Genomic DNA, 1,153,433 nt, shown 5'->3' on the forward strand with positions numbered 1-1,153,433 from the left:
GAGCCCAAGAAAGTAGTCTGTCACTGCTTCCACTTTACCCCCTTCTATTTGCCATGAAGTGATGGGACCAGATGACATGATCTTAGTGCTTATATATACTGGGCACTAAGTGTTTTACACGTGTTATTCACTTAATTATCATGTAGCCTATGATAGTTTTGTTTTTATCTCCTTTTCACAGGGGAAGAAATAGGGGCAGAGAAATTAAGAAATTGCTCAGGGTCAGAGTCCCTCTAGGCAGTGACGTTGGAATGTGAATCTAGGCAGTGTGGCTTCAGGTTATTATGCTAATCAGTCGCTCTACTCAAAAAGAGTAAAAACAACAAGCACTTTCCTAGTGCTCGAACTTATTGTCAGTACTTTACGGATTTTAGCCCTTTTGGTCTTCACAAAAGCCCTATGAGGTGTGCTCATTTTCTATTTACTCCTTCAAACACTCTCTGTCTGCACATAGTCACCTCTGTACCTTGAGAGGCTGACCTTTGGTACTGAATACTTTGCTTTGTGGTTTCTGGCTGTTTGCCAAATAGAGTTCCTATCATGAGATCAGAAGGTGGAAGCCAGGTGAGGTCACAGTACCTACTACTTTGGCTTCCTCCCTTTTGAGTCTCTGTGGGTTGGCTGCATCCCTTTCCAAAGGGCTACAGCTCCTGTTTACTTGGTCTTCTCCAACAATCACTCTTCCTGGGCTTTGGTAACTGTCCTTCTCCTACCTACTAGGCGTAGGCGGGGTAAGTTTCTTTGCAGATGCTAGCTCGGGGCTGCTCTGACCCCCTGTAGATAGTCCCTTCATTAAATCCTCTTCAAACTCTGTTTTTGAGTGTGCCATTTTTCTTGCTAATACCCATATGAAACGAAGTATATTTTTATCATCAACACAGTTGACTTATAAGGCACAGAGGAGTAAAATAAAGGGCCCAAGATAATTGGTAGAACTGGGATTAAAATCTATGCTGTCTGGCTAAAGTGCATGCCTTTAGTCACCACACTCCTGTGCCTTTGGGTTTAAGCATGTGTTGGACAGAAAAGAGCTTGCACTGCAGGTTATTGCATATCAAAGGACTTTTGCAATATCAAAGGATATTGCATATCAAATAGATAGTTTACTCTAGCTAAGGAAGGTGATGTAAAAGCTTTATAGCATAAAAGTGCCCGGGGGTAAATGTAATGAGTTTATTTACATATGTATCAAACATGTATCAAAGTTTTGTATTTTGGGGGCAAATCATCAGCAAAACAGATTCTTGATTGTGAATGGTCCTAAGATGCACCGATTTGTTCTCTAGTATTTTGGATTTAAGGACAAAATACTAGATTAAGGACAGAAATTAAGGACAGAAATGGTACGGACCTAACAGCAGCAGAAGATATTAAGAAGAGGTGGTAAGAATACACAGAAGAACTGTACAAAACAGATCTTCATGACCCAGATAATCACAATGGTGTGATCACCAACCTAGAGCCAGACATCCTGAAATGCTAAATCAAGTTGGCCTTAAGAAGCATCACTACGAACAAAGCTAGTGGAGGTGATGGAATTCCAGTTGAGCTATTTCAAATCCTAAAGGATGATGTTGTGAGAGTGCTGCACTCAATATGTCAGCAAATTTGGAAACTCAGCAGTGGCCACATGACTGGAAAAGGTCAGTTTTCATTCCAATCCCTAAGAAAGGTAATGCCAAAGAATGCTTAAACTACTGCACAATTGCACTCATCTCACACGCTAGCAAAGTAATGCTCAAAATTCTCCAAGCCAGACTTCAACAGTATGTGAACTGTGAACTTCCAGATGTTCAAGCTGGATTTAGAAAAGGCAGAGGAACTAGAAATCAAATTGCCAACATCCGCTGGATCATCAAAAAAGCAAGAGTTCCCGAAAAACATCTATTTCTGACTTATTGACTATGCCAAAGCCTTTGACTGTGTGGATCACAATAAACTGTGGAAAATTCTGAGAGATGTGAATACCAGACCACCTGACCCGCCACTTGAGAAATCTGTATGCAGGTCAGGAAGCAACAGTTAGAACCGGACATGGAACAACAGACTGGTTCCAAATAGAAAGAGGAGTACGTCAAGGCTGTATATTGTCACCCTGCTTATTTAACTTATATGCAGAGTACATCATGAGAAACGCTGGGCTGGAGGAAGCACAAGCTGGAATCAAGATTGGCAGGAGAAATATCAATAACCTCAGTTATGCAGATGACACCACCCTTATGGCAGAAAGTGAAGAAGACCTAAAGAGCCTCTTGATGAAAGTGAAGGAGGAGAGTGAAAAAGTTGGCTTAAAATGCAATATTCAGAAAACTAAGATCATGGTATCCAGTCCTATCATTTCATGGCCAATAGATGGGGAAATAATGGAAACAGTGACAGACTTTATTTTTTTGGGCTCCAAAATCACTGCAGATGGTGACTGCAGTCATGAAATTAAAAGACACTTGCTCCTTGGAAGAAAAGCTATGACCAAGGTAGACAGCATATTAAAAAGCAGAAACATTCCTTTGCCAACAAAAGTCCATCTAGGCAAAGCTATGGTTTTTCCAGTAGTCATGTGTGGATGTGAGAGCTGGACTATAAAGAAAGCTGAGTGTTGAAGAGTTGATGCCTTTGAACTGTGGTGTTGGAGAAGACTCTTGAGGGAATAAACTCTGGGAGTTGGTGATGGACAGGGATGCCTGGCATGCTGCAGTCTATGAGGTCACAAAGAGTTGGACACGACTGAGTGAGTGAAGTGAATTTTGGATTTGATTAGCAAGGAGTGATATAGCAAAAAAGCCTCGGTGCTAGATATAGCTGTGATTACTGTCCAATAAATGTAACTTTAAAAAATCTTCCTTTGAGTCAATAGTGCTAATCAGTGATTAGTAATGTGTTTTCTTTCCTTAGGCAGTAGAAATTCTCTTTTTCGTTGTCATGTTGCATTTAAAACAGGTTCAATATAGTCAAGGTAGAGTCTTATAAAATCAAGTGACACTTTTTTATGCCAGTACTGCAAAAAGAATACTAGTTAATATACATGTTAATTCTTTCCCCCTCGTTGTTGTTGTTATTCAGTCACTCAATTGTGTCTGACTCTTTGTGACCCCATGAACTGCATCGTGCCAGACTTCCTTGTCCTTCACTATCTCCCAGAGTTATCTCAAACTCGTGTCCATTGAGTCAATGATGCTATCCAACTATCTTATCCTCAGTTGTACCCTTCTTCTCCTGCCCTCAATCTTCCCCAGCATCAGGGTCTTTTCCAATGAGTCAGATCTTTGGATCAGATAGCCAAAGTATTGGAGTTTCAGCTTCAGCATTTGTCCTTCCTTCTTTTCCCCTACTCACTGAAATATTCCTTTTGGAATCATTCTACTATAAGCCTTTAGAAAAAAGATCCCTGGACTAGGAATAATAGTCCTGGATTCTGATGCCAACTTTGCTGTAACTGGTGGTGAGATCTGTTTCAAATAGACTAATTGTCTGGACTGCAGTTTCCTCAGCTGTGTAGAAACAAAGCTGGGCTAGGTTGTCTTTTAACACTAAAGTTTTGTGACTCTTTGATTAACCACTGATGTTTCTGTCCTTATCAAATTTTAGAAGACACAAAAAAGTTAGGCAGTCATCTAAGGTAAAAATCATATTAGTGCAGAGTTGGAGTGATATATATATATATATATATAGGTTTCTTGATACCTGGTTCTCTGACAATAGTTCCTAGAAAGAAATGTGTACTAGTTAGAGTGACGCTGTTTCCTGTAACAAATAGGTGCAAATGTACAGTCACTCAAAAGAGTAGACTTTTGTTTCAGGGTGACTGTCCTTTACTCAGGATTCAGATTGATGGAAGCTCTGGTATTTTCAACACATGTCTCTCAAGAGCATTGTTACCTCCATCTCTGCAGCCAGTGGCAAAAAGAACATAGAGGAACTTATTTAAGGCTTACCTAGGGTAGGTCCTGAAGTGGCACATATCACTTCCATTCACATTCTGTTTGCTATAACTCAATATATTGCCCCTCATAAATGCAAGGAAAGCTATGAAATGTAGTATAGCTGTCTGCCCAGGAAAAAGAAGCACATGGATTTTAGTGAACCATTAGCAATTTTTGTCTTTGAATGGGTGTGACATATGCAAGAACAAATTTATCTTTAGGGAAATTGCCTTACTTTTTTCAGATTGTCAGGTGGCCTTATTTTGTCATATTTCAATAACACTTTTCTGTAAATCCCCTTTCCATCAGCTCTGTAATTTATGTTTATAGCCACTGCTTCTCTTGAAGCTTCTTATATCAGTTTCTTGGACTGAAATTAAACAAGAGACTATGACTTCAAAGAGGAATGAGAGAAGGAATTTTTTTTTTTCCTGAACATAATCCTGAGGGAATCAGTAAAGAGGAAGGAGAAATAAAGGAAAAACCAACATTTTTAAAAAGCAACAAAGAAATGTTTAAAAAGAGAAGAGAATGGAACATCTGGGTGGAGCAGGACACTCATAAAGGTGCTCTGAAATACCGTTCTTTCAAGAGAATTGAGTCAAGAGTGACACGATTAAGACCAGAGTGGGATGTGCTGCCTTCAGGAGTGTCCCTGGCAAAAGAGAACTGCAAATTATGGCTTTTGTGGTTCTTTTCTCTTTTCTTGCTAAGAAATAAACGGAGACACAAGCATATCAGTGGAAGCACCTTTTTCCTTAGTCTCTCCCTCTCCCAGGGTTTGTTGTATGCTTTCTCCAGCAGCTACAAAATACTGAGGATGCCTTGAGATAGTGTGTTTTCCATCCAAAATCATGATTCGTGAATCCCTTTGTTGTATACTAACCTGCAGACTGGGAGAAGGAAAGAAGCAGCAGTCAGGGAAACCTCATTTTGGGGTTTGTCAATTTAAGACTTAGATTCTGAGTTATTCCAAGAACGCTACTGAAATTTGGCTTATCATCCTACCATTTTCAGAAATATAAGCAAGAGCTCAACAAATCAGAGTAAGGAAAAGGAGACCATCTCAGGGAACCTCGGAGGGTAACAGAAGCAGATGAAGGTAACATGGAATTCCAGCACAATTTTGTTATCATGTACTACAAATATCCATTTACTTAGTACATGTCTAATTATGTCTTTTGGGGAAAAAAGAATTCTATCCTGCAAAGGCTGGCTCTGATATTGTTAGCCTCTAGCATGATGTTAGTCCAGTCTCTTTCCATATTTGGTGAGACTTGTCAGTTTATTTATTCATTCAGAAATATGAGAAGAAGGATGATCCAAGTCACACTAGACAAAAGAAAGGCATTTCATTACTAAAGGCAAGGGCAGGGTTTTAGTACTGGTTTGCCATGATCTGATGTGATATTAGGCAAATTATTTAACCTCATTAGACTGAGATTTCCTCATTAGTAAATATGTTGCTGCTGGTGCTGATCTGACATTCTGCAACTGTTGATTATTGCCTTCCTTTCACCAGAAAAGACTTTCAGGTAGCTGACTCCAGAACATGTACTTTTAGTTCTATGTGCCAGGGTACCAGCTCTGTAATAATGTGTTGTCAAATAAGACACTTGATTAGATTCAACAAATATATATTTGACTTAAAAATTTTATTTTAATATCAAATCAGTCTTTGTAGAGTTCTCTGGCTCTATTAAAAAGGTTACTGATGTGTATGGCAATCTATGAATGAGTAAGGTATGGTTCCTGCTTATAAAAGGCTTATAGAAGTATAGAGGGCTTAAGATATTTATTTGAATAACTATAGTATGATGGTGTTAAGTGTTACTAACTGTCTGCTTCTCATACACTAGGAATTTACTTATGGAGATTTCTGCCTTTTTCCCTCCTTCTCCTTCCAGGCTGATGGTCTTTCCAAAGTCCCTGAGAGAGAGAAAGAGAGAATGCAGAGATCCTCTTAAGAATAAGGCTCTGACCAAGGCAGCATAGGCATAACATAGTGAATTAGGTACATAACATACCTCAGTGTCACAAAAGGTGAATCTAAACCCTAGTTTCTTTAATGAATAATCTGAAAAAACTATCAGTAAGTATCCAGCAATCACAAATTGTAAGAATTATTTCTCACTAGAAAATAAGCCTGATATTGTTTGCAGGAGAAATAAGAAGATAAGAATATTTTTCTTTTTCTGTGTGGGGCAACGTAAAGACCATGTAGTTTTATAGCCAGAAACTCCAGATTTTTGAACCTGGGGAATTCCCTGGCCATCTAGTGGTTAGGACTTTTTGCTCTCACTGCCTGCATGGGGTGTGGCAAAAACAAAAAATAAACACACCAAACCCATCCCCTCCAAAACAACAAACACACAGATTTTGAATCTGGACACTTTATTGCTTGCCACTTTATTTATTGCTTGACACTTTATTACACAATAAAATTGTGTAATTTTATTTTATAGAAAATCAGAGATAACAGTACTTGCCTCATAGAATTGCACAGTTTAAAAGTAAATGATACTCCATAAAGGTTTGTTTTTTCCCTTCATAGTCAAGGATATTAACAATAATATATTTATTTATTTACCTGGTTTATAAGGATGGTTGTCTATTTTCCATTGAGGAAGTTCCCTTCACTGCTGTGTTGACTAAAATGAAGAGAGTTAGTCTTTCCTTCTTTCTTTCCTCCTTCCCTTTATCCCTTCTTTCTTTTGTCTTTTTTTCTCCCTTTCTTTCTTTCTGTTGTGTAAAATAAACTTTATTTAATTGAAGTCTATTCCTGGAATTACCAGCTCTCCTTTTAAATCCATTTTAGGCTGATAATTTCTAATATTTACAACTTTTCTTTTATTTTTCATGCCAATTTAAAGGTTACTTTCCCCTTACAGTTATTACAAAATGTTGGCTGTATTCCCCATATTGTACAGTACATCTTCGAGCCTATGTTGTACCCAGTAGTTTGTGTCACCCAGTCATTGTTCTTTATTTTTAAGAAAATTTATTGGCTAAACCCTCAAAACTTTAAGTAGATAGAATCCATTGGGATGAGGAATGAAACTTCTGATTCATTTTACATCTGGAGTTTTACTAAAAAATAGTCAGAACATAAGAACTTTGGTTGTGATTTATCATTTCTCAGATGCAACATCTATGCTAAAAGCTCAGCTTTTGTCGTCATTTTGCACAGATGCCTTCCAGTGGTATTTTCTGAGCAAGGCAAGGGCATGCAGTCTTCAAACATTAATATCATGAGTGTTTAAGCAAGCAAAGCTTCTCTTCCCTGTATCTCCATTCCTCCCCATTCTTCTCCCTTAACAACTTCTGCACAAGTCAGACTGTGTATCTTCTTGCACATGACTCTGAACAGATATCCATACTCTTGTTGTGTTGACATCTGAGGGAGAATTCCACTATATAAGAGAGAGCCATCTGGATCATGAGAACATGGCCTGTAACACACTCACTCCATCATTTTATCATAGTAAAAGAGATAGACACCAAAGGAGGTTATTACAGCTCTTTTCTTGGAGATGTTAAACTTTTTGTTATCATTAGGGACCGTCTGACTTGGGTACAGAATATGCGGCCATATGACATCTGGAGCCTTATTTCAATGCTGTTAACTCTATTTCCCAGATGTCGGTGTTGTGGTTTGCTGATCCTGTAATCAGGAGCAGTGTGCCAAGGACAAGGGGTTCAAATTCTGCATCTTCTTCACCCTCATGCACCCTTTTGTTGAAACACATTGAATAGAGACAAACTGAGTGGGGAGGAAACAGCAGTGAGCTAGTGGAAGTAGATACGGGGTACACACAGACTCATGTCAGGGGTTGAAATGAGTCTCCATGGGATATCATTTTTTAAGTGATTTGAATTAATTTCTCCCCAAATTATTTCCTTTCAAGGCAGAGAATTATCTTCAACAATTATCTGCAACCCTATGTAATAGCAATGAGTGTGAGTCTTTTCACAAAGCAGAGATACATGGTTTTTGTACAGTTGAGTTTGGAAATAAATATTTCATGTATTTCTGTTGTAGTTCACATCAGTGGCCTTGTCAATCTTAACACATTACAAAATTAGCAATGCATAAAATAGCTGGGCTTAACAATATTAGATTCAATAAACAAAGTCAGATTAAGCAGGGCAGTTGGATCAGGACAGTGTACAGGGCAGGAGTTGGGGATGTGGTGAGGAGAACACCAACCAGATTTAATGTGTGAGACTCAGGAAAAAGTCAGTTGAATTACTATGATACATCAATTGAGCTTACTTTTTAGATTATAAAGTATAAATATTTAATTATATCTTTAAAACGTTGTAAAAACAAAAAGGGTTTTTAGAAAGTTTGTAAAATAAAGTATACTGTTATGGAAAAATGATTAATTGTTATGTCAGCTACCTAGATATTAAATTTGGGCACATTCCCAAGGCTGTGCCAAGATGAAATTTCTAGATTTCAGTTTATCTGTAAAATAAAAGGTTAGTTTAGATGTTTGGTAAGGTCTATTTTATTATATAGTTGTATGTTTGTATAATAATTAATGAATTCAAATTCAATATGTATTTAAGGCTATAATGATCCCATAGTTACCCTGGGCGCTGTGGACCCAGAGATAAATAAGACAGTAATCCTTCCTAAGATCATGGTATCCAGTCCCATCACTTCATGGCAAATATATGGGGAAATAATGGAAACAGTGACAGACTTTATTTTTTGGGGCTCCAAAATCACTGCAAACAGTGACTGCAGCCATGAAATTAAGACACTTGCTCCTTGGAAGGAAAGCTATGATAATCCTAGACAGCTTACTAAAAACCAGAGATATCACTTTGCCAACAAAAGTCTATATAGTCAAAGCTATGGTTTTTTCAGTAGTAATGTATGGATTCACAATAGAGTTGGACTATAAAAAAAGTTAAGTGCCAAAGAATTGATGCTTTTGAACCGTGGTGTTGGAGAAGACTCTTGAGAGTCCCTTGGACTGCAAGGAGATCCAACCAGTCCATCCTAAAGGAGATCAGTTCTGAATACTCATTGGAAGGACTGATGCTGAAGCTGAAGCTCCAATACTTTGGCCACCTGATGCGAAGAACTGACTCACTGGAAAAGATCCTGATGAAAGATTGAAGGCGGAAGGAGAAGGGGATGACAGAGGATGAGATGGTTGGATGGCATCACCAACTTGATGGATATGAGTTTGAGCAAGCTTTGGGAGCTGGTGATGGATAGATAGGGAGGCATGGTGTGCTGCAGTTCATGGGGTCGCAGAGTCGGACACAACTGAGCGATTGAACTGAACTGAATCCTTCCTAACAGGCCTGCAGACATGTCTTCTCTGTATCTACTCATGTTCTAAAGTGCTTGTTTAGAATAATCTTTTTTGTCATTCATATCCTAAGAGTCACATGGGATATGTTATTGGGAGAGTTTCTGGATTCATGCAACAGGGCATTAGTTGAACAGTGATTAGTGATAGAATGCTCTGGTGGAATGCCAACTATGGGGACACAGGTTTTCTTGGCCTTCAGGATACTAAAGAAGCATCAGAATGTTACCAGTATCTTAGATGAATTTCTTGTTTTTGTCCTTTCCTGGCTATAGATTCCATATCATTCCAGTGAAATTTAAGAGAAAAGTATTTTGGAAATAGTGTTATCTCACTGTCCCAAATAGTTTCTTGCTCAATTTTGAGCCTTAGAAGTCTGCTGTGTTGTTGGAGATGGTGCTAGGAAGAGGAGGGAGCAGTTATATCAGTTAAAAGGAATGAGCCTGGGGAGGAAACAAATTGATGAAGATAGGCTCAGAAGATTAGTACCAGTTTCTGTGGGGGCAATGCTTGAAGCGAGTGAAGTTGAGGTGGATGTGGGTTAGCAGAAAGTGACAGGTTTACTGCATTTCTGCTTTTCAGAGTATTAAAAGTGGGGAAACTCCTTGAAGAGTAAAAGAGATTAAACTTTAGGAAAAAGAGGAAATATTATGATGAATACAGCACTAAGGATTTATGGAATAAATTATAGAATGAAAATATGCTAAACAACAGTTTTAAATAAATTAGTGTGTCGTAAGTAAAAAGTGGGTTATTCAGGAAAATTAGAAACAATGAAATGTGTTTTAGAGAAGATGATTTTGTTTTAGGATTCTGTTTTTGTTGCAGATAAGCTGTACAGGCCTCAGGCCTGATTCTCATGTTTTCTTGAACTGGTTTTCACAGTTGGGTTTACAACAGTTTACATTTTAATATATAGTATATATTAGGTTGGGTTTCCCTGGTAGTTCAGTTGGTAAAGAATCTGCCTGCAATGCAGGAGACCCCCGTTTGATTCCTGGGTTGGGAAGATCTGCAGGAGAAGGGATAGGCTACCCACTCTAGTATTCTTGGGTGTTCCTGGTGGCTCAGACGGTAAAGAATCAGCCTGCAATGCAAGAGACCCAGGTTCGATCCCTGGGTTGGGAAGATCCCCTGGAGAAGGGGATGGCACCCAACTCCAATATTCTGGCCTGGAGAATTCCATGCACAGAAGAATCTGGCAGGCTACAGCCCATGGAGTCACGAAGAGTCAGACAAGACTGAGAGACTAATACATACATGCACACACACATTATGTTGTGTGATGATATGTTATTTGTCTAAGGAGGAATTTAAATTCTGGGCATAGTGAGCTGAGGTTAAGTATATGAAAAATAAATGACTGAATTTTCCAAGTACTTGCTTCTAGAATTTTCTCATGATTTCAAGTATAGCTCAGAAATATGGCTAATGATGTCAGAACTGTTAAGCATATGCTAAATTTAAAATGTTATCAATAAACAAATTAATAACTCATGACCAAAAGTCTTTAAATTATATTTGCATAATCATTCACCTAAGAGATCTGCCAAAAGTGTGCCACTCTCTAGGTTGTGGTATAGGAGCATCCAGCTCTAAGCAAATTTTATAGTTAAAATCTGGATACACAAGTTAAATCAGGGTGCAATTATTCTTGATTAGAGTAGGATCTCCCATTTTTATGAAAATTATAGAATTATTACATATGTATATTATGTATATATCAGGCTTCCTTGGTGGCTCAGATGGCAAAGCATCTGCCTGCAATGTGGGAGACCTGGGTTTGATCCCTGGGTTGGGAAGATCTCCTCGAGATGGGAATGACAACCCACTCCAGCACTCTTGCTGGAAAATCCCATGGACAGAGGAGTCTGTTAGGCTACAGTCCATGGGGGTTGCAAAGAATTGGACACGACTGAGTGGCTTCACTTTCACTTTCATATATGTATATTAGAAGTATACACATAAAGAGTTGCCTTCTCAGTTGAGAGAGGTATTTATAAACCAAAAGTCAAAATTAGTCCCAACTGTTGCAGATTATGTTTATTAATAAAATCAATAGGGCATAATGTTATTGTTTGACATAATGTGGGATCCAAGGAGATTTTTAATCTGGTCCTGAGTTACAGAGAAAGTTGCCATTACCTGATATTAATAATTTATAATGTGCACATATCCAGTATATTATGGTTTTCAAGTATGAACACAAATTCCTTTTCACTCTTCCCAACGAGAAGTAGAATCTTCTCAGAACTGGGTGGGCTTTTGTGACTGCTTCAACTGATAGAGTCATGGGTAATACATCCTAAGACCCCTAAGGTGGATGGCTGAAACTGTGGATAGTACTGAACCATATATATACTATGTTTTTTCCTTTACAGGAGTGTGCATGTTAAGTTGCTTCAGTTGTGTTTAACTCTTTATGACCTTATGGATCGTAGCCTGCCATGCTCCTCTGTCCATGGAATTCTCCAGGCATGAATACTGGAGTGGGTTGCCATATCCTCCTCCAGGAGATCTTCCCGACCCTGAAATCAAACCTGCATCTCTTACATTTTCGGCATTTTCAGACAGGTTCTTTACCACTAGTGCCACCTGGGAAGGCTTTCCTTTACATACACAGCTACAATAAAGTTTAATTTACAAATTAGGCGCAGTAAGAGAATAACAAAAAAAATAATAAAATAGAACAATTGTAATAATATACTGTAATACAAGTTATGTGAAGTGGTCTCTTTGTAAACATCTTGTACAAATTTAATAGCTTTTCCATCTTAACTCATTATTGACTGGGGGATTTTTGCAGAAATTAACGCCTGTGGCCAGCGATTTGTTTTTTAAGTGATACTGATACATCTGCCTCCAGTTAATAACGTTCGGATAACAAAAGACGTATTAATATGTCTCTGGTCAATAATGTGTTAACTAAGCACTTATGCATTGTTGCCGTAACTTCTGCAGTTTTAGGTGTGACATCAAAACTAGCAGAAATTTCTTTTTCCTTCTTCAAAATTTCATGGATACAAGATTCATTCTTATAGATCTTAACAACTTCTGCTTACAATTTTTTTTTTCTTTCCTTAAGTTAACTTTAATCTTTGCATTTAAAGGAACCCCGTTATGGCTTCTTTATGGGATATCCAAATTACCAGCACAACTACTTTTGTGCTTTGGGGCCATTATTAAGTAAAACAGGGATTACTTGAACTCAGGCACTGAGATGCTGTGGTAGTTGATCTGATAATCAAGGCTCGCAGAATGCCTGTGATGGGAACGATTCAAGTCTCGCGGGATAAAGCAAGACAGCGCGAGATTTCTTCGCCCAATTTAAAACATGCTTGCTTGCTTGCTAAATCTCTTCAGTCTTGCCTGACTGCTCTGCGACTCTGTGGACAGTAGCCCACCCGACTCCTCTGTCTGGAATTTTCCGGCAACAATACTGGGGTGGGTAGCCATGACCTCTCCAGGGGATCTTCCCCATTCAGGGGTCGAACATACAGTCTCTTATGTCTCCTGCATTGGCAAGCAGGTTCTTTACCACTAGCGCCACATGGGAAGCCCCAATTTATAACATATGAATTGTTTATTTTTGGAATTTTCCAGTTAGCAACTTATTGACCAGAGACATACTAACAGGTCTTTTGTTACCTGAAAGTTACTGACCGGAAGTGTTTCATTCAGTATTCCTTCATGTAACGAGTCGCTGACCACAGGCGTCCGTTTCTGCAAAAATGCCCCAGTCAATAATGTTAAGCTTTTTGGATGGAGATTGACTATGGATTACCAAAACCGCAGATGAAGGAGACTACTATATTTATTCTCAAAGCCTACAGCAGCCAGGGAAGCAGTCTGACTGCCTTAAGACTGCCTTGCTGTAAAGAAGCTCAAACTAATCCATGTGAAAAACCATCAGACAAGAACCCAAGACTCCATGAAGAGACCAAGATGCCTGGCCAGCCCTCAGGTCTGACATCTGCACTTGGGTTACCATCTTGTTGCAACCACCAAGAGACCCTGAGCCAGAAATGCCCGGCCAAGCCCTTCCTGAATTCTCGCCTGGAAGGAAGGAAACGGTGAGATGTAACAAAATATTGTTTTTAAGTCATTAAATTTTGGAATATTGTAACTTGTTATGCATCAGTAGTACTAGCATATAAAAAGAGTTTGAGAAGAAATATGAAAATCAAGAGATTAAAAACCATTTAGAAAAAAACATTTAGGGAAGTGATTCATAACATTGGGGGAGAGCTGTCATAAACTCCCTTGAGATTCTGATGAAAGAGATGGGCTTTTATTTTATATGTAACTGTTTCGTGCTTGTTTCTGCAGGTCTTTTCCTTCTCTTGTGTTTCCTGCCTAAAAAAGTTCCTTTAGCATTTGTTGTAAAGCTGGTTTAGCTTAGCTTAGCTGCTCAGCATTTTCAACTCTTTGCGACCCCATGGAATGTAGCCTGCCAGGCTCCTTTGTCCATAGGATTTCCCAGATAACAATACTGGAGTGGATTGCCATTTCCTTCACTAGGGGATCTTCCTGACCCAGATTGAACTCATGTCTCCTCTGTCTCCTGCATTGCAGGGGACTTCTTTGCCTGCTGAACCATATTCTCTTAATTTTTGCTAGTTTATTTTAGAAATATTTTGTGTAAATTTTCAGGTTGTTCAAGGCTACATGAGGCACAGCCTTGCTTGAGACCTCAGTTTTAGAAGCAGTTGAAAATTTCTTCAGGTACCTGATTTGGGATAATTGTTGCAATTGAATACAAAATTTAACTGTCAGTTGACTAAAAGGGAAAGAAGAGAGGTTATACAAGATTTTCATTGTCTATTAATAAAATGAAATGAGAGCCTAGATATTTGACTGGGAAGAACTGTTTTTTCATGGCACAAAATTTTGGGAGAAATTGATAGTTTGAAAACTTCTTTGATCTGATTAACCAATGGATAAGGTCACATATAGGTTGTCTGGCTTAATTATTGGCTAAGTAGATATGGCCTTGGGGAAATAAACAGTTTTCAGCTGATGGACTTTCTGTAAAGTTTGAAAAAGTGTTATTTTTATCATCTGATCAACTAAAGAGAAGGGAAACCCTTAAATTTTATATTCTTTTATTGGTGAATATTTGCTTTAGGTTTCTGAGAACCAAGTGTGGTAGCTTAACCAAACAGTTAAGAGGTAAGCAGTTACTGGGGCTGGTTTTGTAGCAGGTCGAGGATGTCAGTTCGGGCTTTCCTGGTGGCTTAGAGGTAAAGAATCTGCCTTCAATGCAGGAGACGCAGGTTCGGTCCCTGGGTGGGGAAGATCCCCTGGAGGGGGCGTGGCAACCCACTGTAGTATTCTTACCTGGAGAGTCCCATGGACAGAGGAGCCTGGAGAGCTATGGTCCATTGGGTTGCAAAGAGTCGAACACGACTGAGTGAGCACACAAGGATGTCAGTGCTAAAACCTCTCTGTGATTCTCTGGCTTTACTTTCATAGTTGCAAACTGACTCCTAAGTCATGAAATTCATATTCCAGGAAGGAATAAGAAGGAAATGTAGAAAAGGGGTGTTATCTATATTAGGGAAGTATACTTTTCCCAGAAACCCTCAACTTGAGTTTCCCAGAAACCTTGACCAACTTTCATTGGTCAGAACTGCTACAAGTTACTTCTACCTGCAAGGGATGATGTCAGTTCAGTTCAGTAGCTCAGTCGTGTCCGACTCTTTGCGATCCCATGAACCGCAGCACACCAGGACTCCCTGTCCATCACCAACTCCCGGAGTCTACCCAAACTCATGTCCACTGAGCCAGTGATACCATCCAGCCATCTCATCCTCTGTCGTCCCCTTCTCCTGCCCCCAATCCTCCCCAGCATCAGGGTCTTTTCCAATGAGTCAACTCTTCACATGAGGTGGCCAAAGTATTGGAGTTTCAGCTTCAACATCAGTCCTTCCAATGAATACCCAGGACTGATCTCCTTTAGAATGGACTGGTTGGATCTCCTTGCAGTCCAACGGACTCTCAAGGGTCTTTTCCAACACAGTTCAAAAGCATCAATTCTTCGGCGCTCAGCTTTCTTCACAGTCCAACTCTCACATCCATACATGACTACTGGAAAAACCATAGCTTGACTAGACAGACCTTTGTTGGCAAAGTAATGTCTCTGATTTTTAATATGCTATCTAGGTTGGTCATAACTTTCCTTCCAAGGAGTAAGCGTCTTTTAATTTCATGACTGCAGTCACCATCTGCAGTGATTTTGGAGCCCCCAAAAATAAAGTCTGCCACTGTTTCCACTCTTTCTCCATCTATTTCCCATGAAGTGTTGGGACCAGATGCCATGATCTTAGTTTTCTGAATGTTGAGCTTTAAGCCAATTTTTTCACTCTCCTTTTTCATTTTCATCAAGAGGCTTTTTAGTTCCTCTTAACTTTTTGCCATAAGGGTGGTGTCATCTGCATATCTGAGGTTATTGATATTTCTCCCAGCAATCTTGATTCTAGCTTGTGGTTCTTCCAGCCCAGCGTTTCTCATGATGTACTCTGCATATAACTTAAATAAGCAGGGTGACAATATACAGCCTTGACGTACTCCTTTTCCTAAGGGATGATGTGCAATGTATTTTTAAATTTAATTAATTAATTAAATTTATTTTTGACTGTGCTGAGTGTTTATGTTTATTGCTGTGAGAGCTTTTCTCTAGTTGCAGAGAATGGGGGCTCCAGTTGCAGTGCGGGAGCTCTCATTGTGGTGGCTTCCCTTGTTGCAGAGCACAGGCTCTGGGGTACCAGGGGTTCAGTAGTTGCAGCACGTGGGCTCAGTAGTCGTGGCTCCCAGGCTCTAGAGCACAGGCTCAGTAGTTGTGGTGCATAGGCTTAACTGTTCTGTGGTAAGTGGCATCTTCCTGGATTAGGGATTGAACTTGTGTCTCCTGCATTGGCAGGCAGATTCTTTACCACTGAACCACCAGGAAAGCCCCTGCACAATGTTTTTTAAAAACTTGGAAACATTGCTATCTTCCCCTCCATTTGCCCCCCGCCCCCAAATAAGGTTATTTTGGAAAGGAGGAAGGAAAGTGTGGATTTTAGTTAAGGAACTAGTGAAAGTGAAGTCGCTCAGTTGTGTCCAACTCTTTGCAAAACCATGGACTGTAGCCTACCAGGATCCTCTGTCCATGGGATTTTCCAGGCAGGAGTACTGGAGTGGATTGCCATTTCCTTCTCCAGGGGATCCTCCTGACCCAGGAATCAAACTCTGGTTTCCCATATCGTAGGCAGGCGCTTTACCATCTGAGCAACCAGGGAAGTCCAAGGAACTAGTTATAAATGCCAAATATTTGATTAGTAAAATTTTTAAATAATGTTTTAACTAGGCGATACAAAAGTGCAGATATGGATTTGTTCAGTCTTTGTAGGCAGAAAAAACTTAAAGCATTGTTTTATGTGAAGAATTATTTAGAGATTTAAGCCTAAAACAAAGAAAAATTTATATCTCTATCTTTGTTTATCAGTATATTATCTTTAGTTATGAACAGCTTTAATTACTGGTTGTATATTGGTGATTCACAAAAATTGTTCGTACAAATATCCTAGTAGTGAAAACAATTTGTAATAAAAGATGACTGTCAAATGAGTTCTCCCATGTTGCCCATCAATGGATACACTGGCTATCAGTGTACAGTTTTGGTGGCAGCTTAAAATGTAAAGTAGACTCATTGCAAAAGGTCATTTTCAGTTAGCTCTTAATATCTGGCAAACAACATGCTGTGCATTTTCAGAGCTTTGAATTAAAATTGTTTACTTTATAGCCAATTGTTAAGTTTTTCTATTAGTTTCAAGACCTCTGGGAAGAAAAATTAATACACCTGAGAATGAAAAGAGTGAGTGTTTTGAATTGATATGCTATTGTACTTTCCAACGGCTGCTGCTAAATTTTTCTTTGTGAAAGAACAAAAAATCAGGACTTGAACTGACCACAAATTAAATAATCAAGTTGAAAATTCTCTTTCTATGAAAATAAAGAATATGGATTATTCTTATTTCCTGGCAGAAAAGTCCCAGTGTCACTAGTTTAAAAGAATAATTAATCTTCCTCAAGTTTTAAGAGAATGAATATTTGAATAAAATGTTACCATTTAAGTGTGTTGGGGTATATGGAGTCAAAAACTATCAAGGGAACAGATATAACCTAGCAAAGAATCTGAAAAGTGGAGTTTTGAATTTCTTTTTAAAATTAATCTTCACATGATTAAAGGTATTAATAAAGGAATTTTGGAAAGAAATTAATAAAATATTGTTCAAAAACATATTTTAGAATTGAAGGTGGAAAGCATACTCTAAGGGTTTAACTAAGGCACATTTAATTTATTGTCTAAAGAAACCAAATTAGATTTGCAGCTTGAAAACTAAATGTTTGTCTCTGGAGTGCTTTGCAAATTTGATTATACCAGTGAATCCATAATTTTCAAATCTTTCAGCCCTCTTTTGTATGCACACAAACAAGCATAGAACCAGTGAAACATTATATCCCCCATAAGTTTTAAAGGTTAGTTTTTCATTTAATTTGGAAGATATGGAAAGTTTGGAAAAATATAGAATAATAGGTGGAGGAAATAAAAATCACCCAGAGACAAGTGTCAATATTTTAAAAAGTTTTTGAGGAGGCATTTTAGGCACCTCTTTTTGAAAGATTTGATATACCAGGTTATTAATGTAAAATATTGCAAATAATTATGAATTCTATTTATGAGGAAAATGTTATTAGATTCAGAGGAAACATTTTTATGACAGGAAGGAACTATGAAAATTTAGCTTGATGTAAAAATATAGGTGATTAAAATATCAGTTTGACGTTTACACCTTTTCAAAGCTTATATTGCTCTATTTATGATTCTTCTAGAATATCATTGGTTGGCCAACTTCTGAGGTTGGTATTGAGTAGATAAAATATACTTATTTCATAAAAATATACTTGCCTTGTTCTTTGGTTGCTGAGGTTCTGTTGATTATTTAATCTGATAAACTAATTTCAAATAAATTATTAATAATTTTTATTGGCTTAATATAACTCTATCTTGCTTTGTGCAAGGAAAGCTGGATTTTGTAACTTAAGTCAGAATCACATATGTACTTCTTAACTCTATATATACTTAGTCATTATTATTAGGAATACTACTATATTAGGAGGCCAGAACTGTTTAATATAGCCTCAATAAATTATGCATATCACTATATGTGGGGAAAGATTTTAAAATGCAAGTTTATAAATAGGATCATGTATCAAATGACTTGATAACCATGATTTAAAAATATATATAAATATTTATAATTTTATTTATTTATTTTTGGCTATGCGGGGTCTTCATTGCTGTGCAGGCTTTTCTCAAGTTGTGGTGAGCAAGGGCTACTTTCTAGTTGCAGTGTCTGGGCTTATTGTTGTGGAGCACAGGCTCTAGGGCACTTGGGCTTCAGTGCCACGCATGGGCTCAATAGTTGTGGCTCCTGGGCTCCAGAGCACAGGCTTAATAGTTGTGGCACGTGAGCTTAGTTGCTCCGTGGCACGTGGAATCTTCCCAGATCAGGGATCGAACCCATGTCTCCTATATTGGCAGGGGGATTCTTTACCACTGAGCCACCAAGGAAGCCCAAGAATATATTTATTTTGAGACTGAAGTAGCCAGCTGCTTCTTTGGGTCATAGTTGCCAATATTTTAAAATGGAAGCATCAAAATGAGGTAATTTGTAATGTTGTTTTCAAAACATTAAAAGGCTTTAAGATGATATACTTATATAGCCTCTTCAAATACAGTTAAACATTGCTACAATGACATACTAATGATTAATAATGCTAATACCTGAAGAAAACAAGCATACAGAGAGGACTGGATAAGAAACAGGCTAAGGTAGCAATGGGTCAGGGAGATATGTGACAATTATTAATATTATAAATAAAGATTATTTTTTTCATTAAAAAATCTGTCTAATGGATAGGCAATAGTTTCAGTGATCTGTTACTATTCTTGACTTATTTTCTCCCTTCTAAGCCTGTGGGTTTATTTTTCTTATTACAGATTTTCTGAAAGCAAAATTAACAATTCCCAACATTGGTCTGTTAAATAATAGGATTATTACTTTAAACTATGTAAATTTTGTACGTTAAGACCTTTTAAACATTCTCTATCTTTCCCTACACTAATCATTTGGCCAAGGTCAAATGTTGCCATATTAAAAAAAAGAAACCTACACAATCAAATATGACTCCAGAATACTGAAGTTTAATAGGAGTTTATCTGAGGTTTATGGGAAGATGAGGAATAAGCCTCATTATAGAATCAGATTACTTAAAAATTTTATAAACATCTTCCCTGAGAATATTGTTATCAACCAGGTAGGGTTCTATAAGCTAAGGAAGAAGTATTTTGTGGCGTTAGGATACATAATCAAATGTCTATGATGTCTTTGAGGGTCCAGTAACCAGCCCTGGAGTAAAGTTAAGAAAGAGGTGGGATGAATTGAGAGAGTAGCATTGAAACATATATGTTACTATATTAGAATAGATAGCTAGTGGTAAGTTGCTGTATAACACAGGAAGCTCAACCCAGTGCTCTGCGACAACCTAGAAATGTGGGAGGGCGGTTCAAGAGGCAGGGGACATACGTATACTTATGAATGATTTATGTTGCTGTATGGCAGAAACCAGCACAATTATCCTCCAAACAAAAATAAAACAACAACAAAAAAGAAAGAAACGGAACTCAGAGGCTATTTATCTTTAGAACATGATCCAGATGACGCCATCATTTTGTTTGTTTAGTTTAAGAGTAAAGGCTCTAGCTTCCCTTGTGGCTCAGCTGCTAAAGAATCCTCCTGCAATTTGAGAGACCTAGGTTTGATCCCTGGGTTGGGAACTCTTCCCTGATAGCTCATTTGGTAAAGAATCCTCCTGCACTGCAGGAGACCCCAGTTCAATTCCTGGGTGGAGAAGATCTGCTGGAGAATGGATAGTCTACCCACTTCAGTATTCTTGGGCTTCCCTTGTGGCTCAGCTGGTAAAGAATCTGCCCGCAATGCGGGAGACCTGGGTTCGATCCCTGGGTTGGGAAGATCTCCTGGAGAAGGGAAAGGCGGCCCACTCCACTATTCTGGCCTGGAGAATTCCATGGACTGTAGTCCGTGGGGTCGCATAGATTTGGACATGACTGTATAACTTTCACTAAGGGCACTAGAATCTGAAGGACTGAGTCTTGGCTCTACAGTTATGTGACATGGAAAATTTTACTTAATCTTCCTATGTTTCAGTGTTCTCATTTGTAAAATGGAGTTAATGGTAACTTCAGCTAAAATGGTTATTGGGAGGATTAAATTACTTTGTGTACTTAGCAGGTTATTGGACATATCCTTAGCATGCTGAATTTTCAAGTTAGGGTTGAAAATAGTTTCTTTTAACATAGTTATCATTTATTATTATTGTTAATTGGAGGCAATGGTAAGTATTTCACAATTGGATCTTAAAAAAAAAGTCCTTTTTTTTTTTTTAAACTGATGCATAGTTGATTTACAGTGTTGTGTTAGTTTCTGGTGTACAACAAAGTGATTCAGTTTTATATACATATATATTCTTTTTCAGATTTTTTTCAATTATAGTTTATTACAAGATATTGAATATAGTTCCATGTTCTATACAGTAGGACCTTGTTGTCTATCTACCTTGTTGTTTATAGTAGTTTGTATTTGCTACTTCCAAATTCCTAGTTTATCCCTCCTTTCCCCTTTACCCTTTGGTAACCACAAGTTTGTTTTCTATGTCTGTGAGTCTATTTCTGTTTTGTAAATAAGTTCATTTGTATTATTTTTTAAGATTCTACCTTCAAGTGATATCATCTGATATTTATCTTTCTCTGTCTGATTTACTTCATGTCCTGTGATAACCTGTAGGGTTCATCCATGTTGCAGCAAATGGCATTATTTCATCCTTTTTATGGTGGAGTAGTATTCCATTGTATATGTATACCACAAATGTTTCTTCATTTATCTATTGGTGGGCATTTAGGTTGCTTCCATGTCTTGACTATTGTAAATAGTGCTGCCATGAACACTGGGGTGCATGAATCTTTTTCGAATTAGAGTTTTCTCCAGTTCTATGTCCAGGAGCGGGATTGCTAGATCATATGATAACTCTAAAAAAGTTCTGATTTTTGGTGTTTGCCAATGTGGTATAAGCACTCCTACTGTGGCTGATTTAAGCTACCAACATGTTGTCAGCCGATGACCAAAATTCCTGAAAATTTAATTATTGGTTTTGGTGAACTGTATGAGCCAGGTCCAATGTATCATCTAATAAAAGACTGTCACTGAAAATGGTATCTGGCCAGTTATTTACTCAAAAGCTTCAGTTGCATAAAATTGTTCCCTTAATTGTTAGGAAGTAGGGAGAAGGTTAATAATGAGTCTGTTCATTCTGACCTTCTCTTTGCTTTTTATTTCCTTTTTTGGTAACCACAGAAATAAGTAGGAGAAGTGAAGTTGGCCCAGGTCCACCCCTTCAGTCCCCAAAAGGTGACAGTTGCACTAGTGCTTTGCCAGTGATGACTTGAAAGAAAAGGTGAAGGGTTGAACCTAGAACAGCAGCTATCCTGGCTTTTGAAGGAGTAAAGTGAAATGAGTCTGTTTAGTTGGATTTCAAGTAGATGTGATAATTCTATCATTGGCTATGCTGTTGTGTCACTGATTAGTCTTATAAATGGGTATATATATTTAAAGCATCACCCTAAGATCTGAATGGAAACTGGAGAAAAATGATCATTTTTACTTTTTCTTCTTTTTAAAAATGTTTTGCTTTGTTTTCTCCCCTATACGTCTTTATTCTGAGAATAAGCACCATTTCTTTGATTACAAATGATTGATGGAAATGCCATCTTAGTCATTTAGATGAGAGATATCAAAATTTTGAACATGAGATCCCATGGACTGTAACCAGCCAGGCTTTTCTGTCCATGGGATTTTCCAGGTAAGAATACTGGAGTAAATTGCCATTTAACTGCTTTATCTGGAATTACCTTGTTTATTTGTTTACTTTTTGTTGTCTATCTCCTCTACTAGAATATAAGCTCCATTACAGTAGGGATTACATTATTGATTTATTTGCTTTTTATTGTCAGTACCTAGCATAGTACCTTAATTAATATAGGTGTTCAGTAAACATTTGAAGAATGCATGAATTAATGAATAAATAAATTATTTATCTAAATATACTGGAAAATCATTCTTGTACTCTATTTGTGCTTTCGGGGCTTGGCCTTAATTTTCTTTTCCTTTAGCATTTTATGCCTTTGAAAAATTTTATTCAAGGGTGAAGATAAGAATAAGCTAAATGAACACAGAAATTTGCAGATAGAAATTATGGGTTAGTCACCTAATTCTTTCTGGCTATGTGCCAGAAACTCTTAGAGAAGGTCAGTGGATATAAGGGACCAATTTCTTATTCCCAAGTGTGTAACTCTTTCTTCAAAAGGGGTATGTGAAGAAAGGCAAAGTTCTATTGCAAATTGAATGCGGTTTTTGTAATCAACTAGGTGGATGCATGCGTGCTTAGTCACTTCAGTCGTGTCCAGCTCTGTGTGACCCTATGGACTGTAGCCTGCCAGGCTCCTCTGTCAGTGAGATTCTTCCATGCAAGGACACAGGAGTGGGTTACCATGCCTTCCTCCAGGGGATCTTCCTGACGCAGGGCTTGAACCCGCAGCGTCCCCTTCATTTTCTGCATCGCAGGCATATTCTTTACCACTGAGCCATCTGGAAAGCCCAACTAGGTGGATAACATCCCCTAAAAAAAAAAGTCTGCATGATTTATAGGATAAGATAAACAGTGAACCCAAAGGGGAAAAAAAGGAATAAACATGATTTATAGGATAAGATAAACAGTGAACCCAAAGGGGAAAAAAAGGAATAAAAAGAAAAAAAAATTTCTTATTACAAAAGCAGAGTCAGGATAGGATGCTTCAAATTGTTTTGAAATTTCTAGAGTCTGTAGGCTAATGGTTGTGATTTTATAATTGCATCATTCTGTATCTATTTAAAACTGTCTAGCAAGCTCAATTTCCATGATTGCTAGCTCCTTTCTTTTCATTTAATTAGTCTGAAATGGTCAAGGCCTGAAATTTATTTAGGGACTTTGGGACAGTATTATTTGATGAAGAATATCTTAACATGTGACTCTTGAGTGCATTAAATGGTCATTAGGGACTGAACGGGTAAAGCAGCTTATCAATATTGTAGATTCTCCCTGAGATTGAAACTTACTCCCAGAAGAGCTTCTGTTATAATGTGAGGCTAAATGAAAACACAAATCCATAACATTTGGAGTCATGGTGATGATAAATTAGCTTTGAATTTTCTAATAATCTGTCTTAAGAGGGAACGTAAAAAATGAGTTACCTGATGCCTTAAAGGCTAAGGAGAGTGAAAACCAACTTTTATGTCAACAGTGCTAGCTGAATGTAGCTAAAAAGTGAATCTATATCAGTGAAGACACAAGTTTCAAAATAGCACACATTTTAAAAATGAAAAAAGTCAGAATATTTATAAAATAGTTATGAAATAGTCTGTAAAGTAGTTTTTATCACTTACCATTTGTTTTCAAAGAAAAATGTATTCATTATCAGAGCAAAGAAGTGGAAACAAAAGATTTGTAATTGGTATATTGAAATGAACCTTTTGGAATCAATGGACTTTGAATTTGTAATGCATTCATATTCCATTGAAAAGAAAAACTCTTCAAAATGTTCTCAACCCACAAGTACTGATTGGAAGTTCCAAAGAAGTCTTACTAAATAAAGCATAATGTAATCTTTAAATTCTATTAGCTGGATCTTTAATAATGTATTTTATTTCTTCCCTAAGGAAGGAAACACACACACACATACACACACATGTATTTGTTCAAGGTTCTTTTACTCGGAGCTGTGGTGACAATCTCTTTTTTAGAAATATTTGTTTATGTATTTATTTGGATGTGCTGGATCTTAGTTGCAGCACTCAAGATCTTTTAGCTGCAGCATATGAACTCTCAATTGCAGCATGTGGGATCTATTCTAGTTCCCTGATCAGGGATAGAACCCTGGACCCCCTGCAATGGAAGCACAGTCTTAGCCACTGGACCACCGGAGGAGTCCTTACCATCCTCTTTTGATCCCTTTTCCTTGTTGCTTCCCCTTTTAAGCTCCAACTCAAGCCTAGACTAAAACCAGTCTCCTACCTTCCCCTGGTAGCCCAGATGAAGTGAACTAAAATTTTTGTAACATTTTAGGGAAAAAAAAAAGATAGAGAAAACTTAAAACAATCAAACTTACACAATTCAGCTTTTTGCAAGGCTCATATATCCTATTCCATTCTATAACTTAGATCTCAAAGTAACAACCTTTAAGCTTCCCTAAAGGTATTAGCACATACGAATAATCTACTTGTCATCTTGCACTCTTGTAGCCAAGATCCAAAGATAGCACTAAGCTTTTCTCATGGTTCTATTTCATGTTTGTAGTGATGTGCTAATTCCAGGGTCTGATATTGGTGAGATTCTAATGACCGACACAATGAAATCCTGTTTGGTGAGATCCTGTCTTTTGTATACTGAGAATGTCTAGGTTCCCCTGGAGGTATAGAAAAATGTAAAATCACCCTGTCATCCATACCACTTCAATTGTATGGTTTCACTATCAGAATTCATTATATTTTAGAACTACAAAATAGAATTTTTGTGATGTTATTTGTGTGTAGAGATGTGTTGAGGACAGAATAATTAATAGTGCATGGTCTGACTTATGTATAAATTTAAAAAAGTTGAGCTTAGAGAAACAGAGAGTAGAATTCTTGTTACCAGGGGCTGAAGTGTGGAAGAAATGAGGAAATGTGGTCAATGGGTACAAATTTTTAGCTTGTAAGATGAATAAGTTCTGTGGATATAGTGCACAGCATAGTTAAGAATGTGGTAGTTAATAACATTGTTTTTTATACTTGAAATTTGCTAAGAGAGTGGATCTTAAGTGTTCACACACATACATACACATTACCCCAACTATGTGAGGTGATGGAGTGTTAATTAACTTGATTGTGGGAATCACTTTACAATATATATGTTTATCAAATCAGCACATGATACTCCTTAAATACACACAATTTTATTTGTCAATTATGTCTCAATAAATTTGGTAGAAAGATAGCCTCTATTACTTTTATTTTGCTACACAAATTCTGTTTTTGTACTTCAATATATAGAAAAACCAAACATATTTAACATTTGTTATCAGTATGTATGGGCTTCCCAGGTGGCACAGTGGTAAAGAATCCGCCTGCCAATGCAGGAGATTCAGGAAACATGGGTTTGATCCCTGGGTCGGGAGGATACCCTGGAGAAGTAAATGACAACCTGTTCCAGCATTCTTGCCTGGAAAATTCCATGGACAGAGGAGCCTGATGGGCTATGGTCCATGGGGTTGCAGAGTGGGACACAACTGAGCATGCACACCTATACCTATCAATGTGTAATGCCCAAATACTTTGAACTTTTTCAAGTACTGTCACTTTCTATATTTAAGTGTTGATTTGATATGTTTATTAAATATCAATAATAGCATTAAAACAAAAGCAATTATTTCCCTACCTTAGGAAAGACGTGTACTAGCAAATTTGCATATTGCTAAGAACACTGTTTGCTAAATTCTTTGTATCAGTATGAAGAATGCTTAACCCCATTTTGAATAAAAGTGAGGACTAGTGGAAGAAAAGACTAGTTATATTTTTATAAAGTGGTTTCATTTTAAGCTTGGTTGAAATACTACAATGGTGTCTACTCAAATTAAAAGAAAATCTTTCAAAGTAGGTTTTAGAATTGCTCACTGTTTGGAATCATCCATATTCCTGCTCATTCCTGTTCATTTAGCTATTGGAGACATGTATGATCTCTTTTTCCATTTTCTTTGTCTTTTTAATTGGTTTTAATAAGCGAGGCCTGTGTCACTAGGTCTCAAAATTAAGAAATACAGTTCAAATTCATTCATTCAAGTCTAATTTATTCAGAATTTGTGATGATGTGGTTGAAGACAGACTGAGTTTATTTTGCAGTTTCTGAGAAAATAGTTGTAGAATAAATTATTAGCTTTAATGACCTTGCAAAGAGAGTCACATTTCCAGGGTAGGATATGGAAGTTAGGACACTGTCTCATAGTCCTGTAGTAATTAATGGCAGAGACAGGACTATAGCTCAGGACTCCTGATTTCCATCCAGGGGCAACTTGTGAGAAGAATCTCTTTCTAGGGAGTTTAGAAATTCCACTTGTGTACTGAACTGAATGAAGCTCACAGGTTTTCAGATTCATCTACCCTTTCCTGTGTGAGCATGTTCTCCTCATTCTTTCCTATATAACAAGATGTGACTACCTCACCCAATTTGGAGATACAAATTTCTAACTAAATGAAATTTGGGAGTCATTGAGAGAGTGAGAAGACCTTTAAAGAACTGTAGTATCATTGTTAAGCAACTCAAAATTAAATTTAGTCATAGGGTAAACTGATATGAGGAATGTGTCTGTTGCTGTATGAGGAAATGGAAAAACAAGAAAAGGGTTTATGTAAAGGATAAATAAGGGGCTATGGAAGTGTTCACCTCTTTGGACATAAACTGGCCTACAGGATGTTAAAAGAAATCAGTTTCATTCCAAGTTTGTGTACATGGTAGGGAGCCAGTTGGTTATCCAATATGGACTTTAAAGGAACAAACAAGAAAGGAAACAATTTACGTCTGTCTGTTGAGTAACACAGAGGAAATGATTGGTGATGTAGACATAAGGGACTACTTAACAGAGTGATAGCCATCATAATTCAGTTAGATTGTAATTGGGAATCAAGTGAGACCCAGAAAAGTAAAATTTCAGATGACGATTACCAAATTAAAGCAGAGAAAACAGTAAAAAGGAAGGCAATACTTAGATATAAAATCAAGGGAGAAGGCTCCAGAGGACAAAATTTAATGTACAAAAAGAAATGGCCACCTAAAATATTCACTACTATTGTTTTTCAAATTTTGAAGTGACCGAATCACATACTATGATCCAGAGAAAGAAAAAAGTGTGAGTAATAAAATATAAAATGCAGATGTGGGTCAAGAAAGATTATGGAATGAAGCTAAACAGTATAAAATGATAATAAAAGTAACACCAGCAAAAGTACATACCATTGTATGAGAAGCTAATATAAATAAAGTAAAACTTTTTTTTCAAGATTCTGACATATGAAATTTCAGGGATAATTTCAACTAGACCTAGAAAAATGGCAAAGAAAAGCTATGGGTAGAAGTGGTAGGTATGTTGTTAAAATAGGAAAAGAATTTTAAGTTGAGTTGACAGCAAATATAACTTAATCTGCCCTTTTAGCTTTAAGGATATGAGTAACTATTCTACCTAAGGGTAATATAAAGACCAGGATTTATTTGAGCTTTAGAGAGATTCTGTGCAGAGCATCATGTTAAGATTAACCTGATACTGAGCTGGAGGACTTTTCAACCCTTGGCTCAAGGAAGTAGTGCTTTCCTTTGGCAGAACTGATGGCAAAGTGGAGAACGTGCTGGCTTTGGAGTCAGTAGAGAAGGTCCAGTACTCCAGGTCTGCCACTTAGAAATGATGTGAACTTGAGACAAATCTTGTTTATTATGGGGTTTAGTTTCTTCAAAGTTATTGATTAGATAAGACCATTTCTCAGTTACTTTTAAACTGAAGTTTATGGAAAAGGAGCATATGAAAATAAAATCTAAATAGCTCATTCTCCCACTCCTGGATCTGTGAACAGAAATTAGGGGCTTAGAAAAGGGAAGTCTCCTAATTTTTCTTTTTTCCCCTTGACCTCTGATTCTAGTATTGACTCCGAGGCTAAATGTTAGGTGGGGAATTTCATAACAATTTAAGGAATATTTTGTGAGATTTGGAGAGTCTTGCAATTCTGTTGAATCCTGCCTTAGAGTTACATCTAGGAAGCTTAGGTACCACTGTGGTTTATACACAATAATTATACTCACTCATTCATTCAGCAGAGATCTTTTTAGAGCCTGCCATGTTCTAGGCGTGTGCTAGAGTGTTTGGATATCAAGGAACAAAACATCACTCCTATTCCTGAAGAACTCATTTTAATGAGTTGAATATAATATACTGCATTGTGTTGAGAAAGTTTGTACAACCAAGGCTGTTTGAGTGTGCTTAGTCTCTCAGTCGTGTCCGACTCTTTGCAAACCCATGGACTGTAGCCTGCCAGGCTCTTCTCTCCATGGAATTCTCTGGGCAAGAATACTGGAGTGGGTTGCCATTCCCTTCTCCAGAGGATCTTCCCAACCCAGGGATTGAACCCGGGTCTCCTGCACTGCAGGCAGATTCTTTACCATCTGAGGGAATGAGGAAGCCCCTATGTACTGCATTCAGTTCAGTTCAGTTCAGTTGCTCAGTCGTGTCCTACTCTTTGTGACCCCATGAATTGCAGCACGCCAGGCCTCCCTGTCCATCACCAACTCCCGGAGTTTACCCAAACCCATGTCCATAGAGTCGGTGATGCCATCCAACCATCTCATCCTCTGTCTTCCCCTTCTCCTCCTGCCCCCAATCCTACCCAGCATTAGGGTCTTTTCCAATGAGTCAACTCTTCTCACTAGGTGGCCAAAGTATTGGAGTTTCAGCCTTAACATCAGTCCTTCCAATGAACAACCAGGACTGATCTCCTTTAGGATGGACTGGATGGATCTCCTTGCAGTCCAAGGGACTCTCAAGAGTCTTCTCCAACACCACAGTTCAAAAGCATCATTTCTTCGGCGCTCAGTGCAATCCTATGGACTGTAGCCTGCCAGGCTCCTCTGTCCATGGGATTTCCCAGGCAAGAATACTGGAGTGGGTTGCCATGCCCTCCTCCAGGGGATCTTTCTTACCTAGGGATCGAACCTGTGTCTCTTACGTCTCCTGTATTGACAGGTGGGTTCTTTACCACTAGCACCACCTGGGAAGCTAAGCTGCATAAGCAGCTGCAACTGTAAATGGGGTAGGGAAGTACATTTCCAAACTGTTGCTTTGAAAATATTCACATCACTGCATGCACAGGATGGCTAGATGTATTTGTTTTTTGTTTTGCTTTTATGTGCGTGTGTTTTACATAAATCAAATTTCTTGCTCCTCTAGGAATATAGCACACACATAATCACACATATTTACCTATCATGGGAGTTAAGTGCATGCTTATACAAATTTTAAAACATGATAATTTCTTGAAAAACTAGGTTTCAAGTGATATGTACAGTAAGCTTGGGCCAAGTAGATGTAGAAATGGACCTCGGGTGCCAAATCTGATTTGGATAACAAATTGTCTAGAGAAATTGCTGCCAAAAATATTTGTAGTAGGTCACAATTTCTTCCTGTATAAACTTAAAGAAAAATGTCTGTATCAGGTATATGGTGTGTCATATGACTAAAATCATCTTGAAATAAGCCAATAAGCTATTTGCTTTAAAATATGTACATACTTAACATATTTTAACTTAATTAAAAGCCTGTGGGCTAGAATTATATCTGATTCTGTAGGATTTTTCTTGTATAAGTCATTCATCACTCATACAATCATTTATTCAGCTAAAATTATGCAACGTGGCAGGAAGTAGGTGAATAAAACCTATAAAGTATTATGATGAGTGCTCTTATTGTTATAAGCACATAGTGCAAAGGGCTCTCCTGACTCAGCCTAGGGCAAGAGGAGCAGGGCAAGCTCCACAGAAGGGTGAGAACTTATAACTTGGTCTGGCAGTGCACAATCAGATTAGAATGTGAAATTCTTTCAGGGAGGGTGTAGCCTCAGCTGATGCAGTCTATGAACTGTTTGCTACAAGTTTCCAAAGAGATGAGCTTGTGCCAGCATTTAGAGCAATGCCTTGCTTCCCTCATTGAGCAAGAATGGCTACCAAAAAAAAGTTAGCTGAACTAAGCAGTATGCTTACTGACCTTCTGGTGCAAGCTCCTTATCTCCTTGTGGAAACAAACAAGAAATCAACAATTATCAGACAGTCGCTAGACTGGGGGATCACAATTTGAGGACCATTTGAGTAAAAATACACTGGAAAATGAAAATACTGGCTTCTGGGGTTTAAGTTGGAGGTAATTAAATAGACTAAAAGGAATTAGTGAGGTAGTACCAGGAGAAATGGGAAGAATGGGACTAATTCCTGAAATATTTAGGGGACAAATATATAGAAGTTGGGGAATAATGAAAATAGGATTGAAGGTAAGCTAACTGGTGGTTGAGTATTTCAAAATTTCTGGATTAGGGAACCGGTATTCGTCAAACATGGGTATACATGAAAACAATTTTGTGGCAAGATGATTGTTCAGTTCTAAACCTGTTGTGAGATAAATGACTGTGGAAAAGCCAGTAGATATTTGGAAAATATGTGTCAAGATTTCAAGCAAAAGGCCCTTACTGATAGATTTAAAAGTCAATTAATACTGCTAATAGTAAGTGAAGTCTTAGTTCATATGGGATTACCCAGGGCGAGTAAATAAAGTTGAAAGAAAAAAGAAACCAGGGTTGTATCTGGGAACAATATTGATGCATGGTTTGAAGAGAAAGAATTTTCAAGGACCAAGAAGAAAGAATGGAAAAGGTTAGAGAAAAATTAGGAGAGTGGCATTGAAGGCAATGCTAGAAAGAGTTACAAGAAGGAGAGAGCGACACGGTCAGACTCTTCAGGTAATGATTTTATTGCAAAGGTTGGTGGATGTGAGAACTGTTCATTTATTCAACAGACATTTACTGAGTGTCCATTTGAAATGTGCTAAATGCTAGAGATTCAGTAATGGAGAACAAAAATGGATCTGTTCTTGCTCTCATGGAATTTATAATCGTGCAGGGGGGAGAGAGACATTAATCAAAGAACTACTAAAATAAACGTAAAATCATGATTCATAACTAAAAAAAAATTAAAGTAGTTTATTTAGGAAAAAATGGATTTGAATTGGGCAGCATGAAGCCAGAAGTGGTTAGGAGCACTCCATCAACAGTAACTTAAAAAGAGAATTTTATAGAGAAAAGGACAGAGGAAGGCAATTATTGATTGGTTAGAGCTTAAAGTAGGTTGGCTGTTTGTGATTGTTTGTCCCTAGTGTTATGATTTCATAACCTTGAGGCATTTACAGGCTTAGAATTTGCTTTGCTGACATAGGCTGCCATGGCATTAGAGCCGAATCAGTCTAATGACCTCCTGATTGAATTAGTTTAACACTTCCCTCCTGGTCATCCTCTCATATGTGAGAGATCAGTTGAAAACTTGATATTAGCTTCATTTTTAGTCACTATCAGAGTTAAACTGCTCTTATCTCATAGTGAAACTCATAGGTTATGAAGTCAGTTTCCTGGAAGAAGTTTTTTGCTGTTCACTTTGTTGCTGTTTCTCCAAGGACAGTGAGACCATCTGATGTACTACTGATGGCTGTGGCATTTAAGACCACTGAGAGAACCTTGGAGGCCACGATAACTGTTAGGAGGATAATACCAAAAAACTGAAGTATACTCTTTTAATTAAGACCTCAGTTAACCAAACCAGTCAGCATCAAATAAAGCAAAGAATGTACCTGAAGGGGCATCAACCTGTTTTATACGGATAGCGTGTTTGTTGATTTCTTATATTTGCCATGATACTAGAAATGTTGATCCAGGTACAGCAAGACATATTGCTATAGCACAGACTCATTTAGCTAATAAGTAATCTAAAGCAATTCTATTATCTATTCAATAAAACCACCTTTGCAAGAAAATTAGGGACTTTTGTTGTGCAGCTGTAACCTAAGCAGTAGACTCAGTTATAGTTGCCAGTGTTAAGGAACACTGTCTTCCCATGTGTTAACAGAGAGATAAAGTAAGTAGTGAGAAGGCAAAAGTAATAATGGTTTCATATTAGAGATGAAGATCTTGATCTGTGATCTTGAGAGAGCTGTCTGCACAAGATGCTATCTGATTCTGGGGAGGAACTTCCCTCATCACTTTTAATTTTAGATCTTAAACTGGTGTGTGATTCCAAGAGTCTGGAGGAGTGCTTTGTAGCTGGGGGGTGTGGACAACAAAGTTCAAGTCTAGGTAGTGTGGTTGTACAAGATGGTGGAGTAGAAGGATGTGTGCTCATCTTCTCCTGCAAGAACTCCAAAATTACAACTAGCTGCTGAACAACCATCAACAGGAGAATGTTGGATCCCATCAAAAAAAGATACCCCATGTCCAAGGGCAAAGGAGAAGCCCTAGCAAGATGATAGGAGGGGAGAAATTGCGTTTAGAATCAAACCCATACCTGCCAGAGATGCTCGGAAGGCTCAAACAAAACCTTGTGTGCACCAGGAGACCCCACAGAGACTGAACCAGACTTGGCTTTGAGTGTTTGAGCATCTTCTGTGGAGGTACAGGTCAGCAGTGGCGTGCTGCAGGGGCAGGGGCTCTGGGTGCAGCAGACGTAGGTGTGGCATAAGCCCTCTTGGAGGAGGTTGCCGTTAATCCCCTGATAGAGCCGCTAGAACTTACAGAGGACAGGGGAAACAGACTCTTGGAGGCACAAACCAAACCTTGTGCGCACCAGGACCCAGGAGAAAGGAGCAGTGACCCCACAGGAGACTGACCCAGACTTGCCCGTGAGTGTTCAGGAGTCCCTGGTGGAGGCATGAGTTGGCAGTGGCCTGCTTCAGGGTGGGGGGCACTGAGTGAGGCAGTGTGTGCAGGGGATCTTTTGAAGGAGGTCACCATTTTCTTCATTACCTCCAGCATAGTTTGGTCTCAGGTCAAACAAGAGGGAGGGAACACAGCCCCACCCATTAACAGAAAATTGCATTAAAGATTTACCAGGCATGGCCCCGCCCATCAGAACAAGACCCAGTTTCCCCCTCAAGCAGTCTCTCCCATCAGGAAACTTCCATAACCCTCTTATCCTTATCCGTCAGAAGGGAGAAAGAATGAAAACCACAATCACAGGAAACGAAACAAACTGATCACATCAACCACAGCTTTGTCTAACTCAATGAAACTATGCGCCATGCCACGTAGGGCCTCCCAAGATGGACAGGTCATGGTGGAGAGTTCTGACAAAACGTGGTCCACTGGAGAAGGCAGTGGCAAACAACTTCAGTATTCTTGCTTTGAGAACCCCATGAACAGTATGAAAAGGCAAAAAGGACACTGGAAGATGAACTTCCCAGGTTGGTAGGTGCCCAATAAGCTACTGGAGAAGAGTGGAGAAATAATAAAGAAAGAAAGAATGAAGAGACAGAGTCAAAGCGAAAAAAATGCCCAGTTTTGGATGTGACTGTTGATGGAAGTAAAATCTGATGCTGTAAAGAGCAATATTGCATAGGCCCTGGAATGTTATGTCCATGAATCAAGGTGAATTAAAAGTGGTCAAACAGGAGATGGCAGGAGTGAACACTGACATTTTAGGAAGCAGTGCACTAAAATGGACTGGAATGGGTGAATTTAACTCAGATGACCATTATATCTACTACTGTGGGCAAGAATCGCTTAGAAGAAATGGAGTAGCCATCATGTAAACAAAAGAGTCTGAAATGCAGTACTTGGGTGCAATCTCAAAAACGACAGAATGATCTCTGTGAAGAAGCTGAAATTGAAAAGTTCTATGAAGACCTACAAGACCTCCCAGAACTAACATCCAAAAAAGATGTCCTTTTCATTGTAGAGGACTGGAATGCACAAGTAGGAAATCAAGAGATACCTGGAGTAACAGGCAAATTTGGCCTTGGAGTACAAAACAAAGCAGGACAAAGGCTAACAGTTTTGCCAAGAGAATGCACTGGTCATAGCAAACACCCTCCTCCAACAACACAAGAGAAGACTCTACACATGGACATCACCAGATGATCAATACTGATGTCAGGTTGAGTATAGTCTTTGCAGCCAAAGATGGAGAAGCTCTATACAGTCAGCAAAAACAAGACCAAGACCGGACTGTGACTCAGATCATGAACTCCTTATTGCCGAATTCAGACTTAAATAGAAGAAAGTGGGGAAAACCACTAAACCATTCAGGTATGACCTAAATCAAATCCCTTCTGATTATACAGTGGAAGTGACAAATAGATTTATGGGATTAGATCTGATAGACAAAGTCCCTGAAGAACTATGGACAAGGTTTATGACGTTGTACAGGAGGCAGTGGTCAAGACCATACCCAAGAAAAAGAAATGCAAAAATGCAAAATGGTTGTCTGAGGAGTCCTTATAAATAGATGTGAAAAGAAAAGAAGCTAAAGGCAAAGAAGAAAAGTAAAGATATACACATTTGAATGCAGAGTTCCAAAGAACAGCAAGGAGAGGGAAGAAAAGCCTTCCTCAGTGATCAATGCAAAGAAATAGAGGAAAACAATAGAATAGAGAAGACTAGAGTTCTCTTCAACAAAATTAGAGATTCCAAGGGAACATTTCATGCAAAGATGGGCACAATAAAGGACAGAAATGGTATGGACCTAACAGAAGAATACAAGAATACACAGAAGAACTATACAAAAAAGATCTTCATGACTCAGATAACCATGATGGTGTGATCACTCACCTAAAGCCAGACATCCTGGAGTGTGAAGTCAAGTGGGCCTTAGGAAGCATCACTACAAACAAAGTTAGTGGAAGTGATGGAATTCCAGTTGAGCCATTTCAAATCAAAAGATGATGCTGTGAAAGTGCTGCACTCAATGTGCCAGCAAATTTGGAAAACTCAGCAGTGGCCACAGGACTGGAAAAGGTCAATTCATTCCAGTCCCAAAGAAAGGCAATGGCAAAGAATGTTCAAACTACTGCATAATTGCACTCATCTCACATGCCAGCAAAGTAATGCTCAAAATTCTCCAAGCCAGGCTTCAATAGTACATGAACTGTGAACTTCCAGATGTTCAAGTTGGATTTAGAGAGGGCAGGGGAACCAGAGATCAAATTGCCAACATCCAATGGATCATCGAAAAAGCAAGAAAGTTCCAGAAAAACAGCTATTTCTGCTTTATTGACTATGCCAAAGCCTTTGACTGTGTTGATCACAACAAGCTGGAAAATTCTTAAAGAGATGGGAATACCAGACCACCTGACCTGCCTCCTGAGAAATCTGTATGCAGGTCAGGAAGCAACAGTTAGACCAGACGTGGAACAATAATGGACTGGTTCCAAATCGGGAAAGGAGTATGTCAAGGCTGTATATTGTCACCCTAATTATTTAACTTATATGCAGAGTACATCATGCGAAATGCCAGACTGGATGAAGCCCAAGTTGGAATCAAGATTGCTAGGAGAAATATCAATAACCTCAGATATGCAGATGACAGCACCCTTATGGCAGAAAGTGAAGAAGAACTAAAGAGCCTCTTGATGAAAGTGAAAGAGGTGAATGAAAAAGTTGGCTTAAAACTCAACATTCAGTAAACTTAAATCATGGCGTCCGGTCCCACTTAAATCATGCCACTTCATGGCAAATAGATGGGGAAACAATGGATACAGTGACAGACTTTATTTTTTGGGCTCCAAAATCACCACTGATGGTGACTGCAGCTATGAAATTAAAAGGCACTTGCTCCTTGGAAGAAAAGCTATGACCAACCTGGACAGCATATTAAAAAGCAGAGACATTACTTTGCTGACAAAGGTCTGTATAGTCAAAGCTATGGTTTTTCCAGTAGTCATGTATGTATGTGAGAGTTGGAGTATAAAGAAAGCTGAGTGCCAAAGAATTGATGCTTTTGAACTGTGGTGTTGGAGAAGACTCTTGAGAGTCCGTTGGACTGCAAGGAGATCCAACCAGTCCATCCTAAAGGAAATAAGTCCTGAATACTCATTGGAAGGACTGATGCTGTAGCTGAAGTGCCAATACTTTGGCCACCTGATGGGAAGAGCTGACTCATTAGAAAAGACCCTGGTGCTGGGAAAGATTGAGGAGAGGAAGAGGAGGAGGTGGCAGAAGATGAGATGTTTGGATGGACATGAGTTTGAGCAAGCTCCGGGAGTTGGTGATGGACAGGGAAGCTTGGCATGCCACATTCCGTGGGGTCGCAACGAGTTGGACATGACTGAGCAACTGAACTGAACTGAGGTAGTGAGGATGACTTGGTATGTTACATTCCAAGAGAGTTCAAGAGAAGTCTTTGTTCTTAATGAATCCAAAACAGAAGGATGGGAGAAAATTGGAAATATTAGTTTGGAGTGTTTTCGCCAGATATTTGAGGAAACTAGAATTTAGGATCCAGTTTGGTTTACAGATATGTACTGAATCAAAGGTTCATGTAGTCAAGGCTAAGGTCTTCCCAGTGGTCACATATGGTTGTGAGAGCTGGACTATAAAGAAGGCAGAATGCCAAAGAATTGATACCTTTGAAATGTGGATGAGATGGCTGGATGGCATCACCAATGCAATAGACATGAACTTGGGCAAACTTCAGGAAATGGTGTGGGACATGTAGGCCTGGTGTACTGCAGTCCATGGGGTCACAAAGAGTCAGACATGACTGGGCAACTGAACAACAACCACCACAAAAACAACAACAACAACACCTGAAATCTCAAAAACAATAAACAGGCCAAAAATCTTATAAGTTGTGCAATAATTTTCTACTGAAGCATAATTTTTTCCTCTATTGTTGTTGTTCAGTCAGTCAGTCGTATCTGACTCTTTGTGACCCCATGGACTGCAACACACCAGACTTCCTTGTCTTTCACTATCTCTCGGAGTTTGCTCAAACTCATTTCCATTGAGTTGATGATGCCGTCCAAGCATCTTGTCCTCTGTTGCCCCATTGTCCTCTTGCCCTCAATCTTTTCCAGCATCAAGGTCTTTTCCAATGAATCAGCTCTTCACATCAGGTGGCCAAAATATTGGAGCTTCAGCTTCAGCATCAGTCCTTCCAATGAATATTCAGGACTGATTTCCTTTAGGATTGACTGGTTAGATCTTGCTGTCCAAGGGACTCTCAAGAGTCTTTTCCAATACCACACTTTGAAAGCATCAATTCTTTGGTGTTCAGCCTTCTTTATTGTCCAACTCTCACATCTGCAAATGACTGCTTGAAAAATCATAGCTTTGACTATACGCACCTTTGTCAGCAAAGTGATATCTCTGCTTTTTAATATACTGTCTCAGTTCAGTTCAGTTGCTCAGTCGTGTCCAACTCTTTGCGACCCCATGAATTGCAGCACGCCAGGCCTCCCTGTCCATCACCAACTCCCGGAGTTTACCCAAACCCATGTCCATCAAGTCAGTGATGCCATCCAACCATCTCATCCTCTGTCGTCCCCTTCTCCTCCTGCCCACAATCCTTCCCAGCATCAGGGTCTTTTCCAATGAGTCAACTCTTTGCATGAGGTGGCCAAAGTATTGGAGTTTCAGCCTCAACATCAGTCCTTCCAATGAACACCCAGGACTGATCTCCTTTAGGATGGACTGGTTGGATCTCCTTGCAGTCCAAGGGACTCTCAAGAGTCTTCTCCAACACCACAGTTCAAAAGCATCAATTCTTCGGTGCACAGCTTTCTTCACTGTCCAACTCTCACATCCATACATGACTACTGGAAAAACCATAGCCTTGACTAGATGGACCTTTGTTGGCAAAGTAATGTCTCTGCTTTTAAATATGCTATCTAGGTTGGCCATAACTTTCCTTCCAAGGAGTAAGTGTCTTTTAATTTCATGGCTGCGATCACCATCAGCAGGGATTTTGGAGCCCCCCAAAATAGTCTGATGCTGTTTCCACTGTTTCCCCATCTATTTCCCATGAAGTGATGGCACGAGATGCCATGATCTTAGTTTTCTGAACGTTAAGCTTGAAGCCAACTTTTTCACTCTCCTCTTTCACTTTCATCAAGAGGCTTTTTAGTTCCTCTTCACTTTCTGCCATAAGGGTGGTGTCGTCTGCATATCTGAAGTTATTGATATTTCTCCCAGCAATCTTGATTCTAGCTTGTGCTTCTTCTAGTCCAGTGTTTCTCATGGTGTACTCTGCATATAAGTTAAATTTTTCCTGTAGTGTATGAAAATTTCATTGGATTTAGGTGTTAGGCTGAGTTATTGTTTTCTTGGTTCTATCACTAATGGTACAAGTTTGGGTAGTTTTTAAACTTATTTTGCTTTTAATTTACTCTGTGAAATAGGAATAATAGTACTTATCTGACAAACAAAGAAAGTAAGAAAATGCTTGGTGGTGCATCATATGTGGGTTTGTAAATCATACACCAGCATTAGGTTTTTCAGATTCTGAGTTTATAATTTATAGGCAATTGTTTTGAAGAATGATGGATAAGAGTTTTCATACCTTGCACTGAGCCTTGTAGGCAGCCAACAATTAAGGATCAAGTATTTGCTCATCTTTCCACCCTTGTTCTGGGCAATTTCCCTAGCAGATCCCTGGTTCCCTCTATAACCAACTAGTTGTATTTTTCTTAATCTTGCACTCATGCTTCTGAATGTGCTATATATTCTGTGCAAAAGGACTTTTCCACTTTATTGTCCCAAAGAACTCATACTTATTCTTCAGGTCAAATTAAGGGTCAGTTCCTCAAGGTAGGATTAGTTGTGGCTCCTCACAGCTTTTACCATGTTGATGTGAATTGTTGGTACCAACTAGCTTCTATACACAGGTGCTAACAAATGCCTGTTGTTTTAATGACTATTTCATACTTTAAGGAATGACTCATTAGTAAAGTATAAAGGAGAAATAGTTTCCATTTTGACTTTTCTATTTAAAAATATGTCTGAATTCTTATAATTATGAAATCTTATCAGTTTATGTTACATAAGGAGCTTGCCAGGCTTGACTTTCTGACCTTTGGAAAATTAGACATTTTCCACTTATTTCAGGAGACAAAGAGTCACCCCTTTAGGGGTGAGCTTATTTCTCAGTGGAGGAAATACCATTTATATTGAGGTCTGCATAGCTTGTTGGATACTTGGCTGGAATCCTAAAAAAGGAGAATTCCTTAAGTGTCATTAAGCCCTGTATCTCTGTCATTTCTATTATCATGTTTTCTGCCAAATGAGCAGATAGCATTTGTGTAGAAACATAAGGAAAAGGGATTCTTTGGCCAGGGGGCATCTGGAAATAAATAAGCAGACTCTGTTACATGATTATAGTGGTATAATGTCCTGTTTCTGCTCTTCAAGGAAATCTGAGTTGGATTTCCTGAGGATGGCATGTGGCAGGGAGGATTCTACTGCAAAGTTTTGCCCTGCACATCTGTATCCAGAGTGGGCATTCTGCAATAGAGCATGGAACTTGGCCTCAGAGTTTGAATTCTCATTCAGCCTATATGAATTGCCTTTCTCAGCCTCAGTTTCCTTATTTTAAAATTAGGTCAGTGATATCTGCTTCTCTGGTTTGTGGTCAGGATTAAATACGTTTATTTTATGCAAATAAAGTTATATGCAGGTAGAATAATTTTTGATAGGGGTCTCTTGAAAATGCAGTCATTTTAAGCAAAAGAAATTTCTCGTAGTGAAATATTGAATTTTATTCCATATGGTGATGGTGGAGGGGGCTATGTTTGAGCAGACAATGTTTCTCTCCACATTTAATCACATTACATGAACAATATGATGTAGAGTCAATCAAATGCTGTAGGATATAAGGTTGATTTGATTTATCATTAGAAATATGCTAATTTTTCCTCTCTTCATTTTGTAATTATTTTACTCCCCATACTTTTGACATTTATATATACAGATGAAATAATAAGAAAAAATACACAAATGTATTTACATTATTATTTATAGCTTCTCTCATTGACTGTTCTTTTGCCTTTGTGAAAAGATCAATTAATTTAAAAAAACCGATTCTTTTTTTAGGAGTGGTAGTATCTGTATATATCACAGGCATGTTTGTGCGGCTAATCTCATTCTGCCTATTGCTTAATCTCTCAGCAACTGACTTGAACTGAGGTAATAGAAGCATTGAGGGAAAGATAAGCAAAGTAAGCAGGTGAAAGAAGTCACAGACAGTAAGGATACTTCCAACTTGCCATTAGCAGATGCAGAAAAAAATCTTCCAAATATTTGGTCATGAGTCTGGCAACATGTGAGCTTCCCAGGTGGTGCAGTGGTAAAGAGTCTGCCTGCCAATGCAGGAGACATAGGAGTCAGGTTCAATCCCTAGTTTGGGAAGATCCCCTGGAGAAGGAAATGGCAACCCACTCCAGTATTCCTGCCTGAGAAATTCCATGCACAGAGGAGTCTGGTGGGCTACAGTCCATGGGGTAGCAAAGAGTTGGACATGACTGAGCGACACACACACACACACACACACACACACACACACACACACACACGTTTCCACAGAAGTTATAGAACTAAGAAAATGAATAGGTAGATTATATTCTTGTTCTCTATTTATGTTATCTTATATTTATTTTATAATAAATACAAAATATTATTTGGTAATTATATTGGCAATCATATAATTCTATAACTCTGTCTCCCTCTCCTCCCAAATATGGATAAATAAATGTGATGAGTGAAAGTCGTTCAGTCGAGTCCGACTCTTTGTGACCCCATGGGCTATAGTCCACGGAATTCTCCAGGCCAGAATACTGGAGTGGGTAGCCTTTCCCTTCTCCAGGGGATCTTCCCAACTCAGGGATTGAACCCAGGTCTCCTGCACTGTAGGTGGATTCTTTACCAGTTGAGCCACAAAGGAAGCCCCCAAATATGGATGGACATATTTCAAATCAAAGTACTTCAATCCTGCTTATATTCCACGTTATCTATCAGAAGGTTATTGCAGTTTGTGTGTATGTGTTAGTCGTTCAGTCGTGTCCGACTCTTTGCGACCCCATGGACTGTAGCCTGCCAGGCTCCTCCATCCATGGGATTCTCCAGGCAAGAATACTGGAGTGGATTGCCATTTCCTTCTCCAGAACATCTTCCTGACCCAAAGATTGAACCCTGATCTCCCACATTGCAGGCTGACTCTTTACTGAATGAGTTGAAGTTTATCCAATCAAATTCAGGTTTCCACTGTAAACAATTTTTTCCTTTTCCATTATGGTTTATTACAGCCAAGCATGATGGTCTTTGCCTATAGTCCCAGCTGCTCAGGAGGCTGAGGCAGGAGGACTGCTTGAGCCTAGGAGGCCTGTAGCGTGCTCTACCTATAGGGTGTCTGTACTAAATTCAGTATCAATATGGTGACCTCCTGGGAGCAAGGGACCACCAGTTTGCATAAGGAGAGGGTGAACTGGCCCAGTTCCAAAATGGAGCAGGTCAAAACTCACGTGCTGATCCATTATGGTTTCTTATAGGGTATAAAATATAGTTTCCTGTGCTATACAGTAGGACCTCGTTGTTTATGTATTTCATAGATAGTAGTTTTACCTGCTAATCACAAACTCCTAATTTATTTGTCTTTTGTCATTTTCCTGTTTGGTAACCACAAGTCTGTTCTCTAGGTCTGTGAGTCTGTTTCTGTCTTATAAATAAGTTCATTTGTATCATATTTTAGATTTCACACATAAGTGATAATCATGTGGTGCTCATCTTTCTGACTTACGCCACTTTGTATGATATTCTCTAGGTCCATTCATGTTGCTGCAAATAGCAGTTATTTCATTTTTCATGGCCTAGTAGTATTCCACTGTGTATATGTACCACATCTTCTTTATCCATTCATCTCTCAATGGACATTTAGATTGCTTCTGTATCTTGGCTATTGTAAATAGTGCTGCTATGAACATTGGGGTGCATGCATCTTTTTGAATTATAATTTTCTCCAGATATATGCCCAGGAGTGGGATTGTAGGACCACATGGTAACTCTAATGTTAGTTTTTAAAGAAATCTCCATACTGTTCTCCATAGTGGCTGCACCAATTTACATTCCCACTAACAGTGTAGGAGGGTTCCCTTTTCTCCACACCCTCTCCAGCATTTGTTATTTGTAGATTTTAATCTGATGGCCATTCTAGCTTGTGTGAGGTAGTACCTCATCAAACAAAATTTTAATGAACCCTTCAAAAATACAATTGAGTAGTCAAGTGATTATTAAAAATAGCTAAACAAGTACATATAACTCATAGAGACAGCTCTAAATAATTCAAAATACTGTTGGTTGCTTGGCCACCAATCTTTCTTTACTAGAGGTTTATGATCACTTGATAGCCTAAGGACTTGTTCTTTGTTTTTCTTCTTCTGACTTTTTGGTCTTGATTCTTACTTTTTGTCCCATTCCTCAACTGAAGAAATAATTATCTTTTAGGTTCTTTTAACTTCTAAGAAGCAGAGACATGCTCAGTTTACCTTACTTAATGGGATTTATTATAATGATACACCGGGAAATAAAGAAGCCAGAAACAGTTTCAACACCAGACATTCAGGCTTCTAGGAGACCACAGTGTATTTTAGGATATAGTTCTTAGCTCTATCACCCTGAGACCCAGAAACTCCAGAGCCTCTTGCTCCCAATTCTACATGTCACCATTATATTATGTTGACATTACTTGCTATTTCTGGATCTACTACTCATGACACTTCTCCCTGATCTCCTCCTGGTTAAACATTAAGCTCGATCCACCCCCCGACTCCAAGGGTGGTATACTTAATCAACATCTATTTTATAGTGCTTTCCTAGCTCCCACCGTGGGCTGAGTTCTCATGGAGATTACTTGTCAGTCTGTTAGCCAACCTCTAAATGGCAGCCTTTGGGTCAGCAGCACATTGCTTGTCCACACATCAAGACCAGGGTGTTAGGATACCTTCCTTATTTGTCAAGTTTGTGGGTTTGGAAGAACTTGAAGATTTCTTTGAGGTTGTCAGTATAATTATGAAGTACGTTACTCAACCAGACAAATAAGAATGATTTCTATTTTGTTAAACGTGTAGGAGAGACTTACCTATAACATCTGCAGGCACTTTGATGTCTGAGATGACTGTTTTCTAATGGTTTCTTTCAAAGCTGATGTGGCCAGATTGTCTTGGGTTTCTTGAGTGTTTCTGGGTTTGAGCACTGAAAGTCCCTCAAACTGAAATTTGTCAGTCCCAAGCATGCCGGGAGGTTGGTCACTCTAAAGCCAAATCCTTTTTCTTTTCCTTTTCTTTCCTTTCCCACCCTCTCTTCCTCTCGCCCTCCTTTCTTTCCCTCTTCCCTTCTTTCTTTCCTTGCTTCCACAGATATTTTCCACAGATATTTGCTGAGTGCCTGTTATGTCAATATCTGTGCTAAGTGGCTCAGAAATAGTGGGGAGTGGGACAGATGTATTTCATCTTCCTTTTGAACTTACAGTCGATGGTGGTAGACAGAACCTGACAGAATGCCGTGTGGTGAGTGGAAAGGCCAAGCAGAGGGCATCCTGGGAAAGAATAATGGAACCCGGGGTTCCGTTTGGTTTAGTGGACACTGAGGAAACACCTGGGAACAGAACAGACAAGCTCTCACTCTTGTGGATTGCATTCAGACCTCTCTCTGTGTGTGGGTGGGTGTTTGGGGAAGACCATCAACAAGTGAACAGTGAGCTTTCTGAAAAAAATAAAACCAGATGATGAGATCATGACTTGGCAAGAGATAGGTAGAGGGAAATTCTCTTTTAGAAAGTGGCATTTTGGCTGAGACTTGCATTACAAGAAGGTAGTTATCCATAGTAGGGAATGAAAAGGAAGCTACTATCACTGGGGTTAGAGTAACAAGTATTAGGGGATGAGGCTAGAGAAACAGGCAGAATCCATATCACTGAGGGTCTTGGGCTTTGTAGGCCATGGTAAGGAATTTTATTTCAGGAGTGATAAGGTAGGTTTTATGCAACCTCATCTCAATTTCAGGAATAGTTCCCTTCTTGAGTAAGAAGAGTAAAGATTGAAGTAATATCCATTATAATATTTGAGAGTGAGGGATCAAGAGGTTGAAATGTCATTCAATGTCACAGAGAATTAAGAAGTGATAATTTATACAGAAAGAGATTGCTTCATATTTAAGATGCAAAGTTTAAGAGAGGCAGTGAAGCACAAAAATTACTGGCTAATGATTTTAATTTAAGACTGATCTTTAAACTAATATTTAAAAGCCATTGTGTACTTGTACCAGTGGTTGAAAAGATGTGATCATATTAGTTTCCCAGAGCAGAGAGTACAGAAAGAGGAAATCAAAGAACTTAGGATCATGTGAGAAGACAAGTCCAATTTTACTGTGTCAAGTGTTTGTACTTTGTTTTTGAGACATTTATAATGGCAAAAATGTCTTGAGTTAAGTAAATAAATGCCCAATAACAACAGTTCACTGACTAAAACAGACTTTCAACCCCTATATAGACTGACTATAAACAATCCTTGTCTTATGGATGATGACTCGATTCTCAGACTTTTAAAGTAATGTTAATTGTCCATAGAAACACACACTCCAGTTTTAACTTGGGCACTTACACAAACTAGATGACTAGATAGTATTCCAGAATGGGAAAATTTTGGATGAAGGATTAAAGAAAACATGCAGACTATGAATTTTATGGGAACATTGCAGACAGAAAACATGAATCTAGTCTGGGTTAATTTGCTGCTTTTCTTTGAGCAGCCTATTTTTGGTAAAAAGTTAAGTCTCTTAGCAAGAAAAATAGAACAATTGGCAATATGTTCCATTTCATGTGCCCATGAATCAGAAAGACCCAGCTGATGCGAAGCTTATCCTTCAGAAGAAGACTGACAAGGGAATAAATGAAGAAAATAAAGTGGTAAGGGAAGAAAGAGGAAGGATCAGGGAAGAGTCAAAGAATAGGGATCCAAGGGTATACAAAACTAGTCTAAGATAATCTTGACATGTTACTTTGAGAAACAGGATGTAGAGTAATGGGCTAATTTTTGCCAGTATAAGTTGGGATAGTCACAGAGAGGAATGAGAGGAACCTCCATTTTCTGTGTTATGATAACTGGTGCTCTGGGTCTAGTAAGGTACATATGATTTCCACTGTACAGATGAGATAGGTGAATGGTGACATAACTTGTACAAAATTTCAGAGACAGTAAATACAAGAAGTCGAATGAGAGCTACAGCAATCTTAATTTTTCAGCAGAGTCATGATTTTAGATTTCTGCTCAGTGTTACATTTAGAATATTTTTATTTGTGAAACCATGTGTATCAACAAACTAGAAGCCATGGGTTTTGGGTCTTGGTCCAGCACTCTTTCTACCATGTGTGCCTAGTTGCTCAGTTGTGTGTCTGACTCTTTGAGACCCCATTGACCATAGCCCTCCAGACTCCTCTGTCCATGGGATTCTCCAGGCAAGAACACTGGAATAGTTGCCATGCCTTCCTCCAGGGGATCTTACTGACTCAGGGATCAAACCCACGTCTCCAGCCTCTCCTGTATTGTGGGTGGATTCTTTATCCACTGACCCATCAGGAAGCCCATCTTTCTACTATACTTGCCACATTATTACCCAGAAGGAGTATGTCAGATTATGTTCAGTTTAGTCGCTCAGTCGTGTCCAACTCTTTGCGACCCCATGAATCGCAGGACACCAGGCCTCCATGTCCATCATCAACTCCCGGAGTTTACCCAAACCCATGTCCATTGATTGGGTGATGCAATCTAACCATCTCATCCTCTGTCATCCTCTTCTCCTCCTGCCCCCAATCCTTCCCAGCATCAGGGTCTTTCCCAATGAGGCAACTCTTTGCATGAGGTGGCCAAAGTACTGGAGTTTCAGCTTCAACATCAGTCCTTCCAATGAACACCCAGGACTGATCTCCTTTAGGATGGACTGGTTGGATCCTCTTGCAGTCCAAGGGATGCTCAAGAGTCTTCTCCAACACCACAGTTCAAAAGCATCAATTCTTCGGTGCTCAGCTTTCTTCACCGTCCAACTCTCACATCCATACATGACTACTGGAAAAACCATAGCCTTGACTAGACGGACCTTTGATGGCAAAGTAATGTCTCTGCTTTTCAATATGCTATCTAGGTTGGTCATAACCTTCCTTCCAAGGAGTAAGCGTCTTTTAATTTCATGGCTGCAATCACCATCAGTGGTGATTTTGGACCCCCCAAAAATAAAGTCTGCCACTGTTTCCACTGTTTCCCCATCTATTTCCCACGAAGTGGTGGGACCAGATGCCATGATCTTAGTTTTCTGAATGTTGAGCTTTAAGCCAACTTTTTCACTCTCCTCTTTCACTTTCATCAAGAGGCTCTTTAGTTCTTCACTTTCTGTCATAAGGGTGGTGTCATCTGCATATCTGAGGTTATTGATATTTCTCCCTGCAATCTTGATTCCAGCTTGTGTTTCTTCCAGCCCAGTGTTTCTCATGATGTACTCTGCATAGAAGTTAAATAAGCAGGGTGACAATATACAGCCTTGACGTACTCCTTTTCCTACTTGGAACCAGTCTGTTGTTCCATGTCCAGTTCTAACTGTTGCTTCCTGACCTACATACAGGTTTCTCAAGAGACAGGTCAGATGGTCTGGTATTCCCATCTGTTTCAGAATTTTCCACAGTTTATTGTGATCCACACAGTCAAAGGCTTTGGCATAGTCAATAAAGCAGAAATAGATGTTTTTCTGAAACTCTCTTTTTCGATGATCTAGCAGATGTTGGCAATTTGACCTCTGGTTCCTCTGCCTTTTCTAAAACCAGCTTGAACATCTGGAAGTTCACAGTTCACGTACTGCTGAAGCCTGGCTTGGAGAAATCTGAGCATTACTTTGCTAGCGTGTGAGATGAGTGCAATTGTGCCATAGTTTGAGCATTCTTTGGCATTGCCTTTCTTTGGGATTGGAATGAAAACTGACCTTTTCCAGTCCCGTGGCCACTGCTGAGTTTTCCAAATTTGCTGGCATATCGAGTGCAGCACTTTCACAGCATCATCTTTCAGGATTTGAAATAGCTCAACTGGAATTCCATCACCTCCACTAGCTTTGTTTGTAGTGATGCTTTCTAAGGCCCACTTGACTTCACATTCCAGGATGTCTGGCTCTAGGTGAGTGATCACACCATCGTGATTATATGGATCGTGAAGATCTTTTTCGTACAGTTCTTCTGTGTATCCTTGCCACCTCTTCTTAATATCTTCTGCTTCTGTTAGATCCATACCATTTCTGTCCTTTATCGAGCCTATCTTTCCATGTAATGTTCCCTTGGTATCTCTACTTTTCTTGAAGAGATCTCTTTCCCATTCTGTTGTTTTCCTCTACATCTTTGCATTGATCGCTGAGGAAGGCTTTCTTATCTCTCCTTGCTATTCTTTGGAACTCTGCATTCAAATGGGAATATCTTTCCTTTTCTCCTTTGCTTTTTGCTTCTCTTCTTTTCCTAGTTATTTGTAAGGCCTCCTCAGACAGCCATTTTGCTTTTTTGCATTTCTTTCCCATGGGGATGGTCTTGATCCCTGTCTCCTGTACAGTGTCACGAACCTCTGTCCATAGTTCATCAGGTACTCTGTCTATCAGATCTAGTCCCTTAAATCTAATTCTCACTTCCACTGTATAGTCATAAGGGATTTGATTTAGGTCATATCTGAATGGTCTAGTGGTTTTCCCTACTTTCTTCAATTTAAGTCTGAATTTGGCAATAAGGAGTTCATGATCTGGTCCACAGTCTGCTCCTGGTCTTGTTTTTGCTGACTGTATAGAGCTTCTCCATCTTTGACTGCAAAGAATATAATCGATCTGATTTCAGTGTTGACCATCTGGTGAAGTCCGTGTGTAGAGTCTTCTCTTGTGTTGTTGGAAGAGGGTGTTTGCTATGACCAGTGCGTTCTCATGGCAAAACTATTAGCCTTTGCCCTGCTTCATTCTGTACTCCAAGGCCAAATTTGCCTGTTACTCCAGGTGTTTCCTGACTTCCTACTTTTGCATTCCAGTCCCCTATAATGAAAAGGACATCTTTTTTGGGTGTTAGTTCTAAAAGGTCTTGTAGGTCTTCATAGAACCTTTCAACTTCAGCTTCTTCAGCGTTACTGGTCGGGGCATAGACTTGGATCACCGTGATATTGAATGGTTTGCCTTAGGAAACGAACAAGAAATCATTGTGTCGTTTTTGAGATTGCATCCAAGTACTGCATTTCAGACTCTTGTTGACCATGGTGGCTACTCCATTTCTTCTAAGGGATTCTTGCCCACAGTAGTAGATATAATGGTCATCTGAGTTAAATTCACCCATTCCAGTCCATCTTAGTTTGCTGATTCCTAGAATGTCGACGTTCACTCTTGCCATCTCCTGTTTGACCACTTCCAGTTTGCCTTGATTCATGGACCTAACATTCCAGGTTCCTATGCAATATTGCTCTTTACAGCATCGGACTTTGCTTCTATCATCAGTCACATCCACAGCTGGGTATTGGTTTTGCTTTGGCTCCATCCCATCATTCTTTCTGGAGTTATTTGACACAAATTATTCCATAAGAGATTTACCCAACTGATATCTGAGAGAGAAGTGAAATTCTTTTCACTATTGGACTGATTTACCCTTAAATTATAGGTGACCACTGGGCAATCTATTTGAGATGGAAACTTCAGTAATATGATTAAGCTATGGTCTTTAGAGAGGTATTTGTTTTACTCAAGCAATAAATATCAAGAGAAACAAATCATTAGTCCTGTGTGGAAAAATAAGAGGAAGCAATTTATCTTCTTAACTAAAACATTGGAATATATTGATGATGTAGATGAGAAAGATGTGAGACAATTTTAAGGAGCAATCATTAATGATTTGGCCATGGAGAATTTCAAAGTCTGATAATAGTACAAGAACAAAATAGAACACAGTTTGAAGCAAAGCATCTTGATTGGTGAGAAATTCAATAGGTATAGACCATATTTGTGAATAGTAAGAGGTAGCTTGTTTTGGATGTAGGTAGTATACAAAGTGAAGATCCTGAGTTATAAACAGTAAAAGTCTGAAAATTTATAACTTCTAACTAAAGAATGGACTAGTGGGCACACTCTCTAATCTTAAAAATGTCTAGTAGAGAATGTCTTATCTAATAAACTTTCCATTGGAAGCACAGGGTGTCATGTAAGTTGGGGACACCTGAATGTAGGGAATTGAAAATGATCTCAGAGGTGCCTCTGCCTTCATGAACCTTATGGTTAAGTAATGAAGATATATATAAATATGAAGAGCTGAATAGTCTTTTACTCTTATCTCCCTCTACTTCTTGTCTTCTATATCATTTTGGCAAACTGTATTATAGGTATATCTATTTTATTGCACTTTGCTTTATTACTCTTCACAGATGTGGCCCCCCCTTTTTTTTTTTTTTACAGATCGAAGGTTTGTGGCAACTCAGCATTGAATAGCTCTATTGGTGCTATTTTTCTAACAGCATTTATTTCATGCCTCTGTGTCACATTTTGGCAATTTTTGCAGTATTTCCTTTTTTTCTTTAATATTATATTTATTATGGTGACCTGTGATTAGTGATCTTTGATTTACTATTGTTTTGAGATGCTATGAACTGTGTCCATATAAGTTGGTGAACTTAATAAATGTTGTGTGTTTTCTGACTGCTCCACTGATCAGCCCCACTGTCTCCCTCTCCTCAGGCATCCCTATTCCCCGAGACACAACAATATTGAAGTTAGGTGAATTAATAATCCTGCAATGGCATCTAAGTGTTAAAGTGAAAGGAAGAGTTGCATATCTATTGTTTTAAATCAAAGGCTAGATATGATTAAGCTTACTCAGCAAGGCATGTCAAAAGTTGAGATAGGTCAAAAGCTAGGCCTCTTGTACCATTCAGTTAGCTAACTTGTTCATTCAAAGGAAAATTTCTTGAAACTTAAAGGTGCTGCAAACAGATGAATGATAAGAAAGCGAAAGCATAGCAGCAGTCCTGCTGCTGATGTGGGGAAAGTTTTAGTGTCTGAATAGGATATCAAACCAGCCACAGCATCACTCAAGCCGAAATCTAATCCAGAGCTAGGCCCTAACCCTCTCAATACTGTGAAAGCTGAGAGAGGCGAGGAAGCTGCAGAAGAAAGGTTTGAAGCTCTAAGAAGGAAGCTGAATGAAGTAGAATGAAATTGAAAGAAAGAAGCCATCTTTATAACATAAAAGTACAAAGTGAAACAGCAACTTATCCAGATCTAGTTAAGATCGTTAGTAAGGGTGCCTACCCTAAACAAGAGATTTTCCATGTGAACAGAACAGCCTTATATTGGAAGAAGATGCCATTTAAGACTTACATAGCTACAGAGGAGAAGTCAGTAGCTCACTTCAAAGCTTCAAAGGACAGGCTGAGTCCCTTGTTAGGGGCCTAATGCATCTGTTGACTTTAAGTTGAAGCCAATGCTTATTTACCATTCTTAAAATCCTAGGGTGCTTAAGAATTATGCTAAATCTACTCTGCTTATGCTCTATCAATAGCCTACAAAGCTGTTTTCAGCATGGTTTATGAAATATTTTAAGCCCACTGTTGAGATCTACTGCTAAGGAAAATGATTCCTTTTGAAACATTACTGCTTATTGACAATGCACCTGGTTACCCAAGAGTTCCGATGGAGTCGTACAACAGATTAATGTTTTTATGCCTTCTGACGCAACATCCATTCTACAGCCCACAGATCAGTGAAAAATTTCAACTTTCAAATCTTACTATTTAAAAAATACATTTCATAAGGTTATAGTTTCCTTAGACAATGATACCTCTGATGGATCTGGGCAAAGTAAATTGAAAATCTGGAAAGGATATATCATTCTTCATGCTATTAAGAACATTCATGATTCATGGGGGGTCAAAATGTTAACGTTAGTAGGAGTTTGGAAGAAGTTGATTCCAGCCCTCATAGATAACTTGAAAGGGTTCAAGACTTAAGTAGAAGAAATAACTGCAGAGGTGGTGAAAATTGTCAAAGAACTAGAGTTAAAAATAGAGCCTAATGGTGTAACTGAGTTGCTGTAATATCATGACAAAACTTTAATGGATGAGGAGTTGCTTCTTCAGTTCAATTCAGTTCAGTCGCTCAGTCATGTCCAACTCTTTGTGACCCCATGGACTGCAGCATGCCAGGCCTCCCTGTCCATCACCAACTCCCAGAGTTTACCCAAACTCATGTCCATTGAGTCAGTGATGCCATCCAACCATAAATCCTCTGTTGTCCCCTTCTTCTCCTGCCTTCAATCTTTCCCAGCGTCAAGGTCTTTTCAAATGAGTCAGCTCTTCACATCAGGTGGCCAAAGTATTGGAGTTTCAGCTTCAACGTCAGTCCTTCCAGTGAACACTCAGGATTCATCTCCTTTAGGATGGACTGGTTGGATCTCCTTGCAGTCCAACAGACTCTCAAGAGTTTTCTCCAACACCACAGTTCAAAAGCATAAATTGTTCAGCATTCAACTTTCTTTATAGTCCAACTCTTACATCCATACAGGACTACTGGAAAAACCATAGCCTTGACCAGATGGACCTTTGTTGGCAAAGTAATGTCTCTGGTTTTTAATATGCTGTTTAGGTTGGTCAACACTTTCCTGCCAAGGAGCAAGCATCTTTTAATTTCATGGCTGGAGTCATCATCTGCTGTGATTTTGGAGCCCCCCAAAATAAAGTCTGCCACTGTTTCCCCATCTATACATGGGTAAACAGGGCAGTATACTGAGATGAAATTTATGTGAATATGCTGTGAAGATTGTTGAAATGATGACAAAGAATTTAGATCACATAAACTTAGTTAATAAAGTAGTGACAGGTTTGAAAAGGATTGATTACAATGTTGAAAGACGTTCTATTGTGGTTAAAGTGCTATCAAACAGCATCATATACTACAGAAAAATCGTTCATTAAAGGAAGAATCAATTGATGCAGCAAACTCATTGTCTCATTTTAAGAAATTGCCACAGCCACCCTAACCTTAAGCAACCATCACTCTGATCAGTGAGTAGCCGTCAACATCAAGGCAAGACCCTCTACCAGCAAAAAGATTATGACTTGCTCAAGGCTCAGATGATGATTAGCATTTTTAAACTAAAGTACATACATTATCTCTTTAGAAATAGTGCTATTTCACAATTAATAGACTACAGCATGGTGTAAATATAAATTTCACATGCAGTGGCAAACAAAAAATTTTGTGTAACCTGCTTTATTGTGATATTTGCTTTATAGTGGCAGTCTGGAACTAAACCCGTAATATCTCTGAGGTATGCCTATAATTTCATTTTCACAAATACAAAACACACTTGAACCTCCTTGTCATTTCTCATATAGTCTCATTTCTTAGAACACAGTTCCTTCCCTTTACCTCTGCATATCTATCTTGCTGGTCTTTCTAGAAATTAGACATTGGGGCAATAGAATCATTATCAGCCAGTATACTAGACACTAAGAACGATAACTGATGAAAGTGTAAAGGAGAATTATGAGCAAGTGGTTGTCATTGTACAGCCACTCAGTTGTGTCCAACTCTTTGTGACTCCAAGGACTTGCAGCACATCAGGCTTCCCTGTCCTTCATCACCTCCCAGAGCTTGCTCAAACTCATGTCCATTGAGTCGGTGATGCCATCAAACCATCTCATCCTCTGTTGTCCCCTTCTTCTCCTGCCTTCAGTCTTTCCCAGCTTCAGGGTGTTTTTTTTTAATGTATCAGCTGTATGCATCAAGTGGCCTAAGTATTGGAGCTTCAGCTTCAGCATCAGTCCTTCCATTGAAGATTCAGGATTTATTTCCTTTACGATTGACTTGTTTGATCTCCTTGCTGTCCAAGGGACTCTCAAGAGTCTTCTCTAACACCACAGTTCAAAAACATCAATTCTTCCATGATCAACTTCTTTACGGTCCAACTCTCACTTCCGTACATGACTACTGGAAAAACCATAGCTTTAACTATACAGAGCTTTGTCTGCAAAGTAATGTCTCTGCTTTTTGTCTAGGTTTGTCATAGCTTTCCTTCCAAGGAGCAAGCATCTTTTAATTTCATGGCTACAGTCACCATCTGCAGTGATTTTGGAGCCCAAGAAAAAAAGTCTGCTGTTACTGTTTCCATTTTTTCCCCATCTATTTGCCATAAAATGATGGGACTGGATGCCATGATCTTAACTTTCTGAATGCTGAGTTTGAAGCCAAATTTTTCACTCTCCTCTTTCGTCTTCATCAAGAGGCTCTTTAGTTCCTCTTCACTTTCTGCCATAAGGGTGGTGTCATCTGTATATCTGAGGTTACTGCCATTTCTCCTGGCAATCTTGATTCCAGCTTGTTCTTCATCCAGCCCGTCATTTTGCATGATGTACTCTGCATAGAAGTTAAATAAGCAGGGTGACAGTGTACAGCCTTGACGTACTCCTTTCCCAATTTGGAACCAGTTCATCGTTCCATGTCTGGTTCTAACTGTTGCTTCTTGACCTGCAAACAGATTTCTCTGGAGACAGGTAGGGTGGTCTGATATTCACATCTCTTTAAGAATTTTCCATAGTTTGCAAATGGCAAATACAGCAAAAAGAGAGGAGTGTTCTAGAAACTGGTATTTGATGGAAAATAGGATGAGGAAAAGGTGTTTGGGAGGAAATGGGAACTTTTACAACAAGCCCCAGGATGGAGTACTCAACACTGGATATATAGCTATTGGTCTTGTGCTTTCCCTGGATGGCGGTGACCTGGGTACATTTAAGAGTCAGTTGCACAGAATGTAGCCTGAGGGGCTCCTATTGAACAAAACTGGGAAAATTTGAGCATCAAAATAAATCATGATTGTAATTGAATATATAAAAAAAAAAAGAGTCAGTTGTGGAAAGACAGTTCAAATAAAATTGTGAGCCTTTAGAGATGCTCAAACTTTGTTCCTGATTGAACAGGACTTCAACAGAGCAGAATGGGAGAGATAGATTGGGTAGACTAGGTGTCAGCATTGGAGTGGCCACGTGGAATAAGAAAAAGCATGGAGGAAATTATTAGGTTGGTGCAAAAGTAATTGTGGTTTTACATTGTTTAACTTTGCTCTTTGGTATTGGAGTATTAATACATTCTTAAATAAATGTGGTTATATTATACATCATTTTAATGTGCATTTTCACTTCATGTTTTCTTGATCATGACTTATTATTTGCTGTTAATTTTATGTTTATTTTAGACTATAGGAATGTTAGACAAAAAGCAAACTTGAGCAGTTTTTTTATTTGAGTTCAAAATGGGTCATAAAGTAGCAGTAACAACATACAACATCAAAAACCCATTTGGCCCAGGAAGTCTGACAAACTTATAGTTCAGTGATGGTTCAAGAAGTTTTGCAAAGGAGGTAAGAGCCTTGAAGATGAAGAGTACAGTGGTTGGTCTTCGGAAGTTGACAGTGACCAATTGAGAGCCATCATCCAAGCTGATCCTCTTACAACTACACAAGAAGTTGCCGAAGAACTCAATGTTGACCATTCTATGGTATTTGGCATTTGAAACAAATTGGAAAGGTGAAAAAATTCTATAAGTGGGTACCTCATGGGCTGACTGAAAAACAAAAAATCATCGTTTTGGAGTGTCATCTCTTATTCTACGCAACAACAAATCATTTCTCAATTGGATCATGATGTGCAAGGAAAAGCAGATTTTATATGACACGAGGTGATGACCAGCTCAGTGCTTGGGCCGAGAAAAAGCTCCAAAGCACTTCCCAAAGTCAGACTTGCACCAGGAGAAAGGTCCTGATCACGGCTTGGTGGGCTGCTGCTGGTTTGGTCCACTGCAGCTTTCTGAATCCTGATAAAAGCATTACAATCTGAGAAGTATGCTCAGCAAATCAGTGAGATGCACTAAAAACTGCAATGCCTGCAGCAGGTATTGGTAAACAGAATGGGTCCAATTCTTCTCTGAGACAACACCGACCGCACATTGCACAACCAGCACTTCAAAAGTTGAACAAATTGGGCTACAAAGTCTTACCTCATCCAACATTCACCCGATCTCTCACCAGCTGACTACTACTTCTTCGAGCATCTCAACAACTTTTTTTCAGAGAAAACACTTCCACAAGCAGCAGGATGCAGAAAATGCTTTCTTCATCGAATCCTGAAGCATGGATTTTGTGCTACAGGAATAAACAAACTTATTTCTTGTTGACAAAAATGCATTGATTGTAATGGTTCCTATTTTGATTAATAACGATGTGTTTGAGCCTAGTTATGATGATTTAAATTCATGGTCGAAAACCACAATTACTTTCATACCAACCTAATAAAAGAGTGGAGGTTTGCTGTGAGGATGCTGAGTGTGAATGACTGGATCAGAAATGCAGCTGATTAGGTATAAAACAAGAAGTGAATGTGAAAGAAATGACTGCATTTTTAAGTATGATTATTAATTAGATTTGAAATTATTGGGTTGTGAATTTCAGTTCTGACTGTCAGCTAATAGAGCTTCAGGGCTAGAAAACTAACAGTTAAACATTATTGCTCAATATGTAACATCAGGATAATGACACTTGCCAGACATTTCTCACTCTGTTGTCTTTACAATCGTTTTAGTATGATCATATTATGTATGTGGATATGTGCTCAGTCGTGTCCGACTCTGTGGCCCCATGGACTGTAGCCTGCCAGACTATATCCATGTCCATGGGATTCTTCAGACAAGAATACTGAATTGGGTTGCCATGTCCTCCTCCAGGGGACCTTCCTGACCCAGGAATCAAACCTGCATCTCCTGCATTTACAAGTGGATTCTTTACCACTGAGTTACCTGGGAAGCCCATATTATGTATATACGTACATATATAAATATTTCTTTAGAGTAAGGAATCATTAAAGTTAAACTAAATGCTTTTTAAATTCAACAATTACAATAATTTTTTCTTAGAGAAGTTAGACTTAATCAGCACCAAAGTTCCAAGTGGAATGATGATATACATACAAAGGAATGACTTCCTCCACTCAGGAAATCAGCATTGCCATCTCAGATGAACTACTCTAGGTGAAATGGGGTTCAACAAAGTTGCCACAGGGAACTGAACCTTGGAAGCCAATGAAAGATGGAAGGAGATTAAAATTAGTGGGGTCTTAAGAGCTGTAATTGTTTTTAGACCTTGGGTTTTCTTGTAACTGGAAAAAAAATTAAAAAAGAAAGAAAGAAAACAAAGGCCTCTTTGTCTTTTTTCTATCAGTCATTAGATGCCTGCTTCATCATCCCATATTCAAACTGGTTATTTTATTGAGAATTGTTGCCAATGCTGTGTGTTGTGTTTAGGAAAAGGGTGCTAGAGGGGAGTAATTGCAAGTACTTCTGGCCTTTCATCGAAACCCAGGAATCTTAAGTGACAGCTGTTTGAGGGACTTGTCATTCAATTTAGTGGTTTGAAATCCTGCCAGTGGTTAAAAAACCTGTGGTTCATGAGTTTGCAGCCATTGGGGTCCGCACAGTCTCACCAGAGCACTCGCGTTTCATAGGAAACCACCGTTTTGTTGGGCCAGAAGGATGCCGAGCAGACATCCTGACCACGATATTTATTTCTGGAGGGCAAAAAAATCACAATGGAAATTGGACCTGAGTCAAGCAGAAAATGATTTTTTCCCCTAAAATGTATAACAGGCAATTAGAAACGAAAGTCTGTGTGTGCTTTTAGTTCAGTCAGAAGATGCAGAGTGAGATTTTCCTGTTACTTTTTCTTTTCTTCCTGTCTGGTAGAGAGAGGTCATTTCTACCTCAACCAATAATAAATAAATTTCTCTTTCATAGTGTTGCACTAGATGGATGTGGGAGGAAAAGAAAGGAGGAAGTAAACTACTTTCTAGAATTTGCAATTATTTGAGGAGTTACAATATATAAGGTATAATTTCGAGGCAATTCATGAGCTCCAATGAGACTGATAAGTATTGATAGAACTCAGGAGAGCCTGAGAATTAAGGAATGAACTCCCTCACATGAAGTTACTAATGAACAAGTTTCTGGGGGAGAATGAGAATGCCACCAAGTCCAAACTGTGAGAGGTGGAGATAGCACCTCCCTGAACTAGTCCTTTAGAATCTGTCTGGCACTTTCTGTCATTTCCTTTGTTTTTGTTGGTCTCTGTTTGGCTTTTTTCTTGTTATATTATTCTGCCGTCTAAATATTAGAGGTAAAATATTTATTTATTATCCATTTTCCTGTGGATATAGTATTAACTTTTGCTCTGAAAAATGGTTAGGATTATTTCAGTGAGGTCTCTTTCATAGCTAAATCTCTAATTTTAAGAACTTTTACCTGATAGCTCAGATGGTGAAGAATCTGCCTGTAATGTAGGAGACCCAGGTTCAATCCCTGGGTTGGGAAGATCCCTTGGAGAAGGGAATGGCTACCCACTCCAGTATTCTTGCCTGGAGAATTCTATGGACGGAGGAGCCTGGTGGGCTACAGTCCCCGGGGACACTTTTACTTTAGAATATTATGCTAAAACCTCTGAAACCATGATAGATAAATAGATTTATTTATAATAAATAAATAGAAATAATAGTAAGTAGAGAGATATTTCTTAGAACATGTCCTATAGGTTAAGAGAAACTTTGTGAAGTTTTCTTACCTCAATTTTGTGTTATTGCAGTTAAAAGAGGACATTGGATGAGTGTTGCAGAACTACTGTAAGACAAAAATATTTACATATAAAAAAGCAAAATGAGTTTAACATCCCCTCATGTTTTATATCCTTCCTTGATGTCATCCAGATTTCCTATTGACAGAATTACATTGCCTTTATTTTAAATTTGGTGGTCAAGCAGGAAGCCTTTCCTATCAATGTCTGTCCTTGCTCCACCAGTTTAAGAAGCCTATTCTCTGAGAACAAAGGACATCCGGTTCAAAAAGTTGCCCCCTGTAACCCTAACCTGATACCTGTTTGCCTTTAAACCTTCCACAGTAGATCATCCCTCAAGCACACAAAGGCATCCCCTCTCCCAGCTCCACATTTATCAGCAGGAAAAAAGCAAACACCACCATTTCTCAGGTACACAGTGTCTCCACACCTATTACAGTTGTGAGCAGTGGTGACCTCGCACTGGCCCAAACCACCCACGAGTAGCCTTTGATGTTCCTGGAGCCTCATGTTTTAATACAGTCTAAACACCCCACGTTTGAACTGCAAAAGTCCTGTTTCCAGCCATATTAGAAGTGATATCAAAGATGGTCACATTTTAATGGCCTTTCAGTCTCAGAGGGGGCAACAGGCAAGGGAAAACTTGGCGAGACTGTATTTCTTCCCTGTTTTTAACTCTCTTGCCCACCCGTTCTCCATCTTTCCTTCCCCAGACTATCCATATGCCACACATCTCTCACTAGAGGGATTGACTTGTTCTGGGGGAAAAACAAGAAGTCTCAGGAATAATGAACCCACTTCTTTTTACAATTAAAAAAAAAAGACAAATTCCATGATAGAGAATTTTATGTGAGTTTTCCCCAACAGAGTGGGTTACATTCATATTTGGGATTGGGCACTTGGTGAATTTACAGCACGCCTGGAAAGTATTCACAAGAGAATGATAATTAGCCAGTGGGCCAAGGAAGTCAGGGATTCCAGACTTAAAACTGATGATCATTTGAGCAGGAAGAAAGTTTAGCAATCACATTGTACAAGAAATTCATTTTATAGATGATATTTTTGGTCTCTGAGAAGTTATTTTTCATTATAATACACACGAAGGGGAGTTAAATCTTATGTTGAGATACTTAACGGTCATCTTTGTGTATGTACTTATAATAACACACACTTCCTATATGATTTTCTGTGTCTCATACTCTTCTAAGCACTTAGTTTAATTCATTTTACCTTCACTAAACCCTACAAGGTAGGTACTATTGTTCTCATTTCAGTTTTTCAGATGGGATAAACAGAGAGAAGTTAAGTAACTAGCTCAAGGTTACCCAGTTAGAAAGTAGCAGAGGTAGAATCCAAAGCAAGGCTCTTGGCTGCTAAGTCCATACCGTAAGACACCACATTACACCATGTCTCTGACAATATCTCACTGAGAAAGTCAGAAATGGAATTTTTTTGTTTCTCACAGTTTTAACATTGAAATGATTAGGTTAATTTTTGAAAGAAAATGACACTTCTAGATTTGTGTTACTATTGTTGTGTCTGCTCAGTGATATATAAACATTCAATTGATCAACTTCTGTGCTTGCCTGTCAAGCAACAGTGCTCACTAGGAAGAAAACCCCTATGAAGCTTTGCTTAAATTGTCCATCTGTATACTGCGCTGGAGGGAAAAATGTCTTTGGAAATTTCTTGACATTACTTTCTTTGAAATTGTCAAAACCTTTTGTTTACCAAACAGTGTACACTGTTAAAAGTAAAACTTCCTCAGTGTTCTATAGTTTGGCCCAGTTGGTTAATCTTTCAGGAGTGTTGAAAACAGGGCTTTAATTAGCAATTTTAACATTAACCCAGTCACTCATCTCCAGTTCTTATCTGAAACCTTGGTAGTGCAGCCACTTAGGGACATGAGAAAAAGGCTGTCTTGTCAGTATGACAGTTGAGAGGACTTCTGTTGGAGGAAAAAAGAAAGGTCACAGAAATGGACAATATTAAATGGAATCTGATACCAATGCAAAAGAAATTATTTCACCAGAGGAAGGTAAAATAGGACTTGGTTTCTCTTGTATTGCTCTGTAATCCTCTGTGGCATGTCACCTTTGTTGTCAAGCCAGTGGTCTTGTGTGATATGAAGATGAGACCCAAAAAAGGAAATTTCCAAGTCAGTTGGTCACTGAGTTGAACATCACCTGGGAGGGGTAGTTCACTTTGCAAAACCAAAGAATTGTTGGGAAAATTAGTGTAGGGCTTGAAGAACTCGGTTTGCTAATGAAACTGAGAAAAATATCAATAACTTGAAGTATATAAAAAGTATATTACTTTTTACCTTCTCTAATGTAATCCAGTCAAGAAGCTTGAGTCTTTTCCTAAACTCAATTTATTTTTCCGTGTGGTATTTTTTATTGATTGTGTTCCTGATTTACTAAACATATTGTTTTTCCTTTATTTGTACTATATTAAAATGTATCACTATCTGGAAATAAACCTCTATTTCATAAGAAATGAAAAGTACTTAAGCTATAAAAAGGAGATCCATAATTTTATTATCTCAACATGGGCCTGCTATCATTGCAACAGCAGAGCAAGTAATACACACATGAAAAAATTCCATAAGGGATACACTGGAGCCAGGAGATATTTATGCTTGCCTAAGCAGTTCTGATGATTTGATAGTTGAAATGTTTATGCTTTTGTTCACTTAGATAACGTACTTAGGACATCTTTTTTTAAACAACAGATAATCATAGTGGTGTACTAAGGGGCCTGACATAGTGGAAGTGGGTATCTGAGAATTATTAAAACAAACTTAGATGGTTGTAATACAGGGTGACTATTTTTGGTGAAACAATTACTTAGTGTTTCATGGTACAAATGATAGTGTTTTAGATTTATTATAAAACCACAGAAAAACACATTATTCTTCAGAAGCAGAAGGGTGAAACATTAGTTAGAACTTAAGGAAAATGTACTTTGTTCTTATTTTTCTTTCAGCCATGCTGAAGTAAAATTGGTATATGACCTTAGTTTGTCTTTTGTCCTGTATTCTTTCCTCCTCTTTATTGTTTGATTTAATTTCAAAGTAGCTAAAAGTGCCAAAATCAAAGACCAGGTTAAATTTTCCCTGAAGGATATTGAATATCATGGTCATTATTCTAATAATAAGAGGTTTGTTTAGCTGCTTTGATTCCACAAGCTTGATAGCCCCTTTTCAGAAAAAAAGGCCTTTTGCTTCAAGTTTTCTCACAGGTAAGCAAGTTAAATATCATGGCAATCCTTGAACTTGTAGCAAGCTGGAATCCTGTTGCCTTCACTTATTTATTGAGATATAGAGAATTATTACCAAATAAAAAGCGAAGCTTGGCTAAATAGGCTATATTAGACTATGTTTTCTATAGGTAAACTCTAAAGGATATTTGAATCTTACGTGTGCTTAGTCACTTCAGTCGTGTCTGACTCTTTGAGATCCTATGGACAGTAACCCTCCAGGTTCCTCTGTCCATGGGATTCTCCAGGCAAGAATACTAGAGGGGGTTGCCATGCCCTCCTTCAGGGGATCTTCCTGACTCAGTTATCAAATCTGTGTCTCCTGCATTATAGGTGGATTTTTTATCACTGAGCCACAGGGGAAGCTCTATTTGAATCTTAAAGTTTATTAATTCTACTAATGGGATATTAGTATCCCATTAAGCGTGAGCCACAGCTGCGTGGCGCTGAAGTGGCTGACAGGAGATACCCCACATCCAAGGTCAGGAGGGGTGGCTGCGCTTCCCTGGACTGGCCCTATGGAGATGCCCCATGTGCAAATTCAGAGAAACCCCAGTAAGATGGTAGGCGGTAGGGCAGCTGTGAAGAGATAGTCTACGTCCGAGGGCAAAGGAGAAGCCCCAGCAAGATGGTAGGAGAGGCGAATTCACATTTAGAATCAAATCCCATTCCCGCCAGAGACGCTCAGAGGACTCAAACAAACCTTGTGTGCACAGGACCCAGGGACCCCAGAGAGACTGAGACAGAACTGTGTTGGAGCATCTCCTGTGGAGGTACGGGTCGGTGGTGGTCTGCCGCAGGGACAGAGGCTCTGAGTGCAGCAGACCTGGGTATGGCATAAGCCCTCTTGGAGGAGGTCACCATTAACCCCACCATAGAGCCACTAGAACTTACAGAGGACTCGGGAAACAGACTCTTGGAGGGCACAACAGAACCTTGTGCACTAGGACCCAGAAGAAAGGAGCGGTGACCCCCAAACAGACTGACCCAGATTTGCCAGTGAGTGTCCAGGAGTTTCTGGCGGTGGTGTGGGTCAGTGGTGACCTGCTGCAGGGTTGGGGGCACTGAGTGAGGCAGTACATGCATGGGATCTTTTGAGGGAGGTCACCATTATCTTCATTACCTCCACCATAGTTTGGCCCCAGGTAAATAGCAGGGAGGGAACACAGCTCCACCTATCAACAGAAATTTGGATTAAAGATTTCCTGAGCATGGCCCCGCCCATCAGAACAAGATCCAGTTTCCCCTTAGTCAGTCTCTCCCATCAGGAAGCTTCCATAAGCCTCTTATCATTCTCCTTCAGAGGGAAGACAGATTGAAAACCACAGTCACAGAAAACTAACCAATCTAATCACATGGACCACAGCCTTGTCTAACTCAATGAAACGATGAGCCATGCTGTGTAGGGCCACTCAAGACAGATGCGTCGTGGTGGAGTTCTGACAAAATGTGGTCCATTGGAGAAGGGAATGGCAAACCACTTCAAGTATTCTTGCCTTGAGAACCCCATGAACAGTATGAAAAGGCAAAAAGATAGGAAACTGAACTTCCAAAGTCGATAAGTGCCCAATGTGCTATTGGAGATCAGTGGAGAAATAACTCCAGAAAGAATGAAGAGATGGAGCCAAAGCAAAAACAGCACCCAGTTGTGGATGTGACTGGTGATGGAAACAAGGTCCACTGCTGTAAAGAGCAATATTGCATAGAAACCTGGAATGTTAGGACGATGAATCAAGGCAAATTGGAAGTGGTCAAACTCGAGATGACAAGAGTGAACGTTGACATTTTAGGAATCAGAGAACTAAAATGGACTGAAATGGGTGAATTTAACTCAGATGACCATTATATCTACTACTGCGGGCAAGAATCCCTTAGAAGAAATGGAGTAGCCATCATAGTCAAAAAAAGAGTCCAAAATACAGTACTTGCATGCAGTCTCAAAAATGACAGAATGATTTCTGCTCATTTCCAAGGCAAACCATTCAATATCATGGTGATCAAAGTCTAGGCCCTGACCAGTAATGCTGAAGAAGCTAAAGTTGAATGGTTCTGCGAAGACCTACAAGACCTTCTAGAACTAATGCCCCCAAAAGATGTCCTTTTCATTATAGGGGACTGGAATGCAAAAGTAGGAAGTCAAGAAACACCTGGAGTAACAAGCAAATTTGGCCTTGGAGTACAGAATGAAGCAAGGCAAAGGCTAATAGAGTTTTGCCAAGAGAACGCATTGGTCATAGCAAACACCCTCTTCCGACAAGACAAGAAAAGACTCTACACAAGGACATCACCAGATGGTCAACACTGAAATTAGATTGATTATATTCTTTGTAGGCAAAAATGGAGAAGCTCTATACAGTCAGAAAAAAGAAGACCGGGAGCTGACTGTGGCTCAGATCATGAATTCCTTATTGCCAAATTCAGACTTAAATTGAAGAAAGTAGGGAAAACCACTTGACCATTCAGGTATGACCTAAATCAAATCCCTATGACTATACAGTGGAAGTGAGAAATAGATTTAAGGGACTAGATCTGATAGAGTGCCTGATGAACTATGGACAGAGGTTCGTGACATTGTTTGTACAGGAGACAGGGATCAAACCATCCCCAAGAAAAAGAGATGCAAAAAGGCAAAATGGCTGTCTGAGGAGGCCTTACAAAAGCTGTGTAAAGAAGAGAAGTGAAAAGCAAAGGAGAAAAGGAAAGATATACCCATTTGAATGCAGAGTTCCAAAGAATAGCAAGGAGAGATAAGGAAGCCTTCCTTAGTGATCAGTGCAAAGAAATAGAGGAAAACAATAGAATGGGGAAGACTAGAGAAAGAAAATTAGAGATACCAAGGGAAATTTCATGCAAAGATGGGCTCAATAAAGGACAGGAAATGGTATGGACCTAACAGAAGCAGAAGATATTAAGAAGAGGTGGCAAGGATACACAGAACTGTACAAAAAAGATCTTCATGGCCCAGATAATCCCGATGGTGTGGTCACTCACCTAGAGCCAGACATCCTGGAATGTGAAGTCAAGTGGGCCTTAGGAAGCATCACTACAAACAAAGCTAGTGGAGGTGATGGAATTCCAGTTGAGCTATTTCAAATCCTGAAAGATGATGCTGTGAAAGTGCTGCACTCAGTGTGCTAGCAAATTTGGAAAAGACAGCAGTGACCACAGGATTGGAAAAGGTCAGTTTTCATTCCAATCCCAAAGAAAGGCAATTCCAAAGAATGCTCAAACTACCACACAATTGCACTTATCTCACATGCTAGTAGAGTAATGCTCAAAATTCTCCAAGCCAGACTTCAACGATACATGAACCATGACCTTCCAGATGTTCAAGCTGGTTTTAGAAAAGGCAGAGGAACCAGAGATCAAATTGCCAACATCCGCTGGATCATTGAAAAAGCAAAGGAGTTCCAGTAAAACATCTATTTCTGCTTTATTGACTATGCCAAAGCCTTTGACTGTGTGGATCACAATAAACTGTGGAAAATTCTGAAAGAAATGCGAATACCAGACCATCTGACCTGCCTCTTGAGAAATCTGTTTGCAGGTCAGGAAGCAACAGTTAGAACTGAACATGGAACAACAGACTGGTTCCAGATCGGAAAAGAAGTACATCAAAGCTGTATATTGTCAGCCTGCTTATTTAACTTAAATGCAGAGTATATCATGAGAAATGCTGGGCTGGAAGAAGCACAAGCTGGAATCTAGATTGCTGGGAGAAATATCAATAGCCTCAGGTATGCAGATGACAGCACCCTTATTGCAGAAAGCGTAGAAGAACTAAAGAGCCTCTTGATGAAAGTGAAAGAGGAGAGTGAAAAAGTTGGCTTAAAGCTCAACATTCAGAAAACAAAGATCATGGCATCCAGTCCCATCATTTCATGACAAATAGTTGGAGAAACAGTGGAAACAGTGGCAGACTTTTATTTTTGGGGGCTCCAAAATCACTGCAGATGGTGACTGCAGCCATGAAATTAAAAGACGCTTCCTCCTTGGGAGAAAAGTTATGACCAACCTAAACAGCCTGTTAAAAAGCAGAGACGGTACTTTGCCAACAAAGGTCCATCTAGTCAAGGCTATGGTTTTTCCAGTAGTTGTGTATGGATGTTAGAGTTGGAGTATAAAGAAAGCTGAGCGCCAGAGAATTGATGCTTTTGAACTGTGGTGTTGAAGAAGACCCTTGAGAGTCCCATGGACTGCAAGGAGATCCAAGCAGTCCTAAAGGAAAGCAATCCTGAATATTAATTGGAAGGACTGATGTTGAAGCTGAAACTCCAATGGTTTGGGCGCCTGATGTGAAGAGCTGACTCATTTGAAAAGCCCTTGACACTGGGAAAGATTGAAGGTGGGAGGATCAGGGGACAACAGAGGATGAGATGGTTGGATGGCATCACTAACTGAATGGACATGAGTTTGAGTAAACTCCAGGTGTTGATGATGGACAGGGAGGCCTGGAATTCTGCAGTCCATGGGTTCGCAAAGAGTCAGATATGACTGAGAGACTGAACTGAACTAAATGGGATATTTGCAACACAATTTCTGACTAGTTGTGGGGCTAAATATTTCTGATCTTCTTATTCTAAGATGATTATAATAATTATATTGTATATTTGTTGTTGTTCAGTCACTCAGTCGTGTCCAACTCTTTTGCGACCCCATGGACTGGAGCACTCCAGGCCTCCCTGTCCCTAACTATCTCTCTGAGTTTGCCCAGGTTCATGTTCATGGCATCAGTGATGCCATCCAGCCATCTCATCCTCTGATGCCCTCTTTCCCTTCTGCTCTCTGTCTTTCCCGGCATCATGGTCCTTTCATTTGAGTCACTGTTTTCATTAGATGACCGAAATACTGGAGCTTCAGTTTCAACATCAGTCCTTCCAGTGACTATTCTGAGTTGATCTCCCTTAAGATTGATTGGTTTGATCTTGCTGTCCAAGGGACTTTCAGGAGTCTTTTCCAGCACCACAATTTGAAGGCATCAGCTCTTTGGTGTTCTGCCTTCTTTACAGTTCAGCTCTCCTATGGAGGATGAAGAAAAGATTAGGGAACAACAGATTATAGATCCCAGAGAGATGTAGGTGTCTGGGTAGCAGAGGGTGTGAACTGAGAAACTATGAGGTAATGCTTAGGGAGAGAGATGCTTGGAACTCATTTATAACTGCTCAAGGTTATTAATGATCACATGGACACATTGCTATATAATATTACAATATATAGTATATATATAGTATTGTATATGATAAATATATAGTATGCATATATATAACATTATATACTTATAATGTTATATATAATATTATTACTTAATAAATATTAAAGATTTATATAATATATAATTTATATAATAATAAATATATTATTTAATATATATTTAATATATAACATTCTTTATTTATAATGTTATATATATATGTTATATGAGTTCAAAGTATCTCTCTGCCTAACCATTAACTGATAATTTCTCAGTTCATACCCTCTGGTACCCAGACACCTACATCTACCTTGGATCTATAATCTGTTGTTCCCTCTTCTTTCCTTGTCCCTCCGTGGTCTCACATCCCTCATTTGCTCCTTATCTGACTTACACTGTATCATTATAATCACTTACTTGCATATTATCTTCAACGCTTTGGTTCTTTCTGACTTTGCTGTACTAACTTGCCTGCTCCAATCCTGTGCAGCTGAACATAGCTGGAAAAACACTCAAAAGCAAGGGTACTGGATTTCATTTGAAATCCATGACCACTAACCTTATGTTAGCCTCAAGACGACCACAATGTTTGCATTTCCCTAGTCCATTCACTCTCTCCATCACTTAGTAGAATCAATGGTTCTCAATTAGGATGGTTTCACCCCCAGAGGACACTGGCAATATCTGGAAGTAGTTTTGGTTGTCATAACCTGGAGGAGGGAATATAACTGGCATCTCATAGGTAAAGATCAAGGATGTTGGTAAACATCCTATGATGCACGGACAGCCCACCCTGCCCCACAAAGAATGATCACCCCACAAACATCTGTAGTACTAAGGTTGAGAATCCCTGTGTAAAGCATGCAACATCTTTTCTCTCTTTAAACTTTCCAATGCTCACTCTAATCTGTACTTTCAACTAATGGTTTTCTTTTTTCATCTGAAAAGACCAATTTCAAGAGACTTGCTGAAGCACACATTGGCACTTTCTCACCTTCTTGTATCTGTGCTCTCCTTCCTGTTACTATGGACGGCTATCTCTGACCCTAGATAAGACAAAGCCCTCTAAACGTATACTGGGTCCCATTCCCTCTCCTCTACTCAGGGACAGAGTGCCAGTAGTTTTCCATTTTATGTCTTGAATTCTGATTTTCCCCCTTGCAGTTGATCATTCCCATCAGGAAAACAATATGCTGATATTATCTCCTATCTTAAAAAAAAAAAAACAACCCTCCCAAAATCTCTCTTGACTTCACATTTTTTAAAGGGCAGCATGGTCCCTTATTTTTCTCTTCTCATTCTTTCTCAAACCTGTTCCAACCAGACTTTTATCCCCTCCACTCCAGACAAGCATTTCTCAGAAATGTTACCAATCATATGTCCATTGTTTAATCTAGTGATCATTTGTCTTTAATTTTCTTGTGCCATCAGTGATTTTTTACACACTCAATCATTCCTCTTTCTTGAGACCCTTTCTTCACTTGGCTTCAGGACACCATGCTCTTGTAATTTTCTTCCTCCTTCATTATCTTTCCTCTCAGCTTTCTTTGTAGCAAGTTACTGAACCTGAGGGGGTGATGTGTGGGAATCACTGACTTTGTAACCAAGTTGGACAAAAGTATGGTAAGCTGAGGACTTGATATTGACCTCTGGTGTCTGAAGTGAGGTAGTCTTGTGGGACTGAGTTCTTAAACCCGTGGCATCTGACACTAGCTCTGGATAGTTAGTGTGAAATTGTAGGACACTTGGTTGGTGTCAGAGAGTTGGAAAATTGGTTGGTGTGAGGAAGAAGCCAATCATTGGGCATCAGGAGTGGGATTTTCTAGAACAGCGCCAATTCATGGATGATGTTGAAGAAACATTCTAATGGAGAGAACAGTGCCCGGAAGGGTTCTACAGTAAGATGGTTTATACCAGAAATGGTGTAAAATGGAAATGGTTTATACTAGATTGTGCTACCAAAGGTATGCATAACACTCAACTAACCCTAGTATGGGGGCTCAAACATTTTGGGGTGTAAATCATGCATTCTAACTCCACTCAGGCCTTTGGCACAAAATGGCAACAACATGCTTGATAGATTAAATAACACTGGCTCATAAGACATAAAGCGCTTTAGTGGAGACAGATGCCAGTCTAGGTATCCTGAGACAAACTGAATTTGTTTCTAAAAAGGAGCACCACTCAAACAATTTTTTAACTAGGAAAAGTCTATCAGAGGGTGTTCTCTCTAGGAGCAAGGCAAACGGTGGAAGTCAGACTGGGAAGGTAGGAATTTAGCAAAGTGGATCAGTCAAACTCAACATATAATACTGAATGATTCTAGAACCCAGTATTGAGAAAGGGTCTGTACTTGACTGTTTTAACACATGTGGAGGCTGAAGTGGCCTTGGGACAATAGCCCTTGGTTCCAGCCAAAGTTATACATACATTTTATAATTTCTAGCAGTATAATCTTCCTTAGAGTAAATTTTTCAATGTGGTATAAAACATGTTCATTAATAAACACAAATATCTCTAGTCCCACTGTAAAAAAGAAACCAAAAGTAAATAAACCTAAGCAAAATAATTAATGTTCGGTATTTGGAAATTATCTAGATTTTCAATGAATGTACATTTTTAACTGGTTTCAGTAGAGCTTTAAGATTTCAAGCTACCAATAAGAGTTTGGAAACTATTTTTAAGTAGACATATCATAAAACATAACTGTAGTTGGAAATTTCATTTATAAACTTTTATCTTACATCTATTTAATTTATTTGTTCTTAACAATTATGTTTAGATTAGTCACAAAAATTTCATGAGACATTAAACACTATCATTTTAAGTTATCTTTCTGGCTCAGATGGTAAAGAATCTGCCTGCATTACAGGAGGCCCAGGTTCAATTTCTGGCTTGGGAAGATCCCCAGGAGAAGGGAATGGCACTTCATTCCAGTATTCTTGCTTGGAGAATCCCACAGACAGAGGAGCCTGGCGAGTTACAGTCCATGGAGTTGCAAAGAGTTGGACACCATTGAGCGACTTTCACTTTCTTGCTGATTAATTCTGTGACAGAGATAACATGAGTTTGTTTGACTGTTAGTAAACCTAGGTAGAATAAAAGTATTATATTTAATGCTGATAACTCTAAAGACATGCCTGTTTTAACTAAACCAAAAAGCATAAACTAGCTTTAATTTACTGAAGAATGTCCTAGATTGTGTGAATTTAAAAAATAATTGTGTTAGTTTTTATATTTCTAAGAGTAAACTTGATTTATACAAATGCTTGTCTTAATCCAATTAAATAGAGCTCTTTGCAAATTAATTTTTATAATACCATTTGGGCGGCTTCCCAGGTGCTGCTAGTGGTAAAGAATCTGCCTGCCAATGCAAGAGATGCAAGAGACGCAGGTTCAATCCCTGCATCAGGAAGATCCCCTTGAGTAGGAAATGGCAACCCATTCAGTATTCTTGCCTAGATAATCCCATGGACAGAGGAAGCTGGTGGACTACAGTCCATGGGGTCACAAAGAATCAGATGTAACTGAGCACACAAACACACACACCCTATTGGAAAGTGGAAAAAAAATCACATTTATAATATACATACATAGACATAGCTTTCCTCGTAGCTCAGTCAGTAATGAACCCGCTTGCAATGCAGGAGATGCAGGTTCGATTCCTGGGTTGGGAAGATCCTCTGCAGAAGGCAATGGCAAGCCACTCCAGTATTCTTGCCTGGAGAATCCCGTGGACAGAGGAGCCTGGCAGGCAGCAGTCCATGGGGTCTCAAGAGTTGGACACGACTTAGCGTCTAAACCACCACAGACATACATAAACATACAAACACGTGCTAACAGATCCGAAGACTTTTGTTTTAAACTTTTAGCCATAAGACAGGTACAATAATTTATAACTTACTAGTTTATAAAGGAACAGTTGGATGAAAATCATGTTTCTAGCAGGTGGAGTAAATTTACCTTCTCAGATGGCGAAAATTTTTACTAATATTTGTGGAAGAGACTTTTCAGATTTTTTTAAGGCCTAGTTTTCAAAGTAGGTTTTCCTTTTTTCCCCTTTCTTCTGATAAGAATTACCTTGATTACTGAAGAAGACCAGGTAGAAAACTTACATCTCAAAAGATACAGAGAAAGAATGCAAGTTCCACCAAGAGGGACTTTTGCTCCATAAGTCTTATTGTTCAGTCACTCAGTCATCTCTGACTCTTTGCAACCCATGGATGGAAACATGCCATTCTTTCCTGTCCTTCACTATTTCCTGGAATTTGCTCAAACTCATGTCCATTGAGTCAATGATGCCATCCAACCACCTCATCCTCTGTCGTCCCCTTCTTCTCCTGCCCTCAATCTTTCCCAGCATCAGGGTCTTTTCCAAGAGTCCTTTTCCAGGGTCCATAAGTCTAGATCTTTACAATAAACACAAGCCTTTGAAATGACTATGGAGATTTTGAGATTGGTTAAAAAAAACAGATGAACTTTGAACTGTTTTTAGAGCCATATTTCTGTTCTTATAAAGATGAGATTTGAAAGATAAGCACAATTATTTTTAATTCCTCAAAGAATTGAATTAGAAACTAAATAATGTGAAGAGGCTGCTCCACCCATTGAACTACATTATCTCAATTTGCTTCTTTATGTCAAGGAGAAGATCTTCAGCTAAAGTGGAAATTAAGAATTTCCTATGTCCTAGATTCAGAATGGTGTCTTTGAAATTTTTTAGTAAATCCTTTAGTAAATCTAAAGGTTTCAGAATGTTTTTATTTCCCTCTGGGCACATGAATTCATTTTAGCTTAGGGGAGAAAGCCTCGAAAAAAGTTCTTATCAGGTTTTGAATATCAGCTTCTAATTTGGTCAACTTCTGACCATAGAGTTACTTAAAAAAATCCTCTCAAATATCTTGTCAAGTTTCAGCCAGGACAAGCAGTAAATATTCCTGGCAGGGCTGAACAACACTTTGGACACAAAAGACATCCCCACAAATGGGGCAAAACACACCACCCACCCAAGATACAGAGTCACTCACTCTCAAGGATAGCTTAGAGAAAGAGACTCAGATCATTCCTCTGAGAGCTGGCAACAGCTGGCAGGACCCTAGCTGCAAATGGGAGTACATTTCTAGCCACTAATGGGGTGCAACCCACATTTATGTTTAGCCGTATTTTGGGGGATGTCAATCTGATGGTTGCCAAGCCAAGTTCTCAGGACACAAAATGAGGCAAACATGATGGCAATACTTGTTCCTGGTGGACAAAGACTTGACAACCAATGGGTACCTGAAAGCAAATTCTTGATTCACAAGTCAAAGATCTAATTCTTCCAAACTATTTTACCTGCCAATTTGAATTTGGAAAGAAAGGGATAATGTGAAATTTTACCTTTCTCTCTCAACTAGGCACCACAGATGGAAATCTGGGAGAGCTGACTTGGGTAAGACTCTTCCCACCCTTTATAGGTTTCTGTCAATTTTCCCAGAATTCTGTCTGAAGGTTCTAGAGCAAGTGGAGGTATTCCAGCAGGTCTTATTCTGGTGCCATAAACTGTAGAGGAGGAAAAAATAATTTTTCCTCTACCCTTTGTGCTGAATGTTTGGCTGAGACCCCATTTTCTCTAGGGCATCTCATAAATATTAATGGATAAGCTTACAAGGTTAAAAGTTCTCCACTGTGACTACCTGAATTCAAGATTATTTTGGTAAGGTTAACCTGTTTGTTCAGCCTTAGAAATTGGACTGGATCCAGGGTCAGTCAGAACCACTCTGCCCCCAGACCCAATCTGGTTTTTAAGGCAGATCCAGTCCAATTCTGGCTGTTTCTGGACCCAGTCTGGAAAAAGAAATACTCAGGTGAAGTCTGAAAGCTCACACTGCAAAATCTGCAGAGCCAGGACCTGAGAGGGACTTACCCATGACCTCCAGAAGCATCAGGAAACCAGCAAGCTCCAGGGGCTCAACAGGTGCCCAAGCCTGGTTGCTTATTGCTCCTGGGGACAGTTGGCGTCTCCTTCAATTCTCTCTTCTGACACTGTTAAAAGATAAACTGAAGCATATTAAAGATTTAAAGAGTTTGAGTGAAAATTGGTTTGAATTGTGCAGCATTCAATCTGGAATGGATGGAAAGGAACTCTGAAGAGCTGTACAAAATGAAAGACTTTTTTAGAGGCAGCAGGGAGTGGGAACATGGAAGTTATACTATGCAAAAAAAGCAGGTTGGTTATTGCAAAGTTAGTTTCCTTTAGGGGATGGTAAGAGTCTGTCTGGCAGACTTACCTAACTAGTGCTGATCAGGTGATTACTGATTGGCTTGATTCCATTTCTGGAAGAGTCAGACTGTAACTAAGTCAGGTCTTGGCCTGATGACATGAGACTTAGTATGAATGATTCCATTTTGGGCTTGTTTTGCTTTTTAACATTAGCAACTGGTATCTGAAGTGGGGCAGTCTCAAGGTAGTAAACCATTAAACCTGTGGAGTCTGATGTTAACTCTAGGTAGTTAGTGTCAGAATTGAATTCTAAGACACATTCTTGATTTGGAAAGTAGAATTGATTGGTGTGAAAAAAAAAACCCACCCATTCTGTGTTTGTCCAAACTCTAGACACTGATTGCTCCAAGGCTTAGCCCTGGATCTCTTCTCTGCTCTGTCTACACTGGCTCCTGATTGGAGAATGCATCCGGTTTCATGACTTTAAATATTATCTATACATTCTTGAATCCCAGGTTTTGATTACCAGCCTGAATTTTATCATCAATTTCAGACTCTTTATTATCCAGGTGCCTTCTTTATATATCCACTTAGATGTCTAGTGCATGTTTCAGACTTTGCATGTGTGAAGCCAAGCTCCTGTTCTTTCCTCCCCAAGCTTCTCCTTTCTCCTACTTTTTCACATAAGTGACAAATTCATCTTTCCAGCCACCACAGCCAAAAGCTCATGTGTTATCCTTGTCTCCTTTTTTCATGATCTCACATCTTACATCCAATCTATCAGCAAATCCAATCACCTCTGCTTTAAAAAACATCAGAATCTGACAATCCTGATTGTTTTCATATCTACTATCCTGATCAAGCCACCATTGTCTTTTACTTGGAATGTTGAAAAATGCATAATATTGGTCACCTGTCTTTTACACTTGCTGTCATCTAGTTAATTTTAGATGCCTTTCATTTAACTTGTAGTAAAATCTGAAGTTCTTAAAATGGCTTAGAAGGCTGTAGATGATGTAGTTCTCATTTTAACCCACTTATATCCTGGCCATTCTTGACATGCCATCCCTGGCTTTGCTATTTTTCTGACATGCCTGGCTTGCTCTTGTCTTAGGATCTTTACGCCTACTTTTTCCTCACTCTATTATTCCCTCAGATATTCCAGTGGCTCTTCCTCATCTTATTCAAATATCTGCAGAAATATATTCTTCTCAGTAAAGCCTACTCTGGCCATTCTATTTACAATTGCAAATACAGTCAGTCATATCATTTTGTGTAACTCTTTCTTGCCATGCTTTTCTTCATAACACCTATACCCAGATGTTATAGCATGTTTTACTTAAAAATATATTACTATATAAGCATATAAACTTCATAAATGTCAGGATTTTTTTGGTCTGTTTTTTCCCACTGCAGTATCCTTAGCACCCAGAACAGTCCCAGGAACATAGTAGATTTATGACAAATGTATATTAGAAGGATGAATGGACAAGAAAAGTGTAAATGGATCGCAAAGAAACTATTCAATGATACAAAATCTGGCTGCCTTAAGAAAAAGTCCTAAATGACAGTATTCAGGAGAAAACATTTCAGTAAATGTAGTGGTGAAAAAGGGAACCAACAGCTGTTGACTACTTTGTTCTAGGTACTATGATAGTTTCATCATGTGTGGATGTGTGCTCAGTTACTAAGTTGTGTCTGACTCTTTGTGACCCCATAGACTGCAGCCCACCAAGTTCCTCTGTCCGTGAAATTTTCCAGGCAAGAGTACTAGAATGAGTTGCCATTTCCTCCTTCAGGGGATCTTCCCGACCCAGGGATAGAACCTGCGTCTCCTGCATTGGCAGGTGGATTCTTTACCACTGAGCCACTGGGAAGCCCTTCAAAGCTAATACTGATTTCACATATCATAAGCTTTCCACACTAACCATGTTTCTTACAAAGAGGCAGAGAAAGACAATAAGATGGGTCATTAGTGCCATAGCGTCCTCTGATGAACATCAACGAGTTTTGACATTTCTTTTACATAGTCTCTTAAAAATATTTATATCTAAAAATAATCACATGTAAGGAGTTGGATAATATTTCTAGAAACATAATTATCAAGTGTTTAATCAGCATTGTGTCATAATTGTATTATATCCTTTATTTTAGGATCTGTTGTTGGGAAAAGCATTTCAAGGTTTTACTTTTTTTAAATTGAAGTTTAGTTGATTTACAGTATTATATTAGAATCTGGTATACAGCAAAGTGATTCAGTTATATATATATATATATATATATATATATATATATATATACACACACATATATATATACACACACACACACACATATATATATATATATTCTTTTTCAGAATTTTTTCCCTTATAAGTTATTGCAAGGGTTTACATTATTGGTTTGCAAGGTATTACATTATTGATCACTAATTCCCTACTGTACTATACAGTAGGACCTGGTTATTTATCTATTTTACATGTAGTAGTGTATATTTGTTAATCTCAAGATCCTAATTTATCCATCCCCCTAAAGTTGTGTTACTGTTGTGTACATTTAAATGTTAACTGCAAATTGACACTGTTCTTTGACATTTTAGAAAAATGTTTATATCCCTGATTTAAATAATTTTCAAGGGCTGCATCACCTTATACATTTTGAGATAGCTGCTATTTTCTGTCTTGTTGCAGTCATGCATGTACAAAATCTAGGGTAACATTACTCAGTTTCTCTTGAATTTGTTGTGTGTGCCCATGGAGACATTTACTAATCCCTATTCTCAAAAACTTCGAAAAGGTGATTATATTTACCCTTTTAATAGAGAAAGTGAGAAAGCAGGTAGTGTTCTGTTAATGCAGTTGATTATATAGACATGTTTCTTTTTGGAAGCAGGAAATTAAATATGCCTCACAATGTATAGGTTTATATTTTATTTTTGACTTTATCATCATCAGTTTAGGACAAGAGAATAAATCATTTTTTATGCTAATAGAGGTCACAGAGCAGTCAGTGACTTGATACCAGTGTCTGATGATTCATACCAGGCCTTTTATTCTGTAACCTTTTAAAAGACATTTATTAACTTTTGTGGAATATCTTCCTATGAGACATGAGAAAGGTTTATCATATGGAACAAACTCAAAGAAAATTATTAACTAGTGTGAGGTTGAACAGCACAAAAATCAATGGTCCATTAATCTGAATGGCAGCTGTAGATCAGCAAATAATTATAATGAAGAAGTGATGTTTGTTTATGTTAACAGGATCTCAAAAGTCTCTGGATCTCTGTACTAGCAAGACTGAAAAATGGAAGTTATAAAAAAAAGTTAGAAATTGAAAGCATGTTATAATCACAACTTGGAACACTCTAGTCATTAAAAATTGTAACATTAAAGGATTAAGTGAATATGGGAAATTGTTCACAATATGATGGCAGATAAAATGGTTACGTGACAATGTGTATAATATGGTATACTTTTTGTACATATATGTCTTTCTTTACACATGAATATGAAAAATGTTGAGAGCTTATGCTTGAGAGGTAGTGTCTTTCTTAAGGTCAATGTAGTAACCGCGATAATTTTACTGAATCAGTTGTTGGCTGAGAGGTGGTCAAGGTGGTGTGGGGCTATCCACATAGTCATTCAAGGATTCAGGCTGGCATAGGTTCCACCATCTTTAACTCAGAATTTCCAATGTCCCCTGGACATTGACTGTCAGTTGGCAGATGGGAAAAGAGGGAAAGTGGAAGATCTCTGGAATGTTTTATGGGTTAGGCTAACAGTGTTCTCCCACATTGACCAGAGTTCAGTTCTATGGCCTTATCTAATTGTAAGAAGGGTAGGAAATGTGGTTGGCCTGTATGCTCAGGAGAAAAAGGGTTTTGGTATATCCAGAGCAGTCTCTGGTTAGATCCTGGATAATGTGTATAGTCATTCTCATGCTTTACTCTGTTTTTAAGTTGTCATTGGATTTACTAGGACTCTGCTTCAGTCAAAGAGCAATATATATCATTACTTGATTTTGTAACCAATTTTCATCACTGTTGCCACCACCAGAGCTTGATGCTGGCAGCATGGTTCTATATGAAGAAACCTAGGCAGAGGTTTTTAGTATTTCATTGGCCCACTTATACTCTGTTGTGTCAACCATTATTCCATTGTTGAGTCAGAGTCTTGACAGTTTACCGCCAATCCCCTTTGCCTTATAAACTACAAATCATTACAAAAAACGACCCCAGAAATAAAATGGCTAATTGAGGTCATACACAAGTTTTATGTACTAGACAGTTAGTGTATAGTAGGTGTTAGAGGAGTGTTCCTTGACTGACATGTAGTCTTCCGATATTTTTCAGTGTGGTATTCTTTCCAGTCCATGATCTGAGAGCCCCTGGAAGGCACAGACAGTGCTTTCATTCTGTAAATCTCTTTTGGTATGTGTTTGCTTAATTAGTTTTTAGTCTTTTTCTGCCATACGGTGGGGAATATCTTCCCTGGTGGCTCAAATGGTAAAGAATCTGCCTGCAATGCAGGAGACCTGGTTTGATCCCTGGTTTGGGAAGATCCTCTGGAGAAGGGAATGGCTACCCACTCTAGTATTCTTGCCTGGAGAATTCCATGGACAGAGGAGCCTGGTGGGCTACAGTCTATAGGGTTTCAAAGAGTTGGACATGACTGAGTGACTTAGGTGCAGCACACATGCATACCGGCTTATGTGCTTAAGGCCAAGTGGAAAGATCTCTAGACTTAGAGGTTGAAGCTCAAGTTGAGAAATAACTGGTGTCAGACAGGTCCATGGACACAGCGGCCTTCACTAAATCATTTTTTGGGTGATTTAGGCAAGTAATTTCTCTGCTCTGCCTGTGATTTCTTCCTCTGTAAAATGAAGGTAATACTAATAACATCCTCTCTATCACTAGTATCCTTGTGAAGATCAAATTATTCTTAGTTTTCACTTATAAATTTAAAAGATGTATATGATCTATTTGGGCGTTAGAAATATGGGCTTTTACAGTATTCAATTAAATTCTGCCAGATAATCTCCATTTATCTTTCAAGATCCATTCTTTTGTCTTCTCCATTCTTCTCCGTTTCCTAGGAGGCTGGTGTCTATGGATTATTATCAGTTAGGCACCGTTGCCCTATGGATCAGGCCAAAGGGAAGTGCCAGCTAGAGACTGAATGGCTGGAAAAGAGAGAATTTGGAGCATTTACTCCACAACTTCTTCTCCACAGGGTTGTATACTGGCAGTGGCTATGTTTTTTCACCAAAGGAGGCTCCTTTGCCCAACTCCTGCCTGCCAGGCTTCTACAGTTATAGACTTCTCCATGTTCCTATGACAGCTTTCTCCCTTGCCCTTTCAAGCCTAGGGATGGTAGTGGTCTCCTTTGGGTGTTTTTGTCATCCCTTACAGTCTCCTTTATTCTGCCCACACCTTTGTAAGTGGCCCTTCATTGAAATGAGATTATTCACCTCTTTTGAGTGTGCCATCTGTGTGCTGTTGGGGCTCTGACCTATATGTAATCCAAAGGCATCTGTACTGCGTCGTCACATAATGTGCCATGCTTAAGAAAATGATGGTGGTTAATCCATGAGCTGTAACAAGATATTTCTTCAGAGATGGAAGTAATCTTCATATTCTCTTGTATGTATTATGCAAAATCAATGCAGACTAAGTCTATGCACAGGAAATTGAAACAAAATTCCTGGCATTTAGGGCCTTAAAATTTCATAGATGTCATCAACGTAGCAAAAAGCAGTGGAAGGGCATGTAAACACTGAGAAATTTCAGAGATGTTATTTACAAGTTGCACAAATGGTGTGTATGCCCAATAATATAGGACATTAAGTGTGTAACCACTTTCATTGAGGTCAGCAACTAGTAGAAGGCCCTGTAGTTCTCTCCTGCTTGGGAAACTTTTGGCCCCCTCCTCAAAGAAGTCGTGTTTTTCCTCTGAAGATTTCACCTTTGGTGTACTTTCTTCAAAGTGTTTCTCTGGTATAACACAGGGGTTTAATATGTAATAAGGTTGACCTTACATCTCAGTTTGACTGAGACAGTTTTAATTAAGTACCAGCTTAATTATTAGTGGCACCCTTTTACATCTTAAAAGTGTTCTAGTTTGAATGATAAATTATATCATCTCCCCTGTATAGGGATTTGTTGTTGCTGTTTGTAGAGATCTTGGATATAAGTTACATATGACCTGTAAGTTTCAAATACACAGCCTCATTCTGCTACTGCTTCATTTATACAGACTCTTCTATGGGCATATGTGACTCTTGGTTTGTTTATGTTACTGGCTACCCAGGTGTGGTAGGTTTAATTCTCTGGTCACTTAGTTTTGCTTTCTTGGCCTATTGGTTTAGCTTTCAACTCCAGGTTGAAATAGGCATTCTCTGTAGGCATTTCAACCTTATTTAAGTTCCAGCATTCCTTTCTAAAGCCGCAAAGTTTTTGTCTTTCTTAATGATAAGCCCTTTTTTGATAGTTTGAATAGCAATATATTTTTTTCCTTTTGTGGAAGTCATTCTTAATTGTTTTATTTCTTCACTTTCTCCATCTCATTCTCTTCTCCAGTTTTAAATGTGTCATGAGCCACTTCCCAGGTGGCTCAGTGGTAAAGAATCCACCTGCCAATACAGAAGATGCAAGAGACACGGATTTGATCCCTGGGCAGTAAGATCCTTTGGAAATGGCAACCCACTCCAGTAGTCTTGCCTGGAGAATTCCATGGACACAGGAGCCTAGTGGGCAACAGTCCGTGGGGTCCAAAGTGTCGGACATGACAGAGCACGCATGCACGATACTTCGGGATATCTCTACCTAACATGTAGAATTTGTTTCTTATTTTTCAAGTTCTTTGTGTTTTTGAACTCTATTTCTCTTTAAAAAGTCAACATTTCACTTTACTATTACATTCCCTCTGTCAAATCATAAATATAATTCTCCCACATTTTGCTCAGTATAAACACTCGTAAATTAAAAATCCACATTACAATTGTGACAACTCTGGGAGACAGCAGAATTTTGATTTTCCTTGGAAGTTTGAGGAGAGGAGTTTTCTTTGTAATGCATCATTGAAGATTTCTGAAATAAATCATAGGCAGAATTTTATCTTTTGCAGTCACCACCACATAATCAGAGATAGAAAGCTTATTAAGTCTCTGAGATAAGATACATAAAAGTCAAATAACCTGATGACTGCATGGAATTTTCCTTTTAGCAATTAGTATTTGTTAAATAACCATCTGGTTGTGAAATGTTTATTATCAATAAAATACTTTGTGTTTTTAAAGATGTTGAATAAGCATTAAAATATTTGTTGCTGTCATTTGCCCTAGTTTGTTTATAGTTTTAAAATAGCTTGCTTAGTCAAAACACTTATTTTGTCATTTATTTACCCATATACTCATTCAGTCAACAATTATTAATTGAGTACTTACTGTATATCAGGTATAGTGTTGGGCACTGAGGATGAAATGATGAATGAGAAAGCCACAGTCATTTGCTGTCAGGGAGCTTATAGACTTGTGGAAAGCAAATAAGTCCCTAACAAAAGGTGCTAAGGAAAATACAGGTGTAGAAGTTGCAGGAGAAGGAGGTTGGAGAAGGAAAAGTCTGAAAAGCATTAGAGGAAGAGAGAATAGCAAGTGTCCACTGGTCAGGGAGAATTGGACCTATTCAGGGAACCAAATAGTCTGGCTGGAATGTAGAGTGGGAGTGGTGGTGAGCTGAGGCTGGCATGGAAGCTGAGGGCTTACAGGTTGTAAGCTGGGGGAGCGTTTGGGACCTAATGGTGAGAGGAACGGGGACCTGTGAATAATTTGACACCCAGAGCCTTTGAGGATCCGGCCTGACATACTTTTCTGAGATGTAGTCCTACCATTTCTCAATATGTTGCTCCAGGTTCAAGCCGAGAAGATCATGGGCTGTTGCTCTTCCGTGAAAATCCTCTTCCATTCTTTTGCAGAGACTGTCTGCTCCAACTTTCCTTGATTTTCACAGTTGGGAAATACCTTCTTTCTGTTTTGAACTCCCACTTCTCTGTGTACATGTCTTATGGGCTTGTGTTAGTCGCTCAGTTGTGTCTGATTCTTTGCAACGCCATGGACTGTAACCCACCAAGCTCCTCTGTCCATGGAATTCTCCAGGCAAGATTACTGGAGTGGGTAGCCATTCCCTTCTCCAGGGGATCTTCCTGACTCAGGAATCGAAGCCAGATCTCCTGCATTGCAGGCAGATTCTTTACCATATGAGCCACCAGGCAAGCCCCCTTATGGGCTTACCTTGTTGCTTTCCATATGTTTATGGTATATCTTAGCTCTTTGCTAAATGATGTCTTGATAATGCTTCATCTGTTTCAGCTGTCTTTATCTCTGAGAGTGATTCTCTAAGAATTACTGTGAATTTGTTTAGTACATATTCATCTCCAGTTAATCCACTGCAGTTGGAAACATTCTCTCTCTCATGGTTCAGATATTGAACTTCTGGAATATTCTTCCTTTTCTTCATCCTAAGTGCTTTTGCAGCATCCTTGGTACACAGGGAACTAGCATAACATTGCTACTGTGACCTCAGCAAAGAAAAGGTGGCACTGATGCCTTTGGGGCACTGTGGCAGCAGGCTGCTTTCTATTATTGCAGTGACTGGGCACATCACCTCCTTGAAATGGAACAGGAGGAGGAAAAATTGATGTAATGAACAGACAACCAGACCAGCAGACAGCCCACTAGACCATGGACTCCTGGATCTATTTGGGAGGAACTGGAAGGAGATCAGAGTTTTTGTGAAACAGGTGGGAGTTAATCTAGAGAAATATTTTTGTAGGACTGCCTTCATCTTTTAGTTTTTACCACAGACTGGTATGCGTGGTAAGCATGTCACTTACATTTCATTTGTTTTCTCAAAGATACATATAAATGTCCTCTAGGAGGGGGATCCTAATCCTGCATGATTAGGAAAGCACAGACACCATCTAATGTGATTGGAGTCAGGTACTAGCAATATGGCATTGGAGACATTCAGCTGGTCTGCAGCTCTAACTACCACCTCAACTTAGGGGCTGTTGGGGTGGGGGGGAAGCACCAGCCTCTCTCCAGGGGTGATCAGGGTTCTGGGGCCCATGCAGTGTATTTGCAGCATATGAAGTGGCAGATTCAGCCAGATTAGCCTTATCAGTGTTGAAGGGAGCACCAGTTCTTTTCCTGACTTGATGAGGAGCTGGGGTCCAGATATTTCTGTTGATCAGTTTTGCTTGTTTTAAGCCCTTGGCCATTGCCAGCTTTCATTGAGTTTTGCAGGAGGCCAAACTTCCCTCTGAGAGGTAGCCTGTCAGTTCAGTTCAGTTGGTCAGTCGTGTCCAACTCTTTGCGACCCCATGAACCACAGCACGCCAGGCCTCCCTGTCCATCACCAACTCCCGGAGTTCACCCAAACCTATGTCCATTGAGTCAGTGATGCCATCTCATCCTCTGTCGTCCCCTTCTCCCCCTGCCCTCAATCTTTCCCAGCATCAGGGTCTTTTCAAATGAGTCAGCTCTTTGCATCAGGTGGCCAAAGTTTTGGACTTCAACATCAGTCCTTCCAATGAGCACCCAGGACTGATCTCCTTTAGGATGGACTGGTTGGATCTCCTTGCAGTCCAAGGGACTCTGAAGAGTCTTCTCCAACACCACAGTTCAAAAGCATCAATTCTTTGGTGCTCAGCTCTCTTTATAGTCCAACTCTCACATCCATACATGACCACTGGAAAATAGGCAGCCTGTAGGAGATGGATTTTGGACCAGTTTTCTCTTACTCTCTCCCTTTCTAAACATGTGAAATTAAAGATGTTGAAAATGCTTTTTATCTTTTAACATATGACTTAATTATTTTATTCTGCTGTGCAATGCTTAGCTTTATAAAAGACACAATTGAGTTCTCAGTTTTTAACTTAAAAGCTTGTATTTTTATTATTATGAAAGTAGAAATGTTTTGTAGAAAAATTAACATAATATAAAAGAAGAAAAACAGAGAGAATGTTTTTCCATAGTGTTTTTTCTCTCTCTAGACAAAAGCATACACATATACACACAAATGTGTATATTTTGGTAACAAAAAGCTAAATGTGAATAGAACTTTAATGTACCTTAGAGTGCATTCAATGCTGTCAATGCACCTCAAATGATAAACTTATTAACTAAGAAATAGTGTCTAATGATCTAGAAAGCCTATATTATCTGAGAAGCAATCATGTGGCAGAGGTCACCATGAGATAGTGACTCAGATCATGCTGGTAGTTTCTCTAATGTAGTGTCCATTTTTGTCTATGTTGGATAAGGTTCTTCCCAGATAAGCCTATCTGTAAATAACCTCAAACTAAAGTTTTGCTGTTCCATTTGGGGAGAAAATACTTTGCTGGGTGCAACTACTGAGAGTTAGCTTGTTGAGTTTTAATATTATTAATTGATGCTCCAAAGAGTATTGATTCTCTTCTTTGAGTCAAGAAATTTTGGAGCAACTTGTTAGATACAACATATTGCTTAATAAGATAGAATTGTTTTAATATTTTTCTCTTTCCTGTCACTAACAGTTTTTAAGAAAAATGTAAGCCAGAGAAAATATATTGACTCCCAACTACCTAAAAGGAAAATTACAAGGATGCAGGGAAGGAGTAATCTGTTGGGGGAAGATGAGACAATTCTTCCATAATATGTAGAGATCATCAAAGCAGTGTTCTTGGATGGTAAAGTTTCTTGTTGGTTGCCACACTTGTATGGCATATCACTGAGATTTAACATTTATTATTACTGACGTTGCATGGATTTTGGATAAAAACCCTGGTTTGTGAACTTGAAATCTAAACGAAACCACTTCCAAACATTGAAGAAATGATGGCTTTTAGAAGTGCCAAACTGATTCAAGATGAAATGCCTGCAAAGAGCTTGCAACAAGCAATTTCAAAGTGGTCAAGAAAAGAATAAATAAGATATTTTAGATACAAAGTTTATTTTCTGAGTAGTTGACATCTGGTATGTGAATAGCTTTTTTATATGGAATGCAATATACAGAATTATGGCAGTGTTCCATAAGAGATAATTTTAATGTGTCAGTGCTTTCAATTTCAGGCATTTTTATTATTATGCCTCACATGTCTAACTAGGGATTGTAAATACAAAATGACTTAGCTCTTTCTCATCACTTGGAGTCACAAGTGTGAGTAGCTCATATACTCTAACATAGAAACAATAATGTCCTGAGAAACTTTCTTTACTCCCTATGAGTCTGCTATTTTTAGATTCCATATATAAGTGAGTCATATAGTGTTTGTCTTTCTCTGTCTAATTTATTTCACTTAGCATAATAAACCCAAAGTCCATCTATGTCATAAAAATTGGCAGGATTTCATTCCTTTTTATAGCTGGATAATATTTCATTGGTAATATTTCATTTCAAGAAAACATCACATTTTCTTTATCAGTTCATCTGCCATTGGGCACTTAGGTTGTTTCCCCATCATGGCTATTGGAGTTTCTTTTAGGCAGTATATAGTGAGTGCAGTCTTTTATTTTTTTGACCCATCAGCCACTCTAAATTTTTTGATTGGGACATTTAATTCATTTACATTTCTAATAATTACTAATAGGTAAAGTCTTACCAATGCCATGTTGTTAATTGCTTTCTTGCTGTTTTGTAGTTCCTTTGTTCCTTTCTTCCTCTCTTGTTGTCCTTTGTGAACTGGTGATTTTCGTAGTTAGTATACTTTGATTCTCTTCTTTTTATCTCGTGTGTATCTACCATAGGCTTTAGTTTTGTGGTACCTTGAGGCTTACTTGGGGTTTACCAGGCGGCGCTAGTGGTAAAGAACACACCTGCTAATGCAGGTAGACTTAAGAGACGTGGCTTTGATCCCTGGGTCGGGAAGATCCCCTGGAGGAGAGCACAACCCACTCCAGTATCCTTGCCTGGAAAATCCCATGGACAGAGGAGCCTGGTAAGCTTCAGTCCATAAAATCACACAGAGTCGGACACAACTGAAGCGACTTTGCATGCATACACAAGGCTCACTTGTAACATCCTATGAATACAGCAGTCTGTTTGTTTTAAATTTATTTTTTATTGAAGTCCAGTTGAACTGCAATGTTGTATTAGTTACTGCCATACAGCAAAGCAACTCAGTTATACGTGTACATATACATATCTCCTCTCAGCTGCTCCAGCGCCACACAGTCACCGCTCACTGCTTTATTGACTATGCCAAAGCCTTTGACTGGGTGGATCACAATAAACTGCGGAAAATTTTGAAAGAGACATGAATATCAGACCACCTGACCTGCTTCTTGAGAAATCTGTATGCAGGTCAGGAAGCAACAGTTACAACTGGACATGAAACAACAGACTTGTTCCAAATAAGAAAAGGAGTACGTCAAGGCTGTATATTGTCAGCTTGTTTATTTAACTTATATGCAGAGTACATCATGAGAAATGCTGGGCTGGATGAAGCACAAGCTAGAATCAAGATTGCTGGGAGAAATATCAATAACCTCAGATATACAAATGACACCACCCTTATGGCAGAAAGTGAAGAAGAACTAAAGAGCCTCTTGATGAAAGTGAAAGAGGAGACTGAAAAAGTTGACTTAAAACTCAGCATTCAGAAAATGAAGATCTGGCATCTGATCCCATTACTTCATGGAAAATAGATGGAGAAACAGTGGAAACAGTGGCATACTTAATTTTGGGGGGCTCCAAAATCACTGCAGATGGTGATTGCAGCTGTGAAATTAAAAGACGCTTACTCCTTGGGAGAAAAGTTATGACCAACCTATATAGCATATTGAAAAGCAGAGACATTCCTTTGCCAGCAAAGGTCTGTCTAGTCAAGGCTATGGTTTTTCCAGTGGTCATGTATGGATGTGAGAGTTGGACGGTGAGGAAAGCTGAGCGCCGAAGAATGATGCTTTTGAACTGTGGTGTTGGAGAAGACTCTTGAGAGTCCCTTGAACTGCAAGAAGATCCAACCAGTCCATCCTAAAGGAGATTAGACCTGGCTGTTCATTGGAAGGACTGATGTTGAAGTTGAAATTTCAAAACTTTGGCCACCTGATGCAAAGAGCTGACTCATTTGCAAAGACCCTGATGCTGGGAAAGATTGAGGGCAGGAGGAGAAGGGGATGACAGAGGATGAGATGGTTCAATGGCATCACCAACTCAATGGGCATGAGTTTGGGTAAACTCTGGGAGTTGGTGATGGACAGGGAGGCTTGGCGTGCTGCAGTCCATGGGGTTGCAAAGAGTTGGACATGACTGAGTGACTGAACTGAACTGAATTGATACATATTATTTTCCATTATGTTTTATCACAAGATATTGAATAAAGTTCCCTGTGCTGATATAGCAGTTTATTTGAAGCTGATGAAAATTCTAACCTTTTGACTTCTTCCCTGCGTTTTATGTTTTCAGTGCCAAAAGAAGACCCCTATTCAATTCCTGGGTCGGAAGATCCCCTGGAGAAGGGATAGTCTACCCTTTCCAGTATTCTTGGGCTTCCCTGGTGGCTCAGATGGTAAAAGAATCTTCCAGCAGTGTGGGAGACCTGGTTCGTTCCCTGGGTTTGGAAGATCTTCTGGAGAAGAGAACGGCTACCCACTCCAGTATTCCTGCCTGGAGAATTCCATGGACAGAGGAACCTGGTGAGCTACAGTCCATGGGGTTGCAAGAGTTGGACATGACTGAGTGACTAAGCACAGCACATATCTTTTTAAAATTGTGTATCTATTGACAAATCATTGTAGGTACAGCTATTTTTTAGCACTTTTGTCCTTTAACATTTATACTAGACTTAAATGGTTAACACAACACCATTTTACAGTATTATTCTAAATCTATGTACGTTACCAGTGTTTTACATGTTTTCTGCTTTCATACAATTTTATTTTTGCTAATTATATTCTTTCATTTCAGTTTGAACAACTCCTTTCAGCATTTTTTGTATAGGCAAGTCTAGTGGTGATGAACTCCTCATCTCTTGTTTGTTCAGAAGTGTTTATTTTGCCTTCGTTCTTTATCTGCCTCTTTCAGACTTTATAGACTGATCCACAGGGAACGACCTTCACCTGGTGTGGTGTGCAGAGTGTGCTGTGACTCTGGGTCTCGTGCTGCTAGGCACCAAGTACAAGAGTGCGTGGTGGCTCTTCTCCAGGGAGGTGTGATGTCTTGTTAGCTCAGGCCACCGAGGTCCACAGGATTGATGACTGAGTGATCCTTGGCACTTGCTGCAGGGGTCCACAGTGGTTCTAAAGGCTGTTGAGGTCCTCACAGCACCTCCGGCTTCAGTGGCTAGGGATCAGGGCAGGCAGAGGTGGTGGGCAGTGCTGGTCGTATGCAAACACAGGGCAGCAGGTACCAGCTCTGTATCACAGGAGCTGTTGTAGACACACGTAGGAGCGGGGACCAGGGCCAACAGCTAGGGCCAGGACCCACTGCAGGTATGCTGGATGCTACTGGGGCACTTGAGTGTTGGCATGTACTTTTGTGGCTACACGGTCTCACCTCGGGCACAGGTACCTCCTCCCCATTTGGTGGTGTCACTCCTTTCTGTCTCACTTTGAAGGTGACAGGGCTAGAGCTGGGCCTAGAGCAGATGTAGGGGCTCTGGCTGTCCGTGTGCATTTCTGTGGCTGCGGGGTCTCACCCAGGGCCCGCTGCAGTGGAGATTGGTTAGAGGAGACAGGCCAATGTGTGCAAATGCACAGTTGGAGGGGTTAGCCCCGAGCATACCTACGGCAGTGGGGGTCAGCCTCGGGGCTCCAGGCTGAGGTCTTGTACTCATGCAGCTGCAAAGGCCTGAGCCAGCTGCTGTGGATTCTAGGATCTAGCAGGGGAGGGCAGAGGAAGGACTCAGGCAGCTAGCTGGCATCTGCTTGGCCAATACTTGTGGGGTGAAAATCGGTAAATTATTCAACGGGGTGGGGGGAGTCTGTGGTGAAAGCTGCTGGGGTCCTCTGCACAGCAAGTCACTGGGAATCATGGTCACTCCTCCTGTGTGACTGATATCAGTGCTCTCTGTTCTTTCTTGTTTCTCGTCATCTCCGTAGTCTCAACTCTGCCAGTCTCTGGGCGGTGCGAAACCAAAGTGGATCTCTCACATAATGCCTTGGAAGTCGGGGGAAGCTGCTTGCTCACTTTGCTCTCTTTCCCAGCCAGGAGAGATCTTTCTAGTTGTGGAGTTCCCTCTGGGCTCTGAACAGTGCCTGTCTGGGGGAGGAGATGATGCCAGCAAAATGAGTTATTTTTCTTCCCCTTTCAGTGAGGTTGTTCTCGGTTTTGTTGTTATGGTTGTTGCTGAAATTTCTTAACTGGACTTCTGGGCTGTTCCAGAGCTGGTTCTGTTTGTGGGTAGCTGTTTGTTGATCTTTGTGGGAAGACAGAGGCTGGGGTCTCCTACTTCACCATTTGGTGGTCTCATTCCATTCTTATTCTTGAATATGTCAGACTAGAGACATTTTTACATGGATACTTGAAGTGATTTCCTTAGTACTTCTATGTGAAAGTCTCAGTTTAGAATGAGATAAGATCTGCCACACCTTACTTTATTGCTCACATCTTTCTAGCCTCTGAGAGTGGGTGGTCCTCACAAGAAAAATTCTAGCCTGGAATACTTTCATTTTGCAGTTAATAGCTCATCAGCTACAGAATTAAATATTATTTGTTTTTAAGCCTCCCCAAATCAAAGCCATTTTAGTAGGTTTTTCTTGGTCTTTGGCCATGCCTCATTAGTTCTCGACTGCTAGAATTCCCTTATGGATACTCCATTGTTTGGAAAGAGGAGAGAGAGAGAGTTAATCCTTTTTGTATATAAATGACTTTGAAGTCTGCCTTATATGTTCTGGCAGCCAATTTCTACATGAAAAAGCCACAACTCAGTGTATCTATATCATCCAATTGTTACCTTTATGTTGTTATAATCTGATCCAGCATCTTAAAATAGACTTTATAAATTTCTATAAAAATCTCTTCAGCATTTGTTATGTAAAATACCAAAACTTCAGTAGAAATTCTTCACATGGAATCAGGGTGCATATATTTGAAATCATCTCAGGATATTATATGAAATACCCAAGTTATTCAGTGAGGGAATACATCTTGGACGTAGTCTGTCTGATCTAAACCTCAGTATCTTGTGTGCAGTTTTATGAAAGTTGTGGGTTCATTGGATCAGACTGAGCTCTTGCTTTCAAACTGCAGCCATGAGAAGTGGATTTTAAAAGTAAGAAAACATTTACTGTAGATATAGAAAGGAAAAAATAAGAAAATGCAAGGCAGCTGCCATGGCTCCTCACCTGGCCCCTCTTGAGAAACAGGAAAAAGAAAAATAAGAGATGAGGACAAAGCTTGGACACAGCCCTAGGCTAGGATTTGCTAGTAAGTAAACAACTTCTGACCTGAACTTCAAATTGTAGCATCTGTCTCTTGCAGAAGAGACAAAAAATATTTCCTTACAGTTTCTCTAAATAGGCAGGCCTGCTCCAGTTTCAGGCTCTCTAAACTGGTCAGTTTTATGCCTTCCTTCCCACAGCTTGCCCACTTGGCACCTTCTTCTCACTCTTTATGTATCACTTCAAATACCACTTCCTCCATGAGGCGTTGCCTGATAACCGAAGAAAGTCTCCATGGCCGTTCTCCTAGGCTCCCAGTTTATTTTATACACACATGTAATAATCAAGGACATTATTTTCACAGTGCTTTGCAGAAATCTAGTTCCTTGAGTATCTCTTCAAAACACACAAAAAAACAAACCCCAGACCAGTTTTGTGGTCAAATAATTTTGGGAAACTGTATTCTAGACTCCTCTTACGTACTTATCATACTGATTTGAGTATTAGTGGTCCTGAGAAGATATTCAGGAAAGAAACTTATTTTTAGCCAATGTTTCTAGAATTAATGTTACATAAAATATCTCTTTGGAGAAACATCTATCCGCAGATTTCCCTGGAACAAGATTGGGAAATACTGTCTCATTTTCTTACGATTTGTTTTCTTTGAACTGTTGTCTCCACTAGATCATATTTATTGGTATCACCAGTGCTTGGTACAGTGCCTGGCACCTAGTAGACCCTTAATGAAATTATGTGTTAGTTAAAAACATGGGAGAGAGAGAAAGGTAATGCCTCCCATGTTTGAAGCTTGGGGAGCTATTATAGTTGTTTATTGTTATATAACAAACCACCTGAAATTTAGTGGCATAAAACAATGTTTTTAAAAAAATGTTCATGGTTTTTGTGGGTTTGTAATTTAGAACGAGCACAGTGAGGACAACTCCCCTTTGCTTTACAATGTCTGAGATCTTTGCTGAGTTGATGCAAATGGCAGGGTGTGCCTAGAATGGTTGGGGGCTGGAAGGGTGGTGTTGGAGGACCCTCTTAAGAGCACCTATATGTGACCTCTCAAGCATGATTGCCTTAGTATCATGGCTCAGGGCTCCAAGAACAAGTATTACCAGAAACTAAAGCAGAAACTGCACCCTTCGGAGTCTCAGGCATGTCAAAGAATTTATAGCCATGCTTCAAACTGGCACAGCAAGTGTGGGGGTAGTGATGCCACTAATTGGCGTAAGATATCTGGTAGAAGAGAGTTTGCTGGGTAAGAGAGCAGGTAATGCAATGTGTTTGGGTACGAGACACAGGAAAGCATCCTGTGCCGATGCTAGGGGCAGCTAGGAAGATGTATGTCAAGCTTAGGAGAGAGGCAGAAGTTGAAAATGAGGGTTAAGGTTTAGACCCTCATTTTAGGTTGATGCTATACAAGCATAAGCACAAGTAAGATTTTCTGGGGAAATTTTACAGAGAAGAAGAGAAGATTGGACATACACTTGGTGTTATGGAAAGAAGGTGCGAGCATGCTAATTCGCTTCAGTCATGTCCATCTCTTTGCAACCCCATGGACTGTAGCCCACCAGGCTCTGTCCATGGGATTCTCCAGGCAAGAATACTGGAGTGGATTGCCATTTCCTCCTCTAGGGGATCTTCCTGATCCAGGGATGGAACCTGTGTCCCTTAAGTTTCCTGTGTTGGCAGGTGGGTTTTTTAGCACTAGCACCACCCTCCTCAAATTCATGTTGAAATCCTAACACTGCAATGTGTGGGTATAAGGAGGTGGGGCCTTTGGGAGGTTATTAGGTCATGAGGTGGAGCCTTTGTGAATGGGATTAGTGTCTTTTTAAAGAGGAACACCTTCTCATCCTCTTTCTGCCATCTGAGGATGAAATGAGAAGAGGGCAGTCTGCAACCAAAAGAGGGTCCTCACTGGAATCTGACCAGGTTGGCACCCTGATCTCCTTGACCTGTAGTTCCAGTGCTGTGGGGAATATATTTCTGCTGTTTATACTGTATGAGTTATACAAAGTCCATGGTATTTTGTGATAGCTGCCTGAACTCACTAAGACACCTGGGTAAGGCCAACATTTCAGGGGAAACTGAAGAGAAATAAGCAGGAAAGGGAACTGAAAAGCTGCCATGGAGGGAGGAGGAACATAGTATGATCCTGGGAAGCCCAGAGAAGACAGTTCTGGGGCAAGATGGTCAGCATGCCTCAGAGAAGCCAAGTGAGGCCAAGAAGTGTCCATTGGATTTGACAATTATGTAATTTGATGAGAAAGGGCTCAGTGAAGAAGGATGTGGGGCAGAGGTGACGGTGAAGGGTGGTTGTTGAGTAGCTGGGATGGGGTTGGTGGTGGGAAGTGTAGTGGGTGCCAGGAAGGATGCTCTGCTTTCATAGTTGGTCAGCTTTCAGGTGGTGAGAGAGCTCCTTTCCTTGGGACTGCACTGTGGACTCACATGGCACCTCATTCACAATTGTTAGAAATGTGTAAAAGTCATTGAATTGAAAAAAGCTTTCAGGAGTACAAGGCAGCCAGGGTGGATCACGTAACAGCCCCAACATGTGACACATCCCTAGATAAGCTTGAAGCCACAGCCAGTAACAGTTCTGCAATCTGCCAGGGAGGAGCCAATGAGGGGAGCAAATACACTTCCTCCGTTTGGCCTCTGCAGGCTGCTGAGAAGGGCAGTTAGCCAAGTCTGCTTTCCTGAAGGGTGAAGTGTCGTGCAGGCTCAGTTATTATGAAGATACGTCTACGGATGGGGAGTGAAAAAGGACAGTTGGGACAGGGAAGTGTTTTGTCATCTTACACATTCTACTGGTCCTCCCGACATTGCCCTTTTAGGAAAAGGCAAATGCAAGCCTACCAGAGGAACAATTTTTCTTTTCTTTTCTTTTTTTTTTTGGTACTGTAGGACTTGAAATGACTGCTTTAAAAATTTTGTTAAAATTGATAAATTGTGATTAAATGATTTAATATACCTAAAGTTCCTGTTCTAAGAAGGAACACCATATAAATGTAAAGTAGTATTGTTAATAATTTTTTGTTATTTTGTTATGTTGTAGCTTTACATACAAGATTACAGTTTGAAGCAAATTCTTTTTCTCCTTTATCTTACATTTCATAGGTAAGATAAACTTTGTATTTGGACCTTTTCAGGAAATATGATAAAGATGGAAGTAAACTTTCTCTAGCCCTAAGTGAAAGCACCATTACTAGAAAACAAAGTGATGATGATCCATGTGTACTCGAAATAGAGTCCAAATTGGACAACTGAGTGGATATATTTAACCCAAGTGGATATTCTTTGTGGCTGGTGGACTTTGATTCCAGCGACTTGTCTTTTGATCCTAAATATCCAGCTTGAGAGGGCATCCTTTTGGGAAAGTTGTGTGTTCAAGTGATAAAATGTATAAGTGTAAAGTGATCTGACTTGAAGGCCTACTGAAAATTAGGAGCCCCATTGTACACGCTCCATCTCTGTTGCTCCCTCATAGAGAGAGAATGCTAGCAAGTTCAGGTCAGAAGCTGTTTACTTACTAGCAAATCCTAGCCTAGGGCCATGTCCAGGCTGTGTCCTGAGCTCTCATTTTTCTTCTTCCTGTGTTTCCCAAGAGGGGCCAGGTGAAGAGTCACAGCAGCTGGCTGGGGAGGTCTAGAGTGGAATCTATGGGGATTACTTTATTCCTTTATTCCTATTCTGAAAATGAAATCTTATCTACCAGAATTATCTCATGCTTGCACTTTTGAAAGCAGAATTTCAGTTTGACTCAATGCAAAAGTTTGATCGGAATCCACATCAAATTGAATGTGGATAGTTTGATAGACATCCACATCAAATTGTGGATTAGATAGTAGAAAATCTTTTAGATATGAGTGAAATTCATAGCCAATTCATACCTATCTATCTACAGCATATACACACTTATAAACATGAAGTGTTTATTTGGAGATAGAAGCTTTCTGATCAGAAAATTGTGGGACGATTTAGGTGAGTTTATAAGGATGTTTTAGGAAGACAAAATAGACTATTGTGGAATAAATGTGATGAATTAGAGACAAAGACTTGTTTTAAAAATTGTCCCATTAGATAGAAATATATTTCCAAAGTATTTAGACACTTATTGTGGGCAAACTGAAAAGGAGCATAGGTATGATTAGTTATCCCATGAGTGGGATCCGTGGACTTTTCCAGCACTTTTCTGAGTGAAGGACTAGGTTGAAAGGGGTTGTCGACTATAATAAGAAGGAATGCTGTGGCCTAATAGATATGGACTTATACTCCTAGAGAACACAAGTAGGGTGGTCTCTGATGCTTAAATAGAGAGGATTTAATTTAATCACAGCAAGAAGCAGTGTGTTTTGCATACAGCAGGTGTTCGGTAAACGTTTATTGTTCGTGATGCAGCTCACGTCTGAATTTTTGAGGGTTTCATGGATCCTAAATTCCTGAAATGCTTTTTTTTTCTTTTGCTGTTCCTGCACTCTGACATTCAGCTGCATCTTGGATTTTCTTCAGGCTGCACAAACATGCTTAAAAACCAACTGGAAGGATAATGCTATGCCCAGATTAGGAAAATATCATAGATACGTTTATTTCCTGTAGGCTGTTTATGGTAATAGATTCTGCAACAGTATTTGGGGGTGCCTTAAATATCCATTCAGGTGATATGTCTATGAATATTGTTCCTTAGTAATTTTCAAAACTAACGTCTTTTACCGTTTATAGTGTTATGTCTAAAGTCAACTGTTCCTAAACTCAATTTTGTGGGATTTGGAATAGAGCTAGTTTCTATGCAATTATTGTGTCTCTGGAACTCATATCCTTGTTGGTCTACAGGCTAGAGTTTCTTTCCTTAGGAAATGAGGCAAGACCTATTGGTGGTCAGAAAGCAATAATAGTAAACTCATCTGCTCAAGTCAAATTTTGCCTGACAAATCAGGTCTTGTCTGTGGCAAGATCAAATGAAGTATCAGATTACTTCTAATTTAATTTTTGATTATTTAGATCAATAGAGATATACTAAGAGGTCAAGAAATGTTAAGGGGGAAATAAAACTCTTACATGCATGCAAATGTATGTATGCTTTTGGAATTTAGCATCTCAAGATAATAATGGTTCATATTGGACATTGCATCTAAAACATTCATTTGAATCAGCTAACATTAATGGTAACAATATTTTATAGAGGACAAGTAAGTTGTTTGGTGATCAATGAGATAACTTTTATTATCATAACGAACCACATGCTGCTGCTAAGTCGCTTCAGTCGTGTTCGAATCTGTGCGACCCCATAGACGGCAGCCCACCAGGCTCCCCTGTCCCTGGGATTCTCCGGGCAAGAACACTGGAGTGGGTTGCCATTTCTTTCTCCAATGCATGAAGGTGAAAAGTGAAAGTGAAGTCGCTCAGTTGTGTATGACTCTTAGCGACCCCATGGACTGCAGCCCACCAGGCTCCTCCCTCCATGGGATTTTCCAGGCAAGAGGACTGGAGTGGGTTGCCATTGGCTTCTCCACATACCAGATAGCATACCAGAGAAGAAACCACATACCAGATAGCAATATAAGATACTGTACTCAGTTAATGACCTAACAAAAAGTATAAGTCTTTGATGCTTATTATAGTACTTACTAGCCAATGTGGTTACCTAGTACTTGAAATATAGTAAGAATTTTAAATTTTACTTGATTTTAATTATTTTAAATTTAAATAGAAAAAACTCACATATAGTTCAGTCATTGGAAAACTTTTGTGAATGTTTGAAACAACCTGGGTATGTCAGTTTACTTTTTGAGTAAATTCATGAAGTTTAAATACAGAGCAAGTATTTCCTATGAAAATTTAGTATCCGAATTGAGGTGTGTTATATGTATAAAATACATACTGGATTTTAGAAACAGTACAGAAAAGAATGTAGAAAGCCTCACTGAGAACTCTGTCACATGGATTACTTTTTGAAATGATGATATTTTACAGAGTTGGTTACGGAAGTTTTCTTTGACAAGGTGAGAGTTGAGTAGAGATCTGAGAGGAAGGAGGGGGCAAGGCTTATAGTTCTCCGCAAGAAGAGTGTTCTAGGGGAAGAGCAGACCAAGTGCAAAGGCTGTCAAGGCCATGCTTGGTGAGCTCCAGGAGCAGCAGAGAGCCTCGGTCCATACCCGACTGGAGTGGAGGACGTGCAGAGGGCAGCTGTATGGGAGGTAAGTTCAGAAATGAAGGTATGCCAGACCATGTAACACGCCATTAATGACTTTGGATTTTACTTGGAGTGAGATGGTAAGATATTGGAGGAATTTTAATAAAGCCTAACTTAACCTGACATATTTTAAAAGAATCGCTCTTGCTGGTGTCTGAGATTTGATTTTATGGGACAAAGATGAATGCCAATCAGGATAGTGACTAGTAATAATCCAGGTGAGAGATGATGCTGGCTAGGACTAGAATGATTTAGATAGAGGCGATAAGAAGTGTTTGCATTCTGACTGTTAAAACCAGTAGGATTTGCTCATGTATTGAATGTGAGGTGTGAGAGAAAGAAATGAGTCTAGGAAGACTTCAAGATTTTTGGCTTGAACATTTAAAAGATGGAGTCATAATTTATGAAATGGGGAAGAAGAATATGATCAGAAGAGATTTTGGGTGGAGACAGAAATTAGGAGTTCTGTTGGCAGTAATTTGAGATTCCTGTGTTAGCCACCAATGGTGAGATGTCAAGTAGACAGTAGACTATATGAGTCTGAACTTCAGGCACATATTTAGGCTGGAAGTATATGGTGTCATTCATAATGTAGTTGGCATATAAAGCAAGAAAATGGATGTGATTGTTAAGATGTGAGTCTAAACAGGAAAACGATCTAAAGTCTGAGCTATGGGATGCTCCAACACATAAAAATTACAGGTTGAGGAGATGAGGAATAATAAGCAGAGAGACTGAAAAGGAGTTGCCAGTAAAGTAGGAGGAAGACCAACAAATGTGGTGTCCTGGGAGCCAAGGGCAAACAGTGTTTCAGACTGGAGAGTGATCAAGAGTTTCACACACTGCTGTTAATAAGATGACTTGGTAGTCTTGTTAATAAGGTCAATAAGATGACTTGGCAAATGTCCATTTGAATCAGCAACCTGGAGGTCCCTTGTGACTTTGACATGAGTTGTTTCTCTGGAGTGTTGAGGAAGGAAGACTAACTACAAAGTGCAGGAGGCACTTTTGCAAAAAGGAAAGAAGATGGTGAGCGTCGATACATCCTTTGAAGAGTTTTGCTCTAAAGGAAACAGAAAAATGAGATGAAATCTGGAAGAAGATATGGGATCAGGAAAGATTTTGATTTTGTTTTGTTTTAAGGGACGTGTATACAAATGTCAGTGCCCACTGTGGCGTAGGAGAGAGGGGAGAGTTGCTGGAGCTTCATCACCGAGCAGCTGAGAGATGATGGCATCTTGTGCACAAGTGGAGATGGTGACCTTTGGGAAGAACAACTGTGGTACAGGAATAATATTAGATTCAATAAGTTGATTGTATCAAACTGTTAGGGACCAATTTAACAAATAGTACCTCAGATTTTTTTTTCTTTTAAAAAACGTCCTTCAACACACTAAGACTCTTATTCTCACTCTGAGTAAGATAAATGGAAATGAAACTGCAGTGAGATGCCATTTTTCACTCATTAGACTGGCAAAGATTAAAAAAAGTTTGAGAATACACTGTGTGGGAAGGATGTGGAGAAATTGTTACTCCCATACATTGCTGGTGGGAGCATAATTGGTACAGCCTGTGTGGAGGGAAATTTAGCAAATAATAAATTTACATGTGCAAAGTACCTCTTGTACCAGAAATTGCACTGATAGCTTATTCTATAGCTAGACTTTCCTATGTGGGAAATGGTATTTAATAAGGAAAGATGGTGAATTTATATATTTATCAGTAATGGATGGTGTATAAATTGTGTGCACTTACACAATGGAGTTAGATATAGCTATAAAACAGAAGTATGACAAGACCTCTGGGAGGTATTTGTTAAAGAAACCAGTTAGGCACAGTATGTATAGTTTGCTATCATTTGTGAAAAAGTAATATTCAAATATATTTCACATATATATATTTGCATATGTCTAAATATCTCTGGAATAATCTATAAAATATTTGAAATACTATTACATGGAAGATGCTGATTAGTTCCTTGTTCATATGATGCATTTTAATGTTGAGGTCTGTTTTTGTAAAAGCAAAAAAAGGAAAATATTAATATAAGAATTAAAAAAAGTAAACATGTTTATGACTTTAGCACTTTTGGTCAACTAGTAGCTGAATGTTGTTGCTTTTCAGTCACTAAGTTGTGTCCACCTCTTTGCAACTCCATGGACTGCAGCAGGCCCAGGCTCCCCTGTCTTTTACCCTCTCCTGGAGTTTGCTCAGATTCATGTCCATTGAGTCAGTGATTTTATTTAACCATCTCATCCTCTGTCGCCCCCTTCTTCTTTTACCTTCAATCTTGCCCATCATCAGAGTCTTTCCCAATAAGTTGGCTCTTTGCATCAGGTGGCCAAAGTATTGGAGTTTCAGCTTCAGCATCAGTCCTTTCAATGAATGAATATTCAGGGTTGATTACCTTTAGGATTGACTGGTTTGATCTCCATTCAGTCCAAGGGACTCTCAAGAGTCTCCTCCAGTACCACAATTAGAAAGCATCAATTCTTTGACACTCAGCTTTCTTAGATGATTTAACTATATACAGCTACCGATTTAAATCTAAAAATCAAGAACTGAAAACATGTGCCATAATTAATGAATCAAAGCAATCTAGTTCACAATTATATTAAACAATATTAAGAATATTATCATTTTAAGCTTTTGAGTAAAATGTAATAAACTATAATTTTCATAATATTAACATGTGGTATGCTCTTTAAAATATTTTGACAAATTATGTTAATCTAATTTACTATATCTAAATTATATTTAAGTGTATCAAATATATTGTTATAGATATAATATTAATAAAATATGCATTGGTGGAGTTTAGCATAGTTAAACAGTTTCAATATTCCTAAATTATCTTATAGTTTTATTTTTTAAAGTATAATATTTTCATTATTGTTGCAGTATTACATCAAAAATAAGCTAGATAGTTGCTTGAGGAAAGTACACTGCAATTCTTCCAATTTAACATCTTTGTGAATGAATTTAATATTAATATTTAATATTAATTTAACATCTCCTTTTAGTTCAGTTCTATTTCTTTCATTTTCTGGGCAATTAAGACCTTGCTTTATTTTGTATATTTGACCTACATAAATTTTACAAGGAAGTTATGGCCACTTAGTTTTTCCTTCAATTACTTAATTTGCCTAATTTTTTCCCCTCCTTTGGCTGGGGAATAGAGGCCTTACTATATAATGAATATGTCATAAAGATTTCAACATATGTTGAAATCATACCTGAGAATAATCCTTTAGATTCCTTAAAGTGATTTTATATAAACCTATGCTAAATATTTGCACATTTTGGAATGTATGATTCTGTTTTTCAGTGTTATTAACTGTACTTTCTAAAGTACCACTTGTGAAATAAACTCATTTTTGATAGTCAACAAACAGTGTTAATTTCAAGATTTCTAACATAAAGTCTTGAAACACTAGAGTGTCTTTTGTCAGAACAAAGTACTAGTTGACAATTCAAAGACATACCTTTTTCTGAATGGTGTATTGTTAAGGGGAAATACTTGTGCACAAAAGGTGGAAATAACTGAACTGGGAATCAGGTATCACAGGTTGAGAACAAGAATATCAAATAGAATATATGGTCAAAGTCTAAGGGCTTGAATGACAGCTCAAAGAGAAGATGGGATTTCACCCACTTCAAAACATTACTTTTGTGCTCAACTTTAAAGCATCGGCTGCTTTTCTTGAATTCAGGTGACAGTAAATATTCAGTATTCAAGCATATATATGAGCTTCTGTTTATTCAAGGATGGTAGAAGTATTCATATTTTATTGGACTCCATTTAGAAACTAGATCCTTTTAAAAGATTCACATTTTCAGGTGTATTTTAAAGATTTGTTCTTTATATGTTTATGTTATAAAAAGAATCTTATTTTTCCTCATTGAAAATACTATGATTGTAAAATAGAACTACTATTGTCACATGTAAATTAAAAAATAATCAATCTACCTCCAAAAGCTAAGGTCAAGAAATGAAAACATCTCTTAATATGTTAATGCATGTAAATGATTCTAGCTGTGTAATTTTGAAAATACTCATAGGAATATTTTGTGTTTTTCCTATATAATGGTGCTCTTCTAGCAAACTCATCTGTAATGATCTAAGTGGTGTGAATTAGGGCAAGCCAGAGACATGGGACACTCTAGACATATCACTAGCAAAAAGAATTACTAGATATTTCAGAGATATGTAGTATTCTGAGTGGTGTTTTTGTGAAAGGTAAGTTCATATTACTAGGAAGCAAGTACCCAGGGGAATGATAAGGTCAAATAATGTGAAATAGGACCAAAGACTACAAGTTTGAAAGTTATCTGAAAGGCACAATCTGGGGTAATTTTGCCCTTTAAATTATTTATTTTGTAGGAGTGGCAAATCAAACTATGATCTGGCTAAGTAAAATGAGATGACATGAGTTTTGGCTATAAGCTACCATAGGATTTTGAAGAAAGTCATTTTTAAAAGAGGAATTTTATATTCTGATATTAATAACAAGAATATCTGATCTATTTATGTTATAATGTATTTTTTGGGGGTAAGTTTCCTTAGTGTGGAACATTTTGATCAGTTAAAAATCATCTAAAGAGTATAAGTTTTATTTTTGATATTTTGTTGAATAACTGGACTGTGAGAAAAGCTGGCTTTACCACAAAATTTTAATAGAGAAAATGAAATAAGAAAATCATATAATCAGAGGTATACTCAAAATATTTATGCAAAGAATCTTTTTGGGTTTATTTTAAGGTGCATGAAAATGAAAACGACCTCTGCGGCAAACTAGAAAATCCTAAGCATTACTTTATCTGAGTACATAAATTTCCATTTTACCTTCTGAACATTCTCCTTAAAGGGAACTAGAATAGAATTGATTCAGGAAGAGAAACTTATCTTCAGTTTGTAAGCTTACCCCAAAAAGGCTACTGCTCCACTGGATTTTAGACGACATAACTTTTGGCACATATGTATTTGTGAATTTTAGGGGAGAAAGGAAGAACGTTTGAGATCTTAGAGTCATTGTCTATGACTCTTAGTGAACATATACTATGTCTCATTTTGATAGGAGAAAGAATGAAGCTCAGAGGGATTACATCATTTTCTCATGGTCATGTAGCTAGTTAAGGACAGAGCTGGATTGTAACTTGGGTCTTCTAACTGCCTAACTGCCTTTTGAGGTCTTGGTTCCTTCAGAGCACCAGTCACATCTGCCTGCATCCTTGCATTCATGAGTCATCACCAGTCTTGTGTCTTCACCATTTCCCACGTGGTCTGCTGCCATAATGCAATCCCACACTCTTGTGCCCTAAGTATACCCAGTAAGCTGGCAATGAGGTAGGAGGGTGAGGATAGATGGTGTTCTCAGCACCAATCTCCATCTATCCATTTGTAACCAAGACTTCTTCCTTCCTGCTCTTACACCCTTCCCTCCAGAGGTCACATTGCATGCTTTCTGTCTTTTCCATTTTAAGACTGCTTCTGGTATTCATTTTAACTTGATTTCTTCTGGTAAAATGCTTCAGGTATTTTTTTGAAGCAGAGGACTACAGAATGTTCATAGTTGAAAGGGGCCCTAGGGCCCATATCTTCCAAGTTTTCCCTGTCTGTGAGACCCATATTTGCTGACACCCCATGCCCAAACTATCCCCCACATAACTGTCAGGTTAATCTTAAAGCACAGATTTCTCTAATGTTATTCTAATCCTTAAAAAATGTGAATTTACTCTCTACTTATAGAAGTAATTCCTTAGTCTGATGTTTAAGAGTTTTCATGACCTTTTTCTTAAGTTTTCAGTGTCATCTCTAGCTATTCATATTAATGAACGCTCTAGTTCAGTATGGGGCTTCCCTGGTGGCTCAGATGGTAAAGAATCCGCCTGCAGTGTGGGAGACCTGGGTTTGATCCCTGGACTGGGAAGATCTCTTGGAGAAGGAAATGGCTACCTGCTCCAGTATTCTTGCCTGGAGAATTCCATGGACAGAGGAGCCTGGAAGGCCCCAGTCCATGGGGTCACAAAGAGTTGGACACAACTGAGCAACTTTCAGTATGAGTGGTTTTATTACTCACTGCCCATTCAGTGAACTATGCTTTGCTTGCTTCTCTTATTAGGGCAAATGGTGCCTGATATTGAGAATGCCATTTCATGACAGGTGAATATTACCTACTAATGTGGGCAGTTAAGAAACTTATCTGGTCAGTATTACTAACATTATCACTATTATATTATTACCTTTCCAGGGTCATAAATTTAACTCATACTACAACTTACATGTATAGAGAAATACAATTTTTTAGTTTTATCAGTAATTTTTCTGGCTCCCTACTCAACTCTACCCTAGGTGGCAGGAACCTCTATCCTTGAGATCCACTATCTCAAAGTAACTACACTAAATGTTCAACTGTGTTTAAGCCTTAGACTAGTTGTAATTTAAATACTTTACGTGGGTAATGTTTAATCTCTCTGGGATCAAATGCTCGTCTGTTAGATGTTTTAATCTTCTACCATCCTGGCTCCTAAGATGGTATCTGATGGGTATCTTGTGGGGGTAGGGTGGTGGTGGGGAAGGGATGGATATGTCTGAGTTGAAAACTAGGGTTCCTTTGAGCAAGGTTTCCCTTGTTTCTCTGGTCTCTGTGTCAGTGTCCCTTGCCCATATGATTGGTGTTTATTCTGCTCAGATTCTCGGCTAAAGTCAGCAACTGGTGTACACCTTGGTATTCCCAGGCAAATTTAGTTGTATCCACCTTATGAATGTGCCACAGAGCTCTTTAGGCCCTTTCTGGGTATTGTACTTTACAGATGTTAATTCAAGGCTTTCTAATCCCCTAATCTCTGAAAATGCCTCACTCAGATTCACTTCTCTAGGGTTCTGTCCTGCCTGTACTACATGGAAAGATAGCTGAGGAAAACCACACTTCATGATTTCCCTCTCTCTGACCAGAATGTTTCATTTTCTTGACACTTCAGGGCTTCTCTCTTGTGGTGAGACTCTCTGTACAGAATCCCAGTTGGGAGTTTGGACAAGAGACTTACCTGAGCTTCTCTCAGGGCTAACTTCCTTATCTAGTGCGACTTGCCTTTCTGGGGTAAAATTGGGACTATGTCTCAGGTGGAGCTAGTGGTAAAGAACCTGCCTGCCAGTGCAGGAGACATAAGAGATGCAGGTGGGATCCCTGGGTCAGGAAGATCCCCTGGAGAAAGGCAAGACAATCCACTCCAGTATTCTTGCCTAAAGAATCCCCATGGACAGAGCAGCCTGATGGACTACAGTTCATAGGGCCTCAAAAGGTCGGACATTACTGAAGCGACTTAACATGCACGCATGCTCATCTGTTACTATATCTCCCTGCTTCTATCTCTTTTTTGCACCATGTATTTGTATTAGGATAGAAGTTAGGCAAAAAGGGGAAAGTTAGGCCTAGCAGAAAAAGCTTCAAACTGATCTCTAAACCCCACACCAGACATACACCAGTGTGGCCCAGGAGAGTTCACAGATATGCTGCAAAATAACTACAGGGACTTTTCCAACTCCTGCACATGCACCCTAGGTTCACGGTGAATATAAACTAACCACAGGGACTTCAACTCTGGCACGTGTGCCCTTGATGCACAGTTATGTCCTCAAGTGGCCTTCGGCAGCTGGGAGCCTATTGCGTGCTAAGTTGCTTCCGTTGTGTTCGACTGTTTGTGACCCTATGGATTGTAGCCCACCAGGCACCTCTGTCCATGGGATTCTCCAGGCAAGAATACTAGAGTGGGTTGCCACGCCCTCTTCCAGCGGATCTTCCCGACCCAGTGATTGATCCCACATCTCCTGCGGCTCCTGCATTGCAGGCAGACTTTTTACCGCCGAGCCACTAGGGAAGCCCACGAGCCTATTAAGCGTTCATGAATAGTCTATACATACACACATCTGATTATAATAAACTGAATTATGGGAAAGACATGCTCAGTAGAGCCTGTTGTTATGCAACTTGCAACTGTCAATCAAAACTCTCAGTCCACACCTGCCTAGATGAAAATGTAGAAGCCCTGTCTTAAAAACCCCATACCTCTTCATTCTGGCACCAGTGCCTTTCTTGGCTTTGGCCCACCTCTCCCTTGAGGTGTTCTTTCTGTTCTTTCTTCAGTAAACTTGTTTTTGTCACAAGTAAGACCTCAGAGTCTTCTTTGTGTCCTTACCAAGAAACAAGGTGCTTGAAGAAGGGCCCTCTTCAGGTTTCCCTATCCAGCAGCATTTGTACCCTCATGGCTTCTGACTTGTATGCTTTTGTTATCCACCGCAGAGCAGCATGCCCTGTAACCTAGCCACTCTGCACTGTGGCTAGGCTCTATGAACCTGCTCCCTAGTTTAGTCCTGGTATGGACCAGAGAAACTGTGATTATCTTTTTTTACATGGTTACCTCTCATTTCAATTTCAACATGTTTTAAAAGAGAATCATCAGCTTTTTCTGCCTCGAACTTGGTTTATCTTTGTGCCCTATTTCTGTTGAGGGCACTATACTTTTACCTTGTTAGGAGTCTTCAGTTCCTTATTGTTCTCTTAACTCTCTACAAAATTAACCTCTGGATTCACCCAGCTCTTTCTTTAAAATTCCATCTTTTGAATTTCCTTTATTCTGCCCTATGCTGTTTCTGAACCTCAGGCCTCTTTCCCCTGCATATTTATCCTAGCTTCTTAATTAATTTTGCTACCTTCAGAATTCCTCTCTCTAAATCACCATTATCCAACTTCCACACTTGTCAGAATTATGAAATACAAACTTCCACTCTCAAGAATATTTGGCTCTCTACTGCCTAGAGATAAATCCACTTATTCCACAGATATTGATTCAGGTTGTCTTGTGTTATAGATGCCTTTTTCAATAGCTGTCATGTTTGTTACTTTTCTCTGCATTGTCCATCATGCTACTCTAAATAATGCTGCCATCATCTCTTGCTGGATTTCAACACTAGCCTCTTCCTGGCCTCTCTGTTTTTCTCTTGCTCATCTCCAGTGCATTCTGTAAACTGTGTCTACAATAATCTTTTACTTGTTCATATTTCCTATATTATATCTCTTCAATAAGTTGTCAAAAATTGGTTTTCAATTCTAGGTAGCTAATTTCCAAGTTTAACAACTATAATAATATTTTCTTTTTAGATCCTTAAACTAATAAGTAATTTCAGGAGCTAGCATCTATAATACAAATGGATTGGATGTGAGAAGGGGAATTTGTGGGTGACTTCTGGGTTAAATGTTTAATATAGTATCCTATACTCAGTTTGATTTCAAATATGCCATTCCTAGCACATTTCCTCCTAAACAGTCCCTCACACTCACACATTACACCTTGCTACTCTATTACTCACTGCTTCTTAGTGAACACTAGAAACTTTTTCATGTTACATTTGATTTGTGTTACTCAATAAGCCAAGAATGCTTTCTAATTGCTACTGTTGAAATCAAACAAATCGTTCAAGGTTTGAACGGAATATTCTTCAAGATTTTCTTTCAGTTGAAATTAATCACTTTTTCCTTGGTGGCTCACAATGCCTTAAAAAAAAAACTCCAGATTTTTGGAAATGCATATGATAGATTATGCAATGGTGAGATTGAAAGTCTGTATGTTGCCCTGGATTTGTAAATTTAATCATTGAGGGAAGTGAAAGTGAAAGTGTTAGTTGCTCAGTCATGTTTGACTTTTTGTGACACCCACCAGGCTCCTCTGTCCATGGGATTCTCCAGGCAAGAATATTGGAGTGGGTAGCCATTCCCTCCTCCAGGGGATCTTCCCGACCCAAGGATCAAACCTGCGTGTCCTGTGGCTCCTGAATTGTAGGTGGATTCTTTACCGCTGAGCCACCAAGGGAATCCCCATTGAGGGAAGACATCCTTTTTTATCTTTGTGTCCTTTCCAAATCCCAGTTGCATACATGTTGTAGTGTTCAATAAACATTTGTTGTTTCTTCCTTCTGTTACCTATACAGAGGACCAGACATTTCATAATGATGTCCAAATGTCTATAAGTGGTATATTTTGAGATCAGTTTTCTGGGTCATGATGATAAATGACATAGAGATGACTAAACATATGCTTGTTTTTCTTATTTGCTATTTTTTCCTCTTGGAAGACTGCTCATTTGTCTTTAATTTTAGGAAAGATTCTTTACTAATGATTCAGAAGTTCAACTTTCTGGAAAGCAAGTCATGAAAAGGTTAGATATGGAGAGTTTGCAGCCATGTGATTATCAACTGTAGTTTAATTGGTTTTCATAAATGATGTGGCCCTTTTAGTTTTGATAATACATGTAAAATAATTATGCAATGTAACTCATTTAATTGTAATTTTTAGAAATGAAGGCTTTCAGTTTCTGATGGCTACTGTTCATCTGCCTTGGCTCTTTAAAACTCGAAACAAAATTCAGAGCAGACCAAACCAAATTCAGAGCAGATCTGCAATTGGAATAGGAACCTGATGAATTGGTATTAGGAGTGTCCAAAGACTCTACCTTCCTTTATGGTTCCTGAAATAACTGATTAGTTTAAGTTAAGGTGTTTAAAATGCAAAATTTATTATAGTCATTAACACTTGAAAATTAGCTAACTGGAAATAATAACCAATCTTTGAAACTTCTTGAGGAAATACAATATAAGGAAGATAAAATCTGAAGTAAAGTGAGAGTGTTATCTCAGGAATATCTATCATTCTTAGTATGAGATTGGTAGGGGATTGGAGAAGATAGTGTTGAAAAATAGAAGGCTAAGTAAAAAGGAAAAGAAAACAAAGAAGAAAAAGGGGAAGGTGAAGAGAATTGATATTTACTGAGTGCTCACAATATGCCTGAACCTGTCTATGGGAGGACTTTGACATATACATGGAGAAGAGCTGAAGCCAGATAAACTCAAAGATGTGAAAGGATTTTCTGGTGACAGCAGATCCTATCCAATCCATTGCACATTGCAGGTGGAAGAGTGAACCCAGTTGTGACCCAAGAAACCACTCAGTTGACCTGCTGACCTGTGAGCAGTAATAAATGGTTGTTGTCTAATCCATTGAGTTTTGGGGTGATTTGTAACACAACTTTATTGTGGCAATAGATAACTTGATACACACCAGATATTTTGATATGCACTGGAAATACAAAGATAAATAATAAATGGCCTTGTCCTCAAGGAGATCAAAGCAGTCAATCCTAAAGGAAATCAACCTAATATTTATTGCAAGGACTATTGCTGAAGCTAAAGCTCCAGTAGTTTGACTGCCTGATGCAAAAAGCCAACTCATTGGAAAAGACCCTGATGCTGGGAAAGATTGAAGGCAGAAGGAGAAGAGGGTGGCAGAGAATGAGATGGTTAGATAGCATCACTGACTAAATGGACATGAATCTGAGCAAACTCCAGAGATAGTGAAAGACAGAGGAGCTCGGTGTGCTGCAGTCCCTGGGGTCCCAGAGTCGGACATAACTGAACAACAAAAGCCTAAGGGTGTTCATTTTCTGGTGAGGGAGCCAACAGCAATGGGATCACTGCCTAATAATAATAGTAATAATAGTGCTGTGAGAACCAAGATGGGGGACACACAGCCATCTGAGAGGGTGTGGGAAAAATAGGTGACATTTAAGCACGTTCTTGAAGAATGGACAAGAATTCCTCTTAAGGGGAAGAGAGAGGAACATCTGATAGAGAGTAAAGTATGTATAAATAACAGGAAGTACATTGAAGAAAAAGGCATGAAGAGTTGTAGGAGGCAGAGCTGGAGAGGTTGGTTGGAACCAAATGGGATGGGTCTTGGGCACTTTTGGTATTCAACTTACTATTGGAGTATCCAGGACACACATTTGTTCATAATTGTTCATAATAAATCCACTATGCATGTCTTCAAGTAAACTGTGGTCAATTTGTCCCTTCTATGAATGTATCGTTATTGATAGTAATAACAGCAAATACTGGATATTATACATAGTAACTATAATCAAAATCAATAGTATTAGTGTTATGAATTTACATATAGAAACAAAGAACTGATGGCCACCAGTACTTGTACTCGAATACATGTGACACAGGGAGAAGAGATTAGTGAAAATCAGAAGGCTACCTAGCAATGGCTGACATTGCTACTTTTGAGGACTACCTCTGCCAGTCTGGCTTGAAAAGTCCTCATAAAGGTAAAGTGAAGATTCTTTTCAATAGAGTACTAGTGTTCTTTTCCTACAATAAAATGCAGTCTTTCTGAACGCTGTGCTCATCTGTTTGTGACCCCATGAACTGCAGCACACCAGGCTCCTCTGTCCTCCACTATCTCCTGGAGTTTGGTCAAATTCACGTCCATTTAATTGGTGATGCTATGTTAGGCCCTGAGGCAGGTGTCACAGAAAGACTGTTGCATATTTTTCAGCATAGAACATCTCCCATTAATTCTCCTTGAAAAGTTACAACAAAATTATTACAGGACAGTTTGAATGGGGAGAAGAGCACAGCATAAAGATGCAGGCTTGTGATCGAATCACAAGTAAGTGGCCTTGGTCTTTCTCTTTAAACACAGACTCAATTAAATGAATTAATCCTAAAGAAACATTGAAAACTAAAAGTGGCTTTATAGTGGAAATATCATTTGGTCTACTCTTTTCATTTAACCCTGCTGTGGATAACAACTGCTAGTCTTTCATAAGTGAAGTGAAGTGAAAGTCACTCAGTTGTGTTGACTCTTTGCAACCCCATAGACTGTAGCCTGCCAGGTTCCTCTGTCCATGGGATTCTCCAGGCAAGAATGCTGGAGTGGGTTGCCATTCCCTTCTCTAGGGGATCTTTCTAACCTAGAGATTGAACCCAGGTCTCCTGCATTGCAGGCGGATTCTTTACTGTATGAGCCACCAGTCTTTTATAAGCAGGTGATTATTTTGGAGTTTTACAAATGTTTTGTTCTCTTCCTTAAAAAAAACCCCAAAACTCCACAAATTCCTAATCTTATGTTTTTCACTTCTGTGTACTTCTTTCATTTGTTTCATATTTTTCTCTTTTTCTTCCTAAAATGTGAAGCTTTTGGTATAAGAATTTTTCTTTTGTTTTTGGTACCTAGCATTCATGCTTTTAAAGATTTATTTGCTTTTTTGTTAGGTGACTGGGTACAGTGGCAATGTTTTAGTCCAGGAGATGTATTTATTAGTTTTATCTATGTTTTTCCAAGAACTCAGGACACAAAGATTTTAAACACCCAGCACTCCTTTAACACAACAAACAGTAGCAACAGAAGCAGGACTGGGGAAATGAAAAAAGAAAGAGAGCATTTTAGCTTTCTTCAAAGCACTTTGTTCTGTATTTTGACATGGTAGCTATTTAATTTTGTGGAGAGTTTAAAAATGCAATATATCTGGAGAATGTATAGATGTTCAAGTTGTTCAATATTACTTATGTCTTTTTAAAAAGAATAGTAGCAGCATGTACTTCAGACTCAAATGTTGACTTCTGTAGTATAAATTTAGAAAACTCATTGCTTTGCTTCCTTTTAAAAAACTTATCTTTTTTTCTTTATATTTTAAGGAAGCTTTTGGAACAGCATATCAACTATAGAACCTAATAAAATCTTACCTTCAGGCAAGCCTCTTGTATATAAAATCAGAGACTATAGTGCCAGGGCTTTCTATTAGTACCATCCATTTTGTTAGCATTTTTCCAATTTATCTTGCGTTACTAACTCTCAGCGTACTATGCCTATTGTAAATATTTAAGCATTACTGTTGACATAAAGATAATACTGACAAATTGAGTTAACATTTCTGCTGAGGATTACCGACCATGTGTAGCCCAGAACAACTTTAACACCCACACCAAACCTTATACTCAGGCCAAATTGTGTTTAGTCTACAATACAGGGCTGTTCCTCAAATGAATTTTTAGCTTTGATTTATACAAAACATGAAACAACCTTTCTTGCATCAATTAATTGTTTGACTTTCCTAATACATTTCCATTTTAACTAGATTATGTCTATATCAAAGGGAAAGGAACGTGTGCAAGATGTCAGTGTCGTGAGCACACATACCCACCCATCCTGGGGTCTTGTAACTTTGTGTGATTTGAATGAAAGGAGTCTGGTTTTTCAGCAGTCTCACCTGAAGTCTGCACCCCAGGTTATGTACATGTTTCACATTTGACTAGCTTGAACATTCTTTACCTAGCTAATAGTATCTTACTTGAAAGGAAAATAATTTGGAGAATTTTATCTTATGGAAGAATTCAAGACCAATCAATAAAAACTAACCAAGTAAAGCGAGAAGGACTAGGTAAAGATGAAATTCTAGTCATATATACTGATATATTTCTGATAACCTGTTAGGATATTTATTCCTCCTGTTGCCCAATTTATTTATCCTATTGCCAGAGAATGGCCATTTTGGGGTTTGGTTGATGTTATATCAATCTTCATGTCAATATGAGCTCCATATTTATAAGATACTCATCACCGTAAATATATATTTAGATGGAAAGTTTTGTAAAAATAAATGTGATGGCATTCTCACATATCAGTTAATTATGGAGGCATTTTAGAATCCTGGCCTCTTCAGACTATAATATTTAATAAATTAGCATGAACAGTTCTCTTTCCTGTTTTGATTAAATTCAGCTTTCCATAGAAAAGCTTGCTAATAGCAAATTGATGGAGATCAAAACATTAATTTGAGTTATTTCCTTTTTAATTCACTGGCTTCTTTGAGAAAGCAGTAACAAAAGCCTGGTGACATCAGGAAGGCAAAATTATAATTTGGTTAAATTGCATCTTTCTTAATTAGTTTGCAATTTAATTTCCCTCATTGCTTCAGTTCAGAGCCCCAGGACTCTATTTACAATTGAGGCTTACTCTAAGAAGGAGAAAAGCTATACTCTTTAGCTTATTCTTATGAAATGATTTCTGCACCTACTAGTTTATATTTATTTCTTAGAAATTTATCAAATGGCTGTTTGGGCAAAGGAAGCCCTCGCATTATTGTTACCTTTTAATTTCTATATATTATAAGATGTTTTCCTCAAAAGCTTGTAAGATCTGCTGTATGAGGGAACATTTTTTTTCCCTTAACAAAATGTTATTGTTACAGAATTAAAATATTTAGATGTTTATCACAAGCGTTTTATTTCCTCAGAATGTTCCCTATTTGTGACACAGTGGTCAGAATTAAAATGTACTGAAAAGATAAATATGAGCAAGACACTGCATTTTGAAATATCTGATTAATGAAGCTGTTGGGAGCAATTTTATAATGAGATGCTCTTCATGAAAGGAAACTCAAGTTTGAGAGAAACTCTAGAAATGTGATAGAGATCTGTGAGGTCTAAGATGCCTCAGGTTCTAGTTCCATCAATTCCTTGGAGAGAGCTGTAGCCTTCTATTGGGAAGCAAATGGCTTTGTTGAGACTCATCAGGCTTTGTGACATCAAATAGCTCTTACAAAACAACAGCGTCTTGAAGAAGCAGAAACAGCTGGGTTGAATTTCCTTTGAAACACAATAGGGTTTAAAAATTATGGGGAGAAAAAAAAATAATGCCAGATCCTCAATTTTTGTAAAAGGGTTTGAAACATTTCCCAGTGTCACAGTGCTTGTCGTGTTTACTTATCAGAGAACGTTGACAGAGGATCCTGCAGGACTCCACCTGCCTGTGAAAATTCCCTACTTGAATCAGTTATTCAGATCCCATCATCTGCCTGACCAGACCATAGACATCACATTCCAGAAGAAATTATACTTGCACCTGTTACTGAACTCCAGTTTTTCAAAGTCAAAAGTGAATGACTTTCCTAGAGTTTTTACGGCTTTTGTTTAACATGAAATGTGTGAATGGTTGGCATTTCCTTTTTAGGTTTTGAATAAGAAGGACCAAAAAAGGATAATCTCCAAGACCCTTGGTACTTGGAGTAATTGATGACACAGTGGGGAGGCCTCTCAAATGGTGGTTGCAGTACTATCATAAGTATTAATAAGAAATGCATTAAATGCAATTAAAACAAGTTCCAGCAGAGAAAAATTTGATCAATTAATTCTGATGTTTTGGGTGGCTGATAAATGAAGTTTCAGCAAGGACAGTATATCATTGTCTTGATATATGCTCAGTTAAGATTAGCTTAGCTATAATATGGGCTTCCCTTGTAGCTCAGTTGGGAAGGAATCTGCCTGCAATGCAGGCGACCCGGGTTCGATTCCTGGGTCGGGAAGATCCCCTGGAGAAAGAAATGGCAACCCACTCCAGTATTCTTGCCTGGAAAATCTCATGGACAGAGGAGCCTGGCAGGCTACAGTCCATGGGGTTGCAAGAGTCGGACATGACTTAGTGACTAAACCATACACCACCAGCTATAATATATGATGCATTGAATCCAGATGAGGATATGATGATGTCAGCAGCTAAAACTTCCTGAGTTCTTATTAGGTACTAATTATGGTGCTATGCATTTTTATGTGTGTGTCATGTCATCTCATTCTCCTGACAGTTCTATGAAGCATTATTATTATTACTCCTGTTTTACAGATGAAAAGATTGGAGTTTAAGAAGTTTAACTCGCTTAAGGCTACACAGTTCGTCAGGGCTGGTCCTGGAATTCACAGGAGTGTTTTCAACATTTTGCTGTGCAAGAGTGTCTAGTATGGTTCAGTTCAGTTCAGTTCAGTCACTCAGTCGTGTCCGACTCTTTGTGACCCCATGAACTGTAACACACCAGGCCTCCCTGTCCATCACCAACTCCCGGAGTTTACCCAAACTCATGTCCATTGAGTCGGTGATGCCATCTAACCATCTCATCCTCTGTTGTCCCCTTCTCCTCCTGCCTTCAATCTTTCCCAGCATCAGGGTCTTTTCAAATGAGTCAGCTCTTTGCATCTGGTGGCCAAAATATTGGAGTTTCAGCTTTAACATCAGTCCTTCCAATGAACACCCAGGACCACAACTGAAATGGTATAGTTATTTATCCAGATATGAAGGCACTAGAGGTGAAGAATGGTGCATATTAGGAAGGAAACATTTATAAGAATGAATGAAATAAAGAAGTGGAAAATAGAAAATGTCAGTATTTTAAGGTTGGGTGATGGTGGGATGTGGTGCTTTGAATGCGGTGATGATAGTGAATTGAAGAGAGAGGATGATGGATTTTTGCTTTAGATTTTAGACATTAAAAGAAAGATTTTTAGAGGATTTTTACAATGAGTTTGAGGCAGTTGCAAGAAATGTCCAGTAGACAGAAAGAGAAAAAGGAGTGTCAGTTTAGAAGAGATGGTATGTATAGAGTTGCAGACTATTGAGAAGGTAATGATGCCATGAAATATTGATAGATGAGCTCTCAGATGAAAGGAACATGGAAAAGGAAGAGTCAAGGACTAAGAACTGAGCCTTTCAGGATGCTGAGATATATATCTTTGATTTTTGTCTTAGACTATTTCTCTGAGGATTCAATTGTTATTGTTCAGTCGCTTTTTCAACTTTTTGTGACCCCATGGATGGTAGCATGCCATGCTTCCCTATGCTTCACCATCTCCCACAGTTTGTTCAATCTCATGTCCATCGAGTCAGTGATGCCATCCAACCATCTCATCCTCTGTCACCCCCTTCTCCTCCTGCCCTCAATCTTTCCCAGCATCAGGGTCTTTTCTAATGAGTTGGCTGTTAGCTTCAGGTGGCCAAAGTATTGGAGCTTCAGCTTCAGCATAAGTCCTTCCAATGAATATTCAGGGTTGATTTCCTTTAGGATTGACTGGTTTGATCTCCTTGAAGTCCAAAGAGTCTTCACCAGCACCACAATTGAAAAGCATCAACTCTTCTGTGATCTGCCTTTTTTATGGTCCAACTCTCACATGCATACATGACTGCTAGAAAAGCCATAGTCTTGACTATACAGACCTTTGTCAGCAAAATGATGTCTCTGCTTTTTAATATGCTGCCTAGCTTTATCATTGCTTTGCTTCTAAAGAGCAAGTGTCTTTTAATTTTGTGGATGCAGTTACCATCAGCAATGATGGTAACTCTCTTTACCCAAGAGAGTAAAATTCCACTTTTTCCCCATCAGTTAGCCATGAAGTGAGGGGACTGGATGCCATGATCTTGTTTTTTGAATGTTGAGTTCTAAGCCAGCTTTTTCACTCTTCTCTTTCGCTTTCATCAATAGGCTCTGTAGTTCCTCTTTGCTTTCTACCATTAGAATGGTATCATCTATGTATTTGAGGTTGTGGATATTTCTCTTGGTAATCTTTATTCCAGCTTGTGATTCACCCAGTCTGGCATTCCTCATGATGTACTCTGCATAGAAGTTAAATGAGCAGGGTGAAACATGCAGCCTTAACATACTCCTTTCCTAATTTTGAACGTGTCCGTTGTTCTATGTCTGGTTCTAACTGTTGGTTCTTGACCTGCATACAGGTTTCTCAGGGGACAGGTAAGGTGGTCTGGTATTTCCATCTCTTTAAGAATTTTTCACAGTTCGTTGTGATCCAATATGTCGAAATAAATGGTAGAGGAGAATTTTAAGAATTTCTTCTTTGCATATAAGAGATCTTCTGTTAGAGACTTTGCTGTTCAATCTTTTTAAATACTTTTGTTTTTAAGAATGGTTGATACTATTATAACAACCTTTTCCATATAAATCAGGTCACCTTGTATTTGTAAAACTATGTTGCTTTCTGTTCCCCTGTTTTAACAGTTGAAGGAACATTTCCTATTTTTTCTCATTCATTTTCAACAGTGGTCTGGTATTCCTATCTATTTAAGAATTTTCCATAGTTTGTTGTGATCTTCATAGTCAAAGGCTTTACCGTAGTCAGTGAAGCAGAAGTAGATTTTTTTCTGGAATTGCCTTGTTTTCTCTATGAGCCATCGAATGTTGGCAATTAGATCTCTGGTTCCTTTGCCTTTTCTAAACCTAGCTTGTACCTCTGGAAGTTCTCAGTTCACGTACAGCTGAAGCCTAGCTTGAAGGAATTTGAGCATAACCCTACTTAATAGCATGTGAAATGAGCGAAATTGTGTGGTAGTTTGAACATTCTTTTGCATTGTCTTTGGATTGGAATGAAAACTGATCTTTTCCAGTTTTGTGGCCTCTGCTGAGTTTTTCATATTTGCTGACATATTGAGTATAACACTTTTACAGCATCATTTTTTAGGATTTGAAAAAACTCAGCTGGAGTTTCATCACCTCCACTAGCTTTGTTTGTAGTAACGTTTCCTAAGGCCCACTTGACTTCACACTCTAGGGTGTCTGGTCTGATACTTTTAAAATTTAGATCTGGTCATTTCACTCTTCTGTTTAAAGGTCTATTATTTTATTGATTTATACCCAAATAAGTTAGTATGACATTCAACAATTTCTATTACCTGGTTTCAGACAAATTTGCAGTCTTTATCTTTCTACTGCTCTCCCTCATGTACCAGAATTCCTACCAAGCTCTCTAAACACCAATAGTTTACTACCTCTGGACTATAATTATGTAGAGGCAGCTTCTGCATTTCTTTGCTTCACATATGGGTTGGTTTTATGTGAAGAAACATCCATGAGAAAGTTTATTTGAGGTTTTTAGTTTAGAGATGGTATACTAACTCAGGATACTGTGAGATCTCAGAGAGCATCGGAAGAATCTTCTACATCTCTGTCTTTCCAGTGCCTTGCACAGTTCTGGGTAAATAGTAGATGCTCAAGAAATACTGGTTAATTTGATTTGATTTGTGTGTTTGCTTTTTTTTTTTTTCCCCACTAAACTGGGTCCGTGGAATCAGTGTGACAGCACAATATCAACGGCAAGGACAGCAAGTGGCAAAGGACAAGAGACTCCTGAAGGCTCAGAAAGATTTTAAGAGGTGATCCTTTCAATAGCATTCTGGTCTGTTTTGGACCAGAGGTCAGGTACAGAATCAGTCAGGATCCCAACAGAAAACAGATGTCAGAGTCAAATGGTTTAATTGGAAAGAATTGGAGGGCACTGTGAACAGAAGTGTGGACAGGGTTAAGGAAACCAACAAAGGATGATGATATACCCAAAGACTGCCTATAGCAGGAAATTGTTATTCCCTTTCAACTTATCAGAAGGAAGGCTATTCCACAATGGGATTTGCCAGCACAAGCCCTTGCAATGAAGTGATACTTGAACAACTGTAGGAACTCTGACATCAATACTTACTTGCCCTTAATAATTTCAAAGAAAACACGCAGAGAAGTCAGGTTTTTGAGTGATGACTGTGGCAACTTTTCTTGCAGATATGTTATTATACAACAAAAGACCTGCAGAAAGGTTAAGAAAAAAATTCATTGGCCTGCAAAAATGTTTCTATGATCTTTTAAATTTTCACTAAATCTCCTAACCCCACTTTAATGGCCCCTAAGACATGTCAAGTCCTCTGAGTTCTTCTCAAGATTACGAATTTTAAGAAGCTGCTGCTATACAGAAGTTTCTCTAAAAGTCTAACACAAGATAATGGAGAGGCAGAGGTTAATGGGTTGACTTTCAAGATTGACTTTTTTAAGCGTCTGATCTCTGGGCTGAAAAACGGGAGATGGTGTTTATTTGACTTGTCTGTACTGTGAGGTCAGTAAAACACCCACATACCATCTTATTTTTATTTATGAATTCTGTTTCCTAAAAGCAATAAGACTCTCACTCCCTACTGTGTGTTGGTAGGATATGGCTGAATAGTTCAAGTGGCTAAATTGAGCTGGTTTGGAGCTTAGTGACTCATAACAGTCATACCATCCATCAATTAAAGCAGGGCTGACTGTCTGCTTGTAATTTGGCAAACAGCATTTTGTCTTCCAGAAGCACTTAGAAAAATTCTTCTCTCAGAAGTAACAGATGAGGAAAAGTGTTCAATAAAATCAGCAAGACAAGATATTTGCCTTCATTAGACTGCAGCCACAAACTTGCTGCTGGGGTGGAGAGTCCATGTGATGGTCATTATTATATTTAGGGAAAGAAAAAAATGAAACAATCTAACTCCATACCCAGCTGTGAAATGAATAACAGCACCTATGCTAGGAGAATAAAATAGATGGTGACTTACATAGCATATTGAATTTCTATGGAAGAAAGCTACTCTATAAATCCAAGCCAGAGTTTAAATTCATTGTATTTCTATTTTTGTACCCAAGAATAAACTGTTTGATTGTTTAAACAATGTGATGGGACCTCATCTTCTATGTAGTATAAATCAAGTCACATCATTCACCTGCTTACTTATAACCTTGCTTCCTATTGCAATTCACATAAAATCTAAAGGTCTTCACAAGGTCATTGAAGCACAGATTTGACTCTCCTACCTCTCCAGCACTGTCTCCTTCCCTATCTTCCTCTGCTTGCAACGCTCTGGTATGCTCGACTCCCTCCTTTTCCTTGAGCTGGTTAAGCTCCTTTCCATCTTAGATCCTTTGCTTGCATCACTCCTTACACCTGAAATGCTCTTCCTTCAAATCTTCATGAGTCTGACTCCTTATTTTCATTTAATTCCAGGTTCAAAGATTATCATCTCAAAGTAACTTTTCTTAACTACTTGATTTAATGTTGCTCTTGAGATGCTCTTTCTTGCATTAGCTACTTTTCGTGCCCTCAGAATTCTTAAAATTACCTTACTTGTTGATTTGTGTAATTATTTATTGACCTCACTCTGTTGGAGAGTAAGCTCTGGAGAGTAGGAATCTTATTTGTCTTTCTCACTGCTGTATCCCTGGTATCTAGAATGGGTGGCATGCAGTTGGTGTTCAGTAAATAGTTTAGTTATTGAATAAATGATTGAAGGAACAGCTATCTCTCAGGAATTTAGCAGGCATGATAAAATATTTTCTCCACTGACAACAACAACAAAAAAAGAGAATCACAATTCCATGGTCCCTAACCAGTGTACACAAAGAAATAGAACATTTAAGAAGTTGGGTTATGTTTTAAATTTGTAGATTAAAAGATATCCTCTCAATCTTTATAAGGTAACTTTATTTTAACCATAGTTCTATAAAGTCCTTAGGTATATTGATGAAGTCCATGTTTCTAAATATGTTCTAGTAACATTGTAAAGTGGTTAATTTCTGAAATTATATTAGCATTTTTCATATATACATATGTATATATAATCATCCATCTAAGTTGACAAAAGTGGAAATGTTTGTGAAATATTCCTTACACAATTATTTTTTATTTTCAGTGGATTTGGAGGCTATGATTATTATTGGGTTGAAAACTTCTGAAATCATATTTTATTTTATTTAACTTCTACTGTTTACTTCGCAGAAGGCAATGGCACCCCACTCCAGTACTCTTGCCTGGAAAATCCCATGGACGGAGGAGCCTGGTAGGCTGCAGTCCATGGGGTCGCGAAGAGTCGGACACGACTGAGCGACTTCACTTTCACTTCGCTAAAATCTGAAGACAGGGAAAAGGTCTGTGAAAGTCTGCGACACCAAGCCTAGGCGTGCACATTGACAAAGCTAGTGACACGCAGGACCAGGGTGCTGAGGGCCAGCATTCCCATCATCAGTGCTCAGACAGAGGTGGAGGAAGGTCTCCATGACAGAGGCCTTGTAGACACTAAGGACCATCAGTAGGAGGACTGCTGGCCAGAAAGTGTGATACAGGTTGTAGCAAATAATCATCCACACCTGGGAAGATGTGACAAGGAAATGGCAACCCACTCCAGCCTGGAAAATTCCATGGACAGAGGAGCCTGGCTGGCTATAGTTCATGGAGTCGCAAAAAGTTGGACACACACACATGGGCAGATGCGATGATGTAATGGACCAGACTGATATTGGAGTCAGTTCTCATTTGGATGTATGTATTTTATGGCTACTCTCTTATGAAATGTGAAACGCAGAATGACTGGAGCTTTCAGTCTGTATGTGTTTTATAGAAAAGCTCAATTGGATTCCCTCTTGCACTTTAATAAAAATCCGTTTCAGGTTTGTTTTGTTAATGCAGCCACTTATTAATATCTCTTCAAGTTTTTCAGGTTCAGAGTCATTTGTGCTAGTTCTGTAGAAACTTTCAGAATCAAAATAGGAAATAAGTTTCCATCCAGAGTTTGTGAGTCTGTTAGTTGTACTTATCAGTTAAACAGTTTCTGTTTATAGTCATCATACTTAGCAATAGGTGGTAATTTGGTTTTCAAAGATTCCTCTGTTACATTCATTCTACAAGTAGTTTTAAGACCTTTTATTTTGTTGTTGTTCAAAATGTATTTGCGGGTAAAGCATAAATAGTCCATTATACTCATACAATAGTAAGAGAGAGAAAATTTAGTCAAGAGTAATTACAAGAGTAAGATAGAGTCATTGATAAAAAGCTGAGTTTGGTGCAGAACGCTTTTTGCATTTAGAATAAGAAGGGTGATATGTCTATGGGAATTTTCATGGAAGACATGCTATTAAGCTAAGAAGAGGCAGAGTAGGAGCCCCAGGAGAAAAGAACAACATAAATTAAAATGGAGTAGAGATAAAGAGAAAGAAGCATGGTCTCAGATTTGGGCTGGTGCTGAGTTGCTAAGTTGTGTCCAACTCTTTGCAGCCCCATGGATGGTAGCACCCCAGGCTCCTCTGTCCTCCACTATCTCCTGGAATTTGCTCAAATTTAGGGATATCCTGAGGGATAACTCAGATGCCACTGAAGTGAAGTCAAGGAATCTGCACCTTCTAATAGCCAAAGGGAGCTCTTACTACCCATTCTTAGGAAGTGATAAATCCCAGTGGCAGTGTGAGAGGTAGGACATGTTGAAGAAGATTCAGGCAGAGTGAATCACTGAGAGACCGTTTTAGTAGTCCAGGCATGGATCATAAGGCACTAAACCAAGTGGGGTGAAGCGAAATAATCTGGGATTTGGTGTTTCATTGAACAGATAGGTGAGGACATGATGGGGTTCAAGAAGAGCCTGAGGAATCAAGCTTCTACAAGGAAAATTGTTCTAAAATTACTAGTAATAAGGAAATCAAAGCATGAGTTTGAACTGAGCATGATATGAAAAGATATGATTTGATAAACTAAGGTATTATCCAAATAATCATCTGCATAAGTAATGACTAAAGGTTTTTTTCTTTGTAAGTGATGTGGATAGAGGTCAAAGTGTCTGTTACGTGGAACTTAGTCTTTGTATTGAGACCCAGCTGGTCTGAAACTTTGTCTCAGAAAGAACCATTTTTTGTCCGAGAGTTTTTTTCTTAGTAGACTCAGAGTTGCATATTTTCCTAGAAACCCACATCTGGGAGATTAAATGGTATTGATTCACCTGTTGTTACAGAAAATTCCAGGTTTTTGTTGAGTAAGTTTTATCTTTATCTCTATCTCTCATATATTTATTTCATTAATATGGTTATCCTTCACTTAGTATAATTATTGGGGACATAAAGTCTATACATCAATGCGTCTAGCATTTTGGATAATTTGATCAGTGTTTGTGAACATAGAGTTGGCATTTTTGAATTCACATAGCTCTCCTAAAGTTATCTTTTAGGGAAGGAATTTCCATTCTTAACTCAAAAAGGAAGTTTATAAAAAACTTTTTTATATTGGATATAGTTGATTAGGGCTTCCCTTGTGTCTAAGACAGTAAAGAATCTGCCTGCCAATGCAGGAGACTTGGGTTCGGTCCCTGCGTCAGGAAGATCTCCTAGAGAAGGGAATGGCAGCCCACTCCAGAATTCTTGCCTGGAGAATTCCATGGACAGAGGAGCCTTGAGGGCTACAGTCCATAGGGTTGCAAAGGATCAGACATGACTGAGTGATTAATACTATAATACTATAACACCATGGCTGACTAACAGTGTAATGATAGTTTCAGGTTGACAGCAAAGGGACTAAACCATACATATACATGTATCCATTCTCCCTCCAACTTCCCTCCCATCCAGCCTGCCACATAACATTGAACAGAGTTCCCTGTGCTATACAATAGGTCCTAATTGGTTATCCATTTTAAATATAGCAGTGTGTATCAGTTCAGTTCAGTTCAGTCGCTCAGTCGTGTCTGACTCTTTGCGACCCCATGAATCGCAGCACGCCAGGCCTCCCTGTCCATCACCAACTCCCGGAGTCTACCCATACCCATGTCCATCGAGTCGATGATGCCATCCAGCCATCTCATCCTCTGTCGTCCCCTTCTCCTCCTGCCCCCAGTCCTTCCCAGGGTATATGTATAGGTCAGTCTCAAACTCCCTTCCCCCCATCCTTCCCTCCTGGCAACCATAAGTTCGTTCTCTGTCTGCAAGTCTGTTTTTGTTCAAACAGGAATTTTTAAAGTTAGATTTCTTTATCTGAAGCAATGTAATCCTTTTGGCTTATTGAGAACTAAAAAATGGGAGCAACTTAAAACTGTAACTTTCCATGTGGTTTGTGCTCACTGAGAAAGAATCTCTTGGCTAATTTGAGAGAAAAGAATGTTTAAATAAGGCAGTTAGAAGTGAATCAAAAATAACATCTGAATATGAGAAGCCAGAAATGCCCACTTCCTTTAGTTATGAAACTGCTTCTGGTGACTGTAAAGAATTGTAAACATGAATTATCATCAGTTGCATTGTGTAGTCTATGCTAATAGTTTATCAGAGTCTCCATATTTGGACCCATTTTCTGCAGCAGTGTAAGTGTTCTGTAAATGCTGGAGAAATAGAAACTGTCCCCTTTTCTCCTTCTATTCCTTTCCCACCCTTTCGTTTCTACTAAGTGGAATAGTATTAACATAACTTAATCAAATTAGATAGGACTGGAATGAATGCAATGATTATATTCTTTTAGTTGATAATGAGCTTTGTATAGGGGTTTTATTTGAAGGAGTGGAGTTTATTCTTGATTTAAATCCTGGTAGCATATAGTCTTGAAAGAGATCCGATTCTAGTGAGTCACAGCGTGTTACAGCAAATCTCCGGTTACATTGCTGTGGTCGCGTTATCCTGAACGGTGTCATTTCCCAACGTATTTTATGAACTCGAGCCGACATAGTGTTCAAAGCCAATCCAAGACCTTTCTTTCTCCACGAAGCCTAACTGAATAATTCCTAAATTCTGTAATTTTTAGGTGCTTCGAGAACCGGTGGTGTGTACCATACCATTTCCATTTTTGTCATATATTTTATTGTATTCCTCTTTGAGCCTGAGGAAGATGATCTCTAGAGTGGCCTACCGTGATATGGGCTTCCTGATGTTCATGGCCTTGTATAATTTCCTCCTTTTGAGGGCAGGTAGAAATTGTGTCTTGCTAGTAACCGATAGAATATGACAAAGGTGATGGATATTGGGTTCCCAGGTGGTGCTAGTGGTAAAGAACCCGCCTGCCAACGCAGGAGATATAAAAGAAACAGGTTTGATCCCAGGATTGGGAAGATCCCCTGGGGTAGGAAATGACAACCCACTCCAGTATTCTTGCCTCAGAAATCCCATGGACGGGGGGGAGTCTAGTGAGCTACAGTCGATGGGGTCACAAAGAGTCGGACACGACTGAGCATGCACATGTATGCATGCAATGGGATGTTACTCCCTTGATTATGTTATGCTGTATCAAGCTCCATCTGGGTTGCAGACTCACTCTAGAGACTCTCTTTTTAGCTGTCATTGAGGAAATAAGCAGTCATGCTGGGAGGCACAGAGTTGAGGGTAGCTTTTAAGAATTGAGAGAGGCCTCCAGACGCTAAGCAAGAAGCTGGTACCCTCAGTCCTAGAACCACTGAAAAATCAATGAATTCTGCTCACAGCCTGTGTGAGCCTGGGAACAGATTCTTCCCCAGTTGAGCTTCGAGGTGAGAAGGCAGTTAACTAACACCTTTGATTGCAGTTGTGTGACCCTAGGCCAGAGTACCCAGTTAAACTATGAATGAACTCCTGACCCACAGAAACTGTAAGGTAATAAATGTGTGTTTTTCTAAGTTGCTTAGTTTGTGGTAACTAGTTGCAAAGCAATAGGTAACTAATATGGCCATGTCCTATCTCCCAACAAGGCTGGGAAAGATTTAAGGACTAAGTTTCTCACAACATCATGCCATGTGTATAGTAGATGACAGGCAAATACTTGTTAAATTTTTATTACAGGAAACTATTGAATGTATGTAGACCTTTTGAGGACAGAGGCTCTGTAATATTTATCTTTGCATTTTCTTTCCCTGGCAGAGATCTGACAAATAGTTGGCATTGAATATGTATTGTGTCAAAGTTCAGTCAGTGAAACATAACTAGGATGAGTTATTGAATAAATCAGCAAATGATTACCCCCATGGCCCCCATCCCCATCTGGGTTAAATCTGACCGACTACCTATATTTGTAACAATTTTGAGCTAAGACTGGATGGATAAACAAAATGTGGGGTATATATGTGTGTGTGCTTAGTCTCTCAGTCAGTCTCACTCTGCAACACCACGAACTGTAGCCCGTCAGGCTCCTCTGTCCTTGGGGATTCTCTAGGCAAGAATACTGGAGTGCGTCTCCATGCCCTCCTCCAGGGGATCTTCCCAACTCAGGGATCGAACCCAGATCTCCCACATTGCAGGCGGATTCTTTCCAACTGAACCACCAGGGAAGGCCATATATACATATATATATATATACAGAGAGAGAGAGAGAGTGAGAGAGAATCCCCATGAACATGGACTGCTGAAAAAAACCATAGCTTTGACTATATGGGCATTTGTTGGCAAAGTGATGTCTCTGCTCTTTAATATGCTTTTTAGGTTGTCATAGCTTTTCTTCCAAGGAGCAACTGTCTTTTAATTTCATGGCTGCAGTCACTTTCTACAGTGATTTTGAATTTCTTTAATAATATCTTTTCATGTACTGTTAGCCATTTGCATATCTTCTTGGGAGAAATATCAAGTTCTTTGCTCATTTTTGTATTTGCATTGTGTTTTTCTGTTGTTGAGTTGTACATATTGCCTCCTCAGATAGATGCCCTGCAAATATTTTCTCCCATTCCTTGCAAGCACTTTTTAGAACTTGATGCAAATGTAAAGAAAATTTCCTTATTTTAAAATTCATTTAACCCAGCAAACCCAGGGGCTTCTATCTGTTCTTGAACTGGAAGTAATTAATCTGCAATTTAATGACATGCTAAAGGGAAAATATAAAAAACAGACTTCTGATAGACTTCTATAAATGCCTTCAGTTCAGTTCAGTTCAGTCACTCAGTCGTGTCTGACTCTTTGTGACCCCATGGACTGCAGTACGCCAGGCTTCCCTGTCCATCACCAACTCCTGGAGCTTGCTCAAACCCATGTCCATCTAGTCAGTGATGCCATCCAATCATCTCATCCTCTGTCGTCCCCTTCTCCTCCTGCTTTCAATCTTTCCCAGCATCAGGGTCTTTTCCAATGAGTCAGTTCTTCGCATCAGGTGCCAAAGTATATGTGTTAAATATGCTCAACTAATAGTGTGTGCTCAGGGTGTAGGGAACAGTATCTTTTAATCCCAATTAAAAATAATAAATAAAATATCTCCCACCACAAAAAAAATTTCATTCTTCTAGTTAGTAGATAAAGAATAAAAGTTCTACTTAATTATGATTATTTTACTTTGTTCTAAATAAAAGTTATGGAATTTGCTTCTCTTTTGTTATATGAGTACCTACACAATATTCTTGATTTCATCCTTTTGTCTTGCAAAGCCTAGAGTATATCCTCCATGGCCCTTTACAGAAAAAATTTGCTAGTGACTGTCATAATAAATTTATTACATGTATTAAACTTATATAATGGGAGAATTGGGAAAATTAAGGCCTGTGAGAGAAGTTGGATGATAAGAGAAGAAATTATCAGTTCATCTGAGAAATCAGACACGTTCAGATACTGAAATCGTATTACAAGGGGAGTCAAAAGTGTGCATGGAGGACAGACTGGTGGTATGTATATACCACTCCTGTGATCCTACACCAAGTATCTGGTGGTATCTCTGAGATACAGTGTCAGTAGTTGGGAGGGGAGCTGGATATGTGATAGAAAAGAGCAAAGGCAATTTAGAAGTCATGGGTACCTCTGAGTCCATCGTTACATCTAACCACAATGACCTTCAGAAAGAAAAGCTGTTGCCTCATTTCTATCTTCCAAGTCCCAAGCAGATTCCTTTTTTAGCCAATTCTAATTCAGGACCGTATAGTTAAAAGGATTCTGGGATAAAAATTCCAGTTTAACCAAATTAACATTTAATAAGCAGAGAATGATCTAAGTTTTCAGTTAGACTCTTTGAGCTATTTGAGTTATTCACATCACTTTGTGATTCAGATTTTTTATTATTTATGTAAAGAGGATGAGATGGTTGGATGGCATCATCAACTCAATGGACATGAATTTGAGCAAACTCCAGGAGATAGTGAAGAACAGGGAAGCCTGGAGTGCTTGGGGATTGCATGGGGTTGCAAAGAGTCTGACATGACTTAGGAACTGAATAACAACAAACAGAATAAATATTTTCCTTTTAAAATCAACCTTATTGAGATAAATAAATAAAATGAGCTAATTTTGCAAGTATATTTAGATGACTTTTACCAATGTGTAATATATCTGTGTAGCCACCGCTTCACTAAAAATTTACGATGTTTTCATTATTGCCAAATTTTTTCTCATCCCTTTTGTAGTCAATAACTATCCCACTGGATCTATACAACTACTGATGTGCTTTATAGGACTACAGATTAGACTTCCTTCTTTTACAGTTTCATTCAAGTAGAATCATAGAATATGTACATTGTTGTCTCTTTTCTTTTGCTAAGCATTTTGTTTTGGAGATACATCCATGTTACGTGTATTTGCAGTTGGTTTCCTTTACGGCTGAATTATATTCCATTGTTTCAACAGATCATCTTTTATCTATCCATTCACATGTTGTTGGACATTTGGATTGCTTCCAGTTTTGGACTCTGAATATATGATCAAGTCTCTTGGTAGTCATATGCTTTAATTTCTCTTGCTAAATATAGAAGTAGAGTGTTTCATTCATATGGTTAACTTTTAACTCTATTATCAACTGCCAAAATGTTCTCCAAAGTGAATGTTTCATTCTACATTTTATCATCAGTGTATGAGAGTTCCAGGTGCTCTACTTTCTTGCAAACACTTGTTGTTATCACTTGAATAATTTTTTAACCTTCTAATGAGCGTGTAATGTTGCATGTGTGCTTCACTCATGTTTGACTCTGTGTGACCCCGTGGACTGTAGCCTGCCAAGCTCCTCTGTTCATGGGATTCTCCAGACAAGAATACTGGAGTGAGTTGCCATGACCTCCTCTAGGGGATCTTCCTGACCCATGGTTGGAACCTGCATCTCTTATGTCTCCTGCCTTGGCAGGTAGGTTCTTTACCACTAGCGCCACCTGGTTAGCTCAATGTAATTTTATATGTGCAGTTTTTCGGTGACCAGGGATGATGAGGCATCTTTTCACATGGTTTTTGGCTATTTATATATCTTTTCTAATGAAGAGTTTGTTCAAGTCTTCTTGCAAATTAAAATAAATTAGGCTATTTGTCACTGAGTTTGTTTTTTTTTTACTTTTATTAATAGTATATTTTATTTAACTCAATGTATCTAAAATATTGTCATTTCAACATGTTATCAGCAGAAAAAAATGGGATAGTTTACATACTTTATTGTCTTTGAAAATTAGTGTGTATTTTACAATTACAACACAGATCTAACCAATGTCAGAAGTGTGAGACAACACCCCACGCAGGGGCTGACCATGTGAATGGGAGAAAGCTTCAGTTTTCTTCTTAAAGAGCTGTTTATTTTTTCTGTTTGTCTTGGATGCTACAGAAGTACAACCTGACTTGAAGTTGGCCCCAGGCCATCTCCTTGCATGAGTTCCATCACTGGATATTCCTTCTCAAAATTAACTCAGTAGATCAGGAGTAAAGTATAGATTAACTCCTCAACCTTTTTCCTTATATTATGTTGTTGTTCAGGCACTCAGTCATATTCAGCTCTTTTGCGACCCCGCGGATTGTAGCCCATGGACCTGCTCTATCCATGGGATTTCCCATGCAAGTATACTAGAGTTGGTTGCTGTTTCCTTCTATATATTTGTCACTGAGTTTTAAGAGTTCTTTTTGTTTTCTGAATACATGTTCTTTGTCAGAAATACTGAAAGTATTTTTTCCAAGTTTGTGGCCTTTTAATTTTCTTAATGGCATATTTTGAAGAGTACTAGTTTTTAATTTGATAAAGCCTAGATTATTTTTTTCTTTATGATTCATAGTGTGTGTGTAGGTACACAAGCTTTTTTATTTTTAAAGATCTTTGATTAACTTCATGTTTAAAACTATTTTCTCTTATGAATTATTTTGGAAGTGTTATGGTATTTGGACTTTTATGCTTAGGTCTATGATCCACTTTTTTAACCCTAGTTTTTGTGTCAAAATTCTTTTTTTTTTTAACATGGCTATCTAATTGCTTTGACATTAATTGTTGAAGAGAATACCCTATTTAATTGTTTTGGTATCTTTTTGTAAATCCATTAGTCACATATCTGTAGGTCTATTTCTGAACTCTTTATTCTATTTAGTTATCTATATGACATTATTGTATTGCTCTAATTACTGTAGCTTTATAGTAAGTCTTGAAATCAGGTAATGTAAATGCTTGTCTTTCTTCTTTTTGAAAAATGCTTTTGTTAGTCTAGGTACAGTGCATTTCTATTATATGTAAATTATAGAATCAGCTTTCAATTACTATTGAAAAAAGAAACTAAAACAAATACCTTTCCCCTCTGAAAAACCCCAGCCGACTTTCCTGAGACTTTGAATGAGATCATCCTGAATCTACACATCAGTTTGTCAACTGACATCTTAATCATCTTCAGTATTTAAATTCATGACTATCATATATCTCTCCATTTATTTATACCTTCTTTAAGTTCTCTCAGCAGTGTTTTGTGGCTTTCAGTGTGCAGGTCTTGTACATATTTTTTTAAATTTATACCTAAATATTTCAAGCATTTAGGTGCTATTTTGTGTATATACATATGTGTACAGGCATGTGTACATATCAAGACCAAGCACACAGTCTTATTTATTGAGAATAAATAAAGGGTAGAAGAGCACTGGTTCAGTGCTAAGAATGCCTTCATCTCTACTTCCTTCCTCGTTTTCTCCCCACCACCCGCCTTTTTGGCCACACCTTGTGGCTTGTGGGATCTCTGTTCTCTAACCAGGAGTTGAACCCGGGCAGTGAAAACCTGAAGTCCTAACCATAAGACCACCAGTGTAGTCCCCTCATTCCCTTTTTGCTTCTATTTCTGTGTCCCTTGATATCCTTCCTTCCCCCCCTCCAACCACCCCTGTTTCTCTTTACCTTTACTGTTCTCACTGTCTCTTCCTTTCTTTTATTTTTCTCTTTCATAATATATTTTCTTCCCCAGCACACTTATTTTAGGAAATCAGAAGCTACAGTAGGGCAGAGAAAAAATGTAATAAAAAATCATAGTGGCCAGTCTTTTTTGGAAGGGCGTGTGCCTGTCTGCTGGTGTTGATAGTTTGGTTCCCACCCTCCCTGTAGGTGTTGGGGAGGTGGGAAGAGGTGGCCCAGCCTCCTGCTAGAGTGAGACGTAACCAGTTTGAAGAGGGGAAGTTCAGACAGAGTTTTTCTCCTTTGTCCAACATTCCCAAGATCAAAATGAACTGTTATTTATCTTGGCCTGTGTCTGGCGTATAGAGCTCTGTCCAAAAAATAATAATAAGGCATGTTTTGGGAGCTGGTCTCATAGCTCAGTTGGAAAAGGATCTGCCTGCAATGCAGGCGACCCGGGTTTGATTCCTGGGTTGGGAAGATCACCTGGAGAAGGAAATGACACTCCACTCCAATATTCTTGCCTGGAGAATCCCATGGACAGGCTCCTCTGCCCATGGGGGTCACAAGAGTCAGACACGACTTAGCGACTAAACTACTACTACTACATGTGTGTGTGTGTGTGTGTGTGTGTATATATATATATATATATATACACACACACACACATATATATATTTCAAATTTCATTTCTCCACTTTTCTTTGTTAGTGTATGGAAACACAATGGATTTTTCTAGATTGATCATGTATTTTGCCACCTTAATAACTTTACTTATTAGTGCTAAGAACTATTTTGTGAGTTCCTTATAATTTTTGATATATTTGATCATATTGTATCTGAATAGAGATGGTTATTATTAACTATTAAAAGCAAATATTCAAATCATTTATTTTTGGTATGATTTTTATATTTTTGGCTGCAAATCTATTGTTTCTTATTTTTTTCTTTTATTCTAAATGTTTGTTTTTCATCCCTCTTTTCCTCCTTTATTGTCTTTTTATGGATTGAGTATATTTTCAGTGTTCCATTTTATCTTTTGTTATCTTATTTAGATATACTTCTTTGTTCTATTAATTTAATGGTTACTCTAGGGTTTACAGTGTGCAATTTTATCACAATCTTACAAATAATATTACATGACTTCTTAGGCATATGTTTCATAAATTATTTCTTTTAAACTTACGTTTTACTTAGCCATTGTTTGTTATTTTAATTAAGAGTTAAGCACTGATTCTCTTTTTTAAAAGGAATTGCTCAATCATGTAATATTTTACTTTTCTTTCACTATTTGTCTTTGTGTGTGTGTCCTGTATACACAATCACCTCTTGTTGTGAGTCTCTATTTTCTAGGATGAGTCACCATCATTGCTACCAGGCTTTATCTAATCTCTTCCTAAATTCTGCAGATTTTAACTTGGTCATCTTCTTCAGCAAGTTTATTTCAAAGATCATCTGCTCAGACTGTGAGGAAGAGGTAGGCTAAGGAAATCTTCAGTCAACTTGTATTTACTCCTTTATAGATAGAGGGTACCTACCCATTTTAATATTATTTATCTACTCATTTGATTACCAACAAAGGTGCTACTTGGGCTTCCCTGATAGCTCAATTGGTAAAGAATCCGCCTGCAATGCAGGAGACCTCAGTTCGATTCCTGGATCAGGAAGATTCCCTGGAGAAAGGATAGGCTTCCCACTCCAGTATTCTTGGGCTTCCCTTGTAGCTCAGCTGGTAAAGAATCAGCTTGAAATGCAGGAGACCTGGGTTCGATCCCTGGGTTGGGAAGATCCTCTGGAGAAGGGAAAGGCAGGCTACCCATTCCAGTATTCTGGTTTGGAGAATTCCATGGACTGTATAATCTATGGGGTCTCAAAGAGTCAGACACGACTGAGTGACTTTCACTCACTAAAGGTGCTACTGGTTTCTTTATTGGGGAGACTCTTGTAGATTGGGCTGCTTTTAAAAAAAATAATTAATTTATTTTAGTTGGAGGCTAATTACTTTCCAATATGGTGGTGGGTTTTTGCCATACATCGGCACGAATCAGCCACAGGTGTACATGTGTCCCCCCATCCTGAACCCCTCTCCCACTTCCCTCCCCACCCCATCCCTCTGGGTTTTCCCAGAGCACCAGCTTTGAGTGCCCTGCGTCATGCATTGAACTTGTACTGGTCATCTGTTTTACATATGGTAACAAGCATATTTCAATGCTATTCTCTCAAATCATCCCACCCTTGCCTTCTCCCACATAGTCCAAAGTCTGTACTTTACATCTCTGTCTCTCTTGCTGTCTTGCATATAGGGTCATCATGACTGTCTTTCTAAATTCCATATATATGTGTTAATATTACTGTATTGGTGTTTTCCTTTCTGACTTACTTTACTCTGTATAATAGGCTCCTGGTCCCCAAGGAACCTTGAGAAGGTTTCTCAAACTCTTCTGATATTGGTCACAACACTCTACAATATTAGTTTTACCATATTCACTTCTGCTTAAGGAGAACCTTTCAGCTGATAGAGTCTTAAACAAAATTCCTCCATTCTCTTCCAAGGTAGCAACATAGGGACTTTTTCTGTCTTAATTTTAAATTGTTATTAATGGCAATTTGGAAGAAGATAATGCTGGATTAAATAATTCAACATTGTCAGAAAGTTGTTTCTCCTATAAGTATAACTTTTGCATTTTTGTATTTTACATATTCTTTTCATCATGTGGTGAATAGTTAACCTGCATATTGTCTTTGCATTACTGTATTTGAAATTTAAGACATTAGCTGGGTGACCTTGGGATATAAAACTTAAATCCTCTGTGCCTTGGTTTCTTCATCACTACAATGGGGATGATGATAGCAGCTACCCCATCAGGTTGTTCTGAGGGGTAAATGAATTATCATATATAATGTGTTTGAAAGAATGTCTGACCTACAGGTATCACTCAATATGTGTTCATTGTTATTATCCATCTATTATTTAGAAATATTTAATGAGCAAGAGAAGAGAAAATAGGGGGAAAAGCCTAATCTAATCTATTGAGTTAAGGGAATAAAATGAACAATAAAGGAATTTGGTGTGTTATTTACCAGAAAGGACAGGGAATAAGAACATAAGATTGTTTTACTTAATGAAGAAAGTCTGTCACACTACTTTTTAAATAGCAAACAACAACAACTACAACAACAACCTAAAAACAATCCCTTTGGAAAGCTCAAGTTGTTAATAGTTGAAAGTCAACTTGGCTTTTCCTTTTGAAACAACTCCTTTACAAATATTTAATGTTCACTTATTTTTCATTAGTTACACAATTTGACATTTTACAAGCAATTAGGTCTGTTCAGCTTATACTTATCTCTGTTTCGCATCAGTTCTTTCCTGTTTTCCTTTACTTGTAGTTTATAGGAAACTCACTAAATAACAACATTATTGGTTTGCCACCACTTATTTTGTTACATTTGTCTTTATTTTTCATACAATGAGAGTTTTGGGCTACACATTTTAAGTTCATTTGTTATTGTAAATTTCCTCTGGTCTGGAGGATGTCTCTGTGGGTTTTATAGTGTTAATCTTTTGTGATGAAGATGACAGAAGCTTTCCTTTCCTCTTTACCAAATTAGAGACAGTCTCAATCTGAGCCAGTCCAGCAAAATCACCAGATAGATGGTATAGTCTACTTAGATTTAATATTTGCATTTACTACATTAAAATTGTTTAGTTGGATGTATGATGAGTAGAATTTGCTTAAAATTGTTATTCATACTTATAGTGTACTTAATACATCTACCATAAATTTGGATTATAATTGATCATTAATTTATTCTCGTTACTCTCAAGTATGCATTTTTATACCTCTATAAATTCTAGAAAGGTTTTGAGGATGCTAGCTGCTTGAATAGAACTGATATAACAGAAACATTTAAAAATGGGTTAAAGGATGTAAAATACTGAATTTGAGAGTTAGAAATGCTGAAAAATTTTACTGCATTGAGGTGTTCAACTCTGAGCTTTCTAATGAATGAAGCATAGAGATACAAGAGACAAATATTTTTCTTATGACATATTCTAAGAGAAATTTACCACATGAAGTTGTTTAGAGGCATTGATATTAGCAGAAATTTTGCTGAAGGCAGATAAATACTCATTATATTCATATATTATATTCCTACATCTCTCCCTACCTCTTGCTTGTTTGGTAAAGTTTTAATAAAATGTAACCAATATATGGAAAAAGACATATGTACAAAACATAAGCATAAAGCTCAATGAATTATTACAAATTGAACACACCATGTAATCAGCCCTGAGGTCATGAAAAACCAGAATATTACCGAGTAGCCTCCCAAAGTTCCTAATGTGCCCCCTTGTAGTCATGGTTCTCCTTCCCAAAATAATCACTTTTCTCAATTTTAATGGTATATTTTAGTTTTGTTTGTGTGAACTTTCTATAAAAGGAATCAGTCAGTATGTAACCTCTGTGTATGACCTCTTCCTCTCAATGTCACATTTGTGAGATTCATCCATGTTTTTGAGAGTAGTTGTAGATCATTAATTGTCATTGCTGTGTATCTTTCATTATATGAATATAACAGAATTTACTGGTGTATTCTTACTGTTATTGAACATATGGGTGAGTAGCTTCCAGTTTTTGGCTATTATGAATAGTACTGTTGTGAAAATTTCTATAGATGTGTTTTTGTGATATATGTATACATTTTTGTTGGGTATGTATCTAAGAGTAGAACTGTTTCACTATAGCATATTATACTTCAGTTTTTTGTTAGCTTTTTCTTATTTATTTTTAATTGAAGAATAATTATAATATTGTATTGGTTTCTGCCGTACTTCAACATGGATCAGCAATAGGTATACGTATGTCCCCTTTAATACATACTACCAAGGAGTTTTTCAATTTCTACTCCTGCCTGCAGTGTTATAAAAGTTCTATTTGCTTTACGTTCTTGCCAACACTTGGTATTCAGTCTTTCACTTTAGCCACTTTGGTAGGTATGAAATACAATCTTACGGTGGTTTTAGTTTCTACTTCTCTGATGACTACTAAAGTTGAATATATTTTTTATGTTTGTAAGCCATTTGGATGTTATCTTTTGTTAGGTGTACATTTTTCTATTAAATTGTCTGATGTGGTTCTTTATTAGCAGTCAGTTGAAGTCTAGGGCCACTGAAGGATCTTGAACTATAAAAGTTCTATGTTCTTGACTTCAGAATAAGATATATAGTGTAGCTATCAGATATAAATGCAGAGAAGATAATATTTTATTTTGAAAATTAAAGAGACTGATATAAACCGTTACCTGGTAGAGGGACCATGTTATCTGGTCTAGACTTAGACTGGAGAAATAACCATTCATGACAACTCCATTCCAGCAAGAATAAGTTGAGGCTTAGAAAAGGTAACTTCATAAAGGTCTGCAAATTATGCTCCCCCAAACAAATGAATTGTCTGTTAAGTGGAGTTTTCTTTTTTTGCTATTCATTTCAATACTGAAAATTGTCTGCCAAGTGATGATTTTGGTAGAGATGATATGTAGATATTGAAGTTGATTGAGATCAAATCCTTCAGTTTATCAAGGTTAGAAATGGCCTGAAGATTTGAAGACAGAATCAGTTTTGATAGCATACAGTTTCTTGCTCTTAGCCTACATATGGATCTCATCTTTTTTACATTAAATAAATTAAAACATGTTAAATGTGTAAAAGAGTACTTGGCCTCTAGTAAGCATTCAGTCTAATACTTTGGGCACCTGATGCAAAGAGGTGACTCATTTGAAAAGACCCTGATGCTGGGAAAGATTGAGAGCAGGGGGAGAAGGGGACGACAGAGGATGAGATGGTTGGATGGCATCACCGACTCAATGGACATGGGTTTGGGTAGACTCTGGCAGTTGGTGCTGGACAGGGAGGCCTGGCGTGCTGTGGTTTGTGGGATCGCAAAGAGTTGGACATGACTGAAATGAACTGAACTGAACTGAAGCACTCAGTAAATTTTGATTGTTGTCATTATTATGATTACATTCTGCTATATTCTTCTGCTGCACCTTTTGCTCTTTGGGAGCAGTTTATATAACTTAACCTTCTAGTACTGCTTTTGACATCTTATGGGAAAACATCTCTTACGTGGGAGTTGGTGTGAGTCCCTCTTCTCATTTCCCATCTGCTCCAGATCATGTATTCAAGACTCCCCAGTTGATGGACAGGGCTGGCTTCTGTCTCTTCACTCTGGTACAACTAGCCCTAACAGGAACTGATACACACTTGCTGAAGGCTTGCTGCACTGCGTCTCTTACTGTGATGGCGGTGCACTTGAGATGTGTGTGCTTTTCGTGGGTTCAAGACCCACATGGAGTGAGTTTGGAGAAACTTTTGGCAGGGTTGAAAAACTGGGTTTTTCAGGTGGGTCTGACTTGAATCCTGGTTTATCCACTTTCCCTAGCTTTGAAACTATGGAAAAATTACTTAAACCCTTGGGGTTTTGGTTTCATCATCAGTTAAATGTAAGTAAAAAATTGCAAATTCTAAAAGTTGCTGTAAGGATTAGACATAACCTACCTAAAGGACATAGTAAGTGCACACGCCTCAATAATTGGTACTTTTTACTTTCTAATAACTGTCATTTTTTGAATTACTCTAACCTCTGCTTTGATTTCCTTAATTTCCTTTCTATTCTATATGTTAAAAAAATTTTTCTGTATTATTTCAATAAGAAATGTTTTGAAATTTATTTAAAATAAAGATTGTTTAAATTTTATTTAAGTGAAAAATTATTTCGTTATTTCTCAAATAATGAAACAGTATATTATATGAAATAGTACCCTTTGCTTCTCTCTTATATAGTTGTGCACCAGGAAATGGAACAATATTCACTAACACGAGTAGGCTTTCTTATCCTACAGGCCCTCTTCCCTACCTACCTAAGAGAATCTTTTCCTGGCCAGTCAAGTCCTTGGTCTTCTGATGTAGAATCAGGATAACTAGTGATGAGAAACAGGGCATTTAGTTGCTCAGTCGTGTCTGACTTTTTGCGGCCCCATGGTCTATAGCCCACCAGTCTCCTTTGCCTGTGGAATTTTCCAGGCAAGAATACCGGAGCAAGTTGCCATTTCCTACTCTAGGGGATTTTCCTGACCTAGGGGTTGAGCTTGTGTCTCTTATGCTTCCTGCAAGGCAAGCAGGCAGGTTTTTACCACTAGTACCATCACTGGGAAGCCCTGAGAAATGGGGAGGTAGCTGTAAATTACTCTGAATGTAATTATTATATGTATACTCTTATTATACATATGCTTTAAAAACTTTCTTGGTGTGCTTTTAATAGTTTCATGTATATAAATCTTGCTTCCTCAACAAAATTGTGAGCATCTTATGAATCCAGGAACTATAATATATTGGGTTTGCAAAAAGTTCATTTGGGTTTTTCCTTAAGAGCTTATGGAAAAACCTGAATGAACTGTTTGGCCAACCCAATATATATGTTTAAGTGTGTGTGTGTACGTATATGTATATTTCTTTTCTTCCCAGAGCTTAGAACTTTTGCAACAAGAATTCAAAAATACTGGCTAATTTAAGCTATTTAGAAGTACATTCATCAGTGATTCTGGATTTTCATTTCATTTATGGATTTTCATTCCATAAAATGAAAAAATGTTGACCCTTTACTTAGGAAGATGGTTTATCTCATCCAAGAGTCACGTGATACCCTATTCAGAACATTTCAAACATACTTTGCTTACTGTCAGGGATTGCAGAGCTAGATCTGAGCAAGGGAGAACAACTGCCAATCCTTTTGCCTACTTTCACTTTCCTGCCTTATTTCAAAAACCCCATCCCTGAGGAAATGTGCTTTTCAACTAGCAGGATGGAAGAAAACAATTTTGTATTGTTTATTTTTAGGTGTTTTTCCCATAGAAACTTGATTGAGATGGAAACATATTTCATTCACTCATGACAAATCATTGAAAAAAACCTTTTTTGGGGTATGAGTATAACTGGAAATATTCTAAGTTGGACTAAGTAGTCCTTTTGAATGAATGCTCCCAAAAACCCTCACCCAAAGGCTACACAAAAGCCAGTTAAACAACTGTGTAGTCTTTTCCTTCATGAGTCAGCAGCTGTTTTGGGTTCTATGGCAGATTTGGGCTGTTGTCCAGCTTTCCACAGCCACATACTCTTCACAGAGTCAGCTAGCAGTGAGGAGAGCAAGGCTACATCCCAAAGAAGGAAAACTACTGAACAGACTACTTGAGTTCCAGATTGGCCATGTGGTGATGTAATTCAGGGTCCAAATATCTTCCCTCTCCCCTCCCCTCTCTCAGGGGCCTCTCAACTTGCCCTTATATAAAAGTAGACCATGGCCCCTATATAAAAGGGCCATGGTAGTTGTGTAGCTTTACAACTGGAGGGATTTTTGGAAGGAGTGTTTACATTTTTACACTGTGGTCTTAATAATGGTGTTTTCAGGATGCCCAGAGTCTTAGATATAAGAATTCATTAGTATGGCTTGAGCAGGTCAACATTCTGGAGCCAGTCCTCATAAAATGCAAATGTCTAGGACACAGTTTTAGATTACTATTTAAGTTTGCAAATTGTAGAAGACAGTGCTAGAGGAAGAGATTTGCAGTTCTCACTCTGTCACTATTTACAGTTGAGCAGGAAATGGCATTCCAAAGGGAATCTTTCATCATCTAGTCTTCTACTCATCCACCAAATGATTTTAGGTACTTTTCTCTGTGCCACCAAGAGGCAGGGTGGTTTTGAAAGACTGCGCATTCTATGTGCTATAGTTTCAGCACAGTGTGATTATATTAACAACAAGGAAAAATAATTTGGTTTGTGGTAAGGAGGAAAGGGATTTTCAAAGAGATTTTTTTTTTAATGTTAAACATAACTGTTTAATAGTGCTCAAAGACATTTATGGTTTCTTTAATGAACAATTGCTATTAGAAGCAATTGCTTCTGTATTGACTGATGTTATTTTTCTAGCTTAAGCAGAAAAAGGTAACATTTCATATTACGGTAGAAAAAGGAGAATGAGGCCTGGTGAATCAGACTCCATAGGCCTACGGAAGAAACACAGTTATTGGTGGAAGAAGCACCAGAAAGCCTATGGGGCTACACAGAGGCACATACCAGGGATAGTCAAGCCATTGAAGGGAATGCACTAGCCACAGTTTAAAATTAATTTTAAAATCAGGTCAATACCAGGATGCTTAACTTACATGAGATGAAGAATGTATGCATTTGGGTGACAGAAGGTATATTAAGATGTACATAAGTTTTTTTTTTTCCTATTTTTTTCTTATTTCTACATACGTATTACATTTAGCTACTTTAAAATGATAATTTCAAAATAATGCTTTAAATGAAATACAAAGATTAACATAGTTTGTGTACCCCTTCCCTGTGTCCCTACCCCCAAATTTTAGCCATCAATGCCTATGTTTACACTGTAGATTTTTAATTATAGAGCATATATTACCTCAGTGTGACTACAAAGAGAGCCATCTAGTGGCAACTGACCTGACTTATAGTCATGTGACTTCAATCTGGTGAAGCTGGGGCCAAGGATCTCAACTCATTATTCAGTTATAGAAAACTGTATGTTAATATGGTATTGAAACACTATTTGGAGATATTTACTATGAAATAAGATGTGGGGGTGATAGAAGCATTGCTAGTGTTTTATACATGAGTTCTCTATAGGCTGTTGGGAAATATTTGCTCTGTGTTGTTTATTTTGGAAACATTCATTTTAGTATTTGGATTTTTTTTCATCTTGATGTAATAAGCCATTAAGCTCAATGAAGTTTATTTTTAATTTAAGTAGACAGAGACTTCAAAGAAAAGAGGGTGGGGTTGCAAGTGAGAAAAGATGGCCAAGTTGATACAAAAAATGGCAAAACAGTGTAGGAAAATATCAACATGTCTTGCATAATGAATCACAGAAAATGTGTCAATAGGAGTGAGGTCATCTTAAAAAAGGACAAATACAGATGAAATAAATAATATAACAAAATGCAGTAGAACTCCCTAAACTCAACCTATCTCTTATAAGAAAACATTAGCTAAAGCCTCTAGTATCTGAAAATTTGTACAAAATACAATAAAGCAAAAATATTTATTTGTAGTAGGATATTTGCAATCCTAAAATTTAGCCATCTGGAATTATTTTTAAAGGACCATACTATTAAATCTTTTGAAACGAGAATTTTCCTTTTAATGGGAAATCTGTATTTGATTGTAAAGATGGAACACTGCGTCCTTGGCCTGGCTGTTCTTGAATTGTAGGCTTAACATATAGTATAGGCTGGGATTCCAGTAAATTTATTTCAGGCATGAAAACCTAGAGGAATAAATGCATACATGTGAATATAAGAGTGTAACAATATGATATTCACTTCTATTATAATGAATTCCATATAACTGATGCTATTAGACTCCTTGTTTTACTGCTATGATGCTGTGAGAATGGAGTTAAGTCAGTGATGACTGTAATTAGCTATTGGCAAATCAGACTGGATAATGAGATGCAAAATAGCTCAGTGGCAAGTTTACACAATAAGACAGTCTGCCAAGGGACAGCGTTTTGATTTTTTCAAGGAAAGAAAATCATGCCTTATACTAAGACAACATGAATCTGTAATGTGCATTTGTACTCAGTTGTGTCCAACTCTGCACCCCCTGGACTGTAACCTGCCAGGCTCCTTTGTCCATGGAATTTTCCAGGCAAGAATACTAGAGTGGGTTGCCATTTCCTACTCCAGAGGATCTTCCTAAGCCAGGGGTTGAACCCACATCTTCTGCATTGGCAGGTGGATTCTTTACCACTGTGCCATCTTGGAAGCCCCCTCTGTAATATATGGAACAAATTTGTTCTGTAATACATGGAACAAATTTAACAGAGAACCAGAAGTTCAAATATAACTCTAATATTTTTTAAAAGAGACTCTACTTTTCTATTTAGAAGCTATTCAAGAAGTTAGTAAGTGTAAAATTAACATTTGGTCTCTGGGCATTAAAAGCATGGGTTTACCCAGCTGTGGATAGAGGCGCTATCATTGGATAGTGCCTTTTCTCATAGCCAATGGCTGAAGTTCTGGGAAGGCTGGAGACTTCAAAGAAGATGCAGGATTAGAATGGAGAGATGAAAAGTTGTAGATGAATTGTTGTTGGCATTTTCTCTGGCAGAAATCTCTAGAGATTTCATCCCCTGCCTCACCCTAGGATCCTTAACCTTTTAAATGATATTTCTAAGTCTCTTCAGTTTTTATTTTATCAGTAATGTTAAACACTTGAAAAGTCCTGGAGTACCAGTTGAGACAATAGGAAGAATTTAGAGGATGGTATTTTAGGGGAGTCACACGTCTCTATGATATATATGGCAATGAGGTTGAGCATTTCCTAATAACTGATATTGGTAATTAATTTTTGATAACTGTAATTTAAAGCTTGATTTTGGCAAACAAACTTGTTAAACTTCAGCTTGATGTTAACAAGCTTAACATTTTGTCTGTGAATAGGAAATGTTTGTAATGCTTTTCTAGCCTTCACCATTCTTTTCAAACTTCTATGCGCTAAAGTCATAGTATTATGGAATCATAATCTTATCTGACACACTGAGGTGCAGGAGCTAAGTAACTTGTCTAATATCACACATGTAGAAGATATGTTTTTGACTAAAAGAGAAAAGTAGAAAAATAGCTATAGATTTCCAAAAAAGCTCAACATTCAAATAGTAGTTTTGTCAGAGCTGCCTAGCATGATTTTAAAACTTCATTCACATAATCTAAATATTACTGACTTACCTTTAAAAGCTCTGTTGTGTGGAAACCAGTCTGATATTTCAGAAATTCCAGTATCTTGTTTAGGATTAAAACAACCCCATGAGAAAGAATGTAAGACTAAACTAGAGAAGAGAATATCAGGGGTGTTTTAGAATGAAATGTATGTCTTATAGTAATTATTTAGAAAATTTAGTTCTTGTGTTAACATTTCCTTACATGATGATGCTATTTAGACAATGCAGTGTCTAGGGTACAATAAAAATATTTTTAAATGTAATTTTTGCTATAGGAAAATAATCATTTCAAAATTCTAAAGTCTGACATGGCCTTTTCCAGATTCTAATGGTTTCCCCTGGGCATCAGCAGGGCTTTGTTCCTTCTAAAGGGTTTAGGGCAGAACCTGTTTGCCTTTTCCAGCTCCTGGATGTGCCCTACATTTCTTGAGTTGTAGCTGGTCTCTTTTTCCCTCTTCAGAGTCAGCAATGGCAGGTTGAGTCCTTCTCACATTGAATGACCTGACTCATCTTCCTTCTTCTTGTCTCCAAGACCTTGTGATATGTTGAGCCCACCTGGATAATCCAGAATAATTACCCTACTTTAAAGTCAGCTAATTAGCAACTAAACAACCAGTGGATCACTGAGTACTGGCACAAAAACAGACACAGATCAATGGAACAGCATGGAGAGCCCCCAAATAAACCCACACATTTTTGATCAATTAATCTATGACAAAGGAGGCAAGAATATATATGAGGGAGAAAAAGACAGTCTCTTCAACAAGTGGTGCTAGGAAAACTGAACAGCTATATGCAAAAGAATGAAATTAGAACATTCTCTAACATCATATACAAAAATGAACTCAAAATGAATTAAAGACCTAAATGTAAAACCAGATACTCCTAAAATTCGTAGAGGAAAACATAAATGTGTCTACTCTTTGACACAATTGAAACAACAATTTTTTGCTTAGGATCTACTTTAGGATCTGTCTCCTAAAGCATGGGTCTGCAACCTCCAGGCAGTAGACCGGTACCTCCTGTCAGATTAGCAGTGGCATTAGGTTAGAAATAACGTGCATGATAAAGGTAATGTGCTTGATTCATCCTGAAACTATTCCCCCCCATCTCCAGGCCCATGGAAAAACTATCTTCCATGAAACCAATCCCTGGTGCCAAAAAGGTTGGGGACTGCTGTCCTAAAGGAAAGGAAATAAGAGCAAATATAAGCAAATGGGATCTACTTAAGCTTAAAAGTTTTGCACAGCAAAGAAAACCACCCACCCCCCAACATAAAAAACACAACATCCTGAATGGGAGAAATACTTGGCAAATGACATGACTGATAAGGAGTTAATATCCAAAATATATAAATAGCTCATATAACTCAGCATAAAAAAACAATTAAAAGTGGGCAGAAGACTTGACTAGACATTTTCCCAAAGAACACATACAGAGAGCTAAAAGGCACATGAAAAGGTGACCAACCTCACTAATCATCAGGGAAAGGCAAATCAGAATGACCTCACTCCTGTCAGAATGGCTGTAATCCAAAAATGTACAAATAATAAAGGTTGGTGAGGATGTGGAGAAAAAGGAACACTTGTACACTCTTGGTGGGAATATACATTGGTGCAGCCACTGTGGAAAATAGTATGTAAATTTCTAAGGAAACTAAAAATAGAACTACCGTATGACCTAGCAGTTCTTTGTTGTTCAGTGTCTCAGTTGTGTCCGCCAAATCTTTGTGACCCCATGGACTACAGCATGCCAGGCTTCGCCGAATCTTTGTGACCCCATGGACTACAGCATGCCAGGCTTCCCTGTCCTTCACTATCTCCCAGAGTAGTAGCAATTCTACTCCTGGATATATATCTGAAAAAACAAAAACAATAATTCAAAAAGGTACATGCATTCCAGTGTTCATAGCAGCTTTGTTTACAATTGCTAAAGGCATGGAAACAACCTAAGTGTCTAGCAACCGCTAGATGAATAAAGAAGATGTGGTATATATACAATGGAATACTACTCAGCCATAAAAGAGAATGAAATTTTGCAATTTGCAGCAATGTGAATGAATTTGGAGGGCATTATGCTAATCGAAATTAGAGAAAGACAAATAGTGTATGATATAACTTACATGTGGAACCTAAAATATATAAGAAACAAGTGAGTATAACAAAACAGAAGTAGAATCACAATACAGAGGACAAACTCATGGTTACCAGTTGGGGGGCGCAACATAGGGAAGGAAGAGTGAGAAGTACAAACTATTGGGTGTAAGATAGACCCAAGGTTGTATTGTAAAACATGAAGAATACGGCCTATATTTTGTAATATTGTAATGGAAATATTGTAATTTTGTAAATGGATAGTAACACTTAATTATATAAAAATGAAAAGCAAAAAATAAAATTATTATTATCTATTTAAAGCTTTTCTAGTTCATGAGACACTATAAATTTCACTTAGGGGGCTGAGATGATGAAATATATAGTGACAATCTGTGTATAGCTGGGTTAGTTATGAGATCAGAGGCTTGTCAAATAAGAAATATGGTAAGATAGGAGAAGAGATGAGTTGGGCTAGGATCTGCTTGTGCTCCTAGAGGCAAATTGATCTGTTATTGGACCACTGCTAAAGATGGCCAATATATAGAAAATCTGAATTCCATCCCAATCAAAGTCCATGTTTCTTCTAAATCAGTAGTTATAAAGTGAAAGTGAAAGTCATTCAGTCATGTCTGGCTCTTTGCGACCCCATAGAGTATACAGTTCATGGAATTCTCCAGGCCATAATACTGGAGTGAGTAGCCTTTCCCTTCTCCAGGGGATCTTCCCAGCCCAGGAATTGAACCCAGGTCTCCCACATTGCAGGCAGATTCTTTACCAGCTGAGCCACAAGGGAAGCCCAAGAACACTGGAGTGGGTAGCCTATCCTTTCTCTAGCAGATTGTTCCAACCCAGGAATCAAACCAGTGTCTCCTGCATTGCAGGCAGATTCTTTACCAAGTGAGCTATGAGGGAAGCTGTGTAGTTATAAAAATGCTACCTTAATAGCATAAAGTCATTTTTAAAATGGAAGTAAAATTTCTTCTCATTTTGATAAGTTTCTTACTGATATTGGCACTAACCCTATTTTCTCCCTAGATGCTAGGAATAAAAGGTGGAATGAAAGTATGCAATGGTATGATTCCAGTACTTCTTAACTTTGTAATTTAGTAGGTAACTTGTGATTTTCGGGGCCATATATTGTCACCTTGCTTATTTAACTTATATACAGAGTTCAGTTCAGTCGCTCAGTCGTGTCCGACTCTTTGCGACCCCATGAATTGCAGCACGCCAGGCCTCTCTGTCCATCACCAACTCCCGGAGTCTACCCAAACCCATGTCCATCGAGTCGGTGATGCCATCCAACCATCTCATCCTCTGTCGTCCCCTTCTCCTCCCGCCCTCAATCCTACCCAGCATTAGGGTCTTTTCCAATGAGTCAACCCTTCGCATGAGGTGCCCAAAGTATTGGAGTTTCAGCTTCAACATCAGACCTTCCAATGAACACCCAGGGTTGATCTCTTTTAGGATGGATTGATTGGATCTCCTTGTAGTCCAAGGGACTCTCAAGAGTCTTCTCCAACACCACAGTTCAAAAGCATCAATTCTTCGGCGCTCAGCTTTCTTCACCGTCCAACTCTCACACCCATACATGACCACCGGAAAAACCATAGCCTTGACTAGACGGAATTTTGTTGGCAAAGTAATGTCTCTGCTTTTAAATATGCTATCTAGGTTGGCCATAACCTTCCTTCCAAGGAGTAAGCGTCTTTTAATTTCATGGCTGCAATCACCATCAGCAGTGATTTTGGAGCCCCCAAAAATAAAGTCTGACACTGTTTCCACTGTTTCCCCATCTATTTCCCGTGAAGTGATGGGACCAGATGCCATGATCTTAGTTTTCTGAACGTTGAGCTTTAAGCCAACTTTTTCACTCTCCTCTTTCACTTTCATCAAGAGGCTCTTTAGTTCTTCTTCACTTTCTGCCATAAGGGTGGTGTCATCCGCATATCTTAAGTTATTGATATTTTTCCCTGCAATCTTGATTCCAGCTTGTGTTTCTTCCAGCCCAGCGTTTCTCATGATGTACTCTGCATATAAGTTAAATAAGAAGTTAAATATGCAGAGTACCTCATGTGAAATGCCTGGCTGGATGAATCACAAACTGGAATCAAGATTTCCGGGAGAAATAGCAACAACCTCAGGTATGCAGATGATACCATTCTAATGGCAGAAAGTGAAGAGAAACTAAAGAGCCTCTTGATAAAGGTGAAAGCTGCTGCTGCTGCTGCTAAGTTGCTTCAGTCGTGTCCTACTCTGTGTGACCCCATAGATGGCAGCCCACCAGGCTCCTCCGTCCCTGGGATTCTCCAGGCAAGAACACTGGAGTGGGTTGCCATCTCCTTCCCCAATGCATGAAAGTGAAAAGTGAAAGTGAAATTGCTCAATCATGTCTGACTCTTCATGACCCCATGGACTGCAGCCTACCAGGCTCCTCTATCCATGGGATTTTCCAGGCAAGAGTACTGGAGTGGGATGCCATCGTCTTGTCCATAAAGGTGAAAGAGGAGAGTGAAAAAACAAACTCAAAACTCCATATTCAGAAATCTAAGATCATGGCATCTAGTCTCATCACTTCATGGCAAATAGATGGGGAAAAAATGGAAACAGTGGCAGACTGTATTTTCTTGGGCTCCAAAAATCACTGCAGATGGTGACTGCAACCATGAAATTAAAAGAAGCTTCTTGGAAGAAAAGTTGTGACAAACCTACACAGCATATTAAAAAGCAGAGACATCACTTTGCTGACAAAGATCTGTCTAGCCAAAGCTAAGGTTTTACCAGTAGTTATGTATGGATGTGAGAGTTGGACCATAAGGAAGGCTGAGTTCTGAAGAATTGATGCTTACGAATTGTGGTGCTGGAGAAGACTCTTGCGAGTCCCCTGGACTGCAAGGAGATCCAACCAGTCAATCATAAAGGAGATCGGTCCTGAATATTCACTGGAAGGCCTGATGCTGAAGCTGAAGCTTCAATACTTTGGCCACCTGATGTGAAGAGCTGACTCATTGGAAAAGACCCTGGTGCTAGGAAAGATTGAGGGCAGGAGGAGGAGGAGGTGGCAGAGGATGAGGTGGTTTGATGGTGTCACTGAAGCAGTGGACATGAGTTTGCGCAAACTCTGGAAGATGGTGAAGGACAGGGAAGCCTGGCGTGCTGCAGTCCATGGGCTCACAAAGAGCCAGACATGACTTAGTGACTCAACAACAGCAACAGCAACAACAACAACAACAACAATATGAGATCCTAGACTTGAACGTCTCTTCTGCTTCTGGCCAATTATTTGATTATTTAACAAACTGACAGAGAGCCCAAGGCTTGATCACATCACAGAAAAGTGATAAAACTATGATTGCTTTTCAAAATGGCATGATATTTGCATTTACCAGGGCAGGGGAGAAAGCAGGAATTTAAAAAGTGATGGAAACTAAAAGAGGAAAAGGGAAACAAGGAATATATATATAGTGAGTGTTTTAAAAATGAGTTAAAGCAAAAATGTGAAAATACTGCAAGCTTAAATAGATCAACAAAAACAATGAAGCAGAGAAAAAAGTCACGAAGGAAAATGAAAGTTAAACAAAGTAGAAAAACTTAAGAGAGTTTGAGGAAAAACAGATGTAGGAGAGAAAAAAGTACAAAAGCACCCAACACTGGGCAATACAAAAGAAAGTCCAGTTAAAGGGTGGAGTAAATGTGAGCCAGAAATACAAGAAAGTTTAAAATAACGTTTGCTTTGCTTAGCTGTAATAACTGGAAAGGGACTTACTGCCTTCATATAGTTTTCGATCTAAAAATAAAAATCTGTGGTCAGTTCTACAAAGCCTAAGACTATAATGACCACTTGCTCCTAAAAATTTCTACTTAGTCAAAAAAAATATAGTAAATATATCATATGGAAGAGTTCTTTTGAAGTTATTACTATGATTATATGTTAATTACTATGTTAATATGAGTATTATTTTTTTAATGAGTAGAGATGAAAAATTTCAAATATGTAAAATTACTATGCAAAGTAATAGCCCTATTAAGAGATGGGAAAATATAGTTTGGCATGAAACTTGGCAAAGCACATTGACTGAGGTGGATGTGAAGCAATGAGCCCTGTCTGCACAAAGTAGAGATGTGTCCTGCTTGCAGGCAGCAAGATGGATTAAATGACATTTTTGGGTCTCTTCTGGTCTTAAAGTGACCATTAAGATTACAATCTGCAAACTCTCCATTTCCCAGCTGGTGGGCCAATTAGTTCTTCTCTGCTTTGAAAATAAAGTTAACTTTCAATTCTCTGCACTAATTAGGGATAAGTGATATGGAGTAGGTAAACCAAAATGATGGAAAGTCCAAAAATAACCTCACTTTTCTTTGAAGGGGTTTGGGAAGTTCTGAATATACACAGCTTTTCAGACAAAATGAGTTCTTTGGTATCAGTGACCCTCTTTTAGAGGTTAATATAGTGCTGCATATATTCAAGAAATGTCTATTGAGTTGAAATTGAAAATGCACAGCCAGACTTGACCACAGAGCTTCCCAATCAGGCATCATGTTCAGCCTGTCTCCTGTTTTCCATTCCAAGAGGGGAATGCTGCTGCTGCTGCTGCTAAGTTGCATCAGTTGTGTCTGACTCTGTACGACCCCATAGACGGCAGCGCACTAGGCTCCTCTGTCCCTGGGATTCTCCAGGCAAAAACGCTGGAGTGGGTTGCCATTTCCTTCTCCAATGCACGAAAGGGAAAAGTGAAAGTGAAGTTGCTCAGTCGTGTCCGACTTGTAGCGATCCCATGGACTGCAGCCTTCCAGGCTCCTCTGTCCATGGGATTTTCCAGGCAAGAGTACTGGAGTGGGTCGCCAGTGCCTTCTCCAAAGAGGGGAATGAACTACAGTTAACCCTTGAAAAATGTGGGGATTTGGGTGCTGACCTTCCACAATGAAATATCCTAGTATAACTTTATAGTTGGTCTTCTGAACCCACAATTCCATATTCTTGAATTTAACCAACATGGATCATATATTACTGTAATATTTAGTTTTGAAAAGTATCCACATATAAGTGGATCTGCACAGTTCAAAGCTGTGTTGTTCAAGGGTCAACTGTGTATCATTACCCACGGATGGAACAATGGTGGCTGAAAGCACAGTAGTCTTCACTACCAGCATTTGGGCCAAAAAGGGGATTTCTCCTCCAGCTTTTTCTGTTCCTCAAACATGACAAATGTGTGTCTTCTTCAGTGTTTTTCTTCTTATCACTCCTTCTTTTTGGAAGGTTCTTTCCTTCAGTATGCATATGGATTTCAGTTCAATCTCTGTAGGAATCTGTTCAAATGTCACCTTCTTTAAACTTCTTACATAATAGAATATACATTCCAGTCACTATCTCTTTCACTCTATTTTATCTTTCTCTGTAACAAGTATCATCTTCTGATTATCTAACATGCTGCTTATTTTACTGGTTTATTTGTTTGTTATCTGTCTCCATGGTGGTGGTTTAGTGGCTAAATTGTGTTCGACCCTTGTGACCCCATGGACTGTAGCCCACCAGGCTCCCCTGTCCATGAGATTTCCTAGGCAAGAATACTGGAGTGGGTAGCCATTTCCTTCTCCAGGGGATCTTCTCTATCCAGGGATTGAACCCTGGTCTTCTGAATTATAGGCAGATTCCTTACCGACTGAGCCACCAGGTTACCCATCTATCTCCATTCATTAGCATACATTTTCTGAAGATGGGAACTCTATTTTGATCACCAGTGTATCTTTGATATCTAGAAAAATATATGCAAATAATAGGTAATGAAGTATCTGCATATATGAAGCAGAAGTGAAAAAAGTACCATTTATTAAATATGCTGCCTGCTTCCCACTTTCAAGGGGCAGGGTGAGTCATTAGGGGTGCTGCCCATTATCTCCATGTTATAGCTGAGTAGACTGAGTACCTAAACATTAAGGTTGAAGGCTGGTTAGCTGAATTAGAAACTCAAAATCACACCTGGATGGCTCTTAGGTGCTAGACAATGCTGTATAAATTTCTCTTATTTTCTTGAAGGCTTTGGAGGGCGTAAAAGGTTGGTGAAGGAATCTGAGGAGCAGAGTGGGGTAGGGTAGAATGGTCCCAGGATGATCTGAGGTAGCATGGTGAGAGGGAGAACCTTAGTGAAACAGAGAAGCAAAAGTTATAGCCAAGGACACAACAGTGAACATCATCAGGAGGCAGCAGATAGAGGCAAAGCCATAATGAGGAAGTCTAATTATACAGTCCAAAGTCTAAGGTATCAGGTGAGGTTAAGATGCCTAGAGAAAAATAGGGCAATGCTAAGGTTGAAAACACTGCCAAGATACTAGGGGCCAGCTTTTCTGATATGTGTGGCCTGTGGGTGAATTTGAAGGTTTACGGATGGCTTAAAGCAGATGTAGAACTGTCAAAACACTGGTTTGTAGAATTAGCTCCCTGTTCACTCAATGATGGGCTTCTCAGGTGATCTTAGTAGTAAAGAATCCACCTGCCAATGCAGGAGACGTAAGAGGCAAGGATTTGATCCCTGGGTTGGGGAGATCCCCTGGAAAAGGGCGTGGCAACCCACTCCAGTATTCTTGCCTGGAGAATCCCATGGACAGAGAAGCCTGGTAGGCTACAGTCCACAGGGTTGCAAAGAGTTGGACATGACTGAAGCGACTTAGCACACACCCCCAATGATTAGGGTGATGGCCATCCGCCTGTTATGTAAACATTCTTTCATGTTGCTTTGCTGGCAATAAGGGCCTATGCAACCAGTCCACCTGTGACTCCTGATGTGCAGAATGATGTTGCATCACCAAGTCTCATCTTCATTGCTTCTAGTTACAAGGCAGGGCTATGTTATGACTGAGAACCTTTGCTTTTATGGGCCTCTTACTCCACAAAATGTTAAAAATTATATTTTATGACTGTGTTGGACTAAAAAATGAATAAATTAATCTTATGTAGCAAAACATTCTCTTTGATCTACAAGTTTTTTTTCTTCTGATTTTAAAAGAAATTAAAACATTTTTGTGGGGCTCTAAAAAGTATTGTGGGTCTTAGGCACTGTGTCTGCAGTGGACAACTGGTAAGGCAGCCTGGCTTATGAGTTACCTATTTGTTTTACAATATAAAATAGCATGTGACATCCTTAGTTATGGTAACTCTTGGACTTTAAATGATCTAACCACAAGTGAAACAAGTGCATATGGCATTATCCTATATCGTTATAGTCAATTTTTGTCAGTATGGGATATCTAAAAATACCTACCATGAGTTTCTTAGATTTCTTGGAAAAGGTGAAATATTAGTGCTTACTCTTGAAACCCATTAGACTGTGTAATACAATTTTAATTCTCCTCCCGTTTATGGCCCTGCAGTGCCAGCAACTTGATTGATAAGTTCATGCAGAAAAAGTAAAAAACTAAAGCTAAAAGGTAATTTTTTTCCCTGGAAAAACTGGGAACTACCAAAATGAAGCTTACTTAAGAATATGTTGGAATTTCCTAAAATTGCTGGAAAGAGGTAGTTGTAGTAACAATAATATAAATTAATCATTAGCATCATCCTACTACCATATGTTGAATTCCTAATATAATTCAAGCACAAAACTATGTTAACTTTTTTTCAATAAATCATTCTCAACTGGGTTACTATTATTAATCCTCATTTCTGGATAAGGAAATGAGGATTATAGGGGTTAAACAACTTTTTCATCATCTGTGGCTCAGACCATGAACTCCTTATTGCCAAATTCAGACTTAAATTGAAGAAAGTTGGGAAAATCGCTAGACCATTCAGGTATGACCTAAATCAAATCCCTTATGATTATACAGTGGAAGTGAGAAATAGAGTTAAAGGACTAGATCTGATAGAGTGCCTGATGAATTATGGATGGAGGTTCATGACACTGTACAGGAGACAGGGATCAAAACCATCCCCAAGATAAAGAAATGCAAAAAAGCAAAATGACTGTCTGAGGAGGCCTTACAAATAGCTGTGAAAAGAAGAGAAGAGAAAAGCGAAGGAGAAAAGGAAAGATATACCCGTTTGAATGCAGAGTTCAAAAGAATAGCAAGGGGAGATAAGAAAGCCTTCCCCAGTGATCAATGCAAAGAAATAGAGGAAAACAATAGAATGGGAGAGACTAGAGATCTCTTCAAGATGATTAGAGATACCAAGGGAATATTTCATGCAAAGATGGGCAATATAAAAGACAGAAATGGTATGGACCTAACAGAAGCAGAAGATATTAAGAAGATGTGGCAAGAATACACCGAAGAACTATACAAAAAAGATCTTCATGACCCAGCTAATCATGATGGTGTGGTCACTTATCTAGAGCCAGACATCCTGGAATGCAAAGTCAAGTAGGCCTTAGGAAGCATCACTGTGAACAAAGCTAGTGGAGGTGATGGAATTCCAGTTGAGCTGTTTCAAATCCTGAAAGATGATGCTGTGAAAGTGCTGCACTCAACATGCCAGCAAATTTGGAAAACTCAGCAGTGGCCACAGGACTGGAAAAGATCAGTTTTCATTCCAATCCCAAAGAAAAGCAATGCCAAAGAATGTTCTAACTACTGCACAATTGCACTCATCTCACACACTAGTAAAGTAATGCTCAAAATTCTCCAAGCCAGGATTCAACAGTATGTGAACCATGAACTTCCAGATGTTCAAGCCGGATTTAGAAGAGGCAAAGGAACCAGAGATCAAACTGCTAACATCTGTTGGATCATTGAAAAAGCAAGAGAGTTCCCGGAAAACATCTGTTTCTGCTTTATTGACTATGCCAAAGCCTTTCACTGTGTGGATCACAATAAACTGTGGAATATTCTGAAAGAGATGCGAATGCCAGACCACCTGACCTGCCTCTTGAGAAATCTGTATGCAGATCAGGAAGCAACAGTTAGAACTGTACATGGAACAACAGACTGGTTCCAAATAGGAAAAGGAGTACATCAAGGCTGTATATTGTCAGCTTGCTTATTTAACTTATATGCAGAGGACATCATGAGAAATGCTGGGCTGGATGAAGCACAAGCTGGAATCCAGATTCCTGGGAGAAATAACAATAACCTAGATATGCAGATGACACCACCCTTGTGGTAGAAAGTGAAGAAGAACTAAAGAGACTCTTGAGGAAAGTGAAAGAGGAGAGTAAAAAAGTTGGCTTAAAACTCAATATTGAGAAAACTAAGATCATGGCATCTGGTCCCATCACTTCATGGGAACTAGATGGGGAAACAGTGGAAACAGTGTCAGACTTTATTTTGGGGGGCTCCAAAATCACTGCTGATGGTGACTTCAGCCATGAAATCAAAAGACGCTTACTCCTTGGGAGGAAAGTTATGACCAACCTAGATAGCATATTAAAAAGCAGAGACATTACTTTGCCAACAAAGGTCCGTCTAGTAAAGGCTATGGTTTTTCCAGTGGTCATGTATGGATGTGAGAGTTGGAGTATAAAGAAAGCTGAGTGCCGAAGAATTGATGCTTTTGAAGTGTGGTGTTGAAGAAGACTCTTGAGAGTCCCTTGGACTGCAAGGAGATCTAACCAGTCCATCCTAAAGGAAATCAGTCCTGAATATTCATTGGAAGGACTGATGTTGAAGCTGAAGCTCCAATACTTTGGCCACCTGATGGGAAGAACTGAGTCATTTGAAAAGGCCCTGATGCTGGGAAAGATTGAGGGCAGGAGGTGAAGGGGACGACAGAGGATGAGATGGTTGGATGGCGTCACCGACCCAATGGACATGAGTTTGAGTAATTCTGGGAGTTGGTGATGGATAGAGAGGCTTGGTGTGCTGTAGCCCATGATGTATGGCAAAACCAGGATTCACCTAATTTTATGTAATGCCAGAAACTGTGCTTTTAGCCTCCTTTATCTATTGTTTCCCTCATAACTTCTTAGAGTTGTTAGAGAGTTCCTTAGAACTTTTAAAACTTTAATGCAGACATGATGAGTTTGGTGTGAACAACCCCAACTAGAAGGGGTGCTTAATCGAGTAATGCTTGGGAGTACTGAGGGAACTTGATAAAAATGTGATTATTTTACAGTCAAATCACAGTGGGTTATCTGAGAAAGAGGAAAAATAAAATGTCTTAATTTCTCTCATTATTTGAACTCTGTTCAAATTAATCTTTCTGCTAAAAAAGAAACTCATTTCTTAATTATCTTTTTTGGAAACTATAACAAGAAATATTTGCCCTAATACATGGACAATTTTCATTGGATATATAGTAAATGAGAGTCAACTATGTGTCTGATGCTATGCTGAACACCAATGAAAATGCCTCTGCTGCAGTAATATTACTATGCTTTAAATCAGCACTGTTCAACAGACATATGATGTGAGCCACATATACAAGTTAAAAATTCCTAGTAGTCATGTAAAAAATTAAAAGAAGCAAGTGAAATTAATTTTAATAATAAATTTACACTAATATGTTATCATTTTGACATGTAATTAACATGAACATTATTGACATATTTACATCCTTTTTTTGTATGAAGTCTTCAATTTTAGTGAATATTTTACATTCAGAGCATGTCACAATCAGAATGACAAATTTTCACTAGAATTATTTTGAGATAAACTTGTAGTTCGTAAAATCAGTAGTTGAAAAGGTAGATTCATATGCTAGTATTATTTCAAACATACTTGAAAGTTCTTTAAACATTGAATTATTAATTAAAAATTTAATTTAGATTAATTAAAATAAAAAATATTGAATTTCTCAGTTGAACCAGTGACATTTGAAGTATTTAATCTTCACTTGTGGTCAGTGGCTATTATATTGGACAATACACATCTTCAGTTCAGTTCAGTTCAGTTGCTCAGTCGTGTCCGACTCATTGCGACCCCATGAACTGCAGCACGCCAGGCCTCTCTGTCCATCACCAACTCCCGGAGTTTACCCAAACCCATGTCCATCGAGTTGGTGATGCCATCCAACCATCTCATCCTCTGTTGTCCCCTTCTCCTCCTGCCCCCAATCCTACCCAGCATTAGGGTCTTTTCCAATGAGTCAACCCTTCGCATGAGGTGGCCAAAGTATTGGAGTTTCAGCTTCAACATCAGACCTTCCAATGAACACCCAGGATTGATCTCTTTTAGGATGGATTGATTGGATCTCCTTGCAGTCCAAGGGACTCTCAAGAGTCTTCTCCAATACCACAGTTCAAAAGCATCAATTCTGTGGCACTCAGCTTTCTTCACCGTCTTAGAAATTCTAAATAGCGTATGTCCTTTCAGTGACTCCCACGTACAGGGCTTATTCAATTTATTGATTTACAATTTATGGACAAAAGCCAGTTTTGTATCCAGGGTCCCCATTATTTCACTTGGTGTAAGTTAGTTAGATTATTTTGTCCAATGTTTTATTTTGTGTCTGATTAGATAGCAAAAGAGAGCTCAAAAAAAAGTGGCCATACTTATAAACTATTAAGTTTATTTATTCATTGGCCATCAGCCTGTGGGATCTTAGTTGCCCAAACAGAGAGATTGAACCCAGGCCACAGCCACGAAAGCACTAAGTCTGAGCCATTGGACTGCCAGGGATTTCCCTATTAAGTTTATTTTAACCTTACTTGAATCCTCCACATTTCCCCTCTCTTAATAGCCCTTATTCTTTCTAGTTTCCACATTTAGAAATAGAAGAATATGGGTAGGGTTATGAATAAAAATAATTTTAGATACTTTTTCTGTCACCCTCAAAATCCTTTAAATGCTATTGACAATATCCAGTTATTAATAGCATAAATATTATCCATTACTAGAAAGTGAAACAAGTGAAAACATTGTGTCCTTAGCTATCACTCTTTTGGGCTTTGACAGATGCTATTTTGGGGTTTTTCAGGATGATATTACTTATGGACATGTTTGCCTTTTGATTAGTGCTTTCAATGCCTAAAGCTCCCTGGATGGTATTCAAGATGGGAGGGATTTAAGATTGTTGAAGGCTGAACATATAATGCTGTGAGGTATATAGGAAATCACACTGGAAGGATAGTAACTAAATGGGTGGTATCAGGGTGCTCTATGGAACATTGTGTATTGTACAATACAGAGGATAACAATGGAATGCTTATAGTATGGATAAACAATTTGGGACTGGGGTATGACTGACGTGGTTTTCATTAGATTCATTCATTAGCTCCACTCAGTCTTTGACTTCACTTAGTGTCTGATATTAGTTTACCCTTAGTTGGGAGGATTCAGTATATTTGGATTGGTCACAAGACATTTCGGGCTTCCCTAGTGGCTCAGACAGTAAAGAGTCTGCCTGCAGTGTGGAAGACTGGGGTTTGATCCCTGGGTAGGGAAGATCCCCTGGAGAAGGAGATGGAAACCCACTTCAGTATTCTTGCCTGGAAAATTCCACCGATGGAGGAGCCTGTGCATGGGGCTATAGTCCATGGGGTTATAAAAATTTGGACATGAGTGAGCGACTTCACTTTCTTTGTTTTCTGAGACATTTCAGCTACCCATTTAGGTGACGGCGTCTTGACATCATACAAATTTATTGGAGGACTGCTAGAAGAATTACAGAATCAGTTCTTTTTCAGAGGCTGATTAAGACCAAGGACAAGTAAGAAAAAAATAAGACCAAGGACAAAAGGACCTGATAACTTAGGCCTATGTGGTCTGAAACTTTGTCTATGAATTTGGGTGGTACTCTGGGGGAAAAAAATGGCTGTGCCTTGCTGTTTTCTATTCTTTGTCTTCTCAAGAATAGCAAATCCCAAACTAGGTAATTGGGGAAATTTTGCAGATAAAATTGATAGGTATAGTATTACTGTTCCCACCACTCCCCTCTCCCTGCTCCCTGACTATTGATGTCCCTATTGTGACCACTATGAAACTTCTTAAATTACTCCCTGAAAGATCCATCTATTTATATTGAAAGCCTAGCCTAAATTTTCTGGCTTTGCTGGATGAAGGTATTTAACCTCTACCATAAGTCTTTTCTTTTTCTAAGCATTCCCTGGATAGATTCAGTGTTTCTTGAGAGATCTGGAAGATCAGACCATTTAGTGTCCAAGTGTGTGTGTCGTTCGCTTCTCCTATGAGAACTTTCATCTTCTTCAGTTGTTTCATAGTCTGTCTTTGTTGATTTTAATGTTATATCTTCATTTTATATTAACGCATTCTTTGTAGTGAAAAGTCCTAATGTAACCCTGGTTTTTATTTTAATGGAAATGAGCAGAAAAAGCCTGAAATCATGGTGGTAGGAGTAGTTTCACTGCCTTTGGACACTCTCTGTCTCTATATCTAGCAAATGCAATGCTATCTGATTTTTGAGGATATAAAACCTTAATTTTCATTACTTTTTGGTAGAGGTGTTGGTTCATTGACATTCTATTATTAGTGCAAGCTTTACAATTGTCCCTAAAATTGAGAAAGCCTGTTAGAGCAATGATACTCAATGTGTCAAGTCACAAGAGGAATTCTTAATATAACAGAATGCCAGTAAATTTCTATAATTATAATATGGATAATATAATTAAATTTAATATGATAAATTTCTATAATTATATCATGAAATTTTAATTCTGGTTTCATACACCCTATTCATGCATCCTTGAATGAATATCAGTAGAATAGTATTATATAACATGTCCATGTACAAGTTATTAGAATACTAATATTTCTTAATGGTTTAAAAATTGAATTTATTTAATTAAAAAATTCTGAGTAGCAGAATATCATTGAACAAATGATGGAAATGAGACATATAGTTAAGAAATTAAATATAATAAGTTTCAGTAAGTTTGAGATATAAATGCTATATCAACAAAGATACCAAGAATGTGAAATTAAGAAAAAGACAGAAAACTAAGTGAATAGATATTTATGAAGTGTAAGTTTTTCTTAATACCAAATCTTCAGAACCTATTGGAGAAGATTTTGAGGATTACATAAAGAATATTGAGTCTGTTCTAACATATAGATGCAAAATAAAAAGTGAAAATATATGACTAAAATAAAAAGGAGGGAGTGCCAGTTTGTTTCATTTTGAGGAGGATTATTTTGAGCACTGAATTTTCATGCAGGAATTTTATTCAGTTTAAGCGCACTGTGGTTGTAAATTGCTCATGAGATTTCATCTGGATTTCTAAGAAAAAAAGTAGTTAACTTTTATGAGCATGGCAGAGTGAACGGGCACAGATATTATTGTGGTTTAATTTTACCACATGACCATAACAAATACTGGTGTGAGAGAAAGAGGCTAATGGATTTGGACAAACCCACTGTATCATTCCCAGCATCTGATAAGCTTATTACCATGGGTGATTTTATCTCACATGCTGGCAGTGATGCTGAAATATGCAGAAAAATCATCAGAATTCATAGAATTGCAGAATAAAATAGCAGTGGTCTTTTTGTCTTTAGGGAATGTGCCAGATTAATTTGATTTAATTAACACCATCTTTAGCTCACACTTAAGAAAGGCTGCTTTTCAGTGTGGCCTTTAAAAAAATTTAGGTGTTGCTATCTTATAATGGAGTGGGAAATTCATCCATTTGTGGCACTAAATATGAGATTGACCACTGCTTCATGTACCATATTCCTAGGTGTATGGGATGGAAGAACTGAATCAAGAGCAGGTTTCTAACATACAGAGAAAACATTTTATGAGCATCCTAGAGGGTAAAGACCTGGACAAAGGGATCTTAAACAACAGAGTGGTAAGTCACATGAGAATATGATTCTTTGAAAGAGTTACCAAAAGGTTACACACTAGAAAGGCCTTCAAATGAATGATCAAAGAGAATGATTCTCCAACTGCTAAAGAAGTGAGCTCACTGGTAACTTTTCTTATCAAGATCCAGATAAAAGGGACTCTTTTTTTTTTTTTTTCCCTATCTGTTGGCTTTTACTTTACAATATTGTAATAGTTTTTGCCATACATTGACATGAATCAGCCATGGGTTTACATGTGTTCCCCTTCCTGGACACCCCACCCACCTCCCTCCCCATCCCATCCCTCTGGGTCATCCCATTGCCCCGGCCCTGAGCATTTGTCTCATGCATCGAACATGGAATGGTGTTCTGTTTCACATATGATAATATACATGTTTCAATGCTATTCTCCCAGAACGTCCCACCCTCACCTTCTCCCTCAGAGTCCATAAGACTGTTCTATGCATCTGTGTCTCTTATTCTGTCTCGCATATAGGGTTATCGTTACCATCTTTCAAATTCCATATATATGCATTAGTATACTGTATTGGTGTTTTTCTTTCTGGCTTGCTTCACTCTGTATAATGGGCTCCAGTTTCATCCATCTCAATAGAACCGATTCAAATGTATTTTTTTTAATGGCTGAGTAATATTCCATTGTGTATATGTACCACAGCTTCCTTATCCATTCGTCTGCTGATGGACATCTAGGTTGCTTCCATGTCCTGGCTATTGTAAACAGTGCTGCGATGAACATTGGGGTACACGCCTCTTTCAATTCTGGTTTCTTCAGTGTATATGCCCAGCAGTGGGATTGCTGGGTCATATGGCAGTTCTATTCCCAGTTTTTTAAGGAATCTCCACACTGTTCTCCATAGTGGCTGTACTAGTTTGCATTCCCACCAACAGTGTAAGAGGGTTCCCTTTTCTCCACACCCTCTCCAGCATTTATTGCTTGTAGACTTTTGGATAGCAGCCATTCTGACTGGTGTGAAATGATACCTCATTGTGGTTTTGATTTGCATTTCTCTAATAATGAGTGATGTTGAGCATCTTTTCATGTGTTTGCTAGCCATCTGTATGTATTCTTTGGAGAAATGTCTGTTTAGTTCTTTGGCCCATTTTTTGATTGGGTCGTTTATTTTTCGGGAATTCAGCTGCAGAAGTTGCTTGTATATTTTTGAGATTAATTGTTTGTCTGTTGCTTTGTTTGCTATTATTTTCTCCCATTCTGAGGGCTGTCTTTTCACCTTGCTTATAGTTTCCTTTGTTGTGCAAAAGCTTTTAATTTTAATTAGGTCCCATTTGTTTATTTTTGCTTTTATTTCCAATATTCTGGGAGGTGGGTCATGGAGGATCCTGCTGTGATTTATGTCGGAGAGTGTTTTGCCTATGTTTTCCTCTAGGAGTTTTATAGTTTCTGGTCTTACGTTTAGATCTTTAATCCATTTTGAGTTTATTTTTGTGTATGGTGTTAGGAAGTGTTCTAGTTTCATTCTTTTACAAGTGGTTGACCAGTTTTCCCAGCACCACTTGTTAAAGAGATTGTCTTTTCTCCATTGTATATTCTTGCCTCCTTTGTCGAAGATAAGGTGTCCATAGGTGCGTGGGTTTATCTCTGGGCTTTCTATTTTGTTCCATTGATCTATATTTCTATCTTTGTGCCAGTACCATACTGTCTTGATGACTGAGGCTTTGTAGTAGAGCCTGAAGTCAGGCAGGTTGATTCCTCCAGTTCCATTCTTCTTCCTCAAGATTGCTTTGGCTATTCGAGGTTTCTTATATTTCCATACAAATTGTGAGATGATTTGTTCTAGTTCTGTGAAAAATACCATTGGTAGCTTGATAGGGATTGCATTGAATCTATAGATTGCTTTGGGTAGTATACTCATTTTCACTATATTAATTCTTCCAATCCATGAACACGGTATACTTCTCCATCTGTTTGTGTCCTCTTTCATCAGTGTTTTATAGTTTTCTATATATAAGTCTTTTGTTTCTTTAGGTAGATATATTCCTAAGTATTTTATTCTTTTTGTTGCAATGGTGAATGGTATTGTTTCCTTACTTTCTCTTTCTGTTTTCTCATTATTGGAGTATAGGAATGCAAGGGATTTCTGTGTGTTAATTTTATATCCTGCAACTTTACTATATTCATTGATCAACTCTAGTAATTTTCTAGTAGAGTCTTTAGGGTTTTCTATGTAGAGGATCATGTCATCTGCAAACAGTGAGAGTTTTACTTCTTCTTTTCCTATCTGTATTCCTTTTATTTCTTTTTCAGCTCTGATTGCTGTGGCCAAAACTTCCAAAACTATGTTGAATAGTAGTGGTGAAAGTGGGCATCCTTGCCTTGTTCCTGACTTTAGGGGAAATGCTTTCAATTTTTCACCATTGAGGATAATGTTTGCTGTGGGTTTGTCATATATAGCTTTTATTATGTTGAGGTATGTTCCTTCTATTCCTGCTTTCTGGAGGGTTTTTATCATAAACGGATGCTGAATTTTGTCAAAGGCTTTTTCTACATCTATTGAGATAACCATATGGTTTTTATCTTTCAATTTGTTAATGTGGTGTATTACATTGATTGATTTGCAGATGTTAAAAAAACCTTGCATTCCTGGGATAAAGCCCACTTGGTCATGATGTATGATCTTTTTAATATGATGTTGGATTCTGTTTGCTAGAATTTTATTAAGGATTTTTGCATCTATGTTCATCAATGATATTGGCCTGTAGTTTTCTTTTTTTGTGACATCTTTGTCTGGTTTTGGAATTAGGGTGATGGTGGCCTCATAGAATGAGTTTGGAAGTTTACCATCTTCTGCAATTTTCTGGAAGAGTTTGAGTAGGATAGGTGTTAGCTCTTCTCTAAATTTTTGGTAGAATTCCGCTGTGAAGCCGTCTGGTCCTGGGCTTTTGTTTGCTGGAAGATTTCTGATTACAGTTTCGACTTCCGTGCTTGTGATGGGTCTGTTAAGATCTTCTATTTCTTCCTGGTTCAGTTTTGGAAAGTTATACTTTTCTAAGAATTTGTCCATTTCTTCCAAGTTGTCCATTTTATTGGCATATAGCTGTTGGTAGTAGTCTCTTATGATCCTTTGTATTTCTGTGGAGTCTGTTGTGATCTCTCCATTTTCATTTCTAATTTTGTTGATCTGATTCTTCTCCCTTTGTTTCTTGATGAGTCTGGCTAATGGCTTGTCAATTTTGTTTATCTTCTCGAAAAACCAGCTTTTAGTTTTGTTGATTTTTGCTATGGTCTCTTTTGTTTCTTTTGCATTTATTTCTGCCCTAATTTTTAAGATTTCTATCCTTCTACTGACCCTGGGGTTCTTCATTTCTTCCTTCTCTAGTTGCTTTAGGTGTAGAGTTAGTTGATTTATTTGATTTTTTTCTTGTTTCTTGAGGTACGCCTGTATTGCTATGAACTTTCCCCTTAGCATTGCTTTTACAGTGTCCCATAGGTTTTGGGTTGTCGTGTTTTCATTTTCATTCGTTTCTATGCATAATTTTATTTCTTTTTTGATTTCTTCTGTGATTTGTTGGTTATTCAGAAGCGTGTTGTTTAGCCTCCATATGTTGGAATTTTTAATAGTTTTTTTCCTGTAATTGAGGTCTAATCTTACTGCATTGTGGTCAGAGAAGATGGCTGGGATGATTTCAATTTTTTGGAATTTACCAAGGCTTGATTTATGGCCCAGGATGTGATCTATCCTGGAGAAAGTTCCATGTGCACTTGAGAAAAAGGTAAAATTGATTGTTTTGGGGTGGAAAGTCCTGTAAATATCAATTAAATCTAATTTGTCTATTGTATCATTTAAAGTTTGTGTTTCCTTGTTAATTTTCTGTTTAGTTGATCTATCCATATGTGTGAGTGGAGTATTAAAGTCTCCCACTATTATTGTGTTATTGTTAATTTCCCCTTTCATACTTGTTAGTATTTGCCTTATATATTGTGGTGCTCCTATGTTGGGTGCATATATATTTATGATTGTTACGTCTTCTTCTTGGATTGATCCTTTGATCTTTGTGTAGTGTCCTTCTTTGTCCCTTTTCACAGCCTTCATTTTAAAGTCTATTTTATCTGAAATGAGTATTGCGATTCCTGCTTTCTTTTGGTCTCCGTTTGCAGGAAATATGTTTTTCCATCCTTTCACTTTCAGCCTGTGTGTGTCCCTAGTTTTGAGGTGGGTCTCTTGTAGACAGCATATATAGGGGTCTTGTTTTTGTATCCATTCAGCCAGCCTTTGTCTTTTGGTTGGGGCATTCAACCCATTTACATTTAAGGTAATTATTGATAAGTATGATCCCGTTGCCATTTACTTTGTTGTTTTGAGTTCATGTTTAAACATCCTTTCTGTGTTTCCTGTTTAGAGAAGATCCTTTAGCATTTGTTGGAGAGCTGGTTTGGTGGTGCTGAATTCCCTCAGCTCTTGCTTGTCTGTAAAGCTTTTGAATTCTCCTTCATATCTGAATGAGATCCTTGCTGGGTACAGTAATCTGGGTTGTAGATTATTCTCTTTCATTACTTTAAGTATGTCCTGCCATTCCCTTCTAGCCTGAAGGGTTTCTATTGAAAGATCAGCTGTTATCCTTATGGGGATCCCCTTGTGTGTTATTTGTTGTTTTTCCCTTGCTGCTTTTAATATTTGTTCTTTGTGTTTGATCTTTGTTAATTTGATTAATATGTGTCTTGGGGTGTTTCGCCTTGGGTTCATCCTGTTTGGAACTCTCTGGGTTTCTTGGACTTCTGTGACTATTTCCTTCCTCATTTTAGGGGAATTTTCAACTATTATCTCCTCGAGTATTTTTTCATGGCGAAAGGGACTCTTGATGGCAGTCTGTGAGCTTTCCTTGTAGCTCAGTTGGTAAAGAATCTGTCTGCAATGCAAGAGACGTGGGTTCGATTCCTGGGTTGGGAGATCCCCTGGAGAAGGAAATGGCAACCCACTCCAGTATTCTTGCGTGGAGAATCCTGTGGACAGAGGAGCCTGGGAGGCTCCGTCCGTGGGGACACAAGAGTTGGACACGACTTAGCGACTAAACCACCTCCACCATGGCAGTCTGTAAAATTAAAAAAAAAAAAATCAAGGTGATAGCAAGGTTGAAGGGAAGGGATTTAAGAGAATGAAGATTATGAAGATTCTTAATATTCAACAATATTAAGAGAGAAGTAAAGGGCATTTGTCAATCAATAAAGAGCACAGATTGAGTCACCCTTATCAATAAGAATTTTTGAGAAATGTCTTGATTTTTCTCTGACATCAGTTCAGTTGCTCAACCAAAAAGTTCTAAGAAAATTTCCTCAAATTTCAAGGTGACCGATATCATTCAACATCAGATATGAGAAAGTTGATCATATAAGTTTTAAAATTTGTGGTAAAAAGCATATAACATGAGATTTCAGTTCAGTTCAGTCGCTCAGTCATGTCCAATTCTTTGAGACTGCATGGACTACAGCATCCCAGGCTTCTCTGTCCATCACCAACTCCTGGAGCTTGCTTAAACTCATATCCATTGAGTCAGTGATGCCATCCAACCATCTCATCCTCTTTCATCCCTCTTTCCTCCTGCCTTCCAACTTCCCAGCATCAGGGTCTTTTCCAGTGAGTCAGTTCTTTGTATCAGGTGGCCAAAGTATTGGAGTTTCAGCTTCAGCATCAGTCCTTCCAATGAATATTCAGAACTGATGTCCTTTAGATCTCCTTGCAGTCCAAGGGATTCTCAAGAGTCATCTCCAACACCACAGTTCAAAAGCAACAATTCTTCAGTGCTCAGCTTACTTTGTGGTCCAACTCTCACATCCGTATATGACTACTGAAAAAACCATAGCCTTGACTAGACGGACCTTTGTTGGCAAAGTAATGTCTCTGCTTTTTAATATGCTGTCTAGGTTGGTCATAGCTTTTCTCCCAAGGAGCAAGCGTCCTTTAATTTCATGGCTGCAGTCACTATCTGCAGTGATTTTGGAAACCAAGAAAATAAAGTCTTTCACTGTTTCCATTGTTTCCTCATCTTTTTGCCATGAAATGATGGGACCGCATGCCATTATCTTCATTTTTTGAATGTTGAGTTTTAAGCCAACCTTTTCACTCTCCTCTTTCACTTTGATCAAGAGGCTCTTTAGTTCTTCTTTGCTTTCTGCCATAAGGGTGGTTCCATCTGCATATCTGAGGTTAATGTTATTTCTCCCAGCAATCTTGATTCCAGCTTGTGCTTCATCCAGCCTGGCATTTCTCATGATGTACTCTGCATATAAGTTAAATAAGCAGGGTGACAATATACAGCCTTGATGTACTCCTTTCCCAATTTGGAACCAGTCCATTGTTCCATGTCCGTTTCTGTTGTTTCTTAACCTGCATACAGATTTTTCAGGAGGCAGATAAGGTGGTCTGGTATTACCATCTCTTTAAGCATTTTCCAGTTTGTTGTGATCCCCATAGTCAAAGGCTTTAGCATAGTCAATGAAGCAGAAGTAGATGTTTTTCTACAGCATTATTAGTTAGCTATAAACATATTATATAGATCTCTAAAAATTTCTTATCTTGTATGAATGAAACTTTATACCCTTTGAACAGCAACTCCTCTTTTCCCCCTCCTCCTAGCCTCTGGCAAATACCCTTCTATTGGGTTACTCAAAAGGTTCCTTTGGTTTTTTTTATGTAAGTTGGCTCTAGTAGCCCCTTGTTGTCTTTAACTTCATTCAAAACAGTTTTGTTAGATTGTATTGTGACAGCTGTCATATCAGTATACAAAACATCAAAATTGGTGAATTTTTGTGTAGACATTTTAGTATTGAAGCTGGAAGAAAAAAATTAATATTTCAAGCATATTATACTTTATTATTTCAATAAAAGTAAAAATGAAACTGAAATGAAAAAAAGAAAATTTGTGCTGTTCATGGAGAAGGTGCTGAGATTGATGGAACCACTTCAAAAGTGGTTTATGAAGTTTTGTTTTTGCCAGATGCTGCTCCGTGGTCTGGTAGACTGTTGACATTGATATTGATCAAATCAAGACATTAATTGAGAACAATCAAAGTTATATCATGTGGGAGATAGCTGACATACTCAAAATATCCAAGTCAAGTCTTGAAAATCAATCATTTGCACCAGCTTGGTCATGCTAATGATTTTGATATTTGGGTTCCACATAATTTAAGTGAAAAAACCTTCTTGACCATATTTCCACATGTGATTCTCTAGTGAAACTTAATGAAAACATTCAATTTTTGAAATAAATTTTGACAAGTGGTGAAAAGTGGATACTGTAATATAATGTGGAGCAGAAGAGATCATGGAGCAAGTGAAATGAACCACCACCAACCACACCAAAGGCCAGTCTTCATCCAAAGAAGGTGATGTTGTTTGTATGGTGGGGTTGGGAGGGAGTCCTCTGTTATGAGCTCCTTCTGGAAAGCCAAATGATTAATTCCAATGAGTACTGTTCCCAATTAGACCAACTGAAAGCAGCACTCAATGAAAAGTGTCCAAAATTAGTCAACAGAAGATGTGTAATCTTCATTGGGATAACACAAGACCATATGTTTCTCTGATGACCAGGCAAAAACTGTTACTGCTTGTCCAGGAAGTTCTGATTCATCTGCTGTATTTACCAGATATTGTACCTTCAGATTTCCATTTATTTTGGTCTTTACAAAATTCTCTTAATGAAAAAATTTCAATTCCCTGTAAGACTATAAAAGGCACCTGGAACAGTTCTTTGCTCAAAAAGATAAAACATTTTGGGAAGATAGAATTATGAAGTTACCTGAAAAGTGGCAGAAGGTAGTGGAACAAAACAGTGAATACATTGTTCAGTAAAATTCTTGGTGAAAATAAAGCATATGTCTTTTATTTTTACTTAAAAAATCTAAGGAACTTTTTGGCCAACCCAATACTTTAAGCTTCAAAAAGTAATTTGACTATTTTATATATTTCATATAAGAATTATGCAGTTTTATACTTCTTTGACTGACATTTTATTTAGCATAACATCCTCCTCAAGGTTGATCTATATTGTACCATATGACAGGATTTCCTAACTTTTATGGCTGAATTCCATATTGCCATTATATACATACGTATTTCCTCATATATATATATACCACATTTTCTTTATCCATTCACATATTGACTGCTATCTAGGTGGTTTTGAATAAGTGCTACAAGGTGAATAATGCTTCAGTGAAAGTGGTTGGACACATATGTCTTTAAGATCTTCATTTCAATTCTTTAAGATAAATACCCAGAAGTTGGATTGTTAAATCATATAATAGTTATATTTTTATTTAATTTTTGAAGGAAACTCCATATTATTTTCCATAGCCACTGCACCATATTACATATCCACCAACAGAGCACAAAGATTCCAATTTCTCCTCATCCTCACCAACACTTGTTATTATGTCTCTCTGTGTGTATGTGTTTTAATGATAGGCATCCTAACAGTTGTGAGGTTATAGCTCATTGTGGTTTTAATGTGCATTTTTCAGATTATCACTGATTTTAAGCATCTTTTCATATACCTTCTGGTCATTTCTATGTTTTCTTTGGAGAAACGTTTATTCACGTCTTTTGCCCAATTTTATTTGGGTTGTTTGTTTTTCTGCAATTGAATTGTAGGAGTTCCTTATATATTTTGTGTATTAACCCTTTGTCAGTATATGGCTTGCAAATATTTTCTTCCATTCTGAAGATTGCATTTTCACTCTGTTGTTTGTTTTTTTTGCTATGCAGAAGCTTTTGAATTTGATGCAGTTGCTGTTGTCTATTTTTGCTTTTGTTGACTGTACTTTTGGTGTCATATTTAAGAAACCGTTATCAAGACCAATGTCATGAAGATTCCCCCTATGTTTTCATCTAGGAGTTTTATAGTTTCAGGTATTACATTTAAGGTTTAAGTACCTTTTTGAACTGCTTATTATATAAAAGAGAAGAGTTCAATTACCTTGCTTTGCATGTGGATATCTAGTTTTCCCAAAAGCATTTATTGAAGAGAATATCCTGAAACTTTGCTGAATTAGTTAGTTCCAACAATTTTTTTTTTGTGTGTGGAGTTTTAGAGTTTCTACATATAAAATTATGACATTTTCAAACAGGAATAACTTTACTTCTTCCTTTCTGATTGGGATGGCCTTATTTCCTCTTCTTGCCTAATTGCTTTTTCTAGTATGTTCGATACTGTATGAAGATAAATGGCCAAAATGTTCATCCTTGCCATCTTCCTGATATTAGAGGAAAAGCTTTTAGTTTTTCACTACTGAGTATGATATTAGCTGTGGACGTTTAATATATAACCTTTGTTATGTTAACGTCATTTTCTTTTATTCCTAGTTTGTTGAGCAATTTTGTTATGAAAACATTTTTGTACGTTGAATTTTTTCAAAAGCTTTTCTACATATGTTGAGATTATTATGTGATTTTTATTTTTTGTTCTGATAATATGGTGTATTAATTTGATTGATTTGTGTATGCTGAACCATCCTTGCCTTCCTGGGATAAATCCCCCTTGATCAGGGTTTATGAGCCTTTTAATGTGCTGTTGAGATCAGTTTACTAGTATTTTGTTAACGATTTTTGCATCTATATTCATCAAGGATATTGTGTGCCTCTCTTACACTATCTTTGGCTTTCATACAGGGTAATGTTGGCCTCATAAAATGGATTTGGAAGTTTTCTTCCTTTTCATTTTTAGCTTGAAAATTGGCATTAATTCTTCTTTGAATGGTTGGTAGAATGTATCAATGAAGCCGTCTGGTCTTGGGCTTTGCTTTGTTTGGAATTTTATGATTACTAATTAAATGTCCATACTAGTTATAAGTCTATTCAGACATTATTTTTTAACAGTTTAGTCTTGGTGGGTTGTATGTTTCTAGGAATTTATCCATTTCTTTTAGGTTATCCAGTTCATTGGCATATAGTTGTTCATAGTCTTTTATAGTCCCTTTTATTTCTGTACTCTTGCCTAGAAAATCCCATGGATGGAAGAGCTTGGTAGGTTACAGTCCATGGGGTCGCAAAGAGTCAGAGATGACTGAGTGACTTCACTTTCTTTCTTTTATTTCTGTGGTATCAGTTGTTATGTCTCTTCTTTCACTTCTGAATTAATTTATTTGAATTTTCTTTTTCCTTAGTCTAGCTAAGGTTTTGTCAGTTTTGTTTATCTCTTTTATAAAATCCAACTTTTAGTTTTGTCAGTGTTTTTCTTTCCTCCCACTATTTTCTATTCCTTTTATTTCTTTTCTGATCTGCTGTTACCTTCCTTCTGCTAACTCTAGGCTAATTTTGTACTTCTTCTGTTTCCATGAGGTGTAAAGTTAGACTGTTTATTTAAGAATTTGTTTATTTTTTTATTTTAGGAATTTATTGCTATAAACTTGCCTCTTAGTACTGTCCCATACATTTGGGTATGTTGTACTTTTGTTTTAATTTTTTTCAAGATATTTTCTAATTTTCCTCTTGGTTTCTTTGACTAACTAGTTGTTCAAGCTTATGTTGTTTAATTTCTGCCTTTTTTTCTGCTATTAATTTCTAGTTTCATTCCATGGTAATCAGAAAAGATATTTCATATGACTTCAGTCTTCTTTAATTTGTTGTCTTGTTTTGTGACCTAATTTGTGATCTGTCCTGGAGATTGTTCTATGTGTACTGGAAAAAAATGTATATTCTGTTGCTGTTGGATGGAATGTATGTTAGGTTCATTTGGGCTGCAGTTTTGTTCAGATCTATTTTATTACTGATCTTTTGTCTGGATGTTCTATTCATTATTTAAAATGGAATTTAGAATCTTCTACTATTATTGTGTTGCTTTCTATTTGTCCTTTCAGTTATGTCAATGTTTGCTTCATATATTTAGGCTGTCTGAGGTTTATTGTTTATATATAATTATTATATTTTCCTGGTGAAGTGGTACTTTTTATCATATAATATCCTTTGTCTCTTATGACAGTTTTTGACTTAAAGTCTGTTTTATTTGATGTGAGTATGGTCATCCCTGTTCTCTTTGGTTAATACTTGCATGTAATATGTTTTTCCTTCTGTTTACTTTAGTCTCTTGTGAGCAGCATATTTTTGATTTAAAAAAAAAAAATCTGTTCAGCTACCCTATGTCTTTTGACTGGAGATTAATCATTTACTTTTAAAGTAATTACTGATAGGGAATATTGTAAATTTCTTAATTGCTTTGCATCTATTATAGCTTTTTGTTTCTCCTCTCATCTCTTGTTTTCACTGTGACTTGTTGATTTTTGTGGTGATATACTTTGATTTCATCCTAATTTTCTTTTTCTTTGAGGAAAGAAACCTAACCTACACCTATCTTCTGTAGGTGTTTTCTTTTTGGTTACTACCATTGGGCTTACATAAAAAATCTTTTGGTTACTACAACGTAACAACTACCTAAGCTGTTACAGCTTAAATTCAATTGCATACATAACTCCTACATTTTTACTTTTATCTGCTTTATATTATTGGTGTTACAAGTTATATATTTTATGTTATCTACTGACACATTTTTGTAGTTATAATAATTTTTAATGCTTTTGTTTTTTAACATCTATGCCAGAATTAAAAGTGATTTACACACCATCATTGAAGTATAATTGTGTATCTATATATATTTACCTTTAGCAGTGACTTTATACTTTCATATGCTTTCATGTTGTTTCAGATCTTTTTGTTTCAATTTGAAGGACTGTCTTTAGCATTTCCTATAAGGCAGGCCTAGTGATACTTAACTCCCTCTGCTTTCATTTACCTGAGAAAATCTGTCTCATTCAATTTGATGGACAGTTTTGTGAGATAGATTGTTTTTGGTTGCCATTTTTTTCTTTTAGCACTTTGAGTTATATCATTCCATTCCCTCTGTGCTCTAAAGTTTCTGCTGAAAAAATATGTTTAGTTATATTGGATTCCCCCATAGGTGATTAGTTGCTCTTCTGCTACTTCTTTCAAAATTCTTTCTTTGCTTTTACTTCTAATAGTGTGATTATAAAGAATCTTAGTGTGGGCTTATCTGAATTCTTTGTATTTGAGTCTATTGTGCCCATTCCTTCCCCAGATTTGTGAAGTGTTTGACCACTGTTTCCTTAAATAAGCTTTCTGCCTTTTCTCTCTCTCTCTTTCCTTCTGGGACCTCCAAAATGTATATATTCATCCTCTTGATAGTGTTGCATAAGTCCTTTAGATTTTTAAAAATTCCTTTTAATTCTTTTTTCTTTTTGCTCCTCTGACTGGATAATTTCAGATAACTTGTTTTTGAATTCCTTTATTGTTTCTTTTGTTTGATCAAGTTTGATGCTGTACCTCTCTAGTGAAATTTTCAGTTCATTAATTGAATTCCTCAACTTCTTGATTCTTTTTTTTTATATTTTCTGTCTTTGTTGAAATTCTGATTTTGCTCATGCATGTGAATATTTATTTCTGTGGATAGATATTAAAAAAACAGTGTTGAAAAAGTCTGACAGAGAACCATATCTATAGCATAGTATTCATACAAATAAAAGAAGTAATATATAAATAACACTATTCTATAAGCATATATGAATATTTATGAACATGTTTCAAATATATTAGAGCTAAATCTGTGGAAAGGGGAAAATGAAATACAATGGATAAGAAGAAGAAAAATAAACAAGAAAACTGATTTGCATGGATGATAAGTATAATATGTTATGAGATGAAGAATATGTTAACTCAACTCTTTGCAGCTGAGTTCTAAAATACCAACCAACCAACCAATCAGCCCTACAAAACAAAACTAAGTAAGCATTGAATCTGAAAGTGAAGTCTAAAATACATTTAGTGGTGTGAATTTGGACACAAATATAAGCAGTACATATTTCTATAAATCAGCAACGCATGATAATAACATATTTATGGAAGTTGATTTTGCCTATATGTTAGCCAAGAATTTGTATAGCTTATTTTGCACTGTGTGATATAGTTGGCAACTTTCAAACTAGTTAAAAGTGACAAAGAAAGCAAATACATACATGCATTTGTTCATTTTGCATTCAGAATACCTGTAATAGTCATAGATTGGAAAGCCCTAAACTGATTCACTTAATCCCATTTTGGCAGGTAAAATTTCCTGTAATCTTACCATTATCCCTCATGAAAGGCAAGTTTTTCATCATATATACAAAGGACTTACAAGCATTCTACTGGAACATAGCTCTTTAAAAGAGAGCATCACAGAAATTAGACATATATGCCCTTTGTTGAGTAGCCTTGCCCATCTCCAAACACTGAAGTGTTTTTATTCCTTTTTCTTCATTTTTTATTGACTCTCCATCATATTCTCTTATCTTCTCTAGTTGAGTTCCTCTAAGAACAGAATAGCTCAACCTGAAATTCTATATTAAAAGTTTTCAGTGTTCACAGTATTTTGCTATTTTTCCACTGTAGGTGACATTTCTATACCAAAGTTGAGTAGAGAGAACCAAGGGAGAGAATTAGGTGACCTTGAAGGCATGGAAATGTTGGGAGCAGTTAGGGAGTACATTAATACTTGGAACTCTCATCCCTATAAATATCTAAAAACAAATACAAGAAGCATAGTGAGATATACAGAATGAATGAAATAAAGATATAAATTTTGAGGAGCTAACAATCTAATAGTGCTACTCATTCATTCCTTCATGCACAAAATAGATGTTACTGAGCACTTACTCTGTTCTAGGTATTAGAGAATGGACGCACTGCCTGCTTTCAAGGAAGTCAGTCTACTAAGGATATGCCCATACACAGAAGTAATTCAAGTAGAACATAGTAAATGCTAAAATAGAGGAAAACAAAGAATTGTGGAAGTTTCAGGAAAGGATGTCACACTGTTAATCCTTAGAAGACGTTTATAGAAGGTGGCAAGAGCCAGCTGAAGAAAAAATGAGGTTGGGAAAGTCTTAAATAGATGAAAACTTAAAAAAAAATTTCATGTGATTTGAAATCATTAATACTGAAAGGGGGAAGAACACTTAAAAAAGTCATTCAGGTGAAGTGCTTTTAAAAGGCACAGCCTATCCAAATGCTATTAACTGTTCATTCATTTGTTAATTTATATAACAAATGCACTAGTCACTGTGCTAGACTCTGTAGATCAAAACCTGATCAAAAGAGAACAAAACTCCTCCTTCTAAGGGCTCATAGCATATCTAAACTTTACCATTGATTCAGGGGATGTTCTATATACAGATGTAGTATTGATTTTTATGTGGGAAAACTTCTAGGTAGGTGAAAAATCCAGGCATTCTGCTGCTTTTTAACCTATGTCATCTCCTGCATTTTACCTTATTATTCTCAGTATTTTTATGAGAGAGATATTATAATTTTCATTTTCAGATGAGGACTTGTGGTGCAGCGACAAACAGAATCAGAACCCTCTGCATCTGAGTCTCTTGATATATATGCATATATATTATATATATATATATATATGTATGTATGTATATATTATAAACTATGGAAAATTCTGAAAGAGATGGGAATACCAGACCACCTTACCTGCCTCTTGAGAAACCTGTATGCAGGTCAGGAAGCAACAGTTAGAACTGGACATGGAACAACAGACTGGTTCCAAATAGAAAAAGGAGTACGTCAAGGCTGTATATTGTCAGCCTGCTTATTTAACTTATATGCAGAATACATCATGAGAAACACTGGGCTGGATGAAGCACAAGCTGATATCAAGATTGCCGGGAGAAATATCAATAACTTCAGATATGCAGATGACACCACCCTTATGGCAGGAAGTGAAGAAGAACTAAGGAGTCTCTTGATGAAAGTGAAAGAGGAGAGTGAAAAAGTTGGCTTAAAACTCAACATTCAGAAAACTAAGATCATGGCATCCGGTCCCATCACTTCATGGCAGATAGATGGGCAAACAGTGGAAACAGTGGCTGACTTTATTTTTCTGGGCTCCAAAATCACTGCAGATGGTGATTGCAGCAATGAAATTAAAAGATACTTACTCCTTGGAAGGAAAGTTATGACCAACCTAGACAACACATTAAAAAGCAGAGACATTACTTTGCCATCAAAGGTCCATCTAGTCAAGGCTATGGTTTTTCCAGTAATCATGTATGGATGTGAGAGTTGGACTATAAAGAAAGCTGAGCGCCAAAGAATTGATGCTTTTGAACTGTGGTGTTGGAGAAGACTCTTGAGAGTCCCTTGGACTGCAAGGAGATCCAACCAGTCCATTCTAAAGGAGATCAGTCCTGGGTGTTCACTGGAAGGACTGATGTTGAAGCTGAAACTCCAATATTTTGGCCACCTGATGCGAAGAGCTGACTCATTTGAAAAGACTCTGACGTTGGGAAAGATTGAAGGCGGGAGGAGAAGGGGATGACAGAGGATGAGATGGTTGGATGGCATCACCGACTCAATGGACATGAGTTTGGATAAACTCCAGGAGTTGGTGATGGACAGGGAGGCCTGGCTTGCTGTGGTTCATGGGGTCACAAAGAGTTGGACATGACTGAGCGACTGAACTTAACTGAAATATAGTTACTATATATACTATATATATATATATATATTTACTACAACATTATTATTATTATATATTCAAAATCACTGCAGATGGTGACTGCAGCCACGAAATTAAAAGACACTTGCTTCTTGGGGAAAAAAAAACTGTGACAAATCTAAACATATTAGAAAGCAGAGACGTCACTTTGCCGACAAAGGTGTGTATAGTCAAAGCTATGGTTTTTCCAGTAGTCGTGTATGGATGTGAGAGCTGGAACATAAAGAAAACTAAGGGCTGAAGAATTGATGATTTTGAACTGTGGTGTTGGAGAAGACTCTTGAGAATCCCTTGGATTGCAAGGAGATCAAACCAGTCAATAATCAAGGAAATCAACCCTGAATATTTATTGGAAAGACTAATGCTGAAACGGAAGCTCCAATTTGGCTACCTGATGCGAAGAACTGACTCATTAGAAAAGACCCTGATGCTGGGAAAGACTGAAGGCAGGAGGAGAAGGGGGCGACCGAGAATGAAATGGTTGGATGGCATCACCGACTCAATGGACATGAATTTGACCAAGCCCTAGGAGCTAGTGGTGGACAGGGAAGCCTGACATGCTGCAGTCCACGGGGTCACAAAGAGTCGGACACGACTGAGTGACAGAACTCACTGACTGATACATAACTTTCCGCTCTCTGTCTCATTGCCTCTATTTAGTTATTTAAAAATACCAGCTTTTTTCTGATTATTAAAGTAGAATGTATAGAAAAATGTAAAGATAGAAACAAATCACCCATATCCTATGTTCTTGAGGTATCCTGCCCAACATTGTAGTCGCTAGCTACACCTGACTATTGAGCACTTGGAATGTGACTAGTCTGAAATGAGATGTGCTGTAAATACAAAATATACATTAAATATCAAAGGCTTAGTATGAAATAAAACCACATTAATAGATACTTTGAATATGTTGGGTTAAATAATGTATATTATTAACATTAATTTAACCTGTTGCTTTTTACATTTTAATGTAGATATTAGAAAATTAAAAATCACATATATAGCTTGTACCATATTCCTGTGGGCAGTACTGATATATAGAATATATGCCGAGTCATTTTTCTATACATTTATAGAAATTAAAAATTGTGATTTTATCATACTTACTATTTTATAACCTGCTTTTCATTTATTGAAACATCAAGAATATTTTCTAATGCTATTAAATGTTTTTCTATGACATCATTTTAAACTATTAAGCACTATTTTATCACATTGGATGTAACATATTTACTGAACAAATTCATTATTTTTGGACAATGACATTATTTCCAGTATTAGCTCCACAGTGAATACTATTGTATATAACTCTATCTGCATGTCAGTTTGTTGTTGTTGTTCAGTTGCCCAGTAGTGTCCGACTCTTTCCTACCCCATGGACTGCACACACCAGGCCTCCCTGTCTCTCACCATCTCCTGAAGTTTTCCCAAGTTCATGTCCATTGCATTGGTGATGCCATTCAGCCATCTCATCCTCTGACACCCTCTTCTCCTTCTGCCCTCAATCCTTCCCAGCATGAAGGACTTTTCCAATGAATCGGCTGTTTGCATCAGGTGATGAAAATACTAGAGCTTCAGTTTCAGCATCAGTCTTTCCAACGAGTATTCAGGTTGATTTCCCTTAAGACTGACTGCTTCGATCTCCTTGCTGTCCAAGGGACTCTCAGGAGTCTTCTCCAGCACCACAGTTTGAAGGCATCAATTCTTTGGCACTCTGCCTTCTTTATGGTCCAGCTCTCACAACTGGACATGACCACCAGGAAGACCATAGCCTTGATGATACAGACCTCTGTCAGCAGAACAGTGTCTCTGCTTTAAAACACACTGTCTAGGTTTGTCAGAGCTTTCATATATATATATATGTATGTATATAAAAACTATATGTATTTCCTATATAACTGTATCTGCATCTCAGCTTACTTATTAGGAAAAAAATCTTAGAAGTGGAGTCTTTGTAAAAGTTTTAAACATATTTGAGGCTTTTGATAGCTATTGCTTAAATTGCTCTACAGAAAAGCTGTATTTTATACTCCCAATAGCAGTGTTTAAGAGAGCTCATTTCTCTTAGCTGTCTATTTCATTTTTGCTAAGAGATTAAACTTAATTTCAGAGAAACAAAGTACTCAATAATTTTGTTTAAAAAACAAAAGACTATTGTTTGGAAATAATTTTTATTTTGTGTGAAACTTTAAGCCTACATAAGGTTTAGTTATTCTGAATTATTATGTTGCTGCTTAAAATTATTTTTGAGCTACATCTTCTAAGTGAATAATGAGCTAACTGTATACTTTTAAGGAGAACAACCAAATATAATATTGTACAAAGGATTCCATCTGATGGTCACTAAAAATATTGAAAATAACTGACTTTTCATAGATAAATTTTTGTCATCAAGCAACTACTTTCTTTTCCTTTTGTGGTAAGTCCAAGTAGTGGTTAAATGTTTTCTGTGTAATTAAGAGCAAAACTGTCAGAAAAATCTCCTTCTGTTACACATAAAATAAACAGATCTCCACTGGAGTTCATGGGCTGCTTGAATGGTATTTACACCAGTGGGTTCATTGAATAGCAGAACATGCTGTTTCTGTCACATCAGACTTGGGCCAATCTGATAAACATGCCTAACAGCTCTGTTGCTTTAGTGACTCTGAGTTACTCTAGTCAACATTTCTCATACTCAAGACCAGAAGATATATCACAGGTGTGACTTGGCTCTCTGATCCACTTCTCCCTATTGGTTTGCTTAGCGTTCAGGCTCACAGCTGAGAACTGTGAGCCTCAGCTGGCAAACACCAAATACTGGTGGTGGTACAGGCTGATCTCAATCATTACAGCCCATGAAGGGCAAGTGTGTGCCAAGCATTATTCTCGTTGGCTTTGATTTCTGTCTGATTGCCTTTATCAGTTATGTTCCTATTTATCTGGGGCACTTGGAATTGAAACTGTCTTTTTAAGGAAGGGATATGGGAAAACAGACAATCTTTCCAAAACAAAGCTCTGATGATGAAATGGATTTTTAAAAACACATTGTGATCACTGTGTGTGTGTGTGTGTGTTTGTGTGATTTCAATTAACCAACCTGTAATAGACTTAACTGGTTTGGGGTTTCCCAATGATTTTGTTGGGACTAGATGAGGTGAAAAAATATTTTAAAATACATTTTGGCCAAAATGAAACTTTGTGATAGTAAAGTTTAACAGGGAACTGAAGACCACATGTGAAGAAAATGTTTATTTATTTAAATTCCAGCCACTGGCTGAAGATCCAGTACACAGAACAAGGCTGTCATATTTCTTGCTTAAACTAATTTGTGGTCCTTCATTGTCTTGTGACTTCTTTCTCTTAGGAATTAATCTTGTTCATCTGGCTATGATTTTTCTCCATGTACTTTCCTTTCAAATGTAAGCTGATAACCAAAATCCAAGGGGGGGGGGAAAGATGTGTCATGTCTCCTTACCTATTAGCATAGGAAAAACGAATTGAAGTTATGCGTAGGATAAAATTGGTGTTTATGTAGTAAAGAGCAGAGGGGTGGTAGAGTTTAGTTAGCAAGTTAGAACAATTTCCATATGCTAGTAGAAGAGGACTCTTGGTGATGTTGCAAGACTCATAATGTCAGAGCCTCTTATTTTCTCCTTTTACTGTAATTATTGACTATTTCTCCAGTGGAGTCCTATGACATAAGCACTTTTTCTGGTATAATAAACATTGAAAATGTCTGATTAAAGGAGCCAATAATACTGGTAAAATCCATAAATATATAAATTCTTAAATCAAATGCTCTTTAAAGTTTTTCTTTAGTATACATGAGGTGTGCTTGCTCAATAGCTCAGTTGTGTCTGACTGTTTATGGCCCCATGGACTGTAACCCACAGGGTTCCTCTGTCCATGGAAATTTACAGGCAAGAATACTGGAGTGAGTTGCCATTTTTTACTCCAGGGGATCTTCCTGACCCAGGAATCGAACCTGCGTCTCTTGTGTCTCCTGCGTTGGCATGTGCATTCTTTCCTACTGTGCCACCTGGGAGGCCCCAGAAACAGAAAAATGTGATTATATCCTTTTAAATGGTGGTACAATTATAGAGTTAGGCATTTCTGTATTAATTAATAAGATACAGCAAAGACCAAAGAAACACTACAATATAAGTACACCAATAAGGACTAGGAAAATGTAGAATTTCGTCTCATTTTTATGAAAAAATATGCTATAACAACAAATATTTTTCATGTCAATTGACATTGTATAGCTTTAAGATTTTCAGATGAAATATATGACTTTTGAGATTCTTACAGAACAGGGATAATATTGGGATTTTAAAATGGAGTTTTTTTTTTTAGCTGTCTAATGAATGTAGTCTGGGCAACTTTTTGGTATAATGACTAGATCCTGCTTTCTAGAAATCAGTATTTCTCTTGGCTTACTCTTATGAGTCATCCTTAACAATAGTAACTGGTCAATTAACTCAATACTTAGCAAGTGCCAGACATTCTCTCATTCATACATTTATCCAAAAAATACATAAAAACATCTACCTTGTGCATAACACTCTATTAATTTTAATTAAGGATTCAATTAAAAACAAGTTATTTTGTGCCCCAGGGGAATTTATAGTCTCATAGAGAGAGAAGACATTAGAGCAAAAGAGTAACCCCGAGCTAAGAGATTGGTGGGAGAATTAATGAGTATCCTGAAGAGAGAAGAGGGGGAACTACACTATGAGTTGGGTTAGTCAGAAAACACTAGTTGAAAATGGGGGTGTGTTAATCATGAGCAGGTTTGTACAACTTCCATAATGTCTAGAAATATTTTGGTTCTAGAATTCCTCTACACCAACTCTTTTATTTTACTGGCAAAGAAATTAAGGCCCAAAGGACATAAGAAGCTTTGGGTGCAACTTACGAGGCGCAGTTCAGTGGTGACTGAGCTGTGGCTGGAACCCAATTTCCCAGTCCGTTAGTCCAAGGTGCTTTCTGTTAGAGCAGTTTAAGAGATAACAAATGCAGTGATCCCCAACATATTGGCGCCAGGGACTGATTTCTCCATGGACAGGTGGGGGGGCAGAAGTTTTCAGGGTGATTTAAGCTCATTACATTTTATTGTGCACTTTATTTCTACTATTAATCACATCAGCTCCACCTCAGATCATTAGGCATTAGATCCTGGAGGCTGGGGACCCCTGGACTAGTGACCCACCACAGACCTTTGTTGTTAAACTCTCTATCTTTTTGATTAATTCAGAACTGTATTAGCTTTTACTGAGAAAAATTATTTACATGCCATGTTGCTGTATTATGAAAGTGATTTTCACTGAAGGTAGCATGACTTTGCAATTTAGAGTAGGAATATGTAAAAGAAAATGTTTTAGGGTTTGTCACCCCCCCACCTTCATTCTTTACCTCTCATGGCCCTAATGGCCTCCATTTTAATTTTTCTTCCATAAAGAAATCTTTCAACAGCCCTTACACATGTTGTATTTTCTTGACAAAGTCTACCAGGAAAGCAGTGTTTGAAGAGTTCAGTACTGCTCCCAATCTCAGGCTTTATCTTTGAAATTTTGCACACTGAGTTAAAATATTGCTACATCTGTGGCCTGGGATCGTCCCTGCTAATTCCATATGAAACAAGAGTGCCAAAGAACTCTTAGAACTCCCCTTGTGAATTTGCTTGGTGAGCAGTTCTGGACTTGGCGTTTTAATCTCTCCATCAGGATCAATGTGATCCTGTGTTAACGCCAAGGTCAAGTAGGATAAGCAGTTGAACTTTCTCCTTCGTCTTGCGTGGCTCATTGAAACATGTAACGTTTATAGGCTTGGTTTCTGCTTTGGAGGGGAATCTGAAGTCCAGATGTTTCTTTCCTTCTTTTGAAAACCCCTTTTCATTTTTACTAGGCTTGGTGTCAGAGAAGCAATTGGGGGTAGATTAGGTAGGAGGTGGAAGGTCAGTGTTTTCTTCACTAACATTGCAAAATAAAAGATTTTTGTGTTTGTTTATTTCTATTTTCTGCCAATTGGGCCACTGAGCGTAAGTTATTGATTCTGAAGACATAGATTTCCTTCTTGTGTCAGCAGTGGCCAGTCAGTCAACGTAAGTGAAGAAAAGATAGGTGGCAGTCCTTTTGGTTGGCAAAAAATAAAGCCTTAAGTAGCCAGCTGTTCCCTTTTTAGGCTTTTTTCTCCAATGCAGTCAATGTAAATAACTCCCTTCTTCCTCAAATGCTATAATGTTTTTTGTTACTAATAACCTATGAATAAAACAGTAGCTAAACTGCTTTTCTTTTTCTGAAGCAGTCATATTTTCTTGATGAATAACCATGCATTCATTATCTTTAATTACAAATGACATTTATGGCCAACTTTATAGCTCCTGTCATTTCACATGGCTCACTAACAAGTCCCTTCAAATAACTCCTTTAACAGCTTCAAGTGAGTGGGCTTTTGTTGCTGAAAAGCACATGGAATGGTCTATTAATTGGCCATACATTCAATTCTGCCTATTTCTGACTGGAGGTCGTAGTCTAAATCTCCAGTTCATATTTTCTATGACGTCTATGAATGATGTTAAATAATCCCCTGACTAATTTCATGGGCACAAAATAACTAAAAAATATACCAAAAAACATGAACAAAAACTCAAAGAATGGAAGACACATATAAAAATTCTAGAATTTTATGGTCAGGCACTGATCTTTGCTATGAAATTTCAAATTGTTGTTGGGGATAAAATCACTGCCACATTTTGGGATAAAAATAAGTATTGTGAATTCTTCTGCTAATCATTTCTTCTTGTTTTGTCCTTGTCTAGTCGCCACGATGAACTTTCTGTCCTTTTTGTCGCTAACTGGGGAGTACTGCCCACTCCCTGATGAGTAGATGTTATAATGTAGGTACTAGACAGAAGATGCATTTTCAGTCTTCATTGTGCATTAGAATCACATAGTGCACATTAAAGAAATACTGTTGTCTAGACTCCACTTCTCAGGCTTCTGATTGAATTTTTCTGGTGTTGAGGAGGAAGGAGGATGACGCTTATTTCTTTTTAAAAGATTCCCAGATGACACTAATGGACCAAAGCAGAGAATGGTAACAGTTAAATGATAGAAAGACTACTATGTTGTATGTTAGTTGCTCAGTCTTGTCCGACTCTATGTGACCCCATGGACTGTAGCCCGCCAGGCTTTTCTGTCCATGGAATTCTTAAGACAAGAATACTGGAGTGGGTTGCTATTCCCTTCTCCAGGGGATCTTCCTGACCCAGGGATTGAACCTGTGTCTCCTGCATTGCAGGTGGATTCTTTACTGTCTGAGTCACACTACCTATTTAGGGTATTTCAACTGGCAGAGATAGAATCTCCTTTCAGGAAAAAAAAAATGGAAACAGTCTTTCCTTTTCATTATATAGTCATAATAAAATTTTCAACCTGCACAGTTACAGGGGTTTTTTTGAGTTTTTTAATGGAACTAAAATTAAGCCTGTGTTTTATTCTTTATAAACAAAAGATGAATAGTGACATAGATAACTATTTCCATTAAGAGAGAGTTTGCTTCTTGGGTCAAGATTGCAAGTTATGATGAATTTATAGAAAATTTTTATAAATGTGAACCAATAATCTTTTTTTTTTTTTTTTGCCTAACCTAATTTGAGTTGCTTCTGTCATTGGCAGTCAAGTAATTACTGCTCAACTGTGGGATGTACAAAATGTTTAGATGTAGGTAATTGGAGACAAGTGAAACCTTTTTATAAGGGGTAGAACCGGAGCTGGAAGAATCTGGATTGACTAAGGAGAGATGGAAGAGAATTCTGAGTGGAAAATAATTCGCTGATATATCTGGATCACACATGGATTGTGGAGCAAATTTTTTAATGAGTGAAAATCCAATGATTCCTTCTCTTGTCACAGTGGAAGATACTAAAGTTATGGTAACTATTACAATGTTATTGTTACTTAGACTTCAGAGGTTCCTGACACTGCATCTATCTTCTGTTTGAACATTTATACATTTTTAAGCATTTTTGAGTTGAGCATATAATTGTTTCCTGCTATCATTTGAAGTCATATATCTCTAGCTGGACTACAAGCTCCTCAGAGGTGGTTTACTGTCTTTTTGTTTGTTTGTTTTAATTTGCAGTGTGTTGTTGTTTAGTTGCTAAGTATGCCCAACTCTTTTGTGACCCCATGGAGTGTAGCCCGCCAGGTTCCTCTGTCCATGGGATTTCCTAGGCAAGAATCCTGGAGTGGGTTGCCATTTCCTTCTCTAGGGGATCTTCCCAATCCAGAAATCAAACCTGAGTCTCCTGCATTGGCAGGCATATTCTTTACCATTGAGCCACCAGAGAAGCCCATAGGAAGCATTTAATAAATACTTCTCTATTGATTTTTCAGATTGATGAAAAGGAGAATTAAATAGTCACTTGGTACAAGATGGAGAACTAGTTCAGCAGATATTATTTGAATATAATCTTCATAAGACTGAAGACAAAGAAAAGGCTATGATGAAACCTCATTGTAGATCTAAGTGCTGAGAGACAAAACTGTGTAGAATAAGGTAATGAGCTGAACAAGGTGCTGAAGAAGTATAAGAAATTCTGATAGTTTCTTATTTACTTAGCTAGTCTTAAATGCAAACCTGTAGTCTTTGGCTGACTGTGAGCTATGGCAGTGTTGTCTGATGTCAAAAGCATGGGTTCTGGACTCAAACATACTCAGGTTCAAATCCTACCTCTGCATTCCCTAGCAAGAGGATCTTGAACAAATTAGTTTTTTTTTTTTTTTTCAGATTTCATTTTATCATGTATAAATGAAGAGCACAATCATACTGACTTTTTGGGACTATTGAGGGGTATTGAGGAGATAATGTACAGTACACACAACAGGTGCCTTGTATTGTTATTTGGTGAAGATCAGAGATTTCTAGAAAAGGCCTTTGTGTGAAAGGCCCAAGTGAGCAGTTTTTTCACGCATTTTCTGGGCATGTTGTGGCCACTCCCTGTCCCTGGGTCATTATAAATCAAGAAAAGTCTACATAGGTCAAAGCAGGAATTATTATAATTCAATTTCTTACATTTGTATAGAGATAGCATGGTGTAGTGGGAAGAGTGTAGGGATTAGCATCTGATACCCTAGGCTCAAGTGTTAGCTCTGGCACTAATTGTCTCCTTTTCCATTATTGGCCAGATAGCTCTCTGTTGGCCCATCTCTTGAGGCTGCTATGGGCAATAGTGACAGAGTCAATGAGAAAGTAAATTTGCAATTGGAAAGTGTTGTCCAAATGTAATTATGAAAAGAGAGACAGCATCTCTATTCTTAGAATTTAGAAACATGTATAAATACAAGGTTCTGAAGGCAAGAATACTGATGTGGTTTGCCATTCCCTTCTCTAGTGGATCATGCTTTGTCAGAACTCTCCGCCACGACCCGTCCATCACAGGTGGCCCCACATGGCATGGCTCACAGTTTCATTGAGTTAGACAAGGTCAATTTTCATTCCAGTCCCAAAGAGAGGCAATGCCAAAGAAAGTTCAAACTACTGCACAATTGCACACATCTCACACACTAGCAAAGTAATGCACAAAATTCTCCAAGCCAGGCTTCAACAGTATGTGAACCGTGAACTTCCAGATGTTCCAGCCGGATTTAGAAAAGGCAGAGAAACCAGAGAAACCAAATTGCCAACATCCACTGGATCATAGAAAAAGCAAGAGAATTCCAGAAAAACATCTACTTTTGCTTTATTGACTACGCCAAAGGCTTTGATGTGTGGATCACAACAAACTGTGAAAAATTCTTCAAGAGATGGGAATACCGGACAACCTGACCTGCCTTCTGAGAAATCTGTATGCAGATCAGGAAGCAACAATTAGAACTGTACATGGAACAACAGACTGGTTCCAAATTGGGAAAGGAGTGCAACAAAGCTGTATATTGTCACCCTGCTTATTTAACTTATATGCAGAGTACATCATGTGAAATGCCGGGCTGGATGAAGCACAAGCTGGAATCAAGACTGCCGGGAGAAATATCAATAATGTCAGATATGCAGATGACACCACCCTTATGGCAGAAACTGAAGTAGAACTAAGGAGCCTCTTGATGTAAGTGAAAGAGGGGAGTAAAAAAGTTGGCTTAAAGCTCAACATTTAGAAAACTAAGATTATGGCCTCTGGTCCCATCACTTCATGGCAAATAGATGGGGAAACAGTTGAAACAGTGGCTGACTTTATTTTTGGGGGCTCCAAAATCACTGCAGGTGGTGACTGCAGCCATGAAATTAAAAGACGCTTTCTCCTTGGAAGAAAAACTATGACCAACCTAGACAGCATACTAAAAAGCAGATATACTACTTTGCCGACAAAGGTCTGTCTAGTTAAAGCTATGGTTTTTCCGGTAGTCATGTGTGGATGTGAGAGTTGGACCATAAAGAAAGCTTAGCACCGAAGAATTGATGCTTTTGAACTGTGGTGTTGGAGAAGACTCTTGAGAGTCCCTTGGACTGCAAGGAGATCCAACCAGTCCATCCAAAGGAGATCAGTCCTGGGTGTTCATTGGAAGGACTGATGCTGAAGCTGAAAGTCCAATACTTTGGCCACCTGATGCAAAGGACTGACTCATTTGAAAAGACCCTGATGCTGGGAAAGATGGAAGACAGGAGGAGAAGGGGACAACAGAGAATGAGGTGGTTGGATGGCATCACCGACACTATGGACAGGAGTTTGAGTAGCCTCTGGGAGTTGGTGATGGACAGGGAAGCCTGCCGTGCTGCAGTCCATGGGGTCCCAGAGAGTTGGACACGACTGAGTGACTGAATGGAACTGATAAATAGAAGTGGTTAGGGCCTAATCATTTAGTTTCAGTTGAGGGCTTTCCTTGTGGTTCAGATAGTAAAGAATCTGCCTACAGTGTGGGAGACCTGGGTTCAATACCTGAGCCGGGAAGATCCCCTGGAGAAGGGACTGGCAACCCACACCAGTCTTCTTGCCTGGAGATTCCATGGACAGAGGAGCCTGAGGGGTTATAGTCCATGGGGTCACAAAAGAGTTGGACAGAACCAAACAGCTTTCAGTTCACTGATAGTAAGCATTCCGTTGAAGATACAGTAGAGTAAGTGCCATTCAATTTATCTTTATCATGGAATTGGCCCTGGGAATATACATGAACCTCAAAAGTATCTTTGGCTGCATAAAACTAGATTCTACAAAAAACTAAAAAAAAAATAATGTATGGTCTTACAGATGTTAAAATTCTCACTTGGGCACAGCGATCCAGCAAATAATTCCTTTATTTGAAGGCAATTACCTACCTTGTGGCTAACATGTTTATGAAGAAAACCCAAGCATTTAGTTTCCGTTTGTTTTTGTTTTGGTTGGTTTTTCCATTGTCTTGCCTTGGGTCTAAAGAAAGCCTGCACATAATAGGAATGGCATGGAGCTATTTTAGAAAATGTGGCTAGAGGAGGAGCTAAAGCCTAAGAGCTGCCACCGCAGATATAAACAATATCTACTTTTATGACTTGACTTTAATAACAATGGGACCCACAGAACACCTCCCACCCACTACAGGCAGGGCATTACCGCCCTTTGTTCCACTTTCTGCATTTATCCACCCGCCAAAGGTACCTATTGCCACATCCACTTCCCATGCCAAGAGCATTTACTTTTCTCCCAGTGTGCAGTTTTGGATGCATTTTTGTTCTGGAGATATATCAAAGTCAGTCTCTAGCCTGCGGTCTAGAGTACAGGAGAGTTTAGTCATAGCTTGGTCCAACTTCTGAACGACAATATTAAGCTTATGAATTCTGAAATGTTTACGTTAGCTCCAGCCATGCCATTTATTGCAGTTGTTGACATTAACACTGTTTGGTCCAGATGAGAGAACAAGATCAGCAACTGAGATTGTTTTGTGTTGTAAGTTCTACTTGCAGATGTCCTCAAACTAATGAAAGCCAGAGTGTATTTCTTTCCCTGATCACATGATCAGAAAGCCAAGGTTGTTGGAGACATTCAGGAAAGCTTTATTTTTCAAGGTTAACAAATTATTGGGGGAAATAACATGAGACTTCATTAGACATTGCCTGAGAGGATTTATGAGGTAACCTGCTTTCTTGGGTATATTTCAGAGGCCCTTCAAAGCCTTGTATGTGGAAAAGAGTGCTGTATTTTAGTAGCATCTGTTTAGCCATTACTTTTTAAACTGCAGTTTTCGGTATGTAAAACAAGCATTGAATTCAAATAATTTTCAATCAGCTAAAAAGCTGCTTCATTTTCACAACAATTTTGGCTCTGTAGACATGGTTTTGGAACATACACTGCTTGGTCTTAGAAATATGCATAGAGAGAACCTTGCTTCGTTTTTCCTTTTGTTTTCATTTGTTTAATATTATACTAATGGACAAGTTGGGCCAACTAAAGAGAGAAAAAGCGGCAAGTTAAGGGAAGGGTGATTTTAATTAGCTAACTCTTTTTAAAACTGCTGAAATCTGCCCCTTGGATTGGCAATGCTTTACCATTAGAACCAGACAGACCCTGAAAAGTTTTTAACTTTTCTTTTTCTTTAGATTTCTTTTAAAGGAATGATCTTTTTTGCAAGGTTTTCTACATTGCTCTTGAGAGACAGGTATAGTGTTAGATCTTGAAGAAAAATATGTGAAGATATGTGAAGATATTTTTATATCTGCATGGGCCTTATTCCATGGTAGAAAAAATAATGCAATGGTAACTCTATGCATACAACAAAAACTATTTTCGACTTGTATACCATGGAAGCTGTGTGCTTTACAAACAGGGTGATAATGGCAGCTAAGGAATATGGACAACAGTTTGAGGTTTGCTGTAAAGTTCTTTGAAATGCACTGATCTAAAGATTTTGTTGTAATCTGCTCAGCTTGGATCTTTGAATATTTGAAATGTGCAAATAACCATTTGATTATTTTATTTTTTTTAACAACTGATTATCGATTTATTAAAAAGGTTGATTTAGGCATCGGCAATGGTGACTTCCACCTCGACTCCTGGCTCAATACTGATGGAAGTGATCTGCTTGACAATTTCAGAAGGGCTGTGCAGGTCAATAAGTCGCTTGTGGATCCTCATGTGGAATCGATCCCAAGTCTTAGAACCTTCACCACAAGCAGTTTTCCTTGTAGTTATTCTCAGAGTCTTGGTTGGCATCGGAACTGGTCCTTTCACTTTGAGATTGTTTTCCTTCGCGCCTCTGATCAGGTCAGCACACACCTTCTCCAGAGACTTCACATTGCGGCTGGTGAGGGTGATCCTAATCCGGTGAATGGCCACCTCTGGCTCCACGGGAATCTTGCCGGTGTCTTTAAAGGCCATGGCTGCGGTGCGGCTTTCTGACGGACTTGTTCCTAGGCGAGAGCGAACAGCGGTGAGTCAGGAGCAGGAGCGGGCAGCCCGGAGCTCCGCTTCAGCGGCGACCGCGGCTTCCTCAAAGAGCCCGTTTGATTATTTTAAACCATAGTATATTAAAGAATATGCATAGTATTATTAAAGAATATACAATAGTCTTCTGTTTAGAATCCTATTTGATATATCCAGCATTAAACGTATTAAGCTTTTTCTCTAAAACATTTTACTGTTGTATTTTAATTTTGAACACATATGAACTTCTTTCAGCCATGTAATAAATATATAGAAAAATATATATTCACCTGCTCTGCCAATGAAGCTCTTGTTTCCCAAACTAAATGTCTTCACTGAAGAGAAACTTTATTACTAATGGTGATAGCTAACATTTATTGAATAGTTACTAAATGACAGAACAGTGCTAGGCACTTTACATGTGCCCAAGAGTAGCTGTTTTCTTCCATCCTGTTTCTTCTTCCTGGCAATCCAACTAGTACATTTCCACTCTCGTTTGTAATTAGGTGTGGCCATGTGAGTTAGTTCTTGCCAAGGGAATGTGAATAACAGTGATGTGTACCACTTCTAGGTCTAGTCCATAAAATCATCTCACATGAAATACTCTGTGCTTTTTCCTTTTCTTCTGGCTTGATGCAGAGAAGCATAATAATGTTAGAAGTGATGTGTTGAAAGGGTATGGTTATAAGATGAAAATAGTTTGGGTTCCAATATCCCTGTTTGAAGTGGAGCCCTCTGATAATTGAGCATACCCTTTTGGGATTGTACATGTGTGAGATAGAAATTTTTGTCACGTTAGAGTCATTATATATTTGGGCATTTATTTGTTGTAACAGCTAACATTACTTTAACACACATATATTATTTAATTCTTTGCTCCTTGAGATTTCAAGGAATATGATTTTATGCATTTTATGAATAAGGAAGCTGGTTCATAGAGATTTTTAAAAGTGATGATTCAATGTAACATAGTTCCTAAATGGTAGAGCTAGGACTTGATAAAAATTCTCTTTGTAGATGCCTGTTTCTCATGTTATAATTATCAATAAGAGATAAAACAATTTTGTATTCTCCAAATCTTACATTTTGTGCTACATAGTTATATGCCCTTTAGAATTAAAGAGATACTGTTTGCATACTAGCATTTCAATAAATTCCTGTATTCACCAAACTTTGTCTTTAGTTTGTAGATTGTACTCAGCAAAATTTTTGTGATGGTAATTGGGGTAGTTTTTTTCAATGACAATTAAGATTTATTTAAGTTATATAATACTCATATTTTAGAGTAAAAAAGTTAGAAGAAATTACATCACTACAGTGTCATTATATGAAGATTCATAATTAATATTATCAAGTAATATGTCTATAGTATGCATTTTTCAAAATGCATACTTTTTTTGAGATTAAATTGATTATAAAAATCAATAATGGCAACAGATTTTGTTACTGCTTAATATTTTACCCAAGTTATTTTCACTGAGCTATTTCATGGTTTCAATCAGGAAATTTTCATAGCCATTTAAAATCTGATGAGGTCTGTATTTTTAGATTCCTGTGTCTCATTGCCATTCAAGTGACTGTGGACTTTCCCACATCTATCAAGGGATAGCACTGTAACTGCATCATGATGTTTGGATCAATGGAAAAGATGTTTTGAACTGTTGCCATAATATATGCACAATCAAGTTAATAAGCATAGTAAATACATCATAGGATAATATGGCTTTAAATGTAGAGACTTTGTATGCTTATTAAAGAAAAAAAAGAGAAGACAGAAGAACAAGTATCTGAAGTCTTAGAAGTTAAGCAAGTACATGTCCAAAGAGAAAAAGCCTACTGGATAGTGGAAAAACTTAGACATCAATTATACTAAAAGAAAGCATTCTCAAAGTCCAAAACAAGTAGTGAAGTACATGAAGGCATTGAGGAAGCTGACAATTTGTATAACAAAATGCTTGAAATTCCAGAGGAAATAAACTTTTGCCATTGTTTTATAAAATAACGTATTTATTCATGGTTAAATAACCAAGTATAACAATCCATGCTAAGGACCAACATCCTTCATTTTCTTGTTGAAACATTAGAATGGTTTTCCATACTGAAAAAATGAAAACAAAAACTGCTTCTCAACAGAATAATCAGTTTGTTTCACTGGAGAGTGTTTGGCAGTTCTCTCTTTATCTAACTAAAGGATCCCTGCTAATTCTCAGCATTACCTATTACTCTTGACCTCATCTCTCTAGGAGAAGAGTCTAGTTTTGGGGCCAAACCTCCTAGAGGAACACTAGGGCCTCCTCTTTTTGCATAGAAAGTTCCATTTAGTTCTGGCAACACAAGGCTTTCTGGTTCAAAGAGAAGAGTCTTATAAGACTTCTTGGACACCAAATAACTCTTACAAAACAACATTTTGATGAATTAAGTGTAAATGAATCAGAAACATATGGATTAAATTTCCTTTGAAATATGCATGCCTTTTCTGAATTAAGGGGGAAAAGATTTGGCAAAATGTATTTTGCTGAACCCAAAACACTAGGATAATTCTCAGTGTTTTCCTGGACCCCCAAATTATGCTGGAGTCTCTTTTATTTTAAAATTAATTCATGTTTAGGTTTAATACAGTTTATTTTTAAAAAATTGAAAATGGCTTTACTTTGACCTCTAATTATTTCTCTGGATTTGTGTTTTCTTTTGTTCTTGATAAAAGCTCTGACACTTAGAAGTATCCATCCAACTCTATGTTCACATGTCATCAAACTTTTAAAAGAAGAAATGCATTTTGCTTCTCTGTCAATAATTGTGCAATCTTAATTTTGCATCTTATTCAAATTTAAAATTTCTATGTAAGTTGTTTAGAATTTCCCCTTATGCTGTGGTCACTTGGAAAAGACGCAAACTATAAAGACTTTTGAATTAAAGAGACATCAGGCTCCTATTTTACAGAGATAAATGTAGTGACACCCAGTGAGGAAGCTTGTGTGGTGAAGATGGTTCTGTATCTGTTCTGCTGCTTTGAAGAGTATGTCCACTCTTTTTCCGCCTTCCTCATTATGCCATGGTGATAGAGGAAGAAATGAGGTTAAGAGGTTTCTTCCTAAGTTTCAGTGTCCTTGTTCCATCTCTGACTTAACTGACCTCTTTGGGTGAGCTTACACCAAGAAGGGGCAGAAGCATAAACACTGAATTAGCTCAGCTGTGTGCATTGGCACACAGACCCTACTATTTTATCTGAGATTGCAGGACATCTGACTTTCCCAGTCTGCTTTAGATACTCATTCCTTTTTTCACTAAACTATAAGCACGCAAATCTTCTTTATTTTCTCACTTATACCAAACTTCCTCCCCTCAGGGTCCTTGTCCATGCTGATCTCTGAGCTTGGAATGCTCCTTCTTTCCATCTACCAGCCACTCCCATGGCTAATCCAACTCAGCTTTCAAGGCACATTTCAAATGTGTCCAGAGAGGTTTTTCCTGAACAGCTTATCTTGAGTATGGTCCTCTCTCAAGTTTTTTATTTTTTATTTCCTTTAAAGCATTTACAATCACAGTCCATAATTATTTTAGTTTTGTGTTGGTTTCCCTGTTATTTCTTCCAAAAAGGCAAGGACTGTGTTTGCCTTGTTTATGATTTTTCATCTCATTCCTTGATTTTTCATCTCAAGGTACCTACACACAGAAGGTATTGAATAAATGCTGTTGAATGAGTAAATGAAAGCATGAGGCTTTAGATGATCTTTGTCTTCTTTAGAGTTGTGACATGCAATTTCTGTAGCAAACTTACTACAGAAAGAGATAGAAGAGATAGCAGATAGAATGGATTAAGTGGATTTGCTGGGACTTTGTTAGTTTGTGTTTGTTTGTCATCCTGCTTTAATTATTCGTGGTAGTCACTTTCACTTTCAGCGGTGGTCTGGTTGGGGCAATTAATTATATGATCATTTGAGTTATCTAGTATTTTGCACAAACATATAATGATATATTTTCTGATGCTGGGAAAGATAGAAGGCAGGAGGAGCAGGGGATGACAGAGGACAAGATGGTTGTGTGGCATCACCAACTCTATGGACATGAGTTTGAGCAAGCTATGGAGATGGTGAAGGGCAGGGAAGCCTGGCAGTCCATGGAGTTGCAAAGAGTTGGACATGACTGAGTGACTGAACAACAACATATAATGATACGTGTTCATCAATATGGTACCATACAGAGTACTTTTCTCTGCTCTAAAAATCCTCTATGCTCTATCTATTCAGCCCTACCCTGCAACCACTAGCAATTACTGATCTTTTTCCTATTTCCATAGTTTTGCCTCTTTTCAGAATGTCATATAGTTGGACCCATGCAGTGTGTTTCTTGATCCACTCCGACAATCTCTTTCAGTTGGTGCATTTAGACCACTGGTCTCTAAGGTGATTATTGATGTAGCTGGATAACTATTTACCAGATTAGTTACTATTTCCTGTTTGTTCCCTTTGTTCTATTTTAGCCTTCCATTATTTTTCTGTCTTTTGTGATTTTAATCGAACATTTTAAATGATTCCATTTTCTCTCCTTTCTTACTTATCAGTTATACTCTTTTTTTTTTTTTTACTTTAATTGTTGCCCTAGTTTGCAATATAAAATTCCAAAAGCCCTGCTGTGTATGGTTCTGACGCTTGCTCTCTCTTTTCAGATTGTGATTTTGCCTTTTGGTATGCCTTGTGATTTTTCTTGACAGCCAGACACGATGTGTCAGGTAAAAGGAACTGCTATAAATAGGGCTTTATTAATGTGATAGTGAGTGTGAGGAGAGGGCAAGTGTTCTATAGTCCTATGATGAGGTCTCAGTATCTTTGAGGCCTATGCCTCTATACTGTGAAATTTACAAGTGTTTCTCAGTTCTTTTCTCCTCCATTGGGTGATACAGGATGGAAGAATGGGTGGAGTTGGGCATTTCTCTTCTCCCATTAGGCTTAGTAGAAGCTGGAGTTGGGTATTTCCCTTCACTTAGGTCGGTCAGGCTCTAATACCCCAGCTGTGGTTAATTCTGTCTCTGGTTAACTGGTTTCTCCTGTGGGCAGGCCTTATTAAGGAGAACAGAGTGCTCTTACATATCTCAGGAGTGGTTCTTTCTTCCCCTGCTGGAAGCACAAGGGGATTTTTTTCCTCTGATATTAATCCTTACTGTGGGAACACAGTCGATATTTTGGAGGTGAATCTCACAATATTATGTCTGCCTTCCTATGACTGGGTCTCCCTGAAGTTCTGAACTCTCAGAGTTGTCCACGCTGAGCCTCTGTAATTTGTGAAGTCCAGTTCAGATTTTTGTTCCCGAGGAGGTTTCTGCTTACAAATCTCTGCTCTCGTAAGTTGGGACTCCCTGTATTTGCTGTCTCTCTGATATTGTGGGCAGTTGATTTGCTCTGTGTCATTGCCTGTATTATAAATTCAAGAAGAGTAGTTGATTTTTCAGTTTGTTCCACTTTTTAGTTGTTGTTAGGATGGAGTGGTTTCCAATGTTCTTACACCCAGAACATTTGTGTAGCACTTTGTGAAGGATAGGCATTTGCTTTTTAAAAAAACAGAATAGGAAGCAGATACTGAGATGAAGTTAGGAGAATAAAAGATGTACGTTTATCTATGAAAGAAGAGGAGCAAAAATAGGATTGGGCAATGGGAACTCTCGGAATGTGAGCTATATCTGACGCAGTCTCCGCCAGCCTCATGGGATTTGGGGAGCAAGACTTACCCCTCAGCTTTTGTTAATGGTATGAGGTAAGAGATGATCTTTACTTTGGATATGGATAGTGAATTGCTTCAGCACTATTTGTTGAACACCATTTGTTGAAACCCTGGCTTCTGATGGTTCAGTACCCCCACCTGGCCTTAATTGTAGGAACGAACCCCATCATCTCCATTGCTATCCATGAGATATTGTTGCATCTTCTGTCAACTCTTGATCTGTAGAGGAGAGCCACTATAAACTTAACAATTATGTGCTGTGGGCTAAGTTGCTTTAGTTGTGTCCATCTCTTTGTGACCCTATGGACTATAGTTCATCTATGTACTGTATGGGCTATAGTTCATCCATGGGATTCTCCAGGCAAGAATACTAGAGTAAGTTGCCATTTCTTCCTCCAGGGGATCTTCCTGACCCAGGGATCGAACCTGCAGCTCCTGTGCTCCTGCGTTGCAGGCAGATTCTTTACCACTTGAGCCACCAGGGAAGACCTCTTAATAATTATGGTGCCTCTCTAATCAGTGTTTTCCTGATGGCTTTGGTGAATGTTGTGCCCTTTGGGTCTTCTCGTGACAGAATCCTCAGGTAGGTCGTCAAACTGTATATAATATAACCATGGCCAATATGCCTGGCCCTCTAAGCCTTTTATTCCTTTCCTATACCATCTGCTATGGCAGTTCAGGCATTTTAACCTTGTTCAACGTGAGTTTGTTTCTCCAGGCTCCTAGAAACCACCCTTACTGCTAATTTACACTACCTCCTAGTGCCCTTTCTAGAACATTATACCTATATCCTGAGACAGTGTCCCTACATTAACTAACAGTCAATATATCAAGCCTATGGTCTAATCTTCTTGATCAAGCCTTCTCAAAACCCAGTCAAAGGTATTATCTCAGTCCCTGCTGACTTACTCTTACATATCTTTTTGGATATAGTCCCCTTTTCTCTCTTATCAGGTCCAGTTTTCCCAGGACTTAATCCTATCTGTTGGTGCCTTGGCTTAAGAAGAGGTGAGGAAAGATCCTCTGTTAGTAGGGTAGGGGTTTCTGCAGGTTATTCTTACTTTGGGGAAGTGCTAAATCTTAATAGAGAGGACGAAGATGTCGCTGCATGTTCTGGGCTTGAGTAGTATAGGGAAACAAAATCTTCATTTTGTTTCCCCCCAGCTGTTCACATTTCAAATGTCAAGGTCCTAGGTTTTCCCAACCAGAGCCCTCATTTAGACATAACTGTTCTAGCTCACCTGAGCATTTAAAATTCTTTGAAACCTGTTGTTGTTGTTCAGTCACTAAGTCATGTCCCACTCTTTGTGACCCCATGGACTGTAGCATGCGAGGATCCCCTGTCCTTCACTATTTCCCTGAGTTTGCTCAAATTTATGTCCACTGAGTCTGTAAGGCTATCTAACCACCTCTTCCTCTGCCATTCCCTTCTCCTTTTGCCTTCAGTCTCTCCCAGCATCAGGGTCTTTTCCAATGACTCAGCTCTTTGCATTCATGTGGCCAAAGTATTGGAGCTTCAGCTTTGACAGTAGTCCTTCCAGTGAATGTTCAGGGCTGATTTCCTTTAGGATTGATTTTAGGCTTTATCTCCTTGCTGTCCAAGGGACTCTCAAGAGTCTTTTCCAGGACCACAATTCAAAGGCATCAATTCTTCGGTGCTCAGCCTTATTTATAGTCCAATTCTCAAGTCTGTACATGACTACTAGAAAAGCTATAGCTTTGAGTATATGGACCTTTGTCAGCAAAGTAATGTCTGTGCTTTTTAATATGCTGTCTAGGTTGGTCACAGCTTTCCTTCCAAGGAGCAAGCATCTTTTAATTTCACGGCTGCAGTCACCATCCGCAGTGATTGTGGAGCCCAAGAAAATTATTACTATTAAATAAATTTTTTTATTAAAGTATAGTTGATTTATAATGTTGTATTAGTTTGGTATACAACAAAATGATTCAGTTACATATGTGTGTATATGTGTGTGTGTATATATTCCTTTTCATATTCTTTTCCATTATGGTTATTGCTTTATTATAGGATATTGGATATAGTTCCCTGTGTTATACAGTAGAACCTTGTTTCTTTTATCTAATTTATATATAGTAATTTGTATCGGCTAATCCTAACCTTCTAATTTATCCCTTTCCCACCCCCTTTCGTCTTTAGTAATCATAAGCTTGTTTTCTATGGGTAGTTCTTCCTATTAAGTCCTGGCTGATCCTTTAGCTTTTCCTGTTTTGCCACTTCAGAAAAAAAGGAATAAAGACCTTTGTAAGCTGCCAAAGAAGCCTTATGGCCTTCCCATTCGCTTTTCAATCACTTGTTAATTGTCTTCAGCTTGTCATAACCTCTTATGGGGTCAATGAAATTTAATAACTACTAGTCATTTTTATTGACTTATGTGCATTTTGTCCCTATACTTTTTAAACCTCTGAATAATATCACATTGGCAGAAAGGCTCTTCAGAGAGTACATCTTTCTCACAAGTACAGTTTTCCAAGTTTTATCCATTGGGCCAATGTTTCAAGTTGGGATTACCTGTGCCATGCATATCACCTGGGATGAGCTCTTATTGCTGTCCAGTTAGTAAGTTATCTAGTCCCAAAGGCTCATTTTACTGACTTCTTTCTTGGACCACTAACTGTCTACTACGTAACTTAGATTCTCTGAGGAAGAGATGTTGAGCCAGAGTTAAGATGCAAAATGTTTACTGGGGATTAACACCTATGAAAGGAAAAGGGGGAAAATAGTATTGGGCAGGGGCAAATAAGATTGCAGTGCAAACTTGATGGTCTCTCAGCCCAGTGAACCTAAAGCAAAAATTGCCAGTTTTAGAGGAGTCTTGTGTTGTGTATTACCAAGGGTACTTTATAGTGGTGTTGCTCAGAATTTGTCTAATGCCACCTCGAGAACGACATGACCTGGGTGCAAAAGCTGAGGCAGACATAAAGGAATGGACTTTCTTAGACTGGCAGCTAACTGTATTCTTTGGTACTGGATTAAGTGTTCCTTCTTGAAAAGGTGTGTGAGTAGCACATTGCCATGCCTCTATGAGATGTCTTGGTGGTCTATTGTTCTATGGAACACAGTTTCATCCTCGACTCTTGAAATTTGAATTCTGCTAATTACCAGTAAAAACAATTTAGTAATGGAAAAACGTAATTATTGGTGAACATTAGCATAAACTAGCAATATTTAAATAATTGCACAAGTATAGGTACAACTAGATACATTATTCTTATACTAAACTACTAATTTCTATTAAAATTTCACAGCTGAAAAGAATAATACTTAGCTCTCAACTTTGGAACTTAATGAGTTAAGAATCCTAGGTTTATCTGTGACTTCTAAATATTTCAGCATTTGTATGTTTTTCAATAGTGGTGTGTTTTACTCAGCTTTGTCTTTTCCTCGCTTAAATGCTAGGGTAATTCTCTGTGTTTCATAACAGTACTTACTTTTCTTTTCTGGCTTTGCAGAGAGAAATTACGATTGCTAGGTAATGGTGATGAGGTTTGGTCATATTCCATGGTATCTCACCAGGGACCCTCCAGAAGAGTGTAGGAAGATGGGAATTCTCTCTTATCTCAACCAGGAGCCTGAAAGAGACTTCCTCCTGACCATTCTTTCAGCAGACATTCCTGAACATTTCACGTTCCTCAGTTCAGTTCAGTTGCTCAGTTGTGTCTGACTCTTTGCAACCCCATGGACTGCAGCACTCTAGGCTTCCCTGTCCATCACCAACTCCCCTAGCTTGCTCAAACCCATGTCCATTGAGTCGGTGATGCCATCCAACCATCTCATCCTCTGTCGTCCCCTTCTCCTCCTGCCCTCAATCTTTCCCAGCATCAAGATCTTTTCAAATGAGTCAGCTCTTCACATCAAGTGGCCAAAGTATTGGAGTTTCAGCTTCAGCATCAGTCCTTCCAATGAACACCCAGGACTGATCTCCTTTAGGATGGACTGATTGGATCTCCTTGCAGTCCAAGGGACTCTCAAGAGTCTTCTCCAACACCACAGTTCAAAAGCATCAATTCTTCTGTGCTCAGCTTTTTTTATAGTCCAACTCTCACATCCATACATTACCACTGGAAAAACTATAGCTTTGACAATATGGACCTTTGTTGGTAAAGTAATATCTCTGCTTTTTAATACGCTGTCTAGGTTGGTCATAGCTTTTCTTCCAAGGAGCGAGTGTCTTTTAATTTTATGGCTGTAGTTACCATCTGTGGTGATTTTGGAGCCCAAGAAAATAAAGTCTGTCACTGTTTCCATTGTTTCCCCATCTATTTGCCATGAAATGATGAGACCGGATGCAATGATCTTAGTTTTTTGAATGTTGCCTCCCTAGCTTTTAAGTAAAGTGTCAGTCGTTCAGTTGTGTCTGGCTCTTTGTGACCTCATGGACTGTAACCTGCCAGGCTCCTCTGTCTGTGGAATTTTCTAGGCAAGAATATTGGTGTGGATTGCCATTCTCTTCTCCAGGGGTCTTCCAGACCCAGAGATTGAACCTGGGTCACCAATATCACAGGCAGATTTTTACCATCTGAGCCACCTTTCCCCTTTTAATGAAAGAGCTTTTAAAATGCTAATTTGTATTTAATATATAATTTAATAGAATGTTAAGTTTTGCAACTTTCATTTCCTACACATTTACTTTTAAAGCAATTAAGTCCTCCTTATGAAAAAAAGCGTTTAAAAGACTTTTAATTAACATTTAGATTAATTTTTGTATTTCTTTTATTAAAACTTATGATTTTAGAACCTTTGACTTAATGACGTCCTTGTGACCAGAAAAGAGCTGTACTGAGGAAAGCAGAACAATTCTTGATTTGGGAAGTGGTTAGAAAGAAGAATGAAAATAAAAATGAATTATAGCATTTTGCTTTTGTCTTTGTACATGGTTATTTTCTAAGACAATAAAAAATAATGACTTCATAGCCACAGTCAGGGTTTGGTATCAAGTTGAGAATCGTAAATACAAACAGGAATTTTAAGATGGGAATAGAGTATATTAAAGGAACTTGGTGGTGGATGCATGTATGTGATAATCACTTCTACCTTTAAACCTGCATTTTAGAACTTCTTATCAGAGGGTATTTATTATAACATTGATTAGGTCCTTGAAACGGCTATATTCTTTTGTTTCCAATAAACATCATCCATTTCAAAACAATTATTGTTGTACTCTTAAATTGTTTTTAAAATAATTGGGAATAAAATTATTTTTCATGAAACCCTACTAAAAAAAACTGATGTATGTCTTTGTCTTATAGTTAAGAAAAAGAATATGTTAAGTAGTATACCAAATAATTTATAGGAGAATTAGGATTAACAATAATTTCCTAGTTTCTGTTTTAATCATGCTGCCTTTTAGAATTCTCATTATATACTCATTAATTTTTTCTAATTCTATTTAAATTCTACTGTTGCAGATATATTTAATAACTTAACATAATTTAAAGGGCTTCCCTGGTAGCTCAGCTGGTAAAGAATCTGCCTGCCATGCAGGAGACCCAGGTTCAATCCCTGGGTTGGGAAGATCCCTTGGAGAAAGGAACAGCTATTCATTCCAGTACTCTGGCCTGGAGAATTCCTGGGTGGCAAAGAGTTGGACATGACTGAAGTGACTTTCACTTTCACATAATTTAAAAGATGAGATAGAAGTTATTAACTAGTGATAGCTTGCTAGAGAAATACATGCTTCTGTTTTTAAAAATGTCCTTTTTGATCTATTTAGACTTTGTGTCGGACACGACTGAAGCGACTTAGCAGCAGCAGCAGCAGCAGCAGACTTTGTGTAAAAATCACAAATAAAGGTATTTAAATTTTAACCCTAACCATAACATAACCATTAATATGATGTTACTGAAAATGTACTTTAATTGGCTATTCTATCCCGTAAATATTGACCTTTAGATTCATAAAACATGTTACCTCCTATGCTTAAAGCACGTGATCTAAATTATGAAATTCTATCTATTAGACATTAAAGAAAGGGGAACAGCTTTGAGAGATTCTGGGGAATTCATAGCTTTCATTGTTATGGGAATATTCTATTTATCAAGAAAAACTATCATGCTCTTAGCATCCTAACAATTACCTTAATGCTGGATTCCTCAAAGCAACTGTGAAGACTGCTGTTTTCTGAAGTTTTGTGGGAACACAACCTTCTAGGATATGAAAAGTGTTTTTTATCATTGTATTCTCCTTTTCAGAGATAGTATGCCATGGTAACTTTTTTTCTAGAGAGCCCTCAATTAATATTTGAATAAATGGATTATTAGTGATCAATTTCTCTCCACATTTTTCTGGAGTTTAAAGACAAAAACACAGATAACTCAAACACCTCTGGTTCATAGATGTTTTTATAGGTATAGGATAATTTCCTTATCCTTTTATTAAGAGGAAATGCAGGATTTGGGGCAAGATCGTGGAGGCTTCTTTTTGTTAGAACTTTTTTTCAGTTTTGCTTTTCTTGCCAGGATCTATGGGGTACTTCACGAGTTGTCATTTTACCATTTAATCAGAAATGGAGATGCATATTTTACTTGAAGATGTTAATGTCTAAAATTTAAGTGGGTGATATAAGTATTTCTGATGCCCAATTTATAGTTGAACTCTAAATCACACAATTAATAGCATTTCAAATTGGTGGCTAAGGGTCTTATTAATTCTATGTAATAGTTATGCTGGGGCTACTGAATTTCTAGGAGAAATGAATACAATGTGTAAAAGAATGGAACATATAGAGTGTAGTCTGTCTGTTTAAATGGTTCTAAAATTTGAGAATTAAGCCTATTTGAGTATAAACCATCTTCAAATAATCATTAAAAAAAAAAAGCCTGTTTTCCTTGTTTAGCACTTAATAATGAATAAGACTGTCACAAACAGCAAATTTATTTGTGATGATATTGCTGCCAAGAAGGTTTTTAATGACTACAGTGAAAGTATTTTTTGAAACCATTTTGTTTTTCAATGAAACACAAATGTGGTTTTGTACAAATTATCACTGTCTAATAAAACAAAAATATTCAACTTTTAATTTATGAAGTGGTAATTAATAAACTTTTACTACCTCAGATGTACAAAAAATGGAAAATCAAAGGTTTATAAGACCCTGAAATAAAAAGGATTTTAGATGGTTAGTAGTTTCTGTGACATATGTCTAAAATTTTAAAATAAAGACTTATTAACTATCAGTGATTTTACTGGTGACATTTAATACTGCAGCATAATTTTGCTTGCTGTATTAGATGCCAATATGTTTATGAAATTCAACTTGAACCACAACATATGCAAAACACTTTGGATTTATCTTAACTTCTGTGATTTGAAATGTTGTCTCATAAAGCATACTGCGTTATAATTTATCATTGCTATCCCCTCAGTATAAAATTGATTGTTTAATTCAATTTACATGAAATATGCTGCATTCATTCAAAAACATTTTCTAATGTCTTTTTCTGCTTAGTATGATCTGTGTAAATATTTATGAGTTTGCCCTTTAAAATAAAACAAAAAAGAAATTTTAAAATTCAAAGCAAAACACAACAAAAGAAACAATTAGGAAAGTATTTTTTTCTTGGCAAGAAATCTTTTTGTGAATATTTGGCTTAGGACACTATTGAAAGTTGCAACATTTTATTCTTCTGGGGCAAGGGCTTCCCCCTTCCTTCTTCCAAAGTAATTCTGGGTGCTGGTTCTGATGTCTGTTTATTTTTATATAATGATGACAGCACATCTTTATGTTGACCGATCATTGACTAAAATCATTCTTAGGTAAACAGTAACTGTTGTGCCAGCAAATCTGTTTCTGTTCTGTAATTTAATCTACAATGGCAGCCTTTTCTTTGTTACTATCTTCCAAATGTCCCATATGCTTTTTACTTTGTCCTACGCCCAAAGTGTAAATTACTGTAGCTCCTGACAATGATTGTGACCCTCTGGTAAGATGTGTTTATTCCATCAAATGCTAGGAGACAGAAATTCTTAGCTTGCTGTTCATAAATCCTATCTTCCAAGCTCTCAAATCTCACCTAACTTGATATTCCCAGTATCTTTTTATGCAGCATAAACTGTCCCTTTTGGGAAAAATCAGTTTAATCACGTGTCTGCTGATGTGTTAGCTTTATATTTCATCAACTTTAGAAATTATTTGGAGGTTTATTAATATGTTAGTCACGTTGGCCTTTTGAAATTGTAGATACAAAGTGCACGCTCAGAGGTAAGGAGATTTGCTAAAAAGGAAAGACCACATAAATGTTTGACTTTTACATTGTGCTTATGTAGGTTAGTATGAAAGAGAAGAAACAGTAGTCATGTTGTTGACTAAGTACGACCTGCTCGTTTAAAGTGGGGAACCTAAAATTGTTTTGATGACTTAGGAGCAGTATATAGGCACTTGCCATTTATAAATGATTTTCAACTTTGTGAAGAAGGTGCTCTGCCAATAGTTATTAAGCATTAAGAAGACTCCTGTAAGTGGTATTTTCGTGGTATTCTCTCCTTTCTGAAACTCAGACTGTAAAAATATAGAATATAGAAAGGTTTTAGAACTTTACCATATTTTTACTGATAATAGCATTCATTTTTCATACATTTATTATGTTCATTCTGAGCAGTTTCAACTACTGGGATATAAACATAGGCTTTTTTTTTTTTTCCTACTCCCACTGCAGTCTCTCTGTTCCCTTGCATTTTCTGTTATGTGTTTAATGATGTTGCATTTTGATTCCGCAGTCTGTTTCTTTTCCTTCAGAGCTTCCTTCTTTTCCACTCTGTCCCACAGTCGCACTCAGAGCCAGTACACTATTGGCTTTGGATGCATGCGCGTTTTCACCATGTGCCACCTGGTCCCTGCAACCAGCTCTACCTCCTCCCTGGCTTATCCCTCCTGTTTTTGGAGTGGGAGGAGAGGGGTAGTCTCCTTACAGGAGACTCTTTAGGGTCTCCTGACAGGATTTTTCTTGATAATACATTTTTTTTTTTCCTTTGATGAGTTGTGACTACTCTTTGACGTTTCTAATCAGGCTGCATGTGACTTGGCGTGACTGGATGGTGGTAGCTCCGGCTCCCCTACTAAAGCACTCAATCTTGAGTGTTCCTACTGGTCCTCAGCTAGCATTCCTGATTCAGGCACTGCTTTCCTGCCTTCCAAGTATCCTGTCAAACTTCAAGACTATGAATCTGAATTACCGGCTAGGGCCCTAAGGCTGGGTGTGGATGTATGCCAGCCATCCGTCCTCTATCAGCATTGGAGGGAATTCGAGTAACATTTTCCTTCATAGTGTGCTATAATACCTGCATTATTTGACTAGGAAAAGATATCATTCAGTACTTTACTCGTTTAGTACTCTAAGATCAGGCAGGTACTAGAGAAGAGAGACTGTCTACGTTAGAAAGCGATGACTTGCAAAAGAAGTACAGGAAAGGCAGTTAAGTATTCATTCTAACATACTCCCTTACTCCTTTTTGTTTTTTCCCCGAAGTGAATTTTTAAAAAAATTCTATTTGAGCACTTCTTTCCAGAACTTTCCCAGTTTTTGTTCCCAACCCTGTTGAATCTGACATGTGCCAAATCTCTACAAGGTAGAAAAGATCAGTTCTAAGTAAGTAGGGTTTATAAAAATGGCCACAGATTTTTTTTACTAGCTCTTCTAAGACAAGTTCCTCTTCATACAGCTATCCAAACTTAAGATTGCAAAGATTTATTAAGACTTGGAAAATATTACTAAATATGTGTGTCAGTAGATATTACAGATGATGTACAACTCATGAAGGATTCAGGTGTCTTTCATTTTAATGCCTTTTTTTTCCTCCCTGAGTAAAACTCGACAGATTATTGAACAGAGTATTCAAGTCCACATAAATCCTATCTTACTAGAGAAAAGGTGTATTAACAACTCAAAATATATGGGGTTTTCTGTATGGAGGATGCATTTCCCCCTCTCTTTATTGAGTTTTGTGGCAGGAAGACAAGGAAAAAACTGGGTGACTCAAAGCTGCTGCTGCTGCTAAGTCACTTCAGTCATGTCTGACTCTATGTGACCCCATAGACGGCAGCCCACCAGGCTCCTCCAATCCCTGGGATTCTCTAGGCAAGAACACTGGAGTGGGTTGCCATTTCCTTCTCCAATGCATGAAAGGGAAAAGGGAAAGTGAAGTTGCTCAGCCGTGTCTGACTCATCGCGACCCCATGGACTGCAGCCTACCGTTCATGTCCACGGGATTTTCCAGGGTAGAGTACTGGAGTGGGTTTCCATTGCCTTCTCCTGAATCAAAGCTAGAATTCACCAAACCCAGCTGTTGAGAAAGGTTCTTAGAATTCACCAAACCCAGCTATAAAGGTTCTATCCAGAGGGATCAGGTGGCGCAAGGCATATCCTTGGAGCTCACTTAGCAAGTGCATGAAGTCCAGGGCTAGGAGGCTGAACAGAAAGAATTAAAGGTGCGATCTCCAACCTGAATTAAAACATGAAATTCTCTAGTTTTGATTTCAGGGAATATAATTTTGGGATAAAAACATTCACAAGGGTCTGAAGTTGACCAAAGAGGTAAAACTTTATTTTGGCTGTAGGGTGTAAGCTTAAATATTATTTCCTCGAGGGAAAACAACTTTAGATGTATACCCCTGGGTAACTGGAAGACAATGCAAGGCAATAACAAAGCAATTAGTCTGGTAGCTGTATCTGTCATAACAATAAATTTAGAATAATGCCATAATACTTTATCATGGAGTTATTGGTAGGTAAGATCTGAGATGCACAGGCTATGCAAAAGTGAGCATACATAAGTAGGATTTTCTTAGTGACCATTTTAGCTGACTTTCATTTGTTTTCATCTTTAGTTGATCAGTTCTTGGCTATAGATTTCTTAGAAAAATTTTTCTACAGTTCAGTAGTATTAATGTTCATCTATGTTATGAGAATCACTGGCACATTTAGACTAACTTTCTCCTTGTCTGTTCATAAAGTAACTAAAATTTTTCTATTTCCTTAATTTTGTATCTATATGAAATCATGAATATTCACTAAACTTATTAGGATAATCACTTCATGCTATATGTAAATAAAATGATTATGTTGTACACTTTAAACATATACAGTGCTGTTTGTCAACTAAATCAATAAAAGTGGAAGAAAAATATTTTGATAATATGCATTTGGAGTGTTACTCTAGAATTAGTCTTATTCATTCAAAGAAAATAATGAGGAGACTATGTTAAAACTTCTTCAAAATGAGCAATTTTTTTAACAAAAATGATTAATTTGAGGGTAGTGATAAGAATATTTTAAAATACATCCTGTCTGAAGAAATAAGACTTTTAGATTTATAAGTGACAGATTGTTTTATTAATAATTGTGTTTTGTTTGTTTTTAAAGGAAAAGAACATGTACAGTTATCAAGACACTATTTCTGCCCTTTTGGAAAAAATATTTGTTTGAACTTGCCCACTGTAAAAAACAAAACAAAACCTTGTAAAATCACAGGTATTAATCATTTTTCAGAGGCTTGCACACCTCCATTTTTGTGCCATTATTTGAAGTATTTTCTTCTCCCTAGATACTTCCTATTTACTGCACTGGTCTGTGAAAACTGCTTAAAATCTACAGGTTCATTTGATTGTTTTTGTTCACCTAAATTATCATTTGGAAAACCCTCAAGCCAAAAGACTTGTTAACTAATCTCTAGGTCCTTGTGATGATGGAGTCTTTCAAGTTTTAGAACATTATGTTAAATTTTGTAAGATAATGGAAGGCATATATATATATGTGCTTGTTGTGATGTTAATTAAGGACAGACTAGAAATGAGAAATGCATAGTTTTCTTAACCAATACATGTTTTCTAAATTTAGAGAGTAATTAATCTTATACCAACAAAATTCATGAGATCATGATGAAATAAGAAATATGAAATGGTAAACACCAAAGTTTAGAAAATAGTTCTGATCCATAAAGTTTGGAAGCAAAATTGTTGAATTAAAAGCAAACAAAAAATAAACTAAAAAACTTTGCACAATGCCTAATTACTCCTTGATCTGAGTTCTGGAGTCTCTTAGGGAAGAGAAAAGAACAAAGATTCAGAGAAGGTGTGACAGAGCAGTGCTGAATAATGTTTGGGGTTAAAAAAGGGTTAATGTCTGTGTTATTGTTCAGTCACTAAGTCATGTCCGACTTTTTGTGACTCCATGAACTGCAGCACACCAGGCTCCCTTGTGCTTCACTGTATCCCAGAGTGTGCTCAAACTCATGACCATTGAGTTGTTGATTCTATCCAACCATCTCATCCTCTGTCACTCCCTTCTCCTTCTGTCCCCAATCTTTCCCAGCATCAGGGTCGTTTCCAATGAATTGGCTCGTTGCGTCAGGTGGCCAACATATGTATTTACTGATTTTACTAACTTAATTTAGTACAAGATACTATTAATTTCAAAGTAAGTTTTTGGAAAGCTAAAAAAATCAGCATCTCTCTTTGATTAAAAAAGAAAAGTGTCATTAGAACCACAATAGAGTTTTAAAATTCAACTTAATTCACTGGAAAGCTTTTGTCTGTGATGCTTTCATTATGGACTCAAGTGCTCAATACATGTTGTTGGGTAATAATTGGAAATTGAGAAATTTTTAAAAATAATAAAATGTTCAAATTGTGGTTGTTCTTTAGTCTTCTGCCAAATACCTTTATGTTGACTACAGTTTAGAATTTCAAGTGGCCTTTTACTGGTTTTGTTGTTTTATTTGCTTGCTTATTTTCTTCTAAAACAAAATTATTTTTTTTCGGTTATGTAATATATATTTACAGGATTCAAAATTTAGAAAATAAAGTTCAGAAAATGTTTATCTCTTTCTTCTAAACCTCAACCATTCCTCCTCTTCCCATAAGCAACCACTGTATTTCCTTTCAGATATATTTCGTGTATATTATATACCATATACACACAATTTTCACCCTCATTTTAAAGTAAAATAGGTAGGATTCTAAACTCTTGTTTTTCTATGCTCTCTTTAAGCTTAAAAAAATCTTGGAGATCTTTCCATATAAGAGCATCTTTATTAACTCTTCTGGATATATATTATTCCATTGTATAAATACATAATTTGTTTGACCAGTTCCTTATTTTTGTACATTTAGATTATTTCTAAGCTTTCACTATCACAAAACATAGCAAGAAATAATCTGCATATCACATTTTTTCTATGCATATATACCTGTGAGATGTTCTTCTAAGAAAAATTTCTAGTTTAAAAGATATATACATTGTAATATAATATATATTGCCTATAAATGGACAAATTTGCACTCCTATCCACAATTTTTGAGAGTAACTATTTGTGATAGTATCAACTTAGTGAAGAAATGACATATTAATAAATGATGTTGAGAAATATGAGAAGCTTATGAAATAAATGGATGTAGATCTGGAGATTTTTTCATTACTATTATTATTTTTTAATTTTTTAAAAATTAATTAATTTATTTTAATTGAAGAGATCTGGACTTTTAATTGTACACCATTTATGTGTTTGCTTTTCTTGTCTATGATGATGCCATTTAAATTATTTACATTTTTTTATGTCTTAATATCTGATAGAGATTGTACCCTCTCATGACTCTTCTTTTCCGATTTTTCTAGACACTGTGTTTTTTAAAAATCTAAATTAACTTTAAAATCAGCTTGTTGATTCCCCCACCCACTAAAATAAACCAAAACTTTTGTGCTTTTAGTTGAATTGCATTAAATTTATCAATTAACAGAATTTGACATTTTATATGCTTGTTCAGATTTCCTGTGTTTTCAAATAAGTTTAATTGTATCTTCACAGGTATCTGTAGATTCCTTAAATTTTTTGAAACTATGTTCTGTTACTTTTATAAATATGCCTTAGGCTTACATTTTTCTTTCTCCATATAAGCACTATGTATATATATTGGTTTTGCACCATACAATCTTACTAATTGCCCATATTATCTGTGGTAGTTTCTTAGCCATGGTAGTTTCAGTTTTTCAAACCAGAATCTCTTAAGTTTTCAAGTTATCCAATATCATCCACAATAGAAACCTTTTTGGTTGTTTCTCACTTAAAAAAAAAAAAACTTGAAGCTTTTCTTTTTAATTCTGGTGAGCAATGTTGAGAGTTGGATTGGTGAGTGGATATCATTCTTATTTCTGCCTTTAGTGGGAAAGCACATACTATTTCTCCATTAGATATAGTGCTGGTTTTGAGGTTGAGGCACAAAAAATTTCCATTCCTATTTTGTTATTTAAAAAAATTAAATGATACTGAATATATCAAATGCTTTTCCAAGATCTATAATGATAAATATGTCACTTCCCTGATATCTAATGTTGAAACATCCTTACAGTCTCCTTGTTTATAGATTTATTCATTATGATGCAGGTTTTTGTCTCCTATTCTTAATTTACTTTTCATCAATACTTACATGAGACTAGTCTAGTTTTGCGAGTCCTGGGTGTCCACTGGAAGGACTGATGTTGAAACTGAAACTCCAATACTTTGGCCACCTCATGCGAAGAGTTGACTCATTGGAAAAGACCCTAATGCAGGGAGGGATTGAGGGCAGAAGAAGGGGACAACAGAGGACGAGATGGCTGTATGGCATCACCAACTCGATGGACATGGGTTTGGGTAGACTCTGGGAGGTGGTGATGAACAGGGAGGCCTGGCGTGCTGCGATTCATGGGGTTGCAAAGAGTTGGACACGACTGAGCAACTGAACTGAACTGTGCATCTTTTGAGTTTTGACATCAAAGTTATTATTCACATTCTAATATGTTTTTCTTGTGCTCTAGAAAAGTTTAAGTGGCTTTGGAATTTTTTTTCTTTTTAAAGGCTTCATGAACTACCCCAGTGAAACCATGTCGTAATCAGTTCCTTGAAGCATTTTGTACTTTTCCATTGGTAATTTGTGTATTTAGATTTACTGTGTCTTCTGGTGTCAATTATTACACTTACTTAAGTTGAGTACTTACTACATTTTCTTTTCAGAAGATCATCCTTTTCATGCAGGCTTAAAAATACATTTGCAACCACAAAGGCATATCTCTTTACAGTCAGCATGGCTATTCCAAAACAGAAAATGAGCATGTTAGGGAGGATGTGAAGAAATTGAAACTCTATGTAATTTTCTTGATTTCTTGAACTGTTTCTTGATTGTCAATCATTTATTCCTACCTTTTCTTCTACCTTAATATTATATGCCCTTTCTGTTTATTATTTATGTATGCCCGACTCCTCTTAAATCTTTATGACTTGGCTTAATTATTCCCTTCAGGGAAATATTTGAATATTGCCTATACCTGCCCTTGCTGCTTTTCTTTAATTTTTCTAATACTCAAGCATTCAGTTCAGTTCAGTCCCTCAGTCACGTCCGGCTCTTTGTGACCCCCATGAACTGCAGCAAGCCAGGCCTCCCTGTCCATCACCAACTCCTGGAGCCTATCCAAACTCATGTCCATAGAGTTGGTGATGCCATCCAACCATCTCATCCTCTGTCGTCCCCTTCTCCTCCTGCCCTCAATCTTTCCCAGCATCAGGGTCTTTTCCAGTAAGTCAGTTCTTCGCATCAGGTGGCCAAAGTATTGGAGTTTCAGCTTCAACATCAGTCCTTCCAATGAACACCCAGGACTTACCTCCTTTAGGATGGACTGGTTGGATTTCCTTGCAGTCCAAGGGACTCTCAAGAGTCTTCTCCAACACCACACTTCAAAAGCATCAATTCTTCAGTGCTCAGCTTTCTTTACAGTCCAACTCTCACATCCATACACGACTACTGGAAAAACCATAGCCTTGACTAGACGGACCTTTGTTGGCAAAGTAATGTCTCTGCTTTTTAATATGCTGTCTAGGTTGGTCATAACTTCCCTTCCAAGGAGTAAGTGTCTTTTAATTTCATGGCTGCAATCACCTTCTGCAGTGATTTTGGAGCCCCCAAAAATAAAGTCAGCCACTGTTTCCACTGTTTCCCCATCTATTACCCATGAAGTGATGTGACCGAATGCCATGATCTTAGTTTTCTGAATGTTGGGCTTTAAGCCAACGTTTTCACTCTCCTCTCCTTTTTCACTTTCATCAAGAGGCTCTTTAGTTCTTCTTCGCTTTCTCATGATGTACTCTGCATATAAGTTAAATAAGCAGGGTGACAATATACAGCCTTGACATATTCCTTTTCCTGTTTGGAACCAGTCTATTGTTCCATGTCCAGTTCCAACTGTTGCTTCCTGACCTGCATACAGGTTTCTCAAGAGGCAGGTCAGGTGGTCTGGTATTCTCATCTCTTTCAGAATTTTCCACAGTTTATTGTGATCCACACAGTCAAAGACTTTGGCATAGTCAATAAGGCAGAAATAGATGTTTTTCTGGAACTCTCTTGCCTTTTCAATGATCCAGCAGATGCCTCAGCAGTCATCTATACTGACCAGTATCCCATCTGTACTTCAAGCTCCAGTGTCAATACTATTCCCTCTGTGTAGCATCAGTAAAGGCAGTAAGTGTCCCATAGTCCCTGGTGTGCTGTAGATGCTTCCTTTCCAGTTCCTCTAATCTGCTCTTTTCTGAACTTCTGCAGGGCTTTGTATTACAAGCATGGCATTTATTTCATTTTACCATGTATTATAGTTCATCACATAAATGTCCATGTATCCTTTAGAATTTCTAATTCCTTAAGGACAGGAATTATGTTTTCCTCCACATGTTACAAAAGATAATCAGTAAATATTGGTTGTATCAATGAATAAAAATGACTAACTACTTCCCATTTTAGATCCATGTGCTGTGTTTTTCTAACCAATCTAAAGGCCAAGTAGATTATTTAATACAGTATTTCCTTGTTTTCTTTGCTGTCCAACTTCCTTAATAGAGGGTGGCTTGAATATAAGTGAATATGAGCGTTCTTTTAAGCAAGAGATTTTTCAAATCAAATTCTTTGATGTGTCTAGATTTTTTGATTTTCATACTTTAAATATTATATACACGTAAATCAAAGGAGTCTTTTCTCTTTTTTTCCAGATTATCCATTTAATATTGCTTTTAAAGCCCATTTTATCTATGCAAAAAAATGTACTCAATTTGTTATAAAAATATTTCTCCAATATTGAACTTTGCTTTTGGACCAAAGTTACAAAATAGTCCGCAGAATGTGGCAAAGGAAATTCTTTAATTTCAGTGTTATTACTGTAAGCACGGTAGTAGAGTTAAAATGATCTGTTTCTTAGAATATAAAAAATATATTCCATGCATTTTTGTGGCTCTGTTATTCATTTTAAAAGCCTTACATGTACTGATAATCTCAGTCCATTCAGCCAATTAAATATCTCTTGCTCCATAATCTGCTTAATCCCATTTGAGAGAAAAATAATTTTTCCAATGGGGTCAGTGATGAAATCAAAAAATGTTCTTGGTTATATGTAGAACCTCATCTTGGACTACTTTATTTCTGTTCTGGGAATAGTTAGTGAGGAATTATTTCCAGGTGAAACATTAAGGAATTACTTGATTATCCATGCCATTTATTTAAAATGACTCAGTTTCCATCAGATCAATAAATCCTTTTGACTTTAACACTATGACATTAATTCCAGCATTAGAATCAAAGTAATTTTATTGTAGAACCTTTCTGGATCCAAGAAGTTTTCTGGAATCTCCTCCAGGAAAAATAATGAAACTCCTATCCACTTTATGCTTACCATGTGCCATTTTAAATGAATTGTCTTACAAATAATAAAATTAATTCTTAGAAAGTAGTTCCTCCTTACCCACAGTTTTTTTCCTTTGGTTTCAGTTGTGTGTGTGTTTGTGTGTGAGTGTGTGCTTGTGCTCAGTTGTGTGCAACTCTTTGCAGCCCATGGACTGTAGCCTGCTAGGCTCCTCTGTCCGTGGAATTTCCCAGGAAAGAATACTGGAGTGGGTTGCCACTAAGTTGAAAACTTTAGAATTATTTCAAAGTTTTACACTGTGCACCATTGTTAGCAGCCTGATGAAATCTTGCACCTTCCTGCTTCCATCTGTCTTGAGGCAGACGTTATCTCTCTGATTAACTGAGATGATCTCTGTCACAAAGACCCCTCTCTCAGGCAGTGCTTGTGTTCAAGGAACACTTATTTATTAATGGCCCCAAAGTACAAGAGTAGTAATGCTGGCAATTCAGATATGCCAAAGAGAAGCCAAGAGTACTTCATTTAAGGGAAAAGGTGAAAGTTCTGTACTTCATAAGAAGAAAAATTGCCTGCTGAGGTTGCTAGGATCTATGGTAAGAATAAATCTTCAATTTCTGAAATTGTGAAGAAGGAAAAAAGAGGTTTGTGATAGTTTTTCTGTCTCCCCTCAAATTGCAAAAGTTATACCACAATAGGTGATAAGCTCTTTATTTCACTGGAAAAGGCATTACATTTTAAAAATAAGCTATTTTATTTTTATTTATTGAAGTATAGTTGATTTAGAGTATTTTAGTTTTAGGAATCGGCAATATCAGCAAAGTGATTCAGTTATACACACATAAATATTTTTTCCTGATTCTTCATTACAGGTTATCACAAGATATTGAATATAGCTCCCTGTGCTGTAAATTTTTGTTGTTTATCTATTTTGTATATAGTGATGTGTATCTGTTAATCCCACGTGTGTGTGCTAAGTTGCTTCAGTTGTGTTGGACTCTTGTGCAAATCTGTGGAATGCAGCCTGCCAGACTCCTCTCTTCATGGGATTCTCCAGTCAAGAATACTGGAATGGGTTGTTGTGCCTTTCTCCGGGGGATCTTACTGACCCAGGGATTGAACCCATATCTCTTATGTCTCTTGCATTGGCAGGCAGGTTCTTGACCTCAAGCATTACCTGGGAAGCCCATACTCCTAATTTACCCCTCCACCACTTTCCCTTTTGGTAACTGTAAGTTTGTTCTCTATGTCTGTGAATCTGTTTCTATTTTGTAAGTAAGTTCATTTGTATTTTCTAGATTCTACATATAACTGATATCATATTTGTCTTTCTGTTGGACTTACTTCACCCAGTATGATAACCTCTAGGTCCATCCATGTTGCTACAGATGGCAATATCTCATTTTTTTTTATGGCTGAGTAAAATTCCATGTATGTGTGTGTGTGTATGTGTATCCTTTTATCTGTTCATCTGTTATCCTTTTATCTGTTGATAGACACTTAGGTTGTGTCCATGTCTTGGCTAACACAATCATATATTTTGAGAGAGAGGCAGATTACATTCACATAACTTTTCTTAAAGTGCATTATAAGTGTTCTATATATCAATTGATGTTCTATATATCATCATTAATCTTTTGCTGTGTTTAATCTATAAATTTAAGCTTTATTATAGGGATATATTTATATTGGAAAAAACACAGTATATAGAGAGTATAGATCAAATAGGGAAGAACTGAAATAATTAGTGACATTCAGTCTTCCAAACCATAAGCACGATCTATCTGTTTATTTGGATCCTCTTTAGTTTATCTCAGCAATGTTTGTGTGTTTCATTGTACACATTCTGTGCATTAAATTCTTTGTCAAAATCTATCCCAAAATATATCATTTTAAATGGTATTGGCAATAATTTAAAAATTTCAATTGTTTGTTGGTAATATATAAAAATGCAAGTGACTTTTGGTAGATTGACCTTACTATCCTGTGACTGTGCTAAATTCTTTTGTCAACTTTAGAATCTTTTCTGTAGGTTCCTTAGGATTTTCTATGTTATTTGTTGGCAAATTTTAACCTATAGGTCAAATACAACCCCCTCTAATTTTGTTAAGTAAAGTTTTATTGGGACATAGCCATGTCCATACATTTACATATGGTCTGGAATATTAGAGTTCTCATATTCTAGACATATTTCCCAAGAAGAAGAAATGAATAAAGGCAAAATGGTTATCTGAGGAGGCCTTACAGATATCTGAGAAAAGAAGAGAAGTGAAAGGCAAAGGAGAAAAGAAAAGATATGTCTGTCTGAATGGAGAGTTCCAAAGGATAGCAAGGAGACATAAGAAAGCATTCCTAAGTGATCAATGCAAAGAAATAGAGGAAAACAATAGAATGGGAAAGATTAGAGATCTCTTCAAGAAAATTAGAGATACCAAGGGAACATTTCATGCAAAGATGAGCACAATAAAGGATAGAAATGATATGGACCTAACAGAAGCAGAAGATATCAAGAAGAGGTGGCAAGAATGCATAGAAACTATACATAAAAGATCTTCATGACCCAGATAACCACAATGGTGTGATCACTCACTTCGAGCCAGACATCCAGGAGTGAGAAGTCAGTGGGCCTTAGGAAGCATCACTATGAAAAAAGCTAGTGGAGGTGATGGAATTCCAGTTGAGCTATTTCACTGAAAGATGATGCTGTGAAAGTGCTGCACTCAATATGCCAGCAAATTTGGAAAATGCAGCAGTGGCCACAGGACTGGAAAAGTTCAGTTTTCGTTCCAATCCCAAAGAAAGGCAATGCTAAAGAATGTTCAAACTGCTGCACAATTGCACTCATCACACACGCTTGCTAAGTAATGCTCAAAATTCTCCAAGCTAGGCTTCAACAGTACGTGAACCAAGAACTTCTAGGTGGTCAAGCTGGATTTAGAAAAGGCAGAGAAACCAGAGTGGAGAAGGCAATGGCACCCCACTCCAGTACTCTTGCCTGGAAAATCCCGTGGATAGAGGAGCCTGGTAGGCTGCAGTCCATGGAGTCCCGAGGAGTCAGACACGTCTGAGCGACTTCACTTGCACTTTTCACTTAAATGCATTGGAGAAGGAGATGGCAACCCACTCCAGTGTTCTTGCCTGGAGAATCCTAGGGACAGGGGAGCCTGGTGGGCTGCCGTGTATGGGGTCGCACAGAGTCGGACATGACTGAAGCGACTTAGCAGCAGCAGCATCAGAGAAACCAGAGATCAAGTTGCCAACACCTGTTGGATCATCAAAAAAGCAAGAGAATTTCAGAAAAACATCTGCTTCTGCTTCATTGACTACACTAAAGCCTTTGACAGTGTGGATCACAACAAACTGTGGAAAATTCTTAAAGAGATGGAAACACCAGACCACTTTACCTGCCTCCTGAGAAATCTGTATGCAAGTCAAAAAGCAACAGTTAGAATCCGACATGGAACAATGGACTGGTTCCAGGTTGGGGAAGGAGTACGTCAAGGCTGTATATTGTCACCTTGCTTATTTAACTTATATGCAGGGTACATCATGCAAAATGCTGGGCTGGATGAAGCACAAGCTGGAATCAAGATTGCCGGAAGAGATATCAATAACCTCAGATATGCAGATGACACCACTCTTATGGCAGAAATCAAGTGAAAGTGAAAAGAGGAAAGGGGAAAAGTTGGCTTAAAGCTCAACATTCAGAAAACGAAGATCATGGCATCTGGTCCCATCACTTCATGGCAAATAGTTAGGGAAACAATGGAAACAGTGACAGACTTTATTTTCTTGGGCATCAAAATCACTGCAGATGGTGACTGCAACCATGAAATTAAAAGACACTTGCTCCTTGGAAGAAAAGCTATGACAAACCCAGACAGCATATTAAAGAGCAGCGGTATTACTTTACTGACAAAGGTCTGTCTAGTCAAAGCCATGATTTTCCTGAAGTTATATATGGATATGAGAGTTGGACCATAAAGAAGGCTGAGTGTCAAAGAATTGATGCTTTTGAACTGTGGTGTTGGAGAAGACTCTTGAGAGTCCCTTGGACTGCAGTGAGATCAAATCAGTCAATCCTAAAGGAAATCAGTCCTGCCTGAATATTCATTGGAAGGACTGATGCTGAGGCTAAAGCTCCAATACTTTGGCCACCTGATGCAAAGAACTGACTCACTGGAAAAGACCCTGATGCTGAGCAAGATTGAAAGCAGGAGGAGCAGGGAATGACAGACAATGAGATGGTTGAATCGCAAAACAGACTCAATGGACGTGGGTTTGAGCCAGCTCCAGGAGTTGGTAATGAGCAGGGAAGTCTGGCATGCTGCAGTCCATGGGTTCGCAAAGAGTTGGACAGGAGTGAGTGACTGAACTGAACTGAACTGATTAGAATTCTAGCTACAATAATGAGGTTGAATAGCCACAATAGAAACCTAAGACCTATGGGCATATTCATAGGGAATCTAGAGATTATGGCATGTATTCTTAGCGGCTCACTTTTAGAATCTGGTGCTACAGTCCATGGGGTTGCAAGGAGTTGGACATGACTGAGCGACTAAACTGAACTGATACCACAATAGGACTGTGTTTATACCTACTGTCTTGCCGCTGCTTTTATTTATAACATCCTTATATGTATGTGTCCATGTGTGTACATGCACATTTGTGTGTTTACGGACTTTATATTTTATAGCAGTTTTAGGTTCACAGAAAATTAAACTTTCTCCTTTATCTCCTTCCCCACATATGCAGAGTCTGCCCCATTACCATATCCCTCACCAGAGTGGTAGGTTCTTATAATTTATGAAGTTATGCTAATACTAATTAGTTACACTAATACCTTGGATAATTATCATCCACAATTCATAGTTTTACATTAGGGTTCATTCTTGATTTGTTAGGGTTCACTCTGGTGCTTACTCAAGAATTTTCGGTATGTGTCTTTAACATATCACAATCTACCTTCAAATAATAGCACGAGAACCTAAGAACAGTACATGTCCTGTGAATTTTATGTTTTTAGGTGCTGGCTTTCTTTGTATGTCTGTAATATTTTTAGACTTCATTGTGGGATGTTATTGAGTTGGCTGGAATGATTTTTATCTTTTCAAGGCTTATTTTTAATATTTTCCAGAACATATTTGTCTAGAACAACAGATGTTTGTTGAAGTTTAACTTTGTCCCATTCTAAGTCTTGAATTTCATTTTGTGTAATTCCTTTTTCTTTCTATACTTTCATTGAGGTATTTTTCTATTGATTTTTCTTCAAATTCACTAATACAGTTTTCTGTTATTTCCAGTATGTTACTAAGACTATATAATGCTTTCTTAAGTTCTGATGATGTATTTTGTAATTCTAGAATGTCCATTTTACTTTTTTATAGATTTTAATCCACTATTGAAAACCTGTATTCTCTTACCTGTTTTGTCTATCTCTCTTGAATATATTAATCATGCTGCTGCTGCTGCTGCTAAGTTGCTTCAGTCGTGTCCAACTCTTTGTGACCCCATGAACTGTAGCCTACCAGGCTCCTCCATCCATGGGATTTTCCAGGCAAGAGTACTGGAGTGGATTGCCATTGCCTTCTCTGATATTAATCATAGTTATTTTAAATTCTTCATCTGTTAATTACAAGACTTTCTGATTCTATTTTGTCTGTTAATTATTAGACTTTAAAAATTCTTAACATGTTTAATAATTTTTGATTGTATAGCTAACATTGGTGTATGTTCAAGGTGCTTAGAATTATGTTATAAAAATGTTATATTTTGTTCTTGTGGGGAGCAAAATTACTTTTGGATCACCTTTATTTTGCCAAGGTAGTTTTAAGCTTTGCAAGGGCAAGTCTATTTCAGTTTTGTTCATGGCCCTTGTACCTAGGGGGATATTCTTACTCCACATCCTAGGAGGTGGCATTTCTGGGATCTCAGTTGAATGCTCCTATATCTAACTCTTGGACTGACTCCACTGGAAACCTTTGCTCTGATTGCCAGCATGTCAGTGACTGTCTTTCCTGTGTTTCAAAGCTTTTCCTTCTATAAGTGCATCTTAGAAGTTAACTACGAGCCAGAGGGGAAATTTCACACACATTATTAGGGCTCCTTCTCTTTAGTTTTTTTCTCTCCAGGACTCAGCCACTCCATTCCAGTTTTCTTGGCTGCCCTGAACTCTGATCTTTGTTTTTGCTGTCCAACAAGACTATTGTCTTTATTTAGGCTCTATTTCCCTGAACAGTGGTTTGGAAAATGCCCCGAGGAAGAAATCTGGGGTTTATGTGACGTTTATTTTGTTTGCCTCTTTTCTCTCTAGGACCATAGCACTGCAGTGGCTGCTGTCCAGGGCCTGCAAACAGTTGTTATATATGTTTTGTCTAGATTTTATACTTGTTTATAACAAGAAGTTAAGTCCAATAATAGCTACTCCATCATGGATAAAACTAGACCTTGACCATGTTATTTCTTTTTATTTCTCTTTGTACCATCTCTTGCTTTTAAGACACCTTTATTCTACCATTTCAGTGATCAAGACCTAATCAGGCCTTTATTCTCCTTTCTATCATTCTTGGACCAGCTGAACATGCTTTCTCCAGGTTTAGCTTCTGAGGCTACATTTTTGGTATGTAAGAATAAAAGGGATCAACTAACAAAGAACCTCTATTGCCGTGTAATAGTGCTGATATTCCTCTAGACTTGTGACCATAGCCAGCTTTCATTTCTTCTATTTCCTGCTACTTCTCCTTTTTAATCTACTGGCTTCTACTGGCTCTGATGATGTCCCTGGCTCCCTGATTCCTACTTGAAATCCTAGCTTGCTAGATTTTATGCTTTTAAATAGCAACTGAATCATGTACAGAAACTGCCTCATCTTAGGATCTCAACTCTTCTATCACCTTTCAGTGACATCTGTTCTAATGTTAACAGAAAATGAATACAGTTGACACTCTATATCTGTGGGTTCTACATTTGTAGAGTCACCAACTGTGAATTAAAAATGTTCAAAAAATTTTCTAGAAAGTTCCCAAAGATAAAACTTGAAGTTGCTCTATATCAACAACTATTTACATAGAATTTACATTGTAGTAGGTATTAAAAGTAATCTGGAGATGATTTGAAGCATATATAGAAGGATGTGTGTAGCTTATATGCAAATACTACACCCTGTCACATAAATGACTTGAGCATCCTTGTATCTCGGTATCTAAAGGAGTTCCTGAAACTCATCACCTGTGGATGCTGAGAGCCAACTATACTAGGTAGGAATGCATGTTAGAAATTGTACTCTTATCAGGATGGCTTTTTTTTCACAATAGTAGAAGATGTTTATCAGTTTTCACAATTAATAGCCAGATAAAAAATAAAAGATCATTATAATTGCAAATTATAATGGAAGTATGATTAACCTAACAATATAAAATAATTATATACAATTTTGGGGGTTAAGCAGAATGAAGAAGTGAGTAGAAGTGCATACATGCACATGTTTTCATCTGCCCAGCCAGTCTCTCTTTTGGTTCGTGCATTTAATCCACTTACATTTAAGGTAATTATTGATATATATGCTTCCCTGGTAGCTCAGATGGTAAAGATTCTGCCTGCAATCCAGGAGATCTGGGTTCTATCCCTGGGTTGGGAAGATCCCCTGGAGAAGGGAATGATAACCCACTCCAGTATTCTTGCCTGGAGAATCCCATTGACAGACCATAGAATTGCAGAGTCAGACATGACTGAGTGACTAACACAACACACATGATCATATTACCATTTTATTAATAGTTTGGGGTTTATTTTGTTAGGTTTTTTCCTTCTTTTGTGTTTCCTACTTAGAGAAGTTCCTTTAGCATTTGTTGCAAATCTGGTTTGGTGGTGCTGACTTTTCTTAACTATTGCTGGTCTGTAAAGCTTTTGATTTCTCTGTCAAATCTAAAGAGAATCTTGCTGGATAGAATATTCTTGGCTGTAGGTTCTTCTCTTTGATTACTTTAAATATATCATGCATTCCTTTCTGGATGTAGAGTTTGTTGACAAATCAGCTGATTACTTCCCTAGTATGTTATTTGTTGTTTTTCCTTTGTTGCTTTTAATATTTTATCTTTGTCTCTAATTTTTGTCAGTTTGATTACTGTGTGTCTTGGGGTGTTCCTCCTTGGGTTTATCCTGCCTGAGACTCACTGTGCTTCCTGGACTTGGTTGATTATTTCCTGTCCCGTGTTAGGGAAGTTTTCAGCTATTATTTCTTCAAATATTTTCTCAGGTCGTTTCTCTCTCTTCTCCTTCTGGGACCCCTGTAATGCAAATGTTGGTGCATTTATTGTTGTCCCAGAGGTCTCTTAGCCTGTCTTCATTTTTTTAAAATTCTTTTTTCTACATTCTGTTCTGCAGCAGTGATTCCCACCATTCTGTCCTCCAGGTCATTTATCTGTTCTTCTGTCTCAGTTATTCTGCTATTGATTCCTTCTATGTGTTATTCATCTCTGTATGTTTCTTTTTTAGTTCTTATGAAGTGAAGTGAAAGTTGCTCAGTAATGTCCAACTCTTTGTGACCCCATGGACTATACAGTCCATGAAATTCTCTAGGCCAGAATACTGGAGTGGGTAGCCTTTCCCTTCTCCAGGGGATCTTCCCAACCCAGGGATCAAACCCAGGTCTCCAGCATTGCAGGTGGATTCTTTACCAACTGAGCTATAGGTCTTTGGAAAACATTTCTTGCATCTTCCCCATTGTTTTCCTGAGATTCTGGATCATCTTCACTATCCTTATTCTGAATTCTTTTTCTGGAAGTTTGCCTATCTCCACTTCACTTAGTTGTTTATCTGAGGTTTTATTTTGTCCATTCATCTGGGACATAACTTTCTGCTTTTCCATCCTGATTAACTTTATGTAATGTGGTTTTGGTTCTAGTCACTGTGGGTTTGTGGTTTTTCTTACTTCTTCTGTCTGCTCTCTGATGGAAGAGGCTAAGAGACTTGTATAAATAAGCTTCCTGATGATAGAGACTGGCAATGGGAAAAACTGGGTCTTGCTCTGGGGCAGGGCTGTGCTCAGTAAAGCTTTAATCCAATTATCTGCGGATGGGTGCGATTGTGCTCCTTCCCTGTTAGTTGTTTAGCCTTAGGCAACCCAATTCTGGGGTCTGTGGACTCTATGGTAGGGTTAGTGGTGATCTCCAAGGGGACTTACACCAAGGGGCCCCTTCCAGGACTGCTGCTCCCATTGCCCCTGACCCTGCAGTGAGCCACTGCTGACCCACACCTCCACTAGAGACCCTAGCAGGTAGGTCTGGTTCAGTCTCCTGTGGTGTCACTGCTCCTTTCCCCAGGGTTTTGGTGCATGCAAAATTTTGCTTTTGCCCTCCAAGAGCAGAGTCTGTTTCCCCCAGTCCTGTGGAAGCCTTGTAATCAAGTCCTGCTGGCCTTCAAAATCGGATTCCCTGGGGAGTCCCAGTCCCTTTGTTGGATCCCCAGGCTGGGAAGCCTGATGTGGAGCTCAGAAGCTTTACAACATTGGGAGAACTTCTTTGGTATTATTTTTCTCCAGTTTGTGGGTTCCCCACCCAGTGGGTTTGGGATTTGAATTCATTGTGATTGCACCCCTCCTACCATCTCATTGTGGTTTCTTTGCCTTTGAACATGGGGTATCTTTTTTTGGTGGGTCCCAGTGTCATCCTGTTGATGGTTGTTCAACAGCTAGTTGCAATTTTGGTGCTCTTGCAGGAGTTGAGCACACGTCCTTCTACTCCATCTTCTTGAAACAGACCAGGATAGAATTTTTGAGAACAATATTTGCTCAGGCAATTTAGGCTATTACAACAAAGATGTCATTGTCTGGGTGGCTTAAACAACAAATATTTGTTGTCTCATAGTTCTAGAGGCTGAGAAGACCAAGATTCATACTGGTACATTCAGTGTCTGTTGAGAACTCTCTGACTGTTTTGCAGACAACTGTCTTCTGGATGTGTCCTCTCATGACAGATACTTTTCACTGTTATCCCTTCTTACAAGGACACTAATCCCAATTGTGAGGGCTCCATTTTCATGACCTAATCACTTCCAAAAGGACTAGGGCTTCAACAAGTGAATTTTGAACAATCAAAAAATTCAGAACTATATGAAAATATATTTTAAAAATTAATCTTTTTTTTGCCTTAGTCATACATCTAGAATTCTACAGTTCTATTAACAAATCATGTAGATGAATATTGAAAAGTCATCTAAACTACTTGATGTTATGTAACGTAATATTTGGAAGAATCTATGAGGATGTAAAGTAATTAGAAAAAAAATTTTTGCTTAATAGTCGGTAGATAGTGGAAAACGATGCTTTGTCATAGGAGAAATAAAACTAATAGAATATGTTCTAATTCAGCTGCAATTATCTTAAAGGACAAATTACTTTAAATATTTAGTCATAAAGCCTGTGTTTATGTAATTTTTATATTCATTAAATCATCATAAATAAACATGGGAAAATATGGAAAAGGCTCCAAATACAAAGGATACCAAAATGTTGGGGAAAGAGAGGCCATTCAGTAATGGTGGTTCAAGGATGTTATTAGAATTTTAATTGATTTCAAACAACTTTCAACTTGTTTATTTTGTCTTTACATATTTTTTCACTAGTGCTTTATGGAAGATGATTGATTCAAACAGAATTTGGCTATAAATTTAGATTGTGGTTCTTCTGTCAACTTAAAAGTTTTTGAGTCATTTAGCTTCTGTCACTTTGTTGGACAATTTAGAAAGATAAATTCTAACTCCTCAGAAACCCTTGTCTTCTGAAATACAATATGGCTAAATTTTTACACTAAGTAAGAACACTGTCTTTCCTTCTTTTGATTTTGGACATGCGTACTTAGAGTTTAGGTGTATGTTTAAGGATCCTGTCCTAACCAGAATTAAATGCTATTTTCTCTACTTCTTTGGTGTAATTATTTTGCATATTATGAACCAGTAATTACATTTGTGAACTAGAGTTCCAAATATCCCACTAGTGTGTTTGGATTTTATTTTACACTGGGATAAAAAAATCGGGAATATACATTTTTAACATAATTAGATTGAGGTTCAGCTGAGCAGGTCTTTCTGTTTTTCTAAAAGTCATTAAAAATAAAATTTTCTCCAATAGAATTTTGATTACTTCCACAGTCCTTCTTTGTATGCTTTATCACATTTTAAAGAGGGACTAGAAATATTTGGTTTCAGAAAATGTAGCAATTTGCCAAACAAAGTACCACAAACTTGATGGCTCAAAAAGAGAAATTTTATTAGTTCTGGAGGTTGGAACTCTGAGATCAAGGAGTCAGCAAAGTTGATTCATTTTGATGGCTGTTAGGGATATGTTTTATGCTTCCTTCCTAGTTTCCAGTGGTTTTCTGGCAATCTTTGGCATTCCTTGGCATTAAGGAGCATCACCCAATATATAATACCTGTCACACTGTAGTATAGCCATTTTAATAACCTCATTTTAACTTGAACACTTCAGTAAAGACCCTACTACCAAATACAAGTAAAATTCTAAGGTACTGAGATTTAAGACTGCTACATGCAAATTTTGGTGGGATGCAATTCATCCCATACCAGAAGCAATTTTAGAATATTAATAGCAATATAGGCTCTGCTATACAATATTCATATTTTTTCAGATATCAGGATACCATTTGGTGAATACAGAGAACTTTGTGATGCTCTGCTCTTGAGAGACATATTGTCTCATCCAAAAGCTCAAGTGTGTGAAGGCAAGGATAACACTTGTTTTATTCTCTGCTCTGTCTCCAAGACCTGAGAAAGTCTAAGTAAGTGCTTGATAAAAATGTGCTTAGAAACTAAATTTTCATATACACAAAGAGGTATAGGGATGGTATAAAAACTATCACAGAATGATATTTAAAATGGGTTGTCCTATGGCAAATATGGAAAACTCAGCAGTGGCCACAGGACTGGAAAAGGTCAGTTTTCATTCCAATCCCAAAGAAAGGCAATTCCAAAGAATGCTCCAACTACTGCACAATTGCACTCATCTCACACGCTAGTAAAGTAATGCTTAAAATTCTCCAAGCCAGGCTTCAGCAATACGTGAACTGTGAACTTCCAGATGTTCAAACTAGTTTTAGAAAAGGCAGAGGAACCAGAGATTAAATTGACAACATCCGCTGGATCATTGAAAAAGCAAGAGAGTTCCAGAAAAACATCTACCTCTGCTTTATTGACTATGCCAAAGCCTTTGACTGTGTGGGTCAAAATAAACTGTGGAAAATTCTGAAAGAGATGGGCATACCAGACCACCTGACCTGCTTCTTGAGAAATCTGTATGCAGGTCAGGAAGCAACAGTTAGAACTGGACATGGGACAACAGACTGGTTCCAAATAGGAAAAGGAGTACGTCAAGGCTATATATTGTCACCATGCTTATTTAACTTATATGCAGAATACATCATGAGAAATGCTGGGCTGGATGAAGCACAAGCTGGAATCAAGATTGCCAGGAGAAATATCAATAACCTAGATATGCAGATGACACCAAACTTATGGCAGAAAGCGAAGAACTAAAAATCCTCTTGATGAAAGTGAAAGAGGAGAGTGAAAAAGTTGGCTTAAAGCTCAACATTCAGAAGACTAAGATCATGGCATCTGGTCCCATCACTTCATGGCAGATAGATGGGCAAACAGTGGAAACAGTGGCTGACTTTGTTTTTCTGGGCTCCAAAATCACTGCAGATGGTGATTGCAGCTATAAAATTGAAAGACGTTTGCTCCTTGGAAAGTTATGACCAACCTAGACAACATATTAAAAAGCAGAGACGTTACTTTGCCAACAAAGGTATCTAGTCAAGGCTATGGTTTTTCCAGTGGTCATGTATGGATGTGAGAGTTGGACTATAAAGAAGGCTGAGCGCAGAAGAATTGATGCTTTTGTACTGTGGTGTTGGAGAAGACTCTTGAGAGTCCCTTGGACTGCTAGGAGATCTACCCAGTCCATCCTAAAGGAGATCAGTCCTGGGTGTTCATTGGAAGGACTGATGTTGAATCTGAAACTCCAATATTTTGGCCACCTGATGCGAAGAACTGACTCATTTGAAAAGACCCTGATGCTGGGAAAGATTGAGGGCAGGAGGAGAAAGGGACGACAGAGGATGAGATGGTTGGATGGCATCAGTGACTTGATGGACATGGGTTTGGGTGGACTCCGGAAGTTGGTGATGGACAGGGAAGCCTGGCTTGCTTTGGTTCATGGAGTTGCAAAGAGTTGGACACAACTGAGCGACTGAACTGAACTGAACTGATGACATAAAAAGAATTATTTTACTCCAGAAATTCTGTTGACCAATTTTAATTGTCCAAAGTTTTGACTTGTTTTAATTTTTTAAAGAGAAGTTATAACTGTTCAGTAAAGCACTAAGTATATTGTGGAATATTTGTATATAGAACTCAATGAGAAAACGAAAAGATAAAAAATGAAACTGCCTCTTAAATACTCATACATGCATGTATACACCAAGCTAGACTTCCCTCCCTCTCTCCGTTCCTCCCCCTCTCTCCTGCCTTCCATCACTCCCTCCCTCTGGCCCTCCCTCGTTCTCTCTCCCTACCTTCCCCTCTCAGGTTGCCAGAAATCTTATTTGCTGAATTTATTTGGGTGTATAGAACAATTCAAATGCTCTGTGCTGCTTTAATTAGAATACTCTTTTCAGAAGACTCTCCATCTACCACTATTCTGCTTTGTACTTCGATCTTCTTGTCTGTACTTCCAGATTGGAAGGATTTATAAAGGATCTCCTATCTGGCTCCCGGTCATTGCAGCCACCATGGTTTAAGTAGTAGCAGTGACCTGAGAAAGCTGCACTCAAGTTAGGAGTCTGACAAGTCCACAGAGGTCTAAATTAATAGGCACACGTGCCATGAGGCAAGGCTAGGAAGGCTGATCCCTAATTCAATATATGGCAGCTATTGCACTTACTTTGCACACATGTGTACATACATACTGCCTCTGTGTAAAGCCTAGAATGTGTCTGCAAATTGGGCTTTTAAAAAAGGAACTTCAACTTCATATCCGTCTATGAGAGAAATGAGACTTTAGTTTTGGTATAAGGAAAACAGTACAAAACAAAATAAAACATGGTATCAAGGAACTATTGGCAAAAAAGATAATGCCATGAATATGTGAATGAAGATAGGATGGTCTTCAATGGAAATGCTGTTCAAAATGTACCAGGCTTGACCAGTTGGGTTATTTGTGAACAATCTAGAAATTTCTGGATTGTGACTGTATATTTAACTCTGTTATTCATGGGAAACCAGATGGGTATTTAGGAACTCCTGATGACAATGGGTAGTTTTTCAGTTTCATTTTACAGTAGTGGGCTCTAGTAGTCACTGACAAGTTGTTTGTCTGTGAGATCCAAGCAACATAGAGCAAAAAGATGGATACAAATACTTTAAAGCTTGATACTACACAATGCTTTAGGTTCTTATGTTTATGGGAAACTCAAAAGGATGGAAACAAAATCTTAATTTTTTTTAAAAGATTGGCACCCAGGTTATTGCAGTAGGAAACAGCAACCCACTCCAGTATTCTTGTTTGGAAGACTCCATGGACGGAGGAGCCTGGTGGGCTACAGTTCTTGGAATCACAGAGTTGGACACAACTGAGCAACTGCACACACATCCAGGTTATAGAGGTATGAGTAGTGAAGTCTTTTTTTTTTTTTTAAAGAGCACAGTTTTAGACTCTGTGCTTAAAGTTTCACAGCAGACTGGTTGAAAATTTAGCACTGCTCTTCATTTAACTATGGATATTTGACATTTTAAAGGTCTGGGTGACAGAAGATTATTTTTTATGTAAAAATTGGCTCATTAAATGTGAACACTTTGCTAAGTGGCTTATCATGAAATTTGCCAAACCTCTGAAAAAGCAACAGTTCAAAATGAGGTTGAGAGAGTAATTTTGACCAGGATGTCCTATTTTGTTGGATTGGCTGCTTTGATTAAAACCTTCTGTGAGGCGATGGCCCTTGCGTGATAGGCCCAGATGCAAATTAAGACACGACAGTGTGTTGACCTACTAAACAAAAAGCACAACAGCTTGGTAACTATGAACAGATACAGTGACTTCATTGCTTAGCTAAAACTGCACACCCACCCTGCTGCCAAAGCAGGGGTGGGGGGCAAACTATTTCAGCAGTGGCTTCTTTGGGGCATATGTAAATCCTTTCATGGAAAGTTACAAAACCCCAGGAAATCCCACCTGTGAATGATTGTAGTATTTAACCCTGAGGTTAGTTCCTATAATGCTCATTTCACAAAAAGCCTCCCCCACCCCCATTTTTAGTGGTTAGTTTGTATAAAGCAAGCTCAAGACTGTAAGCCTGAAAAACCACAGTTTTCCCAAACAGGCAATGTTTCCAGCAAAACAGTGTGAAAGTGACAGGGTTAACAGGTTAAACTCATTATTCTGACAAACTGAAAGTCTCTAAGTATGATGGTATAGGCCACTATTACCTTGGAATCCTTAGAATGAGTTTTTGCCTATGACACATATAATTGTATATGTGATTAGCATTGTCATTAATCTGTTTCTGGTATGCATAATCTACATTTGTGTTTTAAAGCCCCTCCCAATACCACCTTTGTCTCTGCACGAGACAGTTTAAGTGAATTGCTGGTATAAGGACAGTGTGGTATTCTCAGGGTCACATGCTTGCCAATTTAGCCAAGAAAATTGAACACAATGTTTTTTTCATTACGCCTTTTTTTTTTTTCAAACCATAGTTTTATACAAAACTGTTTAATCTGTCTTCTGGTGGTACAGTATTTACAACAGAGAGGTTGTATGTTAAATAGTTGACTTTTCTAGCAGCTCAAACACCTGGTTAGCATAAATCTTTTAATAGTAATGCCACTCCATTAACTCTTTTGTTACCAGAACTTCTGAAAATCCTCTTGCTCAAGAGTTGGAGAGTGACCGGCCATATAAACACCAAATATTGCATGTATGTGCTTAGTCTCTCAGTCGTGTCCAACTCTGCGACCACATGAGCTGTAGCCTGCAGGTCCTCTGTCCATGGGGCTCTCTGGCAAAAATACTGGAGTGGGTTGCCATTTCCTTCTCCAGGGGATCTTCCCAATCCAGGGATTGAACCTGCGTCTCTTGTGACTCCTGTGTTGACCGAAGAGTTCTTTACCAGTAGCACCATCTGAGAAGCTTAAATATTGCATAGCCATGAGAATTAAGCAATACTGTTCATATTAATACATGAGACTTTATAAGGAACAAAATCAAGTTGTTTTTGGGCTTCAGGTTATTAGTTTCATTGTCAAATAGTATGCTTGCTTAGCTTATGACTTCACTTTCCCATTTCTGAATTCCATATCCAAATGCACTAATGATTTCCATATTGGAAGTAATTCTTAGATGGAAGGAAAAAGCTTTTCTTATTATCAAAAAAATGCAAAATAATAAATATGGAAATACAAGAAAGAGATAACACCTTAAAATCTTGCCTAAGGAAATACTCACATTTTTACCTTGTGTGTAATGAATGGAAATGTATACAGCATGCATGCATGATAAGTTGCTTCAGTCGTGTCCAACTCTGCAACCCTATGGACCATAATCTGCCAGGCTCCTCTGTCCAGGAGAGAATACTGGAGTGGCTTGGCATGCCCTCCTCCAGGGGATCTTCCCAACTCAGTGATTGAACGCATGTCTCTTATGTCTCCTGCTTTGACAGGCGAGTTCTTAACTACTAGCGCCACATGTGTGTGACTGTGAAGGTCACTCAGTCGTGCCTGACTTTTTGCAATCCCATAGACTCTATAGTCCATGGAATTCTCCAGGCCAGAATACTGGAGTAGGTAGTTGTTCCCTTCTCCAGGGGATCTTCCTGACCCAGGGATCAAACCTAGGTCTCCTGCATTGCAGGCGGACTCTTAACCAGCTGAGCCACCAGGGAAGCTCTTAAATGTATACAGAGCAGGTTGGAATATGAATGTATTTTTGGTCTAGTCTATTATGTAATGTTAATTAACTTCAATCAACAGTTGTTTTAGTTTCTTAATTACACTTATGTGCTCTGTTGTAGAAATCACTTGGTTATAAAAGTTAAAAGGAATGAAGCATATATAAAATATATATTGGCATAAATACTGTCAAAGTATACATAAAACTGAGACTGCTATCATAAGATCCATAGCTTGATGCATTTGTTTATCCATTTATTCATCTATTATACAAACATTTAATGAGTATCTACTTTGTTTCCAGCACAGGACTGAGTTCTAGAGATGCCAAATACCTGTCAAAGAGAAGTGTTCCAGTACACAACACAGCCTATTTGAAACTATGTAAGCCAAAAACCCTGATCAAGATGACCAAGAGAATCACCTCTCTTTGATTGATTCCCAACACATATCTTATCACTGACATCATTCCTAAAGGAAAACTTCCTCACACTTTTAGTTGCTGTGTGTATTTTGCAAAAACTTATCAACTGATTTAAATGACATCAATTCAGAGGTCTATTCAAGTATCATGGTGAGTGTTGCAATTCTTGGCCAAAGTCTAAATTGAATATCTCTTATTAAACTCAACTTTCTTGGTCAGAAATATGCAGTTCTTTAAATAATCTGCTTAGTCAGACATTTGCAGTGTGATGAGGACCATGAACAAACAAATAAATAGTTGCAATGTAATGTGAAGAGAGCTGTGACTGTTCTGCGAGCTTATGCATAGGGGGCATGGTAACCAGCTCTGTCTGAGGCTACTGGGAAGACCTTACACTGAAAGTGATTTTTGACTTGGCCTTTAAAAGCTGAGTGGAGGGCACTTGAAGCCAGAAGGGTTAGCAAGTACCAAGGCCCAGAGGTATGAAAGTAAGCAGTCAGTTTTAGCAATTGTGCTAGTTCAGTATGCTAGTTCAGTTAGCATAGTTCAGTATGATCTTAGTGGTGGTGGTATCTAACAGAAGTGGGCAGGCAGTTAAACTATTTCCCCCTGTTGCTTAGGGGCTGTCTTCTCAACCCACACTGTAATTCAGTTTTTCCCAGTTCACCCAGCCCTATAAAGGGTCAGTAATGGTTAGATCGTGCTCTCATCTTCTATGTCAGTGGAACTTCTGTCGTGCTCCCTGTTGCCTGTTTGAAGTACTGTCCTTTTAAGTATCAGCACTTGTTTTTTTCTTACTCGTAAATCATAGAGCTTTAAAGACAGAAAAACAAAAAAAAAATGCAAATTTGTCATCTGATTTTTGAGAAGCATCACTTTCACTTCTATCTTGTGGTTTCTGGACTCAAACATGTTTGTTATGAGAGGATTACATTGGTCCTTGGTCTAGATCATCTATCTTACCCTACAAGCCCATATTCCATCCTTGCAAGGTGTTGTTTCCAGGCTGAAACCATAACTGAATCTTGACAACCTGATTATTAAGAACTTGCTCTTCAAGGACTTTTTTGTTTTTGGTGGATATTCACCTGACACACATTTTTATGCTTATCCACATAACACATTCCCAAACCTTCTTGTCCATAGTCTTCCAACATTGTTTCTTTCATTTCCTTGACTATCTTATTAAATCTGTAGCTCCCAGTCAGAAATCCATGTGCTCTTCAATTTGTGTTGCTCTGGGCTCCACTGGTGGTGCAGTGGTAAAAAATCCACCTGCCAATGCAAAGATACGGGTTCAATCCCTGGTGTGGGAGGATCCCACATGCCACCGAGCACCTCAGCCCATGTGCTACAACTGTGGGACCTGTGCTCTAGAGCCCAGGAACCACAACTACTGAAGCCTATGAGCCCTAGAGCCCATGCTCCACAACATGAGAAGCCACCTCAATGAGAAACCTGTGCACCATAGCTAGAGAAAAGCCTGTGCAGCCACAAAGACTCAGTACAGCCAAAATAAAAACTGTGTGCTCTAAGTTCTGCCTTTCTCAGAGCCAGCTTTCAGTGGCACTATATATCCATAGCAAGTGACTTTCAGCAATTGTCACAGATACCTAGAAACCAGGTTTGAGAGTATCCTCAGTTAATTGGTTATATGTGTCACCCTTTGAGGCCTTAAGTGTGAGTTGAATAACGTGCTGCAGTGTTGTAGATGTGGGCATGTGGAGGTTATCAATGATCTTCCCCTAGAACCTACATCTAGCTTATTTAGTACATCTATTTGATGAAAGAATGTTGTTGTACATACCTGATTTTATGGCTAGGTTGTTCAGAAAAGGCTACTAGTTGTCTTGCTAAATTAGTTTTCTTCCTTTTCCATATTATCAATGTGTATCTGGGCACAAATCTCCTTGAAACTAGAGATTATATTTCTTAGTCTCCTTTGCAGCTAATATGACTGGGTGTCTAAGTTCTTGCTAACAGAATATGAGTGAAAGTCATGTTTTTATTTCACTTGCTTAAAAAGTTATTTGTCCTGGAATTTCCTTGCCACTTTTCCTAGGCTGGCATGTGGGTATGCTGTTGAGTGAATTTTTGCCATAAATATGAGTAATTATGCTTGAAGAGATAATAGAGAAACAAGAGGGAGAACCTTCTAGAACAGAGCTACCTCTTGAATGTGGATCACTTCTAAATGCCTCTGGACACCACTGAATAATTAAATGTAAGAGAAAATGAGGGGCTTAATTTTAGGCTTTGTTATAGCAGCTTGTCCTGTATTGCATTGGGTATATGCAACTCATTTTTGGCAGCTCTAATTCCCTGATTATGTAGTATCTCATAGTAAGACATTCATGTCCATCAGGCTCCAATGGTAAGATGGAAGGTGTTCTTAAAGGGAGACTATATAGTTGCTGAAGTAATTAGATTCTGAGGATGGCATGACTTTGCTCTAAAACCATTAGAAATGTTTCTTTGGCTCAGAATTTGCCACAGACAGCATTCACCATTTGATCTTTACCACACTATGAGCACCATTGTATAAGGCATCTGAGTTCTTTGTCACAAGCCAAAGAAAGTAGCCTTGGCTAAGTTAAGTAGATAAGGAGTTCATTTGAAAGATACTGGGTGAATCACGTGGAAATAAGGGGAAGGTAGGAGAATCAGGTTTGGAGAATGGGTAGCTGAGGCAGCATTTATCAAAACTGATATAGCTGTAGGAATGCACCAGTTACAATGCCCTTGTTCTAATTTCTGTTCCTGGACACTGTTGGACATTTGATATTGTCATTGGCAATGAAGGCCACCGCAGTGAGTCATTAAAAACTTCCCAGCATCTTGGGTAGCTGTGCATATACTTTGTTTGCTCAGGCTGACCTCTGCCTATGGATATCTGCATCTCCTTGCCTGAGAGCTTTCTTTGAATCTACAAAGGCTGTTCAATTTGCAGGTGGCAGGCTGAGAGTACTAGTGAGTTAATATCCCTCAGTCCTCAAGCAATGACTGATGAGAGTCAGTGTATACACAAACTGCCTCTCTCCTCAGGTGAAATTACTCTCGTGTTTATTTTTTATCACTTGCCCAAGGAAATTGGCTCTGGTCCCTTCTCAGTCATAGCTGGCTTGATAATGCCCCAACACTGATTGCCTCTCCTCCATTTGTTTGACCTCCCCTTTCTCCTACCAATGTTCTTGAATTTTCCAAACAAACAATTTGCTCTTGAATCTTTGTCTCAGAGTCTGCTTCTAGGGGATTCCAAATCTTAAATAGCACCACTCACTCAAAATTCAAATCAAGGTAAGAATATTTTACTAGCTGAGCTCAGGCCAGATTTGAGAGGTGGGGGAGAATCAGATATGTATCAGATATGGTAGTTTCTGATACCTTTTGGCTTCCATAGCATGAGGTGGGCCCTTGTTTATCCTATGATTCATAAAATAGAGACGTCTTCAAAATTTGAAAGGGGCCTTGATGCTGGGGATCAGAACCATTACCTGTTTCAAACGTTACTATTTCTGAAATATTGCAGTATCCTTCTAATTTGTTTACCTTTTCTCTTAGAGTAAAAGGAAGAGAGAAGGGGAAGGTTGAATTATGGAGAAAGGAGCCTCAAAATTAGATAACTAGCCACAACACACAGTGACAGCCCTTTGGCCAAACAACACTGTTATTTCAATTCAATCACCTTAACTAAGAAGGAGAAAGCCATTTCTCTGAGCATTTAATTCCCAAAATAAATAATGGACTACTAACATTTTTGTACTCTATTTTTATCAAAACAGCAAATTTGAAAGACTGAGGCAAATATGGCAAGTTTTTGAGAAAGTTGATTAGAATTTTCTGTGCCAAACAAGTCTTAGGAAATGCACCACTGGAATAAACATGGTTGACCCTTGAACAACAGGGATTTGAACTGCCCAGGTGCAGTTATACATGAGTTTTTTTGTTGTTCAGTCACTCAGTCATATCTGACTCCTTGAGACCCCATGGACTGCAGCATGCCAGGCTTCCCTGTCCTTCACTATCTTCTGGAATTTGTTCAAACTCATGTCCATTGAGTCAATGATGCCATGCAACCATCTTGTCCACTGTCGTCCCCTTCTCCTCCTGCCCTCAATCTTTCCCAGCATCAGGGTCTTTTCCAATGAGTCGGCTCTTCGCATCAGGTGGCCAAAGTATTGGAGCTTCAGCTTCAGCATCAGTCCTTCCAATGAATATTCATGGTTGATTTCCTTTGGGATTGACTGGTTTGATCTCCCTGAAGTAGAAGGGACTCTGAAGAGTCTTTTCCAGCACCACAGTTTGAAAGCATACACAACCTGAGGTTGGTTGGGCCAGCAGATGTGGAGGGCCTGCAGAGTTTCAGCTTTATGAAAGTTTGGCCCCAAACCCCTGAATTGTTCAAGGGTAAACTGTATATAAAATTTTAGCTTCAGATAATTTATTTTCTCAAATTGATTTTAGTGTCAGAACAAACCTAATATTTCTCCTACATTATCCATCTTTTTCCTTTTCTTCCATCATTTTAATTTGATTTAAGGCAGTATCTACATGGTATGAGTGTGTATAACTATATGGTATTCCTGCTAGGGAAATGTGGCATCTTCTGACTGCCCCATTATTTCCTCATTAGGGTCAAACAAATGTTCTACTCTCATTTCATGCCCCTCTTCCTTTTCTTTAGGGAGGCAGTGGGAAAGCTGCTCTAGCCTACTCCTTAAGCTAACTCTAGATTAAGTTGGATGACTAGGTGGTATTACAGGAAGCAGACTTCACCAATCCTTGTTACTTGGAATGTGCCCTAAGAAAATTGCTTGTGGGAGGTCTCAATGTGTGGGAGCTTCTAGCACCTCAAAAAATCACTTCCAGAACTTTATTTAGGCACTGTCTTTCACCTGGTATTTATCTAAAACTGTTCCCTTCAGGAAAACCAAGTCATTAAGAAGAGGATGGAAGTGGGAAGAGCATACAGAGAACCATATGTGGGATGCATGTGTTTGGCATTCCTTTTGAACCAAGAGGAGCCAGAAACTCCAGCAAGGCTTATTTGTTTTGATAGTTCTGTGTCTAAAATGTTCACTAATTTATTCATTCATTCACTTTTATTTATTACAGAATGCCTGCCCCAGCTTAGCCACTGTGCTAATTACTAAAAGTACAAATAACCACAATAATCATCAGGTCATCCATTTTTTTCTCACATGAAACATCCACAGTGAGAGACAGTAGTTTTTAAAGGTAGTTGTTAACATTTACATAATAGAGTGATCTTATTTTACATTTTCAAACACTATCTCAACACTTTCCATGTTGACTAATAGATCATATAAATTTTAGATGGGGAAAAAGAAATTAGATTTGTTTCTCTCATTCTTCCATAACCTCCATCAACCCTAAGACTGTCTTCTATCTTTTTTTTTTCCTTGCTAATCTTCTATTATTTTTTGCTTCACAACAGTAAGAAAGAAGAAAAGCAGGCAAGATGAAAGGGGAAGAAGGGTCTTCTAAGAGGAATTTTCACCTGATGAGAATAAGAACAAAAATATATTTGCCAAAGAAGATTAGCAATAGCACTTTTTCTATTAGGCCTCCAATGAAGGAAGGCATACTTCAAGCCATACTTCAGTTTAGTCGCTCAGTTGTGTCAGACTCTGAGACCCCATGGACTGCAGCCTGACAGGCCTCCCTGACCATCACCAACTCCTGGAGTTTACTCAAACTCATGTCCATTGAGTTGGTGATGCCATCCAACCATCTCATCCTCTGTTGTCCCCTTCTTCTCCCGCCTTCGATCTTTCCCAGCATCAGGGTCTTTTCAAATGAGTCAGCTCTTTGCATCAAATGGCCAGAGTATTGGAGTTTCAGCTTCAGCATCAGTCCTTCCAATGAATATTCAGGACTGATTTCCTTTAGGATGGACTGGTTGGCTCTCCTTGCTGTCCAAGGGACTCTCAAAACTCTCCAACACCACAGTTGAAAAGAATAAATTCTTCAGTGCTCAGCTTTCTTTATAGTCCAACTCTCACATCCATACATGACCACTGGAAAAACCATAGCTTTGACTTACATTACTTTCCATGTATTACAAACCATACTTACATTATGTCATTTTGGTAAAGCTTTTGTATTAGCTTGATAGGATTCAGTCTATAATGAATGCTGTTCAAATCCTTGTGGAGATCTCTTTTCCCACTGGCTTTCCTAAGCATTGAACCTATTGCAAGTATCAGAGTTAATTCATGATTACTCTTAGAGATTGAGGGAACACATACAAGTCTCCTCCAATTGATTGAAAGAAGTAGATGGCTTCCACCTATGTGTTTTGAGGATGGTTATACTCTTTGGATAGTAATAATCCCCCTTACCTACTTGTTTTAATTTCTCATTTTGAAATAGTGAACCTCAGGTTTACTTTGTAGAATTCATAGTGGAACAGAGCACACATGTGCTATGCTATGGGTTCAGAATTGGTGAGATTTTGTCAAGGCAGGTCTTGCTTATGAAACCAATGAAAGGGTTATGAAACATGTGCAACAGCAATGTCATGGGCTCAGTTCACTTTTGTCTTTCATATGAAATTTCCCTTTGGACTCTGAGAAACTCAAAAAACTTGAATTTATGGAGTTGAGCTCCTGCATGGAGCTTAATTCCGCCATGCAGTTTGTAGAAAAAATAAAAAATTTGCTTCTGTGTTGAGAAAACCATGTACCAAAATAAATCCATTTGGAACCTTGGTACTATGTAGTTCCTTTTGGTTGCAAAAGATTTAATTCTGTGGCACTCTATTGTTTGTTCTCCTGTTTGGCATATCTTTTCCCTATTATGTCTGTCTCCTTAGGTACATAATAACATGAGATAAAAGTGATCCCTCCCAACCTGATTTTAATGACTAGAAAGGCATTTGCTTTGCATGTGTTGTGTGGTGGGAAGGGGTGGGTATGAATTCTTGACTATAACTGCGGTCTCCAGTCACATCACATTTAATAAATAAGAACAATCTGCATCCTTGGCTCCTCCTCTTGGATGGCTGAGCATGTTCAGTAGTGTTGCATATTCAAAAGTAACTGATTACAATAAATTGTTATATTCAAGGTTTTTTATGTTTCCATACAAATTGTGAAATTATTTGTTCTAGTTCTGTGAAAAATACCATTGGTAGCTTGATAGGGATTGCATTGAATCTATAGATTGCTTTGGGTAGTATACTCATTTTCACTATATTAATTCTTCCAATCCATGAACACAGTATATTTCTCCATCTGTTTGTGTCCTCTTTGATTTCTTTCATCAGTGTTTCATAGTTTTCTATATAAAAGTCTTTTGTTTCTTTAGGTAGATATATTCCTAAGTATTTTATTCTTTTTGTTGCAATGGTGAATGGCATTGTTTCCTTAATTTCTCTTTCTGTTTTCTCATTATTAGTGTATAGGAATGCAAGGGATTTCTGTGTGTTAATTTTATATCCTGCAACTTTACTATATTCATTGATTAGCTCTAGTAATTTTCTAGTAGAATCTTTAAGGTTTTCTATGTGGAGGATCATGTCATCTGCAAACAGTGAGAATTTTACTTCTTCTTTTCCTATCTGTATTCCTTTTATTTCTTTTTCCACTCTGATTGCTGTGGCCAAAACTTCCAAAACTATGTTGAATAGAAGTGGTGAAAGTGGGCACCCTTGCCTTGTTCCTGACTTTAGGGGAAATGGTTTCAATTTTTCACCAACTAAAATAAAAAAAAAAAATACAAAAAAACCCCCAAACCAATAAGTTGTTATAAATTTTTTTAAATTGAGTGATGGGGAGAAGTTTTGTAAAAGAGATTTGAACTTGAACTAAGAGTTACTTTTCAAGGTTTTTATTTTATATATCTATTTTTAAATTTATTTTGAATTGAAGGATAATTACTTTACAATATTGTATTGTCTTCAAGATTTTTAGTTTCTACTCTAGACAGTTGTGTATTTTGATAAGATTTGAAAATGACTTTGATTTCCTTGAGCAAAATACAATATAATTTTATTAATATTTTATATTTTGCAGTTGTCCTGTGAATTTTTGTGAATTCTATCATCTTTATTTTGAAAAGTTGAGGTGAAAGAGTAAATCTCTTGTTAAAGAATACACCAAGAGTGCTCAAGTCGCTTCAGTCGTGTCCACCTCTGTGTGATGCTATGGACTGCAGCCTGCCAGGCTCCTCTGTCCATGGGACTCTCCAGGCAAGAATACTGGAATGGGTTGCTGTGCCCTTCTCCAGGGGATCTTCCTGACAGGGATCAAGCCTTTGTCTCTTACAACTATCTGCATTAGCAGGTGGTTTCTTTACCACTAGTGCCACATGGGAAGCCCATAAAGAATATGATTAATATCAATTCAAATATTCCAAGATAAATTTGATTCTATCCACTACAAGTTACTTTGAATCACTTTATTCGTATTGATAACATATATTTTATATTTTTAAAAGGAAGGTCGAAAATGCATTACTTATAAAAATGTCAACAAATGAACCAAGTCTGTGGAAATTTGCTTTTAAAAATCTTGGACCTGAGATTCTGACCTAAACTCAACTAATTTCTATTTCTTATTGGATGTTATATTTAGTGTTGTTAGTGGTCAGAACTTACCTTCTATAAGATATTCAGCTTATTCAGTCTTCAGGTGCTTCATATCACCAGCAGCTGAGTTTTCACGAATATAGATAGATATTTTAAATAGTGTGATTTACCAATTTTAGGAAAAATGGAAAATATTTCCCATAAATCCTGTAATAGTCATGATCTCAAATCTAAATGATAAATTAATCATTTATATATTACTGTTTATCAAGGTCATTCAGTTTATAATAAAATATTTGATAGAAATTCATGTAGGGCTAAGTTTCATGGATTACACAAATACAAATTTATATTTAAGAGGCCAGGCAGGAGTATAATTGGGAGGACTTGAATCAGAATAATTATGTATCTACTTCCTTTTACTTGTTTTAAAATTAACATATTAAGTTGTATATAAGCCTACAGTCTAAGTTGGAAAATAGGATGTATGATGTAAAAACAGTCATTTTTTTTCTAAACATATAGCATGAGGATAAAATTTTAGTTTAATATGAATAGGATTTTTTCTCTTTGATCGATTTCTAGGATTAACTTTTATGATTTAAAGGAAAGTATGATTTAAAGGAAAGTATATTATCAGGGGCTTCCCTGGTAGCTCAGCTGGTAAAGAATCTGTCTTCAATGCAGGAGATCCCAGTTTGATTCCTGGGTTGGGAAATTCCCTTGAAGGAGGTCATGGCAACCCACTGCAGTGTTCTTGAATGGAGAATCCCGTGGACAGAGCAGCTTGGCGTGCTGTAGTCCATGGGGTTGCAAAGAGTTGGACACGACTGAGCAGCTAAGCACCCACGCATATTATTGGGAAATATGTGGACATGACTATAGATTGAGCAGTATATATTAACATATGTGCTAGGATCAGAACAAATTATTTTAATTATTTAATATTTATCTTGCTGTCTCGACAAGCCAGTGAAGATGATAGTGCCATTCTACAAATAATAAAACTGAGATATGGTGAGGTCAAATCTCTCAAATTTTCCACTTCTTCATAGAAACAAGTAGAGTAGTTGGAGGTAGGACATCCAAGTAGTGTTAAAAGGATCAATACTTGATCAAAAAGATAGACACTAAGAGGTAATAGAAAGCTGATGATCCTCCATGAGAGTTTCAATTAGCGTCTCAGTGAGAACTACCCACTCTCACTTCTGGTTGATCTTGGGACTCTTGATGAATCAGTAATGGTTTTGGATTCTCTTGCTCCAGTGAAGCCTTCCCCAGTTCTGGCTGTAATCCCTGAAACCCTTTTCCTGTGCTGGCCTAGAACACCAGACTAGGGTTCTACATCCCAGAATGAGGAGGTCAGAACCAGATTTCAACAAGTGTGTGTGGATGTATGCCCTGTTGAGTGGGGAAGTGTGAACCCAGATCCCCAGGGCAGGTATCTGAATGGCTCAGAAACTTTTTATGTGCTTTTTCTGGCACAGCTTCTTTTCCCTAAGCATGTATGTGGGCGTTTAGGCCTTACTTTCTTCTCTAGTCTTCCAATTTATTGTTTGTTAGCTTCTCTTTGGGAAGCAGAATTTACTTGAATTCTAAGGAAAACCAAGAACAATTCTCTGTCTGCTGTTGCCTGGTAAATAATGGAGTTTCTGAGCGCTCACTTCACTGCATATTTCTGAGACAGTCTGCAGAAAGGACTCCTTTCTGTGTTGCCATATGAGGAGAACCGCCTACATTCTTTTGCCACAAGGGAAGACTCACCAGAATGGGTTGGGCAAAAGCTTCAATATAAAGGCAATCTTGGTACTTTAAAAGATCCAATAAGGGTTCATCAGTGTATGTAGCTTCAGTGAATTGTATACAAGGCAATAATTCTGACTTTTATTATTTATTCTTCTTTGCTATGTCATCACTATGCCAGATGAGGAGATTTGTACTCATCACACAAAATTCAATCCGAATTCCTAATAGCATAATGTGCATTTTTGTTTTTCAAAATGTACAGCTTTTATGCGTAATCTATATTGTTGTTCAGTTGCTCAGTCGTGTCCAACTTTTTGCGACCCCATGGACTGCAGCGCTTGAGACATCCCTGTCCTTCACCATCTCCTGGAGTTTGCCCAGGTTCATGTCCATTGAGTTGGTGATGCCATCCAACGATCTTGTCCTCTGTCATCCCCATCTCCTCCTGCCTTCAATCTTTGCCAGCAGCAGGGTCTTTTCCGATGAGTGGGCTGCTTGCCCAGGTGGCCAAAGTATTGGAGCTTCAGCTTCAGCATCATTCCTTCCAATGAATATTCAGGGTTGATTTTCTTTAGTATTGACTGGTTTGAAAATAAACTGTATTACCTGATCACTAAGAGGGAAAGTCCCATATGTGGGGAAAAAGTGCCATGTTTATTTTAGAAAACGGAAATAAGAAACTCTAACTCACTGAAATACTTATTAGGAAGCTGAGTACTGTGTAAAGTGTTTACACAGATTTTTCTCTTTAAATCTTTATTTGAAAAGTATAAACACATACTACTGTCTCCATTTTATAGATTAAAAAAAGTGAAACCTAAAGAAGTTAAATATCTTTTCAAACCCAGTTTACATAGTGAATGAATAAATATACCAGAAAATGAACCTAATTCTCTTTGTGGAAAAATTCATGATTTTTCCACTAAATTATATTACTACTCTTCTATATCATTTATTCACCAATATGTATTCATTATTTATTCTATGCCAGACACTATGCTGGCTTTCAATGATAGATAAATGATCAGTATATATCTTAGAATGATAAATGATAATTAAAATTAATATAAAATATTATGACTGAATGGAGGAGAGATCTTTTCTAATATGATAATACTGTCCAAATATGAGAATTTTACTATGCAGTAAAATTTAATTTTTTAAGCCAGATTTTTTACTTTCTCCTTTCACTTTCATCAAGAGGCTCTTTAGTTCTTCTTCACTTTCTACCATAAGAGTGATGTCATCTGCATATTTGAGGTTATTGATATTTCTCCTGGCAATCTTGATTCCAGCTTGTGTTTCATCCAGCCTGGCATTTTGCATGATGTACTCTGCATATAAGTTAAATAAGAAGGGTGAAAATATACAACCTTGACGTACTCCTTTCTGAATTTGGAACTGGTCTGCTGTTCCGTATCCAGTTCTAACTGTTGCTTCTTGACATGCCTACAGATTCTCAGGAGGCATTTCAGGTGGTTTGGTATTCCCATCTCTTTCAGAATTTTCCACAGTTTGTTGTGATCCACACTGTCAAAGGCTTTGGCATAGTCAATAAAGCAGAAGTAGATGTTTTTCTGGAACTTTCTACCTTTTTTGTTGATCCAATGGATGTTGGCAATTTGCTCTCTGGTTCCTCTGCCTTTTCTAAATGCCCCTTGAACATCTGGAAGTTCACGGTTCACATACTGTTGAAACCTGGCTTGGAGAATTTTGAGCATTACTTTGCTAGCGTGTGAGATGAGTGCAATTGTGCAGTAGTTTGAACATTCTTTGGCATTGCCTTTCTTTGGGATTGGAATGAAAACTGACCTTTTCCAGTCCTGTGGCTACTGCTGAGTTTTCCAAATTTGCTAGCACATTAAGTGCAGCACTTTCACAGCATCATCTTTTAGGATTTGAAATAGCTCAGCTGGAATTCCATCACCTCCACTACCTTTGTTCATAGTGATGCTTCCTAAGGCCCACTTCAATTTGCATTCCAGGATGTCTGGCTCTAGGGAAGTGATCACACCATCGTGATTATCTGGGTCATGAAGATGTTTTCTGTATAGTTCTTCTGTGTAGTCTTGCCACCTCTTGTTAATATCTTCTGTCTCTGTTAGGTCCATACCATTTCTGTCCTTTATTGAGCCCATCTTTGCATGAAATGTTTCCTTGGTATCTCTAATTTTCTTGAAGAGATCTCTAGTCTTTCCCATTCTATTGTTTTCCTCTATTTGCATTGATCCCTGAGGAAGGCTTTCTTATCTCTCTTTGCTATTCTTTGGAACTCTGCATTCAAATGGGTATATCTTTCCTTTTCTCCTTTGCTTTTGGCTGCTCTTCTTTTCACAGCTGTTTGTAAGACCTCCTCAGACAACCATTTTTCCTTTTTGCATTTCTTTTTCTCAGGATGGTCTTAATCACTGCCTCCTGTACAATGTCATGAACCTCTATCCATAGTTCTTCAGGCACTCTCTCTATCAGATCTAATTCCTTAAATCTATTTGTCACTTCCACTGTATAATCATAAGGGATTTGATTTAGGTCATACCTAAATGGTTTAGTGGTCTTCCCTACTTTCTTCAATTTAAGTCTGAATTTTGCAATAAGGAGTACATGATCTGAGCCACAGTCAGCTCCTGGTCTTGTTTTTGCTGACTGTATAGAGCTTCTCCATCTTTGTCTGCAAAGAATATAATCAATTGGATTTTGGTATGGACCATCTGATGATGTCCGTGTGTAGAGTCTTCTCTTGTGTTGTTGGAAGAGGGTGTTTGCTATGACCAGTGCATTCTCTTGGCAGTACTCTATTAGCCTTTGCCCTGATTCATTTTGTACTCCAAGGCCAAACTTGCCTGTTACTCGAGATATCTCTTTACTTCCTACTTTTTGACTTCACTGCAGATGGTGACTGAAGCCGTGAAATTAAAAGACACTTACTCCTTGGAAGAAAAGCTATGACCAACCTAGACAGCATACTAAAAAGCAGAGACATAACTTTGCCAACAAAGGTCCATACAGTCAAAGGTATGGTTTTTTCAGTAGCCATGTATGGATGTGAGAGTTGGACTATAAAGAATGTTGAGTGCCAAAGAATTGATGCTTTTGAGCTGTGTTGTTGGAGAAGACTCTTGAGAGTCTGTTGGACTGCAAGAAGATCCAACCAGTCAATCCTAATGAAAATCTGTCCTGAATATTCATTGGAAGGACAGATGCTGAAGCTGAAGCTCCAGTACTTTGGCCACCTGATGGGAAGAACTGACTCATAGGAAAAGACCCTGATGCTTGGAAAGATTGAAGGTGGGAGTAGAAGGGGATGACAGAGGATGAGATGGTTGGATGGCATCACCAACTCAAGGGACATGAGTTTGAGTAAACTCTGGGATTTGGTGATGGACAGGGAAACCTGGCATGCTGTAGTCCATTGAGTTGCAAAGAGTTGGACACGACTGAGTGACTGAATTGAACTCAACTGAAAATTTAATTGATGGTAATGATTTTTGATGGATCAAAAATCCTTCTTTCTGTACTACTGTGCTAAGAGTATTGGATATAGATTGCTATATAAATAAAAAAAAAATAGAACTTGTAGGAGAGTTGTAGACTTCCCCAGTGGCTCAGTGGTTAAGAACCCACCTGCCAGTGGAGGAGCTGTGGATTTGATCCCTGGGTCAGGAAGATTCCCTGGAGAAGGAAATGGCAACCTATTCCAGTATTCTTGCCTAGGAAATCCCACGGAAAGGGGAGCTTGGTGGGCTACAGTCCATCAGGTCCCAAAAGAGCTGGACATGACTTAGAGACTAAACAACAACAACAAGGAGAGTTGTATTCAAAAATTCTGCTAACAGTCTTGAGTTTTGGTTAGGGAGAGAAACACTGTTCTTAATGGATAGTTTAGGTGGGAAGTAGAACCCTAAGTGCTGACTCCACACTACTGGCTTCTCATACTTGAGCATATCTCAGAATCTTATAGAGGGATTGTCAAGACATGGATTTCTGGGCCCAGCTCCTAAAATTTCTGATTCAATAAGTCTAGGATGATGGAGCCTGTGAATTTACATTTCCAACAAGCTTCCTGATGCCACTGACCTGAGGACACATTTTAAGAACTACTGCTCTGCACAAAAATACTTTCTTATTCTCCTCATACAGAATGAAAAAAAAAAAAAAGAATATTTGATATATTCCATGGGTCAGCTTGTTCTAGAAACTGTTGATTACTGCCTTAGCCTCACCTAGGAGATCTGGTGATCTGTCAGCCTAGGAATGAGGAGCTCGAGAACCTACAAGATGAATATTGATTATCTGTATAAAATCATTTTTAAATTAATTAGTTGAATTTAAAACTTCAACTTAGAGTTCGTTCATTTATGTGTTTATTGAAATAAAGGTAAACTTTAGAGGTTCTTGTCCCATGAGAAAATGTAGAGTTAAAATAACAGTTATCCCCATATTTTTTCATCGCTTCTAAGTGATACCTTATTACACTAAACACACTTTGAGGAAGGCAGGTGTCTTTGGAGCTATTTGGCATGCATCTGTTGTACAAAAGACATCTCATTGATCTTAAACAGAAGTGAACTCCAGAGAGAGACCTCTTCATGGTGTAGAGGAGCAAATTATATTTTCTTCTACCTGGCATTTAATCCAACCATCAAGCCCAATGAGCATGATTTTCTCTAACTTCAGTGAAACGATAACTAAATATTTCAACCTCAGACTTGAGTGTTTCGATGTAACATAAAATACACTCAGCTGAGACCCTACTCTGTAGCATTCTGGTTTTTTTTCCCCTTTGATTTATGTTTAGTACTTTGTTAGAAGGTTCCCTTTTCATCTGATTCCACATGGATGCAATGTTTCCTGTCTCAGAGCCAAAGTCAACCTTTTAAGGCCTACAGGGGTGTTGCAGGCATACAGATGAACAAAGCAGAGGGGAGGCTGGAATCCAGGACCACCTGGACTGCCAACAGAAGCTCTAGGACTGCACAGGTTGGTCAATGTCCAGGAGGTCAAATGAGGGGTACACGGAGAAGAGCCTACAAAACCTGACAGCAGCAAAGCCTGTGGAAGTAACATTCCTTAAATGAAAGGCAAAAGGAGACTCAGTGTAATCAGCGTAGGTTAAACAGACCTGGAATATATTAGTCATGGATCTTTAGAAAGAAAAAAAAAAAGGTGATTACAGTACTTGGAAAAGATATTTCTGTAACTTCTAAAGCTTGGCAGCCATAGGAGGAAAAGGGGCTAGTTCTTAAGACCAGAAATTTTATGCAAGCTTTTCTAAAAATTGTTACCTGTGCTAGATGAGATAGGGATATTAAAACAGTGTCGTGGGATGGAGAACTGTGTGTGAATCGGACTCAACCAAGTGGCTCTCTGGGTTTCTGTAATCATTTTCCTCTTTGGTTATAAAAGATTATTGATAAAAGCTAAGTCATAAAAACTCTTCTAGCTTTTTTGATTATGCTTATTAGATCTTTTCAACATGTTCAAAATTTCCAATGTGTGCTATGTGTAGTAGTTTATAAGGAAAATGTTATTGTTGATATAGAATGAGAAAGCAGATGCACTTGATAAACAATTTTAACATTTTTGAGAAGAGGAAAGAACTTTCTGCAACAAAAAAATCACAGCAACCAAAGGTCAGAATTTTTGGATTCAATGGAAGTTGAGTGTAATTCATAAATTATTTTGAGTTTGCATAATTTCCCCTAAAGAGTCATTTAATATTAAAAGAGAGAAAATGCCTTCTCTTAATTTGTTTCACCATCCCTTCCCTACCCCAATCAAGAATCTTGGGATCAAAAAAGGGAAGAAAAGAAAACGCTTTATGAAAATAATGTCCAGGAATTTGTAGGGTCTTACCAAAGGCAATGAAACTGTCAACATGGTTCCTTGTAGATTTGTTAGGCATCTGTGCACTGGCATGTGTTGTACATTTGTTGGAAAAAATTCTCTAATATTCACTTGTGGGGTTCTTTTGCTGTCAACAAATGAAAAGTCGAAGCTTCATTAGCTGAATTGGACTTCTTGTTGGTCATCAGGTGTCAACTACTTAAGACTGTCTGCTCCTTCAACTAGTTTGTACATTAGTGTTTTCAAAATTTCCAGACTATCTGTCTTTATATTTTTCTGTTTCCTTATTCTAAGATTCCTTTTAAAAATTTTTTAAAAATTTTAATTGGAGGATAATTGCTTTACAGTATTGTGTTGGTTTCTGCCTCACATCAGCACGAGTCAGCCGTAAGTACACATGCGTGTCCTCCCTCTTGATCCCCCTCCCACCTCTCACCCCGTCCTACCCCTCTCGGTTCTAACAGGGTGCCTGATTTTAGCTGCCTGTCAACAAAAAATCCACAAATAATAAATGCTGCAGAGGATATGGAGAAAAGGGAACCCTCTTGCACTGTTGGTTGGAATGTAAAATGATAACAGCCATTATGGATAACATATGGAAATTCCTTAAAAAACTAGGAATAAAACTACCATATGACCCAGCAATGCCACTACTGGGCATATACCCTCAGATTCCTTTTTAAGATGTCAAAATTTATGCTTAAGAATACAGGATGTAGCAGATTATACATGCTTATATTTTTTGAACACTGCCAGGCTTAATCTACATTCCTGCTCTGAGTTTCTTTCTCTCCACCTCTCTAGTGGTCACTGAGGGAGTTGATATCTTCCCCAGAAATAAGTTAGAATGACAGTGGTTTTAATGAAAACTTTGAATGTATGTATCTTACTTTAGGCAAAAGTAGCAAGTAGGGGCTGTTCTTCCAGAAATGTTTTATCCTCTCAGATTTTTTTATACTGCTTTATCACTAACCCTCTTTTTGTCTTCCAGGCTCATTACCTGGATTTGATCTCCCTGGCTTAATAATACTTAATGAACCAGGTCTTTTCATTTGGCCAATTCTGTTGGCTTTGTGCTGTACTGTTCCCCTATGTTGATCCTTCCTGGCCTAACCCTTCTCCTGAGACATGTGGGCATCTAGGGTGCCATTCTCTTTTACTAACATGCTAAGGAGAGAGGCTGGAGGATAGGTACAACCTTGGTGTGTTCTCTGTAAAATATAAACTCTAGAGAATGGGCTCCACAGTATTAAAAAAAAATCACTTTCAGTGGAAAGAGCGCAAACTATAACATGTTGCAGTTGTCCAAAAGTATTAAATAAATTATCCTACTTGCTTGAGATAATGCACCATAGCTTTGTATCTAATTCAGACAGATGTTTCAATCTATTCAGACAGGATGGGGAATGCCATGGAAGTTGCTTTCAGGTGGGATGAGGAGTGAATCTTTCATCAGATTGCCTAGCGTCTTTTCCATTATAGTTTAACTTTAGCCTGCTGATGATACCTAAAAATTATGTTGAGTTAACAAATTTTTTTGGATTAAGGCACTCAATTCCTATTTTTAGGAAGTCAGATATTATGCTATATTAACAAACACTAGAAGCAAAACTATGGCACCCCACTCCAGTACTCTTGCCTGGAAAATCCCACGGATGGAGGAGCCTGGTAGGCTGCAGTCCATGGGGTCGCTAAGAATCGGACACAACTGAGCAACTTCACTTTCCCTTTTCACTTTCATACATTGGAGAAGGAAATGGCAACCCACTCCAGTGTTCTTGCCTGGAGAATCCCAGGGACGGGGGAGCCTGGTGGGCTGCCGTCTATGGGGTCGCACAGAGTCGGACACGACTGAAGTGATTTAGCAGCAGCAGCAGAAGCAAAACTGGTTCAAAATTGGGAAAGATGTTTGTCAAGACTATACTGTCACACTGCTTAGTAAACTTAAATGCAGAGTACATCTTCCAAAATGCCAGGCTGGATGAATCACAAGCTGGAATCAAGATTGCTTAGAGAAATATCAACAACCTCAGATATGCAGATGATAGCATTCTAATGGCAGGAGTCAAAGAGGAAATAAAGAGCCTCTTGATGAAGTTGAAAGAGGAGAGTGAAAAAACTGGCTTAAAACTCAGCATTCAAAAACTTAAGTTCATAGCATCCAGTCCATCACTCATGACAAATAGATGGGGGAAAAGTGGAAACATTGACAGATTTTCTTTTCTTGGGCTCCAAAATCACATTGGATGGTGGCTGCAGTCACAAAATTAAAAGATGCTTACTCCTTGGAAGAAAAGCTGTGACAAATCTAGACAGTGTGTTAAAAAGCATGATTTTGCTGACAAAAGTCTGTATAGTCAAAGCTATGGTTTTTTCCAGTAATCATGTAAAGATGTGTGTGAATTGGACCATAAAGAAAGTTGAGCACTGAAGAATCGATGCTTTTGAACTGTGGTGCTGGAGGACTCTTGAGAGTCCCTTGGACTGCAAGCAGATCAAACAAGTCAATCCTAAAGGAAATCAACCCTGAATATCTATTGGAAGGACAGATGCTGAAGCTGAAGCTCCGATACTCTGGCCACCTGATGCAAAGAGCTGACTCATTGGAAAAGACCCTGACGCTGGGAAAGACTGAGGGCAGGAGGAGAAGGGGGTGACAAAGGATAATATGGTTGGAGGGTATCACCAACTCAATGGACTTGAGTTTGAGCAAACTCTGGGAGATAATGAAGGACAGGGAAGCCTGAAGTGCTGCAGTCCATGGGCTCACGAAGACTCAGACACGATGAAGCAACTGCACAACAACCAAAACAAAAGAGAGCATATGAAATGCTGTAAGAATGGATAGTAGAGAGATCTCATCTAAGGGTCAAGAAGGCCTCCTGGGGAAGAAATATCCAGACCAAGACCTGAAACATAAATAGAAATTAACCAAGGGACTCAAACTCTGTATTGCTGAATCATAGATGTCAAGGGGGCATGAAGTTTGAGATGGGACTGAAGATGCAGATAGACACCAAGCCACATGGGATCATAAAAGCCTTGTGCAGGAGTATATTTATCCAAAGAGAAATGTGAAACAATTGGACTTTTAGCACAGCTGTGGCATGATTTTATTTGCCTTTTTAAAAGCTATAGAATAAAGGCAAGCCAATACATTGATGCTGGCGGTCATAAACACTTTAATGCCACTTAATAATCCTCTTCTACTAACATGTATGGGTTTCCCTCATGGCTCAGTTGGTAAAGAATCCATCTGCAATGCAGGAGATCCTGGTTCGATTCCTGGGTTGGGAAGATCTGCTGGAGAAGGGATAGGCTACCCACTCCAATATTCTTGGACTTCCCTAGTGGCTCAGAGTCCACCTGCAAAGTGGGAGACTGGGTTCAATCCCTGGGTTGGGAAAATCTGGAAGAGGGCATGGAAACCCACTCTACTATTCTGGCCTGGAGGCTTCCATGGACTGTATAGTCCATGAGGTCACAAAGAGTCAGACATGACTGGATGACTTTCCCTTTCACTTTATTAACATATACATTGAATTATTAAGAGGTAACAACTACTGGGTTATGAGTGAAACTTACTTGAATGGTTGACTATGGGGTGAAAGGGAACAAGTTATAGGACACATGGTAAGAAAGAGACATAGAATGATATATTTGAGAGAAAAGAAAAGGAAAGACCAACGTAGATGCTTTCACATGCATTTATTTCTCACAGTCCATTTTGCAAAAAAGAAAACTGGAATCAGAGGAGTTTAGAGGAAATTTGCCCAAGAGCACATAGCAAGTGGCAGAGTTGGAATTTTAATTCAGATACAGATTCTCCTATTGTATGTTCAGTGCTCTTTCTAATAGAAAAAATTTATAAGAGAACATCTTGTCCTTAAGGGAGGAAATGTGCTAGAGTGATGGAGGTATAGTATCGCCTAAAGTATGATAAATGATAGAACCTACTTTTTATCATAATACTTGCCAGTGCCTAATCCTCAATGAATAAAATCAAATGCTTGCATCCCAGTGGGAATTCATAATATTCTCTAGTGGTTAGCTCTTTGTATGATTTTCAAGTTAAAAAATACTGAACATTGCAGTGTTTTCCACTTTCAGGGATCTCCCTATGTAATACTAATGTACCCTGTCAGTTGCTGAAACACATCCAAATTTTCTTTTTGTATTAAGCAAGGCTTTGTTTCTAATTTATTTAAAAACTTGATTAGTCATTCATGATTTTGTTACTCATTTCACAAATATTTATTGACTCTAATAAATTCCAGGCACTGTTCAAGGTGCTGGAAAATAGCAGTGAACAAAAAATAAAATTTTCTTTGCTCTCACTTGCTTTTGTTGTTGTTCAGTCACTCAGTCATGTCTCACTCTTTGTGACATCATGGAATGCAGCACGCAGGCTTCCCTGTCCTTCACCATCTCCCAGAGCTTGCTCAAACTCATGTCCACTGAGTCAGTGATGCCATCCAACCATCTCCTTTTCTGTCATCCCCTTCTCCTTCTGCCTTCAGCCTTCAATCTTTCCCAGCATCTGGGTCTTTTCTAATGAGTCAGCTCTTCATATCAGGTGGCCAAAATATTGGAGCTTCAGCTTCACTATTGGTCCTTCCAATGAATATTCAGGATTAATTTCCTCTAGGTTTGATCTCCTTGCAGTCCAAGGGACTCTCAAGAGTCCTCTCCAACGCCATAGTTCAAAAGCATAATTCTTTGGCATTCAGCTTTCTTTATAGTCCAACTCTCACATCCATATATGACTACTGGAAAAACCATAGCTTTGACTAGATGGATCTTTGTTGGCAAAGTAACGTCTCTAGTTTCTAATAGGCTGTCTATGTTTGTCATAACTTTTCTTCCAAGGAGCAAGCGTCTTTTAATTTCATAGCTGTAGTCTCCATCTGCAGTGATTTTGGAGCCCAAGAAAATAAAGTCTGTCACTGTTTCCATTGTTTCCTCATCTATTTGCCATGAAGTGATAGGAGCATATCAGGAGGAGAAGGGGATGACAGAGGATGAGATGCTTGGATGGCATCACCAACTCGATGGACATGAATTTGAGCAAGCTCCGGGAGTTGATGATGGACAGGGAGGCCTGGTGTGCTGTAGTCCATGGGGTCTACAGTGGACTATAGAGTCATATATGACTGAGTGACTGAATTGAACTGATGGGCCTGGATGCTATCACTTTGGCTTTTTGAATTTTGAATTTTAAGCCAGCTTTTTCACTCTCCTGTTTCATCCTCATGAAGAGGCTATTTAGTTCCTTTTCACTTTATGCCAAAAGCATGATGTCACCTGCATATCTGAGGTTATTGATATTTCTCCTGGCAGTCTTGACTCCAGCTTGTTCTTCATCCAGCCCAGAATTTCACATGATATACTCTGCATATAAGTTAAACAAGCAGGGTGACAATATACAGCCTTGATGTACTCCTTTCCCAACTTGGAACCAGTCCATTCTTCCATGTCCGGTTCTAAATGTTTCTTCTTGACCAACGTACAGACTTCTTAGAAGGTAAGTAAGGTGCTCTGGTATTCCCATCTCTTGAAGAATTTTCCACAGTTTGTTGTGATCCACACAATCAAAGGCTTTAGAGTAGTCAATGAAGCAGAAGTAGATATTTTTTGGAATTCTCTTGCTTTTTCTATGATCCACCAGATGTTGGCAATTTGATCTCTGGTTTCTCTGTCTTTTCTAAATCCAGCTTGCACATCTGGAAGTTCTCGCTTCATATACTGTTGAAGCCTGGCTTGGAGAATTTTGAGCATTACTTTGCTAGTGTGTGAGATGAATGCAATTAATTGTGTGGTAGTTTGAACATTCTTGGGCTTCCCTTGTGGCTCATCTGGTAAAGAATCTGCCTGCAATGCAGGAGACCTGGGTTCGATCCCTGGGTTGGGAAGATCCCCTGGAGAAAGGAGAGGCTACCCACTGCTGTATTCTGGCCTAGAGAATTCCATGGACTGTATAGTTCATGGGGTCTCAAAGATTCGGACACGACTAAGTGACTTTCCCTTGAACATTCTTTGGCACTGCCTGTCTTTGGGATTGGAATGAAAACTGACCTTTCCTATTCCTGTGGCCACTGCTGAGTTTACCAAATTTGCTGGCATGTTGACTGAAGCACTTTAACAGCATCATCTTTTAGGATTTGAAATAGCTCAGCTGGAATTCTATCACCTCTACTAGGTTTGTTCATAGTTATGTTTTCTAAGGCCCACTAGACTTGGCACTCCAGGATGTCAGGCTCTAGGTGTGTGATCACACTCTCACGGTTATCTGGGTCATGAAGACCTTTTTTGTACAGTTCTACTGTGTATTCTTGACACCTCTTCTTAATATCTTCTGCTTCTGTTAGGTTCTTAACTGTTTCTGTCTGTAATTGTGCCCATTTTTGCATTAAATGTCCCCTTGTATCTCTAATATTCTTGAAGAGATCTCTAGTCTTTCCCATTCTATAGTTGTTCTCTGTTTCTTTGCATTGATCACTGAGGAAGGCTTTCTTATCTCTCCTTGCTATTCTTTGAAACTCTGCATTCAAATGGGTATATCTTTCCTTTCCTCCTTTGCCTTTAGCTTCTCTTCTTTTCTCAGCTATTTGTAAACCCTCCTCAGATAACCATTTTGCCTTTTTGCATTTCTTTTTCTTGGAGATGGTTTGACCACTGAATCCTGTACAATGTCATGAACATCTGTCTATAGTTCTTCAGGCACTCTGTCAGATCTATCTCTTGAATCTATTTGTCTCTTCCACTGCAAAATTGTGAAGGGTTTGATTTAGGACATACTTGAATGAATACCTCATTTTTTAAGTGAATATATATATATAAACACACACACATTATATAGTGTGTGTTTATATAAATATATATATATGTATATGTATGTTTCTAACATATCTTTGCCAAGCAATAGGAAATTTCAAATTGATCAAACTTTCCATCTTTAAATTTCAAGGGCCTGTATACACCCTCCATTTATCTTTAATCTCCAACTCCAGTTCTAGAATGTTGAGTCTAGTAGGTATGTGCTTTCTATCAATACATCTGGGAATTTAATTCTTGATTTTGATTTTGATCTTGATTTTTGATTTTGGAAGATTTTGATTCTTCCATCATAGACTTTATTATTCCAAAGAGAAAAGTGAACTCTTTTTATAGACCTAGCATGCTATGGCCCTCCACATATATTTGCCTCTTGTTCTTCCTTATGCAGTATTGTTCCTATGCTCTTTTTGGAGCTATTTTCTGTCCTATCATATGTTTTTTTTTATTTTTGGTACTATCTCTGTATTTGCCACATCCATAATAGGGAATTCAAGCCAAATCTGGAATTTGATGAAATAGGTCCCTTTGAAACCTCTTGAGTTCTATTTCAGGGAGCTAACAGAATAATTTCAAATACTTCTGATTTAGATCAGAGGTTAATTATTCTTCAAGGATACTTATTGTAGCCAGAATAATTTGAGTTAACAAAGATGGTGTTAGCTTATGATGGCTTCAACCATTCTCTCATGCTTAATTATCCATGGTGTGACATTTACCTGATTGTTATCAATTAGTCCATCACATTTCTCAACATTCCTTTCTGGATATAATATAGGTGTTGAGATAATGTTGAATTACTTCCTGACTCCAACTACCTAAACAATTTATTTTAGATTGGATTATGGTTTTTGTAGAACTAGAAGGCAAACAGAAATGACCCCCTTACCTGTGCTCCTTGGACAATCAACTTTGTGATACGGAGTTTCCTCCAAGTGCTAGAAAGCAAGGAGGGGATCACACAGATAGCTGATAACTAGATTTCAGGCTTAGGGAAAGTTCCAGATTGCTTGCTCCCATTGGTTGCCAATTGCTGCATTAGTTAACATCACAAATGGGCAGGAGAGTAAGAAAGTAAGGTTACCAGAGAATATTTTGGGTGAAGATATTTCCTTGCTTTCTACTTTTTAAGAAACATTGCACTAATATCTTGTTGAGTTAGAAATTAGGGCCATATTCCTGATAACAGACTAAGAAGGGATGTATCATCCAAGGCATTTAGCAGGGCATCTGTGTGGAAAGCAGAGTTTACAGATCAGTATGCCTGAGCTACACATGATAATCTGGATGAGTCTGGGTCATGGTTTTATACAAGGGTAGAAGATTTTTTTCCCCCATATTTCATTTCCCAAATTTGAACGTTGGCGACATTTTTATTTTTGTTTTGCCTGTAGTGACACATTGACCGTATATCCCTGAGGAAACTATATCCTTGTACCTAGGACTTTTCCCTGATATTATAGTGTTCAATACATTTTATATGTAGTTTAGATTTTTATTCCAGGGACACACTGTTTTAAATATGTTGTTACAGAAGTTTATCTGCTTGTTTTCTAAAGATTCATGAGGTTTCCTAAAATGAATTTACAGAGTTCCCCTTCTACATAATGAGGAAGGAGGAAGGGAAAGAATGAACATACCATCTTAAGAATGAAAACTTTCAGAGATGATCTAGATTTATCACCATAAAAACTGACAATTGAACCTTTCATTTAGACTTGAAAGAAAGTGATGGCATTTAAAGCAAATTTAGCTTCTATGCCACTCTCTGGTAGGAAAATCCATAAGATACCATGTAGAATACTGTGGCTAAATTGATAGGCCTGTCAGAGTGTGTCCTTTCTACTTTCACCACTCTTTTTTCTTTTTTTTTTACTCTTTATTGAATTTGTTACAGTATTGTTTCTGTTTGGTTTTGGGTTTCTGGCCATAAACCATGTGAGATGTTAGCTCCCCATCTAGGGATGGAATCAGCACCCCATGTGTTGGAAGGTGAAGCCGTATCCGTTGGACCACCAGCGAAGTCCCCACCACTCTTAATGAGGCTGAATCTCAGACAAAATGCTGCCAGGAAGGGCACAGCACCTTTGTGATTGCTCATCTGCTCAGATATGGGAAAGACCCTATGGGGGAGGCAGTTGTCCCCAAAACAGTATCCCCAGGAAAACTTTTAGGGGACTACATCTAACTGATGAGCTTGGATTGTCTACTTTTACTAATATGTCAATGGTCAGTGAGAGGTTCGCCAAGGGGAATGAAGCTTGGTCAATGAAAGTCTCTTTGGAGAAGTTACTTAGGGTTCATTTTCATAGAGGTGCACAGTAAAAATATATTAAAATCCTGTTGACACAGTAAGGATATTTATGTGCTTCTTTACCTAGTGTTTGAATATTTAAGCTATCCTCTTCAGTTTTGGAATTAGCTGATGTCAGTGCTCTTAGTTTTTCTTTTTCTCTTAAACTATTTTAAATTACATTGGGAAATTGAGCAAATCTTATTACTGTCATGTTGTATATACCTCTGTTCATTCAAATTTTCATGACTATTTCCAGGTACTTATATTTATGGAACATTGCCAGATGCATATTCCCCTTTCATGGCACTCACAGAACCATTGGAATTACGGGACAAGAGTTAAGGCAAAATAACTCTACTGGGAATTTAATGACCATAAAAGCTGTATAGAATACGTATGTTAAACCTAAGTGTGACACTACAGAATTACGGAGACTGCCTGGGTAAGGGCAGACTGGAAAATAATTCATCCCTTGGCAACTGCTATCTTTTTTCACATAGGCAGGAAAATCGGGAGTTACCCTTGTTTCTGTGTTTAGCTTGTTAGTTTACCCAGGACACAAGAACAGGTGGTGAACCTTGGAAAATGTCAAGAAATCTGTCAGTGTCATCTTGATTGAGTTGGTCTCTCTTTTAAGCCAGTATTGTTCCTGCTTTCCTTGTAGCTCCATCTGGCTTCTCTCTTGGAAAACATGCGTAGCTCATACAATGGACTTTGGTTAGCCTATTCTTAATCTGAAGCACAAAACCCTCTTCCATGGGCTAGGGATCTCAATTACTATAATGTCTTTGTGGTCTTAATTATTGCTTTGTCTATGTAACCTAAAATAAGTAATCATTCTGACCTGATTGCCATTTTGCAGGGTTCTCAATGTTCTTTTCAACCATGGAGAAGACTCAGTGATTGTACATTTTATTCAGTTGTATATATGATTATTTGTTCCTCTCCTTTATTCCCTGGAAATTTATTATTAAATGCATGATGTCTAGATTTAGAAATCACTGTAATTTCTGTCAGATTTTCTATCTCTTGCTCTTTAAGTGATATATCTTGGGAAAAGTATGTATGCATAAGTACATATATGTGTATTAATGCTTAGAAATGAAAGAAGGATACACAGCAATATATATATATATATATATGTTAGTAATAATTCAGTTATGGGAATGGAGAGTGCAAATTTTACTCTGTTTTTATTTGAAACTGAAAAATAGTGGATTCATGAATTTTTTTAACAAAAATTAGGAATATTTAAAAATATATACAAAGGAAACTCAAGAAAAAGTCAAACCTACTGCTTGTGTTATTAAAACTATTTCTGATCTTATGCTTTATTTACTTAATATGACCATTTATGAAAAAGGTGCTTTAAAGTCTAATACAGTGTATTTCTAGTGTACCTGCTTTAGATAATGTAATGATATTTTGTTTGGATATATGTTTATAACATTTTATTGGTATATTACATTCCCAGTGCTTAAAATGCTCAGTCTAGTATATATTAGATGTCAATATATTATACTGAATATATGAATAAATAGGTGAGATATCCAGAAATTACCTGTTTCTAAATCTGAAAATACATTGAATTTCTTGTGTATTCTCTTTTATTGGAGTTTTGTTTAGAAGATTTTGTCCTGAGGCAAAATTATGTGTCTAGGTATTCTGGAGGGCATGCGTTCAACTGTTACACAGTCTCTTAGTTGAAAACTTTGCCAGTACAAAACACTGCAGCCTAATCTTTCTCCTAGTTCTCCTAGTTCTCACTGCCATTGATCTTAGCATCTTGGTCTACTGAAAACACTCATATTTCTCTGTCTTTGGTTTTTTCCATCAATCTTGTTCTGTCTGCTTTATAATTTCTCCAAAGTTCTTGATATTCTTGACTGTTCTGGCATCCTTCTTGAGTGAACTCCCTCAACTGACTTGAATCAGAAATTCTCTCTAATCCTTTTGATCTGTGTATTTAGGTTTGCCTTAATGTTAGGAGATGCTTTCTTCTATTATCTTTGTATACTTTCTTCTATATGTTTTATTCAAGAAGAAAACTAGCTTCATGTATCAACTCCACCCAATATTTTTCCATATAGATTATTTATTCTCACTTTAATCTCTTTATTTCTTTTCTGGGCATTTTTGGCTTTTTCTCAAGCCTTTGGCACTGAATCAGGCATCCATTCCCTTTTCTCTTGTATTTTTTTTGCTATTTTCTAAAGGTTTAAAATTTTGTTATTGCATTACTCATTTGCTTAAATCTTTAATTATTACATTTTAGTTTGTCCTATTTCATTTCTCATCTCTTATCCATGTTTAAGAGTATAAGACAATTGTGATCTAAAATTTTCTTCTCTTTCTGGGGACAAAGAAACGTCAGTGTATGATCTATGGTTAGGGCCAACTTTGTGGATATATGACCAATGCCATAGTTTTATGTTCCGAAGAGTTTAAGGTTTAATTCTCTACAGCTGTCATTTTGAAATTCTTAATAATTTTATGTTTAAATTTTGCATTTTGTGTGTGAATAATGAATGCAAGGGCATGATGAAGCATGCATCATCATTCTCCTGAGCTCACAGGTCTGGGTCTCCCCATGCTGGTCATCTGCTCCCTCACACTTTGGCACTCATTCTCCACTTCTTTCACTTTTTCTTCACCTTTGTTCAGTAACCACTGCTGCTCTTTACCTTCAGTGAGTGCCTGGGCAAGGGCGAGAGGGAGGTGAGAGTCTGTCAGTATACCGCATGATCTCTGGGCAAGGAGAATGGAAGTGCCTGACCTTTCTCAATATGGCAGGCCCATATTTGGGGAGCCATTGAACAGAGGTCCTCTTAAGCAACTCCAATCTACATACCTCCAGATTACTACAATGTGATGGGTTAGGTTTGTATTCCTGTGTGATAGTGGAGATTACTTGTCCACAGTAGGCTGGGGTATAGCATGTTGGTTGGAAAGTTGGCAGAGAGGGAAATCCAGCAGTAAATTCATGAGGAATCATGGGTCTGCATCCCCTCTGGTGCTATGAGAGTCTGAGCTAGCCTAGGTACTATTCTTGTACTCCAGGAAGCATGATATTAAATAGCAAATTTAAAAAAATGATATATTTTGAGAGAACACAAAAGAAGAACTAGTTTACATTTTAGTACCTTTAATGGCAATTTTTTCCTGGATTTTAAACATAGCCCACATTTTCCTTTTGTACTGGGCTTTGCAAATTATGTACCTGGCTCTTCAGATCTCTCCCCTTAGAACCTGTTCCCTAGAGGACTGGGGATATAAGTTAAATTTATCAGTGTGGTCATTCATCTGCCTAATTTGTGTGGATCACAGAACTCCAGGGATCTTTGTTTCTGTATAATTGACTGTATTTGATTGTTTTGTTGAATCTGCAGTTGTGAAAAAACTCCATTAAATGAACAGAATTATACTAAGCAATGATTTAAGATAGTGATGCCTTCATTAAAGATTGTGGTTACTCTTTTTTTGGCATGAGTTTGTCATGACAATATAAACTCCAGTTAAGAAAAAACCCACTGCTATCCAGCTTTGAGTGATGACAAAAAGTACTTTTTCTATTGAAGCTACTTTTGATACCTTTGGTATAAATTGTGTCAACAGGTCTAAGTAGATTGTTTTTTGCCTCTTCTGTCTTTTCCCTGCCCTCCACACAATTCATTTTCAGGTTAGGAGTTGTGTTCTTGTAAGAGGAGCCAAAACAGCTCATTGGGAGTTGAATCAAAGAAATTCAGGGCATTTTGACTTCTTGCTTTCTCTTCCAAATATGCTTTGTGGTTCTACTGTTCTTCACTGAATCTCTCATCCTTTCTCTCTCTTCTAATTGAGGCGTCTTAATGAACTTTGATACATTTCCCTTTACATGTTTTCAATAGCATAGCACATTATAATGTAATAGCACTTTTGACAATGTAATTTGATTAAACTTGAGCTAGATGTGGAAAAAATTCCATCAAAGGTTAAAATATATGTTTGTAATCATTCAGTATCCCTTGTGATACTTAAACTGATGTAGTTATTACTTTTTCTTTCTCAGTATTTTGTTTTGAGATTTCAGTTTCTGTTAGGTGGGTGTTGTAAGCTTTAGTTTGTTGCTATCTTTCCTAGTAGGCCCTAGGAAAGGTCCTAAGCTAAATGGCCATGTAACATTCCAGTCTACTTTAGTAATTGTAAGTATATTTATTGCTAGACAATAGTTTGTGGATTACTTTGTCATTCCAATTAATGATGTGATAAGTATCTTTGCAAACAATATATATATTTATTGCATTACAGGCTATTTTTCAGAATTGGTACCAAAATAGGAAATATACTCATTTATGTAGCCCTTGATGTATATTGAAAATTAGCTTAAGAGAAAGTTATAACAACTTAGAATTCTATCAGCAATCTAAAGTTTGCTTATCTGATCTGCTTTGGGTACTATCACTTAGTTGATGAAAAATGGTATCCTGTTTTGATGTATTTCTTTGACTACTAGTGAAGTAGGAAGTTTGTTCAAACATTTCCTAGTCCTCTGTATTTCGTCTTTCAGGCTCTCATTGGAAATGAAAAAAATTATCTTCAGAGCATAACAGATTTTAGAAAACATATTAAATTGTTGGTAATTTCCATCATGAGTCTTTTTTATTTGGTTAAGTTACACAAATGGGGAAAAAAATCTTAATAGGGATGTCTTTCATGGTTGGCTGAAGCAGTTATAGCTTACTAATTCTATTGAGGGCAAATGGCTGAGGCTAGCCAGCTGCCTAAGAGAGAGATTTAACCAAAGATAGACAAGAGAGTGTGTGCAGCTTCACTTGTAACTTCTTCCACTCCTGCTACTGTCCACATAGTTTTTTAGAAATTGTTTAAGGGTTTATATTTCCCTGGAGGGGAAGAATTTACTTTTCATCAAAGGTTCATTTAGTAATTCATATTTCCTTTTTGATCTCATACAGTGTCAGTTATAGCTGTTGTAGTTCTTAGGGTATCCTTTTTAAGATGGAAATTTAATTAGGTGCACATTTGTGATGAGATGTTCAAGTGACATGAATGTATACTACTACATGTACCTGATATTTAATCAAAAGTATAAAAGAAGTAGAATTTAGAAACAGTAGTCTTAGTGCTAAGACTGAATATTACTTATTTTCAGTTGAGCAAAGAAAATTAAACTACTTATTCTATGCTATTATTTGCCCTGGTGATTTCATCCTACAAATAGTTTACAAAAAAAATCTAAATAGAAGCATATGTTAAGTGTGGGCAACTGGAACCATGTCACATTATCTAAATAACCATGCATTGATGAATAATAACTCTTTTATGTTTATAATCTCCAAAAATGTAACTCAAATATATTTTGTTTAAACCAAGAAACTTAACTCTTTTGGCAATAGAATTTCTCTTTATTGAACCATACGAATGCATGAGCATAAAAGTGTATTAAAAGCTATAAATTGCTAGATGAATGTTAGTTGTCACCATTACAAATGTTTAATAAAAACTTCCAAAGATAGAATAAGTATGACTCTGCAAAACAAGCCCAGGGAGGAGTAGATTCAGAAGCTGGAGGGATTCTCTTGACCTAGGATTTTAAGTACCATATTAGGTTAGGAAAGAGAGAGCTTTTCATGATGAATAATTACATAATCTCATCAAAAGCTTTAGTTAATAAATGACAGAAATTTTATGAAAACAAAATTCATTTTATGCTTGTGGACTCCTTTATTAAACAAATAATTATTGAGCTTTTCTGTGTTAGATACCATCCTAGTTAATAAGAAAAAAGATTTCTGCATTGTTCTACTTGCATTCTGGTGAGGACAGAAGAAAATGAACAATAAACATGATTAATAAGTCAGTTGTAATGCATATTAGGAAGTAAGTGCAATGGACAGAAATGAAATTAGAAAAGGTAGAGAGAATTAGGAGCCTGTGCAGGGGAAGGAGAGACATTTTCAGTATTAAATAGGCCTTGTTTGGAAGGTCAGTTTTGAGCAAAGATTCAAGATATGAGTTAGTAAGACTCATCTGAGGCAAGAATATTGTAAGCAGAAGGAATAACTAGAGAGAAGCCTAATGAGGGAGCATGCTAGAAGCAGCCTGAAATGAAGTGATCAGAGGACAGTGAAGAAGAGGGTAATTCAGACAGCCTATAGAAAGGGGAACAAATCATATAGTGCCTTATCAGCTACTTCAAGGGGGGTGGGTTTCATGCTAAGTGAGATTGGGTACCAATGCAGAGTTTTGAGCAGAGGAGTGACTTGAATTGAGTTGCATTCTACAGTTGAGATACAGTTGAGATTCCACTGTAGGGGATAAGGTTAAAAATTCAGGCAAGAAATGACAGAGGCTCAGATCAAGGTGAATGCGGTAAATAGTGGTCAGCTTCTGAATATGTTCGGTAGAACCAACAAGATTTCCCAGCTCATCACATAGGATGTGTGAGGAGTCTTTTTCAGGTTGCTAGATAGTTCCTTGGAGCCTATGTTGTTAATTGTGTTTTTAGTGTTGTTCTATGTTGTTGACGTAGAACAACTCCAAGCCTATGTTTTTCTCCTTATTTAGGCCTCCTGGCATCCTCTTTGGTTTGATGAGTTTTTGTACCTGGTCATCATGAGTTTCAAAGGCTCATACTTGGGGCTTCTCTTGTGGTCCAGTGCTTAAGAATCTGCCTTGCAATGCAGGGGAAACAGATTTGATCCCTGGTCAGAAAATATGCTGTGAAGAGCAACTAAGCCCAGGAGCTGCAACTAGAGAGTCCATGCCCTGTAAAGAAAGATCCCCATGTGCTGCAACTAGGACCTGACACAGTCAAACAAACAAAAAAGACTCATATGTGTCTGCTTGGTACCAATGCACCTACTTTCTGTACTGCTTACCAGAATTCAGATGTCCAGATCTGTCATTTGAATCTTACCTATATCTGCCCTCCTTCATGTCTATTATTTGCTCTGATTTCCTGCTCATCTTTCAGTCATTTTGGCCCAATATTGTTATCCTGGAATATGGTATTAGTTGCTACCTATGGCCCAAGTGCTAACTAAAGTTGCAGTTATTCCTAATTTATCAGTTAAGCCACAATGAAGGGAATTTTGATTTTATGAATCCCTAACCAAACAAGACCCTATCTTGCTTTAACCTGAATAAATTGTCATTGCAAAAAATATATATTCAAGAGACTTTTTCAATATTTATGACATCTTTTCTCTTATGTAGGACCAAAAATTTCACTTGGCTGTGTAAATGATAATGAGTTACAACACCTTAAATCAAAAGCATTTTGAAATTCTATTGTTTTGTATTTTAGTTAGTGGATAATTGAGATATATAACAGTTACAAGGGAAATAGAAGTATACAATATTTATGAAAAATAGCTCTTGTGTAATAATGTCATGTCACAATGAGGCAGAAATTTTGGGTTTGCTCTGTTCACATGATTTCCTGGTACAGTCTCATCTGAACTCCACTTGAACTCATCTTACTTGAAATGGGCAATATGGGAAAGCAGCAAAATACTTTCAAATAAACATCTCCTAAAATGAATTTTAACCTTGGATCTGGAAATCTATAAAAGAATACTTTTTTTTCAGTACATGGATAACATGGAGAGAATTCCTTGCAGCTGAAAATTATGGTATTTAAAGGTTTCAAGATGTCTTTCTAGGTTTTGAGTTGGCAGTGAGCCAATGGCTGAATGGCCATATTTAAAAGCCTCTCTTGCCTCCATTTCTTTAGGTTTTATAATTTTTCACAGCTTCCTCCCAGAAAATATTTAATATACTCTTTAAAGTTTGTTCACTTTTCTATTACACTGGATGTAAACTTTCCCTTCAAAAAAAAATCTTGAAATAAGTAAAAGATATAACAAATCCCTGCAAATCCTAGAGAACCTGACCATCCTTAAATGTATAGGCACAAACGTTTTGGCTTAGTTCCTTATAAAACTTAAACAAATGTTTACGTAAGAATCTTAGTGTGGTATCATTATTTTCAGATCAACTTCTAAACTGGTTTGTAACAAACAGATCTTTCTTGTGTATGTGGCTTGCTAAGCAATGTTAGTGGTTTAAAGCATCTGTGTTATATGTAGTTTAAATACCTTTGAATTCTCCTTCCATAAACCATTGATTGACCACATAATGGGGGACTTTCAAACCCCATTCTCTTGGCCGGTGCTCCATATCCTATTGTATGAACTTAAATGTGGCAGATCCTCTCTAGTAGAGGATTTTACTGAGTAACCACAGGAAAGACTCAATGTAAAAGCTCTGAGAATTTGTGACATTTCACAAAATTGCTCTTTTGTCTGTTTGAATAATACTCTCTTCTAGAATCAGTGATTTTTCAATTACTGTCAGCCTTTGGAGAAGAAAGTACTTGATCATTTAAAATTTTGTTTTGTTCCTTATACTGCCCAAGGATTTTAATGATTATGAAAGAACTTGACTCCTATGATCATTTGTGAATGAAATCTATTTTAGAGGATAGGTATATGAACCTGCCAGGGGACCATTTATATGAAAGCTAATAAAGTCTATTAACTGGGCTTATGGCCTTAAACAAGCAGAATCAAAAGTAATTGGAGAAGATTTTAAGATGAGGAAAAGTGGAATAGTAAGTAGAACCAATAATATCAGGTGCTTTGGAAATGGAGATCATCCTAATAGATAGGAAAATTTAAATACAAGATAAAGGGAATGTAAATCCAAGAAACTCAGTACTTGTGTCTTGTGCTGGATTTAGTTTTTATTTACAGGTAGTTATCACACTTCTGTTAGGTTAATGATATAATGACTGTTAGGTTAATAACAATTTTGTTTTCACATGACTCTTCCTCTGCTTAGGAAAGCCTTTTCTCTCCATATATGCCACTTCATGCCTTCTTAAATTTTTGCTTCATTTTCTTCTTTTCTCAAAATCTCATCAAACTATTGACTTCTATACCAGCATGTGATTTATTAACGTGGCAACACTCTGCGTTTGTTGACTTATCCTTTTTAGTTATTGTATTTAGTATAATTTAGCTGGTAGATCAAGTTCACTGGGGGCAGAAAGTATTTGATATTCTTCTATTCCTTTTATATAACCCAGTTCAATAACTTCCCCATAGTAGGACTATTCACTTCACTAGATAATTCAACCAGGTATATTATTTCTCAGTGGAACGCTACTCACACTTTCGATATGATAGATCTTGATTTCGTGGGACTTTGATCCCTGTACTCCCATAGTGCAGATTAGTATCATTTTTGTTTCTAACACTCAATGCCAATAATCCCTGAAGTCACTTGACAATTCATGATGCCACCTAGGGAGTTGTTATTGCCTCAGTAGAGATTTGGTTACTTCTAATATATTTAGTACAGTTTGGAATTATTTATTGTTTGCTTTACTTGTCCGTCTCTCACACTACAATGAAAGTTCAAGAGCAAAAACACTGGTTCTTTCTGGGTCATCCATTGTATTTCCTGTGTTTGGCACACTGCCTGGCACAGTAAGATAACTAACATTTATAGGTTAAATGTGGCAACAATTAAGTAAGTAGTCTATTGATAGTCTGAGTTAAAACAACATCCACTATTTCCAAATAGAGATTAGATATTGACAGAATGTGACTTTCATTAAATTTACCACTGAATTTACTAGGAAACCTTGGAAAAGTCAGGTTCTTTTCATACCTGGTTTCCCTTACTATATAATAAGATAATTAGTAACATTTGCCTTTTATTTGTGATAGTGACTGTTAGGACAACAGTAATAACACTTATCAAGAAGAAGAAGCATTGTGTATGTAATAAAGAAAATCTTAGTCAATATCATTTAGCAGTGTTCAGTTTTGCCATCTTTTGCTTTTGGAACAATGGAGACATCCATGCCAGCTTCAGTGGTTCACCTGATTAAGTTCCGAGGTAGTTAAAGCCAGAACTTAACAGAGGAAAGATTATAAGGAGAATGTCTTATGATCCAACCAAGTATAGTGTTGATGGTTATCAATCTTGCGCATGTTATAGTTGGCCCTGATTTTTTTTCTTTGTAATCACTTTCTCAAAGATCTAGAATCTGTGCTGAGGAGTTAAATCAACATTATCCTTTGTCTACATCATTTATGTCACTTTGAGGCATAAAAAAGTTTTGTTCTATGGGTACTTTTCACAGATTTATCCAAATATAAGTCTTCCTTTTGATTTTTTCCTGAAGCAAGACTCAAAAACTTGCCCATGGTCAGAATTCATTCAAGATGCATTGGTCTCTTTTTGAGCACTAGTTTAATTTCCACCAGTTGTGCAGATTCTCTGAGTAGTAGCTGTCTGAGTTTTGTGGTAGCTTGGCAATGTTACTTTCAGTGTTTTATTGGGCTTACTATTTTGCTGAAGGCTTAACAGGCTCATTTTCAGATTCTTAATCAAGAACAAGTTTAATGATTAAAGGTAATTATCTCCAGATTAAAGGGCTTTAAAAATTTATCAGCATTCCAAAATTTCACAAATAGCCCTCTGATAATCTAATTAAAATCTTACTTTTGCCTCCTGACTATTTCAAGTCAGATACTTTCAAGTCAGATACATTATCCATTTAAGCTGTCTCTGACAGTTCAGAAGCAGAAGTTGGCCTGTGTTAATAATATTTGTGTTGTTCCCTGGGGGAGGATGATCTACAGTGATCAGGTCTGCCTTCTTAATCGATTTCTAAAGGAAGATAATGTTAGATTCCTTAGTTATTAAGAGTCTATTTCTGTCATTCTGAAGTAGATAATCTATTGGCTGTGTAATATACCTACATGTTCAGAAGAGACAAATCACTTCCAGCAGCAAATCAGAATCAGCTGCTTTGCATCACAGTAAAAGGCCTTTCACTTTCCGTTAGATTTGCACCTAAAATGGTAATTAAATTTAGGAACCATATTGTAAAGGAATTTGGTCTAGCTTAGAAGTATGGAATTTTGATGGATAATTAAACACATACAGAAAACCCCACATTGTTCGTGGGAGTTGTTTACACAAGCTGGGGGGCAAAATCATTTTTTCTTAGTTCTGAAAATAATTTGGACTTCTTAAACAAGCCTTGTTTTTCTAAATGTGTACCTTAACATGTTAGTAACTAGCTGTTGTTTTAGAACTGACCTAAAGATTGAATTCTCACCATGGGATTTTTATAATATCAACCAACCAGACAGATCTCAATGATGCTTAAAGGCAGACTCCAGAAGTACAATTTGTTAGGCAATTCATGTTATTGTTTTCATTTCTGTTGCTCCCCAGAAAGTTTTGTTAGTGTTTTCTTGCCCTTCATGCTTTTCCAGGGTACTTGGTGGCAGCATTGAAAATTGGTTAGGCTGTGAGACAGGCAGCATAAGTCATGGCAGGAGTAGCAGACCTGGTCTGTGTACAGACTTATGTGCTTCCAATTATCAATGTGTGGGAGTTTTCGTCAAAAAACCTGGGGTTGTGGTTCCTTTTGTTCTTCAGTGTCTACTGTGGTTTAAGTTTTAGATAGGATGCAAATATGATTTATAGCGCATGGCATGATACAGTTAGAGAAAATTGGACTTTACAAGGCAGTGCAAATTTGAGCAGGGAAGGACTTCGAGTGAGTAACATGTTCTTGTGGGTGGCGAAGGAACAGTATAGCATGGCTTATGGTGAGACTAGGGAGTACGCACATGAAAGTTTGTTCTGCATAAAGAAGGTGGCTTCCTGCCCTGTGGTCTGAGGGGAGCAGAACTAATGCCATCTTTTAAACATTTGAAAGAGCTATTAAGTAGCATACCCATGCTGTTAAGGAAAGAACATACATAATAACAATTTTTCCCAAGGGACAGAACTGGATCCCCCATTTCTATTAAAGACATAAAGAAGTTCATGTATCATCATTCTCAATAGCCACGATTACAATATTTGTGATGCCCTGTTCCCAAGGACTTTTAAAGTTCTAAGCAAATGTCCATGTTGTATGATTAACAAATTATGCAGGCTAAGCATCCTTGAAGAACAGATTCCCATGGATTCAAGTTTGCCAATTCAGAGTTCCTAAGGATACTTAATGGCATGAAATCAAATTGTTGAAGCATAATTCATTCAGCCACTCAACAAACCTACCTTGAACACTTTCTCTAAGCCAAAAAATAAATACATATCGTATTTATCATAAAATAAATATCATCTTATATGTTAAAAAAAAATTCTTTTTGTTTAGTTCAAAGACCCACCACCATCTCATTGTATATTGGAAGCCAGTTTCATTTAGTGGCATTTTTACTTGTGTGATCTCTTTTACTCAATTTTCTTCATTCCCAGGTATTTTATTAACACTGTGGTGGTGGTGGTGATTTAGTCCCTAAGTCCTGTCGGACTCTTGGAACCCCATGGACTGTAGCCCACCAGGCTCCTCAGTCCAAGGGATTTTCCAGGCAAGAATACTGGAGTGGGTTGCCATTTCCTTCTCCAGGGGATCTTCTGGATCCAGGAATGGAACCTGGGTCTCATGCATCACAAGCGGATTCATGCATTACAGGCGGATTTTTTACCGACTGAGCTACGTGGCTCTCCTGCATAGCTTATTAACACTACCAATTATGAAATATATGTTTTTCCTGCTTGAGTTTATATGATTATTTTCATTATGCAAAGACATTGTTCATGAAACAGAAAGCAAGGAATTTGTTTAATCACATGAAAGTATTTTCCTTTTATATTCAAAACCTTTCCCCTGTCTCTACCTCAATTATGCAATCTTAGTTTTCTATATTTCTAATTTCTATATTTAGAAGTACAAACTTCAAAAATGATTTTTAGAATGTGGTTTTTTGGAAATGTGGTGTTACCAAGAGGTAACAAGTGTTACCAAGAGAGAATATTTGAGTCAATTAATACACACACATATACAGCACACTAGAAACACCACATAATCATATACCAAATCATCTATAAAATTTTTAACATTTTGGTGAATAATAATGCATATATTACACTGTGTCTACTGAAGAATGGAATAAAATTTGTATGGCCATCTCTGTGCATATGTTTGAAGATTCTATAAATGTGCAATTTACTAGAGAAATTTTAACCTTGGTTCTTTACTTTTCTTTCAGACTTTTCTATCATTACGGGTTAAATTGGGCTTCCCTGGTGGCTCAGAAAGAATGTTAAAGAATCCCCTGCAGTGCTGGAGACCTGGGTTCAATCACTGGGTTGGGAAAATCCCCTGGTGAAGGAAATGGCAACCCACTTCAGTATTCTTGCCTGGAGAATTCCATGGACAGAGGAGACTTGCGGGCTACAGTCAGTCCACAGGGTTGCAATTGTGTCTCCTCAAATTCATATTTGAAGTCCTAACCTCCAGTACCTCAGACAGTGACATTATTTGGAGATAGGATCTTTACAGTGGTAATTCCAGTTTAAATGAGGTCATGAGAGTTGGCCCTAATCCAATATGACTGGCATTCCTAGAGACAGATGAAGTTTGGACACAGACATTCAGAAAGATGATTGAAGGGACATAAGGAGAAGATGAGCTTCCCTGGTAGCTCAGCTGGTAAAGAATCTACCTGCAATGCAGGAGAAGGGATAAGGCTACCCACTCCAGTATTCTTGGGCTTCCCTGGTGGGTCAGATGGTAAAGAATCCACCTGCAATGTGGGAGACCTGGGTTCAATCTCTGGGTTGGGAAGATCCCCTGGAGGAGGGCATGGCAACTCACTCCAGTATTGTTGCCTGGAGAATCCTCATGGACAGAGGAGCCTGGCGGGTTACATTCCTGGGGTCACAAAGAATTGGACATGAGTGAGTCCATATCTAAGCACAGCACAAGAAGTTCACTGTCTATAGGCCAAGGAGAAAGGCCTGGAATGTTACCTTTTCTCATAGCTCTTAGAAAGAACTAACCTTGTGACGCCTTGATTTTATACTTCTTGCCTCCAGAACTGTGAGAGAATACATTTCTGGTGTTTAAGTCACCCGGTCTGGTACTTTGTTACTGAAGCCCTAGCAAAGTAATATGAATGTTCACAAAAGTCTTTATTTTGTAAAGAAACATACATAAAATATTGCAGTCCATGATACCACTTTTCATTTAGTTGGTCAAGAAAAACCTGGGAGCCATTCTTGTTGTGTTTTTTTTTTTTTAATTCCTATTCAAACTATTGCCAACTATCACCAAATATTTCTTGTCTACCATTACTTCTCTTCACTACTACTACTGTTAGGAAATCTAAGCCACTATAATATATTATCTGGAATATTGAAATAGTCTTCTCAATGATCTACTTGCTCCTATTCTTATCTACAATCCATTCTTTATTTACAATTATATTTAGCACATGTAGGTCATTTCATGTTTCTTCTCTACCTGAAAATCTTCTGTGGCTCATAATGAAATCTAGACTTCTGACCTTGTTCACCAGCCCTGCGTGGGTTGTCTATGTCCTGTATTCCTTTAAAAACACAATTTAAGGGACTTCTGCTTTGGGCCTAAGGGAGTACCTGACTAGAAAACGAGACAGAATCTTTAACTATTTTTAAGATATTGGGCAATATGCAGTGAAGGACTGAAATCTCTGAGAATGAAAACAAAGGGGCTGAGCACTCTGATCATTGGATTTTTTGTCTGGAGGGTCTTCCTGGGAATGGGTCTCAAACAGAACCTGGTACTCTCACTGAGAGAGATCAGAGTGCCAGGTCACAAAGGCATTCAGAACTTGCAGAGTAGGGTACTGGGAATAAAAGAGCTTGCTAAGGGGAAGCTCCAGAATTGTGTCAGGCAATCTATTGTGTCTTTGGCTGAGTACCTAGCTGTGCATGTACAGAGTAAGACCCCACAAAGCCAGGCAAAAGCCAACTATTTGGAGGAAAGAACCATGAGGGAGTAGTAAAAGAAACAATTTATGGAGCTCACACAAGGCTGGATGATCAAGTTCAGACCAGACTTTACTCTGACCAAAAAGTCATCATTAAAAACTCTCAGTATTTAGTAGCATCTGCCAAAAGACCATACATAAAGAGTAAAGCTAACATAACTCTAAAGTAAAATCTATACTTGACTTCACTAAGAAAGTTCAAGTGCAACCTTGAAAGTATCAAACTGGTGTGCAAGTAAATTAATAGACTCTTGGTGAAGAGGAAAAGTTAAAATTTTACATAACCTCCTTCTCCTTCTGCCTCTGTAACTCAGCTTGCCCCTTGCAAAGTCTAGATCATGTATGTCATGTAGTCTCAGAAAATGGGGACTGGCAATACTAGGAACTGGAGTTTATCTTACTCACCCTTGTCCTGCTCTTTGCAAGTGCCTGGCCCCTGCAAACTTGCTTAATCATGGCTGTCCTTATAAAGGTCAGGCATCCCCCTCCCCATCTTGACTGCTGTTCCTGCGCTCGCGAAACCCCTTTAGCCTGTTAACAGCTAGTGTTGCCCACTACAGTGTCTATAAAAACTCTGTAATCCCTTTGTTCAGGGCTCAGAGCTTGGAGTGTTAACTCCTTTGGGCCCACCAGCAGAATAAACCTGAGTTCTCCAACTCTCCGAGTGTGGTGCTTGGTTTCTCAAGTACTGGTTTCTGCAACATTTCTGGAGGCCTCAGAGAGATTCCAACCTCACAGGCCCCTTGAGCCACCAGACTGGTGGCTCAGCCATGCTGGAGGGTAGGAACCCCGAGACAAACGAGGAGGCGCCACCTGAAAGTATTCCAGGTTCTCTTTTGGACCAGTGTTCCTGAAGGAGGAAACAGACAGAACAGGCTCCATCTTGAAAACAGGACTCCATCTTGGGCTGGACTGTGGACTTTGAGCTATATGCCCAGTATCTATGGACATGACATACCAACTGAAAAACCAGACCCCCCCCCCCCCAGATGGAAGAGCCCCAGGGCTCTTACGTAGACTCTCCATCACCTAAAAGAATACCCTAGTCATCTGTGTAATCGAATAGAATCATAAATTCTATTATGCTTATTAGGGTATGACCACAGGCCTACTGATAATTGTCTACTGTTAACTACCTAGGCTTAAGGCATTTGAATCATGGGTTAACTTTGATTGTATCTTTCTTTTCCTTTGTTCAAACTAGTTTCAGGGAATTTGGGGAGGTAGGTTTTGGGCAGGTACGTTTAGGGTATATGAGGTTTTCACAAAAACTGGTCAGGGTCCTTGGCTAAGAGGAGACTCTGCCTTGGGCCCACTGGTGTAATAAATTGCACTCCACTATCTGCATTGTCCTTCTGAGTGAGTTTGTTTCCCAGAACGCGTGGCTGCAACAATTGGTGAATTGGCCTGGAAACTCCTCACTTTGAGGAGACAAGTCCCATTTGGGACTACTCCCAGTTCTTGCGGCTTGAATCTTCTAGAGGGGGGAAGGTGCCTTGCCCTTCTGGAAGGATTCTGCTTCTCAACGCCCAGACCTTTCACGTTAGCAGATAGTGGATGGCAGCGGGGGAACTGAGCGCTCAGGTGACAAGGAACCCACCTGGTAGGGTGGAAGAGCTGGCCTGATCACCCCTCTGGGAGGGACTAAAAGGGGCACGGACCCACAGGAGCCTGGAACAGGCAGGTGGCAGCGATTGCTTGGTACACAGGTTGATGAGTGTGTTAGGGCTTAGAAAGGAAATTTGTGAATGTCATTTAGGAGGTAGTGTCCATGCCATCTTGGGGAAAATTATTACCAAACAATCGCCAGGGGATTATTAGGAGAAGAAACTTGGTCTTTGTGTGCTCATATTCTGCCCTCCCCGAGGAGGTGTCGCATCTGCTGTGAAATTCTTGACCCCCTTGTAATTGTCAGGCTAGAAGGAGGGGGATACATAAGTGAGTACGAATTGGCTTTTCCAGAGATGGCCTGGGACATGGGATATTTAACCCATCTGTGTTTTCATCTGCACCCGATCAAGCCCACCAAGGCAGAATGGACTTTATTTTTTAAAAAAAATTTATTTATTTATCTATTTTTTACTTTACAATATTGTATTAGTTTTGCCATGCATTGATATGAATCTGCCATGGGTATACATGTGTTCCCCTTCCAGAAACCCCCTCCCACCTTCCTCCCCAGACTTTAAAAGTTAAGGGAGAAACAGTCTTGGACCGTGTGGTGTTCTGGTTCGGCCATGCCAACTGGCAGGTGAAGACATGCCGATCCCCCTTCTCCCTCTGGGATCTGACAGGTAAGGCTCTTCTCACCTCAGTTAGGAAGGAGGTGGAATGGCAATAAAAGTGTTTCATTGAATGGAAATATCAGAAGTACCTAGGGTGCCAAGAACTTCGTAGACAGGATGAAAAGAAAAAGTAGAAGATGATCCGAGAAGGTAAGCAAGATGAGGAAGTGAATGATGAGGAAATGAATCTAAGGCAACTGTATTGGAGTGCATGATTAAAAATTTAAAGGGATTTGGAGGAGACTATGGGGTGAAGATGATGCCTAACCGCCTCTACATACTCTGTGAGGTTGAATGGCCCCCTATGGGAGTAGGATTGCCACCAGAGGATACCATGAACTTTAAAATATTGGAAGCAGTCTATACAGTATTCACAAGAGAGCTGGGACTCCCGGGTCAATATCCATATATTGACTCATGGCTAGAGTTAGCTCAAGACCCTCCTCCTTGGGCGAGGTTCTGTATCCAGAAGGGAAAGGGAAAAATATTAATGGCACAAAAATCGACTGATGATAAAAAAGAAATTCTACAGGATTTGGACGGGGATGACCTGCCCCTCCCCCATACTGGAAGACGACACGCCCGCTGCCCAGCGCTCCACCGGGACAGGAGGCCGCCTTAATGCCGAATCCAGGGCCAGGTGAAGTTCCTGCAGCAGCCGCTGCTCCTCCGCCAGCCCTCCCGGAGTTCCTAGAGCCACCATTGGCAGGCTCCGATCCCAACGATGGAGACCTCTGGTCAACGCCCCCATGATTCCACTCAGCCAGATCTCCTAGATTGTATCCAGCTCTCCCAGTGAGTATTGATGGGAAGGGGGAAGAAAACACAGGAATTAGACAGGGGCTGTGCTCCACCAAGGAACAGGGGGAAATAACCTCACTACGGATGCCCCTCAGAGAGCTACAACAGCTCCGGTTCAGGATGCATGTGGGCACTACCATCGGCGCCCTGTAGCCTATTATTACCAGCCATTTTCCTCTACGGATATATTAAACTGGCAGAGACACACTTCACCATACTCGGAGGAGCCACAAGCCATGATTAGGCTAATGGAGACTGTTTTTCGAATCTGCTGTCCTACATGGGATGACATAATTCAACTACTAGTCTCTCTTTTCAGCACTGAGGAAAGACACAGGATCCTAACTGAGGCCAGAAAATGGTTAAGAGAAATGGCACCTGAGGGTACTGCAAACCTGCAGCAGTGGGCAGAACTAGCCACCCCTGATGAGAGGCCCAATTGGGACTGTAAAACAGAGGAAGGGAGGGGCCACCTGGAGAGATATCGGGCGGCTATTTTACAAGGCCTCAAGAGAGGGGCCCGAAAACCTGTGAATATGGCAAAACCCTCCAAAGAGAGTCAGAGGGAAACCAAATCACCCTCTGAGTTCTATGAAAGACTGTGCGAGGCCTATAGACTTTATATGCCAATAGATCCAGAGGCTGCTGGGTCTCAGATGGTGATAAATGCAGCCTTTGTGTCTCAAGCCTACCCTGAAAGTGTCAGATGGGGGACACCAAGTGACTCATGAATTTTTATACATCCCTGAATGCCCAGTACCTTCGTTGGGAAGAGACTTACTGTCTAAATTGGGGGCACAAGTGACCTCCCTGCCCCCCCCCATGAAAGACCCACTCTTCTAGTGGGCTCAACTACCTATTTACTCTCCCTCTCGGTAACCCCTCAAGATGAATGGAGATTGCACGATCTCTTGGAAGGGAAACTGGATGGGCTAAACAGTCGAGAGAGAGAGTTAACTCAAGAATTCCCTGAGGTCTGGGTGGAAGACAACCCCCCAGGCTTACAGAACAACAAGTCCCAGTGGTAAGAGAACTCAAACCTGATATAATTACATCAGCACTCACCTTGGGCCTGCCAGACCTTGCCAAGCCATTTACTCTTTACGTGAGTGAAAAGGACAAGGTGGCTATGGGAGTGTTGTCCCAGACTATGGGGACATGGGACAGACCTGTGGCTTATCTCCCTAAACGGCTGGACAGTGTTGCCACTGGGGATGCTTACGGGCAGTTGCTGTGGTTGCTTTACTGGTCCAGGAGGCAACCAAGCTGACTTTGGGCCAAGATTTGATCGTAAAAGTCCCACAAGAGGTCAACACTCTCCTGCGAGGTGATCCCCGTAAATGGCTGTTGACATCCAGGATTACTCGATACCAGGGACTGTAATGTGAGAACCCCCATGTTACTATTGAGCCTAGTCAGGCCCTGAATCTGGTCACTCTCCTTCCTGTGAATGAAAGTGGGCCCTCACATGATTGCAAGGAAAGCTGAGAAGAAGTTTATGCCAGCAGACCTGACTTAAGAGACCAGCCAATCCCAGACTCAGATTTGGTCCTGGTCACCAATGGCACCAGCCTGGTGAAACAAGGACAGTGACTGTTGGGATATGCAGTAATCACAGAAGTAACCATCGTTGAGGGTAGCTCTCTGCCATCACCCTGGTCTGCTCAATGGGCCGAACTATATGCTCTAATCCAGGCCCTCCAGCTGTCAAAAGATAAGAAGACAAACATTTACACGGATTCCAGGTATGCTTTTGCTACACTACATGTACATGGGGCTCTGTTTAAGGAGAGAGACCTTTTGACAGCTAGTGAAAAAGATATTAAAAATAAGGAAGAAATTCTGACCCTATTAGATGCTGTCTGGGAACCAGAAAGCATTGCAGTCATATACTGCCGAGTTCATAAAAAAGAGGATACCCCCCAGGCTTGGGGAAACAGACTGGCAGATAAGACCATTAAAAAAGCACTGAGGGCTTGGAGGTGACAAATGAAGCCTGTATTAAAGCTCTCATATTGGCGGAGCTGCCTGAGCTAATGTTGGCCTCTACAAAATACACTGAAGCCGAAAACCAACTAGCCAAAGCAGAAGGGGCCATCAAGACTGAAAAGGGATGGTGGGAATTACCAAGTGGCAAATTATTGGTACTGGAGGAGCTAGCAACCACTCTGGTAAGCCAGACACACCAAGTGACCAAACTAGGCCATGATAAACTGGAAGAGCTAATTCAAAAATATTTCTTGGTTACCCACCTCTCTTCCCTATGCAGGACAGAATCTTAGAACTGCACTGCCTGCTCACAGGTCAGTGCTGCCTCTCGGCATAGACAGAAACCTCCGGGGATTCAGCTAAAAGGCACAGCTGCCCTTTGAACACCTGGAAGTGAACTTCACTGAAATGAAGCCTCACCAACACTACCATTACCTGCTGGTCATGGTGTGTATGTTCTCAGGATGGGGAGAGGCTTTTCCTACCCAGACCGAAAGAGCATCAGAAGTAGCCCAGTGCCTGCTTAGGGAGATAGTTCCAAGATTTGGATTTCCTACCAGCATTGGGTCGGACAATGGCCCGGCTTTCATAGCTGATTTAGTGCAACAAGTAAGCAAAACTTTAAACATCAAATGGAAACTACACATTTCATATAGGCCCCAGAGTTCTGGGATGGTGGAACAAACCAACCAGACACTTAAAAAGACACTCTCCAAATGGATCTTAGAGACTGACTGCTCCTGGGTGGACTTGCTTCTGATGGCTCTGCTCAGACTCAGGATGATCCCATGGTCCCATGGCTATTCTCCATACGAAATTGTGTATGGGAGGCCCCCTCCCATAATGAAACAGGTGTCAACAAATTTGCCTCAGGTAAGGTGGCATGAGATTTCACAACAGATGGAACAACTGGGTAAGGTAATAAATCAGGTAACTAAGTTTGTACAAGAAAGGGTGCCATTTCCCCTTGGGGAACAGATTCACGAATTTGTGCCCGGTGATCAGGTGTGGGTCAAGGAATGGAAACACGACTCCTTGGCACCACATTGGAAGGGTCCATATACTGTTGTTCTAACCACCACATGGCAGTTAAAAGTTGTAGGTGTCATTCTCTGGAGCCACCACACGAGGGTGACCACGCAGACCTGGAGGACACCAAGTGGGCTACACAAAGGACCCCACTGATCCCCATGAAACCAAGATCATCTTAAAAGAAAAGAAGAGATGAAGCTCTACAACCAACTGCTGCTACAAGGACTTGCCGGTATCACCTTGAGACCTACCATAATTTCAGAACAAAGAAGTACTTGTGCTATAATTAAAGTTGAGTGTTGTGTATATATTTCTGATTTATCTGGCAATGTATCAGCTGCTTTGCTGCTGCTGCTGCTGCTAAGTCGCTTCAGTCGTGTCCGACTCTGTGTGACCCCATAGACGGCAGCCTACCAGGTTCCTCTATCCATGGGATTTTCCAGGGAAGAGTACTGGAGTGGGGTGCCATTGCCTTCTCCGATCAGCTGCTTTAGATGACATGCAAAAGCAGGTAAAAACAATGTCAAATGAAAACATTCGTTTCTGGAATTCAGTCCTATCTTGGGTGAAAGGTGATTGGTGGAAAACTGTATTTACCATTGTTATAGTTGCCTTGATGGTTCTGCTTTGTGGACCCTCCATTTTACAATGTATTATGAACTTTGTAACCCAAAGGTTGGTGTTGTTCTCCCAAATTGGTGGTCGGAGAGCCAGGGTGCAATATATCCCTATGAATGATGCTCATACTATGAATTAAGAACATGAAGATGGGGGAGTGAAGGAGGAAACAGACAGAACAGGCTCCATCTTGAAAGCAGGACTCCATTCTGGGCCAGACTGTAGACTTTGAGCTATATACCCAGTATCTATGGAAATTACATACCAACTGGAAAACCAGACCCCCTGGATGGAAGAGCCCCAGGGCTCTTACCTAGACTCTCCATCACCTAAAAGAATACCCTAATCATCTGTGTAATCGAATAGAATCATAAATTCTATTATGCTTATTGGGGTATGACCACAGGCCTATTGATAATTGTCCACTGTTAACTACCTAGGCTTAAGGCATTTGAATCACGGGGTTAACTTTGATTGTATCTTTCTTTTCCTTTGTTCAAATAGTTTCGGGGAATTTGGGGAGGTGGGTTTGGGCACGTACACTTAGGGTATATAAGGTTTTCACAAAAACTGGTCTGTGTCCTTAGCTAAGAGGAGACTCTGCCTTGGGCTCGCTGGTGTAGTAAACTGCATTCCACTATCTGCATTGTCCTTCTGACTGAGTTTGTTTCCTGGAATGCGTGGCTACAACATTCCGACTCTCCAGACAGCCGAGCCCCAACTGGACTCATTGGAGGGGGACCAACTCACTAGGAATGGCCATAGGATAAGATAAGGCCCCAGGGCTGGTCCGCAGGCAGGAACCTACCCCAACGGGTAGAAGAGGATACTGATCACCTCCTTGGGCACCCAGGAAGGGAGCATCAGATAGGGGGACCTGGGGACTTGGGAGGAAGGGAGGCATCATGCCTGACAACCTTCTTGGGGCTCCCAGAAAGGGAGCAAGGGTTAAGGAAACCTGGGGACTCGGGAAAAGGGAAGCATTGTGATAGCCTCTGAATGACTGTGAGTGCGTGATTGCTGACTAAATGGAGTGAGATAAATTTTTCTTTTTGGAAACTACAAAACCAATTCTTTTTGCATACGCAATTAAAAACAACTAACTTGTTAAAAAAGACCTGCCCAGGAAAAAACTTGAAGTTAACCCTTCCCATGTCCTTGAAATACACAGCCAGCTTTCCCTGAGACCTCAGCCTTGGGCAAATTAGAACTTCAATCGAAGAAAAAAAAAGAGGGGGTCAAAGAGATATTTTAAATCTCAAACAGAAAACTATAAGATCTCTGTCAGTCTGTCTGTTTGGATTTATGTATGTCTCAGTATAGATTTTTTCTGATAATATTGTTGAAGTTGTTAATGAGTTCTAATTTAATTTAAAGAAAAGTAAGTGCTTACAAATCAAACAATTCTAAATACAAGAAAAATTAACCTAAATAAATTTCAGATTCAAGTGACCTGGGAAATATTAAATATCTAGTATTAATGTTTGTTTGCTAATCTAATAAGAAAGTAGGATATATATTTTTAATAAACAAGATATTAAAAAATAAAATTACATTTTATAAAGGGAAAAGAAAGTAGGTCTGACTTACAGGTGGCTGTTACAGAAAGTGATTAAAAGGTTTGTGAACAGTGGATGCTGAAAAAAAGTTTTATACATGGTTAGGACTAAGTTTAAATAAATTTCATCAAGTTTACCTAAATGAGTTTAAAGTAAGTTGGTGCAAAAACTTAAATTCTACCTTTCTCTCTGTTAAGAGGACATACTTTCCACCGATGTTGAACTGCTTTTAATAATAGATTTAAGTTTCTTTACCTCTTAATTGACCTGTTCTATATTTACCTTTGAAATCTTTTGTTAACTTTGGCTAAGTAAATAACTATTATTTCACAGTAAGTTATATGATCTTACCTGACTGAGTGTTACAAACCCTTTTGATATTTATCGACAAAACTTTCTAAATAACTTGACTTCTAGCTAACTTTGGGATGCTTCAGAGGGCCCCTGAGACATCCCAAAGAGCTATTAAGTTACCTGGGTTCATTAGACATGTTAAATTACATGGAAAATACTGTTAAAGGGGTGAAAAATCTTTGCAGGTTATACTGTATGGTTGATGTTACTAATATAGATATCCTAAAATTATGTGAAATTCATATAAATCTGATATGCTTCGATAAAATATGGTCAATTGTAATTCTAGTTATCATATTAAAGTGTTATGACCAAGTCTCCTTGTCAGTTGCAATAGAATCAAATTTTAAACATGCCTTCTATGGTTTTACTCTCATGCCTTTAGAAAAATACTGCTAGTTCTTCAAGATTTATGGAAAAGACTTTCTAAGATTAAACAGATAAACAAATTTTATTATTAACAGTAAGCTGGTACCAGACTGGAATTTGGTCTTCTCTCTGTTTAGAGAACAAAGTTTTCTTAAAATGCAGCTTTCAATAACAGCTTATGAATTTCTTTGCCTTTAAGTGATTTATATTTGTTTTTAAAATCTTTTTTTGTTACTATGGTAAAGTAAATAAACATTATTTAAGATTATGGTACATGTAGACAAAGCTCGTTCTGCTTTTTCAAAAAAAATAACCCCTCGTGGTTAGACTTTTGCTATCTTGATGTCCTTAAAACATGGCGATAGTCTGCTCTTAAATCAGGAAATTAAAAATGGATAAACAACGGCTGAAAATCAAAGAGCCAGGGCTATGGGAAATCCAAGACGGCTGCTTGGCTTTTCCCAGCTCCCTGACAGACCTCATTTTTATTTGATGGGTTAAAGCTTTACCTGGCTACAGTGTTAATGCCCTCATAATGAGTTCTTCAAAAAAAGAAAAAAATGATGATTCACTAAATATTAAGTTCTAGTTTTGTTAATTAAAGTCTGTGCTTAAGTCTTACTTAAGACTCACTTCTGAGATAGTTCCTTGTTATGTTATGTTGCTAAAAGGTTTGATTAAGTTATTAAAAAGGACACTCCTAAGATTGTTTCTAAAGCTTATCTCGGTAACCAGTCTTTGGATAAAGGTCAAATGCTCCATGATGTACAACCAGGAGATTAACACTTGCTATAATTATTTAACTGAGACAGATGACCTGGGGTATACCGGGCTATACCCAGTTAAAGTTATTGACTTAAATTCTTGCTTGTGACCTTACTAATAACTGCTAGCTATATTATTTTCTATGTAGCTTGTTTCGGAAGATTATCTCTTATGTTACCAAATGTGTGACTGCTAAGTCGCTGCAGTCCTGTCCGACTCTGTGTGACCCCATATACGGCAGCCGTCCCCGGGATTCTCCAGGCAAGAACACTGGAGCGGGTTGCCATTTCCTTCTCGAATGCATGAAAGTGAAAAGTGAAAGTGAAGTCGCTCAGTCGTGTCCGACTCTTGCGACCCCATGGACTGCAGCCTACCAGGCTCCTCCGTCCATGGGATTTTCCAGGCAAGAGTACTGGAGTGGGGTGCCATTGCCTTTGCCGACAAAATGTCCAGACACTCAATACTGTATAATCCATGGTATGGAATAGACTACTTAAAATTAATTAAACATATGCAAAAATAATTATGACTTCTGACAGGATTAAGACCATTCAATAAAGATAGATTCAGATATAATGAGAGATGATAGAATAAGAAGAAAAGATAAAACTTTAGAAAAGTTATAAAATTCTTAAAGGCTTTTAGGAAAAATAAAAAAATGAGAAAACAAATAGGAAATCTCAATAGAGAATTAGAATGTGTGTGTGTATACACACACATATATATGTATATATAACGTACCAGCTGGTAATTCTAGAACTTAAAATACAATATCTGAATTGAAATTTTCACTTGATTAAACACTGCAGAATAAAGCATTTGACATGCAGATGGGCAATAGAAACTATTCAAATTGAATGACAGGAAAAGTCTGAAAAAATTTTAAAGCCCCAGTGACTCATGGACAATGTCAATGCATCTATTATATGTATAATTGCAGCAAAAGAAAATGAGATACATTGAAAAATTTTCAAGAAATAATAGTTAAATGATTTACATATTTGGTGAAAACTATAAACTCATTGATCCAAGAAGCTCAGAAAACCCTAAGCAGCATTTACACAAAGCAAAATACAAGAAGCATCATAATCAAATTGCTAGGAATCAGTTGCAAAATCTTAAAAGCAGAGAAATAAGATGCACTGCACATAGAAGACATTAAAAACAACCACTGACATCTCATTGGGAAATATGCAAGGCAGAGGACAACAGTGGCTTTTCAAAGTCCTAACAAAAAAAAAGTCAACCTAGAATTCTATATTCTGTAAAAATATTTTTTGAACATTAGAGTGAAATAAGAATATAATCACACATTCAAAGCCTCCAAGGATTTGTTTCTTGTAGGCCTGTGCTGAAAGAAATGTTAAAGGAAGCTCTTCTGGCAAAAAAAAACGATATCACATAAAAATTTGTATTAGAAGAAGAAATAAAGGGTTCCAGAAATAGTTAATATGAAGACAATAAATTTTTCTTTATAGTTACTAATTTCTTTAAAAGGCTTCCTTGATGGCTCAGTGATAAAGAATCCACCTGCCAATGTAGGAAGTGATATAGACACAGGTTCGATCTCTGGGTCAGCAAGATCCCCTGGAGAAGGAAATGGTAACCCGCTCCAGTATTCTTGCCTGGAAAATCCCATGGATAGAAAAGCCTGGCAGGCTATAGTCCATGGAGATGCAGAAGAGTTGGGCACAACTTAGCAACTAAACAACAATTTCTTTAAAAGATAATTGACTTTAATGCAAAATAATAATAATGTATTATAGGACTTATCATATGTAGGAGAAAAATTATAAAAAATCTTACTACAAAGCATTAGAGAGTTATAAATTGAAATATAAAATGTGCATATAGAATGATATAATTATGGAAATTTAAGATGCATATTATACATTTCAACACAACCACTAAAAAGAACAAAACAAGATAGGGTAAAAGGCAATAGAGAACATTAAATGGACTGTAAAAATTATTCAAATAATTTAAAGGCAGGTAAGAAAGAACAGATGGAACAATAAAAATCAAATTGCAGGATGGTATTAATATAGATTACTATATTAAATGTTAATAATCTAGTCATTACTTAAAGATTTTTGATTTGGGGAAAAAATGAAGCCTAATCATTTGCTGCTTATAAGAGAAACATATTACACATAAAACCTGGGTTAAAAGTAAAGGATAGAAAAACATATACATGAAGATACTCAGGCTTCCCTTGTAGCTCAGCTGGTAAAGAATCCACCTGTAATGCAGGAGACCCCGGGTTGATTCCTGGGTCAGGAAGATCTGCTGGAGAAGGGATAGGCTACTCACTCCAGTATTCTTGGGCTTCCCTGGTGGCTCAGCTGATAAAGAATCTGCCTACATTGTGGGACACCTAGCTTCCATCCCTGGGTTGGGAAGATCCCTTGGAGAAGGGAATGGCTACCCACTCCAGTATTCTGGCCTGGAGAATTCCATGGACTCTATAATCCATGGGGTCCTAAAGAGTTGGACACAATTGAATGCTTTCACTTTCATGAAAGCACTAATCATAAAAAAGTGGAACTGACTATATTAATTCATCCAAAAGGTATAACAACCCTAAATGTATATTTACTTAATAACAGGGCTTCTAAATACAGAACGGGAAGACAACTGAAGGAATAAATAGAAAAGTTACAACTGGATATTTCCACCTTCTTCTTTAAGTAATTGATGGAGAAGTAGACAGAATTATAAAAAGACTTGAAGAACACCATTAATATGCTCAAACCAATCACCGTGGTACACTATGGCTTCATAACTACAAAATATATATTTTTCATGTATATGAAACATTACCAATGTGTCCAAATTTTAAGAATTGAAATAATATAGAGTATTTCCTCTGACAGCAATTATATTGTTGAAAATTAATAGCAAAAGACATGAAGAATTTGGAAATATTTGAAAATTAACCAACATACTTCTACAACTGATTTATCAAAGAATAAATTATTAGAAAACTCCTAACTAGACTGATGTAGATAAAAAGAAAGGAAACTGAAATTACTATATCAGAAATAGGAGACATTGTTGTACAGTCTACTGAAATAGGTTAATAAGAAACATTATGAATACTTTTATATCAATATATTTGCTAATTTAGATGAATGCATAAATTCCTTAAAAGACACAATAACCAGAGCTGACATAGCAATATATAGAAACATCTGAGTAGCCCTATATTTTAAAAGAAATTAACCATAAAATTAAAAATCTTCCCACAAAAAGAAAACTCCAAACCTAAGATAGCTTCACTTATGAATTCTATAAAAAATTTAAGGGATAGTTAGAACCAATTTTTAAACATTTTTCCCAAAAAATAGCTTGTTCAATATCCTACACTTAGTACATCACAGAATTTATTACTCTCTGTTGTGTATTCAAGTCTCTCCTGTACTACCCTGAAGCCAACTTTTCAACTGTGTGTTATCAATGACTAGGATGATATTTGGTACAGAATTTGTGCAAAATAATGTATGTTGATATTTTTTAAGTAAATGTGTCGAAGTTAATTTTATACTCTCACCAATAATAGACAAAAATTTTGATGATTTCCCATTCTAACCAGCATTTTATGGTATCAATCTTTTTGATTTTAGCCATATCTGAGGGTGATTCAATTTCTGGGTTGGGAAGACCTGCTGGAGAAGGGATAGGTTACCCACTCCAGTATTCTTGGGCTTCCTTTTTGGCTCAGCTGGTAAAGAATCCACCTGCAATGCGGGAGACACAGGTAGATCCTTGAGTTGGGAAGATCCCCTGGAGAAACAAAAGGCTACCTATTCAAGTATTCTGGCCTGGAGAATTCCATGGACTGTATAGTCCATGGGATCACAAAGAGTCAGACAAGACTGAGCGACTTTCACTTCACTTCACTTCATTTCTGATGGTGTATAGTGGTATTTTATTATGGTTTTAATTTCATATCTTTCTGACTAATTATGTTGAGCTTTTTCATATGACCATATTTTCAATTGTGTATTTTTCCCTTGTGAGATTCCTATTTAAGTCTTTTGCCCATTCTTTAAGTTTTTTTGTGTGTATGCATGTTATATTTTATTTAAGCAAGATAAAATACCCTAAAATTTATAGACAACTACTTAAAAAATAGGAATATTGAAAATTTAAAATTGAATGTAGCTAAATTGAAATTGAAAATTGAGGTTAAGGAGCTCAATCAAGGTAAATTGATTCTTCAATTAGTGTTGACCAGACTGACAGCAATGGAAGGAATGAAATCACTATGCCAATGCAAGACAAAAACAATACATAACAAACAACCCCAAGCTAACCAAGCCACTGAATAGTGTCTGAAGGAAACTTCCATTAAAAAAAAAGTACCATGCAAATGTTAAAGGTAAAAAATTACATTGGTAGGTGACTTTCACTTGTGTGGGGTCCATTTTGTTGATTAAAAAAATTCCTCAGTGCATTTTATGCAGTAAAATTTTGCAAAGTAATTCTGAGGTCACTCACTCTAAAACTACAATTTTAATTGGAAACAAAACAAATACAAAAATAGATTTCTTACCTTCTTCATAAATGCAAGAGCTTACTATTATCAGTAATTTCTGTAAAATATTTAAATATGTAAAGAAAATGCAGAGTTTTAAAAAAATAACTAAAAATAAGTCATATGTATAACAAGGACAGTCTATGAGGTGAGAGAAACCTGTTAAACCTAAACCTGACTTTACTACAGTTTAAATGTTTGCGTGCATGCTCAGTTGCTTCAGTTTTGTCTGATTCTTTGCAACCCAATGGACTGTAGCCCACCAGGCTCCTCTGTCCATGGGATTCTCTAGGCAGGAAAACTGGAGTGGGTTGCCAAATTTCCGCAAAAGTGTAATCAATACCAATTATTTGAAATATTAATGTCTGGCTACTGTCTTTCAAATTTGCATGGCATGAAATTTCCACAGAAACCAATGTGAAGAGAATAAAATTCTTAGTATTTAAGCTATAAACATTCCGTACTGATGGTATAAAGGCAGTGACAAGGAGAAGCACAGATAATGTGGGTTATAGAAAAATTGATAGCAAGTAGTATTTATGTAATAGTAATGTGAGGAGTTCATGGACTTACTAAAAAATTATAAAAAATACAACCAATTAAGTTTTCTGGAAATGGTTCTATGGATATATAGCAAATGAACTGACATTTATTCAAGGAAATCACTAAAACTCAGTATACTGTATTTCTGGCACTTGATGCATAATGCATTTTCTCTGAGCCTGTGTGAGGAAACACTACTTCAAGTGAACATGGCCAAGATCACAGGGCTCCCTTTTCCTCAAGCTCCCTATTGAGGACTACAATATATTCCTGGGAAAGGCAAGGCAGGGGAAGCCAAGGCACGGAAAGAGCATTTCTTAATGCATCCTCCAGCCTGCTGAAGAGGCTAAGTTCATTGATGCTGCCACCAAGAGATATGCTCTTTCTGCTTCCTCATAGCCTCCATTCATGTGATAGAGGCAGAAGCTTAGATACTGTAAAATAAATTTTTATTGAAGCATATTTGATTTATAATATTGCATTAGTTTCAGATATACAGCATAGTGATTCAATATTTTTATAGATTATACTTCATTAAAAGTTATTACAAAATAATTACTTTGGTTGCTTTTGTGTTTTGGCTGTTACAAATAGTGCTACTATGAGCATTGGGGCATGTGTATTTTTTAGAATTAATGTTTTCTTTTTTTGGAATATACTCTGCAGTGGAATTACTGGATCATATGGTAGTTCTATTTTCAATTTCTGAGGAATCTCCATACAGTTTTTCATAGTGGTTGCAACAATTTACCTTCCCACTAACAACTAACAATTACCTTTTTTCCACACTCTCATTGACATTTTTAATTTGTAGACTTTTTGATAATAGCCGTTCTGACAGGTGAGATGACATTCATTCTGGCTTTGATGTGCATTTCCCTGATGATTACTGTTGTTGAGCATCTTTTCATGTGCCTGTTGGCCTTTTATATATCTCCTTTGCAGAAATATGTTTTCAGGCCTTCTGCTGTTTTTGGATTTTTTTTTTTTTGAGGTGCTGTATGAACTATTTATATATTTTGCTTGTCAATCAAATTATTACGACTTTTTTTTCCTGATTTAGACAGTTGTCTTTTTATTTTGTTAATGGTTTCCTTTGCTGTATAAAAGCTTTTAAATTTAACTACATCCTGTTTGTTTTTGTATTTCTTTCTTTTGCTTTAGATGACAGACCCCAAAAATATTGTTACAATTTATGTCAAAGACTGTTTTTCCTATGTTCTCTCTTTTTTTTTTTTTTATAAATTTATTTATTTTAGTTGGGGGCTAATTACTTTACAATATTGTAATAGTTTTTGCCATACATTGACATGAATCAGCCATGGGTTTACATGTGTTCCCCTTCCTGGACCCCCCACCCACCTCCCTCCCCATCCCATCCCTCCGGGTCATCCCGTTGCCCCGGCTCTGAGCCCTTGTCTCATGCATCGAACCTGGAATGGTGTTCTCTTTCACATATGATAATATACATGTTTCAATGCTATTCCCCCAGAACGTCCCACCCTCACCTTCTCCCTCAGAGTCCATAAAATTGTTCCATGCATCTGTGTCTCTTATTCTGTCTCGCATATAGGGTTATCGTTACCGTCTTTCAAATTCCATATATATGCATTAGTATACTGTATTGTTGTTTTTCTTTCTGGCTTACTTCACTCTGTATAATGGGCTCCAGTTTCATCCATCTCAGTAGAACCGATTCAAATGTATTTTTTTTAATGGCTGAGTAATATTCCATTGTGTATATGTACCACAGCTTCCTTATCCATTCGTCTGCTGATGGACATCTAGGTTGCTTCCATGTCCTGGCTATTGTAAACAGTGCTGCGATGAACATTGGGGTACACGCGTCTCTTTCAATTCTGGTTTCCTCGGTGTATATTCCCAGCAGTGGGATTGCTGGGTCATATGGCAGTTCTAGTCCCAGTTTTTTAAGGAATCTCCACACTGGTCTCCATAGTGGCTGTACTAGTTTGCATTCCCACCAACAGTGTAAGAGGGTTCCCTTTTCTCCACACCCTCTCCAGCATTTATTGCTTATAGACTTTTGGATAGCAGCCATTCTGACTGGTGTGAAATGATACCTCATTGTGGTTTTGATTTGCATTTCTCTAATAATGAGTGATGTTGAGCATCTTTTCATGTGTTTGTTAGCCATCTGTATGTCTTCTTTGGAGAAATGTTTGTTTAGTTCTTTGGCCCATTTTTTGATTGGGTCGTTTATTTTTCTGGAATTCAGCTGCAGAAGTTGCTTGTATATTTTTGAGATTAATTGTTTGTCTGTTGCTTCATTTGCTATTATTTTCTCCCATTCTGAAGGCTGTCTTTTCACCTTGCTTATAGTTTCCTTTGTTGTGCAAAAGCTTTTAATTTTAATTAGGTCCCATTTGTTTATTTTTGCTTTTATTTCCAATATTCTGGGAGGTGGGTCATGCTTTAGATGACAGACCCCAAAAATATTGTTACAATTTATGTCAAAGACTGTTTTTCCTATGTTCTCTTGTAGGGGTGTTATGATTTCAGATCTTACATTTAGGTCTTTAATCCATTTTGAGTTTATCTTGTGTATGATATGAGGAAATACTCTAGTATCATTTTTATACATGTAGCTGTCCAGTTTTCTCAGGACCATTATTGAAGAGACTGTCTTTTCTCCAGTGTATATTTTGTCTCCTTTGTTGTGGATTAATTGACTGCAAGTGTGTGGGTTTATTTCTGGGCTCTCTATTCTGCTGCATTGATCTATATGTCTGTTTTTGTGCCAGTACCATACTTTTTTGATTACTGCAGCTTTGAAGTCTGAAATCAGGGAGAGTGACACCTGCAACTTTGTTCTTTTTTTCTCAAGATTGCTTCCAATTCAAGATCTTTTATGGTTCCATATAAATTTTAGTATTATTTGTTCTAATTTTGTGAAACTTATCATGGTCATTTTGATAAGGATTGCTTTAAATCTACACATTGCTTTAAGTAGTATGGAGTATTTTAACAATATTAATTCTTCCAAACCAAGAGTATGGGGTATTTTCCCATTTCTTTATATCATCTTCAGTTTTATTCATCACTTTGTTTTTCAGAGTATAGGTTTTTCACCTCTTTGGTTAAATTTATTCTTAGATATTTTGTTTTTTGATGTGATTTTAAACCTGATTATTTTCTTGATTTCTCTTTCTGCTTGTTCATTATTAGTGTATAAAAAGCAACAGATTTTTGTATATTAATCTTGTATCCTACAACTTTACTGAATTAATTTATTAGTTCTACATTCTTTGGTAAAGACTTTAGAGTTTTCTATATATAGTATCATGTAACCTGCAAATAGTAACAGTTTTAGTTTTTCCCTTCCAATTTGGTTGCCTTTAATTTCTTTTTCTTATCTTATTCCTGTGACTAGAACTTCCAATAATATGTTAAATAGAAGTGATGAGAGTGAGCATCTCTGTCTTATTCAAGAATTTGGAGAAAAGACTTTCATTTTTCCTCCACTAAATATGATGTTAGCTGTGGGTTTGTCATAAATTGCCTTTATTATTTTGAATATATTCCCTTTTACCAACTTCGATGAGAGGTTTTTTTATCATGAGTAGTGTTGTATTTTTGTCACATTCACTTTCTATGTCTATTGAAATGATTGTGTGATTTTTTTTCCCTTTGTTACTATGGTATATCACATTGATTTATGGATATTGAACCATATTGATTTATTCTTGGAATAAATCCCACTTGAATAGAGTATATGATCCTTTTTCTATATTTTTGTATATAATTTACTAATATTTTGTTGAGAATTTTTGCATATATATTAATCAAGGGTATTGGCCTGTAATTTTCTTTCTTTGTAGTATCTTTGTCTAGTTTTAGTATCAGGATAATGGTGGTTTCGTATTATGAATTTAGGAGTATTTTGTCCTCTTCATTTTTTTTTTGGAACAGTTTTAGAAGAATAAGTATTAGCTCTCCTTTATATGTTTGGTAGAATTCTCCTTTGAAGCTGTTTGGTCCTGGGCTTTTGTTTGCTGTGAATTTTGTTTTTTAAAAAATTATTATTACAAATGAAATTTCACTACCAGTAATTGGTCTGTTTGAATTGTCTGTTTCTTCTTGATTCAATCTTGGCAGGTTGGTTGTTTCTAGAAATTTGTTCATTTCTTCCAGGTTGTCCAGGATGTTTGTACATGACTGTGGCATTCTCTTATAACGTGTGTATGTGTATGTGTGTGTGACTCTGGTGGTTTTTGGGGTTTTTTTTTTGTAATTTATGCTCTTTTATTTCTTATTTTGTTTATTTGGGTCCTCTCTTTTTTCTTCTTGGTAAGCCTGGCTAAATGTTGATCAATCTTGTTTTCAAAATATCAGTACTTGGTTTCACTGATATTTTCTATTGTCGTTTTCACCTGTACTTACTTCCTCATTGATCTTTATTTTCTCCTTCCTTCTACTGAGTCTTTGTTCTTCTTTTTCTTCTTCCTTTAGATGACAGATTATGGTGCCTACTTAAGATTACTCTGTTTTCTTGAGAAAGACACATGTTGTTATAAAATTCCCTTGTATAACTGCTTTTGCTGTATCCCATAAATTTTTTAAAAATTCTGTTTTCATTTTCATTTGTGTCACTTTTTTTTCTGATTTACTCTTTGATTCCTTTATTGACACATTGGCTTCTTAGTACCATGTTGTTTAGTCTCCATGTGTTTGTTCTTTTTTCATTTTTCTGTAGTTGATTTTTAGTTTTATACTTCTGTAGATGGAAAATATTGAATGTAATTTCTGTCTTCTTAAGTTTGTTAGGACTTGTCTGTGACCTGTAATATAATCTATCCTGGAGAGTATTTCAGATGCATTTGAAAGGAATAAGTTCTGCTGTTTTTGGATGGAATGTCCTATAGATATCCGTTAAGTCCAACTGGTCTATTGTGTCATTTAAGACCACAGTTGCCTTATTGATTTTCTGTCTGGATAATCTGTTCATTGATGTAAGTAGAGTGTTAAAGTCCTTTACTGTTATTGTATTATTTCCAATTGCTCCCTTCACATTTGTTAATATTTTCTTTATATATTTTGGTGCTCCTCTATTGTGTGCATTTGTTAATGAGTGTAATATCCTCCTCTTGTATTGATCCCTTTATCATTACATAATGCCCTTCTTTTCTTTTGTTGTAACCTTTGTTTTAGAGTCTACTTTTTCTGAAGTGAGTATTGCTACTCTCACTTTCTTATCATTTCCTCTTGTATGAAATGTCTTTTTCCATCCCCTCAGTTTCAGTCTCTGTGTGTCTTTAGCTCTGAAATGAATCTGTTGTAAGCAGCCTATAGATGGGTCTTGTATTTTATCCAATCAACCATCTTATGTCTTTTGATTGGAGCATTTAATCTATTGATGTTTAAAGTAGTTACTGATAGGTATGTACTTTCTGCCATTTTGTTACTTATTTTCCAGTTGTATTTGAAGTTCTTCTTTGTTATTTTTGTTTCTTCCCTTATAGTTTTATGATTTTCTTTGGTGGTTTTTGATTTGTGGTTACCATGGCACTCACATATGCTGACCTGTATATATTTTTGTTTTAAATTGGTTGTCATTTAAGCTCAGACACATTCTAAAAGATTAACAGTTTTTACTCTGCTCCCTACATTTTGTGGCTTTTATTTCATATTTTGCATCTTCATGCTTACTTCTTAACTATTTATGGTAATTACAGATGCTTGTACAATTTTTTTGACTTTTTATCTTTCCAGTGGCTTATTTAAGTGGTTGAACCTCTGTCCTTATTATATATTTGCCTTTCTTACTGGGATTTTTCCTTTCCTGTAGATCTTTACTTCTTTTCCATTTTAACAATATCCTTTAACATTTCTTTTAGAGTAGGCTTAGTATTGATAAACTCGTTTAGTTTTTGCTTGTCCGAGAAATTCTTTACCTCTCCTTCTTTTCTAAGTGATGATCTTTCTGGGTAGAGCATCCTAGATTGCAGGTTTTTTCCTTTTCACCACTTTACATATATCATAGACTCAATTCTGAACTACAAAGTTGATGCAGAAAAGATAGTCTTACGGAAATTCCCTTTAATATGACTTTTTCTCTTGCAGCCTATAGAATTCATTTGGTTTTAATGTTTACCATTTTAACTAAATGCCTTGGGTTCATCTTGTGCTTCCTGAACTTGGATGTCGATTTCCTTTTTCAGATTGGGAGAGTTTTCAGCCACCATTTCATGAAGTATATTTTTGATCCTCTTCTCTCTCTTCTCTTTCTGGTACCCCTATAATGTAAATGTTGATACACTTAACGTTATTATTACAGATATCTCTAAAAGAAGAATTCACTTTGGATTAGAATTGATCTCAAACATTAAAATAAAAAACATTGTTATAAATAAGAACAATTTTATTTGATTGAGATCCAACTATATTCTATCCATAGGAGAAACAGTTTATATTCAAAGAGACAAATAGATTGAACTAAAAGGAAGGAAAAAAGATTTATCGTGCAAACTAAAACCATAAGAAAAGTGTGATGGTTATATTAATATCAGACAAAATGGAATTTAGTGGTAAAGATATTTTAAAAACGTGACAGTGCACAAATCTTCAATATACTAAAATCTATTGAATTGTACAGTTTATAAATGTATGGGATTGCATTTTCACTAGTTGCATATAATCCCTCTAAATGCATTCACTTCAGTTCAGTCACACAGTCATTCTGAGTCTTTGCTACCCCATGGACTGCAGCACTCCAGGGTTCCCTGTCCATCACCAACACTTGGAGCTTGCTCAAACTCATGTTCATCGAGCCGGTGATGCCATTCAACCATCTCATCCTCTGTCATCCCCTTCTCCTCCTGCCCTCAATCTTTCCCAGCATCAGGGTCTTTTGAATGAGTCGGCTCTTCTCATCAGGTGGCCAAAGTGTTGGAGCTTCAGCTTCAGCATCAGTCCTTCCATTGAATATTCAGGATTGATTTCCTTTAGGATTAACTGGTTGGATCTCCTTGCAGTCCAAGGGGCTCTCAAGAGTCTTCTCCAACACCACAACTCAAAAGCATCAGCTCTTCAGCACTCAGCTTTCTTTATGGTCCAACTCTCATGTCCATTCATGACTACTGGAAAAACCATAGCTTTGACTAGTTTAATCTTTGTTGGCAAAGAAATATCTCTGCTTTTTAATATGCTGTCTAGTTTGGTCATAGCTATTCTTCCAAGGAGCAAGCATTGTTTAATTTCATGGCTGCAGACACCATCTACAGTGATTTTGGAGCCCAAGAAAATAACATCTGTCACTGTTTCCATTGTTTCTCCATCTATTTGCCATGAAGTGATGGGACCAGATGCCATGATCTTAATTTTTGGAATGTTGAGTTTTATGCCAGCTTTTTCACTCTTCTCTTTTCACTTTCATCAAGAGGCTCTTCAGTTCCTCTTTGCTTTCTGCCATAAGGACGGTGTCATCTGAGGTTATTGATAGTTCTCCTGGCAATATTGATTCCAGCTTGTGCTTCATCCAGCCTGACAGTTCACATTATGTACTCTGCATATAAGTTAAATAAGCAAGATGACAATACACAGCCTTGACGTACTCCTTTCCCAATTTGGAAACAGTCTGTTGTTCCATGTCCATTTCTAACTGTTGCTTCTTGAGCTGCATAGAGGTTTCTCAGGAGGCTGATAAGGTGGTCTGATATTCCATCTCCTTAGAAATTTTCCACAGTTTATTGTGATCCATACATCAAAGGCTTTGACATAGTCAATAAAGCAGAAGTAGATGTTTTTCTGGAATTCTCTTGCTTTTTCAATGATCCAGTGATGTTGGCAATTTGGTCTCTGGTTCCTCTGTCTTTTCTAAATCCAGCTTGAACATCTGGAAGTTCCCAGTTCATGTACTGTTGAAGCCTCACTTGGAGAATTTTGAGCGTTACTTTGCTAGTGTGTGAGATGAGTGTAATTGTGTGGTAGTTTGAACATTCTTTGGCATTGCCTTTGTTTGGGATTGGAATGAAAACTGACCTTTTTCGGTCCTGTGGCCACTGCTGAGTTTTCCAAATTTTCTGGCATATTGAATGCAGCCCTTTATCAGCATCATCTTTTAGGATTTGAAATAGCTCAGCTGGAATTCCACCACCTCCACTAGCTTTGTTCATAGTGATGCTTCCTAAGGCCCACTTGACTTCAGACTGTAGGATGTCTGGCTCTAGGTGAGTGGTCACACCATAGTGGTTGTCTAGGTCATTAAGATCTTTTTGCCACCTCTTCTTAGTATCTTCTACTTCTGTTATGTCTATACCATTTCTGTCCTTTATTGTGGCCATCTTTAGGTGAAATGTTCCCTTGGTATCTCTAATGCTCTTGAAGAGATCTCTCGTCTTTCCTATTCTGTTGTTTTCCTCTATTTCTTTCCATTGATCACTGAGGAAGGCTTTCTTATCTCTCCTTGTTATTCTTTGGAACTCTGCGTTCAGATGGGTGTATATTCCCTTTTCCTTTTCCTTTAGCTTCTCTTCTTTTCTCAGCTATTTGTAAGGCCTCCTTAGATAACCATTTTGCCTTTTTTCATTTGTTTTTTGGGGGATGATTTTGATCACTGTCTCCTGTACAATGTCATGAACCTCCATCCGTAGTTATTCAAAATTAAATGCATTAGGGTTATTTTAAAATATTCATCCAAAGCAAAATAATTTAAATATAATCCTAAAGGTAAAAAGACAGCAGTTGTCATCTTCAGTTTAAAATTTTTATATTCATCAAACAACCCTATCGTGTTGGTCTTCTTTTTTCAGATGAAGAGACTAAAGTGATTTGCCTGAGATCAGTTGACAGTGAGAGACTTAGGACTAGCATCTTAGAATTTGGATTTGTTTTATTCATATATTTAACTTGACTGTCTGCCATATGTAAACGTTTCTACTTGAAAATTAGGATCCAGTGGAAAATAAAGACAGAAATGGATCCTGTTTTCTTAGGTATTTCAGTTCCATTGAATAAAGGCAGTATTCTAATAACCATAACTGTGCTGAGAGTTATAAAAAGTATGAAAGAGGAAAAGTAATTTGACAATGGAAGGAAGTAATACAAGGCTCTCTTGTGACAATGACAAGTGAGTTGAGTTCTGATGGAAGGCAAGGCACAGGTAGGAAGTGGTGGAGAGAGTATTTCTTGGAGTATCATAGTGGATCTGTTGTTGGAGGGAGCAGAATTCATTTGTCCAGTAAAAAAAAAAAGCCTGTTTGGCACACTGAATTACCCAGTAACTTACATTGTAGGATTCTTTTTAAAATGCAAAATTCAGTTTCCTTGGGTAGGAATTATCTCAGTAAGATAGAATTTATTTTAAATTCTGTATGTCCCATGTCTTTCCACATACTTGTTTATTTGTAAACATTGCTTTTGGGTTTAAAGCTTTTGAAATAAGTAATACTTAAATGATACCATATCTTCAAGTCCAACAGATTGAGTATGGAGTAGTTTTTATGATAATCTTAATTTTCCTTTTTTGTTATGGGAGATTACCATATTATATAAAAAGCATCAATACAAAATCATATATCCAAATTGTGAGAAAGTTCTAGAGTTAGGCATTTTTATACTGCAAAATGGAGAAGCCCAAATTTTCATTCAACCTTTGATGTTCTTACCAGCATCTTATTTTAATATACTTTTTCTTTATCTTTAGCCAGCAAATGTAGAACAGCTAATGTACAATGTTAAAGACTCAGTGGTGCATATCTGATTGAATAACCAATAAACAAAATACAGTGTTTCATTTTCCCTGAAACTGCAGGCCTTATTTTTGCAAAGACAGATCATGAAGGCAAAACACAGGTCTGATCTGAGAATTTGATTGTTTAATTTCTTTTTCCTGAATTTCTCTCTTGTCCTATATGTTCTGGTCATGTTGTCCTCCACAAGTTCCCTGAAATGTCTGGGTGAGTCTAAGGAACAAATTGTGAAAGAACTTCCTCTGTGTATTCTACCAATATGGAACTGATTTGAAGTGAGAGAAAATATAGAAAGTTTGTAAATAGATTATTTTATGCAGTAATAAGCAGAAGAAACTAGGCCTCTGTCTTTTGACATCTAACATGTAGACTAAGGTAGAAATATCGGTGACAGCACTGATCTACTGAATTCACAAACATGTTTTAGAATTTTTAAAATTAGTCTATCAGCATTTGAAACTTAAGTGTTACTTACACAAAAGTGGAGGTTTAGCTTCTCATGAAAGCATCAGACAATCTGGTAGTACTGGGTCAACAATAATTCATTGGAATGGCAATTGTGCCTTTTAAAAAAGCTGTGAACTCTAGTTTGTCACCATATCCATCTGGCCTTTTTCATTTATTTACATAACTTGATAAACACCCTTAGGCATTTGATTGTTTTTTCAGCACCTGCATTACTTTTCTTTGTGTGCAAGAAAGCAGAATTGAACATGTTAAGAACTCTTCAGAGGCTGATATTTTTACTTGCAAGGTAGCAAGTTAGATTTGCATCAGTTTTATGAATTCTGGCAGAAGACATGAGACTCTTGTGTCAAAGACAAATGACTTTATTAAAGCAGTAGCCTGAGTATCAGCATTTTGTTTTACTAATTCTATGAATCCAAATTCCTACAGGGTGCTTTGTGTATGATATTGATGGAAATCTGACCTACGTACAGATTCTGTTTTCATGCATTCCAGATCAGGAACAAGTTTTTATGGATGAAAGAAATTTTAGAATTTTGAGTGGTTGGAATGTTGAAGCCTAATTGAATATAGACTTGTTATTTAATTAGTATTTTATTAGATATATATCAGGAATATGTATGTGAAATTTTTGTGTATATTTTATCAAATTAAGGTGATTTTAAGTTTTGTTATTTTGAAATAATTTTAGATTAACAGAATCATAAACATAATAGAATTTCTGAAACTTTTCACCCCACTTTCCCTTATATTAACATCTTATTTAATCATATGCTGCTAAGTCACTTCAGTCGTGTCCGACTCTGTGTGACCCCATAGATGGCAGCCCACCAGGCTCCACCGTCCCTGGGATTCTCCAGGCAAGAATACTGGAGTGGGTTGCCATTTCCTTCTCCAGTGCATGAAAGGGAAAAGTGAAAGTGAAGTCGCTCAGTCGTGTCTGACTCTTAGCGACCCCATGGACTGCAGCCTACCAGGCTTCTCCATCCATGGGATTTTCCAGGCAAGAGTACTGGAGTGGGGTGCCATTGCCTTCACCGTATTTAATCATAAGACTCTTGCCAAAGCTAACAAATTAATCGTGTACAATACTATTAGATAAACTACAAAATTTATTCAGTTTTCACCAGGTATTTCATTTATTTATGTTCTTCTGGCCCAGGATTCAACCCAACATCTCATATTGCATTTAGTTCCCATGTTTCCTCAGTTTCCATCATCAGTGAGTTGCTCAGTCTTTCTTTGTATCTTACAAAGATACTTGACTCTTATGAAGAGAATTGATCACTATATTAGAACATTCCTTAATTTGTGTTCGTTTGATGTTTTGTAAGGTTAATTAAGGGTTATTCATTACTAGAAAGAATAGTGCAGAGGTAATATATCCTCATTAATGTATCATATCAGGGGGCACACAATGTCAGTATATACTGCTAGTAATATTACCATTTACCACTTGGCCCGGATTTTTCACTGTAAAGTCTACTCTTTTTTTTTTTTTTCTTTGTAATTACTAAATATTTTGGAGGAGATTCTTTGAGATTTTGCAAGTGCCCTTTTCTGTTTGAAGTTCTGCTCATTAATTAAGTATTCATTAGGATCTTGCCTACAGCAATGATTATTACAGTGTTCTCCTATTGATTTTCAATTTGCCTCATTCTTCCTGCATTTATTAATTGAAATTCTTCTATAAAGAGTAGTTGTGGACTTCCTGGTGGCTCAGTGGTAAAGAATCTGCCTGTCAATGCAAGTTCAGTTCAGTTCAGTTCAGTCGCTCAGTCGTGTCCGACTCTTTGCGACCCCATGAACTGCAGCATGCCAGGCCTCCCTGTCCATCACCAACTCCTGGAGTTTACCCAAACCCGTGTCCATCCAGTCAGTGATGCCATAGAACCATCTTGTCCTCTGTCGTCCCCTTCTCCTCCTGCCCCCAATCCTACCCAGCATTAGGGTCTTTTCCAATGAGTCAACTCTTCGCATGAGGTGGCCAAAGTATTGGAGTTTCAGCTTCAACATCAGTCCTTCCAATGAACACCCGGGATTGATCTCCTTTAGGATGCATTGATTGGATCTCCTTGCAGTCCAAGGGACTCTCAAGAGTCTTCTCCAACACCACAGTTCAAAAGCATCAATTCTTCGGCGCTCAGCTTTCTTCACCGTCCAACTCTCACATCCATACATGACCACTGGAAAAACCATAGCCTTGACTAGACGGACTTTTGTTGGCCAAGTAATGTCTCTGCTTTTAAATATGCTATCTAGGTTGGAGAGACAGTTTCAATCCCTGGTCTGGGAAGATCCCACATGCTATGAAGCAACTAGGCCCATGGGCCACAACTACTAAGCCTGTGCTCTGAAACTTGGGAACCACAACCATTGAGCCCATATGCTGCAACCACTGAAGGCTGTGTGCCCTAGAGCCCCTGCTCTGCAATGAGATAAGCCATGGCAGTGAAAAGCCTGGGCACTGTAACGAAGAGGAGCCCCTGCTCTCTACAACTAGAGAAAAGTCCACGTGAAGCAACGAAGACTCAGCACAGCCAAAAATAAATAAATAAAATTATTTAAAAAAGAATAGTTGTCCTTTTTACTTATTTATGTCAGTGTGATATCATGTATATTTTTTTGGTGGGGGAATAACACAGTACTATTGTTTATTTTCATGCTCAATTTCTTCCAACTATTGCCATTAGGGATTCTTTTTATTTGCCTCTTTGCCTTTTCAAATGTTCTCATTATTTTTTCTTTTTGATTACTTCCTTTCTTCCTGGCCCCACAAGATACTCTAGGCTTACATTTTCTCTGTGCCAAGCCTGCACCCTACAGAGGGAATTAAGCAGAGCCCAAGTTCTGTCTCCATAGTGACTCTAGAGTTTGCTTTCTGAAACAGTGTTCATAGAAGAAAATATATGAAGTGCTCCTGTGTTTTTGAACCAGTTGTTCTGATTCCTAAACCAGGACCTGAGTAGTTTTTTCTTTATCATAAATCCCTATCTCTCTCTCCACTTTGATGTTTCCCTTTCTCTATCCTCTTTTTTTCTTCCAGTTTCATTAAAATAGAATTGAGATAGAGCCTGTATAAGTTTAAGGTATATGCCATAATGATTTGATTTACACTTCATGAAGGCTTTAAATAAAGAAGTTAGTGAAAGAAGAACTAATGAAAATGTTAAATGTGTGGAAAATGATATGAAGAAATAAAAGAATTGATCTACAGAACAGCTAAATTGAAAAATAATTCAATAAATTATTTGTTTCATAAAAATAGTGAGACTTATAAAAATGAGAGAAGACAGAAATGCAAATGATACTGGGAATAAGATTGGAGAAATAAATATAGATAGGTTTGAAATAATTATGATGGTAGGAAAATTTAATTGAAATTATTGTTTTTTAAAGAAAATATTAACCATGAAATTAAGAAAGAAAAATCTAAAGACAATAAACAATTGAAATTTAAAATGTCAAAAATTGGTTCTCTAAAAGGTGCTGTTGCAAGTAGTTTGAGAATGAATGCTTTCAGTTCTTCAGGGATAGTGGTTACCATCTATAAAAAATTTTTTTAGCACTTAAAAATGGAAAAATTTCTAATTCATTTTATAAAAACAGCATAATGATAATGAAAAAACATGGTCAATATAGATCCCAAAGGCTTCACATATTTATAAATATCAATGCAAAAAATCCTAAGAAGATATTAGCAGTCCAATTTATAAATATGTTAGTTATCTGCTTTATTTCAGGTATTTTAGAATGGTCCAGCATTAGAAAATGTATTTAAACATTTTTAATGACATTGGTTTTCTTAATTTTGCAAGCTGATACATGTTCATTGCAAGCAACTAGATAGACATAAAAGCATAAAGTAAAAATCAGCAATCATCCATAATCTTCACACCTGGGAGGTAACTATCATTAGCATTTTGATGCATTTTCTCCCAGTGTCTATATTTTTTAATCTGTATTTTTTAAGTTGAAGTGTAATTGACTTCAACTTATAAGATGACATCACCCTTTTATGCAGGGTGACACCACCCTTATGGCAGGAAGCAAAGAAGAACTAAAGAGCCTCTTGATGAAAGTGAAAGAGGAGAGTGAAAATGTTGGCTTAAAACTCAACATTCAGAAAACTAAGATCACGGCATCTGGTCCCATCACTTCATAGCAAATAGATGGGGAAACAATGGAAACAGTGACAGACTTTATTTTCTTGGGCTCCAAAATCACTGCAGATGGCATCTGCAGCCATGAAATTAGAAAGACGCTTGCTCCTTGAAAGAAAAGCTATGACCAACCTATACAGCATATTAAAAAGTTATGACTAACCTAGACAGCATTACAAAGGTCGGTCTAGTCAAAGCTATGGTTTTTCCAGTAGTCATGTATGGATGTGAGAGTTGGACTATAAAGAAATCTGAGTGCTGAAGAATTGATGCTTTTGAGCTGTGGTGTTGGAGAAGACTCTTGAGAGTCCTTTGGACTGCAAGGAGATCCAACCAGTCCATCATAAAGGAAATCAGTCCTGAATGTTCATTGGAAGGACTGATGTTGAAACTGAAACTCCAATACTTTGGCCACTTGATGCAAGGACTGACTCATTTGAAAAGACCCTGATGCTGGGAAAGGTTGAAGGTGGGAGGAGAAGGGGACGACAGAGCATGAGATGATTGGATAGCATCACCGACTCAATGAACATGAGTCTGAGCAAGCTCCGGGTGTTGGTGATGGACAGGGAAGCCTGCCATGCTGCAGTCCATGGGGTCGCAGAGTTGGACACAACTGAGCGACTGAACTGACTGAACTGATAATTGACTTATATCTCTATGTTAGTTTCAGGTTGTCGATTTCATACTTGTTGACGGTGATTTCATACTTCAATACATTAAGAAGACAGAGTATTGTCTTGTTGACCTTAGTTGAGAATGTGCAGGTAGAGTGACTTAAAATTTTCTCCACTCCGTATATGTCCATAAAGTACTACAAAAGCATGACAATTATTGATGTTGGGGTTTATAAGTACATTTTAATGAGTAGGTGAATTTGCAGATTTGGAATTCACGAATAATGAGGTTAAACTATAATATGAATACTCCATGATACATCCGGTTATTCAGGTTCTTCTGGGGACTTCATCAGTCAGCAGACAGCACAGTTGTCGTCTTGTTTGTTCTAGGACTTCTAATGGGATATCTTGTTTTTGGTATCCTTCTAGTGCCCCAGTCACTTTCCTAGGATTCTTTGTCTCTAATCCTGTTAGTAATCGTGGCTCTCTAGAGAATCGTATAATTTCTGAAAAAAAATTCTAGTCTTTGTGAGTGAAGCCTAAAAATTACACTAAGCATACAGTTGACAGATAGTGTAAAGAATGCTTTTGAACCTCACTTAAATTCTGAAGTAACACAAATTTCCCTTCCATTGCCCACAGCCTTCTTGATGGGGAAAAGAACCACAAAGCAGTCCTTAAAGAAATTTGCTTTGAATGAGTTCCTGCTTCAGTAAAGCTTTTGGATATGTTTTTTGAGTAAAGCAACATATATTTGAAAAAGTCTCTGAAGTTAGTAATCCAAGAAAAGTTCCATGTAACACAAAGTGAATAGAACTAGGGTGTACTTAAAAAGTTCGTCTTCCTAAGATGATTCTCCATTGTAATTCCGTATTATGATATATGAAATGGATATATTTTATTTGGTAAGAATTCATTCTTCTTTGAGGTTAATTATGAGAAGATCCACAAATATCCCCTTTTCACAATATTTTTTTATTGTTCAGTGACTGCACTTGAGTATAAATTAATTTGAAAGACATCCTACTTCAAGAACCAACAGATTTTCTTGGCACATTTGGATCCAGTTTTGTGCCTCTCCATCATTTCTGCACCACAAGATGGAAATATGATCAAGTGTTTGTCTTAAGTTTTTCCATTCTCCCATTCTTTCTCATACATTTGGAGTCATTTTTATTAGTGGGAAGTTAGGGTATACTACAGAAAATAAAAGCTGTTTTCACCACAAAACAAATGAATAGACAAACAACCTTTGCAGAAAACGATATATGTATTTATTTATTGCACTTAGGATGCCTCCAGGATGAGTGTATGTGATTAGCAGGAAAACATGAAATCCAGTTCTTTGCCTTTAATGAACTCACTTTTGGATTTGCTTAAAAAATGTTCTTTATTCTTTAGTCGTGAACCATGAATGCCTTAGGAAGGAAAAGGTCTTGTTATTCCTTGGATTCCTTGGACTAAAAGGGTTCTGGGAGATGAGTGATAAATTATGTGGACTACTCAGACTCAGTCAATTTTTGAAATGTACTGAATAATGCCCTTAAGGAATGAATAAATTTGTGTCTGATCTTCAGAACTCACTGTACTTTTGAATTGGTTTTATATAGCTTTGGGAGGTGGGCAAGCTACACCTTTTCCAATCTTCAGAAGACATGAGTATCTGGAAAATGAGATGAACAATTAACATCTTTATATAGTCATTTAGGAGACTCAAATATATAATTAATATTGGAAATTAAATGGCTAACCTAAAAAAGTTTTATTTAATGGTACTGTAACTTTTTTAAGCCCACAGGAATGCTTTTATTTAGAACATTGGTTATTTGTTCCTTCTTGAGTGCTTGGTCAGCTGAGTTGAAAAGGTTTTCCAAAGGACTGGGAACAGATCTTAATATCAGCTTCCAAGTCTTTTCTTGAATCTTTTAACAGGGTTGCATACAAAGAATTAGGTATCCCTGGATCTCATTCATAGCCTTGCTTTACCAGCATTTGAGAGGGGATCACATGACATGCTGTCAACACTAGCATGACCAATATATCATTGTGGAGTAAGCTTATGACCATGGTAAGCTTTTCTTGGCAGCCCAACATTTTGAAATATCTGCCAGGTCTATTGATGCTGCCAAATGTTTCACTAGGTCACTATAGAACTCTGGTGCTTTTCTTTGTATTAAGAAGCAGAACTCTCATTTGGAATTACATACAGAAAGAGCTGGAAGTAGCCTTAGAAACCATCTAGTCTGGTCCTCATATTACTGATGAGGAAGCAGAGGTCCAGAAGAATTGACTTGCCCAAGATCCCAAAACAAGTTAGTGACAAAGCCAGCACTTAATAATCTGTTCCCTTAGGCTTCAGTTCCCTCTTATTAATGTCTGTTCTGCTATGTAAAAGCCACTCAACTTTGCCAAATAGATGGAAGTGAAAGTGGTGAGCAGGTGGAAACAGGCCAAGTAGTGAGGTATACCTTTTAATTAATCTTGCTTAGATCATGGGTTTAAAAATCTTTTTTTGTTTGTTTGTTTTAGCATTTTTTTTTACAAGGCTTAGTTTACTTAAAGTCTACTCTTCAGTACTTTTTTCTGATTTGCTTTTTCCTGAGGAACATCAAAAATACAGCAAAATGAACAGGTCTTAGGTATATATCTGAAATTTATATAAATATATATATTCATGCATTTGTTAGACAAATGAAGATATGGCTCAGACCCATCACTACAGAGAGTTCCCTTGTGCCTCTTTGCAGTCAGTCTACATCTTTTGTCCCCACCAGAGGCAACCATTTTCTGATTTCCATAATCACTTATGTTTTTGCTTGTTTCCAGAATTCACATAAATAACGTTATACAGTATGTACTCTTTTTATTTATTTATTTATTTATTATTAATTTATTTACTTTAGTTGGAGACTAATTACTTTACAATATTGTAGTGGTTTTTGGCACACATTGACATGAATCAGCCATGGGTTTACATGTGTTCCCCTTCCTGAACCCCCCTCCCACCTCCCTCCCCATCCCATCCCTCTGGGTCATCCCATTGCCCCAGCCCTGAGCACTTGTCTCATGCATCGAACCTGGACTGGCATTCTGTTTCACAATATGTACTCTTTTGTGGCTACTTCTGCTTGACAAAACATTTTGAGATTCTTCAAGTTGCAGTTATATTAGCAGTTTTTTCCTTTTATTTTCTCCGTAATATCCTTCTGTGTAAATGGTACCACCGGTTGTTTATCCATGCTCCTGCTCATAAATGTATTGTTTTCAGTTTGGGCTTATTATGAATTGCCAGGAGCCAGCCCATGAGATCCTCACTCATGACAGAGTCATGAGGAGAAGGACTGACGAGCAGAGCAACTCAGGCCTCAGGGATTCTCGAGAGGCTGTCTCAGCGCTCACCTTAAAAATGACATCTCTCTTTCTGACGCTTGCTATAATAAACCTCTTCTTATTTTCTATGACTTAGGCAAAAGGCCTTTCCTGATTCCCTACTAAAAAAGATCATTCTGAAACCTCAAATCAACAAGGCCCCTGAACGGTAGCACCCTAAATAAAATTATCTGGGATATAGAGTATGCTGATCTAAATTCCTTTTGCTAACATATTGGTTTGTTTAATAAATGTACCTGTGCCTTTGGAGCTAATGTGCATAACTGCTCCCTAGTAATAAAACAGCATTGAGAGCCTCCGCACAGAAAGCCCCTATGGGCACAAAACCCTTCGCAGGAAAAAAGGCTTGTTAGGAAATACAAAAAATATTGCTTTGTGAAACTGTTACTTAATCTATATTTACTCACTATGTTTTTACTCTTAACATATTTAACCTATATAATGAAAGCATAATAGTTAAAGATTTATATAAATAGAAGTTTAGCTTTAATATAAATAATAAGACAATTGTTGATTTAACTGATGATTCTTATTTAGAGCTGAATTTCAGGTTGCTGTTCTTTGACTTTATGGAACTACATTCTTTTCTGTTAAGCTCAAGGCATAGAGTAAATTACCAAAAACAGGTTTTACCTTGAAATTTCCTGTTGATGAATTCTTTCCTGATGTGCCCTATACAAAAGTATTCTGATTGATCAACCTTTATCAATAGAGAGTCACAAGGTGTTAGCAGGCCACCAGGCCAGAAGATGATGTAAACAAATGAGGCTTTTTTGTAACTTAAAGACATGCAAACGGCTTCGATGAGGGTCGAAGCTGCTGGCCCATTGAGCTAACTTGATAGGCCCATTAAGATATACCCGTTAAGCTGAATCGGTATGTCCCTTAAGCTGAATTGGTATGACTCTATACTTTACATTTGTTTCTATATACCACTAAAAATATAAAAGCTGTCTTAAAAACAGTAAAGTAGGAAGACACTTGGAAACGCTGAGACTCGCTGTGTCTTCTCATTCATATCGCTGACGCCCTCCATCCCGAGGGAACTCTGGACCCGCTGGAGCTGGACTCCGGCAATGAATAAAGCTGTTGTGGACATTTTTGTGTAGGACTTTTTATTGACATATACATTTATTGATCTTGGGAATATACCTAGGAGTGGAACTGCTAAGTCATAAAGTAGGTGATGCTTAACTTTCTTAGACGCTGCCACACAGTTTTCCAAAGGGATTGTACCCTTTTGCACTCACACCAACTATATATGAATACTTCAATTGCTCCACATTTTGCCCCAATTTGATATTGGTAGTGTGAGGTTTGGTCATTTCTGGTTGGTATGTAGTGAGATCTCATTGTGGTTTTGATTTTTCATTGCTCTCATGACTAGTGATGTTGAACATCTTTTTGTATGCTGATTGGCCCTTCGTTTAGGTTTTTTTGTGAACATCTGCTCAAGATTTTGCCCATTTATAAAAATTGCATTTGTCTTTTTGTTACTAATTTATAAGAGCTCTTTGACAAGGATATCTATTATAAATATTTTCAACTATTTTCATCAGTGTCTAACTTGTCATTTCATTTATGATAATTTTTGATGAATAGTTTTAAGCTTTGATGAAATTAAATGTATCCTTTTTCTTTCTTGGTTAGTGATACTTATGTTCTAAGGTATTTCCTCTAAGGTTTTTATATTTTTATCTCCTATTTTTTTAAAAAATAAATTTTACAATATTAGCTTTTACTTTAAATTCTTAACTCACTTTCTGAATAGAATTTGATACTGCCACTTTCTTCTGAGCCCATGACTAGTGGAGACAACAAAATGAAAAATTTCATGTACAACTTCATGAATGTATAACATATTGCAATGTATTTGTTCCCTGAGATACTATATATATATCTAGGTAGAAAGGCCTCTTTTCCTTATACTTCTTTCAAATAACTTAAGTAACCAGTGAGAAAGGACTATTATCCTCAGAGCTATGATTTTCTCCTCTCCATATCATGTGATGAAAGTGGCAGTCCTTATTCCTGCAGTTATTAGAGCTTTGTAGTTTGATATTAAAGCTTAAGTGGCCTTTCCTCTGATTGTTCATTTAAAACTTACATTTGAATATACCACTCTATCTCATTTATGACATCTATTGGCTATTATTTATTTATTTATTTTTAATATTTATTTTTGATAGCCACATGTGGTGTTTCTCATTCCACATTTGCATATATGAATTTAATCTATTATAATTAGGCAAATTTCCCTGCTCTGTGCTCAGGAGAGCACAGCAGCAAGAATAGCCTTGTACTACTACATAGTTTATTATCACTTCCATTTCTTCTGATGTCATCTAACACCATTCTATTGACTCCATTAGTGCAAATCAAATTGCAATATTATTCTCTGTGCTCATAGTTGAACAACAAAACCTATTCCATTTGGATTGTTCTCAAGATGAGGTATAAACTCACTATGCCCAGAATATATTCTTAAACCTGCCCTCTAGCCACAATAGGTATCCCAAGCTGCATTCTTCCAAACAACAAGCAAGCAAACCATTTTTGCTCTTCCCTTTTCACATTCCAGAGACTCTCAACAGGGTGATCTCATTCTGGCGTCTCGAACACATCTTTCTAGAATGACACGCATGTGTGCTCAGTCACTTAGTCATGTCCAACTCTTTGCAATCCCATGAACTGTAGCCCACCAGGCTCCTCTTCCATAGGATTTTCCAGGAAAGAATACTGAAGCAGGTTGCCATTTCCTCCTCCAGGGAATCTTCCCGACCCACATCTCCTGCATCTGACTTTTGCCTTTAAGTATGCCTCAGATTTCATTGAGCTCTTCAAGAAAAAACATACATGGCTTCAGTCAAATATGTCTACACCTTTCTCTTTAACTTCTACTCAGCTCACAGTATATTGAAAGTCATCAATAACATTATTTTCAAATGATGACGATAAATGCTCATTATATACAACTTAGAATGTTAGACCAACCTAGACAGTGTATTAAAAAGCAGAGATATTTCTTTGCCAACAAAGGTCCATCTAGTCAAAGCTATGGTTTTTCCAGTAGTCATGTATGGATGTGAGAGCTGGACTGTAAAGAAAGCTAAGTGCCAAAGAATTGATGCTTTTGAACTGTGGTATTGGAGAAGACTCTTGAGAGTCCCTTGGACTGCAAGGAGATCCAACCAGTCCATCTTAAAGGAAATCAGTCCTGAATATTCATTGGAAGGACAGATGCTGAAGCTGAGCTGAAACTCCATTACTTTGGCCACCTAATGACAAGAACTGACTCATTGGAAAAGACCCTGATGCTAGGAGAGATTGAAGATGGGAAGAGAAGGGGACGACAGAGGATGAGATGGTTGGATGGTATCACTGACTCAGTGGACATGAGTTTGAGTGAGCTCTGGGAGTTGGTGATGGACAACTGGCATGCTGCAGTCCATGGGGTCACAAAGAGTCACACACGACTGAACAACTGAACTGAACTGAACTAGAATGTTAAAAAAGAAAACTAAAAATAAACACTAAACTAAAAATAAAAAATATAAAAATAAACAATCCCACCTACCATTTGGAGACACCCATTGTGACTGTTTGATTGCAGTTCCTTTAAATCTTTATTACTTAGCCATAAAAAGGAGCAAAATTGGGCCATTTGTAGTTATGTGGATATACCTAGAGTCTTTCATACAGAATGAAGTAAGCCATAAAAATAAATATTGCATAGTGAAGTGAAAGTTTCTCAGACTTGTCCGACTCTTTGTGACCCCATGGCCTATACAGTCCATGGAATACTGGAGTGGGTAGCCTTTCCCTTCTCCAGGGTATCTTCCTAACCCAGGGATCGAACCCAGGTCTCCTGCATTGCAGGTGGATTCTTTACGAGCTGAGCCACAAGGGAAACCCAAGAATACTGGAGTGGGTAGCCTATCCCTTGCCCAGGGGATCTTCCCAACCCAGGAGTCAAACCGGGATCTCCTGCATTACAGGTGGATTCTTTACCAACTGAGCTATCAAGGATTAATGCATATACATGGACTCTAGAAAAATGGTAAGACAGACCTATCTCCAGGGCAAGAATAGAGACCCAGATGTAGAGAATGAACATATGGACACAGGTAGGAAAAGAAAGAGTGGGACAACTGAGAGAGTAACATTGACATATATACACTACCATGTGTAAAACAGTAGTGGGAACCTGCTGTATATCACAGGGAGCTCAGATCAGTGCTCTGTGATGACCTAGAGGAGTGGGATGAGGGACTGGGAGAGAGGGTTAAGAAAGATAACTGATTTGGGCTTCAGGTGATACAGTGGTAAAGAATTCACTTGCCAATGCAGGAGACACAAGAGACGCTGGTTTGATCCCTGAGCCAGGGATATCCCCTGCAGTAGGAAATGGCAACCCACTTCAATATTCTTGCCTGGAAAATTCCATTAACAGAGGAGCCTGGTGGGCTACAGTCCATGGGATTGCAAAGAATTGGACACGACTGAGCACAGTACAGCAGCATAGCTGATTTATTGTGTTGCACATCAGAAACTAGTTCAACATTGTAAAGCAATTATACTACAATTAAAGATGGATAAGTAACAGGATACATAATAAAACAGAGAAATATAACCATTATTTTGTAATAACTTTAAATGAAGTATAATCTATAAAAAAATTGAACCAGTATGCTATATACTTCAAACTAATATAATATTGTAAATCAACTATACTTCTATTAAAAAAAAAAAACAACTTCTCAGGAAAATTCTAGCCAAGATACATTCAGAAGTTTTGTACTTTAAAAAAGGATTATTATTGTAATGTAAAAATGGCTTTTTTAAAAAAGGAAGTAAACTGAATACTCCCAAATTAGAGAATAATGTACCATTAAAATGTTTTTAAAGCATTTTAAAGCAAATGGAGAAGGTGTGCATTTAATGTGGGTTGTAAAAATGCCTATACAGAATGATGCTGATCTTTAAAGAAATTCTTTACAGGGTGTTAACATTTATCTGAGAAAATTAGAAATTGGGCAAAATGAGGAAGAATTCCAGAATGAGGAAATAAAATAAAGCATACAAGAAGAAAGACTTCAGATGTAAATTAAACAATGCCTTTTCAAGTTTACTTGAAGATTAGAATGTATAAATGAAAGCAGTGGGTGATAACTTTTGCCATTTTGACTGAGGACAGACTAAGGGGGTTTGGGGCTTCCCTTGTAGTTCAGCTGGTAAAGAATCCACCTGCAATGTGGGAGACCTGGATTTGATCCTAGGGTTGGGATGATCCCCTGGAGGAGAGCGTGGCAACCCACTCCAGTATTCTTGCCTGGAGAATCCGCATGGACAGAGGAGCCTGGTGGGCTACAGTCCATGGGGTCTCAAAGAGTCGGATATGACTGAATGACTAAGCACAGCACAAAGGGGTTCGGACAACAAAGTCACTTCAGCCTTTACATGATAGGGTTTAGGGAATGAAGCCACTGCAGGGGTTGGGTGGAAGAAGATGAGATAGTCTTAAAATGGACTGAAGACATGCATAGACTGGGGCCAATAAGACAAGAACAGACCAATTTGTTTCCCAGCAGAGAGGTAGTAAGGATTGCTGAAGTGGAAGAATGATGTAGGAGGGAAGATACAAGGGTTATTTCAGTTTTCTGGATGGGGAAGGAAATGACACCAAGAATTTGAACATGGTTGTTCAGGGAAAAGAAAAGGGAAGTTAGGGAAAAAAGAATGTTTAGGAGGAGAATATTTAGTTTAGAAATGTTCTAGGAGCAGTGTTTGAGCTTTGTAGATGTGACTGAAATTCTGGTTTCATCACTTAACAGCTGCATGACATTGACTACACTGTATGAGCGCAGCAAGTCTTCCTAAATTCATTCATCATATGTGAAAATGGGATAAATAGTACCTGTCTCAAAGAATTTTTCTGAAGATTATTATTAGACTATATAAAAGTACTCAGGACTTTTAGGAATGAGATGTAGTGGAACATTAGATAGTTGAGTAGATAGTTTTCTCTGTATGGTTGGCATTTTACGGAGGTCAGAACTGGAGTACAGGAAGTTCAATGATTTGTGATTGTCCTAAGCATAAATTATTTCACTATGTTGGGCTTTGTATTTCTCCCAACTTTAGCTATTGTTCAGTCAGTTCAGTCGCTCAGTCATGTGCGACTCTTTGCGACCCCTTGAATCACAGCACGCTAGGCCTCCCTGTCCATCACCAACACCCAGAGCCTACTCAAACTCATGTCCATCAGGTTGGTGATGCCATCCAGCCATCTCATCCTCTGTCATCCCCTTCTCCTCCTGCCCACAATCCTTCCCAGCAACACGGTCTTTTCAAATGAATCAACTCTTGGCATGAGGTGGCCAAAGTATTGGAGTTTCAGCTTCAACATCAGTCCTTCCAGTGAACACTCAGGACTGATTTCCTTTAGGATGGACTGGTTGGATCTCCTTGCAGTCCAAGGGACTCTCAAGAGTCTTCTCCAACACCACAGTTCAAAAGCATCAATTCTTCGGCACTCACTTTCTTCACAGTCCAACTCTCACATCCATACATGACTACTGGAAAAAACATAGGCTTGACTAGATGGACCTTGTTGGCAAAGGAATGTCTCTGCTTTTTAATATGCTATCTAGGTTGGCCATAACTTTCCTTCCAAGGAGTAAGCGTCTTTTAATTTCATGGCTGCAGTCACCATCTGCAGTGATTTTAGAGCCCACCAAAATAAAGTCTGACACTGTTTCCACTGTTTCGCCATCTATTTGCCATGAAGTGATGGGACCATGATCTTAGTTTTCTGAATGTTGAGCTTTAAGCCAGCTCTTTCAGTTTCATCAAGAGGCTTTTTAGTTCCTCTTCACTTTCTGCCATAAGGTGGTGTCATCTGCATATCTGAGGTTATTGATATTTCTCCCCGCAATCTTGATTTCAGCTTGTGCTTCATCCAGCCCAGCGTTTTGCATGATGTACTCTGCACAGAAGTTAAATAAGCAGGCTGACAATATACAGACTTGACGTACTCCTTTTCCTATTTGGAACCAGTCTGTTGTTCCATGTCCAGTTCTAACTGTTGCTTCCTGACCTGCATACAGGTTTCTCAAGAGACAGGTCAGATGGTCTGGTATTCCCATCACTTTAAGAATTTTCCACAGTTTATTGTGATCCACACAGTCAAAGGCTTTGGCATAGTCAATAAAGCAGAAATAGATGTTTTTCCTGGAACTCTCTTGCTTTTTCGATGATCCAGCAGATGTTGGCAATTTGATCTCTGGTTCCTCTGCCTTTTATAAAACCAGCTTGAACACCTGGAAGTTCATGGTTCCTGTATTGCTGAAGCCTGGCTTGAAGAATTTTGAGCATTACTTTACTAGCGTGTGAGATGAGTGCAAGTGTGTAGTAGTTTGAGCATTCTTTGGCATTGCCTTTCTTTGGGATTGGAATGAAAACTGACCTTTTCCAATCCAGTGGCCACTGCTGAGTTTTCCAATTTTGCTGGCATATCGAGTGTAGCACTTTCACAGCATCATTTTTCAGAATTTGAAATAGCTCGACTGGAATCTCATCACCTCCACTAGCTTTGTTCATAGTGATGCTTTTAAGGCCCACTTGACTTCACATTCCAGGATATCTGGCTCTAGGTGAGTGATCACACCATCGTGATTATCTGGGTCATGAAGATATTTTTGGTACAGTTCTTCTGTGTATTCTTGCCACCTCTTCTTAATATCTTCTGCTTCTGTTAGGTCCATACCATTTCTTTCCTTTATTCAGTCCATCTTTGCATGAAATATTCCTTTGGTATCTCCAATTTTCTTGAAGAGCTCTCTAGTCTTTCCCATTCTGTTATTTTCCTCTATTTGCCTTGATCGCTGAGGAAGGCTTTCTTATCTCTCCTTGCTATTCTTTGGAATTCTGCTTTCAAGTGGGAATATCTTTCCTTTGTCCTTTGCTTTTTGCTTCTCTTCTTTTCACAGCTATTTGTAAGGCCTCCTCAGACAGCCATTTTGCTTTTTTGCATGTCTTTTCCATGGGGATGGTCTTAATCCCTGTCTCCTGTAAAATGTCACAAACCTCCATCCATTGTTCATCAGGCACTCTGTCTATCAGATCTAGTCCCTTAAATCTCTTTCTCACTTCCACTGTATAATCATAGGGGTTTGATTTAGGTCATACCTGAATGATCTGGTGGTTTTTCCTACTTTCTTCAATTTAAGTCTGAATTTGGCAATAAAGAGTTCATGATCTGAGCCACAGTCAGCTCCCGGTCTTCTTTTTGCTGACTGTATAGACCTTCTTCATCTTTGGCTGCAAAGAATATAATCAATCTGATTTCGGTGTTGACCATCTGGTGATGTCCATGTGTAGAGTCTTCTCTTGTGTTGTTGAAAGAGGGTGTTTGCTATGACCAGTGTGTTCTCTTGGCAAAACTCTATTAGCCTTTGCCCTGCTTCATTCTGTACTTCAAGGCCAAATTTGCCTGTTACTCCAGGTGTTTCTTGACTTCCTACTTTTGCATTCCAGTCCCCTATAATGAAAAGGGCATCTTTTTTGGGTGTTCTAGAAGTACTTGTAAGTCTTCGTAGAACCATTCAACTTCAGCTTCTTCAGCATTCCTGGTTGGGGCATAGGCTTGGATTACCATGATATTGAATGGTTTGCCTTGGAAACGAACAGAGGTTATTCTGTTGTTTTTGAGATTGCATCCAAGTACTGCATTTCGGACTCTTTTGTTGACCATGATGGCTACTCCATTTCTTCTAAGGGATTCCTGCCCACAGTAGTAGGTATAATGGTCATCTGAATTAAATTCACCCATTCCAGTCCATCTTAGTTCGCTGATTCCTAGAATGTCGCTATTCACTCTTGCCATCTCCTATTTGACCACTTCCAGTTTGCCTTGATTCATGGACCTAACATTCCAGGTTCCTATGCAATATTGCTCTTTACGGCATCGGACTTTGCTTCTATCACCAGTCACATCCACAGCTGGATATTGTATATTAAAGTGAATATCTTTGTATACATAGTATTTTTCTTCTCTTAATTTAACTTCTCATTTTCTTTAATATTTCCTAGAGGGAAAAAATCCCAAATGGTAAAGTATTTGGTCAAATATGGGGTTTCATTTCCTGAAAAAATAACATCTGATTTCCTTACTCATTCCAGAATTGTGTGTAGGCTCTGACTATACTAGTTAAAGAAAAAGCTGAAATCCTAAAATGTTCATCTTCCAACGTTTTCCAGCCTGTGGTTTGTCTTTGGATACGCAATAATTGCCTGGACAGCTATAATGGCTTCATTAATTTTTGTTTGTGTTCTGTGTTCTTTATGCAGTGATGGAAGAAATATATCTCCTGTGTGAAAACCTCAATGTGCTTGTATGAAATGAACAACTGTATTTGATATAAACATTCCTGATCTAAAACAAAAATTGCATTAGGGATTTCTGCATAATCATCAGGGTAACAAAACTGAAGGTTAGCCAAAACCATTATAACAATTTCAAAATCAGGAATATTTATATTTAAATTTATTTTTAAGTGGCGTTATCAACATATTTTTATATTATCAGATGCCAAATATTTGATTTTTTCAGTACTACATACATACTCACAACTTATAGCTAACCCAAAGACCTAGTTAACTGTGCTTTATTAATTTGTAATCTCTAAAGGATAGTTAGCAACTTAGAAATAACTTTTTGAAGAATTTGTCCAGTCACTGTTGTGTATATGTATTTCAAATTACTTCTGCTTTCAATCTTGTGTCCGATATTCTAAGACAAACAAAATTTCTAGCTTGTTTCATCTTCACAGTTGAATTCTTCAGGTTCTGACATATATAAAATGCTTCATGAAGTCTGGTGGCATATTTCGGTCATTCCAGTCTACTCTATATTGTTCCACTTTAATAACTGTGCTACCAGAATCTGCTGAGTTGATTTTTAAAATATTTTGATGGCATGAGCCAAATGTCCTTTTTTTAACTTTCTGTTCCTTGTGGTCTGCATGGAGTGGGTTTTAGTTGATGATGATGATGATGGTGGAGAATAATATCACATTAATTAAGGTAGGATTTTATAAAGCACTCGAGCAAAGTACTTTATTAATCTCATCTCCATAAGAATCTTATTATCTTACTACTATTATCTCTGCGTTGTGTGTGCTAGTTGCTCAGTCATGTCCAACTATCTGAAACCCCAAGAATTGTAGTCCGCCAGGCCTCTCCATCCATGGGATTTTTCAGGCAAGAATACTGGAGTGGGTTGCCATTTCCTTCTCCACGGGATCTTCCTGACCCAGGGATTGAACCTGGGTCTCCTGCATTGCAGGCAATAATAATAATAATATAACAGTAATAATAATCTCTGCATTAGAGCTGAGAAAACTGAGAATTAATGGAGTTAAAGAGTTTGCTCAACATCACCTATTTAGTAAGTGGTAGAGATCAGACTGGGCTTCCCAGGTGGCACTTGTGGCAAAGAACCCTCCTGTCAATGCAGGAGACCCAAGAGACACAGGTTTCATCCCTGGGTTGGGAAGGTTGTGGAAATGGGTATATAACGGTAGTCTAAAAATTTTGTAATGTGCATTAGCTACTCCCCCACCACTCCTTTCCTGGTTTAATTAAAGTAAGTTTTAGACAAAAATCTGCAGTGTATGCAGAAATTTATTAAACTAACAGTAAAGCACCATTCCTAAGGGAAGCAGGGGACAGACTTTGAAAGATTCTCATATCTTCTTCAGGAAAGCATAGGAGGTTGGCTCTAAAATAATTTGAGCCAATTTACTTGCCTTGAATAACTTTTGATTTATTTATTGGGAGCTGTGTCTGAATTTATCCTTCTGATAAGAAAGTCATTAATTTTACCAATAGAAACATATTTTGATGTGGTATACAAATTGATAATGTTTCATTATCAAGCAAGATGTGAATAAGAAGCATATATAGGACTTTGAACTGTATAATATGATAACTATTAATTCTTGGAGTATGGATTCTGAATAGGACATGTGACCATACTTAAACTTTAAACAAATATATAGCATTAAATATGTATTCATATATATCTATACATTCATATATATACATATCATCACACTCTTGATCGTGAGATGTGCATGCTAAGTCACTTCAGTCGTGTCCAACTCTTTGCGATCCTGTGGACTGTAGCCCACCAGTATCCTCTGCCCATGAGATTCTCTAGGCAAGAATACTGGAGTGGGTTGCCATGCTCTCCTCTAGGGGATCTTCCTAACATAGGAATCAAACCTGCTTCTCTTGCATCTCTAGGAGTCTAGAGCATTGGCAGGTGGGTTCTTTACACTAGCACCACTTGGGAAGACCCTAATGGTGAGATATTTATGTGTACCCCTAATGGTGAGATATTTATGTGTAACTTACAGACACCACAAAAGCTTGGGTTCAGTTCAGTTCAGTTCAGTCACTCAATCATGTCCGACTCTTTGCGACCCCATGAATTGCAGCACGCCAGGCCTCTCTGTCCATCACCAACTCCCGGAATCTACCCAAACCCATGTCCATCGAGTCAATGATGCCATCCAACCATCTCATCCTCTGTCGTCCCCTTCTCCTCCTGCCCACAATCCCACCCAGCATTAGGGTCTTTTCCAATGAGTCAACTCTTCGCATGAGGTGGCCAAAGTATTGGAGTTTCAGCTTCAACATCAGTCCTTCCAATGAACACCCAGGATTGATCTCCTTTAGGATGGATTGATTGGATCTCCTTGCAGTCCAAGGGACTCTCAAGAGTCTTCTTCAACACCACAGTTCAAAAGCATCAATTCTGCAGTGCTCAGCTTTCTTCACCGTCCAACTCTCACATCCATACATGACCACTGGCAAAATCACAGCCTTGACTAGACAGACTTTTGTTGGCAAAGTAATGTCTCTGCTTTTAAATATGCTATCTAGGTTGGCCATAACTTTCCTTCCAAGAAGTAAGCGTCTTTTAATTTCATGGCTGCAATCACCATCAGCAGTGATTTTGGAGCCCCCAAAAATAAAGTCTGACGCTGTTTCCACTGTTTCTCCATCTATTTCCCGTGAAGTGATGGGACCAGATGCCATGATCTTAGTTTTCCGAACGTTGAGCTTTAAGCCAACTTTTTCACTCACCTCTTTCACTTTCATCAAGAGGCTCTTTAGTTATTCTTCACTTTCTGCCATAAGGGTGGTGTCATTTGCATATCTGAGGTTATTGATATTTCTCCCGGCAATCTTGATTCCAGCTTGTGTTTCTTCCAGCCCAGCGTTTCTCATGATGTACTCTGCGTATAAGTTAAATAAGCAGGGTGACAATATACAGCCTTGACGTACTCCTTTTCCTATTTGGAACCAGTTTGTTGTTCCATGTCCAGTTCTAACTGTTGCTTCCTGACCTGCATACAGGTTTCTCAAGAGACAGGTCGAATAGTCTGGTATTCCCATCTCTTTCAGAATTTTCCACAGTTTATTGTGATCCACACAGTCAGAGGGTTTATCATAGTCAATAAAGCAGAAATAGATGTTTTTCTGGAGCTCTCTTGCTTTTTCGATGATCCAGCGGTTGTTGGCAATTTGATCTCTGGTTCCTCTGCCTTTTATAAAACCAGCTTGAACATCTGGAAGTTCACGGTTCACGTATTGCTAAAGCCTGGCTTGGAGAATTTTGAGCATTACTTTACTAGCATGTGAGATGAGTGCAATTGTGCAGTAGTTTGAGCATTCTTTGGCATTGCCTTTCTTTGGGATTGGAACAAAAACTGACCTTTTCCAATCCAGTGGCCAGTGCTGAGTTTTCCAATTTTGCTGGCATATCGAGTGCAGCACTTTCACAGCATCATCTTTCAGGATTTGAAATAGCTCAACTGGAATTCCATCACCTCCTCTAGCTTTGTTCGTAGTGATGCTTTCTAAGGCCCACTTGACTTCACATTCCAGGATATCTGGCTCTAGGTGAGTGATCACACCATCGTGATTATCTGGGTCATGAAGATCTTTTTTGTACAGGTCTTCTGTGTATTCTTGCCACCTCTTCTTAATATCTTCTGTTTCTGTTAGGTCCATACCATTTCTGTCCTTTATCGAGCCTATCTTTGCATGAAATATTCCTTTGGTATCTCTAATTTTCTTGAAGAGATCTCTAGTCTTTCCCAATCTGTTGTTTTCCTCTATTTCTTTGCATTGATCGCTGAGGAAGGCTTTCTTATCTCTCCTTGCTATTCTTTGGAACTCTGCATTCAGCTGGGAATATCTTTCCTTTTCTCCTTTGCTTTTTGCTTCTCTTCTCTTCCCAGCTATCTGTAAGGCCTCCTCAGACAGCCATTTTGGTTTTTTGCATTTCTTTTCCACGGGGATTGTCTTGATCCCTGTCTCCTGTACAATGTCACAAACCTCTGTCCATAGTTCATCAGGCACTCTGTCTATCAGATCTAGTCCCTTAAATCTTAAATCTAGTCCCTTAAAGCTTGGGTTAGGAGAAAGTAAATTATTGGAATTATTTGTTTAAAATTCTCCAAATTCTACATGAAATTTTAAATTTGGTTATATTTTTACAGCAATACAATTTTGTTAATCTTTGTCTTAAGGTGAAATATGGTTGATGCTTAATTTGTAGAGAAAGCCATACCTTTAAACTTTTATTCTGAGCATACCAGTATCAGGGCACTTTTGCTCTCAGTGACAGAACTCATTTGCAGCTCTCCATTGTAGGTGTCACAGTACGAGTACTCCCAGAAATAGTTTCTGAGATGGACTTAGAAGTGTAAATTTTTATTGGAGAATAACATCTGTGAAAGTATAAGAATGGAAGAAGAATTGGGTAGGAGGAGCACTGCCAATCTGACAGCCTAGTGAGGAGTCTAGAGCAAAGGTAGCCTCTTACATGGGTCTGCCATTGTGTAGAAACAGTGAAGCCCTTGCATCATGACTTGTTCAATGGCTGGAGGCCACCCCCAGAGGAGTACGCCCTTATCTATCACTGTCTTGATCAGTCACTGCTGAGGACTGTATAACCAGGGTTAGAGACTGAGATGGATGCTGGAGAAGCTAGCAGCTGAAACTGTCAGCTAATCACACTCCTCATTACTCTGCAACAAGTCCTTCCTTGAAGAAGATTCTGAGTGGTACATCTCTGTCTAAATGTGTTCTTTGTTCTGTGCTGATTCACTTCTGTATATGCAGACCTTCTCCAGGGGTCTGGTTGGTCTTACTTACTGAGGCTAAACTTAGAAGAGAGAAGTAGTGCTATATTACATGGTATAGTGAGGCCTTGTGAGCAAGAAAAACAAATCTATGGTAATAGGTGTTTATTTCATGATCATGAACTACTGGCTCTTTTGGAATAGAAAGGACCAAAATATAATCAAGGGTTGAACTCTTCTAGGAATAGTGCCATCCAAGGGTTCACACTGGTCCTTGTTGCTGGCAAATCTAATACAATGAGATGGCAAGTTCACTTAACCTTGAACTTAACCTTGAACCCCTATAAGTGGGAGTCGTAGTCACTAGGCATGTGCATTGCCTTCAAGTCTACCACTGAATACCTGTTCATGTGCTCATTGTATCAGCACTGCGTGGTTACAGACAAAGGTTGGCTAACATCAAAAGGTCAAGACATTTTGTCTACTCATATACAGAGTGCCTCTTGAATGGTGAGTAGCTTCTGGTTGGCACTGATACATAATGCGAAGATCTTTTCCCTTTGTGTCCATTTTCCAAATGTTTGTTCACATGCCTCTACTCCAAACTTTCTTGTCTCTAATATCCCAGGCTTCTTTCTTCCAGGTTCCTGACTGGCTGGCCAGTTTACTTGCTGCAGCCCGCATGTCTATGTATATTCTAACACTACATTGTCTGATAAGTTAGCCACTAGTCTCATATCTTATTGCTCCTGAGCTCTTGAAATGTGACTATCCAAACTAAGATATGTTGTAAATGTAGAATACAGACAAGATGTAGAAAACTTATCAAAACAAAGCCAAATATCTTATTAATTAAAAAATATTGATAATATGTTAAACGATAACATTTTAAATACATTGGACTAAAGAAATAGTTTTAAAATGTGGGTACTAGAAAATTGAAAGCTACAATTGTGGTTTGCATTTGTGGCTCACATTATATTTTTATTGGATAGTACTGTTTTATCCATATAAATGAGATGAGCATGTCCACCACCCAAATCTCTGCCCATTAGGATTTCCCCCTTGCCACTGTCTTTCAAAACCACTCTTCAGTGGGGCTGTGATGCAAAATCAAACAATTTCTGGATTTTACCTATTTACCAGACATATACACCCATAATCTGAGTTTAGTTTTCCATATGCTCCTTAGGGTAATTGCACAGTAGTCCCCCCTTGGTTTGTCACTGCGAAGTGGACAAAGGTATTGGTATAGTTGTGATGGGTAACATGGAGTGTAACTACTGTACTCTTACAGAGTCCTGCTGATGCTTGGTTCCGTATGTATCATTTTCACATTATGATGGAATATGCTAGGCATGCCTGACTTTATGACTTGGTCCATAGAACAGTTCCAGATGTATAGTCACTTCTGCCCAAGTGTTCTAGCATTCCATCATTAACAGGGTCAAGTAGCATGCCAGCATCTATTTTTCTGATACTGTGTAACCCTCCATTGCAGATATCATGGACTTGCTCCAAAACTCCAGGAGCTTACTTTGTGATTTTCTGACTGTGTCTTGCCATAAAATCCACACTTTTTTTTTTTCCATCACTGTTGCCTCCAGCTCCATAGGGTCTGCTGGATAGTGTTGGTCCAACTGGCAGGGCTACTTTCATTCTAGTCTGGACTTTGTGCAGAGCTCTTTCCTGCCACAGGCCCCACTCAAGGCTAGTAACTTCCATGACACCCATATATGGTTTAGAGCAATGTTTCCAAGTGTGGTCCATGTTGCCTCCAGGTCTTGCACCTCCTTCTTCATGATAGGGAATCAAAGATGAAGCAATTTTGTCTTTTACTTTGGAGGGGATATATGGCACCCTGAACAGTGGACACCTAAAAAATTATTGAAATTATAGAGGCTTAAATTACCACAAAGTAAATTGTCCCTACTGTCTAGAATTCATGTATCTCATTAAGGCCTCCTACCATGTTAACAACCTCTTGCATACACTGATTGATCCACATGATGTTATTGATATAATAAATCAATATAATCTGTGGAATGCACAGATGGATGGATGTCTATCTCAAGCTCCATATGTCTTTGGATAAAATGATGACAGAGGACAATATAAGCCAAACTGCAAATAAATATTCTTGTTAATTACCTACATATGGAAACTATTTCTAATCGTCTTTTTTGATTTAGATAGAATGCATACTTGATATCAGTACCCATATACCATGTGCCTGGGGCCATATTAATTTGATCTAGCAACAATACCCTGTCTGCTTGGCAGCTGCTATGTGAAAGTGTGTTAGTCACCAGCTATGTCTGACTCTTTGAGACGCCATTAACTGTAGCCTACCAGGCTCCTCTGTCCATGGAATTCTCCAGGCAAGAATACTGGAGTGGGTTGCCATGCCCTTCTCCAGGGGATCTTCCTGACCCAAGAATAGAACCTGGGTCTCCCGCATTGCAGGCAGACTCTTTACCATCTGAGCCACAAGGGAAGCTTCTGCTTAGTTGAGCTTGTGATAGTACAAAATCATTCTCTAGGACCTATTTTGTTTCTGCAGGGTCCAGACTGGTGAATTAAATGGGAATATTAAATGACTATTGCTCAGTATCCTTTAGATATTTAAAGGTGGCATAAATCTCCACCATTTTCCCAGGTTGTAATATTGCTTTTGATTTACTCTTTAAGTTCAGATGTGTGCATGGGCACATTTAAAAGCTTCTACTTGGGCTTATATATAGTAATGATTCTTATCCGTTAAGCTCAGGACTCAGCGTATTCTGGTACATCAATTCCAACTATATATTGGGGGTTTGGAGAAATAACCTATGGGTGGAGCTGTGAATCCGAGTGGACCCGCTGTATGTCAGACTTTGGCCAGGATCCTATTTATTTCCTATCTCCCCCAAACCCCAACTCTACCAGATACAAAATAGTGACATTTTGGGTCTTCAGATATCAGTGTCACCTTGGACCCTGTGCAAATATCTTATAAATGTTAGAGTATCACCATTTTCCAGTGTACCATCATACAAATAAATGATTCTAGGTCCCCCTGAGGAAGAAGTGGAAAAATTCATTACAGTGTTTATTGCCATGGTGTTATAACACCCTATAGGGTTCTTTCCCTTGGGAACCTGGAGACTGGATCTTTTGTCAACAGATCCTCTGTTTGAAAAATAGCTCAGGTCAAGAAATGGGGTAAGGAATCAGGAATTTGTATTGGGACAATTGCACATTGGCTCTTGATTTCTTTGGATTGTATATACTTAGTTGCTTTGTTGGCTACCCCTAGCATGCTGTGGAGAAGGAAATGGCACCCCACTCCAGTACTCTTGCCTGGGAAACCCTATGGACGGAGGAGCCTGGTAGGCTGCAGCCCATGGGGTCGCTAAGAGTTGGACACGACTGAGCGACTTCACTTTCCCTTTTCACTTTCATGCACTGGAGGAGGAAAAGGCAACCCACTCCAGTGTTCTTGCCTGGAGAATCCCAGGGAAGGAGGAGCTTGGTGGGCTGCCATCTATGGGGTCGCACAGAGTCGGACACGACTGACATGACTTAGCAGCAGCAACAGCAGCAGCATGCTGTGTTCTATTAACTATCTCTATTGTTCTCTGCAGGTGAGGCTTTCTTGGCTGCTACTCAAAACGTTGGTCCATACCAGAATTACAACCCACTGGCAGCTGGTACTTAAGGCCACTTGACTGCTAATGCTTTGGGGCACTGTTCCTTCGTGACCATCAGTGAACCCAGTACTGAGACAGCCTTCCTGACCACTCACCCTGACCTACAGAGGAGAGCCACCACTCACTTTCTTAGTGATGCTGGTGCCTCTCTCATCAGGGCATTCCCATGGTGAATGGTGTGACATTCGTATGGAAATCCTCTGGTGAGTCTTTGGCCTTAAGAAACATGTCTACTCTACCATGCTCACTTCTCTGGTTGTTTTAATCCTGTCTATTGTCTGCCACAGTAATTCTGGCATCTCAACTTTTCCAGCATGGGCCAGTGCCTTTTTTCAGACTAGGAGACACCCTAGCAGAATGTTCACACCATTCCCTGAGGTTTTTTTACTTACTCACTATTGTGCCAAATACTTTAATCGAAGAAATTGCCACCATACCAATAAATTGTTCTTACGTAGTCTAAATTGGGCTTCCCTGGTGGGTCAGATGGTAAAGAATCTGCCTACAGTGTGGGAGAGCCAGGTTAGATCCCTGGGTCAGGAAGATCTCCTGGAGAAGGAAATGGCTACCCACTCCAGTATTCTTGCCTGAAGAATTCCATGGACAGAGGAGCCTGGTGGGCTACAGTCCATGGAGTTGCAAAGAGTTGGACATGACCGAGTGACTAACGCATATAGTTTAATGTTCTGGCACCCTTTAATTTGGCATTTTCAAAATCCATTCCTGTGAAACATATTTTGTCAGACTTGCAGCTGTTCCTCCTGTATGAAATCTACCATTTCCTTGGCAGGGTTATGCTCTTACTTAACTCAGATTGTGAGCCTGGCAGCCAAGAGAGTTAGGCAGCCTCTGGAGGAGACCTTTAGCCTTGTAAGAGAAAATCTGACTTGTCTTCTCGTATGCAGCAAAAGCTAGCTCTTAGTGGAGAGTAGTGGCCCTACTATGCAGATTCTGAAGATTCAGAGAAGTCTTGGGAATCCAATCTTTGGGCCACCCAGATATTTCCATTCCCTGTATCGTTGTCCCGGTTTTCCAGACCCGTTTTGGTTAAGCATTCAATCATTGTTGGAGGTCAGTCACTGTGATTCTAACATCCTGGATTTGATTTTCAATTTTTTTCTGCTTTTCTAATATATGGTACACATCTTCCCTGGTATCTCAGACAGTAAAGAATTTGCCTGCAATGCAGGAGACCTGGGTTCAATCCCTGGGTCAGGAAGACCCCCTGGAGTAGGAAAAGGCATCCCACTCTAATATTCCTGCCTGGAGAATCCCCATGGACAGAGGATCCTGGCGGGCTACAGTCATGGGTCACAAAGAGTCGAACACGACTGAGTAACCAAGTACAATATATGATACAAGGGCTTCTTTTCAGGCCACCAAAAAATTCTCTGACTTTCATAGTTAATTCAAAATTTTCTATTTATTTCTCATGGTTTTTCTAAGATTAAGTCTTTAACATAGTAACAATGATTTTAATATTCTTGGATTTATCATTTCTTCCATTTATTTCAAACTCATTCTTTTCAGCACTGAATTCTCTTCTATAGACAGGTCAGCAACAGTTGGATAGCTACCTTGTGCAAGGGGTCAACTGAGCACAATTTACTATTGGGGTAGGAGTGCTCATTATTAACCAAACAATGAGTGATATAGTCCAAAAATTCCATCTTGCCACCTGCTTTACTGGATTATCTCTGTGCCAACTGTCACAGTTTATGTTCTAGAAGCGGACTCTGGGATGCTGTTAGAAATGGAAAAAAAAAATTGAGGGGGGTAATATCTACAAAAGGAGAGGGGAGAAAATAGTTTCCTTACTTATCCAACTTACTCTTAAGTCAGTTACCATTAAAATGCAAACTTAAATGATTTTTTTAAAATAACTGGCCAGCTTTGGTTTTTTTTACTGGGGAGAGGGTGGAAAGAACTCCTCATGCCACCATTATGAAAGTGAATCTTCCCTGGAATTTATTTGCTGTAATCACTTTACAAGTACATCTTCTATTTTCCATGTTTCATAGATTATATATGGCTTATAGTTTTAAAAAAATGAGAATGAGAAAATTATTTATGTTTGAACTCAAGTTCATGTTCTATATTGGCTAAATATCATGACTCATATTTGCTCTATGGTATAAATAATTTATTATTTTTAAAATGTGAAAATTCTGAAAGTATTGCATGACTTAGTCAAAAACTTTTTTTTTCTTTTAGTGTAATGCACTTACCTTTGGTATTGAGAAGCATCGGAAAAATAATTTTTTTCTAGATATTTTCTGAGTTGAGTAAGACTAGTTCTGACTGATATTTCAAAGTAAAAAGGATTTGCTTTGGACAAAATCCAATTACCACCTTATTTTCTGAAGTTATTCAATTAATTATTAAATTTATTTAGTAACAAATTTGGAAAGCTTTCAAATATCTAAGATAACTTTGCTCTTTAATATTTTCTTCACATAGCTCAATTTTAGTTTTTACCATAAACAGGTGGTTTTGGAAAACAGAAGTAAGAAAATGCCTATTTTCCTGAAACTGACTCTAGAGCTAAGCATAAACATACATAAAAGTACCACAGTTTATGAAAATAGAAAATTCAGTCAATTTACTTCTGTTAGATCTCATCAAGCACTTTCTCACCATTGAAACACTGGAATATGGAAGACACTAATTTTTCCTTAAAATGTATTGAATGTTCTTTGACTACAACTCCCTGGAAAGCCAAAATTTAAACCATATTTTAGTAAATAGGAATACAGATCATAGAAAGGATATTGCTTGTAAATCAAAATTCATTGGCCATTCTTACTCCTGCTGCTTGCTAAATAGGTCTTATGATTCCAAGTATGTTGTAATTGCTTAGTATATTTTGCCAAATGAAATGACCCAAGTGAAAAATAACATATTATGTTTTGAAGATTAAGTGACATTGGTAGGCTTGTAATTCTCATTGTTTCAGAGTTGCTTTGATTGTGTCTTGTTGGAAAATCTTATTAGTTTTTTAAGAGTAAGAACTTTAGAATTTCATAATTCTTAATAGCAATGTCAACTGATCAGTTACTCATCACACAATTTTGAACAAGATACCTAAATTCTCTGAGCTTAAATTTCCTTATGTATGAAATCACGAAAATTCTACCTTGTTGGCACAATTAAGTATAAGAAAATATATGAAACCTGGCACGATGTCTGGCACTTTGTATAAACTCAAAGTTCATGTCTTCTCTCCTTCCAATTAAACATGGCAAAGCAATCCTGTTTAAAATCATAAGTGTTTTTTACATTAAAACTTCTATAGTTTAGCAGTCAAGTTTTAATTTTGACAGATGCAGTTATTTGTATGTGTGTGTGTGTGTGTATTTCTGATTTAATGGCAAAATATGTTGCACTTTTCTAGAGGATCAGAGCAGGTAAATGATCAACAAAATCATATGAATATGTACATATGATGTACATTCTGTAAATGTGTACATTCTGTAAATAAAGGAAGAGTTTGAAAAAGGTTGACATCACTGGAATCTGTGTTGAGGTGGAAACTTTCCTTCAGTCTTCATTTCTTCAACAAATTATGACAAACCTAGACAGTGTATTAGAAAGCAGAGGCATCATTTTGCTGACCAAGCCCATATAATCAGGGCTATGGTCTTTCCAGTAGTCATGTATAGATGTGAGAGTTGGACCATAGGAAGGCTGAGCACCAAAGAATTTATGCTCTCAAATTGTGGTGCTGGAGAAGACTCTTAATAGTCCCTTGACAGCAAGGAGATCAAACTAGTCAATGCTAAAGGAAATCAACCCTGAATACTCATTGGAAGGACTGATGCTGAAGCTGAAGCTCCAATACTTTGGCCCCTCATGCCAAGAGCCAACTGATTGGAAAAGACCCTGATGCTGGGGAAGACTGAAGGCAAAAGGAGAAGAGGGTGACTGAGGATGAGATAGTTGGATGGCATCACCAATTCAGTGGATATGAACTTGGGCAAACTCTGGGAGAAAGTGAGGGACAGGGAGGCTTGGCATGCTACAGTCCATGGGGTCGCAAAGAGTTGGATACAACTTAGTGAGTGAACAACAAGAACAACAACAGTGGATAATTCTATGAAATATGAACCAAATGTTTCACTACTTGGACATACTGCAGTTCTTTCAGTATGCTGCAGGATTAATAGAGCTAAACTCTGAGTGAATTTAAAATGCCTCTAAAGTTCCCAGTGGCTCAGTGGTAAAGAATCTGCCTGCAATGCAGGGACATGGCTTCAATTCCTGGGTTGTGAAGATCCCCTGGAGAAGGAAATGGCAACCCACTCCAGTATTCTTGCTTAGGAAATCCCACGGACAGAGGAGCCTGGCAGTCTACAGACTATGGGGTTACAAAAGAATAGAACACAACTTAGCAACTAAACAACAACGCATTAGTAGTTATTCTAGAATGAATTACAGATTAACTTATTTTTCACATATTATTACATTTTGTTTCCCTGTTCTTCCAGTACATCCCATATTCAATCATTCTAAAAGAGTAAATAGTTTTCTCTTACTAAAATACTATTGATATTCCATGTATACTATTTCATTCTTTAAGGAAATCTGATTTTTTCACAGGCAGCTTTAGTTCAGAAAATAAACAATAAGAATACAAAAAAACATGTATTTCTGGAGGCCAATATTTTGTTTGCAGAAGTTCTTTTAATGTATGTAAATATTGGAATCATTTAAGATATTGTGTCATGTGTATATCCTATTTAAAAACTATTGTTAAATATTTACTTCATTATTCTTTAAGATCAAATATATTAACTTCCTTTTATATTAACATGAAACTTTCTAAATTCATAATTTCTTCCAAAGTTTTAAAACCTGGTAAGTCACTTATAGTTATGTCCAACTGTTTGCAACCCCATGGACTGTAATCTTCCAGGCTCTTCTGTCCAAGGGGATTCTCCAAGCAAGAATACTGGAGTGGGTAGCTATTTCCTTCTCCAGGGGATTTTCCCGACCCAGGGATCGAACCCGTGTCTCTTGTGTTTCCTGCATTGGCAGGCGGGGTCTTTACCACTAGCACCACCTGGGAAGCCTGGTTTTTAAAGCTATCAGCCTTCAAAACTCAAAAAAATTTAAAATGCATTATGCTGTATGCAGCTAAGAAATTGCCAAAACTAATACGCATGTTTTTTAACCATGTGGTGAGAGTATTGCCTTTGGCTACAACTATTCTTGCCAGTTTTGAGGCCACAGAGTAAAGCTTTATCCTTACTAGCTCATAAAAATCATTTGAATTTGGGAGACTTAACAAATTTTAAGCAATCCCTGGTATTCCAGATGAACACCATAAAATCTATGAGGGCTGCTACTTCTCTGTGGTTTTACCATGTCCCATTTTTAAGAAAGATGAAGAATTTGGTTCTTGTTTCTTTGTGGTTGTACGAAGCTACATGATGAGTCTTTTACAGTTAGTATTTGGGTGTTGTGGTGAATACCCAAGGTGAATAATCATAGGCTGCCTTGCCTGAGTCTTATAGGCTATGTAAGGCTGCCTTGCCTTATACTGGCCTAGCCTCTGTGTTTTTCTCTCCAACTCCCCTGTGGCTATTCATTCAGAATCTATCTTTCATAAATAGAATAAAGTCAGCATTAATTGCTTTGTTTCTGATGGTGAAATTCTACCAAATCTTTCTTCTTTCTCCTCTGTCGTATCTTTCTTGTGTGTTAGTTGCTCAGTCTTGTCCACTTTTTTGTGACCTCATAGACTGTAGCCACCAGTCTCCTCTGTCCATGGGATTCTCCAGGGGAGAACACTGGAGTGGATTGCCATTCTCTTCTCCAGAGGATCTTCCTGACCCAGGGATCACATCCAGGTCTCCTGCATTGCAGGCAGATTCTTTATAATTTGAGCTACAGGGAAGTCCTTACCACTGCACAAACTATACACACTATGTATATCCATTCAGGCTAATTAGATTACTCTTTAGTAACAGATACCCACATTTTGTAGTTTTAAGCAACGTAAGTTATTCTTGCTCATGTTACGTGTCCATTATGGATTGACTGGAGATTCTGGCCCCTCTTATTCTCACTTGGACCCCAGACTGAGAGAGTGATTTCTGGAAACTGGCCAGTTGTGGTACAGGAATCCAAGAGCATGGTGTATTGTGTACTAGTTCACATATACAGCCAGACTGCCATTTATCACATTTCATTTGCTGAGGTAAGTTGTATGGCCACACACAACTATAAGGAAGCAGACAATTGCAATTCCATGTTTCCGGAAGGAGACATAGAAGTATTTGGTGACCAGCACTAATGACTTCCTCAGTCTCCCTTCACCCTCCCAACACTCTACATGGAGGGATAAAAATGTATAAAGTGTTCAAAACTTAAAAATATCCTATGGTTTTACTCTATTTGAAAAGAATAACAAAGAATAATAGTCATTTGAAATAGTTACTTGTCTTTTTAACCAATAAAATAGCAATATCAATTTCTCAATTCATTCCAAGTATTCCATCATTTGGATGATAGTCTGGAAACTTTTGAAACTACAAGGTAGATTATGTTTACAATTAATCTGAGGGATTAACATAAACAACTTTTGGAGAGAAAATATGTGGCATTTGGACTTGGATGATCCACAGCCTGGAATGGGATGAACTGGTCTTGAAGCTGTGTCTTAATGTACTCCCTTCATGGAGTTTTCTTTCAGTAGTGTAACCTGTAATTCTATCGCTCTTAGAAAAACTTCCATCTCTAAAGAGTCAGTACTAGCTACATAAATAACCTTGACTTTGAGAAGGAAATTTTCCTGAATACTATGTGGGAGGGATAATTGCAAGCATTTTTAACATTTCTTTTGCTTAATGCTTTCTAATCGATTAGCCCTCAGGAGAGAAGATTTTGTTACCAGCTTTTCATTTAGGTCCTTATTTCAGTGGACCACTCTGCATCATTTAACAGTCTTGACCACTCCCACTGTCTTGAAACATTGTTCCATCCTGGGTTCCATGATACTATTCTTTCCTGTCTGGCTAGATACTCTTATTCAAGTTGTTTTATTTGCTTGTCTTCCTTCCCCACCCCATCTGTGTTACTTTCTGTTGCTTCCCTTTACCTCCAAAATCTCCCAATCTTTTCCCCCTCCAATTGCCCCATGGCAGTAGCTTTACTTCAGATAGTCAAGTTGCTCCCTGGGAGCAATTCACTCTCTTCCTAAATCTCTTTCCTTGGAATCTCTGTCCATCTTTTTCTGTCAGTTTCCAGGAAGATCTTTTATAGGGCAAGTGCAAGCTACTAGTATAATCATTAGAGTTGTTCTAAAAGTGACCCACTTTTATTATTCTAGTTTAACGTTCTGCTATACCCATCAAAGTCAAGTCTGAGATCACATAAATGCACCAGATTCTTTCAAGGATCCAAAGAGTCAGCATGGACCAGTGGAAAGGCACAGATTTCGGGGGTCAGGTATATCCAGATTCAAATCCTGGATCTGACAATTATGAGCTACTTGACCTTGAGCAAGTTACCTAAACTCTCTGAACATCTGTTTTATCTTCTCTTCAATGGGCATGATAATCATGATTCATATAATTGACTATTAGGCTTGATATATGTAAAGTGCTTATCACAATAACTGGAACATAGCTGAGTTTCCATAAGTGGTAGTTATTATCACCATTGTTATTATATCTTCATATCTCTATAGACAGTGTTCCTTAGACATGACATTTCTAACCTTATTTACATGGCAAATTTATATTCATACTTTACAATGACACAGTTCTCAATGCCTATATTCTTCAACTTGCCCTTCTAAGAAAAATTACCTTTTTTCTTAGTACTCTGCTCACTAACACATTATGATTGGTTCTTATATAGGTTATACTATTGACTGGATCAAAGATGGACTAAAATCCAAATCCACTTGTATCCAATACTCTGCCTTCTAGGATCTGGATTAGATAATATAATAGGATTGACTGTCAGTAGTAAGTGGTCAGTCCATAGTAAGAGAACTGAGAGTATGGAGAAGGCCATGAAATAGGAAGACAGAAAGTCCTCAGGCTATGAGTCCTTTGGAAAAGAACAGAAAAAGTATTAAATAGTCGGTATCTGGGGGATTTTTGTTTCCAGTCCCCTTCATGGTTATCTTTGCAGTTAATGTGATCCGTATCAAAACAAAGAAACACACAAACAAAACTCAGGCTCAACACAATACTGATCCTCTGCTTCTTGCAACCACTTTAAAGATGTGCCTCATATGTTACCTTTCAGAGTGCTCTTCTGACTCCTCCTAGGAGTAGCTGCTTTGGGGTCCCAGAATATTGTACATATATTTTTTATAGAACATATTCTAGTAATCTCTATTTATCATAACATAATGGGAATTCCTGTCTTTCTTTGTAGTTCTAGCACATAATCTATTCTCTGACATACAGTAGATGATGAATGAATACTGATTTATGAATAATAAATGAATAAATAAGTGAATTCTTGCTTATCCTTCCTACAGAACTCAGAAAAGCACTATCACTTACAGGTTAAGTGACTTAAAAATAATGCATCTATATTTTTAAACTGAGTGATTAGCTTCTGTTAAGAGTAAATGGCATTAGTTCACCTTGTTCAGGTTAACAGAGAGATAGAAAAGTACAGTCACAAAGCTTTTCTTTACCTTCCTTTCTAACCCGAAATCAACATGGGCATTATGTAACACATTCCTGGTACATTTTGTGAAAATGAAGATTTGTGAACTGCACTGAAGCAAGAGCAAAACTTTGGTTAAGTGAATTATATAATTAAATTCTACATCCTAACACTCCATGAATTTATAGGGTCTATTGTGTAATTAGTTTACAAAAGAAAGAGCATAGGAGTTATTTACGACAGATGTTCACCTAACTTAAAACAGGAAGAAAGTATTTACTTCTATGTAGTTATTACAATGTAATTAAAACCATAAAACCACCTTATCTGAATTTCAAAGCTCAAGCATATTTTTTTCTTTTTTTGGCCTTATTGACTACATTACTCTTTACTGATCATGCAAAGATCATAGGCAAAGGCCGCAGGTTGGCCACTGTGGGCTTGCCAGATATTCTAGTAAGGTTTTATTTATTCTTTTGCTCCAGTTTTCAGTGGATGATGAGATAAATTTCTGAAAAATTGTATGTATGTTGACAGAAACACATGTAGAATATGGCTGGTGACAAAAATCATCTTTCTGCCTATGTTCTGGGAGTATAAGAAGAAAAAAGAGGTGGTTCAATTACCATGTGCTAAAAGAAAATCTGAGTTTTATGTGAGTAGTTAGTGTGGGCGTGTTAAACCACTTTGGTCATGTCTGACTCTTTGCAATCCTATAGACTGTGGCCCACCAGGCTCCTCTGTCCATGGGATTCTCCAGGCAAGAATACTGGAGTGGGTTGCCAGTTCCTCCTCCAGGGGATTTTCCTGACCTAGAGGTCAAACCTGTGTCTCTTATGTCTCCTTCATTGGCAGTGGGTTCTTTACCATTAGCGCCACCTGGGAAACCCCAGTTAGTGTATAAACCACTGCTATAATTTCCAGACAGTGAAGAAGCAGAAATATAACTGTCCTCTGATAGATATCCAGATTGCCTGTATATGATTTTATATACACTTTACAAATGTGGATGTGGAGAATTCAGTGTGATTTTTACCATATACTGTGCTGGTTAGAGATGGTCTTAGGCTCTCCACCCTCCATGATAAATCTGCTGGAGGGAAAGTTCCTGCAGGAAATACTAGTTAGATTTAAAAAATAAAAAGCAAAAAACAAAAAATTCCACAAACTATCTCTTTCTTCAGGGCCTAGGGAAATATGCCCAGATGTCAAATGTCTGCTTCAATCAGTTCAGCTCATTCCACCATAATCATTTGCTTGTTATAGGAGATTTCCGACTCCTCCATAATGGCTCCCTGGGATCAGGGCAATATTATTCAGGGATTTGACAACATGTGCAAACTCTTTTTGAATTAATTTTCAAAGTCTTTTGTGACTGGTGTCAATTTGGCAACAGGGTTCTTTCATATTCATAGGCTCAAGGTCTAGGGTTTGGGGGTTCTTAATTTTAAGAATTTCCTCTTCAACAACTCCCTTTAACCTTCCAGAAGACAGAAGTTCTATGAACATGAGAATATTAGAATTAAAATAGGGAGGAAGACATAGAGTTTGAGCTTTTAAGGTTGACTTTTTGACTCTGAAAAGAATTTTTAATGGCAACATAAGTAAGGCTGAAGCTTAGAATCTGCATCATTCAAGGTCTCCAAATAGTCACAGAAAGAAAATTTTCACCTCTAAATGTGGCCCTTATTATAAAATGCATCTTTTATACCACAAAAATCATTTTACAGCAAGAACATACAAAAAAAGATTAATTGGTTAAAATGGAGACAAAATATTGGCTAAGGTTTTAAAATTTCTTATAAAAATAATTTATTAAAATTGAACTACAGAAGACAGAAAACACTTCACAACTTCATTTTGCTCACTGTTGCCCTGAAGGCATCATGAAACATCCTCAGGTCCACAGCACAGGATTGGGCACAATATAAAGAAAGCTAAAGAAACACAGCCCTTTTTAACCAAAGACTAGAGTTGTAACTAGTGGGCTTGTGGAAACTCTGTCACCCAGTGTCCCCAGGAGTCTTCGTTTTTTAGTGGAACCTGTAACTAACTTTCAAACTTGTTAAAATGGAAAGGGTGGCCAGCAAGATGGTGCTTCAGGTAGTGTCAGTTCTCCACACTGGCATTTCATTTTACTGACTGGTTCATTACAGGTACTTTCAGAGGGATCACTTCTTTTAGTTTGTGGCCTGTAAATAATTCTTAACAGCCTCTCCTATTTTAAAAAAAGATGTAATATTAAAACTGAAAAGATTTATATTCTTTGTTTTATAATAAATTAAACCAGTATCCAGACATAGTTGTGGGAATTTATGACCCAAGTTTGAGGTCTAAAATTTAACTTCTGTTCTAGACGTGTCTTTAACAGACTAATTCATTTTAGTACCTTTTGTACCTTTCTGTGTAACAATTATTAAATTCCTATCAATTTCACATCAAAAGTAAATTATTTCTTAGGTTCCTATTATCAAAGGGAAAAGTAACCATCTTCAATGACAGTTAACCTTATTTGCAGCATTATTATAAATTCCTTCATACTCTTTCAAGTTTTTGTAACACATTTTGGCTAACTGCTTTGACTAGGTTTTTCAAGACAAATGAGAATTTGGATAGAAGAATTTCCATTAGCACAAGATAATTTTTTAATTTAAAAGAAAGACTTTAAAAAATTTACTGGGAGTGGTAGCCAAAGGGATACCATTTTGCTATCATGTTGGTGTTGCCTAAGCAAACACATATAACTGTTTCTTGACAAAACGTTGTCTATAATCATGTAGATTTTATTGTAGTGTCTTATTAGTTTTTCATTTTCTTTGACGTAATAAGATTCAAAGCCAAACATAGCTCTGTAAAATTAAGTTTTATTGTCTTCATGTTTGCTAAGTCAAAATTCCTTTCCTTAATATTGCTCAAATACAATTAGGTTTTTGAGGTTTAAATTCCTTTCTTTAAAAAAATAGAAATGAATTTTATGTTTTTCCAAATAAAAGATAGAGCAGTGATGATGACCCATATGCAAAACCATCCAAATTGATTATAGATTTTGCTAATAAATCCTAATTTCTTTAATAGTAAACCTGTATTTTAGTTGAAACTGTTAAGTTTACAGATAAATGTATTTATTGTATGGAATACATGAGAAAAGCTCTAGTTTCTAGACATTGATAACTAGATTGGATATAGTTTCTATTTCTGATATCTCTTACTGGTTTTCCTGATTTCTCACTATCATTTTCTTTCTATTGTATATTTAATTTGTAGTGAACTATGTATGTGTGTGCTTAGTTGCTCAGTCAGATCTGACTCTTTGAGACCCCACGGACTGTAGCCCACCAGGCTTCTCCATCCATGGGGATTCTCCAGACAAGAATACTAGAGTGGATTGCCATGCCCTCCTCCAGGAGATCTTCCCAATCCAGGGATTGAATCCAGATCTCCCTCATTGCAGGCAGATGGATTCTTTACCATCTGAGTCACCAGGGAAGCAAACTATATATCAGTTCAGTTCAGTCGCTCAGTTGTATCCGACTCGTTGCGACCCCATGGACTGCAGCATTCCAGGCCTCCCTGTTCATCGCCAACTCCCAGAGTTTACTACTCAAATTCCTGTCCATTGAGTCAGTGATGCCATCCAACCATCTCATCCTCTGTTGTCCCCTTTTCCTCCTGCCTTCATCTTTCCCAGCATCAGGGTCTTTTCCAATGAGTCAGTTCTTCACATTAGGTGGCCAAAGTATTGGAGTTTCAGCTTCAGAATCAGTCCTTCAAATGAATATTCAGGACTGATTTCCTTTAGGATTGACTAGTTTGATCTCCTTGCAGTCCAAGGAACTCTCAAGAGTGTTCTCCAACACCACAGTTCAAAAACATCAATTCTTTGGTGCTCAGCTTTCTTTATGGTCCAGCTCTCACATCCATCCATGACTACTGGAAAAACCATACATGACTATACAAACCTTTGCTGGCAAAGTAATGTCTCTGCTTTTTAAAATGCTGTCTAGGTTGGGCATAGCTTTTCTTTCAAGCAGCAAGTGTGTTTTAACTTCATGGCTGCAGTCACCAGCTGCAGTGATTTTGGAGGCCAAGAAAATAAATTGTGTCACCGTTTCCATTGTTTCCCCATCTATTTGCCATGAAGTGATGGGACCAGATGCCATGATCTCATTTTTTGAATGTTGAGTTCTAACCAAGCTTTTTCACTTTCCTCAAGAGGCTCCTCAGTTCCTCTTTGCTTTCTGCCATAAGGGTGGTGTCATCTGCATATCTGAGGTTATTGATATTTCTCCCAGCAATCTTGATTTCAGCGTGTGCTTCATCCAGCCAGCATTTCGCATGGTGTATTCGGCATATAAGTTAAATAATCAAGGTGACAATATACAGCCTTGATGTACTCCTTTCCCGATTTAGAACCAGTCTGTTGTTCCATTTCCATTTCTAGCCGTTGCTTCTTGACTTGCATACACGTTTCTCAGGAGGCAAGTAAGGTGGTCCGGTATTCCCATCTCTTTAAGAATTTTCCACAGTTTGTTGTGATCCACACTGTCAAATGCTTTGGCATAGTCAATAAAGCAAAAGTAGATGTTTTTCTGGAACTCTCTTGCTTTTTCGATGATCCAACAGATGTTGGCAATTTGGTCTCTGGTTCCTCTGCCTTTTCTAAATCCAGCTTGAACATCTGGGAGTTCAGGGTTCATGAACTGTTGAAGCCTGGCTTGGAGAATTTTGAGCATTACTTGAGCATTACTAGCATGTGAGATGAATGCAATCGTGCGGTAGCTTCAATATTTTTTGGTATTGCCTTCATTTGGGATTGGAATGAAAGCTCACCTTTTCCAGTCCTGTGGCCACTGCTGAGTTTTCCAAATTTGCTGGCATATGGAATGCAGCACTTTCACAGCATCATCTTTTAGGATTTGAAATAGCTCAGCTGGAATTCCATCACCTCCACTATCTTTGTTCATAGTGATGCTTCCTAAGGCCCACTTGACTTAGCATTCCAGTGTGTCTGACTCTAGGTGAGTGATCACACCATTGTGGTTATCTGGGTCATGAAGATCTTTTTTGCATAGTTTTTCTGTGTATTCTTGCCACCTCTTCTTAATATCTTCTGTTTCTGTTAGGTCCCTACCATTTCTGTCCTTTATTGTGCCCATCTTTGCATGAAATGTTTCCTTGGTATCTCTAATTTTCTTGAAGAGTTCTCTAGTCTTTTCATTCTATAGTTTTCCTCTATTTCTTTGCATTGATCACTGAGGAAGGCTTTCTTTTCTCTCTTTGCTATTCTTTGGAACTCTTCATTGACATGGGTATATTGTTCCTTTTCTCCTTTGCCTTTAGCTTCTCTTCTTTTTCTTCCAGTCATTGGGTAGATGGTTTTGTCATTAAAAAAAAAAAAAATTATTTAGTTGCTTTGGATTTTAGTTACTACATGGAAGACCTTTTTTCCAGCTCATGAACACTCTAGTTGTGGTATGTGTGTCCAGTAGTTGTGATGCACAGGCTTAGTTGTGATGTGTGGCATCTTAGTTCCTAACCAAGGATCAAACCTGAGTCCCTTGTATTGCAAGGCAAATTCTTAACCACTGAACCACCAGCAGAGTCCTGGTGGTTTTATCTTTAGCTGACCTACAAGGAAGGTGAATTCTTGGTGACAGAGTCAGAAAATAAACAAAGAGTAAGTAATTTTTAGCAAAAAAAAGATATGGTCTTCATTCTGTGACAATTTGAAGAGAAGCTTAATAGAGAAATGAAAATATGTTTAGATTTCAGTAAATCTGTGCTAGTGACACAGAAACTATAGTAATGGTGAGCAAATACATGAAAAGCAAACCGAGAATAGAATCCTTGGTAACACTGATCACAAAAAGGAAAGTGAAGAATGAAGAGCAAGCAAAAGGTAGTGAGAAAAAATGGATTGAGAAATAGGTAGGAAAATGGAGAAAGTAGAGTCATTATAGCCATAGGAGGAGAGAGTTTCAAGAAGGAAGATATTTGGTATAATTTAGCATTCATTTTTGATTAAAAAAAAAAGCTTAGCAAATTTGGAAGTAAAGATTAGAATGAAGCTTTTGTAATGTAATAGTGCCATCTATATCAAACCAAGAGTGACCAAAATTCATACTCAAGAAAATATTTGAGTTATTCCTCTAAATCATTCATCATAGAAAGATGCCTCATGTACTGAATTATCTAAAAACAACTTGGTAGCTACCCCAGTTCCCTTCTGAGGTCTCCTTTTCACATTGTTAAGGGGAAGTCAGGAACTACAAATCCCTGAACCCCTTTTCCACATGGGTCTGCATTAAGAAATGCAAATGGAAAGCACTCAGGAGAGATCTGGAAGGTAGAAAGGGAGGAGAGGCTATTTCTTTTATAAAAGAAAAAAAAAATCAATAAGTGTTTTTGGATGAAAGGCAATATAATAAAGACATAAAATCTTCACAGTAGAACAAATGTAAAAATTTCTTAGGTATAGTTGGTGGTAAGGGAAAGATAATTTTATAAAGTGAAGCTAAAATAGAAAAATGGTAAAAAGTAGTCAATAAAGAATAAGAAGACGAATGAGAGAAAATTCACTGAGATGACAAAGAATACATAGAGAAATGCTGTTTTACAACAGAGTTGTTGTTGTTCAGTCTCTCAGTTATGTCCGACTCTTTGCACCCCATGGACTGCACAAGCCAGGCTTCCTTGTCGCTCACTATCTCCTAGAGTTTGCTCAAATTCAGGTCAATTGAGTTGGTGATGCTATCTAACCATCTCAGCCTCTGCCGCACTCTTGTCCTTTTGTCTTCAATCTTTGTCAGCATCAGGGTCTTTTCCAATGAGTTGACAGGATAGTATTTGTCAAAAATGGAACAAAGTAAAGTGTCCTCAAGCAGACTCAGATATACACAGTAGATTATAATGTTAAAATGGTGGAATTCCAAATTAGTGGAGCAGGAATAATTATTCTCTAAATAGTGTTGAGGTCATTTGGACAGCAAATAAAATTAAATGAAATGTTTCCATCATAGCATATGCCAAAATAGTGGCACATGAATTTAAGAATTGAATATAAAACAAACAATAAAATCATAGGAAACTAATCTAAATTTTTAAAAATATTGGAGGTAGAAGGCTCTCTAAGCATAAAAGCCAAAAAATCCAGGTACTGTTTATTTGCTAATTTTTTTCTTCTAGGCATAGAGTCAAGTTATCCTCATGTAAAACTTATTAATATCTCAGAAGAGTCCTACAGAATAGTAGTAGTAGTTGTGGTATTAGTACGTAAACAAAATGAAAATTTACATGACAATGAGTGGATAATTTGCAATATATATGGAAAAAGGATAATATTTTTATAAATAAACAACACTTTTAAGATAGTAAGAACTAAACTCACCAGTTGTTAAACTCACTATTAGCAAAATGGGCAAAGAATATACATTGACTATTCTAAAAAGTAGAAATTCAAGTGACCAGTGATGATACTCAAATTTTTGCATTTCACATGCTGGAAAAGTGAAAGTGAAAGTGAAGTCGCTCAGTCATGTCTGACTCTTTGCAACCCCATGGACTGTAGCCTACCATGTTCCTCCGTCCATGGGATTTCCCAGGCAAGAATACTGGAGTGGGTTGCCATGTCCTTATCCAAGGTTATGCTCAAAATCCTACAAGCTAGGTTTCAGTAGTACGTGAACTGAGAACTTCCAGATGTACAAAGTGGATTTAGAAAAGGTGGAGGAACCAGAAATCATATTGCCAACTTTTGTTGGATCATAGAGACAGCAAGAGATTCCAGAAAAACATCTACTTCTGCTTCACTGACTATGCCAAAGCCTTTGACTGTGTGGATCACAACAAACTGGAAAATTCTTAAAGATTTGGGAATACCAGACCATGTTACATCCCTCCTGAGAAATCTGTATGCAGGTCAAGAATCAACAGTTAGAACCGGACATGGAACAATTGACTGGTTCAAAATTGGGAAAGGAGTGCGACAAGGCTGTGGTCACCCTGCTTATTTAACTTATATGCAGAACACATCATGCAAAATGCTAGGCTGGATGAAGCTCAAGCTGGAATCAAGATTGCCAGGAGAAATATCAACAACCTCAGATATGCAGATGATACTACCCTATTGGTAGAAAATGAAGAACTAAAGAGACCCTTGATGAGGGTAAAGAGGAAAGTGAAAAAGCTGGCTTAAAGCTCAACATGAATAAACTAAAATCATAGCATCTGGTCCCATCACTTCATGGCAAACAGAAAGGGAAAAAGTGGAAGCAGTGACAGATTTTATTTTCTTGGGTTCCAAAATCAATGTGGATGGTGACTGTATCCATGAAATAAAAAGATGCTTATTCCTTGAAAGAAAAGCTTTGACTAATGTAGACAGTGTCTTAAAAGCAGAGACATCACTTTGCTGACAAAGGTCCATATAGTCTAAACTGTGACTTTTCCAGTGGTCATGTACAGATGTGAGAGCTGGACCATAAAGAAGGCTGAGTGCTGAAAAACTGATGCTTTCAAACTGTGGTGCTGAAGAAGACTCTTGAGAGTCTTTTAGAATTCAAGGAGATAAAACCAGTCAATCCTAAAGGAAATCAACCCCAAATATTCATTGGAAAGACTGATGCTGAAGCTGAAGCTCTAATGCTTTGGCCACCTGATGCACAGAGCTGACTGGGAAAGGCTGAAGGCAAAAGTAGAAGGTGGATGAGATGGTTAGATGGCATCACTGACTCAATAGACATGAATTTGAACAAACTCCGGAAGATAGTGAAGGATAGAGGAGCCTGGCATGCTGCAGTCTATGGGGTTGCAAAGAGTTGGACATGACTTAGCGACTGAACAACAACAGTAAAATGATCCCCAACAATCTGTTCACATAGTTTTCACATAGTAGAAACTGTTTTGGTTGTCTTCATTCCTTTCACTAGACTCTCCTAAGAATTCCCTGCCAAATTCCCCTGAAGAGGTGTTTGAACAGTATATAGTCAACTGGACCAGTGATGGGTGAGTGTCTATATGAACTGACCAAGGTTCTTCTTCCCCAAATATACATTTAGGATATCTGGAAATGCTTACCTAAAGTTTCAAAATAGTTTCCGAATAGAACTTGTATTTCTACAGCTAAGATTTTTGCCCCAAATAATTAGTGTTACACATTAGAATACGTTTAAAATGGAAGTAATGGAAAATTACTGTAAATTTAAAAATAGGTCATTGCTTAAAAAAAATTATAACTTGATATAATGGAATTCTATGGAGTCTTTAAAACTTGTGTTTTGGAACTGGGACAAAAAATCCAGTGCCTCAATGGATGAGACAAGAAACATGTATGAGTGAAATAATTTGAGTATAACTATAGTTACGGTTCAGTCGCTCAGTCGTGTCTGACTCTGCGACCCCATGGACTACAACATGCCAGGCCTCCCTGCCCATCACCAACTCCCAGAGTTTACTCAAATTCATGTTCATTGAGTCAGTGATGCCATCCAACCATCTCATCCTCTGTTGTTCTCTTCTCCTCTCGCCTTCAATCTTTCCCAGCAACAGAGTCTTCAAATGAGTCAGTTCTTCACATCAGGTGGCCAAAGTATTGGAGTTTCAGATTCAACATCAGTCCTTCCAAAGAATATTCAGGACTGATTTCCTTTAGGATGAACTGGATCTCCTTGCAGTCCAAGGGACTCTCAAGAGTCGTCTCCAACACAACAGTTCAAAAGCATCAATTCTACTGAGCTCAGCTTTTTTTATAGTCCAACTCTCACATCCATACATGACTACTGGAAAAACCATAGCTTTGACTAGATGGACCTTTGTTGGCAAAATAATGTCTCTGCTTTTTAATATGCTATCTAGGTTGGTCATAACTTTTCTTCCAAGGAGTAAGCGTCTTTTTATTTCATGGCTGCAGTCACCATTTGCAGTGATTTTGGAGCCCCCCAAAATAAAGTCTGACACTGTTTCCACTGTTTTTCCATCTATTTGCCATGAAGTGATGGAACCGGATGCCATGATCTTTGCTTTCTGAATGTCGAGCTTTAAGCCAACTTTTTCACTCTCCTCTTTCATTTTCATCAAGAGGATTTTTAGTTCTTCTTCGCTTTCTGCCATAAGTTTGGTGTCATCTGCATATCTGAGGTTATTGATATTTCTCCTGGCAATCTTGATTCCAGCTTGTGCTTCATCCAGCCCAGCATTTCTCATGATGTATTCTGCATATAAGTTAAATAAGCAGGGTGACAATATACAGCCTTGACGTACTCCTTTTCCTATTTGGAACCAGTCTGTTGTCCCATGTCCAGTTCTAACTGTTGCTTCTTGACCTGCATACAGATTTCTCAAGAGGCAGGGCAGGTGGTCTGGTATTCCCATCTCTTTCAGAATTTTCCACAGTTTGTTGTGATCCACACAGTCAAAGGCTTTGGCATAGTCAATAAATCAGAAATAGATGTCTTTCTGAAACTCTTTTGCTTTTTCTATGATCTGATGGATGTTGGCAATTTGATCTCTGGTTCCTCTGCCTTTTCCAAAACAAGCTTGAACATCTGGAAGTTCACGGTTCACGTATTGTTGAAGGGTGGCTTGGAGAATTTTGAGCATTACTTTACTAGTGTGTGAGATGAGTGCAATTGTGTGGTAGTTTGAACGTTCATTGAGTATAACTATATATGCATATATTAGTGAGTTGTAGGGATCACAGCCAGCTAGAATGTTTATGTCCTTACCTAGAGGGTAAACAACTATTCAGTTTCAGCTATTTTTGTTCCCCAAGGGTGCAGACCAAGTATTGCTTGATCTTTTGATTTTCTGATAAATGAAAATGTCTTAATATTAGATGTGAAAAATTCTAATTTAAATTATTGTTGATTGATTTATTAGTTGCTAAGTCATGTCTGACTTTTTGTGACCCCCCCCTCTACTACTCACCCCCATGGGCTGTAGCCAGCCAGACTCCTTTGTCCATGGGATTTTCCCGCAAGAATACTGGAGTGGATTGCCATTTCCTTCTCCAAAGAGCTCTTCCTGACCTAGGGATCAAACCCACGTGTTTTGTGTCTCCTGTTTTGGCAGATTCTTTACCTCTGAACCACCAGGCAAGCAACATTTAAATTATAAGCACAGTTAAAACTAAGAGATTTTTGGCAAACAAATTTAAATGGTATGTGAAATTCATCAGAGGTAAATAATTTGTAATTTCTGTTTAGAAAAATATTCACTTTCGAAGTTGAGCACTCATTTTACTTACTATCTGTTCTTAAGTTTGAGAAATCTGGTTAAAATAGCAGGTATCAAGAGGGAATTCTCCTAAAATCAGAAATAAGGCCAGCATGTCTGTTCACTCTACTGTTCTGGAGATTCCAGCCAAAGTAATAACAAAAACTAAAGCAGTAAGTAAATATAAACATAAATAGGCAAAAAATATTGATGTTTTTATAGATGTTGTAACCCAGCAATTCCAATTTTGAGTTATTCTTGAGGGTATAATGAGTAATTTGCACAAGAATATATATTCAAGGGTATTAATTCAGCTATATTTAACTAGAAAAGGTGGAAACAATCTAAGTGTATAGCAATGATGGGTGGGTTGAACAATTTGGCACATTCCTACAAAGATGTGAGATTTTCTACATTAAAATATACATGTGTTTGCATATATTTTAACAAGAATAAATATAACTAACATCTAAAAGTAAACATTAGTTTAAAAATATTGTAATGCACATTGGGCTTTTAGTCGTTTGTCTCTAGTGGTGGGATTTGATTTTTCTGATTTATTTTTTTTTTACGGTGAGCACACATTCTCTGTATAGTCAAAGGCTAGCACTTTACATTTTATTTTGAAATTGAAGTTTTGTTAATTTAATAGAATATAAATTAGACAAAATATATTTTATTTTACTGAAGAATGAGTCTCCCATCTACTTAGTAAGCCACAATAAATCAAACCAGAAAGGAAATTTTTGAAGAGGTGTTCAAGAGTGTCTAATGATCCAGAGAAGTCACAAAAGACAAATACTGAGGAGTGTTTGTAATGTTGGTAATTAGTAGGTCATTCTTTGTGATCCTTACAACTCTGCATTAAAAATGAGATTTGTTTTGTTCCTAAAATCAAAGAGATGCCATTTTCCCTTGTCCAAAGCAATTTGTTCAGTTTTCATGTTGCTCAAGACTTCCCTTGTGGCTCAGACGGTAAAGCATCTGCCTACAATGCAGAAGAGCCGGGTTCGATCCCTGGGTTGGGAAGATCCCCTGGAGAAGGAAATGGCAACCCACTCTAGTACTCTTGCCTGGAAAACCCTATGGACGGAGGAACCTGGTAGGCTATAATCCATGGGGTCGCAAAGAGTCGGACATGACTGAATGACTTCACTTTCATGTTGCTTGATGATGTTTAAAAAAAGGTGCTGGGACTTGTATATGTCTGCTAGCCTGAATTAAATATAATAAGCATCTAAGCAAACTTAGAGGGCATTCGTTTTATACAGTAATTTTATAGGAGATACTGATTATTGTCCATAAATTAATAGTAATGATTATAAAGCATGTTAAAATTAAATATCTTGAAATATTCATTAATGCATTCCTTCATATATTCATTCAACAAATATTAAATGGCTACTCTGTGCCAGGCATTGCTTAGGTGTTGTGGGTCTACGTCCAAGAACAAAACAGATATTATGCTTATATTCCAGTAGGGGAAAGTAAGACAATAAACAAAAGAGTAAAGCATCTGCTCAGGCTAATGGTGACTGCTATCAAGAAAAATAAATCCTAGAAGGGCAGGTTGTTCAGGGGTGGCGTTGGGGTTGAGCTATTAAATAGGGCAATCATGATCTATCATGCTGTAAAGGGACCTGTGTACAAAGGCTTCATAAAAATAAGGAAATCATTCTGAATCTGCAGGAAGAGCGATACCAGAGAGCAGCAGGGGCCAACCTTTGGAGATTCTAACTTTCCTCTTGATACCACAGGAAGTCTTTGGAGGATTTTCAGCAGAAAAGTAATTGACACCTCTGACTTAGGTTTGAGGAGAAGGGGATGTCAGAGGTTAAGGTGCTTGGATGGCATCACCAACTCAATGGACATGAGTTTGAGAAAGCTCTGGGAATTGATAATGGACAGGGAAGCCTGGCGTGCTGCAGTCCATGGGGTCGCAAAGAGACATGACTGAGTGACTGAACTGAACAGAACTTAAATCACATCTGTAAAGTACCTGAGAGAACATATTCATAGATTTCAGGGATTAGAGCATGGATATCTTTTAATGGCCATTATTCTGTCTACCGCAGGTAGTTTACTAGATTACATCACTGGGAGTACAAAGTCAAAGCAGGCATCACAGTTGGTTGATTCAGCAGTTTAAAAGTGTCATCAAGTACAAGCCAATAATCTGATTAATGCAAAGCACTTGAATAGACATTTATCCAAAGAAAAGAACCTATGTAAAAGAGCTGACTCATTGGAACAGACCCTGAAGCTGGGAAAGATTGAAGGCAGGAGGAGAAGGGTGCGACAGAGGATGAGGTGGTTGGATAGCATCATGGACTCGATGGACATGAGTTTGAGCAAGCTCTGGGAGTTGGTGGTGGACAGGGAAGCCTGGTGTGCTGCAGTCCAGAAGTCAGACACAACTGAGTGACTGAACTGAACTGAACTGACTTAGGTTTGAAAAGGCTCACTCATTTCATTACATTGTTAGTCACTCAGTTGTGTCCGACTCTTTGCAACCCCATGGACTTTAGCCCACCAAGCTCCTCTGTCCGTGGAATTCTCCAGGCAAGAGTGGGTTGCTATTCCTTTCTCCAGGGCTTCTTCCCAACCTAGGGATTGAACCTAGGTCTCCTGCGCTGCAGGCAGGATTCTTGACCATCTGAGCCACCAGGGAAGCCCACTCATACTGCCCTGCTAAGAGCAGAGGCCAAAGAATTATACTGGTTAGCATTCATTGCTCCTCTGGATCCATTCTCTGCCCTTCCCTGTCCTATGTCCCTGGGGCTGCCTGGCCTTCTGCTTCTAAATGGATGTGGGCAAAGAGAGGTGTTTGCAGTACGTCTGTAAAAGAAGGGGAGAGTCTGGGAATGTTTCTCTTGGGTATTTTCCTCCCAATTCATGGTTTTTAGTAGGATGTATTAATATTTTAGCCACAGCTCATGTGATTTAAACTATTAGGTAACTAACATAGGTTTGTAAAGACTTATGATGTTTAGTGTTTGGTTATATGTAAATCCAGTTCTTGGTATTATTTGTAATCAAAATTTTAAGTGCATTTTTTTAAAAGCTCTCTCTCATTCCATTTCTTCTTTTGTAGAACTGCGTGCCAGTGGCCATGAGACAGGTTCTATTTCTGCTGGAGTGTCTTTGGATAGATATCTTGATCATATCCTTAATGGTAGCAGAGGAAAGCCAGTGCTCTGCGCTTGCCATTTTGGGAGGTCTGCGCAGCAGTACACTGTGGCACTCCGCCCACGTTTTTCCGCTTAAGAAAAATATACGCAAATAATGAGAAACAGCTGCTGCTTTCCTACACTGGTGCAGTTCCGAATTTAGCCTATAACTCCTGCCCATGAACCTTGTGTTCCACACTAAAAATTGGGAAAAGCCTCTGCTGGTGGGTCCAGTTGAGTATGTTCATTTTCATTTCTAGTATAGAGGGAAAAACAGTATTTTTCCTCTTCAGGAAATTTCTCTTGTGGCTTGAATTTTACTGGTGGCCTTTAAAGAGGGCCAGTTCCATCTGGGCTCAGTTATCGTTCAGGTTCTTTTTTTTTTTTCTTTTTTTCTTTTTCAAATTGGTTTTCTCATTCTTGGTCTGTGGCTGACTTCCCTCTGGGAGGTTGGCGATACCGCCCAGTAACTGGAGTGAGTGCCTGATTAAAGATTGCAGCTAATGACGTTTGGGATGGACATGATGTTGTTATGCTTTCATGTCTCTCTTTTTTTCTTCTAATAGTTTCTTATTAGTTAAAACCTTAAGTAAAGCATGTGAGTTTCTTGGAAATGTTAAAACATTTCTTTTTATCTACTATACTTTAATGCCAGATTGTGTGTAGGCTAGTGACCCAGAAAAGCCATTTACTGATATATGGTGTGTAATTTAGCCAAACTGGTTTGATTACATTGCTGGGTATGATTTAGGCCCATGGAAGAGTCAACTAGCAATTTGATTGAAGCCACACTCTGCCTTGTCATCCAAAGATCAGAACAGAAGCCTTAATTAGCCTAGTTGTTAATCAAAACAAAAATCCAGTTTTTGGTGGTTACCTGGAAGACTGTTTATCACAGGAATCAATATGGCCTTGAACATCATTCAAATGAATAACAATCACAGGGAAATAGATACATCTCTCCTATTGTTTTCAGTTAGCTTTATAATGACACAGCATGCAGTTTGGATCAAATGATAGAGACTGCCCCTAAATTATTTTAGGGGTCAGAATGAAACTTAATTTCTTTGGGTTGTGTTCCATTTACTGCTCCCTACTCTAGGCACCCACTTTGGAAAAGGGGTTGTAATTTTTATCCTTGTTCTTGGGACATTGCAAGGCATTTTTCAGAGATTAAAAAGGGACTTGAATAAATTGGAGTTCTTGCTATTTATGCCTTTGGGAGAATAATCTTTGCTGCTAACATTTACTGTCCAAAGATTTGAAATGATAAGTCTAGATTATGAAAATGTCTTTTAACAAAATAATTTGAGAAATGCTATTCATTTACAAATGGAAGACTTGGAATAGAGAAACTTTTAGAGGAATTACTCTACTGGGTGCCACTTCTTTCTCCTTCTCTTATTGGCTTGGCTTTATCTTCTTGGGTTCCTTAGGAGTAACCTCTGCCCACTTGATACTAAGAACTCTTTTTAAACTCATCTGTTCATATCTGCATTGGAGACATTGCTGAAGTGTGATCTTTGTATTCACTAATTAAGAAAATAACCAGATTATTTTTTGCATGATGTAGAACAAGAGCAATTGAACTATTACCTCTTGCTTGATCCTTTATTCTGATGTCTTAATTCTAACTAAAATATTTGTTTTTGATAAAATAATTTTTCTCTTTGAAAAGACTTTTTGAGCTGCTTTATTTGGAACTTTGGTTTGGTTTGGTTTGTGTTTTGATTGGAAGAAAGAATGAGAAGAGAAGAAATATGATTATCTGTGTGTTAAGTTTTTCCTCACCATATCCATGTTTTGATCAATAAACCCCAGAATACTTTAAAAGATAACATATCTGGTTTGTGTTCTCACAGAAAGGAATAAAAGAAGGAAAAGTCAGATGTGTTAGGATATATTCTATAAATTTTTGTGGGTCTTATCTTTAATACAATTTTATTAAATTAATAGGATCTATTGGGATGCAGTATAGATAGCCCTGGGCTTCCCTGGTAACTCAGCTGGTAAAGAATCTGCCTGCATGCGGGAGACCCAAGTTTGATTCCTGGGTTAAAGATCATCTGGAGAAGAGATAGGCTACCCACTCTGAGCGACTTTCATTTTATTTCATAAATAGCCCTTGCTTGGAATCCGGAACTGTGTTATGGCTCTAGTTTTGCTACTCATGACCTAAGCTAATTATCTTGCCTCTTTTCAAATAAAATGACAGCAGAAAAGCTGAGTTACCTTTCCAAAAAAATTCCTAAAATCAATCCTAGTTTAGTCTAGACTTAAGCTTAATTGAATGTAACAACCCTCACCTTATTTAATCATGGAACCACACCAAATAATATACTATAGAACAAGAGATCTGGGGCTTCCCAGGTTGCTCTAGTGGTAAAGAACCCGCCTGCCAATGCAGGAGACATATGAGACATGGGTTCATTCCCTGGGTTGGGAAGATCCTCTGGAGGGGGGCATGACAACCCATTCCAGTCTTCTTGCCTGGAGAATTCCATGGACAGAGGAACCTGGTGGGCTATAGTCCATGGAGTTACAAAGAGTCTGACACAACTGAAGTTACAGAGCATGCATGCCGAATAAGAAATCTGCACAAAGCTACTTAGAAAATACTGAAATAAATGGTCACTCTGTTTATCTTTAATATGTATGATTACATGATTTTCTATAGCAGCTAAAGTAAGAAAATATTTTATATTGTTTCGGTTATGGTGCCTTTACTGTTTATAGATCTTTTCTAATGGATGTAGGAAAAGGGTTTTCAGGAATGAGACTCTGGCTGGCAAAGAAGGAGAGAGTAGGTATCCTTCCATTTATCTAGCTCTGTGTCCTGAATCTTAAATATGTTAATATTATTGCCATTAGAGAGAATTGCTTTTGAATGAGAGAAGTTAAAACTTAACATTCTTTTGTTTAACCAGCCACTGGTTGGTCTTTTTATGGAATAAGAGAATAAACTTTTAACTTATCTTAAAACTCTTCTTCAATGTTATTCTAGTGCATTGTATAAATTTAACTAAACCCCAAACTACCAAAAATTTTCAGGGGTCTCTGTTCTTTCTTAGTGCTTGCTTACTCTGGAAAACATAGATTTTTATAGAATAGCTTTTCTTTTTGATCCATGCCAAAGCAATCATGAAAAGTGAGCCATCATAAAAACTGTTTTTTCAAAGTAGATGATGTGACTGGTCTCATAAAGGTGAGTGGGTGGAGGAAGGAGCTAAATAATACTGACCATAATTCAGTTAGGTTTGTAATCATGACTAAATGGAGATCAAAAAGGAGGAAATGGGGATTTAGTCTTCACACAAATAAAATGTTTCAAAAACAAGAGACAACTGGATGAAATTGAATAGGCTACAGAAAAAGGGTAAGGAAATGGTAGGAGTAGATGCAGATGGAAGAAGGAAGAATTCTAAGAAATAATTTACTGACTTTTTGCTTGAGGGATGGACTTGCTGTTTAAATGGAACTTTAGAAAAACTCAAGTATTAATGTATGCAATAGCACCCAAGAAGTTTAGTAAGAGATTAAAATGGTTTAAAAAAACAGCTGAGAACTTGTGAATGTTCTTTTTCTCTAATTTTTTACCACTTCTCCTATGGTCTCCATCCCCAAATATTGAACAATTCTAAGTTCAATTTGTAGTAATTGCACTTCATTGGCTCTCAATGAATAATGAGACACCTTAGTCAATTATGATTTTCTGAATATAATTTTCAGGACTATTCAAGTTCACAGATAAAGTAGTTACATAAATATGACAATGCTTCCTCATTAGTTTTATGCTCATGACAAAGATTTTAAACTGTTCATAAGGTATATGGAGTGAAAACTGAGCTTGGAGTTCAAGAAATATTTAGGAATTGGAAAATAATTCATTTTGATTAGAAGTAGGTGTAAGAAGGGACTATGTTTCAGTGATGTTAGGAAGGTAGTATGGGTGTAACAAATGGAGAGCTTTGGAAGGCAGGGTGAGCATTTGGACTTTATTTTGGTTGTGATGGGATCCATTGTGGATTGTCTTTTTTCTTTTTTTTGATCCACAGAAGGAAGAACAAAAACTACACACATCCCTGTGCAGGATCTATACTTAGAAAGTGGTAGGAATCAGATAAACAGAGGCATAAGGAGCCATCACATGGATAGAAGAAGGACCAGGATGATTATTGTCCAGAAGGGATTGTTGGCCAACATTACTTGATATCACTGAAAGGTTGAGAAAAATGAAAACAAAAACAAACAAACAAACAAAAAATAGTTATCAGTTTTTCTATACTTTAATGGCCTTCAAAAGAGCAGTTTATTTTTGTGTATGGTGTTAGAAAGTGTTCTAGATTAATTCTTTTACAAGTGGTTGACCAGTTTTCCCAGAACAAAGATAAACTCAAAATGGATTAAGGTTCTAAATGTAAGACCAGAAACTATAAAACTCCTAGAGGAAAACATAGGCAAAACACTCACTGACATAAATCACAGCAGGATCCTCTATGACCCACCTCCCAGAGTAATGGAAATAAAAGCAAAAATAAACAAATGGGATCTAATTAAACCTAAAAGCTTTTGCACAAGGAAGGAAACTATAAGCAAGGTGAAAAGACAGCCTTCAGAATGGGAGAAGATAATAGCAAACAAAGAAACTGACAAAGAATTAATCTCCAAAATATACAAGCAGCTCCTGCAGCTCAATACCAGAAAAATAAACGACCCAATCAAAAAGTGGGCCAAAGAACTAAACAGACATTTCTCCAAAGAAGACATACAGATGGCTAACAAACACATGAAAAGATGCTCAACATCACTCATTGTCAGAGGAATGCAAATCAAAACCACATTGAGGTACCATTTCACTCCCATCAGAATGGCTGCTATCCAAAAGTCTACAAGCAATAAATGCTGGAGAGGGTATGGAGAAAAGGGAACCCTCTTACACTGTTGGTGGGAATGCAAACTAGTACAGCCACAATGGAGACCAGTGTGGAGATTCCTTAAAAAACTGGGAATAGAACTGCCATATGACCCAGCAATCCCACTGCTGGGCATACACACCGAGGAAACCAGAATTGAAAGAGACGCGTGTACCCCAATGTTCATCGCAGCACTGTTTACAATAGCCAGGACACGGAAGCAACCTAGATGTCCATCAACAGACGAATGGATAAGGAAGCTGTGGTACATATACACAATGGAATATTACTCAGCCATTAAAAAAATACATTCAAATCAGTTCTAATGAGGTGGATGAAACTGGAGCCTATTATACAGGGTGAAGTAAGTCAGAAAGAAAAATACCAATACAGTATATTAATGCATATATATGGAATTTAGAAAGATGGTAATGATGACCGTATATGCGAGACAGCAAAAGAGACATAGATGTAAAGAACAGGTTTTTGGACTCTGTGGGAGATGGCAAGGGTGGGATGATTTGAGAGAATAGCATTGAAATATGTATACTATCATATGTGAAACAGATCGCCATTCCAGGTTTGATGTATGAGATAGGGTGCTCAGGGCTGGTGCACTGGGATGACCCAGAGGGATGGGTTGGGGAGGAAGGTGGGAGGGAAGGAAGGTCAGGATGGGGAACACATGTACAACCCATGGCTGATTCATGTCAATGTATGGCAAAAACCCCTACAATATCATAAAGTAATTAGCCTCCAATTAAAATAAATAAAATTCATTAAAAACAAAACAAAAGAAGAGCAGTTTAAGCAGGAGGTTGAGGTCAGATTTCAAGGGACTGACAGTGGTTTAGAAGCACAAACTAAACATCACAACTACAGTTTATTTGGAAAAAGTTAGATGGTGAAAATAAAAGTAAAGAGAGAGATATGGTAATAGCTTAAAAGGTAGAAGAACTGAACTTAGAATTTTAAGCATGACATCATTTGTATACTGAGTCAGGAGAAAGAGAAGAAAGAATAAATGCCCATAAGTGAGGAAATTGTATTAAAAATAGAGAAAGGATTTTTTTTTTCTGGGAGAAATATCCAGAGGAGACAGAAAGAAAAGAGAACAAAGCCATGAATATAAGCATTGGTATTGGTGAGACATTTTATAGAATGATAAGAAGGACAATATTGCAAAATTCAGTCTTAGTTTGAAGAAAGTAGGAAAACCACTAGACCAATAAAGTATGATCTAAATCAAATCCCTTATGATTATACAGTGGAAGTGACAAATAGATTCAAGGAATTAGATCTGATAGAATGCTTGAGGAACTATGGACAGAGGTTTGTAACATTGTACAGGAGGCAATGATCAAAACCATCCCCAGGAAAAAGCAATGAAAAAAAGCAAAATGCCTGTCTGTGGAAGCCTTACAAATAGCTGAGAAAAGAAGAGAAGCTACAGGCAAAAGAGAAAAGGAAAAATATACCCATCTGATTGCAGAGTTCCAAGGAATAGCAAGGAGAGATAAGAAAGCCTTCCTCAGTGATCAATGCAAAGAAATAGAGAAAAATAATAGAATGAAAAAGACTAGAGAGCTCTTCAAGAAAATTAGAGATACCAAGGGAACATTTCATGCAAAGATGGGCAAAAAAAAGGACAGAAATGGTATGAACTTTTAACAGAAGCAGAAGATATTAAGAAGTGGCAAGAATACACAGAAAAACTATGCAAAAAAGTATAAACTTATACAAAAAAGTATAAACATAATCATAGAGATTATGATTATAATCATAATCATGATCCAGACAACCATAATGATGTGATCACTCACCTAGAGCTAGACATCCTAGAGTGTGAAGCTAAGTGGGCTTTAGGAAGCATCACTATGAACAAAGCAGGTGGGGGTGATGGAATTCCATCTGAGCTATTTCAAATCCTAAAAGATGATGCTGTGGAAGTGCTGCAGTCAATATGCCAGCAAATTTGGAAAACTCATCAGTGGTCACAGGACTGGAAAAGATCAATATGCTAGCAAATATGGAAAACTCAGCAGTGGCCATAGGATTGGAAAATGTGTTTTCATTCCAATCCCAAAGAAGGTCAATGCCAAGGAATGTTCAGACTACTGAGTGATTGCACTGATCTCACATGCTAGCAAAGTAATGCTCAAAATTCTTCAAGCCAGCTTCAATTGTGATAGCTTACGGTGTATGGTGTCAGATTTATGATCTCCAAAGAAGAAGATTTAGCTTCGGGACCAGGGACCAGGCTTGATCACTCAAGAGCTTTTGTGTAACAGAGTTTTCTTGAAGTACAAAAAGGGACAGAGAAAGCTTCTGACATACACATGAAAAGGGGGGCAGAGAGTGCTCCGTTCCCTATTCTTTGCAAGGGAGCTATATACCTTATTACAGTAAAGGGTCTTATCAGACCCACTCTCACAATATAAGATAACAGGATTAGAACTAACAATAGAAAGATCTTACCAGACCCACTCCCACAACATACATCTTAAGATAACAAGATTAGTCAGAAGGTTCTTGTTAAGGAGAAACATGTCTTTGAGCAAGATACATTGTTATATTGACTAAGACAAAGCAATGTAGCAAAAAAGTTTGTCCTTTTCTCCTCCTTGAGAGCCTCAGACCCCTTTCTCCTTGTCCAGGGCCCTGGAACACTTCTTCCTCAAGGGCCCCGGACTCCTTATCAAACTACCTATGGATAAACTCTCTGCTTCATTGACTACACTAAAGCCTTTGACTATGGGGGTCACAACAAAGTGTGGAAAATTCTTGAGATGGGAATACCAGACCACCTTACCTGTCTCCTGAGAAACGTGTATGCAGCTCAAGAAACAATAGCTAAAACTGGGCATGGAACACAATGACTGGTTCCAAATCGGGAAAGGAGTATGTCAAGGCTGTATATTGTCACCCTGCTTATTTAACTTCTATGTGGAGTACCTCATGTGACATGCCAGGCTGTATGAAGCAAAAGTTGGAATCAAGATTGCCAGGAGAAATATCAATAACGTCAGATATGCAGATGACACTACCCTTATGGCAGAAAGTGAAGAGGAACTGAGGAGCTTCTTGATGAAAGTGAAAGAGGAGACTAAAAAAGCTGGTTTAAAACTCAACATTCAAAAAACAAAGATCATGGCATCTGGTCCCATCACTTCATGGCAAATAGATGGGGAAACAATGGAAACAGTGACAGACTTTATTTTCTTGGGCTCCAAAATCACTGCAGATGGTGATTGCAGCCAGGAAACTAAAAGACACTTGCTTCTTGGAAGAAAAGGTATGACAAACCTAGATATGTATTCCAAAGCAGAGACATTACTTTGCCGACAAAGGTCCGTATAATCAAAGCTATGATTTTTCCAGTAGTCATGTATAGATGTGAGAGTTAGACCATAAAGAAGGCGAACACCAAAGAATTAATGCTTTTGAACTGTGATGTTGGAGAAGACTCGTGAGAATTCCTTGGACTGCAAGGAGATCAAACCAATCAGTCCTAAAGGAAATCAATCTTGAATATTCATTAAAAGGACTGATTCCGAAGCTCCAACAGTTTGGCCACCTGATGCAAAGAACTGACTCATTAGTTAAGACCCTGATGCTGGAAAAGATTGAAGGCAGGAAAAGGGGATGACAGAGGATGAGATGGTTGGATGGCATCACCAACTTGATGGACATGGGTTTGAACAAGCTGTGGGATGGTGAAGAACAGGGAAGTCAGGCGTGCTGCAGTCCATGGGGTCACGAAGAGTCAGACATGACTGAGTGATTGAACAACAAAGAGGAAGGTAGAAAAGACATTAAATGAAAATAACATAATGATAAACAATGTGCAAGGGGAGATTTGAAGATATTCACATAGACAGCTTATCAGAAGGTGGGATACAAGTCCATCCAGAAGGCAAAAGTATAAAGATAGAACTTAGAGGTGAGGAGATGGGAATTGCTTTGAAATGAATTATTTCTGTGCTAAATGTATTCAGGAAATTTATTAGTTATCTGTTATTATGTAATATGATTCCCAGGTAGCTCAGTGGTAACATACAAGCCTGCCAATGCAGAAGTTGCAGAAGACAGGAGCTTAATCCCTGGATTCAGAAGATCGCCTGGAGGAGGAAATGGCAACCCAATTCAGTATTCTTGCCTGGGAAATCCCATGGACAGAGGTGGCGGGTGAAGTACAGTCCATGGGGTTGCAAAGAGTCAGACATGTCTTAGCAACTGAGCATGCAACGCGCCCATTGTTGTGTAACAATTACCACAAATGAGGACTATGGCTCTCAGTAGAAACCAGATTGACCTATACTTTGACCTTGCATTTCCCAGCCTTCAGAAACGAGAAAATAGGTTTCTATTGTTTAAGTCACCTAGTCTTTGTTTTAGTAAAGCAAACAGACTAATAGAATGGGAGTTTGATTTCTCGCTATGGGAGAAGGGGGTCTTAAATATGAAAAGAAAACAAAAAACCCTGGAACTCATCCTGTTGTGTTAGGCTAGAATTGGAGATAATGTCATGAACTCATGGTTTTACAATATTAATATATCTTATTATACCTAAGGTTAACCACTTGACCTCTGTGCTTCACTGTAAACAAAGCTACTTCTATCTCTCCTGTAGGTCTTGCAATATTGCTGAAGTAAATGGAATCAAATTGAATAAATGATCTGAAATCCCTTCAAAATATATAAGTAAAGTGGAGTTATCCTTATTGTCTTCATCATTACCATCACTATACATATGTGTATAGTGTATAACATTGTATTCAAGCAAAGGAAAGCTCTATTTTCAAAATGAATTTTGAGACAGATCTTGAAAGCAAGATGTGCTTAACTTTCCAAGAGAAAGAATTTCTCAAGGGAGTATTTTGTCTTTTCTAGTTTATTTCATAGTGTATAATTCACAGTGCTATGGCTTTCAAATATTTTACTGCAAGTAACACACATGCACACATAGTAAGCACACATGCATTGACATGGAGATATATATACTTATATCTCATGATACATAAAAAAAAAGGTCTTACGAAACAGTATTTACCTTTTCTGTAGCAGGTGCCGTCTGATATGTTCTATTCTACTATATCCCATTTAATTCTGTTTCATTTTTAAAAACCATATTTATTTCATAACATTAGTTCAAAAACTGGTATTTAAATCATATTATATATTTGTGTGTTAGTTGCTCAGTCGTGTCTGACTCTTTGTAACCCCATAGACTGTAGTCCTCCAGGTCCTCCTGTCCATGGGATTTCCCAGACAAAAATACTGGAGTAGGTTGCCATCTTTCTGACCCAAGCATTAAACCCTCGTCTCCTGCACTGCAGGCAGATTCTTTACTGTCTGAGCCACCAGGGAAGCCCTATATATCTCCTAGCCATATCTTTTTTGAAAGCAACTCTAATGAAAACAACCTTTGAATGCTAATAGGATGCAGCCAAGCAAAATTCAAGAATTTTTTTTGTTGGATTTCAGAACAAGTACTAAAAATTTATTTTCTGAAGTTGAGGAATTCCAATTGTGCTCACAGAGCTTTTAAATCATAGCACAAAGAGTTGTTGTTGTTTTTGAATGCCACCAGAGCTTCCAATTTCCTTCCAATGAACAGTAATAGGAAGAACGACCAAAGGGAATTCTTAGGGAGGAGGTCACAAGTAGGATGGGAAAAGGTTCTACCCTTTTCCAGTTTAGAGTATGAACTTATTAAATCCAGCTGAAATTTTTTGACTATTATCCCTGTCTTTTTAAAAATGGGAAATAACAAACAAAAGTTAAAATTAGGCAATTAAAATTTGGGATACTGCCACAGTTTTTTCTAGTAACCTTAACCTTTAGTATACACAAGTGACAAAAAGTCATAATAGTTCATAATAGCACAAAATGTTAACGCTAAAGTGAGAGGGTTTCATTTGCTTTAGATAAAATTAAAGTTTTTTTCATTTGTATATTGAATTTAAATAGTAATTTTAACATATATTGAGTTAGAAACCAGTATAGTCTGCTTTTTAAAAACCTTGATGAATCATATAAATAAACAAAATTACAAAGCAACTGAACTGGGAGGTAGGTAGTCCCCTCCCTTATTAAAAAAATCCTTTATAAAATGAGTTAGTATAGGAGAAGATTTGCTTTGAGCATTTTTGAAAGGTAATGCACAATTATTATGCTCCTTTTCTATTCTAAGAATCCTACTTGTTACTTTACACATCTTTTTATCTATACTTGCAACAATAGTATGCAACAGATAATAACAGATAGGAAAGATGAGGCTTTGATAATTAAGTAGGGATAAATCCATGACACAAGCTCTCTGCTGCTGCTGCTGCTGCTGCTAAGTCGCTTTAGCCGTGTCCAACTCTGTGCGACCCCATAGACGGCAGCCCACCAGGCTCCCACATCCCTGGGATTCTCCAGGCAAGAATACTGGAGTGGGTTGCCATTTCCTTCTCCAATTACAAACTCTCTAAGCCTCTCTAAAACCTGAGCCCTTAATTTCAGAGTACATATAGTTTTCAGAAACCCGAGTACTATCAGGGTAAATAACTCCCAAATATTACTATCACAGACATCTTTTCTGAGTTGCATACCTGCAGAAGATGCATACGCGTCTCTAACCCAACGTATTTCAAATTAAACAACTTACATTCTACACCTGCTCACCCCTAACCTCCCTGAAGCCCCTTAGAGTTTGTCCTCTTGGCAAGCTCCCTTTTCCTGTTGTCAATGAATAATCACCTAAACTGTTGACTGGGGAGACCAGCTTGACCTTCTCTCCATCACTGTATCTACTCGGTTCACACCAAGTTGTCCACTGAATAAATCCTGAATCCTTCCACTTTTCTCAAGACTTACTGTCATTACCTGGTCAAACAAGTTTATTCTTCTCACCAGTGTGTTCTTGGCTATTGTCATTTTTGTCACTTATTTCTGACTCCACTTTTCCTCTGTTCCTGTATTCTCTCCACATCAGCTAGAGTGATCTTCATGTTTTCAGTAATATATCTCATTACATCTTTCTTGCTTAAAATCCTATAGTGGCCCCTCATTATCCGAATAAAACCTGTGATCTTTAGCCTGCCATGCAAAGCCACTCATCTGTCATATCATTCATCTTCAGTTCCTCAAAACCCTCTATACTTACTCCTAAATTATTATTAATTTCTTGAGTAGCTACATCCACATTTCCAAATCTTTGTGTCTGCTTCTAACTCAACCTAAAATGATCCTCTGTAATCCTCTACTTCAGGAACTCCTTGTAAGGTCCTGGGCATACATATATAATAGAAACTCTCATATTGCATTATAATAATTCATCTTCCCCCCTTCATTAGATTAAGAGCTCCTTCAGTGAAGATCCTATGTCTTGTTTATCTTTGTATCTCCAGGATTCAGCATAATACTTGGCACATAAAAAAAAGACAAACCAATACGTTATTGTGAAGCACTTTAATATGGATTTTTTGTGTGTGTGTGAGCATGTTTCATTCAGTACACTAAAAAGTTATAATGTTTGTAAATTGACTTCCAACGTGTGCCTGATTTACTTGTAGGACTGTTGACTCTAGGAAATTCACTTATTTTCAAAAGTGAACCTCCTGTCCTGGAAAAGGAAATTTGACTTAAAACTAGAATAATTACCATTGTTTACTTTGTTTTGAGAAATAGATAAGAACAGAATAAAGGCCAAGGAAAAAGAAATACACTGTACATTCACTTTAATATCAAGAAAGAATGGAATCTTTATAGAATGAATCTGGCAAGACTCTCACCTAGGAAAGTTGAAATTGTAGAATGGGGACAAAAGTAGTTCACATGACATGAATTAAACCCTCTTGGCTTCAGGTGAAGCTGGGTGTAACTCTCATCAGTAACATAGAAATGAAATGGATGCCCATTTAGCTTTACAAGACTGTGATGCGGTTTGGATGAGAAAAACTGTATGGGACCGTTTTGTAAAGTACACAGTGCTATCAAATATAAGATCTGAGACAACTGCATTTAAAGAAAACCTACTTTGTGGAGCTTGCCTGAGTACTCATCTGGAGCACAACATCTCTAGATTAGAGTTCCTCATTATGTGTTGCCTGCATCTCTCTCTGCTGCATGTTGGCTCTCCAAGCATAGGGCCATGCCGTATAACTTTGTATCTCCAGCGCCTAGTATAATATCTGAGATATAGCAATTGCTCCATACATATTTGCTGACTGATTTATCAAAAGGTTGCTGGTATCACGTGTTCATTGTGAGTGTGTGTGTGATAGTCACTCAGTCATGTCCGACTCTTCACTACTCCATGCACTGCAGCCCACCAGGCTCTTCTGTCCATGGAATTCTCCAGGCAAGGGAATGGAGTGGGTTACCATTCCCTTCTCCAGCAGGTGTTCATTACTGTGAGGTAATTGCAGAATATTCATGACATATCATTACTATAACTAGACTTGTACACACTTTTAGTATTGTGGCATGCTTTTGAGATTTGGGGCTTCCTAGGTGGTATGGTGGTAAAGAATACATCTGCCAATTCAGGAAATGCAAGAGACATTGGTTCAATCCTTGGCTGGGCAAGATCACCTGGAAAAGGAAATGCAACCCACTCCAGTATTCTTGCCTGGAGAATCCCATGGACAGAAGAGCCTGGTAGGCTATAGTCCACGGGGTTGTAAAGAGTCACATACAACCGAACATGCACAAGTTCTCATGCATTCTCATTACTAAAGAAGTTTTGACCACCTTAATAAATCAATAACATTTCAGAGAACTGTCAAAAGGGGAAGAGAAATAGCTATAAGTTAGTAACATTTGTGAAAAAAAGGGAAAAAACATAAAGTTACTCTGAAGAGTTTCCTATCTTTTTATACCTCAGAACCTGACGTTTTATTTTAACTTTGTTACTTCATTGCTCCTACAAAGGATGTAGAGCATTCTTCTTTTTATTTAAACATTTTATTTGGGGAAAATCTTATTTAATGGAAAAGCTGCAAATATAATATAGAGGGCTTTCATATATCTTATGCTTATGTATTATGCTTCCTTAATGTTAACATGTGACTAACATTTATTTTTATTTAAAATGAACTAAAATGGAATATGAGCAACTCTTTCATGGGAGTGTCTGAAGAATTATGTGATACTCACTGGAGGTTATAGAAGAGAACATTTTAGTTGTAGTACCAGAATTAGGAATCACTAGGCCAGTCATGGGTATCTACAGTCATGTAGAAACAGCTGAACTTAGAACTTTGGCTCTATAGAAAAATAACACTTAAGTCTGAGAGTAACCTCTGTAGATATGTTACTTGATTTGATGTATTCTTATCAAAATGGATGCAAAAGATATTACTCTCTGGAAAACAAACACTAGAAAAAAAGAATTTAAATAATTCTATTCATTGTAGATTGGAAAAGGGTTGAAACAATTTTACATACATAAAATTAGCTAAAGAAGATCATGACTAAAGTAAAAATAATTGAAATATACAAGCACATTATAGGAAATTATATAAGCTCACATAGTGGCAAGTTGTGAGTTTTCACTTTATTTCAGCTGAGTATATGTAGACTTAGACTTACATTATAGCAAAGTTAATTTCTCTGAAATATAATTATTTGGATTTATTGTAAGCTTAAGTACTATTGGGATCCTTTGCAATAAGTAATATAAAACCAATAAGTTATCCAAGGAGGATTAGTACTTATAAGTAGTCTTTTATAATAAAGACAGTAAAATATGCTTCATGTATAATAAATATGTAAGACTATGTAAACAGGTTTTTGCTGTTTTTTACCTTTTGATATTTTTCATATATATTTTTCCTTTTACTACATTCTTGTGGACTGCAAACTCAAATATTTTAGGTTAGGCTAGTTTTGGAGTCGAGACATAATTTAATGAAGAAGACTTGGTGGTGAACACATTCAAATTCCATGATACTTACCTCTTCCTTCTGATACACTTAAAAAATATAAAGATGCTAAGTAACTCAATGAACTAAAGTTTTCAAGTGGAGGTAAGTATGTCACAGACCTGAGAGCAGCATCAGTTGAGTTTTGTGCCAAGATACCCATCTACGACTCAAGGGAGAGCGGCTGCTTGCCCTGGACTCTCCGTATGATCTTGAGCGAGTCACCTCACATTCTTGAACCTCAGTCAACCCATTTGGAGAATTAGGTGAAAGCTAAGTCTTAGTGAGAAACAGATGCAACATCTGAGATGAGTTTTCTTGTGTAAACAAGTAATTCCAAAGTTTAATTCCAAAGAAAGTCGCTGTGTGGATGACCATGATACATCTTAGGTAGATAATTAGTCTAAGGCTTGTGGAATAAATATGTTTTTGTTTTGATAGAAATTATAGCATTGTTATATTATATCTGACTTTCTTAAAATTGTTTTTATCTAATTTTTATTCTATCCTACTTTGTTTTTAGATATATACTGTTGTGATTTTTAATAAAAATTTATTTAATGCTTTAGGAGCTTTTTTTTTTTATAGTAAATTATACTTCTAACAGGTCAATTAAGTTGTCAGGGTAGGGGTAAATATAACTCAGAATTCCAGCTATTACTTAGTGAAAGTCAATGAAAGTTAAGACCTCTTCTCTTTGGGATAAGAGTTAACAATCAAGGGATTTAAAGACATGTGGTTTTTAAAGACAACAACTAAGTTTTCATTTTGGTTTAGTTCCCGGTAGATTACTTGTCACTTTGATAAATTCTTACATTCTAAAACACTTTGCTAAAAAAGAGATAAATAATTTAATAAATTGAAAAGAATTCTTGAAAGGAAAGGAAAACTCCCTTGAGAAATGCTAGTCTAAGTTTCTCTCCTCTACAACTGCTACTTCGGCTGATTGAAATAACTATGAACATCAAAGTAAGATCTGTGGTTCCAAAAACTCTCCAAGATTGCCATAACTCTAAACTTATATTTCCTGTGTTGACTTCATGTATTGCTATCATTTGTGCATATTTGAAAGCTTCAGGTTAAATGTGCTGTGGTTTCCCATTGCCTAACTGTTTGTATTGATATTTTAAAGTAGGAATAATTAACATGTGGATCAGCAAGTTAATGGATACTGTTGAGAACTCTGTTGGATAGTTTACTATTCTCTAGTTTGTTTTTTGGCAGCTATGGTGTTCTTGCGTTTGACATTAGCTATGGGAGCAGTAGCTTGGATTTTAACTGGAAAACAATCCAGGAATTTCAGAGGAGAGGAACTAAGCAACAAGAGGCCTGGAGCTATTATCTTCAAAAGAGACAAGAAAAGCACTCCTGCCTCCGTTTTTTTTCTCGGTTTCCTGCACAGAACTCTTTTGACTTCAGTGTGAAAAGAATGAATCTGTGGTAGAATTTGGCCCTGGATTTCTTTAGTAACTGAGTTAAATCCAGCCGAATGAGATGCAAAATAACTATTGGCCAGAGTCTAATCACCCATAGAAGACCAGGAATATGATGAGCATGAATCTGAAAAGTTGGGGGAGAGATGGGGAAAACCTGTGTTTAGATTTAATATCTAGAGAAAATACCTAGCAGGAATATACAATTCACTAAACATATTGGAAAGAGGCTAGATGACTGTAGCAAAAGGTCTTTTATTTTGACATTAAAAACTTATGAATGAGTTCCCATGATGAATACTCTTATACTAGTCTCCTTTTAAAAAGTTGAATTACAAATGTTTTCCATTCTAAACTTCTTGTGTGAGTGATGTGACATCTAGATGCAAAGAGTAATAATTCTTTCTCTGCCATATTCTTCATGTACACAGTGTGTGTATATTCTTCATATATAACATGTATGTATTCATACTGTAATTATTCACATATATGTGAATACATAATACCCTCAAACTAAGCTTAAAAGTAAATATTAAAAAAACTAAGATCATATCATCTGACCCTATTATTTCATGGCAAATAGAGGGGGAAAGTGGAAGTTGTGACAGAGTTCCTCTTCTTAGGCTATAAAATCACTCCAGATGGTGACTACAGCCATGAAATCAGAAGACGTTTGCTTCTTGGAAGGAAAACTATGACAAACCTAGACAGTGTGTTGAAAAGCAGAGACATCACTCTACTGACAAAGGTCCATATAGTCAAGGCTATGGTCTTCCCAGTGGTCATGTACGATTGTGAGAACTGGACCATAAAGAAGTCAGAGCACTGAAGAATTGATGCCTTGGAACTGTGGTGCTGGAGAAGACTCCTGAGAGTCCCTTGGGCAGCAAGGTGATCAAACCAGTCAACTTTAAGGGAAATCAATCCTGCATACTCATTGGAAGGACTGATGATGAAGGTGAAAGTCCAGTACTTTGGGCATCTGATGCGAACAGCTGACTCATTGAAAAAGTCCCTGATGCTGGTAAAGATTGAGGGCAGAAGGAGAAGAGGGTATCAGAGGGAGATAGCTAGATGGCATCACCAATTCAATAGACATTAACTTGGGCAAACTTCGGGAGATGGTGAGGGACAGAGAGGCCCAGTGTGCTGCAGTCCATGGGGTCGCAGAGAGTTGGAATGACTGAGTGACTGAACAAAAATATCCTCAAATGCACATGCAATATCTTTTAAAGCATTTGCCAAAGAATAATATTTTGATGTGTACAAAAGAAGAGTAGCTTTTGTTTCATAAAATACAAATTTCTTTTTCTAGGAATTGAAACTCTGAATTCCTCATATTCTGGGGCTGAAAGTGAGATTGATGAACATAAAGTTGGACACACATGTGGGAGCTCTTATGAATTGGAGTTTTATGGGAATAATTATATTATTCATCTTGCACAAAGTTTGATTCTACCACTGTTTTGTGTATTGTAGCATATTTAAAGAATAAGGGTGTTTTCACAGTAGGAAAATGGGAGAGGATGAATTCATGTGCCAGCTATGAATCTGAAAGTTTGTAAGAGGTGAGTTAATGGTACTGAATATCCATTATTCAACTTCAATGAATAAAATTGCTTCTCTGAAGCCACCTTCATTGGCGTTAATTTTCATAATTGATTGGGATAAAAGCTGAAGAGTCCTAAAGTTTTGCAGAATAGAAGACTCATAAAGATTGATTATGCATAAAGTTTTACAGAAAATAAATCTTTAGACAATGTTTATTCAGCTATCTCCTATTTTGAGATACTCGGTAAAAAACCGAAACAACAATCTAAGTTTCTACTGGAATTTTTGGCAGAATCTTAAGATTGTTTCATGTACGATTTTGAAACATTCTGCCTCGGTTATATATCCATTTTTGAGGAAATTTATTCTGTCTGCACACAGCTCTGAAGTCAATATTTGGTATGTATGTTATTTATACTCTGATGTTCAGAGTGTATACAAAACTGAGTGTGTATACTAGAATACATTTTAATTTGATAAAATGCCAATCACAAAGGGGTTGTTGACTTTAAAATCATCAATGAGTTTCATCTGTTAAATGTGACTGAAAAATTCTTTTTCTTCTTGTTGTGGTATACAACACCCCAAAAGCTTTGTATGTTCAAGTTTTAATATTTTTGACATTGATTTTTCATATTTAGAGATGTTTCTCTGAAGAATTCAAAACTATTTGATTAGCACTAGTTCAGCAATTTGTAAGGGAGGGAATTTCAACAGAAAACATATGGGACAATCTCTAGGTCAGACAGAGAAAGACAAATATATGATATCACTTACATGTGGAATCTAAAAGAGGGTACAAATAAACTTTTCTAAAACACAAATAGAGTTATAGACACAGAAAACAAGCTCATGGTTACCAAGGGATGAGGGAGGGAGGGATAAATTGAGACACTGAGTTTGACATATACATACCATTGTATATGAAATATATAACTAATAAGGACCTACTAAATAGTATAGGGAACTCTACTCAATACTCTGTAACAGCCTATATGAGAAAATAATCTAAAAAAGAGTGAATATGTATATGTATAACTGATCCACTTTACTATAAACCTGAAATTAACACAATATTGTATATCAATTATACTCCAATAATTTTTTTTTTAATTCAGAAGGATAAACCAAGAAAATTCTCCTTTAAGAAAAATGGAATCTTTTAAAATCAACATCTTACTCTCACTTTTCTTCTTTTCCAATATTAATAGTGATCATCTCTAGGATTTCTGGAATTAAAAAGTAAGAAAATTGTTTTCTTTGGTTAATAACTGTTCCACCTTGGCCCTAAGCTGAGATGGATTATTTTAGTTCCATCTAGTAACTCAATGAGTACTTCCTGTACCTTTAAAGGAAGGTAGGAGCATGAGGTGATTGAAAATTTAATTGGTTTGGATAATTTTATGATTCTGTTTTCTTTTGTCACACAACTTTTCAAGAACATCAAATAATTATGGGAGAAGGATTTAGCTACTGTATATCACTGTGCCTACTCACCAATCATGAGGCTATCCAGCACTTTTTTTCTTTATCTTCTTTTTGAAGATATCTGTTGTATGTGCTTGTACATAATCTAGCAACTTCTCTTTTGGTAAAAACCCTGATTTTTCATCTGAGGTATCACCTTTCTCCCATCCTTAGTCCATGTGGTTTGGGTGGGATTAATTTCTTCCAGGATAGCTATATGACCCTGATTTGCTTGTAAAAACATTCTTTCGATGATGATGTTATCAAAATCAGGTTACTGACACTCAATCCTGGAACTTCTGTTGGAAGCATTGATTGTTTTAAAAGTTCTTTCATTCAGACTTGCTGAGCTGTAGGAAGGTACTCTTTCAAAATGAAAAACTACTAGCCAATGAGGGCAACCCATTGCAGTCGTGCTATATGTAAAGGGACATTTGATGATAATATTAGTTGAGTACCTGTATCCAACTCTGCTTGAAGATAACTAATGTTGGGCTTTTAAGTTGTAAATAGTTCCCTTCAATTGTTTTTTAAATTAATTCACATGGAATTGATTTTCTGTTATTAGGAGCAAAACAATTCTTCTCTGCATTGCGTTCCAAAAGCACTAGTATTTAGTGTCATATAAACAAAATACCAGTACAATGCTTATCTACAGTGTAGTTCAAAACTTTCTAAAATCTGTAATGTGTGGATGCTGGGGAATGTCATCTTCATAATCAATTTCTCCTTTTTGTTTTGAATTTAAACTATAGATTATTACAGAATCATAGAATGTTCAAACTTGAGAGAACTTTAGAGATTGTTTCATTTAACCCTCTTATATTATATGGCAGCTTATTGCTACTTAAAAAAACTGGAGTGTAATGAGAAGCTCTGCAGCAGAATAGCAAACTCCAGTGAAGGACAGGGAACCTAGCGTGCTGCAGTCCATGGGGTTGCAAAGAGTCGGACACGACTGAGCGACTGAACAACAACAACAACAACAACAACAATATAGCAGAATAGAAAGAGTTTGGCTCTAATGCACACCCAGTTTGTTACTTGTCAAGGTAGCCTTTAATGAGTTACTTAAAATCTGTCAGTTTCTTTAACTATTATTCTGAAGATGTCTGGCTCATAACTGATGCTAAATGTAATATTGGGTTCTTTTCAAATTTTAGCATTTAGTGTTATTATTTAATGCTTAATATTACTGCTAATATTTTTATAGTACTACTGTTATTGGGCCCACTACTGTTATTGTGGAGAAATGTGGTCCAATGGAGAAGGGAATGGCAAACCACTTCAGGATTCTTGCGTTGAGAACCCCATGAACAGGATGAAAAGGCAAAAAGATAGGACATTGAAAGATGAACTCCCCAGGTCGGTAGGTGCCCAATATGCTACTGAAGATGAGTGGAGAAATAAATCCAGAAGAATGAAGAGATGGAGCCAAAGCTAAAACAACACCCAGTTGTGGATGTGACTGGTAGTAGAAGCAAAGTCCGATGCTGTAAAGAGCAATATTGCATAGGAACCTGGAATGTTAGGTCCATGAATCAAGGCAAATTGGAAGTGGTCAAACAGGAGATGGCAAGAGTGAACATTGACATTTTAGAAATTAGTGAACTAAGATGGACTGGAATGGGTGAATTTAAGGCAGATGACTATTATATCTATTATTGTGGGCAGGAATCCCTTAGAAGAAATGGAGTAGCCATCATAGTCAATGAAAGAGTCCAAAATGCAGTACTTTGATGCAATCTCAAAAACAACAGAATGATCTCTGTTCATTTCCAAGGCAAATCATTCAATATCACGGTAATCCAAGTCTATGCCCTGACCAGTAATGCTGAAGAAGCTGAAGTTGAATGGTTCTATGAAGACCTACAAGACTTTCTAGAACTAACACCCAAAAAAGATGTCCTTTTCATTATAGGGGACTGGAATGCAAAAGTAGGAAGTCAAGAAACACCTGGAGTAACAGGCAAATTTGGCCTTGGAATACAGAATGAAGCAGGGAAAAGACTAACAGAGTTTTGCCAAGAGAATGCACTGGTCATAGCAAATACTCTCTTCCAACAATATAAGAGAAGACTCTACCCATGGACGTCACCAGATGGTCAACACCGAAATCAGACTGATTGTATTCTTTGCAGCCAAAGATGGAGAAGCTCTACACAATCAGCAAAAACAAGACCGGGAGCTGACTGTTGCTCAGATCATGAGCTCCTTATTGCCAAATTCAGACTTCAATTGAAGAAAGTAGGGAAAACCACTAGACCATTCAGGTATGACCTAAATCAAATCCCTTCTGATTATACAGTGGAAGTGACAAATAGATTCAAGGGATTAGATCTGATAGACAAAGTGCCTGATGAACTATGGATGAAGGTTCGTGACATTGTACAGGAGATAGGGATCAAGACCATCCCCAAGTAAAAGAAATGCAAAAAAGCAAAATGGCTGTCTGAGGAGGCCTTACAAATAGCTGTGAAAAGAGAGAAGTGAAAAGCAAAGGAGAAAAGGAAAGATACCCATTTGAATGCAGAGCTCTAAAGAATAGCAAAGAGAGAGAAGAAAGCCTTCCCCAGTGATCAGTGCAAAGAGATAGAGGAAAACAATAGAATGGGAAAGACTAGAGATATTTTCAAGAAAAGTAGAGATGCCAAGGGAACATTTCATGCAAAGATGGGCTCAATAAAGGACAGAAATGGTATGGACCTAACAGAAGCAAAAGATATTAAGAAGAGGTGGCAAGAATACACAGAAGAACTATACAATAAAGACCTTCACGATCCAGATAACCACAATGGTGTGATCACTCCTAGAGCCAAATATCCGGGAGTCTGAAGTCAAGTGGGCCTTAGAAAGCATCACCATGAACAAAGCTAGTGGATGTGATAGAATGTCAGCTGAGCTATTTCAAGTACTAAAAGATGATCCTGTGAAAGTGTTACACTCAATATGCCAGCAAATTTGGGAAACTCAGCAGTTTCCACAGGACCGTAAAAGGTCAGTTTTCATTCCAATCCCAAAGAAAGGCAATGCCAAAGAATGTTCAAACTACCAGCTTTGATGCATGATTGCACTCATCTCACACACTAGTAAAGTAGTGCTCAGAATTCTCCAAGCCAGGCTTCAGCAGTATGTGATCTGTGAACTTCCAGATGTTCAAACTGGTTTTAGAAAAGGCAGAGGAACCTGAAATCAAATTGCCAACATCCATTGGATTAACGAAAAGCAAGAGAGTTCCAGAAAAACATCTATTTCTGCTTTATTGACTATGCCAAAGCCTTTGACTGTGTGGATCACCACAAACTGTCGAAAATTTTTAAAGAGATGGGAATACCAGACCACCTGACCTTCCTCTTGAGAAATCTGTAGGCAGGTCAAGAAACAATAGTTAGAACTGGACATGGAACAACAGACTGGTTCCAAGTAGGAAAAGGAGTACGTTAAGGCTGTATATTGTCACTCTGCTTATTTAACTTATATGTAGAGCTCATCATGAGAAACGCTGGGCTGGAAGAAGCAGAAGCTGGAATCAAGATTGCTGGGAGACATATCAATAACCTCAGATATGCAGATGACACCACCCTTATGGCAGAAAGTGAAGAAGAATTAAAGAGCCTCTTGATGAAAGTTAAAGAGGACAGTGAAAATTTTGGCTTAAAGCTCAACATTCAGAAAGCAAAGATCATGGCATCTGGTCCCATAACTTCATGGCAAATAGATGGGGAAACAGTGGAAACGATGACAGACTTTATTTTGTTGGGCTCCAAAATCACTGCAGATGTTGACTACAGCCATGAAATGAAAAGTTGCTTACTCCTTGGAAGAAAAGTTGTGACCAACGTATAGAGCATGTTTAAAAGCAGAGACATTACATTGCCAACAAATGTCCGTCTAGTCAAGGCTATGGTTTTTCCAGTAGTCACGTATGGATGTGAGAGATGGACTATAAAGAAAGCTGAGTCACTGAAGAATTGATGCTTTTGAACTGTGGTGTTTTAGAAGACTCTTTAGAGTCCCTTGGACTGCAAGGAGATCCAACCCTTCCATCCTAAAGGAGATCAGTCCTGGGTGTTCATTGGAAGGACTGATGTTGAAGCTGAAACTCCATTACTTTGGTCACCTGATGCGAAGAACTGACTGATTTGAAAAGACCCTGATTCTGGGAAAGATTGAAGGCGGGAGGAGAAGAGGACGATAGAGGATAAGATGGTTGGATTGCATCATCGATTAATGGACATGAGTTTGAGCAAACTCCAGGTGTTGGTGATGGACAGGGAGACCTGGCGTGCTGCAGTCCATGGGGTCACAAAGAGTTGGGCATAACCAAGCGACTGAAGTGATCTGTTATTATTATCATTTTAATGGTTTGCAGAAAATGTTAGAATGATTGCCAAGGAGTATAGCTAGCTACTAACACCCTTGCTTTTAATACAAGGCATAACACATATCAGCTTGGAATTTCTCTATATTCTGCTACTTTTTATTAGAAGAGAAGAAGCATGCTTAAATTTCAATTTATTTATTTATTTATTTTTAAATGACAATATAAACTAATCCTAAAATAATGGCCATCCTTCAGCCCAGGAGAAAACAGTGTGGAGGGACAGATATAAAAACTGTATTTCTCTGAATATATCTTATTTTTTCTAATGATTTAAAATGGAATATAGTTGATTTACAATGTTGTATTAGTTTCAAAAATGATTTAGTTATACATAAACATATATCCATTTTTTTACATTTCTTTTCCCATATAGGTTATTGTAGAATATTGAATAGAGTTCCCTATGTTACAGAGTAGGTTCTTATTGATTATCTTTTTTATCTATAGTGTGTATATGCTTATCCCAAACTCCTAATTAATCCCCCTTTTGGTAACCATAAGTTTGTTTTCAAAGTCTGAGTTTGTTTCTATTTCATAAATAAGTTCATTCATATCACTTTTTAGATTCCCCATATAAGTGATGTCATATGATATTTGTTTTTCTCTGACATACTTCACTTAGCATGATAATCTCTAGGTCCACCCATGTTACTGCATATGGCATTATTTCATTGTCTTTTATGACTGAGTTATATTCCATTGTATGTATGTCTGTGTATTTATGTGCCCTCTGTCCTTTGTCTATCCATCTGTTGATGGACACTAAGGTTGCCCGCATATCTTGGCTGTTGTGAATAGTGCTGTTATGAACACGGGTGCATGTGTCATTTTGAATTGTGATTTTTCTCCTAAATACATCCTGCTTTGCAGGTTTCCTGGAACCATATAAGTATTAAATTGTTATCAAGCAAAATTAAATAAAAATTAATACTTGAAAATTGAAGGCATAATAAAATTAATGAACTTTACTCTGTATCAAGTTGAGCATAATTACAAAGATTGGAACCTCTTCACAGATGTTAAAAACATACGACAGCACATACCTAGTATAATATGAACAAAAAAATTTGCAAAATACTTTTTCAGTAATCACATTGTGTTATTTGTAGAAATTATGCCTCAAGACAAAATGTTTAGTAACAAACAAATACAAGATAAAATAATATTTATTTAGCTCACAAGTCTGCAGAGTTAAGCTGATATATTCTGGCCTTATGAGTATGTTATTAGTTTTTGGTTAGATAGATGGTTCTGCTGAACATGGTGAGCTCAAGCTGGGGATTTTTGGCTGTTCACTAATCTAGAATGAAAGATATTAATAACAGAGTCAATATGGCTCTATTGATCTCCAATACCTCTGGCAGGCTAGCCCAGGTATGTTCTTAAGGCATAATGGAAGTGCAAGAAAGAAAGCAGACACATGCAAAAATTTTTTCTAATTTTTTGTCTAATGGTTGCTAAGATCCTGTGGCCTCTGAAAATCATCAGATAGGTTCAGAGTAAGTATGAAAAGAGTTTAAATAACAAAATATGTAGATGTAAGAGGCTAGTGAAGAACTGGGGCTATCAGACATCTACCAAAATAGTATTCTGAGATTGTTGTGTATGTGGTCTAATTAAGAGTTATTATGTTGATGGTTATGGAATCTAGGGGTTTAGCATGAGAAAAAGAAGAAATAGCTGTGATAATAAAAAGGTTAATTAAAAATCTATTGTCTTGAATTTGAATTAAATATATCACTATAAAATTCTATTTTAGATTCAAAACAAATATGAAGCTTAGCTCCATCAACTGAAAAATAAATCTAGAAAGAATGGCCAGCCTATAGCAATAAGCACCACTAGCATCCATACTCTGGTCTCTAAATAACTTTTCCCAGTAAAATAGACCAGAATTTCTTGGATAAATGGCTAATGCTAGGAAATGTATAAGTTAATCCTGGAACATCTTGTTACATCAAACAATAAGAAAGTTTTCAAAGACTACTTAACTCACATTTAAAGGAGAAAATTTGAAGATGTGTCCTTGTAAAAGTTGGAAATTTTTGAACATGAATAAGAATGATTCCAACATTGAAAATACTTAAATCTATAAGCTCACACTAATACCAACGTATATTTAAGACTTCAATTTAGTATGCCAGGAAACCAATTCACAATTAAAAGAACTGATAAATAAAATTAAAGAACTAACTAATGAAGAAAAGTTTCCAGAAGAGCTTGAAGCAATAAATCAAGAATGAAATGTGAAATTAGAATATCATTTTTTTGTAACCCCTAGTGAAATGGTGTCTAGGAAATGAACATCAATGGCTGCTAACAAAGAGTGACAACCAGCAATGATGGACCCACTGACAGAGTATAAAACAACACTTAATAAATATTCTTGACTGTCTCCCTCCTTCAATCAAACCTAAATGTGATTAAGAATATATACTTAACTGTCAATTTATAGAAAATAAAAGGACAGAGATGAATATGGAAAGGCACCACAGGAGTGCAATCAGTAAAATCTACCCTGGAGACACTATAGGAGCAAGAAGCTGTTTTCTTCACCAAATACACTAGAAGGAAAACAAAAGCCTGAGAAAGGAAAAAAAAAAAAACAAACTAGATTAAAGAGATTTAAGAAATATATCCAATAGTTAAATTGTATGGACCCTATTGGGAACCAGATTTGAATAACCTGAAAAAATTATGAGAAAGTCAGAAATTTGAGCACCTACTAAACGTTTGCTGATAGGAAGGGATAATTGCTAATCTTTTAAAGCAGGGTAATGATGTCATGGTTGTTTTTGAAGACCTTACCTTTTAGAAGTATATACTGTATAGAATGATATGTCAAATAATTTCTTTTAAAATTATACAGTGTTCGGGGGATGATACAGGATGTAGTTGGAACATGACTGGCTGTGAGCTGACAATTGTTGGATTTGGCAATGGATACATAGGGGTTAATTATATGTTTTTTGATTCTTGTTATATGTTTAAATTTTTCCCTATGAAAAAAATTTGAAAAGCCTGTTCTGTTATAAAGTCTCCCAAAGGTGTAAGAATCTACAATAGTTAAAAATGGTCTGCTTCTAAGAACAGTCTAGAGCTTTGCCTCTGCATCAGACTGCCTGGGTTTGAATTCTGTTTCCTTCATTTACTACCTGAGCGACCTTGCCCAGGTTAGCATTACATTTAAAATCATTAGTTGAGCGCCATGCCTGGCACCTAGAAACTTTTCAGAACTCATCAATGAATAATACATCCCACTCACCTTCAAGGAGTTTAAAGCTTAATGGAAGAATTAGATCAGTACAAAATATAACTTAAGTTCAGGCTAGGATGTGAACTATACAGCTTACAAATACAGCAGCATCAGGATTTAAAATGTGGTGAGGGACCAACTCTTTAAGTTAAAAACCAATGCAATTTATGCCCAAAGCTTATTGTGCTAAAATTAAGGCAGAGAAATAACTTGGGTATAAGAGAGCATGAGACATAATTAGGAAATTACTTCATGAGTGACAGGATGGGTTGCCATCACCACTACCTTGTATGAATTCATTTGAATAAAAATTAGAGTAATTTGTCTTGTCTTGAATCTTACTAAGGGAAAGTGAAAATGTTAGTTGCTCAGTGGTGTCTAACTGTGATCAACTCCACGGACTAGCCTGCCAGGCTCCTCTGTCCATGGAATTCTCCAGGCAAGAATGCTGGAGTGTGTGGCCATTCCCTTCCCCAGGGGATCTTCCTGACCCAGGGATCGAGCCCAGGTCTCCTGCATTGCATCCATATTCTTTACTGTCTGAGCCCTCAGGGAAATAGGTCCTATGGAAACTTTCTTAGAGAGGGTGCCTTGGCATGACCCCTGATACCAATACTGCCGGAGGCTTCAGTATATTTATACTACTCACTGCAGCTTACTGATAGGGAGTGAAGCTTTTTTGAATCCAGTCTAGCTCTTGGTATTAGCATGTTTGAATTAACAGCATGGGTTGTTTTCCACCAGTACACATTCTTGCTTGTGGAACTGAGAAAATAAACAAATTCTTGCCTGCTGGATGCCCTCTGGGGAGCCTCATTAATCCCTCAAAGACTGTTTCAGCATCTTAAAAAGTAGGAGACACAGCTGTAGCAAACAGACTTGTGGACACAGTGCAAGGCAGGAGAGGGCGGGGAAAACGGAGTATCATTGAAACATATACATTAGCATATGTAAAACAGATAGCCAGTGGGATTTTGCTGTATTGTTGAGGGAGCTCAAACCCAGGGCTCTGTGACAACCTAGAGGAGTGCGTTGGGGTGGGAGATTCAAGGAGGAGGGGACATATGCATGCTTATGGTTGATTCATGTTGATGTATGGCAGAAACCAACACACTATTATAAAACAGTTATCCTCCAGTTAAAAATAAATACATTTTTAAAAAAAGTAATCACAAAAATTAGTAATAATGATAGTTCTTATTTCATTGGGACTGCTGTGCAGGTTACAGAACATAATCTGTGTGAAGAGTTAAACGTAGCAGAAATAGCTGTTAGCAGTCATGTTTGATGACTGACTCTGCTTCCTGGAATAGGAGTTTCTTTAGGACAGGGACAGTTTCACATATACTGCCATGTGTACAGTCCCTAGCTCCACGAGGATATTAATTGAGTACTTATTTTCGTATATGGTTTTACAAAAGTATTATTGCACCAAGAAATCATATGCTCCATTACGGCGGAGTCTACGTGTAGAAACTCCATTTACTCCAGCAAGAACTGGGCAGTGGGAATTCTGCTGTTCCCTTTTCCTGCATCAAGACATTACAGAATTCAGCTGAAAAAGCAAGTCCTCTCCTCACTGGAGACTTTGCTGAAAGGATTTCTGCTGCATTTATCTGGAAGACTGAAAGTAACGAAAATCTAGCAGACATCAAGGGACTCTTTTCCCTGCAGGGTTGTAAAGGTAAAGTAAAAGAACCATGTTAAACATATGCTTGTCTTTCTCATAAAACGCTTCATCTTTGAGGAATATTCTGAAGGGAATGGACCACTGTGGGCCGGTCAGCCTGGTCTTTATCCATTTCCTCAGCAACTGTCTCATTTTAGATAAAAGGCAGAGATTTCTTTTAGAAACATAAAGTGTCAGGCATGAACAGGGTTTTTATTATTTACTTTCTGAGCTTCATTATGGTTGATGCTCTCTCATTTTTTCCATTATAAACCCCTTCTTCTTGAGGGCTGTAACTCCTCCAATAAAAAAAATGGCTTCAGGCAAACACTGGAAGCATTTGCTTTCAGCTTAGGAGGACCTTTGTTTTTCCAGGTCTTGAAAATAAAAATCCATTAAAATTTTTTTAAATTATAGAAGTGTTAAAATGAAAAAAAGAACCCAGGAATTACTGCTTTCATGTGTGTCTTTTTACTACCTGAGCTCAGAATTTATTTTTTAACAGCAATTTTGCAGGCTCTGACGATATTAACAGGCTATCCTTTATTATCTGAGATAATTCAGTAATGTCCATCTGTCTCCTGTCCACTGGCTTCCTCAGAGATGCTTGCTGGAGATGGTTTGTTGAGTAGTTTGTTCTGAGTCATTTCTCTTTCCCTGATATATGATCCAATGTTTCCCAGAAGAAAGCATTCCATTCAGTATGTGGTCAACTTCCTTCAGTGAAACATTGCAGTGAGCTGCTAAGCTGAGGGCAGTGTGCTGATAGGGGGCTATGTCACTCTGAAGATGGCGGCATGCTGGAACGCCTTTAACATGTCTCTCCCTGCGTGGCTCCCAGAAACATGCTGATCTGGAGATTGTCATGGAATGCTGGGTTATGGGCCAAAGATAAGTGCAGGCTAAAGATGAAGTCCTAAGGACACATTTCAGAGTCACTAGAAGCCCAAGATCACCTCGTGGCATGAGTGGGACACTGGTTATTCCCCAGTGCGGTGGTCCTTGCCTCAGGATGTGGAGCTGACATGCCCAAAGGACATTGGCATCTTTAGCGCATTTTCTCCCCTCTTTGCTCTCCGGTCCAGTACTATCTCATAATGAATATTTTAGAAACAAGATTTCCAGAAGTTCATTGCCTCTGGAATATACACACAGACTGTAATACTGGTGTGGCCAACCCAATACATTAAATTTCCTCTGGCTACTTATGTCTAAAACATTGCTGAAAAGAAAGGATGTCTCCTTTAAAATGTGCTGCAATTTTCTGTAGAGATGACTTTTAGGAAGAGATTAGAGGCAGAATATAAAGCAGTGACAACAAATACAGTGTTGTGAAACATTTTTTTCGTACAGAAAAACAAATTGGATTTCTATGTCACACCTTACTAAGGAAGCTATAGGTAGATTAGAGATCTGTTTCTTAAAAATTAAATATTTTATAACCAAATACAGAAGTGGTTTTCGTATAGAAGATACTAAACACCCAAACCATATTGTCAACATAGTCAAATCTGTATCTAAGAGGAAAAATTCTAAACAAAAATAGACCTCATAAACGAAGTTATTTTAAATGCATACAGCCAGGAAGATAGTTGTTATGATATATAAACAAGTTCTACAAATCAACATAAGAAATAAAAAAACAACTGAAAATATGAAAAGGATGTAATAGGCAGTTCATAGAACAACCAATAAACTTAAGAACTAATGTGATATTTCACAAATAATCAGCGAATGTAAATAAAAGTAAAAGAGATACCATTCTACAATGATTAGATTGTCAAAAATGGAAGTTCTTAAATTACCAAATGTCACTTAGGATGTGGAGAAATGAAAACTTTCATATGCTACTAACTGGTGAAAAACCACTTTAAACATATTTAGTGAGAGAGATTTTAACATTTTTAGTGAGCTGGAGATGTGCATATCTTTCAAAAAGGACAAATTTCACTTCTCAAATTTCACTTGAGAAACTCTTACACCTGTGTGTAAGGAAATGTGTACATGGGTGTTTATTGAGCAATGCTTATAGTAGTGAACAACTGGAATAAACCTAACTGTTCACTATTTTTGAAAAAAATGTATTTATGTTGATATTCAGTTCATTTATTATAACTATTGTAGAGTATTCCACAGTATGGCTATACCTCAATTAATTAATTCTCCCAGTTGATTTATCCAGTGGGGAAGGGGAAAGGTGAATAGAATCAAAATCCTAGGAACCATCATTGGGAAAAGTGTGTAATAATAAGATTTGATGAAACTGGATAATGGAGATGTGGGAAGAGAGCTTACAGGTTTTAAAATGTACCAGTATTTAAAATGTACCCTCTTCTCAGAAGTCTGTCTAACCCATTTTATGACTCTGGCTTAACTTTGTATCTCTTAGTAACTTTCCATTTGTACTTTATCAATTTGCAAGCACTATATCAATTTGCCAATATCCGCTGGATCATCGAAAAAGCAAGAGAGTTCCAGAAAAACATCTATTTCTGCTTTATTGACTATGCCAAAGCCTTTGACTGTGTGGATCACAATAAACTGTGGAAAATTCTGAAAGAGATGGGAATACCAGACCATCTGACCTGTCTCTTGAGAAACCTGTATGCAGGTCAGGAAGCAACAGTCAGAACTGGACATGGAACAACAGACTGGTTCCAAATAGGAAAAGGAGTACGTCAAGGCTGTATATTGTCACCCTGCTTATTTAACTTATATGCAGAGTACATCATGAGAAACGCTGGGCTGGAAGAAACACAAGCTGGAATCAAGATTGCCGGGAGAAATATCAATAACCTCAGATATGTGGATGACACCACCCTTACGGCAGAAAGTGAAGAAGAACTAAAGAGCCTCTTGATGAAGGTGAAGGAGGAGAGTGAAAAAGTTGGCTTAAAGCTCAACGTTCAGAAAACTAAGATCATGGCATCTGGTCCCATCACTCCATGGGAAATAGATGGGGAAACAGTGGAAACAGTGTCAGACTTTACTTTTTTGGGCTCCAAAATCACTGCTGATGGTGACTGCAGCCATGAAATTAAAAGACGCTTACTCCTTGGAAGGAAGGTTATGGCCAACCTAGATAGCATGTTTAAAAGCAGAGACATTACTTTGCCAACAAAAGTCCGTCTAGTCAAGACTATGGTTTTTCCAGTGGTCATGTATGGATGTGAGAGTTGGACGGTGAAGAAAGCTGAACGCCACAGAATTGATGCTTTTGAACTGTGGTGTTGGAGAAGACTCTTGAGAGTTTCTTGGACTGCAAGGAGATCCAATCAATCCATCCTAAAAGAGATCAATCCTGGGTGTTCATTGGAAGGTCTGATGTTGAAGCTGAAGCTCCAATACTTTGGCCACCTCATGCGAAGGGTTGACTCATTGGAAAAGATCCTGATGCTGGGTAGGATTGGGGGCGGGAGGAGAAGGGGACGACAGAGGATGAGATGGCTGGATGGCATCACCGACTCGATGGACATGGGTTTGGGTGGACTCCGGGAGTTGGTGATGGACAGGGAGGCCTGGCGTGCTGCAATTCATGGGGTCGCAGAGAGTCGGACACGACTGAGCGACTGAACTGAACTGATATCAATTTGGACTTGGTGATTTATTTATTTATTAATTTATTTATTTTTTCAAAGAACAACAGAGCAAAAAGACCCATTCTTTACTGTTTTTATAATAATGAGGAGACTGAGACCTAGAATATATTCATGCATGTGTGCTTGGTCACCAAACTAGATAACTTTTTTCAAAATAGGATAAAATGCGATTTTAAAAAATATATTGTATGTTTATCATGCTTTTCCAAAGTGCTGTGCACATTAAGCATAGTTGACTGGACAACTAGAAGGTCAATTTTGAGAGGGAATGGCTTGAGCAGTCGGCATGCAGAAGGCAAGAATAGGAAAAATTCAAATCAGGCCATGATGTCATAGGACTGGGAAAGGGGATGGACATGTGAAGAAAGAAGTCATAGAATGGAACTGTGAACCGAGGCTTAAGGTATTTTAGGAAAATCAGATGGGAAATATGTAAAGGAGAGTTTCTCTACCATGAATCTACTCTGCATTATCTGCCATTCAGGCTGCCTTGGATTAACTATTTATCAAAGTAAGCAGGCGCATCAAGGAAAGGACAGTACTACAGGTTTCTCTTCATCCCAGCTATATTTTCCTTAGCTATTTCACTGCCTCCTTTGACTCAGTATAGGTTTAGGGGGATATCGCCAGGTTTTACTTTAATCTGTATTATTAAACATGTTCTGTCATGATGAGTGACTAAAGTTAAAAGTTTGGTTTGAAGCTGTTGTCAGATATCACATTTGTTTCCACCTCATAGCTTGAGTGTTTCACTTACAACCAATATAAACATAGCTGATGAGTCTGGCTAGCATTCAACTCACCCACTGACTTGTGTAAATGATCTTTATGCTCTTTATTTTGAGGAATGGAAGGGCTGAAGGAGCACCATTGTTGGACTAGGCTGAGGGCATCATTTGGTCTTCACCCAGCCTTGCATTCATTAATACATTCACGTGTTTTGAAAAGTACCTGTGTTCCGGCAACTGTTCTGGTATTAGAAAGGCATGTTAAAAAGACTCAACCCTGCTCCCTTCCAAGTTTATAATAGCTCAGGGACCAGGCAGACAAGTAAAGAGGCAATCACAACACAATGTATTCAATATTGGTATAGAATGCTTAGTCAGCACTCTCAGTCATGGATCAGACTATGTGTGACAGCGACAGTGACCCAAATGTCTTCTTTCTTCCAGACAGAATTGATGTTACAGCAAACCAGAAAGTGAAACTTCCAAGTGTTTTAAAAGAAAATCAAAACCTATAATGCACACTAGGCCGCAATTATTTACAAACATATACATTTCAACTTTTCTATTTGGATCAAGAATTCTCAAACCATAATTGTCTAATTCCATGTTCTGTCATGTATGCATCCTCCTTGCAACCAAAGGTAATTATGTCTAAGTACATGAACCTAAAATTTGCATTTGGAGTGCCTGAAAGCACTCTGGAAGTGTGGGACCACAATACAAGAAGGAATGAACACAATACCAGTGTGGGTTGTTGGGCATAAACACTAAGATCAGAATAGTAACTGAACCAGTAGCTGTAACCAAGATCTGTTATAATTTGCTACAGTTGATAGAAGTTCATTAATCCTTATTTAATCTTACTGTTTAAAAGAATAGTTCAGAATTTCCTTCAAACTTAGGCCTATGTTATGGGTGAGAAGATGAGGTATATTTTTTGGGTCACTGGGAAATTAACATCTTTTTAATATTTAAATATAAATCCTTCATCCAAGTACACAAAGGCTGAAGGTGTAATAAAAGGTCACTCTCACATTTTAAACCATCCTCAAATATTTTTCATTTATTTTAAGAGATCAAGGTAAGTATGATTCTTACGAAGTGAGGAAAGGGGCTCAGAGGTGTTCCATGACTTGGCCAAGATTACACAGCTATTTAGTGATATGCTAAAGAATGAGCCCTAAGATGTTTTTCAGATGTGCCCAAAGAAGACTATGTCAGGAAACCTGGGGCCAAGAGGCAGGCCTCTGGGCTATATTCAGAGACCAGTCATGAAAATAAGACCAACAGCAGGAAATTTGATGTAGAAAATTTAATGCAGCAAGTTAGTTACAGGCTAGAAGAGCTTTGCAACTCAGGGAAGTTGAGACAACTCCAAGATTAAACAATTGCAGGAATCCACTGTGACTCATAGGACTGGAGGGGATTTGGGAGGAGAGCTGAGGCCATGTGATAGGAATAAGAACCTGGTACAAGGGGATATTTTATGAAGCCTTGAAAAACGGGACTATTGAAGATGCTCCTGGGAGACTGAGCTGGGGGAATACCTTGGATACTCCCTCTGAGATGGAAAGAAAGTCTAGGAAACATAGTGGGTGTCTCTCCCCCTTGGAAAACAGAACACAGCATGAAGAGGAGGAAGAATGGGTCTGAGGAAAATGACAGCCCGCCTTTTCAGTGGAATATCTATGTGTGGAATCTCAAATGTGTTTTGCATTTTAGGGATGTTTTATTTGAACAAGAGATTCTGTCAATATATTAAAGAAAGTAAGTTTAAAATTCAGTATATTAGACCAACTCACTTTTAAGAGACCATTCCACATCTTTAGCATTTCTACATACAAAGTATTTTTGGCCATGTTCACTCTGAGAACACTGAAAATTGTTTCTATTTTGAAATGAAGAAACTGAAGCTCAGCTTAGTGTAATTAAGAAACTTCACCCATAAGACATGGCCAGAAGACTCAACAGCCAGGACTAGAAATCTGAGTCTTGGACTTCAAACTTGAGTGCCATCAATCCCAAATTTTGTTCTAAGGCATTGTAGGGTGCTATAGAAGATGTATAGGGGCATAATTAAGTATTTTAAAATTTCAAGGGGAATATAGTAATCTGTTTTGGACCCTACATGATTTAACAGTTTGAACACTAGATTGCTATGTCCCATTGGTTTATGTCATATTTTTATGAAGCTAGAGTTTCTGTGATGAAAAGCAAGGACCATGTGAGAATCATTTGAAAGCACAAAATGAAGGTAACACTGTCTCATCCGGTTGATTTTAAGGTTTGAGAAGTTGTGCTGTGCTCAACAGTCTCTGAATTATTGGGAGGTAAGGGCTTACAAGTTATTAGGACCTAATTGCTTAGTGAATAGAACTGTTCATGTTTCTTTTGATTGGGGGTATATTGTGAAAAACTTGCAGACATTAATAACAATGTCATCTGAGAATGCATTCCTGCTCTAGGGACCTCAAAAAGGACCCAAAGCAATAACAGGAAGATATTGAGATTGTGGCTGGGCGCTGTTGAGGTGAGAAGAACTCACAACACCCTGAACCATTCTTCTAGAATCCTACACCCTGTGGCCACCACCTTTGTTTGCTTTAGTTTGAGGAGTAAACACGGGTTACAGTTGAGTTTAATAATTTGAAAGTCAAGGTCATCCTTACAAAGAACATGGTGTGTATCTTTAGATGGTTCTTAACCTGCCCCTCAGGCCAATGAGTATAAAATCTGGAAGATAACTTGCTCGATTATCAAAGTTCCAGAGACCACATGCAACACCGGCATGGCACATCATCCTTCACGCCTTCTATCAGTGCCTACTCTTATCTCAATCTGCCTTTGCCCTGTGCTCACTTGGGAAACTTAATTGTGGCAGTAAGATTGCCATCTCTTTGTCATTCAGCTGTTAGATTTTTTTGCCCTTCCAAAATGTAATTATTGAAACAATTTTGTATCTTGAACACTTCCTCCTTATCTCTGTACAGACCTCTAAAATGTGCCTTATAATGAAGATTGTACCTGACAATAAATTCTCCAAGAAACATAGACATCTTAAAAGATCAAAGAAAATGTGGATTGAAATTTGTAAGTGATGTTATTTTAAACAAAAATGAGTGAAACTGACATCTTATGACATTATAGAGTGTTACGATATTTTGTAATTTGGAAACTAGAGAAACAAAAGATCAAAAGATGGGAGAGAGAAATTTGAAATAAATGAAGTTCTGTATTCTATACACTATGAAACAGTTCTCTTGTGTATTAAGATAGAACTATAATCAGCATAATTGCAGTGAAAAGACTCACTTTAAGTTTTTAAAATGTACATTACAGGTGCTGTGACTTCTTAGTGTGCAAAAGTTCTAAGCTCGGGTTATGAAACAAAATCATAAGTGGGCCTTTAAAAAATACTGATGTCAGAATCTTGTCTACTGAATCTTCTGGGTCAGGGCTCTTGAATTCCTGTTTTTTCCTTAAAAAGAAACAATTGATGTGCAGCTGCTAAGAGATTATTGAATTAGATACACTCTGGGATAAACTACAGACCAGCAGCATCAACGTCACCTGGGGACTTATTAGAAATGCACAATGTGTGGAACTACTCTGGACCTACTACATCAGAATCTATAGTTCAAGACTCCCAGTGACTTGTATTCAAGTTGCTGAAACTCTGGTCTACAGGAGACAAAAATCAGACTGTGACTCTGGGGACTTGTACATGGCTCTGTCATGTACCAGATAGAATAAATCATTTATCCTCTTTGTATCTATTTCCCAGCTAAAGAAACAGATACACCTATCCAACTTACTCCAGGACAGTGGTAACACTATGAAATGGAATATGGAAAATATGTGGAAGTACTTCAAAAGATTAAGAGTGCACTGTTTATATAAACTGATGCTCTTATGTGGTCATTAGAACCACAGATTTATAGAGTTACTTGGCTCTTCAATTTATTCCACCTTTATATTTTGAGCCACATCCTTGATTGCTACATGGTTAACCCCCCACTCATATTTTTTCAGCCACCTACTAAAAATGCCCAAGGGCAGAGTTAATTTTTTTCTCGTAACTTTCAAGTCATAGGAAAGTAAGAAATACAAGTAAAAAGATAGCTCATTAGAATCCATAGAGTGCCTGGTAATATGCTATATTCATTTAATATAACTCCATATTTGGAACTTTGCAAATTCAGGCTTTTAGTAAAATCATCTTGGCATTATGAGTCCCATAGTCTCTGTTGTGATTGATAATTAATGTTTGATTCATGATTTCTTGATTTTGGGGTCATCTTCTTGTGATAAGCTGCTCTGTGCCACTGGGTGAATTTGGTAATGCAGCTCTGTCATTGTGTCTACAGGAATAAAGATTAGAAGAGTATAATCTATGAATTGTGCCTAGGACCACTTCTCTAACCTGCTTTGTTCCATCTGTGATGCTTGATGCTCCTTGGGGGTTTCCCAGGTGGTGCTAGTGGTAAAGAAAAGTGAAAGTGAAAGTCGTTCAGTCGTGTCCAACTCTTTGCAACCCCATGGACTATACAGTGAGACACAGGTTCAACCCTTGGGTTGGGAAAATCCTCTGGAGGAGAAAATGGCAACCTACTCCAGTGTTCTTGCCTGGAGAATCCCATGGACAGAGGAACCAAGTGGCCTACTGTCCATAGGATCACAAAGAGTTGGACTCGATGCTTTTGGGGGGCCAAATTTTACCCCAGCTCCTTCCGTACCTGCCAACCTCTTCCTACACCCTAACCTTTTCCTAAACATGCCCTCAATACATCCCTTCAAGATGTCCTTCTAGATGAGGCTGAACACTCCCTAAATACAAACCTGAGTTTACCTCTATCTCCATCCTCAGTTTTGACTCTCTAGCCAGCTATGACCCCAAGACTCTCTTCTGCCTCTGCACTGCTGTCTGTGTGTAAATAAGAGTATCTCTCCTCATGTACTTGGTATTCTGCGGTATGTTTCTCATAGCTGCTGTGCTGGATGTCAATTCTAATAAAGCTCTTTTTGCCTCTTCTCTTATACTCTTAATTTTTTTTTTTTTTTGCATTTTCCTCACCTGAAGTTTTATACTATTTCATTGTACATGTAACTTTAGCTTATCCATGTTGCTGTTTCTGCTCACTTTCAACTCATTCCCTTCAAGTCTTTTCATTATAGTGGGCTCAGTTACCATCTTTTGCTCTTAGATTTACTGTGTTTCCCTTCGGCTTGATATCTATCTCTAGTGGTACTGTTACTCTTTCAGTCGAGTCTGACTCTTTGCAACCCCACAGGCTGTAGCCTGCCAGGGTCCTCTGTCCATGGGACTGTCCAGGCAAGAATACTGGAGTGGGTTGCCATTCCCTTCTCCAGAGGATCTTCCCAACCCAGGGATTGAACCCAGGTCTTCTGTATTGCAGGTAAATTCTTTACCATCTGAGCTACAGGGAAATCCTGTCTATCTCCAATTTAAGGCTATATGCTTTCTGGCCTTTGACTAATAAAGTACTTGACCTCACCAATCATATGTTTCTCACTCTCATTTCTTGGATGGTGAGAAATGGTTGCTGTTTAATTCCAACAAGGGACATTGTCACTCTGGCAGTAAGTGTTCTTCAATGTAACCAGAAAGTCAATCCTAAGAAAATAAAACCAACCCAAGTTTCATGATATTTCCTTTGAATATTTCTTGTTAAAATAGAAGTAGGATCAATGAGTCAGTTATCTAACAGGACTTTGAGAAACTACAAAAATGCTTTTTGTTTATACCTCCTTATGGTCTCTATTACATGAAAAGTACACATATGGCATTTCTAGCAAAAGTTTCATTTATACACTTACAAATTCAGATTATGGTTTACAAATCTTACTTTTAGTTGTACAGCCACAGGCTGTACCAGTGTCAGCTTACGATTCAAATGGTAACAACTTACTGTTTCTATCGTTTGAATTTAATTTGTGTTTGCAAAATGTCCTGAGGTCTCTCTGATACATACTATTTTGTGTCTTCTTAGTGTTTAGAGGGAGTTTAGGGGAATTAGGAAATCTAAGCAGCAATTATGATGTTCCAATTATTGAAAGTTTTAAGATAAATGAAATTAAGATAAATAAATAAAAGGCAGGTATATGTTCTAGAAGTCTACATGGTTTTGGTCACTTGCATTTAGGCTTTATTTAAAAATGAGTAGTTTTGTGCATAGTCCCAGAAATATTTAAATACTAAAAATGTGCCAGCTTGTCATGCTGTGAAATTCATACTGTTTATGACAACACTGCAGTCCATCTTTTGTGTATAGGGATTCTTTCTTGCAATGGCAGCCCACTCCAGTGTTCTTGCCTGGAGAATCCCAGGGACCGAGGAGCCTGGTAAGCTGCTGTCTATGGGATCGGACACGACTGAAGCGACTTAGCAGCAGCAACAGCAGCATTCTTTCTTGCACTGTGTTTTCCTTCTTTGCTGGACTAGATTGTTATAACTCATCTCAATAATCTTTGTTTCCTGTATTTACACTCTGGTATAGTCCCCTCTCATGTTAAATAGAGGTTATTCGTGTAAACTCTAGAATACTGTGGAAATGATGGAATATAACTGCTGAAGTTAGATGGTAAGAGACACTGGATCTTCCTTTTGCTGTCTTATATGACTTGCTTTGGAGAAAGTCAGCTGCCACGTCATAATGACACTCAAGAAGTCCTATGGAAAAACCCATGTGTCAAAAACCGGAGGCTTCCTGCCAAGAATCAGTGAGAAACTGAGCCCTCTTGCCAGTAAGCATAAGAGTGAGCCATCTTGGAAGCTGATCCTCCAGCCCCAGGTGAGTGTTCAGGTGACCATGGCCCTGGCTGACTTATTAAACTGCAAACGCACAAGGGAACCTGAGGCAAAACCACTCAGTGAAGCCACCCTAATTTCAAACACACAGAAAGTATAAGAAAATAAATGTCTGTTGTTTAAAGTGGCTTAATGGTGACTGCAGCCGTGAAATTAAAAGACGGTTACTCCTTGGAAGAAAAGCTGTGACCAACCTAGACAGCATATTAAAAAACAGAGACATTACTTTGCCAACAAGGTCTGTCTAGTCAAGGCTGTGGTTTTTCCAGTGGTCATGTATGGATGTGAGAGTTGGACTATTAAGAAAGCTGAGTGCCAATGAATTGATGCTTTTGAACTGTGGTGTTGGAGAAGACTCTTGAGAGTCCCTTGGACTGCAAGGAGATCCAACCAGTCCATCCTAAAGGAAATCAATCCTGAATATTCATTGAAAGGACTGATGCTGAAGCTGAAACTCTAATACTTTGATCACCCAACGTGAAGAACTGACTCATTGGAAAAGACTCTGATGCTGGGAAAGATTGAAGACAGGAGGAGAAGGGGATGACAGAGGATGAGATGGTTGGTTGGCATGACTGATGGACATGAGTTTGAGTAAGCTCCGGGAGTTGGTGATGGACAGGGAAGCCTGGCGTGCTGCAGTCCCTGGGGTTGCAAAGAGTCGGACTTGTCTGAGTGACTGAACTGAACTGAACTGAATTTTAAAGTAATTTGGTAGATTGTATTAATAATATATGACTAATGTGTGAATGCCCTATCATCAATGGAAAGATCACTGATTTGAATATTAAACAAATATAATGCCCAAATCAACTCTGCTAAATAAATTAGGATTGCTCATATCTAGTTTATTTATATTTTTATGTATCTCAAATAAATTTTCCATCATTTTATGTTTGGAGATAATGTAAGTTAAAAATAGAGTGACAATATTACAACACTGAATAGAGGAGAAATGTTTAAATCATAAATACAGAGATTTATTTGAAGACTTTAAGTAACAATAGAAGTAGTAATTCTATCTCTAAACTACTAGAAATTAATGATCTCTGTTTGGATTGGAAATTTTTGAGATATATTAAAGAAACTAAAGTAACATAATTAAATGCCACTTGCCAATATTTTCCAGTTCTGTGTAAAGTTAACTGAACATATAAAACATATTTTCTCCTGCTGCTGACTTTTTATTGTCCTAAGTCTGTAGTAAATGTAAGTCTGCTATGCTTAAGGGTATAATTTTGTGCAGGAAACCACAATAAGGTCTGGGAATAATTGCCACAAAGACTAAGATTAAAAGATAAAGTTAGCAAAAATCTTTTGACATTTCTATCAAAGTCTGTTCTCTAGAAGAAAAATCCTTGTTATTTTTTAAGTCATGAGATCAATATTAGAGGAAATTTTATAGATTTCATTTTGTTGTGTACTCAAGCAAACTTCTATAGGTAGAAAAAGTTTAGAGTATTAAATCTTTTTTCAGCTAAACTATTTAATTTTAAAGTGAAGTAGCCATATCTATGAGAGGAAACATTTAAACATTTTAGTTTTCTTAAGTTTTAAAATAATTCTACATGTCCACCAGACCTCCTATAAAATCAATCTCCCTTAATAACCTCATTTCATTCTTCATGATGACATTATGGGAAGTAACAAAAATTTGGATCAAATGGTTTGTTATTACGGGAAGACTCTGATAGTTCTTTGGGATGGTTTTCATGATCCTAGATTTCTCTATATTGAGGCCCATGGGGGTCAAGAGATGGCATATAAAGTCCAAGAGTTCCTGTATCCTTTTGGATTTTATTTTGAAGTGCTGAAGTTGATGTGAGGATTTTTGTAATGTACCTGAAAAGGGCATGCGGTAATCATTTTTAACTCAACTGTACTGGATATCTTTGAGGAATTATGCCATGATCTGTCTTTCATCTGCATCTTTAGTCCAGTGTTACCTCCTTGGTCAAAGGTTAAAAAGCTGAAAAAGTACTTTTCCCACACCTCTGTGCAGAACTTGCACCTCTGATCTTACAAACCCTATCCTGGGACAGTTCACAAAAACACCATTGTCAGTTTTATCTGGAGGCCTTACTAGAGAGATCCCAGGGAAGCAAGCCCCAAGGACAAGCTTCTGTGGCTAGTTCCTTAGAAGAAAACCGATCCTGAATATGGCAAACCATGTTAATGTGAGAGAAATAAGAGTGCAGAGAGTCTGATTTCACAATAAAAACAAGGCATCATTCTTTCCCCCTGAGTGTTTATTGGTCATATTACAGACGTGCAGCTCACGCCACATGCAGAGAAGACATTTTAAGACCTATTTTAAGAAGACGTTTCAACTTCTTGAGCTAATACAGACATTAATGGTAAATAAGAATGAAGATTATTAAGGCAATTTTTTTTTTTTTTGGTTTACTTTTCCAGAGGAGCCCTCAGCTTTTACTGTGAAATTATTACTAGATAGATATTATGCTGTTTACATGCAAAGTCAATGAGCAAGCTCCAGGTCATTGGGAGGCTTTGATCTCTGTGGTTTTTATTCTAATTTATGAATTCATAGTTTTCGGAATACGATTGAAATTAAATGATGTCTTGATAAACATCTTGAAAATTCACTTTTCTTTTTCTCAATTTGTACATAAAAATGGTAATTTTGAATTGGGTAACAGCACACAGTAACTTCAGCTGGTTGAAATTCAAAGCTCTGTTTTCCACAGACACATAAAATTAGTTGAGAGTAGCCAGCATTCTGGCCTGTACTGCAGTCTGGGTGTGCTCTGTCGGCTTCTGTTACTACATCCCGTCTGCAAACCAGGTGCACAAAACATCACAAAGAAGTCTGGTTGCTGGTAATTAATGGAATTTGGTGAATGAAAGTCAAAGCAGTAGCAGTATATTTTGCTAGAGAGTGTTAGAAAAGTTTTCCTGAGCTAGCAGAATGATGGCAAATGGCAGCTTCTAATCTCAGTGAACTAGGATATTCTGACACTCTTTAAAATTCAATGTTTAATCATCAACTCTTGCTTAAAGAAGAGAGGAGGGAACAAAGATTTTTTATAGAGTGGATAAAATGTTCCCTATAAAGTAAATAAGGCAAAGCTACTCATTGTGATGAACTGTGAAAATAATGGCTCACTAAATATTGTACTGTGCTTAAGGGCTAAATTTAAGGCTATTTCACATTTCCCCTCTCAAAAATGTGTGCCCTCCGGATTAGCTTAACTCACTTTTCTATATGGGTACAGTCATGACTTGCAAGACGTTTAATGATGGAAATGTGACTGTTTACTCAGAAAAAATGGAAAGAAGTATTGAGAGTCATAGATTATAGATAGTCTTATGATTTATGATGAATAATCATGAATATATTATTTTTCTTTCATAAAAAGGGAAAAGTGCTATAAGTTAATGAGAATTTTGGAGGATTTATAGACCATATGTTTATATAGTTTTTCTATGCCTTTTAAAATAATTAATGTCAAAGAAAATTGAGGGATAATAATTCCATTAATTAAAGAAAGTTATCCTGTGTATTAGTTGCTCAGTCATGTTCGACTCTTTGTGACCCCATGGACTATAGCCCCCCAGACTCTTCTGTCTGTGGAATTCTCCAGGCAAGAATACTGGAGTGAGTTGCCATTGCCTTCTCCTAGTTGAATCCGAAGTCAAATTACTGAATAGGAAATAAAAGCCAAAGCAAAATAATAAGAAAATTGTCTTACTTATTAGAAAACTCTCATCCTTTTCTATGTGTTATAGCTGTTTGGAGAAGAATCATTTAATCAATAAGTGCCTATCAGTAACTACTAGGTCTTCAACACTGAATCAGACTAAGCTACTATGCTTTGTAACAGAATCATCTGGGCAGTTTGTAAATGCAGATGGTTCTAGGTCACCATAATTTTTTTGCCAACCTAGTTTGATATTCATTGTTCTCAAGGGGTTATTCTAGAGAAGACACTCAAGTCTTTCTGCAGAGGTGAAGGAGAGTACTATAATATATAGTGTAGGAGACTGGGTATTTGTACAAAAAAGAAAAACAAGTAATTGAGAATAACTTGTAGTTAGTTATCCTCTAACTATACATGTCATCTTTTATATTTTTTGCATTGGAGCAGTAAATAGATGATTAAAATTCAGTCAGTCAGTAAAAAGTGATATATCACTTGCCTAGACGGTGATATTTAGTCTTTTCTTGGTGGCAGTCCCCTTTTGAATCTGATGTTTATTTTAAACTTGTGCAAAAATAATATATTTTAACTTACTGTATAATTGAATAAATAAATCAAGCTATGTGCCTTCAAATCATAATACATATAATCAGAATAGTAGAAAAACCTACCAATGTACATGTCTTCTTAGAGAAAGTGGAGGAATAGTTCTTTGGTTTCACTGATGGATGATAACTGAAGCCAAAAATATGGATGAAATCATCCATGGGAAGTATATAGAACACAAAAAGGAATTGAACAGAAGGAACACTGAAATATACAAACAATTAGGAGATAGTGGAGGAATAGGAGCCCATGAAGGCAAATAAGAAGCAATAGACAAGAGGAAGGAGAAATGCCAAGAGAGTATTATGACAGCGATGGAAGGATATATTGTCAAGGACAGATTGAACAATATTATTAAGTATTTTGGGGATCCGGTAAGACAAAGGAGGCAACCCTATATTTTAAAAGGAATAGAAGTAAAGTCCACAGGACTTGAGGTAATGGATCTATTACTTGAGATAATGAGAATAGAGCTTGATGTTTTCTTATACGGATTTAGAAGTTCTCTTGGATAGTAACAGAGCTCAGTATGGAAAAGGTGACTGATCCAGAAGCTCTTTGTCCCATGGGAGTGAGGTTCTGTATGGTATAGATTGGTTCTGATATGCAGGTTCAAGAATAGATGTGCCACAACCATAGTCTCAGATTTAAGAATGCTCATTATTTAAAATGTCTACTAAAAGAATGTGCTATGTACAGTTTGTCATAAAGAAAAGTATTAATATTTAGAATCATGCTGTAAATTATCAGGTGATCTTGAGTAAGGACATAATTTAGAAATGTTTCAAGGTCTAAAAATTGAAGGAAGTGGCTGTTAATACTGGCTGCACATTACAATAACTTGAGGGTAGTAAAAAACAATTCCTGGCAACAACCTAGTCCAGTTGAATTTTTAAAACCCTTTAAAACTTTCACCCCTGACGTGTAAAACATCTTGGAAGTCATAGTTCCTGACCTTACAACAAAAAAAAATTTGGATAGGCTAAAAATCAATGATTTTGCTGAACCTATTAGAAGGCTGAGTAATTCCAGCTTAGTTATTTCAAATCCTAAAAGATGATGCTGTTAAAGTGCTGCACTAAATATGCCTACAAATTTGGAAAACTCAGCAGTGGCTGGGACTGGGAATGGTCAGCTTTCATTCCAATCCCAAAGAAGGTCAATGTCAAAGAACGTTCAAACTACCGCATAATTGCACTAATTTCACATATTAGCAAAGTAATGCTCAAAATTTTCCAAGACAGGTTTCAACAGTATGTGAACTGAGAACTTTCAGGTATTCAAACTGGAGTTAGAAAAGGCAGAGGAACCAGAGATCAAATTGCTGACATCCATTGGATCATCAAAAAAGCAAGAGAATTCCAGAAAAACATCTGCTTCATTGGCTACACTAAAGCCTTTGACTGTGTGGATCACAGCAAACTGTGGAAAATTCTTCAAGAGATGGAAATACCAGACCACCTTACCTGCTTCCTGAGAAATCTGTATGCAGGTTAAGAAGCAACAGTTAGAACCAGACATGGAACAACGACTGGTTCCAAATTAAGAAATGTGTACGTCAAGACTGTATATTGTCACCCTGATTATTTAACTTATATGCAGAGGACATCATGTGAAATGTCAGGCTGGATGAGGCACAAGCTGGAATCAAGATTGCCAGGAGAAATATCGATAACCTCATTTATGCAGATGACACCACCCTTATGGCAGAAAGTGAAGAAGAACTAAAGAGCCTCTTGATGAAAGTGAAAGAGGAGAGTGAAAAAGCTGGCTTCAAGCTCAACATTCAAAAACCTAAGATGATGGCATCTGGTCCTATCACTTCATAGCAAATAGATGGGGAAACAATGGAAACAGTGAGACACTTTATTTTTTGAGTGGGCTCCAAAATCACAGAGGATGGTGACTGCAGCCACAAAATTAAAAGATGCTTGGTCCTTGGAAGAAAGGCTATGACAAACTTAGCATATTAAAAAGCAGAGACATTACTTTGCTAACAATGGTCTGTCTAGTCAAAGCTATGGTTTTTCCAGTAGACATGTATGGATGTGAGAATTGGACCAGAACGAAGTCTGAGCACCGAAGAATTGATGTTTTTGAACTGTGGTGTTGGAGAAGACTCTTGAGAGTCCCTTGGACTGCAAGGAGATCAAATCAGTCAATTCTAAAGGAAATCAATCCTGAATATTCATTGGAAGGACTAATACTGAAGCTGAAGCTCCAATACTTTGGCCACTTGATGTGAAGAACTGACTCATTGGAAAAGACCCTGATGCTGGGAAAGACTGAAGCCAGGAGGAGAAGGGGACGACAGAGGATGAGATCATTGGATGGGATCACTGACTTAGAGAATATGAGCTTGAGAAAACTTTAGGAGATGGTGAAGGACAGGGAAACCTGGCGCGCTGCAGTCCATGGGATCACAAAGAGTTGGACACAGCTGAGCAACTGAACAACAATTAGAAGATTGGAGTTACAGGGAAATTCACTTTCCCTGTATCTGGAGAGAGAAATGGATCCAGAGATTTACAGTCAAAAAGAATAACCCAAAAAATATACATGTAGGTGTATGCTATTCAAAATACAAAAAAACAAAAGCAAAGAGAACATCCTGAGAGATGTCAGAAGTAGTAAACCACCTTAAATATAGAGAAGCAGGATAAAAATTACAGAAGACCTCTTATCACAAGCCATGCAAGCAAGAAGACTGTGAGATAAAATATTTAAAATGTTAAAAAACTCATCAACCTAGAATTCTACAATCAGTAAAATTATCCTTTAGCAATGAAGGAAACATGAAAGCCCCTTCAGTGTCTCAAATTCACAGCCAAGTTTGAGAACAATTGGTTTAGGTAGTTTGTTTAGATGGTAAGAATATATGGAAGTGTTCTCATAAAAAATTTTAGTAAAAAATGTTTAACTTAAAATTGTCCACAGTGTTCCCTCTACTACTAGCCTTGTGAACTCAGTTTTTTTCCATTTCCCTCCCTTTTAGGAGCAACCTACCTAGCAGAAAGAGGAAAGAGGAGGTAGAAAACCACGTTGATCAAGACTTACAGAATTCCTCTTTATTTTTTTCTTTCTCTCACATTTCTCCCTTCCTTTCTTTTTCCTTTTCTTCCTTCCTTCCTTTCTTAGAAACTAGCATGAAAGTAGTAGCTATATATAAGGAATGCTTATGGGCAGGAAAAGGAGTTTCTAAATCAGTGTCGCTGTGAAATACTTTAAGTCTCCTACATGCAAACCTTCAAGTTGCAAACTTTCAAAGATGAAAATGTTCATTCACGTGTCTAATAAAGTAAGTTCTATTTGAGGAGGCACTGTTAACTTTTGAGGCACATACAAAAAATGTAGAATGGTACACAAAGATTGTAGCAGCCATTTGGAATGCAATCCAGTGGTACCATGTTATCTATGATGAGAAAAAATGATACCCAGTGATACCCAGGCATCACTGGACTATCTTTTCAAGATGTTAGATAGAATCGAATCCAGCAGGGAACCAGAATCTCTGCCATTAATATCAGGCATGAGTGAAATTGCAGCTTGCTCCACATCTCCTATTGTGTAGTATCCTTCAGCTCCACCATCTCCCACTGCCTCTCTCTACTCCAGTCAGTAACTCTTCCTGCCAGTTCACTTAAATCCAGCCCCTGTATGCTAGCTTTATGCAGTACTGTACTATTGTACTTTTCAAGATAGTATACTGTAAGATTAAAAATGTTTTCTTCATTTTTTATTTTTCATGTATTTGTGAATAGTACTGTAAACCTCTTACAATAAAGTACTATGTAGCTGATTATATTTGTTGGGTACCTAGGCTAACTTTTCTGGACTTACAAATGCACACTCAGAATGGAACTCACTTGTGCTCACTTTGGCAGCACGTGCTAAAACTGGAATGATGTAGAAAACATTAGCATGGCCCTTATACAAGGATGACATGTAAATTTATGAAGCATTCTATATTTTTAAAGTTTTACACAGCAAAAAAAGCTATAAACAATATGAAAAGACAATTCTCAGAATGCGAGAAAATAATAGCAAATGAAAAAATTGACAAAGGATTAATCTCCAAAATATACAAGAAGCTCAATACCAAAAAAACAAACAACCCAATCAAAAAGTGGGCAGAAGATCTAAACAGACATTTCTCCAAAGAAGATATACAGATGGCTAATAAACATATGAAAAATGCTCATCATCGGTCATTATTACAAAAATGCAAATTAAAACTACAATGTGGTATCACCTCACACGAGTCAGTATAGCCATCATCAAAAAATCTACAAACAAATATTGGAGAGGGCGTGGAGAAAAAGGGACCCTCTTGCACTCTTGGTGGGAATGTAAGTTGATACAGCCACTGTGGAGAACAGTATGGAGGTTCCTTAAAAAACTGTGAATAAAACTACCATATGACCCAGCAATCCCTCTACTGGGCGTAAACCCTGAGGAAACCATAATTGAAAAAGACACATATACCCGAGTTTTCATTGCAGTACTTTTTACAATAGTGAGGACATACGAGTAATGTAGATGTCCATTGACAGATGAATGGATAAAGAAGTTGAGGTACATACATACAATTGAGTGTTATACAGCTATAAAAAGAAATGTATTTGAGTTAGTTCTAAGGAGGTAGTTGAACCTAGAGCCTATTGCACAGAGTGAAGTAAGTCAGAAAGAGAAAAACAAATATTATATATTAATGCATATAGGAAAAGGAGTACGTCAAGGCTGTATATGTCACCCTGCTTATTTAACTTATATGCAGAGTACATCATGAGAAACGTTGGGCTGGAAGAAACACAAGCTGGAATCAAGATTGCTGGGAGAAATATCAATAACCTCAGATATGCAGATGATACCACCCTTATGGCAGAAAGTAAAGAAGAACTAAAGAGCCTCTTGATGAAAGTGAAAGAGGAGAGTGAAAAAGTTGGCTTAAAGCTCAACGTTCGGAAAACTAAGATCCTGGCATCTGGTCCCATCACTTCATGGAAAATAGATGGGGAAACAGTGGAAACAGTGTCAGACTTTATTTTTTGGGGCTCCAAAATCACTGCTGATGGTGATTGCAGCCATGAAATTAAAAGATGCTTACTCCTTGGAAGGAAGGTTATGACCAACCTAGTTAGCATATTTAAAAGCAGAGACATTACTTTGCCAACAAAAGTCCGTCTAGTCAAGGCTATGGTTTTTCCAGTGGTCATGTATGGATGTGAGAGTTGGACGGTGAAGAAAGCTGAGTGCCGAAGAATTGATGCTTTTGAACTGTGGTGTTGGAGAAGACTCTTGAGAGTCCCTTGGACTGCAAGGAGATCCAACCAGTCCATTCTAAAAGAGATCAGTCCTGGGTGTTCATTGGAAGGACTGATGTTGAAGCTGAAACTCCAATACTTTGGCCACCTCATGCGAAGAGTTGACTCAATGGAAAAGACTCTAATGCTGGGAAGGATTGGAGGCAGGAGGAGAAGGGAAGGACAGAGGATGAGATGGTTGGATGGCATCACCGACTCGATGGACATGGGTTTGGGTAAACTCCAGGAGTTGGTGATGGACAGGGAAGCCTTGCGTGCTACGATTCATGGGGTCGCAGAGAGTCGGACACAACTGAGCGACTGAACTGAACTGATATGGAATCTAGAAAGATGGTACTGATGAACCTAATTGCAGGGCAACAAAGGAGATTCAGACATAGAGGAGAGACTTGTAGACACAGAGGGGGAAGGGGAGGGTGAAATGAATTGAGAAAATAGCATTGAAGCATACACTTTACCATATGTAAAATAGGCAGCCAGTGGGAATTTGCTGTATGATTCAGGGAGCTCAAACCCAGTGCTCTGTGACAACCTAGAGAGGTGGAATGTGGTGGGAGGTGGGAGGGAGGTTTAAGACAGATGGACCATATGTATACCTATGACTGATTCAAGTTGATGTATGGCAGAAACCAACACAATATTGTAAATTAATTATCCTCTAATTAAGAATAAATAAATTTCAAAAAGTGCAACTCATTCATATTTAGGGCACTTACTCTATATCCACTTAATGGTGTTCAAATGATTTAAGACATAAGTTGAAGTGTTGTTGTGATTTAGTTGCTAAGTCATGTCTGGCTTTTCTGTGACCCCTTGGACTGTAGTCTGCCAGGCTCCTCTGTCCATGGGATTTCCCAGGCAAAGATACTAGAGTGGGTTGCTATTTTCCTCTCCAGAAGATCTTCCTGACCTGGGGATTGAATGTGTATTTCCTGTTTGGCAGGCAGATTCTTTACCACTGAGCCACCCAGGAAGCCCATTAAATTGAGTTACCTTTTACTTATTGCTCTGTGTTCTATCTCTGTTGTAACACTGGACTAGGAGGTTATGGCTCAATAATCTTTTAGTCAAGATATATCCCACAGTAATTCTCACAAGATTTTCTCCTAGTTTGTTGAAACCACCACATGCTTATTAAGATTGCCATAATTGTACAGTTGATATGGATGAACATTTAGAGTGTAGATTGTGATGGGTTCAGGGATGTCTCTACTTGCTTTTACAAGGGCATGGCAAAAACATTTCTTGGAAGTAGCTGCTTCACACAACTTAGTATATCATTTGCACCATATTTATTGCCATAATAATTTGACCACAGGAATGTCAACAGATTACTCAAAATATTTCTAGAAAAATCGGACAGTTTTGAAAAAATTATTTATCTCACAAGATGGATTATACTATCATTTTATCTTTATCCAGTTGTACAAATTTATCTGAAAGCTAAAAATACGCCTTGAACTTCAAAGGGTCAAAAAATAGAAGAATTTCAACGACTAGTCAAGCACAGTTTCTTTTCCTCTTTTATTCTTTATGTTTTAACTTTTTTTCAGTGGATAGCTTGTAGGATTATGGAATACATTGGGCTTGTTTACCTTCAGAGTTTTAAACTTATATGGTCTTCTATTTGCTTTTCTTTTTGTGGGAGGGATTGGAGAGACAAAAAGACTGAGCTCATTCCTCGTGATAAAGCTTTCTGTTTGGCTTTTTCTTTATCTTAACCATAGAAAACAGAAGCCCTGACCAAGATACCAAGCTAGAGCAGCCTGAAGAACTGGATCTCTTAGCAAGAGTGGTGCAGTGCTAGAGTGTCATATTGTCGTCATTGAGCCTTAATCCAGATGGAACTTTTTTTCTCATCACTCAGTATTATCTCAGTACATAATTTATTGAGATAAATTAAGTTGGAGGGATCTGGGAAGTTTGGCCATATGCTCACTCCCCCTGCATATGTGTGTGCTTAGTTGCTCAGATGGGTCCGACTCTGCAACCCTTTTGGACTGTAGCCCACCAGGCTCTTCTGTCCATGGGCTCTTCAGGAAAGAATACTGCAGTGGTTGCTATTTTCTTTGCCACAAGATCTTCCTAACTCAGAGATCGAACCTATGTCTCCTGTGTCTCCTGCATTGCAGGTGGATTCTTTACCCATTGAGCCATCTAGGATTAAATCATGTATTGAGAGAACAACTAAATCTTCTAACGTGCATAGACACATACACTCATAATCTTATTTCATCTTTAAAGACTATTAAATTATATAATTAAAATAAACTGAAGAATATATGTGTGAAATAGATTAATTACATAGCATAATAATAAAGTGCGCAAGTATGAAATCAGTCAATGAAGACTCCTCTCCTATCACAAAACCTTGCTCCTCCTACAGCCACTACCCTGAATATTATCATTACCTTGCCATTAAAAACAGTTTTTCTACTATGTATGAATTCCTAAACCACTTGAGCTTTATAAAAAACAATGTTATCATATATTGTCTTCTGCTGCTGCTGCTGCTAAGTCGCTTCAGTCGTGTCCGACCCTGTGCAACCCCATAGATGGCAGCCCACCAGGCTCTGCCGTCCCTGGGATTCTCCAGGCAAGAACACTGGAGTGGGATGCCATTTCCTTCTCCAGTGCACGAAAGGGAAAAGTGAAAGTGAAGTCGCTCAGTCGTGTCCGACTCTTAGCGACCTCATGGAATGTAGCCTACCAGGCTCCTCTGTACATGGGATTTTCCAGGCAAGAGTACTGGAGTGGGGTGCCATTGTCTTCTCCGATATTGTCTTCTAGGATTTTTTTATTATGTCAGTATTGTATTTCTACAATTTTTGTGGCTTTGTGTGTAGTGTTCTATAGTGTTCTACCGTCTGAGTATGGCATAATGTATTCATTCAACTGTTGATGTGAGGGGCATTTCAGTTTCTGCTGTTTTGCAATTATAATTAATATTGTTTCTCTGTAGATTCTTGTATATATTTTCTGGAATATATATATATATATATAAATATATGTCTTCTGGTACTGAGTGCAAATATTTTTTTCTAGGAGATCACTGTTTTGAGACTAAAAACTTCCACTTTAGAAGATAATGCCTATTATTTTTCAAAAATGTCATAACAGTTTGCTTTCCCATAGGTAATATACATGAGTTGGCATTGATACATCCTCATTACACTCTAATACTTAATAATATTTGACTTCTTAATTCTTGCCAATTTAGTGGATATAAAAGATGTCTCATTGTAGTCTTATTTTAAATGTATGTGATTATTACTAAGGATGTGCACTTTCTTTTTTAATATATATTTATATTCACTATTGTGGGGAATGTCTTATTTTTGATGATTTTTAATTGGCCATTTTATCAATTTATAGTCTTTTGTATATTATGACTATACTATTTCTTTGTTAGTTTTATGCTACAAGTAACTTGTCTCAATTTTACTCAGTAATTTTTTTATTTCTCTTGATTAACAGAAATTATTAATCTTAGTGTGATCTTATTAATCAGCCTACTTTCTTTGTTAGAATTTTTTCCCTTGTATCTAATTTAATAAATATTTTCCTACATCAAGATCATGGGTATTCTACTATGAAAGTGAAAGGAAAGTCACTCAGTTGTGTCTGACTCTTTGTGGCCCTATGGACTATACAGTTCATGGAATTCTCCAGGCCAGAATACTGGAGTGGGTAGCTTTTCCCTTATCCAGGAGACCTTCCCAACCCAAGGATCAAACCAGGTCTCCTGCATTGCAGGAGGATTCTTTACCAGCTGAGCCACAATGGAAGCCCATTCTACTATGGTTTCTTTAAATTTTAAAGTTTTCCTTTCACATTAGTCTTTAACCTGTTAGAAATTAACATTTATAAAGAGCACAAAGTAAGAATTAAATTTTGCTTTCTCATATTTTCTTATCTTCAGTGGTCCTAGATATTAATTTTTAACGGCTCAACCTTTTCTTGTGGAGTTATAATCCACTTCTGTAATTTGTCTCATATTTTCATATCTTTATATCTAGGTGTCTGTTTCTGTCCTCTCAATTTATTTATACTAGTCATTTTGTTTATTTTATGCCAATACCACATTGACTTAATTATATACAGTTTTGAAATAAACATTGCTATTTCACATACCATATTCTTATTTTTCTTTAGCAATACTTTGATTAGTTTTTGTTCACATAAACTTCGAATCAGCTTGTCAAATTACTTGTAAAATTCTATTACAAAATAGACAAATCCAAAAGTCAATTTAAGAAGTAACATCTTTAAATCATTGAGAATTCTTATCCAAAAAAAATGATTGTCACAGCATTTCTGATCCAAAATGTTTGTATTGTTGGTTTACATGAAATTGTTGACTTTAAATTTACAATATTGTATTTGTTTTGCCATACATTGACATGAATCCACCGTGGGTGTACATAAATAAACTAATTAAAAAAAAAAAAAGAAATTGTTAACTTTAAATTGTGTTTAGTGGAGTGGAATTGATTTAGATATTAAAGGCCTATAATAAAAATTCAAGGAAGAAATAATGTCAATTTTACACAAACTCTTCTAGAACACAGAAGAGGAGTGCGAGCACTTCCTGATTCATCTTATGAAGTCGGAATTACTTTTTGAACAAAACAAAAGCATTACAAGGAAAAAAAACTGTAGACTGATATTTCTCATGAACATAGATGCAAAAATCCTCCACAACATTCCAAATTAAATTCAACAACTTAAAAATATTACAACGCCAAGATTGAGTGGGATTTATCCTGGGAATGCAAGGTTGGTTCAACGTTCCAAATCAATGTTATCAATAAATACATCAGCAAACTAAAGAAGAAAATCCATATGATTGTATTTATACAGAAAAAGTATTTTACAAAAGTCAACATCTGTTTGTGTTGAAACTCTTAATAAACTGGGAATAATTTATTGTTTTAAGCCCAATAGAGAAAGAATCAACCCCCAAAATATGGCTAACATAATACTTAATTGTGAAAGACTGAATTAGTTCCAAGATTGGGAAACAGGAAAGTATGCTTACTCTCACCATCACTCTTATTTAACATCATATTGGAAGTCCTAATTAGTGCAACAAGGCAAATAAAGAAGGAAGTAAATAAAAAATAAATACCATACAGAATGGAGAGAAAGGAATAGAGCACTTAGCTATTCACAGATGACATTATTGTCTTTGAAGAAGCTACAAAGAATCAACAGTAGGTTATTAGAATTAAAACGTGAATTTAGCAAGGCACCAGATACAAAGTCAAAATACAAAAATCAATTGTACCGATACATACTAATAATGAACAATTTGAAATTGAACTGAAAACTTATTTTTCTTTGTACACGATGTTATTAAGAATTTTAGTTGGAATTTGGTGTGAATTTTCATAGACCCCCAAAGAAAATCACTTATTTATTGAGTTGGACTTCTCATGTTTTGATATACCCTTAGTCTTATTTCAAATCTCTGATGATATAGTGACAACTCAACAATTAAATAACACAGATTGACAAGAACTATTATTTTCAACAATAGTTCAGAAGCCACTATGGTCAAATTCAAATAAATTGTGGACAGAAAGAGCTTGCGACCTGTGTTATGGCATCTCATTACCCCCAAAGCATATGCTTAATAAGTTACGAGGAACGGACAGAAAACGGAATATTTCCTGAATAGGACTGTTGAAGGTGACAGTTGAAGAGACTTTTATATCTCTTGGAATCCAACATGCCACTATGCATTTCATTAAAATGGTCTGTCTTTCTGATTTGCTTATGCTAATGCTAAGTTGCTTCAGTCGTGTCCGACTCTGTGCGACCCCACAGACGGCAGCCCACCAGGCTCCCCCGTCCCTGGGATTCTCCAGGCAAGAATACTGGAGTGGGTGGCCATTTCCTTCTCCAGTGCATGAAAGTGAAAATCGAAAGTGAAGGAGCTCAGTCGTGTCCGACTCTTTGAGACCCCATGGACTGTAGCCTACCAGGCTCCTCCATCCATGGGATTTTCCAGGCAAGAGTACTGGAGTGGTTTGCCATTGCCTTCTCCATAGGGTGAACCTATTATGCAAGTAAAACATAGATATGATCTGGATATGGTTCAGTTTTTGCTTACTTTTAACTTAACTGTTAAATTTTCTTCAAATCACTGACTTGAAACATGGTGAGTTTCTGTCTCCATAATTTAGATTTTTCGGTCTGTGTTTTGCAAGGTGCATCGTACAATATGGCATGGTCATGCTTGTCACCTGCTAAGCTGGTGTTTCTCCTAAGTTACATTGTTGACACATGTACCATTAAATGTGTTTCCACTAGTCATATAAGGGACTGAAATTTTTTTCTTGGCCACAGGTCTTCAAGGCCCTCAACAGAGGAAATAATTATTTTCAGGCCACCACAGTGACCTAAATAAAAAAAATCTGTTACTTCTATATCCACTATTAAAACAGAGAGGTACCAACAGAAAGACCTATTTTCTGATTAAATAGTTATTTTCAAATGCCATTACATATTCTATATTGATATGGTTGTGGTTTTTCTTAAATATTTCCCTATATATGTTTTTTTCATTTGTTCATTCATTCTTCAAATATGTGAGTGCTAAGTGTCAAACAACTGAATCAAGTTACAGAAATAATTGTGTAGGAAGTACTGTAAAGCAAAACAAAATTGTATGGAATTATTTATAAGAACTAGTCAATCCAGAGGCAAGGAGATCTTCAAACCCAGAAACAATGAAAACTCAGATTAGTTTTTTTTTTTTAATATGGAACGCTTCACAAATTTGCGTGTCATCCTTGCGCAGGGGCCATGCTAATCTTCTCTGTATCGTTCCAATTTTAGTATATGTGCTGCCGAAGCGAGCACCAGATTAGTTCTTTATAGGTATAAGCAAGGTTACCTTTCCCTTCTGTTGTCTATCTGGGAGAGAATCTATATAAAAGGCAGTTGTCACATAGTCTAAAACCATAACTATTCTATGATTTTGAATTCCATGGCTAAGTTTACTCCCCAGTTCTTTGTTTCAAAGAATAAAAAATTAAATATATAAACCACTTAAAATATGAAATTTTGCCAGAAAGGTAAAAGAATATGTAGCCTCCTGCAGCTCTGTCAAAATAACTTAAAAATGTATTTGAGCTGGAAGAAAGTGACCTTGAAGGTTTGTATCAGGTTATTACTTACTCTCTGGAATGGTAGCATCAGCTCAGAAACAGCAAGAAAGGATTCAGAAAGTAAAGCCTAAGAACTTTATGTCAGCCATAGTTTGTATTCATGTCCTTGAATTCTGTTTACCCAAAGAAAAACAAGGTCAAAAAGCCCAGCAAGTTTTTGTGGGCAGCTTTTATAGTTCAAAGCCAGTTTATTTGCTTTGGTGGCAAATTCTTTGTGAGCAAATTCTCATGTTTTTCTAGCCACAGTAGCCACTCCATTGTTTGGAGAAGTATACTTTCTGTATTGTAATATTAATGAATAAAAGTGAATTGTTACCGCAAATGTGGAAAGGAGAAGAAGAAAAACATTTCATGTTTCTTTTATATGAATGATGCCATTGGAAAAAGAACTTTATAAAATCAGAGGCAAGACTTAGTACACATAAATGGCATCTATTAGTTTTTACAAGGTTGTTTTGAACTCACACTTTAAGTTTGGAAGTCTTGTTAGAGGAGTGCATTATTAACAAGCTACAATCTGGTTCTCTAGATTCAGATAAAAATCAATAAAAATATATGTAAATTCTAACAGAATTTTACTGTTTAAGTATTTGAACCATCTTAGCAGGTATGAAGGAAAAAGACATCATTTTGACATGATTTCTTCAGACTAAGGGCTCTTATGTGGCCTAATGGATGTATTTAAATTTCCAGAAATCTTGCAATGACTAAGGGAACATATTCTTATTGTTAATTTTAGCTTCAATGAAACAAAATTTGAATCAGCTTAAGTTGTGCCTTAGATCTTCTGTAACACAATGATTCATAATTTCTTAAAACACAAAATATGAGGTCAACTATATCAAATTATTATGTTTCATTAACCATGAAGCTTCCCAGTTAGCATTAATGATAAAGAACCCACCTGCCAGTGTAGGAGACATAAGAGCCATGGGTTCAGTCCCTGAGTTGGGAAGATTCTCTGAAGGAGGAAATGGCAACCCACTCCAGTATTCTTGCCTGGAGATTCCCAGAGATGGCGGAGCCTGGTGGGCTGCCGTCTATGGGGTCGCACAGAGTTGGACCCGACTGAAGCAACTTAGCAGCAGCAGCAGCAGCAGAAGTGACTTAGCATTCACGGATACATTGATCATGAGAAGAAATTTTAGTAAGTTAAGAACATCAAAGAATATCTAAGCTTAGGTAGTTTTTTACATTATGCCAGAGGATACCCCAGGAGATAAGAGGAGGAGGGACAGCAAAGAGACTGATGGAAGAGGCAGTACAATATGGGATAATCAGAATGATGGTATTTGGGTTCCATAAGTATATGCTGTAGTGTTGGACTGGCCAAAAAGTTGGTTCGAGTTTCTCCATAGTATCTTTGGGAAAAATTCTAATGAACATTTTGACAAACCCAACATAAGTGTTGACCATGAAGTGTGGGTCCCAGGAATACCAGTTCTTGCTTTGGGAAGATATTCTGCCTCTGTAAATACAGAATTGTGTACAGGAAGACTATGAAGGGAAATGATTCAACTATATTCATTGGAAGGACTGATGCTGAAGCTGGCCAATACTTTGGCCACCTGATATGAAGAACCAACACATTGGAAAAGATCCTGATGCTGGGAAAGATAGAAGGCATGAGGAGAAGGGGATGACAGAGAATGAGATGGTTGGATGGCATCACTGACACAATGGACATGAGTTTGAGTAAGGCCCTGGGAGTTGGCTATGGACAGGGAGGCCTGGTGTGCTGTAGTCCATGAGGTCATGAAGAGTTGGACACGACTGAGCAACTGAACTGAACTGAACTGAAGAATCAAAGATGTGCTTAACTGCTTGGATCCTTGCTCCAAAAAACCTTTGTAAGCACTGTATGTCAAACAGACTTTCCCTCTTTCCCATGCTGCCACATTAGCAAACAAGGTCACCACCAATGACTCTCCAGAACACAGAGTTTGCTTCCATTATGTACGAGGCAGTCCTAACCCCCAAGCAGAGAGATGAATAAGACAGCTAAGGTCCCTGTTGCCAAGTCACTTACATTCCAGTTGGGGTCCTAACATCAGGTGGAGACCTGATTCACCTTTTGTTCTCTGTTTGACTTGTATAAATCTTGTTTCCGTTCTTTCTCTTCCCAACAAGACTAACAATTCCATGAAAATAGAAAATTGTCATATACTTCTTCCATAATACTAACACTTGCTAGGAACATGACTTGTTGACTGAACAACAGGAACATGTGTAAAAGCAGGCGAAAAACTAGTAGCTGAGTAAAACAGTGTTCTAAATTCACGGTTCTCTGTCCCATCACTCTTGTGTCACCTGCATAGATCAATTGCGAGAAATAGAAATGAGTTATTTAGGTATATTCTTAAACAGGGATGGTTGGAGAAATTCTTAAGAGAGAAATCGTTAAAAATCAGACAAAATTACTTAGTGCCATGTACACAGTAGGTGTTCAATTGATACTTCTCCCAAAATAATGAGTTGTCTTAATTATTGGTGGACTGTACTGTATTCACCTCATATCACAATGTGAGAGAGGTTACAAGAAAAATGGTATTTTTGAGTTCTAACTAGTGAATGAATTGATCCAGTGAAATTCCAAGATCTAAAGCAATCCTAACTATTCTACAAGCTATTGAGATACAGCTAAACTCAAATTATGATGGAATGACTCATGATCTAGAGATTTTTAATTTTATAGGCTATTCATTTATGGTAAGAATGTTATGCAATGTAAAAACAAAGCCAAAAACACAAAATTATTTGATAATCACCGAAGTTACTTGGTAATTTTAAATCCTAAAATTCATAAGATTCCTGACAGACTTAAAACACAGAAGCAAGGAATTCCCTGGTGGTCCAGTGGTTAGGACTCCATGCTTCCACTGCAAGAGGCACAGGTTCTATCCCTGGTGGGGGCACTAAGGTCCCACACGCCATTGTGGCTATAAATAAGTAAATAACATTCAATTTGAAATACACGATGCATAATGTAATCTTAAAAATCCACAAACTATTTAAGAGTACTTATATTACTTCAGTGGAAATTACAACACACCAAAGATTAGGTTTTACTCAGCCAATAAGATTTGCTTCCTTGTGGTTTATGTGTGTTTGTGTTTAAATTTCTATAATTCACACAGACAAAGGTATAGCAGATGAAATAATGAAACACTTTCTATAATAAGATGTTTTGATATAATACATAAAAGTACAAAGGATATTATTACTTCTTGAATATATATGCTCCTATCATCAAATATGAAAGAAAATCAATAACTAATTCCATATCTAGTTTTAACTGGTAATGTTCAATAATTTGGGTTGAAATACAAAATACTCAAAATTTTGAAAAAATGACTTCTCTTACAGGATGCTAGAAACAGACTAAAAAGACTGCTTTAGTAGATTAAACATAAGACAGATATCAGATGGGTTAGTATTTTGAGAAGAGGTTACGAGGATGGTCAATTTGAAGAAACACATCAGCACCTCACATTAATTACTCAGGGCAAGAGAGAGCTATAGAGTTTTTTATTCTGTTTCCTTTCATTGCCCCTTTAATCATGGGATAATACACTCTTTTCAAAATAAATTATTCACCATGGAAGAAACTCTAGAGGTTGAAGCTGAACATTGGAATTCCTGGAACAAAATTGAAACTCTAGTTTTGACTCCTTGTATAAAAGACTAGCATCTGTGAAGGCAACCAAAATAATTACTTGAAGTTACAGGAAACGTCATCTGCAAGAGTAGACAGGAGATGAAGTACTAAGAGGTTTCCCAGCTCTTCTTATGGTCTAGGGGAAAATTTGAATTTGAGGAGTAGGAGAATTGTGGTGAAACTTATTTCTGCTTCAAGTGCATGGAAATGATCCTTCATGTTGAGAAAAATGTGTAGAGGATGAAATTGTAATGATGTATACAAATAACACTTTCAAATTGCATATTTTTAATATTAAATTATATTAATGCAGGTGTATAATAATACCTCACACTATTTTAAGGGGGAAGCAAGTGAAAACCAAAACAAATGGTAAGCTTTAAGAAGCACTCTTACACTTTGGCTTATGGAGGGGAATGGCTCACCAGGTAAATTGCCTTGACTTCATAAGGGCAGCTTTATTTGTATGTAAGGAATGATGTGATTATACCTGAATAAGTAAAAATATTTAAATTGGTGGTAGCATTTCTACTGACTCAATTCTTTCTTTTCCCCTAGGAATTACTATTTATTTTCACTACTTTCATCGAAATGGTGAGTTAAACACATTTCCTTCTTTATTTAAGCCATGAATATTAAATACAATAAAAAATACAAATGGGATTTATTCAAATAAATGTTGTACTCCAAAGGGCACCTTCAGAAACCTGAAATAAGTTCATTATGGCTAGGACCTATGTTTGATTTAACAGGACATTCAGGATGATTCCATGTGGATATAGAGCAGAATATTATGACTGATTTATATTATGATTTATAAATATTTGTGTGATCACAAACTACATATTTCTTAAATAACAATAAATTTAATCTTAAATTACTTATCAAATTTAAGAAGTTTAAAGGTAAGCTCGTGTTACCTGGGCAATATTTTTATAGACCCAGTATAAATGATAAGAAAAACTGAAGTTGAATAAGAAACATATTCTACTTTGTTTCTACTGAATCATTTATTAATGCAACCTTAAAAGATTCATAGCAACAATTTCCAAGTAAAATTAGTTTGGCTTTCAAAATTCTTGGTTCCCTAAGAAAAATAGATTTTGCTATAACACTATTCACTGTTTGATTAATGCTGTTTGACTCTTCTTTTATTCACTAGTTTAAGAAATAGTTGTTGAGGACAGACCTTATGTCAAGAATGACCTATATACATAGGAAGTGCTCATCTGTATTAATAATTGTAGAAATAATTTAATAAATAATTTTCCATGATTATTAATGGTAACAATGAGTTACCACGACACAGATGGGTTGTTAAAAATATTTTTTTAACGTTCTTCAAATACGAAGTGTTGGTGAGGGTATGTTGTGATGAGAACACTATGGGAATGTAATTATTACTGTAATGTGAAAACCAATTAAGTAGTAAATGTTCATTTCCCAGCAATTCTGCTCCTAGGTGTGTGTATACTAGAAGATATGTTTGTAGGAGCAAAAGACCAAAATAAGTAAACAAATAAAACCAAGTCCTTTACTACTAGAATAAATAAATAAATAGTGATGGCTTCATAAAACTATACAACAATGGATATGAATTAATTGTGGCCAATTTATCAATATGGATGAATATCAAACCAAAATTTGGGGGAAAAAGTTAAAAAGTACATACGATTTGGTTTCTTTCATAGATCAAAAGTAAGCTTAATTACACAATAAGTTGCTTGGAGATACATTTATAGTGGTAAAACTGTTGGGAAAAATGAGGCCCTGATTATCCCAGCGTTCCTGTCCCTTAGTTTTTTTCTCTTCATTTCTTTGGTGGTACTGTTATTCTTTTTGCCTTTCCTCTTTCTTTTCCTCTAATAATAACCTGTTCAAATTTTACATGTTTTTAATATCCTTTCACCATATTCAGAATCTATCCAGACTTTTCTGTAATATGTGTTTATACAATTATTTATCACATTATACCTTTTGTAAGATTATCTTCTTGCCTATGGTTTATTTATTTATTTTTATTGCTACTGCCTCAAAGACAGAGATCATAAGGCCTTAATTTTTATTGCCTCAGAGCCTTTAGCAAAGGATAGAGCATATATACAAATGCTGATACATATTTTTTGAATTATATTTTGACTGAAAGTCACTTATAAAATTATAAAACCCTTAAAGAAAGGCTCATAATGAAATTATAAGCAGGAAGAATTCTTTGTTGTGTGTCTTCAAAATTTAAAATATAAAGAGAATTATTTCAGAGGTAAAGGTATGAAAGTTAAAATAGTGAAGATGGCATTAAGAAAAAGCATTCACAGTGTGTGTGTCCATGCACATGGGCATGACTTGTTAGAACTAAGTACAGAAATTTGACATTTGTTATCTTTATTCTGAAACATTTATAAAAATCATTTTAAACCATGTGTCCATTTTAGAGTTAAATTAAAACTAGATAATACAACATGTAATTCTACTTAATTTGTTGCTTATAAATTCTACAGTATGCTAATATTTTAAAAGCAAATACATTTTCAAGGTTTCACGGTCCATCTTTGTTCTCTGAGGGCACCTCACCTTGTAAATGCTTATGGCCATTGGACAAGAGGCACTGTGGAAGGTTGACGGGGTCTGCTAGATATTAGAAAAGCTTAGTTTCTGTTTTACTTTTTCATTTAAAAGATATACCACACAGATAATTTTGTGGCTTGTATGCCCACTTTTGAGAGCCTTTGAATTAATCTAGTGATTGTCAATGGAGGATAGGGAGAGAAGAAATCACCCAAGAAAAATTTTCACAGTTGACATGCACATACCCCACCACTACCCTTCTGCCATAATGGTGGTGTCATCTGCATATCTGAGGTTACTTATATTTCTCCTGGCAATCTTGATTCCAGCTTGTGCTTCATCCAGCCTGGCATTTTTCATGATGTACTCTGCATATAAGTTAAATAAGTAGGGTGACAATATGCAGTCTTGACATACTCCTTTCCCAATTTGGAACCAATCTGTTGTTCCATGTCTGGCTCTAAATGTTGCTTCTTGACCTGCATACAGGTTTCTCAGGAGGCAGGTAAGGTGATCTGGTATTCCTATCACTTGAAGAATTTTCCCCAGTTTGTTGTGATCCATATAGTCAAAGGCTTTGGCATAGTCAGTAAAGCAGAAGTAGATGTTTTTCATCTTGACATTGAATTCAGCTAATAAATGACTGAGCGGGGAATTCCCTAGTCAGTCATTTATTAGCTGACTCTAATGTTTATATTCTCTCAACTACTTTGAGATTGTTGAGGCTAGTTCTTTAATTATGTGTATGTGCTCAGTTGTCTGACTCTTTGCAACTCCATGGATTATAGCCTACCAGGCTCCTCTATCCATGGAAGTTCCCAGGCAAGAATATTGGAATGGATTGCCAGTACTCCAAGGGATCTTCCCAATCCATGGATCAAACCTGAGTCTCTTGCATCTCCTGCATTGGTCGGTGGATTCTTTACCATTGCACCACCTGGGAAGTTCTTTAAGAGGCCTGTAAAATAGATTATGAAAAAGTATTCTCTTACTTTATTTTGGGTGTGTGTGTTGGGGGGGAATAATGAGAAGAGGCAAAAAATGGTAATGATTTTCATCATTGTACAGTATACAATTATATTACTGAAAGGAATAAAAGAGAGTTCTTTCTCAAACTTGGCTACTAAGTTTGGTTTTAGGCTGACCTGCATAACAAGTAACATGAAAAATATTTTCTACAGGTGTTTTTATTTTCCTGTATCTTTGTAAACTATTGTGTATGTGTGTATACTCTCATATGTATTTATTTTTGAATCTGTAATTCTACATAGGTGGCAACAAATCTGTTGCATATTTCATGCTCAATTAAAAAGAAATCTTACATGATTTCCATGTATTATGGAAAGATAGACATCTGTCCCCTATTTAATTACGTCCATCCTGACTATGTTAAAGTGTTCTGGTCCCCGTTAAGAAAATCTTCTAAATATACATGAAGAAAAACTTTGTTAAAAATGAATTGTCAGCAAGAAACAGAAGGGACTTAAACAAAGGAATTCTAAGGAAAGTTTAACAGAGAAATATCTCAAATCTGAATTTTTAGACTGAATAAAATAATAACCCTTCCCCTTCACCTCTCATGACTAATCCACACCAAAATGCAAATGTAACTTGAAACCAATTGTTTTGGAGGTTTCAGAAATTTGGTTAATTTTTTCTTCCTGTTACTTTTCACTTTGAAACACCTTTTGGCTTCTGGAATCTGACTGGAGCTAGGAGGGGAAATGCCAAAATTCTATGGGGAAGGCTTGTTCTTGGGGTAATTTAGACCTGACTTGAAGAAGTCAACTTTTTAAATAAATTTTATGTTAAAAAAACTCTGAAACTTCCAAGAGGTTGAAAAAAATGCAAGAATTGCAGATAATAAAACAAAATTTTGATAATAATGCAAAAGTAGGAAATTGTCAGAAACTCCATGAGGGTGAAGGGAGCAGTTTAAGCTTTAGCTCTTGAAGCTTGGGTTCTCCCCTTTGTTTACCATTAATTCTGCTATTGTTTTCAAACTTTTCCTGTGAATTTCCCCACCTTAAAAATACGAAGCAGTAAGATCTCTTCATGTCCAATCATTAAGGATATACAAGAATTTCAAGGGTGTACTAATACTTTTTTCATTCCATCAGCAAATATTTGCTTGCCATCTACATACCAGAGCTAGTCTAAGTTCTGGGTATATAATAGTGAAAAAAAAGAAAAGAATCTGCTCTCATGTACCTTAAATTCCAGTGGAGATCAAAGAACTAAATATATGATATATTACATTGTATTGAGTGCCATGTAGAAAAATAAATCTACGTACAGAAATATTTTATACGGAGTGGTTAGGATAGGCCTTTTTGAAAAGTGGCCTTTAAGCAGAAACTTGATGGAAATGAGTGAGCGAGCCACACATATACCCTAGGGGAAGCTTCCCACAACACAGGATCAGAAAGTCCAAAAGAAGCTGTAAGAGCAATGTGCTGGGTAGGATAGAGCATAAAGCAGAGTGATGAAAGACATGTTCAGGGTACAAGCGAGAAAAAGATATTCAATTTTTAGTCTAGAGTACATGCATATACAGGAAAGAAGTAGTAATCAGCACATTCACTGAAATTTTTGGTATTCTACTGTGATTTAGGAGCATAGTTGAAAGGGATCTGCTACTTGAGTTTAGAACTTCAGTCTTCTCTTCATCAAATTTGTCAGGACAACTGGCAGGAATGTTGTTTAAAAAGAGGAAACTGAAACACACAAAAAGAGGTAGACGACTTGTTTAAACAAGAGGAGAAGACAATTGGGAAAAATTAATTCCACCCTAATTAAGCTACGAATTTTGAACAGTTCAATCAAAATCCCAAAATGACGCTTCTAATTCCTCTTCTCTTTCTCTTTCCTTCCCTAACATCCTTTCCTCTTTACCTCTCCTCACTTTCCATTTCCTCCCCTTCCAAAAGGTACATGCTGTATGATTTCATTATACAGCATCCTTGAAATGACAGAACTATAGAAAAGGAAAGGGTGTAGATAAGAAAAAGTGAGTGTGGCTCTAAAAGGGCAAGAAGAGGGATGCATGTAGCAATGAAATGTTCTCTCATATTGGCTCTTAATTCCAGTATAATAGTTGTTATATTTTGTACTACAATTTTGCAAGACACCCTATTCAGGGAAATTCAGTAAAGGGATACACGTTATGTCTGTATTACATTTTTTACAACATCCATGTGAATCTACATGTATCTGAAAATAAAGTTTAAAAATTTAAAATAATGAACATTATGATGCTAGGGAACAACAGACACTTCCTCTAGCATCTTTCTGGCTGTCCTGACACCAAATATTCTATGGCATGTTTTTTGTTTTTTTTTAAATAAATTTATTTATTTTAGTTGGGGGCTAGTTACTTTACAATATTGTAATAGTTTTTGCCATACATTGACATGAATCAGCCATGGGTTTACATGTGTTCCCCATCCTGGACCCCCCTCCCACCTCCCTCCCCATCCCATCCCTCTGGGTCATCCCATTGCCCCAGCCCTGAGCATTTGTCTCATGCATCGAACCTGGAATGGTGTTCTGTTTCACATATGATAATATACATGTTTCAGTGCTATTGTCCCAGAACGTCCCACCCTCACCTTCTCCCTCAGAGTCCATAAGATTGTTCTATGCATCTGTGTCTCTTATTCTGTCTCGCATATAGGGTTATCGTTACCATCTTTCAAATTCCATATATATGCATTAGTATACTGTATTGGTGTTTTTCTTTCTGGCTTACTTCACTCTGTATAATGGGCTCCAGTTTCATCCATCTCAATAGAATCGATTCAAATGTATTTTTTTAATAGCTGAGTAATATTGCATTGTGTATATGTACCACAGCTTCCTTATCCATTCGTCTGCTGATGGACATCTAGGTTGCTTCCATGTCCTGGCTATTGTAAACAGTGCTGCGATGAACATTGGGGTACACGCGTCTCTTTCAGTTCTGGTTTCCTCGGTGTGTATGCCCAGCAGTGGGATTGCTGGGTCATATGGCAGTTCTATTCCCAGTTTTTTAAGGAATCTCCACACTGTTCTCCATAGTGGCTGTACTAGTTTGCATTCCCACCAACAGTGTAAGAGGGTTCCCTTTTCTCCACACCCTCTCCAGCATTTATTGCTTGTAGACTTTTGGATAGCAGCCATTCTGACTGGTGTGAAATGATACCTCATTGTGGTTTTGATTTGCATTTCTCTAATAATGAGTGATGTTGAGCATCTTTTCACGTGTTTGTTAGCCATCTGTATGTCTTCTTTGGAGAAATGTCTGTTTAGTTCTTTGGCCCACCTTTTGATTGGGTCGTTTATTTTTCTGGAATTGAGCTGCAGAAGTTGCTTGTATATTTTTGAGAGTAATTGTTTGTCTGTTGCTTCGTTTGCTATTATTTTCTCCCATTCTGAATGCTGTCTTTTCACCTGGCTCATAGTTTCCTTTGTTGTGCAAAAGCTTTTAATTTTAATTAGGTCCCATTTGTTTATTTTTGCTTTTATTTCCAATATTCTGGGAGGTGGGTCATGGAGGATCCTGTTGTGATTTATGTCGGAGAGTGTTTTGCCTATGTTTTCCTCTAGGAGTTTTATAGTTTCTGGTCTTACGTTTAGATCTTTAATCCATTTTGAGTTTATTTTTGTGTATGGTGTTAGGAAGTGTTCTAGTTTCATTCTTTTACAAGTGGTTGACCAGTTTTCCCAGCACCACTTGTTAAAGAGATCGTCTTTTCTCCATTGTATATTCTTGCCTCCTTTGTCGAAGATAAGGTGTCCATAGGTGCGTGGGTTTATCTCTGGGCTTTCTATTTTGTTCCATTGATCTATATTTCTATCTTTGTGCCAGTACCATACTGTCTTGATGACTGTGGCTTTGTAGTAGAGCCTGAAGTCAGGCAGGTTGATTCCTCCAGTTCCATTCTTCTTTCTCAAGATTGCTTTGGCTATTCGAGGTTTCTTATATTGCCATACAAATTGTGAAATGATTTGTTCTAGTTCTGTGAAACATACCATTGGTAGCTTGATAGGGATTGCATTGAATCTATAGATTGCTTTGGGTAGTATACTCATTTTCACTATATTAATTCTTCCAATCCATGAACATAGTGTATTTCTCCATCTGTTTGTGTCCTCTTTGATTTCTTTCATCAGTGTTTTATAGTTTTCTATATATAAGTCTTTTGTTTCTTTAGGTAGATGTATTCCTAAGTATTTTATTCTTTTTGTTGCAATGGTAAATGGTATTGTTTCCTTAATTTCTCTTTCTGTTTTCTCATTATTGGAGTGTAGGAATGCAAGGGATTTCTCCATGTTAATTTTATGGTGTGTTTATTCCTAGATGCAATAAAGCAATATTATCCATGATTTAAATTCACTGGTACTCTCCTAGGTAAGCAAGTTGTGATGTACCTATTTGAGAGCATAAAAAACATCTAGAAGAACCAAAATAGTTTTTAGAGGGACAAGACAACCTGAAAATTTGTATAGAATAGAAAAGGGCCACAAGGTACCTTGAAACATTTTTGATGAAGAAGAAGTTAAACAGATCTCTGTTTTCCCCCTCTGTCTACCAAGAGACCAGAAGCAAATGAATTTTCCATTACATCAACTCTTCTCTAACACTGTGTGTTATCAGAATTTCTAATTTTTCCACATTTGATGGGTGTAAAGTGGTCTCTTTTTGTTTTATTTTCTTAGAAAATCTTAGGAGTTTTTGATATATTCTGCATATGCTAAACCTTCTCGATGCTATGTGCTGCACATGTTTCTCAATTGGAAAAGCTGAGATTATGTGAAATACTTTCTATGCTACACATTTTACCTTGCTTAAAATTTTGTTAAAACTTGCCTGAAACTATCTGGCATTATAAACTTTTAATCATTACAATTGTGCTGCAGTTGTAGGAATAGACAAAAGTTTTAACAGAGGAAGGTAGTAAAAAAAAAATAGACACGTATTTAAATTTTATTTATGATTAAAATGAGGTTATGTCCCAGTTTGCCTGGGACTATTCCTGACACTTATGCCTATGATCCAAGTATAATTGTTAATAATGTCCTTTTCAATTTTAAACACTGTTTGATTTGGATGAAAAATATATAAATATATAAAGTCATCCTATGTATGTAACATAGGTGGACCTAGAAGTAAATAGAGATATCATTGGCTATCCATATTAAAGAGAATAAGATTTTATCCATATTTGATACTAGAAATATATTCCATATGAACTGAAAATCTAAATATGAAAGAAATATTCAAAATTATTAGAAATAATTATGAGAAAAGCTTCACAGTATTAAGAGGGGGATGAATTTCTTTAAAATGACATGAAACCACGAACCACATTAAAACAAAACAAAATTTCTTTTGGAGAAACTTTAGAGAGCACCTTGACAACGTGTGTAGAAGTTCAGAGATGCTCAAACCCACCTCCAGGTACACAAAGAGATCTTTTGACCTTGTACTCTACGGGACACGTATGGCAACAGTTTGAGGATGGATAAATATGTTGTGGTATTTTTGTAAAATGGAATGCCATATAGCAAATAAAACAAATATACCAAATAAAACTTTGCGCAAAATTGTATAGGAGGGGGATATTTGCCTTTTGAAATTGACTTGGTCACTTGTTTCTATTAATGCATCTACATCCCAAGGTTGCTGAAGACAAATGCACATCTCATCAAACACTATTTTTGTGAAAGTGAGAAAAAAGGGGCTTTGTATACTTTTATATTTTAAGATCTATTAGCAAACTCAGAATTAAGAAAAAAACTCTGTCTATAGCATGTAGTATTTTAGCCACCCAAGGATACCTAGATATAACAAAGAGTGAGGTCTTCAAAAAATTCAAGGGCACATACTAGAACTTAAAACATTGCCAAAATTGTTAGCTTATTCTATGTTGAATTCATTAAGCAGTATAAAAATATAGTAGTTCACAAAATATTTTAAAGCCTCCATAAAAGAAACATTGCACATATAAGGTGAGTTAGATATATACTAAGTTTTCTCGGATCAAGCTGTGAGTTGTACCATGTGACTACATCTAAGACTCGTTTTAATCTAAGTTTATTTTTACATCAAAAGGCTTTGTAATCCCTATGTCTATTTCTGGCTTTTGCTTATTGAAATATTTCCTCTAATCCATTAAATGAATAAATCCATTAAACTAATATTTACCCTTGGTCTCATGGAGGGTTGTGTATTTCCACTGGGCTTGAGGAGTGTTTCGATTTTTCATCCTTGGTTTCACTACTGGCCACTGTAACTTACCTCAGTGTTAAAACTGCCTAAAGGAATTTCAGTCCTGAAGCAAATCACTTGCTTCCTGAAACTGGCAATTTGAATTTGAGGAACCAAATCAAGGATCTGGGTCAGTATCTAAGGTGAAGGGGGGTGGTGGTCTTGTTCTTTGTCAGTTCTCATTTTGCTTCTTCATCTCCGAGCTGAATATTTGTGTCATGTGCCCCTTATTCCTCCTTTGGCCTCTTTTCCTGCCCCACAGATGGTAGGGCGGAAGAGTTAATGGGAGGGCCTTGGGGCAGGGATGATGGTGATGAGGTTTTTAGTAGAATAATTAAGGACCTATTTCACTCTATTCTCATTGAAATACTTCATATTTCAATGAGAATTGGATTATACAGCTGATACTATGAATGGTTCTTTTTGAGACCAATTTGAATAATTTCTTTAAACATGTCTTCCATAGCAATAACCATACTTTCCATATTATTCTGTATTTCTTCAGAGGCACATCAGAATATAAATATAAACTGACAAATACCAACATGCTAAATAACAGTGTGGAATGCCCTTTGACTTGTGAGAAGCACTGTACCTCATTTCTTTGACTGGCTTTTGCTGTGTGGTAATTGTTACGGAAACATCTGGTTACTGTCACATATTTTAGTATCCGATCTCATTGCATGACATTTTGTTCTGTGACATTTAGTTCCCACTTGGGACTTGGAACTGGAAACCTAAAATTAAGTTTCATTTCCAACATAATAATAGGGAATTGTCCTGGGTAATGATGTTTGAGGTTACCAGTAATGGAATTTCAACATAGCACATTGGAAAAAATAATATTAAATTGTTATCAGTGATTTTCTTTACAAAGATACAAATTCTTACACAGGTCCCAGAAACTGTTTGGAGGGGTTGCTCTGGAAATTTTCTTAGTCTTGAGGCTATAATCCTTGGCTTTTTGAACTCATAGTAAATAGAAACGAACTCTCTCATGGTGAGGTTCATATACCTACATATCTCTCATTTACCCTTTATATGGACTTTTTTTCCTGTAAGGAAAAACATTCTTTTTGAAGTGTTTGAGTATATTTTTCTAAGCTTTAGGTTTTCCACAACAGAATTGTGTCTATCATCCTTTCTTTCTGCTGGTTCTTTCATAAAATAAAAAGAGTTTAGACAAATTTCCATTTTGCCTCTTCTCAGTTTTGGCAGTTAGCTTAGTGCTCATGTGCCTCCAGTTCATACCCTGGTCTTGATGGGAAACCCATTCTTATGTTCCTGTGCTGTTGACTCAAGCTGGTCCTAGACCTTGCTGCTTCCCTCCTCAATTTTTTCCTTGTAAGTGTTGTGTGTCCTTCACTATTGGACTTACTAAACTCACATTATTGACATTAAACTGATGCAACCATTCTTCAGAAGAAGGGGTAGCTGGTTTGTTAACAGTTTTGTCAAATAGTCTCCACCTTGAAAACAAACAAAATGCTCTGACAGATGTTTTAGATCTAGTGCAGAGAAAATAGACTGTGATGGAGATTTGCATGTAGGGAGTTCATTGGGAAGTGTTCATGGGGCATCTGTGAGAGGAGAAGGAAGCAGGGATAGCCAGAGGGGGAAAAAGTTGATCTGAGATGAAGTCACAACAAATGTTTCAGCTGATGACCTCATTGAATTATTCCAAAGTGAGCAAGAGGACAAGATTTTTATACTTGCATTGAGCTGTCGTTGAATGTGGCTGCCACAGTGGGGGCATGCAACTTGCTTTCAGCAGTTGGGGAATGAGTGCCTAGGTATTGAGAAAGGCATCGTGGCAGTGCACCACTCATTCACTATGCAAGATTCTAAAAGCTGAATTGTCTTGGAAGCAAAGATGATAGGCATATTTTCCCTCATTTCCCAATTATTTACAAGAGTATTAATTTATCAGGAGATAAGTGACTACACAGTGCAGAATATGCATGATATTCTTATGTTTGTGTGTGTGTGTGTGTGTGTGTGCATGCCCTGTTCCCTATGTGTTTAAGAGCTATCACTTTCACTTTCTACAAAAATGAGGCTTTGATGGGGGAAAAAAAGCTGAAATATTGCTAAGCTATTGCTAATACTTTGGCCTCCTGATGTGATGAGCTGACTCATTGGAAAAGATCCTGATGCTGGGGAAGATTGAAGGCAGGAGGAGAAGGGGATGACAGAGGATGTGATGGCTGGATGGCATCACTGACTCAATGGACATGAGTTTGAGCAAGTTTTGGGAGATGATGAAGGACAGGGAAGCCTGGCATGCTGCAGTCCATGGGGTCGCAAAGAGTCAGACACAAACTAAACAACAACAACATTGCTATACTACGACCTATATAACTTTTCTAGACACTTGTGCTCACAGTGTGTATCCTTACTTCCAAATGAATATTTTAATACATCAATCCCTCTTGATTCTTAAACCAAGCTTCCCACAGACAGTGTCAGCTCCAAAACTGAAGTAAGTCAGCTATGTCCATGCTTAAGTCATCTTGGCCTTCTTTGTTCTGAGTCCTCAGATAGCCCATCTTTCCAGAGGAGAAAATTGTGGTTTAAAACCAAAGCACCTCCTCAGGAGCTTGCCCAGGGCCCAGTAATCCACAGTGCTGAGAGAAGCATGATTTTGGTGTACACCGATGGTCTAGTCAATGGTCAGAAAACGGTTTTCTGGGAAGAAAAAAAAAATCTCAAACAGAGCCTGAAGTCCATGTAGTGAAGTAATCTCTTGAGTAAACATAGAGATTTTGAAGGTGACACAGACATAATTTAACACACAAGGAAAGTTTTTACAAATTTTCGCAATTGACCAAGAGGGCAGAAAATCAACATATGCTGAGTACTTATGGCTTGCCAGTCATTATACAAAACAATTAACTAATATAGTAGCATTCAATTCTTACTACTGTCCCAAGTGTTATGAATCATTATCCACATTTTTTGTTCATTCATTTTTATCTCAAATGAGGTAGCTTTTGTGCATTTACACTGCTAGAAAGTGGCAGAGCCAGGATTAAAAAGTGAGCTCTTCGATTCAAAAGTACATGCTATTCCTCCTCCAAAAATATCTATGAAGAGAGAGGTGTCATTTAAAATAAAACACCTTAGAATTTCATTTCTGAAAATAATTGAAAAATAATATTGGGCTGTAAATGGTGTGGTTCTAATTTTAATTTTTTTTTTTTTTAATTTTGGTAATGTGCCAATGTAATAGAGGGAAGCCCTGGAGTAGGAAATGGCAACCCACTACAGTATTCTTTTCTGGAGAATCCCCATGGTCAGAGGATCCTAGTGGGCTTCAGGCCATGGGGTTGCAGAGTCAGACATGACTGAAGTGACTGAGCACAATAGAGGGAAGAGTAATTTTGGAATCAGAAGACCTGCATTCGTTTCCCGGCAGTAAGCTCTGGGAAAGAAAATTAACTTCGACTTTATCACTTATAAAATTAGGATGTAAAAGTAGTATGTAAATGTAGAATTTAAACTAAGTTACTACAGTCAATCCCTTCACAAAGCTTGAGCAAATGAGAACTATGATGTGTCTCAGAACTTATCTGTGATGTTTTGAATGTTAAGTACTTCTGTGGTTACATGAATCATTGGGTTAGTACTGGGTTATCCCAGAGTGATTTTATCTCTGTAGCAGAAGTCTATTTTGTTGAAGACTGTTAGCTCCTTGCTTGTTTATTTACTAGTTGTACAAAAGAAGATGGAAGTTCAGATGGTAAAGAAAGCAGGATAAAATACTGAGCTCTGTAGAAATCCTGGATATTATTGGCTTCACTGGTAAGAGAGAAGAGAAGGGAGGATAAACAAATGAGAAAAGAAGGATTGGCAAATGTGACTGTAGTTACAAAACATCCTTGTTGTTTTTTGGTGCATAACACAAGTAATCCATTGTTTTATACATCAATGGTTCTAGATGGATTTAATAAAATTTTTGTAAATGGGACCCTTTTTACCCATCAATCTTGTAGTTGCATACAAGTAGGATGACAAGAACAAATTCAGTCATGGATTTGGATTCAAAAGTTGATTCTGCAGTTCTACTGGGAAGATTAAGATTTACAAATGGAAGCTAAGGTTATAAATTAGTATGCATCTAGGTAACAACCTCTGATGTAAACTGCTAGGATAGCATGAAACAGAAAATCACTTGGATCAAAACATGTCCTGGAAGGAGGTAGGATCTAGATAAGAGAACAGCTGATTTCTAAGGTGAAGAATATCGTTAATATAAATATACTCTCCTAATGTTCCATTCTGAAGTGAGCAATATTCCTTTATAAAAATAACTTTTGATATATTAGCCAATTTCATTATTTAATAGTCATATCTCCTTTATAGTTTAATTCTAAATTTTTTTGAAATAAATATAATTATGTTAAGTTCAGTTCAGTTCAGTTGCTCAGTCGTGTCCGACTCTTTGTGACCCCATGAATCGCAGCACGCCAGGCCTCCTGGTCCATCACCAACTCTCGGAGTTTACCCAAACCTATGTCCATCGAGTCAGTGATGCCATCCAACCATCTCATCCTCAGTCGTCCCCTTCTCCTCCTGCCCCCAATCCTTCCCAGCATTAGGGTTTTTTCCAATGAGTCAACTCTTCACATGAGGTGGCCAAAGTATTGGAGTTTCAGCTTCAACATCAGTCCTTCCAATGAACACCCAGGACTGATCTCCTTTAGGATGGACTGGTTGGATCTCCTTACAGCCCAAGGGACTCTCAAGAATCTTCTCCAACACCATAGTTCAAAAGCATCAATTCTTTGGTGCTCAGCTTTCTTCACTGTCCAACTCTCACATCCACACATGACCACTGGAAAAACCATAGCCTTGACTAGACGGACCTTTGTTGGCAAAGTAATGTCTCTGCTTTTAAATATGCTACCTAGGTTGGTCATAACTTTCCTTTCAAGGAGTAAGCATCTTTTAATTTCATGGCTGCAATCACCATCAGCAGTGATTTTGGAGCCCCCAAAAATAAAGTCTGACACTGTTTCCACTGTTTCCCCATCTATTTCCCATGAAGTGATGGGACCAGATGCCATGATCTTAGTTTTCTGAACGTTGAGCTTTAAGCCAACTTTTTCACTCTCCTCTTTCACTTTCATCAAGAGGCTCTTTAGTTCTTCTTCACTTTTTGCCATAAGGATGGTGTCATCTGCATATCTGAGGTTATTGATAATTCTCCCAGCAATGTTGATTCCAGCTTGTGCTTCTTCCAGACAGCGTTTCTCATGATGTACTCTGCATATAAGTTAAATAAGCAGGGTGACAATATACAGCCTTGACGTACTCCTTTTCCTATTTGGAACCAGTTTGTTGTTCCATGTCCAGTTCTAACTGTTGCTTCCTGAACTGCATACAGGTTTCTCAAGAGACAGATCAGATGGTCTGGTATTCCCATCTCTTTAAGAATTTTCCACAGTTTATTGTGATCCACATAGTCAAAGGCTTTGGCATAGTCAGTAAAGCAGAAATAGTTGTTTTTCTGGAACTCTCTTGCTTTTTTGATGATCCAGCAGATGTTGGCAATTTGATCTCTGGTTCCTCTGCCTTTTCTAAAACCAGCTTGAACATCTGGAAGTTCACGGTTCACGTATTGCTAAAGCCTGGCTTGGAGAATTTTGAACATTACTTTCCTAGCGTGTGAGATGAGTGCAATTGTGCAGTAGTTGAGCATTCTTTGGCATTGCCTTTCTTTGGGATTGGAATGAAAACTGACCTTTTCCAGTCCTGTGGCCACTGCTGAATTTTCCAAATTTGCTGGCATATCGAGTGCAGCACTTTCGTAGCATCATCTTTGAGGATTTGAAATAGCTCAACTGGAGTTCCATCACCTCCACTAGCTTTGTTCGTAGTGATGCTTTCTAAGGCCCACTTGACTTCCCATTCCAGGATGACTGGCTCTAGGTGAGTGATCACACCATCGTGATTATCTGGGTCATGAAGATCTTTTTTGTACAGTTCTTCTGTGTATTCTTGCCACCTCTTCTTAATATCTTCTGCTTTTGTTAGATCCATACCATTTCTGGAGAAGGAAATGGCAACCCACTCCAGTACTCTTGCCTGGAAAATTCCAAGGATGGAGGAACCTGGTAGACTACAGTCCATGGGATCGCAAAGAGTTGGACACGACTGAGCAACTTCACATCACATTCACATACCATTTCTGTCCTTTATCGAGCCCATCTTTGCATGAAATGTTCCCTTGGTATCTCTAATTTTCTTGAAGAGATCTCTAGTCTTCCCAATCTGTTGTTTTCCTCTATTTCTTTGCATTGATCGCTGAGGAAGGCTTTCTTATCTCTCCTTGCTATTCTTTGGAACTCTGCATTCAGATGGGAATATCTTTCCTTTTCTCTTTTGCTTTTCACTTCTCTTCTTTTCCCAGCTATTTGTAAGCCCTCCTCAGACAGCCATTTTGCTTTTTTGCATTTCTTTTCCATGGGGATGGTCTTGATCTCTGTCTCCTGTACAATGTCACGAACCTCTGTCCATAGTTCATCAGACACTCTGTCTATCAGATCTCTTCCCTTAAATGTATTTGTCACTTCCACTGTATTTTCATAAGGGATTTGATCTAGGTCATACCTGAATGGTCTAGTGGTTTTCCCTACTTTCTTCAATTTAAGTCTGAATTTGGCAACAAGGAGTTCATGATCTGAGCCACAGTCTGCTCCCGGTCTTGTTTTTGCTGACTGTATAGAGCTTCTCCATCTTTGGCTGCAAAGAATATAATCAATCTGATTTCTATGTTGACCATCTGGTGATGTCCATGTATAGAGTCTTCTCTTGTGTTGTTGGAAGAGGGTGTTTGCTATGACCAATTATGTAGTTGTTAACTAATAAAATTTGTTATAAATTATCAGGACTTAATGGAGGCTAGCATAAATAGGTTTATATTTGTATGTACTAGTTTTTTTCATCCCTTTAGTTAACAGAGTGTGTCAAGATTTAAATAATAAGAACTCCCGGCAGAATATCTATTCATCATTACAGTTTTGGCCTACATCAAACTCATCTAAATTGCATATTGAGACTTAAATCAGATATAGTTATTTGATTTCTGTCATAATTGGAGTCATTATGCAAACAATAAAATACATTTTTGGAGAAAAGTGTGACATGATTCTGCGGCTATTACAAAAATCTATGTGTTAAGTAAAGATTTACTAAGAAAAACTGTATGTTGGATTTTGTGATGATATGACTTAGGAGTTTGTTGTGATTGTATGATGTGAAGGTTAGAGTCAAACAATTCTGTTGTATTGTTATGATTCCACATGTGCCTGAGCACCTCCTAAACTTGAGTTCTATGGGTCTTAAGTTCAGACTGTATTAGTTTCCTCTGGCTACCATAACAAAGTACCACCATTTTGGTGTATTAAACAACAGAAATTCATTGTCTCACTGTGCTGAAGACTGGAAGTCAAATCGGGTACTGGTAGAGTTGGTTCCTTCTGAGGACCATGAGAGAGAAGAGCTTCTATGACTTCTTGGCAAAAATTGTTGTTTCTTGACTTGGAGACTCATCACCTCAGTCTCTGCCTTCATGTTCACATGGTGTCCTCCCTTTGTGTGTGTCTGTGTCCAAGTTTCCTGTTTTTATTGGGGTATCAGTCAGTTGGGTTATGTGTCCACCCTAGTCTAGTTTGACTTCATCTCAATTAATCGTATATGCAAAGACTCTACTTCCTAATAAAGCCACATTCTAAGATACAGGGACTTCAACACTTCCTAGGGCCTATGTTTAAATTTTGTTTTAATTTTTTTCCCAGTGGTAGGAATGAACAACTCAGATGTCTCAGAACTATTAATTTTTTCACTAGGGAATATTTATAAGCATGGAAGAAATGTTACTTAAAAAACATAGAGGAATATAACAATAATTTCAGGTACTCGATTGCCTCCAACAATCTCTACTAATTTTACTGTAGAGTCTGAGTCTATACTCATTTGATACAGTTGAAGTAGGTATTAGTTTAAAGTCCATACTTCATGAGTCATAAACTGCTGCAGTTGAAATGTTGTGATTTGACTGTTTTTTTAGGAGATCCTGGAGGCTGGAATGCAGAACTTTCCTAGGGTAGGATGAGAAGGAAGGATGGCAGATACTGACTTTAAAATACTAATATTAAAAAAAACAATAATACTTAATTTCATTTGTTTTCTTTAAGAGGGTAAGCTTGTATTGTAAAATGCTTTTTATTTCAAATTTTCAATTTATCATAAAAACAAGTAAGATGTTAGCATATTTATTTGCGATACCATTTGTGTTTCTCTTTCATTTTTCCCAGTTGGAAATTTCCCAAATAAACAGACATTTTTATATCATTTTTATAGACATTGGCTAAATATCATTCTCTAACATATTGATCGTGTCTCTGAAAAAAAAAAGGTAGTTGAAAAGTCTAGTGTTTAAATACCAGATGTTAAAATATTTATAATGTTGAGTTGATAAGTGACCCCTCACCTAAATGCCTCCTGTAGCCATAAAAAATAGTCTCTTTTGATTTATTATATCTCATGAAATACTGATTTTAATTTTCTGCTCTTTGAAAGACCTCTCCAAGAATATTTTCATTGTCAGCATCTTAAATTGACCCAGAAATGATCATTAAATAATTTCAAAAATTGTAAGATTATCTAGGCATTTAAGATGTGTATAAGGTAATTAAAACCAAACTTTAGGAGGCTTAAGACTCGACCATAGTTGGTTATTCTACAACTAGGGTCACTGCCTAAGTTGTACAAAGACATCTGTTCAATTTACAGTTGTAATGAGGAACATGGGATGCTTTGATTCTTCATTTGCTGTTCTCCTCTCTAGAGGATGCAGTTGCCTATGTTAAAAAATGAACACAGGCTCTTTTGTGGAGGATAATAAAAATGTGTAAGATAATACAGGCCACATGCACAGACGGTTGGTATATGGCTTTTCTCTTTGAGTATGGAATTGTTGCTCTTATCACAGAACAGCCACTATCATGGAACAGCCACATGGAAATATTCAGTATTAGTCACTTAGGAATGAGACCAGTTCCTCTGATCTCATTAGTTTGATCATCATTATTCCATTTTAACATGGTGTTTGTAAAGGTGTTTTCAGTAGATTGCAGACTCGCAAGGGCATTTTGTGTTTTCTTATTTTTTTAATCAGCAAAAGAAAAGAGAAATTCATGTTATAAAGCTTTCTTTTCTCTTATATTGAATATAAATAAAGCCTAATGAGAGATATAGAGTAGATTTTTACTTTTGTCCTTTTGTATTTTACAAGTTTTGAAAATTGAATGACATTTGAGTTTCAGATTTTCCTCTTCACATTGATATATTTGAAAACACTAGTACATACTCTTGGGATAAATGTAAAGAAATATTTATGATGTCATGCTGTTGTAATCGGAGAAGGCAATGGCACCCCACTCCAGTACTCTTGCCTGGAAAACCCCATGGATGGAGGAGCCTGGTGGGCTGCAGTCCATGGGGTCGCTAGGAGTCGGAGACGACTGAGCGACTTCACTTTCACTTTTCACTTTCATGCATTGGAGAAGGAAATGGCAACCCACTCCAGTGTTCTTGCCTGGAGAATCCCAGGAATGGGGGAGCCTGTTGCGCTGCCGTCTATGGGGTCACGCAGAGTCGGACACGACTGAAGCGACTTAGCAGCAGCAGCTGTTGTAATATAGACTGATACTTAGTATGAGAACTATGTTTGGCTTAGTGCAAATTTGCGTTCATCTCAATGACCAGTTGCAGAATTATGGTGAGCATGCCTGTATTCAGGACCCTATTTTTGGCTTTGATACAAAAAAAAAAAAAAAAGAATGCTATTTCTCTCTTTTAAAAAATGCCTTTAAAAATCTTGAGCTCTCTCTGATTTGAAGGAATGGATGGAGCCTAGTTAGCATTAGCAAAAAATGCAAGATTAAGTCAGTAGTCGCATTTAGATAGATGTAGCTAAGAATTGTTTTTGTTTTTGTATGCGCCCAGCACCGCCCTTCTTTGGTATACCGTTTTTGTCCAGTTCCAGTAGTGTGGGCTGCCAAAATCCACTCCATGGAGCTCTGGGTCACGTGACTAAAGCTCGGCCAATCATAGTGCCCACATGCCTTGTCCTAATGATTGCTCTAAAGGTTAGTACCTCACCCAAACTTGGCATACCTTGGATGTTTCCATTTTGGAATCTTGAGAAAAAGAGATGGGGGATTTGGGGCCTTTACAGTTCGAAATAAATAAAATGGAAACAGGCAGTAGTCAAGCAAATAAAGCTAGTCAGAGGTAAGAGGAAATGAGTACCTAGGAGGAAGAGGACTTCAGCTGCTTCATCTCTCAGTTCTGGTGGAACAAAATCACCCTTTTCTTTCCAGTATCTTTCCAAATGCCCCTTTTTTCTCCTTAAATCTTACTTCAAGTTAAAGAGAGTCCTGTCTAGTGAAACTAACAAGAATCCTTTATCAACAGGATACTTGTTTTCATGTAAATGTGTTACTACTTTTAATACTCTAGGTCCGTTCAGTCAGTTCAGTTGCTCAGTCATGTCCGACTCTTTGCGACCCCATGAACCGCAGCACACCAGTCCTCCCTGTCCATCACCAACTGCTGGAGTCCACCCAAACCCATGTCCATTAAGTCGGTGATGCCATCCAACCATCTCATCCTCTGTCGTCCCCTTCTCCCCTTGCCCTCAATCTTTCCCAGCATCAGGGTCTTCTCAAATGAGTCAGCTCTTCGCATCAGGTGGCCAAAGTATTGGAGTTTCAGCTTCAACATCAGTCCTTCCAATGAACACCCAGGACTGGTATCTCCTCTTAAATATTTCATGACTTCTACAAATAACTTTTGTTTAGATAAGCTAAAATCTTCACTGATAAGGCAAAAGCAATTTTAATTTTTGCTGAATGATCATAAAACCTGAATTAAGAAACATCCAAATTATAAAGTGTGTATATTGGTGATGATATATTTAAATGGTGTCCATAACCTTTCTTGGAGCTTCCCTGGTGGCTCAAACAGTTAAGAATCTGCCTGCAATGTGGGAGATCAGGGTTCAGTCCCCATATGAGAAAGATATCCTGGAGAAGGGAATGGCAACCCACTCCAGTATTCTTGCCTGGAGAATTCCATGGACAGAGGAGCCTGGTGAGCTACAGTCCATGGAGTCACAAAAAGTCAGACACGACTGAGAGACTAACACACACACATGCGCACACACACACACACACAACCTTGCTTGGATCCTGGCCCCAACTTGCAATATTATGTATTTTTCTCTCTCTACTTTTCAAATCAAACTCATTGGCTTACTCCATCCCCTTGAAATCAGACTTTGCAGGCTCCTGGCTTTCCTCCAAAAATCTTTCATTGTTTCACAAGCCATCCTTGTTTTCAATTCATCCTTCTTTATCCACTGTGTAAACTAGGTGGACCTGAATACTTAGAAAAAATCGAAAGCATTTGGTTGTTATTAGAGTAAGGATAGCTGACTCACACATGTAAAGCATTAAAGAAACCTTACAAATGTTTAAGTGACTTTTTTTCTGTTGTTGTTTGGGGCTGTGGGGCATTTAACCACATCCTGCCAAGCACACAACACGTGAGCTTCTCTCTTAATTACCAGGTATAGTTTTAGGCTAATAAAACAAACAAGGACAATATTTTTATTTTCTTTACCCAGTATTTTTATTGATTTATTTAAATGTAACATACTATACACTGTTCAGCCTTTTGGGAGGTAGGAGGAGGGAGGGAATCTATATTTTTATGAGTCTCCTTGAAATCAACACTCAGATGGATACACATTTGTGGCTGATGCACCTTGAGATTGTAGCCAGGGCTCACACTTCCTACAGAGGCAGAGCTACCAAAATCATGATTAAAAAAAAAAAAACCATTCAGGACTGGAGCCGCTTTTCCTTCAGTAGCACAATCCAGCTGCAAGGGGGACCAGAGTTCTATCTCAATATCAAGCCAAGATGCCATTTTAAATGCAGGAGAATCTCATTACTCTTTACCAAACTGTTTCTGTCTTTTTTTCTGTCCATGTGTGTATTTTGGGGGTGAGGCAGGGGAGAGGTAAAGGAGATGTTTTCTATTTTTGGCTTCTGCAAGCTTTGATACATTTTGCTAGAAGCTGTTTTAGTGTTTTGAGTACTATGATGATGACTGTTTACACATAGTCTCTTGGTAATCTAAATGGCTATGTGAAATAAGAATCCAGTTTGTGCCCTATTTTCTGTTACCATGGTCATCTAATACTATATTTGTCTCACCAAACATTCAATTTTGGTTGCGGGTGGTCCATGTTCATGTGTCAGGTGCAATTATTATTTTAAAATAAAACAACAAAGATAATCTAGTTCTCATAGGAATGCATTACAGTATAGTTTTCAGACTCAGTTACCGATTAAATTTTAACATACAGATTCCAACCACAAAATTAAACATTTTTAGAACCCCATTTGTCAAAAAGCAAGTTGGAAGCCAAGTACCATAAAATGCAACTTTAGCCATAAGCCAAACATTCTGTCTCAAATTCATTTCCTTTGAAATCCCAACTTTTTTAAGGAATGAGAAAAATATGATCTTTAATGGAATTACTTTATGGGAAAGTTTCTTAATAAAGCTAATTTTTCAATAACAGATTAATTCAATAACAGATTAACTGGAAGTGCTGGTTAAGAATCGACACAATTAAGTAATTAGAGAAGATGATAAAACACCAGACTTTCTAGAGCTTAAACTTTAGTAAAAAGACACATTTAGTAAGTCTTTCCTTTGTACCAAAATACTGTGTCAAATAATAAAAATAAACAGACCTTTTCAAAACAAGAAATATTAAGATAAAACTGCAGTATCAATATAATCTTATAGTTATCACTTAAAGTATTTAGAACAAATAGTATTTTTCTACACTTTTAAAAATCACTACAGACACTGCAAATAAGGTTTAAGTATTTATTTAGTGGAATACAATGTGATGACTGGTACGCTTTTCGGTACTGTTTTCTATACCTGCTCTAACAAAATGAATTTCAGTAAGGTTACATTATGGAACCTTCCAAAGCTCTTTAAATTTACAGAAAATAAGTTTTATTTGGTTTTGTAAAGACTAGATCATACCATTTGAACAAATTTCAGCATATAGTTACACATATACCAGGATATATTTGCTCAGTTTAAGCCCCTGTGTGTGGGGGTGGGGTGGGGGGGTGGTTGCACTTCATACCAAATTCCTTGATAGTTCCTGTGGGGGAGATACACTGTGTGCGACTTGTAAAGTGTTCTTGTATAGGCAGACAGCCTCTTCCTCATTTACCGCTGTGACATATGGCAAAAAATCATTAGTAAATAATGAGCCTATGCTACTAAAATATATTTGACAATTAATTTTCTTTCTTTTGCTCTACTTTTTGGAGGCCCACTGATTTCTTTTAGAGAAGAATTTGGCTTTCTGGTCTATTGCTTAGGAAAGGAAGCCTTAGGAGTGATGTATGTTTTTAAATGACGGCAGGTATCTCTCACTCAGGCTATGTCGCAGTATTGTCATGTTTATTGCTGATGGTTCTTATGGCAGAAGTGCAGATTAAGCCAACAGGGAGCACATGGGGCACTCACACTCTTTTCCCAATTTTATCTCCTATTCTTGAAGTGTTTGCCAAGTTTTAAAAACACTTTGTCATGAATATGCATGTGGTGTGCTAAAGAAAAAGAAAAGGTAAAACAGAGAGCAGCTGCTGAGGATACTCTTTAAAACCCCAAAAGATATTTAACATCCTATTAAATAAATAACTTAGAAGGAAATAGAAAAGGATGAAGGCAGAATGCACAAGCATACCATTACTATTTGTTTGGTTAGAACAGTTTTACACTACCATGTTTATATTTTTTAATCCTATCCAATTCTTCCATGACGTCACACGCAAAGCTCCTTTGGTTGTGCATATGATATGACCCAAGTGCTTTCCAGTAAATGCTTGCATGTCTTACTGCTCATTGAATCATTAGGCTTGAATGAGCAATGAAAGTCTTTGATATGAGTTCGTATTCCATAAATAACTTTCCCGAAGATCATTCAACAGATTGTTCCTTGTCCTTTAAGTTCTATCTCAGAGTATAAAAACAAAAACATAAACAAAAACTTAACCCCAAAACTCAGCCACAATATTGTTCACTTGGGAATAAATTTCATCCATTTGATCTGCTTATATTGTGATCACAAGGCAGGACACAGAACTAATTAAGAGAACATCATATGTCAGTAGAGAGTACAAAAACCTTCAAAGGCTTCCTTTCTTTCAAGCAAGCAGACATTTGCAACGTGTCTTTGCCTTGGAAGTACTGTCTTCATAAAGAATACCAACTATGCCTCATAAAGAGCCTTTGGTTATACTGCATCTGCAAACATTGCCTTCTTTTATGAGTGTACCACCATTGGAAGAAAATGAGCTGAGGTGTTTTTCCTTCGTGTTTTCTGTCCTCTTCTAGGAGCTCCTTTTCCATTCAATGCCACATACATTTGCCTCCCATTGTGCTGCCAGTTAAAAGATGCATAGGTATTGTATCCATTTTCCTCTATCCTCTCCTTCAGCTTACAGTCATTATTAAATTCTTTCTGCAAGGGAGAAAGAAAATCTTTTATTCCTGTGGTAATGACACTTGATTCCATTTTGCACAAACCATCCAGAGAACTCCAGTTCCTGGGTTTTATTTGCTTTTGTCATCTGTACATAAGTTGTGGGCTTATACAAAACATCAACAACAGAAGAGTAAAACAAAAGGACAAAACATTCTACGTTAGAAGGCACATGATTTACTTTAATCGATCATCATAACCACATTTGGGGCCCTTTTAAGGAGCTGATGTGCTTTGAGTATGACATGTTTAAGTGCCTAAAATGATTGTTAAGAAACAAGCATTCTAGTAACAATGTTTATGATGAGCAAATAATAAAGAATGTTATTATCATCCTTTTTTTTTTCAGAGTAATAGTTGAGGTTCCATGGGAAAAACAGAATTACAGGGAAAAGGTGGGCTTATCAAGTTTGCAAATTTTATTTACCTATAAATCCACAATAAATATACATACATTGTTAAGAAAGCAGATCTTAAAACAAAACCATAATATCTCTAGATAAACAAGAGGCCCTGGGAGTGAGGGATATCCTTCTCTTTTCCAAATACCAGATTTCTCAATTTTGTAAATTATTCACAATGTTCTATAACTTGGAATTTTGACCAATTTTACTCTGAGGTTTAGGAATAGTTGAACAGTAGGACATGAGACAAACTTGCTTTGTGAATTCCTGTGTCAGAGAAACTACAAATCTGGTGACTAGCACAGCTTATACAGTGTAAGTCTGAAGACTTGGACCCTGAGAAATTCTACTTTATAGCCATAGTCCTTTGGCTTCATTTCAAATGGCAAAGTTTTTTTAAGGGGGTCTTTTGTGACAAATATTGATGTCTCATTCACTTTAGAAATCTGGATTGTAGAAATCCAGATTTTCTCTCAGGAGTGAATAGCAAAAAGGAGATACCTTTCTAATCTCAAAACTCTGACTTCAGAAATATTCCTTTTCCTTTATACCCAAACTAAAGCTGTTAAAAAGGAACTGGGGCTTTTTATCTTCTGGGTCTATCTTCTCTATGGAAACCAAGGGCATCTACATATATATATATATATATATATATATGGAAACTATAGGCATCTTTTGGTTGAAACCTCTACTGTGCAGTTCAGTATTTCTCACTTCAGGACATTTGGAAATTTTGACTATGTGTATATTTAAATAATTCAGGTTTCTGCAGACTAGATCCTAATTTTGAACATTATCAGAACCATAATGAGCAGGTGTAGTTTGGTGTTATCAGTTTAAGCTTTGTTTTCTGGAATCTATCCTCTATGCTTCTCTTCTATAAAGAATATTTAAATGTAATGCTGAAGTGATGAGTTATTTGGCTGAAAGTAAGAAGAAAAGATAAATTATTTAAGGTAATGATTTTAATAAAAAGTTATGCATTAGAGATGATCTGAATTCTTAATTTGGGTTTATTTTTTCTCTTAATTCATCCTAGTCTGTCTGAAGCTATATGGATTTAAAAGCAAAGATTTTTTTACATGAGCAATTATATTTTTTCAATAAAGAAAGTATAGTTTAGAGACTATGGAAGAATTTATATTTGAAATGGAGCTACATATAAAAAAGTATGAATGGATGCTAAATTTATTTTTCCTTAAAAATTAATTTATACAGAAATGTTTCTGAAAGTGAATTACACTTGTATCAGACTCCTCATCTCTGGTGTTTAGACCATTGAATATTTAGACCATTGGTCAAATTTTTCTATCAGAATTGCTGGAGAAGACCTAGGAATCCATAGTTGTTTACAGCATTTAGGTGAATAATAAATTTAAAGGTTTTAAAAAAATCTAGGCTAGAGCAAAATCTCAAAAGTAGAGTTTTGATAGTTTAAAAAAGATTTTTAGATTTTCTCAGGATTACCTGGGAAATTTCTTCAGTCTTTAAACCATGCCCTATAAGCACTTATTCTATATAATTCAGTTTTATAAACTATCAGTATTTACTTAAGTCCATCAGTCAGGAGAAAACTCGATATACAATATAATACAATAGACACATTGATCAGAAGTCAAATAATGAAAATATAAGAGAGATATATGTTTCCCAAAAGGGACTCAAGGAAAGTATTTAAGAGAATAGAATTTATAGAGTTGGTTTAATCAATCACTTTGGGCTTTCACCTAATTGCTATTTTCAAGAAGGCTATGGAATCAGTGGAAATTATCTGGAAAAAAATACAGAGGGATTACAAGAGTTGTCACCTGATGAAAAGTGAAAATGAAAGTTAGTTGCTCAGTCATGTCTGACTCTTTGCAACCTTAGGGACTGTCGCCCACCAGGCTCTTCTGTCCATACAGAATTATATAGAGCATGTACTCATGAATAATCTTTGTAGCTCCTAGTCCTATTCTGCCCTGAATAAGACATTGGATTTTAGTAGATTTTTAATTTAGTTTTGAACAAGCCATACTTTTTTACTCTTCCTGGTGGTAATGCACAATGTTTAGAGAAAGAGCTCATTTCTGAGACAGGCTAAAAGTGGAGTGTGTTAGCTGTGATGGGTTGAACTACTTGGAGAGGTAGTTAGGCTTATGCATTGTGCTATCTGTTTATTGTATGGTTCCAAATGCTGAAAAAATCATGTGGGACAAGGCAAACCTTGTCCTCTCAAACTTCACAATCTACTCTAGGCTCAGTAGTAGAGCTACATACAATGGAAAAATTTAACTAAAATTTTTGTGATCCATTCACCCAAAAAACATTTACTCGAGTCAAAGGGATTGACCCAAAGTATGCCTGATTCTCCAATTACAAGTGGGTTTTACAGGAATGAAATGCAAAGCTATTGTATATTCAGACCAATGACAGGACCAATTTCCAATGATTCTCAAATTGTGGGTACCAATTGGTAAAACCTGGAAACTCGTTAGAAATGCAAAGTCTTACAGACTTAACTGAATCAGAAAATCTGGGAATGTGTTTTAAGAAATCCACCAGGTGATTCTGACACTCAAGTTTGAGAGCTGCTGGCCCTAGGCAGGCACTGCGGTCATCCTCATACTAATCAACAAAACAAGTTTACTTACACATTTTAAAGTGATATTCCCTGATACTTGCTATGGACCACAGGGGTGTATGTACTCAAAGCACTGGCTGGGTATCAGCTCCATCACTAAATTAATAATTATTGTTCAGATAAATAAAATTCTGAAGTTGATTGAACAGCACAGAAAATTATGAATTTCTTGATGTGTCTCTCCATTTCAGATGTTAACAGAATACAAAACACTTATGCCCCTGTTTTATCTCTTGCTGTAACACACAAACATACATAGCATGTGGCTTTCTGCTCAATCCAAGATCTTTATTTTCAATGATTCTTCAAGTTGTCTGCAGCAACCATGGCAATTTGGCCAAATGCTTCCGTGAGAGTCTGACTGGTTAGCTCAGAACATTCAGAATATTAGCATTCAAAACTTTGACTGATGAATCCCAGCAACTGCCTGTGGGGTAGACTAATGAGTGAACAACGGAGGAGATTATAGAGTTGGAAGAGCTGCCTTGCCAGACCTTGAAACTCTTGGTGACCAGCTCTCTGTGGTTCTATTTACTAGCAATAGAATGATAACAAAGCTATTTAATGTCTGGGGAAACACTGCAAAACTATGGTAATAATTTATTGAACTGGATTTTTCAATTAAAAGCAGAATACTTACCGAGCCATAGAGTTTCCCCTTCTTGTTCATGGCTAAATAATAGTTGCTGTTAATGGCTTTCACAGCAACAACTCCGATTTCCACTGAAGTTATCTCCAGGATACCTAAAATATACAATTTAAAAAGGCTGAACTTAATGAGTCACATATACTTAATTGAAAGAAAGAAGAAGCTATTGTTCATTTTTAATGGTTCCAAAATCAAAAAGATGGGGGTGGGGGAAACACACCTTTTCCACTATGCCTAAAAACACAGTCACTATATGGAAAAAAAATAATCTTTAAATGAATTTCCCTGCATTTTACTCTGAGCATATAGGGGAAAATATTGTTTTAATTAAAATACTTCCTTTGCTAACTCTGCATTTTCAACCCTATAAATATTGAAACAACTCTACTCATCTTAGCCTAGATTTCACAAAAAATTATCAGAGCACACATCTGTACTATGGTATTAAACTAAATCTATAGCATATGTCAATAATATGTCAGATTTACTTCAATCTGTAAAAACACTGGTAAACTATTTCTCCTTTGTAGGACTCAGATAAACTAAATCTCTTGGCTGCATTTAACTGATAAATTTATTTTTGGCAAATGTGTTGACATTCTAAAATACAGAGAGACTAATCCCAATGTCCACATTGTCTTTAAAATAGCAGAATTACTAGTCTGGGTTGGGAGAGAATCCATCAATACTTTTGAAAGTTTTAGTTTCTTTTTTTCTTAGAAAGAATGAAAAACTAAGGGAACTGGGAACTGATAGATAAGAGATCTTTTCTCCTACTACACAAGTTTTGGTTAGTGCACCTAAAGATAATTTTCACTGAAAAGTTGGTAGGTAAACTATCTACTTAAAATGCTGCCCTAGCTTAGGTAAAGGGACCTCAGGTACTATACCTGCTTCTTATTTTTGAACTCTTGGGAGAGCTGTCTCAGGGAAGAGAAGTACACTGTGATTAGCCAAGGCCTCTGAACCCAGACTGCATTTGAAGCCTGGCTTTGCACTTATCAGTGAAAGGCCACGGGAGAAGTCACTGAACTGCCTATGTCTCAATTCCATTTCTAAAATGAGCAGCATATTAGTACCTCCCTTCTAGTTTTATGAGGATTAAATGAGAGTACATATAAAACAATTTGAAATTGCCTAGAGCTCAGTGCCTTCTTAATTATTATGAGAGGAAAATTTTCCTCTAACAGTCACAGAGTTTGAAACTTCTTCTTCAACAGGCTATGTAAATCCTGAATCAGAGGTACAAATTCCCACTGGCTTAGTCCATAAAATCAGAAAGTTGCTATGTTAGCATTTATCCTGTACTTCCTATCATTAGAAACACCATCCTAAATGCGGTCAACATATTGTGTGCTTATACTTTTCCCAAAAGAAAAGAGTGTCCTTCAGACACGGAAACCTTTTTTTTCTTTCTTCACAGGTTGACAAGCCATGTTATGGCCAGTAGAAGTGCTTTCATGCCCCAAAGCAAAGCTGACATCACTAGAGAGACTTGGGCCAGACTACATGCCATAGACCATTCTGTTCTTATATTCTATAGGAAGCCTGTGACCTCACACAGCACACCTCCTCACTAATAGAGTAAGACAGATCTCTTTTGGCAAGCTCAAACAAGGAAAGAGTGTGAAAAGTGAGGGAGACAGTATCTGTACTTTTGTTCTGTTTTGTTTTATTGCAGTGTAGTTGATTTACAACGTCATGTTATTTTCAGGTATTCAGCAAAGTGATTCATATACAAATGGTGTTGCAAAGAGTCAGATACGACTTAGCAAATGAACAACAACAATATATATGCATATATACATGTGTGTGTGTGTTTCAGATTCTTTTCCATTATAGGTTATTTGGGGCTTCCCTGGTAGCTCAGACAGTAAAGAATCTGCCTGCAATGCAGGAGACCCGGGTTCGGGAAGATCCCCTGGAGAAGGAAATAACTACACATGTACGAGTGTGTTTTTCAGTTTCTTTTCCAGTGGTCTTGCCTGGAGAATCCCAGGGACGACGGAGCCTGGTGGGCTGCCGTCTATGGGGTCGCACAGAGTCGAACACGACTGAAGCGACTTAGCAGCAGCAGCATAGGTTATTACAAGATATTAAATCAGTATCTGTATTTTTGATATCCCATTCCATAGGCTAGTAGTTGTCTTCAAGGGACAAACACATACATTTATTTGCACATGTTAAAAAGTACTTTTTTCTACTTTCAGTTCAGTTCGGTCGCTCAGTTGTGTCCGACTCTTTGTGACCCCATGAACCGCAGCACGCCAGGCCTCCCTGTCCATCACTAACTCCCTAAGTCCACCCAAACCCATGTCCATCGAGTCGGTGATGCCATCCAGCCATCTCATACTCTCTCGTCCCCTTCTCCTCCTGCCCTCAACCTTTCCCAGCATCAGGGTCTTTTCAAATGAGTCAGTTCTTCGCATCAGGTGGCCAAAGTATTGGAGTTTCAGCTTCAACATCAGACCTTCCAATGAACACCCAGGACTGATCTCCTTTAGGATGGACTTGTTGGATCTCCTTGCAGTCCAAGGGACTCTCAAAATCTTCTCCAGCACCACAGTTCAAAAGCATCAATTCTTCGGTGCTCAGCTTTCTTTATAGTCCAACTCTCACATCCATACGTGACTACTGGAAAAACCATAGCCTTGACTAGACAGACCTTTGTTGGCAAAGTAATGTCTCTGCTTTTTAATATGCTATCTAGGTTGGTCATAACTTCCCTTCCAAGGAGTAAGCTTCTTTTAATTTCATGGCTGCAGTCACCATCTGCAGTGATTTTGGAGCCCAGAAAAATAAAGTCAGCCACTGTTTCCACTGTTTCCTCATCTATCTGCCATGAAGTGATGGGACCAGATGCCATGATCTTAGTTTTCTAAATGTTGAGCTTTAAGCCAACTTTTTCACTCTTCACTTTCACTTTCATCAAGAGGCTCTTTAGTTCTTCTTCACTTTCTGCCATAACAGTGGTGTCATCTGCATATCTGAGGTTATTGATATTTCTCCAGTTATCTAAGAAGGTAGGATTATTCTCAATTACAGATAAAAAACTGGATGATGATACTGAGGTTTTATAACTCATACACAAGGTGAGAAAGTGACATAGGTCAATTATGTGGGACCCAATACCATGTCCTCTTACTTTCAGATTGTTTTCATCGCTGTCTCTGACTGTGTTGCCTCTCCATCATATTTCTTGCTTCTTTCCTGTTTCCACAAGGGAATTCTGCTGGAAAACCAACTGACAAGATGACTCATCAAGATAACAGTCTTTAACAACTTAATAATGTGCTTTTCCTCCCAAGGATTTGTTATGCTGTGGAGGATGATGTCTGAGTTTCAGGGAAGGAAATCTAATATGATTTATTTATGTCAGAAGCAGAGGATATAGAACAAGGCAACGATAGGAATCTGCGGCAAATATTTAGGCAGCTATTTGTTTTACCTGCCAAAAAAGGCAAGTAAGTACTATCAGTAAATTATACAATAAGCCCTATGTATACTTTTTAACTGGAAATTGTTAGAATGAAAAAGATTGATTTCAGCAAAGAATTAAAGATTTTTAAATAAAAACAAGTAGAATTAAGCTATAGTAACATACTGAATTGGCAAAAGAAAAAATGTTCTGGTGAAATAAATATTGGCAAATCCTCGACTGATTATTTCTGAGAGTGCACTGCACATGGCAGATTGTATTTATGCTCAGAAACTCTTGGGTTTCTTTCTGTTTTGCACAAAATAGGAACACAATATTCAAAGAATCCATCAATCAGCTAACCATTTTTCTTACTCTATAATCAGTTAGGGCTAACTTGAAAAGCTTCAGTATGCTTCAAAATACAAAGAGGAAGACCTGAATGATTTAAGTTCTTTTGAGTTCTGAAAATAAACATTTGGATACACCATATATCAGTAAGTCATAATTCGATAATTATGGGTAAAGGACAGTTCAGTTCAATTCAGTTACTCAGTAGTGTTCAACTCTTTGTGACCCCATGGACTGCAGCATGCCAAGCTTCCCTGTCCATCACCAACTCCCAGAGTTCACTCAAACTCATGTCCATTGAGTTGGTGATGCCATCCAACCATCTCATCCTCTGTCGTCCCCTTCTCTTCCCACCTTCAATCTTTCCCAGCATCAGGGTCTTTTCAAATGAGTCAGCTCTTCGCATCAGGTGGCCATAGTATTGGAGTTTCAGCTTCAGCATCAGTCCTTCCAATGAATATTCAGGACTGATCTCCTTTATGATGGACTGGTTGGATCTCCTTGCAGTCCAAGGGACTCTCAAGAATCTTCTCCAACACCACAGTTCAAAAGCATCAATTCTTTGGCGCTCAGCTTTCTTTATAGTCCAACTCTCACATCCATACATGACTACTGGAAAAACCATAGCTTTGACTAGACAGACCGTTGTTGGCAAAGTAATGTCTCTGCTTTTTAATATCTTTCTAGGTTGATCATAACTTTTCTTCCAAGGAGCAAACACCTTTTAATTTCATGGCTGCAGTCACCATCTGCAATGATTTTGGAGTCCCCCAAAATAGAGTCTGTCACTGTTATTGTTTCCCCATCTATTTGCTATGAAGTGATGGGACGGGATGCCATGATCTTAGTTTTCTGAATGTTGAGCTTTAAGCCAACTTTTTCACTCTCCTCTTTCACTTTCATCAAGAGGCTCTTTAGTTCTTCTTCACTTTCTGCCATAAGGGTAGTATCATCTGCATATCTGAGGTTATTGATATTTCTCCTGACAATCTTGATTCCAGCTTGTGCTTAAAGGACAATGACTTGTTATGAATTTCTTTGAATATATGAGTGACTTTCTAAGAAACTCAAGTCTAAAGGACTTGTCTGTTTTTGTTTTTTTTAATAAAGAATCTCTCTCATGTTTTCTGTTCTTTGTTAAGGATGATCAAGTTTGCCTACAAAATACTTTTGGAAAGTATGTTTCAGAGTTGTTGCATTAATAACTTATAAGTTCTATGGGCATATGCTTTAATGCAAAATTGAATGCCAATTGGACAGCCTCCTAGGGGAAAGTGAGAAACAAAGCAGGAAGTTGTAAGAAGTAAGGGTGGGGGGTTGTCAAAGAGTCAAGATATCAACCATCTTCTATAGACTCTAAGGATTCTGGCAAATAGGAAATATTTTATCTAAAAATATGTAACAGTTTAAAGAACATATTTGAAAAAGCCAATTTTAAAGCAAATTCCTTTAAGTAAATCATAGCAACATATGGTTTATTTTTAGTGATATGTGAAATCTTAATAAAGTTTGATAATCTAGTAAGAGTTATTGTGACAAAAAATTAGCTCCTATTAGTTGGCAAATTCTACCTAATGATGCAGCATCACCATAGTAATGGGGAGGATTTTGAAAACTGATAAACTCCAAATGGAAATAATATGGACATCATAATTTTCATGTAAATCAGTTTCTTTTTTAACTTTAGGGCAAGAGTTATGTTTTGATGAATTACTGAGTTGTCAGTCTGAGGATGCAGCCATTCAGAAACATTTATTCCCAGTTTCTGTCTCTCATCTATCTCCAGAAAAGAAGCATCTAACCTGTTTTTTCTCCAGCAATTACACTGGACCAAGACTACTCTTTTTGGTCCATGATAATAAACAAGCTATTGGCCTAGATGGTAACTTTCTCCTTAAATAACTTTTCATGGATATAACAGGAAAAGGAAAGTAAAAGTGATTTATTAATACCAGAATGGATATATACAAGGGAGCAGTGAAACGCAAAAAATGGATGCAAAATCTGATTATCCTCCCCTGGATAAACAGAACTTGCATATATAAATCAATCCCGGCGATTATTTGAGTAAATTAATTCTGCTAGAATGTTCAGTTCAGTTCAGTCACTCAGTCCTGTCTGACTCTGCAACCACATGGACTGTATCACGCCAGGCTTCCCTGTCCATCACTAACTCCTAGAGCTTGCTCAAACTCATGTCCATCGAGTTGGTGATGCCATCCAACCATCTTATCGTCTGCTAGCATGTACTAAGCACCCATGTGCAGAGCTTGTTATAGCTGTCACTATGGAGGATGAAAAGACAGGTGAGACACAATCTTTACCTGCAAGGAGTTCTAAAACTGGTTAGGATAAAGACAGGAAAAATTTAAGAAATTACAACACAAAGTAAATGTATTAAGTGCTCTATTAGAGATAAAATATGCTGCCATGGTTTTTAGTAAAGCAGTCATCCTGAAGAAGATGGTTGGTATTTGAGATGAACCCTTCAGGGGGTGGGATTTTAATAGGTGGGAACTGAGAAGCTGAGGAGAACATTTTAGGGGGAGAAAAGTGAATGAGTGATGAAAGGCATGAAGGAGCGGAAAGAGCCCAGTGTGTACTGAGCCACTGTGGGCTCTCCCCACCGGCTGCACTTTGTGGGGGATACTCAGTACAGGGAAGGGTTCTGCTTGAGTAGAAGTGATGCTCTGCTGGATGAGGAATGGACTTTTCAAAAAATGATTTGTAAAACGTGGAAGCAGCTCAATAAATGTCAGAGACTTATGAATTCAGAATTAGTCATGTATAATTTTTTTTAAACATTTTAACACAAAATAGATTATAATGCTGTATATGTAGTTTGATAGTTTTAGTCAGTGTGCTGAAACATGTCATGATTAGTATGTTACACAAATCCCATCCTCTCTAAACTAAATCTGTCTCTTTCTTTCCCATGAATTGTTTAGTGGCCCAGACAGATCTATTATATCCTACTACAGAAAAACCTATAGACCTCCTTGGCTTGATATCACATTTACACTGTATATCTCTGAGATTATGGGCCATACCCAATAGCATGGGCCTAACTGGCTCCAAACATGGTATTTAGTTTAGGATCACTCTGGGTCTAATCTCCTTAACTGTGTATCTTTCTCAAAGAATCATAGCAGTCATAGTGGTCTTTTAAAAAAATTATTAGAAAAGTACATAGTTCATAATATCTGTTCAATATGTATTTATTGAATGAACAAATAAATCATAAGTGGTTAGTCCAGTACTGGCTGAGTAGAGAAGAAGTGGGTATTTATTAAATATATTTTTTCTTTGACAGTGATCCTTGTAAAATCTTGAGATGAATTAGTAATTCCATATCCAAATAAAATGAAAATAAAAGTTAGAGGAGATGCCAAAATGTATGCTTCAAAGGAAAAGTTGGTGAATTATAAAATTTATATTTTATAATTGTTTAAATGTTTAATATTTTTGTTTAAATAAATTGTTTAAATGTTTAAATAATGTTAAAACATTATTAATAAATGTTTAATATTACTTCTAGGCAAATTATAACAAAGTTAACAATAAAGGTTGTTTTATCTATTTAGATGCTTTTCTCCATATTCTAGGAAACACTTGATTATTAGATTTCAAAAGTATTTTAGAGAAGCATACCATTTAGTCTGCACAAAGAGATTCACTTCCATATAGAATAGTTTTCTTGATACCTTTACTAAAAAAATAACTTGCCCCCTATATCTTCATGTTCTTTCATTTTCTTCTTCATATATGGAGATTGTGTGTGTGTGTGTGTATGTGTGCGTGCTCAGTCTTGTCTGATTCTTTGAGACCCCGTGGACTGTAGCCTGCCATGCTCCGCTTCCATGGGATTCTCCAGGCAAGAATATTGGAGTGGGTTGCCATGCCCTTCTCCAGGGGATCTTTCTCACCCAGGGATTGAACCTGCATCTCTTATGTCTCCTGCATTGGCAGGCAGGTTCTTTACCACTAGTGCCATGCCAGGCAGTGAATATTGGATAGATATTTATTGTTTGCTGAGTCAGAATGGTGCCAAGTTAACTAGTTTTCTACACTAGAACTACACCTGTAGTTCTAAAACTTGAGGATATGCACCAGAATCATTTGGAAGTCTTGTTTAAACACAGATGTTTTGGATTTTTGATTTGGTAGATCTGGGGTAGGACCAGAAAATTTAAATTTCTAGCAATTTCCCAGGCAGTGCTGATTTTGCTGGTCCCAGGACCACACAGTGTTCTATATACTACATTTAGAGACAGAGCAGGACTCTGATATATATATATATATATATATACAGCATTGATAGAAACACATGCAGAGAAACAAAATCACAAAATAATGGTAACAACTTAACATCAAAGCAAATTGTAAAAGAATGTGGAAAGAAATACTGGGTTTTTCTTTTGCTTGTTTTTGATAGGTGTGGGATTCAATGTCTGCATAAGTGAGATAATGTGGATTTTGAGTTTACAAACAAATATAGTGTACTGTTGTCTGTGGTCAGTTCTTTGAAGACTTACAATAATGTTTTTAGCAGAATCTTTATTTTCTTCTCCTCAATAAGGGTATGAAATGCTGGTGGAAACTTAAGTGCCTTCAACTATTCCTAAAGAAGTATTTTATAGGCATTTTCATAAGGTAATTGTGTACTGGACACTCTAAGAATAAATGATTGTGCTGTTCCCTTAAAATTGTGCTGTGGGGTGGGATGATTTGGGAGAATGGCATTGATACATGTATATTATCATATGTGAAACCTGGACTGGTGATCCATTTCACATATGATAATATACATGTTTCAATGCCATTCTCCCAAATGATCCCACCCTTGCCCTCTCCCACAGAGTCCAAAAGACTGTTCTATACATCTGTGACTCTTTTGCTGTCTCGCATCTCACTACCTTTAAAGGGATGATACCAGAGTGGGCTGCTCATTGATCTAAAGCTGGTCCACCTTGTACTATTATAGACTCTGGCTGCCTTTTCAGCATAATGCAATAGAGATATTTAGTTTCTCTATCAGCCACAGTTCTTTCAGATACCCTTGACATTCTTTTAGAATTGCAGACAGAAACAGGACCTACATTAGCAGAAAATCCTTACCATTTCTGTATAATATAATGAGATATACCTTTGCCAGTTTGCTACAATACACAATGACCTTTTATATTCTCACCTGGTACTTCAAGTCAGAGGCTAAACTCAGTGACTAGCTTGGTCTGATTGATGAGTATGGTGGAAATTCTAAAATATTTCTCAATTTAAAGCTATATTTTAATTGACTTATGCTGTAATTTAACCACTGTCACTAACCTAACATTAAAAGTATCAGAAACAATACAATCTAGAGACTTTATTCCCTAGTTATAAATAAATGTTAAAGTGTGTTAAAGATTCATCTCATTATGGTCTTTTTATTACAAATGAAATATGACTCTGAAGTTTTCCATATTGATCATAAGTCAATAAATATTTGCAGATGACCATCTAATGTGGCTCTTCATGACACTGTGCTAGATCAATAGATTTAGTAAACTTAATATTTTCTAAGTTTTTTCCTCACTAGCAAAGTTTTTTTGGTTGTTCTTTTTACTTTATTGAACTGTATCAGGACATCAGTTCAGTTCAGTCACTCAGTCGTGTCCGACTCCTTGTGACCCCATGAATTGCAGCACGCCAGGCCTCTAATTATTAATATTTTGTGTTTTCAGATATTACCTTTTGTGTTCTTACGGTAGATCTATAATGAGATAAATTACATGTTTCTAAGGATAAGAATTTATTTGAAATTCCTGAGTATTGTCCATAGTAAGTATTGATATAAATTTAACTAATTTGCAATATGAGGAAAAATTGTAAGCCTAGTAAGCCTAATTTTGCATGAAATCAAGACCTAGAAAAGCTTGTGTGCCCTTTGCTCTACTTCCAACTGCCAGTAATCCTGGAAAAAGAACACTGGAAATACTTACATGTTTGAGTCATTTGCTGTGACCCAAGATAATTGACATTGGATTCCATTTTACAATGGAATAAATGGTGGGAAATAGCATAAAACAGAAAGAGTTTAGAAGGGGAGGCTGAAGATACTCTCAGGAAAATCCAACACGATTCATTTGATTGGTAGGTAATAAGGCCATAATAAGGCAAAGAGCAAATATGGAAAATATTTCTTCTTGAAAGGTGAACTTTATTTCTGTCAGAAAATATATATAAAGTTTTATAAGGCTATTTATTTATTTTTTTCTTTTTTCCCCATTTCCTTTAGTAAACTAATTCTTCAAAAAAAATTCTAAAGTGTTAGAATTCCTGATTTCTTGCCTGGGCATCCAATCACACCCTGCTTTGGCCCTACTCTATCATGTCTGCTACATTTCACATTTGGGGGAAAAGCCGGAGGGAAACCTCATGTGGTTTACGTCTCTTCACTGAGCATTGGAGGGAAGGAAAGTCTGTCATTCTGTGTAGAAATGTTGGTCTAAATACCAACTATATGAAAATAAAGGACAATCACTGCAATCTTACTGCTGCTGGATAAATCTACAGACAATGCAAAATAATACTAGAAACATGTTATGTACTAGAAAAGGCCAGCCAACTCCCTAAATTAGATCTATTATGATAAAGAGGCTTTGGTAAGCATATCAAATGTGATATTCCCTTCTTCCACCCCCCACATGAATCATCATAGATTATTTTGAGAAATATTTTTGGTTCAAACAAAACTTCTGATGAGTTTAAAGATTTTAAAGCCTCAAAATTGGCTAAAATTACTAAATAAGAAAGCTTCATGTCATTTATTTTTGTGAGGAAAGTTCAGGTCATTTAAGGCTTAAGAAAAAGCTAGGTCTTAGTAAATTGTAGAGTCAGAGAAGAGCTTGATGAAATCTAGAGATTGTCTGGTTTATCTCTTTCCTTTCTGTAATAGATGACACCAGGGGACCTCGAGATATCCAGGGACTTATCCAAGCACCTCTAAAAGATTACTTAGAGCCTGAAATAAATAGTTAGTACATGTTCTTTCTACTACAACATGAGGCTCCTATAAACATTTAAAAACTGTTGGCAGCCAAGCAAAAGTTTTCTATCTACTTAATGTTTTATAGACTAATTTATCTTGCTCATTACACAGAAACAATTCATTCTAGTTGAGCTTGACCACAGCATTTTGTTTATAAAGTAAGAAAAAATTTAAAAGCCAACATAAAGGATTAGAGCAATTGTTCCAGGACATATTTTGCTAAATGATCACATTCAATATAGATAATTACTCTAAAGTTATTCCTATAAAATGTCTATCACATTTACTATATTTAAATAATTTTCTTTAAGACAACTAAATGTAATATCTAAATATCTTTTTTTCCTCAATTTAACAAAAAGAATAAAATGGGTTAGTAGAGCACATCTTAATGTTGGATTTCTAGTAAGAAATAGTCTTACTTGATGCATTGAAGTGTTAACAAATTAGCTAAGAATAAATAGCCCTGAGTAGCTTAAGCTACTTACTGTACAACCAGTTTTAGAGTTCAAGCTCATGGCTCACTTTGAACATGTATTTTGTAAATTAATAAAGCTTTTGCATGATATGGAATAGTATATAATGTTTCTTTACTCTTTCAAAGATTGCTCCCATAGTTACTTAGATAGTAGATAGTTATAATACTAAGAAATACAAACATGACTATTTAGTATGTACATTTTTATTTGATTATGCAAAAAACATTTTACCTATTTACATATACTTGTCAAATTAAAACATTGATTCATTTGCCATATATAAAATTATGCATTTCTGTAACTCATCATATTGCAATAAAGAATTCTGGCTTCTGCTGAAAAGGGAAAGTTTAATCAAGATATTCAGGGAAGGTCATGGTTCTCTGGACTTTGACCAAAAGGATTGATTTTTTTTTTCGGTCATATACTAAGGTGGTGGTGGTGGTTTAGTCGCCAAGTCATGTGTGACTCTTGAGACCTCATGGACTATAGCCTGCCAGGCTCCTCTGTCCATGGGATTCTCCAGGCAAGAATACTGGAGTGGGTTGCTAATTCCTTCTCCATGTATTAAGGTAGAAGTGATGTTATCTCTAGAGTTCATGAAAATGCCCAGTTATTTTCCACGCAACTGGCAAAGAAAACAGGTCTCTCAGGTTGGAAATAGAGGAAGACAGTGTTACACATTCATTTCTAGTCACTAGTAATGCACACAGCCAGTATTTTGCATAGTACATTGGAAGGAATATTTCATAGAAACGAATATAAAGGATTTCCTTGGTACCTGAAAAGAGTATTTTGAGACAGTATAAAAATAAAAAATGAGCATAAAAGTCAGACAGAACATGGGAAAAACAACAATGGGCTAGGAAGAGATGTTTTAAGAACAGATATACCTTAACCATGTTGTGGAGCAGATTATTACTCCTTTAGTGAGATGCATCTGATAATTGATGTTAGAACTCAACATATATCCTTTATTATTCTTTGTATTTATACATGGAAAATGAAATATTATGTAAGGTTTTTTAAACTCTACTTTTATTGTTTCACTGTCTTAAGTTAACAGACTATCTGTAAAGGTATTAATAGATGGATAAATTTTACCTGACATGTGATTTATGTTTTCCCATGGTTGACAAAGACCAGGGATTATCTTAATATACACCTTATTTTAAAACCAACACTTAAACTGGTTTAAAATAGTATACTTTTGAGAAGGAACACACACCCTTTAAATGAAAACACTATCTGATCCAGGTTTAAAAGTGAAAACTGTCAGATAAGAGAACATTAAATGTAGGTGCTGGTCCCAAATATTCAGCAGGACCTTGTAAGAGAGTTTTAAAAAATGTCGAGAGGCAAATAAGTGAACTAATATATAATGTGTGTATGTATAATATATATGCATTTCAGACAAGTGTGTTTCATAATCATCTTGATGCAAGTCTTAGTAAACTCTTCTGAATGAAGCACACTGAATGTTCAGTATTTAAGCGCAGATGATAGATTATAACTACTATGTACTTAAGTTTTCATGCATATAAGATATGCTTTCTTGTATCCAGATTACAGGGGACAAAAAAAGAGAGAAAATCAAAACTAAAAGTTAATAGAGAAAAACCACAGAATTAAAATTATTGTACTGACTTGATTTTGTATATCTTGCATTAAAATACATATCCAAACCATGCTAATTGCAAGTAGCTCATTTTATTCAATTAAATTTTATCCCAAATTCTTAAAATCTATAAAAAATTGGAAAAAATATTCAAATAAAAGTTAACTTAAACTTCTTTGTAGGGACATCCCTGGTGGTCCAGTGGTTAAGACTCTGCATTGCCAATGCAGGGGGCATGGGTTCGATCTCTGGTCAGAGAACTATGATTCCACATGCTGCAAGGTGTGGCCAAAAACTTGAAAAAAGTAAATTAGGGGTACATTAAAAAAAAACAAACCCTCTTTGTAGTATCCTTCAGCTAGATAAAATTTCATATATTATAGTTTGAAGAACTGTTTCTACTTGATGTTTATCTGTCGAAATCTGAAAGCATTTCCCCCAAAATAAAGACTCATGATATTATTTAATTCATATACTCAATTGCAAGGAAGTATTTGAATAGATTTGCTCAATTCTGACTAGCTTGTTTTGTCAAATAATTATTAAATTCAACAGAAATAAAATAATTTATAAAACTTATGGTGAGTAAAATTTTAGTGCATGAATGCAGGTAGAGAAAAACAGAAGCTTAAAAAGACAATACAAATTTGAAAATAATTAGTCAAATTGTCATCAGATTGGCAAAACACATCTAAGTAAAGTGATTGGTTGTTATTTAAGAAAGCCAGGTTAATAAATTACTGGAAACATCTATAAAGAATGATCAACATTCAACATTTTCATACCATTCAAATTCTATTGTAAATGTTTCTTCTCCCACTAATTCAAGAAAGTCAGAAAAAATAACATGATTGTAATATAATTTGATTTAGTACAAACACTGAAATATCTCACTGTCTATTATTCTTGGGAAATATTTAAAGTAAACCTTGTTTATTTGTTTTCATATAAGAATTTTTACAAATTGTGTCCAAATAGATGTCAAATTTAGAGTCGTGATTTATGAGGGCATATATTTGATGCTCCTATATTTTACTAAAACAGACTCAAAAATTCAAGTGCCGTGAGATGATATACATTTCATAGTAACTGTTATTTAATAGATAAATGAATAGAAACATATATATCTATCTTATATAAATAAACCAGTTAGAAAAACAATTTTTTAAATTTCAAAAAGCTAAAAACTGGCCATGCCCTTAAAAAGCTTGAAAACTTTGATTAGACTATGGCAGAACATGGAAGTGGAACTCAGGATTAGAACTCTGTTAGGAAATTTTCCTGTATGGATAGGTTACCGTCACCATGGAACTGAACCTATTTCTTTATGCATTTTGATACAAGGATTAGGCATGTCAAGGAGAAGTTCAGTATGCAGATGAGAACTGTGGTGAAGAAAGAGAAGGGTGCCTTTGGCTGGAGGTAGGAAGAGCTTTAGCTTGCCCTTAATTTTTTGAAAGCATGACTCTTCTATTTCTCCAAATGGGCCACATCTGTACTGCCAGCACCTAGCCCATAGCAGGTATCCAACATATATTCATGGAACAAATTAGTAATTTATCTGAAGGAACTCATGTGCAAAGTACCAATTTCAACTTTGGCAAACTTATTTTTCTCTGGAAAGAGGAAAAGAAAGCTCTTCTCCATTGGCAGGTATTCTTTCTTTGAGTGTGCCAACTCTCTATAGGTTACTCAGTGGGGTAAAATCACAAGCCAGTTCACCTTCACCTTCCATGGCAGGAATATAGAGGAACACACCACCCTCTGCACCCCAACATCCTGCCCCAATTTGTCTTCTAACCTCAGCATGGTCTCTATCCTGGAGACTGATTCTTCACATTATTTTTGGATGCACATTCAACAAAGGAAGGCACAGGGATTAATTACCAAATGTAATCCTATGAAAATCACATTGACAAGTATTTGATGTTTTCTGTGTATGAAAGCCATCTACTGAACATAAAAAAGAACCACTGTCAAGAGTAAAATGGGATCTGAAGCCTAAATTGTTCTGCTCAATCTTACTAAATTTTATTTGCTTAAATCACGGCAAAGCCAAAGATTTCTATGTTTTCTTTCCCTTCATAGGTGCACAATCATGGGAACCTATTTTAAAAGTTAAAAAAAAGAAGTCTCTTTACCACAAAGTCCAATATCTCAGTCCATAACCTAGATGTTTTTTTTGCCTCAAAAACTTGGTCAAGGATGTTAAGGTAATGAGGTCTGCTGCAAATGTCCAAATATAAACAATTGCTTGCTACTCTAAAACCCTGAGTGTTTTCATCTTGAGTGCTTAACAGCTTTCTGGCTGGCATGATAGGAGATCCTATCTTTATTCTTCCAGCCAACAAAGAGCTGTCTCATCCCTCTTTGCCTCTCAGTCAACACTTGAAGTCTGGAGAGTTTGACAAAGTCTTTATGTTGAGAGTTAAAAGCTACTGAGAAGAGTACAACCATTTCATGCCCTTCCTCTTTCATCATCATCAGCTCCTCTTTTTATTGTTTTTGTAACCTGCCAGTTGACAAAAACAGCCACTAATAATTATGTTTGTGGTACTAGGCTATGTGATCTAATTGCATAGACTTGTGCCACATGTCTTGTCCTGTTACACAAACATGATTTTCAAAACGAGAGTTTCAGAGACATTTTCTTTGCTGTCTACCCACTCACAAACTTCAAGGGATATACACACTATGATGTTAAATAGCTATGCTTGAAAATTATTTTCATGGTTCTTTTCTTTCACCTTCATTCAACCCATCTAAAAATACCAGCAACCCTGTAGAGTAAGCAGTGTACTATTCTTTGGAATCTGATAGTTTTCTGTTTTTCAATTGCCCTTGCCAGCTAACTACTATGTAAGGTAATCACATGAAAAGTCAGAGATATTTTTGACCTTTAAATTGAAGCAAAATAGCGACACACTAACTTTTTTGGTAGACAAGATTTTCTGGCAAATTTATTACAGGCAGAAACAATATTTTATATATATATGTATCAGTTACTTGCTTTGCAAGATATTTTTTCAGACAGATTCTTTACATTTCATTTATTTCTTACTACAACCTGAAAATCTCACCTATGCTAATAAATAATTTTTAAAGTCTAAAAAGGAAAAAAAAAACACATAAGGAAAATTATTTCCAGTAGATTTTTATCCAGAATAAGTTGACATATTTGAGGAACTGATATTATTGATGAAGATTTTGCTCACTGTTGGCAACTAAGTGCACCAGATTGATTTCTTATAAGATTTGGACCATATCTAATTTTCATTGTTTGTTGAAGCAGATCTCTTCCTAATTGACTGACACATTTTTATCATTGGCTTTTAGCTTGATATCACTGTCTTCTACTTTGACACTACCAATCTAAACCAATACCCATAACCAATGATAATTCAAAGGAAAAATATCACAAAATGAGCATGTACCCAATATCAGAAACATTTGCTTTGACATTTATGGCTCAGACCTTCTACATAGTTCTGGCAAACTTACCGTCTAGTAGTCTCCAACACAAAACAGCTGTTTTAGGTGGCAAAATCTTGTCAAGTTAAAACACCCAACCCCTAAGAATGAATAATTGGCAAGATCTTGTTCCAATTCATCTTTAGTCTCTACTGAATCTGGACAAACAACTGTAAATTTGTGCCAAATTCCTCTTCCTAAACTGGGCAGCCTGGCTTCCCACGGAGACATAGAGTTTCAGAGCATTAGTGTCCCCAGGGTAACTGTCAGTACAAAGCTAGTCCAGGATAAGCCACATTAATAGCAGTTTCCTCTTGTCATTCTTGTCTTTTTATATTTATGAGCTCATCCATAGGAGTTAAATGTTTCATATTTTTTTGCTCCTTCAATATTTATCTGACACTTATTCAAAAATGTAAGGTGCTTCATCCTTTAGTAAACAACTTTTCAACATTTCCCAGAATATTGAATTTTCAAAAGAAAGTTGGCTAAAAAAGCATTATAAACAAGGTGAAAGCAGACACTGGTAGTTGATACTTCTCTTTCTCAACATATGGCTTATGTTACAACTGAACATGTTCTCAGCTTTTATCTCTGGGAGCTGTGAAGTTGACTGCTTATAAGGTCTCACTGTCTAATTAATCCTTACTTAAAATTCACCTAAGTAACTCTAACATGGATAGGAAGTTGGTTTCTGTTAGTTGTTCCACCTTTCACCCTACTACACATCTGGGAAATATTCAGTTAAAGATCAGGTCCAAGCCTTTTGGCATTAAGTACCTCAAGACATTAAGATATCACCAGCAATTTGCCTCTGCTTCAGAAAATTAAAAGCATATTTGAGATATAAACATGAGTATGCCACTAATATTACTGGCAATAATTGAAGGCTATTATTTTATTATAATGTGAAAAAAGATATTCTCAGATAAAATAGGTAAAGTAAGTGCAAAGGGTAATATTAACCTCCTAAAATAACTCCATATATATTTTAATATGAATACTAAAATATAGTCTATTAAATGTTACTGATTTTTTTTATGGTTTTTGTACTATTAATGGTAGAGAAAATATATATCCTATACAAATAGTATATAATTTGTTTATCCCTTAGGAAAATCAAAATTACAATTTAAGTTGTTTAAATTACAGATTATGGATACTAGCTCACTTGATCAGACATCATCATTCTTTTGCTAAGATTATTTCCTTTTCAGTTTAAAATGGGAAGAACAAAACCTACTTAGGCCATTTATTTCAGAATCTGCTCCAATCTTAGCAGCTATGTTTTGGATTCATATTCTGGATAATTTAAGTGAGCTTGTGGGTAACTCTCATTATAAATAATTATGACAAAGTTATAACAGTTGATTATCAATCATTTATACACTGTTGCTAAAAGTAAGAGAAGAGATGGGTAAAGCAGGACTCTTAAACATTTATTTGGGAGGTAGATTTAAATTTCTTTGACAAAGCTGAAATTGAATAAGATTAGACATTCCTTAAAAAATGTATGCTGTTATTTTTTGAGCACTTTTGTTGCTAGGGTCACTCCACTGAAACTTTGCTTCATCACATTTTCTAAACTGGAACTTGCTCAAAAACTTAACCTCTGTCTAAGAAACTGCTTGTATTATATCCATCAACATTCAACTGCTTATGCCTAATTATCTTAATGTGATGTTGAGTTTTATTAAATAATTGCATCGACAAGCTAGAGAAAGAAAAAAGGAAGAAGAAATTGAAAATGTGGCTCTTTGTGCCTTTAATTGGAGATTCAGAAATTCTTTTCATGCAATTTCCATGTTTGGCTCAATGTTTTCTAGAAACGCTATGACATTTAAAGCATTCTTTTAAAGGTCATTTTGAAGACATGTGAGCAAGTTGTACTGAGGGTGTTGTGTGTGCAATTAGGGTTCCTCTTTCTGTAAAGCCTTTCCAGCTTATTAGATGAATGAAGATCCACCAGCTCAGTTTTCATCACCTTCTGTATCTTTGGGTCTGACATAATGTTGTTGATTCCATTTTGCACGCAAAAAAACATATGGAATTGAGAATTAAAAACAGTTACCAGCTAAGCTATAATAACATACATAACTAAAGACCACCAAGAGTAGAAATCATGCTAGCATCACACTAAAAGGAATGTGAAACTGTGCCATGAGTATTACAGTTACTCAGTACTTAGTGAGTGGTTGATATTTACATGTGGACACTTATAGAATTGGAGCTGGAGACATCTATGCTGTGTTCTGATGGTAGTACAACTGAATATAAATAACTCAAGAAGAAAAAAAGACAAGTGCCTCCACTGCTATCCCCTCCCTCTATAGAAAACAACAGCAATATTAAACCCATCATCTGTGTAAAGTACAAGTATGAACTTCATTTTACCATGGAATACTACAGAGATATGTTTTGCATCTCGTTAAAATCTTGTTTTACTCTTGGTAGGGAGTCTGTTAGTAGTAGTTTCAGATTTGGCTTGGCAAATTGCAAGCTGTATGAATTTGAAAGAAGCAGTTAACCTCTTGGAGTATCCTTCCTCATCTGTAAAGTAAAGAGGTTCCCCAGAGGTGATTAGCAAAGCCTTTTCCAGCTTTACAGTTCTATAATCTATGAAAGAGAGCCAACAGTACAATTTTGGATTTGGCACCTGATTTTATACTATACTAGTGTCATGGAACTGCTTATTTCATTGATCTCACATGTTGAACTTCTCTATGTAACCTGGTTTGACTTGGTTGTTTTTCCTTTAAAGGAACTAGGCATACTACCCCTTTGGCTACTGCAGGTAGTTAAAAGAACTTTTAATCATATTTGGGGAAATACATGCAGTGCCTAGTGGTGTGCATGTCTTACTGCCCTCTAGTGGGTGAAACCATGTCTTCCCTAGGCTGCCCACAAGACAGGCGAAAGAAAGAGCAGTTCAAGCTTTAGGTAAATTACCTGAGGCTGGGTGCCAACTTCTGCATTACAAACTCCCACGTGATTTCAGTGCTGCCAGTCCTAGAACTACATTCTGAGTAGCAAGAGTTGAAGTGATTAGTGTTCTTTGGCACATACTTGGTTGGAGTAAGGAAGGAAGTATGTTTCTAGTTAGTTAGAAGAGAAAGAAGGACGAGGGAAAGGAGGGAGAAAGAGAAGAGCAGGAAGATAAAAGAAAAAAGGATGAAATCAGTCCACCAGAGTGAAAGGTCTCATGTGGCAAAGCCACACCGCTCTTGATCTGGCCATCTTTAGAAAGTTTCTAAGCCTTAATATGATATTATCTGCATTTGGGTTTACATAGTCTCCCTTCTAACATTTTATTGTATTTAGGTTAATTAGCAGATAGGCCTATTAAAAAAACTAGAACTAGTGGAACTTAAGTCAGGACTTTCAATTCTATAATTATGTGAAAACACACATTAAAGTCAGTCTAGACAGAAAATAGTCACCATATTTGTGTAATTTATTACAGAAGTAAGCTGTATTGATGGAACAATGAGTACATATGGTCAGATGAACGAAACTCTTGCATAGTGGGATTTCTTTCCAGAAAGCAGAGTGGTCTAAATTTAGCAGCAAAAAACTACTTATGTTTAAAGCACAGTGCTAGGTACTAAGAGTATAGACCTGAATAAGAGAGACAACAGTGGTGTTTTGTCCATAAGTTAATATCATACAGAGGAAGAAAGAAAATTAATATGTAACTATGATAAAATTAAAACTCATAGCTCCAACTTACAGGGTATCCCCTTGTACTGGACCCTACGTTTAGAACACCGTGGTCATAAACACTGATGGCTCCATTATATATCCTATTATACACACAAGGAAGCTAAAATTGAAATAGCACTAAGGTGCAAACTCTTATATGACATCAAATATGCAGGCTCTTAAGCACTAAGTGATGTTGCATTTTATTGGTTTTCAAAATGTTAACTAACAGACTCCCTCTGTGTGATTTGATTTCCATATTGTCAACAGCTGCCTCTTTACTCTTTTAGCAATGGAAGGAGATAATGCTGAGGCTGCCAGTTTGAATAATAAAAGATGTGTGTTGGATTCCACTATCTCTATGTTTGTGTTCTATGTGTGGGGCGTGTTATTGCTGGAAGAGGGAGGAGCTGGCAGGAGGAGAGAAAACACAGCCTGACACTCGCTGTGTTTCAGCTCTGGTTTCCCACACCATCAGAGCTTTCCTTCTCTTACAATAATTCTTCTGGGTCTCACTTTTTTTCAGAAACTAATGGTCAGCTAGTACAAAAGGTGATTCTCATCTCTCTTGCTCTTTCAACTAGGGAATGCAGCCCAAAGCAGGTGGTAAACTCCATTAAAGCTAAATACCAAAAGGTACTATTTCCTTTCAATAATAGTAAATGTTACTTCAATGTTTTTAAACCAGTATTTTGCTTTCAGTAAACCTCAGTTGCTCAAAACTTTGTGATGCTCTAAATTATTTTTCTGAATGAGGACATAAATGCCTTATTATGTCTACAACTTTCGTCTTTCCATCTTCCCCCACTTTAACTTGTTATCCTTGCATTCTAGAGTGAGAATCCATTTGAAATATCCTGCTTCCACTGGCCTTTCTTCAAGTGGGTTTGGAATATTCCTATAAAAATATTCTATAAAAATTTCTTGAAACCCAGCAAGAACAGAAGTTTTCTCCCAGTTCATTAAAAAGGAATGCCTGTCACTGCCTCACCCCAACTACAAAGGGGAATGTGGTCATTTCATACAAAATGAACTGAATTCAGAAATGTGCTTATCAATAGACATGTTATTAGAGGTCATATTAAAGAATGTTAATAATTTGGATTACACAGAATGACATAATAGTTAAATGAATTATCTGACTTTACACAGCTGATGGTTAGCACAACTGAAATTCCAATGCAGATTTTTTTTTTTTCAATCCCAGCTAAAATTCTTTCCACTAGCTTTAGAAAACAAAGGTGCTCTGCAGGGTAGCTATCATCTGAGGTGGCAATGCCAGGCAAACAAGAGTGCTAATGCCTGGTATTGCTTAGTTGATTAGAAAATAAAAATACGGTCATAAACAAACCTGAGAAAGCTCAGTGGAAATTGATCATAAATGCTGGGGGTAAATAACTGACTGTGAGAAAAATCGCTATAGCAAAGAGGACCTTTCCTCACTTGAATCATTCTCACTTCAACATTCCCCCCTGTTAACAGTAGAAGAGTTTTTAATAATATAATATTGTATTTGGTTTAATTTAATCTCTTCCACATAGTTCCAGACTCAGAATTTAACTTCAACATAAAGAATAATGAATAGCAAAGGGATAAGTTAAAGATCGAAATAGCTTGTATTTTTCTTACCATAAGTTGTAAGAACTTTATACCTATAGGTGGGAATATGTAGATCACAGCATAAGAATTATTCACAACAATGGTCACTCACCAGAGATACTCATGCATCTTAATGATGAGAGGAAATGACCTACTCTATTTTCTCTTTAAGTAAGTGCTGTCCCACTGGAAGAGTTTCCAGATTTCTTTTTGGATCAAGAAGTTTTAAAAATGTTAATAATTGTAAAGCCTCCATTTGGCTGCATCTCCAGTCCTGTTCATAGCTAGTCTTCTCCTTAGTATATATCTTAGCACATAATAAAAACTCTCTTTTTATATTAAGGATACTTTATCAAAATAAAATTTAAACAAAGGTCTTCTTGGGAATTTTACTGGGAAGAAACATTCAGATTTTATGATCCCAAAGCTAAAGGCTAAATATAACTTTTGGCATGCTAAATTTATGCAGTGATCTACATCTTCAACATCATGAATAGAAATCAATGAAGTTCTATTGGTCACTTTTTAATTCTATTGGTCACTTATTAATTCTATAGAATTAATTCATTAATTCTCTAATCAATGAAGTTCTATAGGTCACTATTTTAATTCATTGCATAATACAAGCTAAGCATGCAAAACAAACCCTCTATACAAATTTACATTGCAGTTAAGTTATATGTTTATACTTTGCCTGTATGTTTAGCTTTAATTTACTGTTTTCTTCCCTATTTACTCTACATATTGGAAAAGCACATATTGTGAAAATGGAAAAAATTCTATAAATAAACACTATAGAATATTCTATATTACTTATGCATACCCATCTTAAGAACTCATATAGCTGTTCAGACTCTTGAACACTGTGTCAGAATATAATGAATGTTAATAGTGATGAATGACTTCAACACTAAAATAGACGCTCAAATATCCTTAGGACCTATATTATTCATCACCTGATTCAAACTGAGGAAAGGGTCTATTTTTAATAAAATACTACCATGACTACCACTACCACTGTAAAACAATTTCTCCAATCCTAAAAATGGCTCTAGTATGATGGTTATACTTGTGAAAGTTATTAGATATTCTAAAGCATTTTAACCAATTTTGTATTAGAAATTCAAAATTATTTGGCCAAAAAACACATATCTCTGATGCTGAAATATGATGAAGATAATACAAAGAAAGCTACCATTGAATTCTAAATAAACTACTAATTAGCTGATTTCAGTAGTATAGTACAGGAAGATGCCATTATGATAAAGTGAGAGTTATTTAGCAATTCAAATATAGTTTGACATTAGGTAAACTAAACCTGCCAGCAGTAACAGGCAAATTTGGCCTTGGAGTACAGAATTAAGCAGGGCAAAGGTTAATAGAGTTTTGCTAAGAGAATGCACTGGTCATAGAAAACACTCTCTTCCAACAACACAAGAGAAGACTCTGCACATGGACATCACCAGATGGCCAACACCAAAATCAGATTGATTATATTCTTTGTAGCCAAAGATGGAGAAGCTCTATACAGTCAGCAAAAACAAGACCAGGAGCTGACTGTGGCTCAGATCATGAACTCCTTATTGCCAAATTCAGACTGAAATTGGAAAATATCAATAACCTCAGACATGCAGATGACACCACTCTTATGGCAGAAAGTAAAGAAGAACTGAAGAGCCTCTTGATGAAAGTGAAAGAGGAGAGTGAAAAAGTTGGCTTAAAGCTCAACATTCAGAAAACTAACATCATGGCATCTGGTCCCATCACTTCATGGCAGATAGATGGGGAAACAGTGGAAACAGTGACAGACTTTATTTTTTTGGCTCCAAAATCACTGCAGATGATGACTTCAGCCATTAAATTAAAAGATGCTTGCTCCTTGGAAGAAAAGTTATAACCAATCTACACAGCATATTAAAAAGCAGAGACATTATTTTGTCAACAAAGGTCTGTCTAGTCAAGGCTATGGTTTTTCCAGTAGTCATGTATGGATGCCAGAGTTGGACTATAAAGAAAAGCTGAGCACCAAAGAATTGATGCTTTTGAACTGTGGTGCTGGAGAAGACTCTTGAGAGTCCCTTGGACTGCAAGGAGATCCAACCAGTCCACTCTAAAGGAGATCAGTCCTGGGTGTTCATTGGAAGGACTGCTGTTGAAGCTGAAACTCCAATACTTTGGCCACCTGATGTGAAGAACTGACTCATCTGAAAAGACTCTGATGCTGGTAAAGATTGAGGGCAGGAGGAGAAGGGAATGATAGAGGATGAGATGGTTGGATGGCATCACTGACTCAATGGACATGAGTTTGAGTAAACTCCGGGAGTTGGTGATGGACAGAGAGGCCTGGCGTGCTGCAGTTCATAGGGTCGCAAAGAGTTGGACACAACTGAGCGACCGAACTGAACTGAAACTAAACCTGTTGACAGAACTAGTATTTACCATTAGCTGAGAAGTTCAGGTCAATGCAACACAGCAAAATTAAACACATATTATAAGGATATGTATTGAAAAGACTAAGCAACATCATCAATACCTTTGAATGATAGGATTAGCTAACTTAAACAACAAAACCTACTGAAAATCTTCATAATTCTTTAATTTGAAAGTGAAAGTGAAGTTGCTGAGTCATGTCTGACTCTTTGAGACCCCATGGACTGTAGCCCACCAGTCTCCTCCATCCATGGAATTTTCTAGGCAAGAGTACTGGAGTGGGTTGCCATTTCCTTCTCCAGGGGATCTTCCCCACCCAGGGATCAAACCTGGGTCTCCTGCATTGCAGGCAGATGCTTTACCATCTGAGCCACCCGGGAATTTGGATCATTATAAAATATTTAAAATTAATAGTTTTTAAATATTGTAGCCAGTATTTGAAAAGAAAATGAAAATAATCCCTTTGTAAATCATAAGAAATAAAAACAAGAAATAATCATAAGAGACATATACAGAAGCTGTGAGAAAAAACAAAATTTTGAGAGGTATAAAAGAAAGATGAGTATTAAAGATAGAAATATTGTAAACATTTCAGTTTTTCATTTATTATGTTTTTAAATTTTATACAATTTAACCACAATTTCAATGTTTTAATTTAGCAAAGTGGTCTTATATTTCATTAGGAAAAATAAATGATTAAAAATAGTCAAATTTTACCTTTAAATATATAATTTTGAGGAGAAAATTTTATTCTCAAATAAAATATATTTTATAGATATTATAATAATTTTCAAACTATAAGTAGTACAATGAAAATGACGGATGGAGTACATGGTTCAGACACTAATTACTGTATGTATAAAAATTTCCTCTAAGAAGAGGAGACATGGGCTTCCTTTCAGAAACTTGGCATGATTCTTTAACAGTCTTATTTGCTCAAGAAGATGTCAGTTCTCCTAACTCTTCAAATTGTTAATTCTTGTTCTGTCCTCAACTAGCTGGATTCACTAGTGGTCCCCCTGAGGCTGCATACTTTTGAATTATGGCTACTCAATATCTGTCAAAACCTTGTATAAGAGTATCAATAATTTGAGGGATATGGAATACATTCTTAGAAACATTTTAAAAACTATACTTGAATTAAACAAATGCCATTGGCTTGAAAATAGCAAGTTAATACAACAAATTTCTTTTTTAGTCTTGTTCTATTTGTTGTAAAGATATAGTAAAACTGTATTTCAGCATACTACACAGTATTCTTCTTATTGGTTTCACTGGGCAGATAATTTGTTATTTTTTTTAAAATTTGTGATATTTAAGGTAATTAGTTTTTTAATATCTGTGAATTTTGAATTCCATAACACATTAAGCTTGCCTCACTAACTTGAAAACCTAAGGGGCACTCAGTTCAGTTCAGTTCAGTCGCTCATTCGTGTCCGACTCTTTGCAACCCCATGAATCACAGCATGCCAGGCCTCCCTGTCCATCACCAACTCCCGGAGTTTACCCATGTCCGTCGAGTCGGTGATGCCATCCAGCCATCTCATCCTCTGTCATCTCCTTCTCCTCCTGCCCCCAATCCTTCCCAGCATCAGAGTCTTTTCAAATGAGTCAACTCTTTGCATGAGGTGGCCAAAGTATTGGAGTTTCAGCTTCAACATCAGTCCTTCCAATGAACACCCAGGACTGATCTCCTTTAGGAAGGACTGGTTGGATCTCCTTGCAGTCCAAGGGACTCTCAAGAGTCTTCTCCAAAACCACAGTTCAAAAGCATCAATTCTTCAGTGCTCAGCTTTCTTCACAGTCCAACTCTCACATCTATACATGACTACTGGAAAAACCATAGCCTTGACTAGACGGACCTTTGTTGGCAAAGTAATGTCTCTGCTTTTTAATATGCTGTGTAGATTGGTCATAACTTTCCTTCCAAGGAGTAAGCATCTTTTAATTTCATGGCTGCAATCACCATCTGCAGTGATTGTGGAGCCCCAAAAATAAAGTCTGTCACTGTTTCCACTGTTTCCCCATCTATTTCTCATGAAGTGATGAGACCAGATGCCATGATGTTAGTTTTCTGAATGTTGAGCTTTAAGCCAACTTTTTCACTCTCCTCTCTCACTTTCATCAAGAGGCTTTTTAGTTCTTCACTTTCTGCCATAAGGATGGTGTCATCTGCATATCTGAGGTTATTGATATTTCTCCCGGCAATCTTGATTCCACCTTGTGCTTCTTCCAGCCAACCATGTCTCATGATGTACTCTGCATATAAGTTAAATAAGCAGGGTGACAATATACAGCCTTGACATACTCCTTTTCCTATTTGGAACCAGTCTTTTGTTCCATGTCCAGCTCTAACTGTTGCTTCCTGAACTGCATACAGGTTTCTCAAGAGGCAGTTCAGGTGGTCTGTTATGCCCATCTCTTTAAGCATTTTCCACAGTTTATTGTGATCCACACAGTCAAAGGCTTTGGTATAGTCAATAAAGCAGAAATAGATGTTTTTCTGGAACTCTCTTGCTTTTTCAATGATCCAGCGGATGTTGGCAATTTGATCTCTGGTTCCTCTGCCTTTTCTAAAACCAGCTTGAACATCTGGAAGTTCACGGTTCACGTATTGCTGAACTGTTTATGGTCTATTCTTTGCATACGTATAACATCTGAAGGCAGAAAATTTGTTTTAACTCATTCTTGACTCCTAAAGGAGATCAGTCCTGAGTGTTCATTGGAAGGACTGATGTTGAAGCTGAAACTCCAATACTTTGGCCACCTGATGTGAAGAACTGACTCATTGGAAAAGACCCTGCTGCTGGGAAAGATTGAAGACGGGAGGAGAAGGGAACCACAGAGGATGAGATGGTTGGATGGCATCACTGACTAATGGACATGAGTTTGAGCAAACTCCAGGAGATAATGAAGGAAAGGGAAGCCTGGCGTGCTGCAGTCCATGGGGTTGCAACAAGTCGGACACAACTGAGCAACTGAACTGAACTGATTCTTGATTCTATCTGTGATTTCATTTTTTTTCCTTTGCTTCATTTTACTTATTCTTTTTGACATTTTTTTATCCTTTATATTTCTTGTAAATAATTTGAAATGACACAGTATAAAAAAATAACAGTATATCAAATATAGTTTGCAATTAAGATAGTATATAAATTAGAAATGGACTCATTACATTTCTAATGGATAATTAGATAATTACCAATTTGGTAATTACCGAGTTGGGCAAAAAGAGGAGTGACTGGATCTTTATCTTAAATCAATAATAAACTCCAAGTTAATGAAATATTACCTAGGAAAAACAATATCATAATATAATCAGAAGTAAAATTATAGGAAAATAGTCTAATCTCAGGTTATGAGAAACATAAAACACATGGACAAACTCTCAAAGTATAAATTCTGGTTTTGCATAATAAAAAGAAAAGATTTTTAAAAACAGAACATTCTCTACCACAGATTTGACAAAGGAACTTACCTAAGTCTTTTCTAAGCGCTCACAAAAATTGGTGAAAAAATAATAACCTAAAACAACAGAAAATTGAGCAAATGACATAAAAATACAACTTGAAGAAAAATACAGGTTTTAGGCAGTGGGCTTCCCAGGAAGTTCAGTGGTAAAGAAGCCACCTGCAATGCAGGAAATGTGAGTTCAATTCCTGGGTTAGAAAGATCCCCTGGAGAAGGAAATGGCAACCCACTCCTGTATTCTTGCCTGGAAAATCCCATGGACACAGGAGCCTGGTTGGCTACAGTCCATGGGGTCACAAAAGAGTCAGACACAACTTAAAGACTAAACAACAACAACAATTAGTGAAATAAATCCAAATTAAAACAAGATAAAATACTGTCCTTATCAAATTAGCTAAGATGAAAAAAGTATGATGACAGCCAGTGTTGATGTGGATTTGGTGAAACTGCTGATAGGCCTGTGTGGGTGCTTAGTCACTCAGTCGTGTCCGACTCTGAGACCCCACGGACTGTAGCCCACCAGGCTCCTCTGTCCATGGGGACTCTCCAGGCAAGAACACTGGAGTGGGTTGCCATGCCTGTAAACTGGAACATTTTTAAAACAAGCAACTTACTAGAATAACCTACAACCTTTGCCTTTAACCAAATAATTTTAGGTTTAGAAATCTATGTTGAATGGTTACGGTTACGGTAATGGTAATGGTTACGGTTGCCAAAACCAGATTTATGTGTTAAATATACATTGAAATTATTATATGACACTGACAAACTGAAAACAATCTAAGTGTCCAACTAAAAATGTTCATTAAGTCATTCTTCTAACTTATAAGGATGTGTTTTATTTCCCTGGCAATCACAGAAAATGTCAGAAAAATGTTAGAGATACCATTACTTATTGATTTGAGGAATTGCTAATAACGTACTCTTTAAATATGGTACTGTATGATCACAGTTCTATAAAAATGGCAATTTGACATATAACATATAGTTATACATCAGAAAGGAGGAAGATAACCTAAAATAACTGATTATTTCTGAGTGATGGCCGTATTGGTGATTTTTATTTTTCTTTATAATCTGTATTTTCTACAACCAGTATTTAAAACTTTTTTTTCCCCAAACATAAAATCAATTTTCAGAAAAGATACCTTAATAAAGTAGAGGGATACTAAAAGAAACAGAAATTATGAGGTTCCATGTAGACCTTGTAGAGTTCCTGCAGTGACAGGAGCTCCTGTCTGCCTTTAGAGGAGATAAGGATCTTCATAGGAAGACAGGGCACAGATACCATGCAGGCTGACAAAAGCTTCTGTCCAGAATGCTTAGCTTCCTAAGGCTTTGACATGTTTAAAAGATCAGCAGAGCTGCCCCTTCGCTTTCCCTCACTACAGCACAAGTTCAAAGAAACATTTGTTATGAAGAGGCTAAACTGCAACAAAATCTCTCTCTAGCTTTGAATTACAATGTAAAGTTTATCTATAACTTTATTTATCAGAAATGCCCCAACAGCTGAGTTAGAGCACTCTATTAATTTTCATTAGCCACTTGTAATTTGTGTGTTCTGTTTCAAGTATCAAAGACAAATAATAGAGACATTTTATTGTTCTTCAGTGAGGAATGCAAGAAGATAACATAGAGAATTAATGTAGAAAGGAAAGCTATATTTAGGTTGAGATTATCTAACCAGCTACTTAATAATAAATTTAAAGCATGTTAAAAATGTCAATTAGAATTTGGATAGATGTTCATGTAAAGCCAAATCAATGAATCTAATTTCCTGTTTTTTAGGACTTAAAACGCCTCTTTCTGTTTACTATTTTTCTTTCAAAAAGTGACCCAAGAAAACAATAAATATGATTTAAATAGGGTATTTTTGAAAATTTCCAAAATATCTAAAGTCTCAAAACTGAGATTAAAATCCAAGCACATAGAACATTTAAAAAAATAATTATTTTTATTTGAAGTCTGTACGTCTAAGAGTCTACATGTTGCAAAGTGATGATCAGAATAGATAAATCATTTTAGAATTTAGTAATACAAGTAAATGTAGATTGGCTCACCCTTCAAATACGTCACACATAATTTGAGTAGTGTTTAACTTAAATGTACAAATCATTCTGTCCTTAAAATATATTAAATAAATGTGAGGTTGGGGAAAAAGAAAAACAAACACAAAATAAAAGTTTAGTATAAGGCATTCTATTAGGAAAAGTATCTCTTTTTTATACGAATGGCTCCCACTATGCTCTAGCAAGAGCATTTTCCATGTTGTGTATTTGCAAATGATCTAAAATGCAGTAATAACCTACTATCAACACTCTATATGTGAAACTGTAACTTATTAGGCCTATGCTGAGAAATTCCACTTATTTCTTCCTTTTACACTTTGAAATTCATTGAAAGGCGGCCTCTTATCTGAAAGGTCTCCTCTGGTCATTTGACCCCTATCTTTAACACTCTGTTTTCTGCTCTTTGCTCTTCAGCATCCCACTTTCTCATTGTGACTGCATTCTCCCCCTCTTACACACTACTTATTATTTTGAACAAACGATTCCACTTCAAGCCATCTGCTCCTATTCTTTTTACTCTCCTATCAGTACCTATCTTTGCCTCTGAAGACTCAGGTCTCCATTCTTACACACTCTTTAAAATAAGGTAAAATTTTTTCATTTCCCTTAACTTTACATGTCTTTCTCCACTATTTGGTTGATAGGACAGAAAATGGTTAAGAAATCAGAATTCATGGGAAACTGGGAGTAAGAAGTTTTAGACTGTAGTCAGACCTTTGCCCCAGTTCACCAATTGCTGGTCTTGTCAAAGTAACCATAACATTTTTCTCTTCACACACATTCCTCGTGGCTCAGCTGGTAAAGAATTCACCTGCAACGCAGGAGACTTGGGTTCAACCCCTGGGTTGGGAAGATCTCCTGGAGAAGGGAAAGGCTACCCACTCTAGTACTCTGGCCTGGAGAATTCCATGGACTGTATAGTCCATGGGGTCACAAAGAGTCGGACACGACTGAGCAACTTTCACTTTCACCACTTCATACAATTAAGGAAGAGTGGCAATCAAGATGACAGTAGCAGTTTGAGACCAAAATAGTAGGTGGCACGAAAAAGCAGAAGTGTGCATGAACACAGAATTGGAAGGTGACATGAGAGTGATCCAAAGAACAGGAAAGACATACCTTAGATTTGCTTCTTTTCCAATTTCATCAAGGATTACGTGAGGGTTATAAACTTGAATAAGAGTTATTAACCTTTGAGATCTACTCTCTGTCCATACAGTGCTCATCTTTTAGGTTGGTAATCTCCTTTAACTCTTTTAAAAACACATGCCCCATTCACCTAATATCAAAATATTATGAAACAATAAAATTTTGAAAGTTTAAGAACATGTCATATACAGGCATTAAGACAAGGAGTGTTAACCTCCAGGACACAGTTTCTTTATCACACTGGCTATAGGTATTAACTTTTGTCAATATGATAGTTTTTCTTTTCATTATTCTAACAATATTAACATATTGACTGCTAGCCTATAGCATTCCCTTTATGACTGGAGAGTATCATAAACATGAAATTCATTTAGGCTCCAATGGAATAGCTGTCCTATCTCTAGGATTTAGGATCAACCATACTGAGTAAATTCAAAAGTACAGAAAAGAAAACAATTAGAATACTAAACAAATTTAGTATTCTCTCTTACTGAAAAGGGAAAAGAAGATTTGGAAGTTAAAGGCAGAATCAGCCTAGGAAGAATAAAATGTACTTCTGTATATAAATCCTAGAAGTTAATATGAGAACCATCCAAATGGGTCTATATGATGATCTGAAATATATTGTCCATCTAACATGAGAAAAATTTATTCTAAACAGTTCTTCCTTTGCTCTTATTTTTCAGCATCTCTGGGTTCTGTCTGATCTCTAAGGTTCCAGAGCAAAAGTTTGTACCTAAGTTCTAGGTGAAATAAATGACAGTAAATGTTTATTAATATGATTGTTTTTGTTGTTGTTTAGTTGCTAAGTTGTGTCTGACTCTTTTGCAACCCCATGGACTGCCAGGCTCCTAGGTCCATGGGATTTCCCAGGCAAGAATACTGGAGTAGGTTTCCTACTCCATTTCCTACTCCAGGGATCTTCCTGATCCAGGAATCAAACCCATTTCTTCTGCATTGGCAAGTGGACCCTTTACCACTGAGCCACCAGGGAAGCCCTTATTAATATCATAACTATTATGTAATGTTTTATAATGGAAGGTATCAATACTTTTTTCTATTCATATTATACAGATTCATTGAACATGTGTTCTTGGAAATTTAACATATGTAATAATATTAGGCTAAATTAAAATTGATTGGATTTATCTTTTAAGGAATTCTTAGAAAGAAGTAAGAATTAAAAAAAAAAAACTATGTCACTCAATTCTACTTCATTAAGTTATGGATGTGATTTACCAAGTAAGTGAAAGATCAACAACAGAGTTCATTATTTTACATATCCAGGTAGGTATATGAATTATAGATTATCTGAGCTATTCCCACACCCACTCATCATTAGAAAACAATAACACAACATTTAGCAGAGATTATAGCTAAGTGAATTATTTTAAAACTCAAGATTTTGGGCAAAATAATGAAAGCTCTATGATGTCCACATTACAGACCAATCCTACTATAAGAGAATAATCTTGGAAGAGATTTCATACCATTATTAGAAGACCTAAATCAATGAGGGAACTGTTAGTATTGCTCAGTACAGTCTGTATCATGGAAGACTAGTTACAGGAACCATTGTGGATGCTGAAATCTGCAGATGCTCAAGTCCCATAGTTGGCCCTGACAGTTGGAGCTGATTGTCCTGCCATTATAGGACCCAAAAAGAAGAACAGAAACAAGTGTAAATATGACCTGTAGTGACTGGGGGGAGATCATGGGATAGGGGATTGAACACAGAAATTAAAATCAGATCAACCTGTCTGCTTTTTATTATCTTGGGTGATATTAAACAACCCTACTTCACAGGGCATACAGAAGAGAATAAATTATTTAATGTATGCAAAGTGTTCAAGAAATAATGGATATTCTTATTTCAATATTCTAACTGATCCAGTGAAAGTGTTGGTTGCTCAGTTGTGTCCCACTCTTTGCAACCCCATGGACTGTAGCCCACCAGGCTCCTCTGTCCATTGGATTCTCCAGGTAGGAATACTGGAGTGGGTAGACAGTCTCTTCTCCAGGGGATCTTCCCAACCTAGGGATCAGATCCAGGTTTCCTGCATTGCAGGCAGATTACTTACCATCTGAGCCACTGGGGAAACTGATTCAGTAGGTTTTGCAAAACTACAATTTGGTGATGACAAAGGCAGATCTAGGAAGGCAGCATGGCCTAACATAGACTTTAAAAACTAGGCATTTCTTGAAAGTTAAAGTTGCTCAGTCATGTCTGACTCTTTGTGATCCCATGAACTATACAGCCCAAGGAATTCTCCAGACCAAAATACTGGAGTGGGTAGCTGTTCTCTTCTTCAGGGGATCTTCCCAGCCCAAGAAATGAACACAGGTCTCCCACATTGAAGGTGGATTCTTTAGGAACAAAGCTAGTGGAGGTGATGGAATTCCAGCTGAGCTATTTCAAATCCTAAAATGATTCTGTGAAAGTGCTACACTCAATATGCCAGCAAATTTGGAAAACTCAGCAGTGGCTACAGGACTGGAAAACGTCAGTTTTCATTCCAGTCCCAAAGAAAGGCAATGCCAAAGAATGTTCAAACTACTGCACAATTGCACTCATCTGACACGCTAGCAATGGCACCCCACTCCAGTACTCTTGCCTGGAAAATCCCATGGACGGAGGAGCCTGGTAGGCTGCAGTCCACGGGGTCGCTAAGAGCCGGACACGACTTCACTTTCACTTTCACTTTTCACTTTTCACTTTCATGCATTGGAGAAGGAAATGGCAACCCACTCCAGTGTGCTTGCCTGGAGAATCCCAGGGGTGGGGGAGCCTGGTGGGCTGCCATCTATGGGGTTGCACAGAGTCAGACACGACTGAAGCGACTTAGCAGCAGCAGCAGCACACGCTAGCAATATAATGACCCAAATTCTCCAAGCTAGCTTCAACAGTACCTGAACCAAGAAATTCCACATGTTCAAGCTGGATTTAGGAAAGACAGAGGAACCAGAAATCAAATTGTCAACATCCGTTGGATTATCAAAAAAACAAGAGAATTCCAGAAAAACATCTACTTCTGCTTCACTGACTACGCTAAAGCCTTTTACTGTGTGGATCACAACAACCTGTGGAAACTTCTGAAAGAGATGGAAATATTAGACCACCTTACCTGCCTCCTGAGAAAACTATATGCAGGTCAAGAAGCAGCAGTTAGAATCAGACATGGAACAGGACTGGTTCCAAATTGGGAAAGGAGTACATAAAGGCTGTATATTGTCACCCTGCTTATTTAGTTTATATGCAGAGTACATCATGTGAAATGCCAGGCTGGATAAAGCACAAGCTGGAATCAAGTTTGCCGGGAGAAATATCAATAACCTCACATATGCAGATGATACCACTCTTATGGCAGAAAGCAAAGAGGAACTAAAGAGCCTCTTGATGAAAGTAAAAGAGGAGAGTGAAAAAGCTGGCTTAAAACTCATCATTCAAAAAACGAAGATTGTGGCATCTAGTCCCATCACTTCATGGCAAACAGATGGGGAACCAATGGAAATAGTGGCAGATTTTATTTTCTTGGGTTCCAAAATCACTGCAGATGGTGACAGCAGCCATGAAATTAAAAGACGCTTGCTCTTGGAAGAAAAACTATGACCAACCTAGACAGCATATTCAAAAACAGAGACATTACTTTTCTAACAAAGGTCCACGTTTTCCTAGTAGTCATGTATGGATGTGAGAGTTGGACCATAAAGAAAGCTGAGCACTGAAGAATTGATGCTTTTGAACTGTGGTGTTGGAGCAGACTCTTGAGAGTCCCTTGGACTGCAAGGAGATCAAACCAGTCCATCCTAAAGGAAATCAGTCCTGAATATCCATTGGAAGGACTGATACTGAAGCTGAAGCTCCAATACTTTTGCCACCTGATGGCAAGTGCTGACTCATTAGAAAAGACCCTGATGCTGGGAAAGATTGAAGGCAGTAGGAGAAGGGGATGACAGAGGATGAGATGGTTGGATAGCATAACTGACTTGATGGACATGAGTTTCAGCAAGCTGCAGGAGTTGGTGATGGACAGGGAAGCCTGGAGTGCTGCAGTCCATGGGGTAGCAAAGACTCAGAATGACTGTGTGACTGAACTGATGTATTCCTTAATAATCCTATTATACCTTTATATTTGTGAAATTCATTCTATTTCAAAGTTAGTGAACTTATACCTTCAGTTGATACTACCTTTTGTTATTCTTTAATTAATTGTCTCCTCTATAATTTATATTATTTTAGACTTAAAATTTACATTCATAAGCATCACAGACAAATCAATGACCACCTGTGAAGTAACACATAGGTATTATTTACTACAGGATACAAAGAAATGGAAGTCATATTCTAGCATATGGATCCTTTAATACACCACTGTAATTCACTGAACACTGTATTAGGCACATTCTGGCAAAGGGCAAAAGAATTTGTGAAAAGTTCATAAATATTAAATATAGGTGTCTATCTGTAATGTATAGTGAAAGTTACTCAGTCATGTCCAACTCCTTGCAACCCCATGGAATTCTCCAGGCCAGAATACTGAAGTGGGTAGCCTTTCCCTTCTCCAGAGGATCTTCCCAACTCAGGGATCAACCCAGGTTTCCCAAATTGCAGGCAGATTCTTTACCAATTGAGTTATCAGGAAGTAACATAAGGATGCCAAGTAAATTGCATAAGCAAAAACTTCACTAGGCGTTCAAGAGAATGAGGATTTTGGATTAGGAAGCTTATGAAATGTTTTATGGGAAAAACAGAATCCATTATTCAGAGTATTTACTGACTGCCAGCTTTAGGTCAAACATTCTTGCAAAACACAGGCAGAAGGAGAGGGGCAAAGGACCCCTATGGGAAAGGAAATGAAAATATTATGAAATTCTTTACCACCTCACACAGGTTAAAGTTCATCTACATTTTTTTCAAATATCAATTATCAATTATATACTTGGAGATATTTCAAGGATTTTAGGTTAGGGAATGTTTCTTCTTAGAGGAGTTCAATGATGTCTACAAACTTAATGACATCACTTTTTATTTTCTAAGAGTAAAATTGCTGCTGTGTGCAGGCAGATCAAGGCAACGCTACGATCAAGGAATCAGGGGTGGAAAGATACAAATCCAGACATAGGGACAAACAGGACAAGCTAAGTTGGGTGGTCAGAAATCTGGGCAGAGAGCAAAGGGACAGCCAAAGAGAACAATGAGAGAGGTGAGCATGAAAACATAGGAAAGTTCTGAGGCTCAGGCAAGTAGCTTTCTCAGCCTAAGTACGTCAATACATTCCATTGTCATAGTCCAGCTTTGAGGCTTAACCAAACTTCATCCCTGCATGGTGATAAATTCAGGCAGATATGACACCATGTCCAACTTAAGACAAACCATTAACAGAACAGCATTTGGAACAATTGTACTTCACACTAGATTTGCTATAAAACTACAGGATATATGATTGGAAAATTTTAAAAACATTACATGAATGGTTTTTGTTTCTTAAATTTAAAACACAGTAAAAATGACAGATTTAAGTTGAGTGATAATTGGGTAAAAGTTCTTTTTTTTGCTTTTTAACAAAATTAGAGTTTTATAGGTTTTCTTTTTTTTTTTAAGTGACTCCCATCCCTGACTGACTTCTGCTTCTAGGGACAAATATTTTGTATTTTCAATACTTAGGATGGAGAGATTACAAGTTTTCCTCTAAGATTTTCTTTGAAACATTTGCTAATAATAACAGTAAGTTTCAGCATCGTTCTGATTTTATGGTATGTGCTGGGTCAGTGGTTTCTAGGGGTCAGTAAAGGAAAGGAAGTTTTTGGACTTTCAAAGGATTTCATTTGAAAAATAACTTTTTGAATTTGGATAAAAGCACTCACATACTCCCAGCAACTTCCCTGATTCAGGCTACAACAGTATATATAATTATTTATTGACTTCTTTTCATACTGTATATAGTTTTGTCTGCTTAGATGCTAAGTCGTGTCCAAATCTTTTGCAACCCCATGGACTGTAGCCGACCAGGCTCCTCTGTCCATGGGATTTTCCAGGCAAGAATACTGGAGTGTTATTTCCTTCTCCAAGGGATCTTCACCCAGGGATAGAACCCACATCTCCTGTGTCTCCTGTGTTGGCAGGCAAATTCTTTACCAATAAGCCACCTGGGAAGTCCTGACTTCCCTCCAATCTGTGTGTCTGAAGGATTTCAGTTATTATGGACAATGTTCACATTACACATTGTCTATAACTTGAAAAAGCCCCATATCTAATGGATATACACTATTTTTCAAATATTTGTGGGTATTTTGCAGTGGTAAAAATTTATTTTAAAGCATACTTACTAGCTTTCCTTCATTAGGTAGTTATAAGACTTCATGTGGGAGTCTAAAAATATATTACCCTTAAATATAGTCTGCAAATGATAAAAGGTTGTGAATTACAATATATTATTTGATTATTGAAAAATAATTAATGATAAAATGAGAAAATTTGATTTGAAGATACTTTGGAGAAAATAAGCAAAGTTAAAATGAACTAAGATTATATTGTCTGAGAACATTAGACTTCAACCAGATTTTTTTTTGTTTGCTGTTGTCTAGTCACTAAGTCATGCCCGACTGTTTTGCAACTACATGGACTGTAGCCCGCCAGGCTCTTCTGTCCATGGGATTCTCCAGGCAGGAATGCTGTAGTGGGTTGCCATTTCCTTCTCCATGAGATCTTCCTGACCCAGGGATTGAACCCATGTCTCCTGCATTGCTGGCAGATTCTTTACTGCTTAGCCACCAGGGAAGCCTTCTGTTTATAAGAATATTAATACATTAAAATTTTGCATTATCATTGAACTTCTATTCATGGTAACTAAAATGAATGACCATTACCATCATCAATTTCTGCCTCAGTACAAGATCATTGTCTATAGTGTGTTTGGGCATTTCTAATCTTCAAATAGTCCTTTGACTTCAAGCTTTTCTCCAATTTCTCTCCATTTTCTTTCCTTCTCAGCAAAACATAATCTGTCTCTATATACCCATTTTTCCACTTTTCATTCTCTTTCTCAGCTCAGTAAAACTGGATTTCTACTTGACATGCTTTCATCAGGTACCAACAGATTCCATGCTGCTCAATTCCAGTGGTCTCTTCTAGGCTCACCCCTTATTTGCATTTGAAATAACTGTTCTTCCACACTTCTAGAAACAATTTCACACTTGTCTTCCAAGAATTCACTCCTGGATTTTTCTTTTATCTTTTTGGCACTTTTTCTAAGTCATTCTTGTAGCTTCTCCCCTTGCTTTACTGAATATGGAGATAACTGGGTTGACTTTGGACTCAGACCCAGCCAGGTATTCTAGGCCATCTCCTTGGGGATCTCTCAGCTTCATGACTTTAAGTTCCATACATGTGATGATGATGCCCAAACATACTTCTCCAGTGTCGACTTCTTTCCTAAGCTCATAAACCTCTAACTACTTGCCAGCTGCTCTTAAATTTTAATAGTGATCTTAACATCTCCAAAATTAAACAAACAATTTTTCCACCCAAAGCTGTTCTTTGCCCCCACAGATTTCTTCATCTCAGTACAAAGCAATACCAATCACTCTCTCTCATCTCTTCACCTTCAGCCCTCATTTACTGTCGAGCACAAAGAATTGTTTGTTCTTCCTCCAAACTGTGTGTGGTTCCTACTACTTCTCCACGGCTCTGTTGTTAGTGCAATTCAAGGCACTAACATTTTTTTCCATCAACATAATGCTTCCATTTTCCCTCCAACTACCTCTTGTCCCCAAAATAAAGTAATTAAAATAACCATAAATCCCATCATGTCATAATGTATATCAATTCCTTCACTGGCTTCCTCCTAAGTTAGAATAATTGTCAGACTTCCTAGTATGGTCCTTGGGAACCACAGTCTACTTTTTAAATTTCTCCCACCACTCTCTCCTTCACACACCATCCTCCAGCCCTACTGGCTCTCTTTCTTGAAAATACTGGTTTAATTCTTCCGGACTGTTGCACTTGCATCCTCTGCCTGAGCTTTATTTCCCCTGATTTTGACATGGCTGACTTGATCCCATCATTCATGTTTCTGTACAAATCATAGGTAAATACTTTTATATAAAGAAACTGCCTTAAGGTAGCTCCATCCTGAACTTTCTGCAATGACAGAAACATTTGATAATCTATATTGTCCAACATATTAATATAAGTGAGCACTTAACATGGGGCTAGTGATATTCTGAAACTGAATAATACAATTTTCATTAGTTAATCTAAATAAAGATAGCTACTTGTGGCTAGCAGCTACTGTATTGAATAGTGCAGTTCTAGCACAGAACTTCATTCTATTTTTTAAAATACAATTTAATATCATAGTATTATTTTTAAATTTGTTGATACACTTTTGAAAAAACTTTTTTCTTCTATGCAGTGTAAGCTTCATAGAACACGAACAATTGTGTCTGTTTGCTTCTGTGTGTCTGTTTGCTTCTGTGTACTCAAAGCCCAGATGAGGGCCTAGCACACAATAAGTACTCAATAAGTATTTGTAGAAAACATAAATGAATGAATGGATGAACCCATCCCCTCTGTTTCTGGCTGAAGTTAGGCTTGTGGTATAGTATCTTTAGTTCGGACTATTGGTAATAGTGTGCTCCCTGGAACTCTCATTCTCCTTCTGCCTCGACACGAATCTCTCCTTCATGTCACTAAGTTATCATTTTGAGTTACTTCTGTGATCAAGTGATGCACTCCTGGGAGCAGTTTCTGCTGGAGGTCACTATCATGAGCACCCCTTAATGATATGGTGACTTCTGCATACATGGCTCTCCTTGCCTCTCATCTAACACTCAAGCAATACTGAGGAACGAGCAGTTTTCACACATCTTAGGCTGCTGTGAGCAACATGCTGTGAACAACAATTCCTTTTCATGTTTGGCAAATCCTCATGTATCCTTCAAAAACCCAAAGAAATGTTTCGATTTGGGTGATGATTTGCCCAGGGCACATGTTGATTTACCCATGGCAAATCTTCCTTCTCTTGCTGAGAATAGCTCCTTTGTGTGTGTGTGTGTGTTTGTGTGTCTGTGTGTGTATCTATATTTAATACCTTACTGGTGGCTCAGACTGTAAAAGCATCTGCCTACAATGCAGGAGACCCGGGTTCAATCCCTGGGTTGGGAAGATTCCTTGGAGAAGGAAATGGCAACCCACTCCAGTATTCTTGCCTGGAGAATCCCATGGACAGAGGAGCCTGGTAGGCTACAGTCCATAGGATCGCAAAGAGTCGGACACAACTGAGCAACTTCACTTATGCTTTTATGGCTACATGAATATAGGGTACTTGGTTTCAGGGACTGTGGTTTACTTTTATAGCCTTGCTGCTGCTGCTAAGTCGCTTCAGTCGTGTCCGACTCTCTGCGACCCCATAGACGGCAGCCCACCAGGCTCCCCCGTCCCTGGGATTCTTCAGGCAAGAACACTGGAGTGGGTTGCCATTTCCTTCTCCAATGCATGAAAGTGAAAAGTGAAAGGGAAGTTGCTCAGCCGTGTCTGACTCCTAGTGACCCCATGGACTGCAGCCTACCAGGCTCCTCCATCCATGGGATTTTCCAGGCAAGAGTACTGGAGTGGGTTGCCATTGCCTCCTCCTTAGCACAGAGCAAAATTCTAGCTGTAGCACTTAGTAAGTGCTCCACTGATGATTGTTAATTAAATTCAGCTGACGTCTTTATAGTAGCATTCCATTGTACTGATGGGTGGGACTCAGTGGCTCTGACTCTAGGCTTTTGTTTGTCCCACAGAAAAGTAATTTCCTTCTTTCCATTTTTATTATATAGAACAATCATTTTTAGTGTCTGAGTAATATGATTTTATTTATGTTAGGGCTGTATTATATTTTTATTGAATGTAGAAGGTAAATATAGGAGTCTTCCATACAACCACTCTGCACTATATAATTTTTTCTTAAGACTGTCAGATTTTGGTATAAAAAGTATATAGAACCTGTCAAAGTGAAAATATTTTATAAATATGAGGCTAGTTAACAGAAGATCTCAAGAATTCTGCCTTGTAGTTGTACCAGGGATGAAGTGGTTAGTAAGGCACGGATAGTCTTGCAACATTTCTTTAAGAAAATGCATGAACTATTCCAAAGGTGCGTCAGCAGTTAGCTATCAAAAATGTAATTGGGATTTGAAACAGCTCAACTGGAATTCCATCACCTCCACTAGCTTTGTTCATAGTGATGCTTCCTAAGACACACTTGACTTCACCTTCCGAAATGTCTGGCTCTAGGTGAGTGATCACACTATCTTGATTATCTGGGTTGTGAAGATCTTTTTTGTATAGTTATTCTGTGTATTCTTGCCACCTCTTAATATTTTTTGCTTCTGTTAGGTCCATACCATTTCTGTCCTTTACTGAGCTCATCTTTGCATGAAATGTTCCCTCGGTATCTCTAATTTTCTTGAAGTGATCTCTAGTCTTTCCCATTCTATTGTTTTCCTCTATTTCTTTGTACTGATCACTGAGGAAGGCTTTCTTAGTTCTCCTTGCTATTCTTTGGAACTCTGCATTCAAATGGGAATATCTTTCCTTTTCCCCTTTGCTTTTTGCTTCTCTTCTTTTCACAGCTATTTGTAAGGCCCCCTCAGAAAACCATTTTTCTTTTTTGCTGTTCTGTTTTCTTGGGGATCGTACAATGTCTGACTCCTGTACAATGATCTCTGACTCCTGTACAATGTCACGAACCTCCATCCATAGTTCATCAGGCACTCTATCAGATCTAATCTCTTGAATCTATGTCTCACTTCCACTATATAATCATAAAGGATTTGATTTAGATCATACCTGAATGGTTTAGTGGTTTTCTCTACTTTCTTCAATTTAAGTCTGAATTTTGCAATAAGGAGTTCATGATCTGAGCTACAGTCAGCTCCCGGTCTTGTTTTTGTTGACTGTATAGAGCTTCTCCACTTTTGGCTACAAAGAATATAATAAATCTGATTTCGGTATTGACCATCTGGTGATGTCCATGTGTAGAGTCTTCTCTTGTGTTGTTGGAAGAGTGTGTTTGCTATGACCAGTGCGTTCTCTTAGCAAAACTCTATTAGCCTTTGCCCTGCTTCATTCTGTACTCCAAGGCCAAATTTGCCCGTTATTCCAGGTGTTTCTTGACTTCCTACTTTTGCATTCCAGTCCCCTATAATGAAAAGGACATCTTTTTTGGGTCTTGTATGTCTTCATAGAACCATTCAACTTCAGCTTCTTCAGCATTACTGATTGGGGCATCGACTTGGTTTACTGTGATATTGAATGATTTGCCTTGAAAACGAACAGAGATCATTCTGTCATATTTGAGATTGCATCCAAGTACTGCTTTTGGAATCTTTTGTTGATTGTGATAGCTACTCCATTTCTTCTAAGGGATTCTTGCCTACAGTAGTAGATATAATGGTCATCTGAGTTAAATTCACTCATTCTAGTCCATTTTAGTTCACTGATTCCTAGAATGTCGACGTTCACTCTTGCCATCTCCTGTTTGACCACTTCCAATTTGCCTTGATTCATGGACCTAATATTCCAGGTTCCTATGCAATATTGCTCTTTACAGCACTGGACTTTGCTTCTCACCAGTCACATCCACAACTGGGTATTGTTTTTGCTTTGGCTCTGTCTCTTCATTCTTCATTCTTTCTGGAGTTATTTCTCCACTAGCATATTTTTCCACTATTTCTCCAATAGCATATTGGGCACCTATCAGCCCGGGGAGTTCATTTTTCAGTGTCCTATCTTTTAACACCATAAACAGTATGAAAAGGCAAAAAGATAGCTGAACAAGGCATGCTTTAAAGATCTGACAATTTCCAACAATATTATTACATAAAAGAGTGGCTTAGTTTATCATCTGATAATAGATGTGTGGTTTGTTCTTGTATTTGGATGCTTAGCGACTATGCCCAATGAGATATAGTCTCTGATTTATTTCATTTGATATGATCTAAACTTGTTTTTAAAGCTAGATGGTTTCTGAAGTATTTAAAAAACAAAACTATTTGAAGAATTGGAACTATAATTAAAACTTGAATTAGAGAATCACAAATACTGTGTGCACTTAATTAAACAGAGTTACATGCTGAAATGAAGGCTTCCCTTTTGAAAACAAGCATGTAAAGTCTAGGACAGGTTATCATTGGAATCTTACCTTCTCTAGGAAGGAAGCCTTCCAGGTTACCAACGGCTAAAGTTCTATGCCATTTCTATTGATATTTTGCTATTACTAATAGTTTGGTATTTTGGAGGTACTAGACTAAATAAGGGCTTCCCTGGTGGCTCAGACAGTAAAGACTCTGCCTGCAATGCAGGAAAACCAGGTTCAATCCCTGGTCTGGGAAGATCCCCTGGAGAAAGGAACGGCTACGCACTCCAGTATTCTTGCCTGGAGAATTCCATGGACAGAAGAGACTGGTGGGCTACAGTCCATGAGTTTGCAAAGAGTCAGACATGACTTAGCAACTAACACTCAGACTGAATAATATAAATTTCAATTTTTGTGCATAAGATTTGGAGGAATAAAGTCAATAATATATTTTTCAACCAAATCAGTTCAGTTGTTACTCAGTCATGTCCGACTCTTTGTGACCCCATGAAGTGCAGCACACCAGGCTTCCCTGTCCATCACCAACTCCCGGAGCTTGCTCAAACTCATGTCCATTGAGTCAGTGATGCCTTCCAACCATCTCATCCTCTGTCACCCCCTTCTCCTCCTGCCCTCAATCTTTCCCATCATCAGGATCTTTTCCTCACATCAGGTGGCCAAAGGGTTGGAGCTTCAACTTTAGCATCAGTCCTCCCAATGAATATTCAGGACAGATTTCCTTTAGGATTGACTGGTTTGATCTTCTTGCAGTCCAAGGGACTCTCAAGAGTTTTCTACAACACCACAGCTCAAAAGCATCAGTTCTTTGGTGCTCAGCTTTCTTTATGGTTCATCTCTCACATCCATGCATGACTACTGGAAAAACCATAGCTTTGACTAGACAGACCTTTGTCAGCAAAGTAATGTCTCTGGTTTTTAATATGCTGTCTAGGTTGGTCATAGCTTTTCTTCCAAGGAGCAAGCATCTTTTAATTTCATGACTGCAGTCACCGTCTGCAGTGATTTTGAAGCCCAAGAAAATAAAGTCTGTCACTGTTTCCATTGTTTCCCCATCTGTTTGCCATCAAGATTTAACCTAATGATGTGTGCCAAAAGATGCACAATGGGTACATTCCTTCCTTCAACACACATCATTCATGTAGATGCATAATCTAGAGCTAAATGTTTAGGGATTTGTCTTTTTTTTTTAACTCTAGGGTGTATGATTTAAGTCTTTTCTTTTTAATTTAAATGTGAATTTTCCAACAACTACAAAACCATGGTTTAGTACTAATTCAGTAGTAAAAATTTAGAAGCTAGTGAGTGTTTGCAGAATCAATTAGTTTATTAATAGTGATTCCTTCTCAGTCTAAGCAGGGCCAAAATTTTTATAATCCATGTAAGAAGAGTCCACTGTGATACACTGGCATGTGGTACATAGGTGTTATTCAGCACTGGCTACAACATTAGGCTTGATAACAAAGAGGACACCGTGCTACTGATCCATTTAGCAGGGTGAGGGCTTTGGCTTTTAGTAGATTTTCTGAAGCTTCGGATGCAGAAGTGCTGGGTGTGCTGCAGTCTACTGTCGGAACTCAGAGGTTCAATGAAAGTACTACTTGTTTACAATATAAAAGTTGTCACAAATGCTCAGGGCCGGGGCAATGGGATGACCCAGAGGGATGGGATGGGGAGGGAGGTGGGAGGGGGGTCCAGGAAGGGGAACACATGTAAACCCATGGCTGATTCATGTCAATGTATGGCAAAAACTACTACAATATTGTAAAGTAATTAGCCCCCAACTAAAATAAATAAATTTATTTAAAAAATAAAAAATAAAAGTTGTCACAGAGGAAACTCATGACTGGCACTCCATGCCTCCATTTAATACCCACACGAAGGTAGTATAACTCTTTCCTGGGCTGAGGTACAAGCCAGGTTCTTCAGTTTTGGAAACAAAATATCAACTGTGCATTTCAGGAACTCTACCTGCCTCTTACTGAGCTCCTAACTGAACTTTGACTGAGATAACTGATTTTTTAAGTCAGTAGTCTCAAGTCCCACAGTATCTATCAAGGTATTCTAAGACCCACTACTGCAATAATTCAGATCAACAGGTGTATACGATTTGGACATATCCCAGGAAATTTTTAGGTTCTGCAATTATGGGAACCTGGGCCAGGTGATCTCTCTGACTCCTTTTTGTCACTGTTAAAGTAGGGATATTGATAATAGTTAATGTAAAGATTTTTCTAAGGTTTAATTGAGTTAGCATATATAGTATTTGCTCAAGAAATGCATGTTATTTTGTTACTATTAGAAATAAAACTTTCAGACTCCTTACTTAGGCTTTTCACAAAAATGGATAATAGAGACTTTCTTAGGAAAAATGTTTCGGATTTAAAAAAAAAATTCTAATATGACATAGTGCCATGTGTGGGTAGAATGAAACCACATAACCTTAGTGATTTCATTTTTCTTTTTTTTTTTTTTATAAATTTATTTATTTTAGTTGGGGGCTAATTACTTTACAATATTGTAATAGTTTTTGCCATACATTGACATGAATCAGCCATGGGTTTACATGTGTTCCCCATCCTGGACCCCCCTCCCACCTCCCTCCCCATCCCATCCCTCTGGGTCATCCCATTGCCCCGGCCCTGAGCCCTTGTCTCATGCATCGAACATGGAATGGTGTTCTCTTTCACATATGATAATATACATGTTTCAATGCTATTCTCCCAGAACGTCCCACCCTCACCTTCTCCCTCAGAGTCCATAAAATTGTTCTATGCATCTGTGTCTCTTATTCTGTCTCGCATATAGGGTTATCGTTACCATCTTTCAAATTCCATATATATGCATTAGTATACTGTATTGTTGTTTTTCTTTCTGGCTTACTTCACTCTGTATAATGGGCTCCAGTTTCATCCATCTCAGTAGAACCGATTCAAATGTATTTTTTTAATGGCTGAGTAATATTCCATTGTGTATATGTACCACAGCTTTCTTATCCATTCGTCTGCTGATGGACATCTAGGTTGCTTCCATGTCCTGGCTATTGTAAACAGTGCTGCGATGAACATTGGGGTACACGCGTCTCTTTCAATTCTGGTTTCCTCGGTGTATATGCCCAGCAGTGGGATTGCTGGGTCATATGGCAGTTCTAGTCCCAGTTTTTTAAGGAATCTCCACACTGGTCTCCATAGTGGCTGTACTAGTTTGCATTCCCACCAACAGTGTAAGAGGGTTCCCTTTTCTCCACACCCTCTCCAGCATTTATTGCTTGTAGACTTTTGGATAGCAGCCATTCTGACTGGTGTGAAATGATACCTCATTGTGGTTTTGATTTGCATTTCTCTAATAATGAGTGATGTTGAGCATCTTTTCATGTGTTTGTTAGCCATCTGTATGTCTTCTTTGGAGAAATGTCTGTTTAGTTCTTTGGCCCATTTTTTGACTGGGTCGTTTATTTTTCTGGAATTCAGCTGCAGAAGTTGCTTGTATATTTTTGAGATTAATTGTTTGTCTGTTGCTTCATTTGCTATTATTTTCTCCCATTCTGAAGGCTGTCTTTTCACCTTGCTTATAGTTTCCTTTGTTGTGCAAAAGCTTTTAATTTTAATTAGGTCCCATTTGTTTATTTTTGCTTTTATTTCCAATATTCTGGGAGGTGGGTCATGGAGGATCCTGCTGTGATTTATGTTAGAGAGTGTTTTGCCTATGTTTTCCTCTAGGAGTTTTATAACCTTAGTGATTTCATTTTTCATATGGAGATAATACTACTTACCTCATAGAGATCTTGTGGTGATTATAAATTAGATTATTCAGCTAAAGTATCTAGGTCTAGTCAATGCTCTCTTATCACTTATCAACAGTTTCCATACCTGTAATCCATCCTCCCTCTTCAGTATTCACAAAAGAATCCAAAACCAAGAGATATACTTACTGTCCAGATGACCTCTCTGTTATTGATGTTGTGGTGGTGGTTGTTAGTTGTTGTTCTGTTTGTTTCACTTTGGTTTTTTGTTGAGAGCTATAAGCTTTATACTGTTTTTTTCTTTTTTCTTTATATTTTAATAGGCTTAGAGTGAAATGTTACATTCAGTAGCAAGCCCAAGCATAGTTTCTAATAAAACAAATAGCAACTAAGCCCTTATTATATAATTCCTATATATTTTTATTTCCTTATTTTAGTGGTTTTGTTTTGCATTTGTATTTTATTTTAAATTACCTCAAATCCTTTGGTAATTAGGTAGAAATAATAAAAAAAATCCTGAGGTCACTTTCCAAATATCATAATGAGGGCTTCTCAGATACCTTCTAAATTGGAAGATTCTGTTCATAAAATTGGATGTATCTGGAAAAATTTTCTCTAGCAGAAGAAGCTGGGGAATGGGGACTTTGTGGAGGCTCTAAAATCTCTTCCTATTAGCTTTAGGATTAAGTGAACTGTCTACTAAACCATCACTGGGGGAGAAAACAATAATTTATCATTAAGAAAAAGGCTCTTATTTTCCTTGTTAGAATGCAGCTGAACTTGAAAGGGGTACTTCTAGTTTACCCAGCTAGCTCATATGTTTCCATTTATGAAATAAAATGAAATTGTAACAAATGCACTTATTCCATAAATAATTTGAGGATTTTCCCCTCTATCTTTGTCTCTCATGCTGGAGCAATAAGACCAAGTAATAAAAAAAAGAACAGGATAAAATGGTGAATAACAAGCTATAGATCTCTGGGATTCTTTTCTTAGTTTAGATGAATTAGAGTATGTTGAATTTCCTTTCTTATTGAATGTTAGAGTTTCCTTTTTCTTAGAAGAATACAAAAAAAAAAAGAAAAGAAACAGACTGCTTAACAAAAAACATGCAAGATTCTTAAATTGCATCTCTAGTAACATTTAAATCTTTACAAGTAAAACTCTTAGTGGGTGACATGTTAAATGTCTATGTTCTCAGGTGTTACATATTTTTGTTTAGCATACGTGTTACCTAAATATTGTAATGAATGGCATTTCTCAGAATGGCTGAGGAAGGTACATTCTTAATTAGAAGTGCTTATTAAATATAAATTAAATATAATCAATACTATATTATGCTTAATATATCTTCCCTGACTCCAACTACCTCATACTAAAAGGAAGTTACAATTAATTTTTTCTTAAGTCTAATTGTATCTGAAGACCTTAGGAGCTCTCAAATTTTGTTCATTGTCATTGCAGAGCTGTAAACATCACCTAATGGATGCATCTCAACTTTTCATCCAGTTCAGAAGGTGTCCAAACAGACTCTGGTCTTCATATAATATTAAAATCTCTAATAGTGGTAGTATGTTGGTTGTAGCACCAGATTCTGTATGGGAATTTGTTGCATTAGAAAAGTTATAATGCAGCTGACATTTTAATACTAAATCTGTGATGGATAAAACCCAGGGCTACTAGTTCAGCTACTGCCTGCCCTGAGTCACACTATCTCCTCTCCAGAACACATGTAAGACATTAACAGTCCGATAATTAGTGCACATTCCTGACTGCTCCTTAAAACCTCACTCCCAGATGCAGCTTTGGTCAGATCTTGGTTTTATTAGCTTTCATGATTCACTACTGTTGTAAGACTAGTTCCCTTTTCCATTCATTAGGGTTTCTATCTGGCTAGGCAGTGTTGATGTAAACTCAAATCTTAACAAGGCAATGACTTCATCCTCTTTGCATGTACCCAGTCTCCAAATTATGTGTCCATATAGTGCAGAACAATTCTCTCAATGGCATGAACAGGAAGACAGGACTTATAAGAACATTTACTTCACTTGTATTTAGAGTTGGAACCATGGCAAGTAGGAGACAGTTGATTCAAGAAGCATAGCTATTGCCTGTTAGACTCCTCAGGATGGGCAAAGCCTCATCCTACCAAAAGACTGATGTATGTGGCCCCAATCTAACATTGCAAATGATCTAAAAGGGGTATATTTATAGAAAATTCAAAGTATATTCCTTTTCTACATGGGATAAAAATGTCATTGTTGTAGTCATAATAAAAGATTTAACAGAAAGAGAAAACAACTTTACAAGGATCTGATATAAATAGAACCAAGTAGAACAGAAAATTTGCTGAGGACTCTCAAGTGTGGGATATTCTGGTATATAGTTACAATCTAGTGATACATTAAAATGGTATCACTTACTAAGAAAGTAGAGAATTAACAAGCATCTCAGATTCCTGAATTCAAAAACAAAGAATGACTTATCAGGTATTAGTGCACAAAGGTAGCAGAAAAACAAGGAGAGCCCAATGGCCCATATTTTTCTGTAATTCTTTAACAACACTAAAATGAGAACAGTAAGTACAACACAGCATAGAAGAGAAATCTTATATATGAATAAACGTGCCTATTTTGAGATTAGAGTGTGTTTATACTTAAAACATCATGATTCTGTTTTCCTAATCTGAATTTTATAGGAGGATAAATTGAGATAAATTATCTTATGTAGTACTTTGAGCCAAATATTCAAAGCACATCACCGCTTTTCCCAAGAGGCTTGTACCACTAATGCTTTAACAAGGGAATGCTAATCATACAACTCTCAATGTCACAAAAGGGTAGGAGGTAAAACTGTTACCATCTCCCCTAAGAAATCAATGATTGGAATCTAAAGATTTAATTTCATCTCCATTCCTAAACTTTCACCAACTCCATTGTGGCTCAGAGTCCAGAGGTCAGCCAACAGGAACAAAAAAGAATATTCTTTTCCAACTTCATTTTAACAAATTTGAGAATCAAAATCAATTAGATAGATGACCATCAGCAATTCAGTTGAGCTTGGCCAACTGCTCCCACTGAAAAGGAGTATTTCTCATGGGTAACATCTAGATAAGAGATCTCACCCTCTATTATCAAGAAAAGTTGGGCATGTTTCAGCTTATCGAAAAATCAACTCTCTTTGGCCCCTTTGGGGGAGAGAATTAGACCCAAATTCAACCTAGATTTAAGTCTAAAGTAATTTTATTAGCCGGTCTACCTAACACTTTATTACACAATACATTCAATGTTGTAAACATGATTTTTGGCAATCTCTTACTTTAGCTCAAGAACTGAGTTGGAAAACACTGGACAACATTTGGATAATGACAATCTCATCTTGTCTTCCTTGGAGAGTAATAATGTAAACAAAATGAGCTCTTTACTGGCAGCCAAGTTCATTGGAGTTTGTGTCTGTTCCTTTTCTAATATCAGTGTCTCAGGGATATTTTCTGTGCATGTTTCTGGAGACAGAAACGTTCCATGTCTTTATTCACTGAGGAGATCTTATATGGCATTATCAACTGTTTCTCAGTCAGACTCTTCTAGTGAAAAGAGTTTCTCAAGAAAATCATTAATTTATCTGCTATTTTTAAAAGCAGTTCTAAAGTTCTCTGATACTTTAATGGAGGGAGTGTCCATGAAAAGGTGTCCAGGATGGTTTTAGTTGTTAGGAAGGACAAGTGAGCCTTATCAAACTCATGCAATATTACTCAACTGCTACTCTGAAGAAGCAAGAATGAGGTGAGAGAGAAAAGAATTACACTCTTCAGACTAACCAGGTGACCTTATAACCCTTTCCCTGCAATATACTTTGCTTTCACAAATCTAATGTTTCACTTCTTCCTGCTTCAACTGCCAAAATCTTTAAAAAAAAAAAGGATTGTTACAAAGCAAAATAAAACATTATGTGTGGGTAGGTGAGGGGTGCCATTTAGATCACTAACACTTACCTGTAATTTCCTAAGATTTTATGAAAAAACAAACATTCTAATGTAACTTGGAAACATGAGTTATTCTGGCTGGACAACAACAAATCTCTCATGTTGGAGTAATCGGACATTAGACCTGAAAGGAGCCATAGACATAATCTATTTCAACCTCCTCATTTTACAGCTGAGGAGACCTGAACCCCCAAAGACCAAGTAATTGCATCTTCACATAGCTCGCCAGTACTGGGATAGGGCAGAAAGTATAATATCGTGTCATCTGTGTCTGTTCGTTCTCTCATTAGTTTACAGATATAAAAGTATTGAGATATATGTGAATTGAAACAGTGAACTTGATATCAGAGAAGTGGGTGAAATTGAAAATTTCCAATTGCAATTATGCTTAAAACAAAACTATATAACACAGATCAAGTCATTTAACCATCTAACAGCCCACTTAGTATCCTACTTTACTGCGAGTTAGCAGGCACCTGACGTTCAACAGTGGCGCAGTGGTAAAGGAGTGAGTGGGTGAATGAAGGTGCTCAGTCGTGTCTGACTCTTTGCGATCCCGTGGACCAGGCTCCTCCATCCATGTCATTTTCCAGGCAAGAGTACTGGAGTGGGTTGCCATTTCCTTCTCCAGGGGATCCTCCTGACCTGGGGATCAAACCTAGGTCTCCCGCATTGTAGGTAGACACTTTACCATCTGAGCTACCAGGGAAGCCCTTCCACCTGCTAATACAGGATGCACAAGAGATGCGGGTTTGATTCCTGGGTCGGGAAGATTCCCTGGAGTAGGAAATGGCAACCTGTTCGAGTATTCCTACCTGGTAAATCCCATGGACAGAGGAGCCTGGCAGGCTACAGGCCACGGGGTCACAAAGAGTCAGACAGGAAAGAGCAACAGAGCACTGCGCTGCACTGAGGTTCAGTGATATGCCCGGGGTCACACATCTCATTACGGTGAAACCAGGATTCAAGCTCATCATCAAAGCCAGTGTCCTTGCTCTTAATCATATGCTATTTCACCTTTCTTATAAGGTGCTTAAGTAGCTCAATGACAAAGATGTCAATTAAGGGCAAAATTTTCCTGCTTTCTCAACATCTTGGTGGATATAGGTTTCTCTTTATAGCGAAGTACAGCACCTTTTTCCTTATAAAGTTATCAGGGCCCTAAAGCCTCCTAATTTTTTTCTGCCATGGAGGTTCTTAGGAAGATCTGTAGTAATTATATATTTCCCTCCACTGACTTCAGAACTTATCATATCCACCAAATTATAAGATAATGAAATGGAGACCATGTGAGGAAAAATGGAACTGGTGTATGCCAGAGGCTGAATGACTTCAAAAACAGGAGGCTTGGTGGAAGACAAAGGTATTTCCAGGTCAGCTTAGACTACTGAGCCCTCACTGTTTTTTTTTTTTTTTTCTCCTTACCCTTCCTTTGTTTAAGACCTGAAAGAGTGTTACAGATAAGCGGATTGTGACTCACTGAGAATTAGGAGGCTTTTACATGGCAGAAGTTCCAACAGATAAGGCAGAACATACTCAAGGGAGACAATCTTTAACCTATGCTTGTTGGCTAATTTCTTTATAAAACTTCTGCAATTTAGAAAGGCTCTCAGCACTATACTATAAACTTTCAAGTTTTGGTAATCACTGGGATGTTTTCCCTGTGTGCAGTGTCCTGGGGCACATAATCTTAAATTAAGAACTGTTCCTTGAGATGGAGACTTTCTATTCAAGATTTTGATCCCCTTGGCTCTTCATTATTTGGCTCAATAAGGCATACATTAAGCAAACAGGAAGGCTATTTGAGTCAGAAGCTCTAAAAACCAAAAGGACATTATTGAACACAGACAGCTAGCTGCCTTCTTGCTCTGCTAATAAAGGGCCCCTCCAGATTGTTTATTTAGTGAGCACAGAGTGTCAACTGATGTAAATTGTCCTGGAAACTTTCAGATGTAATTAACCTCAGTAGCCTCATAAGGCAGTTTCACCTATAATCCACAGCCCAGTCTGTACCCCCAGAAGAATCTCACAGTTAACTCACCCCAGGATTGCAACATTTCATGAAGACTTTGTGATTAAAGCCAGACATATAGACAGTAAGAAACCATGTGGTGTATATTATCTCCACACATCAATTTTAATGGTGCATGCTCTCCCCATGACAACACTAAAAGTTAGTACATTTTATCTTAAATTGATATATCTATTTTTAAAGCCATGAAAAATGGAAGTTATATAATTAACAGGAGTAGCTCTCAAAAATACAAAATTTCAGGATGATGTTCAAGAAAGACTGCTTTTGCATACATTTGTTTTCCATGTGATACAATGCACAAAGCCCAAACCTCCAAACCTCAGTATGCACAAAGGCTCAAGTCTTCCACTGGTTGATTATGTGCAATTTTATTATACCCCAATGAGAACCTCCTACTAAGATTTGAAATCTTGTAAAGGTCGGGGTACTATCGTACACTGCTTTTGAACCATCCGCAGTAACTTGCAAAGTGTTTATGTATATTTTATGTGCTAGTAGAATCTTAAGATCTTCTTCCTGCTATTGCTCCTGCTCAGTTGCTCGGTCATGTCCGACTCTTTGAGACTCCATGGACTGTAGCCTGCCAGACTCCTCTGTTCTTGGAATTTTTCAGGCAAGAATACTGGAGTGGGTTGCCATTTCTTTCTCCAGGGGATCTTCCTGATCCAGCGATCAAACTTGCATCTCTTGTGTCTCCTGCATTGACAGGTAGATTCTTTAACACTTGCTACCTGGGAAGTCCAAGTATGCTCTGAACATGCACATTTTTACATAAAGGATCTTGCAATGAAAAATTATATTGAAACACGCTGGCAAGATAGTATTGCAAAGATCAGATGCATATTCAAAGACACTGACATATGATATTCTGGATCAACTAAGGAAAATACTCCTTAATTATTCTATGTGGCATTGTATAGCTTTCCAAGGAAATCACAAAATCTTCCTCATTACCTGGGAGAGGGGATGTCTATATTGGATAAGGCCCTTTAGGGCCAGTGCTACAGACTGAATCAGAGGGAGGGTGTTGTTCACTGGACTTTTAAGTAGAGACCTATCTAACGGCACACATAATTATTTGCATATGGACACAGATACTCTTTAATGGTTGGCTACTTTACCTGTTATTTCCTGAGGTACCTTGTGCTGGAAAGCAATGGTGGTCTAATTTGATTGGACTGGAAAATCTAATTCCATCTTGAAAATTTGTGATCTATATTTAAGCCTGTGATTGTTTAGAAAGTGCCACCTTCCTGGACTGAATCCCCTTCTTGGAATACCTGGATGCTTTTATGAACCCTGGGAGTTTCCCTCTTCAAATTATCCCCATCCTCACAATCCTGAAAACAATAAAAAGGCTTACGATGACCAGCATTCATTTGGTGCTTTGGATTATAGTGACATATTGTGACTTCATGGGATGATGTTTCTCAAGACACATGTGGAGAATTTTGAAGTCCAAATGTCACAATTCATTGTTCCACTATCAGTTCAGTTAAGTCGCTCAGTCGTGTCTGACTTTGTGACCCCATGGACTGCAGCATGCCAGGCCTCCCTGTCCATCGCCAACTCCCGGAGTTTACCCAAACTCATGTCCATTGAGTCAGTGATGCCATCCAACCATCTCATCCTCTGTCGTCTCTTTCTCCTCCTGTCTTCAATCTTTCCCAGCATCAGGGTCTTTTCCAATGAGTCAGTTCTTCGCATCAGGTGGCCAAAGTATTGGAGTTTCAGCTTCATCATCAGTCCTTCCAATGAATATTCAGGACTGATTTCCTTTAGGATGGACTGGTTGGATCACCTTGCAGTCCAAGGGACTCTCAAGAGTCTGCTCCAACACCACAGTTCAAAAGCATTAATTCTTTGGCGCTCAGCTTTCCTTATAGTCCAACTCTCACATCCATACATGACTACTGAAAAAAACCATAGCTTTGACTAGACAGACCTTTGTAATGCTGTCTAGGTTGGTCATAACTTTTCTTCCAAGGAGCAAGCATCTTTTAATTTCATGGCTGCAATCACCATCTGCAGTGATTTTGGAGCCCAAGAAAATAAAATCTGTCACTGTTTCCACTGTTTCCCCATCTATTTCATCCCCATGAAGTGATGGGACCAGATGCCATGATCTTAGTTTTCTGAATGTTGAGTTTTAAGCCAACTTTTTCACTCTCCTCTTTCACTTTCATCAAGAGGTTCTTTAGTTCTTCTTTGTTTTCTGCCACTATATATGAAGATCATCTTTAATGAAAACAGATTCCATTTAATTGTTTAAAATACTCCATCAAGAAAAGTGGTTTTGAAGGGTAAGACATTTAGTGTGTTGATTGAACTATCCTATTTAGCTTCATGTTTGAGTTTTCCTGATGGCTCTTGATATGCTCATCTAGCTTTTCCTGCCAACCTCCCACACTCCCTTCCCCATGGCAACTGCTCATTCTCCAATAAACATCTCTCCTTGATCCCTGATCATCCCAGCCACATTTCCTCTTGAGGCCACGGCCAATATCCTAAGGCCCTTGCCACCTCAGGCACTTGTCTAGATTGGATATTTCCTTCAAAGAAAGAGCAACTTTTGAGTGTCTGCCTCTTTGGCTCCTTCATGCCTGCCTCTCTGTTGATTTTATATACCATTCCATTTGTACTTAGTAACTAGGAATTTTTATAGGTACTTATTGCATTACAAACCTTGTCTTCTAAACTAGATGGAAGACTCTTTAGCATGGGGGCTGGAATATTATGCCTCTTTACATTACACCAGCAATCATTATAATCATTGTCCCTAAAAGTAGCAAGACACCTCTAGCAACTCCATCACCAATTGATAGATTGTCAAAGAATATTAAAGCTATGACTTTCTTTAGAAAATATTCTGTCTTAATGATATTTCAAGATTTAGATCTTCTAAAGAGATCTGCTGCTGATGAAAAGATAGGTGCATTCCTAATTCTTCTTCCAACTTTTTCTGAATAAATGACCTCTTAGTTATCTCATTGGTCCAAAACAGGACGCCCTGAAATGTCTATATTAAAAGGTACTCCATGGACTTACAAGCAATAATAAAAAATTTAAATGGAAAGGATTGCCTTGCAGAGGCAACTCTGTGTCAAGATTATTCTTCAGTGTTGAAATCTTAACTGGAATGATGACAATCAGAGTTTGCTAGTTCAGCTAAAAACGGCTTCTGCTGTCCCACAGAAGCTCTATGGGCCTTTTTAGTTTGTAGTTTATTGCTTTCTGAGTTCAAAATTTTTTTTTTAAGTTGGAGAAATAACAGCTGAGATTTTTCAGACACTCACGAGAGACTTCTATTTTGATACTGAGGCATTTGAAGGCCACTCAAAGGGTCCACCCATCCCTCTCCTCCCCAGGGGCAGTGTCATAGATCTGAGAATCTGACAGTCTCCAAGAACTACTGGGTGCCTGGAGATGACCCATAGTGTTAATTAGGAGAGTAAAGCTTGGTGCATCACCCTGAAAACCCAATGGAGAGTAAGAGTTCCACTTCAGATGACTGTTCATCAAATAAGAATTTGGAAAGGGTCAAAGCATCCGGAATTATCTCTCCAGATAATAGCTCTGTTTAGGAGCTGAGCCAGGGAGGAGAGAGAAGTCTGTCTTACATAGTCTGGCAAGCCTTAGAAATGTTGGGCTTCTACAGATTCTTTGTGCCTTACAAACTCATTATTATGTTGCAGTTAATAAATCTGCATTTGATATTTTCTGTAAGTTTACTTTGAAATTTCACTAATTTTGCTTTGTCTGCTCAGCATTTTTGTAATTTCCATTTCCTAAGCACCTAGATACTATTTCTCATTCCCTTCATCTGAATTTTCAAAAAGTTTCTCAAATATACATAAATAATATATACACAGAAAGCCACCTCCTATCACTCTCTCAATTGCTCCCTTTACTAGAAAGGCGATCTGTATTTATTTTGTTCAAACAAATCCCAGGCCTTTATGCCTTCTGCTTCCATTCCCTTCAGGTCCCTTGAGAAGACTACAATCTCTAAAATACCTTAGTAACTCAGGAAATACACATAGAGAAAGGATAACTTTCCATAATGGTAAGATTTGTGCAGATCAAGTTTGACATCATGGCTCTGCTACTCACTGCCCTCATCTCACCAGTGATCCTTTAATTCTTCTGAAAAATGGGAAAATATCAACTCTTCCATGTATTTTTGATAGAATTAACCTAGATATATGTAAAGTTCCTGTAAACCCAGAATACAGCATAGTAGCTATTCTTATATTTCCTCATATTTGATAATACTAATATTATTTAGCAGCTAATCTTGTAAACTTTTTGTCATATTCTCTATTGTAGGTAGAGATATCAGCATATCAATGAATAATACTATGTGCTAGAGGATAAATACTAAGGCATTTTTAATTTTCTTAGATATGACAGATTGTTTCAATGCTATCTTCCCTTATATGAGCTACTGCTGCTGCTGCTGCTAAGTCGCTTCAGTCGTGTCCGACTCTGTGCGACCCCATAGATGGCAGCCCACCAGGCTCCTCCGTCCCTGGGATTCTCCAGGCAAGAATACTGGAGTGGGTTGCCATTTCCTTCTCCAATGCATGAAAGTGAAAAGTGAAAGTGAAGTCACTCAGTCGTGTCCGACTCCCAGCGACCCCATGGACTGCAGCCTACCAGGCTCCTCCGTCCATGGGATTTTCCAGGCAAGAGTATTGGAGTGGGGTGCCATTGCCTTCTCCTTATATGATCTATTCTCCCTTTATTTATAATGCCTCTAATATGTTGGAGATATTCTATATAAGCTTTGTGCTTGCGTGCTCAGTCACTTCAGTCGTGTTTGACTCTTTGTGATCTTATGGATTGTAGCCCACCAGGCTCCTCTGTCCATGGGATTCTCCAGGCAACAATACTGGAGTGGGTTGCCATTTCCTCCTTCAAGGGATCTTCTTGACCCAGGGATTGAACCTGCTTCTCTTATGTCTCCTGCATTGGCAGGCAGGTACTTTACCACTAATGCCATCATCCTCTGCTAAAGAGATACCCCCTCAAGAAAATGGAATTGACATTTCTCATTTTTAAATGTTCCCACCCCAAATGCTTTAAGGCCATGTTAACTATTCCCTCTTTTTTTTTTTTTTTTTTTTTTGCCTCCACTGTACTGTTCTTTTCACTAACTGTATTATATGATTATGTGTTTATGTGTCTGTTTCTGGTTCTAGACTGTGAGTTCCATGTGGGAGAGAATAATGCCTAATTTTGTTGTCCCCAAAATATTTCACAGGGTTTGGAATAATAGGTATTCAATAAATGTTTGTTGAATAATGAATGTACTCCTGAATAAGTGTGCTCTGTGACTCTTCCAATTTTCCATGACAATATCAATTTTTCTGGACTTCATTTTGGGGAAAAACAATAGATAAATATAATGTGCCTAAAAATTACATGTTATAAAAATTTTTGTTTCACTTGCCTCAAATCTCTAAATGCCCATCATTTAATGCACTATTAATACAGTTTTCAACTTGTAATACAAAAGATAACGGTTATTCAAGTGAAAACTTTCATTAAATAACCGGTATATCTCAATTAAACATAATTCTTATTTAATAGCTAGTTGTGAATGTCACCAGGACACTTAAATAAGTAGAAGTATTGAAATGGGTATTTAGCTTGCCTTGCTGTCTAGTCACTCAGTCATGTACGACTCTTTGAGACTCTATGGGCTGCAGCATGCCAGGCTTCCCTGTCTTTTACTATCTCAAGGATATAAAATTATTACTTTCAGTGAACCAGCAAGATTTAGCCAGTAGCCATTCTCTAAATCAATAGCAAATTTAAAAATATAGATTGGAAGCTTTTAAAGACATCTCAAATAAAGCTTGACTGCTCTAAATTTTGTGTGAGGACTTGGGGCAAAGCAAGTTTCACAGAGTTGGAATTTCACACCAATTATCTTATACACCGGAGAAGGCAATGGCACCCCACTCCAGTACTCTTGCCTGGAAAATCCCATGGACGGAGGAGCCTGGTAGGCTACAGTCCATGGGGTCGCTAAGAGTCGGACACGACTGAGCGACTTCACTTTCACTTTTCACTCTCATGCATTGGAGAAGGAAATGGCAACCCACTCCAGTATTCTTGCCTGGAGAATCCTAGGGACGGCGGAGCCTGGTGAGCTGCCGTCTATGGGGTCGCACAGAGTCGGACACAACTGAAGCCACTTAGCATAGCATAGCATAGCATCTTATACACTCAAGTAGCACCAAAAAAGATGTTTGTTAAAAAGAGAGAAATGAATGTAAAAGATTTGTCCATTTTAAATGTGATTTTCCAATGAGGTCATTGACACTATATTTCTTCACTGATTCATCAGACCTCTTTACAATATGAAGGAAGTAATTTTTGGCAATCTAATATTTGTCTATGTTATTAGAAAATTTATTATTAACTTAGAAGATAGAGTGTCACTGACTACATATTCACTTGAAATAACTCAACATATATCTACACTTGCGGTCTATAGGAAATCTTTATTCTTTGTGCTTTTGTTAGTTATTTTCTAGGTCACCCTAGATAAATTTTTCCTTCACAGTTTGTCTCTTCAGCTGTTTCATATACTCCTACTTACACAAGTAAGATAGCCCTGGATCACATAGTAATGAGGCAAAAATTAGCAACTGGTAATAAACACAACTTACTTTTGTTTGAATTGAATTGTAGAATTCACTGTATATTAATATGTCAGCAACTGATAGCTTCAGTGCCTTTGTGAGTGCTAAGTCACTTCAGTCACGTCCTACTCTTTGCAACCCTTTGGACTGTAGCTCACCAGTCTCCTCTGTCCATGGGATTCTCTTCTTAAACCCACTGGAGTGGGTTGCCATGCCTTTTTCCAGGGATCTTCCTGAACCAGGGATCAAACCCATGTCTCTTGGGTCTCCTGCACTAGCTGATAGGTTCTTTATGACTAGTGCCACCGGGGAAGCCAACAGTTTCAGAGAGTACTGCAAAATGGAAAGAACACTTCAGGGCTCAGATCTTGGCTTTGGAGACTTTCTAAGTTCATCTGAGTTACATCTTCTTTTTTTGTTGTTTAAACTTTTAAGAAAAACCATTTGAAGCAAAAAGAAGTTTACTGTGACTCTTTCTAAAGTAAAGATGGAAAAATACTCTAATATGGGAAGCTAAAGCCTTTAGAAATATTAAGGGAAGGTACAGGATTATATCCTCTGTGAGTGGATAGGTACTCATCATCAAAAGATGACAACTCAACAATCCTATCAATAGTAATAGAAAGATACACATCTCACATTTAGGGAACTTCATGATACCTAACAGTAATTGAATGCAGTTATTCTCCAGATAGGATCAGGCTGTCAGTCTCCTAGCCCATGGACTATGACAATGACAGTTTCTGATCGTCACAAATGGGAGAGGAGTATTACTGGTATCTAATGGGAAGAGCTCACGGATGCTACTGAACATCCTCCAGCTCATCGGGCTGTCTCCCACAGCAAAGACTTAACCCAACCCAAAATGTCAGTAGTGCTGTGGCTAGGAAACCCTATTCCAGCAGAAATATAATAATGCAGTGGAAAGATTATTAATTAGTAACCATAGGAAGAGAATCCTAGCATAAGTACAATATGGTTAGTTTTTTCACATATATAACAAAGCTTACCACCTATCCTGCCTAATCCCAAAAGGTCTGAAAACCAAATAAGATCATATATATATATATATATATATATATATATATATATATATATACACATACACATATATATATGTATGTATATATACATGCACACACATATATATATATATATCCTATAAAATAAATAAAGTATTTGAATGAATTCAGCCACAATATGAATGAATCCTTTTGATTCATGGAAATCAAGATAGAAATCGGCAAAATAATCTTCATGAAAGGCTTTCACGTTGAAAATGTAAAGTTACAAGATACGAAACCAACATACAAAAATCAATTGTGGGAGGGGACAAATGTATACCTATGGCTGATTCATGTTGATGCTTGGCAGAAACCAACACAACACTGCAAAGCAATTTTCCTTCAATTAAAAATAAATAAATTTTTAAAAATTAGATGAATTTCTATACACTATCAACTATCTGAAAAATTAAATGATTCCATTAAAAATAGTACCAAAAACAATAAAACGTTTAAGAATAAATTTAACCAAGGAGAGGACTGAAAATGACAGAACATTAATGAAAGAGTTGAAGACACAAATAAATGGCAAATGTAAGGATTTTAAGTAGGTCATTGTAAAGATATTAAGTAGGTTACTCAGTTATCTCTCATGATCAGTGAGAAACCAAGACAAAATGAGCTAAAGTTAAAGAACCAGAACTTTAAGATAAAATGTTAATATACATTCAGATATTATGTCCAAACACTAGAATTGGCTATTAATGAGTGTTGTAGATTCTCTAATTATGGTGATTATTGTTAAATACTAGTGTGGGTGTGAGATGTCTAAAATGACACAGAATGTGTTTTGTAGAGCGAGACTGGAGGTGACATAAATGGCCTCAGAAAGCTTCTTCCATACCTCCAACCTCCACTCAGACTTTATAACCCAAGATAAGCTGTCAACAGGCTCTGGCTGATTGTCTTATAGGATTCCAGACACTGCCACATTAGGAAGCTTCAATCAATTGACTCCCTTTTGCCTCTTGTGCTCCTTTCCTGGTGGTCAATCAAATTCTCAAATAATTGGCAAAAATAACAAGCTTTCTTTTTGTTATTTTCTTCCTTTCTTCATAAATCCTGATTCGGTAATGCTATTTTAAAAATACATTTGGAAGGAAACTCAAAACCTTCTTCTTGCACCTCCCCCTTCTTGCTCCATAAAATTCCTACTGCACTGAGCCATGACTAACATGTACAGTATGCTTGCAATGAAAATTGTTTTTTCCCCCAAATGTCCTAACTCCAGATTTTTATTTTATGACTCTAAGCCTTGATTAAGACATATGTTAAAAGTAAAAATCCATTTCATCCTAGGAAGTTTTCATCCCATTCCTAGGTTCCTTCCTTTGTCACTAAGGCACTTGATAGGAGTATCTAACTTGACTAAATATTGCAGATAGTTTCAGCATAGAGAACCACAAACCGATAATGCTATTAAAAGGGGAGAATACACAAGATTAGAAGGGGGAAACTAACTACAGATATAATTAGCCAAAATTGTGTGGGTTGTATATATCTGGACAATAAGAGATAACATTTGACTCCCCCTCAAAATTACAGAAATAAATGAGAAATGTTAAAAGTAATATAGCTTGGGCATAATTCCCCACAGTTGGACAATTTCTGGAAGCACAGAATCAATATAGAGTCTTCCCCTTCCTCCTATTACTATTACAGCAATCATCTTTGATTTGATCCTTTTGAAAACTGCTCTTCTATCACTCTTGACCATAATATTTGCAGATTTTTGCTAACTGTACAAGTTCACTCTCACACCTCTGTAACAATTATTTCCTATTTTGTCCTGCTTTCTTTTTTCCTTCCTCCCATAATGGAAACCAATTAGGACAATGAGGGCAAAAGGTTATATATACATCTGTCCCCCCCTCAGTTGACATCTTGGTGTATCTTTTATGCTTTTTTGAGAACAATGGAGGGAGGTGGGCAGAAATACCTCCTTGCATATATTTTCAATATAAAAAAAAATGATCCTATATTTTGTACATATGTGACATCTGAAATAACTCAGACATGGAAACATTAAGGAAATCACTGCTTCTTAGTTTCATGTTTAATTGTCAGAGCCAGGAAAGAAGGAGGTGAAGAAAGAAGGCAGGACTTGCATAAGCTGACACTCTTTGAGGGACTGGTCTAGAGAAGGCATGGCTTTCATTATATTTAAGTGAATTAGTCTGTTTCCTTTAAACAGGAGAGATTAACAAGCCACCAAGGGCTTGCTGTGGGATTCTGACACTTTTAGTGGCTTGTGACATATGATTTGTGAGTATCAATTCATCTTCAAAAGCAGAAAGCAAATCTACCATTAGCATGAGGTATGTCAAAAGCTGATTCTAGGTTGGTTTGGTTGAAACTCATTACGAAAGACATTTTATAAGATGAGAAAATAAATATTTTATTTGATTCAATATTTGGATCATTTTAAAATTCCCCTTTGAGCTTAAAAATCGCTACATGTAGATGTAGGAGTTTAATATGGATGACTTTCTTTAATAAAGAGAATACTTGAAGTCTTGTTTCTTTAATAAAGAGAATACTTCGAGTCTTGAACTTGGGAATTGTTGAGATATTAAGTAAAAGGGAAAAGATCAGCAATTCTAAATAAACTTCTTTTAGTATTTTGATTTCTCAGTAAAAGAAAATGTCTTCAGGCAGTTTGGCATTGAGACAAATATTCCCGAAACTGCAAGAAAACAGAATAAATATTTTATTTTCATATGTGATTAGATCAAAAGTATCATCTTTGATATTATATGAATGATATAAAGAATTTTAAGCTGAGAGAATTGATAGAAAAAAAATGAACTCATACTACAAAACTTTATTTTTGAAACATTTCCAGTTTATCATTCTTTAAAAATGTTACTCTTAGAAAAGTTAATGTATTTTTTGATCTGTTTCTTATTATAGTCATTGTAAAGACAAAAGCGATCACAGGCCAGATTTTTGCAGCTGCAGGTACAAATTTGGCCAGAAGAGATATTTTTTGGTCTTAATGCAGACAAAGTTGTCGAGGAACACAGAATACTATATAAGGCTTTTCCGGCTATAAAATTTAATTTGCTGATGTCATACAATGTTCTTCACCTCTGCTTGATTAAAGGATTTCAAATTGGACTAGTTATAGGTTATATCTTATTGGGGAGTACAATATTATAATGATTGAGTATATGTGCATGAGAGCCACTCTACTAGGGTTCAAAGCCTAGTTCCACCGCTTATTAACCATAATACTTCAGTGATGTTACTCAGTCTCTTAGTGGCTTCAGATTTTTTCACCAGTAAATTGGGATAACACTAGCATCCACACCTTAGGGTTGTTTGAAGATTAAATGAGTACACATGTGGGGTACTTAAGACTAGGTATTCAGTATCATTACCTGCTATTATGATTTTATCTCATTCTAATAATAAAGCTGAAATGATATCTAAAACCTTGGAGCTTGATATCAATAGTTGAGAATATTCACCCAGTTTGCATCAATCATTCAATACTGCCTAATAAAATCCCTGCTACATTAAAAAAAAACCAACCTTTACTTGTTTATTCAATGGATTCTGCTGATGTCCAATATGATTTGTAAAAAAGCACAATGATGTCATATGAAGAATCCATATGTTAATTAAAACTGAACTGCCTCACAACATTTTCCATGGTCAAACAGAAAAATAAAGATTTTATGTAGTCAGATTTTTAGAATATTACCAAATGCTTCATTTATTTTTAATGAAAAATAAGAATGAAATTAATGAAATTTAAGTTCCAATTTTTCTATTTCTAGTATTCAACTCTGCTCCATCAAAAAATGTCACTGTTACTAGTTAAAAACATCATTAGTTCAATTAAAATGTTAGTCACTGAATAAAGACATGAAATAGTAAGGAGCTCTAGAACATTGTGTCTTTATTCTATAATCACTGTCACCATAAAAGAAAATAATAGGACAATTGATGGTGAATAAAATCAGCAGCGCTCAATTTCAGATTCTTTAATAGTTTAAGTAATTTGATGCCTTCTTTTGAGCACAAAACATCAGGGCAAAAATGCCTTGGGCCAATTGCTTCATATAGCACAACAGGATATAACAAATAATTTCAACCCCCAAGAAGTCTTTTTGGATTGTGAAAAGCCCAACCACACTAGTTTAGGTTGCTCAGAATAATAGCCATCTCAAACCAATAAATTATGGTGAGTGTCAGTGGTTACACACTGCTAAGCTCAGCTGAACATATTCTGATTAATCTTATTAAATGACTTTGAAGCCTTCAGTACAAAGAAAAAAATACAAAAAAAAAAGGAAAAGATAATGGTGAAAAAAAAAAGATGTGTTGATGGGTATGCTAGGTATTCTCACTCTTTTTTGACAATTCCATATTCATATTCTCTGTGACTTATCGGAAGACATTCAATTTACATTTCATATGGGCTGGAAATCTGGTCCAATGTGTCTTTTATGATATAAAGAAGTGTCACTGACGTCTGGAGGAAACCTAAAGTTTGCATACTCTGGAACATCCCAAGTGGGCACAGTCTCTTTTACTGTAGTGCCAATCTTAGACATATGAAGAGAGGGTCATATACAGGAACTGAAATAAATGTACTTTCCATAGCTGAAAGAAAAATTTCCTCCCAATAAAGAGAGAAATTCCTCTCAGTAACGCAGAAGACTTTAAGGACCTATGTACATTTGAATGAATGATCATTCCTGAGGAAACTACAGATTCTCATCAATATTTCCTTTTCATGTTTTCAGCTTTGGAAGCTGTGCTACAAACTCAAGTGGTTACTTTGAGGGCCAATTTTCTGCCAACACTCTTAGGATTAAAGGTACTTGTGAACAAATTCCTGTGGCCTGGGAAAAAAAAAAAAAAACAAGTGAGAAGGAGCCCTGAATCTCTAAAAGTTTGTTTACTCAATTGTCATTTGGTGTAGCCTCCCCAGCTCTCCCTCATAAATAGTGGGGGCAGAGCATTCTGACATGGTGAGAACACAGACAGGTTTACATGGGTATGGTGTCTTCTCTTCCCTCACCCCACATGTGGCATACACATAGCTCATACACTTCCTGTAGTGAGCTGAAAACTAACCTCAGATCTATCAGAAAATCTTCTACCAACCAGGGGGATTTAACATTAGCATATGTCTTAACTTTGAAAATACTTTCTCTTTACAGAATACACTATCGCTTTCTTCTTTGTGAGAAGATGTGCAAAAATGGTAAACATGCAGACATGGAATATGCCCATGAAATTCATCTGGCAAAATTTTCAGATTATCCAAAACTCAAAACACCTTGACCTTTCATTCCTCACCTCTACACTAGGCATAATGTCACACTTAATTTTTTTGTTTCCTAGAGGTTCATTAATATCAAGAATAGCTTGGGGATGTTTATTAAAGTTCAAATTCCTGGGTATCTTCTTTTATCCATCCCCTCTTCTCTTGTGCAGTATTTCTGGAATAAGACTCATAATTTGCCTTTTGAGCAAACATCTGGTTCATTCTCATCATGTGGTCCATAGGCCTGGCTTTGAAAAATACCTAGCATTGTCTATTGTTATTAGCTGTTTGAAACCTGGCCTCACCTTTTGCTTCAAACCTCTTTTCTAAGGACTTATTAAAAGGTGTCTTCCTTTCATTACGAGAATTGGCTGGATCTCAAATCATAACTCACCACTGTCTCTGTGGCCATTCTATTGCTACCAAAGTTTAAGGAGACTGTTGTCGATTTATACGGATCTGTATTATTTGCCTGGTTTCAGAGACTACAAGTAAAAATCTTGCTGCCAGGGCTAATGGGATTGATCCTCCCTTTTAGCATACTCACTATGCTCAAGAAAGTCCTGGGTCAGATCTTATCCCCAGTTTTCATGCACTAGCGCCCTATTCCTAATTGTACCCACCATTTCCATTTCACCATTATTACCTCTCTTCTCAAATTACCGTAACCCCAGTTAACAATGCTTCCCTGGTGGCTCAGATGGTAAAGAATCTGCCTGCAATGCAGGAAACTCACATTCAGTCCCTGAATCGGGAAGATCCTCTGGAGCAGGGAATAGCTACTCACTCCAATATTCTTGCCTGGGAAATCCTGTAGACAGAGGAGCCTGGCTGACTACAGTCCATGGAGTCACAAAGAATCAGACACGACTGAGCGACTAACACTTATTCATGTATTCAGTTAGCAATAAGTACTAAGGATAAAAAGGAGTAAGTTCCATAACCTCTAAATTAGGAGATGCCACTGTCAGCTTTCACTTGGAAAAAGTCCCATTATCCTGATCAATCAATTCGATTCAGTCACTCAGTCATGTCTGACTCTTTGTGACCCCATGGACTGTAGCACACCAGGTTTCACTGTCCATCACCAAACCCCACACCTCGCTCAAACTCAGTCCATCAAGTCGGTGATACCCTCAAACCATTTCATCCTCTGTCATCCCCTTCTCCTCCTGCCTTCAATCTTTCCCAGCATCAGGGTCTTTTCAAATGAGTCAGTTATTTGCATCAGGTGGTCAAAGTATTGGAGCTTCAGCATGAGTCCTTGCAATGAATATTCAGGACTGATTTCCTTTATGATTGACTGGTTCGATCTTCTTGCAGTCCAAGGGACTTTCAAGAGTTCTCCAACACCACAGCCCAAAAGCATCAATTCTTCAGTGCTCAGCTTTCCTTATAGTCCATCTCTCACATCCATACATGACTACTGGAAAAAACCATAGCTTTGACTAGACAGACCTTTGTTGGCAAAGTAATGTCTCTGCTTCTTAATATGCTATCTAGGTTGGTCACAACTTTTCTTCCAAGGAGCAAGCGTCTTTTAATTTCACGGCTGCAGATGCCATCTGCAGTGATTTTGGAGCCCAAGAAAATAAAGTCTTGTCACTGTTTCCATTGTTTCCCCATCTATTTGCCATGAAGTGATGAGACCGGATGCCGTGATCTTCATGTTTTGAATGTTGCCATTAAACATTTATCTATTGTCTACCACTTCTTAGGGCTTCCCTTGTGGCTCAGCTGGTAAAGAATCCACCCGCAATGTGGGAGATCTGGGTTTGATCCCTGGGATGGGAAGATCCCCTGGAAAGGGAAAGGCTACCCACTCCAGTATTCTAGCCTGCAGAATTCCATGGACCATATAGTCATGGGGTCCAAAGAGTTGGACACAACTGAGTGACTAAATATAATTTCATAGCTTCTATTATTGTGACAGAAATTAATTTTCTGGAAGAGGAAATGCAAATCTTAGCATCATATGTTCCCAGGCCTTACAATTTCTTTTTTTCTTTTTTTTTTTGATAAACACATGTGTGTAAACACACATATTTATTTCTTGACTGGGCATAAGTATGTGGGTATGGGACAAGTTCATGAGTGTTTCTCATTAGCTACCAGGCCTTACAATTTCAAGATATAGAAACAATCATGATAATAAATTTAGAGTTATACTATTATGGAAACATTTTGAGATGTGAGAGGCTTAAATGTGGGCTGTTACATGAATTCTATCCACAGTGAAAGAGGATAGATGATGCAGGGTATAGTTTCAAGGAGAACACAAGTTTAGTACCTTCAACATATTGAGACATTGAAATATTTCATAAAGTACCACTTGCTTACTTGTTAATTACATGAGATGGTTGGATGGCATCACTGACTCAATGGACAGGAGTTTGAGTAAACTCCGGGAGTTGGTGATGGACAGGGAGGCCTGGCATGCTGCAGTCCATGGGGTCACAAAGAGTCGGACACGACTGAGCTACTGAACTGAACTGATCCATTTGTAAAATAGATCTTCTATTATCCTTAACTATAAGCTGGGAAGGTTCTCATGGGTTTAGCATGCATCTTCAAGACACTGGCTCTTGGACCAGTGAGGAGGAGGAAAACAAACATTCTTTAATCCAGATTGAATTTATAACCCAACGGAAAAACAGGCCACCATTATAGCCTAGTTCTGCATCAAACATTCAAAGCTCTTCTTTGCCTTTGGTAGCACCCAGCAGTCAAAGTACTAGATGCAAATAAACTGTATTTTTAAAACAATGTTTTATAAATATATAGTCATTTAAAATTGTCATCAATTTAGATTCAACTAAAATTTGGGGTTCCATTATAAGCCTAATACTTTGCTTGATACTTTTACATAAATTATTTTAATCTTCACTGATCAGTTGAAGCATGAGAATCTCGGAGACATATTTCAGTCACACAACTACTAAGTAGTGGATGAAATGTTGTACTTTACATCTATTTGAGTCAATGCTTAGTGCTTTCTATTATAAGATACTCTTTTTGTCAAATCACCATTAATTTGGGCCACATAAATCTGTCAGAATTTACTGGATGATTTTCCCAGGGCTGCTGTAATAAGTTAGCACAAAGTTGGTGACTTAAAACAACAAAAATTATTCTCTCACAGTTCTGGGAGCCAGAAGTCCATTATCAGTTTTGCTGGACTGAAATCAAGATGTTAGTGGAATCATATTCCCTGTGAAGGCTCTCCAGACAGAAACCATCCTTACCTGTTCAAGCTTCTTGAGGCACATTTCTTGGCTCACGGCTTTTCCTCTATCTTAAAGGCAACAGTATAGTATCTTCAGATCTCTCTCTGCTTCCATCATCAAATCACCTTCTACATTCTGTGCGTATGTAATCTCCCTATGATTTTATCTTATAAAGACATTTGTGATGGTATTTAGGACCTACTTGGATGACCCCGGATAATTTCAGTCTCCTCATCTCAAGATTTTTCATCTAATCGCATTTTTAAAAATTTATAACATTCACAGGTTTCAGTGATTAGGTCCTGATATTTTTATTGGTCATTATTCAACATACCACAATACCTTCTAGACAGCCCAAATTTACATCCATTTCACATGTAAAGTATACTCACTCTACCCCACCATCTCCCCAACTTCCATGTATCACAGCATGAATTTCAGTCCAAAATCTCATTTAAATATGATGAGCTCAAAAATTCCATGTCTCATCACCTAACTGATCTAAATTAAGTATCCATGAGACTCTAGGTATGACCCTGAAAGCTAGAAAATAAAATATCTATGCCCAAAATACAATAGTGGGACAGGCATAGCACTAGTGTTATAGTCATTCCAATTACATAAAAAGGGAAAGATAAAAATGGAAGAAAGAAAAGGGTCAAGAGTCCCACCTAATTTCAAAATTCAGCAGGGCAAATTCCATTAGGTTTCAAGACTTGGGATTAGCCCTTTGTGGCTTGAAGGTTCTGCTTCTGTACTTGTGATTCTGCCTTCTACGCCCAAGGCTCTGCCCTCACCATGATCCTTCCTTTCTTGAAAGCTAATATGTGTTTGCAGCTGAATGGTTTTATCAGCCTGCTTGTAGAATCTGAGGAATCTGACAGCTTTGCTTCCTTTGGTCTTATTTCAGTTTCTTTCAGTCCAAGCAGGCAGTGTTTCTGCTGACATAACATTCTCAAAAACTTTGTGGGTCTCCTGTGTATTTGTCACAGGCATTCATGTAAATAAATAAAAGGGTCCTCCCCAGATCTTTGAAATCCTTTATTCCTGGCTTCTGTTAAGATGGCTAAGGGAACTCATGTCACAAGCACTAGCATAAGGCTGTTCAATCACACCGTTAGCTTTTCTTTAGAAACTACTTTTCGAATACTGAATCTTTTAATTTAGCATCTTTTGCCATCTAGATAGACTGAGAAGTTCCAAATCAAATACTGGTTCCATTTCACTTAATAGTTCTTTCTTCACTTTATCTCTCTCCTCTCACATTTTACTGTAAGCCACAAGAAGAAACCAGATGGCACCTTCAACACTTTTGTTAGAAACTTTCTCATTTAAATTTCCAAGTTCACCACTTATCACTTTCCACACAACTATAAGGCACAGTTTACGTTAAATATCTGCCACTATACACGAATTGCCTTTCCTCTAGTTCCCAATAACATGCTCCCTATTTCCTCTATCTCTCACCAGAAGCAGTTTTAATATTTATATTTCTACCAACATTCTGTGAAGATACATATATTCTCTAAGATGATACAGGCTTTCTCTACTGTGCTCCTCACTTGCTTTGGAGTCTCACCAAAGGGCTTTTAATATCTATATTTCTACCAATGCTACATTTAAGGCAATCAAGGCTTTTTCTATCACATGACTCAAAATTCTTCCAGTCCATACTCATTACCCAATTCCAAAGTCATTTGCACAATTTTAGGTTTTTGTTACAACAGCACCCTTCGCTGCAGTATCAAAATTTGTGTTGGCTTCTTGTAGCTGCTGTAACAAGTAGCTGCTGTAAATTTGTTGTCTTAATAGAAATTTACTCTTTCACAGTTCTGGAGGCTAGAAGCCTAATATTAGTTTCATTGGAGCTAAATCAAAGTATTAGTGGGGTCAAGCTCCTTCCATGGACTCTAGAGGAGAAATCTGTTTCCTCCTCTTCCAGCTTCTATAGCCACATTCCTTGGCTCTTGGCTCCTTCATCTGTCTTCACAGCCAGAGCACTGTATCTTTAAATCTCTCTTTCTGTGCTTCCATCATCAAAGTGCCTTCTCCTGTCTATGTGTGTCTAATCTCCCTGTCTCTCTTTTACAATAACAAGTGATAGCATTTAGGACCAACTTTGATAATGCAGGATAATTTCCTCATCTCAAGATCCTTAACTTTATTACATCCGCAAAATTTTATCATATAAATGTAACATTCACATACTCCATGGATTAGGACCTGATATCTTTGGGTGGCTGTTATTCAGCATAATATATTTATTATCTCTCTTAAAATAAATATGCTCTTAGCATCTGGTCCTTAATCTAGGAAATGGTCGGACAAAAATATGTTAATAATTGTATTTAGTTTAATACCCTCATTTCACAGATTAACTTTCTGAGGCCAAGATAAAGTAAATGATGTGCCTAAGATTGCATAGCAAATGTTTTGACATATCCAAGACTATGAGCCATATCCCTTTACTCCCATTCTTTTGCAGTACATTCTTCTTCTCTAAATGAATGACCAAGAATTGCTCATTTCTTGTCACCAAATTACCCCAGAACACAAATACAACTCTGAAGCCATTAATAACTATCCTACAGTCAGCATCAGTTTTAAAAGAGAGTAAATTTATCATATATATCCACTGAACACAGTCAATAGTAAACTTAGGCAAATTGGAAAAATATAGGAAACAACCTATTTCAAGGATTACACAAACTTGCATTCAGAAGTTTGTATGAATGTATGTACTTAATGCTTAGTTAAGTGATGATGCCTCATTTATTGTCTAAATTCTCAGAATTGCAGAACTTATAACCCTATGAAATTTAAAAGATAATTTACTTCAACTATATTTTTCAAGTAGGTAATATGTTAATCACACTTTCCAGACCAGGTGATGAAACCAAAGAAAGGCTTGAGTATATTGACTCAAGGACATGCAGTTAGAAAAAGAATTTTATCTAATAAATATTAATGAGAAGACCCATTATATGCTAGACAGTATATTAAGGGTTTGTATGCAAAGGTCAGTGTGATGCATATAGTGCTCACCCTCAACGAGTTTTCTGTGTATAAGGAAACTAGATGGGTAAATTAATCAAGTATCAGATTGTGTTAAAATACTAAATACAGGGTGTCTGGGAGTGCAGGTTTTGTGGAAACAACAGAGTGATAAGAAAGGTTTCCTAGAGGCAAAATCTAGCTGGGACCTGAAAGAAAGGGGACTAGGGCAGGAACACCACTCCAATCAGACCTAGGAGTGTGTACAAAGGCTTCATGTGAAGAACAAGGCACGTTCTGGAACTAAAATCAACTCAGTATGTCTATAATGGGGCATGTATTAAGAAATGAGGTGGGGCTGGGGGGGTCAGTAGGCAACAATCTTGAGGGCCTAAAATGCCATGCAAAGAAATTAAGATATGCTTCTGAGAACGCTGCGAACAAATGGAAGTATTTGAGAGGGAAATGGCTTGTGTAGATTTGTGCCTTACACAAACCAAAATGGCTAAGACTAGGGTGACTTTGTAATGAAGTACTTTGAGAGTGAACAAGAGTGCTGTTAATAACATGCCAGAACAAGAGGCACATACTGAGACTGGTCCAGGCCAATCAGGATGGAAGGTCACCCTATCTAAGACTGTCCTAAGTTTAAATCCTGACTCACTTCTTCTAACAATATAACTTCACCACAACTTTTAGGCTCAAGTTTGTCATTTAAAGATAGTAAGGTGGCTCGGTTGGTCAAGAGTCTGCCCACAATGAGGAAGACCCAGGTTTGATCTCTGGATTGAGAAGACCCCCTGGAGAAGAAAATGGCAACCTACTCCAGTATTCTTGCCTGGAGAATTCCATGGACAGAGGAGCCTGGTGGGCTACAGTCCATGGGGTCACAAAAAATCAGACACAACTGAGTGACTAACACTAAATATAAATAAATATTTATTTATCTATTGGACCATGACTTTTATGTTATCTTTGCTTTGTCTTTTGAGTGGCCTAACCTACATTAACTTGAAGGTTGAACATTTTTAAGTTTTTTCCCCAAAGTCATAATGATGATTTACTTTATTAATAAACAACTAAAGTCCTATATTTGGAAAAAAAAAAAAAAAAAAAAGATGGGCTTCCCAGGTGGTTCAGTGGTAAAGAATCGTCCTGCCAATACATGAGACGTAGGTTCGATCCCTGGGTCAGAAAGATCCCCTGGAGAAGGAAATGGCAACCCACACCAGTATTCTTGCCTAGGAAATCCCACGGACCAGAGGATCCTGGTGGGCTATATAGTCCATGGGGTCATGAAAGAGTCAGACACAACTTAGCAACTAAACAATAACAAAAAAGATAGTATGGGGGTAACAGTGACCCATTTCACAGAATTTTTCTGAGGATCAATTAATGAAAACTTTAAAATTCTGTATAAACTATAAAGTGAAGTAAGGTGGTGAAAAGCAAAAGTGATAGTTAAATTGCTCAGTCCTGTCCAACTCTTTTCAACCCCACGGATTATAGCCTGCTAAGCTTCTCTGTCCATGGAATTCTCCAGGCAAGAATACTGGAGTGGGTTGCCATTTCCTTCTCCAGGGGATCTTCCTGACCCAGGGATAGAACCCAGGTCTCCCTCATTGCGGGCAGACGCTTTACCATCTGAGCCACCAAGGAAACCGGAAGTAAGGTGGTGTGATACAACTTTTCTGTTTAATTTTGTATTATCCTATGACTTAGAGATCTTTCCAGAAAATCAGATAATTAAAAACAACACAGTAGTCATAGCATAAAATAGTAATAGGAGCTAACATTTTTGAGCTCTTAAAATATACTGATCCTATATGGAGTTTACATTTATAGTCTCACATGTAAATTTACAAACTTATCCTTCCAACAATGATGAGGTAGGTGATATGATTATTCTCACTTAACAGTTGCACAGATCAAGTCCCTCCTTGGGACTTGATGTCCAAGGCCATGGGTGAAGCTTCACAGTTTCAGAACCCAGATTCTGCATCAATAAATTTGTCTGCAAAGCTTGTGATCTTGATAGTGGGTGCAGTTGCATATATGCTGTCAGCATCCTGCTCCCTTAGAAATACTTAAGTTTACTCTTTTGCAAGCAAAAGAGCTGTAGTCAATTTTATTTTTCTTCCTAATCACCTAAACCAAGTGACTCTAATAAGACAGTTTAGAACAGCAATGAGAAAAAATATACAAGTAGAGCAAGTAACATTGAGGGTTCAGTAGTTCCCTTTGGACTAAGGACCAAGGACTTCCCTGGTGGCTCATATGGTAAATCGTCTGCCTACAATGCGGGAGACCCGGGTTCGAACCCTGGGTCGGGAAGATCTTCTGGAGAAGGAAATGGCAACCCACCACTCCAGTACTCTTGCCTGGAAAATCCCATGGATGGAGGAGCCTGGTAAGCTACAGTCTGTGGGATCGCAAAGAGTCAGACATGACTGAGCGACTTCACCTAACCTTACTTTAGAGCAAGTAACATTGAGGGTTCAATAGTTCCCTTTGGGAATCTGCTGTGAAATTGTAAAAATCTCTTCCCAGGGGTGTGTATAAGTCAAGAAGTTCAGCAGGAGAACTTCTAAAAATTTAAATTTTTAAGTAGCGATCATTTAGCAAATCAGGAATGCTAAAGATGATGCCATTTGGTGTAGACCAGAACTGCTTTTTCCTGTGCGTGAGTGCATGCTAAGTCGCTTCAGTGTCCAACTCTTTGCGAACCTATGGACTGCAGTCCACCTGGCTCCTCTGTCCATGGGATTCTCCAGGCAAGATTATGAGAGTGGGTTGCCATGCCCTCCTCCAGGGACTTTTTCCTGTACCTAGTACAAAAGTAGTTCAGAGCTTTTTTTTTGCAGATTAACTTACTGTTTTAATATTTTTTGGTTATGTCAATTGTACTATAATTCATACTCTTTTCAAACATCTCTGCTTTTTCTGTTTTTTTACTTCAAAAAATAAAACAAATATAAAATAGAGAAGGCCAATTTTAAATGCAAACTATGTAAATGTAATATTTTAGCAGAAAACCTAGTCCTTAAATCTAAGGATATTTACATATTTTGCTCTCCCATGATGGTACATTCTGGCATATTTTGCTTATATATCATAAGACACCCAGTGATTTGCAAACTCTGCTCCACCTCATTGACCTGCCTGTTATTTTCTAAAAGTCTCATGTCAGGTTCTGTGACGACATGGTTCCGTGCCTTCTTTTAGGATATTTCTTATTCCGTTTTTCTTATCTAAGCCTATCTGGAGTTCCTTTTCCTCAGTGTGACACTCCCCTTGTCATTCATCCCTCCCTAGTTACAGGCTACTGTTTACTTAAGTTCCACCCTGCTTCTTTGGAATTTAGCGTAAGCTGCCTTGTGTTACCTTCCAACTGCCTGCGAAGATCTCCTGTCTCCCCCTCTAGATTGCAAACCCTTTGAGGGTATGGGTCAAAAAGGTCACAGGCATGGGATGAGAAATAGAAGCTTAACTACAGAATTTCCTTAGAGCTGAGCATCTGGGATTGTCCTGATTCAAAACCACATCATAATTTGAAATATAAGATTTATTTTGAAATATTTAAGAACTGAGTCACTTATTTTTCCATTTAATGCAGTCATCTGTCTTCTTCTAATCTTCATGGTTATCTGTTTTGTCCCTACTTTTTTTGTTATTGTTTTCCTTTTGTTTATTCTCTTTTATTGTTGAGTCCTTGAACACAATTGTTACCTTCTTTACTCTTTATTTTTAGCTCTTCACTCTCTTCTCAAGTTATCTTCAATTTTATTTTTTTTTAATTTTATTTATTTATTTTATTTTTGGCTGCACTGGGTCTTTATTGCAGCCCATGGGCTTTCTCAAGTTGCAGAGAGTAGGCTCAGTAGTTGTAGCTCACAGGCTCTAGAGCTTGGACTCACAGACTTAGTAGCCTTGGGGCATGTGGAATCTTCCTGGACCAGGGATAGAACCCACGTTCTTGCATTGGCAGGTGGATTCTTCATCACTGGACCACTAGAGTAGTCCTCTTCAGTTTTCAAATGTCTGCTGGTCTCTTAATGTGCCTGGTCTCTTAATGAACCAGACTTCTGGGCTTTTCTCCAACCTTCAGAACATTATGGATACTACAATTCTAAATCTTAAATTACTTCAGATGTTCTAACATTTCTGCCTTTAAAAAATGCCAAGGGCATGCCTCATCCCTTCTTTCTTCTATTCTATTATTTTTAGTTCTCATTTCATCAAATAATCTGCTTGTTGCTTTCCTGATACTTATCCTTGCAATAAGAGGATGCATCATACTTTTTCTTTGTGTAATGCTCATTTGATGAAGGCACCATTAAGCTCTTACAAATACCAGCTTCTCCAGTTTTCTCACTAAACCCCAGGCTCAGTGTTCATTTTCTGTACTTCTTGGAGGAGGCACCAAACTCTCTCCATGCTTTATCTGTCTTCCTACCTCTCACCTTCAACAGGCTTCTCTAGCCTGGGATAGTTACCAATTGTTTTCTGTTAGAGTAGCATGCTTCCCATACAATTACTCCAATTTTTCATCACGTATCTGTTTGTTTGTTTGTTTTTTGATACTGTCTGTAGAGTGAAGCTCTGCAAGAGCAAAACTATCTTTGTTCAGCATGTATTTTAGTGTCAGATAGTATCTGACACAATGCAGGCACTTAAGACATTTCTGTTGAATGAATAAGTGATCTCATTTCGTCTTTACCATCGAGAAAACAGGTAGGTATTGTTACTACCCTTGTTCTACTGTGACAACTTGCCCAAGTGATACACTATTGTCTGGCAGTTTGGAGCCTCAAATGCACCCACTTCTGTGTCTACAAAGCTTACTTTTGATCCAGGCCCATAGCTGTAATCATTTTTAATCAAAGCCCACACTTTTAACCCCTCCACCCTTTTGCCTCCTCAACAGAAATTCAGATTTAGCCTTCCTTACTCTGATACCATGGCTGCGATTACTTCTGTGGGATTCCTTTTAGATCGCAGGTTCTCATTTCAGTTAATTTAACATCCAGTTGAATGCCAGGGATTGGGTTATATTTCCCTCACACCTTTCTTGTCATGTCAGCCCTTTTGCAGGGCTACTCATTAGTTTGATCTCCTTCCTGAGACTTCAAAACCCTTGTCTTCATCACTCCAGCAAACCGTCTCCTCCTCCTTTCACAGTCTGTGTCTAAAATGCTCTATGGACTCTTCTGCTTTTCCTCTGGTTTCTAACATTCTAATTATTATGTTCTTTATTATCTCTCTTGATTCAGCTTTAAAGCATTTATGTAGTTTCATTCGTCAACTTCTTAGGCCATAATCTGATTAATATCCCTAGCACTTTTTCTTTTCATATTTCATATTTGAGCAATCATATCCTTCTACAGAGACGTTCCAAAAAATGCCCCAGAAATCTGGTGATTTGGCATGCTGCAGCTGATGGGGACCCAAAGAGTTGGACACGACTTAGTGACTGAACAACAACCTTGTTAATTACTGTTATTAATCACATTGTAAATATACCTCACTTCAAAACATAAATAGTATATAAATTAGTGTCATGTTTCCTCATGTTGCAGAATATTAATTTGTCTTTTAATAATTCTATCAGTAAATCAAAGCTATTTAGGCTTTGGGAATCCATCTATCTATATCTGCCTATCTATATAATTTGAAACTAATTATAGAAAGAAGCTTGGCTTTTAATTATTATTATAGTAACAAATCAATCTAACATATGCAAACAGTCAGATTCTGCATATAATAAAAATAAATCTAATTCAGCAATCAGTGCCAAAAGTTCTTTCTTGAGAGAAGTATGTGAATACACATATGCTATGAATTTAAATTTTAACTCCTATCAGTTTCTCAGTATCTTTCTAATAAAGCTATGTGCATTTCTATATTTGGTCAACCTGAAATACAAATGCACATACATTTTACATTATTCTTCTTTGATAACCAATATTAAAATGAGAACATGGGTTTCATTTTAGAGAGCTACAAATGGCAGGGTTATACCGAGGAGCTTTATAATTTAAGTAAAATTCTGGAATTTGGAAATATTAAAAACATCCCCAAGGGGCTTTCCAGATGACACTAATGATAACAAACTGATCTGTCAATGTAAGAGATATAAGAGACGCAGGTTTGATCCCTGGGTTGGAAAGATCTCCTGGAGGAGAGCGTGGCAACCCATTACAGTATTCTTGCCTGGAGAATCCCTAGGAAAGAGGAGCGTGGTGGGCTTCAGTTAATAGAGTCACAAAGAGTCAGACACTACTGAAGCTATTTAGCACGTACGCATAAGCACAAAGACCTCCAAAATAGTATTCAACTTTTTGAAATAAATGATGATTAAAATATAAGTGAAGTAATATTTGATTTCCTAAATCATCTTTACTTTCTCTTATAGGAGTCCAGACAAAAGGAAAAAGTTCACAAAATTGACAAAGTATTTAGTAAATGTTGCATATACTAGAACAATTTTTAGAAGATAGGTAAAATGAACATGTATGGAGAGTTACTGGAACAGAATACTTAACCTGAAGGGAAAATGCAGATTGATGACTTAGTAACCAGACAATTACCATCCATTCTCAGAAGTGGTTTGCTCACTTCACTAATAGCAAAGCTATAAGAAACTGGCCTGAGTGCTGGGATAATGGAGAATTCATTGGAGATTCAAAGTGAGAAGAGGCACCTGCTAAAGTATGTGGAATTTGCATTGCTGAAGATTTTTATGCATAGAATATAAACTACATGTTTTGGATGCTATACATCCAAAAATGACTAGGCTACTGGCTCTAAATGTAACACAGGATGCTAAGGAATGAAGATGGATGACTTTCCGTTACTTCAGTGAAATATAAGGGGTTTAGAAACCAGGGAAAGGGGGGAAAAAAGAAAACAAAAGAAGGAGGAGAAAATAGTGAAGTAGTGAAAGAGTGATAATGTATCAAGGATTCACAATACTGATATTTCAGATATATAACTGCCTCATAGAAACATTAGAAAGCAGTTGATGGGCCTTGAATTGTAGACTCTATGAAAATGTCAAGTTATCCTCAAACAAGGGCAGTGCCTCAAAAAAAGGTTAAGGATGAACTAACATATATTTATTACCATATTAATATATGTTGATTACAAAAACATGTTAACATAAGGATCTTGAAAGAAAACAATAATGATCATAGAAACATATCTGTTAGAAAATTCTTAAGTTTGCCATTACGATTATTTAATTCCAATTTATTTTTAAAGCTCTTAAATTTTGCTATTTAGAATTAAGTTCCAGTTAGCCCACACTATTCATAATTAAGTTGTAGGGAAATTATTAGGTTATATTTAGTTGACAGTTACTTGAAGTTGGGGGTACATTGACTTAATCAATACTTTACCTCATCTAGTATGGTTAGTTAAATGATTCATTAATATCTTAATGTCATCGTTCATTGTAGGAAGCATGCTAAATATTTGAAAATTCCTCATTAATGATAAAACACATAGTGACAGATTAGATATAGGTAAAGGTAGACAGGTTTAGGTTGAAGAATTATTAGGTGAATTATAAAATGAGGCAATGCTTTACTGCCAACACCATGAATCTATCAAATGGTAATTGGATGCACGTGTTAGCAGCAGTAAAAAGTCACTGTCCAGTTGTCCACCTTACATGGGAATCTACTCTGAGTGTCGTCTTTGATTTATTGTTCCAATTAGAACATAGCGTTCAAAGAAAAGAACACAACTGACCTGATTTAAAAGGAAGGGGACCTTTAAAGCCATTATTTTGTGGGGGACCCAGCTCCCCTTTAGATATCCTGGAACATTCTATTTGTGCAAAATCTGACTAAATCAATACTTGGTTTTAAACTAATTCTGTAAAACATCGACACTTTTTGTTTATTAATTGGGCATCAGAGTGTCACTGGTGGCTTCCCAAGATGCTGGTATACATTCTTACACCGATTTTAAAGGCATGTTTCTAGGTTATCACTTGTTATAACTGACTGACTAGCACAGGTAGAGGTAACAGGCACTGACAAAAAAAGAGTGCCAATTACAAAAAGCAAGTGCTTTTAGTCTGCAAAACCAAGCAATAAACACCATTTTTCAAATGGCAAATGTAAATGATCTTAATACTTTGCAATATACATGAAAAATTAAGATACTTCTGCATAAAACAACTTAAGACAAAATGAGGTTCATTACTTTTCTAGATTGTAATAAAATTGTGTTAAAATTACATTAACATAAATTGTATGCCCAATTTTACTGGAAAATTAAAGGAGAACTTTAATTTCTGGGAGGGAAATGCTAATATTTTACTTACATTAAGCAAACATCAACTATTAATCCTGACAAATGTTGGAATAGTAATACTAAAAATGTCATCTGAATTACTCTTCATTGCAAAGTTCACAGAATTAATGTTAAGATAGATTAAAATCACTTTGAACTAATACACATGTATTACTCTTCCTTCTGAAGCATAATAAAGAAATATCATTTGTACTCTATTTTGGATAAGCATACAGACATTTAAGGCTTAGGAGAGATGGAGATATTCATACACAGCTCATAAACGTGAGGAATATTAGTTCCATTTCAAATGAGCCGTCAACTTTTTTCCAACATTTTGGCTTGCGGAAAGTCAGACATTTGAATAATAAATGGGGTTTGCCTCTGAACATTAAGGTAATTGCATAGGAATTTAAAATGCTCATTCAGGTTCTACCATAAGTTTATTAAAAAATGAAGAAATTAACTGGATTGAGGCTTTTCTCTCTAAATTGAATAGTAAAAAATGTAGAAGAAAAATGCATGCAATGGGGTTTCCTTCATTGTATAAAACACAATTCTTCTTTTAAGTTCTGTGCTTAAACAACACGTTGAAAAAACTTATTTTTAAAGAATGATACATACTTTTTGGTACTAGATTACAAAGCTACCCAAAAATCTAGAGACTGAGGTCTCTGAATTCTCATACTCCATTATTGGCATGTGATTTCTGCCAACTGTTCTCTTGAGTTTCTTCTAGTAGATGGTTATAAATCAGGTTTATAAAGAGGAAACTCTCTGTAATTGTGGATTTTTAATGGGCTTATGATAAATCCATCAAAGTGGAGGGTCCATATGGTAGGAATGCAGTAAAGGTAACAGGACAGTGTCATGTAAACGTTAAATAGTGCTTTCCACCTTCATAAATCCTCAATCCTCATGATTAAATGCTGCCAGTTATAAATTATGCAACCAAATTCTAGAAAAAAACTACAACTTAAATAAGTTACCAGTGGAAATCATAAGCTGTGTATGTTTTCTTCCCAGAAAACTGTTACATATCAGGAGATAATATTCGAGTCCTTATTTTCCTCAAAAATGATATCCTTACCTTATTTAACTTCTTCCTAAAATAAGCAAGAACACTGGAGTGGGTTGCCATGCCCTTCTCTAGGGGGTCTTTCCAAGCCAGGGATCGAACCCAGGTCTCCCACATTGCAGGCAGCTTCTTAACCGTTTGAGCCACCAGGGAAGCCTACAAAATAAGCTCTAGTCCTGATTAAAAAGTCATACCATCAACCTTGAGTACAGGGCAATAATCTATCATTTCTATGCGGTGAAGTACCTTTTGATTTGCAGAGTCATTTTAAAACTTTAGGTCTCTAAGATTTGCTCCTTTTAGAGTCATACATCAGAAATTTCTTCAACAGCCCAATTTCACACTTGTATTTACAATCAAATTGTTTTTTTACATGTGGAAACCATGAAACATTTGGTCCTCGGCTGTAAACTGTTACTATATTCAATGATATTCATGGATTTTTCTTAGTCATGTATTTCTAACGCCTTCTGTGAGATGGATGTATGTGTATATTGTGTGCCCTAAGCAATTATATGCAAACATAATATCAAAAGCGATATTTCACACAGAGAATGCACTAACATTGTCTGATACCATGTTGCCACCTGCAGTGATAACTTTAACATAGTTCATTCTGTTCCACTGTCATTTTACTCCTCTTTCAATTTCCTTCTGAGGAAAAACTGGTGTACATAGCAAGAAGCAATTAAGGATTTGGATAATTTGTTTTTTAGAGGTTTGTGTGACATCTACTTCTGATATATTGACATCAAAGTTGCCAGTAGTAGATAGGTAGAAGAAATGTCGTGATAAAACCAAATCAACTTTGGCTTGAATCTGGCTCTGTCAATTTCCAGTTGAATGGCCTTGGGCAATTTACTTTTCTTGAGGGTTAGTTTTCATATTTGAAAAATGTGGATTTATCTAAATCACAGAATGATTATGAGTGTCAAATGAGGTATATATTTAAGAAATAGGGCACAGCCTTCATACTCAGTGCACACTGATTTCTCTAGTATCTTCCATACTCCTTTCCTGAAAATACTAATTAGCGGTATGGCTTTCCATTTTGAAAATATCTATCTTCGACTCTCTCAAGTTTAGGGATGCATTTTCTTTTCACTAGACTCCCCTTGTCTATAAGTGACAATCATGGGAGTAGCCCACAGCTGTTTTACTCATATCCAGAAATAAGACCACCAGTCCCAGTTGCAAGGGCACCTAACAGCTGTATCCAGCCTTTCTAGTAGGCCAGAACTGGAGCCGAGTGGTAATGTTTCAAGGGCAAAGCTCTAGATGTAAAGAATGATAAAACAAACCTAAATGAGCCTGAGCATATCTAGTGACAGATACACCACAGCTATTCTAAAGTATTCAGGCTTTCTCAGACTTCTAGCAGAAGAAACATAATTCATCACTGCTCCCTTTATTCTACTCTCACATAATGGCAAAGGAGCAAACAAAAATTACCCCACCACTAAAAAATTATAATAGTCACTTGAAATGGAGAAGAGTTTCTCTAACATACGTAATATTTTTAGAACCATCCAATTTCTGGGATCCAACTTTGGAAGTAGAAGCTAAAAATGATTTTGCAGTGCTAATGGGTGATTTCCTTACTTCTCTTTTGTTAGCATTTTGCTGGCAGAAAGCCATTGAAACAGTCGTTTAATTACTCAGGACATCACAAACATGTAGCCTCTGAGATAAGCTGTTACTGTATTTTAGCAGCAATAATACTAGGGTCAAAAGTAACAAAGAAAATTAAGCTTCAAATAAGCAAACCTTAAAAGAACAGCTTTGTACATTGAGAATAATTAATAACTTGTTTAGGAAAATGTTACTGAAATGTGGTTTTGGACAAGGAACTTCAGAGGTTAGATACCCTAATATTTAACAGGCTACCATTTGGTGGGCTGGCTGGCTGATTACCCTGTAGGCATGGCAAAGTTTGTTCTCATGTAATTATGCAACATTTAGACAATATCTTAATGATACCATGTAGTTCAGCTGAATCAGTCCAGCTGGAAATTGTAGCAGCATTCTGATTACCCAGCCACATGTGAAATTAAAGCTTTTCCAAACTCTACTATTCACTTGTTATGTCTTGATACAGATGTTCTTGGAAAGCCTAAATTATTTATGGTTTGCCATTAACAGGGCAGGCTCCACCTCCTTTCATTTTCAACTATTGATGAGAATTGCATTACTATATAAGATATTAGAATTTTAACAAGGACTATCAGGTATAATTTGTCACATGGAAGACGTATTAGTGTACTTTAGACAGGGTGAAAAATTTCCACTTGTTTTTATGTGATAAAAATCATATACTTTTCTCTTTGCAGATAGTTCTTACTGTAAAAATATATTTTAATATGTACCCTGGAAACCGTCTTACTAAATGGTTAATCACACAGTATACATTATTTTAGAAAATAGTAATTTAAGACACATAAATAAACTACTATAGATTGGTCCTTACATCACATTATAAAGACACTTAAAATACAGCAATAACATTGTTATTTGTAAAAAAATTTTGCTCAAGAATGACACTCTGAAACTTTATTATATTTCTTTTGAGTTATTTCCATGAAGTAAAAATACAAAGAAAAATTTCAGTCCCTGCCCCAGCTCACTCTTCAGTAAGTGTTGGACCACTTCTTCCCTATCATCCTACCTGGATGGTACCTAACTATTTTGTTTTAGAAGTGAATAAAAATATTAAAAATTTAAATCAGTAACCTAACATTTTATATCACATCTAATAAATTCATGTAACGAATTATAGCAAAATCAGTCATCATAACTGACTTTATTTCAATTATTTCTAATGAATAAGAGCAGGAAAAATATAGGTAGGTAGTGGAGTACAGGTTTATCTCTCGTGATAAACATAAGATAGAATACTTTAAAACACTTATACAAATATTTTTATTACTTGTAAACATATTGCTAATTTTAGTACATGGAAGTAGCAGCTGAGGAGGAACAGAAGTTAATTTTGAATGTGAGTACCCAAATAAGAAAAATAATTCTTATTCTTATAAATCTTTATTTTAAAATGATAATGCTAAGTTCTGGTTAACTGTCTTCCCCATTAATACCAGATACTTTCTGGGCTAGGGAATCTGAAATCTATGATTCTCATATTTAAGTTAGCTAGCAAATATTAATATATGCTTGGAAATCCCAAACAATTGACACAACAAAGTCCCTTGAAAAGGTGACTTGGAAGCACCATGGAGATAATGCTAAATGGTCATTAAAGATGTTTAAAGTCATTGTCTACTGTCTTCAGTGTGCCATTACATAGCCTCAGGATCCTTTCAAATTGCAATCAATAGAGGTTGAATAAGTCTCACCACTTGAAAGTAAGCAGGAAAGGAAGCCAACAGAGTAATCTGGCTTTGCTGGACTGATTCAAGAAGAGGCACAATGTCCACCCCTCCTCTTCTAGTTCTCTCTCCCCCTACCCAGCCCACATCCCTGCAAGAAAGAAAAAAGAGAAAGAGCTAAGGAAGGAAAGAAAGAGAGAAGGAGAAAGGAAAAAAGCAAGAAATCTAAGGATAGGGGCATACTTTGTACTGAGGAGGAAACCTCATCCTATGGGATAAACTATAACCATGGAAACAGACTTATGACTTTTACTTTGAAAATAAAAGGATGACAATGAAATTTGTGTGAGGTCTGTGTGACTCCAGTCCCAGATGTTTATAGCACTGTAGTACTATGCCTCTGCAATATGAGAGGTTTCAGAAGAAAGGAGTACAACAGGACACCACAAAGCAGCGCATATGCTATTGACAATGCAGACATGAGCGTCATGTTACCAAGAGAGAAGGCAGGCAGAAGACAAATAGCAGCGGTGGTGCCTGAAAAGCTAACTTCGTGGACTGCGATCGCTCAAACGAACAAGAGGGACCAACGACAACAACAAAAAATCAAAACCAGAAAAATGTTTTCCTCCTCTCTAGACGGGTCGTGGGGTAAAGAGATGGGGGTGGGGAGGGAGTGAATTTTGACTTTTCTCTCTTAAATAAAGTTCCTATAAAGTCCCTACAATTGACAGCGGATAATTATTTTCAGCTTGAGGAAACTGTCCTGAAACTCTTCATAAGATTGCCAGCGAAAAGAACAAAATGTGTTTACTTGAGCCATTTCCAGAAGGGAGGCAAAGGAGACCTTGGGTGAGGTGGGGAAGGACGAAGGAGACAGAGAGGGGCATCTATGCACTGAGGGAACTCTTGGGCGCCCTGCGTGATCCTGCGAGTGACAAGCCAAGGAGACAGGGCAGATGGGGTGGCAAAGAGAGTGGGGGGTGTGGAGGGAGCGCGCCGCGGGGAGGCGGTGCGGCAGCACAATGTATACACGGGGCGGGGTGGGGGGGTGATTTAGTGTGAAAGTATTCCACTTAATCATTTTACAGGAGTTGGGGACGTAAATATTTAGCTGGCCACATCTGGAACAGATTTTACCCCCCTTGTGGGGTGGGGGTGGATAACTGGAAGGAGGGGAACGCGCATTTGTTACTTACTGTACGGGCAGTTCTCCTTCTTGGTACCGCTGACCTTCCCGTTCTCAATCTTGAGAAAGTACTTGGTGAAAGAGAATAGCTTTCTCCAGCGGACATCTCCTTGGAGGTGATTGTAGCTCCGCACATGCCTCCCCGCACTGGAAGGAAAGGAGACGGACGAGGAGGACCAGGACGAGGAGGAAGAAGAGGAGTTGGTGGCCCCTGGTGACACCATGTCCTGATCGAGGGCTTGGCAGGTGACAGGGACGGAAGACACCAAGAACAGCAACAAGAAGTAGCAGCAGCAGCCGGACAGGTGGGGAAAGGCTGAGGCACAATGTGTCAGAATCCATTTCCACATTGTACTGAAACTCTCGGCACTGGAAATTGTCTCATCAGAAGGAACATACTGGAAGGGTAAGACCTGGTGCGAGGCAAGGAGACAGCTGGAGGTGGCGGCCGCTGGTTAGCTCCCTCTGGGCTCGGATCTGGCCAGAAGTGAAAGCACCAACATCCATAACTCCGCGGAAGGGCCGGCTGCCTCTCCTCGCTCTTTTCTGGGATCCGCTGCCGCGCGCGCCTGGGTCTCCTGGTGAATGTGGACGTGGGTGGCCGCAGTAGCAGGAGCTGGTGGTGGCGGTGGTGGTGCGGGTCACCCTCGCTCCTCACTCCCCCAGGAGTTTACTTTGTTCTCTTCTTCACTCCTTTCTTCACCATATTAAATGCAAAAAAAAAAAAAAAAGTCTGAAAAACAGATGACAGCACGTTGAACAAAACCCAAAAGGGTTGGGGTGGGAGGCTGGGGGAGCTATCTGCGCCCCAGTGCGGTTGGCAGCGTCTGGTCCCTCTCCGCACCAACCCCCGTTCGCTAGCCAGCTCTGAAAGTGCGTCCCTCGGAGTTGTCAGAACCGGAGGCGGCTGCCCGGGTAGCCGTTGTTTTCTTCCCCCTGTTGCTTTCTCTTTTTGGTGGTGCCTGTTGATTTGAAGCCTCCAGAAAGTCACTTCTTGTTTGGGGTGGCGGGGGGGATGGCGGCTGGTGTTTTGTTTGGCCCTCTTTCCCTCCCCCCCGCACCCCCCTTCCTTTGGAAAGCCCGCTTGTAAACAGGTTGAAGCCTGGAGTCTAAATGTCAGTGATTCTAAGCCAGAGGTGGGCTCTGCCTCCGCCGGTCAAACCTCATTTGCAGGGGTGGAGAAGCGGAGGTGGGGGGGACGGGGGGGGTAGGAGGGAGGGGGTCAAACGGCGGTGGGACATCTGAAACCCTCGGCTGCTGGGAACGCCAAGGAGAGGGAGGGGGAAGGGGCTGGGAGAGCGGGGGAGAGCAGGGGAGCGGGGAGAAGGGAGCGTGATGCCTTTGCCCGGAGCTCGGGGGCGGCGGGACCCTGCTCGGCCCCCGGGGCCGCCGCAGCCTGCAGCCTCCGCCAGCGCCTCCAGCTCGGGCTAATTGCAGCGAAAGCGTCCCTGTGCTTGGCGCGCGGGTTACCGGTGCGAGCTGTATCTTCGCCCTTTCCGAATGTTGCTGTCTTCCAGTCTGAACCAGTCCCCTCTGGGGAGCCCCTTTCTCACTTGTTTTCCAGCGTACGATTTTTTTTTTTTTTTCTTTTGGCAGTGAAGTACTTGAGAGCCACCTGGAGCCTGGTGCTTGGCTGACTTTTTTTTTTTTTTCCCCCTCGCTCCCAGAAGGAGGGGAGGGTTGAGGGAGAAAGCAGAAGATGCTGAGGATAAACCTTTTAAAGCAGCAGATTATAAACTGGTGGGACAAGCAGAGAAAAGGAAGACATAATTAGCTTCCTTTCCTCCTCTTCTGCCAGCTTCCAAGGAGGTCTCTTGCTTTAATGAATCTCTGATTTCTCGCTTCCGTTGCTGAAGTAAAAAGTTCACACTTTGGCCCTCTCTGCCTTTTAAGCTCAGGGAGATTTATCACCACCCTTAAAAGTCTCCCCTTTCGGCGCAAATGAAATCAGGGACCGAAATGACCGATTTCTAATTGCTCACAAGGGTCATTTACAGAATAACGCGTGCACTTCAAAGCGAATTTGCCTTTATTGAGATTGCGAAGATTTAACTGTACGATTTGGCAGAATATTGTTTTGGTAGGCAATTTCCTTTGCACTTTGCCATCAAGGGGTATTTTTTTTTTCTTCTGTCTTCAAATTTAATGTTTAAAAGGCTCTATTTTACAATATAACTGCACCACCAGTCACCCTCTTATTTTCACACTCACCACCCTGCAACTCCTTCATCGCTGACAGACTTGCTCATGTCTCAGGTACAGACAGAATGAAGTCCCAGACTAGGAAGCCTTTGCCAAGGATTAAGAGGCACAAAGAAGGAGATACTGTGATAATCCTTTCAAATCTGAGTGAGAATTCCTGGAGAATCTCTTCAAGAACAACTCTAAACTAGGGAAAGCTTGACCAGGAGGAGCCACTGAAGATAAATCATATAAAGTATTTATGTGAGGGAGTTGGACACATGAAATTGCCAATATTTTATGGGTTTTGACCTTCAAAAGTGGCAATTTCATATGGTTCAACCTGATTTTTAGGCAGTTATTTTAAGAGGGAGAATCAATTCAAGATGAATTGGGAGTTTGACTTCTGTAACTGTAATTTGGAGAGAATTAATCAGGCGAGCTTGTGTGTATACTACAAACCACAGCCCTTACAATGTGCATTTGGTCTCAATCCACACTGAACAGGAGAAAATGCAAAGAAAAAAATCTAGCTTTGGAAATGGGATTTAGGAATATTGCAAATCATTGTTTGGTGACCTGAAAAATGACTTTACACACATGCTTTTCTATTTTCCTGTGCATTCAGGGTCTTTGAAGCAGAACATTTTAATACTAGAATAGGGATTTTAATTGCATTATTTAAAAAAAACACTACAATGCTTATTTAGAAGACTTTGACAATGTGGTGAACACAGTAGATTTTCATATTTAATATAATTAGCTCTGATTTCTGTAGCTATTAATTAGAGAGTTAAGCAAATAAAGAGCCTGTGTCAAACAAGTCTGGTTCTTTCATTAAAGCCTGGATATTTAAAAAATAAGCTCATGGTACTAATTTCAATTTTCTAGTTCATAGTTTTATACCTGAGCTGAAAAAAATGCCTGAAAAAAAGTCTAGTGTTGCTGAGGAACTAGAGTTTCAGTCCAGTTCAGCAGAATCCAAATATTTGAATGTACAACTAATTAAAACTACACTTTTTTAAAAGTTATGTTTGATGAAACCATACAATAAAGATCCTGCCATGAAAAATTACAAAACACAGGAAGTTATTATTTTGAGGTTTCTCTACACTGGACATCAACAACACTGGTGCCAGCTTAAGAGCCTTTAATTTTTATTTTTTAACTGACAATAGACATCTCCCCCCCTACCTCCAATCTCAAAATAGTCTCTGTCTGTCTCTCTCTCTCTGTCTCTTTCACACAGGCAGCACACATACAGACATCTATCAACTTTCTTATCCAGGAGAAGCTGTTCAAACCTTTAAGCTAGAACTTTGTGTTTTTATTCTGTCTTAAATGGGAAAAACACATCTTGAAAACTCCATATTAAAATCTGGTTGCAGCAGGTGCAGTGTTTAAAAGTTCTAGAGCCCTTTCGCGGCTCTTCTGTACATCGTGATGACAGGAAGGGCATTTAGGAAACAGTCCAAAGGAAAAGCTGACATAGCTTTTTAGATTATATCTCATTCTTCTTTCTCTTTTCTGTACAGCCTTTCTTTTATAGCACAGTCGAATCCCTAAATACTCTACTGCTTTGCATTGTTAGGTCACCTCTTAGGTTAGCTGGAGAAAGCCTGAGAAAAGTTCCACAGGAAAGATGCACTATTTAACGGAATTCAATCTCTCCCAATAGATTTGAATCACTAACATAAATGTATGAATGTAGATTATATCTCTGTAATGAGGCCTGAATCATTCTCAGTTACTTCAAAGGACTGAAATTCTACCTTCCTGTTTTAGCAGCAATAATCAGGTCTTAATGGATTCCTTTATTAATTGTTTCTCTGCAAGGATTGAAAAGGACAGTACAAACTTCAGAATAGTGGTACCAACTAATTCTAAAAGGCTGTTTTTCTCTTTTTTCCAACCTCTGGAAGGCATGCTTTATTTCTCTGCCCTAAAAATATCCAGTAATGTTAAACTAAATCTTTATTGGGGGAAATAGATGTGGCCTTTTGTTCAACCTGATGTCTTGAGAAATTATGGAGGCTTTTAAAAACAAGACTATAGCAGCAGCCATTGAGGAATCCTAAAATGTGGTTACTTAACCTCAGAGAAGCAGCTTGTGTGTTTGCTTCCAGATCCTTCAGTAGCTATTTTGTTGACACAGTTTACATTTTAAGTGTATATTTCCTGAATTCTTTATGTTGCCTGGCACTATCTGTGGTTCACTTATAAGATGTGTGTTCTATTATGTGTGATGTTATTGGCAATGTCAGTAAGCTGTTTCAAATAATAATACTAAGGCAGGTCAAAAGTCAGCAAGGCTGTTTTACAGAGTAGACACGTGCAGGCCTCATTTCTAAAGCCTGCCGTGCAGCCCTTATGAGTATGTGCTCCAGCCCATTTTTTCTTTTGGATACAGCAGATGCCAGTGTTAAGATATTACAGGGCTTGTGATCTCCCAGGTTGCAGCTAGAGATGATGGTAATAGTCATGATATTGGTCACAGATGAAATAGTGTTATGTTATTTGTTTTCAACTAGGAATTTCAGGTGAAAGGAAAAGAGGTCTTACCTCATGGAAAGTCATATAGTACTGCAGAGCCAGTGAGACTCTTAGCAATGTTTGACTCTGATATTCATTTTATAGGTGAATGAACATTGATGCCCAAGTCACTTAGTGGTAGAACAGACTTTGGAACTCAGGTGCTAGGTTATGGGCTGTTGTCCTAATTTTTTGGTAACACCTGTTTTGTCTATTTTTTCTTTTCTCCTCTCTGTTCTTCTGCTCCTTAGAATTGACCACTCATCACTCTAATTTCTGAGATGCCAGCAAGGAAGTGATAAGAAGGACTAGGGGGCTTTACTTATGAAAAGCCAGTATTTATTTGTTATAATAGATTAGCCAGAGAAAAATAATAAAATAATTTAGTGTTGAATTATTGAATACCAGTTGTTTAGTCAAATAAATATTGATATATATATAGGCAAAGGGGGCTATTTTATCTAAGTCTGTGAAATGAACACAATTGGAAAGCAATGTAGATATGTATTTCTAGAATATTCAAGGATATTTTAAAATATAAAATCTAAATTTATAAGTTATCTTCCAAAAAATTTCTGGCATCTTCTAGAAAAGTAGATTTATAATTTGATTCTGCTTTCTGTATTCTAATATTAAATTTTTGGAAAGCAGTATGATATTTCATAGCATAGGTATTGACTTAAACAATTTTTTTCAAAGTTTGAAACTAAGGTAAATTTCCTATTCCCTAGCTTTCAAATAGACTTAATGATCTCTTATTGAGAAGAAAAAAATGGCCAAGATGGTAAAAAGGATCTTTAGAAGGAAAAAATACTCTATATAAGGATGTTTAAATCATACACTAAACCTCCAAAAATTCCTGGAAATTGAACTCTGCAGCTTGGCAGCAAATACAACAAACATATTTCCACCAAGCTGCTGTCTGTCTCCTCCCAGCTGATGGTAAACAGAACCTTCCTTTGACAATGCTGTGAAGTCTCTGCAGAGTTCTGTTTGTTTTCTGTGTTCTCAGCTGTCCCTTTGTCGAGCCATGCCTCTTTCCACTTCAAGCTCTCTAGGTTTCTTAGTCCTGTATCCTAGATCAAAATCTTAAACATTCTGATTGCAGTCATTTATGTTTGTGAGTCAATTGGCAGGTCATAGTATTTTCTTTAAAGTTGCAGTGTTTTGTAACAACGGACATTTATAGTATTTTCATTTCTTCATTCATTCACTAATTGGTTTTTATTCAACTAATGTTTACTGATACCTATTGTTTGTCAGCTGGATGGCACACATCCTACATGTTACAGGATTTTGCCAATAAATTAGAGCAGCTTACCTTGTGAAGAGCATGAATGAATGAATGATTGGATGAATGAATGATTTTAAGCACTTTTTTACTGATGGACAAAACAGGGTTATTTTAGGACTCAGACAGCAAATGAAGAGAATGAGAAGAGAAAGAAGAACCCCTGAAATTGCTTTCTGGTTGTTTTACTCCTTAAAGGAAGAGCCAGAGGAAACCCTCACCTCTATTCTCTGACTTCATGAGAGAGCCAGACTCCATCTTTGGCTGTTTTATGTCTCTGGCACAATCCGAGCAGTGTCTCCTGCTCTCTGGGGGTTTTGGCTGGGTCCGTTCCACTAGCTAAACCTGACTCAATTTCCTTTCCTTCTGTCCTCAAACTCCTGGGTGTATATTTTGTGCTTTCTAGTGTATCGTTTTAATTACTTCCCAGTAAGAGTTCCCTATTCTATCTGCTACCTTGTGTTCCTCATATTAAAATATGAAAAAAAAAAAGTGAATGTGTGAAAGTGTTAGTCGTGTCGGACTCTTTGCGACCCCGTGGGCTGTAGCCTGCCGGGTCCTCTGCCCGTGGGATTTTCCAGGCAGGAATACTGAAGTGGGTTACCATTTCCTCTTTCAGAGGATCTTCCCAACCCAGTGATCAAACACGCATCTCCTGTGTTTCCTGTGTTGGCAGGTGGGTTCTTTATTATTGAGTCACCTAGGGAAGCCCACATACACCTCTGCAACTAGTTATTTTGTTCAAATCTCTTCATATGGATCAGTCAGGGTAAATTTTGTGTCTTAATCAGGACACTGACTGTGGTATAAATCTTCTGTAGTAAGTAACCAGTGCCTAATACTATGGGTTTTGTATATATGCAAACATCCACAGGGGACTGTAATTTAATACAAAGTATGTTGAGAAGCATCTTGCTTGATATGCTTTATTTCTTGAGCTGTACAAAATATAATGAGACATGTCATCTGCCTTTAAGAAGTGTAGCATCTAGTATTGAGTTTTGATTGATTATTGCAGAAGTTTTTTGATTTGGTGAATGATTTTGAAGTTCAAAATTAAAGAGTAGAATGTTTTGGTTACCAAGTGTGCAATAAAATTATTGTTCAGTCCCTTAGTTGTGTCCAGTTCTTTGCGACCCCATGGACTGTAGCACCCCAGGCTTCCCTGTCCTTCACCATCTCCTGGAGTTTGCTCAAATTCATGTCCATTGAGTAGGTGATGCCATCTAACCATCTCTCCCTCATTGTCCCCTTCTCTTCCTGCCTTCAATCTTTCCCAGCACCAGGGTCTTTTCCAATGGGTTGACTCTTTGCATCAGGTGGCCAAAATGTTGGCGCTTCAGTATTGGAACTTTCACATAAATAACTTTAGAAAAGGAATTCAGTAAAGTATAAATTATGTAAATGATATGTATTTGTGGACTGTATTAAAAGATCTATATTACAATTAACTTTCTTCTTTTTAGTTTTGCTATGAAAATGTGAATGTTTTCTAATACAGATTTTTTCTAAACTTTAAAAATCATTAATTTTTGTGGGTAAATTTATTGTACTGACTGACCTTTGCTTATGGTTTACTACAGAAAGGAAAGAGAGGAAATTAGTATTATTGTTTTTTGGCCTACTTTGTTTTTATATAAGGATAATTCTTTAAGACTAGAGATATAGGCAACCTTGAAATATACAGTTGGGCATAAAAGCTGGGTATGGCAACAAAACTTCCAATATTAAATACATATACAGATAATTTTGTGGGTTGATCACTGTTTAGATAATTCCACAAATTTCACAGAAGTGTAACTTCTTACAAAAATCAATATAGCTTAGATTTATGGAGCTCAGCTCAAGGATTTCTCTTTTATCCTCTCACCTTATCACCCTGAAAGTGATAAAAGTTTGAAACATTATAGCTGGAAAAGACTTTAACTTCTTTAGGTCTTTACCTTACAGATTAAAAAAAAGTAGAAAAAAAGAAGACCTGAGATGATGAAGCAACCTGTCCAAAATGACAGTAATAAGCTAGTACATATGTTTGATCCCTGGACTGAGAAGATCCTTGTAGAAGGAAATGGTAACTCGCTCCAGTATTCTTGTCTGGGGAATTCCATGCACAGAGGAGCCTGGCGGGCTACCCTTGCAAAGTGTCTGGCACAATTGAGTGCATGCACACATGCGTGCGCACGCGCGCGCACACACACACACACACACACACACACACTTATACACTGAAGGTAGCAAATTGCAAGAATTTCAGCTTTCACAACCTTAACGGGTGTAATGCCCTGGCAGGAAGAACAGGGGCCCCTGCTGAGGCTGTGGGATAGGGAGGGAGAAAAGGAATATTTTAGAATCTCCAGAGCATTTAGCAAGTCCTTTGGAGAATTCTTAGATTTTATTCCAATGTGTACCTTTAGAAAAGCATGCCCTTGTGATTGTGAACATATGAGGTTACCTCTAAATTAAGAAAGCTTCTACATAAATCCTAGCTAAGGGATAAACAGTTGAAATGACAATTCAAAATATGTCATTTTAAAATTAGTTTGTGCTTAAGAATCTATAAGGGCTTATTCTTGTCTATGCCATTCTGGCTTTTATATTTCTATTCAGTTAATCATTGAAAGTTTGGAATTTTGGCTTGATATATTTAAATTTTATGGGCAGAGAGAAAATTAAGCTCATTTGAGCGTGGATTAAGCTATACTCTTCCTACTTTATAGCAGTAGATAGCAACGTTTTCTGGTTTTATGTATTTATCTGGTATTGTTTTTACTATTTTACCTATAATTGCCGTGGATAAAAATGGGGAGATACATGAGAATTATTTTAATCCCATATTTTCTTCAATTAGAAGCTTAATTTTGGGAAATTAATTAGTCATTCCCTCATTCCTGTCATTTTACACACACACACACACCCCTTTAAGTGTTTCTTATTATCTATCTAGTTTTGTTTTGAATTATTGGAAAATAAAACCTGTCAGATCATTTAAAATTGATTAGAAAGTATTTTTTAACTCTGAAGCATGAGTTAAGAAGATTGCCAAGAATTAAAGTGGCTAATTTTCATTATTTTCTCCTTTCTTTTAGTTTTATTGAGAAATAATTGACATGCATCTCTGTATAAATTTAACTTTTCTGTGTATTATACAGTGTTAACTATAGACACCAAATGGTCAACATGGAAATCAGATTGATTATATTCTTTGCAGCCAAAGATGGAGAAGCTCTATACAGTCAGCAAAAACAAGACCGGGAGCTGACTGTGGCTCAGATCATGAACACCTTATTGCCAAATTCACACTTAAATAGAAGAAAGTGGGGAAAACCACTAGACCATTCAGGTATTATCTAAATCAAATCCCTTATGACTATACAGTGGAAGTGAGAAATAGATTTAAGGGACTGGATCTGATAGGCAGAGTGCCTGATGAACTATGGACGGAGGTTCGTGACGTTGTACAGGAGACAGGAATCAAGACCATCCCCATGGAAAAGAAATGCAAAAAAGCAAAATGGCTGTCTGAGGAGGCCTTACAAATAGCTGGGAAAAGAAGAGAAGTAAAAAGCCAAGGAGAATAGGAAAGATATACCCATTTGAATGCAGAGTTCCAAAGAATAGCAAGGAGAGATAGGAAAGCATCCTCAGCGATCAATGCAAAGAAATAAAGTAAACAATAGAATGGGAAAGACTAGAGATCGCTTCAAGAAAATTAGAGACACCAAGGCAACATTTCATGCAAAGATGGGCTCAATAAAGGACAGAAATGGTATGGACCTAACAGAAGCAGAAGATATTAAGAAGAGGTGGCAAGAATACACAGAACTGTACAAAAAAGATCTTCACGACCCAGATAATCATGATGGCGTGATCACTCACACTCACCTAGAGCCAGACATCCTGGAATGTGAAGTCAAGCGGGCCTTGGGAAGCATCACTATGAACAAAGCAAGTGGAGGTGATGGAATTCAGTTGAGCTATTTCAAATCCTAAAAGATGATGCTGTGAAAGTGCTGCACTCAATATGTCAACAAATTTAGAAAACTCAGCTGTGGCCACAGGACTGGAAAAGGTCAGTTTTCATTCCAATCCCAAAGGAAGGCAATGCCAAAGCATGCTCAAACTACTCCACAATTGCACTTATCTCACACACTTGTAAAGTAATGCTCAATATTCTCCAAGCCAGGCTTCAGCAATACATGAACCGTGAACTTCCAGATGTTCAAGCTGGTTTTAGAAAAGGCAGAGGAACCAGAAATCAAATTGCCAACATCTGTTGGATCATCAAAAAAGGAAGAGAGTTCCAGAAAAAACATCTATTTCTTCTTTATTGACTATGCCAAAGCCTTTGACTGTGTGGATCACAATAAACTGTGTAAAATTCTGAAGGAGATGGGAATACCAGACCACCTGACCTGCCTCTTGAGAAACCTGTATGCAGTTCAGGAAGCAACAGTTAGAACTGGACATGGAAAAACAGACTGGTTCCAAATAGGAAAAGGAGTATGTCAAGGCTGTATATTGTCACCCTGCTTATTTAACTTATATGCAGAGTACATCATGAGAAAGGCTGGGTTGGAGGAAGCACAAGCTGGAATCAAGATTGCTGGGAGAAATATCAATAACCTCAGATATGCAAATGACACCACCCTTATGGCAGAAAACAAAGAAGAACTAAAGAGCCTCTTGATGAAAGTGAAAGAGGAGAGTGAAAAAGTTGGATTAAAGCTCAATATTTAGAAAACTAAGATTATGGCATCTGGTCCCATCACTTCATGGCAAATAGATGGGGAAAGAGTGGAAATAGTGACTTTTACTTTTTGGGGCTCCAAAATCACTGCAGATGGTGATTGCAGCCATGAAATTAAAAGATGCTTACTCCTTGGTAGGAAAGTTATGACCAACCTAGACAGCATATTAAAAAGTAGAGACATCACTTTGTCAACAAAGGTCTGTATAGTTAAGGATATGGTTTTTCCAGTGGTCATGTATGGATGTGAGAGTTGGACTATAAAGAAAGCTGAGCACCAAATAATTGATGCCTTTGAACTGTGGTGTTGGCGAAGACTCTTGAGAGTCCCTTGGACTGCAAGGAGATCCAACCAGTCCATCCTAAAGGAGATCAGTCCTGGGTGTTCATTGGAAGGACTGATGTTCAAGCTGAAACTCTAATACTTTGGCCACCTGATGCAAAAAGCTGACTCATATGAAAAGATCCTGATCCTAGGAAAGATTGAGGGCAGGAGGAGAAGGGGACAACAGAGGATGAGATGGTTGGATGGCATCACCAACTCAATGGATATGGATTTGGGTAGACTCTGGCAGTTGGTGATGGTTAGGGAGGTGCGGTGTGCTGCGGTTCATGGGGTTGCAATGAGTTGGACACGACTGAGCAACTGAACTGAACTGAGCTAGGTATAGTCATCATAGTGTGCATTACACATAACATTTATTTTGTAACTAGAAGTTTATGCCTTTTGACTACCATCTTCCGAATACATAAACAACTTTTGCAGTAGTTCAGTATTTATCTATAACATTAATATTTATATGAATTAGCACTAGATTCTGTGTTTTAGAGATCAACTTGTAGGTTGACAGAAATAAAACTGGTTAAAAAATTGCTTAGTGGAGCAGAGAAAGTAGTCTGTTTTAATTGGAAAGAAGCTATGAATGTTTGGTTTATCAAAGAAAGTTAAGCATTTCAGTAATAGAAAGTGTAGACAAACTGAGTTCTTTGTAATCAATGAATAAGACAGCAGAGGAAGTAGAAAGGAGTATTATGTACCTTAGAAGTACATGTTGAAGTCTAGGAAGGTGGCTAAACCTGCCCAAATGACAGGATTCCCACACAATCCTGTGAATAGAATAAAGCGCTGAGTCCCCAGATTGAGTGCTTTGAACCTCTGAAATACCAGTTAGCAAAGTTTGAGGATATCTGTTAGGAAGATCTGAGAGGTAAAGATGTTGGTACATTGTAGTATGTCTTTTTGTGTTTTTCTCTTTTAGATACTTGCTTTTATTATTTTTCCAGAAAGTTCAGGGTTCTGAATGTAGGCTCAAATGAAACCATGTCCTCTGCTTCTTTATGCCTTTTAATTTTTTGAATTTATTTATTTATTTTTGACTGTGCTGGGTCTTCCTTGCTTTGCAGACATTTCTCTAGTTGCGGTGAACACAACTACTCTTTGTTGCAGTGTGGGGACTTCTCAATTGCAGTGATTTCTCATTGCCAAGCATAGGCTCTAGGGCACGCAGGCTTCAGTAGTTGCAGCACAGGCTCAACAGTTGTGACATCTGGGCTTAGCTGCTCTGTGGCATGTGGGATTTTCCCAGATCAAGTACTGAACCCATGTCTTCTGTGTTGGCAGGTGGATTCTTTACCACAGAGCTACCAGGAAAGCCCTCTTTATTCCTTTTCTCAATGTGGATGTTTGTTCTGCACAACTGCCTCTTCAGCTTCGTTCTTGACATTGTAGCGGTAAATGTAAAGAGAGCTTTTCCCCCTAACTTTTTGGCTGTGCTTTATGTGTCAAGTCATCCTTCTCCTTTTTCTCTCGGGGGGCAGAGATCTGACTCCTGAGCTGGCTTTATGCCAAAATGAAAAATAATTTGCTTATTTTGCTTAGAAATCTAAGGCTGGGTGACAGCACATAGATTTTACATAATTAGTGGAAAATAAAACTTTCAAGCTACTTGAGGACATTCCTAGTGAGCAACTGAAACTTCCAAAGATGAGGATTCTTAACACAAGGCCCCAGTCTGACCACTGAAGATCTGAGGCATGAGACTAAATCATGTTTTCAGAGAACAAATGGGGCCCTAGGGAAAAAAGTCCCTATTTGCTCATTGTTTAAGAGTTAGAGTTTAGGTAACAAACACTGCTGCCATTTGCAACTTCACTTTCGTATTTTGAGTTTGAATTGAGTTGTTTGAGTTGAATTTTTGTTAATGTACTTTTAAATTGAGTACAACTTTAAATTAGAACAAACATGGAAAACCTAAGGACAGGATCTCCCATTATCAAAATCCAAAAGGAAATTGACTATGATGTTAAAAAATCATAACTAAGCAAAGCCAGTGGGGAAAAGTGACTAGTTTATCTTTTGGTAAATAAGCAAGGGAAATGAAATACAGACAGCAAGGAAGCCACATATTTGGTAAAGATAGAAACCTCAGATTTTTTTCTTAAATAAAGCAACTTCCAGATTTAGCAATATAAAGTATAATTAGTTTTGGTACATAGGAACATTTTATTGATAAACACTACCCTTTAAGGCCTACTGAAAATATACAAGGCTATATCCACATAACAGCGGATAGAGGTTTTAGGAAGAAATTAATTGTTGTATAAAATTTGGGGAGCCAGTTTCATTTGCATCATTTTTTTGTCTTAAAAATATTTGCTTCTGTCATTTGGAAGGAATCCCTCCCTTTTTTTTCTCCTTGTTTGAATCGTCTTTATTGCCAAGTAAATTTTTCAAAGCCATTCTGCCCAGTGACTACTAGGGAAAGTTGGAGATCTATGCCTGACATTATGTTGGTTGAAGGGGGAAAAGAGAGTTCTGTATCTTTCAACTTCCACCAGGAAAGAGCAGAAGCTGGAAATAAAGAAGGGATGAGGGGAAGGTGAAGTACTTTGTCACACAGGTTGCTCCCTACTAGGGCCCAGTGATGGGGCATAGACAGTGCAGCCACTGGGGCCCAGTGATGGCGGATGGAGAGAACTCAGCCACTCGACTGTCTGGCATGCAGATGGAAAGGGCTGTGATCCAGATGCCAGCCTTTCATCAAAGCAGCCACAAGACCAAGAGCCTGAACCTCGGCACTTTCCTCTTTGGTGGCCAGAAGTGGAGGATGCACTGTTCTCATGTCTAAGGATATGTGATGTTCCAGTGGACGGGGGCTGGGGCTGGGAGCTTAGGTAGGAGCTCGACAGCAGGCAGTGGCTGCTCCTTTGGGGCACATTTTCTATAAGGAGAACCACTTTAAGATCCCTTACATACACCATCATTATTCTCTTGTAGTGTTTTACTGTCAGCATTATTGTATAGATATTACTAGAGTTAGTAAAAGTAGCATGCTTTTATTTAAAAGAGAGAGAATCTTTTACCAGGCCATTTTGAATGAAATTTCATTTAGAAAAGTATTAAAAATGTATAGAATGAGAGAATAATGTGATTTAAATTGGGCAATGTATGGAAACTCAAATCATTCTTTGCCTCAGCAGATGTTGTGTATGCTGTGTGCTGTTGAATGCTATTTGGGGTTTATTTTCTCACCGAGGTGTATTTCCTGGAACTGTCTCTTGAAGGAAAATGTATAATTTCTCAGCCTTCACCTTTGAGACTTCCATGTTGCTGGAGGCTGCCCAAGTCTGTCGAGATGGAAGCTAAATGTAGACTGGCAATTGCTTGTTAATCTCTTTTAATTGTGTATGAGCAGGCTCAATCCTGTCCAACTCTTTGCAATCCCATGGACAGTAGCCCACCAGGCTCCTCTGTCCATGGAATTGTCTGGGCGAGAATACTGGAGTGAGTAGCCATTCCCTTCTCCAGGGGATCTCCCCAACTCAGAGATCAAACCCATGTCTTTTGTGTCTTCTGCATTGGCAGGCAGATTCTTTACCACTGTGCCATCTGGGAAGCCCCGTGTTTTAATTATCTCTGCCAATAGTATTTTCTTCAACATTCATGTGAGGGGAAAGAATAATTTAGAATATTTGTCAGGCTTTTGTACGTTATTACATTTATAAGTGTAATCATTATAATTATTACATTTGCAGATGAAAAAGAAAAGAGGGAAGGGCACTAGACCTGGAAGTTAGGAAATCTAGATTATATTTCTAGTTCTGACACTAATAATTTTGAGGCCTAGGACTAATATTTAAGCAAAAAAGTAGATGCCCTTCAGCTTTAAAATTTCCTACAGTGGAACCCAGAATAATGAAGCATGTATTTAACCAGTACTGCATTATGGCACTAGTAGGAACATATAGCATCTAACACTGAAAGCCTGACCTTGTCACTTGAATTATTTGTGGAATCATGGAATGGTAGAATTCAAGGCCCATTTAATATCAAAATCTATTTTCATCTTCTACCCTATAGTTGCTCAGGAGGCAACTATTGTCTAGAAAGGAAAAATTACTTGCCCAAGATTATCCAGCTAATTAGTGACAGAACCTGTAGAAGCTGTGTGCCCCAACATTCCTATGTTCTTTTCTTTATACCCATCTTTTGAAACAATGGAATGTAAAATTGCTGTTTTCAGAAAGATAGTATGTAATAGAGTGAGGAATATAATGAGTAAATGTAGATAAAGCGAAAATCTGGCAAAATAGATTTTTAAAAATATCTCATGCAAGTTACTACAAAAAGACTTTGGCATAAATCTAGCTACTTAGGATGAGAAGGAGTTGGCAATCAAGTCCATGATAATTGATTAAAGATAAAAAAATCAAGAGTAACTGTAGGTTACCTTGATGGGGTAAGACAACTCTGTTTGGTTACTTATTTATAATTCTAATATTTTAGAGTCCTCAATGACACTGAAATTATCTACAGTTGAAAGTTCTTAGCCATTGATTCTCAGAAATTAATGACATTAATTAATGACTAATGAAATTAATTAGTTCTCAGAAATTAATTGACAAGAAATTATCAATGGAAGGATGAATGAGCAGAAGAAAATTATATAATCTTTTATCAGGTGATTTCTAGGAATTTACCGCCAAAAAATAATCCTTGGCCTTCACTTTTATCTGCAGAAAAATGACTTAAGTTTTTATCTCTCTCTCTCTCTTGAACTAACTAGACTTTAACCTTGTGTGTTTAGGTCTTGTTTCCTCTAGAATACTTCTTTAAACATAGAAGCTTGCTTTTATCGTTACTTTGTGGTTTTTAAGATGCTTTTGTTTTGCTTTTTTATTTTTGAGGAAAAAAATATAACATCTTAGTCTAATGATTTCTCTTTATCCATTGATTTTCTCAATATGATTGTATACTGTTCTCTATACCTACCCCTTAAAATGCTCTCCTTATTTCTTTATTATCCATGCTGAGTGGGTTCATATGTTGAAATCTTAACACTAATCTCACTCTCATTTAAGTGCTTCTTCAGTTAGCTGGAAACAAAACTGGTTTTTGCATTATGAATTTCCCAATCCCATTTTCATAAAATTGCCTAGTAATTAATTTAGCACCACATTGCACAATTCTGGGTCCCATCATTCCTATGTTAGTCTATGTGAAAATTGTCTCCTGATATTTTGCAATTCATTTGCAATGCTGAGATTTATGTAGCAGACACTTAATGGCTGGCTATCTAAGAACTATTGCCAGCTTTTCTCTGTGACATAGTTGCTAATTTATTTGGTAAATCTGCTCTCCTCCTCAGGGCCATATAACTCACTGAATCAAACATAATATACTATTGGTTTTGCTGGTGATTGGTTTTAGGGTGAGCATGTGCTGTAGTTCTGGGATAAGGGAAGACTGCTGGCAACCTTACTGATAAATAAAGAGGTGCCTTTTTTCTTATGCCAGCCAGTGTCATATGCAGATGAGGTCTCTGGAAAAATGGCATTTTGTGTCTATGAAGGGAGAAGTAGACCACAGTAAGGAGCCATCTGCAATGACTGAAAGTCTGATGGAAAACCACAGGCTTTCTAGTCTGAAACACCAATGTACAGAGTGATGACCTTAACCATTGGAAAGTGAGGAGCAAGTCTGGAAAGTGAAGAGCCAGAGAATGATAGTCCTGAGTTTTCTGTGTAAGCACCACATAATTATCTGGCTAACCACTGAAACATGTATGTGTGGAACAGGCCCTAACTAAAGATAAAATAACTAAGCTGAGATTTGAGCTATTGAAGAACTTCTACTTTGAATCCAATCAATTAGTCAAAGGAATGTAATAGAATCCACAGTGTATCCTTTCTAATGTCTAGTATATAACCCCAAATCACTGAACTTATGAAAAATTGGGAAAATATGTCCCTTTCTCAAGAGAAAGGACAACTAGCAGATACCCAGAAAATCCAAAATTATCTTTGCTATGTTGAAATTAACACAGAAGGACTTTCAGGAATTATAGTCAATGAAGCAAATTTAGGTAAACAGAAATATGCTCACAATGACTAAAAAAGGTAAGAAAGCATAGAGATAAAAACATTAAAAAGAAAAAAAATAGAAATTCTGAACCTGAAAACTATAATATCTTTAATTAAAATGTCACTGAATAATAAAATGGAGATTTCAAGGAAAATTATCAGTGAGGCTGAAGTAGGTCAATGGAAATTATCTAAAGAATATAGAGAAAAATACTTTAAAAACATAAAAGAGACTCTGGGGCTCATAGAATAATATCATTAGTTCTAATATATGTGTAATTGGTAACCCTAAGAAGAGGAAGGAGAAAATATGGCAGGAAGAAGGAGGAGGCAGAGGATAACGAGGAAGAGGGAGAATAGTGGCTGAAATTGTAAAAGACACAAATTTATAGATTTGCAGCAGTTCAGTGACTTATATAAACAATAGCCTTAGATCTCTTAAGTAGACTGAGTTATTTTAGAAAATTTTATCACAGAGTAAACTACATAAATTCAGAGAGTTTCACTGATAAATTCTAAGAAATATTAATAAAAAATAACCCAATACTACACTACACATTTCATGAAAAAGAGGACAAATGTCTCCCAAATTATGATGAGACAAATAAAAAGTCTGATCAAGGGGGGAAAAAAAGGAAACTAAAGGCAAATATTCCTTGTGAATATAGAGACAAAAATAACTAACAAAATATTAGCATACATATTAGCATGAAAGGCACATTAAGTCTTGACTAAGCAGAATTTATCTTAGAAATGTCCATCTTAACATTTAAAATCTATTTTATTAACTATATTAGCAAATTAAAGAAAAAAACCAGTTTCAATAAATACAGAGAAAACATTAGAGAAAATTCAGCACCCGTTTATGATAAACATCCCAGCAGGTTAGGAATAGAAGAGAATTTCCTTAATCTGATAAAGGACACATAAAAATATGCAACTAATATTATACACATTGGTAAAATATTGAATATTTTCTCCCAAATATTATAAACAAAGCAAATATACCCACAGTCACCATTTGAATTAGATGTTGGTTAGAAGTCCTAGTCATTGTAGTAAAATAAGAAATAAAAATTTTAAGATATAAAGATCTGATAGGAAGAAATAAAACTGCCTTTAATTCATGGGTTATATGATTATATAGGATATCTAAAGGATATACAAAAATATGATAAACAATAACTAAATTTGACAGTGATGCAGGATACAAACTTGATTTAAAAAGAGAAAAAATCTATTGTATGTTACATACTAGCTATAAAAAGTTGAAAAATAAAGTATTAAAAAATTCCCTTTGCAATCATGTCACAATACACATAATACTTGAGGATGAATTAAACAATAAATGTTTATCTACATATCTGCAAGAGATATCTGCACTTAAAACAACAAAACATTCTTGAGAGAATTAAGAAGACCTATATAAAGAGACACCCATATTTATGAATTGAAAGACTCAGTATTTTTAAGGTATTAATTCTCCTAAAATTGATATTTAGATTCAAGGAAATCACAACCATAATCTTAGCAGATTCATTTGTAAAAATCTGTAAATGATTCTGAAATATACATAGCAAGGCAAAAACATTTAAAACATCTAAGACACTCTTCAAGAAGGACAAATTGGATGATTTAAAGACTTACTATAAATCTGGATAATCAAGACAGCATGGGACAGAGAAAAAGATTAAAAATGAAATAATAGAAATAGCAGAAATAAACCCTTATTTGTATGGTAATTTGATTTTCAACAAAGTTATGTAAGCATTCCAGTGGTAAAGTAAAATATTTTCAACAAATGATGTAATAACTAGGTGTCCAGATTAAAAATAAGAAGAAATTTAGTTGGGATTGAGAGTTTTCAGTCCAGCATGTAAGCAGTTTAGAAGTCACCACTCAGCCCTAACAAGAAGTAAAAAGCTGAAGAAACTGAAAAATCAGCAATTTTCTTAGATTTGTTAGAGATTATGAGGTCACAGTCCAAACCACTACCCCAAATAAAGAAGAGACAGGAAGATACATAGTCACAATTTATGGAAGCAGAAATCCATTATCAGAAATCTCTATAGGAATAAATGCCTGGGTAGAAAAATACAAACTGTAATTGACAAATTGCTGGATGCTCAGTGTGGATAACTATGAGAGTTACAAACTCTATGGGGACACAGTTATAGGAGTCCTCCCACACTTCTGGAAGAAGTTTTACTTTCAGGAGTTCTACCAGGTCCTCAGAGTAAATTTTGGAGAGAAACCATATGCTTCTGCAGAGGGAAGAAAAAAGAATGATTTTGAAATAAGCCAGAGCATTCTGGTCTTATTAATGTGGACTTCTCATTGAGGAAAATCATTAATATTTTATCAGAGCCTAATGTTCTGGGTTTTATCATAATCTAATCTACCCAGGGAAAAGGAAATATCTAACTCTAGCTAGCTCTAGCCTTCCAGGTAGGAGAAGGGAAACACCCAAATCAATTTTCCTCTATCTGTTCTGTCCCATCTAAGAGCAAGGGGCTTCGAAAGTTAGAAGTAATGATAAAGTTAAGTGTGGTGGCATAGATTCACCAAAAGAAATCATAGAACTATAGAATGCTTCTCTCCTCCACACACAGAGGGAACTTCCAAATTTTGATAATGAACATCTACCAAAAACTTATAGCTAACACCATTCTTAATGATGAGAAACTTGAAGCTTTTCCATTAAGATGAGGAACAAGGCAAGAATGTCCCCTACTACTGCTTATCAACATTGTACCATCAGTTCTAGCTAGTGTAACAAGACAAAAATAAATAAGTAAATAAATAAAATGCATACAGATTAGAAAGGAATAAATAAAACTGTCTTTGCTGATAACATGATTGGCTAAGTAGAAAATCTGAAAAATCAACAACAGAAAAAAATCAGCTCATGAAGATTATAAACTTTTAAAGCAAGGTTACAGGATAAAAGATTAATATACAAAAGTCAATTGATTTTCTGTATACCAGGAATAAAAAAGTGAAATTTGAAATTAAAAGCACATAAAGCATCTCCCAAATAAAATACTTAGCTATAAATCTAGCAAAATATAGGCAACATCTATAAGAGGAAATCTACAAAATGATCATGAATGAAATCAAAGAACTTAATAAATGGAGACAACTTCCATGTTCATGGATGGAAAGATTCAGCACTGTCAGGAGGTAAGTTTCCCCCACTTGTTCTGTAGATTACATGCAATTTCAATCAAAATCTGAGCACACTATTTTGTAGATATCAACAAGAAGTTGTAAGGTTTATATAAAGAGGCAAAAGATCCAGAAGAGGCAACACAACATTGAAGAATAAAATGAAGTTGGAGGACTGACTCTACCTGACTTCAAGACTTTTTATAAAGCTAATGGTGATCAAGACAGTGTGGTATTGGTGAGAGAAAAGACAATATATCAATGGGGCAGAACAGAGAGTCCAGAAATAGACCCAAATAAAAATAGAGTCAACTAGTCTTTGACAAATAAGCCAAGTCAGTCAAATGGAATAAAGATGGTCTTTTTCAACAAATGGTGCTGGAACAGCTGGATAAAGACATGCAATTTAAAGTCAGCAAAATATTCTGAGACATTTTATTAAAAAAATATATGAAAGAACAATAAGCACATGAAAAGATGTTCAACATCATCAGGTATCAGTGAGATAAAATTTAAACCTGATTTCTGAAATTTACTGTGAAATATATCAAATACAGGATAGCTGAATGGCTCGATGGGATGACAGAAGAGATGGAAGCATATGTGATGAAGCAAGTAGTTCAGTTCAGTTCAGTCGTTCAGTCGTGTCAGACTCTTTGCGACCCCATGAACCGCAGCAGGCCAGGCCTCCCTGTCCATCACCAACTCCCTGAGTTTACCCAAACCCATGTCCATCGAGTTGGTGATGCCATCCAACAATCTCATCCTCTGTTGTCCCCTTCTCCTCCTGCCCCCAATCCTTCCCAGCATTAGGGCCTTTTCCAATAAGTCAACTCTTCACATGAGGTGGCCAAAGTATTGGAGTTTCAGCTTCAACATCAGTCCTTCCAATGAACACCCAGGACTGATCTCCTTTAGGATGGACTGGTTGGATCTCCTTGCAGTCCGAGGGACTCTCAAGAGTCTTCTCCAACACCACAGTTCAAAAGCATCAATTCTTCAGCACTCAGCTTTCTTCACTGTCCAACTCTCACATCCATACATGACCACTGGAAAAACCATAGCCTTGACTAGATGGATCTTTGTTGGCAAAGTAATGTTTCTGCTTTTAAATATGCTATCTAGGTTGGCCATAACCTTCCTTCCAAGGAGTAAGCGTCTTTTAATTTCATGGCTGCAATCACCATCAGCAGTGATTTTGGAGCCCAAAAAAATAAAGTCTGACACTGTTTCCACTGTTTCCCCATTTATTTCCCATGAAGTGATGGAACCAGATGCCATGATCTTAGTTTTCTGTATGTTGAGCTTTAAGCCAACTTTTTCACTCTCCTCTTTCACTTTCATCAAGAGGCTCTTTAGTTCTTCTTCACTTTCTGCCATAAGGGTGGTGTCATCTGCATATCTGAGGTTATTGATATTTCTCCTGGCAATCTTGATTCCAGCTTGTGTTTCTTCCAGCCCAGCGTTTCTCATGATGTACTCTGCATATAAGTTAAATAAGCAGGGTGACAATATATAGCCTTGACATACTCCTTTTCCTATTTGGAAACTGTCTATTGTACAAAAGCAAATAGAGTAAAATATTAATGGTCAAATGTAGGAGATAAGTATTCAGTGTTTACTGCAAAAAAATGTTCACTGTTTTCTTTTCGCTTTGTTATATGTTAAAATTTTTCATAATGAAATCTTGGCAAATGTAAGGACAAAAATGCAATGATAAGAATTTAACACAAAAATGATTTGCATTAAATTATAAGATATCCAAAGTGATCTAGAATATGTAAATTATACACTTTATTTAACCATAGTAAATGCTATAAGAGAATAAAGTAGAAAAGAATATAAGGGTTAGTATGTGAGGGACGATTAACAATTTTAAATAAGATTGTAATAAAGTACATTCTGAATTCCGGATCTGTCTTAAAAAGAATTACTCTAGATTGTAAGGTAACAAAGGTAAAGTGAGTGAAGTCGCTCAGTCGTGTCCGACTCTTTGCGACCCCATGGACTGTATGTAAGCTACCATGCTCCTCCGTCCATGGGATTTTCCAGGCAAGAGTACTGGAGTGGGTTGCCATTTCCTTCTCCGGAGGATCTTCCCAACCCAGGGATCAAACCCAGGTCTCCCACATTGTAGGCAGATGCTTTACCATCTGAGCCACCAGGGAAGTCCTTACAGAGGTAAAAGAGACCATTTTGGCATCTAGGGCCATGGTCTGGAAAAATAAATAATAGCTTGGACTAAAAGTTGTAATACTAAAGGTAGTGAGCAAGAAGTGGATATATCCTGGATACATATTAAACTATGATTATCCTGATTTGCTGTTTGTGTAGCATGAAAGGAAGAGCATAGTCAAGGACAGCACTAAGTATTTTGTGTTGAGCAAATGGAAAAATTAAGAGGGGAGGAAGAGGGGAGTGTTGCTAAGGTAAAAATGTCCTTGAGTAGGATATGAGATTCAGTGCATGAATACATTGAATTTAGAAAGGAGAATGAAGACATAATTTATGTTGAGAAGGAGGATGTGATATATGATACAGACCCCGGACAACTGTAAATCTTAAATCTCTTTGAAGCAGTTTGTGAAGGTTCACCTCTGGGTGCTTCTAGTGAATATTTTCTCAGGAAAATGGGATGAAGGGTTATCAACTGAATTTCTTTTTAACTTTGAGTATTAAAAGTCAACATACTCTTTGACCCAGGAATCCCACTTTTAGATATCTGTGGGATTCCCTAGTGGCTCAGTACTAATCTGCCAGCCAATGCAAGAGACATGAGTTTGGTACCTGGATCGGGAAGATCCCTTGGAGGAGGAAATGGCAACCCACTCTAGTATTCTTGCCTGGAAAATCCCATGGACAGAGGAGCCTGGGGGACAGAGGAGCTATAGTCCATGGGATCGCAAAGAGTCAGAAGCGACAGCTTGCATGCAATGTTATAGAAATAGCTATTATTGTTCAGTTGCTCAGTTGTGACAGACTCTTTTGCAACCCCGTGGACTGTAGAGCACCAAGCTCCTCTGTCCATGGGATTTTCCCAACAAGAATGCTGGAGTGGGTTGCTATTTCCTTCTCTAGAGGATCTCCCTGACCCAGGTATCAAACTTGTGTCTTCTGCATTGTAGGCAGATTCTTTGCCCCTGAACCACCAAGGAAGCCCAATAGAAACAAAATACTCGCATATAAGGACACAGGTACAAAATATTTTAGTGTAGTATTATTTATAGAAACATCTTTAATGTTAATCATTCATAGGACAGTAGTTATCCATGTTATGAACATTTTCTCTTAGTCTGGTACAATGCAAGGATATGAAAAGCAGGTTTCTCTCCCTGGAACAGGATAACTCTGAGGTATAGACTCTCTTCCAGAGATCCCTGCTGGAGTCAAGTTGCATCTGTCCTCTAGGGGCAAAGTCTTTGCTGAAACTGGATTCTTGCTTGGCTTCTCCCCTCCCTGTCCTGCTTTCCCACTCCCTTACTGGTCTTTCCTGGGAGTATTTTCTTCATAAATCACTTGCACATGTATTCTTGTTACTGAATCTATTTCAAGGAAGTCTGATCTAAAAAAGGTATACTCAAAAAATACTGCTTTTAAATTCTCAACCTGTCATAATTAAGCCTTCACTTTTTAGGCTTCTGTCTTTATAGCCAACAACAAATTAAACTGTTCCAAAAGGGGCTTGATGGCTTTGAGTTCTGTTAAGGTTCTTAGATTTTATATAAATTTGTTGTTAATACTTGCTCATTGTCCAGCAATGACTTCAGTGTTTAAAATTCAAAACTCTATTTGAAAGTTGAGGCAATAAAGAATATGTTTAGGAAGAGCCAAAATCTATCAGCTTTTTTTCAAATGAAGTTACATTTGTTACCACTTATTTTACATTCCTAGGCATCTTCTCTGGTAAAATTAATTTCTATACTAGATAATTTTTAAAGCCAATTTGCTTGCTGTCTGTTCTGTCAAGGTCCTTTAAATATACTGGTTTGTCCACATTAGACCTCATCTAGAACAAGAATAGCCAAAGGTCGTAGATCTTGGTCATTGCCTCCCAGTTCTTAATTCTGTCCCGTTGTTTCCTGGTGTTGCCTTGCCTGGATTCTTGGCTATCTTCACTTTGATGATCAGGTTTTTGGGGTTTGACAGCACATTTGGACACATTTCTGCCAATTGACCCTTGGCATCTCTTCTTGGAACACAAGCGGTGTTTGGATTCTGGCGCCAGGCACCACAGATACAAGCAAAGGCCGTTCTACCTTCTGAGGCGGCTCCTCAAACCCCAGCCAGCTGGGCCAGGTCCGTTCAGGCTTTCCTTCAGAGAGGAGGCTTGGACACTTGCCGCTTACTGACTTTCCCAAATGTCATTGCTTAACCAGTGCTCCGAAGCCTGAGTTTCACGAATCTTGGACTGTTACCTACGGTTATTATTTTAAAATATATTATCCTTATTTTTCAACCTTATTTTTAGTTGTTTCCTAAATCTTGAAAATACTTATAATCTATTTATATTTGTTCTAATCTTAACTTCTGACTTGATTTTAAGAGATCTGTGTCAGTGAGGGGCTTCCCTGGTGGCTCAGAGGGTAAAGCGTCTGCCTGCAATGCGGAAGACCTGGGTCCGATCCCTGGATCGGAAGATCCCCTCGAGAAGGAAATGGAAACCCACTCCAGTACTCTTGCCTGGAAAATACCATGGACAGAGAAGCCTGGTAGACTACAGTCCATGGGGTCTCAAAGAGTCGAATATGACTGAGCGACTTCACTTCTATGTCAGTGAAATTGCGCTCTACAGCCCCCAAGAATTTTTGAGTTCCAAGATGTACTTTTAACTTTTTAGGGAAAGAGACTTTGTAATCAATTCTAGGAGATTAACAGTTAGCACCTACCATAAGGTAGTTTGCAGTCTATATAAAGAATATTGTGTCTGGTTTATAAAGTGACAAGTCACTCTTTCTCTGAGCCTCAGAGCTGTAAGTTTTTTATGAATAAACAAAATTTTCTGAGTCTTTGCTCAAATTTTACCTCTCACATAGAATTCTTTCTTTAGCACCTATGCCTACGACATTCCAATTAATATTCAATTTTACGTCACATCTCTGGCAAAGATTCCAGAAGAATCAGAGTTGAGGTATAAGGTACAACTGACAGGTAGTTTTTAGCCACACGATTACCAGAACATTTGTGTTTTTGAGGATTAATGAGTTTCCTTGGGGGCGGAATACTGTACTTTATCCATGGTGTTAAATGCATAAGTGCAAATAATGGTTCAGTAGAAGTCTCCAAAAGCCAAGATACAAGAAGAACTTTGAACCCTTGCAGAAGTTTTCAGACTCAGCAACATGGACTGAAGAGTAGAATAGAATAACAGTTCTCAGTATGGTGTGGTGCTCAGCCCTAAAATGAGTCCCAGTCTAACTACCCTGGAAGCATGTGTAGAGCCTGGGGACGTGAAAGGCTGCCTATGTTGACTGGAACAGCTATTCTACCATGTTCTGGAACACTGTGAACTGTGGAAGCAGTGACAGATTTTATTTTCTTGAGCTCTAAGGGTCAAAGCATTTGAGTTCCTGAATGAGCAGATGGGAAATTAGAAACAGCAATATCTAAGTGCTGATATTAATGTGACCTAGGATATGTCATACATTGGTTAGGCATGTGTGCTTTGTATTATGCTGTCCTATAAACAGGCATAAAGCAGGCATTCAACAGTGTTTGAACCAAAAGATGAATGAGAGCTGTGTTAATGACAATTGAAGACATATATTGAGAGTTTTCTGGTTAATTAGATCTGTTAAGTAGCTCTGCACTCTGCAATTTGGTATGCTCTTAGCAAAACCTAGGCATTCAGATCACTCTAAATTTGTAAATGTAGTAATATGTCAGAACCTAACTACTCATTCATTCACTCAGGTGTTTTAAAATATTTATTGAAATCTGTTCTGTGTATGACATAGTGCTAGGCACTGGTGATGCATGGAAGATTGGGACAGTCAAAATCTCTGTCTTTACCTAGAGCTTATTTTCTAGTAGGGAAAATAACATAAAATTAATAAATGAGGTGATCAATGTTGAAATAGGTATTACGTGGGAAATAAAAAGGACTCTTTAATAGAGAATGTCAGGAAATGTGAAAATGAGACAGAATCAGACATGAGAAGAATGTTAAAGACAATAGCAAGCACAAAAACAGTGTGACAGGGAAACGTTTGAAAAGTCCAAAGAACTTGGAAAAAGCTGGTGTGGGTGGAACATCAAATGTAAACAGTGGGGCTGATCAATATAAAATCATAAATGTTGCTGGGACCAGATCAGTCAAGACTATAAGTCACGGTGACAATATTGAATTTTATTCTAAAGAAAATGAAAAATTTAAGCACAGCAGTGAAATGATCTGGAGTAAACAAAACAGTTAGGAGTCGATTGTCATAAACAAAACAAGAAAAGATGGCAACCTGAAGTGGCAACAGCAGAGATGGAGAGAAGTGGATCAACTTGAGGAATGTTTTAGAGGTAGTAGATCAGTAGGATTTACTGTGTAGGGATAGTCTAGGATTCCTTTGAATTTCCTGTATTTTAGCTGGGTAGATGTATGATTGAGGATGGATCAGGTGTAGGACAGAAAACCAAATTGTTTTCAACATATGTTTTCCACAATGATATTGTCATTGTGTGTATGCTGGCTTTTACAGAGGTTTAGCCTTATGACAGCCTGTACTGTTTAAGTGTTACACAGCTCCATTTAAGTTTGTTCATGCATTTAACTCAAGAGAAAAGATAGATGTCTCTTTCTCTCTCTCTCTCTCTCTCTCTCACACACACACACACACACACACATACTATTGATTCTGTTTTCCTGGAGAACCTTTACTATTATACATAGTACAGGTGAGGTTGTTGTCTGTAACTCCAGCATCAGCTAATTATCTAACAAATGAATGTGCAACTGAACATGATGCAAGGAAAACTCCCACCGGCATTTGTAAAACAGCACAGTGAATTGGCTATATTGCAAATATGTATTATAATTACCAGCCCATTCCTATAGGAATTAACATCTCAAGAGAAAAACCTAAGTATTTTTCACTTGATACAATAAAATCTATGTTAGATCTGATGTATTACTTAGACTGAAAGTCCTCAACTTTGGCAGATATTAGCATCAGCTAGTGAACTTCTTAGAAGACATACTCTGAGCCGCACCCCAAAGGAATTGATTCAAAATGGGCTTCCCTGGTGGCTCAGCTGGTAAAGAATCTGCCTGCAATGCAGGCGACCTAGTTCAATCCCTGGGTTGGGAAGATCTCTGCAGAAGGAAACGGCTACCCACTCCAGTATTCTTGCCTGGAGAATTCCATGGACTGTATAGTCCATGAGGTCGCAAAGAGTCGGATAAGACTGGGAGATTTTCACTTGCGCTTTCTGGAGAAGGGGCCTAGGCATATGTAGTTCTGTTTTGCTTTTACTCATGCAGTGGCTCTAATGTGCAGCCAGTCTTTAGAACCACTGATTTAGATTGAAGTGATGACATGGGAGTCATTAGGCTTAAGCAAACCTGTTAACCTGTTTAGCTGAGCTAGCTCTGTGCTTTTAAAAAATAATCATTTGAATACTTTGCAATATGTATCTGTTTTGCAGTTCACCATAGGTTCTGCTCCTCTCTGTACCTTATACCTGCCTGCTTTACAAATTAACATTACTTCTGTCTCTAATAGCTTTTGAACTCACAATCCCTAAACTCAACACTAAAAGCACTATCATTAAATATATAAGACTCTAGATAGAGGGACTATGAATAAGGACACTGAGACTGGGAAAATACTTGGCAGCGACAGTTGATGATGAACATGTCCAAATCCAGGCAGGGAGGCATTTAGGAAAACATTGATTCTGATCATTCTAAAAGGCAAAATTTCAAGAAGAATGTGAAAGATGAAAATAATTTTTTTCTTTCAGAGTTAGAACACATCAGAGATGATACTGCCATAGTTCAGCTGTTTGGAAATATACGTATGTTGTTCAACTGCTCAGTCGTGTCCGACTGTTTGCGACCCCATGGACTGTAGCACTCCAGGGTTTGCTGTCCTTCACTCTCTCTCAGAGTTTGCTCAAACTCATGTCTATTGGGTTGATTATATAATCCAACCATCTCATCCTTTGTTGTCCCCTTCTCTTCATGCCTTCGATCTTTCCCAGTATCAGAGGCTTCTTCAATGGGTTGGCTCTTCACATCAGGTGGCCAAAGTACTGAAGTTTCTACTTCAGCATCAGTCCTTTCAATGGATATTCAGAGTCGATTTCATGGTTTGATCTTTCTGTAGTTAAAGGGATTTTAAACAGTCTTCTCTAGCACCACAATTTGAAAGCATTAATTCTTTGGCATTCAGCCTTCTTTATGGTCAAAATCTCACTTCTATACATGACTACTGGAAAAACCATACCTCAGATTATGCAGACCTTTGGTGGCAAAGTGGTCTCTGTTTTTTAATATGCTGTCTAAGTTTGTCATGTATCAACTGTCTTGTGTTAACAACACAAGAGAGGACTCTACATATGGACATCACCAGATAGTCAATACCAAAACCAGATCAATTATATTTGCAGCAGAAGATGGAGAAGCACTATACAGTCAGCAAAAGCAAGACGCAAGACCAGAAGCTGACTGAGGCTCAGATCATGAGCTCCTTATTGCAAAACTCAGATTTAAATTGAAGAACTAGGGAAAACCACTAGGCCATTTAGATATGACCTAAACCAAATCCCTTATGATTATACAGTGGAAGTGACAAATAGATTCAAGGGATTAGATCTGATGGACAGAATGCCTGAAGAACTATAGATGGAGGTACATAGCACTGTACAGGAGGTGATGACCAATACCATCCCAAAGAAAAAGAAATGCAAGAAGGCAAAATGGTTGTCTGAAGCGGTCTTACAAATAGCTGAGCAAAGAAAAGAAGTGAAAGGCAAGGGAGAATGGAAAAGCTATACCAACTGAATGCAGAGTTGTAAAGAAGAGCAAGGAGAGATAAGAAAGACCTCTTAAGTGAACAATGCAAAGAAATAGAGGAAAACAATAGAATGTGAAAGACTAAAGATCTCTTCAAGAAAATTAGATATACCATGGGAATATTTCATGCAAAGATGGGCACAATAGAGGACAGAAATGGAAAGGACCTAGCAGAAGCAGAAGAGATTAAGAAGAGGTGGCAAGAATACACAGAACTATCCAAAAAAGATCTTAATGACCCAGATAACCATGATGGTGTGGTCACTCACCTACAGCCAGACATCCTGGAGTATGAAGTCAAGTGGGCCTTAGGCAGCATTACTAGGAAGAAAGCTAGTAGAGGTGATAGAATTTGAGCTGAGCTACTCAAAATTTCAAAATATAAGACTGTTAAAGTGCTGAACAGTCAATATGCCAGCAAATGTGGAATATTCAGCAGTGGCCACAGGACAGGAAAAGGTCAGTTTTCATTCCAATTGCAAAGAAAGGCAACGCCAAAAAGTGTTCAAACTACCACACAGTTGCACTCATTTCACAAGCTAGCAAGGTAATGCTCAAAATCCTTTAAACTAGGCTTCAGTGTTATGTGAATCAAGAAATTTCAGATGTACAAGCTGGTTTTAGAAAAGGCAGAGGAACCAGAGATCAAATTGTCAACATCCATTGGATCATAGAAAAAGCAAGAGAATTCCAGAAAAATCGTCTGCTTCATTGACTATGCTAAAGCCGTTGATTGTGGATCACAACAAACTGTGGAAATTCTTAAAGAGATGAGAATACCAACCATCTTACCTGCCCCCCGAAAAGCTGTATGCAGCTCAAGAAGAAACAGTTAGAACTGGACATAGAATGGACTGGTTCCAAATCAAGAAAGGAGTATGTCAAGTCTGTATGTTGTCATCCTGTTTATTTAACTTATATGCAGAGGACATCATGCAAAATGCCTGGCTTGGTTAATCAAAAGCTGGAATCAAGATTGCAGGAAAAATATCAATAACTTCAGATATGTAGATGACACTACCCTAATGGCAAAAAGTGAAGAGGAACTAAAGAACCTCTTGATGAAAGCAAAAGATGAGAGTGAAAAATCTGGCTTAAAACTCAACATTCAAAAAACTAAGATCATGGAGTCCAGTCCCATCACTTCATGGCAAGTTGTTGTTCACTCGTGCAGTTGTGTCTGACTCTATGCAACCTCATGGACTGCAGCACACCCAGCCTTCCTGTCCCTCACCATCTCATGAAGTTTTCCCAAGTTCATGTCCATTGCATCAGTGATGCCTTCCAGTCATCTCATCCTCTGACGTCTTCTTCTCCTTCTGCCGTTAGTCTTTCCCAGCATCAGGGACTTTTCCAATAGGTAGACTGTTCACATCAGAAGACCAAAATACTGGAGCCTCAGCTTCAGCATCAGTCTTTCTGAGTATTCAGGGTTGATTTCCTTAAGATTGACTGTTTTGATCTCCTTGCTGTCCAAGAGACTCTCAGGGGTCTTCTTCAGCACCACAGTTGGAAGGCATCAATTCTTCAGAACTCCAACCTTTTACAGTCCAGCTTTCACAACCATATGTGACCACTGGTAAGACCATAACCTTGCCTATATGGACCTTTGATGGCAGACATTACTATGTCTCTGGTTTCAACACACTGTCTAGATTTGTCATAGCTTTCCTGCCAAAAAGCAATTGTCTTCTGATATCATGGCTGCAGTCAGCATCTGCAGTGATTTTAGAGCCCAAGAAGAGGAAATCTGTCACTACTTCCACCTTTTCCTCTTCTGTTTACCATGAAGTAATGGGACCAGATGCCATAATCTTAGATTAAGTCTTAAGCAGGCTTTTTCACTCTCTTCCTTCACCCTCATCAAGAGCCTCTTTAGTTCCTCTTTAGTTTTGCCATTAGCGTGGTATCATCCGCATATCTGAGGTTGTTGCTGTTTCTCCCACCTATCTAATTCCAGCTTGTAATTCATCCAGTCTGGCATTTCTCATGATGTGCTCAGTGTATAGGTTAAACAAACAGGATGACAGCAGAGAGCCCTGTTGTACTCCTTTCTCAATCTCAAACAATCAGTTGTTCCATACAAGGTTCTAACTGTTGCTTTTTGACCCACAGACAGGTTTCTCAGGAGACAGGTGAGATCATCTAGTATCCCATCTCTTTAAGAACTTTCCACAGTTTGCTATGATGAACACAGTCAAAGGCTTTAGTTTTGCTGATGAAACAGAGGTAGATGTTTTTCTGGAATTCCCTTGCTTTCGCTATGGTCCAGTGAAAAATAGAAACAGTGACAGACCTCATTTTCTTGGGCTCCAAATTCACTGTGGATGGTGACTGAGCCCTGAAAGTAAAAGACACTTGCTGCTTGGAAGAAAAGCTATGAAAAACCTAGACAGCATACTAAAAAGCAGAGATATCACTTTGCCAACAAAAGTCTATATAGTCAAAGCTATGGTTTTTCCAGTAGTCATGTATGGATGTGAGAGTTGGACCATAAACAAGACTAGGGGCTGAAGAATTGATGCTTTTGAACTGTGGTGCTGCAGAAGACTCTCAAAAGTCCCTTGGACTACAAGGAGAGCAAATCCTAAAGGAAATCAACCCTGAATATTCATTGGAAGGACTGATGCTGAAGCTGAAGCTCTATTACTTGGCTACCTGTTGTGAAGAGCTGACTCATTAGAAAAGCTTCTGATGCTGGGAAGGATTGATAGCATAAGGAGAAGGGGATGACAGAGAATGAGATAGTTGGATGATATAATCGACTAAATGGACATGAGTTTGAGCAAATTCCAGGAGACAGTGAAAAACAGGGAAACCTGGTATGCTACAGTTCATGGCCTCTCAGAGAGTCAGACATGAATGAGTAAATAATAACAACTAGGTTTGTCATACCTTTCCTTCCAAGGAGTAATTTCCTTCCTCCAAGGAGTCTGTTTATTTCATGTCTGCACTCACTGCCCACAGTGCTTCTGCAGCCGAAGAAAAGAAAATCTGTCTCTGTTCCCACTTTCCCCCTTCAATTTGCCATGAAGTAATGGGACTGGATGCCACGATGCAAATTTTTTGAATGTTGAGTTCAAGTCAGCTTTTTCACTCTCCTCTTTCACCTTCATCAAGAGGCTCTTTAGTTCTCTTCATTTTCTGCCATTAGAATGGTATCATCTGCATATCTGAGGTTGTTGATATTCCTCCTGGCAACCTTGATTCCAGCTTGTGATTCATCTGCATTGAAGTTAAATGAGAGGGGTGATAATATATGGCCTCACAATACTCTTTTCCCAATTTTAAGCTTAGTCTGTTGTTCCATGTCCAGTTCTAGCTTTTGCTTCCGAACCTGCATACAGGTTTCTCAGGAGACAGGTAAGGAGGTGGTCTGGTATTCCCATCTCTAAGAATTTTCCCTATTTTGTTGTGATCCACCCAGTCAAAGTATTTAGCATAGTTAATGAAGCAGAAGTAGATGATTTTCTGGCTCTCCTCTGCTTTACCCATGACCAGTGAATGCTGGCAATTTGATGTCTGGTTTCTCTGCCCCTTCAAAACACAGCTTGTACATCTGAAAGTTCTTGGTTCACATACTGCTGAAGCCTAGCTTTAAGGATTTTGAGCATAACCTTGCTAACATATGAAATGAGTGTAATTGTATGGTAATTTGAACATTCTTTGGCATTGCCTTTCTTTGGGATTGGAATGAAAACTGACCTTTTCTAGTCCTGTGACCATTGCTGAGTTTTCCAAATTTGTTGGCATATTGAGTGTAGCGCTTTAACAGCATCATCTTTTAGCCTTTTAAGTAGCTCAGCTGGAATTCCATCACCTTCACTAGCTTTGTTTGTAGTGATGCTTCCTAAGGCCCACTTGACTTCCCATTCCAGGATGTCTGGCTCTAGGTGAGTGATCACACCACCGTAGCTATCTGGGTCATGAAGATTTTTTTGTGTGTAGTTCTTCTGTGTGTTCTTGCCATCTCTTCTTAATATCTTCTGCTTCTGTTAGGTCTATGCCATTTCTGTCCTTTATTGTGCTCATCTTTGCATGAAATGTTCCCTTGGTATCTCTAATTTTCTTGAAGAGATCTTTAGTCTTTCCAATTCTATTGTTTTCATCTATTTCTTTGTATTGATCACTGAGGAAGGCTTTCTTATCTTTCCTTGCTATTCTTTGGAACTCTGCATTCAAATGGGTATATCTTTCCTTTTCTCCTTTACCTTTAACTTCTCTTCTTTTCTCAGCTATTTGTAAGGCCTCATCAGACAACCATTTTGCCTTTTTACATTTCTTTTTCTTGAGGGTGATCTTAATCACTGCCTCCTGTACAATGTCACAAACCTTCATCCATAGTTCTTCAGGCACTCTGTCTATCAGATCTAATCCGTTGAATCTATTTGTCACTTCCACTGTATAATCATAAAGGGATTTGTTTTAGGTCATATCTGAATGGCCTAGTGGTTTTCCCTATTTTTCAGTTTAAGCCTGAATTTTGCAATAAGGAGTTCATGATCTGAGCCACAGTCAGCTCCAGGTGTTATTTTAACTGGCTGTGTAGAGCATCTCCATCTTTGGAAAATCTTTATATATGCTAGTGAAAGTGAAAGTCATTCAGTTGTATCTGACTCTTTGCAACCCCATGGATTATACAGTCCATGGAATTCTCTAGGCCAGAATACTGAAGTGGATAGCCTTTCCCTTCTCCAGGGGATCTTCCCGACCCAGGGATCGAACTCAGGTCTCCCGCATTGCTGACAGATTCTTTACCAGCTGAATCACAAGGGAAGCCCATGAATACTGGAGTGGGTAGTCTATCCCTTCTCCAGCAGATCTTTCCAACACAGGAATTGAACCAGGGTCTCCTGCATTGCAGGGGGATTCTTTACCGATTGAGCTATGAGTGAAGCCAGCTAGTAAATTCTTCTTAATACCTAAATATATTAATTAGTTTAGGGGGTGTCTTAATTTTTTATTTGATCATACAAGTTATCATATGATAACTAGTATCATATGGATATGATCCTAAGTTATAAGGATCTATAATCCCCCCCTCAAAATTATCTCCATTCATTGTTTTCAAAATTTGTGAGAGAAAATGCATTTAGCTTGATAGTCACGGTATATTTTACTTAAATGTTCTAGTAACAGTGTTTAGCAAAGTTTGGTAATTCATGTTGGCAATGATGTCATTATTGTTTTATAGCTAAATTAAAAAAAATAATAGCTACGTCTTGACACTGAGTATCTACTTTGGTTGAGGTAATAGAACTATATAAGGAGTAAAATCTGTCTCTAGTTTCAATCCATGAACTTTAGAAGAAGTATTGCCTGAATAAGGATTTTGAAAAAGCAAGCACTTTATGAGTAAACCAGACTGTACTGAACAATTGTCATATAGGTTTAAGTTGGTTTAACAACAAAATTTATTATAGATGGCTGGCAAATCATTTATTTTTGAGTTCTTCCTTCCATCTCTTGAGAAATCTATTGCCGTTATATAATTCTTTGTACGAGGCAGAATAGGATTATATCATTCCCAAATAAATGTCTCCACTGAAATTTGTTAAAATATAAGGGATTGCAAGGTAATTTAAAGATAGTATAAATTAACTGTTTAGCATATTTACATGAATACCCTAAAGATCTTGGGTTTCTGATAATGATGCAGGAGAAGCTGATGAATGTTCTAAACCAGGTTTGTATGCTATTTGGTTTACTCCCTGTATGTTATGTGTTACATCTGATGGAGTTGTACTAAAAAGTATGTCAATTCTATTGTCTAATAGAAAATACATTTTTGTTGCAATGTGTGGCTATAAATCTCTCTTTTCATGTTTAAATAGAGTCAGAAGTGGTGCTGATAAAATGGTTTCACAGAAAAAGATGTAAAATCTGCCACAGTTACAAATCTTAAACAGCTTTGTCATTTGACTATTTGTAGCCATTTTGGCAATAGAATCCATCAGAATACCTTACAAAATTAGAAGCTGAATTAATAATAGCTTTTTTAGCTGAACATTGTTCACAGAAGTTTTGATTATGTAGCATTTCCCTAAATCAGGTTGGTACTGTCATTAACAACATTTACCTATAGCACTGCTTTATGTCTATAAAGCAACCAATTATATTATAATGATAGTATATTATAGTTATTTATGGCTATAGTCAGTTATTTGTGACAATGTGAAAAGAGTTTCTCAAATTTTAGAAATCTATTTTGATACCAAGTTCAAAATTACCTATTGTTTAATGGGTTAAATCCTGTTATGCTATATTTTATTTCATGGGCAATGGCCAAATACAATATTCTTTGTTTGGAAAAACTTAAATCATCCTGGAATTTGGTAGGCTCAGTGTAGCCAAGCCCAATCAATCACCAGAACTATGGTTTGATTTTCTAATGATACCAAATAAAAATTGAGGCTATGATTCTTGATATCAGTGCTTTTCCTAGACTTATGTTGGCAAAATCCTATATATTGCATTTCATTTCAAACTAAAAGCATGTGGGGGATTCTTGGACAGTTCATTTTATGTGGTTGCTCAATTGTCCATGTAGAATAATGAGTCTTTGAAATTCTGAAGCATTTTTCTTAGGCTCTTCATTCAGTTAAAAGTTATTTGCTTTGGTAATCAGTGCCTCCCTTCCATGCTTAAATGTCTCATGAGCATTATCATCAAGTTCTGGAGTTTTAATATTTCTTGGCCCTGATAGCTATAAAAATATTTTCAAAACAAAGGAAATAAATAATTCATAAACTTGAAAATAGGCCCCTGGATAATTGAGTTAATAGACATTAGGAATCAACAGACTATTTTAAAGTCTCATTATTGTATATAGATTTTAATGCACATTACATGACTCAGAGACCAAGACACAGTCATTTAAACTTAGAAGTACAAGCTTTCCAAGAAAGGTTATTTCCCCCTTACTAAGATTCTTCTGAGCTTGGCTCTAAAACTAATTGGGGATTTATCTGTTTAATCAAAATGCATATTGATTGACAAATTCTCTGAATTTTTATTAAGATTCAAATGAATAATTGGAGCATCATGATATGGTATCTTCTGTCTAGCATTATTTAAAATGTATGCAATATGTTTGGGATTAAGAAAAAGATTCTAAAGTACAGTTATATATCTTATTTTCCTTTAAGTTGCAGATTATTTTAAAAGTATATAAATAAAAACTGATCATTAAAATTCAAATGAATACATATTTTCATCACATTGCAAATTATTATTAATAATTAGCTCAAAGAACTTTATTTGCATAATGAGACTATACGTTGGTTTTTCTTTTTCATCAAGCAGAGTACTTAAGCCAAAAAAAAAAGGGGGGGCATTTGAACAGTAAAGAACTCTAACATCATTAGTATAGAGGATATTTAAAAGGTATGACAATTTTCTGATGTCTCCATTCTTTGCCACAGACCAAGACTTTCTAAGAATAAGGTGTTCCCAATTATAAGGTGATATGCTAAGATGTAAAGGAATAAGGCTGATGTATGCCTCTTTCTCATTTCTAGATTTTGGCTCTATTTTTCATTATCTTATTATTATGTTCTATTGTTTCCATCTGTAATAAAACAATAATAATACCATTCATTTGTTTAACTATTTCTAAATTAGGATGAAACGGAAAGAATCTCATGGCTGATCACCAGAATGTTTTATAAAGCTTATATAAAAAAACTTAATGCCTGTATTCAACACTTAAGAGTATTCTGGGAGTCTGATAGAGCAGTATTTTTAAAATCCTACATAGAACTCTGTATTTTTAAAATCCTACACGACAAGTTTGAGGACCACTGAATTAGATTATCTACAGTATGGAGAATTTTTTTTTTAATATAAATTCATTTATTTTAATTGGAGGCTAATTACTTTACAATATTGTAGTGGTTTTGCCATACATTGACATGAATCCACCACAGGTGTATATGTGTTCTTTATCCTGAATCCCCCTCCCACCTCCCTCCCTATCCCATCCCTCTGGGTCATCCCAGAGCACCAGCCCCAAGCACCCTGTCTCATGCATCAAACCTGGACTGGCGATTTGTTTCACATATGATAATATATATGTTTCAATGTCATTCTCCCAAATCATCCCACCCTCACCCTCTCCCACAGAGTCCAAAAGACTGTTCTATATGTCTGTGTCTCTTTTGCTGTCTCGCATATAGGGTTATCGTTACCATCTTTCTAAATTACATATATAGGTATTAGTATACTGTATTGGTGTTTTTCTTTCTGGCTTACTTCACTCTGTATAATAGGCTCCAGTTTCATCCACCTCATTAGAACTGATTCAAATAAATACTTTTTAATGGCTGAGTAATATTCCATTGTGTATATGTACCACAGCTTTCTTATCCATTCGTCTGTTGATGGACATCTAGGTTGCTTCCATGTCCTGGCTATTATAAACAGTGCTGCGATGAACATTGGGGTACACGTGTCTCTTTCAATTCTGGTTTCCTCAGTGTGTATGCCCAGTAGTGGGATTGCTAGGTCATATGGCAGTTCTATTTCCAGTTTTTTAAGGAATCTCCACACTGTTCTCCATAGTGGCTGTACTAGTTTGCATTCCCACCAACAGTGTGAGAGGGTTCCCTTTTCTCCACACCCTCAGTATGGAGAATTTTAAAAAGGGAAGTTATCCTGTTACATAAAAAATGAAAATTTAATTAGCACTGAAAAATATTTTTGAAAGTTAATTACCTATGTTTACATATTCAAGACATAATACTATGTGAAACAAATTAAAGGGTAAGTGAAGTGAGTGAAGTTGGCCAGTTGAAGTTTACTCACCACCCCTGGATTTCAGGAGGCAGCAAGGAGGAAGGAATTGAACATTGGTTTCTGGCAGATTTGGAACATAATCTCATTAGAGATGTGAAATGTGTGTTTCTATATAGCAAAGAGTTGGACACGACTGAGCAACTGAACTGAACTGAACTGAATATAGTAAAAAAGCACAATAAAATAGTCTGATATCTTTAAATGTTGTTATTGTTCAGTCGCTCAGTTTTATCCAACTTTTTGCAACCCCATGGACTGCAGCAAACTAGGCTTCCATGTCATTCACCGGCTCCCGGAGCTTGCTCAAACTCATGTCCATTGAGTCGGTGATGCCATCCAACCATCTTGTCCTCTGTTGTCCCCTTCTCCTTCTGCCTTCAATCTTCCCCAGCATCAGGGTCTTTTCTAAAGAGTCAGCTCTTCACATCAGTTGGCCAAAGTATTGGAGCTTCAGCTTCAGCATACGTTGTTCTAATGAATACTCAGGATTGATTTCCTTTAGGATTGACTGGTTTGATCTCCTTGCAGTCCAAGTGACTCTCAGGAGTCTTCTCCAACACCACAGTTCAAAAGCATCAGTTCTTCATCACTGAGCATTCTTTATGGTCCAGCTCTTACATCTTTAACCATTATGCAAGATCATTCAGGAGGGTGATTTTGGCAATAAGTTGGGAAAGAGATTTCAGCAACTTTATATGACAACCACAGATGAATGTTGCTAAGCAGAGTTTTAATTTAATAATGTTTATTAATATAATTCTGTTCTAAGAGAACTTGTGAAATATTGTATTTACAGAAAGAACATTAACTATCTTAGTACAGTAGATGTTTTAAGTCATAATATATACTAAACATTTAATCTGGGTCTGTTAATCTGAGTCTGTTCAAGTGGTAGATGATAGGTAGTTCTACTACAACTGTCAAATAGCCAATGCAGTATGAAACATGCTATCCTATGTTAAACAGATCAGGACTCTAAAAGACAATTTGTAGGACCATTTTCAAAAGATGTAGTCTGATTAAAAGCAGCTGAGACTATGACATCACAATAGTCTTTTAAAATAAAAGGGAAAAATTGGAGGGGCCAGGCAGTACAATTAAGGAAAATTAAGTGATTACAATCAACATTCTGAAGGGGATTCTGAAGAAGAAGTTTGGGTGGGGGAAAAACAATCAAACAGAGAGGAGACATTGCTTTTCAAGGAAATTTCTTAGGCTGTGCTTTCCAGAAGGAATGATGTTTCTTTAAAAAGCAGAGTAGCCTGTCCAGGAAAAGACCAGGCTTCTAACAAGAGGAGTGACCAGGAGGACAAAAACTTCAGAGTCTGAAATCCTCACTGGAAAATGACCCAGCTATTAATAATGCTGCTGCTAATGACGACAGTGATGATGATAATGATGGTGATGGAGGAGCACATTTACTATGTATTAGGCACTATTCCAAGCTCTTTTCTTATATTAATTCATTCAGTCTTCATAACAGTACTGTGGTATAGGTATATTATTATTCTTGTCTTATTTACATTATTTTTAATAGGAGGATAATTGCTTTACAATATGATATTAGCTTCTGCCATACAACAACATGAATCAGCTACAAGTACACATACATGACTTCTCTCCTGAACCTCTGCTCCATACCCCACCCCATCCCAATCCTCTAGGTTGTCACAGAGCACCAGGTTGAGCTCCCTGTTGCCCATGAAGCAGCTTCCCACTTGCTATCTAGTAACATTTTACACATGGTAGTATATATATATTTCAATGCTACTCTTTCAATTCACTGCACTGTCTCTGTGCCCTGCTATGTCCAAAGTCTGTTCTCTTTGCCTATGTTTCTATTCCTGCCCTGAAAATAAGTTCATCAGTACCAGAATGCAGAGTTCCAAAGAATAGCAAGGAGAGATAAGAAAGCCTTCCTCAGTGATCAATGCAAAGAAATAGAGGAAAACAACAGATTGGGAAAGACTAGAGATCTCTTCAAGAAAATTAGATACCAAAGGAACATTTCATGCAAAGATAGGCTCAATAAAGGACAGAAATGGTATGGACCTAACAGAAGCAGAAGATATTAAGAAGAGGTGGCAAGAATACACAGAAGAACTGTACAAAAAAGATCTTCATGACCCAGATAATCACAATGGTGTGATCACTCACCTAGAGCCAGACATCCTGGAATGTGAAGTCAAGTGGGCCTTAGAAAGCATCACTATGAACAAAGCTAGTGGAGGTGATGGAATTCCAGTTGAGCTATTTCAAATCCTGAAAGGTGATGCTGTGAAAGTGCTGCACTCGATATGCCAACAAATTTGGAAAACTCAGCAGTGACCACAGGACTGGAAAAGGTCAGCTTTCGTTCCAATCCCAAAGAAAGGCAGTGCCAAAGAATGCTCAAACTACTGCACAATTGCACTCATCTCACATGCTAGTAAAGTAATGCTCAAAATTCTCCAAGCCAGGCTTCAGCAATACATAAACCGTGAACTTCCAGATGTTCAAGCTGGTTTTAGAAAAGGCAGAGGAACCAGAGATCAAACTGCCAATATCTGCTGGATCATCAAAAAAGCAAGAGAGTTCCAGAAAAACATCTATTTCTGCTTTATTGACTATGCCAAAGCCTTTGACTGTGTGGATCACAATAAACTGTGGAAAATTCTGAAAGAGATGGGAATACCAGACCATCTGACCTGTCTCTTGAGAAACCTGTATGCAGGTCAGGAAGCAACAGTTAGAAGTGGACATGGAACAACAGACTGGTTCCAAATAGGAAGAGGAGTACGTCAAGTCTGTATGTTGTCACCCTACTTATTTAACTTATGTTCAGAGTACATCATGAGAAACGCTGGGCTGGAGGAAACACAAGCTGGAATCAAGATTGCCGGGAGAAATATCAATAACCTCAGATATGCAGATGACACCATCCTTATGGCAGAAAGTGAAGAAGATCTGAAGAGTCTCTTGATGAAAGTGAAAGAGGAGAGTGAAAAAGTTGGCTTAAAGCTCAACATTCAGAAAACTAAGATCATGGCATCCGGTCCCATCACTTCATGGGAAATAGATGGGGAAACAGTGTCAGACTTTATTTTGTGGGGCTCCAAAATCACTGTTGATGGTGATTGCAGCCATGAAATTAAAAGATGCTTACTCCTTGGAAGGAAGGTTATGGCCAACCTAGATAGCATATTTTAAAGCAGAGACATTACTTTGCCAACAAAAGTCCGTCTAGTCAAGGCTATGGTTTTTCCAGTGGTTTTCCAGTGGTCATGTATGGGTGTGAGAGTTGGACGGTGAAGAAAGCTGAGCACCGCAGAGTTGATGCTTTTGAAGTGTGGTGTTGGAGAAGACTCTTGAGAGTCCCTTGGACTGCAAGGAGATCCAATCAATCCATCCTAAAGGAGATCAATCCTGGGTGTTCATTGGAAGGTCTGATGTTGAAGCTGAATCTCCAATACTTTGGCCACCTCATGCGAAGAGTTGACTCATTGGAAAAGACCCTAATGCTGGGTAGGATTGGGGGCAGGAGGAGAAGGGGACGACAGAGGATGAGATGGTTGGATGGCATCACTGACTCAATGGACATGGGTTTGGGTAGACTCCGGGAGTTGGTGATGGATAGAGAGGCCTGGCATGCTGCAATTCATGGGGTCGCAAAGAGTCGGACACGACTGAGCAACTGAACTGAACTGAACTGAATAGGCAAAATGTGTTTTTCTGACTTATGTCATGCTGTATAACAGGCTCTAGGTTCATCTACTTCACTAGAACTGACTCAAATGTGTTCCTTTTAATGGCTGAGTAATATTCCATTGTATATATGTACCACATTTCTTTATCCATTCATCTGTCATGAAAGAAACTGAGACATTATTTCAATATTTTATTTGTTCAGTGAGCATTAAGAATGTTTGAAGGAACAGAAAAACTTTCTGATAAGAATTCAACTAAAAAAGATAGAAAAGATGGTGACACTCCTATTTACATTTCACTTTGTCCTAAAATTTGATTCATTTAGTGAATAACTGAGTAGCTATTTATACTAGAATCCAGTCACACAAAAGGTGGATATTTCAGATACGTTTCCTAAAACTCCTATAATTTATATTATTAGGAAGATTTGCAATTTCACCAGCCTAGGAAATCAAGGGTTTCCTTAATATTTAGAAATCTTCAGGTGTATGGTTCTCAGTGCCAGTGAATTAAGGAACTCCAGTTGATATTTTGACACTGTGAAGTGATATTTATTCTATTTTTAATGTAATAATTTTGTTAAGACTCCATGTGAAACTCAAGTGTAAGGCCATGCTTGCAACCAATAGCAACAACTCAACCCTAATGACCTCCAAGTAGAGAAGGACAAAGTATAGAAAACACTTAAAAGCTGTTTTAGGGTTTATCCCAAAACACACCCACATATACACATGGTAGGATAGGTCATAACATCTTTGAGTCTAGCAAGATTTTAAAAAACCTAACTGTGTTTCTAAAGAGGCTGTGCCTTCATCTCTTTTGATTAAAGTTTTATTTTTTAAACACATATATTGTATAATAGTTTCTTTATATCTAGTAACAAAGTCTTGGGAAAAGTTTATTTCTTCCTTTGTTATAGGTAAATATTGATGATTTGACATATTTTTGCTATCAGTTTTTTTCTTTTCTAATGTAGAGTTGCCAGATAAAACACAGGCTGATCAGTTACATTTGAATTCCAGATAAATTACGATTTATTTTTGTTATCATAAGAAGTTTGTTAATTTGTTAAGTCTGGAAAACTTAAATTGGCTCTCATAAGCTACCTTTCTATTATCACTTGTCAATTAATTCCCTTTTTTATTCATGCCTTCAACTAATATTTATTACATACCAATTGTATTAGGTTGGCCACAGAGTTCATTTGGGCTTTTCCATACCAGCTTTTGGAAAAACCTGTACAAACTTTTTGGCCAACCCAATATATCAACTACTCTAGGAATATATCAGTGAAGAAATAGAGATTTTGCTGTCATAAGGTATATATTCTTATGAAAGGAAAGACAAAAGAGAGGATTCATAATACTGAACATTTTTGAGAAGTTGGGAGATTGTTGTTGCTATTAACCGTGTGTTTGTTCTAGCTTAAGTACATATTTTCTACTTGCTTGTTCTGCTCTTTCAATTAACTCCCACATGAAAGTTAAACATGAAAAAAAACTGAATAAAACAAATCTAAAATTAAACAATACTCCAGAATGAGTCATTTTAATTAGTCCTCACATTATTGTGACATAGGTATTACTGTTATCTCCATTTTACAGAAGTGAAAGCTGAGATTTTAGAAGTTAAGTGATTTTCCTAAATTCAGAATCTGAATGGAGGAGATCTGAGCCCACAGTTACTGGCTATGAATCATAAGGACCAATCATCTCTCCTAGTAAGAGTTTTTGTACAGCAGGCTCATGTTTTTACAAATGATTTTCCTGAAAAGCTTAAATATCATATATATGTAAGCAAAAAGATGGAGAGAGAAATCTATTGATTTATATGATCACTGAACTGAAGCCTAGCATACCTTTATTTTATTTCAGATGAAAATTGGGACACAGGGAGCAAAATTGGCAAGTTCATTCTCACATTTATATGGTCTATACTCATTAAACTTTAAATTTTATTATAGAAGGCTCTATGCAGGTATATATGCAAATAAACTCATGTTTGGGACTAGCATACAAAAAGTCACCAGAGAAGCCCAAGACATCATATACTCAAGATTAGGTGACTTTACTCCGTATGATTTGCTCATTCTTTTTCCAGTATTCTACTTTGTACTCTTACTTGGGAGCACACCCTTACTGTTCTGGGAAATACTTTCATTTTGTAAGCAAGAGAACTTCCTTAAAAAAGGGCTCTAGAGGAGGAATTTGCTAAAGTGGGTTCTAGTTCAGATTCTGAGGTTAATTAATTCTGTGTCTCTCTAGGGTCAACTTTCTTCATTTTTCTGGACCTCAGTTCCTTGGCTATACAATGAAAGGGATCAAATTCAAGCACCATTTGAAACAGCTAACCTGGCCCTCCCTGCCATTCAGTGGTTCAATCTTTGAATAAGCACTTTCTCTAACTCCTACTTAAATACCTACAGAGATATCATTCCATTATACTTACTCTGTATGAGAAAAGATTTTTCTTTTTCATTTAAATCTGAACTTAAATATTTCTCTATGTCATGTCCAATTTTGGCTATTTTGGCTCCATTTTTGTTCTCTTGAGTGTCCTAGATCAAGGGTGCCTATTTTCTTATTTTTGAAGCCAGCTATACTGTCTTATGTACCCTTTACCCTTCTCAAATATCAGTTCTAGCCTAACAAACTGAGATATTTTAACTTTCTTTAAGAAATGATTTAGAATCTTTTGTTTTCTTTGTCATTTGTCTCTGGACTTGACTACATATCATCTGTGCTCTTAAATTGCAGAGTAGATAATAATAATAATAATAATAAACAATAGCTAACACCTAGTGCTTATGTGCTAGCCACTGTTTTTAGGTGTTATATACATCTGCTTAGTTGCTCAGTTGTGTCTGACTCTTTGTGACCTCATTTTGGTCACTCTTTTGTGACCTTTGTAGCCCGCCAGGTGTATATATATATATATATATGTGTGTGTGTGTGTGTGTGTAATTTCATTTAATCATTCTATCACATTATGCAGGGATACTATTGTTATCCACATGGAACCTGAGAGCAAGAGAGGTTAGACAACTTGCCCAGGTATATGACAATGCATGTAATATCGTGAATCCAGATAACCTGGACCGCAGAGATCATACTCTTAACTGGGATAAGCTGCATTTTCTAAAACTTATACTTGAGACAGAGTTTGCACAATATTCAGTTGACTGGGAGTTACATCTTTCTCATTCTAGACACTATATTTCTATGACTACAATTTAAGATTGAATTAAATATGTATGTCTTATGTGTGCATACTCCAATGTTGAAACTATTAAACATCTACTATATATCATGCACTGTGCAGAGCATAAGGATTTTAAGGATAAAAATAAGCCATTCTTTGTCAAGCTGGACATATGCAAATAAGAAACCAAAATATAATGTTGTTAAATTTAAGTACAGCTAAGTTGTTAAGTAAAGTAAGAAGTTTATTCTAAGATTAAACAGAATACAGAGAATATAACTAACTCTATCTAAGAGAATGGGAAATTACTTTAAAGAAATCACATTTGGATAAGTTCTTTAAGTATGAATAGGAGTCCATTAAGCAAAAAAAAATTTGGAAAAATACTTTGTCTTTATTATCTTTTAAAAAATGTCTTAAATCTAGCCAAGGGTTAAGATTATCTCTATTAGACAATGCTTCATGGAAACCACTATTAAAACAACTACCATGAGTTTTGGTCATTAAGGGTCTCTAGGCTACAGTCCATGGGGTCGCTAAGAGTCGGACACGACAGAGCGACTTCACTTTCACTTTTCCCTTTCATGCACTGGAGAAGGAAATGGCAACCCACTCCAGTATTCTTGCCTGGAGAATCCCAGGGATGGTGGAGCCTGGTGGGCTGCCGTCTATGGGGTCGCACAGAGTTGGACACGACTGAAGCGACTTAGCAGCAGCAGCAGCAGAGCTTTTATGTTCATCATGGTTTTGCAAAGATTCTGTTCAGAAATCTCTAATTAGAATAAAATGCAATCTGTTCAATCAGAAACACTTGAACTCATTTGGTGACATTGTGTTCTATAATGCAGTAGTCCCACAATTAACTAGCTTCTTGTCTGTTGTACCAATTTTAATTGTCTACTTTCTAGAATGCAGTCTTCCCTCATGGCTCAGTGGTAAAGAATCCGCCTACCAATGCAGGAGATGTGGGTTTGATCTCTGGGTCAAGAAGATCTCCTGTAGAAGGAAATGGCAACCCACTCCAGTATTCTTGCTTGGGAAATCTCATGGACAGAGGAGCCTAGTAGGCTACAGTCCATGGGGTCTCAAAAGAGTCAGACACAACTTAGCAACTAAACAACAACTTTCTAGAGTGTGGATTAAGGTTAGAAGCAAGTTGAAAACTGAGGAGTTTGGTATTGTTTCTATAATCTGTTGACAAGTTAATCTTTTTATAGAGAATCTATTTCATTGTGTTCTTACTATAAAAATATTTTTTAAATTAATTTTATAAAAATAATCTACTATATTTAAATATGAGTTGTGGACACACACATAGTATGATTAGGCTACTCTTTTCTTCTTACAACGGATGTCTTCAAAAACTTCATTCCACTGGTTATTTAGATTGGGGGTATGTTGCAGTGTGTTTGTGGGCATGCTCAGTCACTTCAGTTGTGTCTGACTCTTTGTGACCCCATGGACTGTAGCCCACCAGGCTCCTCTGTCCATGCAGATTCTCCAGGCAAGAATACTGGAGCGGGTTTCCATGCCCACCTCCAGGGCATCTTCCCAGCCAGGGACTGAACCTGCATCTCTTATGTCTCCTGCACTGGCAGGAGGGTTCTTTACCACTAGTGCCACCTGGGACATCCCACAGCATGCTTAGAGATTATTAAAAATCTAGAATTTGTCAGGATTAAGGAAAAGGGGTGAATAGAGATAAATGTGTATGACTATAAAAGAACAATGTAAAGACCTTTATGGTGATGCATGAGGTGATACAATATTTTCAAATAAGGTCATATTCTAGGTGGATATGAATTTTAGGATATTACTCAACATCTTACACCTAGTCAGCTTCTTTTCTTACCATGATTCTGCCTTTGTTTGTTCTCCAGTCCCTTAAAATAATTGCTTTTATATTGTTTACATTTTTTTATTACTGTTTCTGGATGAGTAGTGGGCTTCCCAGGTGGTGCTAGTGGTAAAGAACCCATCTGCCAATGCAGGAGATGCAAGAGATGCGGGTTCGATTCCTGGGTGGGGAAGATCTCCTGGAGGAGGGCTTGGCCATCCAGTCCACTATTCTTGCCTGAAGAGTTCCATGGACAGAGGAGCCTGGTGGCCTACAGTCCATGTGGTTGCAAAGAGTCGGATGCGACTGAACCTACTTAACATGCATGCAGGGCCTTTCTACTCAAAGTGTGGCACACGGACCAGCATCATTAGCATCACAGGGTGGAGTGGAGGGCTTGTTAGAAATGTAGAATCTCAGGCCCTCATGCTAGGCCAACTGAGTCAGAATGGACATGTTAAAGGGACCTTCAGTTTCCTTCTGAGTATGTGGAATTAGAGCAACACTGCCTTCCAGTGACAAGGCAAGAAAATTTTCCCAAAGGTCTTATTTCCACCCCTCTAACCATGTTCTCCCTAAGAATCATGTTGTTGGACTTCTAGTAGAAAAAAAGTTTACTTCAAGGCAAATAAAAAAAATTTTCAGAGTTTCCTTTTAGCCGAATAGTAATCATAAGTGTGAACTAATATTGACAGACGGATTACTATATACATGGTACACACCTTTAAGTTTAAAGATTTATTTAATCTTCTTGTTATCACAGTGATGTATTTATCATTATCATAATTTCCATTCTACAGATGAGAAATTTGAGGCCCATGTAGAGAAAAATTTCTTAGCCAACATCACAGAGCTCTGCAGAGTCAGATTCCATATCAAGCCTATTTGATTTTAGGCTTTACATGATGATGCTTTATGCTTTACATGGTGATGTCAAAACTGCCTTCTCTGATGAGAGAAAGACATTTAAACAGGTCGGAGTGAAGGTAAAAATCCCCCATACCATTATATTTGTCTTCTTTTTCAGGTTCATGCTCTCTGAGTCTTTTAAGCTGTGGCCTCTACCACCTGTTAATATTCCTATCCACACCCACCTGTTCTGCACAAAACATCCCCGTGAGGGTAAAACAAACATTCTTTTGGTCTATGTCTTTTGCTTCAGTTGTGAATTGCTTGTCACAAACTTTTCCATAACATACTAGCTTACACTTAATCCTTCCGGCTTCTGTCTGCTCCTCTTTTCTGACTTGTCTTGATCTTTAAATCTGGCATTCAATACTGTTTTCCTTTCAACTATGATCCAGTTTTTCCCTCTAGTTACAAGGCCTTTAACTTAGGTAAACACTGTTCCTGATATGACTAGCCCTGGACTCCTACCTTATGGCCATCCCTGGGCACAATTTCAGGGTTCAAGCTTAATCTGGTTCTGAGAGCAGGAACAAAATCTTTCAATAAAGGCTCTTTCAGTGTAGAACACTGTCACATTTTACCTTGTTCTCTCTGTTCTTTTACCTTCACTGAGATGTTTTCTTTTATGTTTTCAAAGGCGGGAGTTAAGAGTTCCACATGATTTACATCTTTGTGACATGTGGAGTTCATCTACATCTTCCAAGGCTTTACTAGAACAAAGTACAACTTTGTCATGATCATGTTTTCAAGCGATAAATCTTGGTGGTTTACTATGTTGAATTATGCTCCTAATATTGTGGATGGTCTGGGCTTTGAATACCATTAGAATTCTTAACCCTCTTTTTAATAATTTAAACTGTGAATTCTTTTGTCTGTACCAATCGCCTAGCTCATTTTATTGCCATGACTGATGTCCTTCATTTGTTCCAGTTTTATGGTTTTATCTGACAATGTTCTCCATACCCCTAGACTTTGATTTTAAGGTTAGTATAAACCTGGCAGGCTTCCAGATGATTTTGTGCAGTATATTCCATAACCAGGTGTTCATCACCCTGACAGATTAATCCTTGGTGCAGCAACCAGACCCCATCTGTACCTCTATTTATTTAGCTAACCATTATTTTTCCAGTCTTCTTTTTATCTACAAAATTCCCAACTCTTCTAAAATGCGAGCATGGATGTGGCCTTGTTGTCAACAAATCCTTTAGTTCCCTGCTTAGAGCTCTAATTCCTAGAACTGTTTCCTGAATTTCTTCTGTTTATTTCATTCATCCCTGTTCAGCATTAAAAGCAAGTGATGACGAGCCAGAGAATTTATTCATCTATTTATTTATCTTCAAACTACATTTTCTGAGTGATCTTTGTTCCAGGTACAGTGATAGGCCAGTAAATTGGTATGTCCTAGCAGACTCTGCCTGAGATGATGGGGTATTCATTCCAGGAAGCTAGAACAATTACTATTTATCTAGATTATACAAATTGCTGTCTCCATTCTCCTGTTTCTTCTTTGTAGATCCAGTAATTAAGTTCTTCTAAATCTAGAAGACCCTTTTTTATTTTCAAAGAAATAGGACATACAGTTTTCTTTCTAGAAATTATACATCTCTTCCCAAAGGATCCCTTCAATGGATCCAATTTCCTTCTCCTTCTCTTCCTTTGTGTAAAATTCTTTTGCTGTACTTGATCTAGTTTAAGTCCTCTCTGCCTTTTCAAAATCACTTCTCTTTCCATTTCTTGCTCAGGCTGCTTCTTTATGTTATCCAAGAAGTCATTTTTTTTCTTTCAGTTTAGCAAAGGATAAAAATTTGTTAATTTTAGTCTTTTAATTTCACTAGTTTAATTACTTTATAGCTACCAATATATATTTTTATTTCTTCTAGAAATAAGACTGTGAAAGTTGCCCAGTCATGTCTGACTCTTTACAATCCCATAGATGATACAGTCCATGGAATTCTCCAGGCTAGAATACTGGAGTGAGTAGCTGTTCCCTTCTCTAGGGGATCTTCCCAAACCAGGGATCGAACCCAGGCCTTCCACATTGCAGGCAGATTCTTTATCAGCTAAGCCACCAGGGAAGCCCAGAAAGACTAGTATAGTCCCTATATCAAATGCCTCTCTCCTCAACCCCTAGGAAAGCTATATGAGCAAACAAATAAGATATGGCAGTCTTTTTAGGTGGTCCTAGTACCTTCTGAAATTCCTGCATGAATTTGATCAGCACCTACCACTAGGATGATAGTTTTTAAACTAACAGTGTTAAATGTAGGCAACAAATAGAGGCAGTTAATTAACTTTTTTTTTCTTTGTTTTAAAGAAAATACTATTTTCCCTCTTGTTTTACTTCTCCTAATTTGTTGGTACCTGCTGCATGAACCCCTAGTTGACTTCTAAAATTCCTTGCATGTGTGTGTTACTTTTTATTTTTTGGCCACGTGCTGTGGCATGTTGGATCTTAGTTTCCTGACCAGGGATCGAACCTACACCCCCTGCAGTAGAAGCGTGCAGTCTTAACCACTGAACTTCCTGGGAAGTCCCTTGAGTGTTACATTTTAGTGTATAGTGACTGTTTATGAACTACTTAAAGCCATTATGTGGTTGAAAATTACATATTCCCATTTGAGGACTGATACTTTAAAGATAATTTTACATGGAACAGAAGGTGCTATGGGGGCATGTGAAAATTAACAAATGTGTAATTACCAAGAGACCAGGTTTACTGTAATATTTTGTTTCAGAAAAGAAAAATAATTCCATATAAAATCGGAAATGAATTTTCCAATAATTAAATAAACTGAAAGTTTTATATGCATTTCTAGTGGAAAGTTGATTCTTCTTTCTTTATATGGCATATGTAACATGGAATTATTCATTCCTTTATGTTAATATGCTATACACACAACCTGATGATAGAGGCCCAGGGTGTCTACATCAGATCAGATGTACTTACGCTGTTTGTAATGGGTAAGCATGACACACAAACCAATTTCTGCAGGATATATTTAATTCAGAAAGCTTTATGTCCATAATCCTCATCACACAGATCTTTTTTACATACAGAAAGCAATGGAAATTGCAAAATACCTACCTTCAAATAAAATTAAGAATGTAACACAAAGTGAAGTTGTCAAAAGGAATTTTTTTTTCATTAATTGTGGTTTCAAAGAATTAGACTGAATTTAGAGTTCTCTGAAGCTTTTGTGACTTAATTTAAAAATGTTTCTTATTTCTAAATGAAGTAGATTTCTTATGATGTGAAAGGAGTAGTTGAGGACAGGAAATTCTGAAGTATAAGCATTATGGCTTCATAAAATCAGAAGTGCTTTAAAATTGACCTAAAGGGACTAACATGTTGATGGTACAACTGGAGGCATATTTCATTTAATCAGAAAGTACCATTCTAAAAAGTGCAATAGTTCAAAAAATGTGTTTATTGCTTTGCAGAAGAATTCTACCCTTAGTTACTAGCATGCAAAAAGTCCAGGATCAAAATCTTATTTCCTGTTCAAAGTGTGTTCCCACTTTTCTTATTGTTTTTCTAGTTGGAGTATAATTGCTTTCCAATACTGTGTTAGTTTCTGCTGTACAATGCTGTGGATCAGTTATACGTATACATATATGCGCTCCCTCTTAAGCCTCCTTCTGACCACCCACCATTCCTCCCACGTAGGTCATCACAGAGCACCAGGCTGAGTTTCCTGTCCTGTAGAGTTATCTATTTAGCACATGGTAGTATATATATGTGAATGTTACTCTTGCTGGTTTTGATACAACTTAGAGTACTCTACTGGAGAAGGCAATGGCAACTCACTCCAGTACTCTTGCCTGGAAAATCCCATGGAAGATAACTTCACTTTCACTTTTCACTTTCATGCATTGGAGAAGAAAGTGGCACTTCAGTGTTCTTGCCTGGAGAATCCCAGGGATGGTGGAGCCTGGTGGGCTGCTGTCTAAGGGGTCGCACAGAGTCGGACATGACTGGAGTGACTTAGCAGCAGCAGCAGAGTACTCTACAGTTAACACTGCTGTTTCCCACTTAAGAAAACTAAGTCCTGTATAGATTAATTTACTAGTTCACAATTATGTAAAAATGATATTGAAGGATGTGTATATGTTTAAGTTTTAGCTCAATTCCCAAAGTTATGTATAATAGACATGAGCAATCTCTATATTCTAAGGAGTTTGAAGAAGATATTAGACACCACCTTCAGGACTAAAGAGATAACCAACTGGATCCTTCAATTCTCCTCAATATGGTATTCTCAGGCTATATGAATAGAAGACTGGAGCTTGATAAAGAATAGGATTTTGTATTTCATGAGTTTTTTTGGTTAGTGGAAAATCTGTAAGCATTTCACCTTCTCTCCTCTCTGACAAAAGTAGAGTGGCTTCTATCGTGCTCACACAACAAAGGATTCAAGAGGGTACCTAATAGTAAGCCAAGAGTTTTCTAAATAAGGAAACACTGGGATTTCATTCCCTAGTTGGATGTTTGCTGAGCATCAGAAACTTTTAGGCCTATTTCTTGGTGCACCAAGTAGATCATGATAAGAAAGTGCTTTGGAGAAATTGACACCTGAGTTCAAAGGCAGAATGAGCATATATTCTAGTTTCTGCTTCAGTCAGTTCAGTTGCTCAGCCATGTCCGACTCTTTGCAAACCCATGCACTGCAGCATGCCAGACTTCCCTGTCCATCACCAACTCCCAGAGCTTGCTCAAATTCATGTCCATCAAGTCAGTGATGGATCCAGCCATCTCATCTTCTATGGTCCCTTTCTCTTCTGCCTTCAGTCTTCCCCAGTGCCAGGGTCTTTTCCAATGAGTCAGTTCTTTCCATCAGGTGGCCAAAGTATTGAAGCTTCAGCTTCAGCATCAACCTTCCAATGAATATTCAAGACTGATTTCCTTTAGGATGGACTGGTTTGATCTCTCTGCAGTCCAAGGAATTCTCAAGAGTCTTCTCCAACACCACGGTTCAAAAGCATCAATTCTTTGATGCTCAGCTTTCTTTATGGTCCAACTCTCACAGCCATATATGACTACTGGAAAAACCATAGCTCTGACTAGATGGACTTTGTCGGCAAAGTAATGTCTCTGCTTTTTAATATACTGTCTAGGTTTGTAATAGCTTTTCTTCCAAAGAGCAAGCCTCTTTTAATTTCATGGCTGCAGTCACCATCTGTGGTGATTTTGGAGCCCAAGAAAATAGTCTCTCACTGTTTCCATTGTTTCCCATCTATTTGCCATGAAGTGATGGAACCAGATGCCATGATCTTAGTTTTTTGAATGTTGAGTTTTAAGCCAGCTTTTTCACTCTCTTCTTTCACTTTCATCAAGAGACTCTTATTCCTGGATAATTTTAACTGTGTGAGTCAGGTTAAAAATTCCTACTTATTCCTGGATAATTTTAACTGTGTGAGTTAGGTTAAAACAGTTACCAATAACAAGTAAAGAAGAGATATTAGCGGAAAAATGTCACACTTTTCTATTATTTGACATGAAAACAATGTATGAATCCAGGGCCAAGTAAATGTTGTGAACAGATATCAGATGTTAAGGAGATGTAGTGAAAGGTAGTCAGGTTGAAGCCATCTTGAAAATACATCACCCAAGAGCATGATGTAACCGAGTGGAGTTGCCCCAATCAATAGCTGAAGACTGTGGAGTGTGTTTCCTGGAATTAACGATGAAAGAGATCAGAGTGTAAGGGGTCACGGTGGAAGGTTATTTTATATGTGCAAAATATATCATTTCCTACCTACAGGAGGATCACATTTCTTGCCCTATAGACTCCACACATCTCCACTGACTCTCTTTCCTAAAGGAATGTAAACAGTGGTGGCGTGTGTCATGTCATACTCTCAATTAAAACTTAAGGGTCATATTGTGTTTCTTATGTAATGGTCACAGCAGGTCCCAGGTAAAGGCTCCTTCTTCCTTTCCAAGCCCCTGGGTCCCAGAATAAAGAAGCTGAAAGAAAAGATGATGCCGGCAAGCAGAGAACATGCAAGGACAATAAGATATAAGCTTTTGTTATTGTAAGCGGCTAAGTAATGGGACTGTTTGTTGTCACTGAGCAATCTAGTAAAATATGACAGATATAGTCACTCAGAAAGAGCATCAGTAGGAGAATAGTATGAATGTTTTCTATGTAGGCCTCTGAAGAAACCATATGGGCATCTCACAAAAGAGCATGAATTTGAGTGCCTGCCTATTGCAGTCATCTGTGGCTACCTGTCAAGAAGGTAAATACATAAGATTTTTTTTTTCCTCCAAAATTCTTTTCTTCTTTCCCAGAATACCCATGAAAATGGGATATTTAGAGGCAAGTGAGTGATTCAGAAAAATATGGCAGAAGATCTAGAAAAATTAAAAGAGCAAAGGATCATAGCTTACTTCTCTCCTCTACAATATGAATGAAACCTGAACTTGGAAGGCAGAGAGAGACTTTTATTTGGAGACAAGATGAGAACTGACATTTAAAGTGGACTGGATTAGGTTTTATAATAAAAAAATGAGTCTCAGTGACAAAAATGAGAATCTTCATGTCACATAAAAACCTAGGAAGCCAAGAGATCTCAACAATAATCTCATTAATCAATGTGGAATGAAGATTGAGGCAGAGGTTGGAAAAAAATTGTATTGAATATACCCAACAGGGTGTAGATTATTCAATATGCTTGTTATAGTTTATGTAATTTGTTGGTGACAGAGCTGGGACCAGAATTCAGGAATCCGAACTCCAACTACAATACTATTTTGAACATTCATTTCTTAAAGCATATGGTTCAAGGGAATTACATTTAATCAAATAACAAAAGGCAAACTCAGCCTTGAGAGAGGATTTCTTTGGCAGGACATAGCATGAAGCACTATGGTGAGCAAAATTTTAACTTATCTTTCTGCCACTGATTGAAAATTTTGTCTCTCTAGAGTAATAATGCATACCTATTATTATATTATATTATGATCATATGAAATTTCTAAGGAAAAAATATTGTTACCTATACCCAGAATTGTATCTATTAGCTATTATACTTCTATTTGCTAAGGCAAATATTTGCTAAAGGAGTATTAAGTCCAAGGCTGTATTGGATAATTTGTCTCTCTCCTTCCATCTGATGATATTGCTTCTACAGCAATGTACTTCTAGCCAAGAACATTGTGTAATTATTGAATTTCATTTATAACTTCAAGTATTGCCCATTGCTGTGAAGTACAGTTTGGAATTAGGCTCTAAACCAAAAGTCTGAGTTGGAAAGACATTTGATAGTGTAAAGCCATTTTACTTTATTTTTTTGCCTAATAATTTTCTGCATTGAATGTTAAAATTTATGAATCCTTGCCAATGGGACTTTAAAAATATGTTTATAACATGTTCTTTCCCTAGCTTATAAATAATTATCAACTTAAAAAAATCATCTGACTAAAAAAATAAAAATTTTAGCAACTATAAAGTAGAATAATTAAAAAATGGATGCATGGAGTATCTAAGCACACTGATGAGAAAGAGAAAGTGTCACTTAATGTGTAGAGAAAGGGTTGAAGAATGTCTGGACTCATTTATCTATTCAAAATATTTATTTAGTTTTCACTGTACCCAATGACTATGTCAAGATCTCTTCTCTTAAATTCAATATGTAGGGTATGAATGGGTGGGCAGGGAGAAGCAATGAAAGTAGAAAACTGTCCTGGTAAGCACCACAAAGGGGAGGTGAGAGAGGAAATCCAACGGAACAGAGGATGGGAATCTAAATCTGCCTTGAAATATTTCAGAGAATGTCATGCACATGTCATAATGGATAGGTTGAACTTAACCAGTGAATGATGGTGGAAAAGTTTCAGGCAGAAGGCCACCAAATACAAAAATATGTGAACATCTCACGATGAGAGAAATGAATTGTTGGAAATAGGCAAGAAGGGAGAAACAAAAGTGAAAGGGTAAATAACCAAAAGTGTGTTGGGTCTTATATATTATGCTGTTTGAGTTTGACATCATAGACATGAGGCAGGAGGAGCCTGGCATGCTACAGTCCATGAGGTCGCAAAGAGTCGGACACAACTTAGTGACTGAACAACAGCAGCAACAACAACACCATGACAACGGGTAACATTGGACAGTTTAAAGATCTAGCATGTAGAAATAATATATGCTTGTTGTATTAGTTTGTCAGAGCTGCCACAACAAAGTACCACAAAACGGGTGGGGAATTAATGGAAATGTATTGTCTCATGGAAATGTATTGTCTCACAGTTCTGGGGGCTAGAAATCTGAGATCAAGGTTCTGGCAGAGTTGGTTACTTCTGAAAGCTGTGAGGAGGAATCTGCTCTATGCTTTCCCCTCATTTCTGATGGTTTGCGAATATTTTTCGCGTTCCTTAACTGTAGATGTGTCACTCTGACCTCTGCCTTAGTGTTAGCATGGTGTTCTCCCCATGACACAGGTCTGAGTCCAAATTTCCTATTTTTATAAGAACATCAGTAACAATGCATAGTGGCCCACCCTACTCCAGTATGACCTCAATTAATTACATCTGCAATGACTGTCTTTCCAAATAAACTCACAATCTGAAGTACTGGGGGTTAGAACATCAATACATGATTTTGGAGGAGACACAATTTAAACCATAGCAATAGTATTGTATTAAATATTTGCAAAAGATTATCCTGGTGGCATTATTACAGCTGGCATTTGGGGAACAAGATTGGTTTCTGGGATATTAGCGAGGAACCTCTTGTCATAATCTAAGAAAGAAACAATATTGGCTTGAACTAAGTCAGTAGCTACAGAGAGGGGAACAGGTTTTATAAATATGTAAGAGGTAGCATTGACAATGCAGAGAATAATTTTATTTAGGGTTTGATAGCATCACAGGAAGCTGGAATGACAGTTTTCTGGATTTAGAAATTGAACAAACTGAAATTATTAATAGGTGAAGAAATGTTGTAGAAGAAGATTTGAGCAAAGATCATGAGCTTAGTTTTAAGGTCCCTGTGGGACATCCAGGTAGACATATTAAGTGGACCATAAGACATATGAATCAAAAGCTCATATTAGAGGTTATACTTGCATATATCAGGAAAATCAAGATGGTAACTGACACTGTGAGGAGATAGGAGAAAAGAATCAAAGAAACAGTAATATTTAAGAACTGGTTTTGTGAAGAGAAACCCATACATAGAGGTAGCAGAAAAATAAAAAAAATATATTATTCTGGAAACCAGGAGTGTTAACAGAAAGGAAAATCGTCAGTAATCTAATTGTAGCAGAGTTGCAGCAACTGAGGATAGTTCATTGGTGAGGTTAGCATGGGAAATTTCAGTGAAGTGTGGTGAAGATGCAACACGTATACATTTAACCTGCTTGAACTCAGATGCCCTCCTTATTATCAATAATGATAATTATTATTGTTATCAATAATAATTACAATTACTATTATTATTTAAATAGCATAGGCAATTCTGCCTGAAATCCCATTCAATAAGAATATGTGTAAACATCCAAAATAAGCATCAGGAGATATATAGCTTTGCTGCTTTCCCAATCAGTTTGGGTTGTATATGGTTCTATAAATAAGAACCCTGTCATGCTATATAATTCCAGTGTTAATAAGTTATTTTTAACTTTTGTTTAATTTGTTTAGCCTTTGGTCTTCAGGCACAAGTAACCTACTTATCAGCTGAAACCAAACAAAGCTATCTATCCTTTCAATACTGGGGGAAAAAAAAAAAAACAGGATACGATGGATTTAATGAGAAAGCAAAACAATCTTCAATGTGACGTTCTCATAGTAGATTTGCAGCAAATTTGCCTCTGAAATTTTTATCTTGTGTGATGATTTTAGGGACATTGAGAGCAAAAATGGGAATAAAATGGATAGAAAATGTAAAAATGAAGTGAAACAAATAGAATAATTAGTTTATATAAATCATATAAACCAGTTGAGTTGGTTGCTTGATTCAATAAAATAACCTAGCCTTTTAACTATTTTTGATGATGCTATTTATGGAAGGAAAGTGTTGTCATCACCAGTAGCACTCATTTTTTTAAGGAAACTTGGAAGGGTTTTGTGTTATGTCAGAATTATGTTTGTATTATCTGATGTTCAATTTCAGCATCCTAACATCAAAAACTGTAGGTACTCCTTTCTTCCACACCTTCCCAGTGTCTTAAAATCTGAAAACAAACTAAGTACTGAAAATGAGTTTATTTCTTTGTTTTACTATAAAAGCATATAAGAATTAATTACACTGGGATAGTTTAATGTTACAGGTAAGAACATGGACTAGTTGACCTCAGAGGAATTTTACACTTTCACGATTCTATGAGGAATTAGAATTTTCTAAGAAGGATAAGTAATGGTGACTTCTGAATATTCATGAATAGAATCTATTGTGTTGTAGAAAGGATGGTTTAAATTAATTTCCTTAGAAGAGAAATTTGAACGGTGGTTGGTGCACAGGGTCAAAAATTAGAAGTCAAGTTATGGATTTTGTACTTGACATGAAATAAGGAATGAAGAATAGAATGGAAAGCTAACTCTGAATATAGAAAGTTGTTATATGGGTTTCCCTGATCACTTAGCTGGTAAAGAATCCACCTGCAATGCAGGAGACCCTGGTTCGATTCCTGGGTCGGGAAGATCCCTGGAGAAGGGCATGGCAACCACTCCATTATTCTTGCCTGGAGAATGCCCATGGACAGGGATGTCTGGCAGGCTGCATTCCATGGGGTTGCAAAGAGTAGGACATGACTGAGCGACTAAGCACAGCACAGCACAAGTCAAATATATTAACAATAATAGCAGCAATGGGGAAAGAATTTGTTGATGACAAGCTATTTAATTTAATAAAGAGGAAAGAAAAAATATCTGAGAGGAAAATAAAAAAGAATAATTGTTACACAGTAGCAGTTAAATTCAAATGACTTGTACCATGGAAAGATAATTACACGAAGAAAATCAGATAGTTTACATATTCTGATAGATTTTTTATTTCTTCCTTCCTTCCTTTCTTTTGTAGTAGAGAATAAATGTTTTTTAAAATGCTGTATCTGAAAAATCGCAAACAAGATAGAAATTCTATCGATAGGATGAGTAGATACAAGTAGCCCTCAACAAATGGAATGCCAGTGGCTTGTTGAGCTGACTACAGAGCAAAATTCCATAATGTTCATCACCATTTCCCCACCAGTTTTAATTTCTGAATTGACAGAGCTTCCCAGAACATGGTTCCTCTCCCATGCTATTTGCTTTCTCTGAGAGCAGCCTTCTGTTGGACAGTCATGGCCAAACAGCTGTGAACTGGTCTTGTTTTGGATGCTAGAAACTAAAAAGTTTCTCTGTAGGCAGCAGGGCCGGGACTGGAGTGAGGCACCCTCCATGTGCTCAGCAAAGCTGATGCTTTCTTAATGTTCTGTAACCTTCCTGCATAAACATTTATGATACTTTGTGGTCACAATGAAAGCAACTACTCTTTAAAGTAGACTCATTGGTGGAATTGATGAAATATTTGTAAAATAAGTGAGATAAAGAAGTTACAGCGGGATTGAGCAATATGCTAATAAACTATCTGTGGAGATACTGACATACTTAGATTAGTTCACACCATGATGCTCCAGAGATCTTGTTTCTATAGAACAACAGGAGAAGGTAATGGAATCCTAAGAATGGGTAGGCATCTCTACAGAAAATGCCTGTTTGTAATCCTCAGGATTTCAAAACTTGAGACTTTCACAAACATGTCTCAATGGATCTTGAGAATGACGGTGGGAAAGGGGAAGACACATCAGAAGAAACTATCTTCACTATATGAATTATTTAGAGAAGCTTCCCTCACTCTGGGATGAGAAAGCTCACTTTATTTAGATTTGGCATCTAAAAAGCAATAGGTTTTGCTGACTGAAATTTTTAAGCACAGAAAGATACTCATACAATATTTTCTCATTATTTTAGTTTTTGAGTCTCAAAACCAAACCACTATAACTCAAAGCCAGCTTAAGTTTTCAAATGAACATTTGCTACCAATTAGTTTATAATGAGTATTTGTCTGAAATGTTTAATGACCATAAGAAAGCTTTTAAAACTGAAAAACTTTAATGTTTTGGACTTACGTTACTCCGCCTGACTTATTAGTGTACCAGGTTTGATCACCCAAAGAGTTCATAAGGTTTTAAACGTGAGGGCTTGTCTCTCCAACAGGATGACAGATCTCCTGCAGCCTCCTTAACATCTTGCATAGGAAATCTTTTAAACAAAGGGTGGATCTTAATTGCTTGTTTTGTACTTAAACCTCACACTAATCCTATTGCCATCAATAGAAAGTCTCTGTGTGGATTGTGTGGGCTGCCCATTCACAGAGCTATTGAGAAAAGGAAATGCCCCTTTATTTCATCGTTAAGGCCAGTTTTCTTTACTTTTTTTTTCTCTTGGTCTAATTAGTACCTCAAAGAATCCTTCCTGACTTTATGGGGAATGCTTCTAAAGTTTCACCATTAAAAGCTATGTTTACTCTAAGTGTTTCTGTTCTTACTTGATTAAGACTTTTTTTTTCTTTTTGTTTTTTATACTCACAAATGAGTAATTTTATTGAATGCCACATAGCATTCATTTACAGGATCATAGGATTTTTTCCATGGTAATCCACTCAGCAAAGAATCTTAGAATCCTGGATTTTCTAATTTAGAATTGTGAGGGAGGGGAATATCCACCCTCTCTCACCCCCACCTTCTCTCAGTTCTTTTGGTTGGTCAAATAATTAAAATGACATAAGACAGATTAACAGTAGAATATCAAATTTATTACATACTTATGGAGAATTCATATAAGCTTGAAGAATTCCAAAGATAGTAAGGCAAGATGAGGTATATAAGTCATTTGGCATTCGGGACTATGAATAAGGAGGTATAGGTCTGGAACTTCAAAAGAAAGTAAAATAATTTACAGAAAGATGAAAAGAATTGTTTGTTAAATGAATGTTAGCTGGGTCATCTAGAAACAATGGGATACAGAGACGGCTTTGATCAAATGGACCTTGCTAGGTTCCTTGCTATCTACCAAAGCTAGTTCATACTTTACAGTTATCTATGGTGATAGCACCTTCCTAGAACAGGTCTTCTATCTTAAGGTTTTTGTTTTTTTTTTCTTTTTTAGGCAGTTAGGGGGAAGTCAAAAATTATTCCTCAATCTTTTGGGTCTTGCTTGTTTTCAGCTTGAAATAATCTGTGTGCCAGAGTGGTACATCTCTGGGTGGCTTGTGCTAAACCTCAGCAGAATCATCCTTGCATTATTTGGAAAATCCACTTACTTGGTCATGATTTTTTTTTTTTTAACTGACATTTCTGAATTTTATTTGATAATTCTTTATTCAGGATTTTTGCACTTAAAGCAAATTGACACTAATTCTGCTTTGAATATTGGGTTTGTTCTAGTCTAAAAAATAAATAGCCTTTCCTATTTTTGCATTTAAGAATTCAAAATTTTGCTTGTAGAATTTCTTAATATTTTTAAATTATGCCCTTATCTGTCATTATGTTCTTTTTCTTCTGTAATATTTATTTGCTCTTATTCTTTTTCCCTCTAGCCAATTTTCCCAGAAATACATTTTATTAATCTTTTCAAAGATCAAGCATTAAAAATAATCTCTAGTGTTACTTTGCTTTCTAATTCATTAATTTCAATTCTGTTATTTTCTTGCTACTATTTTCTTGAATTTACTCAGTTTTCCTATTCTACCTTTGAATTTAATGTTGGTTCATTATTTTTCCATTTTCTCCAATGTGTGTATTTAAAGCTATAAATTTCCTTTTAAATAATATCTTAGATGAGTCTTAATTTGTACTATTTAAAGTATTTTATATCTCTAGATATTTCTAATATAAATACATGTTAAACCATAACTCATTTAGAATTTTCACTAATGCCAAAGAAACTGAAGTTGAACAGCTAACAGAGTTTTGTCAAGAAAACACTGTGGTCATAGCAAACATCCTCATCCAACGGTACAAGAAACGACTCTACACATAAGCATCAATAGATGGTCAATACTGAAATCAGACTGATTATATTCTTTGAAGCTGAAGATGGAGAAGCTCTATAGAGTCAGCAAAAGTAAGACACGGAGGTGACTGTGACTCAGATCCTGAGCTCCTTATTGAAAAAATCAGATTTAAATTGAAGAAAGTAGGGAAAACCCCTAGGCCATTCAAGTATGACCTAAATCAAACCCCTTATGATTATACAGTGGGAGTGACAACGGGTTCAAGGGATTAGATCTGCTAGAGTGCCTGAAGAACTATGGGCAGAGGTTCATAACATTGTACAGGAGGCACTGACCAAAACCATCCCAAAGGAAAAGAAATGCAAGAAGTCAAAATGGTTTTCTGAGGAGGTCTCACAAATAGCTAGAAAAGAAGAGAAGGGAAAGACAAACGGGAAAGGGAAAGATGTACCCAGATGAATGCAGAGTTTCAGAGAATAGCAAAAAGAGATAAAGCCTTCTTAGTGAATGATGCAAAGAACTAGAAGAAAACAATAGAATGAGAAAGACTAGATATCTCTTCAAGAAAATTTGAGCTATCAGTGGAACATTTAATGAAAAGATGGACACAATAAAGGACAGAAACAGCAAGGACCTACAGAAACAGAAGAGATTAAGAAGACATGGCAAGAATACACAGAAGAACTATACAAAAAATGGTGTTAATGATCTGAATAACCACAATGGTGTGGTCACTCACCTAGAGCCAGGCATCCTGGAGTGTCAAGTCAAGTGGGCCTTAAGAAGCATTACTATGAAGAAAGCTAGTGGAAGTGATGGAATTCCAGATGAACTATTTCAAATCCTAAAAGAAGATGCTGTTCAAGTGCTACACTCAATATGCCAGCAAATTTGGAAAATTCAGCAACAGCCAGAGGACTGGAAGAGGTCCATTTTCATTCCAATCCCAAAGAAAGGAAATGCCAAAGAATGTTCAAACGATCATACAGCTGTGCTCATTTCACATATTAGTGAGGTAATGCACAAAATCCTTCAAACTAGACTTCAACAGTATGTAAACTGGGAACTTCCAGATGTACAAGCTGGATTTAGAAAAGGCAGAGAAATTAGAGGTCAAATTGTCAACATTTGTTGGATCATAGAAAAAGCAAGAGAATTCCAGAAAATCTTCTGCTTTATTGACTATGCTAAAGCCTTTGACTGTGTGGATCACAACAAACTGCAGAAAATTCTTAAAGAGATGGGAATACCAGATCACCTTACCCATCTCCTGAGAAACCCGTATGCAGGTCAAGAAGCAACAGCTGAACTGGACATGGAACAAGGAACTGGTTCAAAATTGGGAAAGGAGTAAGTCAAGACTATGTATTGTCACCCTGCTTATGTAATTTCTATGCAAATCACATCATGTGAAATGCCTGCCTGGCTGGATGACTCACAAGCTGGAATCAAGATTGAGAAATAGCAGTAATCTCAGATATGCAGATGGCACCACCCTAATGGCAAAAAGTAAGGAAGAACTAAAAAGCCTCTTGATAAAGGTGAAAGAAGAGAGTGAAAAAGCTGCTTTTAAATTCAACATTCAAAAAACTAAGATTATGACATCAAGTCCCATCTCTTCGTGGCAAATAGATGGGGAAGAAGTTGAAACAGTGACATATGTTATATGCTTGGGCTCCAAAATCATTGTGGACTGTGAGTGCAGCCACAAAATTAAAAAACACTTGCTCCTTGGAAGAAAAGCTATGACAAATTTGGGATATTTAAAAGCAGAAGCATCACTTTTCTGAGAAAGTTCAAAGCTATGGTTGTTCCAGTAGTCATGTTCAGATGTGAGAGTTGGACCATAAAGAAGGCTGAGTGCCAAAGAATTGATGCTTTTGAAATGGTGTGTTGGAGAAGACTCTTGAGAGTCCCTTGGACAGCAAGGAGATCAAATGAGTCAGTCCTAAAGGAAATCAACCCTGAATATTCATTAGAAGGACTGATGCTGAAGCTGAAGCACCAATACTTTGGCCACCTGATCAGAACAGCTGACTCATTGGAAAAGACCTTGATGCTAGGAAAGGTTAAGGGGAGGAGGAGAAGAGGATGACAGAGGATGAGATGGTTGGATGGTATCACGACTCAGTGAACATTAGTTTGAGGAAACTCTGGGAGATAGTGAAGCACAGGGAAGCCTGGCATGCTGCAGTCCATGGGGTCACATGCAAAGAGTCTTAACATGATTTAGCAACTGAACAACAACAACAAAAGATAATACAATAAAAAGTTTTCTTTTGATATCTTTCATATATTAATATATGATCTGCCTTATATTATCTCTGGATTTTGCTAAAACTTCCTTTTAAGTTGGCATTTCATCAGTTTACATAAATATTCTTTTCTTGAAATTGAGGGATTCCCTGGTGGCTCAGACAGTAAAGAGTCTGCCTGCATTGTGGAAGACCCGGGTTCAATCCTTGGGTCAGCAAGATCCCCTGGAGAAGGAAATGGCAACCCACTCCAGTATTCTTGCCTGAAAAATCCCATGGATTGAGGAGCCTGGCAGGGTACAGAACATGGAGGAGCAAAGAGTCGGACATGACTGAGTGACCTCCCTTCACTTCATTCTTTAAATTAATGTGTATTGTTTATTTTTTAAGGCACAAAATTCCCACATGCAATTACTGGATTTTTAGATGAATATATTATTTGAATCTTTTTTGTACTTATTCTTTGCTTTTTGATTTATAACTTTCCATGAAAAATTTAGTAAGACTGTCCTTTTCTTGTCCAATTTTTCAGATTGTCCTTTTAATGTTATTAATTTTATTTGATGTATTTCAGTATCACCTGTTGCATAAAACTACATGATGAGTATGTATCTTCCTAGTGGTTTGTTCATTTTATCATTATGTCTTATCTGTAATCTCCACTGATGTTTTTACCCCAAATTCTGTTTTTCCCTAGTATTTATACTGATAAACAAACTGTCTTTTGATTTAAAGCTACCCATTTTCTCTTTGATAGATGTTTGCTTGGTCTGCCAACATTAAATGGTGGCTGTCAGCGAGGTAGGGAGTAAGAGTGAGATAGGGCAATCCTTAGTTGAGTGACTTTGTACTCTCTGCATCTGGCAGATAGTTAAAGCTAATACTCTTCTGGGATCTGAGATCCTGGATCTTTCACCTGTAACTCTCAAACATCAGGCAATGCATTCCATTCCCCCACACTTAGGGGCAATTTTCTAGGGTAGGATTTAAAGTGGCTCTGCTCTCTGTCCATATCTGGTTCAAGAGAAATAGCCATAAAACTTAGACCTATACAAACCCCTGGGGAGTAGGGGGGCAGTCCAGTGCTGGGACAGCAGCACATTCCTGCCTCTAGGATCACTATTATTCTAATTGCATCTTGGTGATGTCTCACGCAGGACCCAAGAAGGGCTCTTGGTGTCCTGTTGAAGCCCAGTCCCTCTAGACAGAAGAGAGTATGTGTGCAAGTTAGTCACTCAGTCATGTCAACTCTTCGCGACCCCATGGACTGTAGCCCGCCAAGCTCCTCTGATCATGGGATTCTCCAGGCAAGAATACTGGAGTGGGTTGCCATTTCCTTCTCCAGGGGATGAAGACTTCCTTCCCAACTCAGAGATGGAACCCAGGTCTCTTGTATTGCAGGCGGATGCTTTACTGTCTGAGTTACTAGGGAAAAGGGTAAGCATTCATTATGTCAACACCCGCCCCCCCAACACACACACACTCTTAGGAAGGAGGAATTGGGAATCTTAGCACTATTTTCCCAAGGACATCTTCCTCAAATGCTCCTCCTACCCCCACACTGACCCATTTTCTATTTATTATGAATACAGATATAGTTAGACTTATTTTGATCATTTTATTTCGGTCTGTTTGGTGACTTTCTTGTCTTTCTCTGAGTATATTGGATTAATGGAGTTTTCATCATTTCCTTTGTTTCTTCTTCTAGTTTCAAAGTTATACATACTTTGTATACAAAGTTATACATATATTACATTCATTTGAATGGCCTTCCATATATATTTAAAATATATAAATGCACACAAATTTACTATGTTTCAAAAAAAGTCTGAAGTTGATCAGTCCCTTAACTGAGTGCTTTAATATCTCTCTAAACCTGCCATCCTTTCTTTTGTGTTATTGTTATGGCACCTTGCTTTTAAACCCTAAACAAATAGTTATTTATATAATTCAATACTTACTTTGTTTAACAACAAATATTTACAGTACCTCACAGCACTTCTTGATTCTGATTATACCCTCACCCAGCTCCCATTTATCTTTTTATTTTACTAATTCCTTTTTTCATTATGGTTTCTTGTTATTTGGTTTCGGGAGGACGCAATTTTTTGTTGTTGTTATTGTTGTTGAAGTACATCCTTTACTAGTTATTTCAGCACTGGCCTTTACCAGTAAACTTTTAAAGTCTCTGTGTACCTTAAAATGTCTTTTTTTAAAAACTCTATTCTTGGATGGGAAATACCATTCCTATAATTGACTTGTAAAATATGTATTAAATAGTTTAAAGGATAAACTTAAGTACATCTGAATAGATGTTCAATTTTAAGATAAAACTGAGGCTATCATCCAGAACACAGTTTATGAAGGAAAACTTAAAACACATTCCATATAGGATTAGCTCCTATGTATTCCTAATAAAATTTGCAGCAACTGAGAAGACTGAGAATGAACAGAGAGACAGTGGCTAAGTATTTCCCAGGATTCAAGAAAATTACATTGCTTGCTCTGTCTGTGAGTGAATTTGTATATATTACCCCACTGCATTTTATGTGCCTTTTTAAGATAAGGGAACATGTCTTTCTTAAAGCCAGGACATTTCATTTTTTTTTTTTCCAAATTGACTTTAAAGAAAATGGCATCCTATTTTTGTTTTATGGATTCTATTCCACTGTTTACCTTCTTGCTTGTTCTCAGTGATAGCAAACTCTTTCCTATCCCAAACAAGAAGGGTTTTAGTAGTTTAGGACCAGTTTTTATGTTATATTCTCAGTCTGTTGTTTCTGTATCACATATGTAGTATAAATTTGGACTCCGTAGCTGCAAGTTCCTCAGCTTTGGGGCTCTGATTTCTCCTGGGTGGTGTTATCTCTGCTCATAGTTTGCTTTTGAGGGGAGGGGTACTCAGTTTCTGGGATAGATTCCTGTGTTGGTTGATGGAGCATTTTTGGTTCCTGTTGATGGCACAGAAGTTCTCTGCTTCTCAGTGTTATTCAAAAAGGCCTGTTCCAAGTCCCTGCCTGCACAGTGACTGTAACCTAGATCCTTATAAGACTTTATTAGCCATCCCAGGTCCTAAATATAATGCAATTACTAACAAATTGGTATTTGTCGGTACCAATTTGCTACAGACTTTAAATTTCTCTTCATTTCTGACACCTAGAATTTGTTCAGTTTTGTTTAAAATTTCAGCTTTATTGAAAATAGTTTCACTGCATTTTGGCAAGTTATTGTATGTGCTTGGAGTTGTTGGTGCAGTTCACATCTTCAGTCTTCCATATACTCTATGTTTCCCCTGAAAACTTAGTACTTGGTAATATTTTTATGTCCTCATCCCAGAAGTACTGTTAGTTATGTCTTTCTGAGATCTTTAAAACTTCCTTGATATACCTTTGTGCTTTCTTCTGTATTCTAGCCCATTCCATTTCTTAGGATGTCTTTGCTGTGCTATCTACTTCTCTGAACACCACCATCGTTTAGGGCTTCCAAGGTGGTGCTAGTGGTAAAGAATCTGCCTGCCAATGCAAAAGACTGCCAAAGCAAGAGATGAGGGTTCAATCCCTAGGTCGGGAAGATTCCCCTGGAGAAGAAAATGGCAACTCACTTCAATATTCTTGCCTGGAAAATTCCATGGACAGAGGAGGCTGATGGGATACAGTACATGGAGTTGCAAAGAGTTGGACATGATTAAATACACACACACACACAGCCCATCATTTAGGGAGCCCATCATTTAGGGTCCCTGGAGATTATCCACCTGGATTACACTTTTTTCTACATTCTAGCTCAAAGTGATCTTTTTTTTTCCCCCCATGAAATTCCCAGGGCATTTAATCATCTAAAGTCATCATTCTGTATTTATTTAACATCAGGTATTTCTTTTCTTTTCATGCATTCCTATCTGACTTTGCTATTTAGCCTGTGATCTCTTTAAGAGAGGGAGTATGGATTATAATTTCTTAATTTCTCTTTTAGCTTCAAGCTCTGTGCAATATACAGCTTTGTTTAGTAGGTTCTCAATAATTATTACAGTTAATAGTTCGATCCGTCACTGACTTTAAAGTTCAGAGCACATAATAGATTGTCATTAAACATGTAGATTAATATTTAATCAAGCAAGTAAGCAACTTCTCTTCTCTGCCATCTTAGTGTAGTAAAGAATGTGCCTTGGAGTTAACATATCTGGGTTAAAAAACAATTTCTATTATCTATGATTTAATGATTCTGGGCAACTCAGCTAACCTTAAAGAGTATATCTTCCCTCGTTATGAAATGGGAATAGTGATGCATATTTCAAAGTAATGTTATGAGAATGAATGAGGTAATGTTTGTGTAAATATTTTTTTAAAACTTGACAGAGTAGACAATGTTAGTTGCTATCTGAAAACTTTAAATAACTAAGGGGTGATAAATATCTTAGAAAAAAAGGATGCAGTATTTGGGATAAGAAGGGAGATTGAAGAGAGGAAAGATACAATTTCAAAGGAAAGAAACACAAAAGAATAAAAATATAAATAAAAAAAGAATTATTGTATTGAAAAACTAGAGCAGAAAAAATTATGGACTCTTAGGACAAATACAGACAGAATAGAATAGAAAAAATATAATAGAAAAAAAGACAATTTGACATATAATGTTATAAATAATTGAGATCCACAAAATTAGTAAGAAATAGTACCTTAATATATTTGAAAACTATTCTCTTGCTTCAAAATCAATTGCCAAAAAGTCATTTACCTTTTATATAGCCAACTGTTTTTTAACTTAATTCTCCAAAATAATTTTGGAGGTAAGAGTGTTAGTAAATATAACCTAAAATATAATAACAAAATTACTCATATTGCTTTGATTCATGTTTCTTTTTGTATTTTAACTTAAAAATCTTATTCAAATATACTTCAATATTACTATCCTGCCCATAGAAAATGTAAAGAATTTTTTCATAAAATTTCATTTTTCTTTTGCTTAATGTCTATTTGCAAATAAGCAACTCAGCCCTGAAAATATTTTTTCTCTTTTAATATGACTACTGAAAATTAGTGCTTCAATAATTTAGCTAAAAAATCTAGTTTAAACACAGAGCCATGACAATACTAGAGATGGAAATGAATCCCAGACTTGTCTATGTAAACAAGTCAGTAATGACTTTCAAAATACACTGACTACAACAGACACTGATGCTAGAGGAATTCAGTGCAAAGATATCTTTTATCATTGCAACCAATATTACAATGCATTGACTTTATCTCAAACGGTTTCATTCATAGGCTGCTTTCTAGGATCCATGAGAAAAGGAAAGCCAACAACCACTAGAAGAATGCTGGGGTACGATAGGTCTTTCAATGTAGTGATTTAAAAATTTGGGTTTTAAATAATAATATTTAATAGTAATATTAGTGGTGGCTCAGTGGTAAAGAATCCACCTGGAGATGCAGGAGGTGTGGGTTTGATCCCTGGTGGAGAAAATCTCCAGGAGTGGGGCATGGCAACCCATTCCTGTATTCTTGCCTGGAGAATCCCATGGACAGAGAGCCTGGTGGGCGACAGTCCATGCTGTCGCAAAGAGTCGGACACAAATGAGTGACTAACATTTTTCACTTTATGAGGATAAGTTAGATAGATAAGAATATAGTGATGTAGCACAGGTCCATGTTGGCTACTTGAAATTCTACATGGGTTCAGATCCTGCTGTCACTCCTTACTAGCTGTGTAATTAGGAAAATTACACAAGGTCTCTTTGTATTTATTTTCCCACTGGTAAAATGGGGAAACTGAAAGCAACTATCTTACAGGTTTATTATGAGAATTAAATGTGTGTGTTTGTCTGTCTGTGTGTGTGCTGTGCTTAGAAGGCCTGACACCTAGTAAAAGGTCAAAATAATTAGTTGTGATTATTGTAAACTCTACTAGAGATCTCTTCAAGAAAATTAGAGATACCAAGGGAACATTTCATGCAAAGATGGGCTCAATAAAGGACACAAATGGTATGGGCCTAACAGAAGCAGAAGATATTAAGAAGAAGTGGCAAGAATACACAGAAAAACTGTACAAAAAAGATCTTCATGATCCAGATATAGATGGTGTGATCACTCACCTAGAGCCAGACATCCTGGAATGCGAAGTCAAGTGGGCCTTAGGAAGCATCACTATGAACAAAGCTAGTGGAAGTGATGGGATTCCAGTTGAGCTATTTCAAATCCTAAAAGATGATGCTATGAAAGTACTGCACTCAACATGTCAGCAATTCTGGAAAACTCAGCAGTGGCCACAGGACTGGAAAAGGTCAGTTTTCATTCAACCCCAAAGAAAGGCAGTGCCAAAGAATGCTGAAAGTACCACACATTGGCATTCATCTCACACACTAGCAAAGTAATGCTCAAAATTCTCCAAGCCAGGCTTCAGCAATAGGTAAACCATGAACTTCCAGATGTTCAAGCTGATTTTGGAAAAGGCAGAGGAACCAGAGATCAAATTGCCAACATCCCTTGGATCACTGAAAAAGCAAGAGAGTTCCAGAAAAACATCTATTTCTGTTTTGTTGACTATACCAAAGCCTTTGACTGTGTGGCTCACAACAAACTGTGGAAAATGCTTAAAGAAATGGGGATACCAGACCACCTGACCTGTCTCTTGAGAAATCTGTATGCAGGTCAGGAAGCAACAGTTAGAACTGGACATGGAACAACAGACTGGTTCTAAATTGGGAAAGGAGTATGTTGAGGCTGTATATTGTCACCCTGCTTATTTAACTTATATGCAGAGTACATCATGTGAAATATCGGGCTGGATGAAGTACAAGCTGGAATCAAGATTGCCAGGAGAAATATCAGTAACCTCAGATATGCAAATGACACCTCCCTTATGGCAGAAAGTGAAGTACTAAAGAGCCTCTTGATGAAAGTGAAAGAGGAGAGTGAAAAAGTTGGCTTAAAACTCAGCATTCAGAAAACTAAGATCATAGCATCCAGTCCCATCACTTCATGGCAAATAGATGGGGATTCAATGGAAACAGTGACAGACTTTAGTTTTTTGGGCTCCAAAATCACTTCAGATGCTGACTGCAGCCATGAAATTGAAAGATACTTTCTCCTTGGAAGAAAAGTTATGACCAACCTAGACAGCATATTAAAAACCAGAGACACTACTTTATCAACAAAGGTCTGTTTAGTCAAAGCTATGGTTTTTCCAGTAGTCATGTATAGATGTAAGATTTGGACTATAAAGAAAGCTGAGCACCGAAGAATTGATGCTTTTGAACTGTGGTGTTGGAGAAAGCTCTTGAGAGTCCCTTGGACAGCAAGAAGATCAAACCAGGCCATCCTAAAGGAAATCAGTCCTGAATATTCATTGGAAGGACTGATGCTGAAGCTGGAACTCCAGTCCTTTGGTCACCTGATGAGAAGAACTGACTCATTGGAAAAGACCCTGATGCTGGGAAAGATTGAAGGTGGGAGCAGAAGGGGACAGCAGAGGATGAGATGGTTCGATGGTATCACCAACACGATGGACATGAGTTTGAGTAGGCTCTAGGAGTTGGTGATGGGGCAGGCAGATTCTTTACCACTGAGCCACCAGGGAAATGTTCTAGAAATAGTTAAGATGAACTTGTAAGCAGTTGCTTTTGTTGTTGTTGTTGTTTGGCCGTATGGCTTGCAGGATCTTGATTCCCTAAGCAGGGATTGAACCCAGGTCCTGCACAGTGAAAGTGCAAGTCCTAACACTGGACTGAGAATTCCCTGTATATTTTCTTACAATCACTGTGTTTATGGTTCTAAAAAGAGTTGGTCTTTTAAAAGCTGGGGAATCTTTTGCAATATTGTTTATGGTGTTAATTTAATTTTTGTTCTTTCAATCAGAGTTTATATGTAACCCAAGTTGAATGGATTTTCAGAACATTTTAGAGTTGCCAAGGATCTTCAGGACATCCCAACCTATTTATTCCTTTAAACTATTCCTGGTAGGTGATGGTCTAGTCTTTGTATAATGGTTCTTGTCAAAAGGAGGTTCATCCCACTTGGAGGTTATCAGTTTTACTTTTAGCACATCTGTATTCAGGGTATGTCATCAGCATCCTATAATAATTGGAGCAAAGAAATTGAACCAAATGTAGAGGGATTTGGTCAGATCCACAGTCATATCTGTCATATACTTACCAGGAATAAAGTATGCACTTTGCTTGTGTCAAGCTCTGGTTGACTCCTCTGATCTCTCCAGTTTCTGGGAAGCTGAACTGTGTAAGGATTAGGAACACAGGATCCAAAATTACTACCTTTGCTTTCTGGCAACTCTTTTTTTTTCACCTTTTATCTCAAAATGGTAATAGTAGTATTGCTTTGTTTGAGGCGGAAGATCTATAAAGTAGTAATATTACTATACTGCTTATTATTTATGAGGCATTGTGGACCTTTATTTAAATACTTTTAAGCTTTAAAATAGTTTAATCAATTTATTTAACTCTCACATCTGTCTTAACAGCTGGGTATTGTTATTACCTATTTTAGGGATGAGGAAAGTCAAGTATGGAGAGGTCTTCTCATTTGTCAACATCATACGGCCAAGGAGAGTCAGTTTCAGGACATGGATCTAGAGCATCTCTTTCCAGGACTCTTGCTTTCCGGAATCACCTGCACAAGGCTTTCTTCTTATTTTTGCTTATTTTATACTTATGATTATATATATACATATATATATGTATATATATGCCCCTTTTTACTTTCATGCTTTTAGTTTTTCATTTTTCTAAGTAAATAATCCTTGAAGTGAAGTGAAACTCACTCAGCTGTGTCCAACTCTTTGTGACCCCATGGACTATACAGTCCATGGAATTCTCCAGGCCAGAATACTGGTGTGGGTAGCCTTTCCTTTCTTCAGGCGATTTTCCCAACCCAGGGATTGAACTCAGGTCTCCCGCATTGCAGGTGGATTCTTTACCAGCTGAGCCACAAGGGAAGCCCAAGCTAGGTAAATATTCCTGACACTGAATAAAAATAACGTGTAGTGGTATACTGGCATGAAAGCAAACAAAAAACAGAAAGGAAAGTAAAATAAAATAGCACAACACTATTTTCCAACCCTGTTGTGGCATGTAGAATGCCAAATGTCAACAGAGATTTTCAGTGTATCTAAAATTTGAAAATCTTTTCATAATAATTACTTAAATTATTGCTTACATTGTTTAATATATATATCATAATGTTTCATTGTTCTGTTTTCATTGCAGAAGATGTACAATGTAATGAATTTCCAAGATAATTTTCTAATTAAGCTGTATAAAGTTTTTAGGTAGTTTCAAATGAAAATGTTTATAAAATATACTACAAAGTTTCTTCTATTTTAAAAGATACTGACAAGTTAGATCTTTTCCTGGTGATTCAAATTCTTCAATGTTAACAACAAACATGCAGTGAGGTTTTCAAGATTCATAGGTAAATTTTCACTAAAAGGCCCAATGCTACTGTATTAATTTTTAAATTTTTCTTTGTATTTTCACTGTGTTTAGTCATGTCCAACTCTTTTTGACCCCATGGAGTATAGCCCACCAGGCTCCACTGTCCATGGAATTTTCCAGGCAAGAATATTGAAGTGGGTTCCATTTCCTGCTTCAGGGGATCTTTCCGACTCAGGGATCGAACCCACGTCTACATGTCTCCTTCATGTGCCACCTGGGAAGGCCCTATTTGCTAACTGCTTGCTGCATGGCAGTTACTATCCTAAGCACAACTGAGATGTAAGGGATACAAGCTAATGAAGGAATGCTTGTGTGAATAGTTTTTAAGTCTTTCAATAGAACATTGCAAGATTTCCACTTTTTTCACAGTTGTACAAAGTTTGTGAATGAAAGAATATTCTGCATGACTTTTCTATTGTTTTGAGAAAGTCACATGATTGCTTTGGATCTTAGTTTCTTCATTTATAAAAGGTATATGTTGGACCTAATCAGTGTCTCTCCAAAGCGGCTTTTAGACCCAGGTGAGAAAAATAAGCAAGTTTCCATTTTCTTTCATTTCTTCATTAGCAAATGGTTTAGGCTTAGCTTATTTATTTCTATCATACATGTTGACAAACACATGATAAAGAACTAGAAAACATTATGCCTTTATATATTTTTGAGATATGGGAATATTGTGTAAAAAATAACTTTTTTGAAATTGAAGAACTAAAGTGCACACATGCATACATACAGGAAAATTTCTAAATGTAGCAAAATTGCTGAGAGAAACCAGTACATGTATATGAGAAAGTATGTACAAAAATTTAACAATTAAAAAAAATTACATTGGCAACAGTATAGAGAATTTTTTTTTCCCTTTAGATATTTATTCAAAGCATCACTATTAAGCTTACGAAATTTATTATTGCTATTGGTATTCTGCTTCTCATATATTGTTTTCATGAATGCATTTATTTCAAGAATTTATTCTTGGTTTTTATTTTCTTTCTGAAATGGATAGGTCTGTTTTTCTTATTAAACGTATGGCGTATTTTTGTATTTATGTTAACACTTCCTATGGGAACACCTAAAATGCTTTTGAAACTTTCTTTATATCTTCGCAAGCTCCTTGAAAGGCATTATCATGGTACATTCTATCTCAGGAAAATAAACCAAATAGAATTTAAGTGATAATTATGATTGCTGGTGACCCTGATGAGAAACATGATCATTTTTCTCCTTTAGGACTCAATTCAGGATAAGATTTTGTGAAGCTGTGATTATCCTATTTTATTTAGCTACACTCCTATCTGAGGTACTTGAATTATTCTTATCCAAAGAACTAACACCCTATGAACAAAACTTTGGAAGATGTTTCAACTATTGGTGACATCCAGGAAATTTTTGAGATAAACCATAAATGGAAAATTTGTTGATATCAATAAATTTGATATTTGTTAGCAGTCTTGGAGTAGGATAAAGTGGTGAATTTAAAGATACAACTCTTATTTTCAGAAAAAAATTTTTCTAATTTTGTTTGTAATATAAGTTGAAGACTATGGAAAAAATCAGAATGGATCAAATAACTTTTTGTTTGAGCTGTTAGCCCACATCTGATTTTGAAGTCTAGTGTTTCAGAGTATCCTTATGCCTCCATTTTTAGAGTTAAAGATGGATACCAGATGGACACCATCTGTATCTATCATTAATGGACTAATGTTTCTCTACAATGGGCCAAGAATATGGGAAATAAGAAAGAACAGAAGTAATCATAACAATATATAGTAAATAGACTATTTTTCACTATTTAGAAGCAAAGTAAAATATTGATGTGAAGCTTAAAAGTTGAATTAGATGCTAAACTGTCTAATACTCCAAAACATAACTAGCAAACATTTCAAAAAATAAAATAGAATTCAACAGAATATAAACTGATGCCATCTTTAATGACTACAGAGCTCAAAATCAATCTTTTGAAACAACATAATGAAAGTTGTAAGTAAAATATGTATAATTTTATTATGAAATGTACAGTGAAAAACATTTTTGGTAGTAAGACTATGTCTGTAGAAGCATCCAACAATGGGAAAGGAGAACCACAAATCGTCCTTGGAAATTTTTTTCTGAAATGATTTGTATGTGACTTCTTTGCTTCTAAAAAAAACAGAGGTAACTAAAATGGCTTTCTCCAAACTAAAATCTATTTATACAATAGAAAGCATATGTTATACAAATACATTTAAATTGTGTTTTCAAAACACTATGATTGATGAAAAGTAAAATGTTTTCAAAATTTGTAGATACCCACCTGGTGCCTGGACTTCCCTGATAGCTCAGCGGGAAAGAATCTGCCTGCCAATGCAGGAGACGCAGATTCAACCACTAGATCAGGAAGATCCACTGTAAGAGGAAGTGGCAACCCACCCCAATATTCTTGCTTGAGAAACCCGTGGGCAGAGGAAACTGGCAGGCTGTATTCCATGAGATGGACATGACTTAGTGACTAAACAACAACAGTTCAAAATACTTTCATACATTTTCCTTTGATATCATTTGATCCACATCAAGCAGTATCAAGGGTAGTAACTCAAATGCTAAACAGACCTGAATTTGAAGTTTCAACTCATAACTCTGTGACCTTGGGTAGGTTACTCTATGTGCTAGACCTCATTTCTTCATCTATAAAATAGAAGTAAAAATAGAACAAATATCTAAATTAGAATTACATAATTTTGATGCACTAGACTACCTAATATATAGGTAATATCCAATTAGAGTCAATTATTTTGTTTCATTATATTATTATCATCATAATTATCTATCCTTAGGATCCTATCCAGTTTTACTTTTGTAATTTAGACATGCTCAATTTTTCATATGATATAATTTTAATTCCTATAATCTTGATTTTACTTCTCTGATTTGACTTTATCTGTATTATTCTTCATATGAAACACATGAAATAACTCAAACTTTTTGACATTATATTTTTACTGTAAGCCATTAGAAGTTATTAAGAAATTATGTCACATTTTGTGTTTGCTCTCAAGACGTCAAGCTTCTTGAGCATGGGTCATAATTACTCTATGTTTTACTTCAAAACCTAGTTATAGGCATACTGATACTTGATAAGTGTTTGGCATAAAAGTTAACTGTTAAGTAAAACAACCAAACTTTATTCACCTGTGCACTGTTAGCTCTTCCCACATTCTATATTTGCAAACTTGTTTTTTTTAATCTATAAAATTTTATATTCATTACTCTTAGACTTCCCTGGTGGCTCAGGTGGTAAAGCGTCTGCCTACAATGCCGGAGACCAGGGTTCAATCCCTGGGTTGGGAAGATCTCCTGGAGAAGGAAATGGAAACCCACCCCAGTATTCTCGCCTAGAAAATCCCATGGATGGAGGAACCTGGTAGGCTACAGTCCATGGGGCCACAAAGAGTCGGACATGACTGAGTGACTTCACTCACCCATTCACTCACTCTTAGATTATATCCTTTTTAAAAAGTTGACATTTATCTTTTAATTACTCTTTATGGTCACTAAAATTTTCCTGTTTTATATTATAACATCATTTTTCAAATAACTTAAGACAGAGTTGGCAATGAGATCTTACTATCACTAGAAATTCCCTCTAACCTGATGTATTGTTGTTTAGTTGCTCAGTCATGTCTGACTCTTTGTGACCCTATGAACTGTTGTCCTCCAGGTTCCTCCGTCCATGGGATTTTCCGGGCAAGAATACTGGAGTGCTTTGCCATTTCCTCCTCCAGGAGATCTTCCTGACCCAGAGATAGAACCTGCATCTCCTACATAGGCAGAGGCACTAGGAAAGCCCCAACCTAATATATTACTGCTGAGCCACCAGGGAAGCCCCAATTTAATATATCTCATTTAATTAATGATACATTGAGTTGGCCAAAAATTTCATTCAGGTTTTTCTGTACCATCTTATGGAATATCAGAAGATATTCAGCTACTGCCCTCAAGCCTGTTTTTCTCCTTTTTGAAATTTTCCCAACTGTCATTTGAATACTTCACTGAGGGGCAAGTGCAAAAGTATGAAACTGGAAAGTTAAGTGGAATGAAATAAAACTTTTCTTTTTAATTAAAAAGTCAAACATTACAACTTTATTCCTTAGACAAGCAGGGAAGGGCTTTTAAATTTAAGCCTGAAAATGACTTAAAAATAACATTGTTGCTTAGAAATTTTCTTTTATAAATACAGTTCTATTGGTAACGTGGAGCGTTTATCAGAAAATTATGAAACTGCAGGCTCACAAAATATTTAGTAAGTTTAAAATAGGAGTCCAGAAAAGAGTACATGTGAACTGGAACCAAGAAGTAATATTTCTGTTTTCTTTCTAATTATTCATAAAATATCCTTTAAGAAATATCTCTAGAATACAATGATTTAATAAAGAATATACAAAGATGAATATCTATTCAAAATATTAATGTTTAAAATATGGAATACAAAGTATCTGGCACAAATAGTAAGTTTACAGTGAAAGTTTATTGAATGTCATAAGGATTGTAATTTTTTAAAAAGCTTATGAGATAGTGAAATTATGTCTCTTAAGGCTTGTATCATAAAGTGTAGCAAATCATAAGGACTGCAATTTTTTAAAAAACTTATGAGATAGTGAAATTATGTCTCTTAAGGCTTGTATCATATAAAACTGAATTACCAATAAATCATCAGTTTTCCTTAAGAATCACTTTGGTTTCTTGTTTAAGTTTCTTAATTTTCCTTAAAAATTAAGTGTTTGGATGAATTTCCTATCTGATATTGCCTTTTTTATATAAATCAAAATGTATATATTACTTCAATGACATAATTCTAAAGTTGAGTTAATTAGTTAAAAACCTGTAATAGATATTTTCCTTTAGCTCAGATGGTAAAGAATCTACCTGCAATACAGGAGACTCAGGCTTGATCCCTGGATCAGGAAGATCCTCTGGAGAAGGGAATGGCACCCTACTCCAGGATTCTTGCCTGGAGAATCCCATGGATGGAGGACCCTGGCAGGCTTCAGTCCATGGGGTTGCAAAGAGTCAGACTCGACTGAGTGACTAACACTACTAATAGATAACTTAGTAATATTGTTTATGAATGTGTAGTGTTCATTGATGAAAGTATTACATAAAAAAGACAACCATATCAAACTAGAAAAGTATATAATGTATACTTCTTATCAATATTGATACAGAAAATGATTATAACATAATTGTAAACATTGTCTAAATTATCTGAGCAATATTTTTTTTAGTGGGAGCAACAGCAAAGTTGCATGTCAAAGTGTGTCAGGGAGGGAGGAAATAACTCATTTACCATCAAATGTTAATTGGAAGTCTGCTTATAAAGCTTAGGGAAGAAAGAGTCATGAACAACCAAGTTCAGATTCAGCTAACCCTTCCTTAATCCTAGACAAATAGCTAACCCTTAATCCTAGAGAAATTTTTTAAAAAGTAACTGAGAATTATGTAAACCATATAAATTATTGGGACAGTCACCCAAGCCATGTAGTTCTGTTTCACTGCTGTTCTCTGACACCTAATGCCTCTGCAGCCCTCCAGAACTGCTAAAAGAGATTCAGAATCATTAAGAAATCAGTCAAAATGGTTTTAAAACTTGAGTTAACACCAATGCTCACTTTATTCCATCTTGACTCTTGATAGTAGCAAACTGACCAAGTCATATTTGATTATGTAGATAACATGGTAGGCTTACACCCTTGAGTCTTCTTGCGGTTAGATGAAAGGTGTCTAAACTTTCCAAAATTTTATCCAAACAGAGGACTCACCTGGAAATGACTATCTTATCATCAGGGGAATCGGAAGAGGGAGACTAAGACTAAAAGGCAAGCGGAACTTTATGAAGTTAAATACATCAGTTTTGAAGGATATTACTTCCAACTGCAAGTGCTTACCCTCATGCCTGTCCTATGAGAGCCCAGAAAAGAAAAACAAAACAAAAACCCTCATATTTCAAATGACTGCCAGTTCCTAAGATGAAATGCATTCTCTAGTTTTTTCTGTTCCATTATGGAACTACTATTGCAGAAGGAAAGCACTGGGATCAAGGAGCCTTCTCATCCTCTTGAATAACTGCTGGTGGGCCTCTTCCTTCCATTCTCAGGGCCCCAAGACTTGGATCGATTACTCATTCAGTCTAAATTTGGAAGCCAGAAAAAAAATCACCCATAGTCTCGTGGATATGTGTAATAAACCAGAACTACCCTGGCTTGTAAATAAAGTGTTTTTATTAATATTTCATCGGAGTAGGAAATGGCAACCCACTCCAGTATTCTTGCCTGGAGAATCCCATGGACAGAGGAACCTGGGGGGCTATAGTCCATGGGGTTGCAAAGAGTCAGACACAACTGAGTGCACACGCACACACACACACACACACATACATTAATATTTCATATGCTTGAACATCTGGAGGAGAAAACAAAGGCAACCACAGAGGCAAAGAAGGAAGTTAAGCTCCTACACTATCATCTGAGGAAGAATTATTTTGCCTTTTATGGTGCATGAGTGCTTATTCTCACTTGGAAGTTGAGAATTGAAAACTTCTTTATATAATGTCACCAAACTTCTTTGCAATTATCCATAACTTGTATTTTGAATAAAGATAAAAAGAAAGAAGAGTGATAGTTGTAACAGTGGTAGTTCTTACTTGAGACTAACTTAAGCTTGGATTACACATTTGAGGTGCATTTCATTTTTATAACATCAAAACCTGTATTTCAGGGGAAAAATAAAAATTAGTGACAAACATTACTCATGACATCTAATGTTTTCTTGTGTTAAATTGGAATCTGTAGTTTGGAGGAGCAATTAAATAAATAGATTAATCACATTTAAATCTGTTAATAGGTAAGAATATGATATAAAATATGTTAGAATATTGTCACTTTATCCATCAATGACAAATATTGCAGTATTTATTATATCAGTGCTTGCTTATTTAGTTTCATTATGTCAGGAACTATTTGTTTACATATCAGGGGTGAGTTACTGACTTCCCTAGTCATGCTTAAATGGAGCTGAGATGCTGCACCTAAAGATCCAGAACCATTCAGTTCTTGAGATAAATCTAACCAGAGAAGAAAGGAGTAGTAATAAAATAATAGTAATAACACATTTGTTTAGAATGTGACAGGAAACGTGCTGAGTGCTTTTCATGCATTCCATCTTCATCATCATCCTAGGTTAGTCCTGGACATTATACCCATCATCCACTTTACAGATGAGAAAACTGGATCTCAGACAAATGGCCTAATTTGCCCAACATCACATAACTAACAAGTGGTGAGGCACTGAGCCTCCAGAATCATGTTTCTAACCATCATGCTATCCTGTCTCCTAGAAGATGAGATTCTAAGATTACTTTTGCTAGAGTATGGGCTGTCTTCAGATATAGTACTTATTGCTCAGTGCATTTAGCTGGATTCACAGTTTAGTTTCATGGTAGGTATTTACAGTTTCTTTTTAAATCTAAACCTCAAAATAAGAGATCCGAAAAGCTACCTATTCCAGACTAGCTGTCCATTTGCCTCAGGAGTCCCACTCAGTAGACGTTGAATTTCTGGGCACTGGCCTGAAAGGAACTCAAGTTAGCCTCCAGTTCTCATACACCACTCCCATGGGAACAAACTCTACAGTCTGACCCATGTCCCACTTAAGTTTATAGCATCTCACATCTGAGTCCACCTGAATTGTGAAAGAAATGTACCTGCCAGGAGTCATCTACTTTCTTAGTCCAGTTTTTCACCAGTAAGAAGCATCTTAACAGAGATGATTGGAATAACTGTTCCCAGTTCCATCCTGAATTGAATTTGTGAACATCTGTCTTACCATGATATTATATCCCAAAGTTCTAAATTTATTACCCAAAACACTAGCAGTTCCTGAATCATTTGTTATGTGTCACAGGTTGTTACCCATAATAAGATAGTGAAGGTTATGAATGAATTGCTTTTTATTTTGTAAATTAGGACATAGTATTTCAGTACACTAACATTATTTCTATTTATTTGAATTCCAATATGTTTTCTTAAATTGGAGGAAAAAATGATGGTGTGATAGCTAGTAAACCAGACATCATATCTTACCTTCTCAACTGTGTCTTCTAAGGAATGCTATCATTTGTATTATACGATATATTATCTCTAGGTTTGGTGTGTATTTCTACTAATTGATCATGTCTACTTATTTTCCCTTGGAAAATGGATCAAGGAGATAGTTTATTAACTGATTTAATAAATTTCCCAACATTTTGCAAAGTATTAGCAGTTGAATAGCTTTTTATTTGTGAGGCTAGATGCCACTACTAGTTAAGACTTTGCTTTGTTTAAGAAAGCTGACTTTCTTCTTCTAAAACTTGTAAATAGACATACAAAAGAAACTTAAATCCTGGAATTTGATGAATAATTATTATGATAAAATTTCAGAGTAAAATTTCCATGAAAAGTCAAAAATCTTTCAAATGAAGGTAATTATAAAGTTGCATGTAAAAGAAAATAAGAGGAAAAAAGCAATAGATGAAATTTTTTGTGTTTGTTTTCATAAATCAGTTTAAGGTGCATTTATTTGAATGGCAGTTGGCAAAAAAGCCTCAATATCCAGTAAGCAGTTATTAGTCTGTAGAACTCAAATGCTCTTAGACACAATGCTATTATTTTAACAACACTGAATTATTTCTTAAAAGAATATTGTCAACTATCCTTTCTCGTGAACCCTTCAGTTGGTATTAAAAGCTGCAATTTTCTCCTACTTATTGAGGTTTTCCTATATGAAAGCATTACCACATTTTCAGGTAACTTGTATCGTTAGATATTTCTAACGATGAATGAGTGTGATTTTTGGAAAATGGCACTAGGTTTACAACCAAGGGCAATGAAAAATCTGTGCTTAAGAAATGTAGGACCTTGAAGTTCTTCCTATGCCGCTTAAAGATTTGTGTTGTCTTGAACACATTCATCCAGTATTATTGTCTGTTCCTTTTCTATGTTTAGTTAGTATCAAATGCCTGTCTTTTGTTTATTGTATAGTAAGCTTACAAAGAAAAGGCAAATTCTCAGCCATTTATGCAGACATTTGAATACCATGTCTGAAGGTTTGGATCATCCAAACGGAACCTTCGGCATTCTGACCATTAGCTGGGTCACTAGCTACGGGCTGAGGGCCTCACCTGAGTAACTCGAGAATCCCTTCAATCTGGCTCTTTGATTTGGCTTTCACAGGCCAGTACTTTTTATTTCTTCTCATCTGTCTGCTATCATGTTAACAAGACAAGACGAATCTCTGCAGCTCATTGACAATGTAATAAAATGAGATTAGAATTTCACCAGCGAAAGAATGGCTTGTTTTAGGTCTTTAGGCTTGAGCCTAATGTTTGTATGTGCCTTGATGATCAAAAAAGAGAAGAAAAAAAAAACCAAACAAATAAAACCATAATGGCTGCCTACAAGGATTTCTTACTAAAATTTGCTGAGCCTTATTGAAAACCCAGAAAAGTTTCAAACCAAAATAACACAGCGTCTTTCATGTTACTGACATAATATTACCAGGAAGCTCACCCCAATGTTGCTTTTGTACCATTAATAACTGTTATCCAACTTACATTTTGTTACTATAAACTCAGGTTCAAAAAAAGTCAAGTGATGCTGGAAGCTACTGGAAAACTGCTGCTTCATTTGAGGCATTTAGAACAAATAGGTGGAATATGTGATATTGTGTTAAATGTCTCATGGCTACTGAAGATTTTGGCAACTACTAAAGACATTTTGAACTAACATAAATAAAACTTTCAAAAAAATTGGAAGAAAGACATTGTTTATAGTGCAAGAACAATCAAGAACACTTAATGGAATATTGTGACAAAGAGTCACAAATTAATATCTAATCTCAAATGCATGCAAGGCTTTTATCCTCCTAAGTAGGCTGACCAAAGAGACTAAAACAAATTGTCTTAATTGTGTTTATATTTTCAAGCCACATTTTCCATATACAATTAAGTTATTTAAAATTCTGCAATTGAAGTACTTGTCTTTAATAATAAGGTCTGGGTTTATTTGATTAAAATGTGATTTGGCATGGTTACATGTCTAACATTTTAATTAGGGAAATTGCATTTGCTTTCTTGATATTTGCCTATACTCTAACCAGTTATTTTATCAGTTACACATGACATATAAACACATTTTGCAAATTACTTTACTGGTTATTCCTTATCTTGTGAAATTTAGATGGCAGAAAGATATATAGGATGTAAATAATATATGTGTGTACTAGTTTGCATGCAATAGAAACTTAGGTAAATAAAACTACTTTAATGTGCTCTATTCATTATTAATCAGTGAAACTCAAGAACTTAAATAGCCTGGGCCATTTTAGCAGGAATAAGGATGTTTTTAAAGGAGCAGCAATCCTGTAACAAATCCCATTTCTCAGCTCTACTAATTGCTTTCTTTGCAGTTAAATCCTTGCTAGTGCTGAAAGGTAAAAGCAAGCTAGGAAGCTACATGACTGAGAAACCCAAACAACTCTTTAAATTTTTTTTCTTTTCCAGTCCTGTGCCTTGAGAATTTGCCATCTGGATTGCATACTGTATTCAGTGCTTTAGCTCTTGACGTTTTTAAACAATAGCACTGTAGCATTTCAGCATGTTGCCTCATGACAAAATAAATGTTCTATGCATTAAATTATGCTGGTATATATTTAAAACTCCTCATGTGACCAATGGACACAGTGAGGACAGGTACTTCCCAATTTTCTTTTGCTATGGCAAAATTTTGATAATGTATAATGCATTTTTATCAGATCTGCATTCATCAATATTTAGAAGGAAATATTTCAGAGAGAAATATGTCAAATTTTGTATTGCCTTGAGCTTTCTCAAGGTTAACTAGTATCCAAGTGACAAAGATATTTTATTCCTCTTTAATACTTTCATCCTAGGGTGATATTTGCCTGAGGTTGCACTGTTTTTGATTAACTCTATGTGATAATGAAAACCATGAGAATGGCTTCATGTAGGAGTTCCTTTTTTTTCTGATGTTACATATAAAACTGCGGAAGTCTTCCAATATTTAACACTAAACCTTTTTTCCCTTTCTGCACCTAGACCTCAAAGTAATTACGGAAGTGTGAGGAATGATTTTATCTAAGGTCATTACTGTTTTCTAAGGTGCCTAAGTGAAGAGTTCAGCTATTTTTATTGGGTTGAAAAAAACACATGTATTGAGGGTTCAAGGCAATTTTGTGCTCTCCAAACACAGATAGGGAGTTAGATCAGCAATTACACATAGAAGTTTGAGACAAATGGACTGATGCCTCCTCTATTGTGATAAAGTCAGTCTATATTTTGAATCAGCACTGACTATTGGTATTTCCTCCATGAACTGAATTGAAATCAGAAAAACAACCAGTTGGATAAAGTTGTCAAAGTTGTTTGAGGAAAGATCTAAAGATACAATATAACTTTTTTCTTCCCGAAACTACACAAGGTTGTGAACAAAGGAAATTCCCCTCTCTTTTATTTTACTTCTGTATTAGTGAGCACATTTTAGTGCTGCTTTTTATTAGATAAAATATGTAATGGGCTCGATGTGCATATTAATCTATAGACATAATTACAATTAGAAATGGACTTATGTAGAAACAACTATAATCTCTTCATTTTTCAGTTTACTCTTTGCTGAATTATGTCTGAATCCAATGAGAAAGCAATTTGCATCATTACATTCTGTATCATAAACCAACTTGTATCATTATTACATTTTCAAGAAGTTAACACTTTATACCTTTGCTTCTACTTAATTTTCTTCACCATTAACTGAAGCAATTAAAATTTTAATTGCAATACAATTGACATAACATTATATTAGTTTCAAGTATAGAGTAAAACATAATGATTAGATATCTGTATGTATGAATTATGAAATGATCACCATAATGTCTTGTTAATATCCATCACCATACATAGTTACAATAAAGCAGTTTTAATTGATGAAAATACTTACATACAATGGGCTTGGGTTTAACCCATGTGTTGTCTAATGTTTTTCAGATTGTAAGAATAAATTCAGTTTGCCTCAGTAAATAGAGGGATTGTTGGAAAGATAGCAAAGGAAGAAGGAGAAAAATGTCTCAAATGTCTGCGTGTGGTGTTACAAACATCTTTCTGTGCCATTAAGTTAAAAAAATATATAGGTTTCATAGCTTAGGAGCTGGTCTAATTACTCAGTGGCAATTTTAGTAGCTATTATTTAAGCACTGAGCCCATTTTCCATCTTTATTCATTCTGAGCACTCTATGGCCAACTAACTGATATGTCTCTCTCTTTCTCTCTGTTGTTCACAAAAGAGAAAAAAGGTTCCAGTTGGTCTGGCGAATTACCACCTTAGTAGGTACACGTGGGTCAGAGTCTCCCTCCCAGCCTTGTTGAAGGATGATTGCTTTATTTCCCATGTCCATTCCAATTAGCTGTAGTCCAAGCAGGCCACACGTGGTAAATTAAAAAACAATAACAACAACAACAATTCAGGCATAACAAACACATCAGACTGGGGTTATGAGCATGGCAGTGAGTCTGAGACTTCTCACAAGACTGCTGTGTAACTAGCAGATAATTTGTGTGGCTTGGCCACATATTGTGATTCATAGAAAATAAATACTTGATTTATATTATTAAAAATGTATTATCTGGCCGGCTCAAAAATACATGTTTATTAATTGATGACTTAAAAATAGCTATTTGAAAGGGAAATGATATCTAATAAATGGGAGTACATTTTATAAAAAATGCTAAAACTGGTTTCATACTGAAAGGCAGTTGAAGTAGAACCCTCTTCTCAACAGCTGAGTGCTATTAAGTATTTATTAATTAATTGCTAAGAGATTCTAATGAAAATTGACATAGGGCCTGCAGGTTAGATCTTTTAATTTCCTTAAAGAAATACATTTGAAAGAAATTGACTCGTGTTTGAAGGAGCTAATTCTAGCAATTAAGTGGTTATTTAATGGACTATTTCCTATATAGCACAACAAATGGAACATTTTTCAAAAGGAAGAAGTCATGGAAATGCTTGCAGGCACAAAAGAATAATAAATTTTTAAACTACAAAGCTAATAAACTAGATAAACTGGTGTCATGCTAAGGAAACCCATCCTGGTTCATTAAAGTGTAACATCTGAAACCACTAAGCGGTCTGTCCCTTTTCACTACCACAGTACAAAAGTGCTAAATTACAGGCATCAGATTAACTCCTCATACATTTAAGCTAAGCTTTGCTTGAAATGCTACCATACATGTTCAAAGAAAGAGGATTTTCTTTGAACAGTGTTTGTGAAAACTCTGATTTTATGTATAGGTATATATGTATACGTATAATCTTATTTACAAATTTTTTAAAGTGAAGTATAGTTGATTTATACAATACTGTGTTAGTTTCAAGTATACAGCAAAGTGATTCAGATGTATATATTTTCAGGTACTTTTCCATTATAGGTTATTAAAAGATATTGGAAGTAGTTCCACAAAGTTTCTTCTAATAAGACTGTCTTAAGAGAGAAATCAGACCTACTAACTTTGACAAATAAAAACTGCACTTACTGAAATCATTCATGAGACCAGGATTCAGTAGATGTATTACTGTTAATACTATTGTCAGAGATACTGAAAACTCTTAATTCTTAGAGATCAAATCGACTAGTTTACCTTTGGCTTCTTCTGTATAAAAACACATGGGAAGAATTAGTTTTTTGAGACATCTGCTACCAATTTAGCACTGATATTTTTTTAAAAAAAGAAATACTCCAGCAATAACTTAGTACATATTTGATTTTTCCGTAATATCAATCATGTGATTAATAAATAGCTCCTTCTACTTTATGCACATGGTATAGGTAATTTAATATTATTATTATAAAAACACTACACTTTAGAATAATCTGGCTGAAGAGTCTGAGCTTTTGCTACATTGTTGAACTGAAATGTTTCTTTAAAGGTGTAGTGGATGTGTCATTTTACACAAATTGATTAAGTTTTATCTTTGGACCATAAGTATATAAAATAGAGAAGCTACACAGTTAACATGGGGAATATACTCTTTAAAGAATACTTATTGCTTAAAACAATCTTTGAAAATAATGACTAGAAGCATGCTTTTCTATTTATTGGAATTATTTCTTTTCTACGGATGTAGTTTTTGAACTGTTTTGACTTGCTATAGAGCACTGTCCAATAGAATTTTTTGCAGTGATGGAAATGCTTCATGTCTGTGTGCCCCTAAACACTGCTAACACACCCCACACATGGCTTTGGGGGGCTTAAAATATGGCTAGTTCAACTGAGGAACTGAGTTTTTCATCTATTTATTTTAATGAAATTTGAATGATATGTGACTAGCAGCTCCCCTATAAGACAATATAATATAAAGTGTTGGTCAATAAAATGCATAATGTCCTTAGTATTTACTTTGATTGTCACCAGAAAAAGTGAGACTGTATGCTATTTTCCAAATCAAAGAAAGCTTTGGAAACCAAAACAATTACGTATGAACAAATAGTTGTGTCTAGGTAATGTGAGAGACTCCTCAACTATTTGGGCCATTTTATGTCGTTTTGTGTCAGAGACGAAATTGGTAAGTTCTGAAGAAGAAAATGGTATCTGTAACTCGCATGGTGATTCTCTAAGCTATAGCCAGGTGCACTTGAACTTGCCCTTTGAATGTGGCAATGCCTTTGGAATCAAATAAATATGCAAATTAGGTACTAGCAGCTGATTATGCAACTTGAAACCTGATACCCAGAGGAGGATTGTTCAGTGACTCATGCAGTTCTAGATAACAAGCTACATTTTGAAGGAGAAAAAAATAAAACAGAAATCTACTTATATCTGTATAAAATCATGTGAAACTAAAGTAGGTGTTTCTAAATGTTAGGTCTTTATTCTAGTGTGTTCATTCCCTAACTTCAGAATAATAATTCAGTGTCGCAACAGCCCGTTTTCAAATCACTGTATCTGTACTAACTCCTACACTTGATTGCCTCTCTTTTTTTTCTCTTTTCTTTCCAGAATGCTTATTTTGTGTGCAAGACCATCTTAACCTTTCTTTCTGAATACGTTATTGCTCCCTGGTTTCCACTTAAGGCTCCTAGCTTCTGTGTTTCTAATCAGGGCCTTCATTAAGCAGTCACAGAGGTTATTGTTTGGTTGTGTTTGTAGTTAGTATCTCTTAGCTTTATCTGCTCCGTGGTGGTTTGCAAATTCCTGCTAATGCTAAATTAAAACGGTAATTTCTGGTGGCTTCTACTCTTATTTTCCCTTTCTCCTCTTGCTGTTATAAATCAGAGATGGAGAGGAGGGGAAGACACTATGAGGTGAAAGCTTCACCATATTCACTCTGTAGGGTGGTGGATAAGGAGGATCGCGGTTGTTTGGCCCCGATCTGGATGTCACCAGGCTTCCCCAATTCTCAGTGGCAGAAAACTGGATTCTCCCTGCTGTTAACAGACCTTAACATGAGCTGAAGTTCATAAACTTCCTGTAACTAAATAAAGTCAGGGTTGCTGAAACTTTCCTCCTGCCTTTAATAGTCCAGTGAATAAGATCGTGTTGGTATGACAACACTGTGCAGTTACCTGATGTCCTGAAACTGACATATGCTAAAACGTGTCATTGGGGCTGCCACTTGTTTCAGCCATAACCTGCTTTCCTGAATTTGGGGTCTAACATGTACAGCCTGGAGAGCGCTGAAAGAGAATGTGCAGTAATACATTTTTTTTTTTTTTGCATCGCGCGCTCTCTTGCAGTCTGAAATTGAACACCTTTCTGCTTTTGCAATATAGCTGATACTCCATATATTCCAAGGACAAATAAAACATCAGAAGAAAAAGGTAGAAGGAGGGTTAAATATTACATATGAGGAATGAACTTTTAGTTATTCTTTCATAAAACAGGATGTTAATAAAAATACAACTGGCCCTTGAATATCCTGGTTGGTTAGGGTTCTGACCCACTGGGCAGTGGAAATCTCTGTATAATTTATAGTCTGGCCTCAGCCTCCATTATTCCTCTGTATTCAAGGTTCCCCATCCTTGGATTCAACCACTGAGAATTGTGTAGTATTTACTATTGTATTTATGCGTTTTATGTATATTTATATTACTTTTACCGGAGAAGGCAATGGCACCCCACTCCAGTACTCTTGCCTGGAAAATCCCATGGATGGAGGAGCCTGGTAGGCTACAGTCCATGGGGTCGCTAAGAGTCGGACACGACTGAGCGACTTCACTTTCACTTTACCCTCTCATGCACTGGAGAAGGAAATGGCAACCCACTCCAGTATTCTTGCCTGGAGAATCCCAGGGATGGTGGAGCCTGGTGGGCTGCTGTCTATGGGGTCGCACAGAGTTGGACACGACTGAAGCGACTTAGCAGCAGCATATTACTTTTACAGCCTAGAGCTGTGTATACACACACATACACACACACACACACATGCAGTGAAATGCAATACGTTATAATGATCTCAAGCAGTACTTATGTGAAATGAGTGATTTGAATCAATCCATTTAAATGAGAAACTAGAACAAAGTGTAGGCAGAACAAAATGATTAAATGCTCTTTTGGTTACTGAAATTCCACCACCATAGCAGATTTTGGGCCTTAGAGAATTATTGTTCTTGCTGTTTTAGTGTGTTACTGCAACTGATAACAATTACTTAAAGAAAACAAATCTGCCTTGCTCTTTGCCAGTTTGGCCCTAATCCAGTCTTGTGAAAATATTGGCTCTACAAAAACAAAAGTTTAGGGAAGTAGGGTCAATCTATCTTTTTTCTTTTTTAAAAATGTTCTTGCATTAAAAGAGTTGGCTTCCTAAATCCACACAAACGTAAACAAGGATAAAGTACCTCACATTCCTAGAGCAAAGAATGAGGATAGGCTTGAACTGATCAGAAGCTCACCCACTCAATGTTATCTCCAGACCCTTCAATTCCTGTGGCAGGGTAAGCATCTGGTGGCCACTAGTGGTATACCCATTTGGAAGCCCTAATTCTGTGGTATGAGGAGGCAGGGCTATATTCTGCCTACTGGAGGTAGATACATGTAAATGAGAGTAAATACTATATTTACCAAGAGACTCTCGAGATGAGAACCTGGTGTGGTCCATAGGCCTTCCTTGGCACATATCAGTCACTGTAGGAATTGCCAGAGGAAGTGAAAGATTGTGCAAGATTCTGCAGTATTGTGAGAATATTCCTCTTATTCCACAAATTGCTTATGACTTCCTAGTCATTACTCAGTACTCTTCAGTGTATTCATTATATATACTTTATCATTTACTTCCCTTAGGGATCACAGAGAGTGGATATTTACTCCTTGCTCAGGGGAGGGAAAGTAAAAATGTGGGAATGTAGTTTTTCAGGAGTAGATTGCAAGTTGAGAGCCTGGAAAACTCTCCTCTTCTCTTTAGTCTTTCATGCAGCCCAGCAAATACACGTTCTGGTTGTCTAATGAGCAATTGGTGAACAAGCAAGTACATTCACCTGAAGAAATGGTTTAATGGTAGTTTTATTCAACTCTCTATTTCCTCCTAACTGGCTTATTCTTTTCCAAACTCTGGCTTAGTTAGTTCACTGCCATCTAGTCATCCTCACTTATTAAAGAAAACACTTAGGAGACTCCTTGAATTCTTCTTCCCTCTGTGTCCGTGTTCTCTTCTCAGCTGATTACTAAGTCCTGAGGATTTTACCACCCAAATACAAATCTCTCTCAAGTATAATCCTACTTCTGCATCCTTGTCTATTTGTCATCTTTTACATGGTCTTCTGCCCCAGTATCTTTACTTAAATTTTTTATGCTCTTTTGATCACAACACAATAACAATATTTTTGTCTTGAATCCCCACATACACATACACATGTACCTATGGCCCAGGAACACTAAATACTCTGCATCATGCTATTTCTCACTCTTGTGTCATTGATCTAGTCTCCTTTTTGACCTAGAATTTTCCAGCTTGCACACTTCCTACCCTCTGATCCGAGTAACCATGTTTCTTTTTTGAAGATCCATCACAGATGTGGGTTCCTCCAAGAAATTTTGCTGCTCATCTCAGGTTGAGTTAAGGTCCCTCACAGTGACTACATAGTGCTCATACAGTGCTCACTATAGCTATTGAATATTCCATATCATTTGATAGTTGTTTTCATACCAGTTAATAGGAGTATTAACATGTGAAATTTTTGAGGACAGAACCAATAAGTTATTCTAACATCTAGCAGCATATGTGGCCGATAATCGAAGTTAAATACATTTGAGTCAATAAAAGATTTCAAAGATATCTCTCTGAAGTGACATTATTTTTTTTCAAGATCAAGTTGGAAGTATACCAAAATCTCAGCTTCCTGAGAAATCATTTTTATACATTTTAAAGGATATATAATTCCTAAGTATCCCTACATTAAAACCTCCTAAAACAGCAAGCAGAGGTGACTTTAATCTCTTTCCTGACTCACTCCTTGGCACAGACTTGCTACTCTTTCAGAGTCCCTCTACTTTTGTGCAGGATTCATTCCCTTCTTTGTTCTGGCTCCTTCCAATCCCATAACCTTACTTGGAGTCTCTTTTCTCCACTAGAGACAAGTCCTACAGTTTTTCAGTCAGGTCTGTCAACAGTCAGTTCCTTCCTGAGCAAAAGATAATTGCTTTGGAAATCTGAGTGCTTAAACCCAGAAGTAGGTAGTGGTATCAAAGTACGCTGGTGGACTACTCTGCTGGCAGAAAAGTTCCTTGATAGTGTTACTAATATATTAAATCATGAGAAGCAGTGCTGCTTCTATAGCTCTTGCTTACAGACACATCCTGCACATGCTTCTACGTGTCCTTCTGAAGGAAGGTACATAGAGCCAAACTTTGTCAAGCTCGTGAAATAAGTAGTGTGTTTCCTGAGATTCTACTTTCCTCTGACCCCACAGTTTGGGTAACACTGTGCCTAATCTGAAATGGTAAATGTGAATATAGTCCTACTCCCTTCACCCTTTTCTTTGTCTATAAAAGCAACAAAGTGAGTCTTTTATTCTGACTGTATATTCTATCACTTTCAATCAACACACTAACTGAAGCAATTTTTGTATTGAAAATCTAACTTTTTTATTCTCAGTGGACAGTTTTCATCCCCTGTGGGAGGGATTTGGAACCACATAAAATCTGAAAATAGGAAATCAGAAAGGAATCTTAGAACTTCTCTGGTTCAACAGTTTTATTTATAAATAAGAAAACTGAAATCCAGGAAGGTTTGATACATCTCTAAATCATGAAACTGATACAATCTAGCCTAGATTCTGTATCCTCCAATTTTTAGCCATTATTGCTGTCAGTGGGCTTCCCTGGTGGCTCAGATGGTAAAGAATCTGCCTGCAATGTGGAAGACCCAGGTTCGATCCCTGGGTCAGAAAGATCCCCTGGAGGAGGAAATGGTAACCCACCCCAGTATTCTTGCCTGGAGAATCCCATGGACAGAAGAGCTTTGTGGACTATAGTCCATGAGGTCATAAAGAGTTGGATACGACTGAGAGACCAGCACACACAATGCTTTCATTATGATATATTGTCCTTCTAGTTTGTGGATATATTAGAGAAACATTGAAGGATACAGGTTCTCCAAATCATGAATAAAGCCTGCTCCTAAAACTGACATAAAGACAATTTAGATGGATGAAACTGGAGCCCATTATACAGAGTGAAGTAAGTCAGAAAGAAAAACACCAATACAGTATACTAATGCATATGTATGGAATTTGAAAGATGGTAACGATAACCCTATATGCGAGACAGAATAAGAGACACAGATGCATAGAACAATTTTATGGACTCTGAGGGAGAAGGTGAGGGTGGGACGTTCTGGGAGAATAGCATTGAAACATGTATATTATCATATGTGAAACAGAACACCATTCCATGTTTGATGCATGAGACAAATGCTCAGGGCCGGGGCAATGGGATGACCCAGAGGGATGGGATGGGGAGGGAGGTGGGAGGGGGGTTCAGGAAGGGGAACACATGTAAACCCATGGCTGATTCATGTCAATGTATGGCAAAAACTACTACAATATTGTAAAGTAATTAGCCCCCAACTAAAATAAATAAATTTATTTAAAAAAAAAAGACAATTTAGAGATGACTGTCTGGATTCAAGCCCCTTTTCTTGGCAGAGGTCCCATGGAAATTCCCGGTCATTACAGCTCTTCCTTTCCCTGGTTGTTCTTTGCTCAGACTCCTTACTTCACTTGATCTAACTTAAATCCAGCTTTCACTTCTTTTTTCTTTTTTTTTTTACACTCATTGCCAAGATGAAACTTTTGTTTTCTAACACATTGATATTACTTAAGGGCTTTTTTGTTTGTTTTCCTTTTCCTCTTCATTTGCAATGTCTAACCAGTTTGTCTAAAAGCAAGCTCTTTATTTAACGGCAAGCATCAGTTTCTTTTATCAAGGCAAAACAATCCTGATTTCTTTCACTTTTCTCCTATAGATGCTAACTTCATAGCTTCAATTACTTTATCGTGGTAAAAAGTCCATTAGATAAAATGATTTTAATATTTTTAAGAGTACAGCTCAGTGGATTTAAGTACATTCACTTTGTTGTGTAATTATCGCCACCACCCATCCCCAGAACTTCTCTTATCTTCCCAAACTGGAACACTGTACCTATTAAATACTAACTCCCATGCCACGCTCTCTCCAGCCCCGCCAACCACCATTCTTCTTTCTGTTTCTGTGAATTTGACTTCTCTAGATACCTGATACAAAGGGAATCATATAGTATTTGTCTTTTCGTGACTGGATATTTCACTTAGCAGAGTATCTCTAAGGTTCATCCATATAGTGGCATGTGTCAGAATTTCCTTCCCTTTTAAATGATGGATATTATTCCATTGGAGATCTATACCACATTTTTTTATTCATTAGTTGATGGACACTTGTGTGGCTTGCACCTTTGACTAACATAAATAATGCTGCTATGACATGGGTATACACACTTCTGTTCATGTCCTTGTTTTCAGTGCTTTTACATATACACCCATGTGGAATTGTTGGATATTATGATAATTATGTCTTAAAGCTTTTCAAGAACTGCCATCCTGCTTTCCGGAGCAGCTACACATTTTGAATTGCACTAGTAATTCACAAATTTTCCAATTTCTTCACGGCTTCACTAATATTTGTTGATTTTATAGTAGCCATTCTAGTGAGAGTGGTGTCTTCTTATGGTTTTGATTTGTATTTTCAAAATTATTAGTGATGTTGAGTATCTTTTTGCAAGTTTATTGGCAATTTGTGTATCTTTTTATGAAGAAATGTGTATTCAAGACCTTTGTCCACTTTTAAATTGGATTACTTATTTCTTCTTGTTGAGTTGTAGGAGTTTATATATTCTGAACATTGACTTTTTAGCAAGTGTATGATTTGCAAATATATCCTCCCATTACATGGGTTGCCTTTTCACTCTGTCAATAGTGTTCTTTAATGCAAAAGGTTTTTTTTTTTTTTTATTTGTTCAGTTCTAATTTATCTGTTTTTTTCTTTTGTTGTCCATGCTTTTGGTGTCATATCCAAGAAATCATTGCCAAATACGATGCCATTATGCTTTCTACCTTGCTTTCTTCTAAAAGCTTTTATAGTTTTAGTTCTGAATTTATGTCTTTGATCCATTTTGAGTACATTTTTGTATATGGTATAAGGTAAGTGTCCAGTTATTTTCTTTCACCTTTGGATATCAAGTTTTCCCAAAATCATTTGTTGGAAAGGTTGTTCTTTACCAATTGCTTTGTAGTTTGAAGGGTACAAACTGCACTTGAGGTGTACAAAGTGCACCTATTTGGTTCAGGTTATTCCTAAGTACTTTATTCTTTTTGATGCTATTATAAATTGAATTGTTTTCTTAATTTTTATGTTGTTTATTTTTAGTGTATAGAAATGCAGATGATTTCTGTGTGTGGATTTTGTATGCTGCAAATTTTTGAATTCATTTACTAATTCTAATGGATTTTTTGCATGTGGAATTTTGAGAGCTTTCTACACATCACTGAGACCAGAGAAAATTCTGCTTCTTCCTTTTTAATTTGGATGCCTTTTATTTGTTTTCCTTGACAAATTGCTGGGACTTCTAATACTGTGTTGAGTGGAAATGTCAAAAGTGGGCATACTTGCCTTGATTGTGATCTTAGAGGAGAAAGATTTTAGTTTTTCACCACTGAGCATAATGTTAGCTGTAGTCTTTAGCTATTTTCAAATGTTATTATTTTACGGCTCAATTCCTTCAAATATGAGATCACACTGTGGTATTTTCATTTCCATTAAGACATTTTCTGTTCAAGAAGTAACTTATTCGAAAGTATTCCTGTCACCCAGTCCTATCACTTCATGGCAAATAGATGGGAAAAAATGGGAACAGTATCAGATTTTATTTTCCTGGGCTCCAAAATAGCCATGGGCAGTGACTGTAGCCACAAAATTAAAATATGCTTACTCCTTGGAATAAAAGCTATGTGACAAAGCTAGACAGCATATTAGAAAGTAGAGACATCAATTTGCTGGCAAAGTATAGTCAAAGCTAAGGTTTTTCCAGTAGTCATATTGGATGTGAGAGTTGGACTATAAAGAAGGCTGAGTGCAGAAGAATTGATGCTTTTGAACTGTGGCATTGGAGAAGACTCTTCAGAGTTGCTTGGAGAGCAAGGAGATCAAACCTGTCAATCCTAAAGGAAATCAACCTGGAATATTTATCGGAAGGACAAATGCTGAAGCTAAAGATCCAATACTTTGGCCACCTGATGTGAAAGAGCTATTCACTGGAAAAGAACCTGATGCTGGGAAAGATTGAGGGCAGGAGGGATGACAGAGGATGAGATGGTTGAATGGCATCATTGACTCAATGAACATGAGTTTGAGCAAGCTCCAGGAGATGGTGAAGGTCAGGGAATCCTGGCAAGCTGTACTCTATAGGGGCAAGGAGTTGGACACAAATTGGTGACTGAACAAGAATAAGATATCATATGAGTGCATCTGAGTGTGTGCACTTCATCACTATTACTCAGTCTTGTTGATATTTCCTGCACTACCTAATTAATCTCCAGACGCCGTTAGTTCACAACCATTACCTCCTCTTGGGCTCCAACGGGATTCTCGTTCTCCTCCTTTGGATCATTTCACTCTAATTATTTAGCCACACTTCAGACCTAAATGTGCAGTTTGTATGGCATTAATTTGTTCCCATTGGTAGCAGTAAAAGTAACATAGCACTTAGGTTTTCTGTCTTCAGTTAGATTAAGTTTAGTTCGTGTGTTGAATCTGGTACTTTGAAAGCAGTAGGTTCCAGGAAATGTTAACTGACAAGTGGCTGAAGTCTGTGAAGTAACTTCATTATCACAGCAATCACATCTCAACAGTCACCAACAAATGGTGCTGCTTAGGACAGTAGCATTTCACAACTGTTAATAAGTTCTGGGAGAAAGTACAGCTGTTGACCATCATCGAGGATGACAAAAACATTCTTTAAGAGCAGGAGGCAGGAACAAAGAACAAGTGCATAAAAAAGAAAATATAGATCTGCTGCTAATTTTAGACGTGTGTTAAAGAAGGTATAACTGTACTTTTAAATGAAAAAGTACCAAGTTCAACCCAATTAAATTAAAATATAAAAACTGAATTTTACTTATTTTAATATCTGAAATGACCTCGCATATATTTATTTTTGAAATATACATTATAAAAATGTCATAAAATAATTTAAGCAAGAACTGAAAAAAAAGAATTTAAGGGGAATTGAAGTCATATATTATCTAGAGCTCTCAGACCAGAATGTCATACCTCAACACATTTTCTAAGAAATAATCAAAGCTTTTTCAGGTCACCACTGAAAATTAACTCACGATGGTATATAAAAACTACAATCTGAATTTCCTTTCAGTCATATAGTTACTGACTTAATGAGTACCTAATTTCTTTAAAAAATAAACTGGCACCAACTCTGACCCAATTCATTCTAATTTTAAAAAATTCAAGAATCAGTAGCTGTAAAACAATGACAATCATGCTCTGATATTATTATTGCATTCAGTAAAGGCTCCAGCCCACATGTTTCTAAGGAAAATAAAAGGAAAAACAGTCTGGAAATAATAAGCAGAGAGAAATCCAGGTGACCTGAATATTTTACTTTCTTCTAGTTTTATTGAGAGGTAATTATCATATAGCGCTGTATAAGCTTAAGGTATACAGCATAATAATTTGATTCACATATATCTTTAAATGAGTATAACAATGTTTAGTGAATATTCATCATCTTATATAGATACAAAATTAAAGAAATAGAAAAAAATTTTTTCCTTGTGATGAAAACTCATTTTTTATGAGGACTCTTCAGATTTACTCTATTAACAACTTTCTTGTAAAATATACAGAAATGTCAATTCTATTTATCATCTTGTACATTATATTCCTGCTGCTGCTGCTGCTGCTTCAGTCATGTCTGACTCTGTGCGACCCCATAGACAGCAGCCCACCAGGCTCCTCTGTCCCTGGGATTCTCCAGGCAAGAATACTGGAATGGGTTGCCATTTCCTTCTCTAATGCATGCATGCATGCTAAGTCGCTTTAGTCATGTCCAACTCTGTGCTATCCTATGGACAGCAGCTCAGCAGGCTCCTCTGTCCACAGGATTCTCTAGGCAAAAATACTGAAGTGGGTTGTTGTTTCTTTCTTTCATTATATTCCTAGTACTTATTTATCTTAAAACTGGAAGCTTGTACCTTTTAGATGCCTTCTTCCAATTTACCCTCCCCTCATCCCCGTCTCTGGTAAAGATTAATCTGATCTCTTTTTCTATGGGTTTGTTTTTGAAGTATAACTGACCTACAACACTGTGCTAGTTTCTGTTATATAGCATACTGATTCTGCATTTCTATATATTTCAAAATGCTTACCACAAAAATTCTAGTTATAATATGTCACCATTCAAAGTTGACTATATTTCCTATATTGTACATTCATACTTATGACTCATTTATTTTGCAACTAGAAGTTTGTTTCTCCTAATTTTCATTCACCTATTTCTCCCACTCCCCCACATCCCTTTCCTCTGGCAATTACTAATTTGTTTTATATATCTATGAGTCTGTTATGTTTGTGTGTTCCTTTGCACATATATGTGAAATCGTACAGTACTTGTGTTTCTCTGTCTGATTTATTTCACTTAGCATAATGCCCTCTAGGTCTATCCATGTTAATGCAAGATTTCATTATTTTCAATGGCTGAATAATATTCTATTGTAAGTGTATGTCATATACTGTTGTTGCTTAGTCGTTAAGTAGTGTCCAACTCTTTTGTGACCCCATGGACTGTAGCTGCCAGGCTCCTCTGTCTGTGGGATTTCCCAGGCAAGAATACTGGAGTGGGTTGCCATTTTCTTCTCCAGGGGATCTGCCCAACCCAGAGATTGAATGGACGTCTCCTGCCTTGGTAGGCTGATTCTTTACCACTGAGCCACCAGGGAAGCCTATGTTCTCTTTACATATATGTGTGTGTGTGTGTGTGTGTGTGTGTGTGTATACACAACATTTTCATTCATTCATTCATTTATTAATGTACACTGAGGTTGCTTCCATATATTATTATTATAAATACTGTTGCAAGTAACATAAATCTTTTTGAATTAGTGTTTTTATTCTCTTGGAATAAATATTCAGAAGTAAAATGCTATATCATACAGTAATTACATTTTTAATTTATTGAGGAATCTCTATACTGTTTTCCATAGTGGCTTCACCAATAGTGTGATTGGTTCCCTTTTCTCTATGTTCTTGCCAATACTTGTTTTTCTTATCATTTGATAATTGCCATTTTGATAGATATGAGGTTATATCTCATGGTGGTTTTGATTTTCATTTCCCTAATACTCAGTTGAGCATATTTAAATGTGCCAGTTGGCCATCTGTATGTCTTCTTTGGAAAATATCTATTCAGATGCTCTGCCCATTTTTTTGTAGAGGGTTGTTTGCCTTTTTGATGTTGCATTGTATGAGTTCCTTGTATATTTTGCATATTAACCTCTCCTTAGATTTATTGTTTGCAAATATATTCTCCTGTTCAGTAGATGGCCTGTTGTTTTGTTGATTTCCTTCCCTGTGCAAAAGCTTTTTAGTTTGATGTAGTCCCATTTGTACTTTTTGCTTTTGTTTCCCTTGCCTGAAGAGACATATCCCAAAATAAATAAATACGAAGACCAATGTGAAAGAACTTACTGCATAGCTTACTAAACATTTTTATTTATTTATTTGACAGCGTCTGATTTTAGTTGCAGCATACTGGCTCCAGAGTGCTTGGGCTCAGTAGTTGTGGCTCAAGGACTTAGTTGCTTCATGCGTGTGAGGTCTTAGTCCTGGACCAGGGATCAAATTTGCGTCCCCTGCATTGGAAGGTGAATTCTTAACCACTAGACCACCAGGGAAGTCCCTGAACATTTTAACTTACAATACATTATTCTAAAGAAATGGTTTTTAATGTATTTAAAGAAATATTTGAGAATATTTTAAATCATACGTTGTTAAGTTATAGGAGATTTTAAGAGCGTTTTATGTAGCTAAAAAGAGAAATTTGGAAATGTGAGGCCCTTTTATAGTAATATGTCATGGATTTCAACAGTTTCAGTACTTTTTTTCAGTGGAGCGGTGTCCTTAGCTTTGCCTGGATTTAGAAAGGATTTGCTCCATGTCAAACAAGTTGGAGAAAGAGGAAGGAAATATGACACCTATTAATAAGTGGCCACAATGAGGCAATATTCCTTGGAGAAGGGGAAGTACTTTCATTCAGCCACATTTCACAGAAAATTTGAAATGGTCCCCCAATTTTTCTCATTGTTTGGAAAGAAACTTAAAGTTGAACTTCACGGTTGTCACAACAGTGGAAGACACTGCTGACATCTCAATGATTGTGGTGCCTGGAATGAGAACATTTATGAAACCTGATTAAGTCATTCACAGCCTACAATCAGTCACTTATATACTGATCCTCAGAGCATGCTGTACACTAGCAAGTAAATGATGCTGTATTAAGATTTAGAAATTTTATAGTGAGGATTTCAGTCACTTAGAGGTAACTTTTCTGCTTTCTGTTCACGTTCTTAGAACAAAGTGAAAGTGTGAAAGTATTATTTGCGGGTGACTCTGTGACCCCATGGACTGTAGCCCACCAGGCTTCACTCTCCATAGAATTCTTCAGGCAAGAATACTGGAGTGGATTGCCATTTCCTTCTCCAGGGGATCTTCCCGACCCAGGGATCAAACCTGGGTATTCTGGATTGCAGGCATGTTCTTCACCATCTGAGCCATCAGGGAAGCAAAAGTGGTGTGCAAATGACCACACAGAGTTTTATTTCTCTGTATTAGTTTCTTGGGATACTTTCTTTTTGGTTCTTTTGTTTTGAAAGGGAGAAAGAAAAGCCATAGTTAGATTGTGAGAGGAACACTGGGCTTTGGTTCGTACTCCACCATGTTCCTGCAGGGGTTTCCTTGGTCAAATCAGTTAAACTTTCCTAACTCAGATTTCCTACATAAAAAACAAAGACTATCCTATTTTCTTTTATTTTTGGAAGCAAAAAAATGAGATGACTCTGTAGTATCATAAATTAGGATGTAAATATAGAGCTTCTATTTTTAAATTTCAAAGGCAATGTTTTGCAGTAGGATGGTATATCCGTTCAGTTCAGTCACTCAGTCGTGTCTGACTCTTTGCGACCCCATAGACTGCAGCACGCCAGGCTTCCCTGTCCATCACCAACTTGAAGCTTGCTCAAACTCATGTCCATTGAGTCGGTGATTCCATCCAACCATCTCATCCTCTGTCCTCCACTTCTCCTCCCACCTTCAATCTTTCCCAGCATCAGGGTCTTTTCCAATGAGTCAGCTCTTTGCATCAGGTGGCCAAAGTATTGGAGTTTCAGCTTCAACATCAGTCCCTCCAATGAACACACAGGACTGATTTCCTTTAGGATGGACTGGTTGGATCTCCTTGCAGTCCAAGGGACTCTCAAGAGTCTTCTCCAACACCACAGTTCAAAAGCATCAATTCTTCAGCGCTCAGGTTTCTTAATAGTCCAACTCCCACATCCATACATGATCACTGGAAAAAACATAGCTTTGACTAGATGGACCTTTGTTGGCAAAGTAATGTCTCTGCTTTTTAATATGCTGTCTAAGTTGGTCATAACTTTTCTTTCAAAGAGTAAGCGTCTTTTGATATCATGGCTGCAGTCACCATCAGCAGTGATTTTAGAGCCCCCCATAATAAAGTCTCTCACTGTTTCCATTGTTTCCCTATTTATTTGCCAAGAATGATGGAACCAGATGTCATAATCTTAGTTTTCTGAATATTGAGTTTGAAGCCAACTTTTTCACTCTCCTCTTTCACTTTCATCAAGAGGCTCTTTATTTCTTCTTCTCTATTTGCCATAAGTGTGGTGTCATCTTCATATCTAAGGTTATTGATATTTCTCCCAGTAATCTTGATTTCAGCTTGTGCTTCATCCAGTCCAGCATTTTGCATGATGTACTCTGCATAAAAGTTAAATAAGCAGGGTAACAATATACAGCCTTGACATACTCCTTTCCTGATTTAGAACCAGTCTGTTGTTCCATGTCCAGTTCTCACTGTTGCTTCCTGACCTGCATACAGATTTCTCAAGAGGCAGGTCAGGTGGTCTGGTATTCCCATCTCTTTAAGAATTTTCCACAGTGTTGTGATCCACACAGTCAAAGGCTTTGGTATAGTCAATAAAGCAGAAATAGATGTTTTTCTGGAACTCTCTTGCTTTTTCGATGATCCAATGGATGTTAGCAATTTGACCTCTGTCTCCTCTGCCTTTTCTAAATCCAGCTTGAACATCTAAAGTTCACGGTGGTTCGCATACTGTTGAAGCCTGGCTTGGAGAATTTTGAGTATTTGCTAGAGTGTGAGATGAGAGCCATTGTTCAGTAGTTTGAGCATTCTTTGGCATTGCTTTTCTTTGGGATTGGAATGAAAACTGACCTTTTCCAGTCCTGTGGCCACTGCTGAGCTTTCCAAATTTGCTGGCATATTGAATTGAAATAGCTCAACTGGAATTCCATCACCTCCAATAGCTTTGTTTGTAGTGATGCTTCCTAAGGCCCACTTGACTTCACATTCCAGGATGTCTAGCTTAGGTGAGTGATCATACCATCATGATTATCTGGGTCGTGAAGATCTTTTTTGTATAGTTCTTCTCTGTATTCTTGCCACCTCTTCTTAATATCTTCTGCTTCTGTTAGTTCCATACCATTTGTGTCCTTTATTGAGCCCATCTTTGCATGAAATATTCCCTTGGTATCTCTAATTTTCTTGAAGAGATCTCTAGTCTTTCCCATTCTATTGTTTTCCTCTATTTCTTTCCATTGATCACTGAGGAAGGCTTTCTTATCTCTCTTAATATTAGGTTAATATTAGACTTAATATTGGATCTAAACATTTCATTCTGCAGCTAGTGTTCTTTTTCATTGTTCATCATGGTTCTCTTCTCATTTTGAACCTTTTGCCAAGCAGTTCTGGACTTTTTAAAAGTTCCATGAAACTTCCTAGATATTTGGGGAAAATGTATAAATTTCCCTACAGTTCACCTGAGGTATATCCTCTAGAAGAGAGAATGGGAACTGCTGTCTTGATCCTGGCTTTGCAGCGTGTTCAGCTGCTTATTACTCCAATTTGATTTTAAAGAGAATTCAGTACATTCCCTCTAAATATCCACTACTTTTTCTCACTAGGACATCTGTCCTAAATTGCTGACTGCTTTTAGTGAGTTAGACTAAACGGCAATAGAAAGGCAACATTTTCCCTCAAAACCTAGATGAAGACCAGCTAATCTTTTCACTAGTCCACACAATTAGTCCATCAAAACTTCAAGTACTTAGGAAATTCCTGAGGAATCTCCACTACTTGGAGAAGGGATTAGAGGAGAGGGGATGAGGGTAGTAAGCTGCCTTTTACTATTTTTCTTTTCTCCCTTCAAAGCTTGCCCTGATCAGTCTCCTCCCAGCCTGACCTAGGTTTTCTCTGATGGGTCCCCCCCTGTGGCCCCTTTCATCCTCCAGGAGACTGAAGCAAATGAAGCCTTTTCTCAGGGTTTTTTTGGCTGTAAACGACAAACTCTTCAAGATAGTAACATGCATGCATAGGCATAAGTACATTGGAAAGTACTGAATGAGTTGGTGGAGACCTTAGTGATTGAGGTCAAGTTTAAAGGAAGTAGCAGCAATTATACAGTCCTAGTAGATTTGTGTCAAGGAAATACAGACTCAGTTATAAAAATTCCTCAGGATTTTTTAAGAGAAACCAGAGACTCAGATTTTTTTTTCAATTATGAAATAATCAACTTTTTAAAACCTAGCTCTTGAATGTGGCTAAAGAAAATATGTCTGTGGCCTTAATTTGCCCAATGGACTCCAAACTTGTGGCCTCTGCAATAAGAAGTAACAATTATGATGTTTGACTACAGGTCAGGCACAGTACTCAGTGGTTAACATAATTTATCTTAAAGTTTCTCTTCTGTTTATATGTATGTGTGCATCCATGCAAGTAGGATGTTGCTGTATGTTGCCCTGAAAACTCTTCACTTGGTTTAGGCAACAATTCTCTCTCATTTTTCAATTTGAGTGATTTGTAATGACCTAGTTTAATGTCACCTGTTCCACACAGACTTCCCTAACAGTGATCTCTAATTGATTTCCTGTTTCCATATAAATTTTCATATATTTCACAGTGATACAATTATATCACAAATTCATTATTTAACAATTACTAATTTTATGGGATCTCTTATAACAACTACTTTATTATTATTCAACTTTTGTTGAATCTTATGTCATGTTTCCCAAAATAGATTATAAGGTTTTTTAGGGAAATGTATAGGCTTCTTTCTTTGTCTCTTCTAATGACTGATAATTAATTGTAATATGTACAAGATAGACTTAATAAATATTTGGATGAGTATGTTTAAAATCAATAACTCTATGACAAGATATAACAGGATAATGGATTTCTTAGTTAAAATGTAAAAGCTATGTTAGGTGCTTGTTAGGCACTGTGATAGGAGCTTAAAAATTTTATTAATTAAGTATTATTCGCTCTATTTTATAGAGGCAAACAAAAAATAAGAAACTTATCAGGTGCATGACTTGTCCATGTCACATACATGATAAGCTGCAGAGCTGGTATGTACTTTAATATTAAGAACACTCATGGTAGGCATCAACATGGGTATGAAATATATAACCAAAAAGATAAAAGTGCTCCAAATCAGGAGGCTAATCACAAAAAAACTCAGGAAATAGTAGGATGAAGAGATTTTAAATACATGCATTGTTAGTTTCCATTCTCAGAGAACTGTAGATACTAGAAAGATTTCTTATTCAGAGAACTGACACCAACACTGTGACTATCCTCAACTTTTAAAATAAAAAGTGCTCTGTCTTCTACAACTGTCTGTCCTGAAAGGATTAATTCATTCCATCAAATGTTAATAGCTTGAATCATAAAGATTAGAATGTTGGAATTAGAAGGGATTTTAGAAACTGTCCAACCTATTTATTATCAAATGAAGAATATAGACACAAGAAGAGATTTACACAAGTGCATCCTACATAGAAAATAGTATTCATAAAACCAGTACTGTGTTTTCATAGAAAGTAAATAACAAAATCAAACATTTTTCAATAGCTATGTAAAACTGCGGAACCTCATCTCCTGATTGACAGAGAACAAATGCAAATGTATTGACAGCAGCTAATTCTTTATCATGATTGACAGTAGTTGTCCTCTAAATTGCTCTGAGCCAGCTGGATGGAGGGAGCTGGATAGATGAAGCTTGTAGCAGATAATAAAATGATGCAGAAATGAATTCCTTGTTTTTGCTATTCAGTTGTGTCTGACTCTTTGAGACCCCATGGACTGCAGCATGCCAGGCTCCCCTGTCTTTCACCGTCTCCTTGAGCTTTCTCAAACTCATGTACTTTGAGTCGGTGATGCCATACAAACAATTTCATCCTCTGTTGCCCCTTCTCTTCCTGCCTTCAATCTTTCCCAGTATCAGTGTCTTTTCTAATGAATTGGCTCCTCACATCAGATGGCCAAAACATTGGAGCTTCAGCATCAGCCATTCCAATGAATATTCAGGGTTGATTTCCTTTAGGATTGACTGGTTTAACCTCCTTGCAGTCCAAGGGATTCTCAAGAGTCTTCTCCAACAACACAGCGCAAAAACATCAATTCTTCAGTGTTCAACTTTCTTTAAGGGCAAACTCTCACATTTATACATGACCACTGGAATAACCATAGCTTTGACTAGACAGACCATTGTTGGCAAAGTAATGTCTCTGCTTTTTAATATGCTGTCTAGGTTGGTCATAGTTTTTCCACAAAGGAGCAAGCGTCTTGTAATTTCATGTTTGCAGTCACAATCTGTAGTGGTTTTGAAGCCCCCCGAAATAAAGTCTGTCACTGTTTCCATTGTTTCTCCATCTATTTGCCATGAAGTGATGGGACTGGATGCCATGAAGTGATGGGACTGGATGCCATGATCTTCAAATTTTTTGAATGTTAAGTTTTAAGCCAGCTCTTTCACTCTCCTTTTTCACCCTCATCAAGAGGCTCTTTAGTTCCTCTTGGCTTTCTGCCATAAAGGTGGTGTCATCTGCATATCTGAGGTTATTGATATTTCTCCTGGCAACCTTGATTCCAGCTTATGAATCATCCAGCCAAGCATTTTGCATAATTTACTCTGCATAAAAGTTAAATAAGCAGGGTGACAATATACAGCCTTGATGTACTCCTTTCCCAATTTTGAACCAGCCTGTTTTCCATGTCTGGTTCTAACTGTTGCTTCTTGACCTGCATACAGGTTTCTCATGAGGCAGGTCACGTGGTTTGGTATTCCCATCCATCTCTAAGAATTTTCCGCAGTTTGTTGGATCCACATGGTCAAAGGCTTTAGCATAGTCAATGAAGCAGAAGTAGATGTTTTTTCTGGAACTCTCTTGCTTTTTTGATGATGCAATGTGTGTTGGCAACTTGACCTCTGGTTCCTCTGCCTTTCCTAAATCGAGCTTGTACATTCGGAAATTCTCAGTTCATGTACTACTGAAGCCTAGCTTGGAGGATTTTGAACATGACCTCAATAGCATGTGAAATGAGTGCACTTGTGCTGTGACGTGAACATTCTTTAATATTGCCCTTTTTTGGGATTGGAATGAAGATTGATCTTTTCCAGTCCTATGGCCACTGCCAAGTTTTCCAAATTTGCTGGCATATTGAGTGCAGCACTTTCATAGCATCACCTTTCAGGATTTGAAATAGCTCAACTGGAATTCCATCACCTCCAATAGCTTTGTTCATAGTGATGCTTCCTAAGGCCCACTTGACTTCACATTCCAGGATGTCTAGCTTAGGTGAGTGATCACACCATCATGATTATCTGGGTTGTGAAGATGTTTTTTGTATAGTTCTTCTCTGTATTCTTGCCACCTCTTTTTAATATCTTCTGCTTCTGTTTAGGTCCATAACATTTGTGTCCTTTATTGAGCCCATCTATGCATTAAATGTCCCCTTGGTATTTCTAATTTTTTTGAAGAGATATCTAATCTTTCCCATTGTATTGTTTTCCTGTATTTTTTTGCATTGTTCACTTAGGAAGGCTTTCTTATCTCTCCTTGTTATTTTTTGGAACTTTGCATTCAGATGGGTATATCTTTCCTTTTCTCTTTTGCCTTTTGATTTTCTTTTCTCAGTTATTGGTAAGGCCTCCTCAGGTAACCATTTTGCCTTTTTGCATTTCTTTCTCTTGGGGATGGTTTTGATCACTGTTTCCTCTATAATGTTATGAATATCTGTCCATAGTTCTTCAGACACTCTGTCTATCAGATCTAGTCGCTTAAATCTATTTGTCATTTCCACTGTATAATCATAAGGGACTTGATTAGGTCATACCTGAATGGCCTAGTGGTTTTCCCCACTTTCTCCAATTTAAGTCTGAATTTTGCAATAAGGGGTTCATGATCTGAGCCACAGTCAACTCTCAGTCTTGTTTTTATGACTGTATAGAGCTTCTCCATCTTTGGCTGCAAAGAATATAATCAATCTGATTTTGGTATTGACCATCTGGTGATGTCCATGTGTAGAGTCTTCTCTTTTGTTGTTGGAAGAGGGTATTTGCTATGACCAGTGTATTCTCTTGGCAAACTCTGTTAGCTTTTTCTCTGCTTCATTTTGTACTCCAAGGCCAAATTTTCCTGTTACTCCAGGTATCTCTTGATTTCCTACTTTTGCATTTCAGATTACATTTTGTCTTTCCTGTTTTGATCTTCCAGGAAACAGCTGACTGTATGATGCTTGTAGCTGAAAGGAGTGGTAGATGCTTTCCATTTGGTTCTGCTCCAGTTAATGTTTAATGATTGCTTTCTGTGTGGTAGATATTGTGCCTTGAGCTTTCAACTATTTAATCTTACTTAATCTTCATGATAAACAAACAGAGAGAAGGGGAGGGGGCAAGATAGGAGTAGGGGATTAAGACATACAAGCTGTTATGTATAAAATAAATAAGCAAGGAGGATATATCATATAGCCCAGAGAAATATAGCCATTATTTTGTAATAGCTTTCAATGAAGCAGAATCTACAAAAATATTGTTAACCTGAAACCAATATAATACTCTAAGTCAACTATAGTTCAATTATTTAAAAAAAAAAAAACTTGTAGATAAGTGTCATCACCATTTTACAGAAAATGGCATAAGTTTAAGGATGGTAATTTTCCCATTTACAATTAGTAAAACTAACACTATAACACATGATTTCAAGTCCAGAACACTTTAAGCCACACTTCTCTCTCTTTCACGCTATGTAAAAAGCATTCGTATCTGAAGCTGTCTGAGCAAATATCATACCATTTATCAGAGCATTCATTACAACATAAGGAGTGTTCTGAACACCTCAGGTGGAGGTGACTTGCTGATGGTAACAAGGTTAGTTGCTAATTTTTGAATAGATACCCTAGACATAAGCATCTGAAGAAGCATTGCTCCTCACTATGAAGTGGTACTGTTCAGTCAGAGAAGAGACATGGAGTTTTTGAGATAGTAACAAGATAAAATGTTGCTTTTCCCTCCACCGAAAGCCATAGATATTCATAAAGCCCTGCCCTAGGAGGATGAAGCTACATAATATAACAAAAAGCACTCAGGTCAATGTCTAAGGAGTTTTATAATGCTGAAAGAATTAAATGATATTCTTGTCTTGACCCTGAACTCCTGGACACCAGGGACAGAGTTTACTTTATTACTATAAAACCACATACATGACAGATGTTCACTATATTGGTCAACAAATCTGGAACTACTTGTAAAAGTAGTAAAGATTATATAATTTTTTATGTCCTTTCTTCCTGTTCTATAGGCTAAATAGTAAAGGTATATGAGATGTGTTTGTGCATGCTAAGTCACTTCAGTCATATCTGACTCTTTGCAGCCCTATGGATTGCAGCCCTCCAGGCTCCTCTGTCCATGGGATTCTCCAGGCAAGAATACTGGAGTGGGTTGCCATGCCCTCCTCCAGGAGATCTTCCCCACCCAGAGACTGAACGTATGTTTGTCTCCTACATTGGTAATGGGTTCTTTACCACTAGCACTACCTGGAAAGCCTGTATGTCAGATGGACAAGAATTTTTTTAAAATTTAGTCTTGGCTTGTAATGATCAGATTTAATGATTATTATGAATTTGTTCTTGGTAAAAACACACTTAATTATAGTTTTATTTAATGATATCGGATGTATAGAAAAAAAAAAAACGCCTTCAACAAAAACATCTTCAACAACCAATATTTCTAAGACTGCAGAAAGCAGTTTAATATTCTATAAAGTAAGTGGCTAATCTAGCATCTGTCATTTACATCTCTGTGTTTGTAGTGATTATTCCTGTGTTTGCAGTTAGTGTGATCTTTAAATCCCTATATATTTACATGAAGTTTTTTTTCTTTTAAGTGACAAGTTAGCTGTAGAGATGTATATAACGGGTACTGTGCAGGCTTGACTTTTGAGAGCAGATATAAAAAGCAGCACAAATTGGGTTAATTTAAACTCAAACAAAAGGTCAGCTGGCAAAAAGTAAAGACCTCTCTGACCTCTTGTTCAAATCCTGGAAGCTATAAATCCCACTAAACTACTTAGGGCTTTATTAAGCAAGCCCAACAAAAGATAATCAACATTGTAATTATTGTTCAATTATAGTCAGAATAATAAACCTGGTTTTTATTTGTCAAAGCAACAGTCCTCAAGTCATTTGTAAAACCATTTTAATGAATAGTAGAAAGCTGTAGGTTACATAGTAATTAAAGAAAAATCATAAAACCAAACAATTAAAATTGGTTGAAACCTTAACAGTATCCATCAAGCTTCTTGAAAGTCAAGGTTACAAGGGTAACTAAAATGCAAAATTCAAGGGCAAAATCTATTCAGGTTTCACAATCTCTAATGTCTCATTTTTATTGAAAAGTTCAGCCAAAGAGGGAAGGAAAATTGAAAAACTAGTAGGACTCCAAACCACAAGTTAAGTGACCCTGGTTTTTCCTTGTCGAGTGTCTCAAAAACAAGAAGCAGGATGTTCTGTAAACCAAATGTTGAAAACCTGGGTAACACTTTATGATGCATTTTATAAGTACTTAAAAAAACAATTAATAAATTACTGGAAGAAAATGTTTTCCTTAATTATTTTAACATGTATTTGTGCTTTATTACTCATGCAACACATAATGTAATGTGTTTTGTAAGCACTTAAAACCGATTATTAAATAATTTTAATACACTAATTTTCTTGAAAGCCTGCTAAGTTCTTACATTGAAATCATTGAGTGGAAATAGTTTTGAAAAGAAATTTTTTTGAATTCTTACATATAGCATTTTGCAAGTATGGACAATACATGTTTCACTTGTAAAGAAAAATTATAGAGAAATCTGTAGTTAATGGTCTCCTTTTCTAAATATATTTCTGTTATTGATTAAGAAGTTAAAAATGGAAAGATAGAACGACACCTTTTGAAAACAATTGAGTCTTTCTTGAATATAAACTGCTTGTTTTTCTGTCTGAATATATGTTTTAAATTTCAAAAGTCTGTGCTTTGGGATTTGCATTATAACTGAACAGCTTTAAGTGAGCAATCCCCAAGGTAACAGAAGCCTTGTATAATCAACCTATTGGAGAAACTTCATAAACACAAAGCAAAACTTCAAACCCTCCGGTGCATTCCTACAAACTAAATTGAAGAGAAAAAGCATGTCATGATAAAGCGAGAATAGTGTCAGCTGGCCTCTGGGGTTTGGTTTTGTTTTGTGTTGGTTGAAAGAAAGAGGAAGCTTTCTGTGGAACCCACTGAAACCTGGTTTTGGCATTTCAACCAGGACTCAAACCTCTGGCAAAACACAATACCCTGTTTCTAAGAAAAGAGGTTTACAAAGCTCAGAAAACCTTGGACATCAGATGGTTCTTACAAAACAACATTTTGATGATTTAAAATGAATCAGAAACATATGGATTAAATTTCTCTTAAAATACACATGGGTTTAAAAATTAAGAATGAAAGTGTTCAGCAAGATGAGTTTTTAATTTTACTGACTCCAAAAGGTTTGACAAATAGTTCAAGTTGACAGACCCAAAGCACAGCAGTATTCGTCATTGTTTTATTGAATGTTCAGTCATGTCTGAATCTGCAGATGGACTGCAGCATGCCAGGCTCCCCCTCATTCACCATCAACCACTTTACTCAGATTCATGTCCATTGAGTTTCATTGGTAGTACCAACCAACTCTAACCTCAGATACAATGGATGTCTACCCCATTCAAAAAGTGTCAGATACTGCCTTAGTCTGTTCTGAATGCTATAATGAAATACCATAGACTGGGTGGCTTATAAACAACAAATGTTTATTTCTCACTGTTCCAAAGCCTAGAACATCCAAGATCGAAGGGTCAGCAGATTTGGTGTCTGGTGTGGGCCTGCTTCCTGGTTTATAGACAGCAGTTTTCTTGCTGTGTCCTCACATGACAGAAGGAGCAAGGAAAGCCCTTTGGGGTCTCTTACACAAGAGCACTAATACCATTTATGTGAGTTCCACCCTCATGACTTAATCATCCCCAAAGGCCCCACAGCCAAATGTCATCACATTGGGCATTAGGATTTAACATATGAATAGTACACAAAACAAGGTGGGTACACCAACAACTCGGATATAATAGTTTAAGTTAGACCCTTAAGTTATAGAATGTTCTACTTATTTCTAAATCTTACAATCATTGTATAATCATTGCAGGAAAATGGAGCTTCCAGGAATTCAAAACCATGTCTAAATTCTTCCTACTTTTGCAAAACTCGGAAATGCTGGTTACAACAAATGCAAATCCTTTCTAAACTGTAGAGCATAGATCAGCTATATCAGAAATATCTAGGTTTTTATTTAAAATGTAGACTCCTGGTTCCTTTTTCAGATTGACCATATCAAAGTCATTGGAGGCAAGGCTGGACATCTCCATATTATATAAGCTCTGATTCAGATGCCCTCTAAACATTGAGAATCATTACAGTAGTACGTGAAGCAGGTACTTTCAGATCTCCCAAGAGAAGTGTACTATCATGTTCTGCATGGCTAAATTAAGTATCACATTGGATTGATTTCTAAGCTGAAAAGTCTCCATGGGCAGAAACTGTCCACTCTCATTTACCATTGTATCCTCAACTCAGTTGCCCATCATAAAGTAAAAGCAAAGATTTCCTAATAAATTCAATGAACTAAAAGATACAATCTTTTCTTTAACACTTTTGGATTCAAGAATATACTTTGAGATATTTTTGAAGGGTCATGATGGCTATTTAATACTGCTTTATTCAATGTTTTATTTTCTAGTTTATTACTGGATCTTAAAATGTAAATGAGAGAATATGTAGGTAGCTTTGTTTATATACCAGAATTACAGAGAAATGGCTTAAAACATATTGTAGATTTCTCTAAGGAACATTAATCGACCTAAATTGATCCCTCTCTGCTAAATATCATGAATATTTTTGTCAAGGGAGTAAATGTTAAATCCAGGATACACTATCTTCACAGAGTTACTTGCTTAATGTCCTTCTGTCTGTATCTGGTATCACAGGAACAAGCAGAAAGTTTATCCCTGTAAGGTGATACTATGAAAGAAAAATAAGTGATGAATCACAACCAGTTAAAATATTTATGCCAAAAGATACAAAGAAATGTAATGACAGGCAAGAAAATACTTTAATACCTGTGAATATTAAAAGCTTTATGTTTATGTGCAATAGTTTCACATAAGGTTCCCTCAGTTTATAAAATGAATATATCGTGTTTATTAATGTTTGGGAGGAAAAACAGTGTATGAACAAGAAATCCTCTCATAACCCAAAATTAATACAAAGCTAACAGTTTGACATCTACCCCTCCCCATCACACTTACCTTAGGTTTCCCAGTGTATTTGTATGTCAGTACACACACACACACACACACACACACACACACACACACACATTTTAATTTTTATTTTATATTAGACTATACTTGATTTTGGAAAACTTAGCAGTGGCCACAGGACTGGAAAATGTCAGTTTTCATTCCAATCCCAAAGAAAGGCAATGCCAAAGAATGCTTAAGCTACCGCACAATTGCACTCATCTCACACGCTAGTAAAGTAATGCTCAAAATTCTCCAAGCCAGACTTCAGCAATACGTGAACCGTGAACTTCCAGATGTTCAAGTTGGTTTTAGAAAAGGCAGAGGAACCAGAGGTCAAATTGCCAACATCTGCTGGATCATAGAAAAAGCAAGAGAGTTCCAGAGAAGTATCTATATCTGATTTATTGACTATGCCAAAGCCTTTGACTGTGTGAAGCACAATAAACTGTGGAAGATTCTGAAAGAGATGGGAATACCAGACCACCTGACCTGTCTCTAGAGAAACCTGTATGCAGGTCAGGAAGCAACAGTTAGAACTGGACGTGGAACAACAGGCTGGTTCCAAATAGGAAAAGGAGTACGTCAAGGCTGTATATTGTCACCCTGCTTATTTAACTTATATGCAGAGTACATCATGAGACTCACTGGGCTGGATGAAGCTCAAGCTGGAATCAAAATTGCCGGGAGAAATATCAGTAACCTCAGATATGCAGATGACACCACCATATGGCAGAAAGTGAAGAAGAACTGGAGTCTCTTGATGAAAGTGAAAGAAGAGAGTGAAAAAGTTGGCTTAAAGCTCAACATTCAGAAAACTAAGATCATGGCATCTGGTCCCATCACTTCATGGGAAATAGATGGGGAAACAGTGTCAGACTTTATTTTCTTGGGCTCCAAAATCACTGCTGATAGTGATTGCAGCCATGAAATTAAACGACACTTACTCCTTAGAAGGAAAGTTATAACCAACCTAGACAGCATATTAAAAAGCAGAGTCATTACTTTGTCAACAAAGGTCTGTCTAGTCAAGGCTATGGTTTTTCCAGTGGTCATGTATGGATGTGAGAGTTGGACTATAAAGAAAGCTGAGCACCAAAGAATTGATGCTTTTGAAATGTGGTGTTGGAGAAGACTCTTGCGAGTCCCTTGGACTGCAAGGAGATCCAACCAGTCCATCCTAAAGGAAATCAGTCCTGGGTGTTCATTGGAAGGACTGCTGTTGAAGCTGAAACTCCAATACTTTGGCCACCTGATGCGAAGAGCTGACTCATTTGAAAAGACCCTGATGCTGGGAAAGATTGAAGGCAGGAGAAGGGGACGACAGAGGATGAGATGGTTGGATGGCATCACCAACACAATGGACATGAGTTTGGGTGAACTCCGGGAGTTGGTGATGGACAGGGAGGCCTGGTGTGTTGCGGTTCATGGGGCCACAAAGAGTCGGACAGAACTGAGCGACTGAACTGACTGCCTGATACTTGATTTATAATATTGTATTTGTTTCACTTGTATAGCAAGGTAACTCTATTAAACATATATTTATTCTTTTTTCAAACTCTTTTCTTATTTGGGTTATTATAGAATGTCAAGTAGAGTTCCCTGTGCTGTATAGTAGGCCCCTGTTGGCTGTTTATTTCATGCATAGTAGTGTGTATGTGTCAATCCCAAACTCCAAAGTTATCTCTCCTCCCCAGTTCCCCTTTGGCATCCATAAATTTGTCTTCTACATCTACGAGTCTGTTTCTGAATTGCAGCTGGAAAAAAAAATATCTGCTGTATACCTCCGTTAAAATTTTTTAAAACTTTCTTTAATATCCATCGTGAAAAAGTATTTATAACTATTGTATGTATGCTCGAGAATACTGTATATTTTACAACTGTTAGATGTAGAATTTTCTGTGTAACCAACAGATCAACATTTTAAAATTTATTATTCAAATATTCTATATCTTTGCTGACTTTACCCATTTAACACATGAACAATTAAAACAAGTTTTTTGAGATACCACTATGAAAATGAATGTCTTTGTCTCTTATTATAATTCTATCAAATTTGTTTTATATTTGAAAGATGTATTATTCTGTAGATACATATTTAAAATCACTTTATCTATCTGGTGCCTGCTTTATTTATATGGCAAGAGCCTCTTCTATACTCCTAAAAGTGCTTTTTAATACTTGATTTGATAATAAGAGTGTATAGTCAAAAATTTGGCCCTGCTCAAAGAAAAGTCTGTCCTCTGTCACCAGCTCCTATAGCATCACCTCTAAAACCTTGGGAATTTCCCTAATCATAGGAGTATCTTTGTTACTAACGAGGGTCCTTTGAGCATCACTTCATAGTTTACACTTATGAAGTGAGCTGTGGTGGGTCCCTTGGACTATGTGGTATTAGCTGGATCTGAGGAATGGGGCAGAGATGATGAGATTTGATTCAGGCACTTGTGAAATCAATCAACTAATCATGCCTAAATAATGAAGCTCCAGTGAAAAATCTGGACACTGAAGATGGAATGAGGTTCATTGTCATCAGGACATGTTGTTCAGTTGCTCAACCATGTTCAACTCTCTGGGACCCTGTGGACTGCAGCACGCCAGGCTTCCCTGTTGTGTGTGTCCTGCATGACAGTATGCAACACATGGAGTATTGTGTGTTGTCACACAGGAATTCTGTAGGCTCACATGTCCTACAGACAATGAAAGCTTTACATTTGGAATTTGTCCAGATTCTGTCTTATGACTGGTTATAATATATCCTTTTCCTGTAATAAGCCATACACATGAGTATGAAAGCTCTTGGTGAGTTATATGAATCCTTCTAGCAAATTATGGAAACTGAGTGTGGTTTTGGGAATCTCCAAACTTGCAGGTTTTAGAAATCTTGGGCAGACTTTATACTTTGGAGGACTGTATCCTCCTATCTTGTTGTTTGGCTAACTCTGGGTAAATAGCTATGTGTGTGTGTGTGTGTGTGTGTGTGTGTGTGTGTGTGTGTGTGTGTGTGTGTGTGTGTGTGCTCAGTCGCTCAGTCATGTATGGCTCTTTGTGACTGCATGGACTGTAGCCCGCCAGGTCCCTCTGTCAGTGGAATTTTTCAGGCAAGAATACTGGAGTGAGTTGCTGTTTCCTACTCCAGGGATCTTTCCAACCTAGGGATTGAACCTGAGTCTCTTGTGTCTCCTGCATTGGCAGGTGGATTCTTTACTACTGTGCCACCTGGGAAGCTCTAAATAGCTATACCAAGTTACTTATTTTCAATAATAAAAATATTCTGTGCTTTGCCTATTCATCCCTTGCCCCCTACAATCTCTGCCAACCATTGGTATTTTTACTGCCTCTATAGTTTTGCCTTTTACAGAATATCGTATGCTTGGAATCATACAGTGCATACTCTTTTCAAATTAATATTTTTGCTTAGTGTTGTGCATTTTAGGTTCCTCCATGTCTTTTCATAGCTTGATAGCCCATTTCCTTTTAGTGCTGAATAATATTTCATTGATTTACAGTACCACAGTTTATTTATCCATCCACCTCGGAAGGACAACTAGGTTGCTCCCAAGTTTTGGCAGTTACAAATAAAGCTGCTAAAAACATGTATGTGCAAGTTTTTCTGTGGACATAGGTTTACCCAACTCTTTTGGGAAAATACCACAGAGTGTGACAGCTGGATCATATGGTAAGAGTATCTTTAGTTTTGTAAGAAACCACCAAACTCTCTTTCAGAGTGGCTGTGCTGTTTTGTATTTACACCAGCAATGAATGAGAATTCCTCTCTTCCACACCCTTATTAGCACTTGGTGTTGCCAATGTTTTGACTTTTGGCCATTTGAATAGGTGTGCAGTGTTATATCTTCTTTGATGAGGTATATGTTAAAGTTGTGAGCACACTTTTCAATCAGGTTGTTTGTTTTATTGTTGCATGTCAAGAGTTCGTTACACATTTTGGGTAATATTGTCTCTTGCAAATATTTTCTCAAAGTCTATACTTGTCTTCTAATTCTTTTGACATTGTCTTTCACAAAGCAGTTTTTAAATCTTAAGTCTAGCTTTCAGTTTTTCTTTTATGGATTGTGCATTGGTGTTATATTTAAAAGGGCATCATCATTCCCATGGTCATCTAGGTTTCCTCCTAAGTTATCTTTTAGAAGTTTGACAGTTTTGTGTTTCACATTTAGGTCTATGATTTGTTTTGAGCAAATTTCTATGAAGATTGTGAGCTTTAGATTCCTGGTTTTTTTGTGACTATACAGTTGTTCCAGCACCATTTGTTTAAAAAAACTCTTTAGTCCATTGTATTGCTTTTGCTCCTTTATCAGTGAGCAGTTGATTATATTTGTGGGGTCTGTTTGTGAGCTCTTTTATGTTCAATTTATCTATTTGTTTATTCTTCATTACTATTATACTATCTGGATTACTGTAGCTGTGTATTACATTTTGAAGTTGGTCAGTGTCTCTCCTCTGACTCTGTTTTTCTCCTTCAATATTGTGTTGACTCTTCTGCATCTTTTGCCTCTCAATATAAACTTTAGAATCAGTTTGCTGATGTCCATAAAATAACTTGCTTAAATTTTGACTGGGACTGTGGTGAATATATAAATCAGACTGAGTACTGATATCTTGACAATGTTGAGTCTTCCTATCCATGAACATGGAATATTGCTCCATTTATTTGGCTCTTCTTTGATTTTCCTCATCAGTTTTGTAGTTTTCCTCACATATGAATGACACCATGTTTTCAATTTCAAATTCTACTTGCTCATCACTGGTATATAAGCAACCGATTGACTTTTTTATATTAATTTATATCCTGCAAACTTGTCATAATTGCTTATTAGTTCCAGGATGTTTTTTGCTAATTCTTTCAGACTTTTTACATAGATAATCATGTCATCTACCAAGAAAGACATTTTTATGTCTTCCATTTTAATATGTATATCTGTTTTTCCTTTCCTTGTATGATTACAATAGCTAGGGTTCTACACTTTCTAAGGATAATCCAGGATACTGGATGTCAAATTCTAATGTTTTTTGCTCAGCAGTTTTACTGTTTCACTCCATTCTGTTCTTGCTTGTTTGTATGATTTCTGACCAGAAGTCTGCAATGATTACTTGTAGAGGCATGGATGGACCTAGAGATTGTCATACAGAGTGGATGTCAAAAGAAGACCCAAATACTGTATATTAACACACATAATGTGAAATCTAGAAAAATGGTATAGATGATCACGAGACACAGACTTAGAGACTAAATGTATGGACACCAAGGAGGGATAGGTGGACGGTGGGGTGAATTGGGAGATTGGGATTGACATATATACACTACCGATAGTATATATAAAAGAGATAATCCACGAGTTATACAGTTCCCTGTATATGTCAGGGAACTCTTCTCAGTGCTCTATGGTGACCTAAACGAGAAGGAAATCCAAAAATATGGGGGTATACATATAGCTGATTCACTTTGCTGTATAGTAGAAACTAACACAAAACTATAAAGTAACTATACTATAATAAAAATTAATTAAAAGAAAAGAAGCTCCCCCACCCTGGCTTCTTTCAAGATTTTCACTTGTCTCAGTGTTTTTGCAGTTTAAATATGAGGTACCTAGGTGTAGATTTTTGGTATTTATCCTGTTTATCATTTTCTGAGCATCCTAAGTTTATGATTTGATGTTTGTCATAAATTTGGAAGTTTCTAAGAATAATATTATAAATATTATTATTTTAAATATTTCTTTCCTACATTTTCTCTTTCTTCTCTTTCTGGTATTCTAGTTAGATATATGATGGCATGTATATATGCTCAGTAGTGTCCAACTCATTTGTGATTCCATGGACTGTAGCCTACCAGGCACCTTTGTGCACAGAATTTTCCAGGCAAGAATACTGGAGTGGCTTGCCACTTCCTTCTCCAGGGGATCTTCCTGACCCAGGAATTGAACCTGCATCTCCTATGTCTCCTTCTTTGACTACTGAATTCTTTACCGCTGCACAGTTATTAGATGTCTTGTTGTTGTGGACTTTTTTCCCCTATTTTTTTTCTCTTTGCATTTGTGTTAGTTTCCTAGGGCTGCTATGACAAATTATCACAAACTTGGTGGGTTAAGTCAATAGAACTTTATTTGTTTACAGCTATGAGGTCCAAAATTATGGTGTCAGCATGGCTGCATTCTTTCTGAAGGCTCTAGAGAAGAACCTTTGCTTGCCTATTTTAGCTTCTAGGGGCTGTTGGCAACTTTTGCTGTGTTTTAGCTTACAGGTACATTATTCTAATCTCTGCTTCCACTCTCACATCCCTTCTCCCTCATCCCTGTGTCTTAAATCTCTTGCCTTTTTCTTATAAGGAAAAGATTTAGAGCCCACTCTAAATCCAGGATGATCTCATCTTATCCTTAATTACATCTGCAAAGACCTTTTTACCACATAAGGTCACATTCACAAGTTCTAGGAGTTAGGATTTAAATCTCTCTTCTGGGCCAATGACATTCAACCCACTCCTGAACTTCAGTTTGGGAGGTTTCTACTGGCCCATTTCCAAGCTCACTGACTCTTTCTTTGGCTGTGCTTTTCTTTTTTTTTTTTTAATACAACTTAAAATTCCTGTGTTTGTATATATTAATTTTTAACTGCCTCCTTAATTTTCTAAAATATGTAATATGTGTGTGTGTGTGTGTGTGCATGCTCAGTCATATCCTCTTCTAGTATCCAGGACTGTAGCTGGCCAGGCTTCTCTGTCCACAGGATTATCCCAGCAAGAATACTGGAGTGGGTTGCCATTTCCTCCTTCAGGGGATCTTCCCAATCTGGGGATCAAACCCTTGTCTCCTGTGGCCCTTGCATTGGCAAGTAGATATATTATATCCATATTCAGTAATTGTCACTTTCAATGTCTGTGTAGCTTGGGTGTATTATTAGTCTTTTGAGGCTGTCATTACAAAATACCATAGACTAGGTGGCTTAAACAACAAACATTAATTTTCTTACAATTCTAGAGTCTGGAAGTCTGAGATCAGGATTGCAGCACGGAGTTCTTACTGAGTTCTGGTAAGAACTCTCTTCCTGGCTTGTAGAAAGCTACTATCCTACTTTTTCTGTACATGCCAGAGAAAGTGCTCTGATGTCTCTTCCTTTTTTATAAGGACTAATTCCATCCTGAGGACCCTACCCTCATGACCTCAACTGAATCTAATTATTTTTCAAAGGTCTCACCTTCACATACTATCACGTGGTGGGGGTAGGAATTCAATACACTAGTTTTAAGAGGAGACAATTCAATTCACAGCCGGTATCTAAATAAGTTTCGTTTATTTCTGTCCTTTCTTAACAGTAGCTGTTTTGGGAGTATGCAGATAGTCAGGAGCACCCTTTATTAGGATCACTTCAGCCCTCCTCAAGGCAGGATCAGCTTTTCTGCCTTCCTGCCATTCTTAGCTTCACTCTCCACAACGGGAAAATCTGGCCCTAGGACACATCGAACTCCTGGCCGCCAACTGCTCCAGATAGTCTTCCTGCTGCTCTGATTCCTTGGACTTTTGATTCTGCTTCCTTGGACTTGGGTGTTTTACACCCAGAATTACAAAGCTGTTATTGGAGGGGGCAATGAATAAACTATAAGGTAATTCTGACCATGTGTTCAGTTAAAAATTAATATATACAAACACAGGAATTTTAAACCACTTACTCAAGTCCAGGCTGCCAGCCTCTGAAGCCAGGGATTGAGCTCCTCCAGCCTATTTTGGTGGTGGTATCATTCCAAAAAATTATGGAGTTACTTAAAATCTATATGCTAAGTTATCATTTGTGTGTACATTATATTTATAAAAGTAATCTGGATGATCTAGACTCTGGTTCATTACATTAATTCTAGGTTGCTCATTTCTTACATAATGGTAAATTAAAATAGGAGAGTTCAAAATAGTCAATTGTTCTTTCAGAACTACAAAACTGCTATTAGAGGGGACATTGAATAAACTATAAGATAATTCTGACCATATGCACTCAGTAACTTTTGTTGTATCCAATCCTTTTGTGACCCCATGGATTATAGCCCCCCAGACTCCACTGTTCATGGGGATTTTCCTGGCACGAAGACTGGAGTGGGTTGCCATGCCCTCTGCCTGGGGATCTTCGCAACTCAGGGATTGAACCCGTGTCTCCTGCATTGCAGGCAGATTCTTTACCCACTGAGCCACCTAGGAAGCCCAATTCTAACTATATAGTAGAGGAAATTAGTTTTCAGAAGAGAAGATAGTTTTTGTACTGCCATTCAGGATAGAGTACAGCCAGGGAATTACATGTCTCTGTGTTTTTTTTGTTTTTTGTTTTTTTTAACTAAACAACATTTTCCCTCTCTGAAATATAAGCATATCATGTTTAGTCTGAAATGTGCTTAGGAATTTGTTCATGATTTGGCACACATGGCTGAAGGGAGAGAATCCAAAGTTATACGAAAATACAGACATGATACATTGGTTAATTTACAGCTTACTTTCAGCACCTTTACTCTTTAATGACCTGAAATTAAACAGGAAATTTTGGTGTTTTTGTATCACTTTATTTACCTGTATGGGCTTTCCTAGCGGCTCAGTGGAAATGAATCCATCTACCAATGCAGAAGAGTTCGATCTCTGAAGTTCCCCTGGAGGAGGAAATGGCAACCCACTCCAGTATTCTTGCCTGAAGAATCTCATTTACAGAGGAACCTGGTGGCTTACAGTACATGGGGTTGCAAAGAGTTGGGCACAAATTAAGAGACTAAACAACAATAACATATAGATGTTGATTTTTTAAAAACCTGTACCTTTTTTTCCTTACATTGGATTTTTTATTGAAGTATAGTTGTTTTCAAATGTTGTGATAGTTTCGGGTGTACAGTAAAGTGATTCAGTTATATATATTCCTTTTTCAAATTTGTTTCCATTAAAGGCTATTATAATATATTAAGTATAGTTTCTTGTGCTGTACAGTAGGTCCTTATCTGGACATTCTATATACTTATAACAGGACTTTTAAAACAGTGGGAAATGCTTATGGCATAATAGTAACTGAATGAAAAGGCATATAAAATTATAAGACTAAGGTTCTAACAGGTTTTGCATTTAATTTTCCCCTATACATTCTTTTGGAAAAATTGAAAACATAGAAGAAATGAAAGAATAATACAACAGACACTAGTGCGCGCTCATCTAAATTCAAACTGTTAGTATTGTATCACATTGGCTTCGTCTCTCTCCCTTCATCTCTCTCCCTTCTGCTCCTACACGCATTTATTACAATGAAATCACTTGAAAGAAGCAGCAGAAATCATGAAATTTCACTCCTAAACATTTTTTTAAAACATTGGAATATAATTGCTTTACAACAATGTGTTACTTTCTTCTGTACACAAGTGAATCAGCTGTAAGTAAACCTATACCTGCTCCCTCTTGGACGTTCCTTCCACCCACTCCCTAAACAGTTTAATATATGCCTCCTAAAAATAAGGACATTCTCCTAAGAAAATAATTCCTTAATAAAATCAAATACTCAGTTTATATTGGGTATTTAAATATCCAGAGAAGAAAAGGAGGGGAGAGAACTGCAGAGGGAGGAGAAAGCAGGAGAGGAGGAAGAGGAGGAACAGAAAGGAAAGAGAGAGGTCAGTGGCCTATGAGAAAGGATTCTTGGACCACAGTCATTTATCCTTTGAAGTATTTGTATACCTCCTGTTGTTTTTGGCCATAACAAGGCCACTTCTTCACTGGTAAATTCAAGTTCTAGATGCAGAAAGAACAGATTTGCTAAACTTGTGGAAAGCAGCTGACTGGGCGAGGAGATTTAGTCAAAAGGGGAATTTGAGCGTGACTCTCAGGCTTCTGCCTTTGTAAACTGGAATTAACTCATATTGAAATGATTAGTTCTTTTAATAAGTGTCATGACTATGAAAAATGAGATTTTTGTATTTTAATAAATCCAACAGAAATGATTTACATAAATGAGTTTTGATTTCTCTACTGTTCTGAATCTCTTCGGTATGGAAAGATTTTCCTTTTCTGAAGATGAACTTGAGTTTTGAAAACAGTTGGAATTTGTGAACTAAGCCTGGTAACTAAGAACTGTGAAATAAACAAAGTAATACCAATTTGGTAATACCAAAAATATTTTCACTGAAAGTACACAGAATAACAGAATGGATAAGAAGCCAATTATTGTGCCATAGTTCACACCTATTTATGAGTATCATATGCTGATGATATATGAAGTTTATTGGTTTACTGGTAGTTTAATAACCACATAAACACAAGTATTCTATTTCATTATAATTATTGAAAATTTAAAATTGGATTTTCTAATTCTCTTGTAATTGAGAGCTAAATAGATTACTTCTCTTTCTTCAGTCTCTCTGCTACCTCTTCTCATTGTGCCTACTTATTTCTCCTTATTTCATTCATTGTGCCATTCTTGGTTAAAAACTTTTTATGCTTTCATGCAGCCATTGGTTTAAGACCGAGATCCAGCACTCCGAACACCATGGAAACTAGTCCCATTGTACCAATTTTATTTTCTCTTCCATTATTCTAGCCAGCGTCCTCACTTTTCTATTCTGAACATAATAGTTATTAGTTAATTGATCATGCATTTATTAAATGCCCATTATGTATTTTGTATGCTCATTTGCTCAGTCGTGTCTGACTCTTTGTGGTCCCATGGACTGTAGCCCGCCAGGCTCCTCTGCCCATGAAATTTTCCAAGCAAGAATACTGTAGGGGGGGTGCCATTTCCTATTCCAGAGGATCTTCCTGACCCAAGTGTCTCTTGCATCTTATGCACTGGCAGGAAGATTCTTTACCACTGACACCACATGGGAAGCCCTATTATATAATATGTTAGGCACTGGGTAAGATCTGGGAATAAGACGAATAAGACATTTTTCTCAACCTGAAGGAGCTCACATCATAGTGGAGTTGCAAGATAATAACTTAACATAATGTGACAAGTACAAGTACAGTCTGGTGGTCAGACAAGTTTATGACAGAGGACCCTTCCATCCATTATTGTTTGCTGGTGTTTTTTTTTTTTTTCCTTCCAGTGTAAAATAACAAAAGATAAAGGGTAAAAGTCAATGGCACTTTACAGCACACATAATCCAATCCCCTCATTTTTCAAACAACAAAACTAAGTCTCAGAGTGGACACACATTTAGTGAACAGAATTAGAATTCAAATTCTCAACTCTTAGCCCTGTGCCTGTTTAAGGCATTAAACTAGATTAATTGGCAACTGATTACCAATTGGCAACTGTGTTACCCAGAGGGTAACACAAGGAATATTAGACAGATAACCTGAAATAGCATAGTTTGGTTTCCCCTTAAAATTAGATCCTGTGACAAGGACTTGAATGCATGTAGCTTTCGAGGAGAGTCTCACAAGAAGTGTAAGAATGGGCAGGATGCTGCTGCTGCTGCTGCTAAGTCGCTTCAGTCGTGTCCGACTCTGTGCGACCCCATAGACGGCAGCCCACCGGGCTCCCCTGTCCCTGGGATTCTCCAGGCAAGAATACTGGAGTGGGCTGCCATTTCCTTCTCCAATGCATGAAAGTGAAAAGTGAAAGTGAAGCCGCTCAGTCGTGTCCGACCCCTAGCGACCCCATAGACTGCAGCCCACCAGGCTCCGCCGTCCCTGGGATTCTCCAGGCAAGAACACTGGAGTGGGTTGCCATTTCCTTCTCCAGTGCATGAAAGGGAAAAGTGAAAGTGAAGTTGCTCAGTCGTATCCGACTCTTAGAGACCCCATTGGCTGTAGCCTACTAGGCTCCTCCGTCCATGGGATTTTCCAGGCAAGAGTACTGGAGTGGGGTGCCATTGCCTTCTCCGATGGGCAGGATGAGGAGCCCGTAAAGGGTATGATTACGAGTGAGTTAGCACCTGGTGCTCAATCTCACTGAGAACCCTCCAGATCACTGTGTAGAATATAACTGAGAATTACACTACAGAAGGACAGGGAAGTGGGGTCTTCACCAGTGACCCGTGTCCGTCATTATTTGGACCATTGACTCCCCAGAACTCCCTGACTGTGGGCAGTCTACACAAGTTCTTAGGGAGCCAGAGAGAAGTCTCAAGCAGTGAAACAGAGACATTCCCCATCAGCGATTATAGAACACTTAGCTTCAAGTGAGCGCAGAGGTAAGCCAGGCATATAGAGCAGGGCATGAGTGGCATATGCTACAGGGATGGATAAAGACTTTTTGAAGGCTGAGATGGAGATCAATGTAACTTCTTAATAATTCTGCCAGTGTTACATCAACCATGATCACCCGTATCATTTCAGAGGGCAGTACTGCCTGTTACTCTAATTCTGGATAATTACAGCAGTGTAAGGGTTTTTCTCTGTCCATAAAAGAGAGATATTCAGTGCACACTATAGAACGAGATGGGACGGAGTTGTAGTAATTCTCCTTATTCAACACTTACTCACATTCACAGAAGTTTTCTTTGTATCTCTATATATTTTCCATAATTTGTTTTTTAAAAAAGCGTGTATGACCTTGGAGTCTGACTAATGTGCAAACAGTAATGTTTTTCAAATTAAGTTATCATTTCCATGTTACTCTAGTATCTTTGAAAGGACAAACTGAGGATGTTGTTTACAGGATTAAGTAATCTGAGAGCTCAATTTCTAACTGTTCAGGTAACTGTTCAAGTATTTAGAAATAAATCCAAATTTCTTTGGTCTGGAAGTTGTCCCTGGCTAGTTTATTTACTGGGGGATACAAGTTGAGTTAGAAATCCTGGGAGAACTGTTTCTGTTTGTTTCTTGTTTGTTTGTTTGCCTAGATTTTCTTTTTTTTTTTTTTTTCCTTTATGTGTTTGTTTTGGTTTTTGCTATCAGAGTGTGTTTTGATACTTTTAACTTGTAGTTTGGATGGATTCCATGACATAAGAAGGCATGCGCACTTTTTCTTTTTTCCTTTTTGGTAAAAAGTTAGAGTAGCTGAAATGTCAAGAACATGATTTGTGTTTAAGATGTTTAAAAATTGGGGTTGATTCTTATACTGTGTTAATATGTAATGGTCTCTGATCTATCCTCCCTTTCATTTTCTTTGCTATGGGTCAGAAGAATACAAAGGATTTTGGTGATGACTGTGCTTTCCAAACCTATCTGATTCATTCAGATTTGAAAAGAACTCAAGTAGAGCAAAAAGCCAATGCTTCATCAGGCTCTTGCTGTCCTGTGCAAGACTGTGTATGAACACCAAGAAGTGAGCCTTTCGAGAACTCAGTTTCCTCATCTACTAAATATACCAATTTAGCAATAGATGATTTCATAGATCGCTTTATTCTTCACAATTCTGTGACTTTTTATAGGTGTTGGAGATGTTTCCCATTTCATATGCTTCCAGCAATGCTTATCAGCTAGTTTCCTCAAACTGATTAGGGCAGATCCAGTTCAACCTAATGAGCAAGATATCTTAAGACACTATAATACTCTCCTCATTTCTGTTGTAGAGAGTCAATGTTGGCCATTTAACTTTACGACCAATTAATGTCATGATAACACAAAGGGATTGAGGATTGGTTCCTGTCTCTAGCTAACACCCCATAACCTCTGGTTTTCCGTGGGAGGGGAAAGGAGAGAAAAGAACAGTGAAAGGAAGACAGGGTAGGAGTTTCAAAAAACTGTGGTCCCTGTATTATCCTGGCCCAGGAAACTGAGTCAAGGAAGCAGAGGCCATTATCATACTGAAATTACAGACCGTGCCCTAGAAGTTTCAGCCACGACAAAAATCAGAATCTTCCCAGTGTGTATGTAAACCCAATTAGAAACTGACCACCAGGTGGCGCCAAACTGCAGCTATGATACAAGTGAATTTGAATTATTTTGAATCAAGCAATCCTCCTGGTCATTTCATAAAACTCTCAATAATTGGATACTCGAATGCTAAGGGACCTTACTTTTTTATATTTCCAATCCCATATTAATAGCTCCTCTTCACTCCCTATAGGTAAGGTTGAAAATCTTTAGCTTTGTCTGCAAGAAAGTCTGCCTTATTTTTCACCATCACTTCTTCCTCTTTCCCTGAAGTCTTACATAGTATAGTTGAGTCACGTGGCAACAACAACCATTTACTCCGTGTCCATTTCCTCTTGCAAATGCCATTCTTCTCTGTGATATGTCTCTCCCACCTCAGTCCTTGTGCTCTAGATCTAATTAGGAGATTTTGCTCTAGAAAAGGTCAAGCCTCTAAGATATCCTCTTCCATGAAGTGTCTTAGATTACTTCCATCCTTACAAAAGGCAAGGTTATTAACACCTACTTCCCTGGTCTTCCAAAGTTCCTATTTTTTACTATCATTTCTCACATTTAAGTGTCATCATTGATGTTTGTCAGTTTGCCACTTAGAATGAGAACGATTCAAGCACAGGGACAAACCAAATATTTTAACTCTGAGTGACCAGTGTTTAGTACCACATTTATCACATACTATACATTTAGTAATTGTATCTTTAGTGACTAAAACATGATTTGGATAAAATATAGATATACCTAAATGTTTAAGTTGGATTAAGTTTAAACACATATGGGCAGCTAAATATATAAATGACGCAAGTGATGATCTTCCTAATAAAGCAAATAATCCTTTGCTAACGTGGATGAGCACTGTATCCTTGTTTTCTTGGTCCTTTTGCTGTTGTCTTAGAACAAATATTCATGAGTATTATGTTATACTATTAATGGTCTGATAATACTTTTATATGTTGTACTTCCCAGAGTTAGTTGGTTTATAGGAAAGAATAAATTTAGTTGATGGGCAAAATTACTTTCATTGTGGTCTTCTCATAAGAGAGATGGACATACCATCTATTTCTTAATTCTGACTTTCCTACTCTAACTCTTAGCTATAGTGATGATCACTGAATGGTCATTGACCTGTCTTTTTACTGATGCCTAAAATGTTCCAGTTGATTTCGAAATCAGAAGGTAGTTTATTTCAAGAATTGGAAAGGATCTTAGTCCATATGTCTTATTTTTATAGTTGAAGAAACTATGACATAGGAAAGTTAGATGCATTCCCACACAGTTTATTAAAGAGAGAATTGCAGCAAGAAACCCACTTACTCCCACTCTATCATGTTGATTTCCTTTGACCCACAGAGTTAATAGGTCATCATGATTGACTTAGTTTATGACTTGGATAAACAAACAAGTCTGAAACACTGATGGAAGAAAAGCCTACAAATGGCAGCTTAGTTTGAGTCCTTCGTACAACATCCTTCTCCGGAATCCAATCTCAGTCATTCAGTCTACTCCAGTGTTTTGGTTTTTAATCACCTCTCTGGTTCTGAGAAGCACTTATAGACACTCTAGAATTCTTTATACTTTTAATCCAGTCTGGGGTCTTATTTTGGCAGTTAAAGGACTGGGAGTGTCCCACAAAAGACTGTTTGCCTTCTTATCTAATCTTTAGTGCATCTAGCAGCAAAACAGACCATTTCATGGTATCATTCAGCCAGCAGAAGGTTGTTAAGGATACACAACCCCTGTCACTTTTGTTGCATGGTTGAGTAAATAATTTGAGGCATTTCCAGCTCCTGACTACATCGTATATTTGTAATTTTCTTTCTGCAGTCTCAGTTTGCTTCCCTTCTCTGAGGCTAGCTTCCTTCCCAGAAGATCCAGCAAATGTTTTCTGAACAGGCGTGGCATTCCTCCATTTATGCAACACAGATTAAGAAGCCTCGAGAAAGCAGCTTGATGTTGTTTTCTGAATTCTCTGCTACCTCCTGAGTTGTGAAATACTTGGAAAAGCAGTTCACTTGGCACAAACGTTTCACCTGTTTCCTCTTTTTTCATCTCCTTGGTGAATTGTAAAACCAGTGTTCAAGAACAGGATCCCATTGCCATGCTGTATCCTCTTTCAATCACACATGAAGTGTTTGGATGAAGCACAATACCCTATGGGCCTGTTGCCCTGTATGAATGCTAAAGTACCCGTGAGGCTCTGTAATATGTATCAGGGCTGATACCAACTTTGGAACCTGGGTAAACCCTGGGGGTAATCCAAAACCATGAGTTTGCCTTTTGGCAGGCCAGACCACCTGCTAACAAACCAGAAACATGCACGGGATTTGCAATCACTAGTCAGATAGAAAATAAAGCTGTTGATGCCAGGAGCTTCACAAATTATAGCACAATCTCAGGAAAGAGGGAATTAAAGGGGCAGAAAGTAGACAACCACAGGAACACCTGAATCTAATAACAAACTGGAGTGTTTTCAATTGGCAGAAAACTTGGACATGGAAAAAGGACAATTCTGTTTGTCTCTGGCTAATAAATAAATGCTACTCTCTGATGCCACCCATTAGTCAGATCCTGACCTCCCCTAACTGCAAGTAATGCCCTGTGATGGGTGCAGTGGTATCTTTTTAGCCCACTTTTCCCACTTTCAGTGTGGTGCCTGATTATAGATCCATGGCAGATGACAGCTGAGTGTCAGGGCTTTATCAGCTAATGGTAAAATGAGAAATCCAATAGGCTATTCCTAACATTAAATTTATTCAACTTAGATTTTCCATTATTTTGAGAAATTTATTTTTCTACTTTCACTTACTATTAAAATGTCCACTCCTTATGAAATGATGGAGAAAGTAGAGAATAGAAGATACATTTTTTTTTATTTAAATGTCTCTGTTGGTAAAATTACAAGCTGGCAAGAATGAATCATTTTTCACAGTTCAATGATTCTTAAAAAAAAAAGCCAAGACATTGTTGAAACTCATTTTGAGCAGTTTCAGTTCAATACAGAAGATTTCTTCAGTGAGCAAAGATTTGGATATTGTGGTCTCTTCTGAAGAAGACTTGACTTGATCTAATGGCCTCCAAGGAAGGGGAGGTTGGTATAAGAAGGAAGGGAACACCAGGTTATCTCTCACCTAGATGATTAACAAGATCTTCACCATTCTTGTAGGACTGTTTCTCTCTCCTTGGATGTCTGCACACCTAAAATTAACTATATTACAAACTAGGCTCACAGATCCCCAAGGTCCAGGCTTCATGCATACTTTCCTATCACATTTGTGAGTATCATGGCCAACACTAGCCTGACCTTTCTCTGCTAGGTGACACAGATGAAGATGCTACAATAAGCTGAGGACCACTACCCAAGTACCACTCCTGTTTTTTCACCTTCAGCTCCTCACTACTTCTTTTCACCCCTGATATCCTTCCTGTTGGCTCCCCACAGCCATTTTCTCTATGTTCAGAGTGCCAATTTTGTGTCTTGTTGCTCAAAATCCTCTACTGTGAAAGTCTCAAACATATCTGTCTTGGGCATTCTACCATGGGCCAATCCACTCCTGAATCCACACCTGATTAGACTCTGTCTTGTGTTTTATCCTTAAAAGCCTGAAAACAATTTTCCCTGTGACAGCTAATAAAATGATACTAATTTGTGGCTGATTATGACCTAGTATCTTGCCTGAAGAATTCCATGGACAGAGGAGCCTGGCTACAGTCCATGGAGTTGCAAAGAGTCAGACCTGACTGAGTGACTAACACTTTCACTTTCATGACCTAGTATGCAAACGCTGTTGGGGTCTTCACTTCCAAATAAATATAGCGCCTTAACCTGAAGGACTAATGATAAGAGTTCAATATTGCTGTGACGAGATTAAATGTACTTTGACTGCCTGCCTGCTTTGTAAAAATGTGAGCATATGTGCTATCCTTATGGTGTGTAAAGTTAGTAATATTAGACATTAAAAAAAAGACTCTTTTCCTCTTTCAATAATAATCCCTCCATCAGTAATCTCTGCTAATTATTTTCTATTGCCATCTTTCTCTATACCGTTCATGTTAATTCTCAGCTAAACCACTCTGAAGGGTTTCTAACTGGTTTGTTTTTCCAGCTTAGCATCTACCCTTTCCTTATGCTTCATTCTCCTGGTCCACAACTAACTGTCCCTCAGTACAGCTATCAGAACAATTTTTCTGAAGTGTGTGTGTTAGTCTCTCAGTCGTGGCAGACTCTTTGCGACCCCATGGACTGCAGTCCACTAGGCTTCTCTGACCATGAGATTTTCCAGACAAGGATACTAGAGTGGGTTGCCATTTCCTTCTCCAGGGGATTTTCCCAACCCAGGGATCGAACCCAGGTTTCCTGCACTGCAGGCAGATTCTTTACTAACTGAGCTACAAGAGAAATCTGTCTTGAAAGCCTCCAGCAATTCTCTTTGGCCTATCCTCTTATCTCCACTGGCCTCCTAGCCAAAGGACGCAGGCCAATCAATAATATCCTACTCTCCCAAATGTTCTTCCCTTTTCCCGGAGCAATGTTATCTTCAACATGTACTCATCTTGAAAGACAGTTCAAGCATCATCGTCTCTGCTTTATATGTACACCTTTTACATTCTACTGAATATAGCACTTTGCATTATAATTATCAATTCATCTGCCTCCCTCACTAGGTAGTGATCCCCTTGAGGCTTGGATATCTGCTTATTCCCCTTGATACTCCTAATGCCTAACTCAGTCCCTTGTGTTGAGAAGTTGCTAGAAAATATGTGTCCAAAGTACGCAAGGGGCTTCCCTGGTGGCTCAGATGGTAGAGAATCTCCCTGCAATGAAAGAGACTCAGGTTCGATGCCTGGGTTGGGAGAAAGGAAATGGCAATCCACTCCAGTATTCTTGCCTGGATAATCCCAGTCCATGGGGTCACAAAAGAGTCAGACACAACTGAGTGACTAAACAATAACAACAACAAAAGTATGCAGGGCTGCTCCCCTAGTAATAGAGCTTTCCCAACATGGTTTTCCTTTAAGTAAAGGCTCTTTCTGTTCTGCTGCTTTCTCAGTCACTCTGTTGTGTTCAACTTTTTGCGATCCCATGGATTGTAGCTCACCAGCTTCCTGTATCCATAGGATTATCCAGGCAACAGTATTGGAATAGGTTACCATTTCCTTCTCCATAGCTATTGATATTATAATCAAATTCAACCAGCTACCTACATCACAAATAAAATACTTTCACCTGTCTTGCCAAGACACCTATGAGACAAGTTTGTCAGAAACTCACAACATACAGTTATCTCACTCATCAAAAACATGGCACTCTCTAGAATCTTTTCTAATCAAACAACTTCAGTAATGTCCTTGAGACGAGTGAGGAACAGACCAGGGAAGCCACTATAAAGATGTAGTCTTTGCAGTCTGCAAGGAGAGCTAGACTATAGTCATAGCAGCAGCATTCCAAAGCAGGTCATGTTGGAGTTCATGGAAGGCAGCATGGGGCCCTGGGAATGTGGGAATGGAGGGCATGGGAAGAACCAGAGTTGCCACTGGGGTACCAAGTGAGAATGCCTGGCAGACAGGTTTATTTACTGTGACAGGAAACACTGGCAACAGAGATGCTACAGAGATGAATCCAATGATGAGGAGTGTTAGAAGACATTTTAAAGAGAAAGGGACCTGAAGATCAAGTACTGAACTACTGACATACTAACATTACTGAGCCATCGGGAAAGCCCATACTAACATTCAAGATGGGGAGTTCTGAACACTTCCCAAAAATTATTGGGCAAAAATCTAAATGTCCTTATTCAAAGTCCAATGACCTTTAATATTCTGTTATGCTATGGTTGATAAACCAATAATATACAAGCAAGGTATAAGATGCAATTCACAAGATGTACAAAACTGTGTAAGAGCATTAAGTGGGAGAAGGTGGGAAAAGCACTGTCTTTTATCAAATGACAAGAAAAGTACTTAAAAAATGACAGTGACAGAAAGGCACTTTTTATTTCATTCTTCCCTCACAAATGTCAACTATGATTTAATCATGTGAGCAGGCAAAGATATGATGGGAGGCAGAGAGCCTTACCAAAGTAGGAACAGATAAAAATGACTGACTCAGATTGGATGAGTTAAATCCATAGATCTTGATAGCTTCCATACTAAGGAACTTGAGAAATTGGCCACAGCCATTGCTGAGTCACAAGCAATTATCTTCAAGAACTCTCAGAGGGCTTAAAGTGGCCCCAAACTGGAATATATCATATCAGTTCTTTCAGAAGAGGATTATGGACCACCCTGGACATAGCTGATTTACCAGAGAGGGGAAAGAGATTAACTCGAAATGTTGGTTTTTCAATGCCTAGAAGATAATAGGGTTGGAATCAATTGAACTTGTGGGAATAGAATCATAAAATTTGGGGCTGGGCATGATTTTAGGGATTATGTAATATGTAGTCTTTATAGAGGAATAAAATGAGCTTAAGAAAAGTTAAATCAGAAATCCTTAAGAGTTTAGTTCCTAATTTAAGGACAGTGTTGCAAGTCTGGGAAACTGAGGTGTTGGATAAATGAAATATTTATTGGCTTTTTTATCTCCTCTAAATGGTTTTCTTCTTTTGGGCTCATGATTTCTTTTACAAAACAGGAAAGGAAATTCCAGCACCCACAAATATGAGAAATAACCTCTCAGTTACAATTTGCGAAATAATCAACATCTTGATACCTAGAGGTTATACTGCAAGTTACACTTCTGAGTGAGAAAAATGCTTCCTCAGTTCGGTAAATTACTGCTACTTATTCACTTTCCCTTTGTGACACAAATGTCTTAAACTCTAAGTGAGCTGAGTCACTGAGCAAGAGAGCTAGTCCTATGAAATCAGAGAACTTACTTCAGGCGAACATTGAGTGTAAGAATATGACTTTACAGAGTACTGTTTCGAAATTCAGAATGGTTCTTATTGAACTAAAGGAATTTTAAGGAAGTAAAAGAATGGCACTGGAATCCCTTCCTTTGACTTCTTGGTTGTTTATTTGAACTCCTATTGGGTTTTTGAGCCCTTTCTCCCTAGTTTTCCTGAGGTATTTGTGAAAATCTTTGATAGAGTCATGCTTCACAGTGGGAGGGAAACACACTGGAGATCAAGTCTGTTGTCACAGGTACCTGTTGCCAATCTTACGATATAGTCATCTTTCAGTATCCGGGGGTGTTGGTGGAGGGATTCGTTCAGTGATACCAAAGTCTAGGGGTGCTCAAGTCCCTTAGATAAAATGACAGAGTATAGTTCATACTCCATATCTGTGGCTTCTGCATCTGGGGATTTATCTAATCTGTGTACTAGAATGATTAACCAAGTCTTTCCGCTATGGGCCGAACTTTTTTGTGCTTTCTTTTTTTTCTCTCTCCAAGCTTCTTTCCCTGATCATAATTTTATTATCCTGTATTTTACTTCCTTAGGGCATTTTGCATGACAGTTATTTTTTATAACAGATGAAGTCTGGAAAATAGGTTCATTTATATTCAATTATGTTTAATATGTTGGTGGTAAGTTCTCTATTTAAACACATTTATCTGGAGGAGTATACTTTAAACTGAAGATGTTCCTCTGTTTCTGGTGAAACTCACTTTCTGTTACCAGCTGAGGGAGGGGAATGCTATGAATTTCTATGGGAAAAAAAGAAGTTAGGTGATCCAAGAGGTTATGGAATGTGAAAATGAGGTAGCATAAGTCATGAGAGAGACTGCTTTAAAAAAAAAAAAAGAGAGAGAGAATATCTACTAAGGCCCTATTAGCATCTAAGACAGTCGAGTTTGTAGGAAACAGCTATTTGAGTCTGACTTCTCTCATCTGACTCTGTACTTCCATTTCTGCTTAGATGTTTTCAGGGACCTGCAGGTTCAAAGACAGTCACTCTATTTGCTGAGAGCACTGAAGCTTAATAGTCCATAGAATTAAATTGTGTGCCCAAAATACATCTAACCATATTTTTTATTAACCTATGGTTCCTACTTTTATCTTCCAGGTCGGTGTAGAACAATTCCCACACCTTTTGCATGCCACATCTATTTGAATAGATTTGAATACAACTTTCATACTCCCTCAGACATGCTTGCTAGAGGTTTCAAATACATTTGATAGTTTTGAGCCTGAAAAGTTTTCTTGTATTCTGAAACACTTACTTGCTGGTATTCTGTTAGCAGCTATATTCTGATAAAAGGAAATATTGTACAACATTGCAAAGAGTTTAAATTTTCTGTTAATGCCATATGAGTGTAAGAAGCTAACTTCAGAAGTTTTCTGGTTAGGAATATAGGTTCTCTGACTCAATATGTGGAAGTCTTCACTTATATACACCTGCTTGGGTAGATTGTGGAAAACCACAGGCAAGTGATTTAACTAAAGATGTTTCAGGCAAAGCATGCTATTTCTTCTTACTGTAAAAAATAAGGAACATTTCTGAGTCATTGCAGTCTTGGAATGTAATGCCAAACAAATGAGAACCAGACCACAAACAGTGGGGCCAAGTACATCATTACTGAGTGACTAATGTGAACAACTTACATAAACTGTGGCTGAAACTGAGTTTTTAGCAGATGACCATAACCTTTGATTGCATCAAGAATAGTTAAAAGCTCTTTAATCTGCATGTTGTCTTCAGGAAAGAAAAACTCATCAATTCTATTCATAATCTCTGAGACCTGCAATTTTTCATTAAAATTTAACTCTACCTTTCTCAAATTCTTCTCCTCCTAGAGAGCCACAGATGTGACTAAAAAGAATTAGCTGGGGTCCAAATGTGTTGCATATATTGATAATAGGGGAAGGATGCTACAGATTAATACAATCTTCTCCCTTCCTTTAAAGCACCATGGAATGACTTCCTTTCAAAACTTTGGCTTATGGAATAATTCATGTATTTCTTTTGAATACCTGTGTCATATACTGAGTTCCCAATCCTTTAGAAAGTAGATTTTCCTTTGTAGCAGGATCATTTCTTCTTACTCATTAGGAACCACATCTGCCCATGACCCCATCTCATTGAGGTTTATTTTCTTTAAACACACAAATGAAAGGCAACACAGTTTTTCACTAGGAACTCTTTTTTAAAATGTAAGCAAAGAACATTAGTAACTCCTTCTGGGAAGGAAAAAGTTCCCTTCTGGTTTTACTCCCTGAATAAAAGCACTAGTTCTAATATCACTGATAACTACCTCATAGTTGGATAAATGTTAATATTTTGTATACGTTCTCTCTGTTCACATTTGAATGACAGTCTAATTTGATTCCTGTGTACTTGGGAAAGATATAAGGGAAAAAGGAAGAAAACAAGGGTTAAGAATTTTCCTGAAGGGTATTGATATTCTCTAAACTTATTAATAAATGTTGATCCAAATTCTCTTTTTTTCTACTTCCTGTACTGTATTTGGAGAATCTCAGCCCTTACCACTAAATTACAAGCTTCATTTTAATAAAAGCCATAGGTGATCTATATGGACATTAAAATTTGTCAAAAATTGTTCAACTCACTGAGTCTCTAAACTTATGATTAACATCAAATATTCTCACCTAAAACTCCTGTTGTCCTAATCCATCTACCTCTGACTCATTTCTTCCCCCTAAAAAATCATCACAGTATTAATTTTCTTCCATGCTCAACTCTTGGAAAAAAACTCGATGCAATTTCAGTATCCATGCATAGAATCCTTTTAATATCCTAGCTCTTCAACAACTTGACCTTATCTCTTTCAAACATTTTCTCTTCCTGGGAAATAGCATTTGGTCCCATTGTCTTATAACCTGCAACCCTACCATTAATGTAAAGTTGTAATTCACCATAATTTTAGGTTTGATCATCCTATATAGGTTATCATCTATTACCTTTCAATTTTACTTTCTCTGGCACTCAAACTTTAATGAATTTCTGAATCCACTGGTATCTACGTGGTATTTGACTTTCCCACATTTTCTTTTTCATTACTTTCACCACATCTTGGTGTCCCTTCTTTCCTGCCTTAAATCCCATGACCAATCTATAATCATTGCTTTGAATCTATTTTCTATACCCTTGCACATTGTCTAGCTTACTTATACTCATCTTCCAAAAGCTCATCACTGGCTAAATTAAACCTTAATCCTTTTAAGTTTTAGCCCAGCTAAATTGGCTGAAGAAAAACACAAAAGCATGCTAATATCTTACCTTAATTAATGACCATTAATTTCAAGTAGGACCTTAGGAGCTGCCTAACAATTCTGTGTTTTTCTCTCCTTTTATAAAACCACTCTTCTTTCTTTTGTCTATTCAATATCTCCAATGTCATCCTCCCTTCAATCATCATGTCTTCCTATCTCCTCAATCTGAGTTGATGACCTGACTCTCTATTTCACAGATAAAGTATAGAGGTAATAAGAAAAGATCTCTCCTCAACACACATAAATCCATGTACCTACATCTGGGTGCCTTTTTGCTTGTCAGGAATACCAACTGCACTTACTGCTAGAAGTCCAACTTCTTTATTTCAAACTAGGTGGCATTTTTATGATAAAGACTCAGCTGTGGAAATTCTCCTCTCACACGATCAAATTTGCTCTCTGTATTGTATTCATCAACAGATAGTATCTTGTAATTTCTCCCAATGAGAAATTTCACTCTTGGGGCTCATACCTTGAAATCTGTTGTCCTATTTTTCTTCTTCCTTGTAAAAGAAAGCCTCTTGAAGGAGCTTTCTCTAGATTTGTCTCTGATTTCTTTCCTCTTCTTTATTAAATCCACTCCAATAAGACTTTTGCCGATAGTTCTTCACTAAAAACTTTTTCCCCCAATGTTATCAATTACCTTGGTGTTTCTAACTACAGTAGTCAATAGTTGCCGTTTTGTTTGATCCACCAGTAGCATTTTACATAATTGAGAGTCTATCTTTATTGAAACATTTTCTGTGCTTCGTTTTCTGAATATCACGTGTTCCAGGTTTTCTTGCTTAATTGACTATTCTTTCTCAACCTGCTTCACTGATGTCTCATTGTTTCCTTGAATTCTAAATACCGGTGTTTCCCAGGGCTCAGCACTTGATCCATTCTTTATCTATGCTCTCTTTGTGATATCATTCATTCCTTATTTTCTTTCTTCAACCTTGGACCCTTTCCTGATCTCTAAACTCGTATGAGCTGCCTACTTGATATCTCCTGATGGATGCTGAATAAGCACTTAGTACTTAACACGTCCCAAACTGAATTCCAAATCTTCATCTGCAAACCTACATCCACCTACAGTCTTCTTCATCTGTTTAGATGACAGTTGCATTTGTCCAGTTGCTCCAGCCAAAGACTAAGTCATTCTTGGCTTCTCCACCAGAAAATCCTGTCAGCACTACCATCAATATATATATCTTAAATCTGACCACTTTTCCACTATTACCTCCTGCATCCAAGCCTCCACTATTCCTCACTTGTAATGCTGCAAAGGAGAAGACTCTTGAGAGTCCCTTCTACTGCAAGGAGATCAAACCAGTCAATCCTAAAAGAAATTAACTCTGAATATTCATTGGAAGGACTGATGCTGAAGTTGAAGCTCCAATACTTTGGCCACCTGATGCAAAGAGCCAACTCATTGGAAAATACCCTAATGTTGGGAAAGATTGGAGACAGGAGGAGAAGGAGGCAACAGAGGATGAGATGGTTGGATGGCATCACCGACTCAATGGACATGAGTTTGAGCAAACTCCAGGAGACAGGGAAGAACAGGGAAGCCTGGGATGCTGCAGTCCATGGGGTCTGAACAACAATAACAATGCTGCAAAAGCCTCCTGACTGGTTTGTCTACTTCTGACCTTGTCAACCAACCCTCCAGGCTCTTTCTGATGTGGCAGTCACAGGGATTCCTTAAAGTCATGTCAGAGATTACCTCCTCTCTCTTCAAAACCCTCCAACATTATTAGACTCAAAAAGGTCAAACTCATTTCAATGACCCAAATGATCCACATCTTGCCATTTTTCACTTCATTTCTATGCCTCCTTCTTTCTTTCATTCTAATCTAGTCATACATGCTTCTGCCTCAGAGCCTTTGCCCCTGCTGTTTCTTCTACCTGAGATATTTTTCTTTCAAGTTCCTCCAATGTTTTACAAGCTCATATTTCTCTACTCTGCCTAATTTCTCACCATTGGATTTATCACACTGACATGTATGTCTGTATCTATATCTCTGTCTACATCCATATCAGTATCTATTCATATTTCTTTTTTTTTGATCTCTCTTCATTGACAGAATTCAACCTCCACAAGGGAAAGAGTGAGGGAATATATATATATATATATATATATATATATACACATATATATATGTATATATATGTGTGTATATATATGTAGTTATGACTGATTCACATTGTTGTATGGCAGAAATCAACATGATATTGTAAAGCAATTATATTTCAATTAAAAAATTTTTCTAGAGAAGGGCAATGATTTGAGACAATTTTTTCACTTCTGTATGCTCAGTGCCTTGTTCAGTGCCAGACATGTATTTGTGCTCAATGTATGTTTTTCAGCTGACTGAGTGAATACATGCATTATCTATTAGCCTAGTTATGAGGTGCTAAAATTGCCTGTGGCCCAGACTCCCATGGACAGAGAAGCCTGGTGGGCTACGGTGCATAGGGTCACAAAGAGTTGGATACAACTGAAGTGACTTAGCACGCATGCAGGCAGACTTTCTGAGTTATCCCAAGTTTTCCACCTAATCATAGACATATATAATTTGAAACTTTGTAAATTGCTTAAATCAATACCCTCTCCACTGATGGAATTTAAAAGTCTATTTTCTTTGTCTGGACTCTGAACACAGTTGTTTAATGGGTGCTCGCTGGAGGCTATCTTCCTCTGTATACACCAGCCTCAATGAGTCTCAGGGAGCCCTGTTTTTACCCAAAATCCAATGCCAATTACATATTATTGTGGTGGAAAAAGTCACTGTTATGAATATTTTTATGGATTTTTTACAAGAACCTAGTAAAATGCTGTGCACCCTGTGGGTACTTAATAAATAGTTGAACTGTGACTGACTATAGTAATTGAATCCATCTGAAATTAATTATTTTATCTTGACCATTGTTTCTCCAGTTTGACAACAAGGCAAGCCTGTTGCAATTTGTTTTTGATTGTTGTATACATGCATAGTGCCCCTTGGAGATCCCAAATATATGTTAATTGATGACAAAGTGAATAGTGCTCTTGCTGGCATGTGTTGTAGATTTTCAAAGAAATCTCCCTGGTATATTATCACAGAATTTATTAAACCTAGAAACATTTCCAAAACATATGTTTATAGTTTTATATTTTGAACCATTCCAAGAATGAATTCTCCTCACTGGTGTTCCAGCCTCCTGCCTGTCTCCCCTCCAGTCCTTCCTCATATCCTTTTTGGGTTTTACCTTCTGAGTCACAACTCCAATCAAGCCATTTTCCTTCTGTTACAGTGTTGATGCCTCCCTACAGAAAGCCAAGTAAAGTCCAAGTTTATCAACATATATGTAAAATGACAAGCCCAGTAGCTATTCCATTGTTAAATCCAATATTGCCCAAATTTTGTTTTGTGAAACACTGGAGTCATATGGGATTTTAACAGTTGTTCTGTAAAAAAAAAAAAAAAATTAGAAGCCAAATTAGTTTCGAGAATGTTGGGTTAACATGAAGCCAGATTCTTGACTTCAGGACTTGTCATAGCTTTTAAGATTTTCAACATGAATCTCTAAAAGAGAAATTATTTTGACTATAGAACTGTACTTTTTTCAAGAGAAACTGCTATATTCTGCAAGATTCTAGTCTTCCCCTGCAACAGTTTGAGAGATGCTAACCGTAACTTAATTCTCAGCTTATTATCATGCAATACAAGATTCTACTCATCACCTAACCGAATGGACCCGATTCCTGGTACTCCCCACTGCTGCTAAGTCACCTCAGTCGTGTCCAACTCTGTGCGACCCCACAGACGGCAGCCCACCAGGCTCCCCCGTCCCTGGGATTCTCCAGGCAAGAACACTGGAGTGGGTTGCCATCTCCTTCTCCAATGCATGAAAGTGAAAAGTGAAAGTGAAGTCGCTCAGTTGTGTCCGACTCTTAGCGACTCCGTGGACTGCAGCCTACCAGGCTCCTCCATCCATGGGATTTTCCAGGCAAGAGTACTGGAGTGGGGTGCCATTGCCTTCTCCAGGTACTCCCCGCAGCCTTTTAATATTTCTAAAAGGCTCACCATATAATGGTACTTTATCTTCTTGTCTGAAATGCCTTCCTGACAGACATCTGGCTATTTTACTCACCTTCAAGCATTTGGGCAGGGGTGAGTTTATCATAGAAGGCTTTCCTGAAACCAATACGTATCATAATAACTCTTATCTAAGACCTTACCACATTTCTCTTTAGATGTTTATTACTTTCACTTTCTCCAGTACACTGGGAACAGGGATTGTGTTTTGTTCATCTTCACGTGCTTCTTGCCTAATATAGAATCAGGAAAATAGCAGGTGCTTGATAATTATTTGTTGAACTAAACTAAAGAGAGCAGATGATTTACATATTTGGAAAAGTGGATTATGCAACTATTTGCAAGCTATATTTTACACACACAAATATATTTTGCAGTTTAGATGGTAATAAATGTCTTTGTGAAATGAGAGGGAATAGGATAAATGAAATCATTGCTGGCAAATGTCATATTGTGTAAGATAGGCACACTGTATTTCAATAACCTACTATACTTCTCCCCTTTTCTGACATGGATTCTTTTTAAAGAAATATATTAAGATAATCTTTTATATAAGTGACAATAATTGAATTTAGAAGTGGATTGGTAGAGGAAAATATGGTGAATTCAATAAATGTTAGGAAACATAAAACTAATGTGTATTAATACCTTTAAAAATAATAGTAATCCACCCATTATTTGTTGATATAAATAATGTTTTTGAAAAATGACTACATTTTCCAAAAACACAGTGTGATGAGTTGCATTAACACTTATTTTTTGCACATCTTTAATACCTTGCTTAATAGAGGACAACTGAATTTTCAAACCTGTGTCTATACTCAGTTTGTTGCCACATTATTTGTCAGGTAACCACTGTTACCTATGAGACACTGAGGATGGAATACATCTTCATATTATTAAGAAAACACTTTTGTTCTTGCAGAACTTGAAAAAGTCTCGGTGACTCTCAGGGATTCCAGGACCACACTTTGAGGTATTAATCTTGAGAAGCTAGAAGGGAATATTAATATCAGGCAAAACCAAATTTAATATGAAAAACATTACAAAGGGAGAAGTGGGAGAATTTTTGTGCTTTAATGAAGTAATCCACCAAGAAGATGTAATCATTACAGACCTTCATGGACCTAACATCAGTCAGTTCAGTTGCTCAGTCATGTCCGACTCTTCGCAACCCCTTGAACCGCAGCACGCCAGGCCTCCCTGTCCATCACCAACTCCCGGAGTCCACCCAAACCCATGTCCATTGAGTCGGTGATGCCATCCAACCATCTCATCCTCTGTCGTCCCCTTCTCTTCCCACCTTCAATCTTTCCCAGCATCAGGGTCTTTTCCAATGAGTCAGCTCTTCGCATCAGGTGGCCAAAGTATTGGAGTTTCAGCTTCAACATCAGTCCTTCCAATAGGTCCTGGAAATACATCAAACAAAATTTAACAATTACAGAGGGTTAATTAGAACTTCACAATCATTCCAGGAGATTACAGTCTCACAGAATCAGCAGATAAGAAATAATTAATGACATAAATGGTTTAGTGATATAATTGGTCACTCTGAGCTAATACATATATACTTTCAGGGCCAAAGCAGAGCAGACATTGTTTAAAAACACACATGAAAATATTTTATGCTTACACATTTGCAAACCTAGATGAAACTGACAATTTTCTAGAAATATATATTTTAATAAATTGATCAAGATGCTTAAACATACAAAGTGATTTATAGTAGGCAATACAGGGAATATCAATAAATTCAAAATATTAACATTGTATAGATTACATTTTCTGAGCCTGATGTTTTAAAATTGAATACCAACTAAAACATAGTGACATAATTTCCCATATATTTGAAATTCTGAAAACAGACTTATTAATAATGTATGGTTTATATAAAAAATCAGTAGAATAATTATATGAATTTGTATATGTCACTTTAGAATAGAATTATCAGATTAAGTTTATTTCTTAGAAGACAAGAAACACTGATGTCAATAAGTAAAATAAACAATCAACCCAAGAAGTTGGTGGGACTGTAAAAACATGATTAAATAGAAAAAAGAAAATAAGAAGGAAAAATATTAGAATTTAATACATTTGAAAACAAACTAACAAAAAAGAAAGTTTGAAAATTAAATTTCCCTGCCACTTTTTTTCCTCTTAGACAATAAGAAAGCAAACTCTGGCAAGATTGAAAAGAAAGAGAAAGAGAAATAAACAAGTAACATTAAGAATAAAATGGATTGCATGGGCAAGATAATGTAGGAATTTAAAAAAATAATATGAACAAAACTGTGTTTATACATGTGAAAAGCCAGATGAAATCATCATTTTTTTGAAACATTTAAATTACAAAAATTGATAAACATAGTTTTTAAAAAATCCTGAATAAAGAAAACAACAGATAAGAAATGAAACAGTAGCCAAAAATCTTTCAATTCTTTTGTTTTTTGGCTTTCCAAGAGCAAATGATGTTACATCTAAGTTTTGGTAAAATTTCAGGAGTAGAATTTCTGTATTATATGCAGCTTGTTTTCTGTATGTGAAAAGAGAGTTACAAAAGTTAACTAAGCAGGATAATATAACTTTGATATTCAAATCAGACAATAAACTTATTAGCCAATTTCATTTAACATAAATCCTAAGTAAAATATGAAATTAAATCCAACTGTATGTTAACACATACACAGACTCACTCACACACATGCACACATCCAGCATTATCTAATCAACTATCTCCTAGGAGTTCATGGATGATTGTTGTTATTCAGTCTGTTCCGTGATATATGGATGATACGGTATTATTAAAAAATTGGCATCCCTTATATGCAGAATCTAAAAAGAAATGATACAAATCAACTTATTACATGACAGAAACAGACTCACAGACTTAGAGGATGAACTTATTTTTGCTGGGAAGAAGGATGGGGGACAGGATGTTCAGGGAGTTTGGGATCGACAAGTACTCACTACTGTATTTAAAATGGATAACCAACAAGAAACTATTGTATAGCACAGGGAACTCTGCTCAATGTTATGTGGTAGCCTGCATGGGAGGGGAATCTGAGGAAGAATAGATACATGTATATGATTGGCTGAGTTCCTTTGCTGTGCACCTGAAACTATCACAATATATTCTAATAGAAAACGAAAAGTTTAAAAAAAGAGTTTTAAAAATCAATCACGCTCAAAGTTGGTCAGACAAAAACAGATAATCATAATAGACCAAGACATTGAAAATTCAATAATTACTTGTTGTACCACTCTTAACAAACAAGAGCTATAAGGGAACTAGTTTGATATTATAAAAGGTAGAAAAATGTGTGTGCTTGGTTGCTCAGTCTGTTCAACTCTTTGCAACCCTCTGGACTGTAGCCCACCAGGCTTCTCTGTCCATGGGATTTTCCAGGCAAGAATACTGGAGTGGGTTGCCATTTCCTCCTCCAGGGAATCTTCCTGACCCAGAGATTGAACTTGCATCTCCTATGTCTCCTGCAGTGCAGGCAGATTCTTCAACCCTTGAGCCATTAGGGAAGCCCTACAATAAAAGTCATACTTTCTGTTCAAATTCTAGAAGCATTTCTATTAAAGTCAGGAATAAGATAAACTTACACCTTTATTGGAGCCAGATCAATACAAATATAAGGTAGGAAAAAAAGGTAAAAATATGAAAGACATGTAAAATTGATACCATTTTAGATAAATTTATCTACATAGAAAATCCAAGATTGTGAATGATTGAAATCAGAAATTATGAGAGAATTTAAAAAAGGGACCAACTGCAGAATCACCATAAAAATAAAAATAATAGCACATCTATGTAGACATAACTAATGCTCACTGCTTTTCCTTTCCTTCTGGATAACACAGAGAACTGTTTCCCCACTATTTAAAGAGAGGCATGTGACTAGATCTTTTAGGTGTTATTTTCCCAGAAATGCTTCTCAGAAGTAGAACTCGTTTTATTTTCGAAAGGCAAATACCACACTGTACTCAATATCCCCCCTCTGCCTAGAAACTAAAGGCCATCTCACATACGTGGTTTATCCCTTTAGGAACAATTCTCTTTGGGAAGGTTCTTTAGTTCAAAGCAAAAGGTATTTTGTAGGACTTGTTGAGTCTTACCAACCAATGTTTGGACTTCCCAGGTGGCGCTAGTGGTACAGAATATGCCTACCACTGCAGAAACAAGAAACACAGGTTCAATCCCTGGGTTAGGAAGATCCCCTGGAGGAGGGCATGGTGACCCATTCCAGTATTCTTGCCTGGAGGAGCCTATGGACAGAGGAAACTGACAGACTGACAGACTAGAGTCCATAGGATTGCAAGGAGTTAGACACGACTGAAGCATCTTAGCAGGCACAATCACTGTATAGATCAATGTACATATTTATGTACAGTCAATGTATATATTTAATCTAGGAATATGATTTAAATTTCAACTGGTAAACCTAGTACTGACCCATTTGGATAGCTTCACCTAAATAGAGTTAAAGATTCTAAATTCAAGCAAGACAGCGATAAACTTGATGTTCCCACTAAGAACCTTTCCAGTAAAAGCACTTGCAAATTTGAATGCAAAAATCTATTGTGAGGTCCAGCATTCTGTACATATCCTTAAATGACAAACACATGTTTCCCTTTAATGGATATAAATGACCACAGCACAATGTAAACCACAACCAAAAGTTTATCTTAAAATCTCAGCATTATTAAACTTCAAAATATTTATAATATCTGGTGTGTTGATATGTTTTGTTTCTCTCCTAATTCTACTTCTAATTTTAGTTTGCTTTCTTTCTATATCCTGTAGCTTTTCAATGTTTGGTTATCCAAGTTAATTAAGATTCCTTATAGGAGTAAAGGCAGAGTCAAAGTTTATTTTCTTAATCACTGTGGAAATGATGACTACTGGTTTTTAAAGATGCCTGAAAAAAAGAGTGAAAGTATTAGTCACTCAGTTGTGTCTGAGTCTTTGCAACCCCATGGATTGTAGTCCACCAGCCTCCTCTGTTCATAGAATTCTCCAGGCAAGAATACTGGAGTGGGTAGCCATTTCCTTCTCCAGGGGATCTTTCTGATCCAGAGATGAAACCTGGTCTCCCCCATTGCAGGCAGAATCTTTACCATCTGAGCCACCGGGAAAGCCCCCACAATGCTTACTATGGCTATATTTGAGCCATTTGTGATGAGACTGGGCTTCCCTGACAGCTCAGTTGGTAAAGAATCTGCGTGCAATGTAGGAAACCCCAGTTCAATTCCTGGGTCAGGAAATCTGCTGGATAAGGGATAGGCTACCTACTGCAGTATTCTGGCCTGGAGAATTCCATGGACTGTATAGTCCATGGGGTTGTAGTCAGTGCGTAAGCAGAATGCCATAGATATCCTTCCAAGATTTCTGTCCCCTTGTGAGTCCATTAAAGTCTATGTACTGCTGTGGATAAGACTTTGCGGATGTGATTAAAATTACCAATGAATTGGCTTTAAAATAGAGAGGTTATCTATAATTATCTGAGTGTGCCCAGTGTCTCATAGAAGCCCTTAAAAGTAGAAGCGGAAGAAGCCCAGCAAGATGGGCAAAAGTAGAATTCAAAGAGATTCCAAGCATGAAAAGGACTTGATGAACTGTTGCTGGTTCTGAGATGGAAGGACCCAGGTGCAAGAACTGATGAAAACTGGGGGCTTGCTGGCCCCCAGGTGACAGCCAGCAGAGAAATGGGACCTCATTCCTACAACTGCAAGGAACTGGATTCTACTAGTGACCTAAAGGAGCCTGACTTTATTTTTCTGGGCTCCAAAATCACTGCAGATGGTGACTGCAGCCATGAAATTAAAAGACGCTTACTCCTTGGAAGGAAAGTTTTGACCAACGTAGACAGCATATTAAAAAGCAGAGACATTACTTTGCCAACAAAGGTCCGTCTAGTCAACGCTATGGTTTTTCCAGTGATCATGTATGGATGTGAGAGTTGGACGGTGAAGAAAGCTGAGCGCCGAAGAATTGATGCTTTTGAACTTATATATGAAAGTGGTGTTGGAGAAGACTCTTGAGAGTCCCTTGGACTGCAAGAAGATCCAATCAATCCATCCTAAAGGAGATCAGTCCTGGGTGTTCATTGGAAGGACTGATGTTGAAGCTGAAACTCCAATACTTTGCCCACCTGATGAGAAGAGCTAACTCATTGGAAAAGACCCTGATGCTGGGAAAGATTGAGGGCGGGAGGAGAAGGGGATGACAGAGGATGAGATGGCTGGATGGCATCACCGACTTGATGGACATGGGTTTGGGTGGACTTAGGGAGTTAGTGATGGACAGGGAGGCCTGCTGTGCTGCGGATCATGGCGTCGCAAAGACTCGGACACGACTGAGTGACGGAACTGAAAGGAGCCTGAAAGCAGAGTCTTCTCAGAGCCTCTTCGTAAGAGGTAATGAGTTGACAACTTGTTGATGGTGTCATGGGATCCAGAACAGAGAAATTAGTGAGGCCAACCCAGACTTCCGACCTACTGAACCATGAGATAATTGATGAACGTTGTCTTAAACTCCTACTTTTGTGGTAATTTGTTACCGCAGCAACAAGAAACTAATACAACCATCATGATATCACTTTGAGGCACAGTGTGAGGAAAGTTCATAAGTCAATGTGATAATCACTTCAGGAGAGGTTATATTAAACTTTTACTGAATAAAATTACAAGTGAGAATATGGTTAACTTAACAAATATCATTTGACTAAATACATAATTATAGTTCAGTTTTGCATATCAATTTGATAAATGAAACCCCAGATACAAAAAAGAAAATTTGGAGTATTTTTGTAAGTTTATTTATGTAAAATATGTATGCACTTTATCTAAGAGTCACCTTGGAGTGACTGAATACCCTTAAAACATTAAGCTGCTTTTTCAAAATTTAAATCTTTTCACAGATTTTTGAAACATACCTATTGAATATGATGTACCAGGTTATAGAGTATCTAGTTCTAATATTTCAATATTTTTCAAAGTACTTGACTATTGAAAATTAGTTGCTTATATATGAAAGTGTTATTCTCTCAGTTATGTCTGATTCTTTGCAACCCTCTGGTCTGAAGCCCACCAGGCTCCTCTGTCAATGGGATTCTCCAGGAGAGATTACTGGAGTGGATAGTCCTTCTCTTCACCAGGCGATCTTCCCTACTCAGGGATCGAACCCCAGGTCTTCTGCAGTGCAGGCAGATTCTTTACCATCTGAGCTACCAGGGAAGCCAAATTGTAAAGGAAGAGAAAGCAAATATACTAATTTTACTGATTGCTGACTTTTGTGACAATATATCTTGAATTATTGGTTGAAATAAAATTCAAATATCTATGCCTTTATTTTATCTAAAGCAAAAAGTATTTATCTACATTTTTGAAAAAAGTATAAACTATTTATGAATTGACTATATAAACTGATTAAAGACCCTACATGAATCTATTCTGATAAAAATACAAATAAGGGGACGTTACTGCCCATCTAGCTTAGTGACTATTTCAGTTAGGTAAAAGTCAACATCACCAAAGCAAATCCTTGTGTCACTAATAATTATATTGTGGATTCTATCAATTGTGCTGGACTCCCCTGGAGAGTAATTGGCATCATTGTTTGTTGGCCTGTGGAATAATCTGTACATTCTGACATCTCTCCATTTCCTGTACCTCTAAAGGAAATATGACCTGACATGGTTGGAAACTCTGTCTACTGACTATGACCTTGTATAATGTGAATGTGCTGGGCCTGCTTTGAAGAGCTGGCCTGACTCTGAGCAGATCCCCCTGACTTAAAAAAGAAAACTAATTAGGCACTAAGAAAAGTCTCATTCTTTTGAGACTGAAAGCATTACATCAGGCTTGTTCACATTCAAATGGTCTGAAAGACTTAATACTTAAAAAAAAAAAAAAATGTGTCCTTGAAAACTAATAAAGGATTTGCATTTACTTAGATTATTATTAGGAGACATAAAATCAAATTCTCTTTTCTTAGTACTTGCTCAAATGTCTGGGTAGTCTACTCTATGTAGGACAGTTATCTTGATATCAATTACTTTGTTAATAAATGCATCACTTTTTTTTCATTTGAACTAAAATGTGAATGAATCATTGATTAAATCAAAATGTACAGCTTTCTTTTACTTCGCATACTTAAAGATTAAGTTGAAAATAGGTAAAATTCTCTGCCTGAAGCCATGGAGGTAGGGGAGAATTTTAGAAATTATGTGATAAAGCAGATCAACAATAAATAGTCTTTTAATGTTAATAATGTCTTCTATTTCCTTCTCTTTTTCTTCAAAGGAACTTAACACATTTCACAGGAAGTATCTTTTTAAAATGCTTTTTTTTAAAGAATTTTAAAGGAAAAAGATCATTTACTCCATTTTAAAGCTAGAGAGACTTAAATATTGAAACATTTCTGTTATACAAAATGTACATTTTGGCCCACTCTCAGGACAGAAACTCTTTGTCCAGTTGTAAATTTTAGCCTGTTTCTTGGTGAGATGACCTAATGAAATTTGATCAAAGCTTCCCATTTGACAAGTCAGTCTGCCCTTCCTCTACAGCTCTCTGTTTACTTCCAATTAAAACTGGTGTCAAGCTCTCCCTAGCTGATGACATAGATATTTCTGCACTTAATCTTCTTGCCTGAAATGGATGAGGATGAAATTTCTGTTTTGACCTTCTTGGCCAGTATCCTTAATCAGCAATTGACCTTGTTTCTAATAACCTAGAGAACCGCCATATTTATCCACATCAGAGATTTGGTACCTGGAAAGATAAATAAAAGATGGCTTCTTTCTTTTTTATTTGATTCATTTTTTTTTGCCTTTCTATAAAAGTTTTATTTTTATCATTTTCCTGCCAGTGTTATCAAAAAATAATTGACATATGTCACTGTATAAGTTGAAGGCATACAGCATGATGGCTTGATTCACACCTATTGTGAAATGATTACCATGGCAGGTTTAGCTAACATCCAACTTCTCATGTAAATACAATAAAAAAGAAAAGAAAGTAGAGAACAAAAAAAGGAAAAAAATTCTCCTTGTGATAAGAACTCAGGATTTACTCTGTTAACAATTTTCCTATGTGTCATAAAACAGTGTTAGCTATACCCATCATGTTATATTACGTCCCAGGTACTTATTTTATATTAAGGATTTATCTATGGACTGAGGCCAAAATAAGAGTCATTTTGAAAAGTGACTTCTTGAAGTTCTGGGGACAGAAATTCGACTGTGTATAGTTATTAAGAGGCACAGCCAGAATATAGACTGATGATGTATTAAATCACGGTAGCAAGTATTGCTGCAGCGGCAAGTATTGATATCTTAGAATATGGAAATTTGCTGTAGAACATTAAGGCCCCATATAAGTTATCAAAGAAAGTAGGGGCTACCACAGCCAGTTACAAGTTACCAAAGGGCCATACTGTTAGCTGCTGAAGCACACACATGTAATCATGAAGAAGGATTAGTTCTTCCTTCTCTTCACTTTCCAGTGACATAGTCCAACTGATATGGAGACTCCAACTTCGTAAAAGTTAGTTAGGATTTCTTTGTACTATACACCTTGCTCTAAAACCACATCAGGGCAGGAGGCTTAGTCTTACTTTCTCCACAGGCAGCACATGAGCACCTTTGTGTGGCAAAAAGTACTGCTTCTTCTGGACCTTCTCCCCCTCAACTTCCCTACAGTTGCCATGGTTCAGCATTTTTTCATTCATCCTCCAATGCATGCATTCTCTGCTCTGTATAAAGGCAACTGATGAAGTAGGGAAGTGGGAGATGGGAGGAAGTGAGTCTAAAAGGGAAGGATTCAGATTCTGAGCAGTGAAGAGGGGAAGAAGAACCCTTTGAAAGTGAAAGTGAAAATGGGGATAGTCTAACCTCAGAGCTCCTGAACATAATCTGACCTTCCACCATTAGAAAATTAACATCAGGTTCAACTCGACTACCAAAAGCCTGTCTGTGGAGCATCTTTCCTTGATTCACTTTAAACAACAAAAGTAGTTGGGATTGTATATGGAGGAATAGTCTTATAGGCAGTAAGAGCTAAAAGGACAATAGTGCTACCACCTTTGCAGGTGGTTTGTATAACTTATATTGCTTATATTACATATTAATATAAATATTTTGAAATAGGCCGTATTCATAGCATACTTTATCCTCTGAATCAGGAAGAGCCAAATGGTATATCTGTTTAATTAGAAAACATAAAGTAAAAGAAGAACTGAGATCTCTATATTAATCTGCTAAGATGTACCATGTAGTACCAAAATACTACAGACTTGGTGGCTTAAACAACAGATATTTATTTTATCACACTTCTGGGCACTTGAAGTGCCAGATCAAGGTGTCTGCAGATTTAGTTTCTCTTGAGCCTTCTCTCCTTGACTTGCAGATGGCTGTGTCTTCACATGGCCCTTCCTCTCTGTGCCTGTATCCCTGTGTCTCTCTCTTTTTAAGGACAGCAGCCCCAATGGATTGAGGTTTCACATGACCCTTCATTTAACCTTGGTGGTGGTGGTTTAGTTGCTAAGGCATGTCCAACTCTTGTGATCCCATGGACTGTAGCCTACTAGGCTCCTCTGCCCATGGGATTTTCCAGGCAAAAATGCTAGAGTGGTTTGCCATTTCCTTCTCCAGGGGATCTTCCCAACCCAGGGATCAAACCCAGGTCTCCTGCACTGCAAGCAGATTCTTTACCAACTGAGCTACCAGGGAAGCCCCATTTAACCTTAATTACTTCCTTAAAATCTTATATCTAAATATGATCACATTGGGGCTTATGTCTTCAACATATGAATTTTGGGGGACACAATTCAATTCACAGGAATCCCTTACTCTCTAAAGCTATACTGTCAGATTACCTGTATCTGTGAAACTCAGATGCTGGATCTTGATGTCTAACATCTAAAAAGGAATACTCTGATTTTTCCTGTTGACAATAGCAACAACAACTAGAAACAAATTCTACATGATCGCTGGTTAAATTTGAAGAGAGTTTTGTAGATTTTGATAGGAGCTAGCATGGGCCACACTGTGACAATGCAAATTATCCATTCATGAAATTTGTAAGCCTCCCAAAGAAACAGTTCAGTTCAGTCGCTCAGTTGTGTTCAACTCTTTGTGATACCAAGGACTGCAACATGCCAGTCTTCCCTGTCCATCACCAACTCCCGGAGCTTACTCAAACTCACGTCCATCAAGTCAGTGATGCCACCCAACCATCTCATCCTCTGTTGTCCCCTTCTCCTCCTGCCTTCAATCTTTCCCAGCATCAGGGTCTTTTCCAATGAATCAGTTCTTTGCATCAGGCGGCCCAAGTATGGAGTTTCAGCTTCAGCGTCAGTCCTTTCAATGAATATTCAGGACTGATTTCCTTTAGGATTGACCTGTTGGATCTCCTTGCAACCCAAGGGACTCTCGAGTCTTCTCCAGCACCACAGTTCAAAAACATTAGTTCTTCAGCACTCAGTCTTCTTTATGGTCAAACTCTCACATCCATGACTACTGGAAAAACTTTGACTATATGAGCTTTGTTGGCAAAGGGATGTCTCTGCTTTTTAATACACTGTCTAGGTTTGTCATAGCTTTTTTTCCAAGGAACAAGTGTCTTTTAATTTTGTGGCTACGGCCACCATCTGCATTGATTTTGGAGGCCAAGAACAGGAAATCTGACACTGTTTCTACTTTTTCCTTATCTATTTGCTATGAAGTGATAGGACCAGATGCCATGATCTTTGTTTTTTGAACGCTGAGTTTTAAACCAGCTTTTTTACTCTGCTCTTTCATCTTCATCAAAAGGCTCTTCAATTCCTCTTAACTGTCTGCCATTAGAGTGGTATCATCTGCATAGCTGAGGTTGTTGATATTTCTCCCAGCCATCTTGATTCCAGCTTGTGAGTCATCCAGCCCAGCATTTTGTATGATGTATTCTGCATATAAGTTAAATAAGCAGGGTGAAAATATACAGCCTTGACGTACTCCTTTCCCAATTTTGAACCAGTCCATTTTCCATGTTCAGTTCAAACTGTTGCTTCTTGTCCTGCGTACAAGTTTTTCAGGAGGCAGATAAGGTGGTCTGGTATTCCCATCTCTTTAAGAATATTCCACAGTTTGTTGTGATCCACAAAGTCACAGTGTACCCTGGCAGGCTGAAGTCAATGGGACTGCAAAGGGTTGGACACCTTTTAGCAACTAAGCAACAACAACAAACTCTGTGAGGCTGAGCCAACAAAGGACTCGAGTCATTTTCCTTTCCTTTTCAACTGAGGAATAAAACATCTAGAGACAGATAAAAACATAATAGGTACTCCTTTTATTTGCACGGTGGGATCTTTCCTGCTGGCTCAGTGAGTTAAGAATCTGCCTGTAATGCAGGAGACATAGGAAATATGGGTTCGATCCTTGGATTGGAGAGATCCTCTGGAGAAGGAAGTGGAAACCCACTCCAGTATTCTTGCCTGGAAAATCTCTTGGACAGAGGAGCCTTGTGGGTTACAGTTCATGGGTTGCAAAGAGTAGGACACAACTGAGCAACTAACACTTTATTTGCATGGTATATCTTAGAAAGTAAGTCAGATTATGTACTTTCATTGATCAGTTCCCCTAAGGACTTCTCATCTAACTCAGAGTAAAAGATACATCCTATGTCCACATCTTTAAGGCTGTGAGTGATCTGTCCTCTCACCCTATTGAGTCTCATCTCAGCTCCTACTCTTCCCCATCGGCTTCTCGCTAACTCTAACCATGTTGGCCTTCTTGCTGTTCATAGAACAGGGCCTGCATGGTCCTGCCTTAGGCCTTGCCTGCTGCTATTCCTTTGGCCTGAAAAGCTTTTGCTCTGCATGGCTGCTCTCTGCTTTCTCAAGTCTTTACTCCAATGCCAACTCTCAGAGAAGTCTCTGGACTAACTTTTCAAAATTTACATAATTCTTCTTATTCTATTTTCCTGCCTGGTTTTTCTTTCCTAAAAGCTTGTCACTAATATCCAAAACATTTTATTTACTGAATTATTTTCTGTTTCCCCTGCCATTATGTAAAAGACATTCAGAGGACTTCATGAGAAGAGTACTGCAGTGTTTTGTTCTCTGCTGATTTCTTTGTCCCTAGAAGAATACCTATGTCATGTAAGTGATCAATAGAGAATCAAAGATTCTGTATTTCCTCTAAGGCATCCCCTGCTGTATGACTAGGGTAAGAAATATCCATGATGTCTTTATTTCAAATTCAATAATTTATTTGTTATCTATTTTTGCATTAATTTTGATTCTAAAACATGTTGTATCAAAATATTATTCATATTGATTACTGCATATTTTGATCTGCCTTCAGTTTTGTGTCTGAAGCATAAGCCTTATTTGTCTCTTTCCTTTATTATAATTCTGACCATTGAAGAAAAGTCTCCATCGTTTGGTACTGGGTTTGACAGAGAACCAGGCTTCTTTAATGAGGATCACCTTGGGGGAAAAAAAAAAAAGTGAAAATGTTAGTCTCTCAATTCAGTTCAGATCAGTCCCTCAATAGTATCTGACTCTTTGTGACCCAATGGACAGCAGCATGCCAGGCTTTCCTGTCCATCACCAACTCCTGGAGCTTGCTCAAACTCACGTCCATTGAATCAGTGATACCATCCAACCATCTCATCCTCTGTCGTCCCTTTCTCCTCCTGCCTTCAATCTTTCCCAGCATCAGGGTCTTTTCTAATGAGTCATTTCTTCGCATCAGGTGGCCAAAGTATTGGAGCTTCAGCTTCAGCATCAGTTCTTCAAATGAATATTCAGAACTGATATTGTTTAGGATTGACTGATATGATCTCCTTGCAGTCCAAGGGACTCTCAAGAGTCTTCTCCAACACCACAGTTCAAAAGCACCAATTCTTTGGCACACAGCTTTCTTTATGGTTCAACTCTCACATCCATACGTGACTACTGGAAGAAACATAGCTTTGACTGGAAGGACCTTTGTCCGCAAACAAATGTCTCTGCTTTTTAATCCACTATCTAAGTTTGTCATAGTTTTTCTCCCAAGGAGCAAGCTTCTTTTAATTTCATGCCTGCAGTCATGATCTGCAGTGAATTTGGAGCCTAAGAAGATAAATCTCTCACTGTTTCCATTGTTTCCCCATCTATTTGCCATGAAGTGATGGGACCAGATGCCATAACCTTTGTGTTTTGAAGGTTGAGTGTTAAGCCAGCTTTATCACTCTCCTCTTTCAATTTCATCAAGAAACTCTTTAGTTCTTCTTTGCTTTCTGCCATCAAGGTGGTATCATCTGCATATCTGAAGTTGTTAATATTTCTCCTGGCAATTTTGATTGCAGCTTGTGCTTTGTCCAGTCTGGCATTTTGCATGATGTACTTTGTGTGTAATTTAAATAAGCAGGGTGACAATATGCAGCCTTTACATACTCTTTTCCCAATTTGGAACCAGTCCATTGTTCCATATCTGCTTCCAACTGTTGCTTCTTGACCTGGATACAGATTTCTCAGGAGGGAGGTAAGGTGGTCTGGTATCCCCATATCTTTAAGAATTTTCCACAGTTTGTTGTGATCCACACAGTCAAAGGCTTTATCAGAGTCAATGAAGCAGAAGTAGATGTTTTTCTGGAATTTTTTTTGCCTTTTCAATGATCTAATTGATGCTGACAATTTGATCTCTGGTTCCTCTGCCTTTTCTAAATCCAGCTTGAACATCTGGAAGTTCTTGGTTCACATACTGTTGAAGCCTAGTGCGAATGATTTTGAGCATTACTTTGCTAGTGTATGAGATGACTGCAATTGTGCTGTAGTTTGTACAATCTTTGGCATTGCCTTTCATTGGGATTGGGATGAAAACTGATCTTTTCCAGTCTTGTGGCCATGGCTGAGGTTTCCAAATTTACTGGCACATTGGTGGAGTACTTTCACAGCATCTTCTTTTAGGATTTGAAATAGTTCAGCTAGAATTCCATCACCTCCACTAGCCTTTTTCATAGTGATGCTTCCCAGGGCCCACTTGACTTCGTACTCCAGGATGTCTGGCTCTAGGTGAGTGATCACACCATGGTGGTTATCTGGGTCATTAAGATCATTTTTGTATAGTTCTTCTGTGTATTCTTGCCACCTCTTCTTAATATCTTTTGCTTCTGGTAGGTCCATACTGTTTCTGTCCTTTATTGTGCCCATCTTTGCATGAAATGCTCCCTTGATATCTTTAATTTTCTTGAAGAGATCTCTAGTCTTCCCCATTCTTTTGTTTTGGTCTATGTCTTTGTACCCACTTAGGAAGACTTTCTTATCTCTCCTTGTTATTCTTTGGAACTCTGCATTCAAACGGATATATCTTACATTTTCTCCTTTGCCTTTCACTCCCCTCTTTTTCTCAGCTATTTAAAAGGCCTCCTCAAACAAGCATTTTGCCTTTTTGCATTTCTTTTTCCTGTGGTTAGTCTTGATTACTGCTCCTGTACAATGTTATGAACCTCCATCCATAGTTCTTCAGGGACTCTGTCTATCCGATCTAATTCCTTAAATCTATTTGTCACTTCCACTGTAGAATTGTAAGGGATTTGATTTAGGTCATACTTGAATGGTCAGTGGTTTTCCCAACTTTGTTCAATTTAAGTCTGAATTTGGCAATAAAGAGTTCATGATCTGAGCCACAGTCAGCTCCCGGTCTTGTTTTTGCTGACTGTATAGAGCTTCTCCATCTTTTCTGCAAAGAATATAATCAATCTGATTTCAGTATTGACCATCTGCTGATGTCCACGTGTAGAGTCGTCTCTTGTGTTATTGGAAGAGGGTGTTTGCTATGACCAGTGCATTCTCTTGGCAAAACTCTGTTAGCCTTTTCCCTGCTTCACTTTGTACTCCAAGGCCAAACTTGCTTGTTACTCCATGTATCTCTTGACTTTAGCATACCAGTCACTGATGATGAAAAGGACATTTATTTTAATTATTTTTTGGTGTTAGTTCTAGAAAGTCTTGTTGGTCATCAAAAAACCATTCAATTTCATCTTCTTTGGCATTAGAGGTTGGGGCATAGATTTGCATTACTGTGATACTGAATGATTTGCCTTCAAATGAACAGAGATCCTTCTGTCATTTTTGAGATTGCACATGAGCTCTGTGTTTCATACTCTTTTGTTGACTATGAGGGCTATTCCATTTCTTCTAATAGATTCTTGCCCACAGTAGTAGATATAATGGTCATCTTAATTAAATTCACCCATTCCAGTCCATTTTAGTTCACTGATTCATAAAATGTTGATGTTCACTCTTGTTATCCTCTGTTTGACCACTTCCAATTTGCCTTGATTTGTGGACTTCACATTCCAGGTTCCAATGCAAATATTGGTCTTTACATCATGGGACTTCTATCTCCAGTCACATCCACGACTTGGCATTGTTTTTGCTTTGGCTCTGTCTCTTTATTCTTTCTAGAGTTATTTCTCCACTGATCTCCAGTAGCATATTGGGCACCTACAGACCTGGGGAGTTTATCTTTCAGTGTCAAATCTTTTTGCCTCTTCATACTCTTCATGGGGTTCTCAAGGCAAGAATACTGAAGTAGTTTGCCATTCCTTTCTCCAGCGGACCACATTTTGTCAGAACTTTCTCTAGGCCCCAGAACGATTTCCCAACCTGGGGATCCGGCAAAGGGACTGAGAACCCCCAGGGAATTTGACTTTGAAGGCCAGTGGGATTTGATTACAGAACATCCACAGGACTGGGGAAGCATACTCTTTGAGGGCAGAAACAAAACTTTGTGTGTACCAGGACCCAGGAGGAAGGAGCAGTGACCCCACAAGAGACTGAGCCAGACTTGCCTGTGAGTGTCCAGAAGTCTCCAGTGGAGGCGTGCGTTGACAGTGGCCTTCTGCAGGTTCAGGGGTACTGAATACAAGAGTCTGGGGGGCTGCCTTTGTTCTGCTAGTTGACAGGACCTCCTTTTGAAGGAGGTTGCCATTACCACCAGTCTGTCAGTTGTGTTCAACTCTTTGCAACCCCATTGACTGCAGCCTGTCAGGTTTCTCTGAAATTCTCTAGGCAAGAATACTGGAGTGTAGCCGTTTCTTTCTCCAGGGGATCTCCCTGACCCAGGGATCAAACCTGGGTCTCTTGCATTGACAGCTGGATTCTTTATCACTTGAGTCACTAGGGAAGCCCTAGGGCCACCTTAGTTAGCTCTTTCAAGATACTAATCTGCACTCTGACACAGGTAGCAGGGGAGAAAATATACAACATTTCCCAAATTTGCTTTAATTTGGAACCTTCTACCATGGAGCAATTTCTGAAGCTGGGATGCCTTGATCTTTCATAACAATTGTCTCTTCTTTTTGTCAAATTCTAGGTCTTTTGTAGCCTTTGTAAGAAAATTAAAAACTAGTGTTGAAAAAAGAGTTGAAGAATAAAGCTAAAGAATAATAGATATAGTAAAATGTACAAATGACACATTTATTAATGAGAGTTATGAAACATAATTTATATTATTTCTTCGATGTTCACTTTAGTCTCTCAGTCGTGTCTGACTCTTTGAGACCCCATGAACCACAGCACACTAGGCCTCCCTGTCCATCACCAACTCCAGGAGTCCACCCAAACCCATATCCATTGAGTCGGTGATGCCATGCAACCATCTTATCCTCTGTTGTCCCCTTCTCCTCCTGCCCTCAATCTTTCCCAGTGCCAGAGTCTTTTCCAATGAGTCAGCTCTTTGCATCAGGTGGCCAAAGTATTAGAGTTTCAGCTTCAACATCAGTTCTTCCAATGAACACCCAGGACTGATCTCCTTTAGGATGGACTGGTTGGATCTCCTTGCAGTCCAAGGGACTCTCAAGAGTCTTCTCCAACACCACAGTTCAAAAGCATCAATTCTTCGGCACTCAGCTTTCTTTATAGTGCAACTCTCACATCCATACATGACCACTGGAAAAACCATAGCCTTGACTAGACGGACCTTTGTTGACAAAGTGATGTCTCTGGTTTTTAATATGCTGTCTAGGTTGGTCTTAACTTTCCTTCCAAGGAGTAAGCGTCTTTTAATTTCATGGCTGCAATCACCATCTGCAGTGTATGTACAGGAAATAACTGAGGTGAGCCTCTGCAAATTGGAGAGGATTCACTTCAATTCTTTACACATTAGGAGCATAGCTCCAAATTCTTTCAACCCCCTTTCAACCTGCTCTGGCCCAGAAATTACTTTGATATCCACAGGGAAAGGATTCCTTTGTACTCAAATGTAAACAAACTTACAGTATACATTTGCAAAACAATTCATGTTTACAAGAGAATAATAGTAAACAGAGGTAAAATATAGATTTGAAAGAAGATTAGATATACATGGGAAACCAAGAGGGGTCGAAGTAAACATGGTAATGTAAGCATTTATAAGGATATTCAGATACACATCTGAAACAAAAGAGAATTACAGCGTGTGTTCAGTCTGAGGGAGCAAATCATTGATTGAGGTTTTAGCTTTTGGAATATGTGATCTAAATTTCTTTTGATTAGGGAATAGCTGGTTTTGATTTTCCCCCTCATTGCTCACTTAGTGGTGAGACAAACACTCAGATTATCATCACACTGTAAAAAACCCTGAGGCTTGGGTCAAGGTAATAGGCTAGGAAGGGGGACCTTCCACCCAGGCAGCAGGAAACTACAACTGTAAGCAAGGTGAAGACTTATGAACTCTACAGTCTGTATTATTCCTGATCTCCCTGACCATACCAGTAGTCTTAAGGTTAATTGCCCTGTGTCTTTCCAGTTCTTGCAGGAATGAGTGAAACCCAAAAAGTCTGCAAGAACTGGGAAGATGCAGAGCAAATAATCTCCTTTAATTCTGCTGGTCAGTGCAGCACTTGCCTTCTTGTAGGTGAAGCCTTGGGACATGGAGAGCATATCCATAATGCAACTAAGCATGGGATAGCCATTGCCTAGGAAGAGTTGATAAAGTCAGTTAGCAGCAAGTTGAAGGCCCCCATCATCTTGACTGTACTTGGATTTGTTTCTCCGTGCTACAAGAAGCAGAATTAGGTAGGCACAACCATGGAAGCAGCGCTATTGGAAAACCTAGGAACAAATCGTGGAGAAGGCAATGGCACCCCACTCCAGTACTCTTGCCTGGAGAATCCCGTGAACGGAGGAGCCTGGTGGGCTGCATTCCATGGGGTCTCTACGAGTCAGACACTACTGAGCGACTTCACTTTCACTTTTCACTTTTATGCATTGGAGAAAGAAATGGCAACCCACTCCAGTATTCTTGCCTGGGGAATCCCAGGGACGGGGGAGCCTGGTGGGCTGCTGTCTATGGGGTCCCACAGAGTCAGACACGACTGAAGCGACTTAGCAGCAGCAGCAGCAGCAGAAACAAATCCAGTATTTTTAAGTGCTAGGTTAACCTTTTTTTCTGAATGCAATGTCTAGCTTAGGATATGGAGAATAAATGTGAGGCCATGGGATGTTAGTCTGGATATACCTGAAGTTCATTAAAATTTAATTTGGTGACAGAGCAGATTCTTACAAATCTGTTATTGAAGAGTCTGGCAGGGTTTAGTGAAGCATTGGAAAGAGGCAGTTTAAGAAGAGAGGGATCTTCTTTTGTTAATGGTAAGTAGAGTTAAATAGAAAATGTTTGCTATTTAATTATCTTATTAACACATAGCATTTGTATTAGTTTTCTATTTCTGCCATAATAAATCACCATAAATAAATGACTTAATATAGTATCCATTTATTATAATGTGATAGGTTAGATGATTTCTCTGCTTCGGCTCTCACATGGTAAAAATCAAAGCTGTATTCATTTCATTTTGGTGACTCTAGGTCCCTGTTTCTTTGCTGACTGTCATCTGAGGGTCATTCTCAGCTTCTAAAGTCTACCCATCTTCCTTGGCTTGCGGCCTCCTTCATCTTCAAAGAAGCAACAGCAGGGCAATTCCTCCTGTCTCATTCCTACTGCCTCTTTCTATTACATTTCTTTGACTTTAGTAGGGAAGGCCCATTGACTTGGCTTTCCAAAGTAAAAGAAAACAGCCTCATAAAAATTGATTGATTGAACTTGTTTGGAAAATCTCAGCATTTGTATACTAACCATCAGACATGTGTCCTGTGGAGTTATATATAATTCTAACTAATGAACAGAATAGAATTCTGGAAGTGATTTTAAATATTCTAGAAAAACCTGGAAAGTTTTAGAGTGTTGGCAATGGAAACAAAGTATAGCTCCTCAAATTAGAAAATTTACATCCTAAATAGTCTCTGTCTTTGAAGTCCCCCCTAAGCTTACAGTCATGAACTATAAACTTTTTAACTATAGTCTCTGTTTCTCAAATAAGATTTTGTGCCATCACTAAAATAATTAAAAGAAAAACAACTTCACTCCTCTCACCTCCCTGATTATAATTCTTCAATAGATATATTTTGGATATAAGAACAAACTCCTAAGCAACATATGTAGATTTTTCATGATCTTTGTATTATGACTTATATCCCAAGGCTCTTTAATATACAACTTAAACCCTAACTTCACCAAGCTTCTTGTCATTTATGAAATATGTCATGCTTACTCAAAACTCATAACTGATGCCTTTACAGATGTAACTTCTTGTTTTAATAGACATGAAAAAGGAAATCTACCATTTCATGTATTTTCCCAATATTCAATAAACCTATCGTATCTACTTGGTACCAGACACTGAGAATACAAATCAAAAACACATTTGTTCTTAAAAAAAGCCTAAAGACAAGTTAACAAACAATAGAGTATGAATAGGGTTTGTGGTAGGAAGAATAATAGTCATGCTAAAAATGTTTGTTTGTCTCCTTGCATGGCAAAAGGGACTTTGCAGATATGATTAAATTAATAGCTTTGAGATGGGAAGATTATCCTCAAATATCCAGGTGGGTTCAGTCTATTTATATGGATCTTAAAAGTGAAGAACCGTTCCTGACGGTGGTCAGAGAAAGAGATGTGCTGATGGAAGCAGGATCAGAGAGATGCTATGTTGCTAACTTTGAAGACAGAGGAAAGGGACAAATCTAAAGACAAGATGCATGAGTGGCCTCTAGAAGCTGGAAAAGGCAAGGAAATGTATCCTCCTTCAGAGATTATAGAAAAGAATGCATCCAGCTGACACCTTGATTTTAGTCCAGTAAGGCCATTGTTGAGCTTCAGATTTATACAATTATAAGGTAATAAATTTGTTCTGTTTTAAGCCACTAAAGGGGCTCCCAGATGGTGCAGTGGTAACGAATCCTCCTGCCAATGCAGGAGATACAGTTTGATCCCTGGATCAGGAAGATACCCTGGAGTTGAAAATGGTAGCTCACTCCAGTGTTCTTGCCTGGAAAATTCCATGAACAGAAGAATCTTGTGGATTATAGTCCATGGGAGTCACAAAGAGCCGCACATGACTGGGCACAAACAAAGGCATGTATGACACATAAACAAGCCGCTAAGTTTGTGATAGTTTGTTATAGCATCAATAGAAAACTAATACAGGATTTGTGATAAAGTTTCTATTTGTTATATTTCCTTGATTCGAAGGTAGACTTTTCCTCCCATATTAAAGAGCTGTAAATTGGGAGGTCTTCCTTTGTGGCTCGGTTGGTAAAGAACAATAACAGACTGGTTCCAAATCAGGAAAGGAGTATGTCAAGGCTGTATATTGTCACCCTGCTTATTTAACTTATACACAGAGTACATCATGCAAAATGCCTGGCTGGATGAAGAACAGGCTGGAATTAAGATTGCCGGGAGTAATATCAATAACCTCAGATATGCAGATGACACTACCCTTATGGCAGAAAGCGAAGAGGAACTAAAGAGCGTCTTGATGAAAGTGAAAGAGGAGAGTGAAAAAGTTGTCTTCAAACTCAACATTTACAAAACTAAGATCATGGCATCCAGTCCCATCACTTCATGGCAAATAGATGGGGAAACAATGAGAAACTTTATTTTGGGGGCTCCAAACTCACTTCAGATGGTGATTGCAGCCATGAAATTAAAAGGCACTTGCTCCTTGGAATAAAAGCTATGACCAACCTAGACAGCATATTAAAAAGCAGAGACATTACTTTATCAACAAAGGTCCATCTAGTCAAAGCTATGGTATTTCTAGTAGTCATGTATGGATGTGAGAGTTGGTCTATAAAGAAAACTGAGCACTGAAGCATTGATGCTTTTGAACTGTTGTGTTGGAGAAGACTCTTGAGAGTCCACTGGACTACAAGGAGATCCAACCAGTCCATCCTAAAGGAAATCAGTTCTGAATATTCATTGGAAGGACTGATGCTGAAGCTGAAACTCTAATACTTTGACTACCTGATGTGAAGAACTGGACTCATTTGAAAAGATCCTGATGCTGGGAAAGATTGAAGGTGGGAGGAGAAGGGGACGACAGAGGATGGGATGGTTGGATGGAATCACTGACGTGATGGACATGATTGAGTAGGCTCTGGGAGTTGGTGATGGACAGGGAAGCCTGGCATGCTGTGGTCCATGGGGTCACAAAGAGTCAGACACTACTGAGTGACTGAACTTGAGCTTGAAATTGGGTAATGTCTTCAAATTGTTATAATCTAGGGTGCATTCATGATATGGTTGAAATGAGTATTGCCTACCTATCAAAATTGCAGAATGGGTGTCAGTAGCTTGCATGAGAGTCCTGAAAACAACACTGGGCTATATATTTTTAAATGCTTTATTACTAATGCTCTTGATGGAAAATGGACACTACTGTGTGAAAAAATACAGTTGTTGATAACTCTGAGTCGAAAAGTAATTCTGAAAATTAAACTTGAAATATGAAAAAGGTATAAGGAAAAAACTTGCTTATTTTTCTAAGTATATACACTTGAATTATATATTACAAAACATATACCTAAATAGTTCTAAATGAGCCCTTTCACCAGTATCAAACTAAAATTCTGTTATAATCATTGCATTCTGTTTTAATTTGCCATGTTAGGTCATTAGTTGATAATATTTGATATCTATAAAAGTAATTCTTGCCTGGAATATCCCATGGATGGAGGAGCCTGGTAGGCTACAGTTCATGGGGTCGCAAAGAGTCCAACAGGACTAAGCGACTTCACTTTCATGCATTGGAAAAGGAAATGGCAACCCACTCCAGTGTTCTTGCCTGGAGAATCCCAGGGACGGGGGAGCCTGGTGGGCTGCCGTCTATGGGGTCGCATAGAGTTGGACACGACTGAAGCAACTTAGCAGCAGCATAAAAGTAATTCTTTCGTGATGAGTTGACGGTATACCCCTTTTAAATTTTGAAGTTCTTACCCCTAGTGCCTAGAAAAAGTTACTTTATTTGGAAATAGGTTCACTGCAGATGTAATTAGTTGAGATGAGATCAGACTGGAGTGAAAGTCGCTCAGTTGTGTTCGACTCTTTTCGACCCCACGGACTATATACAGTCTATGAAATTCTCCAGGCCAGAATACTGGAGAAAGTAGCTTTTCCCTTCTGCATGGAATCTTCCCAACCCAGGGATCAAACCCAGGTCTCCTCATTGCAGGTGGATTCTTTACCAAGTGAGCCACCAGGTAATCCAATATAACCGGTGTCCTTTTAAAAAGAAGAAATTTGGACACACAGATGGACAAAGAGGGAGAATGTCCTCTCAGTGCCTCTGTCCCTCCCAGAGGAGGGAGGGATTACTTGACTGATGGATTTAGGAGAAGGAGCTAGCAGAGCGTCTCAGGCCCTTTCTCTCATTCCTGCCTAGTTGCAGAGAGCTGCTACTACTGCTGCTAAGTCGCTTCAGTCGTGTCCGACTCTGCGCGACCCCATAGACGGCATCCCACCAGGCTCCGCCATCCCTGGGATTCTCCAGGCAAGAACACTGGAGTGGGTTGCCATTTCCTTCTCCAATGCATGAGAGTGAAAAGTGAGAGTGAAGTCGCTCAGTCGTGTCCGACTCTTAGCGACCCACGGACTGCAGCCTACCAGGCTCCGCTGTCCATGGGATTTTCCAGGCAAGAGTACTGGAGTGGGGTGCCATTGCCTTCTCCGGGAAAGACTCAGTAGAGGCTTCTATAAGCAGGTAAGCTCAGAATTCCGAACAAATGGAAGACAAGTTAACTCTTCACATCTCTGCTAGAAGAGGGCAGGCACTACTGAAGTGGGGGCTGGGACTGCTGCTGGTAATCGGAGAGAAAAAGAAACTAAAATGTAGAAAGGAAAGTAGAGGAAGAGGAAGTTCCACCATGCTTGGCCATATTTTACTGGGTAATACTTTAAAGCTGGAAAACTGGAAAAAAATCATTTAGTGCCTTTGACTATGACTCCAGGTCGCAATAAAAGTGAATCTTTTTTACCTTCTTTCTGGGACTATCAGCCACTTGGACATGTTGGCTTTGTAATCACCTTGTAACTGGTATTACTATTTTAAAAGAGGCAGTGCTGTTTGCGGGATGGCAATATTGATATTATTTTTAGAAAAATGATGTGGCATTCATTCAGTGGTCCTGATGGTTGGGAGTTTTTGTTGACCTTGTTCTTTGCCTTTTCAGGTAACGTTTTTCTTTCTTTTACATGCAATTTCTCCAGGGTAGTAATTTAATAAATATGAATCTTTCCCATTCACAGAAATTACTTAACCATGTAAAGACTATCCCCCAAAGTGAACATTTTAGTTATTTTTCAATGTCTGTGACTGTCTTCTCATTAAATATATCATTTGTGAGTCAGTAAATCTTTCAGGAAAAAAAAAAAATCTCAGTTTTACTTGCATATGATTTCAATTGTTTCGATTAGTATATCTGGAAAAAATAAACATGTAGGACTTTATACTAATTTTATAATTTATCATGGAAATTACTTTAGTGTGTGTGCTGTTAACTACTTCCAAGTATTCATTATATGAATATCATAATATTATTTCATATCTCAGTATTTTAAAGGAATGATAACTGCCCTTGGATAAGATGTTATTATAATTTAATCATTAGAAGAGTCTCTAAAAGATTCAGAGTTAATTTTAGCAAATCAATTTTAATGATGATAAATTCTGACATATAAGATAAATTCTAGAACAGTCATGTCCAACTCTTTGCCACCCCATGGACTATATAGTCCGTGGAATTTTCTAGGCCAGAATACTAGAGTGGGTAGCCTTTTCCTTCCCCAGGGGATCTTCCCAACCCAGGAATAGAACTGGGGTCTCCTGTATTGTAAGAGCATATAATGTGTACATTAAAACTTTCTACATTTTTAATAAAAGAATCTGTCCCTTGAATACAATACACTGAATCAAAAACCAGTCTAGAGCCTTCAGAATTAGAAAAAACTGGCTTTTAGATTATGCTTCTGCAATTCTCAAGATAAGATTCTATAATACATTATTGAGAAATATTCCTTTAAAAACATTTCTTGGTTAAATAAGTTTGGGAATCACTGAATATGACCAGACTTGGAGATTTGCAAAGTTCATTTGTATATTAAAGCCTATAAGAAGTTCTTTTGTAAAGTGGTATTTAACCTCTTTGAATTCAATTTTTCTCAAGTGTACTGGACACCTGGAAATATTTCTTAAGGCTCCAACACTAATATTTTCTAACACAAATTGGGAAAAAGTCAGCCAAGTCCCATAATAATATAATTAAGGAATGCTACCACGACCCTTGGGCTTCCAAGTTGGCGCTAGTGGTAAAGAATCTGCCTGCCGATGCAGGAGATATAAGACACAGGTTGGATCCCTGAGTAGGAAAGATCCCCTGGAGGAGGGCATGGCAACCCATTCCAGTATTCTTGCCTGGAGAATCCCCATGGACAGAAGAGCCGAGAGGGCTACAGTCCATTTGGTTGGAAAGAGCTGGACACGAGTAAACCAAGTTAGTATGGCAGGGCATTGCACCATGATCCTCAGGACAATCAAGTAACAAATGCAAGGTGGCACCATTAGTTAATGCTAGGATTTAGAACAATTTACACATTTCCAAGTTACCAATGACTAACTGTGAATGTTACTCTTGGTACAGGGACATTATGATTCTTCCCTTTCCTACAAAATATTTAGGATTTTCTTCTAAAACTCCGCTATCTAATGAAGTAGAAGATATATCACACATTCCTCCTTTCACTTTTCCCATATCATAAATGGTATAACAACATAACTAAGTGACAAAAGAAGAATTTACCTCATTCTGACCAAATTGAAAATGTTCCCTGTCATCCACATGCCACACTTACTCGAGTTCAAAAGACACAGACTTCCCTAACTCCTAGCTTCTTCCCTTCATCTATATCCTCTCATCAATTTTTCGGTTAACTGAAAGTCCTAATTGAAACATATCACTTGCTGTACCATCGCATATCTTTACGTCTTTATATCTCGCTCTACCATCACTTATCTTTCTGGTCTTCAGCTGCTCTTAGATTCCATCATCTTCAAAATAAAGGGACTATATCACTGCCTAGATGATTTCTAATTTCCTTACAGTTGTACTTTTCCATGGATTCTCAGTGGCTAGTAGCAGAATTAATGAATTTTGTCTTTCAAGCCTGGGCTCAGATATTGTTACCAATGACCCAAATTTGGACACCAGCAAGGGTCCTTCTGCCCGTGTCATGAGAGCTGAAATGCTTTATTCTTTGATCAAGAATGGAGATGTGGGAACTTGTGGTCTAGAGCACGCAGGCCATGGTTGGGGCTGCTTTCTACAGCTCTCAACAGTCCAGATTGCATTGCACTAGCTGCAGCATCTCGGTACACTGCCTACTGCCACCGCTGCTGCAATCTTAAATTGTGGCTTCAGGCACAAGATTTCTGCACATCATCCTGGTCATGAATTGGAAGTGTTCAACGTAGCCATTTCACACTAGAAATTCCACTCTGGTCCAAAGAGCTGGGGGCAAGGCCTTTGCCCACTGCACCCTATGAATAAGAGAAACTAGACTAAGCACAAAGGTTTGTTTTTTTTTTTTAAAAAAAGGTTAGACTTTATTTTATTACCCAGATTCTATTTTTATTTCCTGGGAATTGTTAATGGGCTTTGCCAAATACATTCCTTAAAAATCCTTTTCATTGTCCGAAGAGGTGTGGAGGACTTTTACTTGACAAAGTTTTCACAGTTCCATTCATTGACCCTCAGGTCAAAGAACTAGGATTAATAAATTTTAACTTCTGTATCATAAAACAATTGGAGTTTTTTATAAACACATGATTTTAGGGTTGTTTAGCCAGATCTCAGTCCTGTATTAAACTTGAGAAAATAAGAGGCCAAGAAGTTGAGTTCTTTGTAGTGATGTTTGACATATATTCTGATTTTCAGACACCATTCGATTCACTTAAAGTAAACATACTCATGCTTGAATATTTATCCTTACAGCAGAAGCAAAGCAAAATAAAGCAAAACAATAAATTCCTGGCAAGTGAGATGATTCCTTCCCCCCCTCCAGCCTTCCTTCCTTCCTTCTCTCCCTTACTCTTTCCTTCCTTCCATTTCATTTAGGGTGGTAAGCACCCTGCATGTTATCAAAGACACAGTGCAGAACAATCAAAGATACTTTAATGGAAACATGCAGTCTGGTGAGTGATACAGACATAAATCACCTAATGCATGATTATTACACATAATGATGTTTTCTTTGAAGGAAATGTGCAGGGTGCTATGCAAGTGTGAAACAGGGGGGATGAACATGGTAGAGAAGAAAGATCCTAAAAGAGTGCTATTTGAGCTCAAATCCACAACAAAATTTGCAAGTAAATGGTGAAGGGGACACAAGTGCTGATGTAGTAGGCAGAGGCTAGAGCACATGTGGCTCTGAGATAGGTAGGACAGTATGTTAAAAAGATTAAAACAGAACAGTCCAATGTGGTTGGAGTCTAGAGAAGAAGAGAAAGAGGCCAAAGCTGAGGCTAAAGATATACGGGGGCCATGGGTCAAGCAGGACCATGCAGGCTAGATATGAAAGTTGAAAACTGGCGGAGCACTATCAAAGTGGCATTGTAAATGACCACTGTGTAGTGTGGAGAATGACTTCGGAGAATATACTGAGAGTAGGGTGTATTGAGATCAACAAGACCCTTCCAGCAGTAGTTCAGGCTAGAGTTAATGGGGTTTTGTATCTGGGGAGTGTGGGGTGAGTGGGAAAGGAATTAATCAAACTACGCTGAGGAGGTAAATCAAGAGCAGTTCTTGAAACCTTATACCTCATTTACCTTCCAACCCTAAGAATCTAACCCAATGCCTAAGTTCAAACAATGAAAATAAGTGATTATTGAATTTAAATTTAGCAATGATGCATGCACTATTTAAGGACAGATGACTCAAGTGATAATTATTTAAACAAATATTGACATATTCAACCCAATCATTCTCACTCCTTTAGAAAATGTTAGTATAGGCCCAGTAAAACATAGAATTGAGTCATCATTATGTGTAAACAGCCAATGTGGCTCATTTAGATCCAAATTCCCTACAGTCAGACTGTGTAGACAGTCACTGACTGTGGTTTTCAGTTTAAGTACTCAGAGTTCCTTGCTTAGATGATGACTCTTCTGGAAACTATTCTAAATTCATTTACTTTAAACATAAGGAAACATTTCCGGGAAATAACAATCTTTTTGGCAGGAATTTTTATCACTGGAAACTCAGACATTTTACAGAATGCAGCAAATAAGTAGTATAAATATTACATACTCAAAGGGAATTTCAATTTTAATTAAAAGTCCACCCCCCACCATTTTAAAACAAATCTTGTTAAAAACGTATCCTTCTCTTAAGATGGTTGTAATTTTAGGGTATTATCCTCTAACAAAAGGCAGTGTTATATGTGATCCAGTGTGAATGTAACATCCTAAATGCAAAAGTCTGACACAATTCAGTGAGCTGAAAATGATATGAAACAACTCAATAAATCGATTTATTATATTTTTTTTCCTCTGGTATATGTTGCAGAAGAGTCTCTCTTTTCTGGTATTCATAGGGTTTATCTATAATAATAGGCACATATTTAGAAGGAAGTTGTATTAAGGTGTTAAATTTATTCTAAAGTGAAATATCAAGCCATACATGCATATCTTTAGGAAGACTAACAATTTCAGGTCACCATTATTTCATAAACTCTTTCTTCTCACTACAGTCATTGGTGCATCCTGGTGCATCCAGGATATTGTGTAAAACTTAAGCATAAAATATTCTGATTTTCACTGATTCCAAAATACATACTGAATGTGCCTTTATTAGGTTGAAAATCTTTCCCAAGGCTATCTTTTTTGCAGACTGGATATCCAAGAAAACTCTCCTCATCCTTCCTCAAAGACCTAATATTTTAGCTGTTCTAGGCTATGTTTTCTAGTTGGAAGGCATGTCACCACTTCCCATTTCACTTCTCAAGGATCTACATTCCACAACGTATGCTGGAATTCTTAATTTTTGAGTCAATGTGACTGCCATGAGAGATTTTCAGTAGCTGGTGAAACATTATTTCTGGATGTGTCTCTGAGGGTGTTTCTGGAAGAGATTAGCATTTGACTAAGTTGACTGAGTAGGGATTCCCAGGTGGCTCAGGGGTAAAGAATCTGCCTGCTAATGCAGGAGATGCGGGTTTGATCCCTGGGATGGGAAGATCCCCTGGAGAAGGAAATGGCAACCCACTCCAGTATTCTTGCCTGGAGAGGCTCATGGACAGTCCATGGTGGGCTACAGTCCAGGTGTCACAAAGAGTCAGACAAGACTGATAACTGAACACACACACACACAAGTAGACTGTGTAAAGGAAACTAGAATCATCCAACATATTCAGGGCCCTAAAGAAACAAAAAGGGAGAGGAAGGGTGAGTTCTCTCTCTCTTTCCTTGAGCTGTGCCATTTTCTCCTGCCTTCAGACATTGAAGCTCCTGTTCTCTCAGCCTTTGGACTTCAGGACTTATAGCAGCAGCCCTACCTTTTCAGGCCTTCAGCTTCCCTCTGGGCCCACCTGTGTTTTCATGCATTTGGACTCAGATGAAACTATACCATCAGCTTTCCTGGTCTCCAACTTGCAGAAGACAACTGTGGGACTTCTAAGCCTCCATAATCATGTGAGCCAATTCTCATAATAAATCTCTTCTTACGTATCTGTAAACATCCTGTTGGTTCTGTTTCTCTGTAGATCCTGACCAATGGCCCTTAGCCTCAATTGTGAGTGACTGAAAGTAATGCCATCAAGGCAACCCATTTGGATGTCATTGTATCATTTCACACCAGTCAGAATAGCTGCTATCCGAAAGTCTACAAGCAATAAATGCTGGAGAGGGTGTGGAGAAAAGGGAACCCTCTTACGCTGTTGGTGGGAATGCAAACTAGTACAGCCACTATGGAGAACAGTGTGGAGATTCCTTAAAAAACTGGGAATAGAACTGCCATATGACCCAGCAATCCCACTGCTGGGCATACACACCGAGGAAACCAGAATTGAAAGAGACGCGTGTACCCCAATGTTCATCGCAGCACTGTTTACAATAGCCAGGACATGGAAGCAACCTAGATGTCCATCAGCAGACGAATGGATAAGAAAGCTGTGGTACATATACACAATGGAATATTACTCAGCCATTAAAAAAATACATTTGAATCGGTTCTACTGAGATGGGTGAAACTGGAGCCCATTATACAGAGTGAAGTAAGCCAGAAAGAAAAACAACAATACAGTATACTAATGCATATATATGGAATTTGAAAGATGGTAACAATAACCCTATATGCGAGACAGAATAAGAGACACAGATGCATAGAACAATTTTATGGACTCTGAGGGAGAAGGTGAGGGTGGGACGTTCTGGGAGAATAGCATTGAAACATGTATATTATCATATGTGAAACAGAACACCATTCCGTGTTCAATGCATGAGACAAGGGCTCAGGGCCAGGGCAATGGGATGACCCAGAGGGATGGGATGGGGAGGGAGGTGGGTGGGGGGTCCAGGAAGGGGAACACGTGTAAACCCATGGCTGATTCATGTCAATGTATGGCAAAAACTATTACAATATTGTAAAGTAATTAGCCCCCAACTAAAATAAATAAATTTATAAAAAAAAAACCAATAAAAATGAAACAAATGAAAAAAAAAAAAAAAGATCCAATGCCAATTCCTACCAAGCCCCTTCCTGTTTCCTTTCATCCTCTTTGATGCCTCATAATTCTCCATATTTGCCAACTATCAAGGTTGCCAACTGGCATTCTCCATATTTGGCATTCTCCATATTTGCCAACTGGCATTCTCTTCTCTCAACCTTTTATCCCAATATATCTACAAGATTCATCAACTTCAGTAATGCACAAAATACATGGCATTTTTTTTCTTTTGATATAGTTTACTTCTAAAACTTGATACACATTCTAATTCAATCTCCTCATTTTTAAAAATTTTCTTTCAGTCTCCTCATTTTTTTTAAATGAAGAAATTTAGACATAAAAGATATAGATGACTCACTCATGGTCACAAAATAAATTAATGACAGGATCAGACTGCAACACACATTTTATGTTCTATAAAATTTCTTCCCTGCATAAATAAGCAAGGAAGGATTTTAAAGTCATAGTGCTAAGAAAAAGCACTAAAAAACATTGATACACATAACATAACACTTACATAAAGTAAAAGTTCAGGCATTAGTGTGGCAATGAACATTAAATAAGTTAGGATAGGCAAGGGAGTGGGAAAAGAATATGGGGAGAAGTGTAATAAATCACTAAAACCATGAGAGAGATTTTATGATAATGAGCCATGAGCTGAGTATAATTTTTTATTGATTCTTTTCTTGGATTGGTCTTTTATTGCCAAGAATAGAATTATCTTTCTGTCACTTGTAACCCATGCATTCCTACCAAATATAACTTGTTTCTAAAACTTTTACACAAGTTTAATGAAGCATGCAGACCTCAATTTGGCAGCATGGGAAAAGGAAAGAAGGGTGCCAAAGAATATGGAGAGAAGCGGAAATACTACCACCATTTATAGCAGAGAATCATATTACTTTTTACCAGTTGATGGAGTCATGACACATGAACACAAAATCTAATCGTGGATTAGAATGATATCTCACTTAAAATGACATATCACAGACCAATGTAGTCAAAGATAAGTTGTGTGTGTTTTAGTCAAATGAAAAAATATTATTAATTTAACCAAGGGTAAAAAGATTAATTATATTTGAAGATATGCTTCCAAAGAGCCTTTAAACTATCTTTTATTTTGTTCAGCGCAGAACAAATTTCTTTACTTCTTCCTATTTGGAAAACCAAGAAATAAATATGAGAAATACATGTTTAAATAACTGACAAAAATAAATAGATAAATAGATTAAAAGACTTCAGCATTTTTTTTCCCCCCAAAGAACTTACATTCATTTCCCACACTCAATGTTTAAAAGTATGAAAATATACTTTATAGTAGAAACTAATATAACATTGTAAAGCAACTATATTCCAATAAAATTTTTTAGAAAATAAAAGATTCTTTATGCATTATATTCTTTAATAATACTATTTATACTTTACAGGTGATCAGATCAACAGAGAGGACTATTGACATATCTGAAGTTACATAGAGAATGTTCTAAATATCACCTTGATGTCATCTATGATATGATAGGAAATTAGTTCCCTGTTGAAAAGAAAAGCAGTTTCTAGTTCCTCTTAGCTATTTTGTGGCCAGTTAGTGCTTAAAGCAATGGCAACCCACTCCAGTACTCTTGCCTGGAAAATCCCATGGATGGAGGAGCCTGGCGGGCTGCAGTCCATGGGGTTGCTAAGAGTCGGACACGACTGAGCGACTTCACTTTCACTTTTCACTTTCACGCATTGGAGAAGGAAATGGCAACCCACTCCAGTGTTCTTGCCTGGAGAATCCCGGGGACGGGGGAGCCTGGTGGGCTGCCGTTTATGGGGTCGCACAGAGTCGGACATGACTGAAGCGACTTAGCAGCAGCAGTGCTTTCTGCATGCTTTACGATAATTTAAATCACATGATTGAAATTATACATGCCATACCAAAAGACTCACTCTTATAGAGCTATAAAATTTAAAGTTTCTCTCTTGCCTTTCGAACACATTTCCACCTCTGAGTGCATTATCTCTACTCAAAATAACACATTTCCCTGGAAAATGCTGCCTCTAAATTTTAAACTATTCTTGTTTGCTTTAAAATTGACCAGATAAGCTAGCATTTTAAATCTGCTTCCAGAAAGATAAAACACTCTAATCTCCTGAGACATCTCCTCAAATATGTGTATTTTATGACGTTTAGTAAAGTTCTGGCACCAGTAATGTTGTCCTTTGGACAAAGAAACATCTGAGGCAAAAATGTTATTTATTACTGTTGGTTGAAATACAGGAAGAAAAAAAAGGAGTTTCAGTGGCAACAGAGCCAAAAATACTGGAGGCTCAGTTTTGCCATTGAAAGCAGCCTAATGCTATGGCTATATTTCATTAAGGGCCCTTTATGTCATCTTGTGTGCGTATTGTTTCTTTTACTTATAGTCGTTCCCTTGAGGCTCTTGAGAACTTTTCGGTTCCCTTGGGCCTAACATGCTTTATTTATTTATTTATTTTTGAAGTAAGATTGTACCAAATCCTCTAGCAGACTCACGTATTCCCTGATCAACCTGCTAAGCATTAAATGTTAAAATCTTCATATATTATATGATATTGTAATATGAAACAGGAAAAAAGCCAAAGGATATTTTTGCTAGAGAATGTAGAGACTTGGGCATGTTTTTATATTTCCAAATGCTATTTATTTGTTTAGAGATTATTATCTTTAAAGGTTTGTTGGGCAAGTCTTTGAAATTCCATTGGATTTTCTATTAAATCCACTAGTTTGAATTTGAAAAATGATACCATAAGGACATTCTCCTAGTCTTTTATTTTATATTTAGTAACTAAGGCAAATCACGTAGCACCGCTAAACCTCAGTTGTTCGGTCACTAAGTTGTGTCCGACCCTTTGTGACCCCATGGACGGCAGCATGCCAGCCTTCGCTGTCCTTCACTGTCTCCTGGAGTTTGCACAAACTCGTGTCGGTTGAGTTGGTGATGCCATCCCACCATCTCATCTTCTGTTGCTTGCTTCTCCTCCTGCCTTCAATCTTTCCCAGCATCAGGGCCTTTTCCAGTGAGTCAGTCTTTGCATCAGGTGGTGAAAGTATTGGAGTTCTGCTAAGTTACCTCTTTTGCCAACTGAGACAAGTCTCCCAAATGAGCACATTAATTTCTAAAATCTTTCCTGTAGTTTGTATGTCGGCCCCAAATAGTAAAATTTTGATCCAGAAGTACCTTTCAAGATAATCTAACTTAAAAACCCTTATGTCACATGATAAAAATTGTGATACTGATATGTAAATAATAAATGTATGTTACACACAAAAAAGGAACAAATGATTTCAAGAATATTTGATTCAATAAGAACATTTCTTTCTAAACTATGAGGGATTGATTACCTCACCTTTATGGGGAATTATTCTATAGTACCTAATGAAAGCATGTTTTCAATTGTGTCTGACAATAAACCAAAACCTCTCACTAAAATGTGAAGTAAATAATTGTCACTTTGAGCCCTATATAACTCTGATGCAAAACCCATAAATAGTTAGAATCTATTAATACTATAATTTTGTCCTGTATTAGATTTCCATTCCTGAATAAAATGTAATCTCCATAGAGTTATTAAAAATTGTATAGATTTGTGCTGTTTCTACTTTTATGGTGGAGAAACAAAGTTATGTTTGGAAACATGTTCTAGTTCACATAGTTTATTATAAATTAAGCTCAGATTTTATTTTTTTTTTAAGTACCTGGACAAATTCCAAATAGTTTACTCTTCACCTTGTTGAGTCATCAAAACAATTAACTTGGGAAACAGAGTGAACTGTTCAGAACAATTCTGGAAGTACCTCTTTACATTAAGCCGACCCGCAAAAAGTCAAGGAAAACCTAGTTAAGATGCCCTAGGTAATGGCTCATGAGTAAACCTAATCATGAGGTTTGATCCCCTCCAAATGGGTAGTAAAGAAGTGGCTGCTGTGTTCTTTATTTGATACGTTATGCTCTTCTCTAGCCTAGACATGTTTTTTTAATGAATTGTGGTAGGCTATTGAAGCACACACACTTTTACTGAAGCTATTTTGTCACCCCACAAATGGAAAGAAAAGGGAGGGTACAACTGACGCCATGTCAGCTTTTCAGAATGTGAAAGAGGTGCTCTCTTTGCTGCGGGGCCTTTGCATTTCCCTCGCGGATCTATTCCAGTTGCCTGCGCCTGTACTTTTAGCCTTGGTAAGCAGTCCACATAATAAAAAATTAAGTTTTCAGTTTGAATGTCACATCTTCAGGTAAGTTTTCCCTTACTCCACATGAAAAGTACACTTTTCCAGTCAGACAGTCTCAGTATGTCCATCCCTATTGTTTCAGAGCAATTGTGTTTTTGTTTAATATCTAGTTTCTTGACTGTACTTTGAAATATGTAAGGACACAGGTTCTTCTCCTGTTGTCATTGTTTTATACTCAGTATGTCACACAGCACCTGGATTATAATTATAAATATTGCCAATCAAGATTTGTTGAATAAATAAAATAAACAAATAATAATATAGGATATATATTATGATAATGTAGTATAATATGATATGATATAGTAAAATATAGTTAATTTCAAAGAGGCTAAAACTGCCATTGAGGATCAAGGAAGGAAAGTTCTAAAGAGTAATATTAAGAGGTTAGGATTTTTTTATCATTTAAGATTAGAGTAGCTATTTATTCTATATTTCACATATAGTGATGTTAGCTCTATGAGCTAAGTTTGTTTTCTTCTCATTTGTTTTTATCTCATTTTTAATATCTTGAAAACATCCATAGAAATGTACTTTCTTTTGCCCCAAATATGTCTAACGGAACACTAAGACCAAATTATCTTTTTTCTTTTTTTTAAATTAATTTTCTATTTTTTAACTTTACAATATTGCATTTGTTTTTTCTTTAGACTTGTTAACAGTAGCTACTATTTGATAAGATTTAACCACAATCCAGATAGTACTGAATCGGTTTCTCTTAGGATTTCTTCAGTCTGTATGGAAAATAGCACATCTGGTTCCAAATGTAAGACTATTCTTAAACCTTAAAAATAAATCCTAAAATCTAAACCTAAAACCTTTAAACCTAAAAATCTAAATTGTGAAAATTTTAAATCCTTAAACTTAAAATCTAAACTTAAAACCTTAAAATTCAGGGCTGGCTGTAAGCGGTGACATGGTGAAAGCATGTAAAAGACATAAAATGAAACCAGAACCTACAGGAATGTGGGAGTTAACATCTCAGGAAGCTCAGCCCAGAAGGATCAACTTGCCCTACTTTCCCACCAGGCCTGTAGCCATGACTGCAATTAGAGGTAAAAGCAGATATCTGAAAAGAAAGGACAGTCATTTGACTTCCAGGTGTGTACAAGTGGAATATGTCAATATTTAAAAAAAAAAAGTGGCCCCAAGGCTCTCTGGCCAAATAATAGTGATAATAATAATTTTAGTGTGTCTTATTTGTTAAGCTCTTACTATATGTCATGTATGTGCTACATGCCTTTTAAGCGAGAATCTGAGAGTATTAGCAGCTTGGGTCACATTAGCGGTGGTGGTAAAGCTGGTCTTTGAAACCAGGCATGCTGACTCTAGAGTCATGCTCTTAGCTTGCTTAACCACTGCATGATACATGTTGAATTTTTCTATTTATAAAACCACTTTGGGTTTCCATATCACATCTCTAATTTGTAATCCCATTAAGGTCAAACACTGTCCATTTAGATGTGTGTTACATGTGTTAGTCGCTCAGTTGTGTCCGACTCTTTGCGACCCCATGGACTGTAGCCCACCAGGCTCCTCTGTCCATGAAATTCTCCAGGCAAGAATACTGGAGTGGGTTGCCGTTCCCTTCTCTAGGGGATCTTTCCAACCCAGGGACTGAACCCAGATCTCCCCCCAGTCCATTTAGATACCTGGGCACTTTATCAGCAGCTCTAGGGACTCTCCACTTTGGCTCAGCAGTAAGGAATCCTCCTGCCAATGAAGGAGGCTCACATCTTGACCCCTGGGTCAGGAAGATCCCCTGGAGAAGGAAATGGGAACCCAATAGTATTCTTGTGTGGGAAATCACATGGACAGAGGAGCCTGGCAGGTTACAGTCCATGGGGGTTGCAAAAGAGTCAGACACGACTTAGCAGCTAAAAAACAAATATCTGCCCTACAGCCATGATACTCACATGAGTGGCCCTGAGCGTGAAAATACACCGTTTTGTGTTATGAACAGGGATGGAGGCAAAAGGGGTATAGGGTGATGTGACAGAGGCTGTCAGGTCACGATGAAAAGAACCCTTTGGTCAAGGGAGCCCGGTACTCCATATAGTAGGATTAAGATAAAGGATGATTCTTGGTTATCTGCAGATAGTCTGTAATCTCCAAAACACTTAAATTATTCTCAATCTGTAATATCTTCCAATAATAGCTAGAATTTTACTTTGCAAGGCCTCTAGTTTTTAAAAGATAAATTGACTTAAAGTTGAAGGCAGTAGAATTATTAATCACTTACAATTACAATTTCCTTGGAGATGGATGAAGTCAAGTGAAATTCACTCAGTCGCGTTTGACTCTTTGCAACCCCATGGACTGTATAGTCCATGGAATTCTCCAGGCCAGAATACTGGAATGGGTAACCTTTCCCTTCTCCAGGGGATTGTCCCAACCCAGGGATCGAACCCAGGTCTCCCGAATTACAGGCAGATTCTTTACCAACTGAGCTACCAGGGATATAAACAATAATAATTAGTATTAACATTGCATTTATATTATATTAATATATTATATAATAATATGATAAATCATACTCATAAATATAAAGTTAAATATTTTCATTCATTTTCACATAACACTAATTGCTATATTCATATGAAACTTACTTATATTCTCACTCCCCATACCAAGATACATCTATTCACCTATATATAAACAGCAGGAAGAAGAACAAGAGACTTAAAGAGTCAAAATAGGTCAAAGATGTTAAAAATAAACTCTTGGATAATTGAGAGTATTATTATTTTATAAGTGGACTTCTATCTCTTTAATGTCTATCTCTGGAAATCCAAAGCATTTGTTACAGGTACATAGAGTCATTTAAAATGATTTTCTCTGTTTCCAGATAAGAGTTTGAAGTAACCATTTTCTTGATAACTTATGACTGACCAAGAATGGTAGCTTAGACTCAGAGTACTGGCCATTTTCTTCTTTATTTTGATACAAATGGGGGAGATTGCACCTCTTCAAAACAGTGAACTCTTATAATCATTTTAAAATATATTTTTATCTCATCTGATCTGATTGCTAAAGTGCGTGTGTGCGCAATCTTGTCCAACTCTTTATGACCCCATTGATTTTCGCCCACCAAGCTCCTTTGTCCATGGGATTTCCCAGGCAAAGAACACTGGAGTGGGTTGCCATTTCCTACTCTAGGGGATCTTCTCCACCAAAGATAGAACCTGCATCTCCTGCACTGCAGGCAGATTCTTTACCACTAAGCCACAGGGGAAACCCTGTTTGCTAAAGTATCTATGTAAATTTTGTTAAAACTCATATAAAGTGAAAACAAAACAAAAACAAACAAAGATAGTTTACTGCCAACCCAACAAAACACCAAGAAACTGCTGTTTGTGAAAGTTTAAAATTAATAAGCTATAATGCTGCTGCTAAGTCACTTCAGTCGTGTCCGACTCTGTGCGACCCCATAGACGGCAGCCCACCAGGCTCCCCCGTCCCTGGGATTCCCCAGGCAAGAACACTGGAGTGGGTTGCCATTTCCTTCTCCAATGCATGAAAGTGAAAAGTGAAAGTGAAGTTGCCCAGTCGTGTCCGACTCTTTGCGACCCCATGGACTGCAGTCTACCAGGCTCCTCCGTCCACGGGATTTTCCAGGCAAGAGTACTGGAGTGGGGTGCCATTGCCTTCTCCCAAGATATGATAGGGAGTGGCAATTTACAGGTCTTGGATGGTCTGTTGCTATGCAAGATAGTGTCTAACATGCCAGTGAACTCAATGTGCTAAGATGTAGCATGTGGACAGAACCTACTGCTGCTATTTTGTTGTGGTTTTGGTGACACTTGAATTCGTAGGACTTTTGTTCATCTCTAGAAGTTTCTTTGTCGCTTGTATACATGCACGATGTAGTTTTACATTGTATAGGTAATTATGCCCCTTAAAATTTTAGTTTAAAATAACTGGGGAAATCTCTATGCTAGAAAGAAGTGGAGGGCTACAATTCCCCAAACTAATAGTGACCAGCTAACAACAACAACAGATTATCATCATAAAATTATATAATTTGAGATTTTTTCCAAAGGAAAATAAATTAATTAGAATTAAAGATATACATAGATTAAAAAAAAAAAAGCCTCCATTGAATTTAACCATTGGTAACATTGGGGCTTCCCAGGTGGTACTAATGGTAAAGAAACTGCCTGCCAATGCAGAAGACATAAGAGATGCAGGTTCAATCCCTGGGTCAGGAAGATCCCCTGGAGAAGGGCATGGCTACCCACTCCAGTATTCTTGCCTGGGAAATTCCAAGGACAGAGGAGCCTGGCAGGCTACAGTCCATAGGGTTTCAGAGTTGGACATGACTGAAGTGACTTAACACACAACTGGTAACATGAATAAGAGCAATGTTAGTGGCATAGTAGAGGTGGAATTCAATTATAAGTGAGTTGAAGAAAGAATAGGCAATAGCTAAATAGAGGTGAATGTCAAGACTTTCTGATAAAACCTTGACTGTGTATAGAAGAATGATTGAAGGAGGTGCCTTAAGAGGGAGGGAGGCTAGATGAAGTGAGATAAATTCAGAGAAGGAATCGAAGTATAATGATGGCCTTAGACAGCAGGGGCACCTGTCTCTTAGATCAGAGGAAAAAGGGTAAAAATTGTAAGGTGAAGTGTGTATGTCGTGAAATTATGAGGAGGGTGAAACTGTGTTAATGCCCTCAGATTTCTCTTTTTCTAAGCAGAAAATGTTAAAAGTGAAGATGATCTGAGTGGAACATGTGCTTAGGGGAGATGCTGTCTTTCTGCCCCTTCCATTTCCTGACCCATAGACTCCATATATCTCTTTTTATTTCTACTTATTTATTGTTATTCTGCATGTGTGTGTGTGACAGCTGTTGGTATGGTATACTTTGTTCTGTTTCACATCCCCAAATGGTTTTATTTATTTTTTATTTTTTGCTGGATCTATAAAGAAATAAGAAGGAAGTAAAATAAAAATATAATCGCAGTTATGTCTAGTTTATCTGAGATCAAGACTACTTTTCTACATGAATGAATGGAAAGGCAGCATATTTCCATATAACTGAAATATAACCCAAACTAAAAAACTAGAACTAGAAAACTAGAAAATAATCATTTTTGATAGGAACCTTTTTAAAGTGTTTGATAACATTAGCCTCATGTGTCAGTAATTTGGGGAATGTATTTCCCTATCTGAGTTCTTTCACTTTTTCCCTAGTTCCCTAATAAAAGGTGCTGCCAAGAGACAGGTCTGTAGCCCTGTTAGGATATCTATGAAGCTAACATATGAAAGTAGCAAGATAGAAACACAATATCTGGTTTGTAGACACAATTAAGCCATCTATTTATAGTAAAAGTCAATATATAGTTAGTAAGTGGCTCTAGTATGAAATATACATATGTCAAAAATGTATGCCCCCAAAGCTTACAAAGCACTGTTATTCGCATTACAGTATCTTTGTATAGCATAAGAGAATAAATGGTCTTCGATGTCTGCTCACTGGCTACCTGCCAAAACTCTCATCATCTTTCCAAAAAAGATTCCTAATAGAACTTAGAATAGTGGTTTTTAAATGTGCTTAAGAATCATTTGAAAATTGTGTTAACAATTAGGATGGATGGGCTTTGCTCCCAGAAGTTACAATATCAGAAAACTGCTCTTGTTAGCAAATTCTCCTAGTGATTTGGCCACATGTAGTCCTTGGAACACACATCTAGATGGCTAATATCTGCTATTTATCTCTATCAATTTAGCTGGAAGCAGGCTATAATCCTTGTAATTGTCATTCATCAGTAGCCAAAAGTTTTTTAAGATAATTGGCAATCTTCCACACAGACAACTTTGAAATTGCCTTTTCCTAAGACCAAGTTCCCTTCCTCATGTCTGTTCTGTTATATAACATTAAGCATTCTATACTTGTTTGTGTTATTTAGTCATACACACAGTATAATATTTTACACATAGCATTTGTGCAATTGTCTTCATGTGATACAAAATTCACACTAAATTCATATTGATTAAAATATGTTCTATACATCCTTATCTTTTTAAACAAAAAAAACTCACCATGAATTAAATGATTTTAATAGCATCTCTTGTTACACTGTTAGGCAATATGATTTTTGTCTTCTTATACATTATTCCGTGCTCTCCCCCATGGATGTATTGCCCATAGTGGGTGCTCAGTAAATATCTATGGGATAATCAAGTTAATTGTATGGTAAATAAGAATGCAAAGGCTAAGTATTAGGGACTATAATTAAAGTATACATCTTAGGTACATACTGATGACATTCCTTTAGCATGATGAGAATATGTTTAATTACTTTGTTTTAGAAAGTAAAGGCTGATGGAAAACTACTTACTTAAAATGTTGTAGTTCTATTTTTTGTTATTAAAATAGATATATTCTCCACGTTCCTACGTTTTTATATAAGCCCTTCATGAATCAAATTATCTTTTAGTTCTTTGTTTGATAATAAAGATTACTTATTTGTAATCTATTATTTGAGTACACTGGGCTTCTCTGGTGGCTCAGCGGTAAAGAGCTCACCTGCCAATGCAGGAGACATGGATTCAATCCCTGGGTTGGGAAGGTCCCCTGGCAGAGGAAATGTCAACTCACTCCAGTATTCTTGCCTGGGAAATCCCGTGGACAGAGGAGCCTAGCAGGCTATAGTCGATGGGGTCACAAAAAAGTCAGACATAACTTAGTGACTAAACAACAATGAACAAAGCGTATTTTTAAAATGTAATCCTTTTGTTGAAAAATGTGCAAAAATAGATCTAACTCTTCAGTAATTTCTTATGTTGCAGAAAATAGATTATCATTACTTCATAATATAATAATATTCCTTGTGAAAAGCAATTTCTAATCTTCCAATTTGAATGGTAAAGTGTTATTTATATTTACTAACAATATATAGCTTTGATGTAGTCCTTTTCCTATTTGGAACCAGTCTGTTGTTCCATGTCCAGTTCTAACTGTTACTTCCTGACCTGCATACAGGTTTCTCAAGAGACAGGTCAGGTGGTCTGGTATTCCCATCTCTAAGAATTTTCCACAGTTTATTGTGATCCACACAGTCAAAGGCTTTGGCATAGTCAACAAAGCAGAAATGTGTTTTTTCTGGAACTCTCTTGCTTTCTTGATGATCCAGCGGCTGTTGGCAATTTGATCTCTGGTTCCTCTGCCTTTTCTAAAACCAGCTTGAACATCTGGCAGAGTACATCAGAGAAATGCAGGGCTGGAAGAAGCACAAGTTGGAATCAAGATTGGCGGGAAAATATCAATAACCTCAGATATGCAGATGATACCAACCTTATGGCAGAAAGTGAAGAGGAACTAAAAAGCCTCTTGATGAAAGTGAAAGAGGAGAGTGAAAAAGTTGGCTTAAAGCTCAACATTCAGAAAACTAAGATCGTGGCATCCGGTCCCATCACTTCATGGGAAATAGATGGGGAAACAATGGAAACAGTGTCAGACTTTATTTTTCTGGGCTCCAAAATCACTGCAGATGGTGATTGCAATCATGAAGTTAAAAGACGTTTACTCCTTGGAAGGAAAGTTATGACCAACCTAGATAGCATATTAAAAAGCAGAGACATTACTTTGTCAACAAAGGTCTGTCTAATCAAGGCTATGGTTTTTCCAGTAGTCATGTATGGATGTGAGAGTTGGACTGTGAAGAAAGCTGAGCGCCGAAGAATTGATGCTTTTGAAGTGTGGTGTTGGAGAAGACTCTTGAGAGTCCCTTGGACTGCAAGGAGATCCAACCAGTCCATCCTAAAGGAGATCAGTCCTGGGTGTTCATTGGAAGGACTGATGTTGAAGCTGAAACTCTAATACTTTGGCCACCTCATGCGAAGAGTTGACTCATTGGAAAGGACCCTGATGCTGGGAAGGATTGGGGGCAGGAGGAGAAGGGGACAACAGAGAATGAGATGGAGGGATGGCACAACCAACTTGATGGACATGAGTTTGGGTATACTCCGGGAGTTGGTGATGGACAGGGAGGCCTGGTGTGCTGCGATTCATGGGGTTGCAAAGAGTCGAACATGACCGAGTGACTGAACCGAACTGATATTTACTAACATAAGGTTCAAGTTATATATTACTTGCCACAAAGTCACATATAGCTTGCACTTTAGATGTTACCTGTAACACACTATCTTAATTGGTTCATCAACATTCCTCCAAGATTTGCTCAATTTTACAATGTGAGTTTTTATGCTATAATTTGAAATTCTTTGAGCCAACAATTCATAAGAATCTGATTATTTCCATTAATGTGAGATCTGTATCTCTCCCTGGCTATTTGTTTACTGAAAGAGAAGGAAGATGGCAGATAAAAAAACTTTTTTTCTTTCACATTTGTTTCCTCACAAAGATTTAGCTATATTTCAACTGTAAAGAATTCAAGCAGTTCCCTAAATAAGGAATGAACGGTTGCTTTTGGTATAAAGTTATAGTCAGATAATTTAATGATTTGCTCATATTCACTGCCCATTTCTTGTGTAAGAATAATACCAAATTGGAAAAAGGAAATAAAAATTTCACAATATTTACTATAGTACATGTTGCTTCTTTTTGAACATAGTCTTCTTTAGCTATTTTAATTAATTTTAGAGGTAGAAATAATTGATAAACTTTTTATTCAATTGAAACAAATAGTCATTGAGATTAATATTGAAGTCTCTGCATCTCTTGATATTCTTTGAGTGTGTGCTCAGTTGCTTCAGTTGTGTCCAACTCTTTATGACCCCTTGGACTTCAGCCCACCAGGGTCCTCGGTCCATGGGATTCTCCAGGCAAGAAAACTGGAGTGGGTTGCCACGCCCTTCACCTGGGATCTTCCTGTCCCAGGGGTCAAACTGCATTGCAGGCAGATTCTTTACCACTGAGCCACTGGGGATATTTTCTAGGTAAGCATAAACCTTATTATTTCTCTTTTTTTTTTATTGAGTGGATACATAGAAGCTGCTACAGTTATGTAGAGCCACACCCTTTGTATAAAACACACATTCTACAGTCCTTGAGCAGAGGTTGTTTAAAGCACATAGCACAAATGTGATTTAGACAAGGTAAGGCCTTCTCAAGTTATCCAATAGTTTGGGACAACCATGATAAAAACCTGAGTTAGATTTAGGCACCTAAAATCTGCCTCTGCCTGTCCTTTGCTATTACCACAGGAGATTAGGGATGGGTGAACCCAGTCATGTTTTGGGTTCGTCAAACATCTTGAACTACTTTTCCAATGTTCTGGGTTAGGCAAAACCCAAAATGTGTTTTGCCAAGCACATTTTCTCTTAATTCTTAAACCCAGGAGTATTTTAAGGTAAATTTAATCCATATGTTTCTGATTCATTTACACTAAACTCATCAAAATGTTCTGTCTTGAGAGCTATTTGATGTGCAAGAAGCTTTTTGAATATTTTACAAGCCTTTTAAAATCAAATTCATTGGACTTTTACATTCAGCTGGGCCAAGAGCAAGTGAACGCAGTCCCCAAAGCAATCAAGTTAGGTTGCGAAGTCTAAAACATCAAGGTTTGTGTAGTTTCTAAACTTGGTTATGCACATCTCAATCCTTGGTAAGAATATATATTAACGTTATTTTTGCAGAATGTAGATTGTGTAACACAATGAGTAGTGAACAAAATGCAAAATAAGGCATGGAAATATATAGAAGCCAGTGACAAATAATTCAAAGCAGATTGAATGTCTGTTCTTTAGCAAGAACCATGCACGAGCTAACATAATGGAGGATGACACCGCATCTGTTTTCATTTTTCTTTCTTTTGGGAGGACTTTCTTCTTTTTGGACTGTATTTGCGCTTTTCTACAAATTCTCTTCCATTTCTATCTTTTGGGAAGTCACAGAACTTACAGCTAGCACTGTATCACTCACATTAGGTAAAAGAGAATTATGTTTAATATTATATAAAAGGGTTTGTTTTGTTAAGAAAAAGCTAAAATGAATTACCAGCTTTATTTCTTAAGATATCATTAGAACTTTTAGGTCTGAAAAATAATGAACAGGTTGAGACTCATTATGAAGTTCACAAATCAAATTCACTATCAAAATCCCAACTCTTGTAAATTTAGGCTGGATACTAATTGGTAAAATTTGTAATACATAATAATCCTATGTGATTATATGTTGGTAAATGCATTTTGATCTCTCTCTTGATTATTTCTGTGTGATTTAGAAGACCAGACTACATTAAGATTTATACACAATGGTAGTTAGGGGCTTAGCTATATAAATAAGAGAACTAGGTAGTAAGGCAGAAAAAGAGAAAGCAGAATAAAACACCATTATGGATAATTTATTACATGCTAAAAAGCTGAAATATTGTTCTTACTTTTCAGTTACAAACATTTCTAAGAACCAGTCCCAGACATTGAATAAAGTTAAATAAGAAATCAATAATAATTTTAGCATAAGCTTTGACAGTTGCAGATGAAAAAAAGTTTGTTTTTCCTACTGTTGTTGGCTAAAAAAGCATTTTAGTGGCTTTCAAAATATTCTGTTGTAATAAGACACAAATGATAATATCTTTGTAATCAGTATCTCAAGTATCCTATATTCTCTTTCAACGCTTTCTCAGAAATGTTGAGGAGTAACATAGATGAACACAGCAATGGAGAGGAGGAGATAGGAACAATTATATTGCAGTGAAACTGAAATTCTTTACTAAAGAATTCCCTTTCTCTATATGCCATATTTTTGTTTAATAATGCCATACTAGGATTATAGTTTTTAAAAGTTAGGACTTTGTGTAGTTGTATATTTTAGTTTTCAACTCTCACTAGATAGTTAACTTTGAAAAATTTAAAACTTTAACCTCAAGTTTCTCCTCTGGAGAATGAGAAAATTCAGGATTCTAAAATTATTGAAAGTTATATTATGCATGTAAATCTTAATATCAAATAAACTTAAGGCCATATAATAAGTGCCACATAAATGGTACCTGTTAGAAGGACAGTCTATCCTTTTTTTAGCTATCTGGGATGGATTAGCTACTACCAAAAAAAGGTAATACCTATTCAGTTTATATAAGTTTTCTTGCTGTGTCAACTTGGCTAAATTACAGTGTCCAGTTATTCAACCAAAAACTAATCTAGATGTTTCTATGAAGGCATTTTCTAGATGTGATTAAGATCAATAAGCAATTGCCTTTAGATAAGAGAAATTATCCTAGATAATCTGAGTGAGTCTATTCAGTCAGTTAAAATGCCTAAAGAGCAGATCTGAGGTTTCCCTGGTGAACAAGAAATTCCGCCTGTGGACAGCAGTATCAAACCCTGACCAAGAGTTCCGGACTGCTTTCCTGACAGCCTGCCCCAATAGATTCTGGAGGTGCCTAGCCAGTCTCCACAACTGCATAAGCCAATTCCTTGCAACTCTCTTAAAACAGATCTCCTACTGTTTCTGCTTCTCTAGTTAAACACTGATGCATGAATTCATTCATTCAGCAAATATTTATCAATGATTTTCAATGTCTCAATTCAAGTATTATTTTAGATACCAAGGAATCTGCACAGAACAAGTTAGATGTTTCTCTTGTCATCACTGAACAAACAGAGGATATTTTCCTGAGAAAAGTTACAATATTAAAAATATTTAAATTAAAATAATAAAAAGTGCTTTGAAGTAGAAGAAATAGCACATTATTTTCATACTAGCCTTTTTATTTTCATTTGGAACTATTTAAACATTTTTATAGTGAATTTAAATCAGACCTATATCTTAGTTGAGAGACAGTTTTTTTGTTTCTGTGAATCTTGAGTTTCTATTATGTAGATTCAAATGTAGGTTTTCTCCTATGTGGAAAAAAATGTAAAAATTTAAACTTTCTGAGTTAAATGTAGCCCGTGAACAAACACAGTGCCTCTAGGTACATGAAATTGAGGTGAACAAAGCAGGGAAGGGACATTTTACCTACAGTGGGATCTAATGTGTTAAGCAAATGATGGTCATTGTCAATTTTTTTTTTAATTGAATTGTCATGTAGCTAATATGGTGTGCTCATTCATGTGACTACATTAAAAACATTACATTCAGTGCAAAATACTTAATTGTTAAATGTTTCTATCAGAACAATAAGAAGAGCCTTTATAAAATAAGAAGAGTTCTCATCATTAAATACTGAAAATAAGGATTAAATTTTTTTGAGATTTGAGATCACTTTTTAATATGTGTTTTTATTTAAATCATGAAGGGATAAACAAACGCATTCTTAGTAAGCAAATTTGAAGGGAACCAACGCTTGAAGTAGAAAGTGTTATAAATAATTTTTCTGATAAAAACATTGTGCTCAATTTCTTCTACACTCTTCCAATGTCACAGGCCAGCTAGCCTTTAAATCATATGTACTTCAATTCACAAAAGTTTATTCGTTTCCCATTTACAATTTCACAGAATTTTCCAGAAATTAGAATTGGAAAACAATAAATTCTTTTCCTTTTTCTTTGATTGTCCATGAACACACACCTCCTGCCCTGTTACCAGTCAACAGGACCATTTTATATGTCTGCTTAAATTTAAATTGCCAGGCCCCTTAGTGGCCAAGTCCTAGCCTAGAACTTTATCAGATATTAATCAGACTTAAAAAAAATAAGAACTTTCTTCAATTACAAATGTAAATGCTTTCTTACTGATTTGGATCAGGATAAGACAATATACACATGTGTTTTCATTTTAAAAATAATAATTTTGGTAACTGGGAAAGCAAGATGTTTGCAAAAGCATTTTAAACATGGATATTCAATTTGCAAATGCTGTTTTAAATATTATAACTCTTGCAAACATGTTATTAAATTATCCTGAACAGAAAGTACATATATTATGGAAATCCCCAATTTCTCAAACTTTCATAATTTTGAGTTCAGTTCAAGATGGCAGAGTAGAAGGAAGTGTGCTCATCTCCTGTGAGAGCACAAAAATTGCAACTAGCTATTGAGCAACCATCCACAGGAGGACACTGGAACCCACCAAAAAAAGATATGCCACATCCAAAGACAAAGAAGAAGCCACAACAAGATGGCAGGAGGTGTGCAAACATGATAAAATCAAATCCCATACCTACCACAATCTGGAGAACAATAATACCAAAGAAGTTTTCCCACTGTAGTGAAGCTTCTGAGCCTCATATCAGGCTTCCCAACCTGGGGATCCAGCAAAGGGACTGGTAATCCCCAGGGAATCTGACTTTGAAGACCAGTGGAATTTGATTATAGGACTTCCACAGGGCAAGAGGAAACAGCGACTCCACTACTGGAGGGCACAAACAAAATCTTGTTAATGCCAAGACCCAGGGGAAAGGAGTAGCAGCCCCAGAGGAGACTGAACCAGACCTACCTGTAAGTGCTGGAGGATCCCCAGTGGAGGGGTGGGTCTGCAGTGTCTCTGTGGGAAGGGGGCACTGGCAGCAGCAGTCCTAGAGGGGGCCTCTTGGTGTAAGTCCCCTTGGAGGTCACCGTTAACCCTACCATAGAGCCCAAAGACCCTAGGGCCGGGTCACCTCAGGCCAAACAATTTACAGGAAGGGAGCACAACCCCATCCATCAGCAGATAATTGGATTAAAGTTTTACTGAGCGTGGCCCTGCCCACCAGAGCAAAACCCAGTTTTTCTAACCACCAGTCCCTCCCATCAAGAAGATTACACAAGACTCTTAGCCTCACCTACCAAAGGGCAGACAGAAGAAGCAAGACCAATCACAATCCTGCAGCTGCTAGAACCAAAACCACATCACAGAAAGTTAAAAAGGATGAAAAAGCAGAGGGTTTTGTCCCAGATGAAGGGACAAGATAAAACCTCAGAAAAACAACCAAATGAAGTGGAGATAGGCAAACTTCCAGAAAAAGAATTTAGAATATTGATGGTGAAGATGATCCAGAATCTTGAAAAAAGAATGGAGGCAAAGATTGAGAAGGTGCAAGAAATGTTTACCAAAGACCTAGAAGAACCAAAGCACAGGTAAACAGAGACGAACAGTACACTGTTGCTGTTGTTTAGTCTTTCAGTTGCATCTGACTCTTTGCTATCCCTTGGGCTATAGCCTTCTAGCTCCTTTGTCCATAGATATTCCAAGCAAGAATACTGGAGTGGGTTGGCATTTCCTTCTCCAGGATATCTTCTCAACCCAGGGATCTAATTCATCTCTCCTGCCTGGCAGGCAGGTTATTTACCACTGAGCCACCTGGCAGGCATCTTCTTTACCACTGAGCCACTTGGGAAGCCCAACAATACATTAGAAGGAATCAACAGCAGAATAACTGACCTGGAGGACAGAATGGTGGAAATCACTGCCACAGAACAGAATATACAAAAATGAATTTAAAAAAAAAGAGAAAGACAGCCTAAGAGACCTCTGGGACAACATTAAACATGCCAACATTCGCATTAGAGGGGTCCCAAAAGGAGAAGTGAAGAGAGAAAGGATCTGAAAAAATATTTGAATAAATAATATCAGAAAACTTCCCTATTATGGGAGAGGAAATAGTCAACCAAGTCTAGGAAACACAGAGAGTCCCAGGCAGAATAAACCCAAGGAAGAACACACCAAGACACATGGTAATGAAAATGACAAAAAAAAAGATAAAGACAAAGATAAAATATTAAAAGTAGCAAGGGAAAAATGACAAATAAAATACAAGAGAACTCACATAAAGTTTCTCAACAGAAACTGTACAATCTAGAAAGGAATGCCATGATATTTTTAAAGTGATGAAAAGGAAGAACCTTCAATAAAGAATACTCTACCCAGCAAAACTCTCATTCAGATTTGATGGAGAAGTCAAAAGCTTTCCAGAGAAGCAAAAGTGAAGAGAATTTAGCACCACCAAACCAGTTTTGCAACAAATACTCAAGGAACTTCTCTAGGCAGGAAACACAAGAGAAGGAAAAGACCAACACAAAATAAACCTAAAACAATTAAGATAATGGCAATAGGAACATGTATACCTTAACTATAAATGAATTAAAGGTGCCAACCAAAAGACATAGACTGTCTGGGCAGTAGAGAACAAATGCATGTATGCACTTCCACTTACCACATCACTCTACTTAACCCCTCAAATTATATATAATTATTTTATATTGTTAGGTTAATCATATTTCCATTATGGCTTGCAATTATAATGATCTTGTATTTTTTGTCTGGCTATTGATTTTGAAAATTGATTAACTTCTTTTAGTATTGTGATTATGTAACTATTATTCACTTGATAAGATTGTATCATTATTGATACAAATATAGAATTCTATATCACTAAAACTACCATTTAATAGAAAAATTTGTAATCACTTTTTAAAATCCAGATGTATAACAGAATTATCTTGAATTTCTTTTTTTGAGAAATGCAAATGCCCAGGTATTGCTGTTCTTCTCCAAAGCTCCAGATGTGTTTCTAATAAGCAGCAATGTTTAAAAACAACTGGACTATATGATGATCTTTTATTTTATCTAGTTTATTTCACTTTTTCTATTTCATATTCATTGCTCACATTTCATTTAGTTTATGTTTCTCAATTTCTCTGTCTCTTTTTTTTGTTATTGTTTTTCTTGAGCCTTTGTCAACCATAGTAGAAAAGCTTGTGTATGTATAGTGTGTATGTGCTAAGTCGCTTCAATCGTGTCCAACTCTTTGCATCCCCATGGACTGTAGCTGGCCAGGCTCCTCTGTCCATAGGATTCTCCAGTCAAGAACACTGGAGTGGGTTGCCATTTCCTTCTCCAGGGGATCTTCCTGACCCAGGGATCAAACCCATGTCTCTTACACCTACCTGCATTGGAAGGCAGGTTCTTTACTACCTGTGCCATCTGGGAAGTCCTAAAATATGTATAATATAATATACATATATATATGTAATAATATATGTAATATTATATAATATATATAATATATATACACACACACATATATATATAAGAAAATTTATGAATTTTTGTCTGGCTAAAAAAATTCATGACATTTGGATTACACTTGTTTGACTTAGTGTAAGTAGAATGCTAGATTTCTAATTTATATTCACACAAAACTTTCATATAGTTCTATGTATTTTGGCATCTAGTATTACCAAGAAAATTTATTATCTTTGTGAATTAAAAATAATTTGAATGACATTTGAAACTTTTAATCCAATTCTGAGTATATAAAGAAATACTGTGTTTAAAAAAACCAGAAATTTAACATGTGATACAGTATTATTAACTGAAGTACAGATTTTGTTCAAATTTCACAAAATTTTATACTAGTGTTTATTATTTGTTTCCATACCTTACTCAAGACTCCACATTGTATTTAATTGCATTGAGCAGCTTCAGCTGCATGCAACAAGTTCTGGTAAATTCTCTTTTCATTTTTATTCTATTACAAATATTTTCTATTTTTTTCCTTGTTATAGCTTCTTAGATATACCCATCATTTAAAAGTAGACATTTAATTTTGAAATACATGGGATTTTGAGTGAAGTATCTTTAATATTAATTTCTCATTTTTGATGTTAATTTCTCATTTAAATGCCTTCTTCTCTGCAATCACCGTTTGTGCTTTTCTCAGTCTAACTTTATTGAGGCTTTTGATACCTAAGTCGAAGATCTCTCTTGGTAAATGTCACATTGCACTTGAAAATATGTGATAAGAGAATAGATTGTATGATTTCAATACTTTTAAACCATTAATTTTTGCACCTTGTTTTATGTCCCTGGATACGTTCCAGTGTCTCCTAGTTTACAATCTATGGGAACGTCAATAGAATTTGTATCCTCCTGTTGCTCCTGTTGTGTGAAAAGTGTATAAATCTTAATTATTTTGAATTGGTTCATAGTGTTTTCGGGTCTACCATATCCTACTTCTACTTCTCTGTATATTCATATACAGAACATACAGAATATATCCATATTCTACTTCTCTGTATATTCATTCTATTAATATTTGATATTGAAACTCTAACTAAAAATCTTAATTTATCTACTTTAAAAAATAATTGTAATATATAGTGGAACTATATATGTATCCTTGTTCCGTATTTTCCCAGTCTCCTCTGTAAATATGTTATCATACTTTCATAATTTAAAAAATAAAAATTAAAATATAAAGAAATAATTTTGAAGTTGAAAAGTAGTTTTGAAGTTTGAAAGCAGTGATTTTTTTTTTTAAGCAAAAGACATTTGCTATATAGTCAGCAAACGTCAACAGATTTTCTGATTGTCAACCATCAGTAAATGTCAACAAGTATTTGATATACAATCAGCAAATGTCAACAGAACATTACAGGAATAAACGTTTCTACACTTTAGAATTATTCATGTATAATGAGACATTTTAACTATCACAGAAACTGAAGCCAATACAATTGGTAGTCATACCATTAAAACTATTGCTTATTGCAAATTTTACCAATAATTGTCATGAGTGGGCTGTTGGTACACTAAGGAAATCTTAGAGGTTATAAATTTTTTACTTTTAAAACTAGTTTTATATTACAGTCATTCAGATATTTATAAAAATTCAGATAATTGTAATTATATATTATACATAAATGTTACAAATTAATTTTATCCCTCAAGTTGACATTCTTAGATCCTCTTTAACTTACTCTACTCTACCCTACAATTAGCTCATTTTCTATTTGAGTCATGATGGGATCTTTTGCTTTATTATATGAACCCTCTGAGCTAAAAACACTACTCTAATTAGCCTAGTTTCATAGTCCTTTGAAAATGTAAGTACCCACAAATTAATAATGCTGAACTCCTTAGTAATTCTCATGAAAAAGATTTTATGTAGAATTAAGGAAATATAAAAAAAGACCAAGATCCAAAGTTCTTCATTTAAGTGCTATATAATTTGCAAATATCAATTAAAATGATTCTACAAGTTAGTCTCCTTCAGTTTTTCTTCTTTATAAACATGCCCAAATAAAGCAAAGGTTTACACACAACCAAGCAATAGTTCAATATAGAGTGAAGAAATGAAGAAACTTTTGAAGGACAATCTGTAAGCAGTTAGAAGACAAGGGAATTTTGAACCTTACACATCATGGTCTATAATGAACAAATCATGCCTGACCATGATGATAGACCTGTTTGAGAGAGTTACAAAACTAGTTGGAGAAGAGGATGGAGTTGACGTCATGTATTTGGGCTTCAGTGAAGCATTTGAAACAGTGGATCATGAACTTTTAGTTGCAAATTAATTATAATTGTTTTGGATGAGAACAGAATCACATGGATTGAGAACTGGCTAAAAGATCATAAACACAAATAATAGATGGCAATGAACCCAATTGGAGGATAACTGCAGCAGGTTTTCATAATGGTGAAATTTTGTAAATCTCTATTTATTGGTTATTAAAGACTAGTTTTCCTCAATAATATCCAAGTAGAAGTGTTTTCAGAGGTACCAGATGTAGAACACAAAGAAAATAGATCAAAATATGAGTTCATATGAATCAATATCCAAGTTAGAATTTATGTTTGACTTCAGTTGAATTTTGAAAATGTTATGTAAATAAGTATTAGTGCATAGTATTCAGGGAATAACTAGTGCCAATAAAACAGAATATTTTAAATATTTTAGACATTATTAATGATACATCTTATTTCTTTTTCAAGTAAGTTCAATAGTACCTCTATTAGAAATGTATCAAAGAAATAAAACTAATCTTTTAATTTTTATAAATAATGCTTGTGATTTCTCTATATTTAAGTTAAATTAATTTTATAGTAATAAGAGAACAGCATACACAATACAGACTTTAAATTTCTAAGAGACTATCAGAAAATAACTCTTGAGTCTTTTATGAAAGAAGAAGGCAATTTATCTATGGATGTTTTTAAACCCAAATCTCTTTTATTAGAGAGGATTAGTGGGGCACATGGAGAAGGAAATGGCAACCCACTCCAGTATTCTTGCCTGGAGAATCCCAGGGACGGCGGAGCCTGGTGGACTGCCCTCTATGGGGTCGCACAGAGTCGGACACGACTGAAGCGACTTAGCAGCAGCAGTAGTGGGGCACAGGCGAGGCAGGGAAGGATTGGGGGGGACCATCTTACTACACAGCTTGTTCATTGGCTTTGCTTCCTGAGTTCTACTGCTTCCTCAGATAGGGCAGCTCAGGTGCGCTGGAGAAGGGCTCAAAGCACAGAGCCACAAATGTCTCATCTGGTGAGAAGGCTAGCCCCACAGTGGCTGGGGCCTGAGGCTGTACTATCTGCTGGTGAAGTCACACTCACGCAATGTCTTGCGCTGTCATGAAGTTGATTGTCCTCATACAACCGCTGCACTTCCGGTCCTTGGCATCTGTGAAGATGGTGGTCTTGTGGCAATGGTTGATGAGGAACATGTCCATCTCAGCATCTGCCTCTCCCCAAGATTTATAATGAAATACCATAGAACAGCTTTTCCAAATTGTGGGCTACAAGATAATTTTAAAGTTATGCAATAATGCTTTTAGATGCATTCATTTGCATATATTAGGGGATAAAGTGATTAAATGACATAAATACTACTTAAATACATTTGAATGCAAACAAGTACCATTATCTCAAGAAAAATATTGTATAGTAGTATAAAATATGAGCACATTCAGGTAATTGGTAGACAGAAGACTAATGTTTGGGAAATGCTGCAGACGAAAAAGCCAGTATTGCCTTATCCATTGAGCCAAAGATTGATTTAATTACATGTAAGGATAATGTATGAGAAGATACTGGCAAGATTCTCAAGGAAAATTAGATTAAAATGTTAAGCAAATAGACAAAAATAAGTTTCATAACATTCTATATAATCCCCAGATTTTCCAGATCCAGCAGAAACCTTGTTTAATTAAACAATATTTCATTAAAATTCTTTGCATTACAGCAAATGAACCTAAAGTTTCTCTTGAAGTTTCAGTTCAGTTCAGTTCAGTCGCTCAGTCATGTCCAACTATTTGCAACCCCATGGACTGCAGCACACCAGGCTTCCCAGTCCATCACCAACTCCCAGAGCTTCCTCAAACTCATGTCCATCGAGTTGGTGATGCCATCCAACCATCTCGTCCTCTGTTGTCCCATTCTCCTCCCATCTTCAATCTTTCCCAGCATCAAGGTCTCTTCAAATGAGTCAGTTCTTCGCATCAGGTGGCCAACGTATTGGAGTTTCAGCTTCAGCATCAGTCCTTCCAAAGAATATTCAGGACTGATTTTCTTTAGAATTGACTGGTTGGATCTCCTTGCAGTCCAAGAGACTCTCAAGAGTCTTCTCCAACATCACAGTTCAAAAGCATCAATTCTTTAGTGCTCAGCTTTCTTTATAGTTCAACTCTCATATCCATATACGACTACTGGAAAAACCATAGCTTTGACTAGATGAACATTTGTCCACAGAGTAATGTCTCTGCTTTTTAATATGCTGTCTAGGTTGGTCATAGTTTTTCTCCCAAGGAGCAAGTGTCTTTTAATTTCATGGCTGTAGCCACCATCTGAAGCGATTTTGGAGCCCAGAAAAATAAAGTCTGACACTGTTTCCACTGTTTCCCCATTTATGTGCCATGAAGTGATAAGACCAGAGGCCATGATCTTAGTTTTCTGAATATGAGGTGGTTTTTCTTTTTGTAAATTAATTTATTTATTTTAACTGGACGCTAATTACTTTACAATATTAAAGTGGTTTTTGCCATACATTCACATGAATCAGCCATGGGTGTACATGTGTCCCCCATCCTGAAGCCTCCTCCCACTTCCCTCCACATCCCATCCCTCAGAGTTGTCCCAGTGCACCAGTCCTGAGTGCCTCATACAATCCAGCAATCCAACTACTGGGCATACACACCAAGGAAACCAGGATTGAAAGGGACACGTATACCCCAATGTTCATCACAGCACTATTTACAATAGCTAGGACACGGAATTAACCTCGATGTCCATCAGCAGATGAATGGATAAGAAAGCTGTGGTATATATACACAATGGAATATTACTCAGCTATTAAAAAGAATGCATTTGAATCAGTTTTAATGAGGTGGATGAAACTGGAGCCTATTTTACAGTTAGGTAAGTCAGAAAGAAAAACACCAATATAGTATAATAACGCATATATGTGGAATTGAGAAAGATGGTAATGATGACCCTGTATGTGAGACAGCAAAAGAGACACAGATGTAAAGAACAGACTTTTGGACTCTGTGGGAGAAGGTGAGGGTGGTATGATTTGAGAGAATAGCACTGAAACATGTATGTTACCATATATGAAATAGATCCTCAGTCCAAGTTCGAGGCATGAATATTGAGTTTTAAGCCAACTTTTTAACTCTCCTCTTTCACTTTCATTAAGAGGTTCTTTAGTTCTTCTTCATTGTCTGCCATAAGGGTGGTGTCATCTGCATATCTGAGGTTATTGACATTTCTCCCGGCAATCTTGATTTCAGCTTGTGCTTCATCCAGCCTGGCATTTTGCATGATGTATTCTGCTTATAAGTTAAATAAGCAGGGTGACAATATACAGCCTGACGTATTCCTTTCCCGATTTGGAACCAGTCTGTTGTTCCATGTCCAGTTCTAACTGTTGCTTGTTGACCTGTATACAGGTTTCTCAGCAGGCAGGTCAGGTGGTCTGGTATTCCCATCTCCTTAAGAATTTTCCACAGTTTGTGGTGATCCACACAGTCAAAGGCTTTGGCGTAGTCAATAAAGCAGAGGCAGATGTTTTCCTGGAACTCTCTTGCTTTTTTGAAGATCAACAGATGTTGGCAAATTGGTCTCTGGTTCTGCTGCCTTTTCAAAACCCAGCTTGAACATCTGGAAGTTCATGGTTCACGTATTGCTGAAGCCTGGCTTGGAGAATTTTGAGCATTACTTTGCTAGGGTGTGAGATGAGTACAATTGTGTGGTAGTTTCAGCATTCTTTGGCATTGCCTTTCTTTGGGATTGGAATGAAAACTGACCTTTTCCAGTCCTTTGACCACTGCTGAGTTTTCAAAATTTGCTGCATATTGAGTGTGGCACTTTCACAGCATCATATTTTAGGATTTGAAATAGCTCAACTGAAATTCCATCACCTTCGCTAGCTTTGTTCGTAGTGATGCTTCCTAAGGCCCTCTTGACTTCACATTCCAGAATGCCTGCCTCTAGGTGAGAGATCACATCATCATGGTTATCTGGGTCATGAAGATCTTTTTTGTACAGTTCTTCTGTGTATTCTGTATACTTGTCACCTCTTCCTAATACCTTCTGCTTCTGTTAGGTTCATACCATTTCTGTTCTTTATTTAAGGTTTAACCTACTGGAGTGAAAGATTCTGATTTATTCACGCCTTTCAACTTTTAAACATAAATAGAATGAAATAAAAAATACTAAACCTAGAATAGAAAAAAAAATATTGTCACCATTAGGTATACCTTTAAATGGAAAGGGTACTTTTGCTGCTTACAACTGGTTTCTTAGTTGAATGAAAGTTACTGCTCTAAGATTGTCTCACCACTTATTTTTATTTATGAAACCTAAAAAGATAGAGGCACTAGAGAGCTAGAGTAAAATGAACACACCAAGAAAAAGGCAAATTATAAAATATTTCATCCAAGTAGAAGCAATGAAAACTTTTGGTTTGCACAACAGCCTCCCAAGGGTAAAGCGGAATTTACATTACTGGTTGTACTTAAAATTCACCCTGAAGATCATTGAGGACAACATTTGAGAGTATTCTCACAGGAGACATTAGATGACCTGTCATGGCTTTCCATTTTTTATTTACATGATTTTGCTACAGTAATAATTATTCTTTTGGAAAACAATTTGCTGGCAACTTAAGCTTTTAGCCTTGGGAGTTGTCTGGCTGTGTTCAGTTAAAGTTGAGCTGTCATGTCCAAAACGGCCATGACGCACACCATGGATCATGGATCTCAGTCTTTCCTTAAGCCTTTCTACTTACAGAGGCAGTGTTAATAATTCAGCTTTTGGAAATAAAGAATAAGCACTACATTTTACCTTACAGGTGGAACAATAATAATGACATTAACTCTATCTACAAATATCTCCTACTTAACCATAATTCTTGATTTGAATAGTCATGACCCTTGCATTATCATATTTTTGCCTGAAACATTAGCATATATTTATTGATTCATTAATTCTTCCCTTTAGGATATATTTCTTCTGCCTACTCTGGTAGTTGGAATATTGGTAGTGCTAGATATTGGAGCCATAGTAATAAAAAAAATACACATCTTTGATGCAACTGGAGGGCATAATCAGGCAAATGAGTAATTATAATAAAAGTAATACATTTTCTGATTAGAAAGTAACAGATGCTTTGGGGTTCTATCAGTGGAAAACTCAACTCAGCCATGATGGTGATAAGAAGGGTGATGATAAAAAGTAGTATCTCAGAATAAATTATGTGTATTCCCTGGTGGCTCATATGGTAAAGAATCTGCCTGCAGTGCCGGAGACCCAGGTTCGATCTCTGAGTTGGGAACATTCCCTGGAGAAGGGAATGGCTATCCACTCCAGTATTCTTGCCTGGAGAATTCCATGGACAGAGGAGCCTGGTGGGCTACAGTCCATGGAGTTACAAAAAGTCAGACACGACTGAGCAACTAACACTTTTACTTTCATGGCATATATATATGTGTGTGTGTGTGCGTTCATGTATACATAGCATATGTAATAATTTATGCAGTAATGTATATATGTGGTACATATATTGTTTATCTCTGCTATGTACATGAGGCAAAGAGTACAGATAGTCTGGAGTCTCCAAGGTAAGAGAATATGAAATGTTAAGGAGCTAAAAGATGTTTAATATGCTAGCGAGTAGAGTTTGAGAGGAAGATGATACAAACTGAGGCTAGAAGGCCTCCAAATGTTGCCTACGCTACAACTCCAGTGGCCCATTCACAAGGACTGTGTCACCCAGGTGAAACAAGTAGTGATCTTAGGGTAGAAACAGTGAGGCTGGAAAGAAGTGCAATGAAACCAAAAAATAATTAGAAGGCAAAGTAAATAAGACTTAGTGATTGGATATGAAGAGTGAAAGAAATTGAAAGAAGATAATTGGCTTGATCAATTGGATACATAGATGGTATCGCCCTTAACTACGATGAGAAATATTGAAGGAAAGAAATGTTTTCAGGTGAAATAGGTTTCTTATGGTGGTATCAACTTGGTGACTTTGAGGCGTACCTGAGAAATCTATACAGATATTTCTAGCAGACAGTTGGATAGGCAGATCTGCAATCCAGAAGAGGAATCTATATTAGATATACATTTTGAATAGATGATAATTGAAGCCATGGGAATTAGAAAAGGCTGAAAGGAAGATTAATCTTTTTTTCTGATTTTTGATTGGAGTAAAGCTATATAATTCTATATTTATAATTATTACAGGGCATTTACAGGAGTAGATTTTATAACTTAGTTTGGTAATCCACATTTTAGCTTAATATCCATGTGATTTATTCAGATTCCATTTTTCAAAATAGTACAGAAATATAGACACTACAAATAAGCAGAAAACATCCAGTTTTTGTTGTATGAATTTATATTTTCCACAGTGAATGTGTAAAGATTTTTATAAGCAGAGACAAGTAGATGCTATTGAATATCTTTCTTATTTATATGCTGCTACTGCTAAGTCGCTTCAGTCGTGTCTGACTCTGTGCGACCCCATAGATGGCAGCCCACCAGGCTCTGCCATTCCTGGGATTCTCCAGGCAAGAATACTGGAGTGGGTTGCTAATTTGTATAGGGAAATATTTAATAATTGGCTCATTTTTGATAGCTGGAACAGCATTTGTTTTTAAGAAATTAAATTAAAACCTGACTAAAACACATGGAAATCCCTAATTTATGTAATAGAAATATTGGTATTGCCCTTAAGCACTTAGTTGGGCAGATGAAAATATTGATATGGGTTTCTATTCCTCTTTGTCAGCCTACCCTATTGTGGAGTTATGAACAAACAATAAAGTACCACACTATAGACTGAAGGAAGAAAAGCAAAGAAGCCACAATTATGAATGAAGCTATTTGTGTTCTGGATAAGGGATGATTATTTGCCTATATTTAATGTTCTTTTTGGTACCTTGCAAAATGTGAAGAATGCCTTTAGTAGATACATTGTTCTTTATAACATTGATTGCTATGAACAATAGAATACAGTCTTGTCTATTGGTCTGAGTTTGAAGATGATGTTTTATTTTTCATCACTGGTATGTAGTTGTGTATATATAAATCCAAAACAAGTGAAGCAATCAGTCCATCAGTTTGTTATTTTGTTTACATGAAATCAAAAGAGTTAGCTTGACTGATTCCCTCCTCCTTGGATGTTTGGGCATTAAATATGTAACCCAGATGTCAGCTGGGGCCACCTTGTCTTCCTTGAGACCTAGATAAGATTGCCTTGAATCTTGATACCCACCTTGTGGAAGGAGGAAACATTTTTCAAATGTTAGTAAATTCCAGGTAGCTTAAGTTCTTAATGGTTACTCTTCCTCCAGCCTCTGTCTGAGTTTCTATGTTTCCTGTCTTTTATATCCACCATATCATTTTAAATTTATGCTCTGAGCTATTCTTTATCCACAAAACAAAAATGTAGCCCGTACAAACGAAACACTCATGAATGCAGAGAACTTTCTGGAAGGTTGGGACAGGGAAGATTAAGAGGGCAAAGCATTTACACTGCTGCAAGAATAACGACTCTACATTTAGTATAAGGCCACCCTGATCCCTTTAGCATCTTTCTTGATAGGAATTTCCATCAGTCCTTCAGTCCCTCTGGAAGTGTGTTTTGGAATAAATTTATGAATTTATATATACATTCCAAGATTTAAATAACAGTATTGTTTGTAATGGGATTTCCAAGTGGTTCAGTGGTAAATAATCTGCCTGCCAATACAGGAGATGCAGGAGATGTGGGTTCCATCCCTGGGTCAGGAAAATCCCCTGGAGGAACAAATGGCAACCCATGCCAGTATTCTTGCTTAGAGAATCAGATGGACAGAGGAGCCTGGTGGGCTCAGTCCATGGGGTTGCAGAGAGTCAGACACAATTAAGCATTCACACACAAACATTGTTTGTAACAGCAAAAATGAAAAATAAAGCTTTCTATATTAGAACCCAATTAAACTGATTAAGATAATCCATACAGTGTGACTTAAATGATTTAAACATCCATACAGCAGTCATTTAAAAATAATGAAAACAAGTACATCCTTGAGAGAAAAAATATCTAGGAGATATTATGAAGTAAAAAAAAAAATTAGGATGCAAAATGATGTCTATGATATGTTTCTATTTTTGGAGGTAAATAACCATATTTTGAACTGGAAGAATACACCGGTTCCTTTCAGGAGAGGTACGGGTTAGTGGGAATGACTATTCTTTCATTTTAATATTGCAGTACTGCTTAATTTAATTCAGTTTAAATAAATTATTTAAAATTAATAGCACATCAGTCAGTTCAGTCGCTCAGTCATGTCCAACTCTTTGTGACCCCCTGGACTGCAGCATGTCAGGCCTCCCTGTCCATCACCAACTCCCAGAGCTTGCTGAAACTCATGTCCATTGAGTCGGTGATGCCATCCAACCATCTCATCCTCTGTCGTCCCCTTCTCCTCCCACCTTCAATCTTTCCCAGCATCAGAGTCTTTTCCAATGAGTTCTTCTCATCAGGTGGCCAAAGTATTGGAGCTTCAGCTTCAGCATCAGTCCTTCCAATGAATATTCCATGGACCCATTTAAATAAATCATTTTGTTATCTCATTCAAAATAACTGAGTCACTTATATATGGTTATGAGAAAAAGCTGCCCTTAGAATAAAATCCAAAGTTCTTTACACCCTAAATTCTGGCCACCCTGGCCTTCCTGGTGCCTCAGCAACTTGCTACATCCATTCTCAAACCAGATCCTTTGCATTTGTTCTTTGCTCTGCTTCCAGTTCTATTTACCTGTTATGTCACCTCATTTGGATCTTGATTCAATTGTTACCTCTTCAAAGATGCCTTTTGTGACCATCCTACCCATCCTAAGCCCCCTCACCTATCTAGTCATTTTCTGTCTTGTTGTCCTATTTGCTTCATGGTGCAAATTGCTCCTTGAAGTTAGGCGTGTGTGTGTGTGTGTCCTCCCCTAGTAGAACATTAACTTTGTGAGAACAATGGCTTTATCTGTTTTGTCTGTTGCTATAACTTCAATGCATAATAGTAAGCATTCAATGAATGCAACAATGAATAAATTAAGGGGGCCACATGAGTCCCTGGGTCTTATCTTCTATCATCCAGGAGTTTATCAAGAATAGTTTATTTTGTAAGAGAAATTCATGTATCAACTCTTAAATATTATACTTATTTTGTTTTGAGTATTTATTAATTTTTACTATATAATTTAAACAGGATTGAAGACTTTAAGCAAGTTTTAATGAACTTGCTAGAAGAAAAATAAGCATAATTCTAAAAAATTGAACCATCACTGGGTGCACTACATATGCCTTATTTTAGGGAATCCTCCCAGTAATCATATGAGATGGCCCTTATTATGATATTTATCACATTATATTATAGCTGAATTCACATTCTCAAAGGACTCATGTTCTCATTAATTGCTACAGATTTTCTTGATTAAACAGGGCATGTTTAAGAATTTTTCCCACAACAGGAAAGAAAATGACAAGATCTACTAAATTTTTGATCAGAAATAGTAAGATGTGGTCAATTGAATTATAGATGCACACTCAGAGGTAATAGTTTTGTTTTTCTCAACACATCTACATTCATTTCATAGAATAATCAAAATAGAAATTATCAATGTTCTGTTGATGGTGATTACCAGAGTTTGAGAATAGCTTATTATGGAACAAAATTGCTAAAAACCTTTTTAAGGAACAGATATGGAGCTGAATGCTCTAGGTAAGACTAGCAGACTTTCCCCAACCAATGACGCTGCCGGTCTCACTGATTTAACTGCAGTCAAGAACAAAATTTAATAAATAATCCATAAGTAGAATCAAATAACCACCTTGCCCTCAGAATAAATCGCATTGTCTTTCATTCCTTTTCTCTCTCAGTTAATACTAAGGAGAACACAAGCGTTCAAGGCCTTCCACCATCACACAGAATCTTAGCTTTCCGTAGTCTCTAATCTGACCAAATCAGATCATCCCAGGCAGTGGTGTCTCTATTTGTATTGACCTAGTAATCCTTTCCAAGTGCATGAATGTCTTTTGCCTCAGTCATGTTAGAAACTTCTCTTGGACTTGAGTTCGGCTCTATTTTCATCCAACTAATGCTGAGAATAATCAAGGTAGAATGTCCTAAGCAAAGAGTAGGGAAGATGAGTCCATTGCAAGAGGCCTGCTATGGGGAGAAGAGAGTTTATTGCAGAGGATAGTAGAAATATAGAATTAGATTCAGTATTTCTGTATTAAAAACCAATTTCCTTAGGTAGTTTAGACTTTATTTTCAAGCCAAATTTTTAAGCAGGAGAGTCTGGTTTACAGTCAATGTGGTAACAGTATGAAGGACAGGTGAGAGCCTAGGTTTTACAACTATTCAGTGAAACCAAAGAATTCATTGGAGATTCTAAGCACACTCTCCAAGCATTAATCTAAATGCAATCAAATATATTAATTCAACATTTAAAAACTTTAATTAATATGCAAATCAGTGGAATAAATAGTTACCTTCATCACTACAAGCTAGAAACAAGGTTAAGAGCAGAAAGTTTCAAAGCATCTTGCTGTAATAAGATCAGGTTGATATTCCTATCTCTGGCATGAATTTTCAGCACCTGGGGTAAACTGGACCATACCTGAGATGAGCCATCACTGAGTGCAGAAAAACCAAACTGTCTCATCCCAAAGACGACTGTACCTTACTCTACATGTCAGAGTGCTGCCTGGCTTCTCGAGAGGCCTCTGCTGGTCATACTAAGCTACTGCCTTACTATGACAGTGCTATGACAAACCCAGACAGCATATTAAAGAGTAGAGACATCAGTTTGCTGACAAAGGTCCATCTAGTCAAAGCTATGGTTTTTCCAGTAGTCATGTGTGGATGTGAGAGTTGGGCCATAAAGAAGGCTCAGTGCCAAAGAATTGATGCTTTTGAATTGTGGTGCTGGAAAAGACTCTTGAGAGTCCCTTGGACTGCAAGGAGATCTAACCAGTCAATCCTAAATGAAATCAGTCCTCAATATTCCTTGGAAGGACTGATGCTAAAGCTGAAGCTCTAATACTTTGGGCACCTGATGCATAGAACTGACTCATTAGGTAAGACCCTGATGCTGGGAAAGATTGGAGATAGGAGGAAGGGAGTGACAGAGGACAAGATGGTTGGATGACATCACTGACTCAATGGACATGAGTTTCAGCAAGCTCTGGGAGTTGGTGAAGGACAGGGAAGACTGGCGTGCTACAACGCATGGTGTCACAAAGAGTCGGACATGACTGAGAGGCTGAACAACAAAAAGAACCTTGACAGGTACCAGGGCAAGATGTGAGCACATGCATGCTTCATGGAATACTGTTAGTGCTCCTGGGCCTGTCTGCTCTGATAGTAAAGTGGGGAATGTTTTTTGTTACCAAAAAATGCATGTAATAAGAAATTTTGGATATTGGAGACTAAGTGGTATCAAGAGATGCTGCTGGCTTAACTCATCTGTTGTGTGTTAAGCTGAGAACAAAGCTCCTGTGACTGCTGTTGAGCATTTATATTTAAGTACTTATAAAAATATAGTTGATCAGAGGTTTCTTGCTCTATATCAATTTCGATTTTGCACTGTCTTTATTTTTATTGTGGATGTTTATTCATGTGTTTGACCCATGCAGCCCTGTGAGATATTTGAGTCAGTCTGTTGTTTTTAGTCCCAGGCTAGGTGCAGACACAGCAGCTGGGCGCAGGCCCTCAGCCTCTTTAATCATAGTTACACTGTAACAAGTGAATACATAATGCCTAGAGCAGATGTAATGTAATACTGTAGTTTCTTTTGCATTTAGGTAAAGTTTAGATGCTCCCTTTTCTTCTTTGTTCTTCTTTTTTTATTTTTTAACATTTGACTATTTTATACTTGACAGTGTTATTGGACATTTTCAGTGGTTTCTTTTTTTGGTCTAACTTTTATCAATGATTTTTGTAGGAGGTAAAATGATTACCTTTGAAACCCAAAGTAGACTTCTGGTTATAAGCAGAAAATTAAAAATAGCATTTGATGATGGTTGTGATGAGAATGATGAGACTGAACAAAGTATGATAGGATAAAACATAAACTAATTTCACAATTTGTGGTAGATACCTTGAAAACAGAAAAGAGCATAATAGTGAAAACAGAAAAGAATGTAATAATGAGAGCTCTTTTTCTTTTTTTTAATGTCCTGTGCTGCCTTTAGATCTGGGCAAGAGGGACCTCTGCTGTGGGTCCCGGGCTTTTGTTTTTGTTTTTTTCCTTCTATGGCTGCATCCCTCTCCGTGGAGCAAATGAGTCCACAGCTGAGCGGAAGCCCACAACTCTCTCCCAGACTGACCTTTAGGTATCCTGCTTCTCAGAACTCCCCGCCCGCAAGCACATCCCAGCCTGCGTGGTGATCTTACCTGGATCCATCCTTCTGAAGTGGTTCTATACTGTTGGTGTAGGATAGTGCTGACTAGTGGCCCAGGGGTGACTATTGAGTGTTAATGGAGCTTTGGCATGCAGTCAAGGGGAACCATAAAAAGCTCCTCAGGGTGTGGAATGAGCCAATGATGGCAGGCGGAGGAGGTAAGACTGCAGACTTGGGGCTAGTTTGCATGCTACCTAATGTGCCAGAGCAGGACTTTGAGGAGTCCAGAATTGTAAGCTCAGACATGTCATCCACATCCTTATGAAGGTACATTTGCAAGATAAGAGATAGCATATTTTATTTAATAGTTTATTATCATTTTCAATAACTTTTAAATATTTAGGTTTATGATACTTGAGCCTTCCTTTGTATTCTTGTTCTAGATCCTATAAATGTCAAGGGTGTTCCTGTATATGATTAAATTCAAGTAATTCTTAAAAGAATTCTACAGGTGGATACTATCATTTTCTTTACTTAACAGAAAAGGAAACTGAGGCACAATAAGGTTAAACAACCACATAAGGCCACACAGCTAGTGAACCAGGCTTGGAATGAGAAGGGTGGATTTGACTTCCTGAAGTACTTTCTCTTAACTACAATACTATGCTGTTTCCTGAAAAAAATGTGTCAACAAATTCGCACAGAAAATTTCTGGATGACAAGAAAGTAAATGCCAGTAATTCATTGGGATTCACCTTTTATGTAATAAAAATTGCCTAAATCCATAGTGTATTTTATGTTGTGAAATTGGTAAATATTATTACAGCCCCTACAGTTACAATGTCATTTTGAAATAAAACATTCAGAGCATAAAATTAAGGCTCTTACCTTCTTTTCATCATTCACTAAACAGTTTAATAAAACAAACTGTTTAATAAAACATCTTCTTTATATATATATATGTATGTATATATACAGAAGATGCTTGTGTCTTTCAAAACAGTTGGATAATTCTATATAAATTCTTGATTTATTAGGTACAATCTTAGATTTTTCACTTTCTTGTTATTGTATTGTCAATAAATTCCAGAAATTTCCCTTTCTGTACTAATTTGATAAAAGCTTTTGGGCAGGGTACTGACTCAAGTATCTCAAATGAGACAGGAGAATAGTGTCTTTTGTTTGTTCTGATAAAGTAATTATTTGAGTAATTACTCCTTAAGCCAATACCTTTAAAGAGCTGAACTGACTTCATTTGGCAAAACTTTGCTTACAGCTGCAGATGAAGTGTCAGAAATGAAATAGAAATATTTGAATCTAACATTAGAACAAAATAAAACAACTATTTCAAGACATTGAATGAATATTTGGCAGATACATACTAAAATATCTTAAATTTTAAAAAAATATACTATTGACTATTTCATGATTTACATATACACTTAAAATTTATTTAGTGCCTAATTGTGAATATTTACCCAGCCAAAGAATCTATTTGTCTACTCTCTCCAAACTGGATACTCACTAGAGATATGTGAATTTACAAACCTTATAAGATGACTTAGAAATACACTTTATTTTTAGGTATTCTTTTAAGCTTTGAGTCTATTTAATTGAACAGTATGTTTCTGTGATTCAGAATTTTCTTGATACTGTGTAACCAAGGTAAAACCTAAAAATATATATTGAGGCTATAAGTGTCACCAATAACTGTTCTCATTAGTTGATATGATAATATGTAAGTTATAAACTTGAAATTTTCATAATATTAAATTTATAAAACATCACTTTTCATTTATGGACCCTCATTGGACTTCATTAAAACTATGGCTCCACTGTTCAAATACTGCATGAGAAAATAGAGATCGAGATGAGGATATGCAGGACTTTAGGTAAGAGGGCCAGAGTAAGGATTGTGGAGTGGGGATGGAAATGAAAGGGAGCTGAAGAATAGGAACTTAGTGAGATCCCCACATAATTCTCTGTCTAAGAAATGTGCCTCATATAATTCTCTTCCAGGAGCTACCTGCCAATTTGTCATGAATTACCCAGAGAAGACTGAACAGTCATGAAAGAGAGTCACCACTTTCATTCTAAGATGCATTATTGTATGTAGTACATAAAAACCCCTCCTCCTAGGCTGGACAACCATTTGAACATGTAAAATTATAGAAAGAGAAAATAATCAGAGCCACTGTTGCTAGGTTACTGAACACTACCTGATTATGGCAGCACTATCATATTTTCTTTTCTCTTTATTCACAATTAAACACACATTGTCGTTTTGTTAGCCAGTGTCTCACAAAGCTGTATCACCTCATGTAAAGGAAAAATTTAGTGCCTTACTCCACTGATTCATTACAAACATCAGTTTCAAACTTTACAGATGAATGTGATAAGCAAAAATAGACAAGCAAAAACAGCAACAATAACATGAAAGATGTGTGGTGCAGACATTAAGTAGTAGCTCTCTCCTCCCTCCGGATGCATGGCCCGAGGGTGAGCCCTCCTCCCACCTTAGCATGGCTACTGGCTTTGTTTACTAATGAAATATTTCTGCCCAAATTGTATTTATTGGAACATTACCATTTAAAAAAAAATTTAGATTAGCATACATAGCTTTCAGTGTTTGCATATCAAATTATGCTTCTATCTTTTCCCTTGAAATCGCAAAAATAATTTGTGATATATTGAATAAAGGGACTATTCTGGAGTTTTGTTGTTCTTTTTTAAAGAAAGAAACATTGCTACTATATCCTCATACTTCCAAATTAAATGACCATTGATGTATACAAATATTTCCCATTTTGGCAGGCCCCTAGTGCTGAATCAATAAAGAAAGCTGAGTGCCGAAGAATTGATGCTTTTGAACTGTAGTGTTGGAGAAAACTCTTGAGAGTCCTTTGGACTGCATGGAGATCCAACCAGTTCACCCTAACGGAGATCCGTCCTGGGTGTTCATTGTAAGGACTGATGTTGAAGCTGAAACTCCAATACTTTGGCCACCTGATGTGAAGAACTGACTCATTTGAAAAGACCCTGATGCTGGGAAAGATTGAGGGCAGGAGGAGAAGGGGATGACAGAGGATGAGATGGTTGGATGGCATCACCAACTCTTTGGACATGAGTCTGGGTAAACTCCAGGAGTTGGTGATGGACAGGGAGGCCTGGTGTGCTGCTGTTCATGGAGTCGCAGAGTCAGGCACAACTGAGTGACTGTACTGAACTGAGTGCTGAATCAAATGACAAATCTTGATTATTCCTCTTTATTTTTTTTCTTTTTCTTCTCCCAGCTTTACTGAGGAATAATTGTAAATTAAAATATTGTATAGAAGAGGTACAGTTGATCATTTGATGTACATTGTGAATGAACACAATCAACATTAACACATTTATCACCTCACATAAATTTGCTTTTGTTTTACTTTCGATAAGACACATCCAAACCTACTCCCTTAGCAAATTTCAAGTATATATTAATGTATTATTAACTATAATCACCATGCTGTATATTAATCCAGGGTTTTATTCATCTTATTACTGCGATGTTATAATCTTTGAACAACATCTTTCCATTTATTCCACCCTTCATCCCTGCAATATTTTCTGTTTCCATTGTTTGACTTTTTAAGATTATACATGTGAGATAAAACCATATTTGTCTTTCTGTATTTGGTATATTTCTTTTATTGTCCTCCATGTTCACCCATACCTCCAAAGGCCAAATTTCTTGCTTTTCTCATGAGTGAACAATATTCTATTATTTCATACACTCCATTTCTTTGTCCTTTCACTTAGGGTGTTTTCTATTTTGGTTTTGTGAATAATGTTTCAAACAACATGGGAGTGCAGATACCTCTTTCTTTTTGATAGGAAAGAAATAAAGTCATTTGTAGTTTAACTGAGGGGACTACCTTTTATTTTTCATCTTGTCTATGTCTATGTACAGGTTGTGAAGTTGAAAATTGAAATAGTGTCTTGATAATATAACCACTCTATTGGCAGAAATTGGAGAGGAACTAAAGAGCCTGTTAATGAGGGTGAAAGAGAAGAGTAAAAAAGCTGGCTTGAAACTCAACATGAAACAAACTAAGATCATGGCATCTGATCCCATCTCTGTATGGCAAATAGAAGGGGGGAAAGTAGACTCAGTGACAGATTTTATTTCCTTGGGCTCCAGTATCACTGCAGACAGTGATTACTGCCATGAAATTAAAAGATGTATGCTCCTTGGAAGGAAAACTCTGACAAACATATTGTATTAAAAAGCAGAGACATCACTTTGCCAGCAAAGGTCTATATGATCAAAGCTATGGTTTTTCCAGTAATCATGTATGGATGAGAGAATTGGACTATAAAGAAGGCTGAGCTCCGAAGAATTGATGCTTTTGAATTGTGGTATTGGAGAAGACTTTTGAGAGTCCCTTGGACAGCAAGGAGATCAAACCAGTCAATCCTATAGGAAATCAACCCTGAATATTCATTGGAAGGACTGATGCTGAAGCTGAAGCTCCAGTACTTTGACCACCTGATGGGGAGAGCTGACTTGTTGGAAAAGACCCTGATCCTGGGAAAGGTTGAAGGCAAAGGAGAAGAAGGCAGCAGAGGATGAGATGGTTAGATACCATCACTGATACAATGGACATGAACTTGAGCTAACTCTGGTAGATAGTAGAGGACAGAGGAGCCTGGGGTGCTGCAGTCCATGAGGCTGCAAAGAGTCAGAAACGATTTAGCGACTGAACAACAAGATGACTTTAAAACCCGCTTTGTCTGATTCTGTCAGATAATTAACCAGAAGTGGCTTAAGAGAAATTTGAGCAAGCCGAATAATCGATTTTCCCAATGTTTAGGTAGCTTCTGTGAGTTCAAATATAGATCATATATTATAAATGGGATTATTAAGCTCCTTAGTAAATGAGTATATTTTTCCTGATCTGGTAAGCAAGGTATTATCTGAAGTAAATCAGCATGGAGGGTGTTTACTTACCAGATGGGAGAATAAAGCAGCTGGGATTCCATCCCTGACTTGACATGAATGGTGTGTGCTGTGCCCTTTCCTTTGGTGCCTTAACAGCTACTAAATCCTGCTGTGCTTCCTCTTGCTGGCTGAAAAGAAACAGAATCTTCTTTCCACAAGTGACTGGTGGCAGATGGATCAAGCCAGTGAAATGCTATGCCCCAGACTTTCATCTGTCCAGCTGAACTGGGCCATTACAGAGTGCACTTTCACACATTGTTCCTCTTATGGCTGAAATTTATGTGTAGTGTGGGCAATAGTTAGTTTAATTTAGCAAGTCTATTTTAAACATTTACTACATGCCTAGCAACATGCTGCCTACTTTCCAGAGGTTAAAAAAGACATGGACACAACATATTAGCTTGGTGTGTTTCATTTTTTAAAGGGAATAATAAATGTAAATCTAGGAAAACATATCATTAAAATAAATCAAAATCACTTGGTTCTCAATTTTTCTGTAGATTAACAAACTCTCTTAGGGATAATTACTGAGCAGAGCAATTAGAACAAGTAAGGAATAGGAGAAACATAAATAGGTATTTGGGGAAAGGGAGTAATACATTTTAAAGTCTTAACAATTTTGAGTACATATATTGAAATTTAAGTAGTGTATACAATTATTTACATTTTGGTTTCAGATAGAATTACAAAGGGGAACTCTTACTTAGTTCTGAATTTATATCTATCTGCCTCTTTCTCCATCCATTCAGGATTCATCCATCCATCTGGTCACCTATTTTGTCTTCAAAATTTTCGTTGGTGAAAACTGAGTTTATGAACCATTTATCATATTACAATTAAACCTTTTACATTTAAACCTGTGACTGAGGAAAGGCTTTAAATCAAGCATATTGTTTCAGATTTCTATTCTAAGAAAATCCAGCTAGTGGGCAGTACTCTCAAAGGGAGGCTGGCAAAAAAAAAGAAAGAAAGAAAAAGAAAGAAAGAAAGAAGTACAGAAAAAACAAAGGAAAATCTTATTCTGCAGCTTTTATGAGCCTGCAAAGTCCTTCCTCTATTAAAAAGCTTGCTCACTTTTGTGTGTATTATTATTATTATTTTTCTTGAGCACTTCGGGAGACATAAACTGGAAAACATTATTTGGTCTCAGACATGCACCATAGCCTAAGGCAGGAAGAAAAAGTGAGAGCAGCTTTGCAGACTTGTCCTCCAGATGCAAGTGTCCAGGAATGTGTTGCTGCACCTAACTGGGAATCAGCTAAGAGTACTTATTTGAGAAAACCTAACAAGTAGACACATTTGGTGAACTAATTCATTTGGTGGGCAAATTGAATAAAACCCAACTTACATTTGCTGGTTTATAGACCATTAGCTATTCAAGTTCCCAGCAATAAATCATCTGTCCTCAGTTTTGATGATTCCATGTAAGACCCATAAGAGTACTTTATCTGAAATTTAATACAAAATATATGTCAAGAACACTAATTTGAAGATAGACATTCACTTTAATTGGGCTTCCCAGGTGGTGCTAGTGGTAAAGAACCCTCCTGACAATGCAGGAGACTATTAGAGAGGAGGGTTGGATCCCTAAGTCAGGAAGATCCCTGGAGGAGGGCATGGCAATCCACTCCAGTATTCTTGTCTGGAGAATCCCATGAACAGAGGAGCCTGGCAGGCTACAGTCCACGGTGTCACAAAGAGTCATACATGACTGAAGTGACTCAGCACACATGCACATTAACTTTAATTAACGTGTAAAGTATGCTTCTTTAAAACCCAGTGTATGACACTTTTATTTTCAAGCCGTAATAAAAACAAGTAGGCACAGTTTGATGTAACTGTACGTATTCTTTCCAAGTTAGTGCTTTGAAAAAGAGATGAAATGCTTCCTTATTGAAGAAAGAGTCAAGTAGAAAGTGACACCAATCTGAATATGACATATGACAGGTGACCTAAGCATTTTTCTTTTATCAAATAATTTACATTTTTAAAATATCTGAACAGTCATATACCAGTTCTCACAATTTTTGTTTCAAGTAACATGAACCTGATGAATTTTATTGCCATTGGAAACACCTGACTCCAATTTCTTGACTTGGGAAGATTGTTTGAGTTTTTTGAATCTACACATTTTACCTAGGAACTTGAATTCAGTAGGTTCGTCAGAGCCTGGGAATCTATAGTTTCACAAGGGCCACAAACATGTCTGGGAATACTGCCAATCAAACCTTTGCCAGGATGTGTATATGATTTGTGACTATTTTGTGACTGAAACATGATTGATTTAATGTACAATCCCAGTTTTGTAATGGTTTTGGCTCCATTGTATTCAACTTTTAGGGTCTGTTTAAAAAATGCTGTCTGAAAATAATCCCCATACTTTCTGTCTCTAGAAACTTTTTTATCCTTTTGAGCTGATGCAAACGTCGCCACCTCCAGGTGGCCTGCAATACCGTCATTGTTGAAAATAACCCCTTCCTACCCTGGTAAGAATTGGCCTTTGATAGAAGTGATTCCTCTAATAAGCTTTTTGGTTTAATATGTGTGTCTATTTGGAGAACATGTCTTTTAAATTATTGTGGACTCTACTATAGGATTTTCTCAAAGACATTATGACATAGTGTCATAATGAGGATCAGGACATATTTTTTTCCCATAAGAATACTTGGATTTTTCTGCAGGCAGTGTGACAGAGAAATTAGGATCAGGGATTTTGAAAACAGACTGCATACATTAATATCCCAACATAATTACTTACAAGCCATGTGACCTGGGCAAATTGCTTAATCTCTTTTGCCTCAATTTCTTCATCTGTAAAAAATAAGGATAAGTATAATGCCTATTGAATAGGGCTTTTATGAGGATTAAATGAGTTGATATATGTATACTTCTGAGGATAACACCTGGCATTTAAAATAACTATATTAGATATTTGCTATTATTATTATTGGCTGTAAGTGGTTTGTTTTTATATTATGAATTCTGAGAATTTGTTCATCACTTTTCTCTCTTCGCACTAACTGAATATAGATTTAAAGTCAAGTTTGTATCCTCACCATAGTATGGAAGGGAACATTTTAACCTTGTCCTTTGTCTCTTCATCTCTTCTGTTGCTGTTTAGTCCCAAAGTCACGTCTGACTCCTTTGCGACCCCATGGACTATTGTCCACCAGGCTTCTCTGCCTGTGGGATTTCCCAGGCGAGGAGACTGGAGTGGGCTGCCATTTCCTTCTCCAGGGGATCCTCCTGACCCAGGTATAGAACCCATGTCTCCCGCACTGGCAGGCGGATTCTTTACCACTGAGCCACCAGGGAAGCCCCTTTACCTCTTCTAGTGTGTTCTTATCTCCCACTTTGTTTATGAAATCTTGTATAATTTTATGAATTCGTGGACATTGCTTGAAATTTTTTCTGGCAAAGGGTAAGTTATATATAAATTAAAAGGTACATATTTTTTCTTTATCCTGCTAATTGAGCTGCACAAAAATGTAAAAGAATTAGGGAATATCCTTATTATAGGGCAAAGCAAAATATAGAAATTTAGCATTAAAATGTAGGAGTTTGAAGGAAGTAACATATGCATTTAAAAAACAAGGAGGGTTACTGGTGTTAGTGGACAATTTTCTTCCCAGTTTGCTTTGCTCTCATTTGAAGAAATACGTGCAGTTTAGTGTAGCTATCCAGCGTGAACTTTCATATCATTTTCAGTGGGTAGATGCTCCTTTTGTGACAGGAGGTGAAATTTCGGAGTCACTGAAGAAATTATAGTAAAACTAACCTGACAACTTATAAGCCCAATGCCGTAATATTCAAAGAGCCTCCAGACATGTGCAACACAGCAAAAGTATTTTTTGTAATTCCTTAAGTGAGTTTTTCAAGCTGCTGTCTTATGTTGAAAATTTTAAATATTAGAACAAAAAACAACCATCTCTACCCCCTTTATAAGTAGCACTGGATGACTAGGCATGGATTTCTATCCTTGAAATTTCTCAGAGGCTCAGAACGGTTTTTCAAACCACAAGAGCATTACTCCTCCATAAGAGCATTATGTCTGTGGTTTACAATGTCATCTGGACTTCTTGATTGATTTATGGCATAGTTATCCAGCCATCTCAATTCATTAAGTATTTTTCCCAACATAAGTCATGTGTCCTGTCAAATCAGGATTTCTCTTTAGTTCTCAGTAATGCCCTGCTGCTAGAATACTGCAAATTCCAGATTAGGAAAAAGTCTTTCAATTCTGTGACTTATGTCTCCAACTTTCACTGGACTCAACTATTCACCCAAAGACTTATACTAAATGAGATGAGACTTGGTGACAGCGTGCTTTGGGTTGAGAGGATAAGACTATCAGAGGTATCAAAGATCTACTCATTGAGCACTAGGGTGCCTTCCGAACTGAAGGGGAATTCTGTGCCCGGATTCCAGGCAATGCAAGTATCATGTATGAATTTAACTATTAACTATTTAACTATTTAGCTATTTAACTCTCCTGAAAATTTTTTCCTCATGTGCCAATCCTAAATTTTCTGGCCATTATTAAGTATAAAACACAAATAAATCTATCATTTTAAAAAGTGTTAATATTAAACAGTGATTCCAGGTTATAGAAGTAATTCCAGAAGTTATATTTTGGTACATAAATAAGTGGGGTTAGAAAATGATACATAAGGTACACATTAAAACAAAAGCATAGCTAACCAGTAAAATTATTATGCTTGAGTAAATTGGGCTTCCGTTGTGGCTCAGCTGGTAAGGAATCTGCCTGTGATACAGGAGACCTGAGTTAGATCCCTAGGTTGGAAAGATCCCCTGGAGGAGGGAAAGGCTTCCCACTCGAGTATTCTGGGCTGGAGAATTTCATGGACTGTATAGTTCATGGGGTCACAAAGAGTCAGACATGACTGAGCCACTTTCAGGGTTAAATTGACTATTAGAAAAAATTCTAACAGTATTCTTGAATATTCATGGTAGTGAAGTGGAGTGGAAGTCGCTCAGTTGTGTCCGATTCTTTATGACCCCACGGACTCTATAGTCCATGGAATTCTCCAGGCCAGAATACTGGAGTGGGTAGCCTTTTCCTTCTCCAGGGGATCTTCCCAACCCAGGGATTGAACCCAGGTCTCCTGCATCTCAGGCAGATTCTTTACCAGCTGAGCCACAAAGGAAGTATTCGTGGTAGGCATTTAGATAGATGTCTACATGTAAGGCAAGATATTTCATGAGACCATTAATATTTGAAAATCAAGAATTTGATTTGACACTTACTGTGCAGAACAAAAAATAATCTTGGAGTGTTCTAAGAAAGTCACTAAATATCAAAGTCCTGGTTGCTAAGACATTTATTTCATCTTATTTTTCATATTCTTACAAATGCTTTGATTTTAGGTCAGAATTTCCTTATGGTCCATTTGGAATTTCAAAGAGAATTCTTGATTTCCAAACATTAATGGTCTCATGAAATATCTTGCTTTATATGTAGACATCTATCCTCAGCCCTGTCTTTTGCTGAGTAAGAGTGATACATGTTTGGATACAGAATCTTGGTTTTGGAGTTTACCCTCCAAGAATGATTTTGACAAAGAGTGAAATTTGAAAAATAATATTGAAAATAATTTTGAGCTTTCTTACTTTCATTTAACTTCCACAACCTTTTTCTCAACCAGCTGACTGAATAAAATCTTGAACTTTATTTCTGATGATAACAATTGTCTGTACTTTTGATAACTTCTCTTTATGACCTTTATTTTAAGTAAATAAAATGTTTTGCATTTTTTAGGAAGAAGTTTGAGGAGGGTGACATGGTATATAAAATATGGATTTCAAATGACATGTGTATCTTTTAAAAAGTAATGTATATCTTTAAATGCAAATAATCTTTCTGATCTAAAATCTTAAGTTAATAGTAAAAATAGTCAAATATCTTTGTTCATGAAATCTGAAATGTTAATATCTCACTGAGGCATAGATTTAATGAAATAAATATATGTGTTTCCATGTTGATTCAAATTTTATATACTTACTGATACATATGGAAATGCATTTAGAAAAGGAATTAAACATACTCTGCAATTTCAAAAGGCAAAATTATTTGTAGCCCAATAAAAACCACTTATATAAATTACATTGACAACAGGCATCAGCTTTACAGATAGACTTTCTTTCTTAGAGGAATAGTATGTGAAAAATTAAAATTATATTACAGAAGAAAAAGAGAGTATATTCTGGTCAGAAACCCAATGGCTGTCCTTAGAGAATTCTACTTTTGGTTACAACTTCTGAGCATTCTCCAATCTGAACAATTTATACTCAGGGGATAAATTCATGGTTTTTATGGTGCTAACTCTGTTTACAGCATACCTGCTGACTGTTAAACATCCTATGATGAGAGTAAGATCTTATTATTCTTTCTACTGACCTTTCCATCTCAATTGTATCTTGTATCTTTTCTTAAATTTTAGGCTATAAGGATCCTGTAAAAACACAATTCTGTAAGTGTCTCTGGCTAATTATATCTGTCATTTAGCATTTCTTTCCTAACATGATGAGAAAACACACAAGGAAGCAGAATCAGCAAATAAAGTCTTTTATTTGCCTAATGTCTGAACAACCTCAGTACAAATAAATATCCATTGAAATCTAGACCTGGATTGAAACTAGCATTGTGAATTCTAGACATGTGCCTTGGATAAGCATCTTAACCTCTCTAAGCTTCAGTTTCCTCATGCTGCTAGTGGGCATATATACTGACTTTATATATTGCTGGTAGTATTAAGAAAGATAAGAATCCCTAACAATAAGACCTGGTGAGTAGAAATAGTCAGATTTTCTCTTCTAATTATATTTTCTGTCTTCCTCCTTTCACAGACAGACAGATACATAAACTTTACAGCTATTGTTACTTTTGTGCTTGATATTATCTATAGTTTACTGTTCTCTCTGCTTTGTGTGTATATATTTTCTTTATTTCTGAGAAACAAAATTTGAAGGCAGAGGCTATATTTCCTTGTGTTATAGTAGCGGAGAGTTGCATGTATGACAAAATGCTGAACACATCTGCTTACCAATTTGTTGACATAGGCCAAGATTTATTAAAAATTAGTACTTTTAACACATAAATGTTCTTAGATGTATACTCAGTTCCTTGAGTAATTAAGAGTTACCCATGAGAATGATCTCTAATAGTAACTATTTATGGCATAGAATATGAAATCTGTGGGTAAAGACGAAGAAAGAAATAAGTATTTGTTAAAATGAAACATGTTCTTAGTTGTGATAGTAAATATCTTCTAATGACAGATTAAGAATACTACCATTTTTAGTAACATGTCCCTTTCTGAGTAGCTAATTCTCTAATACAGAATTTGAGAAAGTGCCAGAGATGGTCGAATGAAATTACTAGAGAATTATATAGTAGGAAATATTTAGAGAAGATTTAAATGTCTGTAATTCACTGAAACAGTTACATTAGTTGTACCAAAGTTCTCTAAGTTTTATTGCATAGGGTTTCAAAATATGGTACTTCTAATCCATATTTTAAAGCATGAAGTTTATCGTTTGAAGACTGTACATGAGTGGAAAATTATGATTTCCAACTGCATTAGGAGGAATCATCAATTTCATAATAGTATTTACCACATTCTTGGCAAGCTAGCTCTCTAATAATCAAAGGTCTATTGTAAATAGCCTGTAAGTTATTTTCAAATAGGAGCTAATTTAAATATTTTTCACTTACTTACCAAAATTTACCCTAATCTTTATTTTCTCCTCTCCACACCCTAGAAATATAGTGTGTATATGTGAATATAGTTTCCATTAACAAAGACAGAAAAGGCAAATTTATAACAAAATTAAAATAATATTAATAGGAAAAAATCATAGATGACAAACTTCTTTGTAAATTGACTTTATGTCTGCCAATAATACTATTAAAAGTTAATGTAAACTCTCGAGTGGGATGTTAGACTTGTCTATGACAGATTGGAAAGAGAATTCTGGAACATTTCAAGGGTAAAAGAAAATAGGACTTGACAGATTAAAGAGTCCTGAGCTGTGCTCACCTTCCTCAAACTGCCGTTTATCAGATGGATTAATGCAGTCTCAACATCAGAAAAGACAGGCTGCTACCTATGATGGTAACCAAAGAGCTTACTGAATGTGGCCCGGCATTAGTAGAGGAAGAACGGGAAATGTTTATTTCCCCTGTCACTATACTGAAAGAAATAGACAGCTTTTGGCCAGTGGCTTATCTTAAAATAGCTTCATTAGCAAAAAGAAGCCTGGTGTGCTGCAGTCCATGGGATCACAAACAGTTGAATACAACTGAGCAATCGAACTGAAGTGAACTGATCACAAAGAACCAAATTGGAAAACAGCCACATAGGAAGTGGAAAGTCTAAGTGCCGAAAACTGAGACATCTGGCCAAAGAGCATATATACTGGATAAATGTGAGTTAATTTGCAATTTTGCCTTATGTTTAAGAGGGGCATATTAGAGCAGATTCATTTTCGATTAAGTAAAACTTTAAAATGTCTCTAGATTTTTACTTTTTAAATGTACTGATTATAACATTTAAAAAACATTTACCTTAACTTTAATAAAGCATAAACTTCAGAATGAAGCACAAGTCAGAATCAAGATGCCAGGAGAAATATCAATAACCTCAGATATGCAGATGATATCACTCTTATGGCAGAAAGTGAAGAGGAACTAAAGAGCCTCTTGATGAAGGTGAAGGAGGACAGTGAAAAAGATGGCTTAAAACTCAACATTCAAAAAGCAAAGATCATGGCATCTGATCCCATCACTTCATGGCAAATAGTTGGGGAAGCGATAATACAGTGACAGACTTTATTTTCTTGGGCTCCAAAATCACTGCAGATGGTGACTGCAGCCATGAAATTAAAATACACTTGCTCCTTGGAAAATGACAAACCTAGACAGTGTATTAAAAAAAGGAGAGACATTACTTCGCTGACAAAGATCTGTCTAGTCAAAGCTATGTTTTTTCCAGTAATCATGTATGGTTGTGAGAGTTGGACCATAAAGAAGGCTGAGCATTGAAGAATTGATGCTTTTGAACTGTGGTGTCGGAGAAGACTCTTGAGAGTCTCTTAGACTGCAAGGAGATCAAACCAGTCCATCCTAAAGGAAATCAGTCCTGAATATTCATTGGAAGGACTGATGCTGAAGCTGAAGCTCCAGTGCTTTGGCCACCTGATGCAAAGAGCTGACTCATTAGAGAAGACCCTGATGCTGAGAAACATTGATGGCAGGAGGAGAAGGGGATGACAGAGAAAGATGATTGGATGGCATCACCGACTCAATGGACAAGAGTTTGAACAAGCTCTGGGAGAAGATGAAGGACAGGGAAGCCTGGTGTGTTGTAGTCCATGGGGTCGCAAAGAATCTGACACAACTGAGTGACTAAACAACAACAAAGATCAGAAAACAAAAAAATGCATCTATTTTAAGCGTACAGCTCCATGAGTTATGAAAATTATATACCTATATAAACATCAGCCTGGTAAACATGTAGCACATGTCCATCACCTCCCAAAGTTCCCATATTTCTCTTTACACTTAATCCTATTCCCTTATCCCACACCCCAGGTAAACACTGACCTGCTTTATTATGCCATAGATTAAATTTACGTCTTCTAGATTTCATGTAAATGAAATAATTCAGTATGTTCTCTTTTGTGTCTGACTTCTTTTACTCAACTTTTGAGCTTTGTACACGTTGTGTTCCATTTGTATCAATTAAAATTTGACATAAGTATCAATTAAAGTATTAATTTCATTGTATGGCAGTTGCATAACTTGCTTACAGATTTACTTGTTAATGTACTATTGTGTTTCTTCTAGTTATGCACTATGAAAAATAAAACTGCTAGGTGTGTACCCATCTTTTTGTAAACACATGTTTTCATTTTTCAGGGTAAATGCCTAGGAAAGGAATTGCAGAGTCAATAATAAATAAATTTTTGACTATACAGAAAATACTACGTTGTTTTCTGGAGTGGTTATACCACTTTACATTCCCAAGAGTCATGTATAAAAGCTTAAATTTCCCCACCTTTTCATTAACACTTTGGTATTTCTAGTCTTTATAATTTTAGTCATTTTAGTAGCTATGCAACAGTAATTCATTGTGGTTTAATTCATTTTGGGTATTTTTTCATGTTCTTTATTTGTATATCTTCTTTGATGCAGTGTTTACTCAAATATTTTGCCCTTTTTATTGGGTTATTTGTATGATTATGTGGTTGAAAGTTCTTTACACATTGTAAGATATACATATTGTGAAGAATTTATTTCAACTCATAACTTATTTTTTCATATTATCATAGTATTTTTCAATGAGCAGATTTTTAAATTGTACTAAAGTTTAATTTATCCATTTTTTACTAGTCAGTGTAATTAGTATCCTATTCAATATTTGCCTACTCCAAAGTCACAAAGAATTTTCTGTTTGCTTTTAGAAGTTCTATAGTTTTTCAAGTTTATTTTTGTATATGCTGTGCTGTAGGGTTGAATTTCATTATTTTTGGTCTATGGATATCTAATAATTTCAGTATCATTTGTTAAAAAGACTGTATTTTAAACTTAGAATTACCAAGGAACTGATGTCAAAATTTACTGAATGTATATATATATATAGATAGATAGGTATATAGATAGATATAGATATGTTTATGCTGCTTCTACACTGTCTTGATTACTGTAACATTATGGTATATCTTATAAAAAGATAGTAAAATTTCTCTAAATTTGTCCTGTTTTAAAAAAATTGTTTTGGCTATTTCGGGCCTTTTGTGTTTACATATAAATCTTGAAATTATCTTCCATTTCTACAAAAACAACCTGTGCTAGTTTGATGGTATTCGATTGAATTTGGGGAGAATTGACCTAAATCAAATCCCTTATGACTATACAGTGGAAGTGAAAAATAGATATAAGGGACTATATCTGATAGAATGCCTGATGAACTGTGGACAGAGGTTTGTGACATTGTACAGGAGACAGGAATCAAGACCATCCCCAAGAAAAAGAAATGCAAAAAAGCAAAATGGCTGTCTGAGGAGGCCTTACAAATAGCTGTGAAAAGAAGAGAAGCGAAAAGGAAAGATATACCCATTTGAATGCAGAGTTCCAAAGAATAGCAAGGAGAGATAAGAAAGCCTTCCTCAGCGATCAATGTAAACAAATAGAAGAAAACAACAGAATGGGAAAGACTAGAGATCTCTTCAAGAAAACTAGAGATACCAAGGGAACATTTCATGCAAAGATGGGTTCAATAAAGGACAGAAATGGTATGGACCTAACAGAAACAGAAGATATTAAGAAGAAGTGGCAAGAATACAGAGAACTGTACAAAAAAGATCTTCACGACCCAGATAATCACGATGGTGTGATCACTCACAGTCACCTAGAGCCAGACATCCTGGAATGTGAAGTCAAGTGGGCCTTAGGAAACATCACTACGAACAAAGCTAGTGGAGGTGATGGAACTCCAGTTGAGCTATTTCAAATCCGCAAAGATGATGCTGTGAAAGTGCTGCACTCAATATGTCAGCAAATTTGGAAAACTCAGCAGTGGCCACAGGACTGGAAAAGGTCAGTTTTCATTCCGATCCTGAAGGAAGGCAATGCCAAAGAATGCTCAAACTGCCACACAATTGCACTCATCTCACATGCTAGTAAAGTAATGCTCAAAATTCTCCAAGCCAGGATTCAGCAATATGTGAACCGTGAACTTCAGATGTTCAAGCTGGTTTGAGAAAAGGCAGAGGAACCAGAGATCAAATTGCAAACATCTGCTGGATCATCACAAAAGCAAGAGAGTTCCAGAAAAACATCTATTTTTGCTTTATTGACTATGCCAAAGCCTTTGACTCTGTGGATCACAACAAATTGTGGAAAATTCTGAAAGAGATGGGAATACCAGACCACCTGACCTGCCTCTTGAGAAACCTGTATGCAGGTCAGGAAGCAACAGTTAGAACTGGACATGGAACAACAGACTGGTTCCAAATAGGCAAAGGAGTATGTCAAGGCTGTATATCGTCACCCTGCTTATTTAACTTATATGCAGAGTACATCATGAGAAACGCTGGGCTGGAAGAAACACAAGCTAGAATCAAGATTGCTGGTAGAGATATCAATAACCTCAGATATGCAGATGACACCACCCTTATGGCAGAAAGTGAAGAAGAACTAAAGAGCCTCTTGATGAAAGTGAAAGAAGAGAGTGAAAAAGCTGGCTTAAAGCTCAACATTCAGAAAACTAAGATCATGGCATCCAGTCCCATCACTTCATGGCAGATAGATGGGGAAACAGTGGAAACAGTGACTGACTATTTTTCTGGGCTCCAAAATCACTGCAGATGGTGACTGCAGCCATGAAATTAAAAGATGCTTACTCCTTGAAAGGAAAGTTATGACCAACCTAGACAGTATATTTAAAAGCAGAGACATTACATTGCCAACAAAGGTCTGTCTAGTTAAGGCTTTGGTTTTTCCATTAGTCATGTATGAATGTGAGATTTGGACTATAAAGAAAGCTGAGCACCAAAGAATTGATGCTTTTGAACTGTGGTGTTGGAGAAAACTCTTGAGAGTCCCTTGCACTGCAAGGAGATCCAACCAGTCCATCCTAAAGGAGATCAGTCCTGGGTGTTCATTGGAAGGACTGATGAAGCTGAAATTCCAATACTTTGGCCACCTAACGTGAAGAGCAGACTCATTTGAAAAGACCCTGATGCTGGGAAAGATTGAGGGCAGGAGGAGAAGGGGAGGACAGAGCATGAGATTGCTAGATGGCATCACTGACTCAGTGGACATGGATTTGGGTGGACTCTGGGATTTGGTGATGGACAGGGAGGCCTGGCGTGCTGCAGTTCATGGGGTCAGAAAGAGTTGGACTCGACTGAGTGACTGAACTGAACTGAACTGAAGGTTGAAAAAGTTTGAATCTTGCAACACATGACTATGGTATTCTATTTATTGCTAAATTTAAGATATTAATTATAGCAGGATACTGACACATAGGATGGTCTACACATATGATTATATTGTCTATGAATAAAGGTGATTTTATTTATTTAATTCTTATCAATTTCTCTATTTTCTCTTTATAGCTATCTATTTATCAATCTATTGGCTTATATATCATCTATCCTCCCTTCTATATTGTAATATCTTTTTCTCACCTTATTGCATTGGTAAGGACCTCTACCATAAGTGTTGAATAGTGATGGTGAAGATAGACAGTTTTGTCTTGTTCTTAATCTGCAGAGAGGAACCACATATAAACAGATATTTGAAGCTTCTTTTCATTTCAAGAACAAGTAAATATTCTATAATCATCCAGAAACAAAAACAGTTATATACAAATAGGCAAAATTCAGGTTAAGATTCAGACTTCTTTGTGATATTACAAGCCAGAAATTAATTATTAATAAACAAAAATCTATGATATTTTGAAACAAAATTTGTAACTCAGTTTTTTTGTTGCTGTTGTTATTCAGTTGCCCAGTCATGTCTGACTCTTTGCAACTCCATGGACTGCAGCACTCTAGGCTTTCCTGTTCCTCACCATCTTTGGGAGTTTGCCCAAGTTCATGGTCATTGCAACAGTGATGCCATGCCAGGACATCCTCTGATGTCCTCTTCTCCTTCAACTCTCAATCTTTCCCAGCATCAAGGACTTTTCCAATGAGTTGTCTGCTCTCATCAGATGACCAAAATACTGGAACTTCAGCTTCAGCATCAGCTCTTCCAGTGAATATTCAGGGTTGATCTCCTTTAAGATTGATTGGTTTGAAATCCTTGTTCTCCAAGGGATTTTCAGGAGCCTTCTCCAGCACCACATTTCAAAAGCATCAGTTTTTTGGCACTCTGCCTTCTTTACAGTCCAGCTGTCACAACTGTACGTGACCACTGGGAAGACCATAACCTTGACTATATGGACCTTTGTTGGCAAAGTAATGTCACTGATTTTCTATATCCTGTCTAGGTTTTTCATCATTTTCCTGCCAAGAAAAACTGGTAAAACCAAGTTTTACCCTTTGGCAAATTATCATTTGTGAGGAAAAATTTTCTTGGTTGTGTAAGGACTCCAAAAATACACTATTCATAGTATGGGTAGAAAGTTATTTTTCCTTAAGCTAACACTACTTGGATTTTTTAACTGAATAGACTAAAACTGATGAAATTATATAGAATATATCACTTGCTACATTGAACAAAATAAGGGCTTGATTAAATGTTAAATATTATTCTATAATATTTAGAATGATATTTAATTATTCTATAATATTTATAAATATTATTCTATAATAATATTCTATAATAATTATTCTATAAACTCTTTGCTACAAATTTAACTATGTGCAAAATGACCCTTCAACAGAGCTATTCATTCAACAGGTATTTCAGTTCCGTTCAGTCGCTCAGTTGTGTCTGACTCTTTGTGACCCCATGGACTGAAGCCCGCAAGGCTTCCCTGTCCATCACCAACTCCCAGAGCTTACTCAAAGTCACGGCCATTGAGTCAGTATTGCCATCCAACCATCTCATCCTCTGTTGTCCCCTTCTCCTCCCGCCTTCAATATTTCAATCTATTATTTGTGAATATCTTCTCCTACTCAGTGGGTGGCTTTTTCATTTTGTTGATAGTTTCTGTTCCCATGCAAAAGCATCTTAGTTTGATGTAGTTTATTTGTTTATTTTTGCTTTTGTTTCCTTTGCCTGAGAAGACAGATCCAAAACAATATTGCTAAAACTCATGTCAGATGGTATATTGCCTATGCTTTCCATTAAAATTTTGATGGATTCTGGTCTTATATTTGTCTTTAATCCATTTTGAGCTTATTTTTGTATATGGTGTGAGCAGCTAGTCCAGTTTTACTCTTTTGCATGTAGCTGTCCAGTTTCTCAGCGGTATTTATTGAAAAGGCCATCTTTCCCCATTTTGCCTCCGTTGTCATAAATTAATTGGCCATAAAATTTTGGGTTTATTTCTTGGTTCTCTATTCTATTACATTGATCTATGTGACTGGTTTTGTGCCAGTAACACACTCTTCTGATTATAGCTTTGTAATATAGTTTGAAATAAAGGAGTATGCTACCTCCAGCTTTGTTTTTATTTAAGAGTGTTTCAGTTATTTGGGGTCTTTTGTGTTTTTATACTAATTTTTGTAGTTTATTCTAGCTCTTTTTGCCTTTTCATACTGCTTATTGGGTTCTCAAGGCAAGAATACTGAAGTGGTTTGCCATTCCCTTCTCCAGTCAATCAGGACATCAAACAAGTCAATCATAAAGGAAATTAACCCTGAATATTCATTGGAAGGACTGATACTGAAGCTGAAGCTCCAATACTTTGGCCATGTGATGCAAAAGAACTGACTCATTGGAAAAGACCCTGATGCTGGAAAAGATTGAAGGCAGGAGGAGAAGGGGATGACAGAGGATGAAATGGTTGGATGGCATCACCAACTGGATGGACATGAGTTTGAGCAAGCTCTGGGAGTTGGTGATGGACAGGGAAACCTGGAGTGCTGTAGTCCATGGGATTGCAAAGAGTCAGACACTACTGAGCAACTGAACTGAATTGATGCTAGTTCTATGAAAAATACCATTGGTAGTATTTTTATAGAGATTTCATTGAATCTGTGGATTGTCTCAGGTAATATGACCATTTCAAAAATATTAGTTTTTCCAATCCATGTACACAGTATACTTTTGCTGTTTGTTAATGTTGTCTTCAATCTCTTCCATCAGTCTCTTAGAGTTGTCCAAGTGCAGGCATTTTTCCTTTTTAGTTAAATTTTATTTTTTGATGCAATTGTAAATGAGACTGTTAATCTCTCTTTTGATAGTTCATTGTTAGTGTACAAAAACACATTTCTGTAAGTTAGTTTTTTATCTTGCAACTTTACTGAATTCATTGGTGAATTTTAATTGCTTTTTTGTTCTCAGATGGAGTGACTTTGCTCCCAGGAGATATTTGGAAATGTCTGGAGATAGCTCTGATTGTAACAACTTAGGGGATGCTACTGGCAGCTGGTGCGTAGAGGCCAGAGATGTTGTTAAGATCCTGCAATGTCCAGCCTCTCACAGCCAATAATTATCTGTACAAAATTTTAATTGTATTGAGATTGAGAAAGTTTAGGATTAACAGATACAAACATCCAGTTATAAAATAAATCACAGGAATGCAATGTACAACACAGGGAATATAGTCAATAATATTTTAATAAATTTATATGATTATTGTTGTTTAGTAGCTCAGTTGTGTCCAGTTCTCGTGACCCCATGCACTGCAGCATACCAGGCTTCCCTGTTCTTCACTTCCCTGCTTCAGTGGAGTTTGCTCAGACCCATGTCCATTGAGTCGATGATGCCATCCAACCATCTCATCCTCTGTTGCCCCCGTCTCCTACCACCTTCAATCTTTCCCAGCATCAGGATCTTTTCCAATGAATTGGCTCTTTGCATCAGATGTCCAAAGTATTGGAGCTTCAGCATGAGCATCAGTCCTTCCAATGAATATTCAGGACTGATTCCTTTAGGATTGACTGATATGATCTCCTTGCTGTCCAAGGGATTCTCAAGCATCTTCAACACCACAATTCAAAAGCATCAGTTCTTTGACACTCAGCCTTCTTTATGGTCCGACTCTCACATCCATACACGACTACTGGAAAAATCATTTATATGGTGACAGATGGTAACTTGGGCTGCCCTGGTGGCTCAGACGGTAAAGAATCTGCAATTTAGGAGACCTAGGTTCTATCCCTGGGTCAGGAAGATCCCTGGGAGAGGGAAATGGCTACCCACTTGAATATTCTTGCCTGGGAAATCCGATGGACAAAAGAGCCTGGTGGGCTACAGTCCATGGGGTCTCAAAGGTTCAGACACAACTGAGCAACTAACATTTTCTTTCTTTCAGATTTTAACTAGACTCATAGCAATGATCATTTTGTAATGTATAAAACTATAAAATCACTATGTTTTACACCTGAAATTCAAATAAATAAATAGAAACACTGGACACATATATACCCTTTCACACCTTATCGCTATCCACACTAGTTCCATAAAGCACTTCCCAGCCATTAGCAGACTAAGCAGTTGTCTCTTTGCTCTTATGTCACCTTTTTATCCAATATTACAGTATTATTAAAGGCATAAATATCCAGATTACTTCCAGCTGCCCCCTCCTCCACCATTCACACTAAAGGAAGCATCTTTGGGCAATGTTTACTTTGGTTAGATGTATATTTTTCTGTCTTACCCACTAAATGTGAATGGTTTGAGGACAAACAACTACAAATAAACACAAAAGCAAATATTTTCTGGACACTCACAAAGTGCCATATACTCTTTACTTCTTTGAAGATAAAACAAACAAACAAATATACAAGTGCATATTTTCTGTATACCGTTAATGTAGCAGTGACTGATTTTCTTATTTACTTATTTATGTAACACTGTCCTCGACACCTTTTACCAAACGTTTATGTAAGCTCAAGGGTCAATCCTCTTTGTAGACCAATTGTTCTCAGATGGAGTGACTTTGCCCCCAGGAGATATTTGGAAATGTCTGGAGATAGCTCTGATTGTAACAACTTAGGGGATGCTACTGGCAGCTGGTGGGTAGAGGCCAGAGATGTTGTTAAAATTCTGCAGTGTCCAGCCTCTCACAGCCAATAATTATCTGTACAAAATTTTAATTGTACTGAGATCGAGAAAGTTTAAAAGAGACCAAAGATCCTTAATCCAGGGTTAGTAGACCCCTAGGAAGTTTTAAAAAAGACTACAAGAAGTAATCTAGTAATTTTCCTAGTTAGTACACAAGATGCTGTGTGTTTACATGTTTATTTGTATTTGAAGGAAAGAATGTCCTTAGCTTTGCATAATCTCTCAAAGAGGTTAAGAACCAATGATATGAATAATCTGTAGGCAGTCTCTATCTCTTAGCCTTTGCATGGAGCCTCAATATCTTTTGGTAAAGATTAGCAGTTTTCTATTTACTTGTTTGACGAAGTAGTGAATACACACACACACACATGCATACACATGCACACACACACGCACACGCACACATGTGCACACACACGCGCACACACACACACACACACTTTTTAACTTACTGGTATAACCTGTGACCCCAGGAGAAGGGAGCCCTGGGCATTAGAAAATGGAAAGAAGCAGAACAAAAACCAGACTGTAATGAGGACTATATGAGCTGATGGAACATTGAGGAAGAGTGCTTTAAAGGGAGGTCTTATACGTTTATTTGCACCTCCCCAAAATTCATGTGATGAAGTTTTAACCCCTCGTCCTTCAGAATGTAACTGTATTTGGAAATCGTCTTTGAAAATATAATTAGTTAATTATAATATAATTAGTTATAGTGGAGTAAGATGGACCCTTAACTAATATCAAGAGAATCTTTACAAAAAGGAGAAATTTGAACTCAGACACACACACAAGGAGAGCACATTGAAGATGAAGGCAGAGATCAGGGTGATACAAAAGACAAAACAAGCAACCAGAAAGATTACCAGTGAACCACCAGAGGCTTGGGAGAAGCGTGAAGCAGATTCTTCTTCAGAGTCCTTAGAAGGAAATGACTATGTTGACACCTTGATCTCAGAGTTCTAGCCTTCTGAATTATGAGAAAATAAGTTTCTGTTGTTTAAACCACCCAGTTTGCAATACTTTGCTAACACAGCTCTAATGAATACTAGAGGAGTCTTTTTTTCCTCATTTATATAGGAACAGACTTACCCCTCCTCTTACTTTGATGCTGCCCACCTAGATTATGTGATAAAAATAATACAGTATAGCTCTCATATATATTGAGAATGTCTGTATCCTGTGTCCACTTTACTGTACAATATTATTTACATTTTACTGAAAAGTTATGTTTTGCTATTTTCTCACTGAAACACATAAGATAGAGGGGCTTCTAGGGTAAGTAAGCACCCACAGCTACAAAGCCAGCCGGTAGTAGCGTGAGGATTGGAAGCCAAGTGGGGAGCTACACAGCTGGCACAGAGCCCTGCTCTCTGGTGGCCTTCTGGTGAGCAGGACGCTGGGAAGGAATGAGCACAGGGTTACGTCACATTCTGTCTTTGCCTCACATCCTAAACTTCGGTCAATTTGGCTATTTTTGTTGGCATGAAGCCCCAGGCTTTCACCTTCACCTATCACAAACCTACTCACAACCATAACCTTCAAAAGCAGCTTGTGCTTCTATCTCCTTTACCCGTCACTTCTTATATCTCCTGCTACTGCTTTCTCGACTATGCTGAAGTTGTTTAGAACAGGGTTCCTCAACCTCTAGGATCTAATGCCTGATGATATGAGGTGGAGCTGATGTAATAATAATAGGAAAAAAGTGCATAATAAATGTAACACACTTGAATTCTCCTGAAACCATCCCTTCCCCTTTGGGTCTATGAAAAAATTGTCTTCCATGAAACCAGTCTCTGGTGCCAAAAGGATTGGATCTTCTGATTTAGAAAATCAAAACTGTCTAACGTCATTTTTCAGACCATGTTAGTGTGCCACTTATTGACAGAAAAAAAGAGAAAGTTTAAAATTCTTGATACAATATTTTAGATATTTTATTTACATTTTGAGAGAAAAAAGCTACCATTAAAATATATCTACTCAATTCTAAATAAATCTTTACTATTTAATAGTTAAATTTAGAGTGTACATATTTTAAAAGGTTAGAATCACTAGTTTCTCATATGAAAGCAAATAAGAAGGTGTTTGGTGGCTCTTCAGTGACACCTTAAAATGCCTATCTGTGACTTGAAATTTTTACTTCTAAGGTAAAGAATCAATGAAGAAATTATCCAAAACTTCTGAAAGTCAAAGATGCAAAGTATTTGAGATTTCTATTGTAAAATATGTTCTGATATCATTACCCATTATCTAAAAAATATATATGTATATATTCAATTAGCAGAATTTTACTAAAATAAGAGGCTAAATAACTGACTTGAATACGAATATACATGTAATTAAAAATGTATGAGTGTGTGTATATACTGACTACTCAATTCAGTGTAGACTGCAAAATAGGTAAAAAGGGGCAGAATGTGCTGTTTCCTTTTTATTTTCCAGAAAGAGGTTAATACCAAGATATGAGTTAGTGAAACTCTGTTTATGTCTTTGTTCTCAACTAGTTTTAAAATTCAATTCACTCAACCTATCAATATAATCAAATGATGAACTAGTCAAAATCAAACCAGCTGACTTGATAGAATTGACGTGTAAGAATTTAATTTTTGGTGTGGTATCTCCTGTATCCAGCTATCTTTTCTCTTTCCCAACACACATACATGTGCACACACATGCACACACAGCATTTGCTATGGCCACACTAAACTCTACAGTACCTTTTTAAATATTTAAATATATCACCTTTTCTTCAAGCATCCTAAAGTTTACAAACACTGTCAGCCCTTTCTTATATTTCCAGAACTCCTTCTCATCTTTTAAGACCCAGTTCCAATGCCACTGCCTATAGGGTTTCATGTCAGTTTCGGTTGGCTACTGATTCAAATGAAGAGGCATTCTCACTCTATACTGAAATAAACAAAAGAGATATTTCTGGTCAGAGAAATGTAATTTTCCTAAGAGTCCACTTGAATCAACCATTTGTCATAAAATCCTTTGCTGCCTTCAAGATACAGCCTCAGTGAAATTAGTTTCTACCTATATGGCTCGCCGCAAATGGGAAGATCTACAGTTCATTGAGATAGAATGTCTGACTTCATATCAGATGAGTAAAAAGATATCTGCATTAAAGTGAAAAGTGAGCCTATGCCCTGAGTAGGACATTTGATGAACTCATGGATTACTGACTGTGCAGTTCTTCCAGAACCATCAGTTGCTATGCAAAGATTTAAATTTCCTGAAAGGAATCAATAGTCTTGGGAGGGCATCACTGATAAAACTGTAGAGATACCCAGTTCCAAACCTACATAACTAACATGGTATCAGTGTATTAAATCACCTCTCAGGGTGACTTAAAAGGAGAGTGATGAAAATATCATTTCTCAATTAAAAATTTTGAGGAGAAAATTGCATGATAGATGATCTCATTAGGAAAATGGAAACAAATAAAGATAAAAATATCAACCAGGGTCTCAATGCTAAGTTAAAAAAAAATCTCCTCCATCCGGCAAAAGAAGAGGAGGGATTTAATATTTTTCCTAAAGGGTGACAAAGTAGAAGTAAATACTTTTTAAAATACCAATTTGCTTCCACCTGGAGCACTTGGCTCACTATTATATAATTCTGCAATATGTAATATAAAATGGATGAAGCCTAAGATCTTAGGATATCCAGAGCTGCAGGAGGTACCAATAACCAGCCTTTGTGGTGTTATGGACTTCCTTTGGTAGATTTCTCTCCATTTTCTGGGCACTTTTCAGAATTAACAGCATCATATCTCACCTCTTGGTTCCCCCTGTGGCAGCACAAGAAACTCAAGCCCTGCAGACTGTGCTTTAGTCTAATGATGCCATCGTCATCCTCTGACCTGACACATCCTCCAGCCTTCTTGCTCCTAGACCCTTTCCCCATGCTCCCTGAAATACCTCATCTGTGACTAACCTAGCCTCCTATATTGTCATTCCCTTCTAAACACTTATTTCCTCTTTTTGCCTTGACTAAATGCAGATCAAACTACTTCCACTGAGGACCTCTCAAATAGAGATTATTGGTTCTGTTTCCTGCCCACCTACCCCAAGACTCGGTAGTATGTTGGGTGACCCCCTGCTACCCACTGCTGCTTGAAACCATCCCATTTCCTTTGCTTTTCATTCCAAACCTCAGGTCTTTCAATCTTCAGTGCGTCCAATTTTCTCCCTCATATTACTGTTCTCTAGACTTCCCAGTCACTCTCTGTCATTCACTGAAGGCTTGAGTAGAGTACTCCTCTCTACCTCCAGCCTTGTCATATTCCTGATGACTTTAGTGTCCAGGGAAGTGGTAGGTACAGCACTAGTCAGTCATTTCCTTACCTGCCTTGAATGTTACTATCTTTAATCCTTATAGCCATAGATACTCACTCTTGAAAACATGACCTGGATAATGGTTATCACCAGTAACTGTACCAAGTTCAAAATTCTGATTTAAAAATATTTCCCAATCTGATCACTACTTTCAACTCACTGCATATATTCTCCCACCATCCTGACCTCTAGTCCAGCTGAATCACTTCATCACACTTCTCATTAGCCATCACTCCTTCCTCTTGTCACTTTTATCCTATCCTATAACCCATTTTATAATACTCACTTTTGAACACACTGGGCTTCCCTGGTGGCTCAGTTGGTAAAGAATCTGCCTGCAATTTGGGAGACCTGGGTTAGATACCTGGGTTGGGAAGATCCCCTGGAGAAGGGAAAGGCTATCCACTCCAGTATTCTTCCCTGGAGAATTCCATGGACAGAGAATCCTGGCAGGCTACAGTCCATGGGATTGCAAAAAGTCGGACATGACTGAATGACTTTCGCTTTTTTTTTTTTTGAGCACTCATATTTTCTTTACCCAGAACACTCTAACTAACCCTCTTTGGATCAAATTTTCTGCCTTTATCCTTGTGAATTTTGTGGAACAAAATGATATAAATGAGTTGACTGGTTTTATTTTAAATTACCACTTGGAAAGTTAAAATGGTACTTTAAAATAGTACTTGCCTGAGTAAATCTTGTCCTTTCAAAGGAAAGAACTTTATTACTTTCTCCTTTCTTTTTCAACCCCCCCCCAGCTCTCCCCACCTCACAAACATATGTACATACACCAGCTAATAATCTTCATAGTCCTTCACAGCATTGTAAAGCCAGAAATCATTTATTTTAAATTAGTTCTCTAAATGTTATCAGGGAGAAATTATCTTATTTTCACCACACCTAATTTATGTGCTTGATGGTAAATTCTTCTCCTAGTCGACGGAAGAAATATCCCTGCTCTTGTCAGATAAAGTCTACTTCATTGGTGCTAAGGATCTCATCCCCTCAACATTTCAAGGATTTTGCCTCTGTAATCATCTCTTATATTTTCTCCATCATCAGCATTGCTTTTGTTTCTACTGGATCATTCCCATAAGTATTTAAAACATATGTTCTATTCCCTCCCAAATTAGCCTTCCTTTAATGCCATTTCCCCTTCTTACTACTGCCCATTCCTCTGGTTAGCTTCAAAGCAAAGTCTCTTAAATAAATAACATACAATTGTAACAGCACACTCTCACCTCTCATTCAGATTCTAACCCATTTTAATTTCACTTTCATCTAAACCATCACTGAAATTTTCCTTCTTGGAGTTACCAAAATCATCCTAATACCAATTCCTATAAATATATCTCAGTCTTCAACTCCCTTGATTTTCAATATTGTTACACAATTAAGTACTTAAAATCAATTCCTTAAAGCATTCTCCTTTCTTGTCATCATCCTTGACACCACAGACTCCTGCGTTTTTTTTTTTGTTTGTTTGTTTTCCTTTTATATCCCAGGCTTCTCTTTTTCATCTCCTGTGCAATTTTTCTTATTCTGTCTATATTTACTTCAACTTTACCTTTCCAAGTTGGAGTTTCTCCCATTTTCTTTCCTGAGTTCTGTTCTTTTTTCATCTATACTTTCTCCCTAGTTGATATCATCCAGCCTCTTCACTTTAAACAGAATCAAATACTGGTGATTTTACTGTTTTATGTTGATATTGCTAGGCCAGATCATTCACTGAACTCCCTGTTTGTAAATATGCCTGTCTGTTTGATGGATGACTCAAAAGTTATCATGTCCAAAAATGTGCTAACAAACAAAATCTGTTCCTCATCTAATTGCCCTCATCTTAGTTAAAGGCATCACCATCTATTCAAGCAAGCAAGCCAGAAAGTTGAATCCTCCTTTGCTCTCACCATCTTTCATCAAATCCATTAATCTTTCAGCAAATTCTTTTGTATCTACCTCAGCAATATATCTCAAATACTAGAATTTTTCTCCACTTATTTATACAGCCGCAATTCTAGTCCAAGTCGCTATTATCACTCATATGGACAAAAACTGGTATGTATATCTTCATGCTTATGTAGATGGGTTTTTCTCTCGCAATTTGTTTTCTACATAGGAAACAGAATGTTCTATTAAAATTGAAAGCCAGACCATGTTTAAAATTTCCATGTTTAAAATTGTGATGATTTGGCTTCTGTCAACATTTTTGTGTGTGTTATTTCATAGATTTCACTCACTCTGCTGTTGCCACACTCCTTTTCTTAATATCCTTAGTTGTGTAGACATAGCGCTGCTACACAATTTAACTTCTGCTCTCAGTTTCCTGAATTGACGTTCCTGTTTTAGATTTGGATTTGGCCTAGTATTCCTGTGGCTTCCCTGGTGGTTCAGATGGTAAAGAATCTGCCTGCAGTACAGATGACCTGGGTTCAATCCCTGGGCCAGGAGGATTCCTTGGAGAAGGGAATGACTACCCACTCCAGTATTCTTGGGGCTTCCCTGGTGGCTCAGACAGTAGAGAATCTGCCTGCAATGCAGAAGACCTGGGTTCTATCCTTGGGTCAGGAAGATCCCCCGGAGAAGGGAATGGATACCCACTTCAGTATTCTTACCTGGAGAATTCCATGGACAGAGGAGCCTGGCAAGCTATGTCCTTGGGGCCACAAAGAGTCGGACATGGCTGAGAAACTAGCACATTCCTGTAGGACATAATCTACTTCAGTATGATTTGCCATATAAGTTCACTTTCCCTTCAATAATTACGAGCTAGCTATCATTTCAATGTCTCCTAAACACAGATATCAGAGTCATATAATCTATATTGATCTGTGAACTTCCTGGCTGGGCCTCTCTCTCTAGCCTAATTTTCTAGGATATGGATTTAATCAGTTCAGTTCAATTGCTCAGTCGCATCCAGCTCTTTGCGACCACATGGACTGCAGCACGCCAGGCTTCCCTGTCCATCACCAACTCCTGGAGTTTACCCAAACCCATGTCCCTTGAGTCAGTGATGCCATCCAACTATCTCATCCTCTGACATCCCCTTCTCCACCTGCCTTCAATCTTTCCAAACATCAGGGTATTTTCAAATGAGTCAGTTCTTCTCATCAGGTGGCCAAAGTATTGGAGTTTCAGCTTCAACATCAGTCCTTCCAATGAACACCCAGGACTGATCTCCTTTAGGATGGACTGGTTGGATCTCCTTACAGTCCAATGGGCTCCCAAGAGTCTTCTCCAACATCACAGTTCAAAAGCATCAATTCTTCAGTGCTCAGCTTTCTTTATAGTTCAACTCTCACATCCATACATGACTACTGGAAAAACCATAGCCTTGATTAGATGGACCTTTGGATTTAATATTTAAAGACAAATGTCAAATCTCATTAATTAGCAGTAATAGTGAGCACGCATGCTTATGTGCATGCTAAGTTGCTTCAGTCATGTCTAACTTGCTCCTCTGTCCATGGTATAAGTTAGTTTAACTCAAATGATTTGCTTAGGTGAAGGTACATGATACTTAATTTAGAGTTAGTCTTTGTTACAAATAAGGTATAACAAATCTACAAATCCTGGTCAATAAGTTTTTGCAGGATGACTGAAATTGAATCTTTGGAGAAAGGTGAAAATTTTGTTTTATCCTAACTTTGAATACTATATGGACTTTAGTCTCAAGACTTATAAGACCTTGAATATATATTAGAAAAAAAGTGTTTAGAAATTCACTATTGATAATTTTAATGTATTAATACATTTAACACTTACATAGTTTTGTCTATAAAAACTCAACTTCCATACTATATCAAATTGCTTTTGGGGAGATAATCTAAATCCTGGAATCACCTGCAAAAGCTGAGTTTGACTTTTTCCATTGAGAGGCACCATGTATTTTAAGTAGATTCTCATGTTGAGAGTTCTACAGAATCAGATAATGTGACAATTTAAGGAAAATCATACACCTGGCTCTATGAGACATGGTAAGTCAGGCATTTCTTCTTCTGAGACAATAATAATAACCTTTGGAAAATATTTCACTAATCCATGGAAAACAGTAGAATCTATTGAAAAAGCTACAATTGGCGAACCCAACAAGAACTTCTAAGCTTCCTTTTTGGTAGAACCTAGGAAACCTGGGAAGGTCTCTGCTAGTTACAGAGAAGAGCAATCAGTGGACAACACATGGTCCCTTCAGTAGGAATTATCAGTGTCTGAAAATCAAATTTGGGATATTTGGAAAGATCAACAAATTTGGAAAACTCAGCAATGGCCACAGGACTGGAAAATGTAAGTTTTCATTCCAATCCGAGAGACAGACAATGCCAAAGAATGCTCAAACTGCCACACAATAGCACTCATCTCAGTTCAGTTCAGTTCAGTCATGTCCGACTCTTTGCAACACATGAATCGCAGCACGCCAGGCCTCCCTGTCCATCACCAACTCCCGGAGTCCACACAAACCCATGCCCATCAAGTCGATGATGCCATCCAACATCTCATCCTCTGTCATCCCCTTCTCCTCCTGCCCTCAATCTTTCCCAGCATCAGGGTCTTTTCAAATGAGTCAGCTCTTCACATCAAGTGGCCAAGTATTGGAATTTCAGCTTCAACATCAGTCCTTCCAATGAACACCCAGGACTGATCTCCCCTAGGATGGACTGGTTGGATCTCCTTGCAGTCCAAGGGACTCTCAAGAGTCTTCTCCAACACCACAGTTCAAAAGCATCAATTCTTCGGCACTCAGCTTTCTTTAGAGTCCAACTCTCACATCCATACATGACCACTGGAAAAACCATAGCCTTGACTAGATGGACCTTTGTTGGCAAAGTAATGTCTCTGCTTTTTAATATGCTATCTAGGTTGGTCATAGCTTTCCTTCCAAGGAGTAAGCGTCTTTTAATTTCATGGCTGCAATCACCATCTGCAGTGATTTTGGAGCCCAGAAAAATAAAGTCAGCCACTGTTTCCACTGTTTGCCCATCTATCTGCAATGAAGTGATGGGACTGGATGCCATGATCTTAGTTTTCTGAATGTTGAGCTTTAAGCCAACTTTTTCATTCTCCTCTTTCGATTTCATCAAGAGGGTCTTTAGTTCTTCTTCAGTTTCTGCCATAAGGGTGGTGTCATCTGCATATTAAAAAGCAGAGACATTACTGTGCCAAAAAAGGTCCATCTAGTCAAAGCTATGGTTTTTCCAGTAGTCATGTATGGCTGTGAGAGTTGGTCTATAGAGAAAGCTGAGCACTGAAGAATTGATGCTTTTGATTTGTGGTGTTGGAGAAGACTCTTGAGAGTCCCTTGGACAGCAAGGAGATCCAACCAGTCCATCCTAAAGGAGATCAGTCCTGGGTGTTCATTGGAAGGACTGATGTTGAAGCTGAAGCTCCAATACTTTGGCCACCTGATGAGAAGAACTGACTCATTTGAAAGACCCTGATGCTGGGTAAGATTGAAGGTGGGAGGAGAAGGGGACAACAGAGAGTGAGATGATTGGATGGCATCACTGACTCAATGGACATGAGTTTGAGTAAGTTTCAGGAGTTGCTGATAGACAGGGAAGCCTGGTGTGCTGCACTCCATGGGGTCCCAAAGAGTCAGATGTGACTGAAGTGAACTGAACTGAACTGGAAATCATGTGCAACATGGGCAGACAGCCCATTAAATAGCATGTGAGCTCATTGGGGAAGATAGGGGGTGAGTGGCAGTATCATCATTATGAGAAATCAACATTTTCCAGAGAATTTGCTAACGGGAGGAGGGCGGTATAGTTAGCAACAGGTTTTTGACTGATAGTCACAAAAATTTGGAAACCTTAAAATTAAGTCATAGGTCATTTGTCGACCTTAGATAGCCCTTTCTGTTCATTGTTCTAACAATGATTCTTGTAAATGTGGAAGCAACAGACAATTGGTTGATGGAAATTTTCTTCAGCTTTTGAGATGGGGCTCAAATGACTAACTCTTTCTATTTCAGGAGTTCCTCTCCTAGATGAGGTTTACCGAAATGTATGAATGATTTCCAAAATAGCCCAGGTTGGGAATGGAAGTAAGTTGAATTAGTGAAGTTCAACTTTTCGAACTGTTTTAAGGATGTTACATTGCAATTCATTATTATTCAGAAAAAGGAAAAGAAAAATCCTTAAAATGTCTGTTTGAAATGAAAGACTATCAGAAGTTGTTAAAAATAAAATAAGCTACATACAGGGTCAGTTTATCTTAAATTTAGAGTATTTCAAGTTTCCAGGGAAACAGAACATATAGAAATTAAAAGCAGATGTTCTTAAATTGATGCTTTGGGAAAGCCCCACAAGGCTTAATCCTCTGCTGGGTAATGTTGCTTGCCCCAAAACTTCACTTGCCAATTTTTTTTGCAGTGTGAATTTTGACAACTATGATGTTCCCAGAGCAAACATATATATTATTACAAAGTCCTAATACCTTAGTATTACTCTCACAGTGTTGAACAGACTGCATACAATTATCTCACTGCCAAGTCAAAGTAGCATAACTGTGCTTTCTTATACACACACACACACACACACACACACACACAAACCCTGCCAAATATAATACCCTGTAACTTAACATGTAAACCTGTACCACAATTTACTACTAGAGTCACATTGGCTAAGGTAAATAGAAAAATAAAATCTAATATTCTTGACCCTAGTTTCTTTCCTTTATGTTAAAATTATTTCAGCAAAAAGGATGGAAAAGATCCGGGTCAATAAATTCCTTGGATTTTTAATTCTATAGTAAATTTTGAAAGATAATTTGTTGTAGTTTACCACTAAGTCGTGTCTGACTCTTTGAGACCCCATAAACTGCAGCATGCCAGGCCTCCCTGCCCTTCACTATCTCCTGGAGTTTGCTCAGATTCATGTCCATTGAGTCAGTGATGCTATCTAACCACCTCATCCTCTGCCACTCCCTTCTCTTTTAGCCTTCAGTCTTTCCCAGCATCAGGGTTTTTCCAGTGAGTCAGCTTTTCACATCAAGTAGCCGAAATATTGGAGCTTCAGGTCTAGCAAGAATCCTTCTAATGAATGAAAGTGAAAGTGAAAGTCGCTCAGTCAAGTCCCACTCTTTGAATTCTCCAGGCCAGAATACTGGAGTGGGTAGCCTTTCCCTTCTCCAGGGGATCTTCCCAACCCAGGGATCGAACCCAGGTCTCCTACATTGCAGATGGATTCTTTACCAGCTGAGCCACAAAGGAAGCCCTTTTAATGAATAATCAGTGTTAATTTCCTTTAGGATTGACTTATTTATCTCCTTGAATGATAGAGCTGCTAACTAATCAATTCTAATGCTTTCTTGAGACTATCAAGCTTCATTTTCTACAATGCCTGAGCTGCTCCCTGGTTGATACAGTCATGGAGACCTATCAGTTCCTTCTCGCCACAGTGGTAATATTTCACATATGGCAAATATTTTGAAACTCTTAATTTTAGTGTTTAAATACATGACTCTCCTAAGCCTCATTGGTCTGCAAAGTCAAGATCACCAGTTTTCTCAGTACTTGCCTCTGTGAAATCTGCACTTTCTGTCCTATGTACCGCCAGCGCCCATTTATGACACTTCCCTCCTAGACCCCAGGAGATTATTCTGAAGTCTGAGGCCAGAGGCCTACAGCTCTGTTTTTCACAGCCTAGAAGATGGGTAGCTGGCCAGGTGTTGTGAGTTTTAGTTACCACCGTATTTTTCACATTACTTGAGGGAATGTTTCATAGACATGCAAACTGACAGTTTCCCAGCCTTGATGCTATTGACAATTTGGACTTGCTGACACTGTATTGTGAGGAGGTGTCATCTGCATTGTAGAAGATTCACCAGCACCCCGATCTCAATATACCAGATTCCAGTAGCACTGGGGATGGCTAAAACCATCCCCATTGCAGAAGCACAACTGTAAACAAAGTGTAAATGAAAGGGACTTTGCAGAAGAGTTATGTTTAGAAGAAATATCTGATGGCACTAGAAGAGGCTTGAAAAGAGAAGAGGTCATGTAACAGAGACACATAGTTACCAGTTGGGAAATTGTGAGTTGTCTTTGACTTCACTTCAGGAAGTGTTTATTAAGTTGGTGCTATGTGCTAAACACAGTGCTGTAGATATTTAGACCGGTGATGCATTTAAATTGTTTGCAGTCTGGTAGTGGAAGTAGAAAAGGAAACAATTATAGCCATGTATGAATTGCAGAAGGGGAACTTAAACCAGTTGATTCAAAGAGGAAGAGAGAAAAGCCAAGAAAGGCTTTCTAAAAGATTGACCTCTGTGTGTGTTGAAGGTCAAAGAAGAGTCAATCACGTTGGAAGGGTGTGGGAAGTTTATTGTTCTTATAAACAGCAGGTGCAGTGTACTTATAGGAAATAGAAAGTACAGAAATGTGTAGTGGGTGTTTGTGTGTTCGTGCATTCATGTGGGCACAAGTGAGAGAGAAAGCAAGAGACTGACAGATAAAGACAGACGGGTGGAGAGGGCAAGAATGTGAGACAGGTACACTTAGGAAAATGTAAGTAATTCTGCCTTGCTTGAGCAAAGATATTTAATGGAAGAGAAATAAAGAGAATAATCTGGAGAAGAGGTCAGGGGAAAAAATACGATGGACCTGGGAAAATACTATAGTTTAGGTTTTATCTGCAAGGACATAGGAAAGATTGTGAGCTGAAGGGTGATGTTTCAGAAATGTAATTCTGGAAGCAGTGAAGAAAAGGTATTGGAGTAGGGGATTGGCCAGAGGCGGAAAACTTGAAGCCTGTTGTAGCTTTCCACATAAGGTAACACAGAGAATTTGAGAAGTGGTGAAAAAAAAGTAGAGGATATTTCAACAATTTCCCCACCCTCCAAATCTCAACCAAGTGACAAGAAAGAAGAAGAGAATGTGTATTAGATAGCTGAGCTTACACAGAGTACAGAGAAAAGAGCTGTGCTGAGGAATGAAGAAGAAAAACTACTGGGGTGATCACAGGTCTCCTGCTTAAGTGATTAGTAGCACAGTAGACTCATATATCAAGGGAGAAAAAGAAAGAAAAGAAATGAAAAATAATTGTGTGTATTGGGAACGATGAGAAATTCAATATGGGCTATACTAACATTAAACTGCTTAAGGGATATTTAAGTAGAAATGTATAATAGGTGGTAGGATACATGGTTGGAGAATTCAGCAAAGAGATCTTGGAGATTTATAAATCATTAGGGAATAAATGATCATGGAAACCAGGGTTATAAAGTGTATTACTTTGGAAAAAAGTGACAGCAGAACAAAGATGGAAAGACATCACCCAACTAGGAAGTAAAGCAGAGCCAAGAATTGTGTATCCCAGTCTGGAGTCTGAATCACTTTACAGTTGACTGACTCTAACTCTCAACACCTACCTGCAACTCGTTCTTAGAAATTACAGCTAAAATATCATGCTTGTGGGGCCTTTCTTCGATTCTCTAACAGAACTGATAGTACTTCTGGGGCTCCACTGTCCCCTCTATATACCTTTATCGTAGAATTCAACATGCTCACTTGCATTTTGTTTTACACTGGATATTGTTACGTGTGGAAGGAAAAAAACCTTGTCATGATTATCTTGTATTTCCTGCACACAACAGAATAACTGCAGGTACTATGCATTCAATAACATTTTGCTGAAAGAAAGGTAAATAATAAAAGTGGGTCAATAACAGGTTACCCATTGAACCAAGAGGAATACATATTTAAAAAGCTCATTCTATTTGCCATGACTTAAAATTTTTACTAGACTTAAAATATTTTATACTCATGATATTTTAAAATTATATACCAAGCCACCAAATTTTTCACCCCATATTCTCATCTTTCAGTTTAATGTTGCTAGCACTTCTCCCATTAAAACCAAACTACATATTTCAGTAGAGAGACAATTTTGAAAGATTCATATAAAAGTAAATAAGCCCTAATTGGATTTCTCCATCTTTTACAACTGAAATTCTAAAAGCAAAACAAATAACATCCAATTTCTCTTACAGTTAATGTTTGTAATAAGGTCATTATCTTCTAATTTAGAATTATGTGTCATACTAATTCAATCTACTGTTTGTTGGTGATATGTGTTTTATTGTGAAAATTTAAAAAGGTGGGCCAATGTACTCCATAACAGGAAACACAAAAGCATAGACTTTTAACTCATTTTAGGAGTATTATCCAAATCAGTATAGATCTTACTTCTTAAATTATATTAGAAATGGATATATATATATATATGTATATATAGATATAGATATAGATATGTTTGTGCATCTGCTTGTGTGTTTGTTGAATATGCATTGCGGTTGGGAATAACGTCTTAAATATAGCCTACTTATTATTCCTTTCTCTGGGCATAACCCGACTCTATCACTCTGGAGCACTCATCTTGTAATTTGTAGGATATTAAAATGTTAATGTAAGTGGTCTTTAATACCGGGAAACCCATATAAGTAAGAACCCTGAGTTCTAGCAAATTCCTTACCAGTATGTCATTTGCTTTGTAAGATTTCCTCCTACTATATGAGTTGAGTTGTGCCAGAAGAAGATTAAGTTTAGTACAATGCTAAGTTGCCTAGGTGAGGGAAGTCTTATCTTATTAAAAAACAAAAAAAGATAAAGGAAGAAGGCACACACACTAATCATGGTTTGAGGCGATGAAATTCCTGAGCTTACCAGTGGTAGATGATCCAAGACTCATTTGTAGAATGTGGTCTTGAAACCATTTAACCTCCATATCTAAACAAAGGGAGAAGGGGAAAAATTCAAGTAAGATGAAATGTCTGGCACACCTCTGCTATCATAAGATGTGTTTTCAGTGAGATTTACTACATAATTGTAACTACTGCTCATAGTCATATTCTAAAAGCAGACACTTTAGTGCATACAGTATATAAACTGTCTACAGACTACTGGTGTAGAAAGCAGTATCACATTCTCTCAATGAACTGAAATGGCAGCAAACAAAATCACAACTAGATGGAGCATGATGGCTGTGTACTGTGCATGAAGATAATGCTGGGCACGTGCTTCCAGTTTTGTTTTGTTTTTTTTTCCTAGTTGTGGTGAAAGATTTGAATTGACTCATCTGCATTTTCTCACCCAGTCTGCTTTGTGAGCAGGAATGCATATTTTGGGGACAGCTGGCTGAGACTGGCTGGTGGTAAAGTCTGTGGCCATGGAACAGAGGAATTCAAACCACCCAAACCCACAATCTTGGCCTCATAGTACTGTGCTCCAACCAACCAACCAATCTAACTGGCAGCAGCTGTAGCACTCTGTGCTGCACACTTTTTGAGAGCATTTCAAAGTGGCCCATCAGACACCAACTGGGCACAGACAAATTCTTGTTTATTTGCATTGAGGCCAAAGAAAGCTGCACATAGTGGTTTGGCTTTTCTTAAACATCCATCAGAATTGTCTGTCATTTCCCATGTTTATGGCTAAATGAGGCTCAAGACATCAGGCCCCACTTCTGACATGAGGTTTTTATCAGTGGAAAAATGGAAGCAGATGATTCCATCATCTTTTAAAGTAGTGACATGGGGTGATGCTGACATCATGTGAAACCTGTGTTGAAATCACCTAACTACCCACCAACCATTTGGTGTTAAAAAATTAATGCTTTAGAACTTTACATAAGCTTTTCTTAAAGCACTGATTCTAAAATATTGATGAAAACCTTTCCTCTTATAAAGTGCTTTACCTTGGTTTCTCAAAAATCTTATCCTCATGTGCTTCTCATAAAACAGGCTGAAGGTGAAAACAAGGACTAAACTGCCTTAAAACAGAGATTCTCAGCCTCGCGTACACACTGGGAACTTTAAAAATTATTGATGTCTGCTCCAAGTGTTTTTGGGTCTGGGTCCAGGGAGTTCAAAAACTCACCAGGTGACTCTAAAGCTCCATCCTGTTGTAGACTGCTGCTTTAAAATTTAGGGGCAAGAGGAATAAAGAGCACAGTATTTTACATAGTATTTTGTATTTGGCATGAATGCCCATGAATTAACTCATTAACATCATTTCTGTATGTATATGTTATATGAAATTGTATCAGTCCTATAATCTAAGCTGGATTTTTTTAAACATTTTTTTTTCCCTTGGAGAAAAAGCTTCAGTGTTCACTAAATAAATGCAAACGCTTATGAATGGCCATACGTTTTAGACCTGTGACTCAACTGCGATCCAAATATTATAAGCATGATTCTAAATATTGTCTTTCAGTTCTGTTCAGTCGCTCAATCATGTCTGACTCTTTGTGACCCCACAGACTGCAGCATACCAGGCTTCCCTGTTCATTGCCAACTCCCGGAGCTTGCTCAAACTCATGTCCACCGAGTCGGTGACGCCCTCTAACCATCTTATCCTCGGTTGCCCCCTTCTCCTCCTGCCTTCAATCTTTCCCAGCATCAGGGTATTTTTGAATGAGTCAGTTCTATGCATCAGGTGCCCAAAGTATTGGAGTTCAGCTTCAACATCAGTCCTTCCAAGGAATATTCAGGACTGATTTTACTTAGGATTGATTGGTTTGACCTCCTTGCTGGCCAAGGGACTCTCAAGAGTCTTCTCCAACACCACAGTTCAAAAACATCAATTCTTTGGTGCTCAGCTCTTTGATGGTCCAATTCTCACATCCATACATGACTACTGAAAAAAACATGGCTTTGACTATATGGACCTTTGTCTTTAGAATAGTACATTGTCAGTGTCTTCCTGCTACTTGTTTATTAAAGAGGGTAAGTGAACTGAGTTTTCTGGGTATAACTTGATATTCAATTGTCAGCATTATTCACTAGGCAGGTTGGTAGTTATGACTTGTCAGAAAGGTAGGAAAGTTTATCCAACATTTTTAAAAGATTTGATAATTTTCACGAGAAAGAGCCATCAAAATATCATGCTGATAGACATTACCATATGTAAAATAAGTAGCTAGTGGGAAGTTTCTGTGTGGCACAGGGAGCTCAGTCCAGTGCTCTGTAACAACCTAGAGGGGTGGGGTAGGGTAGTGGGTGGGAAGGAGGTTTGCGAGGAGAGGATATATGTATAGTTATGGTTGATTCATGTTGTTGTATGGCAGAAACAAACACAGCATTGTAAAGCAAGTATCTTCCAATTAATCTTTTTAAAAAAATGCCGTGTTGATATTTTAAGGATGGCATTCTTGAGTAATGGTGATGTCATTGAGTAATGATGATGCCCCAGAATGCATGAGAATTTAGTGTTCTTGCTCTTACCTTTTATTTTAATTAATTGAGACTTGGGAAAATTGAATAATTTGTGTGGATTACACAGATAATTTATAGCCAAAGTAGGTTTAAATTCCATGTCTGCCTAGCTCCAAAACTAAATTCTGAAATCAAATCCCTGAGATATGATTGGTGTAGAATACTAATTTGTGTTCTAGTGATAGAATATTAAGAATATAAATTTTAAGGAGGCTTTGGTTCAATTTCCTACTTTTCTCTTTAATGGGTAAATTCTCAAATGCATTTCTACTCAAATGCATTTGAGTAGAAATATTTAGTTAAAAAGTAATGCTTGACAATGCTTTCTGTATTTTAGTTCCTACATAACTTTTCAAAATCTGAAATTGAGGCTATACTAGTAAATGTTTACTCAAGTAGCAAAAGATTAAAATATTTGACCCTGTCTTATTGGCATAAATCTCTAAACAGAAAGCACAGCAGTAGTAAGAAGAGCTATCATCTGCAAGGTGATTTCCAGTTTACAGAGTGCTTTTGCACAGGTACTTTTGTAATTTACTGAGAACTTTTTTAAAAAGCACAAAAACATAAGAAAAGACACTTGAAATTCAATTATGTCATTTTTTCATTTCATAGTATTTACCTTATGAAGTACTTCTTTGAAATTTTGCTTAGAAATTTCAAGAGGTGTTTGCAAATTCAAGTGGTGCAAAAGAATAAACAGGTAGAAGTCTCCCTCTAACCCAGATCCTCCATATCCGAGTTCCAAGAACTTGCCTATTATGTCATAAGTAGCAGGCAAAAGAGTGAGGAATTAAAACATGATTTTCTCACCAGGAATCCTATACTCTTTTTACTATGTTGTATCTGCATACATGCACTCTCAGTCATGTCTGACTCTTTGAGACTCCATGGATTGTAGCCTGTCAGGTTCCTCTGGATTTCCCAGGCAAGAATACTGGAGTAGGTTGGCATTTACTTCTCCAGGGCATCTGCCTGACCCAGGGATTGAAGCAGAATCTCTTGCTTCTCCTGCATTGGCAGGGAGATTCTGTGCCACCTGGACTCTGTCATTTCATAACAGAGTTAACTTTAGCTAGCTATTGAAATTCTGTAGGTTTTGGTATTCCTATTTTTTTACATGGGGGATTTAATAGCTCTTGATGCATAGGAATGTTATTAGAATCAAATGGGATTAATACAGGTTAATGCTCAGAACAGTGCCTGACTGGTCAGAGATGAGCAAGCCTGCAGTCATTGTTGGTTTCATTATTGCATCATCTATCTCCAGTGATTTCAGCACTTCAGAGAATGCAAATACTGTCCCATGATTAGAAACAGCTGAATCTGTAGATCATATGTTCTATGAACTTGTATGGCATCTTCAAATATTTAGGCCTTTCAAATTTGGCCACAGACTGTCAATATATACATGTCATTGGTGACTTTATGGTCCAGTGAAGTTACTGGGATACTCAATCCTCTAGACTGTATATGTATTTGTGGTGGGATATAATAGTAGGTATAATTACATCCCACAAGCAAATCACTTTTAGATAAACCAGGCAAAAATCTGAGGATGTATGAGTTCTTCTTCTGCTGTATCTTGGTTGATCTTTTCTAAACAAAATCAATAGATCACAAATTAAGTAAGCACTATAGGTCTACTATTAGTAGTAGACTTACTTTGTATCACAAAATGGCCACATCATTTGACACAATTCGCAGCTTCTGCACAATAGAATCAAATGGATTTGATTCTTATGTTACACATGCATATGTTCAAGTGTGGACATGTTTAGTTACTCCAGGAAATTAGAGTCCATCAAATTTTCAGTGTTCTCACTCATCATGAGAAAATGTTCTGAAAAGTCTTATTTGGCAAGTTCAGTGGACATCACTGAAACACTCAAACTATAAAAATATTTTATTTCCAATTAAAAGAAGCTATAATATCTTGTGTTTGTGTGTGTGTGTGTGTGTGTTAGTTGTGTCCGACTCTTTGCGACCCCAAGGCCTATAGCCCTCCAGTCTCCTCTGTTCATAACCATTGACATTTCCAGTTTTCCAAGATCTTCTACAAGTTTTCCACTTAACAGTTATTTAGCAATCTGTTTTGCAATTCTCTAAGTACCTTGAGAGCTTGACCTCACTTAAAGGGTAGATGATTATCAACAGAAATACTAAGATTGTAATGCTCTCTTCCCAATGTTTGTTTTATGTTTCTCAGCATGTAGAAAATTGTACTTAGAAGGGAACTGAAGCAATCAAAACGAGAGCCAATATACCTTCTTTTTCCCCTTCCTGGATCACAGCCTTGTCATGGTGAAGGGGCTTGTATAACTCAATGGAGCTGTGAGCCATGCTGTGCAGAGCTACCCAAGATGGATGGGTCATAGTGAAGAGTTCTGACAAAACATGGTCCACTGGAGAAGGGAATAGCAAACCACTCCAGTATTCTTGCCCAGGAACCCGATGAACAGTATGAAAAGGCAAAAAGATATGACACTGGAAGATGAGCCCAAGTAAGAATGTATCCAGTATGCTACTGGACAAGAGCAGAGATTGCTCCAGAAAGAATGAAGCTGCTGGGCCAAAGTGGAAATGACTCTCAGTTGTGGATGTGTCTGGCTGGTGGTGAAAATAAAAGTCCGATGCTGTAAAGAATAATATTGTATAGGAAATTGGAGTTTAGTCCGTGAATCAAGGTAAATTGGATGTGGTCAAACAGGAGATGGCAAGAGTGAGCATCGACATCTTAGGAATCAGATGAATGAAATAGACAGTGAACTAAATAAATCAGTGAACTAAAATAGACAGGAATGCAAGAATTTAATTCAGATGACCGCTATATCTTCTCCTGTGGGCAAGAGTCCCTCAGAAGTAATGGAGCAGCCCTCACAGTCAACAAGAGTCTGAAATGCAGTACTTATGTACAACCTCAAAAACAATAGAATGATCTTGGTTCATTTCCAGGGCAAACCATTCAATATTACAGTAATCCAAGTATATACCCCAACCACTGATGATGAAGAAGTTGAAGTTAACCAGTTGAATGAAGACCTACAAGACCTTCTAGGACTAACAACAACAACAAAAAAGATGGAAAATTATTAAAGAGATGGGAATGTCAGACCACCTTACCTCTCTCCTTAGAAACCTATATGTGGCTCAAGAAGCAACATTTAGAACTGGACATGGGACAACAGACTGGTTCAAAATTGGGAAAGCACAACAGGGCTGTATATTGTCACCCTGCTTATTTAACTTGTATGCAGAGTACATCATGTGAAATGCTGGGCTGAATGACTCACTATCTAGAATTAAGATTGATGGGAAAAATAGCAACAACATCAGATATGCAGTTGATAGCACTCTAATGGCAGACAGTGAAGAGGAACTAAACATCCTCTTGATGAGGGTGAAAGAGGAGAGTGAAAAAACTGGCTTGAAACTCAACATTCAAAAAACTAAGATTATGACATCTGATCCCATCATTTCATGGCAAATAGAAAGGAGAAAAGTGGAAGCAATGACAGATTTTATTGTCTTGGGCTCCAGAATTACTGTGGATGGTGACTGCAGCCATGAAATTAAAAGACACTTGCTTCTTGCAAGAAAAGCCATGAGAAACTTAGCATATTAAAAAGCAGAGCTATCACTTTGCCGACAAAGGTCCGTATAATCAAAGCTATAGTTTTTCCATTAATCATGTACGAATGTGAGAGTTGGACCATAAAGAAGGTTAAGCACCAAAGAAGAGTTGCTTTTGAACTGTGGTGCTGGAGAAGACTCTTGAGAGACCCTTGGACTGCAAGGAGATCAAACCAGTCAATCATAAAGGAAATAAACCCTGAACATTCGTTGGAAGGACTGATGTTGAAGCTGAAGCTCCAATACTTTGACCATCCAATGCAAAGACCCAACTCATTGGAAAAGGCCCTGATGCTGGGAAAAATTGAGGGTAGGAGGAGAAGGGGGCATCAAAGAATGAGATGGTTAGATAGCATCACTGACACAATGAACATAACTTTGAGGAAACTCCAGGAGATAGTGAGGCACAGAGGAGCCTGGCATGCTGCAGTCCATGGGGTCACAAATAGCTAGACACGACTTAGTGACTGAACAACAAGTACTTTCTTTCTACTATTCTTTAATGCTAAGCTATCTAAATAGATCCAGGCACCATGGGAGCAGTTATGTGTTTTGAGTCCATAATCACTGTCCTAGGGATTTACCCTACAAATAGTTCACACAAGAAAAATGCTTGAGGGAAGATGATGCAATCCACATTATACACAATAAAATTTAAGAAAATACAAAAAATGAAATTAATGTAGTTGTTTATTAATAAAGGGATGTTGAAATAAATTGTGGAACATTAACTGGATGCAATTCTAGTCCTGGTTATACCATAACCACTTAAACTACTATGAATGCATTTTAAAATTCCACCAAAATATATGTATCATGAAATAACTACACAAAGATTAACTTTCTAGACCTAAGGCTATTGCTTCCAGTGTTGTCCAGGTCAGTTGTTTCTGCAGAAGTGCTTCATGAAACCCCATAGTCTAAAGGAGAGGCCTATCGTCTTATTCTTTATATGTCCTCATTGTATGGCAGAACAGAACTAAACAAACTGAATGGAAATGGGACATCCCTGTGGATTTGGGGAAGCATGTCCTGTGCGTCTCATAGTGTTTTGCCCTTGGGGAAGTGGGGAGAAGGGATTGCTGCTGTCACAGTAATTGCTTTCGTGGTTGGAGGGGGACTCTCACTGACCTCCCCACCCCTCCCAGCCCCTCCCTCCCCATGGAGAGCATCCCCCCTCACAGCTGTCTGCAAGGTTAGAAAACATGGCTTTTGTAGTAAATAAATGTGGCTTCCATGTGAATGCTGTATAATGAATATGGAGAAAACGTGAGGCTGTAAACAATGTTTTTTGTCTTATTTATCCACTGTCTTGCCTGGATTGTGTACTTAGTTGTTTGAATCAAACCCTTGATATTTAACACGAAAGCAGCTGGGCATCAAATGAGCTCCTGCTTCTCACTACAGTCCTCTAAAACCATCCTGACTTTTCTCCAGCTCCCTGCTCTTGTATGAGACTCAAAGCCATTCCTAGGTCAGATTCTCCTAAACACGCTTTCGAGTCAACAAAGGAATTTTGTTTGAATCCAGGCTACAGGACATGAAATAAGTGTTTCTGAAAGAACGTTCTCTTCCTTCTTGTTTTGGTTCAATGCATCCTGCACTTTAACTCATGTCTTTGGTTCCAGGATTTGGCACCGCCTCTCACAGTGTTAAGCATCTGGGCTTTTAGGCTTTTCAGAATGCTGTATACTTTAGGAAGGTCAGCACTTTGTAACAATTTTCCAAAGAAAACAGTCTTTGTTGCCATAACCTTCTTGTATAACCAAGTTCACAGAGCCTGGAAGCATTTTGTAATTGTATTGAAACAGCAATAACTGCCCTGGGGGACCACCCAAGGGACAGGGATAAATTGGTTGCCTCCATTAAGTGATCTTTAAGCATCAAATTTTAGTAGAAATGTTGGGGAGTAAGCGATCACTTAAAAAAGAGGTTGCCTGAGGTCTGAGAGTGCAAGATGGCCTATATTTAATAACTGCAAGGTCATTGCATGAAATCAGTAAGAGGAACCAGAGAGAAGTGGGTATCTTATTTCCATACTGACTGTGCTCTGATGGCTTGTGATGTCAGCAGACCTTCAAAATGAAATGATTGCCTTTAAAATATCATATCATCTCGTTAATGAGAAAAGAGATCAAAGAATTTACTCCAATATCCAGTCATGACACTATAATTTAAAAGTGCTTTGCAATGATTCCCATTCCAAGACCTCAAATTCTTTTTCTTAATTAATTTCATTCATAGAAACCTCTCTAAGGGCCAAAGATTTTTATGGCTCTTTTTGCAGAGAAGTCAGGTTACATGCAAGGAATTCTCAATTAGGCACGCCAATACTGGAGGAGCTCAAGAGTGAAGATTATCCCAAATAGTGGATAATCCAAAAATCCTCTCTGTTAGCCTTCCGAAGGTATGGCATTATTTGTTGCTGTTGTTTTGCTGCTGTTGTTGGAATTTTTGTTTGTTTACTTTCTTATGCATATATATATATATATATATATATATATATACACACACACACACATATATATATATATTTGCAATAAGAAAGAGCAGTGCACTAACAGAAGGGACCACGATGCCAAATTGGCCAAATGCCAGTTGAGAAGGTGACTCAGGAACATCCTGAATGACAACAGAAGGGGGCCCTGATATAAGGCATGCAGTAGATTGAAGGGGAAAAAATGCACATAAACCTCAGGTTTGTGTTGTCAGAGAGAAAAAGAATTCTTCTCATTGCTTCTCCACTAAGGTAATAACCTGGGTATTAATTTATCTTAGGTAAAATGAAAAGGAAATTGAGTTGAAATGAATATGAACTTGAATCGCAAATTTGAAAAGCTGAATTAAAAAAAGAAAAACTCCTCTAAAATATATAGACTTAGACATTTTTTGGCCAGGAAAAACCTGATTGAACTTATTATTCAGGGAATTGTTTTCACAGATGTTAAGTGGTATCAGCAGCTAATTGGGGCTTCCCAGTTCACGCTAGTGGTAAAGAATCCACCTGCCAATGCAGGAGACACAAGAGACATGGGTTCAATCCCTGGGTTGGAGCATCCCCTGGAGGAGGGCATGGCAACTCTCTCTGGAGAATCCCATGGACAGAGAGCCTGGCAGGCTACAGTCCAGAGGGCTACAAAGTGTTGAACATGATTTAACACAACTGAGCATGTGCATACTCAGCAGCTAATTAGCTGGGAATGGGGCATGAAGTGAGAGAGTTACAACATATACTTGGTGTTTGGTTCAGAATATTCCAAAGCTTCCCAGATATTCATTGCACCCTGTCATTCCTGAGAGGAATCATTATTATCTCGGTCAAGTAGATCCTAAACACTGTTCATCTCTGTGTTACTCTTTCTGAAATGGAGGCAACATCAAATGTGCGCTCTTTCTTTCACACTGAAATAACTGTGAGAATGGGTGTCAAGAGCAAGAACATTCATCATTCTGTATACAAAACACTGTGAGATAGGTGAAGGATACTGATCGTGTGTGCAACACAGAATAACTTTGAGCATACAATCTACCTGGTAATATAGGATATTTATATAAGAAGCAACTAAACCTTTTGGCAAGTAAAGTTCAAATCATGTGTAAATTATGCACATCAGCACAAAGAATAACTTTTTTCTTGTCAAACATTCTACATGCTACCTGTGAGGTATCTACTTATGTCAGCTTCTTTCATCCTCACAACAACCCTCTGACGTAGAGATACGAGCCACATCCCCCAAGTATAAAACCTGGTGCTCAATGAAGGGCTGGTAGACTGCAATTACATCCCAGGACTCCAGGATTTCAGTAAGACATGCCAGATCTGACCTCCAGGAAACAAAAGTAGCGAGAGAAAGAAAGGAGACATGGATGGAAATGAAAACAGAATTTGCTCTGATTGGAGTGGCAGGTAAGATATAGTTTTTATACAGAACTAAATACTAAGAGGATATCTTTCCTTTTCTCCTTTGCTTTTCGCTTCTCTTCTCTTCCCAGCTATCTGTAAGGCCTCCTCAGACAGCCATTTTGTTTTTTTGCATTTCTTTTCCATGGGGATTTTCTTGATCCCTGTCTCCTGTACAATGTCACGAACCTCTGTCCATAGTTCATCAGGCACTCTGTCTATCAGGTCTAGTCCCTTAAATCTATTTGTCACTTCCACTGTATACTCATAAGGGATCTGATCTAGGTCATACCTGAATGGTCTAGTGGTTTTCCCTACTTTCTTCAATTTAAGTCTGAATTTGGCAATAAGCAGTTCATGATCTGAGCCACAGTCTGCTCCTGGTCTTGTTTTTGCTGACTGTATGGAGCTTCTCCATCTTTGGCTGCAAAGAATATAATCAATCTGATTTCGGTGTTGACCATCTGGTGATGTCCACGTGTAGAGTCTTCTCTTGTGTTGTTGGAATAAGGTGTTTGCTATTACCAGTGCGTTCTCATGGCAAAACTCTATTAGCCTTTGACCTGCTTCATTCTGTACTCCAAGGCCAAACTTGCCTGTTATGCCAGGTGTTTCTTGACTTCCTACTTTTGCATTCCAGTCCCCTATAATGAAAAGGACATCGTTTTTGGGTGTTAGTTCTAGAAGGTCTTGTAGGTCTTCATAGAACCGTTCAACTTCAGCTTCTTCGGCGTTACTGGTCGGGGCATAGACTTGGATTACCGTGATATTGAGTGGTTTGCCTTGGAAACGAACAGAGATCATTCTGCTGTTTTTGAGATTGCATCCAAGTACTGCATTTCGGACTCTTTTGTTGGCCATGATGGCTACTCCATTTCTTCTAAGGGATTCTTGCCCACAGTAGTAGATATACTGGTCATCTGAGTTAAATTCACCCATTCCAGTCCATCTTAGTTCGCTGATTCCTAGAATGTCAACGTTCACTCTTGCCATCTCCTGTTTGACCACTTCCAGTTTGCCTTGATTCATGGACCTAACATTCCAGGTTCCTATGCAATATTGCTCTTTACAGCATCGGACTTTGCGTCTATCACCAGTCACATCCACAGTTGGGTATCGTTTTTGCTTTGGCTCCATCCCATCATTCTTTCTGGATTTATTTCTCCACTGATCTCCATTAGCATATTGGGCACCTACTGACCTGGGGAGTTCATCTTTCAGTGTCCTATCCTTTTGCCTTTTCATACTGTTCATGGGGTTCTCAAGGCAAGAATACTGAAGTGGTTTGCCATGCCCTTCTCCAGTGGACCACAATCTGTCAGACCTCTCCACCATGACCCATCCATCTTGGGTGGCCCCACACGGCATTGCTTAGTTTCATTGAGATAGACAAGGCTGTGGTCCGTGTGATCAGATTAGCTAGTTTTCTGTAGTTTTAATTTTAGTGTGTCTGCCCTCTGATGCCCTCTCGCAAGAATACACAGAACTGTACAAAAAAGATCTTCACGACCCAGATAATCATGATGGTGTGATCACTCACCTAGAGCCAGACATCCTGGAATGTGAAGTTAAGTGGGCCTTAGAAAGCATCACTACGAACAAAGCTAGTGGAGGTGATGGAATTCCAGTTGAGCTATTTCAAATCCTCAAAGGTGATGCTGTGAAAGTGCTGCACTCAATATGCCAGCAAATTTGGACAACTCAGCAGTGGCCACAGGACTGGAAAAGGTCAGTTTTCATTCCAATCCCAAAGAAAGGCAATGCCAAAGAATGCTCAAACTACCGCACAATTGCACTCATCTCACATGCTAGTAAAGTAATGCTCAAAATTCTCCAAGCCAGGCTACAGCAATACGTGAACCGTGAACTTCCAGATGTTCAAGCTGGTTTTAGAAAAGGCAGAGGAACCAGAGATCAAATTGCCAATATCCGCTGGATCATTGAAAAAGCAAGAGAGTTCCAGAAAAACATCTACTTCTGCTTTATTGACTATGCCAAAGCCTTTGACTGTGTGGATCACAATAAACTGTGGAAAATTCTGAAAGAGACGGGAATACCAGACCATCTGACCTGTCTCTTGAGAAACCTGTATGCAGGTCAGGAAGCAACAGTTAGAACTGGACATGGAACAACAGACTGGTTCCAAATAGGAAAAGGAGTCCGTCAAGGCTGTATATTGTCACCCTGCTTATTTAACTTATATGCAGAGTACATCATGAGAAACGCTGGGCTTGAAGAAACACAAGCTGGAATCAAGATTGCCGGGAGAAATATCAATAACCTCAGATACGCGGATGACACCACCCTTATGGCAGACAGTGAAGAACTAAAGAGCCTCTTGATGAATGTGAAGGAGGAGAGTGAAAAAGTTGTGTTAAAGCTCAACTTTCAGAAAACTAAGATCATGGCATCTGGTCCCATCACTCCATGGGAAATAGATGGGGAAACAGTGGAAACAGTGTCAGACTTTACTTTTTTGGGCTCCAGAATCACTGCTGATGGTGACTGCAGCCATGAAATTAAAAGACGCTTACTCCTTGGAAGGAAGGTTATGGCCAACCTAGATAGCATGTTTAAAAGCAGAGACATTACTTTGCCAACAAAAGTCCGTCTAGTCAAGGCTATGGTTTTTCCAGTGGTCATGTATGGATGTGAGAGTTGGACGGTGAAGAAAGCTGAGTGCTGAAGAATTGATGATTTTGTACTGTGGTGTTGGAGAAGACTCTTGAGAGTCCCTTGGACTGCAAGGAGATCCAATCAATCCATCCTAAAAGAGGTCAATCCTGGGTGTTCATTGGAAGGACTGATGTTGAAGCTGAAACTCCAATACTTTGGCCACCTCATGCAAAGGGTTGACTCATTGGAAAAGACCCTAATGCTGGGTAGGACTGGGGGCGGGAGGAGAAGGGGACGACAGAGGATGAGATGGTTGGATGGCATCACCGACTCGATGAACATGGGTTTGGGTAGACTCCGGGAGTTGGTGATGGACAGAGAGGCCTGGCGTGCTGCAATTCATGGGGTCGCAGAGAGTCGGACACGACTGAGCGACTGAACTGAACTGAACTGAACTGAAATACTAAGAAAGATAAATCCTTGATCACAACATTACGAGAGAAATAAGCTAAAACTTTGTAGAAATGAAGTTGCACAGGAAGACTAAATGCTACCATATCTTTTTTCTAGTCTCATAAACTTGCAACTCTCTAAGTGTCTTCATCCAGTGGTTAGACTACCTCATAGATGATGCAAAAGTTCATATTATATACTCTATACTAAAAAGTCTTAGAACTGGCACAGTAAATTGAATGTCAAATAAATCAGCAAGTACTTTTTTTAAACATAATCTTTTATCCATAATTAAATTCACTAAACCAGATAGTTCCAAATTAGGATCAGTCATGGATATTTTATGATATCATTATGGAACTGACACTAAGAAATGTCAGCTCATCAATTACAGGGTGGAAATAGCTTTTGCTAAATCCACTGGTTCATATTATATGATGCAGCTGGTAAAGAGATATAGCTTCATATTCATGTGATGTATCATAAACCTAGGTCCAAAAACCTCTACTATTGCATAAGCAATGAATTTGTACTTCTTGAATTCAATTGTTTAATAAAAGAGGACAGAAGAGATAAGATACCTATTGCTCTGTCATCATTAGTTAAAGAAATAGGAAATTTTATTTTAAAAATACCAACCAGAGTAATAAAATTATTCCATTGCTTTTCTAGGCTTAGTGATCTTGGTACAAAATTTTGCATCAAATTGCAATTCCAGTTGTAAAATATTAACGATTTTCTTCATGTGTTTAACCTTTGCTTACCACCCTCTACATGATGCAACCTCAAAGGAATTCCTTTGGGAAAAGAGATAATCAGGTTTGTTAAGGAAGAACTTTCATATGTCACCACCATTACTTACCAAACTATGGTGAAGTATAATTTTGTAAGCAAGGAAGGATCAAGAAACATATGACAGAAATCCTTTTTAGCCAGGTTCTTAAAGCTGATCCAAACAATGTTCAATTTTTATCTTCCATGACAAATCAGGTGTCAAGGTGAGTTTAGGCACCACTTCCATTGAATGAACTTCTCAATTAGATGACAACCAAACAATATGTCCAAGCTGCTGTAATTTAACAATATAGAAATAAAAACTTTTAATCTCTTGTATTTTCCTCTAACAATCCTCCATTTTTTTCAGTATTGCAGGAAGGAGGAACTTTGCCACAAATACTTTTGAGAACAAAGCACCAACTTTTTATTAGAGACTGGGAGTTTAACTTAGTTACACATGCTTCAGTGTCGGGTAAACCAGTGTCGGGTTGTTTTGTTTTTTTCTGTCTCTTTCATTCCTGTAAAACTTCGATGCTTACAATAGAATGTCATCATCATTCTAATTAGGTGGATGAAACTGGAGCCTATTATACAGAGCGAAGTAAGTCAGAAAGAAAAACACCAATGCAGTATATTGACACATATATATGGAATTTAGAAAGATGGTAACGATGACCCTATATGCGAGACAGCAAAAGAGACACAGATGTAAAGAACAGACTGTTGGACTCTGGGAGAAGGCGAGAGTGGGATGATTTGAGAGAATAGCATTGAAACATGTATATTGTCATATGTGAAATAGATTGCCAGTCCACGTTCGATGCATGAGGCAGGGTGCTCAGGGCTGGTGCACTGGGATGACCCTGAGAGATGGGATGGGGAGGGTCAGGATGGGGAACACATGTACACCCACGGCTGATTCATGTGAATGTATGGCAAAAACCACCACAATATTGTAAAATAATTAGCCTCCAATTAAAAAAAATAATAATAAAGTTTTTCCCAAAATGTTAAAAAAAAAAGAGAGAAAAAAAAAAAAAAAAAAAAAAGAATGTCATCATCAAACACAAAGATTTCCACAGGTGCCAAACTGGTTGAAATAAAACTTGATCTCTGCTAGGTGAGGATGCTTATTGTAGAAGGTGGTATCTTTTGTCTTTTCAGACTGGATGATGATTATCTTGCAAATGTTACATATATAGCATTTACAAATACACACACTTTATTTTGATTAAATAAATATACAGATAATTTCCACTTCTGTATAAGAATAAACTGGGTGCTTTTTTTTTAGTTTTCAAAGCACTGTCAATTGTTTTATCTCTTTCAATTACCACAACAGTTCTATGGTATAGTTAAGATGTATGTTTCAGAACAAAGCAAAAACAAGAAACAGATCTGTAAGTTTTAGAGATTTTCCTTAAATCTTATGTGCAGTAAATGTAGCAACAGAAGAAACAGATTTCACAATGTCTGGAAGTTTGTCTAGAAAACTTAGTGTCACCTGTAGTCTACCACTTTTTTTAAATAATGAAAATATTTATCATAAGGATCAACAGATATAGAAATGATTGGGATTGGAACAGAAAGGATTGGAATATGATTTAGTTTTACTGATTAACCATATCCTATATTTTGGTGGCCATTTTAATGTACATTTTATTTTTTAGTGGTTATTACTATTGAGATATAGATCACAGAGAGGATTTAATTTTCATATATCTTGCTTGAAACTTTTACTATCAGGAGGTGACTAGGATTCCTGTTTATTGTTAGATCTTCAGGCAGACATAAAGAAATAGAATCTCAACAAATGCATGAATGCTGGCCAGGTCCCAGAGACATTGGGGTTACATTTCATGAACATAAATAAAGTATGAGCTATGAAAGCTATTTTAAAAGAGGACGGGGATAAGGTACATTTGGGGGTGGGGTTAATTGAGTTGGGTGCTGTCCAGGGATAGAAAAAGCCTGTGCTGTGTGCTCAGTCACTTCAGTTGTGTCCAACTCTTTGTGACCCTATGGACTGCTGCCCGCCAGGCTCCTCTGTCCATGGGATTCTCCAGGCAAGAATAATGGACTGGGTTGCCATGGCCTCTTCCAGGGAATCTTCTCAACCCAGAGACAGAACCCACACCTCCTGCATAGCAGGCAGATTCTTTAACCACTTAGCCACCAGGGAAGCCCAGAAAGGAACTTACCAGTAGGTAAAAGATGGTTAGAAATACTGACTCCTTCCTACTTAACAAGAAAAACAAACAAACAAACAAACATTTTGTGTATGTTAATGAGTGGTTTCCGTCAGATTCTCCTTTCTCTGTTCCTGGAGGGACTACTTATATTTATTCAAAGCTGGAGATGAGGTCCATCCATGTCACTGACATTATTTTGTTCTTTTTATTATTGAATAATCCATTGTATATGTGTACCACATCTTCTTTATCCATTCCTCTATCAATGGACATTTAGGTTGCTTCTGTGTCCTGGCTACTGTAAATAGTGTTGCAATGAACATTGAGGTACATATGTCTTTTCATATTATGGTTTTCACCAGATATTTGCCCAGGAGTGGGATTGCTAGATCATATGTCAGCTCTATTTTCAGTTGTTTTTTTTTTAACCTGCTGCTGCTGCTGCTAAGTCACTTCAGTCATGTCCGACTCTCTGCGACCCCATAGATGGCAGCCCACCAGGCTCCCCGTCCCTGGGATTCTCCAGGCAAAAATACTGGAGTGGGTTGCCATTTCCTTTTCCAATGCATGAAAGGGAAAAGTGAAAGTGAAGTCACTCAGTCGTGTCTGACTCTTAGCGAACCCATGGACTGCAGCCTACCAGGCTCCTCCATCCATGGGATTTTCCAGGCAAGAGTACTGGAGTGGGGTGCCATTGCCGTCTCCGTTTTTTTTTTTACCTAGAGATTGTCATACTGAGTGAAGCAAGTCAGAGAATGACAACTATCATATGATATTGTTTATATGTGGAGTCTAAATAAAAATTGGCACAAATGAACCTATTTACAAAACAGAAATAGTTACAGATGTAGAAAGCATCATAGGCATCATATGTATCCCCTTATGATTACTAAGGGGAAAAGGTTGGGGGATAAATTGAAATATTGGGATTGACATATACTCCCTGTTGTTTTAGTCAATAAGTTGTGTTCAACTCTTTTGTGACCCCATGGACTGTAGCCTACCAGGATCCTCTGTCCTCGAGATTTCCCAAGCAAGAATACTGGGGTGGGTTGCCATTTCCTTTTCGAGAGGATCTTCCCAACTCAGAGGTCGAACCCACATCTCCTGCATTAGCAGGCAGGCTCTTTACCACTGATCCACCACCCCCTACACACACCCTACTATATATAAAATAGATAACTAATGAAAACATACTATATAGCATGGAGAACTCTACTCAGTACTCTGTAATAACCCATATAGGAACAGAATCTTAAAAGAAGAGTGGATATATTATAACTGACTCTCTTTGCTGCATAGCAGAAACTAACACAGGAGGGTAACTCAATTATAGTCCAATAAATGTTAATATAAAAAAAAACTGGGAATGAGTCATTGTCTGAATCCAGATCCAGCTACTTAAATGCATGACCAGCTGAGAGGTAACACCACTGAATTGGGAGGAAAAAGGTAAGGATTATACTATAGGTAGTAGGACAACTCAGAGAACAATAAAAGGTGTAAAGTGGGACAGTGGGTGAGAAAAAGTGATCAAAGATGTGTTATTGGAAGTAACAGCTCCTTGAAAGCAATACCTGTGCTATTCAAGATAGAGAAAAAAAAGAAACTTCTGGGAAGCTTGAAGACACAGTGATTATCATAAAAAAACAGGTTTTCTCAATGTCTGTTCTACTGACTGAAGAAATAAATGCAAAAAAATTGTTGTTATGTGTCATTTGGTTGAAGCCAAGATGTCATTTAAAAAAATCTAGGATTCCTTGCTAAAGCAATATGTAACTCTTACCTATGCTTAATGCACTTAGAAGTTCATATACAGTGTTTAAGAACATGAAATGAAGAAATGTATGTATAAGTTTGGATCTGAGTTCTACCATTTGAGTGATAACAGGTAAATTGTTTAAATTTTTTGATCTCAAACTTCTAATTAATTAATTGAGTTGGTAATATGTATGTTCCTCACAGGGCTTCCCTGGTGGCTCAGATGGTAAAGAATCCACCTGCAGTGCAGGACACCCCAGTTCAATCCCTGGGTTGGGAAGATCCCCTGGAGGAGGGCATGGCAACTCACTCCAGTATTCTTGCCTGGAGAATCCCCATGAGCAAAGGAGCCCTGCGGGAATAGTCTATGGGGCCTCAAAGAGTTGGACAAGACTGAGCGACTACTCACCTTAAGAATTTTCTTATTTTAGGATATTTGCTATAGCCTTTTTCCTTTGCCTAGAATGCTTTTCCAACAAGCAATTTAAGGTTGGTTAAATTTTGCCCTATTGATTTTAGCTTCATGCAGGATCTCTCAGTCCCTGCATTGTTAACAGTTTGGTCTGGGTAATTTTTTGTTGTGGGGGGTGGGGATCCTGTGATTTTCAAGATATTCAGGAGTAGCCCTGGACTCTGTTAGATGCCAATAGGTCAGCTCTCCACTCCTTCAAGTTGTAATGAGAAAAATGTTTCCAGATTACCAGATATCCCCTAGAGGGCAAAATCGCTATACCACCCACCCTAAACACACTACTGAAACCACTGGCTTCATGTCACTTTCTCAGAGAAGCCTTTCCTCATTCTTCAACCAAAGGTAGCCCCCAAGTCACTATCTATTCCCCATTATCCATCATAAAACACTAATCACATCATCTTTTCTTGATAAATGATTTACTTGATTATTGTCTATCCCCCCCCACCTCCGACATAACACAATGTAAGTGCCGTGAGAGGAAAAGTTTGGTTTATTTATAATAAGGGTGTGATAAATACATATATAATACATAAATATGTACATATTAGTTGAACAAATGAATAGATGAAGAAATGTGTGTGTCCAAACTGCAGTTTAGTTTTATAAACTCTGCCGCTAAACATGATTTTATGTTAGTAAAGATTAAATGTTATATTATATTCATTTAGTAAATATTAATTGAGCATTTCCTATACATCAGACATCCTGGTTGCTGGGCAATATAGTGGTCAACAGGACAGAAAAGACTTATATTAATTCTAAAGTCATTTGACAGGTGTTTTAAGGTTGCAGAGTGGAGAGACACAAAGAATATTACTGGTAAATTAGATTCATTACAAGTATCATGTAGAAAGAATGAACATTCTCTCTTTACTTCTTTACTGTAGATATCTTCTGAAACTGAACCTTCCAAGACTGGGAATTTTTTCCAAACTTTTCATAATTAATCCAAAAGAAGAATTGATTTTGCCTTTCCTAATCTATTTGGAATAGCTTTATCTGTGCCTGTAGATATGCATGTCTGTACATAGGTGTATCTAACAATGGAAATGATTGGAATGTCTTGAAACATAGCTACATAATACAAATATGTAATTTTACGTATGTACCTTATATAAGTAGGATTTATTCTAAACATTGTCTAAAATTTGCTTTTGTTGAATCCAAATATATGTTGGAGAGTTTCTTTAAATATTGGTTTATATATTGATAAATCTGCATTGCTCTTTTAAAATACTTACTAGAATTTGATACTATGGATATGTTAACTATGTTTAATTGTTGTGTATTGATTTAGTTTACTTAACAGTTTTCATTATCACAAGCCTATAACTTTTCATGTGTAAGTATTTTTGAATATTGTATATCCTAAAATTCTGAAAGAGATGGGAATACCAGACCATCTGACCTGTCTCTTGAGAAACCTGTATGCAGGTCAGGAAGCAACAGTTAGAACTGGACATGGAACAACAGACAGGTTCCAAATAGGAAAAGGAGTACGTCAAGGCTGTATATTGTCACCCTGCTTATTTAACTTATATGCAGAGTACATCATGAGAAATGCTGGGCTGGAAGAAACACAAGCTGGAATCAAGATTGCCGGGAGAAATATCAATAACCTCAGATATGCGGATGACACCACCCTTATGGCAGAAAGTGAAGAAGAACTAAAGAGCCTCTTGATGAAAGTGAAAGAGGAGAGTGAAAAAGTTGTGTTAAAGCTCAACGTTCAGAAAACTAAGATCATGGCATCTGGTCCAATCACTTCATGGGAAATAGATGGGGAAACAGTGGAAACAGTTTATTTATCAGACTTTATTTTTTGGGGCTCCAGAATCACTGCTGATGGTGACTGCAGCCATGAAATTAAAAGACGCTTACTCCTTGGAAGGAAAGTTATGACCAACCTAGATAGCATATTTAAAAGCAGAGACATTACTTTGCCAACAAAAGTCCATCTAGTCAAGACTATGGTTTTTCCAGTGGTCATGTATGGATGTGAGAGTTGGACGGTGAAGAAAGCTGAGTGCCAAAGAATTGATGCTTTTGAACTGTGGTGTTGGAGAAGACTCTTGAGAGTCCCTTGGACTGCAAGGAGATCCAATCAATCCATCCTAAAAGAGATCAATCCTGGGTGTTCATTGGAAGGTCTGATGTTGAAGCTGAAGCTCCAATACTTTGGTCACCGCATGCGAAGGGTTGACTCATTGGAAAAGACCCTAATGCTGGGTAGGATTGGGGGTGGGAGGAGAAGGGGACGACAGAGGATGAGATGGTTGGATGGCATCACCGACTCAATGGACATGGGTTTGGGTAGACTCCAGGAGTGATGGACAGAGAGGCCTGGCGTGCTGCAATTCATGTGGTCGCAAAGAGTCGGACACGACTGAGTGACTGAACTAAACTGAACTGATATCTTGGAAGTAGAATTATGAAAATTGAAGGATAAACACTTATATTTTAATGTAACTTCAAACACTTCTAAAAAGTTAATGAATTTATACCTGTACTGATTTAATGAATATGTGTATATTGATATATTACCTATTGATCTATGTATGTTATAAATATGTTATAGATAATTTCTCCCTCTTATTATTTTTTAAAACTCTGATTATGATTATCTTCCCATACAAAAGATTTCTTTTCTTTTAAAATGTAGACAAATCTGTTAGTCTCTTTTTTTTTTTTGAGATATTTTTGTTCTGTTTTGCAAATTAATTAAGTGAAAAGTCAAAGTCTCTCAGTCGTGTCTGGCTCTTTGCGACCCCATGGAGTATACAGTCCATGGAATTCTCCAGGCCAGGATACTAGAGTGAGTAGCCTTTTCCTTCTCCAGGGGATCTTCCCAACCCAGGGATCAAACCCAGGTCTCCTGTACTGCAGGCAGATTCTTTACCAGCTGAGCCACCAGGGAAGCCTTTATTAATCCTAGTTAATTTTTCCTTATTGTCTCTGCAGTTAATGTGTAACTAGTTAATTCTCTAAAATTTGTTTCTTGTAAATGATGTGAAGTAAGGATTTACCTTTTTTTCAGTCAATTATTAAAATACCATTCATAGGATGACATTAAATCATATATTTAATATATAGAAATTATTAAAATTACATATATCTTGCAGAAGTCTTGTGTTTAATTGATGTTATTAATTCTGTTTCAAGTCCACACCATTTTTTAAATATAGTTTTATAGCAGGTTTTGACATTTGGTACTTGCTCCTTGGAAGAAAAGCTATGGCCAACCTAGACAGCATATTAAAAAGCAGAGACATTGCCAACAAAGGTCTGTCTCATGAAGGCTATGGATTTTCCAGTAGTCATGTATGGATATGAGAGTTGGACTATAAAGAAAGCTGAGTGCTGAAGAATTGATGCTTTTGAACAGTGGTGTTGGAGAAGACTCTTGAGAGTGCCTTGGACTGCAAGATCAAACCAGTCCATCCTAAAGGAAAAACACCCCTGGATATTCATTGGAAGGACTGATGCTGAAGTTAAAACTCCAATACTTTGGCCACCTGATGTGAAGAACCGACTCCTTAGAAAAGACCCTGATACCAGAAAAGATTGAAGGCAGGAGGAGAGGGGATGACAGAGGATGAGATGGTTGGATGGCATCACCAACTTGATGGACATGAGCTTGAGCAAGCTCTGGGAGTTGGTGATGGACAGGAAAGCCCAGAATGCTGCAGTCCATGGGGTCACAAAGAGTTGAACACTACTGAGTGACTGAACTGAAAATCTTCCTCTCACCCAGTTCCCAGTCATATTTTTTAGTTAACTGATCTTGTATTTTTTTCTATTCTAGATGAATTTTAGAAACAGTTTTCAAGTTTTATTTAAAAAATTTTGTCAGTATTGTATTTCCTTTATAGTCAAAAACACAATTTTTGTAAATGATGACAAACCTATTAAAATTAAAATATATAATAATTAATATTAGCAAAATTCTATTAAATTTCACACTCTGAGACAATACTTGTGGCAACTTGTGACCATGTGTTGAAAACTTTTGAAATAATTTTATAATAAAAAATTATGTTTTAACCCAGTAACCTTCAGTATATTTCTTTAGGAGTAAAATTTTTTAAAAGAAAGTGGTTGCAGGATTTTAATTATAAAATGGAAAAAGATTTGGAAAAAACTTTAATGTCCAATGGCAAAAAAAGCTACATTAGCAAACTCTTCCTTAAAGAGAATATTGGGCTGCAGGCTACTTGGTCTGTGTAGTGAATACTCAGCTGTTCCATTGTGTCCCAAAAGGAGCTGTAGACAATATAGAAACAAATGAATATGGCTGTGTTCCAATAAAACATTGTTTACAAAAACAGCTAATTGGCCTACAGGCTGCAGTTTTTCTGTTATAGAACCATAATAGTGCATATAAGTATAATAACAGTAGCCTGGAAAGTATCCTGTGCTCGAGGATAAATAAGAAGAGGCAGAATAAAAATTACTGTGATTGTAATTATGAGTAAATTGTAGTGTGAAGGAGAACTAGTGAGGAACTAATAAAAATATAAAGCTTTTCATTTGTAAGGCACTTAGATTTGTGGATTGTTTTGTTTTGGGCTTCCCAGGTGGCGCTAGTAGTAAAGACTCCACCTGCCAGTTAGGAGACTCAGGAGATGCAAGAGACAGATTCAGTTCCTGGGTTGGGAAGATCCCCTGTAGTAGGAAATGACAACCTACTTCGGTATTCTTTCATGAAAAATTACATGGACAGAGGAGCCTGGCAGTTATTTTGTTTTAGTTATTTATTTGCTCTTTGTGCCAAACATTGTTGTTGAATTTTAATAAATTAATATTCGGTTCTGAAACATTTCTTTCTTTCAGTGTCCTTAATCTTTTCCTACTTATGTCTTGTCTGCATTCTGCATTAAGCCATTCTGTATGTGACCTGATTTTCAATTATTTAAGCCCTACACTTAATGGCATATCTCACACCATATCTCTTACTCTCTTTTTCCTCCCATCTGCTTATACAATTAATCAGTTAACAACTCTGGCCCTTCGCTTCTGAAAAGATTGATAGAAGTAAGAAAAATCTCAAATAATTTCATATTTGCTAGAAATTTTCAAATGTTAAGATACTTTCAAGTAATTTTTCTGATATCACTGAAAGCATTAAAATATATTTGGTTCTAAATCAATATAGAACTCTCTGAATTTTAATTAGGTCCCATTTGTTTATTTTTGCTTTTATTTCCAATATTCTGGGAGGTGGGTCATGGAGGATCCTGCTGTGATTTATGTCGGAGAGTGTTTTCCCTATGTTTTCCTCTAGGAGTTTTATAGTTTCTGGTCTTACGTTTAGATCTTTAATCCATTTTGAGTTTATTTTTGTGTATGGTGTTAGGAAGTGTTCTAGTTTCATTCTTTTACAAGTGGTTGACCAGTTTTCCCAGCACCACTTGTTAAAGAGATTGTCTTTTCTCCATTGTATAGTCTTGCCTCCTTTGTCAAAGATAAGGTGTCCATAGGTGCGTGGGTTTATCTCTGGGCTTTCTATTTTGTTCCATTGATCTATATTTCTATCTTTGTGCCAGTACCATACTGTCTTGATGACTGTGGCTTTGTAGTAGAGCCTGAAGTCAGGCAGGTTGATTCCTCCAGTTCCATTCTTCTTTCTCAAGATTGCTTTGGCTATTCGAGGTTTCTTATATTTCCATACAAATTGTGAAATGGTTTGTTCTAGTTCTGTGAAAAATACCATTGGTAGCTTGATAGGGATTGCATTGAATCTATAGATTGCTTTGGGTAGTATACTCATTTTCACTATATTGATTCTTCCAATCCATGAACACGGTATATTTCTCCATCTGTTTGTGTCCTCTTTGATTTCTTTCATCAGTGTTTTATAGTTTTCTATATATAAGTCTTTTGTTTCTTTAGGTAGATATATTCCTAAGTATTTTATTCTTTTTGTTGCAATGGTGAATGGTATTGTTTCCTTAATTTCTCTTTCTGTTTTCTCATTATTGGAATATAGGAATGCAAGGGATTTCTTTGTGTTAATTTTATATCCTGCAACTTTACTATATTCATTGATTAGCTCTAGTAATATTCTGGTAGAATCTTCAGGGTTTTCTATGTAGAGGATCATGTCATCTGCAAACAGTGAGAGTTTTACTTCTTCTTTTCCTATCTGTATTCCTTTTATTTCTTTTTCCGCTCTGATTGCTGTGGCCAAAACTTCCAAAACTATGTTGAATAATAGTGGTGAAAGTGGGCATCCTTGCCTTGTTCCTGACTTTAGGGGAAATGCTTTCAATTTTTCACCATTGAGGATAATGTTTGCTGTGGGTTTGTCATATATAGCTTTTATTATGTTGAGGTATGTTCCTTCTATTCCTGCTTTCTGGAGGGTTTTTTTCATAAATGGATGTTGAATTTTGTCAAAGGCTTTTTCTGCATCTATTGAGTCAGAATGGCTGCTATCCAAAAGTCTACAAGCAATAAACGCTGGAGAGGGTGTGGAGAAAAGGGAACCCTCTTACACTGTTGGTGGGAATGCAAACTAGTACAGCCACTATGGAGAACAGTGTGGAGATTCCTTAAAAAACTGAGAATAGAACTGCCATATGACCCAGCAATCCCACTGCTGGGCATACACACCGAGGAAACCAGAATTGAAAGAGACGCGTGTACCCCAATGTTCATCGCAGCACTGTTTACAATAGCCAGGACATGGAAGCAACCTAGATATCCATCAGCAGACGAATGGATAAGGAAGCTGTGGTACATATACACAATGGAATATTACTCAGCCATTAAAAAAAAATACATTTGAATCGGTTCTATTGAGATGGATGAAACTGGAGCCCATTATACAGAGTGAAGTAAGCCAGAAAGGAAAACACCAATACAGTATACTAATGCATATATATGGAATTTGAAAGGCGGTAACGATAACCCTATATGCGAGACAGAATAAGAGACACAGATGCATAGAACAGTCTTATGGACTCTGAGGGAGAAGGTGAGGGTGGGACGTTCTGGGACAATAGCATTGAAACACATATATTATCATATGTGAAACAGAACACCATTCCATGTTCGATGCATGAGACAAATGCTCAGGGCTGGGGCAATAGGATGACCCAGAGGGATGGGATGGGGAGGGAGGTGGGAGGGGGGTCCAGGATGGGGAACACATGTAAACCCATGGGTGATTCATGTCAATGTATGGCAAAAACTACTACAATATTGTAAAGTAATTAGCCCCCAACTAAAATAAATAAATTTATTAAAAAAAAAAAAAAGAACTCTCTGAAGATAATGAAATAAAGTACAAAACCTGTGCATTTGGGAAAGAGACAAACTCATATCATGATAGGAATTCTCATTATAAACATACACAATTCATGAAACTAGAAACCTGTGTATAATTATACATACCCTACATTCGCAAAAACTTAACAAACTTGAAGAATAGATTGATTACTCTGTTTTTAATAGGCCTGAGCTATCACATACAGGAAATGCTAAAAGTGCTAATGTTACACTTTAAAGTGAACTACTAGCAACCTCTTTGCATCAAATAAATCTAAGTCAAACATTATATTGATTGACTGTAACCACCAATAGATATTATCAGTTAGTGTTAGTCGCTCAGTTGTATCCTACCTTTTGCAACCCCCTGGATTATAGCCTGCTAGGCTCCTCTGTTCTCCAGGCAAGAATACTGGAGTGGGTTGCCATTTCCTTCTCTAGGGGAATCTTCCCAACCCAGGGATCAAACCCAGATATTCTGCATTGCAGGCAGATTCTTTACCATCTGAGCCACCAGGGAAGCCCTAATAGATAGCATCAACTGGCTGAAAATGGTTAAAACTCCAGTGGGATGGACAGTAAAATCTTTAATCAAACTACTTTCTTGGAATACTGAAGGTTCATAAAGGTATAATTGACACTTTTGCAATGTGCATTTGCATAATGCTTCATCATAGAAGTGATCTAACATGAGCATATAAACCTCCCGTGAATATCAGCACACTCTTTATAAATAAAATAGTTCACATCTCTAGTGCTTTGTATCAGTCTGTATTCCATTACATTTTGTGCGAGGATGTGACTAGCACAACTGAAAAGGCCTAGCTGCCTTGACTGTTGTGCCATGAAACCCTTGGAAGGAATTGCCAAAGATCAGAAACACTTAAAGTGCTAGCAGCATCTGAAATAGGAATAAAATTGTGAGGACCATGTGTTGGATAAATCAAAACATCTGGATAAATGTAGGTCCTATGGCTCCTCAGATTGGCAAAAACTGTTCTATCATGAACAGGTCTTAGATTTAGAGGAGATGGTTTCATTTGACTAGGAATAAAGAACTAATATGGGACACATGTTAGCCATACTTCATGTCAGTGCTTCACAACTGAGGTGCAGAACACTTGGGGTTACAGTCTGAACTCCATAGTAGGTCTGCACGTTGTGATACTAGCAATTCATAGACTTACTTCCCTGGGGGAAATCCTGAACATTTTCATACGGCAAGTAGTTATCTTTTGTAAGGGGACATAAAAGTTTTCTATAAATAATTGTGTTCGATTTCTTCTTTCTCTTAAACTTGCTTTCTCCTCTTTGAAAATCACAATCCAGGCTCTGATAGTCAAAGAAGTATTCACTCATTTAAGGTTAAATATCTCAACTGTCATGCATTGCTTAAAAATGTCTGTCCTTGGAGGTATTATATAGAGAAAAAAGGAAAGTATATCATTTAAATTTGAGGATAAAAAGCATTCCACTAATTTAAGAAAAACAATTTCTAGGGAACTAAACATTCTTTTCAAAATGTTTTATGCACCTTAAAATTATGTGTATCCTTTACTTTCTATTCATATTAAATGCTTTCTTTGGAAACACATCCTTATATTTATTTTTTTCTAAAAAAAGTTTGCTTGTCCGTTTCCAGGTGGTTATAGAAGAGTACTTGCCTCTTTTGAAAGTGGATTCCAAAAGAGTTGCTAAAGAGGAATTTCTGAATAGCAAAGCTTATTGTTTACAACAAACACTCTCTTTTTAGGATGTTAGACCAACATCACATCTGAATTATCTCTCTGTCATCCTAAGTAAATTCTCAGCATTCAAGGACACTTGACCTCTTTTTTTTTTAGTGCATTGGGTCATTGCTACTTGCCTCTAGCATCTCCTGCTCTGCCCAACACAAACAGGCCTCTCACTGAGCAAAGCCACTTTTTCCATGCTTTAATCTCAGAAACACAGATGTCAAGTAGTTATAAAGAAATCAGAAAGCCTTACCTTGTTATTGAGAACTGCTTAAACTGAAGACAAAATAACACAGATGGAGAGCAAAGGAGAAAAACTCACTTAGCTGACCTAGAACGGTCTGTCCCTAGGCTACAGGTGTCATGGAAAACCATGGGTCCACTGGAAGGTTCCTTGCTGGCATTTGAAATAATTTTTAAAAAGTGATATGGATCACCTTCAAGGATCATGCCCCAGTCTCTCATCCGTTTAAATTGCCTCAAAACACAATTTTAATCACAAAAAATCAGAAGAAATACATACCATACACCTTAACCCTTAACTGGTTTTTGTCCCCTCCGTGTAAAATCCTGTATCGCAAAAGATAAAGAACAAGAAAAAATACACTTTATAAGTGCTAACTTATGAGTGGAATAATAAAATCCATAAATACTAAAACCTTATTGAATCATCATAATTTGAAGAGAACTAATCTGAATGACTTAATTGAAATTATGGCATTTAGAAAAAGCTATATTTTTATAATAGTTTCAGGATGTTTCTTTTAAAATAAATTTTATTATGTAGTAAAAATCTTCAAGTTTCTTGAGTAATTTTTCAAAGCTTGACAGATAAATGGGTACTTTTAAAGTGAATTAAAGTATTTAAATTTATAATTACAATTTGAAACTTATAATGTGGTGATTCATAACAACATTATTGAAAGCTTTAATGACCTTTTATTATGTTTACTTGTATTTTGAACTACATTAGGACTTCCCTGATGGCTCAGATGGTAGCCTGCCTGCAATGCAGGAGACCTGGGTTCAAACCCTGGGTCAGGAAGATCCCTCTGGAGAAGGAAATGGCTACCCACTACAGTATTCTTGCCTGGAGAATCCCCTGGACAAAGGAGCTTGGCTGGCTACAGTTCACAGGGTCACAAAGAGACACGCCTGAGTGACTGACTAACACTTACTTACTTAATGTCTTCTTAAGAGTGTTTAAGTTTTGTCCTACACATCATTGGATTTTACCTCTAAGACGCATTTGACTGTATTAAACTTTATCTCAACAAAATAACTAGAGGCAAGACTTTTAAGAGCGAGTCCTAAGATGTCTGAAAGTAGCATATGTTAAAAAGACATATACATTACTGATCAAAGTGGAATCAAGAATGGGTGAATTTATGAGTGACTGAGCACACATACACACAAGAGATATCTCAGCTCTGAGACCCTCTAAAACCAGAACAAATGTCATGTAACCAGAGCAACATCAGAGAAGCAATCCTATTATCTTACGTGATGATGAATATGGCAAATGGACACGTAACCACTGCCATTCTCAACATTTCTGCAATCTACACACAGTATTTGATATATATGATGAGTATTTTGTTATAATTAAACCTATTACTATAACCATACTATAGTGCTTGTCAGGAAAGCATGTGGTGAACAGTTCAGTCCAGGTGTAATGCATACAAAGTAGAAGGTTTATAAGAAACATGCTCTAGAATTTAGTGTTTCTCAAATGTGCATACAAATCATCTGGTGTGTGTGCATAGTCTCTCAATTGCGTCTGACTCTTTGTGGTCCCTTAGACTGTAGCCCGCCAGGCTCCTCTGTCCATGGAATTTTCCAGGCAAGAATACTGGAGAGGGTTGTCATTCTCTTCTCTGAGGGATCTTCCCAACCCAGGGATCAAACCCTCGTCTCTTGTGTCTCTTGCATTGGCAGGCAGATTCTTTACCGCTAGTGACACCTGGGAAGCCAGAAATCATCTGGAGAGCTTACTAAAATGTAAACTTTGATTTAGAAATACTGGGGCACCTAAGAATCTGCTTCTCCATAAATTTCTGTGTTTGCTGTTGCTGCTTTATAGTAGCAAGAGTTGACATTTAGGGTGGCTGATGCAGCACAGAGTTACCACATTTGATGACTAGGGATCAAGAAAAATAAAAATGAGAAGGCCTTAAATTGGCATCCTTTGATGTGGAGTAACATTATAACCCTATTTTGTACAAGATACTATTTATACATTCTCTCTATGTATTGTCTCATTAAATATTCCCATACTCTATGGATGAGGTACTAACATTACCTGAATTTTATTGGAAAACTAAGCTTTAGAGCTATAGAATTATCAGTATAAAAACTAGCATTCAAACACAGGTTTTCCAAGTCTAAGCCATACCTATATACTTATTTAACCATATTATTTCATACAGAAACCTGGAGATATAATGGAAAAGACAGAGTGGGAATAAACTTAGAATTTATACTGATGTAATTTTTGTCATCCAAATATAATAAAGCCAAATAATTAACAGAGTTCATTAAGGAAGAAATCACTGTTTTATAGGGTTTAATTGATCATAGGTATTGTTCACTCCCTCTTCCAACAACACAAGAGAAGACTCTACACGTGGACATCACCAGATGGTCAACACTGAAATCAGACTGATTATATTCTTTGCAGCCAAAGAAGGAGAAGCTCTATACAGTCAGCAAAACCAAGACCGGGAGCAGACTGTGGCTCAGATCATGAACTCCTTATTGCCAAATTCAGACTTAAATTGAAGAAAGTAGGGAAAACCACTAGTCCATTCAGGTATGACCTAGATCAAATCCCTTATGAGTATACAGTAGAAGTGACAAATAGATTTAAGGGACTAGATCTGATAGACAGAGTGCCTGATGAATTATGGACGGAGGTTCGTGACATTGTACAGGAGATAGGGATCAAGACCATCCCCATGGAAAAGAAATGCAAAAAATGCAAAAAAACAAAATGGCTGTCTGAGGAGGCCTTACAGATACCTGGGAAGAATGGAGAAGTGAAAAGCAAAGGAGAAAGGGAAAATATTCCCATCTGAATGCAGAGTTCAAAGAATGCAAGGAGAGATAAGAAAGCCTTCTTCGGTGATCAGTGCAAAGAAATAGAGGAAAACAACAGATTGGGAAAGACTAGAGATCTCTTCAAGAAAATTAAAGGTACCAAGGGAACATTTCATGCAAAGATGGGCTCGATAAAGGACAGAAATAATATGGACCTGACAGAAGCAGAAGATATTAAGAAGAGGTGGCAAGAATACACAGAAGAACTGTACAAAAAAGATCTTAATGACCCAGATAATCATGATGGTGTGATCATTCACCTAGAGCCAGACATCCTGGAATGTGAAGTCAAGTGGGCCTTAGAAAGCATCACTATGAACAAAGCTAGTGGAGGTGATGGAATTCCAGTTGAGCTATTTCAAATCCTGAAAGATGATGCTGTGAAAGTGCTGCACTCAATATGCCAGCAAATTTGGACAACTCAGCAGTGGCCACAGGACTGGAAAAGGTCAGTTTTCATCCCAATCCCAAAGAAAGGCAATGCCAAAGAATGCTCAAACTACCGCACAATTGCACTCATCTCACACGCTAGTAAAGTAATGCTCAAAATTTTCCAAGCCAGGCTTCAGCAATACATGAACCGTGAACTTCCAGATGTTCAAGCTGGTTTGAGAAAAGGCAGAGGAACCAGAGATCAAATTGCCAACATCTGCTGGATCATTGAAAAAGCAAGAGAGTTCCAGAAAAACATCTATTTCTGCTTTATTGACTATGCCAAAGCCTTTGACTGTGTGGATCACAATAAACTGTGGAAAATTCTGAAAGAGATGGGAATACCAGACCATCTGACCTGTCTCTTGAGAAACCTGTATGCAGGTCAGGAAGCAACAGTTAGAACTGGACATGGAACAACAGACTGGTTCCAAATAGGAAAAGGAGTACGTCAAGGCTGTATATTGTCACCCTGCTTATTTAACTTATATGCAGAGTACATCATGAGAAACGCTGGGCTGGAACAAACAAAAGCTGGAATCAAGATTGCCAGGAGAAATATCAATAACCTCAGATATGCAGATGACACCACCCTTATGGCAGAAAGTGAAGAAGAACTAAAGAGCCTCTTGATGAAAGTGAAAGAGGAGAGTGAAAAAGTTGGCTTAAAGCTCAACATTCATAAAACTAAGATCATAGCATCTGGTCCCATCACTTCATGGCAAATAGATGGGGAAACAGTGGAAACAGTGTCAGACTTTATTTTTTTGAGCTCCAAAATCACAGCTGATGGTGACTGCAGCCATGAAATTAAAAGATGCTTACTCCTTGGAAGGAAGGTTATGGCCAATCTAGATAGCATATTGAAAAGCAGAGACATTACTTTGCCAACAAAAGTCCGTCTAGTCAAGGCTATGGTTTTTCCAGTGGTCATGTATGGGTGTGAGAGTTGGATGGTGAAAAAAGCTGAGCACAGTAGAATTGATGCTTTTGAACTGTGGTGTTGGAGAAGACTCTTGAGAGTCTCTTGGCCTGCAAGGAGATCCAATCAATGCATCCTAAAGGAGATCAGTCCTGGGTGTTCATTGGAAGGACTGATGTTGAAGCTGAAACTCCAGTTCTTTGGCTACCTCATGCGAAGAATTGACTCACTGGAAAAGACCCTAATGCTGGGAAGGATTGGGGGCAGGAGGAGAAGGGGACGACAGAGGATGAGATGGTTGGATGGCATCACTGACTCGATGGACATGGGTTTGGGTAAACTCTGGGAGTTGGTGATGGACAGGGAGGCCTGGCGTGCTGCAATTCATGGGGTCGCATAGAGTCGGACACAACTGAGTGACTGAACTGACTGAACTATTGTTCACTCCTTGTTGATTTAGTATAGCGAATACATCTATTTCAAAGGTTATATCATTTTGGATATTTGCAGATGGCATAAGGAAATAGTATTTCAGGTAAAGATGATTTCATGTGCAAAGCAGTGGGACTGAAACTGCATGTTGTAGTCAGGAAAATATAGTTTGGCATGATGGAACATTCAGTTTGAGGAAATAGCATATGGAAAGAGGCTAGAGAGCAGGACCTGGGCCAGATCACGAATCATCATTCAGTAGAGTTTGGGTTTTATGACACAGCTAGAAGAATGCCGCTGAAAGACACAACAAATGTGTTTTGCTATTTTTAAAAGAGGAGTCTGTTGGAAAAGAGGAGGAAGGATTAAAAGGGGAGCAGGCACTGAGCAAGCATACCAGTTCGGGAATTTTTTCATAGTCAAAGCAAGAGTAAAAGCTTAGTTTTGTGGTGATTCCCATGGATGAAATGATTCAAAAATTATATAAGAGGTGATATTATCATTAGGATTTTGTGAACAAATGGGTGCAGAGCAATGATAGAATTGACTTGGTTAGTAATTTGAAAAATTGCTTAAAAATTAGTTCCGTTACTAGAATTGAAGTATGTTTTTTTGGGACATGTTGACATTAAAATTCCAGTAAAATGTACAGGTCTTTTTTTTTTGTTTTAATTGCCTATAGACAGAACATAGAAACAAAGGGCAAATGGTTTATCTTGCAAGCCAACTCCAGTGCCGTATTAGTTGCCCAAAATACTGTGCTATCATGCTGCAGATTTCTGTAGCATTTTTTGTTATTTAAAGACTTGCTATTGGATTATTTTTAACCTTCCACAGAATTAAAAACAAAAAAGATAGTGATGTAGAGTCAAGATTGAAGTAAATGCAAGATCCTCAACTCAAATGGATGAAAAAGTAGCAAATGAAAGAAGTAAAGGTGAAACCATTGGAAGGTATCAGAACAAATAAATAAACCATATTCAGTTTCAGGAAATTATCTTTTTGTGCAAGCTAATTTTAGATATTTAATAATTATTTCTCTATGATGTAGTTCTTGATTAGATTTTCATATATACTACAAAACTATTTATTTCTAGTTTATTGTAGTCATTTGATCACAACTACAAAAACTTTATGAACAATAGTTGAAGGAGAAAGATGTAAAACAAAAGCATGGAAAAAAATATTTAAACTCTTGAGGACATTTTGGTAATAATGTGAAAATAATCTTATATATGCCTTGCACATAAAAACTCAATTCTTAGAGTTGTAACTGGGAAAATAATGATAGATATAGTATAGTATCTACATTGTAGATAGATATATCTACAATGAATTTATTATAGGAATGTTTAATTTTTAAAACTTTTTTATTGAAGTAATGGTTATCTGATTTAAATTCACCCATTCTTGTCCATTTTAGCTCACTGATTCCTAAAATGTTGATGTTCACTCTTGCCATCTCCTATCTGATCACTTCCCTTGATTCATGGACCTAACATTCTAGGTTCTTATACAATATCGTTCTTTACCGCATCGGACTTTACTTTCACCACCAGACACATCCACAACTGGGCGTTGTTTCCGCTTTGGCTCAACCTCTTCATTCCTTCTGGAGCTATTTCTCCACTCTTCTCCAGTACCGTATTGGACACCTACCGACCTGGGGGATTCATCTTTCAGTGTCATATATTTTTGCCTTTTCATACTGTTCATGGAGTTCTCAAGGCAAGAATGCTAAAGTGGTTTGCCATTCCCTTCTCCTGTGGATCACGTTTTGTCAGAACTCTCCACCATGACCTGTCTGCTTTCCATGGCCCTACACAGGATGGCTCATAGTTTCATTGAGTTAGGCAATGTTGTGATCCATGTGATCTGTTTGGGTAGTTTTCTGTTTTTGTGGTTTTCATTCTCTCTGCCCTCTGATGGATGAGGATAAGAGGCTTGTGCAAACTTCCTGATAGGAGAGACTGACTGTTGGGAAATCTGGTTCTTGTTCTGGCAGACAAGGCCATGCTCAGAAGTAATATATGCATGCATATGATTTTTTAACCAAATGGCTCTTAGAAGATTTTTTTTAAAGCTTTTGCTTTTCTTTCTTTTCTTGTAAAGATGACTACTCTTTTTTATTTCAATAGTTATCTTTCTTCCTCTAAATAAATTATTTCTCTTATTATTTATGAGGGTTCCCTGATGACTCAGACAGTAAAGAATCTGCCTGCAATGCAGGAGACCTGGGTTCAAACCCTGGGTTGGAAAGATCCCCTGGAGAAAGGAATGGCTACTCATTCCAGTATTCTTGCCTAAAGATTCCATGGACAGAGGGGCAGTGGGCTGCAGACCTTGGGGTCACAAACAATATCCAAGATTATTATTTATAATGTTGGATATATATCAATTTGTACTTTGTTATGAATGATTACGATTTAGCTTGATTAAACCAAATTACTTCGTTTCCTTTTTCCTCCCCATAAACTTAAATAGCTAGTTTTGGTTCTTTAGTTGGTTACAGTTGTAGTTTTTATAAATTTAAAGGCTGAAATTTAACACATATACCTTCTTTTTTAGCAGTGATAAGCAGAAATTCTTTATGGTTTCTAAGTTTACAATATGTGTCTCATGATTGATTCTATTTAATATTTTATTGGAATACTTAACAAATTCAACAAGATAAATAGAAAATAATTATAAATATTTTAAGCTGCCTCATTTGCATATAATTGTCAATGTGAACCCAAGTGAATGTAACAAAAACAATAATTAAAAGAGAGATAAAAAGGGAAAGTATGAAAAACTAAAGCAAGAGAAACATTGTAGCAATAATGGTTAAAAACTTCCAAGCTTAGGGACAGACACCAAACCACAGATCCAGCAAAATTCAGAGAATAGAAAGCAATTTAAATATCAAGAAATCTACACCTTTTAAGCTGCAGAAAGCCAAAGCCAAAGACTTCTTGAAAGAAGTCAGAGAAAACTTTACCTGTAAAGGGAAAAAGATAAAAGATTATAATGGGCTCCTCATTAGAAATTGTTGCAGGCAAGAAGAGAATGAAGTGAATTATTTTAAATGCTAGAAAGACAAGACAAAACAAGACAAACATCCATTTAAAATTCTGGAAGTATATACATCAGAAGTGAGGGAGAAATGCTTTCTTGGACACATAAAAACTGAAATAATTCATCACCATAAGAAATAATCTGAAAGAAATCTTAAAATTCTTCAGAGATAATATAGGTCAGAAACTCAGATCTATGTAAAGAAAAGAAGAACAAAAGATACTTGTTTCTCTCTGACTTACTTCACTTAGTGTCATAATCTCCAGGTCTGTCTGTGGTGCTGCAAATGGCATTATTTCAATCTTTTTAATGGCAGAGTAATATTCCATTGTATATATGTACCACATGTTCTTTATCTCTTCTTCTGTTGAAGGACATTTAGGTTGCTTCCACGTCTTGGCTATTGTAAAGGATACTGCAATAAACATTGGGATGCATGTTTCCTCTTAAGCATGTTTTTTTCTGGATATATGCTCAGGAGTGGGATTTCTGGATTATATGGTAGTTGTAGGGCTTCCCCAGTGGCTCAGTGGTAAAGAATCCACCTGCAATGCAGGAGCTGGAGGAGATGTGTGTTTGATCCCTGGGTTGGGAAAATCCCCTGGAGGAGGGCATGGCAATCCACTACAGTATTCTTGCCTGGAGGATCCCATGGAGCCTGGTGGGCTACAATCCATAGGATCACAAAAGTCGGACATGGCTGAAGTTACTTTAGCACATTTGGTAGCTTTATTTTTCAGTTTCCTAAGGAACTCGCATACTGTTCTCCATAGTAGCTGTACCAATTTACATTCCCATCATCAGGCTAGGAAGGTCCCCATCTCTCCATACCCTCTCCAGCCCTTACTGTTTGTAGATTTTTTGATGATGGCCATTCTGACTAGTGTGAGGTAATATCTCATTGTAGTTTTAATTTGCATTGCTCTACTAATTAGCAAAGTTGAGCATCTTTTCATATGCCTCTTAGACATCTGTATGTCTTCTGTTTAGGTCTTTCTTCTGACCATTTATTTTGTTTGTTTTTTTGGTATGTTTGTTTGTTTTGGGGTTGTTTGCTTTTTGATATGTAGCCTCATGAGTGATATGTAAATTTTGGAGACTAATCCCTTCTCAGTCAAATCATTTGCAAATATTTTTTTGCATTCTGTGAGTTGTCTTTTGTTTATTATGATATTGCCTATAAGTGGAATCCTTAAAAAGATGATACAAATGAGCTTATTTACAAAACAGAAACAGACTCACAGAGAATGAACTTATGGCAAGTAAAGGGGAATGATCAGGGGAAGGATAGTTTGGGAGTTTGGGACTGACATGTCCTCACTGCTATATTTAAAATAGTATAACCCACAAGGACCTACTATACAGCATAGGGAATGCTGCTCAATATTCTGTAATAACCTAAATAGAAAAGTAATTTGAGAAAGAATTGTTATTGTTCAGTCACTCAGTGATGTCCAACTCTTTGCAACCCCTTGGATTGTAGCATGCCAGGCTCCTCTATCCTCCACTATTTCCTGGGGCTTGCTCAAATTAATGTCCATTGAATACATAATGCTATCTAACCATCTCATCCTCTGCCACTCCTCCTTTTGTCTTCAATCTCTCTCAGCATCAGGGTCTTTTTCAATTAATCAACTCTTTGCATCAGGTGGCCAAACTATTGGAGCTTCAACTTTAGCATCAGTCCTTCCAAGGAATGAAAAGTAAAATGAAAAGTAAAAGTCATGTCTGACTCTTTGCTACCCCATGGACTGTAACCCACCAGACTCCTCTGTCCCTGGAATTTCCCAGGCAAGAATACTGGAGTGGGTTGCATTTCCTTCTTCAGGTGATCTTCTTGGTCCAGGGATTAAACCCAGGTCTCCTGCATCGCAGGAAGATTCTTAAACATTTGAGCTACCAAGGAAGCCCTGATAGTGAGGGTTTATTTCCTTTAGGATTGACTGGTTTGATTTCTTTGCTGTCCAAGGAACTCTCAAGGGTCTTCTCCAGCACCACAATTCAAAAACTTCATTCTTTGGCACTCAGCCTTCTTTATGGTCTAACTCTCACTTCCATACATGATTACTGGAAAAACCATAGCTTTTACTCTACAGACGCTTATTGGCAAAGTGATGTCTCTGCTTTTTAATATGCTGTCTAGGTTTGTCATAGCTTTTCTTCTAAGATGCAAGTGTGTTTTAATTTCACGACTGCAGTTACCATCTGCAGTGATTCTGGAGCCCAAGAAAACAAAATCTGTCACTACTTCCATTTTTCCCCTATTTGCTATGAAGTGATGGGACCGGATGTCATGATCTTCATTTTTTGAATGTTGAATTTCCAGATGGCTTTTTTATTCTCCTCTTTTACACTCATCAATAGGCTCTTTAGTTCTTCTTTACTTTTTGCCATTGGGGTGGTATCATCTGCATATATGAGGTTGCTGACATTTCTCCCAGCAATCTTGATTCAGCATGTAATTCATTCAGCCCAGCATTTCACATAATGTACTTTGCATATAAGTTAAATAAGTAGAGTTACAATATACTGTCTTGTAGTACAGGTAAGGTATTCTGTTACTCCCATCTCTTTAAGAATTTTCTACAGTTTGTTGTGATCCACACAGTCAATGGCTTCAGTGTAATCAATGAAGCAGAAATAGACTTTTTTCTGGAGCTCCCTTGCTTCTCTATGATCCAACAAATTTTGGCGATTTGATCTCTGGTTCCTCTGCCTCTTTGAAACCCAAATATATGTACATGCATGTGTATAAAATATATATGTGTAGATACATGTATGTCTGAATTACTTTGCTATACACTTGAAACTAACAAAACATTGTTAATCAACTATAATCTGAAATAAAATTTAAAAAAATTGAGAGAATTGAAAAAAGTGTCAGAAAAGGAATGAATAGAAGTAAAATAATATATATTATTTTTCTTTCTTAATTAATCTAAAAGACAAATGATTGTTTAAAGTTTAACTGGTAACAATGTATTGGATGGTTATAGCATATAGATAAATGAAATAGATGATAGCAATTGTCTAAAAAATGGGAAGCATTAGGAATATTTTGTTATAAGTACCAATACTATGTGTGAAATGGAACAGTATTATTTGAAGATGGATTTAGGTCAGTTAAATATATAAATTTCAAAATCTAGTGCACCCACTCAGTTTTTTAAGAGGTATAATTGATTGGCTTAAGAAAGAACAAAAAATGAAACCACATAAAATGTGCAATTAAAACCACAAAAGGAAAAAAAGAGAGGAAATACAAAATTAAAGAACAAATGCAGCAGATCAAGAAAGTCATATTCACCAAATTACCAAATTCTGAGCTATAAAACATACTATAAAATATAAAAGACGGGATCATACGGGATTCTCTGGTGGCTCAGATGATGAAGAATCTGCCTGCAATACAGGAGACTCTGGTTCAATTCCTGGGTTGGGAAGATCCCCTGGAGGAGGGCATGGCAACCCACTCTAGTACCCACAATAATGGGAATCCTCACATGAGTAAGGGAGAATCCTCAAATGATTCTGGAGAATCTCCATGGACAGAGGAGCCTGGCGGGCTGCAGTCCATGGTGTTGCAAAGAGTCAGACATGACTGAGAGACTAAGCACACAGCGCAACCTTCTTTAAGGTCCAGCTCTCACATCCACACATGACTGTGTGCTTGTGTTTAGTTGCTCAGTTGTGCGCTTAGTTGTAGAGTCATACACAACTATAGATAATATTAATTACATCTTTTATTATTTATTATTATTATAGTATAATTAGAATTCCAAAACAATATGAAATTCTTCACTTAATAGAAAAGGGACATTTAAAGCCATCAGAGACAGGGACAAGGATGTACTTTTTGTCTTGAACTTAACCCCTACTGCTCTGAATTCTTTTGCACATCTCCCACAAGCAGTGGCTTCCTCAGCTAACCTGTCACCCAGTACTGACAAGGGCAGAGCTGTTAACAATTTGTCTAAGTCAAGTTCCCCTGAGAAGCAGACACCAAGAAAGGAGTAGACATGCAAGAGAATTTCTGGAAGGGAACACATAGGATGGATGAAGTGGAAGAATCAGGAGTAACCAGGGAGTCTTTGTACAGCTGTGCAGGTCTATGAAAGGAAAGGACAAAGGAAGTATTGGGTAGGTTGAGTCCAGACTGTAGCAAATTTCTAATACATTTTCTAGTGAATTTTCAGACAAGGCAAGGCCTTTGAGCCAAACTTACTCATTTGAGGATTCCCATTACTTACAGAAATAAGCTTGTGTTGGCATCACTACTGTGGTTACTCACTGATAGGAATCTACTGGGAGTTGCCCAGAAGAATGTGGTAGATCCCAAGGGTTAGCAGCTGGGACTGTCAATTAACTATGGTCTCTACAGCAGATGTAGTGGTATTTTCCAATGGCCATGGAAAAAAATATATATATACATATGTATAGACACACACATACACACACATACATGTGTGTGTCTTTAAAATGTGATAAACATGACTTTTCAAATTTGTGGAGAAAGAATGACCTATTCAGTAAATGGCACTGAAAAAAATTGATAAGCACATATACTTTCTGATAGAAGCTACTTGATCATAGTTTTGACTGGATTCCAATTACATATTTTATAGAACTATGCCTAATATTTCACAGTTGCTTGAAACAATTTTCTTAGTTATAATGAATAGTCTATTTTTTTTGAAAAAAATAAATCTCTACTTCATACCTTTTAGTAAAGTTAATCTCAGATATTCAAAGAATTGATCATGCAAGTTTTAAAAGTATTGGAGACAAATCATTCTCTAGCTGGTGAGAATTTGCCGTGTATTATAGGAAGCCCAGTCTAGTGTTCTGTGATGACTAAGAGGGATGCGATAGAGGAGAGAAGGGAACCTAGGGAGGGAGGGGATGTACAATTTGCATTGTTGTGTGGCAGAAACCAACGCAAAAATGTAAAAATTAAATACATATATATTTAATATGGCATTAAAAAGTAATAGACATTGCAATAAAGAAAGTATTGGAGAAAGTATAAGAAAATGTATTTATAAATTTAAGGTAGGAATAATAATCTTAATTAGACAAAAAAAGAAAAAAGAGAAAGTTGATGCATTTAGTTATATATAAATTTAAAGTTTATTTCTAAAGTTTCTAAATTAAAAAATAGGCAACAAACTAACATATAACAGATGGAAGATTAATATGCGAATGTATTTGAATAGCTATATATCAATAAGAAATAAAAAACTGACAGTGATCATAATTAAACAAATGTTCAATAAACATGAACGTTTGAGAGCTGATCATCTGGGAAATGCTTTAAGATAACATATATCTTAATCCATTAGATTTACAAAAACATAAATAGCTTAATAAGTTTACAGATTGGTGTAGGTACAGTTAACAGGTGCCAATAGGATTGTATTTTGAACAGCCACTTTTGACAATATATTCTGACCATTTTGGTATATAAAATAAAGAAAATATTTTGCCTATTCTATGTACCAGCAATTTAACTTCTAGTTTCCCATCCTTGGAAATACTTTCACATGTACAAGAAAAGCTTTTACAAGAATATTCATTGTACAGGAATTATCATTTTTAACAGTGAAATATTTGAAACAAATTGAAAGTCTGTGGAAAGAGGAAAAACTAAAGAAATTATTGCATATACATAATATGGAGAACCTTGCAGTTATTAAGCAGATGAGGTATATATTTAGATCTTGCAGATATTATTGAGTTAATAAAGGAAAACTTTAAAACAGTAAAAAATATGTGTTTTAAGATTACAATTATGATAATAGCAAGCATTGATGAGGATGCACAGAAACTGGAACCCTCATTCACCAATGATGGGAATATAAGATGGAACATCTACTTTGGAAAACAGTCTGACAATTCCTCAAAAGATTAAACAGATTTACCATGATGACCCAGCAATTCTACTCCTAGGTGTTTAGTCAAGAGAAAAGGAAACATATGTCTACACAAAAACTTGTATACAAATGCCAAAAAACAAAAGCAAATGTCCATCAACTGATGAATGGATAAATAAAATGTATATTCATACAATAGAATAGTATTCAATTATAAAATGAAATAAAGTGCTGATTAATGCTGCAACATGAGTTAACCTTGAAGATTATGCTAAATGAAAGAAGCCAATAACAAAGGATCTCATATTGCATGGTTTGGTTTACACGGGATCGTTACAATAGGGAAATCTATAAAGACAGAGTAGCGGTTACCTTGGAGAAGGCACTGGCGACCCACTCCAGTGCTCTTGCCTGGAGAATCCCAGGGACGGGGGAGCCTGATGGGCTGCCATCTGTGGGGTCGCACAGAGTCGGACACGGCTCAAGTGACTTAGCAGCAGCAGCAGCAGCGGTTACCCAGTGCTGAGAGGATGTTTGTGGCTTGGGGATTGGGAAAATAACAGCTAATGGGAGCAGTGTTTCTTTTTGGAATATTATTCTAGTATTGGTTGTGCTGATAGACACACAACTCTGTGAGTATACTAAAAAACACTAAATTTTGCACTTTAAATGAGTGAATTGTATATGTGAATTATATCTCAATAAGTGAGTGAAAGTGAAAGTCACTCAGTCGTGTCCAACTCTGCAATCCCATTGACTGTAGAGTCCATGGAATTCTCCCAACCAGAATACTGGAGTGGGTAACCTTTCCCTTCTCCAGGGGATCCTCCCAACCCAGGGATCAAGCCCAGATTTCCTACACTGTGGGTGGATTCTTGACCAGCTGTGCCACAAGGGAAGCCCATGTCTTAATAAAGTTGTTGGAATTATAATTATAAAACAATGTTACATATTTTCGGTGCACCTAAAATAACTGAAAAACTCACACACCAAGTTGACAACTATTCCAGAGAAAGAAAAGAGAGGACTACGACTGAAAATTATGCTCTGAAAATGGATTTTGGCTTTATATATAATGTTTTCCTTTTTTCAGGTAGCATCTATTTGTGTGCTATTAGTATAAATGATAACTCTCAAAATTTGTTTTCCTAATCAAGGATTCCTCTACGTCAGTTATCAAAGCCTTCTGTTAAGGGAGGATCAGATTTCACCACTCTCTCTTCTCCTTCAGACCAAATCCTGCAAAAAAATAAATAAATAAATACATTTTAAAAACTGGGTATGTCTAGAGTGTATTCTTGCCAAATGTAAAGTGGAAATCCTGAGAAATGCACTAAAGTGCCACCAAAAATGTCACCCTTTCACCGAGCAGCAACGTCGTCTGCCAGTAGTGTAAGGTCACGGCCCACAGACAGTGTGAAACACTCACTCTTACCCATCTGTGGGTGCTATTAGGAGTGTTGTTCTACTTTGTGAGAGAGCTCAAAGTCACTTCTACAACACACCCACCCAAATCCCTACAACAGTTGGCTGATGGAATCTCTACTCTTATATTGAATGTGTAAACATTAAACAAAAACATCTATTGAACTCATTTTGATGTATAAAAGATATGCTACTTAAAGTGAGGTATGCTGAAAAAAATGTGAATCATTAAATAAAAAAAAAAAAGCAAAAAAAAACTTTGTGAGAAATCTGGAACCACTTAGCTACAGCTCCAAAGTAAAAATTTACTTCTGTAAAGTCACAAAAGAAGTTTTGGTTTAATGAATAAAATAAGCTTATAATTAAGGGGGGGCCACTCTTTGGAAATCATTGATTTAAATCAGGACAGGTGTGGCTCAGATGGTAGAAAGTCTGTCTGCAATGTGGGATACCTGGGTTCGATCCCTGGGTCGAGAAGATCCTCTGGAGAAGGAAACGGCAACCCACCCCAGTATTCTTGCCTGGAAAATCCAATGGACAGAGGAGCCTGGCAGGCTACAGCCCATGGGGTTGCAAAGAGCCAGACACGAAGGAGCGACTTCACTTCACTTTTCACTAAGCTTATACTGAGCATTTTTTTCCAGAGATTGTAGAACATCCAGAGCAGTACTTCAAATATTTTCCTTCTCCTTTAAGTACAGTAGAATTTCATTCTTAACATCTTGAATTTTCAATTAAAATCACCTTTGATTAAAGAATTTCAGTCAGCCACAGGAAAAAAAAAAAGAGTGCTGTATTTTCTAACCATAAGTGATTATGGTATTTAGCAAAGCTATATGTGTATTTAAAAGGAAAAGTCTTTAAAAAATAAAGCAGTATTCTATAGACCAGAAGCAATTAGTCTCAGGTGTTTCCTGTTAATAAATTAAAGTAAACTTGGGGCCAGACTTGTGAAATAATTTCCATCAATTAAAAAAATAAAGAGTTTAATGTTTATTCTCTTTTCCTAAAGGTGAACTTGAAAGCTATGTTCTTAATGAAACAAGAGAACATAGTTACATTTACTAAGCTTTGAGGTACCACTTTATTTTTCTAAATAGCCAGGTGTGATATTGAAATAACATGCTGCTGCTGCTAAGTTGCTTCAGTCATGTCTGACTCTGTGCAACCCCATAGACGGCAGCCCACCAGGCTCCCCTGTCCTTGGGATTATCCAGGCAAGAACACTGGAGTGGGTTGCCATTTCCTTCCCCAATGCATGAAAGTGAAAAGTGAAAGTGAAGTCGCTCAGTCGTGTCTGACTCTTTGCGACCCCTCGGACTGCAGCCTACCAGGCTCCTCTGTCCATGCGATTTTCCAGGCAAGAGTATTGGAGTGGGGTGCCATTGCCTTCTCCTGAAATAACATGAATGACTGGGAAATCTGAGAAAGCAGTTTTAAATCAGCAATTAATGATTGACCACCTATTTTGTATACGTTAATCTAGAAGCCAGGGTCTGACACACCATTTATTAACCATGTATCCTGCCTCCAGGGATTTCCAATCTAAACTATATGAAACAACAGTATTCATTGGTATCTTGTAGGATGTACCCTCTACATCATATTAAAATTTGAGCAATGTCCAAGAAAATTGTATTTACAGAGGACTACTGTAATTAGGAAGTTGGACTTGGGCTGGAACTTGGAAGATAGATGGCAGATGCAGAGGTGAAGAAGATGAAGCAAGATACCAGGCAAGTCAACTGTTAAAACAATGGCATAGTTAAGAATGAGAGTTGTCTGCTCACTGGAGGAAACAAAAGGAGTCTTTCCTGATCGAAGAGAAAGATGTATATAAGAGAACAAAGAGAAGTATATAGGAAAGGTGGGCTTCAAAGATGGCACTAGTGGTAAAGAACCCACCTGCCAATACAGGAGACATAAGAGACATGGGTTCAATCCCTGGGTTGGAAGATCCCATGGAGGAAGGTATGGCAGTCCACTCCAGTATTCTTGCCTGGAGAATCCCAAGGACAAAGGAGCCTGGCAGGCTACAGTCCATAGTGTCACAAAGAATTGGACACAACTGACGTACCTTAGCACGCACACTCAGGACAGGTAGGATGCAATCAGGAAAGGAAGCATTAAGCTCAGGTCAAACTTACTTTGATAAGCTATAGAGATCTCTTTCAGGTTTCTGAGCAGAAGAGAAACTTTATCAAAATGGTAGGTCAAAATCAAGCTGGCACTGACTTTTCAAGAGAGAATTCTTCTAAAAAATTCAGTTGTAGAAATGTATCTAGATGAAAGTAAAATTGGATTAAAAATTCCAATAAAATGTGGATTTGCTTCAATTGCTTACTAGTTACATATGTCAAAGAAAAGTATGAATTAGACAACTTATCTTCAGTCCTGGGTAAGAACCAATTGAGAGACCTAAGGTGAATATCGTGAATTCACTTTTGAATATGTTGAGTTTGCAGTTGCAGCAGGGAACCCATGTTAAAAAATCAGAAGGTATGGAGAGAGAGCCAGATACTGGCGGAGAAAATTTGGGAAGTGCATATTCGAAAGTCTTCAACATAGTTGAAAAACAAATACACACAAGAGGACCAAGTTCCCAAAACTGAAACTTGGACGTCTCAGTGTTTAAAGAGGAGCCAGAAAGGGAGACAAAGAGGGATTAATCAAGGAAGCGGGAAGCAAAGTAGGACATTATTTCACAGAAGCAAGCGAAGTAAAGCAGTTCAAGAAGGGTGGAGTTGCCAGTTTCAGAGGCTACAGAATCATCAAAGAGATTGAGGACAAAATAAAAGGCCTCTGGGACTTGCAATTACACACCCACACATCATTGGTGACCTAGAAAGAATACACATGGTGAAGTTTTTAAAACTGCGTGCTAAAACCCCCAAACTTAATTCACACTAACACTTAAAATTCTGTGTCTCCATTATACAGAAAAAAGCTTGTTTACCTAATATGTGTATTATTATTCAATGCCTTGACACATCCGCAATACTGTAAATCTGCATTTGTAATGACAGTACTGCGATATTTAAGGGTATTTTATATCATCCAAAAAGGTCAATGGAATATAGCACTATACACATTGACCCCTTTACCAAATTATCTATGCAGATGATACAAAGTGATATCTGATGAAATTACAAACTCAGTACTCCTCATTGTTTTTAATCTATCTCTCACTCTTTCCAAGAAGTTATTAGAGATAGTAATTGCTAAAATCTACAGTATATAAACAGAAACCTCAGATGGTCCCTCTGCTGTGTTGCTTAATTTTCAAAGTTTTTGTTATTGTTCAGTCACTCAGTCATGTCCAACCCTTTGTGACCCCATGGACTGCAGTACATCAGTCTTCCGGGTTCTTCACCATCTCCCGAAGTTGGCTCAAACTTATGTCCATTAACTCTGTGACACCATCCAACCATCTCCTCTTCTGTTGCCTACTTCTCCTCCCGCCTTCAATCTTTCCCAGCATCAGGGTCTTTTTCAATGAGTCAGCTCTTCGCATCAGGTGGCCAAAGTACTGGAGCTTCAGCATCAGTCCTTCCAATGAATATTCAGGGTTGATTTCCTTTAGGATTGACTGGCTTGGTCTCCTTGATGTCCAAGGGACTCTCAAGTCTTCTCCAACACCACACATTCAAAAGCATCAATTCTTTGGCACTCAGTCTTCTTTATGGTTCAACTGTCACATCTGTACATGACTAATGGAAAAACCAGAGCTTTGACTCCATGGACTTTTGTCAGTTAAGTGATATCTCTGCTTCTTAATACACTATCTAGGTTTGTCATAGCTTTTCTTCCAAGGAGCAAGCATCTTTTAATTTCATGGCTGCAGTAACTGTCCACAGTGATTTTGAAGCCCAAGAAAATTAAGTCTGTCACTGTTTCCATTGTTTCCCCATCTATTTGCCATAAGGTGATGGGACCAGAAGCCATGATCTTCGTTTTTTGAATGTTGAGTTTTAAGCCAGCTTTTTCACTCTCCTCTTTCATTTTCATCAAGAGGCTCCTTAGTTCCTCTTCACATTCTGCCATAAGAATGGTGTCATCTGCATATCTGAGACTATTGATATTTTTCCTAGTAATCTGATTCCAGCTTGAGCTTCATCCAGCCTGGCATTTCGCATGATGTCCTCTGCATAAGTTAAATAAGCAGAGTGACAGTATACAGCCTTGACGTAATGCTTTCCAAATTTTGAACCAGTCTGTTGTTCTATGTAAGGTTCTAACTGTTGCTTCTTGACCTGCATACAGGTTTCTCAGGAGGCAGGTCAGGTGGTCTGGTATTCCCATCTCTTTAAGAATTTTCCACAGTTTGTTTTTGATCCACACAAAGGCTTTAGCATAATCAATGAGGCAGAAGTAGATGTTTTTCTGGAACTCTTTGCTTTCTCTATGATCCAACAGATATTGGCAATTTGATCTCTGGTTCCTCTACCTAGTCTAAATTCAGCTTGTACATCTGGAAGTTCTCAGTTCACATACTGTTGAAGCCTAACTTGAAGGATTTTGAGCACTACTTAGCTAGCATGTGAAATGAATACAATCGTGCTATAGTTTGAACATTCTTTGGCATTGCCTTTCTTTGGGATTGGAATGAAAACTTACCTTTTCCAGTCCTATGGCCACAGCTGAGTTTTCCAAATTTGCTGGCATATTGAGTGCAGCACTTTCACAGCATCATCTTTTAGGATTTGAAATAGCTCAACTGGAATTCCATCGCCTCCACTAGCTTTGTTGGTAGTGATGCTTTCTAAGGCCCACTTGACTTCACATTCCAGGATGTCTGACTCTAGGTGAGTGATCATACCATTGTGGTTATCTGGGTCATTAAGATCTTTTTTGTACAATTCTTCTGTGTATTCTCGCCACCTCTTCTTAATATCTTCTGCTTCTGTTAGGTTCATACCATTTCTGTCCTTTATTGTGCTTTTCTTTACATGAAATGTTCCTGTGATATCTCTAAATCTCAAATTTTCTTGAAGAGATCTCTAGTCTTTCCTATTCTATTGTTTTCCTCTATTTCTTTACATTGTTCACTTAGGAAGGCTTTCTGATCTCTCCTTGTTATTCTATGGAACTCTGCATTCAGATGGGTATATCTTTCCTTTTCTCTTTGCCTTCTGCTTCTCTTCTTTTCTCAGCTATTTGTAAGGCCTCCTTAGACAACCACTTTGTCTTTTTTTAAAGCTTGGAAGCATCTCAAATATTTTATTATTGCCATCTCTGAACTTTATATAAATTTAATTCAAGGAAATATTACTTACAATTTTAAAAACACAACTGCTTAACCATCATTGAATCTTTTGTTGCCCTATTGTTTATAAATCATATCAGATTTTGATTAGTAATGTAGTTAAACAAATTTGGAGACAAAATTTTTTTCTCTTATATAAGACAAGGTGAAGAGTTTTTGTTTAGTTATTATTTTTGTTTAAATGCCTTTGTATTTGTGTTTTATTATGCAACAAATTACCACAAACTGTACCTATTTATCATCTCAGTTCTATAAGATGAAAGTATAATCATTGCTCAGTTGTGTTCTCTGCTTGAGAGGTCTTAAAAAGCTGAAATCAATGTGTGGGCTATGTTCTGACTTGGTAGTCTTTACTAGGGAAGAAGCATCTTTCGAAGCTCATTCAAGTTTTTGACAGAATTCAGCTTCTTGTGGTTGTAGGACTGAGGTTTCTGTTTTTTTCCTCACTGTTAGCCAGAGATTGTTTTCGTCTCCTATAGGCCACCTTCATGTACAGGATACTTGGCCCTCTTCACAACAGGGCAATTTGCTTCTTAATGGCCAAGGAAAGCAGTTCCTTTGTCTGCAAGGGCTACACTGAGTTGTTCAAAAAGAGCTTGTTTGATTAGGCAAGACCTGGCCAGAACTATCTTCCTTTTGATTGTACTAAAGCACCTATCTGCAGACTTAATTATGTCTGCAACACCTTTGCCTGCTAAGTTACGTAACCGAATCATGAGAATGATATCCACCATATTCATCCCCTCAGGTTTTTGTAGAAGGGTTAATTGTATGTCTTCAGGAAAGTTCTTTTTTATTTTATAGATGTTGATGCATATAAATGATCAAGATTCCAGTTTCATCTTAGCTACTATAAGGGGTAAAGTCAAATGAATGACATACCTCTAGGAAATATACAGAACATTTTGGGTACAATCTTTATCCTAATTTTACGTTTCTTGCCTGTGTTTTCTTTTTCATCTTCAACTTCTTCACTTAATTTTTAAAATCTTGTTGATTCACAGGTTATCTTCATAAATCACCTTAAACCTTTTTCTGAAATAAATCGGTTTATGTATATTGAGCATTGTCAAGGGAGCACTTTAAAGTACTCTAGCGGGAACCTAAAACAAACTCTTATTTTTTCTCCCTTTCAAAAAGGAGACTAGCTAATGGGTTTACAAAATAGTTAAGAATGCACATAAAAAAGATTAGAAATGTATTAAAGGAAACATAGAAATGACCATATATAGTAATTATAGCATACAACAGTTTAATAATTTACAGTATAAATGTTCCTTCTTTTATATAAACTAATTAATATCATAGGTGGTTTTATATAAACCACCTTCTTATGGTACAAATTAAATCATACTAATATTAAGTCATGTTAATCCCTAAACTACAATTTTCTCATCTTGTTCCCATTTGCTCATGTAATATCTTAATTCCATTGAAAATCTGTACTTCAAATATTTTCAAGAATTCACCAAAAAGAGATCACTCTTAATCCAGGCTATCAGCAGGGTCACTGTGTGACATGTGTCCTTAGGTCCTTCCACTTCTGATCTGGCTCGTATTCTTCAACACCTGCTGCTCCTTTTGATAGGGCCACACAAGAGGATTATACTTCTATGTTCCCCCATCCTTATACATGTGCCTCCATCTTTCTCTAAATCACTGACCCAAGAAAAACACTCATCTCTCTTCTCTAAGAAAAACTCATCATCATCATCTTTATTATTGAGTGTATACAAAGTACTATGCACAGAATGCAATGATTTATAGGGTTGATTTCATTAAACCCTCATAAATACTACTATCTTCATTATCTTTAGGGGGTAATGAATGCACAAGGAGATGAAGACATCTGCCACATTCATTCAACTAGTATGTGGAGAAATTGAAACTCAAGTCTAGGTAGTTAAATCCTCTTTCTTTAACTGATACATAAATCCCTGATGTAAGTTAATAGGTGCAAGCAGAGGAGATGTAGTCAACTCTGAATCTCACTTCAGTTTGTTGCTATGTCCATTTCGATCCACAATTCTGGGCAGGAACCTAGAACAGTGATAACACCATAAACTCTCCCCATTTTCATAGGAAAATAAAATGAGATTCATAAAAAAAAAGACTTTTGTAAGATTTCACAATTAATATCTGGTGAAAGTAGGACTCATAATTCGATTGGAGCAGCATCTTGAAGTCAGATACTCACCTATACACCTCTAGCACCTGGGGAAATGCTTAGTATTCAGAATGCCCTCAACAAATGTTGATTAGATGAATGAATGAGTGCCTAATGAATAAAATCAAGAAAACTTAATTAACTGATTTCATACTTTTTTCTTCATATACCACAGATGATTCTATGATGACAGTAGTCCTGAAGAAAAGAGGCATCTCTGGTAAGTACTATTTATCCAGAAAGTGATTTCTTGATTAGTGTTTTAAAAATCAAAGATCATATTTTAAAGAGTTGGAAACAAAGGAATTTTACTTGGGTTCAATGGCATGTGATGGGGTAATAAGAGAGACATATGTTTCTATATGTAAGTGATGCTAAACATGGTTGATTGGTTAAAGTCTAATCTAGTTGACTAAGAGTTCAGTATTTGAGTGATGAAGGACTAAGTTATAGAAGAACAGCTTTTTTTTCTATTTTTGTTTTTAAGCTTAAAAAATGTTGGGAAATTTTGAAACAATATTATTTTTATTGAATGCTTCTAGACAATGTGTGCAGAAAATGAATGTTATGAAACCACACAGAAAACAATGAGGTGCTAAAACTTGTAATAAATTACAAATCTTTTATTAGGGAGTCATTGTACATTTCTAAACAGGAAAGACACATGATTTAAAAATGTAAAAAATAGAAGCTGAATCTCTGCTTTATGTGCCTAGAAAAGGGGTCAGATTTTATTCAGGGAGATTAGTAATTTGCTATTATAGATTTTATGTTATAAGACTAAATGTTCATAATTTTATGAAAAAACCTTAATTTAGAATTGTTTGACTGTCTAGTTTGAAAGCTATTGGCCCATTAATGTTTTCAACAGTCCCAGTTTTTTTCAGTTATTTTTCCACCTAATGAACACACTAGTAGGGTATTATAAGTCAACATTTTCCCAGCATTTTCTCAATAAGTATTTTTTACTTTACTTTATTTTGTTATTTATATTTGGCTGCACTGAGTCTGTGTGCTGAGTGTGAATTTTTCTCTAGTTGCAGCAAGCAGGGGCTACTCTAGTTGGGGTGTGCAGGCTTCTCATTGTGATGGTATTTTAATAATGTATTAAGTGATCAGTGGATAGTCTAAGTTATAAGCAAAAGAAACCAACTCTGGACCTATTAAGCAGCAGATGATTTACAATAAAAGCACTGGAGAGTTCACAGACTCTCCAGGATGACCAAAGAGAGGCCATGGAGCCAGGAAAAACTCCAAGATAGTATTGCAGTGCATATCGACCTTGGGGGACAAAGGAGGCAGGCCTCCTCTGCTGTTGCTCCCAGCATAGATAGAAGTCAGCCCCACCCCAGAAGAGTGACATCACACACTCGCCCATGAATAATGATGCTTGATTACTTTGCCTATGGAGACAAGGCAGAATTTCTGTCATACCTATCCTCATCGTCAGAATGAATTCTGTTATATTCCTGTTTTGGAGTGCCTTTAACTTCAGATTCAAATCTATGGCATCTTTGGTAGTGGCTAGAATGTATCTCCATTAGGGGTCTTCACTGAAGGTCTTTTATAAAGGCTTGCTGATGGCTCCATATAGCATCCCACAAACTTGTTATGAACATGGTTTCACTGGATCCTAAGAGCTACATGGCAGTTGTCTTCTTTGACCCCCACTCAAAAGCAGTTAGTCTTTGGATCTTACAGTAAAAATTTGTTTGCTGCCTTTAAATCCAGGAAGGCCCATCAAATACTATATTCCTACCTAGTGGAAGAGAATGCAGAGTTCAGCTATTGCTCTGCTATTTTGTAGGTAGTACTTATCTCCACGTGTTACAATCCATGGGACCCTGGAAACTTTACCAAGATGGCAAGATTATATATTTCCATGAATTTATCTATTGTCTTTTAGTGAAGTACCAATAAACTTCTATTGCCCTGGTACACTATCAGTTTGATTTTGTTAAAATAGTCAGCCAGCATGATACTCTGAGGGATAGTCAGAAAATTAAATTCCCTTCAAGTTAAATTGTGGTCTATAATTGGAGATAGCACATGTCTTTTGCACGATATTGAGGATGTACTTCTGCCCATGACAAGTAAAATTTTTATGTATATAACTTTTAGACCATACTAGGTGCTGGGCTTGTGTTGGTAGGACCCAAGAAAGAAACCACATTTGGAACTGCAGCTGCTGTCAGAATTACTGCTTCGACTAAAGATTTTGGTACTAGTCAAACGGGAAATTGAATCTGGACACGACAGAAATCATCACCTCAATCTTTTAAGTCTTTGACAGCAGGATGAGTCTCCATTATTCTCTCTGAGCTTCAGTATCATTTTTGTTTTACTACTTTGATATAGGGTGGGGAAGTTCTGAGGTTTCCCTTCAGCATTTTCTATCATGATAATCCTTACTCTATTAGTAAAGGTGGGAATTCTGGCAGTTGTTTAGAATATTAATTCTATTCGGAAACTAGGGAATAAAATATAGGTTAAGTTTATGATTTAACTAAGCCTAACATAAAATGGACATGGGCTTGACTCTTATCAGTCCCTTTATAATAGGTTCAGTGATATTCTGGCTTTCCAGGAACTTTGAACCAAGTGTTCAAAAACTCCTGAAAGTTATGGATCATTGCCTTTCCCAAAGATGCAGTTATTCTGATAAATAGACATAATTCCCTTTGGGAGGACATCAAGAGGTAGACTCAAAGTATATACTTATGATGTAACATATTCCAAACAAATTTATCTACCTCTCTGTTGTTTGAAGGACCAAGAGAGATTTAAACTGATTCAGCTCTAAAAATTGGCTGCTGCTGCTGCTAAGTCACTTCAGTCATGTCCGACTCTGCGACCCCATAGGCGGCAGCCCACCAGGCTCCCCCATCCCTGGGATTCTCCAGGCAAGAATACTGGAGTGGGTTGCCATAGCCTTCTCCAATGCATGAAAGTGAAAAGTGAAAGTGAAGTCGCTCAGTCGTGTCTGACTCCTAGCGACCCCATGGACTACCAGGCTCCTCCGTCCATGGGATTTTCCAAGCAAGAGTACTGGAGTGAGTTGCCATTGCCTTCTCTGAAAAATTGGCCGAGGAAACATTAAAAATTATGTTGGCTTAAGTAAGACTTCCAGGGCTTCCCAGGTGGCTCAGTGGGTAAAGAATCCACCTGCAATGCAGGAGATGGAGGAGACACAGGTTCGATCCCTTGCGTTGGGAAGATCCCCTGGAGGAAGTCATGGCAACCCACTCCAATATTCTTGCCTGGAGAATCCTATGGACAGAGGAGCCTGGCAGACTACAGTTCATAGGGTTGCAAAGAGTTGGATCCAACTGAAGTGACAGCACACACGCACACATGCAAGTAAAACTTGCACTCACGAGGTCTAGGGATTAGGTATTATGCAGTGTGTTCATACCAGGGACCGATGATCAATATACCACCATGAAACGCCTTATGGATGATATCATTCTGATCCTTTTGCTGATACTACTGGTGTTTTTGGTCACTATGACCTAATTAGTCTAACAGCGATGCGCCATTTCTTACCTTCTGATATCCTGGGATTCAGTATCACACTGAAGTCAGGGAGCCCTATGACTGAAGTATCTTGCACAAGAATGGCTTTTCCAGAGTGCAACCCTGTGCAAGAACTTTTAGAGATGTTGGGACTCCACTCTCTAGAATATTTCTCAAAGTCTTGGAGTAGTGAATGTATGCTGTGCTGTGCTTAGTCACTCAGTCATGTTCAACTCTTTGCCACCACATGACTGTAACCCAACAGGCTCCTCTGTCCATGGGATTCTCCAGGCAAGAATGCTGGAGTAGGTTGCCATGCCCCCCAACAGGGGATCTTCCTAATCCAGGGATTGAACCCAGGTCTCCCACATTGCAGGCAGGTTCTTTACCATATGAACCACGAAGAAAGCTCAAGAATACTGTAGTGGGTAGCCTATCCCTTCTCCAGGGTAATTTCCCAACCCAGTAATCAAACCAGGGTCTCTTGCATTGCTGGCAGATTCTCTACCAGCTGAGCTACCAGGAAGCCCAGGGAATGTATATTGGGCCCTTTAGAGAGCAGGGTTAGGAAGCAGTTGACTGTGTTCACCCCTCTTTAACATTTGCCAGTTTGTGAGCCTTTAGATTATTTCCTCTACATTATTCTAAAAAATGAGTTAAGTATAAAGTTAACTAAACTGGAAAAAAAAAAAAAAGAACCTCACTCAACTGCTCAAGCTGGCACAGTGAACCAAGGATCAGCTTGGTAATTGAACATATATTGATTGATTTAACCTATTCTAAAATTATGCCCCTCCCTCTTAGGCCTAGAATTTTCCATTCTTGAACATTTTGTCCACATCTATATCCATATAAATTATATAAATTGTTAGTGTCTTATAAGCTTTCTTTGCCAAGAGTTTTTTGTGTGTGTGGTTTCCCTGTGCAAATATTCTTGACTCCAATTCTGGTTATAGGTCTGAGGACAATGTAAGACATCATGAGAAACTGGAATGATCCTTCCAACAGGGGAGTCAGTGCCCTCCAGTAAGACCTATCTACTAGGAGGAGGGCCCAATTCCACTGTTTTCCGCAAATAAATTCCCATTCCAGTTTTCAGAGTCCTAATTTTTCCCCAGGTCAAAGGCTATTCTTTTATGATCAGTTAATTATCTCACTCAGAAATCTTACGCATGTGTGTGTGTGTGTGTGTGTGTGTGTGTGTGTGCGTGTGTGTATGAAAACTCACTTGTTTATGAGAATCCATTAAGATGTCAAAATTCTATCTCAATTGAAATAGTAATTTTGTATAATGTTACATGCCATCTAGTTTGCTATTAGTACATGCTACAAGCAGAAAAGAAGGAAGATAGTAAAAGAAATGTCCAATACAAGGTGCTCAAGAGTAGTGTGTAAGAGGATGTTAGCAGGAGTTATATATATGAAGTTAATTGAGAATCATATTAAAACATAGTAAGTAACTAAGTGTCAAAAAGCATAGCACAGACAGAGAAATTAGTCCAAAGTTAAATGACACTTTTTTGGGACATCAAGAGTTGAGAGTTAAAGGAAGGAGTGGTTAAACCTTTTCACTTATTAAGAACCTCACATTAACAACAACAACAAAAAATTCATAAGAGAAATCCAGGTATATCTAATACCATTTTCCTAATAAAGATTAAAAGAAAAAAATTAAGTTTTTGTCAGTGCTAATCTTTAGACTTTCAGTTAACCTTCTCCAAAATACCTTATTATGATGAACTTAAGGACAGGGAGGCCTGGTGTGCTGTGGTTCATGGGGTCGCAAAGAGTCGGACACGACTGAGCGACTGAACTGAAGTGGTCTTAAGAACTGTGGCTAATTCTTAGCTATAACTGAATAGAAGCTGAGTTTCTGATATACATAAATAGAACAAGCCCAGGGAGAATTTGGCAAACATGCTCTTTGCATCAATAAATTGTTGATTGATTAAAATAAAAATGACAAAGAGCTATAAAGCATATTTTAATTAGAAAATGTTTAGTTTGAAAATTCTCTTTAACATTGAATTATTTGGAATATGAAAGGCAATTATTATCCCATACATGGAGAATTTTTTATTTAATTTTAAGCTGAAAATGCATAAGAAAAATAAAACATTTGATTCACTAACTGCAGGATCTAGAGTGAGATATTATATGAGTGGTGTGTCTATACCAATTTTGATAGCCACTGTGACATCATGACTTACCCCTTTTGTAAATAATATTCAGTTCAGTTCAGTTCAGCTGCTCAGTCATGTCTGACTCTTTGCGACTCCATGGACTGCAGCACACCAGGCCTCCCTGTCCATCACCAACTCCTGTAGTTTACTGAAACTCATTTCCATTGAGTCGGTGATGTCATGCAACCACCTCATCCTCTATTGTCCCCTTTTCCTCCTGCCTTCAATCTTTCCCAGCATCAGGGTCTTTTCAAATGAGTCGGTTCTTCGCATCAGGTGGCCAAAGTATTGGAGTTTCAGCTTCAGCATCGGTCCTTCCAATGAATATTCAGGACTGATTTCCTTTAGGATTGACTGGTTTGATCTCTTTGCAGTCCAAGGGACCCTCAAGAGTCTTCCCCAACACCACAGTTCAAAAGCATCAATTCTTCGGTGCTCAGCTTTCTTTATAGTCCAACTCTCACATCCTCATTTCAAAATGCCTTCAAGTGAAGAAACGGAATTATAATGCCTAGCCATTCCAACCTGGTTCATAATCTTCAGGCATGCCTTTTTATACACGGACTCTAAAGGAAGAATACATTTTAAGACTGTGATGAACAGCTTAACTGGGTTGTGATAAACATTTCATGGCATGACTCTGAAAGTATAAACTCTTGAACTGAGTCTCAAAACTCTTTCTATCGTGGTTTGCATAAGCAGTCCACATCCACATTACTGAAAATCTTTTCTTCAAATATGCTGATTAAAGATTAACACATGAAATTAGGCTCTATGGAAAATTATTTAATGTATGCCCTTACAATAAATTTTTAACTCCCTAAAATAATATTCTATGGCAGTACAGTCATAACTTAATGCAATGCCTCACTATAATACATAATACACATGATTTCACTGTAGTCTGATACTCGAGCATGTTTAAAAATCTTTCTCTCTGAAGAAGAAGTTTCTGTATTCTTTTACTTTTGAAACTTGCCATCTATAGTACTAAGGTTTTATTTCTACTTCAATATAAGATAAAAGAGTTAGTCCAGTAACAGGATTTTTAAAGTCACATATTTATCTGGCCTTCATCTCAAGAAGAAAACAAAATAGCCCCAAATATGACAACATGTCTTATAGGGTTATTAATGAAGTTTTGTCTGGAAGTCAATGGATATGATAGAGAATAGTCACATGGACAAAAAAAAAAAAAGTAGTAGTTCTTTTAAACAAGGAAGACTAGGGAGCCACAGTTAGGAATAGATGGAAAGATTAATTCATTGAGCAACTTAATAGACATCGATATCCAAAAATATCAACTCTACTTATAGTTTCTTTTCTCTAGAGGTACAGTAGGGTCATTTGAAATTTTGTACTTTCTTCTATGTTAAGCTTGTTTTTTTCATGTCAAGACTGACTCTATACCATAACATGAGTAATCATTTCCATGGATTCCTAGGGGATGAACATCTGGCCCATATTTGCTAATGATGATCATGTTTATATGTTACCACCAAATGGACCTGGCATGCCTGCATAGTAATTTTGGCTATTTTGATGACTGCTACTACCAAATGGAATATAAGATGTTTCAGAAAGATTGTTAAGACATGTGAAAGTATCAGATGAGTAATAAACTGGTCCAATCTATGAAGCTTAGAATATTTATTAATAACATTTGCTTGAATCTATATTTAGACACATTATACATGGTATTTTCAATGAATACTAGTCCTTAAATATATAAGGCAAGGAGAGATAAGAAAGCCTTCCTCAGCAATCAATGCAAAGAAATAGAGGAAAACAACAGAATGGGAAAGACTAGAGATCTCTTCAAGAAAATTAGAGATACCAAGGGAACATTTCATGCAAAGATGAGCTCGATAAAGGACAGAAATGGTATGGACCTAACAGAAGCAGAAGATATTAAGAAGAGGTGGCAAGAATAAACAGAAGAACTGTACAAAAAAGATCTTCATGACCCAGATAACCACGATGGTGTGATCACTCACCTAGAGCCAGACATTCTGGAATGTGAAGTCAAGTGGGCCTTAGAAAGCATCACTATGAACAAAGCTAGTGGAGGTGATGGAATTCCAGTTGAGCTATTTCAAATCCGCAAAGATGATGCTGTGAAAGTGCTGCACTCGATATGCCAGCAAATATGGAAAACTCAGCAGTGGCCACAGGACTGGAAAAGGTCAGTTTTCATTCCAATCCCAAAGAAAGGCAATGCCAAAGAATGCTCAAACTACCACACAATTGCACTCATCTCACATGCTAGTAAAGTAATGCTCAAAATTCTCCAAGCCAGGCTTCAGCAATACGTGAACCATGAACTTCCAGATGTTCAAGCTGGTTTTAGAAAAGGCAGAGGAACCAGAGATCAAATTGCCAACATCCACTGGATCATCAAAAAAGCAAGAGAGTTCCAGAAAAACATCTATTTCTGCTTTATTGACTATGCCAAAGCCTTTGACTGTGTGGATCACAATAAACTGTGGAAAATTCTGAAAGAGATGGGAATACCAGACCATCTGACTTGTCTCTTGAGAAACCTGTATGCAGGTCAGGAAGCAACAGTTAGAACTGGACATGGAACAACAGACTGGTTCCATATAGGAAAAGGAGTACGTCAAGGCTGTATATTGTCACCCTGCTTATTTAAATTATGCAGAGTACATCATGAGAAACACTGGGCTGGAAGAAACACAAGCTGGAATCAAGATTTCCGGGAGAAATATCAATAACCTCAGATATGCGGATGACACCACCCTTATGGCAGAAAGTGAAGAACTAAAGAGCCTCTTGATGAAATTGAAAGAGGAGAGTGAAAAAGTTGGCTTAAAGGTCAACGTTCATAAAACTAAGATCATAGCATCTGGTCCCATCACTTCATGGGAAATAGATGGGGAAACAGTGGAAACAGTGTCATACTTTATTTTCTTGGGCTCCAAAATCACTGCTGATGGTGATTGCAGCCATGAAATTAAAAGACGCTTACTCCTTGGAAGGAAGGTTATGACCAACCAAATAGCATATTTAAAAGCAGAGACATTACTTTGCCAACAAACGTCCATCTAGTCAAGGCTATGGTTTTTCCAGTGGTCATGTATGGATGTGAGAGTTGGACGGTGAAGAAAGCTGAGCACCGAAGAATTGATGCTTTTGAACTGTGGTGTTGGAAAAGACTCTTGAGAGTCCCTTGGACTGCAAGGAGATCCAACCAGTCCATCCTAGGGGAGATCGGTCCTGGGTGTTCATTGGAAGGACTGATGTTGAAGCGGAAACTCCAATACTTTGGCCACCTCATGCGAAGTGTTGACTCACTGGAAAAGACCCTGATTCTGGGAAGGATTGGGCACAGGAGGAGAAGGGGACGACAGAGGATGAGATGGTTGGATGCCATCACCGACTCGATGGAAATGGGTTTGGGTAAACTCTGGGAGTTGGTGATGGACAGGGAGGCCTGGCATGCTGCGAATCATGGGGTTGCAAAGAGTCGGACACGACTGAGAGACTGAACTGAACTGAACCTAATAGAATGTTTGAAAGGATTTTTTTTTTTCTTTTGCACTTGAGGGTAAATGTTTATTTGGCTGTATTGAAGGGAGTTATGAGTTCCTCTGAATACTCTGAAACTGATTATTAACCTAAAAGATGTATTACTGACCCTCACGAGGGGGGAAAGGAGCCACCTCATTTCCCTGACAGTTTTATCCAAATGTAATGTTCTCCCTTATTACGTAAAATGATTTCCTAGGACCCAAAGCATACCAGATAACAGAAAGTAATTTTGACTTATAGAATGCGTACTAAGTACCAAATGTAATATAAAACAAGGGAATTACTGGTGTAATGAAAATTACTTCTCAACTAATGAAATATTGACTTTAAAAATTGTTTTAGACATAAGTAGGATTTTCAACATTATTGTGCATTCATTATGTGGAAAGTAATACAATATCTTATTGCCACACATTTTTTCAACTTTTAATTACTATAAAAATCGTTTTATGAGACATACATTTTAAAACAGAACTGAAATAATTTTGTGGAAAATTTTAAGCTATTTGAAATGAAAATCAGTACAAGCTCACTTGCAACGGCAACAAATACTGGCAAAAAAATTAGTAAAGAAAAATGTTCAAAACGAAAAACAAAGACACAATTGAATAAGTACAGAAAGAGTACAAAATGTAAATCCTAACAACAAAACCTGAAGATATTGAAAAGAATTGATAAGGGTGCTTAAAATTAAAACTTAAAGGAAAGAAGAGTGGCAAAACAAGGTTACAATTCATGGGACACAAAACCCACAAATAATTAAAAGAAGAAAATTGTGATGAATAAAAGTAAAAATTATCCCATTTTACTAACATTCATCATGTACTCTTATGCATCTGGTGTTGATTTGACCAAAAGAAAATCAAAGATTTGACAAAGGAGCAATGAGCACATATTGATATGTTTAAAGTCTCTATGATTTCTGCCACTGCTTTATATGTTTGTCATACTGTAAATTAGGAAATCATCTGCTTAGTAAAACTTTTAAAGTATTATTATATTATGCACAAATTCTCTTAAACATTTTGCAGAAAAACGTTTAAGTATTTTCCACGAAACACAGTTTGACGGCTCCAAATGGCCACACATTACCCAGGGTTGGGTTAACTCCCCTTTGCGCTTATTGAACTTTTTCCTATAAACTCTTCAATCCTTCCCATCCAATTAATGGGACAAAACACATAAATAAACAAGAAAGGGAAGATCTTTAAAAGTTCTACCTCCTCCAACAAAAGGACTTCATTTTGAATGATTGCAGCTCAGAGCTGACACTTGACGATGACTGACAGTGTAGACATCCCCCGCTCCACTTATGTGCCCCAATAACGACACTCACTTCACCAAGCTTTGAAAGTTTTCATACACTGGCAGTTAAAGTCATTTGGCCTTTGGCCTTTTGTCTTCAGGAGTTAGAGGCATTTATTTAGGAGGAAAGATTAAATTAACCATAGCTGGACGAAAGAATAACTAAAAGAGATAAAAAGTAAAAAGATGAAAGAATAGGAAGCACATTAGATGGTAAAATGAGGAAGTCATTAGATTGAATAAATGAAACCTTAGATTGAATAATTGTCAAAATTTCCTGAAACAAAAGAGTTACTGACTCTGAGGTACTGTTCTGTGACAAATTTGACTGAGCCACCCTTGGGTCGGGTAACACTAGAATGTCAGCCAGTGGCAAGCCTCGTTGGACTAACAGTTCAAGTCAGACCCAGGAAATTCCTTAAATGTTTAATGTGTTTGACGGAATATGAAATCATTATTATTTCTTTCTCCTCCCAAAAAGTGAAAAACAGTCTGGGTAACTGTACCAACAATCAATCTTCATAGTCTGCTGGGTAGAAATTTTTGTTACACATTTCAAACTCATCTAGACTGAAGCATCTATAGGTATCCATAGGGCAGACATCTTCCTGTTCTACTGCCTGGTATGGTGCTCGACACTATGAATGTGAAGGATTAATGGATGGTCTTATAAGTTAATAAAATATATGCTAGGGTGAGTTATTTTGAAATAATCACTAGATTTTTCTAATGTCTGATTTTAGATCCTTCTGATTTCATTACCTATGTTTCTGAAAGAAGATTCAGAGGGGGCTATGGTCATTCATAAATGTTCATTGTTCATTAGATACCAGCGTTTCACTTTATATCACCACTCATAATGTTTACCATGCTGTGCAAAATTTAATAAGATACAGAGATGTTCATCTCTGTCTCCAAGCCCACTGAGGTGCCACTTTTCAAGTTCTGTGGTGAACACTAAAGTGCCCTTAATGAATGAGCCCAGATGGAGCGTGTATGTAAGACGGGTTAGGTAAGTGCATGAGACGTAGACCGCAAATAGCTTTATACTCAATCACTTCCTAAGATGCCACATGGCCTGGGGTAATTTTCCGTAGCAGAATCTAAATAACATTATTCATTTGCTAATGGTCTAAATATCATAATTAGGATATGTTGCTGCTACAGAACTCTAATTACTGATAAAAAGCAACTTTCATCATGACCTTCTCCCGTTTAAAGAAAATTATCATTATACCTAACTCCAGTCTTTCAACCCCTTGATCAGTCCAATAAAGCATTTCGGAAAATGCCAAACACATTGCTTGGCTTAGAATTGCTGTTTTAACTGGGAACTAATGATTTATGTTTTTTTTTTTTTTTCAAATGTCATACATTTGGAATCATTACCAGGTGAGAATCAAAATAACAAAATAGTGGATGTCTCAACAGCCATGAGACACATGCTTACTCAGGTTGCAACTAGCCACTGTACTACTTCTCTCTTTCACTTCATTCTATACCAGAGGCATTGCAAAGCAAGCCAAAAGTAAGTTTAATCTAGTTAAGTTCAATTGCAGCAGAAAGGTTTCATGCACCTCAGCATTCATCAGACTCATTGGATCTCTCTGCAAACACACATATCTGACATCTCTACACAACACTGACACTGGGCTAGCTTTATGATGTGGGTTGCCTACGTGATGTGATATGGAGAGTCTTTGTTTAAAAAAAGATACATCTTTAATTGTCTATTATAATTACTGAAAGTCTATTGCCAGAATTTCTTATTGATATGTCTATAATTTCTGATGTGTCCCCAGTGAAAACTCAAATATCCTGAAAATGTAAAGCATGGTAACCTAAATTATCTAATATCTTGATTACCCTGAGAGCAAGCTATGAGCAGGTCATCTAGCTAGACAATAGTAACAGGCGGATGAATAGTTACTGGGACAGTGAATGGTCATTCGCTCTTTCACTTAGAAAATAAGCATTTTCATTCTAGGCAATAATATAACTTTAGGGCATAGAGATGCATGAGTGTGATGTCTGCATTCAAAGAGCTTAGGGTTCACTGGAGTTGATGGACAAGACATAAGGCAATCAAAAGAGGGACAGTTCCATGATAGAAAAAGGGAACTATGGAAGAACGTGGGACGGCACCTACACTGGACTGGGTTGACAGGAGACTGTGGAAGCTTGCTTGAGAAGACCATAAGCTAAATTTTAAAGATCTCATCCTTCAGAGCCTTACAGAGTTAAATATGCTTTCACAGCATAGTAATGAAAAAAATAGGACAATGGCCTTCCTTGACTCATAGTCAAAAATAATTTTGGGGATTTCTTGAATATAACAGTGGTTTTGTTATTAGAATTGCAACATGACCCATGGATTGAATGTTAATCAGCAGACATGTACCATTTCCTCACTTGGTCTCTTTGGAAACTGAGCAAGTACCTCGTCCTCTTTGCGTCAGTTGCCTCATTTGTGAAATACCCCATTGGCCTCCCCAGTCCTAATTTGTTTAGGGCATTTTCCCTACCCAGGTTGAGGCTGAAATTGATACTGTGTCCAAGGTTCTGAGACAACAAGCAGGATCTCTTTCTTTCCACCTTCAAAAGATAAAGTAAAAGATATGTGAGTGTCGTTCCCGCCTAATTTTATTTATGTCACCCTTTTGTACAGTAATAAATCTCTGACCTTAGAAAATAGCTCTTTATATTTACTTTCACATTTAACATTTTTCTCTAGAAACTTACTTTTCTTAGAACATTACCTAAAGGAAAAAATAATACACTAAATGCTATAGTTGATTTTTGTAACAGAACCCAATTTAGTTAAAATGATGAAATAGAATGGAGTTACCAAGCATCTTTAAATTTTTTTTCAGCAGGCTTTCACTAATTTAGGCAATTTTTAAATCTTTCATTGAATTATAATTTTATGGAAATATAGTTATTGATGTACCATATTATATGTCACAGATGTACAGTATAGTGAGTCACAATTTTTGAAGGTTATACTCCATTTATAGTTATAAAATATTGGTTATATCCTTGTGTTGTACAAAATAGCCTTATAATTTATTTTATCTGTAAGAGCTTGTACCTCTTACTCCCCTACCACTATACTATCCCTTCCCCTGTCCCTCCTCCCACTGGTAACCAGTAGTTTCTTCTCTATATATGTGATACTGGTTCTTTTTGCTACACTCACTAGTTTGTTATATTAATACTTCTTAGATTCCGCACGTAAGTGATGTTATACAGTATTTGTCTTTCTCTGTCTGACATATTTCACTTAGTATTATACCCTCTAAATCTCTCCAAGTTGCTGAAAATGGCAAAATTTCATTCTTTTTATTGCTGAATAGTATTCCACTGTATATATACCACATCTTCTTTATCCATTCCTCTATCAATGGCCACATATGTTGCTTCCTATCTTGACAATTGTAAATAATGCTGCAGTGAACATTGGGGTACATGTATCTTTTCAAATTAGTGTTTTTGCTTTTTTTGGATATATATTCAGAAATGGAACTGCTAGGCCACAGAGTAGTTTTATTTTTAGTTTTTCAAGAAAACCCCATATTGTTTTCCACAATGGCGGCAGCACCTTCCATTCTTACTAACAATGTATGAGGATTCCCTTTTCTCTACATCCTTGCCAACATCTGTTATTTGTGTTCTTTTTGATGATAGTGAGGTGATATTTTTAAAACTCAAAAGAAGACAAATAAGCCTATTAATAGTAGATTATATCCATACTTTACTAAAAGTGTTTCTTTGTACATAATTACATTTTTCAAAAAATGATTCAATCTCCAAAGAAAAATCCATGTTAGTAAAAATAGCAGTTTTCAAGTGAAGTGAAGTGAAGTCGCTCAGTCGTGTCTGACTCTTTGCGACCCCATGGACTGTAGCCTACCGGGTTCCTCTGTCCATGGGATTTTCCACGCAAGAGTAGTGGAGTGGGTTGCCATTTCCTTCTCCAGAGAATCTTCCCAACCCAGGGATCGAACCTGAGTCTCCTGCATTGTAGGCAGAGGCTTTACCATCTGAGCCACAAGGGAAGCCCTATCATCTATTAATGCCTCACAAAACATACTTGTGACATCCTTTTAGAACAATACCAGAAGCAATGTGATCATTTCAGCTTTTTGAGCATTGGACTGAAACAGCTGATTCAGACCCACTTGGCTGCTGGCTGGAGAAACTCCAGGATGCTGGCATCTTGGCCACACTCCAGGGTGCCATGGTCTTTCCCTCTGTCTCAGGGAAGTTACATAATACTGAGAGGCACGTTGTGCTCACCTAGAAGGCACACACACACATACACACAGCTGGGAGTTTTCTGAGATCCATGAGAAAGAAAAGAGCTCCAGAACTTTTATTTATTTATTTATTTTTGGTATTAGGCAAAAGCCAATAAACTCTTGGCAGAGAAGACCTTTTTCTCAGAAACTGAGCAAAAATTGTATTTAAATACTTCGAGTGGCAGGATCCTTTTGATTCTTTTGCAGAAGGGCTACCCTTGGAATTATTCTTTGTGGCATTGTTGACTTGCACTGGTGCTATTAGAACTGGAGGGTCACCCTGTTACTGGCCTGAATTGTTTTAGCCTCAGAAGTGGGGAGAGAAATGCAATTAGCCTGCAGGGAGAACTCAGAGAATGGAAAAGTCTTCAACATAGTAGCTGCTAGAAAGGCAAGGACTTGACAATTCTTTTTGTTGGTTGGTTCATTTTAGGCACAAAAAACACTTGCATATTTTCTAGTGATAATATAATAAAACTAGGAATCATCAAAAAAGTGAAATCTTAGAAATTAAGATACACTCATGAGTAACCACTAAATCAGAGAAACTGAAAATAAAACTTACCTATGAGACATACAAAAGCTGCACTTAAGAGAGACGTTATAACCTAAATGCCTAAATTATTGCAGAATTATGGGATGCAAATTTGAGCAGTAAAGGTGCAAATGCCTGCATAAAAGGCAGGTGTGGTTTTTTGTTCTTGTTCTATGAGGTTTTCCCTCATACGTGAATCACTGTATACTTGAGTTCTTAACAAAGCCTCTCAAATAATCTATTATATCATGCTTTCAGTAGTTTTTAAAAGCAATGATCTATTTGAAGAAGATAGATTATCTTTAAATGGCACTCCTCAATGCAGTTTGGGATGATTATAATAGATTTTACCTGATAGAATTTGTTAAAGAAGGTAGTAAGGAAATTGAAAGTGGATTTAGTGAGTACTGCGCTGCCCTCAGTCATGTCCGACTTTTTGCAACCACATGGACTGTAACCCGCCAGGCTCTTTGGTCCGTGGGGATTCTCTAGGCAAGATTACTGTAGTGGGTTACCATGCCATCTGCCAGGGGACCTTCCCACCCCTGAGATCAAACCCAGGTCTCCCGCATGCAGGCAGATTCTCTACCATCTGAGCCACCAGGGAAGCCCATGAATACTGGAGTGGGTAGCCTATCCCTTCTCCAGGGGATCTTCCTAAACCAGCAATCAAACTGAGGTCTCCTGCATTGCAGGCAGATTCTTTATCATCTGAGCTACCAGGGAAGCCCAGATTTAGTGAGTACCCCTGAGTAAATGACTTAATAGTTATATGTTTGGGATTTTATGAGAAACATGGATTTTAAAAATTATTTGGAATAAGATTATAGTGGTCACAGTTTAGAGATTATACAAATTCATTTTGGAATAGATTAGAACAAATGAGAAAAACCGTACTATGTTATGCAAATAAAATTTAAGTGTGTGAGGAAATTCCAGTGAACCATTGGCTGTGAATTCAAAAGATGTGTTACATCTTAAACAGCTTAGATGATGTGACGGTTATGTGCATTAGGAACAAGTATGCAATGATTCACAAAGTGGAACCAGTGGCAAAAACTACAATTTCAAGTTTAAATAAAACTTAGCATTTAAAAAGTTTAAATAAAATTGTTTCAGTAATATGAGGGAAAGATTTCCCACACCACATTTAAGAAGCTTGCAAGTTGCTACTCCATTCTAACAACAAATAAAAAGCTGAACAAACTGGAAAATCAACAACTTACTTAGATCTGTGAGAGAAGTGAGGTCACAAGGTAAACTGTGGTGCCCCAAACTGAAGAGGCAGAAAGGTCAGTACAGAAAATCACAGCAGTAAGCCCTGTGGGTACCAGGGCTAGGGCAGGGAATCTGAACTAATGATTGATAATTGATGAAATGCTGTAACAGAATGAAGATCATTAAGGAAAAAATAAATCAAGGGATTAAAACAAATATAAATTTTCATAGATATAAGATACTGATAACACAAAGTAGGAGCAAACAGTTATGTAAAATATCCAAGTGAAAATAGAATGAAAAAGAAAATTGCTTAAATAAAGAGTTTATCAGAGAAGATGAATAGTCAAATAATTAATTAGTGGGTTAGAATTTCAGATTGAGTAACTTTTCCAGAAAACATCAAAATTAATAAAGAATTTAAAATTGTAAGTGCTAAAAAATTGTGTCAATATCTTAATAGTAGAATTCCTGAAAATAAGTATAAATAAAGAAAATGGATTACTTAAATGATAATCATCAAGAATTTCTTAAGTAGGGATAGTTGAGAAATTAAAGGTGATTCAGTACTAGGTAATTTTTAACGTTATTTATTATTTTCATGGGTCAAAAGGAAAGCAATATTCCTTCAATAGAGTTAGGAAAAGCAATGAAAATTTTGCCATTTATTTATTATTTGAAATTCTTATACAGTTAGAAATAAAAACTTTCTTAACTTAGTGAAAGCCATATACACAAATCACTGCAACTGTTACATTTAATGAATAAGCTTAACAAATTCAAAATCTCTATTAAGACAAGGATATTCAGTATCATTATTATTATTTAACATGATCAGAAGCCCTGGCTGATGCATAAGAAAAGACAAAAAGAGAGATGTAAGAATTAGAAGATAAGAAATAAAACTATTATCATTCGTAGATTATCTAAACATCCATATAGAAAACTTCAGAAAATCAATAGCTAGTCAAAACTTACTCAACTAATAACATTTTTATAAAAAACAACTATATTATCTATTAAGAAGTCAAAATGAATAAGATCCTTATAGATGAAAATTTTAAAACGTGTCTTGAAAAATGTCATAAAAAGAGTTAAAATGTATAAATATACCTTGTTCACTGATGGACTGACAACATTGTCAAGATTCACAATCTTGCAAACTTACAAGGTATTGTAGCTATCATATCTATAGAAGTCCAAGAAATCATAGAGAAAACTATTTTAAAAAAGGAAAAATTAGTAGAATCAAATTGATCATCAAAGTAATAAAAAATACTATTACAGAAATGGACATATAAGTAGTCAAACAGAATAGAGAAACCAGAATGAGATTCAGATATTTCAAAATCTGATATTTCTGATTTGGCAAAACTGGCATTCATTTAATTCTGAGAAAAATGATGGTTTATATTAAAAAATGGCATTAACACAATTCATTAGCTATTTGGGGGAAAAACAGATTACATCATACATAAAAATAAGTACCGGAGTTTCAGTAATGGTGAAGTAGTATTTATACCAAGCCTTCTACTGAAAAAAAGAAACGAAAATAGGTAGACAGATAATAATTATAATCTATTTAAAAGCATTAAAAAATAAGCAAAGAAGAAAATTGGGAAATGTATCATTCCAAGAAAAAAAAGGCAATCAAATGTACTTAATTTTCCCTCTTTCACTCTATACTTCTCATTCCTGCTTCTTACTGAAGGAGGCTGACCTGCATGTGCATTAGTAGCTCTCTTTTACTCTGAGAGAAGTTAATAGCTTTATATGTTTTTTTTCTGTTGTTTGTTTCTTGTCTTTTTGGCCACACAGTGCAGTATGTAGGGTCTTAGTTCCCCAATCAGGGATCAAATCTGTGCTCCCTGTATCAGGAGTGCGGAGTCTTAAACCACTGGACTGCCAGGGAAGTCCTGAGAAGTTGATAGCTTTACATGCATATTGTAGAAAGGATGTTTTTTAAAAGGAACCATAAAAAAAAACCCCAAAAAATAGAAGAAAAATAGTACAAATTAATAGGAGAAATTCATATTTTTAAACTAAAGAGAGGTAAGGAAACCAAGTTACTTTTCTTTGGAAAACCTTGTATGTTTCTTACAAAATTAATACAGAAAAAAGTGAGAAAGCACAAATAACAATATCAAGATTGTAAAAGTAATTAATATGTGTACATATTATTCTTAGTATCATATTATGTTACAGACATTTAACACTTCATAAGAGAACTCTCCCTGGTAGCTCAATTGGAAAAGAACCCCCCTGTAACGCAGGAGACCCCGGTTGGATCCCTGGGTTGGGAAGATCCCCTGGAAGAGGGGATGGCAACCCACTCCAGTATTCTTGCCTGGAGAATCCCCATGGACAGAGGAGCCTGGCGGCTACAGTAAAGGGGTCGCAAAGAGTCAGACATGACTAAGCACAGCACAGGACAAGAGAACTTTATAAAAATGTTTTGTCAATAAATTTGCAAATATAGATGATCTAGAAAGATACAACTTATCAAAACTAAAGTAAGAACAGAAAATGTTAATATTCTTTTATCCAATACAGAAATTGAATCTGTAAATAAAAGTCTGTCTGTAGAAAACTACAGATTCTGGTGGATTTAATGGGGTATTCTAACAAGCGTTTGAGGAAGAAGAAAGCCAATTTTACACAAACTCTTCGAGATGAAAGAAACAGAAACACTTAAGACATTAGGTATTATTAATACTTATTAAGAACATTAAAGCTACTATCAAAAACAATATATATATATACACACACATATATGTATATTTTTCTCTTTAATGAAGAGAAATGCAAAAATTTTCATGAAAAATTAGCAAATTGAATCTAGCATTATATAAAAGTGATAATTTATCTCAACTGAAAATACCTCAGGAATAAACTAGGTTAACACCTGAAAGTTACTAGGTGGTCTTCATTACATTAACAGAATAAAGTAAAATTAACATATAATCTCTTTGCCAATTTAGAAAATGCATCTGACATGGTTTGACATTCATGTATGATTAAAAACAAAGCTGCTTTATAAACTAGAAATTGAAAGGCATTTATTTAATAAAGTAATAAAATTCATAACTTTTAAACTGATAAAAGTTATCAACAAAGTTTACAGCAAATATCATACATAATGGAATATTGAAAAGTTTCCCTTTTAGATGTAGAATGGGCTTAATAGTGCAAAAAAGCAGGAAAAAAAATAATATGCATGACTTGAAAAGAAAGAAATAAAACTGTTATTATATTAGTCAATTTATTTAAAAATCTCTGTGAAGCTCAGAGATGAGTTAGAAGGACTAAAATGTGTTTAGTTGCGTTGCTGGAGCAGTGTCACTATTAAAAAATCAATTGTATTTCTATATACCAGAAACAAATAACAATAAAAAGTCTAAAGCTATATTCTACCGTAGCAAAAAAAAAAAAATTACATAGAAGTTGAGAGAAAATTAAAATGACAGAAATAAAACATTGTATTGTCTGTCTGGATAGTTTCATTTTTCCAAATTGATTTCTATGTTTAATGCAATTTGACTCATAATTTGAGCATTTTTTGGTATTGTGTGGAAACTGGGAAACTAACTCTAAAATGTATATGGTCATGAAAAGTACTGATAATAGCAAAGACAATACTAAGGAGCAAGAAGAAAGAGTATTCATTCCACCAGTTATTTAGTGAAAGTGAAAAGAAAGTGAAAGTCACTCAGTCATGTCTGACTCTTTGTGAACCCATGGACTGTACCAGGCCAGAACACTGGAGTAGGTAGCCTATCCCTTTTCCAGAGTATCTTCCCGACCCAGGACTGGAACAGGGGTCTCCTGCATTGCAGGTGGATTCTTTACCAACTGAGCTATGAAGGAAGCCAAATTATTTAAACTAATAGGTAAAAAGCTACAGTTATTAAAAAAGGGAGGTGTTAGCCTATAATTGACAAACCTTGCAAGGCTCAAAACTGACCCATCCCTAGCGGCTGCCCTGCTGTGTAGGGAGAATAGATGGTCTTTCAGTAAATGAGCAATTTGGACAACTGTGTGGGGAAAAAAACAAAGATTTGCTCTCATCTCTTAAAATATGTATTAATACTATTAATTCCAGACAAATTGAAGATCTAAAGGGGAAATGCAGAAAATAATATTTCTGAGAGATAATATAAGAATCATTAGTGAAACAGAGAAAGAATTCTTAAACATGACACAAAAAAAACCACTAATCATAATGAAAAGTATATTAGACAATATTAGACCTGAGTTACTTAATTTGCATTAATGGCATTTTTAGAATAATAGAAAGGCAACAGAGCAGCAAATAAGATATTTTTGATGTATAATCATCAATCAAGACTTCATATCTAAATATTTAAAGACTATTTAAAATTCAATAAAAGACAACCCAATAGAACAATGCACATTTGACTTAAATATAAAGAAGAAAACCAATAACTGATGAACTTATGAAAAGTTCTTGAAATCTTAAGAAATCAGAGAAACATGTATTAAATTCAAAATGAGATACAGCTACATGTCTTGCAGAATATCTAAAATTAAAAGACAAACAATACCAGATACAAGCTATCAAAAACAATGATGGTAATTTGTAAAAGATGTATTCCAAAAGGTCAGAAAAGCATAAAATATTTCTCAACTTTATGATTTGAAGATGCACATTTAATGGTCCAAGTATAAATTATAATATCATTTTGGATATTATCATCTACAAATGATGAAACAGCCATACTATAGATACTATGTAGCTATGAGAACAAATGTGCTAATACATCAACTGTACTGATCTGAATGGTTGTTAGGGATATATGGTCCAATTAAAAAGGAAGACTGTAGAGTTACAATTTTGATTTAGAAACTATCTGAGTGCAACAAGAACAAAAACATAAAAAATCATATACATATAAATGTCCATGAGTACTTATGAGCAAAGGAAAATGTGGATGAAACGACATCCAGGCTGTTAGCATGTTTCCTAAGGCAATGGATGTAGAAATTTCAGAGAAGGAAGAAATTATTAACTTTTTCTTTATATGTCTTATATTATTTCCCAAAGAAACACAAATATATAGTACTTCTATATTTTTAAAACAATGTAATAAAAGATAAAAAAATAAAAACTAGCTAGTGGAGGTGATGGAATTCCAGTTGAGCTATTTCAAATCCTGAAAGATAATGCTGTGAAAGTGCTGCACTCAATATGTCAGCAAATTTGGAAAACTCAGCAGTGGCCACAGGACTGGAAAAGGCCAGTTTTCATTCCAATCCCAAAGAAAAGCAATGCAAAAGAATGTTCAAACTACCGCACAATTGTATTCACCTCACACGCTAGTAAAGTAATGCTTAAAATTCTCTAAGCCAGGATTCAGCAATACGTGAACTGTGAACTTCCAGATGTTCAAGCTGGTTTTAGAAAAGGCAGAGGAACCAGAGATCAAATTGCCAACATCCGCTGGATCATCGAAAAGCAAGAGAGTTCCAGAAAAAAATCTATTTCTGCTTTATTGACTATGCCAAAGCCTTTGACTGTGTGGATCACCACAAACTGTGGAAAATTCTTAAAGAGAAGGGAATACCAGACCACCTGACTTGTCTCTTGAGAAACCTGTATGCAGGTCAGGAAGCAACAGTTAGAACTGGACATAGAACAACAGACTGGTTCCAAATAGGAAAAGGAGTACGTCAAGGCTGTAGATTGTCAACCTGCTTATTTAACTTATATGCAGAGTACATCATGAGAAACGCTGGGCTGGGAGAAACACAAGCTGGAATCAAGACTGCCGGGAGAAATATTAATAACCTCAGATATGCGGATGACACCACCCTTATGGCAGAAAGTGAAGAAGAACTAAAGAGCCTCTTGATGAAAGTGAGAGAGGAGAGTGAAAAAGTTGGCTTAAAGCTCAACGTTCAGAAAACTAAGATCATGGCATCCGGTCCCATCATTTCATGGGAAATAGATGGGGAAACAGTGGAAACAGTGGCTAACTTTATTTTGGGGGCTCCAGAATCACTGCAGATGGTGATTGCAGCCATGAAATTAAAAGACGCTTATTCCTTGGAAGGAAAGTTATGACCAACCTAGACAGCATATTGAAAAGCAGAGACATTACTTTGTCAACAAAGGTCCGTCTAGTCAAGGCTATGGTTTTTTCAGTGGTCATGTATGGATGTAGAGTTGGACTATAAAGAAAGCTGAGCGCTGAAGAATTGATGCTTTTGAACTGTGGTGTTGGAGAAGAATCTTGAGAGTCCCTTGGACTGCAAGGAGATCCAACCAGTCCATCCTAGGGGAGACCAGTCCTGGGTGTTCATTGGAAGGACCGATGTTGAAGCTGAAACTCCAGTACTTTGGTCACCTGACGCAAAGAGCTGACTCATTGGAAAAGGCTCTGATGCTTGGAAAGATTGAGGGCAGGAGGAGAAGGGGACGACAGAGGATGAGATGGTTGGATGGCATCACCGAATCAATGGACATGAGTTTGGGTGGACTCCAGGAGTTGTTGATGGACAGGGAGGCCTGGCGTGCTGTGGTTCATGGGGTCACAAAGAGTTGGACACGACTGAGCAATTGAACTGAACTGAGAATAATAAAAGTTAGTATGACTAAAATTATTTAAGCCAAACAAAACACCTTCCATGTTTATGCTCTGGCAAAACATCTTAGGAGCAAGAACTTTACTGAGGACTAAAATTTCCCTTAGAATTAAACTCTTAAGAAGAAGACTTTTTCTAGATTCTATAGCAGATCATGATAAATAGCAAAGATGCCTTGGGATAGGTTTGTTTGTTTACTGTGAATCACTGGTGCCTTTATACATGACTAATGTAGCCATTTGAAATTGATAGATTTTGTTATCTAGAAAAAAAAAGGCGTATTCTGAAGAATTTTTATAGCTGTTGAGTCTTTTTGATGACAATTTTATTCTATTTGGAATACTCAGAATGCTGTGTCTGTATCTTTCATATTTTTATTACTTTTTAATAAACATATTTAAACACTATCTTCAGTTCAGTTCAGTCACTCAGTCATGTCCGACTCTTCGCGACCCCATGAATCGCAGCACGCCAGGCCTCCCTGTCCATCACCAACTCCTGGAGTCTACCCAAACCCATGTCCCTCAAGTCAGTGATGCCATCCAGCCATCTCATCCTCTGTCATCCCCTTCTTCTCCTGCCTCCAATCCTTCCTAGCATTAGGGTCTTTTCCAGTGAGTCAACTCTTCCCAATGAGGTGGCCAAAGTATTGGAGTTTCAGCTTCAACATCAGTCCTTCCAATGAACACCCAGGACTGATCTCCTTTAGGATGGACTGGCTGGATCTTCTTGTAGTCCAAGGAACTCTTCAAGAGTCTTTTCCAACACCACAGTTCAAAAGCATCAATTCTTCGGCGCTCAGCTTTCTTCACCATCCAACTCTCACATCCATACATGATTACTGGAAAAACCATAGCCTTGACTAGACGGACCTTTGTTGGCAGAGTAATATCTCTGCTTTTCAATATGCTATCTAGGTTGGCCATAACCTTCCTTCCAAGGAGTAAGCGTCTTTTAATTTCATGGCTGCAATCACCATCAGCAGTGATTTTGGAGCCCAGAAAAATAAAGTCTGACACTGTTTCCAATGTTTCCCCATCTATTTCCCATGAAGTGATGGGACCAGATGCCATGATCTTAGTTTTCTGAATGTTGAGCTTTAAGCCAACTTTTTCACTCTCTTCTTTCACTTTCATCAAGAGGCTCTTTAGTTCTTCTTCACTTTCTGCCATAAGGGTGGTGTCATCCGCATATCTGAGGTTATTGATATTTCTCCCGGCAATCTTGATTCCAGCTTGTGTTTCTTCCAGCCTAGCATTTCTCATGATGTACTCTGCATATAAGTTAAGTAAGCAGGGTGACAATCTACAGCCTTGACGTACTCCTTTTCCTATTTGGAACCAGTCTGTCGTTCCATGTCCAGTTCTAACTGTTTCTTCCTGCCTATCTTACCCTTTCTCAATTCTTGCTGGCCTGACCAGAAAGAAAGCACTTGTTTTCAAAAATATGAAATTAAGCACTTATTTAAGGAGTTGCATGTTGATGATCATTTTCCTTTGTCACATGAAAACAGTGCTGGCCTGAGGAATTACATGAATGCCTTTGTCTTTCATGGAGAAGGCAATGGCAGCCCACTCCAGTATTCTAGCCTGGAGAGTCCCAGGGACGGAGGAGCCTGGTGGGCTGCCGTCTATGGGGTCGCACAGATTCGGGCACGACTGAGAGACTTAGCAGCAGCAGCAACTTTGTCTTTCATTTTAAATAAAAGTAACCATTACAGATAGCATCAATTTTCTAGTTTTGGAAAAGGTATCTTCTGCATGTCATTTATAGCTATCAATACTTAACGTAGCAAGATAGTAAACCATAAATTAGAACCATATTATCTGGTTTTTTTTTAATATTTGTTCGTTCTTTGGACAACTTGGTTTTTATTTGTTTATTCTTTGTCTGTTTTTACACATACATATCAAGGGTGATGTTTAATTTCTTTACTTGGCCAGCTATACACAGAAGAAATTTCGAAGAAACAATATGAATTTGCATCTCTTGAATGACTTTTAATAAACTACTTTTTAACATCTGTATATTAAGAATTAGTAACATATGTTTCAGTGTCTTGATTCTTATCTAAACACATGTTTCAGAAAGTGGTCTGCATAAAAATTGATATTCAGCAAATCAATTATCCTTAGCTTTGTTTTCTTTTTGTTTATACTATCATTATTACTATTATTATTGTTATTATTATTATCTCCACAGTTTGATGGCAAGAAGCAACTTTTCACTGGTTGAAATATTTAGTACAAGTGAAGAAGTTACCTTAAAATTTTATTGTATTTATGTTTTGTTCTCTTTTTATTTATTTTAATAGTTAACAATCTTCAGAAATGTTAATATGTTAGACTTTTCCTTAGAGAACTGATTTTATAATCCATTACCATTAATATATTTTAAATAAATATACTTTTATATTTACTTGTTTCAAATTATTGACAGATTTGGGCTTAAAAATTAAACTCATTTGCAAAAGTGTTATTTAGAGTTAGGATTCACATTGTGGTAACAAAATAAAACCAAAGCTATACAGTAAAAGGGACACCCAGGTAGTCCAGTGGTAAAGAACCTACCTGCCAATGCTGGAGACCTAAGAAATGCAAGTTTGATCCCTGGGTCGGGAATATCCCCTGGAGAAGGGCATGGCAACCCACTCCAGTATTCATGCCTGGAGCTCCCCATGGGCAGAGGAGACTGACAGTTCACAGGGTGGCAAAGAGACACAACTGAAGCGACTTAGCATGCGTGTACACATCTTCCTTCACTGGTAGTATGAAATGAAAAAAGTGGATGTTTGTGGCTAAGTCATGTCCAACTCTTTGCAACCCCAAAGACCACAGCCTGCCAAGCTCCTCTGTCCGTGAAATGTCCCAGACAAGAATAACAGAGTGGGTTGCCATTTCCTTCTCCAGAGGATCTTCCCAACCCAGGGATCAAACCTGTGTCTCCTGCTTGGCAGGCCTATTCTTTACACTGAGCCACCAGGGAGGCCCCGACTGGTAGTTTAAGTTCAATTAAATGTGCCATACCGCAGGGTACAAAATTATTTTTTTCCCTTGTGATGACAATTCTTAGGGTCTACTCTCAGAAACTTTCAAATATACCATTCCAAATCATAATATTTTAAAGCATGCTGACTTCATATTCCAAAGAACATGGGACAATAAAACAAAAATGAAATAAAACTGTCAAATCCTTTCACAAAAGGAAAAATGATGTGTATTGAAGTAACAAGTTAAACGACAACTAAAAAATATGCTATTTGTTCAGTACAAGCCTTTTTTAATCCAAAAGGGATTTTGAAATCATATGAATAAAAAATTTATACTGTTCCATGTATATATACAAATATTGCTGCTGTTTTAACTACATGCCAATAAAAGTTTAAAGGGTTAGGCAGGTATAAGCAGATAGCATATTACTAGATTATTCATCACTGTTCATGGAGCTGATCTTCTGATTTTTGGTGGCTGTCTGAAAAATTCTTAGTTCTCCAAATCATTTCTGTTATTCTTCTAGCTTCCAACAATAGCAGCTAGCTTATTACACTTCATTTAATAGTGAGATAACTGCATTTTAGAATAATATAAAACTGCTATATTTTAAGACCCATTGCAAAGTCATTTCCAGTCATTTGAAAAGAACAACACTTGTTTACTTATAAACCATTTCCTTGATACACCAAGGACACCAAGCATGTGAAACTCTTGTTTCTTCCCATCTTTGACGTCAAAAAGATGAAGAAAGATGAGAATTAATACAATTTACCATAACAAGAGGGATATTTATTCTGTGCATCAGTTTAGTTTCATTAGATTAAATTTATAATAATGCAATAAGCATAAGATTTCCATATCTTTACCCAGTAATTCTTACTTTTATCACACCTAATAGTCTTCTCTCAGCTCTTCATATAACTATCTCATGTATAATCTTATATCTATTTTCTAAACATATTTTCTGGTAGTATAGACCTCACTAAGGTTCTTGTCTAAATAAATATATTCTCTATTTATTGCATGCCATGGCTAGTGGAGGTGATGAAATTCCAGCTGAACTATTTCAAATCCTCAAAGATGATGCTGTGAAAGTGCTACACTCAATAAACCAGAAAATTCAACAGTGGCCACAGGCCTGGAAAAGGTCAGTTTTCACTTCAATCCCAAAGAAAGACAATGCCAAAGAATTATCAAACTACCGCACAATTGCACTCATCTCACACACTAGGAAAGTAATGCTTAAAGTTCTACAGTGAAGAGGAACTAAAGAGCCTCTTGATGAAAGTGAAAGCGGAGAGTGAAAAAGCTGGCTTAAAACTCAACATTCAAAAAGTAAGATCATGGCATCCAGTACTGTCACTTCATATCAAATGGAAGGGGAAACAGTGAGAGACTTTATTTTCTTAGGCTCCAAAATCACTGCAGATGGCGACTGCAGCCATGAAATTAAAAGATGCTTGCTCCTTGGAAGAAAAGCTATGACAAACCTAGACATCGCATCAAAAAGCAGAAACATTACTTTGCCGACAAAAGTCAAACCTACGGTTTTTCCTTTAGTCATGCATGGATGTGAAAGTTGGACTATAAAGAAAGCTGAGCACCAAAGAATTGATGCTTTTAAATTGTGGTGTTGGAGAAATCTCTTGAAAGTCCCTTGGACAGCAAGGAGATCAAACCAGTCAATCTTAAAGGAAATCAGTCCCAAATATTTATTGGAAGGACTGATGCTGAAGCTGAAACTCCAATACTTGGCCACCTGATGCAAAGAACTGACTCCTTGGAAAAGACCCTGATGCTGGAAAAGATTGAAGTCAGGAGGAGAAGGGGATGGCACAGGATGAGATGGTTGAATGGCATCACTGAATCAATGGATGTGAGTTTGAGCAAGCTCTGGGAGTTGGTAATGGACAGGGAAGCCTAGAGTACTGCAGTCCATGGGGTCACAAAGAGTCGGACATGACTGAGTGACTGAATTGAACTGAACTGAACTGAGGCTTCAACAGCATGTGAACCGAAAAATTCCAGAAGTTCAAGCGGAATTTAGAAAAGGCAGAGGAACCAGAGATCAAATTGCCAACATCTGTGGAACCATAAGAAAAGCAAGAGAATTCCAGAAAAACATCTACTTCTGCTTCATTGACTACACTAAAGCCTTTGACTATGTGGATCACAACAAACTGTGGAAAAGTCTTAAGAGATGGGAATACCAGATCACCTTACTTGCTTCCTGAGAAATCTGTATGCAGGTCAAGAAGAAACAGTTAGAACCGGACATGGAAAAACAGACTGGTTCCAAATTCAAAAAGGAGTATGTCAAGGTTGTATACTGTCACCCTTATTTAACTTACATGCAGCGTACATCATGGGAAATGCTGGGCTGGATGAAGCACAAGCTAGAATAAAAATTGCCAGGAAAAATATCAATAACCTCAGATATGCAGATTATACCACCCTTCTGGCAGAAAGCAAAGAGGAGCTAAAGAGCCTCTTGATGAAAGTAAAAGAGGAAAGTGAAAAAGCTAGCTTAAAACTCAACATTCCAAAAACTACGATCATGGCATCCAGGACCGTCTTCATAGCAAATGGATGGGGAAACAGTGAGAGACTATTTTCTTCGGCTCCAAAATCACTGCACATGATGACTGCAGCCATGAAATTAAAAGATGCTTGCTACTTTGGAAAAAAAGCTATGACAAACCTAGACATCGTATTAAAAAGCAGAAACATTACTTTGCTGACAAAGGTCTGTATAGTCAAAGCTATATGCTTTTTCCAGTAGTCATGTTTGGATGTGAGAGTTGACCATAAAGAAAGTTGAGAGCTGAAGAATTGATGCTTTTGAATTGTGGTGTTGAAGACTCTTGAGAGTTCCTTGGACTGCAAGGAGATCAAATCAGTTAATCCTAAAGGAAATCAGTGCTAAATATTCACTGGAAGGACTGATGCTGAAGCTGAAGCTCCAATACTTTGAACACCTGATGTGAAGAACTGACTCTTTGGAAAAGACCCTGATGCTGGGAAAGATTGAAGGCAGGAGGAGAAGGGGATGACAGAGGATGAGATGGTGGGATGGTATCACCGACTCGATGGACATGAGTTTGAGCAAGGTCTGGAAGTTGGTGATGGACAGGGAAGCCTAGGGTGCTAAAATCCATGGGGTCGCAAAGAGTCAGATAAGACTGAGTAACTGAACTGACTGACAAACAGAGAAATTGTCTTTAATGGCAAAAGATCATAGACTATACACAAAAGCACTAATAAATAAATAATAACAATATAATACTTATGCTCCAGAAAGACAAACTCACCTCTTCAAGAACTACACATGGACTGTGGTATTACAAAGTAATCATTACTACTCTGTAATTTGGGGACAAGTACATTTAGTGATTGTGTAACTACAGAAGCTGGAGAGGTATCAAGTGAAGAGATGGGTTAGATGTCACCATAACCAGAGGAATGAACATATCCCAGCAGTGTGTACAGAACCTAAGTCCAAGAAACTTGGAAAGAGATGTTCACTAAAGCAAATGGGTAAGCAGCTGATGTAGAAATTGAATGGAGGTGCCAAAAAAATCAGGAAATCAGAAGATGGGAGTAATAGCAAGCAGGTCCAGAGGGAAAAGAGGTTTCTGGTGTAAAATGGCATATGGTTTGCAGCCTGTGATCCAGCTGGTTTCAACTGTGCCCGAAACTTTCTGTGAAGGCAAAAGAAAATCACCAAAGTCAGAACACTATAAAACAGGACTGACAGTAAACCCATTACCAGTATCTATAAGGAATGTTGATAAACTACAGAGCTAAGAGAATTGTATCAAAAATTGCAATAGTTATTCCAACCTTATTTGCCCAATTAAAAGTAGATAAAATATCCCCTCTTTATTGCTTTTTCTGATTCAGAAATAAATCTTCATCAATCCAGAAACTAGGGAATGCTCTGATATCTAGGCACCACATTTTGAGATTCCTCTTCCCTCTTCCCAATACAATAACTATTACTACCATGACTGTCTCTCTTTCTATGTCTATTTGGAGACTATAAAAAATAGAACACAACTAGTTAGGAATGTGTGTTGTGTATACATCTACTGAGAAAGTTGTCTACAGAGATTGTATAACATCCTAGAAGGTATAATCTTTACAAACAAAGTGTTAAATGGAAAGATATTCATGAGAAAGAACTCAAAACAATGAGTACTGTTAGGTTTTGAAATCATCGTTTACGCAGCGTGCTACAAAATTCACCACTGAAGTACAGGCAATCCTATTTCAGAACAGCAGCACCTCACTGGCACTTGTTCAGTCGCTGAGCTGTGTCTGATCTTTGCAACCCTGTAAACTGTAGCACACCAGTCTTCCCTGTCTGTCACTATCTCCCGGAGTTTGCTCAAACTCATGTCCATTCAATCAGTGATACCATCCAACGATCTCATCCCATGTCACCCCTTCTCCTCTTGCCCTCAATCTTTCCCAGCATCAGGGTCTTTTCCAATGAGTCAGTTCCTCGCATCAGGTGGCCAAAGTATTTGAGCTTTAACTTCAGCATCAGTCTTTCCAATGAATATTCAGGATTGATTTCCTTTAGGACTGACTGGTTTGATCTCCTTGCAGTCCAAGGGACTCTCAAGAGTCTTCTCCATCACCACAGTTCGAAAGCATCAATTCTTCAGCTCTCAGCCTTTTTTATGGTTCAACTCTCACTTCTATACATGACCACTGGAAAAACCATAGCTTTGACTAGATGTTCCTTTGTCAGCAAAGTAATGTCTCTGCTTTTTAATATGTTGTCTAGGTTGGTCATAGCTTTTCTTCCAAGGAGCAAACATCTTTCAATATTATGGCTGCAGTTACTGTCTGCTGTGATTTGGAGCCTGAGAAAATTAAATCCATTACTCTTTCCACTTTTTCCCCATCTATTTGCCATGAAGAGATAGGACCAGATGCTGATAACAGTTTTTTGAATGTTGAGTTTTAAGACAGCTTTTTCACTCTCCTCTTTCACCTTTATCAAGAGACTCTTTAGTTCCTCTTCACTTTCTGCCATAAGAGTGGTATCATCTGCATATCTGAGATTGTTGATATTTCTCCCAGATATCTTGATTTCAGCTTGAGATCCAGCCCGGCTTTTCATATGATTTACTCTTCATTAAATAAGCAGGGTGATAATACACAACCTTGACGTATTTTTTTCCCAGTTTTAAACCAGTCCACTATTCCTTGCTCAGTTTTAACCGTTGCTTCTTATTCTGCATGCAGGTTTCTCAGGAGAAAGGTGGTCTGGTATTCCTGTCTCTTTAAGAATATTCCACAGTTTGTTGTGATCCACACAGTCAAAGGCTTTAGCATAGTCAATGAAGCAGATGTAGATGTTTTCTTGGAATTCCCTGGCATTTATTCAAAAGCTATTGGGCTAAGAATTATGTGCATCAACTGGCTTTGTCTTTATAGTCCTGGGAAAGAATTCTGCCAGTGTGCAAGTTTACAGAGGAATGATGACAGTCCAATCAATGGAATTTAGGACATCTAAGAGAAGATCATGAAAAGTAGATTTTTTTCAGTATTGCATTCACTGAGGTTACTTATATCACATCAGTGAGACACAGTCCCATATAGACGTTAGCAACTATTGTTAAATTTCTACTATTCTAACACTGAGAATGAAATATACCATGCCTGGAATGCTACATCATTCTCACTAGGCCCCTGAGAGTGAGAGTGATCTGAGAATGAAAATAAGGCAGCAGTTTCACACATTTATTTGAAAATATATGATTGCTATAATAGGTAATAGCTAATTAATTCTTTTCATCTTGAAGTAATGGTGAATGTCAGAGTGAGATTGTGGAACCAGAGTGGGCGAGCATAAGCATAAAATCTGCTTGCCTTCTTCATGAATAACATTGATCGCACTGTGTGGTTTTTAAGGGGGCTGTGAAAGCAATAGGAGTTTCAAAACTGAGCTTGTTAACAGCAGTGTAAAAAATTAAGGATTAACTGTTTGGTGGTTCATATGCATGACGATACACATCTGGATGTATAGCCTTTAGTAGGTTTGCTAGACACCAGTTACACCTAAAACTCCTCTTAATATTTCATAGCTGTTCTTTGAAAAAAGCTTTTGTGAGACAGAGACTTTGCTCTGCATCAGCTCGTATTTTTTCTGATCCCTCAAGACTTTATGCCCAGATAACTTCTTGTTGTTCAGCTCTATTGATTTATGTCTAAGTCTCCTCTGGCCAAGTACCTATCCACGGTGCTCAAATCCAGTTGCCCAGTCTCCTTGTTGATCCTGCCCTACAGCACCTGTGATAATTTTTCTATGTTAGTGGAACTATTTTGGTTGAGACTTTGGAACAATATAGCCTCTTTTCCTATTTTATCAACTGTACTTCCCCCACCCCCACCCCCCCACCACCTGCCCTGTGGCTGCTCAAGCCCTGGCATGATTCTTCTTGCACATAATTCAAATGAGGCTACTGCTTGAATTTACAAATTTAGTCCCGATGTTAAGTGGGCAAAGCCACAAAGACAAAACAAATTGATAGAAATCATACCCTTTGCAGTTTTAATTTTGTGTCCATTGCTTGAATTTCACATGGAGAAATCTGATGCCAATGGGAACCCAGGCCAGAAAGTGAATCGAACACTGAGCTTTCTTTGGGGACAGATTAAAAAAAAATGTAAACAGATATAATTGAAAGATTGCAAAATTTGTTAGACATGTGAGCAGACACTGGGTCATAAAAATAATTATTTTCAGGTTCTTATTGCCTGAAATATTCAAAGCTAATTTATTTGGGAGTACTTAAGATGGTTTTAAGAAAACTTTTTTTTATTGCTGTATATTCTGGGAAATGTGCATTTCTTCACTGCATATTGAGAAGATTTTCAACAGTCATGTGGCTGCCCAAATGTGAGTTTAAATCCTCACGTGTGAAATCGTCACATCTGGAGATCTTTAGAAGACCTGTCTAACTGCTCTCCAACAACTTCACTGTCTGTCACTCTCTTTGTAGCTCTTCCCATTCTCCAACAACATACGTGGCTCCGGTAAAGTGTAGATGTGAAAACTTATAAATAGGGACTGGAAGTCTCTGACTCTTCAAATTATCTTAAAATTTCTAGACCTAAGTTCACACCGAGTTTCAGAGCTTCAGTCAGTTCAGTTCCGTCGCTCAGTTGTGTCTGACTCTTTGCAACCCCATGGACTGTAGCATGCCAGGTTTCCCTGTCCATCACAACACCTGGAGCTTACTCAAATTCACGTCCATTGAGTTGTTGATGCCATCCAACCATCTCACCCTCTGTCATCCCCTTCTCCTCCTGCCTTCAATCTTTCCCAGCATCAGGGTCTTTTCTAGTGAGTCACTTCTTCATATCAGGTGGCCAAAGTATTGGAGTTTCAGCTTCAGCATCAGTCCTTCCAATGAATATTCAGGACTGATTTCCTTTAGGATAGACTGGTTGGCTCTCCTAGCAGTCCAAGGGACTCTCAAGAGTCTTTTCCAACACTTCAGTTCAAAAGCATCAATTCAATATCACAGTAATCCAAGTCTATGCCCCGACCAGTAATGCTGAAGAAACTGAAATTGAACAGTCCTATGAAGACCTACAAGACCTTCTAGAACTAACACCTCAAAAAGATGTCCTTTTCATTATGGGGGACTGGAATGCAAAAGTAGGAAGTCTAGAGATGCCTGGAGTAACAAGCAAATTTGGCCTTGGAATACAAAACGAAGCAAGGAAAAGGCTAACAGAGTTTTGCCAAGAGAACGCACTGGTCATAGCAAACACCCTCTTCCAACAGCACAAGAGAAGGCTTTACGGATGGACATCACCAGATGGTCAATACCAAAATGATGGAGAAGCTCTATACAGTCAGCAAAAACAAGCCCGGGAATTGACTGTGGCTCAGATCATGAACTCCTTCTTGCCAAATTCAGACCTAAATTGAAGAAAGTAGGGAAAACTTCCAGACTATTCAGGCATGACCTAAATCAAATCTCTAATGATTATACAGTGGAAGTGACAAATAGATTCAAGGGATTGGATCTGATAGACAGAGTGCCTGAAGAATTATGGACAGAAGTTTGTGACATTGTACAGGAGGCAGTGATCAAGACCATCCCCAAGAAAAAGAAATGCAAAAAAGGCAAAATGGTTTCTGAGGAAGCCTTACAAATAGCTGAGAAAAGAAGAGAAGCTAAAGGGAAAGGATAAAAGGAAAGATATACCCATTTGAATGCAGAGTTCCAAACAATAGCAAGGAGAGATAAGAAAGCCTTCCTCAGTTTCAGAGCTTGTATACCGTTAATTTACTATTCTGTCTTACTGCTGAACTGGTGTTTTTGTTTGTTTAATGTGAGTGGTCCTTCTAATCCCATTAAGTGGAAACAAAGTTTACAAATGTAAATCCATTTTACTTTGATTTAGTACTTTTGCAAGACTAGGCTTCACAAATCAAGGCGTGAACTTTGACAGCAGGCTAGTTTCAAAAGGTGTTTTTCCCCCACCTTTGAGAGAAGAGGACTAAGACCTTTTCTAAGGGATTTTTTTTCTTCTAAAGATAAACACTGAGAGTGTGGGAGGTTGAGAGGATCAGGGACTTGGCAGACACTTTTTGTCCACAAGTAACTGGTGAGCCTAAAAGCCTGAGGTCCTGCAGGTGGAATACAATCTGTGGGATTATTCCTGTTGTTGTTCTACTGTTAAATCAAACCCCATTCTTTGAAGGGAAAAATTAGCTGGGAATCTCTGTGAAGCCCTGAGGATGAAATTTTGTATTATGAGTCAGAGGACCTGGGTTGAGCCATAATCACTTTGACTCCCACTTCTCACAGGCACCAAATAATACCAATGATGGCTACCATTTATTGAACAGTTGGAATGCTTTGGTTTCTTCTCATTTCTATTTTCCACAGTAGCCCACATGAGTTTCTGAAAAAATTAATTTAGTGAGATGTACATGGAAATGCCTCCAATGTTCTTGTGAAAATTAAATGGAACAATTTATGTAGAAACCATCTGAAATTGAAGTTATTCTCTCTGGAAAGGTCTCTTGGCCATCCTTCTTAAAATCAATTACATAGCCATTTTTTTCATAATTCAGTTACTCTCAGAGGAAAAAGAAATTGTTTAAAGATTAAAAGTCTTAATAAGCAATAACTCAAACTAAGAATCTACAGAGATATTTATGTCCCCCCAGTGCGTGCTAAATTGCTTCAGTTGTGTCGAACTCTTTGCGACCCCATGGACTGTAAACCGCCAGGCTCATTTGTCCATGGGATTCTCCAGGCAAGAATACTGGAATGGGTTGCCCTGCCCTTCTCCAGGGGATCTTCCCAACCGAGGGGTGGAACCCATGGTCTCTTATGTCCCCTGCATTGACAGTCTGGTTCTTTACAACTAGCGCCTGCTGGGAAGCTCCAAAGTAACAACTTGGAAAAAGTCAATGTAACACTTTGATGGATAATCTTAAGAAGAAATTATGGAATTAAGATACTTAAAATCTAGTGGGAAAAAACTTACATTTGTTTCTGGGACTCAATAAACACATCACTATTTATAAGAATGAAAACAACAGTAACTTAACTGACACGCTTATTAACAATAATACTCATTAAAGTGGGTGATACATAGTTTTCTAAGGATATTTTTATGCTCTTATTCCAAGAAGTTTATGGACCAAAATTATAGTCATTTTTTCAATATACACCTTGAAAGTAATGATAATTTTGCACATTGTTTAAACAATGTAAAAAATTATCACATACATACACACACACGAAGAAAAAGAGAAAGCAGAGGTAAACTCATGTCCTCAAACCCAGACATAAAAGAAATGTTGTTATTTTAAAATTTTATACAACTTCTTTTCTGACCCTGAGACTAAAATTTCAATTCTCATCATTCTTGGGTGTTCCCTACTTCGAATTTTTTTTTCGTTTTTCCCCCAGAGTCAGGCCTTGGGGATTCCGTTCCTTGACATTACTGTTTAGTCATCTATTCCCTTGTTTGCAAAACCACTTCAGATCTGTTGCTTCTATGCCAGGCTTGAGAGAAGGAATGTGAATGCATTCATCTTCCTTTCACATCTGGGATCTTGTTGCTTCCCAGGTGAGACCAGAACACACAGGCCTTCTTTCTTTCCTCCTCTATGAGCTCAGGGGATCTCTAGTCTTGAGGGAAGGTTTTCCTGTCCTCTGTGGGACACTCTCATCCATACATTTCTCCAAAACACATTGTCTTAAATATGCAGATCTTTTACGTACTTTAAACTCACTTAAGATATGGATTTTTAGAAAACAAAAGCCAGAACTATCTGAAGATTATTTCTGCTTTCTGTTCCTGCTACTATCCCTTATGCTGTTCAAAACGTGACAATCTCCTTTAATCAAGCAAGGGAGAGAGAAAAATGATAATGCAGTATAGTATGTATAATTTTAATGTAGTATGTAAAATTTAGTATCTCTGTGGTAGAGTGATATAATAGTTCACAAATATATTCAACTCCTGTTCTCCAGAATTTATGAATGTTACCTTTTACAGAAAAAGGCATTTTGCAGGTGTGATTAAGTCAAGGATCCTGAGTTTGAGGACTGTATATTTTACAAAAATAGATAACCAAAATAGAAGTTGATATCTAAAATGGTGGATACTGATGTAAGAATAACCTAATCATGGACAGTGGCTTTGGGGCTGGTCAGTAAGGATACCGTTGGTGGGGCTCAAAGCGTAGGGATGAGTGCTCTTGCAACCTGGAGGAAAATTGTGTTATGTGTTGGTGGAACAATTGGCAAGACAGTTACTGGCTACAAACTGGAAGATCTAAAAAGAGCTTAATAAATCTGTGGTCTAGATAAGGTGATTTTCAGGCAGAATGTTAAAAGCATAACGTACCTTTTTAAAACTGTCTTTGATAAAATATTTTAAGAGAGATGAAATGTTGAACTTTTGAGCAGACTTTAGAAGAATTAAATACAATTGCTTGACAATATTATGTTGGTTTCTGCCACATCAACATGAATCAGCTATAGGTATACATATGTCCCCTCCCTCTGGAGCCTCCCTCACACCCCTCTAGGTTGTCACAGGGCACCTGGTTGAGCTCTCTGGATCACACAGCAACTTCCCACTAGCTCTCTATCTTACGTATGGTGATTCATATATTCCAATGCTGCTTTCTCAGTCCATCCTGCCCTCTCTTTCCCCACTGTGCTCCAGTGAGGGGGTGAACCGAGAGCCTGTTATAAGGAGCGAAGGAAGTCAGAAATATCACGTATTGATAAAACTATGTGGAGTCTAGAAAAATGGTACTGAAAAACCTAGTTACAGGGCAGAAATAGAGACACAGACATAGAGAACAGACTCTGTAGGCCCATGACTTATTTTATAACTGGAAGTATGTACCTTGACCACTTTTACCCATTTTACCCACCCCTCACTGCTACCTTTGGCAACCACTAATCTGTTCTCTGTACCTAAGATTTCAGTCTTTTTATTGTTGGCTTTTTACAGTTTCACATGCAAGTGAGATCATGTGTTATTTGCAGTTCTGTCTGACTTATTTCACTTAGCGTAATGCTGTCAATTTTCATCCATATTGTTGCAAATGGCAGGATTTCCTTATTTTTTATGGCTGGATGATATATATATTATATAGTATATACATTATATATATTACACACATTATATATCGTATGCATTATATATACATTAACAATAGATATATGTATTGTATATATATATATATATAAACATATACATATATACACACACAATCATTTGTCAATGGAACTTAGTTGTTTTCCTGTCTTGGCTATTGTGAATAATGCTACAATGAACATGGGCTTTATATATTTCTTAGTTGGTGTTTTTGTGTCCTTCAAATAAATATCTTGAAGTGGAATTGCTGGATCATATTGTAGTTCTTTCTCTTTTTTTTTATTTTGAGAAGTCTCCATACTGTTTTCCATAAGGCTTGTACAAGTTTATATTCCCACCAGCAGTGCACAAGCCCCACATTCCCTGATATATATTCTTATATATTCCTTATCAAAAACTGTGAAAAATATGAGACAAATTAGTCTACCACAGTTTCTCTGAAGCTAGTAGAAGGCAAAAGCCTCTTGGATTAGAGCTAGAAAATAGGTTATTACTCTCAACAATAGTTTGTGACCAGGGGATGAGCATCTTTGTGCTATTGAACACATCTCAATTCTCACAAGATGCAGTGGGCCATATTACACTTGCACACACAGCAGATTGTGTTACAAGAAAATAACTCCAAGCTAATGGAACCCAAAACTTTTACCATGGGCAGTAAACCTGCTTGCTGTTGCTCTGGAGAAAGACATCAATTTTATTATACTGGCCTTTTGCTCAGAAAAAGACACCATATCTGTTTTCCAAGGCTATTCATTATACAGCTGTCCTTGAAAAGACAGTTAATGCAAAGGCAGTTAGTGCCTCAATTCGTAGGGAGTGCAGAAAGGGACCCATGGGGAATTGTCTCTCAGAAATCACTTCCAGTAATTAGCAGAGATTTCTGTTTGTTTCAGCACTAGATATGTTCCTTTGCATTGTTAAAAAAAAAAATAATGTCAATTCAGTTCAAGGATTATCTCCTTCCCTGAGGTACTGCAGGCTAAAATCTTGCCTCCTCCACTCTTAGAGTAAGGTGGCAGGTTCTGGCTCAAAGAAAGCTCATCTTTTTCCCTTTTATACACTTACTCCCCACTTTGGGGGGTAAGGTAGAGGAATAGGGGACTTGGGTATCAGTGAGAGATGCCCCTGGCCTCACTCTGGTATTGATTGGTCTCATCCTCTCCTAGTATTTTCTATTGACATGATGTTTGAAGACATTTGGGCATGTTGCCCCAAACTCCTTTCCCTCTTCAAAGGATAGCCCTGACTCTCTTTGACAAGTCCAAGATTTAAAATCATCACTCTCTGGTATGGACATCTATTGAAATGACGTCTATGACTTCTTGAGCAGCAATGCAGCTCACACCCATCACTAACCTTCACGTTTCTTTACATGTAGCATCAAGAACTCTTGCCATCTTCTCTTGTACCCTTAAAGAACCACAGAGAGCTGTGTCAGGAATAAGGGTGCCCCATATCCTTCCCAGATCTATTTCACCATGACCCCTTGAAGACCAAAGTGATTTCAAGCTTTTCAGCTCTCCTCAAATCCATCAACTCAAATCCAACATCAATCACAAGCTGTTTCCTCCACTAATACCCGTGTTCTTTGTTGTCAGTGTGAGAAGGGATCACTTATAATATTTGTTAAAATTCAGATATCCAGCTCCCAAGCATAGAGATTTTGTTTCAAGAGTTTGAATGCTTAACAAGTTTTCACATGATTCAGATCATGACTTTGATACATAGGTCATTCTATTCTCCCTCCCTTATCATGATGAGTAGTGTTCCTCAAAACAGAGCAAATATTGTAGAAATAGTGTAATGTATTGGAAAGAGCATTGGCTTTCCAGTCAGCCAGATGTGCATTCAGATTCTGCTTCTGTTAGTTATTAACACTTTTTTCTTTTTGAAAGGAAATAGATCTTCGGTGACATCTAAGAGAAGTTAACTGGTACATGTGCCTTAAAATATGATAAGAATAAATGTCTAGTTTTCTGTAAAGGGTGAGATAGTAAATATTTTCAGCTTTTCAGTAAACAAGCAGGAAATAAGATCTCTGTTGTAGCATTAAAAACAGCCATAGACAGAAGACAGCAAATGAGAGGGATTGTGTTCCAATAAAACTTTATTGACAAAATCAGAGGCTGGCCAGATTCGGCCTGTGGGTTGTAGTTGTCCCCTCTGTAGAACATGAAAGTGATACAACTAAATTTGTGAATATGTAAATTTTAAACCATAATTTGGTGATCAATTTTACAATTGTAAATTAAGTTTTTCTAAAAGAAAACTTGAAAAGGACTTGATTCTGTGAAAAGGTCACATTATGGAGAAATTAACCACCACTGGGCCAGATTTTACATCTCTAACTATTACTAACTGCAAGAACTTCTTTATGCTGGAGGTCAGCTATCTTTAAAAGATTTGTGGTAGAGTGGATTACTTGTCCATTCTTTATCCATGTAACTGAATTGTAAATCCGTACTCTTAGGCATGTAACATTCACTGCTTTCCTATAGTTGGTACAGCAGACTTACTCAGATCTTTTTTTTTTATGTCAATCTTTGGTCAGTGGGGTATTAGTAATTGTGACATAAAGAGAAGTTTGTAAACTGTAGCATGATTGGTCCTGCATTTCAGAACACATACACAAGGAGGACACACTTAGGCTAGCCTTCTGGTCCCATAAGGAGGCTATCAAAGATATGGGGCAGAATCATCCCTTGCTGAACCCAGCTGGCTTTAGAAGCATGAGTGACTCCAGTTATGACCAGTAGAACCATTCAAACAAGCCCAGCTTAGACAGCCTTCAACTGCATGCAGCTAAGTGGGAATAAGTGATGCAATGTATCAAGCCAGTTTCATTTCAATAATTTGAATTTTTTTGGTGGCTTCCTCTTCTTTGATGTGCCTTCTACCTGCCTCCCCTGATAATTTCAGTCCCTTCCATCTACCACTCCAGAAAAGAAAGTAGTGAGAAGGATAGATTATTTGGGTTCTGAACTCCTTAGGCAGTTGGAAAGGGAACAGAAACCAAAATAATCACTGGAAGTGACAGAGAATGACAATCAAGAAGTATCCAGCAAAATAGGAAAGGTGGTAGAGAAAAGGGAAGAAAGGAGAGGTACCAGAGGCCATCTTCCACACTAACCCTCCTGTTAAGAGGGGCTCAAGGAGAGTCTCAAACATTAGGAAGTTCAGGTTCTGAAGAAGGGAGGTGGTGTTTGAGCCTCAGGGATGAGTAAATCAAGGAAAGGGGGCTACATCTCTCTTTGTAGAATAGGACCTCCCTACCTTAGGGGCAGCAGCTTCACGGACTGTAGACACTTTCATAACTGTAGGCAACGTAGGGAAAGCAGGCTTTTTCATGATATTCTTGGTATAGATGACCCATGGGGCACTGCCAAGTGGAATGACACTGACAACAAAGAAAAATGAAGCCTTCTCAGCTCGGAGACAAATTCATTCTGTATCAAGAAGCAGAACTAACCAACTGTAAAATCAGAAGGCACCAGGTACTTCTTTTTGTCCAGGTATCCTATCCGAGCTTTGGGAACATTTTCTACTATCACCGGAATTGGTCCGGTATTTCTTTGGTATCTACTCACTCTCAGACGCTTGCTCTTTGGAAGAAAATCTATGACCAACCTAGACAGCATATTAAAAAGCAGAGACGTTACTTTGCTGACAAAGGTCCGTCTAGTCAAAGCTATGGTTTTTCCAGTAGTCATGTACGGATGTGAGAGTTGGACCATAAAGAAAGCTGAGCACCGACAAATTGATGCTTTTGAACTGTGGTGTTGGAGAAGACTCTTGAGAGTCCCTTGGATTGCAAGGAGATCCAACTAGTCCATCCTAAAGGAGATCAGTCCTGAATATGCATTGGAAGGACTGATGCTGAAGCTGAAACTCTGATAGTTTGGCCACCTGATGTGAAGAACTGACTCATTGGAAAAGGCCCTGATGCTGGAAAAAATTGAAGGCAGGAGGAGAACGGGATGACAGAGGATGAGATGGTTGGATGGCATCACAGACTCAATGGACATGAGTTTGAGCAAGCTCCGGGAGCTGGTGATGGACAGGGAAACCTGGTGTGCTGCACTCCATGGGGTCGCAAAGAGTCGGAAGCAACTGAGCGACTGAACTGAACTGAACTCGCACTCTCAGAGACACATTTTTCCACCAGATGCTCTTCTTTATACAGGAACTTCTTTCTCCTGGGAACTGGGTTGGACTGAGGGAACCTGGGGGTGGGGTGGGGTGGGGGTGGGGCTGAGGGGATAGGACAGCAAGGGTAGGGGTGAGGGGGAGGCAGCTGCAAGAACAATGATTTGAATTTTTAACAAATGTTTATATGATTCTGATATAAGTTATACATTGGGCCTTCTATTTTTTCCTCCCATTCAGTTTTGGAATGGCTTTTAACTACAACATGATTTTGTTCCGAATTAACTGATAAAGGGGTGATGTCATATGTATTTCACAGTCAGACAGACAGACAGACATATACACCCAAAACAGGTCTACTGGATTAGAATTTGCATGGAAATTTTCTTTTATTTCTTTAATGTTTTTTCCCCAGTCTCCATTGTTGGTTTCAGAAAATGATGCTAGAGCTGTAGCCAAGAACCAAATGAAATGGTACGTGCCAATTTATAATTTAGAAGTCATAAGAAGCCACTAAAGGATTCTAAGCAAAGATATTTCATATTTATATTGTGCTTTAAATTTTTAATATTATCAGTTAGATGTGCCAAAGTGCAATTTTATTTTCCATGAAATAATTATTTTTTTAATTTTAGCCCCAAATATGTTAATAGATGAAAAAACAAACAAACAAACAAAAACAATAAAATTTACAAACTCAGGCCTGTAAAGAAACCTAGATTTTTCCAGTTTAGAACTTAGTCTCTTTCAGGTTAGCTAGGTAAATCAAAGGCTCTCCAGCTACTCTATTTTTCCTATTCCCTCATCACCTTTCTCTTTCACCTCACTTTGGTAGATGTCTATTCTTCAGTCACTCAGTCATGTCTGACTCTGAGACCCCATGGACTGCAGCACACCAGGCTTCCCTGTCCTTCACCATCTCCCAGAGCTTGCTCAAATTCAGGTCCACTGAGTTGGTGATGCCATCCAATCATCTTGTCCTCTGTCGTGCCCTTCTCCACCTGCCTTCAATGTGAGAATTAAAAGAAAAGAAAAGAAAAACTTACAAGAGTGGGATAAGAGGGGGCCTCTGTTTCATGAGCTACCCTCTCACTTCTTTCTAGTCTCGCCTAGTGGTGTACCATTCCATTTTGTCTGTAGCATCTGCTGCTATGGCCCATGATCATCTCACAGTCCTTGGTCAAAAGGGAACTGAATACTTTCCCAGTCTCAATTATATGTGTCTTCAGATCTCCAGGCTACCTATTATCACTTTAAAATGCAAACAGGAGCTTGTGAACCGATTCCATTTACATACACACCATGGGGAACTAGAGTCAAAGGTTATCTCGGGCCCATTTTCTCTAATTAAATACACCACAATGCTGGAGGCGCTCTTTGAGGTTGTGTCTTTACAAAGTTCAAACATAAAGGGAAATCCAGCTTCTGCTTTTAGCTGGGTTTGAAAATTATTAAGAAGACAGAATCTAGGATAATGCCTCTCAAATTCCAATATGCATATGAATCACCTAACAATCTCTTTAAAATGCAGATTCTTACATAGTAGGTCTGGACTGGAGCCCCCCAAATTTGTACATGAACAAGCTTCCAGGCAATGCTGACGTTGTGAGATATGGGATAACATTAAATACTAAAGCTTTGAAGACTGACTGGAAGGCAGAGTTCAAGTCTGAGGAAAAGCTTTGAGCTAGCTTAGCATTCTCTAAAATGGCCTCACCAATTTTTTAGAGCGCTATGACTTTCTCCCCTAGCAATTCCAAAACCTTGTGAATTTATATTAGAGGTAACCTTCATCATCATCACTGTGTATTGATATTGCTTTCTGTTTCCCTCAACTCTCTGAAACAACTCTCTATCTAATTCTTTGGGCACTTTGTTGGCCTGATCCTGTGGGACAACAAATGTTCTCAAGAAATGTATGATGAATGACCTGTGTTCTCAGTTTAGGTGTGCAAAATATGCCACTACCTTTACCAAACCTCTGAGTGTTACAAATAAAAAGAAACAAGTCCACATCAGCTTGTTTCCTTTCATTTGTAATGTAGAGGATCAGTAGCCAATGGCACTTTCTGGTTACTGGATCTTAAAAAAAATAGATTATTGAGATTTCACCTTTCTCCTCTCCACCCTCATCCTGTACCCTTTGCCTCATACTATTCATTGGCCAAGTGTTGAAAAGCAGACACTAAGAAGTCATAATCTATGATTGAATCTTGTTGCAGCATATATTTATAAGAGTGTAATTCATCTCAAAAGTCCACATAATTTGTTTCTCTTAAATAATTTAAAAAAGTATAACATAATGGAAAATTTTGGAATCTATCCTGGTACTAGAAATACAGCCTTTTTCTAAATATCAAATTAATTATTATATTCTAGCTTTCAATGAAGAGGAACTGGTCCAAAAATCAAAAGTACGTTTCTAAGGTAAAATTTGCAACAGAACATGTTAAGACCATGGTTTTAAATCTATTCAATCATTATTATATTATTTTTCAACTTTATATAAATTCCATTTGGTTCCCTGAATGCTACATTTGATTTTAAGCTTTAATCGAAAATGAAATATAGAATTCTTTTGTTTATCTAAAAACATCAGTGACTCAAATTATCCAAGACAAATTACTGGTATTCAGTCTTTTTTGAATAATTTGTAAGTGATTACAGGCAATATATATTTACTAATGTATAAAACATGGAAAGTTTTAGCTTCAGATTATGAACTTGCAAAAAAATTATAAAGGACTGAATATAAGGGGGAGTTATGGAAAATATTCAGTCACTTTAATTATAGGTTTAAATGCCACAAATGCTGTAATAATACTTTTTAAATTTATAAACAACGAAATCACTTTATAAACATTAAACCAAATATCTCTTTAAAGTAAGACTTCTTTTTTTCTCCTTGAGTATCATTTATAGATTGATAAAAATGAAGTGAAAAGTAAATGCTTTCCTAGAGGCAGGAAATGTACCCTCCATGCGAGGGCAGTTCTGAAAATTGTAACCACAATTCCTCCCAATTTTTTGCTTTTTCCTCTCTATAACTGTTAATTATAATAAAGCATACCAAAATATTTTCCTTGAATGATAGCCTTGGTCTGCTATTATGTTTTTATTAATATCTTACCTTATTTCATTTATTATTATGAGGATGAGATAATTTGGGGATCTCTTTTTCCACTACTCAATGTTATTTTCAGCAACAGATTATTTTCTGTTGTTGACAGTATTCTGAAAACCACCTACTCATTCATGTTTGATGTGGTCAGACCTCTGTGGTGAACTAAAGACCATCATTACTGTTTGTTTAGTGTTTACATTTTGTTTAGCAGGGGTTTCATATTAGTGGCTACTCTGGGAGATGTACCTCAGATAATTATAGCAGAAAAGCAGCAAAGGGAAGGCTGAATGAAACAACCCTAGGCTGGAATTCTCAATCGTGCCTGGAAGTGAACAAATATTTTCATTACACTCACCTCTTTCTCCACACTATCTCTTAAATAAAGAACTTTTTTCTTTTTACAGTGGACCGAAAATGTACGTGTTTAGTCTTTTGTTGATTTTGTGTGTTGTGAAAAAAGTTTCATTGAATACTTAGTTATATTATTCTTAGGTTCTACTTGTTTGCAGCTCCCCTTTGTTTATTAATTTTGAAAAATATTTTATGTAGACAAAGGTGCTGTGGCTATGCCCTGGGATCCTCAGACAGTTCTCCCATTAAAGTTATCTTTCTGTTTGTGACATGATAGCTTAGCAGAACTCAGTAGGCCATTAGGAAAATAAGCAAATTCTTATCTGGAAGTCATTAACTAGAATCAGTCATTCACTTTTTCTCTCTTGCCTGGAAGTTGGTTCTTTTCACATCCTGGAAAAATATTTTGATAGAGAATTAAGTGCTGGTTAAAGGTGAGTTTGTGGCAGAGGGGCTGGAATGGGGAGGGGATAAAACTACATTTGTCTCTGTGTTCACTGAGGGGCGTTAACAAAGACAAGGTCAGTACCAGCTGCTGGCATTGTCATAGCCTACCGCTTAAGTTTTTACATAGAATACATACTTGTTGATCAAGTTTAAAAACTGAGTAACATTATAATATAAATTGTTTAGTGATTCATTGGGCTGCAGAGGCATCATGTTTTAGAATCCATATTATTTCATTATGTCCAGGAGGACCGATTGCAAGTCTGAGGCCATGTAATGGATGGGTCCAGGGCTCTGTGGTGATTTCCTGGAACGTGTATGATCTATGAGCACAGTGCTGAGTGGTGAACTTCCACCAGCCCCACAGAGAGTCTGTCCCCATGCCCAGGCTGTGCTGAGCTCCAGGGAGAAGATATGCAGGGTCAGAGCCAGCAGTTTTGTTGGCTAATAGTTCCCCCAACATCTCCAAGATATGAAAAAGACAAGTGAAGGGGACGGTTTGAGAGGACCTTTCCCTCCGCTTCCTGCCAATGTCCTGGAACATGCATCATCTCTGACCTTAACTATCCTCTGACGGAAAAGCCCAGAGAGTGGGGGTTTACAGTGATTTGTGTTCAGTCCTGCGAAGCAGAAAAATCAAGAAGAATGTGTCCTTCAGATATAATCAATATCATTGAAATTAAGTTACAGAAACCTTAATAAGATTGTGCTTGTTACTTATAAGTGCACTCTAAGTATTACTGCTAATGCACACACCATTAAAGGGAAAAATTAAAAGAGAAAAAAAAATGTTCTCAGACCAGAAAATAGGACTATGAATTTGAGTTTGAGATTCCCTAAGTTAAGAACGTATCTTTGAGGTCCAAATTATCTATGTAAAAAATGTTCTGGTTTTATATACAGCAAAATAAAGGTTTTTTTGTTGCTGTTGTTGTTGCTTTTTAAAGAGTAAGATCAAAAGAAAGGAGAGAAAATCCTGTAGATCTTGCAAATGTCTAAAACAGCACTCTGGTCTGAATGTTTGTATAAATAATATGACAAAATATTTGTGAATATAGAACTTATTTAAGTTAAGCTGCCAAAAGAGTCCATAAATTTTTCTGAAATTGCTTAAATTTGGTAGTGTCATAGAGCTTTTGAGTGAACATAGGTCAATCTGCTTGCCTGATAATTCAAAATATGCATGAATGATAATAGTATGTCTATTAGTATTGATGACATAGTAGTAATGATGACAATTTAGTATAATCATTTTGATGCAGATCAAAAGGAACAAATCACTAAATTATCAATGAAGAGAAAATCATCACTGTGCTAGAGCCAAATTGTATTGGGGCAAAATAGTGTAAGACTCAAGCCTTGATGACGAGTTTTGTGGAAAGATTGGTAACTGTGGATATTGGACATGGGAGAAAAGTGAGTAAATCTTTAGTTTATAACAGAGTATTGAGAAATTTCTCATCTGACTTCCTGCTGAACTGAGCTGGCTACTTAAATGCACCCATGGGATGGAATGAGATAATGGTGAAAGCCTTTTGAAACCCCCCAAACTGTCCTCATTTAAAGGAACAAATACAGAGACCCTGATTTCAACATTACCATTTCTAAAATATTAAGGGAATAAGATGTGCTATATTATAAGCAGGTTTTGATTTTCCTCCACCAAATTAAAAAGACAATCCAGAATTAGTGTTAAGACATAGTGAGGAGAGAAATAAAAGGTGACTTGGCCCCTCACTCCCTCATAATCTTATGCAGACTCAAGTTTGGTGGTCAAACAAGCCAGAGCTGAACACTATCATGGCCACACTAAAGACAAGGAGGGTCAGCTGGTTAGATTGCTGACAAAGCTTCTGTTAGAAATTAATTCTGTGTGGGATAGTTCTGTTCCATCACATGAAGCCAATTCTCTAAATTTTGACAGTTTTTTCATAGGCACTGACTATAGATCACAGAAGGGGCCAGGTATTCTTGTATCATTGTAAATCCATCAACATGCTCCTTTAAATATATGTCAATTATATGTACACAGAAAGTACACACTTATTTGAGAACTGTTTGTTATTAATCATAATAGCTATATTTTACTAAGTGTGTCTTGTGGACCAGGTGCTATGCTGAGAGCCTATATACCCATCGCAATTAACTCTTACAGTAACACTGGGAACCAAATATGTGAGATGCCCAGAATATCATAAGTAGTAAGTGGGAGTCCGTCTGTCCAACAGATGAAACCAGTCCATCTGTTTCTTATTTTTACATTCTAAGCCACTTCATTATATTTCTATTCCATTGTTTTCTGTTCCTCAATAGCCATTCAAGATTAGGTGATAGAGTCCAAAAGAGTTTGTGAATTTATAGGTTAACTTGGGTTGTGAGTTTTAAGTCTGGATGATAATTCAAACATTTAGGGTTTCATATCCAGTATAGCTGGTCTGCCTTGGCTGCATTATTACAAGAAATCCATCCCAGAAAATACGACTTTCCATTTTTCTGTGCTGTTGATAATCATATGAATAGATTCCACATGAATAAGAATTCATTGGATATATTTATATATGGTCATATCTCAAACATACACATCTTGGCCTGTGTAATAAAAGAAGAAATGAAGTATAAAGGGTAAACTCCTTTTTCTTGCTTAATCAGACATAACCTAAGTGTCAGAAGGAGTAAGGTTGAGCAAAGGATGCACAGGTAGATAAGAGACACACACACACACCCCCCTCACTCACCAGAACAGTAGGAACCTAGGTGGCAATATTTCATTAATAGAGAGTTTACAAAGGGTTGATTAATAAAGTGAGTAATGTCATTAAGCTACCAAAATAAACTTTGAAAACCAATGGTCCTGATGTATTCTTTGCTTCTCCAACTATGTCTGATATATAAACTTTTAGTTCTGGGCATCACGTTTTAAGGCTTCCCAGGTGGCACTAGTGATAAAGAACTGCCTGCCGATACAAGAGACTAAGAGACCTGGATTTTATGCCTGTGTTGGGAAGATCCCCTGAAGGAGGAAGTGGCAGCCCACTCCAGTATTTTTGCCTGAAGAATCCCGTCGACAGAGGAGCCTGGCAGGCTACAGTCCATAGGGTTGCAAAGAGTCAGACACAACTGAAGTGACTTAACACACACACACACACACACACACACACACATACATCACATTTTAGGAGGACTATTCTAAGTCTGAAATATCAGGGGAGAGTAGTGAGATGATAGGGACCTAAAAATAGTACTAACATTAAAATGGTCAGAAAGTCAGGATGAGCTTAGGAGAATAAGAGAGAGGCTTGGAGAGTTAAATGACAATGGTCACCAAGTATCTGAAAGGCTGCTACGTAGGAGCAGGAGAAAACTTAGCTTCGCGTGGTTTCCAAGGACAGAACTAGATCAATGGGTAAAAACTTACAGAAGTATATACCTGGTTCAACGAGGAAGCACTTTACAGTCATTATTACTCTATGACAGTGGGAGAGGCTGCCATAATGTGAATTTATGAAGAATGGAGAGAAAAATGAAAGGTCCCTTCAGGGGCAGGAGAAAAACAAAAGGTAAGTAAAGGGCTAGATGGAGGGATAAATTGGGAGACTGGGATTGACATATACACACTACTCTATATAAAATAAATAATAAGGACCTACTGTACAGCACAGGCTTTCCTGGTGGTTTAGATGGTAAAGAATCTGCCTATAATGCAAGAGATTTGAATTCAATTCCTGAGTCAGGAAGATCTCCTGGAGAAGGAAATGGTTGCCCATTCCAGTTTTCTTGCCTGGAGGGCTACAGTTCATGGGGTCGCAAAGAGTCAGACACAAGTGAGCAAACGACCACGTGCGTGAGAGCACTGTATAGCACAGAGATCTCTATCCAATACTCTGCTGCTGCTGCTGCTGCTAAGTCGCTGCAGTCGTGTCCGACTCTGTGTGACCCCATAGACGGCAGCCCACCAGGCTCCCCCGTCCCTGGGATTCTCCAGGCAAGAACACTGGAGTGGGTTGCCATTTCCTTCTCCAATGCAGGAAAGTGAAAAGTGAAAGTGAAGTCGCTCAGTCGTGTCCGACTGTTCGTGACCCCATGGACTGCAGCCCACCAGGCTCCTCCATCCATGGGATTTTCTAGGCAAGAGTACTGGAGTGGGCTGCCATTGCCTTCTCCAATCCAATACTCTGCAATGGCCTATATGGGAAAAAAAAAATCTAAAAAAGGGTGGATGTATGGCTATGTATGACTGATTCATTTTGCTATACACCTGAAACTAATACAACATTGTAAATCAGCTATACGCCAATAAAAACTTAAAAAATAGAACTATAGAGAAACCAGAGTGAGTAAAACAGCAAAACCATAACAAAGAGTTATGAGGTCTGCTTTGGAAATCAAAACTGTTATATTCAGGAAGGTTTAAATGTAGATACACTGGAAAATAGTATGCTGAAAACAGATTTCTTTCTACTTCACCTGCAGAGTAATGTTTTAAATCATGCAGTAAAAAATAAGAGATACTAATTTAATACTTCCATTTCTAAACTATTGTTTGAGAATGGAACCAGTTTTAATCACATAAAGCATCTTGCATGATGTACTTTTTTCATGTTCTAGTAAATCTTTTCTGGAGGAAATGTTCATTAGTTCAAATAAAGCTATTGTTACTGGTTAAAAAATAATATAAAATCAGAGTGATTCTAATGGATTTGTTTTCTATTTACGAACAGAGCATTCAACTTCATTAAAAAAAATATTGCTTTAAATTAAATTTCCAAATAAATAGACTTGGGTGTGAATTCAAGGGAAAATAGTTTGCAAAATTCAAGGAAAAAATTAACATCCAAACTCAAAACATTCTGGTGGTTTTGTAAAGCTGAAACATTTGTGGGGGGGGCAGTTACTTATTGTCAAAGTTTTTAAAATAATAAATTTTAACCACATATGCCCTGCAAAATCATGTTCACCCTTCTTGCCCATACAAAAGTTAACAGTGACATCTTGTGGTCAGTTTTTACTCTTTTATAAAAAGCCTGTGTGTGTGTGTGTGTGTGTGTGTGTGTATGTGTACAAACTACAGAAATATGCCCTTTTGTTTTACTGCAAAAATATCCAATTTCTCCTTCCACTTCCAAATATTTCTGTGGTGCTTATTCCCTATGCAGATCTTTAATTGTTAAATTACTTAAGATCACAGAAGCATAATTCATGTTGATAGCATGTATTCTTGATATAATTTAACGGAGAATGCATTTTACCTCTGTGGTCTTCTTCCTCAAAACCTATAATCCCAGTGTAACCATGAAGAAAATATCAAACAAACACAACGTTAGAGGTAGTTTCCAAAAACTGACCCATACTTCTCAAAGCTGGCCAGGTCATCAGAAACAAGGAAAATCTGGGAAGCTACCACAGACTAGGGTAGGGAAAGACACCACAGACTAGACTAGGGAAAGCTGAGACAGGATAACTAAATGTAATGTGATATCCTGGATGGGATCTTGAAACAGAAAGAGGGTATTTTGGAAAACCAGAGAAATCCAAATAAAGACTGGTCTCTAGTTATGTACTAATGGTGGTTTCTTAGTTGTGATATATATACTGTGGTCATGTAAAATGCAAAAAATTAGGAGAAATTGGTTGAAGGGTCTATGGAAATAGGATTCTACAACATCTTTGCAACAGTTCTGTAAATTTTAAGCTGTTCTAAAAATTTTCAAGTTTATTTAAATTAGAAAATACCCTCAAGTTATGAAAGGTCATTTGACTTATTGGGTGGGGCATATTAACCTTTTCAAAAATAAGAAACAAAAAACAAACAAAAATGAAGTATCTTATCATTTCTAAATGTTCCAGACCTTATGTAGTAAATTTATGCATGCATGCATGCTAAGTCACTTCAGCGTCCGACTCTGTGTGACCCTATGGACTGCAGCCTGCCAGGCTCCTCTGTCCATGGGATTCTCCAGTCAAGAATACTGGAGTGTGTTGTCACGTCCTCCTCCAGGGGATCTTTCAATCCAGGAATCAAACCTGTGTCTCTTAAGTCTCCTGCATTGACAGGCGGGTTCTTTACCACTAGTGCCACCTGGGAAGCACGTAGTGAATTTAAATTGCTCTACAAATGGAATTAATAAAAATTTTATTTCTTTAAAGAAAATCTTAGAGCTTACCCCTGGATACCACATCCCTGAATTTCTCTCCTTGGATCTTTCCCATGTAAATAAGACAATTTCATTATGAAGTTGTAAATACAGTGGAAGTACCTCCTGTTCCCTTTGATGTTATTAATATCTGAGTCTCATCTCCCTCCACCTCCTGTTCCTTCCTTCCTTCTTCCCTCTCCTCTTCATCTAAAAACTTTCACACTTGCTGTTCTGACTGGAACTCCCTTTCCTCAGATATCTTCATGGTTCACTCCTTGATTCCTTCCAGTTTTCTGTTCAACTGTCCCTTATCAACCAAGTCCTTCCTGATCAGCTTCCATAAAAGATCAGCCTCCACCATCACTCTGTCCTCTTACCCTACTTTATTATCCTACAGAGCACTTAACCAGCATGCGAATATTACATATTTGTTTATTTTCTATCTCTCTGGGACTGCATTTAAGCTTCAGGAGACAAACAGCTTTACTAGTTTTGTTCACAAATGAATCCCCAGTACCCAGGGTAGCTCAGTGTCCAGCACAAGATATGCACTCAACAATATTTGTTCAGCGAAAGTAAAATCTCCTCTTAAACCAGTGTCTATTATTCCAGTTCTTCTCAGTATAGGAGAACTCTGATTTCTCTTCCCCATTTCAGCCTACATTTATGATGCCCTCAGCTCCCATTTCTGTCTTCCTCTTAGATCAGTCTCCGCGTGATATGCACTGTTTATTCTCCACCTGCACCCAGCTTCCAAATCTATTCTCTGCCGCACTTCATGCTCTGGGAAGCCGAGCCCCGAGGACTGCCTCCCTTGGGCTCCCTGACTGGTTAGTTTCCACCTGGGTTTGGATAAAGGGCTTGAAGGGAGAGAAGCTGAGGTATTTCTTCTCTGTGTCCCCACTGTTTTATACGTGGATGTCCCATGATGACAGGTACCATCAGGCAATTCCTCCTTCGGGGACAGGTCTCTCTGGGCTCAGGTAATGCACTTTCTCCCTTGGCCCCTTTGCAACTTGAGGTGGGTGTGTCTGTTTGCTGTTGCTGGTCCCTAGTATACTCGCTTAACTCTGCCCACACTATTTAAGTAGCCCGTGAGTTAAAATCTCTCCATTTGTACCATGTGGGGTCAGTTATTTTTTTTCAGCCATGACCCAGAATGATACTCTAGAGCAGTGATTTTCAAACATTAGTATGCATCAGAATGACCTAGAAGATTTGCTAAAATATGGATTGCTGGGTACAACACTCAGAGTTTCTGATTTAGTAGATCTGGGGTGAGACTCCCAAATTTATATTTCTCACAAGTTCCCAGGCATTGCTGATAATGTTAAGTTTGAGGACTATGCACTGTTATCACTGCTCTACAGAGTATCCTATTATGATCCTAAGTGGTAAACATTGGAGTGTTGTAAGTAAAAGCTTCCCACAAAGGTTAAATAGAAATTGCATGAGTGACACAGGGTGTGGGGGAGGGGTAAGAGTAGGTTCAGGGAAAACAGTGTTTTAATCTCATTAGGATGTGTGAACTACATCTTTCTGATCCCTACCAGTAATATCAGTTGAGCTCAGTTCAGTCGCTCAGTCGTGTCTGACTCTTTGCAACCCCATGGACTGCAGCACGCCAGGCCTCCCTGTCCATCACCAGCAACTGGAGCTTACTCAAATTCATATCCATTGAGTCAGTGATACCATCCAACCATCTCATCCTTTGCTGTCCCTTTCTCCTCCCACTTTCAATCTTTCCCAGCATCAGGGTCTTTTCAAATGAGTCAGTGCCACACATTGGGTGGCCAAAGTATTGGAGTTTCAGCTTCAACATCAGTCCTTCCAATGAATACTCAGGACTGATTTCGTTTAGGATTGTCTGGTTGGATCTCCTCGCAGTCCAAGGGACTCTCAAGAGTCTTCTCCAACACCACAGTTCAAAAGCATCAATTCTTCGGTGCTCAGCTTTCTTTATAGTCCAACTCTAACATCCAGACATGACTACTGGAAAAACCATAGCCTTGACTAGATGGACCTTTGTTGACAAAGTAATGTCTCTGCTTTTTAATATGCTATCTAGGTTGGTCATAACTTTCCTTCCAAGGAGTAAACGTCTTTTAATTTCATGGCTGCAGTCATCATCTGCAGTGATTTTGGAGCCCCCAAAAACAAAGTCTGCCACTGTTTCCACTGTTTCTGCATCTATTTGCCATGAAGTGATGGGACCAGATGCCATGATCTTAGTTTTCTGAATGTTGAGTTTTAAGCCAACTTTTTGACTCTCCTCTTTCACTTTCATCAAGAGGCTCTTTAGTTCTTCTTCACTTTCTGCCATAAGGGTAGTGTTACCTGCGTATCTGAGGTTATTGATATTTCTCCCGGCAATCTTGATTCCAGCTTGTGCTTCCTCCAGCCCAGCGTTTCTCATGATGTACTCTGCATATAAGTTAAATAAGCAGGGTGACAATATGCAGACTTGACATACTCCTTTCCCGATTTGGAACCAGTCTGCTGTTCTATGTCCTGTTCCATGTTCCAGTTCTGCTTCCTGACCTGCAGACAAATTTCTCAAGAGGCAGGTCAGGTGGTCTCGTATTCCCATCTCTTTCAGAAATTTCCACAGTTTGTGGTGATTCACACAGTCATAGGCTTTGGCATAGTAAATAAAGCACAAACAGATGTTTTTTCTGGAATTCTCTTGCTTTTTTGATGATCTAGCAGATGTTGGCCATTTGATCTCTGGTTGCTCTGCCTTTTCTAAAACCAGACTGAACCTCTGGAAGTTCACAAATCACATATTGTTGAAGCCTGGCTTGGAGAATTTTGAGTGACAGAGTGCCTGATCAACTATGGACGGAGGTTTGTGACACTGTACAGGAGACAGGGATTAAGATCATCCCCAAGAAAAAGAAATGCAAAAAAGCAAAATGGCTGTCTGAGGAGGCCTTACAAATAGCTGTGAAAAGAAGAGAAGCCAAAAGCAAAGGATAAAAGGAAAGGTATACCCATTTGAATGTAGAGTTTCAAAGAATAGCAAGGAGAGACAAGAAAGCCTTCCTCAGCAATCAATGCAAGGAAATAGAGGAAAACAATAGAATGGGAAAGACTAGAGATCTCTTGAAGAAAATTAGAGATACCAAGGGAACATTTCATGCAAAGATGGGCTCAATAAAGGACAGAAATGGTATGGACCTAACAGAAACAGAAGATATTAAGAAGAGGTGGCAAGAATACACAGAAGAACTGTACAAAAAATATCTTCATGACCCAGCTAATCATGATGGTGTGATCACTCACACTCACCTAGAGCCAGACATCCTGGAATGTGTAGTCAAGTAGGCCTTAGGAAGCATCACTATGAACAAAGCTAGTGGAGGTGATGGAATTCCAGTTGAGCTATTTCAAATCCTGAAAGATGATGCTGTGAAAGCATCAATCAAAATGATGCAATCTTGATTCCAGCTTGTGCTTCATCCAGCCCAGCGTTTCTCATGATGTACTCTGCATATAAGTTAAATAAGCAGGGTGACAACATGCAGCCTTGACATACTCCTTTCTTGATTTGGAACCAGGTGCTGTTCCATGTCCAGTTCTAACTGCTGCTTCTTGACATGCATACAGATTTCTCAGGAGGCAGGTCAGGTGGTCTGGTATTCCCATCTCTTTCAGAATTTTCCACAGTTTTTTGTGATCCACACAGTCAAAGGCATTGGTATAGTCAATAAAGCAGAAGCAGATGTTTTCCTGGAACTCTCTTGCTTCTTGATGATCCAGCAGATGTTGGCAATTTGATCTCTGGTTCCTCTGCCTTTTCTAAATCCAGCTTGAACATCTGGAAGTTCACAATTCACATGCTGTTGAAGCCTAGCTTGGAGAATTTTGAGCATTACTTTGTTAGTGTGTGAGATGAGTGCAGTTGTCTGGTAGTTTGAACATTCCTTGGCATTGTATAACCCAATTTTATTCTTTGGTATTGTATAATCCTTGCATGCATAACCCACAGCAAACCAATTTTCAGTTCACCATATATTTATATTCTCAACAATGTTACTAGTAGCTTCTTGGTTCTCAAATTAATAGGAATTATCTATTTCTTAAGTTTTATTCAGCATTCAGCACTATATGGGATTCTCTATCATGATTTCTACAAAACCTCTCTCTCCTGGCCTTCTTTCTATCTCCGAGGCCGTTTCCCCTCCTTTACCTTAGCAAAGATCCTCTAATCTGACAACCTCTAAAATATCGGTGTCCACCAAGGTCAAAATATTCTACTCTCACTCTCAATAATGTTTCAAGTCAATCTCACTCACATTCATGATTAAAACCTACCACACATTTACTGACTTCCACATCAGTATTTCCAGCCTACACCTTGGTCCTGAGCTCCCATGTCATATGTCTAGTTGCTGTTAGCTGTTTAGTAGATAAGTCATGTTTGACTCTTTCATGAGCCCATGGACTGTAACCCAACATGCTCCTCTGTCCATGGAATTCTCCAGGCAAGAAAACTGGAGTGGGTTGCCATTTCCTTCTCCAGGGGATCTTCCTGACACAGGGATTGAGCCCCTGTCTCCTGCATTAGCAGGCATATTCTTAACCAGGAGAAATCTTTACTACTGAGCCACCTGGGAAGCCCCAATAGTTGCTAGAAGGAGATCCAAAAATGGACTCATCATCTCCCCCCATTAAAACATACTTCCCTCCACATTTGGGTAATGACGCCAGCATCACTATCATTTCCCTTGGAGTTATTCTAGGAGATTTTTCACTTTCCTTTATTTCTTACGTAAGCTCAGTTAATTATACACCCATAATTTCTCTTCTAAATATCACTCTCTCCATCATCACTTCACTTCAGACTCTCATCATTTTTCTCTTGAAATTACAGTAACTTTATTAATGTTTTGAATACCTCCATTCTGACTCATCATATTTATTCTTTGCTGCCATTAAAGTTATCTTTCCTATATGTAATAATTTCTGTGCTCTTAAGTTCTGCCATGGTTGCCCATCCCCAAAAGGATCACATGCACAGTTATTATAGCATACAAGACTCTACATAAAGATACAGTCATTACAGCGTAAAGAATAATCTCAGGTCCAAAATCTTCATCCTACATTGAGACTTCATGTCCTGATTACTGAGAACAAGCCAGCCCTAGTTGCTGGGCTCAGGGAATCATGCAGGTATAGCTATAAATTGAAGAAGCTCCTTTAACAAAGACATCATTTTCTCTCTTGTTCGGAATGATAGTAACACTTTTTGGGCACAAGTCTAAGATTCTGTTTATTATCCCATCCATATAGAGCAGATTAGCTAAACACAATGTTGTGCCTTTTATCTTGGTTCTCCTTCTGACACTTATCTTCCTGGGAAGCCTCTGAACTGTTTTTTGTCAGCTCAAGGTGTAGACCATTGAATCTGTGCTTAAACAAGACGTGAGATCCATCCAAGTTAGCTACTGTCCTGATTCTATCCTGGCTTCTTTCGGTTTATTCTCTGTTGACTCTTGACACTTTTTCAGGTGTCTGATAGTTTCTTCCAATTCCTAGCACTGAATTTTCTAGTTTATCCTCTCCAAATTTGAACCTGGGTGAGCAGACTATTAGACTTTGGCATGGAAGATCAATACAATCTAACCCAGAGTTCTACTTTGGGTTAGAATCTTACTACATAATCAGATTTATTCAGCAAGCAATTGGCCATCTGAGAGGAAAAGAAATGGTACATCTATTCAGATTCTGGTTAGATATTACTACTTTACCTGACTTTTAATTTCTAAGTTTTGTTCTGTTTTGTAAAAGAAAGACACAATCTTCATCCAGTAAAGATAAACTAGAAATTACAGGGAGGAAAAATGCCGATAATTCCATCACCAACTTTTGACACTTGTTTACATTTTATTGCACTCCTTTCCAGGTTTTTCTATGTGTTTTTCTGTATATTTCTTAATGGGTCATGAAATTTATGAAGTTTGGATTGGATATAGATTGGATATAGTTCCCTGTGCTATATATTAGCATTTTGTTTACCTATTCTGAATGTAACAGCTTGCATCTACCAACTCCAAACTCCCAGTCCATCCCTCTCCCTCCCCACAACCCCCTTAGCAACCACAAGTCTGTTCTCTGTGTCTGTGAGTCTGCTTCTCTTTTGTATGTACATAGGGTCATTTGTAACATATTTTAGATTCCACATACAAGTAATATTATATGGTATTTGTCTTTCTTTTTCTGACTTAGTGTGATAATCTCTAGTTGCATCCATATTGCTGCAAGTGGCATTACTTCATTCTTTTTATGTCCAAATAGTATTCCACTGTGAGCTTCGCAGGTGGCGCAAGTGGTGAAGAACCCGCCCGCCAAAACAGAAGACATAAGAGATGTGGGTTTGATCTCTGGGTTGGGAAGATCCCCTGGAAGAGGAAGTGGCAACCCATTCCAGTATTCTTGCCTGGAGAACCCCATGGACAGGGGAGCCTTTTGAACTACGGTCCATAGAGTCATGAAGAGTCAGACAGGACTGAAGTGACTTAGCATGCACGCAGTATTCCATTGTATATACAGGTACCATATCTTCTTTATTCATTCATCTGTCGATGGACATTTATGTTGCTTTCATGTTTTGACTATTGTCAACAGTGCTTCTATGAACATAGGGATATGTTCATATCTTTCTGAATTATAGTTTTCTCTGGGTATATTCCCAGGAGTGGGATTGCTGGATCCTATGGTAATTCTATTTTCAGTTGGGAAAACTGTTCTTGATAGAGAAACACGAAGCTGGGTGGAAGGGTTCACAGAACAGTCCCATGAGGAAGTCTAACAGTACTGGGACCTTTAAACTTTCCTAATTAGAGAGTACAGAGGCTTAGATCTGCTGGGGGGTATGGTGGGGATGAAAGATGAGCTACATGAAAGATGAGCTCCCTCCTTGACCAGGGAAGAACTGAATGTTTTCCTGGGAATCAGGCAGCAGTTGACTCATTGTCATCATTACAGTTTTATATATATATATATTTAATATCTAAAATTATACCAATTCACTCCCTTTGAATTGTGAGTTATTTCCTCAGGGTCAGAAGTAATGAGCATTTTTAGAAGGCTGAACTATATTACCAAAGTACTCTCCAGAAAGGTGGTAACAATTTACTTTTCCATTTTGAATATTATACTTTGATGCCTATTTATAAATTGAGACTATTTTAACTACTTGAGCTATTTTAGGAAAAATTAATTTTTAGGCCAACTTATGTCTATGTGAATTTGAAGAAAATCTAATGAATAATGAGAGGAAAGTCATTGTTTTTCTCCTATGTCATAATGTAGACAAGTTTCCATAAAGCTGGGATGATGACTTCACTTGCAAAAGACATTTGATATATCAACTGTAGCCATATGTTCTAAATATAACAGATTACTGCCATGTGCCTGAGTTAAGGAATACTGTGTTACATAAGTTGAAAGAACATTTGAAATATATGTTTGAATTTCAGAGTTCACATTGCAGACATGTTCATATTTCAATGACAGAAATAGGAAAAAATATATATATATATACACATATATAATGATATTTGGGGTATAATCAGTTTGATAGGACACTGAGTCATATTAAAATCTGACCCAACACATAAAAAGTATATTCAACTAAATTGGTATCCCCTTAAGAAGCCTTTGAAGGGGAGGAAGAAACAGACCTATGTACAGACAGAGAATAGGATGAGGAGAAAACTCACCGGTCTAATATTTAAGGAAGCATAATATGCATGGCCTCTTAGGGGCTTCACTTGTAGACTGGGAATAGATTATGAGTACTTCTGCTGATTCTATCTCCATTTAAAATCTTGATATTTGTTCACCATGAACTTTTTGGTATTATATTTTAAATATATTTTTAAAAATATTATTTATGTTACTTACTGATGTTTTTGTGTGCACTGGAGTTGAGCCACCTATCTTCCTCCTGAATCAATATGCTTGCCCCAATTACTCTTTTCTTCCCCTCTCTGCTCAGAAGTGCAGCATATTCATGGAGCCACCAAAAAAAAAAAACAGAAGTTTCTACTATATTCTCCAACCTGACCCTCTTTCCTCCGTGGGCTATTTTTTCATGGTTCTAAAGACTTTTATCTTTCTTACCCCACCACCCCCAAAATTAGATATAAAAGTATCCTAAGTTTTAAAATATCTGATTTAAGTGTGCATTGCCCAAATACTATTACTGTTAAATTAGAGGAGTCTGAGACAGTGGCAAAACACAGAAAAAAGGGGGAAAGAAAGTCATAAATGCTTAGAAAGATTTTATTTAAGGTTACTTTTCAAATATATGCTCTGGCCCAACATGAAATAATGCAAAAATGGACATCATAAATGATACATTATAGATGTGTCTATACAAAAATACCTATCTGGGAATCCCAATTAGGAAATTCATATTTATAGAGAAAGGTTTGGAACTACAACAGAAATTGGCAACAGTTCCTATAATTTTTTTATGATTTAAATATTATTTAAAGTTTTTATGTAACTATCTTTAAAACAAATATTTATTAATTATTCCAGTGTTTGGTGGTAAAGGGGTTTTTATTGCAGAGATGTCAGTGCATCCATTATAGAGACACTGCATTTCTATAGGAATTTCCAGAGACAGAAAAGCAAGGGATTTCTCATGGAAGAATTTTAATCCTAAGGAAAAAGTGACAAGACAATTTTAGGGGCTGGAGCTTTGTGTCAGACTGAAGCACTAACAGAAAAGCAGTCACCCCTTGCAGGAGGCTAAACCTGGCTAGCTCATAACATCCCAAGAAATGCCTGTTTTCTTACTTACAGAGTGCAGAGTTGTGATCAGTGCATTTGGTCTAATTAACCAGAGGTTGTTGGGTCAGGGCCAGATTTTTAGACAAAAAGCTTACTTTATAAAAAATGACATCTTTCCCTTTTTTTTCAAGGATTAAATTTATTTAACCCCAAATAATGCAAGCTAGTAATGTGCCAAAATGTCAAATTATTGTTAAAATGTATACAAACGCAATGTTTGTAAAGAAATATGCTCTTTAATTAATTAGCTAATTAATATTTCCTGAAAATTTCCTATCCTAATTTTTTCTACATCTTTCTAATATCAGTCTTCTTTTTCTTTCCCTAACTGTATAATAATGTTCATGAATAGTAGTGGGATAAAAAAAGAAAAACAATGGATAAAAGTTTAATCTAATTCTCTATGTCTCAAATATTTAATTCTCTAAATTTCTAATTATTATCGCACTCCTTAGCTAGACTATCTGACCTCCTGTGCTTCTTGTTCATAGTAATAAGTGGTTGATGTGTACTCAAAGAGAACATGGCCTACAGGGGATTTATGATTCTTTAAAATGTTTAGTTGATTTAACACTTGATGAAATTCTACTAGAAAAGTAAAAATGTGTGTGGGAGGAAAGACAAGTTCCTAGGGTATCTGTTCAGTTAGGAAATCACTTGATTATTGAGAAATCACACTTAGAGAAAAGCAATCTATTCAAATCAAGAAGAGCCTTTCTTAAGGCTTATCCCTTAGTTTAAGGAATAAACTTCAAGTATTATCCCTTACGTTTTCTTTTGTTTAGGATATTATACTAAAGAATATGATGTAGATGAGAAAAGAAAATTAGTAGAATGCAAGTGTCATTAATACAAGTTTCCATTAAAATAGAGAAGAGTTATAAATCTGTTTGCTCCCATGGAAAATATTCAATGTGACATCAGTGACTCTATCCTGAATTGTATATTGATAACAGAGGACACGGGGGCTTCCCAGGTGGCTCAGTGGTAAAGAATCTGCCTGCAATGCAGGAGACAGGGGTTCAATCCCTGGGTCGGGAAAATCCCCTGGAGAAGAAAATGGCTACCCACTCCACATTCTTGCCTGGGAAATCCCATGGACAGAAGAGCCTGGTGGGCTACAGTCCATGGGGGTGACAAAAAAATCAGACAGGACTGAGAGACTGAGAACTCATGCAGTGGAGGGCATGACCAAGGATATAAAAGGAGAAAAAAGAAAAAAAGGTAGAAGGGAGCTAGGAAAGTAGATATGATTCTTCTTTCTAGCATCATATGCTGCTGATCAGAGGCTACGTGCTCAAAGTAACCAGAGATAAAAGGACACCTGGAAGGAGCCTTTGCCCTATACACCCAGCAGAGACAACAGCAAAATCTGAGCCCAATATTTACTGAGCATCTCTACATAACTGATACTGGAACATATAAAATCTAGCAAAATGATGTATGATCATACTATAGTCATACTGTGTCTCAGCATTTCTTTTAGAGTATTATGAGTTCCTGAGACATCAATTTATCCGTAGTAACATGTAAATAACCTCTTATTCTCAATTCAAATACACGTTTAAATTAAGACATGCATCTACTATACATCTCTAATTTTACAATAATGGAAATGTTTCTATTGAATTTTATCGTAAATAATCCAGTTGGGCTATTCTTTGTAACTTCCACAACACTTTTTCTTATTGAAGGACCATTAATCCAGATGAATTAGATTAAAATAAAAATTTTCACATAGGTGAGAGGATCTTCTTTAGCAAAACAGGAAACTAGAAGTCATAAAAAAGAAGATACACATTTTTGAATGGAAAAAAAAAAAATTGTGTAGCACGACTCCAAATACAAGCCAAAAGCTGAATCACGATTACAAAAAATTTTGCAACCCTCATGACATACACATGGTTAATAACACAAGATTAATATTTTATAAACAAAGAACTTCAAAGAAAAAGACCAAAAGAGGGCATAGCCTATTTATAAAAAAGAAATGCAAGTGGTGAACAAGTATATGGAAAGATGCTCAATTCCAGTTGTGGTCTGTGTTAAAGTAATTAAACAAGGAGGCGGTTGGACTGAGGTGTCTGTAATGTCTCAGTAACCTAGGAAAGCAAACCAAAATCTAAGCCAGAGTCAATACACTCAAATCCAAGAAAATGAAACTGAAGAACAAATAATCACCAAGAACCAACCAGGCTTCCCCCAAAAAAGCAACCACTCAAGGTGTAGCTAATCAGATCATTTATTTTCTTTGTCTCTGATCTTCTCTAAAAATGTCTTTCATTTGGTTTCTGTCAGTAGAGCAATCCTAAACCCTTTCAGCTTGGTGCTGTCCAACTGAAACCAATGTTTGCAGAAACTCTAATAAATTTTACTGTGCCTCAGCTTACCTTATAACACGTGGTAACAGTTAAAGCAAGTAAATAATCTATTAAACTTAGCCAAGATTACTTTTTTAAAAGGCAGTGTTGGTGAGAATGTGAGAAAATGTGCACTTCATGCACTGTGGTAGAAACATAAATTGTTGGTAATATGTCTAAAAATTATAACCTGTGTTGCAGAAACTCTTCTCTTCAGAGTCTAGCCTAGAAAGGTAAAAATATTAGTACTTCAAAATATTTATTATATAATTGCTCGTGATGTAAAAAGGAAATGAAATTTTTAAAAACTGAATTAACCTGAATGTCCATCTAGGAGATTGTTTAAATAAATTATGCTAAATGCATACTAAAGGAAACAAAACAGCTATTGAAAAAAGTGGATAAAGTTAAATTTTTAGCTATTGATCTAGAGGCCTCTTCCTATGTATGAGATTAATTTTGTTTTTATTTAAACTTACCCAAAGAGAAAAAAATAAAAGTATCATAAGCATTTGTCTCTCATATAAGCATCAATAGAAAATATTTATAGCTTTAAGAGCTTTGTGGGAGGCAATTGTCAGTCTGCTGCTCTGAAGCCAAGAGTGGGAGAAATGACTGCAGATGAGTATACCTATAGCATACCTTCCCGGTAGCTCAGCTGGTAAAGAATCCCCCTTCAGCGCAGGAGACCCCGGTTCAATCCCTGGGTTGGGAAGATCCCCTGGAGAAGGGATAGGCTACCCACTCTAGTATTCTTGGGCTTCCTTGGTGGCTCAGATGGTAAAGAATCCACCTGCAATGCAAGAGACCTGGGTTCCATCCCTGGTTTGGGAAGATCTCTTGGAGAAGGAAACGGCTACCCATTCCAGTATTCTTGCCTGGAGAATTCCATGGACAGAGCAGCCTGGCAGGTCCCAGTCCATGGGGTCACAAAGAGTCAGACACGACTGAGTGACTTTAAAAAAAAGCACAGCATTGAGCGTATTTTGTTGGTTCTTTTCCTCACATAATAAGAAGTTTGGAGACAAGAATCTGGGCTAGTGTATGGCTTAAAGAAGGTGAGAACGTCCCAGCCCACCTTATCTTTGTTTCCACACTTTTCAACATGGGCTTTTGTCCCCCTGGTTTATGGCTTCTTGCATGTGTGTTCCAGGATTGGAAAAAAAAAAAAAAAAGTACTGGGAGTCGGGGGAGGGGAAAGCCTCTTCTTATAAGACTTGCCTTTTATTTAGGAAGATTGCCTCTCCATGGACATTCTTAATAAGGCAAAAATGGATGATATGATTAACCAAATATTTTTATTCTTATAAAATGACCATACATGCCAGTGTGTGATCAATACCCATATCAGAATTATAACTCATAAATTATAATAAGAATATTTGAGTCCTTGCTGATATATCTAAAATGATTTCATGTACACACACATACATATATGCATACATGCGCAGCGTGTGCATGCTCAGTCACTTCAGTTGTGTCCAACTCTGTGCAATGCCCATGGACTGTAGCCTGCCAGGCTCCTCTGTCCATGGGATTTCCCAGGCAAGAATACTGGAGTGGGTTGTCATTCCCTTCTCCAGGGGATCTTCTCAACCCAAGGATGGAACCTGTGTCTTAGTCTCCTGCATTGGCAAGCAGATTCTTTACCACTGATCCACCTGGGAAGCCCATACACACATACACACACACACACAATTTCTGTCTTGTCTTTAGCTGGAGCTCCAGAACACTAAATGGTACTAAGTAGCTCCATATCTCCAAGTAAGTGCCAGGCTAAGTATGCAGCAATTGCAAAGGAGTTTATAAAACATGGTTTTGTACTTCTTGACCTTCCCTCCAATCCAAAGGACAGGAGAGACTGAGAACATACCCAAAGTCTCTCCCATCCCAACCTCATCAGTGAGAGGGTAGGAGGAGTGATTTTCCTCTGTCTCAAGCCAACCTAGAAAATTACCATCAGACTCCCGAGAGGAGCTTAGTATTGGTTTCCTGGAGGTTGGGGACACAGCAGTGTCTGAGTCACAACTTAAAACTTGGAGTTGCCAGGAGTAGTCTAGTGAGTCAGGGAGAAGCTGATGGAGAGAAAGAGAGGAAGCCCACCTAGGCCTTCTCCAATAGCTGAAAGCCAACTTGAGATAAGGATGGAGAGAAGATAGAGTTTCAAATAAAGTTGACAGCGTTGTTTCTGTTTCTTATTGTACTGAACTGAACATGGAGTTACAGGGCTAAGATATTTTTGTGACTAGAAGGGACTGGAGGATTTATCTGATGTCAACTAGAAAAATAATAGATCTTGCCATATATTTTCTCCAAGATGCAGGAGAGAAATAGCTCTTCAGAGCAGATCTGAATAAGTGGTCAGTGACAAGAACAGATAATATCTGACCCTTCAGGTATGTATACATATGTCAATATTCTTACCCAAGAATAGAGCCTTTTAGAAGGATACATCAGAGACTGGTAACAGTAATTACCTCTGGAGAAGAAAAAGGAAGAACTAGGGCTAAGGAAGGGAGATTTTCACTGCCGTCCTTTGGTCTCTGAATTAATGACCTTAGACATTTATTATTAAAGAAAAAAATCGGTTTTAAAAAGTTTACTGGAATTTTGCAGTGACTCTGATTTATCTGTGTAAATATCAATTACAAATTGTATAAATATGCTGAAATCAACTATATTCCAGTAAAAATTTTAAAAAAGAAGAAAAAAACATATGCTGCAAAGGAGCAAAGTGTGATCAATAGATATAACAATAAAAGGAGCTCATCAAGAAGTTCAAAATTCCTGATGAGCAGTTTCTTTGAAATCTGAAATGCTATTGACTTTCTAGTCAAACTATCATAGAAGAAAAATCATAGAAGTGAAAATCATAGAAGAGTTTGCATTTTATAATTTTTTGTGTGTGGTTGAACTTTCTAATCATAAATATGATGAGCATATATAGTTTCTCAAAACAAGTGTTATACCTCTATTTATATGTATACTGCTTGGCCACACACAGCAACAATAATTACAAACTTACACTTTTCAAGTTCTTAGAAGTCTACCTTGAGGATTATTTATCCATTCACTCTTATCTTTTAAAACAAATCATTGTGACATGAAAGCTCAGTGCTGTGTTATAATCATGATGTGAAACATCAGTCGATAAGAAAAATGCCCCACCTTTTTCCTACACAATTTGACAGTGCAACAGGGTGAACATTTTTGGTGGGATTTTTCTAAAGACATATTCTGTGGGAAAATTTTTGTAACATTATGCTATTGATATGGATGGTAGATCCCCATGGCTATTTTTCATTTAATGAATTATTCTGTCCCATGACCATAGTTTGCTGCTGCTGTTGTTGTTATATATGTTTTAGGACACTGATGCCTCAGAATGGTTCACTACAGTAGAGGACCATATCCTCATCATGGAAGTTAGAGTGCTCTTATTTCTCGGAAGTAGAATTAGATACATGATTATTTGCTGACATATATACATGATACATGTATACATGATGAAAATATATACATGAGAATCAACTTTCTCCATTCCCCTGCACAATCTATGTCCTTTTGAGTTGACTTAGGTTTTCCTCTGAGATCAAGTCAACATTATTTTTGAGAAGTCCACTATGACTTCCTGTTCTGTAGTTTCTCAGACTTAAAACTCTGCTATGCTCCTGTATCTCTGATAAGGTTTTTGAGGCCACAGGGAAATATTTCAGTTTCTCTCTCACTGTTTATTTGTGAGATAGGAAAATTCATGGACTAGTCAAAATAAATGCACAAGATTCTGAAATCTTTCATTTTGTGTTAAGTAGATACAGGTGAATTTCATATTATTTCAATTTCCTATTCTTTCTGAATTGTGCATATAAGCTTAGCAAGCTGATTTCTCACCTTTTAAGAATTCCTGGATCTCATGGTTCTAGTTTACGAAACCACTGGTGTAAAAAGCATGGGCTTCATGGTCAGAGATCATAGTTTAATGCCAGTTCTGGCCCTTATTAAGCATGAGTAAATAAATCCTTTACCTCAGGGGTTGGTGATGGACAGGGAGGCCTGGCGTGCTGTGGTTCATGGGGTCGCAAAGCGTCAGACACGACTGAGCAACTGAACTGAACTGAACGTCAGAAAATCTAGGCTCTGATTTAGAGTATTGCTGAAGGAATTAAAAACTTTGGCACACATAAAGTGGTTGGTACTTGGCAAACGTTTTGCATCATTTTACATATGCCACATCATTAAATCCCCATAGCAAACTTGTAAGGTGGGTTTTACTTAGTTTTCTAAATAAGGACAGTTAAAGTGCCGGAGCTGAGCCTGAATCTCAAACGAGAGATTTCAAAACAGCAAAGAGAATGGTTTAGAGAAGACAACATACTTCCATAGATGCATGGAAGTGTTAGATGTTGGACCTGTGGGAAAAAAAACATTTATTTTCATTTTTTTTCCTCATATCTAACTCTAAATATAGACTTTCTATGTTAAAATTTCTCAACCCATATCAGACCATCTGCTCCCTTTTTATAACAATAATTTATAACCCTCCCTTTACTGTCCTAGAATAATATTTATAGATATACTACTATACCCAGGAAATTAAATCTATCTATCTAATAACCCCACTATAATAGAGGAAGAAACAAAAACATAGCAATTCAATTAAATAATTTGTATTTCAATACAAAATGTTCAGGCACAATTTCACTAGAAACCCCAAGTGGCCCTTGTGCTAAAGAACCCGCCTGCCAGTGCAGGAGACATAAGAGACGTGAGTTTGAATCCTGGGTGGGGAAGATTTCCCTGGAGGAGGGCATGGCAACCCACTCCAGTATTCTTGCCTGGAGAATCCCATGGACAAAGGAGCCTCGTGGGTGGGGTACAGTTCGTGGGGTCGCAAATAGTCAGACACAACTAAAGAGACTTAGCACAAGCACATGTATAGAGCCACCAGGACTGTGACACCAGGCTCTCAAAAAGCCATTGGAGAATGTCATGGCTTTTGACCATAATACTTCATTTAGTATTATTTTAATGTTTATTTATTAGACTGCATCAAGTCCCAGTTGTGGGATCCTGGTTGCAGCATGTGGGCTTCTCTCTAGCTGTGGTGTATGGGCTCTAGGATGCAAGGGCTCAGTCGTTGTGGCAGGCAGGCTTAGTTGTACCAGAGCATGTGGGCTCTTTGTTCCCCCACCAGGGATCAACCCCACTTCCCCTGCACTGGAAGGTGAATTATTAACCACTGGACTACCAGGGAAGTCCTTTATCTATAATACTTAAAATCTAAGGCCAGTAGCAACCTTAATAGGGAAGATCATAATAAGGAAGATCTTCTTCCAGGAGAATGTCAACTAAATAAACATATATAGATAAATATTATGTTTCACAGATTCTATTCCTTCCCCAAATCTTAAATCCACTTTCTTGCTGCCCTCTCCCCTTCCAAAAAAAAGATGAGAGATTAAAGGAAAAATGCATTTCTTGTCCACTGGCCTTTTCTCATTCCACTGCTTAGGCCCCAAATTTTAGATACTTTCTCTTACCTACATTCAATTCAGGATCTGTGACCACTCCCACTATCTTCACTGTTATTGTCTCCTCAAGTCACTGAGATTTTGCCTGAAATATGGCAAACTGTCTTCTAACTGATTTCTCTGCTTCCAAATTTGACACTTTATGAGGAGTATGTCAAGGCTGTATATTGTCACCCTGCTTATTTAACTTATATGCAGAGTACATCATGAGAAACGCTGGGCTGGAAGAAACACAAGCTGTAATCAAGATTGCAGGGAGAAATATCAATAACCTCAGATATGCAGATGAGACCACCCTTATGGCAGAAAGTGAAGAGGAACTAAAAAGCCTCTTGATGAAAGTGAAAGAGGAGTGAAAAAGTTGACTTAAAGCTCAACATTCAGAAAACTAAGATCATGGCATCTGGTCCCATCACTTCATGGGAAATAGATGGGAAACAGTGGAAACAGTGTCAGACTTTATTTTGGGGGGGGTCCAAAATCACTGCAGATGGTGATTGCAGCCATGAAATTAAAAGATGCTTACTCCTTGGAAGGAAAGTTATGACCAACCTAGACAGCATATTAAAAAGCAGAGACATTACTTTGCCAACAAAGGTCCGTCTAGTCAAGGCTATGGTTTTTCCAGTAGTCATGTATGGATGTGAGAGTTGGATGGTGAAGAAAGCTGAGCGCCGAAGAATTGATGCTTTTGAACTGTGGTGTTGGAGAAGACTCTTGAGAGTGTCTTGGACTGCAAGGAGATCCAACCAGTCCATCCTAAAGGAGATCAGTCCTGGGTGTTCATTGGAAGGACTGATGTTGAAGCTGAAACTCCAATACTTTGGCCACCTGATGTGAAGAGTTGACTCACTGGAAAAGACAGGATTGGAGGCAGGAGGAGAGGGGACAACAGAGGATGAGATGGCTGGATGGCATCACCGACTCGATGGACATGAGTTTGGGTAAACTCCGGGAGTTGGTGATAGACAGGGAGGCTTGACATGCTGCAATTCATGGGGTCACAAAGAGTTAGACACTACTGAGCGACTGAACTGAACTGAACTGAATCTATTTCCAAATCAGTCAGAGTGTTATGGACTGAATTGTGTCTCTCTAAAATTCCTATGTTTATGCTTTACCCTCTGATGTAACAGTATTTGGAGATAGAGGTTTTATGGAAGAAATTAAGGTTAAACATAGTCTTAAGGGTAGGGCACTAATCTGATAGGCCTCTCTCCTTATAATAAGAGGCCCAGGAGAGCTCAGTTTTTACCATGTGAGGACACAACAAGTAGGGAGTTGACGTCATGACAGGAAGAGAGCTCTCACCAGAACCCAAGTATGCTGGCACCCTCATCTTGAACTTCCAGCCTTTAGAACCATGAGAAAATAAATTTCTGTTGTTAAGTCCCCCAGCTTATGGTATTAAAAAGCCTAATACTTAGAGTAATTTAAAAAAAAACAAAAAACCTAAGTCACACCATGCATCCCTCTGAGTGGAATACTCCACAGGATTCTCACCCCTCTGAGTATTAGGTAAGAGTCCTAGCAATCCTAGAAATTGCCTTTAGGAACCTATAAATTCTGGCTTCTTTCCTTCCTAATTCCATTTCTGACTACTCTCCCCATCCACCACTTCCCTTCAACCACACTGCCCTCCTCTTATTCTTCAACCCACCAGGCATATCCCCATCTCAGGCATATCCCCATCTCAGGGCCTCTGTGCCAACTATTCCTTCTGACAGAATTCTCTTTCCTCAAGTCATGATTCACTCCTCACTTCGAGTCTTTGCTCAAAAATTAATGACTTCATGAAAAAAATAATGAATTTGCGGTATCTAAGGGTCAGTTTAATACACTCGCAACTTGAGAGTTAAATTGTATCACCTGTTATAGCTTAAAGGAATACAAACTATAACTGCCTTTCAGTAACAAAATGTTTGGTTTTTAATATCCTCAAGGATTATTGCAGTAAATCCAAATAAAAATTCCAGCTCCTAATTAAGACAGGAATGTGAGTCAATAAATTAAATCACCTGAAATGATCTTATATTAATAGTTTTACTGATTTTGATGAATTTTTTCAGCAGATATTTGGTAAGTACCCACTATGCAAGGTTGATTGGCCACTGAAGAATCAAAAATAAAATAACGCCTACTTCAAGGAGCTCACAGAGTAGTAAGAACCAACTTATGCTGAAATAATCATTGCTTTTAACACAATGCAAAACTTAAACACAATTCCTTAATAGTTTTTGTTTCCTTTCATTTTTAAGTTAAACCCAAGTAAAAGTATACTCCTCTTTTTGTTAATTATATCATTAAACAAACTACATATAACTAGCATAGAGATTGATATGGAATTATTTTCCTAAAATTTAGCACTAGTCATCTATGAGTGATGCTTTCATCATTTGAAAAGTAAGCATGTATCAAAAAACATGTTAGATCAGTATTTTCAATAACAGGTCTCAACCCCAAGAACTAAAATTGAAAAGTGATGTTATATCCAAAAACGAAACGAGCAAATTTAGCCAAGGGAAAGAGGTTTCGCTGTAGAATATTCCTAAAGTTGTTTCTGGCAAAAATTTTGCCCTGTTTCTAAACAGGCTGCTGCTGCTGCTACTAAGTCGCTTCAATCGTGTCCGACTCTGTGCGACCCCATAGACGGCAGCCCACCAGGCTCCGCCGTCCCTGGGATTCTCCAGGCAAGAACACTGGAGTGGGTTGCCATTTCCTTCTCCAGTGCATGAAAGGGAAAAGTGGAAGTGAAGTCGCTCAGTCGTCGACTCTTAGCGACCCCATGGACTGCAGCCTACCAGGCTCCTCCGTCCATGGGATTTTCCAGGCAAGAGTACTGGAGTGGGGTGCCATTGCCTTCTCTAAACAGGCAGAATCCCCTATTTAAAAGTTTCACTCCTCCCCGCCACATCTCTGAAAACCTATCGGTGCAGGAGTTCGTCCTTTCAACAACACTCCCAGGTTCACGGAAAACGAAGCTGTAGAAGCTCTCTGATTGGCTAATAAGTGAATGACGTAAGGTTTCTCAAGCCCACTAAGAACCGTCCGCCCCAAAACTGGCTCAGATTCTGCCTTCTGATTGGTCCTTACGGCAAGAAGGCAGGGTCAATTACTAAAGTTGACCTCTGGGGCGGAACCCCAGGAAAAGATGGCGGCGACCAGGTGCTGGAGGCCTGTGCTCCGTAGTCCAGGGCTGTCATTGCACACCGCGGCCGAGGCCGCCGTCACGGCTCCAGAAGTGACCGGCTCAGATGTCAAGGCGGCCCCAGTCGCGCGCTACCCGCCGATAGTGGCCTCCCTAACTGCCGACAGCAAGGCGGCACGGCAGCGGCGAGTGGAGCGATGGCAGGCCACGGTGCACGCGGCCAAGTCGGTGGACGAGAAGCTGCGAATTCTTACCAAGATGCAGTTCATGAAATACGTAGTTTACCCGCAGACCTTCGCCCTGAACGCTGACCGCTGGTACCAGAGCTTCACCAAGACCGTGTTCCTGTCGGGGCTACCGCCGCCGCCTGCCCAGCCAGCTCGGGAGCCCGCGCAGGGTCTGGACCTCGCTGCCCTGCGCGCCGCCGCCTGTGACTGCCTCCTACAGGAGCACTTCTTTCTGCGGCGCAAGAAGCGTGCTCCCATCTACCAGGAACGCTACGCCGTCGCCTCACCCTTCTTGAACCAACTGGTAACTTCCCTCACCGGTTTACTCAGCGCTTACAATCCCGTCCTGGCTGCTGCCGCCCTCGGTGAGCCTTGGGCCGCCTTTAGGGGCGGGGGAGGTGGGGATAGTTAAGGGACCGTGGGTGCGTGCTTGCGTGCTAAGTCGCTTCAGTAATGTCCGACTCTTTGCTGCCTCATGGCCTGTAGTTCGCCAGGCTCCTCTGTCCATGAAATTTTTCAGGCAAGAATACTGGAGTTGGTTGCCGTACCCTGCTCCAGGGGATCTTCCCCTCCCAGGGATGGAGCCGGCTCTCCTGTCTTCTGTATTGGCAGGCGGGTTCTTTACCACTAGCGCCACCTGGGAAGCCTGGTAAGGCATCTCTGTGGGCCACATTTGCCCCCTTTTCATTTCTTTCTGCTTCGTCAGTTCTTTCGCAGTCCTTTCGCTGCTAGCTAGGGTCTGCGTCCGGAGACAGGGTTGCCCTGTCTGTGCTTCCACTTACTAACTGTACTGCTTAGTGAAGGTCCAGCCAAATGGAAGAGTAGTGTTGGTTAAGAGAAGGGACTCCTAAGAGAGCGGGACAGACCTGGGGTTGCTTTTTGGCTCTTCGACCGAAAAGTTACTGACCTTTTGGCGGTTTATAAACCGGTTTTGGCCTAGTTTTTCCTCATTTTCAAGGTGAGAATACGATAATAGTACTACTTGGTCATAGAACTGTTAAGATTAAAGATGGTATTGATTAAAATACCTAATGTATATTCAGTACTTTCTGTATGCCTGACCTTGTTCTGTATTTTCTATGTGCCAAATTTAATCCTTAAAATAACTTTACAGTAGGTAGCACTGTTCTCATAAAAGCCAAACAAACCCAAAGCACAGAGTCATAAAGTGTATTTAGTCAAAGGACCTATTGCTGGTAGATGTGGAGGACAGGCTTCAAACCCAGTCATTTTGGGTTTCCAATAAACAGTCAGCAACTTCTGTTTTACTGTTAAAAGCAGGCTTGAAAAATAATTAGTGGATAGTATTTTAAATCTCAGTGTTTCTGAGGCGTTCATGATTTTGTATCTGCCACCCCTGTAGGTATCTTAATAAATATTTATTGAATTGATGTTACTATGACTGTAGGTATATGTTCAACTGAGTCTTGTAGTGTGCTTCTTACTTCCCTGCCAGTTGGGAATGAAGTGGTCTCCAGGGAATCATCAGACTTTTGCTCATGATTGATGGTCTGGGAAAGTTGACTTAATCTGCTCAAGACCTAGGTTCCTCTTGTATGCCTTTGAGAGTTATTGTGAAGATTGAATTAGTAATTCATAAGACAGCTATCGGAGAAGGCAGTCCTCTTGCCTGGAAAATCCCGTGGATGGAGGAGCCTGGAAGGCTGCAGTCCATGGGGTCGCTAGGAGTCGGACAAAGACTGAGCAACTTCACTTTCATTTTTCACTTTCATGCCTTGGAGAAGGAAATGGCAACCCACTCCACTACTCTTGCCTGGAGAATTCCAGGGACGGGGGAGCCTGGTGGGCGGCCGTCTCTGGGGTCGCACAGAATCGGACACGACTGAAGTGACTTAGCAGCAGTAGCAGCAAGACAGCTATGACTCTTACTAAACTTTTTATATCTGGTGAGTGAGATTGCTGTTGCTCTTATTTTGTGTTTATTCTAACTGAGAAACTTCTTTGGTCACAATGCTTTAATGTACTGTGGCACAGGTAGATAATAACAGTTTAAGCATTATGTTTATGTTGTGATCGTTTAAGTTATCACATAATGCAAACTTTAACTTACACCCAAAGAGTAATTTTTGGTGTATTTTCAATTAGCACAGTTGTTCTTGAATTCTGTATTGCTGAGCCTGGTATTCTGAGAATAACTAGATTTATTCAGATTATCAGATAAAAATGTTTTAAATATCTTTTGATAGATTGTAACCGCCCAGTTCACTTCTACTGGTTGCGAGGTGAAGAAATTATTCCTAGTGGTCATCGGAAAGGTCGAGTTGATGCTGTGCGATACCAAATAAACGATAAACCACACAACCAGATTCGAATATCCAGACAACTCCCTGAGGTAAGGATGTATTGCTTATGCGTCTGCTGACAGTTGAAGAGGAAGTATCAGCATGCTAGGTCAGTGGTCCCTTACTTTTTTGACACCAGGGACTGGTTTTTGTGGAAGACAGTATTTCCCTGGACTTGGGGCAGGAGTTGGTGGGGAATGATTTCAGAATGATTCAACTGTGTTACATTTATTGTGCACTAAATTTCTGTTATTATTGCATTGTGATATATAATGAAATAATTATAGAACTCACCATATTGCAGAGTCAGTGGGAGCCCTGAGTTTGTTTGCTGCAACTAGACAGTCCCATCTGGGGGTGATGGGAGACATTGCCACCAAAAGTATGTTGCTTATGTCCTATCTACTCTGTAATCTCGTTTTGCCTACTGTCACTGCAGAAAACCCTGCTTCACAAAGATAGGATATTGGAAATGGAAGTAGGCTTTTCAGTGCTTTTGTGGCAGTTTGATATTCTGCCTTGACTAAACATATGGAGGTTTGAAGTTGTCTCAAACATACTTTTAAGATCACTGTTGTTTGTGATCTCAAGCAGTATTGTGAGCAGCGGGGAGCAGCTGTAAATACAGACAAGGCTTTGCTCACCTGCTGCTCACCTCTTGCTTTACAGCCTGGTTCCTGACAGGCCATGGACCTGTACCTGTCCATAGCCCAGGAGTCGGGGACCCCTGTGCTAGGTAATGGGTTAGGAAGGATAAAAAGCTTTGGGTAGAGCCCTTTCCTTTCAAGTGTATTTGGAGTACATCTCATCTGAAATGCATTTTCAGCTTTTTAATTGTATATTCTACAGAGGTCAGATAATCATTTTAAGTGAGGTTAAGGCATCAGTTTATACCACCATACAAATCTTCTCATTTTCTGAATATAAGAATACTGATGATAGTTTATGATTATAATTTATAGTGAACTATCCTATCTCATTATAAATCGAGGCATTTTTACAGCTACAAGTATTCATTTTACAGGTATCCAGTTCTTTTGGAGAAAACAAATGTATTCTGAATGTTATCTGTTTTGTCCATTCAAGAGGTTGGCACATTTCTTCTGCAAAGGTCCAAATAGTAAATAGTTTAGGCTTTAGGGGCCATAAGTTTCTGTTGCATTCTCAGTTCTTATCATGTAAAAATAGCCCTGTACCATATGTAAATGAATTTACATGACTGTGTTCCAGTAAAACTTTATTTGGAAAAACAGTTAGCTGGCTAGATTTGGCCCATCTTTAGATGGTAGAGTTTAATCATTTTGTAAAAGCATCTCATTTTTAAGATTTTTAACTGTTAAGAATGTGAGTAAATATATGCTAGTGTTGCTGTGAATTTACTTATGACTTTTTTCTTTTAAGTTTGTGCCACTGGATTATTCTGTACCTATAGAAGTCCCTGTTAAGAATTGTAAGCCAGACAAACTCCCATTATTCAAACGGCAATATGAAAATGCCATCTTTATTGGTAAGTTTCTCCTTTAATAAATGTGTTCAGAGTGTCCTGTGCAAATTTGCATAATTAATTTTTGATGACCAAGAAGTTCAGCCTATCCATGAACAATGTAACTCATCTCAAGTTGCAACATGCCTGAAAATTGAAAGAAAATATTCTTTCAGCTTCAGTTCAGTCACTCAGTCGTGTCCAACTCTTTGCGACCCCATGAACCACAGCACGCCAGGCCTCCCTGTCCATCGCCAACTCCCGGAGTCCACCCAAACCTATGACAGTCGAGTCGGTAATGCCATCCAGCCATCTCATCGTTTGTCATCCCCTTCTCCTCCTGCCTTCAATCTTCCCCAGCATCAGGCTCTTTTCCAATGAGTCAGCTCTTCGCATCAGGTGGCCAAAGTATTGGAGTTTCAGCTTCAACATCATTCCTTCCAATGAACACCCAGGACTGATCTCCTTTAGGATGGACTGGTTGGATCTCCTTGCAGTCCAAGGGACTCTCAAGAGTCTTCTCCAACATCGCAGTTCAAACGCATCAATTCTTTGGCGCTGTGAGCATTAGGATGCATGTATATTTTGAAATTAGAGTTTTCTCCAGATGTGTGCCAAGGAGTTGGACTGCTGGGTCACATGCTAGTTCTGTTCTTAATTTTTTAAGGAACCTCCATGCTGTTTTCTATAGTGAATATATCAATTTACATTCCCACCAACAGTGTAGGAAGGTTCCCCTTTCGCCACACCTTCAGCATTTGTTGTTTGTATATTTTTTTGATGATGGCCATTTTGACTGGTTTGAGTGGTACCTCATTGTAGTTTTCTTTTACATTTCTCTAATAATTAGTGATGCTGAGGATCTTTTCATGTGACTTTTGGCCATCTATATGCCTTTGTTGGAAAAATGTCTATTTAGGTCTTCTAGTTTTTGATTGGGTTATTTGTTTTTTGATATTGAGCTGCAGGAGCTAATTGTTTATTTTGGAAATTAATCCCTTTAGTGCCACTGAACTGTACAGTTAAACATGGTTAAAATAGTATATTTTATATTATGTGAGTTTTACCATAATTTAAGAAGCATAAAAAATAGTTATACATGTTATGCTTTGTTGATTTGTTATTTATATGGAAAAGTGTGTTTTTTCAAAAATGAAAAAGTGTAGAACTGAATTTGAGGTAGCGATTGACTTTTTTCAACAAAAGCCTCCCATTTGTGCAACACACTGTGATAACCATCAGGAATATAAAAATTAATCTGCCCTCATGCAGCTTATACTTTGGCTGTTTTTTCTCTCTTTATTAATTCCTAGCTGATGAGAAACATTTTTAAGAAAGCAGCTATATGCTGGTCCTCCAGAACTGTTTTATCAGTCCTCTTTCAATCACTCTAGTAGTCTTGGAGAGTGAATTGTGGGGAAATTTTGGTTGAGAAGACTTTCCACTAAAATCAAGAATGTCGGCATTATAAAGGAAGTTTTTAAAGTTATGAAATGTTTGCATTCTTCGGTGAATATGACCAGGAGACTAACAAAGTTCCCAACGATGACCAAGGAGTTTGAGAAAACTGACATAACAGGGAATTATAAATTTTACATATATTCTTTTGACTGATGATAGCTGGCAGATTGTACTTTCAGGTGAAATTTTTTATAAACAAGAAGTAAACCAAGCTTTCCATTCATGTATTTTTGAGTGCTGATCACATAATGAGTAGAGGAGATACATGTGTTTAAGTAAATACTGAGAACGTGTTTCTAGATTCCTTGTGCATTTCACCTGAAATGTTTTTATTTTACTCTCAGGCACAAAGACAGCAGATCCACTCTGTTATGGACATACCCAGTTTCATCTGCTACCTGACAAATTAAAAAGGGAACGGCTTTTGAAACAAAACCGTGCTGATCAGATAGAAGTCATTTTTAGAGCTAATGCTATTGCAAGCCTTTTTGCTTGGACTGGAGCACAGGCTATGTATCAAGGTAAAACTAATTTTATGGCATCAATGTTATTGGAAGACATTTTAAGAATTTAGCAGGTCAAATTATTTTCTTTGGGTTAAAACATAGGTAGAATCTTAACATTTTGAAAACTTGCATTAGCACACAATGCAGTTGTTTTAAAATCCATAATTAAATATTTTACATTTGTATTGATTAGTGGCACTTTGGTAGTTACCCTCATCTTTTACTTTGACCATTTTTGTGTGAATGCATTTTTTTCTGATGATATTCTCAAACATTTCAAAGACTAGCTAACTGAATCAACTCTGGATGATAACAGCTTTCTGAAACTAGAAAATGAACTGCTTTCATTTATTAAATTGTAGATTAAATCACAGTTATCATGTATAATTTCTTTGAGGACCATATCTAGGGTGTAGATTGGGAGACAGTTCATTAAGTTAATGGCTTATGGTTTTTGCATACCAGGCACTGTTGGCTTTGGAAATATAGTGTTGAATGAGAGAGATCCTGCTTTCCTGGAGCTTATATTATAGTAGGGATAGTAAAAGATAGTAAACATGTAGTGTTTTTGAAAGTATTAATCACGTCAGTCATATCCAGCTCTATGTGACCCTATGGACTGTAGCCCGCCAGGCTCCTCTGTCCATGGGGATTTTCCAGGCAAGAATAGTGGAGTGGATAGCCATTCCCTCCTTCAGGGAATCTTCCAACTAGTGGTGATGATCTGAAGAGACTATACTAGATGAAGGGTGGAATGTGCATAGGGTGCACGTATAAACGAGGCATGGGGCAGAATCACTTTAGACTTTTAGAGTTAATTCAGGGGAGGTCTCTAAAGATTTTCATTTGAACAGAGACCTGAAGGATGAGGAGCTGCCTCTGCATAAACTTATGGGAAGGCCACTTCCAGGCAAAGGGAATGACAGGTGGCTCTGAGGTAGGAACAGACTTAAAGTGTCTAAGGAACGGCATGAAGCCTGATGAAGAAAGGGAGTAGGAGAATGAAGATAGGAAGCTGGAGTGAGATAGAGGAAGCTGGAGGCATGTCACAGAGGACTTTTAGAGCCTATTGTGAACCACTTGACTTTTGTTACAAAACCAGAAGTAATATGATGCATACCTAGGTTGCTCCTACTCCTATATAAACATCCAGGAGGAGTTTTAACAGTGATTTAATTATTGCCAGGCTCACCTTTTTTTCCCCTTGTATATGTATTTTTAACCTCATACTCAAAATTGTTGACTTACGTCTTTATAATAGAACTAAATAGATAAGAGTAGGAAACAAGTAGACAATCAGAAAAATTAAGAGGAAACTTTCTTGAAGATGTTAGAATGGCATAGTTTATTCATAAAAAATAAAGTACTTCTTTTTATATTATTCTGTATTTTAACAATACTGTTTATTGGCTATCTTCATTAAAGTTGATATAAAATATATATGTGGCAAAATTTACAACTTACTGCGTGGCCCTTGAATTTAAAAGTATTAAAGCCAGTCAGCCTGTACCAAGAAACAGCCAGAAAATTTGAATAATAAAGATATTCAGATATCCTGGAACCTTATGATGACATAAAATACACTAGGCAAAATGAAAACAACTCATAAAACCGATTTTGAATTATAAATTAAGACATAGAATTCATCTAATAACTACATGGTTGAAGTTCTTAGAAAGTCAAGGGTTTTTCTGAGGGCTTTTTTTTTTTTTGTAGACTTGGTTAAATAAATGTCTGTAATGGTTATTGGGTGGTAGATGCTGCTGGTATAAGGGAAATTTGAACATATTTAGGGTTGGTGAATAATGATGTGGAGACATCTGCATAAATGGAGCTCACTTCTCTTCTTAGATAAAGTGAGTTAAGGTTGAAATCTGATGAAGTCCAAAGTTGTTGAAAAAGTGTATCATGAACTTTGGGGATCCTAGAAGGAAGGAAATAGTTCTTGATGCAGAAATGGAATATAGGATTAGGATGGAGAAGATAGCAGAAACACTGAGATCTTTAGAAATTTGGTAGGTAAAATATCCAGGTTATAGGAGGTATTTTGTGTCCTCTAGTATGTGTATTTTGTTTTGGTAAAATATATTCTATATATAAGTTTCAGCATAACTTTTCTTCTACAGGATTCTGGAGTGAAGCAGACGTTACTCGACCTTTTGTCTCCCAGGGAGTGATCACAGATGGAAAATACTTCTCCTTTTTCTGTTACCAGTTAAACACTTTAGCACTGACTGCACAAGCTGATCAAAACAACCCTCGTAAAAATATATGTTGGGGGACACAAAGTAAGCCTCTTTATGAAACAATCGAAGATAATGATGTCAAAGGTTTTAATGATGACGTTTTACTTCAGTTAGTTCACTTTCTACTAAATAGACCAGAAGAAGACAAAGCACAGCTGTTGGTAAATTAAGAAAAAATATTTGCTTTGGGACTTTGGGAATACTTAAATTTCACCAGAGGAACCATAAAAGGAATTTTGGTAATGAGACTTCTGTCAAATATTAAATACATTGATTTTGAGACAAATGTTTCTTTACGTTAACCTGTGATTAGACCTTTCATTCTGCTCAAAATACATCCCTAAGAGATTTAATTTTAGATACAGTATGTTGATTAAAAATAATTTCATTCGTATGTGACTAACTGATGAGACTAATTGAATAATCTTCAATACTTGGTGTTAATTGTGTGTGTGTAAGCACATATCACTTACTGCATACCACTCACTGCATGGCAGGCCAGTAATCTGAGAGACAAGGAGTTAGGGCAAGGAAAAATGACTTTATTTGGAAAGCCAGCAAGCCGAGAAGATGACAGACTAATGTCCTAAAGAATGATTTTAATTTGAGGTAGAATTTTAGCTTTTATGCTAGGGAAGGAGGTTGGGAAGCAGGGTGCTGGATGAGCTTGTGGACCTTCTTCTGATTGGATGGTAATGAGATAATCAGGTGGTATTTTGGGAGTCAACATTATCAACCTGATTCCAACCTGACTGGGGTCTCAGAATATTAACAATAACCCTCAAGGAGGAACTAAAAGTCTTTGACTTTGTTTTATGACTATTTTATTTTGTCTTCAGTTCATTCACTCAGTCGTGTCCAACTCTTTGCGACCCCATGAACCGCAGCATGCCAGGCCTCCCTGTCCATCACCAACTCCCGGAGTTTACCCAAACCCATGTCCATTGAGTCGACGATGCCATCCAAGCATCTCATCCTTTGTCGTCCCCTTCTCCTCCTGCCCCCAATCTTTCCCAGCATCAGGGTCTTTTTCAAATGAGTCAGTTCTTTGCATCAGGTGGCCATAAGTATTGGAGTTTCAGCTCAACATCAGTCCTTCCGATGAACACCCAGGACTGATCTCCTTTAGGATGGACTGGTTGGATCTCCTTTCTGTCCAACACCACAGTTCAAAAGCATGAATTCTTCGGCGCTCAGCTTTCTTAATGGTCCAACTCTCACATCCATACATGACCAATGGAAAAACCATAGCTTTGACAAGACAGACCTTTGTCGGCAAAGTAATGTCTCTGCTTTTTAATATGCTATCTAGGTTGGTCATAACTTTCCTTCCAAAGAGTAAGCGTCTTTTAATTTCATGGCTGCAGTCACCATCTGCAGTGATTTTGGAGCCCCCAAAAATAAAGTCAGTCACTGTTTCCACTGTTTCCCCATCTATTTGCCATGAAGTGATGGGACCAGATGCCATGATCTTAGTTTTCTGAATGTTGAGCTTTAAGCCAACTTTTTCACTCTCCTCTTTAACATTCATCAAGAGGCTCTTTAGTTCTTCGCTTTCTGCCATAAGGGTGGTGTCATCTGCATATCTGAGATTATTGATATTTCTCCCAGCAATCTTGATTCCAGCTTGTGCTTCTTACAGCCCAGTGTTTCTCATGATGTACTCTGCATATAAGATAAATAAGCAGAGTGACAATATGCAGCTTTGATGTACTCCTTTTCCTATTTGGAACCAGTGTGTTGTTCCATGTCCAGTTCTAACTGTTGCTTCCTGACCTGCCTACAGGTTTCTCAAGAGGCAGGTCAGGTTGTCTGGTGTTCCCATCTCTCAGAATTTTCCACAGTTTATTGTGATCCACACAGTCAAAGGCTTTGGCATAGTCAATAAAGCAGAAATAGGTGTTTTTCTGGAACTCTTGCTTTTTCGATGATCCAGCGGATATTGGCAATTTGATCTCTGGTTCCTCTGCCTTTTCTAAAACCAGCTTGAACATCTGGAAGTTCATTATTCATATATTGCTGAAGCCTGGCTTGTAGAATTTTGAGCATTACCTTACTAGCGAGTGAGATAAGTGCAATTGTGCAGTAGTTTGAGTGTTGTCTTGCCTATTTTTGCTTGTTTCTGCATTGTCTCGTTTCTCTGATTGAATTTGCTCTTTGGAACTCAGGGAAGGCCTTGGAGGCTAAGGCTTTTCTATAAATAAGAGATGGGGGATATAGGAGTTCTGTCCCCTGGAAGACTCCACAGGTCCTGCTCCATTTTCTGTGGTTTTAAAAGTAATATAAAGACAGTAATTCAAATGCTTGAGAATATGTACTTTTTTTTTCTTTTTAATATTTTTGTAATAACATGGCACAGAGTTTCAGATCCCTACACAAACCCCTCCAAAACATGAACAATATTTTGCACAAATAGGAAACTGGCTCAAGGGAGTTAAAGTGACAGTAATAAGATTTCACAGATGATGAGTAATATACCTGATGAATTATATGCAACTTAGGTTCTTAGACCTTAGAAGTGACATTGATATATTTCTGCTAGTTTCATTTTGTTCTGTCCCAAAGATTGGGAAACTAGGTTTGTTATGTTTCAAAATCAGTTGTCAGTTGGTAAAATTGTTATTCTTGCTAATAATTAAGGTTCATCCAAAAATCACCTTTGTTGTTGCTGTTGGGTTTTTTTTTTTTTTTTTTTTTGGCCATGCTGTGAGGCATTCAGGATCTTAGTTCCCCAGCCAGAATAGAACCTATGTCTGCTTGCAGTGGAAGCATGGAGCTCTAACCACTGGAATGCCAGGGAATTCCCCTAATTACATTTGTATAACCTTGCTAACACTTAATATTTTATGAAACCTCTTTACTGTAGTTAATGACAAATGCTATTTTTTCTTTCTTCTTCCTTCCCTCTTTTCCTCCCATTCTTTCAAGACAGAGGTCTTGGAAATGGACAAAGTTATATGAGTTAGCTAGAAGAGATTATTTAATGCAAATGATTGCTAAACTGTAAGAATAATGTTTGAAAGTTGTGTTAATAATCCATTTCAGCCAAGTGCCTACTTTGTGACGCATTGTGCTAAGTGTTCCAGCTTTACTTTCATTTTTTTGCAGAATGCCATGTATTTTCATTCCACCAGTCTTTTATTTAATCTGTTTCCAAAGCTTGGAATATTGTTTCCTACCCTTGGTCCTGTTTATTCCAACTTGGATATTGCATTCTAATTCATCCTTCATGAAAAAAAAAAATGCAAGTGTAGAGGGCACAACCTTATCAAGCTCCAAATAAAATATCTCTTGGTCTGGGCTCTCACTTTCTAACTAATTGAACCTTGGACAATTTCAGTTACCATCCTTGATTTCTGCTTCCATAAAAGAGTAATCTCACAAACTTGTCTAAACAGAGTGCATTTAATTGTCCCATCCATTGCATACTTCTCCCTCTATGGTAGCACCTGTTTTACTCTTTCACAACATTTTTTCTCATTACAAATGGTGTAGAACACACATATTACACATACACACCTATGCATACATGTCAGGACTTCATATAGCTCTTACTGTATTCTAGAGCATTGTTTAGATACTTTATTGATATCAAATCATTTAATCATCAAAAAATATTGTGAGCTAGGTACTGTTATTCTCATTTCACAGATGTGTTACATAGAGAGCACAACAACTTATTGAAGGTCACACAGCTAGAAAGAGACAGGATTAGAATTTGAACCAAGGTAGTCTGTCTGAGTCCAGAGTCTGTGGTAGATATTCTCCAGTAATACACTATAGATCTAGTCAGTGCTACAGCAGTATATCAGTGGTATAAATTCAGATAAAGGAAATGTTAATTCTGACTGACATGGATCCTAGGAACTTTCCTTGGAGAAAGTAGCATTTGAATTGGTTCCTGATAGATGGCATTTTCCAAAAACAGGAGGAAGAGTAAGTGGATAGATCTGTGAATGAAGGTGAAAAGTTCCAGATTTACCTGGGAATTTGGTGTTTACTTGGTTTACCCCAAATTGGGTGTTTTCTAAAAGCATTTCCAGAAAAAAGTTGTTTACTAAGAAACAAAATCTAATAGGTGTCATATTTGCATATAACACTGAACATTAGGGAACAGTGTAGCATTGCTAAGTCGCTTCAGTTGTGTCTGACTCTTTGTAACCCCATGGACTGTAGCCTGCCAGGCTCCTCTGTCCATGGGATTCTCCAGGCAAGAATACTGGAGTGGGTTGCCATTTCCTTCTCCAAGGCATCTTCCTAACCCAGGGATCGAACCTGAGCCTCTTACTTCCCTATGTTGGCAAGCGGATTCTTTACCACTAGTGCCACCTGGGAAGCCCCAATATATAGATAGTTTAGGACACTTGAAAAAATGTCAGAACATTCAAGTCTCTTACAGATTTATTAAAAATGTAGTTGATTAGCACATGATTTAATAGAGGAACCAATGAATGGAGAATTCAAAATGAATAAATGTAATGAGTATACAAAGTCATACTAGGCAAAAGTAAACATCAAGCAGGGTGAGCACCTAAATTTCAAACAATTCAAGGCAACAAAAAGAATCTAGTGTTAAAATGTCATTTTGTGTTACAGATTGTAATCAATGTGTGAAATGTTAGTCTTAAGAAGTTGAAGTAACTAAAAATGAGGAATAATTAGTAAAGTTGACTTAATAAAATTTGGTATCTTACAAACAAAATAGATCTTTTAAAATGTCATAAAATATCTATACAAAATTGTTTAGTAGACCACAGAAAGTGTCAGAAATTCTTAAAAACAGGAATCATACAAGTCATGAACTCTGCATCACAGTATATTCAGAAATTGCTAATGTAGTTTTAAATCGGAGACACCTAATCATTTGGAAGTAAAACTATATACATAAATGGTTACTGCTTGCACTGAATATTCAATATAAAACTCTCCTAGAGCTATATTACAGTCTAAAAATGAAAGCTAGTTATCTTACCTTTTCATTTTTGTCAGATGTGCTTTTATATGATCTGGACTATGGTACCTTTCCTATGTTTTGTACAAGAAAGCATTGTATTAGTGTAAGTAAAACTTTAGACTGAAATGCAAATCCTGCCTTTAAAAGCTAGTTGGATATAGCCAAAGTTATTTTGAATACATTTACTCCTAGGAATACATGAAGGTATGTAAGAGAATCACTGAATAAACATAACCCACCTTCTTTTTTGCAGTTGTCAACTTACTTTGCTTTAATACCTGAAAAAACTATTTTTCTATTAACACACATAGGGGAAAACCACGTACATTTTAAAAGATAAACATGAAGTACAAAGAAATGTTTACTAATCTCAGCTCTGGAAGAGCATCATAACCTTGCTTTACAGTCTTATATTTGAAGCCTGCTTACTAGTGTACTTAATGGCAAGTTTATAATGTTATGTGTTTATTTACAGTAAGGAAATAAAATCAGTATTTGCTAGAAGAGTTTTAAAAAACTAAAGAAAATCAGAAGAAAATTAAATGTAGAAGACAGTGAATTGAAAGAATAGACTTGACAAGTAAATGCAATAACTGGTTCTTTATCCTAACCCTCCAGTGTCAGGAAAAGAGTTACTATTCTAGCAAATCTAATCAAGAGGGAAAAAGGAAACATTTAGAATTGGAAAAGGGGAAAGTAATACACTTGATGGAGTCTCTAGATAGATAAGAAGATACTGTGTATAACAAACTTGGATATTTTCCCCTGAGAAATGAAATGATTGAGTAAAAATAGAAAACTTAAATGGACCATGGAAGAAATGGAAAATACTTCTAAGATACCCTCTGACAAGGCTTCAGAACAATACGGTTTATCTGAATTCTTTAAAATGTTCATGAAGTAAACTTAAAATTTGGAGTGCTACCCAATTCATTTTTATTAATTCATCGCAATTAAAAAAAAAACCCTCCAAAAATGCACATTTCTGTATAAATTTAGAAATCCTAAATAAAATATCACATTACTGAATTCAACAGTAATTTAAAAATCCACCCTCATAGGGTAGAGTTATGAAATTTGGTACTGGATTAATGTATGTAAATATGCTAATAGCAAACTTTAGTAGTTCAATGCAAAAAAATAAGACTTTTGATAAAATTCGTATTCTTGTTTAAAAAGGCAAAGAGAAATGGGTAAGTGTTAATAGAAGAATATTTCAATAAAATCTTTACATTAGTCAACCCCCAATTGATGTTTAATGGTGAACAATACCTGATGTTCCCATTGAAGTCTGCCAGTTTAGATAAGACTGCCAGCTTTGACCTTTGTGTGTCTCATTTGCTGATTCACACCAGGTGCCTAGAATCATATAAGTAAACACCCAAAAGTTTGTTGAGGGACTTCCCTGGTGGTCCAGTGGATAAGACTCACCTTCCAGTGCAGAGTATGGGTTCTGTCTCTGGTTAGGGAGCTAAGATCCCACATGCCTCAGGGCCAAAAAAAAACCAAAACATAAAACAGAAGCAATATTGTAACAAATTCCATAAAGGTTTAAAACATGGTCTCCATCAAAAAAATCTTCAAAAAAAGTTTGTTGCATAGATGTGAATTAATGAACTTAAGGTAGTCAGTCTTTCAAGTTTGAAATCAGGTATACCTCATTTATTTAGTTTTTTTATCTCAGCAAAGTTGCAGTTTTCTTTATGATTTCCTCACATTTCATATATATGCCTAAATTTTTGTGTAATTGAGAATGAATTTTTCATTTTAACTATAGCTTTTATAGCTTCAAAAATGGCTTTGTAATAGCTACTGTTGATTGCTATACATTTATTTTGTGAAAGGCTCATTTAATTAGCTCATTAACTCAGGAATTTTATAGTTGAGTCTCATGAGGTACATAGGTCCAGTTGATCTTGGATTTCTCTGAAGCTGCCTACCAGCACATGTCATCATTAACCTTCATGTAGTAAAATCAATGGACAGTTCTCTGACTTGACTTCATTCGGGCTGGATGAGTATCCCTTCAATCTTAAAGTGGTGTCTTTTATTGCCTTCAGTGGAACATATTCTGTTGTCTTCCTGTCTCTTGGACCATTCTTTCACATTTCTCTGCTGTTCTTCTAATTTTTCTTTAAATATTTGTATACCTCAGACTTCTGCTCTAGGCTCCATCTTTCTTTATTCATAATCTTTCCTTAGATGACCTTATCAAATTTCACGGATCTAAATATATTTATAAGCACATTAAAAATTGTAATACGATTTCAGTTTTGTGTTTCATAGCTGAACTGTTAACATCACCATTGTAACTGAATAGGCCTGGTGATTAAAATTAGGGTGATTTTCCCCTAATTTTTCAGTTTCATAAATTTCCCAGGAGATATATATTTTTTACAATAAAAATTCATTTTAACTAAAGAAAATAGTTCTCTTTCTTGAATTGACTCTAATATGGAACCACTATCTTATGTCAAATTGCACTCCATCAGAAACAACTTTATTATGAAATTATATTTGAAAAAGCATTTCTTGAATCTATGTTACTTAAGAAAATTTTATTCAGTAAAATTCAAATGTTTCATCATACATATATTTAACTTACTCTAAGTAGTTGGTTCCTATAAACAGAAAACTTTGTTAATGGACACAACAGAAGGGCTAGTTACTGGACAGGGTGCCTGAAGAACTATGGAGGAAGATTCCTAACATTGTACAGGAGGCATTGACCAAAATCATCCCAAAGAAAAAAATGCATGAAGGCAAAGTGGCTGTCTGAGGAGACTTTACAAATAGCTGAGGAAAGAAGAAAAGTGCAAGACAAGGGAAAAAGGGAAAGATACACCCAACTGAATGCAGAGTTCCAGAGAACAGCAAGGAGAGATAAGAAGACCTTAAATGAACAATGCAAAGAAATAGAGGAAAATAGAATGTGAAAGACTATAGAGATCTCTTCAAGAATATTGGAGATATCAAAAGAACATTTCTTGCAAAGATGGGCATGATAAAGGACAGAAACAGTAAAGACCTAACAGAAGGAGAAGAGATTAAGAACAGGTGGCAAGAATACATAGAAGAACTATACAAGAACTATACAAGAGAGATCTTAATGACCTGGGAAACCACAATGGTGTAGTCATTCACCTAGAGCAAGACATACTGGAGCATGAAGTCAAGTGGGCCTTAGGAAACATTACAATGAACAAAGCTAGTAGAGGTGATGGAATTCCAGCTAAACCACTTAAAATCCTAAAAGATGATGCTGTTAAAGTACTGCACTCAATATGTCAGCAAATTTGGAAAACTCAGCAGTGGCCACAGGACTGGAAGATGTCAGTTTTCATTCCAGTCCCAAAGAAGGGCTATGCCAAAGAATATTCATGCTGCTGCTGCTGCTGCTAAGTCGCTTCAGTCCTGTTCGACTCTGTGCGACCCCATGGACAGCAGCCCACCAGGCTCCCCCATCCCTGGGATTCTCCAGGCAAGAACACTGGAGTGGGTTGCCATTTCCTTCTCCAATGAATGAAAGTGAAAAGTGAAAGTGAAGTTGCTCAGTCGTGTCTGACTCTTTGCGACCCCATGGACTGCAGCCTACCAGGCTCCTCCGTCAATGGGATTTTCCAAGCAAGAGTACTGGAGTGGGGTGCCATTGCCTTTTCCAAAGAATGCTCATACTACCATACAATTGAACTCATTTCACATGCAAGGTAAAATTCAAAATTCTTCAAGCTAAACTTTAACAGTATGTGAACTGAGAACTTCCAGATATACAAGCTGAGTTGAAGGAAAAGAGGAATCAGAGATCAAATTGCCAGCATTTGCTGGATCTAGAGAAAGCAAGGGAATTCCAGAAAAACATTTCTATTTCTGCTTCATTTACTACACTAAAGCCTTTGACTTTGTGAATCACAACAAACTGTGGACAATTCTTAAAGAGATGGGAATACTAGACCACCTTACCTGTCTCCTGAGAAATATGTATGCCAGTTTTGTACTGGCATACAGAACCAAATATGGAACAACTGGCTGGTTCAAAATAGGGAAAGGAGTACGTCAAGGCTGTATATTTTTATTTACATGCAGTTTATTTATATGCAGTATATCATGCAAAATGCCAGGTTGGATGAATAACAAGCTATTATCAAGATTGCCAGGAAAAATGTCAACAACCTCAGATATGCAAATAATACCACTCTAATGGCAAGAGGAGAGTGAAAAAAGTTGGCTTAAAGCTCAAAATTCAGAAAACTAAGATCAGAGCATCCGGTCCCATCACTTCATGGCAAAGAGATGGGGAAACAGTGGAAACAGTGGCTGACTTTATTTTTCTGGGTTCCAAAATCACTGCAGATGGTGATTACAGCAATGAAATTAAAAGACGCTTACTCCTTGAAAGGAAAGTTATGACCAACCTAGACAGCATATTAAAAAGCAGAGACATTACTTTGCCAACACAAAGGTCAGATCAGGCCTGGGTGTTCACTGGAAGGACTGATGTTGAAGCTGAAACTCCAATACTTAGGGCCACCTGATGTGAAGAGCTGACTCATTTGAAAAGACCTTGATGCCGGGAAAGATTGAGGGCAGGAGGAGAAGGGGACAACAGAGGATGAGATGGCTGGATGGCATCACCGACTCGATGGACATGGGTTTGGGCGGACTCCGGGAGTTGGTGATGGACAGGGTGGCCTGGCGTGCTGCGGTTCATGGGGTCACAAAGAGTTGGACACGACTGAGCGACTGAACTGAACTGAATGGCAGAAAGTGAAGAGAAACTAAGTAGTGTCTTGATGAGGGTGAAAGAGGAGAGTGAAAAAGCTGGCTTAAAACTCAACATTGAAAAACTAAGATCATGGCATCTGGTTGCATCACTTCATGGCAAATGGAAAAGGTGGAGGCAGTGACAGATTTTTTTTCTTGAGCTCTAAATCAGTGTAGATGGTGACTCCAGCCATGAAATTAAAAGATGCTTGCTCCTTGGACAGAAAGCTATGACAAACCTAGATAACATATTGAAAAGCAGAGATATCACTTTGCCCACAAAGGTCCCTACGGTCAAAGATTGTTGTTTTCAGTAGTCATGTATGAATGTGAGAGTTGTACAGTAAAGAAGGGTGAGCACCGATGAATTTATACTTTTGAATTGTGCTGGTGAAGACTCTTGAGAATCCCTTGGACTGCAAAGAGATCAACCAGTCGGTCCTAAAGGAAATCAACCGTGACAATTCATTGGAAGGACTGAGGCTGAAGTTGCAATACTTTGGCCATCAGATGCGAAGAGCTGACTCATTGGAAAAAACTTTGATGCTGGGAAAGATTGGAGGTAAAAGGAGAAGGGGGCAGCAGAAGATGAAATGGTTAGAAAGCATCACCAACTCAATGGACATGAATCTGAGCAAACTCTGGGAGATAATGGAGGACAGGCAAGGAATTGAACAGGACTTTAGTGACTGAACGATAACAAGAGACACAAAAACCTTAGATTTTTTTTCTTCAGATATTTCAATAGACCAGTCAAGTTAATTGCTATGTATATTGTATTTTATGTTAAGTTCTAGCCCATTGTGGATAATGGTTAAATTAAAGGTGAGTTAAGGTTAATTCACATAAATATATTAGGAAAAATAATTTTTAGTTGCTTATTGTTATTATAGAATTTGGAAAAACCGTGGCTTTGGATAGAGGCAGGAAAAAATAAGAAAAGGAATATAAATGGGAAAAATTGCTACAGAGAATATTTAGAATAGAAATAAAAAGCCCACAAGTGTATAATATTGACATTGGTCAATATTTGATGGGGCAAGTTTGAATTTCTTATGAAAGGCCTTAGTATTCCAAAGTTTGGTTAAATAGTTTAGTTGTCAAACAACAATAGCAATAAAAAATTTAAAACCAAGGAGTATTAAGACACTCCACAAAAGGTGAAAATTATAGGTAATAATATTCCAATGTACAGACATGGTCACTGTCTTGGTGTGTAATAAGCATGGTATAGACTAACATACAGCAATAGTTACCGTCCAAATAAGCTTATCTCTTCATTAACTATAGCTTATGAGACTATATAACTTTAAGAGTATTCTCATAATTTGCCTGCTTTAAATGTTCTGGACATCATCCTTAATACAAAATTAACCTCCATTTCTTGATCACATTTCTTTGTTGTTTTTTTTTCCCCCTTTATGTAAAAACACCAACTTCTGTTTCAGATCTTGATTACGTTTTGTGTTACTGTCATCCTACACAATTCTGCTTTTCACTACAAAACGTCTGTTAATAATTTGCAACACTTGAAGTTGGCTTCTAAAACATTTATAATAGTTTGGACATAAGTTGGAGGTTTAATGTGTAGGTTGTATTTTGGCTTTTTTACATTTTTAAAAGATAATTATGGTTATAATTTGATTTGTTTTCAAAATTATGTAAGTGAAAGTGGCTCAGTCGTCTCCAACTCTTTGCAACCCTATGGACTATACAGTCCATGGAATTCTGCAGGCCAGAATACCGGAGTGGATAACCTTTCCCTTCTTCAGGTGATCTTCCCAATCCAGGGATCGAACCCAGGTCTCCCACATTGCAGGCGGATTCTTTACCAGCTGAGCCTCAGGAGGAGCCCAAGAATACTGGAATGGGTAACCTATCCCTTCTCCAGCAGATCTTCCCAATCCAGGAATCAAACTGTGGTCCTTTCCTTTGCAAGCTGATTCTTTACCCACTGAGTTTTAAGAGAAGCCCTTCCAAAATTATGTAAAGGAACTGCAACTGGACTTAAAAGGCAAGTAATGTCTTCTCTGGTGGCTCAGTGGTAAAGAATCCACCTGCCAGTGCAGGAGATGTAAGTTCAATTCTTGGGTCAGAAAGATCCTCTGGAGAAGGAAATGGCAAAACCATTCCAGTATTCTTGTCTCGAAAATTCCATGGACAATGGAGACTGGCAGTCCATGGGTTCACCAAGAGTCAGATACAACTTAGTGACTAAACGACAACAATGTTCTCTAGGAATGAATTGATGGGAAGCCCAAGTTTATACTGCAAATGAGAGCTCATTTGTCTTTTTTAACTCTTTAGTTTTTTGACACAGTAAATGATGTTTTACATTGGTGAAATATAGCAAAAACATGTATCAACCAGTTTAGAAATGCTGAAGGTAGAAAAAAGTAACCAATTTTTATTTTCAAATAGATAACTGTATAAATGATTAGAAGCTTGATGCTTTAATATTTTGATTCAAACACACACTTTCAGAATGTTTTTATAAAAATTGTGAATTGATACAAAGATATTCAAACCTTTAGTATTTTTAAGATGTGATATATATAAAATAGCAATTATTATATTCATTTTTGCTATGGCCTTATGACCTTATTTATCTTGTAGAGATATATAAGATGCAGAAATATGTAACCAAGTAGCTTTATAAATGAGCTGCCTGTACTTTTTATCATTTTAATTCTAGGTTTGAATTACTAAAAACTGTCATGATCTTAGGAAAATGAAAACTTACTCATGGAAAGTACTTCTCTGGGTCTTCAGTTCATATAAAACTTGACCTTTATTTTCAAACTAGCAGTAGTTTTGTTATAAGCACTTTATTAGGATCTCCAGAACCATTCCAATAAGTTTACTCTCTTAATCCTTAATTAATCATTCAGTCAGTCAGTTCAGTTGCTCAGACATGTCTGACTCTTTCCGACCCCCATAGACTGCAGCATGCCAGGCTTCCCTGTACAAAACCAACTCCCGCAGTGTGCTCAAACTCATGTCCATCGAGTCAGTGATACCATCCAACTATCTCACCCTCTGTTGTCCCCTTGTCCTCCCGCCTTCAATCTTTCCCCAGCATAAGGGTCTTTTCCAATGAGTTGGTTCTTCACATCAGGTGGCCAAAGTATTGGAGTTTCAGCTTCAGCATCAGTCCTTCCAATGAATATTCAGGACTGATTTCCTTTAGGATGGACTGGTTAGATCTCCTTGCAGTCCAAAGGACTCTCAAGAGTCTTCTCCAACACCACAGTTCAAAAGCATCAATTCTTTGGCACTCAGCTTTCTTTATAGTCCAACTCTCACATCCACACATGACTAGTGGAAAAACCATAGCTTTGACTAGATGGACATTTGTTGGCAAAGTAATGTCTCTGCTTTTTAATATGCTGTCTTGGTTGGTCATAGCTTTTCTTCCAAGGAGCAAGTGTCTTTTAATTTCATGGCTGCAGTCACCATCTGCAGTGATTTTGGAGCCCCCCAAAATAGTCTCTCTGTTTCCATTGTTTCCCCATCTATTTGCCATGAAGTGATGGAACCAGAAGCCATGATCTTAGTTTTCTGAATGTTGAGTTTTAAGCCAACTTTTTTACTCTCCTCTTTCATTTTCATCACGAGGCTCTTTATTTCTTCTTTGCTTTCTGCCATAAGGGTGGTGTAATCTGCGTATCTGAGGTTATTGATATTTCTCCCGGCAATTAATTATTAATCAATAATAAAGAAGGTGGGCAGGATTTAAATCGGAATGGGCATCAGGGATAATTTAGTTTAGCAGCTGAGTTCTGTTTATGTCATTGATCTTTACCACACATGGTATTAAGATTTTGTTTTCGTTGCAATATTAAAAAGGAGAGGGGTTATATAACATCCAGCTTTCAAGTTCTTTTGAAAAATAGTAAAATCTGGTGACTCTAGATTCACATTCTTGTGTGTTTACAATAAACAGTTGCTGGAAATTGTCTGCTTTGTGTCCCTGTAGAGCAGACATACTGTCTCCAGTTTGCCACAGTCCCATAGCTCCTCATTTCTTCTCTGTTTACTTGCCAACATCATCCGTTATACTTAACTAATTTGTGTTAGTGTTTTTCCATGAGGCATCTATGACCCCTGAAGTCCAGATTACTATTAAGAACTTGTATTATCAGCGGTCAAATTTAACCTTTATAATTGCCTCTTAGGCTTTAGAGATCTTTGTTTTCTATCAACAGACATTATAGTAATGGTAAATTGAATTCAAATGAGTTCAATTTTGTTTGAGATAATTAAGTGAAACCTGATCTGTTAATAAAAGAAGTTACCTGGCAAAATATATGAACTTACGTTCCATACATCTTCTGCTAAATGAAAGGCAAAATGTAACCTGACTTGTTTTGTTTTGACAGTTGATCAATCATGAGTTTAAGAGAAATCTTATCCATTTTTGTGGAAACAAAGTTGGCAACCAGAGAATGTTTGGACATTGTACGGAGTATTTGTTGAGTTGTCTGCAGTACCATCCTCCCCAGTTGTGGAAGAATGGTTAGGATGCTCTACAGAGTTGAGCCCTTATCAGACTAGAGAAGAGGCCCAAATAGCAATCAAACACAAACTAGTTACAAAGCTAAGAATTAACCCATTAAAGAGCAAAAATAGAAGAAACCTTTGACTTCTGCTTCCAAAAATAGTGGCACGATTCTTTAGTTCAATCTCCCTGCTATAATATCTGACTAAATATAGCAAATATCCACTTGAACGCGTTAGAGAGGTAACTGGGTAGTGAGTATTTGCCACACTGATATCTGGAAGAAAATGGAAATCTAGAAAAGTGGACCTAGTACTGGGCCTGCTTTTGCTCTGGAGGGGCAATTTGTTAACCAAGAAGAGGAGGCTGAAAAGTTGGAAAAACTTTTAATGGTCTTGTAAAGTCAGAAGAACAGATTTACACAGCACAGGATTTCCAAGGTTGGGACTCTGGTAGAATTCCTTAAATGACCCTGAATAAACACAAGGGTGAACTAGAAGTAGACCATTCACATAGAATATAGTTTAGAACTGAGTTAACTAGATAGCCTAAAAAATCTGAAGTTTTGTAAGTAGATTAATGTGACCTGAGATTTCTAGTGCCCTGAGAATTTGAAAGATGCCAGTTTGGAGAAAGGGAACATGTTCCTAGATCTCAAATTATTTCTACAAGCAGTTTTTCAAATACAATATATCCATATAATGATTTGGCACAAAAGGAGAAAGATGGTCAGAATGAAAATCGGCAGACACAATAGACAATATAAACAGACCCAGAAGGGCACCAAATATTTGGACTATGAAATAGATTGTAAATTAATGTTTGCTGTGTTCCACAATAGAATACAAGATTGAAAATTTCAGTGTAGAACTGGAAACTATAAAACATGTCATTGCAAATTTGCAAAAAGATGTCAAATACTTGAAAACTGGAAAAGTGAAAGTGTTAGTCGCTCAATCATTTCCAACTCTTTGTGACCACCATGGCTCTTCTGTCCATGGGATTCTCCAGACACAGAATCCTGGAGTGAGTTGCCATTTCCTTCTCAAGGGTATCTTCCTGACCCAGAGAGTGAACCTGGGTCCCTTGCATTTCAGGCGGATTCTTTACCATCTGAGCCATGAGGGAAGCCCCCAAACTGGAAAAACAAAACATTAAAATTAAGAATGCAAAACTGCATTAGTGATCTATCTACATAACACATAACTGCAGACTTAGCTTCTTAAAACAACACTCTTCTTTTTTTTTTTTTTTCCATCTGCTTCATAGAAGCCATTTGGCTTCCTGGCATTTTTTTTTTTTTTTGCTTTTTTTAAAAAAAATTATTTATTTTAATTGGAGGCTAATTATTTTACAATATTGTAGTGGTTTTTGCCATACGTTGACATGAATCAGCCATGGGTGCACATATGTCCCCCATCCTGAACCCCCCTCCCTCCTCCTTCCCCATCCCATCCCTCAGGGTCATCCCAGTGCACTAGCCCTGAGCACCCTGTCTCATGCATCAAACCTAGACTGGCGATCTATTTCACATATGATAATATACATGTTTCAATGCTATTCTCAAATCATCCCACCCTCGCCTTCTCCCACACAGTCCAAAAGTCTGTTCTTTACCTCTGTCTCTCTTTTGCTGTCTCTCATAAAGGGTCATCGTTGCCATCTTTCTAAATTCCATATATATGCGTTAATATACTGTACTGGTGTTTTTCTTTCTAACTTACTTCACTCTGTATAATAGGCTCCAGTTTCATCCACCTCATTAGAACTGATTCAAATGCATTCTTTTAATAGCTGAGTAATATTCCATTGTGTATATGTACCACAGGTTTCTTATCCATTCATCTGCCTATAGACGTCTAGGTTGCTTCCATGTCCTGGCTATTGTAAACAATGCTGCAATGAACATTGGGGTACATGTGTCTCTTTCAAGTCTGGTTTCCTCAGTGTGTATGCCCAGCAGTGGGATTGCTGGGTCATATGGCAGTTCTATTCCCAGTTTTTTAAGGAATCTCCACACTGTTCTCCATAGTGGCTGTACTAGTTTGCATTCCCACCAACGGTGTAAGAAGGTTCCCTTTTCTCTGCACTCTCTCCAGCATTTATTGTTTGTAGACTTTTGGATAGCAGCCATTCTGACTGGCGTGAGATGGTACCTCATTGTGGTTTTGATTTGCATTTCTCTGATAATGAGTGACGTTGAGCATCTTTTCATGTGTTTGTTAGCCATCTGTATGTCTTCTTTGGAGAAATGTCTGTTTAGTTCTTTGGCCCATTTTTTGATTGGGTTGTTTATTTTTCTGGAATTGAGCTGCAGGAGCTGCTTGTATATTTTTGAGACTAATTCTTTCTCAGTTGCTTCGTTTGCTATTATTTTCTCTCATTCTGAAGGCTGTCTTTTCACCTTGCTTATAGTTTCCTTTGTTGTGCAAAAGCTTTTAAGTTTAATTAGATCCCATTTGTTTATTTTTGCTTTTATTTCCATTACTCTGGGAGGTGGGTCATAGAGGATCCTGCTGTGATTTATGTCAGAGAGTGTTTTGCCTATGTTTTCCTCTAGGAGTTTTATAGTTTCTAGTCTTACATTTGGATCTTTAATCCATTTTGAGTTTATTTTTGTGTATGATGTTAGAAAGTGTTCTAGTTTCATTCTTTTGCAAGTGGTTGACCAGTTTTTCCAGCATCACTTGTTAAAGAGATTGTCTTTTCTACATTGTATATTCTCGCCTCCTTTGTCAAAGATAAGCTATCCATTGGTGCATGGATTTATCTCTGGGCTTTCTATTTTGTTCCATTGATCTATATGTCTGTCTTTGTGCCAGTACCATACTGTCTTGATGACTGTGGCTTTGTAGGATAGTCTGAAGTCAGGCAGGTTTATTCCTCCAGTTCCATTCTTCTTTCTCAAGATTGCTTTGGCTATTTGAGGTTTTTTGTATTTCCATACAAATTGTGAAATTATTTGTTCTAGTTCTCTGAAAAATACCGTTGGTAGCTTGATAGGGATTGCATTAAATCTAAAGATTGCTGTGGGTAGTATACTCATTTTCACTATATTGATTCTTCTCATCCATGGACATGGTAGATTTCTCCATCTATTTGTGTCATCTTTGATTTCTTTCATCAGTGTTTTATAGTTTTCTATATATGGGTCTTTTGTTTCCTTAGGTAGATTTATTCCCAATTATTTTATTCTTTTCATTGTAATGGTGAATGGAATTGTTTCCTTAATTTCTCTTTCTGTTTTGTCATTGTTAGCATATAGGAATGCAAGGGATTTCTGTGTGTTAATTTTATATCCTGCAACTTTAGTATATTCACTGATTAGCTCTAGTAATTTTCTGGTAGAGTCTTTGGGGTTTTCTTTGTAGAGGATCATGTCATCTGCAAACAGTGAGAGTTTTACTTCTTCTTTTCCAATCTGGATTCCTTTTATTTCTTTTTCTTCTCTGATTGCTGTGGCTAAAACTTCCAAAACTATGTTGAATAGTAGTGGTGAGAGTGGGCACCTTTGTCTTGTTCCTGACTTTAGGGGAAATGCTTTCAATTTTTCACCATTGAAGAGAAACCCAAGTAAGACGGTAAGTGTTGTGAGAGGGCATCAGAGGACAGACACAGTGAAACTAGAATTACAGAAAACTAGCTAATCTGATCACACGGACCACAGCCTTGTCTATCTCAATGAAACTAAGCCATGCCATGTGGGGCCACCCAAGACGGATGGGTCATGGTGGAGAGGTCTGACAGATTGTGGTCCACTGGAGAAGGGCATGGCAAACCACTTCAGTATTCTTGCCTTGAGAACCCCATGAACAGTATGAAAAGGCAAAAAGATAGGACACTGAAAGATGAACTCCCCAGGTCAGTAGGTGACTAATATACTAATGGAGATCAGTGGAGAAATAACTCCAGAAAGAATGATGGGATGGAGCCAAAGCAAAAATGATACCCAACTGTGGATGTGACTGGTGACAGACGCAAAGTCCAATGCTGTAAAAAGCAATATTGCGTAGGAACCTGGAATGTTAGGTCCATGAATCAAGGCAAATTGGAAGTGGTCAAACATTCTAGGAATCAGCGAACTAAGATGGACTGGAATGGGTGAATTTAACTCAGATGACCATTATATCTACTACTGTGGGCAAGAATCCCTTAGAAGAAATGGAGTAGCCATCATGGTCAACAAAAGAGTCCAAAAGGCAGTTCTTGGATGCAATCTCAAAAACGATAGAATGATCTCTGTTCGTTTCCAAGGCAAACCATTCAATATCACGGTAATCCAAGTCTATGCCCCAACCAGTAATGCCGAAGAAGCTGAAGTTGAAGGATTCTATGAAGACCTTCAAGACCTTTTAGAACTAACACCCAAAAAAGATGTCCTTTTCATTATAGGGGACTGGAATGCAAAAGTAGGAAGTCAAGAAACACCTGGCGTAACAGGCAAGTTTGACCTTGGAGTACAGAATGAAGCAGGGCAAAGGCTAATAGAGTTTTGCCATGAGAACGCACTGGTAATAGCAAACACCCTATTCCAACAACACAAGAGAAGACTCTACACGTGGACATCACCAGATGGTCAACAATGAAATCAGATTGATTATATTCTTTGCAGCCAAAGATGGAGAAGCTCTATACAGTCAGCAAAAACAAGACCAGGAGCAGACTGTGGCTCAGATCATGAACTGCTTATTGCCAAACTCAGACTTAAATTGAAGAAAATAGGGAAAACCACTAGACCATTCAGATATGACCTAGATCAAATCCCTTATGAGTATACAGTGGAAGTGACAAATAGATTTAAGGGACTAGACCTGATAGACAGAGTGCTCGATGAACTATGAACAGAGGTTCATGACATTGTACAGGAGACAGGGATCAAGAAAATCCCCATGGAAAACAAATGCAAAACAAAATGGCTGTCTGAGGAGGCCTTACAGATAGCTTGGAAGAGAAGAGAAGCGAAAAGCAAAGGAGAAAAGGGAAGATATTCCCATCTGAATGCAGAGTTCCAAAGAATAGCGAGGAGAGATAAGAAAGCCTTCCTCAGTGATCAGTGCAAAGAAATAGAGGAAAACAACAGATTGGGAAAGACTAGAGATCTCTTCAAGAAAATTAGAGATACCAAAGGAACATTTCATGCAAAGATAGGCTCGATAAAGGACAGAAATGGTATGGACCTAACAGAAGCAGAAAATATTAAGAAGAGGTGGCAAGAATACACAGAAGAACTGTACAAAAAAGATCTTCACGACCCAGATAATCACGATGGTGTGATCACTCATCTAGAGCCAGACATCCTGGAATGTGAAGTCAAGTGGGCCTTAGAAAGCATCACTACAAACAAAGCTAGTGGAGGTGATGGAATTCCAGTTGAGCTGTTTCAAATCCTCAAAGGTGATGCTGTGAAAGTGCTGCACTCGATATGCCAGCAAATTTGGAAAACTCAGCAGTGGCCACAGGACTGGAAGAGGTCAGTCTTCGTTCCAATCCCAAAGAACGGCAATGCCAAAGAATGCTCAAGCTACTGCACAATTGCACTCATCTCACATGCTAGTAAAGTAATGCTCAAAATTCTCCAAGCCAGGCTTCAGCAATACGTGAACCGTGAACTTCCAGATGTTCAAGCTGGTTTTAGAAAAGGCAGAGGAACCAGAGATCAAATTGCCAATATCCACTGGATCATCAAAAAAGCAAGAGAGTTCCAGAAAAACATCTATTTCTGCTTTATTGACTATGCCAAAGCCTTTGACTGTGTGGATCACAATAAACTGTGGAAAATTCTGAAAGAGATGGGAATACCAGACCATCTGACCTGTCTCTTGAGAAACCTGTATGCAGGTCAGGAAGCAACAGTTAGAACTGGACATGGAACAACAAACTGGTTCCAAATAGGAAAAGGAGTCCGTCAAGGCTGTATATTGTCACCCTGCTTATTTAACTTATATGCAGAGTACATCATGAGAAACGCTGGGCTTGAAGAAACACAAGCTGGAATCAAGATTGCCGGGAGAAATATCGATAACCTCAGATATGCAGATGACACCACCCTTATGGCAGAAAGTGAAGAAGAACCAAATAGGCTCTTGATGAAGGTGAAAGAGGAGAGTGAAAAAGTTGACTTAAAGCTCAACGTTCAGAAAACTAAGATCATGGCATCTGGTCCCATCACTTCATGGGAAATAGATGGGGAAACAGTGGAAACAGTGTCAGACTTTATTTTTGGGGGCTCCAAAATCACTGCTGATGGTGACTGCAGCCATGAAATTAAAAGACGCTTACTCCTTGGAGGGAAGGTTATGACCAACCTAGACAGCATATTTAAAAGCAGAGACATTACTTTGCCAACAAAAGTCCATCTAGTCAAGGCTATGGTTTTTCCAGTGGTCATGTATGGATGTGAGAGTTGGACGGTGAATAAAGCTGAGCGCCGAAGAATTGATGCTTTTGAACTGTGGTATTGGAGAAGACTCTTGAGCGTCCCTTGGACTGCAAGGAGATCCAATCAATCCATCCTAAAAGAGATCAATCCTGGGTGTTCATTGGAAGGTCTGATGTTGAAGCTGAAACTCCAATACTTTGGCCACCTCATGCGAAGGGTTGACTCATTGGAAAAGACCCTAATGCTGGGTAGGATTGGGGGCAGGAGGAGAAGGGGACGACAGAGCATGAGATGGTTGGATGGCATCACTGACTCAATGGACATGGTTTTGGGTAGACTCCGGGAGTTGGTGATGGACAGAGAGGCCTGGCGTGCTGCAATTCACGGGGTCGTAGAGAGTCGGACACGACTGAGCGACTGAACTGAACTGAATTGAACTAAACTATCATATATGGCGTTTATTATATTGAGGTATATTCCTTTTATGCCTGCTTTCTGGAGGGTTTTTATCATAAATGGATGTTGAATTTTATCAAAGGCTTTCTCTGAATCTATTGAGATAATCGTATATTTTTTATCTTTCAATTTGTTAATGTGGTATGTCACATTGATTGATTTGCGAATATTGAAGAATCCTTGCATCCCTGGGATAAAACACACCTGGTCATGATGTATGATCTTTTTAATATGTTGATGGATTCTGTTTGCTAAAATTTTGTTAAGGATTTTTGCATCTATGTTCGTCAGTGATATTGGCCTGTAGTTTTCTTTTTTTGTGACATTTTTGTCTGGTTTTGGTAATAGGGTGATGGTGGCCTGATAGAATGAGTTTGGAAGTTTACCTTCCTCTGAAATTTTCTGAAAGAGTTTGAGTAGGATTGGTGTTAGCTCTTATCTAAATTTTTGGTAGAATTCAACTGTGAAGCCATCTGGTCCTGGGCTTTTGTTTGTTGGAAGATTTCTGATTATGGTTTCGATTTCTGTGCTTGTGATGGGTCTGTCAAGATTTTATATTTCTTCCTGGTTCAGTTTTGGAAAGTTATACTTTTCTAAGAATTTATCCATTTCTTCCAAGTTGTTCATTTTATTGTCATATAGTTGCTGATAGTAGTCTCTTATGATCCTTTGTATTTCTGTGTTGTCTGTTGTGATTTCTCCATTTTAATTTCTAATTTTGTTGATTTGATTCTTCTCCCTTTTTTCTTTTTTTTCTTTTTATTTTTTAAATTAGTTTATTTTCTATTTTTTAACTTTACAATATTGTATTTGTTTTGCCATACATTGACATGAATCCACCATGGGTGTACATGTTTTCCCCTTCCAGAACCCCCCTTCCACCTCCCTTCCCATCCCATCCCTCCGGGTCATCCTGGTGCACCAACCCTGAGCACCCTGTATCATGCATTGAACCTGGACTGGCAATTCGTTTCACATATGATAATTTACATGCTTCAATGCCATTCTCCCATATCATCCTACCCTCACCCTCTCCCATAGAGTCCATAATACTGTTTCATTTATCTGTGTCTCTTTTGATGTCTAGAAATTGAACTGCCATATGACCCAACAATCCCACTGATGGGCATACACACTGAGGAAGCCAGAATTGAAAGAGACACGTACCCCAATGTTCATCACAGCACTGTTTATAATAGCCAGGACATGGAAACAGCCTAGATGCACATCAGCAGATGAATGGATAAGGAAGCGGTGGTACATATATACACGATGGAATATTACTCAGCCATTAAAAAGAATACATTCAAATCAGTTCTAATGAGATGGATGAAACTGGAGCCTATTATACAGAGTGAAGTAAGCCAGAAAAAAAAACTCCCTTTTTTTCTTGATGAGTCTGTCTAATCGTTTGTCTATTTTATTTTTCTTCTCAATGAACCAGCTTTTAGCTTTGTTGATTTTTTTCCTATGGTCTCCTTTGTTTCCTTTTCATTTATTTCTGCCCTAATTTTTATATATTTTTTTTCCTTCTGCTAACCCTGAGTTTCTTTATTTCTTCTTTTTTTAGTTGCTTTCAGCATAGAGTTAGGTTATTTATTTGATTTTTCTCTTGTTACTTGAGGTAAGCTTGTATTGCTATGAACCTTCCCCATAGCACTGTTTTTACTGAATCCCATAGGTTTGGGGTTGTTGTGTTTTCATTTTCATTAGTTTCTATGCATATTTTGATTTCTTCTTTGATTTCTTCTGTGACTTGTTGGTTATTCAGAAGTGTGTTGTTTAGCCTCCATATGTTTGTATTTTTAATCGCTTTTTTTTTCTTCCCTGTAGTTGACATCTAATCTTACTGCACTGTGATCAGAAAAGAGGCTTGAAATGATTTCAAGTTTTTTGAATTTACCAAGGCTAGATTTATGGCCCAGGATGTGATCTATCCTGGAGAAGGTTCCACGTGCACTTGAGAAAAAGGTGAAATTCATTGTTTTGAGGTGAAATGTCCTATAGGTACCAATTAGGTTTAACTGGTCCATTGTATCATTTAAAGTTTACGTTTCCTTACTAATTTTCTGTTTAGTTGACCTATCCATAGGTGTGAATGCGGTATTAAAGTCTCCCACTATTATTGTGTTACTGTTAATTTCCCCTTTCATACTTATTAGCATTTGCCTTACGTATTGCAGTGCTCCTATGTTGGGTGCATATATATTTATAATTGTTATATCTTCTTCTTGGATTGATCCTTTGATCATTATATAGTGTCCTTCTTTGTCTCTTTTCATGGCCTTTATTTCAAAGTCTATTTTATCTGATATGACTACTGCTACTCCTGCTTTCTTTTGATCTCCATTTGTGTGAAATATCTTTTTCCAACCCTTCACTTTCAGTCTGTATGTGTCCCTTGTTTTGAGGTAGGTCTTTTGTAGACAGCATATATAGGGGTCTTGTTTTTGTATCCATTCAGCCAATCTTTGTCTTTTGATTGGGGCATTCAACTCATTTACATTTAAGGTAATTATTGATAAGTATGATCCTGTTGCCATTTACTTTGTTGTTTTGGGTTCGAGTTTATAAACCTTTTCTGAAAACAACACACTTCTATTATCAGTTTCTGTGGGTCTGGAGTCAAGCCATGGCTTAATTGGATTCACTGATTCAGAGTCTCACAAAGTTGCAATCAGAATATCAGGGGAACGGTGTCATTCAGAGGCTCACGTAGGGAAAGATCTGCTTCAAATTTGTATAGGTGCAAGCAGGTTGTCAGAATGAAGGCCTCATTTCCTTACTGGCCTTTGGGTAGAGGCATCCTTCAGTTCTTTGCCATATGGGCCTCTCTGTTAGAACAGTTTAAAACAGACAGAGCCTATAGAGAGAGTCTGCTAATAAGACTGTTGGTCAGAAGACCAAGTCATTGTGTCAAGTCAATAACAAAGGGAAGGGGAATTGCATAAGGTCAAGAATAGGAGGTGTGAATCATTTGGGACAGCCTCAGAGTTTCCCCACCAAAGGTTATAAGCACCACTGAAGAAAGAATTACTGAATTGGAAAGTTAGAATAAAATATCCATAATGAATGCTGTCTTCATAAACGTTATTACTCTGCTGTGACAAATAAAGGAGAGTTGATATTTACCCATGCGCCAAAACAGTGGAAGTGTTGTGGAGAAAGTATAAATAAGGATATGTGTTAATTGAATACAGGAGCTTAGAAATAAGGAAACTATTAGAGAAGAAATGAATGATAAATGAAGGGTCAAACTGGATATTTAGGAATCCGATTCCCTGTTGTATGGATGCCAGTGGTTACCCCACCTGTAGTACTCTGGAGTGAGTTATACGTTATTTGTGGCTTAGTTGATATTTTTGATGTTGATTAATAATATGCCAGTGGATAATTGATAAATATGTGTGTCTGTAAACTATTAGCTACTACACACAATATTTTTTCTTGCTCATTTTCTTTTTGCACAGGATTTTCAAGGTGCACATGTCATATTTCTGAGAAGTATACAATTTTTTTAAACCAGATAATGGCCGTTTTTTAATTGTCCATTACCTCATGGGAGGGTGATATTTGTAAATATGTTTCAAATTGACTTATATTTCAGTAAATAGATTGTTTAAATGTCCAAAAAAATCCAACATGACAACTACAGGTTAAGAACCTATTTTAGTTTATATCATAGGTGTTCTGTCTTTGTTCAATTTAGTTATAATGGGAAAAATCTCTCTTTTTTTAAGATAATTTATTTGGTTAGGTATGTCATCTCCATGTGTTAGGTAGTTGAAATAGGAAAAGGGAGTCCAAAATGACAGTGACTTAAAGAAAGCAAATAGCCCATGAAAATGGAACAAAAGAAAATCTGAGGACTGGAGTGAGAACTTCAGGTGGAACAAACAGCCCTCCTGGCTAGCCCAGTTTACACAGGGCAAGCTCAGGGGGGCAGGAATCAAATGTATAAAAGGAGGAAGCCAAGACGGATTGAAGCCTCTCCTTTGGAGTCAGCCCACCCTCACGCTGCCAGGATATTCACTTCCACTGTGCTGGGTTTTCTTTGCGTTCAGCTTCCACCACCTGAGCTTTTGCCAAGTTGGGCTTCTGTTGTGCTTGGCCTCAGCCTCACGGGGAGCTGAGGTTGTTTCAGCCAGGTTGAATCCGAGTCAAGCACTAGAGATGTCGGGAGAGTGTGTAATTTCCTTGGTTCTGTCTCACTGCCAGAGTGGATGAGGAAGGACTTCTCTGTCAGGTCTTGAGAGGAGGTCCCTTCATTTTCTTCACAGATAAGTCTCCTAGGGTTTTCATGGGACAGCAGGGAGGATGGAGGCCTTGAACCTCACTGTGAGAGTCACATTGCTCTGTGGCTGCACTTGACACCAAGTGCTGGCCTTGAGAAACTGAAGCTGTAGCTCCTTTCAAATGGGCCTAATGTCTCCAGCTGTATTCCAACCATCCAGCCATTCCTTCTCATCCAGGGCACCACATGCAGGAGGTACCCTTTCCATGCTACACCTGACAGGATTTCTTTAGAATAAATCATTAATATGTCTGAAAGGCCAGTTTCACCTGGCAGAATTGGTGAAGAAACAGCAATTTTGAAAGCCAAGTTACCTGTAACCTTTGGTAAGCAAAGACCTCTATGATGTAAGTCATTATAATATTTCTCCTTTTTAAGAATTCATAAATGTAATGTTCATAGCAGTTGCATGTTAGTTTGAAAATGATCTCGAGCTAAATTCATACTGAATAAGATTCAGAAACTTTTCTTCATAACTAGAATAGATACACAGGAAGCTAGAAAGAAAAAGGAAAGCATATGGTGAATAAACTTAATGTCAGGTACTACATTAACATTAAAGCAATCAATCTTCAACATTCATATTCATTTAAAACTCAATGACATTGTTTAGCTACTTATCATGCACTACTCAAGGGACATATAGATAAATATTTATAGCAACCTTTTGTAGAAGCAGCCAATAAGGTTTATGACTTTGTTTTTATCAAATCATATCCTATTTTTATCCACTTAGGTAGAGAAAGGATGAGCTTTTGATTTAGTTTAGAAAATCAGATTTTCATATTGTTTTTCTTATTAGCTTCATTTTAATTTATACAATATAAGATTAGTTTTGTTGGCAATGTGAAATATTTAACAATTATATGAAATTTGAAAAAACACAGAGAAGTGTGAGAAATAATCTTATGTCTATCCATTTTTGTTGACAAAATGTTTTTATTTCATGGTTATCTTATCAAATTAGTATAAATTTTTATATTCTACGAATATAGTCTTTTGGTAGTATTTTGAAAGGCAATTGAATAGGAACAGTATTGTACACTAAAGGAGAATTACTTAAGCATGAAATTTCCATTGTATTAAGTTCACATTCATTTACAGGGAGAAAAGGAATCACAATTTTTTCAATTAGAAAAAACTCAAACATAATTATTTAAGATTAGCTTAAAGTGGGCGAAATTGATTTAATGTTGGAATGGTTCACAAGTACGCAGATGATTACTTCCTGACTTTCAATATATTTGCAAGATTTCCATATCTCACCACCTGGCTGTGATTCATAATTGTAAAAATAAAGGATCTGTGTATTTGGAAAATGCTAAAGAAAGTAAAAGTATCTGTATAATTACCCTTTGGTAAAGTGTAATTATTGCAACCTTTGGAACTAGGGTTTTAAATGTCATTTAAAGGAAGGATATCAGCAAATTCTAATAAGTCTCGTGTTACCTGAAAATGTAAACAACATTTAAAATCAGTTTGACAGTTGGATCTGAAAGTCTAGATTGAAATCTTACTTCTGTCATTAACTAGCTAAGTGACTAAGGACCAATCTTTTTTTTTTTAATAAAATATTTATTTTGACATTGTTTGAGTAGGGAGGGGTTGTCACTGCTAAATTAGGTTTAGTTCTGATTTTTAATAATCTACTTTTTAAACCATTCTCTCTTACTCCAGTCAGGGCTTACTTCCTTTCTCTCACTCTCTCTTTTTCTCTCTTTCTTTCATTTTGGCCCTGTCAGTTCTTAGTTGTGGCTCACAGGATCTTCATTGAATCAGGCATTGAAGTGCACAGACTCTGTAGTTGTGGCGTGCAGGCTCAGTAGTTGCAGTGCACAGGTTCCAGAGCATGCAGGTTTCAGTAGCTGCAGTACTTGGGCTCTCTAGTCATGGCACATGGGCTCCAGAGCACACAAGATCAGTAGTTGCTTTGTGGGCATGTGGGATCTTAGTCCCTGACCAGGAATCAAACCCATCCATTGCAAGGCAGATTCTTAACCCCTGGACTGCCAGGGAAGTTCCCAATCAGTTTTTTCTTGAATTCAGTGAATTCATCTAATAAATTGAAGGTATTGGACAAGAAGATCTTCAAAATTCCTCCTAACTCTAAAGTGTGATGAATCATTCCTTCTAAGCCTGTCACAGCAGATGTGACTTCCATTAACAATACTTTTTTGAATTTCTTTTTAAAACTCCTGTTTCCAAATGACAAAATAGTGATGTTCTTGAGAGCTTAGAGAGTTTTGTGGGGTTTAGATTGTCCTTTCAATTAGTTTCTTCAGTTTGGATATTTCTCTTTCATACATTTTTCCCCACAGCACTCTCCCCTGAGGGATAGTTCAGTCAGTTCAGTTTTTCAGTTGTGTTCGACTCTTTGCGACCCCATCAACTACAGCACATCAGGCTTCCAGGCTTCCCTGTCCATCACCAACATCCAGAGCTTGTTCAAACTCATGCCCATTGAGTTGGTGATGCCTGAGGGGTAGACTCACTAACTTTTAGACTAAAAGAAAATTTAATGGTCACCAAGTTCAACCCACTATTCAGTACTCAAATATCCTCTGAAACATGTGCACTAAATACTCATATCCCTCTGTGCCTGAAGGTTGGAAGTTTATTACCTCCCAAAGCTGCCATTTTCCCAGTTTGCACTGTACTGATTACTGTTGTTGTTCAGTTGCTAAGTTGTGTCCAACTCTTTGCAACCCCGTGGACAGCAGAAACCCATGTTTCCCTGTCCTTCCCTATCTCCTGCAGTTTGCTCAAATTCTTTCCGTTGAGTCGATTGTACTATCTAACCACCTCATCCTCTTCTGCCCTCTTCTTTGCCTTCAATCTTTCCCAGCAGCAGGGTCTTTTCCAATAGGTCAGCTCTTCGCATTAGGTGGCCAAAGTAATGGAGTTTCAGCTTCAGCATCAGACCTTCCAATAAATATTTATGATTGATTTCCTTTCAGATTGACTGGTTTGATCACCTTGCAGTCCAAGGGACTCTCAAGAGTCTTCTCCAGCACTACAATTCGAAGGCATCAATTCTTTGGTGATTGGCCTTTTTTGTAGTTCAACTCTCACATCTGTACATGACTACTGGAAAAACCATAGTACTGATTACTAGACAGTGTTTATTTTGAGTTGAAATCGCTTTTCTGGTAGTTTCTTCCCATTTATAATAACCTATCTCTTAAGTTATTTGGATATCTTCTCCATTTCTTTTCATCATGTTCAAGTACATTACTAACATCTTACTATGTTCTTTTAATCAGAAACCTAATTGTTCAACAATAAGGGATTGGTGAAATAAATTTTTCTCAACTTTTATAAAAGGAATACTGCATTGGCTTCCTACAGCTGCCATAGCAAATTAAACCACACACTCAGTGGCTTAAAAATGACAGAAATGTATTCTTTCACATTTATGGAGGCCAGAGGTCCAAAATAAAGGTTTGGCAGAGTCATACATCTTCTGAAAGCTTTAGGGGAGAATCTTTCCTTCTCTTTTCAAGCTTCTGGTGGCTCTTGGCATTACTTGCTTTGTGATAGCATAACTCCAGTTTCTGCTTTGTCTTCACACAGTCTTTTTCCCAACGTCTGTGAACTTATTTGGAAAGAGTCACTACAGGCGTAATCTGCTAAGAGGAGCTCAGACTGAGGTAGTGTTAGTCACTCAGTTGTGTCCAACTCTTTGCAACCCCATGGACTGTAGCTCACCAGGCTCCTCTGTCCATGGAATTCTCCAGGCAAGAATATTGGAGTGGATTGCCATTTCCTTCTCTAGGAGATCTTCCCGACCCAGGGATCGAACCCAGGTATTCTGCATTGCAGGCAAGACTGAGTTCTTAATCTGATATGACTGGTGTCTTTACAAGAAGCAGAAAAAAAGACATAGGGAGAAACTATGTGGCAACAAAGGCAAATTGAAGTGTTGCAGCTGCAAGCCAAAGAAGGCCAAAAATCACCAGTAAACCACCAGTAACTAGGAAGAAGCAAAGAAAGATTCTCCACTCAGGTTTTAGAGGAACATCAACCCCTCCAACACCTTGATTTTGGACCCCTAGCCTCCAGAACTGTGAGATAACAAACTGTTGTTTTTAAGGCACTTAGTTTGTGGTAGTTTATTTTGGTGGCACTAGGAAACCAGCATAGGTACAATTGACCCTTGAACAACAGGAGACTTTAGGGGTGCCAGCCTTCTGCACGGTCCAAACTCTGAGTTTAACTCTACAATTGGTCCTTTGTATATACAATTCTGCCTCTTTGGATTCAACCAACTGTGGATCCAGTAGTACTGTAGCATGTGTTTAGTGAAAAAAATCAACATATAAGTGGATCCATGCAGTTCAAACCTGCTTTGTTCTGGGGTCCATTGTAGTTATTCAAAAAAAAGAAGAAGAAAACCTCTGAGCTTTGGGAACAGGATTTCTGACTTCCAAAGCCTCCACCAATAACAAAATTTTTGAATTTGAATTTTTATGCTGCTTTCATCATATGTACTGTTTTCTTGACCCTTGAATACCTTTCAGCCTACAAATACTGTGGCTTTAAGCTGAAGTTTGCCTGAAGATAGAGGAAAATGTCTTAGAAGTTCATAATCAAGATAGAAGTTTTGGGGAGGACTGAGATTTTCCTATCTCGAGCCCAGTATAAACTGGAATTTTCCCTGATCTGAAATTTTAGTAACTTGATCAAGAAAACTAAATGTATTATTTAGATTTAGATTTATTTAAATTTAGAAAACTAAATTGCACTAAGAGCAATCAGTGGGTTGTGGTCTAATAGAATCTGTGTTTGCAAAAGGCCCCAAATTTCAGTAAAAGTAAGATTTAAAGACTAATCTCCCTTTCCCTGTCTTTCACAATCTCTTCCATCATCTTTTCATTTTGTTAAAATTACAGTCACCACTGATAGGATCAATAGATCAACTAGTAGATAATTTTATAAAATTTCCAGAAAACCAAGGTAGAGAAATTTCAAAATGTACTCTTCCAAAGCTATCTTAGAGACAAAAAGGGAACCAAGCAGAACAGTAGGTGGAGATAATGACTTAAAATGAAATAAAACTAGTATAAAACAACATGGTAGACTAAGACATCTACTACTGTCTCCCTCTTATGACATTTTCTTTATAAAGACATGTACCACAAGAAGATGCACAAAAGTATGACTGAGCTGAAAGGAAAGAAGGGAGGAAGGGAAAGTGGGAGAGAATGAGAAAGGAAGGAAGGATGGATCCCTAAGGGGGAACCAGTTAGCACACTCAAAGCCAGAACAGTGAGCTCTGAGTGATGCTTCCACAACCTGGGTCATATCATACCTAGATGCAGGTTGTGGAGGTTGAGCATCTTCATGTTTGCTTGGGGAAGGAGACATGGCCCTGGCTAAAGGCTCGAACTTAGAGCCTGGAAAACAGTCCCAACCACCCTATGAAAGGGACTAGATGAAAGGCAATTCACAGAAAATCAAGCTAAAATATCCTTAGCTTCAGTATCAATGTGGGGAATGCAAATGAAAATGAGTTACTTTATTATTCTCTTTGTGTTGGAACAATATTAGAATGTGTAAATGCCACATTATCACCTTGGTGGAGGGAAATGGGAGCTTCTGTACACTGCAGGCAGGCATTTAAATTGCTGGAACCATTTTGGATGCTGCTTTGTAGTATTTTGTGCAGTGAAAGATGAACATGCCCTGAGACACACCAATTGCACTTCTAGATCAATACCTTGAATGTGCTCTCCTCCAGGTGCACAAGATGTATAAGAGCTTATGCCTTGTGGCACAGTTTGTAATAGATGCAAAATGGTAAACCTCTGAATATCTAGCAATAAGGAATAGATATATAAGTTGTAATATGTTTGTATGAACATACTAGTGTTTAAATGAATGAACTTTAAATGTTTATTAACATGAATGAATCTGGAGAGCATAAAGTTGGGGAAAAAAGCATGCTGTTGAAAGATGCAGTCAGTATCATCCTACCTGTATAAGTTTTAAAAATCCAGAGACTATTACATTGGTATTGATATACAGGTGTAGTAAAATATAAAAACATGAAGTGCAAAGTGTACACACATCTGGATATTACAGTATGATGCGGCAGGAAATGGAATAGCACTGGAATCAGGTGGCGGTGATGTTTGGTGGTTATGTTTGGTTACTTTAGTTATATTTGCAACATGTTTTATTTCAGATAAAGAGGATCAGGAATAAGTGTGATAAAATAATATTATTTGTTAAGATTAAATGATGGATATATCAGTTTTCATTATTTTCTAAGTTTTCTGATGAATACTTGAAGTATGCATATGTTATATAGTTTATGTAAATATAATTTTTTGTGCTGGTCTCAGTCATTTGGTAACCAGTGTTGTGGCCAGACCAGCCTTTGTGGTTCTTATTATGATTGAAAGATGCCCTCAACAATAAACATCACCAAATTTGGGGGGGAAAGAGATTTATTATTTGATTGTCCTGGAAATTCCATGGCACACTGTGGCCACACAGCAAGATTGCTGATAGAGGGAGAGCACAGGGCTGGGATCCTGTTGTTATTGGGATTGAAGGTGGGCTTTAGAGATTCATGGACTCATTTTTTTATTGATGAATTTAAACATAAGTGACAATTTCAAGCACAGAAAGATAAAGAAAAAAAAACAGCCCAAATAGTAGTGGTGATGGTGGTGGTGGCTCTATCTTTGGATGGCAATGTGTTTACTTGAGGTAGCTTTCTTTGTAGTGGATGCCTCAGCAATCAAAGCTTAAGTCAGGCATTTGGAAACAGTCAGGGATTACAATACATTTATAAAAATAAATATAAATATATAACATGCATACAGCTAAAGTTCTGTGTATATGTGTAAAAAACATAGGCAAAGGAAAGACAGGACAAACTTCTGGGTAGTACAAGCATGAAGGATCCTAGCGATAAGAATCTGGCTTAAATGTATAGGCTTACTTGAAAATCCACATCCCCCACATGACAATCCAGTACAACTTTCTAGTTTTAAAGTTCAGGTGTACCTCAGAGATGTTGCAGGTTTGGCTCCAGACCGTCGCAGTAAAGTGAATATCACAATAATGTGAGTCATGTGAATTTCTTAGGTTTCCCAGTGCATATAAAAGTTACGTTTACAGTATACTGTAGTCTATTAAGTGTTATGTTAGACATAACAGCATTATGTCTAAAAAAATAGTGTGCATCCTGGATAAAAAATACTTTTTTGTTAAAAAGTGCTAACCATTATCTGAGCCTTCAGAAAGCTGTAATCTTTTTGTAATGGAGGGTCTTGTCTTGATATTGGTGACAGCTATATCACCCTGATGATCAGGGTGGTGGTTACTGAAGGCTGAGGTGAGTGTTTCTAATTTCTTAAAATAAGATAGTGAAGTTTGCCACATTGATTTGCTGATCTTCCTTTCACAAATGATTTCTCTTTAGAATGCAAGGCTGTTTGATAGCATTTTTACCTATAGTAGAACTTCTTTCAAAACTGGAGACAGTCCTCTCAAGCCCTATTGCTGCTTTATCAACTAAGCTTATTCTTAATCTTTTTTTTTTTTTAATCATTTCAACAATCTTCACAGCATCTTCACTAGGGGTAGATTCCATCTCAGAGATCATTTATAGGAGACACGGGTTTAATTCCTGGTCCAGGTTGGGGAAGATCCCACGTGCCGCAGGACAACTAAGCCCTTGCACCACTGCAATACTTAGCCTGTGCTCTAGAGCCTAGGAATCACAACTACTGAAGCTTCAGGCCCTAGAGCCTGTGCTCTGCAACAAGAACAAGAGAAGCCACCGCAATGAGAAGCCTGGGCACTGCAACTTGAGAGTAGCTCCTGCTTACCACAGCTAGAGAAAAGCCTGCGCAGCAACGAAAACCCAGCACAGCCCAAAATAAATAAATACAATCACAAAGAAGAAACAAACCACTTTATTCATTCATTCATTCAAAAGAAGAAACTTTACATCTGTTAAAGCTTTATCCTGAGATTGTAGCAATTCAGCCACATTTTCAGGCTCCACTTCTAGTTCTCTTATTATTTCTACCACATCTGCAATTCCTCCTTCCACTGAAGTGTTGAATGCCTCTAAGTCTTCCATGGGGATTAGAATCAGTCTTCTGAACTCCTGTTAATGTGATATTTTGAACATTTCCCATGAAAGTTCATAATGGCATTTAGAATGCTGAATCCTTTACAAAAAATTTTCAGTTTACTTTGCCTAGATCATCAGATGAATCATATCAACAGTAACTATAGCTTTATGAAATGTATTTCTTAAGTAATGAGACTTGAAAGTCAAAATTGCTCATTGATCCATGGCTTTCAGAATGGATGCTGTGTTAGCAGGCATAAAACATTAATCTTCTTGTACATCTCCATCAGAGCTCTTGGGTGACCAGGTGCAATAATATTTTCTATGAGCAGTAGTATTTTGTAAGGAATCTTTTTCTCTAAGTAGTAGGTCTCAAGAGTGGGCTTAAAATATCCAGTAAGCCATGTTGTGAAAGAACCTTCTAGTGAAAGCTATGGCTTTTCCAGTAGTCATGTATGGATGTGAGAGTTGAACTATAAAGAAAGCTGTGCACCGAAGAATTGATGCTTTTGAACTCTGGTGTTGGAGAAGACTCTTGAGAGTCCCTTGGACTGCAAGGAGATCCAACCAGCCAATCCTAAAGGAGATCAGTCCTGGGTGTTCATTGGAAAGACTGATGCTGAAGCTGAAATTCCAATACTTTGGCCATCTGATGTGAAGAACTGACTCATTGGAAAAGATCCTGATGCTTGGAAAGATTGAAGGCAGGAGGAGAAGGGGACGACAGAGGATGAGATGGTTGGATGACATCACTAGCTCAACGGACATGAGTTTGAGCAAGCTCCAGGAGTTGGTGATGAACAGGGAAACCTGGCGAGCTACAGTCCATGGGGTCGCAAAGAGTCGGACACGACTTTGTGACTGAACTGAACTGAAGCCGTGTTGTAAATATGATCATCCAGGCCTTGTTGTTCCATTTCTAGAGCACAGACTAGATTGAGCATAATTTTTAAGGGCCTTAGGATTTTGGGAATAGTAAATGAACACTGGCTTCAACTTAAAGTCACCAGCTGCATTAGCCCCTAACAAGAGAGTCAGCCTGTCCTTTGAAGCTTTGAAACCAGTCATTGACTTCTCGTCTCTAGCTATGAAAATCCTAGATGGTATCTTCTTCCAATATAAGGCTGTTTTGTCTACAGTGAAAACATCTTGTTTAATGTTGTTGTTGTTTAATTGCTAAGTCATGTCCATGTCTGACTCTTTTGTGGCAAGAATACTGGAGTGGGTTTCCATTCCTGACCCAGGGGCTGAATCTGCGTCTCCTGCATTGACAGGCAGGTTCTTTACCACTGAGTCACCAGGGAAGCCCCTTGTTAGTGTAGCCATCTTCATTAATGATCTTAGCTAGATCATCTGGATATCTTGCTGCAGCTTCTACTGACACTACTTAATGTTGCAGTTTTATGTTATAGAGATGGCTTCTTTCCTTCAACCTCATGAATCAACCTCTGCTAGCTTCAGACTTTTCTTCTGAAGCTCTCTCACCTCTCTCAGCCCTCATGGAATTGAAGAGAGTTGGGGCCTATCTGCGGAGAAGGTGATGGCACCCCACTCCAGTACTCTTGCCTGGAAAATCCCATGGATGGAGGAACCTGGTAGGCTGTAGTTCATGGGGTCATGAAGAGTCGGACACAATTGAGCGACTTCCCTTTCACTTTTCACTTTCATGCACTGGAGAAGGAAATGGCAACCCACTCCAGTGTTCTTGTCTGGAGAATCTCAGGGATGGGGGAGCCTGGTGGGCTGCCGTCTGTGGGGTTACACAGTGTCGGACACGGCTGAAGCGACTTAGCAGCAGCAGCAGGGCCTATCTGTGAATTATCTTAGGCTTTGGCTTAGAGAAATGTATCTGGTTTGATCTTTCATTCAGACCATTATAACTTCCTTCCATTGTAACAGCAATAAGGCTGTTCTGCTTTCCCATCATTTGTGTATTTGTTGGGTAGCACTTTTCATTACCTTCAAGAATTTTTACTTTGCCTTCACAACTTGACTGTTTTGTGCATGACTTGCCTTGGGTTTCAACACATCTTCCTCACTAAGCTTAATAGTTTCTAACTTTTGATTTAAAGTGAGAGATATTTGACTTTTCCTTTCACTTGCACAAATAAAATCATCTTGAAAAATTTGAAATATTGCAAAGATTACCAAAATGTGATACAGAGACAGGAAGTGAGAAAATGCTGTTGGAAAAGTTGTACCAATAGACTTGCTCAACACAGAATTGTCACAAATGTTCAATTTGTAAAAACAAGCAAAAACACTATCTATGAAGTGCAAAAAAGTCAAAACTTAATAAAATGACATATGCCTATAATAGAAGACCAGGAAGTTAAGAGATTTTACACAACATCACATGTATATTGATGTAGAGCTGTGTTTAGAATCCAAGTATTCAGGTATTCTGAATCCTGTCCCGTGTTCTTCCTAAGATGCCGTAATAGATGATTTGTGTGCCACTCATGATTTTTATTTTGGCTTCATAAGGTAGATCATGTTGTGGGATGAATTTTATAGATTCTCTTTATGCTGTATTCTTCTAGTCCTGTCTCTAGTGAAAGACATTTTGATGTATTAATAGTAGGAAGCCCACAATGACCCTAAGATGATACCACTGACTTCCATGTGAGAATTATCCAGTTAACATCAAGCTTGAGACTCAAGTAATAATGAGTTTTTAGGAATTTTTTTCAATGTATTAGCTAATGACTTATTGAATGAACTATTTCTGTTTGCCAAGCCAGGCTTAAAGTAGTGGTACTGGTGTGCTCCTGGCATACCAAAAGATCGGTTGTCTAAGAGTTCTGCTGGTGTGTGTATTAACTACCAATCTTTTGGATTAAAAGATCAATGTATTGTTTCTTTTCAACTCTAACTAGCAAAGAAAAGGGAAGTGTTCAATAATTATGTTAGATTCCAGACTGTCTTTATCTTTTCTTGACAATCAAAATAAAGACTTGTGACTAGATATCATTATTAGTGTTGTCAAATATTTTGTTGAACTACATAGGTTTTGTGGAGAAGGGGTTATATTTTTAGCAAAGGAATTGCTTCCTTGGGGAAAAATACTGAACATGGAAGCATTAAAATAAGTGACAAGGAATGGAGGTCATTTGTTGTATTCATCCTCCTATATTTATAGGAGGATGTCCTATATTTATAGTCCTATATTTATAGTCACTAAACATTCCCTGGGGAGGGAGTATGGAGCTAGGTATCAGGAACTAGACTTTGCTGTTCTATTAATTCCACCTTTATCAGTTATGTGCCATATGTCATTTCTTCATCTGAAATGGGTTTTAATGCCAAATAATCTAGAGATACTGTGTGAGAAGGTATTATTCTTAAAGTCATTTTCAAGGCTTTAGTATTCATGTTTAACCATTTGAAAATGGTAAAACATTTGCAGCAGAGAGGCTTTGGACATGGGGGAAAGTAACAAAACATTTTATTTGGAGCCAGCTTCAGTGGGGAGCTGGAATTAGTACTGTCCTTATACAGTGAAGTTGTAGGGTTGCTTACATGGTGTCCTTTGGAGGTTACGAAGGCCCATTGCAGGAGTGGTTTGTTCCTGCTCCACAATGCCTGGGCTTCATCTGCTAACACTCAACTACTGGGAGTGATTAAGCACCCAGGTGCTGGGATCATCTGGACCATGATGCTCACTCACGTGTCTGGCCACCGGTGCCAGCTACTGGCTGGGACCTCAGCTGGGGCTAGTTGACCAGAGGACATACACTTGGCCTTTCTGTGTGAGCTGGGCCTCCTCACAGCATGGAGGTTTTAGCGTGGTTTCATGTTTTACACGATGGCTCAGGCTCCATAAGGGAATGTATAAAATGAACTAGTGGAAGCAACATGGCCCTTTCTGAATTGGTCTCAGAAGTCCCATAGCATCAATTCCTCTGTGACCAGTTGTAAGATTCAAGAGAAGGAGACAGAGATCCCTCTTCCTGTTGACAGAAATATATGTATATATAAGATTTATGTTTTATACATGACCACCAAAATCTAATAAAGAGAACAACAAAAGGAAAGTAATGAGAAACTCTGCCCTCTTTGCCCACGTCAGGCTGCTTGTAGAAGGTGCAGCTCTAATTAAGCTGTGGCAATTTCTGGCTATCCAAGTATTGCTTTAGAGATTCCTCTGAGTTTCTTACCCATCTTGTTTCAAGAAATCCTCCACACTAACATTAGATTAGTATAGACAATAAAGGCCCCTCACTTCAGCCACATTAAATGGTCTCTGTTACCCACTAGGCTGGATTACAAAAAAAAAAAAATGGCCACTTCCTTATGTCAGCCTACTTAAAGTATTCAGTGTAGATCACTTACTAATGGATGTATGAAAAGATTTTTCAGATGTCAACACTATTTTCAGTACAATTTCAAGGAATCTCCTTCCTTAATATAAAGTGCCTCAATATAAGATTGTCTTTCAGAAGTACTACCTGTGCTTATACCTGCCCTGGAAGCTTGCTAAAACTTGCTTTCAAGATCCCAGACACAGATCCCATGTCCTCTCATTCATGAGGCAAGACATTTTGGGAAGGAGCTGACAATCCCAGTCAAAATTTGTCTGTACAGGTTGTCTGTGCAGGTCTCACTGAGGCTTCCCAGGGGGAGCTAACAGTAAAGAACCCACCTGCCAATGGAGAAGACTTAAGAGATGCCAGATGCCATGATCTTAGTTTTCTGAATGTTGAGCTTTAAGCCAACTTTTTCACTCTCCTCTTTCACTTTCATCAGGAGGCTTTTTAGTTCTTCTTTGCTTTCTGCCATAAGGGTGATGTCATCTGCATATCTGAGGTTATTGATATTTCTCCTGGCAATCTTGATTCCAGCTTGTGCTTCATCCAGCCTAGCATTTCACATGATGTACTCTGCATATAAGTTAAATAAACAGGGTGACAATATGCAGACTTGACATACTCCTTTCCCAATTTGGAACCAGTCTGTTGTTCCATGTCCAGTTCTAACTGTTGCTTCTTGACCTGCATACAGATTTCTCAGGAGGCAGATCAGGTGGTCTGGTATTCCCATCTCTTTCAGAATTTTCCGCAGTTTTTTATGATCCACACAAAGGCTTTGGTGTAGTCAATAAAGCAGAAATAGATGTTTTTCTGGAACTCTCTTGCTTTTTCGATGACCCAACAGATGCTGGCAATTTGATCTCTGGTTCCTCTGCCTTTTCTAAATCTAGCTTGTATATTTAAATAGGAAGGGTCTATTTCTGACTGTGTCAATTGGCTTATATATTCCTCCATCGCATCTCCACGTGGCTGTATAAAAGGAATCAACACTTGTATACTCAGAGCCCGCAATTGACAGGCTGATTAGGAAACTGTGTATAGAGAAAATCTCTATGGACCAGGGTATGGAAATTTGAATTCCAAGCCTGTTTTGACTTTGCAACTAGTCTTGTGATCTTGATCAAATCAATGGCCCTTATACTGAGCATTTCTTTTTGTATTTTTTCCTTTCTACATTAACTTTGAGATTCCTTACCATTTACCTTCCTCTAATTTTCTTTTCCTATAAAACAGTTCTTCATATGTTTTTAATTAATGATACTAACCTTACTGTCCTTTTTGTTTCAATGACGCAGATCTTCTTTGGGAGATGACCTCTTCTTGGTAAAAGATGCCCGTATATTCTAAGTGGCAATTTAGGTGATTTCTGTTTTGTCTGTCTGGCAGGGCTTACCAGAAAAAGCTTTTTTGGGGCCATTGTAGAAGGAAACATGTTAGCTATCTGGAATGGTTTCACCGGTTGAAATCTGAATCTAAATAAAGAGATTGCAGCTGCTCAAGGGATATCCCAAATCCTACAGTAAATCTGAAAACACTTTCTTTGACAGTGTTACAGGAAAGAAGCCTAAGAGAAACTTTTCTTTTGAGCAAACATGTGACCCAGATATGACATGATTCCCACTTTGGTTACATCTTTCCCCAAGGTTCCATAGCTGAATCTAATTTTTTCCTTCGGGTGGTAGATAAAGGAACCAAAAATCAAAGTCTGAAGATGAAGTCCTTAGAGTAAAGGAATACAAAATAAGGTATAAAAAGGAATGGTGGGACTGAGCGTGGAGGTGAACGTGGAGGTTGTGGTGAGCAGGTAAAATGTTTGCCAAAGGTAGAAGGATTCTTTTTAAAAAGCGTTTAAAGCAGAATAAAAGCTTTCACTTCATGAGGTGGTGGGGAGATAAAGTGAAAAAACTTCCTTGACCAAATATACTCAGTATGACTTGCTGATTTATAGAAGGAAAGAGGAGTGTTTCCTAGTTTTAGAAAGGGATGTAGCAGAAGGAAACCACAACTCAGATAAAAGCAGGTCCTGGACTTTGACTGTCTTGGCTGGCAGGCTCCTTTCATGGTCCATCCTTGGAGGATTGTCACATGCTGGCTTTCTGCTCAAGAGCTTATTATATTGAGGCGACAGCACTGGGAAAAGAGCCAGCCACTGGCTGCTGTGGATGTGACAGTAAGGAAGAGAATAAAGGGCCAGATAACACCATACAGGGCAAAAGAGCAAGACAGACCCTAAGGATGAGAGGGGCAAAGCCCCAGGACTAAAGAACTGCTTGGTTAACTTTGCTATAACCGTGACTCCCGTCATTGACTTTGTCAATGTAGAACGAAGCGCAAGTAGTATGACAGGATTCATGATAATAACTTACACGTTTGATTGTTTATTTAACAAACACTGCATATGAGTGTGGGAAGCCATGAGCTGATCAAGGGGTAACTGAATATTAGTCAGACTCCACCTTCAAGGAGCTCTCAGACTGGAGTCATAAGGAAAGGCCGTATTTCCATGTATGGCTCATCTACCACAAATAATTAATAAAGACTGGTCTCCTCATTTCAGGCTCAACTTTTTCTCTAGAATTTTTCATTTGGGTGGTAGATAGTTGTTTGTGTCCAAAAAACAGTTTCACAAACGTTAACAGCTGGTAGGAGTGGAGTGGTTGTAAACATGTGTTAGTAAGGGATGGTATGCCAGAAAACAGCCCTTCAAAAATACTCACTCCTAATCCTTTGAATCTATGAATGTTCCCCTACTTGGAAAAAAGACTTTTTGCTGAAATCTTGATTTGAGCCCAGTGAAATGGATTTTGACCTCCTGGCCTCCAAAACTGTGACAGAATAGATTTCTGGGTTTTTTTTTTTTAACTTTACAATATTGTATTTGTTTTGCCATACATTGACATGAATCCACCATGGATGTTCCACTTCCAGAACAGATTTCTGTTATTTTAAGCCAGGAAGTTTGTGATTATTTGTTACAGTAGTCACAGGAAACTAATACAGTGGGAAACTAATAGAACCTATAAAGCCGTGAATATAGTCTTGCTGCTCTTCATTTTATTTATTTATTTTGGCTGCACTGAGTCTTTGTTGTAGCATATGGGCTCCTAGTTGAGATGCTTGGGCTTTCTCTAGTCGAGGTTTGGGCTCTCTAGCTGTGGCACGAAGGCTTAGTTACCCTGCTGCATGCAGGATCTTAGTTAACTGACTAGGGTTAAACCCACATCCCCTGAGTTGGACAGTGGATTCTTACCCACAGGACAAACAGGGAAGTCCCTGCTCTTCATTTATTTGATGACTGCCATATTCCTCCGAGTGATGTTTGAGCATACCTATTTATACTATACATCAGAACATTATTCTTCTCTCCTGTTTTCATCCCTCCCCCATCCCTTTCTTCTCCCCCCACCTTATCCCTCTTTCTCATACACGTATATGCATGTGAAGAAATAAAAATGAGGCAGTATTAGTGCAGAGAACCAAAATGCCTCGTTGATTCATCTAAACCAAGTATTTATTTATATTAGAATGAGTTCCAAAATCCTACTTCAAAGCATATGCTTATTCAAGAACTTAGGGTTGGAGACAAAGTATTGAAAACCATAGCAAAATGGTGCTTGATTGTATTTACAATAACTTTGCCATGATCTCTGCTTTTGAATTTTAACATTAGTCAAACATAGAGGCAGATCCTAACAAATAACAAAGCATGATAAGTGATGAGAATAAAGGAAGACTGATCCATTAGCAACATCCCTGGCTTGGAGCATTGTTTGGACTACAGGCATATGTAATGATTGTATTGATACCATTGGCTACTCTATTCAAAAATAAATATATTCTTAAAAGACACCATTTAAATTGTTCCAAGAATCCAAAGTAAAAACCACCATGTTTATTGCTGTAGCAATAACATTGAAAGTGGTCAGTTGCACAATCATTGAGCACTTCCAGAAAAGTTCAGCAGCAATTTTACACAGATCATCAGAACAGATGTTAGCTTCTGCGTTATTAAGGCAAGTTAACAATGCCATTTGAATCTCTTAAGATTCTGTATGGCCACTCAAATAATCTCTTGTCAACTGATTTGTTTAATGCCAGAAACAATGTTAGTGACCAGTTCAATTTGTGACATGCCAAGTTGAGTAGTGAATCCTTGATATTGGATAGCATATCCACTTGGAGTCAAAGAAAAGAGAAGAAAAATATCTTAATATCTAGTTACTTGGACAACTAAAATAAAGCCAGGATTCAGGTTCTAAAAAGAGCACCCTATCATTGTCACTGTAACTACAGAGTAAATGCTGGAGTTAAGATTTTGGAGTTACCTAGTTCCAGAGAAATGTGGGATGTGACTGAAATCACTAGAGTCAAATAATAGATGTAAAAATGTATTAATTTTCTTCATGTCTGTTGTTGTTGTTTGGTCGCTAAGTTGTGTCTGACTCTTTGAGACCCCATGGACTGCAGCACATCAGGCTTCCCTGTCCTTCACTATCTCCCAGAGTTTACTCAAATGCATGTCCATTGAGTTGGTGATGCTATCTAACCATCTCATCCTCTGCTATCCTTTTCTCCTTCGCCTTCCATCTTTCCCAGCACTGGGGTCTTTTCCAGTGAGTCAGCTCTTCACATCAGATGGCCAAAGTATTGGAGCTTCAGCTTCAGCCTCAGTCCTTCCAATGAATATTCAGAGTTTGATTGACTGGTCTGATCTCCTTGCAGTCCAAGGGACTCTCAACAATCTTCTCCAGCACATTTCAAAAGCATCAGTTCTTTGGTGCTCAACCTTCTTTATGGTCCAACTCTTACATCCTTATGTGACTACTGGAACTATCTCCTGAATCACTAATGAAACTTTCCACAGGAAATTCTGGTATTTTATTCTGAGGATATTGCACAATCATTTATGAGTTTTCACATATTCCCCATATTTTATAAAATAGTTCCTTTATTAAACTATCATCAGTTTCCCAATTCAGCTGTGCATCTTTTTCTTCCTAGACCCTGATTAATTCACGCTTAGGATGTGCACCAGACGTGGAACAAAGCTTTTCTGTTACTTTCATGCGTTTATGTGAGGCTTTTCTTTATGATGTAGTTTGTATTTTAATTCCAGGATGTATTGCCCCCAAACACAAACATTTTCTAATTATTGCCATTCAATTTTTCAAATTAGTGATTTAACATTAATATGACGGTATCTTCCCCAGTGGCTCAGATGGTTAAGAAACTGCCTCCAATGCAGAAGACTCGGGTTTGATGCCTGGGTCAGTAAGATCCCCTGGAGAAGGAAATGGCAACCCACTTCAGTATTCTAGCCTGGAGAATTCCATGGATAAAGGATCCTCGTGGGCTACAGTCCATGGGGTCGCAAAGAGATGGACACGACTGAGCAACCAACACTTTCACTTTCACATACAATCTATAAATCCCATCTGGATTTTATCTAACATGAAAAAATGTCTTTTTTCTTCCTGAGTCAGAATTTGATCCTGAAACACATTTTGCATTTTGTTATTAAGTGCTATCATTCTCCTTCAGTCTGAAATAATCACACACGTTTCCTGTCTCCTATTCCCTTGACAGTCATAGGAAGTATAGGCTTTTTATCATGAAGATGACTCTCAACCAGAGTCTAATTGATATTTTCCTGTGAATCTCAATGCAAGAATATTTTCCTGCATTCTTAGTAGGAATAAAAAAGAAAGAAAGAAAAAAGGGCTGCATTCTCATTCTGTGTACTACATCAAGGCAACCACAATTTCAGGTGATTTCCACCATTGGTCATTTGGTCAACTTGGTGTTCACAAAGTTTCTACAACTTAGAGTCATCATTTTCCTTCTAAATTTGAATGATGTTTTGTGGTAAGTTACAGTTTCCCTGGTGGCTTAACAGTAAGGAGACAATTTCAATCCCTGGATTGGCAAGATCTCTTAGAGAAGAAAATGGCAACCCTCTCCGGTATTCTTGCCCAGGAAATCCTATGCACAGGGGAGAATTGTGGGCTGCAATCCATGGGGTACAAAGAGCTGGACATGACTGAGCGTGTACCTTCAAACACTTTCCATATCAAATCTTGTTGTGTTAGTCTCTCAGTCACGACCGACTCTTTGCAACCCCATGGACTGTAGACCACCAGGTTCCTCTGTCCATGGAATTCTCCAGGCAGTACTGGAGTAGGCAGCCATTTCCTTCTCCGGTGGATCTTCCCAACCCAGGGATCTAACCCGGGTCTCCTGCATTGCAGGCAGATTCTTTACTATGTAAGCCACCAGGGAAGCCCTATATCAAACCTTACCTGTCTTAGAATATATTGATACCTTCCATTGTTGTCATCTACCTCTGTACTGGTTGTCAAATATGGATTACCCATTTGTATCATTCTTTCTTCACTTATTAAAAATGTTTTTAAAAGTCTTTATTTATTTATCACTATGGAATAATAGAATCCTAGAAATGTTTCTTCTACTTATCTATCTGTCATCTGTCTATCATCTATCTATATCAATGTGGAATCATAGGTTACTGTTGTATCCAATAGGTTGTAATTCTATGCCCTCTTTTATATTAATGCTCAAATGACAGAAGTTTTGGTCTGTGATCATTTCCTTATTTTACAGCTTAATTTGTGTCCAGGCTTATTTTCTTTCCCTGCTTCTCCCTTGAGCCAGTATGTCCCCAGGAAGCTTGAGTTCCTTTTAGTGTGTGTGTGTGAAAGTCGCTCAGTTGTGTCTGACTCTTTGCGACCCCATGGGCAATACAGTCCATGGAATTCTCCAGCTAGAATACTGAAGTGGGTAGACTTTCTCTTCTCCAGGGGATCTTCCCCACCCAGGGATTGAACCCAGGTCTCCCACGTTGCAGGCGGATTCTTTCCCAGCTGAGCCACAAGGGAAGCCCTTTTAGTAGAGAGTGGTATTTAGAAGCCAAGAAATGTAGTCTCAGAGTGCTTAGTCCTTCTGGAATTTTATTGCTTCTGAATTTCTCTCATGGACAATTAGGGAATGTGTGTGTGTGTGTGTGTGTGTGTGTGTATAGAGAGATAAGTAGATAACTTTATGACTATTTCTAAATCTATCTCTGTATATATTCTTAAAAGTCTGTGTTCATAAGGATGCTTTCAATTCTAATTCAACCTGTTAGGATTTTTACCTTAAAAAATCTTAAAAAGGTAAATTTTTAAAGGGTAAAAGTATTGGCCAAAATGGAGAGGCAGGAAGATCTTAAAATCACCTCCTCCCTCAGGCTCACCAAAGTTACAACTATTTGCAGAGCAACTATCAGTGAAAATGTCCTGGAAACTAGGGAAGAAGTGTTCCAAGACTGTACATATAAAGAAGGAACCACAGTGAGATGGGTAAGAGAGAGAGAGATGCAGTAAAGTTAAGACCTACATCCCTGGGTAGGCAACCCATGGAAGGCAGGATAGTCACCAATGCAGAGGTTCTCCCCAAGGAGCATGGAATCTGAGCTCCCCAGCCGGGGGTTCCTGCACTGAGAAGATGAGCTTGCAGAATATCTGGCTTTGAAGGCCAGCGGGACTTGCGTACAGGAGAGTGGGAGGGCTGTAGGAAACAAAGATCCCATTCTTAAAGGGTGCACACAAAATCTCACATACTCTGAGGCCCAGCACAGAGGCAGTAATTTGAAAGGAGCCCAGGTCAGACTCACTTGCTGATATTAGAAAGCCGCCCAGGGAGGCAGGAAGCAACTAGAACTTCTCCTGGGGACACAGACGTTGGCAACAGCAATTTGGGGGAGCATGTTCTACAGTGAGGACATTGATGCTGACAAGCACCATTTGGGAGTCCTGCCTCTACCTATTAGTATCTGGGACTTACCCTCCTGCAACGGGTCTGCACCTGTCCTGGGGCACCCCAAGCCAAGCAGCCAGCCACATTTGGACCCAACCACATCCATCAGTCACAAGCAATAGTCTTGGGACTTCATGGGCCATGCATCCAGCTGAGCCAGAACATAGCCCCTTCCACCAGTGGCTGGCAGCCTCTACAGGAGACAGGGCCTGGTAGCTAACACCGTAGTAGTCAGTCCCACCCTAACAGAGCGGGCCCAAGGAGTCAACATAAGAACTCCTAGAGAATAGAGTTCTGATCAGAGTGGAGTGCACTGCTGGGCCCTTAGGGAATCTTCCATATCAGATCTCTTCTCCAAGATGAGGAAATGCAACCACTTATGAAATACATAGAACTTAAAACACAGAATTAGACAAAATGAAGCAACAGAGGAATATGTTCCAAATAAAGGAACAAGATGAACTCCAGAAGGAGAACTAGGCAAAGTGGTCTATAGTTTTGTTTCTTGCATTTGAATCAAAAAAATAAAAAAGAAACAGTGCATCAGTATGGGACCATGGAGTTTTCTGTTACTGAGATATGCATTTAGATAGTCATGCATGCAAGGATATACCTTACTTTTAATCAGTGATACTCTATGGATCAAGAAGTCAGTTATTTGGAGAGCCTTTCAAACCTTGTGTCTCCCCAGAGTTTTGAGACTACATATACCATCACTGAATTTGTCAACAAAGTTGAACATCTTGCTGTACTAAGCTTCTGGTACCTGTTAAGTGTGTTTCACATTTTCCAAATGTGAACAGGAACAAAGTTTGTGAACAGGAACAAAGTTTGTGAACAGGAACAAAGTTTGTGAACCACTGTTTCAACAAATCTTCATATATGAAAATCTAGATTTAAATGGTAGACAAATTGGAGGTAACAGCTTTAAGATATTGCAAACACTTCTCATGTTCTTCACATGGTCAATGGCCATGTGTACCTAAAATAATCTCAAGTTTTCTTCAGCAGGGATTTTGCTTCTTATTACCACCTGGATGTCTCAAATATGCCCAGGCTCAATATACCTCAAACTGAACTTTTCAGTGGTCCCAAATCCCTGGATTGTCACTGTTTACACAGTCTCGCATCTAGAAAGCTGGAAGTCATTTTTTTACATCTATACTTCCTTTCCCATATCCTGTCAGTTACCAAGTGTTGAAAATTCCTTCTCACCATTCATTTCTTCCCCAGTTCTGCCACATTTCAGATCCTCATCACTCCTCATCTGGACAATTCCAAGGATCTTCAAAAATTCCTTGTCTCCAGTCTCATTGTTCTCTACTCGGTCTTCACAATGCAATCAGAACTATACAAATAGTTTCCCCTAGGATGAATGACATCCATGCTTCATGGCAAGGCATGTAAGACCCCTTGTCACCTTTCTTGCCTAAGTCCTGTCACTGTTAATTTTTTAATGTTTAACAATACCGAGCAAGTTGCCTTTCACTAAATGCACTGAATTGGTCCTGAGCTCCTTGTCCTCATGTTCATCTGTTTCTTTTCACCTGCATAGAAAATTGGCTCATGACATAGCTCCAGATTTACCTTTATACATGAAACATTCCCTGGCACCTCCACACAGACTGAGACTCACTTCCACACACACTCCCATCATATTCCCATTAAACTGCATTTATTCCTAGGTGCCTTGGGAGTATGGATTGTGTCCTTTGTTCACAGTACACTGTACACTTTGTGTCACTAGTAATGGCCCTGTGCCTGGTACATAATAATTCTCAGTAAATATCTGGCTAATAAATGAATGCATCTCCTTAATTAGAACCCTTGAAAACAGCAATTAAAATATGATTTACTATGCAACAAAATTTGACTTACAAATTTTGGAGTTACAAATACATTGAATTTTCTACTGAATTCACTCATAATCAATCAGAATATTTTAAGAATATAACTATGTGACTTGAATATGTTGACCTTTTGGGGAAAATATAGTTTGCAGCTATGGTGGATTATCACCTAAGTGCAGTAAATTATAGACACCAACACATTTATTATCTCTATCATCTACTCCGTGTCTTTTCCTCTCTACAATCAGCAGAATGCTTTGTATGTCATATTTGTTCTCTTTTGCAAGACACTGTGTGTGGGAGCTCTAATGTGTAATTTGCCCATGCAAAAAGGAAAATCACTGCTAAAGTAAAATGTAGGTGGTGTTGGTTCTTACCTTTGGGGAAAAAATATTGTTACATAACTGGTCCCAAACTTTGAAGAAATGTTCTATCTGAAGATTCTTCTTCCATGTTACTGTGACTAAACTTGGTACAAGGCTTCTACCACCATACTTATTCATTAATTCATTCATTCAGTGAATGTTTACTGAGCACCTAGTACTTGCCAGATATTGTCCTAGAGGATGGTGTTACAAAAGTGATTAAGACAGAATATCTATCTTCACAGAGATTATAGTCTAGTAAGACAAGCCACTGAAGAAACAATTACAATAACAAGTATTATAGTAGGTAACCTGAATAAGGGCTTCCCAAGTGGTGCTGGTGCTCCTGCCAATGCAGGAGATGTAAGAGCCTCGGGTTTGATCCCTGGGTCAGGAAGATCCCTCGGAGTAGGAAATAGCAACCTGCACCAGTGTTCTTGCCCGGAAAATTCCATTGACAGACGACCCTGGTGGGCTACGGTCCACGGGACTGCAAAGAGTCGGACACAACTTAGTTACTAAGCGCGCGCGCGCGCGCACACACACACACACACACACACACACACACACACAGCCTGAATGAAGCTGAACTACCATGTGGCCTATTTCAACAGAATGGTGTTCTCCAGGGTATGACATGCACGAGAAATTCAATCTAAAAACTGAAAATTAAATTACTGTGTATGCATTCTTGAAAAATGCCAAGTGGCTTTCCCATGAAGTACAGCAAAATAACCCCCAAATCTGCATTCCCAATCATTCCCCACAGCTGATAAACGCCTAAGGCTGCTCCCCTCAATTTTCTCTTACCCTTTCCTCAACTTTTGGCTTATTTGCTCTTTCCCTGCTTCCTCTTTTGTTGTCTGTCCTTCTTCAATATATCACTGTAAAGATTCACAGCCCTCTTGGTCTTCTCTATTTCTTTCTCCTTTTCCTCCTTCATTTCAAATCTATTCTTTTCTTCTAAGAATAGACTTTGCCTACCTTAATGTAGGGGCTTCCCTGGTGGCTCAGCAGTAAAGAATCTGCCTACCAATGCAGGAGCTGCAGGAGATTTGATCCCAGAATCAGAAAGGTCCCCTGGAGCAGGAAATGGCCACCCACTCCAGTATTCTTGCCTGGTAAATCCTATGGATAAAGGAGCCTGGTGGGCTGCAGTTCAGAGAGTTACAGAAGAGTTAGACATGATTTAGTGATTAAACAACCAAGTGCTTGATAAACAGCCATTGACCTTCCTCAGGGTCAATCTGGAGGCTGGGTTAAGGTGGGCAGTCTAGGAGAGGATTCCCCATGAATAAAGTATTTGAGAATTATGCCTTAGAAGTGGGGTAAGATGGCAGCAGATGGAGAAAGAAAGGAAGGACGACCCTAGGTAGAAGAATTACATGGTAAAATGAGAAAGGGATTGAAATATATGTTGTGTTTGCAGAAAATCCAGTAGCTTGATATTGTTGGGGCATAAGAGTTTAGAAAAATGAAAAATAAAGACTGGAAATATATTTTGAGAATGTGATGAATTCTCTAAATGCCACTGCAAGGAGTTTGGAATGTATCCTGGAAGCAATGAAGAGTTCAATGCAGCTGATTGTGGGAAGCCTTCTACAACTTTTTAAGTTGAAATAAATTCTTCTTCCTACTGGAGACATAAAAATAAATGAATGAATAACTAAATGAATCACTTCCAGAAATATTTTTTTGATGTAAAAGGAAACATTATTGTTTTGTGTTTCTATCTGGTCCACACCTGGGAGGGGCCTCTGGAATGAGGAAGGTTGTGGGCTTGGAAGTTTCCTTGTCGTACTTGAGGATGAGCCTTTTTCCAAGTCCATTCTGCAGCCCACAGGCCTATGCAAGTTGATCAGCTGGTTGCCCAGGAGTAGTGTACACTTTCCAGGGCCACATCTTCATGGTGGAAATGGAAACCCAGAAAGGTAGGCATAAGATACCCACATTTGCAAGTGGACCAAAAAGTTGATGGTGGTCTTCACTTTGGAGGAATATTTCTGGCAGATATGGCAGTTCCTGGTTGGCAATGAGGAGCTAACCACAAAAAATAGTCTTAGCTGATCTTGGAAGCTAGGTTCCTGCAGGGAAGAGGTCCTGGAGGGTGGACTTGAGAGGGTGTTGGAAGGTGGTCTGAGTTCCTGGGTCCATTTACCTTAAACAATGGTGGAAGTGAGCTGGCACTAATGGGCATTGTATGCCTTTGCAAATAAGGTAACTATGACTTTAAGATTATGGTTCCACTCAGTCAAGAGAAGAAGAAATAAATATATAAGAATATGATGGTACATATTCTACTGGAGAATTCTCTCCCAGTTGTCAGGGTCATTGGCTAAGCATATAGTGCGATAAGTGTTCAAACATCTGAGACTTTTATTGACAGTATGATCATCAACATGTTTTGTTTAATTACTTGGAAAGATCTTTTATTTCCAGGACTGAAAGCAGAGGCAAAATAAACTACCTTAGGACCAGAGATACTCTAGTAATACCAAAGTTTTTTTTTTTTAATTCATATATTATATCTAGGTTTTCCAAGCATTTTATAGGATAATTATTGCAATTTTAGAAAAGAGGAAACTGAATCTAAGATGGTTAAATGATTTGTTTAATTTAAGGCCACATATTTAGGGAGGGGAACCCTAGGATGCAAACCTAGTTGTTTCCAGTTCTAAGGTTACTGAGTTTTCTTAAGCCTTACAATGAATCCCAGATGTATCTTAATAAAACATATAAAGGCAGCTTTTTGAGAAGGACAGAAAATTAAGTCCATTGAAAAGACAGAAAAATGATGTGTACACTATGTAAATATACAAATTCTTTTCTTCATCTATATTGATAAATCAATCAAGAGCATGTAGGAGACAAAGCGATCTACAATGTTATAAGTTCAGCCAGTGTGAGCAGAGATTAATAAAGCTGGAGAAATTATTATTTTACCAAGAAACATTCTTCACCTCTATTTGTCTTTGGAGATGTAGCACAGGAAATTTGCCTGAGGAGCAATTTTGAGAAACAAAAATGCAGACAAATTTTAAGGAGGTCAGAGCAGTGCAAGGGAAGAAAAATGCCCAAGGAAATGTTAATAGAATGAATGTACTTAATCTGTGAATGGTTATTTAAATGGAAAATTTCTTTTACTTTGAAGCTTTAACTAAGTTTTTAAAAACCTATCTTGAATATTCATAATGATGAGGCATGTGTCTTTCATTTCCTCTACCAGATTTTGTTGGTTCAGTCTCTTCCAAATCCTTGTTAATATCATTTCCTGTTTCACTTCTCCCCTTCTCCCTAGACAGGGATATTTAAAGTGCTATGCATGCAAGAGATACTCGCTAAATATGTGCGATTAATCTAAAATCTGACTTAGCTTTGTGTTCTTGACAGCAACTATATGTGCCATGAAATGTGTGAGAGGAGAAGAAATAAAATTCCAGGTAATAACTAGACTTTCTAATTAGGCACTGAGTAATTGATAAATGTCTGTAATTAAAAGTAGTTACTTATAAATATTCAGCTAATTGGTTATAAATTTATCACATCCAGAATTGTTAAACACAGTTGAAAACAAGTTTTCTATTATCTAGTCTTTTCATTTAGGAAGCTTAATCTTTCTTCCTTCCTTCCTTACCCCACCCTTCGATTTCTCTCTTTAACAAAATCTTGGCTACATGTAAGACGAAGGTGACAATAGCACATAAATTTTTGTGGTGGTGTAAGAATTAAATGAAACAATCCCTATAAGGTGCTTGAAGAAGGGAATGGCAACCCACTCCAGTGTTCTTGCCTGGAGAATCCCATGGACAGAAGAGCCTGGTGGGCTGGAGTCTGTGGGGTTGCAAAGAGTCGGGCACGACTAAGCAACTGAACACCCACACAAGGTACTTAGCGTGTTCCCAAGTGATGTCAGTTTATTTTGTGATAAGTTGTTTGTTTATATTGAACTCTTATTTTTACCAGGCACTAACCTAAATGCCTCACATGAGTTATATTGTTTTATCCTATTATTCTTACTTAGAGGATAAGGTCCAAGGTCACAGAGCTGGTAAAGAGTAGTGGCAATATTCGCCCTGGCTAGTCTTGTTCCAGTTTCCCCATCTTTAACCATGGTGCTTCTCAGTCTGGATACCTTTGACTTGCTCTTTTTTATTCAATGTACAGTAAATGCAGTGCTGTGTTTTTTAGTAGGATTTCCAGATATAGCAAAAGTTTAGGTTCTTTGAGTTCCTTGAGTGAAGACCTTCTGTGATAAATCACCAATGAGAGATTTCACATTAATATTGAGATCACTGAGAGCTTCAAATTTAAATAAAAATTATGTTTACACTTATGCTATCAATAATAAACCTCTGTCAGGTATCAATAAGTGCAATTTGAATATTCTGAAAGTAGATGTTAAACATTTATTATTTAACAGTATGGAAGTCAATTACTCTTTCCCTTTCATGGCTGAAACAAGGACTCTTGATCTGGTGGAAAATTTCACAAAATTAGAAGTGTTTTGAATGAAATAATCAGAATCCTTCTGATTTTATTAATATGTTGTTGTTTAGTTGCTAAGTTGTGTCTGACTCTTTTGCGACCCCATGGACTAGAGCCTAGCCAGGCTCCTCTGTCCGTGGGATTTTCCAGGCAAGAATACTGGAGTAGTTTACCATTCCCTACTGCAGAGAATCCTCTCCTGCATTGGTAGGCAGATTCTTTACCACTGAGCTACCCAGGATTTGGGCTCCCCAGGTGGCGTTAGTGGTAAAGAATCTGCCTGCCAAACCCTAGGGAAGATCCCCTGGAATAGGAAATGGCAACTCACTGAAGTATTCTTGCCTGGAAAATCTCATAGACAGAGGAGCCTAGCAGTTTACAGTCCACGGGACTGCAAAGAGTCGGATATGACTGTGACTGAACATACACAAAGCTCTTACATGAATGGTAGATAATTTAAAAATTGTTATACTGATAACAATTTAGGGGATAATATTGGATTTGTGTATTTTTCCCTTTAATGTTTGTAGATTTATGCTTTACTAATTTTGACAACGTACCTGGCAATGTTATTGTTTTCAGTGAAGTAGTGTTCACAATTTTAACTCTCATGGCTAACATTAAATCTACATATCAACATTTACTGTTTTGGGATGTGTATTTAAGTCAATAATTATAAAGCACCCATAGGAAAACCGAAGAAACATGAAGTCCTTCACATTTTAAGTAGTGTAGCTTTGCCCCAGGAAACTGTGCTGTAAGAGACAGTTGTCTCATTTAGAGGACTACCTTAACTTAAAGATTGCATATGTATCTATTGAAACATGTATGGGTTACATACATCCTACCTCCCAAACCCAGCCCTGGACCTCTCAGTTGACCCAATGTCTAGCACATACATGGATCTTGATATATGTTGAACGGGTAAGTTCTGACTGATTCATGGAAACACTAGAAATGTGATTTTGTGTGTGTACTGAAGAGGGTGGGGTGGTTTTTAGGTGGGATATACCAAATTATTTCTGCATTAACAAGTAGAGGAAAGTTTGTAAAACTAAGGTTTAAAAGCCAAAGGCTTTGAAAGTAAAAGGTTATTAAAACTTCCGAATCCAAACTTGGGTGTGAATGGTAAGTTCGTGCAATATTCAGTTCAGTTCTGTTCAGTTCAGTCGCTCAGTTGTGTCTGACTCTTGAGATGCCATGGACTGCAGCACGCTGGGCTTCCCTGTCCATCACCAATTTCCAGAGCTCTCTCAAACTCATGTCCATCAAGTTGGTGATGCCATCCAACCATTTTGTCCTCTGTCATCCCCTTCTCCTCTTGCCTTCAATCTTTCCCAGCATCAGGGTCTTTTCTAATGAGTCAGTTCTTCACATCTGGTGGCCTAAGTTTTGGAGTTTCAGCTTCAGCTTCAGTCCTACCAATGAATATTCAGGAATGATTTCCTTTAGGATTGACTGGTTGGGTCTCCTCACAGTCCAAGGGACTCTCAAGAGTCTTCTCCAACACCACAGTTCAAAAGCATCAATCCTTTGGTACTCAGCTTACTTTATAGTCCAACTCTCATATCCATACACGACTACTGGAAAAACCATAGCTTTGACTGGACAGACTTTTGTTGGCAAAGTAATGTCTCTGCTTTTTGATACACTGTCTAGGTTAGTTATAGCTTTTCTTCCAAGGAACAAGTGTCTTTTAATTTCATGGCTGCAGTCACCATCTACAGTGATCTTGGAGCCCAGAAAAATAAAAGTCTCTCACAGTTTCCATTGTTTCCCCATCTATTTGCCATGAAGTGATGGGACCAGATGCCATGATCTTAGTTTTCTGAATGTTGAGCTTTAAGCCAACTTTTTTACTCTCCTCTTTCACTTTATCAAGAGGCTCTTTAGTTCTTCTTTGCTTTCTGCCATAAGGGTGATGTCATCTGCATAGCTGAGGTTGTTAATATTTCTCCCAGCCATCTTGATTCTAGCTTGTGCTTCGTCCTGCTTGGCATTAAATAAGCAAGGTGACAATATACAACCTTGACATACTTCTTTCCCAGTTTGGAACCAATCTGTTTTTCCATGTCTGATCCTTACTGTTGCTTCTTAACCTGCATATAGATTTTTCAGGAGGCAGGTGAGGTGGTCTGGTATTCCCATCTCTTTAAGAATTTTCCACAGTTTGTTATGATCCACACAGTCAAAGGCTTTGGTGTAGTCAATAAAGCGGAAATAGGTGTTTTCCTGGAACTCTCTTGCTTTTTCATGCAATGTAGCTATCTTTTACTGTCCCCTTTTTGTATACTTTATCTTGTAGCTATTGACTGTTATATCAGGCTATGTCTTGGTTAAATATGAATTAGAGGAAAAGAAAAAAAAAGTAAACAATGTTCAGGTATAGTTTCAAAACAGATTAGAATTAGAAAATATGTTATATAAAGACAAATATTCTCTCTGAAGACTTTTTATATCTAGCGCTTTTGCTATTTCTATAGACAACATCATCTCGCATGAGGAGAGAGGGCATTTTAAACTATGTAGACAATTCCATCTAGTTATGAATAGATTGTGTTCTAGAAGTTCATTTGAAAGTTAATTTTTTAGAAGTTGTAACCTATTTTCCTGTGGAAGCAATGTGCAAAATAGGACTTGGATTCCCAAGGTGCCAGAAGGTGTCATGTTTTGTCCAAGCAATTTAATGTAAAAGCAAGTGCTCTGGGGTAAGAGAGAGCTGGGTTCAAATTCCCCTCTCTAAGTGCTAATTTCCTTCTCTCTAAAAAGGTGCTCATTTTAATGTTCACTTCGTTGAGTCTCGGTAGATTAAATGATATAGTAGATTATTAAGTGCAGTGCATGCTTCCTAGCATATATTGCTCAAGAAGGGAGCCATTGTCTATCCTATTATAATAGAGTCTATGAAAATCCATGCTCTCACTGTATTTATACTGTCTTTATTGTATCCCATTCCTTTTGGAGCCCCAGACATTGTTAGTATTTAAAAATTATCCATGTAATTCTGCTCCGCATCATCAAGACAAGCTTTCATAATTTCTCCATACTCTTTTCTCAGCTGGAAATGAATCGATATACTTTTTTTTCTCTCTTTCAAGTCCCAGTTCAAATGTTACTTCCTCAAGAGAGACGTTTTCCTCACTGGAGCTAGAGTGAATGAAGGAAAACTCAAATGTCGAAAGAGCTAAATGCTAAGCAGAACTAGTTATGGAATCACAACTGTCCAGTAAATATGTGGGGTTGACTGCTTTTGTGGTGTGTGTGGGGCAAATGGTTTAGTGTATTGGATTAGGATAGGACTCTTGTAGGACTCTTTCATTAGGTGGTTGCTGTTTAGTTGCTAAGTTGTGTCTGACACTTTGTGACCCCAAGGACTGTAGTATTCCAGGCTCCTCTGTCCTCAACTATTTCCCATGCAAACAGCACAAACATGAGTTTGCTCAGACTCACGTCCATTGAGTCAGTGATGCTGATCTAACCATCTCATCCTGACTCAGGGATCTAAACCATGTCTCCAGCATTGGCAGGTGGATTCTTCACCACTGAACCTCCAGGGAAGCCCTCTTTTGCTAGATTGTAAGAGCACTAGATTGTGAGAGCACTAGATTATGAGAGCACTAATCAGAAGGGACTGAAGTAGTACAGAAATCTAGCTGGTGAGTATTAGTCGCTCAGTCATGTCCAATTCTTTGCAACCCCATGGACTGCAGCCTGCCAGGTTCCTCTGTTCATGAAATTCTCCAGGCAAGAATGCTAGAGTAGGTAGCCATTCCCTTCTCCAGAGGCTCTTCCTGAGCCAGAGATCGAAGCCAGGTCTCCTGCATTGCAGGCAGATTCTTTTCTGCTTGAGTCACGTATAAAGTTGGTAATGAGTCATATAAAAGCAGGCACATTGTCTAATTCATTGTTAGAATTTCACCATCTAACACAGGGTTAATCAGTCATTAACTGACTTGGTTGTTTGTTTAGAAAAGAGAGATGGCAGAAAGAAGGAAGGTATGCAAGCTTAGTTGTTAGAGGTTCCAAATCTGTGTTAAAATATACTCACTAAAATAAAACAGCATTAAATGTGTAGTTTCCTATGCAGTAAAACAGCCTGCTGCTTTTAAATTTTTCATTAAAAATTTGAATTTTTGCTCTCATTCACCAACTGCCAATTAAGAAGTAATTCCAGATTTCATTTCAAACCATCCATAGGAATCCATATCCCTCATATGATGATTTAGAATAGAGCAGGGTGGTGGCGGAGAGACAAAAGCCTTTAGTAGATATTAAAAACTATGAAGCTTTAATTATGGGACTTTTAAATTGCACATACTTGGTAAAAATATTACCCTTATACATTTATGTATGTACTTATGTATGTACTCCTCCTTTGGGAGGAGAGGATCAGATACACATTAGCAGACTGAATTAAAACATTTTCTATCTTTTTATTTCACAAGATTATATCAAAAATTTTGACTTTTCTAAAGAAAGAATTTTACTTTTTTGTAAATTTCAGAGGTTTTTGTTTTGTGGTTTGGTTTTTTTTTTTTTCCTTAAAAGGATAACAGTTACCAAAGTTTTTGAAACATTGGTATCCAGTATATTCGGAAGATAATAGTTTCTGGCTTTCTTCCCACTCTTCCATTCAGCACATGGCTTTCCCAAGGGGACTGTTCTACTTTATAATTATGCTGTTGTGGGCAACCTCTTCAGCCAGGTGCAGTGGAAATTTTTATTCCTTTCATGAATGCTAAGCCAGCCACTCTCTGATGCACGAGGTAGTGTGTGTTTCTACAAGTGCTGATTTGCACGTACACTCAGATTTTGCCCTTGATCTTTGAGTCTTTTATTTCTATTAATGCTCTTTGACTTATTTCCTTTCTTCCTATGGTTTTTATTACTATCTCCATTTGTACCAAGGATGCCCCATTTGAACTTCTAACCTACATCTCTGACCAGAATGTTCAGATATATATATATATATAAACTGGAAGGGTTGTTGTTGAAGCTGAAACTCCAACGCTTTGGCCACCTGATACGAAGAGCTGACTCATTTGAAAAGACCCTGATGCTGGGAAAGATTGAAGACAGGAGAAGGGGATGACAGAGGACGAGATGGTTGGATGGCATCACCGACTCAATGTACATAAGTTTGGGTAAACTCCGGGAGTTGGTGATGGACAGGGAGGCCTGGCGTGCTGTGGTCCATGGGGTCGCAGAGTCGGACACGACTGAGCGACTGAACCGAACTAAACTGAAATGCTCCCTAAATATCTCAACTTCTGGATCCAATAGACAGCTGTGATAGTGGGGTTTTATAAAAATATATATTTGGTCTTTGGCACCATTCATGGCACCAAACTCTCAAATCCTTGGGATATCCTAAGTGATGAGGGCAATGGGTGTATTTTATTATGTTATGAGATGACTTTTGGAAAGCCCCTAGGTAAGTAACCTAAGACTGAGAGCTGGCTGCCAGTGGGGTGAACCAGGAGATTATGAGAATTGCAACTTTCAGTCCTCTCCCCAGTCCCCACCCAGGCCCCACCTCTGGGAAGGGAGAGGGGCTGGAGATTGAGTCCAGTCACGAACAGCCAATGATTTAATCAGCATGCTTAAGACATGAAGCCTCCAGAAAAAATCCAAAAGGAGCAGCTTCAGAGGGTTTCCAGATTGGTGAATCTGGGGAAATCTGGGGAGAGTGGTACACTGGGAGAGTGTGGAAGCTCTGCACCCATTCCCCTACACTGAACTCTAGGCATCTCTTCCATCTGGCTGTTCACCTGTGTCCTTTAGAGTACCCTTTATAATGAACTGGTCATCTATTAAGTCAATGCTTCTCTGAGTTCTGTGAGCCACTGTAGTAAATTAGTGGAATTCCAGGAGGGGGGCGTTGGAACCTCTGACCTACAGCCTGTGAATTAGAAGCACAAGTGACAACCTGGATTTGGGATTGGTACTGAATTGGGGGTGGGGAAGGGGCAGTTTTATGTGATTAAGCTCTTAACCTGCAGGATTTGATGGTTAACTCTGCATAGAAAGCGTTACAACTGAGTTAAATTTGTGAAACATCCTCTCAGTGTCTGTGGAGAAGCAAGTTAATTGCTTGATGGTGTGGAAAAAACACAAGTACTGAACAGTTCAAACTCACTATGTTAGAATCTTAGCATATAATATTTTCTCTCCTTCTTATATATTTCCACAACAAATGGTCCTTTTACTATATCTTTATTTCAGAGAATGTCACTTTTATTTATGTAGCTACCTAACATTATAATCTAAGTAATCAAAACTCAAAATCTTCCTCATTGCTTATAGACAATTAACTTACCCTCCTTAACATCTTTGGGATCAGTTCCTTTTTCTTTCCCTGCATCACCACCTTACTTCAGAGCCTCATAATTTTTTCTTTGCTTTGATGTGAGAGCCTCCAAAGTATTTAGCCTGCCTTCAGTCCAGCTCTTTTCTAGTCCATTTTCATACTTCACCCATCCACAGTGATATTTTTAAAACTCATAGCTTGAATTTTAAATTTTTCTAACATTCTTCTGGTTCTGTAAATTCCATGAATTTACTACATCTGATTTAGCTTTGCACCTCTACTGCTTAAGTGAATGCTATATATATATAGGATATTTACTAATTCATTCTCTAATTCATCCCTTCACTTTCTGTCTAGCACCTTCTGTGATCCAGGGACTGGTACATGTACTGGGTATACAAATGAAAACAAGATAGCTAAAGTCTGTGTTCTGTGAAAAAACAATAGTGTGATATGATAGAAAGTAAACAGAAATGGATATCTTACATAGAATTATCAGAGAAGGCTTCTCTATGGGGCCTTGGAATTTTTAAGAGTGAGAAGGATTCAGTCTTGAGAAACAAAAAGGGTACTGAGTATCTGGAGCAGGGTAGGCTAAAGGGAAATTGCAGTGAGTTAAAGAGCTAGAAGGCAGAAGTGGTCAGTACACTTTCCTTCCTTGTCTGAGTGAATATAAAGAAGTAGGTGGGGAACTTCTTTATTCTTTGACTTAGCCAGATAACAGACACTGGAAGAACTGCTTTCGAATCTTTCCATGCTATTGCCTTTACATTTCCATCGGATACGAAAACCTACAAACAGAGTAACATTGACATATATATACTACCATGTATAAAATAGCTAGTGGGAGTTGCTATATAACATAGGGAGCTCAGCTCAGTGCTCTGTGACAACCTGGAGGGGTGGGATGAGGGTCAGTGGGAAGGAGGTTCAAGAAGGAGGGGATACATCTATCTATCTATCTATATCTATATCTATATGAAAAGTGAAATGAAAGTGTGAAAGTGAAAGTTGCTCAGTTGTGTCTGACTCTTTGCAACCCCATGGACTATAGAGTCCATGGAATTCTCCAGGCAAGAATACTGGAGTGGGTAGCCTTTCCTTTCTCCAGGGGATCTTCCCAACCCAGGGATCAAACCCAGGTCTCCTGAACTGCAGGCAGATTCTTTACCAGCTGAGCCACAAGGGAACCCCATATATATATATATATATACTTATAGCCAATTCACATTGTTCTACAGCAGAGACCAACACACATTGTAAAGCAGTTATCTTCCAATTTAAAAAATTATCTTTCAATTAAAAAAAATTTTCTATGGTAAACCATAATGGAAAAGAATATTAAAAAAATGTGTGTGTATATATATATATATGTATGTATAACTGAATCACTTTGCTGTGAAATAGGAACTAACAACCTTATAAATCAACTATGCCTCAATAAAAGTAAATAAGCAAGAAAAATAAAAGTTGTCAGTGGCGATTAGTGAGCTCTGTTGGCCTTTAGACTGTTGATTGAGAGCATTCGAGTGCCAGCAAGGAATAAGTCAGCAAGTCCCTGTGATATTTAAAATGGATCCATTTCATGATATATTTTCCCCAAGTCCTTTAAAATCCTTCAGCTAAGTCTCAGAAGCACGACTCCAGAGTGAATTAGCATCAAGAAAAAGAAATTATTCCTTTGTTTTGATTGATGCTAAAGGGCCTGCTTTCACATTAGAGCAAGAAGTCCTCTGATATTTTTTAAAGCATTGTCAAATTCAAATATGCTTTCTGTTGTATGCACAAATTTCCAAAAGGGTCCTAAAATTCAAATAGTTTAGTTTACTAACTGCATCTTCAACTTTTTATATATAGAGGCAAGACAGTTCTATATAGATGAAGAAAGTCAGGATAATGAGGATAGAATTGCAAATTGTTATGTCACAGGGAAGACTGTTGGTTTCATTTGGATGCATATTGGCTCAGTCACTAAGTCGTGTCCAACTCTTTGTGATCCCCTGCACTATAGCCTGCCAAGCTCCTCTGTCCATGAAATTTTCCAGGCAAGAACACTGGAGTGGGTTGCAATTTCCTTCTTCAAGGGATCTTCCCAACCAAGGATCAAACCCATATCTCCTGCAGCTTCTGCATTGACGGGAAGATTCTTTATTACTGAGCCACTTGGGAAGACAATAATTCAAAAAACCAGTACCATGCTGAATGTTACACTTAACTGAAGTTGGTTAGCTGTTTATGGTGCTGGATGAAGTTTGAAGGTGGGTGGTAATGGGGTCCTATTTGTTGTCATAAAATATTAGGGGCTTTGGAGATAACCAAATCTCTCTTTTTTGACTCTGACCTTTAGGTAAAACATCCACTCTTCTGAACTTTAAACGTGGGAGCCAATTTCCTTTAATGCAGTATAAGCCAGACTTGCCAGGTGATAAAAATTACCTCAGGCAATCCTATCATTTTACATTCCTCAGTCCCTACTGACGGAGAAGGCAATGACAACCCACTCCAGTACTCTTGCCTGGAAAATCCCATGGACTGAGGAGCCTGGTAGGCTGCAGTCCATGGGGTCACTAAGAGTCAGATACGACTGAGTGACTTCACTTTCACTTTTCACTTTCGTGCATTGGAGAAGGAAATGGCAACCCACTCCAGCGTTCTTGCCTGGAGAGTCCCAAGGACGGAGGAGACTGGTGGGCTGCCGACTATGGGGTCTCACAGAGTCGGACACGACTGACGCGACTTAGCAGCAGCAGCAGCAGCAGTTCCTACTGAAACTGCTGACTTTCTAAGGGAGGGGCTGGGAAACACCTATTTAATGCATCTAATGATCAGGAAAATTTGAGACTCACAGGCCTCATGTGACTAATTAGACATTTTTTTTATTAGTCCCTAAAAATTCCAAGGTTCACCAGTTTGAGAAATGCTGACTTGGAAAGGTAAAGGCTGATAATTTTAAAATCTCTCACATGGTAATTGTCACTGAAAAAGTGGTTTACCTTTGGCTCCAAGTGTTAGTTGCTCAGTCATGTCCAATTCTTTGCAACCCCATGGCCTGTAGCCACCAGGCTCCTCTGTCCATGGGATTTCCCAGGCAATACTGGAGTGGTCGCCATTTTCTTCTCCAGGGGATCTTTCTGACCCAGGGATCAAACTTGTGTCTCCCACATGGCAGGCAGATTCTTTACTGCCTGAGCCACCAGGAAAGTTTAACTTTAATTCTGTCCAAATTAGTTTTAAGGCTTATCTTTAAATGAAAAAGTAAAATTTGAAAATTCTCAGAGAACTCATAAACCCCTGAGACATTGTGGGACAATCCTTAGTTGGAGAGACTCAATTTGACTACACAGCTAACCATGCCAATGGATTTATTGTCACCTCATTACTTCCTAACTTTTCCTTATCCAGTGTCTCAATCTCCCACTCTAAAGGCATCCATGTTGACATAATGGACAAAGATTTCACATTTGGGAATACCTAATATGCGCCAGTTAGTGAGATGTTTAGGTCTAGCTCTGTATGTGTTACTGCATTAGTTCAAAAAAACTTTTCCAATTTTATTGTCTGTATTTCTCTTTTAGGATAAGAGGCAACCATCTGAAAATGAGGTATGTCCAGAATGTGCGTGTTTGGTAAAACAACTTCTGGAACCCATCTCGTAGTTAGAAATCCATGAGGTCAATCTCCTTTAATAGCTATACTCAAAAAAGAAAAATGATTATATATGTCTAAAATGAAGATTCCTAGACTGTGAAGCTCTAAACCATCAAAGCAAGCCTAATGATACAGATTAGCTAATCACTCTGATCCAAAGCTTGTTAAAACATTTTCAAGGATTTTTCAAATATTTCCTTTCAGTCTTCAATTTTACTATACATGCTTTTCATATCCTGCCTAGAAGCCACAGCTTCAGAAGGAAGCACGACATTCAGTCCAGTTCAGTTCAGTTGCTCAGTTGTGTCTGACTCTTTGCGACCCCGTGGACTGCAACATGCCAGGCCTCCCTGTCCATCACCAATTCCCAGAATTTACTCAAACTCATGTCCGTTGAGTCAGTGATGCCATCCAACCATCTCATCCTCTGATCATCCCCTTCTCCTCCCGCCTTCAATCTTTCCCAGCAACAGGGTCTTTTCAAATGAGTCAGCTCTTCGCATCAGGTGGCCAAAGTATTGGAGTTTCAGCTTCAGTATCAGTCCTTCCAATAAATATTCAGAAGTAATTTCCTTTAGGATGGACTGGTTGGATCTCCTTGCAGTCCAAGGGACTCTCAAGGGTCTTCTCCAACACCACAGTTCAAAAGCATCAATTCTTCAGTGCTCAGCTTTCTTTATAGTCCAACTCTCACATCCATACATGACTACTGGAAAAACCATAGCCTTGACTAGGAGGACCTTTGTTAGGAAAATAATGTTGCTTTTTAATATGCTGTCTAGGTTGGTAATAACTTTCCTTCCTAGGAGTAAGCGTCTTTTAATTTCATGGCTGCAGTCACCATCTGCAGTGATTTTGGAGCCCAAAACATATTTCCTCACAATCAGTATGGAAATCTTTTAGGAAGTTCGTAAGGAACGCTTGTTACACAGAGCAGTCTTAGTTATTCAGGTAAGGAAAGTATTAACAGTCTGAGTTACTCAGACTGAATCAGGAAAAACTGAGTAACAGTCTGAGTTACTCAGACAAGGAAAGTTGAGGAATTCATCTGCTGTGCTGCGCTAAGTTGCTTCAGTCGTGTCTAACTCTTCGCGATCCTAAGGACTATACTGCCAGGTTCCTCTGCCAGGCAAGAACACTGGAGTGGGTTGCCAATCCTTGCTCCAGGGATCTTCCCGACGACCCAGGGATTGAACCTGTGTCCCTTATGTTCCTGCACTGGCAGGCAGGTTCTTCACCATTAGTGCTACCTGGGAAGCCCACATTTCTTATAGTTTAAATCTATCTAGATACCTAGCTTTCTCTCCCATTCTTCTTTCTGCACCCCAACCCTACCCCGACTCATACCCCAACACACACACATAAAACAGTGTATTTTCCTTTGGAGTGAATTGGTGTTTTTCTGACTAAGTATGTATATATTTCTGAGACAGCATTTGACCAGAAAATCTAGGACATCAAGGAGGAGAAAGAAAATGAGACTTTAGGTCATTATAAGAAATGAAATTACGTACAAATTAGTACTCTCCCCAGACATAGTTGTGATAAATAATTTGCTTTCAGATGTCATAAAGCATATCAATGGATAAATTGTAATAGGCCACACACTAAGTATTTTATAACATACCCCTTGTCCTAGGTCTATGTCTTTAAATAAATCAAACAAATATGTATCAATACTTAAATAACTCTAGGTTTTCAAATAAAAATAAGATATAATTTCCTCCGTTTTTGGTCATCTTTATCACAAAATAAGGTGTTTCCCAGGTGGCGCTAGTGGTAAAGAACCTGACTGCCAATGTAGGAGAGAGAAGAGATGTGGGTTCCATCCCTGGGTCAGGAAGATCACTAGGTGGAAGGCATGGCAACCCACTCCAGTAATCTTGCCTGGGGAACTCAATGGGCAGAGGAGCCTGGGGGAGCCACCGTCCATAGAGTTGAAAAGAGTCAGACATGACTGCAACGACATGAGTGCGCGCACGCATCACAAAATAGGCCAAGATGTGCCACATTCAGTTCATGGGAAATTTGCTTTATTCTGAAAGTGCTTCTCTAGCTTTGTCATATGAAATAACCATGATTTGTATTGAATTTGTCTAGGACTTTGGAATAAGCTGTTAACTGAGTCAACTATTTGGAAAATTCACTCCAGTCTTTGTTATCCCAGAAAATCTTTGTATACTGTTTAGAATTGGTATATGGTCTGTCAGTCATTTTATTATTGATATTGCTTTTTTAAAAATTGTAAGTTACAGTCATGAATATCAGAAATGGTTAAAATAGATTAAAATAGTAGGAAATTATTCTATATTATTGCTGAGATGTTTAAATTAAGAGCTCATGTGATATTAGGTATCACATGATCTACCAGAAGAAGACCTAAAGACATATTTTAAAGGGTAATCTCTTAAATAGTGATTATTAAAGACAGAATAAATTTTAAAAAGCAATAACTTTCTATGATAATGTTTTTATTTTTTAGTACAAGTGAAATTTAACAAATACAGCTAAGCACAGTTCTATAAATAACTTATTCCCTATATGATTCATTAAATATATAAATGATCCCTTGTTTAGTCCTTGCTTAGCTAAACCTGTTATATTTCGATCTAGCAATATTGGAAATTACTTTTTTCACAACATCTCTTCTTTTTCATTTGGTAGTTTGTCACTTTGGGAAAAAAAAAGATTTTCAAAGTAACTATTCATGCTGCACACATGCAATTCACCATGTTGCATTTAAATACAAAATGACAGGACTTCCAAGTTTTACTTTTTATTATGTTAGCTTAAATTACTGGTGAAAAATTCAAAATCATAGATTATTTTCAAGCAAATGAACTTTGATTTTTAAATTTGCTTCCCTATATTATGAGGTTCTTTCTCGGATCACAAAATGTCACTATTATAAAGTAGTAAAGCTCTTCTGGGAGATCCAGCTGAAAGAAAGAAGACAAAAACTAGCTTCTCATTTAAAGGGGATTTAATGGGGCTTCCCAGGTGGCACAGTGGTAAAGAATCCACCTGCTGGTGCAGGAGATCCAGGAGACAGGGGTTCAATGCCTGGATCTGGAAGATCCCCTAGAGAAGGAAATGGCAACCCACTCCAGTATTCTTGCTTGGAAAAACCCATGGACAGAGGAGCCAGGCAGGTTACAGTTTGTGGGGTCGCAAAGAGTTGGACATGACTGAGTGACTGAGTACACATTTAAAAAATGTTTTCCATTCTTATTAGAGAAAATTTAGAAAATACAAAAAGGAGAAATAAGAGGAAAAAATGCCACTTTAAATGTTATTATTCAAAGTAGTTCTTTTAACATATTTTCTTCTAAAGTTTTATCTAGGTTCACCTTTAGGGGTTTTCATAGTTGTATATAGGCAATATCAAATTCTATTTAGTTTTCTATTTACCAGTACACATCATATTTCCCTATATTATTATAAATTTCTCAGAGATACAGTTTTGAATATCTGCAGAATATTTCATTGGTTTCATATCCCATAATTCATTCCATTATTTCTCTATGGTTACACAGTTAAAGAACCTCGAGTCTTTCATTGATTTTTATACAGCTTTGTATTTCTATCACTGACATGTTGCATTTCTCCATGATTCAATGTATCCTTAGGAAAATAAACCCTATCAATAAATTTGTAAACAAATTTTTCTCAGATGAAGCTCAGTGGTATTTTCCAGAGATGGTAATGGAAATTGACAACAATTCTTATGACTGAAAGTAGAGCTCTATGGTTTAGAGAAGTTAAATTAGATATTACTGATTTAGTACTTTTAAAGTGAACATTTATTGGATGTTCACTTTAGTGACATTCTAAATTAAGAATTAAGTGAATTCTCTTGTGGAGTCCATGATTAGGACTCCACACATTCCCTGCCATGGGCCCGGGTTCTATCCCTGGTCAGGGTACTAAGACTGCGATATTTATCAATTCCTGTATGCTCAGTTGCTTCAGTCATGTCCAACTCTTTGCAACCGCATGGACTGTAGCTCGCTCCTTTCTCCATGGGATTTTCCAGGCAAGAATACTGGAGTGGGTTGCCATGCCCTCCTCCAGGGGATCTTCCCAACCCATGGATGGAAACTGTGTCCCCTACATTTCCAGCATTGGCAGGGAGTTCTTTGGCACTGGTGCTTCCTGGGAAGTCCATTCATCAATACCCAATTTAAAAAATCATTATCTGGAAAATTATGTATAAAGCAATGTAACTTTAACTAAATGGCAAAAATTACATAAAACAATAAATTTCCTAACTTAAAAAGTGTATACGATTATATTTCTGCTAAATGCATGAGACTGAACATTGTCATCTGAGGAGTAAACTCCAGCAAAAAGCATAGTGGAAACCAATTTGTTTCCTCACTGGCTCTGCAATCTGTCCACAAAATGACCAGTCCTGGATAGGATGTCAATGAAAGGTAGACTGATGAACTGCATTTCCTTTTATGTCTGGGGCACTGAATGCAAGCAAGGTTACACTGTTATTTGTTGAAATAATAGCTTGAAACAGAGAAAGTGCTATTGATCCTTTCATCAATAAATCACGAGTAAACAATGTAAGCTCTCTGAGCTGCTTGGGGAAAATTATGACATCTCATTTCCCGTTTGCTTCCTCAAGTAGAGCAGGATCATTCACTAAATATGCAAATAGGAAGTTGCAATTCCAAGTTGACTTCTAACACCTTTTTCAGAGAAAGCTCTCCCTTTATGAGTTTACTTCTAATAACAGTCTTCAATGTAACTCTTCCTTTCCATTTCTTCTCTTCTTGTTTCTCTTCTTTCTCTTCCACCCCCTATTCCTCCTCCTTTTCAGCCTCATTCTCTTTCTTCTTATTCTTTATTGAACAATGCTTTTGGGCATAGGGGGAGGATACAGGAGACATTTCTGAAAATAAAAAGCAGTTTTTTTAAAAGACAATAAGAAAAAAAAATCTCTCCTTTGCTGTTTTCCCTGATAATGCAGATTGAATTAACTTCTGGACATCTGTCAGAACTGGGTCTCAGGGATTATTGGGTTTGCTTAGGTCTGGCAAGTAGGCAGCACTACCACAGCAGCTGAACAGTGACCCGGGACAGATTTGAACAGAAGCCAGCAAGGGGCGGGTGACATTGCAGGTTGAGGAGGGCAGGCCTCCTGAGTAAATACAGCAGGCAATTCAGGCAGCAGTACTGAGTGCTCGTCATGGTCTAAAGATGCCACACATGACAGGTCATTGGTTTTGACATGCTACCAGGCACAGAGGAAGGGAATTGAAGAGTAAGTAGAGGGAGCCAACTCACTGGAACTGTGGTGCAGCCAGAAGACCCCTGCACACGGGGAAATAGAGCAAGGCAAATCCAAGTCTAGAAGGAAATCCTTAGAGAAATATGTACTTATGAATGTATTTATTGCCCAATATTGTTATGCAGATTGTGCTATACTTGCATAACGTTCTGGTGCTTATTTAGAATTTTTAGCAGATTTTAAATTGATTGGGTCCTCAATATGATTAAAATGAAAATCTAATTAGAAATAAAGGTGTGCACACTGACTTAGTAAAATATTTTAATATATATGTCATAAGCAAGCCAGGCTTCCCTGGTGGGTCAGCAGTAAAGAACTCACTTGCCAAGCAGGAGATGCAGGTTTGATATGGGGATTGAGAAGACCCACCAGAGAAGGGAGTGGCAACCTGCTCCAGTATTCTTGCCTGGGAAAATCCAGGGACAGGGAAGTCTGGTGGGCTATTGTCCATGGGGGTCGCAAAAGAGTCAGACATGACTTCATGACTAAAGCAACAAACAACAACAAACAAGCCACAATTTAGGTTATATGTGTATCCCTCCATACACGAGTAATTAAAAAAATAAATTAAAAAGTTAGCAAGCTTTAGATATATTCTTCTGTATCAATACAGCATCAGCCAATTTCAAAATGTGATTATATCTGCAAACAGAAATAAACATTATAGAGTGATTATTAATAAATTAAGTGCAGTTACTGCATCTTTTGCTTATGCAAGAATGAATTGTGGAAGGTGCGAAACTTGCACTGAAATTTTATTTTTGTACCAGTCTTATGTATAACTGTAGACAAATTATGTTCCCAACATGCGTTGTTTTGGTGAAAAGATCCGCCAACCAACCAAGCACCAGCCTGTCAGAATCAAGGCTATGGTAACTTTCATCACGATGAGTCATGTCTTAAAGAATATTGGCATTGGCAATTGCTAACACAGGTTTGGGTGATAATGAAAACTCTTGGTTATTTTGGCAACATATTTAAATACTGACTATGAGGAAGAATCTAAGTATGCTTGAGGGGAACTGGGGCTAGTTTGTAGATGACTAGAAGGGGCTGGATATTTCTCACCATTAGAATTTACCTTTGTCCTTTATTTTCTAGAACAGAAATGAGACTATCGATGAAATGTTACTGATATTTCAGACTATGGATTTTATTAGAACAGAACCTAGTCTGTAACAAGAATTTTACACTTTATACATCTTCAAAATAGAAGTAATTTCCTCTTAGTGTTCAAAAGTCAGTTAGTATTTCCTAATGGAGAAAAAAAAAAGCCAAAAAGCCAGTATCTGCAGAGAAGAGCAGTATTATTTGTCTGAAGAGTTTTTGTTTTATTTATAGGCTGAGCAAAGAAAAGACCAAGCTAGAGTTTTTCTTTTGGTAATTTATAAGTAAATACAAGTCATCTTTTAATAATACTGCTAAATATTGAAAATGTTTCAGACAAGCTTGAAAAGATTATTATTTATTGGATATAGGATTCTCAATTACATGTCTGTGTTATTTAGTATATTGTGTTCTTTAAATCCTCTTTGTTATGAGTAATTGACTCAATCTAGCCACATATGAAAGCAATAGATTTGAATCTCCAATTATATCAATATTTGTGAATTTTTATCAATATCTTGTTTCCATAATTTACTTTACATATTTAAGACAACATAATTACATGCTTATATGTAAGTGATTATTGTATTTTCCTATTGTTCTTTTATTATTTCATTATATGAATTTCTTTTATTAACAATTTTTGCTTATAATTCCATTTTTATTAGGTTAGTTACTACTGTTTATTGGTTATTATACTCTTGGAGATTATTTGTCAATCTTCACTGTTAGACTTCCCACATCATTTTTAAGGAGTATATTAGAGCAAGCATCAAGTTAGACTTTGTGTTTACTGATTTTTTTTTGACTTATGCATTTTATGTTTCTACTTTGTTCTTTATTTTCTGGACTTACTATTATGTGTATGCTGGAGTCTTCCAAGCAATAATCTTTAACCTGGCTTTTAAATTTTCTATTTTGTTATGTTTGTAGTCTACATTTTGGATGAATTTTTCTATATCATCTTTAAATTTACCAATTTTCTCTTTATAATACTTCAAACTGGGGTTGACCTTATTTTAAGTTTCCAGTTTCAATGAATTTATTTTATCATTCCTTAGAATTTCTATTTTGTTCTTTAAACTTACCCATTCTTGCATAATTTATTCATGTTGGTTTCACAATTTTGTGATTGTTTTAACTAGTATTATCTCTTCCTTGTGCTTGGTAAAGATGTTAAACATATGTATTAGTATTTTAAAAAATATTTTCAGATTGCCTTGTTTTCATTTTATCTAGAGTAAATGTTATCAGCTATGTTTTTAAGGTTGTAGACTATCTACCTTTTCATTATTTACAGGCTTATGTTGAATGGAAGATTTTATTCTACCTAACCTGCTTTTACCCCCTTCTTATTGGCAGTGCTGTAATTTTTCCCCATCCAAACTCACCAAAGCTCTCCAACCTGAACTAGTCTTGTATTTGTGACACAGGGCCTCTGTTCCTCAGAGATTCAAGAGAACTGGAATGTCTAGTCACTAAGCTAGATGATAATATAGCCCATAACCTGACCTCTAGGCTGCATTTGCTTGCTTCTACTTTCCTTGCTTAAACTAAGCTTTAACCTCAGATAAAGTATGGTCACACAGTGAGACAACTGGCTAAATCTTGAATAGGATGAAGCTTACTTAATTGCCTAAGCCGAAGTGGATCACTTCAAGTTTTTCATAGTTCCTGAGTTGGGAATTCCCAGCTGGCCCTGACTTCTTCCAGACTCTCACTTCACTGGCCTATGGTTGTGTTTTGACTCCATATCTATGCTACAGGGATGGTTGTCTTATTTCAGATCTCAACTGTTTCTTTTAATTTTCTTTTTAAAAGATTGGTATCTTTCATTTTTATACATTAGAAGAAACAGGTCTCAAAACATAGAGCTACAACACTATATTATCTATACCTGCATTTTACAATATAGTAGCCATCAACCACAAGTGGCATTTTAAATTAAAATCAGTTAAAATCAAATAAGACAAAAAATTCAGTTTCTCAGTCGTATTAGCCACATTTCAAGTTCTCGATAATCCCATGGTTCGTATTGGCTACCATTTGGATAATGCAGATGTAGACTATCTCCATGACCATGGAAATTCTCTTGAGTGCTTTCTCTTCAGTATGAAGCTAAATATTGAAAAGAGGACAAAAAAGACTGTAGATGTTTAACCTGTTATGAGGTTATTGGAAGCCATGAAGCTTACTAAACTATTTCAACAAGACATATGGAGACTATGCAGTAACAAGGATTCTGAGACCTGTGCTTTGTTTATAACATGTCTGTAGTAGCCTACTATGAATTTTTCTCTGAAGTATAATCTTATGATTTTGGAACTTAAAGACCTGGGTGCAAGTTCCAGCCCTGCCCCTTGCTGAGAATGTGATCTGTGATTATACACTCAACTTCTCTGAACTTCCATTTTGTCATTTGAAAATTAAGATTATAGTTATTTTGCCAACTCTATGAGATTCTTCTAGTATGTTTTTTAAAGCGTATTTCAGAATTAGTTGAAAGGTGATTTTTTCTATATTTAAAATGTTACATTTCTTTAAGTCTTGCTTTTTATTGTTTTTTTCTCAAATAACATCATGTTTATTTTGGTTTTATTCATGTATTAGAAATATTCATGTCTAATTACTTTAATAGAGACAATTTTGAGTACTGAGAAAAATATAATAATGTCCTCCCTAAATAGGTACACATATGGATAACATGATTATTTGGATTAGAGGGTGCTAATGATGGCATTCTACTGAAGCATCTTACCATTTCAGGCCTAGTGAATGACACATGTATATTTCTAAAACATAGTCTAATAAATTTCAATCTGTAGTGTTACAGCAAACAATTTTAGCACCTATTATACAATGTGAATTGTTTTTATTAGATATAATCAGGCAAATCATGATGCTGAGAGCTGAAACCATAAATAAAATTTGACTCTAATGCTTGTATCAGTCTCCAAAGAGTAATCTTTATATATACGTACAGCTCAGTCAAAGAGTAATCTTTATATATATGTACAGCTTAGTCAAGTATTTTTTTTGGTAGGAAGTGAAAGTCACTCAGTCGTGTCCAACTCTTTGTGACCCCAGGGACTGTAGCCTGCCAGGCTCCTCTGTCCATGGAATTCTCCAAGCCATAATACTGGAGTGGATAGCTGTTCCCTTCTCCAGGGGATCTTCCCAACCCAGGGATCGAACTGAGGTCTCCCTCATTGCAAGCGGATTCTTTACAGTCTGAGCTATCAGAGAAGAACCCTCCCCCGCTCTTTTGGGGGGTAGGACATATTAACAGAAACAGTTTTTATTAAGATCCTTAAATTTTAAAATAACAGATTTTCAACATTGATATCTATATAATAATTGTTAAATTTCTGTATTTGTTTCTGAATCATTTCACTTGTGGGGAAGGTAATCTCTGTACAATAAAATGCCAATCTTGAGGGGGTATATGTAGTTAAATCATGACAATTTTTTAACTCTTCTATTTCTTCTACTTAAAAGAAAATCTGTCTGGTCTTATAATTATTTGGTCTGAATTAAATAATATTTATTTCTCATATATGAAATTGAGACATGCATATTCTAAGATTTATCATCTGTAGCCTATTTTAACCCTCACAGAAACTCCTCAAGGTAAGGTATTTATGACAAATAAGGGGACTGAAATGCAGAAAGTTTACTTTTCTGAAACTGGATTTTCAATACAATCTCTATTCTATATCTCTTGTCTTTCCCATAGTGAAGCAAAAGACAGAGTCTTAATCATAATGTTGGTTATCTGGTTCTTACCCCAGATGAAGGTTTTTAATGTTTACATTGATTGAATTTTTTATTAGTCCTTTCAGAAGCCTATTTTTTTTATTCCTTGTTAATGTGATACCAAATGGTTATCTTTTGGAAACAATATATGGACAGTGAATCTTTCCCAGAAGGCCTAAATAATCTCTGTTGAAGTAACCAGAGGCCTTTTCTGGACTATGACACCTTTTCTCTATAATCTCATTTTATAATCCTATTTTCACCTGTGTTCTATAATTTTCCATTCACTAATGATATCTGTATTATCAAATTATTATTATGAAGTTGCCATGTAAGATTTAGCTTGACAGAGGATTTCTATGTAAACAATAGCGAAATAAAGAAAAAAATAAAAATTAAACATAGATATCTATAGTAAAATGTTGCAATATAAGGGACACACTGTAGGCAGAGATAGGAAATATGACCTTTTTATTTCATTCACTGCTGCTACTGCTAAGTCGCTTCAGTCGTGTCCGACTCTGTGCGACCCCATAGACCGCAGCCTACCAGGCTCCGCCGTCCCTGGGATTCTCCAGGCAAGAACACTGGAGTGGGTTGCCATTTCCTTCTCCAATGCATGAAAGGGAAAAGTGAAAGTGAAGTTGCTCAGTCGTGTCGGACTCTTAGCAACCCCATGGACTATAGCCTACCAGGCTTCTCCGTCCATGGGATTTTCCAGGCAAGAGTACTGGAGTGGGGTGCCATTGCCTTCTCCGATTTCATTCACTGGAAACTAGCAAATCAGTAAAACCTTGGGAAGTTTAGTTTTCTATGAAAATGATTTTACAAGAAGTTTCCCATGCCACTGACGATGTGTGAGGTGAACCTGCAAATTCATTTTGAATGTATGACCCAAGTTGTTCCTTTGAAAATGGGGCCCCTACATGGGAGATTGATGCACTTGTAATGTGAGGCTGAAATAAATTTTGAAAGGTTATTTAGTTCTATTCCTTTTTCTTCTCATTTTAGCTGGATCATTCCCAGTTGATAAAGTTTCGAATCTATCAGAGAAGAAAGCTCATGGCCTTTCACTAACTGTAGTAATCTTTTATCTTGCTCTGTGCTCTATTTTAAGTTTATATCAGCCTACTGGAGACAGCGTATAGAAGGATTATAAGAACAGTAAGAAAACTTGAAGTTATATCAAATGAGAACCTGAGGAACTTTTATTAATAGCTAACTAGGAGGAACAACTTCTCAAGCATTTAAAGAAGTGAAACAAAGAAGAAGACACTTGTCTTCTAAGAGTTATCTATGTTAATGGATAAAAATTTCAGGAAGACAGATTTCAGTGATATATTGAAAATAATTTGATAGCAATCACTAATTTTCCATATTTGAAGGTGATATTGTAGAAGGAATTAAAGCACTCAGTAGGTTTTGGGATATGGCTCCCAAATCACAGACAATGTATTTGAACCTCAGGGGATTTAATTTGTATGACCAAATAATTATGTTAGAGATGTAACTTAAAACTAGGCCCATTTCAAGCCCAATGAATATGGCATTGCACTCAATGTCTGATGCTCAGAATTTTAGTCAACTATTTTCATTTTTGCAAAGGAGACAGCTGAGTCCCAGACTGAGATGAGAATTTGCCTAAATTTGCTGTTGTTTAGTCACTAGCTTGTATCTGATTCTTTTGCAACCCCACAGACTGTAACCCACCAGGCTGCTCTGTCCATCGAATTTTCTAGGCAGGAATGCAGGAGCGAGTTGCCATTTTCTTCCCCAGGGGATCTTGCCAACCCATGGATCAGACTCATGTCCCCTGCATTGGCAGGCAGATTCTTTACCACTGAGAAGCCCTTTGCCTAAGTTTACATGCAAACAAATCTTATAATCATGTGTGATTCATATCAATGAAAAGCTATAAATATGAATTTGTTTGCAAAGGTGGTTGAATTATAGATGGGAAATTCTTAAATATTGAAACAAGAAGACCTACAGAAGTCGTGTGCTCCCTTCTATAGCTTGCTTGACACATGGTTATTCAGCTGGGGTTTAAAAACTCCACTTTGTTAATGTTCCTTTTCATGTTTGGCAGAGCATTGTTATATTGAACTGGAAAATTGCCTTCATTTTCAGTCCAGTTTCTATACTCAGAAACACTGAAGAAGAAATTTACCTTTCCTTTTTCTGCTAAATCTTCAAACTTGAAGCTGTCTCAATTGATAGACTATCTTCACTGTGATTAATTGTTTTGGTTTTGCTCTTCTTAGTGTTTTTCTTTACTCATTATACAGTTGAAAAAGTTAAGACTCAAGTACTAGAACAGAAGTACATACCTTGGCAAACTTTATTAGTTTTTGAATTATATCTGTGCAAAAGAGAAGTTAAACATCAGAAAGTACAGGCACCAAGGGAAATTTGACTCCATGAATTGTGAAGCAGGAGGTGAACAATGCTTCCTTTTTACCACCAGAGGTCTTCAAAGGACCTGTAATAGCGACCTCTCCACCAACTGAGAAGGAAAATTCTCTAATGATGAAGCTGACAGTTCCTTTGCAAGTAACTTTGAAGAATTTAAGTAATTATTAGTTCTCTTTAGCTTTAAGTCTAAACATTTCCTCTAAGGCTAAGAAAACAAAAACTAATCACCAAATTCTCAAATGCAGAACAATTTTTATAATGTATTATTTTTATTTTAGTTTGATTTATTGCCTAATCATCTCAGTTCCTGTTTTTGAAAACTTCTGATGCTAATTGCGATAATTAAAAGCAATATTACATGATTGTCAATATTACATAAAAGTGAAAACCCACTATTATGTATATATGTTTATGAACATCTTATATATTATAAATATGTGAAAAGTGAAAGTGAAGTCGCTCAGTCGTGTCCGACTCTTTGCGACCCCGAGGACTTTAGCCCACCAGGCTCCTCTGTCCATGGGATTTTCCAGGCAAGAATACTGAAGTGGGTTGCCATTTCCTTCTCCAGAGGATCTTCCCAACCCAGGGATCGAACCCAGGTCTCCCGCATTGCAGGCAGATGCTTTAACCTCTGAGCCACCAAGTGAATCTATAAATATGTAAAATATCCTAATTTTGCTTTTCAATTTAAAGGTTCAGCAACAATGTGAGTTAATTTCTTTGACATACTAAAACATTGGAAAGCTAAACTAGGCAAAGATTTTTGTATCCACTTAGAAAAACAGCTTCCTGTTTGGATTTTAAAAGAAAATGACTTTAGATAAGCTAATAAATCCTGTAATATGCATAATAATTTGAGTAACAGTTGTGTAATTTCATTGACACTTTGTATTTCTTATGGTGATTTCTATTTAATTCAATATTTTTTGAGAGCCTGTTACATGCCTGCTATTTTACTAGTGATGGCATAGATAAAAATTGCAATCACACATGATCCTGTTCTCAAGAAATTTACAGCTTAGTTCAGGAAAATAGTCAAAGAATTACAATTTAACTTAAAAAAATGCCCCTTTAGAAAGATAATCAGAAGGGCATTGGGAACCAAAGGGTGGGCACCTAACTAGGGAAGAATCAGATTTCAACAGAAAGCAGATAGAACCAGGTGAAAAATAAATGGCAGTCAAGTGGCCAAAGGCAGAGGGCACCTAACTAGGGAAGAATCAGATTTCAACAGAAAGCAGATAGAACCAGGTGAAAAATAAATGGCAGTCAAGTGGCCAAAGGCAGAGGGAAGAAGAGCAGTGCTTCATGGAAGAGAAGAAATACAAGCAAAGCAATGCGAAGGCAGAAAAGAATAACGTTTTAGGGAGTGATGAGAGTGGAGGGAGAAATATGCCTGGATCTGTAATACAGGTTGACATTTTGCTTTCTACATATTAAATCAATCAAGAAATATATACTTGATTGTTTTAGTTTGAAGGTAAAGAAAGGGCTAAGGTGAAAATATTCTTAATTCTTGTTTGTAATGTGAATCATTAACCATATACAAATACAGGCTCTCTAATCAGTGTCCAAACAAAATTTAAAGCATAAACTCACACGGTGAGTTTTGAAAGCACTTAAAAGATCTGAAAGCACTTAAAAATTGTTTTTATGTTTTGGCCCCCTACCCCCTGATTTTAATTATAATTTATGATCATAACAGTACTGCCCCAAATGGACTTACACAATTCAAGTCCGTTATGTTCATAGACATTGGTTAGTTTTGCAGTAATACAGCTGCTATTGTGTTTAGTTTTGTTAGAGTACAAATGATAAAGAAAACACTGAATTCCAGAATTTGAGGGTTGAGGTTCCTGCTCTTTGCAGAATTCAATGTAAATCTTTCTATTTAAATTTGAATAGGTACAAAACAGACTGGAAACTCCTAACCAGAGTTCCCGCCTCTCATTTAAATTTTCTCTGCCCAATTCGTTTGTTTCCTGGACTCCTCTGTTTCACTTCTGTGTAGAATCTCCACAGGACCTCTTATGACAGTTTACCATCTCTCTCCGAAGGCCCTTTCCTCTCCTTGTTCTACTGTGCTTCAGTTGTACCAAATTTCTGTCATATTTGTATTTTGACACTTTGGGAAAGCTTCTGGGCCTTTGCACAAATCGCTCCATCAGCCTGTACATGGTCTTGTTTCATCCTGTCTGTCTGTAAAATAAGACAATGCTTATACTGAAGAAGCTATAGTGTAACAAAAAGACTCATTTTCTTTACAGTAGTTATCTCTTTGCATATATATTAATGATCCTTCCAAAACTATGAAGGGCAAGGCTCTTACCTTTTCACCATGATATAACCTTGCTTGGTGAGTATATTTGGGTTGAATAAGTCAATGAAGGAAGAGCTGTAGGGAGATAAATATGGGCTTCCCCAGTGGCTCAGCAGCAAAGAATTTGCCTGCAAGGCAGGAGGCACAGGAGACATGGGTTCAGTCCCTGGGTTGGGAAGATCCTCTGGAGAAGGAAATGGCAACCCACTCCAGTATTCTTGCTGGAAGATTCCATGGACAGGGTAGCCTCGCAGGCTACAGTCCATAGGGTGGCAAAGAGTCAGACTCAACTGAGCACATACATAACAACAGGGAGATAGGTGGACACTGAAATGATCACATAAATGATGGAACTACTTAGATCAAATTTTAAAAACTTGAGAACAGTTTCATTTCAAATCAAGATGTTTCAATATAATCTAAGTATCATTAGTTTACTGTTATGTTTTAATTTTTAAATACCAAAGCAATATATTTCTCATATTTTTCCAAGGTAGTCTGATATGGCATTTGAATATAAATCTTCACTAGAATTTATTTAAGCCCTGTGGTTTCATCTTTGTGCTCTCACATTTTCAAAGGGGGATATGTTTTGTTCTTTGTTACTAGATTAAGCACCTTTTGAACAGAGAGTAACAGATATCTGTTACTCTTAGGCTCTTAAGTCTTATTTATTCTTGACATAGGAATCAGAGGAAAAGATCCATTTTTACCCCAATATGCTTCAGTTGATGAAAGTGCATAAGTATAGGTTTTACACATTTGAGCTCACCTGTCAGTGACTCTTCAAGGAAGCCACTCTACTCCTTTGTTCCTTGAGGAATGGCAATGCCTGACTATGTGGAAAAAACACACAGAGACGTGAAAGATGTCTGTGATGCTAACTTTCACTTCTGGACTTCCATTTAGTGACTTGTTTTCTTTTACAGTTCAGTTTAGTTCAGTCACTCAGTCGTGTCTGACTCTTTGCGATGCCATGGACTGCAGCATGCCAGGCTTCCCTGTCCATCACCAACTCCTGGAGCTTACTCATACATTTTTATAAAATAAAGACAAAATTGATAAGAGATGAAATTTAAGAATTATGAGCAGAAAGAATATAAATATCATTATAAATATCAGTCTGTCAAATAACTTGTTTTTAAGCTTTTTAATTCTGACACTGTTTACTACTCAGGAAATGAAGTTTCTAATTAGAACAGAGTTAGTGCTACCTGTGAAAATTGGTATACATCATCTATTTTAGGACAGAGAAATTCTACCAAGGTCAATTAAGATAATTTCCCCTTCTTAAGCTCTAACATTGTTATGTGTATCATTTGTACCGCAGTTCTCAGTAATTAAAACAGCAGGTTACAGATGGGTTATTTCGGCATGGGCACACTCATTTTCTTGCCCTCAGGTTAGATGGACATTGTAGGCACTGCCCATTGTCCCTGGGCAAGACTCCGTCTGATTGTCCTTGGACAAGAAAATCAGCCTAAATAGATCTTTTTCACTTGCTTCATAAATCTTTCAAACAAACTGTATTAGTGACTGCCAGCTGAAGTGTTCTGAACAGGAGAAACAATTCAATAATTGTATGCTTTTGATGTCAACCTGACATAAAGTTAAAAAGAAAGAGATTCTTGTTATTTAAGAGAAAATTTTTAAAAGTTTCTTTGAAGTGCATATTTATCTGTAAACCTTTTTTTTTTTATGTTGAAAAAGAAGTTATGTTCTTCTGAACATTCTCTAATTAATGTACTCCATGGCAATACCTGCCTAAAGAGTAGTTAGGGAAAATTTAGGGAAGAAAGATGAAAGATGAGAAAGTTTCAAAACAATATGTTCATATGTTTTTGGAATAGGAAGGCAGAGTATCAACTGCCTGTTTACTCTCTTATTTAAGGTTGTGTGGAAAGAATTTAACATGTAATACTTATGTTTCTTAGATGAGTCAATGCTTCTGCTCCTTTCCATAATCAAAAAAAATTCCCCCCTCAAGCCATTGAGTGGAAAAAAAATAGAATTTTCCAATGCATCATGGAAAATTCTATCTTAAATCTTATGAGTTCTATGTGTTAAATATATGGTTTAAATTATATGTCAGTCTGTTCGAGTCATCACAATACATGGCACTGGCCCACATTCCTTTAAACAGGTTTCTTTGTTGAAAATTCCTAAAGTTTAAATTAATCGACTGCCTTGATTTTAGATGTTAATTTCCTTCATAATTTATGGGCCTTCACATAGCTTCTGCTCTCCTGTTTACCTGCATTTCTTGGCACTTCACCTCCTCACCATCTGTCAAAATCCTAGTCATTGTTTTAAATCAAGTTCAAGCCCAGTCACATTTGTCAAGATTGCTTTGATCACACTGTCTGACAGGATCTCTCCTTCCTCTGGTCTTTCATAGCATTTATTACCCTTTCCACTCATAGACTTTCTCTCAAACTGTCTCAAATCACCCTTATCATTAATAAATGTCTTATTTGTTCTATTGCACAATAAGCTCTTAGGCCAGTGACTGGGACTTACACTTTTGTGCCTCTTCTCAGGGTCCCTTGAATATACTAGTTACTCAAAAATGACTGAAAAGACATTCTTATACAGGATATGATATTTTAGATAGTCACCTTTTAAAATTAAGATTACATATACGTATTTCTCTTTAACAATATTTCCAATAAAGAAGAGTTGGCTAAAATCATGCCCACATGTGGAACAAGAATAATCTCTTCCAAATTATGATTGATTGCTCATGAATTAAATACTCTACTGAATACAATTTTATGCAACATCAAATCTAAGAGCAATTCTGTCTTTGTCTATGATTTTTATGGAAACACGCTAGGGCTTTGTTAGTCCAAAGCCCTGGTGTTTTGTTTGTTGCTATTGTTTAGTCGCTAAGTCATGTCTGAATTTTTGCAATCCCGTGGGCTATAGCCTGCCAGGCTCCTCCGACCACAGGATTTTCTAGTCAAAAATACTGGAGTGGATTGCTGCTTCCTTCTCCAGGGGATCTTCCTGTCCCTGGAATTGAACTTGTGTCTTCTGCACTGGTAAGCAGATTCTTTACTACTAAGCCTCCTGGGAAGCCCAGTGTTTAGTTTATATATATAGAAACGACGTTTGCATCTAGAAAAGATTGATATACATATGGCTCAACCTCAGAGAATTAAAATCAATGTAGTAATAAATACCTGGATGTTGTATGATACTGTTCTGAGTCATAAAAGGGAGGACAGAAGAAAAATCATTTTGGTTTAGTTCTAAACTTAACAGTGTTTTGAAATTTCAATTTCTTGAATTATTTTTGAAGAACTCAAGTTAGGTCTCCTCTAAAAGTTACCATAATTTAGAGTGGAGTCTAATGCAGCAAGATGGAAAACAAGGTATGTAGACATCATTACAAAGTAAAAAGCATTAGCACGTGTTGAGTCCACCCTTCTTCTAGATGTTCGGATAATTAACTTCATGAGGTGGTTCAACATTTTTATCCTTTTGCTGCTTATCTAGGAACTGAGGCATAAGAAGAAGGTGTAGTGTTTGCCCAAGGCTGTACAACTGAGAAGTCACAGAGCCAGGATGGAAAGGCAGGAACATCTGATTTCAAAGTCAATGCTTTTTCTGTCCTGTGTTGCCTTTTACAAGAATGTGTTACCAACATTTAAAATCTTACTTATAAAAATCCCCCCACTGGCTATCTATTTTACACATGGTAATGTATATGTTTCAATGCTACTTCTCAGTTGTCCCTCCCTCTCCTTCCCTCACTCAAACCAGGTGCTCTATGACAAGCTTGAGGGATGGGATGAGGTGGGAGGTGGGAGGAGGTTCAAGAGGAAAGGGACATATGCATACCTATGGCTGATTCATGTCAGATGCATGGCAGAAAACAACACAATATTATAAAGCAATTATCCTCTAATTAAAAATAAGTGAAAGTCAACTCAGTCGTGTCCGACTCTTTGCCACCGCATGATCTATGCAAGTCTATGGAATTCTCCAGGCCAGAATACTGGAGTGGGTAGCCTTTCCCTTCTCTAGGGGATCTTCCCAACCCAGGGTGTGAACCCATCCCAACTCAGGGATCGCCACCCAGGTCTCCTGCATTGCAGGCAGATTCTTTACCAGCTGAGTCACCAGAGAAGCCCTCAATTAAAAAAAAAAAAAGTAAATTTTAAAAATCGCCCCAAACAAAGAGCTTAGAGATACATAGTAATTCATAGCTGGAATAAATATATATTCTCTACATATTCATGATTAGATGAAAGGAAAATTTGCAAATATACTTCAATTATCTTCAATAAACTTTCTACACGCAGCCTTGGGAAAAAGCCATTTAACAGAAATTGTTGACTTTTAAAAGAATATGGCGTTTCCTGCTCATATTCAATGTGTTCTCCAGCTGACCTCTAAATCTTTGCCTGTTGTGTTTTCGCTTAACTTGCCTTTCTCCTTTTTAGAAAAACAATTTCCCTCTAATGGATTTTCTTTTAGGGTTGAAACTCAGTTCAATAGCAATCAGACTCTCAGAGCTGCAAGAGACCTTAAGGCAAAATTGAACCTCAACCATCATTTTACTGATGAGTAAAAAGCTGACAGTCAGTGAAGTGAAATGATTTATCTAGTCTACTGGAGAGATCCAGGTTTCCTGATTCTCAACTCAGTGGAATTCTGTGACACACTACATCTTAATGAGATGCTCAGAGATCAAGCCATTTTGAAGTTTAGCGACACTTTTTTTTTTCCTGGCATTTATTGACCAAATTGATCTAGAGCCATCATTACTAATTCATTGTTTGGAATGCTATTTTTAATGTAAAGGCCATGGAAAATGAAAGATGGCAAATAATGTAGGAACATAGATATTATACTTTAATATAGGCTTTAGCTTGTCGTTCCAGCCTCACCTTCCCCTGGTTTATTCTAAAATTTGTCATGCACTTCATGCCTCCATGGTTTAGCCCCTTGTGCTCCTACATCTTAAATTCTCTTCCAAATCTTGACTGTCTGGAAAAATTCTTATTCTGCCTTTCTCATATCTTAGCTTTAGCCACACCTTCTCTTGACCTTGGCAGAAATAATTTTCTGCTTCTCTGTGCTAGTATTCCTATTTGTGCCTTTATTATAGTGTTTATCCTTGTTTTAATGCCATTGTTCCTTCACTTATCTTTCCATCCCCAGACTAGAAGTTCCTTGAGTGCAAGATTTTGTTCTAATCTTCTTACTATCCCCATGATGACTAAATGCTAGACACAAAGTAGTGGCTTCAAATACATTGCTCTTGAATAACTTACTTGCAAATCATGGTCTTTCAAAGACAATGCCCTAAAAGAAAAAAATAAAGTCTAAAAATTAAGGCTATAAGTGAGATCACTTGATCTGATAATTATCAAAAAATTGCTGTCATTCTTACACGTTGAATTTTGTCTAGTCACAAGGTTTGAAACTAATGCTTTATCTTCGGTGGTCTGTGTCTTAGATTCCTTTTTTAGTAATAGAGATTTATATGCTCCCAATTTCTTGCCTGATTATCATTATTGGTAATGACGTTAATTGAGCCTTCTGTTGACTTAAGAATAAGCTTCTGATTGCTCCTTCTATCTTGATATACAAAATTAAATCAATGGCAAATGTAAGTTACTGGCCTTTGAGTTCAGTTCAGTTCAGTCGCTCAGTCGTGTCTGACTCTTTGCGACCCCATGGACTGCAGAACGCCAGGCTTCCCTGTTCATCATCAACTTCTGGAGCTTGCTCAAACTCATGTCCACTGAGTCAGTGATGCCATCCAGTCATCTCATCCTCTGTCGTCCGCTTCTCCTCTTGCCTTCAATCTTTCCCAGCATCAGGGTCTTTTCCAGTGAGTCAGTTCTTCACATCAGGTGGCCAAGTATTGGAGTTTTAGCTTCAGCATCAGTCCTTCCAATGAATATTCAGGACTGATTTCCTTTAGGATTGACTGGTTGGATCTCCTTGCAGTCCAAGGGACTCTGAAGAGTCTTCTCCAACACCATAGTCAAAAGCATCAACTCTTTGGCACTCAGCTTTCTTTATATTCCAACACTCACATTCATAGATGACTACTGGAAAATCATAGCTTTGACTGGATGGACCTTTATAAGTGATATACCGACCTTTATATCACTTCAATTTTTGGTAGATTTGAGATTTATTATAGTACTACACACATACATAGAACAGATCTATTATAAATAAAATGTAACTGCTTATATTTACAGAATGAATTTATACACGATTTACATAAAGCTATGCTTTTCTCTTCACTACCAGTAAGAATGAAAGAGAGCTAAACTTCAGTTGTAGGATATTAATTCAATGGATTATATTTGTTTATTAGCACAAACTATATACTCTCACAACCCTAAGCAGGATTAATAGACATGGAGTTCCTGAAGAAGGTATGTTCTAGTCCATGTGTAGAGTTACATAATGAACAGCTGTTGATGATTAATCACAATTTTTAATGGCTAGTGAGTTTATTCTATACTCCTGGAAAGGCAAAAATGCATTTTTTTTGTCTGTGATCTGAGTAAACAAATTTTGAAAAAATGTGATGCTGACTTGTTGGTTTCCAATTCACTAACAGGGAGCTTTTGCTTTCCCAATGATTGAGATCAGTGAAACATCTTGTAAGTATACTTATATTGGGCGTGGTAGACTTCGTTTATGTAACAAATTACAGTTGCATAATCTATGACTGCAGCAATGCTTAGGTGGTATAAATGAGCTGCTTCCTTAGAGATTCTCAAATTGTGGAAGAGGCAGGTGCTAAAGTGTCCCAGAATTCAGGATTCTTTAAATGGAATTTCTATTGATTTGCTACTTTTCTTTGCCATTTCATCAAACACAAAAATGATCTAGCATTTCTATAGCCATAGTGAAAACTAGACTATCAAGGAATAAACTTAGATTTGACTTAACTCTCCTTATCTTCACCAGACTTCACTGCCAGAACCCAAGTTGTTATATATTTGTGCATGACATTTGGCTAAGTTAGAGGTATCTTACCTAAATGTTCTGATTAATATGCCAATATTAATACTGTTTTTCTTTCCTGTTTTTTAGTTTTTTTTAATAATGAAGCATTTCTCTGACAAACCGTCTCTTTTAATCAGGGAAAATGCATACACTATGTTAATGAAATGCTACTACAAAATGCATCATCTTCATTTCCAGTTTATCCAGTTACAGTGTTTTAGTAGAAATTTTATCCTGTGTTTTGAGAAAAATGTTTGTGAGTGCCTGAAACAGTTTCCTGCTGAACCTGTTAACTAAAAATGTATTTCTGAATGTCCTCAACTTGCTTGTTGTTTCCTATGCTTCAAAGGTTAGGGTACTTAAGTCATTCACTTCTTTCTTTCTAGCTACTTCTAGTCACTGTGAAATTTTTTCAAGCAGAATGAGATGTTACTGAAACATCACAAAAGTCAAGAGACGCTAGTGCCATAGGATAGGTTTCCTAAGGAACAGACCCTGAGTCTCTGAAATTTATGTGCAGGGGATTGCTTTAGGCAATAACTAGGAAAAATGATTGAAGATATGCTGAGCAGGGTAAGAAGGTGAGCTGTGATGCAATTCCAATAGTGGCCTTGGACCATCTTACAGGAAGGGCTCCTCTTGAGATGACTCTTCAGAGTTTTATGTTTAAGGCAAGGAGCCAGGTTTTTATGTTCTGTATCCATCAGCCATTTAATGCAGGCCACCCTTGGGGGCTAACTTTGGGCCAACCTGTTTTCTTTGGCTTAAGCTGATTCCTGGAGAAAGACTAATCAGATAGCTGTTGACCACCAACATTCCCAGCAATGGATAAAATGAGTGTTTCTGTCCCAAGGGGGAGCTCTGTGAAGCACACTACGGTATCCACGATAGCGAAATGCCTCATTTCTGGTACCACATTTGTGCTGCTAGTTGTAAGTGATGATTAACTTGCATGTTGTATGGAACATTAAAGTCATTTAAGTAAATTCTAGGTTGTTAACATCCAAATTATTCTATAGCATAGCTATCTTTAGATGACTTTAGAAATGCCAGCTTCTAATTTCCTACTGAGACCCTAGGGAAGTTATAGTCAAGATTATCACTAGCTTTAATGGGAATAATTTGTACAGAATCTCCTGTGTTAGACAAAGAATGAAAACTTCTCCACATGTGAAGCTTTGAACATCCCTTTGTTTATTTTATCCTTTGAATGAATACAGAGTTGTTTTGGTTTCAGGGTATTTTAATCAAAATGACATTGAAGATTTTCACACTTTTGCTTCATTCCTAATAAGTTTGAAACTATTAGATGTGAGTATTTAAAAATACTTCTATTAATTGGGTTAAAATTTATAAGCAAAAAAATTACTCTGACTACTAAATAAAATAATATGGCTTAAAAAAAGATCCATTTTGAAGCTATGTTTAGAGTGAAGAGGATGATAGTTGCTGAATGATGTAAATTTTGATATTTATTGGCACAATTATTACAATTATTTTCTTGTATGTGTGTTAGTCACTTAGTCGTGTCCAACTCTTTGTGACCCCATGGACTATAGCCCACAAGACTCCTCTGTCCATGAGATTCTCCAGGCAAGAATATTGGAGTGGACTGCCATTTCCTTCTCCAGGGGATCTTCCTAACCCAGGGATTGAAGCTGGGTCTCCTGCATTGAAGGCAGATTCTTTACCATCTGGGCTATAGGGAAGTCCTATAATTATTACCATGGCAAAAATAAATCCAGATGTGTGGTGAGTATAAAAGAGTGGCAAAGTGGCATAACTGAATCAAGAACACACAAATTTGACTGTTGAATGAACAGGTCAATTTGTATTTAACACTAAGGGGTCAACTAGTATTTGAAATGAGTGTTGGAGACAGATGGTATAGTTACACAGTCCTATTGCAGTCACTTAACAAGTAATTGACAGCTGTACTCATGGTGCTGAGCAATTATTTGAATAAAAATGTTTAGGATTGTTTCCTAAGCTTCAAGGTTTACCAAATGTAATTATGGTTAATTCTTTGAATCAACTGCACTACATAAATTAGCATATTCACTAATTCAGAATGCCAGTATTGTTTTAACTATGTAATTAACTCATCCTCATGGTTTGTTTGCTTAATGGAATAATCCATCTTATCTTGGTCTCTATTAATATTGTTTCTTTGTCCATCAAAATGATGATTCCCCAACAAAAAGCATACTTCTATAAAGTAAACATTAATATTATATACTAAAAGCTCTAGCTAAATAAGACATTGGATAAAGAGAAATAGTAAAATAATCATTCTCATCTTAAAGTTTTATCAATGGACACTTTCCTCATAGAATTTTGTATTATACTAACTTGTTTAGGTTAACTTATTCTTTAAGCTCAGGATATAAAATTTTACCTGCTTTATGTTGTCCTAGAGAAAAATGGTTCCTAGGCCATATATTCGGAGAAGGCAATGGCAACCCACTCCAGTACTCTTGCCTGGAAAATCCCATGGACGGAGGAGCCTGTAGGCTTCAGTCCATGGGGTCGCGAAGAGTCGGACACGACTGAGCGACTTCACTTTCACTTTTCACTTTCATGCATTGGAGAAAGAAATGGCAACCAACTCCAGTGTTCTTGCCTGGATAATCCCAGGGACAGCGGAGCCTGGTGGGCTGCTGTCTATGGTGTCTCACAGAGTTGGACACGACTGAAGTGACTTAGCAGCAGCAGCAGCAGCAGCAGACCATATATTATAGCCCTATTCTCAGGTTAGGAATCAGGTAACAAGATATAGATACATTCTTGTGGGAAAAAATGGATGACTGATAAAGTATTTTAAAACCTACATGGGAAAATTTTTGTTAAATTTAGTTGAAAAAACATTGGGATAAGTCCCCCTTCTTCCACCCACAAAATACATAGAAAAGTTGAATAAACTATCAGAGCATTAAAAAAAAAATTAAACTCAAAGGTACCAAGTGGCAAAAATGTTGAGAGTGCTCATAGCTGAGGAAGGAGTTTTGTAGACAACTGTTCCAGCCCGTGGGAATATTTGAAGCATGTATTCTTAAGAGACAGCTGGTATTCAAATGTCAGTGAGCATTGATCTTTCAGGGCCACAGGTCTGACAAGTTTGAATTCTATAAAGGAGAAATGTACAAAAAAGTAAAAGGCAAAAATTTTAGAGAATGTGTACCTACACATAAGTAAATAAAAACCTTATGTGGGTTAAACAATACACAACTGCAGAAAATACTAGTAAAATACAACAGATTTAATGAAATTACTCAAAAGAAAGGAATTATACTATATTATCCATCATTTGTCAAATTCAAACTCAGACAAGAGAAAATTGAAAGGAGACACTATTCTAAGAAATGTTAATAACATTCTAAGAAATGTTAATGTTTCAGATTCAAGAGAAATGCAGCTTTTCAGGCTGAAAGAAAATATATCAAGTCCCTACAACTAGACACAGTGCTCTGAAACTATAATGTGTCAAAGATAAAAACGATGTGAAGAACCTAGAGAGAAATGACAGATTATTTATAAAGAGACATAATTAGATGGATATCATATTTCTCATTAGGTAAAATAGATGTGTGCGTACAATAAAATATTTTTTAATTGCTGGGAGACATAGACATTCATAAACAAAAAACAAAAATAAAATGGTGCCCATGGACCCTCCCTGAAAGACACACTAAGAAATATGCTTTAGCAAGAAGAAAATTGAATTTGTAAGAAAAGTTTGGAAGGCAAGAAAAAATAAGTGACCAAAGCAACTGAACCAGTGAACTTAAAAATATTAAAATACTAATATCACTAACAGTAACTGCTTTTGGAGAGTTTAAAAACAAGGTAAATCTTAAAAACTTAAACACTGAATAGTAATTTAAGTGAGTAAAAAGGAATACCTAAAAGGAATATAATTTTTACACATATTTGAAAAAAGATAGTGATATTTATTGCCTTTAGATTTTATTAGGAAGAAGTAAAGTTAAATGTGTATCAAAAAATTTTTAAGTAAGATGGAACTGCTGCAACAATTGAAATAGAATGTTTAAATTTCCTAACAAGAAAGAAAATTTCCAAGTCAATGGAAGATAGGAAAGAAAAAACACAAGATACTAAGAAAACATAGTAAATTAGGAAACTCATAATAAGATGTAGAAATAAATCCAAATATATTTTATATTGAGGTGCATTCCTTAAACACTAATTCATTGATAGTTTTTATCATGGAAGGATATTGAATTTTTAACTTGCTTCTTCTTTATCTACTGACATAATCAACATGGTTTTTATCCTTTATTCTCTTAATGTGACATATCACATTTCAGTTCAGTTCAGTCGCTCAGTTGTGTCCGACTCTTTGCGACCCCATGAATTGCAGCACGCCAGGCCTCTCTGTCCATCACCAACTCCCGGAGTCTACCCAAACCCATGACCATCGAGTCGGTTATGCCATCCAACCATCTCATCCTCTGTCGTCCCCTTCTCCTCCCGCCCCCAATCCTACCCAGCATTAGGGTCTTTTCCAATGAGTCAACCCTTCGCATGAGGTGGCCAAAGTATTGGAGTTTCAGCTTCAACATCAGACCTTCCAATGAACACCCAGGATTGATCTCTTTTAGGATGGATTGATTGGATCTCCTTGCAGTCCAAGGGACTCTCAAGAGTCTTCTCCAATACCACAGTTCAAAAGCATCAATTCTTCAGCGTTCAGCTTTCTTCACCGTCCAACTCTCACATCCATACATGACCACTGGAAAAACCATAGGCTTGACTAGATGTACTTTTGTTGGCAAAGTAATGTCTCTGCTTATAAATATGCTATCTAGGTTGGCCATAACCTTCCTTCCAAGGAGTAAGTGTCTTTTAATTTCATGGCTGCAGTCACCATCAGCAGTGATTCTGGAGCCCAAAAAAATAAAGTCTGACACTGTTTCCACTGTTTCCCCATCTATTTCCCATGAAGTGATGGGACCAGATGCCATGATCTTAGTTTTCTGAACGTTGAGCTTTAAGCCAACTTTTTCACTCTCCTCTTTCACCTTCATCAAGAGGCTCTTTAGTTCTTCTTCACTTTCTGCCATAAGGGTGGTGTCATCCGCATATCTGAGGTTATTGATATTTCTCCCGGCAATCTTGATTCCAGCTTGTGTTTCTTCCATCCCAGCGTTTCTCATGATGTACTCTCATGATATCACATTTACCTATTTGCAAATGCTGAATCATTTTTGCATTCCAGGGATAAGTCCCACTTGATCGTAGTATATGATCCTTTTAATGTGCTATTGAATTCAGTTTGCTAGTATGTTGCTGAGGATTTTTGCATCTATGTTCATCAGGAATACTGACCTATATTTTCTTTTTTGTGGTGTTCTTATCTACATGCCGACCTAATAAAATGAGTTTGGAAATGTTTCCTCTTCAATTATTTTTTGAAAGAGTTTGAAAAGAATTGGTACAAATTATTTAAATGTTTGATAGAATTCATCAGTGAAGCCATCTAGTTCTGGGCTTTTCTTTGTCTCTATTTGAAGGTGACATGGTCCTGTATATAAAAGATCCTGAAGACTCCACAAGAAAACCTGTTATAACTAACAAACAAATTCAGTAAAGTTGCAGGATACAAATCAACATACAAAAATCAGTTGTATTTCTATACACTGGCAGCAAACTAGCTGGAAAAAAAAAAGTACAGAAATAGTTCCTTTGCAATAGCATCAAAAAGAATAAAATACTTAGGAATAAATGTAATCAAGGACATAAAAGACCTGTTACTGAAAACTGTAAAACATTGGTGAAAAAAATTGAAAATGGCACACATATATTAATAGAAAAATATCCAATCTACATTGATTAAAAGAATTAGCATTATCAAAATCTCCATACTACACAAACTTTTCCATAGATTCAGTGCAATCCCTATTAAAACTCCAATGGCATTTTTCACAGAAAAAGGAAAAAAAAATACTAAATTTGTATGGAATTGCAAAAGACCCCAGATATACAAAACAATCTTGAGTAAGAAGAACAAAGCTGGAGGCATCACATTTCCTGATTTCAAATCATATTACAAACTACAATAACCAAAACAGTATGGTACTGTCATAAAAACTGATACATAGATAATGGGACAGAAAGAAAGCCCACAAACATATCCTTAAATAATCTTTTACAAAGTTGCCAACAATAGACAATGAGGAAGGATAATCTCTTCAATAAATAGTATTGAAAAAACTAGATAGCCATATACAAAAGATGTGGGGTGATTATAAAATATACCTAAATGATATAGTTACATCTTATATTTATTTAATATTGTTGTGTTTGGAGAGCAATGTCCTATAAGTCACTGTGGTATTTACTAAACATCTGTTACATGCCAGGTGTTATGATAATTTCTGAAGATAGTAAGAATATGTGTCACTTCCTATTTTAAACAGCTTCATCTACTCAGTGGTACAGACAAAAAATTCTACAGATTGGAAGAAAAAGAGGACTAAGAAAGTGATTTGAAATATATAGAATTTAAGCTATCTTTGAAAGAACAGTTTGAGTTATGTTGAGAAGAGATGAAAAACGGTGGTTTTAAGCCAAGTAACAAATGATTGCAGACATAAAAAGGAAATTTCCATATTCCAGTTTTATAAAATGTGTTCAGTATTAGGAAACTTAATCTATTTCATGGGAAAAGAAGATAAAACATATTAGTGCCTACAGAAACCTTCAAATACCTTACCAATATGTTTTAGGAAGTAACAGCAAATATATGTGTGTGCATGTGTGCTCAGTAGCTCAGTCGTGTCTGAGTCTTTGCAACTCCATGGACTGTAGTCCGCCTGGCTCCTCTGTCCATGTGGAACCATGGGATTTTCCAGGCAAGAATACTGGAGCAAGTTGCCATTTTCTCCTCCAGAGGATCTTCCCAACCTAGGGATGGAAGCTACATCTCTTTTGTATCCTGCATTGGCAGGCAGATTCTTTACCACTACTGCCCCCATATGTGATGACATATTAAAATTTTTCTTATTAAAATTAAAAACACAGCAAGCATTCTAATGGCCACAGTGATTTTTCAATATTGTTTTGAAGATTCTATGTAATGGAAAAAGACCCAATGCAATAAATGTAGTTTTAAAAAATAAAGTTTTGTATTCAGATAATACAATTGGATACCAAAGAAAATCAAGAAATTCAGCTATTGATCTATTTAAATGGAAAAGAAAATTTATTAAGATGGCTGGAAACAAGAAATCAAAAGCTTTCCTTTTATACTAGAGTAACAGGAGGTTAAGTTGGAGGCTTTGACTGAACTCCAAGTTACAATGTGCTATGAGTCAGACTGACAAGCTGCAATTTCAAAGAAAGTGTCTGGGAACCTGCTGGATGAATCATCTTCAACAAGGATCTAAAACGATCAGGTTGCTTGAGATTCAGCAGGATTTGGTGAGAACTGGCTTGAAAAAAAATCTATGCTCTCTTCATATCTCCTACTGCAGGCAGGGAGGGAAATAATGGATCCTCTTTCTAAAATATAGGAAGAAGGCTTCACGAGGTGGGGGAGAGGGGTGGTGAATAAAGTAAATATAGGAGGGGCTCCTGAGTTGTTGGAAATGGTCTATTTTTATAATCTAGGCAGTTTTTACACTAGTATGTACACTATGTGAAAAGTCATTGATCTATCAATGACTTATGCCCTTTTAATGTGTACTATACATTAAATTTTTACTTTAAAAAATGTATTTCTTTAGTTCGTTGCAGTTTGACACTATAGATGCTGTGCAGCTAATTGGGCCTTTTCATGTCCCCCAGTCTTAAACTGACTGGAAATCTTGGAAACAAAAGTAATGTGTATTCTCTGAGATTAACTGAGAGATGATCTTGTATGATGGAAGCTTGCAGGACTGCTATCATAATTTTTTTCCTAACTATTTTCTTTAACTTTTGTAGAATTAAAGCAGAGATCCCAAATTGAACACAAAGACTCAGATACATCTGAATAATTGGTGAGATGAGTGTGCAAGTTTAATTGCATTCCAAGAAGGTGATAAAATCCTTGTCCAACACTGAGGCCACATTGCACTGTGCCAAGCTCACCGAATTTTCTCAATAAGTATTTGTTGAAAAGTTAGGTCCATGGGAGGATGGATGGATGGATGGGTGAATAAAAGACAGACGAAGAGCTTATGATAAATGACAGAGGCAGAATAGAGATGACTAAGAAACATTTTCAGGATTATCAGAGGGTGGGTCACTGTAATCAGCAGATTTGCCCCTGGTTTTTGTTTCCTGTCCTGATTGATTGCATTGACTTCATGTCCAAGTACAGAGGCCATCAGTAGCGCTGTGCAAGATGACTGTGAAAGTGGTTTCATTAAGCCTCAGTAAGACTGGAAACACAGTACAACCAAGCATGGTGAAATGCTGAGCCTTGTCCCTGTAGCCACAAGTTTATCCCTGACCACTTGTAACACATCTCCTGGTATTAGCAACAGTAATTGATGGACATTTGTCATGTAGCTACAAACAGCGTTGACAGGTGTTGGAGATAATAACCAACATCATTTGAATTTTTCTGCTAATATGATTTAGTTACAGAGGCAGGACCAGTGCAAGGTGCTACAAGACCTTGAATGTAATTGCCTCCTTAGCTTTTCTACCCTTGGTACATTTCTTGTTTCACCCTAGTTTCAGCCTTGCTTGATAACCATTTGCTGATGATAACTAAAGAATACCAGGTTAAAAAAATTTAAAAAAAAAAATGTATATATGTGCTTCACCGTCTTCCATATCCACTGATGAAGATTCTTAACAAGCAAATATGCAAAATGGCAAAGCTTAAAATACTGGCCTCGGGGCATTGCTTTTAGTGGAAAATGATGATAAATGCAAATTCTACATCTTAGATAAATATCAGTTACTGCAATTTTTACTCAGTTGACTTCACACATTGATTGAAGTCTTTGCCTAGGAGTAACTAGACAGGCAAAAGAGAAAGCATAATCATTGCACTTGGGAGCCTAACACTGATTTATCGTAGAGTATATTTTCCCCCTTAACAATAGTAATACATATACAATGACCAGTCTCCAGTCTATTATTTCATATTGTGGCTAAGCAGGACATTTTTTTTTAAGTTTAAAGCCATATAAAAATTAAGAAAGATTTCAAATGATGTATAACGTATACCATGCTGACCTGTAAACTTGTATGCTCTGGAACACCACTCACAAAAGCTGTAGTTTTATTTCTACAGAAAATGATGTCAAAAAGCTAGGACCAATTTTGGTGAATGTAGGCTGGTGTGGGACCCAATTTGAAAAATAGAAATGTCCTGACTAATCTGTTATGTTGGCAACAGATCTAAAGACTCTAGACTGGTACCTTTGAAGATCTGACAAAATGAAGACAACCAAAGACAGATTCGCCTTCACCATTGTGGTTAAGATAAATCCTTCATTCAGTTAGCACAGCAAAGAAATTTCATTTAGATTTTAACTTTTTGATATATAATTCACAAAGGGAATTTGTCTCACTTCTAAAATAACTTTTCAAGCATCAAACAACAGAATAAATATTTTTTTTACACTAGCAAAACATTTGAGATTTTTCTAACAATGCCCTAGGTTCAGGAAAAGGAAAAGCAAAATCAAACTTTGTTTTCTAGAGTTTTGCTAACAAAAATTTTGCATTTGTCTCTGGAAACAAATTTTCCTGGGTACTTTTGCCAACCATATGTTGTCAGAAACGTAACATTTTTTAAAGATTATATTGTGTACTTCTATTTATTTCATTAGTCTCAAATGGAGGTTAGTCATATAAAGTTTTTAAATTGTTGATGAATTGACCAATCTATTATAAGAACTTATATTCTGGATGAAAGGAAGACAATTGCCCTCATATTCCCAGTGATTTGACCTGCAGATGTAGACCTGGATGTTCAGAAGCAAGCCAAAAAACTGCCATATGGTGGCCCATATGCAGCTTTCATACAGTACACCGAGAAAAGGCATTCACATAGTCTGAGCAAGTTCAAGGTGACTTCCATAGGAGGAAAGATCTGGCTCTTGAGAGGGAAGAAGCGAGGAAGACGAAAGAGGGAGAGAGAAGGAGAAAGGGAAAGGCAGGAAGGCATGAGAAAAGACAAATCTAAATGAACTGCTGCATTTAATATCTGGGCTCAGATTTGAATGAACACAGTGGAGTGCTAGAACTGGCTGGTAGCAGCCCAGAGTAGACTGTGGGCATCTCTTCCCAACTCTGTGCTCAGTAATATCATATAAGTTGCTTCAAACAGATCTTAGCAGAAGTATTACACTGCAAAAATAAGTAAATGCTACAAATTGCCTGCAATGCAGGAAACCCAGTTTCGATCCCTGGGTTAGGAAGATCCCCTGGAGAAGGAAATGGCAATCCATTTCAGGATTCTTGTCTGGAAAATCTCATAGATGGAGGAGCCTGGCTGGCTACAGTCTATGGGGTCGCAAGAGTCGGACACAACTTAGCAACCGCACCACCACACCACAAATTGGGGCATCATCTGTAGTTCTCCTCCCACCAGCCCTAGGAGCTAAACATTTACAAGCTTACTCTGATTGACCTGTAAACTCTCAATGGCCACTGTGATAAAGAAAAGCAATGTAACAAAATAGAAGTAACTCGTGAGTTAGGATGAAGGGATGAAGGAGGAGAGGAGAGAAATAAGGGGGTCATGAAAATAACTTAATAACCTAGGTGATCATGCCTACCAGAAAAGAACCCAGAGTTACTGAGCTGATTGGGAAAAACATATTTGCTGTTTCTCGGGATTACAGAAAGCTGTCCATTTTTAGGGTGTTAAATAAGATTTGGAAGTAAAACATAATAATTAAAATGTGATATAAATCTGCCTGCAATTGCAGGAAAAAAAAATAAAATAAAATGTGATATAAATTGGGAACAAAATGAGATAAATACAGGGATTTTTCATGAAGATTTAAAGAAGATTATGAGTAAAAATCTTTTCAATCTCTAGATTTAAATCAGTTTGGTATAGTCTAACAAATACTGCTTGTAATAGCTAACTTCTTCATGGTTCCTAGAATGTGCCAGAATGTCCAGACTGTCCTAGAATAGGTTAGTGACTTTGTATACATTATCTAATCTAATATTCATGGAAATTAAATAAGTACTACTATTATCCTCCTTGTACAAGTAAACTAGATGAAACTTGTGCTGTGCTTGTCACTCAGTCCTGTCTTACTCTTTGCGATCCTGTGGACTGTGACCTGCCAGGCTCTTCTCTCCATGGGGATTCTCCAGGCAAGAATACTGGAGTAGGTTGCCATTCCCTCCTCCAGGGGATCTTCCTAACCCAGGGATCAAATTCAGGTCTCCTGCATTGCAGCCCAATTCTTTACCATCTGAGCCACCAGGGAAGCCAGATAAAATTTAGATATGTGACAACACTTGCCCAGGGGCTGATCCAGACTCAGCATTAGCATATTTTGCTATGCCATTCCAGAAGTTGCAAAATCTATTTGAAATGCAAAATTTTGGATGAAATTATGTATTGGAGTATTGATTCTCAAGTAAGAGAAAGTACCAGTGAGATTTATTTTTCTGTTTTTATAACTGTGGTCTAAATTGGTATCAGTTTTACAGTTCCCCTAACATAGAATATGTACTTCTCATACATATCCAGTGCTGTTGTTGCTCAGTCACTAAGTCACGTTCCACTCTTTGCAGCCCCATTGAATGCAGCATGCCAAGCTTCCCTGTCCTTCACTGTTTCCTGGAGTTTGCTCAAACTCATGTCCGTTGACTTGATGATGCCATCCAACCATCTCATCCTTTGCCGCTCATTTTTCCTTTTTCCTTCAGTCTTTCCCAGCATCAGAATCTTTCCCAATGAGTCAGCTCATTGCATTAGATGCCCAAAGTATTGGAGCTTCAGCTTTAGCATCAGTCCTTCCAATGAATCTTCAGGTTTGATTTTCTTTAGGATTGACTCATCTGATCTCCTGGCTGTCCAAGGGACTTTCAGAAGTCTTATCCAGTAGTATAGTTTGAAGCATCAATTCTTCAGTGCTTAGCATTCTTTATGGTCCAACTCTCACATCCATACATGACTACTGGAAAAAACATAGCTTTGACTATATGGACCTTTGTTGGGAAAGTGCTGTCTTTGCTTTTTAATATGCAGACTACGTTTGTCACAGCTTTCCTTCCAAGAAGCAAGCATCTTCTAATTTCATGGCTGCAGTTAATATCCTCAGTGATTTTGGAGCCCAAGAAAAGAAATCATTCTCCTACTTTTCCCCCATCTATTTGCTATGAAGTGATGGGACCGGATGCCATGATCTTCATTTTTTGAATGTAGAGTTTTAAGCCAGCTTTTTCACTCTCCTTTTTCACCCTCATCAAGAGGCTTTTTAGTTTCTCACTTTCCGCCATTAAAGTGGTGTCATCTGCTTATCTAAGGTTGTTAATATTTCTCCCAGCAGTTTAGATTCCAGCTTGTGACTTATCCAGCCTGGCATTTCACATGATGTACTCTTCATATAAGTTAAATAAACAGAATGACCATGTATAGCCTTGTCTTACTCCTTTCCCAAATTTGAACCAGTCAGTTGTTCCATGTAAGCTTCTAACTGATGCTTCTTGACTCGCATACAGGTTTCTCAGGAGACAGGTAAGGTGGTCTGGTTTCCCATCTCTTTAAGGATGTTCCACGGTTTGTTGTGTTCTTTTAGGATTTGAAATAGCTCAGCTGTAATTCCATTCCATTACCTAACTTTATTTTTGGTAATGCTTCCTAAGACCCATTTGACTTCATACTCAAGGATATCTGGCTCTTGGTGGGTGACCACACCATCGTGCTTAGCTGGGTCCTTAAGATCTTTTTTGTATAGTTGTTTTGTATATTCTTGCCACCTCTTCTTAATATCTTCTGCTTGTGTTAGGTCCTTACCATTTCTCTTCTCTATCATGCCCATCCTTACATGAAATGTTCCCTTGATATCTCTAATTTTCTTGAAGAGATCTCTAGTCTTTCCCATTTTGTTGTTTTCCTCTATTTCTTTGCATTGTTCACTGAAGAAGGCCTTCTTTTCTCTCCTTGCTGTTCTTTGGAACTCTGCATTCAGTAGGGTATATCTTTCCCTTTCTCCCTTGCTTTTTGATTCTCTTCTTTCCTCAGCTATTTGTAAAGCTCCTCAGACAACTGTTTTGCCTTGCCTTCTTGTATTTCTTTCTCTTGGAAATGGTTTTGATCACTGCCTCCTGTACAATGTTAGGAATCTCTGTCCATAGTTCTTCAGGTACTCTGTCTACAAGATCTAATCCCTTGAATCTATTTGTCACCTCCACTGTATCCACATATCCACATACATGATACATAAAGCATTATTTTATTGTTGCAAACATATGAAAAAGCCTGATTCACTGTATAATGTCTATCTAGAAATTTCAACAAGCTAAATAAATACTTTTTCTTTTTTTAAGTAAATATTTAAATTATAGTACACATAAAAGTGCATAGATCATACATGTAAAGCTCAATGAATTTTCATATAGTGTATATACAAGTGTAAAACCTCCCTTGTTAAAGAAACAGACCATTTCCAATAAACCAGGAGACAAACCTCTTTAGTCATCCCTCACGCCCCCCACACACTACTACTATCCTGATTTTTATCACCAAAGATTAATTTTGCCCATTTCTGAATTTAAAGAAACGGAATAATAATGCATAAAAATTGTATTTGACTTTTTGTTTGTTCAATATTGTATTTGTGAGGTTCATTCATGCTATTGTGTGTCATTGTAGATCATTCTCATTGCAGCAAGACAGCTCATTATTCATTTACTTATTTGACTACTAATAGTCATTTAATTGAGAAATATTAAAGCATATTTCTTCCCTTACTCTTCTATCTTAAGTTAAATCTTTTTAACTGTAGGCAAAAGTCTTGAGAGTTGGAAGGATTTCTTAAAAGAATATGCTGGCAAATACACTAATATAAGTTAACCTTCACCTTTGTTCAATTTTAGCTTTATAGAAGTCGTCTTATTTACTAAATTCCTAAAATGTTAACCATTCCCAAAGCACTTCAGAGACAAAGTTTCTTATTACCTATTTCACTCAGAGACCACAACAGCCTTAGTAAATTTACAGGTGACCCAAAATTTCCCACATGCAATCGATACGAATGGAAAAATCTCTAGTAATCCTGCCAGTAGCTTTGAGCCTAAAAGCTGGACTAAGAGTATAAACCTTCTGACAAAAATCCTTGTTCTACAAAAACTCTTTAAGACAGTATTCCACTTTCTTTATACATACTATAGCCACTTTCTCAGAGGCAATGCTCAGCAAAAGTCTGAAGATTTGAATTGAATTTGATTATTTCAACAAAGGAAAATGGACAGTATTACATATCTAGCACTATTATATAGAACTCACTAAATCAACTAATGACTAAAACATTTCCAGTTCTGTGGAAAATAAACAATATTCAGCATACAGATGTCCCTTTTCCTATTCTAAAACTAGTACTTCTTTTTTTAAAACTTTTTTTTTGTATTGGGGTATAGCCAGTTATTCAATATTTTGGTCACCTGATGCAAACAGCAGACTCATTGGAAAAGTCTCTGATGCTGGAAAAGATTGAGGGTAGAAGTAGAAGAAGGTGTCAGAGGATGAGATGGCAGGATGGCATCACCAATGCAATGGACATGAACTTGGGCAAACTTTGGGAGATGGTGAGGGGCAGGGAGGCCTGGTGTGCTGCAGTCCATGGAGTCTCAAAGAGTCAGACGTGACTGTGTGACTGAACAACAGCAACAACAACATAGCCAATTAGCAATGTTGTGATAGTTTCAAGTGAACAGCGAAGGGACTCAGCATACATATACATGTATCCCTTCTTCCCCAAACTCCCCTCCTATCTGGCTGCCACATAACATTGAGCAGAATTCCATGTGCTATACAGTAGGTCCTTGTTGGTTTTCTATTTTAAACATAGCAGTGTGTGCATGTCCATCGCAAACTCTCTAACTATCCCTTCCCGCTATCCATCTTCCAGGCAACTGTAAGTTCTTTCTCTAAGTCTGTGAGTCTTAAAACCAGTACTTCTCAATTTCTTTAATATAGTGGAAGATTTGAACCATCTCAGAATAGTTCTTGATGAACCAGTTTTATCCCATATGATTTTGGTGGGCCCACTTAGGAGTCTATGAGGTTTCTGCAGACACCATATTAAGAAATTCTCTTCTAAATGTTTGATGTGAAACATTTGTTGTGTTACTACATGCCAGGCAATATACTACTGTACATACTGTAGCATGAAGTCCCAATGGGTTAATATCACCCTCAAGGGGACAAAAATTTGTCTTCAAGAGTTAAAAAAATATCTTACTATATTTTATGTGTAATGTATAGATATAGATACAGTACATTAACTGATTTACAATATATCTGTAGTATTAAACTTTCATGGGGTAGAGACAAATAGAAAAAGAAAAAAAGGTGTAAAATGTCTCATTAGGGGGGCAATGGAACTGCATTGGAAATAGGAAGGGCTAAGAAATAAATACTGGGTAAGAGAGGTTTGACTTTAAGCATTTCAAGTAAACGTTGTAAGTCACCTCAGTTTCAATTAAACATCTTTTAAATATCTCTGAATATATGTTATTTTAATCAAGCCAAAATGTGTTGTTAAGAATAGTCAAATTTTGGAGGCCTAACCATGGGTGTCTCTCATAGTAAGCAATAAAATAAGTCATTTGCCCTTCAAAGCTAAGTTTTAGTAATTTTTCATATATTTTAAAAATCTCTGAAGATAATTTTACATAATTTATTGGCTCTAACACATTATAGATGTAATTGCCTCTAATTTTTTAATGATATATCTTGCAAAATTACAAATTATATATAATCTTTTAGCTTTGTACTTAGTGATATGATTTAGGAAGAAATTATTATTATTGTTCTCCAAAATAAGAAATATCATCATTTAGCACAATTTTAAGTAAGCTTATACTTTTAAAGCTTGTATTAAAAGTGAAATCTTGGAACCCATTCTTAAAACAATCAGTGAATTATGTTATAGAAAGAATGAACTAATTGCTCTGTTCCTAAAGATCATTTCTGGTGGGTGATTATTTTCTAGGTATGAAAAGTATGTCATTTACTACTCAGGGACATATTTCATTGGGTGTTTTCTTGTCTTTTATGGTCTTCACCTACTCTTTTACTACAATTACAGGGAGTTTCACCATCTACTAAGAGGTAAAACTCAGATATCTAGAAAAACACAGTTACTAACCTTGGCATTTAAAAAATGAATTTCAGATGTCATCCAGAATATAAATATATTAGCTCTCTTTTCTCTTATGTATATGATGCAGGAAATGCTCTTATTAAGCAATAACTTTGGTAAAAAAAAAAAAAAAAAAAAACAAAAGCAAAACCCACCAAAGCAACAGAAACAAAATTGAGAGCAACTTCTTGTGTGTTGCTATCAATAGTTTTTCATCGTGTGGGTCAACTTTCTCAAAGACTTGTATAATTTTGTTATGCACAGGTAGACCGGTCCCTAAGCATATGAGACTAAAAATCTTATTAAGCTTGGTAGACTGTCCTTGGGCAACTTTGATAAATACATTTGTTTCATTGATTTTTAGTTGGAAAGCTAGAAATAACATGGAGAAATTATAATAATAATTCCTGCTTCAAAATTTTCAAGCATTTTGTATTTGGCTGAGTGTTATGGGCTGATATATGCCCTGCACCCAATTCATTTGTTGAAGTCCCAACCCCCATAACTTTAGAGTGTGACAACATCTGAAGGCACAGAGTTTTTAAGGTGGTAATTAAGTTAATGGGAGGTTAGTAGAGTTGGGCTCTAACACAATGGGACTGAGTGTTTTTGAAAGAAGAGGAAATTAGGACATAGATGCATACAGGGGGAAAATGATCTACAAGACAAGTCAAGGAGAGAGGCCTGAGAAGGAACCAATCCTGCTGATATGTGGATTTCAGATTTCCAGCCTCCAGAACTGGGAGAAAACAAATTTCTGGTATTTAAGTTACACAGTCTGTGACACTTACTAAGGTGCCCAAGAAAACTAATATGCTGCGTTGACATCTATAAAAAGTTCTTTATGGATTTTTGATATAATATACAGTTGACCCTTGGATAACAGGAATATTAGAGATATTAGAATATTAGAGATACCCACCATCCTTGCAATGGAAAATTTGTCTATTGGTATAATTTATAGTCAACCCTCCATATGCATGGTTCTTCCATGTCCATGGATTCTGCCAACTGTAGTTTGTGTGGTATACTGTAGGATGTATTCAGTGAAAAAAAGTCTGTGTATAAGTGGACCTGTGTAGTTCAAACTCATTTTGTTCAAGGATCAGCTGTATTATTTTCTGTGCTTCACTTTATTTTCTACCCATTTCCATCTCTTTGTTATGTAATTGACTCAGCTAGAATGGTTGGGTAGAATTGGGTAGAATAGGTAGAATTCTACTGAGGGATAAAGGAGATTTGTTTTAAGAAGAGAGAGAGCTCAGATTAGAGTTAGGGACATACAGACTTTATCCTACCTGCACCTTAAACTGTGCCATTTACTTAGACATTTCTTTTACTTTGAAATGGTTAAATATGCTTCTTTCTGCTGCCACAATGTGGATAGAGTGATAGGATTAAATATCCTGTAAAACTGAGATAATACACATAAAGCATCTAGCAAAGACCTGGATAGAAAAATGATAATAAATAACGGTCCTCTTTCCATCTTTATTCTCTGCTCTCTTAAACACCATACAGAATAGGAAATAATCATTTAAATTTGAATAAATATATCACTCTAATTGTGATATTAGTAGTGATAAATCATTTGTTTATTTAAAATTAATTTCATCTAATAGATACAGGGATTCTTATCCAGGAATTTATTTTTTATGTGTAATTTTTATAGAAGCCATCAAATCATATTGTAGACAATGTAGAAACATATGTCATGGCCGATTGAGTAATTGTTTTCAGCAAAAATAACTAATCTGAGGGATCTTTGTTGACATATAGATTTTTACCCAGATGTATCTTCACAGTTTAGTCATAACTTTTTTGAAATACATATTAGTTCTGTATGCTATGCTTAAATGCTCAGTCATGTCCAGCTCATTGTAACCCCATGGACTCTAGCCCACCAGGCTCCTCTGTCCATGGGGATTCTCCAGGCAAGAATACTGGAGTGGGTTGCCATGCCCTCCTCCAAGGATCTTCCCAACCCAGGGATCGAACCCAGGTCTCCTGCATTGCAGGCAGATTCTTAATTTGCTGAGCCACCAGGGAAGCAGAAATTAGTTCTAGGCAGTTCTAATTACAACAGTCTTTGATCATTGTACAGTTTCTTTCTAAAACAAGGAAATCTTCACTTACATTTTTCATTTCTATGGACAAAGGAAAGTATTTTGAAGGCCACTTTGAAACACATATCTCCTTTTCTTCAAAATCAATGTCTAAAATTATCAAATGTTTTAGAAGTGTTCAGTTTGTTACAGAAGATTTCTTCATTATTAATCCACAGAGAGTCTGTTGTTGACATTCATGGTAACATACTCACTAAATGGAATCTGAATTTTCTCTGGAAAAAATGAATCTATTCATTGCTGGAACATTCTCCTTTACCTAATGGAGGAATTTGTATATATCATAATATGTAGATTTTATTATTTTGGTCAGATATACTTCCAATACCTGGAATGCAATATGGTTTTAAAAAATGTTTCTAGTCTTTTCATTCTACATCAGTACATTTCACTAACCTTCCCATAAATCTGGCACTATTATCATCCTGTTCGCTTTCCAGTTAAACACAGAGAGAGGTTAAGGACTCTCATTATTGTAACCTTTTATTCAAATCATTGCCATATCCTACTGCTGCTTTTTGGTATCATCTATTGACTGAGTTCTGTCTGTTCTGTTTTAAAAGCTTTGTGTGTATAAGTTAGAGACTGAACAGCAGCAACATACTTTACAGGAACTTTCAATGTTCAGTCACCCCATTTCCCACATTAACCCAATCTTCAAGAATGATTAGAGAGGCACATGGATGCTGATTGATGACATGAAATGGTCACAAGCTAGAGAGATGCACGAGCATTTCTAATGATGAAAATAATCATCCTCATTATATGCATTTTACTAAGTTCTTCAAAATTCATAATCATGGACTCAGACTTGAAGGTAAACATCACTTTATACTATAAAACTGTATATTTGGCGAAGACATTTATAAACCTTAATATGGATGGAAGTTAAAGTATTAAGTGAGATAAAGGGAAAGAATAGATAATCCTAGTATGGCAAAAATTTACAGCTATCTGTTAGAGGAAATCGGTTAGTGATGTGTATCTTATACAATCACAAAACTGTTACAATGGAATCTATAGAGGTGACACAGAAACTTCAACAATCTATTCATCTTTCAGAAGTCTATTCTACCTGAACAGAACAACTGACAAATTCTTACCTGGTCTTATGGACCTTTTCCTGCCCTGGAGGGTTAAGGAAGTGATTATAGGAACTATCATTTTTGGCCCAATTTTGATCAGCAAGGAGAATTTGGTTCATAAAGTGCCAGTGACAAGAGACTGGAAAAACTGGCCATGTCATTTTTAAGAATTTGGAGTATCTCAGGAGGGACATTCATTAAATGGGTACTCTAGACTTTAAGAAGAAAGACTTCAAAAACTTCAGATATGAAAAATGTAGAAGCTCAGAAAGGTAGCAAAAGGTGCTAATGACAAGACTCTATCAATGCAAATCTCAAATTATTTTAATGAGGAAGGAAAGCAGGCTGAGAGGGGAAGAAAATGGCATAACTATGCAGGGAACTTTATTATATCTACATATCATAAAAAGACATGCACAGAAAATGGAGAGGAAGACAGATAACCAAAAGGAAGACAAATAACTCTAAATATAGGACTGTAGCATGGATTGGCAAGAATAGTGCAGAAAGGTCAACATCCATAATGAGCTGAGGTTTGCAAAATTTGCTACCAACCACTGAATTTGGCCTCAAATGGAAATGAGTAGGGCTATTTTGTGTGAAAAGTCAAGGCTGTTCTGGTTGATATATTTTCCCTCTTGCTTTCTTGCACTTTGCTCTTTCTATATTAAATAAATGCATTATCTAATGTTAAAGTTTTTTTCCTTTAGTTTCTAGTATTTTCCCTAAGCTTTTCTTACTTTAATATATGGGCTCCATAGTTTAAAAAGTAATTTTCCAGTCTACGAGTGCAGGAAATAGAAGGTCCCAAAGCCAAGATGTCAAGCTGAATGTGTTAGGAGTCCACAAGAAGACAGCAGATAGTAGGAGACTTCAGGATACACATCTTCAGATGAAGGGCAAAGGTGCTACTCACAAGAGGATATTTTCCAGCCTTCTCAAGATGTTTCTCTAACAAACTGTGATAGGATTATTACTGAAATATTCAATGAGAGAGAAAACTGGGGGCAATAATGAAGGATGAGCTTTGTTTGGCTTGACTCTTTCAAAGATGGTCTGTAATGTCTGACTTTTTGCAACCTCATGGACTGTAGCCCACCAGGCTCCTCTGTCTATGGAATTTTCCAGGGAAGAATATTGGAGTGGGTAGCCATTCACTTCTTCAGGGGATTTTCCCAGCCCAGGGATCAAAGCCAGGTCTCCTGCCATGCAGGAGGATTCTTTACCGTCTGAGCCACCAAGGAAACCCTAAAGATGGTCTGGAATTCTCCAACCAATTCTCCAACCTCTTCTGGCATGCACAAGTCAGAGCCAGATCTGACTATATTCCTGAGGGACCCCAGGAACACCAAAGATTAATGGAAGATATTATGGTGTCAGAAATACAACAAAAGGGAGAATTTAAAATTTATATTGCAATTAGAGAATAAGGAAAATATGGAATGATTTAAGAAAAGTTGAAATTGTTGACTATTAGGTAGTCATTAGATTTTTTTTATCAAGGAAATAATTTTCACGACCATTATAGAAGAAAATAAAAGTGGACAGGAGAATAATTAAATCCAAGGTATTTACACAACAAATAATAGAATAGATCATACTCTTGCTTGAAAAACTTCATAGTATCTCACTGTACTTAGGGTAATAGTCTCCATGACTGTTTCCCTCATCAAATTCTCCTTTATTTGTCCCTTTTTTCTCTTACCTATTTTCCCCCAATGGTGCTATATTGCATAATTATAGCGCAATATTACAACCAGAACAAACAACAATTCTTTCACAGACATCTTACTATGACTTACAAGTCTTAGGTGAGTTGACTGGTTCTTACTCATACTCCATTACATGACCACAGCAATCTCTTTTATTCCTGTATCAGTTTTCTATTGTTGTATATGAATTACCACAAAATTAGTAGCTGAAAGCCACACATTAAATATCCTGGTTTTTGTAAGCAAAGAATCTGAGCATAGCTTAAGTGAAGTCTTATACAAAGCTACTTAATGACGTGAAAGGCAGCTTTTCATCTTTGACATATAGTATCGCCTAAGCAAGGAAATGATGAGCCTTTGCTATATTTTTTTGATACATTCTTTTATGAAAGGATAAGATCTGTACTGGCTGTAACTCCAGGGTGCTGAGATTTGAGGACCCATCTTAGAATTCTGCACACTATACCTCCTAACCTCCCCATCACTCATTCTGCTCCAGCCACTTGGGTTTACTTTCCTTCTACTTCAGTCTCTCTATCTCTTTTTTAAAATTTTAATTAATTTATTTATTTTGTGGTCATGCTGTGATGCACAGCTTCCATTGTGGCTCAGCTGGTAAAGAATCTGTCTGCAATGCAGGAGACCTGGGTTCGATCCCTGGGTTGGGAAGGTCCCCTGGAGAAGGGAAAGGCTAACCCACTCCAGTACTCTGGCCTGGAGAATTTCATGGACTGTATAGTCCATGGGTTTGCAAAGATTCGGACATGACCGAGTGACTTTCACTTTCGCTTCACTGTGAAGCATGTAGGATCTCAGTTTCTCAAACAGGGATCAAACCTGTGCTCCCTGCAGTGCAAGCACAGGATCTTAACCACTGGATCACCAAGGAAGTCCTTTTCTATTTCTTCTTAAAGGTAACTATAGAAAAAATGCCCTCCTCCAGGATCATCCTATTTAAAATAACATTTCCATTTACATCCCCCATATTCCTACATCTACCATTTTGCTTTATCTATAGCACTTCACACTGTCTGGCTTCATATGTACTTGTTTACTATATGTTTACCTTCACTAAAGTGAAAATTTCACAAGGGAGGGATTTGGTCTCTCACTCTCTCTCTTTATCTTTAGCACTTAGAATGGTGCCTTGTATAAAATTGGCACAGAAATATTTGTTGAATGAATAAATACTTTATTTGGCAAATATGGCCAGTTTGGCAACATAAGAGAAGTAGTTAAGTACCTGGAGTTTTTAAATGAAAAAACTTTGTTTGAAATTTTGTTTGAAAGAGCAAGTTCTTTTGTTTGAAAGAACAAAAGTTCAAATCCTTGTTCTCTGATTTAATGTGTTTTTGTGCAGATAATTTTACCTCTTCATGCCTCAATTTTCTCAGCTATATAATGACTTAAATAATAGTATCTCTTTGCCCAGGACATTGAGAATATTCATTAAAATGTCTTATAAATAGGGAATTCTCTACAATATCAACAAATGTAATTTCCAGTTTATTCAGACCCAGTTCATTAGATGATTGCCAGCTCTTATCTCTATTTCATATTTTATGAGTATGTCTATTTCAATGTATTCTTTCTGCATAGTAAATTTCCTTATGACTGTGTGTGTAAAAATAACTATTTTTTTATCTCTGATTCTGTGGGCCAGAAATTTAGCCAGAGTTCAGCGAGGATGGGTCCTCTATTTCACATGGTGTTAGCTAGGGCAACTCTACTGAAGGTTGATGATGGCCTCTATCATTTTTCCAGAACCTTATCTTGGGTGGTGTCATCTGAGATGGCTGAACCTCTCTGTTCTTCATGGAGTCTTCAGACTCAGTTAATGCACAAGTGTACTCAGTTGTGTCCTACTCTGGAAACCCACGGACTGCAGCTCACCAGATTCCTCTGTCCATGGAATTTTCCAGCCAAGAATACTGGAGTGGGTTGCTATTTCCTACCCCAGGGGATCTTCCTGACCCAGGGATTGAAGCCAGGTTTCCTGCAATGGCAGGTGGATTCTTTACCACTGAGCTACTTGGGAAGTCCCTCAGTTACATAGGGTGTCTTTTTTCCTTGTGTGACATGGAGTCTCATCCACCAAGGCTATCCAACTTAACCAAATAGCTGGCTTCTCAGACAAAGGAAAGAAGCTGACCACCCTCGATATTGAGGCACAGAACTGGCATTGAACCATTTCCTCTGCCCCCTATTGGTCAAAGACAGTCACAAATCAGTCAAGATTTGAAAGAAAGGAAACAGACTTCAGCTCTTAATAGAACAAATGACAGGCATGCACAGAGAAAGAATTACTGGCAGTCATGTAGCAAATGATCTAGCACAAAAACTTGAGAAAGTGTTTCTTTTTGAAAACTTATAGCAGAAGTTAGAATGTAGTTAAAATTGTATTTTTCAAGCTACTTCCTTGTATCTAACCTAAAATGGAAAGAAATCAACAAACTCACACACACACTAACAAGAAGCCTTGAGAGTTAGACACATTAGACTGAGGAAAAATACAGAAAGTCTAGACCACTCAGTCAAGCAATAATTAAAGAGAAAGACAGCTAGTGCAAAATGCTAGAGTGTGCCAAGGAGATGAGAAAATTATGAGTTAAAATTCATGGTTGAGAGCAATTTTGTGATACCTTACAAAATGAATGTGTGCTTAGATTATGAAGAAAATATTTCCGTATTGGAAACAGGAGTGTGATTTTAAAAACATATTGACTATCCTATATTTAATTTACATAAAAATTAGATTTCTCAGTATTTGTTTTTCTAGTTCTGATGCAGAAATAAAAATAATATATATACACTTCTTGGTGAAGGAATTACATTTTTTCCAGTTATAAAAATCATAAAACTGTAGGTTATCTACAAAAATAAATATTTGTTAAAGAGCTAAATTGCTAGGGATGCCAGATGAATTCAATCCAACCTGAAATTATAAAACCATTGTATGTGGTTTGTAAGGACAAATATAGATTAAAAATAAGAGGCTTAATACTCCCTATTGAAAATAAGGAAAGAAACCCTCTTCACTTTTTTTAGAGCATTCCATTGAGAAAATTTATCTTTTTTAAAAACTACTTGAGCCTTTCTCCAGTTTTATGACTCAGGAATGTCTTTCTCCAGGAAACCTGGGCATCATTTCTTTGAAAATGCATAAAATGGTGCCCTATCTCCCAGGTTTTGTGAAATGGTGGGGGTCTTACTTTATCGGTTGCCTTCTCACCTGTCATAAAGATAAGAGAAGTTTACTCTTCTTTGGCTAAAGCCGGTTAGCTAACACAGTCACCCTAATTACCAGGTGAATTTAGGACAAATGCATGACAAATGGTTTTGTCAAGTCCTGTTATGTGAGGACTAGTTATTATTTATTTTGAGAACATGCATGTAACAGATTATATCTGCTTGATTATACCAAGGGTGAGACGTCTTTCTGTCTTACTATCTCTGAGCAGCTTGCTGGCCTAATATTTATTCAGTAGCAAAGTTTTCTTTTTCTTCTACCTTTGTGGACAGATTTTCTGGCTTTAGAGGAGATTAAGGTTTTAATTATATTTCCTTGACAAGATATAGTTCATGAAAAACACAAACTGATTATAAAAAGAACACAGTGTACTAGAATAGTTTTAAATTGCATTCAATGAATGAGAAATGTGATATATTAATCCCATGGCAACTAGAACCACAGAGTGGAGAGGCAGCTTTAGGGAACAGAAATGGACCTGGGGAATTCAGAATTCTACTCTTAGTTTCACTACTTTGGTGTTGGTAGTTAACCTAATGAGGGCTCAGTTTTCTCATCTATAAAACAGAGTTGAATTGGACTGGTGGCCTGTTGGAAATATCCATCTTCACATGTATTTTATTTGTTATGCATTTTGCTTAGGTTATTTTCAAAATAGAGAGACTATATATAAAAATTGAACTTTTGGATAAGAAGAAGAAGGAAGAAGAGGGAAAAGAAGAAGGGGAGAAAGAAGAAGAAGGAGAGAAAGAATGATGACTTTGCTATTGTTGTTTAGTTGCTAAGTTGTGTCTGACCCTTTTGCAACTCCATAGATGGTATCCCGCCAGGCTCCTCTGTCCCTGGATTTCCCAGGCAAGAATATTGGAATGGGTTGTCATTTCCTTTTCCAGGGGATCTTCCTAACCCAGGGATCCATTGAATCCATGTCTCCTGCTTGACAGGTGGATTCTTTACCACTGAGTCACCAGGGAAGCCTGATTTTGCAATGTTGTTGTTATTCAGTCACTAAGTCATGTCCAACACTTTGCAACCCCATGAACTGCAACATGCCAGGCTTCCCTGTCCTACATTATCTCCTGGAGTTTGCTCAAACTCATGTCCATTGAGTTGATGATGCCATCCAACCATCTCATCCTTTGCTGCCCCCTTCTCCTCTCACCCTCAATTTTTCTTAGCATCAGGGTCTTTTCCAATAAGTCAGATCTTTGCCTCAGGTAGCCAAATTATTGGAGCTTCAGCATCAGTCCTTCCAATGAATATTCAGTACTAATTTCCTTTATTATTGATTGGTTCAATCTCCTTGCTGTCCAAGGGACTCTCAGGAGTCTTCTCGAGCACCAGAGCTTGAAAGCGTCAATTCTTCAATACCCAGTCTTTTATATGGTCCAACTCTCACATCCGTACATGACTACTGGGAAAACCATAGCTTTGACTTACAGACCTTTGTTGGGAAAGTGATGTCTCTGCTATTTAATGTGCTATCTAGGTTTCTCACAGCTTTTCTTCCAAGAACCAAGTGTCTTTTAATTTCATGGTTGCAGTCACCATCTGCAGTGATTTTGGAGCCCAAGAAAATAAAGTCTGTCACTGTTTCCATTGTTTCCCCATCTATTTGCCATGAAGTAACAGAATTGGATGCCATGGTCTTAGTTTTTTGAATGTTGAGTTTTAAACCAGCTTTTTGTCTCTCCTCTTTAATGTTCTTCAAAAGTCTCTTTAGTTCCTCTTCAGTTTTTGCCATTAGGGTGGTGTCATCTGCATATCTGAGGCTATTGATATTTCTCCCAGAGATCTTGATTTTAGCTTGTGCTTCATCCAGCCTGAAATTTCACATGATTTACTCTGTATAGAAGTTAAATAAGCAGGGTGACAATATACAACCTTGATGTACTTCTTTCCCAATTTTGAACCAGTCCATAATTTCATGTCCAGTTCTGTTGTTTCCTGACCTGCTATACTGGGCTCATAATAATATTATCTGGGCTGAGAAGTGACTGAATCCTTGATCTGGACACATGCTCTTGAGTGGCCCACAATCCTCATCATTCCTTGTTGTATAATTGTTGGTTTGTTCATCTACTTATATTTCCCATATATGTGTATGCAAGATATAGATTATTGAACAACCACTAAAGGTAGTTGTGTATAATAAGAGCAAGAACAGAGGGACTATCCAAATGGTACTTCAATGCTATTTTAGTAAGAAAGTAGCAGTAACATGTATACGTACATGGGCAAGGTAAGCAATGGGAGTGTCAGGGAAGTTTGTAATTTCCTCGGTTCTGTCTCATCACAACAAAACTTTGAAGCGATGGACCAGTGTTACAGCTCCATGTTACACCTCCATTTTATTTAGAAAGTAAAGGAAAATACATCCTTGATGCATGAGGGCATGCTGACCCAAAGGACACGAAGGGAAGAGAGGCCCCCAGCCCATTGGCTCCTCTTTTTATATGTTTTTTTTTTCCTTGCCCTGGGCCTGCCCTCTGTAAATTGGGCTAGCCAGGAGTGCTGTCTGTATTACCCGAGGTCCTCACTCTGGTCCTTGGATCTTCCTTTGTCCTATTTTTGCGGGCTTTTCCCTTCTTTTTCTTTTAGCCACCGCCATTTTGGACTCCTTTTTCCTATTCTAACTACCTAACAGGAGGTTTCCAAGCTGTGCCCCAGCACGGGATCGATCTCTGGGTCTTCACAAGTAGTCATTGTTGACACAATCCAGGCAGGTCTTTACCACTTGAGCCTTAACTGGTCAGAGTAGTTCCAACACAGAACAAGGCACACAGAATAAACAGAAGTTAAAGATCGATTCAAAATCTCACTAGTGGTGAATTCTAAAATGCCACCAAAGCTCTTTGATAAAGGATATCTTTATTGTGTATGCTGTGCTTAGTCGTTTAGTCATGTCCGATTCTTTGTAACCCAGTGGACTGTAGCCCGCCAGGCTCCTCTGTCCATGGGGATTCTCCAGGCAATAATATAAGGGTGGGGTGCCAAACCCTACTCCAGGATATCTTCCCAACCCAGGGATCGAACCCATGTCTCCTGCATTGCAGGTGGATTCTTTACTGTCTGAGCCACCAGGGAAGCCCAAGAATACTGGAGTGGGTAGCCTATCCCTTCTCCAGCAGAACTTCCCAACTCAGGAATCAAACCGGGGTCTCTTGCATTGCAGGCGAATTCTTTACCAGCTGAGCTACCAGGGAAGCTTTATTGACTAGAAGCTAATTTTTAATCTTGATTGTATATATATATATATTTGAAACGTCTATTCCCTTTAAACAGCTTATTCACTTTTATAAAAGCAAAAACAAAACAATTTCTCTTTTTGGTCAAACCTTCTAAATGTACTTAGTTCCTAAGATAGGCAAATGAACACTACATCAAGACATGTTATTTCTTCTTCAGCATTTCAATGGACATTAATTATATATCTAGTTTACCAAACTGTGGCAGATCTGTAGCCTTATATTTTGTAGCATGAATAAACATCTTCTGAGGTACAGATGGTAGGGTATATAAACTATCTATGGTATATGGCTTCCCTTGTGGCTCAGCTGGTAAAGAATCTGACTGCAATGAGGGAGATCTGGGTTCGATTCTTGGGTTGGGAAGATCCGCTGGAGAGGGGAATGGTTACCCAGTCCAGAATTCTGGCCTGGAGAATTCCATGGGGTCACAAAGAGTTGGACAGGACTGAGCAACTTTCACTACTTCCGTGGTATATGGTATAGTAGATAAACTATAAATATATCATGACTTTTAAAAATCAGAAAATAGCCACATTTCAATGAAAAATAACTTAGAATATCCTTTTGACTTAAACTACTATTGAACAAAGACAAAATTAGTCTCCAAATGATTTACAGTTAGATTTCCTTTCAAAGAATGATAAATGAAGCTTAACAAGTATAAGCTTCTCATTTTTAAAAGGCTTCTTTCATCAAAGTAACCAATACTGTTAATAATAGGAAATGTCAAAAATGTCCAGGTCTGCTAAAAATAAATCTGTCTAAAGTGAAAAAAAGCTCAAAGAAAAGTACGATAATCTCTTTCATTTTTAGATTGTGACGTGTTTTGGAGGACTAATTGCTTATATATTGAATATCCTGTCCAGGCAAATTAAAATAGAAGTGAAATTATCATGCTTGGAAATTGCCTGTGTCACACATTCAACCATTCAGATTTCAGCATAATGACCTCAGCAACTCTCTTGCTAAATTCATCACCCTCACATGCTTTATACATATTCCATTTTCAGTCTTTTAGCCTGAATAGCTGGCTGAAAATCATGTTTAGCCTTGAACTGTTGGCAGCCACCCAGCTAATCTTCAAGAACACATAATGAAATGAAAGGGGTGGAGACCGAGCATACAGTATGCCAGCCTCAAACCCATTCTTTGTCATTGGGCCACATTCCATGACTATTAAATCATTTTTAATGATTTAATTTTTAAATTATTTTTCATAGCTTGAAGAAATTTATGTGGGTGATATTTAGACCTTAGGGAGTTAGCTTTTTCCTTAAAGAAATGTTAAGCAGTCAAAAAGTATAGAACATATCTAATTGTTATATATATTCATCTCAATCTAAGAGACAGTGGTGTATAGGATGATATTTAAAATTTTTAGAACAAAGAATGCAATTGTTTGTTTGTAGAATTCAAGTCAGGCCTTTAAATATGGTGTGGAAATGCCTAGAATCTTCTTTCACTACCAGAACTATCCAACACAGGTAATAAATAAAATAAAACCATGTATATGGCATGAGCAGCTAGGTATTTCAGATATATCCTAGTTTACCATATTGGAAATTCTTCTGTGTTTCATTGACTTAACAGAGCTTCCCAGGTGGCTCAATGGTAAAGAATCCTCCTGCCAATGTAGGAGATGTGACTTTGATTCCTGAGTTGGGAGGATCCCCTGGAGAAGGAAATGGCAACCCACTCTAGTATTCTTGCCTGGGAAATCCCATGGACAGAGGAGCCTTGTGGGCTACAGTCCAAGGGGTTGCAAAGAGTCAGACATGACTGAGCACACAAACATTGACTTAAGATTATTTTGATTTGAGAAACAACCACAACTTGGAGAATGGGAAAATTGCAGATAAGGACATAATAGGTAGAAAATAGCCATTGTGCTATAATTTTTTTATGACCACTTAAACTTGGGATTTTATGGCTCACTAAAATTGAGTTCAAAGCCTATAGCATACCTTTTAGGAACAGACAATTCTTCATCACCTACTGAGAAATTTTTAGTGTTTAAAGACTTAACACTAAAGAGAAGATCATGTTTCATTAGATATTTCTATGGACAATAAACATTGATTACTAAACATTGATTTGAATCCTGATTGATTTTTATTTTCAATTTTTAATTTATATATTCCTTGCAGAACTCAGAGACCCATGATCTAAGATTTTCTGTAGAGATATCTGACAAAGGTAACAACCTCACCTTTACTACTCAAGACTTTCATCACCCCCAGTGGAAAACCTGCTGTTTATTGCCATGAAATAATGCTGCGACTTAAATTTGTATTTGCTTGAAGAATTGAAAAAGTAGGTCAGAAATTAAAGAGACCAACAAAAATGATTAAATCTAGAGAATATTTTACATTTCAAAAGCAATTAGTACTCATATGCTTCCTTCAGGCAATCTGTTTCCAAGTTTCAAGGGATCTTTGCTATGACCCTCCCTCTTCCTGCACCCCAGGCCATTTTTGAGTGGTGTGCTTAACTGATCTTATTCTGCTTATACTGTTACTTCACAAAGTTGCTATTCTGGCAACTCTGGATTTTCTTAGAATTGTTATTATAGGCTTCATGTATTTCAGGAACTATAATGCTTTAATAAGACAATAATTTTATAAGTTCCAAAGTTGTCAGGTAATACCAGTTTTCAATAATTTCCCAGGTACACTCAGTGATTTGTTTTTAATGAAGAATAAACTGGTATACAGCCAAGTGTAAAATATTGAAAATAGTCATTTCCAAATTCCATCAGAGAAGGTTAAAAGGTCATAGGACTTCTTACAACATTAACATTTGACATTTGAATTATTTTTCAGCTTAGCAGGCTGAATAAAGAGTACTCAAGAATCTTCAGATAAACTAAAACAACTAAAAACATGAATTTTTTTTTTCAGTCAAATCAAGGCAAGCTACTTAGATTGTACTGGTGTACAGTGCCAAAGAAATCACTGTATCACCATAAAAAAGGAAACTCTTAACAGTCACTTTGACCATTTCAACAAAATTACAGTCCTATTCTTCAGAAATGAAAAAAAAATTAAGAATTGATGTTTCTTTTTAAATTAAAATTAAACATGATATTTAGAGAAAAAGACATTTTTAGAGTCTACATTAATGAGTTAATAACCTGCTTAGCACTTAAAAGGGTGCCTTCATATAGTGTTCAGTGAGAGTCAGCATCTTCATTGTAATCATCAGCCCTTGTAGTAAGTGGTCAGTAGCTGATAAGGAGCAAGACATAGATTCCTGCCTCAAAGGCCACTGACCATACCTCTCTCCAGGCTTCTCCTTTCTTAAGAAAGTAAAGAATAGGTGTGGGGGTCAGAATAACTCCCTCAATTTGAACTATGTTTCTACTACCTATTGGCAGTGTAAACTTGGGCATTTTTTTTTTTTAAGTTTGGTAAATCAATTTCTATTCTATAAAACAAGGCCAATAATTTCTACATCACAGGTTGGGGTAACTGTGTAGTCTCTGACACATAGTAAGAACTTCTTTCATATGTGCTATTGTTCCCTCTTCTCTCTGAAACAAGTATCTAAAATGTTTTTCTGTGCACCCCCTACATAAGAGGACAGTGCTTGTAGTACTACATATCCATTCTACACTTTGTCCTTGGAACAGAACCTCTGAATCGGCCACATTGTTTCCCCAGATATGCTTCATTTCCCAGATGTCTTTGCAGCTAAGTGAGGTCGTATGAGTTCTGCTAGATATGAGAGTGGAAATAGAATGTTCAACTTCCTAAAAGTGTGCTAAGTAAGTAGCTTGACCAGGTCTTTCTCTTTCCTAATTTTTGCTGACTAGAAGGTAGCAGTAGTAAGTAGAACAATAGCAGCCATTTTGAGTCATGAAGTGGGCCACACCCTAGGAATGGATCATAAGGAGCTAGGAAAATCTTGCGTGTCTCTACTGAAGTTAGTTAGTGTTAGTCACTCAGTCATATTCGACTCTTCGCGACTTTATGAACTGTTGCCCACCAGTCTCCTTGGTTCCTGGGATTCTCCAGGCAAGAATACTGAAGTGAGTAGCCGTTCCCTTCTCCAGGAGATTTTCCTGACTCAAGAACTGAACCCAGGTCTTCTGCATCACAGGCAGATTCTTTACTGTCTGAGCCACTAGGGGAGCCCTAATGTAAGGGAAGTCTCTAATGAAACATTGCTCAAGTTAAGGTATGTTGTCTGATCCCAGAGCTTATTATTGTTCAGTCGCTAATTAATTATGTCCAACTTTTTTTCAGCTCCATGGATTGCAGCACACCAGGCTTCCCTCTCCCTCACTATCTCTTGGAGTTTGCCCAAGTTCATGTTCATTGAGTTGGTGATGCCATCCAACAATCTCATCCTCTGCTGCCCTCTTCTCCTTTTGCCTTTTTTCTCCTTTTGAGCCCAGAACATATACTGTCAAATTCCAGGATAAAAATTTTATGCATTTTAATCACTGTTAATTTCACTTTCTTATCATAAGTAGCAAAAGTTAATCCTAAATAACACTACCCCAAAATATATTGAGTTAAATTCACCCATACCAGTTCATTTTAGTTCGCTGATTCCTAGAATGTCGACGTTCACTCTTGTCATCTCCTGTTTGGCCACTTCCAATTTGCCTTGATTCATGGACCTAACATACCAGGTTCCTATGCAATATTGCTCTTTACAGCATTGGACCTTGCTTCTATCACCAGTCACATCCACAGCTGCGTGTTGTTTTTGCTTTGGCTCCATCCCATCATTCTTTCTGGAGTTATTTCTCCACTGATCTCCAGTAGCATATTGGGCACCTACTTACCGACCTGAGGAGTTCATCTTTCAGTGTCCTTTTTGCCTTTTCATACTGTTCATGGGGTTCTCAAGGCAAGAATACTAAAGTGGTTTGCCATTCCCTTCTCCGGTGGACCTCATTTTGTCAGACCTCTCCACCATGACCCGTCCGTCGTGGGTGGCCCCACACCTCATGGCTTAGTTTCATTGAGTTAGACAAGGCTGTGGTTCTCGTGATCAGATTGGCTACTTTTCTGTGATTATGGTTTCAGTCTGTCTGCCCTCTGAAGCCCTCTCTCAGCACCTACTGTCTTACTTGGGTTTTTCTTACCTTGGACGTGGGGTATCTCCTCTCTGCTGCTCCTGCGCCGCACAGCAAAAACAAGACCCGGAGCTGACTGTGGCTCAGATCATGAGCTCCTTATTGACAAATTCAGACTTAAATTGAAGAAAGTGGGGAAAACCACTAGACCATTCAGGTATGACCTAAATCAAATCCCTTATGATTATACAGTGGAAGCGAGAAATAGATTTAATGGGTTAAATCTGATAGACAGAGTGCCTGATGAACAATGGACGGAAGTTCATGATGTTGTACAGGAGACAGGGATCAAGACCATCCCCAGAAAAGAGAAATGCAAGAAAGCAAAGTGGCTGTCTGAGGAGGCCTTCCAAATAGCTGTGACAAGAAGAGAAGTGAAAAGCAGGGGAGAAAAGGAAAGAAAACCCCTATTTGAATGCAGAGTTCCAAAGAATAGCAAGGAGAGAAAAGAAGGCTTTCCTCAGTGATCAATGCAAAGAAATGGGTGAAAACAATAGAATGGGAAAGACTAGAGATCACTTCAAGAAAATTAGAGATACCAAGGGAATATTTCATGCAAAGATGGGCTCAGTAAAGGACAGAAATGGTAGGGACCTAACAGAAGCAGAAGATATTAAGAAGAGGTGGCAAGAATACACAGAACTGTACAAACAAGATCTTCAGGACCCAGATAACCACAATGGTGTGATCACTCACCTAGAGCCAGACATCCTGGAATGTGAACTCAAGTGGACCTTAGGAACCATCACTACGATCAAAGCTAGTTGAGGTGATGGAATCCAGTTGAGCTACTTCAAATCCTAAAAGATGATGTTGTGAAAGTGCTGCACTCAATATGTCAGAAAATCTGGAAAACTCAGCAGTGGCCACAGGACTGGAAACGGTCAGTTTTCATTCCAATCCCAAAGAAAGGCAATGCCAAAAAATGCTCAAACTACCACAAAGTTGCACTCATCTAACACTCTAGTAAAGTAACGCTCAAAATTCTCCAAGTCAGACTTCAACAATATGTGAACTGTGAACTTCCAGATGTTTAAACTGGATTTAGAAAAGGCAGAGGAACCAGAGATCAAATTGCCAACATCTGCTGGATCATTGAAAAAGCAAGAGAGTTCCAGAAAAACATCTATTTCTGCTTTATTGACTATGCCAAAGCCTTTGACTGTGTGGATCACAATAAACTATGGAAAATTCTGAAAGAGATGGGAATACCAGACCATCTGACCTGCCTCTTGAGAAACCTGTATGCAGGTCAGGAAGCAACAGTTAGAACTGGACATGGAACAACAGACTGGTTCTAAATAGGAACAGGAGTACGTCAAGGCTGTATATTGTCACCCTGCTTATTTAACTTCTATGCAGAGTACATCATGAGAAATGCTAGGCTGGAAGAAGCACAAGCTGGAATCAAGATTGCTGGGAGAAATATCAATAACCTCAGATATGCAGATGATACCACTCTTATGGCAGAAAGTGAAGAACTGAAGAGCCTCTTGATGAAAGTGAAAGAAGAGAGTGAAAAAGTTGGTGTAAAACTCAACATTCAGAAACTAAGATCATGGCATCTGGTCCCATCACTTCATGGCAAATAGATGAGAAAACAGTGGAAACAGTGGCTGATTTTATTTTTTTGGGCTCCAATATCACTGCAGATGGTGACTGCAGCCATGAAATTAAAAGACAATTACTCCTTGGAAGGAAAGTTATGACCAACCTAGGCAGCATATTAAAAAACAGAGACACTACTTTGCCAACAAAGGTCTGTCTAGTCAAGGCTATGGTTTTTCCAGTAGTCATGTATGAATGTGAGAGTTGGAGTATAAAGAAAGCTGAGCACTGAAGAATTGATACTTTTGAACTGTGGTGTTGAAGAAGACTCTTGAGCATCCTTTGGACTGAAAGGAGTTCCAACCAGTCCATCCTAAAGGAGATCAGTCCTGGGTGTTCATTGGAAGGACTGATGTTGAAGCTGAAGCTCTAATACTTTGGCCACCTGATGTGAAGAGCTGACTCATTTGAAAAGACCCTGATACTGGGAAAGATTGAGGACAGGAGGAGAAGGGAATGACAAAGGATGAGATGGTTGGATGGCATCACCGACTGAATGGACATGAGTTTGGGTGGACTCCAGGAGTTGGTGATGGACAGGGAGGCCTTGTGTATTGCGTGCGGTTCATAGGGTCCCAAAGAGTCGGACCCGACTGAGTGACTGAACTGAACTGAACTGAAAATATATTAGGGAGTATGATGAATTGAGATATTATTCATGTGTTCTTGTGGTTTATTATTTTTTGATAGTACTTTTGCTGGAGTATCTTTTTATACAAGCTTCTCAGAAATACTTAAATTACATTTGCAGCATAGGAAAAGATTCTGTATGAGCCAGAGAATTTGATATGGCATGGGGTTAAAAATAATGACATTTAAAGACACTGATCTACTCCCTTTAACTAAACTTTAGGTTTCATATAGTGGGACTGAAAAAAGTGATTGGTGTCTGGTCATTTGTTCTGGTTGCTTTGAGAACACTCAAAACTTAGTGGCTTACAGCCACCATTTCACTATGTGCAAGAGTTCTGGAGTCAAGCATTGGACAGGATACGCATAGAAGTGTTAGTTTCTACATTGTGTTGTCTGGGCCTCAAATGAGATGAGCTAAAAATTGGAGTGAATCAAGAGTGAGGGGCTAGAGTTATCTGATGTTTACTTCTTACAGGTAGATCTGCTTCTGTCCTTTAAGGACTTGAAGACTAGTATTGCCAACTGGTGTCACTTATACATGGCTTCTTCATGTGTCTTATTTTCCTCACGGCATAGTGACTTAAGGCTCCAAATATAACTATTTCAATATGACAGAAGTTGCATCATGCTTTATTACCCATGTCCACTTATGCTGGACTGTATTCAAGGAAGTAGATCCATCCCTACTGAAATACAAGAGGAAGGGGACATACACTCTACCTCCTGATGGAAGGGATATCAAGGAATTTGAAGGAAGGAATCAGTTAAAATAGCCACACCTTTGTAATCAGAATGAGAAGTAAGCAGCTCCAGTTTTTGACCAATGACACAGTAAAGGAAAGAGCAAGGCATTAATGTGACTTGGATTAATAGGCAAATTCTTTACTGTTGCTGTGGTCCTTATAGCCTAACTAATGATTAAAATAAAATGCAGGGAACCCAGTGATCTGAATAATTCTGACCTAGCAAGATGATTATTCTATACAGTTTGTGCTGACAGCTGAAATTTTAATGAAATTTATGAGGAACTGGCATCTAGGTAACTAGCCACTAGTTAAGCATTGGGGAGCTGGTTCCACTCACTTTTATCATTATCTGGTTAATTTCTTTGCATTGCTTAGGTTCCTGTTAAACCACAACCTTGTGTTTGAGTCTCCATTCTCACCAGTTTTCATACTTCATGGTCTAGTATCTTAACCTGATTCTGATGAACAAGAACCTCTTGTACTTAGAAATATAAAAACTTGATAACGGTGGCATTATTAAAATTTCAAGTTCAATAACTTTTCTAATTATAACCAGACAGAAATAACTGTCAAGGCATTCTTGCTTAATGGGTGACAAATAATTTCTTATATTAAGAACTTGTAAAGTGAGAGATTACTATCAGAAAAAAATTTAGTTTAACTGTTAATATTCTGTATCTCAATTTACTGGTGGTACAGCAAAGGAAAATTCCACCTAAGTTGGGCAGGTTTAGTGAGAATGAAAAATACAAGTGTGAACAGCTCCAAGCACACAGCAGTCACTTAGTAAATGCTGGCTTCTTCTTCCCCCTGTGGCCTCCCATAGCTTCTGTCATCCACCAGGGCAGTTTCTCATTTTCTAAAGTGAGTCTGCACCTTGGAAATTCAATCTCTGATTCACTGAAAAGGAAATTACAATGTGACTCAAGATCACTATTGTTCCAAAAGCTCTACCTTTCTAAAAGTTAACAAAAGAGCTGATACTTAGATTTCTAAGTCATCTTTTATCATCAAAAAATATGCTATTCTAGGGTACTATCATTTTCAGTGACAAATAAGGAGGTTTTGGCCTAGAGAGTTTCAAATTTGAAAAAAAAACAAATTTACATTTCTTAAGGTAATTTTAATAATTAAGTTGTCATTTGTAGCCATAATTGTAGGCTCTTAAATCTAACTCTCTCTGAGCAAGAAGAGCTGGCCGTTTGTAACTAGCTTGTGCCCAGGAGCATTGGCCTTATTTCTCTGCCTATATAAATCAGTCAACTGGTGCTTCAGACACATTTTATCATTATTATCATACAGCTTTATACCAGAGCACAAAGATGTTCCAATGGAGTAGTTGTGTGGCTAGAGTATTTCCTAGTCTAGAGCAGTTACAATCTATAATGGATGGAATAATGGAAATCGGTCCCTACTCAATGGATTTCGTTATATACCATCTGCCTTATACAAACTTGTGCTTTGGGGAACATCAATTTTAAACTGAGACATCAGGAAGCTCTTGGCTACAACTGTTAGAATACCTGAGTGATTATAAAAACAAAAATATTTATGTTACTAAATAAGAAGTAAGAAGTAGAAAGTTCTAGGATTGGGCCAGCAATGTAAAGTTTTCAGAAAGGACTCTGGCTGTTTCCAGCTTCTGTTCTGCCATTCTCAGCATGTTGGTGATGCCTTCTCTAGCTATACCAGGCATTACAATCTTATAGGGCATTGCCCAAAAACAGAGAGGGAGGAGATCATCTCTTTGACTTTTATCAGTGAGATAATTTTCCCAGAACCCCCGTCTAGGCTTCTTTCATTTCATTGGCCGGAACCAGGTTACATGGCCACACTGACTGCAAAGGAGGTTGGAGGTGGAGTATCTGGCACTTTCACTGTTTGTCATTAAAGGCAGCTTCTGCTAATGAATAAGACTGGAAAAGAAATGACTACAGGACACAGAAGCAAGAACTTCTGTCATCCCTGATAACTGGTAGTTATTATAAAGTTACAACCGAGGGCATTTAAATTTTAGAGGAATAGTTAAATAAAAATATAAAATAATGATACAAGTGGTTGGCATTTATTGAGGGTTGACTGTATGCCAAGGCTTCCCAGGCGCTGCTAGCAGTAAAGAACCTGCCTGCCAATACAGGAAATATAAGAGACATGGGTTCAATTCTTGGGCCAGGAAGATCCCCTGGAGTAGGAATTGGCAACCAGCTTCAGTATTCTTGCCTGGAGAAACCCGTGGACTGAGGAGCCTGGTGGGCTACAGTCCATAGGGTCGCAAAGAGTCAGACACAACTGATGCGCCCAAACACAGCACATACTGTGTGCCAAACAGGGTGCTGAATGATTTGCATTATCATCTCATTTAACTTGCAAAATCAGCCTATGAGGGTAATATTTTTACATCCTTTTTTATAAATGAGGAAACTAAGATTTAGAGAGATATAGTAACTTTCCCAAGGGCATGCAGCTGTTGAGAGTAGGGGCACTATTTTAAGGCACCACCCTGAAATTTATGTTCCTCATCAAATCCAAAACATAATTCTTGGATTCCTATTATGTTCTAGCCATGTCTTATTAAATATACCAAGGGTCTTAGCAACAATCAAGGCAATTTGTTTCTCTTTTCATAAAAATCATAGACTTTCCCAGGTGGCTCAAGTGATAAAGAATCTGCTTGCCAGTGCAGAAGACTCAGGAGACACAGGTTCGCTCCCTGGGTTGGGGAGCTCCCCTGGAGTAGGAATTAGCAATGTGCTCCATTATTCTTTTCTAGAGAACCCCATGGACAGAGGAGCCGGGCAGGTTGCAGCCTATGGGGTCACAAAAAGAGTTGGACACAACTGAGGGATTGGGTACACAAAAGGGTAAATGCTATGGTGATTATACATGTGAATATTATCAAAGGGGATAAAGTGTTTAGAGATTGCAATAAAGAGATTTAACCTATTTTAAAATGTGAGAGAAGGCATCTTTGAAAAAGTCATTAGTATCCATCTGGTTTCTCCAGAAATACAGAACCAGGAGTGTGTGTGTGTGCATGTGTATGTGTCGGTATGTGTGTGTGTATAGAAAGAGAGATTTTAAGAAACTGCTTGCTCAACTGTGGGGGGTTGCAAGTTTGAAATCTGCAGGGTAGACTTGGATTTCCCACAAAGTTGATATTATAGTCTAAAATTTGAAGTCTGTTTTGAGGCAAAATTTCTTCCTTTTCAGAGGATCTCAGTCTTTTCAACTGATTGGATGAGGCCCACTCACATTACATAGGGTAATCTATTTTATTCAAAGTTTACTTATTTAAACATTACAACTAAAAAGAAAATACCTTTACAGCAACATCTCCACTGGTGTGTGCTCAAATAACTGGCACCATGGCTGTGGTAAATTGACAGAACTAACCATCACGTTATCTTCAGTCTCAGATTCCAAGAATGAGTAGAAACTATCCAAGTAAAGAGCTGGGGAAAAAGAATTCTAAGAAGAGAGAACTGATTGTAGAAAGGCATGAGTCATGATAGAGTTTGGTACATTTAAGGAAATAAGAGAAATTCATTATGACCGTATCATATAAACAAGAGTAGCGATGGCTTGAAATGAGACTGGAAATAAGGCAAGGATCTATATTAAACAAAACCTTGAAGAGGACATTCAAAAGTTTTTCAGCGTTTATATCTTAGTATTTTAGTGCATTTTGAGTTTTATTTTTTTAAGGTATAATTCATAAGCTACAATTTGTAATATCCCTTGTATTAATAATTAAGGTATAAATATATCACTTTCAGCCAATGAAATATAAAACTTGATTTGAAAAGTAAGCCAGATGGGAAAATTGGCTGGGTACTAGACATCCATTTTACACATGTGAGTTATTGAAATGGTAGCCAGGTTTTGGGGGTGGCGGCAGGTTCCTAGTTGAATTATATGGATTTGAGTGGAATTTATAAGATGAAATCAGAAAGACTTGAAGATTTAACTGAGCATAGGAGATGAGAATGAGGAAAGAATTAACTTCTACTCATTTTACTCTACTATCTATAATTTATTTTCCCAAATTTTATTTATATTCTAGCCACAGAATCTCCTTTATATATTTATGGTTAATACACATCAGTATTCACCTCTTAAAAATAAAGTATTTGCTCTTGCTCTTTTATCTAAACTGCTTTTGAGATACCATCATTGTATTATTTTTCATAAAGCCATATGCAACAGTCGTTTATAAATTAGTGATAGCAAAAGACTTACCTATTATTATGTTTTTTTAATTAGTTTATTTTCTATTTTTTAACTTTACAACATTGTATTTGTTTTTTTAAAAACCAGATGTTTAAGTGATTCACCATACTTAATATTTGATTTTAATAACAAGGAACTTCAAAATCAAATTTTGCAGTTACTTGCAACAACTTTTAATGTAAATTTTCTTGAACAAAATTTTCCCTTAAGTTTTGATATATTTCTTTTGTTTTTACTTTAAGAAAAGACTTTAGACTTTTTTTTTTTTTTTGCTGTTATTATGATTGAGGTGGGGGATATGATGGAATTAAATGTAGAATGTGCCAAAATAGAAGACAAGCTTTTCTGGCATTTTTTGTCTCCAAAATTATTCTTTAGCATAAGGAATTCCATCTTGTTACTCCAATCCTTACAAAGGGCACATCTTCACAATAATTTTGAGCTCAAAGTACTGATTGAGGAAGCTACCATAGCCTGAAATAACTTCAATCAATGTTTGTTTGAGGTGCTTAAAAAGTTCACCAGAAGATTTATAGCACGGGAGTCAAAGAAATATAATTTTAAGCTGTAAATTTTGACCTCACTGTTGGAAGTTTTGGAGAAAGTGGTAAACAAAAGTTTTTAAAGCTTATGGATGAATGAAAAACAGAGTATCATAGACTCTGATTTCCAGGAACACCGAAGAACAAAAACATTGAATTCAGATATGTGTCTTAGCTCAACACCTGGTCCAAAGTGCAGAGGGGATAACTTGGTGCATTGGTATCTTGTCTCTTTCCTCTAAGATGTATTTTTATAAAGAAAAATTCTGTTTTCACAAGAATCAAGCCTACATTTCATGTTTACAGTTTTCTATGTTTTCTTCGTGGGTTTTTCTTGAACACTTTTTCACACTTTAGATGTGGACTATTGAAAGGTTGTTGCTGAGCCACAGAAAAACGGCGGGGATTCTTGGCCTCTGGAGGAGAAGAATTCAATCCTGGGCCAGAGACGAGGCTGGATCGCTCAGAGCTTTGGTGTGATAAAGTTTTATTAAAGTATAAAGGAGATAGAGAAAGCTTCTGACATAGGCATCAGAAGGGGGCAGAAAGAGCACTCCCCTGCTAGTCTTCAGCTGGATGTTAGTTATATAGTCACTGCTAAGTCGCTTCAGTCGTAGGACGGCAGCCCACCAGGCTCTGCCATCCCTAGGATTCTCTAGGCAAGAATACTGGAGTGGGTTGCCATTTCCTTCTCCAGTATATAGTCACTAGCAGTTTGTTAATGTAAGAAAGGAATGTCTTAAACTCAGAATGGCACCAGACCCCTCATCCATAAGATGTATTTTGGAATAATCTGGGCACCGGACATTCCGGGTCATAAAACGATTGACTTGAATTTTGCAGAAAGGCAGATCATGCAAATAGTTTCATTTACATAGATTAAGGGAACAATGTCTGAGTATAACATACTGGTTTGTCAAGTAGGTTCTGAGCCAATAGGCGGAAGACAGCGTTTGGGGTAAACGCACAGTACATTAACATAGCTTAAGACAAACATTTCCATAAGAAAAATGCATTGGTTAACTCAAAGTTTGAGAATAGTTAACTTCAGGTGAAACCAAGTGTCATGGCAACACAGTATTTTAAGAGAAACCTCTTTTAAATTTGTATAGAGAAGGGAAAAAATATCGCTAGTTTGTTTCCTCCTGCCGCTTAAGAGAGATAAAATGTCTGACATTTGCAGCCTATTTCCTCCGTTTGGAGACCCCTGGCCTGTTGCCCTCTCTCACTATTTTGTCATTCAAATTTATTCAACCTGAGATAATCCACATACTAAAAAATAAATGCTGTATAGTGAAAAAATTAGCAAATTGTCATTAAATTTCTCAAGTCCCTTTATTGTATTATAACCTTTTAATTATCTTAAGAAAGTATGTGTAAGCATGACTAGTATATTCCAGTAAAATATTCTAGTAAATAGGTTTGAAAATATGGCTTTTGAGTTACATATACAAATGGCATAATTAGAGTATAATTTAAAGCAATTTGTTCACATTATTTGAGTTTTTAATTGAAATTTTTATCAAGATACTCAGAGATTCATATGCAATTGTAAGAAATAATATATATAGGTACCTTCTACCCTTTAACTCAATGGTAATATCTGGCAAAACTATAATACAAAATCACAACTTGATATTGACATTGAATACAATCACACACTTTATGCAATTTTCTCAGTTTTTGATTATATTTGTTTGTGTGTATTTACTTAATTCTATCAAATTTTATCACATGTGTAGGTTTGTACATTCATAATCACAGTCAAAAAATATAATCGTTCTCATAACCAGGATCCTTTATGCTGCCTTTTAACAACCATACTCACTACCTCTTACCTTCTCCCATTCCCAACCCTGGCAACTCACTCATCTCTCATTTCTAAAAATTTGTCATTTTGGAAGCATTCCATAAATAGAACCATAGAGTGTGTTACCTTTTGGGATCGGTTTTTTTCATTCAGCATAGTTCTCTAGTGCTGCCCAGGTTGTTGTGTGTAGCAATAGTTTATTCATTTTCATTATATAGTAGTATTCTTGTTGGGCTTCCCAGGTGACACTAGTGGTAAAGAACCCTCCTGCCAAAGCAGGAGACATAGATATGAGTTTGATCCCTAGGTCGAGAAGATCCCCTGGAAGAGGAAATGGCAACCCTCTCCAGTATTCTTGCCTGGAGAATCCCATGGACAGGGAAGCCTGGTGGGCTACAGTCCATAGTGTCGCAGAGTTGGCTACAACTGCAGTGACTTAGCAAGCATGCACACAGGCCTTATTCTTGATATGGATGTGGTGGTGGTGGTGATGGTTTAGTCGCTAAGTTGTGTCCGACTCTTGTGACCCCATGGACTATAGCCTGCCAGGTTCCTCTGTCCATGGAATTCTCCAGGCAAGAATACTGGAGTGGGTTGTCATTTCCTTCTCCATGATATGGGGGTACCATAGTTTAACTCTCACTCACTGAATGACACCTGAATTAGTTCTAGTTTTTCAGCTATTAAAAATATGTATAAATTTTTGTGTGAATGTAAATTTTCATTTTTGGGGGATAAATGCTCAAGAATGTAAGTGCTGGGAAGTTTGATAACTTTATATTAGATTTTTAAGACAATGCCAAATTTTTGTCAAGAGTAAACGTATAATTTTAATATCTACTAGCAGGATATGGGTTATCTAGTTTTCCCATATCCATGTCAGCATTTGCTGTTCTTACTCTTATTTTTGAACTTTCAGATCTGTATTTTTTTGAACTTCCAGATCCGAGTATCTGTTGATAACTCATAGTAGCTCTAGTTTGCATTACTCTGGTGAATAATAATGCAAAGATCTTTTAATGTGCTTATTTTCCATGTGTTTAACCTCTTTGGTGAAAATTTGCCAATTTTATAACAGTATTTTAAAAACCATTGAGTTTTAAGATATATGTGTGTGTCAGTAGCTCAGTCATGTTTGACTGTTTGCGACCCCGTGGACTTTAGCCCACCAGGCTCCTCTGTCCATGAGATTCTCCAGGCAAGAGTATGGAGTAGGTTGCCATTTTCTTCTCCAGGGTATCTTCCCAACCCAGGGATCAAACCCAGGTCTCCTGCACTGCAGGCAGATTCTTTAACCTTTGTGCCAATATATATAAAAGCCCTCTACATACATATATATATATATATATGTATGTATACTATATAAAATTCTATACATCGAACCAGACATAGAACACTGCAAATTGGGAAAGGAGTATATCAAGTCTGTATATTGTCACCCTGCTTATTTAACTTATATACAGAGTACATTATGCAAAATGCCAGGTTGGATTAAGCTAAAGTTGAAATCAAGAAGGCTGGGAGAAATATCAACAACCTCAGATACGGAGATGATATCACTCTAACGGTAGAAAGTGAAGAGGAACTAAAAAGACTCTTGAGTATGAAAGAGGAGACTGAAAAAGCTGGCTTGAAACTTAACATTCAAAAAGCTAAGATCATGGTATCCGGTCCCATTACTTCACGGCAGATAGATGGGGAAAAAGTGGAAATAGTGGCAGATTTTCTTTTCCTGGGATCTGAAATCACTGTGGATGGTGACTGAAAACATGAAATTAAAAGACACCTGCTCCTCAGAAGAAAAACTATCACAAATCTAGATAGTGTATTAAAAAGTAGGGACATCACTTTGCTGACAAAAGTCCGTATAGTCAAAGCTATGGTTTTTCCAGTAGCCATGTGCAGCTGTGAGAGTTGGATCATAAAGGAGGCTGAGCACTGAAGAATTGATCCTTTTGAATTGTGGTGCTGGAAAAGACTCTTGAGAGTCCCTTGGACAGCAAGGAGATCAAACCAGTCAACCCTAAAGGAAATCAATGCTGAATATTCATTGGAAAGACTGATGCTGAAGCTAAAACTCCAATACTTTGGCCACCTGTTGGGAAGAGCTAACTCACTGGGAAAGACCCTGATGCTGGGAAAGATTGACGGCAAGAGGAGAAATGGGTGATAGAAGATAGGTGTTTGGAGGGCATCACCAACTCAATGAACATGAGTTTAACAAACTCCAGGAGAGAGTGTATTGGAAGCTCACATGGTTGCAAAGAGTCAGACATGACTTAGTGACTGAACAACAAATATTCTATACATATATATTCTGTTTTTCCTCAGAGATAATTCTTTTTTGGTTATTAAGTTTTCAAACATTTTCTCTCACTTTATACTGTGTGTTTTTATCCATTGAATAGCATTTTTTGCAGATTAAAGTTTTTAATGATGCATAATTTCTCTTTTATGGATCATGCTTTTGGTATTAAGTCTAAGAACTCCTTGCTTTATTCTATATTCCAAAGATTTCTTCCAATGTTATGTTTTTAGAAGTTTTATAATTTTATAAATCTATGATCTATTTTGCATAAGATGTGAGGTTTAGTTTAAGGGTCATAATTTTGCTGATGTAGGGTTAGTTGCTCTGGCACCATTTATTGAAAACACTGTCTTTCCTCCATAAAATTGCTTGTATGCCTCAGTCAATAATCAGTTGAACATATTTGTGTGGGCCTGTCTGCCTTGTCTATACTGTTTCACTGATCTATGTGTCTGACTGTCAACCAACACCACACTATCTTGATTACTGTAACTAACAGTAAGACTTAATATTGATTAAGTGATTATTTCCACTTTACTCTTCTGTGTTAAGATTTTTTCCTACCTATTATAGGGCCTGCACTTTTCCATATAAATTTTAGAATCAGCTTGTTGATGTCCAAAAAACCTTGCCAGTCAAGGAAGCCATCTTTTTTCTCCATGGATCTAAGATGCCTCTTCGCTGTGTTAACTTTTAACTAATTTGGAAGTTCAAATGTAAGATTTTGGAAAAGCTAAATCAGATGAAAAAGATATCTAGCACTGACTAAGATAAGTGAATAATCTACATGTATAGAAAGTGTCATACTTTCTCTTTTTGTATTATAATATATTTGAAATAAAATACTTTCTCTGAAATGAAAAGTTTTGGGAAATGTTAAGAAGTATACTCCATATTGGTGTACAGACAGTTCTGTAGTTTAAAATGAGTACTGTGCTTTAAGATCATCAAAATGAGGATTAGTTATTATTTTTGTAGTGAAACTCCTATTTCTAGTTACTAATAGTAGAGAGTTTGAGAATTTTGAGTGTTATATTAACTAATGAGTAGCAAAGACTATATCTTAATAAGATATCATGTATCTCATTATCGATGCATTAAACAATTGAAGATAAATAGGAACAACTTGGTAAATAAGCAAGATAAAGGTTTTTAAGTGAAACCTTATGTTGAGTTATGATCAATTAGAACCCATATTGATCATCTTGGGTTATGATCAATTAGAACCCAATACGGAGAAGGCAATGGCACCCCACTCCAGTACTCTTGCCTGGAGAATCCCATGGACAGAGGAGCCTGGTGGGCTGCAGTCCATGGGGTCGCTAAGAGTAGGACACGACTGAGCGACTTCACTTTCACTTTTCACTTTCACGCATTGGAGAAGGAAATGGCAACCCACTCCAGTGTTCTTGCCTGGAGAATCCCAGGGACGGCGGAGGCTGGTGGGCTGCAGTCTGTGGGGTCGCACAGAGTCGGACACAACTGAAGTGACTTAGCAGCAGCAGAAACCAATATTTTTTTAACCCATTTCTTGAGGATCTTGATTTGTGTGGCCTGGAAAGATAAATATCTCATTTCCTTGTCATTAGTGTTCTAGATATAAATCATTTTCTGCCTATTAGGTGCACTGTGTGAGATTTAAAAGCTAGAAATGAGACAAACATTATCTTACTTCTACTGCTGGCTGTTTCCTGCTGCAACCAATGAGGTGGAGAAATGATTGTTTTGCTTTGTTTTTGCTTTCTGCAGTAGAATTCCATGTCTAGTCACCAACTTTGGTGTTGAGGAGTTAACGGTGGTGCAGCAGCTTGTCAATCCTGGTTTCTTGATCGTCAATGTGCTATTGAGAAGTGTGTTCCTGAACCTAAACTTCCTTTGGCATCCTTTAGATTTCTAACTCTTCTGGAGTGTGGTGGAGGTACTAGCTACTCTGGTGGTCTGTTCTATAGCCTTCCTGGTACAGGTCTCAATAAGATCTCCTTGTTTCAGCTCTTCAAACATTCCACAGGTGCCAATTTTCCATATTAAAACTCTTTCTACTCAAAATACCTAGAGGGTTTCTATTTACCAAATAGAATCCAAACAGATACCTACTTCCCACAGAAACATTATAAAAGTAAACACTAGTTAACATGGAGAAAATCAAGAAAAGTTTTAATAATTGGCTTTTTAAAGAAATAGTGAACAGGCTTCTCAATACTGTTCCTATTGACACTTTTGCAATTGTAACTGGACACGTCACCCACCAGCAACATTTGCTAGAAGCAGCTCCAGTATGCTTTTTCTTAAGTCAGATGTTTCTGTACTTTAAGAAAATGACAGTAGGAAAGGTACCGTGTGTTTTTATCCTGTCTGAACTACCTTCAGTGAGAGACAAATGGTTGGTTTTAAGATTATGTAGTGTTTAAAAATCCAGCTTAGTAGATCTACCTTCTAAACAACAGCATAAAGAACTCTGCATATCTGTTCCCCAGCAAAACAACCACAGTGGTTTGTGTCCCCTCAGAATTCATATGGGGAAGTTTAATCCCCAGTGTGACAGTATTTGGAAGGGAGGCCTTTGGGATGTGATCAGGTCATTAGGGTGAAACACTCATGAATAGGATTAGTGCCCTTACGTAAAAGACCTGGAAGCTTCCTTGCCTCTTCCTCTGCCTGAGGACACAGACATACACAGTCAATCTATGGATCAGGAAGTGGGCCTTTACTGACACAATATCCTCTGGCTCCTTGATTATGGACTTTCCAGGCTCCAGAACAGTCAGAATTAAATGTTTATGGAGATGTCAAGTCTATTTTTCTTATAGTAGCCCAAATGTATTAAGACAAACAATTAATTTGTATTTCTCTTAGAATACCATTCATGAGAATCAGGTTTAAGTTTCAATGAAATGAATTAATGGTACATGAATAGTATGGCTATTACTATGGAAATATGTTATTAATCTCTAAGGTTTCTTTTTCCCAGTATAAATTTCTGGTGCTTTTCACTGTAAAATGCCTAGTAAAGTATTAGTGGTTTTATTTATTATTTAAAATGATTAAAGAAGGCAATGTAGGTGATACAAATACAGAGAATTTACAGAGACAGAAAAGCTGTATAAATTTCAATTTGCTGAGTAGCACCCAGGAGGAGCAGTTCCAGGTTGAGTCTAGAAATTTATTTCAACTTTCTCATAGTCATGTTACTTTCTACAAATTATTTTTTCCTAGCAGTTTTATATCTTCAGTTTCCTAGTCATTCAGATACAAAAATTAGAATTTATCTTGGACTCATTCATGTCTGTCCTTTCATATCAAACTAACCACTAACATTTACTGACAATTTCTTTTAAATTAATCTCTTCCTTTTTGTTGTCACTACCTTGTCTAGTTTCAGATAGTTATTATCACCTCCCTGTACTACAACAATAAATATCTATATGTCTCTCTATTTTCTATCCAACTTCTCCTAAGAATTCTACACACTACTGCCAGATCAATTTTTTCATAAATTCATTCTTAGTCTCATTTTTGACCCAAAATATACAATGACTGCTGGTTGGCTATTGAATTTATTTCAAAATTGCTGGCCTGGTATGCAAAAACTTTCTTAGTGCAGTTAAACCTGCCATTTCAGTCCAAAAGAGATGAACAGTTCTCTGACAATGAATTAATGCATTCTTTCACATATATTAATGTCTCTTATGGGAAAAAAAGCAATGAAATCATTGCTTTATAAGCATGGGTGTGGAGCAGTGTGTTGAATCTGAGTGGACAGCTCCGTTTACCATATGATAAAACCAGGCTGTATTTTTGAAGTAAAGTAGAACATTGCATTAGCAAATTTTGGTGCAGGTCTCTTTGGGTCATAAAAATAGGAGAGAGGGATTTTTATCTTTGTAATAAAACTGACTACTAGGACCCGGTGTTCCCTGAGGTAGGAAATGACAACTCATTCAATATTGGAAAATCCCATGGACAGAGAAGACTGGTGGGCTACAGTCCACAGGGTCACAAAGAGTCGGCCGCATTTGAGCATGCACGCACATAGGAAAGTGAAAGTGAAAGTCGATCAGTCGTGTCCAACTCTTTGCGACCCACGGACTATACAGTCTATGGAATTCTCCAGGCCAGGATACTGGAGTGGGCAGCCTTTCTCTTCTCCAGGGGATCTTCCCAACCCAGAGATCGAACCCAGGTCTCCCACATTGCAGGTGGATTCTTTACCTGCGGAGCCACAAGGGAAGCCCAAGAATACTGGAGTGGGTAGCCTATCCCTTCTCCAGCAAATCTTCTTGTATTAATTTCCTATTGCTGCTGAAAAATTACTACTACACACTTTATGTCTTAAAACAATGCAGATTTGTTATTTTATAGCTCTAGAGGTCAGAAGTCGGAAATGGATACCTTCAAACTAAAATCAAGGTGTCTTCAGAGCTACATTCCTTCCAGAGGTTCTAGGGGAGAATCTGTTTCCTTGCCTTTTCCAGCTTCTACAGACTGCCTGTATTCTTTGCCTCCTGGCCCTTTTCCACCTTCAAAGCCAGCAGTGGCTGGTCCACTCGTTCATGTCTCATCAGTTTGACACTGACTCTTCTGCTTCTCTCATCCATATTTAATGACCCTTATGGCTGCATTGGAAGAAAAGCTATGGCAAACCTGGACAACATATTAAAAAGCAGAGACGTCACTTTGCCGACAAACTTCCGTATAGTCAAAGCTATGGTTTTTCCAGCAGTCATGTATTATGGATGTGAGAGCTGGACTATTAAGAAGACCGAGTGCCAGAGAATTGATGCTTTTGAATTATGGTGCTGGAGAAGACTCTTGAGAGTCTTGTGGACAGCAAGGAGATCAAACTAGTGAACCCTACAGGAAATCAACTCTGAATATTCATTGGAAGGACTGATGCTGAAGCTGAAGCTCCAATACTTTGGCCACCTGATGCAAAGAGGCCAACTCATTGGAGGAGACCCTGAACCTGGGAAAGATTGAAGGCAGGAAGAGAAGGGGGAACCAGAGGATGAGATGGTTAGATAGCATCACTGACTCAATGGACATGAATTTGAGCAAACTCTGGGAGATTGTGAAGGACGGGAAGGCCTGGCATGCTGCTGTCCATGGGGTCGCAAAGAGTCAGACCTGATTTAGTGACTGAACAACAGCAACAGTGGCTGCATTGGGCCCCTCTGCACAATCCATTCAGATAATATCTTTATCTTTAATCCAATTGATTAGTAAGCCTGTGTTCATCTGCTTCCTTAGTTTGCCTTTGCCCAGTGATGCAATATTTTCATAGGTCCCAGAGGTTAGGACATGGACATCTTTGGGATGCCATTATTCTATCTACCACGGGACTATTCAAAATGGTAAACTCTAGAACTTTGTCCAGGGCTTCTTTAAAGTATCCCAATCAGCTTGGCTAGTCTCAGCCTCTTCCTGAATCCTTTTGTCCTTTCCCAAACTTTAGAAAATTTATTGCATTCAGAGAATTCTGAGTTTTCTACCTGAGGAAGGATTTTTTAAAACTTGTTTTATTGAAGTATAGTTGATTTAAAATGCGTTAGTTTCTACTGATAGCAAAGTGATTCATTTATATATACATATGTACATTCTTTTTCATATCCCTTTCCATCATGATTTATCACAGGATAATGAATATAGTTCCCTGTGCTATACAGTGCTAAGTGGCTTCAACTGTGTCTGACTCTTTGTGACCCTATGGGTTGTTGCCCACGAGGCTCCTCTCTCCATGAGATTCTCCAGACAAGAATACTGGAGTGTGTTGCCACGCCCTCCTCCAGGGGATCTGCCTGACCCAGGGATCGAACTTGTGTCTCTTCTGCCTCCCGCATTGACAGGTGGGTTATTTACTACTAGTGCCACCTTGGACCTTGTTTATCTATTCTATATATGATAGCTTGCATCTGCTAATCCCAAACTCCCAATCCATCCCTGTACCAGGGGCCCTCCCCTTAGCAACCACAAGTCTGTTCTCTGTCTGTGAGTCTGATTCTGTTTTGTGGTTATGTTAATTTATGTCATATTTTAGCTTCCACATATAAGTGATATCACAGCATATGGTAAGGATTTTTTGACTCCCTTTTCTTCTCCTCTTGTCAAGCCTAATGAGGAATTGCTCCAAAAGAATCAAGAGAATCAAGAGAAGAAGGTAAGATTGGCAGCTCATTTCATGGATGGACATCTTTGTATGCAGCAGACTTGACATTTTGTCATCTGGGACGATTGAGCTAAGGCAAGACTAGATTAAAGGGAGATAAGAAAGTAGAACCATAAACTGTAATCAAATGTGGGGACATCAGCAATGTATTAAGGATGAAGGTCAAGTTGGCAATGCAAAAACTGGAAAGCTGTACCAACTGATTCCCCTGCCCGCCCCCCCCCCCCCATAGAAGTGCTCCATGAGGGAGTCCCTGACATTATTGACTCTCAATGGCATGGTCAGTAGAAGGCAGCTAGAGAAGTCTCCAAAGGCAGATAAGAACAGCAGTAGCCCAGTTAAGTAAAAAGTCTTTGCCCCTTTGCTCTAAACACTAATTCTGAACTTTAAAATTCTGGAGGAAATGAACCCAGAAAAGGGAAGGAAAAGGGATATGGGAGAGCTGACCATTCCTTTTCCACCTTTCTGACCCCATCACAAGCACAGAGAGGGGTAAGGATCTGAGCAATAAATTGCATGTGAATTTGATGTTTTAAATTGGATTTGAGTGGGTTGAAATTTAAAATCTGAAACTGGCAGAGAATAATAGAATTTACTCAATAAATCACTAAAGGACAATGAAGAAAGATTTAATGGCAAATGTTTGAAGGTCATAATGGAAGAAAAATAAAATGATTTCTTGTCTATATCCTTTCAGTTTAATACTGATCCATATACTGGTTACAGATATAATGATGTAATTTTCTTCTTTAATTATCTTTATTAAGGATACATACACATATTATCTCAGGCATATTGTAATATGCAATTTATAAACTCTCTGGCTTCCTTTATTAAACATGGGAACTTTTTAGAAAAAAATAATTTGGGATTAACTTGAAATACTCCATTTGTTGTTGCTGTTTAGTTGCTAAGTCATGTCCAACTCATTTGTGACCCTATAGACTGTAGCCCACCAGGCTCCTCTGTCCATGGGATTTCCCAGGCAAGAATATTGGAGTGGGTTGCCATGCCCTCCTCCAGGGTATCTTCCTAACCCAGGGATCAAACCTGCATCTCTAATGTCTCCTGCATTGTCAGGCAGGCAGATTCTTTACTGCTGAAAGAAAGAAAGTGAAGTCGCTCAGTTGTGTCTGACTCTTTGTGATCTTATGGACTGCAGCCTACCAGTCTCCTCAGTCCATGGAATTTTTCAGACAAGAGTACTTTACTGCTGAGCCACTGAGATACTCCATAATCTTATCTATTAGTTACCTTTCAGATGGTGAAGACACACTCTTTGTGTTTGAGAAGGTGATATTTTCTGATTTTGCTTGGTGATATGTGATTGGAATCTCATGCCTCTAGGTTATGTAACCCTATGAGATAGTTATAATCTCCTTTTACACCTGAGGAAACAGAGGCAGAGAGAGCTTGTATAATTTGTCCAATGTCTCAGAGTTAGGAAGTTCTGGGTCCAGATTTTACATGTGAATTCTGTCTCCAGAGCTGGCTCCGGAGACCAGGCACCCAGCCTAGCAAAACAAAATAGTTGTTCATGAGTATTTGCTGAACTGAATTGACTGCTAGAGTTTATCATGATTATCACCAACTTTGCAACCTAAACCAATTCTCAGTGTTTCATGAAATAGGGCAGGATCAATTGTTCTCCAGAAGGAGTAGTTAGTGATTCATACTGTTAAATTACCTAATTTTCCAATTGTCAATTGTTAAATTGCCTAATACATCTTCTCAATGGTATTTTGTTTTCCTTGAAGAAATAAACAAACACTTAAACTCTTTCATCTCAGCTACCATGGACTAAAGCTCCTCCCTCAGCAATGCTATGCATGGCTTATGGCTGTTGTTAAATCGTCTTTAAGTTTTTAAAAGACAAATTTCTTTATTCATGGCAATTTTATTGCACTAGTAAGCTTTAATTATAGAATAAGGCCCTTTCTCTCTCAACTTTGATGTCTTTGGCAACCTTGAAGTCAAATATTTGCGTTAACAAGAATTAAAGAATGGTGTACATCCTTTAGCAGATGTATTATATTTAACTGTATTACAGTTAAAAAATGAGGTTGTTAATTCTACTTATGGCTAAATATTTGCTTGCTGCAAAATCTCTATAGGGAGATGGATTTCAGAGCAAAATTTCCTTGAAGAAAAAAAATGTACATATACATAAAAGCACACACAAAATATTTTCCAGTTAGAAAGTAGATCATGCTTAACACCCAAAACTTCAAAAAACATGTGGAGAAATGAAGCCAATTAACCACAATTCCACAATCTAATGATAACTATTACAATTTTGATGTATATCTTAACAGATATTTGTTTTATATTTGTGTGTATATCTCTATGTTTCTCATTATAAAAATATAGACTTGATATAGCATTCAATAAATGTATGTTTTGAGGAACTTTTCACATAAATATTTCATTAAAGACTTTCTACATTCATAAATACACTTTCAAAACATAGATTTAGGAGATGTACAGGAACATAATGGCAGCAACATTGTGTGTTAAAGGAACAGTCTTGAAACTAAAGATATATTTTGACACATCCAAAAATTGTTTATGTCTTCAGCTTTCAAGAATTGAATACTGTGCAAAGTAGTCATTTTAACTCACATTACTTGTGATAAATTGAAAATTAAAATGGATCCTGAATACTAAATAGAGTATGCATTCTAAATATTAAACCAGGACAAATGCATCCATTTATAAATTTTATATGTATCCGAGTCTACCAAATAAACATATTGCTAGCTCCACTCAATCCTATAAGATTTGGCCATTGTGCAGAATTTTTCATGGATAGTACAAAATAACTGAGGTCATCTATCAACATTCTGAAATAGAATCTGAATGGAGCATTTGCTTATTTAAAAATGACACTGGCAAAAGTTCTGGATGTGAGTCAGAAGAGATCATAGATAATTAGAGTATGTGTGAAATGAAGAAATTTTCAGAAGCCATTCAGAAAACGCCAATCTTGGATGTTTTTGTGGCTGTTACATTTTCAAAATCAAATGGCATTATATTTTTCTGCACTTGAAGTTGAATATATATCTGTTTCCCCCTTTATGTTAGAAGGTGATAAATGATTTAAAAAAATAAAAATGTTAATAAAAATTTGCAAAAGGATCAGCCTAAAATGATCTTGTCTCCGTTTTGGATTTTTTCTAACACAAATAATGTGCACATTTGACTTTTCTTTTTTCATTATAACTGTAAACTTTGAGATGCCCTTTTCTTCATATTCCTTGAGCAAAACAAAATCAAATTGTGTTTAAAACTTTATAATTTGAGAATTAATGCAAGACTGTATACCTTTGGTGAGTATATTTTCAGAGGTCAGAATTTTCAGATTTTCATATTTTCAAAGAGAAAATTTTAAATATAAAAAGTTACCTGGGTACATGAGCACTTTTATGCACTATGGTTTAGTTGTTTTGCTTGCTTTTGATATTAATTGTGGATTTTGGATGCTTACTAGCAATCTGATGTACTCTGATTTTTCTTGGAATTTGATGGATTTTGGAAGTTAACTTTCTATAACCTAATCAAAAAAGGACGTTTGCAAGAGGTCAGTTTTAAGAGAGAAAACACAACTCTTATAAACTGAAAGATTGTTTTATTCTTTCATAAAACACCAGTGGCTTTCAATAAGCCATGAAAAATATCAATACTTCTACTTTATTCTTTAGCGACACTGTCATGAAAATAAAGATATAAATGATGATGAGGAATTTAAGGAAAAGGTGGAAGAGTGGGAGAAGGGAAGAGGATGGTGGCTGCAAACCATCAAAACACATTCCCAAAGAAGTATGAAATCATCACATTTTATTTCTTGGAAGCATGTTAACAACAACAAACAAAGAAAAAGACAGCTGTTTTTCTTAGACATTTTGTTTATTATCTTACCTGAAAATAAATAAGAATATCATATGTAAGTACTTTGTAAACTTCAAAATAATTTACAAGGGTAAGATGTTCTTATTTTCATCACATGGTATCATTATGATTATACTTGCTCAGTTGCTCAGTTGTGTCCAACTCTTTGAAACCCTATGGACTCTAGTCCACCAGGCTTCTCAGTCCATGGGATTTTCCTGGCAAGAATACTGAAGTGGTTGTCATTTCCTTCTCCGGGGGATCTTCCTGACCCAGGGATCAAGCCCATGTCTTCCATGTCTCCTGCATTGCAAGCTGATTCTTTCCTGCTGAGCCACCAGGAAAGCCACATGCAGACCATATAAAAGTAACAACTATCTGATCAGTTATATTGCATAGAGGTCAAGTATGGTAATGCAAATTGAATTAAAATTTTATAAATAAAAATTCAGTTTCTCAATCACAGTAGCCCTATTTCAAATGTTCCATAGTTATTTACAGATATAGAACACTTCCATCATCACAGAAGGGGCTTCCTGTGTTGCTCTAGTGGTAAAGAACCCATCTGCCAACGCAGGAGATGTAAGAGACGTGGATTTGATCCCTGGGTCAGAAAGACTCCAGCTTTCTTGCCTGTAGAATCCCTTGGACAGAGGAACCTGATGGGCTACAGTCCATAAGGTCGCAAAAGTCAGACACGACTAAAGCCACTTAGCATACATGCCTGCATCATCACGAAAAGGACCAATGGATGAGACTGATATAATAAGCAACATGAACAGTGGCAGCAACAACATATGGGAGCGTTTCAGAAAGGCAGAATCCTGGATCACCCTATACCTACTGAGGAAGAATGTACATTTCAATAAGACTCTTTGGTGACTCAGACATATTAAATTTGAGCAAAGCTGTAGGTTGTCAAACAAGATAACTTAGTGTGTTTCTAAAATAAATCAATTCACTTTGTAGTTTTAGTAGCTCTGTGGCAAATGAAAAAATGTATTTTTCCTTATATACTGAAATTTTGTCTATTTTTCCCCACCTCAAATTTTTGTTATTTAGAAAGAATCACTCTCATACCTACAAAGAAGAGCTGATAAAAAGCATAACTGAACTAAAATGATATCACTTTAAACATGCATTTAGTCCAGCTAGCTGACGATTCAGTTTATATCATTTTTGGTCTACATTCCATATAAGGTGATAAAGGAAGACATAAAAGTCTGTAATTTTGGAATTCTATTGGGTTTTGTGTATGTGTGAGGTCTTCATTTTAAAAAATTCTATTTTCCCTTATTTAATTTTGGCTTAATTTTTTTATTCTTCAAGATTATAATGTCATGTTTGCAGAAGTATTTATAACCCACTCTCTCAAGAAAAGATTTATCTGACTGCAAATAAGTTTATGATAGCACAAAAAGAAATATCCTGAACATCTCTGCTTCTGATTAACACTGGTCAATTTACTTTTTAATTTAGGTTCCAAACTTCCCTTCTTTAACCTCGCATTAGTAATTATTTGATCACAGATGCAGTAACACGTTGGGCTTCCCCATGTTGGTGGCTCAGTGGTAAAGAATCCAGCTGCCAATGCAGAAGACATAAGAGATATGGGTTTGTTCCCTGTGTGTGGAGGGCCCCCTGGAGAAGGAAATGGTGGCCCACTCCAATATTCTTGCCTGGGAAATCCCATGGACAGAGGAGCCCAGTCCATGGGGTCACGAAAGAGATGGACATGACTTAAAGACTAAAAACAACAGCAGTGACACACTTACCCCAAATGCACAAACACACACACACACACACATACTTATCTACATTCAACTATTTTGCAATGTTTTAAATGGCTCATTGGGTATTCAATAATACCAGGCCATAAAAAAATACACCTCAACTTTATGGTTCAAATAGGACAGTACAAATAGAACCCAATGAAACTCCAAATTTTGGTTGTATGACAGGTGAAAAAAAAAACCCAACCAGGAAAGGGTTCACAATTTTTCCTTTCTCCATCTCAGTCCAGTTCATTTCAGTTGCTTGTGACCCCATGGACTGTAGCATGCCAGTCTTCCCTGTCCATCACCAACTCCCAGAGCTTGCTCAAACTCATGTCCATCGAGTTGATGATGCCATCCAACCATCTCATCCTCTGTCATCCCCTTCTCCTCCTGCCTTCAACCTTTCCCAGTATCAAGGTCTTTTCCAGTGAGTCAGTTCTTCGCATCAGGTGGCCAAGTATTGGAGCTTCAGCTTTAGCATCAGTCCTTCCAGTGAATATTCAGAACTGGTTTCCTTTAGGATGGACTGGTTTGATCTCCTTGCAGTCCAAGGGACTCTCAAGAGTCTTCTCCAACACCACAGTTCAAAAGTATCAATTCTTCAGCACTCAGCTTTCTTTATGGTCCAACTCTCACATCCATACATGACTACTGGAAAAACCATAGCTTTGACTAGATGGACTTTTGTCAGCAAAGGACTTTTGTCAGCAAAGGACCTTTGTCTCTGCTTTTTAATATGCTGTCTAGGTTTGTCATAGCTCTTCTCCATCTCCTATGCACATACAAATAGTTACTTGCAACTGAATTTATCTCCTTTACCACATTCTGAGGAAGGAGAATTGATCTTCGTGATTCTTTGGTGTTCAGGAAGACAGATGGCTAAAGAGTTAGAAAGCATTGGATTCAATTTGGGAATGCAATAGTCCAGGGCTTCTAAATTGAAATTACATATTGAGAGCCTGAGATGTGGAAAGGAATTTTGCTGTTTCAATTGCAAGAGGTTTTCAACCAACTCCTGCTGAGTATGAGGAATTTAGCAGTGAATAAAGGGACTTTTGAAAGGGTTAGTGTGGGATTTCAGTAAGGTGTGGAGGACTCTACAAGGTGAAATTTTTCAATTTATTTATGGTACTGAATTGTGCTTCTTAAATTTGACTATAAAGAGACTGATTCATATTAGGCCCTTGAATATTAGCATTATATACATGTATTTAAAATGTGAAATGATTGATTAATCTGTTATATCTTAACTTGGCATTAATTAGGCTGAGCTTAATTAAAACCCAAGATTTTAAGTTGACTTTATGAAAATTAACTATTAAATTTTCAGGGTCTTTGATGTAACGAAATTAATCACATCACCTAACCAGTCAAGAGTGACTAATTATAGTTACCCTATATCTGTAAGAATCATGATTCACTTTTTTTCATTCTATTTTTTGTAGTCTCAAAGTTATTTTATATTAAAGCATATATTATATTTATAATGGTTTAGTTGCTAAGTCATGTACTACTCTTGCAACCCCATGGACTATAGCCTACCAGGCTCCTCTGTCTATGGGATTCTCCAGGCAAGAATACTGCAGTGGGTTGGCATTTTCTTCTCCAGGTATTTATAAGAGGACAATAAATTATCTCTCAGGAACTGGATTTCTATTTTCTTCTTAAGGGTGTTCTATAATCCCCAGATTTATTTTACATCCAAATTTTTTTGATATTTATAATCCAAATAATATTTATATTTATTTTTTATTTATAATCCAAATAAGTAATTAAAATAACATAGCAGTTTACCATTGAGACTTTTTCTAGCATTTTATTGTTTTATCATTTTTATACTCATATGCCATATTTTGGAATTTTCGATGAAAATGATTCCCTTGGGGCAATCCTTAGGAAAGTTTCTTTTTGAATTAGAGGAGATTGAAAAATTCAATTAGAGATGTCTCCTTTTATCTTGTATTCTAGCTATTTCTTCCCTGCCTAGGACTTTTTAGACCTATTGAACAAAGTAACTGAGCATTTGAAGCAAAAAGCAAACAAACAAAAAATCCTCTTTTGATTGTTAAGTTGATTGAGACTCCTGGAACTTAGAAGAATCAAACTTCCATGTAAGTCACTTTGTAGTTTACTGGGTGCCTTTCCCATTCAGAGTAGGATGACTCAGCAATAAGAGACAAAGCTGTTTGATAAATCAGACTGCTTGAGTATACTTGAGAAATGTTTTCCAAGAAATACAAAACTGCATAAAATTGGGGTCCCAGTTGGTTATACTCAGTGTGAGTCATCACCCCCTCTCCCCTCCTTCTCATAGAGAACACACAGAGACCCATCACAAACTTAGTCAGTGACTCTACATGGGACAAACTCTTGGATTACTCTGGGAGTCATTAAGATCAGAGGGGTTGTGGGCTGAAAGCAAGGGCATAATGAAACACTTGTGATGCTTTGGATTTCACCAGAAACTTGAAATATTCTTGATGTATAGGGCATTTACTTACTGCCATAATGCCTAGTTTCTACTACACAACAGTAGCCTTATTGTTAGACACCTTTTAATTTATTAAGTTTTCTATGGCTGAGAAAGCTACCACAGCATGTAAAGTAGAAAGAGTAACACACAAGCAGGCAAACTCCAACACACCACATTTTTCTTATACACTAAGCCTCAGCAGAATAAAGTGTACAGGCTTACCAAAGGGACTCACTAAGTGATTTTATAAAAAGATATTCACTCCTCCCTAAATTGCAGAACACTGCTGCGAAGCCCTTTCTAAACTGCTTCTTAAACCCACAGAAGCATTCATTTTTAAGGCTATTTGCTTAATGTGTGACTGTACAGATTTCTGGAGGAAAACTTCATGCACAATTTTGCTTGTAAATGATGTGGAGCAGAACATATTGATCATTATAAATAACTTTGTCTTTATAGTTATGATTCTTAATTGTGTTGCATTCATAAAAAAGAACTGAATGAAAAGCAAATTAATGTTCAAGCTGGAGGTAAAATGACTTAAATGAATCTAAGCTTTACAAGGGAATTTGGTTCCAAAAGGCATTGTGAAAGTGGCTGGAAGCATGTCACTTTGGTTCAACTAAAAATAACAGATGGAGCTTTTGTTTTCAGCATTTTGGTTGAATATAGAGATATTCATAAGTGTTTTGCTCCCTAAGTTTAAACAGTTGTTAACTTCTATAAAATTTAATAATAACAATTATAACTAATAATTCTTACTTGGCAATGTCTATCACAGATATCCCTTCTTCATTTCTAGTACTGCTACCAAATCCATGATCTTAAAAATCATGCAATCTAAGAAAATTGGTGAGCCTCTCTAGGATTCCATTTGTTCATCTGCAATGGGGAAGTGTTGTCAACCCTGTCGGGTTTTATGCCCTATGTATTTGTTGTTGCTGTTATTGAGTCTCCAAGTTATGTCTGACTCTTTGCAACCCCATTGGATATAGCATGCCAGGCTCCCCTGCCCTTCTATCTTCCAGAGTTTGCTCAAACTCATGTCCATTGAATTGGTGATGCTATCTAACCATCTCATCCTCTGGTGACCCTTCTCCTCCTGCCCTCAAACTTTCCCAGCATTAGGATCTTTTTCAACTAGTCATCTCTTCCCATCAGGTGGCCAAAGTATTGGAGCCTCAGCATCAGTTCTTCCAATGAGTATTCAGAATTGACTTGTTTGACTGGTGTGATCTCCTTTCTGTCAAAAGGACTCTCAGAGTTTTCTTCATCACTGAAATTTGAAAGCATCACTTCTTCAGTGCTCAGTCTTCTTTATGGTCCAACTCTTGCACCTGTACGTGACTGCTGGAAAAACCACAGCTTTGACTATACAGACCTTTGTCAGCTAAATGATGTCTCTACTTTTTAATATACAGTCTAGTTTTGTCATAGTTTTCCTTTCAAGGAGCAAGCATCTTTTAATTTCATCACTTCATTCACTGTCCACAGTGATTTTGGAGCCCAAGAAAATAAAATCTGCCACTGCTTTCATGTTTTCGCCTTCTCTTTGCGATGAAGTGATAGGACTGGATGCCATGATCTTTGTTTTATGAATTTTGAGCTTTAAGCCAGCCTTTCACTGTCTTCTTTCACCCTTATCAAAAGGCTCTTTAGTTCCTCTTCAATTTTGCTATTAGAGTGGTATCATCTGCATATCTGAGGTTGTTGATATTTCTCCCAACAAGCTTGATTCCAGCTTGTGATTCATCCAGCCCAGAATTTTGCATGATGTACTCTGCATATAAGTTAAATAAGCAGGGTGACAATATACAGCTTCGTTGTACTTCTTTTCCAATTTTTAACCAGTCTGTTGTTCCATGTCTGGTTCCAACTGTTGCTTCTTAACTGGCAGATGGGTTTCTCAGAAGGCAGGTAAGGTGGTCTGATACTCCATCTCTTTAAGAATTTTCCAGTTTTTTTGTGATCCACACCATCAAAGGCTTTAGCATAGTCAATGAAGCATAGTAGGTGTTTTTCTGGAATTCTCTTGCTGTCTCTATGGTCCAACGGATATTGGCAATTTGATCTCTGGTTCCTTTGCCTTTTCTAAATCCAGCTTATACATCTGGAAGTTTTCAGTTCATGTACTGCTGAAGCCTAGCTTGAAGGATTTTGAGCATAACCTTACTAGCATGTGAAATGAGCACAATTGTATGATAGTTTGAACATTCTCTGGCATTGCCTTTCTTTGGGATTGGAAGAGAAACTGACCTTTTCCAGTCCTGTGGCCACTGCTAACTTTTCCAAATCTGTTAACATATTGAGTTCAGCACTTTAACAGCATCACATTTTAGAATATTAAATTGCTCAGCTGGAATTCCATCATCTCCACTAGTATTTTTATTTTTTTTGGAGTAATGTTTCACACTCCAGGATGTCTAATTCTAGGTGAGTGACTACATCATTGTGGTTATTCAGATTATTAGGACCTTTCTTGTATGGTTCTTCTATGTATTCTTGCCACCTCTTCTTAATGTCTCCCCTTTTGATAGATCCTTACTCTTTCTGTCCTTTACTGGGCCCACACTTGCATTTCTCCAATTTTCTTGCAGAGATCTAAGAGTCTTTTTCATTCTATTATTTTCCTCTATTTATTTTCATTTTTCATTAAGAAGGCCTTTTTATCTCTCCTTGCTAGTCTCTGGAACTTTACTTTCAGTTGGGTACATCTTTCCCTTTCTCCATTGCCTTTCACTTCTCTTTTTTCCTCAGCTATTGTAAAGCCTCTCCAGATAACCACTTTGCCTTCCTGCATTTTTCCCCCCTAGGGCATGGTTTTGGTCATTGACTCCTGTGCAGTGTTGCAAACCTCCATGCATAGTTCTTCAGGCACTCGCTCTACAGACCTAACCTCTTGAATCCATTCATCACCCCTACTATATAATCATATGGGATTTGGTTTAGGTCATATCTGAATGGCCCAGTGGTTTTCCCTACTTTCTTCAATTTAAGCCTGAATTTTGCAGTAAGGAGCTGATGATCTGAACCACAGTTAGCTACAGGTCTTGTTTATGCTGACTGTATAGATCTTTTTCATCTTTGGCTGAAAAGCATACAATCAATCTGATTTGAGTATTGATCATTTGGTGATGTCCATGTGTATAGTCCTCTTGCATTGTTGGAACACCAGTGTGTTCTCTTGAGATAACTCTGCTAGCCTTTGCCCTGCTTCATTTTGTACTCCCAATTCAAACTTGCCTGTTACTCCAAGTGTCTTGATCTTCTACTTTTGCATTACAATCCTCTATGATGAAAAGGACATGCCTTTTTGGTGTTAGTTCTAGGAGGTCTTGTAGGTCTTCAGAGAACTGGACATCTTCAGCTTCTTCATCACCAATGGTTGGGGTATAGACTTGGATTTTTGTGATGTTGAATGATTTGCCTAGAAATAAACCAAGATCCTTCTTTTGTTTTTGAGGTTGCTCCCAAGTACTGCATTTTGGACTCTTTTTGTTGACTGTGAAGGGTATTCCATTTCTTCTAAGGGATTGTTGCTCACAGTAGTAGATATGATGGTCATCTGAATTAAATTTGCCTATTCCTGTCTATTTTAGTTCACTGATTCCTAAGATGTCCACGATGTTCACTCTTGTTATCTATACATGAGGTACAAATCTAGGCATCTTCATAATAATCCTGTGCAGTGAATACTTTTAGTATATCAGCATTTGGCAGACAAGAAAACTGAGTCACCAAAAGTAAAGTATCTTACTCAGTGCCACACAATTCATAATATGATGAAACCAGAATTAAAATCTGGTTAATCTATCTTCCAGAGAAGGCAATGGCAACCACTCCAGTACTGTTGCCTGGAAAATCCCATGGACGGAGGAGCCTCGTAGGCTGCAGTCCATGGGGTCGCTAAGAGTCGGACACGACTGAGCAACTTCACTTTCACTTTTCCTTTCATGCACTGGAGAAGGAAATGGCAACCCACTCCAGTGTTCTTGCCTGTAGAATCCCAGGGACGGCGGAGCCTGGTGGGCTGCCGTCTGTGGGGTCGCACAGAGTCGGACACGACTGAAGCGACTTTGCAGCAGCAGCAGCAGCAGCAGCAATCTATCTTCAGAGTCTGCTTTATCCACTGCAAAGTTTGCTAGGGACTCAAGTGAGATATTATGTAAAGCATTCAGCAATATGCATTCAATATTTCATAGTTATATTTACTATTTATGATAACTATTGCCAACCAGTGAAAACAAATGCCTCTTCTGCTTTTGTTGTTTCCAATCAGGGCGAATGGTATTCAGCATTTAATTTAGGGATCCTCATTATCTCACTGTTGCTGCTTTCTGAAGAGAAAGTGAATCTTTGATGCTAAAGACTTTGAAAGTGCCATGGAAACATTTGAGGTACAGTATAGATACAGGCTGTGGCTAGAATTCTGAATTCTTGAAAACCAAAGGATAATTCTATGGATTTCCACATATTAATGATAATACAGTTGTTCAATGATGATATTAGCTATAGAAATTTGAAGGGAGGAAATAATCTAATTGAAGTTACTTCTTAGACCATCTACATGGTTTTCAGAATCAATCAGCTTAAGAATCTGTTTGTCTCTCTGTGTTTGCACACCTATTTTGTATTTTATGGATAGAAGAGATCAGATTTGTGGTTACTGGAGGTGGAGGTTAGAGGGACAGAGGATTGGAGGAAGGTAGTCAAAATGTACAAATTTCAAGTTGTATGATGAATGAGTACCAGGGATATAATGTACAACATGGTGACTATAGCTCCCGCAGCTGGTGGATACATAGGAAGTTTTAAAGAGTCACTCTTAAGAATTCTCATCAAAGGGAAGATTTTTTTTCCCCTTTTTTTGTTTCTCTTATTTTTATTGCATATATGTGTGCAAGCTGATATTAGCTGAAGCTATTGTGATAATGGTTTCACCGTATATATAAATCAAATCATCATTCCATATTCCTTAACCTTATGCAGTAAGGTAAATCAATTGTCTCTTAATAAAACTGGGGAAATATTAACAGATTTTTTTAAAAAAATAAAAGAAAATAATATCAAATACTTGTCCACTCTTCCACCCTTAGCATTCTCCCATCTATGATCCCCAAGTAGAAAAGTCTAAGAACTTGGGATGCATGTAGATGAAGGATGTCCTCTTAATAATCCACTTTGGGACCATGATTCACTTTTGTTGGCCCCTATTTGCTGTTTTTTTCACAGGAAAGTCATTAAGATTGAATTCCTTCTCAAAGCACTAAGTCAATAGGCAAGTTATACACAGTATCTCTCCTAAACCATAGAAGTGTATTTATTGTCTTTTAGTGTTTTTTTTCCCCATTTTGTTTCATTGAGATAAATAGAAATAATTAATGTTAACTCAATAGCTTTATTTTACAAAGCAGTCATGAAATTAAAAGACACTTCCTCCTTGGAAGAAAAGCTATGACCAATCTAGACAGTATATTAAAAAGCAGAGACATTACTTTGCCAACAAAGGTCTGTCTAGTCAAAGCTATAGTTTTTCCAGTAGTCACGTATGGATGCGAGAGTTGGACTATAAAGAAAGTTGAATACTGAAGAACTGATGCTCTTGAACTGCGGTGTTATAGAAGACTCTTGAGAATCCCTTGGACTGCAAAGAAATCAAACCAGTCAATCCTGAAGGAAATCAGTCCTGAATATTCATTGGAAGGACTGATGCTGAAGCTGAAACTCCAGTACTTGGCCACCTGATGCGAAGAACTGACTCGCTGGAAAAGACCCTGAAGCTGGGAAAGATTGAAGGCAGGAGGAGAAGGGGATGACAGAGGATGAGATGGCTGGGTGGCGTCACTGACTGGGTGGACATGAATTTGAACAAGCTCTGAGAGTTGGTAATGGAGGGAAGTCTGGCGTGCTGCAGTCCATGGGGTCGCAAAGAGTCGGACACGACTGAGCAACTGAACTGAACTGAACTGAAAATTTAATAGTCAAGGATTAAAATTATGTTGTGGCCAGATCTCATAATACAAATTTCTTTCTTGCCTGTAATGCATTTTGAGTCAAAATTTACTTCCCATACAAATCTGCACAGTGTATCTTCCTTTCTTTTTTTTATCAGGGTAGCATGATCATAGTAATACTTTATCACCTTCTTGTCCTAGGTGGACAAGTAGCTTTGTCACTGTGGAAAATTTCATGGGAACCCTTAGTGACTATAAAGTTTAATCATATGCTATGCATGCAAGTCTTCTCATTTTCCATAACAATTAAAATGTAACAAGACAGAATAATACAACTAAAGAAGAACATGTCAAAGGAATATTATGATCACCATAGTTTATATGTTTCAGTTATATGACTCATTTTGTTGACATAAAATCTCAGTCTTCTTGAAGAACAATGACAGACAGATGAAAAATATTTTTTATTTGGTGTTGCATAATCTCAAACAGAATAATTAGAGGGACTGACTGAAGACAGACTAGTGTAATCACAGGGAAGAGAAGGGAAAGGAGGGAAAAGAAATGCAATAAGATGATAATAACCTCCTGCTGTAGGAGGTTAGAAAAAGCATCAGGACATCCATCAACTCTCTACAAGTAGAGAAAAATACAGCTGAAGACTGACAGGCTCTGAGGTCTGTAAAGAAGTGGTGGAAAGAAGTAATTAATCTAGTCTTTAGTAATCCTAAAAGGTCCATGGTACTGTTCTGTGTAGTTTTTGTTTTGTGTTCTGGGTTTAACTTTATTGAGTTGGATCTGGCTCTACGACTTGGTAATAGGCCATCTTTCTGTAGATTAAGCCATTATGTGCCCATTTCCTCATATCCCCAAATAAGAATAGCTATAGTACTGAGTTCACTTCATTACTGGAAGAAGTAGCACTCTTAGATGGGCAAAGAAGCCCCTGCTCTTTGTCCTGAATGATAGAGGGTCCTGAATCTTACAAAATTTTACTAGAGTGTGCACAGGCATATGGGCACTATCTCAGTGCTCTTCAGTGCTCCTGTGACAGCTTTCAAGCCATAAAGAGACACTTCTCAAATTTCTTGCTCTATGTCCTCTCAAGAAAAAGTGACCTTGTCCAGCTCTAGGATTTGAGGGTTTTCCATTGCCCAGGTGAACAAAAGGTCAAAGCATTTGGGAAGATTTTGTTGGAAACTCATGTCAACAGGAGAGCAAAACTTTCTCACACAAAAAGCATCACTTTCCAATAATGCTGAACTTCCATCTTGTTTCTTTTCAGGGATCAATTTCAGTTTCCAGAAGTATCTACAAATTTGTGAATTTGCAGGGTATTTACAATGGCTGAATTTGGTGGCTGAGGAAAACTGTGAAATATTAAACAACTCATTATTCTTGAACGAGACCTTTAGTTTGGCAACTGGATGGACACAACACTGGAATTGCTAATAACTATTTCAATTAAATGATTTAGTAATAATTTCAGTTTTATTTAATAATTCTAACTTGAAATTTTGACTTTAAATAATTACATTTTTTCACAATTACATTTCTATCTTTTATTCTTACTAGATGATTTTGCATATTTAAAAAATTTTTTATGGATATAACCTCTTATGGTTTTTAAATGATAGCAAATATTCAAGCAAATCTTGAAGTTTCCTGAAAATCATTCTATCCTTAGTTTAAGAAATTAGTTCTTAAACATATTGACAGTTAGAGTCTACCTCAAAAGACTGGTTTGTTATTAAAATAATATTAATCTAAAACACTTATGTATAAAGACTAAAGAAGAACTGCATCAAGAAAACTTCTCACTGGTTTTCATCTATTTGTACTTTTGTTAAAACTATTTTGTCTGTTTTTGAACAAAAAGTTAATTGAATATATTAATACTGTGCATATGCTTCTAAACTCAGTCTTTAAAAGTGTCAATAAATGCACTTCACTAGACACATGTGTGTGCATCTGTGTTAAATGATCATTTTATCCTGCAATAACAATTCCTCACTGTTTTAAAACTGTAAAACACGGCGCTTTTTGGCATAACATGTCATAAGGAATTTGTTCTACTTAATCCAAGATATATGAGATCTCATTTTTCTCATCTGAAAAAAGATGCACCTTATAACGTGGTTTAAACTTTGAATTCTGTTCTATTTCAAAAATCAAAAAGGAGCTTGAAGTCAATCATCACTTGACTTCTGTCCGCTCATGTATCATTCCTTTCTTCTTCTGATGAATATGTTTTAGTTTAGGGAAATCACGAAGGAGATGAAAACTTCAACCAACAAATCAAAAATATATTTTGCAGAAAGCCAAGTTGCAAATCTCTAGAGAGGGCACCAAGTTTCCTGGTGGCTCAGTGGTAAAAAATCTGCCTGTAATACAGGAGACCCAAGTTCAATACCTGGGTTGGGAAGATCCCCTGGAGAAGGGAATGGCAACTCACTCTAATATTCTTGCCTGGAGAATTCCATGGACAGAGGAGCCTGGTGGGCTACAGTCGAGGGTGTCACAAAGAGTTGGACACGACTGAGTGACTAACACTCACTCAAGAGAGGGCACAGCTATGTTTCCAATATTTCAGCTTATTGAAATATTGAAATGGGGGAAATGATCAAAAAGTAAAAGTAATTGACATGACATTTTGTAATCCTACAGAAAGTTATTCCGTAGAGCTTGAATCTATTCGTTCTTCTCCATGTCTATAACATGATTAAAATCATTTTAATATCACTTATTAAAGCTACAGAGAGTTAAGTAGTTAAAAACAGTGTTCTGTTCCCTCAAAAAAAATAAAAAAAGAAAGAGAGAGAGAGGGAGGGAAGGATAGAAAAAGAAGCATTTATTTCTTAAAGAGATACATTTCAATTATCAGAAAGTCTTTTATCTTGAATACCTCACTATGCAGCACTACTAAAAATAAATATTTTTTCTAATGAATAATTATTGTTGTATTACCTAATATATTGTCAGTCACAAGAAATTTATTAGTCATATACTTACATATGTGTGTATATAAACACACAAGTACACGTATATGTACTAAATATGTACATTTCCAAAGTGCTTTGAAGGAGAAAATGTTAAATATAAGATAGGTGTGGGTTCAAAGCCTGAGATGAGTGTGGGTTCGAAGCCTGTTTATGTCACTTTTTAGCTGTGTCATTTTGGACATGTTACTTTCTCTTAGTGGAAATAAATTTTCACAACTATAATACTGAATAATAACACCTTCTTAAAATAACTATTCTGAAGATAAAATGAGATAATGTATATTGTTGCTTATCTTAGTTTCTGACACAAGGGCACACATACAGTAGGTCTGCTGATTATTATGCTGTTTTATAATTATTAACATATAAACAGAAGTTATTAGCATTTGATTTCCAGCAGACATCAGTTGTGATCATTGATTGTGATGCAGCTGACTTTAAATAATGGTCACATGCTGGGAGAACTAATTCTGTGTCAGGTTCCTAAATATCACAGACTGTTTTGGGAAGGCAGTATGCTCTGGAAATGTACAGAAATGTGGATACCAGGGCAATATATAACCCAGTAGAGCTTTAAAGCTATACACCTGGGAAGGCTTCTGCATGTGTTACCCAAGTTGTGTGGTGAGCCCTAAATTAAGAGCCTTGAAAAATTTGTTGCATCTCATCAGAACTGTATATCTTAAGAAGGATTTGCTTTCATTCTTTCTCCCAATTTGAAGATAACAGAAATGTCATCTGATCTCATAAATTTTACTATATGTATAACTTTCATAAAAGTACAACCAATTTAAAATTTAGTGCAAAATTCAAGTTACTAAATCTTGGAAAGTATCATGAGTTTTGTGTAGTTTCTGCAAGTGACATTCAAAATATTTTAAAACAACCTAATAGAATAAGCAGCAGAAACTGCTACTAGATGTTTGGTGATTTTTAAACTTGGGTGAAAGAAATGCAAAGCAGTCCTTGTACTTAAAATTCTCAAGTTAGATGGTGTCAGAAATTCTGAAGGATCCAGGATTTGATTTTATAAGTTAAGAAGTTTTCCTGCTACTGTTTCATAGGTGCTGGTAGAGAACACAAGGCTCCTGGGTCAGAAACAGGAGACATCATTGCTTTTGGCACAGCAAGCAGCATAAGCAACAGATACCATATTAATGTCAGTTTTTCTAGCTGCTAAGTCCTCTAGAGTCTATACCATAAGACTGCATGGATGCTGTACTTATACACAAAGAGTTTGTGTCACTGTTGAGGAACACTGATATTGGGAATTCCACTGCTTTTTATTGAAAGCTGTAAGCAGGTCTGCAGGGCTTCTCAGGTGGTGCAGTGGTAAAGAATCTGCTGCCAATGAAGGAGACATAGGAGATGGGGTTTGATCCATGGATTGGGAAGATCCCCTGGAGGAGGAAGCGGTAACTCACTCCGGTATTCTTGCCTGGAAAAATGCCACGGACAGAGGAGCCTGGTGGGCTAGGGTCCATGGAGTCACAAAAAGAACCAAACTCAACTGAACAACTGAGCACACACACGCAGGCAAGCAAGTCTGCATGTTTTCCAGGAGGCAGGAGGGTTACATCTTAAGGGTATCAGCTGCATAAGCCATCTTGAGAAATAGCCCAGAAAAAGAGCAGTCCATACTTTGAATCTTGGCACACCCAGGAAGTCATATAAGAGCACAGGAAGAGCAAGTAGGTTGATATCTCCATAGATTGTAGATATATATATATTCCTTCTGAGGTGGCTCCTGCAATACAGGAGATGCAGGTTCAATCCCTTGGTTGGGAAGATCCCTTGGATGAGGGCACAGCAACATACTCCAGTATTCTTGCCTGAAGAATCCCGTGAACAGAGGAGCCTGGTGGGCTACAGACCATGGGGTCACAAAGTGTTGGACACAACTGAAGTGACGAAGCAGGCACACACACATGCATATATAATATAATATAATATAATATAATATAAATAAACTTGTCTTTATTTGGTTGTCATCTTCTGAATGGCTATTATGTATTACTATATTTAATACACAATGACACCGCAATTAAATTATGTAAAAAACCACAAGTGGTGGCAATACTGCAAGGGGGTTTCCATGATTCTCACTTCTTGGTATTCATGCTCCTGTATTATCCACTCCTACTGAATGTGGACGGGACCTGTGACTTGCTTCTAACCAATAGAATGTGGCAAAGGTAATGGAATGTGTCAGTTAAATATGATTGTCTTGCCAGCAGTTTCACTCTAGAGACTGTCTTTGCTGGCTTGATGAAGTATTAATAAGCAGCTGTGCTGGGGAAGCTCATATCACAAGAGACTTGGGGCAGTCTCTGCCCAAAATCCAGCAAGAAGCCAGATATTCAGTCCTACAACAGTAAAGAAATGAGTTCGGCCAAAGACCTAAGTGAATTTGGAAGTGAACTCACCCCCAGTCACCAACAGTTAAGTTCAGTCCAGTCACTCAGTTGTGTCCGACTCTGTGATCTCATGGATTGTAGCACACCAGGCCTCCCTGCCCATCACCAACTCTCAGGGTTTACCCAAACTCATGTGGATTGAGTCAGTGATGCCATCCAGCCATCTCATCCTCTGTCATACCCTTCTCCTCCTCCCTTTAATCTTTTCCAGCATCAGGGTCTTTTCAAATGAGTCAGCTCTTCACATCAGGTGGCCAAAGTATTGAGGTTTCAGCTTCAACATCAATCCTTCCAATGAACACTCAGGACTGATCTCCTTTAGGATGGACTGGTCAGATCTCCTTGCAGTCCAAGGGACTCTCGAGTCTTCTCCAAAACCACAGTTCAAAAGTTTCAATTCTTCGGTGCTCAGCTATCTTTATACTCCAACTTTCATGTCCGTACATGAACACTGGAGAAACCATAGCCTTGACTAGATGGACCTTTGTTGGCAAAGTAATGTCTCTGCTTTTTAATATGCTGTCTAGGTTGGTCATAACTTTCCTCCCAAGGAGTAAGCGTCTTTTAATTTCATGGCTGCAATCACCATCTGCAGTGGTTTTGGAGCCCGAAAAAATAAAGTCTGCCACTGTTTCTACTGTTTCCCCATCTATTTGCCATGAAGTGATGGGACCAGATGCCATGATCTTAGTTCTCTGAATGTTGAGCTTTAAGTCAGCGCTTTTTCACTCTCCTCTTTCATTTTCATCAAGAGGCTCTTTAGTTCTTCTTCACTTTCTGCCATAAGGGTGGTGTCATCTGCATCTCTGATGTTATTGATATTTCTCCTGGCAATCTTGATTCCAGCTTGTGCTTCATCCAGCCCTGCATTTTGCATGATGTACTCTGCATATAAATTAAATAAGCAGGGTGACAATATACAGCCTTGATGTACTCCTTTTCCTATTTGTAACAAGTCTGTTGTTCCATGTCCAGTTCTAACTGTTGCTTCCTGACCTGCATACAGATTTCTCAAGAGGCAGTCAGGTGGTCTGGTATTCCCATCTCTTTCAGAATTTTCCACACTTTATTGTGATCCACACAGTCAAAAGCTTTGGCATAGTCAATAATGCCGAAATAGATGTTTTTCTGGAACTCTCTTGCTTTTTCGATTATCCAGCGGATGTTGGCAATTTGATCTCTGGTTCCTCTGCCTTTTCTCAAACCAGCTTGAACATCTGGAAGTTCACGGTTCATGTATTGCTGAAGCCTGGCTTGGAGAATTTTGAGCATTACTTTACTAGCGTGTGCTGCTGCTGCTGCTGCTGCTGCTAAGTCGCGTCAGTCGTGTCCGACTCTGTGCGACCCCATAGATGGCAGCCCACCAGACTCTGCCGTCCCTGGGATTCTCCAGGCAAGAATACTGGAGTGGGTTGCCATTTCCTTCTCCAGCACATGAAAGGGAAAAGTGAAAGCGAAGTCGCTCAGTCGTGTCCGACTCTTAGCGACCCCATGGACTGTAGCCTACCAGGCTCCTCTGTCCATGGGATTTTCCAGGCAAGAGTACTGGAGTGGGGTGCCATTGCCTAGCGTGTGAGATGAGTGCAATTGTGCGGTAGTTTGAGCAGTCTTTGGCATTGCCTTTCTTTGGGATTGGGATGAAAACTGACCTTTTCCAGTCCTGTGGCCACTGCTGAGTTTTCCAAATATGCTGGCCTATTAAGTGCAGCACTTTCCCAGCATCATCTTTCAGGAAGTCTGTGCAAAAGAAACTGTGAGGTGGTAAGTGCATGTTGTTTTAGCCACTAAATATGTCTTTTCACAGCAAAGATAGTGAAAAAACTACAATGATTCAACATGTATCAGTGATATCTTTTAAGGAGAGCAATTTCAATTACTATTTTAATCAATGCAAAATCATCAAAATGACACTTTTGAAGTTGAATACATTCTAGAATTTCATATTCGTACGTACTTTTTCTTTTAAAATTCGTATTATCACATACATTTATGTGTAATTTGTGTAAAAAAACTCTAAGCTGAATCATCTGAACAAGGTGATTACAATGATTTTCAACTCATTAATAAAACCCTGCTGTAGTTAAATACCAAGTGATTAAATAATGAAGGTTCTGAGCTGTTGTTACTGAGGGAAGATTTGGAAACTAACACAGTCATGGTCCTGGGCAACGGGAGAAATTGCCATCAGTCCAAATGGCAATTAGTAAAGGAATCTTTTGACAAAAGGGAAATTGCTGTAATCTACACTCTTGTTTTCTCGGGGATAGCAAGTGGCAGCCAACATTTGCAGAGCTTATTGGGGGAAAAAAAAAACCTTCTCAGAAATCAATTTAGGAAGACTAATGACTCTCTACAAATAGTAATGACTTTCAATTCAAGAAGAATCCATCAAAAACAGATATTGAGGGTGAAGCACCAGTGGATATGAGACAAAAAAAGGATCAGCAGAATATGGGAAAAGAAGAATATATATCAAACCAGAAAAGAGACTGAGTCTAGACATTCGTACTAGTCCCATTAAAGAGAAACCATAAATTGATATAAAAATATATTTGTATAATGTTGATATTTATTGATTATAATTGTGTATAACCCATCTACTAAATTGCAAGCTACTTTTTAGCCATTCTCAGCAAATAATTTTATCATTTTAATAACATCTCAAGTTAAAACACAATAATATATATATATATATTTTATATATATAGGTCTATATATAGACCTTTGGCCTAGGTAGTACTTATTTGACTATTATCATCTAGACTGTGAACAAATACTTGGATATTTTTAAATGATTTGCAAACATTCTTAGTCAATCTTCATTACTTTCCTGATGATGAACTTGGGATCTATCACCATATATTTTGCAAATATAAAAATTGACTCACCTAGCATAAATATCAGAGTTAAAATTATTTTAAAACATATGAAAGAAAAGATACAGCTATCATAAAATGTCTATGTTATTGCTTACTGTAAGAATATAAAGCTATATTTACATATATCTCTAGTTATGGTTGTGTTCAAATTTCAAAAATATCAGTCACTTTTAACTTGCATTTTGGTCTAAATTTGGCAGTAAATTTTTCTAAGCATGAAAGGCTATGATTGAGGTTAAGTCAGATATGCTGAGGTATTTCAGAAGACTGCACAAACATTCAAGTGTGAATAATTTCTCCTCTGGAAAGGCTCTCATTCACTGATTGCTCATTAACCAATCTTGGGAGGCATAATATCACTTTATGCATCTTCATGAATATTTTCCAAGGCACGCATTTCAGATTTCCTATTCTCATTTGTAACATAGCTGTCACAGTATTATGGTTCTTTGTTGTACTTACATTGACAGCCCCAGACCTGGAGAAAATATTAGTACGTAGTTGTTTGTTTTCATGCTTTGTGATTGTAAAAAGCACACCATGTTGGATCATTTCTCTTTTCATTCTCAGGCATCAGTGAGTACTGCCCTTCCTGCAATGCAGTAATTAGTCAAGGGCTCATTTCACTCCCTTTCATCTTTGTGGAACTTTCCAAGAACCTGAGATTAGCTGCATATAAGCATTGAAAATCGAGTTGGCCTAAATTTTACTGGTAGCTACAAATCTAAGGAAGACAAAAGAAAGAAAATAGTGAGAACTTTGTTTTAGCTTTTCACTTGTCTTTATGTTTACTTTTATAAACAACAGTTTTATTGAGACATAATTCACATATGATCAACTATTTATAGTGTACATATAAATATGTAACATATTTAAACATATTCACAGGGTTCTGCAACCATCACTAAAATCAATTTTAGGACATTTGTATCACTCCAAAAAACACCCCCAGTACCCATACTAGCAGTCAATCTCAATTTCCTCCTAACTTGCTCCATCCCAACCCTAGGCAACCACTAATCTACACTCTCTCTTAGTCTGCCCATTCTGGACATGTCATATACATGAAATCACATAATATATGGTCTTTGGGGACCAGATCCTTTCACTTAGCATATGTTTTCAAGATTCATTCATATCATAGACTGTATCAGTACTTCATTTCTTTTTGTTACCTAATGATATCTGATGGTATGCTCATTTATGCTCATCAATATTACATTTTATTTATCCATTCATCAGTTGATGGACATTTGGGTTGTTTCACTTTTTGGCTGTTACAAACATAGGTGTACGTGTTTTCATGTGGACATATATTTTCATTTTTCTAGAAGTAGGGTTGATGGATTATATGGTAACTCTGTGTTTATCCTTTCAAGGAAATGCCTAACTGTCTTCTGAAGTGGCTGCACCATTTTACATCCCCACCAGCAGTGTACAAAGCTCCCAATTGCTCCACAACTTCACCAGTACTTACTCTGTGTTATTTATAGGCATCTGCGTGGGTGAGACATGGTATCACTCTGTGGTTTTGATTCTTATATCCCTCATGGATAGAGATGTTGAGGATATTTTCAAATACTTTTCTTTAAAAAGCAAGAGAAGTTCAGAAAAAACATCTACTTTTGCTTCATTGACTACACTAAAGCCTTTCACTGCATGGATCACAACGAACTGTGGAAAAGTCTTAAAGAGATGGGAATATCAGACCACCTTACCTGCCTCCTGAAAAACCTATATGCAGGTCAAGAAGCAATAGTTAGAACTAGACATGGAACAACAGACTGGTTCCATGTTGGGAAAGGAGTATATCAAGGCTGCGTATTGTCATCCTGCTTATTTAACTTATGCAGAGTACATCATGCGAAATGCTGGGCTGAATGGAACAAGCTGGAATCAGATTGCTGGAAGAAATATGCCGATAATACCATCCTGACGGCTAAAAGCGAAGAGGAACTAAGAGCCTCTTGATGAAGGTGAAAGAGGGGAGTGAAAAAGCTGCCTTAAAACTCAACAGTCAGAAAAAGCGAAGAGGAACTAAGAGCCTCTTGATGAAGGTGAAAGAGGCGAGTGAAAAAGCTGCCTTAAAACTCAACAGTCAGAAAACTAAGATCATGGCATTTGGCCCCATCATCACTTCATGGCAAATAGATGGGAAAACAATGGAAACAGTGACAGACTTTATTTTGGGGGGCTCTAAAATCACTGCGGATAGTGGCACCCCACTCCAGTACTCTTGCCTGGAAAATCCCATGGATGGAGGAGCCTGGTAGGCTGCGGTCCAAAGGGTCGCGAAGAGTCAGACACGACTGAGTGACTTCACTTTCACTTTTCACTTTCATGCACTGGAGAAGGAAATGGCAACCCACTCCAGTGTTCTTGCCTGGAGAATCCCAGGGACGGGGGAGCCTGATGGGCTGCCGTCTATGGGGTTGCACAGAGTCGGACACAACTGAAGTGACTTAGCAACAGCAAATAGCAAAATCACTGCGGATGGTGACTACGGCCATGAAATTAAAAGATGCTTGCTCTTTGGAAGAAAAGCTATGACAAACCTAGACAGCGTATTAAAAACCAGAGACATTCCTTTGCTGACAAAGGCCCACGTAGTCAAAGCTATGGTTTTTCCAGTAGTCATGTATGGATGTGCAAGTTGGACTATAAAGAAAGCTGAGCACTGAAGAATTGATGCTTTTGAACTGTGGTGCTGGAGAAGACTCTTGAGAGTCCCTTGGACTACAAGGAGATCAAACCAGTCAATCTTAAAGGAAATCAGTCCTGAATATTCATTGAAAGGACTGATACTGAAGCTGAAGCTCCAATACTTCGGCTACCTGATGGGAAGAGCTGACTTACTGGAAAAGACCCTGATGCTGGGAAAGATTGAAGGCAGGAGGAAAAGAGGATAACAGAGGATGAGATGGTTGGATGGCATCACCAACTCAAAGGACATGAATTTGAGCAAGCTCTGGGAGATGGTGAAGGACAGGGAACCCTACCATTCAGCAGTCCACAAGTTTGCAAGAGTCAGACACGACTGAGTGACTGAACAACCATAATCCCTCAAGGCTAGTGATGTTGAGAATCTTTTCATATGATTTCTTTACACTCTGGCCATGTTTTCCTTTTAGAAATAGCTACATATTTGGGGAGTAGAGACACAATATAGCTGATATATATTGAACGATGTCATTTGTATATGTTTGTGTCTGTGTGATCGTGTAAGGTCTTAATCCATGCCAGAGTATCTCTATTGGTATAGAGATTTGTATTTGGGAAAGAAAAAGGCATGAAAGAATTAAGGTACCACAAAATAAAAGTAGCCAATTCAAAATCATAGAGAAAACAGAGGATTAAGTTCAGGAAAGCAAGAATCCAAAAGTTAGAGAGCCCATGGTAAAAATCCAAGGTGAAGCAAGAGGAGTACTCTTTGTGAAGTGAGATGAAGTATCTTTTGCAACCTCTTATGGACCATTAGAGTCTTCAGAGAACTGGAGGTTTGGGCCAATTTATTGGTACAGAGTCCATGAGAACAGTTAAGTGATTAACACCTCTGTTCTTACATTGCATTAGGTACTTTAGGACCACAGATAAAAAGTAAAAGAAATAAAGAAAAAAATTTTTAAATAAAGAAAAACCCTTTGTGGCTCAGATGGTAAAGAATCTGTCTGCAATGCAGAAGACCTGGGTTTGATCCCTGGGTCAGGAAGATCCCCTGGAGAAGGGAATGGCAACCCACTCCAGTATTCTTGCTTGGAAAGCCCATGGGCAGAGCAGCCTGGTGGTGAAACCAGTCCATGGTTTCACAAAGAGTTCGACACAACTGAGCAACTAACACTCACTCACTCACAACCAGAAGGAGGCTTACCAATTATATTATGTCTGGACTTGTACTGTTGATGTGAGCTGATGCTAGATAGGTCAGCAACATAAAGTCAAAAACCCACATGTAACCTGGGGGATAGAAAAGAGGTTGGAATCAAGATGACTGACAATAGGGCTCAGATTGTTTTCAATGTAACATTTGGGAGAAGAGATATAATTATCGCCCTGCGTTAAGAGAAAAATTCAAATCTAAGTGGTATCAGTGTGAAGTCCAAGGACAAAAAAAAAAAAAGCAAATAAAATGTCACAAGATAGAAGAGGCAGCAAATCCAAATTATTTACAACATTTAAAAGTTAAAGATCCTGATCACACATAAATTTTTTCCTCTTTAAAGAGCAATCTTCCTAGACATAGTCACACAATAATAATGCAGTTTTACCCCTCATTTCCTGGATAGGGAGCTAAAGATCAAAGAAATAAGGAGATTTATCCAATCAAGATAATACTGGCTATATTAATAAACACAACGAATGGATGTGATAGTTGGACTATAAAGAAAGCTGAGCGCTGAAGAATTGATGCTTTTGAACTGTGATGCTGGAGAAGACTCTTGAAAGTCCCTTGGACTGCAAGGAGATCCAATCAGTCCATCCTAAAGGAGATCAGTCCTGGGTGTTCACTGGAAGGACTGATGCTGAAGCTGAAACTCCAATACTTTGGCCACCTGATGCGAAGAACTGACTCATTGGATAAGACTCTGATGCTGGGAAAGTTTGAAGGCAGGAGGAGAAGGGGATGACAAAGGATGAGATGGTTGGGTGGCATCACCGACTCGATGGACATGAGTTTGAGTAGGCTCCGGGTGTTGGTGATAGACAGAGAAGCCTGATGTGCTGCAGTTCATTGAGTCGCAAAGAGTCGGACACTACTGAGCGGCTGAACTGAACTGAATACTTTCTTCAAGCTAATACTGGCTGTATTAATAGACACAAAAACTAGAAATGAGATGTAATCCCAAATACAGTGCTTTTTCTTTTTCTATATTATTTTAACTACCTTTTTAAGCTAATGGCAAGCTAGATCTGATTCTTTATGATATAAAATGGAGGAAATATTTAATAAGAATATGATTAATTCAGTTTCTATTTCTCTACTTCTCAGTTTACTCTATGACTATAACCTCAGGAAATTCCATTCTGAGACCTACATGCTTACCTGTTCTCTACCGTTAACCATGTATAACAAGGGTCTAGATTCCACTTATTTTACAGTGGATAAAATACTATATGAATACCATACAATGTACAAACACTATACTTGTACAAGAGGAGTTAATGTCTCTAACAATGACTGTACTCTAACATAATTTGCTCTGATTTCATTATTAAAACACAAAATTACATATAAACTTGACTGATCTAACCCATATAAGTGGTATTCTTTCACTGCAGAATAAAATAATATGAAGCAACATCAACCAAAATCAAATAAGCAAAATAAATGGTCTTAAACAGTTAAATGTAAACATCATATAGATACTGGCTAAAGTTTACTATTTAAATGAAGCCTTTAAGAAACTTGATGCCTTTTACATTTTATTTTTCATTTTTTAAAAAATGTACATCACACAATGTATATGCCAGAAATAGTTGTGGCCTACTTAGAGTACTAAATGTTAAAATTCTGAATCAATAATAACCTTTCACTGTTTCTAAGATATTTATGAATCTTTCCTCCTCTTTAGGGTCATCAGGGACTTTCTACTGCCAAGAAACTGAAAGAATCTTGTACAAAGCATTTGCACATCGTAGATGAGCTAAGTGAATATTTGTTGATAATGAGGTTGATGATAAATTATCACTTATTTTTGTTATATCTCAGAGCGGTTTCCCGGCACTGAAATGCTTCTTGTTAAAAATGATGTTTCCCTCCTACGCTTTGGTTTTTAACACCCCTTGATGATTGCCTTCACAGAAATTGATGTAAGAAAGTTGTCATCCTGTTCTCTGCATCCCAGTGGCAATTACAGTCTGTAGAGCCTGAATGAATTCTTTTAAAGCCCTTGTTTAGATAAATTTTCAGCATTTATTAAATTACAATAGAAATTTGCTAAAACCACAACTTTGCAAAAGTAGTTTTAAAAAGACTTCAAAGATATTGTTAAAAAGTAAGACTTCTACAAATGTAGTTTTAAAAGGATATATCCAGTACTTCTCCCAAGGAAAGAATTGGCTTTGTTGAGAAACATACCTTGAATAACCATTCTGTGCAAAAAGTTAGGTCCTAGAGGCAGATAAATAGAAGTATACAATGGAAGATGGGAAAGATTCCTCCATATAAGAAAATACTCTAGATCTGTCAAACATTCATTTAAATATTATGCATAACTGTGAGGACTTTTATCTTCTAGTACAATCTGCCATAAGCACATTTCTGAAATGAGTGTTTCTTGTAAAAAAAGAAATTGGCCAAGTATTACCATTTGAAAACTGGGGTACACATACAGGGCGATGAGACTATACACAACCTTGAGCAGTTCAGTGGAAGCATGAATTTGGAGTCAGAGCTGACCAAGAAAGCTGCCTCTTCCCCTTTTAAGTATGCCTCTCTATCACCATACCCTGAATCCCTGCCAATCTTGGGAGGAACAATGCTTATCACCATCTGTGAAATGGGGCTGAGGCTGAGAAGCAGGGGAAAAAGAGAAATCTTTGTCATTATTTTGAGAATCAAAGTGAAGACAATTTATTAAAAGAGAGGAGCCAATCAAAAGAGAAGGATGAGGTAGGGGTAAGGCTTTATCCTTAGCAAAAACCTATGTAACCCGTGTTTTCAGGGGCTGCACATAGCAGATGAAGAGCGTTTATAAGAATATCACAGGACAGTGATTGTCTGACTTTAGCTCGAATTACACCCTTAATAATTTTAAGTATTTGGAGGCATTTCTTGTCCACTTGGGAACTCTCTTCTTGATTTCCATTTTGTCCACTTGTGTTACAAATCAGTTCAGTTGTATCTCCTGTTTGATGGCAGGTGCACACATTCCCACCCAAGCTACTAGCTCACTATTGCCTTTCCCAGTCCACTGGTCCAGATGTGAGCTGGGACAACTTGGCACCTTAGGTAACTGTGTCAGTTCTCTCCTCTAGCATGTTCCCATAAAGGAAGACAGTGAACTTCTCTCCCAGTGGAGGTGGCACAATTGCCAGCTGGTACACAGGCCACAAAACAGAGATTTTACTGAATAAAGTTTCAATTTCAGCTCCACCCTCTCATCCTTCAAACTAAAACTGAGTCCAGCCTTCTCCTAGACTGTGCAAAGTCAGGCTATATTTCAAATATCGATTGAAAATTTTAAGTATTTTTAATGTTATAGGGAGTATAAAGGATATCACTGACTCTAGGCTTAATCTTCAATTTTGTTTTCAATGTAAAGCTTTTACACATTCAGTCTACCTGGAGAGAAATACCTCTTAAATAATCAAACCTGGTTGCACTAGTGGTAAAGAACCCACCTGCCAGTGCAGGAGATTAAAAAATGCGAGTTTGATCCCTGGGTCAGGAAGATCCCCTGGAGGATCATGGCAATATACCACAGTATTCTTGCTCTGAGAATCCCATGGGCAGCAGAGCCTGGCAGGCTACAGTCCATAGAGTCACCAAGGGTTGGACACAATTAAAGCAACTTAGCATGGGGTTCAATACCTCATAGCCAACAATGGTCATCATCATGTCTATTAAAATCCTGCTGATTTCAAGTTTCTGAATTCCCATTCTCTTGCACATTGGGTCTAGTTTCAAGTCTTATGCCTCAGACTTTCTATTTTTAAACCTCCAATCCTAATCCTTCCTTGAAGCAACTAAACATTATGATGCTTTAGAAGTCAAATTAAAAGGAAAATGTTAATTGTATTAAAATACCACAAATAAAACATGCGCTATTTTTGTGATGCAAGGGAAGTGTTTGGGAGGCAAAGAGCACAGGAAGGGATTAGAACATCAGTGTTTCTAAAAAAATTGCAGAAAATTGAATGATTTGTATGAGTCAGTTTGCTCATGTGTGTCTGTGTGTGCTTGATGAGAGCAGAAGAAAAAATGAAAAAAAAAATTTTTAACATGCAAGCTGCAAAGAGTTGCCAAGGAATCACACCCTATCCTTTGCTAAAGGGGTGGGACTGCAAAGGCCAGGGTTAAGGACTTCAGTGTAATGAGTTCTAAAAGCAATATGGATTCATGTCAATGTATGGCAAAACCAATACAATATTGTAAAGTTAAAAAATAGATAAATAAACAAATTTAAAAAAATAAAAATAAAAGCAATATCTAATTATCTTCACTGTGACAAGACAACAGCATGGATACCCTCAGGTTCTCTGATAAAACAAGCGCATGTACACACACACATCTCACACACACCACATTATCATCACTCTTTGTGTATCAACATTTTTCCTTTAGAGTTATTAAAAAAAAAAAGAAAAAGACGTCAAATTAGCCAATATTAAAAGCATTATTCTCTGGAGTTTGCTTCTTTGTGCATGTGGGAAGAAAATAAGAGCACAGAAATTAATAGACAAGAAGAAAGTGACAACAAATTTCTCCCAAATTCTCAGATGGTTTTGTATATTCCTTTGTACATTGATGTATCCCTGGCTTTGTAAATGTTGCAGTTTGAGAAATGTGCTACACTGAGTGTTTACCATTCACCCTGAGGTTGGCTCTTGCTCGTTGGACCATTTTTTTTCTTTCATTTGTTTGTTCCTTTATCAGTTCATCAACACACATCTCACTGAGCCCACTTGTCCCCAGTGCTGTATTAGACTCTGGTGGTAGATGGATAAAACCCAGCTATTGTCTTCAAGGAGCATTTTATATACCATTATATCTTCCATTGTATATACCACATCATATATATCCATTCATCTAACAGTAGCTAATTCAAATAATGCTGCAATAAATAGAGGGGTGCATATCTCTTTTTGATTTAGTGTCTTTGTCTTCTTTAGGTACATGCCCAGATGCAGAATTACTGAATCATATAGTAATTCTATTTTTTATCTTGTGAGGAACCTCAATACTGCTTCCCATAGTGGCTATATCAATTTACATTCCCACCAACAGTATAGTAGAATTCCCTTTTTTCCACATCCTCATCAGCACTTTTTATTTGTTGTCTTTTGATAGCAGCCATTCTGACAGTTGGGAAGTGATACCTCGCTGTGATTTTCATTTGTATTTGCCTGATGATTAGTGATATTGAGCATTTTTTCACATGCCTGTTGGCCATTGAAATGTATTCTTTGGGAAAAAAAATGTCTATTCAGGTCCTCTGCCTAATTTTTAATTGGGTTATTTTTCTTTATGTTGAATTGCATAAGTTATTTGTATATTTTGGATATTAACCTTGTATTAGATATATCTTTTGCAAATATCTTCTCCCATTCAGTAGGTGGCCTTTTTATTTTGTTGATAGTTACCTTCATTGTGCAAAAGTTTTTAGTTTGATATAGTCCTATATGTTTATTTTTGCTTTTGCTTCTCTTAACTAAAGAGACCTATGCAAAAAAATATATATTACTAAGGCAGATATTAAAGAGTATACTGCATATATTTTCTCCTTGCAGTCTTATAGCTCCAGATTTTACATTAAATTTTTAATTCATTTTGAGTTTGTCTTTGTATATGCTATAAAAAAGCAGTTCAGCATGATTCTTTGGCCTGTGGCTGGACAGTTTTCTGAACGCCATTTATTGAGGGGGCTGTATTTTCCCTATTTATGTTCCTGCCTCCTTTCACATAGATTAATTGACCATGTAAGCATGGGTATGTTTCTGGGATCTCTATTTGGTTTCATTGACCTATGAGTCTGTTCTTGTTCCAATATCATGCTGTTTTGATTACTGTTTCTTTATAGAACTGTTATATTACAGCTGAAATCAGGGATTGTGATACCTCCAGGTTTGTTCTTCTTCCTCAAGATCATTTTGGCTGTTTGAGTTGTTTTGTGTGTCTATACACATTTTAGAATTTTCTTTTCTAGTCTGTGAAAAATGTCATTGTTATTTTGATAGGAATTGTACTCAACCTGTAGATTTCCTTAGGTAGTATGGTTATTTTAACACTCTTAAGTCTTCCAATACATGAGCATAGTATATCTTTCTGTTTGTATGATCTTCAATTTCTTTCATCAACGCCTCATAGTTTTCCAAATTGAGTATAAGATTTTTACCTGCTTGCTTATATTCATTTCTAGGTATTTTATTCTTTTGATGCAATTGTGCAATATATGGGATTGTTTTCTTAATTTCTTTTCTTATATTTTTTGTTAGTGTGTAGAAAAGCAGTATATTTTGGACATTAATTTTATATTCTGCAATTCTACTGAATTCACTGATGAGTTCTCATAGTTTTTTGGTGACATCTTTAGGATTTTCTATAATTATGTCATCTTAAAACAGTAATGGTTTTACTTCTTCCCTTTTCTTTTTTTTCCTCACCTGAATATTGTGTGGCTAGGACTTATTATGTTGAATAAAAGTGGAGAAGGTGGGCACCCATGTCTTGTTTCTGATCTTAAAGAAAATGCTTTCAGCTTTTCATAGTTGAGTGTGGTGTTAGCTGTGGAATTGTCATAAACAGCCTTTATTATGTTGAAGTATGTTCCCTCTATACTTGCTTTGTTAAAGTTTTTATCATAAATGGATGTTGAATTTTGTCAAAAGCTTTTTCAGCATTTATTAAGATGATCATATGATTTTTATTATTATTTGTTAATGTGGTGTATCATATTGATTGATTTGCAAATATTTGACCATCCTTGCATCCCCAGGATAAATCCCATTTGATCATGGTGTGTAATTCCTTAAACATGTTAGTGAATTTAGTTTGCTAATATTTTGTTGAAGATTTTTACATCTATGTTCATCAGTGATATTCAGACAGTAACTTTTTATATGAATGTTGCTGACCTCATACGATGATTTGGATGCATTCTTACCTCTGAAATTCTTTTGGAATAGTTTGAGAAAGAAAAACGTTAGCTTTTCTCTAAATGTGACACCATCTGGTGATGGAATTTTATATATCTGAATCTGCTATACCACATTTATTCCCAGTTAATATGTAGGGGTTAAGTGGAGGAGAGGAGGATCAAAGGTAAGGATTTGAGGTGTTTGATATTTGCTTTTTTCTTTTCATAATGCTATATTTTCAGTTCCTAGTCTTGAAATTTCAGCCGATTTGGCACATGGGAGCATTCTAGGAACAATGCTGTCTATAATTACTGAGAATAGTCCACAAGCCATTTGGTTATAGGAAAAAAAAAATCTTCTTGATTCATTTCAAATAGAGATATTTACATGAGGAGGCTAATACTTTGCTATCCTGGTCACAAAATTGAGTTATTGCAAATCAAGTGACTTGAGTTTTCATCTGTTTTGGTGCTTATTGCAGCTTCTGATGGTCATAATGTAAATTTTAAGGATATTTTGGTTCTTTTAATGATATTCATTCAAAAAAGCCCTAAAGGGATTTGATTCCCTAAGGAGAGGTATACAACTTGTGACTGAAAGCCCACATAAAATTTAAATTGTATTTTCACTCACCAGTGACTTAATACAGCAGAACTCTTACTCAGACAAATAATTAGCTTTCCAATACAAAGGTAAACAAAACTATAAATTGTGATTAGATAAGTGTACTTCCCTGCAGAGACAAATTATTACACACTATTCTTCAGCTGTGCTACATAGATGTTATAATATTGAGAGAGCTTTGTGAATAAATTTGGTAAAAAATAATTAAAAGAGTCTGAAAACTGTATTCTTTTGTTCATGATGCATGTGTGTGTTATGATTTAAGTCCTTAATTTATATCTCCCTGTGTTATTTCCCCATCACTATTACAGACAAAGGAAACAAAAGGAGAATTTAAAAGTTTTTCATTGCTAAGGAGAAATAAATGTACTCAAGGAAGTCTTGTGTTTGATAACATTTTCCAAATGGAAGTTCCTGTGACAACATCAGATTTTTCTCAACGATTTATTTACATAAAAAGAAAGTGAAATCATTCTTTTGATATTCACCTCAGCTATCTAGGGCCAGTATCCTGTGCTTCCCATTCTGAGTTCCATCTGTGACCCACTTGGCTGCAATATCCTTTGTTTACTGATACAGCAGGCAACATTTTTCATTCACCTGATCCTTAGCTTATATAGCTTACCCTAATGGGAAAAGGTCGGGCTTCCCTGGTGGCTGGCTCAGTGGTAAAGAATCTGCCTGCAATACAGGAGATATGTGCAGGAGATATGGGTGAGGAAGATTTCCTGGAGAAAGAAATGACAACCCACTCCAGTATTCTTGCCTGGGAAATCCCAAGGACAGAGGAGACCGGTGAGCTACAGTCTGTGGGATTGCAAACAGTCAAACTTGACTGAGTGACTAAAGAACAACAACAAACGGGAAAAGGTAGGGGTACACAAGCTTTGTAGGGGAGTTCTAGAAGACTGAATTTGCTATTTGAAATTCCTATCAGGCAAGTTCGTTGTCCTGGAGATTGTTCCTTGGCTTGGAGGTCTTTTGTCCCTGTCCTAGGACTTAGGGCCAGGCTTACGTTTTTTTAAAAGACTTGCTATTTTAGGTAAAATTATTAATTAGAACTTGTGGGGAGGATTCAAGGACTTCCCAGGTGGCACTAGTGATAAAGAACCTGACTGCCAATTCAGGAGACATAAATGAGACATGGGTTAGATCCCTGGGTCGGGAAGATCCCTTGGAGAAGGGCATAGCAACCCACTGGTATTCTTGCCTAGAGAATCCCATGGACAGAGGAGCCTGGTGGGCCACAGTCCACGGGGTTGCACAGAGTCACACATGACTGAAGTGACTTAGCATACACAAACAGGGAGGATCCAGAGTGATGCTCAGTTTTACAGATGTGACCAGCACAGGAAAAGTGAAGAGAAGTGCATCATTCTTTTGAATTAGTAGTTGCTGGCCTTGGTTATGAGCTCAGGAGTCTCAGAAAAATATTGGAGTGTGGGCAGCAAACATTGTTGCTGATTCAGAAATTCTATGTTAGGGACTGCTAGATAATATCAGGGTAGGAGTCTAAGTGTTCCATGCCTCAGTACAGAATTTACTTAAAGGTAGGAGATAAAAAAAATACCCAGGAACTTGGGAAAGAAGGAAAGAAGAATCCTGAAAATAAGATTACTGATGAAGCTTCTTAGAGTCTGTTTAACTTGACACTTTTAAACCGAAAAATATCTTGAAGCCTTGAGAGATGACCTTTATATAACTATTTGTTCCTTCAATCAGTTCAGTTCAGTCACTCAGTTGTTTCCAATTCTTTACGACCCCACATACTGAGCATGCCAGGCCTCCCTGTCATCACAAACTCCCGGAGTTTACTCAAACCCATGTCCATTGAGTCAGTGATGCCACCCAGCCATCTTATCCTCTGTCGTTCCCTTCTCCTCCTGCCTTCAATCTTTCCCAGCATCAGGGTCTTTTCATATGAATCAGTTCTTCGCATCAGGTGGCCGAAGTATTGGAGTTTCAGCTTCAGCATCAGTCCTTCCAAAGAATATTCAGGACTGATTTCCTTTAGGATGGACTGGTTGGATCTCCTTGCAGTCCAAGGGACTCTCAAGAGTCTTCTCCAACACCACAGTTCAAAAGCATCGATTCTTCGGTGCTCAGCTTTCTTTATATTCCAACTCTCACATCCATACATGACTACTGGAAAAACCATAGCCTTGACTAGATGGACCTTTGTTGACAAAGTAATCTCTCTGCTTTTTAATATGCTATCTAGGTTGATCATAAGGGGTTGCAAAGAGTCAGACATGACTGAGCAACTGAACTGAACTAGGTTGGTCATAGCTTTTCTTCCAAGGAGCAAGCATCTTTTAATTTCATGGCTGAAGTTACCATCTGCAGTGATTTTGGAGGCCAAGAAAATAAAGTCTCTCACTGTTTCCACTGTTTCCCCATCTATTTGTCATAAAGTGATGGGACTGGATGCCATGATCTTAGTTTTCTGAATGTTGAGTTTTAAGCCAACTTTTTCACTCTCCTCTTTCACATTCATCAAGAGGCTCTTTAGTTCTTTTTCGCTTTTTGCCATAAGGGTGGTGTCATCTGTATATCTGAGGTTATTGATATTTCTCCCAGCAATCTTGATTCCAGCTTGTGCTTCATCCAGCCCAGTGTTTCTCATGATGTACTCTACATATAAGTTAAATAAGCAGGGTGACAATATGCAGCCTTGACATATTCCTTTGCCTATCTGGAACCAGTCTGTTGTTCCATGTCCAGTTCCAACTGTTGCTTCCTGACTTGCATACAGATCTCTCAAGGGGCTAGTCAGGTGGTCTGGTATTCCCATCTCTTTGTTCTTTGACCTGTTACTATGTTGTTTTCATGAATTTGTTGTTGCTGTTATATGAAAAAGATGTGTATGGACCGAGAAGCCTGGTGTTCTATAGTCCATGGGATTGCAAAGAATCGGACACAGTTGGGCAACTAACACTGGCCTGATATCTTGTGAACATATAGAAGTTGGCAAGACTAAGGAACATCGTGGAAGAATTCTAAGGCATCAAAAATTGTAAACAGGTAAGAGTCTAGGTACACATTTAAAAAAATCGATAATAAATAAATACAACTTGGTAGGGTTATTAGATTATTTTCATGAAGCATAAATCAAGCAATTAAAGTACCTAGCAGAGTAATGTGAACAAATCAACAAGAAAAGGTAATTTAGAAACTTTGCAACCCTAGTATAAATTAATAATATTTAAATGCAGTTACCCAGAGTGACAAAACAATAATACAATTGACTGGAAAAAGAAATACTCTTAGTCAAGAATTTTGTATATATATTCAAAGACAGTTAGAGATGTTTATCTTAAAGTTATAGCCCTAACTAAATCCCATGGAGAGAGGAGCCTGGCAGGTTACAGTCCATTGGGTCACAAAAAGTTGGACATGAACAAGCGACTAACACACACAACTTACTCTCGCTGTTATCCAGGCATTGTTAAACTAAATATTAACAGTTTAAATACTTACTTCACCACATACATGTGGACAGGGAGGAAAAAATTATATTTAATATACAGTTCAAAAGCTGGACTGTGGGCATAAAAAAAGAATGATTACATTTTAAAATATTGGGATTTTGTGAGACTGTCAATGAAGTAGAGAAGACAGACAGAGGATGAGATGGTTGGATGGCATCACTGACTCAATGGACATGAATCTGAGCAAACTCTGGGAGACGGTGAAGGACAGGGAAGCCTGGTGTGCTGCAGTCCATGGGGTTGCAAAGTGTTGGACACAACTTAGCGATGACTGAACAACAACAGAAGAGATAGACAAAGAAAATAACATAGATAAAGGCATCAAAGGTTGAAGCAATTAAGTTTCTCCTGTAAAAGAAAAAATTAACAAAAAGTTGGTAGTAGAGATAGTCTTTTTCTATGCTGAGGTAGAATTCATAATTAGACTTTGGGGAGGGGATATTATATAGAAGAATAAATTGAATAGGATATTTTAAACATTTTCTGATAATAGCAGTATGTTCCACTTTTATAATTGAGAAAGAGAGAAAAGGAAAAAAATTAGCCATAAAATAAATTAAGAATTTGAAGCTTCAGCAGTAGCTATTAGAACATTTTGAAATAGTTTCTTTTGGTTTTCTATATATGTTTGTGTGGATGGCATAATGCAGTTTACAATTTTATAGCCTTTACAAGTTATACCTATTTTTACCTTGACTGTTCAAATTGAGTAGACAATGAAGTCATGTAAAAAACATACAAATAATCAAACTGGACAAAGAATACATGAATGATAAAACAGATAAATCAGTATGTGATCAATAGTAATGTAAGAAATGCCCAGAACATTCAGCTACTGTTGTGATATCTCTCAGTTTTGCTGCTATTCAAAGTGGTGCTATTTATTAAACTTTATCCTGTTGACAGATGATTTCAAAAGAGTTATGACTGCATAAAAGACTAATTACAATTTGGTCTTTGATCACAAATAATCCTTTAATGTAAGATATATTTTTGGCTCATGGCTAGCAACTTGCAGCAATAAGTATTACGTAAAATAAGGCACCATCTGGAGAAAATCCTCAGGTTGGCTATTCAAACATACCTATTTCCACTTCCACTTGATGAAGAACTCTACAAAGACTGTTGCTTACATATTATTAATAAGAAAATGTCAAAAAAGATCACCCAAAGCATCCATTTTCTTTAATCCATCAGAAGGCTAAGGTTATGAGGCAACCAAGAAAAATCACTTTGGAATATCTGGCGCCCAAAACATAAAAGTGACTTCACCTTCTCTCCCAAGCTCTTTACCGCCTCTGCCAGGTGCTCCTGGAAAAGATGGGTGACAGGACAGAAGATAAGAGAGAACCACCCAGCCCCCTTGCTGGAACAGCTGTGGAGGAGATGACCAGTCACCACAGGAGCATAGGGGAAAATATCTGGCCACATTCCTGGAAACTTCTCTCCTACGAAATTAAACCTTAAGTTAATGGTCAGGAGATAAAACACTCTTGCCCCCAGTGCACAAAAATTGATTGCTTCTTGAAAAAGAAAGTGTAAATCTCTTGGACAGGAAATTCTCAGTCAAGACCAACCCCAGATTTAGCTGCCACAGGGAAAGGGGGCAGTACCACTCAGAAAACCCTGCAACCTTTGCACCCAGCCTAACGTTGAGTCTGGACAAGACAAAAAGAGAACCCCACAGGTTAAATTAGTAGCTTGGGATTAACAGATGCACACTGCAGTGTACAAAATAGATGAAAAACTAGGATTTATAACCTATAAGAGAAAAAATCTGAATATGCATATTTGTACATATTTATAAAACTGAATGACTTTGCTGTCTGATGCTGAAGCTGAAGTTCCAATATTTTGGCCACCTGATGCGAAGAGCCAACTCACTTGGAAAATACCTTGATGCTGGGACAAATTGAAGGCCAAAGGATAAGGGGGTGAAATAGGACGAGATGGTTAGATAGTTATCACTTAATCAACCAGTCAATCCTAAAGGAAATCAGCATTGGAAGGACTGATGCTGAAGCTGAAATTCCAACACTTTGGCCACTTGATGTGAAGAACTAACTCATTGGAAAAGACTGATACTGGGAAACATTGAAGGCTGGAGAAGGGGATGACAGAGGATGAGACGGTTGAATGGCATAACTGACTCTATGGACATGAGTTTGAGTAAGCTCTGGGAGCTGGTGATGGACTGGCGTGCTGCGGTTCATGGGATGGCAAAGAGCTGGGCACGACTGAGTGACTGAACTGAACTGAACTGAAGGACTTTGCTGTACATCTTAAACTGACACAATATTGTAAATCAACTATAGTTTAATTTAAAAAGCCAAAAGTGAACCCCACTGATCTTCGTTACAAACCTAGTACCTCCTAAAGTAATTAAACAAGGAAATCACTAGACTCTAATGCCTTGGTAGTCTGAAACCTAAGCCAGAGTCAATTCAGGGGTCTGAGAAAACGAACCTGAAGAACAGCTAATCACAGCCAACCAGGCTTCCCCAAATAAGGCAACCAGCTAAGCTGTAGCCAATCGGATAACTGCTTTGTTTTGCTTCCAGCGTCTTCTCTATAAAAGCCAGTTCTCTGAGCTCTTCCTACTGCTGGATTCCATTTGATATTTGCTCCCATAAAAATTTGAAATTGTTAACCTGCTTCAGTCTATCTTTCAACATATCTATGACAAATAACCATAATTTACCATCGCGGGAGGCACCAGAACATGGAGAAAAAGTTCCTCTATAGCACAGGTGTGCAGGAATTGCTGGAAACGAATCAGAAAAATTAAACCCTCTAGTTCCTAGCTGTCGATCTAAACATGAGGCAAGAGCTGTCAATCGCCCACTGGAAGAAATTGAAGCCTGCAGTGTCCTGAGGGTAACAATTGTTCAATAAAAGGCAGGCAGGATGTAATCTTAAAGACACGATACCTCGTGAGAGAAGCCAGAAGCAAAAGACTACATATTTTATTTCATTTTTGTGATAGTCTGGAAAAGATAAAACTGCTTCTACTAGTCAAAACTCAGACCCATGTTTGCCAGTGGCTTGGATTAACTGGAGAGGAGTGAGAAAGGTAAAAGAGGTACAAGTGACTTTGGGGAATGGTGGAAATATTTTATCTTCACTGTAAGGGTGGCTGTGTGACTGTATATATATATATATATATATATATATATATAAACTTACATGTATATAAATTACACCTCAGTACAACAGACTTTTTAAAAGTGTGCCCAAAGAAAGAGTAATTTCTTATTTGCTAAAAGACAAATTCACCTGGGATTTAAGAAACCTGGTTATCTTTTCAAATCTGCAATTGATGATTGACCACTTACGAAAATTGCCAAATTCATTTATTTATTCAATCATTTCCATTTTGGGGTACTATTCCAAATAATTTGTTTACAGTATTAAAGAAAACATGTTTCTAGTCCTACGGGATTTCTAATGGAAGGGGTAGCAAACAAACAAAAACTAGCATAAAATAAAATTGCAAACACTGATTAGTCCCATGAAGAAAGTAACACAGAGTAAAGAGACAAAGCATTGCTCTAGACAGCAACATTATAGCAGATAAGATGAGGAGAACATCTGACCAGGGCTTTCAAAGAGTGTTTGAGATTCTTAGGCAAAATCTAGAAGATGGTGCCAAGCAGAAGGAAGTAAGGTATTAAAAGTAGGCTTTTGATTGGAGCTGTTTAAAGGAGAAATCTTTAAGAATCTATATCCTAAGAGTTTCAGAAAATCTTCAAGTTGTATTTGTTTGAGACATAGCATTGCTTTAAAAACAGCCTAGTAATGCCATTTTCCTAATTTGGTTCTTTAAATTATTGTTCGTTGTTAATTTTTTAAATATACTCAGGAAATAATATCATTTTCCATCTCTTTTTGAAAGATCGACTATGTCAACTGTGTAGGAGTTATTAAGCTAAAACATTTCTGTACTTCTCTAATCTTGAGTTATCAAACTTTATGTAAGTTAGTTTTGTCACCTTTATTTTAATAAATATCAAATCCAATTTTTTAAAAATAGGCCTAAAATTAGTTCATTTTCCTTTGGGGAAAAAACCTTTGGAATCTTTCAATGTATATATTTTTCTTTATCATTATATTTTCAAGAAACAGTTCATGTTTTATCTATGTAATAAAGACCATTAAGACGTTTTGAGGCTTTTTTGGGATGTTCCTTCCAAATGACTATAGTAGCAGAAACTGATTTTACTTGAACTTGACTTTCAGCAGAAAATTCTTTATTTTTCATATTTTAATGTATCCTATGACTAATCCAAGAAATATTTGTCATTTGATGTATAAAGTTAAAGGAAGAGAAAAATCCTTTGATGTGCTGCATCTAGAACACTGACACTAAAGATGTGAGAGAACAACCAAGGTTGCCAGGTCTTAAAGGTACAAGATTCTATAGAGAAGGGAAATGAAATATCTACATGAAGACATGAGTTTTCATCTCTACATCAAATTATACACACAAAATATCATTTTCATTTTAGATCTAAATATGTAGATCTAAGTATAGGGAGAAGATAATAAAGATTATATAAGAAAACATATTATCTTGATTTAGGCAAAAATTTCTTACTCAGGATGCAAAAAGTATTAACTATAAAGGACAAGATTAAAAAATTGAATTCAATTAAAAACCAATTATATAATATAAGAGGCATCAGGAAAGGGTGGAAAGGTAAGCCACAGAATGATGAGAGATATTTATAGTAGATATTTCTCAAATGAGTCATATCCCCAATATATAAACAACCCTTAAAAATTACCAATAAAGAAACAGGCAATCTGATTTTTAAAATGGACAAAAGACTTGATCAGCCTCTTCAAGGTGAAAGAAAAGACTAAAGTGTCCAAAAAATTATTAATCATATGCAAAGTGCAAAAAACCCCATAAGATATCATTATACAGCTACCATAATTGTTATACTTTTTAAAATTTATGCACAAACATAAGTGCACCCAAAAATATGCTAATACAGTTTTGGCCAAGGCATAGAGAAACTGAAACTTGGCACATTTCTGATGTGAGTGTTAGTTTGTACAATTTTTTTGAAAATAGATCATATCTACTAATGCTGAATGTATTTTTTTATTCTTTAGTTGAAGGAAAATTGCTTTACAATGTTGTGTTGGTTTCTGCCATACAACAACACAATTCAGCCATGATTATACATATATTGCCTCCCTCCTGAGGCTCAGAAGGGAGCTGAACGTATGCTTTCTAAATAACCTAGCCTTCCAATTGCGTGCAGACCAAGTTGTCAGATTGAAGGTGATTTGAAAACACATACAGAAGTTTCCCCACAGCAAAGATTAGCTGCGTTTACACTCAGCCTATATCAGTTAAGATAAAGATTTGCTTAACAGAACTTGTTTATCTATTCATCATGTGATCAATGCTGAGAGGTGAATTTTTGACATTGAGAAAAATGATAGAAATGTTACAAGATCAGATGGAAGATTCAGATGCTAAGCAAGAATTAGTAACATTTGCAAAGTTAGATAATTTTGATGTTTATTTCTCTTGCTTTGTAAATAATCTTCATTTGTTTTCATTGAGGGTTCAAAAGTTGTGTGTGTTTATGTGTGTGTTTTAATGAAGTGAATGCTACTTCTGTCTTGTCTGCTGTCTTATAAGTGGCATGCTTAGAGTTGAGAGAAATTAGGTGAATGTGTTTCATTAAAAGACAAATTTTTTTCATACTCAAAAGTATTTAGAGAATGCTCTCTTCTACTTGTTAATTAAGGCAAGAAAGAAAAAATATGCAAAAAATATTTTTAATGAATTTGTAGTAAATGTCAGAAAGTGTTATCCTAATTCATAATTTTGTCCATCCAAACTCCCTTTCATTTACTCTCCACCATGACCTCCCCATCACGAAAGCTGATCTTACTGTATGAAGCAAAGACCAAAATCAAAGAGGATGAAAGTAAAGTATATTGCCTTTGAGCCTAAGTGGGATAGAGAAGAGCTGAGATTTACCAAGTCTTTGTTGTACATGAAACTTTCATATATTTTCCCTCTCGGTAGCCTAGGAAGGCATATTTCTCCCAAGCAGAGAGCCTGCCTCTGAACTGCTGTAAACGAAGAAACTTTTAGAATATTGTACATTATCAGTTCAGGTTTTATAGTAATCTTCAAAGTGCCCAGAAAGATAATAGATATATTAGATGATTCCAGATTATCATTTTATATGTTGGGGTAAGGTTTAATGAAACATATTTCTGTGCTTATGCTTAATCTACACTACTATGGGCATTTTCAATCAAGTCTTATTGTTTATTTGTCTGGGAACAGTAAAATAATACACATGTATGGTGGAAAGATCAATAGAAAAGGAATGAAGAGATGTTTCTAGTTTGGGGAAATTATGTATAAAGCTGCTATAAATAAGCATATATGAGTTTTGGGGTGAAAAATTCACTTGGGCAAACGTCTAGAAGATTACCACTTGTTTTTCTTTATAAGAAATTGCCCAACTATTTCCAAGTGGTTTACCAATTTGCATTCCCAGCAGCAATGAGTGAGTGTTCTTGTTTTTCTACCCTCTTACCAGCACTAGATAGTTAGTTTGATTTCTGCAATTCTAATAGATTCACAGTAGTATCTCATTGTAGTTTTAATTTGTATTTCTCTAATGACAAATTGTATGGGGTATTTTTTTCTTTACATCCTTGCTTGCCATCCATATATCTTTTTAGTGAAATGTATGTTTAGATTTTTCCCTCATTTTCTATGGAATCATATGTTTTATTGTTACTGAATTTTGTCTTCATTTATTTTTAGTATGTCTTATAGCAGATATGTAGTTTGCAAATATTTCCCCTCAGTTTGTGGGTTACTGTTCCAATCTTTTAGCAGCATTTTTCAGAGGACAAATTTTAAAATTCTGATAAAGTCCAATTTATCACATGGATTATACTTTTAGTGTTGTATCTCACAACTCATGCCAACCTGAAAGCCATGTAATTTTCTTATAAATGAATCAGATTCATGTGTTTTCATAACTGTGAAATTTTCTGTTAACATACCTATATTTGAACTGTTCTGAGGACCAAGTTATGTGTCTAAGCCACTCAGGTCTCAATTATCAATTATTCTAGAATTTTTAATGGAAAAAAAAAGGATATTCCAACCACAATTGACTTACAGATTTCTGGACCTACATTCCAATTGTTGATTTATAAACATTTTTCAGTTTTCCATTGCTTTTAGAGATTTAAATTATTCTACAATAATTTAAATGAGAGATGGCAGCCCACCAGGCTCCCCCATCCCTGGGATTCTCCAGGCAAGAACACGGGAGTGGGTTGCCATTTCCGTCTCCAATGCATGAAAGTGAAAAGTGATAGTGAAGTCGCTCAGTCGTGTCCGACTCCTAGCGACCCCATGGACTGCAGCCTACCAGGCTCCTCCGTCCATGGGGTTTTCCAGGCAAGAGTACTGAAGTGGGGTGCCATTGCTTTCTCCGGATAATGGGGCTTGGCAAGTTCAAAATTTAGATGGCAAGCTGACAGACAGAAAATAGATACTGTAATCTTGAGACTCAATTTCATAGGACAGATCAGGCAGCCTGGAAACTCAGGCAGAGTTTCTATGTTCTGTCTTGAGACTAAGTTCTTCTTTTGTGTGCATGTGTGCTAAGTCACTTCAGTCGTGTTCAATTGTTTGCAACACTATGAACTGTAGACCGCCAACCTCTTCTGTCCCTGGGATTCTCCAGGCAAGAATAATGGAATGGGTTGCCATGCCCTCCTCCAGGGCATCTTCCCTACTAAAAGAAAGAGCTCGCATCTCTTACATCTCCTGCATTGGCAGGCAGGTTCTTTACCACTAGTGCCACCTGGGAAGCCCAGTTCCTTCTTTGGGAAGCCTCTAAAGGGCTTCAGCTGATTGAGTGAGTCCCACTCACATTATGGAGGGTAGTTTGCTTAACTTAAAATCTACTGATTTAAAATTTTAATTACATCTAAAATATATCATAGATAAAAATCCTCCTTCTCCTTTAACTGAGTAGATTAGAGCATAGTATAATAGAAATTAAATGAGCTGGAATTCAAACAAATCTATGCACTAATTATAATTCTACCTATTACAGTTGTGTGACTTCAGAAAAATTATAGGTAATTATGATGATTTGCTTTTTAGGAACTGAATGGACAAAAAATTGGCTTCCCATATGGGAAGGCCCAGCTGATTAAATAATGGTGTAACTCAGAATCCTTGCTCATCAGAAGTCATTTGAAATGAAGTCTGTGAAGGTAGAATTTTGTAAATCAAATCTAAAAGTCATATCATATATACTACCATGTATAAAATAGAGAGCTAGTGAGAAGCTGCTGTATGCCACAAGAAGCTCACCTCTGTGCTCTGTGATAATCTAGAGGTGTGGGATGGGGAGTGGGAGGGAGGCTCAAGAGGAAGGGGATATAGGTATACATATGGTTAATTCACATTTTTGTACAGAAGAAACTAACACTACATTGTAAAGCAATTATACTTTAATTTAAAAACAGTAAAAATAATGTCAAATGTACTCAGAGCTTCATATATGTCTGAAATCTTGGGAATATGATAGTCTTTTCTTTATATGATAGACTTCTCTCAGATACAGTATTATTTCTGTCTTAAAACTTGCTTTTCTTTCCAGGTGTGTGTGTTAAGTCGCTTCAGTCATGTCCAACTCTGTGTGACCCCAAGGAATGTAGCCCACCAGGTTCCTCTGTCCGTGGGATTCTCCTGGCAAGAATACTGGAGTGGATTGCTATGCCCTTCTCCAGGGGATCTTCCTGACCCAGAGATTGAACAGTTCTTTACCACTAGTACCACCTGGGAAGGTATTCTAGTTAAAATGTCCAGAGGGTTCTATAAAGTAGAATGCTTGTAAATAACCAACCTATTGAGATCTTTTTAAATTAGAAGAACATATTTGCATAAAGCCTAGTGGGAGTTTAATCAAAGCATTGACATGCTGCCAAATAAATCAGTGAAAATAGTCATCACATGCTGAAAATCAAAAATAATCACTGTCAATCAAACCAACAACGCTAAACAAAGATAAACAAACAATTGAAGAAGAGCAGAACCAAGATTTCTGAAAACAGTACTTCTAAGACCTGCATCACAGAAATAGCATTTTCATGAACAATCATCAGAGTTTATATGAAGTTCCTGAATAGTACCCTTGGAATGATCATTTCAGAAATAATTTTCTGTAGGATTACATTTACACTAGTTGAGATTTTTGCCTAAAGAGTAGACTGAGAGCTACAGGTTAAGGTCAGGGGTTCACAATCTAGGTAACTGTTCCTGCTGCTGCTTACACTCAGTTTCTTAGGCCAGAAACCTAGGAGTCATTTTTTCCCCTCTTTTTCCTTTCCCTCATATCCTGCATCCCATCCATCAGCAAATCTTGTCACTATTGCCTTCAAAACCTAGCTCAAATTAAATTTTCTCACCACTTCCACTTTGTCACTCTATTCCCAGCAACCAGGCCACCATCATCTGTCACATGATTTATAGCAATTGCTTCCCAGTAGATCTCTCAAATTCTATTCTTACTACTTCACCATCTATTCTCTATACAGCAACCAGAGATCCTTTCCATGTTAAATCATATCTGTCTCTGGCACAAAATCTTTTGATGGGTTCTTACTACACTTATAACAACATCGTTTTTTTTTTTTTTTTTAACTGTAGCTTAAAAATGTCTGCTGGATTTAACTCCTCTCTTCATTCACTTCATGCTGGCCCAAATCCAGTTACACTGTTTCAAATTCTTAGGCATCAGTCCTGTCCATTACAGACAGCAAACTGATCCTTTCAAACTCTTAAACTCCCACTCTTTCCTTTACATGGATTCTCTCTCTTTAGATTTTCATGTAGATTTCTCCCGTCTTCTCTCCTTGACCTCAGGTTCTTATTTGTGCTCAGTTGCTCAGTTGTGTCTGACTCTTTGTGACCCCAAAAGCTGTAGCCCACCAGACTCCTCTGTCCATGGAATTTTTCAGGCAAGAACATAAAAGTAGGTTGTCATTTCCTCCTCCAGGTGATCTTCCAGACCCAGGGATTGAGCCTGCATCTCTTATGTGTCCTGCATTGGCAGGTGGATTCTTTACCACTGTGCCACCTGGGAAGCACTTCAGTCTCTCATGTTCTATCTTTTAACCTGCCTCAATTCATTCGTAGCACTCATCACTCTGTGAAATTGTACTGTTTATGTAGAGTTTACTTGTTCACTGTATGTCTCTACCAATTAAAATTAAGCTCTCCATAAAGTGTTAGAAGACAACTGCTTCTTGGTGGGAAAGTGATGACAAACCTAGATAGTGAGTTGAAAAGCAGAGACATTACTCTTTGGACAAGGGTTCATATAGCCAAGGTTATGGTCTTCCCAGTGATCACCTATGGTTGTGAGAGGTGGACTGTAAAGAAGGCAGAGCACCAAAGAATTGATGCCTTCAAACTGTGTTGCTGGAGAAGACTCCTGAAAGTCCCTTAGACAGCAAGGAGATCAAACCAGTCAATCTTAAGAGAGATAAACCCTGAATATTCACTGGAAGGACTGATACTGAAGCTGAAGCTCCAGTATTTTGGTCATCTGACATAAACAGACGACTCATTGGAAAAGTCCTTGATGCTGGGAAAGATTGAGGGCAGAAGGAGAAGAGGGCATCAGAGGATAAGATGGCTGGGCGCATCAATGATGCAATGAACATGAACTTGGGCAAACTCCGGGAGATGGTGAGGGACAGGGAGGCCTGGTGTGTTGCAGTCCATGGGGTTGCAAAGAGTCAGATATGACCGAGCAACTGAACAACAACAACAACAGCAAAAGTGTTAGAATGTTTAGGTTCTAAGCATACCATCTCTAAAGTACTTGATAATATCTATCGAATAAATGAATAAAAAATGAATACATTTCTGTGGAAAACCTAGCTGGAAGAAAAGGATCATTGGTCCAGACAATAATTCTAATGAAGTGAATCCAAGAATCAAATATATTTCAGGTTACAGGATTGAAATAAAAATCAGAAGTAATCTTAATTGTGCAGAGGAGAACTTGGCCAAAGACAGCTCAAGTTTTCCATCACCCATGTCAGGAAGACCACAGGAGGAAGGTGAGAGCTTCAATTTCTCTGCACATCTAAGTTTCAGAGAACAAAAGCCTGAATGGGTTAGTCCTCGATTGCTGATTGAAATCACATTTTCACATTTGTAGCTGATAATTTCTGACCAAATGGAACATACACACACACTGTCTATTATAATGAAACATAAATATTAAGCAAAAGTCTCACAATTGGTTATAAGAAAAGAAGTGATCAAAGCTGCTATTACTTCAGTTTCTTTCAGCATAAAGAGACTCTTAGGGAAAGAAAGTCTTAGCATATGCTGGTAGCAAAATTAAGATTATTTCTGATTTTTAGCCTAAGGAGTTCAAAATTACTAAAAAGAGTGGTAGAATTACAAGTAAAATGGAAATACTCTACTCTGTTAATTACTGGCCATTTATTGTGAAAAAAGCCTGATTGGGCATTTAAGTCAGAAAATCTTGTGTTTAAATTTTAATTTTCTATGCCCCTATTAAATCTCTCTGAGGCTGAACATTTTCAAGTGCAAAACTGAAATAATGATGGTTACTCATAAAGTTGATTTAATTTGAGTGGTTTTACCCTTCTCCAGACATTTTGAAAGGGTTTGATTCATTTATTCTTTCAGGAAACATTCATTGGAACATTAATTGGGTATTTTCCATAAATCAGGCATTGAAAGCAGTGTGTTACAGCCTAGAAAGGATTTAAATTTTGTAATGGTGAGGCAAAGGTATACATTATTGCTTAAAAAAAATCTTTAGTTATTAAATCCATGGATAAATACATGCTTTTTTTGAATTTGTCAAAATAATTTATTTCCCATCCTTCAGCACTTCTTCCCTCTCTATAGTTGACCTTTGTTTGAATCTTTCCAGATCTTTTTTCTATAATACCATTTTATAATTAGTCTGGGCTTCCCTGGTGGCTCAGTGGTAAAGAACCTGCCTGCCAATGCAGGGTTTGATCCCTGAGTTGGGAAGATCTCCTGGAGAAAGAGAAGGCAACCCAACCCATTTGAGATTCTTGCCTGGAAAATCTCATAGGCAGAAGAGACTGATGGGCTCATGGAGTCGAAAAAGAGTTGAACTCGACTGAGTGACTAAACAACAACAATAGTCTACCAAATCCAAGTATTAAAACTTTTTTTTCAAATGGGATAATTTTGGCTTCAGCAACAGAGGCTTTGAAATGTCTGTTTATTATTTCACAAAACAGATCTGGAGACTAAGCAGGAACTTCAGAGTAAATTCAACAGCCAAGTGATACCAACCAGGACATGGGTTCCCTCCCTCCTCCTCCCACGCTCCCACCCTCCATTTAACAGATCCTCCCACACCTTGCCTATGGTTACAAAATGGCTACAGCTCTTTCAGATAACAGCTCCTAAGCAGTATCCAAAGGCTGAAACAGAAATTTTCCTAACATATCTCCTCATAAAATATTTTTCCAGAGCAGCAGACGACTTTCCCTGATGTCTCACTGGCTGGGGTTGTAATTCTTGATATGCCTGAACAAATTATTTGCAAAAAAGAATAGAATCACTATAATTGGATTAGACAATAGACATTCGCTCTCATATTCCCTGAAAATGGGGATGGTAAGCATGTGAATATATCAGTTTCTCAAGCAAGAAAGATGAGTCTCACATCCATATATGACTACTGGAAAAACCATAGCTTTGACTATATGGACCTTTGTTGGCAAAGTCATGTCTCTGCGTTTTAATAAACTGTCTAGTTTTGTACACTAGCTTTTCTTCCAAGGAGCAATTGTCTTTTAATTTCATGGCTGCAATCACCATCTGCAGTGATTTTGGAGCCCAAGAAAATAAAGTCTGTCACTGTTTCCATTGTTTCCCCATCTATTTGCCATGAAGTGATGGGACCAGATGCCATGATCTTCATTTTTTGAATGTTGAGTTTTAAGCCAGGTTTTTCACTCTCCTCTTTCACGTTCATCAAGAGGCTCTTTAATTCCTCTTTGCTTTCTGCCATAAGGGTGGTGTCATCTGCATATATGAAATTATTGACATTTATCCTGGCAATCTTGATTCCAGCTTGTGTTTCATCTAGCCTGGCATTCCACATAATGTACTCTGGATTTAAGTTAAATAAGCAGGGTGACAACATACAGCCTTGATGTACTCCTTTCCCAATTTGCAGCCAACCCATTGTTCCATGTCCAGTTCTAACTGTTGCTTCTTGACCTGCACACAGATTTTTCAGGAGGCAGGTAAGGTGGTCTGGTATTCCCATCTCATTCAAGATTTTCCACAGTTTGTTGTAATCCACAGAGTCAAAGGCTTTAGCATAATCAGTGAAACAGAATTAGATGTTTTTCTAGAATTCCCTTCCTTTTCCTATGATCTAACAGATATTGGCAATTTGATCTGTTTCCTCAGCCTTTCCTAAATCCAGCTTATACATCTGGAAGCTCTTGGTTCACATACTGTTGAAACCTAACTTGAAGGATTTTGAGCATTACCTTGCTAGCATGTGAAATGAGCACAATGGTGCAGTAGTTTGAATATTCTTTGCCTTTGTTCTTCTTTGAGACTGGAATCAATATTGATCTTTTCCAGTCCTGTGGCCACTGCAGAATTTTCCAAATTTATTGGCATATTTAGTACAGCACTTTAACAGCATCATCTTTTAGGATTTGAAATAACTCAGCTGGAATTCCATCACCTCCACTAGCTTTGTTCGTTCAGGCTTCCTAGGTCCCACTGACTTAACACTCTAGGATGTCTGGCTCTAGATGAATGACCAAACCATTATGGTTATCTGGGTCATTGAGACCTCTTTCGTACAGTTCTTCTGTGTATTCTTGCCACCTCTTCTTAATCTCCTGTAAATCCCTTAGGTCCTTGCCATTTCTGTCTTTTATTGAGTCCATCTTTGCATGAATTGTTCCCTTGGTTATCTCTAGTTTCTTGAAGATATCTCTAGTCTTTCCCATTCTATTGTTTTCCTCTATTTATTTGCAGTATCACTTAAGAAGGCTTTCTTGTCTTTCCTTGCTACTCTTTGGAACTCTGCATTCAGTTGGGTATATATTTTGCTTTTCCCTTTGCCTTTTGCCTGTCTTCTCAGCTATTTGTAAGGCCTCCTCAGACAACTCTTTTGTCTTGTTACATATGAGAGAAGAAGCTGTAGTTATTTTACCCACCTTTATTGACTCCATGATTAGTATTGTGGCTAGTATGTAATAGGTGTATAACACTTTTATGCAGAGTAAATGAATGATTGAAAAGAAGGATAGTTTTTCTATTACTGAAATAATCCAAAACAGTAAAGGGATGGAAATCAAGAAAATTTTATAAGTTGACATGACACAAAACCTGTCTAGACATTAAGAATTTAAACATGCTATCTCTGGGATAGGAGACAGTGCTTCAAGTTCCTTATTCTGGCTTTTAAAAGACTTATGAAGCAGACCCTGATACTCTGACATGAATATTTCAACAGCTAAAAACCCTCTCATTGGCCTTAACTGACCACCACTCTGTGTATGTGTACATGTGTCTGGGGAAGTGGGAGACTTCATTTCTCTCATGTAGAATCCCAATTAAAATTGGGAAAAATATTGGGGAAGTTAAGAGAAAAAATAGCAGAACAAGCTAATAGTAAAATAGTACTCTTTTTAGTAGAGCCTAGACACTCAGAAAGCAGAACTTCGGGTTTGGGATTGAGACAGAGAGAGAAATAAAAGAGAGAGGGAGAGAGAGATTTGTGCTATTTTATTTAAAGATTCCAAGGAGAAGAGGGGATTCTTGCAAAGAATGGGCATGTTCCATCTGTTTGGTCTTAGAGGGAGTTTCTGAACAATGGCACACTGTCGATATGCCTGCACTTAGCCATCGTGGTGATGTGAGATTGATGGTAAAGAAACCGAGAGTAGGAAATCAAGAGCAGAGCAGCTCTATCAATCTCTCTAGACAGGCTCTTCTGAAACACAGCAGCTTTGAAAGGCTATGATGTATGAATTGATCTTCTTGGAATCCTCCTGCTGCAAGAAAAATCCATGAGATTTTCTAGCTAAAGAATGATAAAATCCTAGTACTCCAGTGTTCGAAAATTTTGTTGTAGTCTCTAAAGTTGATTTTAGATTCTTGTTCTTTTACTGGTCTGTATATCCGTGTAGCTGGGTATGTCTGTTTGTGGTCTATCTGGCAAAGTGTCAGTCTTCTCCCTTAGGTTGTCCTAGAGAGATCAGGTTATGTGCTCAACAAATAAATGTAACTATTATATTATTTAAAATTGCTGTAATGTGGTGAAATGAATAACACAAATAGTATTAGTAACAAAGCAAGCATTATTTCATATCAAGCAACTATACATATCATCCCTTTGTCCAAAGTCACCAGTATACTTTAAAATAATAATTTGGCTGTTGGTATCAAAATAATTTCCAATGACTATTGATGTGCCTTAACTATTTAGCCTTGGACAATTAGATAGAATCAGAATTATTTCCAAGACAGAGTAAAAATAAGATGCTTTAAAAAATATAAACGATATTATTCCTCAGTCTTCAGCAAATGGAATCTTGTTTTAGTTCTTCAGTAAGTTCAGAATTTATTGGACATTCAAATTTATAATATAAAAATAGAGCCCTTTTTGACTGAGGACAGCACTTTTGACTCTCACCAAGTTGGTAAAAAGTGTCAAGGTTAGAGGAAACTGGGACTCTCAAGCCTAATAGAAGAAGTTTGTTCATATGTTGATGGATAAATATCTTGAAATTGCTAAGTTTCATATAGATTGTGGACAGTTACAAGTCTTCATGAAAGCTACTTTGACTCCTTAAGAAACTTTTTTTTCTGATTTAACAAAATGGTAACTGTTGTTCTCCAGGAATCAGGATACAAACAGATTTTCTCATCACTTTTACTTATAAATTTCCCAGTCTCTAATAATTTTTTTTTTCCTATTGTGAAGTGAAAGTTGCTCAGTCGTGTCCAACTCTGCAAACCCATCGACTATACAGTCCATGGAATTCTCCAGGCCAGAATACTGAAGTGGGTAGCCTTTCCTTTCTCCAGGGAATATTCCCAACCCAGAGTTTGAACCCAGGTCTCCCACATTACAGGTGGATTCTTTACCAACTGAGCCACAAGGGAGGCCCTATTTTCCCTATTAGGTATGTGTGAATAAAAGTGGAAACCACTGATAATAAAACCCAGAACATTCTGAATATGAAGCAACAATCCAAACCTGCAAATATGGCTGAGCCTTTTGCGATGTTGATTCCAATCAAGGTTCTACAGCACAGTCTTTCTTATTTCTTCATATTTATGGTTGACAGAAAACATGAGACCAAATGTTATATAACAAGGGAGAACACTTAAAATTGTATCACAAGATACTTGGTCTTAAAATTGAGTTTAATTTAAAATATGTATGAGGTGGTTTATTCTCACTACATTTGTTTGATATATAACATAAAATGTGTGATTAAAAATTTAAACATTTCATAAAATGTGAACACTAGAGGTTATGTAAATGGTAGAACCAGTGTGAATATTTGTTTTATCTCTGTCTTGATCAAATTGACACAACCAAGTAAAAGTTCATCCAAATTAGATTTCAGTCCTTCAAAGGAAGTCATTCAATTGAAACTAATTTTCTCATCCCTTGCCTCCTCTATGTGCTGATTAATTTATAGTTAAAGCCAAGGAGTGGAAATACATTTCTACAACATTTCTTTTTCTCCTAGAGATTACTTGTTTCCTTTCTGCAAGTTTTATCTCAATTGAATTGATGTAAAGAAATTATGTGAAATCACTGAAGTTGGGCTTAAATCAAGCTTCCATAGAAACAGAAATTGTAAACAGAATTTGATGGATAACACTTTAGAAAGATGTTTCAAAAGTTTAACACATGATAATACAATGAAAAAAGCACCCACATCATCAGAAATTTCTTTGATCAAGACATTTTAAATGTATGACTTTTTGTGTCCTGGGTAATTAATTATTTTCTGTCTGAATTTCATTTTGTCTTTTTCATCTCTGTAATATACTGCCCTACCAATTATACTCAAGTACTTAATCTTTTGAAAGTAAGTAAAGAAATGAAGATCACAGAAGCAAGTTAAAAAGACAAGCCCAAACTGATAACCAAAGTGGCCCACCAATGTAGATAAACAGAAAAATGTTTTTTTTTTTCTTGATGAAGTCCTAAAAAAAACTATCCAGAATGTATACAGTAAGCAAAGAAGACAAAAGTACATCTAACTGAGTATAGACTAATAGACAAATAAGTGATTTTTTAGCATGCTGAATGAAGTCACTATGTTATCCTGATATTATTTAGCACCTTCAAGTTTCTATTTAATAATTAGCAGTTTCTATTTAATAATTGTCAAGCTATAGCTATAGTTGGCTACCTATTTTTATAAATACATTTTTATTAGAATACAGTCATACTCACTTATTTATGCACTATCCAGGCTACTTTTTTGATACAAGAACAGGGTTGATTAGTTTTGATAGAGACTCACAAATAGTAAATACATATTTATGACTCTTACAGAAAAAAGGTTTTCTAAACCCTGGTCTGTGCAAATCAAAATAAATTTAAAGTATTTTAAGATGACACAGTTAAAACAATTTTACTAAATAAAAGATAAAAATGAGTTACAGCTGTTTGAGATAAGCAATGGTGTGTTATGAGTTTTATCTCTCTAAAATTGTAAATTTCATAGAAGAAGCAATTTTATTCCAAGAATGCAATAACTATTCAACATTACCTTTTTGGAGTTAAAAAGGGAAAGAAAGCATTTTAAAATATATCTATTTGTTAGAGTGGACTGACCACAATACACAAGTCTAAAATTTAAATGACATAGTGGCTCAGACGGTAAAGAATGTGCTTGCAATGGAGGAGACCCAGGTTCCATCCCTGGACTGGGAAGATCCCCTGGAGAAGGGAATGGCAACCCACTCCAATATTCTTGCCTGGGAAATCCCATGGACAGAGGAGCCAGTCGGGCTACAGTCCACGGGGTCACTAAAGAGTCAGACACTACTTAAACAACCAAACAACAACTTCTCTTCTAGCTTCTTTGAGCTTTCTTTATTTCATTTTCTAATGGGAAAAAAGAATGGAGAACTGTAAATGGAAGGATTTTTTTGAACCATATTAGAAAAGGTGGTTCATCATTTCCACCTAGATTCCATTGTTCAGCTTATTCACATGGCTTTCACGTAATTGCAATGTTGGCTGGGAGAGGTAGTCTTACCATGTGCTCCAGTGGAATAGGGAATTCCCTAGCTAATCCAGCTAGTTACTGGACAGTATTACGTGCACACATGCACACACACACAAACATATTATACTATGGAAGAAGCAATTTGTAATCTCATTTACAACAGCGGTCAATTCTTATTGCTGGTAAAGCAGCCTATTTTAAGAGTCTGTGGTAAGTATTCAAGTTCATGCATTCAAATTACATCAAAGTTACTTACAGAACTGAAAAAATTTTAATTAACATTAAAATGCATGTACATGATGAATAACTTATATTTATGTAATAAGAATAAAATTTAGTACTTGGATGTCACAAATAAAAATTAAAAGTGAATATATTTAAGAATTTTTACAAATTACAAAAGAAATACGAATATTTCATTGTAAAGCTGAACAAAAATATGAAGCTATTACTACCACTATCTGTAGTCTACAGAGTAACATTGGCAAGAAAAAACTGGTGCAAGCTATATAGATAATTTTAAATATTCTTGTAGTCATACTGAAATTATAAAAACAAAGCAGGTGAAGTTATTTTAATAATATATTTTATTTAACCCAGTATATCAATAATATTGTAGTTTCTTCATGCATGCAATCATTATAAAACTATTAAGATAGTATTTTATGAGTCTTCAAAATCTGGAATATATTTTATGCCTCAACTGTGTCAGTAGTCATATTTCAATGAGTTAATAGCCACCTGTGGCTATGGCTAACATAATGATTTCTAACATCATTGATTTTCAAACTTAGGAAATCTGATGGTCACCTGTGGAATTTGTTGCAAGTAAACATTCCAGGTTCTCACCTAGGGAGTCTGATTCAGTGGGTTGGGATGAGACCCAAAATCTATATTTTAACAGATATCCTCATGATTTTCATGTAGAAGATCAGAGCTTCACAATGATAAAAAAGACTGCTATAGAAATCTCTAAGGTCCCTTCTACCACCAATTTTATAATTTCTAGGATTTTTCAGAACCGATTTCAACTTGTAGTGCTTATTATAGCATACTGTTTTGTGAAAATTTTGTTTAATGGAGCATATTGAATTTCAAATCTTTTGATATTTTTAACAAAGCCGCAGGGCAAGTTAGAGTTGACCAGAGCCATCCTTGTTCTAACTCAAACCACTCCACTGAGTAAAGGGACAGATAAATGGGAAGCACCTTTGTAATGTCACTGAGAAAAATATTCTCTTTATTACAAGACATGAAGAAACATCCATTTTGATAATCACAGTAAGCTTTGGATTTCAGAAAACAAGTTAAATCCATATGTAGAAGATCTCAGCTTTAAAAAATGCTTCTCACAATCTAAATCATTAGCAACATATGGTTTATTTTTACTGTTTTATTTTCCTTCTCTATTGTGAATTTTCCTCAGATCCACAAATTCATATGCTTTCCTACAGACTTTACCACGTCTCATTTTGTCTAATACTGTACTTGTCTGAAATACAAATGACTGTTATTTATAAAGTTTAATATCTCTGTATATGTAAATGAACTGGATATATACGAAGAAGTTTTCTGAAAAGTTTAAAATACCAAGAATCTCAAAATATTACATGTATCAGTATATTAGCAACAGCTCCTACTTTATAAATAAGTGACCTTTTTAAAATTATTTTCCATTTTAAAGGGATTGATTTCACTCACTCATATCTGTGAATCATTCTCCTCTAAAATCAAGACCAAACTTAAGAGTTTACATTTCTCCTTAAGAGAACAGAAAAAAATACATTTTCTCCAAAGATGCTTCATTTGTTGACATGAATCTAATTTAATCCTCTCCATGATCAATCATGGTCCAACATATATCTCCAAACTTTTTTCTTTCCAAAGGCATATGGTTAAGTGAGGTGTGAAATATTTGTAAACTTTATCAGAAAAGAAGCTGGAAAACATACACTGTTGAGTCAGTCTACTACTTAAGACTTTCTGTGAAATTTCTCAACAGCTTTGGTATAAAAATGGTCTATTTTTCATTTATCCCCTCAAATTACTTACAGTGTGAAGCCTTTTTAAAAAATGTTAATCCCAATAATGTATTAGATCTCATTTTTCCTATGTAAATTGAGCTTATTCTAGATGCAAGGCAATGCCACACATGTTACTAATACAATGGACCTTAAAACAAGAGCACTACTTCCAGGAAGATTCAAATTGTGCTTGTATGCATGTCATTTCATTTATTTCTTAGATAAAATCATGTAAGTATTATTATGCCAACTTTGCTGATTGAGAATCTTGGAAACAATGTAACACAGCTCCTAAATATTAAAATTGTCATGTATAAACCCCATATTTTAAATCCAGATCTGGAATTCTTTCTACTACATCTGGTGAGAATAGTGGGAGAGCGCAGAGGCAAAACAGAATGTACTCAATTTCAATGAACATTATTTATGATACTTATCTTAATTCCTCCCATTATGGAGCAAATGTAATGTCCCAGATGGTTTTCATAAAATCAGAGAAATTTTGTGTTTGAACAGTGATGTGGAGAGAATCACACTGCCCAAGAATATAAAGAAGAGAACCAAACTAATCATTATTTTTCTTTAAGAAATACAAGATAAATTACTTTTTCTTAGATTCCCATACAGTCATTTTTTTATAACTAAAAGATGTTTAATGTTATATTGTCATGCTATCACATACTGAGCAGTGAAAATTGGTGTAATTTTTTTCATGCAGAAAGCTATCAAGACCCTTAAAGTAAGAAACTTTATAAAGTAACAATCTTTCCTGGAGTATTAAAAATATCAATTGTTCTATAGTCTGACAAATCAGAGTTAAATGATAGTTAATAACATGCTTTTAATAGAGAAAAGACAAAAAGTACTGTACAATCTTTTGTATCTTTTCATATTACCTGGGAACAATTTCCCAGCTCCTTTCAGTATCCATCCACCTCCTGTAAAAAATTAAAAGTTAGATCTAAAAATCAACATTTATTAAGCTACAAGTTGGATTATAGAGAATACCATTACAGAGACAGACTTTTGTGTTGAAAATGTTTTAAAACATTAATGATGTTCAGAACAGTAACCAAGCTTTATTCATGTGTGTAAATATATGCCACCATCTTACACAACTAGACTTTCTTTAGTCTCTACATCAAATAGTTACCCTAAGATTAAAGATGAATAAATTGATAAAGGTTCTTTAAAGAAGAATGACTGAGAGTTGACAGTGAGAGGTAAGGTCAAATTAAAATTTCTCTGCTTTTTGTTTGTTTTTATCGTATTCTCCAATTTTATTACAGATTTTGCACTCCAGATACCAAGTCCTTGAACCTGCTTTTTCCTCTGCTGGGAAATAAATATCTCCTCATCCTTTTGTCCTACGTATAGTTGATTCAGCACTTTCCCTCCATGAGAACTTTCCTACCCTCTCTGATTGATCAGTTCTCTTGGCTATGTCTTCTTTAGGACCATATGCCTCTCCTGTTTTGGTTCAGCCACTGAGTCATATCTGACTCTTTGCAACCCTATAAACTGCAGCATGCCAGCTTTCCCTGTTCTTCACTATCTCCTGAGTTTGCTTAAACTCATGTCCATTGAGTCAGTGATGCTATCTATCTCATCTCGTCCTCTGTTGCCCCCTTCTCTTCCTGCCCTCAATCTTTCCCAGCATCAGAGTCTTTTCTAATGAGTTGGCTCTTATCAGATAACCAAAGTATTGGAGCATCAACATCAGTGCCTATTCTTAGGAGGACTAAATAAGGGTTTAATTTTCTTTTTAATTGTGATTATTTAATTTGCCTTTATTTTCTCCACTAAACATATACCATTGTAAAAGCAGGGCTGCTGTCTGTTTGGCTAGCCAATGTTACTCCAGCATCCATTGAAATACCTGGCAAAAATCTAAATTAAGATGATACCTTTTTTATCTCTTCATTGGCCCCTAGCATTTTCCTTCAGTTGACAATTTATTGTTTAGTTTTGTCACATCCAAGAACATTCTTTGCCTTGGACCCATACTTCTAGTACCATTTTGATTACTAAACTATTTTATTAGAAGGATCTAATTTGGGGTTTTGCTGTTTAATTAGAGAAACTGCAAAATTAAAGACACAGATTCAAACCTTGTCAGGCTTATGAATGAATAAAAATTCCCATAGAATGTTTCCTAATAATCTTTTATTATGAAACATCGGTAAATACTTTACTTATATAAAAGATATTAAACGTAATGAAACAATCTTTTAAAAACCGAACATCCAGATTAAAAAAATAAAACTTTGTCAGAACAGCTAACATCTCTATTAACTTTCCAAGATCAACATTCCCAACAAACCTCGAGTTGTTACTATTCTATATTTGTTGTTTATCATTTTATTTTTCATGTCTTTGTATATATATCATATAATATAGTTTTGTATTTTTAAGCTATATATATATATAATTTATATTTTATGCATATACTTTACCACCTTGATTTTTATACTCTATATTTTAACTGTAAATCCATCCATATTTTTCTGTAGCTTTAGTTCATTGATTTTTTTTCACTGCTGAAGAAAGATATTTAGGATATTCAGAATATTTCTAATTTTTAGTTTTTAATAAACTGGTTTCTATAAATATTCTTGTGAATGTATTTTTATGTATCTATGTCAGAATTTCTCTAGACTACAAATCTAGCTGTTGAACAGCCAGTTCACAAGTCTGTTAAACATTTGACTATACTGGTTATGTCAAATTTTTCTCCAAAGTGATTTTGCCAATTTGTATTTTAATATGCACTTCAGTATATTTATTCATGCTTTACATCATGACACACACTTATAATTTTCAGATTTAAAAATTTTTTAGACTAGAGCTATGGATACAATGTGGGAAAATCTTAGTAATAGCTGAATAATAAAAGCATCTTTCAGAAGACTATGTGTAGTATCATCAGTTCAGTTCAGTTGCTCATTCGTGTCCAACTCTTTGCAACCCCGTGGACCGCAGCATGCCAGGCCTCCTTGTCCATCACCAACTCCCAGAGTTTACCCAAACTCATGTCCGTTGCGTCGGTGATGCCATCCAACCATCTCATCCTCTGCCATCCCCTTCTCCTCCCGCCTTCGATCTTTCCCAGAATCAGGGTCTTTTCAAATGAGGTGGCCAAAGTATTGGAATTTCTGCTTTAACATCAGTCCTTCCAATGAACACTCAGGACTGATCTCCTTTAGGATTGACTGGCTAGTTCTCCTTGCAGTCCAAGGGACTCTCAAGAGTCTTCTCCAACATCACAGTTCAAAAGCATCAATTCTTCTACTGGAAAAACCATAGCCTTGACTAGACAGACCTTGGTTGGCAAAGTAATGTCTCTGCTTTTTAATATGCTGTCTAGGTTGGTCATAGCTTTTCTTCCAAGGAGCAAGTATCTTTTAATTACAAACTTTTTTTTTTAAAGCAGATGAATGATAAATTCAAAGACCAGGGAAGTAGTTCTCCCTGTGGAAAGCAGGATATAGGTAGATAGGATTGGAGAGAAAAATGGTAGCAGAAAATTTTAGTTATGGTCTACAACTTGAGAGGGCTTCCTAGGTGGCTCAGTGGTAAAAGAATCTACCTACCAATGTAGGAGGTGCAGGAGACCCTGTTTCGACCTTTGGGTCAGGTAGATTCCCTGGAGGAGAAATGGTAACCCACACCAGTATTCTTGCCTGGGAAACGCCATGTACAGAGGAGCCTGGCAATTAAGTCCTTGGGGTCACAAAGAGTTCAATTCAGTTCAGTTCAGTTCAGTCGCTCAGTCGTGTCTGACTCTTTGTGACCCCATGAATCACAGCACACCAGGCCTCCCTGTCCATCACCAACTCCCGGAGTTTACCCAAACCCATGTCCATCGAGTCGGTGATGCCATCCAACCATCTCATCCTCTGTCGTCCCCTTCTCCTCCTGCCCCCAATCCTTCCCAGCATTAGGGTCTTTTCCAATGAGTCAACTCTTCGCATGAGGTGGCCAAAGTATTGGAGTTTCAGCTTCAACATCAGACCTTCCAATGAACACCCAGGATTGATCTCCTTTAGGATGGACTGGTTGGATCTCCTTGCAGTCCAAGGGACTCTCAAGAGTCTTCTCCAGAAACACAGTTCAAAAGCATCAGTTCTTCAGGACTCAGTTTTCTTCACCGTCCAACTCTCACATCCATATATGACCACTGGAAAAACCATAGCCTTGACTAGATGGACGTTTGTTGGCAAAGTAATGTCTCTGCTTTTTAATGTGCTATCTAGGTTGGTCATAACCTTCCTTCCAAGGAGTAAGCATCTTTTAATTTCATGGCTGCCATCACCGTCTGCAGTGATTTTGGAGCCCCCCAAAATAAAGTCTGACACTGTTTCCACTTTTTCCTCATCTATTTCCCATGAAGTGATGGGACCAGATGCCATAATCTTAGTTTTCTGAACGTTGAGCTTTAAGCCAACTTTTTCACTCTCCTCTTTCACTTTCATCAAGAGGTTCTTTAGTTCTTCTTCACTTTCTGCCATAAGGGTGGTGTCATCTGCATATCTGAGGTTATTGATATTTCTCCTGGCAATCTTGATTCCAGCTTGTGTTTCTTCCAGCCCAGGGTTTCTCATGGTGTACTCTGCATAGAAGTTAAATAAGCAGGGTGACAATATACAGCCTTGACGTACTCTTTTCCCTATTTGGAACCAGTTTGTTGTTCCATGTCCAGTTCTAACTGTTGCTTCTTGACCTGCATACAGACATCTCAAGAGGCAGGTCAGATGGTCTGGTATTCCCATGTCTTTCAGAATTTTCCTCAGTTTATTGTGATCCACACAGTCAAAGGCTATTCCAGTCCTGTGGCCACTGCTGAGTTTTCCAGATTTGCTGGCATATCGAGTGAAGCACTTTCACAGCATCATCTTTGAGGATTTGAAATAGCTCAACGGGAATTCCATCACCTCCACTAGCTTTGTTCATAGTGATGCTTGCTAAGGCCCACTTGACTTCACATTCCAGGATGTCTGGCTCTAGGTGAGTGATCACACCATCGTGATTATCTGGGTCATGAAGATCTTTTTTGTACTGTTCTTCTGTGTATTCTTGCCACCTCTTCTTAATATCTTCTGCTTCTGTTAGGTCCATACCATTTCTGTCCTTTATCGAGCCTATCTTTGCATGAAAGCTTCCCTTGGTATCTCTAATTTTCTTGAAGAGATCTCTAGTCTTTCCCAATCAGTTGTTTTCCTCTCTTTCTTTGCATTGATCGCTGAGGAAGGCTTTCTTATCTCTTCTTGCTATTCTTTGGAACTCTGCATTCAGATGGGAATATCTTTCCTTTTCTCCTTTGCTTTTCACTTCTCTTCTTTTCCCAGCTATTTGTAAGGCCTCCTCAGACAGCCATTTTGCTTTTTTGCATTTCTTTTCCATGGGGATGGTCTTGATTCCTGTCTCCTGTACAATATCACGAACCTCTGTCCATAGTTCTTCAGGCACTCTGTCTATCAGATCTAGTCCCTTAAATCTATTTGTCACTTCTACTGTATAATCATAAGGGATTTGATTTAGGTCATACCTGAATGGTCTCGTGGTTTTCCCTACTTTCTTCAATTTAAGTCTGAATTTGGCAATAAGGAGTTCATGATCTGAGCCACAGTCTGCTCCCGGTCTTGTTTTTCCTGACTGTATAGAGCTTCTCCATTTTGGCTGCAAAGAATATAATCAATCTGATTTCAGTGTTGACCATCTGGTGATGTCCAAGTGTAGAGTCTTCTCTTGTGTTGTTGGAAGAGGGTGTTTTCTATGACCAGTGCATTCTCTTGGCAAAACGCTATTAGCCTTTGCCGTGCTTCATTCTGTACTCCAAGGCCAAATTTGCCTGTTACACCAGGTGTTTCCTGACTTCCTACTTTTTCATTCCAGTCCCCTATAATGAAAAGGACATCTTTTTTGCGTGTTAGTTCTAAAAGGTCTTGTAGGTCTTCATAGAACCATTCAAGTTCAGCTTCTTCAGTGTTACTGGTCAGGGCATAGACTTGGATTACTGTGATATTGAATGGTTTGCCTTGGAAACGAACAGAGATCATTCTATCATTTTTGAGATTGCATCCAAGTACTGCATTTCAGACTCTTTTTGTTGACTCTTTTGTTTTCACATTGTGGTTCTGGATAAGACTCTTGAGAGTCCCTTGGAGAGCAAGGAGATCAAACAGTCGATCCTAAAGGAAATCAACCCTGAATGTTCATTGGAAGGACTGATGCTGAAGATGAAGTTCCAATACTTTGGCCACCTGATGAAAACAGCCGACTCATTGTAAAAGATCCTAAGGCTAGGAAAGATTAAGGACAGGAGAAGAAGGGGCCGGCACAGGATGAGATGGTTGGATGGCATCACTGACTCAACGGACATGAGTTTGAGCAAACTGGGAGATAGTGAAGAATAGAGAAACCTGATGTGTTGCTTCTTGGAAGAGAAGTCCACGTCATCACAAAGAGTTAGATATGACTGTGTGACTGAACAACAGCAACAATGAAAAGTGGTGTGAAGAAAATAAACATCAGAAGTGAATAGCAAGTGATAAAAGCTACTTTTTTATATATGGAGGTGACATTGGAGCAGAGACCTGTATAATAATATGTAGTATAGGGAGAAGCCACAGAATGCTGGTGGAAGAATGGTCTGTCAGAGGGAAAATGCTGAGATGGATGCATGCTTTGTGTCTGTTTATATGGAACAGTGTTGCTGAAACAGAGGGAGAAAAACAGTGGTAGGATATGTGAACGAAGAAGTAACCAGGGGTAATGAAAGGATAATGAACTTTGTCAGATGCTTTTTCTGCATCTATTGAGGTGATCATGTGGCTTTTATCTTTCATTCTGTTAAGGTGGTGTATCACATTAGTTGATATACTTATGTTAAACCTAAGGTAAGTCATACCTGATCGTTGTGTATAAGCTTTCTGACATGCTAAATCACTTTGTTAGCATTTTATTGAGAATTTTTGCATCTAGGTTTATCAGAAATAATGGCTTATAATTTTCTTTTAGTTTGTCCTTTTATTTTTCTAGTTTCTTGAAGTATAAATTTAGGTTGTTTATCTGAGGTCCCTGTTCTTTAACATAGGTATTTATCACTAAAGTCTCCCCTCCCCTAAGTGTAATGGAAAGTCATCAAAAGGTTTTGAGCATTTTAAAAGATTTACGCTGCTATATGGTGCCTAGATCAGAAGCTGGCAAGAGTGCAGTCATGACATCAAAGACTGCTGTGGATCAAAGGCATTCATGAAGCCTACCTAACACTGAAATCTTCCTGAAATAGAGACTTTAGTAGATATGAGCCCTCCTCATGTTTATCCTCTGCTCTACTTCCCAGATCTCATTTTGTGTTCCACTTTTTAGATGTAAACAAACAACACATTTTCTCTCCAAAAACTCCACACAGGAGCCACTGTTCTGATAACTATGAGAAAGAAAGATGTGCAGATGAATGGAATATTTCTTTCTTGGGTTACTTTAGAGTTTGGTTGTTGAATCTCAGCAATGTTAACATCTGGGATGGGGTAATTCTTCGTTTAGGGGGACTATCCTTTGCTCTTTAGGATTTAGCAGCCCCTTGGCTTCTACATACTAGATACCAGCAGCACCTCTTAAATTGTGATGAAGTTGTTTCAGATCTAGCCAAATTTGCCCCTGGGGGCCAAAGTTCCTCCCCAGTTGAGGACTGCTAATTCATACATTTTACAGAGAAAACCAGTTTTAGTCCAAAAATATTAATGAAAATATTGGCTAACACTGTCAGTGCAAATTATAATCCTTTTTCTTTCTTTCCAGAAGCTTAATATATACATATATATATTTGCCTAATAAATTTTGAAGTGTTACATAGCTTATACCTTTGCCTATTAATTATCTATTTAATAGGTAATTAAATCTCTTATTCAACTGGTATTGTTAATTTTATGTATTAGGATGGGGAACACACGAATTTCCTCAGACATAAATTCCATGTTAATAGCAGTTCATGTTTGGGTGATATAACCCTCTATTGATGAGACGGTTGTGTTTCTACAGAGAGTTTTGTCTAATAAATGAAAGAAAATTAGGGTTCTTTGTTTTAATATACCATATCTCTTTTTTGAAAGACATTGATCCACTATGTGTTAATAGTATTTAATGTATTCTTATAATACCTTTTTGAGTTAAAATGCTCACATTCTTGTTATCTGAATTTACATTGGTTTTAAAGTAGATTCTACAGATTAACCCAAAATTAATTGGTAAGATGGTACAGAAAAACCCAAACTAAGTCTTTGGCCAACCCAATACATTAACTGAGCAGTCACATCAAGAATCAGCAATCATATTTTGACACACTATAGCTTAGAAATACAGTGAATGTTCATTCTGTATGTATACTACATGACTGGGATACAGAAGAGATAATACAATATAAATTTTTCCCTTAGTAAGCTTGCACTAAAACTTGAAGATTTCTGTCAAAAAGCATAGAGAGCATAATCACAACAACCTGTGTCCTAGGATTATAATTGTGAGATAATATATGCCAAGAACCTGAGACTTGTCCAATCAGCATTGTCTTTCAGAGAAAATAGATCTTATGTATTCTAGGTTAGTCTCATGCATTATGGAAAAGTTAAGACTTGAGTTAAACTTTGAAGAATGGGCAGAGAATGAGGGATTATATGAGCAAAATTATGGCAGAGGTAAAGTATAAGCAAGGTTTGGTTTATGAATTATCTATATTTATTATAGCAGTGGGAATCTAAAATGTCTTTTGGGTAGTCCTTTTTGTAGATGCCTTAAGCAAGGATGCTTTTTTTTTTTTTTTGGTAAAGTGGGATAACCATTGAAAATTTGGTTAAACACAACTTTACATAGAAATGTCAACATTAGAGACACTATTTTTGATTGCACTATCTCCAGTCAGTAGAAGATAAAATATTAACACTTCTAATAGCATCATTGTCACATCTGGTTGGTGTATTTAATCATATTTTTTTGGATTAGATGGAAATCAGGGGACGCTTGGTGGGACTAGTTGGAGACATCTCAACAGGACATAGGATATGCAAAGCGGACACAAGATCTTAAGGGTGAGTCCATGGAAGCTCTAGACACGCAGCAGCTAGAGGAAAAAGTTCAATGACTGAAGGAGGTAGAGAGTCAAATACACACTTGCAAACAGCATTTCAGAACAATATGTTTTTAGTCTACAGAGATCATCTAGTTGGATTAAATGTTTCTGTAATAAATGCTATTACAAGAATGTAAAAGCAGAGTAATGAGTTCATAGTGTAAACTATCTCAGTTTCCAAATTGGAATTCAGTTCCTAAGATATTGAAAAATGAAAAATAATGACATGTGTTGAGGTGAAAAAGCAGCCTGTTTAAAAATCATATGCAAATCAGTCTTAGAACTTATTCATAAAAAGATGCCTGAGCTTATCAAATTGCCTTCAACTCCTTTAACATTTCTCAGTATTTATGAAGATGATGAATTTTGATTGTGAGTACTAATATCAAAAACCTTAAAATTACTGGACCAATACCATGAATGGTCATTTCCATTTTTAACATATTTCTAATTTTCATTTTGGTAGATTTTTAACCAGTGTGTGTATTGTTGATTAATCCTATGAATTTTCAAATCAAGATAATTTTTCATTTAATTTTAAAAATAATTAATAGAAACACAATGTTATTTTAATAGATTTTGATGTTATATTACAGTTATAAAGATCTGAAGTCTAAATTATATTCCCTAAAAACTTCATTATAAAGGAAACAATTCACATAAATGTGGTGCAATGAGTTCCACATTTATATAGTCAAATTATCTTAAGGAAGAGCTATTTATCATTTGAATCTAGAACTGATTAAGAATGCCATTGATGCATATTATTTGCTTACAGTTGTTTGTGCTTGTAACTAATTTCACTAATCTGTTGATTCATTTTGAGTAAGATTGATTTTTAACAGACACGCAGTCACAAATTACCCTGAATGAAATTAATATAAATTGAGTCTGCCAGCCTTATTAGAGAGAAATTATTCTAATATAAAAGAGAAGGAAGTTTGTTTTAAATGGTAGCTAAGACTATTCTAATTTATGACAGGTATTGTGTTCATTTCAGTTCAGTTCAGTTCAGTTCAGTCGCTTAGTCATGTCCGTCTCTTTGTGACCCCATGAATCGCAGCACACCAGGCCTCCCTGTCCATCACCAACTCCCGGAGTTTACCCAAACCCATGTCCATCGAGTCGGTGATGCCATCCAACCATCTCATCCTCTGTCGTCCCCTTCTCCTCCTGCCCCCAATCCTTCCCAGCATTAGGGTCTTTTCCAATGAGTCAACTCTTCGCATGAGGTGGCCAAAGTATTGGAGTTTCAGCTTCAACATCAATCCTTCCAATGAACACCCAGGATTGATCTCTTTAGGATGGACTGGTTGGATCTCCTTGCAGTCCAAGGGACTCTCAAGAGTCTTCTCCAGAAACATAGTTCAAAAGCATCAATTCTTCAGGACTCAGCTTTCTTCACCGTCCAACTCTCACATCCATACATGACCACTGGAAAAACCATAGCCTTGACTAGATGGACCTTTGTTGGCAAAGTAATGTCTCTGCTTTTAAATATGCTCTCTAGGTTGGTCATAATCTTCCTTCCAAGAGTAAGCATCTTTTAGTTTCATGGCTGCCATCACCATCAGCAGTGATTTTGGAGCCCCCCAAAATAAAGTCTGACAATGTTTCCACTGTTTCCCCGTCTATTTCCCATGAAGTGATGGGACCAGATGCTATGATCTTAGTGGTGTTGTGTTAATAGATAGTAAAAAACAACCCTGTGCATCAGACAGATTTTCTCACTAGCTGATGTTAAGCACAAAGTTTTCTCCCATTTTTTTTTTAATGGGGTTCTACTCAAATAAGTCATATTCAACATCAAACTGAAGCTACTTGCATTGTTTCAAATGAAACAAAGAATATTTATTCTTTACAAACAATGGTCATTCTTTACAAACAATGCAAATACACACATGCTTAATGGCATTGCTGTCAATCTATTCCTGATTTTATAGAATATTTTATTTAAGACCTCTCTTCTATATTTAATATTTTCATTGAGTAGCTAAACTTATAAAGCATCTCTTTTGTTTATTTTTAATCATTTACCTAATACCCAGAGGACCACAGCTAGGGGTTGACAAGGTGGACATCTGACTAAATAGAATGATTTAAGATTTCCTTCTTCATTTGCATCCTATTCTCAAATGAATACTGATTCAGTGACCTGAACTCTGAACCTGTCTGTCATCAGAATTACCGATCAAAATGCAAATTCATCTGATAAAGAGAATGGCTGTACTTTATTAATCAAGGAAAATCTGAGCATGTATTAGTTTGTCACCATTAAATATAGAGAACAAACATACAAGAAGAGGAATACAAAACTGGGGCACTTATTTACAATGGAATGGGTAAAGATAAGATTTCGGGTATATATTAATAAATCAGCCAAGGGACAGCAAGAAGGTCTCAAAGTGGGGAAAAATGCTGTGCAAGCAAATCTCATTCATTAGCCCTTTTTTAAAAAGGTAAATCTGGAGTACCATGACTAGAATTTGTGAGATATTTATATTAACTCTTGATTAATTTCTTCTAAAAGCTAGGAATTGCAATAACACTATTTTACTGATGATTCTGGCCACTTAATTTCTTGTCAGTTGAAGTTTCTGTTTTGTTTTTTCTTCCCCCTCTCTGGATATTTGGTAAAAGTTACTTTTCTCAGGAGACCCTTAGGGACTATTCAATTTTCTGTTTCAATTTGTTTAATAAAGATCCTACTTATACAGAACTCTCTTGTTTACTAAGTATAGTTTCCTCCTGCCATCTGTTTAGCTCTTAATATGGTCATAATCATATATTTGTTAAATTGAGAATTCATATTAGTCAGTAATTGATATCAGATTGTAAGAGACAGAGCTCAAGTGCTTCAGGATAAACAGTAACTTCCCTCTTCACCCTCTAATAGCTCAGTATATTCAATGAGGTGATGATGTCTTTCTGCACATAATTAAGGAATAAACAAATAGCATATAAGCAGTAATTTTCTAAGTATTCTTTTTAAAAATATAACATCTGGATGATTTATATTTCATTAAAAAGCCAAGGCATAAGTATATTAGTAAAATCTCTTAAAGACTATTTGAATATCTATTAGGTCAAATATAGTCCTACTGCATTCCAGTTCTGGTATAAACCTTAGGGACAATGGTTCTCTAACTTGCAACATAAATAAAAAATATTGGATAGGCCAAAAACTTCATTCAGGTTTTGCATACCATGGAAAACTCTGGATGAACTTTTTGGCCACCTCAATAGATGCTTTGCAAAAGTACTAATACCTGAACCTTTCCCCAGGAAAGGAGGGAGAAAGGAGGTTGGTCATCTCTGCTTTCAAAAAGCCCCCAGGAGCACAATGGACCTCAAAACCACTGCAAATAGAATGACAAGGAAGAAGGGATATTATAGATCTTCTCAAATTGCTGTTATTTATAATTTGCCAGTTTCAAATTCTCTCAAATTACATTCAGGTAAGTAGAATGGCAATTTAGCATCATATTTGCAGGGACACCCATCAATTTGCCTCTGGGGAAAAGTATATTTTTTAATTGCTGTTGTTCAGTTCAGTCATGTCCTAGTTTTTGCAAATCCATGGATAGCAGCATGCCAGGCTTCCTGTCCTTCACCATCTCCTAGAGCTTACTCAAACTCATGTCCATCGAGCTGGTGATGGCATCCAACCATCTCATCCTCTGTGATCCTCTTCTCCTCCTATTTCAGTCTTTCCCAGCATCAGGGTCTTTTCCAATGAGCTGGTTCTTTGCATCGAGTAGCCAAAGTATTGGCGCTTCAGCTTTAGCATCAGTCCTTCCAAGAATATTCAGGGTTGATTTCCTTTAGCGTTGACTGCTTTGATCTCCTTGCAGTCCAAGGGACTTCTCCAACAACACAGGTCAAAAGCATCAGTTCTTTGGTGCTCAGTCTTCTTTTTGATCCACTCTCAAATCCAAACATGACTACTGGAAAACCATAGCTTTGGCTATTTGGACCTTTGCTGGCAAAGTAATGTCTCTGCTTTTTAATATGCTGTCTAGGTTTGTCATAGATTTTCTTCCAAGGAGGAAGTGTCTTTTAATTTCATGGCTGCAATCACCATCTGCCATGATTTTGGAGCCCAAGAAAATAAAGTCTCTCACTGTTTCCATTTTTCCCCATATATTTGCCATGAAGTGATGGGACTAGATGTCATGATCTTTGGTTTTTGAATGTTGAATTTTAAGCCAGCTTTTTCACTCTTCTCTTTCACCTTCCTCAAGAGACTCTTTAGTTCCTCTTTGCTTTCTGCCATAAGGGTGGTGTCATCGGCATATCTGAGGTTATTGATATATCTCCTGGCAATCCTGATTCCAGCTTGTGTTTCATCCAGCCTGGCATTCCACATAATGTACTCTGCATTCAAGTTAAATAAGCAGGGTGACAACATACAGCCTTGATGTACTCCTTTCCCAATTTGGAAACAATCTGTTATTCCACGTCCATTTCTAACTGTTGCTTCTTGATCGGTACGCAGGTTTCTCAGGAGGCAGGTAAGGTGGTCTGGTATTCCCATCTCTTTAAGAATGTTCCACAGTTTGTTGTGATCCACCCAGTCAAAGGCTTTATTTAAGCATAGTCAGTGAAGCAGAAGTAGATTTTTTCTGAGATGCTCTTGCTTTTTTGACGATACAACAGATGTTGGCAATTTGATCTCTGGTTCCTCTGCCTTTTCTAAATCCAACTTGAACATCTGGAAGTTCTCATTTCACATACTGTTGAAGCCTAGCCTAGAGAATTTTGAGATTTACTTTGCTAGCATGTGAAATGAGTGTCATTATGTGGTAGTCTGAACATTCTTTGGCATTGCCCTTCTTTAGGTTCGTATGAAAACTGACCTTTTCCAGTCCTGTGACCACTGCTGAGCTCTCCAATTTCCTGGCATATTGAGTGCAGCACTTTAATAGCATCATCTTTTAGGATTTGAAATAGCTCAACTGGAATTCCATCACCTCCACTAGTTTTGTCCATTGTGATGCTTCCTAAGGCCCACTTGACTTCACACTCCAGGATCTCTGCCTCTGGGTGAGTGATCACACCATCGTGGTTATCGGATCTCTTTTGTACAGTTCTGTGTATTCTTGCCACCTCTTCTTAATATTTTTTGCTTCTGTTATGTCTATACTGTTTCTGTCCTTTATTGTGCCCATCTTTGCATGAAATGTTCCCTTGGTATCTCTAATTTTCTTGAAGAGAGCTCTAGTCTTTCCCATTCTATTGTTTTCCTCTATTTCTTTGCATTCATCACTGAAGAAGGCTTTCTTATCTTTCCTTGCTATTCTTTGGAACTCTGCATTCAAATGGGTATACCTTTCCTTTTCTCCTTGCTTTTCACTTCTCCTCTTTTCTCAGCTATTTGTAAGTCCTCCTCAGACAACCATTTTGCCTTTTTGCATTTCTTTTTCTTGGGAACGGTTTTGATCACAGCCTCCTGTACAATGCCACAAACCTCCATCCATAGTTCCTCAGGCACTCTGTCTATCAGATCTAATCCCTTGAATCTATTTGTCACTTCCACTGTGTAAATCATAAGGGATTTGATTTAGGTCATACCTGAATGGCTTAACGGTTTTCCCTACTTTCTTCAATTTAAGTCTGAATTTTACAATAAGGAGTTCATTATCTGAGCCACAGTCAGTTCCTGGTCTTGTTTTGCTGACTGTATAGAGTTTCTCCATCTTCAACTGCAAGGAACATGATCAATCTGATTTTGGTATTGACATCTGGTAAGGTCCATGTGTGGAGTCATCTCTTGTGTTGTTGGAAGAGGCTGTTTGCTACGCCCAGTATGTTTTCTTGGTAAAACTCTGTTAGCCTTTGCCCTATTTCATTTTGTACTCTAAGGCCAAACTTGCCTAGATCATAACAGTATTCTGTGAATAAGAATCAGGAGTATTAAATATATACTTAAATATGAACTTGACCCTATTAAGTGCTCAATCATATATAAAATTAAGAAAAAAAATCCTGACTGTTTTGCCACTAACAGGAATTCTCTAGGAAAAATTCTATAATTATTCTACAGTTCAAATATGTTAGAACCTTGAACTTAAAGACAACTTAGTAATTAAAATATCTAAAATTTTGGGGTAAAATCTGAATAATTTAGTAGAAAATATAAATTAAATTATTATGCTTATATCTTAAAAGTTGGAAAATATTCCAAGAGATTAATTTGCCACTTAATGGAATAGATATTTTGGAAAGGATTTTTCAATTTGGATTCAAAAGCAATTTGCTCATATCAATTGCCATTTTAAACTGTTGGCTTTATTTTCTCTTATCACTTTGAAATGATTCTCAATCTCTTTACTGTGTCCATTTAGATCATAGTTTTTCTTTCTCACTACCATTTTCTTATTAGCTAATAGTTTATTTCATTCTTAAACGGGAAAGTAATATTCTAAAATTGATGTTGTAGAGGATCATAGTCTAGAAGACATTTTTTCATACAAAATTCAACTAAATTAATCAAACATTCACTGAAAAAATTATGTTATAGTCTCTTTACTAAGATCCATCAGTTCCAAAGAGCTAAAGGGCTCAGAATAGTCCAGGGAATATAGTATCTGTTCTATTTAGTTACGCAGTCGTGTCCAGCTCTTTGTGACCCCATGGACTGCAGCACGCCAGTCTTCCCTGTCCATCATCAACTCTTGGAGCCTACTTAAACTCATGTCCATAGCATCGGTGATGCCATCCAACCTTCTCATCCTCTGTTGTCCCCTTCTCCTCCCTTTCCCAGCATCAGGGTCTTTTCCAATGAGTCGGTTCTTCGCATAGTATACTTAATAAAAAAATAAACACACACACAGATATGCTTTCTAAAAGACTGATAAGCCAAGTTTTGGGGGGAGTGGGAAAAGAGTAAAAAGAGTGATTGATTTTACCTGAAATTTTAAAACATTTGCGTTTTTATGTGAACATTAATAAGAATTTTATCATGTGGCTAAATTACTGTATTATTTGAGGGGGTGGGTGATAAGAGAATTCCCAGAGAAAGACTGTCCAAAAATTCTTTAGACTGGCAAAATTTATTTAGAAATAGTAATAAAACATGGATGGAATAGTGAATATATCAGACGAGTGGTTGGAGGGGTTTTTCCCCCTCCCACCTTCCCTCCTTTCCCTTCTTGTTTCCTGTGTTCTTTTTATATGATTATTTACTTTGAAATATTTCACTATAAACATTGTAGCAGAAATATGCATTGGAGTGTGTGGTAGAGTATCAGTTTACATTTTAAGGCCATTGATTTAGTATTTGGGATACTCCAATCAAGATTGCACAGTTTGGAGACATTTAAAGAGAAGGACCAAAATCTCTATCAAGGGGTTTATTAATTAACATCAGCTACATTAGAAAAAAAATTGATGATAATGAGTGTTGTTTAAAACATAAGGTTGGGTAGCAATTTTGTGCAGATGCCACACTTCCATATAAAGCTTACAAATCAGGCAAATTCTAGTCCTCACAGACGACTCTTGCCTGCCTCAGATAAAAGAACTTCTACTAGAGATTATTTTTGTATCTGACTCAGAATGAACCTCTGAGGCAAGGGGCTTATCTGAACAGGAAGTAGAGTTTTCCAGACCTTATTGAAGCAGATGTTATTTGCATTTTATTTTGCATGCTTGCTAATAAATATTTGTGATTTCACAGCATTTCGTCTAACCCTTGTTTGCATTGCCTCTCATCCCTTGGCAGGGAGTTTGGGGATAAAGGTTGTACTTGACCAGCAACACTGACTTAAAAAGAGACTGTCCAGCCTGGCTTAGGCCAGTCATGACACTTCTTTTTCTTCCTTTCTGCTTTCCTCATTATTTATTTCCTTCCTTCCCTTTCTCTTCCAATGTTCATTATTTATTTACTTTAAATTGAAGGATAATTGCATTACACTGTTCTGTTAGTTTTTGCTGTACAGCAACATGAATCAGCTATAAGTATACATATATTTCTTCCTCCTTGAGCCTCCCTTCCACACCCCACCCATCTAGGTGATCACATAGCACCAAGCTGAGCTCCCTGGTTAAACGTCAGCTTCTCACTAGCCATATATTGTACACATGACAGTGTATATATGTCAGTGCTTCTCTCTCATTATTTATTTACTGAGGCCTTGCTATCTCCCCAGCATTGTGCCAGGCATTAAGTAAAACTCTATTTATAATTTATATTTTCAGCCAGCATACAAGACAAAATGATTCCTTGCACGACCACAAAGTTCACCATGGTTAAGAAATTTGTGCCTCCTTGACATTTTGTTTTTCAGTGATAAACTTGATATTCCCATGGCTACTCTTTGAAATATCTGACCTGACATTATGTGATTTTCTACCATTTTGGTTGTGACTTCCACATGATGAATGAAAATTAGAAATTGATAACTGGTAGATAGTATTTGCATCATTTAGTTTGAGATATTTAGATCCACCTTGTTATGATAATTCAGAGTAATCACACCAGGATTTATTCAGCAGTGAGGCAGTCTAGGACAGGTCAGTGAGTCAGGTTAACTGGACTGAACTGGCTAAAACAGTCAATAAGTCAAGGCAGGCAAGCTATAGGAATTAGCAATCTGGGGTCCAGAAAAGTAAAAGGATTAGAGTCCAAAGGACCTAGACTGGGAAATCACGTGGTGACAATGAGGTGACAAGTCTAAGTCAAAATTTCTGGTTCATAAGAGACTGAGCCCTACTCCAGGGCCTGTGAGGCTATGACCAATCACGTGAGCCAGCTACTGAATGTGAACCAAACCCTCTGTGCAGGAAATTCCCCATAGAGACTGTTCACAGTGCAGATGATGGCTGACTTGGTCTATAGCTCTATAAAGGCAGACACTATATATGCTTCGTTTTTTTCAATAAACCCTCAAAATATTGAAATGTGGTTATTCCATGCTAGTGGATAATAGTGAAAGAGTCTCCAATTCTTAAACCAGAGACAACTTGTTTGAGGTGTTGCTTACTGTTTTAATTTTTTATATTTTCTTATTGCTATGGACTTTCATAAGCATGTTACACTTAGATGATTGTATGATTAATTCAATTCAATGGCTTGAATAAGTACTTCATTGTCCAATTAGTGCTACAGTGTTTGTCTGTTGCCTTGGCAATGAGGTTGCTTGTTTAATTTGGCCATTGTGCTCTCTTGGAAAGGAATCAGACGAAAAAAGCAAAATAGAAAAGAATTATGGAATTTTGTACCTGTATTTAAAATTTGAACACCTTCCTATGCTATGTGCAAAGTCACTTTAATCATGTCCAACTCTTTGCAACACTATGGACCATAGCCCGCCAGGCTCCACTGTCCATAGGATTCTCCAGGCAAGAATATTTGCCATTTCCTTCTCCAGCAGAGCTTCCCGACCCAGGGATCAAACTCGTGTCTCTTAAATCTCGTGCATTAACAGACAGGTTCTTTATCAATAGTGCCACCTGGGAAGATCTTTCCTATGTGTGGGGACCTCTAATTCTTACATTGTATTGAGACTAAAGCCACTGCACCTGCTATCTGCTTTTCTTTCTATATTATTTGCTGTGTCTTTGATCTACTAAAGCATCTCATCTTTTCCATATTTACTCTTTGCTTTAAAATATCCTTTAAAACAAGCCCTAGTATATCCTATTGACTGTGAAAATATTTTATGATATCTTATTTTAGAAGTTATCACCTAAAATTATGTAATACACTGACTAATCATCATGGTACCTGTTTGATTAATTAAGCAAAAATGTTACATATGTAAACAAGCAGAGGAAAAATACAACTGGACTTTTACAAGTCTAAGCACCTGCTCTTGATAACTCTTTTTAGTGTATATGTCAACATTCTTACAAAGGGTATGTTTCAGGTATACCAATTACTTCAATGTCACTCTTTACTAACTGATCTCAACAGCCAGGAGAATCTCGTCAATTATGATCACAACCATAAATTCTTCTGCATTTGAATCAAGGGATGTATTACTAGAACAGCCAGATTAAAAAGACATTAGGTGTCTCACAAGAATGAGTTTTGAAGAGGAGTAAGAATGCCAAGTAAATACAGTTCATTATAACTAATTGTGCTGAGAAATTATAGGGAAGATATACAGTATAACTTGAATGTATCATGAATAACAATTCATCGCTTAATTCTCTAAATGACAACTCATCAGCCCCTCTCTCAAAGGTGTAGAGCTGAAGTTTTTAATGAAAATTTGAGAATGATTCTTACCAGAGCAACAATAGGATACAAAAACAGACTTTAAAAACCAGTAGAATGTATTTTTCTTCGGATTCTGGAAGGTCTATATTAATCAATCAATCATCTTACTTCAAAGTTTGTTAAGACCACCTTTACATCAGACATGGCTTTGTTTTCAAAGAATAAATATATTTTCTAATAAAAACACATGGACAGAAATATTAGTCCGGCTGAAATCAAGCCAATAAAGTATTTCTTTATGCTGATCTATTTTAGTTTTATTTAAACCAGTTATACATAGTCTGAAGTAGCTTAAATTTCCACCTGCCACTTTTACAAAGTTGTTGAATCAGCTAAAAACCCAGATTTTTTTTTAGTAAATTACATAAGTAATTTCCAATCTCTATAATTTTGAGTCTCCTTCTGTGACTAATAACTACAAAATAAAAGCAGTCATTTCATTAGGTGGTTATCTACAATTATTTAGAACATTTGAATGTCATGAATTGAATGCCGTGCCCTTGTAAAATAAAGTCCCAAACCTGAGAAGCTAACTCAGCACATTTTAGTAAGACTTGTCTGTGGGCTATATATACTACTAGAATGGAAGTGTCTAAACCTCTGTAATTAAGGATGTCAGCATTTCCATTAAAAATAGCCTAGGTAAAGAGTTCAACGTGATTCAATCATTCTATTGCTTCAGTTAGAGTTGCTAATGCTTAAATACTTTACTAACATATACATATTCTGATGATCTGATTTCTTCAATTAATGAACATACTTAAATACAGAGTTTGATTATATGTACTAGATACACATCCCCTCTCATTTCTACTTTGGCTTCTCTTTGGTAAAAATAACCAACTTTATATCTTTAAAGTATAAGGCTTTTCTGTCTTACAATAATTGTGTGTATGTGGATTTGGAAGTAACCCAATATGAGGGATCATTTAAACAAAACTTACTTGCTTCAAACTTTGGAATTGCTTAGTAAAATACCACTTAGAAACCAAACCAAAACAAAAAGTGGAGGAGATTTAACACTAGGGGGCAGTAAAAGCCTCTTCTAAACTTTTCTACCCCTTCTAGCTCAAGCTATAGATTGATTCTCATTCCCACTTTCTTATTTATCATCTTTAAGGGATAGCATTCTCCTCTATTGCCTTCCCTGATGGCTCACTCAGTAAAGAAACTGCCTGCTAGTGCAGGAGACCCAGGTTCAATCCCTAGGTCAGGAAGATCCCTTGGAGAAGGCAATGGTAACCCACTCCAGTATTCTTGTCTGGAAAATTCTATGGACAGAGGAGCCTGGCTGGCTACATTCAATGGGGTCACAAGAGGAGGACAAAACTAGACAACTTAGCCACCACCATTCCCCTCTATGGCGCTTCCCAGGTGGCTCAATGGTAAAGAATCTGCCTGCCAATGCAGCAGACATGAGACACTAGTTTCATCGCTTAGTTTTAGTTTTGGGGAAGACCCCCTGGAGAAGGAAATGGAAACCCACTCCAGCATCCTTGCCAGGGGAATCACATGGACAGAGGGGGCTGGTGGCCTCAGTCCACTGGGCCACAAAAGAATCAGATAGGATTGAGCATCTGAGACACACAATAATGAGAGAGAAAATTCTATTCAGCATTTACTTTGTAAACAGCACATCCAATGCACTTGGTTAGGATTTTCTCTTTTAATTTTCTTACCACAGCCGTAATGATGTTGAATCAGTCATTTTTTCTACTTTGTAGATTGGAAAAATGGGACATTGGAAGATTAAGTAACTTACTCAATGATAAAATAGCTAATAAAAGTGGGAATAAGTAAAAGCCAGGCCTCTGTGGTGCCAAAATTCCTTAATTTTGATTTATTATACATTGAGCATTTGGCTCATATCCACAGTCTACTCCGATTTAAAATATCTCATCTTCTACATGTCAGACCATATGTCCTGCTTTTGTTTCAGAAAATATAGTTGCTATTGTTAAAACGAACCTATAAAGCCAGGAAATAATGTTGTTGTTCAATCGCTAAGTTGTGCCCAACTCTTTGTGATCCCATGAGTTGCAGCACACCAGGCTTCCCCGTCCTTCACCATCTTCCAGAGTTTGCTCAAACTCATGTGGTCCACTGAGTCAGTGATGCTATCCAACCATCTTATCCTCTGTTGCTCCCTTCTCTTCCTGACCGCAATCTTTCCCAGCATCAGGGTCTTTTCCAATGAGTCAGCTCTCCTCCAATGAGTCTGCTCTTCGAGTCAGGTGACCAAAGTATTGGAGCTCCAGCATCAGTCCTTCCAATGTATATTCAGGGTTGATTTCCTTAAAGATTGACTGGTTTGATCTTCTTGCTGTGCAAGGGACTCTCAGAGTCTTCTCCAGCACCACAAATCGAAAGCATCAATTTTTCAGTGCTCAGCCTTCTTTATGGTCCAACTCTCACAGCCATACATGACTACTGGAAAAAAACGTAGCTTTGACTATATGAACCTTTGTTAGTAAAGTGATGTCTCTGCTTTTTAATATGCTGTCTAGGTTTGTCATAACTTTTCTTCCAGGAACAAGTGTCTTTTAATTTCATGGCTGCAGTCACCATCTGTCACTGTTTCCACTGTTTCTCCATCTATTTGCCATGAAGTGATGGGACCAGATGCCATGATCTTAATTTTTTGAATGTTGAGTTTGAAGCCAGTTTTTTCACTCTGCTCTTTCACCCTCATCAAGAGGCTCTTTAGTTCCTCTTCCCTTTCTGCAATTAGAGTAGTATCATCTGCATATCTGAAGTTGTTGATATTTCTCCTGGCAATCTTGATTTCAGCTTGTGAGTCTTCCAAATGGCATTTCATATGATATCCTCTGCATATAAGTTAAATAATCAGGGAGACAATATACAGCCTTGATTTATTTCTTTCCTAATTTTGATTCAGTCCATTGTCCCATGTCTGGTTCTAACTGTTGCTTCTTGTCCTGCATACAGGAGTCTCAGGAGACAGTTAAGGTGGTCTGGTATTCCCATCTCTGTAAGAATTTCCCACAGTTCGTTTTGAGCCACACAGTCAAAGGCTTCATTGTGCAAATAACATATTTTATAATTATATCATTCGAACAAAAATTTTTGTTACTTCACACTGTGTGTGACCCCATGGAGGGCAGCCCACCAAGCTTCTCTGTCGCTGGGATTCTCCAGGCAAGAACACTGAGTGGGTTGCTATTTCCTTCTCCAATGCATGCATGCATGCTAAGTTGCTTCAGTCGTGTCTGACTCTGTGGGACCCTATGGACAGCAGCCCACCAGGCTCCTCTGTCCATGGGATTCTCCAGGCAAGAATACTGGAGTGAGTTGCCATTTCCTTCTCCGCTGAAATTCTAAAACTGTTAATTTGCTAGTCTTACATTAGATTCTGGATACCAAACCTTTCTCAGATGTATGATTTAAAAATATTTTCTCCTATTTTTGGTTGTTGTTTTTTCTCACATTCTTGATGGTGCTCTTGATGTACCAGTGTTTTTTAAATTTTTTATTTGTACTGGCTGCTAAGTCGCTTCAGTCGTTTCCGACTCTGTACGACCCCATAGACGGCAGCCCACCAGGCTCCACCGTCCCTGGGATTCTCCAGGCAAGAATACTGGAGTGGGTTGCCATTTCCTTCTCCAGTGCATGAAAGGGAAAAGTGAAAGTGAAGTCGCTCAGTCGTGTCCGACTCTTAGCGACCCCATGGACTGTAGCCTACCAGGCTCCTCCGTCCATGGGATTTTCCAGGCAAGAGTACTGGAGTGGGGTGCCATTGCCTTCTCCAATTTGTACTGGAGTCTAACCAATTATCAATAGTTTCAAATGGATAGCAAAGGAACTCAGCATATACATATACATGTATCCATTACCCCCTCAAAAACTCCCCTGTCATCCAGCCTGCAACACAGAACGGTGAGCAGAGTTCCCTGTGCTATAGGGTAGGCTCTTGTTGGTTATCCATTTTAACATAGCAGTGTGTACCTGTGCATCCCAAACTACCTAACTATCACCTCCCCTCATCTTTCTTCTCAGTTCAGTTCAGTTACTCACTCAGTCCTGTCCGACTCTTGGCGACCCCATGAACCACAGCACGTCAGGCCTCCCTGTCCATCACTAACTCCCAGATTTACCCACACTCATGTCCATTGAGTCAATGATGCCATCCAACTATCTCATCCTCTGTCGTCCCCTTCTCGTCCTGCCTTCAGTCTTTCCCAGCATCAGGGTTTTTTTTCCAGTTAGCTCTTCGCATGAGGTGGCCAAAGTATTGGAGTTTCAGCTTCAACATCAGTGCTTCCAATGAACACCCAGGACTGATCTCCTTTAGGATGGACTGGTTGGATCTCCTTGCAGTCCAAGGGACTCTCAAGAGTCTTCTCCAGCAACACAGTTCAAAAATATCAATTCTTCGGTGCTCAGCTTTCTTCATTGTCCAACTCTCACATCCATACATAACTACTGAAAAAACCATAGCCTTGATTAGACAGACCTTTGTTGGCAAAGTAATGTCTCTGCTTTTCAATATGCTGTCTAGGTTGGTCATAACTTTCCTTCCAAGGAGTGAGCGTCTTTTAATTTCATGGCTGCAGTCACTATCTGCAGTGATTTTGGAGCCCCCCAAAATAAAGCCAGCTACTGTTTCCACAGTTTCCCTATCTATTTGCCATGAAGTGATGGGACTAGATGCCATGATCTTAGTTTTCTGAACGTTGAGCTTTAAGCCAACTTTTTCACTCTCCTCTTTCACTTTCATCAAGAGGCTCTTTAGTTTTTCTTCACTTTCTGCCATAAGGGTGGTGTCATCTGCATATCTGAGGTAATTGATATTTCTCCCAGCAATCTTGATTCCAGCTTGTGCTTCCTCTAGCCCAGTGTTTCTCATGATGTACTCTGCATATAAGTTAAATAAGCAGGGTGACAATATACAGCGTCCTTTTCCTATTTGGAACCAATCTGTTGTTCCATGTCCAGTTCTAACTGTTGCTTCCTGACCTCCATACGGATATCTCAAGAGGCAGGTCAGGTGGTCTGGTATTCCCATCTCCTTCAGAATTTTCCACAGTTTATTGTGATCCACACAGTCAAAGGCTTTGGCATAGTCAATAAAGCAGAAATAGATGATTTTCTGGAACTCTCTTGCTTTCTCGATGATCCAGCAGATGTTGTCAATTTGATCTCTGGTTCCTCTACCTTTTCTAAAACCAGCTTGAACATCTGGAAGTTCACGGTTCACGTATTGCTGAAGCCTGGCTTGGAGAGTTTGAGCATTACTTTACTAGCGTGTGAGATGAGTGCAATTGGTGGTAGTTTGAGCATTCTTCGGCATTGCTTTTCTTTGGGATTGGAATGAAAACTGACCTTTTCCAGTCCAGTGGCCACTGCTGAGTTTTCCAAATTTGCTGACATACTGAGTGCAGCACTTTCTCAGCATCATTGTTTAGGATTTGAAATAGCTCAACTGGAATTCCGTCACCTCCACTAGCTTTGTTCATAGTGATGCTTCCCAAGGCCCACTTGACTTCACATTCCAGGATGTCTCGCTCTAGGTGAGTGATCACAACATCATGATCATCTGGGTCTTGAAGATCTTTTTTGTACAGTTCTTCTGTGTATTCTTGCCACCTCTTCGTAATATCTTCTGCTTCTGTTAGGTCCATACCATTTCTGTGCCTTATTGAGCCCATCTTTGCATGAAATGTTCCCTTGCTATCTCTAATTTTCTTGAAGCGATCTCTAGTCTTTCCCATTCTATTGTTTTCCTGTATTTCTTTGCACTGATTGCTGAGGAAGACTTTCTTATCGCTCCTTGCTATTCTTTGGAACTCTGCATTCAGATGGGAATATCTTTCCTTCTCTCCTTTGCTTTTTACTTCTCTTCTTTTCACAGCTATTTGTAAGGCCTCTTCAGACAGCCATTTTGCTTTTTTGCATTTCTCTTTCTTGGGGATGGTCTTGATCCCTGTTTCCTGTACAATGTCACGAACCTCCATCCATAGTTCTTCAGGCACTCTGTCTATCAGATCTAGTCCCTTAAATCTTTTTCTCACTTTCACTGTATAATCTGCAACCACAAATTTATTTTGTAAGTCTGTGAGTTTTGTTTTGTAACTAAGTTCATTTGTGTCTTTTCATTTCTTCTTTTTTTTATAGCATTTCATTCTAGATTTCACATATAAGGGATTTCATGATAGTTTCCCTTTTCTGTCTGACTTACTTCAGTCAGTATGACAATCTCTAGATCCACCTATGTTGCTGCAAATGGCATTATTTCATTCTTTTCCATTGTTGAGTAATACCATTGTATGTGTGTACCACATCTTTATTCCTTTCTCTCTCGAACATTTAGGTTGCTTCCATGTCTTGACTATCATAAACAGTGCTGCAATGATATTGGGGTGTATATATCCTTTCAGATCATGTTTTTGTCTGGATATTTATCCAGGAGGGGGATTGCAGCATTGTATGGTAGCATGATGAAATCATCAAATTTTAATTTGATGAAAAATGGTTTACCTTTTCTTACCTTGTGTCACTTGTGTCCTTGATATCATATCAAAAAATTCATTACCTAATTTAAGAGCATAAGAATTTATGCCCAAGTTTTCTTTTGAGAGTTTAATAGCTTTAGCTCTTTTACATACATCTATGATCCATTTATGGCTTCCCTGATGGCTAAGTGGCAAGGAATCCACCTGCCAAGCAGGAGATGAAGATCCTCTGGAAAAGGAAATGACAATCAACTCCAGTATTCTTGCCTAGAAAATTCCATGGACTAAAGAACTGGAGGGCTACAATCCATGGGGTTACAAAAGTCATAATCCATTTTAAGTCCTCTTTGACTGCAGGGGAATATTCAGTTGTCCCAGCATTATTAGCTTAAAAGACTACTCTTTCCCCATTAATTTTCTTGAAACTCTTGAGGAAGATCAATTTACCATAAATATGAGGGCTTATTTCTAGACTCTCAATTATATCACGTTGACCTATATGTTTATTCTTATGCCAGTATTATTCTGTCTTAATTACTGTAGCTTTAAAGTAAGTTTTGACATTGGGAGGTGTGAATACTCCACGTTTGTTCTTCTTTTCAGTATTTTTTGGTTATTTTGGTCCCTTGCATTTCTATTTAAATTTTAAGATAAGTTTGTCAATTTCTACAGAAAAGCAGCTAAGTTTTGACAAGGATTGTGCCATATCTGTAGATCAATTTGGAGAGTATTACCATCCCCATAATATTGTTTTACAATCCATGAATGTAAAATATCATTTCATTTATTTAGGTCCTCTTAATTTCTTTAAATGATATTATACAGTTTTCAGTTTTTCCTTGGCTAAATTTATTTGGTAGTTATTACTTTGTTAAATTTAAGTCTAAGTATTTTTTTATGCTATTATAAATGGAATTAATTTTCTTTCCAGATTAGTTATTGCCAGTGTATAGACATGCTGTGGATTTTTGTTCACTTTTATCTACTGATTTTATATTCTTAAACCTTGCTGAATTAATTTATTAATTATGATAGATTTTTTAATAGATTCTTATTTATAAACAAGACATCCTCAAAGAGATGATTTTACTTATTCCCTTCCCATTGGGATGTCTTGTATTTTTGTCCTAATTTTTTTTTTTCTAGTTAGAATGTCCAAGAGAATGTTCGATATAAATGGAAATCATGCATATCTCATCTTGCACCTGATTCTAGAGGGAAAGAATTCAAGACTTTTTACCATCATGATACTAATTGTGGATTTCTCATGGATAACTTATTGGGTTGAAGATGGTCTCTTCTATTTCTGGTTCATTGGATAGTTTCATCACATGTTGTATTTTGTCAAATAACTTTTATTAATCAGTTGAAAGCATTACATTTTTTATTTTTGTCCTATTAATATGGTATATTAATTTAACTGAGTTCCATATGTTAAATTAACTCCATATTCCTAGGATAAATCCTACTCGATCATACTAACTGAGTCTCTTATTATGAGTCTACTAAATTTTTAAATTTCTTCTTAAGTCACTTTCAGTATATTTTATGTTTCTAGAAACTTGTCCATTTCATGTATGCTATATAATTTGTTGATAATATGATTGTTCATAATATTCACTCATAAACTCTTATGTCTCTAATAGTGATATTAATTCCTCCTCTTTTATTCCCAATTTTAGTACTTTGATTCTTATTTCTTTTTAAAATATATTTTTTTAATTTTTTTATTTGACGGTGCCAGGTCTTAGTTTTGGCATGCAGGATCTTTGATTGTAGCATTCAGGTTCCTTATGGTTGCTCATGTGGGATCATTAGTGGTGGCATGTGTGATCTAGTTACCTGACCAGGGATTGAACCCAATCCTCCTGTATTGGGAGCATGGAGTCTTAGCTACTGGACCACCAAGGAAGTCCCAATTCTTCTTTCTTTTTCACTTGATTAGTCTAGACAACACATTATCATTTAAAAAAAAAACTTAAAAAATCCAACTTTTGGCTTTGTTGAATTTCTCAATTTTTTAATGTTCTAACTCATTTATTACTTCACAGGTCTCAATTTTCTCTTCCTTTTATTTTCTATATTGTTAATTTTCTCTTTTTAAAATTTATTAAAGTGACATGTTACACTGCTGATTTGAGATATTCTTTTTTTAATAGGCATTTACAGCTATAAATTTCCTTCTAAGCATTGCTTTAGCTCCATTTCATAAATTTTGGTATCTTGTGTTTTTATTTTTATTAATCTCCAAGTGTTTTTTAGGAAAAACACTTATTTAAGAGTATACAGGACTGCTACATTCAATGCAGCACAGTTTACAATAGCCAAGTTATGGAAGCAACCTAAGTGGCCAATGATAAATGAATGGATAAAGAAGGTATATACAATGGAATATTCAGTTCAGTTCAGTTCAGTTCAGTCGCTCAGTCATGTCTGACTCTTTGCGACCCCATGAATTGCAGCACACCAGGCCTCCCTGTCCATCACCAACTCCCAGAGTTTACCCAAATCCATGTCCATCGAGTCAGTGATGCCATCCAACCATCTCATCCTATGTTGTCCCCTTCTCCTCCTGCCCCCAATCCTTCGCAGCATTAGGATCTTTTCCAATGAGTCAACTCTTCGCAGATGGAATATTACTCGACCATAAAAATGAATGAAATTTTGCCATTTGAAAGAACATGGATAGATGTAGAAGGTATCATGCTAAGTGAAATGTCAAGACAAATACCGCATGACTTCACTTGTGTATGAAATCTAAGAAACAAAACTAACAGATATAGCAAAACAGAAACAGACTCATAGATACAGAGAACAAATAAGTAGTTTCCAGAGGGAATGGAGTGGGGAATGAATGAAATAGGTGAGGGAGATTAAGAAGTACAAGCTTCCAGTTACCAAATAAATGAGTCTGCTGTCAGTTTGAAGATCTGGTGACCTTTCATACAGGTCACTTTATTGACCTACTGCTAGTAAGTGATAGCAAGGAACACTGTAGCATAAAGTAAACTACTGGTTTTGTTCCCCAAATCAATTGGGTGTCAGAGGTATAATGTAATTTTAAGGGATTGTTGTTGGACTCTGATGCAAACCATGTGATTTCTTTAGGGAAATTTGAATTGTCTCAATCATGAGTGAGAATTGAGAGAAGGGGTAATGATGAAGATAAGTACAATATGCGGCAGTGAGGGAGAGAGAGAGAGAGCAAGACTGTGGGGAGAGTGGAGAGACGGAGAGAGTGACAGCAAGAGGGAGAAAGCAAAACATTAGAAACCACAGTAAGTGTAACAGTAAAGAGAGATATGAATCTTAGAAAAGCTTAAAAGCTAAGGATAAAGTTAACAGTAGAAGGTTTTGCAAATCTTCAGGAAAAACAATTAGGAAGGGCAAATGACCTAACATTTACCTATTAGAGACTTGACAATTACTTAGCAATAATTGTTCTGGGCCCAGTTACATTGCTAAACTCTTAGCAAACATGCTTTTATGTAATTCCCTTAGGTGCCCTATTAGGTGTATATGCTCCCAATCCCCACATTTTGAAGATCAAAAAACTGAAATCCAGAGAGTTTTACTAATTTGCCTTAGGTTACACAGTCCCAAGGTGATAGAAAAAAAATTTAGGCTCATGGCTACTCAGTTCCAAAACCCACATTGTTTAGAATATGTTTTGTCAGTGGTTCTCCACAGAGATAGAACCACTCTTTAGGTATCATTCTACACATTTTGGAGGGACAGGTTTTGTTTTCACTATGATGCGGAGGCATTATTAATATTCAGGGCAGAAAACCACAGCACAGATGTTCCTGTGAAATTGGAGTCACCCACACACCACCTGTCTAGTGATTTGTAATTACAGTTCCTGATTCTCAATGAGTCCAGTTGCAACAGGACAATTTTATCCTGTTTTCTTACGGTAGCATCTTAGTCAGCCTGGGCTACATAATAAAGTACTTGATGTCTTAAAAAATAGAAGATTTTTTTCTCACAGTTCTGGAGATTTGAAGTCCAAGATCAAGGTGCCATCATGTTCAGTTTCTGGTGAGGAATCCTTTTTGACTTGTAGATGATATCTTCTCACTGTGTCATCACGTGGTGAGGACAGAGAGAGAGATTTCTCATATCCTCTTCTCAGAAATCCACAAATCCTATCATATTAGTACCCCACATTTTGGGGGGTTCCTGGACCCAATTTCAATGTGTGTGTGTGGAAGGGAGAGTTCCGCCATACCAACAAGAAATTCTTGGACATTATCTGAGTGTCCTACAATTCAACTCAATTCTGATACTCTCAATCCAGAGATAGCATGAGATCCTATAAGTTAAAGGGTTCAGTCCTCTAAGGTTGCCTACCCTACCCCTTCAGATGTCAACTGCAAGCCCTGGTTGTTATCTATGCTTCTCATCAGTCAGCAGACTGGGGTTTCCAAGTCCCAAGTCTCAGTAGTTATCTGTAGTTCTGACTGACTGGCTATAAACCAGAGCTCCCACAGCCCCCTCCTTGGGGTCAGTTAATCAGCCAGTGTGGCTCATAGGACTCAGAGAAACATTTTATTTACTTAGATCACTTGTTGTTGTTCAATTGCTAAGTCTTGTCCAACTCTGCGACCTCATGGACTGCAGCACGCCAGGCTTCCCTGTCCTTCACCATCTTCCGGAGTTTGCTCAAACTCATATCCATTGAATTGATGCCATCCAAGCATCACATCCTCTATCTGGTTTGTTTCAAAAATGATAACTCAGGAACAGCCAGAGGGAAGTCATGCAAAGCTCAAGGTGTGTGAAAAGGGCTCAAGCTTGCAGGCCCTTTCCTAGCCCAACACGCTCCCCACATCTCTATATATTCACCAATAGGAAGGTTTTCAGTCACGCAGGCTGTAGTCCATAGGGTTGCACCAGTTCAACAGGACCGAAACAACTGAACACACATGCATAATTAAAATATTCTTCATTTAGATTCGAAATTTGAGATCTTAAGTTGGCGATAAGTTGAGCATTTAGACATTAAAATAAATACATTTAATACAGTTCTCTTTTTGCATTATAGTTAGAGACATCATATCTTTCTTTTAACTATGTAGGAGGTGGGGATGATAAAGTTGGCTTAAAACTCAACATTCACAAAACTAAGACCATGGCTTCTGGACCCATCACTTCATGGCAAATAGATAGGGAACCAATGGAAACAGTGACAGACTTCATTTTCTTGGGCTCCAAAATCACTGCAGGTGGTGATGGCAGCCATGAAATTAAAAGACACTTGCTCCTTGGAAGAAAAGCTGTGACTAACCTAGACAGCATATTAAAAAACAGAGACATTACTTTGCCAACAAAGGTCCGTCTAGTCAAAGCTATGGTTTTTCCCACAGTCATGTATGGATGTGAGAGCTCAACTGTAATGAAAGCTGAGCGCCGCTGAAGAATTGACGCTTTTGAACTGTGTTGCTAGAGAAGACTCTTGAGAGTCCCTTGGACTGCAAGGAGATCCAACCAGTCCATCCTAAAGGAAATCAGTCCTGAATATTCATTTGGAAGGATTGATGCTCAAGCTGAAATTCCAATACTTCGGCCACCTGATGCGAAGAACTGACTCATTTGAAAAGACCTTGATGCTGGGAAAGATTGAGGGCAGGAGGAGAAGGGGACGACAGAGGATGATATGGCTGAATGGCGTCACCTACTCAATGGACATGAGTTTGAGTAAGCTCAGGGAGTTGGTGATGGACAAGGAACCCTGGCATGCTGCAGTCCATGGGATCACAAAGAGTCGGACATGTCTAAGCGACTGAACTGAACTGAACTGAGGGGGGATGAATTTCCTTTCAAGATGGTAAGGGGTAAATTTAACACAATTATTATTAAAAGGATAATATGAGTCTGATTAGTCTATTATGGAGTGACACTGAACTAATTTCTAAGTTTTTGTATTTATTGTCACCTTTTACCCTCACAAATATCTCTTTAAGGAAGCTTATTACTTAATTTTATAAGCAAGCAATTTATAGTCAGAAGATTTTGGTACTTACTCAGGAACATAGAGTTAATTTGTAATGTAATTGCCATCCAACATAGGTCTGTGTGATTCCATGGCCTGTATTTTTATCTCTCTACCTCAACTCTTACTGTGTGCAAACCAGACAGAGACACATACCTGGTGTTATAAACTATGGAATGTTGCCCTCTGTGGGAGGAGCAACTGGTATTTAACCAGAACGCCCATGAGAATAAACTGTGTACAGGTTTTGAGTCTAAGTAGCAGTGCCAGTTTCCTACATAATTTTAATAAATTTTAGTCTTAATTGCTAGGTACTGTATCCCTAAATTATTATTCCAAATTAGCTTTCTTTATAAGTTTAGACTGTTGACCGAACAATAGGTACCCAAGTGACTGGTAGCAAAAAAGTAGGTTTAGGCAAATTAGATATAATGGCAACCCATTCTAGTATTCTTGTCTGGAGAATCCCATGGACAGGAGCCTGGTAGGCTACAGTCCATAGGGTCATGCAGAGTCAGACATGACTTGCAACCACTTAGATAAATGCATGCAGTACTTCTTAAAGGTCCTTAAGTTGTGATTTTGTGACTTGGAGAAGTTACGTATCTGGTCTAAGGTACACAAGTGAATCTGCTTAAGAACTATAGATACAACCCAATAAGTTGCTTAAAATAAGTAGTAGACTAAATATGATATAAACTCTTCTCACCAGTTGTAAAGTTCTTTGTGCTCAGATAATTAGTAGGAGATTTTTCCCTACTTACATCGATCTTTAGTCAATAAGATTGATGAACAATTGTTGCATAGGAAAGCTAGGATTCACAGTCTATCATATAAGCACAATTAAAAATTCTTTACTGAATATTTTCTTTCTATCACAAGCAAGCCAATATTTCTCTGTTAATTTTAAGATCTAATTCAGTATTTGAGTCCTTTGTTTTGCTTTTAAAAAATGTGGATTGTTTTTCTCCCTTCTCTCAAAGTACAAGTGTTTTAATTAAATGTTTCTGCCTTCAGCACTTTGGTATCCACACATTTTAATATTAAAAATATATTGCATTTATTATTACTTTCTGCTTCATTTCAAACCAAAAAATGTGTCACTTAAGGCAAATAACATTATGAAAAACAACTGTGAGCTGTGCCCCACTTTGAGTCCATCAGAAATGAAAGTATCATATTCAAAGAGATATCTCTTTATGAATATTCATGGGAATAAATATTGTGGTCAGATTGGTTTTGGGTCTCAATGTGACTTTTTACTGAATGCAATTAAGGGAATTTTTCTGAGGCAGTGTTTTTTTGTGTTATAGAAACTTTCAAGATGAAAAAAAAATCCAGTATCATTTCTACAAATAGATTTACACTGAAGGTGATTTGCATATTAGTCTGCCATTCTGTACACTATTGGATATCTTTAACACAAATCATGGTTGCTTTTACTATTAAAACCTCTTAAAGGTGGAAAGTGAGAGCTGTTTGAAATGCTAAAGAGGGAGAAGAGTGAATTTGTGTAAATAATGACATCTAGCCAGTACAGAAAAAATACGAAAAAAATATAAGAATAAAATCAAGTTCAAATATATAACACAGATCATTATTAAGGACAGAAAACTATTACAAAGTATTTTATAGATAGCAAAATATGTAGGTGGTCATATCAGTTCAGTTCAGTCCCTCAGTTGTGTCCAACTCTTTGCAACCCCAAGGACTGCAGCACGCCAGGCTTCCCTGTCCATCACCAACTCCCGGAGCTTACTCAAATTCATGTCCATCGAGTCAGTGATGCCATTCAACCATCTCATCCTCTGTTGTCCTCTTCCCCAGAGCTGAAGCTACAATACTTTGGCCAACTGATTCGAAGAACTGACTCATTGGTAAAGACTCTGATGCTGGAAAAATTGAAGGCAGGAGGAGGTGGTCATATAATGTGAATGCTACTGCTGCTGCTGATAAGTCGCTTCAGTCGTGTCCTACTCTGTGCAACCCCATAGACGGCAGCCTACCAGGCTCCTTCGTCCCTGGGATTCTCCAGGCAAGAATATTGGAGTGGGTTGCCATTTCCTCCTCCAGTTCATGAAAGGGAAAAGTGAAAGTGAAGTCGCTCAGTCGTGTCTGACTCTTCTGACCCCATGGGCTGCAGCCTACCAGGCTCCTCCATCCATGGGGTTTCCCAGGCAAGAGTACTGGAGTGGGGTGCCATTGCCTTCTCCAATAAATGTGAATAAATGCAGTTAAAACGTTATCTCTACATGGTAGTAAACTAATTTGTGTGCATCTAGAAAGATTTGGTTACGAATTGATTAGATTTCATATAAACTTCAATTTCTAATTAAATTTCTAATTATTAGCTTAAAGATCCACTTTCCTTATCTCTATGGTTAATTTGTTTGTGTGGCTTACAGCTCTCTGGTATTCTCCAGTGGATGATTAGAATCAAAACCTTGTAAAATGTGCTTTCTAAATAAAGTGTAATCAGTGAAATGAATGAATTTATCAATTATACACATACCTTGAAGAGATTGCAGAGTTTTCTGGTGGCTCATATGGTAAAGAATCTGCCTGCAGTGCAGGAGATCCAGATTCAATCCCTGAGTTGGGAAGATCCCCTGGAGAATGAAATGGCAACCCACTCCAGTACTTTTGACTGGAGAAGCCCATGGGCAGAAAAGCCTGATGGGCTACAGTCCATAGGATTGCAAAGAGTCAGACCTGACTAAGCAACACTTGAAGAGATAAAGAAAATCCTGTCTTTAGGTCTAAAATAATGGCAGGCAGTTTGCTAGGACAAAAAAAACGAAAACAAAACTGGAATGTCTTATCTAAAATTTTCCAAGATGATAAGAAAATAGGTGTTACAGTTAAAATTATGATGTCTCTCCACTGGCTTATTTATGTTCATTTGCAGTATATATTGTTAACTCTTATTTTGTAGGCTGAGAGAGACTAAATAATATCTGGACAATCAACCCTCCAGAGGCTCAGATTTCATAGTGTGAAAATGAATGTCCTATCTGTTGCATTACACCCTCTAAATAAAACCCTGATTACCTATGCAACAAGGACCACAGAGGGCATAGAATAATATTATGAAATCAGTTATGCAATACACATTTAGAACAGAAGCATCTCTGCCCAAATAACCCAGAAGGAAAAAAGGACGTCCCCTCAAGGGCAGGGACACACAGAATCACTGCAAAGCTACCAAGAACTCTTCAATGCACTGCAAATTGGGCATCATTATTTTAATGAGCTGGTTGTAATTTTTTAAAGCACTTGCTTTTGTAGGCAGATTAATAAACTCTCTTCTAATGGGGTCATTTGTTAATTTGCCTAAAGATTGTTTCTTATGACGAAAGCCTAACAAATTTGACAGAATGCATCTTTAAGTGACAGGGGCTGAAATTGACAGCATTTTAATTTCCTGAATGTTTCCATTATGTATTGTGCTAAATTTTTCCCCATTGATCATCTTCTCTTATGTTCAGATTATTAGTACTCTGAATTGCATAATTATTGTTTTATTTAGTGAAAACATATATATATGTATACACACACACACACACATGTTTCTTTCAACTTTAACTTTCTTTTGTCAACTAAAAAGATGGACAACTTGAAAGCTGTGAGTTAAGTTTTACTTGGGGCAAAATGGATTATATGCAGAACCAAAAATACTTTGTCAAGAATAAAAATATTACAAAGAAGCCAAGCTAAAAAATTTGTATTTATTTAATTGGAAAAGAAACTGTAGTTTTTCATAGAGGTGTGATTAAAAATTACAACTAGATAGATAAGATAATACATTTTAATAAACTTTAACACACTAATCAGAAATAATTTGAAAGTTCTATGAGTTCACAATGTAAAAGAAAAAAAAATGTGTCTTAGCTGATACTTTAAATTAAAACTGAATATTGTTATGACGGTCATGACAGTTAATTCAATATGCCGACTGATTTGTCTGATCAAGTGTCATGTATTAATATAGATGAGATTTCAGATTCACCTATACTGCATGCAGTCTAGACAGGGGCTGAACTTATAGTGTCGTAAATAACTTCTATTTTATTTTTGTGCTTGGTATATATATGGATATAGACAAAACACAAACCAGATGGAATGCTTAAGTAGTTATATTTTACCCTGGACTACTTTTTGCTATGCATTAATAGCTGTATTTAGAATCATTTCTGATTTATTTAGAACTTTGCAGCTGCATTTTTTATCAGGTAAAATATATGATTTCTCACATACCAGGAAGTCTTGATAATAGAATATTGAAAAATAAAACTATCACTGTTTCTGTTGTGGAAAAAAAAAAGTATAAACAACAAACCGGAGTTTTTCACTGAACCTGGATGTAGGTGTTTCTCGACAGGTCTTCTCTAGATCACTAGTTGCTCAGAATTTGCAGAAGTGTTATTTAAAAAAGAAGGTGAAGTGGACTTTTTTAGTCAAATATTTCTGAAACAGCCAGATTTCTTAGAGCATTTAAAATGCATATTCCAACAGACTAGTTTACACAATTGTTGCTAATCTTATGCTATCTTTAAAGTGTTTTTTTCTTTGTCTATCAGAGAATTGCTCAAGATCAGTGTGTTTTATAGAATGCACACAGATAAGTACTGATACGAATACATTTATTTGATACACTTGCAATGTAATTTAAGGCTCTGGCCAACCAGGGGTAGTGGAAAGCTATTCAGTATAACTGAGGGAAGGACTGGAGGAATTACAACTATAGACTTGGTACTCCACTTACTGAAGTCCTTGGGGGCTGCCCCAAGCAAGGTCAGCGCTCCACAGAGACATTCCATGGCTGCCAACATGTACATAGATTATAGTATAGTAAGGAATATGACATAAAGTGCATTCCATGGTAAACAAATACTTGAGTTAAGGATATGTTTGAAGCAGATTGCTACTATATTTTATAATCATGAAGAAAGAAAGAGATAACTGTAGAATAATTGAACAGAAAGCTGAACAGAACTCATTAAATGAGTTAATATTGGTAAAGTGCTTTAAACAGGTCTGGCACATGGAAAGTGACATTTAAATTGTTAAATAAAATAAAAACATAGTGACAGGAGAGAAGAAACAAAGTTCCATGAACAAAGCTAGTGGAGCTGACAGAATTCCAGCTGAGCTATTTCAAATCCTAAAAGATGATGCTGTGAAAGTGCTGCACTCACTATGCCAGCAAATATGGAAAACTCACCAGTGGCCACAGGACTGGAAAAGGTCAGTTTTCATTCCAATATCAAAGAAGGGCAATGCCAAAGAATGTTCAATCTACTGCACAATTGCACTCATTTCACATTACCAAAGTAATTTTTGAAGTTCTCCAAGCCAGGCTTCAACAGTACACGAACCAAGAACTTCCAGATATTCAAGGTGGATTTAGAAAAGGCAAAGGAATCAGAGATCAAATCGCCAACATCTGTTGTATCATCAAAAAAGCAAGAGTTCCAGAAAAACATCTACTTCTGCTTCACTGACTACATTAAGGTTTGTGTGGATCACATCAAACTGCAGAAAATTCTTAAAGAGATGGGAATACCAGACCGCCTAATCTGCCTCATGAAACATGTATGCAGGTCAAAAAGCAACAGTTAGAACCAGACATGGAAGAATAGACTGGTTCCAAAGTGGGAAAGGAGTATGTGAAGATTATATGCTGCCACCCTAATTATCTAACTTATATGCAGAGTGAAAGAAAGTGAAAGTCACCAACTCTTTGCGACCACATGGATGGTCTCCAGGCCAGAATACTGGAGTGGGTAACCTTTCTTTTTCCAGGGAATCTTCCCAACCCAAGGACTGAACCAAGGTCTCCTGCATTGCAGGCGGATTCTTTACCAGCTGAGCTACAAAGGAAGCCCATGCAAAATGCTGGGCTGGATGAAGCACAAGCTGGAATCAAGACTGCCAAGAGAAATATCAATAACCTCAGATATGCAGCAGAGAAGGCAATGGCACCCCACTTCAGTACTCTTGCCTGGAATATCCCATGGACGGAGGAGCCTGGTAGGCTGCAGTCCATGGGGTCGCTAAGAGTCGGACATGACTGAGCTTCACTTTCACTTTTCACTTTCATGCTTTGGAGAAGGAAATGGCAACCCACTCCAGTATTCTTGCCTGGGGAATCCCAGGGACGGGGGAGTCTGGTGGGCTGCTGTCTATGGGGTCGCATAGAGTCGGACATGACTGAAGTGACCTAACAGCAGCAGCAGCAGCAGCAGATATGCAAATAACACCACCGTTATGGCAGAAAGCAAAGAAGAACTAAAGACCTCTGAATGAAAGTGAACTAGGAGACTGAAAAAGACAGCTTAAAACTCAGTGTTCAAAAACTGAAGATCATGGCATCTAGTCCCATCACTTCATGGCAAATAGATGGGGAGACAATGGAAACAGTGACAGACTTTATTTTCTTGGGCTCCAAAATCACTGCAGATGGTGACTGCAGCCATGAAATTAAAAGACGCTTGCTCTTTGGAAGAAAAGCTATGGCAAACCAAGACACCATATTAAGCAGCAGAGACATTAGTTTGCCAGCAACTATCCATCTAGTCAAAGCTATGGTTTTTCCAGTACTCATGTGTGGATGTGAGAGTTGGCCCATCAAGAAAAGGCTGAGCACTGAAGGACTGATGCCTTTGAAATGTGCATTGGATAAGACTCTTGAGAGTCCCTTGGACTGGAAGGAAATCAAACCAATCCATCGTAAAGGAAATCAGCTGTGAATGTTTGTTGGAAGGACTGATGCTAAAGTTGAAACTCCGATACTTTGGCCACCTGATGTGAAGAAATGACTCATTGGAAAAGACCCTGATGCTGGGAAAGACTGAAGGCAGGAAGAGAACAGGATGACAGTGGATGAGATGGTTGGATGGCATCACGGACTCATGGACATAAATTTGAGCCAGCTCAGGAGATGGTGAATGACAGGGATGCCTGGCATGCTACAGTCCATGGGGTTGCAAGAGTCAGACATGACTGAGCGACTGAACAATAACAAGAAGAGGAGCGAGATCTAAATAGCTAGGAAATGAATCCAAATTGTATGTATATTAAGCTATTTAAATATATATTTTATTTGAAGTCCTAAATAGTTTATTGTTGATATTTCCACTATGATTTACTTTCTCTTTCAATTGCAGATATTACATTCAAAAAGTCAGCTCATACTATCCTCTCTTTTGAATAAACAATAGAGCTTAAATTGAAACCCATATTGTTATATAATGTTTTGAGCATTTGCTGTTTAGTGATAAGTGTAGCTAATTCATATTTCATAACTGCTTATTATTGCTATTGTTAATTTATTAAATGAATATACAGATATATCTTTGTATACATGTTTAGTATATATAGATATCTATATAGAACCTATTTTTTTCTTGCTCTGGATCCATTAGGTTAACCACAAATGCAGAGAATTTTTTCTTAAAGTCAATGAAGCAAACTCTGTGGTATCTATACATTTTTAAAAAAATGGCCTTAATTTTCTAAGCTGCATGTAAAATGTTTCTTGGTACTTAATTTCTATAAGGTTGTATATTTTTACACAGTATTATAGCATATATTCTATGTGTTGTACAGCTTAAGCATTGGTTAAGCATTAAATTATGCATTAAATTAGATTCTAAGAGTTCCTGTATCTATTCACTTTGCCTTATGTATATAAAAATATTCCAAAGGATTAAACATTTTACTGATCTTAAAAATATGAACTACAGCTAGCCATTTGTTGAATTATTATTTTTTGTTTACTCTAATAATCACAGACACTGACATGAAATACAAATACCATCTATTCTTAATTCAAAAGAAACATTCTAAGTAATTAAAAGTAAAATAATACTGATTAATAATTAGCATTTTACAAACTGTCATGTCTAGATCAACTTATAGGTGATATATAAAAAATTTATGAAGAAAGTGATAATTTATTCCTCCTTGATTGGTCATTCTAATGCAAAGATATTTAACTTTCTTGTAGGATAGTTCACGTTAAATCTTCACCCTTTGAAGATCTAAAGTTAATTGACTCCCAGAATAGAAGATCATTCACATGAGTGAATCTTTTATTTGAAATTTAAAACCAACATTGTTTTCTAAAGAAAAGGTCATTTTTCACAGTTGAATTATAAAGTAGCTCAGCTCTACTAAGGAAAGCTATGAGTATAAATAGTCCAATTAATTTACAACTGAAAATAGAATAACCTTCCTCAACATCTTCAACTAATGAAATGAGATTTCTCTCTTAACTGAGCATAAGCCCCTCCACACTCATACCCTTCATTTGAGAACCAAACAGATGTCTTGTCACTGCCTTGGTATTAAGGCTTTCTGCTTAATTAATGTACCCCTTGCCTCTGGGAATTTTGGGGTTTGACCCATTTCTTTTTCTATCTCATTGTGTTCATTTCTCATTCTCCCTTGTCCATTTCTAGCATGTGTACCTAGTATATGGGTCTGTATGTGTGTGTGTGTGTATGTGTGTGTGTTGTATCTGACTCTTTGTGACTCCATGGACTGTAGACTACCAGGCTCCTCTGTCCATGGGATCTTCCAAGCAAGAATACTGGAGCAGGTTACCATTTCCTTCTCCAGGGGATCTTCCCTACCCAGGGATCTTGTTTCCTGCATTCGCAGGCAGATTTGTTACCACAGAGCCACCTAGGAAGCCCATACCTAGTATATGTGTATATATGTACCTGGTCAAGAATCCTCCTACAATACGGGAGACCTGGGTTTGATACCTGGATCAGGAAGATCCCTTGGAGAAGGGAATGGCAATCCACTCCAATACTCTTGCTTGGAAAATCCCATGGACAGAGAGCCTGCTGGGGTATAGCCCATGGGGTCACAGAGTCAGACATGACTGAGCGAGTAACATATTCACATGTTCACGTTCATATCCATCATGACTTTTTCCTTCCTAACTTGTAAAAAAATATTTTAAAAATTGTGTTTGTAATTATTTTTTCATAGTGTTTGGCATGAAGGATTTCAGTGATCACATATAACCATCTATTGTATATTTATACCACATATTCTTCATCCATTCATCTGTCCATGGATTCACTTATAATGGATACAGTTAAGGAAATGGAAAGACAGTATCTCTGTTATGGAGAAATCTGGCAGGCCACCTTAACCAAGTATCAAGGTTAACATTTCTAGTAATAAGCCATTGTGATAGTCAATACCCTCTGATGTAAAGCAATGAGAATAGTCCATCAAAATCCATAACCCAAGTCTGATTATGAGGAAACATCAGACAAATCCAAATCAAGGGACATACTTCAAAAGTATCAAGGTCATGAAAATAAAGAAAAAACTAAGAAGTTGTCATAGATTGAAGGATTGCAAGAGACTGAGGATACTTGGTGTCCTGGGTTAGATTCTGCAACAGATATTGAGCAATAACGGAAAAAACTTGGAAAATCTAAATAGAGTCTGTATTTCAGTTAGTGCTGCACTGATGTTAATTTTTTAGGTTTGAAAAATATACTGTAGTTGTGCAAAATATATGGCGCAACACTATGTACTATCATTACAATTTTTCTGTGATTCTAAAATTATTTTCAAAGTGTTTTAAAATCACATCACCTCATAGTGTTTTAATTAGCATTATTAAGTAATTTAATACATATAAAGCTCTTAGAACTGAGCACATATGAAGTCTTTAATAAATGTCAGCTGTTATTTTATTTTTAATTTTATTTTACAGTTATATCTGTAAATAGAAGAGATAAAAGTCTTTTTTCCATTGGATTGGCTGAGCAGTTTAATAATATCTTTTCTGGTATTCAATTGAGGTACTTTGTGAAGTACAGAAAGTTGTAAAGAGAAAAGTAAAATAATTTTAATTGCAGAATCTGTACACAGCCATGATTAACTTGCTATTTTATTCCCTATCAGCATTTTCTAGTATAAATACATGTATGAAATATGAAATATTATGTATATGTATGAAATATGATAAAGATAGTTCTTCACCAAGTCTTGCAAAAAGGATATCTACAATAAGAGTATTGGATGAATCACAAGCTGGAATCAAGATTACTGGGAGAAATATCAATAATCTCAGATATGTAGTTGACACCACCCTTATGACAGAAAGCAAAGAGGAACTAAAAAGCCTCTTGATGAAGGTGAAAGAGGAGAGTGAAAAAGCTGCCTTAAAACTCAGCATTCAAACAACTAAGATCATGGCATCTGGCCCCATCACTTCATGGCAAATAGATGGGGAAAGAATGGAAACAGTGACAGATTTTATTTTCTTGGACTCTAAAGTCACTGCAGACATGACGGCAGCCATGAAATTAAAAGATGCTTGCTCCTGGGAAGTAAAGCTATGATAAACCTAGACAATATATAAAAAAGCAGAGACATCACTTTGCCAACAAAGCTCCATATAGTCAAAGCAAAGTTTTTCCAGTGGTCATGTACAGGTGTGAGAGTTGGACTATAAAGAAGTCCGTGTGCCAAAGAATTGATGCCTTTGAACTGTGGTGCTGGAGAAGACTCTGGTGAGACCCTTGGACTGCAAGGAGATCAAACTAGTTAATCCTAAAGAAATCAACCCTGAATGCTCATTGGAAGGACTGATGCTCAAGCTGAAACTCCAATACTTTGGCCACCCGATGTGAAAAGCCAACTCATTGGAAAAGACCCTGATGCTGGGAAAGATTGAAGGCAGGGGGAGAAGGGGGCAACAGAGGATGAGGTGGTTAAATGGCATCACCGACTCAGTGGGCATGAGTTTGAGCAAACTCTGGAAGATACTGAAGGACCGGGATGCCTGGTGTGCTGCAGTCCATGGGGTTTTAAAGAATCAGACACAACTGAGCAACTGAACAACAACTATCAGGGTGCCTTCCTCAGAAAGGGTATCAATGCAAATTAACATTTAACACCTAATATGCACCATACCATCTTTTAAATACTTTATGTTTATAATGTAATTTCATTTAATCATCACAACAGTTTTTTTATTTTATTTTTCCTGCATTGTGCCTTCATTGCGGCACATGGGCTTTTCTCTAGTTGCAGTGCAGGGGCTTCTCTAGTTGTAGCATGTGGGTTTAGTTGCCCCAAAGCCCATGGGATTTTAGTTCCCCAACTAAGGATCTAATTTCTGTCCCCTTATTTGAAGGCAGATTCCTAACCACTAGACTACCAGGGAAGTCCCATCAGAGCAGTTTCATAATAAAAATGCTTTAATTATGAATCTGATTTTGCAGAAAACAAATGCCCTCACTTCTAGTGGGTGGGGGGCCATGGCTTGACTACAAGAGTCTGACTCTAGAGTCCACATTGTTAACCGCTAGGCTCTGCAATCATCTATTCCTCAGTATCCAGTCTCCATGGAGGACTGGTTCCAGAAATTCCCACAGATACCCAAATCCACAGATGCTCGAATCCTTTATATGAAATGGTATAGTATTTTCAAATAAGGTATGCACATTCTCTCAAATACTTCAAATCATCTCTAGAGTACTTTGATATACATAATACAATGTAAATGCTATGTAAGTAGTTGCAAATTCAAGTTTTGCTTTTTGGAATTTTATAGCATTTTTTTTTTCAAATATTTCCAAATCCACAGTTGATTGAATCCATGGATGTAGAATCCACAGATATGTAGGGCCATCTGCACTACTTCCATAAATCAGCTTTTAGAAGGTACATCAGGTACCACAAACTTAAGTTACATCTTGAATTTGATGGGCCCGCAGGGTATAAGGAAGTGGTGCTAGTTCCCCAGAGTCCTGACTGATTTTACAATCTCTCAGTTTGTCCTAAATTTCAGCTAAATACCAACGAAACATTCCCTGCATTTTACCTAGGAAAAGTGGTGGATTGGGTTCTACCCCACCTTATCCTGCAATCCTTGGAGTCACAGCTGGATATGTGAGGAGTTCTAGTTGATGTCCCATCTTGGCAGGCTCAGTACTGGGATGCTTGTGGACCTTCCTGTTTCCACTCCTGACAATACATATTTGTAAAAATGCTGCAACAATGAATAGAAATACCATAGACTACATCTGAGTCTTTTCCTCTAAGGAATAAGAAGAGTTCAAAAATACAATCTTTTAAGTTTCATAAAGAAGCTTATCCTGATGTTTTGGAAGAGAAACAGAAACTGAGTAATACCTGCCGCCAGGAACATATGCTTTGAAATCAGAAGTGAATACAAGTCCACAATCAAGTCCATAGTTTCTTTTCACTATTTCCCAAAAGACCTTAGCTGCCAAATACTGAAAATAGGATTTTCTTTATTTGTGATGTGAGGTGGTGGTTGCAGATAAGAAGTTGATTCCCAGCTGATTTAAAAACTTTTCCTGGCTGAAAATATCAGGAGTAGAAATAAAGAGTGCAATTATTTATACATTTATTGGCAAAACTGGCACATATTGAGTAGCGCTTTTCTGAGTGGCTTATTCTTGATGAACAGCACCATGTGTTAAACTGAGTTTGAGTATTTGTGGATGACTGAGCTAAATTTATTTTCAATCTTGGAAGCTTTCTAATTGACTGTATAACCACGTAGTGTAATTGGTGCTGTATGTTAAAAATAACTAACCTGAATACATTCAGTATTTTTTCCCTGTAGTAGTATAAAGCCACCTGAGTATCTATAAAAACAAATTCAAATAGCCATATATATGATAATTTAAAAGGTAATATTTATGTTTTTAGGCACAAATGATTCAGTCACTTCATCAATTCCAAATGGTGCAATGTTTATGATAGTATTTGAGGTAATATAATTTGTATGACTTGGTCTTCCTTCACCTGCAAATTCCTCGGCTTTGACTACAATATCCTCAAATTAGCATCACGAGAAATAGAAACTCTACTGAACCACAAGTACCATCCTCTACCCAAAAAGCTTCCCTGGTTGGAATTCATCTTTCCTTTAAGCAGCTATTTCAAGATTTAGTGTGGCACACTCATATTACACATGCTGTGAATATAGAAATAAGCAATAGGTTTGTATCACAGCTATATACATAGTTATGCCCCACTGTTTGTGATTTTCAGATAAGTGCATTTTTATTAAAGCAATCATGATTAGAATTATTAGAATAAACTAACCAGAATTAAAATAATTATTTCTACATTATGAAAAAGAACATATTTTAAGTGTTTTTGCATTCTGCAGCTATCCAAGGCTCTGCCTGTAATGAGGTGCTCACTAAGAACCAAATTAATGAACTTTCATCCTTTTATTAATAGACAGTATCTTAAGAAGGTAGAATAGTAATGCACTCCTCTGAGCTGACAGAAGGGAAAGACTTCCTTTGGCATGCTAAACCAACCCATTTATTTAGTCAGCCTGCAACCTCAGTGTTAAATGCAGCTGAACAATTAGCAGAGAAAGTTCTATATAGACAAATATTAAATTTTTAAATGAGTCTTTAGTAACTCATCCCTTAATGCTGAATAGCATGGTTGTGCTACCTTTTTACCATGGCAACTATAAAATTTAATTGTACCAATAACTCATACTATGTGTGCTGAGTTATTTTTATTCATATTCTATAAATCAAGGAAAATGTATAACTTGGTTACTTATACAACAGAATATCCAAATAATATAACCATAGAACAATTTTCACAGTAGTCTTTAATGTCCTTTTAGCAAAATTCTGGAGTCTGTGCTGCTTTAGTATTAACATTTTATGGCAATGGCACCTTTTTTTTTTTCCATTTTTGGAAAACAATAGAATCACCTGGGGAAAGGTCAGCAAAACTGTTCATCATGCTTGTCATTCATTGACTTTAGATAGCTGAAGGTTAAGATGATCAGACGTTCGATATTACATAAAGATACAGTACAAGTTTCATTGCCAGGATACACTTTCCATTAAAACACTTTCTTGCATTTTAAAAATGCACTAATATATGATCCATTAGCTTGCTGGTGGTTTATGGAGCATTCAAAACAACTAAGAATATAAGAGATTTGTGAAAGGTAAGGAAAGCCATGAGGCAAGAAAAAAGACTGGACAGATAACCCACAATTCACACATAGAACAAATATCAACTGGACAGATGCCCAGCTTTTGAGTTTAAAGACCACTAAAAGGACATTTCTGTAGAATGTGATGCTTTGAGTACACATGGTCCACTGTAAAATAAAGCAATAATGTCACATTTTAAAATTTTCATTGTGGCTTCCCAGGTGGTCCAGTGGTTAAGAATCTGCCTGCCAATGTAGGGGACACTGGTTTGATCCCAGGTCTGGGAAGATCCCACATGCCATGGAGCAACTGAGCCTGTGTACAGTTACTGAGCCAGCACTCTGGAGCCTTGGAGCTGCAACCTCTGAGTCCACATGCACAACTAATGAAGTCCATGCTCCTAGAGACCGTGCTCCCCAACAAGGGAAGCCCGTGCACTGCAACGAAGAGCAGCCTCCATTCGCTAGAACAAGAGAAAGGCCACGTGCAGCAACAAAGACCCAGTGCAGCTAAAAATAAGCACATCTTTTTCACTGAATTTATTGTCGTTTAGTGACTCCAGCATTTTTTATAAAAACCGAATGGTTTTAAAATTAATACACTCCTCTGAAGTTATTAATAATTCAAAAGTCAACGTCTATTCTTTTCCAAAGATGCTATCAGTTCTCATCTTTGTGTCAAGACTCACGAAGTTAAAAATTCATGCTCCCACAATTTGTATTATCCAGAGTTTGGGACCAACTAATTCATTTTCTTAAATAGACGCAAATTATATTGCAGCTCTGGGTTGTGACAAATGAGCTCTTCCAATAAACAAATGATTAAAGAACAAATGAAGAAACATTTCTATGTTTTAAATTCTAAAACATAGATGAAAATAAAGCCAGTCTTGCTTGTGGATAAGCATGGGTAAACATTAGGTCTGTTTAAGAGGGAGGCGTGTGACTCCAATTCTCAAGAGTACAAATGTAGCTAAAAGCCTTGAGAGAGCCTTTTAAAAGCCGTTTCAAATGTATTTGTACCATCCATGTGAAATAGCAGAAGACAGTGATGGAGCTAAAAGCAAGCATTTTCAGAGTTCTGTTGTCATCCTTTGTGTCAGATGAGATCTCACAAGAACTGGCGCTGTGGACCACAGATTTCCTTCCTGTGTGTATGGTAAACAGCGAGAGAAATGCGCCAGGATTGCTATCACTGTTCTTCATGTAGATTTTGAATTTGGATGTCTTGTGCCCTTCTGAGTTCCAAACTTAGAAAGATTTATTGTATTTCATAGCAGGGGCATTTTAGAATGGTGTAACTCTTTCAGAAAGATTTTTTATTTCATTCTGAAAGACACACCTACAGTCTTGGTGTGATTGCTGAAGGGAGCAGGTCTGTAAGACCAGTTTTTTCCTGTACTAAATAGGCAGGATGATCCCAGTGAACAGCAGAGAGTTATACCTCATGTCCTCGTTTAGGATCATTAGGTTTTTCTTGTACCCATGCTTTAGTTTGTAAAGTGCTTAGAAGTCTTGAGAAAACTCTATCAGGATATTCAACCTAAGAAGATACTACAATCAGCAGTTCACAAATCCAGTATTCCTGAATGTGATAGTCACAGGAAAAACTGTGGATCATTTCCTTTTCCTATAGAGTCAAGGAGGTTGATTGTTAAGTGTGACAGAACAAGTTAATAGCAATAAAAATAATTCCACCTTTAGAACTATTAACAATTTTCAGTGTTCATCACAACTTCACAAATGCTATAAAGCCACCACAGTTTAAAACTGTAGGCTTCTCTGTGAAAAATCTAAGGAACGAAAATAGTTGATAGTTGTTGATAATGTTTCTTGGATTGTTCTCTAATCTTTTATATTGTCTATATAGCATGTAGTAATACTAGTAATAGTAGTAACAGCAGCAGTAGCAGTAGCAGCCGAAGCAGTGAAAATAGTAACCATAATAATAGTAGAAGTATTAGCAGTAGACACAACAGCTGTAGTGGTAGTAGTAGCAGCAGCAGCAGCCACAGCACCAATAGTAAGGAAAACAGTAGCTTTAATAGCAGTAGCAAAAGGAGGACTTAGAGGCAAAGGAGGGAAAAGAATATATTCATGTACTAGGTCCTGTATTAATGCACTACTTAGAAGGCATTAGCCCATTTAATGCCCAGTTTTATATTTTCTTTTTAGTATTAGGAGGAAGTTTTAAAGTATTGATAAATATGAATTTGAGAACTCATCTCCCAAATATAGTGTATATCTTACCTACCATAGTTCTGAACCAACTGAGTTACAAGAGAGATGATGGCCAAATATATATGTATATATATTTTACTGATAGAGGTGACATAGGAGAATTTTACTTACATGGGTGAACAAGTGAGTTTGATCCCCTAAATTGGACAGATGACCTCCCGTGGAGGAGCAGATTTGAGTGTATGTTTCTTAAGACACCTTCCTCCCAGAGGAGGGCTGTGCTGTGTAGGTGGCTTCTCCTTCCACTTACAAGTCAGTTTGGTGATTCCAATCTCTTAGGGCAGAGAGAATGTGAGACTGGAGATAGGGTAAGAGTGAAATACTAATTATCACTTGGAAGGGGAAGAACTGTCCTCTGTGTCCCCCAAAGTTTTCAGATTTGTTGGTGCTGTTGTTACTTACCTAATGTGCCGGTAGTTGCTGTTGTTTAGTTGTTTGACTCTTTGCAACCCCATAGACTGTAGCCCACCAGGCTCCTCTGTCCATGGGATTTCCCAGGCAGAAATACTGAAGTAGATTATCATTCGCTTCTCCAGGGTAGTCATCCTGACCCAACAATTGAGCCTTCATCTCCTGCATTGCAGGTGGATTCTTTCCCCCTGAGCTACCAGAGAAGCCCCAAGGTGCCAGTCTTGACCATTAATTCAATAATATTCAAGGTGTGCTGAAAGCTCTCTCAAACTATGAGGCTAACAAACCATCAAGGAGTCTTGCTCCCCTTCCAATAAATTTATTCCCTCTATGTACACCTCTGAGGTTTAGACTGTGCCTTTGAGACCACTGGTTGACAGTACAGATTTTGCTCTCAGTGGGCTTTAACTCAATACACTTGGGTCCTTTCTCAGAAGATTAAACATTATATCACATGATACACTAAAAGAGAAAAAGCTTACTTCATTACATTGTATTATTATAATATTATATTCCTCCAGGGTGGTAAAATTTTTATTAGATTTTCCATTAGCCTTTGAGTCCTCATCTGTTTCCATCCACCATAGCAGATATTTCTGGGGCAACTCTCCCTACGAATACAGGGGAAGTATTGACCTGCTAATAAAAGGAGAAGATATCTTTTGAGGATAAAACAGGACCAGATCTGAAGTGGTTAAGGGTGTGTTGAGAAAGAGATAAATGGGCAAGAAATACCTGAAACTAGCTGTTGGCAATAACAGATGTTTTCTTACAGAAGAGTGAATAGAAGCACTACCCAGACCAAGTGTAACATCATTTCCACACTTTAATGAATTCTTTAAAGGACAAGATCAGTTCTGTCAAAATGTAAAGTGTTAAAGGATTTGACTACTCTCACATGTTAATCTGTTCTTTTATTTTGGAAAGTGGCAATCTGGTCCTTTTTCAAGGCCACACTTTGTTTGTGTACCTTGTTTACTTCAAGATGTGGCAAGTAATATGTCATGCAAATCAGATATAATTTAACCTCTACTTGATTTCCTTAATTAAAATAAAGAGAGGATGAATTATCTTACATTGCCTAAAATACATCTTTCATAAATAGAGCATTTATAAAAGTGCTGAGTATGTTATGAGTAATGAAATTCGTTTAAAATTAAAACCAGATGTTCATTCATTGACTCATCTGAGCCAGTATTTTCAATGTTTATAATAAGAAGCAGTTCTTGTGGGACTACCTTGTAATAGATTTGATATTCCCCAGAAAGAGACATAAAAATTATTTTCTGAGTGTGAAGGGTAAATCTTCCATTTACCCCTATTCTTTCAATTCCTTTCTTCCTTATCCTAATGAAATCATTTAGTGGTTCCATTAGTGGGTCATTCATACTCAGCATTTAAGAAAGAGACCCCCAATGTTAATTTTAAATCCTTTTCTTTCCTTCTTTTGGGGTAGAACATGAAGCATCAAGATTTGACCTTTTCTTAACCCTAAAAGTATGTAAGGAAGGAGGAAAGATTAACTTGTTAAAAGAGCACTCAGCAGTTTTTAACAATGTGCCTGCTGCTACTGCTGCTGCTAAGTCGCTTCAGTCGTGTCCGACTCTGTGCGACCCCATAGACGGCAGCTCCCCAGGCTCCGCCATCCCTAGGATTCTCCAGGCAAGAATACTGGAGTGGGTTGCCATTTCCCTCTCCAGTGCATGAAAGGGAAAAGTGAAAGTGAAGTCGCTCAGTCGTGTCCGACCCCCAGCGACCCCATGGACTGTAGCCTGAGATAATGTTATTAATAGAACATAACCCAGAATTCCAAGATAGTAGAATTTGGTTATAATATGCAATCTAAATTGTATTTCAGGCAAACTATTTAAGCAAAATTAGGAAAGATTATGTGTGGGCAAAGAGAAAAGAATGAGGGAGTCTAATATTTGAGGATAAATACATGGATGTTGGAGTGTTCCTGCAGTTTCTGATATGAGTCATTTGCATCATAATATATCATTAAGCGGGCTTCCCAGGTGGCACTAGTGTAAAGAACCCACCTGCCAATACAGGAGATGTAAAAGATGGGGGTTTGATCCCTGGGTTGGGAAGATTCCCTGGAGGAGGGCATGGCAATCCACTCCAATATTCTTGCCTGGAGAATCCCATGGACAGAGGAGCCTTGTGGGCTGCGGTCCATAGAGTCTCAAAGCTCTGGATATGACTGAAGCAACTTAACACACACATAATTAAATGAGTCAAAAATAATACCAACTAGAGAAAGATCTTGGGTGATGGAGTTGAGATATTGAGTTTATTGGACACAATTTGAAGTGCTCCTTGGATATCATTATGAAAATTACCAATGAGCAGTTGAAAATGTGGATCCTGTGCTCAGTAAAGAGGTTGTTGTTGTTGTTTGGTCACTAAGTCTTGTCTAACTCTTTGTGACTCCATGGACTGTAGCCTGCCAGGCTCCTCTGTCCATGAGACTTCCCAGGCATGGATACTGGAGTGGGTTGCCATTTCCTTCTCCAGGGGATCTTCTCGACCCAGGGATTGAACCCTTGTCTCTTGCATTTGCAGGTGATTCTTTACTGCTGAGGCACCAGGGAAGCCCCAGTAAAGAGGACCTGACTACAGAGATAGCTTTAGGATTCATACCTTTATTAATATTTGAATAATAACTAGTAAGGTCACTACACCCATAACTGGTATAATACCCATAAAGAAAATAAGACAAGAAGCTTTAAATTTATACATGAAAATTGGTAAAATAATAAGAAAGGTTTTAGAAGCAGTTTTCTTCAAAGAATTCTAAAGATCTGAGTAACTTTAGGGACAACTTTTAGTAAACAGGCTACATATAACATCAGACATATTCTTGCTAAGTTTACAGTAAAATAAAGTTTTATATTAAGTGCATGTGTACTAAGTCATTTCAGTCATGTCCAACTCTTTGCAACCCTATGGACTGTAGCCCATCAGGCTCCTCTGTCCATGGGATTCTCCAGGCAAGAACACTAGAGTGAGTAGCCATTCCCTTCTCCAGGGGATCTTCCCAACCCAAGGATTGAACCCACATCTCGTACATCTGCTGCATTGGCAGGCAGGTTCTTTACCACTAATGCTACCTGGAAAGCCCTTTATATTAAATACTTTGAGACAAAATGAAATAAGAAACAGCTATATGAATATGGACATATTTTGCTGAATGCTGGTGGTGACCTGAGCTATTAATAATATCTCAGAAGTGAAGGTTTGCAACGTGCTTTCCTCATTAGCTGCAGACATCCATTCTTCTGTCTTATTCAGGTTACACTTAGGAGGCATTGATTAACAATTCCTAGCTATCAGGATGACCCAAACAGCTGTCTATGAGTCAACATGCCCCATACATTGAGAGTTTTGTCCATAAAATTTTTTATTCACAGGGTCATAATGAGTCCCCCTGTATCTGTTCAGTTTTATATCCACTTTCAACCATAAGTCCACTTCTAAGTTCCCAATTGGCAACTCAATCACTCTTGGACAAACTTGGATACAGTGAATCTACAGCAAAGTGAACATCTGCTTTGTTATCAGAGGAGCTAGGGGCTTAGTTACAAAGTGGTAGTAGATATGTCTCAAAAAAAAAATGTTTCTAACTCCCTACATCAAACACATTTATCTACCTCTAAACAAAAAATAGCCAAGGTGACTACCTAACCCCTGTGAATTTACCTACTCTGAATTGGAAGGTAAATTTGTGATAGTATTAAAAAATCAATTTTCTTCCTAGATGCATGGAGAAACTGTTATTTTGTCAAGGACACAGGTAAAATCATTTAGTAGCATTCAAAAATATGGAGCAGGAAGTTATATGTTGAGTGTGGAGGGGTGTGTGTGTGTGTGTGTGTGTGTGAATACATCTAATTTGACACTTTTAATATAGTCAAGATTGCTAACATTCTCATTAGGAGGGAAAGGGGGGGAAATCTCATATTACAGATTAGAAAACTGAGAGTTGAAACCTTTGAGTAACTTCCACTTACAGAGTAAACTTCCTGTCTAGTTGAGTTTGTATTGTACTTGGCACAGTGCCTGGCCATCAACAAGCCCATCAAGAAGTTTGCTGTGACTAAATGAATGACTATGTGAATATACACTAACATGCCTGGTTACAAAAGGAAAATTGAACTCAATATTTATCTATTAATAGCACCACTTTTTTTTAGTACACAGTAAAGAAAATAAGAGCATGCGGATTTTCCCTGAAGAGCATAAATCCTAATCCTTGCATTTTTGTGAATGATAGCATACTACATGGATCATCACAGCTTGAACCATAAAGATCAATGAGAACACTGCACTCTATTTTTCACCATCTCTTGTACACAGTGCCAATGCAAGTCAGTCTATTGAATTACTAATTTCTCCTCCATATACATTGAGAGTAGGCATCTGAACTCTTTGGTTTGATAGTGCTGGCATAAGTTGATTGAATAACTCGAAAAACTGAAAGACTGAATGTATCATAATGGCACTTTATGAAAATAGCTACTTAATCAAATATGGTAGTCTTACATAATACCAATTCACATTTCATGACATGAACTATAAGTTTTACATTGTTATAAAAATGGTTTTGAGTATTGTATTATTCTCCTGACATCTATTGCTTGGACAGATTTTAATGGTGAATTAAATCAATTATGTAGATTTGAAAGTGACCTCAGAGAAATAAGAGAAGCTCAGAAAATGTCTTCTAACTAGATCTATCTCAGTTTTCAATGCTTCTGAGAATGGCCCTTTGGGCACCAATGTTTCTACAGTTTAATACAACCATGCATTTTTATTCTGACAATACAAAATGTGAAGAGCTTCTTTTAATGCCATTTAAGAAATCTAATCATTTTAATAATTATCATCTAATATAATCTTATAAGGAAATAGGAGAAAATATTTTAAATAGAAATTTCTATCTCAAGAGCTGGGCATACTATGTATAAAATCAATTCTGCAAATTTAAATTAGAAACTCTTACCTAAAATAGGCTTTGAGAATATTTTATTAGTTTTAAGAGGTACAAACTACTATAAGGTCAACTCTTTTAACTGGTCGAGAAAATACAAAGGCCAACTATTTTGCTAATGAAATCCCTGAATATAACACTATTTTGTTGAAGAAAATAGTGAGATACCTGAATTAATGGCCTCATGCATTTTCACGAACATTTCAGTTTTTCATGGGCACAGTGGATTTGAATGAACTCCTCTACTCTCTCAGTAAAATAAGTGTTCTCAAAAGCATATTGTTCATTGGTCAATAACAACAAAAATTGTTCAGTTTCTGACTTTATTCTGAGAACACAATGTACTTTTGTCCTCTCCCCATCAACAATAGACTAGGTATTTTGACAATGGAAAGGAAATGAATTGCACTTTATTGTGTCCAAAATCACTTCAGAAATTTTGTTCTTTTGGCATAACATGTATTTTTTCCCCTAGAATATAAAAAGCTCTCCATGATGTAAGTGCATGGTTGGAACTAATTTAGAGTTACTGAGGCAATGCATAAGAAATAAACTGTGGAATCCCAGTTTATACAACACTCAGCTAAAAGGAATTCTCTGTAGTAGTATGTAGACACAGCAAGAAAGGTTCACTGGTAAATTTTCTAGCACTAACCAACAATTATAGCTCAATTCATTTGTGTAACTCCTGGGTTGTCTCACTTATTTCAAAACTTATATTTTCTGCTTTTTAGATTCTCAAAGGTGTATGGAAATATTATAGATATACCTGACAAAACAACTTGGTCAAACTTCCAGGATCCCCCATTTGACTCAAATATTCACATGGAAAAAGTTTTATATTGGAACAAATTTGAGATAAAAGACTTCAAGGATCATATAATTTTTTAAGATAAGAGAGGAATCCTACAAAGAAACTTTGTTACTTCCTGCCTTCTCCGGCTCATTTCCGCTAATAGATACCTGTGCCCCAGTCCATTCAGAGGATGTTCCATCATCTAAATATGGCTTCTCTCTCATAAATCCAAGCCTTCTTTCCTGCAAGTACTCAGCATTGAAAATCATTCCTCTGAAACTTTTGGCCGATTCATAGTTCTGTAAGACTCACCACCAACCTCATCTCTTCTCAAACACCTTCCCTGACCTGCTCAGAAAAAGTCAGAGCTATATTCTGGGTTACTATAGCTTCCTAGGGGCTTCCCCAGTGGCTCAAGGGTAAAGAATACACTTGCCAACGCAAGAGACATGAATTTGATCCCTGGGTCAGGAAAATATCCTGGAGAGGGAAATGGCAACCCATCCCAGTATTCTAGCCTAGGAAATCCCAAGGACAGAGGAACCTGGAAGGCTACAGTCCATGGGGTCACAAAAGGGTCAGTCATGACTGAGCCACTCAACAGTAATGTCTTCTTGTACATACCTCCTTTTAAAGGTTTTCTTATGCTCTATTATTGACTTACCTGCTATTATTACTTGACTTGTGTTCCTTGAGGGCCAAGGTAGTATGCCTGTTTTTGAAGAAATTAATCTCTTCCATCTCTCCACAGCCCTTAGTAAGATGTTCCATACTCAATAAATCCTCAGCATACGCTATCTGGCTGATGTCTGATTTATTGAAATCACCCCATTATAAAATCTTGTACCCATGAAATATGAAGATATTTATAATTTATGTTACATTTGTTTTTAAAAAGTATGAAGCAGCTTTAAAATATACCTAAGGAAATATATATCACCAACGCAAGACAAGGTAACCAAATTGAATTGTATGAATCTCATTAAGTTGTCATTTACTTTATCATCTTTGGGTATGTGAAATTATAAATTGGACATTAAACCTTAATGTAAATTTTTTTGAAAGTTACGCTTTATCTTCCATTAGACAGAAAGTGAGAGCGAGTGTGTTAGCAATGTTTTGGAATTTCACATCACAATGTCACGTACCCAGTGGAAGGGGCACAATTGAATAACATTACAACATCATTCTAGGAAATAATTCTTGTCAAAAGTGTTTCCAGTGGTGATTCTTGATTTAGTTATTTTGCCAGATGGCTGTGTCAAGTTATGTATAAATGAATACTGGTTTCCCTATAGAGGGAGGAAATTAGCAAGTAAATCAAGTGTGAAGAATTCTTATGAGAGGAGTCTTTAAAGCTGCAAAATCTTTTAAAAGCAACTCACTTACATATAGTCTTACATAAAAGAATACAGCATGAACGCTGTTATGAAGAGGCCAACATATATTATCCTTGATTACTAGGAATTCTGTGATAATTTCAGGGAGGAAAAGTTGAAATTAAGATATTTTTGTAACACGTGAAGATTATTAACAGTGATAGAAAGATGGAAGATGTGAGAAGAGAATAAAATATGGGCTTTTTTGGTTTTGTTTTTCATCCTAACTTAGAACAATATTTTCACTTACCCATACCAATAGAAAGCTTTTCAACCTTTTCAGATAGTGGATCATGCATAATTATATTTTTAAGTACATATGAAGTTATGATACTATCCAGTTAGTAATATGTAACACGTTACCAGGGTTATTTAAGACTATTATCTGGATAACATTTCCTGTATTAATTACAGAAAATTTTGATTATACCTACCAAGCTAATGTTTTCCTTTTTGTGGCTTTATCAGTTTATAACTTTACAACCCGCTCACTTGTAGTACTTACATTACATTTTCTTTTATTTCTCTTACTCACCCATCTGTCTATACAACAATAACAACAACAACAGAGGAAGGCTTATAACAGAGAATACTCCTCACCCCTCCAACTGGCTCCAAGGCTATAATCATACTCCTTGCATTTTTCGCCAACCATTCTAGTTTCCTGTCAGCTTCAAGTTTCACTTCTGGGCTAGGTTGTGTACCTAAAAGGAAAGTTACTGAGGAGTCTGAGCACCTGGTTACCATGCCCTTGTCAAGTGGTAATTGCTAATACCCTCCATTCATGATTATTACCAGGTATAGAAGCACCAAGAACTGCCCTAGTGACTTCCCTGAATTCCAGATATACTCCTCCACACCAATATCACATAGAAGCCACTCTACTGAAAAGTAGGATCAATTCCACTGCCATGATAATAATTCTCCTTTAAACTCAAGACAATGAGGCAAAACAAACCATGAATGACTGGGCAGCAGCCATGGCATTAGGTTAGGTGGAACCCTTACTGTATCACTTGGTAGAAGTTTCTCCTACTGGGAGCCAGGATCTTTAATCTGGTAGATCATGAAGTTGAGGAAACTAGAGACATAAATTCCCCAAGTGAGCTACAAGGAGTGAGGTGGAGAGGGTTGACGGATGCAATGAATGTCCTACCCACAATCCTCACCCTCAATACCCCAGCACTTAACCTGACTTCCAGCTGCCAAGGACTTTCTTTCTTTGCCTGAATGCCAAGGAATTAATTAAAGCTTCCAGGAGCAGTCCTCAACAATTTACCAATTAGCATTATCTATGAATATCCCAGATACCTTGCTTCTTGATGGTATAACTCTGAGCTGTAGGTTTATGTGAGTTCAGTTATTCCACTGGATGCAAGCCTATGGTTCGTAGTGATAATTGTGAAATAGAGCAGTGTTTTTGACTCCCTTCTCCATCTCATCTCCTTATACCCTTACTATGTGCCCTTTGCCTCTCCAATAAATTACTTGCCTCAGTGTCAGTATGTGGAGAAATCCACATTAATTCAAAGAAGCTACTTGTAATTCTAGTCCTTGTTTATTGATTATAGTATTAAGATAATGGAAGCATGTTCAAAATATGAGTCACATTGTGAAAGACAATTTCCTAAACTTACAGTAACATTCTTCCCGGTACTAATATTTGGAGATTTAAGAAGCATTCAACTTGCTATCATTCCAGTTGCTTCTGGATGATGCAGTATACTCCAAGAACCAAAGGATTCTATGGTCATGTGCTCACTGTTACACACTCTCATTATTAAGTGGGCTCCTTGGTTGAGAAAATATTACATGGGATCCCAGAATGATAAGTCAAACACTCTGTGAGCACTTGACATAGTAATTCTGAGGGACTATGAACAGGGACAACAAACTTCTGCATATAATATTATAAGTCTCAGTAAAGGTGAATTGCTGCCTCCCTCCTTGGTTAGGTAGAGAGTTGAATGCAATCAACTTGCCATGCAGGGACTGGCTTGACTCGTTGAGGAGTGGTACCTTACCAAGACTCAGTGTCAGTTTTCATAGCGACTGACAGGTCACATGCTTCATAACAGCATTAGGTAAATCAGCCTTGGTGAGAAGTAGCCCAGGCAGTTGGCCCATGCAGAGTCTTAAATCCCTTCTCCCGTGACTATTCTGACCATGAACCCTTTGTGTAAGCACTAGAGTGGCCAAGTAGAGAGCTAAGTAATAGCATCCAGTGGGTGTCATCTTTTCTACCTAACTATTGAGAGCCTCTCCTAAAGACTCTGTGGCCATAAGAATTCTCCAGACAGAGTTGTAGGTTTTTGTAGTTGAAAGTACATGTACCTAAATATGTTGAGTGCCAAGCAGTGTAGAGAGAGTAACAACTGTGGCTGCGATGGACACCCTATAATACATTTTTTATTTGATCTTCCTTGCAACCTCTCAAAATTCACTGTTATTCTCTTTTTAAAGCAATTGGCTTAGAAAATCTAAACAACTTCCTTGTAAAACTTCGGTATCTTAATTCTAATCGCCATACTCCTTTCACTAAAGGCCAGCAACCTCTAGAGTTATCCACCAGCCGACTTCCTCAATGAATTCCTCTTTGGTTTCAGAAGAGTGAATAGAATGTTGATCGTAGCTGGGACTCAATTATTCCCAGAATAGGTAATTTAGATAGTAAGAAGACATTAAGAAATGTTATAGAAAATGTCAGAGCTTCCAATAAATCTCTAGAAAGCTGAACAGAAGCCATAATGTTTCTGTTCAAGCTGAAGGAAATTACTTCCTAGTGAGAAATCAGGGGAAAAAAAGAAACTTAAAAGATATTCTTTCAGAGAAAGAACCAGTATCAACAAGTCAGAAAGACACAGGTCTTCCCCAGATACATACCGTGAAATGGTGATTTAGTGTCAGCCTGCTATGTGGAATGTGTACTGAGCACAATTGTTTTGGTTGACATTCCCATTCCTTCTTTCATGTTTAAAACTAAAGACATGAGTATGGAGGGAAAATATCAAACTATCCAAAACCAGAGAGAACATGGAAGGCTGAAAGCTATCTCAGAAACAAACATACAGAGCCTCTTACTGTGGGAAAAAAAATAATTCTGTCCCTGATACCTGGTTGTTTGTGCTGATTTAGAGTTGAGTTAGAAGCAGGGTACAAATCTCAGAAGGAGGGAATTCTCAGCTTGGTATTTCATTACCAGAAATGTACTCTCTGCTTGAAGAGCTGTGTAACTTACAAAGGCCAGCCTGTGTATGGTGGTAATTCAAGGAAATGGTCCTAGGGGGAAAAAAAAAGAGAAAAACTCTCCATTTTTGGGTTTTTGAATAAAGTAAAAATCAAGATATTTTAAAATTGTCATTTTAAATTTCTGACACTTTCAATAACCTCCCCTCACACTCACTCCTTTTGCCATTGATAATTTCCTAACAAAATTTCCAGGATATCCTGTCTCTGTCTTTTCGACTCCTTTGTACCTGTTCTTTCTTCCTCTACTTTCTTGGTGGTGATGTTTTTCTCCTGTGAATAATTATTCTTATTTCAAAAAAATAATTTTTGTTATTGTTCAGTTCAGTTCAGTTCAGTTGCTCAGTCACGTCTGACTCTTTGCGACCCCATGAACTGCAGCACGCCAGGCCTCCCTGTCCATCACCAATTATTCCCTGAGTCCACCCAAACTCATGTCCATTGAGTCAATGATGCCATTCAGCTATCTTATCCTCTGTCGTCCCCTTCTCCTCCTGCCCTCAATCTTTCCCAGCATCAGGGTCTTTTCAAATGAGTCAGCTCTTCACATCAGGTGGCCAGAGTATTGGAGTTTCAGCTTCAACATCAGTGCTTCCAATGAACACCCAGGACTGATCTTCTTTAGGATGGACTGGTTGGATCTCCTTGCAGTTCAAGGGACTCTCAAGAGTCTTCTCCAACACCACAGTTCAAAAGCATTAATTCTTTGGTGCTCAGCTTTCTTTATAGTCCAACTCTCACATCCATACGTGATCACTGGAAAAACCATAGCCTTGACTAGACGGACCTTTGTTGGCAAAGTAATGTCTCTGCTTTTTAATATGCTGTCTACATTGGTCATAACTTTCCTTCCAAGGAGTAAGCGTCTTTTAATTTCATGGCTGCAGTCACCATCTGCAGTGATTTTGGAGCCCAGAAAAATGAAGTCAGCCACTGTTTCCCCACCTATTTGCCATGAAGTGATGGGACCGGATGCCATGATCTTAGTTTTCTGAATGGTGAGCTTTAAGCCAACTTTTTCACTCTCCTCTTTCACTTTCATCAAGAGGCTCTTTGGTTCGTCTTCACTTTCTGCCGTAAGGATGGTGTCATCTGCATATCAGAGGTTATTGATATTTCTCCCAGCAATCTTGATTCCAGCTTGTGCTTCCTCCAGCCCAGCCTTTCTCATGATGTACTCTGCATATAAGTTAAATAAGCAGGGTGACAATATGTAGCCTTGACGTACTTCTTTTCCTATTTGGAAACAGAAACCTGCATACAGGTTTCTCAGGAGACAGGTCAGGTGGTCTGGTATTCCCATCTCTTTCAGAATTTTCCACAGTTTAATATGATCCACACAGTCAAAGGCTTTGGCATAGTCAATAAAAAAGAAATAGACGTTTTTCTGGTACTCTCTTGCTTTTTCGATGATCCAGCAGATGTTGGCAATTTGATCTCTGGTTCCTCTGCCTTTTCTAAAACCAGCTTGAACATCTGGAAGATCACGGTTCACGTGCTGTTGAAGCCTGGCTTGGAGAATTTTGAGCATTACTTTACTAGTGTGTGCTGCTGCTAAGTCGCTTCAGTCGTGGCCAGCTCTGTGCGACCCCAGAGACGGCAGCCCACCAGGCTCCGCCGTCCCTGGGATTCTCCAGGCAAGAGTACTGGAGTGGGTTGCCATTTCCTTCTCCAATGTGTGAAAGGGAAAAGTGAAAGTGAATTTGCTCAGTCATGTCCGACTCTCAGAGACCCCATGGACTGCATGCAGCCTACCAGGCTCCTCCGTCTATGAGATTTTCCAGGCAAGAGTACTGGAGTGGGGTTCCATTGCCTCCTCCACTAGTGTGTGAGATGAGTGCAATTGTGCGGTAGTTTGAGCATTCTTTGGCATTGCCTTTCTTTGGGATTGGAATGAAAACTGACCTTTTCCAGTCCTGTGGCCACTGCTGAGTTTTCCAGATTTGCTGGCATATTGAGTGCAGCACTTTCCCAGCGTCATCTTTCAGGATTTGAAGTAGCTCAACTGGAATTTCATCACCTCCACTAGCTTTGTTCGTAGTGATGCTTCCTAAGGCCCACTTGACTTCACATTCCAGGGTGTCTGGCTCTAGGTGAGTGATCACACCATCGTGATTATCTGGGTCACGAAGATCTTTTTTGAACAATTCTTCTGTGTATTCTTCCCACCTCTTCTTAATATCTTCTGCTTCTGTTACATTCATATTTTTCCTCATGTTCTTGTAAGACATTAACATCTGTCCTTGTACCCAAGAGATAGAAGACTGTATACATTAGAATTAAACCCACATCCTGTTCCTGCTAGGTTGCTAATGAAGACATTACTGAAATTTTAAAGTTTGCCTTATTCCTGAAACCATATTCTGAAGAGTATTGCCTATATTGAGGTTTGTAAATTTGGTCAGAGGAGTTCCATTGCTCAATAGTCTGTACCCAGTAGTGATTTCCTGGTCCCTCTCACTCCAAAAACCTTGAAACCTGCTTATGCCACTCAGCTTCTAAATTGTGAAATGCCATTATCTAAGTGAAGTATGCTGTGATTGCAAAAGTCTTGGTGGTTTTCTTCTGTACCAACCAGTCACCATGCTGGAGGGATTAGCGTACAGCAATGATCTTATGATTTAACAGGAAGCAAGAACTGTGAATTCACTATCACTGTGCAACTTAGATTCTTATAAAATATAGGGACCTGAGGCCACACAAACATACAAAGCTGAATTTAGAATACACACACTCATCATGTGTCTGCAGAGCTAAGTGAAGTTGGATCTACTGGTTTGATGACTGGATTTTCGGATTTTAGAAGAATTTCAAATTTGAGATTTGAAGTTCTTTAAAATATTTGAAGTTTTGAGGTTGGAAATTTTGCCTTGGAACGTTTAGTACACAAAAGAGTAATCTTTTTAGCCCTGAGAGGAAATGAATCTAGTGATTTTTATTGTCATTTATAAGGCGCTTCCTTACACTTCTTCCTCTAGTTTTTATTCTCCTTTTCTCCCTAGTAGCTAATTCCGAAGACATTTCCATCCAAGGTGCAGGATGTTCATTGTTTGTTACCACTAGGCAGTGTGCCCGCTTCATGGCAGAATGGAATGGATAACTTTTTTTTTTTCACATAGTGTAAGAACTGAGATAGACCTTCACTATGTCATCATAATCTCTTTTTAGCCATCATGTAACTGGTAAATAGTCATCAACATTAGATTTTTCTTAACTTTTGTCTCTAGTTTTTAATCGTTTGAAATGTATTAATGAGAATTTTACAAGAAGCACATCACACTTTTATGAGCATATAGTTATGCTAACTATAATATTTGCCTGAAAATTTTATGATTTAGGTGTCCACCATTGCCTCAACACAGTACTTGGATTAACTGATTTAATACTCAAATCTACTTTGAGTAGATTTTCTTGCTTAATTTTTTAATCTAAAATGTGTTGGTGAGCAAACTGAGGTGCAGAGATTGAGCAATTCGATCAAGGTCATAGAGCAAGTAAATACTGGAGACAAGATTTGAGCTGGCAATCTGGCTCCAGAGTAGATGCTTAAAAGCTATTGAGTAACTCATTGGCCTTTATGAATTTACCTTGTACATATGGATTTGAAATAGAAAATCGATAGTATTAAGGATCTTTCACTTTATGGAGCTGTTTCATAAATAACCTTGAAAAGTTCTTAGAATGAAAGAGAGAAATGACTTGTGGTGGGGGGGTGCTGGTGGAGTGGGGTGCGGGTGGGGGTGGGAGAGGCAGTTGCAGGATCACAGAAACCAAACCTAACATACTGACTGAATTCAAGAGATCTAAAGGCCAGGATGAATTTCATAAATATTAGTGGTACTTTTACTGACAGTTCATGGGGTCACAAAGAGTCAGACACGAATTAGGAACTGAACAAGGAACAATTTACTGGCAGTCATCTCATTCTCTTTTTTTCTCTTTTCAGAGCAAAAGCAGCCAAAGATTCTTATCTTAACTGATATGATTCAGTTTGCCTCTTCTTGTCCTCTTCCTGGTTTAATGGTTTTGCAAGAGTTAGGCTGGTGGATTCAAATACAAGCTCAAACCAATTTCCCTCTTTGTAAAATAGCAGTAGAACTAGTATCTACAGCAGTGTTGTTGGAGGGAGTTAGTGCAATATTCCACGTAATGTTTACATTGAACCTGTCACGGAGTTAATAGTGTCAGCTATTAACATTGATCTTATTATTTTTTCCTTCTCCCAAAACTCTTGCCTTCTTTCCCTATTCTCCCTCTTCCCTAGCTGCTAGATCACCTTCATAATATGTAAGCTAATTTTTAGTTAAACATTATTAATAGCCTGGGTCCATGTTCATCTAGGTTGACATCTTTTCATTGCTTATGTGAAAGTAATCTGCTATCTTAGCTGAAAATCTTCTGAGAAATAGCAGAATGTTTCTTTGGACTCTAAGAAACACAGACCACACAGAAAAAAATGTTCTGTGTATGATGATGCCTGCAAAACACCATTATACACAATTTACACACCATACACATCATACACATTGAAACACATCATCCACAAGGGGTGAGGCAGTCCTATTGGGAGGTACTTCATAAATCAGTGTCCTTGGACAGATAAAAGAACTTATTCTATTTTGAAATGAATGCTTTTCTCATTTAGATTTGAAATTACACAGAGGAAAAGGGGGAGTCAGCTTGACCACAGCACTTATTCTGTATTTCAAACCAGATAAACAAGGTCAAAAACAGCCTCATTTAATATCCCCAATGTCAGGTAGATGCATTATCACCCTCATGTTACAGATGATGACTATGAAATTTAGAAACAATAGATCGCTTCGCCTAGCACCAGGTGACTCAAAATTCATGATCTTTTACAGGTCCAAAGAATGGATCTAAACAGATATTATTGACAACACAAAATAGACCAATGGCTCAGGATACATGATACAAGGAAAGAAAAGTCACAGAAAGCACCATTCAAATAAAAATAAAACCATTTAAAACAGTAAAATTGGTTTTGCAGAATTCCCTGAGCTTCAGATAAATAAATAAAAAGCATTTGTAATCCTCAAAATGTTGCATGCTATAATTGTACAGTACATTCCTCAGAGTAGAAATTACAGAATTATTTTAATACTGTCACTATATAGTGACATTTGTTTGTGAAAAAAATATTGTCTGCATAACCAAGATCCAGAGCTCCCTTCACTTATTACAACCAGGCTTTTCTTCCCTTTAAATTCTTATTTTGCTTTTTACTTCCCTTTTCAAAATAGTCTTGTGTAAATTTTTCCAACTTTTATTCCTTCTCTTATTCCTTCTCCCACGCTTATCACAGAATGATCTCCACAAAACTTGTAAAATCAATACATCAAAATAAGTACAACAGTCAGCCATTCGTTGATGTTTAGTTTCTAAGTCCTGTCTGACTCTTTGAGAACCCATGGACTGCAGCACACCAGGTCTCCCTGTCCTTCACCATCTTGTGGAGCTTGTTCAAACTCACGTCCATTGAGTTGGTGATGCCATCCAACCATCTTATCCTCCACCACCTCCTTCTCCTTTTGCCTTCCATCTTTCCCAGCATCAGGGTCTTTTCCAATGAATTGGCTTTGCACATCAGGTGACCAAAGTATTGGAGTTTCAGCTTCAGCAACAGTCCTTCCACACTTGACTACATTTTCCTATGGAAGAAAGCTGATAAGAGCTTTCCAAATATAATAAGAATTTTCTTCTTCATATTCAGGAGTAAAATTTCTTGATCCTATGAAAGGATGTGGTTAGCATCACTCTCTTTTACCCATTCCATTTAGTCTTGGGGCCCAGCATGATTCTGTTCTTCCCTCTTATTTCTTATAGCTAGTCTTGTTTATTCACCATGTCCCATTCTCCTATTAGATGATTCTGACATGCATTTAAAGTGCCTCACTTCTTATGAAGATGTATGTTTTTTTAAAGCATCGGTGTTTTGCAGACACCATCATACACAAAATATTTTTTTCTGTGTTGTCTGACCATTGTTAGCTTAACTGTATTAATCTTTTTGCCTCCAGCTGAACAGTTTGTGCCCTCATTCATGATGCAAATGTTTATTGACTGCCTCCAAATACCAGGCACAACAAGGTCTGCTTGAACTATGGGTTCGCTGGAAAAGTTGGGCACAAAACCGGAAATGTGGTTTTATGTATATATATATATATATATATATGTATGTGTATATATATATACATACATATATATATAAAAAATATGGTTAATTGATTCATAGATGTTAATGATTAAGATAAGAAGCCCAAGAAAACAATAGCCTGTCTTTATAGCCACAGAGAATGGTTTCACTAAAATCATTAGGTTTGTCTGCATCCAGGATATGAAACAGAGCTGAAGTGTTTCATTTTTTTAAAAGCTATAGCATAAGGCAGTAGCATGAATTTCTCTATACTTTCATCACAATTCCCAGTCACAGATAAGCTCTAAAAACCAAATTAATACTTGTAAACTGTAGTTCATGGATGTATAAGTCAATAAGCATGCATTTATTTATTAGTTCAATGAACATTTGTAGCCCTAGTTAACAAGTACCAAGCATGGACTGTGGAACACATTAAGGACGGAAGGAGAGAAAAATGTATTCCTTGTTCTCAAGTATCCCACATTCTGTGATAAAGCTGGATACTCAAACAGACAAATTCAATCAACTGTCATAATTATCAGCATAGAGATATGCAACAGAATAGGAAGAAGTTAAACAAAAGACAAAATTTTCTCCCTTACTGTGAAGTGGAAATCAGAGACACTCAACAGAGTAGTCAGTGCTGAATTGGCGCTCAAGGTGATGATGAGAAGTTCACATGGCAAGCAATGCTTTCTGAGAGGTGGGGAACATGGAGAGACTCTTGGAAGCAAGAGATGCAATTGCAGGCGAAGGCAGCAACCATTGCTTCCCCTGGCTGAAGTGTCAGGTAAATGGAGAAAGTAGTGAGAAGAGAAGTAAAGTCAGCAGCAGGACCCAGGAGTGGGCAGCCTTGTGAGCCCTGTGCATGCTCAGTCACTCAGTTGTGTCTGACTCTTTGTGATCCCATGGTCTGTAGCCCACCAGGCTCCTCTATCCATGGGATTTTCCAAGCAAGAATACTAGAGTAGGTTGCCTTTCCTACTAAGGGAATCTTCCCAGCTCAGGAAGATTCCTGTGTCTCCTGCATATCTTGTATTGGCAGGTGGATTCCTTACCACTGCGCCACCTGGGAAGCCCTTGTGAGCCCCACTGGAGCCTGAATATACCCTATGAACAGTGGCAAGACATTGAAGAATTTCACGTGGAGACATGGAATCACTTGCCTTGAAAAAATCAACTTTGGCATCAACTTTGGAGGCTGGGGAAACCTCTTAAGGGTTGAATAGAACTGGACTTCCCTGGTGGTCCAGTGGTTAAGAATTTGCCTGCCAATGCAGGGGATATAGGTTTGATCCCTGGTCTGGAAAGATTCCACATATCTCAGGCAACTAAGCCCGTGCACCACAATTACTGAAGCCAAACACCTACAGCTTGTGCTCTGCAACAAGAGAAGCCACCACAATGAGAAGCCCATGCACTGCAACAAAGAGTAGCCCCCTTCAGGCAGCAACAAAGACCCAGCACAGCCAAAAAAAAAAAAATGTGTGTATATATATATATATGTATATATATATATATATACACATATATATATATATAATTTATATATATATATAATTTTAAGAGTTGAATAGTTCTGACAAATGTGTCCCCTTTTCTGTGCTGGGACAAATCACAGTGCCTTTGTCATCTGAGAGTTTCTATTCCCTCCTGTGTGCTGCTGCTGCTGCTAAGTCGCTTCAGTCGTGTCCAACTCTGTGTGACCCCATAGACGGGAGCCCACCAGGCTCCCCTATCCCTGGGATTCTTCAGGCAAGAACACTGGAGTGGGTTGCCATTTCCTTCTCCAATGCATTGAAGTGAAAAGTGAAAGGGAAGTCGTTCAGTCGTGTCCGACTCTTAGCGACCCCATGGACTGCAGCCTACCAGGCTCCTCCGTCCATGGGATTTTCCAGGCAAGAGTACTGGAGTGGGGTGCCATTTTCTCCTGTCTACCCACCACCGCCCTAAAGTAAAAAGGAGAACAATTTATGCTTAGGTAGATAAAAGAGCCATAGCCTGAAAACTTAAAAATAAATAATTGTTTCCAACTGGTGATTACCGTGGATTTTAAGAAAAACAAAAATTTGGAGCTTTTTGCTTTTCTCCTAGACTTACAAAAAAACACTCCTTGATTTGACGGTCTTTTCGAGATGTTATCTCTGTTTCTTTAGTTGAATATTGTTTGTGAATTTGAATATAATTTGAGGGGAAAGAATCAACCATGTGGAAATAAAGAGTTGTTTTTTTTTCTTTTGTGTTATCTTTATGGGTCATATTCTTTCTCCTAATACTAAGAGATGTGTCACCAGGAGACGAGCTGCATTTGAGTCAGTCCATGGGGCTTCCCAGGGGACTCAGTGGTAAAGAATCTGCCTGCCAATGCAGGGCACTCAGGAGACACACCTTAGATCTCTGGAGAAACAGGAAGATCCCTTGGAGAAGGAAATGGCAACCTATTCCAGTAGTCTTGCCTGGTGAATCCCATGGGCAAAGTCTGGTGGGCTGTAGTCCATGAGACTCTTGAGAGTCCCTTGGACTGCAAGGAGATCCAACCAGTCCATCCTAAAGGAAATCAGTCCTGAATGTTCACTGATGCTGAAGCTGAAACTCCAATACTTTGGCCACCTGATGTGAAGAACTGACTCATTTGAAAAGACTCTGATGCTGGGAAAGATTGAAGGCAGGAGGAGAAGGGGACCACAGAGGATGAGATGGTTGGATGGCATCACCGACTCAATGGACATGAGCTTGAGTAAACTCCAGGAGTTGGTGATGGACAGGGAGGCCTGGAGTGCTGCAGTCCATGGGGTCACAAAGAGTCGGAGATGACTGAGCCACTGAACTGAACTGAACTGATAGTCCATGGGGTCACAAAGAATCAGACACAACTGAGTGGATACTACGATGATGATAAGTGGTATATGAGTCAGTTTTCAGTTAAGAAAACAACAACAACAACAACAAAAACACCTTAAATATACCTATAGGATGGTATCTGATGTGAAGATTAATTGTTTATAAATCATGACAAAGCATGCATGATTAGAGGTCAAAGAAAACCATTTCCAGCTTTCAGAAAATCAAGTCATTGCAGAAGTTTCAAACACCACCCTGATGAGCTCACTGTCTGTAGTGCTGAAGCAGATGATCTGCAGAATGCCTGGAATCTGCTGACAAATCACCTATCTGCTCTCAGCTGAAGTTCAGGCAGCACTCATGGCTGTCAAAGAAAGGAATGTCAAAGAAAGTGATTTCTACCTCTCTTCCACCTTCTGAACCACTCTTGCCCTCTCAGTGGTGAAATCTCAGCGGGCGATGGCAAGAGACCCAACCAAATGTGGTTTCCAGCCTTCCAGCCTTCACTGCACAAAGAGCAAGTGTAGAAAGAACTAGAATCGTGCTAAGATGGCAGCAGGCATACCAGATCACATAGTGTGCATTCTAGGGTCATTCACATTGTATTTGCTCACCCTAGGGCCCAAGCAAAATCCAGCTTGTGTGTAAAGAGAAGCACATGTGTCAGAGAAAAGTGAGTAGCTTCTCATGAAGTCTGAATTCTTAGTAAGTACAAGGAGATAATAATCAACAGTAATTATAGCAATTTAGTCCCCAATACTAGTTTGAGTTATTTCTGAAGATTGATATTCAGCTTGAATATAAATTCCATTTCTATCTTTTTATTTCAACTACTTAAAAATACAAGTTGAATTATATCTGAAGAAAATTTTCAGGAATCCATCAGTTTTTAGACCTTAATTAGAACCAGACTCTTTTAGAGACAAATTCCAATTATTTTGGAAATACATAAATACAATTTATAATAAAACTGTTTTATAGGTAATGTATGTCAAAGGTTACGCTTTTGGGGCCTGACTTTTACATTTTGTTATTTCAAAACTTAGTTACTAGACATCTTCCATTTAGACTTATTTTCTCATTTCTTATTCTTTATATCCTGCAGAAATAAATTAAGCAATACTTCATTAAAGATGAAATAGAGTCTCTAGAATTATTTTTCTCACATATCTATAGTTAGAAAATATTCAGTTTGTTTTTTCTTAAACTTAATTTGAAATGAATCAAACATAGATAGGATATTAGTGTTTTCCCTAGAACACAGCTAATTATTTCTTCTTCAATTAAAAATAGAAGACATTTATTTTAGATTGTAAAATCCCTTAATAGCATCATAGTATAAATGTGGCTAACATCATGGAGATAACTTTTATAAATATGATTCTAATTATATCCCTCAGCATATAACATGAAAGTGAAGTCCTTATTATAGGAAGTAATTGTGATGTTAAAACTGTAGTGTTTCTATTGCCAGAATAATAATAATAAATCTTAGTTGCCATGATAAAACAAGTAATAATCTCTAAAATTTATGCTCTATATAAATCCTACAATTAAAAAGCTTTTACTTTTCAGTATAATTTACATAATAGTAGTAACATTTAAAAGGATCAACTATATGTAGAATTCTAATCAAAATAATATAACTCAATAGTTGTCTTACCTGTTTCATAAGATGGTTATAATAATAAAATGAGACAATCTATTAAATCCCATTGTTGTTATTATGCTGGCCACTAAAGAGGGATTTTTTTAAGAATCTTTGGATGAAGAGAAAATTACCAAATATGTGCCATAGATATAATGAGATAACAAGAGTAAAGTTAGAAAACAAATTATTTATAAACTGCATATGATGCTAAATCTTCTAAAGCGTAGGTTTACTAACATTTCTTATTTTACTTTGTAGCACAGGTTCACTGTAGCTTATAAGCAGATATCTTGCTATTTATGAAATTTTTCTAGTGATTCTAGGAATATACCAGTAGTATAAATAATTGTCTCTATAAAGTTTTGAGACTTCCATCAAAAAGATTATGATTATGGAAAATTTTAACATATGATTATACGTGTCATTCAAATAAGTCCCAAATATATATATGTTGTACATACACATTTATGTATGCTTAATGGTAAGCACTATTTTAACCAGTTAGAACACAGGGATACCCTGCCTACTAGAAAAATGCAATCTAGTAGAAATTGGACTAAATGGATTATTAGAATATAATATAGTAAATTTAACTAGAGGAAAGAAACATTAATACAATTTGAGAGGGTCAGAAATAGCTAATTTCAGTTTGAGTAGGAATATATAGAGAGAGCAAAAGAAAGAAGGCATTCCTAGTAGAGAAAACAGCATCTAAAAAGTCAGAGTTTGGGCAATTTTTTGATATTCAGGAATGGTTAAGTTCAGGGCAATTAAGAGCTTAGTCAAAAAACAGTGACAAGGTGAAGAGGTAAGTCAAAGCTAAACTGTGGGAAAAAAATATTTATTGGCTTTGGGTTTAACTCCGAAAGTGAAAACACTGTGACACTATTACATGACATGTGCTGTGCTTAGTCACTCAGTTGTGTCTGACTCTTTGCGACCCCATGGACTGTAGCCCACCAGGCTCCTCTGTCCCTGGGATTCTCCAGGCAAGAATACTGGAGAGGGCTGCCATATCCTTCTTCAGGGTATCTTTCTGACCCAGGAATTGAACTCACGTCTCTTACTGTCTCCGGCACTGGCAGGTGGGTTCTTTACCACTAGTGCCACCTGGGAAGAATTTGAGGGCTTTAATTATTATTAAACTACAGATTTAAGCCTTTACAATAAATACACAAGAACCAAGACTATAAATAATATTTTTATTATTATCACCATCATTGTTGTCTGCTTTGCTCATTGAATTAGTGGCAATAACTAAGCAAGAACACTTCAAAGCACTAGAGATATATAACAGGTATTTTCCAATGGAATCTAAAAGATAATTAATATGAATATATTCTATTGGAGTTTAGAGTTTAACATTAGGGATAGACATTGATAAAATATTCAGACAAAGAGCTCCATAACCGTAACTGTGAAAATGACAATGGTGAAACTATCCAAGGCTCTTTAAGAATTAATAACATACTGATATAACTCAGGCTTGATGTCCAGAAAGAACTGAGTGAGTGACATTTAAAATGAAATCTAAAATATAGCCAGGAATCATGCAGGCCAATAAAAAGGAGAGGATGGAAGGGAAAAAAAAAAAGGTGTTGTAGGCAGACAAATAGGTTACGAGTGGAGAATAATCCTGGCACATAAGTGTAATGGAGAAAAAATAATACAGAAAATACCTACTATAACTCATATTAGTGAGGATCAGTTAGTGAACATGAAGCAAAACAAATCTATAAAACATTAAGTTTGAGTTTATGTTCATATTTCACACATCTTATTGAAAACAAAACAAAAACATGGACTTTTGAATCTATTTCTGAGTTTATTATTTCTCCGAATTTATAAATTTATGTACAGGTACTTGACATTGTGTTGAGTGTTTCTCAAAGTGGAGTCTAAAGACCATCTGAAAAACAATCGAGAGAGAAGCTTATTAAAAATGTGTATTTCTGGACTTAAGTGTGTTTCATTCATACATACTGAATGAGAATTCTCAGAGTGAGAATCTTTGCATTTTAATAAACTTCCTTGGTTGTATTTATACACACTAAATTTCAAGAATCACAACTGTAGACACGAGGGGTAAGGGAGAGACCTTTTGCTATTCCCATGTTCCTGCCAAGATCAATAAAGAAATAATATCCATTTTATTTGTCACTTGAAGAAAGTTGAAATAAGCACTCTACAACACTCCATGACCTTTAGTTTCAGGAAGAAAGGAGAAAGTATGTTTTTTTTCTGGTGAAATTAGGAAAAGTCCATAGAGTACATTGACAAAGGCAGAATTGCTACATAAAATGAAGTAAGTCTAAAAATGGCTCTCTTACTTTCCTTTCTCTTTATCCCTATCTCAAGGGCAATGATTTTTCTCTTCTACTTCCAAAATTTGCTAATAAAACCACTGAGACAGGAACTGTCCCTCAATGAGGAGGTTTGCAATCTCCAGTGAAAGGGAATTTAAATTCATTTTAGAGAATAAGGTGGGAGGCAATGCCACATCGAATCCAGCTTTATCAGGAAGTCTTCGATTATAGGTAGTAAAACAACTACTTTTATTTTATTTGCCCCCTTACAACCTGGTTAGAGTTCAGGATGTAACAGTGATAGATTGGTACCCTAAAACCTCCAATACAGATTAAATGTCCAATAAAAATTTCTACGACTTCTTCAGAAAGAAGAGATATTTATCTTCAAAAAAAGGAAAGCTATGTGTTTTATTGTTTATCACATTAATATAGGATAAAACCCCTAATATTAACCCTTAACATAGCAGGCTATCAAGTACTGCTTACCCACAT

General features: G+C 37.5%; 4 protein-coding genes, 2 long non-coding RNA genes, 3 other non-coding genes and 1 pseudogene across 13 annotated transcripts; 6 read left to right on the plus strand and 4 right to left on the minus strand.

Moving 5' to 3' along the window:
• The first annotated feature begins 12,530 nt into the window (after nucleotides 1-12,530).
• On the plus strand, nucleotides 12,531-593,924 carry LOC145516423 (uncharacterized). Of its 2 annotated transcripts, none has more exons than XM_081517695.1 (4): nucleotides 12,531-13,326; nucleotides 196,096-196,174; nucleotides 400,335-400,370; nucleotides 592,933-593,924. In XM_081517695.1, exons 1-4 carry the CDS (start codon nucleotides 13,279-13,281, stop codon nucleotides 593,145-593,147), a joined length of 378 nt encoding a protein of 125 aa, XP_081373821.1. In that variant the 5' UTR covers nucleotides 12,531-13,278; the 3' UTR covers nucleotides 593,148-593,924. The 2 variants fall into 2 exon arrangements, 1 of the variants encoding a protein (XP_081373821.1); XR_014061377.1 differs by lacking the exons at nucleotides 400,335-400,370; nucleotides 592,933-593,924 and adding exons at nucleotides 85,805-86,034; nucleotides 225,288-225,529 and having other exon boundaries at nucleotides 12,609-13,326.
• LOC145516422 (small ribosomal subunit protein uS10-like) lies at nucleotides 177,928-241,683 on the minus strand. 4 transcript variants are annotated; one of them, XR_014061375.1, is made up of 3 exons: nucleotides 241,561-241,683; nucleotides 226,496-226,682; nucleotides 177,928-178,333 (listed from the first exon to the last, which is right to left on the minus strand). XR_014061375.1 is itself a non-coding variant. In XM_081517693.1 (3 exons), exons 2-3 carry the CDS (start codon nucleotides 226,574-226,576, stop codon nucleotides 184,244-184,246), a joined length of 429 nt encoding a protein of 142 aa, XP_081373819.1. In that variant the 5' UTR covers nucleotides 226,577-226,682; nucleotides 241,561-241,680; the 3' UTR covers nucleotides 184,186-184,243. The 4 variants fall into 4 exon arrangements, 2 of the variants coding, with proteins under 2 accessions (XP_081373819.1, XP_081373820.1); XM_081517693.1 differs by lacking the exon at nucleotides 177,928-178,333 and adding an exon at nucleotides 184,186-184,635 and having other exon boundaries at nucleotides 226,540-226,682; nucleotides 241,561-241,680; XM_081517694.1 differs by lacking the exon at nucleotides 177,928-178,333 and adding an exon at nucleotides 184,186-184,635 and having other exon boundaries at nucleotides 241,561-241,680.
• On the plus strand, nucleotides 195,825-195,896 carry TRNAG-GCC (transfer RNA glycine (anticodon GCC)). Its single transcript has one exon. It is a non-coding gene; the product is annotated as a tRNA-Gly (tRNA).
• On the plus strand, nucleotides 235,844-239,820 carry LOC145516426 (uncharacterized). Its single transcript, XR_014061380.1, has 2 exons — nucleotides 235,844-236,210; nucleotides 238,993-239,820. It is a non-coding gene; the product is annotated as an uncharacterized LOC145516426 (long non-coding RNA).
• Nucleotides 312,754-346,080, plus strand: LOC145516425 (uncharacterized). The gene is made up of 2 exons (XR_014061379.1): nucleotides 312,754-313,408; nucleotides 343,661-346,080. It is a non-coding gene; the product is annotated as an uncharacterized LOC145516425 (long non-coding RNA).
• On the plus strand, nucleotides 387,487-387,589 carry LOC145519274 (U6 spliceosomal RNA). Its single transcript, XR_014063689.1, has one exon. It is a non-coding gene; the product is annotated as a U6 spliceosomal RNA (small nuclear RNA).
• Nucleotides 395,704-395,810, minus strand: LOC145519229 (U6 spliceosomal RNA). The gene has a single exon (XR_014063646.1). It is a non-coding gene; the product is annotated as a U6 spliceosomal RNA (small nuclear RNA).
• FGF10 (fibroblast growth factor 10) lies at nucleotides 421,272-515,268 on the minus strand. Its single transcript, XM_081517989.1, has 3 exons — nucleotides 513,744-515,268; nucleotides 427,917-428,020; nucleotides 421,272-424,228 (listed from the first exon to the last, which is right to left on the minus strand). The coding sequence occupies exons 1-3, from the start codon at nucleotides 514,081-514,083 to the stop codon at nucleotides 424,031-424,033; spliced, it is 642 nt and encodes a 213-aa protein (XP_081374115.1). The 5' UTR covers nucleotides 514,084-515,268; the 3' UTR covers nucleotides 421,272-424,030.
• Nucleotides 593,925-709,126: 115,202 nt separating the features above from the next.
• On the minus strand, nucleotides 709,127-709,423 carry LOC145516511 (elongin-B pseudogene; annotated as a pseudogene).
• Nucleotides 709,424-880,240: 170,817 nt separating this feature from the next.
• Nucleotides 880,241-891,773, plus strand: MRPS30 (mitochondrial ribosomal protein S30). Its single transcript, XM_081517696.1, has 5 exons — nucleotides 880,241-880,837; nucleotides 882,680-882,825; nucleotides 884,177-884,282; nucleotides 886,064-886,240; nucleotides 888,352-891,773. Exons 1-5 carry the CDS (start codon nucleotides 880,249-880,251, stop codon nucleotides 888,639-888,641), a joined length of 1,308 nt encoding a protein of 435 aa, XP_081373822.1. The 5' UTR covers nucleotides 880,241-880,248; the 3' UTR covers nucleotides 888,642-891,773.
• Nucleotides 891,774-1,153,433: the final 261,660 nt, after the last annotated feature.

Source organism: Giraffa tippelskirchi, chromosome 8 (genome assembly GCF_054371585.1).
Source record: "Giraffa tippelskirchi isolate mGirTip1 chromosome 8, T2T-mGirTip1v1.2.pri, whole genome shotgun sequence".
Classification (NCBI taxonomy): Eukaryota; Metazoa; Chordata; class Mammalia; order Artiodactyla; family Giraffidae; genus Giraffa; species Giraffa tippelskirchi.

Coding starts and splice junctions, on each gene's coding strand:
- LOC145516423 (XM_081517695.1), top strand. CDS start 13,279: ATGCCCGGCCAAGCCCTTCCTGAATTCTCGCCTGGAAGGAAGGAAACG. Junction 196,175..400,334: donor TGTAAAAATCACAAATAAAG/GTATTTAAATTT, acceptor CTTTTCCCCTAG/GAATTACTATTTATTTTCAC. Junction 400,371..592,932: donor TCACTACTTTCATCGAAATG/GTGAGTTAAACA, acceptor TTATCCAAACAG/AGGACTCACCTGGAAATGAC.
- LOC145516422 (XM_081517693.1), bottom strand. CDS start 226,576: ATGAAAGAAACAATGTTGGAAGACTATGGACAAGAAG. Junction 184,636..226,539: donor GGAAGACTATGGACAAGAAG/GTTTGGGAATGT, acceptor GCTCTCGCCTAG/GAACAAGTCCGTCAGAAAGC.
- FGF10 (XM_081517989.1), bottom strand. CDS start 514,083: ATGTGGAAATGGATTCTGACACATTGTGCCTCAGCCTTTCCCCACCTG. Junction 428,021..513,743: donor GAAGGAGAACTGCCCGTACA/GTAAGTAACAAA, acceptor TGTATATTTTAG/GTATCCTGGAGATAACTTCA. Junction 424,229..427,916: donor AGGGGAAACTCTATGGCTCG/GTAAGTATTCTG, acceptor TCTCCCTTGCAG/AAAGAATTTAATAATGACTG.
- MRPS30 (XM_081517696.1), top strand. CDS start 880,249: ATGGCGGCGACCAGGTGCTGGAGGCCTGTGCTCCGTAGTCCAGGGCTG. Junction 884,283..886,063: donor TGAAAATGCCATCTTTATTG/GTAAGTTTCTCC, acceptor TTTTACTCTCAG/GCACAAAGACAGCAGATCCA. Junction 886,241..888,351: donor AGCACAGGCTATGTATCAAG/GTAAAACTAATT, acceptor TTTCTTCTACAG/GATTCTGGAGTGAAGCAGAC.